The sequence below is a fragment of the Kogia breviceps genome, chromosome 3 (assembly GCF_026419965.1).
Source record: "Kogia breviceps isolate mKogBre1 chromosome 3, mKogBre1 haplotype 1, whole genome shotgun sequence".
Taxonomy (NCBI): Eukaryota; Metazoa; Chordata; class Mammalia; order Artiodactyla; family Physeteridae; genus Kogia; species Kogia breviceps.
In genome coordinates, this window is record NC_081312.1 from 83,249,572 (window position 1) to 84,254,111 (window position 1,004,540).

The following is a 1,004,540-nucleotide window of genomic DNA, read 5'->3' on the forward strand; positions in this document are numbered from 1 at the left end:
GGAATAAAAAATAAGTCACAGTGTGGAAGAAGATTTTTTTCAATGCAAATATAATCAAAAGATTCATACAAGTCAGTAAGAAGAGATACACCAATAGAAAAGTAGGCAAAAGATCTGATCAAGCTCTTTACAAAGGAAAGATATCCAAACGATAAAAACAATAAAAAATTCTCAACATTCATGAGGGAAACTCAAATTAAAACCATAATGAGATACCACTAATATCCACCTAGATAGTTAATATTAAAAAGACTCATGATATCAAGTATTAGCAAGGATGTGGAGCAACTAGACTCTTGTTTATTGCTGGGAGTATAAACTGGTAGAACCACTTGGAAAACTATTTGGCAGTATCTGCTAAAACTGAACATATGCATACCATCTGACCCAGCAATTCTACTCCAAGGAAAAGAACCAACAGAAATACATACATAATTTTACCAAAAGGCATGCTAGGAATGTTCACAGCATTACTATCATAATAGACAAAAATTTTTTAAGTTAACAACCACAAAATGGATTAATAAATAATGGTACACTCATAGAATACTATTTTAAAAATGAGAATGAACAAACTATCACCACAGGAAAAAAGATTTATGAATCTTGCAAACACAATGTTGAATAAAAGAAGTCAGGGACAATACACACTGCATGAATCCATTTATACAAAGGTCACAAACTGACAAAGCTAATCCATGGGGGTGGAAGTCAGGATTGTGATTACTTTGAAGAGGATAATGCCTGGAATGGGGCAAAGGGAGAGCTAGACTGAATCAGAGGAACCAAGACTGAATCAAGAAGAAATAGAAAATATGAACAGACCAATTATCAGCAATGAAATTAAATCAGTAATAAAAAATATTCCCAACAAACAAAACTACAGGACTAGACAACTTCACAGGTGAATTCGACCAAACATTTAAATAAGAATTAATGCTCATCCTTCTCAAATTATTTCAAAAAATTGAAGAGGAAAAAATACTTCCAAATTCATTCTATAAGGCAAGCATCACTCTGATACCAAAATCAGACAAAGACAGTATAAAAAGAGAAAATTACAGGCCAATATGACTGATGAACATAGATGCAAAAATCCTCAAAAAAATATTAGCGAACAGACTTCAACAATACATTGAAGGAATTATATACCATGATCAAGTGAAATTTATCCAAGGGATGCAATTATAGTTCAATATCCACAAATCAGTCAATGTGACACACCACATTAACAAGTTGAAGAATAAAAATCATATGATCATTTCAACAGATGCAGAAAAAGCATTTGAAAAAATTCAACATCCATTTATAACGAAAACTCTCAACATAATAGAGGTCATATATGACAAAATTACTGCCAACATCATACTCAACAGTAAAAAGATGAAAGCATTTCCTCTAAGATCAGGAGCAAGACAAGGATGCCCACTCTCACCACTTTTATGCAACTATTGGAAGTCCTAGCCACAACAATCATAGAAGAAAAAGGAATAAAAGACATCCAAATTGAAAAGAAAACATTAAAACTGTCACTGTTTGCAGATGACATATTATATATATAATGTATATATATACATTAAATATATATACATTATATATATAACAATTAAAACTAATAAATGAATTCAGTAAAGATGCAGGATACTAAGTTAATACACAGAAATCTGTTGCAGTTCTATACACGAACAATGAACTATCAGAAAGAGAAATTATGAAAACAATCCCATTTATACTTGCATCAAAAACAATAAAGTACCTAAGGATAAATCTAACTAAGGAGGTAAAAGAGACCTGTAATCTGAAAACTGTAAGACACTGATAAAATAAGTTGAAGATGGCACAAATGGAACAATAAACTGTGTTCATGGATTGGAAGAATTAACATTGTTAAAATGATCACACTCCCAAGTCAATCTACAAATTTAATGTAATTTCTATCAAAATACCAATAATATTTTCTACAGAACTAGAACAAATAATTCTAAAATTTATAGGGAAACATAAAGATCTCCGAATAGCCAAAACAATCTTGAGAAAGAATAAATCTGGAAGTATCACACCCCCCCATTTTAAACTACAGTTATCAAAATAGTATGGTACTGGCACAAAACAGACACATAGATCAATGGAATAGAATAAAAAGCCCAGAAATACCCATACACTTGTATGGTCAATTAATCTACAATTAAGGAGGCAAGAATATACAACGTGGAAAAGACACTCTCTCATAAATGGTCTTGGGAAAACTGGAAACTACATGCAAAAGAATGAAACTGGACTACTGTCTCACACCATGTATAAAAATAAACTCAAAATGAATTAAAGACTTAAATGTAAGACTTGAAACCATAAAACTCCTAGAAGGAAAAACAGGGAGTACACTCTTTGACATTGGTCTTAGTGATATATTTTTGGATATGTCTTCTCAGACAAGGGAAACAGAAGCAAAAATAAACAAATGTGACTATGTAAAACTAAAAAGTTTTGCACAGTAAAGGAAACTATAAATAAAACAAAAAGGCTTCCTACTGAACGGGAGAAGATGCTTGCAAAAGATACATCTGTTAAGGGGTTAATCTCCAAAATATAGAAAGAACTCATACAACTCAACACTAAGAAAACAAACAACCCAATTAAAAAACAGGCAGAGGACCTGAAAAAACAGTTTTCCAAAGAAGACATACAAATGGCCAACAGACACATGAAAAGATGCTCAACATCATTAATTATCAGGGAAATGCAAGTCAAAATCATAGTGAAATACCACCTCACACTTGTCAGAACGGCTAATGTCAAAAAGACAATACAGAACAAGTGCTGGCAAGGATGTGGAGAAAGGCAACCCTCGAGCACTGTTGGTAGGAATGTAAACTGGTGCAGCCACTATGCAAAACAGTACAGAGGCTCCTCAAAAAATTAAAAACTAGAACTACTGTGCAATCCAGCAATTCCAATTCTGGGTATTTTTCCAAAGAAAATGAAAACACTAACTCAAAAAGATATTTGCACCCCTATGTTCATAGCAGCATTATTCACAATAGCCAATATATGCAAGTAACCTAAGTGCCTATTGATAGATGAATGGATAAAGATGTTGTGTGTGTGTGTGTGTATATATATATATATATATATATACACACACACACACACATATATATACACATACATGTACATAAATACAATGTAATATTACTCAATGTAATATTACATGAAAAAGAATAAAATCTTGCCATTTGTGACAACATGGGGTAAGTGAAGTCAGACGGAGAAAGACAAATGCCATATAATCTCACTTATATGTGGAATCTGAGAAACAAATCAAATGAACAAAAACAAAACAAATGAACAAACGTAACAAAACAGAAATAGAGTCATAGATACAGAGAGCAAATAAGTATAGCTGCCAGAGGGGAGGGTAGTGGGGGAATGAGTGAAATAGATGTGGGAGATTAAGAGATAAAACTTCCAGTTACAAAATAAGTGAGTCATGGGGATGAAAAGTACACTGTAAAGAACAGTCAATAATAATTTCTTTATAAGGTGATTAGACTTGTAATCATTTTCTAAAAAAAGAAAAAAAATGTTCCCAGTTATTCTAATAAGCAATTAGTTTGGGAATGACCAAGAATGACCCCTGGGGAAGCAAAATACTAAATTTAAAATTCTAATGTCGGGAGGCTTATTTCACACTGAGCAAGATATTCTAGAAAACAAGTAGACCAAGGAAGAACGCATTTCAGTCACATAAAGTCACATGCGCCCCTGCCTGGGCTATCAGACAGAGAATACGGATTCAGTCCAGTAAGAGCCACCTGCCCTCTTTCAAGTGCAGGCCACAGCTGAAGAGACAATAGCACAGCTGTGGAATGTCATCAGAGAGTCCCTTTACCCACATTCTTGTCCTAATGAGTCACTCAGTAAATATAGTATGTAACCTTTGTGTGCTGAATCTCAGCCTCTAAAATCATGCAGCAAATCAACTCACTTCACAGAAGGGGGGAAATCTCTCCCTCCCACCTTCTGTAGTGGAGGTAATCCAGTCCGTGGCTCCTGACGTCTCCCCACGTCAAGTGAGTAGGCTATGGGGTTTCTGGTAAAGAGAAGTTGGCTTGCTTGGATCAAGCTAGACTGACGTGAATTTTGAAAAGGCCAAACAACTTTGTAATGCTCTCTGCTTAACAATCCTATAGTATGTTATCCTGACAAAGGGCTCTGCAAAGGTTTAAAATAAAATCAACGAGTCTCAATTCTTCTAGTAAAGGTTCTTTGGAGATCTCTGATCTAGCTTACTCAATTAAACCATTGTTAGCAAAATCAGTTAGGATTTTGTCTTGTATTTGTCTTGTCACCTTGAGGGTTTATTCTTCATTCTTAAAAATGAGTATTTTGAAGAAAATTGCCTGGTGAAACATCTTAATTACTGACTTTTAGACTTTATATTGATGAATTCACCATTTGCTTCTCCAACCTAAACCTCCTCCCTAAAATTCAAACTGATTTATTTATTTTTTTATTGAGTAGCTGTTGCCTACTCAACAGCTTCATTTGGATGGCTAATAGGCATCTCAAACTTAATATGCCCTATACTAAATTCCTGAGTTCTTGTCCTGTTACCCATTTCCAAACTTGCACTTCCCCCCATCTTTTTCATCTCACAAATAGTCCCACTATTCACCATGATGCTTAGGTAAAAAACCTGGGAGCTTTTCTTAACTTCTCTCTTTCTCTCACACTCAACATGCACTTCATTGAGCCATTATTTTCTCTTACCTAGTATAGTTGATGCTTTTCTGCACTGCTCAGATAGCTCTCTTTAGGACCAAAGTGTGCATTACACATTATTTCAAAGGAAGTACTGGGCAGAGGATATCAGCCATCCCATCACTGGTCACCCCAAAGCCAGCACAATGGGTGTATTAATGGAATAGCCATGGTCACAAGAATGGAGACTATGCTTGGGCCCAACAGTACAGGATTCCATTCTTCAAGGCTGCTTTGCCTATTGCTGCCACTGAATTTCCAATCTGTTAAGAATAAAGACCAAACCTGAGTCCCTAATATGGCACTATCCCTTGATGAGACAAATCAGTCACATTTTGGCAATTTAACTACATTGGTTCCCTTCCATCCAGAAATAGGTATGATTCACTTGACTGGAATTAACTCATATTCCGGTTATAGGTTTGCCTTCTCTGCCTGCAGGGCCTCAGCCAGTATCACTGTTCAAAGAACCAGAGTTTGATCTGCCAACATGGGATCCAGTATCACATAGCAACAAATTAGGGAATGCATTTTATAGGATAGAGGTCAAACAGTGACAAAATGACCATGAAATGTGCTTTACTGTTGAGCTGAACTGGATTAAATCCCAGCACTGCTAATTACTACACCTGGGACCACAGGCTCTACCAGATCTACCACATGCCGCAGCACCCAGAAACATCTGACTTGATAGAGCTATGGACTGTCCCTGTGAAGGTGCAACTCTGGTGCCAGCTTAGAGATGAGGAAGAAGTAGTTACCTTAAATCAATGGTCAGCATATGGTGTCATATTACCGAAAAGGAAAACACATAGATTTGGGAAATAGATGGTGGAAGTAAGAGTAACTCTGCTTCCCTCTACTTTCAGTGATGCACTTGAGGAATTTGTGCTTCCCGTCACTACAACTTTAGGTTTTGTGGGTCTAGAGGTCATGTCCCAGATAAGGAACATTTCTACCAGGGAACACAAGAGTTTTATTAAACCTTAGGGTAGAGTTGCTACTCAGTCACTTTGGGCTCCTTGGTTAAGAGACCAGCAGACAAGGAAAAGAATCACCATCCTAGTAAAGGTAACTGGACCTGATGGCTAAGAAAAAGTAGGGCTGCTCTACCACAGTGGAGTCAGGGAAGAATACATTTGGCACCTCCATCATCCTTAGGGCATCTCTTTTTTCTCCTCTGCTTCATTTTGACAGTAAATGGACAAGAACAGCAGAAGGACATGGTGACCAGGGCTCACATCTCGTAGAGATGAGGTCTGGGTCACTCCACCACATAAACTACCAGTACCAGCCAAGTGTGGAGAATCTAGAATGGGGAGTAAGGAAGGTGAGTTTCAGTTGTGGCCATGAGACAAGTCTTTTCCCCAGAAAAATAGATAGATCAGCATCCTGGAGAAACTGTTGCCAGATGGGCTGAAATAGGAAGTAAATGGGTGCAGATGACACAAGGGGTGGATCGTTGTAGACATCCATATGCCCCCTTTATGTTTGAAGTGTGCATTTCCACAACTATTCGAAGTGTTGCTTACCGATGGCTCACAACTTAGTCCCTTTTCAGAAACAGACTGTCAGCAAAGGGAGCTGCCTCACTCAAGGTGACATCCACTCCCCAGGGGCATTCTGACATCTAATAATTGTTTGATGAGTGGATACAAAGGCCTGAGCACCTTTGCCTCAGGTACCTGAAGGTATAAACCTGCCGCTTTCGCTTTCGGGACTGGCTGAGGCCTCTGCTGCGAGTGCATCACGGTTCAAACTCTTCTCTGCCCAGTCCTGCCTCCCTCACTCCCTTACACATGCTACTCCTGAACACACGTCCAAACAAACCACCTGCCCTCAAGCTTTCTCTCAAAGTCTATTTCCTGTCTGATACGAAGCTTATGGCAATAATCTCACGTGTGGTTTCTTTCCCTCTACTGTCAGTCCCTAAAGTTTCTCCTCCACTCACAAGTCAGAATGATCCTCAAATGTAAGTCAGATTATGTCACTCCACTTCATGGTTTCTCATCACTCTTAAAATCGCAGGTAGTGACCAAGGCTCCCCGGGCCCTACATGGGTTAGCCCCCTTCTCTACAGCCTCATCACCTACCGCTCTTCCCTTTGGTCACACACATCCTGATCTCCCTGCTGACCTACCCAGCAAGCACTTTCCCAACTCAGGGCCTTGGTCCTTGCTGTCCCTCTGCCTGGAGTTCTCTTCCCCCAATATATGTATGGTTGGCAGCTTTCCTTCATCTGGATCTTTGGTCAAATGTCACCTTATCAGAGGGGTATTCTATGTCCATCCTAACAAAACTGTACTCCATCCCTATCTGCTTGATTGTTCTCCATAGCCCCTACTACTATCTGACAATCTATTATTGATGGATTGCTTTTTTGTTATTGATGGATGATTATTTTGTTTGTCTTTCCCATTATATGGTAACATCCATGTAGGCAAGGATTTTTCCATTTCTGTCCAGTACGTAGAATAGTATCTGGTTATATTTGGAGGCATTCAGCAAATAACTATTTTACACACACACACACACACACACACACACACACACACACACACACACACACACATCCAAGTATACAGGTTTTCTGAGCAAAAGAGAAAGACAATTTGAAAATACTGACAACGATCCTGTCTGGTAGGCACTCTTACTCCAAACATGGACTGAATCATATTCATAGTAGTGGCCCACTGAGAACTCGAATCTTTTGATGATCCTCAAAGGCTAATGAAGAATCCAAATGGTTCGGTCAAAACACAAGTCTTTTAATGTGTCTGGTGCCTTATTTCTGCAAAGTTTTGTGAACGGAGGGATTGGAGTTTGATGCTTATTGCTGCTTGGGCTTTGATTTTCCTGTTGTTTCTTATCACAATACCCATCATTTGCCTACACCTAGTAGCCAATAAATACAGCAAGAGCCATTTTGTGTAAAGTCTCCAGCTTCTACAGCAATGAAGTAAAAGACATTGAAAGAGCTCAGACAGGTGTTGTACCACTCAAGGTTCAATGCTAAATCACTGGAAATGGCTCCATGTATTTAAGCAAATGAAATTTCATATGGAGTAACTGGTGCCTGCGAAATCCTTGGAAGGGCCTGAGGAGCAGAGGACACTTGCTCCAAGGTAGTATCACCATAACAATGCTGAGATCTGGAAAGAGTTAACTGTTGCTGCTGCCATAATTACCTGACACTCAGTTACAGATCAGTCACCTGGTCCTGGAATGCAGAATCCAGCCCCCCAAAATGTTCTTCCTCTCCTGATCTTACCTGATATCCCCCGGGCATCAGGAGGCTGACCCCTTTGTGCTGTCCCTATACTGAGTGAGCCATTTCATTGGTAGAGCTATGTCATACCCAGAACCTAGTTGTGTAGTAAAGGGTGAAATATCATTTTTAGCCTTCCAGATACAAGCACGTAAAAGAAAGAGTGGAAATGGATGTCAAGTCAATAAACATCCTGCAGAGGTGCCAGTAGTAAGAAACTATAAGTGGGAAAGTTTCTTTGTTCTGCAAGAATATAGTTCAGTATTGGGATGTCTTTTTTGGAAGGCAAAAGAAAGTTCCATGTAATTTGTGCTTACTTTGTGTTTGGCACCATGTAAATTCAGCGTATCATTTACCCATCTCAGCAACTCTGTAAAGCCAGTACTAACATTATGCCCATTTTACAGATGAGAAAATCAAAACTTAGAAATTTTCAGAGGTGTGCCTAGGTGAAAAGCAGAGCTGGGATATAAACTCAAAGCCAAAGTTCTTACCCTCTAAGTAGTACCACTCCCATCACCAGTTTACACCACTTATTCCATCAACATAGAAAACTCTACCATCTGTAGCCTCCTCCCTCTCTCCCTCTCCCCCCAACCCCTTGCACTAGCTTTCTAGCTTTCTCACTCTCACTTTTGCTCTAGGCTTAAACAAGCAACCCCTTATGTATACACGTATCTACACATATATGTATTCACTATCATCACAGTGCTCATATTAAAGTCCATGCATATCAAGTTTCAGCACTATAAACAGATTAGTTCATTTCCAAAAGTAGCCACTTGAAGAAGGTTTGAAAAATCCTCTGAGAAAAGGCACAACTCTTCGGATGATAGAAGTGGGTTGCTGGGAAAATATCTGTATCCCTAGTAGGCAAACTTAAAAAGACATTTCAAAATTCTCTTAGTCATGCATCAAGGACTCTTGAGAAAGACCAGTCACTCTGGTTATTTTTATTACTAAGAAAATTTAAACACTCCTATATTTGTTTTGTGGTTTCCTAGGTTATCTTTTCCAGAGGTCACTCTGGATCGTAATTAAGAGAGGAAGAGCTACAGGGGAGCATAGATGAAGCAGAATAACTAGCATATTCTCTTTTGGCTGAGAAATCCCTGGGTCATTATAGAAAGCAAAATGGAAGGGCCCGGCATAGTTGTATTGAATGTTTTCGTAGCGTAGACTCTTCTATGCAACTATCTAATTTCATCCTTGCAAAAACAGTATTAAGTAGATAGTGTTGATGCTGTTTAGTAGTGGACTAAAGCAAGGTTTAGTAACTTGTCCATACTCACACTGACAGTAGGTGACAGAGCCAGGGTTTGAACCCATATCTCTGTGTTCTTCTTACTGAATCACCTACAACCCCACTCTCTAGATTCTACAGTTTCTTTTGTTAATTTCTATTTCTTGTTCTTTTTCTTTCTTTCTTTCTTTCTTTTTTTGCGGTACGCGGGCCTCTCACTGTTGTGGCCTCTCCCGTTGCGGAGCACAGGCTGCGGACAAGCAGGCTCAGCGGCCATGGCTCACGGAGCCAGCTGCTCCGCGGCATGTGGGATCTTCCCGGACCGGGGCACGAACCCGTGTCCCCTGCATCGGCAGGCAGACTCTCAACCACTGCGCCACCAGGGAAGCCCCTCTTGTTCTTTTTAGACTCTCAGTTTTAAAATAGCCTTGGACCAATTATTTTTATATGTCTGTTTAGAACATATTAAGAATAAAATAGAAGATCAATACTACTGTGACCGGATCAAAATTGGAGGTTTTGTTTCCCAAAGGAGGAACACTTCTATAAGGGGACAAACACAGCAACAGATTTATTAAACCTTAAGGTATGGCTGTCACCCAGTCCGTTCAGGTTCCTTGGCCAAGAGACCAGCAGTCAAGAAAGGATTCACTACCCTAGTAGGAGTAAATGAACCTGATAGTTGGAAGGAGGAAGGGCTACTCTACTACTGTGGAGTCAGGGAAAAATACATTTGATACCTATGTGACCCACAGGGCATCACTTGGTTTCCCCCTGCTCCATTTTGAGAGTAAATAGACAAGGACAGCAGAACGGCATGGTGACCAGGATCTCAACATTCTGTTGCCTAAAATAAAATGTGTAAAATTGTGGGTAATTAGTAGCAGTTAGAACAGACCATGACTGGGCACAAGAAAGTGCCACAGGAAGGGATGGATGCAATAGGACAACCCATAAGTAGCAACTTAGGAATGTTTTCTTCTGACTGTGGCTACCTTTGAGGGGTTCCTGTGGGCATTTAGCCATCAGCACGAATCTTGTTTATACTCCCTGAATTTTGATCATAAAGATGAGAAGAGGCTGTCAACTCAGAATTGTTCCTGGTGTCCCTTGTGATCAGCCTCAAAAACCAGAACCAATGAGACCTCATTGTGTAGGTCTGTGCTCTTGCATCACCTGAACTCCCCCATCTAAATGTGGTCCACAGTTTTCCCACATTTCAGATTCAGTTACCTATTGTAGGAACTTAAGAAGAAGCCTGAGGATTTCATTTTCTTTTCTTGACTGTTAAGGTGACAACTGAGGGGCAATGTAAAGCCAGACCTTCTGCCAAACACCTTTTCTATCATGCCTCTTAATAGGATAGCTTACGTTTTTTCAAACAAATGAATGAGTGAATAAATAAATGAAGACTTGTGCTATCATACCTAGCCAAGAATTCCATTTCTCAAGTCTCTGAGTTATAAAACAATGCAGGGGGGGCTCATCATTTCCAGAGGGCCCCTATTAAATATTTTAATGTATTGATTTATTCAATAATTGATTCATTCCTTCATATGCAATAAATGTCTGCTATGCATCAAGCATTGTGCTATAGGCTAGGGGTCAAATATAAATATGCCATAATTGCACCCTTGAGAAATTGAAAGTTGAGTAAAACCATGGAATGTAATATTTATAGAATAATTGCTATAGCAGAAGAATACACAAAATTCTTATTTCTGAATAGGATAGGTATTTTATGTAATATCTTACATAAAATAGGTGATTGCTGGGTGAAAATGAGGAGGAAGGGCATTCCAAGAGAAGAAGCAAAGCATAAAAGTTGTAGCTGGGACACAGCTAGTAGTCTGATGCGGTTAGAGCAGAGGGGTCATAAGTATGGATGAGTGGTTAAAGGTGAAGACAGAAAACTGGATGGGTTCATTTAGTGAAGGGCCTTGGATACCAATTTCGGTATGTACTGTTTATATTCCGTAGGCAATGTGGATCCATTAGATGTTTTAAAAAGGAGAGTGATTTAACAATATGTGTTCTTTTCTTCTGTGTTGTTTAACCTCTAATGGTTCTCTCCTTATCATACTAGTACATTACTACTTTACTATTTATGTTTTTCTCTCTCTCTTTTTTTTTTTTTTTTTTTTGCGGTACGCGGGCCTCTCACTGCTGTGGCCTCTCCCATTGTGGAGCACAGGCTCTGGACGCTCAGGCTCAGCGACCGTGGGTCACGGGCCCAACCGCTCCGCGGCATGTGGGATCCTCCCAGACCGGGGCACGAACCCATGTCCCCTGTATCGGCAGGTGGACTCTCAACCACTGCGCCACCAGGGAAGCCCCTATGTTTTTCTTAATGTAGCTTAATTGTGGGCATTGCCCAAAGTTGATGCTACTTCTTTCTCTCTCCTTTCCTGATGAATAATTCCTGTCTCATAAATCCAACTGGCACCTCTCTGCTAATAACTCAAATCCTTAACACTTTTCTGCATCTTTCATTCATTTTCAGTCTATTTTTATCATAACGTATAGGTCATCTCTACTGGAATGTGGGATGGCCTGGTGAGATGTGAACTTGGCTAGGATGAGCTACATTCCCCAGACTCCTTTCTAGTATGTTTCTTTTTATTTATTTATTTATTTTTTACATGTTAATTTTTCATTTTACTTTCAGTCACTTTCATGTACATTCATATTTTCCCAAAGTAACAGTTATGCAATATGCAAAATTGTGGGTATGAGTGAAATCTTTCCCAGGGCTGGCTGAAAAAGTCATAGTATTTTAGGGCTTGGGACTTCAGAATAACACAAATCTGAGTTCAAACTATGATTTGCACTTCTCAGCTTGTGATATTAGGCAAGTTATGTTTCTGATTAGGGTAGGCCACAAGGAGAGCTGGAGGGCAGGCAGGAGGCAGCAGCTATTCTGTTGCATGCATACATACCTTCTCCCAGTTATTCAATCACACTATAGTCTAGGTATGATGAGGGGATTTTCAGATGTAATTCAAGCCTCTAATCAGTTAATTTTGAGTTTACCAAAAGGGAGAATATCCTAGGGGTGGAGATGGGGGGGGGGAAGCTCACTTAATCCAGGGAATAGGCCTTCCCTGAAGATCAGACACACCAAGTAGGCCAGCATGCTTTTCCTTCCCCCACACCTGCTCTTCCTGTGGACTTCAAGCTTCTGCTGGAACTCATGGGATTCCTGCTAGTTTGTGATCATCCCTTCCTGAACGCCTGCTTTCTGGAAGTCAAGTTTGCCTAGCCAGCCTCCACAATTGTGTAAGCCAATTCCACATAACAAGTAAATAAATGCATATAATATGTATATTATATATATATCTATGAAATTCATATGAATGTCATATTTATATGTATATGTTTATGTGTATATATAACATACATGTATATAAATATGTGATCTAGATCTCTCCCCTACTGGTTCTACTCCTCCAGATAAATGGCTGAATCCTGACTTACACAGAATGTTCCACTCTCACCTTCAATTCAATTATCCATAATTAAACTCACTATCTTTTTCCTTTTTTATCTAACTCATGAGACACTATTTTCTGGAATTTGAAAAACGGGGCCAGTTTTGTCACTTCTTTCTTCTCCATTATAGCAGTAGTAACCCCTAGGTCCAAACAGTTTCCCTTTGAAGTCTCTCTCTTCTGCTATTCCAAACCAGGCTCTCCTTGACTCAAGCTGAGATGATTTTTCTTCTCCCTAAGGTTTTTCCCTCTCTCAATTCACACTCTCTCTCAAGAGCGTTGACCTAAAGACCTTCTTACATCTTACCACTTATTGCTCTGTTTACAGTGGGCACGCCACTGCCTGAGGTTAAAAATCTAACTTTTTTTAAGGTGGCATTTAAGGCTCTCCAAAATACTGTCTCATAAGTAACAGAGTAAAAATGATAGTCATAATACTGTAAGCACTTCTATGCAAGGCACTCTGAGAAGTAACTTTTACAAATTATCTCATTTAACACTCACCAAAAACCACAGAGGGGGTACAATTATTTTCCTCATTTTATAAGTGAAAGCACAGAGGAGGAGAGAGGTTAATTCACCTCCTACTTCATACATCTAGCAAGTGGGACATCTGGGATTTTAATCCAGGCCATCGACCCTACAGCCCACCAATCTCACATTCCCCGTATGAATTTCATACTCTAGACTAGCCTGGATTCTCACTGTTCTTGAATACGTGATGCTCATTTTCTCACCTGCCCATCTATTTTCCCTTTGAAGGACACACTTCCTCCTTGCCCTTTACCTATCCAACTCTTGCGCCTGATTCAAGTTCTACCTTCTCCAAATTGCATCCACCCACTGTTAAGAGTCATACATACATCACACTTCTCAATACCTACTGCACTGTTTTATGTGAATACCTCTTTTCTCCATTTAGATTATAAAGCATCACGTATACATTTCTTTTATACAGTTAAGAACCCCTCCACAAATAGATATTTTGTTAAGACAGTTTTGAGGAAGGAAACAGACACAGACAAACACTGTTACCTCTGGATTACGAACATCATATTTGTCAGGTATATACCAGGTAATATGGGTCTCATTAATCTAATTTTTATTGCGAACATTGAAAATTTCTTCATAACAAGTCAGAAGCAAATTTTGCTCATTTAACTAAATGATCTAAGCATGTGCATTCTGACTGATTTGATGGTAATGTGCAAGTGCTGGAGGTAAAATACAAAAGTTCTCTCAGTGGGTCAGATTCATTAGTGGGGACCTTACTGAATAATTTCACAATTCTTTGACCTTAGAAAATCATTCCAATCCAAATACGGCTCTGCCACACTTTAAGTTTCTCCATGACCTATGTTAGCATTTTACATTTCTCTGTTTATGTGTGTTTGGGCTGGTTTTATTCTGATGGAAAGAATTAAGCAGAGAAAAAGGAAAATTGTCTCGGTCAGAGAATCTTGAGCTAGACGTATCCTAACACATTTGTGTTTCGCTGGTACTTGACATATTGAACAGAGCTACAAATATTAGTTTACTGAGTATTTTTCTTCTACTGGTTCTTTGTATGTCCCTCTATTATAGTATTTATTGAAATACCATTGGTTATTTATATCTCTCTCTTTAAAAGACCATGTGTCTTTTTTAGTATCTAGCATAATCTCCCAAAATGGTCATCAGATGGATTTGAGGGAAAGAAAATCAGCTGTTTAATTTCATTTCCCATGAAAGAGTAATAATCACTGGTTTATAAGATCAGAATGTGGTTGGGGTTTTTTTCACTCTTTTTATAGTACCTCAGTTACAAATATTCCCCTGAACCACTCAGTGAGGAATGTTACTTTGATATGAGTAATATGAAAGAGATCCTTGTGGTGATGGGACTGTTCTATATTTTGACTGTGGAGCTGGATTCATAAACCTACACATGATGGAATTCCATAGGACTAAATACATGCATAAATGAATATCAGTAAAACTAGAGAAATCTGAATATTTGTGTGAGATCAGTGCGTTGTGTCAATGTCAATATCCTGGTTGATATTTAACTGCAGTTTTGCAGAGATAACATTACTAAGATGTTACCATTGGGGGAACTCTCTGTATTATTCGTACAACTGCATGTGAATCTACAATTATCTCAAAATAAAAACTTTTAAAAAATTACCAATTTCTTTACCAGTGGTTTCATAATGCCCTGGGGTTAGTGCAATTGCTATTAGCAGGATTAATCAGACACTGTTAACCTTCAGGCTGTGTTTTGGATACACAATTTGAAAAAAATGCCCCAAACTCCAAGTGGGACAGAGGGAAAGCTATGATGAAATGAACTTTGGCTGGAGTTTTGCTCTTGGAACTTCCTGCCACTTTCTGCTTTCCACATTTAACTGAGTTGTATTGCTGTACACCTTAAGAAAAGTGGGATCTTCAAATCTGATTCTATATTCATTCTCTGTAAGGTTGTAGAGATGTTACTAGAGTTTTCCTTTGCCTTTTGTCAATGAATAAGAAATATGTCTCCAAATCAGATGTTACAATTCCAGGAGAATGCTTGAAATATGGGGTGGTGCTGATTCCATTTGTATACTAATAGCAGTAGTCCTTTGTGTTGTCAATATTGTTACTGTACCAAGGGTTTTCCACACTGTCTGGAACTGGGCAGTTTGTGGAGCCAGAAGTTTTGGTAGTCAAAGAAACTCTTCTCCTGTGAATTGTCTCCATTAGCATAAAAAAAAAAAAACTCCACTACATTGGGAATGGCCAGGAGAAACCCCAGAAGGATAAAGTCAGGCTGATGAGACAGTTATTCTGTTTTCCCAGTGGTGATAAAGGCACAGCTCTAGGAAAGCCAGTTCATCTGCTGGGAGTCACCCAGTGCTAACAGGGAAAATGGGAAAATATCAGGGAAAAGTTCCCTTCTGAGATGGTCTCAGAAGGCTTCACGAGAAAGTGGACCACCAAAGAGCACAGGCTCTTTTCTATAGAAAAAGGAAGTCTGTGCTTATGCGCCTGTTTGCTTTTCTCTGACCTAGTTGGTTCTTATCAAAACAAAAATCCTTTCCTTTGAATCTGAGCTGACTCGAACCTGGGCTGTATCCCACTTACGGTATTTGTGGGGACTCCAGAAAGATACTCCCTTCCAATGGAGGTCCATATAAGGCAATGGCATCTGGCCTTAAAGGATGTGGTCAAGGGCAGATGCAGGCTTCCTGGACTTGACACTGGCCATCATTAATCATGAATCAAGCCTTCATCTCCTAAGGGCACTGACCTTTTCTATATCTAAATTGTTTAACCAGAGCTATACTTATCCCCTGGGGAAGGGGAGTTTCTTATAGAGCATTGAATTCTCTTCCTGGATTGACTCCTAATTATTTAGCTTTGGAAGAATCAAGTTATTTTCATGACACAATTCCATAAAATTGAATATATATATATCTCCACATGTTTTAATTCTATTTTTCCATTCACCACTATATTCCTGACTTTTTTTCCCCTTCTTTCACATTAATTCAACGACACAACCTATTGGATTCTCTTTATTGCTCTTTCCTTCTTTCTGTATCACTCACACACATTTGTTCCCAGGTATCCTCTGGCTTATATACTTCTTCATCCAAACTTCTTATTTAAAAAATCTCATGGTACTTTTTCTCAGTTACATTTTCTTGCACATATCCTCTCACTCAACATCTCTCTCTCTCTCTCTCTCGCTCTCTCTCTCTCTCCCTCTCTCTCACACACACACCACACACACACACACACACACACACACACACACACACACACACACGTCAGCTCACCAGATCTCAGTTCACTCTTGGTTCCCTGGGCTGGCATTTAGTCTCCAGTGAGTGTGGTCACTGATTTTCTTGCTACCAATAGCCACAGGCATAACACAAAAGTGGGCTGGGGCTAGATGGAATAGACTACTAGACTGAGGTAGGACTAATTGACAGAACATTGGGAGCAAGGACATCTCCTAAGCATCTTCAGTTGGGGGCTAAGGATGTGCTGAGGCAGCTGGAGAGTATGAAAAAGCACATCCAATGTCAGCAGCCTGAGCTAGTGATCAGGATATGGAAAACCACTGTCAAGGTGGGCAGGGTATGTGGATGTGTTGCAGTTAGGAGGGTGTTTGAGGGAAGCGGAAGTAAGAAAAGTTAGAAAGAAACTATCATGAATTGGGTACTTATGGGTTAGGCACTGTGCTCTAATAGTTTCCAATATTTCTTATTGAATTTTTACAACAAATCTCTGAAGGAGATGATTGTTATTGTGCAGATGAAGAAACTGAGGTTTAGTGTAGTTAATAATTAACCATATTTGCACATCGTAAATAGAGGATTTAGGCCCACTTCTTCTTGGAGCAGCCATTTGAATATATTTGTTTTCATTTTGTATATTCTTGTTCCCATTCCTATTTGGTATGGACTGGAGAAGAGAAATACTGTGCATTGGTCTTAGGAGGTGGTACTTGGCTTCAGGAGAAGCTTCAAAGTCTCTCTAGTTGAGAATGGAGGCTGAATGGAAACTCAGGGGCAGAGCTGATACCCCCTCGTAAGCAAGGATTGCTCAGTTTTGCTCCTGCCTTCCAGATACATACTTCCTCAAAAGCAAAGCACTGTTTAAAAAACAAACAAACACAAAGCCTTGAGACGAGGTTTTTGTCCATGTTTAGTCATGACATCTGGGGATGGCAATGACCTGGAGGTTGGAGTGGGGATGTGTAGAATGACAGTGAAACTGGAATACGGAGGAAAGTGTAAGTTAGTGACTCTCTATGCTCCTGTGAGGAAGGAAATACAAGCATTGCATTGGGGCTATCCTTAGTAGGATGCCAACTCAATCAATGGAGAAGCTACCAAACAATTATAATTTGTCCATGTGATATCAAGGAACTGACTCAAATTGTTTTAGACTCAACCTGTCAAAGAAATCCACTGTTCTGGCATCAGAAACTACTCCATCATTAAGCTGTTTCTCTGCACGTGTGTGAGTGTGTGTGTGTGTGAGTGTGTGTGTGTGTGTGTGTGTGTGTGTTTAAAGCCTACTTTTAAGGTAAATTTCTCAGCCTAAAGTTCAAAACATTGAAAAATGACAGGACTGCACATGACCTAGAGTTTGAGCTAGGTACAGTGGCTGAATAGAACTTTGTGTTGTTCCCCTTGGGATAAGAATTAGTGTTTTTGGTATAGGAAGAGTTAGTATTTGATGAACAAGAAGGATAAACTCTGTAAAAGAATACTTTGTGTCCACCAAATGGTCCTCTTCCTCCAAGGTCCACAAATAGACTACAACTCAATTCTAAGTCATGCAAGTATGAGCCTCAAGCCTTTTCCTTTCCAGCTTGATAAAGATGAGCACTGTGACCTTGGAAGCCATGTGTTATAGAGAGAGAAGCCACAAGAAGGAAGGAGCCATGATCCCTGAATCACCACCTGAAGAAGAGCCTGCCATCAATTGAAAACTCTTTTTTTTGGGATTTTGAGTAAAAAAATAGACTTCTATCATGTTTGAGCCATTTCTTTAGAGTGGAAGTATTTATGTGTTTTATGTCAGACCTTCATATAGAGATTAAGCTCTCAAGTTTAATGTGAGTCCTGGAAAGAAGTCTACAGCAGGAATACCATCTACAGCACACATAACTGGTTTTACAGAGTTCTACTCGCACTCAGAGGAGTTGTTCTGCCTCACCCAGGATCCATCATAGAAAGCTGCTACTTAGAGCTCTAGGGCATTCATCACTGCTCTTTATACTCTTGCGCTCTGTGGATACTGCCTTGCTTTGAACACATAGTAACAGAAAAATGGGATCAAAACTCCTCTAGGACACACGGCCTGCTCTCCTTAGGAAGTCACAGCTCTTGAAAGCCACAGCCAGTTCTCTTGGCAGCTCTGTGTTCAACTGTGTTCTCGGGCCACATGTGTTGGAAAGATATTATCCCCAGCAAACCTCAGATTAAAGAAAACAAATGAGAATTTGTTCTGCATTTTTGGAAGATGCCTTTCTCTTCCAATACTCCCCTAAAGCTAAGGCCTCCTGGGAAGGTAATATGAAAAGAATTCATTTCTATCTAGACTAGAGTTGTCCAGTAGAAATATAAAGTGAGCCACAAATGTAATTTTACATTTTATAGCAGTAACATTTATAAAGTAAACATATGAAATTAATTTAAATAATATACTTTAATCCAGTGCATCCAAAATATCAACATTTCTACATGTTATCTTTATATCTGTCTATCTATTGGTCGTTTTCCAGGCATTTTTGATGTAACTTCTGCAAAGAAGTTGGAAGGCTAGCAAAGTATGGTTGGACAATATTTGGTGTCAGACATCCTAGCTATGCCCACCTAACTGTAAAGTGCCTTTGGGAAACCTCTCTGAGTCTCTGTTTTCTCAACTCTAAACTGAAAATAGTGCTATTATTCTCTAAGGATTTTGTGAGGAACGACAGGAGATAGTTGCTATGAGGGCCTAGTATAATGCCTGGCACAGAAAGGCTCTCATATGTCACATTAAGAAATTTCAATTTTATCTTGCAGGTAACAGGGAGCCAGTGAGGACTGAAAATAAAGAATGATAGGATCAGATCTTCCATATATAAGGCAATTACTGGGGAAAAAAAGCTAAAAATATTTCGTTTTTCTTATAGCCAAGCTTTGTCCCAAAAAGAAGTGTTTGCTTCCAAATCTTTCAAATCTTTGCGTAAAAAAGCAAAGAATCTTGGCTAAACTTCAGACTGAATTTTTTTTTGTATACCCAGAGGTATCTCTGAATGAATAAAATTTAACATATCATTAGGCACTTCTACCTCTTGCATTTAGGAATATAAACTTGTCTTAGGATAATGTACACAATATTATTACAGGCATTAGTTAAAATATAACTTTATTACTCTTTCTGGTGTTGCTTTACCTCCACTGGGTTTCAATATATCCTCCTGGACCTCTTTAATGAGAGAAATGATGACTCTAGACCAGATGGTTCTAGACCAAATGGTTCTAATGGCCTTGTCCTTTCAGTTCCATAGTCTCTCTGGGAAACAGTACGAAATTCAATTGAAAGATAATTGAAAAAAATTGAACTTTATAACTGAAAGATATCCATTGAATGGATTCATTTTCAGAATGATCACATCAAGAAAATTCTAGTTGAAACTCTTATTTGCCCTTTAGCAAAAATCGTAACAAATGAGTATGTCTTCTCATTTGAAAGAGCTTATTCTTTTAATTTTTTTTTTTTTTTTTTTTTTTTTTGCAGTACGCGGGCCTCTCACTGTGTGGCCTCTCCCGTTGCGGAGCACAGGCTCCGGATGCGCAGGCTCAGCGGCCATGGCTCACGGGCCCAGCCGCTCTGCGGCATGTGGGATTTTCCTGGACCGGGGCACGAACCAGCGTCCCCTGCATCGGCAGGCGGACTCTCAACCACTGCGCCACCAGCGAAGCCCAGAGCTTATTCTCTTTAAGACCTTAATCTTAGAGAAGTTTACCAGCTCCAGTGGCAAATGTCATAAAGTGCTGGGGGAATCTGACTCTGGACCTACCCTATGCTGTTTGCAGCAACAAGGGACATCCCAATCCTAAAGCCAAGGATATACACAATCTGCTCAATTTATTGACCCTGTTAGGTACAGAGTGTATGCCGATCCAGGGGGAATAGAAAATGTGACAATGTCACTATAAACTAGCTGGAGAGACAGCCCTCACGCATTAATTTACAGACTAATTAAGAACCTGCAACATAATGATTACTGAGTACACTACGTATAGCTTTTGTAACTTGTGTGCTTAAACCAATTAGATAAATTTAACAGGATCTTAGAAAACATTATCCAAATCTGAAATGTCTGCGCATAGAAAATCAATGAACCCCAGCCAAAGATGTATGAGGGCTAAGACAGATCACTAAGATTTTAACCATTCAAATAGAGATTAGGCATGTAAAAGAAATGTAAATGTATAACTTATTATTTAAACTAGAGGAGTTACTATTAAATAACTTCTTTAATGACAGTATCTTGCAATGAATGCTTTCCTATGAGAGAAGATTGAACCATCTGACATTTTGCAGAGTAAACTTCAGCAAAATCTGAGAGTTGGCCAGACCCAAGAAGCCACAAACCATCGTACAACTCCAACATTTGTTTAAAATCGTAAAAGTTTTTCCTCCATTCTTCTCAGTCAAGGTCAGGTTAAAACACAGAAGTATACCATCTCTATGTATTTTAAGCTTCAGAACCCAAAGTTCTTCAGAAAATGAGAGGACTCACTCTGCTACAGTTAACCCTTGAAAAGTAATTTGAGATTGTTCCAAGCACAGAAATGTTCCTGTATTCAAAGAGTAGTTTAATGAAAATAATGATTTCACTTGCCAACATTATGAATAAACGATGTTTCCTTATTGCCGGTAGAGATTTATGAAAATCTTCATGTACTTTCTGAAAATGGGATTTCTGATGGCGTCGTCATGCTGTCTTGACTCCCAAGAATATTCCCAATGTGAGCATAATGCATATTCATGGTCCCTTTGCCTAGAGCATGAGACAAATCACTCTGGGACTAAAATAAGTTGTCTTTATTCAAAATGGAAATCAGTAACAAAAGCTTTACATAATAATGCCTATTGCCAATAATTAACCGATTAAAAACTCTAAACTTCTGTGTATAAGATGCTGTCCTTGACACCAAAGAACTGACCACAAAATATTTGTATTTTCTAGGCCATCCTACCCGAAAGATAAACATGAGGAAACACCACTACTCCTCTGGTTCTGACCTCTAACATTTTGGGGGAACTTCAAACATCTCTCAAATTCCTCCCCAACATTTCTGGAAGTCCTTACAGGTGACTGGCAGGTGCTTTGTGTATTGAGCATCTGGGCTACCATGTGATGTCTGTTTTTCTCCTCCTCCCCAGAGCCGAGCCACAGAGCCGGAGTCCCCCATCTCCACCTGTGCCTAAGGCCTGCACAGAGACTACTAGTACCCAATATTACAGGAGGCATGCCCAGATTCTAGCACTCATGTTACCAAAACCTGGAACCCTCAACATACTTAAGAGATGTCAGTAAAACAGCTCTTTGTGGTTTTAGCTTGCTTTTATTTTTTAAATCAAATTTATCCTAAATCTCAAACAAAAGCCTAGAGTTGCTGAGAATCTATGGTTCAGTTACAGTGCTCAGAATCATCACTGCTCTTGGCATGAACTGGGTATATCTTAGTTCCTTCTTTTCTTAGGGCAAGTTCTTTCCCAAGGGTCCTCTTGGTCACTTATGAAAACAGACAGCTGAGGAGACTGACATTTTGTTCTCTAAGCAGGCCTGATTTCTAAGGAGAGCACAGCTTCAGATCTGGCTTGGCCCTGATTAACAATACAATCCTACCTGCCTTCAAAGGCCATATAGTCTAGATGTGATAGGCACATAGATTGACCAATTATTCCAATGTACTGTGCTAAGTGATACAGTGAAATTATATCATAAGAGTCATTTAACTAAACTTGGAGATTCCCAATGGACTTCCTGGGAGACAGGGTATCCAGTTTGATACTTAAACATGAACACGTTATATTTTCATTCCATTTTCAATGATGCCAAATTCTCCTTCCCAATCAAGATGAATTAGAGAAATGTGAGAAATTAAAATAAAGCCCCAGAGCCACAGGGGCTCCAGTTTCTGGAAATGGGTTGTGATAGCCATGTAATGGCCTGGGAAAGGCAGATAAAGTCACTTCAGGACAAATTTCTAGCAGCTGCTATGGAAACAATTACCTCAAGTCTTCAGCTGAACAATTCAGGCCTATCTTGATGTTTAGTGGTCCTCTCTGGACCACTGGCAAACTTCCCTGAGCAGGATGCCCATGAGATGCGTGGAGCTTGGTTAGTAGGACCTCCATGAGTGAGGGGTAATGGAGGACAACAGGAATGCCACATATTTTCTCTCCCTGTCTAATTTCTGAAGAAATTTCAAGTCACATATTTTCTATGAGTTCATCTGCCAAATTTTGTCTCTAATATTTCCCCAAGACTTGCTTCCACAGTTGATTCAATAGTTAGCAATGAACTCAAAGCTCAAGTAGTTTTATTTGGGAAATCTGGGAATCCTTTATAGTTTTCTAAATTCTAAAAGAAATTATATAGCCTAAAGGAGACAGTTGCTGGTATTCTGATGGAGCTGATCTTTATTTCAAAGGTGAGCCAGTTAGAAACAAACAGTACTGTGACCCATTTGTACCCAAATAAAATGTAGCAGATTTTATTTTTAACATAAAACTATGGACTACTTTCATATTTTTCTATGAACAATTCTAAAGTGAATCTTCTCAAACATTTTGGCTTCTGTGAAGATTAGACTGAGTTTTGGTTCTATCCACATAGGATTGAGGAGGCAGGTTTGAAGTATAGAGTTCAGGCTTGGTCTAAGGCATTAACACATGGCATTGTCTACAAAACTCAGTATGAAATGCTCATGGAGGAGACTCTTCAGAAGCAAAACTAAGGAATAAAGCACCTCTGACCCCTTTATACATCTCCAAACTGAGCTTTACCCAATTGCCATTAGGGCTCTGGTTCTTCTTTTTTTTAACCTTCTTAAAATCACACAAACACAGACACACACATACACACACATGCACAATGTCATTCACACAGAGCCTGGCAGAGCAGTGAGCAACGTCTAGTCTCTGAAAGACATTTTGTTAGGAATAAGCAGAGGGACCCCAACTCGGGAAACAGCATATAGAGAAGTTGCTGTGTTAGCCGACTCAGCCTGCTGGGAGTGTTTCCATTGCCCAGGAGGAGGTCCAGAGAAAGGAGAGGGTTCCCACAAGATGGAAGTCTCGTTATTTTACTTTATTTTTTTATTTTTGCAAGATCATCACTCTCAGTGTTGCAACAGGATGGTTTGAAGTGAGCTGCCCATCCATTAGTCACCTCCTGTCAGCTTTCACCCAGCTCACGGAATGGAAAGAACACTAGGGCATTCGGTCTAAATTGGCCGAGGGATAGGAAACACGGAACGGTCCTAAATGGAAAGTATTCAGGTTCAAAACAAGTTTGTAGGGGGAAACCATACAGGAATCCATGTGAGGCAGCCTAGAAATGTTTACATAAAAAGCAGCAAAAGTTGGGGAGAAAGAAGCACCAAAAGAAGAAAGAAGTCCAAACTCATGGATGTCCTCAAATCTAAAGAGGAATTTCAGCAATCAAATGTTCAGCAAGTGTCTGGGAGCCAGGAGTGGGAAGGGGGTTTTGTAGTACCAGTTAGGAGATACATATAAAGGACTTCTAATCTGGAGAATGAAAAACTAAAAGTGAAATACATGGTAAGGTTGTGTTAAACAAGAGATTTTGAACTTATTTTAAAAGGAGCAAATCAAAATAAAGCATAACAACAGTAACAAAGTGTTTCTTTAAACTAAGACCCTGTGGTTTCATTCCTGTTTCCTTTATTTTACCCCTGAAATCAAAGGGATGGGTCTTTTGCTTCCTTGATTTTTCTTCCCAAATCAGAAAGAAACAAAGATAAATAAATGTTAGAGAAATACGTGAGAGAGAAAATGTGCTGTGGAGAAGTTTATAGAAACAGGGCAAAGGAACAGAAAACCCTCTTCTAATAAATTGCTCTGAAGAAATGTCATCTTAATATTTGCTAGTTATTTAATAAACTGATATATTTTTAAAGTTCCAGACTGGAATGATTAGTATAATGGGTAACATTTGAATTGTCAAAACAAAGTAAAAGGGTAAGTACTATTTTTGCCCCCTCTCACAAGGAGGAAACTGAAGTTAAGCAACCTTCTTGGGATCACACAGTTTATGTAGAAGCAGCTGGGGCTTGAACCCTGGTCTGTCTCATGTGAAAGTGCATGTAATTAACCATGAGCATAAATATTCACTCAAAGTCAGTGTCTCTTAGTTTCATTTGAACTGTCCTAAACTTGTCTTAGCAATGACATACTCACATTTTTGGAAACACAATGAAGAAAAGTTTTTGCTGAAATTGTAAAACAACCTTCCTACAGGAGATAACATTAAACCTTCGAGGCACTGTCTGCTAGAAGTGATATCATTGACAAGTGATGGGTGGGACACTAAGCCAGCCAAGCAAATGCCACTCTACTTCCTGACACCCCATGCTTCTCTGTGACAACACTTGTAACCCTCATTCCAAGGCTTGACACAGCATGGGCTGCATAGTAGATGTACAATACACACTATGCATTCAGTAGTTATTTTTGAACTGAAGTGAACATCTTCCATCAAATATTGGCTCAAGGGTCACTTGACCACCTTGAAGCCATCTATGGTAGTCATGACAGTCACACCTGTCTCAATTCATTCTAAGCTCTTTTCCATTTGGCCCTTTGCTAGCTCTAGCTTATGTCACAAAGCTTAACTAAGGATTACATGATATTCATGTAATTAAAAATATTCTGGAAGATATAAATTTCTATGTGGATATTAAGCATTATCATTGTATATACTGCCACACCCTTGGTAGTCATGCTTATGAATCTGTGTTTGTATTTCACATATATTGAGGCATACTGTAGGCCAAACAAGTAACACTTGATTTAATCTCACAACAACTCTCATAGGTAGTTAACTTGGCCCTGCTTTTACCAGTTAAGAATGTAAGGAGTAGAGAAGTTGTGAAAGGATAGCTGCAATATAACAAACTCCGAAGTCTCTGGTTATTAACAAGACCTACTTATGAAAGTAGATTTCATAAGCAAGATTTCCTCCTGTGGATTGCCCTTGGTACTGGTCTTTCTGTTTATCCTATTTAGTAAGTCTCCTCTAACTCCATGGTAGAGTTAGAGTCCCCAGATCCTTGAAGTTAGGTGTGGCTAAGTGGCCAATGAAACCAACAGGTACCAGGACAGGCAGGGGCACAAAGTGAGTGGAAGCGACACATGTCATATCAGTTGGAAGCCTTAAAGAGCCACTGCGTGAATTTCCACAATGCCAACCACTGCCACCATGACTGATGATGCTCGACAGTATGGAGCTGCCATTAGCCTGTGCCCCTGAGAATTAGCAGGTAGAGAAGAGCTCCCAGTTGACCCATGATGATCATAAAGCATAAGTGAGGAATAAGTCTTGGTTGTTAATAACCAGAGACTTGGTGGTTTGTTACCTTGCAGCTAACGTAGTCTCTCCTGACTGATATAAAAATCCAGCTCTTTTCTGGACACGGTCACTGTTGGAATGGAGGAATAGGAAACCAGAAGGGTGGTTGGATCTCATTAGGGGCAGTAAGCTTTTCTCAAGCTTCCCTTAGGAATATTGCATTAAATGAAAATGAGTACACTTCAGGAAACCTGAAGGCATAATGCAAACAAGGATACACAAGTGCTTTACAAATTATAAATCACTCTGCAAATACTAGTTACAACAACACTTAGGTCTCACCCGCAATTGTAGCCATGATTACATGTTTTCTTATTTTGTAAGTCCATAATATTTACTCAGCTCCCACTAAAGAAATGTACTTATTTACAGTGTTTGTGGACAAGTCAAAGAGATCAGAGATAACTTTCCTAATCTATGTAGCAAACCAAATATACATGAGGAAGAATAAGGCCACTTGGTAGAATATGTAAAATTTAAAATGAGTGCTTCTCTGTTACCCTTTTTCTTATTCATAAACTCCAGAGATACTACAGGAGAGATAAGCTCTTCTCCCTCCACACCATGAACACAGAAAGTGGAGCACAGCATGGGGCTAGTAGTTTGCTTAGGAATAGACAGGGATGCCACTACGGAACTCTCACTGCCTCTTCCCTTTGCTCCTCTTGGCACCATGACAGGCAGAGGTGCACAGACTCTGTAATTGTTTTGTTTATGCCAACTCTTTTATAAGGAATAAACTTGAGGCTTAGCGATATATTGTTAGGTTGGAAGGTGACATTATTAAAATTTCCTAATCCCCATGCCTACAAGATTGAGATATTAACAGCATATTTTTCTAAATGACAATGGAAGTATATTAAAGCTTACTAATAAATATGTAAGTCCCTAAAATTCGAGAAAAGACATGCAATGATAATATAAATGCTTCTTCTTACCGCTTAGACGGGAAAGGCTTGCTCAGCATAGCTGGCCTCAGTTAGAAAGAACAGCCATATTAGATAGAATGTGTGGTTCTCACCTATGGTTTCTGGGGGGAAAAAAAGTCTAGACTTAGTCTCTAGAGGCAGATATTGGAACTTTGTCTTTTAGCTTCTGGTTAGTTCTACTGCTACCAAACAAGGAAAAAGCAAGATAAGATTTCCTCCTGTGGATTGCCCTTGGGACTGGTCTTTCTGCTTATCCTATTTAGTGAGTCTCCTCTATGAGTTTTCAGAGCTTCGTGCACACTGTGAGCTGTTTCTCAAACAAAAACCCCTTTCCTAGAGGGCACGAAGCAGAGGCCCCCCCATATAAGGTACAGCCACACCACATGCGGCTCAGAGTCTAGGCTTGTCAAACTTCAAATGGTGCCCCTGGCTGAGTCTCATCTCAGGCCTGTACCATTTTCTCATACTCACTCTTCCTCCAGGAGGAAAGTGCTCTCCCTGATTTCCAACCATTTTCTTCCCGACAGTCAACCTCCACAGACAACACCCACCCTCTCCCATTTCTTATCCAAGTCACCCCTTCCTTCCTTTACTTTTCTCTGGTTCTCTCTTGAGATGGTTTTACTTCACTCTACCCAATTCCATCACATACCCAGATTCACACACCAAGTAAATGTCCATGTGGACAAAGTGACTGCATTTCTGTAAGTAACTCCAACCAAAAAGTTCTACCTAGAATGGGTAGAATTAGGAAAGAAATTCTGCAGACATACCATACCCTTTTCCTGAGATGGTCTAATGATTCTTGGAAATATTTTACTTACTTATACCCTCCTTTGTTCCCCAAAGGATTAAGGGCAGCATCTCTGAAAATAAAACTCATGCCTTCTTTGAAGTCTAGGGTAGCATATGTTGCTGATGTTTGTCAAAAAAAGTAGCAGTTCTTACATTAGTAAGGTACCCTTCCATTCTTATGTTAATAAACAGCAAAGAATTAATATTTAAATTCAAATTGCTCCTGAAACCTTGGGTGAATAACCTTGTCTAGAAAAATGATCTATATCTCAGTTTATATGGTTTTGAGAATTATCACATGTAAACTCTAAGGAAAATAAGAAAAGGAAGATTCTGGAGAGACGCAGATGGGAGAGAGAGACAGCATAACTGCCACAGAAAATGCACTTTGTCTAGGGGTGTCTGCGGACCTGGATTATCAAGATTGTCTGAATTCTGGTTGTTTCTCCACCAGTGTAGCTTGGAAAGGCTTGTCAAGATGTCCACTGTTCCATATTGGATAAATATGTCCCATGGCTGGACCATTTGAGTTCAGTGAGGCCAGGAACTTAAGTGTGTGGTCTTCAACTGTTTCATGAATAAAAAGCAATGAAACTGCTTGAGGGTAAAGATCACTGGGATGGGTTTTTCTTGCTCCCTTGGGAGAAATAAACCAAAATGTTCAACAAAACCACAACTGACTGACTTTCTCACGGGTTTAGAACATGGATACCTCATTCTCAGCGCTCACTCAGTCAACCCTCAGATTGGACATAATGTTTGATTTTGCAAGGTCATTTTGCCACCATGAATTTCTCCTAAACTCTTAAGTAGAGACAACATCAGCAGGGAAAGTGCTGCAAGACCCTTGTCAGCACTGGGAGTTTTTACCGTTGCCTCTTTTTCTTTCTCACATTTGATCACTGACTCGAGGTGAAGTAAGTCCTTCTCGGGGTGGGGCAAGAAGCATGTCTAAGGATGAGTTTCCCTATAATTTTGTCTTTCATTTACTTTTTATAGTTCTGCAGCTAGCTCAGAGGACTCCAGGGACCTTGAGACTAGAGCACAAGATCTTGACATACTGCAAATAAAGGCAAAGGCAGTGAGCAATCTCAGCTCAGCACAGCTGAGAAGGCAGGGGTCAGGCCTGGAAGTCATCAGATGAAAAACTCAGAGCAAAAGTTAACATGAAAATATTGGCAGCTGGTATACCACCAAAACCTCAGCAATTCATTCCTTGCGTCCTCCCTGCCTTTCCAGACCATTAGCTTTCACTCTGAATTCAAAGTTAGGAAAGGATCCTCCTCTTTGCAGAGATCTTATGAGTTTCTGGTACTCGTTAAAGTAGAGTGTCATTCACTCTGATCCACCTTCTCTTTGGGGTACAAGTTGATTCCCTGCAAGCCCTAGTGATGCCTCGGTCTCGCCTACACAGGTCACAGTCCAAGGAATCAGACTCACCTATGTCCCTCAAAAATCTCACTTAAGGGCTGAATACTTACAACATATAAATATCAAACAGCCATTCGTCAGCTCTATGTGCAAATAAGTCACTATCCAGAGAGAGGCTATTTCAATGAGAACCAATAAGGGAGGTTGGTTAAGCTGTCTCCAAAAAGTCAGTGAAGGTTGAGCAAGGATAAAGGGGGGTTTCCCTGTTAGGAAATGGAGGGAAAAAGGGAAATTCCCTAAATAAGAAAAAAATTAGGACAAGGCCACCCAAGTAGAGAGACACCCCTAAAAAGACTGGTCAGTGTGAGTTGACACTGGAGCAGATGTTAAAAGAAATGGCAAACTCTCTTTCCCAGAGGTCAGCTGGCACCCGAGGCCCAGTATTGGGTTTATTAGGCCATAGCTGAAGCCTTCCTGGCTCATCTTCTCTCCCCGAAGGTCTCTTGCTAATTAGGGGAGATTTGTAGAGACCTCAGAAGTGCCACTCTCAAATTAGACACTAGATTAACACCCACTCCTTCATTATTTTATACTCTATCTCCTAGGTAGAGTTCACCTGATTTTCAGTGAAAAGAGAGGTGGCCTGAAAAATACGCAAAGCCATGCTGTAGTTAAATAAGAGCTAAAAGTTTCAGCCTACACGTTCCTTTTTAAATGAAGATCCTAGTGCAACTAAAATAGGATGATTCTATTCTAACACATGTAAAGATATTTATCATAGTTGGCAGAACAGAATCATTTCTTCTCAGCGGTATTATTTTATTCCTTTCTCAATGTTTATAAAAGTAGAATCTTTAAAAGGCTAAATTATAAAATATTGTCCCACAGCTGGGCACCAAAAATAAGTCATCAAAATTCAAATGGAAGCACATTGCTCTGGCTTGTTGATCATAGTGTGTAAAGATATAACTAGCTGAGGGCTTCCCTTCCCTGGTAGCGCAGTGGTTGAGAATCCGCCTGCCGATGCAGGGGACACGGGTTCGTGCCCCGGTCCGGGAAGATCCCACATGCCGCAGAGCAGCTGGGCACGTGAGCCATGGCTGCTGAGCCTGCGTGTCCGGAGCCTGTGCTCCGCAACAGGAGAGGCCACAACAGTGAGAGGCCCGCGTACCACAAACAAACAAACAAACAAAAAGATAATAACTAGCTGAAGCTGATGATATCTGACACTGAAAGATGACCCAGCTAATGCATGGCATCAATGGGGTACTGGCTAGCACCACCTTGCAGGAGCTGATTATGTGTGTCTCTTCCCAATTTTATATTCAGTGATCCTACTTAGCAGCTTGAAATTGGCCATAATCAGAGTTTTTAGACAAGGAAATTGGCAAAATCCATAAATCTAAACTTTTCTGTTTATACCCCGCACCCCCAGCCAGTTGTCAAACATTTACCAACACGCCATGGCACAGACTTCTACTTTAATCATAGCTGAGCCTAATTTTTAAAAAAGCAATCATATTTATCTGTTGTATGTTATTATACCAACTCATAGGTTCATCAAGAAGATAGCAACAAGATTTCAATTCAGAGATGGGTATGCAGACAGACAGGATTCTCTCATGATCCCAGGGTTATCTCTCAGTTAACTGACAACAGCTAGCTGGTACCCAAGACTCACCAGCCAGCAAGTAGGAGGCTATGCCCAAACTCAACTTCTCCCAGATCTGAGGTTCCCAAGATCTCTAGATGGTGGCAGCTGGCATTTCCCAGAAATCCCCTTTAAACAGCTGGCACCTAAGCTCAGCTTGTCAGAGGCTGAAGCCCAGATCCTCAGTGTGTCCAAGTGTGCTCCAGTCCAAGCATCTCTTTTCTATAGGAAGCCAAGAGGACAGGGACCCATGCATGCACTGGCCCTTCCAGCAGCCTGTGTCAAATAATGCTGCTCAGCCGGAGTGTTTGCATAATGATGGGGAAACAGACACAAGGGTCCTGCAAAACCACTATTCATCCACTGAGTCTACTTGGTCTCTGTGGATGGCATCTACCTTCCCATTTACCTAGCAACTGACTTACAAAGAAACCACCTATAAACATAGCCTTCTTTTAAATTCTATTTGCCACCCTTTTTACCCCGCAACCTAGCAGTGCCTACAACATTGTTAACCAAAGTTAACTCTCTCCAATGAGAGAGTAAGTGAACATTTTTTATGACAGTTTTCAACAAGCAAAAGGAAACATTTATAGTCTAGGGCCTTTGGGTTGAAACAAGCAAACAAAAAAGAAATGGATTCTAGTATTTGCCTGTAACACATTATGAACTGGCAGAGGACAGACAACATTATCTGCTCATGCAAAATAAGCACAATGAAGAATAGCTTTTTAAGTGAAGACCAAAGTAATCTAGGCATTTGGTGTTACCAACACATCCTTCATTTTGCTGCAAACAGTACAACCACACTCCCCCTGACACACACACCACAAATTCACATGTGCAATTAAAAGATTTTTAAAATTATGCAGATTTGAATGACCACATCAGTTCTTTTGTATGTAAAAGGCTATATTTGAAAAGGGAGATGAAAACGAAAAATAAAAAACAAAATTAATAAGCTCCTGGAGTTCATCCATGAAATATGATTGAGATTAGGAGAAGGGTGAAACTGTGGTCAAGCTCTTGATGCAAAAGCCCTGCTTGCCTGTAACCAGATGTAAATCATAACATCTCCATGGAGATGAGTGGGCAGATGCCCAGTGGTATTTTCATGTCCACATTTAGAGGGTGAGAATTTCAATGGTTTATGGATTCCAAGTCTTTGGGGCTAAACAAGGAATTTTATCTAACATGAAACTCTTCTGGACTCTCTAAACAATACAGCCTGATTTTTATGGGCTGATCGCAAAAGGTTCCTTTATTTCTCTATAGCAGATGCTTCCCTGGTCTTTACGTCACTGTGAAGCTACCTCAGGAAGTGAGAAATATAACTCTAACCCTAAAAACTAGCTTGCTATGCCCAGTGTTTCGACATGGACCATCTCTTGTCCCACTGATTTTATGTCAGTTATTGTTACTTGTCTTCATTTACAGGTACTCAATTGGGAGTGAGATGATTGAATCTGACAACCTTTTAAATTTTATTTTATTATTTATGCGAAAGTAAATGTGACCAGGAATATTATTAGCATTAATGCTTAATACCTAGTAAAACTTGGTGACAGTCAAGAAAAATGTTCCAAGAAATCCAAAGACAAAACCTCAAAACCCTAGCATGACATATCTGGGTCTTGAGTGTCCTCTGATTTAAGATATATCATCAAGATAATGCAATGATTATACGGAACATGGGAGTTGATATTTTAAGGAAATCATGAGGATCTGTGAGCAAGGGTGGAATCGATTTTGATGCTAATAGGGCTGAAGCCATGAGATTCTTCACAGGAAAAGAAGCTACCCTCTCTTTTCTCCTCCATTTTTCTAAATATTTGCAGCCATGACTTCCATATGTGACCAACTCCACAGAAATGTTCAAGATTTTGTTAAGGAGTATGTTGAGATGGGCATTCTCATGTAATGCTCATGAGAGCATAAATTGGTACTTTTAAGGGAGGCAATTTGGCAAAATAAACCAAGAGGTTTACAAATGCTCAATTCTTTGTCCCAGTATTCCTCTACTAAGAATTAGATATGATAGCAAACAAACAAAACACCATAAATTCCCAAGTATAAGGGAATGATTAAGTAAATAAAAACATATCAATAGGAATAAAATAGTGCATTGTTATTAAAAATATTGTTTTACAGAATACTGAACATGTTGAGGATATGTTATAATATTCTATCAAGTGAAAAAAAGACTGATACAAAATTGCATATACATTATGTCCTCAATGTACACATATACACATAAATACACACAGACAGATATAGTAGACAAAACATTGGGAAGAAATATGCCAGAGTATTTAAAGTGGTTATTTCAGGATGGAAGAGTGGAATAATGATGAATTGTATGTATTTTTATTGATACTGTGTTATACTTTCCACTGGTTTACATTGAACAATGGTTACTCAATTTTTTCCAGACTGACATTTATAATTGCAGAAGTGATATAGAAATACTAAAGAAACATCAAGAATTATAAAAATGTATGAAGTAAAAGATGGAAGTAATCTCCCTACTCATTCTCCAGATATCCCCACTTTAATAGCAGGAAAAGTTTAGAGTTTATCTTTCCAGACTGTTTATGTCTATGTGTATATACCGAAGTACATCCTACTTTGGATATATTTGCATGTTATTTTAGAGAAATGTATCATTTTTAATTTACTTTAATTTTTAGAGCTGTTTTAGATTTGCAGCAAAATTGAGCAGAAAGTGCCAAGAGTTCCCACGTACCATATCTCTGCCCGCTCCCCTACCCCAGACAGCCTCCCCCACTACCAACGTTGCACAAAAAAAAAAAACATACCAAAGTGGTATGTTTGTTACAGTCAATGAACCTACATCGACACATCACCATCCAAAGTCCACAGTTCACATTAGGGTTCACTCTTGGTACTGTGCATTCTATGGATTTTGACAAATATATAATGATACACATCCACCTTTATAGTATCACACAGAACAGTTTCACTGCCCTAAAAGTTTTTTGTGCTCCATCTATTCATCTTTCCCCCCAACCCCTAGCAACCACTGATTTTTTTTATTGTGTCCATTGTTTTGCCTTTTCCAAGATGTCATATAGTTGAAATAATACAGTATGTAGCCTTTTCAGATTGGCTTCTTTCACTTAGAAATATGAATCTAAGTTTCTTCCATGTTTTTTCATGGCTTCATAGAATATTCCATGTGTATGTGAGAAGAATGTGTAGTCTGCTGTTGTTAGATGGAGTGTTTTGTGTATGTCTGTTAGGTCCAGTGGTCTATAGTGTTGTTCAATTTTCTTATTGATCTACTATCTGTTATTCCATCCATTATTGAAAGTGAAGTATTTAAGTCTCCTACTATCATTGTGTTCCTATCCATCCCTTCAATGGATAAAGAAGATGTGGCATATATATATAGTGGAATATTAGTCATTAAAAAGGAATGAAATTATGCCATTTACAGCAACATGGATGGACATAGAGATTACCATACTAAGTAAAGTAAGCCAGACAAAGACAAATATCACATGATATCATTTATATGTGGATTCTAATTTTTAAAAATGATACAAATGAACTTATTTACAAAACAGAAATAGACTCACAGACACAGAAAACAAACCTACGGTTACCAAAAGGGAAATGGGGTGAGGAAGGGATAAATTAGGAGTTTGGGATTAACATATACATACTACTACGTATAAAATAGATAGACAACAAGGACCTACTATATGGCACAGGGAATTGAACTCAATATCTTGTAATAATCTGTAAGGGAAAAGAATCTGAAAAAGAATATATACATTCTTATATATACATATATACATACACATACATGTATATGTATGTAAATACATACATCTATATACATACATACATATATACATATATAAATAAAACTGAATCACTTTGCTGTACACCTGAAACTAACACAACGTTGTAAATCAACTATAGTTCAATTTTTTTAAAAAGTCTATTAGTTTAATCGAAGATGTTAGCATGTCAGGTATTTGTTCCCCTGTGGCTTCTGGGTGATTTCTGAGAGATGGGGAAATGTCCAATATTAACCTGTCATTTTAAAACCAGACATGAGTGGCTTTTCAAAAATTCTGTAACCCCTTGTAGTTTTACATTTGTTAATTATATGTTCATATTCTTGATCATTTCTTTCTTACTTTAGGTATGTTCTTTTAGTAATAAAAAAATGAAACAAATTGAAAATTAATAAAATATATTTTCTCCAAGAAGGGTGGCAGTGACCATGATGTGAGTAGCAAAGTCAGAGCTGATAGGAAGATGCAGCCTTTAGTCTGATGGGATTTAGTCTTTGAAATGTCCCCATCAGGGTCCATGACCTAAGAAGTTTCTTTGGTGAGAACTCAGTGGGCTCATTCCTGAGCCTAGCTCATCATCTGGTTATTTTAGGTGCCATTTGAGAAGTATAATGAGAGAGTGAGACATGGGAAAGGTAAGCTTCCCTGAGTGACCTTGAAATTTCTTTTGTAACATCTGTTTTCTTCTCTTTCCCTTGCTGTCTTCCCATCATCAACAGGACTGTCAGGGGCCACTTGCTTTGTCATAACAATCTGAAGAAAATAACTGAATAAAATTTATTTTATTTGAAATGACTTGAAACTTAGATACACTCAGAGCTAGGGTTTAATCTCTTTCTTGCTCAATTATTCAGCCTATAGAAAAGGCAAGCAAGACAAAACAAAACAAAAATGCACTCCTAATTCATACATGCACAGATACCAATGAGATGAAGTGAAATGATGTCACTTTTCTCTTTCTACTTTTATAACTTCCAAGTCATTTTGGTCAAAATTAAATAAGTCAAATCTCTGGTCACAATATAGACATATTACAAATTGTTTTGTGTGTCTACATACATGGGGTTGAGTCCAACTTTCCTCTTGATCATTATAGATTAGGAAGAAGTCATAAATTGGGTATAAATTGGGGAGAAGGTATTTAAATAGTTAAATTTAATATTAATATAAATAATATATAATTATATAAATTAAATAACTAAATACTTAAATTTAAATATTTTGGATTATCCAAAACTCTCTAACTATATTCCCTCAGATAGACTATAATAAGACAAGACTGGGCTTCCCTGATGGCGCAGTGGTTGCGAGTCTGCCCGCCGATGCAGGGGACACGAGTTCGTGTCCCGATCCGGGAAGATCCCGCGTGCCGCGGAGCGGCTGGGCCCATGAGCCATGGCCGCTGGGCCTGCGCGTCCGAAGCCTGTGCTCCTCGACGGGAGAGGCCACAACAGTGAGAGGCCCGCGCACCACAAAAAAAAAAAAAAAAAAAAAAAAAAAAAAGACAAGACTAGTTACAGGACTGTTATTTTTCACAACTACCAAAATGCCATCAGTTACTTAAGTATTTATGCTCAAACAGAAAAGCACAAAGTTGTAATTTTACAATTTTAAGATCTTGAAAACAGATAGTAGACAATATTATCAATCACTTCCAGGTGGTGAGAAGGGAATGAGGAAAAGAAAAATAGGATAGAGTAATAATTCTCAAAAACTTAAACAAAAGGTAGATTAATCACATTATTTCCTTCTTAAAATGTTTGTCCTGGATACAGGTACCCAGTTTACACATGGTTAACACACCATGAAAAGACAATCTATAACCTAAACTACTGCAGATCCTGCCTACATGACTCATATTGCCAGACATTAACTGATTTTGAAGTAGCTGGATTTTCCTCTCTAATTTCAAAATCAGTTTGGCAAAAATTGGAAAAATGTAATGAAAAGCAGAGGAAGATACTCCCAAAGCTACATAAAAATGCATTTAGAAGTTAGATTGGGTTATTCACGATAAAAGCTGCAGAAAAATTAGCCTTCGCATTATGAAAAACACTTGGAAAATATTTTTGAAATTTTGGTGATACCCTGTTCTTTGTGAAGAAAATTAATCATAGTATTGAGTAGAAAACACAAGGGAATTTTCAATGAAATGTTTTCTTTCTTTTTTACTGATGCAATATTTGAAATGGGAGCACAGGGCATTTTTCTGAGCAAAGCAGTTGTCAGAAAGCATTACTCTTTTCAGCAAATCAGCTGTGGTCTTCTTTAAAAAATAAATGTATCTATCTATCTATTTATTTATTTGGCTGCTTTGGGTCTCGTTGCTGCATGCAGGCTTTCTCTAGTTGAGGCAAGTGAGGGCTACTCTTTGTTGTGCGTGGGCTTCTCATTGCGGTGGCTTCTCTTGTTGCAGAGCATGAGCTCTACGCATGCAGGCTTCAACAGTCGTGGCATGTGGGCTCAATAGTTGTGGCGCATGGGTTTAGATGCTCTGTGGCATGTGGGATCTTCCCAGAGCAGGGATCGAACCCATGTTCTCTGCATTGGCAGGTGGATTCTTAACCACTGCGCCACCAGGGAAGTCCCATCACCTGTGGTCTTCTGAACAAATAACTGTAGACATCAAATTAAAAGATATGAACTCAGTCTCTGTTTCCAATTGAATTGCAGTCTTTATTATTGAGTAAATAATTTATAAGTCTTTTGCATGTTCTTCATGTGTCCTTCCTCTTTTCCAACAAACACACTTATTTCCAGGAAAGAGGTAAAAGCCTTTGTTGGAATCACATGGAGTCCGGATCAGAGTTGGGACCAGAGCCCAGAGCATCTCCCCTGCTGACTCAGAGGTTACCTCCTGGTCATGTTATCTGACTTGTTTTTCTTAAGATCTCTTCACCTTAACTTGGTAGCATGGGGCTTCCCTGGTGGCGCAGTGGTTGAGAATCTGCCTGCCGATGCAGGGGACACGGGTTCGTGCCCCGGTCCGGGAAGATCCCACATGCCGCGGAGCGGCTGGGCCCGTGAGCCATGGCCGCTGAGCCTGCGTGTCCGGAGCCTGTGCTCCACAACGGGAGAGGCCACAACAGTGAGAGGCCCGCGTACCACAAAAAACAAGACAAACAAACTTGGTAGCATGGAAAAACTGTTCTGGTGATCACAGCTGGAAAAAGCAACTCACTGCTGTGTGATAGACTCTTGGCCAAGCAGAAGCTAAAGCACGTCGATGACTTCTACCCAAAGGTAATGACTGTTGGCTCTGACCCATGAATTCCTACCCTCTGGCCTAGGCACTTTACATTTGAGGTTCCCCTGGGTCTACTGGGCTTGTAAAACAGAATCTCTGTGGAAACAGAAGCAACACAACCAAGAGGACTTAGGCAAATATTATGTACAAATTGAGCAACACTCCGACTGGTCATGCTATCAATGACTAATGTACCCAAATCAGTGTGGGTGCTTCAAAATCATCCATCAGAGTAACATAAAGGGATTTCTTATTCCCTATCCCTTCCGATTAGTTATTTCTATGACTCTTTCTCTGTTATTCACCAATACATGGCAAATCATGCCAATTTGTGGAGAATGACACATAGAGAGGGAATGAATATTCAACTTGGCTGTTTCAGCTATGGAAATGAATTAGAACCAAAGGGAATAATTTCAAGTCAAAAACTTTCCCTAGTCTTTAAGTTCAATTTTTTTCTTTTGTGCCAGTAATACACATCCTTCAGGAAACAGAAGAAAAGGAAAAGTTCACCATCCCCCACGACTGACACCCTTCTTCTTGCACACAGCCATTTTTCCCTTTCTCTTGCACTCTCCCCACCTTCCTTCCTCCCTTACTGCCTCTTTCTCATCCACTCTCCCCACCTTCTTTCCTCCTTTTTTTCCTCTTTCTCATCCACTCTCCCCATTCGTTTATTCACTCATCCTTTCAACAAATAGTCATTGAGTGCCAGATGATATTCTAGGAGCTTGAATTCATCAGTGATCAAAGTAGACAGAAATCCTTGCCTTCATGAAGTTTGCAATTCTCCTTTTTCCTGCATGTTTCATTAGCAGTGCTGATATAGTTCAAGGACTCCTAGAAGTACCTGTTCTGTTGCTTTGGTCCACAAGTGCTGTCCCTCTTCCATGACAGCTGTATTTTCTCTGCTTGGAGGTGAAGAGTACACACAGGAGAAAAGAAGAGCTACCCCTAGGCACTGCAGAACTGAGGGATAAAAAATTCTCAATCCTGTGAAGAAACAGCACAACCAAACTGAACCCAAGTGCAGCATCACAGCCCACATAGGCTTTCTAGTCCTCTAGACTGGAGGTTAAGTCAGAGGTTATTGGTATAATTCTATCTGGCATTACAGAAAAGGGTAGGAGTCAGAGTCACACAGACCAGGGGATGCATTTTAGTTCTGCGGTCTGGGGGTAGGTCAAAAAACCTCTTTAGGTCTCAGTATCTTCAACTCTTAAATGAGTTTAACATCATTTACCCTGTGGGTTCTATCATTATTTTATTCATTCATCGATTCATTCATTCAGTGAGTATTTATTAAGCCCCTACTGTGTACTAACACTGCTGTAAATACTGGAGCTATAACAATGAAGAGACAAAAATTCTTGCCTTCATGGACCTTACATGGAGAGAATACAGTCTATAACATAGGTAACTTAGATTCACCTTATCTTTCGGTAACAATAACTGAAGCAATAAATGTTCAGAACTATTCTTAAAGCAGAATAAAAATTAGCATGCATCCAGCATATACATCTTCATTATGTTCTACCTTGAACTTGCTACGCAGATGAGCTCAGCCAGGCCAAGTGCAGCAGGGAAAAGAACTTTAGTTAGTGATGTTTTTCATACACTATGGGTAAAATCACCTACTCCTGCCTGGAAAAGATGCCACATAAGTGTAAGTAAGAGCTAACAAAGTACTAACTACTTAACAACGGTTCCTGTTGGGTATTCAATGAAGCAGATTATCTGAGAGACAAAGGAGCCTGAGGAAGGCTTTGGGGGCTGGGTGACAGCTGCACCACCCAAGACAGCAAGAAGCCATCCTGTGCCCAGGACATCTGATTCCTCCACCAAGGGATGAGGGATATTGTCTTCCACAGCCCCTTCCTTTAGTATCTGATGTTTTCAATTTCTCTTTGAAGTTTATTCCCATTTTCCAAGGCTTAAAAACCATGCCCAATAGAACACTGGCTATGAAATTAATGAATGTGTGTCTCTATTTGTTCTGCCAGGTCATTGAAATCTCTTGACATAATTTTGAGTTAGAGTAAAATTAAAATGTTTTCTTGATCATTGAGTAACACAGAAAGAAAGAAATGGAATTAGTCTGAAAAGATTAGTTTTCACAAGGCCATTTCAGTAACTACCAGAATGTTTTTAGAATCTTCTCTAGTTCCTAAGCAGACAATATGAGTTACCTTTTGCTGTTTAAAAATGGATTTTCTGGTTATATTCTACTTTAAATTCCCTTAGGAAGTAGATAAGGTAGATGTTATAAATAAATAAATATTATAGGAAATTATAGTTACTTTGGGATTTATATAAATTCTAAGAGTAATGAATCTCATTTGTTGGCTAAGATTTAATGTGTCACGGGACTCTACTGATTTGAATCCATATTATTTATCCTATGTCCTTTTTCATACACTATTCTCCTACTTTATTAGATCTCTTTATTTTTTTTATCCAAATAATACTCTCTCTAGGTCTCTGAAGATTTAAGAGTTCCATGAAAGCATGGATTTTTGTTGTTTTGTTCACTGCTGTATCTCCAGAGCCTAAAACAGTGCCTAGTATAACAGTGAATGGTCAATATTCATTGACTGTTGAATGAGTTTAGGTCTTAAATTTTAGATGATGATAGCTAATATATAGCACTTAGTATGTGTCAAACACTTTTCTAGGAACTTTACACATACTAATTTATTTAATCCTCAAAATATAACCCTCAGAGACACCGAGTGGATACAAATTTGTCCAAGTTTGGTGACAGAAGCAGAATTTGAACTCAGGTGGTCTGGCCCAGAGTCTGTGCAATTAACTATCATGCTATTACTGACTCTCTAAGTTAGGATAGTTTTTTAAATTAATTAATTCTTAATTTTCTATTTTTAAAACCATTTTATTATGAAATTAATTTTAGTCTTTTATGCATTTGATATTACATTTATATATTTATAAAAACCCAAAGGTACAGAGAAGCATAAACCTGAACGTCTCTGTCCTCATTGTCTTTGAGCCAACAAGAGGCAGCCAACAGACAGCTTCGGTCTATTGTGGCTCTGCCCTCTCTAGACAAGTAACTTTGGGCAAACTACTTAATCTTTCTGTGCCTCACTTCTTGTATGAAAAGCGGGCATAATAATGATAGCTCCTTCATAGACTTTTTATGAGGATTAAATGAATTAATTTCTGTAACATGTTTAGAATAGTTCTGGTCACCAAGTAGGTGCCAATAAGTGTTTGTTATTATTGGTTTTATTAGTTTTGTGTATCCTTCCAGATATTTTATTCATACACAAGATATACACATATATGCACCCACATATACACTTTCTCTCCCTCTCTTTTTTTTTAATAGTATTTTGTACCTTGCTTTTCTCACATCACTGTCTCAAAACTTTAATTAAAAGATAAGTCCATGAATACATTTTCTTTTGGAGTAACCCATTCTCAGCCTTTCCAATATATCACTTCTTTGCTCACAGAAAGTTATCTATGGCTTCCTGATACTGTTCTATCATTTCTCATTTGGGGGATAGAAATTAAGGAAGAATAGCCATTTTGGGGGCAACATGGGGTTGACAGGCGTTAGCAAAGTCAGTTCGTGGAAAATGAGTGATAGTACACATTCTGACTTTCTGAAACGTGTTTTTTTTGTTTGTTTGTTTGTTTTGCGGTACGCAGGCCTCTCACTGTTGTGGCCTCTCCTGTTGCGGAGCACAGGCTCCGGACACGCAGGCTCAGCGGCCATGGCTCACTGGGCCCAGCCGCTCCGCGGCATGTGGGATCTTCCCGGACCGGGGCACGAACCCGTGTCCCCTGCATTGGCAGGCGGACTCTCAACCACTGCGCCACCAGGGAAGCCCCTGAAACGTGTTCTGATGTCAGTGGCGGTGGCAGTACCGTGAGTTTCTGCATCAAGAGGTTGGGTGGTAGGGAAGGTGGGGCCGGGGGCAACATCTTAGAGCACACTTGCACAGTAACCCCCTGTTTTCACCTAGATTTAATATCTACTTAGGGTGGGACCGTTTGCTGATGAAAGTTACAGAGGAGAAGCGCCAAGCACTGCCCTCTCCCCTTTCCATCAAGGCAATCCTTGGCACTTCCCCTGCTGGCTGGCTGGTACCCCCGCACCTGGCTCTACCATTTGGAAAAACCAACTGAAATAAAACAAACAACAACAAAACAGAGAATCATAAGACTGACTTGCCTTCCTGTAAAACAGGAGCTGCAGCTATGGCCCAGTTGAGAGAGAATTCACCCCAGGGAGTAAGCTACTGGCCAAAGGAGTACATGAGGGGTTAGCTTCCATCATGATTGAATTTAGAGGGTAACTGACTCTTCAACAGGCAGGAGGAGTGCTTCAGAGAGTGGGAGTGTCTAGACACTGGCTGTGGACCAAATCCCCTCTGAGTTGTTTTCTGTGGGACATGGAATCAGGGTGAGAGACCTGAACAGGATTACAGAGGCATCCTGTTCCAAGGAGCAAAAAAGACTGCAGCTGCCAGCAGAGAGCACCATAGACACTAAAATGTAAGGCCTGTGCCTCCTGCAGGAACAGTAGTGGGGGGGGAGGGTGAAAGAGAATAAAAAGCTGCAATCACAGATGTGTCTGGCCCCTCTCAGACACCATCCTTAGTCTTACAAACAAAAGGAAACCTGCAGGACAGCTCTGCACTGCCTTGAATCTCTACACTGAAGTCAGGGGACCCTGTGGACTGCACAGAGATTTTAGGCCAGGAAAAATGTGACTCTCCAGACAGTTTGAATGGCTTGTAGGTCACAAGTTACTCAAGGATGTCAGGGAAACTTGGCAGCTACACACTGACTCTCTGATGATGAAACTTCAGTGCTGTAGGACGTCCCACTTTTGTAAGCTAGAGGCCACAGAGTAACCCCAGACCCCTGTTTCCCAGCCTTTCAATCCTCAGGAGCTTCTGAAGCCTTGAAGAGACTTCATCCCAAACTCAGCCAACCTGGCACTGAAAGGCTTCCTGTGCAACAGGAAGTCCCCAGGCAATGGCAGAATTGGCGTGGCCCATATCACCTTCAAGGGCTACCTCTCCGCTGGCTCTGTGTGCACAGAGCTTTCTTCTGGAATGCGGACACTGCATGGTTTCTTAGCTGTTTCAGCTGCTCTGAACAAACAAGTTCCCATCCTCGGGGAATTGAAACTACACAGTTTCACTCTGTCCTGTTGTGTTGGCAGCTGCCTTTCAGCATTGCCCTGTCCCCACAAAAACCTCAACACAGATCCCTTACTTGCATGGTATATAATAGGACCTTTCATTCCTGCTTTGGCGCATGCACCCCTGGGTTAAGAGTGCCATGGAATAGAGAAAGCATTTCACAGAGTGTGGTGCTGGGGACCCCATCCCATGCAACAGCTGAGCAGAGGCAAGTAGAAGTAATATGCATGCTTGCAGGGAAAGGAGGAAGATGAACCTTGGGAGAACCATTCCTGCAGCCAGGCTGCATGCTCTGAACATCTACTGCATTTGTACTGTGCCAGGCACTGAGAGCAGCACCCAGTATTTGTCCTTAACATGTTTGGAGCTCCCAGGGGGAAAGAGACCACAGAACCAAATGTACCAGTCAAGGTTCTTGGTTACAAGCTGCTGAATCCATCCTTAATGGGACAGCTGGCTCTGTCTGGGAGCCAGGCTCTAAGGTCTCCATTCTGTCTTTATCAGTTACTAGCTAGAGGACCTGCATAACAGTTACTTAATCACTCTATGTTTTAGACTCTCATTTGTCAAACGAGGGCTACATTAGTATGTACCACTTGTAAGCATTAAAATGCTGAATCCATGGGAACTAATCGGGGCATTGCCTGACTCATATTTAACCTTCAGGAGATGTTAGCCATCATTATCATCAATTTATCCTCAATCAAAAAGCCATGGAAGCAGATTCAGAAAATGGCCAGGCACCAAGAGAGGTTGAGAAGCAGGACCCATAGAAAAGTTTATGCCACAGGCACAGCCTGATGAGAATGCTTCTCTGGCACCACTGCCACTACTCACGTTAGACAGCACTGCCACCCCGGCTGGTCACTCCAATGGCCACCACTGAATGCTGCTATCATGCAATCAACTCTAAATTCATTGTTTTCTACCTGCTCCAAATTCAAAGTCCTGTATGGAAGCAAATAAGGGCCATAGCTCAGTTTCCCTGTTTGAGACTTAGACGGCAGGGTTAGGCAGAAGTCACATCTGGTCTACTCTCTTTTCTGTACTGGGAGGTTGTTCTCAGTCTCCTATCAAGGCTCTCACATTGGTGGACTGCTCCACTGTAGTAAGGGCAACACTGACAACAACAAAAACATCAACAACCAAAACAGCAACAACAATAGCAATTGATAAACATCCACACAAAATGAGGGTTCAGTAGTAGAACTATGAAGTTAGGGCCATAGCATTCACTACGTATTAGTTTTTTATTGAAGTATAGTTGAGTTACAATGTTGTGTTTCTGGTATACAGCAAAGTGATATATATATATATATATATATATATATATATATACACACACACACACACATATATATACTTTCCATATGCTTTTCCATTACAGGTTATTACAAGATATTGCATATAGCTCCCTGTGCTATAGAGTAGGACCTTGTTTATCTATTTTATATAGTAGTTTGTATCTGCTAATCTCAAAGTCCTAACTTATCCCTCCCCCCCCTTTACCCTTTCGTAACCATAAGTTTGTCTTCTATATCTGTGAGTCAGTTTCTGTTTTTTAAAGAAGTCCATTTGTATCATATTTTAGATTCCAAACATAAGCGGGTGCACAATTTAGAATCCCAGGTGTCATCCTGGATACCTGCCTCTCCCTTACCCACACTTCCAGTACATCACCTTTCAGTTTCATTGCTTACCCATCACTTAAGTCCACCCACTTAACTTCAATTTCCTAACCCCAGCCACCACCACTGTGCTGTTAGACTATTATATCATCCTCATGGCTGATTCCCCTCCATGGGCCCTATTTAGTCTATTCCCACAGAGCAGCCACAGTGATCTTTCCAAATTGCAGATATAAGACTCCATCATCCCTCCAGTTTTTAATGGCTTCATAAATCTCTTAGGTTAAGGACAAAGCTCGTTAACCTGCTCACAGGGTCCTGCCTGCCTTGGGATCTCCCTCCCCTCTAAATCCACGTGTGCTCTGCTCTGGTTTCCCTTCCTCATTCCACACCAGCCACACTGCTTTCTGTCCAGTCCCGATGAGCCAGATGCTCTCTCTTACCACAAAGCCTTTGCCCATGTTTGGCACTTTTCCCCCCTCTTCTCTTTTGATCCCTATCATTATTCAGTGCTACTTCCTCATGGGGGGCCTTCTCTGACCTCCCTGACCAAGACAAATCTTCTCATTACAGACTCTCACAGCATCCTGAATCTCTCCTGAAATGGCATCACAATTGCCATTTTTCATTTGTGTGATTATATATATATGTTACATGAAAATATGGACTATGTATGATTCCGTTCACCATTGCCTAGCATCTCCCATTTGTTGAGTAGACTGACTGAATGAATGAGTTGAAAAATGGCTTCTCATTGGAGGTTGATATATCCTTGATGTTTCAGGAATGAGTGAGAATTTGTTGGATGGAGGAAAGGAGGAATAAGAGCATTCCAGGAGAGGAAATAGGGAAATCAAAAGTCATAGGACATGCAAGGGAAGGGTGTGTTCAGAGAAAATTTAGCGTGGCCAGTGTGTGAGTGACGGGAGATGGATGAGGAAGAGAAGAAAAGCAGCAAATAAGGCTGGTGAGGGTTGGGTCTGTGTTGCAAAGGTCCTTGAATGCATGCTAAGGAATTTAGACCAGCATTCCTCTGTGGATGTGGAGAGAATCTGATTAAGCAGAGAAATTAAGCATCAGAAATGCAGAATGAGGGTTGAAGCAAGAACATACCTTCTGTCTTTAAAATTTTTAATATCAAAATAGTAACTATGTGTACTTCCACAAAAAAGTTCTAGTTATTCATTGTATAATTAAAGAAAGTTATTTCAAAAATGCCTTAAACTATGTTTAGATGTCTGTTTTAAGTAAGTGCAATCAGATTTTTCTTTTATTCCCTACTTCCAATAATTGTCTCCCAAATGATTATTATTCACATTCCAATGAACAGATGTCATAAAACCAGCTGGAAAAAATCAGTTACATATAACATGATCAATCAATAGAGGGCCTCTGATTTCAGCTCAATACAAGTTATTCCTATTAGGTTGATGATAATAGCTGTGGTAGAATTTAGTTCTAACTGTTTTTTAAAATAAAACCATGCATCTCAAATTGTTTGGACTTGGGACCCTTTACAATCTGAAAAATTATTAAGAACTTCAAAGAACTTTTGTTGATGTGGGTTACATCTGTGAATATTTACCATACTAGAAACTAAAACTTAAATTTTAAAAAATATTTATTAATATATTTAAAAATAACAATAATAAACTAATTAACATACTTAACATATTTTGTGAAAATAACTATTTTCTAAAAGAAAAATTCTCGTAGAACACAGCTGGTTCTCATATCAGTGTACTCTGGTATTTACTCTATTTAATAGTTCATCTGCATTTAATCTGTTGTGTTGTTTTGGTTGAAACTATGAATAAAATCCTGCCTTATGCAGATATGTAGTTGGAAAAAGGAGTGTTTTGATGCCTTTTTCAGATTCATGACACTATATATCAACTTGAAAAGTAGTAGTTTCTTAAAGATCAGTTGCAATATGGAATATAAAACCATATCAATCAAACTTGTGTTCTCTGAAGCACTAAAATTCATCAGTCTCCTTTGCACTTTGAATGGAACTTTTACCCCTGCATGATTGAGTAACACAATGCATTGGTCATTTGGAAAATAACCTTTCACTGAGTTGTGTAGGTTTTCCAAATTTTGACACATTTTATTATACCGTATCAAAAAAATCACACTCATACAATAACTATAAAAGGAATACAACCTTTAAAAATTGTAAATCACTATGTTGTACCCCTAAAACTTACAGAATATTGTACATAGACTATATCTCAATAAAATAAATAAGTTTTTTAAAAAGGAAAAAATTAACATCACCACTAATCTTATCAAGAAAGGTTTTTAATATTGAGAAGCTGCCAAGCTCCTGGTGACAAGTATAAGTTTTCAAAAATCTAATTTTACCCGAATGCTTAGATTCTATCACTGGCAACAAATTCCACAGTTATTTTTCTTGAAGTGACACTGACTTTATTAATTTCAAGAAAGTGTCTGCCAAATACCCAAGTCTGAATAGCTATAACTTGTCATTCTTTCAATAAAAATGGTGTTCCATTAAAAACACGTCTAATTTAGCTTGAATTCAAATAAATGCGCCACATGCTTTCTTTTTTAGACAACCACCATACATCAATATGCAACAGGAGTGCTTGATGTGTTACTTCTCATTTTGTCACATAGGTATTAAAGAAAAGTACTCAAAGATCAAGACAATAAAATTAATAATTCTTCCTGCTGCATTAGAACAACTTTGTGTGAAACAGAATTACTTTCTACTGCAAGCCTGCAGTGGTTAAGAATACAATGACCACTAACATGGTTTGGTATCACCGTCTTGATTTCTGCTTGGGCGCCAGCAGTTTTACCCACCTCCTTGCTTTCACACAGTCAGTAGAAATGTCCACAGAGTCAAAAAGGCAAATAATATGTAAATATGATTATAAAAAGAGTTTTGACCTCCTGAACCATGCAGAAGAATCTTGGGACATCCAGGGGTTTCTGAACAAAACACCGTGTACCACTAAAATAGAAGTTAACTTAGAGAACTAGTGGTTTGCTTACAGTGAAATAAGGGGCTCAGCCCACAGCCTAAACCAATTCATGATTTCACTGTTTTTAAAAAGCCCACCTTTGCATGTTTTCACTACTTCAAGAGCAGTGTGCTACCTCTAAAAGAAATGATAGCAAGTCAAATGAGCTTTGTTTTTTAAAGCATTCTGGTGACTCATCAGTTCTGGTCACTGCAAAGACTTCCTACATAGTGCTAGTAAAGAAAGGAGTCATTTATCCTAAGTATGTGGTGGTTGTCACTAAATGATCCATTTAGTGACTCTCTCAGCAACCAAGACCAGCCAACGACAGAGAGTAAGTAATTTTAGAAAAGTTTGTAAGGTGTCATTTTGCTAAACAGCTTTCCAGATAATCAAAGCTAAACAGGAGTGTAAGGGGGTGAGGCAGGTCTTCCCCTCATTAACTGAATAAGTAATACTTCAAATGACAATACTATTCAGGATGATTTTCTCCTCCAGTGATTCACTTCATAGCACATGTTAACTCTGAATGAGCAGGGAAGTCTCCAAGTTCTCACCTAACACCTTATCAGAGTGACATGTGAAAAAGTCAGACCTAGGTTTTTCAAAGGAATTGCCTGGCCCATGCTGAAAGCTATAGTGAAAGATAACTGATTCATCCTGAGCCTTTTTGAACTTGCCAACAAGCAGAGCATGTGGAACGCCATTTGAGCATGACTCTGCCAACCAGGCAGGCACAAGCCATGTTGACTCATGTGATTTCTCCAATTCATGTTGGGGCAAGAGCTCGACTCTCAGTTTCTCACACTGGGTGGGCTTCTACGAGTTATGCCTATTGTGTGAGTGCTACAAGGTCATCCTATTTATCCACAGTTACAAAGAAAGGAAAGGAAGAAATATTTTTCTATTTCAGTGGCATAAGGGCTTAGAAACTATGCTTTGGTCATGCAACCCTAGTGGACTTTCAATGACAAAGCATAAGCATGTTGTCCTGGTGGAGAGCAGAGCACTTCCTGTCATTATTTTTTCAGAATCATCTTATTTCCCTTATGTTTGAGGTTGTTTGAGGTTGTAGGTGTGCAGAGATGAAGGATTAATGTTAGGCTCTTGGGTACTTGCCTTCACCTATTTCTCAGCACAGCTGCAACCCTGTGAGCTGCTCATTACAATGGATACATCCCAGAAAGTCAAGTTATTTAGTCAAACCAGCACCATGTGAGTCAGTGTGATCATCCTAAGAAACATCAAACCATAAAACCCCAACCATTTCAAAAACAACACAGTTCAGGAGCCTGGCTCCCATAACCAACACCTTGTCATCCTCTGTAACTGCATATCCCTTCACTTACTCACATATATCATAGATTTAAGAAGCATGGATATGCCTGCAGTATCTTGAATGCCTTCTTAAACATCCCCCTCCTCCTTCTTTCCACATGCTATTCTCTCTGCCTGGAATGCCCTCTCTTATTTTCTCGTAGACCTGTGTGCTGTAACACTCAGTCAGAGCTGGGTATCAACCTTCTAGTCCCGTAGCAATTCATGCTAGCCTCTCATGCCACCTTGTCACTTCACTTGCTCATGTGTCTTCTCCATTACTTGGGATTCCTTTAGGGCAGAGATTTTTGTCATTAATTTCCAAGCATCTAGCAAAAAAACAGCATGTGGTAATGTCTCAAGGGATGCTGGCTGGGCACGTGTACTGTACTACAACCATCCCTTTTACATACGTCTTAAGTAATCAATTTGAATTTCGCACCGTAATTGAGTTGTATCCTAAAATGTAACTTTATCCATAGTCCCAAATTACAATCTCCTTTTACTTCCTCCATCAGGGCTCTCTCTCTTCATTTCCAGCATTAAAAGATCTCTCTTCACTTCCTAGTGAAGAGAGATCACTGCACTTAAACATTTCACTGGCCATCTTCTGCCATCTCAAGATGTAAAAAAATAATCGAGGTTACCTCATTCATGGATATGTAAAGTCTCGACAAATTGCTGGACATTTAAAATAACGTTTCTCCTTAATTATCTCAGTACCATCATCAAGGCAAGCTGAGGATTGGGGTCAGGGGAGGCAGGCACAGGGAGGAGGATGTGAGTCGGCTTGCCTTCTAGGCAGTCTGATGAGGCTGGACAAGGTTAGGCTGCCATCACAGTCCTAGCCTTGACTTTGGGCAGGTCTTTGGCAGCCTCTCTTCTCTGACTTTCCCTCCGTTAATCCCTCTTTGCCCAATTAGATGGGCTTTGCTTGGGTCCAAAGAAGCACTGAGTTAAACACCAGTTGAGGCAGCTCGCCCTAATGATGGCCATTATGACTTTGATGTTCCTCGTAAACTATGGAAGCACTAAATGTTATGGATGGAAGGGACTCAAGAATTTTTTTTGAGGAAGAAACTGAGGCCTTGAGTGGTGAAGTGAATGGTTTGACTATAAGTTCTCCTTGAGCAGGAGAGGAAAGGAGTAAACCAAAAAAACAGGAGAAAAGGCTAGTATGGCAATGAGCGACCTGAACACATTTAGCTGCTTGGACTTCTCCCAGCCATAAGGAGGAAGGATGAGAAATCTGCCTCTACACCACGTCTTTCTAAAGCTGCCCAAATGTTAATATTTTGTAAATAAAGAGCAATAAATGTTTTCTCATTCAAGTTCTCACATTCATTGAGTTAGTAATCTAAATTATAAGAATATTCATTTTTTTCCACAGAACTGAATAAAGTTATTTTAGTTTTAAATGTAAAAAAAAAAAAAACATGGCTCAAAAATGTTTTTATTTTCCTCAGTTAAACCACATGCCGACACGTTTACCTTCATGGGACTAGAAAACTCAGGAAACTATAGAAAGACATGGTTGCAGGTACAGGAATATATTTTCCATGTGGTAGCTCCAATACAGCAGTTCTATCTAAATCTCAGACTCTAGATTGCAGACATCTTATCTTCTATACAAAGAACTTGCATTTATTTTTAACCATTTTACCAAGGATACCACTGCTCCTTCTTTTTTCTATTTCTTATTGCAATGGACAGGAGCATGATATCCAGATAAATGTCTCCAAGCAAACACACTGGAAAAAGTATAAAAGTGGATCAGGATATTTTATACCTATAGTCTCTACGCTGGTGCTTCGGGATTTCTGCCAGGACTTGGATCCCCACACCAGGCAAATGTAAACTTTTAGAACCATGATCATAGCCCTGGCTAAATACTGTTCCTCGTGGAGTATGTGCAGACCACATGTTTTCTCTACCTCTCCGATATTTCTCAGAACCCAGAGTGAAGGAAGCAGCAGGCCATAAAGCATCAGCTCCAGGCTGATCATCTGTTCATGGTTCTAGGGAATGACATAGAATGAATTCATCCTCTCCCTGGGAGACAGAAGTCTAAGCCTTTGTCCCAAGACCTGGGCATTCTTGTAAAGGAGGTGTTGCTTGGAGAGGCTACCGATTCCAATTGTAGTATAAAACCTCCAGGTAAAACCCAAGGGAAGCAGATGCCCTTGGTAAAGGAGAAGAGAAGCCTCAGTACAGGAAGGAACAGCTTAGAGCAGTTGGGTGGATAATTCACACGGAAAGAGCTCCAAATACTCTTTTCTTTGGAATGGTCAGTAATGATTATCTTGGCTTAGGTCAGGAAAATGTCAATATTTCAAATCTGAATTTAATAGTATTAGCATCACATCAGGCCAAAAAAGTTCAAGCAAGTCAGTAGTATACAGTAAAATTTGTCTGAAGCAGAATTTTTGATAAAACAGACAGGCCTCTAAGGAAAATTGATAATAGTCAAAATCTTTTCAAACTGAAGATCTATCATTTACTTTAAAGTGTTTCTTACATATTATAGCTTTGGGGATAATATACTATTTACTTTTTTTTTTAACATCTTTACTGGAGTATAATTGCTTTACAATGTTTTGTTAGTTTCTTCTGTATAACAAAGTGAATCAGTTACATGCATACGTATATCCCCATAACCCCTCCCTCCTGCATCTCCCTCCCATCCTCCCTATCCCACCCCTCTAGGTGGTCACAAAGCACCGAGCTGATCTCCTTGTGCTATGTAGCTGTTTCCCACTAGCTATCTGTTTTACATTTGGTAGTGTATATATGTCAATGCTACTCTCTCACTTCGTCCCAGCTTACCCTTCTCCCTCCCCGTGTCCTCAAGTCCATTCTCTACATCTGCGTCTTTATTCCTGTCCTGCCCCTAGGTTCTTCAGAACCATTTTTTTTTTTTAGATTCCATATACATGTGTTAGCATACGATATTTGTTTTTCTCTCTTTGACTTACTTTACTCTGTATGACAGACTCTAGGTCCATCCACCTCACTACAAATAACTCAGTTTTGTTTCTTTTTATGGCTGAGTAATATTCCATTGTATATATGTGCCACAACTTCTTTATCCATTCATCTATTGATGGACACTTAGGTTGCTTCCATGTTCTGGCTATTGTAAATAGTGCTGCAGTGAACATTGTGGTACATGACTATTTTTGAATTATGGTTTTCTCAGGGTATATGCCCAGTAGTGGGATTGCTGGGTCATATGGTAGCTCTATTTTTAGCTTTTTAAGGAACCTCCATACTGTTCTCCATAGTGGCTGTATCAATTTACATTCCCTCCAACACTGCAAGAGGGTTCCCTTTTCTCCACACCCCTTCCAGCATTTATTGTTTGTAGATTTTCTTTTTCTTTCTTTTTTTTTTTAACATCTTTATTGGAGTATAATTGTTTTATAATAGTGTGTTAGTTTTTCCTTTACAACAAACTGAATCAGTTATACATATACATATGTTCCCATATCTCTTCCCTCTTGCATCACCCTCTCTCCCACCCTCCCTATCCCACCCCTCTAGGTGGTCACAAAGCACAGAGGTGATCTCCCTGTGCTATGCAGCAGCTTCCCACTAGCTATCTAATTTACATTTGATAGTGTGTATATATCCCTGCCACTCTCTCACTTCGTCTCGTCCCACCCTTCCCCCTCCCCATATCCTCAAGTCCATGCTCGAGTAAGTCTGTGTTTTATTCCCGTCCTACCACTAATCTCTTCATGATATTTTTTTCCCTTAGAGTCCATATATATGTGTTAGCATACGGTATTTGTTTTTCTCCTTCTGACTTACTTCACTCTGTATGACAGACTCCAGGTCCATCCACCTCATTATAAATAACTCAGTTTCATTTCTTTTTATGGCTGAGTAATATTCCATTGTATATATGTGCCACATCTTCTTTATCCATTCATCTGTTGATGGACACTTAGGTTGCTTCCATGTCCTGGCTATTGTAAATAGAGCTGCAATGAACATTTTGGTACATGAGTCTTTCTGAATTATGGTTTTCTCAGGGTATATGCTCCATACTGTTTTCTTGATGATGGCCATTCTGACTGGTGTGAGGTGATACCTCATTGTAGTTTTGATTTGCATTTCTCTAATGATTAGTGATGTTGAGCATCCTTTCATGTGTTTGCTGGCAATCTGTATATCTTCTTTGGAGAAATGTCTATTTAGGTCTTTTCCCCTTTCTTGGATCGGGTTGTTTGTTTCTTTGATATTGAGCTGCATGAGCTGCTTGTATATTTTGGAGATTAATCCTTTGTCAGTTGCTTTGTTTGCAAATATTTTCTTCCATTCTGAGGGTTGTCTTTTTGTTTTGTTTATGGTTTCCTTTGCTGTGCAAAAGCTTTTAAGTTTCATTAGGTTTCATTTGTTTATTTTTGTTTTTATTTCCATTTCTCTAGGAGGTGCCTCAAAAAGGATCTTGCTGTGATTAATGTCATAGAGTGTTCTATGTTTTCCTAGTGTCTGGCCTTACATTTAGGTCCTTAATCCATTTTGAGTTTATTTTTGTATATGTTTTTAAGGAGTGTTCTAATTTCATTCGTTTACATGTAGCTGTCCAGTTTTCCCAGTACCACTTACTGAAGAGGCTGTATTTTCTCCACTGTATATTCTTGCCTCCTTTATCAAAGATAAGGTGACCATATGTGCATGGGTTTATCTCTGGGCTTTCTATCCTGTTCCATTGATCTATATTTCTATTTTTGTGCCAGTACCATACTGTCTTGATTACTGTAGTTTTGTATATACAATTTATTTCTAAAAGAGCCGTTTACCTTATTTTTACTGACTCAATAACTATTTAAGACATCTTAAATATTTAACCCCAATCTTGTCAGAAATGTAAGACAGCTGGTTTCTTTATCCTTAAGAATTTTGATTTTCATTAAGCAAAACAATTCTGAGAGTGCATTTTCTAATGAATTCTGACAGTTAATCTCAAAATTCTGTCTTGATATACACCATGCAGAAAAAAATAACAAAGGCAGGATAAGTTATTTAATTCCCAAATTCTTTGTTATTTTTCACAGAATGAGTCTCACATCTGGAAAAGCTCATGCAATTAAACAGTTTGTCCAAGAAATGTCTATTGGAAGGAATTCCAAATATACACTGTTTTTTTGCATTGTTGGTTATATCTAATAGAAAGCTTTTGAATACAATAATATGTTAAGAAAGGAGAGGGGAAAAAATAACAAAACACTTTCCGTATTACAGCTTCCTAGGACTTGAATGGACATCTGAAATCTGCTGGGAATTGCTCCCTGCCCCCAAGTTAGGACTGTACTGGAACGACTCCAGAATGTTCACTGCCTGAAATATTAAGTAAAGGAACTCTATATACTGACAGTGATCATGTGTCCCAGTGATTCTTTGCAGCCATGAAGGTTTCCTTTGTTCATAACTTGAATCCTTCCTGTTGTCATTTAAGCCCCTTATTTTCTCCCAGGGCACAAGGCCACTAGACAAAGTGACACACTCAGCAGCCTCCTGCTGCTCTCCAATGTCTACAACTGCACAGCAGTCTCCACTGTGGTGAGTGGGAATTGAAGGGGCCACCATTCAGAAGAGAGAAGAAGGGTCAAGGTCCAGAAGTAGGAAGTTGCCTTTTCTCAGCTAGAGAAAGCACTCCATGATGATGGCACCCACAAAATTAGCTAACATGTCCCTAATGAGTTGACTGCATGGCTTTGGAGGAACGATTCTTTTAGGCATCTTACTTCCAGTCTTTGGGAGAGACCAGTATTGTGGTCTGGCAGAGGGATGGGGCTATGTCTACTTTGTAGCAGAGATTGGAATGACTCCTGGCAGGAGCTCATCATTTTTGCCTTGCAGGTTTTTCCTGATCTCCCTATCTATGTGTGTTTTTACCTTCACTCCACCATTGTTGTTAACCATCATAGCACTGTGTTTATTTTATGCTTAACATTTATCACAATCTGTAATTAATTTTTAAAAATTGGTTTGTTGCCCCATCTTCACTCAGAAATACTGTCCAGGGAGGAAGGAAACCTATCTCTTTAATCATCTTTATACCTGTTTCACAGGTAGTACCTATAGGTACTCAATAAATGTAAAGAGAATGAAAAAATAAAAGTGTAAACAGATACCATCCATAGGATCAATTTCTCCTCTACTCTGTCGCTTTGGAATACTCTATCCTCTACCCACTCATCCCTCTGCAGCTGGAGCACTCCCCACTCAGGGATCACATTAGCCTGTATTGTCTTTCATCCTTGGAGAACTTTGGACAGAGTTCTCCCTCCAGCCCTTGAATGTACATACCTAGCTAGCCAATACCTATAGCTCACTTGTTTGCTGCGGTTTCTCAGTGTTTCACTTTGAGCACATCCATGGACTGAGTTTCAGATTGCAAGGCCAGACCACAAAAATTAAGCTAATTGAGGCATTATGGAAAAAGAATTTTTCTTCAGGGATGAGTTCTCCAGTCTTGGGGATGATTGCTCCATCCTTTAAGCTCAATCCTTTCCTCTCCTTCTGTAAAAAATGAGGGAAAAATGGTCTGCGGTGGAAGATAGAAACAAAGGATTGTGTGGACTTTTGATTATTTTGTAAAGTGGAAGATGAACAAAAAGCCATGCAATAACCTTCTCTTTAAGTAAATGATATAGGGAAGAAAAGCTGAAGTTGAAACCAGCAAGTCCATTCTTCAGAAAAGCAAGCTGAAACTTTGGTTTAGTAAATAAAGTCTGCCATAGCTTATTAAGTATTAGAAAGGCACATGGTGAAAGTAAACAAAATAAAATTTGCATCTGAGAGTGATCTATTGGTTAGGAAGTTTTAGTATCATTTTCAGGCACTGACTTAGTTGGTGCATCTATATTTTCATTTCTTTATTTGCAAGTTGCTGTGGCTGTGCTGTAGCAGAGAGAACAGGGGATGTAGCACACAGAGGGGACTCAAAAAATCTTTGGTAAAAGAATAAATGAAAAATCAAGTAACAAGAGTACTTTCCCAGTGTCACTTACATATGACTTTGGGAAAATGATTTTATCTTTGAGAGTCTCAATATCCCAATTTGTAAAGTGCTTTCCTCTCCCCAACTCAGAGGTTTGTGGTAAATCCAAATGTCATAATGCATATAAAAGACTTTATATTTTATAAAACAGAATATAAATGTGAGATCTATTATTATTATCATCATTATTTAGTAAGGAAATTATTATGGAACTCACCAAGTTCTAATTCAATATCTATCTAAGTATATGATAGATAGTAGGTATGGTACTAGATATTGTCTTTTTCCCAACTTCTGGCATTCGGTAATTTTTACAGTAATACGTTTTAATTATAAAAATGTAAATGGGATGCACACACAAAAAAATCAAGCTCTTTACCTACTCCCTTTTCCAAATACACTCTCAGAGACAAACTCAGTTTATTGTTTGATTTGCAATCTTACTCATCTCATATGGTATGTATACCATATAAACTGCATTTATTATTTTTTTTCAAAAATGCAATATTATACATATTGCTCTGCACATTTTTAGTAAACCATATCTCAGCACTTACAGATAGAGCTGCCTCATTGTTTTCAATGGTTTCAAAGTATTTCATAATGCTGTTCTCTCCAACAATCACAGCTGATGACTCTAACAGTGAAGCTGATTACATCATTTAGTTAGATTAATGGTGTGACAGTAGACGTATTGTTTTTCCAGCAGGAGTATTATTTGTGTGACTAGTATCCCCTAAATCCTTCAGCCCCAGAGATTGTGTAACCTCCCTGTGGGCTAGTCACAGGCAGAACAAACTGCTCTTCTTCCTTGTGTCTCACCTGAATCTCTCCTGTTCAGACATTGTAAGAATGTTTACGAAATAGGATTTGGCAAAGTTTCCTGGATAACGTATTGGACAGAACAATTAGTCTTGATTCTACCTGATGGCGTGATTTTAGACAAAAGTCACAGCTTCCCAGTATCATACTTCTTCTTTTCACATAACCCCCTCACAGGACTACTTTGAGGCATGGAGACCACACAGGTCAGAGCCATTTGGGCACCTCGAGAAAGATGCTTCAGGAATCCAGAAGATTATCTTCATAATTATGAATGCCTAGGGAGCCCATTTGAGTCCACCTTCTTGGTATGGTCCCACACATAATCACCTTAGCAACCATACCGAGTAGTTATTATTACCTCTAGTTTAGATGGGAAACTGAAGCTCATCGAAATTTTAAAACTTATCTAGAACCCTACTCCTCTCACGTATCAGTGGAGGGCTTCAAACTCAGATCAGCCCAGCTCCAAACCCTATGCTCATGCCATGGAGGAAACCAAGTCCTCAAGGGTCACAGAATCAAAGCACTCTCCATCTGGTGGAGGTTTCAGTTGAGGCTCCTGGAATCCTGCCCTCAGGGCTGGTGGCAGTGCTTCCTGTCTAGGGCCTGCACTGAGCCCAGAGTGTGTTCCTCAGGCTGATGTGGGTTCAGGGTCTTCCAGAGAAATCAGTGGGGTAGCTACAGACTTTTGTCACATTGTGGTCATTCTCACTCACACTAGAGTTAGGGAGGCCCTGGCAATGGATCTGAGGGGCTCTGTGGGTTCTGTAGAGCTTTAGTTCCCCAGATGAACTTTGCCAAGCACAGTGAAGGAGGCACTGTCCTATTCCCAGGTTGTCTCCTTCTGGGGCTTCAGAAGCTCTGTCTGAGAGTCATGAAGGAGATGTCTGAACCCACAATGGGGGCATTAGAGACAGTGTTTTGGATTAATTGAGACAGATATTTAACTCTTCTCCAAAGATTTCCTGTCACTGAAGGCATGTTCCAAGTTTAAAGCAGCAAAGGGATTCCCAGAGGAAATCTGGATGCTTCAGTAGACCCCCACTGGCCTGTTAACAATGGCAAAGATTCTGAAAAGGGCAGGACACTGGGTGATCCTTTTGCAGAATACGCCTCCCACAGAGGACTCATCAGGGATAATTGCATGCCCAAGGCTGCCAAGGTGTCATCTGACCTTTGACACACGAGCATGAGGCTGTATACCCTCAGGTTAAGATGCTCCAGGCCTGCCTATGAGTGTCAAGGCCTGTCATCCTGCGTGGTTAGGCCTCCAGGCCTCCCAGGCAGTTTGAGATATAGATTTTCCTTAAACTACCGCACAAGCTGACTCCTGCAAGCTGGCACGCCCCGCCAGCCACCGTGGAGCCATAGCCACACTTTTCCCACCTACTCAAACACGTCCTTGGAGATAGAAATAATGCACATGGCATCCCACCCTGTACACCCTCTAAATTTGTGCATGTTGTCTCAAGAACATGCATTCTCAAGAGATAAATGGGCAAAGGACAAAGTTCTCACGTGTATCATTTTTTTCCTGCAATCACTCATTCATTCATCAGCAAATATTTATTATGTGCTCACCATGGATGCCAAAGTCATTCAATAAAAATTAGTAAACCAAGATGTTTGATTTGATTTAAAAATGTATTTAGGACACTTTAATTTATGTTCCCATGTTTGATTCTCACCCTTTCCAATCACTCACTATCCCCATGAGAATATTTACCAATTGGTGACCTGGAGAATGCTCTCAATCTCCCTGGTTTTCCATTTGTAACCTACAAAAAGGGTAGTGTCTCACAGCATTGTTGTGAGGCTTCCATAATTCCATCCATGAAAGTTTATAAAGCGTGACACAATATGCAAAGTTGTTTGTTAATGCTATTAACAATCATGTGTCTACTACCATATTTTTCCTACTTTATCCAATTATATTTACAAAAAAGTAGAGATTTCTCCAAAGAGAGTCATGCAAATCTCTGCACTACTGTCTGTGTCCTTTGTCCTATTTGGCTTTCAAAATATCAAAACAGGGCTTCCCTGGTGGAGCAGTGGTTGAGAATCCGCCTGCCGATGCAGGGCACACGGGTTTGTGCCCTGGTCCAGGAGGATCCCACATGCCACGGAGCAGCTGGGCCCGTGAGCCATGGCAGCTGAGCCTGCGCGTCCAGAGCCTGTGCTCCACAACGGGAGAGGCCAGGACAGTGAGAGGCCCGTCGCATACCGCAAAAAATTAAAAAAAGAAAAAAGAAAAAAATATAGCAAAACAGATATAGGAAATATTGCTTCCACAACTAATTCCTCTTACAGTCTTTTCAGAAGAAAGATCTGTCAAGACCAGTATAAGATGACCTGTAGCTTTTCTTCACCTTTTCTTAGATTCCACCTCTGTGAACAAGAACCATTCATGGGCCAAGCTGTGTGTGCTCAGTTTAGAATGCCAATTCCTGATACTTTTCTTGCACTTCACTACCATGAAACTTGGGCCCTGGAATATTCTCCTGACACATAAGTAAATCATTCAGAGTGGGATAAATCAATATGCTTTGGTCCCCTTTCTTTTAAACCTATCTCAATGTTCTGTAGCTAATTTTTTATAAAGTGTCTACTTGCACTCATGTTGGAAGATTTTTTAAAATCTCCTTGATGAAAATGAAAGCATTTTATTGTCTCAATCTAAGATTTGCCTTTACAGATCATTTTATTATCTTTTTTATTTATTTTCAGAAAGAACAGATTGGGCCAACTTCTAAAACCAAAATTATTATTTTTCCCAGATGTTTCCCAAATTTAATTGATCTATATCCAACAATCTCATATAACAGATAAATGTTTAGCAAGTTGGACATTTTTGCAGACTTTCACTTAAAACTGGAATTGTCTAGAAAAACTTCAAAGAAAAATGACATGGTTTGTTATTGTTTGTTGATGACATGGATTTTATAACTGATTCTATCCCCTCTTTGTTTTGGATTTTAGTTAAGATTTCAATAACATTTAGCAACTTTATGTTCCTCTCTGCCTAAAATGTTCACCCCACACACACACTTGCCCATCCTCTTGCTTCTCCTGAAGACAGATGGGCCTGTGGGGATAACATGAATAGCTCTCCAATTCTCTTTAGTCGATGGGAAGAGCCAGAAGGATATGGGAGGGAGGAAGGAGAGTGAATTCAGAATCTTCATTTTCCCCAGTTCTGTCCCCAAGAGGTCACCTCAGGCTGGCTATGTCCCTCAACATAGGTCTCTGGTCTTCTCAAGGACCTCCCTAGGCAGGCTTCCCTAAAACTCTCTCTTCTGGGTTCCCGTGACCTCTTCCTTCTCTCAAACTTTCAGGTCTCTAAGTAAATACTGTCTTAAATTTTACATGCAACCCCACCTTTATAAATAAACTCTCCTCAAATTATACTGTTTTGAATGAATCTTTGTTTTTCCATTAAGACTTTGATTGGTACAGACTACTAATTCATATCTTTGCTATCTTTTATTCTGGCTCCAACTCTCTTCTTAAAAACTTTCCAATTCTACTTCTTTTTAAAAAATAGTCTTAAATATATCTTTATACTATTATATAAAGTATATATAAAGTAAAATAACCTTAAATATATTTTATACTATTACTTATAGTATACAAATGTACTTTAACCCTCACAATTTTCTTTCAATTTCCCCTCTAAGTGAGGTATAGTATAAACAAAATAGACAAAACAAGATTTTACTTATTTGCAACATTTTAAGCAACTTCAGATCTTTTCTAAAATGAGGTAGAGATTAAATCAAGGTAGAGGAAAGAAAAAAAGAAAGGTGTTCATCATTATCACTACCATAGACAAAAACATTTAATGCTCTTAATATATAATTTAGGTTCTAAAATAAACAATTTACATTCTCTCTCTCATGGAAGCCTCAAAACAATCCCATGAAGTAGACACTATTATTTCTCCATTTTACAGATGAAGAAAGTGAGGCTTTGAGGGACTAAGTAATATGCCCAAGGCTGCACAAGTAGCACTAAGGCAGGAATTCAACTAATTAGGTCAAGGCTTTATATCGAGATGGTAATAATCAAGGTTTCTTCACTTTTTCTATTATGAAATGTTGCCCTTTTTGAAAAGTAATAAGTAAATCACATAATGATTTTTTGGAGCAAACTGTCAAGTAAATATCAATATTTTAGTTTTAAACACTTCTCACTAATCTTGATCATTTTCTTTTTCAAATCCTTGAATCTTGGCTTGGAGTCAACAGCTCTTCTCAGCCATTTGTACTTACGCTATTGACCAGCCTTCCATCTGAGGGTCTCCAAGGGTCCTTTCTCTAAGCTGTCTCCTTTCTTTCTTTTTGATTTAGTTGTTAGTGATCTATTTCCTCTGTTAGGCTATTCAAACTTTTTAAATGACAGCCTTTGGTAACTCTAAATGTAAGAACTTTTCTATTTCCTGCCATCAAAAACAACTAAAGGTAAAAAGAAATTTGCTTCTGAAAACAGACGCTTGACCAATCAGAAGCCAAAACTTCTCAACTTTATTTACTTCTTTTCCTCTTCCCATCAGATTTCTCTCTTACATTAATTTGAAATAAAGATCTTGAGTTAAAAGGAGTCCATGGCAACTGATCTCCTTAAGAAAAAACCTGACAAGGATTCAGCTCAAAAGTACCACAAAGTTTTTAGCATAATTTGGAAAATGCCACTTCATGGTAAAGTACAGTTGACTATAGTTCTAACAAAGTTTCTGAACACCAGTTTAAATGGTTTTCATTATAACCTTACTAGGATGATAGATCTAACCCTGAAATTTTGATGGCTAACCATACAACTTCACTAGTGATAGTTCAGAGTTTCCAAACATCTGCTTCTATTTATCTCTTTATTTTTCTCATATTCCCTCTATGCTCATTGGCTGACCTTGACATCACAGCCAAACCCTAAATCAAAGCATTTTATTATTCACCATTTTTTCCAAAGAAGGTCCTGAGTTTTTATTATCCAAGTAATAACAGACCCCATTTCTAGGACTTCTCTTTAAGAGCCACATTATAAATAACTGGAATATTATGTTGACGAGGAAACTTCTGTTTTACATTTTTGGAAGAAACATGGTCAACAAATTGAATAGGACCCTGGTTACTCTAGGTAAATTGTTGGTGCATCTCCTTTCTGAACTATGATGACAAGCAGAAAATTGGGCATATCTGCATTTATATTATAAATTAATCAAAATTTGATTTTAAATAACACCAAGGGAACTCCCAAATTTGAAAAAAACAGTCAAATGGCCTTGAAAATAAAGAGAATCTGGTTAGACATTTGGGAGGGCATAAAATTCAGGGGTCTCAGAAGGTTAACCACAGAAGGATCACATGGTCCTAAGTAGGGAGTATCAAATGTGTCTTTCAAACTGTTGCCCCCAAAGAAGTTCAGTGATTTATCCAAGGTCACATACATGGATTTCTGCCCAAGTTAATCTTCCTCCCATTTAACTAGACACCATGTCTGAGAACTGAGTGTCTGACTCATTCTCTTCTAAGCCCTAGAGGCACAAAGTTCTGCAATTCTCCACAGGTATTCTGGCAGTTTCTTGGGACATTTGACACAAAGCTCACCTCCATTCCTCTCTGAGGAGAGAATGCACCCACTCCATCAGGGACATCAGACCATCAGAGTAAATGATCACTCCCAGAGCAAGATGGTGGCCTTGTTGGATTTGACAGGACCAGTCTACAATCCAGCTTCAAAGGACATTTATTGAGCACCTACTCTGCATCAGGCACTGGGCAGGTTCCTCCCACAGGGACTATCTCTCCCCAGGCCAGGAGATTTACATACCTGACCTAACTCTACCACTAATTAGCCTGGAGAACTTGAACTTAACTGAGTATGTTTTCTTTCTACAAAACTGGAGAAAAGTTACCTGTGCTTCTTATCTTCTAGAATTGTCGTGTGGATCAAATGAACTAATAAATGGCAAACCTTATCTAAAAATGTTGTTCTTGAACTAAAATGTACTACAGAAAATCTCATAACCTAAGTGTATAGCTTGATACTTTTTCACAAACCAAACACACCAGTGTAACCACCAAACAGTCCAAGACACTGAATATGACCCAGAAGCCCCGACCATGCTCCCTAATGGCCACCAACCCACCCAGAGGTAACCACCATTCTGACTTCTAACAGTCTAGATTCACTGTGATTGTTTCTATTGTCTATGTAAATGGAGTCATACACCATATGTGCTCTTTTGTGTGTGGCTTTTGTTGTTCAGCATTACGTTTGTGGATTTCATCCACATTGTGATGTGCTTTTGTAGGTTCTTCATTCTCATTTTGTAGGACCCCCACTGTATGAATAGGTAACATTTTATTTATCACTTCCACTGTTGGTGGGCATTTGAATAGTACCCAATTTTGGCCTACTACTAATTATTAACATGATGGTACATGTCTTTTAGTGAACATATGTACTCACTTCTGTTGGATATACAATAGGGGTGTGTCTGCTGACTCAGAGGGTGTATGTATATTCAGCTTCAGGAGATGCTGCCAAATGGCTTTCCAAAATAGTGGTTCCAATTTACCTTCCCAACAGTAATGCCTGAGAAATACCAACATTTGGTATTTTCAGGTTTTTCTAAAAAAAAATTAGATAAATTACTTCTTAGTGAAAACTGATCATCATTATTTTGAGGCACTGGATCCTTCTTACCTCAGAGCTCACCATATCACCACACATTAAGATTTCATATTCTCATACTATATGTCTGAAGAAATTTTTATTATTTAACTTTAACAAATGCAGCATCTGGATCTATGGAAGTAAACTGAAATTAGGGTCACTGGATTATAATATTCATATTTATACTATTAGCTAGAAATAGGGCATCCCAAATTTATCTGAGTCTATCTGCAGTAAAATGTTTATTTCTCAACTGGTATTATGCCCTAGCAATAGCTTTTATAAAGAGTAAATTAAATAGCCAGTCTGGTATTTCAAGATGAAGATATTTATCTTAAAGGGCTTCTTTAGAAGGTGAGTTTTCACAGAAACAGACTCACAGACATAGAGAACAGACTTGTAGTTGCCAAGGAGTCGGGGAGGGATGGAGAGTCTGGGATTAGCAGATGCAAACTATTATAACAAGGTCCTACTGTATAACACAGGGAACTATGTTCAATATCCTGTGATAAACCATAATGGAAAAGAATATGAAAAATGATGTATATATGTATAACTGAATCACTTCACTATACAGCAGAAATTAACAGAACATTGTAAATCAACTATACTTCGGTACAATAAATTTTTTTAAAAAAAGAAGATAAGGTTTCAGTTCGAAGGAGGTTTGTAGATGCTGTGGCCTACTTTCTCATCCTATAGGTGAGGAAACTGAAGACCAGAAAGAGAAAAGACTTGCCTGAGTTGCTAGAGGTACTTAGTATCAAAGCCAAGACCAGAACCTAAATTCCCAGAGCCTTCCTTGACCGCATTCCCTTCCTTTCTGCCTCAAACTGACCAAAGTTTCTTGAAGAGCTGCAGAACAGATGCCACTGTATAGAAATGACCACAGAGGAAACCCAATATGGACAGAGCAGTGAAGGAGACTGAGGTAAAGTCACTGAAGAGAGTGGCTGTGGGCAGGAGGGTCTTAGAGAAGCCAGGTGGTAGGGGTAAGCCAGAGTGAGGGTGGAATATCCAATGGGTCATAGCCTCAGGCTGCCCAATGTTAGAGAGGAAGGTCACACAAGAACTGTCTCTGTCAATCATCCACTCCCCAGCCTCACCAGCCTTCTGAGAACTTCCTTGGAAGTCTTGGTCTCCTTCCCACCACAGGTTGACCTTCTGTCCAGATAATTCTTTCCGTAATAGTTCCTCGTCCCACTTCTCCCTCTACCCAAATCATTCCTACACACTCTTCAGCTCTCTGGGTCTTCTATCTCCAGAGCATATATTTAATCACCAGGTTATTCCTCCCCCATGCCTGGCACTTGGTAGGTAAATAAATAATAATAATAAATGGATGAATAAATCAATGAATGACTATGTTATCCAGCATAGTCCTTGCATAGTAACAGAGATGGAAATCCTTGCCTTGGTCCACTCATTGCAGCTTCTTGTTCTTTTGTGGGGAGAAGGGATGGAGAGGACTTTGCTGTTGTTTTTTGTTTTCTTAGTTTATTTATTTAACTTGTTTACTTTTGGCTGCACTGTGTCTTCATGGCTGTGCGTGGGCTTTTTCTAGTTGGGGCGAGCGGGGACTACTCTTGGTGGCAGTGCGTGGGCTTCTCATTGTGGTGGCTTCTCTTGTTGTGGAGTATGTGCTTTAGGCATGCGGGCTTCAGTTGTGGCACGTGGGCTCAATAGTTGTGGCTCGCGGGCTCTAGAGCACAGGCTCAGTAGTGGTGGCACACGGGCTTAGTTGCTCCGCGGCATGTGGGATCTTCCCGGACCAGGGCTCGAACCCGTGTCTCCCGCATTGGCAGGCGGATTCTTAACTACTGCACGACCAGGGAAGCCCAGCTGTTGTTTTTAACTAATTTTAAAACTCTCCCCAAGTACTGATCCTAACATGCAACCAGAGTTATGAACCACTGGACTAGAGTAATTGTTATCAATTCTGGTTGCACATGAGAATCTTTATTTTTTTTAAAGAAATAAACATTCAGTTGATAAAATTAAAATGTAATTTTTGTATCTTTTAATTTTGAAATAATTTGAGACTTACATAACAGTTGCAAAGATAGATATACTTTTAACAGTAAGAATAAGTGAGAAAAGACCACTTATTTATAATTATCTCAAAGCCTAGAGTGGTTTCGCTTTTCTACTCTTCTCTGCATACCACTTCCTACCAAGATCACTCTTCATTTGAAAAAAAAAAAAAAAGAAAGAAAAAAAAAAAAAACAACAAAAACAGAGGGTGAAGGGAAGGGAAGGAGGAAACAAAACAAAATAAAAACAGCCCCCATTACAGTATGGCAGAATGACTAGAGAAGAAAGAAGTCAGTATCAAGCTAAGAGGGAAAATATAAAAACAGGGGGATTAAATGACATCAATGCAGTGGTTTTGCTCAGGAAACAAAGAATGTTGGAATGTAAATGGCGAATTCCTGTCCTGAGGGACAAGTTTCAATTCTGTAACAGTTAATCATAAAAACGTAATAGGGTTTAATCTCACCAAATAGAGACCTACCCCTAGCCAAGCACAGGTATGTTCCTTTGTATAATAGTTTATTTGCCTCTCCCCTGCCCACTGCTTTCCATTATCACATTGTGAAGATTCTGCCTAGGAAATAAGGCAGAACAAAGCACAAGTTGAGTTAATAAATTCAATTCTTCTGACATAGCTTAAACAGTGCCTCCATCATCAGGCCCTATAGGTCATATTCACTGAATGTCCTACTGGTTTGAAGGAGTTCATCCATTCTGCTATTAATATCAGGTGGCAAATGATATGCCAGGAAAATCTGGCAGTTTTTGCTGCTTTGTAAGGTTTAGGTTTAGAATTCAAAGGTCGTTACTTTCCTTTTAGCATAGAGGGAAGAAGAACAGAAATTTAACCTAACAGGAGCTGGAGTCTTGCCCGCTTAGTCCTGTGGACTTGGGCAATTTATTTCACCCCTCTGTGGCTCAGTGGCCTCATCTACAAACGAGGAGTAATAATAGTACCTACTTCATAGGGTTGTTAATAGAATTTAATGAGTTAAGTATTACATGTCAAAAGCTTAGCATGTAATAAGGGCTCATGATGTGTAAGCTATAATCATGATTAGCTGCTTCGTTTATAAAATTGGTTCTGCTATACCCACTTGTTTTGAAAATGTGTATTCATCCTGACATAACTGACATATCAGGGAACAATCTGAGCATAAAGCAAAATTTAAGTTTGCTATGTGCACCCAGCTCAACTGAGCTATGTAAGAATACAGAAAACACACTTATGCACATACCTAGTGTATGCCTAGAAATATCTACCAGCTACTGCAGTTCACCATGTGTGTGATGAACCACATTCATCCACATCCATTGTTATAACTTTTGGTCTGATTTCAGTAACCTCATTCTACCCCTTCACAGTAATTCATCAACTGTCACCTTTCTAACACCCACTTCCACGAGCAAACTTCAATCTTTTTCACAGTAAAGTGCTACATTTATTGTAGAGTTTATGTATTTCTTAACCATTTAACATGTGTAAAACTATATTACCATTTTTATTAGGTTTGTCTTTTTTATATGTCACTGATGGAGTTTTGGATTATTGTGCCCTTAACCACATTTTTCCCACAAGCCCTGTGGCTCTTGTTGTGCAATTCTGCAGAGTGCTATAGGAACACATACTGCATTGTAACAGAACTGACTGTAATTAGCATATTTGCCACTGCACAGATCATTGATGTGATGAGCTGAACTAAAAATGAATATCTTTTCTACTTACTATATTTAAGTAGCATCACAAAGACTACTTTATTACAATAACTAAACTCAAATAGTGTTACAAAATATATGTAAAGGTCCTTCCCTAAAAAATTTTAGGGCAAAGTCCAAGAGAGCTCGTCCACTAGCAGGAATAGCAGTTTCACTTATGCATAGCCTTATTTCTAGGCCTGATTTGGATGCTTCTTTCTAACTTACTAGGAATCCCTGTCTAGGTTTCAGATTTCTGCCATAGTAAACCCACGAGCTCCCACCTACAGACATACTCGTTTAAGGAATCATTTCTGTGATTTTCCTCATTTCTTCATTCAACAACACTATACAGGCCTACTATGTCCAAGGAGACAGAGAAATTGAACACAAAGATAAATGAAATACTTCCCTTTACCTAGACAAACGCAAGGTCTTCATATTCCTGATAGAGTTATTCCCAAGAGGGTTCAGCTTACTCATACCTCTGCATTAAAAATAAATAAATTTTTAAAGTAATATAGCAAGAACACCTGCTATTACTTCCTTTTTCCTTTTTTCATTCCTACTAAGAGGCATTCACAGTAAAAAGAAACAAAGAAAAGTTTGGACCAAATAGAAAAGAGCTGGCAAAGTAGTAGATTTTAATCCAATCAATAATCACATTAAATGTGAATAATCTAAACATACCAATTAAAAAGATACTTTCAGTTTAGATAAAAAGGCAAAACCCAACTAGACGCTGCCTACAGACAAAGATGACAGTGAAGTTGTAAAGTGGGTGTGCATATTTGGGGTTTTGGGGGTTACTGATTTGGGTGGTAGTAGTCCAAAATATTTCCTTTGTAATTGCTTGTTAAACCCCATTTTACATACTTGATATGTATATTCCCAATAAATAAATAAAGTTAACTGGTAATCAAAAGAAAAAGAGGCATTCACAGTAAGTGCTACTAGCTAATAGCTTTTTAAAAAAAACTAAATATAATAATCCCTTCTGTCAACTCCTATACTGCTCACAATAAGGCTTCAAATACTTATTTTTTAAAGCTACTTTAGCTTTAATGGTAGATAATTATATTGTTTTACAGAATTTTAAATAGAATGTCATATGATAAAACATATGTTAAAACAGAACATGAACATCATATTGAAAAGGAAAGTATGGTTTCTAGAATAGAGGATACTGACCTTTTTTCTCACATCTCTGTTTATATCTGAACAAGAGAAAATATATGTAATTTCCAAGGGTAAGAGGAGGACCAGGATAAGAGGACCTGAACGGGGAACACCTTTAGAGCAGGGGAAGTAGGAACATCATGAGGGGGTCTCCAGGAGAATGTTCCCAAGGGCTTTTTTATACCTATCTGGTTGAGACGACTGAGAGCTCATCCTGTGTGAAGGCAGCTGAAGGCACTCGAAGGCCATGGGAGGCACTGTGCCTTCCCGTACCGTATTTGTATCATCGTGAAGTTCCAAGTCAACGTTCAAGGTTTCACATGTGATTAAAGTGAGTCATCTCTATTAATTGAGCTCTTCCATGAGGCTCCTGGAGTTCAATGTTTCTTTTAATATGACCTTGGATTCCATAGATTATAAATTCTACTTAATTCCTTTAGTCTCTGGTGAAATTAAGCAAGCAATCACCACTTTTGAGTCTTCAAACTTGTGTTAATCCAAAATAAGCATTTTAAAATTCTCCCATTTCCCAAGATTTCAGAGCTGGTAAGGAACACGTCTAAGACCTATTCAGCTCCCTAAACTTTAATATTCTGTATACCATATTCTGCTACATGTTAAAGTCCAGAAACTTAAGTGAGTGGGAGCCTTGTTTTAGTTTGAGTGTTTATTGGCAAGTTCCAAGGACTGGGGTAAGCTGTCAGGAAGGAGTCTTGGAAAGCAAGCTTAGTAAACAGGAAAGACAGAACTTCAGTTGGTCCTCATTTCAACGTCCTGCTTGCACGTTTCAAAGATCACCAAGCCGAATGCCAATCTGTTGGAAATACTGTATAATATATAAGGACAGAACTGGAAATTAGGACCTAAACGTTGAGAACCAAATATAGTGGGCCTTTCTTCTTAAAGTATACGTAGACTGAGGTTGCTAGAATTAAAACAGATTTTAACCACAGAAGAATTAATCCAACCTTAAATTTCTGGGTAAAGTTCAGAGCAAAATATGTGCAAAACAAAATTGAGATCATTCCTGAATAACCAAGTTAAACCTTTTGAGACAGTGAAAGGAAAACAGTGCCTGCCTCCCTCTCTTCCTCCCACTCTCTTTCTGTCTCTCTTTTTATCTCTCTCACACACAAACTCTTCAAACCAATATAAAAAGGTACCAAAAAATACAGATTTTTAAATTAAACAAAATAAACTCTAAATATATTTGGAGTGTTGGGGTTTCTATTAATACTAAATTAAGCAGTACAAAGAATTTAAGCAAAGTTCTACTTCACTGCCCCTTCAAATGTAGTTTTATAATCAGTATGCAGATGTTAATTAGTAGGAAGAAAGTGCCTAATGGATCAGAAATATTATCTAAAAATATTCAGGTAGAAAGAATGCTTTTCCTCTAACTAAATAGTACTGAATCCCAGGAATCCAACCAAGAGAGTACATAACAGAGGAAAGAAGATCAAGATGCCACTATTCTGTTTGTCAACTGACCACTTCTTGATCTCTCAGTTAAGCAAAGTCACCCTTTGCTGCTTTGCATTTTCTCAGACAGTAGAAATGAAATTAACCCCATCCAAAGATCCCTGAAATTCACATGCACTTACCTAAGCTCCTAATACCCTGAAGTTTTATAAGCAACACTATTTCATTTTCATTTAACAAGCAAAATTGTGTATTAAATTCCCACCACCTGCCATGTGCTCTCATGTGATCCTCACTATCACCGCCTGTGGTGGAGGTGGAAGTGGGGACACACCACTCTCTCTGCCTCCCTGAATTTGGGGCTCTCATGTGGCCTTCTAGCGCACTTGGAGAGCAGTCTTTGTGTGAGTTCTGGGAGCTGCCTGGCTACGCTTAGAGAAATAAGTGATCCACACTTCTTCTGGGGTGGTACTCCGGCAGGCACTCTCTGCTCTGACCACCTAACATTTAACTCCTTCTCTGAAAGGAAAGGTGTGCTGGTTGGAGAACAAAAATGACCAGAAGGGGTGGCAGAAGTCCTGGATTTAGAAACAACCAGATTACTGGGGGTTGAAGATCTGTTGAGGCAGACTGCATAAAACCATCTCCGGGAACACACAGCAGATAAAACATCACAAACGAAGCCATCAGTGACCTTCGATTTTGGGAATGAAGCTGAAGGACAGGTCTCTTTGGCCTCGACTCAAACCTAGCTCCAGAGTCAACTATCATCTCTCAGGAAAAGAGAAACTTAGACAAGATTCAACATGAAAAACAACCTGGGCCTTGGACATTCTTGTCCAAGTAGAGTTGGAATGAATCTTCAAAGCCTTCTTATTGCTGGAAAGGTACAGTGGTACTACACTGACTGGCAAGCGTAGACTTCATCATTAAATATCCACCTAAGCCTTCGTTCAGTGCTCAATTAAATGTAGGATTTCCATCCCCAAAGCATACCAGATGGCAAGGCCTGGGTGTTCTGAATACTAATAGTTTTGCTCCAGATAAGCCCAAGGGATCAGTTATGGCTTCTACCTTAAACTCTCAGCTTGGCTCAGCTTGGCTAACTTCACCCTGACTTCTCCATCTTCCTTCTCTCTTCTCTTCTTAACTCCAAGCAAAATCAAAGCTCTACCCCCTCCAACACTTGGTTGTCTCATTATGAAACTTTTCAGTACCAGAGGACTTTGGATAGATTTGTCAGGCCCTAGCTTGGCTTGCCTGAGGTCCTTAATTGACAGATTCACATGTGCCCCATTCATGAACCAAACCTGATCAAGATAGGGGCCCCACTAGTCAGTGCTGAGGGGAATTAGTCTTCTGCTGTCAACTAGTAGTTTTCAACTATGGTGATTTTTTTGTCCACCCAGGCATATTTGTCAAAGTCTGGAGACATTTATGGCTGACACAACTGGGGTGGTATTAGTAGCAACTAATGCATAGAGGTGAGGGGTGCTGCTAAATATTCCACAATACACAGGGCAGTCCCTCACAACAAGGAATCATCTGGCCCCAAATATCAATAGTGCTGAGGTTGAGAAACCCTGCTGAAGACTTAATCCCAGGACTGGGCCATGGAACCCACGCTCATTCTGAGTTAAACTTCACTCTAGCCCACTATTGTACCCTCCTTGTCAGTTTGATTCCTGCCTCATGTGCATGCCCCATGCTCTGGTTCTTCCCTGCAGGGCCTGAAATCTTGCTCTGAACCCTGCATGCTTGACTCTGGCTTAACAATTTGGCTTTTGCCAGAGCCCTACCCTGGATCTTATCATTGGAGTCCTATCCACCTGGACCCACAGAGCCATCACCAATCTTTTTTTTTAGCCTTTTGGCCGTGAGAATCCCCACTGCCAATCCCTATTTACTAGGTCATACCACAAAAACAGGAATAGTGAAATCAGCCCGATTCACAGACCCACTGGATGTTGTATTCCGGACTGCTGACTGCCCTTCTCAGGGGCCGTTCTCACAGTTTGATCAAGCCACCCAATCTGGGTCTCATTTCTTCCCCCTTTCTCCTAAGTCTGTGTCACTGAGATTACAAAATGACCTGAGGCTGAGTTGACTTCTTGAGGATGCTTTGAGAGAAAGAATAATTCCTAATGGAGCATCACTGAGCACTATGTAAGGGTAACACTCTTAGCAATTCAGACATAACACTCAAATGCAATTCAGACATTTCCACCTAAGCTTTAGAACCATGATGATTCAGGCAGGATGCTATTCTAGACCAGTGATGGCCATTTTTCAGAAGCCACCAAAAGTTATTAGGTCTTTCACGCTCTTTCTCTCTCTTTAGTAATTATTTCAAATTGTTACAAGATTAGCCATCCCCCAGCCTTCCATTAGAGAAGCAACCCATAACTATTTCTCTGGAAGGTGCAGCCACACACCCTGCCAGGATGTCATGCTGCTCCCAGGCACAATATACAAGTATGCCCATGCTTCTCTGCCATGACAGAGAATGTCATTTCCAAGAGAACTTTGGCTTCTTGGCCTCATTCCAGATGCATTCAAAAGAGGAAAGGAGACAGACAAAGCAGTATATGGAGAGTAGCTGGCAGGAGCAATTCCAGCCACAAATATCTGCATAACCAAGAAATGAGTGCAGGTTTGCAGTACACTATTGTACACCTGGGTGGAGTGACAGCAGAGCAGGGTGGGTGGGGACACTTGCTTGAAGCAGCTGAAAATCAGGGTCCACCCAAACAGAGCCAAGAGTAATATGTGAGTGACTGCAAGAACCATGATCACTTTGTAGTAAAATCAAGTTATCAGAGTGGGGCTCAAAGACAGTGGAATTTCAACCTTACTGCTTTTGGCCCCTATTCTTACATTTGCATAGCTGCTTCAAATGCTAGTCCTAATGGCTTCTGAAGATGCTCTGCAAGGAAGAGTCCCAAGAAACAAATAAAGAAGTACCTTAGGCACAAGAAATGATCATCAAAACTCATCCTTCCCGAATACAGTGAAATCAACAATTTTCCCAAGAAATCTGCATCACCAAAAGTCCTCCCTAAAAAAAAAAAAAAGAAAAGAAAAGAAAAGAAATTAGAAGTGAAAGAACACAGCAATCAAACCTAAAATATTGCAACCCTTTGAAAGAACAGAGATAAAACCTAAAAGATTGCCCCATTTTCAAGGTTCTATCGATCTAAAGTAGTAACTTCGTATTTTTAAAATACAAATTTTAAAAGCACAGCGCCTCCTTTTTAATCCTTCTGGATTCATCAAGACGTAATTCCTGGTTGAATATCACTTGAACACACATGCTATGTAGCTTTTTCAGTGGTGGTGATGAATTTCTCTTAAGGTCTCCAAACCATTCCACATCAACATTCTTTTTTTTTTTTTTGCGGTATGCGGGCCTCTCACTGTTGTGGCCTCTCCCTTTGCGGAGCTCAGGCTCCGGACGCGCAGGCTCAGCGGCCATGGCTCACGGGCCCAGCCGCTCCGCGGCATGTGGGATCTTCCCGGACCAGGGGTCAAACCCGTGTCCCCTGCATCGGCAGGCGGACTCTCAACCACTGCGCCACCAGGGAAGCCCCACATCAACATTCTTGATTTATGTTGGCAAAAAGCAGCTTCCTGGGGTTTTGGTTCCCCCTGAACTCTGTGCCATTGCAGAGTCCATGTGTCCCATGGAGGCAGAGATGCACAAATCTGAGCGACATGAGTTACTCTCAGGTATCACCAGAGAATGCAAATGGGCTAGGGTGGTGAAGCAACAACCCACAAGTAAACTTTCAAGCCGTACCTGACAATGAAAATAACACCAGAAGACTTAAAACGCACAGGTGATCAAGTAGAGCAGTGTGCTTTTCCTGACAGGGCAAGATGTGGATTTTCCACTGTAAGCACACTCCCTTATCAGCTCCATTTTCATTGGTTCCAGATTTTTTAGGGATCTCCCAGGTAATTATGAGTTACGTCCCTATTAGTCATGTTAATTATATAACGATGCCTAAATTTCTGCTTTTTGCATTAATTGTCTTTTATAGAGTAGTAAAGACTAATCATCATTTGACTGGAATTGCAAATCTTTTTTCCCAACACAGAGAAGATTTTCAGTGGATCCACCAAGTGGATTTCAGAGGAACTGGCAGTCCATGAGTTGGGCCCTTGTGCCTTTCAAAATGGCCTGTGTATTATAACCATTGCACTCAATTAACCTGAACAACAAATGTACCTTATTGCCTGAATTGAGTCATCTTTACCATGTCAATCTAAGCCAGGCTTTATCTGCATCAATGGGGAAAACTTTACCAGCTGCTGATACTTCTTTCCATGTAGAGAATATGTGCCTTATCATTGCACTTCTGGACTGTTTCCATACTTCTATTCACTCTTCCCTTGACAGTACATATAAACCACACCCTCCAATGTCAGCTTTATCAGTCATAAAGATGATGTTTTAGTCTATTTCGCCTTACTCTCTTGTCTTCTTTCTCAACTGTGTTTGAATTCGGGCAGAGAAAAAGAGTTTTCCCTAGCATACTCCAACATTTGGTGCATTCACTGGGAACACCGAGAAATTAAACAAATGGCTGGAATGTTGGGGAATAAAATAAATATGTTAAAAGAACTTGAGGGGCATTGGGCTTTGGATTTTTATGTATGGGAGAGATCTTTGGGTTCCAGAGGCTTTTATTGGCTCACAAGGTTGCTTGTTGCACTTGGAATTTTTTAAATTCTGTGACATGGAAAAGGGAGCTTAAGCTTTAGGCCACACATGATATTTCAACTCTGATAGATGATTGCAACTTATCCTATGGTTACTTTATATGGACTGTTTTTCATATGTGGCTCTTTGTTTATGTATTGTAACAGCCGAAAGGGAAGTTGCATGGGCTTCAGTAAAGACACAATTCTCAGGAGAATTTCCAGGACAACTGGGCCTCACCAATGTGCCAAGGCACAGGTATGAGAATGCCCTCATCAGTTACCACCTGCATGGGCCTTAGAAAGGCCTGGACTTTAGTGGGCACAGGCAATCCCACGGTGAAGTCTTGGCCTTAACACACACGTGCCGATGATTCAGGCCCCGCTAAGCATATGCTGGTAGGACTCAAGGCCACACACTGAGTAAATGGCCAAGCTAGGATCTGAAAGCAGGCTGGTTTTGCACCAGAATCCAAGTTTTTAACAACCCGTGTTGGTTTTCTTTCACTGCTGCAACATACGTAGTGAGCTAACACAACATAAATTTATTTTGTTACAGTTTTGGAGGCCAGAAATCCAAAAATGAGACCCACTGGGCTAAAATCAAGGTGTTGGCAGGGCTGTTTTCCTTCCAGAGGCTCTAGAGGAAAATTCACTTCCTTACCTTTTCCAGCTTCTAGAGGCCACCTGTTTTCCTGGGCTCACGGCCCCTTCCTCTATCCTTAAAGATAGTAGCACAGCATCTTCAAATCTCTGGCTCTCACACTCTTGTCTCCCTCTTATAAGGGCCCTTGTGATTATATTGGGCCCACCTAGATAATCCAGGATAATCTCCCCATTTCAAAATTCTTAATTGAATCTGCAAAGTCCTTTTTGCCATGTAAAGTTATATCACATGTTCCATGGACTAGGACGTGGACAGCTTCAGGGGACCATTTATTATTCTGTCTACCACGCCAGCACACATCCACATGGAAATTGAATTTTGGATCATGGTCTTTGACAACATACTAAGCCTCACATTCTGGGAATGTCATTTTTTCTGGGATGATTGCTTTAGGGGGTTGAGGTTTGGCTTCTCTTCTAAACGTGGTGGGTGTGGCTCACCACTGAAAATATATTTTTGAAACTTTTAACCATTAAATCTATGAGCAACCTGGCATTGAACAGTATACTTTTTGCAAGAACCACACTAACCCCAGTGAGAGAAAGCCTGGGCTGCAAACACTGGCAGAACCCCTTCCTCTGCCAAGGCTGTGGAAACCCCTCAACCTGGCACTTAAAGAGAAGAGAATTAGTTACTTTGGACTTAATTCATAAGAGCAATAGAACCTAATTTCAGACTATAATTCCTTTGGGCTTTGTCATCTTTAGACTTAAACTTGTAAAGGGATTAGTGTCTGGATTTTAATTTTTCTGAGAGAATTACAATGGGAGAAATTGTATTCAAATTTAGGGCATCTCCACATTGCTGGCCTTTTATTAAGAGACTTTCTTTCTGCGTTTCTCTTTGATTTTATTGCAGAACCTCTGAGAGGTTATATTAGACAGTTGTAGTAGGACAGAACTTGGGAAGGGAAAGAAAATAGGGAGTACATTTTGGGCTTTGGAGTTAATTTAATTAATGCATTGTTCTGACCCATTTCAAGGCCTTCTGGGGCAAACTCTCCTCCCGACAGGTGGAGACCTGCCCAAACCAGCCCTGCTGGGTGACGTGGTTTAAGTCCAGGCAGGATTCGGTGTCTGCGGTCATGGCTGGAAAGTTGGCTGTGGCCAGCTGTTGTAAGCTGGTCCTGTGCATCAGGATTCCAGGGGGCTCCTTCCCTTCATAATCCTTGAATGGAGGCCCCGGCATTGTGGCCACCAGGAAATACAGCACATTCTATGATATTTGGTTTGTTAAGTTAAAAGGTGATACTCTGGACTCCATCTTGCCTATTCCTTTGTCTTCTTTTTGGTTGGATCCAAATTTGGGTAAATCACAGGAGTGTTAGTTATTGGGTTCCCATGAACTTTCCAACAAATCGTTTTTCCATCTAGATTGTTGTATTAGTCTGCCAACCCAACTTTCTTTTTCCAGGCAATCCTTGCAGGCATTTGAGTTTGCACTCTTTTGCTTAGAACAAGAGATCTTAACCCTTTTTGTGACATGAACCCCTTTGTCAGTCTGGAAAATCTGTGGACACTTCTCAAAATAATGTCTTTACAGGCCTAACATAAAACAGAGGATTACAAAGTAAACGAATCATACTGAAACACACTTCTCAAAAAGTGTTGAAAAACAAATCTGAAATATAATGAATATGAATCTTTTTCAGCGTATTAAATAACAAGATCTAGTAGGGAACCAGTACGTACTATAATTTCAGTGCATTGCGCAGCACAAACAATATTTCAAGGTATCTCTAGCCACTGTAAGTAATAGAAATTATAAATATCTGTGACATCTATTGGTGACAAAGTAACAGGAAATGATAATTCTGATGTGGTATGTTGTCCACCTTCAAAAATGAAAGAAATGTCAAATTTCAGTAAAAAGTTAGTGGAAGTAAATATGCAATTTTTCTCCTTTTAAAGTTCATGAACTCTCTCCATGGAAACCCAAGTTATTAACCCTGGGCTTAGAGTGGCTGCCTATTGCTTGTCTTCCGTATAAAATTCCAAGTTATCTACTTTCCCTAAAGGTCCTCTAACAGATCTCACTATAGTTCTTCACACCTCACCAGTCTCATCCTGCATCACTCCTCAAGGCTGATCTGCTTTTAACTGAAGCAAATCAAATTTTTAACACTAATACACAAAATATTCAGATTTGTATACACATGTATTTCATTCCTTCAAGTGATCGCTCCTGAGCCTTATTCACTAGGCATTCAGTTGTACATGGTTCCTGAGCAGTCTTGTCTACGTGTGTAAGAAAATGCCATAGTATCTCATCTCATTGAAAAGATATGAATACCTGCTGAGTTTTCATACAAGTGTAAATTCAATGAGAGCAGAAAATTCACCTGTCTTATTTATCACTGTACCCCCAATTTGGGGCATATAGAACCTCAACCAACATTTGTGGAATAAAAAAACCAATCCACTATCCAATGATAAACTCATTTCCTAGTGAAGCAAATATGTACTAAAGAGGATATAAGTTATCTGGGAAACAAGAGTGCATTCTTGATGAAGTTGGCTTTAATGCTTGGAATGTCTATTTCCTTATTATTAGAAAATATGAAGGTTTCTCCTTGCAAATGCTGCTCATATACATACACAGGGAATGAACAAGTACCTTATTTTTTTCTTAGAAAAGATGTAGTGAAAGTGTGTATCAATTCTCTCATTGCCTTTAATGGAGATAGACATAAGTTTTGTATTTTGGGAACTGTTCCAGACAGGGTCTTCATTAAGTACCTCCTATTATGACCTTCCAGATGCTTTAATAAGCATTTTTCCTCAGTGAATCATGTTAACCTGTGCTCCTTTCATATTACTCAACAGCTCAGGACTCCACTATTTTTTCCTGAAATATATGTATACTTTTTTAAAACATAAAAAATATGAGTTAAATTTTATCTTAGGTTTTAAAAATTTGTATAGATAGAGCAGTTGTTTCTCAGTGGTGGTTGTTTTGAATGGGGGTTGGCATAAATGGATTTGTTTTCTGAGTAGTAGTAAAATACAGCATTAATATATCATAATTCACTTTTTAAGACCTTAGATTGTTTTTCAAATTGAAGACTGAGCTCTATCAGTAGGTTGTGAAATCATTTTAGTGGGTCAAAAACATTGTTTCTGAAAGTAAAATAGAATAAAGTAGAAAATATTAGAACGTGTTATACATAGTAAGTAATGTTTGATAAAACTTGTGTGTGTGTGTGTGTGTGTGTGTGTGTGTGCGTGCGTGCACGCGCGTGTGTGTTTACTAAGGGGCAATCTAAATGTATTTCTGACTATGGTTCATGGTCAAAACATTTAAAAAACATTAATTATGATCATTTCATTGAGTTTACAGATTAAGAAAAAAACTGTGGCCTCAATACAACCATGCCTAAGGTCAAAGAGTTTTGGACAATTTAAGCAACATTTTATCTCTGGACTCCAATTCCAGTCCAATGCTCTCTAGAAAATAAAAAGGACTTTATTTTTGTTTGTTTAGATTTTTTGTTTTCTTCTGTTTTCTCCACAATGAACCACAGGAGATCCATGAATCTAAGGAGGACCTGTCTACATCAGTCCCCTGTATTGTGATCATATTTTGCTGCATGTCACTGGCCATCTCAGAACAAAGAGGAAGAATCAGCACCTCAAGATGATATTTTCACAATAGCTGAAAAGCTCATTCTCTCCTTCAGTCCAGAGATGACCTCTTTGTCTATTCTTTGACAAGCAGCAGACTGTGGAAACAGGGCAGTGTTTTTCCAGAGATAAACAAGGTTAATGGATATTCCATGATGGAAAGCTGCCTGTTCTAGATGCTGCCAGCTCGTGTTCAAAGGAACTTAGAGAAAGGTTGTCCGGATTTTACTCATTTCACCCCAAGGCTTTAGATTACCCAACACAGTCAATAAACATACTTCTTCCTTGTTTTCCTGACTGCCTAAGCTCTTTAATGGGGAACTCTGAACTACAGACCCAGCTCCTACCACCAACTAAGGTCCCATGCAGCAGGGTCCTACTGGGTCACAGGCTGTGACTTGGTCAGGAGCATCAGATCCCAATATGGTAAACTTAAGTGGAAATGGAAGAAATAGGCAAGCCCCTCCACCCTTTTTACACTGTTTGAAAATAACAATAGTTATAGCCAAGATACATGAAGTTTCCATTGGAAAAATCAAACAAAAAAAGAACATTGATAATGCACTTAAATCCATTATTACTAAAGAAGCAGCATCCAACAGGTTGCAACTAATTTATGCCCTCAGAATGAATTATGTACCCAAACTACCACACTACGTCAGCCAGAGGGTTAATGGGAGACCCTCAGGGTGATTTTGCTTAATGCCTAAAAAACAAACAAAGCATTGACCTTTTATAAAAACTCAAGTCTACCTATCCAAATAAATCAGATCTCTGATAAGAAAACTCACATTCCAAACTACCTTCAAACCACAGCCATGAATATAATAAACAAGAGAAAGAGAAACATCCTGATTATGCTAAATCTTCCATAGAGTTACCCTTTGCCTGTTATCCCCGGATTGCATAAATCATGTAGCCTTGAATTAAAATTGGCCTGTAAGTCCAAGGAAGACCTGAGGATGAACAAAAATTCCAATCGATCTTGCTCATTGTGGCTATTTTAGTAGTCCTGAGGAGGTACTCACTAAATCTTTGATGAATGAATGAATGACTCTGCTGGTGGGAACTGAAACAGATCAATATGTGTGTGAACCTAATATTCATTTTGCAGATGGGTTAACTGTAGGCAGGCTTATTTCTTCTAACTCTTCGCAAGGCATAAATAACTAACAGGCCGGTATTAAGGTGCAATCCAAACTTAACCCCACGGAGATTTTGTTCTGCTTTGTTTTGATTAGTTTTTAAATCCCCTTGAAATTTAATGAGAAGACAGAGCAATTTGCATGTTTTGCAATTACAGAGGTCAGAAGACTAAGCAGAAGAACCTTCCCATTAGTAGACACTGACCCTAATGAGTTGGGGCTTGACCATGCTTGTTTTTGAAAGCCCACAGAACTTTAACCAAGTTGATGTGGAACAAAAATTGATGCCATGTTCAGTATGACAGTAAGGGCTGGTCTTAATTGGTAATGATGTTACCACTTCTTTCATTCAACAGTGACTGAATACTGTACTAGTCCCAATAGGGTAGGTTATGCTGCAGTAACAAATGTCACCAAATCTCAATGCCTTATCTCAACAAAGGTATGTATCTCAATCACACAAAGTATTCTGCAGTTCCAGTTATCCACCATCAACTTTTACCTTTCGATAACATGGGTGTCTAGGTCCAAATTGACACCTTTTATTTATATAGGGTGATGTGAATAGCTGTGAACCAAAATGACAGGTATCAGTTTGGGCTTAGTTATTTAGAAGTGGGGATGAGTTCTAATCTTTCTCTCTTTTCCTAGTGCAGAAACCTTAGAGATGACACATTGAGATGAAGGTATCCCATGATGGAGGTGGCCTCAATAGGATCCTTGCGAAGTACTAAATGGTTCTTTCATAGCTACTATAGGCAAGAAAATGAGATAAAGGCTGAGGATGTTAAGGCAAACAAAAAAGTACACACAGACAATGTTTGGATTTTTGCCATTCTAACACTCGTCTCTAGCATCCTAGCCTTTCATTCATCCATCCATTCATTTATTCTCTAAGTGACTCATTCATTTATAATACATTTATTGAATATCTATCTGCCAGAATTTGTGCTTGGTGATGGCATAAAAAGATGACTAAAAGTGATCTCTTTTATCAAGAAATTCATAGTCTAACATGCAAATTAATATATAAATACTATTAAAACTGTATTTCAGTATAAGGCCAGCTATGATAGAAATATATATTAAATATAATAGAAATACATTCATTCATTTATCCACTCAGCCAGCAAATGCCACACACCATGCTAAGCAGAGAAACTAAATAATTTTCACTGGCTACAGTGAGGAGGGAATTAAAAGAAATGATATTTGAGTTGATCACTAAAGGACGAGTATGCGTTTTCCCTGAACATGACAAATCTTTATTTAGATCTTCAAGTGATAAAATGCACCCAACTAATTTTTGCTACAGAATCTAACCATTGAGAGTACAGGCTCGAGTCAGGTGCCTGGTTGTGACTGTTGACTTCTTTCTGTATTAGCCGTTTATTAGCTACTGACAACTCTGGTCCTCAGTTTTCTCATTTATAAAATAACAATAATAAAAATACCTATTACATAGGGTTGTTCTGAAGCTAAAATAAGAAAACATATTAAATTCTCAACATAAAATAAGTAAGTATGGGTTATTATAATTATTATTATTTTCCCAAAAAAGGAAAGAGTACGCTAAGACTGCACTATCTATAATGCTATTGCCAACTGGATCAGTTTCGAAATAGATTCCAACCTGCGTTTCTGAACAGCAGTAGCTGCAAAAGATGAGGAATATTTCCCACTACTCTCTGAGCAACAATATTTACTATTTTTATCCTGTGTTATAATGTAAGCTGTGAGATACCTGTGGTGTGAACCATGGGGCCTTGTGAGTACATATTGATTGATAAGAGGTGAAGTTTTAGACTCTGAATCTGAAACTGAAAAATCCTCTGCCTAGAACAACCTCCAACCATTCTGTTACCGTAATCCTTCTTCCTCTTTTGGTGTTAGCTCAACTATTACCTCCTCTAGGAAGCTTTATCTTGCTTACCACACCAACAAGCCCTTCTTATGCTCTCCTGCCCCTGAGCTTCCCTATAGAAACACTTAATGAGACATATTAGCCTGTTGACTTGTCTGCTACTCACACTTAACTCTGAGCTCCACAAGGAAAAGGTCCACTGTCCCAAATTAATCACTATATCCACAGTGCTTAGAACAGTACCTGCTGTAGAGTAGGTATTGAATATATTTTGAGGTCAGAAAGTGCAATTATACCAGGAATGAGAGAGTATGGAAAGATTTAGATGGAAGCTATGAGTTGAGATTCCATGAGATGATGAGTCCTTAGGTGAGGCTTATAACCTAACCTAAGTAGAGGAGAATGTATGTCATAGAAATCAGATGTGGAGAAATTTCAAGATCGAGCTTCATGAATATAAATTTTGAAGTCACTGAGAGTCATGGTTATAGGATTTTTCCTAAAAATATAGCAGCTCAGTCATATATAAGGGTCTGATGATTTGTTGAGCCTTTTTAGAAAATCCCTGTGAGAAAACTCCCCAAACTACTTGGTCTTATATTCAATGATTTGATATCTTTTTTTAAATGGAAGTTTAAAGACCAGAATGGCACTCTTAGAGACAGAGGTACAAGCCTAGAACAAGAGTGCTTTGGACTGAATGTCAAAGTTCACTGCAATAGATGTTGACCTACCATTTATAAAGGTTTGCTCCTGAATCTGAATTCTGCAGTTCAGTTGAGGGTGAAGGACAATTCAAACCAGTTTCTCAACAGACACTAATCAGGAGTTGTAGCAGTATTATAGCATTCATCACACCAACAACTCCACCCCATTATAAAAGGAAAGCTCACCTCTCTCCCAACCCTGTTCCTCTAGCATCTCGTATCTTTCTAGTCTTTTAATTCCACTATATCACACTTTGACTTTCCGTATCCAATTTCAATTCCAACCACCATTCCACACACAAGGCAACACTATAAATCACTGACCCTTTTCCTAGAATCATTTTAAATCAAAGAGGTAAGTTTTAGGGTATACTCCACTCACCCCAAACAATGAAAAATAATGTAAACTGAAAAAACACATAATAGGATTAGAAACATTATATGAATAACTTCCTGTAAAAGTAATCTGGGATAAATAAAACTAAAAATAAATAAAAACTAACTTCATTCATTCATTGAAAGAAAGTTGAAAGATCCCTTCAAATACAAGAGAAAGCTCTGCCATATTTGGGATTAAAGATGACAAGCAATCTAATAGATTTTTCCAGTGTCCCAGGTTGCTAGATAGTTCTGGTACAGGAGACCCAATTAGGAAGAGGTGGAAGGATCACAGAAAGAGGGAAAAGTAAGCATAATAACATTCTACATTGAGAATGGACTCTGGATAGAAGCTTTATATAATGATGAAAGCTGTTCTGACAAGCAGTATTTAAATATATTCACATTCTTGCTGGTCATTCCTCTTCTTAGATAAAATGACTGTAGGGATAAAATGATATAGACCACTTTACAAAAGAGCAAAGTTATATATTCCCTTAATAATTATGACAGGAACAGTTAATGTATGCAGCTGTTCTTACTCCATTAGAGCAACCAGATCTATAAGTCATAGTGTTTGAGTCCTGGTGGTACCAATTTTTAGCTCCCTGGTTCATAGTGTGTAGATAGTGTAAAAATACACCACCCAACCTATTTTTCTGAACAGATGTTCTGAATGGGTTTATATCATGAAGGTGGTGAGCTGATGTGATAACCTACATTGATAAACAGCTTTTGTTTAAGATACGATATGAAGATCAAGTTAGTCAGGATTTGTCAAGAAGAACCAAAACTAGTCTATTCTGGAATTCTGTGTTCAATATGACAATGGTTACAAATTTGTTCCTAGCATGAGGTAATGTTTTCCTAAGGATATTTAACAATATTTACCCAATAATTAATGGGCATTGCATCAAAAGAAACACCTGTGTTCCTGCTAATTTGGTGTGGTTTCTTAATCACATTGACAGGAAGCTAACAAAGCATGGGATATAGTAGCAGAGAAAACTTAGCAGAGCTCAGATTTATATCACACTGTTTAACAGGATCTATAATGGATCCTAATTTGCTTACATTTTTAATTGAAACTGAAAGAGCAAAATAAATCCATTATCCTAACCTGGGAACAGGTAGAAACTAGAATATATTACTTGAAGGGAGAAAGAACTTCACTCAAAAAAATAGATATCATTTAATGAGAGAGTAAGAACAACTTTTCAGGCAAATGGTGGGGCAGTGTGTAAGACATAACAGGAACAGTTCCTCTGAGGAGGATAATAGTCCATATAACCATAGAGGTTTCTGTGACTGAAGGAGGAAAGGAATAATGAACCACTGCTGATGGTACAGGAATCCCAAAGCTTGGGAACATCAGAAGATATATCGGATTTCTGCAGGAGAACCTTCACTGATTCCTTAAATTATCTATCATCTTCCCATTTTAATCTGTTATTTGTATCTAACTCTCTTTACAGTAAGTTTGGGGTCTGACTCATCTTTGAGGTCCCCATAGCACCTATTACAATGTTTTATATATAGAGTGTGTGTATGTGTGTATATATATATAAATACAGTAAACATTTATATATTCTAAGAATTGACTTAATATGCCAGTACTTTTAGTGAATTCCACCATCAAGGTAAGTTACATTCATCATTCATTCATTCATTCATTCATTCATTTATAATGGGTACTTACTAAGTATTTACCATATACTATGAGTACTATAGGGCAATAAACAGATGTTAAAGGCAAGATCTTCACTAAGAACTTACAAATGAAAATAGTTTCCAACTAGTGGGGAAATTCTATTTTGACATTAATAACCTAATTAAATCTCAATCCAACTTAATCAGTAATTAATTGGTTGCTTTCCAGCCCAGCATATTCATTAATAGAGCATGAGGGAATGGCTTTTGGAGACGGGTGAAATGAGTTCTATCTACACAGCTTGGCAATAAGACACAGGCCAGTACCAGTTACCCTCTGTCCTTAGCCGACATGGGCCTAGCAGAAAGCCCTCATACCATGGTCATGTTTTTGTATAAAAGACAACTGCCCTGTGAGGTATGATGAGGGAAAGTGAGATGAACAGAAGAAGGGAGAGAAGAAGGGAGAATGCATGGCCATGGATTCTCTTAAGTCCTTCTCCTTTGGCTTGTTGCTTCTTTGCTCCAGGAAGTTCCACCACTGAGAGAAAAGGCCAGCTATTCAAGGTGAAACAACACCACTTCTTACAGATAACACCATTAACTAGATGAAAATATGCCTAAACTCCTCTTCTCAAGGGAGAAGAATGCAGAAGATAGTGTGTGTCCATGACTAGAGATTTAAAGGGTTAAGTGGAGCAAGGAGACGTCTACAGGCGTAAGTTATGAGCTGGATGTAAAGAATGCAGCTGACAAACATCTGAAATTCTTGAGGCACCAGAACAGCTTTATTCTGAGCAGTCACATCAATAGGAGCCTGATTTGAGCTGATCCCCCAGTGAGTGACTCAGCAGTCCTGACACTCCCTGTGAGTTCAGCTACCTGCTGGGGAAGAGATCTTTTCAGGTACATCAGAATGGCCCTGTCTCAAAGAACCTTCCCCTGCCTTTATAACCGAGCTTCCACAGACCTGACAGGGAGTTTCTAGGAAAGAGTCCAGAAACCATGCAATTAGGACCTCAAGGGAGATCCAGCTGGGCCCCACCTCAGACCCTGAAGTTTGATTCAGTATTACCTGAGTCTCAATACTTCTGCAGAGATCACTGTTTAACCATTCAAAGAGCTTCCTGTTGTTTCTCCTAGATGGGGACTTCATCTGCTTTGCTGTGCAGAGTCCCTAATAGCTGACTGGTTTCTTGAGTCCATTCAACTTTTGAAGTTTTAGGGCCTCAAGATGAGAAACTGGATTGTGTCTTTCTGTATCAAGATGGAATCTCACATATAACGAGTAGCTTAACCCTCCTCTGAGGGCGTTGATTTTCTTTGGAAATATCAAGGCATTGTGTTTTAAGAATGGGTTTAAATCTCCACTTTGTCACTTGTTACTCAGTACTGCTACTGCATTTCGGGGAAACTACTTAAACCTCATGTTCATTACCTGTAAAATAGTGATAATAATATCTAGCCTATTTACACAGTTATTTTGAGAATTCAATGAGATAAGCATATGAAAGTGCTATAAAAACAGTAACATCCTAGACAAATACACATTCTTACCATCCTAACTTTTCTTTTGCATGTACCTACTGCCTTTATTTAGCTCTACCACATCCTGCTTTGTATTAAATAACTTCTAAAAATCTCTCTTTTCCCTTTGAGGCAGCAAGTTAGTTAAAGCACCTTGAATCTTTACATCTCCCAAAGGACCAAGCCTAGAGTTTTGCACCGTCAGTGAATACTGGGTGAAGATCCATTATGTGGTAAATGTACTCCTGTGGCACACAGTTTGTAGCTCTGATGGTTGTTTTGATTACTTAGATTTTTAAAAATACACTTCAAGAGCAAATATCTTACTTATTTCCTCCTCAAGTAGTAACTTCAGAGAGTATTCAGGAAACTACCAGGCATAAAATTGTTTCTAGAATGTTATTTATGTCATTTTTAATAGCAATTGCCTATTAGGTGAGGGAGCTTAGGAGTACAAACTTCTAGTTTCAAAATAAATGAGTCATGGGTATGAAATGCACAGCATGGGGAATATAGTCAATAACTATGTAATATCTTTTCATGGTGACGGATGACAACTAGATTTATCCTGATGACCATTTTCAAATGTATAGAAATATCAAATCTCACTCCCTCTTTTGAGAGCACCGGAACCACAACTAACTACAGAACAACCATGGACAGGAAGACACTGGAGCTCACCAAAAAAGATACCATATATCCAAAGACAAAGGAGAAGCTGCAATGAGATGGTAGGAGTGGTGCAATCACAATAAAATCAAATCCCATAACTGCTGGGTGGGTGACTCGCAAACTGGAGAACAATTATACCACAGAAGTACACCCACTGGAGTGAAGGTCCTGAGCCCTATGTCAGGCTTCCCAACCTAGGGGTCTGGCAACGGGAGGGGGAATTCCCAGAGAATCAGACTTTGAAGGGTAGGGAGATTTGATTGCAGACCTTCGATAGGACTGTGGGAAAGAGAGACTCCACTCGTGAAGGCACACAAAGTAGTGTGTGCATTAGGACCCAGGGAAAAGAGCAGTGACCCCATAGGAGACTGAACCAGACCTACCTGCTAGTGTTGGAGGGTCTCCTGCAGAGGCAGGGGGTGGCTGTGGCTCACTGCTGGGACAAGGACACTGGCAGCAGAAGTTCTGGGAAGTACTCCTTGGCGTGAGCCTTCCCGGAGTCCACCATTAGCCTAGAACCTCCAGTGATGGGTTGCCTCAGGCCAAACAACCAACAGGGAGGGAACTCAGGCCCACCCATCAGCAGACAAGTGGATTAAAGTTATACTGAGCTCTACCCATCAGAGCAATGCCCAGCTCTACCCACCACCAGTCCCTCTCATCAGGAAGCCTGAACAAGGCTCTTAGATAGCCTTATCCACCGGAAGGCAGACAGCAGAAGCAAGAAGACCAACAATCTTGTAGCCTGTGGAATGAAAAACACATTCACAGAAAAACAGACAAAATGAAAAGGCAGAAGACTATGTATCAGATGAAGGAACAAGATAAAAGCCCAGAAAAACAACTAAATGAAATGGAGATAGGCAACCTTCCAGAAAAAGAATTCAGAATAATGATAGTGAAGATGATCCAGGACCTCGGAAAAAGAATGGAGACGAAGACTGAGAAGATGCAAGAAATGTTTAACAAAGACCTAGAAGAATTAAAGAACAAATAACTAGAACAATTAAAGAACAGAGATGAAGAACACAATAACTGAAATGAAAAATACACTAGAAGGAATCAATAGCAGAATAACTGAGGAAGAAGAATGGATAAGTGGCCTGGAAGACAGAATGGTAGAATTCACTGCCACAGAACAGGATAAAGAAAAAAGAATGAAAATAAATGAAGATAGCTTAAGAGACCTCTGGGACAACATTAAATGCACCAATATTCACATTATAGGGGTCACAGAAGGAGAGGAGAGAGAGAGAAAGTACCCAAGAAAATATTTGAAGAGATTATAGTCAAAAACTTCCCTAACATGGGGAAGGAAATAGCCACCCAAGCCCAGGAAGTACAGAGAGTCCCAGGTAGGGTAAACCTAAGGAGAAACACACTGAGACATAGTAATCAAATTGACAAAAATTAAAGACAAAGAAAAATTATTAAAAGCAACAAGGGAAAAATGACAAATAACATACAAGGGAACTCCCATAAGGTTAACAGCTGATTTCTCAGCAGAAAATCTACAAGCCAGAAGGGAGTGGCATGACATATATAAAGTGATGAAAGGGAAGAACATACAACCAAGATTACTCTACCCAGCAAGGATCACATTCAGAGTCAATGGAGAAATCAAAAGCTTTACAGACAAGCAAAAGCTAGGAGAATTCAGCATCACCCAAGTAGCTCTACAAAAAATGTTAAAGGAACGTCTCTAAGTGGGAAACACAAGAGAAGAAAAGGACTCTCAAAAACAAATCCAAAACAATTAAGAAAATGGTAATAGGAACATACATATCAATAATTACCATACACGTGAATGGAATAAATGATCCAACCAAAAGACATAGATTGGCTGAATGGATACAAAAACAGGACTCATATAAATTCTGTCTACAAAAGACCCACTTCAGACCTAGGGACACATACAGACTGAAAGTGAAGGGATGGAAAAAGATATTCCATGCAAATGGAAATCAAAAGAAAGCTGGAGTAACAATACTCATATCAGATAAAAGAGATTTTAAAATAAAGAATGTTATAAGAGACCAGGAAGGACACTACATAATGATCAAGGGATCAATCCAAGAAGATGTAACAATTATAAATATATATGCACCCAACATAGGAGCACCTCAATATATAAGGCAAATACTAACAGCTATAAAAGAGGAAATCAACACTAACATAATAATAGTTGGGGACTTTAACACCTCACTTACATCAATGGACACATCATCCAAAATGAAAATAAATAAGGAAACACAAACTTTAACTGACACAGTAGACCTGATAGATTTAATTGATATTTATAGGACATTCCATCTGAAAACAGCGGTTTACACTTCCTTCTCAAAGTGCACATGAAACATTTTCCAGGATAGATCACATCTTGGGTCACATATCAAGCCTGAGTAAATTTAAGAAAACAGAAATCATATCATGCATCTTTTCCACAATGCTATGAGATTAGAAATCAATTACAGGGGAAAAAAAGTAAAAAACACAAACATGTGGAGGCTAAACAATACATTACTAAACAACCAAGAGATCACTGAAGAAATCAAAAAATACCTAGACACAACTGTCAATGAACACATAATGATGCAAAAAATATGGGATGCAGCAAAAGCAGTTCTAAGAGGGAAGTGTATAGCAATATAATCCTACCTCAAGACAAGAAAAATCTCAAATAAACAATCTAACCTTACACCTAAAGGAACTAGAGAAAGAAGAACAAACAAAATCCAAAGTTAGTAGAAGGAAATCATAAAGATCAGAGCAGAAATAAATGAAATAGAAATGAAGAAAACAATAGCAAAGATCAATAAAACTAAAAGCTGGTTCTTTGAGAAGATAAACAAAATTGATGAAACTTTAGCCAGACTCATCAAGGAAAAGAGGGAGAGGACTCAAATCAATGAAATTAGAAATGAAAAAGGAGAAGTTACAATGGACCCCACAGAAATACAAAGCATCATAAGAGTCTACTACAAGCATCTCTAGGCCAATAAAATGCACAAACTGGAAGAAATGGACAAATTCTTAGAAAGGTATAACCTTCCAAGACTGAACCAGGAAGAAACAGAAAATATGAACAGATCAATCACACGTAATGAAATTGAAACTGTGATTAAAAATCTTCCACCAAACAGAAGTCCAAGACCAGAAGGCTTCACAGGTAAATTCTATCAAACATTTAGAGAAGAGCTAACACCCATCTTTCTCAAACTCTTCCAAAAAATTGGAGAGGAAGGAACACACCCAAACTCATTCTACGAGGCCACCATCACCCTGATACCAAAACCAGACAAAGACAGTACAAAAAAACAAAATTACAGACCAATATCACTGATGAATATAGATGCAAAAATCTTCAACAAAATACTAGCAGACAGAATCCAACAACACATTAAAAGGGTCACACACCATGATCAAGTGGGATTTATGCCAGAGATGCAAGGCTTCTTCAATATACACAAATTAATCAATGTGATACACCATATTAACAAACTGAAGAATAAAAACCATATGGTCATCTCAATAGATGCAGAAAAAGCTTTTGACAGAATTCAACACCAATTTATGATAAAAACTCTCCAAAAAGTGGGCATAGAGGGAAGCTATCTCAGTATAAAAAGGCCATATACGACAAACCCACAGCAAACATCATTCTCAATTCTGAAAAACTGAAAGCATTTCCTGTAAGATCAGGAACAAGACGAGGATGTCCACTCTCACCACTATTATTCAACATAGTTTAGGAAGTCCTAGCCACAGCAATCAGAGAACAAAAAGAAATAAAAGGAATGCTAATTGGAAAAGAAGAAGTTAAACTGTCACTGTTTGCAGATGACATGATACTATACATAGATAATCCTAAAGATACCACCAGAAAACTTCTAGAGTTATTCAATGAATTTGGTAAAGTTGCAAGATACAAAATTAATGCACAGAAACCTCTTGCATTCTGATACACTAACAACGAAATATCAGAAAGAGAAGTTAAGGAAACAATCCCATTCACTATTAAAACAAAAAGAATAAAATACCTAGGAATAAACCTACCTAAGGAGGTAAAAGACCTGTACTCAGAAAACTACAAGACACTGATGAAAGAAATCAAAGATGACACAAACAGATGGAGAGATATAACATGGTATTTGACTGGAAGAATCAATACTGTGAAAATGACTATACTACCCAAAGCAATCTATAGGTTCAATGCAATTCCTATCAAATTACCAATGGTTTTTTAAGAGAATTAGAACAAAAAAATCTTAAAATTTGTATGGAGACACCGAATAGCCAAAGCAATCTTGAGGAAGAAAAACATAGCTGGAGGAATCAGACTCCTGACTTCAGACTATACTACAAAGCTACAGTAATCAAGACAGTATGGTACTGGCAGAAAAACAGAAATACAGATCAATGGAACAGGATAGAAAGTCCAGAGATAAACCCACGCACCTATGGTCAAATAATCTATGACAAAGGTGGCAAGGATATACAATGGAGAAAAGACAGTCCCTTCAATAAGTGGTGCTGGGAAAACTGGATAGCTACATGTAAAAGAATGAAATTAGAACATGCCCTAACACCATACACAAAAATAAATTCAAAATGGATTAAAGACTTAAATGTAAGACCAGACACTATAAAACGCTTAGAGGAAAACAAGGAAGAACACTCTTCTACATAAATTACAGAAAGGTCTTTTTTACCCCACCTCCTAGAGTAATGGAAATTTTAAAAAACCAAAACTACAAATGGGACCTAATGAAACTTAAAAGCTTTTGCACAGCAAAGGAAACCATAAACAAGATGAAAAGACAGCCCTCAGAATGGGAGAAAATATTTGCAAATGAAGCAACTGACAAAGGATTAATCTCCAAAATATCTAAACAGCTCATGCAGCTCAATATTAAAAAAACAAACAACCCAATCAAAAAATGGGCAGAAGACCTAAAGAGACATTTCTACAAAGAAGGCATGCAGATTTCCAAGAGGCACATGCAAAGCTGCTCAACATCACTAATTATTAGAGAAATGCAAATCAAAACTACAGTGAGGTATCACCTCACACCAGTTAGAATGGGTATCATCAGAAAATCTACAAACAACAAATGCTGGAGAGGGTGTGGTGAAAAGGGAACCCTTTTCTTGCACTGTTGGAGGGAATGTAAATTGATACAGCCACTATGGAGAACAGTATGAATGTTCCTTAAAAAACGAAAAATAGAATTACCATATGACCCAGCAATTCCACTACTGGGCATATAACCAGAGAAAACCATAATTCAAAAAGACACATGTACCCCAGTATTCATTGCAGCACTATTTACAATAGCCAGGTCATGGAAGCAACCTAAGTGCCCATCGACAGACCAATGGATAAAGAAGTTGTGGTACATATATAGAATGGAATATTACTCAGCCATAAAAAGGAATGAAATTGAGTTATTTGTAGTGATGTGGATGGACCTAGAATCTGTGTTACAGAGTGAAGTAATTCAGAGAGAGAAAAACAAATACCCTATTTTAACAGATATATATGGAATCTATATGGGTGCTAATTTCTTCTTCCCACATAGTGGGGTTTAAGGATAGAATCTAATATAAATGACTTAAGAAATTAAGGTTAATAAAATGCTGAATTACTTGATGAAATTAGGTAATAAAATAACTGGATCTATATTTTTAAACAAACAAGTGAAAATAGGATGTGGGGAGGAAAAGTGCATATAAATGAGCTAAATTCTTAATCTTTCACAGCTGGAGCTAGTGCATATTATTAAAAGTGGATGAATAATAGAATGGAGGTAAATGCTCATTTCTTACAATTATATTTCAATGTAGTTGAAACGTTCAGGGAAAATTACTAGAAGCAGGGGTACAGGGTGGTACAAATGACATGTAGTTTTATTATATGTTGTTCTACAAATTTTCATTTTACATGTACATATATTAACTTTACAATATATTAATGTATTTTGAAAAGAACTATTACTAAATATAATAAGAAAGTTTAAAATCAGTGAGAAAAATAGCAACTATCCAATGAAAGGTAGGTTTAAGGATATGACAAGCTAATACATTGTAGACCATAAATGGCTAATAACCAAACCCATGGAATTATGCTTAACCTCTCTCATAATTAAAGAAATGCAAATATGATCTGCATACCTAGGTGAAAGATTTAAAAAATACATATTGGTTGGCAAATATAAAATTGTATTGGCAAGCCTACAGAAAAGTAAGAATTCTGTTACACCATTATCAATACACATTTTTGGAGGACAGTATCTGTTTAACTTTAAAACATGCATATTACCCAGCAATTCCACAGTTTTAGAAATGTTATAAAGATAAATATGCATGGAAGTTTTTTGTGGTATTATATTTAAATAGAAAGAAACAAAAAAGTAAAAGAACAACAGCAACAGGTGCAAAGCAAACATTAGTGGTCTTCAACAAGGGACAGGTTCAATAAATTTCAGCACATTCATACAATATACATACAATATACAAAGTATATTATACTGGCACTAAAAATAATAAAGAGAATCACAATATGCTAGCACATCCACAAAACATCGGTAATGGAAATTTTTCCAGAAAAGTTTGGATAATGTGATTCTATTTGTGTAAAAAATTCTGGAATATTGTAAATATAAAGAGAGAATATATTGGGACAAAGGGATACTCTGCAGCATATGAATAAGGCCATATGTAGGGAAAAGGGGGAGAAGGCACTTTTACTTTTTACTTCATATAATTCTCAATTTTTATATTTTCCAGTGACCATTTATTACATTATTTTATTTTTTAAGAAACTTTAAAAAATTCTCAGTGAAGAACTGTGAAACACAAAATTAAGCCTAGTTATGTCTGATCGATATTTCTTGGTAGCCCTGACTCTCCCCAGCGTGGAACAGAATGATTTGCAGACAGCAGATATTTGTGCAAAATTCTCTGGATGATAAATGAAAGTGTGAGGGATTGAAACCTGAGATAGTCAACCATGTATTTATAATTCTGTCACATTAAAACAATTTTACTGTTATTAAATTTAAGAAAAGCCAATCTCATAAAGGATAACACTGAACACATCTCATTGATCCATATTTATATCTTAAAGAAAGTGTAGGTCTCGAATAAAGCTTTTGTGTGAGTGTGTTTCTGGGTTCCCCTGCCCACAAACTCATGTTAGGTATACACTTGGAACCCCTGGGAAATAGGGTCCTGATTAAATGAAAGCCCTTAGGAAATGTTTAGAGAGAGGTAGTACAGGAGACAGAATAGCATTCAAGACAAATTGCTCATCTCCACTTTAGGACACAGAGACAGAGGCCATGTGGACAGAGAACACATTCTGCCTTTTCAGTCATCATTGTTTGTCACAGGAGGCAACTGTAATTCAGTAGAAGGAAATAAACATAATATAGAGTTGTCCTGGCTTCAGTGTCTTCCAAAATCAGGAAACAACAAGTCTGATTGTGACATCAAACTCCAGAGGAAGCCAGCTCGTTTCTTGTTTGCTTTGGTCTAACACATGACTATGATGATTAACTCTATGCCCCATTCTCTCCAGGGCACAAGACTTTGGTCCTTCCTCACCTATCAACAGAATCAGGATGTATCCTGTAGTTCAGCCAAAAACATCTGGCCTTGAGTAAGACACACTCCACAAAACACACATACTGCACTTTGGTGAGGGAGCTACGAGGGAAGGGGATCAGAGAGGAATCAGCAGGGGACTCTGACATCCCCTGGCTTATAACAAATCCCAACAGATGCTAATATTCATAGACAATGCAGCGGGGAGAAAGTAAGAAGACAACCATGAAAGACATTAATCTTCTCCATCATAAACAGCTTCAGGAAAACAATACCAAGTGCCAAGTGAGACAAAGGGGAAAAAATGTAAAAGGAATGAAATCTTTAGTGCAAAAGAAGACCTCTTAGACTGTTCTTGTTACACAACAGACACAGAGGGGGGAGGAACTCTGGTAAAGGAAACATCTGAAGACCGCTGATAACAGGGCTATAGACATGCATTTGAAGAGGTGTTCCAAAGCATCTTTTCGTACCCCTGTCTTTTTACCAACTAGTGAGCATAAATATGTTTCCATTTCAAATGGAAACCATATTGATTATAAATTTTTCCCCAGCCCTTGGCCAGGCCACTTGGTAAAAGGGAAAGTGAGTAATTATATTAACAGACATTGCGGCTCTATCTTCCTTAAAAAAAAAAAAAAAAAGAAAGAAAGAAAATCCTACTTCTAAAGAGGAGGAAAATTATCGTCATCCTGGAAAATGGTTCCAGGAGAAAAGGGAGAGAAGGAATGAGGGCACATGTTCATTACTTTTTCCAGAGGCAAGGTGATGTCCCATTTATGTCAGAGAAGAGAGTATATGTACTCTAATAAAAGTCAAAACTTCAATCAGAAAAGGGTAATCTTTGACACTGGTAACTGATCCGACAGACTTTTCCTAAAGTGATTGAAACAGCCATATAGTATGCTATGGCACTGAGCATCAAGTAAACTCTTTTCTAAATGTATGAAAATCAGTCAGCAACATTGTTTAGGCTCCAATTCATCTGGTAATTCATGTGCTGCTTGTATAATTACTATCATGAAGATTACTCATTATTATAAGCTAAAAATATGATTGCTCGAAAGGCTATCTACCCAATCTGCTCACTTCACAGGTAAGGAACTGGCAATCAGGTGACACTGGGCAAGAGAGAAACCAAAACAATGTTCTTTCAACCCTGCTCAGTGTGTTTCCCATTACACTCACCTAAGTGAATTATCAATGCCACAAAACTGAGCCCTTTTATACACTACCATATCCAGAGGTCAACTTTCAAACCTAGGTTTATCTTTCCCAAGCCAACTGGTATGTGTGGCTGAAAATATTCTAAGAAATTTATTCCTGTTTTTCTCTCTCTCTGAATTTTTCACTTTCCCCTAGTCAAATCAAGAAAGGCTCTGTGTTTCAGTGCCTCGGGTAGACATATAACTGAGCAGAAATAAAAGTAGCATGAAAAATTTCCTGAATTATATCTTCAAAAGCTTAAGCTTGTTGAGCAGGAGTTTTGCCCCTAAACTAAAAGAGAGAAACTCCCCTGCTGGGGGCAGGTCTATAGGACTCAGGCCTGCTTGACGGCAAAATTCCAGAATGAACTTTCAGTTGTCTCCAGGGGGAAGGGTCAATGACCAGTGGGATTTCCTGCCCCGAGGAACATCCCTGTGAGCTGAGTGTGGCAAGGAGCAACAAAGAGCTCTGGATCCAGAGGGTCCTGTTGATAAGGAGGATATTTGAAGTGGCAGTGAGATGAGTACAGATGACTCCTCCCCAACTCCCCTGATGACTTGATGCCTCATGTTTTGTACTGATGTGTCTGGAACCTTGACATGACCCAGTGGGAGAGGTGGCAAAGACTGTCCCCTTAACCAAACGTTACTCCTCTGAGTAAGTAAGGCTCATGGTTGACTATCTCAAGTAAGGCTCCTCTGAGTCTTCTTCTCAACTAGGCCTCAACCTTGGCCTGTAAAAACTGTAGCTGCTCAGCACAAATGATTTCATCCACACACCGTCCAAATACACACACTAAGAGACTTGAAACGCTAGCACAGCTTCTAACACCTCAAGGTTTCGGGATTGGTACAAATGAGAGATGGGCTTCAAATTTTTTCTAGAGCCACATTTCTGTTTTTCTAAAAACTTGTTTTGAAAGGCAAGTACAATTGAGACAACTGGTTTGCAACCTGAATGATATCAAGCCATCCAACTTCATTAGCCTCAATTTGCTTCTTTATATCAAGGAGATCTTCAACTAAGATGGAAATCAAAACATGTCTATGTTCTAGATTTAGAGCTGTGTTTCTTTGGAATGTTTAAATCCTTCTACAGTGGCTCCAGAATGTTTTTCTTTGCTTCTGGGTACACAGTTTCATTTTAGCTTAACGGAGAAGGCCTAAAAAAAGTTCTTATCAGGTTCTGAATGTCAGCCAATTTGGCCATCTTCTGACCATAGGGCTACTTTTAAAAAATCTTTTGAATATCTTGTCAGGCTTCAACCAGTACAAGCAGTAAATATTCTTGGCAGTATTGAACAACTCCATGGACATAAAACAGGTCCCCATAAGACGGTGCAAAAGATACTACTCTCTTAAGATCCAGAGCCACCCCCAAAGATAACTGAAAGGAAGACATAGACAATTCTCCTGAGAGCTGGCAATAGTCAGCAGGACCCTAGCCATAAAGGGAAAGCAACTCACATTTCTGTCTAGCTATATTTTGGGGGTCTCCGAACTGATGGTTGCCAAGCCAAGTTCTCAAAACACAAAATGAGACAAGCTAGAAGGCAATAGCTGTACCCAAGAAAGACTCAATAATTCGTTTTTTCCTGCCAATCCGAATGCAGAAAGGAAGGGACAATGTGAAATTTTACCTTCTCTTGACCAGGAACCACAGACAGAGATCTTGGAGAGCTGGCTTCAGTAAAAATTCTTCCCTTTTGCCAACTTCTGCCAATTTTCCCAGGATGCCACCTGTAGGCTCTGGAGTGAGTGGGGTGTCCCAGTGGGTCTCATCCTAGTCACCAGACACTGTAGAGGAGCAACAATAATCTCCCCTCTACTCCTTATAGTGAATGCTTAGCTGAGACCCCCTTTCCTCCAGGGCACTTCATAAATGGATAAGCTTATCTAAGATGGTGAAGAGAGCTGTAATTCAAGATTATCTTTGGTAAAGTTCACCTACTTGTTCAGCCTCAAAACAAAATTTTATTCACCTGAGATCTCACACTGGACTCAGCCTAGTTTAAGTCAGATCCAGTCCAACCCCAGACCCAGTCCAGTGTCTAAGTTGCACCCAGTCTGATTCCAGCCAGTTTCTGGCCCCAGTCCAAAAAAGACATGCTCCAATAAAGTCTGAAAGCTCATAGTGCAAAAGCTTCAGAGCTAGGATCCAGGAGGAGAGGGATTTACCACTACCTCCAGAGGCAGTGAGAAAGCAGAGTTCAAGGGGCTCACAGGCACCTGGTTGCTCGTTGCTCCTGGGGGCCCATTAGGGGTCTACTTTGATTCCCTCTTCTGACACCAGAACTGCTAATAGATTAACTAAGGCATATTAAAAATTTTTTAAGTTGATTTGAGCAAAAATCAATTCAAATCAGGCAGTGCCAGCCTTCCCTCGTTGTACAGTGGTTAAGAATCTGCCTGCTAATGCAGGGGACAAGGGTTTGAGCCCTGGTCCAGGAAGATCCCACATGCCATGGAGCAACTAAGCCCATGCGTCACAACTATTGAGCCTGTGAGCCACGACTACTGAGCCCGCCTGCCACAACTACTGAAGCCTGCGTGCCTAGACCCCATGCTCTGCAACAAGAGAAGCCACCACAACCTCATCAGTCACATGGGAGGGAAGGCTGAGCAGAAACAGCTCAGTCTTGACCACACAGCTGGTATTCAGGTCCTTTCTCCCATTGCATTTTTGAGGGAAAGAGTCACATGCCTAGACATATTATTAGAGTAGTCAAAGATGTTTTAATCAATGCAGAACTAAAAATCTAATAGGCCCATGCCTAGGCCAAAGAATATCTAGATGGGACAGTCCTCATAAGTTGCAATCTTCCACAGTTGGCCATGTTTGCCTTTTTTCCCCCCAAAAAATATAATCTAATTAATTTTACCTAAGTATCCTTTTTGACATTTTTACAACCTGTTCTGTGTGTTTACCTGCTTATTTGTCATATAGACATGGATAATTCACTTCTTCAATTAATCTATATTCCTTAAAAAGCCATAGGTACTATTATTCTATTAGTCACCATTTACAAACAGAATTCACCGGTGTAGCTTAAAACAGGATGAGTTCATCATTGGAACACACTCTGGTCAGAATTCGCTCTTTTCTTTTACTTTTTTTTACTTCATTTTTTCTAGTAATTATTTTCTTATTATGGTAAAATACACATCACATAAAATTTACCACTTTATCTTTAAGTGTACAGTTCAATGGCATTAAGTACATTCATATTGTTGTGCAACCATCACCACCATCCATCTCCAGAACTTTTTATTGTCCCAAACTGAAACTCTGCACCCATTAAACACTAACTTCCCATTTCCCCCTGTCCGCAGCCCCTGGGAACCACCATTCTATTTTCTGTCTCCGTGAATCTGACTATGCTAAGTACCTGATATTAGTGGAATTATACAATATTAGTCCTTTTGTGTCCGGCTTATTTCACTTAGCACAATAATGTCCTCAAGTTTCATCCATGTTGTGGCATGTGCCAGAATTTCATTCCCTTCTGAAGCCGAATAATACAAATGTATATAAAATTTGTTTACAAGTTTGCTTACATTTATTACATACTTTGTAAGTCCTTGTTTGTCCATTTCTTTGTCCATGGATATGGTGGTATTTCCATCTTTTCATTGTGAATAATATTGCTATGAACATGGGTGGACAGACATCTGGTTGAGTCTCTAATTTCAGTTCTTTTGAGTATATACTCAGAAGTGGACTTGCTTAGATCAAATGGTGGCTCTATGTTTAACTTAAAGAGAAATTGCCATTCTCTTTTCAGTGGGAGCTCTACCATTAAATGTTCCCGCCAGCAATTCATAACAAATTCCAATTTCTCCCCATCCTCAACACTTGTTATTTTCTGTTTTTTGAGTACACCCATCCTAATGGAGGTGAACTGGTATTTCATTGTGGTTTTGATTTGCATTTACCTAATGATTAGGGATGTTGAGGGGCACTGACTCTTGGATAACCATTAAGTTAGAAGGAGACTGTCTGGGCTTAAAATCTAGCTCCACCATTTATCTCTTCTGTGACCTTGAATGACTTGTTAAATCTCTCTAAGCCTCAGTTTCCTCACCTGAAAAATGTAGAAATTAATTAACTACTTCACTAAGCCTTTGTGAGGATTAAGTTAACTCATTCACATACAAAGCTAGCATAGTACTTGAAACACATAAGCGTTCATAAAGAGGTAGCAATTTATTGTTCATGCTATTGTTCTTGCCACCGTTACCATTATTATTATTAGCTTAGAAGTTATTATACGTTTTTTAAGCAAAAATATATATAACACTCTAATGTTCTGTGACATCTTTTAGGAAAACCATTGGCTTCCTAAGTGCTAAAGCACAGCTATACATTAAATTGATAGAATTTTGAGCCTAGAAATTTCCCTGAATGGTGAGAATATTAAGGAGTTATGAAAAAGTTAGTCTCATAAAAGTTCCATTAAACACCTACAAGTCTGCAAAAAAAAAAAATAAACTGCCTTTTACAACTAAAAAGCTAAAATTAAATTTTTTCCTGTTACTTAGAACCAGGTGTAGAGAAACAGAAGTTGGGTTAAAGATGTAGTAGATTGTGAATATCTGCTTCCATCTTTGGATCATGAGGCAATTGGGTATATTCATGATAGGAACTCTTCTTTCTCCAGCCAAAACCAAGTTAGTAAATGCAAGTGCCTGAAACCGCAATCTGGACACGGCTTGTGACACAACATGGACACAGCCAGGGCTGAGATCAGACTTGGAAAGGGCCCTTCTCTCCCTCTGAAAAATGTTTGTGCTAGTCTTAAGAAACTAATGGGAAGTTCACCAACACACTGCCTGGTCTTCCCTGGGATCTTCAAGAACAGAGGGACCAAGTGGGTCCCTAGTCACATTGTTTCAGGAAGCCAAAGAGGGAACCTCCTGGCTCCTTCGTAGAAGCCATATGGAATAGATGGTAAAACAAACAAAAGCAAAGACAAAATAATTAGGCCTAAGTGTGTGTGTGTGTGTGTGTGTGTGTGTGTGTGTGTGTGTGTGTGTGTGTTGGGGGGGATACTCAAAATCTCACACACATAGACATATTTTTCTTCTTGAAAAGGAATCTGTATGTATTTACTTGATTTATACTTGGATTCCAAAGTCTTGCATCCTTTCCACTTGCTATAGGCAGCTAGATGGAGTACTACCTGAAACTGTAGCTATATTTATCTGAATGCCATTTTTATGGACCGATGACAGAGGGAGTACCACACTGATTGCCCTTGCCCACAAAACAGCTTTGAAATGTTCATGTAAAAACTATGAAGTGAAAAATTCCAAAAGTGATTTAGACAATAGTTTAAATTGGTTAAATTGGTTTCAGACAGTATGCAAAATCCCAAAGTGAATAGTTTGACGTTCCTGTGACCTCCAGCCCTGAAAGAGAACGGCAGGAGAGGACTCTGCTAAGAGTAAAAAAATGATGCAAAGTTTCTTGTTCCATAAGACACAGGCATTTGTACTGTAATTCTGCTGAGCTCTTCTTATACCACATATCAAATTTCCCTGAAACCGGATGGTCAAGAAGGAAGTATAAAGAACTGACATTTACTGAGCTGATACTCTGTCATGAATTAGCCCAAGCAAACTTCATGGTAATTATTATATAACTCAGAGGAGAAGAAAAATCAGACCGATAAAGTAAATTGCTCAAAATCACACAGTCAGTAAGCTCAGGTCTTTCTACCTGTAAATCCAGTACATATTGCATTATACCCTAAATCTCTTACCTGTAGCTTCTGTTTCTGAATAGTGGAGGTAGAAAGGTCTCTATTAAGTAAGGTCTCTCTTAGGTAAGACATGACCCTACTAAATATATGACCTCATTCATCATGCATCAAGAGGGCTGCCAGGGCAGCTGGAACAGGGAGAGTGAGGACAAGGGTATTTCCTTGATCATACTGAAACCTGCTCAACAGGACATCTCTGAGCAGAGAAAAACATCCTGACTGCTGCAAAATAGTCAATGATGGCATAGGATAAAGGCAAACATTTGTGTTGGCACCAGCCATTAATAGAATTCCTGATGGACAAGACCATCAGACAGTGGGAAGAACCACTTCTATAATCACTTGTAGAGTGACAGCATGGCAAGAGTGAGTGATTTGCAGCTCAGTTATATTTTTGCATACTTTGTCTCTCTTTGTGCCTACATGGATCCATTGGTCTTTTCTTTGGCATTCACCTTAATCCACTATTGTCCCCTTAACTCCTAGGAATCAGGTATGAGTTAAGAGAGGTAGGATCCTCCAAAAGGTACCTGGGGTTTCCCCACAATCATCTTTAACTCCACACATTCCAACAGGTATCCCCACTGAAAGTACAGAAGACTCCAAAGGACACAGAAGGCTCTATAGCCTTCCACACTTTCCTAGGGCACAAAGACACCTTAACAAGAAGTGGCTCAACTTATGTTTTCATGCAGTGTTCTTTCTACAAAAGGATCTTATTCAGGAGAACTTTTCATCTGTCACCATATTGGTTTAATAAGATGGACAGGAATGGCTATTACCCTGATTTTATAAAAGAAGAATTCAAGAAACAGCAGTAACAGTGATTGTGGCATTTTTAAAAGTTCTTTCTAGGCTGTGAATTCTAGGCACTATAATTATTTGCATTCAGCCCTTACCTAAAGTTGTCTCAGATGCCTGTGGTTTGGATCCCTAATAAGGATATTTTCCATTAAACTTAATTCGCATTTAAAGTCTTTCGGACTTTAGATTAGTAATAAAATGCTATCCTTAGCCCATATGATTAAGGTCCCTTTTATTCCCAGGGGAGATTTTTGAGGGAGGGTCAGACAACAGCATTCCTGTCTAAGATGACCATCCTAAAACTTGCAGTGGGAGAAGAAATGAAACCCCAAGTTGCCTTGTTTGTCTCCCAGTCCCCTCCTCTTGGCTCATCATAGTTCTCTTATATCTCCCCTAATTTTAAAAACTGATTCTCTCTGGACCTATGATAAATATAAGGTAAGTTACCTCTTGTATTTCCTTGACAACCACCATTTCCTCTAGGAAGAATTTCCTGTGCTTCCCAGGTAGGGACAAGTAACCCTCCCTGTACCCTAACTCCAGCCTGAATATATTTCTCTTTGTCATTTATTGAATTACTGTGTATCAGTTTATCTTAAAGTGTAAGTTTTTTACTAATACAAAATATATGCATATATTATGGGCTTCATTCCTTTGATGATATACCACCTTTCGTTATTTGAGGGTTTAATTAAGAGTTTCATAGGGCTTCCCTGGTGGCGCAGTGGTTGAGAATCCGCCTGCCAATGCAGGGGACACGGGTTCGTGCCCCGGTCTGGGAAGATCTCACATGCCACGGAGCGGTTGGGCCCGTGAGCCATGGCCACTGAGCCTGTGCTTCCGGAGCCTGCGCTCTGCAACGGGAGAGGCCACAACAGTGTGAGGCCCGCATACCAAAAAAAAAAAAAAAAAAAAAGAGTTTCATCAAATTTACTCTTAGCTCATTTAAAGTTTTAAAAAATTTATGACCTTGCTTGATGGTAAATATGTGACAAAACTGCTATCAATAAGGCATAAGATGACAACAGAAGACCTAGCTTCAAGATGGCGGAAGAGTTAAGACGCGGAGATCTCCTTCCTCATCACAGAGACATCAGAAATACATCTACACGTGGAACGCTGGCAGAAGACCTCAGACCTCCCCAAAGGCAAGAAACTACCCACATACCTGGGTAGGGCAAAATAAAACAGAATAAACAGAGACAAAGAATAGGGACGGGACCTGCACCAGTGGGAAGGAGCCGTGAAGGAGGAAAGGTTCCCACACACTAGAAGCTCCTTCGCAGGCGGAGGCTGTGGGTGGCGGAGGGGGAAGCTCCGGAGCCGCGGAGGAGAGCGCAGCCACAGGGTGCTGAGGCAAAGTGGAGAGATTCCCGCACAGAGGAACAGTGCCGACCAGCACTCACCTGCCCGAGAGGCTTGTCTGCTCCCCCGCCGGGGCGGGCGGGGGCTGGGAGCTGAGGCTCGGACTTAAGTCGGATTCCAGGGAAAGGTCTGGAGTTGGCAGAGTGAAAACAGCCTAAAGGGGTTAGTGCGCCACGGCTGGCCAGGAGGGAGTCCGGTTGGAGTCTGGAGCTACCGAAGAGGCAAGAGACTTTTTCTTCCCTCTTTGCTTCCTGGGGCGCAAGGAGAGGGGATTAAGCGCGCCGCTTAAAGGAGCTCCAGAAATGGGCGCGGAGCAGCCGCAGAGACAAGAGACTTTTTCTTGCCTCTTTGCTTCTTCGGGCGTGAGGAGAGGGGATTAAGAGCACTGCTTAAAGGAGTTCCAGAAACGGGCGCGAGCCGCGGCTGTCGGCACGAACAATAGAGACGGGTGTGGGACGCTAAGGTTGCTGCTGCCGACACCAAGAGGCCTGTGTGCGAGCACAGGTCACTCTCCACACCGGCCCTCCCGGGAGCCTGTGCAGCCCGCCACTGCCGGGGTCCCGGGATCCAGGGACAGCTTCCCCGGGAGAACGCGCGGCATGCCTCGGGCCGGTGCAGCGTCACGCCGGCCTCTGCCGCCACGGGCTCACCCCGCATCCATGCCCCTCCCTCCCCCAGGCCTGTGCCAGAGCCCCCGAATCAACTGCTCCTTTAACCCCATCCTGTCTGAGCGAAGGGCAGACGCCCTCGGACGACCTACATGCAGAGGCGGGGCCAAGTCCAAAGCTGAACGCCAGGAGCTATACGAACAAAGAGGAGAGGGGGAGGTCTCTCCCAGCAGCCTCAGAAGCAGTGTATTAAACCTCCACAATCAACTTGAAGTGCCCTGCATCTGTGGAAAACCTCAATAGACAACGAATCATCTCAAGTTGAGGAGGTGGAATTTGGGAGCAAGATATACTATTATTTTCCCCTTTTTTCTTTTTGTGAGTGTGTATGTGTGTGCTGCTGTGTGAGATTTTGTCTGTATAGCTTTGCTTTCACCATTTGTCCTAGGGTTAGACCGACCCATTTTTTTCTGTTTTTTTTAATAGAAATTTTTCTTCTTAATAATTATTTTTTATTTTAATAACTATACTTTACCCTACTTTATTTTCTCTTCTCCCTTTCTTTCTTCCTTCCTTTCCTCCCTCCTTCCCTCCTTTCTTCCTTCCTTCCTCCCTTCCTTCCTCTCCTCCTTCCTTCCTTTCTTGCTTTCTTTCCTCCTTCATTTCTTCCTTCCTTCATTTCTTCCTTCCTTCCTCCCTTCCTTTTTTCCTTCCTCCCTTCCCTCCCTCCTTCCGTCCTTCCTTCTTTCCTTCCTTCCTTCCTTCCTTTTCTTTCCTTTCTATTTTTTCTCCCTTTTATTTTGAGCCGTGTGGATTAAAGGCTCTTGGCGCTCCAGTCAGGCACCAGGGCTGTGTCTGTGAGGTGGGAGAACCTACCTCAGGACACTGGTCCACAAGAGACCTCTCAGCTCCACACAATATCAAACGGCGAAAATCTCCCAGAGATCTCCATCTCAACACCAAGACCCAGCTTTACTCAACGAACAGTGCTGGACACCCTATCGCCAACAAAGAGCAAGACAGGTCTACAGCCCCATCCATTAGCAGAGAGGATGCCTAAAATCATAATAAGGTTACCAACATCCCCAAACACACCACCAGATGTGGACCTGCCCACCAGAAAGACAAGATCCAGCCTCATCCACCAGAACAGAGGCACTAGTCCCCCCAACCAGGAAACCTTCTCAACCCACAGAACCAACCTTAGCCACTGGGGACAGCCACCAAAAACAACGGGAACTAGGAACCTGCAGCCTGCAAAAAGGAGATCCCAAACACAATAAGATAAGCAAAATGAGAAGACAGAAAAACACACAGCAGATGAAGGAGCAAGATAAAAAGACACCAGACCTAACAAATGAAGAGGAAATAGGCAGTCTACCTGAAAAAGAATTCAGAATAATGATAGTAAAGATGATCCAAAATCTTGGAAACAGAATAGACAAATTGCAAGAAACAGTTAACAAGGAACTAGAAGAAATAAAGAGGAAGCAAGCAACGATGAGCAACACAATAAATGAAATGAAAAATACTCTAGATGGGATCAATAGCAGAATAACTGAGGCAGAAGGACGGATAAGTGACCTGGAAGATAAAATAGTGAAAATAACTACTGCAGAGCAGAAGAAAGAAAAAAGAATGAAAAGAACTGAGGACAGTCTCAGAGACCTCTGGGACAACATTAAACGCACCAACATTCGAATTATAGGGGTCCCAGAAGAAGAAGAGAAAAAGAAAGGAACTGAGAAAATATTTGAAGAGATTATAGTTGAAAACTTCCCTAATATAGGAAAGGAAATAGTCAAAGTCCAGGAAGCACAGAGAGTCCCATACAGGATAAACCCAAGGATAAACATGCCAAGACACATAATAATCAAATTGTCAAAAATTAAATACAAAGAAAACATATTAAAAGCAGCAAGGGAAAAACAAATAACAAAAGAGGGAATCCCATAAGGTTAAGAGCTGATTTCTCAGCAGAAACTCTACAAGCCAGAAGGGAGTGGCAGGACATATTTAAAATGATGAAGGAAAAAAACCTACAACCAAGATTACTCTACCCAGCAAGGATCTCATTCAGATTTGATGGAGAAATTAAAACCTTTACAGACAAGCAAAAGCTGAGAGAGTTCAGCACCACCAAACCAGCTCTACAACAAATGCTAAAGGAACTTCTCTAGGCAAGAAACACAACAGAAGGAAAAGACCTACAAGAACAACCCAAAACAATTAAGTAAATGGTAATAGGAACATACATATCGATAATTACCTTAAATGTAAATGGATTAAATGCTCCCACCAAAAGACACAGACTGGCTGAATGGATACAAAAACAAGACCCATATATATGCTGTCTACAAGAGACCTACTTCAGACCTAGGGACACATACAGACTGAAAGTAAGGGGATGGAAAAAGATATTCCATGCAAATGGAAATCAGAAGAAATCTGGAGTAGCAATTCTCATATCAGACAAAATAGACTTTAAAATAAAAACTATTACAAGAGACAAAGAAGGACACTACATAATGATCAAGGGATCGATCCATGAAGAAGATATAACCATTGTAAATATTTAAGCACCCAACATAGGAGCACCTCAATACATAAGGCATATACTGACAGCCATAAAAGCAGAAATCGACAGTAACACAATCATAGTAGGGGACTTTAACACCCCACTTTCACAAATGGACAGATCATCCAAGATGAAACTAAATAAGGAAACAGAAGCTTTAAATGATACATTACACAAGATGGACTTAATTGATATTTATAGGACATTCCATCCAAAACCAACAGAATACACATTTTTCTCAAGTGCTCATGGAACATTCTCCAGGATCGATCATATATTGGGTCAGAAATCTAGCCTCGGCAAATTTAAGAAAATTGAAAGCGTATCAAGTATCTTTTCTGACCACAATGCTATGAGACTAGATATCAATTATAGGAAAAGATCTGTAAAAAATACAAACACATGGAGGCTAAACAATACACTACTTAATAACGAAGTGATCACTGAAGAAATCAAAGAGGAAATCAAAAAATACTTAGAAACAAATGACAATGGAGACACAACGACCCAAAACCTATGAGATACAGCAAAAGCAGTTCTAAGAGGGAAGTTTATAGCAATACAATCATACCTTAAGAAACGGGAAACATCTTGAATAAACAACCTAACTTTGCACTTAAAGCAATTAGAGAAAGAAGAACAAAAAAACCCCAAATTTAGCAGAAGGAAAGAACTCATACAGATCAGATCAGAAATAAATGAAAAAGAAATGAAGGAAACAATAGCAAAGTTCAATAAAACTAAAAGCTTGTCCTTTGAGAAGATAAATAAAATTGCTAAACCATTAGCCAGACTCATCAAGAATAAAAGGGAGAAGACTCAAATCAATAGAATTAGAAATGAAAAAGGAGATGTAACAACTGACACTGCAGAAATACAAAAGATTATTAGAGATTACTACAAGCAACTCTATGCCAATAAAATGGGCAACCTGGAAGAAATGGACAAATTCTTAGAAATGCACAACCTGCCGAGAGTAAACCAGGAAGAAATAGAAAATATGAAGAGACCAATCACAAGCACTGAAATTGAAACTGTGATTAAAAATCTTCCAACAAACAAAAGCCCAGGACCAGATGGCTTCACAGGCGAATTCTATCAAACTTTTAGAGAAGAGCTAACACTTATCCTTCTCAAACTCTTCCAAAAGATAGGAGAGGGAGGAACACTCCCAAACTCATTCTATGAGGCCACCATCACCCTGATACCAAAACCAGACAAAGACGTCACAAAGAAAGAAAACTACAGGCCAATATCACTGATGAACCTAAATGCAAAAATCCTCAACAAAATATTAGCAAACAGAATCCAACAGCACATTAAAAGGACCATGCACCATGATCAAGTGGGGTTTATCCCAGGAATGCAAGGATTCTTCAATATACGCAAATCCATCAATGTGATACACCACATCAACAGACTGAAGGAGAAAGACCATATGATCATCTCAATAGATGCAGAGAAAGCTTTTGACAAAATTCAACACCGATTTATGATAAAAACCCTGCAGAAAGTAGGCATACAGGGAACTTTCCTCAACATAATAAAGGCCATATATGACAAACCCACAGCCAGCATCGTCCTCAATGGTGAAAAACTGAAACCATTTCCACTAACATCAGCAACAAGACAAGGTTGCCCACTCTCACCACTCTTATTCAACATAGTTTTGGCAGTTCTAGCCATAGCAATTAGAGAAGAAAAAGAAATAAAAGGAATCCAAATAGGAAAAGAAGAAGTAAAACTGTCACTGTTTGCAGATGACATGGTACTATACATAGAGAATCCTAAGGATGCTACCAGAAAACTACTAGAACTAATCAATGAATTTGGTAAAGTTGCAGGATACAAAATTAATGCACAGAAATCTCTGGCATTCTTATACACTAATGATGAAAAATCTGAGAGTGAAATTAAGAAAACACTCCCATTTACCACTGCTACAAAAAGAATAAAATATCTAGGAATAAACCTACCTAAGGAGACAAAAGTCTTGTATGCAGAAAACTATAAGACACTGATGAAAGAAATTAAAGATGATACAAATAGGTGGAGAAATATCCCATGTTCTTGGATTGGAAGAATCAACATTGTGAAAATGACTCTACTACCCAAAGCAATCTACAGATTCAATGCAATCCCTATGAAGTTACCACTGGCATTTTTTACAGAACTAAAACAAAAAATTTCACAATTTGTATGGAAACACAAAAGACCCCAAATAGCCGAAGCAATCTTGAGAACGAAAAATGGAGCTGGAGGAATCAGGCTCCCTGACTTCAGACTATACTACAAGGCTACAGTCATCAAGACAGTATGGTACTGGCACAAAAACAGAAATATAGATCAATGGAACAGGATAGAAAGCCCAGAGATAAATCCACACACATATGGTCACCTTATCTTTGATAAAGGAGGGAAGGATATACAGTGGAAAAAGACAACCTCTTCAATAAGTGGTGCTGGGAAAACTGGACAGCTTCATGTAAAAGTATGAAATTAGAACACTCCCTAACACCATACACAAAAATAAACTAAAAATGGGTTAAAGATCTAAATGTAAGGCCAGACACTATCAAACTCTTAGAGGAAAACATAGGCAGAACACTCTATGACATAAATCACAGCAAGATCCTTTTTGATCCATCTCCTAGAAAAATGGAAATAAAATCAAAAATAAACAAATGGGACCTAATGAAACTTAAAAGCTTTTGCACAGCAAAGGATACCATAAACAAGACCAAAAGACAACCCTCAGAATGGGAGAAAATATTTTCAAATGAAGCAACTGACAAAGGATTAACATCCAAAATTTATAAGCAACTCATGCAGCTCAATAACAAAAAAACAAACAACCCAATCCAAAAATGGGCAGAAGACCTAAATAGACATTTCTCCAAAGAAGATATACAGATTGCCAACAAACACATGAAAGAAAGCTCAACATCATTAATCATTAGAGTAATGCAAATCAAAACTACAATGAGAAAAAAAAAAAAAAACTACAATGAGATATCATCTCACACCGGTCAGATTGGCCATCATCAAAACCTCTAGAAACAATAAATGCTGGAGAGGCTGTGGAGAAAAGGGAACCCTCTTGCACTGCTGGTGGGAATGTAAATTGATACAGCCACTATGGAGAACAGTATTGGGGTTCCTTAAAAAACTAAAAATAGAACTACCATATGACCCAGCAATCCCACTATTGGGCATATACACTGAGAAAACCATAATTCAAAAAGAGTCATGTACCAAAATGTTCATTGCAGCTCTATTTACGATAGCCAGGACATGGAAGCAACCTAAGTGTCCATCAACAGATGAATGGATAAAGAAGATGTGGCACATATATACAATGGAGTATTACTCAGCCATAAAAAGAAATGAAACTGAGTTATTTGTAATGAGGTGGATGGACCTGGAGTCTGTCATACAGAGTGAAGTAAGTCAGAAGGAGAAAAACAAATACCGTATGCTAACACATATATATGGACTCTAAGAAAAAAATAAATGTCATGAAGAGATTAGTGGTAGGACAGGAATAAAACACAGACCTACTAGAGCATGGACTTGAGGATATGGGGAGGGGGAAGGGTAAGCTGTAACGAAGTTAGAGAGTGGCAGGGACATATATAGACTACCAAATGTAAATTAGATAGCTAGTGGGAAGCTGCTGCATAGCACAGGGAGATCACCTCTGTGCTCTGTGACCACCTAGAGGGGTGGGATAGGGAGGGTGGGAGAGAGGGTGATGCAAGAGGGAAGAGAAATGGGAACATATGTATATGTATAACTGATTCACTTTGTTGTAAAGGAAAAACTAACACACTATTGTAAAACAGTTATACTCCAATAAAGATGTTAAAAAAAAAAAGGCATTAAATCTGAGTTGTTATGACCATCATATTAGTTTTCTATTTTTGAGTAACAAATTACCACAAACTTAGCAGCTTGAAACAATACCTAATTATTATCTGGTTGTTCTGTAGGTCAGAATTCCGGGTGGTCTCATCTGGGTCCTTTGCTCAAAGTTTCACACTAAGGTGTTAGCCAGCTGCAGTTTTTATCCGGTTCTTAACGTCCTCTTCTGTTCATTGGTTGTTGATAGAATTCATTTCCTTCTTATCCTTTCCATATGGCTCCTCCATCTTCAAGCCAGCAATGGTGGGCTGAGTCCTTCTCATGCTTCAAATCTCTCTGACTTCTACTCCCAGCCAGAGAAAACTCTCTGCTTTTGAAAGGCTCATGTAATTGGTTTGGCCCATCAGGACAATCTCTCTTTTATCATTTAACTTAACATAATCAAGGGAGTAACATCAGGGGGCATGGGAGTTACCTTTAAAATTCTGCCTACCACAACCATGATTGTGCTACTTTAAATCAGATATACCTGCATTTTTTCATCTTTCTGTCTATAGTAAGGATATGATTTTCTATAAGGGGTGTTTAGAATTAAGACATGCAACCTGCAGTCCTGAAGCAGTTAGAGAATCACTCCCATGGTCTTGACTTCTGAGGAAGTATGTGCTACACAAATGAGCAAACCAGTCACCCCTACTGGGCAAGTAATAATAAAGGTGGCCTTGATTTCAGAGGCAGGAGATGATGATGGTTCTATTAAAATATATCATTGCCCCAAAAGAGTAAGGTTGTGACCACCATATGAGTTGGAAATTCAGCTATCCTGCTGTCAAACCACAGTTATGTTGTGCAACCGAGAGTTTCTGAGCTAAATATAATTAAGCTGCTTTCCTGATTGTAATGGAATTAAATTTCAGCTATATCTAATCATTTTTGTTATTGTTACAAAAGTATACCGACTATAGCCATCGTGATAGATACTATTTTAAATGTTTTGTAACTTATATAATATTTAGCTTATGTGTTAAAAAAATCTCTAATAAATCAACCCCATATAATTTTATTGTGCTCTTACACAGTACTGTCTAGAAGAAAGAAGATGGACCAAATCAGACCCAGGAGTAGGTTTTATGAACTGTGTTTATAGAAAATACAAAGGGACTGGAAGATTACAGAAGAAAAAGGAAAGGGTACCTCAAACAGTCACTATCATTTAGGAGAGTATTTTCTTTTCAGTAAGTCCCTGGAAGGAAAGGACTATTTACATCTTCATCTATCTTTTTGCCTTCCATAAATCATGCTGAATTTCATGATTCGAACATGGTAGGTGCTCCAGAAATATTTGTTAAATAACAAATGAATCAATGTTCATTCCAAAACTTCTTTAAGAAGTATTTTAATAGTGAAAAACTGAAACTAATTTTAATGTTCAAAAATAGAGAACAATTCAAAAATAGTTTACAGTCCATCACACTCAGAAAAAATATAATATATAGTGAAATAAAAATTGTGAAATGAATTATAGGTGACAAATGCTGTTTACTAAATAGCACAAAATATTTCATTAATTACGGGATATTAAAAGATATACAGAACATGCTACTTTGGTTATCTCTGGGGGTCAGATTACAGGTTGTTTCTCTTTTCTTCCTTGGGATTTTTTGGTAATTTCTGAATTTTATTCCTTTGTAGTCAAATATGGAAAAAAAAAGCTACTGAAACTAAAAAAATGAAAATGAATCAAGCTTGAATTGCAAACTAGAACTTTCAACAGAGCATAGTTGATTCTTTGCCATGGACACCAAGTCATTTCCTTCTTTTCGGGGGCATTCATATCACTACCCTGCATTTTTCCCAACTGAGATGACACAATGGAAAGACCATTCCTACACCAAGCCCTGAGGCATAGGAAAATGGAGTGTCTGAGCATCTGCAGATCAGGCAAACAAGTCATGGAGCAGGACCAGTGTAGATTCTAAGCTTATATCACCTGCTGATCAGTTACTATACTTAAAAAAATTATACACACTGTAATCCCCTCTATCTGTTCCTCAGCCTCTATGAAGGAGAAGGGATTTGAAGCAAATGTCCTTTATTTTTATTTTATTTAATCTTTCTGTGCCTTGATTTTGCCATCTTCATTATGAGTCACAGGGCCAATTAACTTCAAGAATTCAGCTGGAAAACTCCAATAATACTTAGCTACTAAGTTGAATTTTTAGGGCTGTCTGACTGCTGTGAATCCTTTTCATCTTCTTGTCCCCTTCCTTCACCCTACCTTTACCCCTCTCAAAGAGTAAACTTGTCTATGATTCCAGTAAACTTTCTCCCTGAGTTTGAGCAAATGTCCTTTAAATGGAGAAAGGAGGAAGATCAATTACCCCAAATTACTTCAGATTAGATTTTAGTCAGAATCCCTCCCCAGAATGGAATTAGCTTCCCTATTGGATTCAGGGTCAGGGTTGGAACTCACAGCCCAGGGATGACAATCTCTCAACAAAGACTGAAATGCATCATTAACATCGAGCAGCCCTATTTGTCCTTGTACCCTTCATCTTCCTTGAACTCCTGGTTTTGCTTATATTTCTCTGAAATCCTTTGAAAAATTCCTTTTAAAACAAGTGGGCTCCTGACTCATTGGCCTACTTCCTCTGTTTTCCACCCAACTGGTAAACAATGGGCTCTATTCAAATATGTCCTGTCTGTGAGCTGGGAACCTGCGTGCAGACAGAGCTCATCATTGCAGGGCAGACTGCCAGACCCATGCTCTCTTCTGCTCAACTCCTGGGCTCTGCTACTCTGTTATAAGGGCCACTTGACAAAATGCAAAACATTCTCATGGTCCTATGACCTCAGAGCTCACTGTCTCCTTTTCCCCTAGGCCTCCAATTAAATCTCACCCTAAATTCTCACGTGAATGCATTTGAGAACAGCCTTTCAAAAGATAATAGAAGCAATGACAGGAGGTATCAGGTCCCAGTCACATGATTTTCCATAAGGACTACCACGTTTTATTTATAATCAGTTTAAGGACTATGTCCTAACTCTCCTCCTAGGTTATTTTTTACATAGATGGTACTTGCTGGGGAAGAGAAAGCTCTGCAAAATTAGGGATGTGACAAGTCATGGAAATACATAGGCTTGTTTAAGTATTTGGGAACAGCAAAAGGTGACTGAATATAGCAATAGAATCAGAATATAGAAAAAAGAGGAATAGAACAAAGCTTCAAGTTAAAAGGGGGCCCATAGGACAAGAAGAACTGAATCTAAATGACAGGGCTTATTCAAAGAATATGAAAACACTGATTTGAAAAGATATATGCACCCCTATGTTCATTATGGCATTATTTACTATAGCCAAGATATGGAAACATGGGATATACATATATATATACATGTATGTATACATGTGTGTACACACACACAATGGAATACTACTCAGCCATGAAAAGGATGAAATAATGCCATTTGTGACAACATGGATGGACCTTGAGGGTATTATCCAAAGTGAAATAAGTCAGATGGAAGTGACAAATACCATATGATTTTACTCATATGTAGAATATGAAAAACTAATAAACAAATAAAAACAAAATAAATGAACAAAACAAACAAAAACAAACACATAGATACAGAGAACAGAACAGTGGTTACTAGAAGGGGAGGGGTTGGGGGGAAGGTAAAATGGCTAAAGGGGATACATGCATGGTGATGGATGGAAACTAAATTTTTGGTGGTGATCACACTGTAGGGTACACAGAAGTAGAAATAAAATGTTGTACACATAAAACATATAATGTTATAAATCAATGTTACCTCAATTAATTGAAATACATAAACATTATAAATGAATGAAAGAATGATAGAGCAGCCCTGGTGGTGAGAGAGAGAGAGATGCAGAGACAGAGAAAGCTTGCTTGCTCTTAAGGAAACCACAACCCCACTGTCATAATCGGAGTCACAGGAGGAGCTTTTGCAAATTGTGTAGACCCTCCCTTCCCCAGAATTTCATTTCTTTCCTGAGGATCACTGTCTTCCTTCTTCCCTCCCTCCCTCCCTCTCTTCCTTCCTTCTTTCTTCTTTTCTTTCCTTCAACATAAATCTGAACAACTCCAGCCTTCTTAGAAATCTTCAGTGACCTCCCACTGACCTGAGATTAAGTTCTTAACCCCAAACCTGGCACTTCGAACCCACTGACCTTTATCTCACACCTTCTCCCACTCACTCTCTATGCTCTAACCACAGTGGACTTTTAAGTTGTATCCTAGGTCAAGGTTTCCCTACTTGCTGCTTCTTCGAAATAGAATATGCCCTCATCTTCTTTGCTGAGCTCAACAATTCTCAAATCTTTGGGGCTTAGGATTTCTTCACACTCTTAAAAATTACTAAGAATTCCAAAGAGCTTTTATTCAATGCAGATTCTATCTATGGATATATACTTGTTACAAATTAAAACTGGGAAATTTTAATATTTAATCCATTTAAAAATCATATAGAAAATTGATTCTACTTTAACATAAATAACATATTCTATGGAAAATAACTACATTTACCAAAACCAAAAATACATTAGTGAAAAGAACAGCATTGTCCTACAATTTTGCAAATCTCTTTAATGTCTGGTTCAAAAGATTGTTTCTCATAACCGCTTCTATGTTCAATCTGCTGTGATATCATATGTCCTGTAGCCTCTGGAAAACTCTACTGTACACTTGTAAGAAAATGAAAATTTAAAAATGACTATTTACTTCTTAGTATTATTATGAAATAGGTTTGACTCCTGAACCCTCTAAAAGCTTCTTAGGCAGGGACCTCCAGGGATCTCAGGCTGTACTTTGAGAACTTCTACTTCTTTCTTTTTTTCCCTCAAGTTTATTATGGTACCGTTGACAAATAAAACTATAATACATTTAAAGTGTATAGCATGATTTTGATATACATATACATTATGAAAGGATTCCCACAATTGAGTTAACACACCCATTCCTCACATAGTTACTTTTTTGTGTGTGTGATGACATTTGAGTTCTACTCTCTTAACAAATTTCAATCATACAGTACAGCATTACCAACTAATCAGCTATAATCACCATGTTATACATTAGATCCTCAGACCTTACTAATCTTGTAACTGAAATGTTGTAACCTTTTATCAACCTCTCCCCATTTCCCCCACCCTCAGTCTCTGGCAACCACTCATTCTATTCTCTGAGTGTGACTTTTTTTTAAGGTTTCACATATAAGTGATACCATGTAGTATTTGCCTTTCTCTTTCTGGCTCATCTCACTTAGCATAATGCCATCCAGGTTCATCCATGCTGTCACAAATGGCAGAATTTCCTTTTTTAAGGGTAAATAATATTCCACTGTATATACAGACCACATTTTATTTACCCAAAAATCTGTCAATGGATACTTAGGTTGTTTCCATACCTTTGCTATTGTGAATAATGCTGCAATGAACATGAGAGTACAGATATCTCTTAGAGATTATGATTTCATTTCCTTTGGATAAATACCCAGAAGTGGAAATGCTGGATCATATGGTATTTCTATTTCTAATTTTTTGAGAAAGCTTCATACTGTTTTCCATTGTGGCTTTACCAGCTTATGCTCCCACCAACAGTGGTACATAAGTGTTCCTTTTCTCCACTTCCTTGCCAGCATTTATTTTGTCTGATCTTAAAGATTAAATTTGCAAGGAGGTCTCCCTTGACCTCAAAGAATAGGTTGTCCTCTGCTCCTATAACAACACCCTCTACCCTTCTGTCAAAACACTCATCATACCTATAAATGAACCAATAATTTGCATGAGGACAGACCATGTCTAGCTTTGTCCATAGTGAATCTCCAGTGCTCAGACCACATAGCAGGGAATTGAGAATCTTTGTGGAAGGGAGGAAGACACAGAGGAAGGGAAAGAGAGAGGGAGGAAGATAATCAGACTTAGTGACACAACTTTTTGACAACTGCTGCATTCCTTCAGCAGGATGTATACAGAGACATAACTTTCTACCACAGGCTGATGCAGCCCTGAGTTCCATTTTCCTCTGAAAGAGGGTGCGAGAGAGAGGCAGGTAAAAGACTGGGAGTGAGGAGACAGAGGTGAGACAGAAAAGAATAACAGGAGCACATATGCTGGAACCTTTCATTAATGCAGTCCTTTGACAGTGTAGATTGAGTATTTGCAATTTGCCAGGCACTCTTCTTGGCATATGGGAAGAAAACAGAGAAAAAGTTCTGGCCTCAAGGAGCTTCATTCAAACCGAACTCAACTCCAGCTTCCACCACTTGATAAATGGGTGGCCTTGGATTAGTTACTTAATCTCCCTATGCTTCATTTTCCTCATCTGTAAAGTGTGAACAAGACTTAGGAGTTCCTGGATGAGAACCAAATAAAAGGATCTCTGAAATGTACCTGATAGAGAGTCTGGTACCTAGTAGGTGTTTAATAAATGAAAACCTTTCCAGTGGCAACTCATATTCCAAAATTTATTTCTTCATATGTAGAAACTGCAATACAATCCTATAGACCAGAAACCAACCATTCACAGGATCTCATTTGGGTAGTTGGAGGGTGTGCACCTAAGGTCCTCAGAAGGTTCAGGAGGGCTGCAGTGTCACTCTTCCTGCAGAGAAACAGTACTTCTGGCTCCCTCTATGCTTCAGAAGGCACTTGGATATTTTTACATTGTTCCACAATATTGAAGAATAAAACCATACAACGTACTATCCCCATCTTAAGCAATGTAGTCCTTCAAGGCAGGCTTTCCCACGTACTCTCTCTTACAATTATGCCAAAAGCATAAGACCACTTTAAAGAATATATTCAGAGCCAACTATTTGTAATTGACTATCTATTCACATGATTTCTTGTGTATCGTAATGTTATGAGGTTTCCAGTCCCACCTCTGATTGAGTTTGGCTTGACCTTTCTGAGAAGCCGAGACTGCCTTTGAAATAGGATTACTGGGAGAAAGAAAAACGGGTTGGGATCTTTATTTCTGTTTTTCTTTTGCCACGTCCTTTTGGTGACTTCAATATAGTTAGGACCACTCTGGAGAAGTGAAAGGTAGAGGAAGAAAGAAAAGGAGAGTCCTATCGGCTGATTTTGCTGTATGTTACAAGCCTGGTAAAAACATTTGGAGTTAGAGAATATTTTAAACATGGATGAAATAAAGTTAGAGAATTACTTGTGTGGATTCAATTTCCTCAGACTACTCCCATTATTCCTTAGCAGGAAATATTCTTGAGTCAACTATACAGAATAGTAGTTATTATTCAAGAGACGTGGGCTTAGGAGGAGGTTTGATGCCATAGCAGACCTCTCTGACTTAAACTGTTCTTCAAGTTGAAGAGCCGAATGTTGTCTGAAGGGACTGAAACACATATTGCTTTAGAGTGTGTCAGGAAGACCTGAAAGTTCCCACGTGGAAATGAAATTCATTATTGGCAAGCACGGTGACAGGACACCCCAAAGGACAGAGCCACAAAGAACTCACAGAGCCCTGTGGCTAACTATATGGCCTAGTTTGATCTTAAAGTCACTGTCTTGGATAATCCTTTCAAATCTGTTCTTGCACTTATGAGTCACTCAACACATGACTGAGGTCTCCCTCTCAGGTTCTTTTACATTGACCTGTCAGAGGAGACTTTCAGCAAACACAGATATCATGTCAAATCATCCAACAGATGTCCCTTTCCAATGAATTGGAGCAGAACCAACTATATGGAGAATTCATAAACAAGGAAACACTCACCCAAGGATTTTCAAAGGATTGGCATAGCTCTTTGTACAGAGAATTCAGTCTCTTGGGTGGAACACGAGTGATCCAGAGGGGATGAGCAACAGAAAATCGACTCTTGCCCTAAATGGGGCTTACGCTGCCTTATAGGAGAGGCAGAAGGGTATTTCAGAGCCTAACTCTTCATCATCTCAATAAAGTAGTCTTCCACTTCGTAGCTCTAAGAAGTAACAAATTTTAACAACTGGGATAAAAGGATTTAGGAGAGAGAAACCCAACATTCAGCCCCATTTCAGTCAGTGACTTTCTCACCATATTGGGAAGGAGTGGGCCAGAACCATCTGATTTGTTTCTGATTTCCCTCTTCACTGACCTCAGAGCATTTTACTGCAGGAAAACTAATATCTGACTGGGCTCCAAGTGCTAAATAAGAGCACTCCATGTTGATTCCGGGCCACCAAAGGGTTTGGGGTCAACGAGTCACAGACTATAAATGTGACTACTTGATGATTTTTACAGGTGACTGGGTGAACAAAGGAAAACCCAGGAGATACACAAAGGTGGAAACTAGAAATTTCTCATTTGAATTATTTAACATATCTCATTCTGATGGTTCTGAATATAAAAGAACCGCAGACCCTTCAAACGAAGTTACTGAGTTTAGGTTTCTGGCCCACATGAGAAGAGGAAGTATGCTCACTAAGATTTACAAGACACTTCGAGGCACCAGGGAAACGGTCAACTTATTGGCAGTATATTTTTGTTGTTATTGTTTTTACTGTTCAAATGGGCAGGCAATGAATCCTATTTAAAAAATCAAAATATCAATTCAACACTGTCTACTTCTGATTTAATTTTATTCTAGCAACAGCCCAGAATTTTTTGAAAACCTCCTATGTGTCAGGCACTATCCTAGGCATTAGGAATATAATAATCAATAAGGCACTGTCCCTTACTTCAAGGAATCTTCATCGTTTGAACAATTTTATTACTTATATATATGTTGAAATTACCAGAGCATTTAGCTTAAACCAAGGACTCAGATTAAACTTTGTAAAGGAGATCTTGGCTGAAATGTGTCTTAAAGGATATAGAAATAAGTGTATACATTTTTTAATGGTGGTGGTTTTATAAGAAGAGAAAGAAAAAGAAATCTACCCCCCGCTCCGCATCCCCTCTCACTCTCTTCTCTCTCTCTCCTCACCATGTAAGGACACAGCAAAAAGATGGCCATCTGCAAGCCAGGAAGAGAGCTCTGATCAGAAACTGACCATGATGACACCCTGATCTCAGACTTCCAGCCTCCAGAACTGTAGAAAAATTGACTTCTGTTGTCAAGCCCCCCAGTCTATGGTGTTTTGTTATGGCAACACAAGCAGACTAATAAAGCAGGTAGCACCATTTTATAGGAAGAGCATAGGAGATTTAAAGGGGTCATTAGGACATAGAGTGAGTAAAGTTGGTTATTCCAGGGGTTTACTTGCTAAATCCTCGTGTATAGCTCCAACCACCATGGGATATAGTGTACTTTCCCACGGGTATGCCATAGCCTACTATTCCAACAGTACCGGGGAATAAAGACCGAGCAAATTCAGGGGATGCAATAGTCCTATACTGGACAAGTGGACACGACCTCTGTGGTTAGGGGTGTGGAGCAACATCTGTCACTGACACATAAGTGCCAATCCTGCTTATTCCTTTCCTTGGGAATGGCCACAGATGTTTCCATAACTGGTGTGTTTGCTTCCCCTGTGCGGTTCGCCCAGGCACATCACATGCGGTGTTCTCATTGAGTCAACTTTTCAATTAGGCAAAATAAGTAGAAAAATGAGACAACTGCCCAGATAATTTGATTCTGGGGGGAAACGATATTAATTGGTTGCTTCTAGGGTGTTTGTGTATTTGGCAGGGAGTGGGGAAATTACCAAATGCTGGAGACTGCATGTTTCTCAAAACTTTTATAAATTTGGAATTCTTTAACTCCTTTTTAGGTTGTTCATGAGTATTAGAATCAAGACAGGGTAATGTGCATTATATTCCCTGAACAATAGATTGTCAGGCTGAGGCTTGAAAGGTAAAGCAATATGGTAGCAATGAACATATTATTAGAGCTCAAACATGACTACTAAATTCACAACCTCAAATCAAGTCCTTAACCTATCACTCTCATGCAGTCTACCAACAATTTTTATTATCTAACTTTTTTCATGAATCCAGTGAAAAGTCCTAGCAATGGTTTAACTTTGTCATGTGATCTGCATTTCTAGTATATTACTAGCTTGTGGTTAATCAGGAAATTCAGAGACCTTTGTCTTTCAATCATGTTATCAGAATATAACCTTCCACAAACCTTGAATTTAAAATGTGCACACAGTTCCAGGCCCCTTTTTTAAAAGGGTAACACAGTGAAAAGTGAAAGTCATTTGGAACCCTAAAAAAAGGTAGGACACCACATAATTCTATCTAAGCATAGAATTGCAGTCAAAGAGAAACAGTCAGCTGAGGGTAATTAAAAGCAATTCAAAGTTTCACTTATGTGTTACAGAGAATGATAAGTAGAGGGATGTATACCCTTAAGGCAGAAAAAAGCATCTTGAAGTCTTTCCAATTACAGACTATACTTGTATTCTGCTCATGAATTATCTATTTCTATATTCATATGACCCAAGAATCTCACTTTTCACGGATGTAGCAAGTATGATTTTTAAATAATGTTTTAATATAAGAATCTCCTAGGTGTCCAGAGAAGTTGCTGTCCAAGAGCACACACCTCCTTTCTTAATAGGTCTTAATTTTAAGAATTTCCCCTCCAGATCATGTGACTTGACATTTCCTCTCTATGAAAGCAGCATCCCAGATACCTGTCATTCAAATAAATGAGATATATATTTTAACCAAAGGGATACAATGTTAAAATTGAAAAAATTGTATGTGTCAGCCACAAGTAAGATCCACTTACTACATAGACTATTGGATCCCCTCAGTATCTATGAAACCTAAATTGGTGGCTTCTACCAGTACCTGGGAGATTGAGGGCGACTGGTCTTAGAGTTACAGAGAACTTATCACTGTCTAGAACAATTGTATTTATTTGTTTGTTCATTCGTACATTGCCTGCATTTTCTACCATCATACTGGAAACATGAAAGTAGGGACATACTCTGTCTTTTTATCCCTATATTTATAGCTCCCAAAATAGTGCTTGGCAAGAGTAGCTTCTCTAAAAGTTATTTGAATGACTGAGTGAATGAATAAATGAACAAATTTTGTTTAAATGCTCCCTCCCCTTTCTTCCACATCAGCTTGTCTGAACTGGTGCTGGGGTGACTGCTTCAATGACAAAAATTGAGCAAAAAGTTAGACTCAGATATCAAAAAGTGGACATTGGAGGAAATAAGAAACTAAGATGACACATATCTTCCAAGGGGTAGGATTCTAGGGAAACATATATATGTTTTTAATATATTCTATCAACAATTTGAAATTAAGTACTTTCTCTGATTACAAAGCAAATTTACTGGCCATTCTGTGCACTCAAAATAGCTAATGCTAAGCTTATATGTGTGTGCATGTGTGCGTTTGGAAAAAGATGTTGGAGAGAGACATTAAATAAACTCTTAGAGATGATTTCTATCATAAAAGAATGCAAGATAATTATAAAACCAAATTCTTCCCCATGAAAATAATTAGTTACAGTCAATAGGAAATAAGCAAGTGTTTACTGACTAGAAAATATATGCAAAATACTGTATGTTAGGTAATGTATTAGGCGGCTAGGGCTGCCATAACGAACACCACAGACTGGGTGGTTTAAACATTAGAAATTTATTTTCTCACCATTCTAACGGCTGGAAGTCCAAGTTCACTGTGCCATGAAATTGGTTTCTGGTGAGGCTTCTTTTCCTGGCTTGCAGATGGCTACCATCTTGATGTGCCCTCACATGACCTTTCCTCTATGTGCAGATAGAGAGAATTTTTGTCTCTTCCTCCTCTTTTAAAAACACCAGTCCTATCTGATTAGGGCCCCACTCTCATGACCTCATTTAAACTTAATTACCTCCTTAAAGGCCCTATCTCTAAATACAGTCACCTTGGGGGTTAGGGTTTCAACATATTAACTTGGTGAGGGGGAAGAATTCAATCCATAGCAGGTAATAAACAAGATAATATGAATAAGACCCTGATTTTCTCTAGGAGTTTACAATATAGAGGTGGGTTGGGAGTGGAAACCAGTACAAACATCCATGCATGACCATTGTACCTAATCTGATAGGAATTCCCAGAGATAAGGAAAAACCAGGTGCCCTGAGACTGACAAAAGGAAAGCTAATGAATTTTATTTGAAATAATTGAGAAGGGCTTCCCAAAAGATATATTAGATGATCCTATAAATATAAGACTCTACAACAGCTTCCTTCTGAGGCAGATTCCAAAAGTAGCAATCTGTAAAAATCTAACCATATGACAATAGAATGGAATCTTCGAAAGAAAACAAGATAAAATCTATGAAAAACAAATTTTCAAAAACCTGAAAAAAGTCTCTGTTTGGGGAATTCAATAATTGGCTATAGGTGGAAGTTGTTGTTTTGCTTGTTATCAAAGTCTGATGCACAGCCCTCAGCAGCAGCGTCTTGGCCACAAAGAAAAAGTCTAAACCAAGATCAGCAAGAATATCTAAAAATCTAGATCTATATACAAGAGTCTACATATTTATCCACACCCACATATTTCAGAAACCTCTGGATTCTAATTTATTAACCAGAACAAGGGGATACATTTTTAAATAGGTGAGTAACTTCTACTGATAAAAGCATATCCTATGGCTTTTAAAAATAAAATAAAAACTCCTTTCCATGGTTTATTTTCCCTTAAGAGAAGAGAGAGATAAACTCTCATTGCCAGTGTGGTGCTACAGAGACGCTCTTTTCTAGGATTTCTAAGACCTTGAATTTTTCCAATAATGGGTGTTCTTATCTAGACTTGATGAGGTACACTGAGGGGAAACAAAATGGCAATTTTATGTTAACATATCTAATGCTAGTCTGTCTGGCTTCAGGTAATTTTTAGCTAAACAACAGAACTTCTGCAGGACATAAAATACTTTCACAAGAATGGACTGATTCTCATTTCAATTAGAAGTTTTCCAGTTTGCTTTGAAATCACTCCAGGAGTATCCTTCGAAGCCCATTTCATACCATATTGCCATAATCTGTTTACTCATTATCTCTCCCACTAGACTATAAGGTCTTTGATGACAGGCATCGCCTTGTCCACTGCCCTCTCCCCAGCACTTCTCAGAGACAATACCTTATTGAAGGTTTTGTACCTTGTCTATCAAGGTTCTTGTTAGCCATTTTCCACAGTTGTTCTTTTTTTTTTTATCATTTGGAAAACGTTCGTACCAATCCAGCATCTGGACTGGAAATCAGTACACAATGACTATGCAGTCACTCAAAACTGCAAGTTGGTGATAAAATTTAAAATTGGATAAATCTTTATAGGCCCTGAACAGGACATGTCACTGAAGGGGGCAAATTATATTCTCTCTGTGCTGAAAGTTATTAACAGTTTGTGCTGCCTAATAGAATCCTCACATTCATTTCTACTTGATACCTTAATGTTCTGAAAGTATCTCTGAATAAGAGACCGCTAGATGATCCCCAACATCCATTCTTCTCCTTCTTCCTTTTAGGTGAAGATGACTTCCTGGAATAATTACTACATTTCAGAACATCTCTTGCAACTTGGTGTGGCTGACTTCACAACTAAAGCTCTTGTCAATGAAGTGTATGTAGAAACAATGCATGCAACTTCCAGGAAGTGCCTTAAGAGGCTAGGTTGTTCTTTGAATGCCCGCCACCCTCCTTCTAGCTGGCTGTAATGTTGACATAATAGCTGGAGTTCCAGTAGCTATTTTTTATCATGAGCTATGCTGAGAAAGGAAGCCATGTCCAATGTAACAATAAGATAGAAGAAGCCTGAATCACTGATGCAAAGGATCACTGACCACCACTTCCCAATACCAGACTCCTTTAATATGAGAACGTAACTGCAATCTTGTATAAGTTGCATTATTTTACTTTTTTTGTTGTGATACTCATGGACAAACGTAATCTCTAATTTCATCCTTCAGCTGAGAGAGTAGTTTATCAGTCTGGCATCTCTCGGAAAATATTAGAGAATTTATAGTAGCTTCATAAGAGTCTTTGAAGAGGCATCTGTTTAAATGCTATGCAAAATGTTATCCATGGACCAGTGACAATTCACATGCTATTTGTTATGGGTCCATGACAAGATAATTAGAGAATTTGAGAGTAAGCATTTAGAAACTTTTGTAGCAATTTCACACTGCCTGACTCATCTCATTGAATGAGTTGAATGTCTTTGAACTTTCCTGGTGAGTCGCATATAATCCAAACTGCCTGCTAATATCATGGACTTTATGATATGTAACTTTAAGTTATCTTGTCAGCTATCACCAAAAGTGTTTTAAAAATCTGAGAAAGTGTAAGCACATATATATAAGCACATATATCTACACAGATATAGATACATACATACATAGACATCTGAGAAAGTGCAAGCATATATATATGCATATATAAATAAAATTTATATACATATATAATTTATTCTTATGATAGTTTTAATTTTAATCAAGCCTGTTTTAAATCTATTTTTAACCTCATTAGCAATATTAGGGAACTGAAATTGGTATTATTAATTTTAACCCTAATTTACAGATAAAAAACAAGCTTCGCTGATTTTTTTTATATATATATATATATATATATATATAACTTTTTTTTTTCCGCTCCACACAGCATGTGGGAATTTAGTTCCCTGAACAGAGATCAAACCCGGGGCCCCTGCAGTGGAAGCACAGAGTCCTAACCACTGGACCGCCAGGGAAGTCTCGTTACTGATCATTTCTATCAAGAAAATACCAACTTATTGTGATCACAGCTGTAGTACTAACTAAACGATGACAACAAACAAGATTCCATAGAAATAAAGCCAAAAAGTTTTACTAGTTTTATTTGTAAGTATGATCATTCATATATTGAGTTCAGTTTTATAGCCATAATCGATGTTTAAGAGCTAAAATAAGAGTGCGTTATCTGAAGAGATGTGTTGGCTAATTAATCAATGAAATTATTAAGAGCTAAGAAATATTTACATCCAAATCATAAAAAGTAAATTCAAAGCCAGAAGAATTCTTTTTCAAAAAAAGTACTAGATCAAAAAGCTACCAGAAATGAATGTGCTTTGTGAGCTTCTTATAAAATAACACATTGAGTTGCTATGTCTAAAGATCCACACATTTGTTGAAATATTAATGAGAGACTGCATCAAAGATGTTTGCTTGAAATGTTGAAAGAATCTTGTCAAACAAGGTAGTTCAACCGCCTTTACCCAGTGACACCAAAGCTCAATGTTATGCAGGATCAACTATAAAATAAACAAAGCTAGTAATACAATTTTCACTGCAACTAGGCAGATGTACAATTATTGCTAAAATAGCAATTCCTTTAATGTAAATGCAGTTTGAACATGATGACAACATAAAGGAAGAATTTTTTTTTTAAGTTTCATTGTCAAAAACAAAACCAGTTCTAAACTATATAGAACCATGAAAGATTAATCAACAAATGTGATTTGGAGTTTAAATTTTAGGAGTACATTCTGATGGATTTATGGAAAGCATTCTGGAAGAACTGTGTCCAATGGGATGCTTCCTTCATCAAGAAAGTCTTGTTACAAAATAAAACAAAAATGTTGGCTGAACTAAAAAGTTCACCTAGTATAAATTACATAAAAGCGAATGCACTAAATTTGAGAGCATTCTTTTTATTTGTACTGATATGGAAGCTGATTATAAACAATGACTGAGATATGAAGGTTACTGAAGAGAAAAGGTCTATCAGGAATATTTGAGCTCCTGGACAAACCTATTGTGTTTCTGCACGAGAAGAACCAGTTTCAACATTTCGAAGATATGAGTTAGACATTCTGTCATGCTAATTTGTTTGATATTATTTATATTTTTAAAGATCTTAATACTTCCATTCAAATAAAGGATGTGACATGTTTTCAATGGCAGATAAGCTCAAAGGGCAAAAAAATGTTAGATTGGACAGTTTCTACAGAGTTTTGACAGTCCTATAATTTAACAATAACATCTACTTTAATAATAAAGTAGATGATGATCCTGAAATTGCACATCTGCAAAGTTATTGCCATACATCCTAGAGACTTCATAGAAGGTTTTGAATTTTACTTTTCATCATAAGAATAGGAAATTCATAGATCTAGGATCCATTCCTTTTACTGAATGTTACATTAATTTTAACATTATAGAATAAATTTTTCAAATTTGCTACTGATGAAGGATTAAAGATGAATTTTGGAAATACTGTATTAGTTGCTTCATTTTGGAGAAAAGTTAAAAATGAATATCCTGAGTTTGCTTAAGTTACTTTAAAATTCATGTTAAGCTACCTCTGTGACACTAGGTTCTCCACCATGAATGGTACTGAAACAAAACACAGAAACATCTTCTGCACGAGTATTATCAATTCATCTATATAAGCTAAATTAACAAGCAAGAAGCTTACTTATTGCATTAAAAACCTTAGATATTAATATACATGGTGTTCATTATTAGTGTGCATATAGGCATTTAATATGTGAAATTGCTATTTCATTCATAACTTTTCATTAGTTTATAACTGCAGAGAGACAGTAGCTATGAGAATAACATTGATTCTCTATGGTTATAGCCTGTGTGCATACATTATATGAACAATTTAAGCTTTGTAGTTATTTTCTTTTTTCCTATATTACATTTATTCTGATGTTTATAAATTTTTGTGTCTGTAGGATCTAATGATAAAAGCTGGCCTGCATTTTGTATGTCTTTTATTTCTATATGAATTCATATATACTGTATTTTACAAAAGTACAGGTCTGTGATGGATTAGAAACTGTCGGGCTTGGCCAAATTTCTTTTGAGCTCTGTGCCTATCTCTGGGCGGGAGATAATTTGTGCAGTTGCCGCTTTGTTGAGCTTCTCTTCCTCTTGAGAAAGAAAACATAACTTAGAGCTCAGGATAGCTCTCTGGATTATTCTGCAGCTTTAGCTCAGAGAGTCAAGCTGGCCCCCCCAAGGATGATGCTCTACAAGGCTCTCTTCACAGCAGGGCTTCCCTAACTTTAATGTGCATAAGACATGCCTGGGGGGATCTTGTTAAAAAGGTCCTGCTTCATTAAGTCTGAGATGTAGCCCAATGTTATGCATTTCTAATAAGCCCTGAGGAGATGCTGATGGTCTGAGGACCACACTTAGGAAACTCAGGGCATAGTATGGATGCTTATGGCAAAAGAGTGATCCAGGAAGATTGAGTGTGGGAAGGAGCAGGATGGAGTGGAAGTAGTTTTCATATGAGATGATAGCTACCCAGGCTCCCACGTAGACTTGACAATGAGTCATGATCACTATCCACCCAGACCCTCGCTGCTCATTAGAAGGTGCTCCCCCAGGATGTGCCCATGCTAAAGCCTCAGGAAGACCATGCTTTTCCCATCAAAAGCCCAGTGAGGAAGCTTATGATTTTCTAGCAGTGAAAGAGACAGGGGTACGCTGAATGCCCAGTTGGTTCTGCCTTTTCTCCTCTTCAATCACATTGCAAATTGGAAGGTGGATCTGGTGGTTTGTTCCACTCTGTTCAACTCAGCAGGTGTTTATCGCATGTCTGCTCTAGGCCTGACATTGTGCTAAGTACGTGGGGTGCTGGTGAAGGGTGAAAAGTGGTCCCAGCTCTCTAGAGTCTTACTGTATTATTAGGAAGAAAAAAACAGAACACTTACAAGAAATAAAAGAAAAACATGAGAGGGCGGGGATATAATTATGTGTTAAATTGAATACAAAGAAGTGCCAAACCTATGACACAAGCAGTAACTGCTGTGAAAATTCAGGAAGGATCTGGATGTTGGCTTAGCTCTCTGAAACCAGAGTTAGAGTTTTAAAATTGAGAGCTCTATTGTATGACTTGTAATGGGTTTTTGGAGGTCTTGTGAATATAGAATTTGAAGCTACTATGTGGGAAAGAGAAAGGCAGAGTACAGCACAGAAATACAATTCGCTTGTTTCAGATACTGAGGCCCCACGATGAAAGCAAACCACACCTCTCACCCCAGACCTCCCTATTCCTGCAGTGAATGAAGCATTTATTTAAATAAAACTACCTCTAGAGAATGAGATCATTGCTACACTGTGCTGGATTTGACCAGACACTCCTAGAGCTTGTTGGAGATTCAGACCTCAAGTGAGTTCTTTCCATAGAACATGAATAATCATGGCGCTTAATGGGAAAGGCCATCTTGGGATCTCAGGGCAGATACCTTATAGTTTATAGATGGGGCAGACAAAAGGAGAAGGGGCTGGGAAAAGGCCCTCAAAGGCGGAGAGGGAGCTCCTATCTTTTATCTTGTCCATGAAAGCCCCGTGGAAGAACAATGCCATTCAGTACTTATATAGCACTTTCAACTCTTTTATAGTAAAGTCACATGACACCCCTGGAGAGCAAGTGCCTATTGGTCTTCCCCTATCTCTGAGAGTGGATTATGGGCACAGAGCTTGTACGTGTCTGCCGGAAACACTCAGACATCCTTTGACCTGCCAAACTGGGAGAATAGGCAGGCCAATCTCTATGGGGTCAAATCGATTAGGGGGCTCAGCTGTGTCAGGCATGGACCACGCACCAACCCTCCATGACTCCCAGTGTGAGGAACAAGTATTAGGGTCTCTGAATTGTCCCATGGAACACCTGCCTCCCAAAAAGCGCTTAAGGAGAGGATGACACCGCTCCTCCTCCCTGCCCGGCCAGTGGGGTTAGGAGACTCATCCCCAGTTCCCCTTGGAGAGGTCCTCCTCAGGCATGCTGTTCCATCTGTACTGTGTCTTGTTTTCATATCCTTTTCTGGCGAAGTAGCCCAAGGGTTACAGGACCTCTTATTGAGTGCTTCCGACGTGGCTTTTCCATATGGGGTCTATTTCCCACTCACTTTGGTAGCTGAGACCTATTGTGGTCACGTCTCGGGCTAGTCTGAGGCAGGAAGGGTGCTCCTGTCAACTTTTCATACACTGGCAGCTGTTCTCTATAGATGAACAAAGGCTGACAGGACACTGCCAAAATTTATCTGCAGGCTGAACTTGAAAGAAGACCTTTTCATTTGCTGGTCTTACCATCTCTATCAAGAGCATTTGGAACCTCAACCGTTTCCAGTTGGTGGCCAGGAGGCCAAACCTAGCCCATAGATGCACTTTCTTTAGATGGTCTTGAGGTTTGTAAAAATCTGAATTGCTTTTGAACATTTTTAAATGAGTGTATTTTCATATAAAAACTGGAATTCCTAGCTGCTCTTGAAAAACCTGTGAGGAGCAACACTAGGCTGTGCTCCTGCTTGGAAACATTGATCTGAAGCTGTGGAGCAGCCCTACTCCTCACTTGGTCCCTGACCCCCTCCGCTCACTGCATCCATTTCTTCACTAGCCCGGCCTCTGCCGTCATTTGAGTTTTTCACCTTGATGAGTCACACATACAGCCTGCATTGATTTCTTCTTGATATTATGGGTCGTGTGCCTAAGACAGACAAGAGGTCATGGAGGTTTGGGTAGGAGTGGTTCAGGAAAAGTAGAATGTTGATTTGGGGACTGCTTAGCAATGGTCCAAACTATGTAAGCAGGATGCTGTCAGTAAGGCTTGTAGCAGTGAAAGCAGCCCTGCATTTTCTGCTCTGTTATTCTGTCTGCTATCATTTATGCCCCAGAACATCCAGCCCTCAGCTCAGTGCTGGTCCAACATACCAGAGGGAACCTACTATGTGTCTGAGAACATATTCTAGTGAAAGTCCAAAACCTTGCCAGACCACAGAGCACAACAGCTGCTAACTCCTGGGACAAATGTGTGGAAGTCACTACCATGATTCTAGTTTCCTAGCATGAAACTTTGAACCCTGGGTTTGGTCCAAGCTATTGTAGTCTACCACCACTCAGAATATGTTCTTCCCTCCCCTCCACCTACGCATGCTCTGTACAAGTTTCAAGGCCGAGTTAAAGTCCTGTTTCCTTCCAAGCGTCTCCCTGATCACTCCAAACAACACTGGGGACATCTCCAATATGCTGGGTGTTTAACAGTTTCATGGAGACTGTTCTCAACAGAGTTGTAAGTTCCTGGAATGAGGAACACTTGTGTCTTACGTTCTATTCTTTACCTAGTCGATTCCCTTGAATGTTGTAGACACTTATAAATCTTTAAATATATGAGTAAAGGTCCTCAAACACTCAGGTTGAGCTAGCATAACCATTCAGTAAATTCTCTTTCAGAAGGGACCCAGGAGTAGCCCATCAGCCTGGGAATCTTCTTCTCACTTCCTAACAGCCCGGCACCCTCCATCTCTACACCATCCCAGCTTGACTGTGAACTGAGTAGACTGTCTCCTCCCCAGAGGTACTTCTAGGAGAGCCTAAGGGCACTCAGATTTCAGAACCATGTGCAGTCCAGGTGATTGGACTAAGAGACAACCCTCGGTGTGACAATGGCAAATGATGTTCACCCCAGAGACCCAGCCAAGCAATTCCTCCACTTTCCTGTGACTCTAGGGGAGTACTGAGCTAGTATTTCACAAGGAAATGACAGATCGGACTAGGAGAAAATGACAATAATAATAATAATTTCAGAATGAGGTTTTTCTGTTAGGCTAACTGTATTTCCAACCTCCACTGGGAAAACAGCTGCTCTTCATTGTCCTCCTGACTTTGATGCTATTGAGTAGAAGAGGACAATTTGAGACAAGATCCAAAGGCATCCACTGACCTTCCGCCTAGAAATATTATTGCTCAAAAACAAATATCACATGATATCGCTTATATGTGGAATCTAAAAAAATGATACAAATTAACTTATTTACAAAACAGAAATGGACTCACAGGCATAGAAGACAAACTTATGGTTACCAAAGGGGTGGAGAGAGAGAAATTAGGAGTTTGGGACTAACGTATACACACTACTATATATAAAAATAGGTAAACAACAAGGACCTACTATATAGCACAGGGAACTGTACCCAATATCTTGTAATAACCTATAAAGGAAAAGAATCTGAAAAGGGGGAAAAAAAAGTGTGTGTGTGTATATACATATATATATATAAAACTGAATCACTTGCTGTACACCTGAACCTAATACAACATTGTAAATCGACTACACTTCAATACCCAGTCCAAAAAATACCATGAAAAAAAATAGATGATACTTTATTTATCAGAGCATTTTTTCCCCCTAGATCAGTGGATTTTCCTCCTACCTCTCTGCTATCTCCCCAGATGTGAACTAAATTAGCAATATAGATACCAAATGTTAAAATAAAAATCACTGAATAACCTTAAATACATAGTCAACCGAAAACATCCTGGAGGCAGGGACGGGAAACACTAAATGTGATTCCACCCTGTTGTGACTGGCATGAAGGTTAGTCTCCTTCCCAGGACCACCAGATTCACAGTTCCCGGGACTGTAGCTCACACAGCAGTTTCAGGAATGGGGCCCACAGCATTTGCAGTGCACAACCTGCTTGTCGAATGCAGTGGCCCTGAGCCTTCTACAAATTATCTTTTATTCTTTTCAGTGACTATAGACACATACCTGACAAACTGGTAAAATATGAGGAAACTTGGACCAGGTATTGAGTCTTGAAATAAGGAAAGTTGAATGTTTTTGCTTTCAATTGCCCTGAATATAATATCTTCTAGAATTAAAGGCCTAACTGGAACCCTCAGGAATTATGACATTCTTGTCTCAAGAATAATAAGGTGTCGCACGACAAGAAACCACTCTGAGTCTTTCTTTAAAAAACAAACAACAACCTCTCCCTCAAAAAATAATTCTAAAAAGGAGCTGCTAAAATTCTATTGAATGATGCAGGCTTGCCTCTAACCTCTCTCGTGCCAGCAGATCCTTCCTGATCGCTACCCTCAGTACCATCCTCTATTAAAAGTAGAGGCTGGCTCCATCAAGCACAAAGTTTCAGGCTCCCCACAAGTATCTGTGGTCTCGTACTTGGCCGACACCTTTCTGGGCACCAGATGACTCAGGCTGGAAAACATTCCTCCAGGTCCTTAAAATGTAACCTCACTCCTCCACCCATCTGCTCCTTAAAAGGAGAAAACTCAAAAGTTGGTTTCTACAGGTTTGGGATCCAACAAATATCTGTGGCAAATATTTGCTGTGGTTTTTTTTTTTTTTCCCCAACCAACTTTCATGACCTAGAAGAAGCTGCACCTGTCTTGGAGTTTAGAAAAATGAACCAAGGTGCTTGAAATACAGGCGATCATTTCATCTCAAAAAGCCAGAGGAGGAAATCCAAGTCTCAAAAGGAAAATTCTTATGAAAAATGTAGTGAAAGATTTACCACTTTCCTTTTTCCCTTTGGAAAGAAGTCAATGGCCATTGGGTGTTTAAAGAACAAAGAGTCCGGGAGAGAAAGGTGAAAGTAAATATTTGCAATAATGTGTCACTGCATTTTACATAATGGTCCAGCCGTCTTTGAGATCTGACATCTTTCACACCTACAGGTTGTTGTTTTTTTTCCCTTATTTGCTCTCATGAGGCAAGCCTCTCTTAGGCTGCCAGCCACCAACGAAGCTGCTGAATGAATACGAGGACACTGAGGGGCATTTGGCCAACATGACCTCAGACGTATTGACACACTGCGATGAGATGGTGATATAATTCAGTTTCTGCATCACTAACTTTCTGTCAACTAATATTCCAATGTGTGCCTCAAGGATGTGGTAAATGTTGGTTTAAGATAAAAAAGTCAAGACAAATATTAGTGTGCTACGTAAAGGTACCACTTTCCGTGAGGGCTGGATCCCATCACCAGAGAGTCTGATTTCATTGGTCTTAAGTGCAGCCTGGGCACCACCATTTTTAAAAACTCCTCCATTGATTCTAATGAGCAGTTACGACGGAGAAACACTGCATTTGAGAATTGCCAGAATATTTTGTATTGTATTTGGAACGATAGATAAAACAGGCCCAATGAGCCCACGGTAGATGTTAAAAGCTGGACTTGCAGAGAAATAGGGAATGGGGGATAGAGGGATAAATAGCAGAAGAAGAAAGGCCATCCTACCCCAGCCTGAAATCTAGTGAAAGAGACAAAACACACAAGTAACAGTAACAAAGTATGAAGCTTGATTAGTGCAATCCTTGAGCCCAGAAAAAAAAAAAAATGTCACAGAAGACCTAGCAGAAGTTTAGTGAAAATCTGTAAGGTCTCTAGATGACCCAACTTCTGCTCTGAGGACCTGGGAGTGGATGGCACCCCCTCCTTCCCCTCCACACAGCCCCTCAGGGCCCGGGTGCAGTCCTGGATGCCCTGGGCTCTACCAGGATTTCTCTCCTCATGGGGATTTCCATACCAGCTGAGCAGCTCTGTATGCCAGAAACTGGAGGAAGGTGAGCAGGGGGGTGCCCAGGAGCACTCTTTGTCCCTTACATCTCCTCAGGGCCAGGACCTTCAGGCTTCCCAGAAACCCCTTTCTTCACACCAGTTAGGAAGGCTGTGCTCCAACCACACAGCAATGGGTTGACAAGCGATCACCCTTTAGTGTTAACTACTTTGCCTCACTCATTGAAGAAAAGGCCTCTGCTTCTAGTTAAGGGAGTCTGAGGTCCCAGGAAAGGTTTGAGAGGGTTGGAGCAGGGGTGATGGGAATAACTTCTGTGCCCCTGGTATCATACAGAAATGAGGGAGCAAGGGACACTTACTGTGTAATACGCATGAGTTGGGATGATGTCCACTGTCACGATGTGAAGTATCAGAGGAAAATGTTGATATTGATAGTCCTCTAGAATCTATCATCAATCCCACAATAACAAACTATAAAGATTTTCTTTAGGTAAGATTTTCTTTAGGTCTAGGTAAGGTACTAATAATTATATTTTTATGAATAATTGTATTTTTATGAATAATTATAATTATTTTTATGAATAATTATAATTATCTGTTTTTCCATGAATCCTTTATCACTGATATTTAATTTCCATGGCACAATAATTAATGTATGTCATTAAACTCTTTCACCTTTGAGTCATTTGGTTAAAAAAATTACCTCTATTCAGGAATATTTCATTCTTATGCTCCTTGAATTGACAGCCTGGTGGTTTGGTTCCAGGTTTATAAATTACAGGCAATACTGTTGCCAGTAGCTTCCTCTTGTTTTGTCTTTTTCTGCCTCCCTTTTCTTTGTCAAAATATATCTATCTGGGCAGGATTTCTATGATAAATAAAAAAGTCAGCAAATCTTTCCAAAAAACAACTATAAAATAGGATAAAATTATCAAAAACAACCATTTTAGAACATTGGAAACTAAGGAAAGACAAATGACAAATTAAGAAGCATTTACTTATAAAAAACTGATAACCTTTGGGTAAGAACAGTGGAACTCAGGGGCCTTCTTGCCTGGGGCTGCTCTCACTGTCCCTCCAACTCCAGCAGCTTGGTAGTTCTACCAGGGTAGGGCTGGTCAGGAAATCTAGCAGCTCCCCTGCTAGACAGGCTCACTTGTGCCCAGTGGGGCTGTCAGTTAAAGTAGCAAGACTGGTTGGAAATGAATGGGGACCCTAGAGCTCCCATACCCTAAGGATGCAGTCATAGTTGGGGTGAGTAGCAGATTAGCAGACTAGTCAGATATTTAACAGGGAGATTCTGGAAACAAGAGCATGGTAGAGAGCCTAGATAAGACCCCAGCCTTCGTGGAATGCTGCATACACACCCGGGGAGACCGAGGAGGGCCTGGTAGAAAGTAAAATCCAGTGCAGACCTGAAAACTGTCTGACTTTGAACATGCTCCTGTCAGCAGAAGGGGAAAGTTCTGCTGGCTCCAGTACAACTTCTGACCAATCATTGGTAGACGCCTGAGCTGTGCAGACACAGAAGCCACCTCTGGGAAGCCAAGCTAATAAAATGAAAATAAGAATTAAAACAAAAAACAAAAAAACTGCTTGACATCATGGAGGAAACAGATTCTGCAGAGTAAGTCCAGGCAAGTTACTAAAACAGCAACAACAGTAGCAAAAACAACAAAATCACAATAACTTTCAAGGGAAAAAAAATCAGTATCTAGAGTTTTACTATAACATATTTTCTGAAATGATTGGTTCTCTACAAAATAATATGTCACAGGCAAAGAATAAGATGGTATGGCCTACATTCAGAAAAAAATATCAGTCAATAGAATTGTCTTTGAATGGGCCCTGATGTTGGATTTTGCACATGAAGACATTATCCAAAAGAAAGTGAAAGGAAAAACAACTGAAGAAAAAACTGAACAGAGCACTAGTGACCTATGGGACAGTATCAAGCAGTCAAACATACACAAAAACAGAATCTCCAAAGACAAGGATTGCAGCAGGAAAAAAAAAAATATTTCAAGGAATAATGGTCACACATCATAGGCATATAGTAACAAATTCTGGAAAAGAAAGATAAAGAAAATCTCCTAAAAACAGGCAGTTGAACAACATATAGAGGTATAACAAGAAAAACGATGGCTGACTTTTTAAGAAAAAGCATGCAATCCAGTTTCAAAAAAAAAAAAAAAAAGTCTATCAACCTAATACTCTGTATATCCAGTAATAATATCCTTCAAAACACAGGTGAAATAAAGACATTTTCATATAAATTAAAGTTGAGAGAATCCACTGTCCACAAATCTATACTGTGAGAAATGCTAAACCAAGTTCTTCAGGCTGGAGTGAAATGATACCACTTTGAAAACTGGTAATTTGGTTCTATAGGAAGGTTTTAAAAGTTCCTGAAACTATAAATAGGTGGGTAAATATATAATACTGTTTTTTCCTAATGTCTCTGAAAGATATTTATTTAAAGTAAAAGTAAAGAACATTCTATTTGGGGGTTTACAACATATATAGTAGCAAACTATATGATAGCAATTGGAAAAAGAACAGGTAAGGCAAATGGAATTAAACTGTTATAATCATCTTACATTATACATAGAGTGATATTATATCAATTCCAGATATACTCTAGTAAGTTAAGTATATATATTATAGTCCCTCAAGCAAATACTGAAGAATAAAGCAAAAGGATAAAAAAGGCTAGGAGAGGACACAAAGTAGGACACTAACTATATATATATATATATATATATATATATAATTTAACTGTATATATGTATGTGTGTGTATATATATATATATATTTGAGAAAGGATATGTATTCAGGCTCTACAAAGAATTTTTACAATTAAGTAGTTTTTTTAAAAGACAAATAATGCACTAAAAATGGGCCAAAGACTTGAATAGACATTTCACTAAAGAAGATATAAAGATACTCAACATCATTAGTATCAGGGAAATGCAAATTAAAACCACAGTGAGATGCACTACACACCCACTAGAATGGTAATTAAAAAGCCTAAAATGCCAAATATACTATGATCCCACAATTCTTCTCCTCAGTGTTCCCCCAAAAGAAATGAAAACATATGTCCACAAATTAAGTTGTACAAGAATGTGCCTTGTACCTTTGTTCATAATAGCCAAGACCTAAAAACAACAAGATATCCATCAAGAGGAAAACGGATAAACTAATTGTGGTATATTTATACAACAGAATACGACTGAACAACAACAAAAAGGAATGAACTACTGATGCATGCAAGAACACGGATGAACCTCAAGGACAATGTGTTGAGGGAGTTGGGAGGGAAGCCAGACACACAAGAATCCATATTGCATGATTCCTTTTCGTGAACTTCAAGAAGAGGCAAACAGGCAAAGCCAATCTGGGGACATAAATCAGAGCAGACAAGATATTTGAAAGGATTTTATTTTTTTCAAATGTAGCTCAAATGGTCAGAAGTTGGCCAGATTGGAAGCTGATATTCAGAGCCTGATAGGAACTTTTTTTAAGCCTTCTCCCCTAAGCTAAAATTAAACTATGTACCCAAAGGGAATGAAAACCATTCCAAAGACAAACAGCTCTAACTCTAGAATGTAGGTGGAATCTTTTGATTTCTATCTTAGTTGAAGATCCTCTCCCTGATAGAGGGAAGCAAATTTGAAGATAGTGTAAATAGATTTCAGGAAGGGTGTGGGGAAGGAGGGATAGGGGGAGTCAGTCTTGATATCATTCAGATTGCAGCCCAATTCTTTGAGGAATTAAAGGCAACTGTTCTACAACTTGTACAATTTACGTAACAATTTGAATATTTACAAGAACAGAAAATGTCCACCTCTCCTTTTTACCAATTCCAAAACTTCCCCTATTCATTTCAAAAGGCTTATAGGTATGAAAAAAGTTCTGGTCTCAGAAAACAAAAGTCCTTTTTGAAGGAACTTGCATTCTTTCTCTGTGCTTTGGAGATGTAAATATTCTACTAGTTTTTCCTAGTAATTGAGAGCCACCTCTCTGAAATGCAAACTTCAAGGAGGTAAATTCTTATCAGAAGGAAAAAAAAAGGGGGGTCTACTTGGAAACTAGGCAGATGAAAAAGTCTTCTCCATAAATATTAATAAAAAGTATAAGCCATCTGAGCAGGTAAGGTTAATTTTTTCCATCTGCCAAAAACAAGATTTGGATACAAACTAGTGAGTTTTGCATTATCATACGTGTCTCATGGCTAAAATTTTAAAATGAGAATTTTATTCAAATTCATGTGATCTAGGATAATTTGAGGGAAAACAAGGTTAAGTTTGTTGGCCTAATTAAAATACTTCTGTCTTTAGAGTTATCAATATTAAATATAAGGCAGGCATACAACTTTTATTCTACCTAGGTTTACTAAAAGTTAAATAAGCTCAAGTTATCTCTTTCTCAGATTTGTCAGCAAAAAAAAAGATAATTTAAGATGATGGTTAGCTGTTTAATGTCTCATGAAACTTTCAAGAGTAATGTAAACATGATTGTTAAGAACAAATATATTAAATAGATGTAAGGAAGACAAAAGTTTATAAATGAACTTTTCAATAATAATTTGCTTCATGGTATGTCTACTTAAAAATAGTTTTCAAAATCTTTTTGGTAACTTGAAACCTCAGTTATACTGATATAAGTTAAATGATGGATATTGTGAATGAAAAATATTGCTTGCCATATCAGTAAACAAAGGATGTGGCAGCCATCAAGCCTTCACATTACAGCCACCCTGATGGTGAGCCCTGAGGGAACTCAGGATGGAAACATAATGCCCACCAGCAAATCATCAGACACTGCAGCCACCCCCCAACGGAGCACCACAAGGAAACTAAAGGTGAGAAAACACAGGATACTGGCCCCAGAGAGCTGAGGTGCATATCAAAGGAATGATTTCAGTGAGCCCAGACTCTTGCATCTCCCCATACACAGAAAAGCTCTAAATTCCTTAACTTGAGATGTCTGGTTTTCTTTAATTAACAGTAATCTTTCCAACTACCTGGTCTTTGTTGCAAAAAAACGCCTCTGTATCCTGGCTCCTCCCTTACCTCTTGGGAGCAGTTCCTCAGAGCCATCTGAGAGGCTGACTCCCAGGGTTAAGTACTCAGTTTCGTCCACCAAATAAAACATAAGTCTCAGCTTTTAGGTTGTGCATTTTTTTCGTAGACAATATTCACTGAATATCTAGATCATTTCCAAATAACATAAAATATTGAAACATTAATGACTATACATGGGTTTATTCACTATTGCCTTCCTTTTGCAAAGGAACTAAAGATATTTAGGTTTATTAGCAAACATGTTTTGTCCCACATTGAAAAATTTACTATGAAGAAGAACATACTTCTAGAAATTGTGAAATGTATTTATAAATTTGTCAGTCCACAGAATGCTAGTGTAACAGTTCACAATTGCTTACTTCTTAGTTTTACTAGGAATTAATGATTCTAAGGGTTACAAATTCTAATTAATATACATAATAAAACTAATAGAAATAATAAGGGAAACATCTTTTTGCAAGGAAAGTAGGGTGTGGTTTTGGTACAAAAAGGTATGAGGTATGGAATGTGTGTTTGTTAAGGGAAAAAGAGAGTAATTTTGTCCTAAAGTAAAACAACTGATTGCTCCAGAATGAGCCAGAGGGAAAAAAACATAGGACAAAATCTGAATTAAAAAGTTGTAGGAGGTTTGTGGGGAAGGAATCTTATGAAATTAAATTTTATATATGGTCAATCTGGCTAAGATTAGAAAGAGTTATTTAAGTTTTCTTTAAAAATGCATTTTAATAACAAAAGTATACTTGTGCAAAACTAGATTTTGGTTTTCTCTCTGTTAAAAGGACAAAGCTTTCTTAGATTATTGGTCGGCTTTTATTAAAATTTTGTAAACAATATTCTCCTTTACCTTTTAAGTAATCTTCCTGGAAAGCAAAGATTTTGTGTCTCACCAAAATAATTTACTCTGCTCCACACTGTCTTTATCAGGTCTTTGATTACTTAAGAAAACACAGTCTTTTCAGTACTAAAAAAAGCCATTTTGTTCACAATTATTCAACCTTCTGTATTTGCCTTTAAAATCTTCTATTGTCACTTTAAATAGATAATTAAGTTATTATTTCATCTGTGATGTTTAAACTTCTAAGGTTATATTTGTATGGATATACGTTATTAATAAGGGTTCCATAAATTATATAAAATTCCTAAAAATCTGATATGTCACGGTATCAGACGTAATACTGCTTATTACCTTAAAATGTTATTACACAGAAATAACCAAATTTCCTTGTCAATTCCATTATAACAAACTCTCATGAGATCTTTAACCATGGGCATCTTTAAGCTTTTTGTTATTTACAGACAGTTATTGTTTTATTTTGATGCTTTTGCAAAAGTGAGATTTAGGTAAAGGACCCTACCAAGAATGCTTGACCATTGACATCACTGCCAAATTACCAGATGTCACACCTTGGGTGAGTATTTCACAACTGAAGAAGGCTCGACCTGACATCTGGTCTATGAAAACACTGTAGACCTCAAAATCAAATTGGGAACAAAAGTAGCAAACATCAAGGTAGACTGTTTCTTCCCAAGATATTGGCTCAAGAGGATCAAGAGCATTTCTCTCCCTTCCTCCTTCCCTCTCTGACCATACTTTTCCTAATTCTTACAGCAAGGTCTTTATGATTCTTTTGTCCACCTATTGCCTTGCCCTGGCCTGGCAAGATTTTTCACATATCTCAGGCCATTACAAAGGAGGGTAATTCAACCTCCAACCAATGGTTGGATTTCCTATGATGCCAGTAATCCTGTAGTTCTTTCTGCCCATAATAAGCTTCTCCCTGATTTCCAGTGCCTCAGTTTCTCTGAGGCACATTTCAGGGGAAGTAGAGACAGTTACATGAAACACATAAACAAACCAACCAGCTTAAAGAAGTAACCCCCCTATAGGATTATTTCTTGACTTACATGATTCTAGCTGGTTTGGGTCTCAGGAGCACTCTCCAAACCGTGGACCTTGTCTTGTTGCTAATAATTATTATCATCTCCCTTACATATACATGCTATATTCTCTCAAAAGTTTTAAATGCACATGGGCAGCCAAAGCCAACAGATGGTCTCACTCTGACTAGAACAACAAAAGAGACCAGAAGAATGTAACTAGCTCCAAGAATAGAAGCCTGATATTGTCTCTGCGAATACTACACTGAGACTTGAGAGGCAATGGTAGCTGAGAGTCATGCTAAGATGAAAGTTTTTGATCAAACCATTTGATGGTCAAGCGAATGATCAGACTGTTGAAATAACTTTCTAAGCCCAAGATGGAGCCGATCCTGCCCAGGGTATCATATCAGCAAACGAAAACTCAGATAGCCTTTGTGTCCCTATAAGTGCTCTGTTTAATCAGAAACGCACTATATCCAGTCAGCCAATCTCTGAACACCAAGCCAATCCTGGGCCTTTTCACCCCAAACAAGGTTGACTAAGTAAGCCCAGCCTATCAGATATTTTCTATTTCTCTCTTCCTTGTTTTTGTATTCTTTATTTGATAAAATCTTCCTGCCTTCCACTCCACTTTTCAGTTCTTTTCAGTTGGTTCTGACTGACTGTTCAAGTGTTAAAATTTGTTCGTATCACCTAAACTGTTCTCTTTAATATTATTTTAACAGTATATAAAGTACTTAGCATAATTTTTCAATGAATGATAACTACCATTATGGTACCCTTTTACAATTCTCAGAAACAAAACAAAACAAAAGTAATTTGGGGATAAAATTTTATCAATGTTCAGTTTTTATTCCAAAGAATTTTCTTAAATGATTGTGCTTTTTATATCACATGTATACAGTTGCCATATGTTTAACAGAGAAAATGATTCGTAGACCATATGATAAAATAAACAGATCCATTTTATCTTTTATAATTACTGTTCTATAGCTATTAATGAGAGAGCATTTTTCTGACTCCTTCAAAAATCTGTTGATCAAAATGTTCCCCATTTAAAGGAAATTGTGGGACTTCCCTGGTAGTCCAGTGGTTAGGAATCTGCCTTCCAATGCAGGTGACAAGGGTTAGATCCCTGATCGGGGAACTAAGATCCCAAATGCCCCGGGGCAACTAAGCTCCTGGGAGCCCACTCATTGCAACAAAAGATCCCGCATGTCGAAATTAAGATCTGACGCAGCCAAGTAAATAATAATAAATTTTTTTTAAAAAAAGAAATATCCAGTATAAGAAAAGTTAAAAGAGACAGATGTTTCTAAAAATAAATAAATAAAGGAACTGGTAATGACAAGAAGGAAAGGACACAAATTGCTGCTGTACCTGGTGGGTCAGCTCACACCTTACCCCTGTGGACTAACTGGAGATGAAGTTAAGTGTCTTTCACAGCAAGGGGAGTTCTAAGAATTCTTTGCGAGAAGGTTCTGTTTTATTCCCTGGAATATGGGAGAATAGCTGTGGCAAATGTCCAGAGGCTTTTTACCCCAGCAAGTCCTAACATATTTTAACTGTTCCAAAAGAATCTGTGGTAGGTCAAGTTCCCCAGGGAAGAGACTCTGAGGCTCTGAAATTGCATGCAAGAGCTTTCTTTAGGGACAGCTTTTAGGATTGGGTCAAGACAGAGACTGGCTGTAATGTGTGAACTGAGGCTCCTGCTAATCCTATGGGGAGCTCTGGGGCTTGTGATGCCTTGAAGCGTGAGGAACAGACATTAGGTGTAGGCTGTCCCTGGGGAGGGTGCATGGCTTTGGGCAAGGCAGCACTGATGGCCAAGGGCAACTCCTAGAGGAGAATCAACCAATCAGCTGCCACACTTCCAGCTGCTGGAGGAATGAGCACCTCAGTGCTGAAGGGGGATCCGAGCATAGCATCACCACCTCCATTCTACAGCCTCAGAGATTCTGAACCTCTCCCTGAGAGGGACCAATGACTGGCCAAGCTGTTGCTTTACATAAACACCTAATTAAACTAAAGCATCTTTTGCTGCTGTTCTTGTTGCTGCTGTTTTTAGCTTATCTGTGATTCTCTGGAAGATTTGAACTTCCACTCCCTAAACCAAACTATCTTTTTTATACAGATCCTTTCTGCTGTTTAGAATAGACCAGAAGGGCAATCCCACATCTGGGGAGAAATGCATTGTCATATCCAGAGGGATCCCCACATTGCTACTTTGGTCACCTTGGGCTTGATACAGGTCACTTTAGGGGAAGACTTCCTGAAGTTAGGAAACTGTGATCTCAGAGTTTGGATTTTAAATTAAAGCTCTGTTTGTTGATACAGCTGAGAGAGATCTGTTGGGGGGGGGGGGTAGTGAGGGGTGGTTATTGCCAGCATGGGCAAAATATACTGGTTTCTGCTCCTGAACTGAAATTCAACCAATATATCTTACATATTACTGAAGCCACAGACTGATGCATAGCCTGTGGAATGAAGTCTGTGAAGGTGGTGAACTCGATTCAGAGACAGAGAGAGATCAGAGCAGCCTGTCCATCTCCGATATGTAAGTGTAGTACCCAAGCAGAGAGGCAGGTGGTTGTTTTGTCCCGGAAACAGCTGCTTCGGAATTTCTGTGGTTAGATACTTGGGGGAGAGCTGATAAAGAGAGGAGGATATAAAGGATAGAGTGAAGAATAAGAGGAAAAGGAGGAGGATTACTGAGAGAGAGAGAGAGAGAGAGAGAATAAAGGAAAAATTTACACGTCCCCCTTCTTTGGTCAGTAATAACTAGATAAATCTTAACTCAAATAAAGAAAGAGAGGGGTAGCATAGAATGATTACTCTTTTGTGACTATAACCTCTGCCTCATTTGCGAGCTGAGTTTGATGAAGAAATATGATAACGATGATGATGATGGAGGAAGTGGAAGAGGAGGTTAAAACTGAGAAGGGGGAGATTTAGAACCAAAACCACAGCTGAAATAGGAAATAGAGGATGGTTGCCTCAGGAGTCCATGAACTTGCCTCGAGATCTTCTCTACTGAAAACCTGTAAAAACTTTGCAAATTTCTGCTGAAAAGCTTTGAAGAAATGAAGAAATCAAACTTGAAGCATCTGGTTTAGCACAAAAAGGATGGCACCTGCAGTGAGAATATCTGTTTCAAGTTTCATCTTGTCATTTAATAGCCACCTAGTTTTGGTTCCGTTATTAATCTCCCCAAGCCTTATCTATGAAATGGAGCACAGAGAGATGACATAAAAATCAATCAATAAATATAAATGCCAACATTTTGTACTTTGTATGACGCTACATAAATTTATTACCAGATTTTTTTTTTTTAGAGATAATGCATTTTTGCGATTAATTCTCTCAATCAATAAGATCCAGATACTTCTTTTTTTATTTAGATTTGTTGCAAAACACTTGAAGAAGGATTTTAAATTTCTTTCATCTCTGAGTCAATACTTCCTTTCTTTTTTTTTTTTTTTTTTTTTTCCCAGTACGCGGGCCTCTCACTGTTGTGGCCTCTCCCGTTGCGGAGCACAGGCTCCGGACGCGCAGGCTCAGCAGCCATGGCTCACGGGCCCAGCTGCTCCGCGGCATGTGGGATCTTCCCGGACCGGGGCACGAACCCGTGTCCCCTGCATCGGCAGGCGGACTCTCAACCACTGCGCCACCAGGGAAGCCCAATACTTGCTTTCTTAAGCACTGAGCAGTGACGGACATTCATTCAAGCAAATTGAGAGATGGTTGGTAAACTTTAAACTTGATATAGCTCAGGCATTTACCGGATTCAAGTTTTCCTTACATTTTACGTCAATAAAACTAAACCTCCCTTGGAAATATGTATCCAAAAGTATGTGTTCATTTAAAAAATATAACTGTTGTAATGTTCCTAATAATGACTCTATGGCAAGGCAAGGTCATCACCCTAAACTACTTTTGAATCATTAGGAACTGCTAAGAAAGAAAGATTCATCAGGAACAGCTTTGTTATTATGACAAATATATTGTGATAACTGCGATACTTGGATTATTTCAGCTCTTTCAGAATTGGTCAGCATTAGAAATGGCATCTTCAGTTAACCCAAAGATCCCATTCCTTACTACACGAGATAGCTAGGATTTTTCTTCAGCCATTGGTCTCTGGAGAAATCTAGAACCCAAACAGGTAGACACAAACACATTTTCCTTTGCCTTTCAGCTGAATTTTTCCTCCTCAGACTTTGACCATCACCTGGAGCAGGTACGCAGTCACTCCTCTGCATTCACGAGTGTGGGCACCCATTTTCTCTTCCATCTTGCTTCTTTGTTCCTGCGTTCACTATTTCTCCCTGACCCAGAACACAGCAGTACTCACACGCTGACATAATAAAGTGGTTAACCCAAAACATTTCTCAATACTCCTTCTCTTCCCTTGATTCGTCTGCTATTTTTAGAAGACCTTTAAGAAAGATATTGTACCTCCACAAAGATAACAGCCAGATAATGAATATACCAAAGGGGGAAAAAAAAGGCGGCAAATATCTTGCTCGCGCAGATCCACGTTAAACAAGAATGACATCTGGATGCCATAAGTAGATTGCTCATTTGCTGGTAGAATATCTCTTGGGTCTTCTGTTACAGAACCGTAAAACAAGGGATGCTGTTAAAACTCATCTGTTCTCCATAGCAACTCTGTCTAGTCTAGGTCTATGCTTAACCTGCTTTAAGTAAAACGTTAACACGTAGAGAAGGTTTGGTATCCCCAGTGCTGAAAATTCAGATTAGTGATAAGTCATGGTCACTACTGACCAGCAGAAGGTGCTCCTTTTCATATGGAATAGATTCTAAGAAATTTTATTTTTCATTTCAAGCTCTGTGAATTATACTTAGAAAAAAAGAAAAAGAATCTTCTAAGATTCCAAGTAATCTGAAAAACCCATTTATATGACAGCATAAAGACTAATCGAAGCTTTTTTCCCCTCCCAGGGCTCTGTTCGTATTCAGTCAATACTTATGTCTTATGATGTCTGAGGACTCCAAGGTGTCATCCTGAGACAGTGATCTGCACCTGATTTTGTACTTAAGAAGCTGCTCTGATGCACATCAGCATATTTTGCTGTTAGGTCAGGCCTATGAGGGCACTCCGGCGTTACTCCCCCTGCAGTCAATGCCTCTGGGAACTGAGCATTCTCAAGCAGAAAGACTTTTCATGCTTCTGGGCTGGTGTTTATGCTTTGCCTCAGTTTCAAACTTTCCCACTTCCTCCAGTTCTCAACGTATTGCAACACTTTAAGTCTGACTCAGATATCACCTCCTTTCTAGAATTCTCCCTCATTCCCCACAATTAGAATGAATCGTTCTTGCTTCCGCACTCTCTGCAGCATATTATCTGTCCCTCTATTTTGTACCTATCCATCCTCCCTTTTCCTATAGTTAATTTCACATCTGTTTCCTTTTTCCAGCAGAAATGCAGAAATGCTTCTGGGTATCCCAGATAAAATAGGACAGATGGAAATAAGACTTGGTTTGAACCAAATCCATGTCATGTTTTGTTCAAGAAGATTTTTTTTAAAAAACAATAGTCTAGGTCTTCTCTTTTGATTTCACATCTAGAATTTTCCAAGCAAACACTTTTTTCATGTCTCCTGACCTTACTTTGTGCTCATGCTGTAATGGAGACATTGCAGAGATCAAAATACAAAGTCCTGCTTCTGAGAGTTGCTCATAGCTCAGGAAATCAAACAGAGATTCCTGTATACATCTCAGAAAGCCAAAGGCAAGACTCTAATCCAGAAGGAGAACAGTTTAGGATGCTTATTTCGCTCTAGTCCCCTGGCTATGACAAAGAAAAGTGTCCAACAGCCTGCATCCCCTACAATGAACTCCTTCTACAAGTATGGAACACTCTCGATCCAAAATCAACTCTTCACAAAAGCGGATTCCAATCCAACTAGAAGAAACAGCACCCAGAGGATAAGCACACCATGAACAATACTTGAGTTTTGTATCATGTCATGAACATCAAAAGTGTAGGGTTATGCAAACCTAGAGTGGGAAAATGAACAGAGTCCAACCAGCCACCATGTCCCCCTCACTCAGGTCCCCAGGATTCTTACTTTTCCCAGAACCTTTCTCAAATAAACAGCTAATTTGTTTGTATTTCTCAAAGTGAAGGCTGAAACAAAATTTTCCATGGAATTGGTTCATGAGAGATGTTATTCATATCTGTGTGGTAGCTGGTCCTGTGATTACCCCAGGGGTGAAGGGTGAGTCTAACATACAGTATCAGGGCAGAGCACCAAAGCTGAGATGTGCAAATACATGTATCTTCCCTACTGACAAAACACATTACTTTTTTTATAACTGTTTTAGCAACAAAAGCAATCTTTACACTTTATTAAACTCTCAACATTCCATAATCCCACCTCAAGATAAAAGTGACGAGATGGCTAATTTGGTACTGGTAGGGCAATTTTAGGACTATTTCCAGGTAGAAAACCAGGACTCTATTTCCCTATCCTGCCTACTTACTCCCATTTTGTAGGACAACAGAAGAGGAAAAGCAAAGAATGAGTCCATTTTTGAGGCTATTCAGGAAAACCCCTGATATCACGCACTGTTTAGAATTACTCAAACACCTGTAACAGGTAGCCCTGGGCAAGAACCCATGGAAAAGGCACAAGAGACATGGGATCCTTTGATACCTGCCAGCACAGGCTGTCTTCTGAAGAGGACAAGGCATATAAACAGGTAACGCTGTGTCTGCTGTGCCCAAGTGTAACATTCCCCAGGAGAGGGATCTTTAAGGATCCAGGGATCCTAGGGAGAGTTGTATCATTAGGAAACGTAATTGGGGTGCGGGGGATGCAAACTGTAAGAGTTACCATCTGAACGACATGATGCTCTTTACTTCTTACTGCTTCCCTGCCATTCCTCCTCCTCCACAGGCTTAAGCCCTTGTCAGGACACTGCTGGAGAGCACTGAGAAGGCAGTACTGCTTTCCACAGCTTCTTGTTCAGGGAGAAATCTGTTATCCTATAAACTATGCTAATTTTCTTATTTTTTCCTGAAGTTCTTGAGAATACACCAAGAACATGCTTCACTTTGCCACCTGTTTTGTTGTTGTTAGAAGTGTTTACAATTATCAGAAAGATAAAGTTTCCTTCCCCTTTAAGAAGCCAGGTGGTAAAATAACAGTTGCACCTTTCTTCCAGGAAAAACAGTCAGGAGTGCATGACTCAGGGACAGTAGTAGACACACAGAGTGGTGTTCTGGACATCCCCTCAAGAGGGCAATTCAGTGGAGAAGAAAATGAGGGGCTACAAAAACCTAAGGCTTCAGATGGCAAGAAGATAGATTGAAGGGGGAGAAGTCTTACAATAACTTAAGAATGTGTTTATAGCTTCCACTAAATAGCAGAAGAAGTTAATATCTATTTTCTAAACAGTTGTTTAATACATGATAAAAATTATTGTGCCATTAGTTAGTTGGAAAGTAGCCAGAGGGGAACCATGGCACATGCCCTGTTTGGGGCAGGGGGGCAGAGGTGAGGTGGTAAGGCCAGGGATTAAAGTGGAGATCAACACAGATCAGTGAAATAACAAATTGTATATTTTAATGTCAAGTGTTTTAGGTAACCCCATTCCTAAGCACCCTTTGTACAATTCTCTTACTGGATGAGTTTATCATTAATTAGGAATAAGGATAATAACAGGTTTGTGATAGTCAAAATCACTGATCATAGTACATCCACCTTCATCGTCCTCCTAGCCACACACTGGAAGATAGACTTGAGTAAAGGGGAAGAGCAAGAGGGGCCAGGGAAGGGGTCTGTGAGGACCTGAGTCTTCAGGCTCAGCTCACAGCCCACTTCCATCTTTGACAGCAGAATGCTGGTTACCTTGGGATACAAGCTCAGCTCTGCAACAGGCTTTGTCACCTCCAGCGGTCTTTATGATACAAATACTACTATCCATGATTCTGGGAAATTTACCTCCTACTCTATGGTAATTTCTCTCTCCACCAACTAAAGAAGGGACAAAAAATCACCTGCTCTCTCCTGTCCTTGATTGTACTCCTCCTCTTCCTTGCTTAATCAAATTCAAGTCCCTTGCTTGAAAGAAAAGCCGTGTATGCTTGGCTTGCTTGTTTTGCCTTTGCTCACTGGCCAGACCACTGCATAATGCCCATGTTTAGGCAGCTTCTAAGTCAAATTATGGGGTAAGTATGTAACATTTGACATCTACACCCTGTGGAAAATTGGAAATATCTGCTATGACCTCAGGAAATGTCCATAGAAGGACACTTCCCAAATTAAGAGCATGTCTGAATAAGAGCAAATACTGAAAAGATGTCAGATCATCCAAGGTTAATTTAACACATTAAATGCAATCGCAATTTCAGTCAAAATACCAATGGAACATTATTTCTTTTATATTTCATTTGACAAAATTATTCTAAAATTTGCCTGGAAGAATGATCTATTAAAATAACCAAGAAAAATGTTTTAAATAATAAGATAAAGATGGAAGTAATAAGAAGAGGGAATTCATTCAAGTTATTAAACCATATTATAAAACAATAATAATTAAAAGTGTGGTGGAAAGCTAGGAATACACAGATAAAGAAAACAAGATTTAAAGTTCAGAAACAAAGGCAAGTTCATATAAAATATGGTATATGAAAGAGTATCATGTCAAATCACTAGAGAAATATTATTTAGGTACTCAGATAGATATAAAGGAGAATGTTAACTTCTTCCCTCATAACATACACCAAATTAAATTCCACACACACTTAGGAACTAAATATAAACAATAGCACCATTTAAAAAATCCAGCAGAAAATATCAACTTTTAACTGATCTGAGACATGGAAGTTCTGACTAAGCAAATATTTAAGGGTAGAATCAATAAAAGACAATACTAACAGATTTAAACTATAAGGCAAACTAATGACTGTCAAAAATGCCATCCACAAAATAAAAACAAATGGAAAATTCATATACACTCAAAGAGTAATTCGTGGTAGAAAAAGATTTTACTTAATTATAGAACACTTCAAAATCAGCAACAAATACAACAAAAATAAAGACCTAAAAATATGTTCAAGGTAATAAACAGACAATTCAGAAAAGAAAAAAAAGACTGGATAATAGATGAATTCTTTTTTTTTTTTTTTTTTTTTTTTTTTTTTTGTGGTACGCGGGCGTCTCACTGTTGTGGCCCCATTGCGGGGCACAGGCTCCGGACGCGCAGGCTCAGCGGCCGTGGCTCACGGGCCCAGCCGCTCCGCCGCATGTGGGATCTTCCTGGACCGGGACACCAACCCGTGTCCCCTGCATCGGCAGGCAGACTCTCAACCACTGCGCCACCAGGGAAGCCCCAATGAATTCTTGTTTCTAATAATAGGTATAAATGTAAACAATAAAACACTATTTTGCCAACCAAATTGGCAATAACTGAAACAAAATATTCTCACTGAGGCGCAGGAAAATGGGGCCATCAATTCACTACTGGTGAAACGTATAAATGTTTCCTACTTTCTAGTAAGATAGAATGACAAGATGTATTCAAAGCCCTAAAAACATGCATACTCTTTTAATTATAAAATCCTCTAAGAAAATTAATTAGAGACATTTTTCAAGATTTATGTAGTGGATATTAATCACGTTATTTATACTTCAAAAAATAAGAAACAATAATTAGAATTAAGTAAATATTATAAAGCCACTTAAAATGATGCCACAGAATAATAATATGTAAAAATATTCATAATATATGGCTGAGTGTAAAAAGCATATTTTAAAATTTTATGGTTTTGATTTTGTAAAATCTTACACACACACACGCACATGCAATCACGTAGACACACACAAATACACAACTAACTAGAAGGCTATACTTCAGAATTCTACCAATTGTTATTGTTTGAATGGTGGGGTTACAAGTAATTTTTATTCTCTTTCCTTAGGCTTTTATGTGTTTATAAATGCCAAAGAATTTTATGTAGATTTAAGATGACCATTTTTCATTGAAGAAAATGATATTAAAGTAGAGGGACAAAGAGTAAGGTAATTATCATGGAAGAAAGTATTTTATCTATAACCCTCAAGAGGCACTTCTCTGCAAGGATTAAAAAAAATATTCTTACAGTTCTTTAACCACATCCTCCTTCAGTTCAAGCACCAAGACGCAGTTGGTTGGACACAGTTGCTGGCAATCTTCAATTTTAATTTAGTTCCTGGAAATCTGCACTTTAACAGCTGGGGAAATGGATAACTGTATATTAGTGGATTCACTTTGTCTTATGAACCTAGGCCTAAATTGCTCATATTTAGCTATTGGAAATTTGCTGGTATGAGCAAAGGGAGGTTTAGAATTTAACCATGTCAACAGTATTTTTTTAAAAAAAAATCTCTAGTTTATCTGCCCCCAAGGAGATGAGGGGAAAAAACTAAACCTTGGCAGCTCCAGGGCATTTTCTATAACTAGGCACATATAACTCTCCTGGAATAAAATGGATGTTTAATCCATTTTCCTTCCCTGTGCTTTTAGTCTACTGTCGCCTCCAAGTCTTAAAGCATCTCTACAGCTAGTTGTCAGCAATAGCACCAGACTTAACTGGCCTGAAATGGTCTGCAGGGTGGTGAAGCAGAGACTCTTAACTCCCAAATACTCATCCACTTAGAAAAAGATCAAGAAATAGCCCCAGACACCCTACGGTTCTTTGAGAACTGTGTGCTCCAGGACAGGCCACTCAACTTCCCTGTGCCTCAACTCTTCATCTGAAAGATGGGGATAATAATGCCAAACTTAGGACGCTCCAATGAGGAATAAGTTTTACAAGAAGGATAGAAAATGGTTTTGGGGGCAATAGCCATACAAATGTGCTGCCATTTCAATAATGCTACTCTGGAAAAGCCACTGGTTTGAGCAGAATGAGATTGGAGAGTCTTCATTGGGGTGAGGTGTCGCCAGCACCCTCGTGGGTTAGAGACTTGTGGAGTGACCTTTCTGTTTGACATTTGTAGCCATTGGATGGTGTTGATAAAGGGAATAGGAAAAGTAGGCTTCTTACCAATACCAAAATCTAATAAGAACCGAAAAAGAGAGCAATACAGGCCTCAGCTATAAGTCCTTTAAAAGCCATTCTTTTAATCATTGATACCAGAAAAATTACAAATCAACTATTTTATTCAAATGTGCACACAAGCATAATCTTGTATTTTTCCTTCAGTCATTTTCCTGTAATTCTTTCTCCTCTCACACCTGCCCTCTTGTCCTGGATAATAATACCTCTTTTCTCTACAAGCTCACTCACCCTTAACTCTCTTTACTCCTTTACATTTATGCAGAGTAAACCACAAGCACAATTAAAATGAGAAGCTTATAAACTACGATAATCAGCTCTACTGAAGAAAAAATAAGAAAATAAGTGAGGAGGGATGCTGCTGGAGAGCTATTTTGGGGGAGTTTTCTGTGTTGGAACTGACTCAGTGGGGTAACTGGGCTAGGAGGCTTGAAGATGCATTCATAAAATTCATGCCCTTATCACTTTAGGATTTTTTTTTTAGCATACATGTGATCAAAGAATCTAAAATACTAAATATCTGGGATTACAATGACCTGCTATTTATGTGAACTTAAGGGAGATGTTATGGGAGCATGCTCATAGTTGTTCCAAATGGCTGTCACCAAACAACACAGCCATTCTTATTCCACATGTATTCTTTCACTAACATTTTTCCAGAGAAATGAGGAGAAACAAAATTCATCCATCTGCTTTTTTCAAATAAATTTAAACCCATATAAATATTTATATTCAATATGGGGAAAGTATAAAGAATAGGGATCAAAACATGGGCTTCGGTGTTGGATTTTTTTTTTAATTAAATATTTATTTATTTTTGGCTGCATTGGGTCTTCATTGCTGCACGCGGGCTTTCTCTAGTTGCGGCGAGTGGGGGCTACTCTTCGTTGCGGTGCGCGGGCTTCACATTGTGGTGGCTTCTCCTGTTGCGGAGCTCAGGCTGTAGAGCACAGGCTCAGTAGTTGTGGCACTTGGGCTTACTTGCTCCGCGGCATGTGGGATCTTCCCAGACCAGGGATTGAACCAGTGTCCCCTGCATTGGCAGGCGGATTCTTTTTTTTTTTTTTTTTTTTTTTCGGTATGTGGGCCTCTCACTGTTGTGGCCTCTCCCATTGCGGAGCACAGGCTGCGGACGCGCAGGCTCAGCGGCCATGGCTCACAGGCCCAGCCGCTCCGCGGCATGTGGGATCTTCCCGGACCGGGGCACGAACCCGTGTCTCCTGTATCGGCAGGCGGATTCTCAACCACTGCGCCACCAGGGAAGCCCCTTGGATTCTTAACCACTGCATCACCAGGGAAGTCTCTGGTGTTTGGTTCTGAATGTTGATCCATCACTTGCTAGCTGTGTTAGTTTCCAAGGGTTGCTGTAACAAATCACCACAAATGGGGTGGTTTAAAATAACGTAAATTATTTTCTCACAGTTCTAGAAGCCAGAACCTGAAATCACAGTGTTGGCAGGGTTGCTTGCTTCTGGAGCCTCTGAGGGTGAATCCATTTCATGTCTGTCTCTTAGCTTCTGGTGATAGCCAACAATCTTTGATGTTTCTTATCTTGTAGATTGCATCACTACAATCTCTGCTTCCATCTTCATACGGCCTTCTCTGTGTGAGGCACAAATCTCCCTCTCCTTTCTTCTACAGGGAGGACAGTTATTGGATTTAGGGCCCACCCTAAACCCAGGAAAATCTCATCTCAAGATCCATGACTTAATTACATCTATGAAGACCCTATTTCTAAATAAGTTCACATTCACAAGTAACTGGGGATTAGGACTTGGACATATCTTTTTGGAACTACCATCTGACCCATTTCACCAGCTGTGTGACTTTGGGCAAGATATTGAGTTTAAGCCTCAATTTCCTTATCTATAGGGTGGGGATACTAATTACAATATAGAATCATAATCAAGATTAAGCAAGGTAATACCTATAAAGTGCTCAGTATATTGCCTGGTTTAGAGTGAACATTCAATGATTGCTAGCTGCTGGTATTACTAGTATTGTCATTATTTCACTATTAAGCACCTTTCAGGATTTAGAGGTAACAAAGCACAAATTCTTCCCCCAAGAGTCTTATACTCCATGGATGCACACTGACTATAGACCTGGCTTTAACTTTTGTAACTCACAAAGTCCTTAATATCATGAAGCACATGGTTGCTGAGACCCCTGAGATTACAGGGTACAGACTACAGTTGATTCCCGGGGTGCTGGTAAAAAGACTGGCTTTCTACTATATAAAACAATATGGAGGGCCCTCAAAGGAGTTGCCATATGATCCAGAAATCTCACTCCTGGGCGTATATCTGGACAAAACTATAATTCAAAAAGACACATGCCCCTCTATGTTCATAGCAGCACTATTCACAATAGCCAAAACATGGAAAAAAACTAAATGCCCATTGTCAGATGAATGGATAAAGAAGATGTGGTACATATATACAATGGAATGCCATTAAAAAAAGAATGAAATAATGCCATTTGGAGGGATGGATTGGGAGTTTGGGATTAGCAGATGCAAACTATTATATATAGGATGGATAAACAATAAGGTCCCACTATATAGCACAGGGAACTATATTCAATATCCTCTGATAAACCATGATGGAAAAGAATATGAAAAACCATGTATATTTCTGTATAACTGAATCACTTTGCTATACAGCAGAAATTAACACAAATATACTTCAATAAAATAAATTTTTTAAAAAAGGCTGCCTTTCTTTTCCTCTTCAAAATCAGCACAATCTCCTATCCTCTCTTCTAGAACTTCCTAAAGGACATAGCAAGTAAAAGAGATGCTGTTGCTCTAGGATTTCTGAGGGGATGCTTGTTCTGAAGTTTTCCACCCTGATAAATGAAGCATCACTTAAAATCCCTGGCCAGAAGGGCCACCAATGTGACACTCTACAGAGGAAGCAGCAGGCAATAACTTTCTGCTAATCTTCCTCACTCACGCTGGTTTCCTATCACTCTTCTATACTTTGACTCATTAGAGTGCATGAAGGTATAAACTACAGACTAGATGCACAATTCATTCTTCCCACAATGTCAGCCACCAGCAGTGGAAGGCAGCATTGTCACAAAATGAGAATTAATTTCAAAGGAATCAATTAAAACACCAAGTGCAGTATTGTAGTAGGGAAGAATCTTTGTATTCTACTACAAGTTAATCACTAAAGGGATGTTGTCTATAAGCTTAAATTATACATAATGGCCCATCTCTGGGAACCATGCCTTCCAGGCAATGAGCATTAAGCTAAAATACCTTTGTTCAGGTCACAGGAAACTTCCTGACCAGGCCCACCTGTGAATAACTGCAGGAAGGAAGAAATTAACACATCCCCTCTGGAGGCTGACTGGAACCAGGAAATGTTTGACTTTACTCCCTCCCCTTTTAGTATAAAAGAAGCCTGAATTCTAACTCAGGCAAGATGGTTCTTTGGGACACGAGTCCACCATCTTCTTGGTCTGTCAGCTTTCTGAAAAAAGTTGCTACTCCTTGCCCTAACAACTCGTTTCTTGATTTATTCACCTGTCGTGTGAAGACTGTGTGAGATTAGACTTGGTAACAAACAAAATGAGAATGAATTTTAAAGTAATCAATTAAAACACCAAGTCCAATATTAATGAACAGAATATCTACCAGAGTAATGTGTTGGGCATTCTGAAGAAAAAGAAACACAAATAAGAATTGAGTACAGCAAAAAATTCTCACCATACCATGTTTCTTAGTCATTAAAAAAAAATGCATAACTATTCTCAGTTGAATTTCCTCCTAAGTCCTTTGTTTACTTATCTATAGGACATGAATAGCTAACAGAAAAGTGGAGGTTTCACCCACTTTATTGAACAAGGTATACATCCACAAATAACTGGTTGTTGAGTTCCAAACTTTCATTCCATTCACTAAATAGTTTCATATATTTAGTCAAAACAGTCCAAAAAATTTTATATACATGTGCTTTTAACATATATACATATATTAATTAATTTTATTCCAAATCTTTAAGGATTGATTTAAATAAACCCTAGTGAAAAGGGTAATAACACAAGCTTAACACAGTAAAGAGTTTGAAATGGGTGGGGAGAAAATTTTTTAAATTCTTAAACAAACAAACAACATATAAGGAGACTCTGCTGCCACACTGGGAGCTTTGGAAAATTTTTAAGTGAAAAGATCTTAGGAGGTTTTTGACTTAAAAAAGAAGAGAAATATTTTAATGCCTAAGATCCCAGGATGTGAAGATAAGAGAAAAATAACCATTTCTTTTTTTGAATTTAGTTGCATTTTTTTTTTTTTTTTTTTTCTGAAATCTGCTCTATTTGGAGTTGACAGGGTGAATGAGTGGCCCTGCTGGTCTGATGGTTACATGATCCTATGCAAAATGCAGATGGCAGGAGAAATCATTCCCCATATGCCCCGACTTGGACCATCCCCTGTGCTCTCTGCAGAAAGGGATCATTCCATCCAACTCTGTGGTCAGTGGCAAAATGATTTGTTGAACTGCCCCAAAGCACAGAGCCTGGCCTACTGATGAACTGACAACTCAAGGGGTCAAGCAAATGATTTTGTGTTTTCTTCCCAGGAAAAAGAAATTTAATTCTGGAATTCAGATGGGCCCATTATGGAAACTGAAATCTAAGATGGTAATAGAATGAGTGACTACAACCCTGGAGTGAAAGAATCATGAAATACAAGGGGAAATGGTATTCCGGGATCCAAATACACAGCCAGAAATGGGCTTGTCACAACTCATTTGTATGAGGCCAAGCTTTGCCTTGGTATTTAAGCAGAAACAAAACCTTGGCTATATGTTCCCTTTTGGAAAGTCACCCCAGCACCACAGACGTAGTTGTCTAATACTAAATCTTCTTCTAGAAAACAAAGTGAAAAAGAATCACTGCATTTATTTCCAATTAAATGCTAAATGCACACCCAGAACCAACCAAAGCTGTGTCCAGCATTTAAAACATTCAAAAAACAAACACTAAGCCGTTTGACATACTTCTTCAAGGTGTTGGCCTTTTGGAAATCTTGGGGAATGTTATGACAAGGATCAAAGTCAGAAGCATAAGTAGCATCCACCCTTTTTACCAGACTTAGAAAATTCCCAGAATCTTTGGAGGGCAGAAACAGAAGGGAGATGTGGCAGTGGAAGGCAAAATGAAGTGGGTCGACTCATTCATGGAGAAGGGCAGAGAATCATAGATGATCAAGGAACAGATTTTTTTCTCCATCTTATCACACTTAAATTCCTTGCTAGGTTTTGAGTTTGGAGTACGAACATCAATCACACTCTCCATGAAACACTGCCATCAAGAGCACTCCATGCCTCCATTTGGAACTTCAGAAGATCACAGGTTTGCCATGAGTCCCTGCACTATCTTGAAAAGCATAACATCTTAGCAGATATAAAGTCTAGGCCACTAGTGTATTAGTTCATTTCTCATACCCAGTCTCACTAGAGAGTCCTTTTGGACCTTTCCCTCATTGCCTTCAAGAAGGGTAAAGTTATAGACAATTATCCCTTTGGGGACCCTGGAAAATTAAGGAAAAAATAATTAGAAGTTAAATGAAATTAGAGGATATCCTTAGAAAGGATAAAGGACATGAAACACTTCACCACCAGGGATTTCAACCTTTCCAGGGATCAATGAACCCCAAATGAAATCTAAATCCAAGGCTAGTTGACAATTCTATTTTTTAAATGTGATGATAGCTTACATCTTTGTTTGCACAGAGCGTATGCCTTTCCATTTCGAGGACTTTTGGGAAGAAAACAGTGACACAAAATGCAACATGGACCAGAAATGAAAAGTACTTCGGACACTGCACTTCGGACATACAAACCCAAGAGATGCCAGGCCCTGACACTCCATATTTCTTTCTTTGAGCTAAGTTTTCAAACATGATCCATGTATTGGCAAATTTCCCTGGTGTCCCTGGTAAGCTTCAAAATAAACCACTGGTTGGCCCCAGGATCTCTACATTGGCTTTCCCCCATTGTTTTTATGTATGAAAAGAAAAAAAGAAAAGAAAACTTAGTGGGCATTTTACATGTGGTTTTCATATTGTCCCTTATTCACTCAGTTTGAAAGTAAATCGAAGAGGAATGAGGAGTAAAAGTGCTTGGGGTTGGGGTGAGAGCTTCAGACTCCTATAAGTCAACATGAATGTGTAGAGCATTTAATACAATTCTGGAACACCTGCAGGGCAGCTGTCTTAAGAAGACCAAACTCACAATAACCTTTCATTACATGTCACCACAGAATGAAAAACAGATAGTGTGTGTGTGTGTGTGTGTGTGTGTGTGTGTGTGTGTGTATAATTCGTAGGAAATCTAATTGATGTGGCTTTAACTAAACAATCACAAATAATTTGAACCTGTTTTTAAAATATGGTTATGAATACTCACCAGGGATACACTGAGTAATTATTAAATTAATGACTCAGGAAGGTTGTTTTTCTCCACATATGTTGGAAAAGAGAAACTTAATCAATTGTCTTCAAGGCAAGATAAAACAACTATATGATCCAAATATCCAACTAAGTTAGAAAAGCCTGGCTAACCTGAAGGATGAGGGTTTCTGAGTGTCTGCTCAAGGTCTTATGGTTCCTCTCAGCTCCTTTTCTTCCTCTCAGTCTTGCCCTTGCTGTGGGCAGAGGCTCACCACTAGAGACCACATCTTGGGCTTTCATCCTGAGGTTCCAGCCAGTAGCCATGGAACTCTGCTGCTTCTCCTTATTCTGTCTCTCCAGCTGATCATACAATAGAGATGCTGCCCCCCAAACACCTACCCTCTACTTCTAGAATGATCAGAACCTTTCTATAAGCTTTTAATTCTCATTCTTTCCATGCTCTACTAAGTGCAGGAAAAACCAAATTAAATAAGATTCCTTACTACAGAACTTCTCAAAGCCTTTAATTTGCCAAGGTATATTATGGGTCCAGGAGGGATAAAGCAGGTTTGGTCCAGTTGGCTCTTTCCCTGGGGTTTAAACATTTTTTAAACTCATAAACCAAAATTGTCTTATGTTTATTCTTTTCCTACCACTCAAAATATTTGAAAGTTTGAGGCAGCCCTCCATAATAATAGAGCAACGCATTTTATTCACCTCTGGAAAGCATCCTTCATCTTCTACTTAAAGAATGCTATGGAACAATCAGAAGAAAATAGTTCACCTACTTTTGAGGAATCTGAAATATTAATACTCAAGCTATTTCTGAAAATTTGCAATTCATTGCTGTTTTGTTCATGCTGATTCGTTTTGAAATTATTTTTATTTTTCTTTCATTCTTTCCTTATTCAACTGCTGTCACTTGCTGTTATTAATGAGTAAGAAAAATGTATTTCAAAGTCTTCCCATTATCAGCTATGTCAAGAATGGCAGGGCATACCTAAGCAATGTCACCAAAATAAAAAGAAAAGATACAAATCTACTAAATACCTAGACAATGAGTCAATCAGGATTGAGCGCCTTGAGCTGAACCAAGCAGCGGTGGAAATGACTAAAATAAAGGACAGCCAGGATACAGATAGTAAATTACAGCTGGAAATGAAATTAAACTCTTAAATTCAAGATTTTTAAAATTTGTTTTGGGGTGAGTGCTGGGTTTGTTATTATGTAAAGGGCATAGGTTTGGAGGTAAGGTTTTTAATGGATACAGAAACAAACAAGCTGGAAATTTTTAGTAGAATAAATGGAGAGTGGAGAGTGCATCCAGATGGAAAAATAGAAAATTAAAATTAAGTTTAGAAACAACCTAAGGGATCCAAAGGTCTGTAAAAGGAATATTCTATGACTGGAGAGCATGTCTAAGACATACATAACCTCATCACTATGCAGATTGTACAATATTTCTTATGTAGCCTAATAAATGTGCCCAAAGATAGCATTCTAAGCTACACAGAAAATACCAAAGCCCAGACATACTTCAGTGCCAGTCTCTGGGCAGGCTGGCCTAAGGCAAGATATTCTGGAATACCTGGTTGGCTGGCAGACTTTCCTTGACTGCAGCATTTTGGGACCAAATAGGCATTTATTTCAGCCTCTCTGATCCTTTCATATGGTAAAGAAGCAATCAAAGAATACTGGCTTTATTCTTTGAAGCATTAGTTTTGATCCACCTAAAAGGAAATGGGGTGGGGGGGGTGGGAGCAGGGAAGGAGAGTAATGTGTTTCACAGCTTCAAATCAAATACTGTTGAAAAAATGTCCAGAAAGAAATTCAAAGTGAAAATATTTGCTTTCTGGCTAAACAGCCAGTAGCTTTTTACTGCAAAATGGAAATAAATAGTCCTCCTCATTTATACCAAAAAAGGGCAATCTACAAATAACCCAAATCCCAAAATAAAGGTATTGGCCAACAGACTAGGACATGATTCACTGAGGTCTTGACTTCAGTTTCCTCAATGGTTACAGTACATAGAATGGAGTGGGCGGGGGTTGTGATTAATAAAGTCTCAAACATTCTGAGTTTCTACCTCAGAAGGCCATGGCCAGTGTGATCTGCACCTTTCACTTTGCTTATTGAACAGACGTCCTCTCTCCCCTACAGTGCCCTGGGATGCTAAAACCCATGACCAGACCATATGCAATGACAGTAATAACATAAATTCACACCAAAATGAACTGAAGTGAGAGAAGTTTCTACGAAACTGTTCTATTTAATGGCCAATAGCTTACAAAAGAGTGTGTGAAAAATAGACACAAAGTCAATAATGTTTATAATGAGGAAATAGGAGATAATGAGAAGAAAGACAGGAATAGTAATAGTATTCACTCATTTGACAATGTATTGAATACCTACCGCACTGGGACAGAGCACTTTAGCCAGAAGGGGCAGCAAGGGCAGAGGCTCAGGGTAGGAATGAGCATGAAGAACATCATGGCGAACAAGATAGCTGGTCCTAGAGGAGGTTAGAGGCCAGCTCGGGCAGGTCCTTGGAAGCAGTCGTAAAAAGATGGGATCTCTTTCCTAAGAGCAATGGGAATTCATTAGAGGATTTAAGTTAGGGCAATGAGGTTATCTGATTTCAGCAAATTATTCATAAAATGAATCCTAGAACCTCCAAACACTGGGAAAGATGCTCTTTAGGAATCAGCTGGCATATGATTTACCTGATGAATGGAAATGTGTGAATAACTACCACAAGCAAGGTGGGATAGTCACAGGTGCCACTCTGAATACAGAGCCTTGCTACCTACTTATGGGTCCTGGAAGTTTCCAACGTGGTCCTTGTACAAAAGATTTCAGGCAACCATGAAGTGTGAGTTCAGGGGCAGCCCTCCTGGACTCAGTCTGGCATTTATCACAGCCACAGCTACAGAGGGAAGTTTGTGAAGCTGAGTTAACATACAGCAGGAGCATGCAGGCATTGTTGCTGGGATATATTGTCTCCCAGGAAACAGACTCAGTGACCCAATCCTTTTCTCCATTTCTAATTTCTGCCACCAATGGCCAGTGATTATCTAAGTGGGATTTCTCAAATATGTCCTCAGTGTATTGAGGCTGAAATAGCAGGCATAAGGCATGTTTTTAAGCATGAACTACCTTCTGTATAATGATCAACGCTTTCACTTATTCAGCCTGTCATCTGTTACCCATAAGCAGTTCCATATGCATTGGTTTATATTTGACAGACAAGACTGTTCAGCCATGGTATCCATTTGGTAACAGCAGGCACATGTTTTAAACATGCTTAACGTTATTGCCCTATAACATCTTGCCACAGAGCATTCTTTCCTAAGAATACAATGCTTTTTGTGAATACCACTTCATTAATCCTGGGAGAGGCGGTGACAATCATTCTCCCCGCATCTGACCAAAAAGGAAACAGAACCACTGAGATTCAGAGTGAGCCAAGATGATGTGCAGCTACTTAATGGCAGGATGGTGAATGAATTCCTGGTTCTACTTGAGCTGATGCCATTACATCCTGCCCCACCTACCCTGGCCCAATATGTCAAGCACTAGCGGATAAACTGCCTAATATCCATCCATAAACTTAACATTCTGGAGACTTTTCAGCCCTCTAGAATCTGTTTGGGCCCCTACCATTCCAGAAGCTACTTTCTTTATCAGACAGGTTTCATTCCTTTGAGGTTTGCACTCTAGTTTCCAACCACATTCACAAACAATAGGGACAGTCATGGAGGCTCTGAATTCAAGGCCATGGACTCTCTTCAGCATTTTTGTGGCTGTTTTGGACACTAACAGGACTCAGGATGGACCAGGCAGTTCGACTTAGCATAAGTCTCTGCTTTTAAACTATTCGAAACAACCCTGTAAAACTTAGAAGCGGCTCGCGACTTGGGTTGTTTTAATTAACATTGGGTTTTTGGTAAACTCTCTGTCTGTTAGAATTTTCCAGTTCTAGAATTTTGCTACCTATGTCTCAAAATGAAGTTAAGTTTTAAGAGATTCTTTCTAGTCTTGAATATCCTAAAAGTTACTGTTGATGTCTATGGTGCCAAACTTTGAGTATGAATTCTTTCAGGTTTTGATAAAGCTCATGAGGACAGCTGTCTTTTGTGGCTTGAGGAAAAGCAAAGAAAATACACAAAGAAGACATCAGATCTGAAATTATTTGCTGGGTAACTGTGAATTTCATACTGTGAGAAGCAAGCCACTTTCAATCATATTCCAATTACCTGCAGGTTGGTTTTTTTTCTGTCATTTTGTACCATTACCGTATCTTTACTATGTCTATTGATTTGTTTTTTCAGTGAGAAAAATGAACAATTAGAAATCCCTATGTTGGACAAAAGTAATTGGAGAACAATGAGTCAGTCAAATCAGTCTCCCTCTTGTACTTCTCCTATCCTCAAGTAATTAATATCTATGGCATTTCTCAGTCTACCCAACCATCTGGACCCATGAACAGACAAAAATATTCATTAGTCTCTTATCATAGAAGTCCTATTCACACTGCTCCAAAGCCAGAAGCACATTCTAATTGTAGTTTTCCATTATCATGGCATTCATCATTGAGTTGCAAAAGAACCACTTGATGCTAGTGCCTGAACTCCAGTACTTTAATGCTGTGCACAGATGCTCACCCAAAGTCTTTGCAATATCAAGCTAAGGAGGCAGTCGATAGAGCTGAGATGACTCTGATATAGTTTGCATACATGTGCTTGCTTACAGCAAAATAGAAACAGTAAAACCAGACACTATACCCAGTTCTCGTTTCCTCAAGAATCTTTGAGTTATTTGGCCCCAGAATTACTGGCTGCCTATGGCATTACCTAGAACACTGAATAGCCATTGCCAATACATGTTGACCTTCTCAGAAGTCTCTGTGGGGGAGGGAGCTAACTGCCTCTGGGAAATGGATTCAGGTGAGGCTGCATGGGACCACTCTCTCTCTTAATATTTTCCTCTTCCCATTCTACTTTCCACAGAATACTGAGGGATGTTGAGAGGATTAGTGTTAAAGGCGACCATGCTCAGGTCTAGATTTCTTCCCAGAGAGGATAGGTGTTTCCTAAAAATATTATCCTACCAAATTCCTAATACTTAAAGTTCATAAAAGTGGAACAAAATGTTGCATCCACAATGTAAATGTGAGTTCCTAGGAGAAGAAAATCTATAATTGAAAGTCAAACAGAAATGTAAATATCTGATATCAGAGAGAACAGGATTTAGGGTCAGAAAACCTAGGTTCAAGCCTCAATTCTGCCACCTTCTAGTGAATCTACACAGGTGATGTATCCTGAATCTTAGGTTGTTTGCAAAAAAAAAAAAAAAGGAAAAAGCAAAATAGTTACCTTCATAGAGATTTTACAAGAACTAAAGAGAGAAGGAAATTCATGCACAAAACTAACCTAATCAACACTGTCAAATCCAATGACCAATTTTTAGCTTTCATCTACTTCATTCACTAATGATATCTGATATCATTGGCCCCTCCCTCAACCTTGATATATTTTTTTACTTGGCCTCCTGCAAACCACACCATTCAGGGTTACTGTCATCCTACTTCAGTTGGTTGATCCTTCTCAGTCCTCCTTGCTGCTTCCTCCTTACCTTTCTGGCATCTAAATATTTGAGTGCTCCAGGGCTCAGGAGGAGGAGATGACCAGCACAAGAAGGTTTCAAGAGGTTGAAGTCAAGCTCCTCAAGCATTCAGAACCAGCAAGAGATTAAAGTCAGCTCAGATGCAGGCAGAGGAGCTGGCTGTCCTGTGGTGAGAATAAAGCTCAGCCCGTAGGTAGATGCATGCTGAGTTTCAATGATGAAAAGAGTGGGACGTGACCATATGGTCTAAATTATCCAGAATAATTCTCACTTTAAACAGTCTGACCTGCATGGACAAATACATATCATAGGAGGCCTCAGACACATGTCAGTGCCATAGCTTGGAACCAACAAAAGAAACATCTCAAAGATACTCTCTTAACAAAAGGATTTATGTCATATTTATGGACTAAGAATTTGGGGACTGAGTTTGGAACTGGAGTGGAGGCTTAGCCAAGAGGGTGATGGCAGTTCAATCCAAGGGCTACAAAATGTAGATGTTCCTTGAGATGGAGCAAGAAAGCTTGGATGCACAAGAATGTGTATTGGGAAGCACCTATGGAGTGGGGCACTAGTCGATTTACATACTTAGTTTCTAATCAAGATATATTAATTCTTCTGAAATATTGTCTTTTTTCCTCTGTCTTCCAGGAACAATTCAGCTCTACAGGTTTTAAACATTTCTGGAAAGCATTATCTCCATATTAAAGTCCAGATAACTCAGCCATAAAAATAAGAATGAAATCTTGTCATTTGCAAAAACATGGATGAACTTCAAAGGTATTATGCTAGGTGAGATAAGTCAGAAGAAGAAAGACAAATAGCATATGATTTCACTCTTACGTGGAATCTAAAACAATAAAACAAACAAACAAAAAAACAAAAACAAACTCATAGGGAGAGACCTTCAAGATGGCGGAGGAGTAAGTAAGACATGGAGATCACCTTCCTCCCCACAAATACATCAGAAATACATCTACATGTGGAACAACTCCTACAGAACACCTACTGAATGCTGGCAGACCTTAGACTTTCCAAAAGATATATATATTTTTTCCTTTTTCTCTTTTTGTGAGTGTGTATGGGTATGCTTCTTTGTGTGATTTTGACTGTATACCTTTGCTTTTACCATTTGTTCTAGAGTTTTGTCCATCCTTTTTTTTCTTTTTTTTTTTTTTTTTTTTACTTTAGTTATTAGAACTTGTTATCATTGGTGGATTTGTATTTTTCTTTTGGTTGCTCTCTTCTTTCTTCCATTATTTTTTTCTTTCTTTTTTTTATTTTTAATAATTTTTTTACTTTTTATTTTAATAAATTTATTCTATTTACCTTTCTTTCTTTCTTTCTTTCTTTCTTTCTTTCTTTCTTTCTTTCTTTCTTTCTTTCTTTCTTTCTTTCTTTCTTTCTTTCTTTCTTTCTTTCTTTCTTTCTTTCTTTCTTTCTTTCTTTCTTTCTTTCTTTCTTTCTTTCTTTCTTTCTTTCTCCCTTTTCTTCTGAGCCATGCAGCTGACAGGTTCTTGGTGCTCTGGCCGGGTATCAGGCCTATGCCTCTGAGGTGGGAGAGCCAAATTCAAGAAACTGGTCAACCAGAGACCTCCTGGCTCCACATAATATCAAACAGTGAAAGCTCTCCGAGATATCTCCATCTCAACGCTAAGACCCAGCTCTGTTCAATGACCAGCAGGCTACAGTGCTGGACACCCTATGCCCTACAACTAGCAAGACAGGAACACAATCCCACCCATTAGCAGAAAGGCTGCTTAAAATCATAATAAGGTCACAGACACCCCAAAACACACCACAGGATGCAGTCCTGCCCACCAGAAAGACAAGATCTAGCCTCATCCGCCAGAACACAGGCACCAGTGACCACCAGGAGGACGCTTACACAGCCCACTGAACCAACGTCAGCCACTGGGGGCAGACACCAAAAACAATGGGAACTATGAACGTGCAGCCTGTGAAAAGGAGACCCCAAACACAGTAAGTTAAGCAAAATGAGAACACAGAGAAACACACAGTAGATGAAGGAGCAAAACCCACCAGACCAAACAAATGAAGAGGAAATAGGCAGTCTACCAGATAAAGAATTCAGAGTAAGGATAGTAAAGATGATCCAAAATCTTCGAAATAGAATGAAGAAAATACAAGAAATGTTTAACAAGGACCTAGAAGAACTAAAGAGCAAACAAACAATGAACAACGCAATAAATGAAATAAAAAATTCTCTAGAAGGAATCAATAGCAGAATAACTGAGGCAGAAGAACGGATAAGTGACCTGGAAGATAAAATAGTGGAAATAACTATCACAGAGCAGAATAAAGAAAAAAGAATGAAAATAATTGAGGACAGTCTCAGACACCACTGGGAAAACATTAAACATACCAACATTCGAATTATAGGAGTCCCAGAAAAAGAAGAGAAAAAGAAAGGGACTGAGAAAGTATTTGAAGGAATTATAGTTGAAAACTTCCCTAATATGGGAAAGGAAATAGTCAATCAAGTCCAGAAAGCACAGAGAGTCCCATACAGGATAACTCCAAGGAGAAACACACCAAGACACATATTAATCAAACTATCAAAAATTAAATACAAAGAAAAAATATTAAAAGCACCAAGGGAAAAACAACAAATAACATACAATGGAATCCTCATAAGGTTAACAGATGATATTTCAGCAGAAACTCTGCAAGCCAGAAGGGAGTGGCAGGACACAATTAAAGTGATGAAAGGGAAAAACCTACAACCAAGATTACTCCACCCAGCAAGGATCTCATTCAGGTTCAACAGAGAAATCAAAATCTTTACAGACAAGCAAAGCTAAGAGATTCAGCACCACCAAACCAACTTTACAACAAATGCTAAAGGAACTTCTCTAGGCAGGAAACACAAGAGAAGGAAAAGACCTACAATAACAAACCCAAAACAATTAAGAAAATGGGAATAGGAACATACATATCGATAACTACCTTAAATGTAAATGAATTAAATGCTCCACCCAAAAGACACAGACTGGCTGAATGGATACAAAAACAAGACCCGTATAAATGCTGTCTACAAGAGACCAACTTCAGACCGAGGGACACATACAGGCTGAAAGTGAGGGGGTGGAAAAAGATATTCCATGCAAAATAAAATCAAAAGAAAGCTGGAGTAGCAATTCTTATATAAGACAAAGTAGGCTTTAAAATAAAGACTATTACAAGAGACAAAGAAGGATACTACAAAATGATCAAGGGATCAATCCAAGAAGAAGATATAACAATTGTAAATATTTATGCATCCAACATAGGAGCACCTCAACATGTAAGGCAAATGCTGACAACCATAAAAGGGGAAGATGACAGTAACACACTCATAGCAGGGGACTATAACACTCCACTTTCACCAATGGACAGATCAACCAAAATGAAAATAAATAAGGAAACACGAGCTTTAAATGACACATTAAACAAGATGGACTTAATCAATATTTATAGGACATTCCATCCAAAAACAACAGAATACACTTCCTTCTCAAGTGCTCATGGAACATTCTCCAGGATAGATCATAACTTGGGTCACAAATCAAGCCTTGGTAAATTTAAGAAAATTGAAATTATATCAAATATCTTTTCTGACCAAAATGCTATGAGACTAGATATCAATTACAGGAAAAAAATCTGTAAAAAATACACATACATGGAGGCTAAACAATACACTACTAAATAACCAAGAGATAACTGAAGAAATCAAAGAGGAAATTAAAATATACCAAGAAACAAATGACAATGAAAACATGATGACCCAAAACCTATGGCATGCAGCAAAGCACTTCTAAGAGGGAAGCTTATAGCAATACAATCCTACCTCAAGAAACAAGAAACATCTCAAATAAACCACCTAACCTTACACCTAAAGCAATTAGAGAAAGAAAAAAAAAAACGTCAGAGTTAGTAGAAGGAAAGAAATTATAAAGATCAGATCAGAAATAAATGGAAAAGAAATGAAGGAAACGATAGCAAAGACCAATAAAAATAAAAGCTGGTTCTTTGAGAGGATACACAAAATTGATAAACCATTAGCCAGACTCATCAAGAAAAAAGGGGAGAAGACTCTAATCAACAGAATTAGAAATGAAAAAGGAGAAGTAACAACTGACACTGCAGAAATACAAAGGACCATGAGAGATTACTACAAGCAACTGTATGCCAATAAAATGGACAACCTGGAAAAAATGGACAAATTCTTAGAAAAGCACAACATTATGAGACTGAACCAGGAAGAAATAGAAAATATAAACAGACCAATCACAAGCACCGAAATTGACAATGTCATTAAAAATCTTCCAACAAACAAAAGCCCAGGACCAGATGGCTTCACAGGCAAATTCTATCAAACATTTAGAGAAGAGCTAACACCCATCCCTCTCAAACTCTTCCAAAATACAGCAGAGGGAGGAACACTCCCAAACTCATTCTACGAGGCCACCATCACCCTGATACCAAAACCAGACAAAGATGTCACAAAAAAAAGAAAACTACAGGCCAATATCACTGATGAACATAGATGCAAAAATCCTCAACAAAATACTAGCAAATAGAATCCAACAGCACATTAAAAGGATTATACACCATGATCAAGTGGGGTTTATCCCAGGAATTCAAGGATTCACCAATATATACAAATCAATCAATGTGCTAAGCCATATTAAAAAACTGAAGGAGAAAAACCATATGATCATCTCAATAGATGCAGAAAAAGCTTTTGACAAAGTTCAACAGCCATTTATGCTAAAAACCCTCCAGAAAGTAGGCATAGAGGGAACTTACCTCAACATAATAAAGTCCATATATGACAAACCCACAGTCAACATCATTCTCAATGGTGAAAAACTGCAACCATTTCCACTAAGATCAGTAACAAGACAAGGTTGCCCACTATCACCACTATTATCCAACATAGTTTTGGAAGTTCTAGCCACAGCAATCAGAGAAGAAAAAGAAATAAAAGGAATCCAAATCGGAAAAGAAGAAGTAAAGCTGTCACTGTTTGCAGATGACATGATACTATACATAGAGAACCATAAGGATGCTACCAGAAAACTACTAGAGCTAACCAATGAATTTGGTAAAGTTGCAGGATACAAAATTAATGCACAGAAATCTCTGGTATTCTTATACACTAATGATGAAAAATCTGAGAATGAAATTAAGAAAACACTCCCATTTACAATTGCAACAAAAAGAATAAAATACCTAGGAATAAACCTACCTCGTGAGACAAAAGACCTGTATGCAGAAAAGTATAAGACACTGATGTAAGAAATTAAAGATGATACAAACAGATGGAGAGATATACCATGTTCTTGGATTGGAAGAATCAACATTGTGAAAATGACTCTACTACCCAAAGCAATCTACAAATCCAATGCAATCCCTATCTAACTACCAATGGTATTTTTCACAGCACTAAAACAAAAAATTTCACAATTTGTATGGAAACACAAAAGACCCCGAATAGCCAAAGCAATATTGGGAAAGAAAAACAGAGCTGGAGGAATCAGGCTCTGGACTTCAGACTATACTACAAAGCTACAGTAATCAAGACAGTATGGTACTGGCACAAAAAAACAGAAATATAGATCAATCGAACAGGATAGAAAGCCCAGAGATAAACCCATACAGGTATGGTCACCTTATCTCTGATAAAGGAGGCAAGAACATACAATGGAGAAAAGACAGCCTCTTCAATAAGTAATAAGTGGTGCTGGGAAAACTGGACAGCCACATGTAAAAGAATGAAAGTAGAACACTCCCTAACACCATACACAAAAAATAAACTCAAAATGGATGAAAGACCTAAATGTAAGGCCGGACTCTATCAAACTCTTAGAGGAAAACATCAGCAGAGCACTCTAGGACATAAATCACAGCAAGATGCTTTTTAATCCACCTCCTAGAGGAACTGAAATAAAAATCAAAATAAACAAATGGGACCCAATGAAACTTAATAGTTTTTGCACAGCAAAGGAAACCATAGACAAGATGAAAAGGCAACACTCAGAATGGGAGAAAATATTTGCAAATGAATCAATGGACAAAGGATTAATCTCCAAAATATACAAGCAGCTCATGCAGTTCAACATCAAAGAAACAAACAACCCAATCCAAAAATGGGCAGAAGACCTAAACAGACATTTCTCCAAAGAAGATACACACATTGCCAACAAACACATGAAAGGATGCTCAAAATCACTAATCATTAGAGAAATGCAAATCAAAACTACAATGAGGTATCACCTCACACCAGTCAGAATGGCCATCATCAAAAAGTCTACAAACAATAAATGCTGGAGAGGGGGTGGAGAAAAGAGAACCCTCTTGCACTGTTGGTGGAAATGTAAATTGACACAGCCACTATAGTGAACAGTATGGAGGTTCCTTAAAAAACTAAAAATAGAACTACCATATGACCCAGCAATCCCACTACTGAGCATATACCCTGAGAAAACCGTAATTCAAAAAGAGTCATGCACCCCAATGTTCACTGCAGCACTATTTACAATTGCCAGGACACAGAAGCAATCCTAAGAGTCCATCGACAGATGAATGGATAAAGAAGATGTGGCACATATATGCAATGGAATATTACTCAGCTGTAAAAAGAAACGAAATTGAGGTATTTGTAGTGAGGTGGATGGATTTAGAGTCTGTCATACAGAGTGAAGTAAGTCAAAAAGAGAAAAACAAACACCGTATGTTAACACATATATATCAAATCTAAAAAACAAAAAATGGTTCTGAAGAACCTTGGGGAAGGACAAGAATAAAGACGCAGACATAGAGAATGGACTTGAGGACACGGGGAGGGGGAAGGGTAAGCTGGGACGAAGCGAGAGAATGGCATGGGCATGTAGTCACTACCCAAAGTAAAATAGATAGCTAGTGAGAAGCAGCCGCATAGCACAGGGAGATCAGCTCGGTGCTTTGTGACCACCTAGAGGGGTGGGATAGGAAGGATGGGAGGGAGATGCAAGAGGGAGGAGATATGGGGATATATATATATATGTATAGCTGATTCACTTTTTTGGAAAGCAGAAACTAACACACCATTGTAAAGCAATTATACTCCAATAAAGATGTTTTTAAAAAAATAAAAACTCATAGATACAGAGAACAGATCAGTGGTTGCCAGAGTGGAAGGGAACTATATACAGTGATGGATGGTAACTAGACTTGTAGTGGTGATCACTTTGTAGTGTATATAGATGTTGTATTATAATGCTGTACATCTGAAAAATATATAATAAAAATCAAATTAAAAACCAAAATAAGTAAATTCCAGATAGAACCCAAGCGAGTAACAGGTTCAACAACAATAAACTAATATTCCACCTACTTTATGCCTAACACTTGCATGTAATTTACACATGGCTCTCTCTAATGATCCCCATCATAACAGAACACACCAGTATGACCTCATTTTATAATGAAGAAATCGAAGTTCAGAGAATATTTGTCAGTTGCCCAAGGTTGTTCAGCCAGTGGTGCAACCAAGATGCAGACAGATAACCTGATTCCGTGGCCCACAGGCTCACCAATACAATGGCACTCAGGTCCTCTATTTCTGAGGCAGAGCTGTCACATGATCCCTGAACTAGTCTCGCCATTGCCATGATGAGTATTTCTATATGTATGAACACAACAAAGGGACTGATGTATCACTATGTTAAAGGTATGTCCATTACGATGCAGCACTACATAGCTATTACTACGTCAATCCCACCAAAAACCATTAATATCAGAAAGACCTGGCATTTCATCACTAAACTGTCTCCAAGGTTGTTTGACACCTTGTCTGGGGCTGCATTTAAGAACTACAATTATAGGGAAAGGATGCCATGCAAACTGTCCTTAAATCTCATTATAATACAACCAAATAAAACATCAAGTTGATTAAGAGCGCCAGGACATCGGGTAAAAGCTACTGCCATGTGTTTTTAGGCTTCAAAGACTAGTAGCTAAAGTGCTCACCATCACAAGAGGACAAAAATACACACCAGCTGCTCAGCTTTGCCTAAGCTTGTGAGCTCAAGATGAAAAGAATTAGACCAAGTATTATAGTAATCAGGCCTCAAGCAAGCAAAAGGCTGGCTAGACATTAAGAAGCCCCCACTAATGTGGCAGGACACCTCCAGGCTCTAGGTACTTCGGGGCTTCTGGTATGGAAACATTTTGTAAGAAAGTAATAGTATTTCACCAGCTGTGGGACATTGTTAACCTCTCCTCTGCTATGTTTGAACTCCACTTGTTTATTCTTGTCTCTCAATTCGCTTTCCTTTCCACTAAGCATTTCTTGCCCCCTCCTGCCCATACTCAAAAATACAGACCTAATTTATCCTCCTCTAAGGCCCCTTTGCAAGTTAATATTCACCACCCCCAATGCAACAGAAAACACACACACACACACACACACGTATGCACTTAGGAACCCACACTTGTACTCTGATTGCGTCTTTATTTGGCACTCCTTCCACGGACAGAACTCTCACTGTGAAGACACCACTATCTAGAGCAACGTCCAGTTTGTAATAAACTAATTGGTCAGTATTTGCATCGTGTTCTCAGTGTGCTGCACACGTGTTCTGCCTCCCCAGTTTGATAAAGCTCTCAAAGGATGGAGAATATCCCTTTCGGTTCTCTTATACTCCTGCCATCTTTCTTTTGCAAGACCTAGGAAGTATCCAGCACAAAATAAATATTTCTATCTGCTTCTGTTGAAAAGTGAAGAGAGCGATGACCAGCAAAGTTCCATTTGGTCTCCCTCCCCCCATTTCCCTGTACCCCAGGAGGCATCTCCCAGTTCTACTTAACCATGAGTCCTGCCTCCCAGCATCACAGCTGTGAGGCCACCTCCTGTGAAGTTGGCATTACAATAGGCCATCCTATTCCGTGTTGGCACAGACCCCCTCTGAGGCAGTAGGGGGCACTGTGGATTCATGCCTATGACACCCCCTAATAAATACACGCACAGGAAAGAAGAAGTGGTTAAGTCCTTCAGGTTCCTACTTTGCAGTGGATGTCTTGTCCATTCTTACTGCTGCCACTGCTTCCCTCATTAAATACCCTTTTCTTGGCTTTTGTCTTTCTTGACTACACAGATGCTTCTCCAAAGTTAATACCAAACTATTGTGACTGTTCTGAAGGAGTCAATGCATCAGATATTGGTGTAAAACAATAGTCACCAAAGCCAGAAGTTGGGAGCAACCCTTGATCTCCAGATTTAAATGGCTACCAGGCCTCAAAGATTATATTTACACATTATCTGTCCAATTCATTTTCCTTCACTCAGGGCAGGAACATACCTCTGAACAAGAGTGCTCAGCTGAGGGGACAAGTGAGGGTAAAATCCAGCCCGTCACTGCTGGCCGGGCCATGTACCCTGGCTCAGCTCAGGTATGCATCAGCCCAGAGGAAAGGGCTTCTTTGTGTGGACCAGCACAGACTTGCTCTAACCATCCTGACTGCACCTGCCTTGTTCCTGGCTCTTCCCATTTGCATACTGACCACTGTGATAGTCTACTAACACCTCTGGGATTGATCTAAATTGAGTGTATGCACATGCACACACACATGCACATATTCATAACAGGACAAATTATACACAAATTTACTAATGTATCATCACCAAAATTCAAATTAACAGCATTAACTGAATGTGACTGAAATACTGTACTGCTGAAATTGAACCTCTTTTACTCCAGTGAGGATATGGAACTAACGTTTTTGTCACAGGACTGTTCTAGTTTGGTACTATATATACCATGTGTTATGTGATGATCCAATATCCAACCATTTTTCCTCTATTAAAGGACCCCAGAACCACGACATCACTTGGCCTTTATTAAATTAACCTCTGTTTTAGTCTCACTATGTGGCAACAGTTAAGGCAGCGCTACTGATAACCAAAAAGATCTTATGTTCAAATGTCTACTTGGATTTAAATCTCATGGCAGTACTCAGATAGTGAACTAATCATCCAAATAATCCATAATGTGCATATATTTAAAAAATATAAGCCAAAATGATAGGAGTTAATTTAAAAAATAAGAGCCCAAAAGGGAAAGACCATCAAGTCTGAATTTTTATGTCAAATGAAACCCAATTAAAATTAATGTCTTCCCTTACAGCTTATAATATTAGATTGCTACAGGAGGACTCAAGTGTAGAAAACACTACTTCTCACACTATGTAGCTTTAGGCTCTCCTACCAGTACATGATGGAGGGGATATGTTCTCAATGGGCAGCAGATAACTGCAAATTTTTTCCCATTGACTATATTTGCTGACAGAAAATATCAAACACCATGTAAAAAGAAAATAAACTTATTTTATTGTTGAGACAATCTAGTGGAGGGTCAGCAAACTACAGCCTGAGGGCCAATGCCATTCCATGCCTTGTTTTCATACAGCCAGAGAGCCAAGAATAGTGTTCACATTATTAGGGAATTTTAAAAAGGAAAAAATGATGAACATACAACAGAGACAGTACTGTAGTTCACAAAGCCTAAAACACTTTACTATCTGGCACTGCAGGTGAAACATTTTCCAACCCCTAAACTAGACAATAACCTAATAAAGAAGATTGCTAACAAAAACTACATACAAAGAGTTATTCACGGTTTCTACCTAAATTCATCGTTAAGAAATAGTCATCGGGGACTTCCCTGGTGGTGCAGAGGTTGGGACTCTGCACTCCCAATGTGGGGGACCGGGTTCGGTCCCTGGGGGGGGGGAACTGGATCCCGCATGCATGCCACAACTAAGGAGCCCACCTGCTGCAACTGAGGAGCTGGCGAGCCCCAACTAAGGAGCCCATCTGCCGCAGCTAAGACCAGGCACAACCAAATAAATAAATATTAACAAAAGAAAAAAGAAATAGTCATCAGAAAGATGGAGGGACAAATTTTACCATCCACAGGGTTTTTATTTCTTGGACCTCTATTAGTAAGCATTCATCAGCAAATGTCCATAGAGAGTATCTTGTGTCAAGTCTAGTGTGTTTAAGCTGGTCAGGGTGTGATAAGACCAACAACTTCATTTTGTTCATAGCCTCCCTCCTGAACTGCCTGCCTCCATCCAACTCAAATGTTGCTACCAGGCGTCCCAGCCCTGCTGAGACCTTGCTTTACCCTTTGTTGACAGCATTGCCTTGTTCAGAGATCTGCTGGTCAACATCACTTCTCTGGCTCTGATCTCAACTTCCATTTGTAACCACTCTTTTGATGGTGCTACTTCAGAGCAAAGCCAGAATGGTCTCACAGAGACTAGCCCATTCTTATGTGACAGTTCTTGTACTGTACAGTGCAGCTGATGAGTGCCCATACTGGTATGAAGCCAGGCATCCTGTCACCCAGGGACTTGGACACTGAATACGCAACTGATGATGCCAGACCAGGAAGCCAGCCAAACTGGCTCAGTCAGGACAAAAATCTACTTTGTGTTTAGTTTTTGCTCCAGTGTGCCTAATTCATTTGATGGGGACTTGGGTTTTCTTTTCAGATTGAATTTGAGAAAGATATTAATTTGGGGAATGAACTCAGGAACACTGGAATTCTAAGGCAGTCCAAGGCAGTGTCTCTTAACTAAAAGCCAGGGACCCCTATGACAATGTTTATTTAGTACTGAATCCTGCTTGCTTGAATCAGAATTCTCTTGGGTGCTTTTAAAAATTCAGAATACTAGGACCAGCTCCTTAATAGCTAATGAATCAGAATTTCTGAGAATGTTGTCCCAGTGTTATTCATTTGTGTACTAAATTTTCAGGACCAATGACCTAAGAGGGCTGTCGTACAGTTTCCAGGGGATTTTTTTTTTTTTTGACCCACTGAAATTATTTGCAAAAATTATCTGTGATGGTTCAAACTGCATTTTTGTAAAGTGATATTACCCATCATGAAATTCACAAATCAAAATGATAAGAACCTCTAGTTTTAAGAGGAAATAGACCCATAGACCCACTTACTGGACAACTAACAAGTCTTGGAAGGATAATGTTGCTCCTTGCCCATGGGTCATGCAGCTCTTCACAGGTGCTAGCAGCTCAGACCCCCAACATTTCCATTTCACCCAGAGAAGCAGTTTTGGTAATTTCTCTTTGAGATCAGAGCTCCTCTGGGGTGAAGCTGAGGTCTGACCTTGCTGTTTTGTATCCTAAAATCATTTGCATTCAGTGAAAGGTTGTCCAAGTATGAGGGCCACACGAAGCTCTTCATAGAATACAACTGACCCTGCCAGCATCTAAGACAAATGAGGAAAACACCGCTGAGTGGGGAAAGTGTTTGATTGCTCATCTCTCATTCCCAGTCAGTCAGACCACTCACTTTACCTCTTTCCTCCAGTTCCTCTTTTGTGAAAAGGATTTTTTTTAAAGCGTCTTGGGATTCTGCATCCAGTTCCAATGTGTGGGTTTTTTTCCACACCTCCAAGGGATTCTCACATACCACCAGCTGGATGTCCTACAATTTAACACAATTCTGACACTATCTACCTGAAGATAGCATCAGATCCCACAGGTTAAGGGCTCACCCCCTCCCACTTTGGGTGCCCATCACAACTCCAGATTGTAACTTGTGCTTCTGACCCATCAGCTATAGATCTGAGAACCTACATAGAACCTCCTTGGGTTTAATTAATTTGCTGGAGAGGCCCACAGAACTCAGAGAAACTATTTACTTACTAGATTGCTGGTTTACTATAAAAGGATATAACTCAGGAACAGCCAGATGGAAGAGATGCATGGGGCAAGATATTTGGGAAGAGGCTTGCAGCTTCCTTGCCCTCTCTGGGCACACCACCCACCCAGCACCTCCGTGTGTTCACCAACCTGGAAGCTCTCTGAACCCTGTCTTTTTTGGGGGTCTTATGGAGGCTTCATTACATAAGCATGATTAAGTAAATCATTAGCCGTTCATTGTGACTGAACTCAATCTCCAGCCACTCTCTCCTCCCTGGAGGTGGGTGTGGAGGGGATGAAAATTCCAACCCTGTAATCCCTTTCTTGGTTTCCCTGGCAACTGGCACAGTCCTAAGGAAGTCACCTCACTGACATAAGAGGAGACACCTTTATTACTCTCAGCACAGGAAACTCCAGGGGTTTTAGGAGTTCTGTGCCAGAAACCTGGTGGGAGACCAAATATATACTTCTTCCTATAAATCTTAGTACCACAGATCTGACTCTACTTGCCTCCAAAGTTAAAAAACAATAATAATAATGTGAGAGTGAGAAAGTTAGAGATTGCTCAGTTGCTGCCTAACTCCTTTGTTTTATGGAGGAAGACATCAAGGCTCAGAGTTAAAGGGATCTGTGAAAAGTTCCTAGCTTGATAAAAACTACAAGGACTGTCAATTACAATATCTCATTGGCTCCTCAAGATTCTTCAGGGAAAGATATGTTAGCTGGTTTTAGTAGATTATCTGGCTCCAAGTCCAATGCTCTTTCCACTTTACAAAACTGGCTCATAAATGAATGACAGATACGAAATTTCTGAGTAAATACAAAAGGAAATGTAAATATAATGTCCTATTATGACTATTTCATCTCTGACTCAATATGATTTTTTTGTTTGCAGCTGGCAACAAAGCCATAGCCACATGGTATGATAAACAGAACACCAGCCTAGTAATCAGGAAAACTGCCCTAGAGGTACGCTTTCCTGTGGCAAAGCATGCTTTCTTGGGTTGGTTTCCTAAATAGAAATTGATCCAGTCTTTCATACATTGCTCTCCAAGCAACTACCTACTACCTAACTTTTTTTTTTTTAACATCTTTATTGGAGTATAATTGCTTTACAATGGTGTGTTAGTTTCTGCTTTACAACAAAGTGAATCAGTTATACATATACAAATGTTCCCATATCTCTTCCCTCTTGCATCTCCCTCCCTCCCACCCTCCCTATCCCACCCCTCTAGGTGGTCACAAAGCACAGAGCTGATCTCCCTGTGCTATGCGGCTGCTTCCCCCTAGCTATCTATTTTACATTTGGTAGTGTATATATGTCCATGCCACTCTCTCACTTTGTCACAGCTTATCCTTCCCCCTCCCCATATCCTCAAGTCCATTCTCTAGTAGGTCTGTGTCTTTATTCCCATCTTATCCCTAGGTTCTTCATGACCTTTTTTTTTTCTTAGATTCCATATATATGTGTTAGCATATGGTATTTGTTTTTCTCTTTCTGACTTACTTCACTCTGTATGACAGACTCTAGGTCCATCCACCTCACTACAAATAACTCAATTTCGTTTCTTTTTATGGCTGAGTAATATTCAATTGTATATATGTGCCACATCTTCTTTATCCATTCATCCGATGATGGACACTTAGGTTGCTTCCATCTCCTGGCTATTGTAAATAGAGCTGCAATGAACATTTTGGTACATGACTCTTTTTGAATTATGGTTTTCTCAGGGTATATGCCCAGTAGTGGGATTGCTGTGTCATATGGTAGTTCTATTTCAACTACCTAACCTTTTAAAACTTGATTTTTCATAACCAGTCTTCCTATCCACAAATCTTGCCTCATAGAGCCTTTTATGACATTTGCTTAATTCCCTCCCTAGAGTCCCTTCACTGGGCAGTGTAGAAGGTTATTGCTGAGTCTATGGGTTGGAGAAGAATTGAAGCTGAGGTGGAATATCAAATAATAAAAAAACAGTGAAATGCAGACAGACAAAATCTGACCTCAAACACATTCAACAAAAAAATCTCATTCATTGAGAAGCTGAGAAGCTTATATTCTTGATTTTAAATGTATGTCAAAGGAGCCATCTCTTCAAAGTCAAACAAGTCTGTTTTGAAGCCAAGCAAGACTGAGAAAGGAAGAAAAACCTTGGCAAAACTCCAAATTGCAACTACTCAAAATAGGCTATTAACTTATTACTCATGTGAGAAGCACTGAATATATTTACTGCTATCATACCTTCCCATAAGTGTCTTCCACAAGCAGAGACTGGGGAATGTACACAGAAAGAATAAAGTAAAATAAGCATAGAGACTATTAATAGTATAAACTCCATGAAGTTCTCAAACGGAAGTTGCAGGAGCATACTTTTTAAGACAGTATGTTTTGGGCTTCCCTGGTGGCGCAGTGGTTGAGAGTCCGCCTGCCGATGCAGGGGACACGGGTTCGTGCCCCGGTCCGGGAAGATCCCACATGCCGCGGAGCGGCTGGGCCCGTGAGCCATGGCTGCTGAGCCTGCGTGTCCAGAGCCTGTGCTCTGCAATGGGAGAGGCCACAACAGTGAGAGGCCCTCGTACCGCAAGAAAAAAGATCGTATGTTTCACTAGAGAAAGTTGATATTAAAATCAAGTTGAATATTTGAGTTGTTGAAAAGGGCCCACTATATATTTCTCCACTAACATGCCTGAAAATGTATGTCAAGGCTGTCCTTAGTTATTTTGAGGATGGTTACCAGAAATCACTCCCTTTCTCCAACCTCCTCCTCCTCTCTCCTTTCCTCAACTACAGATCTTGTTAAATATGCTTCAGAAGATGAGAAAATAAGGAAGATATTTGACAGGTGAGCATTCTCTCCTAGCCTCCCTCTGACATAACTGAGTTGCATACGCCATTATGAAAAGTCAAAACTAGTCACAAATTTTAAGTTTATAAGTTGAATGCAGGAATCCCTTGTTATCCAAATCGAATCCATCCCTAAAAGCCTGCTAGTGAATTTTTATAGTAGGATCCTAGGTTTCATTACTTTAAATAGGAATAAAACAGTGCACTGTGTTCCCAACCACTTTCCCCAAGTATCACTAAAACACTTTGCAACATCTACCTAACAATTCCCCCATTGTCTAATTATTTAATACTTGCTGCACACCTCAGTGGGTGAGAGGCCCGCATACTGCAAAAAAGTAAAAAAAAAGGACATTATATTTCATAAGGTGGGGACGATGTAAAGGGCCTCAGAAGTATAGTATTCCATGTGCACACAAGCAGAGAAGAAATGAATATCGGTAAGATCTAGCGATGAAGGTTAAAATAAAATAGGAGAATGGATATCATGCATGTGTGGATAATCAGCAGTAGGCAGCTCTATACCCTGGAAGGAAAGATTAACCCCAGAGACCTCCATAGGTTTTCTAGGCTAGTAAAGAAAATAGACCATCTGACCAGAAGGAAGACTCAGTCAATTATATTTGGCTCAGGCAACCGTAATCACAAATACTCTGTATTCACAGTAAAATTTATGCTTCCCCAATTGACATTATCTTACCGGTCCCTTAAAAACAACACTAGAATGTAAGTAGGTGTTATGGGCTGAATTGTGTCCCCTCCAAATTCATGTGTTGACATCCTAATCCCCAGTACCTCAGAATGTGACTACACTTGGAGATAGGGTCTTTAAAGGAGTAATTAATGTTAAATGAGGTCATTGGGATGGACTTTAATTCAATATGACTGGTGTCCTTATAAGAAGAGGAGATTGGGACCCAGACATAGACAGAGGGATGTGACCATATGAGGACACAGTGATAAAGTGACCATCTACAAACCTGTCAACATTTTGATCTTGGACTTCTGGCCTCCAGAAATGTGAAAAACTAAACTTCTGTTGTTTAAACCACCCAGTCTGTGGTGTTTTGTTATGGTAGCCCTGGCAAACTTATATAGTAGGGCAGTTAGTATTCCATCTATTTTAAATATAAGAACATTATAGATTCCAAAAAATCAAAAGACTTGTCAAGTTTATACAATATTACAAGGTAAAAAATCGGATTAGGATACTGGCCTCAACTCCCAGCCTTGTGATCTCTCCCCTACACTGGGACAGGGACACCCCGCAGACCTTTCAGCGGTTCTACAAATCAAAAGTCTTGAGGGATGGGTTCATTCGCATTTTCCAGGGTGGGGAAATGTTGAGCCCTTTTTTGCATTTCACTTCTGCCTCCACCTAGAGCAGCTTTACCTCTGGCATCCAGCGGCCTCTCAACTTCTTTTTACAATTCACTGGTGAAGTTGGAAGGAACCAAAAAACAAGACAGAAGGTTGCCTGCTGCCTGTTATAGTCCAGTGTTGTCAATATTAATTTTAGTTAGTGCCTCAATATTATCAAATGAAATAGAGTTGGCTTATAATTTTTAGGAAAAGGAAAAAAAGTGAGTAGGAAATCATATGAGAAAGGCTATTTTTGAATTTTATTGTGCTGAGTCTCCACAATTTTTACATCTCATTCAGATTTGAGATGGCGTGAAAGGTGGGGTCAGATGCACCCTCTAGTCCTTTCTGCCTTGAAAATCAATGATGGCGAGTCAGCAACAGAGACTGCAATTGGAGTCACAAAATTTTCCTACCTAAAGCCCACCATGACCACCCACTGCCTAGAAGCTGAAGTTCAAAATTCCCAGTACCATCATAGAAAACCTGCCACAGTCTTGCTCTGACTTTTTGGGTCACATCTCCATCTATTTACCCACACACCTCATGCTCTTAGCAATGTTTGAATGCTCACATTTCTCTGAAGATTTTATGCATGTTATATGTGCCTTTGTTTATACTCTTCCCTCTCTCTTCATCACATTATGTGTCTGCTAGGGCCCCATTTATTTTTACAAATTCAATCTCTTGGTCACCTATTGGTCATCCCCAAACTCTTTCTCCATCCATCATAATCAACCCCCATCTTGCTTATCCATTATCTGGTTTGGCTTATTCCTCTGTCCTAGGGTTGTTTATTTATATGTCTCAACCCACCACTTCAACTCACATGATACTGCTTCATGTGGACTATGATCTTTATGAAAGTGGGAACACACCTTATTTATTTTTAATATCCTCAACCCCAGCACAGCCTATGCCATTTTTTCCCTAAATGTAGTGGATCTAATGTTACTCTTATCTGACTTGCAGTTCCTTCCATAATTGTTTTGGAAAGGAATACCAATGGGATTCACAATTGCAGCCATTTACATACTGGTTCAACAAAGTCATTCATTAACTGTTTGTCAACATATCAAAACAATGGAAAACCAAAGTCAATCTGAGTGCCTCCAACTCATGCCTTATGGGATATCACTGTTCAGAGTGAAGCACCAGTTAACCTTGGTCAACTGGACCAGAACAGGGAAAAGAAGAAGCTCTTCCAGCCACTTTGAATATTGAGAATGATGGCTAAGACTAAACTCTAGTCCAAGGAGAACACCCTTAAATGCACATTATATCAGATTGCTGAGAAAGAATAGATGGGAAATCCAAAATATAGACAATTTTGTCTTCTACTTTGACACACTAAACAACGTAAACAAATGCAGAACTCCTCACTGCGAAGATAACCTCTAAGGAGCTATCTCTCCAATAATCATGCCAGAGATGCCCAAACCCTGAAGCAAGGAATTCAGCTGGGGTCAAAAGCTAAGCCGGAGATTTGGTTCCACTTGAACTTATGAACAAAAAATGCAAATGCTTTCTCTGGAGCATTTTTCACATAGTTTGCAATGTGGATCCTCAGCTTATTTTTGGCTTGTGTGACAGGAACTTAGTGAAGGGCCCTCTGGGGGCCCAATCATAGATGGACGCTTAGGAACATGCCTGTGTGACGACAAACTTCCTGCCAGGTTGGGACCCCAGCATCGGAAATAGGCTCCCAGTGACCCATTCACCTCTAGTAGAGCTCCTGGGATTTCCCACAGCATCACAGAGCCCTGCAGAGTGTGAGGATACACCCTGACAGCTGCTTAGCTCTGACTCCAAGCCCTTCTGTGTAAAAAGCACTAATCCAGCTGGTTGCTGTCTCTCTCTCACTGGGATCTGGTTCCCTCTGTCCTCTTGTCTAGTCTTCTAAAAGATATCAGAAGGGTAGCTGCCTTTGCCCTGGGAGGAAGACATTTGGATAAATGTCAGCTGAACATTTTGATAGAAGAGCTGATTGAAGGAGTCTTGGGCTATATATGAAAAGGCAACTGGAATGTGAAAGGTGTAGTCATCTGAGAAATTTGGAAAGGCAAACTACATAAATGACAAAAAGTAATTGCAGCCTGACATGGAGAGGAACATAGTCCTGCTGAAACAGAGAACAGATAAAGAAATACTCACAAAACTCCTTTTCCACACCACAGAGAAAACGTAAGCTTGTTTGTATCGCATATAACTTAGCTCAAGAGTACACAAAGCAGCTACTCCATACTGCCTGTATTTGCAGCAGGGGATGGATTTTTGCTCCTTTGAGGAGCCTGATTTTGATCATAGTTATGTGCGTGTGACCTGAGCAGAGTCAGGAACTGACTGTCCCAAAGACAAAAGAGAATACTTTGTGATGCTTCTGATGGTATGCCCTGCTTTTTCCCAATGAGTTTGACCAGCTGCTTTACAACTGACAGCTAGGTACTATGCATTGTTCTCTGTTTTAATCCAGGGGGCTTCCTCTCTTTGCTCTGAGCAGGTGGTATTCTGCTGCTACACATAAATAGTGCCTCAACCCAGATTCTGGTGGTGTCACATCAGACCCATGTCCGGTGTTACAGGAACAGCGGACATGTGCCATAGTTATCATGATGTGAACATGTCTGTTGGACCCAAGAGAGACTGTGTGTGTGTGTCCGAGTGACCACTTTCAAAAAGCAGCAGGGGGCTTCCCTGGTGGCGCAATGGTTGAGAGTCTGCCTGCTGATGCAGGGGACGCGGGTTCGTGCCCCGGTCCGGGAGGATCCCACACGTTGCGGAGCGGCTGGGCCCGTGAGCCATGGCCGCTGAGCCTGCGCGTCCGGAGCCTGTGCTCCGCAACGGGAGAGGCCACGGCAGTGAGAGGCCCACGTACCGCCAAAAAAAAAAAAAAAAAAAAAAAAGCAGCAGGTTTTCTTGTTGCAGTAAGTATCCTTAGACTAGGAAAAGGCTCTGGAGGCAGACTAGGTGTGGTCTTAGGCAAGTTACCTTTTACAAGTTTTTTCTTCTTTATACATGAAATCACAATAATACCAACTACCTTACAGGAATTGTGTCAAATTTAGAGAGAATGTACATAAAGTACAGGGAACTCAGGAGGAAGTCCATAAATTAGATCTATTTTATTTTTATTATAATTATTAAGTTGGAAAGCTATTATTTCACACACTGGCTTTTTTTTTTTTTTTTTTTTTTCTGTAGTACGCGGGCCTCTCACTGTTGTGGCCTCTCCCGTTGTGGAGCACAGGCTCCGGACGCGCAGGCTCAGCGGCCATGGCTCACGGGCCCAGCCGCTCCGCGGCATGTGGGATCTTCCCGGACCGGGGCACGAACCCGTGTCCCCTGCATCGGCAGGCAGATTCTCAACCACTGCGCCACCAGGGAAGCCCCCACACACTGGCTTTTTTTAACCTTTCCAGAAACATCACAAGGAAACCATTCCTTGTGAACCTGTGCCTCAGGTTCTCTCTCATTCTTTGAAGAATTCTCCTATCAAAGGCTCAGGGGAATCTGAGGGTGAAGAGTAGAGGTGAGCCTCCAAGAGCTGCATGTCCCCGGCCCATTTATTGGTCAACAAGGATTATAATAACAGAAAGCTTTCCTCAGGAAATGGCAATCAAAGGGTGAGCCTAGTAATACCTCTCCTTAAAAGGCAAAAGTAAACTCTCACTGACTTTCAATTTACAGAAAACTCTGAAACCATGTCCACTCGCAGGAGATGGTGTCGCTCATAAATGGTGTTCAAACTTTATTCCAAACAAGCTCGTTAATAAACAAAGAAGGCTGTACACTCCATTCATTCGATCATGATGAGAAAACAGAAGCACAGAACTGAAAATCTATATAACATATCACGTCTACACAGATTTCATTAACAAATGGGCATTCCTCCTGCAGTGAATTCCCTCCTTTATATTATCATGGCCACAATATAAAAAGAACCATCCTTGTCAGTTGTCATAATTGTTACTAGATCCCCTCTTGAATTTATCACAGCTGTACCCACACAAGTCTGTTTGCCAACAGCTGGGTCTGAATTCATAGTCCATTCTCCTTGACACACAGAGCTGACCATCCAAATGATGCCTTATCACAACCCACAGAGGCTTCAACAAAAACAAAAGCCAAATACCTTCATAACAACCGCTACTGGACTGACACTGATCCCAAACCAAGGGTGGGTTCTATTTCCGATAAACTCACTTGAAGATTTTCAGGAGTTGTATATTTGAACGGGCGCATGATGACCTAAAGGATAATCCAGAAACATTTCAAGTGTCACTTCACAGACCAAATTGTAGTTTATTAATAGGATATTTAAAAAATCAGGAATAAGAGCTTAAGTTTTAAACATCTTAATCAAATGTTATTTTAATATGAGCAGCAGATACAACTATCTCCTCTAAATTCTCAGGGCTTACTTACATTTCTTTCTTGGAAGGTTCAAAATTCCTCAGCTGTTTCTTCCTGATTTATCTGATTCAATGGAGCCATTCAGTGATATCCTTAATTTGACCTAGGAGATGTCCTTTGTTTGGCTCATATTTACTGATCACCAAGTATGAGGCTCAGAGAATAGTTCAGCTAGATCTCTCTGGGGTGGACCCAGTGATGGTATATGGTCAGACCACCCTCCTTGATCAGTACCTGTTTCACCTACACCTTACTCACATAACTGACCTTCCTATGTACTTGACCCAGGCCCCAGCTAGTGATTGTTCTTACCAAAGGGGTGGTGAAGGGCTTGCCCTTCTGCTAGTTTCCCTGGTAACACATAAGCCAACCTGACATACATTCCCTCTATAACTGGTAATCTTCCCTTCCCCCGCCAACCACCGGAAGCCAAGACTGCAACCATGTCCTGCCCCACCATCCACCACATACAGTGGGGTGTCACTCCAAGACTTTGCTTCAGACACATAAGATTCCTCTATCCATTAAACCAGTAGTGTCTCTGTCACCGCCTCTGAGCTCTTTCTTCAGTCTTGAAGCTCGCAAGTACAGAACTTGAAGGCCTGTGTGGTGCAGACCAACAGGTGGCAAAAGCAAATATTCAAGCCAGATACTTAGAAAAGTATCCCTTTATCAGATCACCCAGAAACCAAAGATACTCCTCTTGTGGGACATTTCAACACAGAATTGTTTGGGGAGCTAAGTGAATTATATTTTTTATTTAGATTCAAATGTGATCTCCTAATGGTTTCAAGCATATTTTGCTTTTATTAATTTGCCTTAATTAACAATACTTACCATAGTACTTATCATAGTGCTGGACTATATACTTATTTTTTAAATTAACATTTGTAGAAGTAAATTAAACTGAGGCACATTCTCAGGAGAAAGAAAGGTGAAGCAGTCAACTGGGGCTCATTCTGGTGCTAATATTTTATTTGGTTCTCACTTGCCTTTCGAGTTTCTTCAAGAAGGGATTATGTCAGTAGTTTAACACTCTGTAAACTGAGTGACTGAACTTCAGCACAGAGCTCAACCTCCAGTTTAGAGGATTTATCTGAAGGGTTTTTATGGGCAAACGGTGTCTTCTGCATCAACTGTCATAAAATTGGAAGTAATTTCACACCTTGGGGTCCAGTTCAAGTTCTAAAGTGAGACGGAGGAAGATTCTAATCCCAGTCCTGCCACTTGCCAGCAGTATCTTCATACAAGATGCCAAGCCCTTTAGGGCTCACTTTTCCCATATGTAAAATAGAAAGGATAATGGTTCTATCTATGGGACAACTTTAAGGATTAACAGAGAAAGTACATGTGCATTTTCAGAGAAACAGAACCAACAGGACATATAGAGATATATGAGAAGGGATTTATTATGATAATTGGCTCATGTGATTATGGAGGCCGAGATATGCCACAATACACTGTTGGCAAGCTGGTGACCCAGGAAAGCTGGTGGTATAATTCAGTCCCAGTCTGAAGGCCTGAGAACAGGGGATCAGATAGTGTAACTCCCAGTTCAAGGTCAAAGGCTCAAGAACCAGGAGCCCCCATGTCCAAGGGCAGGAGCAGACAGATGGATGTCCCAGCTCAAGGAGAAAATTCATCCTTCCTCCACCTTTTTGTTCTATTTGTACGCTCAATGGATTGAACAATACCCACCCACACGGGTGAGGGTGAATCATGTTTACTCAGTCTGCTGATTCAAATACTGATCACTTCCAGAAACACCATTTCAGACAAACCCAGAAATAATGTTTTAGCAGCTATGTGGATATTCCTTAGCCCAGTCAAGTTGGCACATAAAACAAACCATCACAATAGGTAATACACTTAGCACTAATCACATAATAAATACCCAATTAATACTGACTCTCAAAATTATTCTTACAGCCATCTTTAGCCTCCAGTTCCAAACTTAGTTCAGTTTCGTGGTTACAAGAGTCCCAGGTGCTGACCTGGGTCTGACCTGCAGACAAAGATCTCTTCTTTGGTCTCATTCTTTTTTTTTCCTAAGGGTTAGCACAAGCTCTTACTAAAGTGAACAGCTCTTAGTAATCATAATAAATGCAAGGAGCAGTAGACACAAGTGTCCAGATTATGAAGGAAACACTTAAAGAAGCCTTGAAAGTCATAACCAGATCATAATAAAGCAGAACATAGTATTCAAAACTGAAATCTAAATTTCTCTAACCCACTGACTTCCCAGCCAGCTTCCAAACATTACTAGATTAATAAACATTGTGGACTGATTAATAGGTGAAAATAATAACCTCTACTTTCACTGTTTAAAATGTTTAATTATTTTGTTAATGCATCAGAATAGGGCTTTGATCCATGAAATTCTGTTTGATATTTGAGTATAGCCCATGTTATAACCACAAATCCAAGAAGATAGATCAGTTTTGCTCCTGAGGATGTATTCCCACATGAAAATACCCACTCTTCACTCCTTGACTCAATCCTCCTGAAATTCCGTCTTTGGGTACAGCTGCCCTTATAGATGCCAAAACAGAACTCTAAAGGACTATTTTTTTTTCTCTCAGAAGGGCAGCTTGGGTTTTCTTATTCCTCAGCTTTGCATCTGCCTCCTCTCAGGTGTGTCCTTCCAGGTGTGTCCTTCTGGCTTGGAAAACCAGACAGAATAAAAGCCTTCGGTTGCATTACCTGCCAAGGCAATCCTAATTTTACATCTGGAATACCTCTTTCAGGCCCACCTTTCTCAGATACCACAAGGAACAATCATTGTTTTTACGCTGGGCAAAGACAGCAACAATGTGAGAAAGGTTTTAAATTTTATAAGCAGAAAAACATTTAATGGATGAATGTGATCACAGTCTTCCTCTCCTTCCCAAGGGTTTTTTCTCCTAGTGCCTTTTTTTTTTTTTTTTTTTCTTACCACCCTTACTGCTACCTACCATAATTTAATTGGCCCCAGTCTACTGACAATAAGTAACAAAATAAGAGTGTTTTTCACCTTTTCTTTTTTTAACGTCTGTATTGGAGTATAATTGCTTAACAATGGTGTGTTAGTTTCTGCTTTACAACAAAGTGAATCAGTTATACATGTACATATGTTCCCTCTTGCATCTCCCTCCCTCCCACCATCCCTATCCCACCCCTCTAGGTGGTCACAAAGCACAGAGCTGATCTCCCTGTGCCATGTGGCTGCTTCCCACTAGCTATCTATTTTACATTTGGTAGTGTATATGACACTCTCTCACCTTGTCACAGCTTACCCTTCCCCCTCCCCATATCCTCAAGTCCATGCTCTAGTAGGTCTGTGTTTTATTCCCGTCCTACCCCTAGTCTCTTCATGACATTTTTTTTTCTTAGATTCCATATATATGTGTCAGCATACGGTATTTGTTTTTCTCCTTCTGACTTACTTCACTCTGTATGACAGACTCCAGGTCCATCCACCTCATTACAAATAACTCAGTTTCATTCTTTTTATGGCTGAGTAATATTTCATGGTATATAAGTGCCACATCTTCTTTATCTATTCATCTGTTGATGGACACTTAGGTTGCTTCCATGTCCTGGCTATTGTAAATAGAGCTGCAATGAACATTTTGGTACATGACTCTTTTTGAATTATGGTTTTCTCAGGGTATATGCCCAGTAGTGGGATTGCGGGGTCATATGGTAGTTCTATTTGTAGTTTTTTAAGGAACCTCCATACTGTTCTCCATAGTGGCTGTATCAATTTACATTCCCACCAGCAGTGCAAGAGTGTTCCCTTTTCTCCACACCCTCTCCAGCATTTATTGTTTCTAGATTTTTTGATGATGGCCATTCTGACCAGTATGAGATGATATCTCATTGTAGTTTTGATTTGCATTTCTCTAATGATTAATGATGTTGAGCATTCTTTCATGTGTTTGTTGGTAATCTGTATATCTTCTTTGGAGAAATGTCTTTTAGGTCTTCTGCCCATTTTTGGATTGGGCTGTTTGTTTTTTTGTTAGTGAGCTGCATGCGTTCCTTATAAATTTTAGAGATGTTTTTTAAAAAAACTTTTGCAAGCCTTTTTTTTTTAACATCTTTATTGGAGTATAACTGTTTTACAATGGTGTGTTAATTTCTGCTTTACAACAAAGTGAATCAGGTATACATATACATATATCCCCATATCTCCTCTCTCTTGCATCTCCCTCCCTCCCACCCTCCCTATCCCACCCCTCTAGGCGGTCACAAAGCACCGAGCTGATCTCCCTGTGCTATGTGGCTGCTTCCCACCAGCTATCTATTTTACATTTGGTAGTGTATATATGTCCATGCCACTCTCTCACTTTGTCACAGCTTACCCTTCCCCCTCCCCATATCCTCAAGTCCATGCTTTAGTAGGTCTGTGTTTTATTCCCATCCTACCCCTAGTCTCTTCATTACATTTTTTTTCTTAGATTCCATATATATGTGTTAGCATACGGTATTTGTTTTTCTCCTTCTGACTTACTTCACTCTGTATGACAGACTCCAGGTCCATCCACCTCACTACAAATAACTCAGTTTCATTTCTTTTTATGGCTGAGTAATACTCCATTGTATATATGTGCCACATCTTCTTTATCCATTCATCTGTTGATGGACACTTAGGTTGCTTCCATGTCCTGGCTATTGTAAATAGAGCTGCAATGAACATTTTGGTACATGACTCTTTTTGAATTATGGTTTTCTCAGGGTATATGCCCAGTAGTGGGATTGCGGGGTCATATGGTAGTTCTATTTGTAGTTTTTTAAGGAACCTCCATACTGTTCTCCATAGTGGCTGTATCAATTTACATTCCCACCAGCAGTGCAAGAGTGTTCCCTTTTCTCCACACCCTCTCCAGCATTTATTGTTTCTAGATTTTTTGATGATGGCCATTCTGACCAGTATGAGATGATATCTCATTGTAGTTTTGATTTGCATTTCTCTAATGATTAATGATGTTGAGCATTCTTTCATGTGTTTGTTGGCCTGTGTATCTGGCAATCTGTTGGCAATCTGTATATCTTCTTTGGAGAAATGTCTTTTAGGTCTTCTGCCCATTTTTGGATTGGGTTGTTTGTTTTTTTGTTATTGAGCTGCATGAGTTCCTTATAAATTTTGGAGATGTTTTTTAAAAAAACTTTTGCAAGCCATTTTTAAAAGCACGTTGAGTTTTGGTTTTCTTTTGGAAGCTTCACTCCTCTCCTTTCTTCTCCCCATCTCACTGATTCCATCCCTGTACTACATTCAAGGCTGCCTTCCTATTTACCTCCTTCCCCAAGAGAAGGGACACATTCCTTCCCAGAACTCAGACTGAATTTCTTCTCAGATCTTCGAGAAAGAATTAGATCAAATTCAGTTACAAATGTTTCCCAAATTCCTCGGAAGAAAATTGTTTAATAAATTTACAATGATCCAGAAATTATCCTTTTTAATCCTTCTCAAGGATTGTCTGCACATGGATGGATTTCTCTCAAATGATGTCTTACCATGCTCTCTTCCCACATCCCATATTATTTAGAAAGAACTCATCTATTTCAAAAGGAGAGAAGGGTAGACAAGAGGATTGGATTTGAGCAAAGCAAAACTATATGTTTATCATCCTCACCCCAACCCTAAATTACTGAATTATTCTCTCTGTTAGACTTAGCTCATCCATTATTGCTAAGTGTCAGGGGGCTTTTATCTCCAGCCCCAGGACAGCAGTGTGTAATGGTACCTCTGCCAAGAAATATTGATACACAGAAAAGAGTCAGGACCAGTCAGGCAAAGCCCCTATCTGATGAGGCAATGTACATACTTGGCTCTAGTCTCATATATACAAAGTAGGTTAAGATAATTAATTATGTGAACTTTCAAGACAGAAAAGCAAATGAGTTTGCATGCGTTTATGACAATGCCTACCAAATGCAGCTTGTTGCTGTGGAGGGGAGAAGAGGGAGATTTTTTTAGTCTAGATATCTAACTGGTCCCCCAAGAAGCTGTAAGATGACCAGGAACTAGGAGAGCGCACAGGGCAAAGATTCATCCTTTCAGGCAGAAGGAAGAGAAAGAAGAATTCTGGGTACTTGCTCCAGATTTGGAAACAAGCATTTAGTGCTGGGGGACAAAGGCATTTCAGTTTGCAAAGGTGATTCATTCTCTCTCTCTCCCCCCACCCCCTCCCTCTCCCCCACCTCCCCATCATCATCAGGAGGTCATAGACAGTTTCCCTGCCCTGGGGCTGAGAACTCCCTACGGTTAAGCCTTTGACAATACAGTTACCTGGACAACTGAGGTATGGAAAACAGAGCTGCAGTTCAGATAAAGCTCCAACAGAGGTTCCCATTGTTTCCCCCATAGAGTGTCCACCAGCGTGCATGCAGAGGTTCAGATTACATACAGATTTCCATTCTCGATCAGCCCCTAATTAAAAATAAAACCTCCCGCCATCTGCCCATAACCCTCACAAACCTTTTTTTCCCCTTTGGGCTCAACCTTCTCAAGCTCAGTCTGTGCCCAACTGCAGATTACCCTGGCAAGTCTGAAGTGTTTTGGCATGAGGTAAGGGTGGGAAAAGGTACTTTTTTTTTTTCAACTTGATTCTTAAAAAAAAAAAAAAAAAAAAAAGAATTAATCTTTAAAAGTAACTTTGGTGAAAATAACTTCAGATGCTTATTTGTACACTTTAAAATACTACTCGTTGAAAAGAACAGCTAAAGAGCTGTTTGAAGCTCAACCAAACAGGAAGGCTCCAAACAGACCCTGACGCAGATGCTCTCTATTACACTGTAATTGTGAAATGCCCAGCAGGACTCGAAAGAGTGACAAGGTCATTGCACAACTTTGCAGCGCTGCAGCTTGTGTGTGATGGGGGAGGGGGGGAAGGTGCTTGAAAACTATGGGGCAACTCAGAAAGGTGCGGAGGAAGCAGCTTTTTGTCCCCTACTAAGAGAGAAGTGCTTTGTTTATGAGAATGCAGAAATACAAATTTGCTCAATACCACAATGACACAAGGACAAGAGGGGTTTCCCCTTTCCATCTACGCAAGCTGCTCACTTTCTATGCAGTCTGATGACTTTCTATGCAATTTAGTAGAAGTCAGATATGAAAAACCCACTTTAAAATATGATTTCTAAGATCCTCTATTCCTCTCGTCTCCCTACCCCACCTCATCTCCCCCAGTAAAACAAGTCAAGACAAACATTCATAGTCCAGATAACTTTCCTGTGGACATGTGACCTGATACAGATAAGCACAGAGCAACTGGCTCCTGGAAATATTTCCACAGCATCGCATAGACCTGCTTCTCTTTTTGTATTTCTCGCCCCAATTTCAACCACGTTTACCTCTTCAGGTGCTCCTCCTAGGAACGTCTCTGAGGATCTGGCGAGCTACCTTTTAACGCACTTAATTCAACCATTATGCTTCGGGTGACCTATGACAGCAATCTGCCTAGAAAGGGGACAGAGAGGGTTCCCTTCACTCAGACTCTCAGTGTGGGGCTCAGCATTTGATTTAGTCTTAGGAGTAAAACAACCATGTGTGATTTGTTGCATGGTACCAGTCCCTCCCCTATCCTTTCCTTTCTTTCATTCCCAAAGCATTAATTGAGCACCTCTGGTGTGTCCACCACTATGCTCAGGTTCTCAGAATCCAGCTAGGAAAAGACAAATAGAGCAGTCTCTCTGATTTTATGTTGCTTGTAATCTAGCAGACATCTAAGAGTCACTAACACACGCCAAAATAGATAATGGCACAAATGCAGGAGCAGTTAATTTCTTACTCACATAAAGTAGAAAACAAGAGTTTTTGAGCAGCAGGCAACTCTCCCCCAAGTATTGATGCAGGGATCCAAGATTCTTCTATTTTGTGGCTCTGCCATATTCAACACTTGGCTTTTAAGGTTGCCACGGTTATCTGCATTGAGCCACTGGATGAGGAAAGGCAAGGCGGAGGCAGAGGGCAGGGGGGAGTGCTGGACACAGGAGGTAGTTTGGGTCAGTTCATGGAACCCGGTCAGTCACAGGGTCTCCCTTACCTTCAGGGAAGGCTGGGAAATGCAATCTCACCATGTGCCCAGGAAGAGGAAGGAACAGTTTTCATAAACAGCTAACCAGCCTCTGCCAGGAGGTCAGGAGAGCAGATGAAATGGGACAAAGGAAAGGAGCTCCTACAGCAGAATTCAGGGAAGGCAGAATTCACATAAGGAAAGGAAGAGAAAATGGAACCCAGAGCAAACCAGGGGTATTCAAAGCAACAACAGGGCTCCGAGTGATTTGGGGAGACATCTTGGGAGCCCCTACCGTGTGAATAGCAACACGTCAGGTGAATCTTCCAGAAGATAATGGATCATCAGAGGATAGACAGTGACTCATGGTAGCTGAGGACCGAAGGCCATCAGCATCACAGGAGATGAACGGACACATGGTGACTGAAAGCCCATAAAATCAGCCCACATGGTTTCCAGTTGAGCTAAAATGTTCACAAGGAAGTCTGCATACCTGGTGCAAACCAGTCTTATGAACTGGGGACTAGGAGCGATATTCAGCTCTAGGTGGGGTTTGGGGGGAGCCAATAGCATGCTATAATGTTGGAAAGTGTCACATGAGAAATCTGACTTTTCCAAGTTCTCTCAAACAATCAAAAGAGCCGGCAAGAGTGATTCCTCATTCTTGAGTAGCAATAATTTGACAACTCGGATTAGCCACTGACCTCCTTCAACTGGGCCTGCTCTCTCCAATACACCAAAGCCCTACAATTTATTTCATTTATATTTTCTACCTGAGTCATGTAGACATTTGAATTTGCAACCCCTAATGTAAATAGTTAAATTCTTAGCAGTCAAAAATAAAACAGGAAGAACGAATTCAAGGACTTGGGCATTTTCAGGGTCTGACAGCAACCCCATAGAACACTGCTGTATGTACATATACACAGATGTACACACATATGTAAAACAGCAACGTGAGACTTTACTCTGCTTCATGTTTACTTATTTAAGCATTTGTTTTCTTCAATGCAGTCTGAGTAATTTTGAAGGCAAGGCTCAGAGTACCTGGCCCAAAGTAGGTGCTCAGTTAAGGCTTTTGAAAGAAATCACAGTAAATTTATAACAAAGAATCCTTTGAAAATGAACTGAAATAAAGAAAATATGAGTAAGGCATTGAGGCAGTATCCCTGACTTGGGACAGATCCCACCATGATATAGACCCCAAAGCCCAGGTGGGGACTGAGACCCTTGAATGTGTTGATGAGTGCCTTTATAAAGGTAGAGAAGGAAGGAAAGCATCCCAGCTGGAGACAAGAAGTGAGAGAGAACTGAGGAAGAAAAGGGTACTAAAAAGATTCAAGAGTCCATTGGTGGGCTTCCCTGGTGGAGCAGTGGTTAAGAATCTACCTGCCAATGCAGGGGACATGGGTTTGAGCCCTGGTCCAGGAATATCCCACATGCCATGGAGCAACTAAGCCCGTGAGCCACAACTACTCAGTCCGCGAGCCACAACTACTGAGCCTGCGTGCCACACTACTGAAGCCCCCGTGCTTAGAGCCCGTGCTCCGCAACAAGAGAAGCCACCGCAATGAGAAGCCTACTCGCCACAACGAAGAGCAGCGCCCACTTGCCACAACTAGAGAAAAGCCTGCACACAGCAGCGAAGACCCAATGCAGTCAAAAATAAAATAAATACATTTTAAAAAGAAGCCGTATAAGTATATACCTTTAGAAAAAAAAAAAGAGCCAATCATCCATTGGCTCAGATGATTACTTGGGTGGTGTCCTGACTGGTCTCTCTGGAAGGTGCAAGTGAACAAGCCATCCCAGCATCACTTCCCCCACCTAGAACACTCAGGGATCCAGAGAGCTATGTGGCAGCAACCAGAGGGTCCCAAGGAGAACAGCCAACCTCACTGCCACCTGCTGGAAAAGCTCCCTCACATGGCTTAGTGAACAGCTTCGTCAACCACCATTTACCTACACTGTAGGAGTTCAGTAAAGATTGGATTGGGTTTAACGGAACTTAAAGGAACTGAATTGATGCTACTGAGAGCAACTTAGGTTACCAGACAGGGAAGCAACTTGGCCTTCCACGAGCTCTGTGCAAAGGGCCTTCCCCTGCTGAAAGCACCAAGAGTTATCAAAACCAATCAAACCCCTAAACAAGTCTCTTGGGAATGATTACTCCTTGCTCTGAAGATGCCAGGGGCTAAGTGAGGCGCCAACAATTGTCTAGTTAACTCTAAGAGTTACCCATACAGGGAAACAGGGGCTCTGGCACCAGCTGCCCAGCCAGGCAGACTGAGAAATGTTGGCAAGGTGGCTGGTGGGGGCTGGCACGTCTGGACACAAAAGTGTTAGCTTAGCCTCCTGATATTTTTCTTGTACAACAATGAAAGTCTTGCTGGAAGTCTCTTTCTATCCCCTCTCATACTAACTCTTCTCTCTACTCCCCTAATTGCCAAGGGGAAAAAGAGGCAAAGTTGTTTACTAACCTTTTCTGGGAAAACTAAAGTAGGGTTCTGGTCATTTTCAGGAACCAACAGTAGCCTCATTCAATCAACATATATTTATTGACAACTTACCGTATACTAGGTGCTAGGTGTAAAGCAATGAATAATAGAGATCTGGTAGTTTATTCTCTATCTGGGGAGAAAGACAATGAGCCAGTAAACACATACATCATAACCAACTGTGACAAATGTTTCAAAGAAAATGAGTATAGTATACTGATAGGAAGATTACAAACAGTGTGGTGGCAGCTTTGTTAGAGAAAGCCTTTCAGGAGAAACTGAGACCTGAAGGAAAAGAAGGATCCAGCCATGAGAAGAGTAGCTAGCAAAGACTGTTCCAGGTGAGGGAACAGCATGAGAAATCTTCAGGTGTGAGAGGCCAACAGGAGAAGTTACTGGAGCCTGGGTCAGATGTGCACACCTCAGGGGTACAGAGGCTGGCCTGAAAGAAATCCATAGAAAGGAAATGAATGTGAGGCCTTTTCATAGCACCCATGTTTTGGGGACCACATGGGCTTCTGTGGCCCCTGCACAGGAACCCCCTCCAGTGAATGGCACAGAGCAAACCAGAGTCCATGACCAGTTCAGGTCATGCTCACATAGAAAGGCTATGCTGGACTCACAAAACACCCATCCTCTATGAGCCAAAGAGTAAACATGGATCAGAACCAGCCCTGCTGGAGGCAGCTGAGAGTAGGGTTTTCTCTGCTCTTCGTCACCCACACTCCAGCCAGCCACACCAGTTTGAAATGGCATCAGAAGGGTGCTTGCAGTGCTCTAGAACAAACACTCACAGCTAGGGCAGGCCGCAGGCTTAGCCACTGGCAGAGGTACACCTCCCCAAGGCTGGCCTAAGTGAAAGGTTCAGGATAGGAAGTGGATTTAATAGCCAGGTTGTTTATTATCAGGTCACAGTTCATATAAGAAAAATCTAAGATTCCTAATAAACACAGACATCCAGACAGGGACGATGTTCTCTTCACAATGAACAAAACTCATCCTTTTGGTCTGGCAGCCTTCAGAGGCCTTGTTCTTGCCATTTCTTTTATAGTCCAAGGTTGTTAAGGTAGAGGTTAATTTCCATTGCTATGATTACCTGCTAAGTGGATGCCTTCAGGCACTGGATGTATGTTTCGTTTTGTTCTGTTAAAAGCTAATAAATTTCCTGAAGGATAATATAATCTGACCAAAGGGCTACCTATGTGATAACTTCAGGCCAATGGGATAGGACCTATTTGAACAGTATCTAGGAAGACCTTTCTGAAGAGGTGAAACAGGGTAGGGGCACCTTGACAGACCCTAAATCATGAGCTTGTTTTGCCTGGCCCTTAATGAAAAAGCACTGACTCTCTCTGGCAAAATGTAGACATGAATTCAAGGTTATTCATATATCGAGCCTGAGCCCGGACATTAAACTTCAAGCCTCAGCTTTCAATTCTTCCTGGTTAAGGTTTTGATGCAGGAGTCAAGGCTCCTACCATGAGCCAGCCAACAAACTCATATCCACTCCATGTCATCACAAAGATGAATTAAATCCAGCCAGAATTAAATGCAAGCTCTTGGTGGCTAGGTCAGAACTGACTGGGTCAAGGTTATACCTCCAACTGGTCTGAAGCTACATATTTCTTTGTTTATTTATTTATTTTGGGGAGTTATTTCTGCACAAGGAGATCTTTTTTGTCAATATTTTTATATCTCAGTCAGGGATTCCCCCCACTTCTACCACGTGTGTGTGTGTGTGTGTGTGTGTGTGTGTGTCTGTGTCTGTGTGTCTGTGTCTGTGTGTCTGTGTTTAAGCTAAAGAAAACCTTACCACCCAGGTCCAGCAGTGATGAGTTTGTGAAGCATGTATCTTTTATCCATAATAAACCTCCAAAGAGACTCAGGCAGAAATTTACCAACTGTTTGGCTTGGTCCCCATGGGGTGATTAGAGCATAATTTTTCACGAACTTTCAGAGCAGTGAAAGACTTTCCACAAAGCGATAACATAACCCCGGACACCTAGGCATATGCAACTTTTCAAGTCCCAACCTCTCTTCCCTGCAGTTCTAGACAGGAATATGATGTAGCAGAAGTACGGCTCCTGCAGTAAACAGAAAGGGCCGTGAACTCCTAATGCTTTCCCCCATGGTAGGCAGCAGGGCAGAAGTCAGACGCAGAAGGCGCAGCTTGAACCCATCCTTTGTGCCCATAGCTACACTCACTGGACTCGCTAAAAAAAAAAAAAAAAAAAAAAAAAAGGCTGGCTCAGCAAAAACATTTATATCAAAGACCCACTCTGTCCTGCTTTGAGATACTCCAAGTTATCCTCACTTAACCTAACCACACTTAACTCTAGAGACTGAAGAGGGGGTGGGGGGAAGGTGGTGACGGGCAGCTGAAACGGCTGAAAGATTTGATTGACTTTTATGTCTGAGGCTTTTCATGGTAAGGACTGTCAAGAACAGGGCAAGTCTGTTATTCCTCCCCTTTCCCTCACGAAATAGTTCTTTAGTGAGTCCCATGCAGTTATTCATTTGATCAGCAAACATTCATTACACAACAGGCGCTGAGCATGAACGGGACAGGATACGCAAAGTCAAAACTAGGGAAATCGGCCCTGGTGGTTTTCAAGCATGAGTCCGGACCCTCCAGAGTTCTTTAATTTCTGACATTTCTCCATGTCAGCCAAACTAAACCACCACAAAAGTTGGGACATCAGCCTTCAGGGAGGAACTGTGCCACATCCCCACAACTGTGCAAGTTCAGTCAAAGGCACGCACAAGGAATAGATGGTATTTCATCACTACATGCAAAATGCCCGGGAGCCTTCAGCTTGCCTCCTTCCATTGCCTTGAAAGAGAGGTGCTGCCTGGCCTTAGCACTTTCCCTCAGAGCCCCATCTCCATCCCCACCCACCCCCCAAGCAGGCTCTTGCCACTCACCTTGGCATATCCATTCCGTTTCCAAATCCTCCTCCAATCAACTACAGGTCCAATTGCATTTCCCCTTTTCTGCAAAAAATTAAGTATGCAGTGATTGTGACATGTTCTAAAAAGGTTTGCTTTACCAAGAAAATGCTGTAAACTGGGCCCCCCACAAGGAAATCAGAGTGAGTCACTCAGAGCTCTTCACTTTTGCCTTTCAGGCTGTTAAATGCAAGCCCTACGATGCCCCACTCAAGCCCATTTGGCCCAGCTAGGGGCCTGAGAGGGTTCCTCCCTAAACATCAGATCACGAAGAGACATTAGCCACACAGAGCCAAGCCGAATTCCCTGTTTCTTGCTGTATCATTTGACAAAATGCCCAAACACTGACAGGACGAAGAGTAAAGTCTATTGTGTCTCATTTGAGCATAGTAGGAAAAGTAAACAATTCTTAGAGAAATTATTCCAACTCCTCTGCTTCAGCAAACATACAAGAGAGGAAAAAGAAACAAAGATAAACATTCACAGCTCTCATCATCTTTAATATAACACAAAAACTCATGACATTAATGTCTACCCAATGGCACATGGCTGGATTGAAAATTTGGAAATTGAGTGAGAAACAAACTAGAGGTGCTATCAGTCTGGGAGTGACTGCAGGGGAGAGAAGCAAATTGAAACTTCTGTCCTCCTGCCTAGCATGGGAGCTAACACAGTTGTTAGATAAAGCAAAAGCACAGTGATAGCGGTGAAGCTGGGCCCCTCCAGAGAATGAGGTTTGAACCTTCACCGATGCTGTGACTCTGCCCGGACACTGCTTTCTCTCTCTTCTCTAAGGCTCAGCAAAAGGACCCTCCTCCTTGAAGCTTTCATGGGCTTCACCTGCCCACACCCACACCCTGTCTTCTAAATTCCTGGAGCACCTACTTTTATGCCTCACAACATGGAGGTTTTTCAGATTTTCCTTGACTTTTTCTCTAGTTGATTCAGGTGTTTTCTTTCACCTCTATCTCACAACAACTGAATTTTGATTCCCTTAGAACAAGAGCTCTGTCTTATTTTTTTCTTTTGGCTCTCCCACACAGCCTAGCTTGGAGCTGAACATGTCAAGAGCATCTAGTGTGTATCTCTGTAGACGATTTTGACAGGAGTTTTCCTAAGAGCCACTACCCATGGAAGAACCAGGAGAGTTGACAGCTTATTTACATTAACTTAGGGGGTGGACTTGATTAAGCACATCTGCTTGGACTGAGGGCCACCTGTTTTCAGTTTCAAGTTGAAGCCTTGAATACATATCAAACCTGACATTTCTTGGTGTTTCTTCTGTCAGTCACCCTTTCCCAAGGCCCATATTCTGAGCAGGTGACATGCACAACCAAGGAAGAACACCTAATAGTGACAAGCTAATAGGTGCAAACATCCAAACATGAATGCTTTGTCCATTTTTCATCAAAGCTGGGGCCCATTTTACTAATTTCAGGTAGGAACACTGGCCCTCGGGGAGCAAATTTGATGAGCCTCATCCAAGTAAAGCCTCACCCTTTGGACACAGAGTAGGGCTGCCAATTAGCCTGTGGATAAGGTTGTTTTTCTCACACACACACTTGCCTCAGCAGAAAAGGTTTGATCCTTTGGTAAAAATAAATGCAAGGCAAGTTAATATGCCAGAAATTTACGGCAAGGGTTCTCATCAGTGAGGCTTGACATATAGAGGGCGACCAACTGTCCCAATTCACTGGGACTGATGCGGTTTCCTGGACTTTTCATGCTAAAACCAGAAAAGTTCTTGACAAACTTGGACTAGACACTGGCTAGATTCCAAAAGTCAACCTTCACACCTTCAGTAAACCTACTTCTTTCAACTCACCTCACCTGGGTCATTGCATTCACAGTCAGTAACCACCAGTGCCCAGGGAATTCCTGGATCACTCTGCCTAATTCCACTGGGATTGCCATCAGTACCCCCTTACTGCCCAGTTTCTATCCAAAGTCTATCCTTGGGTGACCTCATCATTGCCCGTGGCTTCTTTCACCTTCATATATTTCACCCCCAAATCTGCAGCTCCGTCCTGACCTTCACACTCAGCCTCAGTCTTTCCCTCTGTCCATTTGATGTCTTCATCCTCCATCTAGTTTTCTTCTGAAGCTCAACAGTAACTAAACCAAACTCAGGGTTACCTCTTTATCTATTGTGTTCCTTTCTTTGTCATGTCAGATGTATGATGATGGCTGTTATCCTTGCAGTCTCTCACCTAGACTTTAGACGCCCCTTTTAACTGCTTCTTTCTCTATGGCTGCTCCCAAGTTGAGTCACGTTCCAAAGCCTTTCCAGTCCTCCAGTTGCTGTGGCCCTAAGCAACAGAATTGTCTCCCTTTGCCCTACATTTCTCTCACATTCCACCCTGAACACCTCCAGCATATGACTGTCACAGCTCTGGTCCCATCACTCCTTTGCTAAACTCTTTCAACAGTCACCTCTCCATTGTACTATGACCCAGTCCTGCACACGCTTCAAACTCCAAATGGCACCTTCCCCATGAAGCACTGTCTTCCCCTATAGAAAAGGAACCCCTTCTTTCTAAATGCCTTTGGCACTTGACTCTTCCCCACTGTCATTGATATTATTTCTGTGCATTTTTAGCTTCCCTTTCAAACAAAGTCCTTGAGAGCGAGAAAGGTAGTCATCCACCTTTTTATCCCCACTGAAAATAATAAATAAATCAAGGAATAAAATTCAAGTAAGCTTTAACCTGAGGCATACTCCCCTGCATGGATGCTGTTGCTTGACTTTCAAAAGCTTTTTCTACATCCCTATGTCTTCCAATCCCTTCTCCCCATGTTGGTCAACCGTTGGTAAGGTCCTGAGAGCTGGGGGCAGCCACTCCCTTGCCTTGATGCCAGCCTTGTCACTGTAGGATTCCCAGATGCCATGGCAGGCCAGCAGGGCTCAACTGAAGGGACTCGGCCCCATGGGATTGTGAAATAGAGATTCCTTTGAGGTACAGCCTGAATTCCTTCCCTGCCCTCTGTCTTCACCTTCATAATTAGCACACTTTTCCAACACAGGCCCAACACTGCACTTCGCTTTGTCCTCTCCTCCACGTCCCCTGGCCTGCTATGGCTCTGAGTTTATTATCCTGCTTCCTGACCCAAGAAACAAAGAAATGGGTTAAACTGCCTCAACATTTAATTATTTTACATACTGAAATAACAGGGTTGGCTTAAGGCAGAGGTGTCTGGAGGAGGCATTTCTCCTCACCCCTGTCAATTCATCCATCTGAACTTGTCCTGGGGTCATTCTTCTCTCATCTCCTCTCCTCCCCAGTTGTAGCTGTTCCTGGTTTGAATCCTAGGCCTCAAAACCCAGCCATTATGGGGATGGTGGACACAGAAGAAAGGCCTCTGGTGGGGAAGCACCAGGACCCTTTGGGGTAGAGGAGTGAGGCTGGGTAGCCCAAGCCACAGCTGCAGGGCAAGCTGAGCCCCACTCTGCAGCCATGTCTGCGTCTCTTTTCAATGACCATCCACTTCATTCAATAAATGTTTATCTACATCTGTGTCTTTATTCCTGTCCTGCCCCTAGGTTCATCAGAACCATTTTTTTTCATTTTTAGATTCCATATAAGTGTTAGCATAACAGTATTTGTTTTTTTCTCTTTCTGACTTACTTCACTCTGTATGACGAGACACAAGAGGGAGGGGATATGAGGATATATGTATACATATAGCTGATTCACTTTGTTATACAGCAGAAACTAACACAACACTGTAAAGCAATTATACTCCAATAAAGATGTTTAAAAAAACTAAATAAATGTTTATCAAGCACTTAGCATGTAGCTGCTCTGTGGTTACCAGGAATAATACACAGTGTCATTCAAAACAGTCAAGAATGAACACAACATAAGCGTGATATGCGTGCCCACCAGAGTCCAGGTTTTTGAAATGCTCCTCTGTACCAGGATTAACTTATTTTGTTACCAGACTGTGGGGAGGTCCAGAGCTTTCAGGTGAATGGCCAGAGCAGCTGGCTGGCAGAAGGGACACTCAGGGTCTTCAGGGGTCAGATACTTGTCTAATGGTATGCAACTGTTTTCATGCCAGTACACATATAGCAGTTTAGTAACTGACAGGGCCATACCAGGGCCAGCCCGCTGGATAGGAGTCTCTGATACAATAATGTGCAATATAGAAATATCCAGGCATCCCATAGTACAATGTAGGAGATACACAGTACTGTGCTCTGAATGTATCCTCCCAACATTCATCTATTGAAATACTAACTCCTAAAGGTGATGGTATTAGTAGGTGGGGACTTTGGGAGATGATTAGGTCATGAGGGTAGAGCCTTTGTGGATGGAATTAGTGCTCTTATAAAAGAGAACCCACTGAGCCCCCTACCTTTTCCACCATGTGAGGACACAGGGAGAAGTGTTCGACTAGAAAGGGGGCCCTTTTTAGTCTTTTTTTAGAAACTAACCATACTGGTACCCTGACCGTGGACTTCCAGCCTCCACAATACATTTTCGTTGTTTATAAGCAACCAGTCTGTGATATTTTGTTATAGCAGCCATAATGACTAAGAAGGACAGCAATCAGATAGTCATACAAACAAATATTAAGATCCCAGCTGGGTTAAAAACTGCCATATAAAAACTGTCTGTAAAGACCACTACAAAGATAAGTATCCAAGGCAAGGAGAGCCTACAATACTGGAATCTGACCATTTCAGATGGATCTGGGAGGCTTCCCTGAGGAAGCAAGGTTAAGGCTAAGATCTGAAGGATGAGTAGGAGTTAGCAAATCAATGAGGGAATAGAGCATTCTAAACAGAGGAAACAACATGTGCAAAAGTCCTGGGGCATGGAGAACTGGGAGAGGAGAGAGAGGAAAAGAAAGAGTAATTTAAGAGGAAGGAGGAAGGTGTATAGGGATCAATGTGGGGCTTTGAGGAGTTCTATCTATCCCAAGAACAATGGCCCATCGTTAAATGATTTAAAGCAGTGAGGTGGCATTATCAGATTAACATTTTGAAAAGACTGTACTGACTGCTGCCTGGGAAATGGCTGCACCTGAAGTAGGAGGCTGGTGGTGGACATTTCACTGGTCGACACCAGGGACCCCCAAGATCCTATATATGCAGTGTGTTCCTCAGGGCTGTGATCTTATCCTGGGACAAAAGAGCTCCCTTCCATAAGACAAGGCTCTGACAGGTTCCTCGTATCAATGAAAATAAAGTGGTTATGTGGCGGCGAGAAAAGCACAGTGGTTTAAAAAAAATGATATGCTCTCAAATTCTTCCTTAATCGTTATAAACTATCAATATAATTTATTTAGCACAGAGCCCAAGGGCCAAGTGCCTGACTAATCATTGCCGTCCACTGCCTCCTTAATGTTCAGACTGATCCAGTGAGGTAGACATTATTGGCTCCAGTTTACAAGTTGGGCATCTACACTCAGAGAGTTAACTTGCCAAGGAATCGACAACCCAGGTCTTTCTGATTCCTGCACTTCTGCCTTTAACCCAATACTGGTTATAAAATGTGAACATGTGGTTGGCTCCATGATGGGTGCTAGGCTTAATATGCCATCTTGCCCAGAAGGAATACAGTCTAATGGAGGAAAGGGTCGCATACACATGCATACATTTATGCAAATAAATATAACAATTAAAACCTTACAGAATTTTTTCTCCATGAAAGAGTGGTGACTGTCTATCTTTAGTATTGCGTTTGGCTCAGTATCTCTATGAGGAAGGAATGAACCAAGTTGATAGCCAACTTTACTGAGCGACGGAGGTGTGCCAGGTATTGTACTAAGTGCTCTCAAACAACGTATTAATTTAAAGTAACTCTCATAGCAAGTTCACCAGGAAGGTAGCATTTATAGATGGAGAATCGGTGCTCACATCTGTCAAAAAAAAAACCCCAGGATCACAAGTAGGAATCAAGAGAAGATAAATAAGTTGCAAAGCAAAGGGAGAGTCAGTGAATACCAAAGATGGGTGACTTTAAATGTATGTGAAACTGGAGATAGGTTCTGAAATGGAAAACCAAACTCCATGCTGATGCAAGACACAGAGCATTAAAACTGACCCTCAACGCCACAACCACAGGAGTCTGACTGCAAAAGAGGTTAGCTTCCCAGAGCCAGGCTCTATGTGCAAACCGTTCCTACTTCCTGGAGTTGTTTTGACATTAAAATGTGAAAGTTCCTAAAATAAGGAGGAGGGTAGAGACTCCAAGGAATGTTAAAATAATCTGTGGCAAAACAGAGAAAGTTAAACATTCATTAAGGGGTTTTCATTTCAAATGACCGTTTTACCATATTGATGTCTAAATTGGGGAGCAGGGAGAAGAGGAAGAAACTCTTACTTAATCCCTTTCCTGAATTGACCACAGAGAATGCTCAGCAGAGGCCCCTGGGAGTATCAGGCCCCTCCTGTGAAAGCTGGGGTCCATGTATGCAGAGACCCTACACAGGTCTCCCTGGCTGCCCATCCACCAAACCACAGCAAAGCTGGCTTTGCCAAGAGTCAGCACACCAACTCCAACACTTACTTAGGGATCCTATGCATATATCTTTTCCCAGAGGCCGAGATTTGCCCTGGATTGTATCTTCATCATTTCATCCTTAAGTCCAAAGAACAAATGTTGCACTCCAAAATCCTAGGAAATATCTGAAACCCAATCCAACAGATCTCCATAAATTAAGCAATGTCCAGCCTTAAATATAAGTTGTCATTTCCAAAAGCCTGGAGGGTGTGTATGTCCAGGGAACAGTCTAGAATGAATGCCCTCTGCTCGGGATTTCAGATCTACCTTGCTAAGAGGAGCTCTTTCTGCTCCCTTGCTCTGAGGGCACTGGTAGCTTCACTGCTTGAAATTCATCCTCTCACTCACTGCCTTGAGAGCAGACTTTCTGCTGGTTTCCTGGGTGAATGCTCAGCATGCTCAAAGGCTTGCCTGCCCTCAAATTAATTTATTCATTCATATATTTCATCACGAATTCTTCAACTATTCTTTGAATGCTTATGTGTCAGGCATGAAGCTAGACACACTGATGGTACATCAGTGAACAAGCAGTCACCAGTATTTTAGCCCTTAGATTTACTCAATCTTTCATCATGATTGCATCTTGACACACTGCCCAACAGAAGGCTGATTAAAATACACGATTACATCAGCACCAACCTCTGTATTGGTGCCCTTGAAGCACTCATTGGTTGTCCAGTTTCATTGGGGGAGAATGGTAGCAGAAAAGCAAGCCTGGCAAGGCTCAGGGAGTGCTGGGGGCACTGTCACCTGGAAGGTGGTGTCACCAGATCCATGATGGGAAAAGAAAATCTCAGAAATAAAACACATATGCCCCCCAAACTTTGCTGAGGTTGATAGGCCACATTCCTCATTCACTCAAAAGCACCAGCTGTGGAATGATAAAGCATCACGCTGGGTACCAGAGACTACAAAACACCAAAAGGTCAGCTTCCCACACTCAGGGTGCTCACCACAAAGGGAGCCACTGACACAAGAAAATAGGAATTACAGGAGAAGCGTTTCATTAAAGTCATCTCTCACTTGAGACACTGCAACAATTTCCTCATTTTCCTTCTTGCCTCAGATCCCCCTGCTCTCCCTCAACCCTCACTCTAATTCATTCTCCACACCCATGCTAGGGTTATTTGTAAAACATCTGCCTGGAAAACTGCCTGCGAGGGTAGTTCTCAAACTACCTTTCAAGAGCCTTGGAGGTCAAGTTGAGCCTCCATATTTACCAAATCAGGATTTTTGCAGGTAGAGCCACGGAAACTGCATGTTAAACACATATTAGAGTAATTGTTACTCACACTTATTCATTAGTAATTCTAATTCCCAGTTTGAAAGGTAGCCTATGGATACAAAAGTTGATCGACAGGGCTGGATGTCCTTCATAATGGATCCCAGCCCACCTTTCCAAAGTCATTTGAAGCCATTATAATACTCCAAGTTTTATGTCTTAGCTACACAGATCTATTCCCTAACAAGCTAGAAATTTTCACTCTGCTGTGCCATTTTTACACAAGTCCCTCTGTCTGGAATTCCTAACCCTCCTGTCCCATTCAAACCTTTACTTGTGCGCACACGCACGCACGTGCGCGCACACACACACACACACACACACACACACACAAAATCCACTTGGAAAATTCTGATTCACCTATTAAAAACCAGAACAGGGGCTTCCCTGGTGGCGCAGTGGTTGAGAACCTGCCTGCTAATGCAGGGGACACGGGTTCGAGCCCTGGTCTGGAAGGATCCCACATGCCGCGGAGCAACTGGGCCCGTGAGCCACAACTACTGAGCCTGCGTGTCTGGAGCCTGTGCTCCGCAACAAGAGAGGCCGTGTTAGTGAGAGGCCCGTGCACCGCAATGAAGAGTGGCCGCTGCTCGCCACAACTAGAGAAAGCCCTCGCACAGAAACAAAAACCCAACACAGCAAAAATAAATAAATTAATTAATAAAACAAAGGACTAGTCTTTGCCAAAGAATGATTGAAGTTTAAAAACAAACAAACAAAAAAACCAGAACAAATATCATTATCTTCTTATCTTCTGGACCCCTTCAACTTCTGGTAACATTCACTGTTCTCTTACTGTGTTTCCATAGCACTGCATACTTTCTATTTTCCTTCACTAATCCCATTGTACACAGTATTGAATTTGTGTTAAATGGCTGCTCTCCCTGTACTTATACACCTACATGTGCTTCTTGAGGTTTTGGGGGGTATGGACTGTATCTTACCCATCTCTCAGTTCCAAGTACCCAACATTTAGTAAGTGCTCAACAAATATTACACTGAACTGGGGCTATTCAAATTGTACAGATGAAACATGTAACATTTTTCCCTACACATGTCTATTTTTAAAAAAACATTTACTTCTTCCTCTCACCTCTAAGGAAGCCATACGGGACTGAGTCTTTCAACCCATGAGCAAAGAATTTAACTCCATCTACTTAGGTCTTTAATTTCTCTCAGTAGGTTTTTAAATACTCTGGTTAGAGGTTTTGCATCTCTTTTCTTACATTCACTCTTAGGTATTTAATGTGTTTGATACTCTTATAACTATTTTTTCATATTTCAAGATACACAGAAATGCAACTAATTTTTGTATATTGCCCTTGTATGCAGTGACCCTGATGAGGTCACTGAATTTTATATTAAATATTAATATCTGTAGATTCATTAAATCCTCTGTATACACAAATAATACCAGTTTGTTTCTTTTCCAATTCTTTTATTTTTCTTGACTTATTGCACTGGTGACTTCTAGTACAATGTTGAATCAAAATGGTGATAACTGACATCACTGTTTTATTCCCCATGCCACATAGACTTTGCCTTAATATTTCATAACTAATAATAATGTTTCCCATAGTTTTGTAAAAGCTGAGTCTTTTAAAAATTATTTAGCCATGAATGGGTGTTGAATATTATCAAATTTTTTCTGTATCCACTGATATGATTATATAGTTTTTCTCCTTTGTAATGCTTATGTGGTAAATTATGTTTTGTTTTGTTTTTAAATTTTTTTAAATTGAGGTATAGTTGATTTACAATGTTGTGGAAATCTCTGCTGTACAGCAAAGTGACCCAGTTATATACATACATTCTTTTTTTAAAATTAATTTTTATTGGAGTATAGTTGCCTTACAATGTTATGTTAGTTTCTGCTGTACAGCAAAATGAATCAACTGTATGTATACATATATCCCCTCATTTTTGCATTTCCTTCCCATTTAGGTCACTACAGTGCATTAAGTAGAGTTCCCTGTGCTGTACAGTAGGTTCTCATTACTTATCTATTTTATACATAGTATCAATAGTGTATATGTGCCAATCTCCCAATTCCTCCCACACCCCCCATCCCCCCCTTGGTATCCATATATTTGTTCTCTACATCTGTGTCTCTATTTCTGTTTTTCAAATTAGATCATCTATACCATTATTCTAGATTTGGGGCATATACCCAGAGAAAACCATAATTCAAAAAAAGCACATGCACCCCAGTGTTCATAGCAGCACTATTTACAAGAGCCAGGATATGGAAGCAACCTAAATATACATTCTCTTCTTTAATATTCTTTTCCATTATGGTTTATCACAGGATATTGAATACAGTTCCCTGTGCTATATGTAAATTATGTTAATTTCAAATATTATGCCAACCTTTCATTCCTAAAATAAACTCAAGTTGGTCATGATATAAAATCATTTTCATAGGTCACTGGATTCATTCTGTTATATTTTATTTATCATTTTTATATCCATGACCATGAGAGAAGTTAGCCTGTGAGATTATTTTCATATAATATCTTTGTCAAGTTTTGATATCAAGGTTTGCTGGACTCATGGAAAATGTTGACAAATGTTCTGTCTTTTCTACTCTGAAAATTCTGTGATCCAGCCCTCTCCATTTTAGCCAGAAATAGATGTTTCTCCCCTTTTCTTCGCCTATAAACACCTTACCTTTTAGGGGAGAACATACTGAACAATAAAAGGGTAAGTTGGCTTAGATAATACCAACTTCAAGTACCTGGAACACTCTCAAAAACTTGGCTCAGTAATATGTGTACCAGCCCTGCATTGTAAGCTCCACATACAAATTATTTATGTATAAGTATACTGTATCCTTAATATTAATGTATGAATAGACTTTAAATCTATCTTTATTTTATTATATTGAATAAATATTCTTATATAGCATCATCTTACCTACTACCTCTTTTGACAAGTACACATACCCTTGAGTTATGTGAGATGCACACACAGTATTTAATCCTGCTCTAATATATTCAAGCAGACCTTCTCTACAAACTAATGGTATTCTGACTATACATAGAATTACTTTATGCTTCAAGTCAACCGATTTCGGTATAAATGCAAGCTAATACTCAGTTTTTAATGAACATTAATTCTTTCAGATACTGTTGCCACTGTTATTTGCTTGGTAACTATGCTTTATTGGGTCTCTTCTGTTAAAGCAAAGTAAAATTTAGAATACAGTTATTCACAGTACCTGGCAATGAAAAAGTAACCAACAAATTCTTGTTGAATTTATTAATAAATTAATAATGAGTGAGTGGAAAATTACCCATCCTCAAATTAAGAGTTGGAAAACTATAGTTCGTGAGCCAAATTCAGCTTACTCTCTGATTGTTGAAAAAATGTGTATTAGACACAGCCACATTAATTTGTTTACAGAGTCTCTTTTGGAGTTGAATTCCTTCTGCTGTTAGAGTTGAATGATTGCAACAGAGACCATACGGCCCCTAAACAGGGTGTAAATATTTACTATCAATAATAGTAAACAATGTTATATTTACTATGACCCAAATTTTTAGTATCTGGTCCTTTACAGGAAGTGTTCCAACCTCTGCTCTAAAACACAATACTCACTAAATAATTGGAGAGTAGCCAGGATGCATCCACCACAGGGAAGTCTATGCAAATAAAATCTCTTCCAGTGTCCGACTGAAAGAATAAAGGACAGTACCAGAGATGAAGATGCTGGTGACAATAAAGGATTCTGAATTTTTTCTTGAGGCAGCACAGTCAAGTCTGTTGTCAAGGGTCACAATGAGAGGACCTCATCTCTTCAGCAGACACTCATTTCTGAATCACCTTGTGGTGTCCAGCTTTTCCCCTTCTCCTCAGAGGCTTTGGTTAAGTTTTTTCCTGAATTTCAGGATGTTCATTGTCTCTTTTTTAAATAACAGAATTTCACTGAACTCAAATAATAGAGTAATTCAGGCAAGGTGGAATGTTAATTGTGGCAATTCAGCAGATGTCTGGACTATAAGAAAGAGCTTCTCACAGGCAGCCATCCTAATGTCTTTCTTATCAAAATGAAGAATCCCTAACTCTTGAGCCAAATTGGTCAACAATTCAATGTACAGCCAAATGGAAATTCTACAATGCAGTAAAATGCCTAGGGAATATTTTCAACTTCCATCATCCTTCCTCTCCATTAAGAAGGAAACCCGTGTTAGTAAGAATTCTAGTGTCTATGTTTACATAAATGTGGAGTAATGTTATTCATTCTTACCACATGACATGGTACACATAAAATATCAAGATGTCATAAGAAATAAATGGTAAAATCAGAATCTATTCTGGAAAATAAAAAGCAAGGTATAGCATCACAAATGATTCCATATCAGTTTTCTGGTAGCCTACAAAAAACTTACCAGTTAATGAATCCCTTTTTTTGTGACAAATGGTGTGGATTTTTTTTTTTTTCTGGATTGTTCATACGATGTTCTCCTAATCATCATGTTAAACTGAATAACAGATTTTTAGTAATGTACTATATAGTCCCAAAAGCCAAGTATATGTAGGAGCACAAGAATAGAGAATTATTAGACACATGAACAGAGAATAATCAACGATAAAATAATTCATAGAGTCAGATACTACTATTTACTAAGTATCTGTTGTTTTCTGAATGCTATACTTGTGATGTTAGGAAAAACAGCACAGAGAAAGACTAGCTAACATATTTTATTTTAAGCAAACATATATCTTAACTCAGATTTTATTACAGATAAAATAACGAGCTTTATTTTTTCTTCAAAAAACATTTCTTTCTGAGAGGATTTACTATATTCCTTGTTGTTTTCTTAAAAAAAGAGCAACCCTAGTATATTACTTTTTGACTCAATTCATCAAGTTTTTTACTTTCAACTTTCTAGAATATTTTGTGCATTAAGAAAAGTATACATTAAAATATTGTCAATATTGTCAAATGACTATACTACCCAAGGCAATCTACAGACTGAATGCAATCCCTATCAAAATGCCAATGGCATTTTTCACAGAATGAGAACAAAAAAAATTTTAATGTGTATGAAAACACAAAAGACGCTGAACTGCCTTGAGAAAAAGAGAATAAAGCTGGAGGTATCACACTCCCTGGCTTCAGACTATACTACAAAGCTATAGTAATCAAAATATTGCGTTGGCCAAAAAGTTCATTTGGGTTTTTCCATAGCATCTTACAGAAAAACCCAAACGAACTTTTTAGCCAACCCAACACTACGGCATTGGCACACAGACAGACACAAAAATCAGTGGAAGAGGAGGAGCTTCAAGATGGCGGAAGAGTAAAACGTGGAGATCTCCTTCCTCCTCACAGAGACATCAGAAATACATCTACACATGGAACTTCTCCTATACAACACCCACCGAACGCTGGCAGAAGACCTCAGACCTCCCAAAAGGCAAGAAACTCCCCACGTACCTGGGTAGGGCAAAAGTAAAAAGAATAAACAGAGACAAAGAATAGGGACGGGACCTGCACCAGTAGGAGGGAGCCGTGAAGGAGGAAAGGTTCCCACACACTAGAAGCCCCTTTGCGGGTGGAGACTGTGGGTGGCTGGGTGGAAGCTTCGGAGCCGCAGAGGAGAGTGCAGCCACAGGGTGCGGAGGGCAAAGCGGAGAGATTCCCGCACAGAGGATCGGTGCCAACCAGCACTCACAAGCCCCAGCGGCTTGTCTGCTCACCCACCGGGGTGGGCGGGGACAGGGAGCTGAGGCTCGGGCTTCAGTCAGATCCAAGAAGGAGGACTGGGGTTGGCGGCATGAACACAGCCTGAAGGGGTTAGTGCACCACAGCTAGCCAGGAGGAGTCCGGTTGAAGTCTGGAGCAGCCGAAGAGGCAAGAGACCTTTTCTACCCTCTTTGCTTCCTGGGGCGCGAGAAGAGGGGATAAAGAGCACCGCGTAAAGGAGCTCCAGAAACGGGCGCAAGCTGCGGCTGTCGGCACGGACAGTAGAGACGGGTGTGGGACGCTAAGGTTGCTGCTGCCACCACCAAGAGGCCTGTGTGCAAGCACAGGTCACTCTCCACACCGCCCCTTCCAGGAGCCCGTGCAGCCCACCACTGCCGGGGTCCCGAGATCCAGGGACAGCTTCCCCAGGAGAATGCGCGGCGTGCCTCAGGCCGGTGCAGCGTCACGCCGGCCTCTGCCGCCGTGGGCTCACCCCACATCCGTGCCCCTCCCTCCCCCCGGCCTGTGCCAGAGCCCCTGAATCAGCTGCTCCTTTAATCCCGTCCCGTCTGAGCGAAGGGCAGACGCCCTCGGACGACCTACGCGCAGAGGCGGGGCCAAGTCCAAAGCTGAATGCCAGGAGCTGTGCGAACTAAGAGGAGAGGGGGAGGTCTCTCCCAGCAGCCTCAGAAACGCAGGATTAAAGCTCCACAATTAACTTGAAGTGCCATGCATTTGTGGAAAACCTGAATAGACAACAAATCATCCCAAGTTGAGGAGGTGGACTTTGGGAGCAAGATATACTATTATTTTCCCCTTTTTTCTTTTTGTGAGTGTGTATGTGTGTGCTGCTGTGTGAGATTTTTGTCTGTATAGCTTTGCTTTCACCATTTGTCCTAGGGTTAGACCAACCCATTTTTCTTTGTTTTTTTTAATAGAAATTTTTCTTCTTAATAATTATTTTTTATTTTAATAACTATACTTTATCCTACTTTATTTTGTCTTCTCCCTTTCTTTCTTCCTTCCTTTCCTCCCTCCTTCCCTTTCTTCCTTCCTTCCTCCCTTCCTTCCTCTCCTCCTTCCTTCTTTTCTTGCTTTCTTTCTTCCTTCATTTCTTCCTTCCTTCATTTCTTCCTTCCTTCCTCCCTTCCTTTCTTCCTTCCTTCCTTCTTTCCTTCCTTCCTTTTCTTTCCTTTCTATTTTTTCTCCCTTTTATTTTGAGCCGTGTGGATTAAAGGCTCATCGCGCTCCAGCCAGGCACCAGGGCTGTGTCTGAGAGGGCGGAGAACCAACCTCAGGACACTGGTCCACAAGAGAACCCCCAGGTCCACGCAATATCAAATGGCGAAAATCTCCCAGAGATCTCCATCTCAACACCAAGACCCAGCTTTACTCAAGGACCAGCAATGAACAGTGCTGGACACTCTGTCCCCAACAAACAGCAAGACAGGTCTACAGCCCCATCCATTAGCAGAGAGGATGCCTAAAATCATAATAAGGCTACCAACATCCCCAAACACACCACCAGACGTGGACCTGCCCACCAGAAAGACAAGATCCAGCCTCATCCACCAAGACAAGATCCAGCCTCATCCACCAGAACAGAGGCACTAGTCCCCCCAACCAGGAAACCTACTCAACCCACTGAACCAACCTTAGCCACTAGGGACAGCCACCAAAAACAGAGAGAACAACGAACCTGCAGTCTGCAAAAAGGAGACCCCAAACACAGTAAGATAAGCAAAATGAGAAGACAGAAAAAAACACAGCAGATGAAGGAGCAAGATAAAAACACACCAGACCAAACAAATGAAGAGGAAATAGGCAGTCTACCTGAAAAAGAATTCAGAATAATGATAGTAAACATGATTCAAAATCTTGGAAACAGAATAGACAAATTGCAAGAAACAGTTAACAAGGACCTAGAAGAAATAAAGAGGAAGCAAGCAACGATGAGCAACACAATAAATGAAACGAAAAATACTCTAGATGGGATCAATAGCAGAATAACTGAGGCAGAAGGACGGATAAGTGACCTGGAAGATAAAATAGTGGAAATAACTACTGCAGAGCAGAAGAAAGGAAAAAGAATGAAAAGAACTGAGGACAGTCTCAGAGACCTCTGGGACAACATTAAACGCACCAGCATACGAATTATAGGGGTCCCAGAAGAAGAAGAGAAAAAGAAAGGGACTGAGAAAATATTTGAAGGGATTATAGTTGAAAACGTCCCTAATATAGGAAAGGAAATAGTCAATCAAGTCCAGGAAGCACAGAGAGTCCCATATAGGATAAACCCAAGGATAAACACGCCAAGACACATAATAATCAAACTGTCAAAAATTAAATACAAAGAAAACATATTAAAAGCAGCAAGGGAAAAACAACAAATAACAAAAGAGGGAATCCCCAAAGGTTAACAGCTGATCTTTCAGCAGAAACTACAAGCCAGAAGGGAGTGGCAGGACATATTTAAAGTGATGAAGGAAAAAAGCCTACAACCAAGATTACTCTACCCAGCAAGGATCTCATTCAGATTTGATGGAGAAATTAAAACCTTTACAGACAAGCAAAAGCTGAGAGAGTTCAGCACCACCAAACCAGCTCTACAACAAATGCTAGAGGAACTTCTCTAGGCAAGAAACACAACAGAAGGAAAAGACCTACAAGAACAACCCAAAACAATTAAGTAAATGGTAATAGGAACATACATATCGATAATTACCTTAAATGTAAATGGATTAAATGCTCCCACCAAAAGACACAGACTGGCTGAATGGATACAAAAACAAGACCCGTATATATGCTGTCTACAAGAGACCTACTTCAGACCTAGGGATACAGACATACAGATACAGACATACAGACTGAAAGTAAGGGGATGGAAAAAGATATTCCATGCAAATGGAAATCAGAAGAAATCTGGAGTAGCAATTCTCATATCAGACAAAATAGACTTTAAAATAAAAACTATTACAAGAGACAAAGAAGGACACTACATAATGATCAAGGGATCGATCCATGAAGAAGATATAACAATTGTAAATATTTATGCACCCAACATAGGAGCACCACAATACATAAGGCAAATACTGACAGCCATAAAAGCGGAAATCGACAGTAACACAATCACAGTAGGGGACTTTAACACCCCACTTTCACCAATGGACAGATCATCCAAAATGAAAATAAATAAGGAAACACAAGCTTTAAATGATACATTACACAAGATGGACTTAATTGATATTTATAGGACATTCCATCCAAAAACAACAGAATACACATTTTTCTCAAGTGCTCATGGAACATTCTCCAGGATCAATCATATCTTGGGTCACAAATCTAGCCTTGGCAAATTTAAGAAAATTTAAAGCGTATCAAGTATCTTTTCCGACCACAACACTATGAGACTAGATATCAATTACAGGAAAAGATCTGTAAAAAATACAAACACATGGAGGCTAAACAATACACTACTTAATAACGAAGTGATCACTGAAGAAATCAAAGAGGAAATCAAAAAATACTTAGAAACAAATGACAATGGAGACACGACGACCCAAAACCTATGGGATACAGCAAAAGCAGTTCTAAGAGGGAAGTTTATAGCAATACCATCATACCTTAAGAAACAGGAAACATCTTGAATAAACAACCTAACTTTACACTTAAAGCAATTAGAGAAAGAAGAACAAAAAACCCCCAAATTTAGCAGAAGGAAAGAAATCATAAAGATCAGATCAGAAATAAATGAAAAAGAAATGAAGGAAACAATAGCAAAGACCAGTAAAGGTAAAAGCTGGTTCTTTGAGAAGATAAATAAAATTGATAAACCATTAGCCAGACTCATCAAGAATAGAAGGGAGAAGACTCAAATCAACAGAATTAGAAATGAAAAAGGAGATGTAACAACCGACACTGCAGAAATACAAAGGATTGTTAGAGATTACTACAAGCAACTCTATGCCAATAAAACGGACAACCTGGAAAAAATGGACAAATTCTTAGAAATGCACAACCTGCCGAGACTGAACCAGGAAGAATTAGAAAATATAAACAGACCAATCACAAGCACTGAAATTGACAATGTCATTAAAAATCTTCCAACAAACAAATGCCCAGGACCAGATGGCTTCACAGGCGAATTCTATCAAACATTTACAGAAGAGCTAATACCTATCCTTCTCAAACTCTTCCAAAAGATAGGAGAGGGAGGAACACTCCCAAACTCATTCTATGAGGCCACCATCACCCTGATACCAATACCAGACAAAGACGTCACAAAGAAAGAAAACTACAGGCCAATATCACTGATGAACCTAAATGCAAAAATCCTCAACAAAATATTAGCAAACAGAATCCAACAGCACATTAAAAGGATCATACACCATGATCAAGTGGGGTTTATTCCAGGAATTCAAGGATTCTTCAATATACACAAATCAATCAACGTGATACACCATATCAACAAACTGAAGGAGAAAAACCATATGATCATCTCAATAGATGCAGAGAAAGCTTTTGACAAAATTCAACACCCATTGAGATAAAAACCCTGCAGAAAGTAGGCATACAGGGAACTTTCCTCAACATAATAAAGGCCATATATGACAAACCCACAGCCAGCATTGTTCTCAATGGTGAAAAACTGAAACCATTTCCTCTAAGATCAGGAACAAGACAAGGTTGCCCACTCTCACCACTCTTATTCAACATAGTTTTGGAAGTTCTAGCCACAGCAATCAGAGAAAATAAAGAAATAAAAGGAATCCAAATAGGAAAAGAAGAACTAAAGCTGTCACTGTTTGCAGATGACATGATACTATACACAGAGAATCCTAAGGATGCTACCAGAAAACTACTAGAGCTAATCAATGAATTTGGTAAAGTAGCAGGATACAAAATTAATGCACAGAAATTTCTGGCATTCTTATACACTAATGATGAAAAATCGGAGAATGAAATTAAGAAAACACTGCCATTTACCACTGCAACAAAAAGAATAAAATATCTAGGAATAAACCTACCTAAGGAGACAAAAGTCCTGTATGCAGAAAACTATAAGACACTGATGAAAGAAATTAAAGATGATACAAATGGTTGGAGAAATATACCATGTTCTTGGATTGGAAGAATCAACATTGTGAAAATGACTCTACTACCCAAAGCAATCTACAGTTTCAATGCGATCCCTATCAAATTACCACTGGCATTTTTTACAGAACTATAACAAAAAATTTCACAATTTGTATGGAAACATAAAAGACCCCGAATCGTCAAAGCAATCTTGAGAACGAAAAATGGAGCTGGAGGAATCAGGCTCCCTGACTTCAGACTATACTACAAGGCTACAGTAATCAAGACAGTATGGTACTGGCACAAAAACAGAAGTATAGATCAATGGAACAGGATAGAAAGCCCAGAGATAAACCCATACACATATGGTCACCTTATCTTTGATAAAGGAGGGAAGGATATACAGTGGAGAAAAGAGAGCCTCTTCAAAAAGTGGTGCTGGGAAATGTGGACAGCTACATGTAAAAGTATGAAATTAGAACACTCCCTAACACCATACACAAAAATAAACTCAAAATGGGTTAAAGACCTAAATTTAAGGCCAGACACTATCAAACTCTTAGAAGCAAACATAGGCAGAACACTCTATGACATAAATCCCAGCAAGATCCTTTTTGACCCATCTCCTAGAGAAATGGAAATAAAAACAAAAATAAACAAATGGGACCTAATGAAACTTAAAAGCTTTTGCACAGCAAAGGATACCATAAACAAGACCAAAAGACAACCCTCAGAATGGGAGAAAATATTTGCAAATGAATCAACTGACAAAGGTTTAATCTCCAAAATTTATAAGCAACTCATGCAGCTCAATAACAAAGAAACAAACAATCCAATCCAAAAATGGGCAGAAGAACTAAACAGACATTTCTCCAAAGAAGATATACAGATTGCCAACAAACACATGAAAGAATACTCAACATCATTAATCATTAGAGAAATGCAAATCAAAACTACAATGAGATATCATCTCACACCAGTCAGATTGGCCATCATAAAAACCTGTAGAAACAATAAATGCTGGAGAGGCTGTGGAGAAAAGGGAACCCTCTTGCACTGCTGGTGAGAATGTAAATTGATACAGCCACTATGGAGAACAGTATGGAGGTTCCTTAAAAAACTACAAATAGAACTACCATACGACCCAGCAATCCCACTACTGGGCATATACCCTGAGAAAACCATAATTCAGAAAGACTCATGTACCAAAATATTCATTGCAGCTCTATTTACAATAGCCAGGACATGGAAGCAACCTAAGTGTCCATCAACAGATGAATGGATAAAGAAGATGTGGCACATATATACAATGGAATATTACTCAGCCATAAAAAGAAATGAAACTGAGTTATTTGTAATGAGGTGGATAGACCTGGAGTCTATCATACAGAGTGAAGCAAGTCAGAAGGAGAAAAACAAATACCGTATGCTAACACATATATATGGACTCTAAGAAAAAAAATGTCATGAAGAGATTAGTGGTAGCACGGGAATAAAACACAGACTTACTAGAGCATGGACTTGAGGATATGGGGAGGAGGAAGGGTAAGCTGTGACGAAGTGAGAGAGTGGCAGGAACATATATACACTACCAAATGTAAATTATATAGCTAGTGGGAAGCTGCCGCATAGCACAGGGAGATCAACTCTGTGCTCTGTGACCACCTAGAGGGGTGGGATAGGGAGGGTGGGAGAGGGTGACACAAGAGGGAAGAGAAATGGGAACATATGTATATGTATAACTGATTCACTTTGTTGTAAAGGAAAAACTAACACACTATAGTAAAACAGTTATACTCCAATAAAGATGTTAAAAAATAAATAAAATTTTTTAAAAAATCAGTGGAAGAGAATACATAGCCCAGAAATAAACCCACGCACTTTTGGTTAATCTGCCACAAAGGAGGCAAGAATATACAATGGAGAAAAGGCAGTTTCTTCAATAAATTATAATGGGAAAATTGGACAGCTACATGTAAAAGAATGAAATTAGAACATTTTCTCACACCATATACAAAAATAAACTCAAAATTGATTAAAGCCCTAAATTTAAGACCTGAAACCATAAATCTCTGAGAGGACAACCTAAGAACACCCTTTGACATAAATTGTAGCAATATTTTTTTGGATCTATCTCCCAAGGCAAAAGGAACAAAAGCAAAAATAAACAAATGGAAATTAAACTCAGAAGCTTTTGCACAGCAAAGGAAATCATTGACAAAATGAAAAGACAACCTATGGAATGGGAGAAAATATTTGCAAATGCTATGACCAATAAGGGGTTAATATCCAAAATATATAATGAGCTCATATAACTCAATATTTTTAAGGAAAACAATCTGATTTTAAAAAGGGCAGAAGGGACTTAGCTGGTTGCACAGTGGTTAAGAATCCACCTGCCAATGCAGGGGACATGGGGTCAAGCCCTGGTCAGAGAAGATCCCACAGGCTGCAGAGCAACTAAGCCCATGCCACAGCTACTGAGCCTGCACTGTAGAGTCCAAGCACCACAGCTACTGAAGCCCATGCACCTAGAGCCTGTGCTCCACAACAAAGACAAGCCACCGCAATGAGAAGCCCGCACACTGCAACAAAGAGTAGCCCTCACTCGCTCCAATGAGAGAAAGTCCACACGCAGCAACAAAGACCCAATGCAGCCAAAATTAAATGAATAAATAAAATAAAATTATTTTTAAAGTGGACAGAAGACCTGAATAGACATTTTTCCCAAGAAGACATACAGGTGAGCAACAGCAACATTAAAAGATACTCAACATCATTAATCATCAGAGAAATGCAAATCAAAACCACAATGAGGGGCTTCCCTGGTGGCTCAGTGGTTGGAAGTCTGCCTGCCGATGCAGGGGACACGGGTTCGTGCCCCGGTCCGGGAGGATCCCACATGCTGCGGAGCGGCTGGGCCCGTGCGTCCGGTGCCTGTGCTCCGCAACGGTAGAGGCCACAGCAGTGAAAGAGAGGAATTGAAAACTGGGAAGAATTCACCTGTGACTAGGGATTGCTTAGGTAATAAATTATTAATTATTATTACTAATACATTATTCAAAATAAATATTTCTGAATTGATTATCCAAAATAAATATTTAAAAAAAAAAAAAAAAAAAAAACCACAATGAGGTATCACCAACCATCTGTCAGAATGACTATGACCAAAAAGTCTACAAATAACAAATGTTGAATGTGGAATAAAGGTAACTAGAGTACACACTGTTGGTGGGAATGTAAACTGACGTAGCCACTACAGAACACAGTATGGAAGTTGCTTTAAAAACCAAAATGAGAACTATCATATGATGCAGAAATTCCACTCCTGGGTATATACCAGAAAAAATGAAAATGCTAATTTGAAAAGATACAGGCACCCCAATGTTCATAGCTGCATTACTTACAATAGTCCAGATATGGAAGCAATCTAAGTGTCTGTCAACTGATGGATAAAGAAGAAGTGGGTTATATATATAATGGAAGACTACTCAACCATAAAAAATAATGAAATTATGCCATTTGCAACAACGTGGATGGACTCGGAGGATATTATGCTTAAGTAAGATGGAGAAAGATAAGTACTGTATGTTATCACTTATATGTGGAATCTAAAAAAATTTTTTTAAAATAATGAATATAACAAAACAGAAACAGACTCACAGGTATAGAGAACAAACTTGTGGCTACCAGTGGGCAAGATAGGGGTAGGGGATTAAGAGATTCTAACTACTGTGTATAAAATAAATAAGCAACAAGGATATCTTGTACAGCACAGGGAAATAGTGATTATTTTTTAACAACTTTAAATGGAGTATAATGAATAAAAATATTAAATCACTATGTTGTACACCTGAAACTAATATAATGTTGTAAATTAAATATATTTAAATTAAAATTAAATGAACAAATAATGTAGAACATTTCGAGGAACCAAGATGACGGAGTACAAGGACATGCTCTCACTCTCTCTTGCAAGAACACCAGAATCACAACTAGCTTCTGGACAATCATCGACAGGAAGACACTAGAACTCACCAAAAAAGATACCGCACATCCAAAGACAAAGGAGAAGCCACAATGAGATGGTAGGAGGGGCGCAATCACAGTAAAATCAAATCCCATAACTGGTCAGTGGGTGACTCACAGACTGGCGAACACTTATACCACAGAAGTCTACCCACTGGAGTGAAGGTTCTGAGCCCCACATCAGGCTTCCCAACCTGGGGATCTGGCAATGGGAGAAGGAATTCCTAGAGAAACAGACTTTGAATGCTAGTGGGAATTGATTGCAGGACTTCAACAGGTCTGGGGGAAACAGAGACTCCACTCTTGGAGGGCACACACAAAGTAGTGTGTGAATTGGGACCCAGGAGAAGGAACAGTGATCCTGGGGGAGACTGAACCAGACCTACCTGCTAGTGTTGGAGGGTCTCCTGCAGAGGCAGGGGGTGGCTCTGTTTCACCATGGGGACAAGGACACTGGCAGCAGAAGTTCTGGGAAGTAATCCTTGGTGAGAGCCCTCCCAGAGTCTGTCATTTGCCCCACCAAAGAGCCCAAATAGGCCCCAGTGTTGAGTTGCCTCAGGCCAACCAACCAACAGGGAGGGAACACAGCTCCACCCATCAACAGTCAAGTGGATTAAAGTTTTACTGAATCTGCCCACCAGAGCAACAGTCAGCGTTACCCACCACCAGTCTCCCCCATCAAGCCTCTTAGATAGCCTCAACCACCAGAGGACAGACAACAGAAGCAAGAATAACTACAATCCTGCAGCCTGTGGAACAAAAACCACATTCACAGAAAGACAGACAAGATGAAAAGGCAGAGGGCTATATATCAGATGAAGGAACATGATAAAATACCAGAAAAACAACTCAATGAAGTGGAGATAGGCAACCTTCCAGAAAAAGAATTCAGAATAATGATAGTGAAGATGATCAAGGAACTCGGAAAACTAACAGAGGCAAAGATCGAGAAGATGCAAGAAATGTTTAACAAAGACCTAGAAGAACTTAAGAACAAACAAACAGAGATGAACAATACAATAACTGAAATGAAAAATACACTAGAAGGAATTAATAGCAGGATAACTGAGGCAGAAGAATGGATAAGTGACCTAGAAGACAGAATGGTGGAATTCAGGGCTGCAGAACAGAATAAAGAAAAAAGAATGAAAAGAAATGAAGACAGCCTAAGAGACCTCTGGGACAACATTAAACGCAAAAACATTCGCATTATAGGGGTACCAGAAGGAGAAGAGAGAGAGAAAGGACCCAAAAAAATATTTGAAGAGATTATAGTCAAAAACTTCCCTAACATGGGAAAGGAAATAGCCACCCAAGTCCAGGAAGCACAGCAAGCCCCATACAGGTTAAACCCAAGGAGAAACATGCCAAGACACATAGTAATCAAATTGGCAAAAACTAAAGACAAAGAAAAATTATTGAAAGCAGCAAGGGAAAAATGACAAATAACATACAAGGGAACTCCCATAAGGTTAACAGCTGATTTCTCAGGAGAAACTCTACAAGCCAGAAGGGAGTGGCATGATATACTTAAAGTAATGAAAGGGAAGAACCTACAACCAAGATTACTCTACCCGGCAAGGATCTCATTCAGATTTGATGGAGAAATCAAAAGCTTTACAGACAAGCAAAAGCTAAGAGAATTCAGCACCACCAGACCAGCTCTACAACAAATGCTAAAGGAACGTCTCTAAGTGGGAAACACAAGAGAAAAAAAGGAACTACAAAAACAAACCCAAAACAATTAATAAAATGGTCACAGGCACATACATATCAATAATTACCTTAAACGTGGATTAAATGCTCCAACCAAAAGACACATGCTTGCTGAAAGGACAAAAAAACAAGACCCATATATATGCTGTCTACAAGACACCCACTTCAGACCTAGGGACACATACAGTGAGGGGATGGAAAAAGATATTCCATGCAAATGGAAATCAAAAGAAAGCTGGAATAGCTATACTCATATCAGATAAAATAGACTTTAAAATAAAGAATGTTACAAAAGACAAGGAAGGACACTACATAATGATCAAGGGATCAATCCAAGAAGAAGATATAACAATTATAAATATATATGCACCCAACATAGGAGCACCTCAATACATAAGGCAACTGCTAACAGCTGTAAAAGAGGAAATCAACAATAACACAATAGTGTTATTGTCGATAACACTATTAGTGGGAGACTTTAACATCTCACTCACACCAATGAACATATCATCCTAAATGAAAATAAATAAGCAAACAGAAGCTTTAAGTGACACAACAGACCAGATAGATTTAATTGATATTTATAGGACATTCCATCCAAAACCAGCAGATTACACTTTCTTCTCAAGTGCAAATGGAACATTCTCCAGAATAAATCACATCCTGGGTCACAAATCAGTAAATTTAAGAAAACTGAAATGATATCAGGCATCTTTTCTGAAAATAACACTATGAGATTAGAAATCAATTACAGGGAAAAAAAAACGTAAAAAACACAAAAACATGGAGGCTAAACAATACGTTACTAAATAACCAAGAGATCACTGAAGAAATCAAAAAATACCTAGACACAAATGACAATGAACACATAATAATCCAAAAAATATGGGATGCAGCAAAAGCAGTTCTAAGAGGGAAGTGTATAGCAATATAATCCTACCTCAAGAAACAAGAAAAATCTCAAATAAACAATCTAACCTTACACCTAAAGGAACTAGAGAAAGAAGAACAAACAAAATCCAAAGTTAGTAGAAGGAAATCATAAAGATCAGAGCAGAAATAAATGAAATAGAAATGAAGAAAACAATAGCAAAGATCAATAAAACTAAAAGCTGGTTCTTTGAGAAGATAAACAAAATTGATGAAACTTTAGCCAGACTCATCAAGAAAAAGAGGGAGAGGACTCAAATCAATGAAATTTGAAATGAAAAAGGAGAAGTTACAATGGACCCCACAGAAATACAAAGCATCATAAGAGTCTACTACAAGCATCTCTAGGCCAATAAAATGGACAACCTGGAAGAAATGGACAAATTCTTAGAAAGGTATAACCTTCCAAGACTGAACCAGGAAGAAACAGAAAATATGAACAGACCAATCACACGTAATGAAATTGAAACTGTGATTAAAAATCTTCCACCAAACAGAAGTCCAAGACCAGAAGGCTTCACAGGTGAATTCTATCAAAAATTTAGAGAAGAGCTAACACCCATCTTTCTCAAACTCTTCCAAAAAATTGGAGAGGAAGGAACACACCCAAACTCATTCTGCGAGGCCACCATCACCCTGATACCAAAACCAGACAAAGACAGTACAAAAAAACAAAATTACAGACCAATATTACTGATGAATATAGATGCAAAAATCTTCAACAAAATACTAGCAGACAGAATCCAACAACACATTAAAAGGGTCACACACCATGATCAAGTGGGATTTATGCCAGGGATGCAAGGCTTCTTCAATATACACAAATTAATCAATGTGATACACCATATTAACAAACTGAAGAATAAAAACCATATGATCATCTCAATAGATGCAGAAAAAGCTTTTGACAGAATTCAACACCCATTTATGATAAAAACTCTCCAGAAAGTGGGCAGAGAGGGAACTTACCTCAACATAATAAAGGCCATATATGACAAACCCACAGCAAACATTCTAAATGGTGAGAAACTGAAAGCATTTCCTCTAAGATCAGGAACGAGACAAGGATGTCCACTCTCACCACTATTATTCAACATAGTTTTGGAAGTCCTAGCCACAGCAATCAGAGAAGAAAAAGAAATAAAAGGAATACAATTTGGAAAAGAAGAAGTTAAACTATCACTGTTTGCAGATGACATGATACTATACATAGAGAATCCTAAAAATGCCACCAGAAAACTACTAGAGCTAATCAATGAATTCAGTAAAGTTGCAGGGATACAAAATTAATGCACAGAAATCTCTTGCATTCCTATACACTAATGATGAAAAATCTGAAAGAGAAATTATGGAAACACTTTCATTTACCATTGCAACAAAAAGAATAAAATACCTAGGAATAAACCTACCTAGGGAGACAAAAACCTGTATGCAGAAAACTATAAGACACTGATGAAAGAAATTAAAGATGATACCAACAGACGGAGAGATATACCATGTTCTTGGATTGGAAGAACCAATATTGTGAAAATAACTATATTACCAAAGAAATCTACAGATTCAATGCAATACCTATCAAATTACCAATGGTATTTTTTACAGAACTAGAACAAATCATCTTAAAATTTGTATGGAGACACAAAAGACCCCAAATAGCCAAAGCAGTCTTGAGGGAAAAAAATGGAGCTGGAGGAATCAGACTCCTGGACTTCAGACTATACTACAAAGCTACATTAGTCAAGACAATATGGTACTGGCACAAAAACAGAAACATAGATCAATGGAATAAGACAGAAAGCCCAGAGATAAACCCACGCACCTAATGTCAACTAATCTATGAAAAAGGAGGCAAAGATATCCAATGGAGAAAAGACAGTCTCTTCAATAAGTGGTGCTGGGAAAACTGGACAGCTACATGTAAAAGAATGAAATTAGAACACTCCCTAACACCATACACAAAAATAAACTCAAAATGGATTCGAGACCTAAATGTAAGACTGGACACTATAAAACTCTTAGAGGAAAACATAGGAAGAACACTCTTTGACATAAATCACAGCAAGATCCTTTTTGATCCACCTCCTAGAGTAACGGAAATAAAACCAAAAATAAACAAATGGGACCTAATGAAACTTAAAAGCTTTTGCACAGCAAAGGAAACCATAAACACAACGAAAAGTCAACCCTCAGAATGGGAGAAAATATTTGCAAACGAATCAACGGACAAAGAATTCATCTCCAAAATATATAAACAGCTTATGCAGCTCAATATTAAAGAAACAAACAACCCAATCCAAAAATGGGCAGAAGACCTAAATAGACATTTCTTCAAAGAAGACATACAAATGGCCAAGAAGCACATGAAAATGTGTTCAACATCACTAATTATTAGAGAAATGCAAACCAAAACTACAATGAGGTATCACCTCACACCAGTTAGAATGGGCATCATCAGAAAATCTACAAACAACAAATGCTGGAGAGGGTGTGGAGAAAAGGGAACCCTCTTGCACTGTTGGAGGGAATGTAAATTGATACAGCCACTATGGAGAACAGTATGGAGGTTCCTTAAAAAACTACAACTAGAATTACCATATGATCCAGCAATCCCACTACTGGGCATATACCCAGAGAAAACCATAATTCAAAAAGACACATGCACCCCAATGTTCATTGCAGCACTATTTACAATAGCCAGTTCATGGAAGCAACCTAAATGCCCATCAACAGACGAATGGATAAAGAAGATGTGGTACATATATACAATGGAATATTACTCAGCCACGAAAAGGAACGAAATTGAGTCATTTGTTGAGACGTGGATGGATCTAGAGACTGTCATACAGAGTGAATTACGTCAGAGAAAAATAAATATCGTATATTAACGCATGTATGTGGGACCTAGAAAAATGGTACAGATGAACCAGTTTGCAGGGCAGAAGTTGAGACACAGATGTAGAGAAAAACGTATAGACACCAAGGTGGGAAAACAGTGGTGGGGTGGGTATGGTGGTGTGCTGAATTGGGCAATTGGGATTGACATGTATACACTGATGTGTATAAAATTGATGACTAATAAAAATCTGCAGTATAAAAAAAACAAAAAAAACAACTAATACTAAACTTTCTTTGGTTTATTTGTATGGAAATATGTTAATGTAAATGTTTCAGACATTACATGAAATTTCTAAAAATCTTATATATTCTGGTATAATGTTATGTCATAAATCTAGTTATTACTTTACAATGTATATCTCAGAAATAACTAAACTTCCTTGTCAATTGCATTATTATGAACTTTCATCAATTCTTTAACCATGGTCATTTTTAAGTCTTTTGTCATTTACAGACAGTTTTGGGTGTACTCTGATGCTTTTGCAAAAATGTTCCTATAAAAGGGTTTCATCTTCAAGGAATTCATGGAAAAGACTCTGACAAGTACAGGTTTCTGGTAACTGACTGTACTGCTGAACTGAATGAATAAGCATTTCAGAACTCTAATGGAAAACTGATGAATTCATAAAAGTGCTAACAAAAGATCAAAATGAAAAAAAAATTAATTACATGGGACTGAGTGAACTGATGAGGATGATTATAATTTTTGTGACTTGCTGTTTGAATAAAAAAAAAGAAATCCCACAAGGACTCAGAGGCAAAAAATATACAAATCAATTTTCACTGAAAAGTAAAGGAGCTGTTACAGTGGAGGATTACTGGACTGAATGTCAATATTATGACATAGTATGAGTGTATTTCGTGTTTGATAATTGCAATCATTGTTTCTTTTGTTGTGGTCATCCATTTACAATGTTCTTTTGTTGTGGTCATCCATTTACAATGCTTGGTGTCAGTTTATCTCTTGTAAAAATAAAATACAGTGTGTGTGTGTGTGTGTGTAAAAAAATTGAAAAAGAATGGTAAACACAAAATAATATTTCTCACATGAAAAGTGATTAAGGAATCCATGATATATAATAAACTCCCAATAAATATAAAAAATTTTTTCCTGCTTATATCATGTTTTAGCTATAAAATTTTATAATTGTTATAAAATTCTAATGTTTCCATTGAAAGAATTTGTAACATGATGATGATACAAAGGTTCAATTTGAATTAATTTTTATGAGTTTTGAGTCAATATTTCTAAAGTTGAGGTTTGCTAACTGCTTTTGAGTACCTGTCCTATACTCCTTATGAATATCTTCATGGTTATCAGACATAAATCGATTACATTTTAGTAAAGGGATGTTTTCATTTTGATTATAATGTATCCCCACATGTAGTAGATTAAATTATTGTTCTTAATTTCAATTCACTGCAGTAATATTATGCACTGATAGTGGCATCCTAGTGAATGGGATTTTATTTGCTGCCTTTGAAATTAATATTTTTCCAAAACACAAACACACTTACCTATGTGTGTGTGTGTGTATAAATATATATACACACATATAAAATATCTTAAGATTTTAAGACTTTATTTTTTAGAGCAGGTTTAGATTCACCAGAGTGGTGCATTTGTTACAGGTGATGAACCTACATTAATACATCTCTATCACCCAAAGTCCATAGTTTACATTAGGGTTTACTCTTGGTGTTGTACATTCTATAGGTTTGGACAAATGTACAATTAATGACATGTATTCATCATTATGACATTATGAACACTATTTTCACTGCTCTGAAAATCCTCTGTGCCCCACTTAATTCATCTCTCTCTCCCCTCAAACCCTGGGAACCACTAAACTTTTTACTGTCTCCAATGTTTTACCTTTGACAGTATGTTATCTATTTGGAATCATACAGTATGTAACCTTTTCAGAATGACGTCTTTCTTAATAATATTCATTTAAATTTCCTGTGTCTTCCAATGGTTGGAGAGTGCCTTTTTCAGTGCTGAGTAATATTCTAATGGGTGGATGTATCACAGTTTATTTATCTGTTCACCTAGTGAAGAGCATCTTCATTGCTTTCAAATTTTGACAATTAAGAATAAAGCTTTCATAAACCTTCATATGCAGATTTTTGTTTGGATATAAGTTTTTAACTTTTGGAGTTATTGCTGGATTGTATGGTAAGAGTGTGTTTCTTTGGTAAGAATTGTCTTCCAAAGTGGCTGTACAATTTTACATTCCCATGAGCAATAAATGAGAGTTCTTATTGCTCCATAAATATATATATATATATATATATATATATATATATATATATATAGAGAGAGAGAGAGAGAGAGAGAGAGAGAGAACATTACATAATATACTACTATAAAAAGAGATGCAGTAAAAAGAGTAAAAAGAGATGACATATGTATGTTTGTGCACGTATATGTGCTTACACATTCAGACCACCTCTGGAAAACTTATATAAGTAAGAGGTAAGTATATAATTATATAGTTAGTTATATGAGATGGTTGGCATGAGGCAGGGAACTGGGAAACTGGGGGATGGGATGTGAGAAGATTCTATTTTACTGTATACTATTTTATTCATTCTGAATCTTGGTTCAGAAATGTATGTTACCCAAAAAATAATTATCTGTAAACAAAATTGGCAAATGAATCTTCCTATTACAGTTTCAGGTTAATTCACAGACTGTTAATAATCAGAACACTTGGAAAATTTCACAACTTATAAAAAATTCTATTACATCTTCTCTTTCATAAAATCTAAAACATAACAGTTCTTAGTTTCCATGATGATCTCCTTTATTTCCATTCTGGAATGTTAACTTCTTTAGAATAGTTAAGCTCCCAGATTAGACTGTCACCTCATTTGCGACAGGCCTTCATGAATTTTCCAGTGGTAATAAAGAGTTGAAAAGAAGTGGACAAAATTCACAAAGGCCTGCACTAGTTCCATGGTGGGTGGGGACATCACAGAAAAGGTTGTTCTCCTCAAAGCCTGCTGAGATGACTACAGAAAACAAACTGACGTAAAATAGTTTAGTTGAACTTATGTCATCCTTGGTTAGGACTCAATTCTCTCTTGGACCAGAGGAAGGTCATGGCAAGAATTATACATTCTCCGTTTTGCCCCAGCCTTGGAGGTATGCCAGCATTTTAGTTGGAGGCCAATGGGGAAAGAGGCAGAAGATAATAGCAAGGCAGTTCAGAGCTTGGGATGTTAACATCAATGGGGTGAGGGACACAGTGCCCCAAGACAGGTAGATCATGTCTCTGTGTCCCAGCCTCTGGGTCCAGGCCATCTGGTCTGATGTGCAAAGAACAGTAGCAGAAATCTCTAGGCAGTGGTGAAATACTGGTGTCTGGAATGGGCATGGTCTGAGGCCATTTTTGAGGAGAGGGTTTCAACCTAATTTAAATTAGGATCCTACCAATAGCTAAGTGACCTTGGAACAGGGTCCAGCTGCTGGAAAGAGAGGCTGGAAATCATTAGCTGAGGTTCAGCTGCTTGTGTGGAAACCTGGGTTGAAAGCTGCAGCCCCAGCATAGAGCAGGCAACCTCTGAAGGTGTAGGGGAGAGGCTGAACTTGGGAACAACCAGGGGGAAAACTCACCCCAGCCTCACTGGATCAAGAAGTTCAGCAGCAAGGCTGAGACCAGATGTTAGTCGTCAGGAGAAAAGTGTGAGTAACTTCTAAGGCATGATCCTTAAACACTCACTCCTTTTTTATAGTTTTATTTTTCTTTCTCAGAGAACTCAATTGGATGTATTCCATTATTATTACTTGGAGTAATTTATAATTACTCCAAATGAAGATCTCCATGCCTGTTCTAACATGCATTGTCCAGTACTTCCCTCTAGGGCTTGTTTTTATCTTTGCTTGCTTGCTTTATTCTCTAACTACAAACTAGATATTTCCTATAGGACGTTTCACCATAATTTTAAACTCAACACACCTTCTCAAGCCAAACATAATATCTTCCTTTCCCTCCTTTCCTATCACTCTCCTTCCTTTCCTTCTCCCCAACTTCTTGTTCAGTCATTGATATCTACATCCTCTCTATCACACAATTCAAAATTTCGCTATTTTTCCTGCCACTTCCTTAGAAATCTAGAATCACCAAGTTCTGCATTCATTCATTTAAATATCATACTGAATTCAAACTAGTGCCAAACTACGTTGCAGGTACTGTCAACCCTCCTTGAAATACACTTTCTCTCTGTCCTTTCCTTCCTGTTTTCACTACCACACACCCAAGATATTCTAACTTATGTATTCAATTATTGCAAAAGCTTCAAAAAAGGCCTCCATAATTCTGATTTTACTCCTTCTAATCCACTCATATCTTTAGACTAATTTTAACCTATCACTTTCATGTAGGCTCTGCATTATAATTGCCCAGTGCTTAATATTCTCCCTCTCTAGACTGTACACTCTTTAAGGGCAGGCTCGTGTGTAATTGTATCCCCAGAGGCTACATAAGTGTCTGAAATATAATAGCATCCAAGAAAATTTGCTTAGTAAATTCTCAAAAGCTTTCAACAGCTCCCTACAACTGCTTGCATCAAACCTCTATGTCTCTGCTTAGCTTTCACAGTCCTTCGTTGTCTGGCCAAAATTTGTCTATTTAACCCTATTTCTCATTGTTTTGCCACTTGCTTCTTCTACACGCCTCAGGCTCATTTCCTCCTAGCTCTAGAATGCTCGTGCTAATTTCCAACTTAACATGCTTATTATCTCCAATGTCTATTGCCTAGAATGTCCCTTTTTTCCATCGCATTCAGAGGGTCTTGACTCTGCACCTACCTGTGGCAGCTTTTACAACTTGAGGGAGGGGTGGCTGAGGAATGATAGTCATTTCCCTCCCTACCTCCACCAAGAAGCATTCACTGGCCCCTCTGTGCTCCCCGTGTCAGTGAAAGGACATGATCTTTCCATCCTAAGGTTATGGCAAGTGACTCCAAGTTCATCAATGATGTGAATGAAGTCAAAGGGCAGAAAGTAAAATCTATCACAGGCCACAAAAAGGTCCTTCATTTAGCACCACTCCTGCAACACCGAAGTTCAGCAGGGTGGGTGGGGGGAAGGGAGCAAGGAAGTTCACAGACTCTCACATTTGCCAGAAGTTAGCAAAAAGATACAAGCATCCATTTGCCTCCTGCTTCCCTAGCTGACCCATTCCTTGGGTAAAAACTGGGCATTTCACAAGCCTGATTTCTCATCCTCAATATCCTTTTAATTCCCTCTGCTTTGTTATTATCTGAAAAATAAAGAGGTTGAAACAGCCCTTCAAGAATAATAGAGCCTAAGGGTTTTTTTGTTTTCTTTTTTTTTTTTTATGCAGGCCTCCCACTGTCGTCACCTCTCCCATTGTGGAGCACAGGCTGCGGACGCGCAGGCTCAGCGGCCATGGCTCACGGGCCTAGTTGCTCCGCGGCATGTGGGATCCTCCTGGACCAGGGCACGAACCCGTGTCCCCTGCATCGGCAGGCAACTGTGCCACCAGGGAAGCCCCGAGCCTAAGTTTTTGAGGTGAGTGAAAAAAGAAGCTAGAGGCAACTGATCGTTTTAAACATCCTTTACCTATGGTCCAAGGAGGCAGTAGCCACATTCTAACATCCATTCTATCCTGAATATCCCACCCCATTACCATCAACCACAAGTTCAATTTAATTTAAAATGTTAATTATATGCCTTCTCATATGCCAAACACCGTGGGAGATTCTAGGTACAGAGACGAGTAAGACATTGTTGCTGGTGTCCCAAGAGCTTCAGCATCCTAACACCTCCATCCATGAACTCCATCACAACAAGCCACAGTTGCCCCCTGGATCTCTCTGGTACCCACTTGTTCTCTGACCTCACTTCAAGTCCCTTTCATAGACATCTAGATTTTCTTATGCAACACCTACCTTGTAGTGACCTTTCACATTTTTCATTTCTCCTTTAATTCCCAAAGTTCTCTTTGACCTTGCACTCTGATTCCCCTTTGCTTCCAGCTTCTTTCACACTCATCTCTGGCTACAAAAATCCCAAGACTGGCGATGGTTTCAAATTCAAGTGTATTAAATGCCACTGAATTGTACACTTAAAAATAGTTAAAATGATAAATGTTGTGTGTATTTTACCACAATAAAAAAATAATCCAAGGTCCAACCATGGCCCCCAGCCCTGACCCTGGAAGCAGAGGTCAGTCACCTGTTGTGAAGGAACTCAGAGTCAAGTAGAGGAAACACAATTCACACATCCATTAATTCAGCAAACATTTACTCTCCTACATGCTAAACCCTGCACTGAGAACTAAGAATTCAGAGAAGACCATAGTACTATCTTTCCAAATGTTTTAATGTAGCCTGGGAAATAGTCATCAAGCAAATAGGTATAGAATTAAATAATTCATTAAAACAGTGATAAATGCTATGAAGGGAAATTCAGGGTCCTATGAGAGCACATAACTGGTGGACATGAGCTAGTCTGGGGTTCCAGAAGGTTTCCCTGATACAGTAATGTTGAAGATGACACTTGAAGTATGAGTAGCCATTACCCAGGAAAAGGGGTGTGATGGGATGGTGAGGGGGTAGAACATTCTAGGTGGGGGAACCACATGAGTAAAGCAAAAGATTTCTCACAAAAGATCAACAGTAATGTGATCCCTCTGAAGGACTGCCAGAAGCCAGTGTAGGGAATGAGGGCTGAGGCAAGGCATTAGCCTGGCCACCTGACACAAGCTCCAATTGCTAGAAGCACTAAAATTAAAGGCTATGCAAGGATGTACAGAGGAAAGGGGCATGGCTTCTGAATGGGGGAAACGATGGGTTGTAAAAAAAAAAAAAGAAAGAAAGAAAACAAACCCTGAAGAGTTAATGTTTGGAGGGAATCAGAGACTTTCGTGGCTGAAGAAGAAAGTACAGGCATTTCAGGAACAGAGCCCACCTAAGCTAAGGTACAGACATGCGGAAATGCTGGGGGCCTTTGGCAACAGGAAGTAGTCCTGTTTTGGTGAAGCACAGAGAGGATAATGCAGGAAAATGAGGCTGGATATGAAAGGTAAAAAGGAAAATTAACTAGAAGCTCATTTCAAAGTCTCGAGCCAGAATGGCTGGTCCTAGAACAGTGGGTATCCCACTCAGTCTCTCTCAGCCTCTCACCTGTCTCCTTCCACCACCATGGATGACCCTACGAACCAAAACACCAGCCCTTAAGCATCTGCATCAAGATGATGCCACCGCTGAGAGGGACTTGGCTCTCCAAGACCTAAAGTCCTAGTGCCAGGGGAGCCCTCCCCGCTGTTAAACAGTGTGGAAGCAGTACTTAAATGAGCCACAATGTTCAAATGATGAGAGGCTAGCGGATTTGGGATAAGCACAGCACAGACTGTAGATACCCACCAACCACACTGCTTCTTCAGGCCCCGGGTGGGATGCAGGCAGTTAAAGAGTCTGTCTGGGAAACCACCAGGCACTCGGTTTGGTAGATGGAAGCATTCCCAGCAGCATCAGTTGGCCCCTGGCTTGACAGTGAAATTCTGAATAGCTTTGCCTTTTGCCATTTTGTGTTTATCTCTGGTTCTAAGAGACTCTTTTCATTGGCTGTTTTCTGTAAACACTCTCTCTGCAAGTTCAAATTACTCACTTGTCCAGACGGAGGGCCAGGTGTGAACATGCAACATGGCCTGTTTTTCCTGATAACAACAAAGACTGTTTCCCCAGAAAAATGCTGCTGGAAGTCAGCCTGCTGGGATGCAAGCATCCATCACACAATACTCAGGTCTGTGGTAGAGACCCAGCTCCAGCTTCTTGGAGCCCCTCATCCTTAGAGGCCTGCTAAAGAGTCCCTGTTCTCTCTGGCTGGGAATGACCAGGTCTGGAGGGCACTCCCACAGAAGAAGCCCCAACCCTGAACTTCAGGAAGTATCCCTGAGGACTGGGAGACCCTGTCAGTACTAAGGTCAGCGGTCAGCCCTGCATAAACATGCCGGTCTCCATTTCTGCCACCATTCATTGTGGTGCTGGAAGGAACTCAAGATTTTGGAGTTCAATTCCTTCATTCCACAGAGGAGGAAACTGAGAAACAGAGAGAGGAAGTGACCTGCCTACATAGAGGCAACTTGTTCTGTAGCTGATCGCTTCATCACTCAAACTCCCATCTAGAAAAGTTGACCTTGACCAGGGCAATCCATTTGTAAAAATGGATTTTTTTTATCCATGTCAATAATTAAAGATATAACTTACATTGATCAGAGAAAGACAAATATAATATGCTATCACTTATATGTGGAATTTTTTTTAAATGGTAGAAATAAACTTATTTACAAAACAGAAACAGACTCACAGGCATAGAAAACAAACTTATGGTTACCAAAGAGGATGGGGGCAGATAAATTAGGAGTATGGGATTAACAGATAACACACTGCTACATAGAAAATAGATAGACAACAAGGACCTACTTACAGCACAGAGTACTATATTCAATATCTGGTTATAACCTATAATGGAAAAGAATCTGAAAAAGAATTTACATATTTATAACTGAATCACTTTGTTGTACACCTGAAACAAACACAACATTGTAAATCAACTATACTTCAATTTAAAAATTATTAAAGATCTAACATTCTTTTACAGAGAAACAAAGAATCTTATAGTAAGATCACTGGTTAGTCTTCTAAAATTAAAGTTGTGGAGAAATTATATTAGAAGCATTTTCCAATTTCAGAACATAGGCTGAAAATTACAGTCTCTTTTGTAATGACTGAATGACCTCAAGTATTAAAAAACAAAATAGAATAGTTTTCCTGAACCATCTAGAGACTAGACTTTTTGCTTGCTCTTTGGGGGTGAAATTTTACCTAGAAACTGTATTCACAGTCCAGTGACTTTGGGCAAGAGTGATGATGTCAGAGACCCAAACATCACCGTCTCCTCTCCATCACTACACCCTTCCTCCTTCCCCCAGCTTCCCAGTAGAGTAGTATCATGATTATTATTATGACTATGGAAGTGTAGTTCATTGCCAAGCCAAGTAGCATGTTATGATTGTGTTTTTGTTTCTTGGACTTTTCCCCCCCATAGTTGACTTTATTTTCCCCTTTGGTTATTTAAATCACCTGCTAAGCAAGACGTTCTACATCCTGAAATAGCTCCATAAAATGCCTCTCAATTCAGCCACTTTGAAAAACAGATAACCTACCAACTCCATTTTTCCCCTAGAAGCATCCCTTAGGGAGCATTTTAGATCATACTTTGTAATGGCTTAAATTCCTCTCAGCTAAGAAAGATAAGGACCTGTAAACCTCTCTCCCAGGTCTTGCATCAAAAGCCCACTTTTTAGAAAACCAATGGTGTGATGTTCAAGTTCTAGGGATATTTCTTCACCAGCCTTCTCGAAAAATAATGTTGGAAGAAGCAAAGCTTCTCTAGTGACTTAGAGCTCGTTTGGCCTCAGACCACATGGAGTTCCCTGATTCCCCATGGGTAGCAGAGAGTGTGAAGTCTTCATGTCTAAAGGAATCGGGCCTCTGCTACCTGTCAGCTGTCACAGAGGGCACGTCTCTGAGCATCCTTGTCCTCAGTCTGTGCAATGAAGGCAATAATGCCTATAAGATAATGTTAAACTACCTAGTGGAGATCCAGATACACAACTGATATTGAGTTGAAAAGCATGAACTTATTTCTCCTGATTCAGCTTTCTGGCAAGACAGGCCTGAGATGCCTTAACATTCATACAGCCCTCTTGAAAAAATGTATTCAGACTCCTCAGATACATGGAATTTGCCACGCTTCTGAAATCTCATCTTCTAAGAAGTATCCGGCAGCAAGCACAATGGTCTTCGGTGCCAGGGTTAGTTATTTAGATGGCTCTGCCAAAGCCTTACCCGTAGGAGATTCAAATAGGTAAAATTGTTTCCTTGAGTCATTTATCCAAGAATATACACCTGAGGCAAAGAGAAAAATAACTATCCGATCTTATTTATCATGAATTTCCATCAATATGAAACAACCGCCCATGGATGAGATAAATACATGTGGAATTTAATTTGTAATGCCAAAAAAGAGACCAAGATTATCTTTAGTCACCTAGCCAGGCTTTCATCCATTATTTCCATTTTTAAGATGTAAAATGTAGGCCCAAGCTCAAAGTGACTATGCCTCCCTTGAATTACTTCTGACTCTCAAAACCTCTGTTTCTGAGTCTATTACTACGTCTCAAATGGAAAAGTTGAGGTTATGGAGCTAAAAGTTTCATATGAAACGAGGCTCTAATTCCCAAAGAAACCTGTTGAGGTAAAAACATGCAATACACTCGTCTTACATTACATTCTGAGCCATTTTCCTGAAACTACGGAAACAAGCCATAGAAAAGCCAAGCCCAGCCCAGACTCACTGCTCTGTGTTTGGCCAGGGAACTCATTCTGCTTCTGGTTGTACGGGGTGTGACAGGATGTCAAACCAATTCACTCAGCACTAAAAGAAATTATCTTAAATGGAACTCAGAAAAGCCTCCCTAAAATCTGTTATGTTGAAATGATTAATGCAGCAATGATTTTTTTTTTTAATTTTTTCTTTCTTTCTTTTTTTTTTTTTTTTTTGCTATACGCGGGCCTCTCACTGCTGTGGCCTCTCCCATTGCGGAGCACAGGCTCCAGACGCACAGGCTCAGCGGCCATGGCTCATGGGCCTAGCTGCTCCGCAGCACATGGGATCCTCCCGGACTGGGGCACGAACCCGTGTCCCCTGCACCGGCAGGCGGACTCTCAACCACTGCACCACCAGGGAAGCCCCAGCAATGATTTTTAACACATAATGTCACCAAACATCTTGGCCCTCTGAAAAAGTTGTGACTAGAAAAAAGAAAACAAAAACACCACTTACTATAGATTGCTATAAACCTCTAGCAGAGAATTTAGATATGGTAATTTTCTATAAACCTGGCCTCTAGCATTGTTTTTTCTCTTTTTTTTGAAAATGTTGGGGGTAGGAGTTTATTTATTTATTTATTTATTTTGCTGTGTTGGGTCTTCGTTTCTGTGCAAGGGCTTTCTCTAGTTGTGGCAAGCGGGGGCCACTCTTCATCGCGGTGTGTGGGCCTCTATCGCGGCCTCTCTTGTTGCGGAGCACAGGCTCCAGACACGCAGGCTCAGTAGTTGTGGCTCACAGGCCCAGTTGCTCCGCGGCATGTGGGATCCTCCCAGACCAGGGCTCGAACCCGTGTCCCCTGCATTAGCAGGCAGATTCTCAACCACTATGCCACCAGGGAAGCCCTAGCATTGTTTTGTTAACATAGCTGTAATAGGAAATTGGACAAAACGCAGAATCATAAATAGCATTTCATGTGGCAGGCAATCAGACACATGACACAGTGGAAGAATGCTGAACTTGACTTCAAGCCCTGCTTGGCCATTTCCTAGCTCTGTCACCTCGGGCAAGTACAATACTTCAATATGTCTGTGCTTCAGTCTCTTTGCTTGTGAAACAATGATATCTCCCCCACACAGACATGTCAAAGGTGTAAGTAGATGCTGTGAGTGAAAACCATTTGTGAGATGAAAAAGCTTGATCCTAATATAAATATTATCATGTTAACCGAGTCCAAAATGAGTATATTCCTTAGTTGGTACACACTCTATTTTCTATTAGAGATGGCATGAGTTAGGAAGATGAACGTTTAGATACATGTTTATCTCTTAAGTTTTTGTGAAGCTCCTCAGATGATTCTTGCTGCATCCCTGCATGACAAGCACCCTAGGCAGCTAAAGTAAGGTCTTGGGATTTAACTGAGAGAAGTTAGTTGACCTTGGTTGACCTTGCAATATGCTGTCCTTTAATCCTGTGTAATCATATTACACAACCACAACCAACCTTACTTCTCTCCATATCCCAGTCTTGCTGCTTAGAAAGGAGCCATGTCTTTGTATACTTTTCACACTCTATACTATGCCTGGTACATGGTGAACTATCTTCATTTTACGTCTTATATCTGTGCTTTGATGATGACCAGGGAATTTTTCTCTCACCTAGTTCAGTTTCCTGATTTTTAACTGAACTCTCAAGAATAACCTGTTTTTGTCTCTTTCTCTTGGTCTTTTGGTCTCCCTATTTCTCTGTCTCTGTTACTTTGTCCCTCTGTCTCTGTCTTTCATGTGAACATACACACACGTGCACATATGCTACAGTGTCCTAATGTAGATTCTATGTTTTCCATGTAAGATTTTTCAGTAAGCATCTGCTGAGCCCCAATGTACAACATGACACTCTTCAGTTCTCCCCAGGCACTTTTCTACAGCAGGCTCTGGGTTATTTTGATTGTTGTGTTATCTGTATACAGACATGACAAGAGAAATTACTCACTCCTGGAAAGAGATGCCAAACCTCTAATTTAAAAATACCAAATGAGTAAGTCCCAAAGCATTATTTCTCCTCCACACCCAGAACATTTTAATTACCTTGAAATAAACAAAGAGCCTTGGCAAGGCTAATCAAATCTTTATTCAAAATTCTCCCTCTCCTGTATGCTAAGGATTTCTATCTGCCCCAAAGTTGTTGATGACTTGAGCCTTTGTTTACTCTACCCCTGCTGTGGTAAAGAACCCATTAAAAAGAGGAAGAAATCTTTGCACCCATCAGTAGTCCTAAATTTGCATGAGGGTTAAAGTGAGCACAGAAGTAATCAATAACCCATCTCTTTCTTTAACTGTGCATTGACTGGGCCAAAATGGTCAGACTTCCTGTCTCTAGCTACATATTTAGTTGTGATATGGAGCAAAGAAAAGCAAAGACCTTTAAGGACTAGAGTGTTAACTCTCCCCACTGAGCAATCTGTGCTATTTAGTGTTGCAGTCTAACAAGAAAAACAGATTTCCCTGGCCAGAGGAGGCAGATGACAGCAAGGAGGAACAAGGGGCTGAAAACATTTCATACACAGTTGCAAGTAAGAAAGACCTATATATGAAATGGTTCCCAAGCATGCATCCAACCTAACTCCAAACTACTAGTTGCAAACAAGACTTTCCCCTCCCCAAAGAGTGATGAGACAGCTGACTCACCGTTGAGCCACTGGTGCTCAGAAGCAACTGAGTACTGTGGAATGTTTACTGGTCAGACAAATAAAACTAAGGACTTAATCCCTCTGAGCCATCCACAATCCTCTTTAATGCGCCAATGCCCCGAGATTAAACAGAATTTTCCCAGTCTAATTAAACTGGGTCAGGGGACAGTCAGAAATCTGGGCCCTTCGTAGTTTTCATCAACGAATAACGAATAGTTTAAAGTCTCATTTATAAAGACTAAAGGATTGATATCTTTGATTCTGGAAAATGTTCAGGTTATCTCTTGTAATATTTCTTTGCTGTTCTTTTCCTTCTCTAGTTCTGAAACTCTTAAGATATTTTTCTGGAGCTTTCCTCTATGTCTCTCAACTTCTCTTTTCATATGTTAAACCTCTTCATCTGCCTTCCAGGTCATTCCTTCAGTTTTATCATCAAACTCTTAACTTTCTCTTCAACAATGTTTACCAGAACTGGGACAATGGTGAAGCAAGCATGGTGCCCACAGTGCACAATTTAAGGAGGCACTCACTTGTAGGTTCATGTGAGTTCAAGGTTTGCACCTGACAGTGAGTGCCTCCTTAAATTATGCATCCTGGGTGCCTTCCTTGCCTCATCCTAGTCTTGACCCAGATGACTACAGTTTACCTTATCAGCTACAATCTTTATTTCAATGAATACACTATTTCCAAGGTTTCTAGATGAATCTTTTTAATACCTTACTGTTTGTGATTAATAATCTTTCATTCTCATTTTCTCTGACGCACTTGATGATTCCAAAGTACTTATTTTAACATATTTTCATATTGCACCATTATTTCTAGTTCCTCACTGTAAAATCTATGAATTTATTAACTTTCTGGATCCTTATGTGTAGAGTGTGTAGATTATTGGGTCTGCTAACTATTCTCATGACAAAAAATGTCTTTTTGTATTTGTCCATTTGTCTGAAAGCTTATCTTGCTTGGGAGATTTTTCTTCTGGTTGACTCCCTTCCCTGTCAAGTGGTTTTACGGTTGGTTATCTCACTCTGGCACTCCAGATGTGCATCACCAAGCCAAAATGTATCTCATTCCCACCCACCACCAGTAGTGTCACACTGACACCATGGCTACGTGCAGCAGGGCCTGGTTCCCATTCTAACCCAGATGTCTCTTCTCCATACCAGAACCACAGGAAAGCAGGATCCAATGATGGGTAGTTAGTGGAATTTTTTCACGTCTACTGACCGTCAGATGCTGTAAACACTGATCTCAGCTTCATCTGTGAAGCCCAGCTCAAGTTTCTGCCTTTTGTGGGATGAGCAATGCCTTCATCACCAAATGGTCTTTGAAGCTCAGCCTCCACTTTTTGTATATAGTATCTGTTGCCTATGAGTCAATTGCCTTTGATCTCTGTTCCCCACCATAGGTTTCTGTTAGTTCGAGATCATTGGATCTTCATCTCTTTTTTTGAATGTTACTATGTTCACACACACACACACAAAATTAAACATAAGTTTTTTGGGTTTTTCCCTTCTCTTTTTTAAAAATGAGAAACAGGGTAAAAACAGGGGTTAAAGCAGGTATATCAACATGACAAGGAAAAATATAATTTATCACCAGTGCTAACTTTCAACTACTCATTATAGGAGTTGCTGAGTCCCAGTAAAGTGTTTCTTGTGCAGTTACAGTCATAGACATGAGGTCAGTGCCACCCAGACTCAGTCTACATACACATACATATTTTATCATCCTTCTCTAAGGGCCAACAAGATTATGTATGTGCTCATTTTACCATCTTGAGGAGAACTCTAAGGCAAATTTCAATGTACAGATTTTATCACAGGGAAAATCTAAACTCTAGTTTGAAAGTTCTAGACCAGTTTTGGTCTTAAAAGTAAAACCCTGCCTTTTTCATAGAAGACTAGTGTAAGCCTTGAGATCCTTTCTAAATTTGGACTTTCAGTGGAATTCAGGACACACCTGTCACCCTCTCCACCACCACACCCCCCTCCCCATGTGACTTACAGGTTTTTTTTCATTTTTCCCTCTGATTTACTCACTGGTGAAAATGAAGTATCATGGCCCACAGAGCTAAGCAATGTTTGACTTATGTAATCTACCTTGTCAAGGCCACAATATGCCTATGTCAATTTCCTGCTCTTGCTATCAGTCATCAATGTTTGTATGAAAACCATTGTAAAAATTAGTAGCTCATCTAACAAAACTTGTACAGGCTCCATAAACTAAAATTTATAAAATTCTGATGAAATCAGCCCTCCATATCAGTTCCACATCCACAGATTCAACCAACTGCAGATTGAAAATATTCAGAAAAAACAATCCAGAAAATTCAAAAAGCAAAAATTGAATTTGCTGCATACCAGCAACTATTTACACAGCATTTGCACTGTATTTACAACTATTTAAATAGCATTTATATTGTATGAGGTATTATAAGTAATCTGGTGATTACTTATTTAAAATAAACGGTAGGATGTGTACAGGTTATATGCAAATACTATACCATTTTATATAAAGGACTTGAACATCTACAGATTTTGGTATCTGCGGGAGTCCTGGAATCAATCCCCTGTGGATACAGAGGGACTACAGTACTGTTATCATGGGTTGGAAGACTCAATGTAGTAAAGAGGTCAATTCTCCCCAAATTGTTCCATAGATTTAAAGCAGTTCCTATCAAAATCCCAGCAAGAATTTTTGTAGGCATAGAAAAACTTATTCTAAAATTTATATGGCAAGGAAAAGGAACTAGAATGGTTAAACCAATTTTGAAAAAAAAAAAAAAAGAAGTAGGAGAAATATTTTACCTCATATTAAGACTTACCATATAGCTATAGTCACCTTAATAATAATAATAGTCACATAACTTAATAATAATTGTGTGGTATTGGTGAATTAAAAGACACAAATCAATAGAACAAGATAGAGAACCAAGAAATTTGATTGATTTCATTTACAATGATGTGGTTGATTTTTTTACAATGGTGCAAAAGCAGTTCAATGGAGGCCAGATAGTTTTTCCAGTGAACTGTGTTGGGACAAGTGTAAACTAAAACTGAACCTCAACCTAAATCTCATACCAAATGTAAAAATTAATTCAAAATGGACTATAGATTTAAATGTAAAACATAAAACTATAAGACCTTTTGAGGAAAACAATAAAATCTTCAGGACCTATGGCTAGGTGAGGAATTCTTAGATATGACACCAAAAGCACAATACATAAAAGAAAAATTAATGAATTGGATGTTATCAACTTTATTTTATTTTTTTTGAATTGATGTTATCAACTTTAAAAACATTGTACTACAAAAGATTCTGCTAAGAGAATGGAAAGATAAACTAAAGACTGGGAGAAAGTATTTGCAAACCAAAGTTCCATCAAAGAACAAGTTTCTAGAACAAACACATGGTACATCCATACAATGAACTACTATTCACCAGTAAAAAAGAATGAACTCCTGGGCTTCCCTGGTGGTGCAGTGGTTGAGAGTCCACCTGCCGATGCAGGGGACACGGGTTCGTGCCCTGGTCCGGGAAGATCCCACATGCCACGGAGCAGCTGGGCCCGTGAGCCATGGCCGCTGAGCCTGCGCATCCAGAGCCTGTGCTCCGCAGCAGGAGAGGCCACAACAGTGAGAGGCCCGCATACCACACACAAAAAAGAATGAACTCCTGACTCATACAGCAGCTTGGACGGACCTCAAAAGTATACACATTCTGTATGATTCAATTAATGTAACATTCTTGAAATGACAGAAAAACAGAAATGATAAACCATGAGTGGTTGCAAGAGGACAAAGACAGGAGTATGGTGGGGGTAGATGCCAATACAAAGAGGGAGCAGGAAGAAGTGCTTTTGTGGAGATGGTGGTGGTTACACAAATCTATATGTGGAAAAAACTGCATAGAACTACACACACACACAGAAACATACATGCAGATTTTTTTAAAAAACATGCTGAAAACTAAGTTTACTCTAGTTAACAGTAATGTACTTATGTCGATTTCCTGCTTTTGATATTATACTACAACTATATAAGATGTTACCATTAGGGAAAGCTGAGTGAAGAGTACACCTGATTTTACTATATTTTCAGTTTTCTCAAGTCAAAATAAAACGTTTAAAACAACTGTGGCTTAAAGCAACAATTATTTATCTAGCACACCATTAGTATCAGTTGGCAATTCTGGCTGCAGTCAATGGAGCAGTTCTTCAGCCAGTCTCAGCTCTGATAACTCTTGTCTTTGCAGTCAGCTCCAGTCAGTTAGGTGTCTCTGCTTCTGAGGCTTGGCTGACTGAGATGATGAGGGCCACTAGGCCACACGTCTCTCCTGTTCAGTAGGCCAGCCTGCCACCATGTAGGTGGCAGTTACAGGGTTACAAAAGCAGCAAGAGAGTAAGGTCCAATGCACAAGCTTATCATAAGTCTCTGTTTATATCAAGTTGATAGAGTCCTACTCTGCAAAACCTAAATTCCAAGGGTGAGGAAATAGACTCCAGCTATGGTGGGAGGAGGTGCAAAATGTTGTGGCTTTGTTTCTCATTCTACCACAGCATACTTCTGAGTAGTGGAGAAAGAAACTGACTTGGAAGTTCAAGGCTTCATTTCTCCAGTTTGCTAGTGACCATTTCTCATACATTCCCAATCCTGAATGACAGTAAGTACACAGAGAAAAGGAAGGAATAGAAATGATTTCTTAAAGCATGCACAAGATGGTAGCAGAAAATTTCCTATCCTCAAGGACTTATTCCAGAGACTCAAAAGGTCCAAAGACTAAAACTGTCTAGGTCAGGCCTAATGAAAGTGAGGATGTGCAAGAGTAAGAGGTTAAACAAAAAGCTCTTTGAGGGATGGGACTACAGCTGACATTTCTTGGTATCCCTCATGGGCCCTAAACAGTCAGTTCATGCTCATTCAGTATGGTTATTAAATCTGAGAAACACTGCCACAGTCCTGGCCTGATTATCACTGCCCCTCTACCAGGTTAACTAGTGCATGGCATTGGTGAGGGGTAGGCAGGTTGGAGATTAGGAATCTTTTCCAGACTGAGAATGCTGTTTGGGTTTTTCCTACTTTAAACTTCTCTAATATATGCTTTCAGATTAGTTGCAAGAATAATTAGTAGGCTTAGGCAAATTGATAAAGTGAAAGACCTGACCTAAAGTTATCTCAGACCTCTCCAATTCAAACCCAGAACCTAGAGATCTAGCAAGATGCTGACCTGACAGCCAATAAGCCCTGGCTGTACTGAGGGCCATTGGCTCTTCGGTTTTTAGGTTTGCCAGAACTCAAAGTACAACTCAGGTGATATGAAACAAATTCTCAGTCCTACTAGGACTCCCCAAGTAGAGGAAGATTTCTGGTTGTGATTCACACTTGTCAAACTAATTCCCTTTTCCCTGGTAATGGTGTAAATGTTTGCACCCAAGTAAAAGACAGTTTTATTCACTGGATAGTAAGTTAGCCCAAGACTCTTCAAGGAAAAGCTTAACTTCTAAGGCACAAATGCCTCTTCCCCAGAGTGGCAAAAATTCCAAAGATTTTCTGAGGCTACAGAGTGCAGACCACACTGAAAACAAGCAAACGAAAAAAGAAGCAACAAAAAAGGTTCTCCTCTCAGGAGAGATACTATTCCAAGCAGCCCCATCTGCAGTTGGGCTTCCAGACATTACAGGATAAATGAGACTAATATAACGTGTGTGTGGATGCCTTTCTAGTGAACTGCACATCTGGCAGGGCCAATGTTTAAATGAAAGGCAGGGATCTGCTAAGGGAATAATACTCTACAAAGACAATTCCATGCCTCGAAATGTGGTATTTCATCCAAGGAATGAAAATAGTGCATATGATGTCCTCTGGAATATGGAACTGACCTAAAAGACTTCATTATAATATACAGATCCTCAGTATTTATCAAAAATATGCCTGTTTCTGAGCCACTGCCTATTGCAACATTCAAAGTATCTTATTGCTAACATAAGGCTTATACCATTATCATCAAAAAAGCATAATTTAATAATAATAATAAATCTCACATAGGATTGAAGTTTTACAGCTTGTCCAGCATTTCTTATGCAATATTTTATTTGATACCACCCAACAACCCAGTTAAATAGGACAACATTATCAGCTGCATTTTACAAATGAATAAACTGAGGCTTTTTTTTTTTTTGGTATGCCGGCCTCTCACTGTTGTGGCCTCTCCTGTTGTGGAGCATAGGCTCCGGACACGCAGGCTCAGCGGCCATGGCCCACGGGCCCAGCCGCTCCGTGGCATGTGGGATCTTCCCAGACCGGGGCACGAACCCGTGTCCCCTGCATTGGCAGGCGGACTCTCAACCACTGCGCCACCAGGGAAGCCCCTAAACTGAGGCTTAAAAGCTGAAGGTCACCTACCTGCCAATGACAGAGGCTGATCTACTGATTATAGATTCAGTGCCCCCCTTCTCTTGTCTCCCACCATGGTAGAATTCCACAAAGGGGGAAATGCATTGAAGAGCTATCTCAGGTACTGAAAAGGATGGCTACTATTCAAAATTGAGAGTCAGAGACCATAGGAGACAGCCTGAAGCGGCTTCCGTGGGACAAAGTGAGCACAATTTGAGCACTGAAATAAACAAGGATAGTAATGGATTAAGACTCAATGACTAAAATTAGAATCCATGAGTCCATACTAATATAAATTTTAAAAAAGGATAAATGAGGATGAAGAGAAAGTTCCTCCTGACAGTAGAATTCCAAGTAAAAACTCTAGTTTTAACAGGGATGACACTGTTAAAACAGCATTAATGGACGCTAAAACTAAGGCAGTCCTTCTTAGGAAAAAAGTAGTGAAATATTTAGGGGAAAAGCGTGCAATGTCTCCAACTCACTTGCCAATGGCACAGAAAAATAAGAGAGTAAGCACTAGTGGGGGGCAAAAAGTTCTTAGATGTTACAATGGTTATAAACAGGTACACAGTTTATCTGTAGTCTTAAATTTTCATGGGGTAAATGATTAGAAAAAAATGGCTAAAATGTCTCCTGAAGGAATCGATAATGAGAAAAACAAAAGTTGAGAAAGAGAAAGAAAGAGAGAGGTGGGAGGAAAGAAAGCAAAATCAAATTGGATCCATGTAAAGACGGATATATGAGTCCCCTTCAAGTTTGACATTTTGCAAATTAAAAAGTTGCAAGAATAAAGCATATATATTTAGAGGCAAAGCATCAACAAGAGTAGGAATGACACTCTGGCCCAAGGAAAGATCCATGTAGATAGTCCTATGAATGATTTTCGTTGTTGCTTCCCTAGCATACTCTGCATAACGCCATTCATGTAGGCACCTAATCCACCTCCTACGGTCTTGTGACTATTTTATGTATGGCACTCTTCTCCCTGCCTGAGGACAGCAGTGGCTCAGTAGGGCCGTTCACTTTGTAAGGAGAGCATTTTACATGGAAGAAGGTAACATGTTCTAGCTTTTTGAAGGACAGAACAAAACAAAGGTTTTGAATAACAGCAGGAACTAGGTTAGAATGCAAAAAAGTGCTTTGGCAATAAAATAGTTGGGAATATAAGTTACTGAGTTGGTTGTGGAATATTCTCTCACAAAGACCTTTAAAAGATGAATAATATTTAAGAATATTATCAGGCACACATCTGTTAAAGGACAGTTCAAGGGTGTCTTAGTCCATTCGGGCTGCTATAACAAAACACCACAGACTGGGCCCAGGTAGGGGGGCTGTTAAAACAACAGAAATTTACTCCTCACAGTTCTGGAACCTGGGAAGGTCAAGATCAAGGTGCCAACCAATTCAATGTCTAGTGAGAGTGCATCTCCTAGTTCATAGATGGTGCCTTATTGCTGTGTCCTCACATGGTGGAAGCCTGCCCTCTGGGTGTCATTTATAATGACACCAACCCCTCATGAGGGCTCTGCCCTCATGACCTAATCACCTCCTAAAGGCCCCACCTCCCAACACCATCATTTTAGGAATCAGTATAAATCTGGGGGGACACATTCAGACCATAGCAAAGAGCAAGGAAATGTATTAGAAGAGTCTTTCATTCATTTATTGATGCTCTCAGGATGCTCTCAAAGCTGAGTAAAACATGTTCTCTGCCTTTAATGAACTTGCCAACTAGTAGAAAGATTATTTTAGGATTTTCTTTCCGTATTATAATAGAACCGTATGACCTTATTTCACATTCTCAGTCTCTACAACTTTTTCCTAACATGTTATTATCATCCTAATTGTTGTCATTATAATTAATACATCCGTATTTCTACCCTATTACTATTGTCACTATACAGCTACCTTTGCATAATATTTTCTAGCCACCAATGACAGCACAACACAAAAACAGGCAAAAAACCTGCATTCTACAGCCTTGCAACCAGGTACGCTGAGATGGCGACCCACTCCCTCCGGGACCACACAAAAGTCAAATTACTGGGATCTCCTGAGGCTCTGCTTGCAGGCCCCAAGTGCAAAACGGACTCTGTTGCTCCCATTTCCCGGCCACTGGATTCCCTCACTTGATTAATTAACTCAAAATTGCCTCTCAACAGCAATCCAGGCTTCTGTTTCCAATTTCCTTCTCTGCTGAAAAGTAAATAGGTCTGACCACATTTTCAAGCCCCTGTGCATGGGTCTTTTGTACTCATAGCGAACCAGTATCCAATGGAAGGGGTCTGGGCCAGTGCCAGGTTGGGTATTTGATTTCTTTGTTGTCTTTCAGTGAAACCTAGCTAACCACAATCCCTCTCCACCATTCCTCTGCAATGTGCTTGAACTACAGCCAAGAACCCATCCTACAAAATGCATAAGAAAAAAAAAGAGTAGGAAATAAATAAAGCAGCAGCCATGGAAAGAATTAGGGCTTGTGAATATTGCCCCATACATCACATTTTTTTTTTTACATCTTTCTTTACAGAAACCTCTAGACCCTGAATGCACAGTCATATTCAGGAATGACCCTAAGGACTTCCCATTCTCTCCTTCCACCCAAGAAGATTATAGGATTATAAACATGAGGCAAATTCCTGTGCTGCTGTTCCTAGGGCCTATGCCCTGGCTTCTGGCTTTGGGGACAGGGGGCTAAGGTGGCAAATGCCTAAGAGGTTTGAATTACTATCCAAAGAGACGCATGTGGCTTTAGCAGGCCTGTGCCAACACATGATTTGTGTCAGCTCCATGCCTCTCACTTTCTCCCACACCCGGGGAAAAAAAACATTAAAAATGGGTCTCTGCTCACTCAAGAGGTGAATTTTACAGGACGAGAGGCTTCCCATATGGAAAGGATAATGGTACCAGGCCATAGCATGTACAGTGAAGGGCTCAGGGTGTTTCACAGCTTCTTTTCCAATGGGTTCCACACGTTCTGGTGTACAATCTTTTATTCTCCCTCCATTAACTCCTAACTCTACTCCATTCCCCTCTATAGGTATTAATAAACTTTCTTCGAACCCTCCAGATAGTGGTAGTAGCATAAACATAGGCACAAAGGCAAGAAAATAAGGGGCACCTACTGAGAAGAGCAAATAATTAATTAAACTGGAAAATAGAGTACATGAGAGATAGTATGAGGAAGTGAGAATGACCAGGAGCTTGGGGTCAGATTTGTAGACCACGAGCACCAGGCCAAAACGTTCAAACACTATTTGTTGATGGGAAATTACTGAATATTAAATTTAATATTAAAATATAAAATGTTGGAAAACTGACCGATTTAGAAGAAAGATGATGTCACATCAAAAAAGAGAGAGCCAAGCATGAGAATTCATAGACTAGGAGTGCTTCACCTCAAGGATGGATTCCTGTGACTGACACTCAGAGTCAGGCATACAAGAACAAGTTGAAACCTATATAAAGCTTCATCTGATAGAAAGTAGCTCATTAGTTGTTGCAAAGAGAGCAAACATTCTAGGAGAAATCATGTGGACTCTTTCACAAGTCGTTAAATGACAATGGGAAAAATCCTCAAGGACATTATTCTCACACACACGGATGCGAAGTTACGTGGCTGCTCAGTTCTTTCTTGTACTGACATTTAATACAGGCTCTGAACAGTGGAGCATCATTGAAAGAAAACAGCTATATTGGAGGTTAGGCTAACATGACTCATATATATGGGTTTCTGATCTTTCCTGATCATTAGGAAATGATGAACTTGAAACACCTGGAGGAGTGAATGAATAACATGTCTTACAGATTCTTTCCATCTAATACAAATTCTGTTAGCCATTCATTAAGGAAAGTGGGTATATTGGAGTTTCCCTAATGAGATCTCCAAATTGAGCATATACATTATTAAGATCTCTGTTTTTAAATAAATACTGGAGAGAGTGTGGAGAAAAGGGAACCCTCCTACACTGTTGATGGGAATGCAAATTGATGCAGCCACTATGGAGAACAGTATAGAGGTTCCTTAAAAAAAGAAAAATAGAACTACCATGTGACCCAGCAATCCCACTCCCAGGCATATACCTGGAGAAAACCATAATTCAAAAAGATACATGCATCCCAATGTTCATTGCAGCACTATTTACAATAGCCAGAATAAGGAAGCAAATTAAATGCCTATCAACAGAGGAATGGATAAAGATGTGATACATATATACAATGGAATGCTGCTCAGCCATAAAAAAGAACAAAATAATGCCATTTGCAGCAACATGGATGGACCTAGAGATTGTCATACTGAGTGAAGTCAGACACAGAAAGACAAATATCATACAATATTGCGTATACGAGGAATCTAAAAATATGGGTATACATGAACTTATTTACAAATCAGAAGTAGAGTCACGGATGTAGAAAACAAACTTATGGTTACCAGGGGATGGGGGGAGGGATAAATTGGGAGATTGAGACTGACATATACACCTACTATATATAAAACAGATAACTAAGAAGAACCTGCTATATAGCAGAGGGAACTCTACTCAATACTCTGTAATGGCCTATATGGGAAAAGAATCTGAAAAAGAATGACATGTATAACTGAACCATTTTGCTGTACACCTGAAACTAACACAACATTGTAAATCAACTCTACACCAATAAAAATTAAATATATATATATATATATATATATATATATATAGAAAAAATCTCTGGTTTTAGATAAGGGAACCATATATAAATTATGTTCTCTCCTGGTTTATGCTTGCTATCCCAGCATAATTATAAGTAGCTCTTCCTTTCACTCTCAAGACAACCCTAGTTTAGATGATAAATTATGGTCACCCTAGTTTTAAATATCTGATGGGCAGAAGGTAGATTGACATACTACTGTGCAAGTTCAGAAGCTCAAATCTTTTCACTTGAAATGCAACACACCTTCACAACCAATATCTAATTTGATGACCATTAAAGGATTTGGAGAGACTAAAGTCACTAGAGGATCACTCCCATGACACTTTGTGAAGCACAGCTCCATGGCTTATGGGATTCTGTGTCCTCATCTCTAGCACAGCCCCATCATATCACAAGCATTTACTGAATGAATTAGTTCATTATTGATAGATATGAAATGAGACACAGCTCTCCCTTCTTGGATCACTATTAATACGACCACAGTGTAAGGTAAATTATTACATCATAAATTCATGGCTTAGATGTTCTCCTCCTTTCTTACTCATTTCTTACAAAAAGGTATTAAGAAATGTACAGCCAATTCATAACTGTGTTTTCTAGCACATCTACTGGTGTCTACCAAAGATGCTCATCCTTCAGAATTCAGCCCAACTCACTCAACTTAGATGTTGAGCCTCCAGGATGTCACAGTGATCCAGCTCAGAGTGTTATTTCCCAACAGAGCCAAAGCTATTTTTCACTCTGCCAAACCATCAATATTTCCAACGTGGAATATACATAATGCAGGAAATTCCAGGTCTAGGACTCAGACATGAATGGTCCCAGCTATTACTGTTAAACTGCATGTGTCAAGAAGTATATTTTTCCTGTTGGAGGTAAACATTACAGCATGCACACTGTGGTTCCCAGAGGCAATGAAAGTGTACTATGTTATTAGATTTTGAAAGTGGGTAGTAAATCTAAAAACAGTCAATTTAAGAAGACTATTTTTATTTCTGATCTTGCATGTAATTTAGAATTGTAGGAGAGATTACTGTGCTCATAATTTAGGACACACTGAAGAAAGTTTGTGGATTACCACTTTTAGACAACTCGTTTAAGGAGGGCTCAGGTTGAATTAAGTTTGATATTTAGGACTTGTATTTTAAAAATGAGTGAATATCACTCTGTGTTATCTTGAAACATTCCTAAAGTTATCAGGATTATCCATATGATTTCTATCTTTAGCCATTCTATCACCATGGCACCTTCAAGCCTGTCTCTGTGAAAATGCAACTATATTTCAAGTAGCCAATAATATTATTAATGAAAATGAAATTATCTTGCAAGTAGCCAACAATATCATTCAAACATTTTCTTGATTAGAGGTAAGTCATTCCAAGTTAAAGAAAACATTTTTTGATAAAGCAAATGGAGTGCTAGAAGAACTCCTTTGAAAACTGTCTCATTTGTCTTTTTTCCCCTTAATGCCTTGTATATAGTAAAGGCTAAATATATATTACATTGAACTGAAATTGATATGGGGTCTTTCTTACACTGGCCAAGTTGAATGAGAGAGAGAGAGCAAGAGTTTGGATTTTGTTTGCTTTGTTTCATCACCATTTAAGAGATGATACATTTTACAGTTGCCTTTTCTATTGACTTTAGAGCCCAGAGTAAATAAAAAGGATTTTTTTAAGCAACTCTCATTTTAACAGCTTAAGTAAACATGATAATTTTCTTTGGGGATTGTCTTCCGTTTTTTCAGTAGAGATAGGTTTTGCTATTTGATTTTGGAACAGATAGAACATCCAATCCCAACTCTTTTTAACTATAGGAAGTATTTATTGAAAGCCTAACAAACACTGTACGGCACCCGATTAGGTTCAGTGGTAGATACACAAAAAAGAGACAAGCCATACCCTCAACCTTATATATATTGGAAAGGATTTACATGTGTATGCATACCGAAAGCGTGTCAATTATATTTTATATTATATTTATATATAATATATATATTATAATTATATAATATATATAATTATATTTTAATAAGAGAGAGCTTTCAAAAACTAGGAAAATTAAAAATAAGAAAGGAATTTCACTGAGGGGTACTGAGAGAAGTGTCAGTTTTAGAGTTAGCTCTTGAAAAATGAGTTCAATTTTTTTAGCAGAATTTCAAGAGGAGGGAACACCATGAGCAAAGGCAGAGAAGTACAACAGCTGGTTGTATATTTAACTGGATTTTGTCCATAATTATACATGTGAGTGGTAAAGGGAAGTGAGACATTAAGAAAGCTAAGATTTCTAGATTGGGTGAATAGGTGTGAAATGGAGAAATTATGATTTCTCTTTTTCATAGTGAATTAAAGTTATCTGTCAGATGTCCTGCTTGAAGTATTAAGTAGGCAATTAGAAACATGACCTAGAGAAATAAAATAAACAAAAATAAAGACTTGGAGTCAGTTCAAGTATGAGATCCAATAAGATGATTCATGGCAAATTGTAAAATCTCACATTATTCATTTAATGGCTGGGGTAGGGTGTGGAGAGAGGGGAGAGGGAAAAGATGCAGACAGAAAGATAGGAGAAGAGCCAGGAGAGTTTACTGTCACAGAAATCAAGGGAGGAGTCAGTATCTTTGATGAGCTGGTCCTGGTCAATATTGTAAAATGTTGCAGAAATTGAATAGAAGATACCGAAGATTCAATGTTGTCAACGGAGTCCTGAACCACACTTTGTAAGTGGTCTTAACATAATGAAGGGTTATTTTTTTGTTGTTCTAATTAGCTAGAAGGCAGTAAGTATAAACATATTATTTTCATCACCAGACTCACCAGTATTAATTTGATATCTTTTAAGTCCTAATCAAAATTTCACCCTGTGCTTCATTTAGGTCAAAAGCTGATCCTTAAACTGGGTAACAACCCTTCCCAATCTTAGGGATTCTTTTTTTTTTTTTCCATAACTGTAGTCTTGGACATTTTATTGCTCATACATGGAAAAGAACTCCAAGTGTGGCAGTGTTTTGAGACTGAGAGTGGACACTCATTTTGAGGTAAGCCTTATCCTAGGTCTGTAAATCATATAATGAGGAAACTGGTGTATCTAATCTAGGCTCTGAGTGGCTTGGCCATCTTTAGAAGATGTTGTTAATCAGTTGTCCTTTCTTTTTTTTTCTGGGTTGTGGGGCTGCGTTGGGTCTTCATTGCTGCACCCAGGCTTTCTCTAGTGGCGGCAAGCGGGGGCTACTCTTCGTTGTGGCGCATGGGCTTCTCATTTGCAGTGGCTTCTCTTGTTGCAGAGCACAAGCTCTAGGCGTACAGGCTTCAGTAGTTGTGGCACGTGGGCTTCAGTAGTTGTGGCGAGCAGGCTCTAGAGTGCAGGCTCAGTAGTTGTGGCACACGTGCTTAGTTGTTCCGTGACATGTGGGATCTTCCTGGACCAGGGATGGAGCTCATGTCCCCTGCACTGGCAGGTGGATTGTTAACCACTGTGCCACCAGCGAAGTCCCTGTCCTTTCTTAACTGTAATAAATCTTCATATTTGGAACAAATATTATGTAGATGTTGGAATTTCACTCTTTAATTGATTAAATATGGAAAAACTGGAAAGCCCACATTCAAGTGGAATTTATATGACCAAGAGCTGTTATGTGATGAGATGAGATAGAAGAGAAGAGGGAGGATAATTTTCTAAGATTTTTTGCCATCTCACTTTCAGTGTCTTCCTTGATTATATTATTTATTTGCATTTTAATTTTTGTGCTCTAAAACTTGAAAACAATCTTCATAGTCCTTTAAATGTGAAAAAATTCATGGAAAACAAATTTTTGTACAATTCCATCAGCATCTAGAGAAAATATATTGTTTTTCTTCAACCTAAGAAACTGTCTAATAGGAAGGAAAACAAAGATTGGGAATTGAACAGGTATTTTCTCCCACTGAACTGGCTGTGTGCTTGAGTTCTTAATGGTTAAATTCGTGGCATTACCTCTTCTGGTATTTCCCCACAGTCTGGTCTTGGGTAATTTGAGAAGGCTCCATTAACTACCGAAATCATATATTCAACAAATATGGTTTAAGTACACTAGTTAATTTGAGGACTTCAAAACTTCAACATTTTGAAGTTTTGCTGACAAGGAATGAAACCTAACAACAATAGATCACACTATAAAAATAACCAAAATACTAGGCAAAACAGGGTAAGTTTAAGAGAAATTCAGATTTCCATTTCTGGCAATATGGTGAAATAGATCTGTAGATGTTTATTCTATTCTGGGATAAAATATATCAAAATACTGGATAAAAACTATAAACATTTCTCAAAATCTTTACTAACTGGCACATAAAAAGAAGGTATAGCCCAGAAATAACATGAAAGTGTGATTATGGAAGAACAAGCCAGTGCTTTAGCTAATATTTTCTCTGACAGCATTTGCATATCTGAGTGAGCCATAGACTCCATTTAGGAGATACAGATGAAGAGAGTACTAGTGAATTAGAAGACAGATATGAGAAATAACCTAGAAGGCAATTGCACACAAAGAGATGGCAAATATAAAAGTTTAAGAGATATGGTGATTAGAGTAGAAGATTCAACATACACATAATGAGAGTTTCAGAAGAAAAGAGAAAAAGTGGAGGAAAGACAATGTTCAAAGATTTAATGACAGACTTTCCTGGTGGCACAGTGGTTAAGAATCCGCCTGCCAATGCAGGGGACACGGGTTCGAGCCCTGGTCCAAGAAGATCCCACATGCCAGAGAGCAACTAAGCCCGTGCACCACAACTACTGAGCCTGTGCTCTAGAGCCCACAAGCCACAACTACTGAGCCTGCATGCCACAACTACTGAAGCTCACGTGCCTAGAGCCCATGTTCCACAAGAGAAGCCACCACAGTGATAAGCCCACACACTGCAATGAAGAGTAGCCCCTGCTCACCGCACCTAGAGAAAGCCCACATGTAGCAATGAAGACGCAATGCAACCAAAAATTTTTAAAAATAAAAATAAACAAATCAGTAGATTCAAAAAAAAAAGATTTAATGACTAATAACTTTCCAGAACTGATGAAAGACACCAATGCCCAGGTTCAAGAATCATAACGAATATGTAATCAGCACACAGTTTATTAGGCTTCTTGAACCTTGGGTTTGATATCTTTCATATGTGTATTCATATATATATATCCATATATATTTTTTCATATATATGTATATGTATATGTATTTTTAATTTACTTTTTGATAAGAGATATACATAAGACAAAAGGAAATTAAAGGGTTGACAATCAAAAGAGGGAGACTATATACAAGGCTCTCCAAATGCACTAAGTTGTAAATCTCTATTAATAACAAACTATATGGATTTAAGGCAAGAAGATTTTGAAAGGCAAAGATGATCACTGTACAATTCCCCTGAGAGTAGTAGAATTTTAACATATAGAATCAGAACATAGGGTTATACCATATGCAGAAAAAATTAGCAGAATATCTAAGGATATATGGATTAGTTCAGTATCATGATAGCAATTTAAACCCCTTTCTCCAGTAATCAATAAAGCAAGCAAAATAAAACAGAAAATGTGGTAGTCATTAGTGCTATTCACCAAAATTCCAGTTCTCCTACCTCATACTACAGGCTAGGAATATACTTTCCTGCCCCTTGAAGTTAGGTGTGGCTTTTTTGGCCAGATGACTTGCTTTGGCCAACAAAATGTGTACACAAGTTATGGGTATCCTTCCAGGCAAAAGCATTTAGTGGCCACTGTGAGATATTGCAGAAGACTTTTTCCCTGCTGTTGCAATCATGGAAGCACAGAGTTGGATTCTGTCAACCATATTCCCCAATAAAGATGATGTGAGTATGAGCCAAAAGTAAACTTTAATTGTGGGGCTGTTTGTTACAATCTAACTCATCCTCACCATTACAGTAAGGATAGAGAAAAATTAAGCAACATGAATTAAAAGTTAAATTAGGGCTTCCCTGGTGGTGCAGTGGTTGAGAGTCTGCCTGCCGATGCAGGGGACACGGGTTCATGCCCCTGTCTGGGAAGATCCCACATGCGGCAGAGCAGCTGGGCCCATGAGCCATGGCCTCTGAGCCTGCAAGTCTGGAGCCTGTGCTCCGCAACAGGAGAGGCCACAACAGTGAGAGGCCCGCGTACCACAAAAAAAAAGTTAAATTAGTGTATATATTTTGAACATGGCACCCAATAACTGGAAAATAGATACGCTTTCATGTAGACATAAAGCATTTATAAAAATCAAATACATTCTACATCACAAAGCAAGTCTCCAAAAAGTCTGAAAATCAGTGTTAGACAGAAGACATATTTTACTACAATACAATAAAGTTAGAAATCAAAACCAAAAAGAGAACTCGATTTTGGAAAAAAAAGTTGAAATAATTCATATGTCAAATAACATATAATGAAATTTAGGGGGAAAAAGCATAGAATTAAATTATAATGAAAATGCTGCTTCTTAAAACATTGGATGCAGCTAAAATAATACTTAGCTTGTTGATAAACAAACGTCATTGTTTTAAAATAATCTCTACGTACATATATAAGAAAAGATGACAGGGGACTTCCTTGGTGGTCCAGTGGTTCAGAATCCACCTTCCAATGCAGGGGACGTGGGTTTGATCCCTGGTCAGGGAACTACGATCTCACGTGCCGCGGGGCAACTAAACCCACACGCCACAACTACTGAGCTCTCGCACCTCAACGACAGAGCCAGCGTGCCACAAAATACAGAGCCCACAAACTCTAGAGCCCACACGCCACAACTAGAGAGAGAAAACCCACACACCACAACTAGAAAGAAGCCCGTGTGCCACAACAAAGAGCCCGTGCTGCAATGAAACATCCCACATACCGCAATGAAGACCCCTCATGCCACAACTAAGACCCAACACAGCCAAAAAAATAAAGAAAATAAACTAAAAAAAAAGACTAAAAATTACTGATATAAGAATAAAACTTGTTATGAAAATAACAGAATAAACCCAAAGAAAGTAGGAAAATATAATAAGAATGAAATAAAATAACGTAATAGAAACTAAACCAAGAAAACAGAGCTAAATGTTAGTTTTTGAAAAGACTAATAAAGATTGACAAGCACTTAAAAAGACAGATCTAGTAAAATAAATGGCAGAAATAGAATAAAATGGAAACCTAACCACTGATATTGCACTGATTAAAAAGAGAATTTAAAATACTCTGAATAAGTATACACCAACAAATTTGAAAACTTAGATGCAGACAAAATTTTAGAAAAATATGTTATCAAAAAGAATATAAAGAAATAAAAAGAATAACTTTATAACCATTAAAGAAATCTATGAGTTCTCAAAACATTTGACGTATATACTCTAGAATTTCACTTATATAAAGTTCAAAAATAAGCACAACTAATAATGCATGTTATCGGTGTTAGAAAATTGGAGTACTTCTAACTTTTAAAATCTTGTAGGAGGAGTGATGGGAAGGAGGCATGGCAGGGGCTTAAGTGGTGCTGGCAGTGTTTTCCTTCTTGATCTGGGTGCTGGTTGAAGGGGTGTGTTCAGTTTGTGATAATTCATCAGGATTCCTCTTCTCTGAATGTGTGTGATACTTCAGTAAAATGCACAGAGCAAAATGTTTGCAAAAAGAAAGTAACAGGCCCACATTATTTTAGAGGCAAACTTTGGCAATTATAAAGAATCATTTATACAAACATTTTCATAGACTAGGAAAAGAGGGGATACTCATCCAACATATTTTGTGAAGTGGGTAAAACCTTGATACCAACACAAGATAGGACCATATAAAGGAAAATTATGTGATCTTACCCACTACAACAGACGTAAATATATCCTGAACATTAGAAAGTTTAATGCTGACTGTAGGAAGAGAAAATGAATCATGACCAGTGGGATGTATTCTAGGAAGCAAGGTTGATTCAACATTAGAAAATCTATTAATATAATTCACCATATTAACTGACTAAAGGGTGTGGGCCTGAATAATTATTTTGAAACAGACCAGATAGCAATTGTTAAAATTTGACAACTACTCAAGATAAATTTCTTAGCTAACTAGAGATAGAAGGAAACTTTCTTAGACCCCTCAAGAGTAGCTAAAACACAAGGAGACAAATATCCTACCACAAATACATTACTCAATGATGAAATGTTGAAAACATCAGTATCTTTAAAATCAGGAACAAGGCAAGGATGCCCACTACCAACACTTCTATGCAACTTAGTGTTCCAGTAAGTAATAAGGCTTACACACACACACACACGCGCACACACACAAACACACACACACACACACACACACACACATAGTATAAGGGTTAGAAAAAGAAAACAATTATTTATAGATGATGAAATTGTTTACTAGAAAATTCAAAATGATCTATGAAATACTATTAGAATTTTAAAAAGAATTTAGATAGGTTGCCAGGCATACGATTAATGTACAGAAATCAATTTCATTTCCATATACAGACATCAACAGTTAGAAAATGCAGCTAAAAAGTAAAGATATTATTTATAATAACAAGAAAAATATAAGGAACCCAGAAAATAAACTCAATAAAACTTTTGTAAAACTGTATGTAGAAAATATAAAACTTTGTTGAAAGACATCAAAAAACAAATAGACATACTATCTTTCTTAATTAATAGGGTCAACATTTTAAAAGATGATATACATGCTCAAATTGATGTAAAGATTCAATGAATTTCTAATAGAAATTCTAGCAAGACTTTTCATAGTAACTAAGAAGCTAATTCTTAAATCGTTGAAATGAAAAGCACTAAAAATAGCCTAAGATGTTTTTAGAGAAGAACCAGCCTTGTTCTTCTGTCATGTATCAGGACTGATTATAAACTATAAACATTAAACAGTGAAGCACTGTCTCATGGATGAAAAAAAAAACTGACCAATAGATAAAATAGATAGCTCAGAAACAGACCCACGCTTTTATCTAAAACAGACACATGAACAAGGCTGGTATGGCAGTTTAGTAAAGAAAGGATGGGTTAATTAGCAAATGGTACTAGACAACTGTTTATCCACAAAGAAAATAAGTAAAAACAGGTATCTACTTTAGACCACTGACTAAAAAATAAATTCTAGGTGGGTTAAGTACTAATGGGAAAGGCAAAAATTTAAAACATTTAGAAGAAAGTACAGGAGAATATCTTTTGGATTCTGGGTAGGCAAAGATTTCTCAAACAGGAAAAACAAAACAAAACACAAACCCTAACAGAAGACAGAAATTCAATGACATAAAAGAATTTGTTAATCAAAATACTCCCTAAAGAGAATAAAAAGATAAGCCAAAAATTAGAAGGAAGATCATTGGTCCATATACAGGACCAACAAAGGATTAGCATCCAGAATACATAAAGAATTACTACAAATCAATAAATAGACAACCCAGTAGAAAAAAAAAAAGGCAGAAGAACAGGCATTTCACTGAAGTAAAATATTGTTGGCCTTTAAACATATAAAAAGATGCCAAGTGCCATTATTAGTCAAATAAATACAAATTAAAATTATAATAAGATATTTCATACCTATCAAAATGGTACTATTTTGCTATTTATCAAAAAATACAAATTTTAGTCAAGATATGGAGCAACAGGCACACTCATAAAGAGTGGCTGTCAGCATAAATTGGGACAATAATTTTTGGGGTGGGAGGGTGGTTTGGAGTTTTAAATTTTTTTATTGAACTATACTTGATATACAATAGTATATAAGTTACAGGTATACAATACAGTGATTCACAAGTTTTAAAGGTTATACTCAATTTATAGTTATTATAAAATATTGGCTATATCCCGATTGAACAATATATCCTTGTAGCTTATTTTATACATAATAGTTTATACCTCTTAACCCCATGCCCCTATATTGCCCCTCCCCCTTCCCTCTCTCCACTTGTAACCACTAATTTGTTCTCAATATCTGTGAGTCTGCTGCTTTTTTGTTATATTCACTAAGTTTTTAGATTCCACATATAAATGATGTCATACAGTATTTGTCTTCCTCTGCCTGACTTATTTCACTTAGCATTAATACCCTCTGAGTCCATCCATGTTGTTATAAATGACAAAATTTCATTCTTTTTTCTGGCTAAGTAGTATTTCATTGTATATATATATATATATATATATATATATATATATATATATATATATATATACCACACCTTTATCCTATCATCTGTTGATGGACACTCAGCTTGCTTCCATATCTTGGCAATTGTGAATACTGCTTCTATGAACACTGGGGTGCATGTATCTTTTCAAATTAGGGTTTTGGGATTTTTTTCTTGATATAAACCCAGGAATGGAATTGCTGGGTCATATGGTAGTTCTATTTTTAGTTTTCTGAGAAACCTCCACAATATTTTCCACAGTGGCTGCACCCATTTGTATTCCCACCAACAGTGCACAAGTGTTCCCTTTCCTCCACACCCTCCCAGCATGTTATTTGTGTTTCTTTGATGACAGCCATTCTGGGAGGTGTGAGGTAATATCTCATCATGGTTTTGACTTGCATTTCTCTAATGATCATAAATGCTGAGCATGTTTTCTTGTGCCTGTTAGCCATCTGCATTTCCTCTTTGGAAAAATGTCTATTCAGGTCTTCTGCCCATTTTTTAATCGTTTTTTTTTTTTTTTAATGTTGAGTTGTATGAGTTGTTTATATATGCCAGGTATTAACCCTTTATCGGTCAATTCCCTTGCAAATATTTTCTCCCATTCAGTAGGTTGTCTCTTCATTTTGTGGATGGTTCCCTTTGCTGTGCAAAAGCTTTTAAGTCCCCCTTTTGGAAAAACAATTTTGATTTCACTTGTAAAAATTTAACAAACCTGTACGCTATAACCTATAATCCCACTCCTACTTACATACCTGAGAGCTGTAGCTCTCAACTCTGACAACACAGTAGAATCACCTGGCCCCATCCTAAGCAATTATGACTTAATCACTCCTCGGTAGGGCTCAGCTATTGGTGGTTTTTTTTGAAAGCTCCCCAGGTGATTCTAATGTGCATGATAATCATCTGGAGAGCTTGTTAAAACCCAGATTACTGGGTCCTATCCACAGAAATTCTAACCAGTATGTCTAGGATGGAGGCTAAGTGCCTTGTCCGAGGACCACAATATAAGAACCAATGCCTTAGAGGAATACTTGCCTGTGTGCACCAGGAGACATGCATTAAAATATTCATAAGATGAATAGCAAAAAATGGAAACAAGCCATATGTCCAGCAAAAGATTAATATACTTAAAAATTATGTAATATCCAAGCAATAAAATACTACATAGCAGGGTGAGTTACACAAGTGTTCAAGACATATAGAAAATGCTCAATAAATGTTAGCCCCACTCACTATTTTACTCCAGGTTCTGTGGTGACTGGCATTGTGTCTGGTGGTGGTGCCTCACTCAGGAAATATTAATTATAAGAAAATGGAAGCATACGTTGGTGAGCTAAGTAATACATCAGACATTACAATGGCATGTTGGAAGTAAGTTCAGACTTATATTACTGTGAATTCATGGGAAAAGCTTGAGATTTCTGCCACTGTCAGCAAGAGCTTTGATTTCTTCCAAACATCATGATCTCATCCAAACCAGTCAGTCAGTTAGTTGGGTTACTATCATTTGTCTGAATCTGTTCATTAATAGATCATGCAACAAATAACCATTGAAACTTACTCTGTGCCCATCACTGTTTGAGGCACTGTGGACACAGCAGAGAACAAGATAGAATGCATTCTAGAAGGGGATCCAGATTATAACAAACATGAAAAATATAGGATTGTAAGAAATGCTATAAGTTAATGAAATAGAAGGATTTGATGGAGTGATATGGGTGGCTTCTCTAGACAGGGTGGTCAAGTAAGGACTTTCATTGGAGGTGAATTTCAATTCAGAGCATCTCCTAAAAGCTGTCTGTTCCAAATCACTGTTTAATAAAAGTGAATGAAGTACAGCCACCATGCCTGTGGGAAATGAGGTGGGAGAAAAAGGAGAGGTTAGAGGATATAAGCAGATCAGGCATCCTGCATTTCTCGTGGCTCCCTCCAAGCCTTGAATCCATGCTAGAGGTTTATCTTAGTGCTAAATGTTAACCACCACATTATTTTTTATTAAATGGGGAAATAATATAAAGTTACTAGCACAGTGCCAAGCATACAGCAAATATTTGATAAATGCTAACTGCCCTCCACACTCTCTCCATAAAATGAAAGTTTAACCATTTTCCTTTAAATATCACAGTGATGCTTTAAGTAAATTTTAAGGTTCAAGAACATTTAACATTCTAAGTCCAAGCCCTAAGCCAAAAAACCCAATGAATCATGACAAAGGTGGTATACTCCAGAAATGTAAGGCTAAAAAATAATATTATTCTTTAAATGCTCATCATTTAACCTTACCCAACCATCACTCAAACCACTGAATGTTTTCCCCATTAAAACCCTCGAGACCTAACTCCCAATTCCTCAATTCTTTGAGTCTTTCTCTGAGCACAATGCTAAGGCAATTTAAATATAAAACTATGGATTTAGGAGTTTGGGATTAAAATATACACACTACTATATACAAAATAGATAACCAACTAGGACCTATTATATAGGAACCTTGTAATAACCTTCAGAACTATAGAACTATACTCAATATCTTGTAATAAGCTATAATGGAAGAAACTGTAAAAAAAGAATATATATATATATATATATATATATATATATATACACACACACACACATACATATATAACTGAATCACTTTGCTGTATACCTGAAACTAACACATTATAAATCAACTATACTTCAATTTTTAAAAAAACTGCAATAAATAATATACAACTATGCACAAGTTTACCAATTTGAGATTGAAGGTCAATGTAAATTCAAATGAAGACTACAGGAGTTCCCTAGAGAGCCATGGTCCCCACTCAGCAGGGAAAGACAGTTTCAATATCTCTTGACCAATTTAAAGGACTGGGCTAGGGCCACCACTAAATGGTGGCCTGGCTCTTAAGGAAATTCCCTTTGGGTTGGGTTCAAGGCTGCCTCCAGATTTATCTTCCAAAGAGAAAGCTCTGTTTCTGTTTTATAAAGAACATGGGAAGAAGCTAAGAATAGGGGAGAGGGAGCACGAGGGATGCTGTCAAATGTGGCTTCATTATGCAGGTTTCTTCCCCTGCTCTCCTCTACCTGGGCCCTGTATGGTTTCTGATGCTAAAACATGACCTTAAAGAATACTTCATGAAATGTCACAGATTTATTATTTTCTAAACCCATCTGGGAATTTGGGACCGATTCTAAGTTCCTGTTGTCCTATCAGAGTTGATGAATTGATGAATGCATGGCGAGCTGGGTGGGCATTTTGAAGCTTCCACTCACCAGGCCTTGGAAGCTTCCTAAAAGATGAAGGGAAAGCAAGGAGGCAGGGATATCCTGTTGGTGGCTTCTGTTCTCAGTGCAGAGCTGACCATGCATTTGTCCTTTCATTAGTGAGTCCAGTTTTCTGGAGCTGAAGTGTGAGCCACCACGCTCTTGTTAACTGCCTAGGAGCCTGGAGGGCTGCCTACTGCTGTTCTTTGTCCAGGTAGGAATGCCCTTAAGGACTCATTACGACACAAATCCATAAAGTATCCAATTTTTCTGAGACTGCAAATCCACCCTACTCTTCCCCTTTGATGTTATAGGCTGAATTGTGTCACCCCCTGCCAAATTCTTAAATTGAACTCCTAAGCCCAGTACCTCAGAATGTGACTGTATTTGGAGTTAGGGCCTTTAAGGAGATACTTAAGTTAAAATGGGTTGTTAAAGTGAGCCCTAATCCAATATGACTGGTGTCCTTATAAGAAGAGGAGGTTAGGACACTGACAACGCAGAGAAACAAGCATGTGGGGGATACAACGAGAAGGCAGCCCTCTACAAGGAGAGAGACCTCAGAAGAAACCAATCCTACAAACACCTTGATCTTCCGCTTCTAATCCCCAGAATGGTGAGAAAATAAATTTCTGTTCTTTAAGCCACCCAGTCTATGCTATTTTGTTATGGCAGCCTTAGAAAACTAATACTGACGTCCTCTATTCTTTCTAGCACCCAAACAGCATAAAGACCTAGGAAGTCACTTCTGGTCCTGAGAGAAGGAGCAAAGGAATCAAAACATGCTGAAATGTGATAGCTGCTTTAATCAAGCCAATATTCCTGATTTTTAAGACAAGTTGATCCTTTTGTGAGACAGGTTTTTGACCCAGGCTCCAAGTGAAATAGTCCACAGATATTTCTTTTTTTTTTGATTTGAAAACTAAGGGATTTATTTTTTTAACATCTTTATTGGAGTATAATTGCTTTAAAATGGTGTGTTAGTTTCTGCTGTATAACAAAACAAATCAACTATACATATACATACATCCCCATATCTCCTTCCTCTTGCATCTCCCTCCCACCCTCCCTATCCCACCCCTCTAGGTGGTCACAAAACACAGAGCTGATCTCCCTGTGCTATGCAGCTGCTTCCCACTAGCTATCTATTTTAAGTTTGGTAGTGTATATATGTCCATGCCACTCTCTCACTTTGTGCCAGCTTACCATTCCCCCTCCCCGTGTCCTCAAGTCCATTCCCTATGTCTGCGTCTTTATTCCCCACAGATATTTCTTGAGCATCAAGGACATCAACAGGACACAAGCTTGGTACCTTAGGGAAGCTGCCTGTATTACTATACACAGGCTCAGACCACAAAAAAACCCTTTTTGAAATGCTAGTTCTGTCCATTTCTAGCTATGTGAACTCGAGTAAGTTACCTTACTTCTCTGAATCTGTTTTCTCATCTGTAAAATAAGGAGAATCTTACCTTGAATAATAACTTGCAGTTTGTGTGAAAATTAGAAATATTAACTGTGAAAATTTAGACTGTTCTTGGCTGGAGAGTTGGTGTCCAATAAATGGTAGCTACAGTAATAATAATCATTATTATTCTAAATAAACAACCTAGCACTGAGCCTGCCAATGGCTAATGTCCAACATATATGAACCCTGAAACTTCTCTTTCCCCTCAAGTAAGTTACATTTCTGAGTCCAAGAACCTTAACATACCTGAGATGTAACCATAAACTTTGTACAGATATGCCTGTACAAAGTTATGCTTTACTTAATGCACTTCAGAGATGTTGCACATTTTACAAATTGAAGGTTTGTGGCAACCCTGCATCAAGCAAGTCTATCAGCGCTGTTTTTCCAATAACATTTGCTCACTTCACGTCTCTATGTCACATTTTGATTAATTCTCACAGTATTTCAAACTTTTTCTTTGTTATTATACTTATTATGGTGATCTGTGGTCTTTGATGTTACTTTGTAATTGGGGGTGGGGGAGTGCCATGAAATGCACTCACACAAGATGGTAAACTTAATAAACGTCGTGTGTGTTCTGACTGCTCTACCAACTTCTATTGCCCTGTTTCTCCCCACTCCTCAGGCCTCCCTATTCCCTAAGACACAACAATATTGAAATCAGGCCAATTAATAACCCTACAGTGGCCTCTAAGTGTTCAAGTGAAAGGAAGAGTCACACGTCTCTTACTTTAAATCAAAACCTAGAAATGATTTAGTGAGGAAGGCACGTCAAAAGCCAAAACAGGCTAAAAGCCAGGTCTTGTGCACCAGTTAGACAAGTTATAAATGCAAAGGAAAAGTTCTTGAAGGAAATTAAAAGTGCTACTCCAGTGAACACATGAATGATAAGAAAGCGAAACAGCCTGACTGCTGATATGGAGAAAGTTTTAGTGGTCTGGATAGAAGATCAAACCAGCTGCAACATTCCCTTAAGCCAAAGCCTAATCTAGAACAAATCCTTAATGTTCTTCAATTCTGTGAAGGCTGAGAGAGGTAAGGAAGCTGCAGAAGAAAAGTCTGAAGCGAGCAGTGGTTGGTTCATGAGGTTTAAGTTGTCTTAAGTTGCCTTCAAGTTGTCTCAAGTTGCCTTCAAGTTGTCTCCATAAGATAAAAGTGCAATGTCTAGCTAAGGTAATGAAGGTGGCTACACTAAACAACAGATTTTCAATGTAGACAAAACATTGGAAGATGATGTCATCTAGGATTTTCATAACTAGAGAGAAGTCAATGCCTAGCTTTAAGGCATCAAAGGACAGGCTGACTTTCTTGTTAGGGGTCAATGTAGCTTGTGACTTGAAGTTGAAACCAATGCTTACTTACCATCCCCAAAATTCTAGGGTCCTTAAGAATTATGCTAAATCTATTCTACCTGTGCTCTAAAAAGGGAACAACAAAGTCTGGAAAACAGCACATCTGTTTACAACATGGTTTACTGAATATTTTAAGCCTGCTGTTGAGAGCTACTACTCATTGGCAATGCACCTGGTCACCCAAGAGCTCTGATGAAGATGTATAAGATTCACGTTGTTATCACGTCTGATAACACAACATCCATTCTGCAGCCCATGAATCAAAGAGTGATTCTGACTTTTGAGTCTTATTATTTGAGACATACATTTTGTAAGGCTAAAGTTGCTATAAACAGTGATTCCTCTGATGGATCTGGGAAAAGTCAATTGAAAACCTTCTGGAAAAGATTCATTATTCTAGATGTCATTAAAAACATTTGTGGGCTTCCCTGGTGGCGCAGTGGTTGAGAGTCCACCTGTCGATGCAGGGGACACGGGTTCGTGCCCGGGTCCGGGAAGATCCCACATGCCGCGGAGTGGCTGGGCCCGTGAGCCATGGCCGCTGAGCCTGCGCGTCCGGAGCCTGTGCTCTGCAATGGGAGAGGCCACAACAGTGAGAGGCCCGCGTACTGAAAAAAAAAAAATTTGTGATTCATGGGAAGAGGTCAAACTATGAACATTAATATGAATTTGGAAGAAGTTGATTCCAACCCTCAAATATCCCATAAACCTGTATAACTTTGAGGGGTTCAAGACTTCAGTGGAAGAAGTAACCCCAGATGTGGTGGAAATAGCAAGAGAACAAGAATTAAAAGTGGAGCCTGAAGATGTGACTGGATTGCTGCCATCTCATGATCACAACAGATGAGGAGCTGCTTCTTAAGGATGAGCAATGACAATATTGGTTTCTTGAGATGGAATCCACTCCTGGTGAAGATGCTGGGAAGATTGTTGAAATGACCACAAACAATTTAGAATATGACATACACTTAGTTAATAAGGTAGTGGCAGGGTTTGAGAGGATTGACTCCAATTTTGAAGCAAGTTCTTCTTTGGGTAAAATGATATCAAACAGCATTGCCTGCCACCTTCCAGATTAGTCAGCAGCCATCAACATCAAGGCAAGACCCTCCAGCAGGAAAAAGATTACAAAGCACTGAAGGCTCAGATGATGGCTAGCAATTTTTAGCAATAAAGTATTTTTAAATTATATTATGTACACTGCTTTTTTAGATAAAATGCAATTGTATACTTAATAAAAGTATAGTATAAACATAACTTTCATATGCACTGGGAAACTAAAAAATTTGTGTGAGTCACTTTATTTCAATATTTGCTTTATTGTGTTGATCTAGAACTGAACCTTTGATATTTCTGAGGTGTGTCTATGGATTCTTCATATTTTTATTCAAAAATTTCCTTCATCTACATATAATAACATATTTTGGTTCCTGTTTTCTAATCCTTATACATTTTATTATTTTTTCTTGATTTACCATTTGCTTTGAAGCAGTGATACCAGGCATTTTTGTCTTGTTCCTGATTTTAAACAGAATGGTAATTTTAACATTTTGCCATTAAGTATTATGTTTGCTGTAGGTCTTTTTGTGGCTACTCTTAAATAGGTTCAGAAAGTTTGCTTTCTCAGTTAGCTATAATTTTTATAATGAATGGTTGTTGGATTTCATTAAATGTTTTTCCTACATTTATCAAGATTACCATATTTTTATTCACTTCCAACTTCAAAATAGTGAATTACAATAATATAGTTTCTAATGTTTAATTCATTTTGCATTTTGAAAAACATCTAATTTGGTCGTAATTTATTATATTTTGTTAATATATCACCAGATTCCATTTGCTAACATTTTTATTTAGCATTTTCATTCATCTATGTTCATGAGTGAAACTGCCATGTAATTTTCCTTTCTTATATGTCCTTGTCTGGTTTTAGCACCAAGTTTTTAGTCACCTTGTGAGACCAACTGACAAAATATTCTCTCCTTTTTATTATCTGAAAGTTTAGAATTACCTGCTCCTCAGATTATTAGTAGAACTCACCTCTAAAACTACTGGGGCTGATGTTTTCTTTGCAGGAAGCTTTTAAATAATGGGTTAAATTCCTTTACTAGTTATAGGATCATTTAGACTTTTTAAACTCTTCTTGAGTCAGTTTTGATATATTTTATTCTCTAAAAATTTATACATCTTATCTAGTTTATCCTAACCTGATGGTATATAGGTCTACAAAATATCATCTTATCTTTTTAGTAAATGTATAATCTGTGGTTATATTTCCCTTTTCATTCCATTTTTTCTTTTTTTTTTTGGCAGAGCATAATTGATTTTATTTCATGTACTTTCTCAACACTAAGACAATAGCATTTTAAATCTAGCAGAGAGATGGTTTAGTGTTTTCATGAAAATAATTCAAATGTGTAAATTACTGTTTTATAGCCACACACTTTGCAAATGTCACTATCACATTTGTAGCCCTATGGATTTCAGGTTTTGAGTGTAATCAGCCTTTTTTTTCTTTCGGTATTCTTTTTTTTTTACACACACACACTGTATTTAACTTTTATAAGAGATAAATAAACTGACACCAAGCATTGTAAATGGATGACCACAACAAAAGCAACAATGATCGCAATCACCAAACATGAAACACACTCATACTATGTCATAATACTGACATAATATCGTTCTCTCTGTTTTCCATTCATCACTTCTGTCATAAGTTTGTCAATATTATTAAGTCTCTTTAAAGATACACCCCTTGTCGGGCTTCCCTGGTGGCACAGTGGTTAAGAATCCACCTGTCAGTGCAGGTGACACAGGTTTGAGCCCTGGTCTGGGAAGATCACACATGCTGTGGAGCAACTAAGCCGATGGATCACAACTACTGAGCCTGCGCTCTAGAGCCCACGAGCCACAACTACTGAGCCCGTGTGCTACAACTACTGAAGCCCGCATGCCTAGAGCCTGTGCTCTGCAACAAGAGAAGCCACTGCAATGAGAAGCCCGTGCACCGCAACAAAGAGTAGCCCCTGCTCACCACAACTAGAGAAAGCCCATGCACAGCAATGAAGGCCCAATGCAGTCAAAAATAAATAAATAAATAAATAAAGATACACCCCTTTGTCTCCTGCACTGGCTGGAACACATTTGTCCACTGTGGTTTCCTCAGCACCTAGAATCATTCCTAGAGCACTCTAAGTATTCACTAAGTATTTGTTGAATTTTAAAACTGCATGGAAAAAGCGTACGAGAATGTGGCTAAAAACCAAGTTTTAATTAAGTGCCATAGCAGAAAACAATAACTACAAATGCACGGATCGTTCTTTCACGAAGAAAAAGTAAATAACAGCTTAAAAGTTAGTATGTCCTCTGTTTACACCAATCTTCAGTATTTGCCTAATTCTGCTCCCCTAGGTGGAAATATAGATCTTTCAAGATTTAAAACTCACAATCTAGTTCTAGGGGTTTTCATGAAAGCAGGCTTATTTTACACAACACTTTTTAGTCTCTGGTGTTAGAAACATAGAAATCATGAGTTTGCTAATTTTTCTTCACTACCGTAGACATTAGTCAACAAGTGATCTTGTAACATGTAGTACTGATCCATCACTACTGCTCATTTTCTAAACTGATGTTGCTGATGTGCTGGAAATGAAGGGGCCTCATAAATGCAAAGACACAGAGGAAATGTTGAAAGGACAATGAACTTGGTACACATTGCTCAATGGAGTCCTTCAGATACTGGGTTGTCAAACACGGAAGTATAGGCTACTCTTTCCACTCTCAGGAAGAACTCTCTAGTGATCAGCAATTCCAACCCCTGCATCTCTGTTCCTAAACCAAACTGAATCAGAAAGGACGAGAAGATAAATCACAGCTTCCTGAACTTACCCTTCTACACCTTTAATCTATATACTTAACGGTTTTCTGTTGCAATCTGAGCTGAGAGTCAGATTACTTGCATGACTCCATAGCTATAAACAGGGTAACTTTGAAGATTAGATTGAGTATGCGCTGGCCCAAGCTGGGCTCTGTAAATCCTAACAAAATCCTTGTATCAAATTTTTTTTGTTTTTATATTTGACAAATTTCTCCCAAAGTGAAATACTGAGAACAAACTTCAGGTAATTGAATCCTGCAGAGCTGGTGTCAGGACACAAGACTTGAAGCTAGAAGATGTAGAGACTACTACAATTTAAGGGAATGACAGTGAGGCAGCTGCATGTGAGTGCCTGGATTGAGGAAAATGAGCCAGAAGCAGCCCCATCTCTGCTAATAATCTGAGCTTGGCTGAGGAGAGTGGTTGAAATCCCCGAAGAGAAGGCCCTGACCTCATGGAACTCAGGTCAAATGCATAAGGCAAGGCAAATGTAGAAGAATATACTTTAGGAGAAAGTATACTGTCCCAAAAAGATTTAAAGATTGAGTGTATATTTACGTATAGTAAAAGGGATAATTTTTTTAAATTATAAGTGCTAGAGACAAATGCTCTGTATTTGGCATGATAGATACAGGAGACTGTTCTGCATATTTATAGTACAACTGTAAGCCAGTGCCTGGAATACAATAGGTGTTCAATTAATATTTTTACTAGGGTAAGTCGTGTAAAGAGCACTGCCCTGGAGTCTGGAGACCTGGATTCTAATCCTGACCCTGTCATGAACTACCTTTGTCACTTCAAGAACGTCACTTAGCCTCTTTAGTCACAAGGTTTTCCTCTATAAAGCAGAATATAAATTGAATGGTCATAAGATCACTTCCTATTTGAAGCATCTATGTCTCCATTAGTGCTACAAGAAGACCAGGTCCCCACACCCAGTAAGAACATCCTCTCAAGGAATCACTGAGCAGAATCACAAAGGCAGGCAAGTGAATGGGGTATTCAGTGAACGGCAGCTAGTCTGGTGTGGCTGGAGAACTGGGCTGTAGTAAGTAGATACAGGTGATGAGCATGGAGGAAATGGATGCAGCTAGGTCTGAGAATAATTACTTAAAGTGTGAGGGGTAAAGAGCTTCAGCTGAAGATGAACCCAAAGGATTCCAGCTCACCTGTGAAGCCAGTGAAGTCTATAATACTGTGAATAGTGATGTCATCCTGTATGTTTAAAGGGCAGTGGATTTCAATCCTTGCTGCACATACTGATATATTTTTTTAATAGAAGTGCCTGGGTCCCCCCCTAGAGACTCTGACTCAGTAAAACTGGGATTGGGGGGAGGCCCTGACATCAGAATTATTTTTTTATCTCTGTGGCAGTTCAGCTGCGTGATGAAAATCACGTGAGCGACGCTTTACATTTCACATACCTTTCAACGTTATCCTTCCATCCTCACAGCCACCTTAGAAAGGGAGCAGAGAAAGTAGAATTGTCACCATTTCACAAGTGTGAAAATTGATCTCAAAGAAACACCTCTATCCAAATGACAAGTAGCAGAATTGAGACTCTAAGCTGGTTTCCTGAGCCCAGGTCCAGTGCTTTTTCACTGTAGCTCATCCACCTAAAATGAAAACAGGCATAAATAAGAATTTATTCCTCAATCCAAGAAAATATTAGAACCAAGAAGCATGACTTGAGGGTAGCAAAGGGTAAATTTAGGCCCAATGAAAAAGCAGTTCTCTGAATGTAGTTAATGCGTATATGGACTTATTAATCCAAAGACATGGTAGATGATCATCAAGGGTTGGAAGGAGATTTAAACACATTTACAGGTGAAGGATACACTCTCAACTATTTGAGAGCAACACTCTTTTCTCGTGCATTTGTCAGAGTCCAGAGGCCAGACTGGTTGTATTATGTTACTGACAGCCTACAAATTATAGTCAGATGTCCTCAGAGTTTATAGTCTTATCTGCCTCATACTTCTACCGAAAATTTAATTATCTGTGCCCTCAGAAGGAACAGCACAGATAAGTGAAATTCTCTCAAGTCAGCTATCAAAAATGAGGATGTGGTGAGATGATCCCATTACCGCAGAAGGCCTGGGGCCCCTGGGAGACATCAGGCAAGCTAGTTATTATGTGATTAACATAGGGAAGGAAACTCACAGTTATCAGATGCCTGCAGTGGGGGAAGCCCTGTGTAAGACATTGCATATGCCATCATATTTTGTCCTCACAGGAATCCCAGAAGGGTAGTAGTAGCATTAGCCCTTTTTCACAGGCAAGGGTAGTCAGGCTTAGAGAGGTTCAACAGTACGCTTAAGGTTACAGAGCTCCACACAGCACAACTGAGCCAGAGCTATCTCCAAAGTCTGTGGTCGTTCCACTATACTATGTTTCTCACAGCCTACCCAAGTATAAAAAAGCCTGATGCAACATAGTAAGCAACTAAGTGAAAAGACTTGCCCACTCTTCGATGGCTCTGTCTTCAGGGAGGGCCTCTCAGTGGCTGCGGAGCTGCGTGGCTCACATCGTGGGAAGCAGCACTCAGAGCAGTGGCAGGACTGACCTGCAAAGTCAGGGGGCTCTGATCCTTATACTCAAATGTAGAAACACTCCCTCCAGAGTTGGGAGTGTTTCCCTGCGTGGGGAGTCCTGATGCTACATAGCAATAAGGCATTTCCAAAGCATGGCAGGCTAACTGTCAAAAAGATAGTAAGAATGTTGGCAGCCAGATGGCTGTTAAACAATCAAAACTTCACTGCCTAGTACAAAAGCCAGAGCTCATAGAAGCTGCTGCCTTAAACTTTGCGGGGTGCTAAGCTCTAAGGAAACACGTAGCACTACACATACTATCCTTAAATACAACCCAAAATGAGAGATGCATAGTTGGTTCAGAGGACTGAGTGCCAAACCTTGAGCACTGAGAAACCACCCATGAAACATACAGCTCAATTAGTACATTTAATCCGGACGGAGCACCCCAAACACAGTAGGCACGTAAAGCATCAACTCACACAGAAACCCCCATCATCCCTAGCTTACACTGCTGAAATGTGTGTACGGTACCTCCGCCATAAGCTTCTCTGCTACAAACTCCTCTGCCACAAACACTTTTGCCGCAAATGTTTTCCCTGTGTAACTTAATTGGCCGTAAGGCATGGTTGCCGTAAAGGATAAAATAACTGGTTGACAGTTTCGTTTCATTTCTTCATTGACGCAGTAGTCCCTTTTTAAAATTTTTTTTATTTTTGGCGGTACACAGGCCTCTCACTGTTGTGGCGTCTGCCGTTGTGGGGCACAGGCTCCGGACGCGCAGGCTCGGCGGCCATGGCTCACGGGCCCAGCCACTCCGCGGCGTATGGGATCTTCACGGACCGGGGCACGAACCCGTGTTCCCTGCATTGGCAGGCGGATTCTCTACCACTGCGCCACCAGGGAAACCCAGTACTCCCATTTTTATATTGCTTTAATCTGAAAAACGCTGAGGGTCTCAAAGGCACAGGATTGAACGCATATGTCCCACAGAATTTTGGACTGTGTCCAAAAGTGACATTATGCCCAGAACAAACAGCAGTGTAGAGGCTTTTCACAATACAATTCAAAGCTCAGTTACAAATATACATCCCAGTATTTGGAAGCTGTTATCTCTTTTTTTTCAAAGTGATTCAGTTATATATATACAGACGCAGACACACACACATACATACACTTTATATTCTAATACATATATTCTTTTTCACATTCTTTTCCATTATAGGTTATTACAAGATATTGAATGTAGTACCCTGTGCTATACAGTAGGTCCTTGTTGTTTACCTGTTTTATATATAGTAGTGTGTATATGTTAATCCCAAGCTCCTAATTTATTGTCCCCCCCACCCATCACTTTTGGTAACCATAAGTTTGTTTTCTATGTCTGAGTCTATTTCTGTTTTTAAATAAGTTCATTTGTATCATTTTTTGAGATTCCACATGTAAGTGATATCCTATGGTATTTGTCTTTGTGTGACTTACTTTACTTAATATGATAATCTCTAGGTCCATCCATGTTGCTGCAAAGGGCATTATTTCATTCTTTTTTATGGCTGAGTAGTATTCCATCGCATATACATATACAGTATACCACATCTTTCTCCATTTATCTGTTGATGGACATTTAGGTTGCTTCCATGTCTTGGCTATTGTAAACCATGCTGCTTTGAACATTGGGGTACATGTGTCTTTTCAAATTATGGTTTTCTCCAGATATACATGCACGAGTGGAATGCAGGATCATACTCTATTTTTAGGTTTTTAAGGAAACTCCATACTGTTTTCCATAGGGACCGCACCAATTTACATTCCCACCAAGAGTGTAGGAGGTTTCCTTTTTCTCCACACCCTCTCCAGCATTTATTATTTGTAGACTTTTAATGATGGCCATTCTGACTGGTGTGAGGTGATACCTAGCTGTAGTTTTGATTTGCATTTCTCTAACAATTAGTGATATTGAGCACCTTTTCATGTGCCTGTTGGCTATCTGCATGTCTTCTGTGGAGCTGGTACCCCTCTTAATGAAGGAGGAAATTTCAGTGAAAAAGAAAAAGTGTGCAAAGTGAGAGAGTAGCATGGACAAATATACACTACCAAATGTAAAATAGATAGCTAGTGGGAAGCAGCTGCATAGCACAGGGAGATCCAGCTCGGTGCTTTGTGACCACCTAGAAAGGTGGGATAGGGAGGGTGGGAGGAAAATGCAAGAGAGAGGAGATATGGGGATATATGTATATATATAGCTGATTCTTTGTTATACAGAATATATATATTCTTTGTTATACACACCATTGTAAAGCAATTATACTCCAATAAAGATGTAAAAAATAAACACAAAATAAAGATTAGTGGAAAAAGAAAAAAAGGAAAAAAAAAGAAAATGTGTGATGCCAAACAAAGAGATGAATTAACAAGCAAAAATATGTATAAAATACTATGAATGGAAAACTTTGAAGACAAGTATTTAGGTACAATCCATAAAATAAAAACAGTTATTTGTGCAACATTGCCATGAATCTATGCACATTTTAAATGTATTCAAATAATTTGTATTCTGCAATAATGTCTTTTTAATTTTGTAATTCATTTTTCATGCTTCATTATGTTCTTTTCCATGCCCTTCTTTTATTTTTTGCTATTTTATCTTTTATGGCAAAATTGCCTTATGGCCAATTAGTTATGCAGCAAGTATGTTTAGGCAAAAATGCTTGAGGCAAAGATGTTTATTGCAAAGAGGCTTTCGACGAAAATACCTAGAACTCTTGAAATGGCCTTGTTCCTGCTGTCCCTGCATTCCTCACCATGTTTCAACCTACTTCCCACCAGCAGCCAGACCCTCTTCTTGAAACACATAGATCTGATTTCGTTGTGCCCCTGCTCAAAACCTTTCCATTGTTCTTAGTATAAAGTTACTTAATTCATGACCATAGCCAGCCAACCTCCTCAGCCTGATCATACCCACTCTCCCTCATACCCACCAAGCTCTATTTTGTCCTGTTTTTAGTTTCCTAACCACATCTGCCTGCCTCAGGACTTTATCACATGCCTTGTCCTGGTCTGAATCATGACATTTCTCCCCACCCCTAGCCCACCACCTTAACCAGGCTAATTTCATTCCTCATATTTCTGCCTAAATGTCACATTTTCAGAATATCCAAATTAGGTGTCTCCTATTTTTCTCATAGCACCCTACTGTTCTGCTTTCAGGACAATTACAGTTTGAAGGTAGCAATTAAGTATTTAAGTTTTTGTTAAAGTCTGTTTTTCCTACTAAAATGGAAACTCCAGGAGAGCACAGAAAAATGACTCATTCATTTCTCTGTTCCTCAGTGCCTTCTACATTAAGTTGTTCATTCAGTATTTGTTGAACGAATGAATGAACATGAGTACTCGTTCCCTGAAACACTCTGTTCTCTAATAATCTAGGGATAATCCAAAACAGATTTCCTTCCAAACTGAGGGCCTGTCCCTGCACATCAAATTATCTCTCCTGAGTCACATGATGACCCATTGCACCCAAGTTGATTCTCCCTGCCACTGCCAGTCTGGTGTCTTCATCTGCAAGATGGGTCTCATGGCAGTAGCCACAGTCTGGGTTATAAGCACAGAACTCATGTCCTCAGCACATGACACCAGACCATAAGAGGCAAATTTCTTGCCTTGCACAAAATTAGCCATTTAATAAATATTTGTTGCATTGGAATCTGAGTATCGAACAAGACCTATGAAAAAGCCCCACATTTTATATCTAAAAGCTTAGTTCATGATTTCAAATATTGAAATCCATCATTCACATAGGAGTATATATATTTGCAAAGCATGTTTCATTTGTTGATTAAGAAAATACCATGAAAAGATTTAAAAAATAAAATAAAATAAAATGCAAAACAGGGGCTTCCCTGGTGGCACAGTGGTTAAGAATCTGCCTGCCAGTGCAGGAGACACGAGTTTGATCCCTGGTCCTGGAACATCCCACATGCCGCGGAGCAATTAAGCCCATGCGCCACAACTACTGAGCCTGCGCTCTACAGCCCACGAGCTACAACTACTGAGCCCATGTGCCACAACTACTGAAGCCCACATGCCTAGAGCCCGTGCTCTACAACAAGAGAAGCCACCACAATGAGAAGCCCATGCACCACAACAAAGAGTAGCCCCTGCTCACTGCAACTAGAGAAAGCCTGCATGCAGCAACAAAGACCCAACACAGCCATAAATAAATAAATTTATAAAAAAGAAAAAAAATGCAAAACAAACAAAAAAAGAGACAGAAAATATCATAATCTTAGTTAGAATCTACCTCTACTCTCCCAAATAGAAAAACAAGACAAAACAGAAAGGCACTCTGAGAGATTTAACCTATATTTATGGGGCAAAAATTTCTATTTCTATCCCAGGAATCTGGAGCCCCAGAGAAGGCTGTAAGGTGTGGGCAGTGTTGCAAATAGGCTTCTAGCCCACAGCCCTCTGCACTGTTCGTGTACCTAGTGGTAATCGTGGCAGAGTCTACGGATATATCATTGCAATACAACAATGGAGGGACAGCACTGAAATATGAAAACAGCAATTAAGAGCAAAGTTACTAGTTCCTTAGTTTATATCATGAAAGTATTTCCCAATCCTGCACTTAATTGCCAGATGTTCAAGCAATGACATAAAATGACAGGAAAAACTGCAAATAGGTGAAGGACAAGCCCCTAAAGGAGTTAAGGCAGTAATCTAACTGGGCAGATGGTACACAAACACCACAATCTTCACCCTGTTCTAGCACCCAATGATCTAAAGTGCAGGTAACCGATGAATAAGTTCAGCGATTATGACAATTCCAGGGACAGAATGCAAAAAGCCGTTTAAAATATTAAAAGGAAGAAAGACAAAGTCCACACATGCTCATGTGCACTTACACACATGGAGCACAAATAGACTAAAAAGTTAATAATGCCCAGATCCTGCATATTACCCTCCAGCCCCAATGCCTCCAGGGAACTCAGACCCCCTGGTCCTCCCCACTCAGCAACCATTGCTGAGTGTCCACCACTCCACTCCGGGACCACAGCCAGGAGTCCCCTCTGTTAGTATTCACAGATGCATCATCCTTGTTTAGAACCTGCTGATCTCACGTCTGATGGAGTCAACTGAAACACCCACCAAAATGACAACAATGACAGTACCTTAGTGTTAGACACCAGAAAGGTATTGATTGAAACAGTTCTCTCTAAATAAACAACAAGGACGTACTGTAGAGCACAGAGAACTATATTCAATATCTTGTAATAAGCTATGATGGAAAAGAATCAAAAAAAGCATATAGATATATACAATATACATATATATGTATAACCAAACCACTTTGCAGTATACATGAAACTAACACAATATTGTAAATCAACTATACTTCAATAAAAATAAATAAATAAATAGACAAAAAAGAATTCTGGCATGAAAAGGGAGTATATTCTTCAGCAATATTTACAGATGATTTATAGATTTATTCACATAGGATTTAATTAGGGAATATTTTATGTTGCATTAGCCGAACTACAATTATTTCCATACTTAGTCAAGCACCAAGGTTTAATCCATTTAACAACTAAAAACAAACAAACGAAAAACAGCTCTCTCTCTGTCTCTCTCCCTCTCCCTGTTGGACACGCACACTTAAAGACCTGAAGAGTTTCCATGCTTTTCCTGGAATCAAGTGACCAGCTACAGTTTGGGGATCTATCAAAGCAAATTCTAATCAAATGCCTTATCTCTGGGTTTGTCTTCCACATAAAATATGAGTCACTCTTAGGATCCAACAATTTAAGTTAAACTTTGTCTGCACTGTGGTTTCCTCCAACAGGACCGTGCTTCACAACTTCCATGTCAGTCTAGCTCTCTTTGCTAGACTTGGACAGCCCTGGGTCTACTTCAGTGGTCACCTCAGAGCTCTTTCATAGATAAGGAAATAAAAATTGAAAATAAAGAGTGGAAACTAGCATCAACATCCCATTGGATGTTACTAAGAAGTCATAATGGGAGAAACTTAGATCTCACTCTTGGATGAGGCTGATTTTATCACTTCTCAGTACAAGTGGTTTCTTGCTGCCCAAATTACTGATGGGATTACCTGTCATCCTACCATTGTGGTTTAACAGTTGAGTTTTAGTTTCTTTGATCTTAAAGATACCCTTTTAAAAATGCAGTTTGGGGCTTCCCTGGTGGCGCAGTGGTTGAGAGTCCGCCTGCTGATGCAGCGAACACGGGTTCGTGCCCTGGTCCGGGAAGATCCCACATGCCGTGGAGCGGCTGGGCCCGTGAGCCATAGCCACTGAGCCTGCGCGTCCGGAGCCTGTGCTCCGCAACGGAAGAGGCCACAACAGTGAGAGGCACACGTACCACCAAAAAATTAAAAATAATAAAAATATAAAAAATAAAAATGCAGTTTGCCTTAGGAGAGACCACACCTTACAGCTCCATTAGAGTATATAATTCAATATTCAAGATCCGGAAAGATCTGATACTGAGATAAGTAAGTCAAGAAACAATCATGTTTACTTCCCATTTTTTTCCTAGTTGTGGTCAAAATTATGCCACCGTACTTTGTGAGACCTTGGGTGGATTACCTAACTGCACGGAATTCAACTTGGCCCTCTTTCAAAAATGGAGATTTCAATCTTTTTCCAATGTCACGCTATCATAAAAACTGTTCATTGTATGCGAATACATTTCAGAAAATATAAAACATGATATTTACCTCAATCTTTGAAAGTTATATAGAGTAAGGAGCATGGTGAACATCTAAGTACCATAAAAAAATAAAGTGAGAGGCAGTGATTACTTTACAGCAGAAGGGATGAGTACGACTTGGAGAAGAAAATGTCTTTCATATAGAATTTTAATTAAATATCTCAATTTTACAAGTAATAAATGAATATATTCATATAAGCATATGACATGTGAGGTAATGCAGCATAATTCACCCACTTAAACTTGGCAGTCTTGAGGTCAAATTTCAGCGCAAATCTCCTGGCCATGTGACCTTGGGCAAGTTAGTTTATTCTGTAGCTGAGGTTCTTCACCTGTCAAACGGGGGTTAGATTAGCTTTTGGCAAGTCATAGGCGCTCCAGAAGCAGTAGTAAATGTGTTGATTTTCTCACAGTGGCTGGGAGGTATCTCCAGGAGAGAGGGAAGCAAACAACCTCAAATGCAGCCACACAATGGATTCATTCCTTTACCCATCCCTTATTCAATCACTCACCAAGCATTTATTAAAATAAAACCTACAATGTGATAGGAACCATGCTAGAGGTTGAGCGTTCATCTTTAAGTGATGAACATACCCAGATACTAGCAGTGCAATGAGTTAAGTTTAAGTGCCAGAAAAGAGGGAATGGATGAGGCTACTTCTCAGAAGAGGTGGCATGAGAGTAGAACTGTGAATGTAAGAGAGGAGGTGGCCAGGAGGTCACAGAGATGAATTACATTCCAAAGATAGGAATGGCCAGTGGCTGTGGAAAGAGCCTGGAGAAGGGCACAGTCTTACTCATGTTGGTAAGGTCTGGACTGAGTGCATTATCTGAAGGATGATGCGTGCTCAGTAAGGTGTGTGACTGAGGAAGGGGAGAAAACTGTTCCAGATGTGAGGGTAAGGTAAAGGATTCAGGAAGAACTGAAACAGCTGAGATAAATATGATGAGGAACAGACACATGAGACAAGAAGAATGAGATGGACCAGTGCTCACTGAGGGACGGCAGTGGAGTGGAGGGGCCACTAGTCATGGAATCAAGATGCCATCTCCATGGTCCTCATTTAGCCATGAGCTGCTTGCATGGTCTTGAGCAAGTCACCTCAATATCTCTTAATTCCAATTTCCTTAGCTCTGAAATCAGGGAACTGAATCCACGCTACGAACTGTCTCAACTCTCTCCCCTTCCACTTGGGATTTGGGAAGCTCCCACCCACCACCTCTAGTTGTGTGTTCCCTTACATAACAGAAAGTAGGAGCCTAAGGGAAGCAGAACCACATGATAGGAAGGAAGAAGAAAACTTTTCTGGGCTCATAAAGGAAAATTCTAGAGCTTTAGGATGAAATTAAAGGGCTTTAGGATGATAAAGTGGTTTGAGCTGCCATTTTAATAAGCTTAATGAATTGGCCACTCCAAAAAAAGAAAAAATCTGCAAAGTTAAATATTTTTATTGCCTGAAACAGAAATTGAAAAAATATTGTGGGAATGTGAGGGGTGAAAGGAGACACTTCTGGGAAAAGGGTTTTTCACCAATGACACCTACCCTCTCCCCACCATGGGGGTTACCTCTTTAAACTTTTCATAAAGTTTACCTTACCATGTGAAGAGTATTATTTACAGGGTAGATTTCTAAACTCATTATCCTGTAGCATATGCTGAAAATTATAAACTGCTAGCCTGATCAGGCTATGTAATTTAATTAATTATAATTTAAAGACAGTTTCATATTATTGTCACAATTCCTTGAGTCTACATCCTCTGACTTACTTGTCTTTAATGGCAGTGCTGGCCTGGTATATAGCAGGTACTCAGGAGGTGTTCATTAAATGGATGATCTAGCAGAGGAAAAGCCAAGCCCTGCCTGGGTGTCTTGGAGACCTTTGGTCTCCACCCTGAAACTGGGAATGCCATGAAGATCCAGTGATCTCAACATAAGCAATTCTTCATAAGCACATGCAACCTGTATCTTGTTGTAGATATGGAATCAGACCCATTCCAAAGTCGCTGGGGGAAAACCAGAGATTCCAAGCAAGGTATGAAGTCCCAGGCTGCTGAGCTGAGCCTACTGTTATCATGATGATGAGGGCAGTGAGGTTCCTCAGCTGTGGGGAATAGCAAGCCTTCTGAAATATCTAATATCAAAGCCATATGCCTTTAAGGTGAACAGCCATGGACACAGTCTCCTTTGGGGGGAAAAACAAAAAAAAAATCCTATTAAAACTAAAGCCTCAACAGATTTCCAGACGCACTCAGCAATGAACAAATTATTGCTGGGCCAGCCCTCCAGGCAGAGGTCTTGACTTCCCTCCCAAGATACCCTCTTTCCAGATGAAATAAAATTATTTTTAAATGTCTATGTTCCCTGTTGATGCAGGGAGACATTTTAAACAGACTTCAGACAACCTGCATTGTTACAGGGATAAAAAGGTGGCCATCTCTGCAGGCAAAGCAGTAAGAAATACTAACTTCAGGAGGCAGAATGTGTGCTTTCTCCCCTTGCTTTCAACTCCAAGAGTATGAACAAAGCGGTTATTCCGATATTCGGACTAGAGATTAACAGGGGAAACCAGGCGTGATACTATTTTCCTATAAGAAATGCAGAAGACTGTCAGAAAATTCTTTTTAATTTCTTATGCTGACCACATTTCCAGTAACATAATAGGCCTCCAATAGAAACTGCTGATAAAAAAGAAATTCATTAGTTTTCATGACTTTTTGTGGCAGGGTCCATCTAAGGCAATGGTTAAATTATCTCATGCTTCCAGCTCATCCTACACTTTATCAAGTCATTTCCCTACAGAATTCTTTCTATCACCTGAGCTACTTTCTGACGAATGAGGTTATGGCTGGGAGAGAAAGTTCAAGGCCCTGTATCAATCCAGAGGCAGAGTAGGGAGTTCTATTAAGAACTTAAACCACAAGTTCACTTTCCTTGGCAGTGGGCATAGTTCCAAAAGCACTGGCTCATCACTCCAGCTGTGTCCACCATGTTCCCACATATTGATCCATGTTACTGCAGCCCTCAGGAGAGGGAGCCCTAACAAACAAGGACAGGGACAGGGACTCAAAGAACCTATGAGTTCTTCTGGGTCTAAGGACCTCAAAGAAGAAAATATTCAAAATCAACACAGCAATTAACATGCCAACCATTATAATATCTTCTTTTTTTTTTTTTTTGTGGTACGCGGGCCTCTCACTGTCGTGGCCTCTCCCGTTGCGGAGCACAGGCTCCGGACGCGCAGGCTCAGCGGCCATGGCTCACGGGCCTAGCCGCTCCGCAGCATGTGGGATCTTCCCAGAACGGGGCACGAACCCGTATCCCCTGCATCGGCAGGCGGATTCTCAACCACTGCGCCACCAGGGAAGCCCTATAATATCTTCTTAACACCTCCTAGGGCTGAGTTGGAGAATATCAACATTGGGATTGGAAAAGATACTGGATGGCTAATTTTAAGAACAATTTGAGCTCCTTTACTTTATAAGCATTCCTCAAAGTGCAGAAGAAGAAAAAGTGAAAGAGAAATATTTTAAGTAGGTATTTTTCCAGTCCACTAAATTTTCTAACACAAAATTCACTGCCCTTTTTAAGTCTCCCAGTAGCCTTTTAAATTCTTAACAGCAAAGATACTGTCCTCAACTTTTGGTTTTAGGTATGTCTTGAGGACTAATATAGTTAGTGCCTCCTAAATTTTTCTGAGTATAGTAATTTCTCTAAAAATTAACTATGCTACCTTTAAACAAAGCAAAATTCTTCCTTAATTTATGCATTTATTCAGTAAACGTTTATTTGGCACGTGCAGTGTGCAAGTCACTGAGCCAGACAGTATGGAGGATATAAGGATAAGACATAGTCTACTGTAAAAATTAGGATGGAGTATATCTATCATCATCCATCCTGGGAAACAAGAAACCATTTGTACTTCAAATAAAGTGAATTTAATATATGGGAATAGGTTACGCAGGTGATAGAAGAGCCAGAAGCCCATCAGGGGATGGTGAAGCAATCCAGAAATCAACAGTAGCAGGCACCACCACCATCCCTAAGCAGGAAAAACAAGGAGGTTGTGTTCCCAGAGCCCAAGGGCAAGGACCACCCATCAAAATCTGGAAATATCAGGTGGGAATTGGAGCCTCAAAGGAAATACAGCTCTCCTGGAGACATCTCCCAAGGCATGGGGGTGGGGAGAAGACCCTAGTTTCCATACCAGTATCACCTAGTATGAAACCCACCCATTATGAAACCACCCAGTATGAAGCCAGTTGACCCAGGAGTGTGGCTGCACAGCCCACAGGTTCAGCCTCTGTGATAAAGGTCAGAGCAGGAAAAGGCAAAGAATGGATCTGAGAGCAAGCAGACCATACATATCAAGCTTTCACACCTGTGTAATAGCAAATACAAATTAACAATATCACAGGAAAAGTAAAATAACTGTTCAATAATTGCCTTAACAAAGCTACAAACAAAAATTCATGAAAATTTAGCGAAAATAGATATCAATTTAATTTAGAATTGCTGATGCTTTATGAAAGAGGCAGCACTTTGAGAAATTTAGGGGAAATGGGTAGAATTTTCTTTTTAATTTTATTTATTTATTTATGGCTGTGTTAGGTCTTCATTTCTGTGCGAGGGCTTTCTCTAGTTGTGGCAAGAGGGGGTCACTCTCCATTGCGGTGCGTAAGCCTCTCACTATTGCAGCCTTTCTTGTTGCGGAGCACAGGCTCCAGATGCACAGGCTCAGTAATTGTGGCTCACGGGCCCAGTTGCTCCACGGCATGTGGGATCTTCCCAGACCAGGGCTCAAACCTGTGTCCCCTGCATCGGCAGGCAGATTCTCAACCACTGCGCCACCAGGGAAGCCCAAATGGGTAGAATTTTGAAAACTAGAGGAGGTATAGAAAGAATTCTACTTTGCAAAAGCCTAAAAGGCATGTAAATATTCTGTAATCATCTACTGGGATCATATTAAAGATGGGCAAAAATGGCAAGCTAAGGAATGTGAAATTTTCCTGGTAGATGAAAAGGAGTCAGTGAAGATTTAGGGGCAGAGCTGTGTTAGGGATTATTTTTGCAGTGGCATGTAAAATCCATTGGACATGGAGATGTCAGGGAAGAGGTAATAAAGTCTGGCAGCAAAGCATGACCATGGGACTGCATGGAACCTTTTCTAATTGGTTGAGTGCCAGCCGGTTGGAGGTATGGGGCAAACAACTGGAACTGTGAGCCCCGTGAGAGCTCAGAAAAGATGTCCAGATTGTGTATGTATTTGGAGGCACCATATGCAAAGTGATATAAGCCTGAAGATGGATAAAATCACATGGACAGAAAAACAGAAGAGAAATGTTTCAGAAAAGCCTGGTTATAGAGAAAGAGGAGCTTAAGAAGACAAAAGGAGTGGTAGAAGAAGGAGGAAGAGACCCAGGAGAGGACTGCATTCAGTGGAAAGAGTCTGAAGATGCAGTGAATGAACAATTACATAAAATGTAGCAGAAAAATCAAGGAGAATGACTATTGGGAAAGGACAGTAGGATTTCTCACTTTATGGGAAATTATAGAAAGTATCCAGAACTGAATTTGAAATCCAAAGATTTGGGCTCAAGGCATTCATGACATAATTTCTCTTTACATCATACTTTCTGCTTATGTATTATTCCTGCTCCCTAATAATTTTAGTACATATGGAGTTTGTTGCATCTTCTTTGGCTCTTCTCTCTAACATGATCTTTCGATTCCTACACCCTCTGCTAAATGCTTTGTACTCTTGATATTTCCTAAGACAGTGCATTGTCATGTCACAATACCCACCAGAAGTCCAGTCATCTACAGCCAGGGAGAGGGGGGCCACAACATATATATTGATATAATTTGGCTTCCTGAGGATTTACTCATTGACATGAGTAAATTTAAAAGGAAGTAAGGGCATAACAGGAAAGACTGACCTGGCAAGTCTAGCTAGCATCTTAGTTTTGCAGTGAAGGCTCAACCAAACATAGAAAGCATGATTTTGTAATAGGCTTCATTGACATAGTTTCGATTTATTTTTTCCTTGACATTCTACAGAAAGCACTGAAGAAGAGAAAATACAGATTAGAATGACACATGTTTATGAACTAGTATGTTGGCCTCTCCAGAAATTCATGCATTCTAGAGAAGATATTCTCTACGGTACTAAGTTTAAACCACTTAGACTGTAATTCAAAACTCTACACAGTCTGATAACAGCCTACTTTCTCCAGCATCCTCTCTCTAACCATGCAGTCAATAACTCAACAAACATTTATGAAGCACTTACTCTCTTCCAGGATCGTGCCAATCACTACACTGAGCACCCGCCAGCCAGGCCTTTTCCACTTAAACACTGCAGCCACCGCTGCTCTGCTGACCAGGGTTCTCCATCACCAATGCCTCGCACTTCTCTGCTCAGACTAGAATCCCTCTAGGAGCTGGGCCTTTTCAATCAGACTGCTTTTTTTTACTTTTTAGTTTTTGATAAACATTTTTTTTTAATTTAATTTAATTTTTATTTTTAAACATCTAATTTCTCCACAATGTTGTGTTAGTTTCCACTGTACAACAAAGCAAACCAGCCATAGGTATACATACATCTCCATATCCCCTCCCTCTTATGTCTCCCTGCCATCCTCCCTATCCCACCCCTCTAGGTGGTCACATAACACCCAGCTGATCTCCCTGTGCTATGCGGCTGCTTCCCATTAGCTATCTATTTTACCTTTGGTAGTGTATATAGGTCCATGCCACTCTCTCACTTTGTCCCAGCTTCCTCTTCCCCTTCCCCTTCCCCGTGTCCTCAGGTCCATTCTCTACATCTGCGTCTTTATTCGTGTCCTGCCCCTAGGATCTTCAGGGCATATACTCTGAGAAAACCATAATTCAAAAAGAGTCATGTATCACAATGTTCATTGCAGCACTATTTACAATAGCCAGGACATGGAAGCAACCTAAGTGTCCATTGATAGATAAATGGATAAAGAAGGTGTGGCACATATATACAATGGAATATTACTCAGCCATAAAAAGAAATGAAGTTGAGTTATTTGTAGTGAGGTGGATGGACCTAGAGTGTGTCATACAGAATGAAGTAAGTCAGAAAGAGAAAAACAAATACCATATGCTAACACATATATATGGAACCTAAAAAAAAAAAAATGGTTCTGCTATCCAGCCCCACCACTAACTAGCTGTGTGACCTTGGACAAGTTCCTTAAACTCTTTATGCCTCAGTTTTCTCCTCTTTCTTTCTTATAGTGTTATATTTTGATAATTAAACACAAGTAAAAAGCACTTAGGAGGGTATTTAAAGGTACTTAGAACCTACCAGGAATTTGGTAGGTATTCAATCAATGTTAAAAAGAAGTAGTAGTAGTAGTAGTATTGTAATGCTCAGCTGCAGATGTACCTATTCATAATTCTTTCCATGATCACCTCAGCTCATGGTCCAGACTCACATGCAGATTTGCATATGTCTTATACCTTTAAATAGATTAAATCTGCCTTAGAGGCAGACTGTTACACATTTTTATATTCCCCCAACACACACAAGCACGTGCACCACAATGCCTAATGGTTACGGTGATATATAGAATATATATAGAATATAGTACATATGTGTATATATATAATGTGGATATATATTATATACATATCACTTACTATACCTATATTTACCTATGTTACCTATATTACTATTACCTACTATATCTATAAATATATATAATCTATAGATACAGATCTAAAATGTATGTATATAATACACATTGTATACATACATATTATATGTATGCATACATACCTATATATATACACACACACACACACCATGTGTGTGGATTAATTTAGTGGACCCTAAGGAAAATTCTGTGGAAGATGGCAAACTGTCATCCTTTCATCACCAGGGAACATCAAAGTTCGTAGCTAGCAAAATGGGAGGAGGGAGACTACAGAATCTCCTCAGTGAACATTTAATAATCTCCCTGCTTCTTCCTAGTCTGGGTTAGCTTAGACTCATTCCTGCTAGAGGCTGAGCAATGGATTAAATATTTATAATTCCACCAGTTCACCCCATCATAACACCCCCAGATCATCATGCCTCCAAAACTTGCTTTGTTAAGCACAGCCTAGCTGGGAGCCAGACCATGAGCCTGTATCTCTGAGCTTCACCCACAGGCCTGTTGCTGGGACCAGCCAAGGCTGGTCTGTCTCTGGTGAGACAAAGAGCCATCAGCTGATGCTTTGACCGTGCAAAGAAGTGATCACAGCTGCTTCAGAGGTAATCAGCAAAGAATGTCAGGAGGAAATGGCCCAAGGGAGTAGAAATGCTTTTGCTCTCTTAGATGGTAGTTTCGCAAGCCAATGGACAAATGACAAGCTGGAAATAGCACGCACTGAGTATTAGTGATAGTAACGGGAAATGGCTTTAGTCTGTAAGCTGGACCACACATCTACCACCCCTCGCTTGAGAGGAACCAGTGCCTGAAACAGATAAGTTTCCCGACATGACTAACTTATTGAGTGACTATCTTTTTGCCTGCTTTGCCCCACATGCTGATGGGAAATGAGGCATCGGGGAATGCACAGACTTGAGGAAGCCCTGATAATATGAGGGACATCCTCCCTGGGGCAAGTACTGTGGAGGAGAAGTTGACACTGCCCTCAGCCTAGGGGGCTCACCATTGTTTCTGGTCTTCAGAACTAAAGGGGGGTAGACCTAACACCTTCCTTCACCTGTGAGGTCTGTGCCAGCGCCAAGGCTGGACTAACAGGAAAAATTAAAGTGCAGAATTTTATGAATTACATATTTCATTTAAAAACTGAACCGTTGCAAGGTTAATCTTGTGACATCATCACATTCACCCAGTCTCAGGTCTAGTTGTTACTGTTTCCCTAGTTTTGTTCTACAGAATCATGGTTCCATTGAATTATTAATAGGAAATCCCTGAAAACAAGGATTCAGAAGTCAAATGAGTTTGGGAAAGTCATTTGAGTATGCTTCCTTGAGTGGGAGAGAAAGGAGGGAATGACTGCCTCAGTCCAGCGATCACATGGACCCTGGACTCACCCTCTGGAGCAGGCAGCACGCACAAGCGAAGGTCATCCATGAAATGTGTCAGGGCCGCTCAGGGAAGGACCTTCCCTCCTGGTGACTTTGTTTGGGTGGGCTGCAGGAGCAACCCCCAACCCTCCATATTAAAATGCATTTTTGGTGCCATATGAAACAGGTCAGAAAAGTCCCAACAAACTCTTCAAACTCCTGTTTTCCAGGAAAATTCCAGAAATATGGATGTCTCTAAAAGACTATTTTTTTTTAAAGGTTGAAAGTTGCCTGCAAAAACCTTGAAAAAGAGCAGCAGCAGATATAATATGATTGTACTGTATGAGGATTCAAGACCATCACCTACCTTCCTATTGTTCTAAGATATAGTTTTATAAGCAACAAGTCAGTTATTAAATTCACTGGTTGAGAATGAGCCTGTTAGAGAACCATTGACTGAAACAGCCAGCCTTGGCCAAACATAATGACAACGACTTGCCTGTTATCATCATGTCTCATGTTATCATGAGTTGTCTCGAAACAGGAGGTCCCGATAAAGAACGAGGTGCTGCCACCAAAAACTAACCGAGAGAATTTGAGAGGGACCGAAAGGAGGGAGGACACACCAGCCGATAGTATGTCTTGTAAAACTAATCTGGAGGAATTCAGGAGGGGCAAAAGAGGAGGGAGGAGACATCTGTCCTGCCGACCTCCCAGAAACCCTCACGCTGGAATCCATCTTGCCTGAGAGATGCACATGCCACCAGGAAGGACCCTGAGTCACCCAATATGGGCCAAGCAAGATGACTGGCCAGAGACAACTCGGAAACTAACCCCATTACCATAAAACCTGAGACTGCCAGACACATGGCAGAGCAGTTTTCCTGGCTTCCCTTACCCTGCTGCTCTCCGCCCGGGTGCCCCTTCCCAATAAAGTCTTTTCCTTTGTCAGTACGTGTGTCTCCTCGGACAGTTCATTTCCGAGTGTTAGACAAGAGCCCACTCTCGGACCTTGGAAGGGGTCCCCCCTTCCTGCAACATATTTTTATTGATTCCAGACACAACGGCATCGCAGGTTCCCTTCAGTTGGGTAATAACCTGAGGTATAAAGAACTCATTATCCAGTGGAAGTGCTGACTCTTCTGTATGGTATTGGAACATGCTCCCTTCCTGTTCCCTCTTTAATTATCATTTTAATAACAATCCAGTAGTTCGACAAACTCCTCTGCTCAGGCAGGCCCAGAAATGCCCAGGGGGAGGCGGTGGTAGGGATGGGGGAGGCTGGGGGTGGGCAGATGACTTTCCCCGCAAAGTGAACAATACTCCATGGCTCAGCTTCCTCATCACAACTCAACATGTGCTAATATCATGAACAAAGTTCACCCCAAGAGTCAAGTCACTTTCTGGGCATCCGTGAGACTTGGGGAAGGGCAGAGACCCTTTCAGCCCACAGGGAAGTGGGAGCCGATTGTTGCCACAAGACTGTGGACCTGTCCTAACTCCCTCGGTTAGTTTAACCAGAAAATCGAGCTGGGAGTTGCAAGAGTCAAGTTAGTGGCTCTGACACTAACCAGCTGGAACAAAGGGCAATTTCCTTCACCTCTTGGTGCTTCCATTTTCTAATCTGAAAAATGAGGTTTAGACCAGATGATCTCAGGGTCTCCATTGGCTCCACTTCAAGCCACTAGATGATGGCTCTGTGCAAAGAGGAACCACATCTTTGTTGTTCACCCTTTAACTCCAGCACCGAGTATGTTTCTAGAACATAACAGGTGTCGAACGGGTATTTTTTTTTAATGTATGAGCACTCAAATACAATGCTGAATTCAATCCAAAATATGCAGCTGGTTCATATAATTCAGAGCAAACCACCCCTCTTTTCCCTCAAAGACTAAAATCCCTTTCATTTTTATCTCAGTTTCCTAGATGAGACCCTAAATAGCCCCCTTACTAGATTTACTTAGCTGGTGCCTTGAATAGCATTGTCACCTACCAGAGGTAACATAAATCCTCCAACAAGAACTTTTAGGAAAAAAAATCTGTGAATAATCCAATGCATCAGACTTATTCGCTGATGACAATGTAAATCACTGAAAAGACCATTGAGATAGCCAGTGATGACTTGTGATTAGGTTCAGAACATGAAGTACCATTCTGCAAAAAAAAAAAAAAACCTGTTACACAGAGGTTCTTACAAAGATAAAAATAGACAGGGCTGGCACAAGAAAATTCTGAAGGTCAGGCATTTTTTCTGTATTTCCAAAGTCCCTTTTCTAACCCCTTCCCCGAATTCAACAAAGGACTCATTACTTATCGTAATTGCAAGTTTAAGCCTTTAGTCTCTTATTGTGCAATTAAAGACATATGTTAAAGGAATTTGGGGCAATAGAAAACAGATGAGGAGATCTTTGGCAGGAGGGTTCGGTGGAAGGCAGGGAGATCTTCATACCTCTCACGCTCCACTACACCTAAAACTGATCTTAAACCTAAACTTCTTATGGGAAATTTTTGGTTGCTTGGTGGTCTGAGGGTTGAGCTGGAGTGGAAGGTGACAGAACACTTACCCAAAAGGAATAGGGAGGGTGTCTGACCTATTCCCATCTTCCTGTCACACATGTCCAGGGTCAGGGTCCAGGAATCCCTCTGACTGAGCCCTCTCCTGTTCCTGAGGCCAATACAATACAGGATAGCCTCAATTCCCTCAAAAAGAGTCATGGGCTATTTTCCTCCCAACCTTGCCCCCCCAGGCAACCTCAGTTTCTAGGGTTCCGGATCACCCAGTTCTTTAAGACTAACCCCAACCTTATATAGTAACTCTATTTTTCTGAACAAGATCCATGGACTGACCCATAATCTGGAAAAAAAAGAACAAGTATTTGAAATTTGATCTGCATCATAACACTGGAGATGCTCCAACAGGATAGAAGCACAGGCAGCTTGAAGCATTAGGTTGATGTACAGAAAAGCCCAGCACTGCCCAGAACAAGAGACCCTTACCAGAGAGTAAGATCTAGGATCTGAGTGTGATTATATGCATGGCAATGATGGTAATAGTGGAAACAAAAAGCAAAACAAAAACAAACCACAGCACCAGGAAAAACTATTCATGATGGGACCAATTCTTAGTACCGATGAACTAAGCAATGGGAGAAGAAAAGTTATACTTCTCCTGTAAAGGCAATACTAAATGTAACCATTGGAATACTAAATATAACCATATATCCATGAATGTATGGCCAATTATGGAGAAAATACAATAGAAATTATGTATATCTTAATGTGGTCAAATTTATTGTAGTTTTTACTGTGTAGCAATGCTAAACTGAACTTCTCAGTCTTCTTCGCTTGTGACTCATGGTTGTCAGATTGTATCTAAAGTAATAAAAGACCACAGTAGTTAAGAAACCTTGATATTATTTGATTTGTCTAATATACAACCCTGCCGCCATATCCCCAAATATTAAATAAGATAGTCGTTGCTATATTTTAAATCTCCATTATTTTATGACTTGATACTATATTGATATTTTAAAATAAAACTTGTGAAATTTCAGGGGTTACAATTTTTTCTATTATGGGCAGTATAACGTAGTATTTAAGGAAACAAACATTGTTGTCATGTAAATCTGAGTGTGAATACCACCTATGAAGTGTGTGAACTTAAACGGAGAGACTATTTTACCTCTACATATCAGTGTGCTCTTCTATAAAATGGGTACAATGATATAGGGATGATTCAATATACCAACCAATAGTACCACAGAAGGGTTGAGGGTCATGGAATCTCAGAGTTAAGTGAGGTCTTTAAATTATCCAGTACAACCTTCTAATTATACTTGCAGAGATCATTCCTCCTTATGTAGAGTTTAAAAACCAAAACCTGGGGCTTCCCTGGTGGCGCAGTGGTTGAGAATCCGCCTGCCGATGCAGGAGACACGGGTTCGTGCCCCGGTCCGGGAAGATCCCACATGCCGCGGAGCAACTGAGCCCGTGAGCCATGGCCGCTGGGCCTGCGCGTCCGGAGCCTCTGCTCCGCAACGGGAGAGGCCACAACAGTGAGAGGCCCGCATACCGCAAAAAAAAAAAAAAAAAAAAACCAAAACCTGGGTGATAATGCTAAGGGAAGCCTGAATGAGTAACCAGGATATCAGATGTAAGGAGTGTTTAGAAGGCTTAAAAAAAATTTTTTTTTAAGTTACTTAGCCTGCACTCATCCAAACACGTGGAGATCAATCTTATTTCTGCAGACCTTATATACTTAGGAGCTCTTTGAATTCATGCACGTTTAAGCAGTGTCATTAATGTTGGTATACGGTATCTTACAGTTTCTCTTTTTTTTCCAGTTCTATTTATTATCATAGCTAACGATTCCAGATCTTGATTATTGAACCTCAAATTGTGCCAGGCACAGGACTTGGAGGTATGCAAGTATCATCTTAAGCAATTTTAAGAATGACTTTGACATGGTTACTATTATTTTCCCCATTTTATGTAACTGAACCAAAAATGAGGTTCAGAAAGGCTAAGTAGCATGCCCAAGGTCACAAAACATATGAGATTTCAGACAATGGCAAACAAATGCAATGTTACTTCTGCAGAATGGTAGAGAATTGTAGTATCAGTTCTGTATGACTGTATGGACTATTACTCCTATAAACAAAAATTTGAATCATTAATCTTCCTTGAAACAAAACTAGCAATCCATTAACTTACCCTATGGCAAAGGATATTCAGTAACATATCTGGAAGAAAAAGAACTAACGGTCACTATAAACAATTAAAAATCAAAATAGCAGTAGTGATGATGATGATAATGATGATGATGGTAGTGTAATAATAGCAACAAGAATTAAGGAAAATAAAGAAGAGCTAGTAATTTCTTAGACTTTTTCCAAGTGTTTTTGTGGAACGTCCTTCACTTGAGATCTTCCAAGATAGATAGATAAATGTAAAATATATTCACCTCCCAAGAAAGGCAGCTGGAATATTCCACCAGATAGTGAGATCTTACAGGTTATACAAGCATAGGAGTAAACCATGTTCTCTAATGTGTTTCTCAATTTTGGCAAGTATACAGATGTTTCATGGATGTGGTCATCAAAAAGTCACTGTTAATATGAGACCAGAATCCTGTGACTACTACAGCTCTGGTAACAAATCTCCTTCAGGACAAAATCTCAGTTTATAGTAAATGTTTGGTTTATGCTTACTGAGTTCATCCTGACATGAGTTTAGAAGATATTTTTCATATTGGCTTTTTCTTTAACAAGAAAAAGCCAGAACCTGAAGCTCCCCGAAGATTCTCCCAGCTTCCCAAGATTCCCGGGTATGTGATGCAATTACAACACATTCATTCAATAATAATTGAATATGTGCTGATGATTTGCCTAGTACTGTGCTCTATGCAGTGAGAGGTGCTAGTAAGTGAAGATATGGTCCCCCTGGTCTAAGAGGAAATTAAACATCATGGACTTGGAGACACGTGTTATTTACTGTCAACTTTCTCTGGAGTCCATGGACCCTCCAAAGCCTCACAGGGTCTTGGTGCTGATATTCACAGATGATAACCCTAAGTCTCAAATTTCTTTCAGTCGCCAGTTCTTCACCCCCAATCCATTTGTATTGGCTCCCATTCCAGTAGGTACAAAGCTACATCATTCCAAGAATTTTCTCCATGAATTTCTCATTTCAAATTGGATGACCTACCTAGAACCACAATCCAGCTTTCTCCAGTGGGCTATAGGGCAACTGGTGTTTTTGCACATTTGCGAGCAGGGAATGGAAAAAGCAGAAAGGGACAGCAGAATAGCTGGGCCCCTTTGCTTGTAACCCAGAATCACAGGACGTTCCTCAGCTGGTTCAAGGTCATAGTCTGAGCCTCAAGCAAAGGCTCTCCTGTGGTCTGCAAATACACCAGGCTCCCTCCTCCTCAAAACCTTCATGCGGCTGTTCCCCACTGCCTGGGGTGCCCTTCCTCCACAGCTGTGAGCTTCCTTCTCCCACTAACTTCCGGTTGCTGCTCAAATATCATCCTATCAGAAATGCATCCTCTAACCACCTCATCTAAAATATTAAATCTCCCCATCCTTTCTCCTCTACCATAATTTATTTTTATCATCTATCCCAACCAAAAACCCCACAAAGATTTGTTTGTTTATTTTCTGTCTCCTCCCACTAGAAGTAATATCCATGACAATAGGAACTTCCTGTGCTTTTTGTTTTCTGCTGATTGCCCAGGTCTTGGCAGTTAGGAAGCACTTAATCAGTCTATGTTGAGTTAAAACCCCTCAAAAAGTATAAGACAAATCAAGTTGCTTTTAAGTCCAGAGATCCATTGTCTTATTTCTAAATATTGGTCTTACCCTCCAGATTGTTCAGGTGTTTTCTTTTTTTCCTAGCATCTTGCACTTTGTTCCACACTAACAGAGCCTCTAGAAGGACTTGAGAAAGCATATTAAAGGCTAAGATTTGGACCTCTGTGTCCAGGTTCAAGATAAGATTTGTGATAAATTCACAGAGAGGCACTAATTGTCTGTTGACTCCACCACAATCCAAAGTTTGATCATGACTTAGAAATGTGAGATTAACTAAGGGAGAGCCAAGTAGCCAGGACACTCAATCTCTTTGAACACAACCAATTTTGAAAGTTAGATGTTTCATGGAATCAATCATGTTTCCTCATTCTCAGTGACCTAAAGCAAGGGCACAGAGATGTTAAGTGGTTTGCCCAGCATCCTACAGTATATCAGCAGAAGTACGTGTCTTGGAAATGACCAGGTTTCCATATTTCCTGCTTGTGACCACTCTGAAACAGAGAACCCTGAAAGGGGCACACACAGTAAGTTCAAGCACTACTGGTGTAAGGATGGAGGAAGGAAACACACACACACACACACACACACACACACACACACGCACGCACGCATGCATACACACTGACCCCACATACTATGGAATGGATGTAGAGTTGCCCTTCCCAAGTTTTCTATAAAGATGGCTGAATTTACAGTTGGAAAGATAAAACACATCTTTTCAGCTCTTGCCAGCCTGGAACCACCACCAGGGAGCCCAGAAGGGACTGAATCACTTGCGCTTCAATTTCCTATAATCTCAAGGCAACCCGGATGGTTATACAATTTTCTGTCCTTCACTTCTCCAAGGCAGAAGTGTCCCTTAAGAAACCTGCTCCACCTACAATAAAAAAATGATTTGAGGTTACCTTTATAACATTGTGTAGTATCTCTCCTCAAAGAGCAAATATTAGGGACTTCCCTGGTGGCACAGTGATAAAGAATCCGCCTGCCAGTGCAGGGGACACAGATTCGATCCCTGGTCTGGGAAGATCCCACATGCCGTGGAGCAACTAAGCCAGTGCGCCGCAACTACTGAGCCTGCGCTCTACAGCCCACAAGTCACAATTACTAAGCCCACGAGCTACAACTACTGAACACCACACACCTAGAGCCCATGCTCCACAAGAGAAGCCACCTCAATGGGAAGCCCATGCACTGCAACGAAGAGTAGCCCCCACTCACTGCAACTAGAGAAAAGTCCGTGCCCAGCAACGAAGACCCAATGCAGCCAAAAATAAATAAATAATGTTTTTACAAAAAGAGCAAATTTTAGCATTCAGCATTCAACAATCAGAAGAATAAATCAAACAAACAACAGATGTAAAAGACTTGGAAACAACTGAGGAAATGTAGACAACTAACATAATTTCTACCATCTTCTTTCCTTTTTTTTCTCTTCCTTTCATGACTTTGTTAATCCCTTATTACCAGCTCTTCTTCAATAACCTCCCCATCACCCACCCTTTCAATATCTCCTGATTTCAATCTGATACGTAAATCCAACAACTTAATTCTTTAGTTGATATTGTTGGGCCCTTGATATCCACTTGAAATCTGTCCTTCCTACTGCAGTAGTTAAGTTCCCCCAAAACCTGATCTCACTGGACTACGGTGGTGCTCAAGGATGGGGTGGATTTGGCCATGTCTGCAGACATTTCTGTTTGTCACAACTGGAGGAGGCATTTTACTGGCCTCTGCTGCCAAACATTCTGTGATGCCCAAGACAGCCCCCTACAACAAAAATTTATCCAGCCCATGTCAGTAGTGCAGAGGATGAGAGACCCTGCTCTGTAGCTTTCTCTTTACTTTTTTTTTTTTTTTTTTTTGCAGTCAACTCTTTAATAGATAACTTGCAGTCTCCTAGATGTGACTTATACACACACGGCCTTCCATCTCACTCCTGACACAGGGCTCTAAAAACTCTTGGAATTTTCCAAGTGAAAAGAACTATAAAGCTGTCTTTTGTTATGTTAATGAGGTGACTCTTTGAAAACACCTAAGGATGGGGTTTGGTTGCCAGGGGACCCAAACTTGTGATTAGAAGGTTGGAATTTTCAGTCCCTCCTCAGTGACTTCCGGGGTGAGGGGGGCGGGGGTTAGCTGGAGGTTGAATCAATAGCCAATGGCCAATGACTTAGTCATGACTGTGTAATGAAGCCTCCATAAAAACCGAAAAAGGACAGGGTTCAGACAGTTTCCAGGTTGGGGAAACAGAACACCTCCATGTGCCACCATGCTGGGTCCAAACCTCACAGAAGTTCATTTGCTTCACACCTCATGCTATGTATTCTTTCATCTGGCTATTGCTTCATATCCTTTAATATCCTTTGTAATAAATACCAAGGATTACCAATATCCTTGGTAATCTAGTGAGTAAAGGGGTGTCCTGAGTTCGGTGAGTCATTCTAGCAAATTAATCAAACCCAAGGAAGGGCTCAGGGGAACCTCTGATTTATAGCCGGTTGGTCAGAAGCACAGGTAACAACCTGGACTTGCTATTGGCATCTGAAGTGGGGGCAGTCTTGTGAGATTGAGCCCTTAACCTGTGGGGTCTGATGTTACCTTCAGGTTGACAGTGTCAGAATTGAGTTGAACTGTAGGATACTCAGCTAGCATCAGAGAATTTCTTGGTGGAATTGAGAATCAGAGTCTTATGCCCTCTATGTTCTCTCTCCACCTGGAAAGCCCCAGGCCTTTAAGTCTGCTGGCAGATGCCTATCTTTTCTCTAAGTCCCACCTCCTCCTTGAAAGATTCCTGGATGGATGTGCTTTTCTAAATTTGAAAAGTGCTTTGGTAGTCCTCTTTTATGAAATTTACCACATATAATCTGGAATTATATACTGTAGGCTCCAAGAAAGGACCGTATTTTTTGAAGGCCATATCACCAGTGCCTAGAACAGTGCCTGGAATAGAGCAAATGCTAAATAACACTTAATCAAAGGAGGAATTATCTGTGCTCTAGATTTTTCACTCTCGGATCAGAATGAACATCTCCAGTTCTTCTCTGAATCCTTGCATTACCCCTTCCACCTGGAAGATGCTTAAGAAATATTCACTAAATGTCTGAATAATTAATAAGTACACACATATTTGGATAGAAATATTAAATGCTTAAATGAAAAAAATAAATACAGTATATATTAAATAAATACATAACTGGAATAAATGGGCAAAAATGAAATAAGTTTCAGGCTGCAGAAATCTAAGTCCTAGACAAGAGTTCACCCATCTCAACTTTTAATTATATCAGAGAATTCATGTCACAAGTATGTTCCAATGTCTTACATTTCCTCCTCTTTAAAAAGCACTGAAATGCACATTGAAATGTTAATTGCTCATCGGGAGAACACAGGAAACAGAAAACACGCAAAGACGGGATGTGCCGTTGGCTGCCTGTGCCTGAATAGAAACCACTACATTGTCCTGAAACACTGATTTCAGTTTTCAGCGATGTGTTATAAACCTCTTGCAACACAGAGATACCAACAAGTAGAGTAACTGTGACCAAATCATCATGACAATAGTTAAGAAATGAGAGGGAAACAGCATAAAACTTGGGTCCCTAACAGCTGATATATCTAACATGTTGATATTTATCAAAACTTTCTCACATCCCATATTGAGTGAAGGTGGAAATCTATAGCCCCTCATAATGTCCCGCAGACTCCCTCTATTCTCGATGTGGCATTTCATAATCCTTCATCTTTCTTGTTCCAGACACACTGATTCCATCATTTTTACCTTTTCTCATAGGTTCTATTTTCTGCCTCATAATCATCCTTCCACGTAATCCCTATTCCTCACAAATTATATGGATAGAAACAAATCTAACATTTTAACTAGCACTTATTGTATGTCAGACACCCTCCTAAGCACTTTACCTACATTATCTCATCTACTTCTTACAAAAATCCGCAAACATATGGGCTATTAATACCCACATTTTCACATTAGGAAATTGAGGCTCAGAGAGTTTGAGAAACTGGCCCAAGTTCTCACATCTGAAATGACTCAGCATTCTCGTCAGTGTGAGTGGCCTCTGTAACAATTTTAAGATATCTTTAAACTCATTTGGCTTTTAGTAAATATTTGTTGGGTACCAACAATGAGCCAGGCCTTTGATTAAAAAAATGGAAAGCAATAAGGGATGCGATCATTCCTCTCGGGAAGCTTATAGACTACAGAAAAAGATAGGTATTAATGAAATTATCATTATAATTGACACAAATTAACAAACCAAGCTAAGTTGTCAGATGCAAAAGAAATGGAGGGTCTGAGAATGTATATTTAAAGAAACTACCTAGGACTCTGAGTCAGGAAAGTCTTCCCTATGGAAGCTTTTTCAGCTGAGGTCTGAAGGATGGATAGGAGTTAATTAGGATTGGGGAATCAGGATGGAAAATGGGTGGGAAGCATTTCAAAAAGAACAGTGAGTACGGCAGCCATGAAGGGAAGGAGCATGGCACAGTCAGCAAACTTAAAGGGGTAGAGGGAGAGCAGGGCAGGATGAGGGTAGATGGGGCCGGTCTAGTTTGGGTTCCAGAGAGCCACATTTGGAGGCAAGGATTGGGTTCAGGTTTAATTAGGAGATGATTCCAGAGCACTCAGTGACGGAGGAAGAAAGAGAGAGAGACAGAAGGGAGGAAAGCAATAATGGGGCAGTAATGAGTGGCTTTCTGCTATGAGCCCAGTTCAACCAGGACCCCCGAGAGACCGTACCGAACATACCTCAGATTTGCCCCTCTGTGGGGAAAGAAAGGTGAACCGATCCATTGATCCCTGACCCCCACTGGTTCAAGGTGCTCCTGGGGACCTGGTAGTGCCTCCCGGGAAAGAGAGAGCAGGGCGCTGTTTGCAGGGAGAGGAACCACCCCAGGTGTAGTAGACGGGCAGAGCAGGGCCAGCATCTGCTTCAGGCCCCACAGGACTCCACCCTGTGAGCCTGGGTAGCTAGTCAGGGGCTCTCAGTGGGGGAGGTGGTAACCTAATCAGATTTGGATTTGGAGCACTGACTCTCTGTGATGTGGAGAACAGGTTGGAGGGAGCCTAGGTGGATGTCATGAGACAGCTAGGAAGTTACTGCAGTGGTCCAGGCAGGACCGGCTACTTAATGTGTAGGAATCAGTGCAAAATGACACTGTGAGGCCCCTTGTTCACAAAGCAGGATAAAAGTCCTTCTAAAGATATGTATTTTAAGTGCTTTTAAAGGTACAAAGCTGTTTCCTTTCTTCTTCAGTCTCCCTCTCTCTCAATCTGTGCTGGTGGTTTTTATTTCCTGTTCGGTGTCACCCTCCCTTGGTCATGGGGATAGCATAGGGCGACCCTCACAGGTGCCTGGGGGTCCTGTCCTGCCATCTTCCAGACTAAAGTGCTCTACCTCAGCTAGGAGTGGGGAAGTGAGCTGGGTATCTCCCCTTTTCATAGGCTTGCCTCGCAACCCATAGCAAAGGGTGACCTTCAAAAATATTGCAACCTCCGTGCCAGGACATGCTAGATACCCGGACTGGGGGTGGGTAGGCTCACCCTCACTGAGTCACCTGCCAAATGCACCTTGGCACTGCCAGTCCTGGACAGGAATGGGCATCTCCATTCCCTGTCCCAAGATCCCACACTCACCCCAAACCTCCCCACACGTGCCCAGGTCCCCATCAGAGGCAGAAGGTGGTGAAGAGACTAGGCAGAGTCTGGGGTGCCAGGGACCAGGAAGTTAGTAGCCAATAATTATCCGAGGTGGCGGGGAGGCAGTAGGAGATGAGATCACGTGTTAGCCAAGACTCCAAGCCCCCAGCACCTGCTCTACTCTCCTATTGGACTTCACTTACAAAATACAAATTCAAATATAAAATTATTGCTAAGAATTTCAAGACGGCTAATGCAGAGCATTAAACCCCAAGTGAAGGGTTCTTTAGAGTGTGGGACCCTGTGTGACTGGTCACGTGCTCATGAAATTGGTCATGAGATCAAGAGAGAGGACGCTACCTGGGCTAGTTGAGGAGTCACGCAGAAGTAAACCAACCTTTAAAATAGCTTCGAGATCAATTTAACGGCAGTTGGTTACGAATTTGGTCTGGATGGGTAGGATGGGGTAAGGTGTGCCATCCTACCCATCCAGACCAAATCCATAACCATTCCATTCTGTCAAGGGACAGAAAGTGTGCACCTGTGGAGGTCTATCTGCCTGGACCTCCCTTCAAGGAAGGATTCAGCTGTAAAATGTGTGGGAAGCTGACAGCCTCCAGCTGTTGGCACCTTCAGGGCCTGCGCTTCCACTTCTGTGCTGAAGCCCTCAGCGTCTGCCCAATACGGGACTCCTGCAATGGCCATCTCTTTCTAGGGAACTCCCTTTGGGATTTTCCAAGATTCTGTCAGATCTTCGTTGTAGTTTGAGACTCCCCTTGCTCCATCCCACCTCCCCCATGTTTCCTTTCCCAGATGTGAGATCTGCACTGGTCTCAGAATGCTTTCCCTGCCCAATCTTGTTCCTCCCCGCTTACGTCTTTTACAGCCATTATCCCTCCACTCCCTAGACCTCCTGCACTTCTGACTCTATCTCAGCATCTGCTTCCCAGGGAATTCAGCTCACACAGAGTGTCAAAGATGTCTTTTAGTCATCCATTTCGTGCACCTGCCTGGACCCACTGGGATGCCGAGAAACAGCGGGTTTATTGTGCATCAATTCAAACGTCACGGAGCACCACTTCTGGCAAAGCACTATGCTCAGTACAATGGAGCATGCAAATTAACATCTGATAAAATCACTGTTCTTCAGGAAGGCTCTTGTTGAGATGGGAAGATGAGGCACAAACAAAATGAACAGATGGCTTTTTCAAGCACCTAACAAGAATTCCTTGTAAGAAATTAAAAACCTCCAGATGTGGAGGCAGGCCACACTTCAAAGATGAGACAGCAAGTTTCTTCTGCCAACCTAGATATAGTTTCCAGATTGTGCGCGTGCGTGTGTGTGTGTGTGTATGTATGTTAAAGTTGCATAACTTCTCTTTTCTCTAAAAAGTTAATCTTTTATAAACCAAGAAACCCACCTTGACTTCCAGAAGTGTCTAAAACAGACCTCAACCTCAGGTCTAAGTGATTACCAAGTCTGAACTTTCCAGTAGGTCCCCAGAGATTGGATATGAGTCAGGCCTGTGTGGGGACCTGCAAAACAGGCCAGTGGTCCTCTCTAAAGGCCCAATGCCCAGCTCCACCAGGCATGGCAGGGTTAATTTGGAAAGTCACTCACAAGCACTTGGCTGTTTGGTCCTTGACATCAAAGGATTGATGCTCCATCTGTCAATTCTCACTTTTATCTGCTTGCTCTTTATTGCAAACATTTGTAAACTGAGGCTTATGGAATTAATCAACTCCAAATAAGATGATCATTCACTATATCCCTGCCAGGTGTCCTAATGGAGCAAAGAGAATTATGGAATCAGATGCCAAGCTTCCTGGTACTTAATTTGGAAAGCAGTACCTAGAATGACTCTTACCTTGGTCAGGAACCCCAGCCTCCCCGCCACGCCACTGCACATTCATCCCCTCACTCACAATTCAATGACAGTGCACATTCCCTCTCTTGGTGAGCCAGGAATGCTGCTGGAGAAGGAGAAAGGAGCGCTAAGCCTTTCTGCACAGGTGGACCTGATCCAGCCATCCACATGGGTTCTCTGATGAGCCATTCTGCACTGCCATTGAAATATCTCAAATCATGGATGCTTCTTGGCAATGGTCCTTACTAGTCAAAATGGGTGGATTAAAGCCCTGGATCACAGCCAACTGCCTTGCAGGCTTTGAGTAAACTACTCACAGCAAGAGTCTTTGGAGGGAAGGAATTTTATTTACCCTGTCCCTCCCCAGGTGAATAGGGTGAGGTCCAGGGAAAAGGAAAGCTGCCAGTCTCTGGGTCTTCACCCTCAACTGCATTTCCATGTCAGATGGAGGAAGATAGGGCAGTTACGAAGGAGGAGAGCAGGGGGTGGACTGACCAGTCCCTGGGGAAATACCAACTGCAGAAGACCCTGATGGACATATTGAAATAAAATTACAAATCACGGTCATGTACAGAATTATTAGAGTCTGCCTTTGTAAGGCTGTATTATTTTAAATCCCCCGGACTTATTTTTCTAAGCCTAACAAGAGGAAATAGTCACGTGGATTCAAAGTCTCTACCTTGTTGTTCCTCTGAATCGCCATCTCGTATATCAGTCTGACTCACGCCAGCAGCACAGGCCCCAGTCAGATTCTGTAGATCCAGATTCTGAAGCTGAAAGAGGGCAGCCCTGAGAATGTTGGAAGCTGTTCTGCTGGGTGACAGCTCTTCCCGCAGGAAGGGCACATCATGCTGCCTAAGACTCTCTTCCCACCGCCTAGATCCTCTCCCAACCCCAAGCCCCCACATCTGTAAATTTGGATCTTGCCTGAGAGACACGAGAGGAAGAGAATCATGTTATGTGCTAGACAGTTCTAAAAGTCACCACAGTTGTTACAGGAGGTCATTGTGCCAGAGGGCTTCGGGCAGGCAGACACTCATCCAAGGAGGAAGCATAGCGCCGGATAGGGGATGGTAGACTCGGTACTGAGCTACCAAGTACCATCATGATCATCAACCCCTTTGATGACCCCATGGTCATCAACGTGCCTTCCTTTCATAGTTGAAGAAATCGAAACCCAAAGATGTGATGGGGCTTTTGCACAGTCACAGAGCAGAGCCCCAGTTCGGCCCTGGGGCTCCCGATTCTGGGCCTGCTGTTCTCGGTCCAGCAGGCTGACTGGGCCGCCAGAGATACCGGTGGAGTCGGAGGAAGGACTGTGGGAAACGTCTGCTTGAAGGACCACAACCCGGAGAGCAGCGTCCACACTCTTGGGATCAGGACCCCAGCCCCTCTGTCTTTGTTCTTGGCCCTCTCCGTGGCTCGTGTCGATAATTCCTCTCACGAAAGTACCTCCTAATGCCAAGCTTGGGACCACCCTGAACAGAAGGCCAGCTCCATGTGCCACGTGTACACATAGGAGGAGAAGGGGAGAAAAAGTCCCCTATAAAAACACAAGATAGGGCTTCCCTGGTGGCGCAGTGGTTGAGAGGGGACACGGGTTCGTGCCTCGGTCCGGGAAGATCCCACATGCCGCGGAGCGGCTGGGCCCGTGAGCCATGGCCGCTGAGCCTGCGTGTCCGGAGCCTGTGCTCCGCAACGGGAGAGGCCACGGCAGTGAGAGGCCAGAGAACCGCAAAAACAAAACAAAGCAAAACAAAAATACCACAAGATACAGAGCAGCGAGAGCAGAAGACAAGTAAAAACGGTAACAAACAAACTAAAAAGGCTTTTCAGTTCAGCAAACATAGAAAATACCCAGTCTTGTGCTGGACAAAGTGTGTGTGGACGGGGTCTGGGGAGGGATGCGGGTAGCAGCGGGGTGGGTGAGACCTAAAGGAGACTCATCAAGCTGGTGCCCTCCAGGAGCTTGCATTGCAAGGATATGGGGTGGGGCAGAGACCTTCTCTCTATTAACCGCACTACAAATCAGGCTGTCAAAGTTGCTCACATTGAGGTAGACGAGGTCAAAGTGACCCAAGCTCGCTTCCATTTCTCACACGCACCAGCGCACGGGGAAAAGTGAATTTCAGAAGTGAACCCCAAACACAAATGTGTAAATGGCGTGAGCCTGGTAATTGCTGGTGTTTTCAAATGTTTTCTTTCTCACTGTACTACACGGAATTTTGCTTCTTTGAGTTGGTTTGGTCCTGGCTGTAAATAGCATCTGTCAACCATATGCCTCTTTGGATTATCAGGGACAAAGCTCTAGCATCAGGCTGTGCACATGAGGCTGCGGCAGTTTCCTTGAGTCCTCCAGGCTCCACCTCCCTGCCCTGCCTTCTGGAGTCACTGTCCTTGACTCACATGACTTGTGTCAAATGATTCTTGTTACTTGGCAACAGGTGGCCCGCAGAGGTCTGGCTTTCTGACGAGTTCAGGACCACCCTAAATCATCTGGGAGGGAACATGAGAGGGGAGGGACCACCCCCCACCCTGGCTTTCCTGCGGTTAACCAAACCCTCAGCTATTTTTAAGCAACTGCCAAAGCCTGCCACATGTGTCGTCACGGTTTTCACACGTGCAACCACCTTCGACAAAGACAGTGAATCTGCAGTGTGTTTTCTGGGAAATGCTGTCCATGCATCCTGCCCCATTGATGCTTATCCTCCAAACAGAATTGTCTCAGAGTAGAAGGCATTTTGGAAGCTCACACAGAGGTGGGTTTTCTCATATGCAAACAGACACAGGAAAAATCTACCTTTTCTGTCTCTTCTAAACCGAGGATTCTCACCAATTTCTGCTTTGGGGCAAAGAGCATCCACAACCACATGCTGAGGGGAGCCTTAGCACAGCTACCCATCTTCATTATGTCAAAACATAAGTTTATCCAGCTAGGAATACTGTGATCCTCAAGACCCAGGGGGAGAAAAGATGGATCCTCTGTATGTTGGATCAGGAGCTGCTTTTCCTTTGCTCTGTGGTCAGCCCAGCCCCCTGGGGCCCCTGTTCCGAGATAAACCCTGGAGGCGTGGAGAGGCTGGGCTTCAAGAGAGGATGCCAGAGCACAGAGTACTGAGACCACTCTGGTGACCCTGGACCACTCATGGTTTTGACATGTCCCATATTTTAAGAGGCTAAATTTTCTTTTAGCTTTCTGAGTGCTTCTATCTCTCTGCTTTAGCAGCAACACATTTATTTGATTAAAGCTATTTATTAAACAAATATTTCTTTATATCTACCATGTTCCAGGCACTGTTGTAGGCAACAGAGATGATATAACTGCCCATCTGGAGCTTACATTCTAATGTGGGGGGGGGGTGAGTGGGGATGCAGATGATAAATAATAAGTAATCATAGAGTAAAATAACCCCAAAATAAGAGTCCATCCTGTGTGCAGGATGTGGGTACCAATGACATTTGAGCACTAACTCTGTGTTTCACTGCACTTCACTAATACTGTGGTTTTTATAAACTGAAGGTTTGCGGCAACCCTGAATCAAGCAAGTCTATCGGTACCATTTTTCCAAGCACATTATTTGTTTTCTTTAAGATTTTTTGATGTGGACCATTTTTAAAGTCTTTATTGAATTTGTTACAATACTGCTTCTGTTTTATGTTTTGGTTTTTTGGCCACGAGGCATGTGGGTCCTTAGCTCCTCGACCAGGGATCGAACCCACACTCCCTGCATTGGAAGGCAAAGTCTCAGCCACTGGACCGCCAGGGAAGTCTCAAGCACATTTTTTAAAATTAAGGTATGTACATTGTTTGTTTAGATATAATGCTACTGCACACTTAAGAGACTACAGTATAGTATAAATACAACTTTTACCTGCACTGGGAACCCAAAAAATTCATGTGACTTGCTTTATTGCGATATTCACTTTATTGCAGTGGTCTGGAACTTAAAGTATCTCTGAGGTATGCTTATATACTGTACCCCCAGTCGTACATCATAGTGTATTTTAAAAAGGTTAGATGTGGATTTATTTTTAAATCTTTTCTCATTCAAATTGAGAACAAAGTATGTCTCTTGGCTACTAATTAAACCTTGTTTATATCTCTTATTTCTGGGAAGAAAAAAACTGCAAGATTACTATTACATTGGTGGTCGCCTGAAGTGAGGTTCCTTATCTGCACATAAGATGACAGTTCCTCCACTGTGGGTAATGGCCACCTGGGGTTACTTGGAAATAAGGGAATTTTCCTCTTTAATATCCAACATTCTGTAACATTAATAATCCATTGTTTAAACTCTCAATCCTCACGGTGACATCATAGGCTCATCTTTCCAACCATTTTATAAATGAACACACTGAGGTTGAAAGGATTAAAAAAGGGTACCACCAGGAAAGCTGACTGAATAATCTCTGGTCCTGTAAATGTCACCTAGACATGTATCCCACTTAAGAGGAATAATATTTACCCCCGAAAGCTAAAAGGTGACTGCTTGGAGAGTTGGTGTGGGAAACAGCGATTAGTGTGAGAGGCAGGAAAATGTTAAAATACAAGTAGCAGAGAGGAAATGACATAGCCTTCCTACCTCTTATCCCTGAGTGCTTTGGAGAGCCTGTCTGGGGACAGCAGTCTCAGGAAACCCCAAAGCTGTTGTGTGTCTTTGCCTCTGGGCTGTTTCTTATGTTCTTTAAGGACATCTTTTCCATCAGCCTTATCATCTCTTTCTTGGCTTTGGGTCAGGTTGACTCAGACCTGGAACACTTCCTTTCACAAAGACCAATCATCTGTCTAGACACATATGTCTCCTACCAAAGCTGCTGACCAGGGTCAAGGGAGAGGCAATACAGCACGCAGGTTCTCTTGGATGACTGAACATTACAGGCAGAGGGCTGAGAGTAGGGGAGACAGGGAAGGTGGGGGGAGCTGGGGATGGGTTGATGGCACATAAAGTAAGCAACTGAAGGCACTTTGAACTCTCTCTGTTTGAAAAGGATAAGGGGACCAGTTTGGAGGACCCCTGGAAGGCTTTACAGATCCATACCTGGACTAGTTTCAAAGACCCCAGGGCCTTTGCTCATCCTGTTCCCTCTGCCTGGACCACTTTCTAACCTTCATCTCTACTTCCTCTTCGCCTGGCCAACTTTATTCATTCTTCAGGTCTTACAGTAAAAGCCACTTCCTCAGGAAAGCTTTCCCCAGCCCTCACAGGCTAGGAGAGGTGACCATTATACATTCTCATCACACCCTGTACTTTGCCCGCCTAGCTCTCATTGGCACTATAATTAAATTATGATGTGTGTGTGGCTTTTGGAAAATGACCACCCCATAGTCATTAGTTGTAAACTTTGTAAATTATCTTATAATAATTTGGCCTAATTGTAATTTCTAGGCAGCAATATTACATAAAGAAACAATGTGTGCAATTATTATTAAATTAATAATGTCTCCCTCACTAGATTTTAGGCTCCTTGAGGACAGGGCTCTTTGGGCCTGTATATCCTTGGATACCCAGTACCTTATGCTGTGCCTCACACATACTTGGAGGTTAAAATATGTGCTGAATAGGGCTCCCCTAGTGGCGCAGTGGTTGAGAGTCCACCTGCCGATGCGGGGGACCCGGGTTCGTGCCCCAGTCCAGGAAGATCCCACATGCCGCAGAGCGGCTGGGCCCATGAGCCATGGCCGCTGAGCCTGTGTGTCCGGAGCCTGTGCTCTGCAACGGGAGAGGCCACAGCAGTGAGAGGCCCGTGTACCACAAAAAAAAAAAAAAAAAAAAAAAAGTGCTGAATAAATAAATGAGTAAATACATGAGATTGTCCATAAAAGACTATGTTAACAAGAGGAAAAGTTCAAGAGGAAAAGCACCCAGAGAATAATTCACACCAGTTCAACCCAGGCAAGAGATGTCTGGGTGTCTCCATAAGCTGCGCAAGAGTTTGATGTGGCTCCTGCTGCTCACGTCATGTGGCATCTCTAAGCACAGAGCCCTCTTCGGTCTTATTCTACTGTTGCCTTTATGACCAGGGGAAAAAAGAAACCTAGAAGCCAGCTCCCTGGCTGTGCTGTACATTTCCCTTTTGAAAACAAAAGTGGTCTTTGGTCATTTCAGAGAAATGTGAAATGTATTTACATTTGAAAAACAGCTCATCGTTAGAGAAAAAGATTGTCAAGCAGTGAATCAGACTATGGTTTTGGCACTCTGATTCACCTTCCCCGTAGTGTATGCTGCACGAACCATCTTTCCATAAAGTTCCATTATTCAGCAAATAAGATTGTGCACTTCCCTGTGTAGGTCTGGTCCCCTCGGAGATGACATTGTCTCTACGAAGGTGGGGACAGTCTCACGCATACCTTTCATAACTCCAGTATCTATCATGGTGCCTTGGGCACAGAATAATCACTGACAAGATGGATACAGGCAAGCAAGTCAAGAGGTCCTTGAAATGTCCTCCATTAAACCTAAAGCATCTCCCATTAGTCTACCTCACAGGGCACAATTCCTTCCTTGGGGAAAAGCCTGAAAAAATGGCATTCAAGGGCTCACCTCACTGCAGCCTGGTTTCTCCTTACCTTCCTCCCATGATGTGTACCAGCTCAGTAAGTCTCCTCCGCCTTGCTCTCTCCCGCTCAGCCCTCCTCAAACCTCCCACTCCCTTCTGGCTCTTCAAAGGGGTGTCCGAGGAACACCTCCTCCTCTCCACAGTGCCCTCTGCCGGAGTCCTCTCAGAGAACTATAGTTTCCTGGTCACAAAGAGTCCCCCATGTCCAACATCTTCTTGGGTAATCATCCACACAAAGAAAGCAAGTCATTTCCTGTGTACCTTTCCATGAATAGATAGAGTCAGCACTGTGGGGTTCTTTCACAAGCTCTGTTGAAGAAATTAATAGGATCCTGCATTATAAGATTTTTTTGTTTTAAGTCTGTTAGTTTAATCAACATTCTTTGCCTATACAACAATATCAAAGCAATGAGGTAGCCAAGAGCCTTGAGCATTGGTGACCTTCACTCATATGCTGCAGGTGCTGTGGTGACATCCTTCAGTTTTCAGCAAGCCTTCGGTTGATTCCAGCTTACTTTCTCTCGAATGGCTCCACTTATTTTAAGGTGGGGCCTGTGGTGTGTTGGGCTGTTGATTATGCTTCCATATAAATAAGCAAGCTGAGACAATTTAGGCCAATATCCACAATCATTGAAGTTATAGTTCAAAGGTCAAGAAGTATGAAGGGGACCTTAGCGAAAAACCATCTAGTTGGGCAAATATGGGCCAGATCTTCTATAAAAACTCCTCTCAGAATACTTCTCAGCACAGTGGCTGATGGCCTACTAGCTGATACCTTCCCGCCTTTGAAGAGTGAAAACAAATATGAAAAGAAAGCATGCATTGTGTTAAAGGTCTTTGGTAGAAGAGGCTATCAGCACTGAGGGAGAGGAGCCTTCTTTTCTTTATTCAACATAACTCTTTTTAATGCCAACGATGTGTTCAGCACTATTTTTAAAAAACCACCCAGTACTATACTCCCCCACTGGGTCTGCCCTCAAGTATGTTCACACCGCACTGACTGTTCACAGGGAATTCCTAAAGTTACTATAATCGGGCCTCCTGCCTCCAGAGAACATTGTGCGTGTTGTCATTTCTCCTGCCGTTCCAGAAAGGAGTGTCAACAGAGAACAGGTGGCCCCTCAGATAGGTGACCTGCTGTGTACATCCCACAGCGTTCACCACATCAGCAGGAATGGGTGTTGCCCTTCATTCTTGTTCTGTGTTCAGCATCCAAGCCCCATCCAGCTAAACCAGCCCATGTGGTAGTGTCTCCCAGTTGATTCCTGGGATGAATGAATATACAAATGAAAGGCGTAAGGATGCCTGGTGTATAAGAGAGCTCGGTAACAGTGAGTTTGCCTTTCCTGCCTTCAGCATGTCCAGGAAGAATTCTCTCTCCCTACCTTGGTTGACCATGTAACCTCATATGCCAAGTCTCAGCATCTTCCCTTCATTCACAGGAGCCACTACAGAGTGATGGGTTAGCTTGGCCATAGTCCTCATAGCGACAAGTTGGGGAGCTCAGAGACAGGGATGGAAGGAGGCAGGGGAGAGCAAGCAAACACCTCTCATGCACTTCAACATCAGACACTGGGCTGGCCACTTTATAGACACGAGCACATTGAATCTACAGAAGGATCTCAAGCGGGTTTTATCTGCATTTTGCAGATGAGGAAATTAAGATTTAGAGAAATCGAGTAACTTTTCCAAGTTCACTAGAGAGAATGTGAGAATTTTAGCCTGAGGCCTTCCGATATCAAAGTCTTCGTTTCTCACCCTGATACTTTCCTGTTTCAGGACTCAGAAGACTTTTTTAACCTGTGTTGCAAACTCAAGAGGCCTGGGAAAAAGCATGCTGGTTGTTGACCCAAAACTTCTCCCAAGCATCCTGACTGGCCACCAACATGTCACCACAAACTTCTAGGCTTCAGCAACTAATTTTAAAGTCCAAAAGAGAAAATTGCCTTAAAAATATGCTAGTGATAAAAAGGCAAAAGAAAAACTAAATCTCTCTTTCAAAAGCAAGGTCTTTTTCTTCAGAATGGAGTGTGTGTGTGTGTGTGTGTGTGTGTGTGTGTGTGTGTGTGTGTGTGTATGAGACCAGAGAGAAAGAGAGAGAGAGAGAGAGAGAGAGAGAGAGAGAAAATATTGAGAGGGACTTTAAAATGTCAACATTCTCAGTAGTGTTGGGAACTCAAACACAACAGTCTTAGGTCATTGCCTGAGAACTAGAAAAGTAAGCCGACTAGACAATAACCATAAACATGACCCCTTTTAAAACTGATGTTGCTAGTGTCCCTGGGAGAATACAAAAACATAAAATCAGGCAAAAACTATGGTTTGGTAATCATTCTAACTTTTAAGAGGATTAAATAAACAAGAGTTTGGGTCAGAGAAAGCAATGGTCATTTTCAGAGTTTCAGAATCAGCCGGACACATTTTGAGATATGTTAGCAGGACTCAGGGAGGGCTGGGAGCTTGCAAATTAGGTAGGAAAAGATAGTTTACCTTGCCCCAGTGGATTCCGTAGGAGTGGAAACTTAAAAACTAAGTCAGCATTCCTCTTTATTGGAGAGAAAAAAGCCAATGATCAGATCTAGGTAGCCAGGGCATTGGGATAAGAGTTTTGTGTGTATGTTTCCATTCCCCAAGTCTCTACTTGGAAGATGCCACTGATTAGCCTCCTATGTGGATAGGGAAGGTCCCTGCTGTGGGAGCTGACCCTCCCAGTTCACATCAGAGAGTGTCTCACTAAGGGCTGGGACTCAAGGCCACAGAGGGGCCGTTGAGAAGCTGTCTAAAGGCAACTTGTGTTCCCTCATGGACTTGGCAAGCTCTGAGGGTCACATCTCAGCTTGACCTAAAGACTACAGCTTCCTCCATGAACTTTCATTCCCCTTTCTCTGACTCCCTCCTACCACAGGCCCAAAGCAGCTCAGTTCAGTCTCCTACATCAAAGAATTCCTTTTACTGAAAGTAGCAAAGCTCCTCTACCATATATGGCTTGGGAAAGGAAAGGTGGGAAGGAAAGCACCTCCAATATTTGCTATGTTCACTTTCAAAGGGCACCCTGTTTGCAGAGGGGGTTATCTTGTGTCCACACACTCTGTTTTCTCTGGGTCTGAAGCAGAAGTTTGTTGAGGTGATCCTGGATCCCTTCAGTAGCACACAGAGTAACGCTTCTCTGGCGGAGCCTGTGACAAAATTAAGTTTTAAAAAACCACACGGTCCCAAGACATATCTGAAAGAAGAGGGATGCCCAGAAGAGTCCCAACCATTTGGATGCAGTGAGGAGACAAAAGGTACAAATTTTCTCATCTCACGTGGAAGTAAAACAACAGGGTAAAAAACCCATGACAGTATTCTACATTAGGATGCTGGTCTATGCAAACAGTGGGAATAAGACATCAAACCAAAACCCATGAGCCTCCTTTCCCTGAGGAAACACCTGGATCCATGTCCCATTTTTTTCCCCTTTCAACCTATCGGGAATGAACACATAGAAAGTATTCAATGAAGACTTGTTGAATTTAAAGGAACTGAAATCAAAGCATGGGCACACATTTCCAAGAGGAAAATAAACATCTCATTCCTCATTCCAAAACCACAGGGACGCTTTGCTACAAAAGTACCTCAGAAAGCACGTCCATAAATCCCCCAATATTATGGCACGGTTTTCCGGTTTTGCGAAATTCTCAATGGGTGTGCCTCGTTCCTGTCAAGAGTTGCTAAATAAAAATGAAAGCAGAAAAATGCCCAATCACCTCTGGTTCTTCCCTTGTTGGGAAAAGGGCCAAGAAAATAATCCTTGAGTTCCTACTTTGGAAGGCATATACTAAAATTGTGACTATGAATGCAAAGAAGACACACACATCTTTGAATCTTCTCCCAGGCTCAGTATCTTCCACAGAGCTGCTGGAAGTAAGATTTAAAAATTGTAAATGGAGTTCTGTAAGAAAGAAAGAAACATACAATTCAGGTTGTGCAGTCTTAAATAAACCTACTTTCCTCCAAAATATTTCCACAACACCTAGGAGCCAAGACTCCTAGCACAAGCTTTGGCCCTTCCCTTGTTGGTATCAGTGAGCGTTTATAGCATAGGGCCTTTATGGGGAGTTTGCCTGTTGGTAGACACCCCTCCTAATTTAACAGTAAAACCATTAAAAGGGAATAGTTTTAAAAGCCCCTAAGTCAGAGGTCATCAAACTACAGTCCACAGGCCTCATCCAGTCTGCCACATGTGTTTGTAAATAAAGTTTTGCTGGCACAAAGCCCCGGCCATTCATTCATGTATTGTCTGTGGCTGTTTTCACTCTGTCACAACAGAGTCGAGTGGTTTCAACAGAGCCCCTACGGGCCCCTCAAAGCCTCAAACATTTACTATCTGGCCCTTTCAGTCATAGTTTGCCATCCTAGGCCCAAAACTGTTTCACACAACTTATTTTCAAAGGGTGGTCTCTGGTTATTTATCAAAGCCTGATATATCTCATGCCAGGGAAGTACTTAAAATTACAGCTGCTTTTTATAGAGACAGAACATTTGATTTTTATACTCAAGGAAAGAGATTATTACCAATTCTAAGGTCAATATACAGAACATAGATTTGAAGGACAGCTCAAAACTTTTGCTCAGAAAGGGAGGTGAACTCGTGCCTGCCTGCATGTGTTATGTTGGGTGAGCCTTGGAGGAGGCTCAGGAGCAGAAAACTTCCATGGAAAGACTTACTGTAGAGTGTGAAAAAAAACCTCGGAGCACAGGCGTGGTCAGGTATGTGGGGAGCTCCCTCGGTGCAGTGGTGTGAAGACCAACACCTGCCTTTATTGAGTCCCCCTGACAGAACAGGTGCTGCTTCACCACTAAGACTCCATCAGCCCATGGCCATGGCCACTTTCATAAGGATCAGGCTCAGCTGCTAGAACAGAACCCAAACCACAAAGACTAAGCATAAGCTGGGCTGATACAGAAGCCCCTCATAGTCTGAGACCCAGGCTCCTTCTGTCTTGTTGCTCTGTCATTCCTACTTGGTTGTCCTCCTTTATAAGACCCAACATGGCACCCAGTACATCTGCATTCAGTTCTGTGGGATGGAGGATGGGAGAGGAGAAGAGACAGCTGAGGCCAGACAAATGTAGTTTTTTCTTTGGGGCAGTCAGGGCCCCAGATAAAATTCAAGCAATCTAGAATCAAGAGAGAACTATCATTTTCTTCTACAGTGAAGAAACATTGTCTCAGGATGGGTGAGTCTAAACAAATCATTTCTTGAGGGCAGTTGTGAACTTAGAGAGGCAATAACAAATTCTCTAAGGGAAGAAAGGAGGCACCATCATATTTGGAGAAAATACCTGAAGAAGAAGAGAATGATCTTCCCCACACTTCTACCCCCATAGAGTTTGTCTCAAAATTCATATAGTTCTTAGGCTGGTTTCATACCAGAGGACATGACCTGAGAGCTAAAATCCAGGGTCTGGCGAGGGCTGCCAGCCTTCATATGGCATCCTGCTGTGAGTCCGTAATACAGAAGTGTCAACGCAAGGCAGAACAACCAGGATGCTCACTTCCAAAGCCATCATGCAGGGTAAGAGCGTGGCTACTGCCTCAGCCAGAACTCTTTGAGAGCCCATCCACCCAGTAAATGGAAAACAACAGGAAAGAGGTGGGCAGGCATGACCCCCACACCCAGTACTCAGCAAGCCTGCCCCAGATGACAGAAAGGAAAAAATGAATGCTGACACCTGTGATGAAGAAAGGGGTACAGGTTAACACCATGTTCCATTTATTTCAGGCCTCCTCCAAGCCACTGCTTGTCATTTTGAAGGTTTACTTGTCAAGACATACACAGGCAGGGCTTAAGCCATACCAAAAAAGAAAAAAACATGAAAAAAATCCAAAAACTGAAGTCCATCTTTGCCAAAGGGAGTTGCTCTGTCATTTGTGGCAAAAGGTACTGGTGCTGCTGTTGCCGTCCAAACAGAAAAGAGAAAGAAAACAATCCGATTTTAAAATGGGCAGAGGAACTGAATACACATTTCTCCAAAGAAGACATACAGATGGCCAACAGGTACATGAAAATGTGCTCAACATCACTCATCATCAAGAAAATGCAAATCAAAACCACAAGAAGCTATCATCTTACACCTGTTAGAATGGCTATTATCAAAAAGACAAGAGATAGCAAGTGTTGGCAAGGATGTGGAGAAAAGGGAACCCTTGTGCACTGTTGGTGGGAATGTAAATTGGTGCAGCCACTGTGGAAAACAGAATGGAGGTTCCTCAAAAAATTTAAAATAGAACTACCATATGATCCAGCAATTCCACTCCTGGGTATTTATTAGAAGGAAACAAGAACACTAAATTGAAAAGATATCTGCATCTCTATGTTCATTGCAGCATTATTTACAATAGCCAAGACATGGAAGCAATCTAAGTGTCTACTGATGGATGAATGGATAAAGAATTATATACATATATATTATGTATAATTATATATGTATATATAATGAAATATTATTCAGCCATAGAAAGGAAGTCCTGCCATTTGTGACAACATAGATGGACTTTGAGAGTGTTATGCTAAGTGAAAAAGTCAAACACTGTATGATCTCACTTATAGGTGGAATCTAAAAAAACAAAACTCACAGAAACAGAGAACAAGGTATGTTGGATGGTGGAAATGAGTGAAAGTGGTCAAAAGGTACACACTTCCAGTTATAAGATAAATAAATCCTGGGGATGTAATGTACAGCATGGTGACTAGAGTTAACAATACTGTGTATTTGATAGTTGCATAAGAGAGTAAATCTTAAAAGTTCTCATCACAAGAAAGAATGTTTGTAACTATGTGAGGTGATGGATGTTTACTAAACGTCTTGTGGCGATCATTTCACAATATGTGTATATATTAGCAAGTCATTATGTTGTGCACCTTCAATTAATACGTTAGGTCAAATATATCTCAATAAAACTGGGAAAAAAGAATATAACTTTAAATAAAGGTAATATGGATTCAAAAAAACAGAGAAAAATTTATTATCCAGATTTTCCACCTTTTGCCGCTTGTAAGGAGGAGCCCCCTTTCATAGTTCCTGAGAGCAAGTCCCTGCAGGTGGGGAAAGAAGGAAGGTACAGTTAAGGCCCCTATTTCCCAGGTGGCATATGCACCTCGCCTTGTCATGCTGGCCTCCAAAGCAGCTGCTGTACACTCAGAGATGGGGAGGGGTTTTGTACGATTCTTGATGTCCCCGGCAGCACTCATTAACCGCTAAGCCCAGAGAAAAGATGGCCCAACAGGAGATAGACTACATCCATCAATCACAACAGCACAGAAGCCAGAACCACAGCCAGCCATTGATTAAATCTTAAAGTTTGCTTTTAATTCTCACCCAAGTTCCCTTTTAGCATCCACTGCCCTATTTTTTTGCATCCTTCTCTGAGGAAACCCCAAACTGCTTATCAAGCACTTCACCTGCACTGCCTGCACTAGCACTGTCTCAGTCTAGACTTCCATCTATCTCTCCTGCTGCTAAAATGCACACCCCGTGCCTTTTCATTTTACTGCAGGAAAAGGGTCAGTGTTAGAAAGGAGCTGATCAGACACTTCTCTGAAAAACTCTTGGGTCAAAGAGGAAATCAAATTTGCAGTTGTAGAGTTTTTAGGAAAAAAATAATGATATTGACAAAACTACATATTAAAATGCATAGTGTGCAGCCAAAGTTTTATTCAAAGAAAAACTGCGGTTTTAGAAATGCCTTAAATATTAAACAAGAAAGATTGAAAATAAATAAGCTGAGCAGAAAATGGGAGGAAATGTTAATAAACAACTTTAGGAAAGAGAAAAGGAATACAAGTATAGCTAAGAAAGATATTAATATTATAAGGGAATACTTATATTACTTGATGCTAATACATGTAAGTGTCAATGTAATAGAAAATTTTCTAGGACACTTAAATGGAAAAAATGGACTAATCAGACATATTCAATTAATATGTTAATTGAAATTGGAAAGACAAAAAGATAAAAAGAATACCATTAAAAAAATCACCAGCCCTAGATGTGTATAATTCCTGAGTTTTCTGGATCGTTTCAGAGAATTTTAAAAGCTGGAAAACTTTCTAATTAATTTCAAGAAGTTGGTAGAAGCCTGGTATCCAAAACCTGACAAAGTCAACACACACACATACACACACACTACACATACACTATACACATATTAATATCCTGTATGATACACAGAGGTCGTAAATACAATGTGTGATCAATATGATCCAGCTAAGTATTAAAGGAATAATCCAAAATGGCCAAGTAAGTTTTATTGCAAGAGTACAAAAATCATTCAGTATCAGGAATTGTATTAGTATAATTCACTAAGAGACCGAAGGAAAACAGATGGCCATCTCAAGAGATGTCATTTGACAAAATGTAACTTTCATTCCTTCATTTTAAAAAGTCATAGTGAAGTTGGAAAAAAACATTTCACTAAAACAACAATTATATCTACTGATAACCAATAATCAACTTCATACATAGGGCTCAAATAGTTGAGGCACTCCCCTCAAGGTCAGGAATAAGACAATCATGCCTGCCTCCACTGCCATCATTTTACATCGTTACAGAAGCTGTGGTCTATATAACTAGATCCAAAATACTATTGTAAAATGAGATATTAATATTAGAAAGAAGGAGATAAAACATTCTTAGCAGAAGATGTGATTATTCGTTTGTAAAATTCACGAGACTCAATTGAGAGACCATCAGAGACCATAAGATTTCCTGAAGGTGACCAATTGCAGGCCGGAACAACTGCAACAGCACCCCAGCATAAAACAGAAAAATGCACTAAAAAATAGTAATAAATTAAGAATAAATGCATCAAGAAATTTAAAGTATCTATACTTTAAAAAAAGAAACTGTAAATTATTGAAGGAAATAAAAGGAGTGCTGAATACATGCATAAGCATGCAATATTCATAGATGGAAAAAAATGTCAAATAATGATAATTATTTATAAGCTGATCTATAAATATTACACAATTCCATCCAAACCCTGCCAAGTTTTTCTTATTCTTCTTGTTGTTATTGCTTTGAAATATTCTTTGCTGCTGCTGCTGTTATTACTAAATTTTTTAAATGAATATGAAGTTCATTTGAAAAAAAATATGTGGTAACTTAAAAAATTATTGAAAAGAAGAGTAATGAGGGAGGACATACACATGGTGAAGCCTGCAATTGTAATATTAAAACAATTAGTATGCAACTAGTGACAATGTTGGGGCAGGGTGCAAGGTGCACAAAATTGTTTAAGATATTGTTTGTACTCTCAAATACATCCCATTCTTTTAAGGGAACTAGACACAAAAAATGAATAAGTCTGTTAAAGTACAATACCATTTGTAATATGATTGTGAATACCAAGTGCTCTAGTGATGCAGGAAGAGATTTCCTACTCTCCGTCTGGGAGGCTGGGAAGCCCTGCAGAAGCATCAGCTGGTCAGTGTTTGGGGTTCACTCATGATGAAGGGTGTCAGGGCTCAGCCAAGCACATGGAGGGGTCCAAGAACAGGTTACTTTAGAAAAAAGCTCAGTAGGACTCTGAAGGCTATGCAGCTAGAATGGGAATCTGTAGCCAGATTGTGAAGGGATTTGAATATCTTTGGGAGGCAGGAGTTCGGGGGGTTGAAAGATGTTTTTAAGTAAATTTAGATTCCCAGGTTCCACGTTCAGAGGTTGTGATTTGATTCAGGGTCACAACCAGGGTTTAAAGCCGCTTTTTTTTAGGCTATAGGTAGCTACTAAAACAAAGATGTTACGTGATTCTGGCTATGTTTCAGAAAAATTACTCTGGCAGTTGGACGGGGGTGGATTGGAAGGGAAAGACACTGCAAACAGTAGAAGAAACTAAGTCTCAGTGAGGAGAACATAGGCGCTGGCACCACAGGCTAGTGGCAGAGCCATGGGTCTCCAGCTCTGAGCTCAGTGCCCTCTGCCTCACGTCACAGGGTCAGATGGAACCTCTCAATGATGGCAGGCTGTCTAAGGTATGTCATAGCCAGGAGGCAACAACTACCCATGGACCTGATAAGACAGACCATGACCACCTCTCACTGTAAAATAATCCTCATAAATATTTGAGTTGGTTGAACCCTCTCTATAAAGAGGACAACTAAGAAAGAGTACAGAGAAGTTTAGCATGAAGACACTTCTGTTGATTCTATTCAACAAAATCCTCACACTACACAGCGGGATGAACAAAGCAGGATTCTTCAAAGTGATGTGAGGAATTTATCTGTCTATGTTCGTAGAGCTCATGGGCAAATGGATCTGAATCTCTAAATCCGCTTTTCTCCTCCCTCTTCCAGGAAGCCTGAGTTATTCAAGTAAAAGTGTGTGTGGCTGGGTGTGTGCACACACGCACATCCTGTGCACCTTTGAGATTCCTGATGTCATTAGAAAAGTGCTTGAGAAATCCAACAGACTGGCTCTCCAACCTATACCCACAAATGATAGAGGAGCTGGGATCTCTAAAATCTATTGTATCCAGTATTCCACTTCATACAAGGTATGCAGGACCTAAGGGAAATTTTACAATATTGAGAAGACAGTATCTTTTCACTTGTTTTTAACTTTCTATCAGATGAGTCAGGAATATTTCCCTGAAAAGAAATTATTTCTTTGCTGATAAACGTGACATCCAGTTTCCTTGCCTAAACCCAAGATTGTGACATGAAACTATAGGGAAATAGCAGTTAATATCGTTGTTTTGGAAGGACAGAGGAAAAAAAGAAGTGAGTAAGGAAGGGAAAGAAGGAAGAAGAGAGGGGAAAACAGGCTGTCCCTTTTGACTTCTCTCCTTTAACACTTAATATTTAAGAACTACACATTTCCCAAAATGATGGTGATGGCAACTAATAAACAGAGTCAGAAAAGATATAAGGACAGTGATCCCAACGTGATCGTAGAGCCAGACCTATATTCAATCCTCCAGGCTCAGACTTTCATCTCAGTGAGCTGATGAATAATTCTACTCTGAGGATGTGTGGCTAGTGCCAACCTGGGTCTAGAAAAAACATGAAACATCAAACATCCCTTGGATCCCCATGGCTGTGAGTCTGGATCTATAATGTCATGACAGCTAAGTGTCCATAAGAATTTAAAGCTTAAAAACAGAGTACAAGGTGTTCTGAGATTGTGGAGGTCGAAGTCAATAATATTCAGCAACATGGGGAAATGAAGGATAAGATCAAACTCAACTTAGGCTCTATTTACCCTATTGTACCTAGTGGGAGTCCTCATTTTCCCTCATTCTCTTGCTTAGTGCTCTCCAGGCCAGAAATAATCAGTTATTCTTCTGCACTTGGCCAGCCATACACATGATCCAACTAGGGTGATTTTAGTACAATTTATATACTAAGAAAAAACTGATGGAGTAATGTCCTTCCATTTTTGAAAACCATTTCATAAAGTCATCACTAGTCATACCTGTACACATTTTTCACTCTTCCCCCTCAGGTTCTCCACATTTGGGCTCACCTTGACTCTCCCCTGTATCACTACATATGCTCTTCAACAATTCTTCCTGATGCAGTGCTACGTAGATAGGCAGGAAGAGAGACATCTGGGTCCAAATTCTGCCTCTACCACTTACTAGTGTGTAATCTAGAATAAGCTGCTTAACTGCTCAGTGCCTTGGTTTCCTCCTTATAAAATGAGAACACCTACTGCATATGATTGTTTTTCAAAGATCAAATGAGAACATCCATGTGAAGCACTTTTATGTCTGGTATCTGGTAACTGCTTTAAATATATATCAATGTTTTTAAATTCTAGTGGATACAAGAATCACCTACAGCTTGTTGAAATGCAGATTCCTAAGTGTCCAACACAAATCCTCTGATTCATTAGGCACAGTAAGAGGCCCAAGAATCTTCCTTTGGAGAAACCAAATCAGATGGTACAAATAGTCTATAGACCACATTCTGAAGAACCCTCCAAGTGTCACTCCCTACACAGTACATCTCCACTGGCCCAAACGGACAACAGGTGGGCAAGTCAGCTCTCAGAAGCCCTGTGAGACCCCTAAAGCATGCTAAAGTATCCTTCTTGAGGAACACAGATTCCAACATCAAGAAAATAGCTGAAGAGGTAACAGCCAGGAATTTTGGAGATCTTTCCTCCAAAGCCATCAGTGACAGCTGGGGAAGGGGTACCAATTTTGTCCTCTTACCTCTTTTTATTTAGAGAAGTCATTTTGTTCTATTGTTACCAGTTGCCAGGAGCTCAGCTTAATCCAGGTCTGCCCATTTTTGTTGACATTTTGGGTCTCGGGGGTAGAGGGCATTGACTGCCCCCCCAGTGAATGGTGTGCCAAGAGCAGAACCCTGGTTCTCGTCTTTGGATGTGTGTTCTGGCAGGAACAATCAAACTCCATGAAGACAGACCCTGCTGCTGAGACTCTCCAGGAACTGGGAAGCTTGTGTGCTTCCTTATTTAGATTTGTGGTTTCTCTCACACTCTTTCTTGAGGATCAGAGGACTGCGCGGAGAGATTTCTGCTTGGAATGGCCCACATTTCAGAGCCCTAACCTACTTGGGGCAAGAAAGATCTGGCGGAAAGAACCCAGGAACAACAATTCTCAATGGTGGTGCAGAAGCGTGGGTTCCAACAAGCAGGAACCAGGAAGCAGGAGGAAGCGGCCTGGCCTGTAAACAGCTCCCGCGTGGACCGAAAAGTCCCTACGTTGGGGTCCCTTACACAATCCTCAGCAAATTGGAAAAATGCGGCCTTGACAGGGGTGGAGGGGCTCAGAGGGATGTGAGTGATTCGCATTCCTGCTGCCCTTATGCTCTTTGCTGTGGTAGAAACAGCCCCAAACTCAGCTTCCGGGCAGAATGTGACCTGTCCCATCCAATTTCCTCAGCAGCTGGATAACAAACCGAGAGACCCTATGAGCTGACCCTGTCCTTGCCTCACCTCCAAGGGTGACCTAGTTATAGCCCTTCATGTCCTCACTGTGCTTGGTTAGTCCTGCTGTCAACCAAAGTGAATCATGAAATATCTCACCAAAGCCCATTAGAACACACACATTCTTTCACACAGATGGAGAAAGAGAGCGAGAGAGAAAAGGATAGAACAGAGGATTTTTTTAAATGTTGCCCTCCTTTTTGTTTGTCCATATGTTTATATTTATATAGACTTACTAGTGCCTTTCTTAATAAAAAAATAATATTTTTAATTAAAAAAATCACTGTTCATCAAAGAGCTAGTACAACATGATGATTGTGAACATGGGCTTTAGAATCATGGATTCTAAATTATGCTACTTACTAGCTGAGCATTTTGGAGTGAATTATTTAAAACTCTTTAAGCCACCATTTTCTCATCCGTAGAATAAAGACAATATTAGTGGCTACTTAATAGGGCTACTGGAAGGAGTAAATGACACAATCTCTGTAAAATACTCACATAAGTGCTCAACTAATTGCATGATGTTATTTGTGGTAGCATGCCACTTTACATATGAAGATACACCTGTCAAGTGGACACTCACAGACCTGCAGTACTAAAAGTAGGATGATTAATTGGGTATACCTACTCCCCACTCACAAACACATTTTCTTCGCTGAGCCCCCTTGCCATGACAATACTCATGGATAAGAGGGTTAAAGAGGACAGTACAGGGATTGGTACAGTCTGTGACCTTGGCCTCATTTAGCACCTCTTGCCATCAAGCAGCAGGTGAGCAGATACTGTGAGCTATAGTGACCTAGGATCTGTGGCTCTGGAGATGGGTCCTTAACACTACAGCTCTGGAAATCTTCCAGAGATAAGAAGAATCCCAAATACTTTTAGTGATTAGTGACTTCATCAATGAGGCATCACACACACACACACACACACACACACACACACACACACACACACACACGTTCTATTTCACTGACTTTTGCATTACTCCAGTATCTCTGACACCCTCCCTCTTAAGAAGGACCAGAGGCCCCAGGAGATCTTTTTCTGCTCACAATCAAATCAGGTCTTGTACTACATGGCATCTCCTATTTTTCTTCCACTTCTCTTCTATGCAGCCCCCTATCTGTGAGGTTCTTCTGTGTCCACTGGGCTCCTTTGTGGTTTCTGAGCACTGCAGCCACCTCCCTGGAGGACCACTTCCTCCCTCTAAGGGTTGTTGGGACCAATAAGTTGTTATCCTTGAAGTTTCCAAAGCATGTCCTCTGGGGTCCTCAGTATACTGACACCACACCCAAGTGGGACCCATATCTCTTTTGTGGATTATGCTTGCCCAGCTGGATACCAACACAATCCTGCTGTGCAAGGATGTCTTACAGAGAGTTTCATGAAAGACTCAATTTTCACCCTCTGTCCCATTCTCCTAGGACACAGACAGTACTCCATGAAAGGCTGGACCAGAAAAAAGCCACATAATATATAGTATAAATCACTTACAAGTCTCCTTCTCCCCTCTGATGGCCAATGGACTAAATCTCTTTCACCAGACCAAGTTCATCTACCTGACTCTCTCCTTTTGTAGGACGAGTTTTCTCTTGGGAGGCTCATCAAGCATTTATACAAGTACATTTTTTGCAGGTTCTGCCCAACCAGGAGTCCTAGCATGTCTCCAAGAATAGCCTAAGATCAAGCTGGAACCTCTCCACATACTATGATAAAAGTAAACTTTTATCTGCTTCTCATATGATTTCTAAAGCTCTGAATCTGAACTCCACACATGAGAAAAAAGAGATCCGTGACATTCATTATCCCCAAAGCCATCATCTTAAAGGTGTGAATGAACATATGAAAGGCTGAGGATTTGAAATATTCTTTTGCAATGAAGTGTTAAATCTAAAGCATCCTTGATACCAAACTATGTTGCCTTTGATCTTCCTCATCTCACCTTTTTGCATCTTACTATTCACCCTGCCCTTGGCTCTCTGCCGGTTGGATGGGCACTGCCCTAGCCTCCCTCTGTTCTTACACAGCAGTGGCTTGGTCTCCAAATTTCCTGCCCATAAACACCTTTCAAAATCTATCTGTCTTGGGTCCAACTCCCACAGACCCTGAACTCCTAAATTAGCCAGTTAATCTCTCACTGTGAGGGTGGAATGATGAACTAACGCCCTCAGGTTTCACAGCTACCTCTAAAGAGAGTGTTTTAGAAGCAATAGCTTGGGACTTCCCTGGCGGTCCAGTGGTTGAGACTTCACTTTCCAAGGCAGGGGGTGCGGGTTTGATCCCTGGTTGGGGAGCTAAGACCCCACATGCCTTGCAGCCAAAAAAGCAAAACATAAAACAGAAGCAATATTGTAACAAATTCAACAATGTCTTTAAGAATGGTATGCATCAAAAAAAAATCTGAAAAAAAGAAAAAAAGCAGCAATAGCTTAACCTAAAGACCTCAGGGGAGTGGGGCCTGAGCAGGAACATGGTGGCGGGGAAACTACATCAGGAATGGTGGACCCTTCCCTCTTGCCTACCATCTCCACACAGTGACTGCAGAGCCTGTCCTATTTTTATTGTGATTTCTTCCTTCTTATCCCCAGCAGTCTTTTAATAAAAGTCGAGCACAATAACCATCAAAACAAACATTCCATCACTTGGTTTTTCTTTGGGTGGTTTTATTTTGCACTGGTACTCATTTCATCCATTGTTCCTGACCCTCGTCATTTTTCCTACACCAGCCACAACTTGAATGACTCTGACCTTTAAAGGAACTCTCCAGAGTTCTGAGCAGAGGAGTTTTGCCCTTTTTTCTCCCATGTCTCTGATAATTTTCACTTTGTTGGTCATCATGAAAATAGGAAAATATTTAGCTCTGGTATCCTGGAATCCTCTGTGGAAACAGATCTGCAGGTATATGGGAGATCAAGGCCCTTGGGGTGTCCACATAAACATATGCTCCAAAGAAGAGCTATAGACTTCCTTGTTCTTTAACCCTAGAGCCAGGGTTCTCTTCCCTTCACTTGACAAAAACCATCATGTCTGTCAGAGTAGGTTTCCCGAAACTTCCAGAGGAAGGCTTACGTCAGCATACGCTGACTCATTAATTAGACAAGCACTGCAGCTGGAAGAAAGTACTCATTTAAAAAAAAATTAAAGTATAATTGATTTACAATGTTGTGTTAGTTTCTGGTGTAGAGAGTGCTCATTTTTGAGATGACAACATACAGAGACCAAAAAAAAAAAAAGATTCCTGAATTTACAATAATGAGATAATCCTCACTAGTATGTTTTCTATTTTTCGATAACCAGAAGTGCATGTCCTTCAACAACAGAAGTATATAAAGCACTCCACAACCAGTCTCACCCAGCAGAGCTTAACCAGAAAACTTCTTTCTTTTCACTCCCCTCTATCAAGAAACCATGTTTTAAAAAAAACAAACAGTGTTTGACTTCTGTGAAACAGAAGTAATTCAATAGGGTGATGGTGGGACTTCCCTGGTGGTGCAGTGGTTAGGAATCCGCTTGTCAATGCAGGGCACATGGGTTCAATCCCTGGTCGGGGAAGATCCCACATGCCGCAGAGCAACTAAGCCCATGCGTCACAGCTACTGATCCTGTGCCCTAGAGCCCGCGTGCCACAACTACTGAAGCCCGTGCTCCACAACAAGAGAAGCCACTGCAGTGAGAAGCCTGGGAACCACAACAAAGCGTCGCCCCTGCTCGCCGCAACGCAGCCAAAAAAGAAAAATATATATATGTATATGGTGATGGTAGTGAGGCTTTCTAAGCGTTTAGGCTGTAGTAAGGTCTGGATGATTTTTTTTTTTTTTTTTTTCAGTATGCGGGCTTCTCACTGTTGTGGCCTCTCCCGTTGCGGAGCACAGGCTCCGGACGCGCAGGCTCAGCGGCCATGGCTCACGGGCCCAGCCGCTCCTCGGCATGTGGGATCTTCCCGGACCGGGGCATGAACCCGTGTCCCCTGCATCGGCAGGCGGACTCCCAACCCCCGCACCACCAGGGAAGCCTCTGGATGACTCTTGCTTAGCCTTCTGATGATTTGATTTATCAAATGACTTGCCCACAGTCCACAAGGGTCATATTAGAACAGAGTTAAAGTTTCTTTAAGGTGCCAAAAGTTCTCAATAAGATTAGGAGAGAAAACTTTAATTTGCATCTCTGGCCAATACCTTCCTTTTACCCCATAGTCTTCATCTCATTTCTAACATATTAGCTCAGATTCAGTGTCTCTGTGAATCAGAAAACGCTAAATAACAGTCTGAAGCAATATGAAAGCCAATGTATGTCTCAGTGTAAGAGGTCCAAAGCCGGTTTGGTTCTCCACAGAGCCTGAGACCCAAGTCCTTTCTACCTGATTTCTCCCCAGAGAGTAGCCTCAGCGTGGTGATCCAAGATGGCAGCTGGGACACCCCAGGCAGCAGGATGGAGGGAAGGATGAAAGAGAGGGCATCCACACTATCTCTGAAGAAGTTTATCAGAAGCTTCTATACAACATTTCAGCTTACATCCCAGTGAACAAAACTCAGAAACATGGCCAAACCTAGATGCGAGGGAGTGAGATTGCTATTCTGAAGACTGTATATACAGGCAAAAGTTAGAGGTTCTATCACCATGGGAAAAGGCGATCACCAGTAATCCCTTTTGTATTGCCAACTATTATTATAATTTTCAAACCACAAAGAATTTCAGATTAAGGGATGAGTCTGGCTGAAATGCTGGCACTAAGTCAGATCAGTCAGTGAGAGATTCCATGCTGAGAAAGAGAGTGGGGCTGAAACAGAAAAACAAAAGTGACACAGGGGGCTTCCCTGGTGGCGCAGTGGTTGAGAGTCCGCCTGCCGATGCAGGGGACACAGGTTCGTGCCCGCCCCGGTCCGGGAAGATCCCACATGCCGCGGAGAGGCTGGGTCCGTGAGCCATGGCCTCTGGGCCTGCGCGTCCGGAGCCTGTGCTCCGCAACGGGAGAGGCCACAACCGTGAGAGGCCCGCGTACCACAAAAAAAAAAAAAAAAAAAAAAAAGTGACACAGAGGTGACAGTAGAACATGAGGGAAGAAGAAAAGCTGATAGTGAATTTAAGAATTATTTAGAACCTACCAGATAGAAATTAAAAGTTGATCACACTGTAGAAAAAGACAAATAAATCAACAGAACAGAGCAGAGTCCAGAAACAGTTCCATATATACATGGAGGAAGGAGTCATTATTCAGCAGCTTGAAGACAAAGGACTATCCTTTCAGGATAAAACAGATCACCTCCTCTCATAACGTAGGTATCCCCGAAACACTATCTGAAGCAAGGCTTACGTGCTAATGTTTTCTGGAACGTGCAATTGCAAGAGTGAAAGAGTAGGGGGAAAGAAGTGATATAAGGAAGGGTGGGAAGCCAACACAAGGTGATGGGGTCTTGAGCTTCTACTGCTTCATGAAGAGACATAGCCCATCACACATCCATGCAGGATGCCCATAAACACACTACATAAAAAAAAAAAAGCGACTCTGAACTGTTCATTGGGAAAACAGAGTGTTTATCTGTTGATTTCCTTCTGTCTCCTATTTCCCACCAGCCAGTGTGCTCACTGACTCCTCAGCTCATGCCTTGTACATTAGACATCACAGTTTCTACTAAACAGTTTCCAAATAACTTGATTCCATAAGCAGAGCAATGAGTTGCTTTCAAAACATATTTCTTTAGGGATTCATAGTGGAGTTTGATTGGCAGCTTCAGAAAACTAAAGTTGTTTGTATTCAATTTTCCCTTAAATAGCTACAGCTAACTGGCCAAGTGCAGTTAGAGACGTTAGAATTCACATTGATTGCAAAGGACCCATCCCTTTGCCTTTAGTATTATGAAATTGAGCCAGTAAATGCCTCTGGGTATTCAGTTTCATAGCAATTTTCCGTTCATCCCAGAAGTTGGGGAAAGAAGAAAGGGGAAAGGAGCTTTCCTTCTCTCATGGCAGGATCACTCCCATCTTCTATTGAGAAATAGGCTTCGGATCAGAAATATCCATCACTTGATGCTTATTGAACAAGAAGCTCCAGGCACCAGACACTGTTGAATCTCTTGGTGATATTCTAAATTCACCCGGGCTAGACATGCCTGTCTTCCAATTTTGGTCATGACTGGCAAAAGGGAAAATAACTGTAAAAGCCAGAAATATGAAAATAATTTAACACTTCTGAAAGCTATTAGTTTGGGTTTGATTTCTATTTGAGGCAAAAAGTCAAAAATCTCAAGTTTCACTGAATCTATGCCTTATACCTAATAGACCCTAGATCAAAATAACAATGGCCGAGAACAGTTCCATTTAGGTCTCCACCCACTAGAACAGGAGCTCAAAGCGGCAGAGATTTGTGTCTGTTTTGTTAACTGATTTATCCCAAGTGCCTAGAATAGTGGCTGCTACATAGTCAGTGCTCAACAACTAATTTAATAGATAAATGAAATTTGTGGTAGAATGTACCTTTCTCATCTCAATTGAACCTTGAGTGAACAAAAGAATGAATCTCTTGTATGCTGCCCTTCTTTGGATCTAATTACTTTTTTGTGAGCTTGAGGCTAGTACCCCAGCATAGTTCTTTCTCTGTTTCGAGAAAGAAGGAGAAATCCACTGAATTGAGCCAAGTGTTTCTGATATTTCCTAGTCTTTGATTTGTTAAGGTTTGGAAACACATCTCATGATTACTCTTTTACATGAAGGTTTTAAAGTTTGTCTTTACATTTTAAATAGGCCCAGTTTAAGAGCAAAAGAGTTTACATTTCTTAAAACAGCAAAGAAACTAATTCCAGCTAACTTGGACCAAAAAAAAGAAAAAAAGGAAATCTATTGAAAGAACAAAATTCGTTAGCCTACAAAATTAAAGGAAAAATTAAATAATGAGATTGAGAAAGAATGGGAATTAAGGCAGTTCTGGTCATATAAGGAGCAGAATTAATGGACAGAATTGTTGGGTATGTCTGCTTGGGGAGAATCAGCTACAATGGTCATGCTATTCAATACTTGAATTCCAGGCAGAAAGGCTAAGGAAGTGTGAGGCCCCTTAAGAGATTCCCACCAATACTGTGTCCAAGGGGAAATGCATATCTTAAAGCAAGGGACTATTACCAGCAACCTGGGGAATGGACCCTGAACAGGCAAAAACCAATATTCCTTACAACAGCCTTCACTGACCTGGTGACGTCCCCCGGTATCTGACCTACAGTTAAAAAGCGAATCTCACCATGAACCTTTTTCTACCCAAAGAACAGAACACAAATGCCCTCCACGAAGCTGAACTTTGATAATAGGTCCAAATAGCAACTGAGAAAGTCTTGAGGAGGCCAAAGAGATGAAAACAGTCCATGATGCAAAATTCATACACAACTTCTCAAGATTAGTGCTGCATCCAAGAAATGTCCCCTGCCCTGTGCAATGGAACAGTTCTGAAAGGTAACAGCAGAGCACTATACTTAAACCGCTAGAACCTTTGTTTTAAGAATGGAATTGACAACAGAAGCAGATTCATATATTTCCCAGCTATGGTCTTTTACTGGCACTTTATGTTTTCACGTTTTTGAAAATATAGGAAGTTCCTGCTTTGCATGGTGCACAAAACCATGAAAATTACTGTGCAGGTTGAAACCGTGCAGTGATCTGAATAATCAATGGGAAGAATTTAAATTATCCCATAGCCTTTAAAAACGTTGGTCAAAACTTTAAAAACTTTCTTCCTGTTGGTTATAAATGTATAGGAAATGAAAAAAAAATAGTAAAACTGATATTCATTTGGCACACCATATTTTAAAAATTAGAAATCTTGAGAATTGAAATATTTTATTTTTTTATAAAAGAAAAACAAAATAAATCAACAAGAATTTGATCTGGGCTTGCTTTCTTTTTCTCAAAGCATAACTACAGAGTGAAAATCTTTTCTCTGCCTTGGCAAATTGTCATCATCTTTTCTAAATTTGGGTCAGCTTCCAACATTTTATCCTTTGTACTTTCAATGTTGTGAAATCTCTCCAAGAATTCCTTTAATGTGAATACTTGTTTGCTCGCGTCACTTCCTCTGGAACATCTTAATCCTTTTCCTCTCACTTTCTTCCTTTAGAGGTTCAGCTTCACTAAGCTCCTCTGGCTGCACTTCTAGAGTGCCTTAGTGGCATATGGTCAACAACTCCGCAGTCAGCAATTTCTTCTTTAACTCCATTTACCTTTGATTCGAATCTCACTTCGAGCGTTATCCAATTTTGTTCTTTGCTGTATTTTTATCTTTGTCGGCCAGCTCCCTCTTTCAATTATCCGTTTTTGTAAAATGTCTGTTGATGACTAAGTGACAAGGAGCCAACATGATCGGTCCCATCATAAATCGCCTCTGTCATTTACATAGTAATTTGTAGCCTGTAGAGGGAGCCACAAAGTTTGTACTTTAAGCAATTCTTCGCAGTTACTATACCACGGTAACGGAAATGTGAACTGTGTTGTTGGGGACTGGTGTAATTTAAGTAAACCATGGTAACTGAAATCCATACATGTCGGAACCATGCAGAGTGAGGACTGTCTGTGTTGCAAAATATTCTGCTAGAAGCCATTAAGCGGGTCCTGAAATCTCATATCTTTGTTACCCTATTTGGGGTGAACTCTTGGATAGGAAACCAAACATCATGTCGTATCAGTATTTGCTTATGATTACTGGGTGTCTTGTATCTGACAACTGAATTGGAATTATCTAATAAATCTTATTTTTGACGCTCTGCCAAATATAAATTCGATTTTGATATATTGAATTATTTTTCCTCCAATGAAAACAGCTCACCATTTCCCTATAAGACTGAAACTAGTGAAATACACGCTCATCCTTCAGAACCCAACTCCAGCGCCACCTCCTCCATGAGTCTCTCCTGGAATCACCAGGCAGGTGAGTCCCCATAGCACCCAGTCCAGGTCTGGGTCGTGGCTCTCCTCACACCACACTCTGTCTCCCGGCGGCAGACAGGGGCTCGTGAAGGACGAAGATTCTTTCCTGTTCATCTTTATACCCTTTGTATCCAGCACAGTGCCTAGTCCATATTAGATGCACAAATGTTTCTTGCATAAAGAAAAATCTCAAACTTTTTAAGTTTTTCCTTTTTCTGGAAAATAAAAGAATGCCTCCAGTATGGGATTCTAACTAAGAGAAAGGCCCTAAAGGAATACCCAGGAGATCTAGTTTGAAGTCCTAGCATTTGCATTCAGGAGCGCGAGGACCCAGTTCCAGATTCAGGAGGGTATCTTGTGTGTGGTGGTCAGGATGGGCCAAGGAAGCCCCAGAGAGGCGATAACTCGAAACAACCTCTTATCTGCATATGACCTCTGCTGACTCACATTGGCTTTGGTGTTTGGAGCCTTCTGAATCTATAATGGGTAACACATGGGGTGAGAGAGTTATGAAAAAAACATATGGGTCATATGGTCCTGTGTATAAATCTGAGGAAAATGCCTTTTAAATGAAATTCAGAAAAACATCTGTCTTGCTCCTCTTGCAAAGTACAGAATGTTCCATTGGACTGATCGAACTTTATGGTCCTACTGTGCAACCCTGTACATTTCCTAACAATGTGTCGCTCTCCCAGAGCTGTTGCTCATTGGAAACTTGTCACTGACTGAACAGTCAGTGTTTTCTATACTATGTGGAATAAAATGGAAATACCACAGGGTCCATTTGACTGACCTCATTGAGCAAGCAGGAAACAGCATCCATACATTCCACATTAGGGCTTTTCTCTCACAAACACACATATAAACAGACATAAATCAGAATCAAAGGCAAGAAAGGACTTGGCTCATAGAAAAGAATGAAATACTGCCATTTGCTGCAACATGGATGGACTTACAGATTATCATACTAAGTGAAGTCAGAGAAAGACAAATACCATATGCTATCACTTATATGTGGATTCTAAAATATGATACAAATGAAATTATTTACAAAACAGTTACAGACATGGAAAACAAACTTATAGTTACCAAAGGGGAAAAGTTGAGGGGGAGGGATAAATTAGGAGTGTGGGATTAACAGATAAAACTACTATATATAAAATAGATAAACAACAAGGACCTAGTATATACCACAGGGAACTATATTCAATATCTTACAATAAACTATAATGGAAAAGAATATGAAAAAGAATACATATATTCTTTATATATATTCATATATATATATGGGGAGAGGGAGAGAGAGAGAACTGAACACTTTGCTGTATACCTGAAACTAACACAACATTGTAAATTAACTATACTTCAATTTTAAAAAACTGTTCTAAAAAACGCTTATTAATTTTTTTTAAAAAAAGAAAGGATTTGGCTCATTGGTCAAATTACACAAAACTCATTCCATTAAATTAATTCTTTTATCTGAAGATTCCCACAATATTTAATAAACTTCACCTGACAAAAGGGATTATTGCTGCCATTTTCCAGAAAAAAGAAAAAAAAAAGAGAGAAGCGAGGATCTTGATCCAGTTGCACTATGGAACTAAGAGCAAAACCAGCTCTTCTAAACCTGAACATGTACTATGATGTAAATGCTGTAAGAGAATAGCAAAAAAAAAAATGCTGTAAGAGAATAGCAAAAATGCTGTACGAGAATAGCAAAAGAGAATAGCACTGCCCTAGATCTTTAAGGTTATGTTAGAGCTCATCAGAGAGTCAAGGGGGGGCGGTGTCCGGGCATGTGAACAAGCACTGGCAGATGCATGGAGACCTGGAGAAGAGGGAGAGAAGACAGACACTTGCACACCGAGGTTACAGCCTCAGCGAAGGCATAGAGATGGCAGTGCCTGTGTGGGAGTGGCCCTTACAGTGCTCCAAGCCAAAGTGTGAAATGATGGACAAGTGGCTAAGTATTCACAGCTGGGCAAAGCCAACTAGTATTATAAAAAGCCTCAAAGCCTCATCTTAGGAACAGAGTCTAGATTTGACTGTATAGACAGTAGGACCTATGTCTCCAGATTTTGAAGGAGAAGTTATATTAAGGCCTTGGTTCTTATTTGCAAGGACCCCTTTCTGCAACAATAGAAAATGTTCTTTGGAGTTTCTTGCTATTGCTGTTGTTGTCAGTGGTGGTAGTACTGATGGTGGTTTGGCTTGGTTTTTTGTTTGTTATTTATGTCAGAGGCTGTGCTTCTGACCTGCCCTGCTGGCCCTGCCCTCATAGACGAAGCCACTGGGCTCACAGAAGCAAGCCCAGAAGGACAACCTGGTAGAAAAGCAAGAATATATCAATGGCAGTAACTTGATACTAGATCCTTAACACCATGTTCCATCCAATGGTTCTTAACAGATGGAGCCAAAAAGATCCAGGGACCCATCTACTCCACCAGTTTCCACTCACTAGGGGAAAGATCTCAGTGATGGAAAAAGATAAAGAAAAGCATGAAAAGATCAAAATGGTAATAATATAATAATTACCCTAAGGTGAAACAATTAACAAGCATACATCCTTAAATTTTTAAATATAGTCATTAATACAAGAAGAGCAGCAGTTGAAAACTATGAAAAGCAACTTCAAAACACCACTGATAATGCACTGATCACAAGGCAACCTTTCCAAAAACTGTGGAAATTTCAGCTCTTTGTGGGTAGTTCCAGTGGGAGCTTTGCAAAATGTCAAATAATTCTATGGCATCAAGAATTCTTACAGAATAGTGTTTTGAATAGGAAAGACCAGTAGTCCTCCATAGCTTAATTAATGTATTACTAGTAAAGTAGACCTGAGACATAGGTTAAAAAAAAAAAAAAAAAAAAAGGCTCTTAGTGTGTAACACTTGCTGGCAGTTCAGAAGACTTGCATCTCTGTTAACCCATCAGGAGAACCGACCCAAACATGAACACAACTTCAACCTGCCGAGGCAAAGGGCCCTGAAAACCGCCTTGCACAGACCACACGACAGGACTCCTGTCTTCATGGCTCTGAAAATTTGAGGTCAGTGGTGACTAGCTCTCAACACTGGGACTTCAGGCCTGAGACAGGAAGGCCTTGAACTGATGCCCTGGGTACTCACTTTAAATCCCATCCTGTTTTTGCTTTACGTCCATACTGAACTCTTGATGGTTTTCCTCTAGGATATTCCTGAGGAGATGGGCTATGCCCCACAAGCCCGCTGCTCTGTACTCACCAGGCACAAAGTGAATGGGTGGGTGGAAAACAGACAGTCACCAAGAATCCTTTCTTTACGAGAAATGCGATGCTCAAAGGGCCTTAGAGAAACAAATCAATGCCTTTCTTTCTATAGAAGCGAGGACCTCAGGCTCCTCAGAATCTTAAACAGGCTGCCTGTTTTCTTGGTTATCATTTCAGTTGAGGGTGGAATTTGTTATATTATCTGATCATGAATCCCAAGCAAGATCTGATTTTTTTCTATTTGTTGTTTTTAAACCAACTGCTTTTAATGAAAAGTTCATCTAGGTAGAAATTAACCAAAGTGTAATTCATTATGCTACAGCCATGGAGAGAACACAAAAATAACCAGGAGTAAAGGCCGGGTCATCTTTCCTGGGAGACAGAGAGAACGATTAACAGCAATGGCAGTGCTGATGGTAAAAACATCAGCTGCGTGTAGGCGCCCTTCCAAGCCATTAATTATTGCTATACCCATCCTCGTCATCTCAAAACCAAACCTGGAGTTTCTCTCTGAGAGTTAATTCTTGCCTCTTCCCATGTGGGGTGGAGGTGGCGGGGGCTCTGTGGATAGGATGGTGTGTAAGAGTATGGGCTCTAGATCCAAATGGCCGAGGTCTAAATTCTTCTCTCACCATGTGATCAAGTCCAGGGTACTTAACCCATCTATGCCTCATCTTCATTCCTCATCTGTAAATTAAAGTACACACCTGGGGTTCATGTGAGGATGAAGTATATGTTGAAGTGATTAAAGGGCTTGAAACAGGGCTGGCATGTAGTAAGTGCTAGGTAAACATTAACTAAGGTGATTATGGTAATGAGCATACAACAGGTAAGGTCCCTGTCACCAAGTACCTCTACCTAATTATTGTTCGCAGACCCAACACACAGAATCATGAATGTAAATAAACAAATGAAGATGAAGGGCCACTCAGACCGTTACACTGAGCAGTTCACTATAAAAGGAACAGAGGTGGTCATTTATTTCTAACTTTGTTGCCTTTCACCACACAAAGAAGATTTATAGACAGAAGTGGGGGTCAGAAAGCACCATACCACACAACACTGTGCTCACATTCTCTCTCTATCTCTTCCTTTCATAACCCACTCACTCAACACCCCCCATACCTCTATCTCCACCTAAGGAACCTCCAACACCCACCCCCAAAAATGGAGGTTTCCAGGCTCTAGCCCTCAAGCTTGATCAGGAGACAAATGGAGGGTTCCTTCTGCTCATGTTTTGCCAAACCCAAAGGCAAAAAAGAGGAAACACTGGTCCAGGGGTTGGGAGGATAGCAGGCCCTCATCCCTGCCCAGCCTCCCACTGAAAAGAGTTACAGTGAACTTCTCACCAGTTACCTAAGATGCATGCTGCCATGCTAAGTTGGGCATTGTATTTTTCTGGAGACACCCCTCACCACCATCTATCTTCCATCCCATATCAGGAAAGGATATCCCTCCTGTGAACGTGGCTCTGACCCTGAACTGCTCCTGATGAACATTGGTTAAGGATGGCTCTCCCAGCCCTTTCAGACTGGGGTTGGGGCAGGGGTGGGGGGCGGGCGGGTGGAAATAGTTCATTCTGCCTCATCACTGATCTCCACAACAACCTTATATCCAAGAGGAGGAAATGGAGGCTCAGAGAAGGTAAGTAACTGGCACAAGATCACGAAGCCTGTAGTAACCCAAGTAAGCTTAAAGTGAAACCCTCTGTTCTCTCCACAATAACATGCTTCTTCCCCTGCCTGACATTTGAGAGTAAAAGCAGAGCCTATCAACTCTTACAAAATGGCTTAAAATCTGCTGCGGTGAAGCCTGATTCCCCCAAAGAGTTGATTCCCTTTACGGACACAGCATTTACTCACTGAATTGCTACCAAAGAAGAAAGACATGGAGAAGGGTCCAAGCTTTGGAAGCCTCCCAGCAGCTTTTCAGATCTCTTGGCCAATCACAATGAGCCCTGATCTGTGTTGTTCTTACTCAACAAGGGAACACCAAAATATCTGTTCCTAACCTCATTCTGAGAAGACCAATTTGTCCTCCTACACACAACTGCCGTTTCCCAAGGTTTATCTCTGTTTCTAGTTTCCTGAGTCAAACTTTAGGGCTTCTGCACCCTGAAAATGGCCATGTTCTTCCCACTGCCTGGCCACACCAAGGGTCTGGCTAGAGCCAGTGGAACATGCAGTAGTGAGCGAAATGTCCCCTTGTGACCTCGAGCTCCCTCTTGGCTCTGAAATTAGCTGTGCTCCAGCCAGGAGATACTTTCCTTTTTTTTTTTTTTTTTTCTTGTTCTCTGCTTTTCTGAATTTATTTTTAAGTTTAAATACAGTAAAATCAGTTCTCTTTGGCTTATGGTTCAGTGAGTTTTGATGGAGTCGTGTAACCACCAAAATCAGATATGGAACTGTTCCTTTACACCTAAAAAATCACTGGTTATGTCCATTGGTAGTCAAATCCTCCCTTCACTCTTTTTTTTTCTTTCAAGATCTCTATTGGAGTATAATTGCTTTACAATGGTGTGTTACTCCCTTCACTCTTAACCCTGGCAATACCAACTGTTCTCTGTCCCTACAACTCTACCTGTTTCAGATAGCACCTAAATGAAATCATACACTATGGAGCCTTGAGCCTGGCTTCTTTAACTTAACACAAAGCAGTGAAATTCAGCCAAGCCGTCTTTATGTGAAAAGTTCATCTTCTTATTGCTGAGTACTATTCCACTGCATGAACGCCCCATGGTTTGTTTATCCATTCCCCAAATGAACGTTTGGGTGGTTTGCATTTCCAGGTTGTTGTGAATAAATCTCTGTAACTATTTGCATACAGGTTTAATATAAATCTGTTTTAATTTCTCTGTGCAAACATCTAAGTGTGGGATTGATGGCCATATGGTAAATGTAAATGTATGTTCAATTTTATAAGCAAATGCCAAAAGTTTTTTCTGAGGGGTGGCATCATTTTGCATCTCTATCAGCAATTATGAGAGTTCCAGTTGCTCCACATCCTCACCAGCACTTGGTATTGTCAGGTTTCTCTCTCTCTCTCTCTCTCTCTCCTCTCAGCTCTCTCCTGAAAGCAGGCCAGTCATGAAACTGCTTATACAAAGTTACTCTTGTGAAAAGGGTGGGGCTCCATGGACCCACATGTGGGCCATAGGCTTGGCAAGTGCATGGCAGTTCACAGGGTCAGGAATAGCAGAGCTATCTGTATGGCCTCAGCCAAAAAAAAAAAAAAAAAAAGGCCAGGACTAATGGGTTATAAAACTCAACAGTGTTGAGGTTTGAAACTCTTACAACATATGACATTAGGGATATTGCCTTATACATTTATACACCTAACACCATGCTTTATTCTTAACACACACCTAACTAAATGCCTTCACTTTGTTCTCTGGGCTTTCATATGTTTCTCAGAGTACATGGGCAGCCCCACTTACAAGGACCATGTAAATGGACGACTTCAGCTGCAGGGACGATCAAAAGACCTTGGGCACACTCTGTGTGCAGTTGGAGCCAAGGTAGAGAGGCTCAGAATATACAACAAATTCCAAAATGGTAGTTACACACTTTTGGAAAGTCATAAACCTTTGAGAATCTTATGGAAGTTCTGGACCCTACTGCTAGAAAAGTGAGGAAATAATATAACAAGAATCCTTGAAGTCTATCTATGACCTTAGTTAAGAATGACTGCCCAAAAATATACATGGTTTTCACAGGCAGGAGGTCATTTCTACCAACAACCTCCTCTTCTGAGCTGAGGAAAGGAACCCGAGAATTGGTTACTGGTGAAACCATGGAGAAAAAAACACTTGAATGGTTTTATCAATTGTATTACTTTCCTAGGGTTGCCATAGCAAAGTAATAAAGACTAGATGGCTTAAACAATATAAATTTAATTTCTCACAATTCTAGAAGCTAGAAGTCCAAGATCAAGGTGTTGGCAGGTTTGGTTTCTTCTAAAGAAAGAAAGGTGGCTTACATATGGCCATCTTCCTCCACTGTCTTCACGTGTCTTCCCTCTGTGAGTGCATGAAACTTTCACACATTTTAAACATACACATCATATTACAGTTGCTACAGAAATCTCGGAATACCATATTTATGCATCACTAATTTGAAATTAATGATAGCTGCTAAACCCACTGGTAGATCTGTTATACAATGCATTAATGAATAGGCACATATATTGCTATATTAAATTTTTTTTGGTTTTAACAACTATATTTCAATAAAAAGTATTCTTTGTAATCCTACATACTTATTTTATTGTTTTATTAATTTGTATTAGCGTAGAGTTGCTTTACAATGTTGTGTTAGTTTCTGCTGTACAGCAAAATGAATCAGTTATATGTATAAATATATCCCCTCTGTTTTGGATTTCCTTCCCATTTAGGTCACCACAGAGCACAGAGTAGAATTTCCTGTGCTATACAGTAGGTTCTCATAAGTTATCTGTTTTATATATAGTAGTGTATATATGTCAATCCCAATCTCCCAATTCAAATTCATCCCACCACCCCGCCCCGTCCCCCCCTTGGTATCCATAAGTTTGTTCTCTACATCTGTGTCTCTGTTTCTGCTTCCCAAATGAGTGCATCTGTACCATTTTTCTAGATTCCACATATGGAAGAATCAATACTGTGAAAATGACTATACTACCCAAAGCAATCTACAGGTTCAATGCAATCCCTATCAAATTACCAATGGTATTTTTCACAGAATTAAAACAAATAATTTTTCAATTTGTATGGAAACACAAAAGACCCGGAATAGCCAAAGCAATCTTGAGAAAGAAAAACGGAGCTGGAGGAATCAGCCTCCCAGACTTCAGACTATACTACAAACCTACAGTAATCAAGACAGTATGGGACTGCCACAAAAACAGAAATATAGTCAATGGAACAGAATAGAAAGCCCAGAGATAAACCCACACACCTTTGGCCACCTAATCTATGACAGAGGAGGCAAGAACATACAATGGAGAAAAGGCAGTCTCTTCAATAAGTGGTGCTGGGAAAACTGGACAGCTACATGTAAAAGAATGAAATTAGAACACTCCCTAACACCATACACAAAAATAAACTCAAAATGGATTAAAGACCTAAATGTAAGGCCAGACACTATCAAACTCTTAGAGGAAAACATAGGCAGACAACTCTTTGACACAAATCACAGCAAGATCTTTTTTGACCCACCTCCTAGAGTGATGAGAATAAAAACAAAAATAAACAAATGGGACCTAAAGAAACTTAAAAGCTTTTGCACAGCAAAGGAAACCATAAACAAGATGAAAAGACAACCCTCAGAATGGGAGAAAATATTTGCAAATGAAGCAACTGACAAAGGAGTAATCTCCAAAATATACAAACAGCTCATGCAGCTCAATATTAAAAAAGCAAACAACCCAATCCAAAAATGGGCCGAAGACCTAAATAGACATTTCTTCAAAGAAGATACACAGATTTCCAACAAACACATGAAAGGATGCTCAACATCACTAATCATTAGAGAAATGCAAATCAAAACTACAATGAGGTATCACCTCACACCAGTCAGAATGGCCATCATCAAAAAATCTACAAACAATTAATGCTGGAGAGGGTGTGGAGAAAAGGAAACCCTCTTGCACTGTTGGAGGGAATGTAAATTGATACAGCCACTATGGAGAACAGTATGGAGGTTCCTTAAAATACTAAAAACAGAACTACCATACGACCCAGCAATCCCACTACTGGGCATATACCCTGAGAAAACCATAATTCAAAAAGAGTCATGTACCACAATCTTCATTGCAGCTCTTTACAATAGTCAGGACATGGAAACAACCTAAGTGTCCATCGACAGATGAATGGATAAAGAAGATGTGGCACATATATACAATGGAATATTACTCAGCCATAAAAAGAAATGAAATTGAGTTGTTTGTAGTGAGGTGGATGAACCTAGAGTCTGTCATATAGAGTGAAGTAAGTCAGAAAGAAAAAAACAAATACTGTATGCTAACACATATACATGGAATCTACGAAAAAAAAAAAAAAAAAAGGTTCTGCAGACCCTAGGGGCAGGACAGGAATAAAGATGCAGACTTAGAGAATGGACTTGAGGACACGGGGAGGGGGAAGGGTAAGCTGGGACAAAGTGAAAGAGTGGCATGGGCATATATACACTACCAAATGTAAAATAGATAGCTAGTGGGAAGCAGCCGCAAAGCACTGAGGGAGATCAGCTCAGTGCTTTGTGACCACCTAGAGGGGTGGGATAGGGAGGACGGGAGGGAGATGCAAGAGGGAGGAGATATGGTGATGTATGTATATGTATAGCTGATTCACTTTGTTATAAAGCAGAAATTAACACACCATTGTAAAGCAATTATACTCCAATAAAGATGTTAAAAATTAATTAATTTGGGCTTCCCTGGTGGCACAGTAGTTGAGAATCCGCCTGCCGATGCAGGGGTCACGGGTTCGTGCCCTGGTCCGGGAGGATCCCACATGCCGCGGAGCACCTAGGCCCGTGAGCCATGGCCGCTGGGCCTGCGCGTCCGGAGCCTGTGCTCCGCAACGGGAGAGGCCACAGCAGTGAGAGGCCCGCATACAGCAAAAAAAAAAAAGAAATTAATTAATTAAAGTAAGAGATGTGTGACTCTTCCTTTCACTTGAACACTTAGGGTTGTTAATTGGCCTAATTTCAATATTGTTGTGTCTCAGGAAATAGGGAGGCTCAAGAAGAGGGAGACGCCAGTCGGTGGAGCAGTCAGGACACACACATTTATCAATTAAGTTCATGGTTTTATATGTGTTTTGTGGCACCCGAAAACAATTACAATAGTAATATCAAAGATCACGGACCACAGATCACCATAACAAATATGATAATAATGAAAAAGTTTGAAATATTGTGAGAATCACCAAAATATGACACAGAGACACGAAGTGAGCAAGTGCTGTTGAAACAATGGTGCTGATAGACATGCTGGACGCAGGACTGCCACAAACCTTCAGCTTGTGAAAAATGCATTATCTGGGAATCACAATAAAATGAGGTGTGCCTGTAGACTGCTGCCCGGTCCCAGTTTTTCTGTGACTAAAACCTCGCCTTGTACCCCAGCCCCTGAGCCCTGCCATGAAAAATGTAAAAGGTCTCCAGTAAATTCTAACAGCCAATATTTCTAGCTTAATGAATTCAGAGACTAGTGTTTCTGGTCATGTTTTCTTCTACAGAAAGCTTCAAGGCTGAATGGCTGCCAGGAGACAGTTCAGGAGGCAGCATGGGTTGAATTATGAAATGACAGCCAACTTTCCTGTGTAAAATCTCAATCTCCATTACATCAGGAAGATGTATTTTGTTGACCACATTCACGTTTAGTGCAAGGCTCCCAAAGGAGTTGAAGTTGTATGAAGGAGAGGTTCTAATGAACGGCCATGTCTTCCTTCTCAAAGAGTATCTGAGCGACAGATTAATGTAATTCCTAGAAGCAAGGCTGTGAAGAGCTGTAAAATGACCTCATAACTTCTAACAAGTGCTAATATGACTCTGAATAATTAAGGCTGAGAAAATGACAAAACCAGTCGTAAACATGCCAAAGAAGAAAATGAAAATAAATAACTCAGTTACCACATAAACAATCTGAAACTTAAAGCAACACGAAGAGTTGTCCATCAAGGAAAAGTTTTATTTTCCATATGTAAAGACTTTCTTCTGAAGAACTACCAGTTCTGAAGTTGTTCTCACCAACAGAAGACTAAGATTCTTTCTTAATAGCATTTTAGAAATCTTTGAAGGAATCTAAGGAAATGCTGGGGCAGGATGAAGCCAAAGGGAGAGAAGTTAGGTATCATGCTCACGACCAGACTTGTTCAAGTCACAAAGAACAAGACCTTTTCAGACCTTCAGTCCTCTCTGATACCCTCTCCAGGAACCACACTGTTGCTGGATTAACCTCTTGGAGTATTGAGAATTAAGTAAGAAGATGTGTTTTGGTTTTATTTATTTCACCTAAAAATAAATCATATTTGGCTCCAATAGAAATGACTACAATCTTCTTTCCTATAGAGCTTATACAGATTTTAAGACTATGAGTCATGCTAACAAATAAAACCTGGGCTATGACTTGGCTCATTTCCACAGGCAGGTTAGAATTAGGCAGTATAGAATTTGAACATATAGCTCTGCATGTTTTGGGTTTACATGGGGTCCTGCTTTCGCTCCCATTTCCTCAGGAACTCTGATCTTATAAAGAAACCATTTCTAAATTCACCCACTGAAATGAGATTCAGACCCTCCAAGTAGTATCATTCCCTAGTTTCCACCTTCTCCACAGAAGCTACTTACATGGAAAGCAAACTCTTTCCTCTAGAAATAGTCCCTTTTATTTTGTCCAAGTGCCACACTGGTGAATATGCCTGCAGTGTGGGATAGTAAATGTAATAACCTATGGTAATGAATAAACCCTTCATCCCAAAGGGTTTCCAGGAAGTAAACATGAATGCAGCCCTGAAAGAAAAATGTATAGGAGTCCATTATGTTGCAATGTCTTGCCAATAATAAAATGTATTTTTAAGAACTCATCAGTTAGCTGTGGTACTCTTGCATCTTGTGATGTCCAGCCCAATCAATTTCTCAAAAGCTCCAGGGATTTAGAACAGTGGTTCTTAAACTTAGCTGCATATCAGAATCATTTAGAGAGTTTGTTTTTAAATTGCAGTGTCTTGATCACAGCCCAGATCAATTAAACCAGAATATGTGGGGGTCTGTGCATCAGTAATTTTTTTTAACTTCCTAGATGATTCCAATGTATAGCCAAGTGTGAGAACCAGACCCAGCGGTCATCAAGATTTGAGAAGGTTGCTCAATAGTGTTGAGAGTAGCCTCAGGCATGGCTGTCCTCTCACAGATAACAGCCAGAAATAATCTCCCCTGGCTACAGATTTCCAGGGGCTGAGTGCCTCAAGGTCTGGATAATCTAGCTCCTCACCTGGGCCGCACACTTTAGGTGAAGCCCGAACTACACGACAGGGGGATGGAGAGAAGGAGGCTCTACATCGTCAACAAATGATGATGTAAAGACACCTGAGGGTTTAGCATTTATCTTCCACAATAGCTTCAAGACACTGACCAGAGGCCACACTGGCATCTTTTTCCCCATTCAAAGTTGCCTTTAACACACACTGTTGCCCAACTTCACACATATAAGCGGTATTTATATAGGGGATAGAACCTAATTATTTGCTCCAGTGCCACTGCCCCTGGAATGGTCCTACCCTAAGACATAAAGCCACTTAGAGCCAAGCCAACCAAGTGACTTTAAAGGAAATCATCCCTCAAAAGACAAGTCTTATACTTGTCACACTTTCAAACTGCCTAAGCAATCTAACCTAGACTCCCTTCCCTTCATGAGCTGAAAATAGCTCTTGAAGTATTTTTCAAGAATGGAGGATGAAGCAGCAACCCACATAAAGTGCTGACTAGTGTTTGTGGCTGATTTGCACAGCCACTTAGAGTACTAGGTGAATGAGACAAGATACTCCCTTACATGACAAAGTTAACCAACAGAAGCCCAGACCTCCAAAACATATAGTTAAGTCATTAAAGACACAAGCTGATGACCTAAAGCACAAGGGGAAATGCCCAGGTAACTAAATCCTTGTACTTTAAAATTATATATAAATATGAAGATAAAGCTGAAAGTAAGGGGCCATGATCTGGGGTAGGGAGAGGTGAGGACAGGAAAAATTATATTTTCAGCCACCAATGCCAGCTTGTATACATCCTTCCTTTTCCTTTTTTACAGTAGAAAATGTGACCCTTATGGGGCTAATTCCTCCACAGGTGATCTGGGATTTCCCCTCTCCCTCTCAGCCCCACCCCCGCTGTCAGTTAGCTCTCTCATAGCTCAACTTCTCCCTAGAAGCTCCTTCTGGGTAGTATCTAGATACTCTCAAGCCTCCCCTAACTTGAAAAAATAAATAGGAAGAATAAAGATAAGGAGAAAAGAAGTAAATCTGCTCTTTCCCTTGTGCCCTTCTAGCTACTGCCCTAGCTCACTACTCTCACGTATTTGTCCACCAGTTCACCTCCCATCAGCCCACTGAAATCTGGCTTCCCTCACCACTACTCCACTTATTGCCGAGGTAAACCAACACTACCTCCACACCCCTTTTGTAAAACCTAAAGGAAACTTCCAATCTCTGTCTCTTTCCCTTGACCTCTAACTTGCACTAGACACACGTGACCACTACCTCCCTGAAACCCTCCCTTCCCCACCCTCCTGCACCCACTTCCCCATTCTTCCCCTACTTCTCTGGGTGCTGATTCTTGTCTCCTTTGGCTGTTTCTCTTCCTTTGCCCATCTCTGATCTGTTACATTCCTCAGGATCTGCCCTTGTCTGCTTCTGCTTCTCACTCCACTCCCTCTTAGTAGGTGAATCCTCATGGCTTGAATTACCACCTATTTGTTGATAAACTTCCAAATCTATATTTATAGGCTTGACATTTCTTCAGAGTTTCAGATTTGAATAGCCCACTGAGTACTCAGCATCTCCCCTTGAGGGACTTCCCTGGCGATCCAGTGGTTAGGACTCCACACTTCCACTGCAGGGGACACAGGTTTGATCCCCGGTCAGGGAACTAAGATCGCAGAAGCCACATGGCAAAAAAAAAAGAAAAAAACTGATGTAACATCTCTCCTTGATTTCAGAGACACTTCAAGCTCAATATGTCCAAAATGCAATTTGCTCTTTCGCCTAAACCTGCTCTTCTTATGCCTCCCGTCTTAGTAAGTGGCACCATCCTATACCTGGTTGCTTAAGTTAGAAAAGTTGGCATCATCCTTATCTTCTTTCCTTTCTTCAGTCTGTCCATCCAGTAAATTACCAAGTCCCCTTGATTCTATCTGCTAAATAACCTTTTCAGTCCATTACTCCTTTCTATTTCCACTGCCAAAGTCGAGGCCACCATCACCTCTTGCACTGATCACAGCAACAAATCCCAAATATCCTCCCAGCTTCCAGACTTAAATCCTTCCAACCCATACTCTACATTGTCACCAGACTGATCTTTCTGAAATGAAATGCTGATCCTCCTCCCCCATTACAAACACTTTAAATCCTTCATACATTCCCCAGTACCTCAGAATAGACTCCAAACTCTCCACAATGGCTTCAGGTCCTGGGAGATTTGGTGATCTGGCCCTGCCTCCTTTCTATAGCTTTATGCATGGCCACTTTCTCCCTCATGCTCAGGACCCATCCGCATTAAATCAGTCTTAGATCCCCCGTTATGATTTGCTTTCTCTTTCCAAAAGTCTAGACACAGTGCCCTGCCCCAGGCTCTCACAGTGCCCTACACTTCTTTCCCCCAGCCTTTTGCACCTTGTTTCTTAACTCATGGACTATAGTCTCCATAAAAGACAATTTTCTTTGTCACATCCATCACTGTATTCCCAGCACTTCAACAGTGCCTAGAATATAGTGAATTACTAATAAATATTTTACTTAATCAATTTGCTAATTAAATAATGAAAGTTTAACATATTAATAGCTCAAAGAAATGACAAGTCAAATTTGAAAGGTTTCTTCCAGACAAGAGTTATCTTTTTTTTTTCCAGTATATTGCTTAGGGCTCCTTTCCATCATTATGAGGCATCAAGCCTTTTACTAAATATGCTAAGAAGCTGGTGACCAATATTTGGCATGGAGACTTCATAGTGAAAGGGACTGTATCTTTTCTCACTGTGCCAAAGAAGGTTCATCATAAACTCTATTTGGAAACAATATGAATGCTGCAATGACAGGGAAGTATTCCAAGAGTCGGAGAAAAATATTTCCCAGACATCTCAAACTAGGATTCAGAATCTCTGTCTTCAGATCTTAGATATTAGCAAAAGAGTTAGAAGCAATTGGTCATCTTTTCTTTTTTTAGCAGATATTCATTTTTTAAATTAATTAATTATTTTTGGCTGTGTTGGGTCTTCGTTTCTGTGCGAGGGCTTTCTCCAGTTGTGGCAATCGGGGGCCACTCTTCATCGCGGTGCACGGGCCTCTCACTATCGTGACCTCTCTCGTTGCGGAGCACAGGCGCCAGACGCGCCGACTCAGGAATTGTGGCTCACAGGCCTAGTTGCTCCGCGGCATGTGGGATCTTCCCAGGCCAGGGCTCGAACCCGTGTCCCCTGCATCGGCAGGCAGATTCTCAACCACTGCGCCACCAAGGAAGCCAGCAATTGGTCATCTTTTAATTGTACCTGTTACAAGTTGATGGCTGAAAGGAAAAGCTTAGGATTGCCTCTGTGGATATCAGCATGGAACCCAGTTCAGACATTCCCAGACAGTATGGAGGTTTGAGGAATAACTCACAAACATGTAGTCTTGGACCAGTCTCAGAAGCAAATTATTTATCAAGAGTGAAGTTGAGGTCTCCAAGGAATGTGTGTGTGCATATGCACACGTGGTATGTGTATGTGTGCACGCAAGCATGTGTGAGTATCTGTGTGTGATTTCTTGAGGACCAAAAACTGAGCTAAGATTCCCTGACATATACAATCAGCTTATAATGACTCCCATCTCTACACTAGGACCATCACCACACACACACACACACACACACACACACATCACATATCACATAGTTATTTACACAAAACTTACTGAGTCCATTTATTTACTTAACTCTTAGCTTACATTATATCTAACCCTCACAACAGCCCTTCAAGGTCGATGCTATTTTCTCCATTTTACAGAAGATTAAGCTGAGCTTCTGAGTATCTAAGGTCCTTCAACAAGTAAAAAAAAAAATAAAATAAGGAAATCAGAACTTGAACCTTGGTCTATCCCATTCCACAGCCAGCCCTCCTGGCTGTGGAATTGCCAGGAGGCAATTCCTCTACAGGAGGAAGCCCAGCTTCCTCCTCCTAAGTCGTCACTTTCTTAGTTCTGGTTATAAGAAATGTTGGTGGGAGTGGTCCAGCTTTACGATAAACCACCCTAATAAAAATGCTTCAGTGATTATTTCTGAAATGTCAGAGCTGAAAATGTACATATTTCCCAGGACGAACAACCTGCCAAGTTGTGATTGCACAATCAAAGGGCTGCAAGGCTCCACGGAGGCCAAATGTGTGTTGGAAAAACTACAGATGTCATCTGGGAATGCTCAGAGCTTTGAATTTTCAAACTGAGACAGCCTCAGTTCCACCGGAACTGCAGCCTTATAAGGCTAACCCAACGCCACGACTTCCTCAGCTGAATCAACCTGACACACACCGCCTGTTCCCTTGGCTCACTGGGATTCCACTGGCCCAGCGTCAGCCCCATCATGGAAAGGATACCACCTCCGGGAGGACTGAGTTAATCCCCATCCTGAACTGGCCTTACACATGTCATAAAGCTGCTATGAATCTTGCAGTGGGAAGACGGGGGAGGCAACACGCTGCATCAGGAGTGGAGATATTTAGGCTCCCCAGAGAAATTAGTCACAAGTCTTATCCCTTCATCTCCATTTACAGCCATTCTGCGGGGGGAGCAACAAGCTCAAAAAGGAACTTGTTGCTCCTTTTCTTTAGGCTCAACAAGCCAAGAGAGAAACAAAGTCCCCCTCCCACCCATCTCCAGTGTGTGCTCTGAAGTTCACAGGAAGGCTTCTCCTCATTCGCTTTGGGGCACACGGGCTGGGAACAGCTGTGTCTTCCTGCGGACAGATTAGACAGTCAGTGTTCCAGAGAGAGAGTGGGCTCCAGAGAATTGAGTCAGCCATTCATTTGATTTGTTTCGTTAGACCTAGTCCCATTATACCAAAACTCTAGGAAAACAAAAGGAACTTAGCAGAAATCAGCTCCACCGATCTGCACGAGGAGGACTTCCTGGTTTTGAGACACCACCTGAACCAGAGGTTGAGAAATAATGAAAAGGTATGAGGTCACAAAGTTGAGCCCACAAAAATACTTCCAAAAATGGAATGCTGACCCCGTCACCAAGTAACTTCCCTTCCAGTTATTGATTACTCTCCACAGACTATAGAAAATATTTACCTGAGATGTTATTTCAACTGCTCTCATTCTCAGCTAGCAAGTACAGTACAGCTATAGTGAAGCATGTGTTCATCATTTTCCCCCACAAGTAAACTGTTGATCTAGAAGTGTTAAGTGCTAGGGAGAGGATGAGGAAATTTTCAGAAGAAACCCAAATGTCCTTCCGAGGCGAAAGAGACTACAAGTCCATCTCCTTGATATTCTCCTTAGTGGAAAATCATCAGGGTGGACTTGGGTGACTCCAACCAAGTCCCAGGACAAGAAAGGGTTACCATACCCTTTAAGAGAAAATGTAATGGTAGAAAGAGATTGGACCAGTGAGCAGAGCTGTACACCAAGATTGACCTCTGAGAGTGGGTCATGGTGCTGGTTCTTTGAGGCTGTAATTATCAGAACTAGTACTGACCAAGCCCTACTGAGCACAAGCTTGTGTCCTAGGGAAAAGGGATGTAGGGGACTCTAAGAGGGCATAGACCAATTTTGAGTGATGCATTCTTGGGTCAGGGAATATTGGAGAACCACTGCGGCTGGGGTAGTTGCTAGAAGAAGGGGCTCTACTCTATTATTATCATATCTGTGTTAATCCACTTAACTTGCATTTTCCTGAGTGAGAGGCCTGATACCAGCTCTCCCACTTGGCAGCCTGGTACCACATTGCAAAGCTACCAGCTTAGGGGATGCTTATGGCACCATCTAGCTTATGGAGTACAGCAACCATGAGAATGTGCCTCACAGACCTCCTTCTGCTGGGGACGGAATCGACCTAGGGCCCTAAATGCTACACTTTTAAGTCTGTTGCTGTGTTTGCACCATGAATCCAAGGCTTGCTACCTGCCAACGATAGGGGACTCCATCCTGGGTGACAGCAGACTTCATTGGCTGACTCAGGCACAAGGACTTCCCAGTAGCTTTGCTGATGCTGCCTTAGACTGCAGAGCAGTCTAGCCAGCTTCTACCAACCCTTCTCTCCCGATCCCCTTCACTGAGTCAGGCCCACATCTTGAGCTGACTGCTAACCCCAGCTTTTCCCTCCCTGGGTCCTTTCACACAAGCATTTCCCCCAAGAAAATTCTTGCATCGTTTAATACTATTTTAGCGTCTGCTTCATGAGCGCCCTGACTAACATAAGAAGATATATTCGAATTGAGTCTGCAGGAACCAAGTGGAAGGGGCAAAGATTGTCCCTTGGATATAAATTAAAATAGCACCCTGAAGATTTCTTGAGCTTATCATAAGTATGGAAGCCAGGGAAACACTACAGAGAGGTTCAAGTGGATTGATTGTATTTGTGACTTTATTTGTAGGCAACATTTAAAAATAAATACCCATTATGCAAGTTTAGGCCAGAAGGAAAGCATCAAGGCAAAAGATCATTCCCTATTCCTGTAACAGAAGGGAAAGCAGGAGCAGATGACGTGTATCAGGGAGCAGGCCAAGGTTGCCTTGGCCGTGGTGACCTCCCAAATGAACGTTACTAGTAACCATTGTGACCTGAAAGCACTGCCTGGTTTCCATGTGTGGAAAGTTAAGGAATTTCCTCCAGATCCCATTTATTGACTCCTACACCACCCAAGCCTAATAACATTCTCTAAATGATGATACGTCAATCACCAATGATGATACGTCAATCACCAACCCACATTCTGTCTGGCTCAACCATAAGTAGAATGACAGCTCTCCCCAGAGAAGAGCTTTTTACCCAGTGCCAATCCACATGTAATTGATAGCAGAAATTTCAATCTGTCAAGCACTCATTATGTGGCAGCCACTGCACAAAGCATTTTACATTCATTCATCTCCTCCATCCATTTATTCATTCAACACATTTATTGAGCACCTACTATGTGCCATGACTCCTCCAGGAGAGAACAAAGCTAAAAAATCCTAGCCCTCATAAAACTTATGTTCTAGTGAGGGAGACAGAAAGAGTAAAAGAAAAAAAAAAAAAAGCAGAAATCAAACATAGACATGTAGTTTGAGTAATGATTAATACTATAAAAACAACTAAAGCAGAGTAAGGTGCCAGGAAGTTATGGGGAGAGGGGTAGAGTACATTTTACAAGGAGTAGGAAGGAAGTCATTGTAAGGAGGCAATATAACAGCAGAGACCTACAAGAATTGGGAGAGCCAGCTATAATCAAGCAAGCAAAGAACAGTAAACTTAATCTCCTTAAACCCACACCACAAACCCGTGAAGTAGAAAGCATTATCCCCCTATTACAGAAGAACCTTAGAGAGCTTATATACTCAACTGAATCTCATTCCAAAGCCAGTGTTGTCAACCATTATACTTCAGCCATCAAAGTGGACTCTAGAATCTTCCCACTTACATTCTAAAAATCAAAGAGAAAGCCCAGCTTTATGCATAGCCTATTCTTTTTTTTTTTTTTTTTTTTTTTGCGGTACGCGGGCCTCTCACTGTTGTGGCCTCTCCCGTTGCGGAGCACACAGGCTCCGGACGCGCAGGCTCAGCGGCCATGGCTCACGGGCTCAGTTGCTCCGCGGCATGTGGGATCTTCCCGGACCAGGGCACGAACCCGTGTCTCCTGCATCGGCAGGCGGATTCTCAACCACTGCGCCACCAGGGAAGCCCCATAGCCTATTCTTGCTGACACACTTGTTGGGGTGCAGAGAAGACACCTATGAGATGACAAAGAGCTGGCCATGCTTGGGCAGTTCCTGGTCCAGTGCCCTCCAACCATAACACACACACACACACACACACACACACACACACACACACACAGAGGCATCCTTGGAAGCAGTGTGAAGTCTCTCTGCCTTTTCCCATCAGAAGGCTGGCACTGCCTGGGGACCTTAATGCCTGAGCAGTGTATACTCAGTGGGACCAGGACCATAAAGTAACTGGCCAGGTCCTGTTTTCTCACAAAAGTGTTCACTACATAGATGCACAAGGAAATGTTCAGGTCAAGCAAATGGTGGAGTTTTGCTTGAGCTTAAACATGGAAATGTATGAAGTTATCAGCATTGTGTGTGTAATAACAATATGATCCAAGCTCATAATGGAAAGATGAGCCATCTATAGCTGCCGCAGTCATAAGATGTGAACGCAAAGTTAACCGTTAAGAACTCTTAAGTTTTACAAATTGTTTTTTCTTCAACAGCCCTTGACACATAGTAAGCCCTCAGAACTGAAGCTATTATTATTATATTCATCAATCATCATTGTCATCATTGTTGTAACTTCTCTTCCTATCCCAAAGTACTAGAAGCTGGGGAAGGGGGTGATAACAAGGACCCCATGAAGTTGCACTTCCCCGCAAGGGTTAGCCAACCTGGGCAGATGTCCCTGTGGGAGGTTCTTAAACCAGCATTTAGCAAGGAAAACTGTGACTCAATAAACCCAAAGATATTTATGTTGCTCCTGCTTTAAAGAACATATTTTCCTCCTGGGTAATAACTGAGCCCCATAAATAGATTCTAAACTTCTACCCATTCACCAAAAATAAACTGGTAGGACTTTCACAATATGACAATAAGACACACCATTAGGTCTACTGGGTCATTTGATTTTTGTCTCTTCCCATCACCTGCTTTATTTGAATCCCAATCTAACCCAGAGGCCCATGTGATAATAAAAGATCCATGGTTTCCTGAGCCCTGAGTAACCAGGATCCTCTTACTCTGTTATCAATAAACTGTGGTGGTTAAGTGGGTTTTTTTGGCTTTTTCATGAGCAGACACTGTTTCACCACCTTCATTTCTTGCTCGTGATCTAAATATCCGTTTCTCTGAGCTTTGTAATAATAACGTGGCTGTCTCCAGGGTGTTATCTCTGGGGTGATGGACATTTTTATGTAAGTCTTCTAAGCTGAGAGCTAACATAACCCCAAGGATAGGGATCCTTGTCATGAGCTCAGTCCATATAGAATTCCACATAGCATCATCCTTAATAAAATGTTACTGTGATTATTTTGACAGTTTGTAATTACTAGCTCAATATTTGGGGGAAGTAATATTTATACACATTTTTTCATTCAACCAATGGGACAGTTGTTGATGTGCAAGTTGGGGTTCACATCTGATAAAGACTTTATGCATAAAAGGTATACCTTGGAAACTTCATTCTCTTCTTCTCGATTCTCTGGTGCTCATAGTCAACTGAGTAATCAAGTTCAAAGCCTGAGAAACATTGCACATTATCACACATAAATGTGGGCGCTTAATGTGAGTATGGAAACTGTCCTCGAAATCTCAATCTCTTTGGAGCCTAACTAGCCTGGTAAGCGCTGAGAAAAATTTAAGCGAGCTGCAACACCCTTCCTGCAAGTCAATCTGTTCCTCCTTGGTTTCACACTAGTGGGTTTTGATAGAACACATCTTCTTAGGTATGCACTGTGTGTTTGAGAAGGGCTTATAGAGATGCCAGGCACTGATCAGAAATCCTCCTAGAGTTTAAAAGATGGAATATAATTAATGAACAGATAAAGTAGTGATTTATCAGGCCAGATACAATAAACTATTTTCAAAATGTGCTTCATTGCATTTTTCCTCCTTTTTGTGAAAACAAAAACAAAAACAAAAGATGTACTGGACATGCAGGAATTAACCTTTCTTCTCCAGGGCCAGGAGAAGAAATCTGCATAAAGCAACCAGCTAAGTAAGACCTCAAGATCCTTTTCTCTTTGTGGTCTCCTGCCATTGTCATTAACCCAAACTACAGTGTTTCCCTTTTTTCTCCTGACTCTAATGTCTGCTGTTTCTGACCTTGTGTTAGAAATCTCTGAACAGCCTGTGGCCTCAGAGTTGTAATCTCTCATGGTTGGGAGGGAAAAGAAAGGTGATGTAGTTCAAATCTCCACCACCACCCCATCTCCCTCCCAGGGCAGGAAATTTCTCTCATCTTTAAGCAATGGTCATAGACCCCTATGTAAATCCCTCCATGACGGAGACTGCCAATTATTAGGAATGTCTTCCTTGGGTTGCGTCAATTCTTCCTCTCTGAAAATTTCAACCTTTCACCATCATACTGTCTTCTCTTCTCCTTTCTATACCTCTCACACATCTACTATCTGGACACACACATTGTACTCCCACCAAGAGCCCACTGATCAGTGTGGAGTTTGCAAATGTGCCAGCCTCTCAAGCCTCTAAGTGATGCTCATGACTAGGGATGATATTCTGGATATGGTCTTAAAGTGCAGAGTACAGTGGGACTGTTTTGTCTCGTGATCAAGACAATACCACTTTGTCCATATCTATAGCTCAGGAAAGGAGTAACAGTTTACGAGCTGAGTTTCAATGCTAACTGGTGTTGGGAAAATGTAATGAATTCCTCTAGCCTTTTTTCACAAGAATTCTTATTAAGCAAGCACTCCTCGTGTATGGACGGTTGTTTACAACCAGCGTATGATGATTTCATGGCAGTAATGTACCTTTTAAAGGGAAGTAACAATTAACAGTAAAAAAAAAAAAAAAAAGAAAAAAGAAAATGTTATTACAAGGTTTTATGGGGAGGAGGTTCACTGTGTCTCTTTTATCATTTCAATTATGTAGTCACAGAAAATTTATTTGTTCTTAGGGGCTTTCCAGAATATAACCTTAGTTTTTGATCTCCTTTTCAACTTCCAGGTATATTTCCTGGCTGTGTTGAGGGTCTGTAAGACACGAGATGTGAAAGCAAGGAAACAGAATGTGAAGGAAGTCACTGCCCAAAGAATAAAGCGACCTGGATTCTAACCTCAGCTCTGCTCTTAACTAGCTGGGAGACTTGAGGCTAACTACTTAGTCATTTTGAGCATTAGTTTTCCAATCTGTAAAACAAGGAGTTAGGTTTACATAATCGACTTGGTGCTGTACCAGTGAGAAATGTGTTTGGGACATGTCTCCATTTAAACAATGCTATTTCTTCTGGGAGGGCCCTCTGAGACCCCGCTGGGGAGCCAGCACAGCACTGCCCACTGGATGGGGGATGAGCAGCCCTGGAACCCCACTCTGAAGTAAACATACTCAGCTCAGAGACCCACCCCTGCACCTGGCTGGAGGGAAGAAGCCATTCACCCTTCTTGATAAGTCCTGTTATTCAAAGCAGATGGCACGCATCTGCAGCAACATGGATGGGCCTAGAGATGATCACACTAAGTGAAGTAAGTCAGACAGAGGAAGACAAATACCATATGATATCACTTACATGTGGAATCTAAAATATGATACAAAAGAACTTAATTTACAAAACAGAAATAGACTCACAGACAGAAGACAAACATGTGGTTACCAAAGGGGAAAGGGGCCAGGGGAGGGATAAACTGGGAGTCTGCGATTAGCAGATATAAACTATATATAAAATAGATAAACAACAAAGCCCTACTGTGAAGCACAGAAAACTCCATTTCAATATTCTTTAATAAACCATAATGGAAAAGAATATATAGGGCTTCCCTGGTGGCGCAGTGGTTGAGAATCCGCCTGCCGATGCAGGGTACGCGGGTTCGTGCCCCGGTCCGGGAGGATCCCACATGCCGTGGAGCGGCTGGGCCCGTGAGCCATGGCCGCTGAGCCTGCGCGTCCGGAGCCTGTGCTCCGCAACGGGAGAGGCCACAACAGTGAGAGGCCCGCGTACCGCAAAAAAAAAAAAAAAAAAAAAAAAAAAAAAAGAATATATATATATATATATATATATACACACACACACACCCGCACACACATATATGTAACTGAATCACTTTGTTATACACCAGAAACTAACACAACATTGTAAATCAACTATGCTTCAATTTTAAAAAAAAAGATGGCACGTGTGGGCAGCCTGTTCCCACACCCTTCCTACACTTCAAGTACTCTGTAAGGCTTTTCCTTGCACCTCTCAGGCCAATATGGTACTCAAACTCATATGGACACTAAAGCAAGAACATTAACCCAAAACTTTTTCTTGCTGCTGCTTCTCACATTAAAAAATAATTTTGTTTTCCTTATCACATAATATATATACATTTCTTGTTAAAATATAGGTGGAAAAAATGAAAACATTCTATTAACCACCATTCAGACATAATCAGATTTTGTGTCCATTATTTCAGAATTGCACGTGTGTGTATAACACACACACACACACACACACACACACACACACACACACACACACATATATATATATACTTTTAAAAAGTAGGAGACACTAGTAATGTTTTGTGATCTGCTTTTCCACTTGATAATATGCCATGGACATTTTTCCTTTCTTTTATATAGTCTTCCACAGCTTAACATTCTGTTTATGAATTATCCATCATGGTTTTAACTAATTCTATGCTGCTGGACATTGAGGCTGCTTTTCTGGAGGCTGTTCTTGGACTGGTCAGTGCACATCTTCATGGGTTTTGGCAGGTCTGCATGCTATGATTGTAAATGCCAAATGTTAGAACTGAAAGGGGCTAAACCTTAGCCACCATCTGGTTAGGCTCCTTTCTTTTTGCACAGGTGACACTAGCTCAAAGGTGGTAAGGAATTAAACCAAGAGTATACATCTCTCAGATGGAAGTGCCAAACTAAAATCCAGATCACAACCAGTCATAGCCAGTACTTTCCTCACTACTTACATAAATCTATCCTTAAGTATTATCCATTTCTATTTCACTCTAAACTTTCCGAGGTTACTTTTAACTTCCAAATCTACAAGCCAGAGCAAACATTAAGAATCTTAATTCCTTTATCAAGTCATTTGGTTTCCTGACAGACTACTCCTTCCTGCACTGTTAGTCGGGAGACTTTTGGGAAGACACCTATTTTCCTTAAAAACTGAGGCTAGGTATCAATACCTATCACAACTGTGGGGTGGGAAAAATTAGGATTCCAGGACCACCTTTCCACTTTTTGTTGTTCTTCTCTTTTGAGGACAGTTACCATTGCAAAAGAGTCTAGTTAAAATTTCTTTTACTAGAAAAGTGATTCATAAATGATTTCAAACTATTTATCATTGACTAACAACTGAACAGTGAATCAGAAGTGGAAGGCACTCGGGAGATGCCCAAGTCAAGCTCCTCATTACATAGAGGGGAAAGAAGATCCAGAAAAGGGGTGAACCTTGTTCAACTAAATAATGATGAAGATAGAACAGGATAATACATCCTCTGTCCAGTATGTTTTTGCATTACACCTGAGACCAGGTGTGTGGCTGAGATGTGTGGGAGTGGGGGGCACAGGATGTGGGGGTAACCAGGACTCTCCAAGCTTCCCATGCCATCCATCCTCCTCCAGGTTCTGAGAGCTGCCCTCATGAGTTAGATCAAAGTCAGTAAGGAAAGAACTAATGCTCTTGAAGTTTCCTCAGTGTCCCCATCTGCAAGTAGAGAGAAGCTATGAACAGCTCCTCTGGAGAGGGCAGATCTGCAGCTGCGTTGTTTCTATTTATTTAATGGCATATCACTCAGCAGTAAAGAGAAATAAAATACTGATACATGCAGCAACCTGGATGACTCTTAAAAATATTGTGTGGGAAGAAAGTAGCCAGACACGAGAGAATACATACTGCATGGTTTCATTCATTACAAAATCTAGAACAAGCAAAAAAAAAAAAAAAAAAATCTATTGTGATCAAAACAAGAAATACAGAGGTGTCTATGCTTATAATTATTATATATTCCTAAAGGAACAACCTGTTATCATTTTTAAATGTCCCTCTTTATCTCAAATAACAGTGTTTGTCTTATAATCTTTTTTATGTTATTAGTATAGCCAATTCTTTTATGGCTACTGCTTGCATGATATATTTTTTTCTATCCTTTTACTTTTCTTTTTCTTTTTAAATAATTCTTAAATTGAGGTAAATTTACATAAAACAAAATGCAGAGATTTAAAGTGCTCCATTCAATGACTGTTGACAATTATACACAGCAGTGTGTCCAGACCCCAAAACAACATATAATTTTCCATACAACTCTCTCATTGCCCCTTTCCAGTCAATCCTCACTCCCTCCCTTTGGGATGAGCAGAATCCCAAAACACATGAAGCAAAAGCTGACAGAATTTCAGGGAGATATAGAAAATTCAACAATAACAGTTGAGGACCTTTCAATAGAGAACAGAAGAACTGAGCAGAAAATCCAAAGACACATAGAAACTTAATACTACAAACCAAGTAGGCCTAACACACATCTAGAGAACACGCCACCCAACAACAGCAGAATATACATTCTTTTGAAGTGAAGATGGAACATTCTACAGAAATAGGTGATATGCTAGGCCATGAAACAATCCTCAATAGATTTATAAAGTTTGAAATCACATAAATTATATCTCCAACCACAGTAATTAAATTAAAAAATCAATGACAAAAAGAAACTTGGGAAATATGTGGAAATAAAACACACTCCTAAACAAACAATAGGTCAAAGAAAAAAACTAACAAGGGAAATTGAAAAGTACTTGAGACGAATGAAAATAAAAACACAAAATACCAAAACTTATGGGATGCAGTTAAAATAGTGCTTAGAAGGAAAAAAAGTTCTCAAATCAATCACCTAATCTTCCAACCTAGGAAACTAGAAAAGAAGAACAAATGAAACACAGCAAGCAGATGGGGAAAAATAATAAAAATTCAAGTGGAAATAAAGAGTGGAAAAAAATACAGAAAATTAATAAAATCAGAAGCTGACTTTTTGAAAAGATCAACAGAATTAACAAACTGTTATCTGGACTGACAAAGAAAAAAGAGAGAAGACTCAAACTACTGAAATTAGGAATGGAATGATAAACCTTACAGAAATAAATCTTACAGAAATATAAAGTGTTATAAGGGAATAATAGGAAAAACTTCAGTACTAACAAAGTAGATAACTTAGTTGAAATGAACAAATTCCTAGAAAGACACAAATTATCTAAACTAACTGAAGAAATAGAAAATCTGAAGAGACTTGTAACAAATGAAATGATTCAGTTAGTAAACAAAAAATTTCCCACAAAGAAAAGTGGAGGTCTTCACCAGAGTGGGTTCCACCAAAAGTGCAGATTTTACCAGTGAATTCTGCCAAATATTTAAAGAATTAACACAAATTCTTCACAAACTCTTCTAGAAAATAGAACCTAAGGGAACAGTTGTCAACTCATTCTATTTTAACCTGATAACAATTTTAACCTGATCACAAAGCCAGACAAAGATATCACAAGAAAAAGAAAACTGCATATGAATATCCCTTATGAAAATAGATGCAAAACTCCTTTCAAAAAGTATTAACTAGGGCTTCCCTGGTGGCTCAGTGGTTAAGAATCCGCCTGCCAATGCAGGGGACATGGGTTCGAGCCCTGGTCTGGGAAGATCCCACATGCCACACAGCAACTAAGCCAGTGCACCACAATGACTAAGCCTGTGCTCTAGAGCCCGCGAGCCACAACTACTGAAGCCCACGTGCCTAGAGCCTGTGCTCTGCAACAAGAGAAGCCACCACAACGAGAAGGCTGCACACTGCCACGAAGAGTAGTCCTTGCTCACCACAACTAGAGAAAGTCTGCATGCAGCAACAAAGACCCAATGTAGTCAAAAATAAATTAATTAATAAATTAATTAAAACACACACACACAAGGTACACACAAAGTAGGAATAGAAAGAAATTTCCTCAACCTGATAAAAGACAGCTACAAAAAATCTATAGCTATCATACTAAAGTGTAAAAGACCAAATGCTTGCCCTCTAAGATAAGGAATAAGGCAAGGATGTCCACTCTCACCACTTCTATTTAACCTTGTACTGCGGACTTTAACCAAGTCAGTCACACAAGAAAAAGAAAAGTCATCCAGGCAGCAAAGGAAGAAGTAAATCTACCTCCAGATGACATAACCCTGAATGTAGAAAATCCCAAGTAATCTACTAAGAAAACTATTACAATTAATAAATGAGTTTAGCAATGCTGCTAGATACAAGATCAAAGTACAAAATCAATTGAATTTCTATACACTAGCAATGAAAAACTAAAATAAATTAAGAAATTTCCATTTGTAATTAGCATCAAAAAGAATAAAATCCTTAAATGTAACCATGTAAGTACAAATTTTATATATCAAAAACTACAAAACAATGCTGACAGATATTAAAGAAGATCAAAATAAATGGAAAGACATCCTATGTTCATGGATTGGAAGAGTCAATATTGATGAGATGGCAAGACTTCCCAAATTGATCTACAGTTTCAATGCAATCCTTACCAAATTCCAACTGACTTTTTAACAGAAATTCACAAGCTAATTCTAAAATTCATAAAGAAATACAAGGAATCCAGAATAGCTATAACAATCTTGAAAAAGTATAACAAAGTTGATGGACTCACACTTCCCAATTTCACAACTTACTATAAAGCTACAGTAATCATAACGATGTGGTACTGACATAAGGATAGACATATAAGTCAATGGAATAGAATTAAGGTCCAATAAACCCTCACATTTATGTTCAATTGATTTTCAACAAAGGGGCCAAGACAATTCAAGAGGAAAAGAATAATCTTTAACAAACAGTGCTAGATAACTGGATATTCACGTGCAAAAGAATGCATTTGTACCCCTCCCCCACATCTTACAAACAAATTTCCAGAGACTGAAATTGCAGATGCATGAAATATTCTCCCACCCTCTTCTGGCCTAACCCTCCTACCCAATCCACCTCAGATGTCACCTCCTCCGTGAAGCCTCCCCTGACTCCTGCCACATTCCCAAGTCTGAGTAATAATTTCCTCCTTTATGCCTTCATTACAGCTTGTACATATTTCCCTTACATCACTTACCTCCCTGGTTTAAATTCAAAATATTCAGGGAATATTTCCTGAGAGTTGGCCTAGAATTCCTGCCATGGAAGGCATTTCCTTCACATAAAATAAAACTTTATACATTTGCAGGGGACCATATTTACTTTGTTCCTTTTCCCACCTACTTACCACAGTAGAACATTTCACTCACCCTGGTGACACCATTCAGCCTCTGCAAGACCCTGCAACAAATACCCACTTCACCACCACTTCATAACAGCCAGACCAATGGGCCTTTCCTTTCCTTTCCACAGAAAAATATTATTTCTCTATCAGTTGGCTCTGACTGGCATCACAGCTATCACTACTTTTATTCTCTGGGCTCAATAGAGCACCAGCTGTGTCCAACAAATGTAAGAACAGTGGTTTCCAGCCAAGTGCACAGCTAAGATTATCGCCAAGAATAGATCCCCCAAGGAGTCTAATTACAAAAGTACATAAACGAAGACTAACATTCTGGCTGTGGCAGAGAGAAAATCCTCCTGACTTCAAAGAGGTTCAAAGCCTCACACAGAGAAAACTAAGTGCTCTGTTGTGCTATCTGGGTAGAGAGACCACCCCAAGGGGTTAGCATGCTGCCCTTGGAAAGGTGGCCGGGCCCTCACCATTGAGGGCTTTGAAACCTGGCACCTGAGACCCTCAGAGCCTTCTCCCCTGGGACTTCTCAGTCTCCACAGTACAACTAGATAAGCAGCCGGTTATCACTTACTCTCTAGGACATTCTCCTACTTCTCATCCATACACACTCACTGGACTTGCCTTGTAGCAGAAGCATTAGTGGTGCTTTATTGAAATAGACATGAAAAACAATGATGTCTCATCTCTTAACTGGACTAGGGAAAATACCATCTTCCTCCCTCCCCTCCAGACCCAACCCTTCCAATTCACCTCAGTGCTGCTGCCAGGAGGATATAAAATGCAAATCTGACCATTTGACTTATCTCATTAAAAACTGAGGTTAGAGCGCCCCTGGCAGCCAACTGAAGTCCAAACTCCTTCTCAAAGCATTCAAGGGCCTTCACAACCTGGTGCCAATCTACCTTTCCGTCAATATCCTCAGTAGTTTCTCTCCAAACGCTGGATGCTCTGGCCTCCCCAGACAGCTCACTGTCCTCTTAAAATGTTGCACATTTTCATCACATATTATTTTCCTTTCACTATTCAATTTACCTGGAATCTATCCCCACCTCACCTTGTCCACCTGACAAACTTTCAGTGATTCTTGGAGAAACAGCTCAAATGTCATTCACACTTCTGATGCTTTCCCCAATTATCCCAGGCCAAATTAACCAGTCCTTCTTCTGTGCCCCTTTATGTTGCACGCATACTAGTTTTTCAAGCCAACAGGTGACAAAGCCAAGACTCAAACCAGGGCTTCTGACTCTAAATCCTAAGGTCTTTCTGCCATTCCATACTGCCAGGGAATCATGTTTTAATTCTGAATGCCTAGTGGCTGGCCAGAGGTGGATACTCAGTAAATGTACATTGAATGAATGACAACCTGTAGGTACCTTCTGTTATTGGTCCCACTCTCCATTCTCCAAACTAGAATGTACAAAGGAAACTTAGCTTCTCAGATGTATTCAACTCATGAGGTACAATATGTCATGTAATCATGCCCCAACTTAGCGATACCACAACTATATATCATGTAATCATATAGGTCCTCCGATGACGCTCATGGTGCTTGTTTAGTCAAGAAGAAGGGAGAGAAGAAAAAGAGAGCACTGTGTAATGTTTAGGGAGAAGCCTGGCCCAGAGAAGCATTTCCCTTTCAACTCCCTAATACACCTCTTTATATAGCCTCCAAGCAGTTGAACCTTCCAGGGGCCAGTGGCCAAGTCTGAGCCGAAAGTATCACATGCTGTTTGGGAGAAAGAAGCCAGGGTGTCCATGGTAATATAAACACAGAGACAGATAGGACAAGCAGGCCCTAAGGAGAGATGCCAAGCCCAAGAAAGTCAAAGGACATTGGGCTGTGATTCTACTCTCTGCCAAAGGGGAAAAACAGTAGAAAGTTTAAAAAAAATAATAATAAACTTCTTGATTTTGCCTTTTCACAAAATACTCTCTTCCAGAAGCAGCAAATAAAATCATCCTAACTAACTGGGTGCTCAGTAGAATGTTGAGATACCAGCCTTCAAAGGAAGAATGAATAAGCAATTCAAAATGAGCTTTCCTGCCCTCGGCTGAGAGTCTGAAATCATCTGCTTTGCCAGTGTATTCTGTCTGCCAACCTATCTGCAAAGAAAGACACCATTTAAAACTTCACAGCCACCCAAAATGACTGTCATATGAAACCTACACTCACAGGCTCCCCTCAAAGCCTGGTGAGTAAGAAGGAAAGAGAAAAAAGCAAAGGAGATATTCTGGCAGGTCTTCTGGACTTTCGGAATTCCATAAGTGAAGACTTTGCCAACATCTACCTGACAGAATGTACAGAGAGTTAATAAAGCAAGGGTTTGCAGAAATTGTAGTGTAATTTGGGTGTAGGTCTGATCATGATCTATTGGAGATGTGATATGATGGGCTCTTCTCACACATGCACATTTGGAATGGCCACATCTAGGTACCATGAATTAGAAGGCTGGTTTGTTTAAGGCAATATTGTTACTCCACAATGGAAGAAAGATGCCAGCCAACGAGGACACAAAATGGTGCAGCCTCAGGAGTAGAGTTGGAGCTGGTTTTCAAAGACCCTATTACTGCTTTGATTATAATCTAGGACAGGACTGAGTTTCTTTAGGTCACACCCAACACCTAGCACACTGTAAATCCTTAACAAGTTTGTTGGTGAGTTTGTTCCTTTTTGTTGTTTAGGAAGAAGAATGATGGTGTTTAACTTGTTCTTTTATACCCCAAACACACTACAAATCAGAGGTATGCTAACGCCTTGCTTATTCTTTTTCACTTAACAAGAAAAAGTGGCACACAGAGGAGAGGTCAAAAGGATCCTCAAAGCTGTTAAAAGAAAAAGTGTGTCCCCTATCTCATCACATCCTCAGTGAGGACTTCAGACCTTGTCCCTGCTGAGTTTCTCAGATTGCCATGGATTAATAGAGCGTAGGCAGGAATTGCATTCTTTTAGCAAATAGTTATTGAGCCCTCCCACTCTAAGCTTGTCATGGTACTCCGTGTTGGGGAATCAAAGACGAATAGGAAAGGCACCCAACTCTGAAGGGAGTCATTAGGTGAATTTCATCCAGTTTGACCAGCTACTGCCCTGATTCTGACCCCTAGGATCCCTGCCTCCTTCTCATCTCTCTCCACCCTTACATGTCTTGATGCTCTTGATACCACATTGATGCTCCCTGGATCTATAAATTTGACCCCGACTTCCAGCTGCTCTCAGCTTTTCTAAGCGTAACCACTGCAGATGGATGCCCTACCACTGTTTCATGCATGAACTGATCCAGGCACCTTTCTTTCCCAAATTGTACATCCATCCAAACTGGTTCCTCTTTCTAAATGTCCCCTTCCCTTCCATACTAACCTCATTCCTTTAGTCTCTCAGACTTCCCACTTCTTTTTCAGCCCTGTATTTCTATCACTAGGTCCTAGCGTCTGACCTTTAGGATGGCTTTTAGGTGTATTTCAGCTTTCATCATGTAGATCTGTGTCTCACTAGCTCACAAATAAAGTAACTGGCCCGTCTGATCCTTCCAACTCACTTTTGCATAAACTTGCAACATATTTTTTTCTAAAGCATCCATCATTATTTTCCTGTTCATGAAACTCAGTGGCTGTCTTTTGCCTGTCTTGTTAAACATCATACACTCTTTCAAAACTTTCTCTAGCCTGACCTTTCCCTAGCTATGCTGTGTTATTTTCAACCACTCCCCTAGTCCCCATCCTCTATTCTAATCAAGTTAATCCCCATCTTGGTGCCTTTGTTCATATTGGCCTGCATCTCACCAAATCACAACCACTGTCTATATGGACATGATTCATTTAATCAAGTTTTCACCAAGTACCTACGGTGTAATACACACTATGCTGGCCATTAGGAAACAGCAGAGAACATGACAGGTATGTCTTGTCTTCATGAATCTTGTATCTACTGTTGCAACAACGCGTTAACCTCCTGAGAAAAAGTTTGATCCTTTTCTCATACTTCATACCTTTAAACACTCTGGAAGGGAAAATATTTTAAAGTATTTTAAAATGAAAGTATTATAAATTTAATGTGTATTTTCCTTATCTGATTGAAAATGGATTTCCAAAAATAGGTTTCATATAAATGAGAGAATGTAAAACTTCTCTATAAACTTCTCTTCAGCCCCCACCCATGAAGGCTTGTAAATCTATTTCAAAGATTTGTCCATTACAGAATTTTCCTTCTTTAAATATCTATGGTCCTTAGTGTTAGGAAGTCCAGTGCTTACTTATGCTCTTTTGCTTTGTATGTAATAGATTTCGTGCTCTGGACACATACTCCAGACAGGGACACACAGCTTTACCTTGTGTTTCTTTCATAGCCCCCATGGCAAATAAGCAATGAGTAAGCTTCACAAGCATACAAGAGTGATTGACACAGCATCCAGATTCAAATATCCACATTTCAAAACAGATCTATATAATTTAAAACTTGAATAATCCAAAAATTCATTATAGTGAGCTTACTCAACAGCCATCCACATTTTCAACTAAAAGAAAATCTGACTCTTTTGAGATAGGCCTCCTTTTCAAGCCTGTCTAGCCCAGTCATGAGGACAGGCAAAAAGGAAAGGGCAGAAAATAAATGGGAATTAATATGTGAACAAGAGAATAGAGAGTCATTTCTCTCTGCCTCTAAATAATATTTTTAGTTTTTGGGCCTCAAACAAACTTGTCACCAGACATCACGCAGGCTTTTGGAGCCAAAACTGCCAGAAGTTTTTGACATGACTCTTAGTTTCTGACACAATCGTTTTTAGTGAAATAACATTGTCTTAGATTCTGCAACATTTCCCAGAATAGTGGTAAATCTGAGCTCAGACAGAAGGGAATTTTATTTTCATTTAAACGTTTGCTCAATGAGAGAGTGAACTGACAGTCATACTATGTACGTGAAAGTTCCTCCCCACTCCCCAAAGCTGGAGTAATTTTTTTTTTTTTTTTTTTTTTTGCGATACGCGGGCCTCTCACTGTTGTGGCCTCTCCCGTTGCGGAGCACAGGCTCCGGACGCACAGGCTCAGCGGCCATGGCTCACGGGCCCAGCCGCTCCGCGGCACGTGGGATCTTCCCGGACCGGGGCACGAACCCGTGTCCCCTGCATCGGCAGGTGGACTCTCAACCACTGTGCCACCAGGGAAGCCCAAAGCTGGAGTAATTTAAAAGGAGTCAGCTCATGCTATGTTCTTCCTTGGGACAACTGTCCACCTGGACTGGAAAACTGGGACCAAGATAGACAAACTGGCTTGATTTTTAATTTCTAACCTGGTCTCTAAGAACTGGAGAGCTTCCTTATCCACTCTAAATGAAAGAGAACATGATGAAAAGCAGTCTCACCTAGACTATTGTCTTTATGTCTCTGATCCTTTCTCATAACTTCCAAGTACATCCTGGAAGGGCCCTTTAAACCCCCAAAGCTAAAGTCAAAATGGAGTGAAAACTTTGAGAACTCTAAGTACACAAAATCATGTTGCTATTAAAAACTTTCTCATATTTTTTCATTACTTGCTGCTAGTTAGTTATTTGCATACCTCTAGTTCCACAACTCCAAAGAGTATTTGTCTACAACTGAATAAGCCATAGTGCAAACTGGTTTCAAACTTCTCTCCAGGGGTCCAAAATTATAACCAGGAAGTTTTTCAACAAACATTATCTTAACTTAGAAATACATTCCCAATATCATGATAGTCAAATAATAAAATTAGCATTATTTTGCCCTTCCCCAACCATACCTGGAGCATTATTGTTAAATACATCCATGGGTTGCCTGTAATAATATCTCTGATAACCTGGCTCAGAATTCTGAACCCAGCCTATAAGTGATCTCTTAGAACTATTGAATTGGGAAATTGAAACACTGAATCAGCGGACCCTGGGCAAGGATCTGAGGGTGTGGTGACTCGGAGTCAAGGGGCCATTATGGACCATGGACAAGCTGAAGTCATGGGAAGCCTGGCCAGTGTAAAAAGGAAAATGGACTTGATGCACAGAGAAAATCAAGGACTTCATCAATGAAAGACCACAGAGCCTTCATTCCATGAGGCTTGGCTATACTTCACTGCCTACTCCTGATTCCCAAACATATGTTCTGTGTCCTTATAATAAATCCACCTTTCCATGGATTAAAATAGGTGGGTCTCTATTTTTTTAATATATATTATTTATTTATTTATTTATTTATTTATTTATTTATTTATAGCGTCAGGTCTTAGTTGAGGCACGCGGTATCTTTCCTTGCAGTGCACAGGCTTCTCTCTAGCTGTGGTGAGCAGGCTTAGTTGTCCCGCGGCATGTGGGATCCTAGTTCCCCAACCGGGGATCGAACTCATGTCCCCTGCATTGGAAGGTGGATTCTTAATCACTGGATCACCAGGGAAGTCCCGGGTCTCTCTTTCTTAAAGCCAAAGATATGAAATTCAAAATCACTGGTGAGGGCTTCCCTGGTGGCGCAGTGGTTGAGAGTCCGCCTGCCAATGCAGGGGACATGGGCTCGTGCCCCGGTCCAGGAAGATCCCACATGCCGCGGAGCGGCTGGGCCCGTGAGCCGTGGCCCCTGAGTCTGCACATCCGGAGCCGGTGCTCCGCAACGGGAGAGGCCACACCAGTGAGAGGCCCTCCTATCGAAAAAAAAAAAAAAAAAAAAAAAAAATTACTGGTGATGCTGTACAAGAGACTTTTACACTCTTGTAATAATGGAGGAAAATAGTTTCCTCAACCTGTATGGTGATAAAAATCACCTGACATGTTAAAAATACAGATTACCAGTCACCTTCCCTGCAGACTCTGACTCCAAAGTTCCGACTCAGACCCAATAGTATGTAGATGATACTTGTGACCAGGCAAGTTTGAGTCACACCAGATTAGGTGAATTGTGAGATTCTTTCCATCACAAGGTCGACAAATATGAACTAACCACTCCTCTATACACACTAGAAGTTAAACTGCACAGATGAGGAATCAAAGACATAGTCCTTGTCCTTAAGGAAAAAAACGCTTTCTAGAACAAACTAGACCAGGTCAATCAATAGAGGAAGGCTTTAGACAGGAACAAAGCCAAACCGTGTGTGTGTGTGTGTGTGTGTGTGTGTGTGTGTGTGTGTGTGTGCGTGTGCGCGCGCGCGCGCGCGCTCGCGTGCATTCGTATGTGCGTGCACTTAGATCTAATATTAGAGATTAGAACAAATTCACTCAAGAAATATTTGCACTATGTCTGCATTATATAATTAAATCCACATAACTTGGTAAATACATAGATTTATTCTATGTATTTGTATTTAGTCTATGTAATGTTCAGCTCAGAGCTGAACATTACATACTTACATGTTGCAGGAAGGAGCATGATTTACTTGAAGAAGACCAAGAAGAAAACAGTGAAAATATGGTCAGGGAAAGGATTTGAAAGTCAAGATTCTAAAAGATGGTGCAGACATTCACTCATTCATTCATCAGAATTCTACAAAGCGGCTGTGAAAGTACTAAATCCAAATTCCAGAGACAGTGTGATGCAAATCCACAAGAAATGCCCTGTGGAGATTTGGAAGAATAGACCTAAGCTTCAGATAATTTGAGCCTTTCCTTTGCTCAGCTTCTAGTTTTAATAGGAGCTACAAACTTTTCCATGACTTTTTAAGAGAGATATCACTCTTCTGAAAGTAATCTAAACTCCTACTTAGAAGATAGGCCTTCAACTCCCTCCCGGAGGCCCTGAGATAAGCAGTGTTCCAACATGGTTAGGAGCTTAAAACTTGAATCAAATGCTTTTAGATGGACTAAAAGCTTACTAGTTGTGTGACCTTGGTGGGCAAGGTCTGCTTTCTCTGAGTCTGTTTTCTAATCTATAAAATGAGATTAAAACCACATACCTCTTAGAAGTACTGGGAGAATTAACTCAGATAATATAAGGACAGCACTTACAGTATCTGACACTTAGTCAAACCTCAATAAATGTAGCTAGATGCATATTTAGGAGATTATGTCAGAAAGGCCTATGGTGATCAATCAAATCAACCCTCTTACTGTGCAGATGAAGAAACTGAGGCAGCTAGGACAGTAATCTGCCAATTACAGATTGACAGAACTTGGGGAAAAATCCAGTCACAGGCCACTAAATCCAGTCCAGTCCACTAAAAATCCAGTTAGAGTTCTAAGAAAACCATTCAATTATATTTGTTTGATAACACTGTAACAGCAACAGGAATTGAATCAGAATTACATGAAGATATTCCCTGGAAATTGATTGGAGCTTGTCATATTTTTGCAGCATACATTTTTTTTTAAGGATATTCTCAGCTTTGTGTGTTAGGGATAGCAAACTGCAGTTAGGTCCTCTTTGAAAACCTTTGCTTTTCGTAAATGAAATCTGCTTTAAAATATATATATATCATTTTAACACAAGGTGACAAGGGTAGAGAATGACTTGCTATGACAGTGGCAATTACTTGACTAGACGTAGTTAGAGAAGAACTCACTGGGAAAGTGATAGTGGGGCTGAGATCTGCATGATGTGAGGGAGGCAGCTGTGCAAACTCATGGGCTGATGGAACAGCAAGTGCAAAGGCCCTGAGGTCAGAAGAGTGTGATGTATTCCAACAACTGGGATTCTGATCCAACAGGGTTGTAACACACTAGAAAATGGAAGAAAGTAGCTGGGGGATGTGGTCCAACTATCACCAGAATGTATGAAAAGGGCTTGACACAGTGTCTATACATATAAGTGTTTACTAAATGACATAAATATGCTTTTGAAATTCACAGCCAATGTTCGTAAATCATCAGATACTGCACCCAGCAAACAAGAGACCCTTAATAAATGGCGATGGTTATTATATACTAAAAATAATCAAATGTAAAATTCTTATAGTGCTTGGCACATAGTTAGCATTCAAAACCATTCTTCATATATATCATTATTAATATCATTATATAAAATACTGATATAGTAAATGTCAAATAGATATTGTATTAAATGAATGAGCAAACAGGCGACACAGTGACCAGTGGCCTGAGCAGTGGAAACCTGGTTACTAACTCTGCCTGTTCCTAACAATTACTGAGCGTTTCTACAATGGCAAAGGGGTTTTTTTTTTTGGAGAAATAACAGCTACTCTTTATTAAGGATCTAGGAGTAGTAGAGGCAGAATATAGACAGGAAGCTGTGAGACTAAAGTTTGTGCCCTTTGCCTCATGTTCAGTGGCTAAATCCAACATTCCTTTTTTTGATGCCATAAAGTTATCCACACATTATGCTTTATTATTGGGAAACATAGCTGGAAAAGCCTGAGATTTGAACCCCATTCTTCAAGACAAACCTCAGGTAAGCTCAGACAAAGGAAGACCCCAGGGAAGGGAATTAACGCTGGTTGAAACCCACAACATGCCACCCCTGTGACCTCTATCTCCTCATTTATTGCCCACAAGAACTTTCAAAGACAGGGATGATTATCTCCACTCTTAGGCTTGGGGAAGCCAACCCCCAAAGACATGAAGTAATTCACCTGAAATCCTGCAATCTGTAGGTGAGGAGGCAGGGCTCTGAGGCAAGGCCTCTTGTCTGCTCTGCGTCATGCCTGAAAGCCAATCATGGAACCAATGGAGAGGTTCCTAACACAGCAGCCTCCTGCCAGTGGGCTGGAGGATTCTTACCCAGGAGCCTGCTGCCAGGGCCCCCACCCCCCACCCCAGCAGTGAAAGGGAAGTATCTGCGCCTCCTGCTGTGCTCTAAAGACAAACCCAGCACATTTTCCAATTGCACATTACATGGTGAAAGTATTTTAATGACTTCAGCCCTACAACAGTTCAAGGCTTCCCTTTCCTCTCCAGAAACACACTGACACTGAGCTTCCAAATGTCTCCCTGGAGAGAAAATAAACCTCTTGCTCTTGTTTCTTCCAGAAGAGAAAAAAAAAAAAAAAATCAATCTCTTTCATCAAAAGATTAGATTTAACCCATATCCTTTCCCTTCCCAGGTTTCCTTTTGGTTAGTTTACCTCCTAAGCAAAATCCAGGAAACATGCTCCCCCAACCCTGCAAAGTACCATCAGTGAACCCCCAATCCTACCCCTCCTCCAAACAGGGTCTTTGCAGCCCCATCAGCAGGCCCTGCTCTGGGGCAGGTGGGCCAGGGATCTCTCACCTGATAGAAGGGACAACCCAGAAGCTCTGAGAATTTCACGTGAGGCCGGAAGAAAAAAGAGGTGCGGTGACACAAGGATGAAGAGCAGAGCAAGACACAAGGACTCCCAAGATCACAGCCTGAGGCTCTTACTCAAGCATCCCTTGCAGAGGCTCAAACGTCCATTTGGCTGGAGGTAGGGCCACCAGAGAGACCCCGAAGTCTCGCTCAGACCCATTAGGAGTGGGAGAGGCAAAGGAAGACACAGAGCCAGGCACGGCCCCATCATATCTCCGCTCAGGTTTTGCTTTCCACTCAGGCTCTTGCACAGCGTTATAAACACCCCCTGCAACTCTTCTCCTCCAAGGTTTCTCAGAGGCCCTTGGCATTGTCTGGGGACATATGTATGCCAATTTTACAAGTAAGGAAGCCGAGGCTAAGACAGTGACAGGCTCAGGACTTTGTGGGGATTTTCTCAGAAAATTAGAAAAAGAGCTTACGTTGAACCAGGTCATTTGCTGTGGAGTCAGGAATTCGGATTGGAATTTGGGTGTTAGTTTACTCACCTGTGAGATAGGACTTGTGAGAACACCTGCCTCAGGAAGATATTGTTAGGATTCAGTGAGGTGATCTGGTAAGAGGGTGTAGCAGTCAGGGTCCCATCAGGAGACAGAAACCCTACAGTCATATGAACAGAGAAGGTGTAATATCAAGAATCATTAACTATCTACAGGGGATTAGCTACGAAAAGAGGATAAAAGAGAACGCTAAAAAACACCCCAGGTGTGAATGAGAGGACCTAAGGGGGTTCTGAGACTCAATCCCAGTGTGTGGGGAGGGGTTTCCTCCACACCAACAAGCAGTTAATTCTCAGGCACCAGCTGGATGTCCTCCAATTCAACTCAATTCTGACACTGTCTACCCGGGGATATGATCAGATTCCAGAGGTTAATGCTCAGTCCTACAAGACTGTCCCCGTCCCCCATCACTTCAGACCCCAATCACAAGTCCAGGTTGTCACCTGCGCTTCTGATCTACTGACTATGAATCAGAGGTTCCCACCAGCCTCCCCTTGGGTTCAATTAATTTGCTTGAGCAGCTCACAGAACTCAGAGAAACATTTAACTTACTCGATTACCAGTTTATCATAAAAGGATATAGCACAGGAGCAGCCAGATGGAAGAGACACACAGGGCAAGGTATGGGGAAATGTCGTGGAGCCTCTGTGCCCTCTCCAGGCTCCCCACTCTCCCCGCATCTCCATGTGTTCACCAACCCAGAAGCTTTCCAAACCCTGTCTCTTCGGGTTTTTATGGAGACTTCATTACACAGGCACGATTGATTAAATCTTTGGCCTTTGGCCATCAATTCAATTTCCAGTCCCTCTCCCCTCCCAAGGAATCAGGGGGTGGGACTGAAATTTCCAACCCTCAAGCAAATGTTGGTTCCCCTGGCAACCAACCTCCATCCTTAGATGCTTTCCAAAAGTCATCTCATTAACATAAACCCAGTTGTCAAAAGGGGCTTGAATAACAACACACCCATGTCACCTTTATGGCTCTGAAGCAACTTCAGGAACTGAGGAAAATAAACCAAATATTATGACAAAATATGACCCCATCACTCTTATTGCTTAGGAAATTCCAAGGGTTTGGGGAGCTGTGAGTCAGGAACCATGAGCAAAGACCAAATATATATAAGAAATATATATTTGGTCATTTGAATCCCAAAATAGCACATCAGAACCAGAGAAGAAAGCCAGTGCTCTCTGGCAGCTGGAAACACAGAGATGTTCCAATATCACAAGCAGGACCACGAAGAATGGATTTGGAGCTGAGTGGTAATAAATTGATAATTGGTCCAGAGGCCTAGTTATCACCATCATCATCTCCCATTGCCATCATTACATTGTCACTTCTCCCATGGAATCATTTTCCAGAGTAAGTGAAAGTGGAGATGAAAGGATGCGAGCAATGATGGGCGTTCCACCTCAACTCCGTCAGTCAGGATCATCGGCTAAGCTTCAAGACAGGAGCAGATGGTTTGGAAAATGGCACCAAGGGCTACTGGAAGCCTGGAACTTTCTGCTCTAGACACCAGCAGCTGTGAGTCTCTATCTCCCTGTTAAGCTCACCCACACTGAGGGAAAGCTTCCCTAACAATTAGAGCCACCAATTGCCCTTCCACAGGATTCACCCAACCCCAGAACGATGTAAGCAACACAGAGACCCAGAAACGAGTACTGGCAGAAAAGAAATCTACTCTCTGATGCTCACCTTCCTACCAGAGGGTCCCTTGTAGGCTTTGTAAACAACACAAGAAGACAGCCCTACACCATCAATCCTGAACACAAAGTAATAGGACACTGACCCACCTCGAAACTAGATTTGAATCACTTGTAAAGGGAAATGTTCACAATTGTATGAAGATCATATTCGGTTTGATAACATCTCGGAACAGCTACAAATACTTTTTTTTTTTTTTTTTTTTTTTTGCGGTACGCGGGCCTCTCACTGCTGTGGCCTCTCCCGTTGCGGAGCACAGGCTCCGGACGCGCAGGCTTAGCAGCCATGGCTCACGGGCCCAGCCGCTCCGCGGCATGTGGGATCCTCCCGGACCGGGGCACGAACCCGTGTCTCCTGAATCGGCAGGCGGGCTCTCAACCACTGCGCCACCAGGGAAGCCCAAGACTTCTTTTTAAAATAAGATGCATTCTGATGGCTTCAGCATCATCCAGCTTGTAACCCCTCAAGGTATTTTCTGCTTCCAGCTCCTACAGGGAGGTGACATCATGTGCCATAGCTTGGATAAAACTGAAGGCGATTGTGAAGAGCAGGCCCTGAGAGTCTCTCTCATATTTTCCTTCCCAGTGTGTGCCAAGGACAGGCCTGGGAGTCCACAGCCCTAGGGGCCCCAAGTGCGAAGCCATTTTAGGCCACACAGGAGACAGCAATAACCCACCATCATTCAATAAACAATCCCAGGACCAAAATAACTGGGAAATGATGACATTCTGAAACAAAGCGACAAAACTTGTGTCCAGGAATTTCCCTTTGAGGAAGAAAACGAGGGGCCTCTTATTTGGCTGTATGATTGGCAGGGAAGGAAGAGTATATTTCAGCTCAGTATGCATAGCTGTGTTCCAGGCTGGGCTGGGCTGCTGTTTTCCATCTACATTTTTGAGGTGCTTCCAATTTCTTCCAAAAGGACATTTCTCAAATATCCTGCCTACAAACTCCCTTGTCACTCAGGACATGCTTTCCTCTCTCAAGGAGCTGCCGCCAGCAAGCTGCCAAGGCCTGTGGTACCCCGCCAACGTGGGAGAGCTCAGCTGAAAGCTTCGTTGGAGTTTTTCAGAATCACAAGGCTTTAGAGCAAGGTGGGCTGGGTTCATGTTACCACGAACACATCTAATCCAACCAGCTTATCTTCCCACCCAGGGCTCAGTATGGTGACGGGACTTGTCTGAAAACGCACGGTGAGTTAACAGTAAGAAGTGGATCTGGCATGCCCTTCTCCCTCACCTCAGGCCCAGCTTTCTTCCCACCCCACACTGCAGATACCTAACAAAACACTCGGAGATTAGTGCCTGGATAATCTTGTGTTTTGCCTGTCTGCTCTGCCTCCAACAAGTTGTAAGAAATTACTTCAGTTGGATAGGGTACTGGAAGGGTAGTGTTAGGGCTATGGCCAGCGTTAGGGCAAGGGCTAGGGTTTGAATTAGGATGAGGGTTAGGATAGTAGTCCAAGAAAATAAATTAACACCTTTCCCTTATGCATCTCAATTGCTATTTTCACCTGGCCTGTCCTAAAACCATTACTCCTTGCATATGAATAATATGAACAAAACTAGCAGATTGGAACATAAGTTGACAAACTCTAAAGGAAGAGCTTATATCTTAGTCACTCTGCAATCTCAAAGTACCAAAGCCAGTGTGCATCTGTTATCTTTGGCTCTGTCACAAACCACTCCAAAATTCTTAAAATAACCAGTTGATTGCATGCACCTGCACGTGGGTCAGGAGTGCGGGAGGATGCAGCGTAACTGTGCCCCACGTGATGTAGGCTGCAGCAGCTCAGCTGGGGCTGGAGGATCTAAGACAGTCTCACTCACTTGTCAGGAGCCTTGGTACTGGCTCTTAGCTGGACACCATGTGGCCTCTCTCTCTCCAGCAGGATAGCCTGGACTTCTTTATGTGGTGTCTGGCTCCGAGAGGAAAAGTGGAAGCTGTAAGGCCTATTAAAGGCCTGGGCTTGGAAGCCCCAGAACATCACTTCCTTCATATTCTATTGGCCAAAGCAAATCCCAAGGCCAGCTGGATTCAATGGGGGGTGGGGAGAGGGCAGTGGGGAGAGAGGTTCCACTTCTTAATGGAAGAGCAGCAAAGTGGTGTTGCAAAGAGTATGGACCTAGGGAGGTGGAGTCCCGTGGGGACCAATTGGTACAGTTCTCTCCATGGTGCTCGTCATGGGGAATGACAGTCTGGAGTAATGGAGAGGGAAGGGGACCTGAGAGCTGGTGCTGAGTTGTGACTCTACTCTCTATGGCCTCAGCCAAGTCACCTCCAGAGCTTCCTATAATAAGGGACTTCTCTCTCCTCTAGTATAGGGATACAGTGGCTTGGTTGGAAAGGACAAACGAGATAAATAAAATAAAAACACGTTGAGACCGTGTGGTATGATGCAATTCTAACCATTTTGAATCCAGATACTAACACTGTGTGATTTTATTGATGCCTTTCTTCCTCTTAAACAGCATTCGAGGTGAACGGTGGGCGGCTGCCAGGGCTGCATTTTAAGAGTCCCGAGAAGAGCTGTCTCATCTAACAGGCTGAGGCTTCAAGCCCAGCTCAGCCGCTTTCTAACAAGGAATCATTTGCCTTCTCTGACTTTGAGTGCTTCATCAATAAAATTACAGTTTTGTGAGATTATGGGCTGTTTTTCTTGATTTTTGTGAGGATTATCATAAAATACCTAGCACTATCAGCACTACGATTCTTTTCCTCACCATTATTATTCGAACACTTAGATTGTGACCAAAAATAAAATCTGAAACTCATAAGTTGAGCAGTCAAAATTTCTAGAAAAATAGCAGTTTAGTGTGTGCCTGAGCAGCTTTTTAGACTTAGCTTATTTTTGTTGTTGTTGAAACAAAACCAAAACTAAAACTTGTTTTTTAAGTTGCAGTCATCTCTTCTTTAAAAGACAAAACCCTATTACTGCCATCGGTTTCTGCGCCTGGAAACCCTACTGTGGGGAGAAATCCCATCCCAAGTGTGAGAGCAGTGGGGGTCTCCCTTCTCTTCAAGCTGCAGGGTGGCCTCGCCTGGACCGGTCTTCTCTGGGCTTGTGGGCTGGGCAGGGGCCCAGACCCCATATTTGACATCACTCATTCTATCACAAGAACTGGTCTTTCTGGCCTCCATCCTCCTGTCACTGCCCCACAACACTCGTACATGCCAGGGCATCACAGCTGGCTACTTAAGCCCAGGTCTCCGGCAATGCCCTCTGACAACTCACTCAGGAAAGATGCAGATGGGGGGGGGGGTCCTGGCGCTCCCATCACTTGACCTGGGTGTAGCTGCTTTGTTGTGCTTTGCCGCAGTTTTCTAGAGCTTGGATGGGCTAAAGCACTCTCCTCAGTTCACACCGTGTGCAAATCCCCACTCCTCCTCCGGCCAACTTCTCCTTTGCCTCTGCCTGGACCTGGACTCGTGACCAGCACTGAAGTCAGCTGGACCCGGCTGCTCCCACAAATCGATAAGGATGGCCCTGAGGACCAGGGTCCTGGGAAAGGGAGTGAGGTCGAGGGGAATGACTAATGAAATAGGAAAGATCAGGACAAGATTGGCTTCCTCTAGCCAAGAAGAACCTAATCCTGATTGGAGCTGAAAGGATGGGCTCCTGAATAAAACTTGTACCAGATGTAGGTCGTTTCTATCTGGTCTCTCCATCCCAGGGTATATTTTAGAGCAGTTAGTGGTAATGGAGCCACATGGGGGTAGACAGGGTGCTGGCCTGCCTGGGCAGGGGTTGGTAGCAAGGACCAAGGACATTTAAGAATTAGACTCTAATTCTGGTTCTGACACTTATTGGCCATGTAACTTTAAACAAGTCGATTTCCCTCAGTTTATTTTTCTGTAAAACAAGCATTTGACAGATCAGAAGTTTTTAGTCAAGTCCCTGGGGACCAATAATGTGGGTCCACGAAAAGGGCCTGAAAAGGTGTTCCAAACTCCTACTGGTTATGATTCTCAGTGTAAATAAAGGCAGTCCAAATGGTCTAACTGAACACAATTTATAATCATGTGGGGCCTTTTCCCATCTCATTCAAAAGCACTTCTGAGAGTTCCCTAATCGGGGTGGAGCCTTCCCCATTTACAAACTTTCTTCCTATATTGTTCAGCCAGTTTGAGCTTCTCTTGCCAGCATCCAAGCTGCAAGAGGAGACTGTAGGGTATCATCACAGAAAGAAACCTCAGGTCAGTATTCAGTTACTGTAGGAATTGCAGAGAATTCCAGTAAAATTACACGGCATGAGAAGAATCTGGTTCATGTCGTCACCAATATATGGTTCTTGCTGGGATAAGCTGTGGCCGTAGAATTCCTATTTGGGAAAACAAATGTTCTTGCAGACAGTTTAGCCATTCCTTCCTCAGAGAAGTCTACACTAAATAACCACCCACAAGTGATATAAATAAGATAGTAACATCACTCGCTTAATCCACTGCAGGACCCTCCTAAACCAAAGCCAGTTAGCACTTGCTTAAGGCAAGCAATATTTTTTCAAGAAAAAGTGAGTCATGCTGGTGTAACAGGATAGAATGAAGGCAGTCAGCTGTTTGGGTCATGTGGTGTCACTAGATGGCAGGGGTTGGGGAGTGGGGGAGATAGCCCCAGACGCTGCCCGGCAAAAATTCCACACTAGAATCAAGAGGCAAACAGGATACGTACCCCGAACTGACCCATTAGGCTTCTTTCAGAAGTTACTGGCAATGAGCTGAGAGACTAAATTTATTGATTTTCCTCCTTCGTCAAAAGTCTTGCTTTTGGTGGCGAAACCAAAAGCCAAGCAAGCACAGAGCTTGTTGCCACTCTGGACCAGAGCAGCTCATGCCCCCTCGGGAGAAACAGGCTTGGGATGCATGGCCTATGGGTTCATTCATTCATTCCCCAAACATGCCCTGATTGCCCACTACCTGCCAGGACAGTCCAGGCAGGGGGCTTACAGAGACAGGGAAGTCAGAGTCCAGGGACCCGAAGAGAGGACTGACCCCTCACTAGGCCTGGAATAAATGCAGATCATCTCCTGAAAAGTCAGTGAAGAGGCTGAAAAGTAGCCACTCGTTTTTTGTGAAATGGAAGTTTTCAAAATAAAGAAATAAAAGGTTGGCCCTGGGTCTGCCTGGCAGTCACCAACCCTGATCACCAGCTGGCAAGAACGAAGAAAAGCAAGCTAGTTTTGCGTTTTTTTTTATTGCCAACATGAAACACAAGTAGGAAAAACATTTACCACAAAAGCACTCAAAAATCCTGCGTTCAAAAAACAAGGTCTGTGATGAACGAGGCCACAGCTCCCTGGAAAGTTGATGGTACAAAAGAACAAAATGTTTCTGGTGTGTTCTCACCCTAGAGCAACCGACCTGGTGCAGTAGAACAGTGGGGGCTCAGAGGAAGTGGGCAGAGAACTTCAGGTCATAAATAGCTAATATGTACTAGGGGCTGATTATGTGCCCGGTACTGTTCTAAGTAGTTTATATATATTAATTCATTTAACCCTCACAACCAACCTACAAAATGGGTTCTGTTACTAGCCTCATTTTTCAGTATAGGAAACAGGCACAGAAAGGTTAGGTAACATGCCCAAGGTCACACAGTCACTCAGAGGAAGACCTTGAATTGAACTGAGCCTGTGCAGTGGGCCCTGGGAGCCTAGCTCTCCCCGAAGCTCCAAGGGTGGTGGGGCGGGGTGGAGATGGGGTTGTCTGTGCTTCCTGGCAGCGTAACCGAGCAATAAAGCGGGAGTCTTGGGCCAGAAACCCTTAGCTTGAATCCTGATTCTGCCCTATTCAGTGGTGTATGATTTTTGGTAAGTTACTTAACTTCTTAGGTCACAGGGCCCTCATTTGTCAGCAGGCACTAGAGATCTTTTTTAAGTCTGTTGTGACGATGTGAGAGTGAAGTGAGATAAAAATAAAACCCACACAGAATTCCACGCTTAAGGGAGAGCAGTTCCACCTGACTGTGGCGTACGTTCCATACCCACGAGTTTCGATCAAGTTCATCTAAGAAGTTGCAGGTTATCAAGGGAGGCATCAAAGCAGTGAAGAGTCACACATTAGCGGGTCTGATTCATCCACACTCTGGTAAAAGCAAGGCAGTTTTTTCATTTTTCCTGAGCATCTGTTGCTTTATTTTGAAATACTAGAAAGTGCAGTCATTCATTTTAACCAAGGAAACTAGCAAACTGTGTGACTACAATTGTAGAGCAATTTGAGGAACTGTGAACTGTGTAAGATGCCCAAGAGCTTTTATTAGGAACACAAGTCTCATTCGAGTCCAGACAATAGCTAAACACCATGGCGGGAGATAAGGGTTCACACTAGACTGGTAGTGTATGCGTATATGTGCACACAGCAGAAAATGTTATTACTTAGCATTTTCACGAAACTTTAGAACTGGGAACAACAGTGTAGAACTAGAGAGAAGCCCTAAATATTACTGAATCCAACTACCCACTTCATGCTTGAAATGGTTAAATGAAATGAGAGTTGAGGATCCTTTCACCTTAATATTCTACGATTCATTAATAAAGCATATTCTTTTCTTACAGACATTTTCAGCACTAGATCATCCACCTTGCTCTCTGCTTGATATTCAGTTAATATACAACCAGCGAATTTTGAGACTTCCCAAACAAACTAGGGCTACTTCACTTGGGTTCTACACAATTCAGAGTCTTAAGACTCTGAAATACTATGCAAAATCAGTGTGTGCCTTTTGTTGGAGATCAGGCACACAATTTCCACTAGCTCCTCGAGGCGTCTGTCGAGAGACCAGGAAACACATATTCTAAGAATCATGTCATGTATAGGTGCAACGGACAAAATATACTGGTGTAGGTCCCCTTTTTTGGAATCAGCATATGATGACTATGTGGAAAATAAAATTAGCTCTGAGAGCTAATTATTTACAAATAATAAACTTCACTGACCTGGCACAGAAAAATCTGGAGTTCACTGCTGAGTTGGTGGCTTGAACACAGACAGGCTACATGCATGCACCAACATGAAAAAGCAGTGTTCTCCTGGACATTTCTTGGGTTTTGTGTTTCTAACACGAGTATTAGTAGTTAATGCTTTACGATTGCCTCTTCTATCTATTCATAGCACATTATTTCATGCCTAACTACAGACATATCAGAAATATGTCTGAAATATCAGAAGTGAATATGAAATATCAGAAGTGCAGTAATAAAAAGTAGAACAGATTTGGTGTCAGACAGACCTGGGAGCAAATTCAAATCTGTAATCCCTTACCTAGATGTCTTGGACAAGTCACTTAACCTCTCTGAGCTTCAGCTTTCTCGCCTGTAAAGTACAGGTATTAATGCCAACGACACAGGGTTGGCATAGGTGAGGACCAATGAAATTACGTACAGAACATACCCCAAACTTTGCCAAGGATGTAGTACGCACTCAACAAACCCTGAAGTGAAGCTAGAAAAGAAATGTTCTTATGTTATGGAAAACCACTGAGAGCTAATTAAGCCTTACAACGGTTATCCAGCAACAACTACCAGGATCTCATGAAGTCTCAGGGGAAGGATTTCAACAGATATCATAGTCTGGTGGATGATACAGATATCCATTCATTCAGGAAATATTTGTCAAGCACTACTACATGCCAGGGATACAGCGATGAGTAGGCAAATACTCATCTAATACTAGTCTAATAACCATATAAATAAATGTAAGACTGGAACTGTGATAAGCGCTCAAAGGAAAGGGTACTGACACCTGGAGGTTTTATAATAGTGGGGAGTCACAGAGGCATGGAGGAAGGATGCTTCACCTGAGATCTGAGCGCTGAGTGAGTGGGCACCCATTAGGAGAGGATGAAGGGAGAGAATTCCAGGCTGATGATTTTGGTGGTGAAGGAGATTTCGATTGCTGGAGGTTTTGAGGGAAGTACCGAAGCAAGGGATAGAATATTCCAAACATAATACAGAATGATCAAAGGAGGTGTTCTGAAACTAGTTTTATAACCCTTTTTTAAACCTTCACCCTCTCTGAGAATATAAATAAGTCAGGGGTGGTTGGAGATGAGGTGAGGGATTTTGGAGAGAGCTGTGGTACGCGGTGAGCCCTGCCCCACTCCATGGGGAGAAGCATGGGGGTGGCGGTCCCTCCCCTCAAACCTAAGAAAGGGAGCTTCCCAGGGCCAACTTGGAAAGCTTCATGTGCATCACCATAATGTTCAGGGAGTAGCGAGGACTGAGTTCTGACCTAGCTGAATGGTCAGCAAATGCTTGGTTGCCGCTACAGAGGGGTCGGCCTGTCATCATGGGAAGATCCCGAGACGTGGAGCCCAGACCAGCGTAAGGCTCAGGGACTGGACCACCTGACGCCAGGAGGAAGAGGAAGGCACCAGCTGAGCCCCGCTGAGCACAAGCCTCATTAGCCTCTCAGCACTTGCCGAGAGAACCAGAAAAAAGTCAGAAAAGATAGCATTTCACCAATACTATCTAAAGCTGTTTTGTAGAGTCCCAGCTATCTGAAATTCATGAGGTTCAAATGGCAGCACAGCAGACAGTCACCCACAGGCAATGAGATGGGACCATGAGGATATAGCTAGAGATACTAGAGATATTTTAAGGTTTGGGGATAATATTATTGTGGTTTAAAACAGCTATCAGGGAAGGGGTCTTATTTATCAACATTGTTCACTTCCACACGGCAACAAAGTCAAAGGAGACAAGGGAGACTACACTACAGGATTCACAGGTTACTCTTGCTTTTGCAAATACATCCTATTTGAAGTTGCATGCCACTTCTGTCCCTGGGAAAGATATCCACATCTCAAGAACAGCTAATACGGATGTCTTTAATACTATGATGATGATATAGTATTAATTTAGCATTTACCATGTGCCAAGTATTGTTAAGATTGGTGTGTGGCTCCTTAAAAATGGTTTTTGTTAGGGAAAGAAGGATGACCCTCTGTCTCCTGCCTTTTTACCCAGTGCTATTTTTCCTTTATGCCACACTTGTGACATTTTGGTGCTCTCAGGAGTCCTACCTTCAAAGACAAACTCTCCTGGCTCCTCTTCAGAGCTGGCCATTCTCCCATAGAGCTCACCCCCGAGGCTGTGACCATGAGCTCCCTGAGTCCACAGAGCAGACCCACCTTTGCAGCTGCTCCGGTCAGGGTGGTCAGTTAGCTACTGCACCGTGTTTCGGTGCAGATTTTAATACATTTGCTTATAATTTGTGAGCAGAAATTTCCTCTGAACTACCCCTCATGAACTACCCCTCCATACACATACATACACACACACACACACACACACACACACACACACACACACACACACCCCTACACACTATCAACCCCCCTCTTTCTTCTTCTTGCCCAGGAAGATAATCCAATGCCCCATCATTTTGCTCAGAGCCCAGACTTGCTCTAATGGTAAGGAGGCCGCCTTCCACCCTCGGTTTCCTGATTCACAGACCTTTCTCCCTTTATCCAGTCCTTAAGTGTATTGGGTTCCTAAAACTCCATCTTTGTCCCAATCTTTTTCCCACCTACACATTTTCCTCCCTTTCCATGGTTTTGCTCACATCTCTTTGCTCACACCGCCCAGACACATGGCTCCAGACAAGATCTCTCTCCTGAGTGCCAGGTTCTTCATCTTTGGCTACTTCATCTCCAGTGGTTGCCTTGGTTTCTTCACTGGATCATGAGGTCCTCAGAGATGAGAACCATGCCTCATTCAGCAGCATGTATCCCTCGAGGCTTATACTGCAGGAAGCATTTCGTGTATTTTTTACTATGGTGTATGAATAAGTGAGTGAATGAATAAATGGATTCAATAAATGTCTGTTTAATGAAAAACAAATTAAGGTGAGAAGAGAAAAAGACCTTCCAAAGGAATAGCCATGTGTGGCTTTCTCTTCTCACCTAGATAGAACATCCGGGAGAAGAGCCCAGGGAATGCTGTATTCCGTAAGCTGAAACAGATGTGCTAGAAAGTGGCATGGTCAAATACATTGGACAAATACTAGATTTTGACAAAGTCAGCAGGACTCTTTGATCCTCTAATATGCTAATGTCCAAAAGAAAATGCTTTTCAGCCTTTGTTAAATATATTTGAGTATATTTTTATTTTGGTTTGTGTGTTTAGTGTAAACCAGTTGTTCTGCAGACTGAGATTCTGTGGATAATCAATTGGGGAAAATGACTCTCTAGAACATCAGATCTCTGACTAGTCCACTACTTATAAGAACATAATTTAAAAAAAAAAAAAAAGCTTCAACCCAGTGGTAGTATTCAAGAACACTGGATTTTTTCTAAGAACAACTTAGCAGATCATGTAGACCACTTGGACCCAAAAGAGACTTTGGGCTTGGCCTGATGTGGACCACACCCCCAGAGGGTTAGGGAGGAGGTGTGGATATACTTCGGGTTCACACGGGTTCTCGATCACTCAGGCCACCTATTAACCCACTTGCCATGTTGAACACCACTTTTGTCCTGCCTCCCCAAGTAGAGTGACGTTTCCATCGTGAGGCCCACACACGCTGGCTCTCAACGGCTGTTCTTCTCTGGGGACTTGGTCGGGGAGGGGGTGACCCCTCACGCTACAGCAGCTGCAGGAAGCACTGAGTGACATCACCTCACGCTAAGCCAAGAAGCCTCCACAAGGTCAGGTCTGAAGCAGTCATCTTTAGACAGAAAACACACAAATAACCCACCTCTTTCCGCCCTGGGGAATGAGCTCACAGCTCCCGAGAGCCCAGCTCATAGTATAATTATGTGTGTGCCAGGTGATGTCAGGGTTAGTGTCCTGGCAGTCCTGACACGCTGCAGGTGCTTCATTCATGGGACACCGCTCAGCTGTACCAGATGGCAGCATGGGAGATGGACATCCAGCTTAAGACTTTCCCTCACTCTAAGTTATAAGGCCTTCGGGGACAGACTCACCCGTTTTCTTGGACTGGGTTCTCTGGATGTTGGGCCAACCAGAATGGGAGTAGGGTGGAGATGAAGAAGAGCTTCTCTAGGGATTTCTCTACAAATAAAAATTCCTGGCTATTGCCTCCCACTTCTATGGCCAACTGTTCTTCTCTGGGTCATGAAAAATCCTGCATTGTTGGTCATATAGGGGAGTATAGTGAAAGAGTTAAAGGAGAGCTGATTGGCTCTCAGAAAGGTAAGCAGAGATAGAGAACAGGAGAGACATCCCTGTAATGAGTTGGACAATCCGACACTTAATGCACTTCCCTATTCCCTACCCTGCTTTTTCCAAAGCCAAGGGACAAAGAGAGCTCGACATCAGCCTGTATTTTAGTTCCATGAAAAAAGAGCTTCTCTTTTGTTATGCTCAACTATGGTTACACTTGGCCTGACTGTACCCTGCTTTCTCATTATAGATAGGAAATGGGCATGAATAAAACCAGTGTGTTTCTTTGAACCCCTCAAAAGAGGTCCTAGTTTTATTCCCATGTCTCAATTCCCTATAACGTCCTCATTTGAATCTTTTGAGAGCTAAGTCTTTTCTATGTCAGGAGGTGTTTGTTTACCTGCCTGACAAGATGAGGTCTCAGGGACCCCACAGGGGTGCCATGGAAAGATATCCCCTTCAAAGGAAGGAGTCCCTTCAGACCTTGAATACCTACACCTTATCTAATGACTGAAGCTGATGGAGGGAGCTTGTCAAGCAAAGGAAGGAGACAGAAAGACAGGAAGGGAGAAACAGAAAGGAAGTGGAAAGAGGGAGGGAGGAAGAAAGGAAGAAAGGGGAGGAAGAAAACTGGGGCTGGTCAGAAACCCATTGGATTTTCTAAATAAGTCACGGAAATAATGAAATCTGGCTCTTCTGAAAATGAGAGAGAATGAAAAAGGCTTCCCTGCTTTCCCCATGATTTGTGTCCTGGTCCAGCCAGCCTCAAAACTGAGGAGAGCTGGGAAGCAATCCGAGCTACATCCTGAAGTCCCAAAGGTCTGCATGCTGGGGGATGCACTGCAGGTGTGGCTGCTCTGAGGGCCCCTGGAGAGTCCACCACTGCTGGTCAGGAATGGCCCTCAGGAAGCTGGTTCACGGCAATTTAATGAGCAACCCTCAGAAGAATGGGTGGGGGACCCAAGGTCTGAATCCTGACTCCAAAAACAATATGCCAGCAACTTGTCCTCATGTCCTCCAGGAAACCACAGAGGAAAGTGACCTCTTAGTGAAGGTTCCTGCACATGAGGGACCCAGTCCCTTCATGGCACACAAGTGCCTGTGTCGGGGCAGAGGAAAATGCTTGGACCCAAACAAAAGAGCTACTCTATCTGATGTCAATAGCTGCTCATGGTAGGACTGGGAAGAACCAGGATAAGTATCAGAATACCTCACCCTCAGCCCACACAGGGCCAGCGTTGTCTTGATCTGTCAGTACCCATCTACTAGAATGAAATGTCACTACACATCTCCTATAATGGCTTAAATTTAAAAGATTGACCATAACAGTGGAGGGATCAAGATAGCAGAGTAAGAGGATGTGGAGCTCACCTCCCCACCATGAACACATCAAACATACAACTACGTGTGGAAAAATTCTCACTGAAAACTAACTGGAAACTGGCAGAGGGCTCCTATACACTCAAGGCTATAAGAAAGATACACATGAAATTGGGTGGAAAGGGAAGAAAAGTGATCAGGTCGGAACTAGTGCCCCCTGGGAAGGGATTCAGAGGGAGACTACAGGGGTGGACACCTGCCCTGGGGAGTGAGCGGTTCGAGCCGCAGATTGGGCTTCCCAGTCCTGGGGCCTACACAGAGGAGACAAGCCCCTTCAGCTTGTTGTAGGGCCACTGGGACAAACAGAAGGGCTGGGAGAGTCCTGGACTCTTCTTGTGAGGAGCACACATGCACCCGCTAACCCCCAAGGCAGGGTAAAGAGACATCTGCCCTAGCGGCTGCCAGGTTTCCTGTGAATGTCTCACTGTGCACCCCAGCCCAAGCTGAGTGAACTCTCCTTCTCCGGCCCCACTCACTCCACACTACAGCATGACACTGGGTCTAGAGCACACATGACTAGGTAAAAGACTTGACTATAGGCTGCAGAGATGACCTGGTCCCGAGGGAAAGCCTGGGTGGGGCAGTGGTGGCCATTGTTGGCACTTTTTCAGACAGTGCCTCAGAAGCCATCCAGATCTCTGACCGTGGCCGCTCCAACATAGCTAATCTCCCAACACATGCTGAGAGTCCATGTGGGCCCCTGCCAGCCCTGAGGAGAGCTCCACAACAGGGCAGGGGCAGAGGAGGCAGGGGGCAGTGATCAGCTCTGAGGGACAAAGAGGACTTGCACCAGAGGCTGTGTCTGAGTGGGGCTATGGACACCTACACAGGTAGCTCATCAGACCTCGTTCTGCATGCAGGCCTTATGTGCATCAGCACTCCCTTCCTCTGGGGCAAACATCCTGGTGCAAGGAGAAGGAAAACACACACACTTCAAGGGAACAGAAGCAGCTTGCGCCCAACCTTCAGGGCTTCTGCTCCAGCAACTTGGGATCAGACCACCCCCACCCTAACAGGGCAGTGATAGCCACTGAGCAGAGAGGGAGTCCTACCTCACACATGGTGCTGGCTCTAGCCCCTCCATCTCCAGCCGCACCACCCTACCAAGGCGATAGCTACCAGCCCACACCAAAGGCACTGGACATATGCAGTCTGTATGGGGGCATTCCCACATGAGAACATGCCTTCAAGATGATAATAGATAACTAATTTCACCTAATTTCATAGGGGCAGAGAAAATTAGGCATAATAAAAAGGCAAAAGAACTACTCCCAATTGAAAGAGCAAGAGAAAACTTCTGAAAAAATAAATAACAAAAGAGAAATAAACAATTTACCAGATAAAGAATTCAAAGCATTGGTAATAAAAAATGTTAACTGAATTAGGGGAAAGGATCAATGTAAACAGTGAATATTTTAACAAGGAACTAGAAAACACAAGAAGATTAATCAGAAATGAACGATTCAATAGCTGAAATAAACAACACACTAGAAAGAATGAATAGCAGACTAAGTGATACAGAAGAATGTGTAAGTGATCTGGAAGATAGAATAATGGAAATCACACAATCAGAACAGCAAAAAGAAAAACTGATTAAAAAAGTAAAGGCAATTTAAGAGATCTCTAGAATAACATTAAGCATACCAACATTTGCATTATAGGGGTCCCAGATGGAGAGGAGAAAGAGAAGGGGATTGAAAATGTACTTCAGAAAACTATGGTTGAAAAATTCCCAAAACTGAAGAAGGAAAGAGATATCCAGGAACAGGAAGTACAGAGGGTCCCAAACAAGATAAACCCAAACAGACCACACCAAGACATACCATAATTTAAATGGCAAAAGTTAAACATAAAGAGAGAATTCTAAAGGCAGCAAGAAAAAACAAAGAGTCATATACCAGGGAGTCCCCATAAGGCTATCTGCCGATTTCTCTGCAGAAACTTTGCAGGCCAGAAGGGAATGGCATGATATATTCAAAGGGCTGAAAGGAAAAACCCTGCAACCTAGGATATTCTACCCAGCAAGATTATCATTCAGAATAGAAAGAGAGATGAAAAAAAAACTTCTCAGACAGGCAAAAACTAAGAGTTACTTCATCAATACTAAACTTACCCTTAAAGAAATGTTGAAGGGTCTCCGCTAAAGTGGAAAAGAAGTAAGAATCTATAGGAAAGGGGAAATCCTACTAGGAAAGGCAAATATACAGTAAAGACTGAGGATAAACCACTTAAATAAGCCAGTATATAGAGTAAAAGAAAAAATTGTAAAAGCAACTATAACTACCATAAATAGTTAAGATATAAATGTGAAAATATAAAATATGACATCAAAAACACAAACTGTTGGGGAGGGGAGTAAAAAATGTAGATCTTTTAGAATGTGTTTGAACTTAAATGACTACTGGTTTAAAACAAGTAGATATAATTATAGGTCAACACATATAAACCCCATGGTAACCACAAGTGAAAAAATGGTATAATAGATATACAAAAACTAAAAAGAAAGAAACACAAGCATACTACTAAAGAAAATCATTAAACCACAAAGGAAGAATCAAAAAGAAGAAGAAATGAACAGAGAAGAACTACAAAAACAACTGGAAAACAGTTAATAAAATGTAATGACTTTAAATGTCAAGGGACTAAATACTCTGATCAAAAGACATGGGGTATACCTCTTGGCCATCTGTATGTCATCTTTGGTTAAATGTCTATTTAGGTCTTCCACCCAATTTTTAATTGGGTTGTTTATTTTTTCGATATTGAGCTCCATGAACTGTTTGCATATTTGGGAGATTAATCCTTTGTCTGTTGCTTCATTTGCAAATATTTTCTCCCATTCTGAGGGGTGTCTTTCCATCTTGCTTATGGTTTCCTTTGCTGTGCAAAAGCTTTTAAGTTTCATTAGGTCCCATTTGTTTATTTTTGTTTTTATTTTCATTATTCTAGGAGGTGGGTCAAAAAAGACCTTGCTGTGGTTTATGTCAAAGAGTGTTTTTCCTATGTTTTCTTCTAACAGTTGTATAGTGTCTGGTCTTACATTTAGGTCTTTAATCCATTTGAAGTTTGTTATGGTATATGGTGTCAGGTAGTGTTCTAATTTCATTCTTTTACTTGTAGCTGTCCAGTTTTCCCTGCACCACTTATTGAAGAGGTTGTCTTTTCTCCATTGTATGTTCTTGCCTCCTTTGTCATAAATTAGGTGACCATTTGTATGTGGGTTTATCTCTGGGCTTTCTATCCTATACCACTGACCTATATTTCTGTTTTTATGCCAGTACCATACTGTTGTGATGCTCAACATCACTAATTATTAGGGAAATGCAAATCAAAACTACAATGAGGTATCACCTCACACAGGTCACAATGGCCATCATCAAAAAATCTACAAACAATAAATGCTGGAGAGGGTGTGGAGAAAAGGGAACCCTCTTGCACTGTTGGTGGGAATGTAAATTGATACAGTCACTATGGAGAACAGTATGGAGGTCCCTTAAAAACTAAAAATAGAACTACCACATGACCCAGCAATCCCACTACTGGGCATATACCCTGAGAAAACCATAATTCAAAAGAACACATGTACCTCGGTGTTCATTAAAGCACTATTTACAATAGCCAGGACATGGAAACAACCTGAATGTCCAAGGACAGATGAATATGTAAAGAAGATGTGGCACTTATATACAATGGAATATTACTCAGCCATAAAAAGGAACAAAACTGGGTCATTTGTAGATATGTGGATGGACCCAGAGTCTGTCATACAGAGTGAAGTAATCCAGAAAGAGAGAAATAAATATCGTATATTAATGCATATATGTTGAATCTAGAAAAATGGTACAGATGAACATATTTGTAGGGCATGAATAGAGACACAGATGTAGAGAACGGACATTTGGACATGGGGGGAAGGGGAGGATGGGACGAATTGGCAGATTAGGTGTGACATAAATACACTACCATGTGTAAAACAGATAGCTAGTGGGAATCTGCTGTATAGCACAGGAAGCTCAGCTCAGTGTTCTGTGACAACTTAGATGGGTGGGATGAGGGGGGTGGTCCAAGAGGGAGGGGATATACGTATACATATAGCTGATTCACTTCATTGTATAGCAGAAATTAACACAAGATTGTAAAGCAATTATACTCCAATTTTAAAAAAAGACATGGGGTGGCTGATTGGATAAGCAAACAAGACTCTTAAATATGCTGACTATGAGAGACTCACTTCAGGGCTAAAGACACATACAGAATGAAAGGGAAGAGTTGGAAAATATATCTCAGAGACTGTTACCCCAAACAGTTAGAATACACACACTGGAGGAGAGACAGAATATGCCCTCAGAATCATACTTTCTGTAGGGACATCTTTCCTGTCCTAAATGAGTTTTCATCCTATAAGAAAACACAGGAGTTCAGCAGGGCTAGTTCACACACATAGCTTCAAAAATTTCAGAGCAATCTCAATTACTCTGGGCTGAGGCTGGAGAGTTCCATGAGCTCCAATGTTTGGAGCTACAGTGCTTATGCTCACTCATCCTCTCACTGAACTCAGCTGCAGCATAGAGACAGGGTCCAAGAATTGGGGGAAGTCAGGGTACCTGAACTCACCTATGTAATCAGTCAAAAATGTGATAAGATGTGCTGATTAAAAGAGATGACAACACAGAACACTAATTCCCCTTATCTGCGTATACGGGCATTGCAAAATGAGAAGGGAAACTCAGTAATGTTATGATGTGGACAATTTGGGTCTTTGTTTACAGAGTCTTGTCCAATAGAAACTGGGTCTGCAGCCTGGTCTGTGGATTTTGTTTGGCTGGATTATTATCTTTTTAAAACAAGGAATCCTTCCACCTATACCTCCAATTCCCTCCCTTCTGCCCAGTAGTAAACCAGGACCATAACAAACAGGCTGCTAACACTTTACAGATGGAAGAATATCAAGAAAGTAAACAAATTTACTTCTCTGAATGTGTTCCTTTCCTGAAGGGAGGAACCTAAAAGAGGAAGACTTAAAACTAAATCCATCGTACCTTCAAGATGGCAGAGGAGTAAGATGTGGAGATCACCTTCCTCCCCACAAAAACATCAGAAATACATCTACACGTGGAACAACTCCTACAGAACACCTACTGAAGGCTGGCAGAAGAGCTCAGACCTCCCAAAAGGCAAGAAACTGCCCGTGTACCTGGCAGTGTGGCTGACAGGGTCTTGGTAATCCAGCCGGGTGGCAGGCCTGAGCCTCTGAGGTGGGACAGCCGAGTTCAGGGCATTGGTCCACCAGAGACTTCCCGGACCACATAATACCAAACGGCAAAAGCTCTCCCAGAGATCTCCATCTCAACACTAAGGCCCAGGTCCATTCAACGACCAGCAAGCTACAGCGCTGGATACGCTATGCCAAACAACTAGCAAGACAGGAACACAACCCACCCATTAGCAGAGAGACTGCCTAAAATCATAATAAGTTCACAGACATCCCAAAACACACCACTGCACGTGGTCCTACCCAACAGAAAGAAAAGATCCAGCCTCATCCACCAGAACACAGGCACCAGCTCCCTCCACCAGGAAGCCTACACAACCCACTGAACCTACCTTACCCACTAAGAGCAGACACCAAAAACAATGGGAACTACGAACCTGCAGCCTACAAAAAGGAGACCCAAAATACAGTAAGTTAAGCAAAATGAGAAGACAGAGAAATACACAGCAGATGAAGGAGCAAGGTAAAAGACAACCAGACCAAACAAATGAAGTGGAAATAGGCAGTCTACCTGAAAAACATTTCAGAGCAATGATAGTAAAGTTGATCCAAAATCTTGGAAATAGAATGGAGAAAATACAAGAAACGTTTAACAAGGACCTAGAAGAACTAAACAGCAAACAGACAATGATGAACAACACAATAAATGAAATTAAAAATTCTCTAGAAGGGATCAATAGCAGAATAAAAAAGGCAGAAGAACGTATAAGTGACCTGGAAGATACAATAGTGGAAATAACTTTCTCAGAGAAAAATAAAGAAAAAAGAATGTAAAGAATTGAGGACAGTCTCAGAGACCTCTGGGACAACATTAAATGCACTGACATTCAAATTATAGGGGTCCTAGAAGAAGAAGAGAAAAAAAAGGGATGGAGAAAATATTTGAAGAGATTAGAGTTCAAAACTTCCCTAATATGGAAAAGGAAATAGTCAATCAAGTACAGGAAGCACAGAGAGTCCCATACAGGATAAACCCAAGGAGAAACATGCCAAGACACATATTAATCAAATGATAAAAAATCAAATAAAAAGAAAAAATATTAAAAGCACCAAGGGAAAAACAACAAATAACATACAAGGGAATCCCCATAAGGTTAACAGCTGATCTTTCAGCAGAAACTCTGCAAGCCAGAAGGGAGTGGCAGGACATATTTAAAGTGATGAAAGGAAAAAACCTACAACCAAGATTACTCCACCCAGCAAGGATCTCATTCAGATTTGACGGAGAAATTAAAAACTTTACAGACAAGCAAAAGCTAACAGAATTCAGCACCACCAAAACAGCTTTACAACAAACGCTAAATGAACTTCTCTAGGCAGGAAACACAAGAGAAGGAAAAGACCTACAATAACAAACCCAAAACAATTAAGAAAATGGGAATAGGAACATACATATCTATAACTACCTTAAATGTAAATGGATTAAATGCTCCAACGAAAAGACACAGACTGGCGGAATGGATACAAAAACAAGACCTGTATATATGCTGTCTACAAGAGACCCACTTCAGACATAGGGACACTTACAGACTAAAAGTGAAGGGTTGGAAAAATATATTCCATGCAAATGGAAATCAAAAGAAAGAAAGCTGGAGTAGCAATTGTCATATCAGACAAAATAGACTTTAAAATAAAGACTATTACAAGAGACAAAGAAGGACACTACAAAATGATCAAGGAATCAATCCAAGAAGAAGATATAACAATTATAAATATTTATGCACTCAACATAGGAGCACCTCAGCACTTAAGGCCAATGCTAACACTCATAAAAGGGGAAATCGACAGCAACACAATCATAGTATGGGAACTTTAACACCCCACTTTCACCAATGGACAGATCATCCAAAATGAAAATAAATAAGGAAACACAAGCTTTAAATGATACATTAAACAAGATGGACTTAATTCATATTTGTAGGACAATCCATCCAAAAACAACAGAATAAACTTTCTTCTCAAGTGCTAATGGAACATTATGTAGGATAGACGATATCTTTGGTCACAAATCAAGCCTAGGTAAATTTAAGAAAATTGAAATCTTATCAGGTATCTCTTCTGACCACAATGCTATGAGACTAGATATCAATTACAGGAAAAAAATTTGTAAAAAGTACAAATACATGGAGGCTAAACAATATACTACTAAATAACAAAGAGATCACAGAAGAAATCAAAGAGGAAATCAAAACATACCTAGAAGCACATGACAATGAAAACTAGACGACCCAAAACCTATAGGATGCAGCAAAAGCAGTTCTAAGAGGAAAGATTATAGCAATACAATCCTACCTCAAGAAATGTCTCAAATAAATCACCTAACCTTACACCTAAAGCAATTAGAGAAAGAAGAACAAAATAAGCCCAAAGTTAGCTGAAGGAAAGAAATCGTAAAGGTCAGATCAGAAATAAATGAAAAAGAAATGAAGAAAATGATAGCAAAGATCAATAAAACTAAGAGCTGGTTCTTAGAGAAGATTAAAAAAATTGATAAACCATTAGCCAGACTCATCAAGAAAAAAAGGGAGGAGATTCAAATCAACAGAATTGAAAAAAAATAGAATTGAAATGAAAAAGGAGAAGTAACAACTGACACTGAAGAAATACAAAGGATCATGAGAGATTACTACAAGCAACTATATGCCAATAAAATGGACAACCTGGAAGAAATGGACAAATTCTTAGAAATGCACAACCTTTTGAGACTGAACCAGGAAGAAATAGAAAATATGAACAGACCAATCACAAGCACTGAAATTGAAACTGTGATTAAAAATCTTCCAACAAACAAAAGCCCAGGACCAGAAGGCTTCACAGGCGAATTCTATCAAACGTTTACAGAAGAGATAGCAACTATCCTTCTCAAACTCTTGCAAAATATAGCAGAATGAGGAACACTCCCAAACTCATTCTACGAGGCCGCCATCACCCTGACACCAAAACCAGACAAAGATGTCACAAAAAAAGAAAACTATAGGCCAATATCACTGATGAACATGGATGTAACAATCCTCAACAAAATACTAGCAAACAGAATCCAACAGCACATTAAAAGGAGCATACAACATGATTAAGTGGGGTTTACCACAGGAATGCAAGGATTTTTCAACATACACAAATCAATCAATGTGATAAACCATATTAACAAATTGAAGGAGAAAAACCATATGATCATCTCAATAGATGCAGAGAAAGCTTTTGACAAAATTCAACACCCATTTATGATAAAAACTCTCCAGAAAGTGGGCATAGAGGGAACCTATCTCAACATAATAAAGGCCATATATGACAAACCCACAGCCAACATCATTCTCAATGGTGAAAAAATGAAACCATTTCCTCTAAGATCAGGAACAAGACAAGGTTGCCCACTCTCACCAGTATTATTCAACACACTTTTGGAAGTCTTAGCCACAGCAATCAGAGAAGAAAAAGAAATAAAAGAAACCAAATCAGAAAAGAAGAAGTAAAACTGTCACTGTTGGCAAATCACATGATACTATACCTAGAGAATCCTTAAGATGTTATCAGAAAACTACTAGAGCTAATCGATGAATTTCATAAAGTAGCAGGATACAAAATTAATGCACAGAAATCTCTTGCATTCTTATACGCTAATGATGAAAAATCTGAAAGAGAAATTAAGGAAACACTCCCATTTACCATGGCAACAAAAAGAATAAAATACCTAGGAATAAACCTACCTAAGGAGACAAAAGACCTGTATGCAGAAAACTATAAGACACTGATGAAAGAAATTAAAGTCAATATAAACAGATGGAGAGATATACCATGTTCTTGGATTGGAAGAATCAACATTGTGAAAATGACTATACTAGCCAAAGCAATCGACAGTTTCAGTGCAATCCCTAACAGATCATCAATGTCATTTTTCACAGAACTAGAACAATAAATTTTACAATTTGTATGGAAACACAAAGGACCCCAAATGGCCAAAGCAAGCTTGAGAAAGAAAAACAGAGCTGAAAGAATTAGGCTCCCTGACTTCAGACTATACTACAAAGCTACAGTAATCAAGGCAGTATGGTACTGGCAGAAAAACAGAAATATAGATCAATGGAACAGGATAGAAAACCCAGAGATAAACCTATGCACATGTGGTCACCTTATCTTTGATAAAGGAGTCAAGAATATACAATAGAGAAAAGACAGCCTCTTCAATAAGTGGTGCTGGGAAAACTGGACAGCTACATGTAAAAGAATGAAATTAGAACACTCCCTAACACCACACACAAAAATAAATTCAAAATGGATTGAAGACCTAATTGTAAGGCCAGACACTGTAAAACTCTTAGAGGAAAACATAGGCAGAACACTCTATGACATAAATCACAGCAAGATCCTTTTTGACCCACCTCCTAGAGAAATGGAAATAAAAACAAAAATAAACAAATGGGACCTAATGAAACTTAAAAGCTTTCATACAGCAAAGGAAACCATAAACAAGATGAAAAGACATCCCTCAGAATGGGAGAAAATAATTGCAAATTATTTTGCAAAGGGTTAACCTGACAAAGGGTTAATCTCCAAAATATACAAGCAGCTCATGAAGCTCAATATCAAAACAACAAACAATCCAACCCAAAAATGGGCAGAAGATCTAAATTGACATTTCTTCAAAAAAGATATACAGATTGCCAAAAAACACATGAAAGGATGCTCAATGTCATTAATTATTAGAGAAATGCAAATCAAAACTACAGTGAGGTATCACCTCACACAGGTCAGAATGGCCATCATCAAAAAATCTACAGACACTAAATGCTGGAGAGGGTGTGGAGAAAAGGGAACCCTCTTGCACTGTTGGTGGGAATGTAAATTGATACAGCCACTATGGAGAACAGTATGGAGGTTCCTTAAAAAACTAAAACTAGAACTACCATACGACCCAGCAATCCCACTACTGGGCATATACCCTGAGAAAACCATAATTCAAAAGGACACATGTACCTTGATGTTCATTGAAGCACTATTTACAATAGCCAGAACATGGAAACAACCTAAATGTCCAAAGATAGATGAATGGTTAAAGAAGATGTGGCACATATATATAATGGAATATTATTCAGCCATAAAAAGGAATGAAATTGAGTTATTTGTAGTGAGGTGGATGGACCTAGAATCTGTCATACAGAGTGAAGTCACTCAGAAAGAGAAAAACAAATACTGTATGCTAACACATATATATGGAATCTAAAAAAAAAAAAAATTGGTTCTGAAGAATCTAGGGGCAGGACAGGAATAAAGACTCAGACGTAGAGAATGGACTTGAGGACACAGGGAGTGGGAAGGGTAATCTGGGACAAAGTGAGAGAGTGGCATAGACATATATACACTACCAAATGTAAAATAGATAGCTCTTGGGAAGCAGACGCATAGCACAGGGAGATCATGTCAGTGATTTGTGTCCACCTAGATAGGTGGTATAGCGAGGGTGGGAGGGAGATGCAAGAGGGTGGAGATATGGGAACATATGTATATATATAGCTGATTCATTTTGTTATAAAGCAGAAACTAACACACCATTGTAAAGCAATTATACTGCAACAAATATGTTAAAAAAAAAAAAAACTAAACCCAGAAATTTCCCAACAATAATTAATCTCACCAGCTCCTGCCAAAGATCACTGGCTTTAAAAATGTTTTTTAGGCCTGAGCTCAGGACAGCTCATGCAGCCCTGCTCTGTGCAGAGCTGCCACTGCATTTGTTCAGCTGTTTTCCAGCTGCCTGAAAAGGGCATTCACTCACTGGGGCCAGGTGGGAGGAGTGGAGAGAAAGACAGAGCAGTATTGTTCCTTCCTCAAATGTGCTTTAAAAAAAAATCAAAAATGAACCCTTTCCCTAGGGCATAGGCTGCTGGATTTCTCACAGAGCCTTGGATGCAGGAACTTTGGGGATGATTCTCTGAATAGGGGTGATTGGCAGCAAGTTTCAACTACTGGAGGCCCTGCATCACTAAGAACTCCAGTCACTGGCAGAAGTTGTTCAAGTTCAGCTCCATTTGCCCACATGAACTGCCTTCTCCAAAGCCTAAAGCACTCAGTTTGTACATGGAGAAAGTGAAGCACAAAGACAGTTCAGTGACTACCCAAGGTGTACCTTCTCTGGATTCAGTCCTAGAGACAAGACATCATGCCTTCTAGGCCATGAGGACAGGCTGACTCTTGAGCATCTCATCCCAGAAACAAATTGAAGGGGAAAATATTCTAAGCAGGACTTCTTACTATTTGAGCAGTAAACTACTCATGGTCCATTCCCATGATCCATTGTTAAGTCATTTGTTATTTGCTATGGCACAGATTTTAATCCTGCCCCCTGTGCAGAGGGGTGGCAAAATGGGGCTCCCGGTGGAGAGTGAGAGGATCCCACAAGAGCAGCCTCTCCTCAGAGCAGCTTTATTAGTCTCCATCTGTTGAAGAACTGCTGGGTCAAATACTTTCATTACACTCTGGTTGGGAGTCCACTTCTTCCTCATGCCTGGGTCTGGACTAGACTGATTTGCCACCTAGAAGTTAGGAGAGCCAGCAGGTGTTTCTCTGCAATACCTCCTACCAGCCTATCAGCAGCAGAGCTCCTATCCGGGCATCTACCTATCGCCAGTGGGCAGGAGTGATAGTTAGCTGCCTCTTCTGTGGCTGTGTTTTTCTTTGTCTAACTTCATCTGTCGTGTATCTCACAACACTATTTAAAATAAGGTATAGCTGGCATCATTATCAAAACAAAGGCTGGCAATGAACTCAAGAATTACATGTATGTTTCTTCAGTTTAATTTAGACCTCTAAGGTCTTGAGAAAAAAGATAATTTTTTGGTAATACAGTTGCGTATGCATTGTGGAAGGACAAGTTATAAGTTCATGCCATCTGTACATTTATTTCTGAGTCCCTGAGCCTCAAATACCTGGGAAACTTTTGGCCTCCCTGGAAAATTCACCATAGCATGGCCTAAGGGTTTGGAGTTTGTCTCATAAGAAAATTCCTTCATTGGATGTAATTATTTAAGTGTGACTATGGTCACAATGGTGGAAAACAAACAAAAAAAGAACCACTTACAGTGGTGCTGGGAAAACTGGACAGCTACATGTAAAAGAATGAAATTAGAACACTCCCTAATACCACACACAAAAATAAACTCAAAATGGATTAAAGACTTAATTGTAAGGCCAGACACTATAAAAGTTAGAGGAAGACATAGGCAGAACACTCTATGACATAAATCACAGCAAGATCCTTTTTGACCCACCTCCTAGAGAAATGGAAATAAAAACAAAAATAAACAAATGGGACCTAATGAAACTTAAAAGCTTTCGTACAGCAAAGGAAACCATAAACAAGATGAAAAGACAACCCTCAGAATGGGAGAAAATAATTGCAAATGAAACACCTGACAAAGGATTAATCTCCAAAATATACAAGCAGCACATGTAGCTCAATATCAAAAAAACAAACAACCCAGTCCAAAAATGGGAAGAAGACCTAAATAGACATTTCTCCAAAGAAGATATACAGATTGCCAAAAAGCACATGAAAGAATGCTCAACATCACTAATCATTAGAGAAATGCAAATCAAAACTACAGTGAGGTATCACCTCACACAGGTCAGAATGGCCATCATCAAAAAATCTACAAACAATAAATGCTGGAGAGGATGTAGAGAAAAGGTAACACTCTTGCACTGTTGGTGGGAATGTAAACTGATACAGCCACTATGGAGAACAGTATGGAGGTTCCTTAAAAAACTAAAAATAGAACTACCAATCCCACTACTGGGCATATACCCTGAGAAAACCATAATTCAAAAAGAGGCATGTACCACATGACTGCAATGTTCACTGCAGCTCTATTTACAATAGCCAGGACATGGAAGCAACCTATGTGTCCATCAACAGATGAATGGATAAAGAAGATGTGGCACATATATACAATGGAATATTACTCAGCCATAAAAAGGAACGAAATTGAGTTATTTGTAGTAAGGTGGATGGACCTAGAGTCTGTCATACAGAGTGAAGTAAGTCAGAAAGAGAAAAACAAATACCATACCATATGCTAACACATATATATATGGAATCTAAAAAAAAAAAAATGGTTCTGACAAACCTAGGGGCAGGATAGGAATAAAGACACAGACATAGAGCATGCACTTGAGGACATGGGGAGGGGGAAGGGTAAGCTGGGACAAAATGAGAGGGTAACATTGACATATATACACTACCAAGTGTAAAACAGATAGCTAGTGGGAAGCAGCCACATAGCACAGGGAGATCAGCTCGGTGCTTTGTGACCACCTAGAGGGGTGCGATAGGGAGGGTGCCAGGGAGATGCAAGAGGGAGGAGATATGGGGGTATATGTATGCATGTAGCTGATTCACTTTGTTATACAGCAGAAACTAACACACCGTTGTAAAGCAATTATACTCTAATAAAGATGTTAAAAAAATAAAATAACCACTTACAGATTCTCTTTGTGAGAGATATGAGTTTACTGCCTTGGAAGAATAGCATTTCTTGCTAGGTTAAAAATAGTTTTTTGGCATAATATCTGCTGTTCCAAATTCTTTTAAATAGGTTCAGTATTCAGCTCTATGTCTGTTTCCAATGCCTAAATGAAAAGACATTTTAAATTCATGGACCAGAGAATGTGACAGCTCGAATGCTAAGTCAGGAAGAAAGAAATTTTATTATTAAAGCGGTGGGGCATCCGGTTTTTTAATGTTTTTAATTAATGCTTACACATGTTTGGAAGCAAGCAATAGTCTAGAAGTCTGATTCCAGAGCCCATGCACATAACCGTTCCACTTAGCTCAGGTTGGTCACACATCAGGTTGCTCTTTAGAAGTTACCAACCATCCCTGTTTATTATTTCTCATCAAAGGAGACTATTATTTCAGAATCTTTATCAACAGTAGTAAATAATGATTGTGCTCCCAACATGTTTGCAGGACCTGTGCTAGACCCTGGCATGCAGAGGTAAAAAGACAGTCCTGAGGGCCGTACAGTCTATAGAACAGCTGTCCAAATAGGCAACTAGCAGCATGAGACAACCTAAGCCAATGTTGTCAGTAACCTAAGGTACAGACAGAGATGTTACAAAGAGGGCTGATGCCTCTGTAAGGATTTCTGGAGGAAGACTTTGTGCCCTTAAAGAAAAAAGAGGCACTGACAAAGCACAAGCACAGCAGAAGAGGCTCTGGCTGGGATGGGGGTTTGATGATTTGAACAAAGGCAGTGGTTGGAATGTGCACAGTGGTCTGGGGAAATAACACAGACCATTCATTCAACAAGATGAACGGATTGGCAGAGGACAGACCTGAGAGGTGAAGGCACAAAGGCAAGCAAAGGCACAGAGCGCAGAATTCTTCAAAGCCAGGCATGTGTGCACCAATTCTAAATCAGACCTTGTTCAATTTTCATCAAGCTTCTATCAGCATTAAGTCAGGAAATCTTGGTGGGCTCTTTCACTTCTTTGGTTTTTTTTGTTTGTTGCTGGTATTTTTACTGCCCATAGGCTTTACCTTAGGTTCCTACCATGTGAGCTTGATATGGTCAGCAACACGGAAAAAGAGGATTACAGGATGTGTAGCTGCTACTGAAGAATAGAATAGGAATCCCAAAGCCTTAATCACATGATAAAGCAAGCTCACAACTCCCACAAACAGGTAAATCAAAGAAACAGTAATCGAATACTCTTCTGGACTACATGAGGCACAGATCCCATTCTGGATCTATCTTAAGTTGGTGTTTTTTCCTGACAATCTGCTCTTTTAACTGGTCACTTTATTCTAATCTTGAGAGAAATATCTAGTGGATTAGGCACCTGCCTTTTGGGTGTGAAATAGCTTGCTTGTATTCCCAGAGAATTTTATAATTCACAGAATGCTTAGCTGTGTCCCATTTGATCCGCACTACAATCTCACAGGGTAGTCAGGGCAGCGGCATTATTATTATCTCCATTTTATAGATACCGAGGTAGTTGAGCTTCAGCCAGAACATGTGACTTGCCCTAGGTCACCTAATTTGGCTCAGGCTTGGGTCTCAACCCCCCGGATCTATGGGTACTGTGCCAGGTCTTGATCAAAATCTCACCCTTTCCTCTACATAGCCTATGGCTTAATACTTTGCCATTAATTTCTTTAAACTTTGAGAGCTTCATAGTCTTCTCCAGACTACTTTTTAGACCATATCTACCCCAAAAGAAGAAACCTTTACACCTTATTCTCTGTGACTACCAATTGCTCAAAGCTAATGTTCACTACCCTAAACACTGGTTTTTTTTTGTTTGTTTGTTTGTTTGTTTGTTTTGCGGTATGCGGGCCTCTCACTGCTGTGGCCTCTCCCGTTGCGGAGCACAGGCTCCTGACGCGCAGGCTCAGTGGCCATGGCTCACGGGCCCAGCCACTCCGCGGCATGTGGGATCTTCCCGGACCAGGGCACGAACCCGTGTCTCCTGCATCGGCAGGCGGATTCTCAACCACTGTGCCACCAGGGAAGCCCTAAACACTGTTTTTTAATCCTCCCTAACACCCCTAGAATATAGGCACTGGTATCCAGATGTGAAATCAGGTTTAGAGTGATAATGTGTTATGAACAAGCTCAAATTAGCTAATAGTTGGGAGGGTGGGAATTCCAAAGCCCTCTCTTACACTAGCAGGAAACTGCCCCAGGGGAGGCGGGAAATTGAGAAGCAGTGGTCCTCAAGGCATGATTTCTGGTTCTCCCACATCAGAGTCACAGAGGCTTCCTGTGGAGACTTCAGATTCCTGATCCAGAATGGCTGAGGCTGAGACACAGGCCAGGGAATCTCCATGTTTACAGTTTCTCCAGGTTTTTGCCAGCACTAAAATCTAGGAAACACCAACAGGAGGCATGGTCAGGGAATGGTGTAGCTTGATCCAAAGAACCTGGGGCAAATGTATGGAAGTAATTTGGGGACATGTAGTTTAGGGCCAGGTGGTGGAGGATTCTGAATGAGGAGAGAAAGGGCTGGAGAGAGAGGTCTTCATGTACGCCAGGAAAAAAGACTAGCTTTGGTACAGGAAGAAGATCCGTAAACTGAGAGGCTATTGATACTTCTGAGGCTATTGAGAGGCTATTTCTTTTTTTGTTGTTAATTGAAGTATAGTTAATTTATAATGTTGTGTTAGTTTCAAGTGTACAGCAAAGTGATTCAGTTCATGTGTGTGTGTGTGTGTGTGTGTGTGTGTATATATATATTCTTTTTCAGATTCTTTTTCCTTATAGGTTATTACAAGATACTGAGTATAGTTCCCTGTGCTATACAGCAGGCCCTTGTTGTTTACCTATTTTATATATAGTAGTGTGTATCCATTAGTCCCAAACTCTTAGCTTATCTCCCCCGCTTTCCCCCTTGGTAACTGTAAGTTTTTTTTTTTATGTCTGTGAGTCTATTTGAGAGACTCTTTCGATCAACAAATTCAGCTGCCTCATCTCACTTTTTCTTTAGAGGAAGGAGCCCCGACTTGGGGGGCAGAAATGGGTCCCGTTCCCAGCCTGCCTCTAACTTACTCTGTGACCAGGGCTAATCACTTGACGTCTGGGACCTCATCTCAGCATCAGCAAAGCCAAGGGGTGGGGCCACATGTTGCTTAGATGTCCTCTGATGCCAAATTTGTTTTTCTGAGTTTTCACCCTCTCCTTCTTTTGTCTCGAGAATCTCTCTACCCACGGTTTTAGTGTTAACTTCTCCTCCAGCAAGATTTGGCAGGAATGTTTTGAAAGGCTCAGAAGCCACAGAAGTATTGTGAAAAGAAATAGCTTAAGCCCAGGTCTTGTTGGGAGGAGCTGGCCAAGCAGAATGAGTGCTACCTTGGATATAGCCAGAAGCGGCTGCCCAGTCATCCCATCTGAGGGCACCAGCACCAGGCAGGCATCCCTGGGGAGAGAATTTCCAAAGTCTATATTTCAATAATGCCCTGACTTTGATAAAGGCCTGAGTACCCTTTGTGATAAGTGGGCTGATGTGTGTCACACTGTCACTTAGTATCCCTCTGGTTGGCTGCCAAAAGCTGGAGAAGCAGTGCTTTGGACGTGAGGGCAAGCAGAGGACTGGGGTCTGTGGTCCTGCCAGCCTGGTTAAGAAACAGAAGAGGATTGATCTGATCAAGGCAGAATCTGGATTTAGTGGAAATCATTCTAAGCCAAAACAATGATAAATAAATTTCATTTTCATGGAGAGGCCTGGAGCCATACATCCTCCTTGAAATGGACGGGGAAATTTCCTTCCTGGTCCATCCTAAATTACTCTACTCAACACATACGAACAGCATCAATCTCTAGCTAATCCCAACCCTCAAAAGTTTCCAGGGAGATTCACCAGTTCGTGTCAGGAACACTCAGTAGTGACAGAATGCTGACGATTAGAATTTGGAGGACTGCTTTACTCGCTCAGGGTAAACAAATAGAAGTCAATTCCTCCTATATTAGTTTTCCAAAGCTGCCATAACAAAGTACCATCCACTGGGCTGCTTAAACAACAGAAATTCATAGCCTCACAGCGTTCTGGAAGCTATCAATACAAGTTCAAGATCAAGGTGTCAGCATGGTTGGTGCCTTCTGAGCACTGTGAGGGAAGGACCAGTTCCAGACCCTGTCCTTGACTTGTAAACAGCTGCCTTCTCCCTGTACGTTCACATCCTCTTTCCTCTCTCTGTGTCTCTGTGTCCAAATTTTACCGCATTTCATAAGAACACCAGTCCTGTTGCATTTGGGCCCATGCTAATGACCTCATTTTAACTTGATTACCTCTGTAAAGACCCAATCACCAAATAAGGTCACATTATGAGGTACTGGGGGTTAGGACTCCAACGTGTCTTTCTGTGTGTGGGGGATGTTGGACACAGTTGAACTCATTACATGTCCCTTTTCACAAAAGACAGCTCCGAAGTGGAAGGGGAGAACACCAGGATTAATGTTTTTTCATGGACATAGCACATGGGGACCGAGGGGAGGCATGAAGTCAGAGAGAGTAGGATAAGCTCCGGAGAAAATCCCATCAGCAGAGAAGGTCCTGTGTAACCCTCTGAGAGGGGTGAAGGTGCTGGCTTCACAACAAAATGTGACTTAGCAAATAGCCAGACCAGGGCTTCATCAGTGGGTGGCCCTATGACACTGGAAGGGCTATACCTGCAGGAGCAGGCTCTGCAAAGGGACCCAGGGACCAGACCAGCTCCCAGCCAGCCACAGAGAGCAAAAAGGACCCAGGGTCATGGCAAGCCCACCAGCATCCATCTGAGGTCCCCTCCCCCCGCCCATGAGGGCCCCATCCCTACCTTGTTGGAGAAGAGAAAAACGGAGGAGTAGAAATCTAAAAGACTGAGAATGTCCCCCAAAGAAATGTTTCCCCAAAGGGCACTATTTTAAATTGAAAGACACCTTTCAACCAAAAGGGTCTCAGGTACTTTAATTGGCAAGCTGAAACACTAGGAAAGTGGCTTTTTTTCTACCTGGCTGGGTGAGGGGGCTGGAGCAAGATGAGATCCATCACAGAACATTAAAAATTACATTTTCACTGCATATACAATTAATAAGATAAAACTGTCCACCCCGACTCCTACTACAGGAGGAAAGGAGTTACAGAGGCCAAGTGAGGGAATGTTTGGGGGAGCAGCTGAACAGAGGAGAGGAGGAAATCGAGAATGAGATGAACAGCCATGATAGGTGGATGAAGTGTTTGCGGACTGGGAATATCTGCACAGATGTTAGACTGTGTTTCCATGTGCTTGAGAAGATACCTTCCCTGTGACCAAAACCCTACATAACATCTCAACTATGTGGCCGAGCCAAGACTGGCCAATTTCCCCCATCCCACCGCTTCCGCAAGCACTCTCTTATGAATCCCAAGCCCAACCTCTCCCCCTGCCTCCCAGCCTGCCTCTGGCTTTTCCTTATTAATCTGTGCACTCACTCTTTGAAGAGCACATTTTACTGCGCTCAGAACAAACATGCATTAAAAGCTTTCTCTGAATGACAGCCCATTGTTCTGGAAGGGAGCTTTCTATTAGCACAAGAGCTAGGCAGGCCGCAGCTTTGGGGGAAGTGATAACATCAGGATTTGATGGTGGAGTGCATGCCGAATTTCAGCAGAGAGCCCCAAGGGACTGAAGTGACTATGTACTTGCCTTGGCACGAGCGTCCTCACACCACAGAGCACCATTTATGGAAAAGCAAATGGAAGCCGCTAGACAAGTGAGCCAGGACAGCAAGGGGGCAGCTGCAGGTCTCTGAGCTCAGCTCTGAAGACAGTGCCCAAGGACACTCACCTCCAAGAGCACTCACCTCCCAGGAAGTGCAGTACAGCAAGCATCAACTTTCTACCTTTTACATGCCTGATATTTTTCCTCCCATTCTAACAGAGGGCTGAAAACAACCCTTAAGTAGTTCTGTGTCTTGTCAAGGTTTACGACTTGTGTGTCTGGGCCTCCCCTACTTGCAGAAACGGAACCTGTGGACCGAGAGGTCTACGGTTCCTGCCACTCACTCTTGCCTCCTCCAGGGCACACAACCCTTTGCCTTCAGACAGGGTCCTGCTCTGGGCCTGGTGTCAGGCCAGTGGGGCTCCGCTTGACAATGACTATGAGGGTCTGCTGCTGCGGAATCTTCCGCTCCCTGCCAAAGCCCACCTGGCCTCTCTGGTAAACAGCATTGGGGTCAGAGGGGCAGGAGGATATGCCTCTGTGGAGTCAACACATCTGCCTCTGAGTGTGAATGTCTAACGCCCACCACCACTGCCTCCCTCTGGAGTGAGAGCAGAGAAGGAGAGGGGAGAAACAGGAGGACCAGGGAGCACGGGACCAGAGGGCAGGAAGCCAAGAAGAAAGGGACCCAGTGACAGTTTGCTGACTTCACACTCATGCCCAGGGATAGCCTGGCCTCCACCACTGCACTGTAAATGCTCTTGTATGTATCTGGCTCCATGCTGGCCCAGAGGAGCAGCTCAGAGGCGAAGAGGAGGACTCGTTCCCTGGATCTCTGAAGCCAAGCATCGTGTGGTCATCGTGTGTTCCCCGCTGCCCTAGGAGCTGACATACCACACAGCCCTTCCTATGACAAATGTGCTCTCAGGGTCCAGCCAGCACGCTCAGATGCGCCTGCTACTACATGACAGACAGGACCCTTCCCAACCCTTCCATCCCCACACCTGTCATGGACAGCACCTTTATTGCAAGTGAAAGGGCAGACCTCCAGTGAGAGGTTTGCCTGAGCACAGGACTCTGAGCCACTATCCTAGGACCTCTTTGCAAAGAGAAGTTTGGAGGTGATAGCTGATCTTTGCTTAACAGGGGCATCTTCTTCCATAGCTTGCATCTCCTGTTCATTAGCAAGAGGGATGCTTAGACCTACAAATGTAAAGATTAGGCAGGCTACTTCAGGATGATAGAGAATAAACGAAACTTGTTAAAAGGAAAGAATCATCCTAAAAAAACTAAAAATAGAGTTATAATATGATCCTGCAATCCCACCACGGACATATATCCAGAGAAAAGTCTAATTTGAAAAGATACATGCACCCCAATGTTCACTGCAGTACTATTTACAATTGCCAAGACATAGAAATGTCCATCGACAGATGAATGGATAAAGAAGATGTGGTGCGTGTGTATATATGCATGTACGTATATATATATACATATATATATAATTACTCAGCCATAAAAAAGAATGAAATAATGCCATTGCAGCAAAATGGGTGGACCTATTGATTATTATACTAACTTAAGTCAGAAAGACAAATACCATATGACATCACTTATATGTGGAATCTAAAATATGATACATATGAACTTATTTACAAAACAGAAACAGACTCACAGACAAAGAAAACAAACTTATGGTTACCAAAGAGGAAAGGAGGGGGTGAAAGATAAATTAGGAATTTGGCAATAAAATATAAAATAGGTAAACAGCAAGGAGAGCCCAGCAGAGGCAGGAGTCCTCCCTGAAGCTCCTACTGTAGAGCACAGGAACTATACTCAATATCTTGTAATAACCTATCATAGAAAAGAATCTGAAAAAGAATATTTATATGTAAAACAAAAAAAGAAGAAACAAAGTCAGGGGCTTCCCTGGTGGCTCAGTGGTTAAGAATCCACCTGCCAATGCAGGGGACACGGGTTCAGTCCCTGGTCCGGGAAGATCCCACATGCCGCGGAGCAACTAAGCCTGTGCGTCACAACTACTGAGCCTGTGCTCTAGAGCCCATGAGCCACAACTACTGAGCCCACGTGCCACAACTACTAAGCCCACATGCCACAACTACTGAAGCCCATGCACTTAGAGCGCATGCTCTGCAACAAGAGAAGCCACCACAATGAGAAGCCCACACACTGCAACAAAGAGTAGCCCCTACTCGCTGCAGCTAGAGAAAAGCCCTTGCGCAGCAACAAAGACCCAACACAGCCGAAAATAAAAGAAATAAATTTATTTTAAAAACAAAAAAAAGGAGAAGAAGAAACAAAGTCAGACCATGGCAGGGAGCAGGTTCCTGCAGAAAAGGGAATCCTGACTCCCTGTGAGAGAATCCTGGACCCCCAGAAAGGGCCTCACTGCCCCAGGGCCACTCTCTGCTGGGGGCTGAGCTCCACCCCAGGGGCAGCTGTGCCAGGACACTATGACCCAGGGACGCAGGTGCGGCCATACAGGGAGCCCGCTGGCTCTCAGCAATACTGGGCCCACTGCTGGCAGGCTCTGCGACTGAGGCCACACACCAGCTGAGCCACACCGGTGTCCTCATCTGCGAAGAATGCACTGGGTTGACCCAGGTCATCATTCCAGGACCTTCTGACACTGAAGTCCTAAGTTCGTAATGCTAAAGGAATAACAAGTCATCAGCAATCAGCTTTCTTTGGGGTTTCTACAGGGCAGGCCATTGTGTTTTGTGTTCTAGGGCCTAAAAGACCCAGATCTGAGCAGAGGAAGATTTCTCTCTCTTTTTCTCTCTCTCTCTCTCCCTCTCTCTGAGGGAGTCCAGCAGAGGCACAAGTCCTCCCTGAAGCTCTCCCTGCCCACACAGCTCTAACCACCCCTGCCTCTCCTTCCTCACTCAGCAGCCAGCACCTTAGCTTACCGTTCACGATCCTTTAGCACCTTGCTACTCACACGGTGGTCCCTGGACCAAGAGCCTCGGCATAACCTGGGAGTTTCTTAGATATACAAGCTCCACCTCAGACCCGCTGAATCCGAATCTTCATTTCAACAGGGCCCCCCAGCTGATTGTTATATACAGTAAAGTTTGAGAAGCAGATTTATCAGACTTGTCAAACTGGGTGTAAACGGAATCACCTGGGGAGTGTTAACAAATAATGATGCCCTGTTCCCACCTCTCAAAAGTCTATTTCATTGGTGTGGGGTGTGACATAGGCACAGAGTTTGAAATCTCCCAGATGATTCTAATGGGAAGCACAGCCTGAGAGCACTGCTTTCATCTCTCTCTCCATTTGGATCTTCTATTCATTCATACAGTATCCAGTTACTGAACAAAGCAATAGTAAGCCGTCTTATAATCAGCTAAGTTATAAATATGTTTTAAATCAATTTTCAGTGCCGCTAATTTTAGTGGGTCCCAAGTTTATATCTTGCCTCTTCCATGGAGACGGGAGGTCTAAGGAAGTGGTGCAGACACAGGCCCAGCCCAGGAATCCTCTCAGAGGGCAGAGCAAGAACTTTTCCCCTTTTAATATCTGGACAGAAGAAGAATTTCAGGGACAAATCAGCAGATGACTGGCCTGAAGCCTCACTGTTATACTTGCTTAAGAATCTAAGAAATAAATCATATAGAGAAAGACAAATACCATAAGATTTCACTTCAGTGTGGAATTAAAAAAACAAAACTAATGAACAAAACAAAACTGTAGATGCAGAGAACAGATTGGTGGTTGCCGGAGGGGAGGAGGGTTGTAGGGTGGGCAAAATGGGTAAAAGGGGTCAAGAGGGACAAATTTCTAGTCATAAAATAAATAAATCCTGGGGATGGAATGGACAGCATGGTGACTATAGTAATAATACCATACTGCATATTTGGAAATTGCTATAAGAGAGTAAGTCTTAGCAATTATACTCCAACAAAGATGTTAAAAAAAAAGTCCTCATCACAAGAAATAAAAAAGTATAACCTTTTATGGTCTGTAACAGATGGTAACTAGCCTTACTGTGGTGGTCATTTTGCAGTGTATATAAATATCAAATCATTATGTTGTACGCCTGAAACTAATATAGTTCTATGTCAATTATACCTCAGTTTTTTTTTAAAAAAAAGAATCTATAACTGCACAGTAGGAGGCAAGTTCTTTCCCTCCCTTTGGATCAAGGCCCAGTAGGCGATGCACTTTGAATGCATACCCTGAACACCAGCATGAAGCTCTAATCACATGAACATAGTCCAACCTGGGGCCCCTCCAAGGATGACGACACCACCTGACAGAAGGCAGGGTTAGCCAGCTGCCATCTGCGGAGGAAAAAGCCCAGGGAAGCGGGCTAAAGGGACTCTGCTGACATCACAGAAAAGTCCAAGAAGGAAGACGGGAAGACTGAGCTCAGGGTTTTCGGAATAGGAGCCCATTTCTAGGCCAGAGGATTCCCCTAATTTCTCAAGGAACAGGCTATCCCACTAGGGCCTACCCAGACTTTTGGACCTTAGTGGGCATAATCCTTTATATGGAAAACTGGCTTATGCTGCAGTCTGAGTAGTTTAATTTATTTACGAAGAGAATTTAATAGCATCAAAATGGGTATCCAAAGGAAATGTTAAAAATAAGAAATCTACCCCCAATAACCTTTTCTAAAAGTGCAGATACTCATCTGCCAGGTACACTTGGGTGGAAGAAGAGAGGCCAAGAAGCTGTGTGACCTTAGGTAAGTCACCTCCCCAATCTGGGCCTCAGTTTCCTCTATGTAAAATAGAAGGACTAGGGGCTTCCCTGGTGGCGCAGTGGTTGAGAATCCGCCTGCCGATGCAGGGGATACGGGTTCGTGCCCCGGTCCGGGAAGATCCCACATGCCGCGGAGCGGCTGGGCCCGTGAGCCATGGCTGCTGAGCCTGTGCGTCCGGAGCCTGTGCTCCGCAATGGGAGAGGTCACAACAGTGAGAGGCCCGCGTACCACAAAAAAAAAAAAAAAAAAAAAAAAAAAAAAAATAGAAGGACTGAATTTGGATGATCTCTAACTTTCTATGTCAACATGTTGTGTCCTTCTAAAGGCTGATGCTTTCCTTTCAAAGCCTTACAATAACTGCTACGATCCCGAAATTTGATAACATACTTCCTCATGGTTGGAGCTGGATCCATATTCCTATCAACTAGAAATGTATAGAAAATTCCAGAGAGACTGTAAGAGAAGATAATACAGGCAGGATGGGGGACTCTCTGTCCTGACCAGAGATGCTTGAAGTTCTTGTTTTGTTCCATTTCATTAAGCGGCAAAGATGAATGAACTCTTTGAGCCCAACCCCATCAAGCTGTCACCTCCAGCCCTCCACCAAAAATGGCCTTGCCAAGGTCACCAAGAAGTTCACATGGTTAGAACCAGTGGCACAGCTCATCTTCACCTTCTCAGCAGCATTCTCCACAGATGACAACTCCCTCATCCTGGAACCACATACCTGGTTCTCCTCCTAACCTCTCTGGCTGTTCCTGCTTGGTATCCTTTGCTGGTTTCTCCCTGTCTCCTCAACCAGCCCCTGGTCTCTCAGTCTCTTCTCTCTTCTTTCTCTGTTCACTCCCCTAGTGATCTGACTAGTCTTGTGATTTTATGCCCACTAACAATCCCCAACCTTACGTCTCCAGCCCCAACTTCTCCCTGTGTAGGGAGCCAGGTAAACTTGAATACCTGGAAATGCTCTAGATGGAGGGGTTTGCTTTCCTAGTACAATGGGGTAGAAAACATCTTGAGCCTAGTTGGTTTTTTAAAGCTTTCTTTGCAGAGGACAATGGATACTTGCTGCTTACAAAACAGGCAGCATGTTTTGCAAACATCATAAAAACGTGAGGAACAAGGCAATACTTTACAGAGAGCTGGTCCTGTGTCAGGCACATGCATTCATTCATTCTGTGCACAGGAACAATATGCCCATGAACCTGAGGGAACCACTCTCTTGGGAGGAGGCCAGGAGACCTTGTCCTTGGGGCACTTCTGACTCAGCATTATGAGGAGGAAAGAGTAGGATGCCTACCAACCAATATTTTATGTTTGCCAAATGAGTGAATGAATGAAACAAAGAAGGCATAGTTCTGTGCTGGTTAATGAACCAAAAGTGCATTAAAAGGCAATCATAAGGGCTTCCCTGATGGCGCAGTGGTTGAGAATCCGCCTGCCGATGCAGGAGACACGGGTTCGTGCCCTGGTCCGGGAAGATCCCACATGCCGCGGAGCAACTAAGCCCGTGAGCCATGGCCGCTAGGCCTGCGCGTCTGGAGCCTGTGCTCCGCAACGGGAGAGGCCACAACAGTGAGAGGCCCGCGTACCGCAAAAAAAAAAAAAAAAAAAAAAAAAAAAAAAAAAAAAAAGGCAATCATAAGTATTCAGCAATTATTTTGAGGACCAACCATATGCATGAATCATGGTAGGCTCTGCATGGTATACAAAGCTAAGGTCACATCCTTCCCCAGGCCATTTGTCACAGGGGTCTAAAGGGCCTAAGTGCTCCAGGACAAATGGACAAGGCTGTCACACACTGAGAAGCCAGAGCTGGCCCTCGTCCTGAGCCACCTTCCCAGTCCTCTGCACTCCTTCTCAACCAGTGGCCCTCCAACCTCACAGGCCTATTTGTCCCAACTTGTCTGAACACATACGATTTTTTCCTTTTCCATTTGCAGTCTTTGATAAGCAAGTATGTGGGCAAGCATAGAGCAAGGAGTTTAATCTGGAAACTGTTTCTCAGAAGTCCCTTTTGTGAAAGAGTTTCTAGCTCTGCCCTGCTGTCACAGGACCAGAGGAAGGTAGGGACAGAAATACAAAGGAGGGACCACCCTCCCAAAACCTTTGATCTCAGATTCGATAACACCCCAATAAAGCCCCAAAGCCATCACCTTCGGGGAGGCTCCTGAAACACGGAATTCTACCAGGATTTCAGTCAACAGGCTTTCTGAGGCCCTCTCGCCTCCCAGTCCACACTGCACAGGAAGGCAAAAAGCAGCCCTCACCCCAAGGCTCGTGTCCCCCCATCAGCAATGAGCAGGTCTGCCCAAGTGGCTGCGCCATCGCAGCAGCAGGAACCAACCGTGGGTCTGTTCTCCCACCTCTGACCTGGAGGCTGAACCAGCCCCAGCAGAAGTCCCCAGAGAGGCTCGGGCCCTCTTCACCTCCTGTTTCCCATGTTGAGATCCCATCAGAATGAAAGATTGAAAAGGCCCTTTCACGAGGGGGACTGGCAAAGCTTGCCTTTATTTTTTTATAATCTTGATATTTCATCATCCTTTTATAAGCAGAAAAAAAGTCCATGCTGGTTTTGTTTACCTGCTCTCCATTTCAACAACTGGGCGGCTTGCCTACCCAGCTCCCTCACTCCTGTTTGGAAATGGGCACTAGAAATTTTTCCTGCTCGCGACTGAGGCTGCGGTCTATTTCCAATTACCTTGTTGTAGGTCGCACGGTTACATCCCTTTTATAGTGGAAGGAAAACAATAGCTAATGCATTCCAACTCCAGTGGGGCTTCAGTCCCTCCAAGAGCTGCTGACATACATTCCAGCCTGAGGTGGCTTCCCTCAGAGGGTGACTGAGGATAGACTGGGGCCAGAGACAGGGAGCAAACTGAAGAGGCATCCCATGGGGATAGGAGCCTCCTTATAGGTGAAGAGCAGGCTGTCTGATATACCATGAGAAGGGCACTCCAAGGCCAGGTCCTAGGCAGCTGAACAACACGGTAAGCCAGAGGGGCAAAACCTAGGAACTATACCAAAGTAGCAGGACTGAACAGATGGTGAGTGAAATCTTTAGCAGGATGAAAACCCACCTGGAGGCTTGTTAAAACGCGGACTCCTGGGCTCAACCCCAGAGATTGCTGATTCCACAGGCCTAGGGTGGGGACCAGGCAGGAACATGCATTTCTCTGGTTTCCCAGATGGTTCCAGTGGGGATGGTCACTGGATTACCATTTGAGAAACACTGATGAAGAGTAAGTGTGGTCAGACTGGAAACACTGGCCAAACGAATTTGTGTAAAGAGTATGTCCTTTAGAAGACAAATCTAAAGTCAGAGGCTGGAGGGATGGACGGGAACGCACTCCCAGCTAGAGGGTTAGGTCTGGGGGCCCAAAAGAAACACAGGTCCAGAGGCCAAAGCAATCGTTGAGGTGAATGAGCCTCAGAGGAGCTTCTGGAAGCCAATGGCATGGCAGATGGCACACAGCAGGTGAACCCTATATGCACAGCATTCAAGTCACATTTAAGAAAATAAGGTGGGTTGTTAGCAAGTGGACTGGCTCCTCTACGTCCAGAATTACTGGGCAGTTCTTTAGAAGCATGGATCCTGTAGGGGATTTCTACCTTCCCTCAGCAGGAATAAGCACAGGTAAGCATAGGTTGAAGCCATAGTTCAATTGCTCTGTATCTATTATTTGAGCATGGATGATGCTAGGTTCTCGGAGAGATTCTAAAGAAGATGGCATAGCTCCGTTGTCACCGTTAGGGAGACACACCTAACACATAAAGCACTTTAGAAAAAACTGGCTATTTAAGTAGGCCCCAATATTGGATAAGACAGAAGTCACTGACCATAATCTAGAGTATAAAGCGGGTCCAATTAGGCCAGGAAGAAGTTCCCAGAGCAGGCAGAGGGTCAGGACTAAGCAATTTAAAGTCAGGATCCTACCTGCTGGGCCCCTTTTTCCAGCAGGCCTGACCCTGTTTTATACAGTCCAGATTACATGAAATTAGACCTCAAACATCAGTTCTCTCCTACTTGTACCTTCTGGGACCCACATTTGGCTTCTTGTCCCATTCCAACCCTTCTCAGCTTCTGACAATCCATCTTCCCTATGAGGTCTTGCCATACCCTTGAACCTGACATTTAGATACCACTCCAGTTTTGACTTTTGCTATCCTCTCTCCTCATTCTCAACACAATGATTTGCAAATTTCCTCTGGTTATAAACATGCACCCCAATCCAACCCGGCCCCAGATCCTTGCATCCTTGTACCTTGGAATAGGCAGCAGCTCTATGGGGTTTCTCTAGCTCCAGAGGAGAATTCACACACTCATAAAAGGAGAGAGCAAGTGGGCTGGGTATGGAGGGACAAAGGAGAGATGGCAGGTAAGAAGCAGTAGTCAGAGAGGAGGGTCCACATTCTGAGGTCAGTAATCCACATCTTCTCTTTCAATCAGAATGTTTCCCAATCTTAGCTACTCTGTTGGGAAGGGAGAGAGTGATTGTTTCTGGAGTCAAATAAAGGCAATCTTTGGCTTGAAGCACTAGCCAAGCATAGTCTTCTCCAACTTGCTGGAACCACGTGGAAAGGCGGAGTCAGAGCACAACAGAAATATAAAAGGAAGTCTGATGAAATTGATCATTAGTGGAAGAACTTCAGTTCCCTGGCCTGACCTGGGCCAGAGCTGGGCTGTGGGAGTCTTGTTCTTGCTGAGCTTTGTCTTCAGCCCCAAAGCCTTTGGGCATTTAGAACCCATTGGTTCTATCAATCGGTAGTCACTGGACATGGTCCAATCCTTGGAGGTTTAGGGATTTATAGCCTAGACATATATGTTTATCAGAGAGGATGCAGTACGTAGGCAAATAAGGATAGGTGAGATCTGTTTTACCCACTCTGTAAAACTGTAGAAAAGCCATTCTTCACTTCCCCAAGAACCCTTCACTGATAAAGATTTGCAGAGAGTGTTGATTTGGGGTCCCCCACTGTTTCATTCACTTTTCACAATGAATCAGCCATATCAGGGTCCCACCTCACTGGATATCAGCAAAGCCTTTGGGAGAAAGCTCATAGGTCTATGGCTCTGCATCCTTTACCCAAGGATTACAGGTCCCTGGAGACATTTTTCATCAGGGCTTGCCCAGGATTTGGGCCGATCCCATTGCACTCCAGCTAAGGCTTAGCTGAAAACCTTACAGTAATAGAAAACCCTCTAAACAGCAGAGAACAAACATCCTCACTCTAAAATGGTTTTGGGGCTTCCCTGGTGGTGCAGTGGTTGAGAGTCCACCTGCTGATGCAGGGGACATGGGTTCGTGCTCTGGTCCGGGAAGATCCCACATGCCGCGGAGTGGCTGGGCCTGTGAGCCATGGCCGCTGAGCCTGCGCGTCCGGAGCCTGTGCTCCGCAACGGGAGAGGCCACAACAGTGAGAGGCCCGCGTACCACAAAAAAAAATAAATAAATAAATAAATTTAAAAATAAATAAATAAAATGGTTTTGCCTTTCCTGGTCAAATAGTCTCTGATATGTCTTTTGTGAATAGGGCAACATGTTACTCCTCCCAGAAAAATATTGATTCAAAGTGTGCTGGGGTAAAAAAGAGTTGCAGGGTGAAGCTGGTCTTCCGATTCTCTCATTTTGTTCCCATAAACAATTTGAGGAAACCAAGTATTACCTTTTCCCAAAGAGAAAAGTGTCTGCCATTTTGGGAAACCAGGTGTGATATGATCTCCGAGACAGGAGAAAGTTGCCTTGTCTAGGGTTAAAGGCCACAGAGTCAAATATAAAGAAAAAAGAAATAAAGACACTACATTGTTGAGCTGAATGGCCACCCAAATATCCCAAAGAATGAACTTGAACTTTCTCAACAGAAAGGCAACAGCAAGCAGTTTAGCAGCTCATGGAGAAAGTTCCTTCATGAATGTGGGACCTTTACAGCACTTCATCTTCACACAGAATTAACACAGGGCCTGAAAGATGTGTGTCTTTTCCTATTTTGTTTTAATGGCAGACCCAGAACACAGCGTACAGTTTTGCTTCTGTCTTGAAAGCCGTCCTCGCCTTGCCCTCCATGGCCCGCAGCCAGCTGAGTATTTTTGGCCAGACAGGAACATTCTCCAATCTCAAGAATGCTCAGGAACCAACTGACCTAGGTGGTTCCTAAGCTTATTTCCTGTGTTCAGATTCTGGAGTGCAATCCCAGTTTGGCCTTGCTAGAGAGACTGGAAGGGAGGAAAGGTGAGAAATTCTCTAAAATGTTTCCAAGTTTTCTATTTACTGGATAGACAACAAACCAATAACTGTTTGGAGGAGCTAGACTGCTGCCAGCGATTTTCCAAGAATTTCCAAATAGCTGTGCATGCCCTAAGGGAAGGAGGTACCAGGAATGGAGTAAGAAGGGAGGAAAGAAAAAAAGATTTATTGGTGCCCTTGGTAATTTAAGGTTGGAGTGGATAGCACAGTTAAAATGTAGCTTGCTACTGCAGAAGGGAACTTAGCCAAGGGTGGTACCATTGGAGTTACAAAGGATGCTAATTTCCCAGAAGAAAAAGAAAACTTTGCTTTCCTGGAGATAAGACAATTGACCTGATACACAATTCCTGTTAAAGACTAATGTTCCACCCTTCCTTGAAGACAAGGACTCTCTGCCTGGCAAGGCGACATGGTGTCCCTCAGGATCTAGCCCCATCTCTCTACTTCTGGCAACCAGAAAGTCACGTTGTAACTGAACCTGGCCAGGAAAGTGCTAGGTCTGCAAGGAGAGGAAAGAGATCATACCCCAAAGGGGCCATGGTTCCCAGACAACATGCAACAGGGGGAGTGGAATATAAATCTGAATAAGGGAGAGATCATTGCTATGAAAGCACTCTCTCTGATGAACACCCAGGCAGATGGTATTAACATCCTGCCAGGATGGCTCTTGGAAACCAGGAAAAAGCAATGGCTCTCAGGAAGTAAAATTTAAAACCAGACCACCAGGATATGGAAGAAGAAATCAAAGGCTCAAAGGGGTGGACATGAAGTAGTATAGACAATGGAAGCTGGTACCTACCAGCAGATTACATTCTGCAGGAGGCCAGGTGCACACTGCATCCACCAGTGATGAGGGATGCACTGGGTAGAGCAGTAGCTCAGTGGTGACGGTCCTCTGTAGGCTGGGCCATAGCAGATGCTGTTACAGAGCTGGGCTCCCCAAGAGCAATGGAGATGAAAGGAAATAACAAACACAACAGAGGCCAAGTGGCAGTGCTTAAGTGTCAGAAACAAGATGAATGCAATCATTGTATTGAGCAGCAAGACTGGAGTGGCAGCCAGGGGCGCCTGATGTGCAGGGAGCTATGGAATGGTTAATAGAACATAACATCCCTAAGAGCAAGAAAGATGGGCTGTCAACAAGATTATTTCTCAATCTGAATGGTCCAACCAAGACTGGATGATCAGGAGGCTAAGGGCAACCACCCAATAAAAAGTTGTGATCCCTTGCCCAGTTTCCAGAACTAAACCAGTTCTCAGATCTTCTATCTTCTGACCGAAGAAGAGGTCAAGTGCCCAGAAGGAATGACCCTGCGATGCCTCAGCAGGTGTGTAAGGTAGTGATGGTATTAGTCTTCTCCAAAGGGTCCATGGACATTTACTCAAGTAACCACAAAGTGAGGAAAATGAAACATCCTGGCACTATGAAGACTGATGGTTATAGGGTCTTTCACCACTTTTGCACCACCTATGGCTGCATGGAGGTGCCTGATGTCTAGCTGATGGAAGAGGAAACAAGCCAGGCTTTGTTCATAGATGTGTCAGCTTGATGTATGGATGCAAACCAGAAACAGACTTTAGTGTTCTCAGTCCCACTCAAGAGTGACCCTGGGAGAGACCAGCGAGGGGATATCCTCCCAATGAATTTCTGGTGATGCACCTAGTCACTCACTTTGTGAAATACATACAGACCACATGTCAGTGGTCAATAACTTGACTGGTTGTTAGTGGCCTGAAAAGAGAGAGCTTAAAAGATCAGAGACAGTGAGGTCTGGGAGAGAGGAATATGGAACTGGACATAAAGTGTGAAGATCTCTGGATCCCATGTTAATGTCCACCAAAGAGCACTCACCATGGAAAAGGCTTTTTACAGTCAAGCAAACAAAATGACTTGGCCAGTTGACGTCTGACAGCCTCTCTCATTCACCACCCCAGTGCTGGTCCAACAGGCATTTGAACAAAGTGGTCATGGTGGCAGGGATGGAGGCTATGCAGGAATCCTTCTTACAAAAAAGCTGACCTATCTACTGCTGCTGCTAAACGTCCAGACTACCAGGAACAGAGATTATTGCCAAGTCCCTGGTATAGAACCATTCTTCAAAGAGACCAACCAGCTACTTGGAGGTACGCTAATTACATTGAACCCCTTTCTCTATGGGAGGGCCAACTTGATCCATCTTGAATGAAATCAACACATACTCAGGGTATGGGTTTGCCTTTCTTACCCAGAGAGCGTCGTCCAGCACCACTATGTAAGGGCTTACCTCATGTTTAGTTCACAAACACAGAATCCCACATAGCATCTCATCATACCAAGGAACTCACTTAAAACAAAGGAGGAACATTAGTAAGTACAGGACCATGGGATCCACTGTCTTGTCACACACTGTACCACGTGGAAGCTCTTGACTTTACAGGGTGAAGGAACAGACTTTTGAAGGTGCTACTGAAGCACCACATTCAAGGTGATACTTAAGGATGGGGTGTCATACTGCAGGATGCAGTGAATACCTTAATCAATGTGAATTGTGTGGTACTGTGTCCTCTCTCTATAGAATACATGGTCGGGGATAGATGCAGGGGTAATCCTACTTACCATCCCACCCCATGACCTACCCAGGGAATTTATTTCTTTCATCCCCACAACTCTGGGCTCTACAGAACTAGAGATTCTGATTCTAAGAATGGAAACACTTCCACCATGGGCACTGCAAGAATCTATTAAACTTTAAGCTACAGCTGCTACCCAGGCACTTTGGACCTCTTGTGTCAAGAGTTCAACAGGTAAAGAAAGGCATCACCATCCCTGCAGGGGCAACTGACTCCGGTCATAAGAAGGTTGGGCTGTTGTTACACAATGGGAACAAAGAGGACTATGTTTGGCACCGAGAAAGACCTCTGGGGCATCTTTTGGTTACCCCCTAACCAATTATAATGGTAAATGAATAAGAGCAATAGTCGTGCTTGAGAAGAGAATGATGACCAGGGCGAGGATCTGGGTCACCCACCCGGTAAGCCCCCGGAACCAGCAGAACTGCTAGCCAAGGGGGAGGGGAATCTACAGTGGGCTATAGAGGAAGGATTTGATGAATGCCAGGTGTCCCTGAGAACAGCTGTATCAATGAGAGCTATAGTTAGACCCATTAAATTTTCTCTTGTACATTTCCCAAGGAAAAGAGGCTGACCAGAATTCTAAAGGATCTGTTCCCAGATAGGATGAATTTTTTTTATAAGAAACAAGTGTTCCTTTTCCAGGAGGTGCAAGGGGTGACTTGAGTGGATGCTGTGCTACAACACCACATTCTCCCCTTCAGTTCCGAGGACTCATCCCCCAGCTGCCAGGACTGTTAGCTGCTGACAGCTGACAATTGAGTCCTTCTCCAGGAGCTGCCCTTGGCTAAAGGGAGAGGCCTCACTTAAGGACAGCCCTGCTCCCCAGAGGGAGGCACAAAAAGGCACAAAAAGGCACAAAAGCTCAGCCCCTTTGTCTCAGTTTAGGACAATTCTAAAGGGACCTCCAAATCCCAGAGCTCTCCAGGATCAGCTGAGGCCAGTACATCCCAGTTCAACTTCTTCCTTTGCCTAATCCTTCCCATCACCCTCTCACAGATGTTCAGGGAGCTCCCTAGTAAACTTCCTGTACACAGACCTCTATGTCCTTGAAGCAAGATCTGAAACATAATATACATTAAAATCTTAAAAAACATTCATACACCTTGACCCAGTGGTCTCAAGCCTAAGATGGTCTAAGGAAATAACGAGAGATGAAATCAGAGTTTTGAGTTTGCTGTTGTGATATCATAATTTTAAAAACTATAAAGAACCTAAATGATCAATATGAGGGCAAAAAGTAAAATAACGATATAGAATTCTTTGCAGCCATTACAATTCATATTTTTGAAAAATATATTGTGACATAGGATAGTGTTCACATATGTATTAAGTAAAAACAGCAGAATACAGAACTACAAAAAAATACATGGTTTGCAAACATATTATCTAAAGAACTGTCAAGTGTAAAAGAAATTAGATGACCGAATGGTAAATTTATGAGGAAAATCCAAGAAAACAGTCAAATTTTGTTTAATTGAGTAAAATTCTATCTCACAGCCATACTGATTTTTAGATAAAATAATGATAGTGAGTTTCCCAGCACTGGATATTTCAAGAATAGTGTAAATGACCACTTGGCAAGCTTGATGTAGAGTGGAATTTAGTATTAGTTGAAATTTTTAAGGTACTGTGTGGCCGTCTGGAATTCCATTCCACAGTGGGTAAGTGTCTTAGAGTTGTGTGGTTTGGGTCTGCTTTCCTTTGCCTTCCCTCGGTTTGCTTTGCTTTGGTTGGTTTTTCTGAGTTAACAACTTAACTCTTGAAGACTTCTGATTTCTTTGGCTGACTTTGACAATTCGGTGAGAAGTAATTTGCTTAATCATTCCCACCTCAAAACCCTACAATCCTCAGACCTTTATCACAAGCGTTACATGAAAAGCATCCCAGTAAAAGAAACTCACTTAAGATGATACCAACAAGAAGCTCTAGGCAACAGGAAGGAGTAACCCGGCCCTAATAATGAGGAAGGGGGAGTGCTCTTTATTCATTATTAAAATTTATTTGTTTATTTATTTATTTATTTTTGGCTGCATTGGGTCTTCCTTGCTGTGCGTGGGCTTTCTCTAGTTGTGGTGCACATTGCGGTGGCTTCTCTTATTGTGGAGCACAGGCTCTAGAGCACAGGCTCAGTAGTTGTGGTGCAGGGGCTTAGCTGCTCCGTGACATGTGGGATCTTCCCGGACCAGGGCTCGAACCCGTTTCCCCTGAATTGGCAGGCAGATTCTTAACCACTGTGCCACCAGGGAAGTCCAAGGGGGAGTGCTCTTTAAATGTAAGGTTTTACCTGTGGATAAACTAATCGTGATGATAAGCTGTATTTCATGTTTAAATAACCCCCTGTGCATTTTTCTCTCACTTTCAGCAGAGCTCAACCGCACCAGAGCAGTTCAGAGAATCTGATCCCCTTCCACTGCCAGGCCCCCGGCATTTTCTAGGTCTGAATAAAGATCCAACACTCTCATTTTCCCAGGTTTTGACCCCACCCCCCATATAGTTCAAACACCTGGAATGGATAATTTGAAGGTTTTAAAGAATGAAATTTAAGGTCAACACACTGTCCCCCACCACTACTCCACACTCCCGTGAATACAGCCTGTCTGTAGAAGGAGACACTTAACTCCAAGGAGAGATGAGCCCTGTCTTTGTCTTCTTTGTGCCCAGCCTTCAGTGAGAAGGGTCAGTCCCTGCTCTGCCCTTTCCAACCAAGGATGCCCTAGCCTGGCCATGAATAAGGAGTTCCTCAAAGCAGAGGGGGGCCCATGACTTTGTGTTCTCAAGAAGTCACCAAGGGACACTGACCACCTCTCCTTCCCTCTTCACCTCATTTTTCTCCACCACGTGATTAAAATGCAAGAATATACCAAGAGGAATTGATCGGAGAACTAAAAGAGACGAAGGGACCTTCAAGTGACCTCGTGGTCAAACAAGAAAACTAGCAGTGGAAAAGAAGGGTAGTATAATGGATTTAGTTCCTCTCCATTCCGTCTATAGAACTGGAGAAATCTCTTTGATGTAGAACCACTGATTGAAGAAAAGCCCATGTGGAACTATAACACATGTGATCATTCAACAAATATTTTTAAAGCACTCGCTCTGTGTCAGGCACTATACTAGATACTGGAGATCTATAGACCTAGATCTCGCCCACATGGAAATCCTGTTCCAGCAGCTCAGAGATTTATTAGAAGATTATTTCACAACACCTGGTAGACCAGACAACACTGTCAGACACAACAGTGCTGTGAACTTATCCATCCCTTAGATGTTCCCAGGAGTGCTGAGAAAGGGAAGTACCAGCCAGAGACATCCCAAGAGGAGGACGAGTCCAGCAAGAACAACTCAAGAAAACCTACGGAGTTGCACCTGCTTTCCTCTCCTCCTCTGCCAGGCAGGAAGACAAGATGGGATTGGAGAGAGCAGATGTGAAGAACTCCAAAGAAGCGCTGCTGTCTCAGCTCGCACTACTGCAGCCCTGAGCAAAACTGCCTCATTATCAGTCTCCCAGACACGACATGCACTAAAGCTGCTTTAAATCTGCCCCCATCTTCCAATAAGCCTACACATGCCATTAGACTACTGTCTGATTAAAAATGCAAATGAAGTTTAACCTCACCAGGGCTGCCTCCACAGCCCCTGGCCAATCCTCAACGGAGACAGGCAGAAGTGGTGTAATGGAAAAAGCATGGGTTTGAAGCCAGAGAGACTTGGTTTCTGCACCCTAGTTCTACCACTTACTATTTTGTGACCGCAGGCAAGTTACTTAACCTCTTTTAAGTCTCAATGTTCTTGGCCGTAAAATGTAGATAGTCATGTCTGTCCAAGTACATTTGGGGAAAGATTAAAATACAAACAAGCTCTTCATTTCTTATCTTATCCTTCCTCGGCTTGTAAAGGGAACCTATAAAGATCAGGAAAAATAAAATAAAATAGGCATTGACAGAAACCCTGTCCTGAATAGGGACCCCCGCCTGTAGTTTGCTGTTGTTGGTTGCCTTGGCTAGGAGGTGGGAGACGGGTCCTGGGGCAAAGTTCAGTGACCCAGGGGATCACCCTAGCGAGGGCCAGGCCCCCAAACAAAATGTCTGAAAGAAGCCATTAGTATTTTAATCCCCCTAAGAAAGGGCACGAAAAGCAAAGTGCATTCTTAGCGGCTTCAAAAAGCTCTGGGTTCTAAAAAAACGTGTCCTGGAAATAATGACAAGAAGAAAGATTAGACTTGGCTTTATTTATGGAGGTGACATCATTGGGATTTGCAGCCTCTTTCCTGGCAATAGCGCAGGGCTGGCCTCCACCGCTGCTTCCTACATGAAGTCAAGGTCCTGACCCACACCCAGCCTGGAACCCGCCTGCTCCCCATCAGGCAGCCCCCGCTCAGTTCCGTCTCAGCCAGCGCTTCCCTGCACCACCAGCGAGCTTCTGCTTTCCTGCCTCTGTGCTATTCATCCTTTTCTTCCTCCTCCTTTCATGGCTGCCCTTCACCTTCCCCACATGCCCATGTTCCAGCTCAAATGGACCCTCCTCCAGTCATGGAGAGGTGATAGAAGCCAGAGCCCAGGATCCGTGTCCGAGGACCAGGGCCTTGGTCTGGACACTGCAGACGTGGGACTCGCTCCAGATTGTGGCTCTCAACCAGGCTGCCCTTAAAATCATTTCAGGAGCTTTTAAAAACAGATAGACACCCAGAGCCCACCCCAAACCTACCAGCTTGGCATACCTTGTGGAGAGGTAGCTGGGCATCTGTATTATTAAAAGGCTCCACCCTAGAGTCTAACATGCAGCCCTAGCTAAAAACCACTGCTCTCAGATAAGGACTTTTCTAAATAAAAGAAATTGGATACCGTGGTATTACTTCAAAGACCACAAACAGAGCTGATGGAAAATAACACAAAAAGCAGTGGTTGGACAAACTGAACATTTACAAATCAAAGGGGCCGGGTAATTAGTTGTTTGGGATGTTCAAAGACATGGGTAAGAAACCAGTGAAAGGTTTCATTATTTCTCAGAATTTACTGGTGAGCAGAGGGGTGGAAGAAGTGGAAACTGAAATGTCTGGACATTTGTCCTGAAATTAAGCAACATCTGTAGGTCTGTAATTAACAAAGTAAGGATAGTGATGTTTTAAAATATGATTTGTAGATATATCTAGGACAGTGGAATTCTCAAGAAATAACCAAAAAGTTCTGCTTAAGGACAAAGAATGCAAAACAACAAGATATCTTGTTTTTTTGGTTTTGAAAAGGGTAACCGTATGATAGGAGAAAAGAAGCACAGCAGATGTTGCATTTTTGGGCTTGGGTTGCAGTATTTCATACAGCAACTCATGAAATTTTAATTGCTAAAATGGTTCAGTTGGCAGGGAGAGCAAGTCACATGGATTGAATACAAACAAAAGATTATGAAGAAAAGGTGAGGCTCTCTGAAACTCTCAAGCAAGAGGCGCCTAGTAGGGTGCCCTGGGGTCAGTGCTTGCTCATTTTAGATTTCCTTGTGCATTCTAATTAGCAACGTAGGAGAGAGAACAAGAGACCCCTGAAAGTGATCTGAAGAAGACTTGCAAAGGTGGATGTTGACTAACCTTAAAGAGAAGTCCAAATTGAGATGGAAGAGCCCACAAGGTTTAACCTTCGGTCAAAATAACCAAAGGCTGAGATTATTTATAAAAAGGCAAACAAGCTCATTGGAGGGACACTAATCAGAGCCCCTTATACCACAGAAACAAAAGGACCCAGACCACAAAAGTCTCAGCTAACAGGAGTAAGAGTGGACAGCACCCTGGCGATGAGGTCAGGCTGGACCGGACCCAGCAAACCTGCCCCACCCGCCCCATATCCTATTTACCATCAGTATCAGCCAAACGTGGACAAAGGCAAAGCCTGTCAGTATATTGGTGACCAGTATGTTGATGGTTTCTTTCTAGAAAAATAAAATGTTAAAAGAAATGTCTATTAGCCAAAAACAATCTGCTTCCAGATCTTTTCCCCACCCACAGCCATTCTTTGATCAGCATGTGCAAGTAGCCAAAATCTAAAAAGCCTCCATACTTCAGCAGCCTGATCTAAGAAGAAAAAAGAAAAGGAGGTGGGGTTGGCTGGTCAAGGGGAGAAGGGGATTCTCCACGGCCCCTGTACTGAGTGCCTGTTGTGAGTCTAGCCTGGCCTTAGTCACACAATCCATATCCGTCCACGTAACTACATTGGCAGAGTTGTGAAGCAGTCGTTATACACAGGGCCTGGAGAAGTTAAGCAACCTGCTTGAGTGTAGACATCTAGTGAGTGCAATCATCTGGATTTGAATCTGTGTCCCTCTGACTCCACAATCTAGGCAAGGTCTTCCCTTCCACTGCCCAGGCACCCACTGTTCTCTCTAAGAGAGAACATTTCCTTCTGGGCCTCAGTGCTGCCTCTCTGCCTTTGCTCCTGGAGCCTTGAGAGCACCATTGGATTGTGCTGGCACACAGACCCTTTCACAGCGGCCCAGACAACAAGTGAGCCTCTCCCTTATGTATGTATTGATGGCTTCCACTGATGGTTTCAGTGACCCTCTGGCTCACTACTCAGCCAGGGAAGGCAAAGATCCCCTTCTCCTGGGAGTCCCCCTACTCCTTGGAAATGCTGCCTGCAGAATTCTGTGGTTCTGGCTTTTCGTGACTCAACCTCAGGCCCAGAGGGTCCAGAATCAGGCAGAAGGGATTGAAAAGGTGAAAAACGGTAGTCAGGCATTTTAAAAAAGGACGTGGAGGGAAATTCAGGATCCCTTGAGAAGGGCAGATAGCAGAGCAGTTAAGAGTGCAGATGTGGGAGCTTCAGTGTCTGGGTGTAAGTCCTGGCTCCAGTACCTTCTATGTGAATTTGAGCAACTCTCTCTGCCTCAGTTTTCTCATCAGTAAAATGGGTTGTAGTGAGCATGCTGCGTGAAGCACTCAGAAATGCTTGATGGCTGCTAGAAAAACAAAATGGAACAGAGATAAAGGTTCTAAGAAGCCTCAAAAGGCACTCTCAACATTCCTGGATGGAGAGGTTTCATATACCTACTTCCCTTGTTTACTTCTCCAGGGACTATTCCTCACTTCTCCTGTCTTGCATAGACTAATATACCTCTGAAGTTGTTCCTGCAGCTCTTTATCCCAAGGAAGGTGGAGGATAACAAACAGGCAAGGTGTGCACTGAAGTCAGATGGCTGCCAGCAGTGGGCCTTTGGGGGCAAACAGGAAGGAAGGGGTTGTGGGTGAGGAGGAAGGAGAGGTACTCATGAAATGAGATTCCAAAAGGGCCAGTCAATATTTCTGGGAAAAACAGATGCTTCTTGCTGAATTTAGAAGAGTCTTTTTTGTTTTGGACCTCCTGGACCAACTGCGAAGCTGTTGAAAAATTAAATCTGAACACAGGGTACCGCACCTAAGCAAAAAACAGATGAGCAAGTGCCAACGGGCCCACTGGTCTCTCTTCCCATCACATCTCACCATCAAACACCCTCTGCCGTGACAGCTGTCACCGTCACCATTGCTGCTGCCAAAATACAAAGTGGGCGTGACCCCACACTGCTTCTGCCACAAAGGAGAGAGGACTGGATGAGGGCCCTGCCTACTCATTGGGGTGGGGTCCACATGCCAGGGTTTTCTAGCACACAGCCTCCAGCAGGAAAAGAGGAAGAGGCAGGGAACCCTTCGATGATAATATAAACTGCTGTACTGCAGGTACTGGCCCCAAAGGCAGCTTTGGATGTCATCCTCGGATTTCTTGAGATTTTCCAATATCTAGAACATAGGAGGTTCTCAAAACATATCTGCAGAATGAAAAAACATGAAAGAATGCATGCGAGGCAGTGGCTGCATCACTGTAACCCCCGGAGAAGACAGGGACAAAGCACTTTGCTAAACAAGGCATAGAATTATGAAAAGCATCCCGTGTGGTAAAAAAGAGAACTGGACTTGGCATAGAGGCTTGAGACCAGATTTCCCAAGGCTGGAAAAATGTGGATCCTAGCGCTCCACTCCCCAGGAACTGGGATTCTGAGGCCGGGCCCAGGAGTTTGCCATTTTAACGAGTCCCATAGATGATTTCAATCTAGGTGGTCTGTGATTCACACTTTAAGGAACAACTCCTCTAGGTCCCACTTAACTAGCAGCCTTGCCTTGAGCTTCAGAGATGATCAGAGTGCTGGCTACCTTTTCCCCCCAGAGGAACCCCTCAGCCTCTCCAAAATTAATGGATGCTACGGCCTCCCAGACCTAAATGCAGACAGAAATGTTCTAGAGGGGATGGCACATAAACCCACTCAGCAGCAAACAAGCCCCAGGTCAACCAGAAGAGGAGTTTCTGGTTTGGCTGAGCTGTAAGAAAAGAATAACATTATCTGAACCACAACCCCTGCCCCACTAAAATTCCTGTCCCATGAAGTAAGAGCCTTCTGCGTAAAAGCCTGTGTCGCTTGGAGAGGAAATTCCTGGAAAACGTAGAGGTTTTTATGGCTTAGTTTTAGAAAGAGGACAGGGTCAATCTCTCTACTATAAAATATGGGTAAATAGAGAGCTGAGTATCCTGCAAAACATCATAAAATTTTAATTTTATGTTATTGTCAGCTTAATTCTATTGGTGGACTCTTAGGAAGAACAAAATAATAAGGGGCATTCCTCAGAGCACTTTGACAGAAAGAGAAAGGGAGAAGGGGCTTTGGAATTGAGGGATGTTCCATCGGAAAGTCAACTGACGTTGGGAGGGGTATGTCCGTGAAGACTCAAGTCTGAGACACACAAAACTCAGAGTACAGGAAGCAGCCCCTCCCTGGATCAGGAGTTCAGTGTCTCAACAGGTGTGAGCAAGTGAGAAAAACCAAACAGGACTAAGGGGAAACGGGCAAGCTTAGCTCCCACCCTTTCTCCACTGAAGTGAGATGCAATCTGCTCACTGTATCCAGGCAAAGGGACCAGAAAGACAATGCCTGGTCCTCACCTGGAAACTGCTGGAATGCAGTCTGTTAGCATCGGGCTCTCCTCTCTGCAGCAACCTTCGTCCGAACCAAGAGTCTTTTCTATTCTGTTTGGCCAGCATTTGTTGAGTGCTTAGTGCATACTCCCAGAAGTGCAGAAAAGGATCCCATCCGCCTGTCCCTCCAGGGCAGTGTCCAGTCTCATACTGGAGACAAGAACGTACCCTTATTAAAGTCCCCAGTGGAATTTTAAAGAACAATAAATTATCAGAAATTCAAATTACAAGATCTGGAAGCACGAGCTACTTACAAATGAGCTGTTTCCCAAAAGTTTCTTTTCAAATTCATTGTTTAGAGGTCCAAACATATTTGTCCAAAGGACAGGGTTATGAATCATCCTTGGGGACACAGTGTGAACTAATGAATTCATAATGCAGCTAAAGCCACGCTGTGCAATATAAACGGGAAATACTTCTGCCCCATTATTATAATTAATGTCAAAATAATTTTTAAAAAATAAATGAATAAAAATTTTAAAAACTAAAAATCATTTAAACGAAAATATTTAAAAGAGTTATCTTTAATGATGACAGTCCCAGGAAATAAAGTTCAATTCCAATTTGATTAAAAAGAGGAGGTTGTTATAGAAAGTAATGGGAAATCTGGACGCAGGGGACTTTAGATTCTTATCTCACATTCTCTTGAAAAAATGACATTTTCTCTTTATAAAAATAGTACATGTTGTCATGGAAATTTTGAAAAATAAAATTTAAAAGTAAAATATATAGGTTACGCATGGCCAACAGTTTGTAACGGCTGTTAACATTCTGTATATTTCTGTCCAGGTTTTTTATTCCAAACATATATGCGTGTATTTTTAATTGGACAATAGAAACATTTTTGTCATCTGCTTTTTCACTTTTTTACTATAAAATTGTCCATTTAATCACAATACCATCAACGCTGTGTATAAGCTTTCTTCTTAATCCTTGCCCAATTGAGAAACCAAAAATCATGTCTCACCTTAATTTTTATTTATTTGATCAGTAGTGAGATTGATCTTTGCTCTCCTTTGATTAGATGGCCACTTGTATTATTTTACATGTAAATTATCTTTTGTGTTTTGTGTCTACTTTTCTGCTGGAGTACCCATAGTTTTCTTTGAGTTGAAAAAATTATGAATATATATTAATATCTCCTTGGTCATATATATATATATATAACAAATATTTTCATGGTTTTTCATTTAATTTTGACTTAATTCATGGTGTCATTTAACACAGAGAATCTTTGATTTGTATATAGTCAAATCTAACCATGTTTTCCTCTTCAGTTTCTCCCTGGTTTTAAGTATTGAAACTCTTCTCCACATGATCCAATATCCATGTTTGTTTTCTTCAAATTGATATATTATTGAATTTTTATATTTTGAAAAGATGATGCATTTCCATGATTATAAGACCAAATCTGGAGAGACAGACATCCACAGAGAGGTTCTGCCTCAGCCCTCACCTTCCTCACCCCAATCACACCCACTCCCTGTAGGTAACCAGTTTTATTAGGGTCTTAATTTTCCTTCTAGTACTTCTTTTTGCAAACTTTAAAACAATTATTTATTGATCCTTCTGGAATTTGTACAGGGTATTACATTTTTGAAAAGTATTGGTTTTTTTCCATTAAATTTTCTAATTGGCTATGGCTGATATCAAAGAAAAAATGTTGACTTCTGAACATTTATTTTGAATACATTCCTCTTGTTGAATTTCTAATAATTTTTCAGTTGATATTCTTGGGTTTTTAGACTGACAATCACATCATCTTTTCTATTTATACTGATCATTTCATCCTCTACTTCCAAATTGTATATTCTTATTCTAGTTCTTATTTTATTACATCTAAATAAAATATCATTTTTCTTTGTGATAAATTTATAATTGCACTAATTATGCTTTTTAATCATAAGACTCTTTTCCAGCTCTTAAAGAAAATGACCAATGCAACACCTAGAATTGCTGTTATCATTTATATTAGTTAGGATGGGCTAAGTTATGTGGCTTTAGAAAACAACCATAAAATCTTAAAAGCTTGGAACGATGAAGGCTTATTTCTCACTTACACTACAAGTTTATTGTGGGTCATGGGAGACTCAGTTCCATGTCATCCAGAATCAAGGGCCCATTCCACTAGTGATTACACGATCAAATGTCTGTTATTGTTACTCAGGCTAGGGGAAGGAAAGGTGGAAAATTATGCACTGGCTTTCACAGCCTCTGTCTGGAAGGGACACACGTCATTTCCAATCACATTTTACTGACCAGATCAAGTCATACAACCATACCTGCCTTCAAAAGGACAAAGAAATTCTATCTTACATTTGCCTAAAAGGAAAACAACTTGGAAGTATGGGTGGATAGCACTAACAAACTAACATGTCAGTCTAAAGCACACACACCCATACAAACACCCACAAGTATACAGGAATAGATCTTCACTGTTGATGATAGCTTTTTTTTAATGTATCCTGGGTTTTTGGAGGGTACAGAAGTGATTCAAGTTAGTTGTACTAACTAACTAGATGATTTTCAAATAGACTCTCTAATCCAATAATGGTCACCTTCCAATAAGATTAGAATCCATGCAAAGGTCAAAATTTTTTAATTTCTAAATTATTAGGGCTTTTACTTACTTCTTCCCCTCCCCTTTGAGAGTCTAAATTAAATGTTACTGTGGTGGTTGATTTCCAGATTTAGGTTCATAATCATATACAGCATAGCTAGTATTTTAATTATAAATGCAAGTAATCCCTAAGAGGCCATAGTTTACTTTCAACTCTTACTCATTTCAGAAAATTTGGGTAATCCAAGCTAGGACTACCACTGAAAAATTAGCACCAACTGGGAAGCTTAAGCAACAGAAACTTATTTCTCCCAGTTCTGGAGACTGGAAGTCCAAGGTCAAGGTGTCAGCAGGGTTGGTTTCTCCTGAGGCCTCTCTCCTCGGCATGCAGACGGCCACCTTCTCACTGCATCCTCCTCACGTGGTCTCTCCTCTGTGCATGCACATCCTTGGTCTCTTGCTGTGCTTCTAAATTTTCTCTTCTTATAAGGACACCAGTCATATTGGATTAGGGCCCACCCTCATGGCCTCATTTTAACTTAATTATCTCTTTAAGGCCCTATCTCAAAATACAGCCACATTCTGAGTTTCTAGGATTAGAGTTCAACCTATGAATTTGGGGGGAACACAATTCAGTCCTTAATAATATCCTAATAGTATCCTATATTTATCTTGCTAATTCGTGTCATTATTTTCATATTAAAAACCCATCTCTGATTTCTATTATGCTTATTAATAAAGTTTTACCTGTTTCTTTGTATCACTAACTTCACAGTTAGTCAGGTGCAAGGGAACCCAATCGACAGCCTAGTAGTAGCAAGGGCGGCTGGTGAAGTGAGTTTTTGTCTTTTATCCTGGGAGGTGGGGAGTCATAATTGGGCTCTTTTTTGGCAGTATCTGTATTCCTCTCCATATCTCAGCATTCATGGTGTGATATGTGTATGCCAGCTTCAACTTTAGGAGCAGTCAATCACCTCAGTAGAGAATCTACACTCAAGGGTTAGCTATTTGGCAATATTTAGGAGGCTAAAACAAATGCTCCAACTATCCATAAACTGAGCAGTGTCCTTACCAGAGCAACCTTGGGTAGGGTTTGGCCATATTTCATTATTTCAAATCCCTCCCAGGGATTCTGTGAGTTACCTTACAGATCATTCTTGTAATAAATCCCTTTCTGCTTAAACTAGCCAGAATCTGTTTCCTTGCAGTCAAGTCATCTGACTGATACTGTTACCAAACCTTGGATTTCCAGAAATCTTATATAGCATAGTGTATATAGCACATAGTATTTTTAGAAACCATATGTAGTATAGCTATCTCCTCTCACACAACTAAATCACAGGTTGATCAGCTGATCTGTCTACATTTGGGCATATTAGACCTAAAGCAGGAAGGGGAAGAATTAGAGAATGATATCATGTCAGAACTAGAAGGAACTGTAGCAATTATCCAATGCAGATGAAGAAACAGAGCCCCAGAGAGAAAAGATTACTCAAGGCCACACCTGCTTTCATCCCTACTGACAAAAGGATGTTTTAAAGTAACTCTTGTAACTCATTCCATAATTCTCGGCCTAAGGATTCTTTTTTATTTAGATCTAATCTCTAAACCTATCTGTGTGAGCCTGGAAGATGAATACAGTAGGTGTTCCCAGTTGCTGGGGCTGTAACTTAGGAGAGAACAATTTTCTATTTCAGTTTAGACCCATAATCCAAGGTGATGGAGGGAGACATGGAGAAAAGGAAACACAGCTGGGTCTTTACTAGAGACACACCAGAGCCAAGGTGTGTTACCTGTGCACCCCTTCACCTTGACAGGGACCCCCAACCTCAGCAGTGATTCATTACAGGGTCATGGGTATGCCTTGCTCTGTTCTGTCTCTGTACCAGACAACAACTCAGTGAGGCTTTAGGTCAGCATCCGATTAGGTTGCCATGGAAACTTCCCTGGCTGGTGGGCCAAGAGGGGAACAAGATCCTGGTGACTGAACCTGGCCCACGTGTCTTCCTTAACCAGGCCAGGCTAGTCAAGGGGAGCACTGCTATCTTTTATGGATGTCATCTGGGGTCCTTCACTACTCTGTATTTGCCCACTCAGCCATAACTGTGGTTGGAGGGGGGTACTATTCTTAGTTTTGTGTGTGTGTTCTAAACCTAAACCTTTCAAAGAAAATACGATTTTCTTGGACCACAACAAAGCATGTTTTCTGAATTAGATGCATTTTCACAAAAAATTAGTCTTTAAACCCCTGTGAGCTTAAAAATAGACTGAAAACTATTTCCTGAGTCTCCTCTTTTTGGAATTTATAGTGTTTTTGTGAGTGTGTATTGTTTTCGTCGGGGGAGGGCAGATGTGTTAGCATAATTAAGCAGATTCAGGAAACAAAAAGGAAATAATTTAACTATTTCCCACATTACTCCATGCTCTGAGACTTACTCCTGGTTTTTTGGTTTGTTTTTTTAAAGGTATTTTAAATGAATATATTTATTTAAATGAAGCTATTTTAAAAATGAAAGAAAATAGAGTTTATTATCTAATTTCTGGCTGGGAAAGGTCTTCTAGGCAACATGAAAATTCCTATAGCATTTCTTTTTTTTTTTAATTTACAGAAAAATTCACCATTTTTTTTTTTTTGGTGTACACATTACTAAATGAACCATGAGTCAAAGAGGAAAGTTCAAGGAAAATGAGAAAATATTTTGAATTGACATTCGTAATTTGTGCTTTCTCATATTTTTCCTAATCAGTCTTTGTAGAGTTTTATTAATTTTTTGAGACTCACTCCTGTTGATAATAAAGTTTATCCTGGATATGCATTCATTCATTCATCCTCTTTCATTCTCAAAAGCTGACTGTGTATCTGTCAGGTTCAAGGCTCTGTGATAAGAGGAATATACAGGAAGGAGCCTGGAGCATTTAAGAGCAGGATGTTGATACACATACAAATTGAAGGTACCATGATTTGAGCTGCTGAGATTTTGGACTAATTAAAGCTCAGGAAATGCGGCATCTATGTTGCTGGCAAAACTGCCAGCAAAGAAGGTATCAAGCAGAACAATCCCTAGTAAATTTTATCAGCCAAGAAACCTCAATTCATTATGCCCATGCAAGGAGAAAGTTAATTACTGGCTTTGGTTAATTGCTTTCCTGGCTCTGCAGTATTATTTAACACAGAAGGCAAGAGAAGCCAAGAAAAAGTTGAAAGAACTGTTCTTCCAAAATACACCGGGGAGAATCAAAAACACAGATGTTCCTCTCCAGGGCCCTCGGTCAGAGCCTCCTGCCCAGATTCTAAAGGAGCTTAGTGGAAGCGAAAATGGTGGCTGCGAATGTGAACACATTAACTGGTCTTTCTTCTGTATCCAAAGTTTCAAGCCTTTGTGAACAGTCTTCCAAGACTCAGCTCAGACACCACCTCTTCAAGAAAACCTTCTGTGACCTCTCCAACCTCAACCCCACGCACACAACCAGGCCAGGCTAGGCCCCTTCTCACTACCATGTATCCATGATGACCCCTCACAGCCCATCCCTCAATGTCAGTGTTATGGGTCTGTGGGTTCCCCTCCCTCACTGGCCTGGTGGCTACATGGCAGGTCTTTGGCACACCGTAGGCACTTAATAAATGACACGTAATATTCAATACATAGATTATGAAACTTTCAGAGCGTGCATTTAAGGGAAAACATAAAAAGAAAGTACTCATTGTGGTCATTTAAATAATAAAGGCTACACTAAGGGCAGTTTACATTTATAAACAGAAAAAAAAATTGGTACATGGTAGAAGATAAACAATGACCTATCCCACAGGTTATAAGTAACCTGCCCCATCTTCCAAATTGCTAAAAGGGAGGTAATTAGCCTAAAGACAACTCTAACCACTAAAGATGTAGGCTTTACTTATTTTTAATAGTGGGGAACATTTCAGAACAGTATGTTCACACACAGACACACTGAAGGCACCATGGTTTGAGCTACTGAAATCTTGGCCCAGTGAAAGCTTTAGCTGTTGGAGCTCAGTCTTCAAACTTTGCAAGATTATTGCCTGAAGAGAATATGTGAGGTTACGATCAAATAAACAAGTTACATCAAAACGTGAATTGGTGTACGTAATTATTATTCTGCTCTACAGTAATTAGGTATCAGTGGTAAGCGATTCATATAGATTATTATAAGAATTAGCACAGCTAAATTACACTTTACTTTCCCCCTCTGGCATAATTTATTCTCCGCTATGTGGAGAAGCATCAGTGTCTACAGTGGTCCCGCTATCATGCACTGATCAGTGCCTACCACACCTACACATGGGCACAGGCACCAAAACACAGACATCTGTGCACCCGGCCCTGAGCATCTCTCATACACTGGCCAGGTACTGTCCGGGGTGGTGCTCCCCATGTTTTCTCCCCGTCCAGCCTCCTTCTTACGCCCCTCCACCAGGGAGGACTCCAGTTAGGTGGGTCTGAAAAGTATACAGTTTAAAGGGTCTTAGTTAATTAAAACAATATAAAATTACACATTCAAAATTAGGTAAAAATGAATGCTTATTTAAAACGAGAAAAGTCACAACAAACTAGAAAATACTTAGAGTAACAAATGCCACAAACATAAGAAAATCCAAAAAAGTTTGTATTACACATTCTTATAATACTTTTCCACAGTCTACCTTCTGGCTCCATATATTTCAAACTTTGTTTCTCCTCCATGACACACATGCAACCAGCATCAGACACTACAGGGCATGTATGTCATGATACTACCTCTAACCCTATACCCTCCTGTTAGACACCAGATGGACAATAGAAATACTCATGGAAGCCATCCCAAGGCAAGCACAGCTAGTCATTACTTCACTAGATGTAGAAGGGACTGCAAACCATATAAACAGATCTTTGTTCTATGTCCTCTTCGATTGAAAAAAAATGCCTGAAGTCTAACTCTCCAACATGAGGGGGAATGTGAGTGAAGTAAGGTAGAATGGAAAAGTCAGTGGACTTAACCAGTTGCCGTTAAACTATCTTATTTTTACAAATGCTACCAAGCACAGGACCACATGAACACAACACTAGGGCCCCTCTATGGCCTTGGAAGGAGCCCAGGCACATGAGGAACCCTGAAACTTAAGCTCCATTAACTTGCTGTTAAAAACATCTCTGTCCTCCTCCCACACCCCGCCCCCCATGGAATCCACCCAACCTACCAGGCTCAACTAGGCCATGAGGCTCGAGACACCCAGCACCACATCTTAGGGAAGGACAGACAGACTGACAAGGGAATCAGGAAGGGTGAAGTCACACAGGTGCCCTCTGCCCTCAAGTCTTGGGACAATGAGGGGTGTAGAGGGAGTGGTTAGAGTTCTGAGATAAGTTGAGATGGAACTCAAGCAAGTAGACTCCAGGTCATTGAATAACGATGAGCTAAGTGCTTTCCATGAGTTACTGCAGTTCATTCTCACTAAACCCTGAAGGAGAAGGGGAAGGAAGAAAGAAGAAGGAAGCGGAGGAAGAGGAGGAGGAAGGAGATGGAGGAGGATGAGGGGAAAAGGAGAAGGAGATAAAACAAAAGAGGAAAATGGAAGGGGAAGAAAACAGATAAAGAAGAAAGGAGGCAGGAGAGAAAAAGAAAGAAAAGGTTTCCTCCCTGTACACCTCTTCCCTGAGAAGCAGCAGTGTTTACCTTTGGTGTCATAATAAAATTAAAAGCTTTTTCTCATCCTCTTAAATTAGAAAGAGTGACAATTCCCTTGGCTCAGTTCTGCAAAATGCAAGTTGTCATGATCTCACTATTAAAAAAGGGATAAAGGGAGAAAACAACCTCCTAAGAGATGGATATCACTTAAAACAAATGCCTGGTAACCCAGCCATTTGGTTGCTGGCCATATTTCCCAGTGGCATGTGAGTCTTTCATCAGACTGAAATTGGACGCCAATCTCCATGTCATATTAAATCTTCAAAATTCTTCGCACAACAGTTGGGGTTTTCTTTATGTGTGCCCGTCTTACCCTTTTAACTGACACTTGTAATTTTCTTCCAGGGGGAAAAAAAAATAACAGAAAACTTGGAAATACCACTTAATCTGGACTGCACATGGGAAGACTGTTCAGAAAATTTGCAAAATTATAATTTATAAGTGGGTGGTGTGAAGTAGCACGTCGAACCTCAGAAAAGTTAAATACTTCAGGAGGAATGTGTTTCATTAGCATCAGAAGCCAACTCCCTCATAGAAGTCCTGGAAACGCCATTGTTTCACAGCCTTGCAGACTCATAGACTTCCTTCGTGACAGGACCTCTGGAGGTTACTCAAGTCCAGATCAACTACCAAATCCATACTCTTGGTAAAGACATCCAGAGAACATTTCACAACCTATCTCAGGAACATTCCAGTGTGTTATCATCCTCAATTTTAGGAAATCCTTCATTATTTCCAAAGATATTGGTATTGCTCCCCATCTTTTGTGAAAATAACAAGATCAACAGCTTTACAATTTCAGTACCAAAGAAGGTACAGAATTAAAGTGCATTCTACTCTTCTGCAAGCTAATTTGTCTGTACTTTTTTTTCATCTTTAACCACCTCTATGGCTTCCATACATAACCCAGGTGCTCCCTGGGTCTTTCACTTGTGGGCAGAACAAGTAAACATCTCACTCTACAAAAGATTTGGTTGGTACTGGGCCAAAGGATTATTTCATAATTCCTAGAAACGCCATAAGGCCAGATTGCCTCAAGTTCTATAAAACTTGCTTAAGAATCAAAGCGATTCTCCACCGTGTCCTAGGCTGGATAAATCTGAAGTGATAAATCTGAAGTTGCATTTCTAAAGCAACTGACAATCCTGACCTCTAGCCAGAGGGTAGCACCCTCCCGGGAGCAGCAATAAACAGCTCAGTAAACTGGAAAGAGAGGTCCGGGAGGGTTGGGACTTTACTTGAGGGGGAGAGGAGAGAATGCGTAGTGCAGGTGGGTCTTTGGTTAACAAGCTGTGTTCGATCTCTTCTGCTCTGTCTTTCCTTCCTCCGTCTCCCCTAGCCCTCCTGATCCTCCTACCTCTCTCTGCCTCTCTATCTTGGGCACGTACCTTGTTGTTAACTGGCAAACTGGAAAGCATTTCTGCTGATTTTAATATTGAAACATTTTTGAAACCATATGAAATGAATCTCGAAGAGCGGAACCACATAAAGAGCAAGGCTTTGAGCTGGAGGTATGGGCACCTGAGTTGTTCCCTGGACTACCCCACCAACACCCTCAAAGTCACTTCATCTCTTTGAACCAGACTCTTCATCTGCTAACTGGGTGGTTGGACCAGATGGCTGTCGCTAGCTTGAAAAATTCCATGGTTTTAGTTCTGGAGGAATTTCAAGCCCTGATGGAAAGTGAAGAAACTGGGAGGCAGCAGGCATGCTTTGGCCTCATTAAATCAAGTCCCAGAGATGATTATGCTTTCCCAGCCCACCCCCACCCCCCTTATTTGCAAGTCTGCCTTCGGATGCATGGTCTTCTTGCAGGGTGACAAACACTGAAAAGAAAACGTTTCCACGATGAAACCCAGACCAGCCCATACTTACTGATACCCCAGAATAGCATCAAGATGACAATGCATAAAAGTTTAATAGAGAATAAAGTCTGAGGATCTAATGGATAACATGGTGACCAGAGTTGATAGCACCCTATTGTATAATTAAAATCTGCTAAGAGGGTAGAACTTAAGTGTTCTCTCTCTCTTTCTCTCTCTCACACACACACACACACACAGAAAAGGTAGCTATGTGAGGTGAGGAATGTGTTCATTAACTCAATGAGGGGAATCCTTTCACAGTGTATATGTATTTCGTATCATCAAGTAGTCTACTTTAAATATTTTACAATTTTGTCAATTATACCTCAACAAAGCTGGAAAAAAGTTGAATAGAGAGAAGAGTATGAAAGGGGAGTCCAAGAGGCTGCTCTCAAACACAGAGCTTTCCATCTCCACCCTGGATAACCCTGCAGCCCTCACCCAGAGCACTAACAGGCCTTTTATCAAAGACGGCATTGGGGGCTTCCCTGGTGGCGCAGTGGTTGCGGGTCCGCCTGCCCATGCGGGGGACGCGGGTTCGTGCCCCGGTCCGGGAGGATCCCGCGTGCCGCGGAGCGGCTAGGCCCGTGAGCCATGGCCGCTGAGCCTGCGCGTCCGGAGCCTGTGCTCCGCAACGGGAGAGGCCACAACAGTGAGAGGCCCGCGTACCGCAAAAAAAAAAAAAAAAAAAAACGACGGCATTGGAGGTTTCTCATTATTACACATTAAGAGGCTGTCCTCTATGTCCTCACTTTCCTGTCTTGCTGATCTTTCCCGCTTTCACCTCTAGAATCAGGTCAAAACCTCACCGTCTCCTTTGTCCGTCTTCTTGCCCCACAGCCTCAATTTCCCAGCAGATCAGTTTCCCAACTCCTTCATTCCAGATAAGCTTATTCTGGATACTCTTTCCTTGTGAACCCACTAGACTATACCTCACAGGTCCCCAAAGAAGGGATACAAAGACACAATAACATCAAAAGTAACACTCTGTCTCTCTCCAGTCAGCTGTGAGTCATGCTTAGGACTAGATTGGCCTGCTGGCCAAGGGACAGGAAAAGAGAGAACACTGCAACTTTTCTGGAAAGCACCTTAATAATATACGTGAAGAGTCTTTAAAACATTTTTATCCTATGACCCGTTCTTATTTCTCTTACCCTAAACAATTCAGAAGAGGTTCAAGCAAAATGTGTGTGAAAATACCAAGCAGAGGGAATTTAAAAGCTGCATAAGTTATGACGTTGGTGGCTCTAAGTAACGAAAAACAACAAACTGGCTTAACTAATAAGCACATATACAGAGAAATTTGAAGGTACATGGCCTTTAAGGTTGGCAGATTAAGCGACTCAAAAATATGCTCTAACTTACAGGTTCTGTCCATGTCTCTGCTCTTCCTTCTCTAGCGCTGGTCTCACATTGTCTAGCTCCCCTAGTAGCCAACAGCGCTTATCAGCATTCTCGTTCACGTCCAAATGGAGATGGAGAAAACCTGATTTCACATGGCTCTTTCTTCAGAGGAAGAACTGGTTACAGAAGCCTTCCGCAAAACTCTCATTAGCCAGAACTGGGTCTCATGCTAATTCCCAAATCAATCACTGGCTGGGAAGGGGAGATGGTGGTGGGAACATAATTACCCTTAAAGCAATAGTCCTACCCCTTTCCCACTGAGATGGATTCTCCAAGAGTCTTGCTTCAATTCTGTGGGGGAAGGTTACAATGTTCAGGGGTCCATCACCCCAGGAGCTCAGGAATAACTGCAGGAAATGCTGGAGAGTCAGGTAGCTGGTGAGCGCTCAGTCCTTCTGGGCCATAAATTGACTTGAGTATAAAGGAATTTGGAAATTCAAATATTAGAGCTCTTCCCAAGCCCAAACCTTTGGATATTTACATTCTAGCCCTTATACATAAGAAAATAAAAATGATTTTGCAAAACTAAATAATAAAGAAGGGAGGGTGATGAGTAATGTGGTAGAGAGAATGCATATTTCCAAATATCACAAAAAGAAGAAACAAGACAACTTAAAACTGCCGGAGAATATCTCGTGAAGGAGGGGGGAGCTTGAGTTGGTGTTTGATTGAAGAATAAGAAAAATCTGTTGGTAACTTCCCTCTGGCTCTGACCATCGAGGCAGCTGAAGTAAAACAACTTTGAACCATGATCTAGGAAAAATAATCAGAGGGAATGAATTTCTGCTGTCTTCATTTTAGAGATGATGTGATTTTGGTCTATTGTAGAATACAACAATACTTGGTTGCTGTTCACTTCTAGGAAATTACTAAGAAAAATGCTGAACATTTCCAGTATTAAAAAAAATTCCTACACAAAATACAAGCCCACCTTGCTTCTCTTTGCTAAACAAAATTTTTTTTCTCAATTATCTTGCTCTCCTTAATCACATGCAATTTTTAAACTAGCTATTACTGACTGTCCTTTCTTCCTGTGTACTGACAGTGTTTTTAGGTCAATCTCACATGCAATTAGGGGGAATCTGGAAAAAGGAAATCCTACAGCAAAATGCCATATACCTTATAATTTTATCTTAAATACTTAATCCTCAAGGATGGCAACTTAGCAAAGAGAGAACCAGACCCTCTCCCTGGAAGGCCATCCTTTGGATCCATGTCAGATTATTTGCCTGAAATCCCAGCACTTGCTGGTCATGGATACACACACACAAGAGGGATGATATCCCTCATGTTAAAGGTTTTCTTTCCCCTTTTCCCATCCTACTTCTCTCCTAAAGTGTCCCCAAATTCTTTAGGTTTCTGGGGAATATTTTCAGCACACGATGACCAGCAGGAATGTGGGTGAGTTCCTATCAGCGACCCAGACACCCCTCCCACTGTGATCCTTCTTTTCCACCAGAAAAACTGGAGTACCATGGCTTGGGCAAGGCCTTTGTGTTTGAGACATGTAACTCCTATACCTCTGTCATCTTTCTCTGACATGAAAGCTCTTCCCTGCTACCGTACAGGTCACCTTCCCATTTGTAAGGCATATAAAAGGTTATAGATTTCTTCTCCTTGTTTTGTTGAAAGAAGCCAAGTTCCAAGAAAACTCCAGAGGGATTCCTACAGTCCGTCAGTCCCGGAAGTGGCTAGCCTGAAGGGGCATTCCAGTGAGCTTCTGCTCTGTCCTTGTGGCTAAGCCTCAAGGAGATGATCTTTTTATAAAAGGAGAGATGTATCCTGCTTTTGTGGACCACTTGTGGCCCTCGAGCCCTCCGCTCATCTGTATAAAATTAGCAAATGAGCCAGAGGACCAGGGAGCCATCAGCTGGCCATCCTCTGAAAACCGTCCCTAAGTTTATTAGGGTATTATTAGTAGCAAGTGAAAAAAAAAAAAAAGTCACCTTTCAAGGAGCAAACAGGATGCTAGGGAAGGAGAAGGAAGGGGAGGGCTGTGTATGGCTGCTGACTCTGGAATCTTCAGATCTGTTTGGATGAATCGTTACCTACGACTTTCACAACAGGAATCTGATTTGACTAATCATCCAACAGAGACTTTTATTTCTGTCTTCCAGCCTGTGAAATCTGTCAGGTTCAGTTATTACTTAAGCAACAAACAAACAACTGTCTCAGGAACATACGTATCTTCTAGTGGTGCTTGATGAGTATTGAGTAACTATAACACACTCCATCACCCACATGCCCCTTGTCACACAAGAAAAGTGAAATTGCTGTTGGATGAATGTAAACTTGCGGGTGTTTCCAGCAGTCAGGAGTCAGCCACATGTAAATGCTACGGAGGGAAGTGAACCCCAGGGCTTTCCCTGGCCGGTGGCTGAGATCCTTATTTGGTGAAGCTACTACCTGCTCCCTGGGTCCCAGGGCCAGTCTGATGGTGCGTGATCACAGCAGGGGAAGTGTAGCTGCTGGCGTCCCAGCCCGAGGTGATGAATGGAATTCCAGGCAGCTGGAGTCATACTGGCTTGGGACAGTGGCTTGGACACCAGAATTCCAATGACCGACGCATTAAGCAGCAGCACTCATGGCAATTGGTGCACCCACAGAAATGTAACCCACACCTCGGTTTCGGGAGCCGAAAAATGAAAAGAACGTTTAGTGAGAAAAAGAAAAAAGGAAATAAAATGATAGGCAGAGGGTAATTTATTACTCTACGGGTCTGTTCTGTAAATAGTTTGAGGCTCTGGAGCCAGATGGTGCTGCAAATCCTCCAACCAGGAGTCACGTTAAGAAGCACGAGTGGGCACAAAAACTGTTTTTCAAGACACAATTTCAATGTTGGCTTGAGGGAAGTGGATAAGAGTAAGTTTCCTTAACATTCCTGACTAGAAAGAAGCTGTCTGCTCGCGTCCCCTTGATCAGAATTCGCATATCGCCCCCAAGCGGCCAGCCATGGAAGCGCCGCAGCAATTGGGAGAAGGGACTTGCCCGGGGACTCCGGGGCCGGCCACTGCAGAAAGGATGCCCTGACGCGCCGTGGGAAGCCGAGCCCCGTAGCCGCCCTGCTGGCCGGCGCGACACCGTACTCACTTCCCTCGCGGGGCGGGGTCAGGCGGAGGACAGGCGTGGGGCGAGGGCAGGAGCGCGGCGCGAAGTGGGCTCCATGGTCCCCACCCCACCTGGATGGATGGACGAGGGTCAACAAGTACCCGAGGGAACTCCTTCAACAACTGATTTCCTCATGGTCCTATTTACCCCGTCGGGCTCATTTTTTCCCATACAAACGGGCTCGTGTCCACCCTTCAGCCATCGCGCAGGCATTCAAGGGAACGGGTTTGCCTGAAAGCCCCCCTACGGGTCTTGGGTGGGTGTCCAGAGCCCCGTCGGCTCGGGATGCGCACAGAGCGCACGGGGCCGCGCGGCGCCAGAGCCAAAGTGCTGAGCCCCTGAGCGCCAAGTCCGCGTGGGCGGGCACCTAATTTTCTGAGAAGTTCCAGTGCTCCTCGGCCCGACCCCCGCCGCCCCCCTTCTCCTTCTAGCTGGAAAGTTGTGCGCCAGGCAGCGGGGGGCGGAGAGAGGAACCCAGACTGGCCCCCTCCTCCCGCTTCCTGCCCGGCGGCCTCCCATTGGCCAGAGGAAACCCCAGGAATGTGAGCGCCTCTTTAAAAGCGAGCGGCTCCTCCGCCTCGCCAGCCAGTGCACTCCGGCCGGCAGCCGAGCGCCCACCCCGGCGAGCTCTCCCCGCGCAGCCTCCGATCCCTCGGCCTCCGGGCGTACCGCTCTGCCCGCGCTTCTCCAGCGCTCGGTCCCGTCGCTGCGCCTTCGTCGCCGGCCCCGGTCGCTGCACCCGTGTCCACACAGGTAAGGAGTCCCTGGGCGGCCGCCGAGGACCAGTGCTGCCCTGGCCATCCACCTGGAGCTCCCAGGCTTCAGCGCCTCAGGGACCCCGGATCTCATACTTTTCGCCTTCCCCATCCTGTCCCTCCCAGCCGCTGGGGTACTCTTTGCGTGGAAGGGCTCCAGGGCCATCCTCTCCAGCATTGGGGTTCACAAACCAACGCGCCAGGACACCCCAAGATTTTCTTCTCCTCGTCTTCCCTAAACCTTTCTATCAGTCCTCTAGAAAACAGTTTAGATTCCCCCCGTGCCCTCCCTGGGCCCCCAAACTATATCTCCTGATGCTGCTGTTTACCCTCAACTTCTTTAAGGAAAAGCACCCCGCCCCCCGATTGTTGGTCTTGCCCCACAATCTCCTCCCCTCAACTCTCTCTTTTTCTTCCTGCTGCCCTCTCCAAAGTAAGTACTGTTGCCCCTCGTTCCCGCAAACGTGGAGCCAAAGGGGGATCCCCAGGGACCCGGCCCCGAGCCCAGCCAGGTTTTGCCCACCCACCCTGCTTGGCTGCCTCTGATCCTGGGCTCTGTGCTTCTTGCTGCAGGCTCCCTGCTGGGCACAAACAGCTCCACCATGGGGCTGGCCTGGGGACTCAGTGTCCTGTTCCTGTGGCATGTGTGCGGCTCCAACCGCATTCCAGGTGAGTCTGTATAATACCTTTTGAGGGGGGAGGGAAGAGGAGGAGGTCCGGTTACCCCAGGTGTGCCTCCCTCCCATGCACTCCTCTCCCAGCTGCTTCTCCCCTGAGCCCTGACCGAACTTAGGGATGCAGGTTCCCTGTGACCCTGGTGTTTATTCAGCCCTTTCGGTGGCTGCCAAGAGCTTTCACCCTGTCCCTCTGCTCCACACCCCAGAGTTGAACCCCACCCCAGGCCAAGCCCAGAGAGCTCACCATGTGTCCTGCTCTTGTCTAACAGAGTCTGGGGGAGACAACAGCGTGTTTGACATCTTTGAACTCACGGGGGCTGCCCGCAAGGGTTCTGGGCGCCGACTGGTGAAGGGTCCTGACCCTTCCAGCCCAGCTTTCCGCATCGAGGATGCCAACCTGATCCCCCCTGTGCCTGACGACAAGTTCCAAGACCTAGTGGATGCTGTGCGGGCGGAGAAAGGTTTCCTCCTCCTGGCCTCCCTGAGGCAAATGAAGAAGACCCGGGGCACGCTGCTGGCCGTGGAGCGGAAAGACCACTCCGGCCAGGTCTTCAGCGTGGTCTCCAATGGCAAGGCGGGCACCCTGGACCTGAGCCTGACCGTGCAGGGGAAGCAGCATGTGGTGTCGGTGGAAGAAGCACTCCTGGCGACCGGCCAGTGGAAGAGCATCACCCTGTTTGTGCAGGAGGACAGGGCCCAGCTGTACATCGACTGTGAAAAGATGGAGAATGCTGAGCTGGACGTTCCCATCCAAAGCATCTTCACCAGGGACTTGGCCGGCACTGCCAGGCTCCGCATCGCCAAAGGAGGTGTCAATGACAACTTCCAGGTGAGGCCTCTTCAATTCCTGGTCCATGGGGTCGACTGAGAGGCAGCTGATCTGCCAGGAGCGCAATAACAGGAGAGGCAGGGGTTCTAGTACAGGAAATACTGGCTGTGCATTAAAGCAGCGGTTCTCACACTTTAGGGAGCATCAGAATCACCCAGAGGGCCTGCTATGATGCACACTGCTGCACCCCACCCCCAGTTTCAGCTTCAGTAGGTCTGGGAACGGGCCTGATAATTTGCATTTCTAACCAGTTCCAGGGTGAGGTTGGCGCTGGTGTTCTGGGGACCAGACTCTGAAAACCACTAAAGAAAACAAGAAATGGTTTTCCTATAACAGCCTGTTCAAAACTTTAAATACTCCTTAGGCTCTTCTCAGGGAAATAACTTATTTCAAATGTGTTCCAGCAATTACAATATTGCTTGAAGTGGGTACTTTTATGAGCAGAATACATACCACTTTGCTATTTGATTCCTCATGGGGATGTAACCGGTCTCAAAGAAAAGACTAAACTAGCGGCTATTTGCTGCTGCAGCTTCTTCCATGCCTAAACGTCTAGATTTTTGTATCTGTGGCTTTGAAACTCCCACATTTAACTCTTTGACACTGGAGAGTGTCGTTATATCCTCCGGTCTCAGTATCAGATTCCATTTCCTGTGTCTCCAAGTAGGCTGATAACTGAATTCTTTGTAAAACACTGAAGACTTGGCACAAGACACAGTTCAGATTTTTGAAGTTGTTTGGCAGTTCATGTTGGTGTGTCATTTTGACATGGTGATCTTAAAAGGGAGTTCTTTGAAACTTCTAGAACATCTATCGTGTGCTTTTCCTAGTATAAACAGTCTCCCCCACCCACTGACCCCTGCCCCCCACCACCAAGCATCTACAAATAATGTGTGTCCTCTACCCACAGGGCGTGCTGCAGAATGTGAGATTTGTCTTTGGAACCACACCAGAAGACATCCTCAGGAACAAAGGCTGCTCCAGCTGTAAGTATCCTTCTATTTTTAGGGCATACGGGGAAACTGGGGCAATTCCACCCAAAACAAGTTGAGAAACGTATGCAATGGTGGTTGTGTGTAAATTACCCCGGGGAACATAGTTAAGAGGTAGATAGACGTGACCTCCAACAGCACACACACGTATCCCATCCTCCTGCATCCCTCACCCAAAATGAAATGTCTTTTATGGCTGGGAACCCTGGGGACTGGCAGGTGAGATCTTCTGCTTGAAGATCCTCTATAACTTTCCCCACTGTGTTCCTCTGTTCCTTGGCAGCTACCAGTGTCCTTCTCACCCTTGACAACAATGTGGTGAACGGTTCCAGCCCTGCCATCCGCACCAACTACATTGGCCACAAGACAAAGGATCTGCAAGCCATGTGCGGCATCTCCTGTGACGAGCTATCCAACATGGTCCTGGAGCTCAGGGGCCTGCGCACCATCGTGACCACACTGCAGGACAGCATCCGCAAAGTGGTCAGTGGCCTCCGCCCCCCGCCCGCTAGCACGAGCCCTCGAACGTGTACCACCAATGATGCTGAGGGACTGAAAGTGAGGCTGGACGCTAATGACCTTTCTCCCCCTTTTAGACTGAAGAGAACAAAGAGCTGGTCAATGAGCTGAGGAGGCCCCCGCTCTGCTACCACAACGGAGTCCAGTACAGGAATAGCGAGGAGTGGACGGTGGACAGCTGCACTGAGTGTCGCTGCCAGGTAAGAGGCTCGAGAGACTGGAATACGAATAGATGGTGCATCTGAAGCCACAGTCTCCGGGGAAAGATCCAGATAGCCACACAGGCCCTTTTTATGTTCCATGGCCTGATAAACCCAAGTGGTGTCTTTTTCTTAAGATGCAGTTATGACATCTATAAAATCTTTAAATGCCCAAGAGTTTTTCAGAGTCTCAATGATACCCCAGGCTAAGTATCTAAAAGAACATATCTACTTAAACATCTCAGTAACTTACCTGCTTTAGTTCAAGGGCTAAGTGTTGAATGTCAGGTAAGTAAAACCTAGTTGAACTTTCTTCCCCCCAACCCTAATTCGTATTCAGCTATGACACAGAGATTCTTTTAATACAGTACTGATTGCTGTTCAAATCACTTAGCCCAACATGTTAGGACAGAACTGTCCACTTAGCTCAGATTGCACTGCCTGCAGTGTGTATGTCCTTCTGGGCCCTCCCAGCCCACCCTGCAATGCCAGGGGCAGGGGAGTGAAGGGGGTTTACCTGACTCATTGAGCAAAGTCAAGCTGAAATACAAATCACAGATTGCTGGATTTGGGAGTCAAATTTACTAAATTCCCATTCTTGTCCAATATAATATAAAGCCAGATCTATATAAGAGAAAATACGATGCTCATTGATCTTCTTTTCCCCATAAAGATATAATTTAAGATTTTTAAAGTCCTGGCTGAGTTTCATGAGTTTGATTTTTAGATGCAGAGTAATAGATCTGACCCATGATGTTCAGTGGTTCCCGCTGGAGAAACTCTTCATGCTGTCCTGTGCATGAGAAAGTGGCAACTAAGAAAGCTCTCTCCAAGGGGTGGAGTGACAAGTAACTAGCACCAGAACTGTCTCTACAGTACTGGTGGCTGCCAACATGACAGAGGCAGATCTTCTTTTAAAATCATTCCACTAGAGCATCTACAGCCCTGACCACGTTTCAACCTGTAATGGAAATGTTTCAATAGGTAAACTTCGGCTTGCAATACGCCTAGTAAACCATTTCTCCCTCACTCTTGCCCTGCAGAACTCAGTTACCATCTGCAAAAAAGTGTCCTGCCCAATCATGCCCTGCTCCAATGCCACAGTTCCTGATGGAGAATGCTGCCCGCGGTGTTGGCGTAAGTTCTTAAAACTGCATAATCATGCTTCAGCGACTGGATCAACTGTACATAGTGCTTGAACCCCCACCCCCATCTCCATCAGATGTTTTTCATTCAGTTTCTTGCTGCGACATCTGGTTAACTGATGGCCTGTCTGCTGTAGAGAGCCAAAAGTGCCATTATGACTAAACTTGATTACCCCCCTGGATCACAGTACAGGCAATAATCCTGGTATAGCTTATTGAGAATGATTCTATGCTTTGAGGAAAGAAGAGAGGAATCGGTAGCAGTGATAGCTCTAAGTGGACTGCTTTTAGAATTTGACCTTATGGCCTAGAGTCAAGAAAAACCTGTGCACCAAAGAAATGGATGGCTTTGGTGCGAACATTGGACTTAATTGGGCCTGGAAGTTCTACCCATTTTGTATACAGACATAAGAGACCTGAGACAAAACAGCAGTTTGAGTGTCGGGGCCATGAAAGAAATAGGCACTGTGTTGTTCCACGGTACCCAATCCCTGGCTTTTGTTGCCAGTATGAATTAATCACTTTGCTGAGACAGTACAGTAGGTACGAGTCATAAAAATGATTCATCACAACTAAGATAAATCAGACGAGAAAGTAGCACTCACCCTTCACACCCACACCTCCCACACCCCCTGCACCTACACACACTGATCACAACTCAGAATAACCAGTCCCCTCCAGAGATGTTAGTGACACCGGCACGGTCATAATCATTTGTATATCACTGTCTGTTCAGCATTCACTTCAGGTGTGGGTTAAAGGGAACAAAGCCAGCTGGGGGCTGGCAGAGCGCTGAACTTGAATCAGGGGTTGCTAGGAAAGCTTCCAGCTGATGGCAAGAGAAAACAAGTTCTCTCTCTCGGTCAGATACAGCTAGACATGACTGTAGTCATCGTGCCTGGGCAGATGATAAACAAACGCACTTTCCTCTTGTGAAAATGTGTGCAGAAAAGGTCCCAAATGCTAGGGTGAGAGAAGCAACACACTGACTAACCTCATAACCGAGCTGGAGCCACAGCCAACAGCGGCTCTGCTGCCTTCAAGTTCATCTGCCAAACACATGGTCTCTGGCTCCCCTGAAAGGCAGAAGTGACTCCTGTAAGTTGCCTAAAACTCGAGTATTTTTGGAAGCCTTGGACTGGAACTGCCTACCGAAATATCTTAAGTCAGAAAAGGGAAACTCATTTGAAATGCAGACAGGAGGAGAGAGGGAGTGATGAATAGGAACACACACTGGGAAAAGGCTCAGCTGTACCAGCCCAGGCAAAGCATGCAACCGCTCCAAGGCTGTGCACAGAATGACCTGGCATAAACCCCTTGGCCACTGGCCTAACAACTACATTGCTTGTCTTTAGCAGAGCAGTCTAAAGAATAGCTTGTTCTAATGACTGCACGCTAAATGCGCCCATGTCCTCTGCAGCCAGCGATTCTGCGGACGATGGCTGGTCCCCGTGGTCTGAGTGGACCTCTTGCTCTGTGACGTGTGGCAACGGAATCCAGCAGCGCGGCCGCTCCTGCGACAGCCTCAACAACAGATGCGAGGGCTCCTCCGTGCAGACACGGACCTGCCACATTCAGGAGTGTGACAAGAGATGTAAGTATCTTGGCCACTTGGGGATGAGGAGAACTGACCTTTCCTTGTCGTCACCAACAGCAGCTCCATAACACAGAGGTTAAGAGCACAGGTTCTAGCCTCTGGATCTAATCCCAAGCCTCCCCCTTATCTGTGCACCCTTGAGCACAACTTACCCTCTCTGAGGCTCTTTCCTCACCTGCAAATCGGGGGTAAGAATAGTTCTTGATAGTGCTAGTTTGAAGATTTTGTTTAGATAATGCATTTAAAGGCACTAGCACAGAGCTTGGCTCATGAGAAGCACCGTATAACCATCCGGTTTGTCCTTTAGTTAAACAGGATGGCGGCTGGAGCCACTGGTCCCCGTGGTCGTCTTGTTCTGTAACGTGTGGAGACGGTGTGATCACAAGGATCCGGCTGTGCAACTCTCCCAGCCCCCAGATGAATGGGAAGCCATGTGAGGGCGAAGCTCGGGAGACCAAAGCCTGCCAGAAAGATGCCTGCCCCAGTAAGTGCATGCATCACCCGGCAGCAGCCCTGCCCAGCTGGCTGCCTGGCGTCTGCAGCTTCCAGCTCGGTGGGTCATGGACGGGGAAAGTTTCCTTCCTAGAGAAACAAATAGAAGCACGGTCCTACACAGCGCAGCAGCTTCTTTTAATGGAAAACAGAACAATTTCAGACTCACCCTCTTCCAGAACATTCTTTCCATGTGTCGGGGTAGCATGAACAAACTCGGGAGTCTCCTGTGAAGGTAAGGCATTTGAAAATCAGCCTTAACTTTGGCCTGTGGTTCATTTTCTTACAGTCAATGGAGGCTGGGGACCCTGGTCACCATGGGACATCTGTTCCATCACGTGTGGAGGAGGAGTGCAGAAACGTAGTCGGCTCTGCAACAACCCCACACCGCAGTTTGGAGGCAAGGACTGCATTGGTGATGTGACAGAAAACCAGATCTGCAACAAGCAGGACTGTCCCATCGGTAAGCCATGCAGCCCAGGACAAAACCACTGAATGCCATGGTCAGCATTCACAGGGGTTCGGCTTTGAATGGTCCTGAGTGATTTGATTACTCTAAAATGCCAGATGGACAGCATAATCTCAACAAGCTATCAGTTGTATAGACCCTACAATATTTTACACCCTGGTTTAAGTGTCCAGAATGGCAGTTACTGGGCAGCAGCTGAGACCCACCATTTGCCTGTCTCTCTTGTCTCAGATGGATGCCTGTCCAATCCCTGCTTTGCTGACGTCAAGTGTACCAGCTACCCTGATGGCAGCTGGAAGTGTGGTGCTTGCCCCCCGGGCTACAGCGGAAATGGCATCCTGTGCAAAGATGTTGATGAGGTGAGAAGCTGGGAGTTACCAGACCCAGGAAAGCAGCTCACCTGTCCTAGTCATTTCCTTTGGCAGTGTTCTCTAAACACAAAGCAAACTGCTGTTTCTTCCATAGTGCAAAGAAGTCCCTGATGCCTGCTTCAATCACAACGGAGAGCACAGGTGTGAGAACACAGACCCCGGCTACAACTGCCTGCCCTGCCCGCCACGCTTCACTGGCTCGCAGCCCTTCGGCCGGGGCGTGGAACATGCCACCACCAACAAACAGGTAGAGCAGAGGGGACTAGTAGACGGGAGTGAAGGAGGGGTGTCCTTGACCGAAAGAGCCATGAAAGGGGGGAACGTCATCTTATACCCTTCACAAAAAACAGGGAAGGGGGTGAGTGGACAACCTAGCTCTTAGAAACGGGACTAGAAAACCCACTGTACCTCCAGCAAGGAAAACAGGTCCATCACATCTGACAATGCTGCTCTGGAACAAGTTGTGAGTGGATGGACTTCTAAGTGGCTAGGTGCTGAGCAATTTCAAGGAAAATGCACATAAAGCCATGTTTTCCTGTAACCTGGACATCCTCCCAGGGGAGGATGGGGAGGACCCACACTCTTCCCATGGAGCTCTGTCTGTTCAGAGACGATGGGGATCTGGGTTCTTGGTCCTGCGGTGTCTGGGGACTCTCGAAGGCTCTGCCTTAATGCCAGGATGTTGTACCCTCAGGTGTGCAAGCCCCGCAACCCCTGCACGGACGGCACACACGACTGCAACAAGAATGCCAAGTGCAACTACCTGAGCCACTACAGTGACCCCATGTACCGCTGCGAGTGCAAGCCCGGCTACGCCGGCAACGGCATCATCTGTGGGGAGGACACAGACCTGGACGGCTGGCCCAACGAGGACCTGGTGTGCGTGGCCAATGCAACTTACCACTGCAAAAAGGTAGCCCCCCCTTTCCTCACCCACCTCCAGAAAGCCCTTATCAAGGGAACAGGCTGAGGAATTTTAAATGCTTCAAAGTCTGAAAATGAAACTGAAAGATTAAATCATCCAAAGGCAGAGCAGCCCTAATTCTTATTAAGATTAAATCACTTGGTGCCAAGAACATGAATGGGGCAGCAGGCCCTGTGGCCAGTTGTGTTCCACAGTCGATTATGTTGTCCAGAAAAATGTTCACTTCTCTACCAAATACCAGCAGAGCATGGCTGTGTTCCCAGCGTGTACAAAGTCTAGAGCGTTTATACAAATTATGTTATTTATACATATATGTGTGTGTGTGTGTGTGTGTGTGTGTGTGTGTGTGTGTATATATATATCCCCCAAGAAAAGTTTTTTTTTTTTCTTCCCATTAAAAATACATGCTGTCACAGAGCAGCGTTCAGTTCTGTCTACAGTGTTTGCGTGCACTCTCTGGTGCATGAGCTCAGCAAAAGGCATGCAAACCGCAGCTGTAATGTGTCTTCTCTTTCCAGGATAATTGCCCCAACCTTCCCAACTCAGGGCAGGAAGACTATGACAAGGACGGAATCGGCGATGCCTGTGACGATGATGATGACAATGATAAAATTCCAGATGACAGGGTAAAAAACGTTTTCCACTCCTCTTTCAGCTTTTGTATTCAGCAACAGCCTGTAACACCTTAAGAGTCAATGAAATTAATGAAACGAAATTCAATGAAATCATGATATCTAGGATCGTCAGAAGTTATTTGTTGTGTTTCAGTAGTTTGATGACATAGGTGTTGCCAAGAGAATTTTTAAATGAGGGTTTTGTTTTTCATCACAACCTTCCCTTCCCCCAGTTGGAGCAAGAGGTTACAATATGTGAACAAATGACACTTTGCTCCCCAGACTGGTTTCAAATGTCTTCTCTAAGTCACATTAAGATTTTCTTTGAGCGCACTGACAGCAGTGATGTTGAGTTTCTATTTACATCTCACTGACTCGTAACCAACAGGAATTCATTTTTCATTATGTCCTGGCTTTTAACTTTTGCAGTGACCATTTTACAGAGGATTCAATTAGTATATCCACTAAATAGAAAATAGTTGTTGCAGATTTTCACAGTTTTATAAATATTCTGCATGTGGTTTGAGGCTGGCTTCATGGACCATGTTGTAAAATGCTCCGCTTCTTCTCTTTGCAGGACAACTGTCCGTTCCATTACAACCCAGCCCAGTACGACTATGACAGAGACGACGTGGGAGACCGCTGTGACAACTGCCCCTACAACCACAACCCAGACCAGGCTGACACAGACAACAACGGGGAAGGAGACGCCTGCGCAGCAGACATTGATGGGGACGGTAAGGCGCTCCCTGACTCCAGCGGGCCCGAGTGTCTCTCACTTGGCTCTCAACCTTGAGCAGCCCTGGCTGTTAGTGTGCGATTTGGTTGAAACAGCTGAGGCTGGAGATTCCAGCTCTTACCTGTCCCCTGTTCTCTGCAGGTATCCTCAATGAACGGGACAACTGCCAATATGTCTACAATGTGGACCAGAGAGACACTGACATGGATGGGGTTGGAGATCAGTGTGACAACTGCCCCCTGGAACACAATCCAGATCAGGTTGGTGGATTCCTTTCAGAATCTTTCAGTAAAGCATTAGAATATCCCTTTCTAGGCCTCTTAAAAAATAGAGGAGTTAAATAGAGTTCAAACACTTCCATTACCATGGCTCTCAATGCTCACATAGCCAATTGTAATATTTTCATGTGAACAGTTTGCCTGACATGAGTTCCTCGCAGAGTCTCATAGGTCTTTAGTGTGACAGCCTTGTAACGTCAATCCTGTCTTCTACAAGAAGGTCCACGTGACTTACTCAGTGGGATCTACTATTGTTAAGATAAATTACACAAAGCAGAAATCTGTGACTGACGACTCTACGGGAATATTAATCATATCTGAAACTAAGAGATGGAAGAAAATATCCCTAAGTACAATACACAACCATTTTCATGGCTAATGATATAATCTGGCTGCAAGAAATTCAAACTAAAAATAGTTCCCCAAAACTGGAGAAATCCCTGTTTCTTTGTCATTCTTCAAGTGTTTGGCATTGCAAGCAGATAATTCTCCGTAGCACTGCTAGGGAGTGCTGCAAACAGACATCAGCCAGAACAAGTTCCTTTTCTTGTTTCTTTTCTTGTGTAATTGCTCATCATTATTTTCTAGCTGTGAAAGTTAAGGCATTGTTCTGAAAACATAGAAACCAGCTTTTGAAAAATGGGAATATTTTTAAAAGATTCAAGAAATGAGCAGTCCAGCTGAGCTCCTAATGTTTGTTCGTTTGAGCTCCTATAAAACAAAAAGCAACAGAATGAATCTCTTTGGGGCCATAATGGGAAAGCATGAATGATCTGGGATAGCTTTCCTGATCAAATGGCATTGAGGGTCATCTATTTTGAGTTTGGATCTTACTATAAATTAAACCTCAATGCCGTTTAACCTCCCTGGATGAGTTTTTGGTTCTTCAGATAATAATAAAGTTTATAACAATTAATGAATCATGTAAAAATCTTAATGACAAAGAGCATAAATACTGGCAAGAAAAATTTCAACTTGTGTATAAATAAGCCCTAAGCATCCCATATATACTGAATAATGTAAAATAGTACTCTGAGAAATACAGTTTTGAAAAAATTTAGAATTCTGACTACCTGAGCCAAAAGTTGACAACCATTATGGACTAGAGATATAAAACCAAATACCTAAAAAAGAAGAAAATAATTGATCCCACCATATGGATTACCAAGTATGTATAAAAAGCAGTGCCATGTTGCCATGATTTAATGACGTGAGTAGACGTTGATGTGTCAACAATTTCCTAATTGAAAACTTAAATGGAAAATAACAAATTGTACTCAAAGAATTTCATTTATCATTAAAATATAAGCAGTTAACATGGCATTCCATCCTTGGGGATTAGATAATGCTTTCTATTTAATTTTATTTAGACAGTTTTCTATTTAAAAAAGAAACAAATATCCGTATTAAAACTGTCATATGAAAACAAGGGTCAAGAAGAAAAACATTTAAAATCTGTTAATATGACTAGCTTTTGGCAGTGGCATATAGACTTCAAACCTCACTGGCTGAATCAAACACTGGAGAATCTTCCATAAGTTCTCTTTAGCATCAATGATTCATACTCCAATTGACCCTCTGTTTCTGTCTCTTTCAGCTGGACTCTGACTCGGACCGCATTGGAGATACCTGTGACAACAATCAGGACATTGATGAAGACGGCCACCAGAACAACCTGGACAACTGTCCCTACGTGCCCAACGCCAACCAGGCCGACCATGACAAGGACGGCAAGGGCGATGCCTGCGACCATGACGATGACAATGACGGCATTCCTGATGACAGGGACAACTGCAGGCTTGTGCCCAATCCTGACCAGAAGGATTCTGATGGTGAGTCACTGGAGCCACTTTTAAGGAGAGTCACTGAAACCATGGCTGTCTGGATTCAGGAAACAAAAACAAAGCTGAATGCATTTAAGGATGAAGAGACCAAATGTCAGCTTTGAGAAGACAGTGAATTTCTGGCACCAGTCGCGGTTATTTCAGAATTTCACTGAACTCTTGCCTTTTTGGCCTCAGGTGATGGTCGAGGTGATGCTTGCAAAGATGATTTTGACCAGGACAACGTGCCAGACATCGATGACATCTGTCCCGAAAACGTTGATATCAGTGAGACCGATTTCCGCCGATTCCAGATGATTCCTCTAGATCCCAAAGGGACATCCCAAAATGACCCTAACTGGGTTGTACGCCATCAGGGTAAAGAACTCGTCCAGACTGTCAACTGTGATCCTGGACTTGCTGTAGGTGAGTAGTGAGTTCTTCTAACCAAAGGCCAATGCATAGAGTGGAAAGAAGCAAATATAAGAGCTGGCAGTTGTGTGTGTCCCCGTGGGTGCTAAAAATGCCTAGGAATGTAACAGAGAACCTCCTGAAGGCTGTAGGTTTTAACCTGGGTCTGGCCTCCTCCTTCCAGGTTATGATGAGTTTAACGCTGTGGACTTCAGTGGCACCTTCTTCATCAACACCGAAAGGGATGATGACTATGCCGGATTTGTCTTTGGCTACCAGTCCAGCAGCCGCTTCTACGTTGTGATGTGGAAGCAAGTCACTCAGTCCTACTGGGACACCAACCCCACTAGGGCTCAGGGATACTCCGGCCTTTCTGTGAAGGTCGTGAACTCCACCACGGGGCCTGGCGAGCACCTGCGGAATGCACTGTGGCACACAGGAAACACCCCCGGCCAGGTGAGAACAACACCCTGCAGAATGGGGAGAGGTACTAGACCAGCACAAGGGACCCTGTGCTTTGGCCAAGCCTCCCAACAGGGAATCTTAGATATCACGTTCCCCGCATCACCAACTGCAGCGTTAAGTTCTGCTTTGAAAAAACATCCTAGGGTCTGAGAGGGGAGCCCACTTCAAATCCGAAGGCGGTTTTAGCCTCTTCAAACAAACAAATAAAAATTTCTCTTCTCTCTGCTTTATATGTACACGCAAGGCTACACAGCTAATGAAAAAGACCTTTGGAAAAAAATCCTACATTGCAGCCCTCTAATTTAGGTCAACTCTGTACCTTTCAAGCACCGTTTCTCATGGAATGAAATATAAATCTCATAATGAGGCTGTTTCAACCTTTTCGTTTCCTTTTCCTCCAGGTACGCACGCTGTGGCATGACCCTCGTCACATAGGCTGGAAAGATTTCACCGCCTACAGATGGCGTCTGAGCCACAGGCCAAAAACGGGTTTCATTAGGTAAGATTGCTCTGATTAAATTTCACTTTTAAGTCACACTGACGGGCGAGAAGGAGAGGACCAAAAAGCAAGGGTGTCACTAACGCGACTTCCTTTTTCCTGCAGAGTGGTGATGTATGAAGGGAAGAAAATCATGGCCGACTCAGGACCCATCTATGACAAAACCTATGCTGGTGGTAGGCTAGGGTTGTTTGTCTTCTCTCAAGAAATGGTGTTCTTCTCTGACCTGAAATATGAATGCAGAGGTAGGAGCAAAATGACAGCGAATATACAGTTGACATCCCTAGTTCAGACCAATACCAAGAATGCTAATCATGGCAGAGGCTGATTTAAAGGATATTTTAGAGAAAGGGTTATTTATATTTTGCTGTTGAAGGCATATGATAAAAAATAAAATAGTGCCTATGAACTGTGGCTTATGAAGTCCTGAGTCCTTGTGAACCATTTTAATTTAGCAATCTCTGTCCTCTTCATAGCCAGCACAAAGTACACTGCAGACAAGCTCCTGTACAGTTCAGACCCCAGCAATAATACCTAAAATTTTTTTTTAATTTTACATTTCCATGTCTTGCACACCACTTAGTTTTATTTATGCCATTATGGCCCAGGTTGTCTTTCAGAACCTTTCCCTCTTGGAAAGGAAGGGAAAGGAGTATTGCCTTCATATTGGCATGTTAAATTAATTTTCACTACTAACCTTTGCTCTCTTTATCTCCATTCTTTTTCATTTAGTGGTTACTTAAGCTCTCACTGAGTCTAGCATTGGGTCTCCTACAAAACAGGTGCTTAATAAACGTTTACTGGGCCAAGGCTTGGAGCCAACAAGATGAAGCACAGTAAAAAAAAAAAAATATGGTTGCTGTTACTCAATATTTAAATTATGGTGTCATCTTTGAGTCTGAAGTTTTAAAATAAAACTCCCTAGAGTTTTAAAACTGAAAGACTTAGAAAGCACAGCATAAGTTCTAGAAGGTTATGCAGTGTCAATCTCCTAGCAACCATGTTCCAACACACTAACGTGTAATTATATAAGCTGACAATCTTAAAATATGCTTTTGACACTATAAAAGTAGAGCTATGCCTAGGTTGTTAATGTATTAAGGGGATATTAAGATGATACTGCCTTGATGCATTAGTTTGTTTATGTATTTATGTGTTTGTCTATTTATTTAACAGATTCCTAATCATCAAACTGTTGATGAAAGGACTGATCATAACCATTGCTGGTATTGCACCTTCTGGAACCATGGGCTTAAGAAAACCCCCAGGATCGCTCCTCCCTGCCTGCCTTTGCTCTCTGCTTGCATCAGTGTGGACTCTTAGAACATGTGACTTGCCTCAAGAAAATGCAATTTTCCAAATCAGACTCAGCATTCAGCCTCTGAATGAGAAGAATCTTCCAAGGATATAAACAATGTTTGGTTGGCTTTTGAAAAAGCAAAAGCATCCACTTGCTTCGGTTGGAAGGTGCCTGTCCCACTCTGCTTTTGTCAGGGCAGAGGGTGATTGTGAGGCCAACTCTGAGCAGTGGACTCCAAAGCGTTTTCAGGCGTGTGAGAGAAGGGAGGACTCGCTAGAATTGACAGACAAAACCAGCCCTGACCTACTCCCTCGGGAATGGGAGGCGGGCGGCGAAGCCCTAAGGGGAGGGCTCATACCCAAGAGACGACTGTATGAAGAAAACATGGAGGGACTGTTACATTTTTGGTACTAAATCATTTTCAGGGGAAAGACTGTTGATGGATTTCATGATGCTGACCCATGTTAGCTGACTGACCCACGTAAATAGGCACTTAAATAGAAGCAGGGAAGGAAGGAAAAGACTGGCTTGTGGACTTCCTCCCGGATTTCCACCCCTTACACATCACCTGTAGCAACCAGAACAGGGAGTCAGAACTAAACCAGCACAAGGCAGTGCTGGCTGCCACTGCCTGGTTATATTGAAATTGTCAGTTGTATTCCAGACGTAGCTTGTGCAGATGTAGCAGGGAAATAAGAAAACCTACCATCTCAGTGAGCACTGGGCTACCTCCCAAGGGAAAGGTAGCCGTGCTTGTATTTTTATGGTTAGAAAGGCACAAAATTATCAACTAAGACATTCCTTTTCTCTCTTTTTTCCTGAATATCATGGAGTTTTCCAATTTTCTCTTTTGGACTGTAGTTTGGTGTTTGTTTTTTTTTACAAACATTTTACAATGTAAAATATTTATTTTTTACTTATTCTGGAGGATCTGTCTGAAAGACTATTCATGGAACAGGAAGAAGCGTAAGCATATCATCTTTGCTACAAGTCTTCATGACTGTAAGATTGTAAATACAGATTATTTATTAACTCTGTTCTACCTGGAATCTAGGTTTCATATGGAAAGTGTTTGAGAGCTGGTAGTTGAGATTGATCAGCAAAACTTTCATAGGAATGGCACAAGGAAATCAGCACAGCAAGCTGCTCTTCATTTTGTGCTTAGACTGAATGATTTGGGATTCTTCTTTTTTCCTTTATTTTTTCAAGTGGAATTATTTGGTTGTCCATTTGCAAGTGTTTTTAGTTTGCAAAGAAAGCCAGGAGGGCTTTAATACTGTTTTGCTCCATCCCTTGTGCCTATTTCCAGGGAGATGAAAAGCATCTACATTTATTATTTTTACCTTTTTCCAAAAGAAAAAAATGACAAAGGTGAAACTTGTATACAAATATTACCTCATTTGTTGTGTGACTGAGTAAAGAATTTTTGGATCAAGCAGAAAAGAGTTTAAGTGTCTAACAAACTTAAAGCTACTGTAGTACCTTAAAAAAAAAAAAAAAAAAAAAGTCAATGTTGTACATAGTATAAAAATTCTTCGCAGAAAAGTATTCCCAATAAGGAAATAGCATTGAAATGTTAAATACATTTTCTGAAAGTTGTGTTTTTCTATCATCTTGTATACCATTGCTTTATTTTTATAAATTATTTTCTCATTGCCATTGGAATAGATATCTCAGATTGTGTAGATATGCTATTTAAATAATTTATCAGGAAATACTGCCTGTAGAGTTAGTATTTCTATTTTTATAAAATGTTTGCACACTGAATTGAAGAATTGTTCATTTTTCTTTTTGTTTTGTTGATTTGTTTTTTGCTTGTTACCCTCCTCCCTGTTTTTACTATTTGCCAATACTTTTCTAGGAATGTGCTTTTTTTGTACACATTTTTATCCATTTTACATTCTAAAGCAGTGTAAGTTGTATATTACTGTTTCTTATGTACAAGGAACAACAATAAATCATATGGAAATTTATATTTATACTTACTGTATCCATGTTTATTTGTTTTCTGGCTTTATGTTATGAGGTATGGGTAAATTCCATCCTCAAACCAATAGAGTATATACAAAAAGAAATCACAGTAAGTAACAGGAACATTCATATTTCCTATACGATTTAGGAAGACTGAGTTGCTTAGATAACATATTTGCTGGATTTGTGGAACAGAAGAACAAAACAACAAATTAACCTGTCATATTAAAAACCCAGCAATGAGAAATGTCCCCCCCTAAGATGTGGGACCCAAAAGGATACAAGTTCATATTTTACCAATGTCACTAAATGTCATTTATTGAATCCTTTTCAAAGTCCAGTTCTGTTTCTAAAAACAATGAAAAAGGAAAACAGGAGTGAAGCACATAGAATTCACAGCTACATCTTCTGAGCCATGAATGAGGGCACTGGGTGGGCAACACCATTGCACATTGTGGAGAAGCTTTAGAAACGTTAACGGAGGAAGAACTGTCCTCGAAAAGTTGGGTCAAACTCTACAGGTAACACTTTGGAGAACGACTATACCTTTGGTCAAAAACAGATGACTACAGAGACAGGTCGAATTTGGAAGAAATCCTAAAAATATATATACATATAAAAATCAAATTATTTTGTGAAGAGAATGCCAATTCCTTACAATAAGCAGAACTTGAGTTTCAGGTGGGCTAACCATGAATGTAGAATACTGGCCAATTTTTAGTTTTAATAAGAACAGGTAGAATAAAAAAATTTATGAGTAGGTTAAAGGTCTCACTTTGAGATCCATAAAAACACAAAGGACAAGCTGAGTGAGAGCCTTTTTTTCCCTTGTTGATCTTTCTCTCTCATTCTAGAAACATCTATCTAGGGTAGCATAGTCATATATAAGTATAAATTGCCAAATCATTTTATGGTATCCAGGTGAAAAGTCAGGAACTAGAAGGTGTTGGTAATGGTTATAAAATTTGGAAAACTGATTTGAAAGAAAAAATTCTTTGAAACATGACATTCACATTCAGAGCAGCTCAACGTGTGAAGTCTTGGGAGAGAATTCTAATTCACTTTTAAGTAACAGAACAAAAGTAACTCAAAATATCAAGATGGGACAGAAAAAAGTGTCTGGGAATGGGAGGTTTTTCCCAGGCATGCTGCATATTCACTCCAAGACTGACCTTCATTATCAGGTTGTACTAAAATACAGGATTTGTTAAAAATTAAAATTATGCCATCAGGGTATAGCTTTGTCCTTCTATTTTATTGTCATGTGTTTCAAAGAGTTGGATAGGACAGCAATAATCTTTAGCTCCCCTGGGAATTTACAATCAAGGTGATGCCAGTAATTTTCTTGAGGAGTCATAAGTAGAAAAACCTCAAATCTTAAGATCCTAAATTCATTCCTGAAATGAATTAGCTCTTGCTCTTTTATATATTTTCTTCTCTATCTTGTTCTGGGGCAAACACTCAGGTCTAAAAGGAACCTTAAAATAAAAACTTATTTTTTAATAACATTTCCTTTCCCTATCAGGGCAACCTTTTTTTTTTTTTTTCTTAATCTGGAGCCTTCATGTTGAATGTATTATACAAATTCAGCTTGCCAGTTCTTGTTAGAGGTACCTTCAGTTGACATGCTATGGAATGGTGTCACCTCTTTTAATGGTAAAATTCCCTACTTAAGATCATTCTGTTTTCCTTTCCTTCTCTTAAACTCTTGTAACATAAAGGTTCACTCTGCCCCAAATACCATTTGCAGGAACAGTTTATAAAGGCATAAGCTCTCTCTCCAACATCTATCTCCCTCTCCCCTTCTCTCCCTCTTTCCCGCTCTCCCTCTCTCCCTCCCTTCTCCCTCTCTCTTTCTCTCTCTCAAACACGTACACATACATGTCAAACACCAGAAGCACATAGGTTTAGAAAGCCCCACTCCTCGAAAGGCTTATGGGCAAAAATGGCTCCTCTCTATCATCACTGCAAATCCCCATCCACATCACCTCTCTCCTCTGATTGTTCTGACCCAAACCCTACGACACACACGTCACTCCTATGAGAGTCCAAAATCATGACTTTTAACCTCTGCTGGCACCCCACAGCAAAACTCTTAGCATCAAGACAAATTACACTGTAGCACATTAACATCATCAAGAACCACTGCTGTTTTAATATAAACTGAAAAAGGCTAGAAAAAGAAATTGCCTATCAATTCTTTTGAAAACAGTAGCTATAGAAGTCTTCACTTTAAAAAGTCAAGCAAATTTGACATAAGCTATCACTAATATTATCCAATATCAGTAGATGAAAACATTCGAGCAAAAATAATGCTACATATACATTATTCCAAATTTCATTAAATGCTGTACACCAGCTCTGGTTTTTTTTTAGAATCAGAAATAAATTGGACTTCTAGTTCTAATGCCAGTTCATCATATGGAGTATTGACATAAAATGTTCTCATGAATCCAGGCTACTCACTTGTAACTAACAAACCCTCTCTCTTCAAATAGTACCACAGGTTATTTTTTTTTAAGTAGCTAATCTTTATTTGCTGCATTGTTAAAAGGCAAACTCTGAAAGAAAATAACTAAATATAATATATGTAATAATTCAGTCAAACTTCTGCTTATGAAAAGTACCATTACTAATAAGATAGCAAGGATAGTCTAACATTGCTTTGTTGAGAAAATTCATTTCTCTCCACGGCAAGTTGTACTTACTTAACGGGCATTAGAGAGGAGGAAAGAAGGGAAAGCAGGGGCAAAACTACAATTCATGGTGATCAAATCTGTCTAAATCACAATAAAGTGGCAATGTATCAAATCAAATACAAAACAATCATAGCATTTCAACTAGTTTTAACGTAGCACACATACATAAAATGTTGGTTTCTATAACGTATCCCTGATGTTGCAAATTTAGCAATAAAAAATTTTCCCAGGAATTTCAATGAAGAAAAACCACGGAAAAATTATACCACGAGTCTCAAAAATATCAAGGAAATGTGATCCAGAAAGAGAATTGAAACATTAAAATCATCATTTGAGGAATGGTCTCTCTAATGCATTCATTGAATTCAAAGAATTTGGAAAAAGTGTGATTTAACTTAATTTACCAGCTTTCTTAAAAGCACACCCCAGCAAGTCTTTGCTTAAGATTCTTTACATTCTTCTGTTACATCTTCAGTCTCCTGTTCATCTGCACATTAAAAACAATAACCAAATATGTCAGAAATCTGTGCATAATTAAGAAAAACCATCAGCCTATAAAACATTAAATCCTTTTACACATGAGATAATCACATTCTCATTTAATATTGGACATCTCACCACAAGTTGCATATAAAATTTACAAGAAAAAGTGAGAGATAAGGTGCCTGCCTTCATTGAGCTTATAGCTGAGGGAGAGTTTTTGGGTTTTGAGAGCTAAAATGGTTATGGATTTGGAGACAGGCATAAATTTTTTTTCTTTGTACTAAGTTTCTGGGAAGCAGGGTGAAACCAAAAGTAAATGTAAATATTACAGTTAGGGTAGATTAGAACTAATCACCTTTCATTTCTTTAATGCAAGAAACAAATTGTGACTCTAACAGAAATGGAATGGAAATATTCTTCTTAGTGAGAATGTCATCAGAAAAGGCAGAACTGACAACAGCACCAAATAAAAGAAGACAATAAAATAGAATCAGGAGAAACTGGAACCCTCACACACTACTGGTGGGAATGTGAATGGTGCAGCTGCTTGGGAAAAGTCTGGCAGTTCCTCAAAAGGTAACCAGACACCCAGCAATTCTACTCCTAGGTATGTGCCCAAGAGAAATGAAAACATACATCCACCTAAAAATGTGCACACCAAGATACATATAACAGCCCCAAAGTAGGAACTCAGATGTCCATCGACAGATGAATGGATAAAGAAAATGTGGTAAACCCACACAAAAGAATATTATTCAACAATAAAAGAGTAAAGTACTGATACATGGTACAACATGGATGAACCTTGAAAACATTATACTAAGTAAGAAGCCAAACACAAAAGGCCACATATTGGGGCTTCCCTGGTGGCGCAGTGGTTGAGAGCCCGCCTGCCGATGCAGGGGACACGGGTTCGTGCCCCGGTCCAGGAAGATCCCACATGCCGCGGAGCGGCTGGGCCCGTGAGCCATGGCCGCTGAGCCTGCGCGTCCGGAGCCTGTGCTCCGCAACGGGAGAGGCCACAACAGTGAGAAGCCCGCGTACCGCAAAAAAAAAAAAAAAGCCACATATTGCATGATTCCATTTATATGAAGTGTCCAGACTTGGCAAATTCATAGAGTCATAAAGTAGATTAATGATCACCTAGGGCTGGGGGGTTGGGAGTGATTGAAAGTTGGTACAGTGTTTTTCTCTGGGATGAGGAAAATGATGTAAAATTGATAGTGGTGATGGATGCACAATTCTGTGAATATACTAAAACCCACTGAATCATTGAACGGTGGCCCCAAAAAGGTTATGTCCACATCCTAATCCCTGGTACCTATGAAACTTATCTTACTTGGGAAAAGGGTCTTTGCAGACATAATTAATTAAGGATCTTGTGATAAGATCATCCTGGATTATCCAGGTGGGCCCTATATTCATTAATAAATGTCCTTTTAAGAGAAAAGTGGAGGGAAATTTGAGACACACACACAGAGAGAAGAAGGCAATGTGAGGACAGAATCAGAGACTGGAGGGATGTGGTCACAAAGCAACGAAGCCAAAGTATGTCAACAGCCTGAGAAAGTGGAAGAAGCAAGGAAGCACCCCTCCCTAGAGCCTCCAAGCAGAGTGTGGCCTTGCTGACACCTTGATTTCAGACTTCAGGCCTCCACAACGAAGAGATGATAAATTTCTGTTATGATCATTTGTTGTGGCAATCACAGGAAACTAACACAGGTATTTAAAAAAGATGTCAATAAAGCTGTAATTTTAAAAATCAACCTAATAATTAAGGGTAAATGATTTGGAGTTTCAGAGAGTAAAGTGAGAAATGTAGTGATAGTGTCAATGCGTGGAGAGGAAACAGTAAACAGGATGTAGAGGAAGTTGGGATGGATGAGAAGTGTACCTCAGTAGCCCACACATGCGATGAGAGATGATAAGACCACAGCCCCACGCCTTCATAACTGCTAGTCCTTCTATCTGGAGTGTTTTCCCTCTCGCCCACCCAGTAAATGACCACTCATCCTTGGAGGCCCAATTCAAATGTCACCTCCCAAACTCTCCAGTGTTCATCATTCCCTCTAGTGTTGTCAAATACTTTGTCAGGAAGCTCTTATATTCTACTTGTCCCACTATGCTGCGATTATCTGCTTAAGTGCCTGCCTTCATCAGTAACCTATGAAATAATTCAGAGCAGTGATCATGTCCTACTCACCTGATAACCTAGGAACAGCATCCTTTATGAATGAATACGATGGAGCCCTGGAGCAGTGGTTTTAATCATAGCTACACAACAGAATCACCCAGACCTCATCCTCAGAACTGACTTTAAAAAATACAGATGCCCTGAGCCAACCCCTAGAAATCAACTTAATTCTGGAATGAAACTGAGGCATTAACCTATTTTTAAATCTCACCAGATGAATCTAATATGCAGTCAGAGGTAAGAAGCATGGTGTAAGGGATGGACTCAGTAAAGCTTAACATGCCAGGCGGACTTGAGGCAGATGCCAAGGAGAGAGGTCTGAAAATCAAAAGTACACAAAGCACAGATGATCCCATACTGGCTAAGTGTGTCTCCAAATAAAATAGTAACCGTGAAAGAGTAGAGAACTTAAGCTAGGACATGCTTGCTATCAGTGCCTAAGAGGAAGGTTACCCATAAGAAGGACAACAGGGATGGTTGGGGAGATAAGAAGACAATCTAGAAAAGGTAGTTACTTTCATTAAAATGAAATTCAAGAAGATAAAGCAGGGATTGAGTAGATGGGAAAGAAGATACTTTCTGACATTATTTTCACCACCACCACATATGCCGGTATTTTTTATAATCCTAAAGTAGAGTGACTAGCAAACCATCTAATTCAGATCTTCTCACACTTTACTGTGCATACAAATCACCTGCTGGGGGCATCCTGTTAACATGCAGACTCTGATACAGTAGGTCTGGGACTCTGTAGCTCTAACAAGCTCCCAGGTGATGCTAATACCGCTGGTCCATAGATCTAGTCTACAGTAATGATCTTCAGTAACTTTTTCATTTTTTCATTTTACTCAATTTGAATGAAGCAATGGAATCAGAAGTTCCCAATACCTAATAAAGTGATAAGTTCATTACAGTTAAACTCCAAAACTCTCCAACATGCCATTGTTCATTTTATACTACTCAACAAAACAGCTAGAGAAAGTGATATTTTACAGCAGAGAAAATAATCAGGGGCAAATATTTATATGAAACGTCTACCTGAAGAAGAACTGAATTAAAGAAAATTAGATGAAAGTAACTTGAAAAGATAAATTCATCAGATATAAAGTTACTATATACTAAGGTCTTATATAAAACAGGAATTAGCCCTGGGAATTTCTAACATGGCAGCTCTGATATTTTGATCAAAGAAACTTTGGAGGGTTGATTAAGTTACTAAGAGCATCTGAGAAGCAATCAGTAGCCTTGGAAAAGTAATTTAACAAATAGTAACCAGGAGACCTGAAGGCACACAGAGAAAGAGAACTCCATCAAAGCAATGATGAGTTAAACATTTCCCTGAGAACAAGACAAAATATTTTTTAGTGGAAAAGAAAAAAGTCCGCTAGTAGTAGTATTATTTTCAGAATCTCACTGCTCCACTGCAAACCAGTAAGACTACAGTACAACAATGAAAACTTTCTCCAAACAATCTAGTTCCCTTCAAACTGTTCAGGTGGTATGAGTAATGATACACACTAACACACACCTCCTTCAAACTGCAACATCTTCCCAAAAGTCAGTCCACCTGCAACCATGCTTCACTGAGCGAGTTACAATCAGATACTTTGATGGGCAGAATTTCAACATGAAATATATTTAGATTGTAAAGTTGTCATTGTTTAGAACTTGTTCCATCTGAGGACCCCAATAGGATAACATAATTAGCTTTCTTACATCTAAACTGAATGCCATATTTCTCAAACATGCACAGCAAAATCTTGTGGCTTGCATTAATTTGACTGAACACTCCATACCAGGGACTCTGATTTCAGTAAGTCTGGCTAGGGCCTTGGACATAGGTATAAAACAGACAAACAAAAAATTTCCCAGATGATCTCTACTTTCACCCTGGTTAGGAATAATGCTCTGGTGGTTTGTAACAGTGCTTCTCAAACTTCACTATAAGTACCACAGAGGGATCTTATTAAAGTGCAAGGGGACTTAGGCCCTGCATTTCTAACGAGCCCCCAGTGATTGGACAACACTTTAAGCAGCAAAGGCTTATAACATGGGATGGAAATCATATCGTCCCAAAGGACCAAGCACATGAAGTAGAGAGGGCCAGACAGGGGCCATGTTTACCAGGAGAGTACATGCCCCTTCTAAAGGGAACATCTGCTATTCAGCTCTCCTCCCCAGTGGAAGACCTGCTGATTTGTTAGAAAAGTCAGAAATCCAGGCTTTTATGAGAAATCTCCTGATGAAATGTTAAATATATACTATGTAGGCCAACCAAGTCCAGTCACTGAGCTAATCATTTTATGTGGCTTTTCTCATTTGATCCCTATTACAACCCTAGAGGGTAAGTACTAAAGCCATCTTATCTTACAGATAAGGGAACCAAGGTAGAGAGGAGAAAGAGATTAAGTAACTTGCATAAGATCATCTGCTAAAAGCCGAGCAAGGATTCAAACCCAGGTCTCTCTCACCCACAGCCCACACTCCTAACACTAGGCCAGATCATGCTGGTGGGTGGGCAAACAAGGCATCTCTCTGCTCATCTAGGTTCTAGCCTCGAATCTTGCTACTTACCTGGACTCTATTAACTTGTCCTTTGGGTAATTAATTTGCTCTTTGGTTTTATGTTCTCGGTTTCAGTTTAGAGTGACCAACCAGCCCAGTTGCCAGGGACTGAGGGTTTCCCAAGACAAGGGCCATTCAGTGTAAAACCAGGACACTCCTGAGCAAACCAAGACAGTTGGTCACCCTAGTTTTCATTTAGGGGTGTTATTTTAAAAACAACCTTATCTGACTCATTGCATTTGTTAGAAATTTTTTAGAACATTATTCACTAAATGGGTCCTATGGGAAATTCCACTTTGTTTTTCCTTGAAGAATTAATATAGTCCTGTCCCCCTTCTTTACTATGTGACTTTGTGTCCCTTTCTGCCCTATTTTATTGTTGTTATTTGTTAATCATATTTTCCTCTTTGTGATATGAATTTATGTTGATAAGCAGTTCAAGTACCTGTTGGGAAAAAGAGAATACGGTACATGCATAGATGCCTTTTTGATTATCTAGGAAGCAGTTCAGCATAAGATACTTAAGTACTAGACTAACCATAGACCTGAAGCACCAGTGTACTTGGCAGTGTCTCCCAGGTTGATGGGACCAAAGACCACTTACTCTCCTCACACTTCCATGTGGAGGAACCTACAGTGGGGGCATATCCAGCATCACCCCACCCCACCTCCCCTCTCCCCATGGGAGGAACAGTCAGTTATCTGATTGGTGAGTTTAGGGGAAGAAATGGCATGCTCAGCTCACTCCTCCCTCCAAGGGGGTCAGCATCCCCTGCCCACGGTGCTCCTTTGCTCCTCTGTACTATTGCTCCATGTGGACAGGTCTCCATGGGTAAGGCTTGAGGATTTTCACCTCTGCCAGTGACTGGGTGTATAAGTTCATTTTGAGGGTGTAGCATTAGGAAGACCGTTGGGCTGCCTGCCCAGGTAACAACAATCCCCTACGTTTCATCAGCAATAAAGCCAACCTCCTTGACCTCCATTTGTCAGAATCTAGCCATCTCTCAACTGGTTTGATAGGGGTGGGGAAGAGAAGGTACTATTTATCCATCTCCTGAAACCCCAACAGTAAGTGAGTACAACACTGACCTTACTGGACCTTGTGTATCCAAAAAGTCAAATAACAGTAGTTACCACTAAGCTTAAAGCACAAACATGAAAAATGGAGTATTTCAGGAGGAGGGATCAGGTGGCAGAGTAAAAAGGACATGAGGCTCCCCGTCTCCCACAAACACATCAAAAACACATCTCCATGTGAAACAATTCTCTCTGAAAACTGGCAGAAGGACTCCTATACAACCAAGGCTGTAAGGAAGATACACAGAGAATCAGGCAGGAAGAGAAGAAAAGCAATCGGGTTGGGACCTGTGCCCCTGGAAGAGGACTCGGAGGAAAAGGGAGATTACACGGGTGGACACCTGATTGGGGAGTGAGCAGTTCGAGCCACAGATTGGGCACCCCAGGCTGGGGTCCTACACAGGGGAGACAAGCCCCCTTCGCTGGCTGGAGGACCACTAGGACAAACAGAAGGGCTATGAGAAGCCTGGACCCTGCCCCTGAGGAGCGTAGGTGCACTGACTACCCCCAGGCAGGGCGGAGAGACGTCTGCTCAGGGCAGCCAGGTTTCCTGCAACCACAACTGCCTCGCCGTGTGCCCAGCCTGAGCTCCAACCCTGCTCACCCCATGCCACAGCATGGCACTGGATCTGAGGCACCCATGACCAAGAAAAGACTCGAAGGTGGGCCACAGAGGCAACCCAGTCCCAAGGTGGAGCCCGGGTGGGGTGGCAGTGGCCACAGCTGGTGTTTACTCAAGCAGCTCCTCAGAAGCCACCCAGATCTCTGACAGCAGTTCCTCCACCACAGCTCACCTCCTGATACACATCAAGAGGGCACACGGCTCCTGCTAGCCTTGCGGAGTGGCTAAGCCACAGGGCGGGGGTGGTAGAGGCTGGGGGCAGTGATCAGCTGTGAGGGGCAAAGGGGACTTGCACCTGAGGCTGCATCTGAGCAAAGACGTGGGTGCCTCCACAAGCATCACAGCCGACCACTGTCTGTGCATGGGCCCCACTTACTTCAGCACCGCCTCCTTTGCGACAAGGGTCCTGGTAGAGGGAGAGGGAAAAACACACACTTAAAGGGAGCAGAGCCAGCTTGGACCCAACCTCCAGGGCTTCTGCTCCAGCAACTTGAGATCAGACCTCACCCCTAACAGGGCACTGACAGCCACTGAGCATAGAGGGAGTCCTACTTCACACACAGCACCAGTTCTAGCCCCTATATCTACAGCCCCACCCCCTACCAAGGGGATAGCTGCCAGAAAACCCTGAGGAAAAATATGACTTGGGTTGACCTCAATCCAGCTCTCCCACCTAAGGCAGTGATACATGCAGTCCACACAGGGATGCTCCCACATAATAACACCCCTTTAAGAACACAATCAGTAACTGTTTTACCTAAATTCACAGAAGCAGAGAAAGTCAAGCAAAATGAAAAGGCAGAGGAACTACTCTCAACTGAAAGACAGAGAAAAACCCTGAAAAAATAATAAAATAGTAATAAACAATTTACCAGATAAAGAATTCAAAACATTGGTAATAATAAGGTTAACTGAATTATGGAAAAGGATTGATATAAACAGTGAACATTTTAACAAGGAACTAGAAAATATTAAAAAGACTCAATCAGAAATGAATGATTCAATAGCTGAAATAAAAAACACACTAGAAAGAATGAATAGCAGATTAAGTGATACAGAAGAATGAATAAGTGATCTGGAAGATAAAATAATGGAAATCACCCAATCAGACCAGCAGACAGAAAAACTAATTTTAAAAAATAAAAGCAATTTAAGAGATCTCTGAGATAACATTAAGCATACCTACACTCACATTATAGAAGTCCCAAAAGGAGAACAGAGAGAGAAGGGGATAGAAAATGGATTTGAGGAAATTATGGCTGAAAACTTCACAAAACTGAAGAAGGAAACAGATATCCAAGTACAGGAAGCTCAAAGAGTCCCAAACAAGATGAACCCAAACAGACTCACACCAAGGCATATCATAATTAAAATGACAAAAGTTAAATAGACAATTCTAAAAGCAGCAAGAGAAAAACAAAGAGCTATATAAAAGGGAATTCCCATAAAGCCATCAGCTGATTTCCCTGCAGAAGTGTTGCAGGCCAGAAGGGAGTGACATGATATATTCAAAGTGCTGAAAGGGAAAAACCTGCAACCTAGGATACTCTACCCAGCCAGATTACCACTTAGAATAGAAGAGATAAAGAATTTCTCAGACAAGCAATAACTAAAAGAACTCACCAATACTAAACCTACCCTAAAAGAAATATTCAAGGGTCTCCTGTAATTGGAAAAGAATAAAGAATCTATAGGAAAGGGAAAATCCCACTAGGAAAGGCAAATATATAGCAAGGATTGAGGATCAACCACTTAAAAAGCCAGTATGTAGATTAAAAGACAAAATATTGTAAAAGCAAATATAACTACAACAAACAGAAAAGGGATGCATGAAGATGTAAAATATGACATGAAAAACACAAAATGTGAGGGAGGGAGGGAAAAATGTAGATCTTTAGAATGTGTTTGAACTTAAATGACAGCCAGTTTCAAACAAGTAGATATAATTATAGGTCAACATATATGAACCCCATGGTAACCACAAATCAAAAACCTAAAATAGACACATAAAAACTAAAAGTAAAGCAACACAGTATACTACTAAACAAAATCATCAAACCACAAGTGAAGAAACAAAAAGAAGTAATAAACAGAGAAGAAAACAAGTAATAAAATGGCAATAAGTACATACCTACCAATAATTACCTTAAATGTCACTGAACTAAATGCTCCCATCAAAAGACATAGGGTGGCTGATTGGGATAAAAAACAAAAAATAAAAAACAAGACCCTTCAATACGCTGCCTACAAAAGACCCACTTCAGGGCTGAAGATACACACAGACTGAAAGTTAGATGACAGAAAAAGGTATTTAATAAAACAGAAATGAAAAGAAAGTAGGGGTAGCAGTACTCATATCAGACCAAACTTTAAAATGAAGCCTATAACAAAAGGGCATTATATAATGATAGAATACAAGAAGAGAATGGTACACTTGTTAACATATAGGCACTCAATACAGGAGCACCTAAATATATAAAGCAAATTCTAATAGATATAAATGGGATAAACTGACAATAATACATTAATAGTAGAAGACTTTAACACCTCATTTACTATAATGGACGTATCATTCAGACATAAAATCAATGAGGTAACAGTGGTCTTATAATACAATAGACCAGTTGGAATTAATAGGTATCTGCAGGACAGTACATCCAAAAACAGCAGAATACACATTCTTTTCAAGTGCACATTGTAGGCCACATGCTAGGCCACAAAACAAGTCTCAACACGTTTAAGATGACAGAAAGTATATCAAGCATTTTTTCTGACCATAACAGTATGAAACTAGATATCAATTACAAAAAGAAAAATGGGAAAAGAACAAACATGTGAAGACTTTAGTCACCATGCTACTAAAAAAAACCAATAGGTCAATGAAGAAATCAAAGAGGAAATCAGAAAATACCTCAAGACAAATGAACATGGAAACACAACACTCCCAAATCTATAGGATGCAGCAAAAGCATTTCCAAGAGGGAAGTTCATAGAGATACAGGCCTTTATCAAGAAACAAGAAAAATCTCAAATAAACAACATAACCTACCACCTAAAAGAATTAGAAAAAAAAAGAACAAACAAGGTCCAAAGTCAGCAGAAGGAAGGATATAATAAAGGATTTATAAATTGAAGGATTTATTTTAGAGGAAATAAATAAAATAGAGACCCCAAAAATAGAAAATATCAATGAAAACAGGAGCTGTTTTCTTTTGTAAAGGTAAACAAAATTGATAAAACTTTAGCCACACTCACCAAGAAGAAAAGAGGAGAGGACCCAAATAAAATAATAAAAGAGAAGAAAAGCAACTGATACCACAGAGATACAAAAAGTCAGAACAGAATACTATGACCAATTATATGCCAACAAATTGGACAACCTAGAAGAAATGGACAAATTTCTAGAAACATACAGCCTGCCAAGACTGACTCAAAAAGAAACAAACAATTTGAACAAACCTGTCACTAGTAGTGAAATTGAATTTGTAATTCAAAAAATCTTCCCAGCAAACAGAAGTCCAGGACCAGATAGCTTCATGGATAAATTCTACCAAACATATAAAGAAGAACTAATACCCATCCTTCTCAAACTATTCCCAAAAAATTGAAGAGGATGAAACACTCCCAAATTCATTCTACAAGGCCACCATTACCCTGATACCAAAACCAGACAAAGATACTACAAAAAAAGAAAATTACAGGCCAATATCTGTGATAAATATAGATGTAAAAATCCTCAATGAAATATTATAAAACCAAATCCAACAATATACAAAAAGGATCATACACCATGATCAAGCAGGATTTATCCCAGGGATTCAAGGATAGTTCAATATCTGCAAATCAATCAATGTGAAACACCACACTAACAAAAGAAAAGATAAAATTACATGATTATCTCAATAGACACAGAAAAAGCATTTGACAAAATTCATCATTCATTCATGAAAAAACTCTCATCCAAGTGGCTCTAGAGGGAACATATCTCAACATAATAAAGGCCATTTATGACAAACCCATAGCTAACATCATACTCAACAGAGAAAAGTTGAAAGCCTTTCCTCTAAATTCAAGAACAAGATAAGGTTGCCCACTCTTGACACTTCTATTTAACATAGTATCAGAAGTACTAGCCACAGCAATCAGATAATAAAAAGAAATAAAAGGCATAGAAATTGAAAGGGGAGAAGTAAAACTGTCACTATTTGCAGATGACATGATACTTTAATATAGAAAACCCTAAAGTCTCTACCCAAAAGCCATTAGAACTAATAAATGAATTCAGCAAGGTAGCATGATACAAGATTAATATACAGAAATCTGTTGCTTTTCCATACACTAATAATGAACTATCAGAAAAAAAATGTTTTCCCTTTTTAAACCAATCTCTTTTAAAATCACATCAAAAAGAAAAAAATACCTAGGAATAAATTTAATGAAGGAGGTTGAAGACCTGTATTCTGAAAACTATAAAACATTGATAAAGGAAATTGAAGATGATACAAAGAAATGGAAAAATATCCTGTGCTCTTTGATTAGAAGAATTAATATTGTTAAAATGTCCATACTACCCAAAGCAATCTACAAATTTGATGCAATCCCTATCAAAATACCCATGGCATTTCACACAACTGGAACAAATAATCCTAAAATTCAGATGGAACCACAAAAGACCCCAAATTGCCAAAGAAATCTTGAGAAAAAAAAGAACAAAGCAGGAGGTACCACCCTCAGACTTCAAACTATACTACAAAGCTACAGTAATCAAAACAGCATGATACCAAAAAAAACAGGCACATAGATCAATGGAACAGAACAGGGAGCCCAGAAATAAAACCATGCACTTATGTTCAATTAACCTATGACCTAGGAGGCAAGAATATACAATGGAGAAAAGAGAGTCTCTTCAAGAAGTGGTGCTGGGGAAACTGGGCAGTTACAAGTAAAAAAATGAGATCACAACATTTCCTCACACCATATACAAAAATAAACTCAAAATAGATTAAAGACCTAAATGTAAGACCTGAAATCATAAAACTCCTAGAAGACAACATAGGTATAACACTCTTTGACATAAATTGTAGCAAAAATTTTTTGGACCTTTCTCCTAAGGCAAAAGAAATAAAAGCAAAAATAAACAAATTGGACCTAATTAAACGTAAAATCTTTTGCACAGCAAAGGAAACCATCAACAAAACAAAGACAACCTACAGAATGGGAGAAAATATTTGCAATGACATGACTAACAAAAATACATAAACAGGTCATACAACTCAATATCAAAAAACAAACGATAAGCAGAAAATCTGAATAGACATTTTCCCAAAGAGGACATGCAGATGTCTTACAGGCACATGAAAAGATGTTCAACATCACTAATTATCAGAGAAATGCAAATCAAAACAAAATGGGAGGGCTTCCCTGGTGGCACAGTGGTTGGGAGTCCGCCTGCCGATGCAGGGGACACAGGTTCATGCCCTGGTCCGGGAAAATCCCACATGCCATTTAGCGGCTGGGCCCGTGAGCCATGGCCGCTGAGCCTGCATGTCCGGAGCCTGTGCTCCGCAACAGGAGAGGCCACAACAGTGAGAGGCCCACCTACTACAAAAAAAAAAAAGGGATATTACCTTACACCTGTCATAATGGCTATCATCAAAAAGCCTACAAATAACAAATGTTGGAGAGGATGTGGAGAAAAGGAAACCCTTGTATACTGTTGATGTGAATGTAAACTGGTGCAGCCACTATGGAAAACAGTACAGAGGATCCTCAAAAAACTAAAAACAGAACTGCCAAATGACCCAGCAATTCCCTTCTGGGTCTATACCCAGAAAAAATGAAAACACTAATTCAAAGATACATGTACCCCAATGTTCATAATAGCACTATTTACAATAGCCAAAATATGGAAGCCACCCAAGAGTCCATCAACAGACAAATAGATAAGAAGTGTTATAAATAAATAAATAAATATATATATATATATATATATATATAATGGAATATTACTCAGCCATAAAAAAGGATAAAATTCTGCCACTTGCAGCAATATGGATGGACCTAGAGAATATTAAGCTTAGTGAAATAAGTCAGACAAAGAAAGACAAATACTGTATGATATCACTTACATATGGAATCTAAAAAATAATTCAAATGAATGTATATAGCAAAATAGAAAGTGATTCACAGATATAGAAAACAAACTAGTGGTTACCAGAGGGGGAAGGGAAGAGGGGAGGGGTAAATTAGGGCTATGGGATTAAGAGATACAAACTACTCTGTATAAAATAGATAAGCAACAAGGATATATTATATAGCATAAGGAATTGTAGCCATTATGTTATAATAACTACTAATGGAGTATAATCTGTAAAAATACTGAATCACTATGCTGTACACCTACAACCAATGTAATGTTGTATATCAGCTGTATTTCAAAAAAAAAATGTGGTACTTCACACTAGAAACTTTTAAAACATCTGTGAAGCAAATCCTTATTTTCAATACCACAATTGAAACTGGTCCTCACTGTCATTAGGCTTGGTCCCTTTTGAAGTTTTATCTGACTGCCTTTTAGAAGCAGAATTTTAATATTCGTAACAGACCTCAGTTCATCAAGGAAAAAAAACTACATATCAATAATATTTGCTATTTAAAGAGAAAATGATAAATGGTTGTTCTATTTTCTTCCTCTCTGCTTATAGAAATCTCATCTGACTCATATTCACACATATGTTTCCTGAGAAAGAGAGGGAATATAATGTAACACCTGAACACACTGCAATTTCTCGTTACAATTACATCTTTAAAGGGTTTTTTGCCAAGAAAAGTGGTTTAGCATGTTCATTTTTGATGTTTTGGTGTTCATTTTTGCATAAAGTACATAATGTCCAATTTAGTATTTTAGAATAAACTGATTAGCAAGTTATTTTAATAATTGTAAATGCTGAGGTTAGTAAAAGAAAAACTCAAGCTTCAGATAGGCTGACCTGCTCTCAAAATAATAATGTAGGACCTATTCCTTAAGGTTTACTATGTGATAAACAGAAAGTAAAACTGGTTCATATATTCACATCTATGCCATCTTAAGCCTCCATACTCACAGGGTCATTTTAATCAAACATTAGGGTTATCTAGCGCCATCAAAGGCATCTTTTCTGAAGTTATAGGTAAGCCACCATAGCTTCTTTCCATTAAGTCACATTAAGTTCTAGTTCACTCTAACTTTTCATGTTCTACTCAGTGACAAATATACATCAGTGTGACTGCCATTCACATGGAAGTAAAGTCCTTAGCAAAATGCTGTTCCAAAGCCCCACACACTGACTCCATGGGAATGAGACCTCATAGACAGTAAATCATCATACCCAACTGAGTAAGTCTGATTACAGTAGACAAAGGGGAAATGCAGATACTTTGTTTCTACTAAAAACCTTCTGTCCATGGGACTTCCCTGGTGGTGCAGTGGATGAGAATCCGCCTGCCAATGCAGGGCACACGGGTTCAAGCCCTGGCCCAGGAAGATCCCACATGCCGCGGAGCAACTAAGCCCATGTGCCACAACTACTGAGCCTGCGCTCTAGACCCTGAGAGCCATAACTACTGAGCCAGCGTGCCACAACTACTGAAGCCCACGCGCCTAGAGCCCATGCTCCGCAGCAAGAGAAGCCACCGCAATGAGAAGCCCGCGTTCCACAACGAAGAGTAGCCCCCGCTCACCACAACTAGAGAAAGCCCACATGCAGCAATGAAGACCCAAACGCAGCCAAGAATAAATTAAAAAAAAAAAAAAAAAAGACCCTTCGGTACAAAAAGAAATAAAGAAACTCTTCTGTCCAAAAAGAAAAGAAAATACAAAAAGTAAGAAAGAAAAAGAGTAGAACAAAGTTCTCATGGCATATTTATTAAATGAAGATCTTGGTGGGAGAAGGCAGACCACACTCATTTAATTGAATTGCATGTTGTAAGTGAACTCTGCTGCTAGGTAAAAACTGTATAGCTTGTGGAATATCACCAAAAGAAAAAGTTCTAAATCTTTATATAGAATGTGAGGCGTGCATAATTCTTAAGCAATACCACCTGCTTTCATTCATAATGCAAAGAATAAATGTGAACCATACTTTCAGTGCATTATTCTAAAACTGGATAATTTAAATTCCTTTATTTATTAAACAGGCACTCGATTTAAGACAGCACTTTGGACATCATAGAAGATGTAACAATGAATCAGAAGATAGGACCCCTGTCCTCAAAAAGGTTACACAATCCTAAGGGAGAGAAAGTGTGGGTGTCTGTGTAAAATGATGTGATCAATACCTTTGGACATTCAGAAGAGAAGTAAGATTTTTTAAAAGAGAAGACGAGGGAAGGTTACATTCAGAGAGGATGGGGTTAGCATTCAACTACTATTGAAGGGATACCTGAACAAGCCTGAGAAGAAAGAGGCCTGAGCAACATGGGAAAACACTGGGAATCCTGAGCCCAGATCAACTACAACCTGAATAACATTTAGGGCACGAGATAGAGATTGATTTCAAAGGGAACTGCAGGTCAGAGTGTGGAGGCCTTGAACAGCAGGCCTGTTCAAGAATTCAGACTTCATTCAATAGGCGGAGGAGAGCCATAGAAGTTTTCTGAGCTGGGAAGTATGTTTATCAAAGTTGTACTTTGGGGGAATTAGTTTAGGTGGTTGACAGTGGCAGGAGGAGAGGAGGGACCAGAGGCAGGGAGGCCTGATCAGGTTATTGCATTGGTCCAGTTGTGGTAGGAAGAGCAAGGGAGGGATGGACATGGGAGACACTGCAGGAGCAGAACAAACAAGATTTGAAGATTGGAAGTGGGAAGCAAGAGAGACGGAAGATTCAGTGATGACTCAGATTTTAAGCCTGGGTGGTTGAGGTAACAAGTCAAGAGGACAATCTGAGTTGAGAGGGAAGAATGAGGAAATCAGTTTGAGGCCATATCTAGATGGCAGTTAGAAATACAGGGCTGAGGAGTTAGTTCAGAATTAATAGATTACAGATTTAATAGGTAATAGATATAGACTTAATAGACAATATATTTTAGAGTAATCTACATGAGAGGAAAAGCTGAAGCTATTTAAATAGACCCAACAAATACAACACAGACTATGTTAAACTTCTAACATAAATAAATAATTGAATATTTGTTTATATCAAAAAACTGCCCACGGGGCTTCCCTGGTGGCGCAGTGGTTGAGAGTCCCCCTGCTGATGCAGGGGATACGGGTTCGTGCCCTGGTCCGGGAGGATCCCACATGCCTCAGAGCGGCTGAGCCTGCACGTCCAGAGCCTGTGCTCCGCAATGGGAGAGGCCACAGCAGTGAGAGGCCTGTGTATCACACAAAAAAACCGTCCCATAGTACTTGTATCCTGTACCATTGTACCACTGTAGCATGCAACAGTGGGTCAAAATTTAAAAAAAAAACAAAAACCTGACACTATACAAGTAGCTGGGATGGGAAGTTTGCATACAGAAATGAACAAAACCACAATGATATATGGCATTTTACAAATTTATTCCTTGGAACAAATTTTCATCACTGAAATTTGGAAGTTAAAATACTAAGCAAATCTACTCAAATTACTTGTATCCATTGAAACTAATTTCTCTTTTCCTCTGAAATCAACATTGTTTTCTGGATAACCATCAAGAATATGTATTAGTTACCATTAAGAATAATGCATTTCATAAGAGTACTAATCTCAATCTTGATCTCATATGAACATTAATAAATACATTCATATGTTAGCATGCTCTTAATTGGCCCCATTTGTAACTTTCAAGCATACCTCCTTATCCTACTCTACTTTAAACTATATTACCTTTATATTGAAGTGTTTAGTAAGGATTATTTTCAGTGTATTCTCCAAGCCTCACCTGGTTTGGGTTTCTCTGGAGGGCTGAGTTTCAGATGTTGGTCTTCGGATGAAAGGTTCACATTGATGCCATACAGTGGATCATCCAAGAAAGAGGGCCTTTTCAGTCTCCCAATGCCAAGAGTCTTTGACATAAAATAGTCTTTTGTGTCACCAATAACCTTGTCCTCAGAAAACTGGAGGCATTTCATATTCTTTGCTTCAACGACAAGAGCTTGTGACATAAAATGCCCAGTCAAGGCTTTGGTGAGATAGTAGCCTCTAGATGTTTCACTTTCGGCATTCTCAGGCATATTTGCGCCTTCCACCTCAGTGCTTTTGACCTGTATTTCTGACCCATCTAGTGACTCAGAGAGAATAGATCTGGAAAGCTGGGGCAACTCAGGTGTTATATCCTCAATGTCTTTCTCTTCTCTTTCTGAAGACAGTCTAATCATGGATTTTTGTTTAAGTGTGCATTCATCCAGAAGACACCTTAACTGTTCCTCAGAGAGTAGTGATGTTGAATCTAACTGGTGAAATAAAACAAAAGTTTTCATAGTCAATTGATTAAGTAAACACATTTAACTTTGGTAAGCTTCCAGTAGTACAGTATAAATGCAAATAACAGGAAATCTTTTACTCAAAACACCCAAATAACAAAAACATTCATATTAAAGTATCCAAAACTGCAGGGGTAATGTACAACATGCCTATAGAATAAGTTTAGAATCAATCACACATACTAAAATCCAGGGAAAAGTCCCACAACACTGATGGAAATGAACTGCAGCACCAAATTAACCATTAACACTCTCTCTACACATAGAACTACCTTGAGCTGAAATGAAGATATTAGAAAAGCATCTTCAATTTTATCAGTCTTGGGGCATCAAACAGGGTAGTAAGTAACCAGCTCTTTGATAAATAGCCAGGAATCCTGCCATAATCTCCAGTAGGTGTTTCTCTGTTCCCACTACTCCTCCTATCACCACCAATTCCTGTATCAGGCAAACAGGGCAGATTCACCTGCCCTTGGGGATTCACCACTCCTATGTCTGTCTACAACTTTCAGAGGACAATACTACCAAAGACAGAAAAGGAAGAGTGAAGGGGTGGTGCATCCTGAGATGTGTAGTTGCTTCAAAGTTACAGGTCTAGACAGAGGCCAGGGACATTCCAATTAGCAGTGCATTCTGGGAGGAGGATTTGATCACATACATTTAATCTCTGCTTGTAGATGTTATCAGGGCTGATTGTTTCAAACAAGATCTTAAGGATTTAAAAACATTTCTTCTCTTCCAGTGATGCTCTCAGGAAATAAATCAAACAAAAGTATAGAGCTATGTTCTATAAGAATTCAACTGAACAGCATGCCACCTGAATTGCAACAATGTCAAAAAGAATGTGATTGAAATATATTGAAAGACACTGAAAAAAATTTCTCCTTCTTTAAAGAATCAGCACTGTCCCTGATTTACATGGTGGATTATCTAGGACAACACTAATCCTCCTTTACAGGGGAATGAATTATCTGAAAACAAGAAATTCCCATAAGAAAACCTAATCATGAATTGTAATCACCTTAATTTCTACTTCAGTAAATTAAAACAATGCTGTTGGCCTACTTTGTAGTACACAGGAAGAATTAACCAAATATTCTGTATTTATAAAGTATTGAGGGGGAGCTGTTACTAGAACTAGTATGGTTAATTCCCCATTACTGTGCAATGCTTCTAATGCAGCTAACAAAAAATAGTACATTAAACAAATTTTGTATCATGCTTTTAAAAAATATTATGTGTTTTAAAATTATATTTAACTTCCATATATTAAAAACCAGTTTTCATAGTGGCAAGTACCATTATGAGTTTGAGAGTAACAAGAAATTGTCTGGGAATATATTCTTAATAATCATCTGGGATTCAAAATTCAGGTAAATCACCCTAAGGTTAATATGCATGTCAAAAAAAATAGGAGTTGAATTACATATTAGCAAATCCTACTTTTAATCACTAGACATTTCATGCATCCAGATACACAGGAGCATTCCCTTCACCCTACTATGTAAATGTAGTCAACTAGAAAATGAAGGCAGCCCTTACATGGTACTAGATAACTAAAATATACTTTCAAAATCTACATACATAAAATTCCTTATAATGAGTAAACAATTCCCTAGGATGTAGAAAGCGTCCACTGAGTATCATCCTCAGCCAACATCCAAACCAAAGGCTTAACATATGAAATTTCCAGACCCTAGAAAAAAATCAGTCCATACTAGAGCAAGAGGGTAAAGGATTATGGAAGGAGGTCTCTGGGAGGGGTGGGGAATAAAAGAGAGGGAGGTGGAAGATGGGTGGATCATCTGATATGTTTGCTCATGTCCCCAAATAATATTGATAGGATAGATGCTTGGAAGTTCTGAAGACATATTTAGCTAGACACACAGCAATTTAAGTAAAAGGAAAAATAAAGCAATTATGAACTCTGGGGAAAACAGAAAGCTAGTTTTTCAGATAGATAACAGAAAATTAAGCAAAAGAAAATAAGATAATTATTAACTCTAGGACAAACAAAAAAGTTGTACAAGAAAGGATACTATAGTATACTACTTGCTTTTGCTGTAAATAATGCTTTCACAGTCATCATAATATCAATAGTGATGATTGGGATAACCAAAAATTGTGATTTAACTATTTTGGAGAAGTGGTAGGAGAGAGAAGGAATGTTTGGAGTAACAATGTGAAATCCTTGGCTATAATTACAGGAAGTCAATATATAATTGATATAACAAAACAGTACCATCATATTATTGATATGAAATGTTAGGTCATTATAAATTGATATAAAACTGATCAATTAGGAAGGCAAGCTATTAAGAAATAATATAGAGTTAAAGCAGGGGAAACCTTCTAAAGGAACTAAAAGGGGTTGACTCTGGAGAGCAAAACTAAGAAATGGGGAAGAATGGGCAAGGAGCTACCATTTTTGTTTAAAACATTTTAACACAACTATTTCTTTATTTTATTACTATTAGAAAAATTAAAATTAACTTAAAATAAAACATAAAAGTGATTTAAATGCATTCAAAAATTTTAAATAAAATTAAGTTAAAAATAAATATCTGGGGCTTCCCTGGTGGCACAGTGGTTAAGAATCCACCTGCCAATGCAGGGAACACGCGTTTGAGCCCTGGTCCAGGAAGATCCCACATGCCGCAGAGCAACTAAGCCCGTGTGCCACATCTACTGAGCCTGCGCTCTAGAGCCCACGAGGCACAACTACTGAGCCCATGTGCTACAGCTACTGAAGCCCATGCGCCTAGAGCCCATGCTCCACAACAAGAGAAGCCACCACAATCGGAAGCCCATGCACCCCAATGAAGAGTAGACCCCCACTCACCTCAACTAGAGAAAGCCTGTGCACAGCAATGAAGACCCAATGCAGCCAAAAATAAATAAATAAATTTTTAAAATATATATATATAAATAAATAAAAATAAAACTCTGGAATATTAAAATGAAATTCCCAACTGGCTATATCTTTGGGCATCAGAAGCAGATCCAGGTTTCATGGAGCCTGAAGTTTATGTAATATTGGAGCAGGGGAGGGTACTTCTTTAAGAAAAAGAATACAAAATTACAAATAGAAAATAGGTATAAAAGTGAGTTTTTCTTCTTTGGAATGTGAAAAAGATCACAACAAATTAATGGGGGGAAAATCAAGTCCATCTCTTACACTATCTCTTTAGGTCATTTACCAGAAATGCTTATGTTTCCTGACTACAACCTAGCTTCCTCTCCCCACTCAAGGTTCATACAAGAGAGGGACCCCAGGGCTTCCCTGGTGGCGCAGTGGTTGAGAGTCCGCCTGCCGATGCAGGGGACACGGGTTCGTGCCCCGGTCCGGGAAGATCCCACATGCCGTGGAGCGGCTGGACACAACAGTGAGAGGCCAGTGTATGGCAAAAAAAAAAAAAAAAAAAAAAGAAAGAGAGAGAGAGAGGGCCCCTGAAGCTTAAGCTTCACTGGTTTCATAGTAAATCTCTTCTGGGTGCTCCAAGATAAAGCATAACACATTTGAGTCTGTATGTACACAGAAATAAGCTCAACTACAATAACCCTGATCCTCTGGGGGAAGCAGCCCAATGGGAAAGAAAACACAGAAGACTAGAACTTGGGCTTCAGTTCAAGCTTTGCCACCTTGTGCGTATCACCTAAGGGACCAATTTCCTGCAGCTGTGAAATAAGGAATTGAAGAAGATGATCTCTACATTACCTTGTAACTCTAAAATTGCTTTTTATGAATAACTACTCTAAAATTAAAAATACATATTAGAATAAGCTGTCCTATTGCACCTCAGAATGTCACCTGGGTAGAATTTATGAAAACAATAACAAAAAGAGAACTTTTATTTCTTTAATTTCTTCACAATATCATCTTGAACTCAAAAAATAACTAACAATTCTCTGGTCTCAAAACATTGTAAGTACAAGTGAACCAAGTATATTAAGCTCTTAAGTTAAATTAATTTCATTACAGTGTTTCTGGGTGATAAGACATCAGAAACTTCAACACAAGCCATCTTTCTCATCTTTTGATCCCCTGCAGAGCCTTGCCCACAGTACATGCTCAGTAAATCAGTGTTGTGGAAGGTTGCTGAGTGTTTTGAAATGGGTAAGTACTACATTAATATAATTATTTACAAATGCGGAACTGGACTAACTGGGGCTTATCACAAACATTCCTAATGACCCTTGATAGGTCAGGGGCCATAACCCATACCCTTCATCCAGATTGCTTTGAAACTCTGAGCTAATAAGCTCCGAATCTGAACGATTCACTGCGCAAGCACAGTCAAGTAACAATCTGTTCAAGTCTTTACCTCAAAGTATTCGTCTTTCATGCCAGCTCTAATTTTCCAGTATTTCATAAACAAGTTATTATTCATGCTATTCCTGTCCTTCATGAAATTCATCACAGTGCATCTCAGTCTTCATTTTTCCAGACCAGAGCCCAATCTATTTTCTCTCCTTCTATGACAGCCCCTCTTTTCCCATCCTCATTTAAGTAGTCTTTTTATGGATCTTCTTTCTTATTTTAGCCAAAACACACACACTCTGTAGTCACAGAGTAAATGTATTGGATTTTCTCATTAGGAAAAAACCATAGAACACTTGTGGTGTTAGTTCTAATGCATCTTGCTGGTCTTGTTGGCACCCCAGGTGATGTCGTACAGAATAATAATAACTAGCATTTACTAAGCACCTACTTTGGGCCAGATACTGCCCTATGCGTCTTACATGTATCAATTCCTTTAATCACCATAACAAACCTATGCAGTAGATACTATTGTTATTCCCATTTTATAGATGAAGAACTGAGGCAATGAGAAATTAAGTAATCTGTCCTTGGTCGTACAACTACTAGGTGCTGGGACTTGAATCCAGATAGTCTGGGTCCAGAGCTTATATGCCTTACAAAGCCTCTCATTGTAAATGAGTTCTTCCTCTACCATTCTCTAAGTATCCTTTTCCCAACTGACATTCATTTTTCTGTCCATTGCCTCAGATATTAAAAACTCTTCCTGTAGATTATTTCACTTAACTTTGGATTTTATTACCCCGACTACCTTAGCATCTTACACAGATTTACACAGTGTCCTGAACGTCAGCTCACTTCAGTACAAAAAAAAAAAAAAGACAATCCCACCTCCATTCACAGGGTGCCCACTGTTTATACTTCTCTACCCATATAGATACCAGTTTGGTGTAGGAGCTAAATCTGATGGGAAATGCAACTTGCAATTGCTGGTGAGGGATCACAGGCTGTGGATTACCTCACCCTCATCCCTGCCTCTCCTCCTATGCTATGTATGTGGAGTTTCCCCAGCCATAAAAATCTCCACTCATTTGGCACTGGATTTGTTGACAAGACAATCAAGATTTTATGTCTCTGGTGCAGATAACCAGAAAGTCAAGTATTATAAACTAGCAGAGGCAATTTTGTCCTTTGATGTAAGCTTATGTCTGATGTTGGGGTTTTTTTTTCTCCACAAACACTAAGTTCCTAAAGACCCACCCTATAGAGCCAATACATTTATCACCAGTGAGAAAATGGTGGAAAGCCGGAAGTCCTAAATGATTAACAGCAAGAGTGTGGATATAAATTGCTTTCAATGACATCAAGTTCTACTTTAAAATAAACAACTAGAAAACATCCCACCCTTTGCTTAATTACCAGTATATAAGTTTACAACTCTGTTGCAGCCACTGCTGGCAACACTTAAGCAGTAGTTTAGTCAAGGTTTTTTAGACATTAGGGACAGAAATCCTTATCTCAAAAAAAAACCCCAAAACAGGATAGGCTATGATGAACTCCTTAAAAAACAGGGTAGGCTATGATGAACTCCTTTAGCTTTCGCTTGTCTAGAAATCTCTTCATCTCAGGCAGTAGAGGTGAGTGTTGATGTAGGCTCTAAGAAGTCACCTCATGGATACCAATAAGCAGGAAATGAAGTATCAACAGGCCTGCTGGGGTCTGGAGCTGAGAAGCCCCCAGGAACCAAAGTCATGTGCTTCATCGTTCTCTTACTGAATTCCTGTGGTCTCTTAACTCACTGCTCGTCTGATGCATGCTCCTCTCTGCAAACCAGCTTTCTCTACTTATTAAAGGTTTCTGCTCTCTCACAACCTCAGCTTGCCCAGGTAGCATGAGTTTAACTCTGGTCTGCACTCAGCATGACATTAAGAGTCTGGCACCCACCAATGACTGACAGTGGTCTCTATGTCTATTAGCTCAAATTTTCAAGCAAGATAACCTGGTTGGTCACTGACCAAATGACGGACTGAAATGTCAGTTTCAAGTGTTTACCACTAGTCCAATCACCTGTGGTGAGGGTCACAGGGTATGAACTTGGCCACTCAAGTCCATGCTTTTGGGTAAGGGGGTTTCCCAAAGAAGAAGGCATGAGCAGAGCAGGGACCCCAAAATAAATCTACCACATTGCTAAACTAGAATTGCTATTAAATAAATAACCAATAGAAGGGACCTGACACTTAATGAGGTTTTATAGCCAACTAAAGGATTAAGAATCAAGGAGTTGCCAAACTTCACCTATCTCATTCAGACTGAGCACTCACTGAAAAGCTAATTGAGATATAAAAGTAGAATTATTTGTCAGAAAATATTCACTTGTAGATAGAATGGTAAGACTTCCAGGTGGACTACAGAACAGCACTTTCAAGTCAATATGCTCCTAATCAGCTCATAGAGGCTCAACAGAGTCACATCACTTGTGGTTCTTAAGAGTAAACAAGTCTGAAAATGATGGGGTAAGTGATTAGTGTTCCTCTGAATGTCTGTATCAACAAGTATACACTGCCAAGGACTCATAGAAGGGATAGGCTTATTCATCTTTTCCCCTCCTTAGCTCCTTCCCTCCCTATCCTATTCTTCCCCCTTCCTCTCTTACACTGAGGCTACTCCAGCCACACAGAGGCAAGTCTGGCAGGTACAATGCTCTTCAGAGGTGGCCAGGCAAGATCGGGCATATTTTTACCCAGAATAGTCAGAGGTTGTTCAGCCAAAGGAGACTCTGAACTCTAGTCAAAAGGTCACTGCCAGAGAAACTATGTAAAACATTAGGAATAAGGGCTGAGGCAAGCTTGTAAACAGGAAAATGAGTCAGCCCCCAGGTCAGAAGCTGGAGGATCTGTGGATAGAATAACATAGTGTGAAATAGGTCAAGATGAGCGGCTCTGAAGCGAGTTCATAAATGTCATGATGGTATTGGAAGTCTGCTTTTATGCAGGGCCTGCCATGTCAAAGTAACCATGTAGCATAGGACACCCCGCTTGCCCAGGCCACCTATCTTCCCTGAATGACTAGGAGAGGCAGGGCTTGGAAGGGTTTGCCTGATGTGTTTGCTCCATGAAAGGCTGCTGTGCCCGTGAGCATTCGGTGATGGTTCTTCCCAGCCTAGGTTGCAGAGCTGGTCTCCATGACATCAGGCTTTCTAAGAGGACGAGAAGGGTGGGATGCCAGCAGGATCCCAGTGTATAAAGGAAGGGTGGGCAGGGATGGGAGGAGCTAGAAGCAGGGTATGGGATCCTCCATTCCTCCAGTTTGAAAAGGGGCCAGGAACTCAGCTTTAGTTGATGACATAGCCAGAAGGGTGCAGATGAGCATGGAGGAGAGCAAGATCGACTTCACAACTTCAGTTTCTAAAAGAATGATGGGGGAAAGGGGCTCTCATTTTTCCATTCTGGGGGAAAAGTATCATTTGAGCATTGCCAGCAGCTGCTGGTTTTTAGCAGTAGAGACAGCAGATCAACTTCAATCAGATTCCCCTTGTTCTGAGCGAGTCACTGGAATGGCCCATCTGTAACACATCTGTTACTTCCTTGCCAGAAACAAGGCTTGGGTTCCAGCTCTGCAGCTGGAAGGAGCCTGGCACCCCTGTCCCACATTCTTGCAGCAAAACAAAGCTTAACCAGGAGGTTGTCAGAAAGGAGGTGAGCAAGTTTGTACACAGAGCATTTCTTCTGGTCACAGGGGGCTGGAGCACCCACCCACCTACCCCCCCAGCCCCCACTCCCTGGGGAAATATATCCTCTATGTTACTTTTAGAACAACTAAGTCTCACTGCTATGCAAGATGGCTAGTTTATCGGATAGTAACAGTTATGAAAATCATTTGCACAGTCTTCTCTACTCTCAGTTTGAAGTTTATTTTTACTCTGTAGAGATAAGTTGGGTCAGAGGAGGTCGTGATGGGGTCAGAAGTCAAGAGAGCCACTAGCTATTTAAATGCTTAAATGTGGGCCAGAGTCCAGATCAAGCTTCACCCTTTTGTCGGGGGTCAGCTGGGAGATGAGTCAAGTTCGAGCAATATGGTATCATCAGAAGAGATGACCTACTGTATAGCACAGGGAACTCTGCTCAGTACTCTGTAGTAACCTAAATGGGAAAGAATTTGAAAAAGAATAGATGCATATATATGTATAACTGCTGTACACCTGAAATGAACACAACATTGTGAATCAACTCTACTCCAATATTAAAAACAAAACTAAACTAAAGAACCCCTGTATACCCACAGGGCTGCAGAACTTTAAATACTTCTCTTGACATCATGTAAACTTCCCATTAAGGAGAAGGTGACCTCAGAACTCTGTCTCCGGGATCTTCAGCATGCGCTTTCTGGGCTAGCCTAGAAGCAGTGGTGCCGTGGTCACTACAGGACCATCCCCAACAAGGGCTCATTTAAGGTCAGGTCAGGTGAGGATATCCAACAGGTGTTAAGGAGGATCACTGATCACAACTCACACCCAGTCCAGGAGGACACGGAGGAGGCCATCTACTGGTGCTGAAACAAAGTGGAGATACGGCATGGCCTAAAAGGTAGTACCTGACCTCACACGGCCTGTCAACGGATCGAACAAAGCCTCCAGGCTCTGACCAAGAGGACTTCTGCTTTCCAGAGACATGGGCCCTCGATTTGTGATCAGTGCCACATTCATCAGCTGCTCTGAGGACAACTCTTCTGCCTTTTGCTATGAAGTGTCTCACTATGGTAGCATTATCTAGACGGCCCCAATCAGAGAGAACCCTCAGTTGGACCCCACCTGTCGCCGAGCAGGACCCGAAGGGACCTTCCCAGAATAGGACCCCCCCCCCACGCCCATGTCCTCCGCCTGCCTTCTGTCTGGAGAAAAACTCTACCAAAGCATGAGTTTAATCAGAGACATGAAAAAAAGGCAGAAGCAAAGGAAAACAGTCAAACAGGACCAAATAATAAAAGTTTAGCCATTAAACAAAGTCAAGGACCTTTAGTTCCTCCTCAAGGGCTTTAGATAATACTCTGAGCTGTTTTGCAGGTACTGACACTCCCACCAGATGGAGGAAGTGAACTGTATGCTGCCACCGGTGCACAGATCCCAGACTGGTTGGAACCACAAGGTTGATGATGTTGACTTCCTATTACCTCACCTCCAGCCAATCAGAAGAAGGTCCACGAGCTGATCACACACCCCACAACCCCCCTCCCTCACCCTCTCTTTAAAAAATCTTTCCCTGAAAGCCTTCGGGGAGTTCGGGTCTTTCAAGCACTAGCTGCCTGGACTCTTTGCTTGGTGCCCTTCACTAAACACCGCACTTTCCTTTGCCACAGCCTGGTGTCAGTAGACTGGATTTACTACACATGGGTGAGCAGACCCAAGTTTGGTTCGGTAACACACCCACATAAGTGAGAACCCTCAGAGAGATGCCCAACCCTGGGAACTGGAAAAGGAAACGGAATGTTTCCTTGAATGGACAAGAAGCTTCCTAGCAGCACAGACAAGCCCAGGGACCATGCTGCACTGGCATTCAAATGCTCCAACATGACCATACCCGGTTTATCCATCACCCAGAGCTGCGCACCTGCCTGCAGCTGGGCTGAGTGGATCTAACAAGGCTTGTGCTGCCCCCAAAGCTGTGGATCCAGGTATCGCTATTGATGACACTGCCACGCCCCTCCTGTCACCCTCAGGCACATCATGACCCTCTTGCCTCTCATCCAGGACTTCCCTATTGCTGCTGAGTTGTGACTTGCTAATGAGGTGTGAGATGCTCAGCTGGCCACTTCTAGGCTTGTGCAAATCAGTCAGCCCTTGGAGTAGACTTTGACCAAGAGGGAAGAGGAACCAGTGAGCAAAATCCTTCCCCTTCCTCCTCCTGGAAGGACTGCCCTGAAATGTAGTCTCCCATATGGATTCTCTCTGAAGGTGTCCCCCCAAGATGAAACAATCAGCGTTGTCTCCCCCATCCCCATTTCTGCTTTTCTGGTGTTGCTTTAGCCAATTAAGTGGCAGCCTGTGAGTTTCAGGCTCTGCTCTTCCAGACTGAGACAGTCACAGTAAGCAACAGCCTCCAAGGGCAGGCAGGGCTCTGGAAGTGGCAGCTTGAGCTGCACAGGATAAGCCTGGGAACACTGGGCCAGCAGCTCCACCGCGGCCTCTATAAACTGGTCAAAGGCCTCCAGGGCGGAGCTGGCTGAGTGCAGACACTGCAGAGCTATGGCCAGCACTGTCAAGATCCTATCAGGCAAAGTAATGCTTTAGGATCCTTGGGGCTCATGGCTTAATAGCTGGTTCCTACTGCCACTGCTAGACGGGAGCAGCAGAGCCCTGGCCAAGGGATTGGCTCAAAGGAGAAAAGCCCTTGGAGTCCTGGGAGTCCTACATCTGCCTCCCAGATGTAGCAGAGCTGGAGGGATTATATTAGTTGGAGCTAAGGGGAGACAGCCCAGGTCATAGCTTAGGTTTGAGTGTCAAGATAAACAGAAAAAAAAAAAAATGACAAACACGAGGTGTAAAAGTGGCCATGGAATGGTGTTCCACACCAAGTCACATCCACTGCAAAGACAGAGGAGGTCTGCCTTCATTCTGGGCAGGGAGGGTTCAAGACCAGGCCGGAGCTCTAAAGAAAGTTAAGCAGGAGCAGACCCTACCATGTCAGCAGCCACTGATGGATCAAAATGAAGGGCTGGGTAAGCCGTGCAAATATGTAACATTCCTCTACATCTTACATGCATCTCCAGCATCCTTTCTCCATGTTGTTTTCCCACAGCCATTGATATTTCATTTGGTAAAATGCCCCAAGTTAAGTGTTCCCTAGGCTGCATGTTTTCTTTTTGAAAAAAAACGAAAAACGAAAAACCCAAAAAAACAGAAACCCCCAGGTAGAGAGGAAATACCCTTAACAACAGCATAGAGTAGGAGATGGAGGCTGTCGTTTCTGAGTTTAAACCCCAGCTCTCTCACTCCTAGCTGTTCCATTCCATATTGGGCAGAGTATTTGATCTCTCAAAACTTCAAATGTCTAAACTGTAAAAGTGAGGCAACAACTTGCTGACCCCTAACAACTGGTTGTGAGGAGTACTAACAGCTAACAATATGCAATGAGCATGAGATACATGCGTGAGGCTGCTAGCACTGCACCTGATGCACAGTAGGTAGGATTTCAATCAATGCCAGAACACTGGGAGGAACACTAAGCTTGATTGAGAAGCAGCAGTGGCTAGATGACCCAGCTACGAAGTTATCGACTTAAGTCTGTATGTTCCAAGTTCCAGTGGCCCCTACCACTGAGGGTCTCTCTGGGGTACCAGGAATAGAGCTTTGCACATCATGTCACAACTAACAATCTGCAATGAGTGAACTGTCCTGTATGCTCTAATGGATTCATATGGGGCTACAGCAACCATCAGATGCCAGGAGAGGACACACATGAGGGAAAGGTTGGAACATGAATCTTCGTCTTCCCTGCAGGAAGCTTACGCTTCAGGGCAGATGCTATTAAGTCTTCAGTACCAGAAAGTACCACAGTAACCAAAAAGGACCAGAAAGGGGCTGGTTTCAAGACTCTTTTATCATTGCTCAAAATAATCAATGTCAGGACTCAAGATGAATTTTGTGAAACAGGGGAATGTAGGTGAAATGCATTTATTTCATGCACAGGACACTTTTCCCTTTCACCAATGTCCCCTCCTTGCTCTGCTCCCTTCCCTAAGGCATCTGAAGACCCCATGCTGCCTCCTCAGCCCTCTCCGCCTGAGCACACACTCCTCAAAAAGTATACTCAATTCCAAACCATTTTAAATGTCCCCCTGCCCTCGCATCAAAACTTACCTGTCCTGAGATGTGTTTCCTCATTACTCTCCCTCAGACAAAGAGATCTAGGTCCATCCATAATCCTCCCAAGGAACAAGCTCGAATTTTACAGAAGCTTCTTCAAATCAGAATGACTTGGTCCCAAGACGTGATTCTAAGAATGGGAATCCGGGCCCCACAGCTGGATGTTAGAAGATATTTGAGAGATACTATTTTTAGCAGCCTCAAAGAAGCCATATAGTGAGACCTAGTCTAGCTCTACAAATGATTGGTCCTGTCAAATCTCATCACATCTGATTTTCCTCTTGGGTGTAAATCTCACGCCAGAGAGTTAACTCCACGTTTAACTTGTTAATCAAGGAGAGCTTTTCCTGGTTACAAACAGACGACCTGTAGCTTTTCCCAGGGTTAAACAAGTGCTCCTGAAGCTTTACCCAATCTAGACATGTATCTGAAACATCTAATTACCCCTGTATAGTCTGCATGGCACACAACGCCCAACGTCATTACATAAACATGAAGCTCCCTACTAATATCGCTGCTCAGTGAACTGTCCTTTTACATTTGCCAATCTGAAAGTGAAATCATGCTACCACTAAGAATAAGGATAGTATGCTGTGAACAATAACTGCCAAGTTTTGCTATGACCCAAAAATTGTGGGAGTTAAATTCTCTAAAAATTAAACAAAAAATCCATGTAGTGAATTGGATCCAAATTCATAAGGATCTAAACTGCTTGATGCATATTCTCTCTGAATTTAATTTTCCCTTCCACATAAAGCAAGAGGCTATATGAAAGGGATAACTCTTTCACCTCCCTGGTTGTCGGGTCCTACGTTAGGCAGGTGACCAAACCAGCCCTGGTCATTAGTTAGTTGCACTGGGGTAGGGGTGTGGAGTTGGGGTATGGATAGAGTTTATATAAAGTCAAGGACCATCCACCATGTACCAAGAATGCTGACATACATTATTCCATTCCATTCTCCCAACTACCCAATGAGGGGAACTGGGAAATCATTCTCCACATTGAACAGATAAGGAAACTAAGGCTCAGAGAAATTAAGTATATTGGTCCAAGGCCCAGAAATAATAAAAATTGAAGCCAGAATGTAAATCCAGAGCTATTCATACCCTTACTGTCTTCGCACAGATGCTCAGAAGAGTTAGTTAAGCTCCATTTTCCAGGAGAGGCACTCTGGCAGCAGCATGGTACCATGACATGCCCCCTCCACACTCTATTTTACATCTGAAAATGTTATAGAGCAGGGCAGCCTAATAGAGCCCCTTCCACTTCATAAACTTGAAGCAGAAATATGAACAAGAGGCCCCTTCCACTGGCTGACAGCTGCCCCCTGCTTCCCCCAAACCTGGAGTGCCAGGTTATATCAGCACAGCACCCGCTTTCATCTGCCTTCCCTGATAGATGTTAAGTTTCTCAAGACTGGGACAAGGTCCTCCCCATCTCTGTGTCACCATGTCTGTAGCACAAGGGAGACACAAGGCAAAGTTTTATTGGCTATACGAAACTTTCTTTGGGTGCTCCTGCGCCTTCTACGGTGGCACTCACTCTATAAACTAAACTCAGTGGTCTCAGTCGGTCCCCCCAGGATATAGCCCAGCCCCTTCTCTCCCCTGTGTCCTGTTCCCTCTGGACCCTGCTCTCTCCATTTGGCTTTGGAAGGTAATGGTTTAATGGATAATGAACCTCACTGATTATTTGGGAAGACCAGATAACAATGCCTTAACTCCTAAAGAATTCCCAAACATTTCAGATGCCAGCAACAGTAGTCAGACAGACAAATTGGCTGAAGGAAGAGGATACTTCTGGTCCTTTCTGTATCACCCTCCACAGGCAATGACTCACCCTAGCTGTGGATGCCCCCTCATCCCCACCAACTTCAGGAATTTAGTTCCACTGACCAAGGAAAAATGCTTCAGATTCACAAAAATTCCTAAGTGCAATAAAAAGCCTACACTCTGGACCTATCACTGTGATATTCACTACATGTTTGACATAGAGGTTTAATTTGGTCTGCCATGAAAATAGAACTGAATAATAATTACAGTCTTTGTGGTTAGGTTTAATTATGGAAATCTACTCATGTACTTATATAGAAAGCCTCACAAGCACGGCAGAAAACCATTTCTTTTCATAAATATTTAAAGGGAAAGAGCCTTCTGAAAAGGCTCTTTATCAGTAAATAAATACTTCAAATAAGCAAGGCAAAATAGGGTCCCCACCTTTCATAGGATATATTTTCTAACCATGTCATGTTAACATTCTCTCTTTTGATTTTCAGTGATAGGCTAGGACGACCTCCAGCCTCTGCTCCAGGTTGGGGTGCTGAGTCACTTATTTAGAATGGAATATGCAGGGTATCAAGATGGACAAGTACAATCCATATTCAATGTGGTGGTATTGAAAACATCACCTAATTGAATATGTTAAAATATCCTGGCTGAAGAAATAGAAAAAAAAAAAGCAGTAGAAGCTTTATATCTTTGTACTTTCTGATTTTATGATATAGAAAATACTGTCCCTGGAAGTCAGACGAAATAATGAACAGCCTTTATCTCCTTTTAATCAAATTTCAAATTAATGTTTTAACTTCAGGTATGCATGGTAAAAACACAATTTCCCCTAAAGCAGTTAATAATAATTAATTTAAGGATGATAGGCTGAAATACAAAATGCATTTGGAAAAAATGGAAATAGGAAAGTAGATTCATATAAGTGCTTCCATTTGCTGGATGTAAATTCCTTTACCATAATTATCATTTTTTAATGTCCAAAATCTTCCCCACATAGACCATCCTTGTCAAATGCCAAAACAACTAACTTAATAAATCTAGTTTTTTAATTATTAAAATGCATTTTAATTGAATTCATTAGTTAATAAAGCCAGTGACTTTTTCATGACTAACTTGTTAAAATTAATTTTGTGTTTGTAAATTATGAGTCTATCAATCCATAGTATTAATATAATTATCATCCCATAACTAACTTACCATATTAAAATTAATAATATATAACTGTGAAGCCAGTGGAAATGAAAATCTTTAGATGTAGTTAATTACTTTAATGAATACATGAAATTGAAGATTCATTAGGGATTTTAATACTGTTTCAAGACTGAAACTACTTTACATTATCAATCAAATTTATTTCAAATACATTTCATATTTAAAAGCTAGATATTAAAAGGTTAGATGTCAGTTAGCATCATCTTCATGTAAGCTCAAACACTACAGTTGGTTGCCACACATACTGAAAGAACTGTAACAGCAGAGAAGACCACTGACATTCCAAAAAGATCTAACCTCTTTTAGAGAGACTCACATGATCCCCAAATTTACAAATACAGAAATATATGTATGGGCTCCTGACTTTCCCCTCAGCTCATCCACAAGCTCTACCACCCCATCTACCAGAATCTATACCACATGCCCTGCTGCCCCTCATCACCAGATGAACTCTCCATGCTTCTCTCTTTGGCTAATCCTTCCACTTGTACATGAGAGATAACCCCTTCTTGCCTACCGAAGGTCATTGCTTTATCAATTCTCCCCACTCTCTTCTGCATCACCACGTTCCCCTCTCTCTCCTGAATTATTCCTATGAGCATACAAAAAGTTTGTTCTTCTTCCATCTTAAGAAAACACCCACCTTTGACCCTATACCTCTCTCCACCCACCACTCCATTCTCTCATTTTCTTTAAAATAAAATTTCTTTAAACGGTCTTAATGTTATCAAATCCCTCTCCCTCTAATGTCTCTTAAGCCCACTCCAAACAGGATTTAGTCCACTCCATCCAAATTGCTCTTGTCCATGGTACCAATGTCTTCCACATTTCTAAAGCAGAGGTCAATTCCCAGTCCCCGTCTTACCGGATCTCTCAGCAGTGTACGACAGCTGATGACTCTTCACTTGGCTTCCAGACCACTGCTCTCTCCTGACTTTCCACCTTCTTTACTGGCTGCTCCTCCTCGCTGACTCCTTGACTAGTTTTTCCTCATTTCCCCCACCCTCTTTACTTTGGGGAATGCCCCAGGGCTCAGTCCTTGGATCAATTCTCTTTTCTACTAATTTCACTACCTTGGTGATTTCATGCATATATACGGTGTTAACTCCCAAATCTGTACCTCTTGCTTGGACCACTCCTCTAACTTTAAATTCATCTGTCCCACTTCCTATTTAACATCTCCACTTAGATATGCAATATGCACCTGAGATTTAACATGTCCAAAGCCATATTCTTGATCTCACCCTTAACCCTGCTCCTCCCACAGTCTCCATGTCAGTTAATAGCAACTCCAGCTTTCCAGCTGCTCAAGTGAGAAACCATGGAGCCTCCCCTAGTTCCATTCTTTCTCTCACATAATGTCTACAATATATCTGGAAATCTTTTTGGTTCTACCTCAAAACATATCCAGAATCTAACTTAGTCTCACTTCCTCTGTGCTATCACCCTAATCTATCATCATTTCCCACCAGATGCTGCATGTCCTCCAGATTGCTCTCTCTGCTTCCCCTGGCTGCCCTATTGAGCATTCTCAACCCTGAGAATCTGATCAAAAATGTAAGTTACACCATTGGGTGCTTTTCTACTTAGAATCCTCCAATGGTCCCCAGCTTCCTCAGAGTAAAGGCCAAACTCCTAGGAGTTTGGTTCCCCTATCACTGTTGAGCTTTTATCTCCTATTTCCCTCCTCATTCACTCCATCCAGCCACACTCACTACCTTGCTGTTCCTTGAACATGAGGGGCATGCTCCTGTCTTAGGGATGTTGCCCTTGCTGTCCATCTTCCTGAAACGGACCACCTCCCAGATATCTTCACAACTTGTTCCCTCCTGTCTTTCAAGTATTTGTTCAAATGTCACCTTCTCATGGAACCCTTCCCTGACCACCCTATGTAAAAGTACAACAGCTTCCTTCTGTACTTCCACTCTTGATGCCCCTTCCCTGCCGTATTTTTCTCCATACACAGCACTTCCCCTTTTTACATTCTCTATAATTTACTTGTGTTTTGTTGCCTGCCTCCTTCCACTAGAATGCAAGCAATATGTGGACAGAGATGTTGACTGCTCATTTCATGACTCTATCCCCAGAGCCTAGAAAAGTATTTTGACATAGTAGGAGCTTAACAAAATTTGGTTAATGAATGAATGAAATACTTTTTCTTGGAGAGGTATGTGTTGCACCTGTATGTGCTCATACCATGACTTAAGCATCTTTTTTATTCTCTGGTAAAATCTGATCTCCTACTTGATGAGTGATATTTGCACTATTTGGAATCTTTGCTCGAATAATTTGATGAATCACTTTTTCTTACTTCTGCTGTCATAGTAGTATCACAAACCAATATGTTTCTTTTGGACAGTCTAGTGTTTTTAAATTTTTTAAATTTAAATGCCTTCAAGAAGAATGTGCATATTCTCTAATCTGCCAGCACAATCCTTCTCTCTACTGTCCTACCCTCATCTATCTCATACATTTACATAACCTTCCTGCTCTCTGAAGGAATTTCACTTAGCAGCACCTTCATAGAGCATATTATAGATTTCATAAACTAGCCCCATTTCCAAATGCAACTTTCTACTTTTATTTGTCAACAATTCCATTTTTTGGCCAAGAACCATAACTTTCTCAAACTACTTTTCCCTTTATTCATTTCCATCACCACATCAGCATATGATCCTTTCAGGACTATTTCTCACAACAAAATAAAGTATCTATAACACGGTGAGAATTACTTTGTCAGTGGTAAGGGACAGAGAAAGGAGCTTCACTGTTGTGGGGATGCCAGCAGACTGCCTAGATTGTCTCCTTCCTGCTAGTACACACGTTATCTTACACCAAGACATCAGTGGTACCTGCTATGTCCTTCTCTTCAGATCCTATTAGCATGTCACAATATATTGAACTAGCGTGATGTCCTGTGTGATGAGCAACAACCTTGTGGACAAAATGGTGTCAGTGTCAGAAAGGAGGTATCACCCACCCTGAGGCAAGACAGTGAAGTTATTAGGCTGCTCCTACAAGATAAAAGCAAACTATTTCTAGAGTATTCTCTGCTTATTTGCCTAGAGGAAAAGGCATTTGCCAGATAAATAAATGCACCACAAATATCAAAGCATGTGTTTGGCTGCTCCAAAAAAGAGACTGTACCTTAAATGGAGCAAGTGTCCACTCATCTCTGAAAGGTCTTAATACTGCCTTTTCCCTGGTTACTCTAATAAATACACACAGGTCTCTTTTGTAGAGTCCAGTCTAGCAAGTTTTTGACCTTGCTTCCATTTAAAGGATGTCGGGCTTATGAACTGATCCCTGTCTGGGGATTAGGTGAGAGGTTATGACTCCCTACTGCAATGAGTAAAATCAGGCCTCTGTTTGCCCAAGATGCAGAGTTTTTTGGTTGTAAAAACCAAGTAGCATAGCTAAGTGCCTATCTATTTCAGTCACAGGGATCCCATCATCAACAGCCATTTCCAAAGATCCCTGATTGTCATTCCAATTAAAATGCCCATCCTGCAGCCTATTGTGGTAGCCATGTTGCCCACCTTGCCTTCTAATGGTAAAGTGCTGCTCCTTAAGCTCCATTATCTCAGGATCCTAATATCCCTTGTAACATCAGGGAGCCCCATTTTAGCTTGAGCATCTTCCATCAGCACCACTGGCCTTCAGAGAATGACCACTCATTTTTTTCCTAAAGATGTGAGTGGGCCATGCCGCAGAGCGGCTGGGCCCGTGAGCCATGGCCACTGAGCCTGTGCGTCCGGAGCCTGTGCTCCGCAACGGGAGAGGCCACAGCAGTGAGAGGCCCGCGTACCGCAAAAAAAAAAAAAAAAAAAAAAAAGTAATCCCAAGATCACTAATTAATTTTAAGAGCTTAGACATATTAATTAAAAGTAATTAATAAATGATATTTGGTTATCTGAAAAAAATTAAGAAATTAAAAGGAACAGAGACAGAAAGAATACAAGTTCTTGAAGACTACGGGATCCTTTTTACAATGAGTCACAAAAGATCACAAAAGACCAAATAAGTATATGATTCCATTTATATGAATGTCCAGAATAGACAGATCTCTAGAGACAGAAAGTAGGGCAGGGGTGGGTGTTGGAACAGTTGAGGGGTGCCTCCAAGGGGCACAGGGTTTCTTTTGGGGATGATAAAAACACTCTGAAATTGGTTGCACTGATGGTTACACAGTTCTATGAACTTACTAAAAGCCATTGAATTGCACACATTTTAAATGAGTGAATTGTATGGTGTGTCAATTATATTTCAATAAAACTGTTAAAACGTATATTTTTTTACATACTCTTGTCTGTATGGAATGTACTTTTTTCATCAGATTCAAATTATAAGAATAAAATCAATGCAGTAAAAAGTATCCTAAAATATGTTTATAAGGCTAATTTTATTTTTAAAGCAAAACTTTTAAGCTTTAAATAACATTGTACCTATCATTATTTAGGCTGCACATTCAAAAAATACATGTATTGAGCTATATTAAAATTAATAATGTAACTAGCAAGCTTACATATAATAAAGTACTAAAAATCTAACTTGACACATCGATCATATGCCTGGTCGCCAGTATACAGTTGTCCTCAATGTGAGGTAGTGAAATAAGTTTGTATTTGTAATGTATACTACTAAAAGTGTCTATTAACTTTCATGAAGCTTTTGGAAATATAAAACCTGCAAATGACTGTAAGCAAACAGAACCATACAGGATTTCTTGCTTCTAGAGCAGCTGGAATTCTTGTTTGTTGTGTTGCCTTCTGCTCTGGTATTACAAAGCATTGCAAAACTCTGGTTAATAAAATAGTTAAAGCCAAAAAAAAAAAAAAAAAAAGATGTGAGTGGGCCCCTCATCACTGTATCTCTCAAGCTTTCATTAAAGAGTCTCATCAGGACACCCTCAAGGGATTTGATACCTATGATATATTCCCACTGATGATCTTACCTCCCTAAGTGTTTGTATTCCTTGCTCCTACAGTCTATAAAGGAATTTCTAGCATCTCAGTGGGGCTCAAGTACAAGTTTTGGTCAACCAATCAAGGAAACAATTAGAATCAATGCCACCTATTTGGGCTAGTACACTGAATCTAGAATCTCCAAATAACTGCTCCCACAGGAATAAGTTCAACCCAGCTAAAACTGTATTTTTTTTCTTGGACATAGAACCTTCAAAATCCATTCTCTTGCATATTTCCCAGATTTTTTTCAATATTAATTGGCAAAATCTTACAATTTTTAGCACCATAAACCATCTCCTCCTAGCTTTGACTTTGTCATTGGCATTTTGAGGTATGCTGGGATCCAAGTTGAGTTGTAGGTCTGGGAATGGTACATAGGCACATAGAGAAAACTGGCTTTGTAATGCAACTCCTTCAGGTGACAGAAAATTCAATCGAAAGAGGAATAGCCTCATCAAACAGAGACAAGGGTGGTACTTCAGCTGGCAAGGATGGCTTGACGACTCTAAGGATTCAAGGTACCCCAAGGTCACCAAATCCTGCCATATCCCTTGTTCTAATTCTCAGAGTCCCACCCTTGCTCTCACAAAGCCCCAACTTTAACATAAGGGACCTGGCTGTGAATTCAACTGACACTCTAATTCAGCAACCCACATGATTGCATTTGGCTTCTGACCTTTTCCACCCTGAATTACAAAAGATAAGAGATTCTTTTAGCGTAGTCATAGCAAGTCCCTAGTTTTTAATCCGCACTTAGAGAAAAAAACATTTAGGAATTTAAGACCAAATTCTCTTTCTTTAAGCTACCCAGCACTGTTAGAAGCAGCTGCTACCACACCTCCCCTGTCCTTCAAATCCTCATCCCATCACATTATTTTATGGAAGCTCCTGCTTGGTTCCCAAAATCCTTTTTCCTTCACTTAATTCTAGAAGTTCACAGGTGTGTTATCTGATGACTTGCCCCTGAATGTTATAGTATGCCAGGGTCTCATTCCTTATGCAGCTGGACTTTCTATTACCTTCAGCTCCAACTAAACCAGACAACGGATCCCAGTCTCCCACCCCCCACCCAATTTCTCTGTGGTTCCATTTTTTGAGATCATTCCTGGTGTCAAATTTCATACCAATCAGGGTTCTTAGCTGCAAATAACAGAAATAGCAAAACTGAGACTAGCTGCTTTAAGCAGAAACAGAATTGATTGAATCAATGTTGGATGTTCTCACATAATCACTGAGAAGGCTAGAGAAGGGCTTTGGAAAACAATCAGGAACAGGAGGCTAACAACTACCACCAAAATCATGCCACAGAGTTCAAGGCTGCTGCTTCCACTGGACCACTCAGCTAGCTAGCTGAGCTACTGACCAGCATCACACCACCAGTGCTGCACTCTGCCTTAGTAAATTGACACTTCTATCACCACTGCTGACATGGAGTAGATTCTCCACTCTCCCTGCCCATCCATTTGTTCAGAGCGAGAATGCCTGATAGACTAGGTCTTACATATGTCACGAGGCAAAGGCGACTGTGAAACAGGAAGGGAAGGGAAGGGAAGGGAAGGAAAGGGAAAGGAATGCAGGTATCTCCTTTATATTATTGGGAAGCATCATTACAGCAAAAGAAGATAGTTTTTATGTGAGCCAAAGATGGAAATTTTCAATGCTAAGGGGAAAACAACATGTTGAAAAAGTTTCATATATTTGTGAGTGTTTGGCATCTGTGGAGGAGAAGAATATCTTATAATGGAGAAAAAGAAACTTGGTAAAGAGTAAAAGTACCCTTGAGTTTAACCATGTAAAGAGAATCTGGAAATAATGCTCTTGATCCTTCATCCTTTTTTCAGTTCTCACTTAAGCCCAATTCATGAAAAGGTATTTAAAATATCTGCTAATATTTTCTCAAGAATGTTTTAAAATTCCACAAGGACCTACGGGAGAACATTTGCTACCAATCTGAATGGATACAAGCAACAAAGAAGAGAAAAATTCTTATAATAACTTGATTCCACACTTTCCTTTAAATGTGTGTAAAGCACATTATGGCAGAGCATGTTAAAGCCGTCTGCCTTCCAACAAGAACAATTAAGAAGAGAAACAATAAAATACAACAGAGCAACAATGGAGAACCAGAAATCTAACTGGAGGGAGAGAGGAGAAAATATGTGACTTAGCAAAGGAATTATGGGTACTTGGCAGTTTTAGATATTTTGCCATTGGTAAAAAGAGCAAAGCATTTTTTTCTCCATATTAAAACAACGGAAGATATAGAAGCTACAGAACTACACAGTGATCTCTCATCTTGCACAAGGATGTATCCCTCCCTCTTGCTGTAAATCACCTGAGCATTATTTAAGTACCTCAATTTATCTGCTTGTTAGCATGTGAGTGGTTACACAGGCTTCACTATATGTGCTTTGATTACAGACATCCAGAAGACAAAATATTTCATAAAAAGTGATTAGATGGATCACAGGAGGAGTGAAAGAGAGAAAAGGAGGAAAAGGAGACAGCAAGAAGGAGACAAAGAGGGAAGTGTCTATTCTATTTTACTATCTCCTCTGTGTGTTTATGTATCTGTGTGTATGTGTATGTGTGTGGTTTAAACTAGCAAATTTGCTCCATTTGAATAGAAACCTTAAACTTCATAATTCTGTTTTTTTATTATTTCTAAATATAAAAGCCAGTGCCAGCTATTCACAACTGTCTAGACATGGAAAAGAAGCTAAGTGTCATTGGACAGATCAATGGATAAACACACACACCACCACCACCGGAATATTATTCAGCCTGAGAAAGAAAGAAATCCTGCAACTTGCTACAACATCGATGGACCTTGAGGGCATTATGCTAAGTGAAATAAGTCAGACAGAAAAATATAAATACTCCATGATCTCACTTACATGTGAAATCTAAAAGAGCTAAACTCAGAAACAGAGAGTACAACGGTGGTTGCCAAGGGTTGGGAGGTGGGTCAAAGAGTACAAACTTCCAGTTATAAGATGAATAAGTTCTGGAGATCTAATGTACAGCATGGTGACTATCCTTAACAACACCGTATTATATACCTAAAACTTGCTAAGAGAGAGGATCTTAAATTTCTCACCACAAAAAACGGTAACTAAGTGAGGTGATAGAGATGTTAACTAACCTTATCATGGTAATCATTGTGCAATACAGACCTATATCAAATCATCACACTGAAAATCTTAAACTTATGCATGTTATATGTCAACTATATCTCAATAAAGCTAGGGAAAAAAGTTAATGCCAGGTCAAGATCCAATGCTATACACTGAGAAAAATATAAAGGAAGGTAGTTTATATTTTCAAAGTAGTCTATGAAGTCAGAGGGATGTTGTGAAATCACAAGTAAAACTGGAGAAGGGGAAAAAAAAGGAAAGAAAAAAACAGCAGATAGCTTCAAAATATGATGTTAAAAATTTACCAAATTCTCTTGGTTCCCAACAGACACCTAAGACCAAAGTTCACCACTTTCCTTTCTTCTTAAGCTAAAGCCATAGCGGTCATGGCCAAAGCTAGAAGGCCTGCGGGGGGTCCAGAGGAATTTAAGAGGAATGACTCTGAGCCCTGGAGGTGATGAAGCAGAGAAAGTATTTTTTATTTCTCTGGCAACATTTTTTAAAGTGTTTTTAACATAGCTCTCTTAGGTCTCCTTACAAGTCCTTGCCAGCTTGTGAAAAGAAAGCTAGGAAACCACAAACTTGGCCTGTAATTAAACAATCTCAGTTAAAGGCAATAAAAGCAGTAACAACAAAAATGAATTAGAGGTTGGTATACAAGACTCTACAATTATGCTCTTGAAAAGGCTGTAGTCAGGAAATGGATAAACTCTATTTTATATTGGAACTTTGTGACACAAGTGAATATATGAGCATTTCTCGAGTCCAGTGATGGTCAGACTTTTTTTTTTCCTTCAAGTAATCCTTTGACTCTCTATCCTAAAGAATACAGCAATATATGGAGAGCACCTTTCCTGTTTGAAATCACAAATGCAAACAAGAACACATTGTAAAGGGTTGAATATTCAGTTGAATCCTCTGGATACCCAAGAGGGTGATATAGGAAAGTACAGGGATTATTATTTCATATAAATTCTCACTAATCCATGAAAAGAAAAAAAAGATAATAAAAGTCCACAAATAAGTAAAGAGCAATTTAATTTAGTTATAAAATAGTTTCAAACTCCTCTCAAAATTGAAACAAGAAATTGTATTTTATTTCTGTTGGACTGTATGTACCATTTGGCAAGGGTCAATTCTGTCTTTTCATTGTTGTAATCCCGGCACCTAATAGGGTACCCGACATAGAAAAGATGCTCAAAACATATATGCTGATTAAATAAATGAACATTCAAAATACAGAATAATAATTCAATAAATATTTGTGTTAACTTCATGTATATACTAAAATATACTTAGGCCCCAAATAATGTCAACTAAGAAATAAGCAGAGGTGGAAAAGGTGAGAAAATGAAAGAATGAGAAATAAAAACAAACAGATAGAGAGGGAGAAAAATATCACTTGCCTTTGGAAAATCCTATTGGCAGTTAATCCATTGATCATGGCACCCTGAAAACTCTCATCCTTCAACTAATAGAGGCTCTTCTTCAAATGGAATAGCTACAGGAGCCTCCAAAGAGATAATATTGTTCTGGGCATAACTAATGATCCCCTCCCCTGTCCCATTACACCTAATAACATAAAATGAAGTCTTGTCTGTCTGTGCAATTATTTTGGGGACCTGTTATAATGTCTCAGAATCAGAGAACCTTAGAGCTGGGAGGAAACCCATGAACCACCTAATTCAACTTCATTAATTCACAGATGAGCAATTTCCTAGAGGCATTGAGTACCTTGGCCCAGTGCCCTGGCAGCAGCATGAAAACCTGAAACTCTGTTCTTCAGAGTCCTGAAGTCTTACACAGTCAAGATATTTGTTAGCTTGCATTCACCAGAGTTTTAACCATTCATCAGGAATTTAAGACTTTTCAAACCACTTCTTGGTTTGAACTGCCTCTTCTTCCATTCTAATAGCAATGTGACACAGTCATTCTCTACAAAACTCACAGGTTGACCAAGTTCCACTGTGGTATCAGGACACATACAGGCTGCATAGAAACAGCTCTATAGCAAATATTTAGATTTCTAGGCTCTCATTTCCCAGTCATAAGTTAGGCCTTTTTCCCCCTCTCTGGCATTTATCCTGCAGTTAGGTACAATGTAATAGGCAAATGTATTAAACTGTTTCAATGATGAAACCAGGGCCCCTAAATCCAACTGGTAGTAACAGGACCCAAATGCGTCACAAAAAGATAGGTGCTTAATTCCCACACTGTATGCTCAGGGGGAGTCTCAAAAAGTGTTCCAAATGAAAGCTACATGAGAGGAAGTAAAGTTGGGGGACCCTATGTATAAAACACAATTCTCCAAAATCCCTCTTCTCACCTGGGTATGACAGACAGCTACTTGAATGTCATCTACCAGGATACTGCAAAGAACACTAAATTGTACAGTACTTTATTCAAGCTTCTTAACCCCAAAAGACTCATGGATAGAAATGATTCATTACTACATATAAAGATCTATGAGATACTTGAAAATCTCTGGAGACAAAGATACCTCAAATAGCCACAGAAGGAGATGAGTAAGGAAGATATACAAGTTACATACACTAATTTTTTCTATTTCTAATTCAAACTGAAAATAATTTTTTTAATGCCCATTATTCTCCAGAGAGAAGAAAGGAGTTTCTGTCTACAGTACACATCTCTGCAGTCTAAAATGTGGTATCAGCGTGTTACCCATCATGGGGGCACAAAAACAAAGTTCAAGTCCTCATTTTAGAATCAGCATGGGCGGCTGGCAACTGTCAATTGCACCAATGGGTAAATAAATGCACACAACTTCCCTGGATGCCTGTCATTTTCCTCTCATCACATCATATACAGTAACCAGCTTTATAGGGGGGCAAAAGAATCCTCAAAACTGTTTATTGACTATAATTAACAGGGTTTATAGTATCTGAAATCAAATAAGCACTATGACTAATGCCATAAAATATGACACATAAAAATGACATAAAACCAGCGTGGTTGGTTTTATATTTGACTTTCCAGTGAAAGTCAGTTTCCTGGTTTCCCTGATGAAATGTTGTTTCGGAGGTACAGTAGAAGAACTGGGAGTCACGGCCCCCAGTCTCCGTTTGCCACTTTACCATTTACATGATTTCAAGCCGAAATCTGCTCTCCTTCCTATGTTATAACAAAAAATTGTACAGGATGGAAACACAGGCCCCACCACCCGTGTTCTAGGACATCTGCAACAACCAACGAATGTAAGCTAGGAAAAAATCCAGAACTCTGAACAGATCACCCAGTTGCTACTGTAAATTTATAGCATCCTGTAAGCCTTAATAGTGTTCACAAAATTATTGAGCAGTCCTTGATAACAGGGTGCTATAACAATGCAAACTGCAGTCAGAAGAATAGGATGTGGGTTGGGACCCTTGAAATCAACCTTCTTTTTTTTTTTTTTGCGGTACGCAGGCCTTTCACTGTTGTGGCCTCTCCCGTTGCGGAGCACAGGCTCCGCAGGCTCAGCGGCCATGGCTAACGGGCCCAGCTGCTCCACAGCATGTGGGATCTTCCCGGACCGGGGCACGAACCCGCGTCCCTTGCATCGGCAGGCAGACTCTCAACCACTGCTCCACCAGGGAAGCCCCAACCTTCATTTTTTGACCTCATATTTGATATTCTGCTATAAAGCCTCCAATTTTAATGTTATACTTGTCAGAGTCAATGAAACTGAAAGGAGCCATAGACAGTATCTATGACTCCATTATTATAGCTATTATTATAATATCATCTATTTAATATAATATCATCATCCTTATATAATATTACAAGTATTCATGGTGCAGAAACAGAATGCTGTTAGGACAAAATAAGTTAGCTGCTGATCCTTTATTATAATGAATAAAGCAGTAAGCATTCTTGCTAATTTTAATAAGACAGAAGTCTTAATGCACGCTCCCCTCCCCCACCCCCATTTTTTTCTAAATTTTATTTTTAACCTGCTTGGGGTCCAAGAAACCATTTCCTAGCCTGGAGTGACAGGCATTTGCTAATGACCTTTCCAGCAGGGCTCGTGCGTTTGAGTGGCTTTCTCCAGCTCCCTCACAGACTCAGAGACTCGGGGTGGCCCTTAACAGCCCATTTCTACCTGAGGTTCTTTATATTTAACTGAATTCTTTAGTGACAGTGATCTATGGAAGAAAGAATGCTGCTTGGGGTAGGAATGCACACACGTGTTTTCAGCTCTTTTATATTCAGGCCTGCTGTGACTCAGCTGGCAAGTTCAAAGTTATAAAGTCATTTTTTATTTCTTGGGGGAAATCAGCTCAGTAAAAGTAAGAAAATCCAAAACCTTTTCTTTGAAGGGAGATGTGGGATAAACTTTCAAAATGATTTCAATTTGTCTAAGTAATGGTACAGATCACGAAATGACAACCATGAAGGTCCATTAAGTGAATCTAAAATAACAAAATAAATAAAATTTAAAATAATATGTAAATTAATTCCTTTGATAAAGTGCATAAAGTGGCTGTGTATTATTATTGTACTTGTCAACCTTCACGGAGCATATCTCTAACATAACCTTGTACTATAATTTTTTCCCAGGAGTTTTAGTGAGAAAATAAAATTCCTCTAATGGAGAGTTTCTTTACACAATTGATTTAGTTCTTGAAAGTAGTTCATTTTTAGGTCATAATATTGAATCAACAAATTCATATTCAGACTTTGCCTTTGGAGAAAATCCCGTGGCAGTATAATTAGTCCTTTGCACCTGAGGTCAGAAATGTGGCAGAAAAATGGCACCATTTTAGGTATTGGTAGAGGAAAGTTCGATGATAAAGTGGGAAAGAGAAAAGAAGAATAAAAAAGAAAGGTCCAATACATGAAGTGACTGCTGTTTTATTAGAACACAGATTATAGGTATGAGAAAATATTTAAAAGACAAGTAAATAACAGTGAAATCACATAATTTTTGTGTTTTTTTTGTATGGATTTCAAAACTGAAGTCATTGGAGAAAGATAAAACTGAGTTTTTAAGTGTTGAGAGTAGTCTGGAAAATATTTGCCCACACAAATCCTAACTGGGCCTATTCCAGACAATGTTCCTATGTGGAGCTGCCCAACTAGGTTAATTTGGGCCTTATAAAATCCTGAGGTACCCGAAAGGAAAGGTCTGAGAAATATCAATGCAAAAAAAACAAAAAAACAAAAAAAGATGTGGAAAAAGATGAACAGATGAACAACATAGCCTCTTTTCTGATCAGAAACAAGCCTGCCCACCACCCACAAAAAAAGCACTTAATGCTTGTAGGTCTCAAATTTGCCTGAATTTATTCTGGGACTTCTGGATATATCTGGAAAAATCTAGATGATGTGCCTCAACTTTTGTAAGAAACCTACAACAAGCGCAACAAGCAGGAACATCAAGTCTGGTCCTTATTTCTGGATGTGCCTGCGATTCAGTGCATACTTTACAAAAGTGTTTTTGCAATTTACTCTTCAACATAAATATTCTTTCACAAGCAAGTTATTTAAATTGGATCTAAGCTTCAAAAACCAATATCATATTTGTCACCATTCTAGTTTAGCTTTGGTATGATTGGAAAATTCTGCACAGCTAAGGAAGTGTGCCAACCATAAATTAAAATAAGGTCTGAAGGGGCAGCATGTAACTACATGGTTTACAAGCCTACAAAGGATCTAATGTCATGAAGTGTATAAGTAAGCAAGGATCTAATGTCATGAAGTGTATGAGTAACCAACCTTGGTGACAGTCATTTTTCTCAGCTGAAACTCTATTAACTAAAATAATCTGTGAGACGTCCTATTGCATCTTTAGATTTCTCATAAGCCTTTTAGTACTTTCAAAACTCAATTTCTGAAATTTCCTGCACATGACCTCTCCAAATGCACCTCCTCCTGGAATTTCATGCTCATCACAACTGTGTGTGAGCATCCAAACACACTTCCCCTCCCTACAGGAAAGTGCATTAACCTCTAGCCACCTGGCTGTGCCATGTCCCTATTGGTTAGACTTAAGCATTTAAAACAGCTGTTCCAGAAGTGATTGATGACTGGAAATGTGCAACCCTTTTGTGTCCCCGAGGACAGGTCACCCCAGACCCTCTGTCACTGCCACCAGTCAAGATGTCCTGCTGAACCTGCACACCACACATCCCCTTTCTTTTTTTTTCCATGCATCCTCTTTCCAACCAGTGCTCATTTATCAGTCAAATCTGCCAAAATGATTCTTTTCAGGTGTGCATCTGCAACACAAACAAGAGAGACCCCTGTTTAATTACCCATGAATTGCTTTATAGCCTCCAAGAACTCAAGAGAACTTTTGCAATGTAGTTCCAAATTCCGAAGTTGAGAAGAGTATTTCCACTAGAGTTGAAAAGCAGCATCTGGATGCATGATGTTCAAAACCTCTCTGGAAGGCACAATGATATACACAAGTACTGAAAAACTAAACTTTGCAGAGAGGATGTTTTAAATATATAACAATAAATAAATAAATAAATAATATATATACATAACAAAAGTACAACTATTGTATTTTCTATTTGTTCAGGAAACTCTGTTCTCAAGGTCTGCTGCCCTCAAAAGTTGAGAAAATTATTTAATTCAAGCTTTCAAACTGCTCATGTAAAATGGTATTAATTCCATTTCTCATCCAGGCAGTGGTGAGATGTAAAGGTTTTCAGGACAAAGCTACTGGGAAGAGGTATAAGAACAAAAGCCCTGTGGAAGTATAATTTGGGGGTTATTCCACATTGAATATGTGGCTTTGTCTACTGGTAAGTGGGGCTCAGGTGTCAGTCCCACCCCTTCCCACACGGGGCACACCACACCTTTGCTATTTCCATACCTTCCCACACCACCCCATGACTCCCCTGGGGTGTTACACTCTGGTTGGGTGTTCTCTAACAGACTCAGGCCATAGGACAATAATTTATAGGTAAAATTTCAGAACAGTCATTCCAAAAATTACCACTCAAAGGCTGAAAACACACATTCACCAAGAATGGAGGGAGGCATATTTCTTAAAAGACTTCTTTTTTTAATTTCCAAAAAAAATGCATGCTTTTTGTTTTGTTTTTGGTACGCGGGCCTCTCACTGTTGTGGCCCCTCCCGTTGCGGAGCACAAGCTCCGAACGCGCAGGCTCTGCGGCCATGGCTCACGGGCCTAGCCGCTCGGCAGCATGTGGGATCTTCCCAGACCGGGGCATGAACCCGCGTCCCCTGCATCAGCAGGCAGACTCTCAAACACTGCGCCACCAGGGAGACCCAAAAATGCATGTTTAAATGTTCCTAAAGTATCTGCTATATAGGACATATAGATATTGCATTGGTATATTGAGTTTTTTAAAAAACATGAATGATATATAAAGTCTGGAATCCAAAAATGAATTATCATTAGATTTTACCCTTGAGTTAATTAAAAGACATAGCCACTAGTATTAAATGCGCACACACACACAAAAATAAAAAATAAATGCACACAAGAATCTGTATAAAATTGTTACCAAACTAACACACTATTGTAAAACAGTTATACTCAAATAAAGATGTTAAAAAAAAATTGTTACCAAAAAAAACAAAAAAGGAAAGAAAGAAACCTGGCATTGTACTGGCAGCTTGAAATTTCCTAGACAATTTTCATTAATTTAAAATATTTACCAAATGTTCACAGATTTCCTGGCATTGTACTACTCACTACAGTATAGTTTTCATAATTTGGGTTTGATATAGATCAGTGGTTCTATAAATTAAATCATGATCTTACAGGGTGAGACCTATGCATCAGAATGTTTAAAAAGCTCTCCAGGTGACTCTCATCTTCAGTGGTTGAGAACCACTGGTGCAGAGCAATGATCTCCAAGACCTCTTAGGAAAAGACAGATGCAATGATGAAGAACCCAGGAGAAATAAGTACACAAATAGAACATGCTAGTTGTGTAAATAAAATACTAATTCTGTGCACAGAAGTAAAAGTAGATTGGAAAGCATGGATGTGTGATGTGGTAGGTGGTTTAGGGTCTATGGTGGACGGGTGGCAACTTCTCAGGAAAGATACACTATAAATCAAATTATAAAGGTCGACAGAGTCACTGAATACTGAATAAAGGAGCAGGCATTTCAAGACCACCCATCAAAACGATCTGAGCATTCAACCCACCAAGCAATAACGGCTGTGATGTGACTTATCTTTATATCATTGTTTAAAAAGGAATGCTATTTAAGACTGGGATTTTCTTTTTCTTATGGAAAGTTTTTTATTTTGGTTGATTCTCATAACTGTTCTGGAAAATATTTCACCCCAAAGAGAACTGAACTCTTTGTCTAGCCTAAGAGTGAATGAAAGAGAGCTAAACAGAGCAAACAGAAAATAACCAATAACTCAAAATGAAGACAAGCACATAAATGTTGACTGAACACTACTTTAGTTTTCTTTCTTTAAGAAAGGGACACAGTCCTACTAGAGAATGGACTTGAGGATATGGGGAGGCGGAAGGGTAAGATAAGCTGTGACAAAGTGAGAGAGTGACATGGACATATATACACTACCAAACGTAAAATAGGTAGTTAGTGGGAAGCGGCCACATAGCACAGGGAGATAAGCTCGGTGCTTTGTGACCACCTAGAGGGGTGGGAGGGAGGGAGATGCAAGAGGGAAGAGATATGGGAACATATGTATATGTATAACTGATTCACTTTGTTATAAAGCAGAAACTAACACACCATTGTAAAGCAATTATACTCCAATAAAGATGTAAAAAAATAAAGGGAATTATGTTCAGAGTCCTAGGAGTTTTCATAAGATGCATAAAGAGAAATTACATGCCTATCCACATAAACAGTTTTGCAATATGAGGACACCATAAACACTTGGAAAGCCTGCACCTAAGCCCCTTCAGGAACTCTGGCAAGTGACATTTCCTGACAGTATAATTTATCCTGAATTTCACACCCTGCAAGCATAATCAAGGATAAAAACATCTTAGTAATAGATATATATATTATATATATACCTCAAGTTTCCTATCTCCAGGGATATTTTTCCTACCTATTATGATAATACTTCACTATCCCTGTGTTCTTCAAGATATCAAAAATAGTTGTGATGGAACAGTCTAGTTTACTTCTTATATTTAAAAAGGTCTCCTGTTTTTACTTTTACTTAGGCATGCATCATAAAAACCAGTATTGACCTACTCTTTACCCACAGCGCTTAGATCACTTTCTAAGGCTCCTTGCTCTTCACTATAGTTTTGGTCTTTTCCATCCCTACCCTGCTCCAAACCACCCTTGGGGTATTCTTGCCAAACACTATTTTACTGCATCGTCCTCTGCCCAGGAACCAACAAGTGTTCTCTGTTGGATCAAGACCTGAATATTCAGCTTGACTCTCCAGAATCTGATGATGCTGCCTGTTTAACTCTGTGTCCACCTCTCCTAATTTTTCATTCCAATCCAGCCAATATTTGAACTGCCTTCCATGGAAATCATATTTTCACTCATATGTTCACTCAGTTAACATTTACTGAACACCAGCTGAGTGCCAGGTCTGGTGCTCATTCCTGGCCCCATACTTTTGCTCATCCTTGTTCCTCTCTGTATATTCACACCTCACCCATTCTTTAAATCTTGGCTTAAATGACCTGTTCTCCACAAAGCTCTCAACTCTGCTCATCTACCACTTGGCTCCCATATCCTCAGGATCCCTAAATCAGTGTTTCGCAATCTGGGTTTAAACAATACTGTCCTAGAACACTTTCAAAAGTTCCATTCCTCAAATAAAATAGGAAACACTGGTTTAAACAAAGTTAAATATGTTTCTCTACTATAGGAATTCTCAGAGCCTTTAAAAAGTTAACACCAGTTGTGAATTCCTAACAGGGGTATATAGGAGTCAACATTCCAAAAACTAACTTGGGCATGGAGGATAATTTTTTTACAGCTTAACTACTGATATTCCAGGGAAATTTTGCTTGGGAAATGTTGTTCATTGGTATTTAAAATTGGTACCACATGATTTACCACTTAATTGTGCTGGCTCTCTGGTATTATCCTATTACTACTCTGTTCTTTCTATGCATCTTAATCCTTTTCACATATCCAGAATATTGTCCTTCCACCCTTTCAACTAAAAGCAAATGATTTTAAAGCAGAAAATACTGTTTGTCTCACCCCTTGGTAAACGTTTTCTAAAACGCATTAATTTACATCCTGCCTTAGTAAACAGTAAAATGAATGAATCTTTGATGACTGAGGCAGGATGAAACAATAAAAAGACAAGAGCACCACTTTTAAAAATGACCTCATGCAGGGAGGAACACTCCCAAACTCATTCTATGAGGCCACCATCACCCTGATACCAAAACCAGACAAAGACGTCACAAAGAAAGAAAACTACAGGCCAATATCACTGATGAACATAGATGCAAAAATCTTCAACAAAATACTAGCAAACAGAATCCAACAGCACATTAAAAGGATCATACACCATGATCAAGTGGGGTTTATTCCAGGAATGCAAGGATTCTTCAATATACGCAAATCAATCAACGTGATACACCATATCAACAAACTAAAGGAGAAAAACCATATGATCACCTCAATAGATGCAGAAAAAGCTTTTGACAAATTCAACACCCATGTATGATAAAAACCCTGCAGAAAGTAGGCATAGAGGGAACTTTCCTCAACATAATAAAGGCCATATATGACAAACCCACAGCCAACATCGTCCTCAATGGTGAAAAACTGAAACCATTTCCACTAAGATCAGGAACAAGACAAGGTTGCCCACACTCACCACTCTTATTCAACATAGTTTTGGAAGTTCTAGCCACAGCAATCAGAGAAGAAAAAGAAATAAAAGGAATCAAAATCGGAAAAGAAGAAGTAAAGCTGGCACTGATACTGACATAGTATCACTGACATGATACTATACATAGAGAATCCTAAAGATGCTACCAGAAAACTACTAGAGCTAATCAATGAATTTGGTAAAGTAGCAGGATACAAAATTAATGCACAGAAATCTCTGGCATTCTTATACACTAATGATGAAAAATCTGAGAGTGAAATTAAGAAAACACTCCCATTTACCATTGCAACAAAAAGAATAAACCTTAGGTAGGAATAAACCTACCTAAGGAGACAAAAGACCTGTATGCAGAAAATTATAAGACACTGATAAAAGAGAGATGATACAAATAGATGGAGAGATATACCATGTTCTTGGATTGGAAGAATCAACATTGTGAAAATGACTATACTACCCAAAGCAATCTACAGATTCAATGCAATCCCTATCAAACTACCACTAGCATTTTTTACAGAACTAGAACAAAAAATTTCATAATTTGTATGGAAACACAAAAGACCCCGAATAGCCAAAGCAACCTTGAGAAAGAAAAATGGAGCTGGAGGAATCAGGCTCCCTGACTTCAGACTATACTACAAAGCTACAGTAATCAAGATAGTATGGTACTGGCACAAAAACAGAAATATAGAACGATGGAACAAGACAGAAAGCCCAGAGACAAACCCACACACACATATGGTCACCTTATCTTTGACAAAGGAGGCAAGAATATACAGTGGAGAAAAGACAGCCTCTTCAATAAGTGGTGCTGGGAAAACTGGACAGGTACATGTTAAAGTATGAAATTAGAACACTCCCTAACACCATACACAAAAATAAACTCAAAATGGGTTAAAGACCTAAATGTAAGGCCAGACACTATCAAACTCTTAGAGGAAAACATAGGCAGAACACTCTATGACATAAATCACAGCAAGATCCTTTTTGACCCACCTCCTAGAGAAATGGAAATAAAAACAAAAATAAACAAATGGGACCTAATGAAACTTAAAAGCTTTTGCACAGCAAAGGATACCATAGACAAGACCAAAAGACAACCCTCAGAATGGGAGAAAATAGTTGCAAATGAAGCAACTGACAAAGGATTAATCTCCAAAATTTATAAGCAACTCATGCAGCTCAATAACAAGAAAACAAACAACCCAATCCAAAAATGGGCAGTAGACCTAAATAGACATTTCTCCAAAGAAGATATACAGATTGCCTACAAACACATGAAAGAATGCTCAACATCATTAATCATTAGAGAAATGCAAATCAAAACTACAATGAGATATTTTCTCATACCAGTCAGAATGGCCATGATCAAAAAATCTACAAACAATAAATGCTGGAAAGGGTGTGGAGAAAAGGGAACCCTCTTGCACTGTTGGTCGGAATGTAAATTGATACAGCCACTATGGAGAACAGTATGGAGGTTCTTTAAAAAACTACAAATAGAACTACCATACGACCCAGCAATCCCACTACTGGGCATATATCCTGAGAAAACCATAATTCAAAAAAAGTCATGTACCACAATGTTCATTGCAGCTCTATTTACAATAGCCAGGACATGGAAGCAACCTAAGTGTCCATCAATAGATGAATGGATAAAGAAGATGTGGCACATATATACAATGGAATATTACTCAGCCATAAAAAGAAATGAAACTGAGTTATTTGTAGTAAGGTTGATGGACCTGGAGTCTGTCATACAGAGTGAAGTAAGTCAGAAGGAGAAAAACAAATACCGTATGCTAACACATATATATGGAATCTAAGAAATAAAAATGCCATGAAGAGACTAGGGGTAGGACGGGAATAAAACACAGACATACAAGAGCATGGACTTGAGGATATGGGGAGGGGGAAGGGTAAGCTGTGACGAAGTGAGAGAGTCGCATGGACATATATACACTACCAAACGTAGGGTGGGTAGCTAGTGGGAAGCAGCCACATGGCACAGGGAGATAAGCTAGGTGGTTTGTGACCACCTAGGGGGTGGGATAGGGAGGGTGGGAGGGAGGGTGACGCAAGAGGGAAGAGATATGGGAACATATGTATATATATAACTGATTCACTTTGTTGTAAAGCAGAAACTAACACACCATTGTAAATCAATTATACTCCAATAAAGATGCTAAAAATAAATAAATAAATAAAGCACCTAACAAAATTTAAAAAAAAATTTTTTTAAATGACCTCACTCAGACCACCTCTCTGGGCCTCCGTGTCCTCATCTAAATAATAAGGGGAACCTCCCAGTTCTGATGGTCTATCTTCCTGCATCTCAGTATTATCACCCCTTAAATGAGTATTCATTTAATAGCCCCATAAAGGTAAGGACAAAACAATCAGATAGTAGACTGAATTCATCATTCCCAGAACATTCTTCAGAAGTCTTTGTGCTTTGTGCTCTGCTTTCTTATTATTCTAATATTAACTTATTTTCTTGTTATTTGGCTCCTTTGAATAAAAAACATTCCTGTTACCTTAGGTTTCTTGTGATTTGGATTTGAGTTAACCAAGGCTTCACTAGATGGAGAATGGGATGCCTTCAGCTATAATAATAACAACAACATTCCTAGTACTCTAATTCACAGTACGCATCTCTGGTCATTGGTCAGGTGTAGTCCCAGAGGACATTGGTCACAGTAAGGAAAACTTGTCTAAGGGGGAGGGTGGGCCTGAACCTGTGAAAAACAGCTGAAGTAACAGCTCTAGTTCTAGTAGTTTAACATGTCTAGTGATAGCTCTAGTTCTAATAGTTTAACAACTAAACAAACAATGCATTTCAGAATTTAGGGATTTCTAAGTTAACAAATACTAAATTTCTTATGGTTCAAGAGTCCAGTTCAAAAAAATCTTACCATAAATCCAAGATTCCAGAAATGGTAACTGTTAATCTCTATTCCATTTTTCTAATGATTTTTGCAACACTGATATGCTTTTATCACAATATTTAATGCAAAATGATAAGCAACTCAAATTTTCATATATTTCTTTTAATCATATGTTAAAAAGGGGTAAACATCACATTTAGTTCAAGCTATAATGAATGGAAAAATGGACTATTTCTTTCATGAAGATTTAAAGTGTGTGACTTTGGGCAAGTTAACTTCTCTGTGCCTCAGTTTCCTCATTTCCTCATTTCCCCCCTCCTCAAGGTGGGGATTATAATAGTACCTACTTCATAGGGTTGTCATGAGTGTTCAAGAAAATAATGTTTTAAAACACTTGACACATCATTGTTGCTGTTGTTATTATTGTTATTTTTATTATGGTTGTTATTGCTTGATTGTTATTATCCTAAAAAAAAAAAATGACAGAAAGGATTCTAGTAAGTCTCTTGAGGAGATTATATCACTTTGATTTGAAAGTCAAAATCTTTTTGCCCCGCTCTAAATCAACCTACAAAAATAGCTAGATCCAAGGTGGAAAAACCCAGAAAATCCTTTTCGTGTGATTTCTTTTGCCCTTAATAGTTCCCCCCTCTCAAGCACTAAGCATCTGTCTCCCCTAATTCATGTCATCCAATACAATTAAATGGGGAAAAAAAGTAAAATAAAATTGGATGAAACTAGATTGAAATGGTCAGCTCAATTCTTGACACACAGATTGGAGGATGAATTAAGGGGTAAAAAGAAGTTTTTCCTCCCCAGGCAGGAGGCACAATTTGTATCCCCATAAATGTCAAATAACCAGCTGTGTCACTGTGTGTAGGTGGAGAAACCACTAGATTAGATGACCTCCATGGTTTCCTTCAAACTCAGAGTCAGCCTCAAAAGCCACACTGTTGCTTTCTGGAAAGTCAAGTCTGAAGGGAAGGATCAGCCTAAACATTATCATTTAAAAAAGAAGCCCAGGGCTATTTAACAATGAAGCATAACTCAGTTTTGAGGACTACAATCTCAACTAATTTACTTAGATAAATTTTCCAATGCAGATTGAGATAACACAAAGTAATGTTTGGGTTAAACGTTAATTCTAAATATTTGCTACATTCAGAGTTAGTACATTGTCAGTCATATATTTTGAACTTCTATCTGTGTTTAACCGAAGCAAATTCTACTTATATAGGACTAAGTGATGTTGAAGTAAAAATCTACTGTGGATTTTATACATGCAGATTAACAATCAGAAGATTTCATTTACCTAAACCCTTCATTCCATTTTTTTTTTCTTAATCTTGGATCCTACTTATCCAAGAAGGCTTCCTTTCTGCTGGATTGAATTTAAATAACTTCAGAAATCAAAGGAAAAGTAAACTTACCTATTGATAATGATATTGCTCAAACACTTTTTTCTAAGTCTTCAGCACATTTTTTATTTGTTATAACATTTAATAATTATTAACTAATGGAAACTCTTCAAGCAGATACTACCTTCCTTTGGATTGGGTCCAACACAACTAACTTATTAATAACAAGAATATATTAATCATTAACTGTATGTTGTGCTAGTTGTTTTGGGGGGAACAAGGCTACCTAGAGTCTCCACTACAACGATTTACAATAACTAACGTAACCTGGATGACGTAGACGAGAAATGCAATGGAGATCAGAATATTCCATTCTCTCTAATTTGACATGAAAAGAAACATCCTAGAGGTTACTAAGGACATTGCAGAATTGAAAATACAGTTTCTGGGCTCCAGAAGCTCACCTAGTAGAGGGGTATAAATGTCAGATTCTAGATACAAAGACTTTCTCTCTTGTATTTATTGCCCCAAAGATAGAAAATTTCAAAAGAACAGTAAATGAGAATACTGGATGCCTGAAATACTACAACTGAAGATAAACTTTAAATAGATCATCTACAGAGAAAAACTCTACAGAGAAATCCAATTCAGTCTGCCCAGAGAAAGCCCCTTCGGAAGTTTTAAAAGAGGAGGCAAAAGCAAATGTTCTCTCAGACATAGCAAGTGTATTCATTTTTCACCCGTCTCAAGGCCTGCAGGCTCACTAGGGCTAGTTCACAAGGACACATCAGTCAGGAAGACCTGTGACCAATGGCCCTGTGACTAATGGACTAAACAGGGAACAAAACTCCCCGGCCCCCAAGTAAGGTAACTGATAAATGACAAGGAAAAAACTTGTCTATTCTGACCATGGAAATTCCTTTCCTTTAAAGCAAGGTTGTTTGCTCAAAGGCTTAAAGGGGAATCATGAAACTGCTCAGGTTCTGGAAAAAGACACACTAGCTGATAAAAAGATGGTTTCTCCAGTAGTACGTGAAAAACATCCAAACCTTTATAATCACGTGCTATTGCTTAAGCTGGCATTCTCTCTGTCTCATCAGTTTCATCAATCAAAGTATATCAGGGTATGAGAGTTTATAAAACAAGTACAGAAAAATCCCAAGGAAATTACACGTCATCTGTGCTCCCCAAACTAAAGTTTCCCCAGCACCTGTTTTCTCCTTGTTAGCAATGTGAGAAGGGATACTATCTAGAAAGAGATTTAAGACATATCATGAACTATGCTATATGAGAACTTGTCTTTCTGGAGAATAAATTTAAACATATAGGAAATGTTTTTTTAAGGGCCTTCATGGATATAGACCATTCCCCCCCTCCTCCGCAACAGTTGCCTTTTAGGCTCAAAAATACTGAACTAGACCTATTATATCAAAAGAGCATTTCCATCCTAGAAACTTTTTTAGAGAAACAAGCCTCAAAATAGACATCTTCTGTTCAGCTACAATCACCAACCAATTCTTCTGCTGATCTGACATTCCAACAAGACTGACAATCTATTCATTCACTCATTTAACAAACATTTATTGAATTCGCCGACCACAAAGCCCATGTTGTAATCCTGCTCTAGAAACCTTGGCTCTGAAACTCAAAACCTGTGCAATCTTGAATAAATTTTTTGAGCTCTCAAGTTTCAGGGTCTTTATCTCTAAAATGCTGGTTGCTGGTATGTAACTACTTTTTATTTATTTTTTTTAAAGGTGTTTCTTTCATCTGATTATTTTTTGGCTGTGCTGCACGGCACGCGAGATCTTAGTTCCCCAACCAGGGATTGAACCCGTGGCCCCTGCAGTGGAAGTGTGCAGTCTTAACCACTGGACCACCATGGAAGTCCCTGCAACTACTATTTAAAAGCCAAGCTAGAGGAACACCATCCTTCTTCCTCAGATGCCCTCCGGGGAGGGGAGGTACATGGGTCAACCTAGAGGAAGACTACGATATATTTTATTTTGGGATAGGACTCACAATCTCAGGCAGCTTGCTCTGGATCCTTCCACTGGTCCAAGAACAGCACTACTCATTGAGACACTAGAAGCAACCATTTCCATTGCATACGGATATATGTAGGTCTAAACAGCAGCTGAGATGAAGAGACCTCTGAAGGTATCAATCACAGCCAGTGTTCAGGTGAACACTCACCTCGTTTCTGGAAGTTGGTCAAGAAGGTGGTAAGGTGCAGAAATTGAGTACAATATGACAGAATTGCCCCCAAATGCCAGGAACTTCTGAAAACAGCTGTTTATGAGGGTGAATGGAAGGCAGGATTATGTCACTCTTGGCCTGTTGCTACCAGCATACTCCCAAATGGAAAGGTCTTGTGGTAGGACTTCTGTGCCTTTAAAGACAGAATTGCCTTGACTGGCTTGGAAAAAACAGCTGGTCCAAAACTTTCCTGATAAGTATGTCAGGTCATCTCAAATCTTTGTTTGTGCTGCTATAATGATAGATCACCTGGAGAGTATTTACTCATTTTTCAAGATTAATTTCCTATATGAAGCCTTCCTTGCCTACAATATTTTATAGCATGTAATTTTTAAGTCACACTCATTAGTTCCTTTCTTAAGAAGCTTACAGTCTGTGTCTTACTTGTCTTTATGGCTTCAGAACCTAGTCCATTCCGGACACATTGGAGATGCTCAGTTTTCTGGAATGCTTAAGCAGTCCTGATGAAGAATCCCAGTGTGGAATTAGGGAATGCGGGGCAAGCAATGCTTGAGCTGTGTTTAGAGGCAGCCCCCCATATTTCATCTGTAGGAGAAACAGGCTGTGAGCCAACAAGGCTCAACGTCACTTTCCGTCTGGGCTACTCAGGATTTCTGGGGAAGCAACATCCAGGACTTCCACTATTAAATAGTTCAGACACCTAGATCTCTTCTTTAGTGTCCTAATACTCAATACCATGATAGGATGATAGGGAGCAAACAAGGGGGGGAGGTGCAGAATGCATTTGGGATGGATATTTTCCATTTGCCCTTAGAGATCCACTCTGTATCCTTCTCTACCTGCTGTGTGCCCTGGAAGGCTGATGCATAGGGGTTTCCTTGTCCTGTAGCTTCCTGTTGGATTCAGCCAATAGGAGGCACCAGCAGGAGATTAAAGGGAAGGAACAGAGTGAGGTCAAGGTGTTTATTCCCTACATCCCCACTGCGAGGTCACCATGGGTTGGCAGCATCCCTCAACAAAGGCCACAGCTCTTGTCAGGAAGTCCCTACCCTCTGGTTTCTGGTAACCTCTCCCTCCCCTTATCCTTTCTGGCAAGAGTGGAAATAGGAAGGTAACACTTGTAATCCCATGGTGTTGCACCATCCTTTGTTGGTTTCACTTTCTTCTGCTCACATCTTTGTAAACAGTCTCTTTATTAAATTCTCCTCAATTATCTTATTTGAGAGTCCATCTATTTTCCGTAGAGACTCCAACTTACAAACATTCAAAACTCAAATGCCTAAAATGTAAAGGCTGTAAGTGATTCAGCCTTCTTCAACAAGCACAAATGACAAAAGATTATCTGTAGTCTTATTATTTATTCCTATGCTTCCAGTTTTTCATCATTTTCAGGTGTTTTAGGTTGGGGGGGCCATATTTGGTCACACACACACAAATGCAAAAAACTAAAACACTTGAAAGTGCAGAAAACATTAGTATTCATCTTAGAATGAAGACTTATTTAATTATCTCCCTCAACAAATATATCTTCTCACTATAATTTTGCTTAAAATTAAATTATTTAAAATATCTAAGTATATAGACCAAATAGTGATGGGATGGAAACCAAGAAAGTATGCTAGACCTGAGTGAACAATAGGTTAAAATTTTATAATTTATCAAAGATAATCTTCAGGCAATTGATACTAACCAAAAAAATATGCATAAGCACCTCTTCTTAGTTCCTAAATATTCCTCCTAAAACAAATGTAATGCATACTAGAAAAATGAATTTTACACCATTTTCCTGGGGACTCATACTTTAGAAAAATATACAGTCTAAACAGGTCACAGAGAAAATTTACAGCATATAAAAAATGACCAAAAGAAGTGTTCAGCCAACTCCTAACTTTTAAAAAATGTTTAATTTATATTAAGTCCAAACTCTGTAAATTTGCAGCAAGAATGCTAATATTAGAGAATAATGTGATTTCAGTTGATTCAACTGAAGTAATTTGGTAGCATTTGAGAACACTTATAAATGCCTATCACTCCTAATATTTAAAAGGTAGATGTCATGGAAATAAGCAAAGAGGCTCAACAGCACAATTTATAATTTCTCTACCAAAACTTCAAGAATTTAGTTCATTAATACTAATGAAATAAATCTGATAGATCTGACCTTGGAAACCCAAAGTTAAACTGCAGTACTTAGGACATAGGTGGCTCGCCTGGAGCTGACAACACACCCTTACCCAGGTTAGAGTTTACATGTCACAATTAAATCTGGGAGACTCACTTATCAGACGTCACAGCTACCAGGTCAAGAGTCACCATACACGATTTGGTGTACCCTTGAACAGCAGTTTGTTAATAGCTTGCTAAAACTATCACTTTTCACAGCTTGAGTTGATATTGATATCAACAATATCAGTTTTGAACACAGCTAAAATACTCACAGGATCTCAAAAACCTAAGCTTCCTACTGAAGGGAGGAGGATGAAAAGGGCTGGTTACCTTCACAGTTGCTCCCAATGATATCTGAGCCTTGCAGTTAATGTTCCAATTAGCTACACCCCAATGGGAGAAGGGGGCTTGAGGGTAGTAATGTCAGAAACAAGGTAGAAAAGTAGGAGAACAAAAAATCAGCTATGTAAATTTGAAACATAAGTCATGATTCTACTTATTGCACAATAGTATTTTTTTTCAAATGGGCATGATCTCATGGAAAGACTATACACCACATTGTTCAAACAACTGCACCCCAGTCCTCCCCCACCCCCACTGCTGCCCTCTACCTACTTTGGCCATGCACCCCATGCTCAGATCAGTGCTCCAAGAAAAGAATCTTGACCACAGTCAGTACTCAAGTATTTGTTAAATGAATACTATACTGTCTTCTACTACCCATTTAACAAGTGGGTATTTAAGGCTTACTATGTATAGAGCAGTACCTGTGCTGAATACTACTGAAATAACATAGCTATCTTTTAGAGGCTCACCCAGCCTAGAAGGGAGAAAAAGACACACACAAACAATGCCAATGCAAGCCACACTATGGAAAGTGTTATAAGACAAATACAAACTAAGTCCTTAAAAACAACAAGGTACACTCAACAACAATAAAACACCAATCCAAATAAAAAATGGGAAAAGACTTGAATAGACATTTCTCCAAAGGTATACAAATGGCTAATAAGCACATGAAAAGATGCTCAATATCACTAATCACTGGGAAAATGCAAATCAAAACCACAATGAGATACCAGTTCCCACACCCATTAGGATGGTTATTATTTAAAAAAAAAAGAAAGAAAGAAAGAAAATAACAAGTGTTGGTGAGGATGTAGAGAAACTGCAACCCTTGTGTATTGGTGGTGGGAATGTAAAATGGTGCAGCCACTGCAGAAAACAGCAGTTCCTCAAAAAATTAAACATACGATCTAGCAATTCCACTTCTGGGTATACACCCAAAAGAATTGAAAGAAGGGACTTGAACAGACATTTATATACCCATGTTGATAGCAGTATTATTTACAATAGCTGAAAGGTGGAAGCAACCCAAGTATCCACTGAAGGATGACTGGCTAAACAAAATGTGGTATATGGTATATGTATATACACACACACAGTGGGATATGATTTAGCCTTAAAAAGAAAGGAAATTCTGACACATGCTACAACATGGATGACCTTGAGCACATTATGGTAAGTGAAATAAGCCAAACACAAAGGAACAAACATTGTATGTTTCCACTTACATGGGATACGTAGAGTAGTCAAATTTAGAGAGACAGAAAGTAGAATGGTGGTTGCCAGGGTCTGAGAGGAGAGAGAATTGGGGAGTTATTGTTTAATGAGTACTCAGTGTCAGTTTGGGAAGATGAAAGTCTTGGAGATGGATGGTAATGATGGCTGCGTAACAACGTCAATGTGCTTAATACCACTGAACTGTGCACTTAAAATAGTTAAAATGTTAAGATATTGAAAGGGTACATACAGCGTGGTGATTGGATACATGTATACATTGTGAAAAGATTCCCACCATCCAGTTAATTAATATGTCCATCACCTCACATATCTTACAATTTTATTTGTCAATTATACCTCATCAAAGCTGAAAAATGGTTAAAATGATAAATTTTATGTTACATATATTTTACCACCATAAAAAAAACACCAACAACAATAGGGGAGAAAGATTGCTTCTGCCTGGAGTCTTACAGGAAGGCTTGACATAGAAGAAGGATTTTGACCTGGCTGTAAAGATTGGGGAGCACGGGACAAAAAGAAGAAGGAAATGGGGGATAGAGAGGGAGGGTGCCACCAAAGGCACTGAGTAATTAGTGTGAAGGTGTTTGGGGGGAATTTGGTAGAGAACTCCAGGTCTAGTATAGAGATATATATTCTACAGATCAGATGAGGTTGAAAGGGGCTTTGAATGCCAGGCGAGAACATCTGTACACAGAGGAAGGGAGGACATGAATGAGTTTGAACCCTAAAAAGATGCCTTTGTCAGACCAGACTAGAGCACGCAGTGCGTGGAGGCTGGGGAGCCAGTGAAGAGTTTGTTATAACAGCTCAGAGGGGAATGTAAGGAAAGAAAAGCCTTCAAGAGCACAATACTTTGTCACAATGCTTCTCACGCTTGAGTATATTACACAGGCTGCTTGTAAATGATTTTTTAAATTAAATTATCATTATCATAATGTTACTTAAATGTGTACTACACAGAATTAGGTATAAAACCCTTACACCTATAGCTCCTATAAAACTAAAAACCATAACAAAGTTACCAACCTAGACAGTCTTGTTCCAAAGCTTGTCCTTTCGTGCAACTGGACACACCTCAATGACGTCCAACACCCTTCCTGGGGAATGAATAATTTTCTGAGGGTGTGGTGCCTGGAGCAGAGGACCTGGGCTCAAATCCTGACTCTGTCACTTACTAGCTGGAAATTTGGTCAAATTCCTAATCAATGTAAACTTCAATTTCTTCATCTATAAAGTAAGCAAACTAACCTACCTCACATGGCTTTTGTGAGCATCAAAAGAGATATGAGGAAAGCACCCTGCTATCTATAAAGTAGAGAATCAGCAAAGCTTACATTTTTCTGGGAAAGAGGTAATCACTTATTTTTAACTCCTTATACTCTGGGGATCTTGTGTTCCTCCATCTCATGCCCTCATGTACAGAAGAGAAAAGGCAGACAGGTTGAGGGCCCACTGCTGCTGGGACGCTGATTAATTTGCCATTTAGCAAGAGTATTGACTATGTACTTTGGCATAAAACTAAGCACGTGGGTACATTTTCACTGTTTAAATATTTATGTTATATTCTTTTACTTCATCCTATGAAAAAAATGAGGACTCTATTAACATTAGTTATCAGGTTACCATTTTAGGCAATGAAATATCAATGCAAATTAACCAATATTCTACACGGAAATTTGATTCTTCTTTCGGCCTCAGCAGACATGATAATCTATTCCTTTAATCAACATACTTTATACAGCCAAACAAGTCTCCTTAAATTATCTATAATTACAAAATAATCTGTTGCATTAACGTATGATTTTTAAGTTAGATATAGAAATACTTAGTTTATCCCAAATAATCTAATTCCAAAATCTTGTTTGTATTTGACTGCTTCCTATTCAGGAGTTGTATTAAAAGTCAATGGATTCTTCGGGCTTCCCTGGTGGCACAGTGATTAAGAATCTGCCTGCCAATGCAGGCAACATGGGTTCAAGCCCTGGTTCGGGAAGGTCCCACATGCCACGGAGCAACTAAGCCCATGCGCCACAACTACTGAAGCCCACGCACCTAGAGCCCGTGCTCTGCAACAAGAGAAACCACCCCAAGGAGAGGCCCGGGCACAGCAACAAAGAGTAGCCCCAGCTCGCCGAAACTAGAGAAAACCAGCGTGCAGCAACGAAGACCCAACGTAGCCAAAGATAAATTAAATAAAATAAATTAATTTTTAAAAAGTCAATGGATTCCTCAGAAAGCTCAACATAGAGCTGCCCTATGACCTAGAAATTCCAACTCTAGATATAGACCTAAGAGAACTGAAAACAAATCCAAACAAAAACTTGTATACCAATGTTCATAACATTATTCATAATAGGCAAAAAGTGGAAACAATGCAAATGTCCATCAACTGATGAATAAACAAAATATTCCATACATTGAAATATTTTTTGGCCATAAATAAACTGATACTTGCTACAAAATGGATGAACTGTGAAAACTATGCAAAATGAAAAGAAGCCAAACACAAAAGGCCACGTATAATATGATTCCATTTATATGAAATATCCAGACTATGGAAATCCTTAGACAGAGAAAGATTAGTGGTTTAGCGTGGGGGCTGGTGGTAAGAGTGACTGGTGACACTTAATGTGTATGGGGTAAGAGAAATCTTCTGGTATTTGATAGTGGTGAAGGATACACAACTCAGTGAATATACTAAAAATTACTGAACTGTACACTTTAAAAGAATGAACTTTATAGTATGTGAATTACAACTCAAAAAAGCTGTTACTTAAAAAAAAAGCCAAGGGCCTTTCAAATGGTTTCTGAAATTTGTCTCACTTTGCTCTTTCTTATTTGCTGCTGGTTTATTTCCTCATATATAATAAATAAAAATCCATTACATGAATAAATCTGAATGCTTTATCAGTGTATGCAACACTATAATATTCTGATTCTGGAATTTTTACTGCAAGTTTATGTCCAAAATTGGAATGCTATAGTGTAGAAAATTCAACGTCATTGGGTCCTCTTATGAAAGCAAGAATTTAATCATAATTCTGAAATGACTTCTAAATATACAGTATCTGAGGCCAAAAATTATTTCAAAACATGAAATAACACAAGTCTATTTGTGACCTCCTCCTTCCATTCCTGCCCACCATTCCGACAGAACCTGCACCCATCTATAAGGAAAAGAAAAATGGCCAACTCCCAACCAACTCCAAGGGCAAGAATGACCAGCCTACCCCAGAATCAAGAGAGGAAAGAGAGGAGGGGCCCACATCTGCCCTGACAGTATAGCAACAAGTAAAAACCAGCAACACTTCTATCCTCAGCTTGGGCCAATCAGCTTAGCAGCCCCACCTCCCTCAGGGGAAAATGGAGTAAAAAGAGGGGCAGAATGTCCTTGGGTTCCCTCCCTCTTACTAAGCATGGAATAGATGACGGACAATCTGCTCCCCGACAGAAGGAAGTGCTCATAAATGTCAGCAATTTTTATATTTTCTTCACCCCAGACACCAGGCAAATGGAGCTTACTGTGGCCCTTTTAACGACTTTCAAGAAGTAGTTGAACTCATCGAAAAAGTTTAAACTAATCAGACAAAAAAAAAAGAGAGAGAGAGTGAGAGAAGGGCTCATTGGATATTTATGATATTATAATAGTTTTGACGGAATATAAGTCAGTGGATTGATTCCTTGATTTTAAATCCTGTTACAGTTAGATTACTTCTAGCAGAAAGTAATGTTGGTGATATTTTAGCAAAGTTAAAACAGTAATCTAAATTTAAAATGGCTGATAAAAGTCTTTAAAACAGGGCTTCCCTGGTGGCGCAGTGGTTGAGAATCCGCCTGCTTATGCAGGGGACACGGGTTCGTGCCCTGGTCCGGGAAGTTCCCACATGCCGCGGAGTGGCTGGGCCCGTGAGCCATGGCCCCTGAGCCTGCGCGTCCGGAGCCTGTGCTCCGCAACGGGAGAGGCTGCAACAGTGAGAGGCCCGCGTACCGCAAAAAAAAAAAAAAAAAAAAGTCTTTAAAACATAGAGTACAGAAGCAACAACTTACTGGTTTAAAACAAAAGATTATTTACTTAGAGTAAAATTTTATTTATTTGGAACAAGAAAGCTGAAAATGAATCTCACATAAAATTTTAACATCTGCATCCTAAATCCTAGTGAATTTTCCTGTTTGAAATACACACCTTAATCCAAAAGCAATAATTGAGAAAATGAAGACTTCTCTAGTGAAAAACATACAAGATTGTTAGTATGCAAACTAGGGACTTCAAAATACTAAGGAGCTAAACATTCCCCTTGGAATTTTTTCTCCTATTTATTTTAACAAACTCTCTTTCAACATGTAGAACAAGGGTAAACTTCCAGTTAAACTATATCTAAGTGATGAGATGGCTAAATAACGGGGAAGCTGAGCTTCCCCTACTAATTTTGACTCTTTTGAGCCTGGTTTAGTGAATGTAAAAATTTTCTACTTAAATCAATCCCAGGTTGTTTTGTACAATCTTACTAATTGGATATTTTTCATACTAAGACCTAATTACATGATTACTCTGAGAAAAATCTGAATAATATGAAGATGAGAAGAAAATTCCAAGTGGATTTTGCTCACTCACCATTAGCTTCAAGATGGTATATTTTTTTGTGAGCACCACTGGTGAAAATTCATTTGGCCCAGATTGCTGAAAATGTGACAATCTAGACTCAGAGCACTATGGATTTGGTTACAGATGTCAGAACTAATTAACTTATTACATTATTCCTTCCCTCAAGTCACACACCAGAGAAAATTTGACTGTGAGGGATATACTTCTTAACCATAAATATTAATTTTTAGGTCATATCTAGTAGAGTTCTGCCCAGTGGGAAATCACTCTTTTTTTCCCACTAAGATTGACTGGTTTAACATTACTTCAGGTTATAAAAATATTATTTAATCAGCCATTCAGAATCCTGCTCTCCTTCATTCCATTAACACCTTCTAATACAGTGTAAGCATTGTCAAGGTTATAGTCTTAGGCCAGGATGTCTTTGAAAAATTATTAGATTGCCCTCTGAAGGATACTGTAACCCAAATGAATGAGTCACAGGGCTAACTGGAAGAAGGGTGGTATCCAGTTTTCAAAAATACAGCTAACTGTAACATTAAAAGACTTTTTATTTCATGTTCAACTGCTTACTCTCTTTCTGGCTGGAGTGGGGGTGAGGAAAAGGGTGTGTGGAGGGGTGAAGGTAATTATTCAAATGTACTAAAGCAAAAAATTTAGGCAAGTTGCATTATTTTTTAATTTTAATAGTTATACTGTTTAGCAGGAGTCTAGATGTGCCATGCCTGTAATAAATTTAATCATCTTAAAATATTAGCTATAAATACTAAATTCAATCAACTCTATTTCCGTTTTTTTTAAATTTAGAAAAGTTGAAAACCTAGGACCTAAAAGTCCTTTAGAAGATGAATTATCATGAGGGTCAGTATCTACCCAAAAGGAAAAGGAAAGATTTAGCAGGTAAGATGCTTTGAAATAACATATGTTTTTAAATAAACAGATGTTTAAATTAAAGATGTGTAGTCATACACCCTGTGACTCTTTTCTCAATTAATTTGCATAATATTACTCAAAGAAGAATAATGAAGTGGATACATTAATAGGCTGTGAGGTGTTCTCCAGCCTTCCATACTGAACAGTACAGGGAAATTAAATCAACTTCCTCAGTTAGATAGGGATGATTATCTTAATATCCAGCTCTGGACTGTAAGGTTAAGAAAAATCCATTACGTTGTACGAAAAATACAATATTGATACAATTAATGCTTGTATTAATTGACTTTCTTAAAAAGCCTATTAATTGATAATAAAATACAAGTGCTATTAAACAGCGCTTAGAAAAGCAAAACAACTCCCTGCTAATTGCAAATCTGGTTAATGGCATAAGAGACCATAAATCAAAAGACAGCCAAAGGATTACTGTCTCGTGTTCAGTATACTTTCTCACTGCCAAAAACCTTATCCAGCAAAAATACAAAATGACATATTTAAAACATAATCTTAGATAACATCCTTGCTAAACTCAAGCAAGCTCTCTTGTTCAAATTTGCTTTGATAAAACTAACTCTGCCCAAAACTTGAAAGATTCATAATGTGTAAAAATCCCTAAAAAAAAAAAAAAAATCCCTTAAAGGTCTACACCGTGGTTCTCAAATCCCCTAAACACCATATAAGAGTGACTAAATGTAATACAACTCGTTACCACTTGAAAATGCATAGATCACACTACTACACCAACTTGTGCAGAGTTTTTCAACAAAACCTATAGTTCCACTAACACGATGAATCCTAAATACACAAACAATAACTGATACCACAACAGAAGAAATTTACTCCCCAGTGTATAAATAAATATATACAGTTGACTTTGTATCTCAATAGATACAAATAATCTCTATATCTATCTGTTTATTTGTGTTCAAATCTAGGATTAATATATCCAACTTGATACTCAGTCCAAATTAAATTCTGCTATAAAGTAAAGGAAAGGTAATAAAAATTCACTCTTAGGTCTCTATGGTGGCAGTAGTTATATTCAAATCAAAACAATAGGAACTGTACTTGGCACACTCATAATACATCCTTATAAGATTAGGAATGAAAATGGACTAAACCATTTTCATTGAAGGTAACTTGAGCAGAAGTAACAATGTGCAATGTATTGAGAGAAATAAGGTATGAAACAAAAGGGGCTGCAGAATTAATTTCCCCGATAAAACATTGTCCAAGAGGAGATAAAAAAGGAAATAGAAGTCTTAAAGGGATAACTAGGTTTTAAGAATGTTTTTTAAGGCTTTATTCACTGATCCTACGCTCTATTTAAACTCTACTTCACTGGCAAGAAAAGAATTTTATGGAGATAGATATTGTGCAATGGAATGTAACAAAGCATTGTTCAAACGTATTGTCTGTTAATTTCTGTCACTGATTTTTGGATCCATTCCTAATGGTAGCTAAAAGCTTTTTGAATTGAAAACATTAAAGGGCTGTTAAAAGAAACAAATGCAGAGAGCAGTGCAGCCATGAAATAACCTGCCAGGGTTGGGGCAGGGGATGGGGCTTCACATTTAGACAGCGCTGGCAGAAAGCAGGGTTTTTGCGTTACTAAAATTATGTTATTCTTCAAAAACTAAAAAACCATTCCGCAATAACAGTTTCACCTGATACAGTTTATTCCATTTAGAAAAGCAAGCAATTAAAAAAGGGTGGGGCATATTTAATGTCAATTTGCAAAATTATTTATGTCCGAAAAGAATTAGAATTAAGAAATCTGTTGTAGGGCTTCCCTGGTGGCGCAGTGGTTGAGAGCCCGCCTGCCGATGCAGGGGACACGGGTTCGTGCCCCGGTCCGGGAAGATTCCCCCGTGCAGCGGAGCGGCTGGGCCCGTGAGCCACGGTTGCTGAGCCTGCGCGTCCGGAGCCTGTGCTCCGCAACGGAGAGCCCACAACAGTGAGAGGCCCGCGTAACGCAAAAAAAAAAAAGAAATCTGTTGTAATTTGGGCTAAATAAGCACATTTTAATGGATTTTTTTAAATAAACATATAGGTTCCATCAGATCTATATAAAACTGGTCAAGAATCCATCTAGTCATCTAATTTATTGCAGTCAATCAAAACCTCAGTCCTAGATGAACTCAGACATTAACCTGTAGCCAAGGAGCTGAATATTAGTAGACTTTTAATAGGGAAAAATCAGACCAAGCAGATGTATTTTGTTTTACATTCGTGATTGCTCACCTCAATGCTGCCCAGAAATCCTGCTATATTTCTCTTAAGTGTACACTCCCAGTTCAGACAATTATTTCACTCCTACTCCTCTCTCCATCAACTACCTCAACACACACCTGGACCCAAACCTCACCTGATGACCTCAGTCAACTTTGCTGGGAAAACTAACACCTTTAGCAAAGAGCTCTTGAAAATCCCACCATCAAGTTACAAACCTCTGCCTCTATTCCCGTTTTCCCTTTCCCCTTCCTATTACCAAAGAGAGGTGCCCCTCCTCCAACCAAGGCTAAGTCCCCCACATGTGCTCTTGACCTTCCACAAAGCATCTATGACCCATTCAAGGGAAGAAAGTGCAGAAATAACTTCCCTCCTATCTTTGAAAATACTTCCCTCCTCTCTACCTTTGAAAATACAACCTATTTGTCAAAAGTAGCTATTTCTTTCCACTTGAATATAAGCTCCTAAGAGCAGAAATGTCTTGTTCACAAGGGCTCTCTAACATGTGCAAGAGTGCTCATCTATAGTAGGTGTGCAATAAAAATTCCTTGAATATTTGTTGAAAATTACATCTTTTTCTACCACCACTCCCAATCAAGTAGCATGACCCCAACTATATCCAGGGAAAATTAATTGCTCCCATAACATTTGTATCCCTCCTACAACATAAGAGGGACTTTTAAAAAATATATTCTCCCTTATTTTGACTCTCATTTCACACTATAAAACAAGGTATTTAAGAGGAAAGACCGTGCCTGATTATGTACCACTTATTGGATTCTCAATCAATGCCTCAATTGATCTAAAGTTTCTTTAACTGAATTGGGGGAAACGTCCAAAACTGCTTTATGAATTAATTTCCAAATTTCATCGCATATTTTTTCACAAAAAAATATATAAGATAAAATACTTATTTAAAAACAAAATACCTATTTAATGAATAACCAAAACATTACTTTTCTTTGTTTGCAAAAGTCATCTAGACATAAAATTGACGAGTACCACTTAATCTGATGAAAAGGTAGTCTAAGTCTGTAATGTCAAAACTAAAAACTGAAAACATTTTCCCCCCAAAGTCATAGACTAACTCCATGGCAAAGTCAATTAACTACACTTTATCTCACTGACACCAAAAAGAGCTTTCATTTTCCGCCAGTCCACATCTTTAGATTTCAAGATTTTTGTTCTTATGGAGGTAGTTGATAATTTTATTTTGCCTACTAACAAAAGCAGAGTAAAGTTTTAACTAATTAATTGTACTAAATAAAACACAGGGTAGGAAGCTACTAATAAGAACAAACCAGATTTTTTTCTGGGCCATACCACACAGAGCTAAACAAAAGCCACTTTTTAAAAAACTCCCTCAAAGCACAATAGCTATTTTTCTGTGTGGATTCCTACAAGATAATGATCATGCAAGAAAAACACCTAATTTCCTTTTTTCTTGAATTCTTGTGTTTCCCAAGAGAGGTTACATTCACAATGTGGAAAATGATGCTCTTAGAAGAATCACACATACTTACTAACTTCAGTAAACTTAAAAATTAAATAATATATCAGCTGTTTGAAGCTTCTGGTTAATCATGAAGGGAATAAACAGTGAAACACGAAACTCTATGTTAATCAACTCTATTGATCTATCAATTCATGTTTCCTCAAAGTGAAAATGGCAGGTTGTACTGAAAAGTAAAATAAGATAAAGCTATGTCTGTGTGACTAAAAAATTCAGCCAGCCTTGTTCCTGGTACAATTAACACATATGGTAGAGCGACATCGCCAAGACTTAGAGAGACTAACATTGTCTATAAATCTGTAAGCTTGCAATTTACAAGAAGCAGTTTTAACAGTAATTTTTAAAAGATAAGAAAAAGTTCCAAATAAAGTTATTGTTATTATGATTTCAATACCGTTGCTTGCATGAATGATTCCGAACTATTTTTTAGTCCATTAGTTCTGGCATTCATATATAGGAGCCACAGGAATGTCAAAGATGCAACAATTAAAGTACCGATTGTTTCACTTTATTCAAAGTGAAAGTAATATCCATATGGAACATTTTATAAAGTAAAGGGTTTCAAAATAAAACATAAAGACAAAATGGCCAGTTAAACCATACTATCAAAGTGAATGAAACACAAAGTTTCAAATTTTTCAAACTAAATGTACATAGTCTCTCTCATTTTCAGTTGAAGATGCAGTATTGAACGTTGGTCAATCATGTGTGATTTTTAGGATGCCTTTGGAATTGAAGTCTGAGACCACAACTAACAAAAAGCAAGCACTTGGCTGCTTCACAGCAGGATGCAGATTCCTTTTTCTCAGCAGAATTCCAGACATTCCATGTGTTTCCTATGAAAATAGAAAATGTCCATCTTAAAACAGGCCAGCCTGAACTCAGGCCAGCATAAAATGGCCAAGAAATGAACTTATTATGAGAAGGTTTACATTAGCTCTTGTAAGCAAACTACAGATTTCCACTCTTCACTTCCATCCTACTCTTCCCCCAGCTCTTCCTTACAAGACACTGGATGCTGTAAAGAGATGAGCTTTGGGTCCAAGGAAAAACAATAGATTAGGAGAGTTTTTAGGAGAAAAAGTGGATGAAGTGCTTGATCTTCCCTCCCCTTAAAAAATGAGTCCTTAAAAAAAAAAACTGGTTTTAATAATAATATTCAAAATTATCACTTCTCATAATTCAATGACTTGATTAAGGAAAATAATTTTTTAATAAATCAAAAGTACCATATTTTTTTAACCTGACATGACAGCATACACTAAAATATGAAGAGTACCAGGTTTAAGCAAAGATCAGAATTTTTTTTTTAATGGTAGAAATCACAGTAAAGGCTTGGTTCCTAGTCTTTGTGGTAGCAAATGTACAGCTTAATGTGAGTAGGATTTACACTGGCACATATTCATCCTTAGATGGCCCCAGAAGTGAGGTGTGAAGCACAGGCTGGTCAGCAGAGGATTACGTGAGCCTTCTAAATGCTTCATTCAAAAAGATTCAACGAGTCCCTACTCTGCCAGGACTGTGCTTGGCAAATGTGAACCTAGTTATTGCCCTCACGGAGCTATAGTCTGACGAAGGAAGTAGACAATCACACACACACAAAAAACTTGTAACTGAGCAGGACCCTATGGGGACTTCCCGGGACAGACCCCTCCCCAATATCCTCTGCTCTAGCCCCTCTGTGAAGTACCTAGATAATAGTACCTGATGCACATTTCCTGAGTTGTTTTACAGATGCTAAAACCACCACCAAATGGAGAAAATTAACTACTTGATGGTCATGAGCACATAGCCCCCAGACCTGCTGGCACCTAAGGATTGATAATGTTCACCCCTGTGACACCGCCCTGTTACCTCACTATCAACCAATCAGAGAATTGTGCCCCTCACCTGGCCTTTAAAAATGCTTTGCTGAACATCCAGAATTAGCTAATGAACTAATGAGCAAACAGAAAGCATTTGATCCCCCATATGGTGTTATGATCCAGGCATTCATGTGAATGTCACTAAGAGGCTCTGTATTTCTGATCTATTTGGTGGATAAATGTCTGGAAGACTGGTCCACTGTCTGAGCATTGTGCTCTGCTTCCCTCCTGCTCCCCCAGTATAACACTAAGAATGTAAAACTCATCAGAATTGAGACAACTACTCTGTCAACTAATGGCTAAACCAACAAAAAGCAAAAACGCAAGCAGCTAAAGTTTAAATGAGTAAGAAAATGAGTGGAAGTAAGTTACTTCCACTCCAAGAAATCAAGCCCACAGCAATGAATGAATGAACTGGAGCCTCTAAGTTACTGCCTTTGGTGTTCTAGACTGCCCCCTGCTGGATATGGACATTCAGCACCCATGGTTCTGGTAGTTTCACTGATTCCATAGAAGAGGACTTTTCAAGATGACATTATTTTCTTACGTTTAAACCCATAACATCACCCCATATGGTTTGAGCTTCCCAGTCTTCATGGGATTGAAAGTAGAAATGCCAAAATTGCCTCCTCCATGGACTTTCCCTTAGTTTAATCACTGAACGGGGTCATTTAATACATTTTTGCAGAATATCCTGCTCCAAGAGAACTACAACAACATGCAAAGGAGAAGTGGAATGGCCTCCACCCTATCCATTTTCACAATGTGGGGAATGACTGAGTCAAGATTCTAGAGGTCACAGGTCACTTCAATTCTCCTCCTCAGAAAAAGCTAAGCTTAAACCATTGCCAAATTTATATACCTTCTCTTGTCAAGAATTTAGCAAAAAAGCCACAGAATTGCAACAATTTACTTCTTCAAACTGAAATAAATTTTAAGAGCTTTAAAAACAAAAAATGCTTTGCTGAAACCCTTCCAGGAGTTCAGGCTTTTGCACCTTCCTTCACTACAACCTGGCGTCAGTAGACTGGCTTGACTGCACATGTGTGCAGGTGAGCAGACCCAAATTTGGTTTGGCAACAAACATGTTATTACCTACTATGATCAGTTCTAAAACAGAGCATTAGAGAAGAGGAAGAGGGTGACCCAATCTAGTCTAGGTATTAGTGAAAGCTTTACCAAAGGAAGTAACGTGTACACCAAGTAGAAGCTAACCAGGTATAGAAGGAAAGGGAAAGAGCAGTCCAAGATTAGGAACCAGTAAGGGCAAAGGCCTGAACTAAGAGGGGCAAAGCCCGTTGGAGGAGTTAGTGAGGCAGAAGGATGGGGAGAGGGAGGGGCACAGGTTGTGGGTTTGGGTTCGGAAATGCAAACAGTAAGAGGTGAAGTTGGTGGCTCCAGGCAACAGTCGGTGCCAAGAGTTGCCTTGGCCAAAAAGTTCGTTCGGGTTTTTCTGTGCCATCTTAGGGAAAAACCCAAACGAACTTTTCAGCCAACCCAATATTCTGGCCTTTATGAAAGTAATGGGAAGTAGGAAATACCGGGATCAGAATTTCTGTAGCGTGAAGAATGGGTTGAAGGTGGGCCTACAGTAGATAGGTGGAAAATTGTTGCCAGCCTACTTCAGTAAACTGAGGATAATAATGGGAGACTAAACCCAGCAGGCGGCTGTGGGAAAGGGACAGGTGGGCAGTCTTTAATGATCTCAAATCTGTTACTTTCATTAACCTCCTAATGAACTATATCATTAAAATTTTTTAAAGGCCTGGTCCCCAATAAGCATCCCCATGAATATCTATTGATTCAGCCCATCTTTTTCATTCCATGCTTCTTCCTCTCCTTTTTTAAAAAAGTGCCCTGTTGCATCTGTCTAGAATGGCTCCACACTGCAGAAGCAACTTCTCTAGAAAAAAAAAAAAAAATCTGTTAATTCATCTCCTAATACATCAACACTAAAGGCATAAGAGAGATACCAAAAAAAAAGAAATAGGGAGAAAAAGTTCTCTCTGACTTCAAGCTCAAATCTTCATTTAACAACATTTTACAGTTCAACTTGTTTTGGGTATTTAAGTAAATTAACATGTACTGTGTGCTCCCTGCTATGAACACTAATACTATGTACTTTCACCTATACAATTTAGTCAATGCGCCAACTTCATTCCTTTTATTAACCAATCAGAACCCCAAAGGTCAGAGTGAGCAGGGACTTATCTGTCAAGAGCCAGAGAGCGCATGAACTGGGAGGCCAAGTCAGCTAGAATCTAAACCCTGGCCCTTTCTTGGTCACCATGCCAGCTCCTGAGTAGCTACAATTTCTTCCCCTTGCTTTTTCCTCACCTACACTGACCACCCATTTAAAAATAATATGTCCATTGTAGCATGAGGTCAGTTTGCTGAAGGCTAAGAGAGCAGGACACACAAGTTACTCTTTCTAGCTTTGCCCAGAATTATCCACAAGATGTTAAGCAAACTGTTTTGCCTCTATTTTTCACTGGTCAGATGAAGATAATGATATAAGTGTACAACAACAGATAAGTATTACTGTTAATAATAATTATGAGAACCTCACATGATAGAGCTCAGTCCCTTCAAGAAGGACCTTCTGCCCAGCTGTGGCGAGAGTGGTCAGCAGACAGCCTCCAGCAGACAGCTCTCTGGGCAGCCTCAGCTGCTCAGAGCCTCTTGCCTGAGGTCACACATTTTCCTGAATGGCCCATGTTCAGTGACTGAGCGAGGGGGAGAGGAAGGCCAGCCGCTTCAGCCAACACAGGACACCACTGATTGGCAATGGCCAAATATGCTTCCTCCCCCTCCCTTTTACAGGTGAGGCTCCGAGTAAACATCTTGCCTCCCAAACTCCATCTCCACACCTCTGCCTGAGAATCCAAACGGCCACACTCTACCGACTTCAGAGATATTAACTAGGTCAACATAAAACTTAACTACATATTTGAAATGCCAAGAGCAGGCCCATTGAGTAACATGATTTGAGATTACTCTATTAATTAACAGAAGGATGCTTTTATTTCATATTTTAAGTAAATCAAGTCCTAGCTGATACTTTTTAAAATAAAATCTCAAGTGAATTGAATCGCAGGCCAAGTTTGAACACTTGACTTTTTATTCCAATAACTTTGGAAGAAAGTGATGAAGCTAAAAATAAAAGGGTAAAACTAAAGTAACATGTCTAATGGAATGACAGTGTCACTGCAGTGACTCTGCCATAGCACCACTATATGGCAGAGATCTACTACATTAAATATAGACAATATTTCTTCTGTAACCAGAACGGAAGGGAACTTTTGGCCTCTCTGCTCTCTGAATATCTAGTTCATATACTTAGGGATTTAAGTGAACATTCCTCTTCACATCAAAACAAAAATGTATACTTCAAAAAATGCATTAAAACATGTATTCTCATTATAATAGGTTATTTCAGGTTATCATTCAAAGGACTTGTCATTCTACTCTTACAGAGCACAAACTTTCAACTATATCTCAGAAAGTAAATTCTGAAATATAAAAAGTGAATTAATATCATCAATAGGGTTATTTTCTTTCTTTTTTTTTTTTTTGTGGTACGTGGGCCTCTCACTGTTGTGGCCTCTCCCGTTGGGGAGCACAGGCTCTGGACGCACAGGCTCAGCGGCCATGGCCCACGGGCCTAGCCGCTCCGCGGCATGTGGGATCTTCCCGGACCAGGGCACGAACCCGTGTCCCCTGCATCGGCAGGCAGACTCTCAACCACTGCGCCACCAGGGAAGCCCAATAGGGTTATTTTTATATGTGCACATGCAATTCCACAATGTAAAAGAGAACAAAAACAAGTACAATAATCCAATTGTGTGATACCCTTCAGTCTAGTTTTCAATGCATTACACAAAGCTGGTTCTATAACCGCTTGGTATCAATAAATTAACAATCAGCATTTTTGCCAGCAAAACACGTATATAAAACCAACAAGGGAGGGATGATCCACTCGTGAGTTACTGCCAAGTCTTAATGCAACTAGAGCCACTTAATTTAATTTTAGTTCTTAATTAGAGTGGTATCATGCTCGTTCTAGGAAAGTCTTTTTTCCAACCCTCTTAGAAACCAGAAATTAATATATTTCCCTGCTTACTTATAGCCAATGCCATAATTTTACTTTTATCTAAGTCTGAAGGTAATATTTAGACTGGAATTTTAAACCATTCAGGTGAGGATAATTTTTAAAACATTACATAGATGGCAGTGATATGAAAGGAAAAGTTCACTCTAAACCCCTAAATACATGACCACTGAATTAGACATGCAGAGAGGCCCAAAGGTCCCTGCATTCACTGTCCAGCATTTATTCATTCAAATATTATTTACTGAGCACCTACCACGTGCCAATCAATGTTTGGATGAGTAAATCTATTCCAATAGTGATTAATTACCTCGTTTGGTGAACAGAAGTAGGAATTCAGAAAACAAACTTGGCCCCAAAACACATAAAAATGGCAGAAAATGTCCTTCCATATATTAGGAGTAAATTAAAGAACGAAGTATTGGATGTAAACTAAAGAGTAGGGATTATTACTCTGTTAATGATGTACAAAAGAATACTGAAGAAAGGTCAATTGATCAACTGGTTGAACTGGAATGTTGAACCCAACTTCTTTCGTAGGCAGAAACAGCAGCTATCTTAGGCTGTTTAAACGGAAATCCTAATAGGATTGCCATGTTATACTGCATTTTATTCAATGTTACCAATAACTTAAATACACTATAAATGCTGAATATTGAGGGATGCCATAGAAATTCTCAGGAGTCACAAACTTCTAAATGTATTGTAAACACGTTTGCAATCTTTTTATAAACAATCTGAGTTATGATATTATTTTTCATTTTAGAATTCAGTCATATTCTTCACTGAATTCAAAACCAAGCCACATACACACTACTTGAGCAAAAGGGAGGTTGCAAAAATAACACTTTGACAAACTGACAGAAAAATGTTACCTCCTGCAGAGAAACAGAGGTGTTGAAACAAATCAGGTTGATTCTAGTTTTTATTAATGTTTAATCATTTACAGAACATACTTTATTTGCAATGAAACCACTTGTTCATCAAGTTGAAAGATGAATGATGACTGCTTCTTGAGCATTTTAATATTAACTGGATCAAGGTAGGGAACTAGGAAAAGGGCAAAAAATAAAATGTAACAATTCTTCCTAAAACTTTGTGTCACTTTTTTGGTGTGCTAGAGTAGGAAAGACTTTTAAGTGGAAATTTTTATCCTTTTATGCTTTGGTTAATTATGATTAATTAAATACTTAGTAAAAGTAGAAGAGCAAAGCAGAAGAGTAAACTAACATTTTAAGTTGAATTTCTTTTTCAAAAAATCAGCTGTCAGTATGGAATGAAGGAATCAGGGCTTCATTCTGTAAAGACTATGTTAATGCTTCACTTGGTTGTGTTTAAAGAACCCGAAGGCTCCTGCAGACTGCTTTCCTTCTATGCCGCTACCCTAGTCCTGGGCATAACCACCAAATTTTAGTGCCACCCCCATAAAAGCCAAGGGAGTAAGTTTATTTTTCCCAAGGTTCAACAGAGATCTCTTGTGCTTAGTGTGAGGGCAGTGGATTCCTGCATTAATGCATATTTTTATGAAGCTCTCACTTTATTTCAGCATGCTACAGATATTTTCCAAAGGCTTTTATAAACCCTCTAGTTTTCTGAGTTAAAAATCCAAAATATAGCCATGAAGGTCACATATCTAAATATTCTTACCCAAAGTGGATAATGCAAAATCTCTCAAACCTACCAATCCCAGCATTAAATCATTTTAGATAGAATTTTTAATAGAAAATGGTCAACTAGCCTCCAAAGTTTCCAAAGCCTCTCTTGCTTCAGGAGGGGCTGGCTTCCCCCAAACGGCACAGAGAATCCAACTATCACCCATTCAGCAGATCCCGCTAAGTTCTGGACTCCACACACTTTCAAGTCAGAATCCAGAATATGGGATATAAAGATTCTCCAGGAAACAGCATTTGCATAGGCAGTGGTTATGAGTGTGGGTTTTGGAGTCAAGAAGACCAGGGGTGGCTCCTGGTTTTGAAAATTACTAACTGCATGACAGTGGGCTAGTTACTCTCCAAGCCCCAACTTCCTCATGTTAAGATGAAAGTGAAAGATCTGCTTTGGGGGATTGGGTGAGAATCTAGTGAGATGCTAAGGGTAAGGCATTCAGTAGAGTGGCTGCTGCAGAGATGCTCGGTACAGGAGCAGTTGCTGTTAATATTGTTCCCAGCATTGAGATCAGCCCAAACACCTCCATTTATCAGTGGTGCTTAGAAAGGGCCTGGCTGTAAGCCACATGATTGCCTGTCTCTCCCCTCTCTCCAGAACAAGTTCAGACAGAATAGAAAAAAAATCACTGGTTGAAAAGTAAACATAAGGATATTTTGGCACTGTGGTTCTTTTCAGAACTTCGGGAATAAAACAACTGGCACTTTTAGCACACTTAAGGGAAAAACCAGACCAGTAGCTTGAAACTGCATCCATTCTACTTGGAGATTCAAAAATTAATTATATATGATAGTGATATGACAATAATAATAATAATAATAGATGCAGTTTAACACTCACAAAGACCTTGGAGAAGATGGCATGCAAATTTTTCAGATAAATGATGCTCAGAGTGGTTATTAAATTTTCTAAAGACCACACAGCTGGAAAAGAGAACAGCCAAGGTTCAAATTCAGGTCTGTTTCATTCCAAATGTTCACAATCACCACAATACATTCCAAGTATCCTCCCCATAAGCTACAAACCTCATACAACAGGACCACATGATGAGATGGATGGGATGGGGGTAGGATGGAAATTCACAGCATATTTAATACAGAAGTGTGTGGCCTAAGAAACCAAAAGAAAAGAGTGAGGCCCTCTGTATACTACAGAACATCGTGTACAAAGTGTCAACATAAAATGAGGGCCATTTAATCATCGAGCAGTTTGGGGACTAAACAATGGAGAACACAGGATCGTCATAGAACTTACCACTCTTAGGAGGTGTAGACCCTAAAGCACATATGAGTCCATGACATTAAGTCTCACAACCAAAAACTGCTCAAAAGGTCTCTAAAGAAGAGGAACTTAACCAATAACAATGAAGAATATTGGCATGTTTAAAAGACTCTTCTTACTAATCCAGGAATAAATGCAACAGTCTCATAAAGAAATGTAAATTTATTATTTTAACCACAGAACTGTATTAATTATAATTCTTAGTTCATAACACATACACTTATCTTTCCTTAATGGTCCATTCATGATCTGCTTTGTATTTAATCATTTGTGTTTTTATGCATATATTTGTATGTTTTAGATAATGTACTATACTCTCATGAATTTACCACCTGAGAACTAGAACATTAACAACAATTTACATCTATCAAGTGATTTTCCCCATCCCACCTGGGTTAACTGTTCTGCTAAGTCATGTACTTATCATTGATTTGTTTTTTTAATATGTAGTTTATCATATGTATACCTTAAAAGCATATTGTTTAGTTTTAGTTATTTTTAATTTTAACACATTAGAAGTTTAAAGGAGGTAAACCATTATATCTGTAGATTCAGAAAAGCTCTTGGTAAAATTTGATGTAAATTCTTGATAAAAACTCTAAGTAAATTAGAAATAGAGAATGGAATATCCTTAACCTGATTTAATTTTTTAAACCCTATAATATACATCACACTTAATGGAAAACATGAAAAGCATGGCCTTTAAAATCAAGGACAAGAAAAGAATGCCCATTATTGTAACTTCTAGTCAACATTGTCATGGAGTTCCTAAACAGTACAAGGAAAAAAGGCAAAAAGAATGGAAAAGAGGAGATAAAAATGTCAACTATGACGTATACATAGAAATCCCAAAAGAATCTACAAATAACATTATTTTTTCAAAAAGAGAGTTTAGCAAGATGGCTGGATATCAGATCAACATACAAAAACTAATAACACTTCTGTTCACCAACAATAAACTACTAAAACACATAATTTAGAAGACATGATTTATAATTACCATTAAAAATATCAAGTAACTAGGAATAAATCGATGCCAGATTCAAACACAGGAATGTTTTAAACTTTATTGGGAGACATTAAACAATACCTAAATAGATTGAGAGATATACCAGGTTCATAATTAGGAAGACCTAATATCATAAAGATGACATTCTCTCCAAATTGACCTAAAAATTCAATACAATGCTAATTAAAATCCTAAGAAGTTTCTTCATGGATCTTTAGAAGCTGATTTTAAAATTCTCATGGAAGAACAAAAAGCCAAAAACAGCCAAGACACTTCTGAAACAGAAGAGCAAGGAGGGGAGTTGTGCCCTATCCCATATTAGGACTTCTTCTTAAGAACCAATTAAAAGAACATGATTCCGGGCAGGGATAAACATATTGACCTATGGAATAGAAGAGAGCTCAGGAAAAAGTCCTACACACATACATGACTTTAATATATGACAGAGATGGTGAATTCACCATAAAATGAATAAAAATGAAAACTGAACCTCTGCTTCACATCATATGAAAACTAATTCCTGATGGATCAGGACTAAATATGAGAAGCAAAATTTTTTTAATTTTAGTGGAAAATATTTTTTACTTCTTTCTGACCTTGAAAGGAAAGGTTTTCTTTAAAAGACAGAGAAGTGTTCATTATAAAATATCAATAAATTTGACTCTGTTAAAATCAAGGATGTCTCACCATTAAAAGTCACCTTAGGAAAAGTGAAAAAACAAGTTACAAACTGGGAGAGGATATCTCCCATCTATAAAATCACCAAAGGATTAGTATCAAGAATATATTAAAAACTCCAATAATAAGAAGAAAAGCCTAGTCAATCCAATTTTTAAAACTACGCAAAAGACATGGACAGGCATTTTTCAAAAGAAGCAATAGATATGGCGATAAGTATTTGAATAAATATTTAACCTTAACAGTGATCAGAGAAATGCAAATGAAGACCATTATAAACTCACATACTGAGCAACAATTTTAAAGTCTGATACTACCAAGTGTTTATAGAGAATATGGATAAACAAGATTTCTTAAGTATTGCTGGTAGGAATGTAAACTGGTACAACCACTTTGGAAGGCATGACTGCATTATCTTATAAAGCTGAACATTCAGATACCCTATGACTCAGGAATTCCACTCCAAAGTAGTAAAAACCAGAGGAATTCTTATATATGTGTAGGAGATGACATAGACAAGAATGTTCATGACCAGGGCTTTCATAAAAAAAAAAAAAAAAAAAAAAAAAAAAAAAGCTCTAGAAATAACCCAAATGTCTATTTATAAGAATATGTATTAAAAAATGTAGGTATATTCCCACTGTGGAATGTTACACAGCCCTCAAAAAGAGTGCACTATTGATACATGCAAAAATATAGATGTATCTTGGCAACATAATATTGCCTGAAAAATTTAAGTCCCAAGAGATTACTAATACCAAAATACCTTTTATCAAATATAAACTCAAATATAAAATTTAAGGATATATTAAACCAGGAATCCAAATAATAATCAAACTGAAACCCCTACCTCTCTAAAAACTTGTCCTAAAAGTACAAATCCTCAGAATTTCCATGGTATAATATGCAATCTACTTCTCTTATTTGCTAAATAAAAGTATGCACTTCATCAAGATCAGATGAAATACAAATGGATAAAACTATAAGTGTGCAGTGGTAGAAGTTATACCATCCCTCATTATTTATTAAAAATAGTTTGTTTACCCATTTAAGGATGGAGATCATATGCGCAGTCATAAAGACAGTCTCGGAGAATTCCAGTGGACCAGAAAAACATTAGCTATATTATTGTGAAAAAGTATGTTTTGGAAAACAGCTCAGTCACATAATTTATCTTGCCACACTTAGTACAGTGTCCACCTGGAGCCATTTTTGAGTGAATGGAGAAGGCCATACATTTGTTCAAAGATCAGTGTTGAGCCCTGTAAGGAAATCTCTTCAGCTCCTAAATTAGAAGCCAGAGGAGCCTGGCAGCCTTCACATGTGGGAAATCTATCGAGTGGTGAACAGGATAATTATTCCCAAGGACTGTGTGTTCTGGACATGGGAGTGCAGCTCAGTGCTCCATGAAAACCACATTTGGACTCCCAACTCAGACAACACTAAAACCATGGGGGTTTTCCCCTCCTTAATGTCACTAGTCTATTCTGATGACAAATAATTGCCTTTGATTGCCAGGTATTTAGTATATTAGTTATATGAATATAACCCATCAACCTACTGTCCTGAAAACTGGAAGATCTGCTGTTTTTGTCCTGAATAATTAAGGCAGTGCTTAATAGGTATTGGAGAATCTGCAAATTAAATATAATAGCATTACCATGAGTTTTCACTACTAGAGGTATTTAGGTTCCACTCTTACATGCCTTGCCCATATTTATAAAGGACACATATAAAGTAACGGTCTTTCTCCTTTGAAAAGGAGAACAAAATCGTAGTAAGATAGTTTTAAGCAAATGAGTCTTTATCAGCCATTCCAAGTGTAAGTGCAGTGTTCTACTCTGTGTATTGTCAGCGGCAGAAAGTACCAAGACACTGGAAGAACAAGGTAGGAAAGACCTTGTAAAGCTATGGAAATGAGAACACAATACAAATGTAGACGAATGCCTTGTTAAAGAAATGAGGATACTGAAATGAATTAGGTTTTCTAAATCACTAATGTCAAAAATTATTAGGTATGTGATTCATGATATGTACTAATCAAAATACAAATGTTTTATTTCCTATAAAGTATTCCATGATGCCTGAATTCAAAAGAACACACTTACACATTCCGAAACTACTTGCATATATTGTCAATGTTAGTGATATGTAAATTAATACAACCTCTCTGGAGAGCAGGACTTGAGCTTAATCATACCTATGTCTGTCCCCCAACTAGACTGTGAGTTGATAGCAGAGACTGTCTTATTCATTGTTGTATCCTGACAGCACCACATACTATTGGTGCTTAGAAAATATTTTTTGATTAAATGAATGAATTTGGCATTACGTATCAAGAGCCATCAAAATTTTTTCATACCCTTTTAAGCCAGTAACTCTATTCCTAGGAATTTATCCTAGGGAAATCATGAGAGCTACAAAGATAAATATATGGGGATGTTTGCTGCAGCATTTTTTCTAATAGCACAACATTTAAATGTTCAACAACAAGGAAATTGGTAAAATGTGGTATATCACACAATGTACTGTAGTACTAGGCAGTTATTTAAAAGCGTATTCACAAAGTATAATTATTGACAAGGGGAATTTTTACAATATAACATTATTTACACAGTATATATTGTATATTTATATATGATATATATTTTATATATATGTATACAAACACATTATGCACACACACTTAGATTCTAATTTATTATATAGGTATGGGTGAGTAATTTGTATACATTGAAAAAGAACTTATAGAAAGAAAATACACTGAAATGTTAAAAGTACGTTTTACTAATAAATAAAACTTAGCAATATATTTAAAAGCTTACAAAAATAAGTAAAACTGTTCTTTATAAATGAAATATAAATGTATTTATTTAATAATAAACATTCTTTTTGTGTGTGTGTTCTATCTGTAAGCTCTCCAACAACCACACAAAAAAAGCATTTGGTATTTAGTCTTATGTCAGAAACAAGACATTCATAAGGAAGAGGAAAATATGTAAATATAGTTTAAACACCACAAGAGCAACCCCACCAAAATGAGCACATGCTTTAAAAATAGTCGTGCAAATAAAATATCTCATCGGAAAGGTAAATATTAGTGAATATTTTGTTTAAAATATAGAAGCAATCATATGTAGAGTAATGATAACAGTGAAATACACATTACAAAAAGTTTTAAAAGTTTTAAAATAATAAATACAGTTGTTTCCAAATTTTGCTTTCTAAAAATAAAATTCTGCTACCAACTATTACCAAGGGTGTAGGATTTTCTTTCTTTAATGTTGTTTTATGTTATCACTGTGTAAAGTCAATGACAGTAACAGAATTCTGGACTCATCCAATGGAAACACTTCATCCCTACAGGAAGGCAACGTGAAATCACAAAGCCCGAGTCTGCCTCCCTGTAAAGTCTGTCCACACCAAGCCCTAAAAGCAGCTAAAATTAAACAGTAGAAACCAGATTCACTGACTGACTGATCAAAAGGCTGTTAGGTTTTTCAAATCTTTGGGTATTGTTTTGTTGTTATCTTTTTTTTTTTTTCAATCCAGGAAAAGTCTTCACTGTGAAGGTCTCAGAACAGAATCCAAAAGCAAGGGAGGATCTTGTCAGGATGTCGGGCTATTCATAAACACAGGCTCATTCTTCAGCCGAGTTTTACTAAGCTGTTTAATGTCTTTGAATCAGTTTTTTTCCTAGTTAATTAAAACAAGCTAAATCAATTTTCATGAAGTTTTAGGAAGTCCTATAGGTTTTTAAGAAAGATGGAGAATAGTTCAGTGTAATTACAGCAGTAGCCCAAAAGTCCGAACTAGGCTAAAAGCTAAGCAACCAAAAACCCTGAATATCTTAAATCCAGCTTTAGAAACCAAACAGATTTGCACAAATATTGTAAGTCCATGTACATTTTCCTGAACTGCTGCCCTGGCAAACTGACATGAGGAAAAGAATGTCTGCCCCAAGTAACATCCAAATTTTGGTCATAGTCTCAGCTACTATTCAGCTAAGACAATCATTAAGTCTCATTTAAAAATAAGAGTTCTGCTATATCTGAAAGGACAGATGGAAGACACAGGTGCCCTCCATATCTGAAGTTTCCACATCCATGGATTCAACCCATGCGGAACCCGTGGATATAGAGGGCTGACTGTACTACATCATTTTATTTTATTTATTTATTTATTTATTTTGCGTTATGCGGGCCTCTCACTGCTGCGGCCTCTCCCGCTGCGGAGCACAGGCTCCGGACGCGCAGGCTCAGCAGCCATGGCCCACGGGCCCAGCCGCTCTGCGGCACGCGGGATCCCCCCGGACCGGGGCACGAACCCACGCCCCCTGCATCGGCAGGCGGACTCCCAACCACTGCGCCACCAGGGAAGCCCTACTACATCATTTTAAATAAGGGACTTGAGCATCCACAGATTTTGGTGTCCATGGGGGGTCCTGGAACCAATTCCCCATGGATACCAAGGGACAACTGTATACAAGCATCAAGGTACAAAGAACCTGGTCCTTAGTAACTGTGGAACCACAGTCAGCCCTGGGCCTTCTATCTAGACATAATATGGGAAAGAAGTAAACTTCTATCTTGTTTGCACATAATTATTTAGAATTACTCTATTAAACAGCAATCAGTAATTAGTCAAAATATCACTAATACAGCAGCTAACATTTATTTAGCCTTTACTATGTAACACTGTGCTAAGTACTTTATATACAATCTTTCACTTGTTCATAACAACAACACTTTAAAACAAGTATTACTATCCCCAGAAAACCAGGCCTTATAGAGGAGAGATAACTTGCCTGGAGTCACTCAGCTACCAGGCCTTGAACACAGGCCTATCTAATGCCAACGCCATGGCCAGGCTGTTAACCACCACCCTCTACACCTTAAATTCCATTTGCCCAAGGCTTCTTTGGTGGTGCAGTGGTTAAGAATCCACCTGCCAATGCAGGGGACATGGGTTCGAGCCCTGGTCCAGGAAGATCTCACATGCCACAGAGCAACTAAGCCCATGCACCACAACTACTGAGCCTGTGCTCTAGAGCCTGTAAACCACAACTACTGAGCCCACGTGCCACAACTACTGAAGCTCACGTGCCTAGAACCTGTGCTCCACAACAAGAGAAGCCCATGCAATGAAGAGTAGCCTCTGCTTGATGCAACTAGAGAAAGCCCGCGTGCAGCAACGAAGACCCAATGCAGCCAAAAATAAATAAATTTTAAAAATAAATTTTTCTAAAAATTCCATTTGCTTGGTATGGCGAGCAACCATGACCCCTCCGACAAAGCATTCCTATAATACTGAGTTGCATAATCCTCATATTTGACTAGCACATCTTCAAGACTGTGAAGACAAAAGGGGAAGAGGAGGAGGGGGAGGAGGGAAAGGGCAGAGGAGGGAGAGGAAGAAGAAGAAGAAAGAAAAATATATATGTATCAGCATAGATATGAGAAAAAGTTATATAGCCAAGATTCACAGAAGAAAAGAAGTCCCCACTGCCACTCCAGTATAATACAACTTAAAGTCATGCCATAGAGCTATACACCAAATAGTTAACGGTTTGGGGTTTTGCTTTTGTTTTTGTTTTGGAAGGAGGAGATTCTAGAAGAGCTTTATTTGCTACATTGTATATTTCTATAATACTTCAAGTTTTTATAACCAGTTAGCATTACTTTTATTATCTGAAAAGGCAGTAAAGATTTCTTAAAATATGTCCCAAGAATTTTCCTCTTTGGAATTTTATCATTTAAGAATATGTAATTGTCTAAGTTACCAAAAAAAAAGGCAAACTGCTAGGAAAATGTAATGATATGGATGAAGTGATCAAAGAAAAAGAAATCAGATTTATAAAAATCTATTTCCGGGCTTCCCTGGTGGCGCAGTGGTTGAGAGCACGCCTGCCTTTGCAGGGAATGCGGGTTCGTGCCCCGGTCCTGGAGGATCCCACGTGCCACGGAGCGGCTGGGCCCGTGAGCCATGGCCGCTGAGCCTGTGTGTCCGGAGCCTGTGCTCCAAAGCGGGAGAGGCCACGACAGTGAGAGGCACGCGTACCGCAAAAAAAAAAAAAAAAAAAAAAAAACCTATTTCCAACTATATAATTCCAATATGGATATACAGTAACTTATAATGCTAACTACAGCATAACAAGGGAAGAGAGTTAAGTGAAAAAAATTAGGCAAAAGAAAAATAAAGGTGAAAGAAATAAGATGAAAATGACAGTGTGCCAAACGCAAAGGCTAAAAGTTCTGTAGCCTTGTTAGAAATGGGCTGAAGAATCTTTTTCTGAGCTTCCTAGCAGACAGGGCAAAAGGAGCTCAGCATGTCAATCAGATGATAGAAATGAACCTATGAGAAGGAAACACAACTGATTTGGGGACCAGAACCTACTGAGATGCTTTCTCTGGTGAGACCATAGAAAGAAGGTACTTTTTCACATAATGAATTATGTCTCCAAACACAGATGGGATTTTTGAAACTTTGGAGCCCAGTTTCAAATACAAAGGTTTAATAATTTTAAGGCCAAAATTTAAATAACTTAAAGCTGAAAGACATGCATATTATATAGAAGCTGAAATAAAATGGTCTCAATATGGTTGCTGAACTAGTTTCCAACCACCTTCTCCTTTATATAAATGATATATTGTCATTTACTTTCCATAATTTACTTTCTTTGCAGATACTAACATCTTAGATATTAGTGACCCATTTTTTAAATATGCAGCACTAAAATCATTATGGTCTGACATTTTTATATGCTTATAAAACATATTTTGTTCCAACTGTTTTTATTAGAAGAAATGTGGCCTGCTGAAAACCAAAACCTACATATTTTACTTTGAAAAAAAAAAAGGCAGCTGGAAATATAAAACCCCACACGTTTGCTTTTAACACTGCTTGGGAACTAAAACCTATAATGTGAATTTGACATCTATTAATGGTTTGCTCAAAGAAACTGAGACTATGTTTTAACAGAAAGCAGCACTCTGAGCTCACACCACAACCCATGGCATCCTCACTGCTTCCCAGGAAGGGGGCAAGCAGGGAGGCCATGCACTCCGAGGCTCCCTGAATGAAGGCTTGCTTTCACAGGGATCTCTGCATCACCGTACTGTCTCCAGACTCAAAAATACAGAAACAAATTCTTTGGAATTTAGCCCCTGGGAAGGCAAGCAAACTATGTTAACCACATGCAAACATTTATATTACTCTCTGGTTTGTTTCCATGACCTTCCAAAATAAATTGCAATTTAAAATCAGATCTTAGAGGACTACATATAACAAGACATCCACATTGTTTTCTTGCCTCATGAAAGGACCAAATTAGTGAAAACAATTACTTAATATCATTTAAATTTGAATACTCTAATCACAGATGTGTTTATATTAAAATAAATGTTTGTTTCTTAAAATACAATTTATCCCCAAACTCTTCTGCTATAAATCAAATATGCCAAGCACAGATGGAGGAAGTAGATGCCTAGAAGTGGCAAATAAATAAAAGGTCCTGGTCCAGTACAGGCAAGGAAAAAGAACAAAACCAAATAGATGGGGATAGAAGTAAAATATATAAGCAGCAGAGGCATGGTTGCTCACTGGGTGGGTTCTCAGGGAGCAGGTCAACAGAAGTTAATCGGGTGGTTAACAGCCCAAATAGCCAACTGATTTCCAGTATAAATATCAGCCCAAACACAAGTCTACATGTTCTCTGCTAGTTGATCCCTTATTACACATCTCCAGCTGGAACTTCAAAACGATGTGAACCTCAACCAAGTAGGTTTATTATGGGAACACAAGACTAGTTGAATAGGCAAAAAACAACCAATGTAATCTACCAGAGTAGCAGTCTACTGGAAAAAATGATAAAAATAATAATAACAATCACATCAATTGATATAGAAAAGCATTTGAAAAATTTAACATCCATTCTTGATTTTAAAACTCTCTCAGGAAAGCAGGAATAAAAGGGAACTTCTTCAACCAGATAAAACCTGCAGCTAAAATCATACTTAATGGTAAAAGATTGAATGCTTTCATCCCAAAATTTAAAACAAAGCAGATATATCCACTCTCACCATCCCTATTCAAAACCGTACTGGAAGTTCTTGCCAGTGTAAGAAAAAAAGGCAAGAAGAAGAAATAAAAGGTATACAAGATTGGAAATTAAAAAATAAAACTATTCCTATTCACAGACAAGATGACTGACTATGGAGAAAGCCCCATGGTACCAGGAAGGAAACAAAAAAACCCTCCTGGAACTAATAAGTGATTTTTAGCAAGTTCACCGGATAAAAGTCAACACACAAAAATTAATCATATTTATATATATACTAGCATGGTACAACTAGATCCCAAAAAACATACCGTTTATAATAGTTGCAAAAAACTAAATACTTAAGTATAAATCTAAAAATGTATGTATAGGATCTATATACTGAAACTACAAAATGCTGCTAAAAGAAATCAAAGAAGACTTAAATAAATAGAAAGGTGTACCATGTTGATGGATTGGAAGATTCAACATAATAAAGATGTCTGTTCTCACCAAACTTATCTATAAATTTGTGCAACCTCAATCAAAATCCTAGCATGATTCTCTATACATATAGACAAGCTGATTCTGAAATTTATATGAAAAGACAAAAAACTAGAATAGCCAAAATAATTTTGATATAAGAAAAATAAAATTAGGGAAATCACATGACCTGATTTGAAGACTTACCATAAAGCTGCAGTAATAAGATAGTGCAGTACTGGCAAAGGGATAGACACAATAGAGCAACAGAACAGAATAAAGAGTCCAGTAACAGATCCACACATATATGGCCAGGTTATATTTGAAAAGAGTGTAAAAATAATTCAATGGAAAAAAAAAAAATAGTCCTCAGCAAATGGTGTTGGAACAAATGGACATCCATATGCAAAAACAAAAGAACCTTGACCTAAACCTTATACCTTTTATAAAATTTAACTCAAGGTCTATGGTCAGCCCCATAGAGGCCAGCTGCCCCAGACCAAGCTCAAGTGCATGGCGCCGCAGGAACCGACTCCGAGGCCCCAATAACAGGCCGCCCCCGCAGCTCCAGGCACAGGGTGAGGCTCACACCATCCCAACTGTGGAAGGAATTTCAGTGGTAGGAGTCTCTGTGATTGTAGGGTCTCCTCTGGTCTGAGAATGGCTACCCCTTGATATGAGCCAGTGGCTGAGATTGGTGTTGGTGCCTATGGGATGGTGTATAAGGCCCATGATCCCCACAGTGGCTACTCTGTGGCCCTCAAGAATGTAAGAGTCCCCAGTGGAGGAGGTGCTAGAGGGGAACTTCCCATCAGCACAGTTCATGAGGTGGCTTATTGCAGCAGCTGGAGGCTTTTGAGCATCCCAATATTGGCTGATGGATGTCTGTGCCACAGCCTGAACTGACCGGAGACCAAAGTGACCCTGGTGTTTGAGCATGTGGACCAAGACCTAAGGACATATCTGGACAAGGCACCCCCACCAGACTTGCCAGTGGAGACCATCAGGGATCTGATGCACCACTTTCTAAGAGGCCTAGATTTCCTTCATGCCAACTGCATCATTCACCAAGACCTGAAGCCAGAGAACATTCTGGTGACAAGTGGTGGAACAGTCAAGCTGGCTGACTTTGGCCTGGCCAGAATCTATAGCTACCAGATGGCACTTACACCTGTGGTTGTTACACTCTGGTACCGTGCTCCAGAAGTTCTTTTGCAGTCTACGTATGCAACCCCTGTGGACATGTGGAGCGTTGGCTGTATCTCCACAGAGATGTTTCGTCGAAAGCCTCTCTTTTGTGGAAACTCTGAAGCTGACCAGTTAGGCAAAATCTTTGACCTGACTGGACTGCCCCCAGAGGATGACTGACCCCTAGATGTGTCTCTACCCCCAGGAGACTTTTTCCTCAGTGGGCCCCGGGCAGTGCAGTCAGTGGTACCTGAGATGGAGGAGTTTGGAGCACAGCTGCTGCTGGAGATGTTGACTTTTAACCCACACAAGTGAATCTCTGCCTTCCGAGCCCTGCAGCACTCTTATCGACATAAGGCACAAGGTAACCCAGAGTGAGCCACGGAATAGTTGCAACAGAACCAAGAGAAGAGAAGCCAACATTCCCTTCCTTTGAACATTTGAGTGGAGAGCCCCCCACTAAGAAGGCAACCTCTGCCTTCATCTCTGAGGCTATGAAAACTCCCCCAACTTTTTACAGAGAATATTTTGCTACCTTAATGACATTCCCCTCCCACCTCTCCTTTTGAGGCTTATCCTTCTCCTGCCCCCTCTGTGTCCTTACACCAAGGGGTATGTCGCTTGTTCTTCCCCTTCCCTATACCTTGATATTGGGATCCTTTTTTATACAGGAAAAACAACGAAACAAAACAAAACAAAATTAACTCAAAATGGATCATATATCTACTGTTAAAATGTAAAACTATAAAACTTTTAAAAGAAAATCTTCATGACCTGGGGTTAGGCAAAGATTTCTAGACATGACACCAAAAGAAGAAAATGATAAATTAAAACTACCTCAAAATTAAAATTTTCTGCTCTGCAAAAGACACTGTTAAGAGAATGAAAAGACAAGCCAACAAAGTGGAAGAAAATATTTTGCAAAAAAGATAAATCAGTCCTTTATCTGATAATGGACTTGGAAACAGAATATTTAAAGAACTCTCAAACCTCAACAGTAAGAAAATAAACAGCCCAAGGTTAAAAAAAAAAAAAAAAAAAGGCAAAAGACAAACATTTCACCAAAGGGGATGTATACATGGCAAATAGGCTCATGAAAATACATTCAACATCATTAGCCACAGGAAAATGCAAATTAAAACAATGATGATATACCACTACACACCTACTAGGATGGCTAAAATTTTAAATTCTAACAATGCCAAGTGCTGGAAAGACTATGGAACAATTCAAACAATCGTATACGACTGAAGGGAAATGCAAAATGTATAGCCACTGTGGAAAACAGTTTTTGCAGTTTCTTCTAAAGGTAAACATATACTTACCAAACAACTCAGCAATTCACTTTTGAGCATTTATCTCAGAGAAATGAAAATTGATGTTCACTCAAAAACCTGGATACAAAATTTATAATAGTTCTATTCATTACTGCCAAAAATTGGAAATAGCCCAAATATCCTTCAACAGATAAATGGACAAACTATGGTACATCCATACAATGGAAAACTATTCATTGTATTTCATACAATGGAATATAGCAATAAAAGGGAAAGAACTATAGATACATGCAACTTGAATGAATTTCAAAGGCATTAATGCTGAGCGAAAGAAACCAGACATAAGAGTATATGACACACTATTCCATTTATATGGTGTTCTCCTAAAGATGTGGGAAGAGTGTAACTACAAAGGGATAGCATGGAGAGTTTTGGGAAGCAATGGAACTGTTCTGTATTCTTACATGTGTTAAAATTCATGGGACCTTACACCAAAAAAGTCCGTTTTTCTGTATGTTAATTTAAACTTTAAAAAAATTTAAATATCTTTGAGATAATTTAATATTAAGGAATAATTCTTAATTTTGTTAGGTGGGTAATGGCATGGTGGTTATATTTCTAAAAAACCCTTATCAATTAGAGACTCATACTGAGTATTTATGGGTGAAATGACATGATGTCTTGGATTTGCTTTAAAATAACTCCTACAGGCACAGGGTCAGGAAGGGGGTCATAGATATGATAAATGTTGAAGCTAAGGATGGGTAATGGGTACCTGGGTTTTCATTAGACTCCTCTGACTACGTTGTTGTATGTGTTTGAAAATTTTCTCAGTCAATGGTTTTTGTGTGTGTGTGTGTGTGGTAGGCAGGCCTCTCACTCTTGTGGTCTCTCCCTTTGCGGAGCAAGGCTCCGGACGTGCAGGTTCAGCAGCCATGGCTCACGGGCCCAGCCGCTCAGCAGCATGTGGGATCTTCCCGGACCGGGGCACGAACCTGTGTCCCCTGCATCAGCAGGCGGATTCTCAACCACTGCGCCACCAGGGAAGCCCAGAGTCAATGGTTTTTTAACACAAAAATTTTTTAAAGTTGAGCATGAGGAATCCACAGAGAACACTGAGGCACATGGGGAAAATTATTTAAAAGGCTGGAGAACAAAAACTACAGCAGTGATTCTTGTCTGCCTCCCTCCCCATTGGATTCCCCAGGGCCAAGCACAGTACCTGGCACATAGGACATAGTCCATAAACTGTTCCTCAATGAATGAAAAATGAATGATGAGCAAACAAGGGGAGAGCTTACTATTTGTCCTTAGCCCTATAGAAGGACACAGTATCAAGAATCATAATTCTTTGTATGTAATTTTTGATAGTTTGATTAATATGTGTCTTGGCGTGTTTCTCCTTGGTTTTATCCTGTATGGGACTCTCTGTGCTTCCTGGACTTGATTCACTATTTCCTTTCCCATATTAGGGAAGTTTTCAACTATAATCTCTTCAAATATTTTCTCAGTCCCTTTCTTTTTCTCTTCTTCTTCTGGGACCCCTCTAATTTGAATGTTGGTGCATTTAATGTTGTGCCAGAGGGCTCTGAGACTGTCCTCAATTCTTTTCACTCTTTTTTCTTTATTCTGCTCTGCGAAAGTTATTTCCACTATTTTATCTTCCAGGTCACTTATCTGTTCTTCTGCTTCAGTTCTTCTGCTATTGATCCCTTCTAAAGATTTTTAATTTCATTTATTGTGTTGTTCATCACTGTTTGTTTGCTCTTTAGTTCTTCTAGGTCCTTGTTAAACGTTTCTTGTATTTTCTCCATTCTATTTCCAAGATTTTGGATCATCTTTACTATCATTATTCTGAATTCTTTTTCATGTAGACTGCCTATTTCCTCTTCATTTGTTAGGTCTGGTGGGTTTTTCCCTTGCTCCTTCATCTGCTGTGTGTTTTGCTGTCTTCTCATTTTGCTTAACTTACTGTGTTTGGGGTCTCTCTTTCACAGGCTGCAGGTTCTTAGTTCCCATTGCTTTTGGTGTCTGCCCCCAGTGGCTAAGGTTGGTTCAGTGGGTTGTGTAGGCTTCCTGGTGGAGGGAACTAGTGCCTGTGTTCTGGTGGATGAGGCTGGATCTTGTCTTTCTGGTGGGAAGGTCCACATCTGGTGGTGTGTTTTGGGGTGGCCTTATGATTTTAGGCAGCTTCTCTGCTAATGAGTGGGGTGTGTTCCTGTCTTGCTAGTTGTTTGGCATGGGGTGTCCAGCACTGAAGCTTGCTCGTCGTTGAGTAGAGCTGGGTCTTGGCATTGAGATGGAGATCTCTGGAAGATTTTCGCTGTTTGATATTACATGGAGCTGGGAGGTCTCTTGTGGACCAATGCCCTGAACTTGGCTCTCCCACCTCAGAGGCACAGCCCTGATGCCTGGCTGGAGCACCAAGAGCCTCTCATTGACACAGCTCAGAATAAAAGGGAGAAAAAAAGAAAGAAAGAAAGAAAGAAGATAAAATAAAATACAGTTATTAAAATAAAAAATAATTATTAAAAAAAAATTTTAAGTAATTAAAAGAAATAAAGAAGAGAGCAACCAAACCAAAAAACAAATCCACCAATGAAAACAAGTGCTAAAAACTATGCAAAAAAAAAAAAAAGACAGGATAAATGGTAAAAGCAAAGCTATACAGACAAAATCACACACAGAAGCATGCACACACCACTCACAAAAAGAGAAAAAGGGAAAAATATATATATATCGTTGCTCCCAAAGTCCACCTCCTCAATTTGGTATGATTCGTTGTCTATTCAGGTATTCCACAGATGCAGGTACATCAAGTTGATTGTGAAAACTTACTCCACTGCTCCTGAGGCTGCTGGGAGAGGTTTCCCTTTCTCTTCTTTGTTCACACAGCTCCCAGGGTTCAGCTTTGGATTTGGCCCCACCTCTGTGTGTAGGTTGCTTGAGCACGTCTGTTCTTCGCTCAGACAGGACGGGGTTAAAGGAGCAGCTGATTCAGGGGCTCTGGCTCACTCAGGCCGGGGGGAGGGAGCAGTACAGAGGGCGGGGCAAGCCTGCGGTGGCAGAGGCCAGAATGACGATGCAGCAGCCTGATGCACGCCATGCGTTCTCCCGGGGAAGTTGTCCCTGGATCACGGGACCCTGGCAGTGGCGGGCTGCACAGGCTCCTGGGAGGGGAGGTGTGGATAGTGACCTGTGCTTGCACACAGGCTTCTTGGTGGCTGCAGCAGCAGCAGCCTTAGTGTCTAATGCCCATCGCTGGGGTCCGCACTGATAGCCACGGCTCGCACTCATCTCTAGAGCTCCTTTAAGCAGCACTGTTAACCACCTCTCCTCACGCACCAGGAAACAAAGAGGCAAGAAAGTCTCTTGCCTCTTCCGCAGCTCCAGACTTTTTCCCGGACTCCCTCCCAGCTAGCTGTGGCGCACTAGCCCCTTCAGGTTGTGTTCTCGCAGCCAACCCCAGTCCTCTCCCTGGGATCCAACCTCCGAAGCCAGAGCCTCAGCTCCCAGCCCCCACCCATCCCGGTGGGTGAGCAGACAAGCCTCTCGGGCTGGTGAGTGATGGTCGGCACCGAACCTCTCTGCGGGAATCTCTCCGCTTTGCCCTCCACACCCCAGTTGCGGCGCTCTCCTCTGTAGTTCCAAAGGTCTTCCCTCCGCCACCCACAGTCTCCACTGCAAAGGGGCTTCCTGGTGTGTGGAAACCTTTCCTCCTTCACAGCTCCCTCTCACTGATGCAGAAAATTATAAGACACTGATGAAAGAAATTAAAGATGATACAAACAGCTGGAGAGATATACCATGTTCTTGGATTGGAAGAATCAACATTGTGAAAATGACTATACTACCCAAAGCGATCTACAGATTCAATGAAAGCCCTATCAAACTACCACTGGCATTTTTCACAGAACTAGAACAAAAAATTTCACAGTTTGTATGGAAACACAAAAGACCCCGAATAGCCAAAGCAATCTTGAGAAAAAAAAAAATGGAGCTGGAGGAATCAGGCTCCCTGACTTCAGACTATACTACAAAGCTACAGTAATCAAGACAGTATGGCAATGGCACAAAAACAGAAATATAGATCAATGGAATAGGATAGAAAGCCCAGAGATAAATCCATGCACATATGGCCACCTTATCTTTGATAAAGGAGGCAAGAATATAAAGTGGAGAAAAGACAGCCTCTTCAATAAGTGGTGCCAGGAAAACTGGGCAGCTACATGTAAAAGAATAAAATGAGAACACTCTCTAACACCATACACAAAAATAAACTCAAAATGGATTAGAGACCTAAATGTAAGGAGAGACACTATCAAACTGTTAGAGGAAAACACAGGCAGAACACTCCATGACATAAATCACAGCAAGATCCTTTTTGACCCACCTCCTAGAGAAATGGAAATAAAAACAAAAATAAACAAATGGGACCTAATGAAACTTAAAAGCTTTTGCACAGCAAAGGAAAACCTAAACAAGGCGATAAGACAACCCTCAGAATGGGAAAAAATATTTGCAAATGAAGCAACTGATAAAGGATTAATCTCCAAAACATACAAGCAACTCATGTAACTCAATATCAAAAACACAAACAACCCAATCCAAAAATGGGCAAAAGACCTAAATAGACATTTCTCCAAAGAAGATATACAGATTGCCAACAAACACATGAAAGGATGCTCAACATAACTAATCATTAGAGAAATGCAAATCAAAACTACAATGAGATATCATCTCACACCAGTCAGAATGGCCATCATCAAAAAATCTACAAACAATAAATGCTAGAGAGGGTGTGGAGAAAAGGGAACCCTCTTGCACTGTTGGTGAGAATGTAAATTGATACACCCACTATGGAGAACAGTACGGAAGTTCCTTAAAAAACTACAAATAGAACTACCATACAACCCAGCAAACCCACTACTGGGTGTATACCCTGAGAAAACCGTAATTCAAAAAGAGTCATGTACCACAATGCTCATTGCAGACTTACAATAGCCAGGACATGGAAGCAACCTAAGTGTCCATCGACAGATGAATGGATAAAGAAGATGTGGCAAATATATACAATGGAATATTACTGAGCCATAAAAAGAAACTGAGTTATTTGTAGTGAGGTGGATGGACCTAGAGTCTATCATACAGAGTGAAGTAAGTCAGAGAGAAAAACAAATACTGTACCGCAGGCTAACACATATATATGGAATCGGAAAAAAAAAAAAAAAAACAAGGTTATGAAGAACCTAGGGGCAGGACAGGAATAAAGACACAGACCTACTAGAGAATGGACTTGAGGACATGGGGAGGGGGTAGGGTAAGCTGGGACAAAGTGAGAGAGTGGCATGGACATATATATACTACCAAATATAAAATAGATAGCTAGTGGGAAGCAGCCCCATAAGACACGGATATCAGCTCAGTGCTTTGTGACCCCCCAGAAGGGTGGGATAGGGAGAGTGGGAGGGAGGGAGACGCAAGAGGGAAGATATATGGGGATATATATATATGTATAACTGGTTCACTTTGTTATAAGACAGAAACTAACACACCATTGTAAAGCAATTATACTCCAATAAAGTTGTTTAAAAAAAAAGATTCATAATTCTCCACAATTGAAATCTGAATAGGAAAAACTGGCTTCAGATCTTTTTTTTTTTTGAAGTGTTTTAAACTCAGTTCTATTCCTATTTCCTCCCTTTATAAAATATCCTAGCTGATACTGGTTTGTCTTTTGTGAACCATTCTAGTAAATGGTCCTATCAATTTCCTCCTGATCAAATACAGTGTTGAAGTGTCCTCTTGTGTATGATGCCTACGCTTTGGCTTCTTCACCAGATGATGAGATGAGAACAAGCAATGTGGACTGAATCCCCATATATCCTGGCACTGTCCTAAGAACTTTCCATTCAACCCTACAAGGTCAGTTCTTATTATCTCCACTCACAGAGGAAGAAACTGAGGCAGAGGGAAGTCAAGTAACTTCTCAAAAGTCACACTACTAGTCAGGGGCAGAGCAGGGACTCAAACAGACAATTTGGCTCCACACTTGTCTCAATACTGCCTCTTACTAGGACCTTGAGAACACAGACTCCATCATATGTACTTTTGTATTCTTCTCAGCAATGACCCCCATGCAGTAGACATTTCACAATCTAAGTGACTGGTGTGTTATCTGGGCTGTCTTTGCAAATCTCAGAGAGCATCTTTCGGGAAGTTTTTAGCTAAAGTCTACATTGTTCTGAAGAGCTCTCCTGTTGTTTCTTTAATGTTTTATTTAATTCCACCATGAGAATTTCCTTGACAAAAAAAACAACAACTATTCATGTGTAATAAAGACAAAATGTTAGTACCTAATCAGATGTTAAGATTCTTTGTGCAAATACTGCCCCAAATAGATACCAAAACAATACTAATAAAGTAAAAATCATCCTAAGAAAATTTATTTTATAACCCAGTAAAAGTCCTTTACTGCAAACGTTCCTCCCCAACCCCTAACTCCCTCCCCCCCATCATACACACGAACAGAGGAACTTTCAAAGATTACTTGTCACTGAGGAGATAAAATACACCTCTGGGAATTTTGATCATTCTTAAGATCTCTATCACTAGCACTTCCTTTTGAAAAACTTCAATATTTGACACGATTCTGGATTACATGTGGTTTACAGGTAAAGAAAAGAAATTAGTACAGTCAACTGTCTAATAGTACAGGCTATCTTTCTAATGAGGTGTGTGCTTGCTGAACACAGCTAATCTGAAAAAAAAAAATTCTAAAAGATGACTTTTCCCATTGATCTTTTTCTTCTATGGAATTATTCTAAAGACAGATTAATCCTAAAAGAAGAAGAAAGACTTTTAATGAAATTTCACTGCACCTGGCCATCATCCAGACTTTGGTTAGGTCCCACAATACACTCCAGACACACTACATGTCTTCTGTATGTTCACATGTGAGATCATTTCAATGAAATGGTAAAAAATCATGAAACTATGATTTTTAAGTATAACTCAAATATTGCTAGCATAATTAGTTAACACTAGCAAAAAGGATAACAAAAACCAACCATCTGATAAAGGTATTTTAAAATAATGAATTTGGAGCAGGATAATTTTAATGACCATATAACAAAGGGAAAAACATTATCCTATCAAGACAACAATATGCTAAACGATTCACCACTTACATCTTAAAGGGATTCTCCAGGAAACCCCAACTCTACCAAGCAACCCTCCAATGACTTCCAATTACCACTAGCAAGAAAGAGAATACAGACACGATGATGTGACCACTAGGTGGCACCTCCACACCGTTTCTTTCATCTCAAAACCTTATCTCCTCCTTTACTATGGTTTTCCCAAAATATTAGCAGTGCAAAACACGAAACCAGGTGCCTCACTTCAATAAAGAAAACAGACAAAAACAAATTTAGAAAGCACATTTTTAATTTAAAATGCTTCCTGTAACTTTATACATATAATGTTTTGGTTTATACTCATCAAAGACTATCTCACCAAACTGTAAATAAGAATTAGTATCCTGTATCCCTCTCTCTTTGGTAACATATCACTCCAATATCAAAATATATAATTGGGATGAATTTCTTTTCTTTTTTGTCATAAATTCCTTTTAAGGCAAACTTCTGCATAAAAATGCCTGTGTGGGAGATTATCGGTTCAATATGCTGGAGCAGAAAGACGTGCGCTCACTCCCTCTGTGAGAGCACCGGAATCACAACTAACTGCTGAACAATCATCGACAGGAAGACACAGGAAGTCACCAAAAAAGATACCCCACATCCAAAGACAAAGGAGAAGTCACAATGAGACGGTAGGAGGGGCACAATCACAATAAAATCAAATTCCATAACTGCTGGGTGGGTGACTCACAAACTGGAGAACACTTATACCACAGAAGTCCACCCACTGGAGTGAAGGTTCTGAGCCTCACATCAGGCTTCCCAACCTGGGGGTCTGGCAACGAGAGGAGGAATTCCTAGAGAATCAGACTTTGAAGGTTAGCAGGATTTGACTGCAGGACTTCGACAGGACTGAGGGAAACAGAGACTCCACTCTTGGAGGGTACACACAAAGTAGTGTGCACATCAGGACCCAGGGGAAGGAGGACTGACCCCATAGGAAACTGAACCAGACCTACCTGCTAGCGTTGGAGTGTCTCCCGCAGAGATGGGGGTGGCTGTGTGTCACCATAAGGACAAGACACTAGCAGCAGAAGTTCTGGGAAGTACTCCTTGGCGTGAGCCCTCCCAGAGTCTGCCATTAGCCCAACAAAAGAGCCCAGGTATGCTCCAGTGTTGGGTTGTCTCAGGCAAAACAACAAACAGGGAGGGAACCCAGCCCCACCCACCAGCAGACAAGTGGATTAAAGTTTTGCTGAGCTCTGCCTACCACAGCAACACCCAGCTCTACCCACCACCAGTCCCTCCCATCAGGAAACCTGCACAAGCCTCATCCACCAGAGGGCAGACAGCAGAACAAGAAGAACTACAGGGCTTCCCTGGTGGCGCAGTGGTTGAGAATCCGCCTGCCGATGCAAGAGACACGGGTTCGTGCCCTGGTCTGGGAGGATCCCATATGCCGCGGAGCAACTAAGCCCGTGAGCCATGGCCGCTGAGCCTGTGCATCCGGAGCCTGTGCTCCGCAACGGGAGAGGCCACAACAGTGAGAGGCCGGCATACCGCAAAAAAAAAAAAAAAAAAAAAGAAGAACTACAATCCTGCAGCCTGTGGAACAAAAACCACATTCACAGAGAGACAGACAAGATGAAAAGGCAGAGGACTATGTACCAGATGAATGAACAAGATAAAATCCCCAAAAAACAACTAAATGAAATCGAGATAGGTAATCTTCCAAAAAAGAATTCAGAATAATGATAGTGAAGATGATCCAGGACCTCAGAAAAAGAAGGGAGGAAAAGATCAAGAAGATGCAAGAAATGCTTAACAAAGACCTACAAGAATTAAGAACAAAAACCTAGAAGAATTAAAGAACAAACAAACAGATGAACAATACAATAAATGAATTGAAAAATACACTAGAAGGAATCAACAGCAGAATAACTGAGGTGGAAGTACAGCTAAGTGACCCGGAAGACAGAATGGTGCAATTCCCTGCTGCGGAATAAAGAAAAAAGAATGAAAATAAATGAAGACAGCACAAGAGACCTCTGGGACAACATTAAACATAACAACATTCGAACTGTAGGGGTCCCAGAAGAAGAAGAGAAAAAGAAAGGGACTGAGAAACTCTTTGAAGAGATTATAGTTGAAAACTTTCTTAACTTGTGAAAGGAAATAGCCACCCAAGTCCAGGAAGCGCAGACAGTCCCAGGCAGGATAAATCCAAGGAGAAACACGCCAAGACACATAGTAATCAAGTTGACAAAAATTAAAGAAAAAAATTATTGAAAGCAGCAAGGGAAAAACAAAAAATAACATACAAGGGAACTCCCATAACGTTAACAACTGATTTCTCAGCAGAAACTCTACAAGGCAGAAGGGAGTGGCATGATATATTTAAAGTGATGAAAGGGAAAAGACTACAATCAAGATTACTCGAGCCAGCAAGGATCTCATTCAGATTTGATGGAGAAATCAAAAGCTTTACAGCCAATCAAAAGCTAAGAGAAATCAGCACCACCAAACCAGCAACAAATGCTAAAGGAACTTCTCTAAGTGGGAAATACAAGAGAAGAAAAGGACCTACAAAAACAAACCCAAAACAATTAAGAAAATGGTCACAGGAACATACATATCGATAATTACCTTAAATGTGAATGGATTAAATGCTCCAACCAAAAGACACAGGCTTGCTGAATGGATACAAAAACAAGACCCATATATATGCTGTCTACAAGAGACCCACTTCAGACCGAGGAACACATAGAGACTGAAAGTGAGGAGATGGAAAAAGATATTCCATGCAAATGAAAATCAAAAGAAAGGTGGAGTAGCAATACTGATATCAGATAAAATAGACTTTGAAATAAAGAATGTTACAAGAGATAAGGAAGGATACTACATAATGATCAAGGGATCAATCCAAGAAGATATAACAATTGTAAATATATATGCACCCAACATACAAGCACCTCAATACATTAGGCAACTGCTAACAGCTATAAAAGAGGAAATCAACAGTAACACAATAATAGTGGGGGACTTTAACACCTCACTTACACCAATGGACAGATCACTCAAAAAGAAAATTAATAAGGAAACCCAAGCTTTAAATGACACAAAATACCAGATAGATTTAATTGATATTTATAGGACATTCTATCCAAAAACAGCAGATTACACTTTCTTCTCAAGTGCGCATGGAACATTCTCCAGGATAGATCACATCGTGGGTCACAAATCAAGCCTCAGCAAATTTAAGAAAATTGTAATCATATCTAGCATCTTTTATGACCACAACGCTATGAGATTAGAAATCAGTTACAGGGAAAAAAACAAAAAAACACAAACACATGGAGGCTAAACAATACTTTACTAAATAACCAAGAGATCACTGAAGAAATCAAAGAGGAAATCAAAAAATACCTAGAGACAACTGACAACGAAAACATGACTATCCAAAACCTATGGGATGCAACAAAAGCAGTTCTAAGAGGGAAATTTGTAGCAATACAAGGCTACCTCAAGAAACAAGAAAAATCTAAAATAAACAATCTAAACTTACACCTAAAGAAACTAGAGAAAGAAGAACAAACAAAATCCAGAGTTAGTAGAAGGAAATAAATCATAAAGATCAGAGCAGAAATAAATGAAATAGAAAAAAGAAAACAATAGCAAAGATCAATAAAAGCAAAAGCTGGTTCTTTGAGAAGATAAATAAAATTGATAAACCATTAGCCAGACTCATCAATAAAAAGAGGGAAAGGACTCTAATCAATAAAATTAGAAATGAAAAAGGAGAAGTTACAACAGACACTGAAGAAATAAAAAGCATCCTAGGAGACTACTACAAGCAGCTCTATGCCAATAAAATGGACAACCTGGAAGAAATGGACAAATTCTTAGAAAGGTATAACCTTCCAAGACTGAACCTGGAAGAAATAGATAATATGAACAGACCAATCACAAGTAATGAAATTGAAACTGTGATTTAAAATCTTCCAACAAACAAGTCCAGGACCAGATGGCTTCACAGGTGAATTCTACCCAACATTTAGAGAACAGCTACCACCCATCCTTCTCAAACTCCTCCAAAAAATTGCAGAGGAAGGAACACTCCCATATTCATTCTATGAGGCCACCATCACCCTGATACCAAAACAAGACAAAGATACTATAAAAAAAGAAAATTAAAGGCCAATATCACTGATGAATATAGATGCAAAAATCCTCAACAAAATACTAGCAAACAGAGCCCAACAGCACATTAAAAGGATCATACATCATGATCAAGTGGGATTTATCCCAGGGATGCAAGGACTCTTCAGTATATGCAAATCAATCATTGTGATACACCATATTAACAAATTAAAGAAGAAAAACCATATGATCATCTCAATAGATGCAGAAAAAGCTTTTGACAAAATTCAACAACCATTTATGATAAAAACTCTCCAGAAAGTGGGCATAGAGGGAACCTACCTCAACATAATAAAGGCTATATATGACAAACTCACGGCAAACGTCATTCTCAACAGTGAAAAACTGAAAGCATTTCCTCTAAGATCAGGAACAAGACAAGGATGTCCACTCTCACCACTATTAGTCAACATAGTTTTGCAAGTCCTAGCCATGGCAATCAGAGAAGAAAAAGAAATAAAAGGAATACAAATTGGAAAAGAAGAAGTAAAACTGTCACTGTTTGCAGATGACATGATACTATACATAGAGAATCCTAAAGATGCCACCAGAAAACTACTAGAGCTAATCAATGAATTTGGTAAAGTTGCAGGATACAAAATTAATGCACAAAAATCTTGCATTCCTATATACTAATGATGAAAAATCTGAAAGAGAAATTAAGGAAACACCCCCATTTACCATTTCAACGAAAAGAATAAAATAGTTAGGAATAAACCTACCTAGGGAGACAAAAGACCTGTATGCAGAAAACTATAAGACACCGATGAAAGAAATTAAAAATGATACCAACAGATGGAGAGATATTCCATGTTCTTGGATTGGAAGAACCAATATTGTGAAAATGACTATACTACCCAAAGCAATCTACAGATTCAATTTAACCCCTATCAAATTGCCAATGGCATTTATTACAGAACTAGAACAAAAAAAATCTTAAAATTTGTACGGAGACACAGAAGACCTCAAACAGCCAAAGCAGTCTTGAGGGAAAAAAATGGAGCTGGAGGAATCAGACTCCCTGACTTCAGACTATAATACAAAGCTACAGTAATCAAGACAATATGGTACTGGCACAAAAACAGAAATATAGATCAATGGAACAGAATAGAAAAAACAGAGATAAACCCATGCACCTATGGTCAACTAATCTATGACAAAGGAGGCAAGGATATACAATGGAGAAAAGACAGTCTCTTCAATAAGTGGTGCTGGGAAAACTGGACAGTTATACATAAAAGAATGAAATTAGAACACTCCCTAACCCCATACACACACAAAAAAAACTCAAAATGGATTAGAGACCTAAATGTAAGACCAGACACTATAAAACTCTTAGAGGAAAACATAGGAAGAACACTCTTTGACATAAATCACAGGAAGATCTTTTTTGATCCATCTCTTAGAGTAATGGAAATAAAAACAAAAAAAAAATAAATGGGAACTAATGAAACTTAAAAGCTTTTGCACAGCAAAGGAAACTACAAACAAGACGAAAAGACAACCATCAGAACAGGAGGTAATATTTGCAAACGAATCAGCGGACAAAGGATTAATCTCCAAAATATATAAACATCTCATGCAGCTCAATATTAAAAAAACAAACAACCCAATCCAAAAATGGGCAGAAGAACTAAATAGCCATTTCTCCAAAGAAGACATACAGATGGCCAAGAAGCACATGAAAAGCTGCTCAACGTCACTAATTATTAGAGAAGCACAAATCAAAACTGCAACGAGGTATCACCTCACACCAGTTAGAATGGGCATCATCAGAAAATCTACAAACAACAAATGCTGGAGAGGGTGTGAAGAAAAGGGAACCCTCTTGCACTGTTGGTGGGAATGTAAACTGATACAGCCACTATGGAGAACAGTATAGAGGTTCTTTAAAAAACTAAAAATAGAACTACCATATGACCCAGCAATCCCACTACTGGGTATATACCCAGAGAAAACCATAATTCAAAAAGACACATGCAGGCTTCCCTGGTGACACCGTGGTTGAGAGTCCACCTGCCGATGCAGGGGACACAGGTTAGTGCCCCGGTCTGGGAAGATCTCACATGCCACAGAGCAGCTGGGCCCATGAGCCATGGCCGCTGAGCCTGCGCGTCCGGAGCCTGTGCTCCACAAAGGGAGAGGCCAAAACAGTGAGAGGTCCGCGTATCACGCAAAAAAAAAAAAAAAAAAAAAAAAAGACACATGCACCCCAATGTTCACTGCAGCACTATTTACAACAGCCAGGTCATGGAAGCAATCTAAATGCCCATCAACAGACGAATGGATAAAGAAGATGTGGTACATTTATACAATGGAATATTACTCAGCAATAAAAAGGAACAAAATTGGGTCATTTGTAGAGACATGGATGGATCTAGAGACTGTCATACAGAGTAAAGTCAGTCAGAAAGAGAAAAACAAATATTGTGTATTAACGCATATATGTGGGACCTAGAAAAATGGTACAGATGAACTGGTTTGCAGGGCAGAAATTGAGACACAGATGTAGAGAACAAACGTATGGACACCAAGAGGGGAAAGTGGCGGGGGGGTGGCGGTGGGATGAATTGGCAGATTGAATTGACATATATACACTAATATGTATAAAATGGATAACTAATAAGAACCTGCTGTATAAAAAAATAAATAAAATAAAATTCAAAAATTCAAAAAAAAAGATCATTTACTTAGACTGTCAGGACCTGACCCATTCCAGATTAATATTTCTTACTTTAGGTATCTTAACTCCAAAAGAGCGCAATGATTTACAAAAGACATTTTAGTCTGACAGTTTTATTATATAATATGAGATGTCAAGTATGATAAGAAATAAACAAATTTAATATGGAAAAAAAAATATCCTCCCTGGTCGGGACACATAGTTTTTCGAGGCAGGAGCTTGCTGTGTCCCCTTTTGCCTGGCAAAGCAATAAAGCTATCCTTTTCTACTTCACCCCCCAAAAAACCAAAACAAAACAAAACACAGCATTACGTTAGGCTCTCAGTGTTGGATTCAGATGGTTCGCAGTAGAGTTTTTCCGATGATTTAGAAAATCCCGTCTTGGCCCAATCTAAGAGGTCCTTGGAGGAAGTTACCGTGTAAAAAGGGCACAATTTCATGTTAGCTGAGACTTGAATGGATCCATGAAAAAGGCCTTTTTCTAAACAGAACAGGGCACAATCCTGCCCTATGATTCTGCCATGCCCTAATCCAAGCCCCAGGAGAGCTGACCACTGCATGGGGACAGAAGGACATGCTCATCAACAGGGCAGGAAAGGGCACCATAGAGCCAGACCACAGGCAAGAGAAGAGTTATCCAAAGCCCACTGCCACTTACTCCAGGCCACCTCTGGAGAGAGCACAGCCCCTGAATCTACCTGTCTCCTGATGAGAAAGATGGATGAAACAGAGAGAAAGAGGAAGGAGGAGGGACCAGGCCAGGCCTCTTCCCATGCCAAATAAGTCACTCCCACACAACTCCAGCCAGTGGAAGAAAGAAAGAGAAAAACGGCATACAGTCACACATGAAAGCTTCAGCCCTAGAAAATGTGGCCTAGTCAGGGTGTCAAAGTAAAACAGCATTCCTCCTCTTTGGGAATGGAGTAACTTGCCCTAGATTGCAAGATGGAGCAGGCAAGAGGCCTTGAATTCAGCCTTGGGACAAATCTATCTAGCATGATTTCAGAGGTCCTTGGGGAGGTTTCATTCCTACCAAATGCTTAGCCTCCATATTCATTCTTCATTTCACAAAATTAACAGACTACCATTGCCAGGCATGGGCCAGGTATCAGGTAAATTCATTCTGAAATGAATAAGTAAGACATAGTCCCTGTCCACAGCCTCACAGGAAAAACAGACATGTGGAGAGAAAAGCTTGACAAAGGATGTGACATTTGAATAATCCTTTAAGGATGAGAAAGTGAAAAGCAGGGGGAAGAAAAAACTGTGCTAAGACTCATATGAAAAAGCTTTGTATGTTTGGAAAATGGCTAGTAGTTCATAGCAGTGGGTACCCTGGGCAGACAGGGAGCTACTGCAAGAGATGGGCTGGAAGAGAGGCTCTGACCAGGGAGTGAAGGTCCATACACACCCAGCCAAAGAATCTGGATTTTATCCTAAAGGTTAAAGGGCCACTATAAGATGTTAAGCAGGGGACTTCCCTGGTGGTCCACTGGTTAAGACTCCGAGCTCCCAATGCAGGGGGCTCGGGGTTCAATCCCTGGTAGGGGAACTAGATCCCACGTGCCACAAGTAAGACCCGGTGCAGCCAAATAAATAAATAAATAAATATTTTTTTTAAAAAAGATGTTAAGCAGGAATGTAACATACCATATTTGCACTCTAGAAAGATCATTCTTGTAGCAGTGTGGAAATGGCCTGGAGAGACTGGCCATTTAATGTGGTGAAGCAGACAAGAAGGACTGGAAAGACAACTTGGAGGAAGAATCTCCTGATATGGCTCCCTTCACAACTGTGGGTAAAGAATATAGTCCCATCTCTTATTTTTCCATTCATTGTTTCTGATACTCCATCAGCCACAGTATTAGCAGCAAGTTCACTATCTCCCCTCTAGAAGCTACTCCCCGATCCCTAACCCCAAATTGTTCAGAACATTTGTGGCCTGTCCTGCTTCCAAACATCAGCCTGAAAGAAACTGGAAAGTCTAATCAGTCTAAGATGGGTCCAGATTTCTAGCTGCCATGGCTCCTGGTAAAGCCACAAATGTGCCATTTTTGTTCACTGCTGCCATGAACCCTGACGTAGATCCCTGCACAGAGTACAGCAGTGCCTCACACAAGGGACCCCAGGGCGTTGCTGTTTTACCTTCACTCACATACTCTGTCCAAGGACCAGTGCTGTGCCACAGACCCAAGCTCAGCCATCAGAACCTCCCCCACGAGCCTCCAAAAGCCCTAACGTTAAGCCTGGGTCACCAAGTCAATCTCCTTCTTCCTCCGTGGTGAGTTTCCCTTTGGACCCCCTGGAATTCTTTCCTTCCGAGGGACCTCACCTGGGGCAACATCAATCCATCAGAGAGGTTTTGGTAAAAGTGAATCGAAAGAGAAAGGGGTTAGAGTCTGGTTCCCTTCCCTCCCGGACACTTGCTGGTCCCTGTGCTGGCAATCTGCAGTGCACATGAAGGGATACTAACAGTGGCGATGTTGTCCAGCCACAAATTTCCTGTCACTCTTCTCCCAGAATTGTGGTTACTTATTTGCCTTATATTTGCATAATTAATAGGGTCCAGTCAAGTGTTTAGGAAAGGGAGACTTTCTATGTCCACCTAAAGAGCAATATGCCTGAACAATTCACCCAAGTTAAAAAAGAAAAGAGTAGAAGATGTGAAGTGTCTAGCCTTGGTGACTAGGTAGACAGTGTTCAATTGTCCCTGCCCTGAGTCTCATCAACAAGCAGCACCTACACAGGATGCCTTAGGACAAATTGGAAAAGGTGCCCCTCCAGGTAGAAGCAACCTTCCTGAGGTGCTTAGCCAGTGACTAGAGCCTTTCACGTAAAGAGAAAGCCCCTTCCTTATCATGGTGACCATTGTGTGATGTATGGAACTATTGAAACACTATATTGTGTACCAGGAGCTAACACAGTGTTGTAGATCAATTATACTTCAAAAACAAACAAACAAACTCACAGAAAAAGAGATCAGATTTGTAGTTACCAGAGGTGGACTTGGGGGAGAGGGGGGATTGTATGATGGCAGTCAAAAGGTACAAACTTCCAGTTATAAGGTAAAGAAGTACTAGGGATATAAGAACATGACAAATACAATTAACACTGCTGCATATTATATATGAAGGTTTATAAGTGAGTAAATCCTAAGAGTTCTCATCACAAGGAAACAATATTTTTTTCTTTTTATTTTCTGTCTATATGAGATGATGGATGTTCACTAAACCTGTTGTGGTAATCATTTCACTATGTATGCAAACCAAATCACTATGCTGCACACCTTAAACTCATACAGTGCTATATGTCAATTATATCTCAATAAAACTGGAAGAAAAAGAGAGAGAGAAAGTCTCCCTTTCCTCCAGGTGAACTCAGCAGGTACCAATGAGCAGGACTTAGCAAATGGAGCCCAGTGGATTTCAGCCCCTTCTTGTCCCTTAGCCAGTGATCTCTGAGCAGTGCCCAGTGACCAAGTAGCTCTGCCTGAGATTGCCATGGCTGAATACTCTCCTTCAAGAAGTTAAGTACCAGGATGAGTCTCTGACCTTGACAAGTCAAGGTCATTTCCACCCAGTCTCATCTATTAAAGAGGAGAAATCCCAATGAGGTAAGATAGCAGAAAGGATCAATGGGTGTACAGTTTTTTCATGTAGGGAGGAGGGGACACTGGACAGGAAGTGGATATATCTCTCAACTGATGTGGTTCTTACCCAGCCCTACTGTGAAGAAAGAAAGTCTCTGTAGTTCTCTTAACCACTCTGAATAGCCGGTTCTCAAGGGGATAGTCATCAGACTGTCTTCTTTATAATTTTCTAATGACGCTTAAAACCCTATGATACATATTTTGTAAAGCATAATTGTTTTAAGAAACCAGAACAGCCGAAGAATAAAAACTACAGTTTCTTACTTTATGGTGTGAGTATAATGTAAAATTTTGCAGAATGTTCACAGGTGGTTCTCTTTAAGTGGTACAAATTGTGATGATTTTCTACCAAGCCTAATAAAAATACAAATAAAGAACACTGATAGGAAGGATCATTTCATCAGGAACTTTATAAGTATGTAAGCTTAACAGTGGGGGGAACCTCCAGTCAATAAGCAGCATACAGTGGGAGGAAAGAACTCCCCAAAGCACGATGAATCTTCCATTCTATGCTACCAACTAACTGTGTGGCCTGCAGCACTCACCTCATATGAATCCCTAAATCACCCATGTTGAGGGTTATTTAAACAACAAACAAGACAGTTTACCTGGGAAATGCTTTGCAACTATAAACCATTATTCATCTGTATTATAATTATGTCCCTACAAATTGTGGTTATTTGTTCACATCCCAAATCTACCTAAGCATCAAACACCATTTTACAAATTTTAAAAGGACATTATAAAGTTGTGAACTACACTCTGGCTAGAAGAAAATACCGAGCTCTTTAGGAAAAAAAAAATAATAATAATAATGCATCATCCACATCTTCAAGTCCTAAAGGGTCTAACCCCATCACATAACACAGCAAAGCCTGTTATCCCATAAAAGGAAAGTACTAAACCCTCAATTTAAGGACTAGTTACAACTGATTAAAGTAAGGATACTTATAATTTAGTGTGTAAGAATGTATGCTGAAATATAATTAGTGCCTCTGAATTAAAGCAGGATGGATTAGGCTAATTCATGGAATACTGTTGGAGAGACGATGCTGGGTTAAAAAAAAAAAGAGAGAGAGAGAAAAAAAGAAAGAATGATCCTTGTGTTTGCACAGCAGCTAAGCAGCTTAATGTTCCTCTAATCAATCTGAATGGAAAGAAAGGGGAGGTGGAGCCCTCTCCATCGCATGGGCCCCCATTCTGCCTGCTTGGCACTGCAGCCCTCGCAAAGTGGGTTATAAGCAGAAGGGGGCCGGGCTTTGTGCCCTCCGCTCATTTCCCAGCTTAATTTATATGGTAATTAGAGCTCTGCTGCCAGAAGGGAGAGCATCTGCCAAAAGTAAAGTCCTCACAATAACAAAACTGACATCTGCTGTGATGCCGCCAAAATGCTGAATAAGAAATTTCTTTTATCTCCTTTTGAAGCCATAAAGTACTATTCGTGTTATTACTAGCTGGGAATTTTTAACAGTCTTGCACTGACAGCAATTATTTAACACATGGACAAAACAATACAGCTTCACACCACTTAATAAACCTTTGAGCTCTGGGACTTCCAATGCTCACACTGGCTGAATTTTATGGTCTAGTAGCTCCAGAACAGTCAAGTATATGAGCCACAAAAACAGTATGAAAATTATTTGAAACAACCTCTCTTTGTGCCCTTGCAGAACTAGGAAATGAATGAGGTAAGCTCCATGATCAAGGGCTAATTAAAAGATTTGTCTGCCCACTTGATTCTGCACGCTTAACTGCTGCAATAAATCTCTCCAAAGGAATCAAGTTAAGTGTGTGGCTGTTGATCTACCCCTATATCTAATTTTTTTCAAAACATCTGCCAGAGTAAGGCAGGTTTTAACAATCTATTTAAGGTAGGGCTGTATTATTACCTTTCTTGGGAAAAAGAATTCATTCAAATATTTGAATACCTATTCCACTAAGCCTGAAATAGTATGGCACATACAAAAAAGAAGAAAATCAGGCTTCCCTGGTGGCGCATTGGTTGAGAGTCCGCCTGCCGAAGCTGGGGGACACAGGTTTGTGCCCCAGTCCAGGAAGATCCCATATGCCGCAGAGCGGCTGGGCCCGTGAGCCACAGCCGCTGAGCCTGCGCGTCTGGAGCCTGTGCTCCACAACAGGAGAGGCCACAACAGTGAGAGGCCCACATACTACAAAAAAAAAAAAAAAGAAGAAAATCAAAAGTACTGCCTTCCGATACCATCCAATTAGGGAGCTATGATCAAATAATGATGACAGAGGCTATATATGTTTAGAGAACTTTCCCGGAAGTCAGGAGATATGGGTTACAAGCAAGTCACCTAAGCCCTGTGTCTTGGTGTCCTCACCTGTAACAGTAGACGCCAGGATGACTATACCTACCTCCAAGGCTGTCATGAAGATCAAGTCAAACAGCAGGGACAAGTATTATTTGTCCCTTGGAAAGTAATACTTTCCAAACTACAATGCACTACAAAAACAAGGGGAATAATGATGTTCTGCAAATGACACTGAGTGGTCTTTTTGTTTTTCACTCTGATTCAAAGATTTTAATATGTAGCCATCTTGACCACTGAGGCCTTGTGATCTCACCCTATTTACTCTGAGTTATCATCATGACTTCTCTAACCCAGTGTCAAGAATATAGAAGTCAGAATATCAAAGTTTTAAGAATTATGAAATTTGTCTAAATGGAATATATGGTTAAAAATCGATGGCTAAAACCCAGCAAGCATTATAAAACAAAGCCAACTTTTAAAAGATCCAAATTATATACACAAAATTCTCAAAAACTACATAAGTTTATGTCTTAATACATTATGTACAAAGTTTGAATTACACTATGACCCAGTTTTCAAAGGTATTTTTAGTCAACTAATCAAATAATTTAAAATATACACAATGTGAGTTAGGTACCATAGAAAAATCATAATGAATTACACGATCTCTCTTTCTTAGCCCAATTCTTCTCCCTTAAATTTGTAGTAGAGATTCACTGTCAGTGAGGGTTACATTTTTCCAGCATACAGATTCATAAACCCATAGGGTTTTAGAGCTCTCTGTCTTGCTTTCACATATGTTGTCCCCTCTCATGTTTGCATATCTCAGCATTTTACCCATTTTCTTAGATTGCCTGCAATCTAAGAAAAAAGATTGCGTGCAATCTTGTCATGCAAGCCCACTACTTTGATAAGGTTCTAGCTGACTACCTAGGGTTAGTCCTTGACCCCTACATCAGGATCCATTCCTGGAGCCTGCCCTCCATGGCTGCCTCCACTTGTCCTATTCCCCTCCTCTCTGAGTAACTCAAGCCCTACCTATAAAGTTTTCTTTCCTATTTGCCAAAATATCAAATACCACCTTCTATACTGTATCCTTCAAAATCTTAAAATTATTGTTTATACTCTCCCACTATTTATGTATTTATTTGCCTTGTGTCCCCTATTTAAAATTATTAGAGACATGAATTTAATATATTAACATATTAGTAGCTTTCATAGTCAAATTTAATATTACCATGTTACTTTCATATCCAAAAGTCTAACAGTAGCTAAAAACAGCAATTAGGGGGAAGACTTTCCAAACTATGAAAAGCCCTATTTTTTACTAAGTATTTCAAAAGTTTTTGGTTCCCCAGCTTTACTGAGATATAACTGACATATAACATTGTATATGTTTAAGGTACACAAACGTGTTGATTGATATATGTTGCAAAATGGTTCCAACCATAGCATTAGCTACCACCTCCATCCCATCACCTAGTTACCATTTCTTTTTTGCATGAGTACGTGATACAGTATCAGTTAACAGGTCTGTCAAATCTTAACACGTTGTTGAAGACTTTACTAACTGCTGTACATTGCTTGAATAACCAGCTCAGAAATTATTCTGAAGGATAATCTCAGACCATTGATGTTGATTATGTGTGTTTTCATATAATGTAGAGATAGAATAAATAAAAATAAAAATGGTGTTGGCTAATTCTGCTTTTAACATTAAATTAAAATATTAAAAGTACACTCCCTCAAGAAAAGAAATTACATTCTTCTATGTTTTCACTTGCCACTGCTTATCTAAAACTTAGATCCAAAGAAATGTAGCTAAGAAGAGATTAGCAGCAAACTTCAAAGTCAATAACAGAGGCTTTAGCAGGAACATAATTAGATCGTGATTTCCTTGACACAACGAACTCAAAACACACTCTAGAAAAGATGCAGGGCTTCAACATGAAAGGATATAAATGCTTTTGATGTATCATTTCAAGAAACACAAAGCAAGTTGCAACAACCCACATATACTTCTCACAAATGACTCCACATAATAAGCTAGAAAAACAGCACCTTGCAAACTTTTTTAAAAACTGGAAAACAGTAAATATAATTTAACACTTTGGAAATAGGTCTATAACACGTAACAAAGAGTATATGTTCTAAATATATAAAGACAGCTACATATTAAAAAGAAAAGAAAAACACCTTAATTCTTAAAAATGAACAAATATATAAATAGAAAATTCACCAAAGAAGAAATACAAACTGCCAATAAACATTTGAAAACATGTCCAAATTCACTAGTAACCAAAAAATGCAAACTAAAGCAATGATACCATTTTAAACTAACAGACTGGCAACAAATTTTTTTAATGATAACACTATAGGCATAGATCTAGCACTCCAGAACACTGTTAGTGCATGTATAAATTAAACATCATCTTTGGAGGGTAATTTGGCAACAAAGAGCCAAACTCTTTCTGCATATACTCTGACTCAGCAATTCCACTTAGGACTTTATCCTAAGAAAATAATTCAACAAATGCATAGACAAGGATGCTCACTCTGTCATGGTTTACAACAACAAAAATACTGACCATAACTAGACATAAAAAATTACAGGACTGGCTCAATAGACACACTCATATACTCATCATAGTTAGCATACTATTTAAAATGATGAGGTGGGTATATACTTTATTAACATAGGAATGTGCCCATAATGAATGTTAAAGGAAAGAGCAGACTATGAAATATCTGTAGAATATGGTCTCAGTTTTGTAAAAAGACAAAGAAAACCAGAAGGAAAGGAAGGAGACAAGAGGGGAGGGGATGTGTGTGGTGGTAGAGAGAAGCATGTGAATAGGAAAAATGTCCAGAAGGATAATGGCCACAGGTTAACTATGGCTGTATTATAGGTCACCTTTCCAAGAAGTGACATTATGGGTGATTTTTCCTTTCTTCTTTATATTCTTCTGGGTTGCCTGAATTCTCAAAAAAGTCATTTTTGCTAACCAGGTTTACATAATTACTTTATAATAAAAAATCTTTCAACAAAGTCTCCTTCTTTATCTTTAGAAGCAGTCATCTCTCACAGACATAGAGAACAGCCTTATGGCTTGCCAAGGGGGGAAGGGGCTGGGGGAAGGGTGGATTGGGAGTTTGGGATTAGCAGATGTAAACTGTTATATATAGAATGAATAAACAACAAGGTCCTACTGTAGAGCACAAGGAACTATATTCAATATCTTGTGATAAATCATAATGGAAAAGAATATTTTAAAATATATATATGTATATAACTGAATCACTCTGCTGTACAGCAGGAACTAACAACATGGTAAATCAACTATACATCAATTAAAAAAATAAAAATAAAATAGAAGCAGTCATCTATTATTTCTAGTTGGGCACAAGAGAATCCTTTGTCTTCACAAAGTGTGTCTCTAGTCATACCAAAACAAAACAAACTAAAAAACTTCATGCATGTCTGCAGAAACCTTTTTAAATGTTCTCTAGTACTACCAGCAGGAGGCACTTTGGTGGAGATGGGACGTGCTGAGACATCAGACTCTTTGCTGCTGGTAAACAGAGTATCTGATGCTGGTTGACCAAAAAGAAAGTAAAGAGTTAAATACCCTTCGGAATATTTGATTCATTAAATGAACTGAGATAAATAACAATTACATTAGCAAATATTATGCCCAAATAAAAATGGTTGAGATATTCTAACTTCAGGAGTCAAATACAAACTGAGTTGATATGAATCTCAATGACTAAAACAATGAAGTAACAAAGCCTTTTCTGTGTTCCTCAAATTTGTCTTCTCTCATCCCTCCCAATTTAGGGAAGGAAAAGGCTGTAACAGCAGAATGGTAAAACAAGTTAAATAAATTCCCAACATTTTAGCTAGACATTGTGAATAATCCCCAAAAGACACAAATAGTTTCTTACTTCTTAATATACTCAAGAGGTGAAATTGAGAGTATTTTTTCTGTTTCCAAGATTACACATGTGGTTTCAATAAATCTTTTAACTTTCATTTCTTGGTCATCTTTTTTTTTTTTAGATCATATCTAACAACCCAGGTCAGGCTCACTTTAAAAAGTGACTCTTTAAGAAGATGGCTGGACATTTTCCATAGGACTTTTTCCTCACCATTGTTAGATTCTCCTAGAAGTTAACTTATGCATATTTCTTCTACAACCCTAGATAATTAGAATTTTGGTGAAAATTTTTACTTTTTTTTTTTTTTTAGAATAAACCAATGTATCTGTATAGCATATAAATCACTTTGTTCTTCTCTAAAACTGCCCTGTCCAATACAGTAGTCACTAGCCACATGTGGATACTGAGCAGCAGACCAAGATATGATACATATATATATATTAGTTCATTAATAATTTTATACTGATTACACATTAAAACAATAATAGGCAATGTGTTGGGTTAAATAAAACTTCACCTGTTTGTTTTTACCTTTTTAAAGTGACTATTACAAGACTTGGAAGTTATGGATATATATGTTGGTTGTACTGTATTTCTTTGGATGGTGCTGATCTAGAATGTTAGTCCATCGTGCCAGGATTCTTATTACCATTTCTATTTACTCTGCAAATACTCTCTGGGCCATCACCAGTGGTATTTTGCAGGAGGCTTGCTCCTTCCTTTACATCCTGCGAAATGCCTGTCGCTAATCACTCGCTTACCCGCAAAGTGACTTCGGTGTCTACTGGAAGTTCCTGCACTACTTTGAGCACTCTGTGCTCCTTGTGGTCAGAGGTCTTCCCCTTGATGTTTGCCCTCTGTGCCATCTGTATTCACTTTAGCAACAGGGAGAGGTTAGAACCTGCTTCCACTGGGGGAAGTGTAACTTTCAGTTTGGGGATGAAACTCACATCCCACAAGGCAGACACACTGAAGTGCCACAGAAATTCCCCTGCAAGACTCATTAATTCCCTTAATCCCACTGATGCACTAGCATGAAATGTTAAACATTTTATATCTGACTGGAAGTAGGCTACCGTATCAATGAGTATTACTTTCATTAAAAAAAAAAAAAAAAAAAAAAACCACAAGACCTGCCTGACATAGCCAAGGTTGGTTGGTTTTTCTAACTTAAGAGATAGGTCAGGGCTTCCCTGGTGGCACAGTGGTTAAGAATCCACCTGCCAGTGCAGGGAACACGGGATCGAGCCCTGGTCCAGGAAGATCCCACGTGCTGTGGAGCAACTAAGCCTGTGCACCACAACTACTGCGCCTGTGCTCTAGAGCCCGTGAGTCACAATTACGGAAGCCCGCATGCCACAACTATTGAAGCCCGCACTCCTAGAGCCCATACTCTGTAACAAGAGAAGCCACTGCAATGAGAAGCCCGTGCACCACAACGAAGAGTAGGCCCCACTCGCCACAAGTAGAGAAAGCCCGCGCACAGCAACAAAGACCCAACGCAGCCAAAAATAAATTTATTTTAAAACAATAATGTATCAATATTGTCTTATCAATTGTAAGAAACACACCACACTAATGGAAGACATTAATAATAGGGGAAAATTCGGGGCCCCAATAGTGGTGAAAAGATACATGGGAACTCTGTGCTTTTTGCTCACTTTTTTTCTGTAAACCTAAAACTGCTCAAAAAATAATCTATTATGTTTTAAAGTCTATATACCACATGATTCCAAGTACATGACATTCTGGAAAAGGCAAAACCACAGAAAAAAGATCAGTGGTTGCGAGGAGTTCAGAGGAATAGGAGGAGGAATGAATCAGAAGAACACAGTATTTTTAGGGAGTGAAATTATTCTGCATGATATTGTAATGGCAGAAATACAACTTTATGTGTTTATTAAAATCTATAGACTGGAGACTTCCCTGGCGGTCCAGTGGTTAAGACTTTGCCTTCCAGTGCAGGGGGTGAAGGTTCAATCCCTGGTCAGGGAGATAAGATCCCACATGCCTCAGGAACAAAAAACTAAAACATAAAACAAAAGCGATATTGTAACAAATTCAATAAAGACTTTAAAAATGGTCCACATCAAAAAAATCTTTTTAAAAAATCCAGGGACTTTCCTAGCGGCACAGTGGTTAAGAATCTGCCTCCCAATGCAGGGGACACGGGTTCAATCTCTGGTCCGGTTAGATCCCACATGCCACAGAGCAACAAAGCCCATGCGCCACAACTACTGAGCCTGTGCTCTAGAGCCCGCAAGCCACAATTACTGAGCCCGTGTGCCACAACGACTGAAGCCTGCGCACCTAGAGCCTGTGCTCCGCAACAAGAGAAGCCAATGCGATGAAAAGCCTGCGCACCACAACAAAGAGTAGCCCCAGCTCTCCGCAACTAGAGAAAGCCCATGCACAGCAACAAAGACCCAATGCAGCCAAAAATAAATAAGTTTATAAAAAAAAAATCTATAGACTATACAACACAAAGCACAAACCCTAATGTAAAATATCAACATTAATAAAGCATCAATATTTGTTCATCAGTTGTAGTAAATGTACCACACGAAAGTCAGATGATAGTAAAAGGGAAAACTGCAAGTGGGTATATGAGTACACTTTCTACACAATTTTCTGTAAACCTAAAACTGTCCTGAAAAATAAAGTCTATTTTTAAATGTTTTAATGAATCAGGGAGTTCATTTCTTTATTAAATCTCGTGTGTGTTCCAATTAAAACTGTTCAATGTAAAAAGTTCGAGTATAAAGAGCTAACACTGTAAAAGCTAAAGCTAAGAGAGGCAGTAAGATAGGCAGATAAGCAATTGGAAAAAATCCATTTTACTGGGGAAAAGAAAGTAACAGTGGTGTATTCTTACAAATGTAGGTTGTGTGTGATTATAATATACCTTTTTCCTTCTTCTGCCCTGGAGTTCAGAGACTGATGTGCTATTCTAGGAAAGCTACATAACTTTTCTCTTGCTGATTTGAAAATACTGGTGTTCTCACTAGAGGGATGATGCAAAGATTTAGAAAAGTTACAGAAAGATGTGGGGAAAATAAGTGTAAGTTCCAGGATCCTGTGCAGAGATCAAGGAAGGTCTAATTCCAAGAATTTCCACTTTCATTATATTTTCATTTCTATGAGTTCTAATTGGTTCCATTTCAAATCTCAAAAGCCCCTTTGATTTCTTTAAATATATTAGGCAGACTTATTTTACACTCTGAAATATACTGTTCCAAACCGCGGTCTATGTGGAACTGATTCTGCAGTGTGTTTTCTCTATTAATTCTTGCTTATGGTGGCTTATTTTCTTATGGTTGTTTTGAGGGGGAAAGGGGATCTTTACTGTGAATTCATGGTCCTTAAACTTTATTTGTGGCAATTCTATAAGGATTTAAATTGTGTTCTTCTAGAAGAGACTTCCCTTTCCTTCTATCAGGAGTCAGGAGTACTCTAAGTTCTCTAAGACCACATTCAACTAAACATTCAACCTGGGGATTCTCAGGCTCTGCAAGGAGTATGAATTCAAACCCAAAACCTACCTTCATGCAGACTTGTAGTTAGAAATTCTCATGGGAGACTTTTTTTCCCATTTCACCCACAACCAAAGCAGAGATAGATACATAGATAGATAGACATACACATACTAACATAAATGCATACATAGGAACATACATACACACACATACATACATACATATATACATTCATACATATATACATACATACATGAGAGCACAAGGTTTCTACCACTCCCTCTCCAGAGCAGGTTTCCTCATCCACTGATGTTTTAATCATATGGTTGCCAACTCCTCAGCCTCAGGCTCTATCGCCTGAGCCCCCTACACACAGCCTGTTAAAAACCCAGGCTTGGGGCCATTGGAGATCATTAGATACCTCAGGGACAAAAGCTGGCTCCAGTGGCTACTTACCCCTCCTGAATCATACTGCCTTTTCATCTCTGTCCTCCAAGAGATTCCCTTATGTTTCTGCCAGCTCAGTCATGCTTTAAAAATTACTTTTCAAAAAACACATTTTATCCATCATATTTAGGTTTTCCTTACTAAGAGAAGTTTCTCTAAACTCTAGTTGGCCCTATAGCTAGTAGAACCCACCTACTTAGAGACCTGGCACGAGGGTTGGCTGCAAGGCCACTGTTTTCTCTTATTTCTAAGTATGAAACTTTATATAATTCATAATTCCAGGTAGCATTTTTCATTTTGTTTCAGCTTTTTCAACTCCCTTCCACGGCCATATTCCACATGGCCCAACTGGTCCCACTCTGGCCCCAGTTCCACACAATGAATGTTGTCTGGTCCCCAACCTGACATGAGTCACTCTGGCCTCACCAGCAGAGGTGAGGAATGGACCCGCACCCAGTGCTCCTCCAAGAGTGGCCTGCTGGCAATGCCAGGCCTCAAACTGATTGTTACTGGTCTGCTATGAGATAAAGAGCCATGCCAGAATTTAAATCAGCCACATCATTAAGCAAGCTTTTCTTGATGAAGTAAAGAGTGTATGGATTTACGTTTTGGTCACATTTCCTTATGCCACCGATAACAAACAGTTCTCTGACCATCTACGCTGATATCACTGTTTTAGATAATCCCTGCTTTGGCCAGAGGGAGCCTGAGACGGTAACCAGAAGTAGATCTAGGGTCTGAAGGTCTAGTTAAAAAAAACTGGCTGTAGCTGGTTGAAGAGGTAATAAAAGAATTAAAGACTACATATGAATATTAATAACTAACATTTCCATTGGGAAAGAATCATTCAAGAAGAATTTAATATACTAAAAGAATGATGCTAGCAACAACCTTAGGTGTTGAAAAAGAAATTAAACAGTATTCCTACCCCATGTTAACATCCAAATAATAGGCTTAATTTCAACCTCTAAAATTGTCATAATTTTTATTTATGCATTCTAATTTTATGTTGATAAATGCTATAATGGTTAAATGTGTTTTATGTATATCCATTATAATTTTTTATAATACTTCTTTTACTTTATATAATTATATTATATTTTTCATTGTGCTATTATTTGCTTATTTCTTGAAGCATGTCCATGCACTTGTTCCAGGTAATCACATCCATGGCACATGGCCTCAACCAATGAACTCTGAAAATCAATTCAAAGAGCAAAATTTGAGTTATGCTAAAATCTAACTAGCTTTATTATATATTTCTAGAGCCTCTGCTCAACAATAAAGCTTTTAGGAAAAACAAGTAGTGTTATGAAACAAAATTGCCATCAAAATTTTCATTTTGAAGATGACTTTCAAGATATGGCACATTATCATTCAGAAACAGCCCAATACCACACCCAATAACAATATCAGGTCTGCATTATCATAATACATGTGAAGAATCATAATCCAGAAGAAAATATCCTTAATACTCATAAAAACATTTTTATTGTGTAAGCAGAATACAAGGTATATTTATATCTCCTTTTGTTCCAAATTGGATTTAAAACTGAAATCTACTAACATATTTTATAAATGGATTAAAAATGATAGTGGAAACAAAATAAGTCAATGAAAAAACATCTAATTATCCTTAACATCTTATTCCCAAAGCACTATAGCTGTGTTTTCAATTTATCCTACACTATATTCAAATGTCACATGTAACCAATAACTTTTAAAAGGTTACTGGCTCATTTATTCATTCCACAATAACTCCTGAACACCAGCCATATATCTGTAACTGCTACATGCTGTTTCTCAACCATTAAATGATACTATTCAGTTGCAAGAAGTTTTGTCAAACTTCTGCATCAAATTATACATATATATACATACATGTGAAATTTTAATGTTCTACTTACTTGTTTCAAAATGTGTTTCTTTGCCTATGACTAAGAGAACAAATTTCGTAAGGTCTGTTTACCTATCAATGTGTAAATCTCACTCTCAAAATTTCACAACCAAATATTTTTCATTATTGCACACACCTGCCATCACCTACAGAAGAAAAACAGAGGTCTTTGTATACTCTATAAAAAAATACTAATTTTAGGTGTCGATGTTATTTTATCGAGCTTCCTAAAAGCTGTTACAAATGAAAAAATAAGATTAAATAACTCCTACAGTTCTGAACAATGGCACCAAAGAAAGAGTACAATTACTTTTCCAACTCAGGCCTTAGTTAATGTATGAAAACTAAAGGATACTAGTTAGTCTTCCAGTTTAACCACAAACATGTCAGGTTTGTTTGGAGTTCTGTTGAATTTGGAAAAGATGTGTAACAGTTAGTAACAGCTTAACAGTTTTAGAATAAAGCCCACATTTGTGAGTAGCCCCAAATCTTAGCTGAAAATTGTCTGAACTAAATAGGTATGACCTAATGAAACATCCACAGGTTGAAGTGTCAAAAGAATCGGGGATTGGCCCAAGTCTATCAATAACTAATTGTGAGTCCTTGAAACATCATTTAGCTGTTCAAGACTTTGGTTTCTGATCCATGGAACTGGCTCAAGTGACCTCTAAGGCCCCTTCAGCTCTCACATTCTATAATTCCAATTCTATGGCATGTTTAGCAATTGAAGGTAGACCCTCCATCCATTCACTGAGCAGAAGAAACCCTCCAGTCTTCTGATTGGGGTCCATGTATTCTTATACTAGGTTAAATGGCAAGAGCATGTCAAAATAAGAATCAGAACACAAGGATTTATCATCCTTTGTGAACCACATTCTTATCCACAATGCTCAGCAACAGGCTTCGAGTGCTAAACATTTTGATGCAATCATGACAATGCAGTTCACCAAACAAGGCCAAGCTCAGTAGTTTCCAGGAAACCGAAAAGGGGAAGAATGTAGAAAAAAATAGTAGAGACTTCAAATGATGAAAAAAATGAATTAAGTTCAAACAGAGAATCAAAAAGAGAGAAGAGAATCAATAAAGACCTAAAAAGTACGGTCAGTGCATTCAGAATGAATGGAACCATGGAAAGCTTTTCCCACCAATACTGACAAAACATCTTTGAAAATATTTTATCATTAAAGGAGTCAATGAGATAGATCATATTGACGATTCTTCCTTGGAAAATGCAAAAACTAAAATTGAATTCTTTTGATTTGTGAAAGCTAGAATTATTATGCAACTTCATTAATGGCATTTTTACCTAATCCTAGAAGTTGAAGATGTTCTTTTTTTTTTTAAATCCCCTTAGTTTTATTATCGCAATGGAATACTCAATACCTCAGAAAAATTAGACCAAACATGAATTATTATTTCTTTACATTACCCAAAAAGTTCATCATTACACTAGAGGATTAAAATGTGTATAAATAAAACAAGGAAATAATAGAATTGCCTCAATTATGACTCCCCTTTCTTTAGGAATAAAGGAATTTTAATAGAAAGTAGAAAAATAAAGCTAAGCTATTAATACATATTCTACTTCCCTTCAGGTTGTTGTCAGTATATATACATAAATACATTACATAGTTATAGTTGATACTTAGAATCTATCTAGAATTTTTATTTTTATGTTTTGTATCACTCATTCCCAATTAAAAGTCCTTTCTTGACAAAATTCATATACTTGTCATTTTTATTATCCCATCATAGTATTAAATGGGTTAAGATGCTATAAATGCTTTGACATTCTATTTGAGAGCATTTAAGTTGTTTCTTGTTTGGTTTGGTTTGGTTTGGTTTTGCTTGGGTGTTATTTCTTTGGAAATATTCCTAAAATATTCTTTGGAATTAAGCAAATCAAAAACATAAAAAGTGTAAGAGCTGTTGCTATAACAATTGACCAGTTGCTTTCCAGAGGGAAAGATAACCAATTTAAAGAGCTACCAATAATGTTCACATATCACTGTCCGCACCTCTCCTACTAACATATAATTATATCACATTTTTCATTGTTTTTGCTGGTCTGGTAAATGTACATAGTGCCTAAACGTTGCTTGAATATGAATTTTAATGACTGGTCTGGTGAGGCTGAACATATTCCTTGTGACCCACTCTATTTTTCTAAATGCATAAACACCACTTACTGAGAGACAATAAGTAGCAACCTTTTGTATGCATCAACGCATTCCATATTTTTAAACATTAATTCTGTTTACAAATGCAATACATGTATATTACTGAAAGTTAGAAGATAAAGAAAAGTATGAGAAATAATATAAATATCACCCATAATCCCAACACACTTTTCCCTTTAAATAGAGTATGTTATAAAAAGTGAATTTCCTTTTTCACCTCTCCATCCATCCTATCCCCACTAAAAGTAAGCACTATTAAGCATCTGGTACATATATTCCAGGATTTTTCTATGACTTTTTTTGTTCATAAAAATGGTATAATACTGATCATTGTCTTATGCAAAAGGCATTTTTTCCTTAATATGATATCACAGACATCTTTCCAAGTTACACAGATCTACCTCATTCTTTTGATGGCAGTATGGGATTCTATTATGGTATATATGTTATGAAACCAGGTCAAAGAAGGGCAAAGGGGTCCCAGCTGCTATCTGGAGTATACATATCACATTTGTTCTTTTTTAAATTTTAGTTATGGTCTCATACATACCACAAATTCCCTTGCCTCTTTGATCTTCCACTGCAATCACCCAACCTCTTCTCATCCCTGCCTCAACTCACAACCCATTTTCTCCGTTTTTGGTGGACTGCTGAGGGCCATCAGAGAAGACTCCAAGCCTTACTGGCTGGCACCATTTTATAGCAGGAGTTTCCAGCCTCAGCTGGGCAGTCTTCACTGTTTACCACTGTTTCTTTCTCACCTTCACAAGGTCTATTCCCATCCTTTCCTACTCTGCTTCAAGGCCCTATCCCCACTCTACCTCTCATTCTGATCATATGGCTTGACCTCTAATTTACAGAGTAAATAGAGTACATTCAGGCATGACCTGTCTCACCTTCTCTTCATCTCTGAACCTGCCCTTCTAGGCCATCCTTCTTTTCTTTCATCCTGAGTCAGGAAAAGGGCATCTTGATTCTTCTCCAAGGCTTATCCCTCTGTCTTCAATTTCATCCTCTATACTATACCCTTCCCCTTCCTTATAGAAACAAGCTTATGTAAATGCTATATTAATAATGTTAATAACAACAATAATAACAATTTAAGTGCAATTTACATAGCACTTAAAATGTGTCAGACCCTGTTCAAAACACTTTATGTATGTTACCTAATTTAATCTTCATATCAGCCTATGAGGTAGGTATTAATTACAACTCTCCCCATTTTTCAGATCTAGGAACTGAAGCACAGAGAGGTCAGGAGACCTGCCCAAGGTCACACAGATAGTAAGTACAGAGGTGAGATTCAAACCCAAGCAGTTTGGCTCTTAACCACTATGTCCCATGTATAGAAGCTTACATAACGGAACTATAACCCAGGGAGGTAATACTAAGCAGAGGGGGGTTAGAAGACTGAGTGGGCAGAGAAGCTTATAGAGCACCAAAGCAAGGGAAAGTGACTCTCAGAGCTAGATGGGATTAGAGGTACCAGAGGGTACTGTATGGCAAATGATGGAGAGGGTATTTGTGGGGTTTGTTGCCTACTCTATGAATATGGCTACTTCCATTTTCTCCTAATTCTATTATCTCAAATTATCTCCACACAAGTAGTTAGCCTGACAGATCATGGTCAAAACCAATACTCCTAATCCCATGGGAACCAACTAGATGAGATGTGAATGGCTCAGCACAAATCCTCCCCCAACATGTGAAAAACAGCTCAAAGCACAGCACCTTCACATGCTCAGCACACACAAGCTGCCTACTTGTGCTGGAGAAACTGACCTACCATCCAGCCACTTTATTTTTTTTATTGGAGTATAGCTGGTTTATAATGTTGTGTTAGTTTCAGGTGTACAACAAAATGATTCATATATAAATATATATATATACACATATATATTCTTTTTCAGATTCTTTTCCATTATAGCTTATTACAAGACACTGAATATAGTTCCCTGTGCTATACAGTAGGTCCTTGTTGTTTATCTATTTTATATATAGTAGTGTGTATACTTAATCTCAAACTCCTAATTTATACCACCTTCCCCCCTCCCTTTCCCCATAGTTTGTTTTTTCTGTGAGTCTAGTTCTGTTTTGTAAATAAGTTCCTTCATATCATTTTTTAGATTCCACATGTAAGTAATATCATATGATATTTGTCTTTCTCTGTCTGACTTACTTCAGACTAATACTTCTTAATTACTAATATTACAAATTAATATTAACTAATATTACTTCTGACTAATACTTACTTATTTAGGATGATAATCTCTAGGTCCATCCATATTGCTCCAAATGGCATTATTTCATTCTTTTTCACAGCTGAGTAATATTCCATTGTATATATGTACTGCATCTTCTTTACCTATTCATCTGTTGATGGACATTTAAGCTGCTTCCATGTCTTGGCTATTGTAAATAGTGCACTATGAACATTGGGGTGCGTATATCTTTTCAAATTAGAGTTTTCATCTTTTCCAGACATGTGCCCAAGAATGGGACTTAATACTTAAACCCTCCCTACAGCTACCTAGCAAGTGTCACTCCAGCCTAATTTGAAGTCCTTGCCCCTGAAAGATCACTCTCACTAAGATCAATCTAACTTTCTTCCTTAGTATTTAGCAGAAATCTGTTGCTTTGTGGCTTCCCAATCACCATGGTTTTTTCCTTATACTATAAAGAATAAAAATAATACTTCAAATGTTAGTCCTTCAAATCTCTTCGGGAAGTTTTCATGAGTGATTTTTCTACCAAACCATCCATCCCCTCCTTCCCCACAACACACACACACACACACACACACACACACACACACACACACACACACACACACACTCAAACATACACACATGCATGTCTTTTCTTCACCAGGCTGAATAAACACACTCAGCCTCCTCAACAACCCTTCACGTGAGCTGGTTTTCATATCTTCTTTATCCTTGTCCCTCTACTATCCAAGTATGATCAGCTTTGCTCACCTCTTCCTTCATGTGTAGCACAGCAGCTACATTATAGTGCTGACTCATTCTGAGTGAATCCAAAAGATTTGTTTCACATATGCTGCTTCTAGTAGCCATTACTCATTTCTGCCTCTACTTATGCAGCTGGTGCCCAGGCCCCTGCATGCCCACTGAATTTCATAGTATATTTTGAGCCTCACCTGCATTTCATTGTGCCTACTTCCCCTAGCTCCTAAAAGCAGGATCCACTGATACCAGTACCACCACCACCTCCAGATTAAATCAAATCCCACTTCCTCCACCAATCTTGACCAATGCAAAGGTGCATCCACAGCCTCAGGCTAACATCGGAAACATAGGATTAAGTCACTTTTCCAGCCTTTACTCACAAATCAATCCTGGGACCCAGGTGGCTCCAGGAGCACCCCACAGGTCTCCTGCATTGCCCCTTAGCTCACTCTTTCCTCCTTCTATCCCTAAGAGTAGTTGTATTTACATTTGATCCTTTAATCACCAATTCAATGGCCACATATTACTTTTTTCACCCAAATCATTGATCTGGAAACAATGTTCCATTGCAATAGGGAGAATAAGACAAAATTAGCCATTTCTAGAAGCTATATCATTCAGAAAACATAGTCTTTGGTCTGTAGGCAACAGGCTAACTTTTCTATATATATAAAAGACAATGTCATATTCTCCTGAAACGTGTTACTAAATTTCCAAAAGTAACTTTCAACAGAAGATTTAAACCAATTAATATTAAATATATAGGAAGCACACAAAATGAGCCTTAGATACTATAAGTAACACCAATTCTCACCAAAAATAAGTACGCCAAGAATCACAAGCAAAAGGACAGAGGTCATCTAGCCTCACGCCCTTGATTTTAAAGTTATAAAACTAAGTGTCTAAGAGACTGAGTGACTTATTCAAGGTAACAGAGCAGGCTACTGACACCACTGAAACAAAGACTGGGGTCTCCAGATTTCCCATCCACAAAGTACCTAGAATTCTATGAGGTACAAAGGGCTTTACAGAGTTTGAAGCAGACACAGGATCATCCCTCAAAAGTACACACATAGTACACAGTTTATTCCATAGGCCATTATGAAACAATAAGCAATTAAAACATAAAGACAATACAGATCATTACTCATGGGCCTGTATCTACCAGATACCAGTTTCTGAAAGTGTTGACACACAAAAATGTGGAATTATCATTTATACAAGGGATTGCAAACATTTGCCAATGAATATTACTGGTTATAACAAATTTACCACACTTTAACGAAAAGACAATATTAATCAGAAAAGAAAAGCCAGTAAGTACCAGAAAGGCAGTATAGCATGGCTGTTAAAAGCTAATCATTTAACCCCTATCTCTTCCTCTCACTAGCTCTACAATCCTGAGGAAGTTACTCAACCTCTCCGTGTCTCCATCTCCTCATCCATAAAATGAGGATAGTAGTGTTTATCTCACAGAGTGGTTATAAAGATTAGGTAAGTCAATGAATTGTAAACTATTTGCAACAGTGCCTGGCACATAGTTGATACACAATAATTGTTCTTCTCTACTTTTTTGGTTTTTTGCTCTTCTGTATTTATATTATTCTTTTCCACTTAGACAACAACCAACTCTTGATATTTATCATATCTCTTTAAGTCTAGCTAACCATCATATGACACTGGAATAAAATGTAAGAGTTTCTAAAGGACCCAGCTTTTGAGTCAAAAATTAAATAATTTATAGAGACATGGTAGAAAGGAATGGATACATGTCCAAGGCATAGGACAAATGATCAGAAATCAGGAGAACTGAGTTATGGAGAATGATAGGCTTTGCCTACCTGGGATTGGTAGGTCTGGAATGAGAAGTGCCAACAGTTTTCAAAACCAGTCAAACCACAAACATTGTATTTACCACATCGAGTTTTCAATGCTTCACCAACCACCCCACAACTACTAGCCAAGGGCAAAGAACCCCTATGCACTTCCTAACCGTTCCTACTTCTTTTACTTCTTCCCCATACCATCACACTCAAGGAGAAAAAAAAAAAAAAAAAAACCCTGAGAAAATAAGAATAGCGGTCTCCCTGAAATATAATTCCATTAAATTTCCCATGAAAAGTAAGCAAAAATGAATGATAAAGAGAAGCACAATGCATTTATTCCCTCTAGATCTGTTGCCTGACTCTTGTTAGGTAGACCTAGATACCCTTTAGGTCCAAGTCAGTGCTGTTGTCCATGGCTGGCAAACGGGAAGAGCAATTCAGCTGGATGTGTCCATGAGGGGTGAAGAACCTCAGTCAGGAATGATGGAACACTTGTAGAGAGCTCTGAGGAGACCAGAAATTAATCAAAAGTACTTACGTGAGGCTAACTCTCATGGGGCAGCATACAAAATGGAATAATAAGAGGAGTGATCAGGTTATAAGCAGCTGGACAGGAGGTGACAATGCTGAGAGAAGGGTGGTGATACAAGTAGGGGCAAGAAAGAAAAGATTTTCAAAGAGTCATAAGGAACAGTGGTCAGATATGGCCACAAATCAGAAGTACTGGTTAAAACTTCATGAGGCCTGAAGATCACGGAAGAGAACAGGATTTAGTAGGAGACAGAAAGTAGGGACTGCAATTATGATAAGACCAGCCCAAGGAGAGAGGATGTAGGCAGAATCACAAGGTCAGCCTCATCATGTTTAATTTTAGGTAAATGCCAAAATTAAATATGTAGCCAAAATTTAGAAACATTCTCTGGGTAGCTGGAAAATCATAATATTATAGAGCATTTCTAATAGGTTCAGAATATCATCAGCTCACAATTTAGTTGATTTGAGAGTTTTCGCTCATCAGCAATAATACGTCTTTAAATGGCAAGCAATTAAAACATGAAATAGGCTCAAGATGGATTTAGAATGTATTAATATTGAGTAATAATATATTATGAACCAAAAATGGGAGTATTTAAGCTTTAAGACCAACATATAAAGATGATTTTATAGAGAATAAGTACCAAATTTTTCCACACAAAGAACATATGTCTTTCAGACACAGAATATTAGGCATATGGATGATTATTCTGACTTCAGATCACCTTTCACAGGTTTATTATATCATATAAATTAATTACAATACTACTTTAAGTTCTATGAGTTCTACTTTTAGCCTTTATTCAAATCCTTACTGACAAATACCCATGTTAGCTTTCTTGCCTGATGTAACACATAAAAACAGTCATAAATCAGTCAGAGAACACTGGAACATTTTTAACACAATCACTGGTTACTTTAAATAAAAAAAGATTTACCACATTTTCCTTCATCTTTCTTAGCTTTTCATCTATCTCTCTCAACCGATTCTGCCGATCCCGTTGCTCTTTGGTATTCCGAAGTACCTTTTCTCGTGGAGTTATTTCTGTATTTCTATCATCACCATTAAGGTCAGGTTCCTAATTAAAAAAAAAAAAATTTCATGCACAGGCTGAAACTATGCCATCACACATTGTTCCAGAGCAACTGAGCCCTGAATGCTGGCTTTGCTTCTCAAACAATACTTCTTCCCTTCAATATTTACAATTCTCTAAACTCTTCCTACTTGAGGGAGAAAAGGTCCAACTATACTAAACAAGTAAGGAAATAAACTCAATCACCTGGAAAGCAGGAAGTTAGAGTGAAAAGAGCAGTGGCTGGGAAGCAGGGACCTCGGCTCTGATCCCTGCTCTGTACTTATCAGCTTGGAATCTTGGGCAAATCAGTTTTTCTGGACTTCAAGTTCATCATACATAAATTTTAAAAAGAAAATGCCCATCTATGTTATGAGAGGCAGCTATGTAACAGTGAAAAGAGAATTGAGCTTGGTAAAGTCTGGAGTTTTGAACCCTGGCTCTACCTGGTTCCTGACTGAGATGGCCTTAGGGGAATCAATGAACCTCTCTGAACTTCAGTTTCATCAGCAAAATGATAATAATAATATCTAGCCCAAAAGTCATCACAGTACATTGCAGGCATGCAGCAAACCTTAGTACCTAACAAATATGAGGGACTTTCCTGGTGGCACAGTGGTCAAGAATCCGCCTGTCAATGCATGGGACACGGGTTCAAGCCCTGGTCCGGGAAGATCCCACATGCCGCAGAGCAGCTAAGCCCGTGTGCCACAACTACTGAGCCTGTGCTCTAGAGGCTGCACTGAGCCCACGTGCCACAACTACTGAAGCCCGCACACCTAGAGCTCGTGCTCCCCGACAAGAGAAGCCACCGCAATGAGAAGCCCACACACCACAATGAAGAGTAGTCCCCACTCGCTGCAACTAGAGAAAGCCTGCGCGCAGCAATGGAGACCCAATGCAGCCAAATTAATTAATTAATTAAAAAAATATATATATATGAGCTGAATATGTCGTTTGAAAAGAATAAGCACTATATAAGGAAAGCATTTCATTATTATCAGCAATATTTGAATTGACAGAACCATATCCTCCCAAAGTTAGTATTATTTCTAGGTGATTTAAATGGGTATTTCTCGACAGTAAGCTGGCCCTGTATCTATAACTAAACCTCCTACATTTCCTCCACAGACTTCCCACTCTGTGTTACTATGAGGTAACTAGTATAAATGACATTTTTAAAGTTGCTTAAGCAGAATCCTCCCACATTCTCATTCCTTACATAGAGTTGATCAAGAATAGTCACCGTTTCACTTCTAATACCTCTTTAATCAAGGCTCTTCTCTCTTTCTCACTGCTTCATCATGCACTTCAACTAGTAGTTTTCAAACTCCAGTGGGCTTCGGTCTCACATACAGAGTCTGTGAAAATATTCAAAGGCCCAGCCTCCACCCTGGTGACCCTGACTCAATAGGTAAGGACTGAGGACTGACCTGAAGCACAATTGCTTGAAAATTTGAGAACTATCAACTTAAAGTGCAAAGTTCTCACCCCTTCCTGGCCTTTCAGGCTCATCTCCCATTACTTGGGTCTCTGACCCAAAGCCTCGGCAATATTCACCACTGCTAGTTCTCCACCCTCTATGCCTCCTCCTTCTAACTCCTCATAGAGACTCCTACTCTTTTTGAGCTCAGCACAAACACATTTTCACTATAAAATATTCCCTGACATACCCAGGAAGGGTAATTATTCTGCAGTCATGCCGCATGTTCCCTCACTGCACTTACCACACTGTCACGGCCCAGACATGGACCCGGACTGGTCCCACCTTGTATCCCAACACAAACTACAATCTTGAAGCTGGATAAGCACTGGCCCATAGACTGTAATTTTGGTTCTCAGTGATCACACCAATGAAATATTTTATAAAATTCTACTGAGGAGGGGCTTCCCTGGTGGCGCAGTGGTTGAGAGTCCGCCTGCCGATGCAGGGGACACGGGTTCATTCGTGCCCCGGTCCGGGAAGATCCCACATGCCGCGGAGCGGCTGGGCCCGTGAGCCATGGCCGCTGAGCCTGCGTGTCCGGAGCCTGTGCTCCGCAACGGGAGAGGCCACAGCAGTGAGAGGCCCGCATACCGGAAAAAAAAAAAAAAATGTTCTAAAGAACCTAAGGGCAGGACAGGAATAAAGATGCAGACATAGAGAATGGACTTGAGGACACGGGGAGTGGGAAAGGTAAGCTGGGATGAAGTGAGGGAGTGGCATGGCCATATATACACTACCAAATGTAAATTAGATAGCTAGTGGGAAGCAGTCGCATAGCACAGGGAGATCAGCTCAGTGCTTTGTGACCACCTAGAGGGTGGGATAGGGAGGGTGAGAGGGAGGGGATATGGGGATATATGTATACATATAGCTGATTCACTTTGTTATGCAGCAGAAACTAACACAACATTGTAAAGCAATTATACTCCAATAAAGAAGTTAAAAAAAGCAAAACAAACACCAGCCAAAGCCTTCATGTTCCTGGGTGTCAATATTTCCTATTCATTTCATTTTCTTAGTCTTAATAAAAAGAAATTAAAATGAAAAACAAAAGTTAAATGCTTGTCTATCCTATGACTCAGAAGTTCCACTCCTGTGATTCTATCCAAGAGAAATGAAAATGTACGACTCAAACTTTGTATATGAATGATCAGAACAGCTTCATGCACAGAGTCAAATGCCCACAGAGACAAGAATGATAAACTGTCATGAACATCTGATGCAAGCTGGGACAATTACTCTTTCTCCCTGACCTCTGTCTTGTGGTTAGGTTTAGTCAATGAGAGGGGAGGAGTGTTAGGAGATTGGAGCACAGGAAGAAGAGTTTGGGGTATCTTCCCCTTCCCCACACTGCTTTGGCATTATGGTTTGGGCAGAAATGTATCCCTTAGGTGCCCATTAAGGGGATTTTTCTTAGATTCAACTGAATATTCATGTTCAAAAGCAAACAGAGGCCACACTTGGAGCCAGTCTACTCAGAAGGATGTAAGACAGGAAACACAGCAGAGCAGTGTCAGGTATTCCTCTTCAATGGGAGTTTTTGCTGTAGTCCATGTCATAACTGTATAGGTACAAGGGGCAAGGAAGCTACCCTGGAAGATTCTTCTACCACAGCTCTAGCTCTCCCTAAGCTCCAATACACTTTTTCTTCTCCCTACCCACTGTTGCTAGTCCTAAGTGTCCCAACATCTCTTACTGGCTCTTTTAAATATGTAACTAGTTCCTTCATCTCATTATCTTCAAAATCCAAGTTGGGTGTTTTTTCTGTTCCTTGCCCAGAACTCTAACTGGTATACTGTGTATGTATGTGTGTATGTGCATGCACCTGCAGAGAAATAGACTGGAAGGAAATTTAACCTGATGGTAAAAACCTTGATGATTTTATCTTATTTTTCTTAGATGTTTTTGTGTTTCCTGAATTTCTACAGTAAACATGTAATGATTTCATAAGCATAAAAAGTCATTTCTTATTTTTAAGAAAACAAAAAATTATTCTACCAAGGCTATTTTCATTCTGCTTTGACAATGTGACTCTCTGTACCCAAAAGATACTGGCCTGAAGGTGAGATTTTAGTCCCAGTTCTACTGACATAAGCAGCTGGGTACTTTTGAGCAAGTCACTTTTTCTTTCTGGGTCTCAATTTCTTCTAAGAAAGTTTCTTTCAACTCTGAAAGCTTATGAGTCTGCAATTCTCCACAATTAAATCTAAGGATATATAACGTCTTTCCTCAGCCTCAGTCTCTGATAGCATAACCATATAGTACAAATATTTGAAGGACAGCATATGATGAAAACAGAGGCCAAGATGGAGCAAGAAAAGGCAATCCCTGGTTCTGGCCAAGATTGCTCGTTGGTACATTCAAGAAGCTCCGTGGTGCCAGGAGATGTTCTATTGTCACATCAAAGTGCCAATCAGTACCATCTGTTTTCCTGATCGGCAGAAGAAGCTTGCTTTCCTCTGGTAGAAAGTTTTGAGCAGATTCTCTGACCATCCATATTGTTTATATATTTCTGAGTCATACAGAAATGCTTTTATTCAGTTAAAGTAAAATTCAGTTCAGTAAAAGCCTCCATGATATGCACAGAATATCTAAGGAGCAACAAGAAGAGAACAGACCCTGAGGTCAAAAGGTATTTGTTGATTTGACTAATTGATTGCCAAGGGATTCAAAGTTCATCCTTAAAAAAATATCTCTGGTGTTGACTGAGACAACAGGTGTCTTTGAAGCTAAGTAAACTCACTTCTAAAAGACAAATACAGAGGAAACTACTCATGCCTCCATAAGTTATCTGATATGAAAATAAGGCATGAGTTAAGGGCCAGAAAAACACAAACCTGCCTAAATAAAGCCAGCGTACCCTGTGTTTTCAAGCTAATGGTATACTTTTCCATAGGCTACTGCTATTTCCTGGCATCAGATGGATCATTTGCCTGACAGTACTAAAAGTAAAGAAAAAAATCTTTCAGCCAGATTGTTTTTATCATTTTGAAATACTTCCATGAAATGAAAGAAACCTTGACTACACAGGAGGCTTAACAGAAAAACCAAGAAATATAAACAAAAACTTCAAAGTAATCTGTAAAACACAGGTGGCAAGAAGAATTCCCCAGATTTAGTTGGGAACGTTTGCCAGGTTAGCATCAGAGGCAAGGACATCTGAAGTAACTTGCTGTCTATTCCTCATTTCAGAAATCCATGCTCTTGTGGCATACTTCTATAGTTTTTTGAAATGAACAGATGGTCAATAAGATTTCTGTGCTTGTGACTAGCATACATAAAAGATTCCTCAGTTCCTGCCCTTGATCAGCATAGTAAGTAATCCGAGGTCAAGTGAACAGCATGGCCGTTATTGGAACTCTACAAATCCCTGAACTCAATAGTAAAACACCTTTCAAGATTACATGTCAAACCATGTTTTATATTTCCTCAAGTTTAGCTAACATTGAAACAAGAGACCAAAACACAGTTAATTGTTGGTCGGTATCCTCTTGGCAAGAAAAGAGATAAATACACCTACAATTTTCCTCAAATGTTCGTTAATTTTTGTTGGTCTTACCAAATCGTATACAACTGAATCAATATTTTAAGAACAAGAAAATACATCAAGTGAGAAGGACTTTTATAGTCAATTAAACTAGGTGACTTAACAAAGAAATGACAATAAGAGCCATTTCTGAAGACTCTCTCCCAACCAGGAAAACAACATCTAATGATGAACTGGAATTCTAGATTTAGTAAGACTGATTGCATGAGAGATGAATAAATTACACTTCTTTATAGGAGCCAAACTGAATAGAATTTATTATTGAATCCAGTTGCTAAGGATTTACGAAACTGAGTGCTTACATAACTCCTATATCTTGGATATTTCTGGCAAAAGCTGAAATCTAACACAGCTGCAAATAAGAAATACGGTAACTAAATTATAGAACATCACTCAGTTTTATGGTGGGATTTACAATACGTGGAAAGAACTACCTGATTTGTTGGAGGGTTAGGGGATGGATACAGAAAGGTATGCACAGTTAAACCACAGATCCTAAGAAAAAAATTGCTTCAATTAGTTCTCTTTCGCTAAGATGAGATGAAAATAAAAAGCAGATGTAAAACTGCAACCACATGACATTACTCACGTTACAGCAATAGCAGTAACATGCCATTCTTTCTTCTGAATGTAACCACATGCTTTGTTTTACACTAAAGAAATCAGATATACAAAAGCCAAATGCTGCTTTTAAAACATCACTATGAAGTTAAGAGTGAGGGCACCTCATGAGAACATTGTAATCAGCAAGCTCATAAGGAAAAGATTTCTTATCTGCCGCTTTCACAACAACCAATACTTCCTTAATCTGAGTCACCTCTCTGGAGTCCTTCAAATTATTCTGACTCAAGTACGTTTATCATCCCAGGCTTACGTGCCTACTAGTTTATCATCTTAGAGTTGCCATAGTCAGGTAAGTCAGAAAGCCTGCATGTTTCGACTTGTTTGGGAAACTATTTTCTTGACCAAAATTTTAAAACTTCCAAATGAATTTTTTAAATATCACTCCTTCATTATATAACCTTTCCTTTCTCTGTGCTCCCCCAGCATATGTTTTCTGTACTTCTCATAAAATCGGTTCCCATACTGTGGTACTTCCGGTTTCCTTGTATGGTCGGTCACGGCACAACCTGGTCTATGTTTACATCCGATCCTCCAATATCCTATGAGTTGCCTTCAGGTCAGAGTGAAGCCACATATTAATCTGGATACTCAACATCAACCACCATACCATCTCTTGTGAAATAAGCAGGAATTCAAAGACATTTTGATGACCTGTGCAGGGGCTGCACAAGTTACATAAATGCATGAAGCAGGCCCATGTATTGTAGGCAATACAATATGGCATGAAGGATGGCATAGCAAGCTGGAGAATTTGTGCTCCACAGAAAGCAGCAGTTGCTACTTAGCTCAATCCTATAGTTTGCCAAGCAAGGCTTCAAGCCTAATTTGCCAGATGTTCTAATTTTTCAAAAGACACTAGAAATTTGGATTTTTGTATAAGTTCACCCAATTTTTAAATGTTTGCTAAAAAAAAAAATTGTAAACCCTAAGTAGTCTAAAGGAACCCTACCTGTGAACCCAATTTGCCCTGCAGACCACCAGTTTTCAACCTCATGCTGTGCGATGGCAGCCTTCTCAGGGCCTTTGGCCCCCTCTGCCTCACTCACTGGTTTCTCTTCCTCCTCCTATCCCTCACTTGTAGAAATGAACTTTCTTAATATTCCTTCTGGATGTGCTTTCTCTCTCTCCTCTGAACCAGCACAGCACTTTGCTCATAGCCTTTTACTGTTCTTACCTATAACGTCTTATACCACAGTTACCTATGTGCATTCTGTGTCTCTCATAAACAAATAAGTTCCTTAAGTCACTTATTATAATAACATCTTGGGTTGAGCTTTGAGTCAAATACCATGCTAAGTACTTTACACATATTAACTCATCTACACTAAAAGAACACTAAAGAATATTATCATTACTGTTTTACAGATGCGGCAACTGGGGTTGAGAGTGCTTCTAATTAATGTCCAAGTCCTCAGAGCCAATAAGTGGAAGGGTCAGAACCCAAAGTGAGGCTGTCTGACGCCACAGTTCTATATGTGCCTGACTCGTCGTTATTTATTTGTTAAACATCTTTATTGGAGTATAATTGCTTTACAATGGTGTGTTAATTTCTGCTTTATTACAAAGTGAATCAGCTATACATATACATATATCCCCATATCTCCTCCCTCTTGCGTCTCCCTCCCACCTTCCCTATCCCACCCCTCTAGGTGATCACAAAGCACTGAGCTGATCTCCCTGTGCTATGCGGCTGCTTCCCACTAACTACCTATTTTACATTTGGTAGTGTATATATGGCCATGTCACTCTCTCACTTCGTCCCAGCTTACCCTTCCCACTCCCCGTGTCCTCAAGTCCATTCTCTACATCTATGTCTTTATTCCTGTCCTGCATGTAGGTTCTTCAGAACCTTTTTTTTTTTTTTAGATTCCATATATTTGTGTTAGCATACGGTATTTGTTTTTCTCTTTCTGACTTACTTCACTCTGTATGACAGACTCTAGATCCATCCACCTCACTATAAATAACTCAATTTTGTTTCTTTTTATAGCTCAGTAATATTCCATTGTATATGTGCGCCATATTTTCTTTATCCGTTCATCTGTTGATGGACACTTAGGTTGCTACCATGTCCTGGCTATTGTAAATAGAGCTGCAATGAACACTGTGGTACATGACACTTTATGAATTATGGTTTTCTCCAGGTGTATGCCCTGTAGTGGGATTGCTGCGTCATATGGTAGTTGTAGTTTCAGTTTTTTAAGGAACCTCCATACTGTTCTCCATAGTGGTTGTATCAATTTACATTCCCACCAGCAGTGCAAGAGTGTTCCCTTTTCTCCACACCCTCTCCAACATTTATTGTTTGTAGATTTTTTGATGATGGCCATTCTGACCGGTGTGAGATGATATCTCATTGTAGTTTTGATTTGCATTTCTCTAATGATTAATGATGTTGAGCATTCTTTCATCTGTTTCTTGGCAATCTGTATACCTTCTTCGAAGAAATGACTATTTAGGTCTTCTGCCCATTTTTGGATTGAGTTGTTTGTTTTTTTGATATTGAGCTGCATGTGCTGCTTGTAAATTTTGGAAATTAATCCTTTGTCAGTTGCTTCATTTGCAAATATTTTCTCCCATTCTGAGGGTTGTGTTTTCATCTTGTTTATGGTTTCCTTTGCTGTGCAAAAGCTTTTAAGTTTCATTAGATTTGTTTATTTTCGTTTTTATTTCAATTTCTCTAGGAGATGGGTCAAAAAGGATCTTGCTGTGATTTATGTCATAGAGTGTTCTGCCTATGTTTTCCTCTAAGAGTTTTATAGTGTCTGGCCTTACATTTAGGTCCTTAATCCATTCTGAGGTTACTTTTGTGTATGATGTTAGTGAGTGTTCAAATTTCATTCTTTTACATGTAGCTGTTCAATTTTTCCAGCACCACTTACTGAAGACGCTGTCTTTTCTCCATTGTATATTCTTGTCTCCTTTATCAAAGATAAGGTGACCATATGTGCGTGGATTTATCTCTGGGCTTTCCATCCTGTTCCACTGATCTATATTTCTGTTTTTGTGCCAGTACCATACTGTCTTACTATAGCTTTGTAGTATAGTCTGAAGTCCGGAAGCTTGATTCCTCCAGCTCCGTTTTTCTTTCTCAAGATTGCTTTGGCTATTCGGGATCTTTTGTGTTTCCATACAAATTGTGAAATTTTTTGTTCTAGTTCCGTGAAAAATGCCAGTGGTAGTTTGATAGGGATTGCATTGAATCTATAGATTACTTTGGGTAGTCATTTTCACAGTGTTAATTCTTCCAATCCAAGAACATGGTATATCTCTCCATCTGTTTGTATCATCTTTAATTTCTTTTATCAGTGTATTATACTTTTCTGCATACAGGTCTTTTGTCTCCTTAGGTAGGTTTATTCCTTGGTATTTTATTCTTTTTGTTGCATTGGTAAATGGGAGTGTTTCCTTAATTTCTCTTTCAAATTTTTCATCATTAGTGTATAGGAATGCAAGAGATTTCTGTGCATTAATTTTGTATCCTGCTACTTTACCAAATTCATTGATTAGCTCTAGTAGTTTTCTGTTAGTATCTTTACGATTCTCTATGTATAGTATCATGTCACCTGCAAACAGTGACAGTTTTACTTCTTCTTTTCCAATTTGGATTCCTTTTATTTCTTTTTCTTCTCTGATTGCTGTGGCTAGAACTTCCAAAACTATGTTGAATAAGAGTGGTGAGTGTGGGCAACCTTGTCTTGTTCCTGATCTTAGTGGAAATGGTTTCAGTTTTTCACCATTGAGGACGATGTTGGCTGTGGGTTTGTCATATATGGCCTTTATTACGTTGAGGCAGGTTCCCTCTATGCCTACTTTCTGGGGAGTTTTTTATCATAAATGGGTACTGAATTTTGTCAAAAGCTTTTTCTGCATCTATTGAGATGATCATATGGTTTTTCTCCTTCAATTTGTTAATATGGTGTATCACACTGATTGATTTGCATATATTGAAGAATCCTTGCATTCCTGGGATATACCCCACTTGATCATGGTGTATGATCCTTTTAATGTGCTGTTGGTTTCTGTTTGCTAGTATTTTGTTGAGGATTTTTGCATCTATGTTCATCAGTGGTATTGGTCTGTAGTTTTGTTTCTTTGTGACATCTTTGTCTAGTTTTGGTATCAGGGTGATGGTGGCCTCATAGAAGGAGTTTGGGAGTGTTCCTCCCTCTGCTATATTTTGGAAGAGTTTGAGAAGGATGGGTGTTATCTCTTCTCTAAATGTTTGATATAATTTGCCTTTGAAGCCACTGACTCGTCTTTAAATGACCTACAATTCCCTGCATGCACTGAGCACTTGATTAATATTTGTGATATTGATTGCTGAAAAACAGAAATTTATATTCCATTTAAAAGACATTCTTTCTATGGGAGCATGGAGAAGAGCTACTAGTGAGTTAATGGTATGCAGAAAGGTTAAAAATAAAAATAACATGACTATGCATTATGAATATTTGTGGTTCAGCAATAGACTGGAGGCCATTTGTCAACTGAATAGATATGCAGGGTTTATTTGAGATACTTTCAGTGTATTATTCAAAGAGAATTCCAATCCAAAAATAATATCGGGGGATAGCTTCAACATGGCGGAGGAGTAAGAAATGGAGATCACCTTCCTCCCCAAAAATACATCAAAAATACATCTACATGTGGAACAGCTCCTACAGAACACCTACTGAATGCTGGCAGAAGACCTCAGACTTGCCAAAAGGCAAGAAACTCCCCATGTACCTGGGTAGGGCAAAAGAAAAAAGAAAAAACAGAGACAAAAGAATAGGGATGGGACCTGCACCTCTGGGAAGAGCTGTTAAGGAGGAAACGTTTTCGCACACTGGGAAGCCCCTTCACTGGAAGAGACGGGGGGTGGGGGGGAAGCCTCGGAGCCATGGAGGAGAGCGCAGCAACAGGGGTGCAGAGGGCGAAGTGTAGAGATTCTCACACAGAGGATCGCTGCTGACCAGCACTCACCAACCTGAGAGGCTTGTCTGCTCACCCGGTGGGGCAGATGGGGGCTGGGAGCTGAGGCTCAGGCTTTGGATGTCAGACCCCAGGGAGAGGACTGGGGTTGGCTGTGTGAACACAGCCTGAAGGGGGCTAGTGCGCCACAGCTAGCTGGGAGGGAGTCCGGGAAAATATCTGGAACTGCCTAAGAGGCAAGAGACCGTTGTATCAGGGTGCACGAGGAGAGGGGATTCAGAGCACTGCCTAAAAAAGCTCCAGAGACTGGCATAAGCCACGGCTATCAGCGAGGATGCCAGAGACGGGCATGAGACGCTGCAGCAGCCACCAAGAAGCCTGTGTGCAAGCACAGGTCACTATGCACACCTCCCCCTCCCAGAAGCCTGTGCAGCCCACCACTGCCAGAGTCCTGTGATCCAGGTACAACATCCCCAGGAGAACACACGGTACGCCTCAGGCTGTTGCAATGTCATGCTGGCCTCTGCTGCGGCAGGCTCACCCCACATTCGATACCCCTCCCTCCCACGCCCCCACCCCCGCCTGAGTGAGCCAGAGCCCCCTAATCAGCTGCTATTTTAACCCCGTCCAGTCTGGGCAGGGAACAGATGCCCTCAGGCGACCTACATGCAGAGGTGGGGTCAAATCCAAAGCTGAATCCCAAGAGCTGGGAGAACAAAGAAAAGAAAGGGAAATCTCTCCCAACACCCTCAGGAGCAGTGGATTAAATCTCCATAATCAAACTGATGTACCCTGCTTCTGTGGAATACCTGAAGAGACAACAAATCATCCCAAAACTGAGGCGTTGGACTTTGGGGGCAACTGTAGACTTGGGGTTGGCTTTCTGAATCTAATTTGTTTCTAGTTTTAGGTTTATCTTAGTTTAGTATTTACAGCTTACTATCACTGGTACATTAGTTTATTGATTTGGCTGCTCTCTTCCTTTTTTTTTTAATATATATATATTTTTCCTTTTTCTCCTTTTGTGAGTATGTATCTATATGTTTCTTTGTGTGATTTTGTCTGTATACCTTTGCCTTTACCATTTGTCCCAGGGTTCTGTCTGCCCGGTTTTGTTTGTTTGTTTGTTTGTTTTACTATAGTTTTTAGCGCTTGTAATCATTGGTGGATTTGTTTCTTGGTTTGGTTGCTCTCTCTTCTTTTTAAATTACTTTTTTTTTTTTTTTTTAATAATTATTTATTTTTTTATTTAATAACTTTATTTTATTTTTTTCTCTTTATTTCTTTCTTTCTTTTTCTCCCTTTTCTGAGCTGTGTGGCTGACACATTCTGGTGCTCCAGCCGGGTGTCAGGCCTGAGCCTCTGAGGTGGAGGAGCCAAGTTCAGGACATTGGTCCACCAGAGACCTCCCAGCTCCACGTAATATCAAACGGCAAAAGCATTCTCAGAGATCTCCATCTCAATGCTAAGACCCGCTCCTCTCAACGACCAGCAAGCTACAGTGCTGGATGCCCTACATCAAACAACTAGCAAGACAGGAACACAACCCCACCCATTAGCAGAGAGGCTACCTAAAATCATACTAAGTTCACAGACACCTCAAAACACACCACCAGACACGGTCCTGCCCACCAGAAAAACAAGATCCAGCCTCATCTGCCAGAACACAGGCACAAGTACCCACCACCAGGAAGCCTACACAACCCACTGAACCAACCTTACCCACTGGGTGCAGACACCAAAAACAACGGGAACTACAAACCTGCAGCCTGAGAAAAGGAGACCCCAAACACAGTAAGTTAAGCAAAAGGAGAAGACAGAGAAATACGCAGCAGATGACAGAGCAAAATAAAAACCCACCAGACCAAACAAATGAAGAAGAAATAGGCAGTCTACCTGAAAAAGAATTCAGAGTAATGACAGTAAACATGATCCAAAATCTTGGAAATAGAATGGAGAAAATACAAGAAATGTTTAACAAGGATCTAGAAGAACTAAACAGCAAACAAACAATGATGAACAACACAATAAATGAAATTTAAAATTCTCTAGAAGAGATCAATAGCAGAATAACTGAGGCAGAAGAACGGATAAGTGACCTGGAAGATAAAATACTGAAAATAACTACCACAGAGCAGAATAAAGAAAAAGGAATGAAAAGAATTGAGGACAGTCTTCGAGACCTCTGGGACAATATTAAACACACTGACATTCGAATTATAGGGGTCCCAGAAGAAGAAGAGGAAAAAAAAGGGACTGAGAAAATATTTGAAGAGATTATAGTTGAAAACTTCCCTATTATGGGAAAGGAAATAGTCAATCAAGTCCAGGAAGTGCAGACCATCCCATTCAGGATAAATTCAAGGAGAAACATGCCAAGACACATAGTAATCAAATGATCAAAAATTAAACACAAAGAAAAAATATTAAAAGGAGCAAGGGAAAAATAACACATAACATACAATGGAATCCCCAAAAGATTAACAGCTGATCTGTCAGCAGAAACTCTGCAACCAGAAGGGAGTGGCAGGACATATTTAAAGTGATGAAAGAGAAAAACCTACAGCCAAGATTACTCTACCCAGCAAAGATCTCGTTCAGATTTGATAGAGAAATTAAAACATTTACAGACAAGCAAAAGCTAAGAGAATTCAGCACCACCAAATCAGCTTTACAACAAACGCTAAAGGAACTTCTCTAGGCAGGAAACACAAGAGAAGGAAAAGACCTACAATAACAAACCCAAAACAATTAAGAAAATGGTAATAGGAAAATACATATCAATAATTACCTTAAATGTAAATGGATTAAATGCTCCAGCCAATAGACATAGACAGGCTGAATGAATACAAAAACATAACCCATATATATGCTCTTTACAAGAGACCCACTTCAGACCTAGGGACACATAAAGACTAAAAGTGAGGGGATGGAAAAAGATATTTCATGCAAATGGAAATCAAAAGAAAGCTGGAGTAGCAATTCTCATATCACACAAAATAGATGTTAAAACAAAGACCATTAAAGAGACAAAGAAGGACACTACATAATGATCAAGGGATCAATCCAAGAAAAAGATATAACAATTGTAAATATTTATACACCCAACATAGGAGCACCTCAATACATAAGGCAAATACTAACAGCCATAAAAGAGGAAATAGACAAAACACAATCATGGTAGGGGACTTTAACACCCCACTTTCACCAATGGACAGATCATCAAAAATGAAAATAAATAAGGAAACACAAGTTTTAAATGATACATTAAACAAGATGGACTTAATTGATATTTATAGGACATTCCATCCAAAAACAACAGAATACACTTTCTTCTCAAGCGCTCATGCAACATTCTCCAGGATAGATCATATCTTGGGTCACAAGTCAAGCCTTGGTAAATTTAAGAAAATTGAAATCGTATCAAGTATCTTTTCTGACCACAATACTATGCGACTAGATATCAATTACAGGAAAAAATCTGTAAAAAATACAAACACATGGAGGATAAACAATACACTATTTAATAACCAAGAGATCACTGAAGAAATCAAAGAGGAAATCAAAAGATACCTAGAAACAAATGACAATGAAAACACGATAACCCAAAACCTATGGGATGCAGCAAAAGCAGTTCTAAGAGGGAAGTTTACAGCAATACAATCCTACCTCAAGAAAAAAGAAACATGTCAAATAAACAACCTAACCTTACACCTAAAGCAATTAGAGAAAGAAGAACAAAAAAAACCCAAAGTTAGAAGGAAAGAAATCATAAAGATCAGATCAGAAATAAATGAAAAAGGAATGAAGAAAACGATAGCAACGATCAATAAAACTAAAAGCTGGTTCTTTGAGAAGATAAACAAAACTGATAAACCGCCAGACTCCTCAAGAGAAAAAGGGAGAAGACTCAAATCAACAGAATTAGAAATGAAAACGGGGAAGTAACAACTGACACTGCAGAAATATAAAGGATCATGAGAGATTACTACAAGCAACTCTATGCCAATAAAATGGACAACCTGGAAGAAATGGACAAATTCTTAGAAATGCACAACCTTCCGAGACTGAACCAGAAAGAAATAGAAATTATGAACAGACCAATCACAAGCACTGAAATTGAAACTGTGATTAAAATCTTCCAACAAACAAAGCCCAGGACCAGATGGTTTCACAGGAGAATTCTATCAAACATTTAGAGAAGAGCTAACACCTATGTTTCTCAAACTCTTCCAAAATATAGCAGAGGGAGGAACACTCCCAAACTCCTTCTATGAGGCCACCATCACCCTGATACCAAAACTAGACAAAGATGTCACAAAAAAAGAAAACTACAGACCAATACCACTGATGAACATAGATGCAAAAATCCTCAACAAAATACTAGCAAACAGAATCCAACAGCACATTAAAAGGATCATACACCATGATATCAAGTGGGGTTTATCCCAGGAATGCAAGGATTCTTCAATATACATAAATCCATCAGTGTGATACATCATATTAACAAATTAAAGGAGAAAAACCATATGATCATCTCAATAGATTCAGAGAAAGGTTTTGACAAAATTCAACACCCATTTATGATAAAAACCCTGCAGAAAGTAGGCATAGGGGGAACTTACCTCAACATAATAAAGGCCATATATTACAAACCCACAGCCAACATCGTCCTCAATGGTGAAAAACTGAAACCACTTCCACTAAAATCAGGAACAAGACAAGGTTGTCCACTCTCACCATTATTATTCAACATAGTTTTGGAAGTCTTAGCCACATCAATCAGAGAAGAAAAAGAAATAAAAGGAATCCAAATCAGAAAAGAAGAAGTAAAACTGTCACTATTTGCTGATGACGTGATACTATACATAGAGAATTGTAAAATTGCTACCAGAAAACTACTAGAGCTAATCAATGAATTTGGTAGAGTAGCAGGATACAAAATTAATGCACAGAAATCTCTTGTATTCCGATACACTAATGATGAAAAATCTGAAAGTGATTTTTCAGATCACTTTTGAAACCATTTCTTGCAATAGTTTCAAAAATCTGAAACCATTGCAACAAAAAAGAATAAAATACCTAGGAATAAACTTACCTAAGGAGACAAAAGACCTGTATGCAGAAAATTATAAGACACTGATAAAAGAGAGATGATACAAATAGATGGAGAGATATACCATGTTCTTGGATTGGAAGAATCAACATTGTGAAAATGACTATACTACTCAAAGCAATCTACAGATTCAATGCAATCCCTATCAAACTACCAATGGCATTTTTCACAGAACTAGAACAAAAAATTTCACAATTTGTATGGAAACACGAAAGACCTCGAATAGCCAAAGCAATGTTGAGAAAGAAAAACAGAGCTGGAGGAATCAGGCTTCCAGACTTCAGACTGTACTACAAAGCTACAGTAATCAAGACAGTATGGTACTGGCACAAAAACAGACACACACATATGGTCACCTTATCTTTGATACAGAAGGCAAGAATATACAATGAAGGAAAGACAGCCTCTTCGATAAGTGGTGCTGGGAAAGCTGGACAGCTACATGTAAAAGAATGAAATTAGAACACTCGCTAACATCATACACAAAAGTAACCTCAGAATGGATTAAGGACCTAAACGTAAGGCCAGACACTATAAAACTCTTAGAGGAAAACACAGGCATGTGTTTTCCTATGACATAAATCACAGCAAGATCCTTTTAGACTCACCTCCTAGAGAAATGGAAATAAAAACAAAAATAAACAAATGGACCTAATGAAACATAAAAGCTTTTGCACAACAAAGGAAACCATAAACAAGATGAAAAAACAACCCTCAGACTGGGAGAAAATATTTCCAATGGAGCAACTGACAAAGATAACCTCCAAAATTTACAAGCAGCACATTCAGCTCAATATCAAAAAAAAACAAAAAACCCAATCCAAAAATGGGCAGAAGACCTAAACAGACATTTCTCCAAAGAGGACATACAGATGGCCAACAAACACATGAAAGAATGTTGAACATCATTAATCATTAGATAAATGCAAATCAAAACTTCAATGAGATATCAGCTCACACCAGTCAGAATGGCCATCATCAAAAAATCTACAAACAATAAATGCTGGAGAGGGTGTGGAGAAAAGGGAACCCTCTTGCACTGTTGGTGCAAATGTAAATTGATACACCCGCTATGGAGAACATATGGAGGTTCCTTAAAAAACTAAAAATAGAACTACCATACAACCCAGCAATCCCACTACAGGGCATATACCTGGAGAAAACCATAATTCAAAAAGAATCATGTACCACAATGTTCATTGCCACTCTATTTACAATAGCCAGGACATGGAAGCAATGTAAGTGTTCATCGACAGATGAATGGATAAAGAAGATGTGGCACATATACACAATGGAATGTTATTCAGCCATAAAAAGAAATGAAATTGAATTATTTGTAGTGAGGTGGGTGGATCTAGAGTCTGTCATACAGAGTGAAGTAAGTCAGAAAGACAAAAACAAATACTGTATGCTAACACAAATATATGGAATCTAAAGAAAAATGGTTCTGAAGAACCTAGGGGCAGGACAGGAATAAAGACGCAGATGTAGAGAATGGACTTGAGGACACGGGAAGGGCGAAGGGTAAGCTGGGATGAAGTGAGAGAGTGGCATGGACATATATACACTACCAAATGTAAAACAGATAGCTAGTGGGAAGCAGCCACATAGCACAGGGAGTTCAGCTCGGTACTCTTTCTCCACCTAGGAAGGTGAGAGGGAGATGCAAGAGGGAGGAGATATGGGAATATATGTTTATGTATAGCTGATTCACTTTGTTATACAGCAGAAACTAACACACCATTGTAAAGCAATTATACTCCAATAAAGATGTTTAAAAAAGTAATATCCGTAAAATAATTTGCCATGTTCTCATTTTTGGCTTGAAAATTCAATGTGCAATGCTGGTTTTAGTTAGAAATGAGGAAATGCCAACAGGAAATTGAATGAATCCTCAAAATATACTCTTTTCTGCTTACAAGAAGCACTAATTATTTCTTTTCAACAACTATGATGTTACATTTCTGTTTCTGCAGCCAGTGAGAGTCCCAAAATGCAGTTTTCTCTTTTCTCTAAATATACTGTTTCACACAAAAATATATAATATCTGTATGTAACAACTAAGTAATGTACTGGTTTTCCCTTTTTATTTTTTAAGTATTTTATTTAAACCATAAATGTGAACTCTGAAAATGTGACGGAGATGACAATGACCACAGTCATACTTTATCTGAAGTCCTAATGGCTAAACAAATCTCTAAGTTCTCAGTCTCTCTTTCAGGAATAACATTTGATGGTCACAAAAAAGACATTTTCTATCTTTAGGACCATTATCCAGCTTTGAGATCTCAGTGACCCTTGATATCTAACAACAATAACAACAACAACAAAAAAAATCAGCTGTAACACAAAAAGAACAAAGAATATCCCTGAACAATTTTACTACCCCATCCTGGCTTCCTCCTTTTGGGAAATGGCACCCAGTAACATAAATAAACTAGCAGCATACCTGTTGATGTGTCAAAGTCCTGAGGTATATTTGGGTAGGGACAGAGATTCCAAGTCTCTGTCTTCCAAGAACTCTGATCCCAATCCAGAAAACAGTGGTTCCCACTACCACCATATTGCTGTGTAAAGGGCTCAGAGGCAGCTGTGCCTGGCCCTTAGGAACATAATTTAAGGAAGGTGCGATGGCTCCGTAAGTTTCCATCACAACCAAACTTTCTTTGGAACATCTTAACACTGCTCTTTTCCTCTGAAGTAGCTTCAACTGACCCAAAGCCAGATTCCTAATCTTCAATTGACAGGTTGGAGAAAAGACTGACTATAAAGCAGAATTATTACCTATAGATTACTGATATTATTTAAATCTTCTTAAAAACCAGGAAAATCACATGCATCTAATATTGTACAGAAAATGATTTGGTGATATGTTTACAAAACTGGTAGAGGGTTAGTGGAATAACAAAAGACCAGGCATTTTCTCTTCAGGCAAAAACTACCACCCAACCCCAAACTAGATCCCACGAAGTACTGAAATATAAGGGGGAGAAAGGAATTTTATTGCTCCAAAGCTGTGGTTACCCTTCCATTTTTCTTCACCCTCTGTTAGCTTTGTAAAAGTATATTTGAGGGAACTATCAAGAAAAGAAACATACTCATTTCAAAATTCTCACAGGAGAAAAGTTATCAACAGAGTGAGCTTCACTGTTTGCTGGTAAATCAAAGGAGCTAGAAGAATGTGTCAGAGTAAGGGACAGGTGACTGCCACTGCTAACACCTAGAACCAAAGGAACAAAAGGAAGTAAAGCTCTCAAAGGACTAAGGAGTGCTGTATCTATTCTCTTCCCTCTCCTCTCTCCTGGTCATGATCAAGAATTAGCTTATATCATAAAGATATAACAGTATTAAAATAAATATTTCACCCCATCTCAGCAAATTACGAACTGAAAAAAAAATGAATAGAAAGTGGAAACTGACGAAGGAAAATAGACACTGTTGTAGAAATCACTATCACTGCAGTTGCAGTCACAGAAAAGGCAACTGGGAAGAAACCTCTTTAGTTAACAAGCAGATTGTCATATTATGTGAACTAGCTTTAGCACACATAAACCTGAACAGCCTATGAGCTCTAGAGTTAAACATACCTCATCATTCTCATGTTCAGGTCTTGGAGAAGAGCTGGAAATTGTTGGGTAAACGGCAGAAAATTCTTGGAGTTTTGTATCAATTTTAGCAAGCTGCTCATGCTGTGTGACTGCAGGTGTGTATCCTTCTCCTGGGACCAGCCAGCCAGACTGATCTCCCTAAAAGGAAACAAGGATCACCAGGTCATTCTTATGCTACATTTTTTTTTCCAAAATATACCTTTCAGACTGCTACATCAGTGCTCCTCACAAAAACAAATAAAAAACAAAACAAAACAAATATTTTAAAAACAGAATTAACTTGGGATAGTGCAAGAAAAAAAATTAAATAGTTTAAGGTTTCATCATCTGCCAACTCTGCATAAAGTATCTGCTTACATTTTGTGGGCGTTCTACCCTACGGAATAACTCTCTTAGCCTCACAGTCTGGGTCTCATAACATTCTCATTTCTCCACTCTGAAAAAAGTGGTTTGTGACATGTTGAATAAGGAAATCATGTTTACCCTATAACGGACATGTTATTTTCAAAATTTGTCCCTGAAAAGTAACATAGACTCAGTTGTTTGGGTTTCATGATCATAACTGGTCATCTAGGGACTTCCCTGGTAGTCCTGTGGCTAAGACTCCACACTCCCAATGCAGGGGGCCCAGGCTCGATCTCTGGTCAGGGAGCTAGATCCCACACGCCGCACCTAAAGATCCTGCGTGCCACAACTTAGATCCTATGCAGCCGAATAAATAAATATTTGAAAAAAAAAAAACTGTTCATCTAACTCGTTATTGAACTAACATTAGTTTCTTAATGGGTTAAAAGCCATTCATAACATTCATTCAAAAACCTTGTACTGAGTGCCTCCTATGGGGAGGCATTACACTGGGCACTGGTGATTCAATAAGAATCTCACACGTTCCTGCCCTCAGGAGTTCTCAGTCTCTTGACAGCAAAGATTTTAACAAGGTGTGAAAAGTGCTGGTAAACCCAGGGTTCCATGGAGAACAGGGAGGGTCAACTAACCTCTGTTAACAGGAAGGAGCAAGGAGAAAACGTGTTTGGAGAATGCTTCCTAAAGGAAATAATCTTAGTAGCTTCTTAGAGAAACAACACAATCGGCTGTGCGCTTTAAAACTGGAGCAGGTGAGGGTGAGACTGGAGGCAGAAAATCCAGTTAAGAAGCAAAAGCCGTAACCTACAAGAAAAGTGATGAGCACCTGAACTCGGAATGTTTCCTGGGAATGAAGCACACAGGACCAATTCCAGAGATACTTAGGAAGCAGAGTTTACAGAATCTGGAGACAATTTGATGGAAGAATAAAGCGAGGAGTAAGGATCAAGTATAAAAATCAAATGCCTGATTTTATCAGCTAGGGGGATGGTGGTCATAAGGACCAAACTAGGGAACACCAGAGACGTGGTAGGTTTGAGGAGGAAAATGATGATGATGAATTCTGTTTGGGACCTTCTGATACTCACAGATGTCCCTAGGATATCCACAGATTATGTTAGGTAGTTAGATATGTTTGTCTGAAGTTCAAGATAGAGACCTGGATTGGAAATAAGTATTTTGGACTCACCCATAATTCTATAATGGTTCAAACCCTTAGACCATGGGAATGGGTGAGGTCACAAAGGGAAGCATGTAGCACAAGGACAGAAGAATCATGAAGAACACTAAGAATAAAGGGGCAGATGGAGGGCAACACACACTTTGGTTTCATGACTCTAATACCAGGGATCAAACCTTGAGTGGTAACCAGAAGAAGTACATGCAAAAACGTATGCAGAAAGACTTACACTGTCTCTTCCTGGCCCCAGCATCCAATCTCCCTTTCTGCTTCAGTGAAACCAAATACTGCATGAGTCTCTCTAGGTAACAGGTACCTACCAGACACTCCTTCTCCCTACCCACTGGCATCAAGAAGACAAGCAAATGACCTAGATTCAGCCAATCAGGAGGGAAAACCCTGGACTTTGACTCTTGAGGGAGAGGGAGAGGGGGAGGGGGAGGGGGAAGGGGACGGGGAGGGGGAGAGAGAGATTCAAAGATGCAGGGAAAGTGGGGAAGTGATTAATGGCGACAGAGTAGCAGTGAGGATCCAGTGTTGATAGCAGTGAAGGTAGCAGCAGTGATCATTATCGGGGGTGTCTGGTGGCCTCGGTGCAGCCCCGAACCAGACTGATTCTCAGGAGTTTCTAGGGCCATTTTTCTGCCTACCTTGATATCTGCCTGGTTTACAAGCCCAGTCCTCCAAACTTCCCACTGTGTCTGTGAGCTACTCAAGTCTTCCAATAAATTCGTTTTCTGTTTTTTTAACCAAAATCTGCCTCTGTTTCTTGCAACCTAGAACCCTGACTAAAATGTTTTTTGCCATGTTACTTACAAAAAAGAGTAACTGCAAAAAGCCCAAATGTCTGAAAATAGGGAGAAAGTGAGACTATACTATATCCATATAAGGATATGATACAGTAATAAACATTTTAAATATACTTGCAAGTTGGCATATGAACGTTATACATAATTATTTTTAAAAATACCTAACTACTCATAAATAAGAAACTCCGATTAACTTTTCCTAAATAAAAGTGATATAAATACTGTATGACCTAAAAGAGAAAAATAGAATCAGAGGAAAAAAAGAAAAAACTATGGAATCAATGACTAAATATTGGTTAATAAATTTTAAATTCTTGTTTGAATGGAATTCTTTTTTAATGACACTGGAGGTAAAAGAACATGGCAGATTAAATTCAAGAGAAATTTAAATGTTTCATGCTTTATGCTGTTACAGAAGGAAATTATGTGTAACATGTAGTAGATGGTACATCTGTTTCTGTCTAGACTTGCAATGTGTAGGAGCCTTTTCTCCCTAAGACAGAACCCAGGAAACGCTCTGCACCACCCTGCTTTACAGCTAGGGTTCACACCAGTAATGAGGGTCCTCAATCAGACTCACCCATTCAATATTGATTTAGACGTGAGTAATTTAAGATCTGATGCAAAATCCATTTTGTTGGGAAGGGTGACAGTAGAGGCTTCCAGCGTTGGGGAGAGCCATTAGCTGCAAGTGTGAGTTCCCTACCTAGGAGGAAATCTTTAAAAAATTCTACCTATCCTAGAGAAATTTAAGAGAATATTACATCCATACAGTCAAACATACCACTGTAAGGAACAACCAGTGGGCATGAGTTCTGTGGAATTCAAACATAATTATCATGTTAGTTATCCTCTTTACATTGGATCTGTCAGAGACGAAGTGGCGGGACACTCCTTAAAGAAATGGGCACACAGACGCTTGAAAGACTACAGCAAATGTGAAGCGTGGCAAGAAGTTTCATACAGTTTGAGAAAACAGTAGATTGGTCCCTTCCTCAAAGTGTTCCTAAGTGCTTCTTGCCACATTCACACCTTCCTCCACTAAATCTCTATTCCAACATGTGCCACCACCTATATGGTTTCATAGAATCTCCGTATAAAATGTCTATCTCCCACATCAGGTAATAAGAAAGGACATTTTCTCCTCAGAGGACTTACAGAAAGAACTCTCAGCAAATATTAGTTTAAAAACAATAGTAACTGTAAAAATAACAACAATCTCAAAAGAGGGCTGCACAGCTAAGTAGCAGAATAGAGATGTTTGAAACTCAACTAGGAAAACCATAAAATGAACTTATATGAGCAAAATGACAAAAAAGATAAAGATTATGAGAAAAATATTTTAAGACCTGGAGGAGAGATCCAGGAGATTCTATACCCATCTATGGGCTGGTACATTGACTGACCTAGTCCCCTTGTCCAATCTCCTCCTTTCTTGCCTTCCTCTGCTACAAAAAAGAGAAAATGAAATACTTGAATCCCCAGTCTCGCTTGCAGAGCTGTATGAAACAAATGACTACGTGACAGCTTGGCCACTGAGATGCAGGTGGAAGTCGTGGGGACACCACATCTTCCCAAAGGAAAAGGCAAAACTTCAGAGGAGTCTCTTTTCTCCTTCCCCTTCCCCCTTTCTTTCTGCCTGGAAAATTAACACATTACATACAGATATAGCAGCAATCTTGCACACCTAAAAACAAAACCACACTACAAACATGGGTCAAGAAGATCAAAAGACATTAGCTACTTATACCTGGATTTCTTGTTACTGAAAAAAATAAATAAACTAGCTGAAGTCACTGTTTATAAAGTTTTCTGTTACCTGAAGTCAATCCCATTCCCAACTGATATCCCACTTTATAGGAAGCCCACAAGGAAAGAAAAAGAGATGACAGAAGGGAAGAAATAAGATAATTTTCTGCACAGAAAAAAGACTTGAACCTTCATATAAAAAGGGCCTACCTACAAGGTACCATGCAGGAACAAAAATGTTTTTAAAGACACACATAAAATACGTTCTGATAAAATCTGTGAACTCAAAAATAAAGAGAAAATCCTAGATGCTTCCAGAAAAAAAGGATTTTACATCTAGGATTTAGCTACCACCATTTGAAGCTATCATTCAAATGAGGGAAAAATAAATTTTTGAATAGGCAAACACTCAAAAAATTATCTACACATCACCATTATTTCAGGGAAATATTTTTTAATTCCAGAAGAATAACTCAGGAAATACGATTTGTACAAATAAACAATTAGTTGAGCTTAAATACACAGGTAATGACGTGATTTAAAAATTTGGCTACTATTAAGAAAGATTCCTAAAATATAAGAAGCATACTGTTTTTAAAAGGAAAAACTTCTGGGCTTCCCTGGTGGTGCAGTGGTTAGGAATCTGCCTGACAATGCAAGGGACACAGGTTCGAGCCCTGGCCCAGGAGGATCCCACATGCCACAGAGCAACTAAGCCCGTGCACCACAGCTGCTGAGCCTGAGCTCTAGAGCCCACGAGCCACAACTACTGAAGTCCGTGCACCTAGAACCCATGCTCCGCAACAAGAGAAGCCACCGCAATGAGAAGCCCATGCACCGCAACGAAGAGTAGTCCCCGCTCACCACAGCTACAAAAAGCCCGCGCACAACAACGAAGACACAACACAGCCATAAATAAATAAATTTATTTATTTATTACATAAAGGGGAAAACTTCTAACATCCTGGAACTAAAATTCCAGGTGATTTCAATACATTCTGGAGGAGAGGAAAGGGGAGAAGAGGGAAATAAAAGCATACCAAAGATCCTGTCCCGTTAAGATATAAGATTTTAGAGACTAATTAATTACTGAAGGACCTCCAGAGAGGAATGCAGCCCCCTGCCAACACTGATCCTAGGCCAGTGAGACCACTTTAGATTTCTCTCCAGAACTAGGGGGAAACTGAGGTGAAGAGAAATAACTTCCCAAGGTGACAGAACTGAGAAATGATGGATCCTGCATTCTAGCCTGGGTGACAACAGACTACCAAAGCCAGCACACACAACCACTCTCCGCTACCACCTGCAGTGTCTGGAGACTCCATTTCTACAGACCACAGTGTCAGCTGTGAATACATAACCTGGAAGAATATATACCAGTACAACACTGGCCTTTCCTGGAGTGGGAATGATGGAGAACTGTTATTTTTTTTCTTTGTATCTGAATTTCTAGCTTCTCTTGACAAACCGGAGGATCCAGGCAGCCCTGAGTGGGATTTCCACGCAGCAGCAGCCACGGACCGGCACGCTCTCCCCCACTGGCTACAGATATTCCTGCACATGCTCTGCTTTTTACCCAGGGCAAAAACTACCCTCTGAACCTATATGTCTTAGGCTGGGTTCCCTAGATCTGGAACCTGAGGCAGAGATTGTTTAAGTGACTTAGTCGGGGGATGCTTTCAGGATTAGGGGTATGAGGGGAGCAGGCTAGGACAAGGGAACAAAGCTAGGCATGGATGTGGTCTCAGCTGAAGACTGGGTGACCCCTGGGGAAGAGGTGGAGGACAAACTGCAGGGCACAGCTAATCCCATCTCAAGGTGAGGGGGATGTGAGGGGAGGCGGGGGCTGCTTTCCTGGGCTGGTCAGCTCCCATTTAGCCCAGGGCAATTCTCCAGGGAAGGAGGCAGCTGTGCACCCTTGGCACAGGGCAGGAGGATGGATGCACACATGTGCCAGGTAAAAGGGATCTGAGCAGGGTGCCAGCAGCATTTACCACATCATCTCTATTAAACATAGGGGAATAAAAACTAGACGACAAGGCTAAGAGCTTCAAGGCACACAGGAGAATGTATTTCTTTGTAGAAGTAAGAATATTACAATAGCCAGGTCATGGAAGCAACCTAAATGCCCATCGACAGATGAATGGATAAAGAAGTTGTGGTACATATATATGATGGAATATTACTCAGCCATAAAAAAGGAATGAAATTGAGTCATTTGTTGAGACGTGGATCAATCTAGAGACTGCCATACAGAGTGAAGTAAGTCAGAAAAAGAAAAACAAATATCGTATATTAATGCATGTATGTGGGACTTAGAAAAATGGTACAGTTGAACTGGTCTGCAAGGCAGAAGTTGAGACACAGATGTAGAGAACAAACGTATGGACACCAAGCGGGGAAAACAGCGGTGGGGTGGGGATGGTGGTGTGATGAATTGGGAGATTGGGATTGACATGTATACACTGATGTGTATAAAATTGATGACTAATAAGAACCTGCAGTATAAAAAAACAAACAAACAGAAAAACAACTAATACTAAACTTTCTTTGGGTTATTTGTATGGAAATATGTTAATATAAATGTTTCAGACATTACATGAAATGTCTAAACATCTTATATGTTCTGATATAATGTTATAAGTCATAATTCTAGTTATTACTTTAAAATGTATATCTCAGAAATAACTTTTAAAAATAAATAAATAAATAAAAAGAATATGGCTGTAAGTTTAGTATGCAAACAAGCGCAAACGCTGAGCCACTGCGTTCCTTATGTGACCTGTCTGGGCCCTATAAATACCCGCATTCACACCCTGGATTCATGCTTTTCTCCTCCTTAGACTCAGTCTGTGCTCGCCCCAGACTCTTCAGGGAACTACATGCCCAGCATTACCTGGGCAGGAGCAGGATGGTGCTCTTCAGGATTACTGAAGACTATGCTAAAATATCATGGAAACAGTTTAGGAATAATAAGAAATGTCCAAAATAAAAGGATCCGGAGAAACACAATTCTATGTCGTCAATGACCAAGCCCATCACATCACAGGCAGAGGTTATTATTGTGAAAGCCAATTGTAGTCACTCTTGTAATGACATAGGGGAGTCAATAATGAATCGGCAAGAATAAATTGGAAAATTTAGATAAAAATAAATTTGTAAAACAGGATTTTTTAAGTCAGAAATATTGCTCCATAATTTGAAAAATTACTATAAATTTATGCTAGTGGGTCAATAATATGATTAAAGAAATAAAAATTAAGAAGTGTAGAGCTTGTGGAATATCAGAGTTTACTTACCTCAGAACTGGACAGCCCTGAATCACTGTTATCCAAGTCCTTCAAAAGTTCAACCAGCCTTTTCTTCTCTCTGTCAATCATAACTACTGGTTGTCCTGAATTCTTGGCCAACTACAGAATGTATGAATGGAAAATATTAAATACTCAAAAAAAATTCATAGTTCAGGAAAAATAAAAATGGGACCTGAGGCTTCTACAATACAGAAACACTAAGGTAAAATTTGTGAGATTAGGCGTTTTCATTTGCTAGGTAATTTTACTTTATGCCAAATTTTTGATAGAGGTCCATTCTCCAAGCAAAGATATTCAACCATTTTCAACAAACATTTTATTTAAAATTAAAACATGGGCAGTTTGCAAACCTCTCTTTATATAATATGTATCAATGCAAAAACATATTTGCTGAGACATTTGGAAGGAATCTTACCACTTCCTATGTGGCATATATTCACTAAATGAAACTGCTTTTAAATTTCAATAGTATCATATCAGGAGTTTAAATAAGATTCAGTTACTACTGTTAAAAGGGAAAAAGGGAAATATATGGTGGAGCTGCTGTCTGTGTCAGCAAGAACTTGGATATGGGGAAAACCTTACTGCTCTTGGAAAATTAAACACTAAATCAACATACAATGAGCCAGCACAAAGAGACAGAGCAAGCTGGAGAAGGTCTCCTTCAGATCATACGAAAATGGAGCACAGAAAAATCGAGAGTCCCAGAGGTCAGTCCTGAACAGCAGCAGGCTGACCCATGAATCCAGTCTGCCTGGAAAAGACGTGCTAATTGTGGAAAAAGCATCAGGCTTGAACTATGAAGAATGACTTAACTCTCTCCTCTTAATACTTCATACTCACCAGCGTAGCTTTCTAGTGACTTAACTGTCTGAGTAGTTTGCCATGAGCCTTCTGTCCGCCATAATTACATTTCTTGCTATAAATTAACTCGCATTCTGGTCTAATACAGGAGTTCCTGTGCCCTTAGTTAGTCTAAGTCTTCCTTAAGGACAAACCAAGTGAGACCGCAGGGCCTGTAAGACCAAGGTTGAGCCCCTAAATCAGGGAGCTAATCAGAGCAAGAGACAAGTGACAGGCTTTTAGGAAGCTCAGCTGGAGTTGGGCGGAAGGGGCAGGGGCAGCGGGCAGACGACCAGTTGGCCTCTCCAACAAGAGAATTTTCCATTCAAATTTCTAAATGCACCAGTTATAAAATCAGTCTCATTACTTTAATAAAACAATTTTAAAATTGATTTTAAATATGCAATTTAAAATCTTGGAAACACTGTCCAAAACTATTTTCTAAATAAGTGTTTTTCAAATTGCAGGAACTAGATTCATTTCTGCATAATGAAACAAATGTAGTAAGTTGCAGCTAGCAATTTTAAAAGGGGTAGGATGGGATAGAATAGGATAGGATGGAGTAGAAAATAGTGAAGTTAAGTACTGGCTCATAAAACTTTTCTATCAGTTGTATATAGTGTTTCAATTACATACAGGTGCATCATAGTCAAAAAACATATTTAAAGACAATGAACACAACTATTTCCATGCTTACAGCTCACTTCATCCAACATTCTGGCTTCTAAATTTCTAAGTACATACCTCAATGTTTCGCTTAATAAAATCCTGGCTGTGTTTACCCCTGAGCTCAATCTTTTCTGTATTTGAGAAAGGTTTCTTTTCTGCTTTGATCAATGACTCATTTCTTTCCACACCATACGTAAAATCTAATATTAAGAAAGTTCAAAATTTTTTCAGAATTATAATTGTCCATTATGCTAAAAGTTTACCTTAAGCATATATTAGAATATATAAGAAAAAAACACACATGTGCCACACACCTTTCAGGATCTCAGTTCCCCGACCAGGGATCGAACCCTTGTCCCCTGCAATGGAAGCGCAAAGCCCTAACCACTGGACCACCAGGGAATTCCCCAGAGGTTTATTCTTTTTTTTTTTTTTTTTGCGGTACGCGGGCCTCTCACTGTTGTGGCTTCTCTCGTTGCGGAGCACAGGCTCCGGACGCGCAGGCTCAGCGGCCATGGCTCACGGGCCCAGCCGCTCCGCGGCATGTGGGATCTTCCCGGACCGGGGCACGAACCCGTGTCTCCTGCATTGGCAGGCGGACTCTCAACCACTGCGCCACCAGGGAAGCCCGAGATTTATTATTAAAAAGATAAATGTGCTCCCATAATTTGCCATTAAGTTCTCATAAAGCTTTTGTTATTTGTTATCCTGTATCAAACTTCTTATGCTGATTCCTTTGGAATCCTGGGAAACAAAAAGAACTTCAAGTGATATATGTAAAGGAGAAATCACTGATGTCATGGGAATTTTAAAATATATTTTATTTTAGTCTTTATATGAAATAAAACTTTCCCTAAAGACTAGAGTCATTACCCGCTACTCTATTAATTTGCCATCACCCTCTCAGAACAGTAAACTTTTTGTTCAAACCTGTCTTTTAACCAAAGTCTGGGCATAAGTGTCCTGGATGTTCCACATCCTATCTGCACAAACACCTAAAACCTATTTCAGTTTATCAGTTTTTCTCAGCCTTTGAAAAAAGATTTGAGTCAGCCTCTGAGTTGTTCAGACCCTGAGTACTCAAGACAAGAGTAAGAAAAATACTTGTGGACTCTTATCCCCTTTATAAAATATCCTGTTTTCATTGTAGTCACATTTAAAGCATTTTTTTAAAAAAAAATGTGAATCCTTCATTAAAGCTCTAAAAATACACATAAAGAAGAGTCTTCTTAAATGACAAATGGAGTCCACCTTACAAAATAGGATAAATTGCCATATTACAGTCCAACAGAAAAAAACACTAGCCAGTAGCTCAATGCAGACAAGGCTTACTTAAAAGTTATCTTTGTTTTATAAGAGAGGTTACCTCAATAAAAAGGATTAAGGAAGCTAGTCAATTGGTGTATTTACAGCTTATTATCAAAGATTCAGTACAAATTTAATAATTAAAGAATAAATTTTGATAACACTAGCTGGAAAGAACAAGGAAAAGGGTGAGATTTCTGGATTTAATTTCTTTACAGACAAAAGAAAAGTTTTACTTTTCTATCCTTTATAATTGGGGTTTTATTCTTTAATCAATAACATGATTTTTTAAAATAAACTATCAATAGTTAAAGTATGAGTTACTTTTTTGGTGAGTGGCCTTCTTAGACATAAAATATATAACTTTTTCCCATAATCCAAATTGTACATAGTCTTTTAAGTTGAAACATGAAGTCTATTCATTCAGCTGAAGTTTCATATTCTCTTAAACAATACAACATTAAAATAAATCAAATTAAATGCATCTGTCTACATTTATAATAGTTTCTTTTAAATATACTTTTAATAAATTGTAGGAGAAAACCTTAGATTGTCTGGTAGGTATTATCTCCCTAGAAATGCCCTCTTCTCCTCTCCATCCTGGTAATGATCCAGCGTAGAAGCTGCCATGTTCCTATAGTGACCCCAACCCTTGCTAGGTTGGATGAGTTGGTTGAACCAAGGGTGGGCAACTAACCCAAGACAGATCAGTTGGTCTCTTCTCTAGGATTTTGGAATTGAATTGCCCTCTCAATGATGAGCCACAGGATATGCTCTTGGGAATCAAAGAAGCTGTCTACCAGCAGGATTCTTTCCATAAATTTTCTTTTTCACTTAAAGCTAGGTTTCCATTACTTGCAGCCAGATCTTCTTTAGCTCTTTATTATACAAAATTTCAATCCAAAAGTAGAAAGACTGGTATAATGAACCCTCAACAACTAACTTCAATAATGACCAATCTTGTTTCATCTATAACCTCACCTACTTCTACTCACCACTGAATTAAATCACATCAAATCATTTCATCTGTGAATATTTCTACATACTGCTAGTATCTTCTTGTGACAGTATGTAAAATCACATACCTTTATTGACATTCTGCATACAGTTTTCATAGTCTTCTGGAGGGACTTGAGTGTGAAACACAGAGAAAAAGGTATCTTCGTGCTCGTAACAAGAAGGATCTATTGATTTAAAAATCACATGTTCAATACACACAAAATAAATAAGGAATTGTTTATGTGAACAGTTGTTTTAAAAAAGATAAGATCTAATGTTCTCTGCAATATTCCTCAATTCCCTCCATGCATGTTTCTTAAGACAATGTCACTTTCAAGTAGAAATGATAATCATCTTTGTACACATGAGCCACTCAAAACAGAGCAATCAAGATAATCAACAGAATTTCCCTAGAACTTCTGTGCAAAGAGGATGTACAACGGTGCACTAAAATATCACATTAATTATCTGGAGATAATGTACCCAAAGTCTAACATTCTCAATACGGAGAATGTGCACACTGCATAACTTTGTGTTTTTATTTTTTATTTTAGATCCCCAAGGTGAAGATTTCAGATATATGGTCAGTCATTAAAATAACAGAATGTGTTTGAGAGAGAAAACTGGGGAGACACTTAGCAGTTAGCTTTCTTTTATTTATTCTCTTAGGATAATACCCATAAAGAAATAAGGAAATTGTGATTTTTAACTCTTTTTGTTTAATGTAATTTGTTTTATGTTCTACTAGCTACTTCAGACACTGTATATTTACAAGAAATTGCTAACATAAATAAATATCACTTTGCCTTAATATGAGAGAATCTGCCAGGTTATGGCACAGAAATGTTTTTGCTTAAGAAAACATGACAAGTCTTGAAGACATTACAGGATTCATCAACTACCTCTGATTCAACCATCTACTCAGAGACAATACAGGCAAGATACATTCACCCTAACACACAAACACCACCAAATTTATAACATACAACTTCTGACAGTAAAAACAAATTAATCAATCCAATTCCCTAATTTGGAATTCATAATAATCTCGCATCACCAGGATTGACATTACAACCATAATCCTTGCACAATCTTTGATGAGTTAATCTGGCTAATTAGTGGTATAAGCCTTGCAGGGAGAGGGGTAAGCTACTCAAAAAGAAAAGAGGTTTAAAGTTCTTTTCAAACTTTAATTGTTTTGCAACCACTACTATTAGGGGTCTTAAAATATTCATTAAAGCAGGCTCATCAAGTCAGCAATTTGGCAACATTCTGTTATTGGTTTAAGTTGCATCACATACCCAAAGTGGTAATATATTTATTTTTGATCACATAATTCCTCTTTAATAGCAGTTTCACTCAATTTTAAACTAAAGTACCTAAAAAGACACAAAAATATGAAAACTTGCTATACTAAAAACTATCATAGCAAGGTGATACTGAAGCTTTTAAACCCAGGGGTTTTTCCTAGGCTGAAATCATTCGTGTGACCCTGTGTCTCTTCACCCATAGTCGCAGGGTAGTCATTGCCTCAGACAGAAGATGGGTACAGCCTAGAACAAAGGCCTCATAGCTCAGTCTTGAGTTTAAAAGACAACAGTTGTAAAAGGCAGACATTCAACTGCAGGAGCTCAACTCCTTGAGAGAGAAAAAGCATCTTCTAAATTCCAAAAGTCCTACATTAGAAAGCTCTTCCTTATAGTAAAAAAATTCTAATTAATGTAGAAGAAATGATGAAATTAGAAAATAACCATTTGGTAACCATCATAATAATAATTGATTCAGGTAGGAATCATCAATGGATAATAAAACTCATGGGTGAAAGTTTGAAGAATAACAGTATAATAGCCTCAAAGTATCCTTCCATGAGATAACTTATTCAGTACAAAAAGAAAAATGGTAACTTTACAGTGCATAAACCTAGCAGACACCACCTTAACCAAATGATCAAAGTTAACATCACCAGTGACAGAACAATCAACATCATGCATTTCCTGATATGATTCATGGAGAAGAACACAGTACCACTTCCGTGGGATTTCTGCCAAAAATGCATAACTTGAACCCAATATATGGAAACGTAAACAAACCCAAAATGGGCAACAGTCTACAAAATAACAGGCCTATAATCTTCCAAAATGCTAATGTCATAAAACACAAAGAATGACTAAAGAGACATGACAATTAAATGCAATGCATTATCTTGAATTTTCTTTTGCTAGAAAGGATTTTAGTGTGACAACTGGCAAAACATGAAGAAAGCCTGTCAATTGGATAATAGTATTGTATTGATACATATTTCCTGATTTGTGTGCATGTGTGTGTCCTCTTGTGGACAGGAAGACAGAGGATGTGGTAAATGTTAACACTTGGAGAATCTGAGTAAAGGGTATTTGAGAATTCTTCATACTTTTCAGACTTTAAGTCTGAAATTATATCAAAATTAGAAGTTAATAGGAAAATTTTCAAATTTCCTCACTACAAACATTCATCTGGGGGGAAAAAATGTCCCTTGAGAGATCAAGGGCCAGACCTTGAAAGACTGAACACAATTTTTTTATTAACTTTTTTTATTGAATGAAAGACTCTCAATTTTATAGTGCTTTACAATTTTCAAAAGTTTTGAATGCAATTTTTAACAAGAGTCTTAAAAGAGGAAGATTGCAGGATTGATTTAAGTTGCTTCCTGCCATCTAGAGAAGAAAGCCCATCCCAGACAACGGGAAGGACCTAGAAGAACATCAGAGGGGATGAGTTTGCAGAAGACACAAGTGACACACACGTGAGGCTGCTCCCTGGCACTCATCCCATTGGAGGTGAAATCTTGGAGTTGGATAGAGATCACCAAAGAGAATGGGAAAACCAGAGCCCTGTGGGCTCCGCCTCACTGCATACCTGGAACTTGGGAGGAGACTCCACACACAGTGCTCCACACCTACCCCTGACAGCTCCAAAGCAGCAATGGCAGTGTGGCATATTTAGAGGAAGACAGGGCCTAATATATTCACCCTTTCTTTCTCACTCTCTCTCTCTCCGCCCGACCCCAACACACACACACAGAGAAACATATGACACACAATGGCATGGCTGGCCTGTGGCACAGAAGAGAACCAGAAGTTCTCACTTGCCCCGATTAGGTAGAAACAGACCTCTTCCCACTGCACATGATGACACCAACCAAAAATGCACACATCCAAATGTCCCCTACAATTAAGAACCACTCTATTAGACTACAGAGAAAATTTCAATAAACTCAAAATATCAAAACAATGCCCACAGTGTTATAGATTTCCACATTGGCTTTTAAAACAGAGGGCTTAAACAAATCCTGGAGAACAAGGGAAAAGTACCATTTTCTAATTAACTATAAGGTCAATGAAGAAATAAGAGTACAGTAACAACCTGTAGAGAATGATGATACTATACACCAAAGAATGTAGTACAGAGCTAGATCTATATGTAGAAACGAATTCATAGCAATGGTGCTTTTATCATATTGTTATGGACTGAACTGTAACCCCCCAAAATTCATACGTTGAAGCCCTAACCCCCAGTGTGGCTGTATATTACGGAGGTAATTAAAGTTAAATGAGGTTATTAGGTGAGGTACTAATCCAATAGAACTGGTGTCCTTACAAGAAGAGGAAGAGGCACCAGAGATATCTTCACCCCGCTCCTCTTCTTCCCTTGTGCACAGAGAAAAGTTCATGTGAGGACACAGTGAGAACGTGGCCGTCTGTAAGCCAGGAAGAGAGACCTCACCAAAAAACGAATTTTCCAATACCTTGATCTTAGACTTCTAGCCTCCAAAACTGTAAGAAAATAAGTTTCTGCTGTTTAAGCCACCCAGTCTGTGGTATTTTTTTTATGGCAGCCCTAGCAGACACATATTTTAAGAGAAAATAAAATGAGCTTAACTAGTTTAACTGAAGAAGCTAGAGAAAACAATAACAAGTTCAAGAAAAGAAATAAAGATAATTGCTAGAATTAGCAAAGAAATTCAAAACTGGTTCACAAAGGTATAAAAAGAAAAATCCTCAAGTATAAGTTTAAAAAGAGAAAACACTCACTGTAATCAAGATAGCATGGTACTGGCAAAAGAATAGCCACGTAGATCACTGCAACAGAATAGAGGGTTCAGAAATAGACCTGCAAAAATATCGTCAACTAATCTTTAGCAAAAGAGCAAAACGGTTGAATAGAGAGGATAATCTCTTAAACAAATGGTGCTGGAACAACTGGATGCCCATATGCAAAAAATAAAAACAAAAAAAGAAGAACATAGATACAGACCTTATACTTTTCACAAAAGTTAAATCAAACTGGATTATAAACCTAAATGTAAAATGCAAAACTATATAACTTCTAAAAGAAAACACAGGATAAAAATCTATATGAGCTTCAATTTCGTGATGAGTTTTTATATACAACACCACAAGCATGATCCATGAAAGAAAAAATTGGTAAGTTAAGCTTATTAAAATTTAAAACATCTGCTCTGCAAAAGATACTGTTAAGAGAAGGAAATTACAAGCCACAGGCTGGGAGAAAATATTTACAAAACACATATCTGATAAAGGAGTTGTATCCAAAATATACAAAGAACTCTTAAAATTCAACAAGAAAACAACCAATCCAATTTTTTTTAATGGGCAAAAGATCTAAACAGACAACTCAGTAAAGAAAATATATATATAACAAACAAGCACCTGAAAAGATACTCAACATCCTTTGTCATTAGGGAAATGTAAATGCAAATTAAAACAACAATGAGATATCAATATATACCTATTAGAATGGCCAAAATCCAAAAAACTGACAATACCAATTGCTGGCAAGGATGCAGAACAATAGGAACTTTCATTTTTGCTGGTGGGAATATGAAATGGTACAGCCATTTTGGAAGACAGGCAGTTTCTTACAAAGTTAAACACTTATTGTATGATCCAGCAATCCCGCTCCTACATATTTACCCCCCAAAATGGAAATTTTATGTCCACACCAAAATCTGTACACTAATGTTTAAAGCAGCTTTATTCATAATCATCAAAAACTGGAAGCAATCAAGATATCTTTCAATAGATGAAGGGAAAAACAAACAGTGGTACATCCATAGAATGAAATATTTAGTGACAAAAAGAAATCAGCCATCAAGTCACAAAAAGACATGGATTAATCTTAACTGTATACTGCTAAGTTTAAAAACCCACTCTAAAAAAGGCTAGATACAGAATGATTCCAATTATACAACATTTGGAAAAGGCAAAACTAGAGAGACAATAAAAAAATCGGTGGTGGCTAGAGGTTTGGGGGAAGAAGGAAGAGTTGAATGGAGATTCACACGGGGGACCTTTGTTTGTTTGTTTTAACATCTTTATTGGAGTATAATTGCTTTACCATGGTGTGTTAGTTTCTGCTTTATAACAAAGTGAGTCAGCTATTCATATACATATATCCCCGTGTCTCTTCCCTCTTGCATCTCCATCCCTCCCACCCTCCCTATCCCACCCCTCTAGGTGGTCACAAAGCACCAAGCTGATCTCCCTGTGCCATGCAGCTGCTTCCCACTAGCTATCCACCCTACGTTTGGTGGTGTATATATGCCCATGCCACTCTCTCACTTCGTCCCAGCTTAGCCTTCCCCCTCCCCGTGTCCTCAAGTCCATTCTCTAGTAGGTCTGTGTCTTTATTCCCTGCCCCTAGGTTCTTCATGACCATTCTTTCTTTTTTTCTTAGATTCCATATATATGTGTTAGCACACAGTATTTGTTTTTCTCTTTCTGACTTACTTCACTCTGTATGACAGACTCTAGGTCCATCCACCTCACTACAGTAACTCAATTTCATTTCTTTTTATTCTCTTAATATTCCATTTTATGTATGTGCCACATCTTCTTTATCCATTCATCCACACAGGGGATCTTTAAGCATGGTAAAACTATTCTGTATTATACTGTAACAGTGGTTACATGACACTATACATTTTTGGAAACCTGTAACTTCACAGCACAGAGAGTGAACCTTAATGTATGCAATTTTCAAAAGATTATTTAGGATGTCACAGAATCCCAGGATAAAATACAGAATTTGATAAAACAATCTAACTGTGTTATCAATGAATGAAATAATTTCACTGGAGGGGGTGAAGGGAAAAATGCTCACTTTAAGTAACTGTGGAAATGAGTAGAGTCTGCAAGACTAAAGGCAACAGAAACTGCACATGAGCTCTGTATTCCAAGTGATGAGGTTATGTCCTGTGGGGTACAGGTCAACAATTCTGATATCACTACACACATACAGTAGAATTGAACAATTAAGTAAATGGATGGACTATGATGAGAGCCAGGTTTTTCACTGTTGGAGTGGTAGTTACAGATAAGCAAGAGAAAAGGCTAGAATGATCCATGGGGTAATAAAGTCAGAGACATAAGTATGAACCTATGTTTAGCCTAATACAGATACAGATGGTTACACATAGAAATATTTATAGATAAGCGTGTAACAGGTTAACATACACACAAATACTTCCTTTCTCAGAAGGCCTAGAGTCAACAACTCCCCAATAACAGCAAGCACACCTACCATCCAGATCTGGTTTCTAGTGTCGTTCTCCAATAAGAGGAACCAGCTGATTGGAGAAACGGCTGATTCTAGGACTCAGGTAAGAAACATAGAAGATGAGTCTGAAGCCAGAAAGTGAGGAAGTGCTCACAACAACAGCAAAACAAAACTCACAATGGAGGAAATATGACAAAAGGACACAAGAGTCAACTGAACAAGCTCCCAATCGTCAAAGCTGTAAAATTTTGAGCAATAAAATAATCCAAAGTATAAACAAATAACCACAAGTCAATAGTGAAATAAATAAGTAAGTAAATAAGGAGACTAGATGAATCTCCCATGCAGAATAATTCACAATGGGACTGCCCTGGTGGTCCAGTGGTTAAGAATCTGCCTTCCAATGCAGGGGACAGCGGTTCAATCCCTGGTCGGGGAACTAAGATCCCACACGCCGCAGGGCAACTAAGCCTGCGCACCACAACTACTGAGGCCGCGCCACAGCTAGAGAAGCCCACAAGCCACAACGAAGACCCAGAGCAGCCAAATTTTAAAAATAAATAAATAAAATTTAAAAATAAAAATAAAGAATAATTCACAATAACTTATGTAAATGCTCTGCCATCAAGGAAGTGATGCATAACTCCCCACTCCCTAAGTATGGGCTGCACATAGTAACTTTCTTCTGAAGAAGACAGTATTGAAAAGGTGAACTATTGAGAAAATTTTCAGTGGAGAAAACTGACAAATACTTCCTCAGTCAGGTGATCAAAGTTAACATCAACAGTGATAAGTTATATTGATAGTATAATAGGATGTAATGAAAATGGCACTTTAACTCTATAGTCTTCCTCCCAAGAACATACAATACAAATCTAATCATGTGAAAACCACGACATAAGTCATAACTGCTGGAAATTCTACAGAATACCTGACCAGTACTCCTCAAAACTGCCAAGGTCATCAAAGACAAGGAAAGTCTGAGAAAGTGTGTAGCCAAGAGTAGCTTAAGGAGACATGAGTAAACGTAATGTGGTATACTGGATGGGATCTTGGAACAGGAAAAGGACATCAGGTAAAAACTAAAAGCCTGAATAAAGTATGGACCCTAGTTCATAATAATGTATCAATACTGGTTCATTAATTGTAACAAATGTACCATACTAATCTTAATAAAAGGGAAACTCGTTGCAGGTATATGGAAAATCTCTGTACTTTCTTCATATTTTTCCTGTAAATCTAAAACTGTGCTAAAATTAAAAATTAACTTTACAAAAATTCCAGATTAAAAAGAGAAACAAACAATTAACAAAATAGAAATAAGAAATGGGACATATAAACAATAAGAAGGAGAATTATCATTTTTGAATGCTATATGAAGTTTTATTAGTAAAATTTTAAATCTCAGTGAAATGGATACTTTAAAATCTCAATGACATGGACATATTGCCAAAATTGACTCCAGAAGACTAGTAAACTGTAATACAATAGTAAATATGAAAGAAGCTGAGAAAAGAATCAGAGAATCGCTTCCAAGAAATTATTTGAACCAGATGGTTTTTCCAGTGAAATCTTTCAAATTTGGGGGGAACAGATAATCCTCATGTTATATAAACTGTTTTAAAGCATAGAAATGAATGGACAGCTAGCCCCATTCATTTTATGAAGCTAACATAGACTGACAAAGCATACACACAACCACCACCAACCCCACCTCTACCTGCTACACCATGACATACATGCACATGGGTGCACGCACACATACACACACACACACACACACACACACACAGAGCTAATTTCACTTGTAAATACAGATGCAAAAATTCTGAATAAATTCATCCATTCAAATCTGGTACTAAATTAAAATAATAACCTCCATAACCAAGAAATACATTGACCTAGGAATAAAAGACTAATTTAGTATTTAAATCTATTAATTTTCAAACATTAATTAAGTTTGTCAAGAAGAAAAAGCTTTACAATACTTTAGATATTGAAATACATTGAATAAATTTCAACACTATGTCCTTATAAAGTTCTCAGAATAGGAATAAGTGTTGAAAATTAATATTATTTCCAGGTGATCATAAACTAACCAGACTCAAAGCAAACAACTAAAGATAAGTAGATTAAATAAAATAATTATTACTGAGGGCCAGAGGAGATCAATGTCCCAACTCGAACAATCAGGCAGAGAGAGGGCAAATCCCTCCCCCCTCTACATTTTAGTTCTATTCAAGCCTTCAAAGGATTGGATGATGCCCACCCACAATCAGGACAGTATTCACTTCACTCAGTCTACCAATTCAAATGCTAGTCTCTTCCAGAAACACCCTCACAGATACACCCAGAAATAATGCTTAACCAGACATCGGGGCATCCTGTGATCCAGTCAAAATGACACATACAATTAGCCATCACAAAGACTGGGTGGATGATGAAACCATTAACCAAGATAGCGAAAATATACAAAAGAAGAAATAGGTTTCAACCATGGGAAATAAGGAGGGGGAGAGGAGAACCAGCAGGAAATAATGAATCCAGTAAAAAAAAAAAAAAAAAAAAGTTACTATTCTATGAGTGGTCAACTGTGTCAGATGCGACAGCAATATCAAATAGGATGAAAATTGGGAGGATGTCACTAGATTTAGAATTTGGGGGGACCACTGATGAAGTAGTTTCTGTGGTGTGATAGGAGAAAATACAGTTGGGAAGTAAATGGAAGTTGACCAAGTAGCACTAGTACGTGTAGACTATTCTCTCAAGAAGTCTGACCTTTAAGGAGAGGCGGGAAACCGAATGGTACCTGTTGGGAGTAGGGTGACGAACCTAGGGAGGAGGTTTTACTTGTATGTTTTGTTGGTTTGATGGCTCTTTGATTCTGTTTTAGGGCCAGAACATTTAAGCCTGGTTAGCTGAAGGGAAGGACCCAGAGGAGACAAGAGAGATGAAGCTCTAGGTAACAGACAGAAAAACTGACGGATCAGGAGGCAGGAGCAGAGTGAAAGGGATGGAACATTATTGACTTTGGCCTTGGAGAAGAAGAGCACCTGCCCTCCATCTAAGGTAAGAGGGAAGAGGGTATAGGAGCACAGTCAGAGTGCAATTTGGAGACAGAAAGCAAGAATTTGGAAGGGACTCCCAACCAGTTGGTGCATTTTCTCTGAACCCTAAGACTGCCAGGGTAAAGGACTTGCATAAAAGGATGGGAGGCTAAATACACAGTAACAATTTGGAAGAGCCACTATGGAAAATGTAAGAGAAATTGCTAAGCAATACTGAGAATATAACAGAGGTTAAAAACCAAAAATCCTTAGCTGTACCAGTCAGCACAATTATGTGATTTTCTCCCCAAGTCCCCTGCAAATCACAGCAAAAAGAGACTACCAAATTTTCTTGGAATATTTCATCTTAACATGCAAGAGCAGAAACAACATTTTCCTGAATTTCACAGAAAATCATTTTGAAAGAGGTACTTGCAAATTTTGAGAAATCTGATTGATTAAAGTGTCACTGTTTTGTGCTTACATGTACTTATACATTGGAGCTGGAAACACAAGGGCAAAAGTGACAAAGGCAAAAAAGAATAACCTCTATCCAAAACACTGATAACAAGCAATCCTATCACCAGATATATTTGTCTCAGAGAGTAGTGAATTCTACCTCTATCCATCAGAATAATGCTAAAAACTAAGGGAAAACTCCTGGTATGGTAGATGATTTTCACATTTCTCTAGAAAAGCTTTAAAGTTATCCCTCAAAAATGTGATGAGACAGACTTTTAAAACACTTCTGAAATCTCTAGCAAGTGCAATACTGTCCACTTTGAAACCTCAGTACTTGAAGATATTATCTCTGGTTTATGAAGTCAAAATGTGGTTTAAAAAGAAATCAATTTAATGTGGTGTTTATCTTTCTCTTAGAGTCAATGCCCCATTTGTGTTTAGTTCCTATAAATAAAACTAAATACACAACAAGTATCTTTTCTTTTTTTTTTGCTATTGTTTATTTGTGATGTTATAAAGGGACTATAACATCCCCAAAGGATGCATTTTGTGTTTAGGGGGTGGGAAAACAGATTGGAAATTGCCATTCTGCCACTTGCCCAAAGTTCCTCGAGTTACTCTTAAGAAAGAAGTTAAGGAAATGACTGGGAGAAATAAAGAAGAATACTGATCTTAAGATTTCTCCCTTTGTTTAAAGGGAAAAATAAGAACAGCAAAAAGTAGGTTTGGGTATTTATAGATTTGTGTTTAAAGTTCAAGTCCAAATAAGCCTGGCTCTAAATTCTTCAAGAGATGCTTTTAAAGTACTATTTTAACTAGATGCCGCCACCTACTGGACAGTTTACAAGGACTTTGAGCTTTCCTGGGAACAAAGAAAAAAATGATCGTGGAGGAAAAGAGAGCAAAAGATTTCTGTTTTCATAATAAGCCTTATAAGAAACACTTTACTTTAAAATTTATGGCTATCCATAGGCTTGACCAAAATAATTTTTTAATTTTTAAAATTTTTACATTTTTAATTAAGAGGGGTAGTTGAAGTTCAGTGAATAAACTGGGAAAGAAATTAATCTCAGGATGGAACAGACATAAGCAGTGTCACACCATTTCATGATACGTGACTATGTTGTAATAGCAGAAATATGAGACTATCAAAAATCAGTGCTGCATTTCTTTCATGCATTTCTTTCATAGTTGCTAATAACACATTTCATAAACTGAAGATTCCAAAGTTACGTCTTTTAGAATAAGGTAATAATTATGTTATGTCAAATGTTAAAAAAATGTATAATTAGGCTAATAATGTAGTTTATAGTAAATGCTATCTCTTTTGGGTTTTAAGATTTTTAAAGACCAGATATATGTGACTGCTGACTTGCCTAGGATGTGAAGAGCCAGCAAGACACTCCATTAAGGAACCTGTCTTCTATGAAAGGCCAGCCACCAAAAAAGTCTAATTAAATCTGAAGAACCAGGAGTACAACAGTGTTGTCTCTTCATTCTGGTGAACTAGTCAAGCGTGAGCTAATCAAGACAGACGGCAGCAAGACTGAAGGGCGACAGACCCTTGATTTACCCAAAAGTGTCTTTGATCCCCATTTCCTTTCACACTGACCCTACTCTCACATCTTATCTGCTCTGCACACGATAAACACTGCCAGTACACAATAACTGACTAAGAATTCGAAATCTAAAAATTGAAACTCTGACATGGTAATGTTTAAAGCAATGACTCTCTCTGGCCATAGCTTCCAAGCCTCTGGTAACTCCAGCTTTCAGATAATGAAGTCTAACAAGTTTCCATGTTAGAATATTAGTACTAATCTAGCATGACTGTAAATGTCTACAGGGCCTACAGTAGTCACGTGACTCCAGAGATACAACTGTGAGCTCCATAGATTTAACCAAATGGACCTGCCATGAGCTTTTATTTTTTCTATTTTTTTTATTTTTGTGTGTGTGTGTGTGTGTGTGTGTGTGTGTGGTACGCGGGCCTCTCACTGTTGTGGCCCCTCCCGTTGCGGAGCACAGGCTCCGGACGCGCAGGCTCAGTGGCCATGGCTCACGGGCCCAGCCGCTCCGCAGCATGTGGGATCTTCCCAGACTGGGGCACGAACCCGTGTCCCCTGCATCGGCAGGCGGATTCTCAACCACTGCGCCACCAGGGAAGCCCCATGGGCTTTTAAAATTAAATGTATCTAATAGTTCAGATTTGTTCGTGAAGAAAGGCCAGCTGAAAACAAGTCTTGCCCTCTAAGACCAAAAGTTCACTCAGTAGTGAACTCTGTGACCAAAAAGGCTAATTGTCAAAAGGCCACCATGAATCCCTTTACAGAGTGGCCTGTTTTACAGTCCTTGCTCCAGAGTCAAGCACAGCAAGTGTGGCCTCTTAGAAATGCCTCAGTGGTGAAATCAGCATTTAGCTCCTGCATTCTAAAATACAGATGCTGAATGGCAAAGGAAACCATCAACAAAACGAAAAGACAACCTACAGACTAGGAGAACATATTTGCAAATAATGTGACCAACAACAGCTTAATTTCCAAAATAAACGAGTAGCTCATACAACTCAATAACAAAAAAACAAACAAACCAATCAAAAAATGGGCAGAAGACCTAAATAGACATTTCTCTGAAGAAGACATACAGATGGCCAATAGGCACATGAAAAGATGCTCCACATAGCTAATTATTAGGGAAATGCAAACCAAAACCACAACAAGGTATCACCTCAGACCATTCAGAATGGCCATCATAAAAAGTCTACAAATAATAAATGCTGGAGAGGGTGTGGAGAAAAGGGAACTCTCCTACACTGTTGGTGGGGATGTAAATTGGTGCAGCCACTACGGAGAACAGTATGGAGGTTCCTTATAAAACTAAAAACAGAGCTACCATATGATCCAGCAATGCCACTCCTGGGACCCCTACTTAGAGCCAGTCTAATGCCCAAGCAATACTATATGACCATTTAGATGATGTTGGTTAAAGGATTTCAAAAGTGTTCTGCCAAAAAACCCAACTCTTCCCAATCACTAAAACGTTCATTACTAAGTAAGTCATAATAAGTTATATGATTCCACAGTACTTCTGTAGAAGAAGAAAGAGAGAGAAAAGAAGGAAGAAGGAAAAGAAGAAGGAGGAGGAGGAGGCGAATCACAAATATACAGTTGACCCTTGAACAACATAAGTTTGAATTGCACAGGTTCACTTATACACGGATTTTTTTCAATAAATGCATACTATAATACTACACAATCCTTGGTTGGTTGAATCCATGGATGCAGAACTGCAGGTACAGAGGGCCAACTATAAAGTTATACCTGGATTTTCAACTGCACAGGGGCAGTGCCCCTAACCACCATGTTGTTCAAGGGTCAACTGTTACATACAAACAAGTGGGGGAAGTAGAAACACATGCACAGAATTAACTGGCTGGTCTCATTAACCAGGACTATGAGAGAACAGGGAAAGGACAAATCAGTAATGGCTTTTTATGAAAGGTTGCAGAGGCCTGAGTGAGACACCTCATTCGACAATCCCAGGCAGTTAGGGGACTGCACAAACTGGGTGTGTAGAGGCATCTAAGAGTCACAGGAAATAAAGGCAAAGACACACTTTGTCTATTTCCTGATTTTTCACTGCCCTGTCCTCCTCACCCTTGAGCAGACACAAACACTAGAAGACTCTGAAACATACCTAACTTCAGAGTAGTTCCATATAGTCCTATCCAAGGTTATCATTTCCTCTAAAGAAGAATTAAACTCACAAAGAAAAAGAAAAGATAACTGAATTGGGACTTTTACTTTAATCCAAATATTCTATGACTCTGAGATAAAAATAAAGATGAATCAATTTTACTCACCAACAGTTTCTTCTGATGCAGCAGTCAAAGCTAGAAAGTTTTTTGTACTTTCTACCTCCTCATTACTTTGTAAAGCTTCACCATTTCTTGCAGACTAATAAAAGAGAAATAAACATTTAAACGTGGGAAAAGAAGGCAACTATATTCATCGATATTTTTTAAAATTCCAACATGGTTTCCAGTCCTGTATGTACAAACAAGAAAGTCAGGTCATTTTTATTCCTTTAATTAGGGAATCTGTTAATGTTTCCTGTTCCCTCAAAATTCTGTCAATGAGTATTCCCAGATAAAGTTGGACAATGTCTATCATTACATGATAATTACCTTGCTTAAAGTTTCTTAAGTTTCTGTTTAATGTTTCTATAACTAATGAGTAACCTAAAGATATATCATCAAATTACAGTTTCAGATATTTCAAAATTGATACTGTATTTTATTATGATTCCAGTTATAATTTATATTTCCAAGTAAGTAAAACTTTGCTTTGAGATCCAACAGAAATAACTGACAGACTGACTTTTCCTGCTAAAATTTACACAAATTATTTCTCTAACTTTAAGCACTGCACTTTTTTTATAAATTTATTTATTTTATTTATTTATTTTTGGCTACATTGGGTCTTCATTGCTGTGCATGGGCTTTCTCTAATTGTGGTGAGCCAGGGCCACTCTTCATTGCAGTACGTGGACTTCTCATTGCGGTGGCTTCTCTTTGTTGTGGAGCATGTGCTCTAAGCTTGTGGGCTTCAGTAGTTGGCGCTCACGGGCTCCACAGCACAGGCTCAGTGGTTGTGGCACACGGGCTTAGTTGCTCTGTGGCATGTGGGATCTTCTGGGACCAGAGCTAGAACCCATGTCCCCTGCATGGGCAGGCGTATTCTTCCCACCAGGGAAGCTGCAGCAGTGCATTTTATATATTGCTTTTTTCCATCCCAGTGGTACTCCTGGGAACCTTGTAAAAATGTACTCTTAATCACTTTATTATTAATTCATATCATTGCCTGGGAAATTTCCCAGGAAGCCAGTCAACTAAACAAGGAAGAATTTTTCAAAAACAGCCAATCTGAAAGTAGGCATAGAGGGAACTTTCCTCAACATAATAAAGGCCATATATGACAAACACACAGCCAACATCATTCTCAATGGTGAAAAACTGAATCCATTCCCACTAAGATCAGGAAAAAGACAAGGTTGCCCACTGTCACCACTATTATTCAACATTGTTTTGGAAGCTTTAGCCATAGCAATCAGAGAAGAAAAACTAATAAAAGGAACCCAAATCGGAAAAGAAGAAGTAAAGCAGTCACTGTTTACAGATGACATGATACTATACATAGAGAATCCTAAAGATGCAACCAGAAAACTACTAGAGCTAATCAATGAATTTGGTAAAGTTGCAGGATACAAAATTAATGCACAGAAATCTCTGGCATTCCTATACACTAATGATGAAAAATCTGAAAGTAAAATTAATGAAACACTCCCATTTACCACTGCAACAAAAAGAATAAAATACCTAGGAATAAACCTACCTAAGGAGACAAAAAAACCTATATGCAGAAAACTATAAGACACTGATGAAAGAAATTAAAGATGATACAAATAGATGGAGAGATATACCATGTTCTTGGATTGGAAGAATCAACATTGTGAAAATGATTCAACTAGCCAAAGCAATCTACAGATTCAATGCAATACCTATCAAACTACCACTAGCATTTTTCACAGAACTAGAACAAAAATTACACAATTTGTATGGGAATACAAAAGACCCCAAACAGCCAAAGCATTCTTGAGAAAGAAACACCGAGCTGGAGGAATCAGGCTCCCAGACTTCACACTATACTACAAAGCTACAGTAATCAACACAGTATGGTACTGGCACAAAAACAGAAATATAGATCAATGGAACAGGATAGAAAGCCCAGAGATAAACCCACAAACATATGGTCACCTTATTTTTGATAAAGGAGGCAAGAATACACAATGGAGAAAGCACACCCTCTTCAATAAATGGTGCTGGAAAAACTGGACAGCTACATGTAAAAGAATGAAATTGGAACACTCCCTAACACCATACACAAAAATAAACTCAAAATGGATTACAGACCTAAATGTACGCCAGACAATGTCAAACTCTTAGAGGAAAATATAGGCAGAACACTCTATGACATAAATCACAGCAAGATCCTTTTAGACTCACCTCCTAGAGAAATGGAAATAAAAACAAAAATAAACAAATGGGACCTAATGAAACGTAAAAGCTTCTTCACAGCAAAGGAAACCATAAACAAGACGAAAAGACAACCCTCAGACTGGGAGAAACTATTTGCAAATGAAGCAACTGACAAAGATAACCTCCAAAATTTACAAGCAGCACATGCAGCTCAGTATCAAAAAAATAAAAAACCCAATCCAAAAATGGGCAGTAAACCTAAATAGACATTTCTCCAAAGAGGACATACAGATGGCCAACAAACACATGAAAGAATATTGAACATTATTAATCATTAGATAAATGCAAATCAAAACCACAATGAGATATCAGCTCACACCAGTCAGAATGGCCATCATCAAAAAATCTACAAGCAATAAATGCTAGGGAGGGTGTGGAGAAAAGGGAACCCTCTTGCACTGTTGGTGCGAATGTAAATTGATACACCCACTATGGAGAACAGTATGGAGGTTCCTTAAAAAATTAAAAATAGAACTACCATACAGCCCAGCCCAGCAATCCCACTACTGGGCATATACCCTGAGAAAACCATAATTCAAAAAGAGTCATGTACCACAATGTTCACTGCAGCTCTATTTACAATACCCAGGACATGGAAGCAACCTAAGTGTCCATCGACAGATGAATGGATAAAGAAGATGTGGCACATATATATAATGGAATATTACTGAGCCATGAAAAGAAACGAAATTGAGTTATTTGTGGTGAGTTGGATGGACCTAGAGTCTGTCATACAGAGTAAAGTAAGTCAGAGAGAAAAATAAATACTGTACCGCAGGCTAACACATATATATGGAATCAAAAAAAAAAAAAAACAAGGTCATGAAGAACCTAGGGGCAGGACAGGAATAAAGACGCACACCTACTAGAGAATGGACTTGAGGACACGGGGAGGGAGAAGGGTAAGCTGGGACAAAGTGAGAGAGTGGCATGGATATATATACACTACCGAATGTAAAGCAGCCGCATAGCACAGGGAGATCAGCTTGGTGTTTTGTGACCATCTAGAGGCGTGGGATAGGAAGGGTGGGAGGGAGTGAGATGCAAGAGGGAAGAGATATGGGGATATATGTATATGTATAGCTAATTCACTTTGTTATAAAGTGGAAACTAACAGACCATTGTAAAGCAATTACACTCCAATAAAGATGTTAAGAGAGATTGGTTCAAGATGTGGAGTAGAAGCAAGTGCTCTCACTCCCTCTTACAAGAACACCAGAATTACAACTAACTGCTGAAAAATCATCAACAGGAAGACACTGGAACTCACCAAAAAAGATAACCCACATCCAAAGACAAAGGAGAAGCCACAATGAGATGGTTGGAGGGGCGCAATCACAATAAAATCAAATCCCATAACTGCTGGGTGGGTAACTCACAAACTGGAGAACACTTAAACCACAGAAGACCACCCACTGGAGTGAAGGTTCTGAGTCCCATGTCAGGCTTCCCAATCTGGGGGTCCGGCAACAGGAGGAGGAATTCCTAGAGAATCAGACTTTAAAGGCTAGCGGGATTTGACTGCAGGACTTCGACAGGACTGAGGGAAACAGAGACTCCACTCTTGGAGGGTGCACACAAAGTAGTGTGCTCATCAGGACCCATAGGAAGGAGCAGTGGCCCCACAGGAAACTGAACCAGACCTACCTGCTAGTGTTGAGGGTCTCCTATAGAGGCAGGTGGTGGCTGTGTGTCACTGTGAGGACAAGGAAACTGGCAGCACAAGTTCTAGGAAGTACTCCTTGGCAAGAGCCCTCCCAGAGTCTGCCATGAGCCCAACCAAAAAGCCCAGGTAGGCTCCAGTGTTGGGTTGTCTCAGGCAAAACAACAAACAGGGAGGGAACCCAGCCCCACCCATCAGCAGACAAGTGGATTAAAGTTTTGCTGAGCTCTGCCCACCACAGCAACACCCAGCTCTACCCACCACCAGTCCCTCCCATCAGGAAACTTGCACAAGCCTCTAAGATAGCCTCTTCCACCAGAGGGCAGACAGCAGAACAAGAAGAACTACAATCCTGCAGCCTGTGGAACAAAAACCACATTCACAGAAAGACAGACAAGATGAAAAGGTAGAGGGCTATGTACCAGATGAAGGAACAAGATAAAACCCCAGAAAAACAACTAAATGAAGTGGAGATAGGCAACCTTCCAGAAAAAGAATTCAGAATAATGATAGTGAAGATGATCCAGGACCTTGGAAAAAGAATGGAGGCAAAGAGCTAGAAGATGCAAGAAATGTTTAACAAAGATCTAGAAGAATTAAAGAACAAACAGAGATGAACAAAACAATAACTGAAATGAAAAAATACACGAGAATGAATCAATAGCAGAATAAATGAGGCAGAAAAATGGATAAGTGACCTGGAAGACAGAATGGTGGAATTCACTGCTGCAGAACAGAATAAAGAAAAAAGAATGAAAAGAAGTGAAGACAGCATAAGAGACTTCTGGGACAACAATAAATGCAACAACATTTGCATTATAGGGGTCCCAGAAGGAGAAGAGAGAGAGAAAGTACCCGAGAAAATATTTGAAGAGATTATAGTCAAAAACTTCCCTAACATGGGAAAGGAAATAGCCACCCAAGTCCAGGAAACACAGAGAGTCCCATACAGGATAAACCCAAGCAGAAACATGCAGAGACATATAGTAATCAAACTGGCAAAAATTAAAAGTAAAGAAAATTTATTGAAAGCAGCAAGGGAAAAATGACAAATAATATACAAGGGAACTCCCATAAGGTTAACAGCTGATTTCTCAGCAGAAACTCAACAAGCCAGAAGGGAGTGGCATGATATATTGAAAGTGATGAAAGGGAAGAACCTACAACCAAGATTACTCTACCCGGCAAGGATCTCATTCAGATTCGATGGAGAAATGCAAAGCTTTACAGACAAGCAAAAGCTAAGAGGATTCAGCACCACGAAACCACCTCTACAACAAATGCTAAAGGCACTTCTCGAAGTGGGAAACACAAGAGAAGAAAAGGATCTACAAAAACAAACCCAAAACAATTAAGAAAATGGTCATAGGAACATACATATCGATAATTACCTTAAACATGAATGGATTAAATGCTTCAACAAAAAAACACAGCCTTGCTGAATGGATACAAAAACAAGACCCATATATACGCTGTCTACAAGAGACCCACTTCAGACCTAGGGACACATTCAGACTGAAAGTGAGGGGATGGAAAAAGATATTCCATGCAAATGGAAATCAAAAGAAAGCTGGAGTAGCAATACTCATATCAGATAAAAATCAACTTTAAAATAAAGAATGTTATAAGAGACAAAGAAGGACACTACATAATGATCAAGGGATCAATCCAAGAAGAAGATATAACAATTATAAATATTTATGCACCCAACATAGGAGAACCTCAAAACATCAGGCAACTGCTAACAGCTCTAAAAGAGAAAATTGACAGTAACACAATAATAGTGGGGGACTTTAACACCTTACTTACACCAATGGACATATCATCCAAACAGAAAATTAATAAGGAAACACAAGCTTTAAATGACACAATAGACCACATAGATTTAATTGATATTTATAGGACATTCCATCCAAAAACCACAGATTAGACTTTCTTCTCAAGTGCGCAAAGAACATTCTCCAGGATAGATCACATCTTGGGTCACAAATCAAGCCTCAGTAAATTTAAGAAAACTGAAATCATATCAAGCATCTTTTCTGACCACAATGCTATGAGATTAGAAATCAATTACAGGGTGAAAAACGTAAAAAGCACAAATACATGGAGGCTAAACAATACGTTACTAAATAACCAAGAGGTCACTGAAGAAATCAAAGAGGAAATAAAAAAACACCTAGAGACAAATTACAATGAAAACACGATGATCCAAAACCTATGGGATGCAGCAAAAGCACTTCTAAGAGGAGAGTTTATAGCTATGCAAGCCTACCTCAAGAAACAAGAAAAATCTCAAAGAAACAATCTAACGTTACACCTAAAGGAACTAGAGAAAGAAGAACAAAACCCAAAGCTAGCAGAAGGAAAGAAATCATAAAGATCAGAGCAGAAATAAATGAAATAGAAACAAAGAAAACAATAGCAAAGATCAATAAAACTAAAAGCGGGTTCTTTGAGAAGATAAACAAAACTGATAAACTATTAGCCAGACTCATCAAGAAAAAGGGGGAGAGGACTCAAATCAATAAAATTAGAAATGAAAAAGGAGAAATCACAACTGACACTGAAAAAATACAAAGGATTATAAGAGATTACTACAAATAACTCTATGACCAAAAAATGCATAACCTGGAAGAAATGGACAAATTCTTAGACAGGTATAACCTTCCAAGACCGAACCTGGAAGAAATAGATAATATGAACAGACCAATCACAAGTAATGAAATTGAAACTGTGTTTAAAAATCTTCCAACAAACAAAAGTGTAGAACCAGATGGCTTCACAGGTGAATTCTATCAAACGTCTAGAGAAGAGCTAACACTCATCCTTCTCAAACTCTTCCAAAAATTTGCCGAGGAAGGAACACTCCCAAACTCATTTTATGAGGCCACCAGCTCCCTGATACCAAAACCAGACAAGATACTACAAAAAAAGAAAATTACAGACCAATATCACTGATGAATATAGATGTAAAAATCCTCAACAAAATACTAGCAAACAGAATCCAACAACACATTAAAAGGATCATACATCATGATCAAGTGGGATTTACCTCAGGGATGCAAGGATTCTTCAATATATGCAAATCAATCAATGTGATACACCATATTAACAAAGTGAAGAAGAAAAAGCCTATGATCATCTCAATAGATGTAGACAAAGCTTTTGACAAAATTCAACAGCCATTTATGATAAAAACTCTCCAGAAACTGGGCATAGAGCGAACCTCCCTCAACATAACAAAGGCCATATACGACAAACCCACAGCAAACATCATTCTCAATGGTGAAAAACTGAAAGCATTTCCTCTAAGATCAGGAACAAGACAAGGATGTCCACTCTCACCACTATTAGTCAACATAGTTTTGGAAGTCCTAGCCACGGCAATCAGAGAAGAAAAATAAATAAAAGGAATACAAATTGGAAAAGAAGTAAAACTGTCACTGTTTGCAGATGACATGATACTACACATAGAGAATCCTAAAACTGCCACCAGAAAACTACTAGAGCTAATCAATGAATTTGGTAAAGTTGCAGGATACAAAATTAATGCACAGAAATCTCTTGCATTCCTATATACTATTGATGAAAAATCTGAAAGAGAAATTAAGGAAACACTCCCATTTACCACTGCAACAAAAAGAATAAAATACCTAGGAATAAACCTACCTAGGGAGACAAAAGACCTGTATGCAGAAAACTATAAGACACCGTTGAAAGAAATTAAAGATGATACCGACAGATGGAGAGATATTCCATATTCTTGGATTAGAAGAATCAATATTGTAAAAATGACTATACTACCCAAAGCAATCTACAGATTCAGTGCAATCCCTATCAAACTACCAATGGCATTTTTTACAGAACTAGAACAAAAAAATCTTAAAATTTGTATGGAGACACAAAAGACCCCGAATAGCCAAAGCAGTCTTGAGGGAAAAAAACGGAGCTGGAGGAATCAGACTCCCTGACTTCAGACTATAATACAAAGCTACAGTAATCAAGACAATATGGTACTGGCACAAAAACAGAAACAAAGATCAATGGAACAGGATAGAAAGCCCAGAGATAAACTCACACACATAGATTAGTCAATTAATCTATGACAAAGGAGGCAAGGATATATAATGGAGAAAAGACAGCCTCTTCAATAAGCAGTGTTGGGAAAACTGGACAGCTACATGTAAAAGAATGAAATTAGAACACTCCCTAACACTATATACAAAAATAAACTCAAACTGGATTAAAGACCTAAATGTACACCAGACATGTCAAACTCTTAGAGGAAAACATAGGAAGAACACTCTTTGACATAAATCATGGCAAGATCTTTTTAGATCCACCTCCTACAGAAATGGAAATAAAAACAAAAATAAACAAGTGGGACCTAATGAAACTTAAAAGCTTTTGCAAAGCAAAGGAAACTACAAACAAGACAAAAAGACAACCCTCAGAATGGGAAAATATATTTGCAAATGAATCAACGAACAAAGGATTAATCTCCAAAATATATAAACAGCTCATGCAGCTCAGTATTAAAAAAACAAACAACCCAATCCAAAAATGGGCAGAAGACCAAAATAACATTTCTCCAAAGAAGACAAACAGATGGCCAAGAAGCACATGAAAAGCTGCTCAACATCACTAATTATTAGAAAAACGCAAATCAAAACTGCAACAAGGTTTCACCTCACACCAGTTAGAATGGGCATCATCAGAAAATCTACAAACAACACATGCTGGAGAGGGTGTGGAGAAAAGGGAACCCTCTTGCACTGTTGGTGGGAATGTAAATTGATACAGCCACTAAGGAGACCAGTATGGAGGTTCCTTAAAAAACTAAAAATAGCATTACCATATGACCCAGCAATCCCACTACTGGGCATATACCCAGAGAAAACCATAATTCAAAAAGACACATGCACCCCAATGTTCATTGCTGCACTATTTACAATAGCCAGGTCATGGAAGCAACCTAAATGCCCATCAACAGACGAATGGATAAAGAAGATGTGGAACATATATGCAATGGAATATTACTCAGCCATAAAAAGGAACGAAATTGGGTCATTTGCAGAGACGTGGATCAATCTAGAGACTGCCAAACAGAGTGTAGTAAGTCAGAAAGAGAAAAACAAATATTGTATATTAACACATATATGTAGAACCTAGAAAAATGGTACAGATGAACCGGTTTGCAGTGCAGAAATAGAGACACAGATGTAGAGAACAAACGTGTGGACACCAAGGGGCAAAAGCAGCGGGGGGTGGGGGGGGGGGTGTGATGAATTGGGAGATTGGAATTGACATGTATACACTAATGTGTATAAAATGGAAGACTAATAAGAACCTGCTGTATAAAAAAATAAATTAAATTAAATTTTAAAAAAAAAACAAAAACAGCATTTATAGTTTTGGCTTGCACATTCGGTCACCCCACCTGGAATTTAATTTTGACTTTGATGTGAGATAGTAAGCTAAATTTATCTTATGTCCCTGCACTATTTAATTAGCCCATCCATTTGTTGTAATCCCACTTCTGCAATAAATAAATGTCCACTTAAAAAAAAAAAAACAATCTGTTATTATAATGTTCCTCACCTTAAAAGTGCTCTCCTTTGAGGGGCAAAGTTCAAATATGAGCCAATGGCTATGCATCAAGTCAGTGCCAACATGTGGTCAACTTCTGTCCCTCAGTACTACAGAGAATAAAAGGTCCAAGAAGGCCAAGGAGAGTTCATTGAGACAGAAGCAAATAGAGCATGGTCACAGGCCACAAGCATTTTACAGCTCCCCAGAGACAGCCTGACCAGCATGTGAAATAGTCAACTTCCTGCTTGTTTGTCACAAAAATTTACTCAAATAATAATGGTAACCAGGGGGGTTAAATTTTTGTGTATTTGTGTACTTATGTCCAAATTGTAAGCTCGCTGAAGAAAAAGCAGACATATATACTTGATGAAGGTAGGCACCAGATCCCTTTCTATTCCATAGATGGAGGACCCAGGCCTGACAATGGTGACAGAGGCCTATGGTGCTGCCTGTCCACTGTCGATGGGGAATGAACATGCCCAGTGCAGTGCCCAAAATCCGGAATCCTGCAAAGTCACTTTCTCAGCTCCAGAAAACTATCTCCCTCACTAGCCCCCTGCCCCATACACACACATATACACACCACTGCCCTACCTCCACAAAATAAATTAAGGCAGACCACACTAACACTACCAGAGTCCATGTTTTTCTTACTCATCTTAGAGGAAGTTGTTTCTCACATGTCAGCATAAGATTATACAATTCTTACCTTAAGTTTTTCCCAGAGCTTTATTCTCATTTCTAAACCTTGCTTCTTGACTTCTTTTTCTCTGTGTTGTCTCTTCACCAATATCTTATCAAGCCTCTTCATCTTCTGAATAGCGTCTTGAAGTTGAGAATTTAATTCGGACTCATCTATATTATGTTGAAAGTAGGAATGAGCTTGAAGTTTAGTAAAATCATAAAGCCTTTTTCTTCTTGTTTTGTTTTTACTATTTGTTCTTTCATTCAACAAATGTTTATGGCTGATGGTAATAACTAACACTGGTGTCATGTATCTTGGCTTACAAGGTGCTTTCACGTATTTTTTTCATATAATTATCTAACAACCCTGTGAAATAGACATTTACCTTTGTTTTACGGTTGAGATAACTGGGTCCTTTCAAATAGCTAATAAATTATAGCACTGAATTCAGAAGTGGGTCTCGTATGATTTTAAATCCCAAATTCTTTCTCCTTCATTCTGCTATACTTTCTTTATTCATAACTAACAAATAAAGAATAAGACAAAGATCCTATCCTAAAGCTGCTTCAGACTAACTGAAAGAGAAGTCATGTACACAAATAGCTACAGTAAATTGTAGCATGTCATAGAGACACAGAGTGATTCCAACGTGTTAGAAACAAGTTCAGAAAAGTACACAGTGTATCTTAACACCTTTAATCTATGCCTCTCCCATTTGTTCTATTTTCCTAAAGTACCTAAAAATGTTCTTGAATTGTGGATAATTGATAGTAACTTATTTGAAATTAGGAACTCTTTAGAATGTCTGTCATTCAAGTTTTAACTTATCATTATGAATAATAATATTAATAATTATCATTATCATGATGATTAATGATAATATTAATAATAACAGCTAACATTTATAGAGTTACCTGATAGTCACAGTCTTAAGTGCTTTTTTACATTATCTCATGTAATCTTCACCATAAACCAGCAAGATGGTATATTGTAATTGAGTTACATATATGTCTGAGATATATCATCTTATAACTAGTAAATGCCAGAGTCAGTTTCTACCCAATCTGTCTGACTGCAGAGCCAAAGCTCTTCACCACCAGGAGACCTTACAGACCTTCCTCTGTAAGCTCTGATGAAAGATGATAATCTGGCAATGAGCATAAATGCTCAAGTTCTAAAGTCTCAGCCACCCCAGCTTAGATCATTAGAAATGGCATATTATGCAAAGAAAAGCCAAGTTTTGCAACTTTTGAAAATACAGAGCCCAGTTATGTTTCCCTATAATGTATAGCACTTCCTCTTAAAGGAAAAGGGGATATGTTTAGAGGAAATAAGCTTATCCAAAAACAATACTAATCTTACTAATAAGGAGACCCTACAAATCATATGGCTCACGTATGTTGAATGCAACAGCCTCTAGTTCTAATTCCCAACCACCAGCCCTAGCATTCTCAGGCCCCATTGTACATGGGTGGTCTATCCAGAAGGCATTTTGAAGTAACTCTTGCAGTATGGAAACAGTTTAAACAAATACACTGTAAATGGGGCCAATAGCTAATCTCAACTCTAATACCTTGTTTCCTAATAACTGTAATCCTGAGTCGCCTGGCCTGAGAGCTGATCTCATCCCAAACATACTCTAACTCAGCAGTTCACAAAGTTTATGAGCTCAGCTTCCCTTTACAGTTTATAAATTATGGAGAACCCAAAGTACCTTTTGTTTATGTGAGTTACATCTATTGATAATCACCATATTAGAAATCAAAACTGAAAAATATTATATGTATTTATTTATTCATTTTAAAATAATAAACATGGTATTACTAATTACATGCTAACATAAATATAACACTTTTATAACAACCAAATTTTCCAAAAAAAATATTGAGAAGAATGGCAATATTTTAAATTTCTAGTATGTGGATTAATAGAAGACAGCTGGATTCTCACCTCTGCTTCAAAGTCAATCTATTGTAATCTGTTGCTTCAGTTAAAGTATTGACTATATGAAGAAAATCTGGCCTCATACAGTAGTTGGAAAGGGGAGGAGAAATTTAATACCCTTTTCAGATACTTGTGGATATTCTTCCTTGATACTAATATCAAAACTGGACAAGGGGTAGTTTCTTAAAGGTTAGTTGTAATGTGAAATCTGTAACCCCACCAGTGAGCTTTTTGTATTTGTTCCCTAAATCCATGAATCTACCTTTCATGTTGAATGGATCTTTTATCCTGCATTGATTATTTGGAAAATAGTGGTTCACTGAATTATGCAGATCTTCAAATATTAATGCATTTCAGTATACAATATGAAAAAATCACATTTGTTAATATTGTCACCAATTTTTATCAGAAAAGTCTAAGTATTGGGAAGCTGTAAAGCTCATGTTGACATACACAAATTTTCCAAGATTCTAATTTTTCACTTGAAAGCTGAAATTTTATCATTGACATAAAATACTGTCAGTTGTTTTCCGTGAAATAACAGGCCCAGTTCATTTTTTTAAAAATGTCTGCCAAATATCCAAGTCTGAATGATAATAAATGATCTGTCACTCATTCTTTCAAGTAAAAATGATGTCCCATGAAAAAGTGGCCAGTTCAGCTCTCAACTTAAATTATCACACTAGTACTTTTCCTCAACACAAACTTTACATTTTGGGACAGAGCAGAATTGCTGTATATGTACCTACCATTTCACCACACAGGATATTAAAAAGATGTGTACTCAAAGGTCAAGATTAAATAGAATTTATATTTTTTACTGCTCCATCAAGGACATTCTTTTTTTTTTTTTTTTTTTTTTTTTGTGATACGCGGGCCTCTCACTGTTGTGGCCTCTCCCATTGCGGAGCACAGGCTCCGGACGCGCAGGCTCAGCGGCCATGGCTCACGGGCCCAGCCGCTCCGCGGCATGTGGGATCTTCCCAGACCGGGGCACGAACCCGTGTCCCCTGCATCGGCAGGCGGATTCTCAACCACTGCGCCACCAGGGAAGCCCAAGGACATTCTTGAGTGACACTGGCTATTTCTTTTCTCTGCCCATGCCAGGTCTTGAAGAACACAATGACTATTAGTACAATTTGGTGCCATTCATTGCCTTGATTCATGCTAAAGCAACAGCAATCTTACCCACCATTGCTTTTGTACCATCAGCAAAACCAACAATTCAGTGGGCAAAAAGGCAAACAGCATTATTTTAATATTACAATGAATTATATCACTGATATATCAGTATTATGATGAAAGTAGTTTTGACTTTGCAGAGTTCCTAAAAGGGTCTCAGGGCCCAGGGCTCTTTCAGTCCATGTTTTGAGAACTGCTGTTCTAATTCACTCTGACTAGTATTAATTAATACCAGTATTAATACCCATGAAATAATGGAGTCTCTTAAAATCCAAAAGTTATTAAGATCAAATGGGATTATCCCTTAAAAGGCATTTATAAATTACAGGATATATTTCATTGTACAATTTTCAAAAAGATCAATAAATCATGTCATAAAATGCAGAAATACTTCCTACTTGATTAATGTAAAATGACTACAATAACAATTTCATTAAATGACATATTTTATTACTTTTCTAAGTGTATTTAAGAACTCAATATTCTTATAAATAAAAACTGGTGATTTGCTTGCTCACAAAAAAAGTCATTTTTTTATTATTTCTACTTAGCTAATAAAATAAATATGTAATTCTAATATTTTAACTATAGCATCTGTAATTATCATTAGCCAATCACCAAGTGATTATCCTACCTGAACATTCAGGGATTATCTGATGCTGAACCAAGTTCGAATCTTTATCTGATCTCTCTTCAGCCAGTTTTATTTTCTCCGAGTAGTTTACCTCTTTATCATCATTACTGTTTCTACCTTCCTCTGTATTACTACTGCCTTCTGAGTGGCCCTCTTTACCAGAGTTCAAATTGATTGCAGTATCAACCTAAAAATTATTTCCAAAGAAACAGTTTTCAAAAGTAAAAAAAAAAAAAATTTTAATTTTAAATTTCTAGACTATTTTAACTCTAAAGTAAGTATATGTGAGGACATATATATATATACAGTAGCATTAAATGATTCTAGAAATATGACACTTAATTAAATGTAATTTAAATATACAATTAAATTTAATAACATTTGCACCAAAGTAACATGCACCACTCTCTAGCAATTTCTAGCAATAATAAAGAAGGGTCAGGAATCAGTCCCAAAGAGAACTGCTCTCTGCCAAGCTCTAGAGCTGAAGCATGATGGCCCCTGCTCTCTGAGCTTACCCTCAGATGGAGAGTCAAGGGTCTAGAGCTGGGCTGTCCAATACAACAGCCACTCGCCACCCGTGGCTATTGAACAGCTGCAAAGTGAACAGGCTGAACTGCGACGTGCTTCTAATGGAGTTCTTCAAATCAGAACCATGTGCTTTGCTGAATAATTTATTTTTACGCTATTCACAGTTTTTCTATTTCATTTTGGTCTCTTTCCATTTTAGCAAAGTTCATTTTGAATACCAGTTTGGTGCAGCTGTGTTTTCCTGAGAGAGAACAAGAAAAGACATCCATGGCTGCACCAGGAAAAAACAGGCATCATAGGGCCCTGAGGGCTGTGCTTGGCAGTAAGAGTCACAGTGGAGGTGAACACAGCCCATAGGAGAGGCAAAACCTCAGGGACAGCAGGTTGGCCACTGCTGAGAGGAGTACCTTTCCCCTCCACCGGAGGGACTGTGTGCTCCAGCCCTTCAGGGGTCAGCCCTTGGAGGCTTTTATGTTCATGGTCCACACCCCACCACTGTAATCTGTGCCCCCTTGTGAATCTCCAGGACAGAAGCTAGACGGTGCTGAGAATTAAACTGCCAGGGATACAGGACTGCACGAGCAACTATGTTCACCTGAACTAGGACATAAGCCCCAGCAGAAATGAGCTGAGCCAGTGGTATAAAAATCATAGCTGACATTGACTGAGGCATTACTATTAGCCAGGTCCTGTGCTAAGTACTTGAGCCATACTACCTCGTTCATGCCTCACAATGATACAGGCATTACTACCCAGATATAACAGAGAAGAAAACAGATCTAGTATGGAATGAAACTAGTGGAGACCCAATTTATAATAAGCAAAACAAGGCTTACTTTATGTGATCTTGGAGGTGTTAAAGAAGGTTCCCTGTTGAAAAATATTCTTCTGTCAAAGACAGGGTAAAGCCTAAAATTCCATAATATCCAGTAAATCCTTAAAGGTTATATAGTTCTGTGAAAATGCTGAAATTGCTAGGAGAGGTCACACAAGCCCTGTCAGTAATTTATATCTTGGCATAAATGAATCTAGCTGACCTTTCCCTGAGAATGGGTTTTTATACAGGGGAAACATAAGTAGACATTAGCAACATACTCAGATACCACACTTCAGGATACACAAAGATCTTTCATGTATATCATACCATATGATCCTAACTCTTAGAATGAGCAGGAAGCAATGAGGTAGAAAAAGATGAAACTAGAGAACAAAAGGCAAATACTGCCCATTTCACAATTTTACCCACAGTTCCCCACCCCACTAGCCCAACCATCTCCCCCAACCTGTTGCCCACTGGCCTCTCTATTCCCAGCCCTCCTGATCTTCTACTCTGTGGCCTAAGTGCATGATTTTTCTTTTTTCATTCTCAAAGCCACATTCAATCTCCATTTTTCATTGCTCTGTGTCCCCCACTTCATATCACCATGTTAGTCCAGGAAAGGTAAATAGCCTATAAAAACCCTTCCTAGCAATTAGATTCCTACCTGAAAGCTATGAGATTTTTACACCAATTGCAACTATTGGCTCATTCAAGAAAAATATTCAGAAGTAAAAATAAACCAAAATTCTTAGAATGAGAAATATATCATTACTACAGAAATTTAATTAAAACTCTAACATTTTAAACTCATTTTCTGCTATACAGAAATTTGGGGTAAGAAATTAATAAAAGACAAATGAGCAATAAAATTAATCAAAATATCAGGATTTATTATTTAGACATGTATAAGGTTTTATAGACATTGAATCATTTGCAGTCAGCAGTCAACCTGCAACATACCTGTGGCTTTCTTCCACAACCTAAGGTGAAACTTACTGATTTTCCATGAATTTGATTAAGTATCAAAGTCCCTGTTGGTTAATAAATATGCTAGAGTTTGACCTATAGCTTAGTCGGTTCAAATAAAATCTGACTTGAAGTGATTGCTGATATTCTTCTTTTAAATAAGCCTTGAATGGAGTAATATTAATCTATGTTTTAAAACGTGTGTCAATATTGTGAAGTTGCTACTTTAAAAAAAAATCATCGGGCTTCCTTGGTGGCGCAGTGGTTGAGAATCCGCCTGCTGATGCAGGGAACACGGGTTCGTGCCCCGGTCTGGGAAGATCCCACGTGCCGCGGAGCGGCTGGGCCCGTGAGCCATGGCCGCTGAGCCTGCGCATCCGGAGCCTGTGCTCCGCAAGGGGAGAGGCCACAACAGTGAGAGGCCACAACAGTGAGAGGCCCGCGTACCACAAAAAAAAAAAAAAAAAAAAAAAAAATCATCACCCAGGAATATGTAAGCAGAAATACTAATGCTTTGCTACCCTAAAATTTGTCAGGTCTTTGTATATTACCCTACCTACATAAAATGGTAAAACTGTCATTCTAAATTTGTTGAACACATATTATGTGAATACCTACTATGTGCCCGACTTTACACTGAATCCTGTGAATAAAAACATGGGAAGGACTAACCAATTAGGTTAAAGAATGAGGCCAGGGCTTCCCTGGTGGCGCAGTTGTTGAGAGTCCGCCTTCCGATGCAGGGGACACAGGTTCGTGCCCCGGTCTGGGAAGATCCCACATGCCGCGGAGCGGCTAGGCCCGTGAGCCATGGCCGCTGAGCCTGTGCGTCCAGAGCCTGTGCTCCGCAACGGGAGAGGCCACAACGGTGAGAGGCCCGCGTACTGCAAAAAAAAAAAAAAAGTGCCTCCTTGGTGAGAGGGTACCCTAGAAAAATACATCTATTCAAAAACAGAGGATACAAACAAAAAATGTGTCTGGGTTCCAAGTGGGAAATCGTCTTCCCTGAGAATGTACAACCACAGGGTCATGCTTCATGTGGGTTTAGATTCCAATTTATATTATTCATATGCTCTGGAATGCTTACACATGAAAAATTAACACACACACCAAAAAAAGATTCATGCTAGAGATATCTCTGAGGCATTTGGTAGAAGCAAACAGAAACTTGCTCTGGAAGGTATAGTTTCAAATCAGGCTCCATAAAATTCCCAAAATTAAAACTTACATTCTAAAAGGTCAAAAGCCATGAATACATGACCAATAATAAGCAAGAATCAGAATAAACAAAAGAACTTAAGATATTAAAAAGCTGATAAAGATAATCATATAAATATTTTTAATGGATATAAAAAAAGAAGCCCCAAAACACGAGATCAAGGTATTACAAAGAACAGATGGATTTGAAAATAAACTAAAACAAACTTCAAGAAATTAAAAATACATGATTAAGCTTAAAAATTCAATGGATGGATTAAAGAGCAGATCTGCCATAGTATAAGAAAGAATTTGAAAATTAGAAAATACATGTTAAAAATTCCCCAGCATGAAGCACAGAGAAATAAATGAATTTAAAAAAAAATTTTTAAGAGATATGAAGGATAGAAAAGTTCAACAGACATTTAACTGCACTTTGAGGATGACAAAATAGAAAAAAAATGCAGGCAATATTTGAAACATGTGAAAACACAATGGCTAAGAAGTTTAAAAAAAAAAATGAAACATACAAATCCTTTTATCTTTTTATCTTATTTATCTTTCTAGTCTCCAGAAAGATAAATAAGTCCATACCTAGGGGAGTAATAGTAGATACCAAAGACACAGGGAAAAAAAAATAAAGCGACCAGAGAAAAATATCTAAACTAGACAACCCACACTGGAATGAATATTGGGTTTACAAAAGCCTTCTCACTGGCAGCGAGAGAGGCCACAAGTATCTAAAACATAAAACTATAAAACTTTCAGAAGAGGGCTTCCCTGGTGGCACAGTGGTTGAGAGTCCGCCTGCCGATGCAGGGGACACGGGTTCGTGCCCCGGTCCGGGAAGATCCCACATGCCACGGGGCAGCTGGGCCCGTGAGCCACGGCCGCTGAGCCTGCGCATCTGGAGCCTGTGCTCCGCAACGGGAGAGGCCACAACAGTGAGAGGCCCGAGTACCAACAAAAAAAAAAAAAAAAAGAAAAAAAGAAAAAAAGAAAAAAAATCTGTCAGAAGAAAAAATAGGAAAAAATCTTTGGGAATTTGGGTTAGACAAAGTGTTCTTAGATACAAGCAAAAAACACAATCTTCAAAAGAAAAAAAATTGATAAATTGCACTTAAAATTTTAAATGCTCTTTAAAAGACAGTTAAAAGAATGAAAAGTCAAGCTATAGACTGGGAGAAAATATTTGCAAATCATATATCTGACAAAAAACTCTATCTAGAATATATAAAGAACTCTCAAAAGTCAACAATGAGTAAACAAATACAACTTAGAGTGTAAGTCAGAAAAACAAATATTGTATATTAACCCATACATGTGGAATCTAGAAAAATCGTACAGATGAACCGGTTTGCAAGGCAGAAATAGAGCCACAGGTGTAGAGAACAAATGTATGGACACCAAGGGGGGATGAGGGGTGGTGGTGGGATGAACTGGGAGATTGGGATTGACATATATACACTAATATGTATAAAATAGATAACTAATGAGAACCTGCAGTATAGCACAGGGAACTCCACTTCGCTGTACAGTAGAAACTAACACAACACTGTAAAACAACTATACCCCAATTAAAAACAATTTTTTTTTGAACATACACTTTCCAAAAAAGATATGTGGATTGCAAATAAGCACATAAAAATATACTTAACATTATTAGTCACCAAGGAAATTTGAGTTAAAACCACAATGAGATACTGCTGTATACATATTAGAATGGCTTTAAAAAAAACAGACAATATCAACTGCTGGTGAGTATGCAAAGCAGCTGGAACTCTCATACATTTCTGGTGGGAAGAGAAAACAGTTTGACAGTTTCTTATAGTTAAACATACACTTACCATACAACCCAGCAATCCCACTCCTAGGTATTTACCCAAGAGAAGTAAAATCCTATTTCCCACCACACCCCGAAAATCAGTATGCAAATATTTACAGCAGCCTTATTCATAATCACCAAAATCTGCAAACAACCCAAATGTTCCTGACTGGGGAATGAATAAGCAAACTGTGGTTTACCCACACAATGGAACAGTACTAGCAATAAAAAGGCTTGAACTACTGATACAAGCAACAACATAGATGTGTCTCAAATGCATTGTGTCAACAGACAAAAGCCAACCGCAAAAGCTACATATCTTTTTTTAATCCCATTCATGTGGAATGGAATTAAACCTTCTGGAAAAGGAAAAGCTATTGGGACAGAGAACAGATCAGAAGTTTCCAGGGATTAAGAGTAGGAGAGATTGTTTATAAAGGGGCATCATGAGGGAATTTTTGAGAGGTAATGATGGAACTGTTCTATATCTTGATTGTGATAGTATCACTCTATGCATTTGCCAAACTCAGAACTATACACCAGAAAAGAGTGAATTTTACAGTATGTAAATTTTTTTAATTAGAAGCAAAGTCAATGAGATACAATGTTAATAGATGGGAAGATTTAATATCATAAAGTTAGAAATTCTCTCCAAATTAATCTATAAATTCAAAGCAATTTTAATCAAAACCCCAACAGTATTTTTCACAGGACTTGAAAAACTGTTCTAAAATATAAAAACAACAAAAAGCCAAGAATAGCTAGGACAGTCCTAGAAAAGAATATGATGAGAAGACCCATCCCACCAGATATCAAGAATTATTACAATGCTACAAGAGTTAACACACAGTATAGTAATGATGCAGGATTAGATGAAACAAAACAGACAGCTAAGCTAGAAACTGTATTTTACAAAGCTGCTTGCAGGTTGGGTTCTGGATGCATATTAGTTTCACCCAAATAGGTACATCTTCACAAAAGTTTTACCACAGAAATGAGGTAGAAGCCATCTTGCTAAGCTCCTGATACAAAACTGACAAGAAATATCAAAGGCAGTCATCTCTGCACATCCAGTCACCAGTTTTGTGGTTCTGAGGGATGTGTAGCAGTGTCAGAAGCAGCAACAGCAAAGCAGCAGCTTTCAGATCTCCGGATTTTGGATATGGTGGTGTGACCTGGGAACCAATAATCCAAGGGAAGTGCCCTCTCATGGTTTCGCTGGCCTTCCATTGATTTTTGAGGAACTGAATTTCTTGTATTCAATCCCTTTCTGCTGGAAATGTCTAGAAGGCTTTCTATTTCCAGCATTAAATCATGATAGACAAAAACTCTAAGAGTTTCATAATGCAGAGTTAGTCCGTAAGTCAAATGAATAAGTGAGAAAGGATTCACAAACTTGCAAGAAAATTTTTCACCCTAAGTTTCAAAATTTTTGTTTCCTACAACCTTAAAACAAATTATCCCCCATCACAGAGGGAAAAACAGATTCTTTAAAAAAACATCAAGTTTAGATATTTTAAGAAAAGAAAAAGACCAGTTAATGTACCTACTAAACATATACCATGTGGTTTTTATCCAAACTCTATTTTTTTAATTACTGAATCTTTTTCATAATAAGAGTCAATGGTGGCATAGTAGATGTTGGAATACAAAGCTTTCTTATGAAAGAAGAAAAGTTAATAAATGAGCATTAACAAAGTACAATAGTGAAAAAATAAGCCATAACTCCCCCCCAAGAAAAAAGAGGAGAAGGTAAAGAAGGAAACAGTATTTTCACATTAAATGATCTAAAGTAAAATCCAAGAAATCTATGAGTGCTCCCAGAACACACCCTTTAAAGATGAACCTTAGAATGGGATGTTAACAGCCTTGGTTTATCAATTGCTAGAGATCAGAAGAAGTAGTTTATATCATTTCTAAACAGCATAGTACCTTGAAGGATGCTGGTTCTGGTGAGAGCACCTCCAAAGAAGCATTTGAACCTCTGCTCCCATGACATGTTCTTGAATTTGAGGCTGGTTTTGAAATTCCATCTAAGTTTCCCTTTATAATATCCATTGATATCCTGAAACAAACAAAATTTCAAGCAAGTTATGACTTGTATGTTTAAATGTTTCATCAGTGTTAACAGGCAGTGAACTCAGAGCCTTTGTTATAAGGATTATGTCACTACCAAAGTCACAGTACCCTAATTTCATCAAAAGATGTCTGTGTCCATGGATCATTACATCTTATGTCACCGTAGGTGGAAAAAACATGCTGCCAGCATGTCAGACTCTGAAAGTGGCTAAAAAAGAATGCACATGTGAACACCATCTCAATGGCCTTCTGTGCCTCCAAGAGAAACAGTTACTGTGTATCGGCCTAAGAAGACACTTACGGAGCACCACACCGCTCAGCCAAGATTCATGCTTCATCATAATAATCTGCCAAGGCCTCTAGTTTCTTCGGGTTTTACCTTCCTTATTCTAGCTCAGCCTTTGGCCGGGGCTCTCTCTCAGCTCTGATTTTTCCTCTGCTCCTTGGTACTGCAATTTCATGGAGTACTTATCCCCAGGTGACGACTCTTCTATCAACCCTCCCCTTCTAAAACCCATGATTCTACTGTTGCCTTGAAACAACAGAGACCTGAACCTACTCCCTCTACTAGAGGGCCGGCTTTCACTATCTGGATACACATTGCCAATCTCTTTAACTATTTTTCATGTGACACCATCCATAAGACTCTCCAGTCTGGCTGCTCTATTCCTAGGACTATTTCCTGAAGCAGGAAATATTAGGCAGGATGGTTTAAACTAGTGGGAAAACTTGGGCACTGCTGGCACTTTGCTCCTTCCAAACTGTGCCCTTGGTCAGGACCATTCCAAATATGTTCAGTAATGCTTGGGGTATCATGCATGCCAAATAAAGCGGAAGAAAGAGAGAGAATTTCATAGTTTGACTTCTCAATACTTAGCTTTACATGTGAATGTATATCTTCCAACAAATCCTTTCCTAAATTCCTAGCAATTATAAATTAAACCATTTCTCTCATAACAGAATGAAGAAAGGCAATTGCCTCTGGCCCAGCAAGTGTAACAATGTCCTTTTCTTACCCTAAGAAATGACTCATCTTTCTTTCTTTTTTTGAACAGCTGAGGCAGAGTCCAAGGAAGCTTTGGACACAGGAGGAAGCCCAATCATGAACAACCCCATGCTCCTCCAAGGCACACAGAGCAGTAATATGATTTACCCTCCAACCATTCAGTGTGCCAAAGCTGAGGCTTAAAGGACAGTAGGTCAACTCTTTCCATCTCAGCAAATGAAAAAGGCAGTGATCTCAGCATTATTCAAACTCTGCAAAAGGGTTTTTGGCTCACTCAGGAAGGCACTGACATTATTATTGTGGGATGACAGATCGCCCTGGCCCGTCACATCGCCATCAAAAAGCTTAAGTCACTGAAAGGCCAAATGTCTTGTAATGCCCTAAACAGCCTGTCAAGGGAGACTTATTGTGCCTATAACAGAGGGAGCAATGAGATGGAAGCCTGTGCAGAGCCAGTAAAATACATGTCAGTAAAGGGAGAGACACAGGGAACCACCAATGGCATGGATCAACTAAAAGGCTCCAGAAATCTTTCCATTTGTTTTAGAAATAGGTCTGTTCTATTATGTTTGCTCATGAAAATAATAAATAAAATACAGTTTCCAGGATGGGTAGGGTTGTAACTAACAATCTTATGAATTTGGCCATGTAGAAAAAAGTATGGATAAAGGATACTGAATTAGGAACTTAAAGATGTTTTTGAGTATTTGAGAAGAAATCTCAATAGCCAGAGAGAAATTCCACACGAAAAATAAAGCACTGTACAAGAAAGCAAACAATCAAATGATAATACTTATATAAGTACTGAATTTAACTAAACACTGTGCCTTAATTACATTGAGTGTGTGTGAGGAGGAGTATGTAAAAGAAAAGGTAGTATAAAAAAGCTAATCTGTCCTAATAGGAAATCAAAGAGAATATTCAAAAATCAATAAAGCCAAACAATAGTTAAATAAGCACAATAGTTAAATAAGTTCAAGATATTTGCCCCTGAAAAATGTGACTAGAGACTGCTTCTTTTTTTTATTGTAAACGTTACAGTACAGTTTGACATATTTTACTATATTACTTTAATAAAAGTTAAAAAAAATTAATAGTAAATAAATATAAAATATGGAATCTTCAAGGGACTGGAAGGAAACATAGAGCTAATTTATATAATAATGAGGTTAATGACTCACTAAGCAGGATATCAAGAGCATAAGTCAAACAGGACGAAACTAATAGATTTGATTACATAACATTTAATGCTCTTGAATATCAAACCAAAAAAAGAACTCTAAATTAAAAGGTACATGAGAAAATGGAGAAAATATATGCAAAACAGATAATATACGAAAGGTTAAAAGGTTAATACATTTACACATTTAAAGAGCTCTTACCAATCAACAAGGGAAAGAAACATTCCAATAGAAAACTGACTAGGGGCATAGACAAGGAAGGAAAGAAGGAGGAAGGAAGTCAACACCTTGTTTTAAAAAACAAGTCCGATTTCTCTAATTAAAGAAATATACAGAGAAATATACAGAGAGGGACCTGACAGATGATCACAAGTCAAAGAAGTAACAGTGGTAGATTCTGTGTTGGTAGGTTCATGGACGTTCTTGTGTCTTTTTTCACCTTTTGCTTATCTGTATTTTCTGGTTTTCTATTAATCTTAAATTCATAATTAAAGAATTTATTTACTGAAGAAATTTTTCTGGAATATATTAAAAACATAAAAATCACCCCATATTCACCACCCTGAGCTAAACATTGCTGGCACATTTCCTTTCTATTTTTGCTTTTTATGTCTTTTCAACAAAATTGGATTCATATATTTCTCACTTAACATTACACGATAAACGTTTTCTTATTACATTACAGATACTTCTAAAATAGCATATCATTTACTTCTTGATATTCCATCAAATACATGGATATATGACCAGATTCTAAATTGTAACAAATCACTACTAAGACATACCAGCTTTTCATAACATTCATTTCAAGCAAGATTAATTTAAACTTTTTCAGAGAAATGCAACCACCATGAATGGTTTAAAACCAAAATGGGGACACATGGCTGCTGTAATCTGATGTTTTTAGATAAATGAAAGAATCAAAAGAAAATGAATCCTCCTCTGTTTAGTAATAACAAATAGCCAGCCTTTTTAAAAAGTAGAATTACACTTATTTTCATGATTTTAATATCTAAAAATTACTTATGGTAGTTTTTTTTTTAACTTTCTGTACTTGTTTATTATGTAAGAAATACTTGCCCTTGAGAGGGGAAAAAAATCAAATAATACAGAAGAATGTAAAAGTTTTTCAAGTCAAAATTACCCTCATCCCAAGAAAGATTTTTGTAGGTCTCACTTTTTTAGGCATATGCAAACTTTCTATCCTTTACCTCCCTACTCCTCCCCAACACAAACACACACAAATGGCATAGTGCTTCGCAACTTGCTTTTTTACACTTAATGTATTTCAAAGATTTTTCTATACCACCACATACAGATACACTTCATGCTTTCAAATGATGGCAAAGTATTTCATTGCATAGATGTAGCATTTTTTTAATCAGCTCACTTAGGTTGTATATGGAAGATTTGTTATTAAAAAACAATACAAAAATTTAGTCAAAATTGATCATAGGCCTAAAATAGAAAATTAAAACTATAAAATTTCTATAAAATATGTGTGATTGTGGGCTAGCAAAGATGTCTTAGATACAACATCAAAAGTATGATTCATAGGGCTTCCCTGGTGGCGCAGTGGTTGAGAGTCCGCCTGCCGATGCAGGGGACACGGGTTCGTGCCCCGGTCCGGGAGGATCCCGCATGCCGCAGAGCGGCTGGGCCCGTGAGCCATGGCCACTAAGCCTGCATGTCTGGAGCCTGTGCTCCGCAACAGGAGAGGCCACAACAGTGAGAGGCCCACGTACTGAAAAAAAAAACAAAAAACAAAAACTAACAATACCAAGTGCTGACAAAGTTGGCGCAACTGGAACTTTCATATATTGCCGATGAGAATGCAAAATGGGACAGCCGCGTTGCAAAACTGCCTGGCACTTTCTTACAATGTAAACATACACTTACCAGACGAGTCCACAATCTCACTCCTGGATATTCACCCAAGAAATGAACATTTATATTCACACAAAAACCTGTACATATAGCAGCTACATTAATAACTGCCAAAAACTGGGAACAATCCAAATGTCTCTCAACTAGACAATGGATAAGCAACTGTGGTACATCTATACAATGGAATGTTACTCAGCAATATAAGGGAACAAATTACTGATACAAAACATAGACAAATCTCAACTGCACAATGCTAAGTTGAAAGAAGCCAGATTCAAAAGGCTCCATAGTATTTGTTTCCAATTATATGACTTCTAGAAGACAAAACTATAGGGACAGAAAATTGATGACCATTACCAGGGCTGGCGGTAGGGAAGGGTTAACTACAAAAACAGTACTCGGGGATTTCAGAGGGAATGATGCAACTGTTTTATATCCTGATTGTGATGGTAATTACATAACTGTATGCAATTGTCAAAACTCATAGAACTGTAATATTAAAAGAGTAAATTTTACTGTATGTAAAGAATACCTCAATTTTAAGTTAACCTCTTTGTACAAATCTTTGCTTAATTATGTTTATATGCCCAGAAGATAAATTAGAATTTCTAAGTGAAAAAAATAAAGTTGCCATATGATCCAGCAATGCCACTCCTGGGCATATACCCAGACAAAACTATAATTCAAAAAGATACATGCACCTCTATGTTCAGAGCAGCACTATTTACAATAGCCAAGACGTGGAAACAACCTAGATGAATGGATAAAGAAGATGCGGTACATATATACAGTGGAATACTACTCAGCCATTAAAAAGAATGAAATAATGCCATTTGCAGCAACATGGATGGACCCAGAAATTATCTTACTAAGCGAAGTCAGAAAGAGAAAGACCATATATCACCTACGTGTGGAATCTAAAATACAACACAAAAGAACATATCTACAAAACAGAAAGAGACTCAGACATAAAGAACAGACTTGCGGTTGCCAAATGGGAAGCGGAGATAGGGGAGGGAAGGAATGGGAGTTTGGCATTAACAGAGGCAAACTATTATACATAGGATGGATAAACAACAATGTCCTACTGTATAGCACAGGGAACTATATTCGATATCCTGTGACAAACCATAATGGAAAAGAATACAGAAAAGAATATATATACATATAACTGAGTCACTTTGCCATGCAGAAGAAATTAACACAACACTGTAAATCAACTATATTTCAATAAAAAAATTTTTTAATTGCTGAGTCAAAGAACACTGTCTTTCAAATTTTGGTAGTCTGCCAACTGTCCTCCAAAAAGGTTGTACCAAACTACATTACTAACAACAGGGTACGCTGAGATGAAAGTGCCTGTTTCCCCACCTGGGCCAATCTGGTTATGTCAAAGCTTTTCATCTTTGTCAATCTGAGAAGTGTCAAAAGGTATCTGTGAGTGTGATCTACATTTCTTTAATTATGAGAGAAGTTGAGTCTCTAGTCAAATGTTTACTGCCCACCTTTAATTTTTTCTGTGAAATGCCTATTTGCATCCTTTGTCACTCAAATGGCAGATGATTAATTTGTAACACAAGTTCGAGATCTTAGGGGCTAGAAGGACATTGAGAGTCCTTGGTACGTGGTCTTACGGTCAGGAACGTTTACCGCCGTGTCCAGGAAATCCTGGCGACACACAGCCTTCAAGGAGACGGAAGCCTCTCCGGGGTCAGACCTGCATCTCTCTCCCAGGCCTGGCCAGCCTCTGCCTGAGTCCGACGCCCTGCCTGAGCCCGCCGCCCTGCTTGAGCCCGCCCTCTTATTGGCCCTGCCCCCTCTCCGGGCCCAGCACCCTGACACGACTCCGCCCCGCCCTCTCATTGGCTTGTCGCGCGGCGATAGAGTTCGCACCTAACCTGTGTGGTCCCTCACCTTCCGGGCGGAAACTGGGGGCTAGTGTCCAGTCGTCAGAGCATTGACACTCTCAGCGTCACCCACTCTTCCCCAAAGGGGAGGGGTCTTTACCGCCACCGCAGCTTCTGTGGACGAGGAAGAGGCCTCAGTTCAGAAGCCCTCCTGCCTCCCGGAACGCCGTTCCCTTGGCAACCAGAAGTACAACGCTGCCAGTCTCGCGATAAGGGAAAAGGGCTATACCATCCAGAAACGAGACATGGGGGCCCAGAAGCGGCAGAGCACCCAGCACTGTCGGAACCCCGGAGACCTCGGGCATCCCTGCCGTCTCCTCCGTCTTCCTGGCGGACCGTGGAGAGTGTGGAATGGTTTGTTCGTATTTAGGTTGAACTTGGAAAGAGGATATCTGGATGCTTGTATGGCTCTGTCCTTCTGTTAATACGATGCCTCGCGCGTCCGCTAATCCTCTCTGAACTCAGTTTCCTCCTCTGTAAAATGGGGTGATAACAATTGCTTCCTCACAACACTGTTGTGCAGCTCAAAAACATGTTATGTGAAGTTCTTAGCAAATGTTGGATGCCATGTAAATAAAAAATAGTAGTTTTGCCCAGATTGGGCTACAGTCCAAAAAAGGTAATAATTGCTATTTGCGCTTTCTTTCTTTTGTGGTTTTTGTAATTCTCAGCACGTGAAGACTATTTCCCTGGGTCCCTGAATTGATTTTCTTCATCCCCAGTACCATCAAATGTCTGCTTCTTCCAGTTTGAACAGAACCTTACAGTTTACAAGGCATTTTCACGTACATGGACCCTGTAGCCTCATTGTTTTAGGTGGTAAGATGTGTATTCTTTAAGTGTTTTTCAGCAGAGCAAATAGACAAAGGTTAAGTGAGTTGCTCGAAGAACCACAGCTACAATCTTAGTTGGTGGTGGGTGTAAAAACCTAGCTGTAAATGCCATCCATATACTGCTAAATCCTGTCTTTCTATCTCCAGCTCTGAACTCCACACTCTTTTATCTGACTACGTGACACCTTCACTTAGACATCTCCACTTCAATGTAAGAAGCACCTTAAACTTAAGATGTAAAAAAACAAACTTCTCCACAGTCCCCCCTCCACTCCACCTTCTTATCCATCTCAGTAAATGGTAACTGCATCCTGCCTGCCAGTCTCAGGCCAAAAACCTTGAAGTCATCCTCAATTCCTCTTCCTCTCACACTTTACAATCAGTTTATTATAAATCCTATCAGCTCTACATTCAAAATATATCCCGAATCCAACCACTTCTCACCACCATCCGTGCTTCCATTAAGGTCTGCGCTGACATCATCTCTTGCCCAGATTTTTGCAATAATCTCCTAACTGTTGACTTTCTTGGCCCTACTACTTTCAATCAGCAATCTGAATGATGCTTTCAAAGCCTAAGTCAAGGGCTTTCCTGGTGGCACAGTGGTTGGGAGTCTGCCTGCCGATGCAGGGGACACGGGTTCATGACCCGGTCCGGGAAGATCCCACATGCCACAGAGCGGCTAGGCCCGTGAGCCATGGCTGCTGAGCCTGCGCGTCCGGAGCCTGTGTCCACAACGAGAGAGTCCACAACAGTGAGAGGCCCACGTACCGCAAAAAAAAAAATTAAAAAACCTAAGTCAAACAATTCCACTCCTCTGCTCAGGACTCTCCATGACTTCCCATTTCATGCAGAATCCTTACAATGCCCACAGGTCCTCAATAACCATACCCTCCGTTTTCTTCCAGACCTCCAGTCCTACCACCCTCTCCCTGGCAAACTTTGCTGCAGCCTCACTGTCCTCCTTGTAAGTGTTTCTACGTGGGAATTCTTCCCAGCATTTCTCAGGAAATGTACATGTTTTTCCAAATTTAGAAAAAAAAATCAGTTAAGAAATCAGGAAAATTGGAGAAAGTATTCTGATTCTCCTGTGAAAGTTAAACCATAGCAATCAACATAGAGATGTAACTGAAGAAATCCACTGATGTCAAGATAAGTCGAAAGCAAGAGCAGGAAATGCTGACACTCTGAGTCAGAAGTTGAGATCAACATTCCAGGAACCAGGACAGGAGCACCTGGGAGAGAGGCAGTCACAATCTGATAGGTCAGTCTTGCTTGGAGCTGGTGCCATGTTATAAGTGTGCATCCCCGGCCCAGTCTGCTGCTAACAGTGAGTCATTCTTGCAAGTAAAATAAATGTTAGTAAGTTGATACTCATTGTATACTTTACACAAATTCTATAAGTGATATTCCAAGGAACAAGTTTTTATTCAGAATAAGCCCTTAAATTGGCAATTTCCAACCCATGATTCTGTGAAGGGCTGTTAGCCTTGCTTGGAGATTTGTATGTTACATTGTTCAAATGGTACCCAGTAATGTTATCTGTGTTCTCCAGTATTTGAATATTTGCTGTAGGCTACATCTCTTATAAATACTTCTAAATTTAATAGTCCTTATTTTTTAAACAAATGCTTCAGATAGCATGGTAATGAATAAAGAATATGAAGAAGGTTGGAAGTATTTTTAAAATAACAAGATTTGGAGAACTCCTGGCAGTTCTGATTTCTTGTTTCTGCATGCCAAAGATTAGTATCTGTTGGGAATTTGGAAACACTACTCCTTGTTCTTCTTCCAGTATGAATAAACACACACATGCACACACACACACACACTGCCTGGAACACAGTTCCTCAGCAATCCATATGGCTTGTTTCCTCTCTTCCCTCAGGTGTCTGCTTCCTCAGGTGGGTGTTTCCTGACCACCCGATATTAAATAATAATTCCCATCTCTGCACTCCCTACCCTGTTCCCTTGACTCTCCTTTATTTTTTTTATAAGGAGAGATGCCACTGTTTGGATTCCAATACAGAATAGCTGGGTGACCTTGGGTAAATCCATAAACTTTTGTAGGCCATAATATCCTCATTTGAAAAATTAAGGTTGACTAGTTTTGCAGTTCTTAAACACTACTGTATTAGGATAACCTGAGGAGATTTCAAAAAATACTGATCCCAGACCTCTTTCTAAGATTAAATAAACCTGAAACTCTTCTCAAATTTTAATGTGCAGATAAATCACCGGAGGATCTTGTTAAAATGCTGATTCTGTGTCACGTGGGACCCAAGACTCTTAACAGGCTCCCAGGGGATGTCAAAACTTCTGGTCCACAGACTACTCTTTGAGTAGCTAGAGACTAGATGATCTCCAAATGACTGCACAATTCTAATATTCCATGAATAAAGGCCACTCTTTCCATTTTAATTTTTGGCGAAAACTGGTACTCATTAAGAAAACAACACATTTCAGATTTCTTGGGGATGTGAGGGGAAAAAAATAACTAAGAAATCAGGGCTGTGACAGGTGCCCATGATTAACTGGTGTTCTCATTTTTTTTTGAAACTTGCTTATACAACATAAGATACATATAAAGCAAGTGAAAAGAAAGTCCAGGTTCAATAGAAACTTAGTGTCTCTTTACTGTTTGTAACCTTTCCAGACTAAGTCCCTATTGATTGCATTTTTCATGAAACTCACCTCATCTTGAATTATTTTCTGTCATTCTCATTTTGTTTATTTACCTTCTGCTACTTCCCTTTTGCAAAATGCTGAGAGGCTGTATGTGCCTTGAGGGCAAACTTTAATAAACTGTATTTGTTGTATGTTAGTACACAATAAATTGTGCCTTTGTTTTTAGTTCCTTAAATACTTCTACATCAGCTATTGCAATTACACCCTCAGAGCAATTCACATTCAGATATGTTGGAGAGCACCATATTTTTCTCTGCTGTGTTTTCTGAACTGTTGTGTTTAAACCCCCCCAAAAAAAATATTCTAAAAGTATTATGCCTTTCAAAATAATTCATAAAGATTTCATCTAGAGTCAAGATATTTTAAGCTAAAATTTCCCTGGTCTCATTCCAGGTTGGTGACATATGGCAGCATTGGTTTCAAAGTTGGTTTTTGTTTTTGTTTTCAATCTCTCTCTGCTCTTTATGTTCTCCTTCTGAATGGAGTCAGATTTGAATGAATGAGAGAGCCCACACTGTATGCCATCTGGGCTCCAACTATCATTCCAGCCTTGTTGCCCCAATTTCCCTTTTCTCACCATAAGCTTCAGCCAAATACAACAACGTGCTAGGAGAGGAAGCTCACTAAGCCTCGTATCATAGATTCTACAAACTAGATTAAATAGCCACTTCTTTTGAAGGGCAGTCAAAAGTGTGTGCTACTGGACAGTTCCCAGCTCATGTGAGTCTGTGGCTTAGAGTTATTAAAAAGTAACATTTACTGAGTGTTTAGGACATGCCTTAGGTGCGTCATTCCACGTCACTTCCTAACATCCTATGAAGTGGCACTGTTATTACCCAGATTTGTAGTTGAGAAGCAGAGCATGGCAGGTTGAGTGATTTTTCCAAGTTCATTCAGAAACGAAATGGTACTGGGATTCCAACCCAGTTCCACAGCCTGTTTGTTCTCTTCACCTCCTCGCTGGACTAAATTCAGGAAAAGAGTTTATTTGTATCCACTAGATGGTGCTGATTGTCTTCTCTTCAAAACAAAACTATAAACCTGCTTTCAGAACCTCACTTTCCTTGGATTTTAGGTATGATCCAAGAAACCACTGAACTGAAATATCCTGTTTGTTTGAACTGTGCTTGGGTACATCTTTAAATAGCCATCCCAACAGGAAAAGTGAAAATTAGATCCCCAAAAAAATCAGAGTGGATTTTTAAAAATATCTTAGTACATATTATAAGTATCTAATATCCAATAACCATTGGTAACTTTGAGTGACTAAGGTTCTCACACATTTGTAGTCCTATAAAATCTGCAGGCTATTTTTAAAAGTCCATGTTTTATTTCATATACCCCTTTTACCCAAACTACACTCCCTCCCGTGCCTCCCGGTCCTGCTTGGCCACAGTGCCGCCATGTAATCAGGAGACATGACCAGGGAAGTAAATCAAGTCTTAAAGAACAAAAAGCAAGTTCTGGAACAGGTAATCCTACTTTTATTCACAGTAAAATGCACTTTAAGTTTAGTATGTGTTTAGTTCTTTTTTAGTACATTTTTTAGTACTTAAAAGCTATTAACTAAGCCTGCTAAAAATGGGTTCTCAGATTTTGTCGTTCATAAGGATCATTTCAAGTGTTTTTTAATTTATTTATTTTATTTAGTTTTAGCCACGTTGGGTCTTCGTTGCTACACGTGGGCTTTCCCTAGTTGAGGTGAGTGGGGGCCGCTCCTCGTTGCGGTGTGCGGGTCTCTCATTGCGGGGGCTTCTTCCGTGGCAAAGCACGGGCTCCAGGTGCACAGGCCCAGTAGTTGTGGCACACGGGCTCAGCAGTTGTGGCACACAGACTCTAGAGCACAGGCTCCACAGCAGGTGGGATCTTCCTGGACCAAGGCTTGAACTGCTGTCCCCTGCATTAGCAGGCGGATTCTCAACCCCTGCACCATCAGGGAAGCCCCTCGGGTGTTATTTAAAATGTTGATTTTAGTCCCTATTCCCTGATTTAGTAAGTCTGGGGTCCAGCCCAGGAATCTGCATTTTAACAAACAACCTGGTGATTTTGGTGCAGTACGACCATGAGCATGCTTTGAAAAACACTGCAGCTCTATTTACAGTAGCCAGGACATGGAAGCAACCTAAGTGTCCATCAACAGATGAATGGATAAAGAAGATGTGGTACATATATACAATGGAATATTACTCAGCCATAAAAAGAAACGAAATTGAGTTATTTGTAGTGAGGTGGATGGACCTGGAGTCTGTCATACAGAGTGAAGTAAGTCAGAAGGAGAAAAACAAATACTGTATGCTAACACATATATATGGAATCTAAGAAAAAAGAATGTCACGAAGAGCCTAGGGGTAGGATGGGAATAAAACACAGACCTACTAGAGCATGGACTTGAGGAGATGGGGAGGGGGAAGGGTAAGCTGTGACGAAGTGAGAGAGGGGCATGGACATATATACGCTACCAAACATAGGATGGATAGCTAGTGGGAAGCAGCTGCATGGCACAGGGAGATCAGCTCAGTGGTTTGTGACCACCTAGAGGGGTGGGATAGGGAGGGTGGGAGGGAGGGAAATGCAAGAGGGAAGAGATATGGGAACATATGTATATGTATAACTGATTCATTTTGTTGTAAAGCAGAAACTAACACACAATTGTAAAGCAATTATACTCCAATAAAGATGTTAAAAAAGAAAGAAAGAAAAACACTGACTTCAAGTTTGCATTTGAAAGGGTAAATAGCACTGAGGTCCATGCCCAGAGAGGCACCATGGAGACGCCTGGAGCTGTGCAACCCAGGGGCTCTGAACAGAGATGTCCAGTACTTCCTTTGTAAATAGTAAGCTAGAAAACGGAAAAATGTTCTCCCTTCCTACTTCCTTGATTCTGAACCCTTTCCTTCCTCTGCCTGTCTGTTAGGGAGTGCTATAGAGAATCAAGTGCTAGTCAGAGGATGTCCCCATTTTAAAAATGGGAGGGGGGTGACGGGAAGCTTGCTATGTCACAATATCTGGTAACCCAAACACACGATACCCTTTGAATTTTTAAGTGAAAGGAGGTAGCCCAGTTATTGTCATGTGACCATGTTTAGCTTGTCCAAGTGATATGAGTGACAGCATGGGGGGAAAAAAATCTGTGCCAGGATATTGTGGAGATTCCTAAAAATCAACGCACACACACTGTGAAGCTGTACATTTATGGCCCAGAAAGCTAACAGAGGCTTGTTTTTTAAAAGGTAGTAAAATAAATCAAAGAGGATAAAGATACCTTCTGAAATACTGAATAATTTTTTGTGTGGTGGGAGGGGTGCATCTCAGTTCTGCCCTCAAGAAATCAGCTCTGCTAAGTGAGTCATTCTCACCAGAAAGGAAGAAATCGGTTTCTCTTCTTTTCTTGGAGAGTTCCCTCACAGTAACAGACCGTTTTACTCTCTGGTTATACTGCTGGCTCCACACATTTGTCGCCTGCGGCAATTCTGTTACCTGTAAAGAATTATAGAGCTGCCAGAAGTTTCCCGAGGCTAGCTGCAGTCTCCTTTGCTGGATGCCAGTTGAGATTACACGGTTTTGCTCTTGGCATTTGGACCCTGCCAGGAAAATGGACGAGACACTGCTTGTGGACTATGGCTAAAGAGAAGTTTAGTAATTTCACGGCAGCAATTAATCCTGGGTGGAAACTCACGGTTTCAGAACGCTGTCCATGCATTGAGTGTCATGCTTCACGCTTGTCTGATTCCAAACCATAACTTTTGAGTTGAGCTAGGTCTCTGATCCCATAGGGTATTTTGTTTGTTTCTTCATTTTTTGTTTTAAACTGGGTCTCCCGATCTATATACTAAAATGTATTTTTAGAATAAAAATTATATAAATCTTTATTGTTATGGAAACCTTGCAATTTATTTTAACATAAAGGAAGTTAAAAGAAATTTGCATAGCATATTTGAAATGTATTCAGATCAAACTTTCAGGGTCTTAAGTAACAATGTAGAAAAATTATTTTTCTCAGAGTTAACATCTAAGAGATAAAGAAGAAATAGGTAAACAACCAAAGGGGGTGTTTATTAGTCAGCTGTCAGGCTGCCATCCTGGCATTCTTAGCATCTCACTCCTTACATATATTTTTTCTTAGTTCAAATTCAAAATAATGTTTCTATCTGAACATACAATATGTTTATTAGACTAGAAGCTAGTCATCATTTTGATGACTGTAGGCTTTCTTGTGTAAATCTTTTTCTTATTTGATCATTCAGTTCCTTATTTAACCAAGATTGGTTTATTTTCTCTTCATTTTTTCATCACAGACAAATTGGATTTAATATACTAATTTGGCTCAAAATTTGTTATGTAACCCATACACTGACACACAAAACCATTTTAAATTACATATCCCTGGTTTCTCAGCCAGTATCTGCAAAGAGCTGACCTGGGCCTGGTCTCTTAACTTCTCTCAATCTGTTTCTTCATCTAGTAAAATAAGGGGCAGGATAAAGATTTCTAAGCTTGCTTTCAGCTCTGAGACTCTGTGACTATCTGACTTAAGCAGACTTGGCCCTCTTTGGAAACCACTGCTCATGTGTTCCAGCCTGAACTGGGACAGTATTCACACCAGCATAAAAAACACGTGTTCAATAAGCAGGGCAGTAAGAATTGCCTGTTTAGAAACACCTGGGCAGTGATAACAGCCATCGGTCTTGTTCTTTGCAATCCATAAAGAATTAAACAAAGCAAAACCACAATCAGTGCACCCTATTTTTACAGCACAATTCAACAGAGTGAATTGAAAAATCGTTTAGGTTTTATGAGATTTGGGTTTACATCTCCCTCTGTTGTTGATTCTAGAAGGACAAGCCTCTTCACTTTTCCAGGCTTCAGTTTACCAGCCCATCTATTAAATAATGGAAAGTTAATAACTCCTGAATACTTTTCCTTACTTTGTAGAAATAGAGAAGTTAAAATGTTCTTGAGATTCTGTATTGAATGTTTCACTGCAACTGTAAATAATATGAGTACTTTTACTTCACATAAAAGCAGCCTTCTAATCTACGCTGAAGAATGAAAAAAGGTGAATTATCCAGTTCAATTCACACCTGTCATCCATTAAATGCTCATTTATCTTGTATGTTTTGCTACAGATGACTTGGTATTTTTGTGAAAACTGCCAACTATTTTTTGTTATGAATCTAAGGATCATTACCTTGGTCCAAATTTATGGAAATTTTGTATTCAGGTGACACACTTGCATTCATGCATCCATTTGTCTACCTTTTGTTGGCACGTTCGCCGAATCAAATCCTCTAGTAAGCTACTGCTGAGCAAGTAAGCTTTTCAGCCTTTCTCTAATCATACCTCGTTGCTCAAAGATCCTGACAGAGGCAGGAGCTAGATGGTCATATTAATCCCCTCCAACTCCTCACCACCACTGATTTTAGATAGCAAGTGTCAGGAGTAAAGGGGGATTTCTGAGTGCCAATATGTAGTAGTTACCTATCTATTCGCGATAAGAGCAGGAAGAAAATGGAAGGCATTAGTCAGAGAAATATTTCCCCTTCTCAATGTCATGAAAAAGACATTTTAAAGCACTGGTTTCCCCTCCACACATTTTGCTTATGGATTAGGCATTTTTAAAAATCATGACTTCTGGTCCGAGATCTTGAAAAAAATCACTTAACCTCCTGGGCCTCCATTTCTTCTTATTAAATTACAGAGGTGGTATATAACTAGGCTAAGATCTTCCAAATTCTAAGTGCTATGACTATATGAAGTAAATGGTCATTTATGGAGGAAGAAACTTCTTGGATTTAAAGAAAAATCTGCCATCCAACAAACAAAATCATTGGAAGATGCAGATTCTCAGTGAAGGATAATTTTCACTTTCCCTCAGCACTTCTTGTCAGCACGTGATCATTTATTGCTCTCTTGTCTCTTGTGGGGTTTTTTCTTTTTTTTTTCTCCCTTAAGCTGTCCAGAGGGCAGGGACCATATCTCAAACACTTTATACTCCATTATAATAGTGTTTATTAAATGCAATAATACTTACTGTTATGAATGAATGAATCTTGTTAATATTTCATATACCTGCATGGAAGGGTACTCGCTCCTTGGGGGAGCGTGGGCAGTGGATGAGAGTGATGTGAGGGCAATGACTCTTAAATTAAACTAAGGGTCAACTCGATGCAGAATTAACAGGGAAGACCTGAGGCAGGCGATGACACCTGTGAGTACTCTGAGCTGAGCAATCTCAATCTTGGCCTTCTGCTACGAGTTTAACATTTACTATGAACTGAATGCCTCTACCATGAAACAGGAAATCATGAAGCAGAAGGAACTTTAGGAAATAACATTGAGAAAAACAGCTGTCAGGCATGAAGTCTTTTAATACAGTCCCCAGTATAGTTTAATAACGTGTGCCAAGTGGGTGTTCAAAAAATAGTCATAATAAGGAGAGATGATAATGATCATCAGTACTTTGGAGGGTGCAGTGGAAGAATTGGTCCTTAATGCCTTCTGTACTGTTTTTAGCTCTGTCTCTAACTTGTTTCATCTCTTAGGGCCATCTGTGCCTCTAGTTTCCCCATCTGCAAAAGAGAGATGGTATCATTTCCTGCAGAAGTCTGTGGACTGTGCTTTAATATCCTCCAGTAAATCGTATATAAATACAAAGCAGGCAAAGAGAAGCCAAGTGCTCCCAAGAGAATAAACTTTAAGGCAGAGAGTATTATAAATTAAAATTAATTAAGACTTTCTAAGTATTCTAATGTTTTGAAGTAGTTAATACAAATGTATTTGTTACATTCACTTTAGGTTTTTTTTAAGTAAATGGGAACATTGATTATAAATAAATTCCAGGATAGTTTAATTTATTAAACTCTCTATTTTGTACATATTTATCTATACTATGGTGAGAGTTTTAAATTAATTTCTGAAGCAAACTAGCATTATTTAAATTAAACTTACTCTTAAAAAGGAGCAATAGGGACTTCCCTGGTGGTGCAGTGGTTAAGACTCCGTGCTCCCCATGCAGGGGGCCCAGGTTCAATCCCTGGTCAGGGAACTAGATCCCACAGGCATGCTGCAGCTAAGAGTTCACATGCCACAACTAAGGAGCCAGCCTGCCACAACTAAGACCAGGTGCAACCAAATAAGTAAATAAAAATATTTTTTAAAAAGGAGCAGTAATTCTTACAAGTGCTTTAATAAATACACCCCCCCAAAAAAGAAATATATTTTCTTGTTTATTGAGAATATATAGGGAAAAAATAAAATTCAGAACATCCTACAATTACCTAGTTCATAAAGCCAAACTGAAGGAATTATCTGAGTAAATTGACATCCTTTGAGCATATCAGCAAAGAGCCGTTGGCCACTCTCACCCTGAAAGCCTAAATTGCCTTATTTTCTCAATTCCCTCTAATGATACATGTGGTTTCTTGTTTTTTTCTTTTGTTCAGTCAGGTGGTGCATTGCAAAATTCAGAAGCTTAATAGACTTTTGCAGGTCTCATTTTTTAAAAAGTCAGTATGTATCTTTATCTATACACATGGATTATTCTTAAATATAGCAAAAAAAGTCTCCTCTAATCATGATCTTCCCTGGAGCCGGGATGGGGTCGACACTATGAGGAAGAAGGAAGGAAGGTGGATGTTTAGGAGGTGAGTAACGGCATCTGCTCCAGCTTATGAGGTGTACATGTGAATCACTCCTGTATGTTCAGAATTGTCTTCACAGGGACAGGATATATTAGCTTTTCTTTCTCAAAATCAACTTCCAGTAAACCACTGAAAAACTCAAACAAAATTTGAGGTACATTTTCCTTTTCAATGTGATTTCTATTTTCTTAATTTCTCCAGATCTGCAGTCATTATTTCATCTATATTTAAAACTGGCCAGAGTTCTAGTGTGATCTTTCAAGAGTTGGGTTTGGAAAGACGAGTATCCCTTGTATCATTTGCCTTTTAAATAATAATGGATTTAATTAAATGTTTCTCTCAGAGAAACAACCCAGAGACAGAAGGCCAGCGTTTAATTCTGTGTGGACCTTCGGGTAGTAGTATATAAAATCTGTTCACACCAAATTTCCTCCATGAAAATTACAAAGAAGGAAATGCAAAAGGGAATGAGAATTTTGGCAGAGGGAAGACAAAATAAACTAGAAAAGAATTTTATAAGCATGTATTCGTATGTAGAATAAAAGACTATAGAAACATAAAATTTCAGAGTTGAAAAGAAACTTAAAGTCTCATTTTCCCTTCAAGGTTGAAATACAAATTAATTGCGTCAGTCTCAAAAAAGTGTGGAACAATACATAATTTTCTTTATTGTTTTGCTATAGCTTAATTTTCATCGTGAGATCCTGGGATAATAGATATAATCTCACATTCAAGGTTTCCTTCCCTCTCACATGACACCATGGGTTCTGTGGAGTGTGAAACGACATCTGTCCTCTGTGTCATTGCCTACATGGTCATCCCTTGCCTCATTTGATCTTGTGATCCATCCTTCCCGGCCACCTGCTCCTTTGGGCTTGAAGCTCTCTCTTTCTTTCAAGACACTTATGTAAATGTCTGAGTGAGGCCCTGGCTCCCAGACTCACTACCAAACTCTCCACAGGGATCCATGCCCTGGGGAACAGGGCACACACTGGTTCCCTTTGCAATTGCCCAAATCTTTGTTTTGCTGTTTCTTTGTTTGCTTTCTTGGGGCTTTGCCTAGGAGGCAGCATTAGGCCCCTTGTCTACATTATCACTTACCCCTGACTTCTCTTCTCTACTATCCTCAAGTCCAGGGAAGCTTTTTCCACTGAGGGGGGATGGTTCCCCTTCCTCAAACCATCTCAAACCTTTGGCTAACCCAGTGTTTCTCAGTGCTTGGCTAACCCAAAATTCCTCAACATTGGCATTATTGGTATTTTGGACCAGATACATCTTTGTTGTATGGGCTGTCCTGTGCATTATAGGGCATATAGCAGCATCCCTGGCCTTGACTCACTAGGTGCCAGTTGCATCCCCCAATTCTTGAAAATCATTACCAAATATCCAGTGGGCTCATCCCAAGAGTCCCCTCTGTTCTCCTAAAACCTAGGCTTTGATACACCAAAACTGGAAAGAGACTCACAGTCTATTTGCTTTCCTTTGAGGCAATGAACGCCTTCCCTGCACCTTCCCAGAGGCAATACATGTGAATGTATCAAGCAAGGAAAAGGAGGGAAGAGAAATTAGATGTATTAGGTAATATGGTTAATATTTCAAAAGTGTAATCCCATCTGTGCTGTACTTTCTCACCTGTTTCCTTAAAAGGTACACCACATGTCATTCTAGCACCTCCTTTGTGTGCATATTACCTTTTGTATATGGACTGCAGTGAATATGCATATAGAAAGAAATTTAAGAGGGGGCAGAAACGATTTAACCATGAAATTCTGATCAATACAGCTGACAAAAGGATTATTGTTCACGCCCAACACATATGCCTAGAGCCGTGCTTCTCCTATTGGACTTCCCTTCCAGATTTAGAACTTACACTCCCTCTAGTGAATTACAGAGAGGCTTAGATGTTGAAGAGAGAAGTAGATCAAATACCTTGCATTTGATGCCTTTAACCCTTGTATGAGTCATTCCAAGGAGATTGATGAGAACCAGCAATAAATCTACTGACAGCAAATCTTACCCCAGCTCATCGCCAATAGAGATTTAGCCACGTCCCCTGATGCCATATCTCTTATTTACTCATTCATTTATCACTCGCTCATTTAAGTTTGGAAATAAGTGGCTCCTAAGTCCCCAGGACATAAATAGCCATCAGAGCTAAAACAATGCTGGAGATTACAGTTAGCGTTCTATGAAGGTCTCCAGGCCTTTATTCTGCCTATTAACTAACTTATCTCCTTGGCACAAATGGGGATAAACACTGGTTGAACCTGAGGCTAACAGGCAAGATATTTTAGCTTCTAAAACCTCATATATGGAGAATCTTAGATCATTTCAATTTATTTTAAAAGCCTTGCACTCACACAAAAAGGCTTTTGATGTAACCCGGGGCATTAGTATTGATTTCAATTCCTGTTTTATTCACATACTCTCAGGTCATTAACCATGATTCATTTTTCTTTTGACTACAGAACTCTAAATATAGCAGCAATTGGTTGTGATATAAACCTGCTAAATGTTTACAACTATTTGGGGAAGTTAATCACTTTGCTATAAACTTATTTATATCGTATATTGCTACATTGGTAGACTACAATATGAAAGCACTAATCCTTCCTCTCCACAGAAATTCAGCCTAAAATAAGCTCTTTTTCCCTGAGCATCTCAGATCTGGTATGCGGCAGCTGCTGTGAGCCACCCAATCCGGTCAGGGCTGCCAAGAGCACAGCAACTCCCAGAGCTGGCCTGGAGCTGCAGCTTTTCTCTCCAGCCCAATCAGACTTGTGCTTGAACTCCAACATTAGCTTAACACACCAAGTGACTGCCTTACACTTCCTTTTCAATGGCTGAGGCCACTTTGGGTTTGTCTATCTGCCCTTAGTTACCTACATATTCTGCTCTGCATCAGTAGAGTATATTATGCTCATTCTATTTTTTTTAACATCTTTATTGGAGTATAATTGCTTTACAATGTTGTGTTAGTTTCTGCTGTATAACAAAGTGAATCAGCTATACGTATACATATGTCCCCATATCCCCTCTCTCTTGCGTCTCCCTCCCACCCTCCCTATCCCACCCCCCTCTAAGTGGTCACAAAGCCACAAAGCACCAAGCTGATCTCCCTGTACGATGCAGTTGCTTCCCACTATATGCTCATTTCTTATTCAGGATCTGGCTTATAGATTTACAGCAAAGTCAAACATTCTCTCAACATCCCCCCCCCCCTTTTTGAACCTGAGAATTGTTTGGTGAAGAACGATTCCAGCTTACACAGTTATTTTTTTCTTCAGGGATTCAAACAGTACTTTGGCACTGTGTACTGCCTCAAAGTATCATCATTATGAATACTAATGATTGTTGGGGTAACTGGTGAAAATATCAATTTAATATTGTTTTCTGAATAACATTGCAAAAATGCCTCAACCACTTTTTTTTAAATGTAGCATGTAAGCACTAATATTGATATAGTTTTACTGTGTGCCACCCTTTGTGTTAAACAGACCATGCCATTTAATCCTCACAACTGCCCCATGAGGTATACTATTGTCTCACTTGGATTCCCCTGAAAACAGAGCTTGAGACAAGGGCTTTGTGCAGTTGGTTTTGGGGAGGTGATCCTTGAGGGCGTGAATGAGGGTAGAGAAAGCCAGACAGGGAAGGAGGAAGAAGAGTCAATAAAAGGATGCATTATTTGTTGCCCCGTGGTGGGCAACAGGGACTCAATTTGCTGGACTTCCTGAGAAGTGGAAAGATGCCTCCCACAATTGTCCAGCAGAAGGACAGGGGCATTTATCCACTGGTTCCCTTGTCCCACTGATCAAGGGTTACCCCCCAGAGCTAGGGAGCTCTCCCAGGGCAGACAGCAGAGAAACTAGGCCTTGATGGCTCTCAGAGAAGTGAGTAGATGCAGTCAACAATGGCCCACTGCAGACATGGCTAAAATCAGAGGAGAAATATGTGAGTCAGGGCAACAGAAGCCTCTGACACAGTTATTACCTCCCCATTTTATAGAGAGGAAACCAAGATACATGGAGATTACCTCACATGCTCAAGGTCACAAGGTGGGTCAGTGGTAGAGTCAGGACTCAAACATGGGCCATCTGACCTCAAGGCCATGGCCCCAACCATAAGGGGTAATGATGGCTGCACTACACTCTTCCCCGTGTAGCTCCACCTACAGGTTTGAGCAGACCATCCACAAATTCCATTTGGAACCCAGGTTTGGGACATTTATTCAAACACTGCAGTTTCTTCTTTGGGAATTCATTTTTCAAGTTGCAACAACATAAGAAAATGCTGCTAGAATGCTGCATCTGCATGTTGGGAGGAAAATAAACACCTTTCTTTTGAGATCACACAGGAAGAGAGAGGTTCAGATAGTATACCACTTGAGAGGGGGGAAAAAAGAAAACAAACAAACAAACAAAAAAATCGTTCAGACAATCTTTTTTGAGTTCAGAAACTGCTTTTCCATTCTTTATTAAAACGTAATTCTTCAAAGAGTATAGAAATACACCTGGCCATGACCTGTTAGAAGTCAACCAACTGCTTCAAACATACATAAGAAACATCTATCAAATTCCGGCTCACCAGAATGTATTAAGTTGTACATATACGTTATCAGAACGACACCAATGTGGCTACATTTGACAGATACTTCTAAAGTGGACACAAGTTTCCGACAGGTTATGTTTCCCCTTGATGAACGCTGTAACAACTGTGACGGTTTGAAATATAAGCTTGAAGGGCCACAACGGGAAGCATCAGGGCAAGGAGCTCCAGAGGGCACACAGGGGCCCCGGGAGGGTTGGTGGCACACCCCTGTTTCCGCTGTGAGCACACAATGCTTCAAAGAGACGAACACAAAGGAAGGCACTCCCTCCTGTGGACAAGGGTCTTTGGGTTCACATTCGGGAATCACAAGACAGCACACCCAGGAAAGGACAGGAAAAGGAAACTCCCTACACATAGTCTGACCTTCCTACGGGGGACAAGGGCCTGTGCGGTTCAAGGAGAAGATCCGTGAGGACCCCTGCCGTTGGGGTATGTTCTTTGCCGCTGAGGATGCCCCCTCCCTTGAAGCTTGCTCAAGGCACTGGATTGGCTCCCTTCCATACTATGAACAAGAACAAAACGCCCTCCAGAGAAGAGCAGACCTGGCGCTTGATTTGCTCTCCTTAAGAGCAAAGTTTCCTTTGTGGTTTGAATTCAACCTGGTGAAGCCCACCCCAAAGTAGACTGGAATTGCTGTGAGAGCCCCCAGACGACTGATCAGTTGAGAACACTGTCCTCCCTCTTCTATCCTGTCTGGCTCCTGCTACAACTTCACTGGGAAGGAGTAAGTGGAGAGCTCACCTGGGCTAGGTATTGCCTTGGTATTGTACAGTGATGAATTCCTTCTCCATGTTCTGTTCCTCCTTCGTGCCCAAAATGAAGGGAGAACCACGGTCGTACAAACATACTGAAAAGGAGACTGGCGACGCATGGGGTCTGCAGTCTTCCTTGGAAGGGAACCAACATTTCCCACTCTTTTGGGCAGACTCACTTTTCCTAATCAAGTATTTTTAGCTTGACGTTTCCAGAGGACCCCATTTGCCCTAACTTTGCCTTTTTAAATGACCTTTAATTCCAGAAGTTGGCACAAATCTTTTTCCATACACTTTACCCCTGCTGATTGCTGCATAAAATCTTTCACATGAGACCATGTGGGAAGAGAAAACTCTACAGAGTGTGAATATTTCTCAGTCTTTCTTCTCCACTTCTAAGCTTCTCTCTCATTTGTTGAAACAAACACAACTTAAGGGGGAAAGACATGATAAAAGCTTGTGGTGTTTTCCAACTAACACTGCGAACTTCTCTTTCTGAGGCCTTAGTGATGCCAGGAGATGGTCAGGATAATCAAGGACAGAATATCTTCCTAATCCCTGGGCACATCTATTGCCATGTCTGTCAAATGGGGGTGCAATATTCATTCATCCCTCACCTACATCCCAGCGAAGGAGATGAAGGGCATATCGGGAGAAACTGTGAGTCATGTGATGAGGCCGTCCAGAAAAAAGGTATCAAATGCCAAGGTTCTATCTTCCCTAAAGATACAGATCAATATAAACCATTTTGAATATGTCATTTTAAAATCAATCAAATAGGCATTTTCTTGTGGCCACACGACTCCATGATTATCTTGGGCTTCTCTTAGAGTGCCCCTGCTTCCTTTGAACTCATAGACATTCTTCTCTCCGTGTATTCTCTGCAGGGCCCGGAACTGAGATATCCCCAGAAAATGCACACAGAGAACCCACCCAAGACCCGTTTCCCACTACCCAGCTTTCGTCTCCACAGAGAGGAATGTGGACTTTACTGAGGATCACTGAGATCAATATATATCTATGTGTGTGTGTGTGTGTGTGTGTGTGTGTGTGTGTATAAATATATATGTACGCCCTCAATAAAGAGGACATTCGATTTTATAAAGATTTCCCTCTCATTCAAAAGCATCTGGCCCATAGAGGAGGAATCAACCCATACTGGGTTGCAAGGAGATCAGACAACTCATAGGCCCAGTGAAGGGAGGGCAGGAATGTGGAAGGTCTGTTGCTTCCAGGGAATTACAAGACTCGCTAGGAATCCACCTTTGGGAAGATGCTCACTTTATTGTTTCTGCTCATCTTCCGCTCCGCCCTGCCTACCTTGGGCATCTTTGTCTGGATCAGCTCTTCTGGGGTGTTGCCCAAGGGGGGAAGCAGCCTCTTCTTGCTATTTCGGGTCTCCGAGAGCCACTGGGGAGGCAACTCAAATGGCCCAAAGCCGAATTGCAGGGAACACCTGTCAGGGAATGTCTCAGGTTCCACAGGGACCGCTGGTGCCACCTGGGATATAAAGTCCACTGTGCCCGGGGGTGATGCAGGGGTAGCAAACCGCAGCCCCTGCTCCGCCTCCAGGCAGGTGGGAAGTAGCTCCCTGGCCTGGAGGTCAGCTGAGCCGGCATACTTGGCTTCACTCTCTTCCTCGTCATCCGTGGCCTTAAAGATCTGCTGCTGCCCAATGTGGAACATCTCCAGGAGCTGGCTGCCCGAGCGCATGCTGGGTTCCAGGCTGGCATCGGCCAGCCCACTCTCTGTGCCCACCACGTTCCGGCGACTGTAGCGGTGGTGCAGTTGTACCAAGGTCCCTACCAAGCACTTGCGGATAGACTTGTTCACGGTAAGAAAGAGCACAGGGTTCGCCAGCAGAGAGACTTTGGGCAGCCAAATGGCCGTGAGCAGCAAGAAGACAGAAGTGTCGGGGACATTGAGCACAGTCTGGTAGACGACCAGTGTGGCATAGGGCACGCTGCATAAGATGAAGACCATCACCATGGACAGCAGGGTGGCGTGCAGCTCGGCCTCCCGCTGGGAGGCATACGGGATAGAGATGGTGTTCTGCGGGGTCCGCAGCGCTGCTATGATGACCTTCTTCTTCTGGCTGGCACTCAGGGCCCGGCGGATCAGTATCAAGAAGAGGAAGACCACAGCCACAGGCACGATGACTGTGGTGATGTTGTAGACCAGAACATACACCAGGTGGCCCAACGAGTTGCTCCAGACTTCCGTGCAGGTGGACATGGCATAGATGTCAGCCACGTTGGTCACCGCAAACACAGGGACGCTGGCCACCACGGCATGGGCCCAGATGTATATCACTAGCTCTCGGGACTTTGCATCAGATATTTTTCTCTCCAGCGGATAGAGGACTGAGTAGTACCTGCCAAACGCACAGGCAAAATTCACTTCACAGAAGATACACTTTAAGTAGGGGAATCTATATTACTAAAAGTAGGAGAGGGGAAAGAAAGGGTCAATTTCTTCTATTCTGCCTAAGACAGAAGAAACCACTGGGGGAATTAGGAAGCTAGACCTTAAGTTTTGAGGATTTTGCTGTACAATTCACAGTCAGCTTTATAATTATTGCCACCAGGACTAAATCCAAAAGAGTGCCCTCAATATAAAGGATATCTCCCTCTGCTGGAAAGACCCCTCTTTTTCAATTTAAGGGTGAAGGGTAATTTGTAAAAAAAATTTTTACCTGGGCTAGAGGAGCTTGAGGGCAATTTTCAAAGCCACTAAGAGAAAGAAAATGAAGAAAATGTGTCTGCACACAAATCCAAAGGAGACTCGTGCCACAGTGCATATGCATGGATATCACTAGCATTTACAGCCACCTGGGGCAGAAGAAGCCAGTGTGAGGGAGGGACTCTGACAAAATCCTTCCACAAGATCAATTTGACTGAAAAAAATCATGCCTGCTCAATCACCATTGTTCCCATGATAATCACTCAGTACCCCAAGAGCAATTAATAGACCTAAAATGCCTGCTTGATTAGATTTTTGTTAAAATCAGGGAAGACTTTTTTCCTTTAAGCTTGACTTGATTATTCTATAACCACCTAATCAGAATTCCAAAAGCACCTTGTTTCAATATCACCTATGACTGTGGGAAACCGAGTAATTTGTTAGACTCTAGAACCACATCTGTCATGAAAGGGCAGCCAGCAGCCCTCAGAGACATGGCGAGTTTCTTCACCTTAGCTCAGCCCACGTCTGTGCAGTCAGCTAATGCTGGAGTCGACCTTCCAACCCTATTAACATGCATTCCCTCATGGGGCCAGCTGAGCAGGCGTGCCTTCTGTCACAAGGATTTCTGAGCACAACCTACGTACTAGGTATTGTGCCAGGCACTGGACTGCAAAGATGGAAGGATGCACGGGAATGTTTCTTAACTAAATGGGGGAAAGGGAGCATGTAAACAAACAATTATAACCGAGCAGATGATGGCTCTACTGGAGGGATGCACAAAGGAGGTGGGGAAAGGGGGCACCTGGGAAAACGTCAAGAGCAAGCGGCCCTGTGGTGGAGTCTGGCAGGGGACAAGCTGGGGGAGAGACGATGCAAACACAACACGACCATGGATGACCAGAGATGGATGGAGTGCTGTAAAATGTGTTCTAGATCACTTTCTGGGAAGGGAAAAAAAGAGAAAGAAATGTGTAAGTTATACACGCTCTCAATTGTTTTTCTCTGAATACGGAGAAGCTTTTCTAACCACCACTCAGTAAATCCAATGTGATGGCCCCACACCCATGCATGAATACACGTCCACTGTCTCTGATTCCCATTTGCTAAGTGACAGGTAACAAACCCAGGCTTCCCGTCATTTTTGATTCCATTCTAGGTTGGTAAATAGACTGCAGCACAAGCACACAGGCTCACTATACATCATTTTGTTAGTGTGTGCGTCTCTAGAGGACAATGCAGGAAGTGTAGGTGGCCTCCCAGTTCACTTGCTGACTTGGTGCCATGAAACAAATATCTGGGAAAGAAGTGAGAGAAAGGACTGTTTTCCCTTTGTCTTCATGCACAACAAACCTATAATTTCCAGTAATCTGCATCTCTGAATAATGAAATAGGAACTTACCAAACTTGCTTTTCTACTAAAAGAACTTGCTTATCTTTTTAAAAAATTAGGAATTTGGGATTAATAGATATATACTACAGTATATAAAATAGATAAACAACAAGGACCTACTGTGTAGCACAGGGAACTATCTTCAATATCTTGTAATAATCTATAATGGAAAAGAATCTAAAAAAGAATATACACACACACACACACACATATATATAACTAAATCACTTTGCTGTATATCTGAAACATTGTAAATCAACTATACTTCAATCAAAAAAATTTAAAAAAAGACACACTGAAAAAAAATGATGGCAAAAATACAGTAGACTTTCTGCTGGAAAGAAAATAAGGATTTCTTATTATTTGCGTATTTTCTTGCCTAAAACCAAAGGCTCAAAATAACCCACAGGGATTATTGCATTGCTTCCAAGTAGAATAGCAACCTGTCCAGAATAATGTGTTCTCACTCTTGTTGAATCCTATTATTATTATTTTTTTTTTTTGGTGGTACGTGGGCCTCTCACTGCTGTGGCCTCTCCCGTTGCTCCGGACGCACAGGCCCAGCGGCCATGGCTCATGGGCCCAGCCGCTGCGCGGCATGTGGGATCTTCCCGGACCGGGGCACGAACCCGTGTCCCCTGCATCCGCAGGCGGATTCTCAACCACTGCGCCACCAGGGAAGCCCGAATCCTATTCTTAAAAAACCTTCAGGGTTCATAGCAGCATTATTTATAATAGCCAAAAAGTGGAAACAACCCAAATGTCCATCAAATAGTAAATGGAGAAACAAAACGTGGTCTATGCATACAATGGGAATATTATTCGGCAATAAAAAGGAATGAAGTAAGTTAAGAGAGTAGATCATGAGTTCTCATTACAAGGAAAATAAACATTTTTTGGTATTTATATGAGATGATGGATGTTAACTAAATTTATAGTGAATCATTTCACAATATGTGTAAGAGAAGTCATTATGCCATATACCTTAAACTTGTACAGTGCTGTATGTCAACTATAACTCAATAAAGCTGGAAAGAAAAAAAGAAGTACTGATACCTGCTATAACATGGATGAACCTTGAAAACATTATGCTGAGTAAAAGAAGCCAGGCACAAAAGAACACATATTGTACGATTCCACTTATATAAAATGTCCCCCAATACAGAGACAGAAAGTAGATTAGTGGTGGCCTAGGTCTGGGGCTGGAAATGGGGAATAACTGTAAATGAACACAAGATTTCTTTTCAGGGTGATGGAAATATTCTAAAGTTCAGTTGTGGTCATGTCTGCACAACTGTACATATACTAAAATTCATTGACTTGTACATTTTAAATGAATTTTATGATATGTAAATTATATCTCAATAAAACTATTAAAAAAAAATACCTTCCGGAAAGAAAAGTCCACCATGTGGACTGCAGACACACAAGACCTCACCAAGCAGGTAGTAAGGGGCCGCCAGAAAGACACACCTGCCATGAACACAGAATGGAATAACACAAAAAGCATTAGGGTGCCCACCGGGAAGTAAACAGACTTTTCACTCTGACTTTTCCCAGTTTTATTCCAGTTCTGTGCAATGGCGCTTCCCAGGTGTTCACAGACCTCTGGTTGAGCATGGAAGAGACATGCAAGGTAACCAAAAAGTGGGTGTGGCAAATTGGCATCACTTGGTGCACATTCAGCTTGCTGAAGGGATTCTAGTGGCCCACATACTAAGTTTCTGAATGCAAATTAATTGCCAACATTTAAAAATGATAGAATTCTAGATTTCTGATTTCTCTTCTAAGAAACAGAAAGTCTGGCCCACTGAGTCATGATACTCACAAAGCAACTATTAGCTGCATCTGTTGAGTGATGGCCCCTATGAACAGGAATGCAGACACACAACCCCAACCTGGCCTGTGTCACTTGGTTTTTCACCTGCCTCGTCTGCCTCTGTGGATGGTGAGTTTCTAGGGAGAAACTGTCAAGGAGCTGGAGTGGTTCCCTGCAAGATCTGATGGTAAAATGATTGCAGACAATATATCTAAGGAAGAATGTGCCAACCAGAACGGAAGACTAGAGAAAGAGATATAAATATTGTGGCCAAACAGAGGCCACAAATAATTCATTTAGTTCATTTTACCCCTGAGGAAACTGAGACTTAGAGAGGTTAAGCCACTTTGCCCAAAGCTACCAGCGAGAAAGCAGCATAGGTAGGACTTAAAGCCAGACTTCTGGTTCCAGAGTCCTCTTTCTTAAGCACAAAGTCAATGACTTCTCATAGTATATAGGGGGCTTTGTGTGGCTCTGTGTCCTCTGCGCAGACAACACTGGCCAGCTAATGAAATCAGGGTTCCAAGCCAGAGAGGCTGAAGTGACTCCATAGATGGATTCTGCAATCCATACCCTTATAGGTCATTAAGGTATTGAGTATGCTTTAAATGGACAAAGAGTTTTAAAATTCTAAATTCATCTAAAACGTAGTTAAATTTATCACAGGGTATAAAGTCAGAAGAGCCAGCACTTTCCCTTCAGCAACTCTTCCTCTCTGTAAATCTTGAAATCAAAAGTTCTTGTGGACACAAAATATTTTTCAATTCTTCTTTGCTTATTTCATTCTATTCTCTAAAATGTATTAGTATCTCAATTGTATTCATGAAGTGCTAGCAACAAAGAGAAAAGACAGGAAGCTGTTGATTACTGAGAACTTCACATTTCACTTTGATAAATTTGATCAAATTATGTATGACAGCAGTAGCTAGGATGCAAGATTTATTTCCAAATGAACATCCTTTTAAAAAGGATGGGAAGAGAAAATAAACACCATCACAATATAAAACCTTGGAAGTAAATCCTCCAAAGGAATTCTGGTGCTATCTGGCCAGGTCCAACAGGACTGTCTAATCATTTGTTAAATAGCCACTGAATTGTTCTCTTGTTCTTCCAGAAATGTTTTCATCCTGCATCAAAAGGCCCTAATTGCAGAGTTAGCAATCTGATGAGCAATCTATTGCAAATTGCAATGCAAATACCGCTAATTCCAACCAAGCTGAAACTATATCATGATCCAGCTCTGCCCCAGCATCGTCATGATGTAACCTCCCCAATGCCACATCTTTTCTCAATGGTCCCATTTTCTGGAGCTGCTGTCTTCTGTGAGTCATCTGTTTCAGCAATTGACTCTCTTTCTGTTGACAACAAGCAGACTAAAAAAGCAGTATTTGGAACACTGACTATTCACTATTTGCTTCACGATGCTAATTTTTCAATACACTTAAAACAAAAAAAGTTGCACCCCTGGCTACCTGATCTTACCTGTCCAGGGCAATGGCAGGGAAGCTGAGGATAGTCACAGAGCAGAAGACTTTGTGCAAAAACTTAACGACCTTGCAGAAGAGCATGGTGTAGATCCACCAGCAACAGTGAGGACTGGTGCTGAGGATGATGTCGAAGGGCACGCAGACCAGGCTGGCACAAATCCCCGAGCAGGCCAGGTTTTTAATGAACCTGTTGGTGACAGATTTGAACACGGTTGTGCGGCAAGTCGACCATAACACCATGAAGTTTCCTGGCCAGATAGGCAAAAATAAAAACAACAAAAAAATGTTTAAATAAAAAGAAAGAAGACAAAAAAAGAAAGAAAGAAAATACAGGTTAAAAAAAAGATTGAAAAACCATATTTGAGAGTTCATTTCAAAGACCTTAAAGGCATATGATGTTGTCAATTTATGTGAAATTATCAAGTCACTTTCATAAGTATCAAAAAGTCTAGAAGAATTTTTTTTAGTGGTGAGTTTTGTTATTTAATTTTAGGCATAATAGTATCATGATGATTCTGTCTCACCTGAGTATGAACAGTCAGCTAGGGATTACTTAACCTCAGCCAGTCTACTCTGACCAAGTTTGCAAATGACCTCCGCCTTACCAAATTCTGTAACAGAAAAAGGACGAAAGCCACACATGTGGCTTCAAATGTCCTAGTAGTGATATTTTTAAAAAGTAAAAAGAAGCAGGTGAAATTTTAATAGTGTATATTATTGAACCCAATCTATGCCAAACATTATCATTTCAACGTCATCATTACTTTAAAAAGTATTAAAGTAATATATTCATTCTTATTTTTGTGCTACACCTTTGAAATGTGGCATGCATTTGTTTGTTTGTTTGTTTTGGTTTTTATTTATTTTTGGCTGCGTTGGGTCTTCGTTGCTGTGCACTGGCTTTCTCTAGTTGCAGCGAGTGGGGGCTACTCTCCGTTGTGCTGCATGGGCTTCTCATTGCGGTGGCTTCTCTTGTTGCGGATCACGGGCTCTACAGCGCAGACTCAGTAGATGTGGCGCACGGGCTTAGTTGCTCCGCAGCATGTGGGATCTTCCCAGACCAGGGATCGAACCCGTGTTCCCTGCATTGGCAGGAGGATTCTCAACCACTGCACCACCAGGGAAGCCCCTGGCATGCGTTTTTTAAATTGAAATATAATTAATATATAACATTGTATTCTTTTTAGGTATGCATGGTGTATGTTTTATTTTACACTTACAACACATTTTCAGTTCACATTCGTCACATTTCAAGGGCTCCATAGCCACATGCAGCTGGCGGCCACTGGACAGGCCTGCACTGTTCTAGACCTTTAGTGTCAATAACACACTTGCCTGTCCCTCTCTGAGCATCTTCCTCCTGTGGCTTCCACAGGCCTACAGCCTCCTGGTGTTCCTCCCACCTCTCCCAGGCCCTGGCTGCTTCCCAGTCTTCTTCACCAGGCCCTTCCCCATCCTCTCTCTCCAGCTCCTCCCTAGGTTAAAACACCCATTCAGGTGGTTCTCCACTGAAATGCTGGTGACTCCCACATTCATGGCCCAGACTAGGCCTCTCCTCTCAACTCCAGACTCCTGTCCCACTAAACATCTGATTCTGCACCCCATCTCCGTCTGTTCTGCCCACCCACTGTCCTCCAGAGTCTACACAATTCAGGGCCAACCTGCCTAATCTCACGCCACGCTGCCCCTGGCTTGCTGGGCACTGGCTACGCTGCCCTTTTTCTCTGTTCTTGAAACACAACGAGGCTGATCCGCTCTCCACGCCTGTGCACAAGTTTTTTATACTGCCTAGCGTGGTCCTCGTGTGTCCGATTCCTTTTAATCCAGGTCTTAGTATAATTGCTGCCTCCTCAAAGAGGTCTCCGCTAACCATATTTTTATTTTAAATACTCATTGCTCCTCCTTCCAGCATAGTCTCTTATAATATCCTGTTGTGGCCTTCTCAGCTCTTATCATAATTATTAATTTGTTTACTCATTTTCCCTTCACTTCATGAAGATTAAAAAAAACATGTCAATCTTGTTCACTGTTATAACTCCACTGCCTGGTTCAGTATCTGGCACAGAACAGGCATTCAGTAACTATTTAGATGAATGAATTTGAAAGACGACAAACAGTAATCAGAAGTCCCTGCAGAAAGGTAACCCATTTCGTAGTAGCAATGTCATGAGAGGCTATTCTGAGTCAGTAGTTCCCAAACCTCACTATGCATCAGAATTACTATACTAGACATCCTGAATCATAGTTACAGGTATAGAACTGGGAGCCTGCATTCGTAACAAGCACTTCAGATAGAGTTGGCCCCCAGACTGAAGTTTCAGAAATGCCACATCTAGACAGAGACTGTAGCCTTCATCCCCAGAATCTCACAGGGCCCAAGTCGTCAGGTATGTGGGGCTGCCTACGTTACCAGGGGAGATTTTACCTGGTGAAAGATCCAGGTCCACATGGCCAGTCAGTCATGACCCAAGGACACTGCTCCCTCCTGGGCACAGGCACAGAGAATGCCCTCTAATGGCTGAGGCAACAGCTCAGCCTCGTGGGGAAGGACAGCATGGTGCCAGGGGAGGGGAGCACAGGGCTCAGGGCTGCAGCCGAAGTCACCACCAGGAGCTGCCTCGCTGCCTCAGATGCTGACATAACTTACTGTCAAGAGGCTCTTTTCAGACACAGTAGTCTACAGCTACTTCTTATCTGCCAGAAAAAAAAAAAATGGACACTGCATTTAGGTAAGTAGGCCAGCTGCTTCCAGGAAATTCTCTATCAAACTTTCCTTACATAACTATGCTGACTCAGTGAGAGGAAATTCACAGTGTGAATATATACACACGTTTGTTCAATAGAAAAGCTGTTTATATGAATGTTACCGCCTCAGGCCCCCTCAAGCTTTTCTGTCACCAAGGTTACAGACTAAGCAATAATGATGTATTTGAAGCTCCATCTATATGGGGATTTTTTCTTTTTTCCTGGCCTTTCCCACTGAAATGCAGATTAGGATCTGGCTGAAGCATCTTTCCTCACTTAAGTTTTACAGATAGGACTTAAAATCTGGTAACCATCTAATAATGAAATTGCCCACTTAAAGAAATCTGTCGTAGGGCTTCCCTGGTGGTGCAGTGGTTAAGAATCTGCCTGCCAATGCAAGGGACACAGGTTCAAGCCCTGGCCCGGGAAGATCCCACATGCCGCGGAGCAGCTAAGCCCATGCACCACAACTACTGAGCCTGCACTCTAGAGCCCACAAGCCACACTACTGAGCCCACGTGCCACAACTACTGAAGCCTGAGTGCCTAGAGCCCGTGCTCTGCAACAAGAGAAGCCACAACAATGAGAAGCCCGCGCAGCGCAACAAAGAGTAGCCCCCGCTCACCACAACTAGAGAAAGCCCACGCACAGCAGTGAAGACCCAACACAGCCATAAATCAATCAATAAATTAATTAATTTTAAAAAAGAAATCTGCTGTGAGGAGAGTGTCATAGTATCTTCAGTTGTTAATATTGGGGCTGTCTCCAGTCCACTAGGGGACTTCCTATAAAGACCATCCTTCTGCTTTATAAAACAAGACCTGTAGGATTTTCTATTTCTCTATCACTGTTAATCTTTGTCACTTGGTAGGTTACACTGAATAAAACATTTTGTATAACAAACAGGAAAATTCATTGCAAAGGAGAGGACAGGCTGTGTGCCAAGATCTCTCATGCACACAGTAGATTTCTTTGAAACTAATCTCCATCATTACCCTCATACTCTAACTCTCTTATCTTTCTCTCTCCCTCCCAATTATGTTAGGCACACTTTTTTTTTTTTTTTTTTTTTTTTTTCCGGTACGCGGGCCTCTCACCGTTGTGGCCTCTCCCGTTGCAGAGCACAGGCTCCGGACGCGCAGGCTCAGCGGCCATGGCTCACGGGCCCAGCCGCTCCGCGGCATGTGGGATCTTCCCGGACCGGGGCACGAACCTGCGTCCCCTGCATCAGCAGGCGGACTCTCAACCACCGCGCCACCAGGGAAGCCCAGGCACACTTTTTAATTGTCTTTTTCTTAAATCATACATTTTATTAGTATGTCCACGCTTGCGAATGAGGAAACTTGTTTCCAATGAGTTATTATTGAAAAACCCGAGATGGCTATAATCACATTGTAGTTCCACTTACTTATAAAACTCTACGAGGCATCTGAAGCCTAATCCCTTTTCCTAAGAACCTGAAGCTAAAGAAGCCTCTATGTTCTTTCCCTTCTTTAAACCACCTCTCTCTGTCTTCACTTAAAAACTGTCTCGGGCTTCCCTGGTGGCGCAGTGGTTGAGAGTCCGCCTGCCGATGCAGGGGACACAGGTTCGTGCCCCGGTCCGGGAAAGTCCCACATGCCGCGGAGGGGCTGGGCCCATGAGCCATGGCCGCTGAGCCTGTGCGTCTGGAGCATGTGCTCCGCAACGGGAGAGGCCACAACAGTGAGAGGCCCGCGTACCGCAAAAAAAAAAAAAAAAAAACTGTCTCATTTGGCTTGAAGAACCCAAATTAGAAAAAAGTATCAGGCGAGGAGCACCCACACTCACGATCTGATTGGCCACACATTAAAAAAAACAAGTGTGTGTGTGTGTACACATGAGTACACACATACACATGCAAGCACACAAATATACACACAACAAAACAAAATAATTACATATTTGATCATTTAATCTCATGAGCACTTTAGATTCTTCTTAGCTTTACAAGGTACATCAAGGATAACTCAGCATATATTTTAAATAACACAGTATTCAACCTTGAGATATTTTTTAGTTTAGACATCATGGTCTCAATCACCCACCCCCTTTAGAAATGATTCAAGTTCTGTACCCATTCTTCCTCCCTACATCTTCCCATTATATTTTCTAATGCTGGATTCCATGACTACATTCAGTGCCAGGGCTGTGGGCACAGCAACACAATTACTACACACTCACAGCACACACAACCAAAAGGGGAATAAGAGATAGAGCATGATGGCGCTGGTAATACAAACCTACTCTCCCTGGGACTGCTATTACTTGATCATTACTCCTCATCTAAAATACAAATCAAGATTTCTCTTTACACAGTATAATTTGATATCAGACAATGCATAAAAGGACAAAAAAGAAAGTAAAAATTATCCACGCAGTGATAACTAACTGTAAACTTTAAGTATTTATCCTTCCAAACTTCTTTTTATATATACGGACTTCTTGATTATGCCAGTGGGACCAACTACGCACACTGCTTTTTCAGATCTTTTTCCATAACAACCACCTTTCTATACAATAAATAAAAATAGATCCATATCATCATTTTAACAGCTTCATAAAAGCAACAGTGCTTCTCTGGTTATACCCTAATGTATTTTGTCTATTGCACATTGATGACTTATTTTTAAAGCTGTTTTCAGTACATCTCTATTATACAATGTTGAGATCAACATCCTTATATATTTAAGTTTGGAGGAAGTGAACTGATTATTTACTGAAGATAAATTTCTAGAAGCAGAATTTCCGGGTCAAAGAGCTTACACATTTTTTTATATATATTGCAAAATGACCCTCCACAAAAGTCATATGAGAGAGGCGTTTTCCCCATAGGCTCACTAAAAGTTCTGCTGTCTTACTAAAATATTTGGAATTTTGCATACTTCCTCAATCCTATGATTCATGTTTTCCTTATTTCCAGAAAATTTTCATCCATTGCCTCTGAATCTTGCCCTATCCTTTCTCCTTATTATCTTCTTCTGGAATTCTTATTAGATTTACATTAGACCTCATTCTAGTCTCTTAACCTCTCATTCATATTTTCCATCAGTTTATTGTCTTCTGCAAACTGAATGCTATTTCTCATGTCTTCCTTCCATTTTATCAATTCTCAATTCATCTGGAAGTAATCAAACCATCTTTCTTTCTTTTCGTTTCTTGGGTATTAATTTGAAATTTGTATTTGGGTCTACTTCAAACTGCTTACTCTTTATTCTTAGTGTCTAGTTATTTTACTATGGCTCTTTTCCTTCTTTAATCTGTAACCACTTTTTTTTTTTTTTTTTTTTGGCTGTGTTGGGTCTTTGTTGCTGCGCGCAGCTTTCTCTAGTTGGTGGTAAGCGGGGGCTACTCTTCATTGCGGTGCTCGGGCTTCTCACTGCAGTGGCTTCTCTTGTTGCGGAGCACGGGCTCTAGGGTGCCCAGGCTTCAGTAGCTGTGGCTCATGGGCTCTAGAGAGCAGGCTCCGTAGTTGTGGCACATGGACTTAGCTGCTCCATGGCATGTGGGATCTTCCTGGACCAGGGCTAGAACTGGTGTCCCCTGCATTGGCAGGCAGATTCTTAACCACTGTGCCACCAGGGAAGCCCCTGTAATCATGTTTTTTAAATGCTTATACTTTCTTTCAGATTATTCTATTGTTTCTAGTTCTAGACGTGTTAATTTTGCCATTTGTTGGTTCTCCTGGCCCTCCTTTTATGGTTTTCCTCATATGGTTTTTAATGTTCAGTTATGAGCTCATAGTATATGGGGGTTGTTTTTCTGTGGCAGGCTACAGACCCTGGTTGTGGAAATGTTTCAAGTGGCTAGCCAAGCACATATTAGTACTTTGTTGCACTTTCATGTGCAAATCAAAGACAATGCAGTTGAAAGACCATTCTGAGAAAGGTTTAGTGTGTGGGGAAATTTTTACCCTAGGGAGATGCAGGATATTTTAATGACTAAGAGCACAGACCCTGAAGCCTTACTCCCAGATTCAAGTCCCAGCTCCACCATTTACTAGCTGTGTGATCATGGGTGAATTAACTTCTCTGTGCCTCAGTTTCACCATCTGTAGAGTGGACATAATAATAATGCCTATGTCCCAGGGGCATTGTGAGGATTTAATGAGCCCATACAAGTAATATAAGCACAGCACTTAGAACAGCTTCTTGTGCCTAATACATGCTATGTAAGTAGATATGTCACTGTTATTATTAGTTGCAAAAGTTTCCAGAGGGCACCAAGGAAAGGTCTGACAGAGACAGAAACAATGAGAGGCTGGGCCAGAGGAAAAGAAACCTGGAGCTGTATATAGAGAAGATAGAAGAGGACAGGTCCCTAGAAGGACTTGGAAGCAATCAGGAAGAAGAGACAAGGTAGGACTGACTGGCCTGCAGGTTCCACATGGAACACTGGGGTCTGACAAGGAAGAAACTCCTAGGTTTACCCTGTGGCGGTCCCTTGGGTGGTGCTGGCAAACTCACAGCAGACTGTCCCGTGGGGTCATGATGGGTGCCTGGGACTATGGTGTTTGAGTAGTTGTGACAACTTCAGAGCTCCATCCTCAGGCCTGTGGCACACACACAACTTGTCTCTCTCCCCCTCACTGTTGTCTGGATTCAGTGACTTCACTAAAGCCTTGTCTCCCTGGCAGGGGTGGGCAGGGGCCGCTGCAAGGTCTGCTCCCTCCTAGAATGTCCAGCCTCCATTTGAATCGCACATGACAGGTCTCAGACCAAGGACATCTCTTCTCCACATGGAGTCCTGCTCCTAGAATCCATCAAGCCCATAATAAGACATTCTAAACACCTTACAGAAATCTTGCAGCAGCACACAAACATGATACATCTTAATAAAGCCCCAGAGTGAATTAAAAACCCAAAGGGTCAAAAAATATCAAAAAAGGAATCAATGATCTTGACATGGTTTCATTAAGAAAAATGAAAAATCTCAAAGTGATGATGACTTCCTAATGTTTTCAATTCAATAATCTAAACAGCTTGAAACCATCAAGAGATTATTTGTATCATTATGGGAAAAGTTTTAAAAATGCTATCTGGCCAACAATAATGGTACAAGTAATAAAACAATGATTATAACTATACTTTATTATTTGTTTAAAAAACTTTTTAAAACATTAATAATTACCTACCATCTCCCCAATAGGTAGCCACTAAGCACTCTTGTGCATTTAGACACACAGGTTGAGCAAATAAGAATTTTAATCAGAATTTAAGTTTTGAAAAAGTCTGTTCAAAATTATTTTTAAAAAAAACACAACACTTCAATTGGCCCTTGAACAAAGCATGGGTTGATCTGCATATAACTTATAGTCAGCCCTCCACAGTTCCTCCACATCCATGGATTCAACCAACCATGGAATGTGTAGTACTACAGTAAATATTTACTATTGAAAAATATCTGCATATAAGTGGACCCATGCAGTTCAAACCCATGTTGTTCAAGGGTCAGCTATATTCAGTTTCTTACCACCTTTCTAGAAAGTAAAGGTGTCCCTGAATATCTGAGGGCATTTCTCCATTTTATTTAGGTATGGTTCAGAGGTAGTTTCATTATGACACTGATTTTTGCAAAAAGTTCATTTTAAAAGAATGCCAGGGCTTCTCTGGTGGTGCAGTGGTTAAGAATCCGCCTGCCAATGCAGGGGACATGGGTTTGAGCCCTGGTCTGGGAAGATCCCACATGCTGTGGAGCAGCTAAGCCTGTGCACTACAACTACTGAGCTCTAGAGCCCTCAAGCCACAACTACTGAGCCCGCATGCCACAACTACTGAAGCCCACATGCTGCATCTACTGAAGCCTGCGTGCCTAGAGCCTGTGCTCTGCAACAAGAGAAGCCACCGCAATGAGAAGCCCACGCACCAAAACGAAGAGTAGCCCCCGCTCACTGCAACTAGAGAAAGCCCACGTGCAGCAACGAAGACCCAGGGCAGCCAAAAATAAATAAATTAAATAAATAAATTTATATTTAAAAAAAAGAATGCCAGAGGGGGAAAAATGCGAGATTGACTAATTAAATCCATTTTGAAGAAGAACAGAGGTACAACAGTAACTTGATTAATTTTACCAAAGCATTCAGTAGTTCCCTACTGCCACTAGGAGAAAAACAAATGCAAACTTCTCAACATCATATAATACCCTTTAAGATACGACCCCTGGCTGCTCCCAAGCTTACTACCCAAAGTTGCAGCATCGTGATAGAATGAAATAACCCTGGAGATCTAAAGGGCAAATCCACGTTTTTCTCTGAACCCTTAAACCTGCTGCCTAAGCAAAACCCTCAAAGGAAACGCCCTTTCATTAGCAAGAGTGAGAGAGAGAGAGAGGGAGACAGAGAGAGAGACAGAGAGAGAGACAGAGACAGAGAGAGAGCAAGCAAGGGAAAGAGAAAGCGAAGGTAAGACAAGATAAGAATAAAGAACTCCTCAGTGTAGAGAAGGCAAATGGTACCTGACAAGTTCGAAGAAAAAAAAAAAAAAAAAGACACTGTTAAGCTCTGTGAACTTGGGGACACAAATATTCAAACTGATTACTAAGTTCACACTTCCAAAGGAAAGCTTAAATAGTTCTAAAAATGATTCTATCTTATTCTGATTTTTAAAAAATCTTTCTCCCGTTAATCTATGTGGGTAAATTTCCCAGCTACCCAGAGAGTCAGCACTGGCAAGGTGATAAGTAGCTTTTTGCCACTGGTATTATTATGAATTATGGCCACAGCAAGAATGTAGAGGAAAACAAGCTTGTAGCCAGAGCACTGTGCCTGGTGGTTTTCAATACAATTTGCTCTTCCTCTGAGTCTAAAAGTTTGAGTCTCTCCCTCACTAATGAAGTGTCAATTTGCTGTAACTTGTGATTAAACTATCTAATATCTGCCCAACTCTTTTTTAAACTGATCATTATTAGCATGAGAAAACTGTTACTTTAGTTACAACTAATCTGATTCCAGAGGTTGTTCTGAAATGATACAGAAGGTTCCAATTAAGCAGGAATTGGATTAGCAGGAAGAAGCTATGTAGTAAGTTTATTAAAATTCATGGTGAATTTCAAATAATTGCTTTGAATGAAAAGCATCTTATGAAATACATATCCCCAATCTAACCTTGGATGGTTTCCCCTTAGAATACATGTTCCCAATGAATAATTCAGATAAAATATTAACAGGATTTAGTTTTGTAATACATAAGAATATAGAAGGAGACTCCAACAACAGCCTCTTCCAATCAGCTCTTGTGAGGTTGCACAAAGAATTTTAGGTGAGTCTGCAACAAATGTTCATATGTTTTAGCAACAATGGTATCCCCAAAGGTAAGGCAGACTATATAACTCAATCAAGACAAAGAGACCCCAGTGACCATAGCCACTGGGGTTCTCTCATGGAAGTCGCAATGCCCCTGAAACTAGAGGGGCATTGTCAGTCCCTCACATCTCTCAACACACAGCGAGATACACACAGATCTAAAAGGTAAGAAGAAAGACTCACAAAATCTGAAGTTGATAACTGTCTCTTTCTTTGACTACTCAAATTTTTTTCCATATAAACTAACCAGAAAATTTTCATAACTTCACAGGATTCCTTGCTCTCCGATCTCTCACATTAAATAGATTAACCTCCCTGAAAGGTATATTATTCCCTGAAAAAAAATATGGCAAGAGTCTCAGTATCAGTGGCCCCATCTAACTGACAGCTTCGAACCTTTAATAACCACAAGCTCCATTTCCCCCTCAGTAGGCGTATAGAGAAAGCTTCCAGGGAAAAGGAGGAAACCAGTTATCAAACTCTCTCTCATTACACAAGCTCCCCTTGGATCTGTATGCTAACAAGATATTCCTGATTAAGTGGAGGTGAAGTAGTTCACTGCCTTAAATGTCTACTCCACAGGCCATCCTACTAAGAGGTTCTTGTCTATATTAAATTGCTTATGTAGTCTTTGAAGGCAAGGTCTGTATCTTCTGCACCATTCATATAGCATTAGCCTAGAGGGGTTATTTCTCCCATAAAATATTGTGAGATTACGAACCCTGAGAAGAACCTTATCTGGAAATTCTGTTGACCCTCATGAGCACGAACCACGGTTTTGTATCTAGGAGTTGCTTCATAAATACCCAGATAACTGAATGAATAAAAGCTTGAAGTTCAATATGACTCTATCAGAATTATCAGAATTTTTTTTCTGTGTACTCAGTTTCGCAGGTACATCTATTGATGCCAACTGCCTTTGATCAACAAGCTGAATGTTTACTATCTCCCAATCGCCAGCACACAGTGTCAGAGCAGCTTGAGAGTGATGTATTCAATGATACATCACACTATACTATAATTAGTCTAGTGAATGTGCACAGAATACACATGCATTCTATTCTCCTACGCCCTCAGTTCCAGTAACTACAATTATGCAGTATGAAAGGGAAAATTATGTTGGAAATATTCCCAAAGAACACAAGGGTAAGATAATTAGAGGGCTAAGAAAGGAAAGTGAACCCAATCTTGCTTCAGTCCACGGGGACCCAGCGTTGGCTGATGTGAAGTGGAGGAATAAGATTTTGGAAATGAGCATCTCTTATTCCTTATGATCTGGCACAATCTGACAATGACATTAATTTAGAGTTGAAAACTCCATTGCTTTTTTTTTTTTTAGCTGAGTTTGGAAGGAGAAGCAGGAGAAGGGGAGAGGCTGGAGGGTGAGGAGAAAGAAATGGCATTCTAAGACTTCTCCTAACAGATTTCGGGCCACTCTCTCACTATTGCGGAGGTTCCATCTGCTCTAGAATAGACTTTCACGTGTCTCCTTCACCACTTTCTCCAATTCCTGCAAGGAAAGAGGAGGCCAGAAGCAGAGGGGTGTTTGTAGAGTGAGGAGCTGGGACCAGGAGAGCCAGAGTAGCAGAAAGTGTAAGAGCTGGAGGAAGCCAGATCCAGGCCAGGGCCAGAGACACATGGTCAAGGCAGGGAAGGCTCTGGAAGGAAGTGATGGATCTGCAAGTCAGAGTTTGGTGGGGAATAGAACACAAGAGACATTGAAAAGATGAGTTACAGCACACAGCCCATCAAGGCCCACCAACAACATAAGAAAATGAAATAAATGCTCAGATAAAATACTAGGAGCCAAGAGCTCTGTAAGAAGGGGGAATTGGCACATGGGTAACAAGGAAGGAGCTTGATAATTGAGACAGCCTCCGTCTAGACTCTGAACTTGGATATGACTCTTTGTGAGGCAAGAACTGAACCAATAAGATGTATTTAGGGGCCTTGCAGGTGTAACATGATTTTGGAAATACCTGTAACGAAGGGCATGTGGATGGGCAGGAATAACACCTTTCAGAAAACAGATTCTTAACATTTCTCTTTCTCTCTTTTCCCCTTTTTCTCCTTCAAGTAGTAGCAGAGGATGGAGAGAGAAGAGAAGATGACAAAAACTGAGAGCAAAATAATAGGGAGAATAATTTCAATTCCATTTATCTCCACGCCAAGACCTACTTTGTACGTGCATTTCCCAGTGACTGTTTAAGGCAACCAAGGCCTTCTGTGCCTGAATATTCATTAGTCACATTGCTGAAAACTGGACAAAAGGTTTCTTTTCTTTGTATCACGTTCCAAGAATCCAGGATTCATGATTATGGTAACCACAGTGATACAGATAAACAGAGAAGGAGAATTCTCCTAATATTTTAGCATTTCTTGAATAAGCAGCTTCCAATTCCTGTATTTTTCCTCTAATATTTGTTGATTTGAATAACACTGAGTCATTTACCATGCAATTTTCCTGCTGGTTCAAAATAAAATCAGCATGAAATACTATTAGCTTGTGTAAAGCACTAAGATCAATGAAGAGATGTGACCTCTTATTTCTCCATTATAAAACAAAAGGCCAGGGGAAACATTTTTTATCTTGTGAGATATCGATTTTCCTCTTTGTGTGAGGAATTACTGGCTTTCAGAGTGTAGTCAATGTCACTGATTCAATGTGAATGAAATAAATAAGATAAAATATAAAATCTGTTCACTTTCATTAAGCTCCAGTTTCCATTAGTCTTGCCTCTGACATTACGCTTATAACGGTTTAAGCATGCAAACACCATGGCCGAAGGCAGAACACTGGCTAATAAATATTAGCCAACAAATTTTAATATTACCCCAAGTAAGGAAATAAAAGTGAGCATATATACAATGGTCAAGGAAACAGTGACATGCTACAACATTTTAAATTGTCCTTTTTCCAATTAGAAACTCTATAATGCTCTAATAGGAATAAGAAGGTAATCTACAACATTTAATGGACTTTATATACTCACATGAATGGAAGGAACCTGGAAGAGGCATCTGTACCTTCTTGTGTCCACATAAGACTATGTAAATCTTGTGCAGAGAAAAGATATTTTTGCTAACTGTTAAGACTTCTGGGAAAAACGATTCCTTCAGGCCCCCTATGGTAATCGGCTTCCAAGATGGCCAGTGATCCCTGCCTCCTGGTATTCATGTCCCCATGTAGGCTTCTCCCACAACTGAATAGGTAAACAATGGGATGTAACAAAACAGAGACTTCCAAGGTCATAAAAGACATTGCCATAAAAGACTTTGTCTTCTTGTTATTGAGCTGCATGAGCTGCTTATAAATTTTGGATATTAATCCTTTGTCAGTTGCTTCATTTGCAAATATTTTCTCCCATTCTGAGGGCTGTCTTTTGGTCTTGTTTATGGTATCCTTTGCTGTGCAAAAGCTTTTAAGTTTCATTAGGTCCCATTTGTTTATTTTTGTTTTTATTCCAATCCAAAAATGGGCAGAAGAACTAAATAGACATTTCTCCAAAGAAGATATACAGTTTGCCAACAAACACATGAAAGAATGCTCAACATCATTAATCATTAGAGAAATGCAAATCAAAACTACAATGAGATATCATCTCACACCGGTCAGATTGGCCATCATCAAAAACTCTAGAAACAATAAATGCTGGAGAGGGTGTGGAGAAAAGGGAACACTCTTGCACTGCTGGTGGGAATGTAAATTGATACAGCCACTATGGAGAACAGTATGGAGGTTCCTTAAAAAACTACAAATAGAACTACCATATGACCCCACAATCCCACTACTAGGCATATACCCTGAGAAAACCATAATTCAAAAAGAGTCATGTACCAAAATGTTTATTGCAGCTCTACTTACGATAGCCAGGACATGGAAGCAACCTAAATGTCCATCAAAAGATGAATGGATAAAGAAGATGTGGCACATATATACAATGGAATATTACTCAGCCATAAAAAGAAATGAAACTGAGTTATTTGTAATGAGGTGGATAGACCTGGAGTCTGTCATACAGAGTGAAGTAAGTCAGAAGGAGAAAAACAAATACAGTATGCTAACACATATATATGGAATCTAAGGGAAAAAAATGTCATGAAGAGATTAGTGGTAGGACGGGAATAAAACACAGACCTACTAGAGCATGGACTTGAGGATATGGGGAGGGGGAAGGGAAAGCGGTGACGATGTGAGAGAGTGGCAGGGACATATACACACTACCAAATGTAAATTAGATAGCTAGTGGGAAGCTGCCGCATAGCACAGGGAGTTCACCTCTGCTTTGTGACCACCTAGAGGGGTGGGATAGGGAGGGTGGGAAGGAGGGTGATACAAGACGGAAGAGATACGGGAACATATGTATATGTATAACTGATTCACTTTGTTGTAAAGGAGAAACTAACACACTATTGTAAAACAGTTATACTCAAATAAAGATGTTAAAAAAAAAAAAAAAAGACATTGTCTTCATTTCTTGAATCACGTGCCTTGGGAAAAGCCAGAAGATTCTGGCTACTCATTACAAGCTCTGCGTTTCCTTCCTCTACCTCTCAGGTTTTTCACAATGAAAATAGCTTTAGTTAATTTCTTTTTTTTAAAGATTTATTTATTATTTTTTAAATTTTACTTTATTTATCTTTGGCTGTAACCAGTCTTAGTTGCAGTACGCAGGATCTTTGTTGAAGCATGCAGGATCTTCGTTGTGGTGCGTGGGTTTCTCACTAGTTGTGGCGTGTGGGTTTTCTCTTCACTAGTTGAGGCGTGCAAGCTCCAGAGTGCATGGGTGCTGTAGTTTGCGGCACACAGTCTCTCCAGTTGAGGCGCATGAGCTCAGTAGTTGTGGCACACAGGCTTAGTTGCCCTGTGGCATGTGGGATCTTAGTTCCCTGACCAGGGATTGAACCTGCATCCCCTGCACTGCAAGTTGGATTCTTTACCACTGGACCACCAGGGAAGTCCCAGCTTTAGTTTATTTCTGAGTGTTTCTTTTTTTAAACTAACACATGTTCACTATTATAAATTCAAATGGTTCAGAAAAGTACAGGAAGAAAGAAAAATCACCTGGAATCCCACCACCTTAAGATAAACATGATTAATACTCTGGTCATCATCTTTTAATACATCTCTATACGTGTATAAACACAATTTTATGTAAACGGTATACCATCTGTACATGCTGTTCTTTGTGGACACTAGTGTGTGATTTTCTCACTATTTATTCATAAATTTATACACTGTATTTAGACATATATGAATATATCACAGTTTATCATGCACCCTTAGTCCTCTAAATGGGCATTCATTTTATGAGTTTTTGCCATTATAAATAATATTGCAATAAATACTGTATATATATGCTTATTTTCTGGTGTTTATATTTCTGTGACATTGATTTCTCCTTTCCATCAGCAATGTGTACAGAACCTTTTCCTCCAAAATTTTTGCCTGTAGCAGGCGCAATCACTTCTCATGGATTTTTGCTAATCAGTGGGTGAGCAGAGTTATGTGAAGATCCAGAAGGGGTAGTCCCTGTACCCAGTGCCCTAGGCTTCATGGATGAGGCATCACTGGTAGGGCATATACTTTTCAGAATGGATTACTGTTAACATTTCTGGAAAGCACTTCAGCCATTTTGGGGTTGAACACTGCTCTAGTCCACCATAAGCTCAGTAACAGATCTACTTGGGTCAGGCAGACCTTCATACATCATGCTCTGTCTCCCAGATCACATACACTGCCTCTGTGGGGGGCAAGCACCCCCAGGAGTGTTAGCATGAATAGCGCTGGGGTGCCGACTTCACCAGCCAGGTAAGGAGGACAGAGTGGCAGAAGAGGAAAAAAGAGAAAAACCTTAGGCCTCAGAGGAGAGCTGCAATCCACAACAAATCAGTCCCCAGAATTGTGGTACAAATCTGATCCAAGAAACATCCAGTCTGAGCAAGCCAGAGCAGAAAAAGGAAGGAGGAATTGAGGGTAATGGCTTGAAGTAGAAGTGCGGAGTCACTTCTAGAAAAACTTACTATTCAGCAAAGGACATTGAGAGGGAGTATACTTCTGGAAAAAATTTCCATAGGTGAAGTAAAGACAGGACCCAGGGATGCTTGAAAGCTAGAAAAACCTCAGGAAAGGGGGACCACACAGGAAGATGGACCTAGTTTTAGCAAGGAAGGTGCAAGAAAGGATCAGAAGCTGCTGGGCCCTAGGAGTCCTTAACTCTCCAGGTGCTGCTCTCTCTAAGCCAGACATGCTGGCCACTGGAAGATCCTCCCCTTCTGCAGGGGGCTTCTACAGGTTCTGCAGAGAGCAGGGTGGAGCAAGGCAGCACGCCCACAGCGTGACCACCGCAGAGCTGGGGCAAAGCCAGAACACCCATAGCATCTGTGCGCACACATTGTCTGTTTCCTTCTTGTTCCTGTAACCTTTCCAAATGTCATTTACTTGAAATCCATCTTTCCAATGGTTTTTAATTCATACGGTGCAATGAGCTTCTATGATTAAAATCCATCATGCTCATTAAAGCTGCTTCTTCCGCTCTTGCCTGGAGAAAACTGAAGCCTGTGGAGGCCTGAAAGCAGTTGCAAATGTGCCAGCAGGGTCAGCCTCCAAGAAAGAACTCTGACCACTGACACAGGGTATCCTCAGAGAATGGCAAAAATACAAATTAAAAGAAAAAGGAGAAAACATTTCCCACCACTAGTTAGTGAAAATAAAATTTATAAGATCAAGTATTAAAGGGTATGGGGATATAAGCTTTTATATGTTTTTGGTGGGCAAGTAGATCCCTATAGTGAATGAAAAGTAACCTGGCAGTATCTACTAAATGCATGTACCTTGACCAGTCCTACTTTTGTGAAACTATCCTACAAATAAAAGAATCAATATATAAGGCTGTACACTTGAGCTATGTTTGCTGAAGGATTGCTGACCATGACCTCAAAACTGAAAACAACCTGAATGCCCATCATTAGGATAAACTGTGGCATGTCCCTATAGGAAGATAGAGAAATATATAGAAAGATACACCCCAGGCTGTCAACATTGATTACTTGAAGCAAAGTGGAATGGGCGGATGGCATAATACTTGTGTGTAACTTAATTTGTTTCTAAACTAAAGAAGTGAAAGGGAAAATACGTTTGCTCACACACACTTCTCTATGTCTATCCAGCCTGGTATGATGCTGAAAACGTCAGCTTTAGGGGTTAATTTTTCTTTCTTTTTTTTTTTTTTTTTTTTGCAGTACGCGGGCCTCTCACTGCTGTGGCCTCTCCCGTTGCGGAGCACAGGCTCTGGACGCGCAGGCTCAGCGGCCATGGCTCACGGGCCCAGCCGCTCCGCGGCATGTGGGATCTTCTCGGACCGGGGCACGAACCCGTGTCCCCTGCATTGGCAGGCGGACTCTCAACCACTGTGCCACCAGGGAAGCCCACGGGTTAATTTTTCTATTTCCAAAAGTCTATTGTTAAAATACAGATATTTCTGGGTTTTTTGGCCCTTACCACCTGGGGAAATGATGTTTTGCTCGCTTTCCGGCAGTGACAGCAGGCTGAGGGGAACTTCCTTTCCTAGGACAGGTAGGTACCTATGTGGGGAAGAGAGGGGCAAAGGCGCTCCCTGGCTCCTAGTCTGACACACATGCACGTTGCTGACACTGAGGGAGAGACACTGAGAGGAGAGGTGGATGGGCCCGGCATTTCCCACCTTTGCCTGAGGCCACTGTGACTTTAGGTGCTGCTCAGGCTTCCTTCCTGGTTCACTGGGGGTGGAGTTGGCCCTCTGCCAGGGGCAAGGGCAGCAGACGGACGGGGACCTCGAGGGGGTCCGGGGAGGCGCAGACTAAACAGCGACTGAGTAACAGGGATCAAAGGTGGCAGACGTGGTTTCTTGCAATCAATTCGGGGAGCAGTACAAGAAATCATAAAAGTGTGATTTTCCTCAGCTCCAATAAAGTGAAAATGCCTGCCTTTGCTGTGAAGAGCCAGGAGACTCAAAAAGGAGTTTGAGGAGACATCGGCATGCCCCACGGGCAGACAAACCACTGCTTCCACCCTGATGCGAAACTGAGGGCAGAGACGCTTCAGCCTGGATGAGAATATAGCTGAACTGACCTCCCCCCACATCGCCTGTGGGCCTGTTCGTCCACGCTGGAGTAACTGGAATGAAAGCAGAGGGTGGTGATGTTGGGAAGAATGACGGCTCACCAGCATTCAGCCAGCACTTACTCCCTAAGGCTTTACATGCACCATGCACACTTTGTAAGAACCCCATGAGATAGGTTCTATTTAATCCCACTTTACAGATAAAGAAACTAAGGCACTGAGCGGTTATGTAATTTGCCCAAGTTTATAGAAATAAGAAGTGGTGGAGCTGGAATTTAGTCCTAAGCAGTCAGACTCCAAAGTCTAGGAGGAAACCACCGCACCAAACTGCCTCCGTAGGAAGAGCCAACATCTGATACTGCTACCCTGGATGCTAAGAACAAGGACCAAAGATTCATTCCTGGAAGTTATCTCACCTCTGGTGGAATGGATTTATGAAAAACCTTGGCTTAACGAAGGAAGCTATGAGATGAGAAACAAATGCCAAAATTCCAGGTGAGATGTGCGTGCAGGAAACAAGGAGTTCACAAGCATAACCAATGCTCTGGGGTGGAATCTAGGAAGGTCCTGTAGAGTGAGGTTGCAGCTGTCTGCAGGGAAAAGTAACTCACCCTGGGATTGCAGGGTGAGCTTAGGACACACCCAGAAGGGACTTGAAAGTATAAGTTGCTTGACAGACTGGTCAAAAATTAAAATGAGAATAACTGCTAGTAAGCCAAACCTATATGGTGCAATTTGTTTAGACTACTTTCCCTGTTATACTGCATATTCACTTATTGCTTTGACTTTATTGGCACTGCCCTCACCTCACCTGGAAACTTGGCAACCTGGTTTTACAGCTCTAATGCACAGATTTTAAACATCTCCTTCATGGACAAAGTTGGCCCCTTTCTGAGTCCCCATCTCTTCTCTCTGAGCAGGAACCACTCTGCTGCCTACCACATCCAGCAACTCTACTCCTAAGCATATACCCAAGAGAAATGAAATCACAGGTCCACAGAAAAATTTGTACACAAGTGTTCATAGCAGTACTATTCATAACAGCCCCAAAGTGGAAACAACCCAAAAGTTCATCAACTGACGAACAAAGATAATGTGGTATATCCATACAACGGAGTATTATTCAGCCATAAAAGGGAATAAAGTTCTGATACATGCTACAACACGCATGAACTCAAAAACATATGCTGAGTGAAAAAGCCAGTCACAAAAGACCACATATTATATGAGTCCATCTGTATGATATGTCCGCAATAGGCAAGTTCATAGAGACAGAAAGTAGATCAGTGGTTGCCTAGGGCTGGGGGTTAAGAGGCAATGGGGAGTGACTGCTAATGAGTATGGGGTTTCTTTTCAGCCTGAAGAAAATGTTCCAAAACTGATTGTGGTGATGGTTGCCCAACTCTGTGAATATGCTAAAAACCATTGACTCCCGTACACTTTATAAAGGTGAATTGTCTTGTAAGTGAATTATGTCTCAATAAAGCTGTTATTGAAAAAGAAAAAAAAAAGCCTCAGTCAGTGTGTGCCTGAAGGTGTGGGGCACAGAAATGAGGGAAGTCTTGATATGTATTTAATTACATGTCCCGTAAAGGTTACTTTGAGTGACTGTTTTGCAGGGAATGTGGTCTCCTGAATCAGTCAGAATATAAAGACAGCTGGCACAGAAATGTGTCTGGCATCTCAGACATGGGCTCCAATTTCACGCACCAGAGGAATCTGACATTGCTCCCTCACTGGGTGAGCCTCCTGCTCCCCAGGAAGCCACAAAACAGGGCGGCAATTAAACATACGAAGTGTTTTGCTTTGAAGATATTCCCTTCCTCTCTCTCTCTCTCTCTCTCTCTCTCTCTCTCTCTCTCTCTCTTTCTCTCACTAACCCGCTCACACACACACAGGGAAAGCCCATTTTCTACTACTTCTCCCCAGACGTTATAGTAGAAGTACCCTCTCTCTGTGTCCTCCTTTCATAGTTCAGCAAACAGCTTATTCATTTCATAATAGCAAACTTGTTGCAACCCACTAATAACAAATCACAGGCATAATTAGAACCCCAAGCCTAGCATAGCTAATTCTCTTACTAAAAAAAGAATCTGGTTATGAATATTTTTCATAAAATTAAAGGATAATTACTTAGAGTTCTAAATCCACTGATGGGCAAAAAGCTATAAAATTAAGGTGAAAACAAAAACCTTACATTCCACAAAGATTTATTATGAAGAAGAAGTCAACCAACTGTTCTCCATTTTCAGAGGCTTGAACAAGAGAAAACAGGAATCAACTGCATCAAAGATACTTTTTAAAAAATAAAAAGTAATATTTTGTCCTTAAGGATGCTTAAGCCCTTGAATAAACATCATGGAAAGGCTATGAAATCTCCCTTCCTTTAGGGTTGTATCATTGTTATCACTTGAGGTTAGATTTAGCTAAACAAGAAATAGTAGCATAAGCAAGGCAAAAAAAGTGTTTCTGTCTCATATAAAAATCCAGAGACTGTCCAGGGCTGCTTACAGAGGCTCTGCCCAACAAAATCTTCAACATCTTTCCAGTTCACCATTCCACCATCCCAAATAGGGGGGCCTCATTTCTCATAATCCAAGGTAGCAACTAAAACTCCACGAAACACATCAGTATTTCAGGCAGCAGGGTGGAAGAAAGGATGAAGCTGGGAAAATGATAGCATGTGTCAACTGTCTTTAAGGAAAATTTCAGGAAGCTATCATGTGATGCTTTGCACTGGTTACAGGACCACACTGGTTGCCATGGAGGCTGTCTTTACTCTGAGCAGCCTGTGCCTATCTAAAAATCAGGGTTTCCATTGTTACGGAAAGAGCGGGAAAGGCTGCTAGAGAACACGGCGCGGTCTCTGCCACTGTCTTCAACACGCATCTCTTCTACATTGGGCAGTTACTTCAAAAGGCTTTTCTTTTTATGAAAAGTCTACAGAGACAGAGAGAGAGAGAAAGGAATTTTTCACACTTTGTATACTCAGAGACATTTAAGTACCTCCCTCTTATCTACACTTTGGGATAAATTTTTACCTTTGTTCTTCTGCTTTAGATTTGAGAAGGGATGCAATTATCCTAGCCCCCAAATAGTCAGAATATTATCAAGTAAGTACAGGATAAATAATCAATAAATAAAACTATAAAAATTAAATAAATAATCAAAAAAATGAACAAACCAAAAAAATCCTTATTGTCAAGACCTTACACTTAATACACACCTGAGGCAGTCCACAGGTGACATCAAACAACCACTTAAATGGGCTGCACTGCTGAATCTGGTAGGTTCCAGCTGAACTCCTTGGGCAGAACCAACTCTTAGAGAGGATGTTTTTATTTGCAGTAACTCATGTAGGTCCAGACTATCAATCTCCAGGACGGTGGAGAAAGTGGACTGTTCATAACCTCTGTTGGTTTTAGACGAGTAAACTTTGGTTTAAATTACGCTGTTTTAAATAATGTGTAAAGTGCTTTATATATATGTATATATATATAATTATAAATACAGATATATAATTATTGTCTTAACAAATAGATTTTATTTATTAATAACAATAATAAGGATGTAATAAATACTTGGCCCTAGGGACATATACAGATTTTCTTTTTAGAAAGTACACACTACTTTAAACAATGATATATCGTGACACCTAGACAGTCATTGTGGAATTATTTTTATCTGAGAAGATTATCATTTAGTTTATTACTAAAGTCAATTAAAGCAAATATCTGTGAAGTCATCTTAATTGCACAGGCTAATTATGACAATGCACACTCATCTGCCATTCTGTGCTGGAAGGGCGATAATCAGAGCTGTCAGATCCCCACCAGATCACAATACTTCCACAACACATTTTTACCTCTCCGTGTTATCTCTTCCATTGCTATGTGTAAGTTCACACTCTTATCATCTGATTGAAATATGGTGTTCCTGACTCACCATATAATATAGGACCTTGGACCACTCTGTATCAGGAGGACTCTGGTCCCATAGCCCCTCTCTGACCCCCTTTGTTCAAGAAAGAAGAATTTGGAGACTTCATGAGAAACTTTAGCCAGTGCCTTGAACCCAGGGAGATGAAAAGAGACAAATTTCTGGGAATTTGGGGGAAGAAGGAGGTAATCTCAAGACACTATCAGATGTGGAATCAGAGCCTGATGGTTGAAATGGAAAAGGAAATAAGGGTGGCTCTCACATGGGCATCCAGACTTTGGAAAGCACGTGTGAAATGTCCCATTTGAATCTGAAGAGGGCTGGTGCCCTGCAAGTAGGGGACAAACACCAGCACAAAATAGCCTCACTGGTATGTATTTAAAAGGTAATTTATAAACAAGAAAAAATTTAAACTTCTAAATCATTATTTTTATTATCCTTAGTTTCGGCCATTGTTAGACTAACTAGGCATTCAATTTAATCCTGAATATTAAGAAGCCCTACTGTCCAGCCACTCCCACCACCATAACCACCACCACCACCATGAAAACTGCTGCCAACTGCAGCAGAGCTCCAGATCAGCCCCAGTGACAGTGAATCAAACCACCACTCCCAGAATCACGTTTTGCATGTTAGCCCACATCTGGAGTTTGAACTTACCAGCCGACTGACAGAGCAGTAGCACTCTGTGCTTGTGCAAAAGATTATTATATAAGCGTAGCTCTGCCTGAGGTGGGAAAAAAGCCTAATTCCCAGCTAAGATGTCATCTGGATTTAAAATGCAATAAATCTCTTTCTAGAGTAGATATGATTTTTAAAATACCAGGCATCCGGCCTTCCCTGGTGGCGCAGTGGTTGAGAGTCCGCCTGCCAATGCAGGGGACACGGGTTCGTGCCCCGGTCCGGGAAGATCCCACATGCCGCTCAGCGGCTGGGCCCGTGAGCCATGGCCGCTGAGCCTGTGCGTCCGGAGCCTGTGCCCCGCAACGGGAGAGGCCACAGCAGTGAGAGGCCCGCGTACCGAAAAAAAAAAAAAAAAAAAAAAAAAACAGACATCCGATGGCAGCAGGTGCAGTTACCAGGAAAGAAAATGCTGACTTCAACAACAACAAAAAATAGCTTAAAGATCTGGGAATTTAGCCCTGTTTCAGAATATAGGGTAGCAAGTACTCTCTTCTATGTGATTTTGACTCACTTCCCTCCTTTTCCCTTCAATCCTAGGGGAGGCCTGTAAAGTTGAGAGCATAAGCTGTTAAACTGCTATGAAGATATTATTCTGTTATTTTCCACTCAAGTTCTCTTTCCACTGCTGAAGGTAGAAAGAATAGCATCAGTAAAGTGTCAGGGGGATTGCTACTATTGCTCTTCTAAATTTTACCCAAACCTTAAAGTCACACAATTAACAGAATGATAATATATGATAAAGCCCTTCAAAGTCCCAAATATTTTTTTTATAGACCTTCCAACTAGAAGTAAAATCGGATACAGATTTCCCCCAATATCCTCTGGACATCACCTAAATAGTATAGAACAAGTGAAAAGTGGTCCTCTAATGTCAGGATTCATGAATACGACATGGGGTGCTTGTAAAAATGTACTTTCCTGGTCCTCTCCCCGAACCTGCTGATTCATAGTCTATGGCGTTTGGCCTAGGAATCTGTATTTAATAAGCCCCCAGGTGAACTTGGAAAGGTAATTTCAGACCACACTTTGGGAAACCCTGCTATAAAATGTGCATTTCACCTCAACCCACATTATATAGCTGTCAGTTTAGCTTTTCACCTACCCTAGTATCCAAATCACAACTAGACAGTGTTCATGGTTCTATCACTGACACAGGGTCAGACAAAGTGGGTGGGGGCAGGGGGCAATGAACAGAGATCAAGGAATCTTCTTTCAAACTGGTCCTAGTAACCCAATGGGAGCTCCTCCACCTCACCCACCCCTGACTGAAAAAAAATAGATTGGGTGAGAATGTGGAGCAAGAACCAATAGGACACATAGATCCTGGCCCAGGGAGTACCCATCTTTTTCCTTGGTTTGCTGCCTTAAGGAGAACATACATTAGCAAGCCCTCAACTGTACAAGGCTTTGAAGAATCGAACTTGGACAGCCCAGCAATGATCTCAAACCACTCCAATGCCCTCGCAACCTCTTTCCTCCCCAGATCCAACCAGAAAACGTGCTGAGATAACTCTCAGACTCTCCTAGGGTGACCAACCATACTCATTTTCCCAGGACAGAGGGAGTTTGTGGAATGCAGAACTTCCCCTGCTGAGACTAGGAAAATCCAGGGCAAACTGAGATGAGATATCTGACTTCAATTGTAAACAGGGGTCACAACTTGTCACCAGTCATGCTGACCTGCCCCTACTTGACACAGATAATTTCTCCATCCTCACCTGGTTTGGAACTACTTTAAACATAACTCATTCTCTGGCTGGAAGCCAATTATTGGAAACAGAACTGTATCTCTATACCATTTCAGGGTGGTCCTCATGTAACAAATTCAATAAAGACATTAAAAATGGCCCATATCAAAAAATAATAAAATAAAATAACATAAAATAGAAAATACCCAATCTGAAATAAGAGAGAAAGTAGATTGAAAAAAGTGATCCAAGGCTTAGGGATCTGTGTAACTATAATAAAAGATCTAACATTCATGTCATTGGAATTCTGGAAGCAGAGGCAAAAGATAGCGAGACTGAAAAAGTACTTGAAGAACTAATGGCTAAAAATTTCCCATATTTTGCAAAATACATAAATATACAGATTCAAATAGAGTAAACCCCAGAAAAGATAATCTCAAGGAAGTTCACACCAACACACATCATAGCCAAATTTCTGAAAACTAAAGACAGTGACAAAAATCTTGGAAACAATAAACAAGAGAAAAATGAAACCTTATTACCTATAGTAAAAAAACAATTAGAATAATAGCAGATTTTTTCACCAGAAATCATGGAGGCCAGAAACAAGTGGTACAACACTTTCCAGTGCTGAAAGAAAAGAACTGTCAAACCAGAATCATATATCTAGTGAAAATATCCTTTAAGAATAAACAGCAGGCAGACCTACCCTAAAAGTATGACTAAAGAAATTTCTCTTAAATAGAAAGGAAATGATAAAGGGTAGAATCTTGGATTTTCAGGAAGAAAGAAAAAAATGGAAACAGTAAAATATAGGAAAATACAATACATTTTTCTTCTCAAGATTTCAAAATTGTGTTTGATGGTTGTAATAAAAAATTATAACACTAATGTGGTTCTAAATGTATATAGAGGAAATATTCACAAGGATTATACTATAAATGGGGAAGGGCAAAGGAGATAAAGTTTCTATACCATGAACTGGTAAAATGATGGCACCAACAGACTGTGATAAGTTATATGTATGTAATATAATGCCTACAGCAACCACTAAAAAAGCTACACAAAGAGATACATTCAAAAACACTATAGATAAATATAAATGGAATTCTAAAAAATGACCAAGAAATCCACAGGAAAGCAGGAAAAAGAGAGAAACAAAAAACTTAAAGAACAAAAAGAAAACAAAAAAATAAAATGTCAGACGACCCAAAACCTATGGGATACAGCAAAAGCAGTTCTAAGAGGGAAGTTTATAGCAATACAAGCATACCTTAAGAAACAGGAAACATCTCGAATAAACAACCTAACTTTGCACCTAAAGCAATTAGAGAAGAACAGAAAAACCCAAAATTTAGCAGAAGGAAAGAAATCATAAAGATCAGATCAGAAATAAATGAAAAAGAAATGAAGGAAACAATAGCAAAGATCAATAAAAGTAAAAGGTGGTTCTTTGAGAAGATAAATAAAATTGATAAACCATTAGCCAGACTCATCAAGAAAAAAAGGGAGAAGACTCAAATCAACAGAATTAGAAATGAAAAAGCAGATGTAACAACTGACACTGCAGAAATACAAAAGATTATTAGAGATTACTAAAAGCAACTCCATGCCAATAAAATGGACAACCTGGAAGAAATGGACAAATTCTTAGAGATGCACAACCTGCCAAGACTGAACCAGGAAGAAATAGAAAATATGAACAGACCAATCACAAGCACTGAAATTGAAACTGATTAAAAATCTTCCAACAAACAAAAGCCCAGGACCAGATGGCTTCACAGGTGAATTCTATCAAACTTTTACAGAAGAGCTAACACCCATCCTGCTCAAACTCTTCCAAAATACAGCAGAGGGAGGAACACTCCCAAACTCATTCTACGAGGCCACCATCACCCTGATACCAAAACCAGACAAAGACGTCACAAAGAAAGAAAACTACAGGCCAATATCACTGATGAACATAGATGCAAAAATCCTCAACAAAATACTAGCAAACAGAATCCAACAGCACATTAAAAGGATCATACACCATGATCAAGTGGGGTTTATTCCAGGAATGCAAGGATTCTTCAATATACACAAATCAATCAACGTGATACACCATATCAACAAACTGAAGGAGAAAAACCATATGATCATCTCAATAGATGCAGAGAAAGCTTTTGACAAAATTCAACACCCATTTATGATAAAAACCCTGCAGAAAGTAGGCATAGAGGGAACTTTCCTCAACATAATAAAGGCCATATATGACAAACCCACAGCCAGCATTGTTCTCAATGGTGAAAAACTGAAACCATTTCCACTAAGATCAGGAACAAGATAAGGTTGCCCACTCTCACCACTCTTATTCAACATAGTTTTGGAAGTTTTAATCACAGCAATCAGAGAAAATAAAGAAATAAAAGGAATCCAAATAGGAAAAGAAGAAGTAAAGCTGTCACTGTTTGCAGATGACATGATACTATACATAAAGAATCCTAACGATGCTACCAGAAAACTATTAGAACTAATCAATGAATTTGGTAAAGTAGCAGGATACAAAATTAATGCACAGAAATCTCTGGCATTCTTATACACTAATGATGAAAAATCTGAGAGTGAAATTAAGAAAACACTCCCATTTACCATTGCAACAAAAAGAATAAAATATCTAGGAATAAACCTACCTAAGGAGACAAAAGACTTGTATGCAGAAAACTATAAGACACTGATGAAAGAAATTAAAGATGATACAAATAGGTGGAGAGATATACCATGTTCTTGGATTGGAAGAATCAACATTGTGAAAATGACTCTATTACCCAAAGCAATCTACAGAGTCAATGCAATCCCTATCAAATTACCACTGGCATTTTTTACAGAACTAGAACAAAAAATTTCACAATTTGTATGGAAACACAAAAGACCCCGAATAGCCAAAGCAATCTTGAGAACAAAAAATGGAGCTGGAGGAATCAGGCTCCCTGACTTCAGACTATACTACAAGGCCACAGTAATCAAGACAGTATGGTACTGGCACAAAAACAGAAATATAGATCAATGGAACAGGATAGAAAGCCCAGAGATAAACCCACACACATATGGTCACCTTATCTTTGATAAAGGAGGGAAGGATATACAGTGGAGAAAAGACAGCCTCTTCAATAAGTGGTGCTGGGAAAACTGGACAGCTACCTGTAAAAGTATGAAATTAGAACACTCCCTAACACCACACACAAAAATAAACTCAAAATGGGTTAAAGACCTAAATGTAAGGCCAGACACTATCAAACTCTTAGAGGAAAACATAGGCAGAACACTCTATGACATAAATCACAGCAAGATCCTTTTTGACCCATCTCCTAGAGAAATGAAAATAAAAACAAAAATAAACAAATGGGACCTAATGAAACTTAAAAGCTTTTGCACAGCAAAGGATACCATAAACAAGACCAAAAGACAACCCTCAGAATGGGAGAAAATATTTGCAAATGAAGCAACTGACAAAGGATTAATATCCAAAATTTATAAGCAACTCATGCAGCTCAATAACAAAAAAAACAAACAACCCAATCCAAAAATGGGCAGAAGAACTAAATAGACATTTCTCCAAAGAAGATATACAGTTTGCCAACAAACACATGAAAGAATGCTCAACGTCATTAATCATTAAAGAAATGCAAATCAAAACTACAATGAGATATCATCTCACACCGGTCAGATTGGCCATCATCAAAAACTCTAGAAACAATAAATGCTGGAGAGGGTGTGGAGAAAAGGGAACACTCTTGCACTGCTGGTGGGAATGTAAATTGATACAGCCACTATGGAGAACAGTATGGAGGTTCCTTAAAAAACTACAAATAGAACTACCATATGACCCCACAATCCCACTACTAGGCATATACCCTGAAAAAACCATAATTCAAAAAGAGTCATGTACCAAAATGTTTATTGCAGCTCTACTTACGATAGCCAGGACATGGAAGCAACCTAAATGTCCATCAACAGATGAATGGATAAAGAAGATGTGGCACATATATACAATGGAATATTACTCAGCCATAAAAAGAAACGAAACTGAGTTATTTGTAATGAGGTGGATAGACCTGGAGTCTGTCATACAGAGTGAAGTAAGTCAGAAGGAGAAAAACAAATACCGTATGCTAACACATATATATGGAATCTAAGGGAAAAAAATGTCATGAAGAGATTAGTGGTAGGACGGGAATAAAACACAGACCTACTAGAGCATGGACTTGAGGATATGGGGAGGGGGAAGGGTAAGTGGTGACGATGTGAGAGAGTGGCAGGGACATATATACACTACCAAATGTAAATCAGATAGCTAGTGGGAAGCTGCCGCATAGCACAGGGAGTTCACCTCTGTGCTTTGTGACCACCTATAGGGGTGGGATAGAGAGGGTGGGAGGGAGGGTGATGCAAGAGGGAAGAGATACAGGAACATATGTATATGTATAACTGATTCACTTTGTTGTAAAGGAGAAGCTAACACACTATTGTAAAACAGTTATACTCAAATAAAGATGTTTAAAAAAATAAAATAAAATGTCAGACTTAAGCCCTAACATATCAGTAATTACATTAAATGCAAATGGTCCAAATAAACCAATTAGAAGACAGAGACTGGCAAACAGAATAAAAAAATATGATCCAACTACACACTATCTTCAAGAAACTAATTTCAAATATAATGATATACATGGGTTGAAAGTAAAAGGAAAGGAAAATACATATCATGCAAACATCAAAGAAAACAGGAGTGGCTATACTAATATCATATAAAGTAGACTTCAGAACTACAACAAAAATTACCAGAGACAGAGAGGAACACCATATAATGATGAAAGAGTAAATCCATCAAGAAGACATAGTGATCTTAAATGAATATGCATCAAAGAATAAAATATGTGAATCAAAAACTTCCAGAGCTGAAAGCAGAAATGGACAAATCCACAGTTATAGTTGGAGACTTCAACACCTCTCTTTCAAGCACCTGACAGAACAACTAGACAGAAAAATCTGTGAGAATATAGAAGAATTCAATACTACCATTGATCAACAGGATCTAATCAATATTTATAGAACACTCTGTCCAACAATAGCAGAATACACATTCTTTTCAACTAATGGAACATATATCAAGATAGACCACAGCCATAGCCATAAAAAAAAAAACCCTTCAATAATTCTTTAAAAATTGAAACTATAGGGACTTCCCTGGTGGTCCAGTGGTTAAGAATCCACCTTCCAATGCAGGGGACATGGGTTCGATCCCTGGTTGGGGAGCTAGGATCCCACATGCCACAGGGCAACTAAGCCCACGCACCACAACTATTGAGCCCACGTGCTCTGGAGCCCATGAGCCACAACTAGAGAGAAGCCCACGCGCTGCAATGAAGAGCCCACGCACCACCATGAAAGATCCCTCATGCCATGACAAGGATCCCTGCGTGCTGCATCTAAGACCCAACACAACCAAATCAATTAAAAAACTAAATTAAAAATTTATTTTTAAATTGTAGAGTGTATTCTCTGACCACAATGAAATCAAACTAGAAATTGATAAGAGAAATAAAACAAAAACCTCTAAACACTTGCAAACTAAATAATACATTTCTGAATAATCCCTGGGTCAAAGAGCAAGTCCCAAGGTAAATCAAAGGATATGTTGAACTAAATGAAAATGAAAATACAACATATTAAAAAAAATACAACATATCAAAAGTTGTAGGACACAGCTAAAGCAGTGCTGAGACAGAAATTTATAGCACTAAGAGCTTACATTAGAAAAGATGAAAAGTCTCAGATTGGTAATCTTAGCTCACAACTCAAGAACCTATAAAAAGAGGAGCAAAATAAACACAAAACAAGAAGAAGAGAGGAAATAAAGATGAGTAGCAATCAGTGACATTTAAAACAGAAAAACAACACAGAAAATCAATGAAATGAAGAGCTGGTTCTTTGAAAAGATCAATAAAATTGACAAACCTCTAACAAGAATAACAAAGGAGGGACTTCCCTCGTGGTGCAGTGGTTAAGAATCCACCTGCCACCCAGCAATCCCACTACTGGGCATATACCCTGAGAAAACCATAATTCAAAAAGAGTAATGTACCACAACATTCATTGCAGCTCTATTTACAATAGCCAGGACATGGAAGCAGCCTAAGTGTCCATCAACAGATGAATGGATAAAGAAGATGTGGCACATATATACAATGGAATATTACTCAGCCATAAAAAGGAATGAAACTGAGTTATTTGTAGAGAGGTGGATGGACCTAGAGACTGTCATACAGAGTGAAGTAAGTCAGAAAGAGAAAAACAAATACCATATGCTAACACATACATATGAAATCTAAAAAAAACAAAAAAACAAAACTGGTTCTAATGAACCTGGGGGCAGGACAGGAATAAAGATGCAGACATAGAGAATAGAATTGAGGACACAGGGAGGGGGAAGGGTAAGCTGGCACGAAATGAGAGAGTGGCACGGACATATATACGCTACCAAATGTAAAATAGATAGCTAGTGGGAAGCTGCCGCATAGCACAGGGAGATCAGCTCAGTGCTTTGTGTCTACCTAGAGGGGTGGGATAGGGAGGGTGGGAGGGAGACGCAAGAGGAAGGAGATATGGGGATGTATGTATATGTATAGTTGAATCACTTTGTTTTACAGCAGAAACTAACACACCATTGTAAAGCAATTATACTCCAATAAAGATGTTTTTAAAAAAAAGACCCAAGGCAGCTAAAAATAAATTTTAAAAATAAATTTTTTTAAAAAAGAATAACAAAGGAAAAAGAGAAGACACACATTACCAATATCAGGAATGAATCAGGGGATATCAATACAGATTGTGCAGACATCAAAAGCATAGTAAGGAAATTTCTCCATACACATAAAACTGACAACTTAGATGGAATGGGCCAACTCCTCAAGAAACAAAAATTACAACAGTTGGAACAACTGTTGGAACATTACAACAATATGGAACAAATCATCTGAACAGTCTTATAACTAATAAGGAAATTTAGCTTGTACTTTAAAAACTTCCCCCCAAAGAAATCTCCAGGCCCAGTCAGTGTCACTGGAGAATTTTACCAAATGTTTAAAATTTAACATCAATTCTACACAATCTCCTGTAGAATCTTCAATAGAAGAGGAAGGAACACTTCACAATTCATTTTACGAAGCTAGTATTGTCCTGATATCAAAAACCAAAGAATGTACAAAAAGAAAGAAAGGAAGGAAGGGAGAGAGGGAGGAAGGGAGGGGAAGAGAGACAGAGAGAGAGAGAATTACAGAGCAACATCCCTCATGAATATATACACAAAAATCCTTAACAAATATTAGCAAACAGAATTCAGCAATATATAAAAATAATTATGCATCATTCCCAAGACTACTTCAACATTTGAAAATCAATGTAATCTCCTATATTAACACACTAAAGAAGAAAGATCATGATTATATCAGTCAGTGAAGAAAAGGCATGTAACAACTTTCAACACCCATTAAAGATAATAAGTCTCACAAAAATAGGAATAAAGAGGAACTTTCTCAACTTGATAAAGAATACTTAACAAAAACCTACAGCTTACATTACAGTTAATGGTGAAAGACTGAATGCTTTCTCCTAAGATCAGAAGCAATTAAAGCATGTCCACTATTACCACTCTTCAAAATAATGCTAAAAGTTCTAGATATACATACTATATATCAATAGTATGATTCCATCTATATAAAATCTTTGAAAAGACAAAAATTATGGAAATGAAGACTAGATTAGTTGTTGCTAGGGGCTAAGGTGAGGCCTGTGGTAGAACGAAAGTAGTTGTCATTATAAAAGTCCTTGTGGTGATGAAAATGTCCTGTATATTGATGTAGAAATGTCAATATCCTACTTGTGATATTATACTAAAATCATGAAAGATGTGACCATTTGGGAAAACTGAGTACGTGGGATCTCTGTATTATTTCTTAGAACTACATGTCAATAAACAGTTATCTCAAAATAAAATGTTTAATTTCAAATATATATATATAATTTCAAATATATATATATATATGTATCATCCTGTCAGCTGTGGGGAGAATGAATGGTAAAAAGCAGGAGTAGCGAGAGTGAGCCCAGTTAGGAGAACATGAAGTCACCCAGGCAGGAGATGACTGTCCTAAAACTACCACGGTGGGAGTTGAAACAGAGAAATGGATAGATTTGGGATGTATTGTGGAGGTATAATCAATAGTATTTGCTGATGGGTTACCTGTGGAGCGTGAAAGAAAGAGAAAGTGAAAAATGCCTCCTAGATTTCCTACTTGAACAACTGACTAGATAATGGTCTCACAAACTGAGATGAGAAAGAGTCTGTTCACAGGCATTTGGGATTTGAGACTATTGTTCAGTTAGTTTATCCTCCTCTTGAACAACATTCACATTTTGAATGTAAACATTTGCCCCTACAAGAGCTTCCAAGGTTCAACATAGGTTATGTTGCTTTGAATGAAACCAATGAAGAAAACATAAGCCTGAAAGACCAGAAACAGGAAAGCACTGCTAAGTCAGAAACCCTTGTTTCCACCATTTCTTCAAGAATTGGAATACCAGAGCAAGACAGAGTAAGACAGGGTTCCTCACCCTGAAGTTGTAAATCAACTATTTCACGTGAACTGTCTACTTAAAATTTTATTTTTTTCCACTCAAACTGATGTTCTGGTTGAGGTGTTTTCTTCCCGATGCTTCACCTAGTTAAAGATAATTGGAGGGCCTAACGCAAAGGCAGATGATCATGGAGCATCAGAGAACTTATTTCCTCCTAGGCACAAGATGAAGACCTAGCACTTAAACTCATGCTGGGCTCACTCTTTCTCTAAGGCAGTGCTGGATTCTCATCCATAAACATCAGCTCTTGTTTTCCTTAGGAACACAGGTCAGTGGGTTGCAGCCCCTGGTTGTCATAACAACTGCAATTTCACATACAGAAATGTTTTGCTCAGAACACAGACTCAGAGTAGCACTTTTTTTTTTTTTTTTGAGCATGTATTTTAGCACAGGAAGGATTTGATGCCATTTCCAGTCACCTCTTCCATCTCGAATATGTTTCTCTTCTAAAATGTCACGGTTACTGAAGACCAAGACCAAAAAAGGAGTTCCAGATTTCTCCCTTAATTAGACTTTTGATCGTAATTGCTCCCTTGGCTGTATCTGCCCTTGAACAGTCTCCTTTCGGTATTGTGGTCCAAGGGTATCATAAGGCCACATAATCAGATTCAGCCCACCAGGCAACAATAAACTATGATATATTCTCAAGGAGGACCTACTTACTCCTTTATTGCATGCTGTTCTTATTCTTCTGGTCTAATATTTCCTGCCAGCCCAGAAATGAAAAAAGAACGATGTGGTTGCTCAACTTTAATATTATGATAAATAGGAAAAGAATCCTGAAGGCAATGGTTTCTTGTTCAAGAGCAGTTTCCAAATGGCCCTAGAGTGCATATAAAGCACATATACTACCACTCCCCCACTCTCACCATAGCAAACATTGAAAATCTACCACAGCCCTCTTTGCCTCTGAGCCCAGTATAAGACCTCAGAATCCTCCTCAACACTGCATTCCAGGCAGCTGCTACCAATCAACTGGAAATGGTAAGAGCACTGACACCTACTTGCTATCTGGGACTAGAATCTTAGCCAGTGTTTCAAAAATGGAGTCCAGCACACTGTTTGACTGTAGCAGTCAAAAAATAATCCTAAGATTTTGCAAAACAAACTGAAAACTAGTCTGTTACTTGCTTTCAAAGTCACTCACCTGCAAAGTCAACCAGTCAGTTATCAATTCAGGCAGTTAAAAATCAAACATATTTTTTGATTTACCTTGAGACTCCATCCTTGACCTATGGATTTTTTAGAAATGTGTTTGCTAATGCAAACAAGGTCATAGGGTAATACCAGAGAGCATGTTAGCTTTTTCCTCTTGCCCAAACAGGGATTATGTCCTTAACTCTAAAGAGCTATGCTACAAGTATATACACAGGAGAGTTAGATGGCCTGTTTGAAACACACACGGGGTCAAATATTCCCAATGCGATGTGTTTTCCTACAGATTTCACCCCCTTTGGGATCTGTAATTTTGGAATGTTCATTAGAAAATGACTTAATTTACCATCTTTTTCCAGGCATTGGCTACATCTCCTGTAGTTGGCTAAACCTGGGCAATAAAGAAGAAAGGGATCTAAGAGATCAGAGGGCTCAGAACACAGGTTGGCCCCAGCATGGACGAGAGAAGCCAACTTCCACCGGCTTGCTGACAGGGATTTCAGGATGATGCTCCTCTGTGTCAGGAGAAGCCTGGCTGACTCTACTCTCCTGTATGTATTTACATGTCCCAAAGCTAAAGCCTACCTGAAAATGAAACATAAATTCTGTTCTTAATTATTACAATGCTGGGCACTTTGGAATATCCAGAAACTGGTTCCATTTAGAAAGCAGGAACCAGGTGGACCAACTAAAGGAATTAGCACCAATTCATTCCTCTGAAGAAGAGAAACTCTCCTAAGGAGGTTCTGAGATAGTCCTGATTGTGAGCATTCTGTTCATCATGGCCCCAATAAATCCCTCACATGTCCCAGGATTTCAATGTTTTGGCAAACTGTGACAGAATGAAGTTAATAACCTCTAGATGGCAAGCCTCCAAACACTCTACTTACCTAAGAAAAAAAAAAAATTTCACACAATCGTGATAGCTTGCAAAGCTTATCAACCATGATAAAAACGTAGCCATGGCAGTAAATATTTTCAGGAATTATATAGTATAAGTTACTTTACCTGTAGTATGAAAAGTGTTTGAATAATTTAATTATAAAATTCTATTTTAGTATCAACATGACTAAGAAATTGTACCTTTACCACGGCTTTGAAAAAGAAATCTTTTTTTAAAAAGATTGTGACAGGGACTTCCCTGGTGGCAGAGTGGTTAAGAATCCGCCTGCCAATGCAGGGGACACCAGTTCGAGCCCTGGTCCGGGAAGATCCCACATGCCGCAGAGCAACTAAGCCCGTGCGCCACAACTACTGAGCCTGCGTACCACAACTACTGAAGCCCACATGCCTAGAGCCTGTGCTCTGCAACAAAGAGAAGCCACCGTAATGAGAAGCCTGCGCACTGCAACGAAGAGTAGCCCCCACTCACCACAACTAGAGAAAGCCTGCACCCAGCAACAAAGACCCAATGCAGCCAAAAATAAATAAATAAATAAATAAATAAATTTATTTATTTTAAAAAGATTGTGACAATCCCCATTTAACACTCTACACCCTTTATGAGTGAGATAAACAGTGCACCCAGCAGGAAACCTGAAATCAGTTCACATCAGAAAGATATCAGTTAGCTGTCAACTGGAGAGCTTTTAGTATTTCAATTCAAAATTTTTTCATAAAAAATGTTAAAGTCATGTTTCACAAAGGAAGTGGTAACTTCATGTCACACCTTAATGAGATGACTGTTTCAGACCTTTAGATTGAATGTTGAACTATCAGCCCAAACCCTGTGCCTTTTAACATGTTTATTCTCCCTCTGTTCCATGCAATTATTTAGGACCCTTTTCTTCCTTGAGGGCCCTTTAGGAACTTCCATTCCAGTGGCAGTTCTACAGATGAATGTTTGTGTCCCCCACTGAAATTCACATGTTGAAACCTAATCCCAACTGTGATAGTAATTGGAGGTGGGGCCTTTGGGGTGATTAGGTTATGAGGATGGAGCCCTCATGAATGGGATTAGGGCCCTTATAGAAGAGACTCTGAGAGCTACCTGGGCCCTTCCACAGTGTGAGGATGCAGCGAGAAGATGCCTGTCTGTGAACAAGGAAGTGGGCTCTCACCAGACGCCAAATCTGCCTGTGCTTTGATCTTAGACTTCCCAGCCTCCAGAACTGTAAGAAATAAATTCTTGTTGTTTATAAGTCACACAGTCTATGGTATTCTGTTTTAGTGGCCTAAATAGACTAAAACAGGCTATCTGATTGACTGCTGACCCTCTTGGTTTAGGCCCCATTTCTGACCCTGCCTCCTCCCTTGAAGTGAGAATTTACTTCTCCTGGTTTGACTTTCAGTGTTTGCATTGTCCTTGTCCCCTGGCTTCAGCATGCATTGCCCCTAGTTCTTTGGGAAACACAACCCTGTTCTTAGAAATAGAGAAGCTAACCTACTCCAAACACACACACACACAAAATCTGAAACTAAACTTACTTCCAAATTTCCGTATTGTTTTTTGTGCTTGGTTGGGTGTTTTGTTCCATATTGTTTGAACATAAATTTTCACTAGCACAATCTAAAACCAGAGCTCAAAAAATTAAAAATATAAAACTCAGAATTGGTCAAAACGCCATGTTTTACCAGTCATTTCACTAAAATGTACAAAGCTTTCCTATGGAAATAAAAGGTAAGAACCTTTAAACATGATATGTTTAACTTTTAAACCTGATGAAATAAGTGACAAGATTCTCCCTGTTAGGAAAAGAAAGCTCACTGATGAGTTTGCTGGCTTGTGAGCTGGTTCATATAAACAAAAAACCACAGCATTGAAAATCATACAGATTCTAAGAATCCTTTCCAAAAGTCAATGGACCACTACAATTAGTTGCAAGTCACATATTTGCAACAATTTTATAAATAACCTATCTAATCCTCAAGTAGATGTAGCAGCTCTGTGGGAAAATCATTCATATTTGTTTACATTTATTCAGTGCAAATTAAGGCTCTGAAATCATTTAGTGATCATCAAATGAGAAATGATAAGTTTTGCCATATTTTAATAAGATTTCTGATATCTACGTCTGCTCTTGAAATAATATGAACAAAGTCTCAACTGCCAAAATGTATTTTTAACCATTGAAAATGCTGCCACTCTGTTTAAACTTCCAAACATCCCCCAAAATTTGAAACCAAAACTTCAGCAAATGAAGAGACACTGCTTGATCTTACCTAAGACTATTCAACATTATAAAGACATCAACTTTCTCAGGTTAACATACAACTTTAATGTGAATCCAATAATAAAACCAGCAAGTTTATTTTACTCTGGAATTTGATACATTGATTTTAAATTTCATATAAAAAATGGTCAATCTAAAACAATTAGGAAAACACTGAAAAAGAAGAGCAATGTGGAGGAAATAGTTCTATTGATCTTAACCCACGATGCTTCTTTGACTAAAGCAGTGGTACTAAGCATGAACAGATGAAAAAAAAATGGAACAGAATAGAAAAAATACACCAAGTACATATGGAAATTTAGAATATGATAAAGATGGCATCACAACTCACTGGGCAAAAAAAAGAGAGAGTTTATAATAATAAGGCTGGATCAACTAGACAACATTTAGAAAAGATCATTTTAGTTCCAAACTTCATAACATACACTAGAATAATTCTAACCATTTAGAATTATTCAGATTTAAATGTAAAAAATAAAAGCATACAAGCACTAGAAGAAAAGATAGTGAGTTCTTTCATAATCTAGAAGTAGGAAACAGTTTTCTAATTATGACTTAAAATCCAGAAGCAATTAAAGATAAGACTGATAAATTTGACTACTTAAAATAATTTTTTTAAAGAAACATCTTTATGACAAAAAGAAAAACTGTAAGTAAAGTCAAAAGACAAATCACAAATTGGGAGAAAATATCTGCAATTTATACAAAAGACTAATCTCCCTAATGTATAAAGAGCTCTAAAACACTGAGAAGGAGAAAGACCAAAACCCAACAGAAAAAAATGCACTCTCCCTCTTCCCCCAAAAAGGGGCAGGCAGTTCATAGAATAAGAAAAGCAAATAGCCCTTAAAAATATGGGGAAAATGCTTACTCTCACAATAAGAAATTAAAACTACATTTGGGGACTTCCCTGGTGGCACAGTGGTTAAGAATCTGCCTGCCAATGCAGGGGACACGGGTTCGATCCCTGGTCCGGGAAGATCCTACAAGCTGCAGAGCAACTAAGCCCGCGCGCCACAACTACTGAGCCTGCTCTCTAGAGCCCGCGAGCCACAACTACTGAGCCCATGTGCCACAACTACTGAAGCCCACATGCCTAGAGGCCTTGCTCCACAACAAGAGAAGCCACTGCAATGAGAAGCCTGCGCACCATAACAAGAGTAGCCCCCGCTCGCCACAACTAGAGAAAAGCCCGCATGCAGAAACGAAGACCCAATGCAGCCAAAATAAATAAATAAATTTATAAAAACAAAACCAAAAAATAACTACATTTGGATGCCATTTCTCAGCTATCATATTGACAACACACTGTGTTGGCAAGGCTTTGGAGAAATAGGTAATTTTGTACATTGCTGGTGGGAATGTAAAATGCTTTAAACGCTATGGAAGGAATATGTAACAAATTTCCATATGCATTGGCAACATCTAACAAAATTACATATGCTTTACCTTTTGACCCAGCAATTCCACTTCTATGAATCCATTTAGAAGACTTCCTTCCACTAAGACAAAACAACATATAAAGCAGTTATTCATTGCAGCATTATTTGTAAAAGACGGGAAACAAAACAAATGTCCACCAATAATGGACCAACTGAATAAACTATGTCCATACCATGGAGTACTGTAAATCATAAAAAAGGATGAGAAAGATTTATATGATATGGAAGGACGTTTTCCAAGATATTTTGTTAAATGAAAATGCAAAGTGTAGAACAGTATATAGGGTATGCTACCTTTTGTATAAGATAGGGTGGGAAATAAGATATTTGCTTCTTTTTGCAAAAGCAATGCCAGAAGGATAAACCTAAAGCTTATGAAAATGCATACCTATAAAGTGGAAGGGGATGATTGTAAAGGACAGGGCTGGGATTTTCTAGTTACCCCTTTCTATATGGTTCTCAATTTTGAACACGGTAAATGTTTTACGTATTTAACAGATAATCTTAAAAGGGGAAAAGCAAATGCTATAATTGAACAAAACATAAATGACTGAACATAATTTAATCTCAAATTAATACCATAACCACACAGAGAAAAGAATAATTTCAAGCAATGTTTGAACGCACTACTCTGTACATCCTGGGCAGTATATAGTCTGAGGACAAAAAGAACCACCAGAAAATCTTAAACTTCACTGGCATATTTATAGTCTGTGCCAAGTTTGAAGCTAATTTAAGTATATTCTAGAATGAAGAAAATAAGTAAACAGATTAATGTCGTAAGAGAAAGAGATAAAAATATAAAACAAAAATACAAAATCAGAACTTTGATTCTGATTCTTATTCTGAAAAATGTGTTTTCTTTTTCTAAAATGTATTTTTTCAAGGAAACCATAAACGTGTCAAGAAACAAAACACGGAAACATTTGAGGAAGGTGGTTAGTCTGGAAATCAGACTGTAAAGCAGCATGAGATGGGCGTGGCGTAGGGTGAGAGTAGAAAGAGTAGGATTACCTATATTCTAAAACTGAGGAACGGGCTTCCCTGGTGGTGCAGTGGTTGAGAATCCGCCTGCCGATGCAGGGGACACGGGTTCGTGCACCGGTCCGGGAAGATCCCACATGCCGCGGAGCGACTGGGCCCGTGAGCCATGGCCGCTGAGCCTGCGCGTCCGGAGCCTGTGCTCCGCAACGGGAGAGGCCACAAAAGTGAGAGGCCCGAGTACCACAAAAAAATAAAAAATAAAAAAAAATAAATAAAAAAAAATAAAACTGAGGAAACAGAAGGAAGAACAGAATCAGGCAAAGGAGACAGGATGTGTTTTAGGACTGAAAGGAAGGAAAGAATGGAAACCTGAGAAAGACAGAAACAGAGAGGAGAGAGAGAATAAATATAAATATAAACAACCTATAGAACAGGGTCACAAAGAGCCCAGAATCCAGGTACGCGATTAATTTTAGAAAGATGGTTCTCACTCTGAGAATGGAGAGCAAGGTGGCAGGTGATATCCTTGTGGAGCGCGCCATGCCCGTTAGGGGTATTTGGCCTGGAGGAAAATGACCAATTGAGCACAGGCTCCCAAAATAGAGGCAGGCATTCATGCATGCCTCAGTAAGGTTGAGCCAACGCTCTTGGGACTTCTCCAACCCACGTTTCCCCCCGAGGTGATCAGTGCATGACAGGTGCAAGTGAAGCTCATTATGGACAGATGAAAACCCCCCTTTTTGCTAATGTTTATCACAAGGTCAAGAACAATATGCCCAGTCATAGCAGAAACTTTGGGTGCAAACACAGACGGTAGAAATATTGTTATCAAGAAGCTAGCAGGATGAAGGACAAACTGTTCCCACGAGAAAGAAACTAACCTAATCTTAAACAGAACCTAGTATGCTTTAACTCCCTGAGCTCCCTGTAACTGCATTTTATAAAAGCTGTGCATATAAACAATAAAATTGACACTTGTTTGCAATGGCTCCTGGTGTCCCTCCCGTCCTCACTCTTTCCTCTTAAACTTTTTCCTCATCCCCTTGCCGCCTGAATTCGAGCCCTCGGTCGTGCTGGCAGCGACATACCCTAAGGTAAAGATGGAAAGTACAGAACTTATCTGAAGGTGCTCGTGCCCGCTGACTCCAGTTAGTCCCATAATATAAGGGCTAGAAGCCTAGTGGGGCCAAAGCCACACGAACCTGCCCGCAGCACACTGAGTGGGGCTCAGGGCTCTGCTGGAAGCTGCGATGGCACCACAGAACAGGGGCAGCAGACTCAAGCTGGGGTTCAGGCTCCAGATTTTGAGAATGAGGCAGAGAAGGATGGGGAGAATTGACACCATGTGCCCAGACATGGAGGTCTGGAAATGCATGACTTATTGGAAAACAGCTGTTCAGAGGGGCGGCAAGGGGTGGACCAGATGTGAAAGCAGTTTAGGAGTTTGATCTGCACCCTGAGGCTATGGAAGGCCACTGAAGGATTTCACACAGCTGAGTGAAATGAGCAGATACGGATTTTAGAACAATTGGAGGAGAGTGAGACAGACACACAGCCAGCACAGAAACAGTTCTCACAGGAGAGAGATAAAATTCTAAAGGAATAAGCATGAGGTCAGACTGACAGAGAGTTAAGATTCACAGTGAGGAGTGGAAGCAGGGCTAAGGCGGAGGGAGGAGTGTGGCGTTTCCTGACCACCCTTTACAATGAGTGATTAGAACTGTGGCATCCTTGCTCAAGTAGTTCTGGAATAAGAGACAATTTGGGTACCTGGGGGGCAAGAGTTTATAGAAGCTTTGAAGTCTCTTCCAATCTGAATGTTAACTGGATTCTAGCTATTTGCTCAGGCTGACCCAACCAAACGTTGGTCATGATGCTCCCCTCAGAGTCAATAAATGAACAAACAGGCCCCAGTGCCAACTGTGGCCGTAGGGGAGCTTCTAAATGAAAGCAGTGGGGCAGGTAGGGTCAGAGGATTTTAGTAGAACATACAATGAGACACAAAATAGGAATTAACAACTTGGGCACTTCTTCACCAGGATGGGCACATTGCTAAGTGCTGTTGACTGAATGTTTGTGTCCCCCCAAATTCATATGTTGAAGCCCTAACCCCAATGTGATGCTATTAAGAGGTGGGGCCTTTGGGAGGTAATTAGCTTTAGATCAGATCATGAGGGTGGAACCCTCGTGATGGAATTAGTGCCCTTATAAGAAGAGGAAGAGAGAGAAGTCTCTTCCCATGTGCACACCCTGAGGAAAGGCCATGTGAGCACCCAGCAAGAAAGTGGCTGTCTGCAAGCCAGGAAGAGGATCCTCACAAGGAATCGAATCTGCTGGCACCCTGATCTTGGATTTCTCAGCCTCCATAACTGTGAGAAATAAATATTTGTTGTTTTCGACACCCAGTATGTGGTCTTTTTGTTATAACCAAATAAGAGCTGACTAAATAGGCATCTTACGTGGGGCAGTCAAGGAGGTTACCTCAAGACAGAGTAATGCCTTATGCTTACAACCAATTTTTAAAACTACTTTTCCAGAGGCTTGCTGTGCTTTTGTGGGCTCTCAAGACAGAGGCTTTATCTAGGACATATATCCTTAATTAGTGCTAATATAAGCACATTAACCCAGTGGTTACAATTAAATGTGGGACTACACCAAAATTTCAGTAACCAATCAGCTTGACAGTCTTCTGTGTAGCCCATTAAATGCAGGGGCTGCCTGGACGGTGTTTGTGCCCACAGGAAGAAGCAAGAGGGGCCAGCCCAGGGTCTCTCCCTCTTCGGACACTTGACCTTCACCTGAGTGACCTGTCTTCAGCAAGGTAGCAGGCTCAGCTTCATAAGAGGGCCTGACTACACTGGGAAAAGGAATAGGCTTGAGGAAATAAGTGTTCCTCAAGTCAGCACCTTAGCCCTACAGAAATTCCCTGAGACATCTAAGGTTCCAAAAACACTGTACATACACTCCCCTCTTCATTTCATTCAAGTGGCAGCACTGCCCTTCACTTCACACATCTGTTTGTTTTTGCAAGTTAAAAAAAATGTAGAGAACCCTTTGGTGAGCTTTTTGTTTTGCAATTTTACAGCCCATAATTTTACAATAGAGTCCCTGTGTAGGACTCTATTGTAGGTATTTTGAAAACTAATTAGGTTTGGTGAAATTAAAAGTTCTCAATACTTTTTCCTCCATAAAACTGATTAAAGGGAAAGTAGGGATCCTTAGATCTGGGGTTCCAGATGCCCAGCAGGTGAAGCCATGGGAAGCTGTGGCAAGCTGCTCCTGTGACATCCCCACTGAGCCCTGGAGAAGGAAGTGCTCTTCATGGTGCTGACCTCGGGCAGGTCTCTTGGCTCCCAGAGGTCCAGTCTTGAGCCACCAGTCCTCCAGATGGAGGCCACTTGTCACAGCTATTTACAGAGCGAGTCTCCATGGCCAAATTGTACTTCTCAGTCACTTCTTTCCTCTTTTCTCTTTTCCCCTCATCTTCATCTCCTCTTTTAAATCTTTTTTTTCTCTTTTTAATCCCTTCCTGCTTTCATTTTCCTTTCGATTATCATGACCAATTCTTGTTCAAAGGCCTACTGCCTCCCTGCAATAGCACAATATTAATCCTTCACCCAAGTCACATTTGATTCTTAGAGCTATCCCCCAACTCTTCCAGCTGTGTCTCCAAATAGTCTCAGTGCACTGTGGAAAAAAAAAAAAAAAGTAGACATCATAGCTGTCTCATTAACAAACGTGGGGTGACAACGTATCTAGAATTTTGTGGAGTTATTAGGGGGCATATTAGCCTCATAGGACTGCTGTAACAAATGACCATAAATTTAGTAGCTTAAAACAATACAAATTTATTTTCTTACAGTTCTGGAGGTCAGAGGTCCAAAATCAGTTTCCCTGGGCTAAAGTTAAGGTGTTAGTAGGGATGGTTCTTTTAGAAACTCGAGGGGAGAATCTGTCTCCCTGCCTCTCTAGCTTCTGGAGGTTACCTACATTCTACGGCTCATGACCCCTTCCTCTGATCACTCCAACCCCCTGCTTGTCACATCTCCTTCTGCAGTTAAATCTCCCTCTGGCTTCCTACATTGTTGATTACACTTAAATCCCACCCAGAAAATCTCATCTTAAAATCCTAACTTAATCACATCTGCAAAATCCCTTTTGTCATATAAGGTAATAGTCATAGGCTCCAAGGACTGGGATGTGGATATCTTGAGAGGCCATTATTCAGCCTACCACAGGGGACTTAAGTAACTCCATCCATTTCTGTTTCTTTCAGGTGAGCCAGTGAAAGGGAGTGACATCATTCAGGGATAACCATAAATCTGCTCCTTTTAGGAGAAAATGGTAAATTCCAGTACTTTATTAATAACCTATTATTTGTGACATCTCACAACTTATTAGTATGTCCATAATTAGGAAAACTAATAAAGTGGAGAGTTGGTGTGGTAGGCAGAATTCTAAAATGACCCCAACATTCCCTACCCTGGTGTATGCACACTGTATAATCTTCTGCCCTTGAGCGTGGGTGGGACCTGTGATTATGATGAAATGTCACTCTCTTGACTGCACTACTACGTGAGACTCCGTCATAGCTGACTAGACTGAGATTCTCCTGATGATCTTGAAGAAGCAAGCTGCTGTGTTATGAGGGCCATGTCACTACGACCTGAGGGTGGCCTCTAGGAGCTGAGAGTGACTCCTGGTGATACCAGCAAGAAAATGGCTCTAAGCCCTGTCCTAGAACTGCAGGAAAATTAATTTTGCCAACAACCTGACTGAGTTTGGATGAGGACCCCCTAGCCTCAGATTAGATTGCAGCTGCAGCTGACCTCTTGATTTCAGACTGATGAGACCCTGAGGAGAGGATCCAGCTAACCTGTGCCCAGACCCCTGACTTGCAAAAAACTGTGAGATAGAAAAAAAATTGTGCTGTTTTAAGCAACTAAGTTTGTGGTGATCTGTTATGCAGTCATAGAAAACTAATAGAGTTGGCAAATATGGAATTTGAACAGGGACTTACATGGATAGACTTTGGGCGGGTCAATGAACTATCTGAAAATAGTTACATGAAAATCTTAGAGGGCCCATACACATGTGTACTTAACTAAGGAATGGATCCATACCTTGCATCAGATTCTTAACAAGCCAGTGGCCCATACAAATGGAGAACACTAAATTAGGGGTCTAATGGAGCAGTCAAAAAATAATTTATTGAGATGTTTCGTTTGAGGTCTCCATCTGGCATGAGTAGAGAGTAGAGAGATTATATAAAGAAAAAGTAGGGACTAATAAACCATTCTTTGTTAATATCCTTCCATCTCTTACCACGCAGGGGAAGGTGGAGAGTGGAGATGTAGAAGTATACTTCATTGCAAAGTATTTCTGTAGGGAGAAATGCAGTACAACCTCCCTCCCCGAATGCAGGTCTCACAGCCTTAACAGTACCAGTAAACAATAGGCAGTGCCCACCACATGCTGAAGTTACCTTCCTCAATTGTCACCCTGATCTCATGCCCCCTTCCCTAACATTCTACCATGATTCTTCACGGCTATACGGATAAATGCTTCAAAACCCTTCTCCAAGCTTCCCTGAATGAACTCAAAGTCCTCTCCCTTCATCTCAAGAGTATCTCCACACTCTTTTCTACCCATTTAGATGTCCAATGCCTGGTGGAGTGACACTTTTTTATTACATCATTTCCTAGCAACCAAAAATGTCAACCTACTGGGAATCTAACCTGTAGTGCTTTGAATTCAAAGCACCTACATGTTAACACCATGCTATGTACTGATCCTTACTGAGTGACCCAAAAGCTAAAATGGAAAGACACTCAAAAATAAACATATATACAGGGGTTTCCCTGGTGGCGCAGTGGTTGAGAGTCCGCCTGCCGATGCAGCGGACACGGGTTCGTGCCCTGGTCCAGGAAGATCCCACATGCCGCGGAGCGGCTGGGCCCGTGAGCCGTGGCCGCTGAGCCTGCACGTCCAGAGCCTGTGCTCCGCAACGGGAGAGGCCACAACAAGGAGAGGCCCCCGTACCACAAAAAAAAAAAACAAAACATATATACACCACCAAATGTAAAATAGCTAATGGGAAGCAGCCGCATAACACAGGGAGATCAGCTCGGTGCTCTGTGACCACCTAGAGGGGTGGGAGGGAGGGAGATGCAAGAGGGAAGAGATATGGGAACATATGTATATGTATAACTGATTCACCTTGTTGTAAAGCAGAAACTAACACACCATTGTAAAAGTTATACTCCAATAAAGATGTTAAAAAATAAATAAATAAACCCTGGAATAGTACTGTAAATGAGAGTGCTGTTAAATAGACAAGGGCTAATGAAGCTATAATTATTTTATCCAATTCAGTATTTATTTCCTGAGCACTTGCAAATACGCAGTCCACTGAGTTAGTCTCTATGAAGAATTCAAAGATTCTTTTCTTTTTTAAAAAAATAAATTTATTTATTTATTTATTTTTGGCTGCGTTGGGTCTTCGTTGCTGCATGCACGTTTCCTCTAGTTGTGGCGAGTGGGTGCTACTCTTTGTTGCGGTGCAAGGGCTTCTCATTGTCGTGTCTTCTCTTGTTGTGGAGCACGGGCTCTAGGTGTTCAGGCTTCAGTAGTTGTGGCACATGGACTCAGTAGTTGTGGCTCGCAGGCTCTAGAGCACAGGCTCAGTAGTTGTGGTGCACGGGCTTAGCTGCTCTGCGGCGTGTGGGATCTTCCCGGACCTGGGCTCAAACCCATGTCCCTTGTGTTGGCAGGCAGATTCTTAACCAGTGTGCCACCAGGGAAGTCCCTCAAAGATTCTTAAAACAAGTTCCTTACATTCCCAAGGTTAGAATGTGATGGTGGCAGAGGCATGAAAACAACTCAGTAAACTCTTTTTAAGGAAGGAAGAAACGAGTTGTATAACAGAGATACAAACAACACTGTGGGGAAAAGGAGAAAGTACAAAGTCTGACTTAGTGGGCCTTGAAGAATAAGTAGGTAAGGACAGATGGAAAGTGCCTTCCAGACTGAAAGAGGATGCAATAAAAGACAGAGAGAAAGCTAAAAGTGCGTGCTGTACACAGAGAGAGTGAGGAGTATGAGAAGAAGGAGCATAGGCTGACAACTAGGCACAATAGGCCATGAAGTTGGCAAGGCAGGAGGGAACATTGACTGTAAGAAGTCATAACAGACAAACTTCATATAGGTAATAAAATGCCAGGAAAGGACTCTTATTGTGTTGTTGTTGTTCCTGCTCTTGTGAGTGTGCATGCGTGTGTGTGTGTGTGTGTGTGTGTGTTTAACCATGAGGGTAATAGAATCCAAACAGTGTTTTAAGAAAATAACTCTGACAATAATAAAAATGGTTTGTAGGAGAAGAAGATCTGAGAAATGAAAACCCGTTAGGAATCCATTAGAATGACGCAGGTTCGGATAGCTAACTCTGACCCAACACTAAGCACTATACTTGTGTTATCTCATTTAATCTTCGAGACAACCTCACAAAGTTGATACTAGTACTAACGCCATTTTCTGGGTGAGAAAGATGACGCTTAGAGAAATTAAGTAACTGCTCAAATTCATAAAGCTGGTGGGTGCTGGTACCAGGTTCCCAAATCAGGTCTGACTCCTGAGCCCAAGTTTTTCCTCCCTTATATCTCAGATGACAAGATTTGGAATGGGGCAGTAGAAGGTGATATAGGAAATATTTCGGGTGTAGAATCAAATGGACTTGATGCCAGATTAGATTTTGGAATGGAGAAGAGAGAGAGAAATCAAATATGACTGAAAGATTTCCGGTCTGAGTATCTGCAGGAGAGGATGTCACCACCATGGAGATGACAAAATAGGACTGAAAACTCCAACACTGGCTGAGAAAATGCAGAGCTACTGAACCTGTGAATGTAATGGGTAACCTTGGCTTTCACATTACAACCTCACTCTATGAGAAACTAACTAGTCATGCACTAAAGTTCTTCTCATTAATGGATATTTAATGGAAGGTCTACCTCTAAGTAGAACAACCAAGTGGAATGGAACATCTATTGGCACTTTGCACCTGCCCCACTACCACCAGCCAGCCAACCACCACAATTGCTATTCAGGTCATTAGATCACTTACTTTTCATCTTATTCTCTTCTTGGTCCTCCTTTTGGCCAATCTATTCATTAACCATGTCTTTATCACCAAGCAGAAATGTGCAAAGCCAGATGATGAAATTCAGACTAATACAGTTTACCCCCATTAATTGTTCTGATTACAGATTTTCCAGGCTAGATGTTAAAATTACTGGGTAAAATGAAATCTGTGAAATCAACTTGCCATGTTTTACCTAAAACCTAACAATATGAAGAACTCAAAATGTATTATATAAAAGTTAGGTACCAAGAGGCTGGTTATAAGTCCAAGTGACTTGTTTAAGGTTGCAGTCTCGTTGTGTTTCCACCAAATGGGATAGGTAGGTGATACTTCAAAGCTTTGGAACCAGTCATCTTCCTCTTCTTTTCACTGATATTTCTTAGAATTGGGCATCTTTTTCTAAGACACATAGCTGTAGTGGTAGGTAAAATAAAACCCACTCCTTAATGACTCCTCAAGAGTTGACAATCCATCAGACACTCACCAATGACTCCCCAGGTGGATGATTTGCTGATGAGAACAGTCCTAAAGTCTGTGAAACCATCAATTTTCACCAGACCAAGGCTTCTCCTCACCTTCTCCTAAATTAATATTAGGCTAATTGGTATCCATTTTTAATACTGATCCCTTCTTAAAGAATAAACCTCAAAGTTTTTCCACATCTTCAATCACTTTTCTTTCATTCTTGTTGTGTATTGTTAACTGCATAGGGACTGTGGTTTGCATGCATTACATGATTTGCAGTTCATCCTTCAGAAACTTCCTAGTGTTAAATGAGTCATCTTGCAAACTTGAAGAATTCAACATTATCTCTTCACCTTTGATCATTTTTACTTTCTTCAGAGCCAATAAGATTTAGAGAAATAAACGGAGCTGGGGGAATCAGCCTCCCAGACTTCAGACTATACAATGAAGCTACAGTAATCAAGACAGTATGGTACTGGCACAAAAACAGAAATATAGATCAATGGAACAGGGTAGAAAGCCCAGAGATAAACCCACGCACATATGGTCACCTTATTTTTGATAAAGGAGGCAAGAATATACAATGGAGAAAAGACAGTCTCTTCAATAAGTAGTGCTGGGAAAACTGGACAGCTACATGTAAAAGAATGAAATTAGAACACTCCCTAACACCATACACAAAAATAAACTCAAAATGAATTAATGACCTAAATGTAAGACTGGACACTATAAAACTCTTAGAGGAAAACATAGGCAAAACACTCTATGACATAAATCACAGCAAAATCCTTTTTGACCCACCTCCTAGAGAAATGGAAATAAAAACAAAAATAAACAAATGGGACCTAATGAAACTTAAAAGCTTTCGCACAGCAAAGGAAACCATAAACAAGACGAAAAGGCAGCCCTCAGAATAGGAGAAAATATCTGCAAATGAAGCAACTGACAAAGGATTAATCTCCAAAATTTACAAGCAGCTCATGTAGCTCAATATCAAAAAAACAAACAACCCAATCCAAAAATGGGCAGAAGACCTAAATAGACATTTCTCCAAAGAAGATATACAGATTTCCAACAAACACATGAAAGGATGCTCAACATCACTAATCATTAGAGAAATGCAAATCAAAACCACAGTGAGGTATCACCTCACACCGGTCAGAATGGCCATCATCAAAAAATCTACAAACAATAAATGCTGGAAGGGGTGTGGAGAAAACGGAATCCTCTTGCACTGTTGGTGGGAATGTAAATTGATACAGCCACTATGGAGAACAGTATGGAGGTTCCTTAAAAAACTGCAAATAGAACTACCATACGACCCAGCAATCCAACTACTGGGCATATACCTTGAGAAAACCATAATTCATAAAGAGTCATGTACCACAATGTTCATTGCAGCTCTATTTACAATAGCCAGGACATGGAAGCAACCTAAGTGTCCATCAACAGATGAATGGATAAAGAAGATGTGGCACATACATGCAATGGAATATTACTCAGCCATAAAAAGAAACGAAATTGAGTTACTTGTAGTGAGGTGGATGGACCTAGAGTCTGTCGTACAGAGTGAAGTAAGTCAGAAAGAGAAAAACAAATACCATATGCTAACACATATATATGGAATCTAAAAAAAAAAATTGGTTCTGAAGAACCTAAGGGCAGGACAGGAATAAAGATGCAGATGGTAGAGAATGGACTTGAGCACATGGGGACAGGGAAGGGTAAGCTGAGATAAAGTGAGAGAGTGGCATGGACATATATACACTACCAAATGTAAAACAGAGAGCTAGTGGGAAGTAGCCACATAGCACGGGGAGATCAGCTCGGTGCTTTGTGACCACCTAGAGGGTTGGGATAGGGAGGGTGGGAGGCAAATGCAAGAGGGAGGAGATATGGGGATATATGTATATATATAGCTGGTCCACTTTGTTATATAGCAGAAACTAACACACCATTGTAAATCAATTATACTCCAATAAAGATGTTTAAAAAATTAGCGTAATAGAATGCTCCTTCTCATCACTTTCATAGACATTATATGAGGTTAATAATGTTCATGAAACCCCTCAAAATTAGATACAAGGCCAGCAAACATGAGTCCAGCATAGACTAATAGAAAAGGGAAGCCAGTCCACAACCAATACCACATCTGTTGCTGGCAGGCAGAGTTAATTCCCCTTTGTTAGGGAAGGTTGCTTTGTTTCTAACTATCCAAGTTGGGTTGTTTTTGTTTGTTTGTTTAATTCCTAAATACAGGAGGTGCTATCTTGTTTTTTGAGCATGGTAAAAGTACAAGCAACCATTTCTGAAAACATCTTAGATTATTATGACAATACGAACGTCAATGTCTATTGTTTATTTAACTACAAAGTTATCATAATTTGTTTGGTAAGATTTGTTTTCAGAGAAATATTTGTCTTTGCAGAATCTGCACTAGATGGACAAATATTTGCATATCGCTCTTAGAGCTGACATTTTAAAGGCATTCCTGGATAAACGCACCTGTTCATACACAAGCAAAGTTGACTCATTCATAAATATTGAGTTTTTCAATGCTATGTTTGTAGACAGTTTAAAATATTAGGAAGACCACTAGATTGAGAGTCAACAGCCAGATTCTCATCCAATCTGCCACTCTAAGAGCTTGGTCAAATCTATGAGCTTGGTTCTAGGAGGTTGGTAAAATCCTCTCAATTTCTTCACATATAAAATGGGATTATAGGGCTTCCCTGGTGGCGCAATGGTTGGGAGTCCGCCTGCCGATGCAGGGGACGCGAGTTCGTGCCCCGGTCCGGGAAGATCCCACATGCCGCAGAGCGGCTGGGCCCGTGAGCCATGGCCGCTGAGCCTGCGCGTCCGGAGCCTGTGCTCCGCAACGGGAGGGGCCACAACAGTGAGAGGCCCGCGTACCGCAAAAAAAAAAAAAAATGGAATTATAATGCCAATCCTCTTTACCTGTCAAGAAAATGAAAAAATATATATGAAAATGTTTTGAAAACTACATAGTATGATAAACATTTCAAATAGTCTGATTATCATTTTGCTTAACTAAAAGAAGTTTCTCACACATATACATATGCTCATCATCAACTTAAACTGATTTATCTAGTGTGTATTTTTGGCAGATATTTGAATCTATTCTATATTCCTCCCAAAGTTTACAGTTTTTAAAGAATATTTTTAAAAAGAAGAAAGAGTATTGGGCAGTAGAATTTTTTAAATTGCTTCAGCATTCATACACCCGTAACCCCTTTCAAGGTCCTAGTAACATGCATTTAAAATTGATATTAAACAAATAAAACAGATAACAGATGCCACACTCCATTAAGGGGGAAATTGCAGGAATCTCTTTTCCCTTTGCACTTAGGAAATCTCACTGCTAGCATCCTCTTGTACACAGGGAATTCAGGCCCAATAAGACTGGATTTCCCATACCTTCTCTCTCATCTTCTAGAATCCTAGATCAGTGTGGGTTGCCGTTCTCAAACTGGTGTCCTAACAGTTTGCATGTTCTAATGCAAGAGGTATGTTAAGAATATTTATGCTTATATTAATGATTTTTATATGTTAATTTCTATTGCTGTTATTAGGGGATGGCCTATTCAATATCTCATGAAAACTAGCATTTTTCTTAGCTTATATTCTGGTGGGAAATTTTCACTGTGGCCAGGTAGATGCTCTAAGAATATGTGGTCTACAGTATCTTTTGTTCCTTCGAGGTGGTCTTAGAATCAGGGGGGAAAATGGTTACTTATTCCACTTACAAACAGAGTCATCTCTCCATTTCCAGAGCTTGGCTGCCTTATCTGTTTAATTTTATTTTATCCTATTTTTCTTAATAAATCTATTAAAAGTCTCACATAGAAAAATCCAATTACTGAGTCTAGCAGCTCTGAAAACACCTAATGGAAATCCATCTTGATCCCCAGTGCTATTTATATTCTTTCCTCTTTCATTCTTTAGTTTGTTGCCTCTTTAGGCTTGGGGAGATCTCTTTTATCAAAGTTACCGTTGCCAGGAAACATAATAACAAGATGGAGAACAAAAGCTATGAGCACAATAGGTTTATCTTCTCCCCTCCCTATCCACACAAATATGTTCAAGTAGACATCCCTGAACACACACTCATCTACGATCACGTTCACCCAGAGCCATCCATATCCAAATGTAAGCTGTAAACACAACAGATGCCCCCATCAAATTCGAGCAAATGCTGTTCTAAATATCATTACCCTTTATACAATTAGCATCCACCTCTGAACTAGGTCACAAGTACATTAAATCCAGGCCTCCCGGTTCCCAACTCCATGCTCTTTCTACCACACATGCAATATTTCCTGATAGGAGTGTTCAACAAAATGAGGCACGTGCATTCTCCTCCACTACAAATATTTCTTGCTTTTAGTTATGAACCTACTTTAAAGCCCTTTGGATAATAAAGCTCATCATTACACAAAAGAAGAAAATGAGACAAAAAGAAATGGCCAGAATGACAGTCAGGGAGGGCTGGCTGGCTGGCTGAAGGGCCATCCTTTGAAGTCAGGTGGGCAGAACACTCAAAAATCCCTATGTGTATAGGCTCTGAGGAAACAGTCCTTCCTGAATGTCACAGGTGATAGGCCATACTTGATGCACATGTGGGTGGCTTTGCCTGAAAGGTGGTCCATCCTGGTGGAGATTACAGTGAAAGGTTATTGAGTGCTGTAATGGTACCACAATGGTACGAAAAGCACCACATCTAGTGGAAGAAAACCAGAGAACAAATGGGATCAACCTACCATTTCAGAAACTATCTCTTTACCCTTCACTTTAAAAATGAAGACAGTAAGATCTTAAAAGGGTAGGTGATTTGCCCAAGACCACAAAGGAAGTCAAAGGCAGAGCTAGGACTAAAACCTAATCTTTAACTCTCTGTCCAATGCTAAAATATTGAACAATTATGGTGTTGCTTCATGGAAAAGCCCACCTAACCTCATTCTGTGATGCTGGAAGAATATGGTCACAGGAGCCACACATCCCTGACTGGAACCAGCCAGTGGTTATCAGTTGATTTTTTAGGTGCCTGTGGAACACCTAAAGCAACTTTATCCCAAAGATCTACTGAAATCTTGAGGCCAGTGAATTCCACCACACTTCACATCCTTGTCATATACCCAAATTTGTACTCTCTTTTACATTTTAATCCCCACATTGCCCAGGGCTTCCTCTCCCTGCCTTTGCTTTCCTCTATTATCTTTCTTCTCTTACCACTCACGGTACCCCCTGGAACTTCTATTCCATGATTAAGACCAACACTTGACAATATCCTGCCTACTTCACAGAGTATTCCATGTAGCCTTGGGCCTTAACTAAAATCCAAGTATCCTGCTTCCCCACTGGGTACTACTATCACTCTCCTGCACACTCCACCTCCGGGCTGGGCATTGGGTCATCAGATTCCTCACGCCCTAATCCTACGTCTAGAATACTGTTCTTCCATATTACATATGGAGACATAGCCATCTGGCTATGTCTCCTTCTACTTCCTCTTTGTTTCTGTAACCTGAAAGCTTCCAGGTTACTCCTTATTTGCTGAAGATTTTAGCCCCTGATTCATAGCCTCTGTCCTCCCCAGGCCTCACCTTTATCTAGGATAATTTCAAAGTCCCATGTAGGTGACTAGATCCACAATTCCTGTACCTGTCAACTCCAATGAACTTGACCTCTCTTCGCTTCACTCACTCACATAGTGAATACCCTCAAACTTGTTATCTCTCAACTTCTGTGGCTAGGAAATCTAATAGTGACAACAAACGCTTAAGGGAGAAACTCTCTCTCTACTTTTTCCCCTCCACTTACTTCTAGAACCACAGTAATCTACCCCCACCACTCTTCTGAAACTATTCTGTCACAAGGTCATCATGCACTCATCTTTGTCAATCCAAAGGACATTGTCTAGTTTTTCTCTGCTGGGTCTGATGCCATCGATGACTCTCTCCTGGAAACTCTCTGCTCCCTTTGTTTCTAGAGCACTTCACTACCACAGTCCTCACCCCACCTCTGGGACCATCCCTTCACTGACTCCTTCACAGGACTCCTCTTCTTTAACTTGCTTTTTAAAATGCCCTTTCAACATCCTCTCATTAGGTGAACTCATCCACACTCTCATGATTTAGTCATCTACTCTGCTGACTTCTACATTTATACCCTCAAGCTTTGATTCTTATATCTAACTAGGTATTCCACAGGCACTCAAATTCAACTTGTACCAAACCTAAAACCTTTTCTCCTCACACCCTACTCTCTCCCACCTGCTCCTCCTCATGAACTCAATCCCTCTCTTTATTGATGGTACCGCCACAGATAGCCAATCTAGAAAACTAATCAACTCTGCCTTAACCCAACCTTCACCCCCATATCTGCTCAGTCACCAAGCCCTGATAATCTTAACTCCTATATTTCTTGAATTTGTCACCAGCTCATCACACTTATTGCCACGCCCTGGTCTAAGCATTCATTATACCTTACCTCCTAATTGGTCTCCCTGCTTCTAAGCTTGTCTCCATCAAGTCCATCCTTCACACAACCAACAGAATGATCTTCCTAAAATATAAACCTGACCTTGTCCTGCCCTGTTTAAAACCACTTTGTGGATCCCTGAGGCTCAAAGGACAAATTCCAAGCTTCCTCACCAGCCATGTTCAGCCTTGTCGGATCTGGTTTCTGCCCACTCCTCCAGCCTCACCTTTCACCACTCTCTGCCTTATAATTTATGCTCCAGCCACTCTGAACTGCTTATGATTTCCATGGACCATAGTGTGCTCTCACTGGGTATCTCCAGCACTGCACTTAGCACAATGAATTATAACTATCTGTTTATATTTCTGTATTCTCAGAAAGAGAAGACTTTCTGTGAGCTGTGAGCTGACTGTGAGCTTATTCCCTAAGGGGAGGAACTGTATCTTGTTCATCTTTACACCTCCAGCATCTAACAAAGTGGTTGGCATGTGGTTAGTACTCAATGTTAAAGAATGGATCTTTAAAATCTTCCATTTAAAAGGCACAACATAACCTATGATGTCATTAAAGGACCTAATAGTATTAGGTTTTTAGGCAATCAATCAGTCAAGTGGTCCAGTGGTAATTTGGCAGTTTGGGAGAAATAGTTTTATACCCATATACCTTACAAATTTGAAATGCAAAACCAATTTGGATTTTTTACAACAATCCTATTATATTCTATTTTGTTGTTATTATTACTATTTTTATTATTATCATCATATGTTAAAAACAATTCACTGTTAGACTCAAACTGTTATTAACATTCAAAGGGACTTAATTAAATTTTCTAATTGAACTATATATCATTAACAAAGGCAACTGGTCTAGTACAGACTATCATCTTAACTGTTTCCTATCCTGCATGATCGGTATGGCTGTTAGGTTCTTAATAACTTAATAGTACTACGTTTCACACTATTAAAGGCAGTACTTGGTGCAGCTGGTCCCTGCTAATGTATTTTAACACCTTTGTGTGTTGCTGTTTGTTAATAAAATTTACATTTTTCACTATTACTAATGTGTTGTGTTTTATCCCCAGTTCATACAAATGAATAGATGGTTCAAAAGTGCTCATTAAGAAGATGTGGAGAAAAGGGAACCCTCCTACACTGTTGGTGGGAATTTAAATTGGTGCAACCACTATTGAAAACACTATGGAGGTTCCTTAAAAAACTAAAAATAGAGTTACCATATGGTCCAGCAAGCCCACTCCTGGACATATATCCAGAAAAGCCAAAAACTCTAATTAGAAAAGATACATGCACCCCAATGTACACAGCAGCACTATTCACAATAGCCAAAACATGCAAACAATCTAAATGTCCACCAACAGATGAATGGATAAAGAAGATGTGGTACATATATACAATTAAATACTACTCGGGCATTAAAAAGAATGAAATAATGCCATTTACAGCTACATGGATGGACCTAGAGATTATCATACTAAGTGAAGTAAGTCAGAAAGAGAAAGACAAATACCATATGATATCACTTATATGTGGAATTTAAAATGTGACACAAATGAACTTATCTACGAAATAGAAACAGACTCACAGACATAGAGAACAGGCTTCTGGTTGCCAAAGTTGGGGAGAGGGATGGATTGGGAGTTTGGAGATTAGCAGATGCAAACTATTATGTATAGAATGGATAAACAACAAGGTCCTACTTTACAGCACAGGGAACTATAGTCAATATCCTGGGATAAACCATAATGGAAAAGAATATAAAAAAGATTGTATATATGTATAACTGAATCACTTTGCTGTACAGCAGAAATTAACACATTGTTAATTAACTATGCTTCATTAAAATAAATTTTTTTAAAATTTACTGTGTAACACAGGGAACATTTGTGTCCACCTAGGGGGGTGGGATAGGGAGGGTGGGAGGCAGATGCAAGAGGGAGGAGATACGGGGATATATGTATATGTATAGCTGATCCACTTTGTTATACAGCAGAAACTAACGTACCATTGTAAAGCAATACTCCAATAAAGATGTTAAAAAAAGAAACACAGGGAACAATACTCAAGATCTTGTAATAACCTATAATGGAAAATAATCTAAACAAAAATTACCACTGTGCTGTATACCTGAAACTAACACAATATTATAAATCAACTATACTTCAATTGTTTAAAAAGTGCTCATTAAGTCATCAATGTGTAATGAAAACAGCAACAAAAATACTAGAATTCACAATAATATTTTAAATATAAACAGTGAACCTCATTCTCTATAGAAATATGAATATACAATGAGGATGATTTCACACAAGTGAAGGAGGTCCAGTCAACTGCCAAGTAATATCTAAGAATTAGATTATATTGGACAATTATTCCATTTCTAAGTGTGTTCCTGTCATAAACACTTATCAAAGAGTGGCATGAAGTAGTCAAAGCTTTTACATCATTTCAAATTGAATTTCAAAAATTGCACAGCAACCTCCCTACTAAACATCCTAAATTTTTCCAAAACAAGTACAAAATAATGCTTTCCAGTATGAAATTGGCTCATTCTGTCACTAAGGACAGAAAATAGCCCAAAACTACAGAAGCATTACTCCAAGTTGCATTCCTCATACAAAACAAATGAGGATTACTCTATTTTCAAAAAACCCATAAACCAGCCACCAGGTTGATGACAAATAAAATGCTCAGAGGAAAATTGGACTATGCAAGTATTGGCAAATTTATTAATGCCTCTGTTGGGCATCACACATCAATGGCATGCAACATGGAAGAATTTTAATCACATGCACACTAGTATGTATTTTGTTTTACTGGTAAAATCAATGATGCACAGAGTAGGCATATCAATTAGCACATGAGTAGAACATATTTGAGAAAGAAGTCCTTAAAAAATCTTGGTTCTGTCTCTTACCAAAAACCCCATCAATAAAAGTTTTTCATTTAATTAACATTTATTTTTGCAAGCTGTTATGAACACTGGAAAAGGTGCCTTAGGATCAGTACTGATAGAATAAACAGCTATGTTTCCAGTGAGGGACATAAATAAAAGTGCTACACAAATAAAAGAAGTTTTACCTTTATGCCAAAACACACACAGCTTTATTCACTACAAAGGATGACACACAACAATATGCCTCCTCATCTTAATCCAGGGTTGTAGGAATATCAGTAGTTTAAAATGTGAATATAATCAAATGACAGTCACTGTGCATTTGTCTTCTCAGCATGTTCTGCAAAGAAATGGGCAGAGAACCCTAGACTAGTTGTTCCCCCCAGAAGTACTCTAGCTCTCAAGGGCACTCACACCACCTTGTGAACTGCGGAAGGAAACTAAAGCATTCCTGTTCCATGCAGATAACGTAAGCAAGGAGCAGCTCCATGTTTTCAACTGGCAAATGTCAGCAGTATAGTTAGTTATCTGATTTTCCTGATCCTCTCATTCAGTAACAAAACATGTTTATTTTGAATACTGAGAATAAACTTTAGAGATTCTTTGAGAAGACTGAAGGGCAAATTTGAGGAAAATGTCCTCATAGACTTGTAGACTTAGCATCTGATGAAACACTGGCTCTATTCTTCAGGTGAAAAATCACACCATCATTTCTGGACATAGGTTCAATTGGAATCATCCAACTTTCTAAACTGACAGAGTTATCACATGCTTGCTGCCACTCCTGACAAACTCTAATTATGAAGTATTTTCTATTTTAGTAAAATAAGGAGAAAGAACAAAAATCACTGGATATGAAACCAATCATCTTGCTAAATATTAGATATTAAATTACAAATAATATCTTTCACTGATATAAGGAAAACATTTATTATTAATTTTTCAAGATTTTTTGGTCAGCTTAACAGACATTTATCACTTATATGCTAAGAAGCATGGGATTTTTTTGTTGTTGTTCTTTGGGGATTATTTTAAGTTTTAAAAAATTTTTAATTGAAGTATAGTTGATGTACAATATTATATGAGTTACAGGTGTACAACATAGTGATTCACAATTTTAAAGATTATACTCCATTTATAGTTATTATAAAATATTGGCTATATTCCCTGTGTTGTACAATATATCCTCATAGCTTATTTATTTTATACATAATAGTCTGTACCTCATAATCCTCTACCCCTGCCTTGCCTCTCCTCCCTTCCCTCTCCCCACTGGTAACTGCTAGCTTGTTCTCTGTATTTGTGAGTCTGTTTCTTTTTTGTTATATTCACTACTTTATTTTTTAGAGTCCACATATAAGTGATATCATACAGTAATTATCTTTCTCTGCCTGACTTATTTCACTTAGCATAATAACTTCCAACTCCATCCACGTTGTTCCAAATGGCAATATTTCATTCTTTTCTATGGTGGAGTAATATTCCATATATATATATATATATATATATGTATATGGCACACCTTCTTTGTCCATTCATCTGCTGATGGACACTTAGGTTGCTTCCCTATCTTGGCAATCGTAAATGATGCTGCAATGAACATTGGGGTGCATGTATCTTTTCAAATTAGTGTTTTCATTTTTTTCGGATATATACCCAGGAGTGGAATTGTCGGATCATATGGCAGCTCTATTTTTAGTTTTGTGAGGAACCTTCATACCATTTCCCACAGTGGCTGCACCAGTTTACACTACCACCAACAGTGTAGGAGGGTTCCCTTTTCTCCACATCCTTGCCAACATTTGTTATTTGTGTTCTTTTTCATGAGAGCCTTTCTCACAGGTGTGAGGCAATATCTCATTGTGGTTTTAATTTACATTTCTCTGATGATTAATGATGTTGAGCATATTTTCATGTGCCTGTTGGTCATCTGAATGTCCTCTTTGGGAAAAGAGGTCTTCTGCCATTTTTTTTTTTTTTTGGCTGTGCCCTGTGGCTTGTGGGATCTTAGTTCCCCAACCAGGAATCGAACCCAAGCCCTCAGCCATGAAAGCATGGAGTCCTAACCACTGGACTGCCAGGAAATTCCCTTCTGCCCATTTTTTAATTGGGTTTTTTTTTTTTTTTTGATGTTGAGCTGTATGAGCTGTTTATATATTTTGGATATTAACCCCTTATCTTTTGGTCATATAATTTGCGAATATTTTCTCCCATTCAGTAGGTTGTCTTTTTGTTTTGTTGATGATTTCCTTGGATGTCAAAAGCTTCTAAGTTTAATTAGGTCCCATTTGTTTATTTTTGCTTTTATTTACTTTAGGAGACAGATCCAAAAAAATATTGCTATGATTTATGTCCAAGAGTGTTCTGCCAATGTTTTCCTCTAGGAATTGTATGGTTTCTGGTCTTGCATTTAGGCCTTTAATCCATTTTTAGTTTATTTTTGTATATGATGTTAGGGAGTGTTCTAATTTCATTTATTTACATGTAGCTGTCCAGTTCTCCCAGCACTGCTTTGAAGAGACTGTCTTTTCTCCAATGTATATTCTTGCCATAGATTCATCAATCACAAGTGCATGGGTTTATTTCTGGGGTCTCTAGTCTCTTCTACGGATCTATGTGTCTGTTTCTGTGAAACAGTTTTTATTATTAAATTTTTTTGAACTTTTTTTTTCAATTTACCTCAAATTATGGTCCACTCATTCTCAAAGCACCCTCTACGTGGTCTGTAATTGCTAAAAGTTTGAGAAACATCATGTTGGGATATAAATAAATACCATGGACAACATTTTTTGTTATTCTTGGGAAATTTTCCTCTTCATAAGCCTAAAGGTCTTGAAACATTCACCATGTAATTTATTTATTTATTTATTTATTTTTGGCTGCGTTGGGTCTTTGTTGCTGCTCGCGGGCTTTCTCTAGTTGTGGTGAGTGGGGGCTACTCTTTGTTGTGGTGCACAGGCTTCTCATTGCAGTGGCTTGTCTTGTTGCGGAGCACAGGCTCTAGGCATGCGGGCTTCAGTAGTTGTGGCACACGGGCTCAGTAGCTGTGGCTCACAGGCTCTAGAGCATAGGCTCAGTAGTTGTGGCGCACGGGGTTAGTTGCTCCGCGGCATGTGGGATCTTCCCGGACCAGGGCTCAAATCCATGTCCCCTACATTGGCAGGTGGATTCTTAAGCACTGCACCACCAGGGAAGTCCCTCACCATGTAATTATTTTCCTTTCTTGTCCTAAACAAATGGAATTAGCAATCTATAATTCTCATTTATCTTTCTTATGTAAATAACAGTAAGATCCAGAAGATATATTATACACATAATGACAAGAAGAGAGAATGTGTCACGGCTGCAAAGTTCCTATGATAAATCTTTGTTCACAAATATGATTATTTGCTATTTAATGGGTCTATTAGAGACAACCTGCTCATTGGAACTGCCTCAAATAAGATATCAGATCTGTGCTCAAATACCCTCCTGGACCACCTTCTGAGCCCTCGAGTAGGAAATAAAAGAGGTCCAAATACCTCCCACTCTTGAAAGCAGTCACCAGGTCATGTGCACAGAGCTTACTTGAGGGTCATATGCAAACCCCTCATGGCCCACCCCCTTAAGACAAGGAAGTCACACTAAGTGTTGGTTCCTGACTGCTCTGACTTTGATGTAATCCTCCTGCAGCAAAGAGCTGTAAACAGTGTGGATAACACCTGACTGTTGCTAGGCGCTGCCTTACGTAGAGCAATGTTTGGTAAGTTTTTGTATCTTGGTGCCCTGCAACTTCCACCAAAGGAACCCTAGCAGAGATTGCAGTCTCTCCACATCTAAAATTTCCAACTCTATGTAATAAGGTGAACTTTCCATTAGCTTAGACCATAATTATAAATATTGTGTATAGTGGGAATTCTCTGGGGGTCCAGTGGTTAGGACTCCACGCTTCCATTGCAGGGGGCAGAGGTTCAATCCCTGGTGGGGGAACTAAGATCCCACAAGCCACATGGCATGGCCTAAATAAATTTTAAAAACTCCGATTTCCTTGGCCCCATCTGTAATTTAAAAAACATATATATACCATATATATATATATATATATACACCGTGTATAAGGACCACCTAACCAGCAGTTTCCCGAAGTTTTACAGGACTTTAAGTAACAGAAATCCAAACACAACAGCTTAAACTAAGAAAGGGTTGTTTTTCCCATGTAACCCAAAGTCCAGAAGAGGATGGGGTGGCTGCTCAAAGAAGTCATCAAGGCAAGGGCCCAGCTTCTAACTAACTTCCTACTCTGCCATTCTTAGCATGTGGCTTATGTCACCAGAGCTGTAAGACGATTATTCCCTCCCTAGGTGTGGCAGTCATACTCTAGATAGAAAGGGAGAAAGGCCTAGGCCAAGGGCAAAGGCATATCCCAGCTTAACCTGTCCCTTTTCACCAGAAAAAAAAAAAAAAAAAATTCCCAGAGCTCCATCCAGTAAACATCCACTCGCTGGTCAGACCTGGGTTACCTGGACACCCCTACCTGCAAGGGAATCTGGAAGGTATTTTTATCTGGGCACTCTGTTGCCCTAAACAAAATCAGGGTCTTTTAAGAAAGGAATAAATATTAAAAGCATAGATACTGAATAGGGAACAGGCAGTGGCTGCCACCTGATCAAGAACACTTTACATTTTGCTCAAGTTTCACAGGTCAAAACCCATTGACTCAAACCTCAAACTGACTATTAACTACAGACATTTTTCCCCTCCTAGAAACAGCTCTAAGTTCCTGATCCTTTACTATCAAATTTACTCTTCATGACTGATTTATGTTACCGTGCTCCCCCAAAGAGATTGACCACACTCTAAAATACATCACATTAGTAACAATCACAAAGATTCACTGGTTCATCAGCACCCTCTGAAGGAACTGAGCAAACCCTCTAGCTTTGCTCTTTTTGTTGTATGTTCTTTCTTGCTGATTCCACAGTAAGAATGGGTCTGTGCCCTTTTTAAAATCCAGGATGTCTCCAAAGCAAATCAGGTAAAGAGGAGTAAGGAGGAGGAATGGGAAGGCAAACATTAAAATGGTCATGAAGAACCTAGGGGCAAGACGGGAATAAAGATGCAGACCTCCTAGAGAATGGACTTGAGGTTACGGGGAGGGGGAGGGTAAGCTGGGACAAAGTGAGAGAGTGGCATGGACATATATACACAACCAAAAGTAAAATAGATAGCTAGTGGGAAGAAGCTGCATGGCACAGGGAGATCAGCGTGGTGCTTTGTGACCATCTAGAGGGGTGGGATAGGGAAGATGGGAGGGAGGCAGATGCAAGAGGGAAGAGATATGGGGATATATGTATATGTATAACTGATTCACTTTGTTATAAAGCAGAAACTAACACACCACTGTAAAGCAATTATACTCCAATAAATCTGTTTTAAAAAAAAAAAGCAAAGCTGCCCCCACCTCCTTGCTCCTGCCCATTAATTGAATCACCTGTCGGTATCCAAAGTAAATTAGAGACAAGGCTTCCAATTCATTAACTATGGCACAACTATCACAGGACTTGGTAATTACAACACACCTGCCCTCCCAGGCACTGAGGGTGGTCCCCTGGCCTACATTATCAGCCAAGCACTGCCCCTGCCTTCTAGGAAACGAGTGATCAGTGATATAGAACAAGATGCTGAGAGGAAGACACAATTTCTCCAAGTCTCAGACTGAGTACATAATTCAACACAACGCCCCTGCTTTTACGGGGGAATGCTAAATAATGTGTCTTTAGAAATGGGAATCTTGTCCGCCAAGAACTGTGAGACAGCACAGAACTTGACAGGAACACTTCCCTCCTGCTGGGAAGCAGCCCAGTGAAGGAAAGAACACTCACCTAGAAGTGGCAAGACCTGGGGGCTTGTTGCAGCCCGACACGCCTGGATAAGTCACCTCATCTCCCCACATCTTGATTTTCACATCTATAAAATGATGGCATTGGACACAATTAAAGATATCTGTGTTTCCCTCAGCAGCGGGCCAAAGGGTCAGAAACATCGAAGCATGGGGATGAATGATTTTTTAAATGTTACCGAGTTGAGAGAAGCCATACTTGGCACACAAACATTAGAATGACAGAGCATGGGTCAAGGGCACAAAATGTCTTTACTCACACTGATCTCCTTTTCGTCAACCATCATGAAAATGTCCATAACATAATGTTAGCAGAATTAAACTTTAGCAGCTGAAAACAAGATAATTATGTTCACCTTCAGCTGTAATGGCTAATTGACCTGGGCCTGCTAGTAGCAGCGTGTCACATAATGGTGATCCTTGGGAAGGGGCTTTGTCCCTACTGGCCTACCAAATGGTGTGGGTATCCTAATTTAAACAGAAAAATAAGGCTCTAAACCTTTCCCAGGCTTACCTGCAGCATTTGTTCCAATGGGATACAGTTGGACCCCAGGGAAACTCTGAGGTTATTTCCTAACAGTCTCTGAGTCTAAACCAGTGGTTCTCAAACTTTAGTGTACCTATGAGTCACCTGAGAAACTTATTAAAAATGAAAATTCCTAAGTCGCACTCCAGAGACTCTGGTTCAGTAGATTTGAGGCACATCATCACAGGAATGGGGTATTTTAGAGACGCACCAGAGGGCAACTGTAATATAGGTAATCCAAAACCCATAGTTGAAGACATGCTGGTCATTCCAAAATAGCTGGGAGGGGTCCTTGTACTAGAAAAGGGCCTGAGTTTCTTTTGTTTGGCTAAAAATCACACAATCAAGAATTAAATTCCAAACCAGCATGAAGAATATGTAGGTCCTTTCTTCTAAGGAAGATGGACATGGCCTGGCCATGAACGGAACAATACATATTCCAGACAAACACAGAGAGGTGACTGGTCCACAACCTACCTTTGTTGGAATGATGACGCTAAGACAGCAGCATCATTAGACACTGTGTGTGAGTGAATCATTCATTCAACAGGTGAAAAACAGCATGGGCAGAAGTCCTGGAGAGCCCTGCAACCCGAGCAGGACTTACACAGCATCATACAGTTAATTTCCTAAAAAGTTTGTCTCTTTTCTTTCTGCTTTTGCTTATCTCAAGTTTTTGAGTTTCCCGAGGACCTACCTTCCTAGATAAAAATCTCACTCCCTCAAATCTCAGCGCCTATTAGTAAACCTGGCTCAATGATTCTCAATAGGAAAGATTTGAGGTTCTTCACAAAGAATCCTAACTCCTTTCCCAAAGGAGCATGTATGTGATGCTTCTCTCTGAGCTCTGCCATCAGTAGCTTCTCCAATGCCTTTCTTACCCCTCTTGAGGATGTAGAGCTTTGCAATTCTTTGACAAGATTTCGGTTGCCAGAATCTTGTCCACTGTATAAGCTTCCAGCTCATTAACTTTTTTTTTTCCTTTGGCCACACCATGCGGCATGTGGGATCTTAGTTCCCTGACCAGGGATCAAACCCATGCTCCCTACACTGGAAGGGCAGAGTCCTAACCACTGGACCACCAGGGAAGTCCCCCGAGCTCATTAACTTTTAATGAAGGAGGTAATGCCTTGTAATTAAGTCACCTCCTCTGGATTAGTTAGGGAACTGGAACTCTAAACAAGACCCTTATCTTCTCTGCCCTTTAATTCCCACCTCTTGTGGTACACTGCTAACGCTCCTGGCGTTGCGATGTTTAGCGTCTCCCACTCCAAGGAAGAGACGATTCAGAGAGCAATTCTACCTCCTTCACAATCCCTGCCTCACACACAGGAAAAATAAAATAAGCCCATTCTATTTTCCTCATTTAATAAATAAGTGTTATGGGAACTTGACTCAAATTGTCCCCAAATATGAAAATGCTAGGATCTCAAAAAGTTGAAATTGGAAACTTCTGAAAACATTTCACTGGGCTATAAGTTCCATAAAGGGAGGGACTTCACTTGGTTCATTCTTACATTCCCAGTACCTAGAGCACCGCATGCCATACAGCAGGTGGACAAATAACACACAAAAGAGCTGCCCTCAATAACTCCATAGACCTTCCATGGGCTGGGCCTAAGGCACATCCCCTCAGTCCTGCATTTACAGTGGCAAGCAAGAGCCTGCTCCCAGATCAGGAGAGCTGAAAGTACACATTTCTTCCCAGTTCCACTTCAGTGAGGTTACATTGGTAGTTTGAAATTCACCGTGGTGGGAATATCTACATCATGAAAATTGGCAAATACAACAAATCAAGGCTTTTTTCCTAGACAGCTGGTTGTTAAACATTTACCAGCATACCACTGCCCTTAAGACCTACAACATCTCTTGTCGGTGAATATAAAGGCCAGAAAAAATGAAGCTCAGTTTTTGGCAGCTCCAGTCTAGAAAATAAAGCAGTATTTGTCAACTTATTTTGTAAAAGAATCAATTCACACCAGTCCCTGATTCAGGTTCCTTGCGGGTCTCTATAGAAGAGACTGCACTGAAAACTGAAGGGGCTCCTCTGTGAGGCCATTTCCCATCTGCAGAAGGTTACAGTTAACGAGAGTTAATTGAGCAAAGAAAAATTCTGACAACAGGGGTGAAGGAAAGACAGGAGATGAGCCTCGGGCCCAGCCCACTGAGAACCTATGGAGATGCCAAACATAAAGCTCTTCTGAGCTGAGCAGTATGGAATCATAGACACTGATTTTGACTCTAAATTATGCTATTATATTTTCAAACATGTTTATAGCATTTACTATGTGCCAGGCACTACTTTGCTTAGCAAATGTTTACTCATGATTTTAGCTGCAAGTACCACACATAAGTGTTCACTATCAGCCAGACAAAAGAAACTCTTCTGACTCTCACCCTTTAGCTCATGAAAAAGCAAAAACACACATCTACTCACCACCCACTTAATGGCTCTGGGCTTGTTCATGGTAAGAAACCTGGAGCTAAGGTCCACCTGACCATGGATGAGTTGGGTTTGAATGGATCTCCTTAGAGGTCACAGATTAAATTGGCACCGTGGTATATGTCCCTTCAATTTTACAACTGTGGAGTTTAGTGGAAAAAGACAGAAGCCAAGGAGGAGGAAGCAGCCAGTGTTGCCGTAGGCCTTATCCTTTTTTGAAGAGGTAGAAGACTATATTAGAAAGCCTCTTAAATCTTTTCCAGCTATGTAACAATGATGATAATAAAGATAAAAACAACTACAAGGACTTCTCTGGTGGCACAGTGGTTAAGAATCTGCCTACCAATACAGAAGACACGGGTTGGATCGCTGGTCCGGGAAGATCCCACATGCCGCGGAGCAACTAAGCCCATGCGCCACAACTACTGAGCCTGCGCTCTAGAGCCCATGAGCCACAACTACTGAAGCCCGCACACCTAGAGCCTGTGCTCTGCAACAAGAGAAGCCACTGCAGTGAGAAGCCCGCGCACTGAAACGAAGAGTAGCCCCCACTCACCGCAACTAGAGAAAGCCCATGAGCAGCAGTGAAGACCCAATGCAGCCAAAAATAAATAAAATAAATAATTTTTTAAAAAAATTTTAAAAAAGAAAACATCTAAGGGACACTGGTGGACTGAGAAGTCCAGACTGGTGACAGGTGGGAGGAATTTCAAGGTCTTAATTATTGAGGTATCAAATAAGAAGTCCCAGAAAAAGGTGGGGCCCAGGGCTTCCCTGGTGGCGCAATGGTTGAAAGTCCACCTGCTGATGCAGGGGACACGGGTTCATGCCCTGGTCCGGGAAGATCCCACATGCCGCGGAGCCGCTGGGCCCGTGAGCCGTGGCCGCTGAGCCTGTGCGTCCGGAGACTGTGCTCCGCAACGGGGGAGGCCACAGCAGTGAGAGGCCCGCGTACCGCAAAAAAAAAAAAAAAAAAGGTGGAGCCCAGCATGAATGAAAGGGCTGAAAGCAAAAGAAGCCCCAAACACTAGGGATGGCATATGACACACCCCCATAAAATGGTACATATTGTCTAAATTTTTTATTTCAATCTCAAAGTTTTGTGATTTTTTAAAAAATTCTGCATAGTACAAATAGAAAGATGATTTAGTGTTTTCCAGTTTAGGTAACTTCAGACAGTTCTATCATATTTCCGACTGCCAACTATTCCAGCTGAACCTCCATATGGACATATTAGGTTAAGAGACAGAGAAGGAGCACCTAAAGATAAGGGGAAGCACTCACATAACCCCACCACTACTTTTATAAAAAGATACCTCAAAAGGCAACCAACCTCCTGCCTTTTTGAATAAAAAATTTAGTTATTACTTATAGGATATGGATTGAGATGGAGATGCAGGGGCAGAATTAGGAAATTAGACTATCTCATTCATAAAATTTTCAAGTACGTTTCTTTATCTATGTCAGATTTGAGAAGGCACCCTGCCTATTCATATCTAGAGTATCTATTCTTTCCATATTACCCTCAGACCTTAAGCAACACTAGCTATTAAAAGATGGATAGAACTGGTACCAATAACTCCAAAGTTAAATTCCTACTTCCTCCCCACCCCAACCACTCTCTTTGCAAGAATAAGTTGGCTGAAGGCAATGCTACTACTCCCCTAGGAGGAGAAAAACAAGTCTTCTAATGACCCAAGCACTTACTTTAAATAACCAGTCTTCTCCCTTCATCCTCCTAACATCTACTCTCATTGGTCAGCTCCCAGGGCTATAACCTGGGAGTTAACCTGCATGACGCCCTACTGTCATCCCCACAGACACTAAGAAGTTGGCTGGGCATCCCTTAGATGAATGTTAAAGTGTGAAGCACCTGCATCAAAATCATATAGAGTACTTATTAAAAATACAGACTCTAAGACCCCAGGCCAAACCCACTGAAACAGAATTTCTGATGGTGGAACTCAGGAACCTGCATTTTTTAACAAGTGATTTTTATGCATACTAGGTTTAAGAATCTCTGCCTCACAATGACAATCACAAAGAGAGGCAAACTGATTGACCAAGTCAACCCATTGCTCAACAGCAGGGCCAGGCTAGAACCCACCCTTCCTAAGCACCTAGTGTGAGCCTCACCAACTAGAGCCCATTGACTTGTTACTAACAAGAAAAATGATTTGGTGCTATACAGAGAAAGTCCCATCCAATCTTAACAATAACAGCATCCCACAGAGAAATAGCCCTCTAGTCCTTAATTCTGCCTTTCACATGGCAGAGGCAGAAAGCTTCATTTTAGGGCTTCTGATAATTTGTAGAATCATCGCTGCTAAAGATTTGCAGCCTTGGGAGAAGGCCATGGAAACAACAGGACAAATACAAAAGGTGCTATTTTCATCAAACAGTGAGAGGGTCTGGAAACTGAAATTTGATTATTTTGTCTCTGCTTCAGTCTCTCTTGAACTCTGTGTTCCTGGAAATTAAATTCACACTCAGGTTGACTTCAGAGAGTTATTCTTTCCTTTCCATTTATCAGGTTTCAGAAGTGTTTTTTGTCCTAAGACACTGCACAGGAAGCCCCCACAAAAAGTAGCTGTAATTAAAGGTGTAAATGAGCACACACAGGGATACTCAGGGAGCCAGGGAGGAAACAGCACAAACCCTCTAATATGAGGCAGAGGTGTCCTCAAACATTCTCGCTCAGAAAAATACGAAGTCACTCGTAATATAAGGCACTTTCTCAATTACTTTATTTGTGTAGAGTTGTTTTTTTTTTTTTTTTTTTTTTTGTGGTACGCGGGCCTCTCACTGTTGTGGCCTCTCCCATTGTGGAGCACAGGCTCCGGACGCGCAGGCCCAGCGGCCATGGCTCACGGGCCCAGCCGCTCCGCGGCATGTGGGATCTTCCCGGACCGGGGCACGAACCCGTGTCCCCTGCATCGGCAGGCGGATTCTCAACCACTTCGCCACCAGGGAAGCCCAATTACTTTATTTGGAACAAGTAATACATTACTTTATTTGGACTTTCATAATGACCTGAAATTATGCCAGTCAATGTTACTTCAGGCTTCTTGTAAAGGTCATCTGTTGAAATAATTTTTAAAGGAGACAATGGTATCATTCATCATTCCTGGGGGTGTGAACACACAACTGCAAGTTTTATAAGCTCTCATTAAAAAGCCACATATGTCTATGTCATAGAGTTTGTGAATGGCAACCAGACAAACAGGAAGAAAAAAATGCCCAAAAGAAATCAGAATGGGGCTTCCCTGGTGGCACAGTGGTTAAGAATCCGCCTGCCAATGCAGGGGACATGGGTTTGAGCCCTGGTCCGGGAAGATCCCACATGCTGCGGAGCAACTAAGCCCGTGCATCACAACTACTGAGCCTGTGTTCTAGAGCCCACAAGCCACAACTACTGAGCCCGAGTGCCACAACTACTGAAGTCCACACACCTAGAGCCCGTGCTCCACAACAAGAGAAGCCACCAAAATGAGAAGCCCATGCACTGCAATGAAGAGTGGCCCCCGCTCGTTGCAACTAGAGAAAGCCTGCACGCAGCATTGAAGACCCAACGCAGCCATAAATAAATAAATAAATAAGAATGGTTACTTGTGGCTTACGTGGAAATTTTAGTGCAAGCCAAAAAACAAAAATAAAAACAAAACAATGAGTCTGTGTCTCTCTTACACAGCTTGGAAGTGATGATGGGTCCTGAAAAACTGTATGAGGTGGCTATAAAATGCTTCCCGCAAAAGCAGTTGCTGATATCAAAGAGGTATGTGGAGAATTTGAACAAAGTTGCTTCATGAATTTTAAGTAGGAAAAACAGCATTTCTAAATTAACATACTATTTTCTCATTGGAATTGGAAAATTCTATCAAGGCATCAAGACCCAATAGATAGAGAATACCAAAATAAGGTGTCAGATCAAGATGCAAATTTTTCAAAATTATGGTCAAGTGGTTATAATACTTGAATCCTCACCCACCTGGAGGATATAAAAGAATAGACGGAGAGCTGTGGGTGAGCACTGAGTCCTATCCACCCAGGCTAGAAGGGGAGGGGTGACCATCTCTCCCCTCAACCCTAGTAAGGGGCTTCAACAAGCCCATGCAGACAGCTTGATGTGTGTCCCCTGCAACTGAGGTTCACAGAGAATTGTGACTGGCTCCTGTCTGAGAAACCTACAGGGCAAGAGATGGGCTGATGAGTTGCTCAAAGAAGAGGCTAGAGCAGGCAGCTTGCACTTCCAGAATTTGTTGGGGCCAAGAATCCATGTATGTTCCATTGGATCAGATGTGGGCCGCAGTGTACAAGCAATCGCATAGGGCCAGGTCATGGCTTGTCCAAGAGGGTCACCTGCAGGGGCAAACAGCCCTCAGAAAAAAGAAGCTGGAGGTCCAGCAGCATTCACAGGGGCTGAGGACAGAGTAACCTACCAACCAAGAATACGGGAGGGCATCATAAACATCAAGGGACAGATGACAGTCCAGAGAGCATGAAGCCACTTACAACAGGATTAGTCTTTCTGGCCTTTTCTGTCCCTGCTACATCTCCCCCCTCCACTTTATACCACCAAGCCCCATCTCAGCTTCAGTCCTGGAAGGTCAAGAAACCTTGGCCCAGAAGCTCAAGATGGGGAAGGAAGCCAACCAGACTCCTTTACCCAACTTCAAGTTTCTCCCAGGCAACAGGCCTGGACTGGGGATCGTGGGCGGTGGGAGGAGTTTTTCATTTTCAATCAAGTTTTGTGTTTTACCTCTTTCATCAGACTTTTGCACATTATGTACTAAATTGAGACTGTTTGGGGACTTAAGAATAACCAGAAACGTTGCAGAGTTGCCCATGCTTTCATTTAAGAAGTCATATAAATGGAATTGAAATTAAAAGGAACAAACCATTGACACACACAATTTAGATGAGTCTTCAGGGAATTATATGGAGTGAAGAAACGAATCCCAAAGGGTTATACACTATATTATTGCATTTATATAATGCTCTTGAAATGACAAAATTATAGAAATTGAGATCAAATTAGTGGTTGCCAAGTAAGAAGGGGTGGGAGTGGGAGGAAAGTGGATGTGGTTACAAAAGGGCAACAAGAAGAATCCTTGCTGTGATGGAAATGTTCTGTATCTTGACTGTATTGACATCAACATCCCGGTTATGATATTGTACCCACCATACACATGGGACACACAGGTACTATTGGGGGAAACTGGGTAACAGGTACCTAGCTTCTCTCTGTATTATTTCTTAAACTGCATGTGAATCTACAATTACCTCAAAATAAAAGGTTTAATTTTTTAAAAGGTGCTGAAAGCTGTGTGTACACCAGTTGAAGAGGTGATGACTAGCCTTTATTATACTGATTCAATTCTGACAGCTGAAGAGACTTGGTGTGACTCATTTATAAAACCCGCTGCTTTTAGTTGTGCAAAAATCAGGCTTTTCAAGTTAATATTCACTGGTTGCCTTCGTGTATTAGTTTACTATGGCTGCCAAAATAAAGTACCACAGACCAGGTGGCTTAAAACAACAGAAATTTATTGTCTCACAGTTATGGAAGCTAGAAGTCTGAAATCAAGGTGTTAGCTGGGCCATGCTCCCTCTGAAACCTGTAGGGGAATCCTTCCTTGCCCCTTCCTAGCTTCCGATGGCTTGCCAGCAACTTTTGGTGTTCCCTGGCTTACAGATGCATAACTCAATCTCTGCCTTCACCTCTTTCTCTGTTCCCCCTGTGTGTCTGTCTTCACTTCGCCTTCTTTTAAGGACACCAGTCATGTTGGATTAAAGGCCCACACTACTCCAGTATGACCCCATTGAAAGTACTTACATCTGCAATGACCCTACTGCCACATAAGGTCACACCCTGAGGTACTGTGGGTCAGGACTCCTACATATCTTTTTGGGAGTTAGGGGTACACAACCCATAACACTTGGCTAGAGTCAAAATATTCTGTTTGTTGTTTTCAGACCTTATTCACATCTCCATTCCCACCATGGAGCTTCCCATATGGACAGGTGGAAGGATGGATGGTGGTTCCCCAACAATTGATAGAAACTCCAGCACACCACTCTGATCTCACACACCTAGGAGCCACCTGTCTCAGTATAGGCAGCCAAATGCCACCTGTAGCTCCCTGATGGTAACACTGCCTCTCAGCCACTCTCCCACAGGGAGCGTCATGCCCCAAGTCTGCTTCAGCAATCACTCTTTGTCTAGGATCCAAAAGCCTCTGAAAGCTATGGTGACATCCTCATATACATTATGCTGCCAGGTTCAAAAGGCTGCCTGTCTTATTTCACAGGCTCGCTCTAAATTAAATCAGGCTATAACTTATGTCCTTGTGGATTTCCTATCAAGAGACCTGCTGTCCCTCCAGATGTCTGGCTTTTATGAGCACCGCTCCCAGCCACTGGATATGACTGTGTGTATCTGAGTCCTGGCTGTGGGCAAAATTCAAGGTCAGAAAACTCCTAGGCATGTAAATCAAGATAGTAGCTATTTAATTAATTGTTCTGTTTAATTGTCCCCAAGCATCTCATTCAATAAATACTTATTGAGCACCAACTATATGCCAGGCACTCTTCTTGATGCTGGGGACCCAGCAGTGCATTAAACAAATTCTCTATCCTCATGGCTCTGCATTCTAATGGAGAGAGATAGAACACTGAACAAACAAGACAATCTCTGGGGTTGTAACTGCTGTAAAGGAAATAAACAGGATGATGTGATAGAAGTGGAGAGGGGACATCTGAGCTGCAATTTAAAGGATGAACAAAAGCCAGCCACAGGATGTGTCTACGGAAGAACATTCCAGGGCAGAGAGAACACCAAGGACAATGGCCTTTACAAGTATTGAACTTGACATGTTCAACTGAAAAGTGATTCAGAAACTATGTGGGACCTCTCTGCTTTGCTCCTTTCCACCTTCTGCCACTTGCTGCGTGCCTTCTGCCTTTGTATTGTCTTTTTAAAAAATTTTTATTTTATATTGGATCCTAATTGATTAAAAATGTTGTGTTAGTTTCAGGCGTACAGCAAAGTGATTCGGTTATACATATACATGTACCTATTCTTTTTCAAATTCTTTTCCCATTTAGGTTATTACAGAATATTGAGCAGAGTTCCCTGTGGTATACAGTAGGTCCTTGTTGGTTATCTATTTAAAATATAGTAGTGTTTATATGTCAATCCCAAACTCCCAGTCTATCCCTCCCCCCAACCCTGTAACCATGAAAAGATGCTCAACATCACTAATTATTAGAGAAATGAAAATCAAAACTACAATGAGATATCACCTCACACCTGTCAAAACATCTACAAACATTAAATGCTGGAGAGGGTGTGGAGAAAAGGAAACCTTCCTACACTGTTGGTGGGAATATAAATTTGTACAGCCACTATGGAGAACAGTACGGAGGTTCCTTTAAAAACTAAAAATAGAGCTACCATATGATCCAGCAATCCCACTCCTGGGCATATTTCTGGAGAAAAAACATGATTTGAAAGGATACATGCACCCCAATGTTCACTGCAGTGCTGTTTACAATAGCCAAGACATGGAAGCAACCTAAATGTCCATCAACAGATGAATGGATAAAGAAGATGTGGTACATACATACAATGGAATATTATTCAGCCATTAAAAAGAATGAAATAGGGCTTCCCTAGTGGCGCAGTGGTTGAGAATCTGCCTGCCAATGCACAGGACACGGGCACGAGCCCTGGTCCAGGAGGGTCCTACATACTGCGGAGCAGCTGAGCCCATGTGCCACAGCTGCTGAGACTGAGCTCTGGATCCCACGAGCCACGGCTGCCAGGGCCCGCACGCCTGGAGCCCGTGCTCCGTGGCAGGAGAGGTCGCCACAGTGGGAGGCCCGTGCTCCACAACGAAGAGTAGCCTCCACTCGTCACAACAAGAGAAAGCCCATGTGCAGCAACAAAGACTCAGCACAGCCATAAATAAATAAATAAATAAATAAATAAATTTATTTATTTTAAAAAGAATGAAATGATGCCATTTGCAATAACATGGATGGACCTGGAGATTATCATATGAAGTGAAGTAAGGCAGACAAAGACAAATATCATGATATAGCTTACATACAGAGTCTAAAAACCTGATACTAATGAGCTTATTTACAAAACAGAAACAGACTCACAGACTTCGAGAAAGAACTTACGAATTGTTTAACTTGACAATGCCCACATGAGTCTGGCCCAGGTTCTTCCCTGCACTTGAATGCCTGGACTTTGTGCTGACAAATCTCCTGCTGTCCCACCCACGCCCTGGGCTTGGATCAACTGAGGATATGCATTTCACCCCTCACAGAAGTGATCTGCTTCAACCATCCTGAGAGCTGGACACTGGCCATGGTGAAATTCAAAGCAGAAAACAGGGAGCAGCTCATTTCCCCAACCATATACCTGCCAGGCGTCTGTGGACGTCATCCACACCCCACAACTGACTGTGATAAGGGTTGTGTTTCCCAGGACTCAGCCACAGCCTTGCCCGCTGACCTCCCCAGAAGTTCTATAAACACTCTGGAAGCAGAAGCCAGCTTATGAGCCAGAGCCTGGTGAGCTCATCATCTCCTGGGACGCTGCATCTAACAATGGCAGCTTTTCCCTTTTCTAACACAAATTTTTTTTCCTGGTCCCTAAATTTTTATATTAATTAACTATTAACAACTATTTATGTGTAAGTAACTTTATTTTTTTTAAACAATGTTTAACTGCGAGAGAAAAAGCATCAGAAGCTCTGTGCTGATTCAGGACCAATGTCACTGATTTCCTGGTCCAGTAGAGTCTCCTCTGGGCTTCTGCCCCTGCACATGCACACGCACCTTCCAGCCTCCTCTACGTTCCTGGATGACTTTCCACTCCTGACCTCTTGCACTGCCAGACTTATAGTCACCCTCGGTGTCCATGGGCATCTCTCCAGCTGCCAGCCCGTCTCTGGTTCCTGGTCAACTCAGGGCTCTGGGTTTCGGTCGCTCTTCTTTCCTGGGCATCAGACGTTCATGGCATCAGGCCCTGCCTGGCTATGGGAGTGTGCTCACGATCAAGTCACTCCCCCTCTGAACTTTACACAAATGCAGAATATGAATGGTGACAACAATACTATAGAAATCAGTCAGGATATTTCTGTTGTGCATGACAGGAAGCCAACTCATGAAAATTTAAGCAAAAAGGGAGATGTTGGGTTTTTTTGCTTCATGTAATTGGAGAACACAGGTTCAGAACCTCGAGGGACTCACACAGTATCATCAGGATATTTTCTCTGTCTCCCTCCACCCTTCACCCCACTCTCACCCTCACCTCTGCCTTCATTCTCTACTGATCAGATGGTTCTGGGCTTCCTTTATCCCTGTTTAGCAGCCCCTTTGGAAAAGAGGGCTTCTCTACCAGCATCTGTATGTCAAGGGCTTTGACCAAGCTTAGATTCCCACAACCCATCCCTGGACTAATCACTGAAGACAGGTAAATAGGATCCTGGGACCAGCAAGGCCTGGGTCATGTGCCCACCGCTACCTCCCAGGGTAGATGTGGGGCTACGCAGAGTATTGTAAGGGGCAGTCATATAAGGAACCACACAAAGTAGAAAGCAGTAAATACTACAGTTTTGTTCACTAAATATTCATTCCATAATCTTCCAACCATCTGCTACCCTCTGTTACAAAGGCTAGAAAGCTAAAAATACTACTTCGCAGACTGTCTTGCAGTTAAGAGCACAGGCTTATATCCAAGTTTTGCCCAGCACATGTTCCCAAGAAAAGCAGACATGATTAATTTGAGATTGTGGCTGGTGCGGTCATCAGGTTTTCTCGTAAGTACAGGAGGATTACAGATACCTTTTGTTCTTCAGGGCCAGCTATGTCGTAGGGTTCTAGAGTCTAATCCCTACATCCTGGTGGTACATGACAACAGCCTAATTTCTGCTAGAACTAGTGGTATGGCTGTGCATATTTCCTAACTGTGCCCCTAGCTCTGTAGCATCCAGGCTTGGTTCCCTGAATCCCATAAATTCTGTAAGCAACCTAATACCCTGAAAGAAATTTCTTTCTTCATCAACCGGCTAGTTTGGTGTAGAAGTAAAACTAACACCTTGCCCTGCTACATTATACAAAAATGTGCACGTTATGTTCCCTGGTCAGGAGAAAACAAACATATGCCTGCTCCCTGAGCCCCAGCCCTCCCCCAAAATAAAAACAGTAAAAGACCCAGGATCACACTATCTAGCTCTGGTCCCCAAAATAACTGAAATAGTGAACCTTTCCTGTAACTTACTGACTCTAGATAAAAACAACTTTATTGTTTTGCAACTTTATTGACTTTTACAGTGCTGCCGTCCAAAGACATGACACAATCTTTGAGGTTACAACACTCACGTGAGAAAACTGCTTTTTTCCCCCACACTGAACATAGGAACTGTAAACATGGTAATCTTGTGGTTGCTTTCTTTTAAAATAACTGTTTGTTGTATAATTCATTTGTCAAGCCAGTCCTTCAAAAATCCGAACTCCCTTGCAATTCATCTTTGTAAATAAAATGTTTTCCTTTCCTGAATGCTTTTATAGCTGTGTCTTTTGACAATAGGCTCTGTTGTTTGCAGTTAAGAGCCCTGATAAATACTGGAAGGGAGGCTCCCCAGTGTATGAACATGAGTTGTTGAGGGAGGGCAGTGCTGTTAGAGGGAAAGGATGAGTTGAGAAAATAAAAACAGAAAATTGTGCCTACATTATTTCATAATTCATATTATGATCGACTGGAATAATGTGGTATTGTTATAAACTACAAAACCCAGTGTAAAGGTAAGGCTAAAGCAGTATTCTGATTGGTAGTTACCATTTGGCAGGTGAGTCAAGGGTACCTGCATTGCACAGGAAGAATCCATCTCCCATTAGCAAACCTCTCCTTGTCTTTCCCTATTAAAGACCCTCTATGAAGGTCCTAAACTGCCCACATATATTGTCTTCCTAGATAAGGTGACCATTACTTGGAAATCAACAATGCACATGGAGTCATCTATCCCTGCCACAGGTGCCGACTAAGCATCAACTGGCAAAAACATGATCTCAGGCCAGCATCAGGCAGCACTACCAGGACACAGACAGGGAGGAAGTTTACACTGGATACCCAATTCGGTGTAGCCATCAGCGCTGGAAGAGAAGGAGGCAACTGGACTAGGGAGAGGCACGAGGGGAGATTCAAATGTACCTATAACATTTTATTTTTATAAAATAAAAAATATAGGAAACAAATATGACAAAATGTTGCCATTTGTTATTTCTGAAGGTGGGCTTGTAATTTGTTAATATTTTTTCCGCATTTTTAAAACCTCTCAAAAAAAAAAAAAAAAGGAGAAAGAGAAGCCCAAAAGAGAAAAGTTATAGGTTTCATGCTTTGCCTCTACCTCTATAATTCTGCCCCTCAGGAGAGACCTTTCATCAGAAATAATAGTAATTAAAAAAAAAAAAACTGAGTTCTAAAACTGATGTTAAACCATACTAGAAATTTATTTTAAGTGCTAAGGTGCCTAGACATTAGCGGTTCAGATTAACCTGAAAGTTTTTCAGGTGTCTCAGATTTGGTGAAGCAAGTTTTCAACGTAGGCCCAAAAGAAGTTTCCCAAGATTCCTCAGAATCAAGTGTGGCCACCAACGAAAATATTGCTTGAGTCCATTTGAAGGCATTTCCCTGGAAATTGCTTGTAAATGCAAAAGCAAAAGAAAACAACAAAATTCCTGAGCAGGAACATTGAAGAGTTTTTGGTTCTAGAGGCTTCCTGAAAGAAATCCTGTGTGTGTGTGTACATATTGGAGGGAGGGGGATGTTAATTAAGAGGGTTCAGGGCTACACCCTTGGTTTATTCAGTCTTGTCCATGCCTTACAGTGTGTTAAATGAAGCTTTATTTCGCTTATTTTCCCTTTGTCAGTAATCCTTTATAATGCCCTAGCCTCGTGGTAGAATTTTAGTAGAATTAAACTAACACAAATCAAAACTGCATAATTAATTAAGTCCTGCAATTACTAATTGATCTAAGTCTAGGAAAAGGAGTCATCCAGGAGGTAGTCAGTTACACAACACGTATAGCACTAGTTCAAGTATAATGGTTAAAACTAGGTTTAAGGGCTTCCCTGGTGGTGCAGTGGTTGAGAGTCCGCCTGCCGATGCAGGGAACACGGGTTCGTGACCCGGTCCGGGAAGATCCCACATGCCGCAGAGCGGCTGGGCCCGTGAGCCATGGCCGCTGAGCGTGTGCGTCTGGAGCCTGTGCTCCAGAACGGGAGAGGTCACAACAGTCAGAGGCCTGCGTACCGAAAAAAAAAAAACAAAAACAAACTAGGTTTAAGACTATTTCGGTTAAAAATCCCAAGTGTGCCCCCAACCTCTATCTTATTAACCCTCAAAGTTGTGGGTTCTGCATTTGACCTAGGAACTACATTCTCAGACACCCAGGAACTATGGGAGTAAAAGAAAGAGAAACAATTTTAATGTTTTATGAGTGTAAAGTAACAAAAACACAAATTTTACTCACTCATCCATTCAATAAAAATTTATGGAAGTCCCACACTGTTTATCAGAAACAGGTACTTTAATATACATGGGTTTCAACACTCCTCTTTCAAAACCTCCCACTTAACTTTAGACTGCTTTACACTCCCCAGGTAACACTCCTGCAAAACAGGGATTCCATTCTTTATATCCAACTTGAATTTGTATATCATAAATATTCTATTCTACTATTTTGTAATCAGGTAGTTCTTCCATAAATAAATTTTTAAAAATATGCTACTATTAACCCTAATTTATGTTGACCCAAATGTTTAAAAAAAAAAACTCAGTTTGAACCATATGAAATTATAGTAAAAAAAATGGTCAAATGTTTGAAATGATCAAATATCAGCAATATATAAACAAATATACATATTCTTAATGTTCTTTTTTTATATACATTATCTCATTTTATTTTTTATTATGAATATGAATATAGTACATGCTCAGTTACCCATAAAGCCCATCCACATTATTTTATTGTATTTTTCTCTTCTTTCTTACTTGAATATTTTGAATTTTTGAATTTTATTTATTTTTTTATACAGCAGGTTATTAGTTATCTATTTTATACATATTAGTGTATATATGCCAATCCCAATCTCCCAATTCATCCCACAACTACCCTCCCCCCGCCACTTTCCCCCCTTGGTAGCCATACGTTTGTTCTCTACATCTGTGTCTCTATTTCTGCCCTGCAAACTGGTTCATCTGTACCATTTTGCTAGGTTCCACATATATGCGTTAATATACGATATTTGTTTTTCTCTTTCTGACTTACTTCACTCTGTATGACAGTCTCTAGATCCATCCACATCTCTACAAATGATCCAATTTCGTTCCTTTTTATGGCTGACAGACTCTTAATGTTCTTTAGACTAGATTCCTAAACTTACTTGAGCTCTCTTCACTCATCCACTTTCTAACTTATTTTCCTTAATCTTTCAAGGTATTCTTATTCTGACCTGATGCCACCACCCCATTTGATGGTGGCATATCTCCTAGAATCAAATCTAGCAATCATCCCACCTTCTGTTTTAATATGTTTTGCTTATTCGCCAACTTCCGATTCTGGCAACGTGGCAGAACTTAGAACACTGCTACAAACAACTAGAAATGCTGGATAAAACAAAAGACATCTTTAAATTCATAGCTGAGTTTATAAGAAATAAAAGGAAATCCTCAGTTGCCTAAAAGAGAGAGCAGAGAGCTTGCACTGAGGGGTGATTTTCAGACCAGGAACTAGGCCCTCACAGCTAACTTTGGGTTTCAACACCCACACACAGACTGAATGAGCCTGGACCCCACTGAAGCAGGCAGTTGGAATGGAAAGCCCTGCATAAATCCATGGAATTCAATTTCTGTTAAGTTTGGAAGAGAGAGGACAAGTAAGCAATTCAGGACAAGGTCACCGGGCACCCACAAGGACAAGAAGAAACCAAGAGGTATCTGAAAAGAGATGGAGTGAATACAAGAACATAAAAACTCTGAAAATGGGTGTTGATTCTCCGAAGATAGTCTTCTTACTTTTCAGTTCTGCCTAGGGTAAATCCTTACTTCTAAATTTCACCTAGAGTCACTCATGCCTTTCAGCCTAGCCAAAAATTCCTCTAAGTTTTTACACTTTATGACTGATAAAGATTTTCCGCCCAGCCAATCTGGAAGTTCCTTGACAATAAAACAGTTTTCACAATAGCTTCCAGTCACAACCAATCTAAATGGCATGTTCAGAAAAATGACATGTAGAGAAACTCTTTGGCAAACTCTGCAGAAGAGATAATTTCAGAGACTTGGACACCCCAGAGAAAAACAAAGCCACATCTGTTTGTTCCCATTTTGAGACAAATTTCCTCCCTTTCTAAAAAATTCCATCGAATAAAGTAAAAGGATATTTCTTGCAGAACCGTGAATATCTGGAGTTAAGACTTTAGGACCAAAAAAAAAAAATTAATTAAAGATGAAAATTCCAGACAATAAATTAGTTGCTTTGTCTACCAGTATCAAAACTGTTCTACCATACCTTAACTGTCAACATATGCAGACATACCCCAGAGATACAGTGAGTTCAGTTCTGGGTCAACGCAATCAAGGGAATACTGCAGTAAAGTGAGTCACACGGATTTTTTGGTCTCCCAGTACATATAAAAGTTATGTTTATACTATACTGTAGACTATTAAGTGTGCAGTAGCATGTCTAGAAAAACAATGTACATACCTTAATTTTAAAAATACTTTATTGCCATATTTCAAAATTTTTCAATGGGTATTTTATTCCAAACTCTTTTAAAAAATATCTACAAACTTTACTGTTCATACTACTTTACTAATTATACGTAATGGTGTTTGTAAAATAGAGTGTCTAAAAGAGAAAATCTATTTAATAGGTGTTCAGATATATTTTAAAAATACTTTATTGCTAAAAAATTCTAACCATCACCTGAGCCTTCAGCAAGCCATAATCTTTTGCTGGCGAGGGTCTTGCCTCCATATCGATGGCTGCTGACTGATCAGGGTGGTGGTTGCTGAAGGCTGGGGGGCTGCAGCAATTTCTTAAAACAAGACAACAGTGAAGTTGGCTGCATCGATTGACTCTTCCTGTCATGAATGAGTTCTCTGTAGCATGTAATACCGTTTGGTAGGATTTTACCCACAGAACTTCTTTCAAAACTGGAATCAATCCTCTCAAACCCTGCCACTGCTTTATCAACTAAGTTTGTGTGATATTCTAAATCCATTGTTGTCATTTCAACAGTCTTCCTAGAATCTTCACCAGGAGTAACTTCCATCTCAGGTAACCACTTCCTTTGCTCATACAGAAGAAGCAACTCTTCATTCATTAAAGTTTTATCATGAGATTGCAGCAATTCAATCACATCTTCAGGCTCCACTTCTAATTCTAGTTCTCTTGCTATTTCCACCACAAATGCAATCACTTCCTCCACTGAAGTCTTGAACCCCTCAAAGCCATCCATGAGGCTTGGAATCAACTCCTTCTAAACTTCTGTTAATTGTTGTTATTTTGACTTCTCATTAATCACAAATGTTCTTAATGGTGAATGGTGAATCCTTTCCAGAAGGTTTCAATTTACTTTGCCCAGATCCATCAGAGGAATCACAATCCATGGCAGCTATAACCCTACAAAATGTATTTCTTAAAGAATAAGACTTGAAAGTCTAAAATACTTCTTGATCCACGGGCTGCCGAATGGATGTTGTGTTTGCAGGCATGAAAACAACATGAATCTCATTGTACATCTCCAACAGAGCTCTTGGGCGACTAGGTGCCCAAGAGCTCACTGTCAATGAGCAGTAATATTTTAAAAGGAATCTTTTCTTCTGAGCAGTAGATCTCAACAGTGGGCTTGACAATATTCAGTAAATTATAGCTGCTTCACTTTGTTGTACAAACAGAAACTAACACAACATTGTAAACCAATTATACTCCAATAAAAATTTTAAAAATAAAATAAAAAATAAAAAGATAGCTCCTCCGCAAAAAAAAAAAAAATTCAGTAAACCATGTTGTAAATAGATGTGCTGTCATTCAGGATTTGTTGTTCCATTTACAGAGCACAGGTAGAATAGATTTGGCACAATTCCTAAGGGCTCTAGGATTTTCAGAATGGTAAATGAGTATTGGCTTCAACTTCAAGTCATCAGCTGTATTAACCCCTAACAAGAGAGTCAAGTCAGCCTGTTCTTTGAAGCTTGAAGCCAGGCATTGACTTCTCCTCTCTAGCTGTGAAAGTCCTAGATGGCATCTTCTTCCAACCGAAGGCTGTTTTTTCTACATTGAAAATCTGTAGTTTAGTGTAGTCACTTTCATTCATTATCTTAGCTAGATCTTCTGCATAACTTACTGCAGCTTCTACATCAGCACTTGCTGCTTCGCCTTGTACTTTTATGTTATAGAGATGGCTTCTTTCCTTAAACCTCATGAACCAACCTCTGCTAGCTTCAAACTTTTCTTTTGCAGCTACCTTACCTCTCTCAGCCTTCACAGAATTGAATAAAGTTAGGGTCTTGCTCTGGATTAGGCTCTGGCTTAAGAGAATGTTGTGGCTGGTAAGATCCTCTATCCAAACAAAACTTTCTCCATATCAGCAATAAGGCTGCTTCTCTTTCTTACCATTTGTGTGTTCACTGAAGTAGCACTTCTAATTTCCTTCAAAAACTTTTCCTTTGCATTTACAACTTGGCTAACTGTTTGGCACAAGAGCCTTTTTTTTTTTTTTTGGCCTATTTCAGCATTCAGCATGCCTTCCTCACTAAGCTTAATCATCTATCTAGCTTTTGATTTAAAGTGAGAGACATGCAACTCTTCCTTTCACTGGAGCACTTAGAGGCCAATGCAGGATTATTAACTGGCCTAATTTCAGTATTGCTGTGTCTCAGGGAATAGGGAGGCCCGAGGAGAGGGGGAGAGACGGGAATGGCCAGGCAGTATAGTGGTCAGGACACACACAACATTATGGATTAAGTTTGCAGACTTACATGGGCACAGTTTGTGGCATCCCCAAACAATTAAAACAGTAACATCAAAGATCGCTGATCACTATAACAAATATAATAATAATGAAAAAGTTTGAAATATTGCAAGAATTACCAAAATGTAACACACAGACACAAAGTGAACAAATGCTGTTGGAAAAATGGCACCAAAAGACTTGCTCAACACATGGTTGCCACAACCTTCAGTTTGTAAAAAAAACTCTATTATCTTTGAAGCATAATAAAGTGAATAATAAATAAAACAAGGTATACCTTGTTTATTTCACAATAAAACAAGGTATACCTGTGAAAGAATATTATAACATGATATAAATACTGCTCTGATTGGGGAGGGTTACATTTATAATCCTAAAGAAAGGAGTTCTGTATTTCCTTAGCACATAACCACAGACTAAGGTCCAGAACAAAACAGGATCAGACAAAAGAAAAACAAAACAGTGGACCAGACTTTAAATATGTCTTTCTGCTCCAATGAGCTCACTGCTGTAGAAACCTTTGTAAAGGTGAAATTGTTGCAATTATTCTTGGAGTTAGCTGCTTTAGAAGACAGCAGTTCCTGTTAGAAACAATGTTAATGTAGCAGAGTTAAGATGTAGCCAGATCATTTATTAACATCCTAGCAGTTACAAATGACTGAGCCCTAACAGAGACAAGGCACATTAGCACACATGAAAAGGGGCCTAACTGCTAGAATAGGTAGAAGAATCCAGGAAACACAGAAAAAAGCAATTAACTGATTATATTTAAGTATGTCTCTATTAATACTCTGGATAGGTCATTCATCTCCATGCCTCTGGGAAAGTCTGTTTCTAGATTTTGGTTTTATTTTGATTTTTTTTAGCAGTACACGGGCCTCTCACTGCCGCTGCCTCTCCCGTTGCGCGGAGCACAGGCTCCAGACGCACAGGCTCAGCGGCCATGGCTCACGGGCCCAGCCGCCCCGCGGCATGTGGGATCTTCCCAGACCGGGGCACGAACCCGTGTCCCCTGCATTGGCAGGCGGACTCCCAACCACTGTGCCACCAGGGAAGCCCCTGGGTTTTTTTTTTTTTTTTTTTTTTTTTTTGGCCACGCTGCATGGCATGTGGGATCTCAGTTCCCTGAACAGGGATGGCACCCGTGCCTCCTGCATTGGAAGCACGGAGTCTTAACCACTGGACTGCCAGAGAAGTCTCTAGATCATGTTTTTAAAGCACATAAAGTAAATTTCCAGTGGGGGAAAAGATTTATTTTCCTCTTTTATTCCTTGTCAAAGGTTTATGAAAATCCTTCAGTGGGACAATGGTAACAAAAGTTTTCACAGGATCAACAAGAGTGCCAAGACAATTCGATGGAAAAAGAAGCGTCTTTTCAACAAACGGTGCTGGGACACCTAGTTCACAGTATGTACAAAAATTAATGTACATGGACTGAAGACCTAAATGTAAGAGCTAAAACTGAAAATCTCTTAGAAGAAAGCATAAGAGTAAATATTCATGAATTTTGATTAGGCAATGGTGTCTTAGAAATGACACCAAACGCACAAATAGCAAAAAATTTTAGATAAATTGGACTTCATCAGAATGTAAAACTTTTGTGCCTCAAAGGACACCAGTAAGAAAATGAAAAGACAACTCACAAAATGGGAGAAAATACTTGCAAATCATGCATCAATAAGGGTCTAGAACCCAGAATACACAGTTGACCCTTGAACAACCCACGTGTGAACTACGTGGGTCCACTTATATGTAGATTTTTTTTACACTAAATATGTACTACAGTACTACATGATACACGGTTGGTTAATTCCACGGATGCTGGAACCATGAGTACAGAGGGCTGACTAAAGTTATACTTGGATTTTTGACTGCCCAGAGGTCGATGGCCCTATCCCCCGCATTGCTGAAGGGTCAGCTGTAGAAGGAACTCTTACAACTCACTGACAGGAAGGCAACCCAAGTTAAAAATGGGCAAAAGATCTGAACAAACATTTTTCCAAAGAAGATATGCAAATGGCCAATAAGAGCATTAAAAGATGCTCAACATCATTAGTCACTAGGAACATGCAAATCAAAATCACAATGAGACACCACTTAACACCCACTAAGATGGCTATAACCAAAAAGACAAATAATAACAAACGTTGGCGAGGATGTGGAGAAATTAGAACCCTGATACAGTGTTGGTAGCAATAGAAAATGACACAGCCACTTTGGAAAGCAGTCTGGCAGTTCCTAAAAAAAGATAAACTTATGGGCTTCCCTGGTGGCGCAGTGGTTGAGAGTCCGCCTGCCGATGCAGGGGACACGGGTTCGTGCCCCGGTCCGGGAGGATCCCGCGTGCCGCGGAGCGGCTGGGCCCGTGAGCCATGGCCGCTGAGCCTGCGCGTCCGGAGCCTGTGCTCCTCAACGGGAGAGGCCACAGCAGTGAGAGGCCCGCGTACCACCCAAAATAAAAATAAATAAATTAAAAAAAAAAAAAAAAAAAAAAAAGATAAACTTAGAGTTACCATATGACCCAGAAGTTTCACTCTTGCTAAATACCCAAGAGAACTGAAAGTATTATGTCCACACAAAAACTACACAAATGTTCAGAGCAGCATTACTAATAATAGCCAAAAAGTGGAAACAACCCAAATGTCCATCAATTGGTGAATGAATAAAGAAAAGGTGGTATATCCATACAATGGAATATTATTCAGCCACAGAAAAGGAATGAAGTATCTGCTACAACATGAATGAACCTTGAAAACATTATGCTAAGTGAAAGAAGCCAATTACAAAGAACCACTGATTTTATGACTCCATACATAAGAAATGTCCAGTACAGGCAAATCCACTGAGACAGAAAGTAGATTAGTGGTTGGCTGGGGCTCAGGGTACTTAGGGAAAATGGGAAGCAACTACTAATGCAAATGTGATTTCTTTGGAGGGGGTGATAAAAATTTCCTGGGATTCCATAGTGGTGATGGTTACATAACTCTGTGAATATACTAAAAACCATTGACCTGTATACTATAACTGGCTGAAATGTGTAATATATGAATTTTAATCTCAAAAACTTTTTAAGTTTTCACAGAATTTAATTTCCAGAAGAACTGGAAAGTAGAAGCTGTCCACTGAAGGCCTAGAAAAGAGAAGCAAAGGGTTACCAAAAGTATTTCATTCAGATGGAAGCCAGACTGCTTTCCTGTGCTTAATGTATTACATTATAATAACAGTGGGGTGGCAGAACGCATACAGCATATGGAAATCAATGGCAACATGAGGCAGTTTGAGTCAGTATATTAGGAGCTCATCTACCCAGGCTGATAACTATTGACCGCACCATTTCAAACTCCTTAGGTCAATTCCTGAATTGACCTTATTCTTGATGTAGTCTACTACATTTCTAGGCACACCAGAAACAGAAAAAGCAGGTATAATAAGGCTGTTGATAGTTACATTATTATTGGCTATAATTATGGCCAATATATTTGTTATCATATATTGTTATACAGACTGTTGACATTACATTATTATTGGCTATAATTATGGCCAACATATTATATAATTATGAAAAATCATATTGGCTATAATTATGGCTAACATATTATTTATATAATTATGAAAAATCATCCTTGTAATTATGAATTATGAGCACAAACTGGTAGTAACATTGTTTCTATCAAACATTTAACTAAGGAACTCCAAGAATTATCCAGCTGTTAATCTGGTTAATGTCAACTAGTATCAAAAGCACAAGTATATTTCTCTGTCAGACGAGTACCATGAACACTGCTGGTGCCCAATATAATTTAGTTGAAATATTATAGACTACCATAAGCAAAAACGGTGTTTCTCCATATCACCTGTGAAAACAATTCAACAAGTAACGACCCTCCCCCACCTTCCTTTGAAATGATGACTTCAATAACCACCTTAAGGAATCAGACAACAGACAACTTGGACCTTTACTTGGGGTCATCAACTTCCCAAAGGTTCACTACAGACTATTGCTAAGGAAAGGGGACACAGGTTAAACACAGGGACCATACATACAGTGGTTTGGCAAGAGGGAGACAGGCTGATTTCTCTATTTTAAAATAAATTTCAGGTTAGGAGACATACTTCTTGGCTGTTGTCTACAGTGCTGATTTTCTTTAAATAAGAGCAAATGCATTTATAAAAATCTCCTAAATGCCTCCAATGATGATAACAACAGATAACAGGCAATTTGTCCAGAAGGAGCTTAGAGGTAACAGACTAGGTCACAACCACTGACCTTTTTCAAGTCAAAGCACCAGAGAGGGGTCCAGCTTTCCAGGCACTTGGATTGTGAATCCAAAGACAGTGGGGAAAAAGAAAGAGAAAGATCAACTCTGAGGAGTTAAATGCAAAACATTTATTGGAAATGATGGTTCCAATTCTTTTTGAGTCCTTGATTTCACATCGTTCATTACTAAAAGTGGTGTGCGCCATATATTTATCAAAGGGCAATCTAAATTATTTGACTCTCTTTCAAAATCTACGGTATATCTGAAGATATCCCAAGATGTTGCATAAAGAAGGCTGAGACACTAGCTCACACAAACCTTCAAAAGGCATTATTTGAACAATATTATATACAATTCTCGAGTTCATTTTCAACACACCAAATAACGTTCCCTATGGTTGGATGTATTATAGTTATTAAAAGTTGTTGGGGATTTTCCCTTATACAGGGCACTAAAACACTTTTCAAAAAGAGTTGTAAGATGTCAACAGTACAAAGAAATTATTTTCACATAATAAATAATAGGCCTCTGGAAATCCCAATGAAAAATTCTATGTAGAGAATATGGGAAGTATGTTTGAATTTATGAAAAGGGAAAAAACTCATTTGTCCATGTTTGGGCACAGAGGAAACAAGTGGATTAAACCAGTGTCATGTGCTATTCTAGACACTATTCCATCCTCTATTTACTTTTCAGCCTTCTAGATTCTTCTGGGATAATTTTTCTCTATTTTGGGGCTTCATGAAACTAGGCTTCCCAAGTTTATTTGCCTTGCAACTAACTGCACATGTCTTTGGAACTTAAGCTCTGAGCCTCAGTTGGCACTACCAGGATTTGATGACACAGATATGTCTGTATGGGTCAAATCCTCAGAGAACAATGAATCAAGAATACCAGAAACAAGTGCACAGTGCAATGTTACGTAGTTAAGCTTTTAAGAAAACCAGAAATGCCTTTCACTTTTGCACAAGTTCTCTGACTTTTGATTTCTAAAAATTTAACCATTTTATACTTTTTCTGAAAATAAAAAGGAGCAAATGGAAGTCTCTTAGGAGGGCCTAAGTCATGGGTAAGGGGGAATCCTGGCTAGGCCAAGTCAAGCATAACCAAAGGTGAAGGGCAAAAATCAGTCTCCTCTTTGAAGACATCCACAGAAGCAGTTTTTGCATGTCAATTAAAGTGCTGTGTGGAAAAAGACTTGAATTAAGGGCAGATTTACCCAGGAATTCCTGAATCCAATGCAAGTTACCAGAATTGAAAGTACATGGGAAGCAGAACATTTGTTAAATGTGCACTATATACTCTGCCCTGTATACACATACTGTTCTATTTCAATAGTACTCAAATTTTTAGAGTCAAACTATGAGAAAATTTCTCCTGGCACCATCGTTCTTCAGGGTTAAAGTTACCAATGGGAAAAACAAAACAAAATAACCAAACTCTCTCTCTCTCTCTCTCTCTCTCTCTCTCTCTCTCTCTATATATATATATATATATATATATATGCAGAATAAATGCAGACACAAAAATGCAGCCACTTCTACTGCCTCCCCAATAATCTACTCTTTAAGTAAATGTGACAATACTAGAATTTAACTCTCAAAAATCTACGGTGCACTGTGCATGGTACCCAGTAGGTGTTCACTGTTTGTTTGTTAAATGAATACTGAAAATATATGGGACACAAGCTTTCACTTTGTTAATGTGCATTTACATTCCACTCATAAAAACACATCGTAACATACACACACAAATCTACACATAGCCCCACTGATGTCAACTCCTGAAAATGCCCTCATGACAAAAAAAAATGGAAGATAAATATAATGCTAGAGTGGGAAAGGAATGACAATTAGAGAAGCTGCGAAAGGAAAATTCCAAACACAATTCTTCCATAGTCGGTTTTTTATTACATTGTGTTATTTATTCTTTCTTTTTCTCTTTCTTAAAATTGAAGTATAGTTGATGTTTCAGTCTTTTTGATGTGTTATCTTCGTTTCCATGATAATTCATAGGTGTCTACAAAAAGGTAATCTATTCCTACTACGAAGCTTTAGGACTGCTCTTGGCCATAATATGACACATAATTACGAACAATCTTTTTACATCCTTATAAATGGCACATCAGAGAATTCATATTTTAAAGGAAGCCACATATTTACAAGTAATATGCAACATGTTCAACAAATCTCAACAAAAATGAATATTCATTGTATCACTTATCATTTAAAGAGTAGCTACCAGAAGTACAAGTAATTCTTACACTAGTGGACATTTTTACTAACCACTCATTTCAGTTCCTTGATCTTTTCTTTCCCTAACAAGTATTACTAAATTTGTTGTGTGTGGCGTTTTGTGTTTTTTATCCTGTATTTATGCTGTACTTCATAAAAAATAAATAGGGAACGAAGTAGACTGTATTTGTTTTGTTTAGGGGTTTAAAAATATCTAAGGCAACATAGAGTTTAACTCCACAGGTTTGTTTACCAGCAGGTTGCTATTGAAGAAGCCAGCCATTTAAAAAACGCGCAAAATAAGGCTGTCGCAAAAAATATATATATATATATATATATACAGGGAATAGATGGGAACGCAAAACACATCAGTCACCAGCAACAAAACAGAAGCTTAGTTACTCGCTATTTGTAAACAAGAGGTCGGGCCAGAATTCCGCCCTGCCACCCGGGAGGTAAGACATGTGATAGGCACAACCCCGTGCCCATCCCGAAGCGTTCCACAAGGGCCGCCTGGGGCCCAGGACCAAGCAACCCACCCTCCAGTCGGGACCAAGCCCTACAGGAATTCTTCTACTTCCAGCTTGGGGGCTCGAGTTGACCCTCCCTGCTTAACTTCCCTGCAGATACCCTGACATTCTCAAGCCTCCTTCAACTATCTGCACTTTTTTTTTTTTTTTTTTTTTCTGTTACGTGGGACTCTCACTGTTGTGGCCTCTCCCGTTGCGGAGCACAGGCTCCGGACGCGCAGGCTCAACGGCCATGGCTCACGGGCCCAGCCGCTCCGTGGCACGTGGGATCTTCCCGGACCGGGGCACGAACCCGTGTCCCCTGCATTGGCAAGCGGACTCTCAACCACTGCGCCACCAGGGAAGCCCTATCTGCACTTTTGCCCGAAACCCACGGCGGCTCTGGAGACCCCCGATCCCGGCTCTACGAGCCTGCGCCCTCGGGGAAGCCCACCAGGGAGGCGCCCCCGCGGGCGGCTTACCGAGCAGCGAGCCTATGAAGATGACGACCTGCACGGTGGTGGTGAACTGACGGTACAGCTGCGCCTCGCCGAACTCCCCGACCGCGCTGCGGTTGGCGCCCTCCGCCCCGGCGCCCGACGCGTTGCGCGGCTCGCTGGTGTTTCGGGAGATCCAGCTGCCGTTATGCCCCATGGCGAGGCTGGAACTCCAGCTCCGTCTTAGCCCGCCCGTGCGCCCGCCTCGGACCTCCGCGCCACTCTCTCCTGCCTCGGGCGCGGAGGAACACGCGAGTGCCTGGTGGAGACCTGGAGAACCCGGAGCAGCAGCGGGTCCCCTCACGTCTCCACATCGCCAGCCCCGGCGCCCGGGAGGCGGGGAGCGGAGAGGGCGAGGCTTCGCCCCATGCCCGTTCCCTCCGGGGTCCCCGTCAGCAGCCACATGAAGGCGGCACGGTCAGAGCCCGCCGAGCGTCGTCCGTCCCTCCTCCCGCGTGGTCAGCGCGTCCAAGCCCACTCAGCAGAGAGAGAAACACAAGAGGCATTTGATGGTCAAGGAGGGCGCTCTCCGCTCCCGCCGCCCTCTTCAACCTCAGCTTCTGGCCATCCCTGCGGCAGCCCTCTCGAGTCCCCTCCGGCGGACGGGCTCAGCCCCTCTCCTCAGAGGGAAGAGAACATTGGACTGCAGCCTTTTTTCAGTCCTGCTGTCTTCGAGGCTACGTGGCGATGGGAAACCCGGAAAATGCCCAAGTCAAATGCTTGGAGCCCCGAGGGGACCTCCTGGTCCCCACGCCGCCCATGGCCAGGGTGGAATGCCTCGAACCTCCCCGATAGTCTCGCCGTCAGCGCCCGACAGTCCCCCAAGACGCCCGCGAGGGCTTCTCCGGCCCAGCCCCTCGCTGGGGGTTCCGACTTCCTGCCTCGGCGCGGGATGCAGGGACCTCGTTCCGCAGACCCTTTGCCTCTGCACGGCCCAGTGCCCCCTTTCCCGGCCCCGCTCCGGCCCTCGGCTGCAGGGAGAGAGCCTCCAGACTTTGCGAGGACACGAGAAAACACCCCTAGAAGGGAAGAGGCACTATCTGCGAGATCGCCAAACTGCCTGCGCGCGCTTGAGGCGGCTGGGGGCGCGCGGCCCGCGGGGCAATCACGTGACACGCGTGGCCCCGCCCCCACGCCCAGGCTGCTGTGGGCGGAGAGGGACTGTGCCATCTTGCCCCCCCCCCCCCCCGCCACGATCGTGATAGCCAAGGCGGGGAGCGTGGGAGGGGCGAAGGATCCAAGTCTGTCTGCCGTGGAGAAGCTCGCGGCTGTTCCTGGCCTTCGCCTCGTTTACTGCTGTCATTAATTCTCCTTATCTCGTCAGCTGGGGCTGCCTGAGGCTGATAATTCCACATCGTTGGCACCTGGGCAAGGAGTGCAGTCTCCTCCATCGGGCCTTGGTTGTAGCTGAAGCATTTAAGAAAGATGGGATTTAGAAATACAGTGCCCGGTTTCATGGGCCTTTTCATTGAGTCTCGTATCTAAAATGTACACAAAACAACCCGGTCAGGTGGATTCTGGGAATGAAGAGTTGAGGAGGGAGCAACTTCCTGCAGGCTGATGCAAACTGTTGGGAAGCTGGGATGAGCGAGTAAACAAGAAAAAATGGTAAAGAGAAGCCGAATGGGGAAACGAACGGGTATGGATGGCATCCAGAGAGAGGATCAGGGGAAAAGAGAAAAGGAGAAATGAGAAGAAAAGGCAACTAAAATTTTGCCTGGTTTGACCTTATGAGAACTGTTTCTTTTTAGTGAGTGAAGGACACGGTAGAGTGACAAATGGACTGGTAGGACTAGGTCCCACCACAATAACTCTTACGAATTGATTAAAATTACAGTTATTTCTTGGTTATCTCAAGGCTGATCGTGCTATTAACCCTTATTACTTACTCTTCTTGAAAGGGCGAAGGTCCATGTCTTGTACATCTTTGGATTCTCAAAATACCTGCACATAATTCTCTATGTAAGCAGGTATTTTGAACATTTTGGAGACAAAAAAAAAAAAAAAAGAGAGAGATAAAGAGAAATGGAAGGAAAATTAATGATAAACTGTATTTTCAAAAAAATAAGTCATTTCTAGCAGTTAAAATTTGTTCTGGGAGTCCAAACATATTTTTCAAGATGGAACCCCTTACACTGTAGTCATTACAAAACATAATTTATAATAATAATTCAGCAATATCCAGCACAGTCCTTAGGAAAGGTTAGGGAAGATGTATAAATGAGTTGTGTAGTGACAGTTGTAAAAATACCCTTTTACCCACCATAACCTGCCATCCCTATTCAAAACTACTAAAAAGGATTGGGATAAATGTGCAGAAAATATTTTTCAATTTTTCAGATGTAAAGAGTGTTTAATAAAGCAAGAAACCTCTCATTTTGTATTCTGAGACAATACCAGTAAATTCTCTCCAGCCCCTAAACTGGTGTTAGGGTATGGGGTTAGTTGAGTCAAGAAATAACCTGATAGGGGCTTCCCTGGTGGTGCAGTGGTTAAGAATCTGCTTGCCAATGCAGGGGACACGGGTTCGAGCCCTGGTACGGGAAGATCCCACATGCCACAGAGCAGCTAAGCCTGTGTGCCTGAACTACTGAGCCTGCGCTCTCCAGCCTGCGAGCCACAACTACTGAGCCTGAGAGCCACAACTATTGAGCCTGTGCACCTGGAGCCCACGCACCACAGCGAGGAGCAACCCCAGCTCCCTGCAACTAGAGACGGCCCGCGTGCAGCAATGAAGACCCAATCGCAGCCAAAAAAAAAAAAAGAAATAACCTGATAAACTGAGGGGTCACCGTGACTCTCAGACGTGGGGAAGGATTGCCTTGTGACAATATAGGACCAAGGATGAGATCAGAGTGGTATACTTCTTATGGCCATGGGCTATATGAAATTTTCACTGATTATGAGATAATTTAATATTGATGTAAGAAGGGGGAAGGGGAAAGGGGGGTGGGATGAATTGGGAGATTGGGATTGACATAAATACACTATTGATACTATGTATAAAGTAGATAACTAATGAGAACCTACTGTTAGCACATGGAACTCAGTGCTCTGTGGTGACCAAAATGAGAAGGAAATCCAAAAAAGAGGAGATATATGTATACGTATAGCTGATTCACTTGGCTGTACAGTATAAACTAACACAATATTGTAAAGCAACTATATAGTAATAAAAAAATGAGATTGATGTAAGCTATTGGACATGATTTAAATATATGTCAAATGTCTATAGTAGTGTTATTTATACCTGTCTGCTCATCACAAATTTAGTGGCCTAAATTACAACAGCAATCACTTATTTTGCTGATAAATATGCAATTCTGGCAAGACCCGTTGGGACTGCTTATCTCTGCTCCACATGATATCAACTGGGGCAGCTCAAAGTCAAAGCCAGGGTATGGAATCTGAAGGCTTGTTAACTAACATGTCCGGCAGTTGATGCTGGCTGTTGTTGGGACCTCAGCTGGGCCTGTCAGCTAGAATGCTTATATGTGGCCTCTTCCTGTGGCTGCTTGGCTTTCTTACAGTGTGGCAGCTATGTTCCAAAAGTGAGCATTTCAAGATAAGAGTCCCAAGAGGACAAGGCGGGAAGGTGGCCGACCTTTATGACTCATCTCAGAAGTCACAGAACATCACTTCCACTGTACTCTATTTGCTGAAGCAGTCAAAAGCCGCCACATATAAGGGGAAAGGACAGAGACTACACCTCTCAGTGGAGGGAGTGTGCATCATATTGTACGAACAGCAGGTGGAATGAGAGAGATTGTTGCAATCATTTAAGGAAAATAAAATCTGCCATAATATCTGTTTTCCTCTTATCAAAAAAATCCTTCCAAAGGTCTCATTTTTAGATATATTTTTCTGGAATGAAACCGGAAGAGGTCAAAAACCACATAAATTAATTACAGTCCCCTTCAGTTACTGACCATGAACAGGTATTACAGGGATATGAGCTAGTCAATATTAACACCTGGCAGCAAACTGGTACACAGCCATAGCTGAAGGCAGGTGATTAGGACCACCAGCCTACATATTTATGTGCTAGCTAATTTTTATCTAAAACTTTCTGGAGCTACATTAAAAGCAGATAATAGAAAATGGAATTAAAAAATAGGCAACCTCTGGCTCTTAGATAGTGCTTGGTAATTTTTCCTTACATTTTTCTCCCATAATGAATAGTATAAGAAGGCATTCTCCCAGCTTAAGAACACTTTGTGTTCCCAGAGTTTTAAAGTTAGTTGTGGGGCTTCCCAGGTGGCGCAGTGGTTGAGAATCTGCCAGCTAATGCAGGGGACACGGGTTCGAGCCCTGGTCTGGGAGGATCCCACGTGCTGCGGAGCAACTAGCCCCGTGAGCCACAACTACTGAGCCTGCGCATCTGGAGCCTGTGCTCCGCAAAAAGAGAGGCCGCGATAGTGAGAGGCCCACGCACCGCGATGAAGAGTGGCCCCCGCTTGCCACAACTAGAGAAAGCCCTCGCACAGAAACGAAGACCCAACACAGCCAAACTTAATTAATTAATTAATAAACTCCTACCCCCAACATCTTCTAAAAAAAAAAAAAAAGTTAGTTGTGTAGTGCTCAGGATCCATTTCCCTATAGAAATAATAAACAGGATGATAGGGTTCCCAGGCAGAGTGGGGAAAAAAGAAGGAGAGGCTCTGGGGATTAAGGACTCCCAGGGAGGTCCTACTCAGTGTGTAGGTCTACCTAGCTCTCCAAAGGTCTACTTTCTTCACAGTGTTTAAAAGAATTACTCTTCTCCTTGTGCCAGTAATCCACTCATTTAACTAATGTTAATGCCCTGTGTTGGGAAGGCAGGAATACAGAAATGTGGAATAGAACAGATTCTCGAAGGTTTCTCCAATCACCTTTTCCTTAATCATATACCTCCTGGGATTTGCTTAGGGATTTTACTTCTTATAACCATGGGAAAATAGGTATGATGGTTAATTGAATGTGTCAACTTGACAGGGCCACGGTTGCCCAGATATTTGGCCAAACATTATTCTGGGTGTGTCTATGAGGATATTTCTGGATGAGATTATCATTTGAATCTGTAGACTGAGTAAAGGGATTGCCTTCCTTATTGTGGGTGAGCCTCATCTAATCAGGTGAAGATCTGGCTAGAACATAAAAGCTGAGTAAGAGAGGATTTCCTCTGCCTGACAACCTTCGAGCTGGTATATAAGCTTTTCCCTGCCTTCAGACTTGAAAAATTGGCTCTTCTGAGTGTTAAGCCTGGTGGCCTTCAGACTGGAAGGACACCATCAGCTCTCTTGGTTCTCAGGCCTTTAGACAGGACTAGAACAACACCATCTACAATCCTGGGTCTCCAGCTTGCCAATTGCCGATCTTGGGACTTAGCCTACAAAACTGCATGAGCCAGTTCCTTATGATAAATCTCTGTGGTAATTTTTAAAAGCCGATTTCCTTCTCTGTTTTTTCTCTTACACTCCCGTGGTGTGGTGATAGGCAAAATTTACATGTAGGTGCTAATAACATCTTTCCATACCTATAGAATGAAATAGGATCCATTTATGTTCCAAAGAATTCCTGGATTCCAACTTTCTTGGGCATTTATTGAAGAGCAGGAAGGGAGCTGGGTAGGGGACAGAAGAGATGGAATAGGACTTGGGATAATTGCAAAGCCCAAGGGGAACGTGGGGGGAAGTAAGGAGGAGCCTATGGGTTTATTTCCCCTTCCTTCTTCCTTTTCATCATTGAAGGTCTCTTCCTCCTGCCTCCTGTCCCCAACACTACACTCTCTCATGTCCCTGCATGGCCTCTCACTAAAGATGGAGAAAAGAGAAAAGCTGGAAGTGTTTTGAGTCGGTAAGCCCAAGCAGCAGTGTGCTGAGGAAAGAGGGATCTTTATGGCCCCCGGCTACCCATCTGGAATAAGTAGTTCTATTTCCAAATGGCTAATTCTATACCTATACAAAAGACACAGACAATGCAGGTTATTGTGTAAACATTACTAGTGTTCAATGGTATCTCATTCTCCTCTTTTTCTGGGCACACAAAAGACTATTTTTCTCGGCTGCCCTTGCAAATGGGCAGGGCCATGTGACTATAATGACTAAGGATATGTGAGCAGAAGTGAGGAGTCATTTCTGAGCTGCGGCAGTGAAAAGTTTGTTGTGATTTTCAAGTCTCTCTGCTGCCCTGCCATTGTGATTGTGGAAGTGGACTTGTGTTGAAGAGCTGAAATATTGAAGCAGCCTATGTTTCTGAGTCAACATATTGGGGGGGGGGGGTTGCGGATGCCCTAGAGACCACCCAGACATAACAAATTTTACATAAGCAAGGAATAAACCTTTATTATACTAAACAACCAAGGTTTTGGGGGCTGCTCATTATCACAGTATAACCCAGCCTATCCTGGCAGATAGAGTCATGAAAACTGGGGCCTGCATATTTAAGAGAGCATAGGCTTTATTTCCTGGGAATGGAAGATATTGAGTTAGGGCTTAAAAAAAAATCTCTGTGTATATTGGTGGCAATAAGGATATCCTAGGTCCTTGTAAAATGAAAGTGGTAGCTGATAATAAAGTCTCTGGGCATCTTTGAATTGAACTACTGGAATATTTCATGTCCAAAAACATACTGGTCTCCAATAAATTTATGTCATTTAAATAGCTTTTTGGGGTGAGTACTTAAGCTTAGTATACTCAAGATTGTCTCTTAACACAGGCAAACCTACCAACTCCCTCAAGATAAAGAGTCTAGTATCCGGGTCAGAGGGAAGGGGGGCAGTATGATGTTGGTGTCAGTTTGACCTGGGTTTGAATGCCTGCTCCCCTATTTCCACTTGTGACACTGGGCAGTTACATGACCTCTCTAAGCTCAGTTTCCTCCTCTACCAAATAGCGATAAAAATGCCTATATTGCAAGGCTGTTTAGAGGACAATAAAATACCAAATTAATGAAAATCTCTAACAGTACCTGGCACATCATAGGAAATCAATGAAACGTAACTATATAAGATTGATTCCTGTTTATTGATGCTTAAAGACAACAAATATCAAAAGGGAAAAAAAGCATCATCTTTCAACATTTTAAAGAATTCTCTCTTTGTAGATATAAATAAAGCACTGCCTAACAAGTCCTGTATTTCAAAAAATGGAAGAACCACTTACTTTGCAAGTAACAAAGGACAAAATGGCTTTTGGTTAAAGATTTAGAAGTCTACAATTTAGCCTTTACACTATTGGGCTAAATACGTTTACTTTATGGTTCTTAGTTTGGGGTATGTTAAATTACCATCAAAGAAATTATCTGTTTAAAAAAGCTAGTACTAATAATTTACTAATTATAGTAAATAATGTAATTAGTATAATAATTTACTAATTATATTTACTAATAAATTGCATATTCCAAATTATCTCAATATGTGGACTGGGAAATGGTTTTCTACTGATATGAATCTATAACTCCTAATGCAGTTTCCCAATTTGTAATAGTCCTTGCACCTATAGATTGCTATTAAATTCATCAAAAATATCTGGAAGGTGAGAGTTTGCATACCCCTTTCCCCAGAAAGCCTCAGTAATTTCATATACACAGACACAGACACATGCACAGACACATATACACGTAGTGATTATAAAGCAACCTGCCTAATTTTTTAATAGCAAGTATTCCAAAACTAAAATATCCATGAATATTATCACCTTTAAAGGAGTCACCTTGGGAAGCTGTTTAACTGTTGAAGAATATCATGATTTCTTAACACTTATTTGGGACTCTCTTTTATAACTAACTTCAGAAGTTGGAATATTCTTTCCTGTATCATAAAAGGAAACATTCTTTTGCTGATGGTAACAAATATGTCCTTTAAGAATAAATTTGAATTTTTTGATAGAGCCAAAAGTTATCTAGGACCAATTCTGGTGAATTAAGTGATCAAGACTGTATCTTCCTTGCTAAAAGATGAGATATGACTATAAAATACTACGACTCACAGTCTGACTTGTAAGTAATGGCACAGCTTTGGAATAAAAATATATACTTAACTTATTCCAGAATTTAAAGGACAAGATTCATTTGGGTATATAAATATGTAAATGCATATAAATACCCACAAATTGATGCAAAAAAGAAGCAATTTTTATTTCATAATTTCTTGAGCAGTAGGAGCCACCTTGCCTCTCCTACTCCTGCCAGGCCACAGAGACCTTTAAGAACAATTAAGTGCTTTTACCTCCTACAAGGAGACAAGAAAGAGGGCAGGGCCAAAAAAGTATTCAAAGAAGTAATGGCTGAAAATTTCCCACATTTGGCAAAAATCGTAAGCCTACAGATTCAAGAAGCTGAGTGAGTGCTAAACATGATAAATCCAAAGAAATCTATAACAAGACACATCATAATCAAACTTCTGGACACTGACAAAGAAAAAAAATCTTTAAAAGTAGGCATAGAGAAATGCCACTTTACCTATAGGGGATAAACAATGTGAATGATAGCAGAGCTCTAATTGAAACCACAAAAGCCAGAAAGGAGTGGCATAACATTTTCAAGGGCTGAAAGAAAAGAACCACTGACCCCAAATTTTATATCCAGTGAAAATATCCTTCAGGAATGAAAGGGAATGTAGTTTTAAAATTTGGGCACAACGACCAACAGTCTGAAAGTTTTTCTTTGGGAAGTTGAGGGTAAACAGCAAGACCAGGAGATGTACTTTTGGGGAGCGGGGAGGTCATGAGGAAGTAGAGTCTCTTCCTTGGAGAACTGATCTAAAGGTTTAGGGAGGGCCTGGAGAATAAGGAAATCTTGGGGTGTGCTGACAAATTGTTTGTGAGCCCCAGTTACACAAAAACAATCTTACCAGTCTGGATGCTCCAGGAGTTTAGAGGTTATCTGCCAGAAGCCAGTCAAGTACCAGTCTTTACTTTCGAATGATTCAAGACTGCTGAGTTATTTCATGTAGGGCAACCAAATGCAATGTGTGGACCTTGTTTGGATCCTAATACAAACAAAGCACTGTAAAACAAAACAAAACAACAACAACAACCCTTTCCTTTTAACAGATTATTAGAGTATAATTGACATACAATAAATTGCATATATTCTACAGTTTGATCAGTTTTGATATATGCAAACACCTGTGAAACTATCACCACAATCAAGATAATGAATATATCCATCACTCCCAGGAGCTTCTTCTTGTCCCTTTGGAATCCCTCCCTGTGGCTAATCTCTGTCATCCTGACACCAGGCAATGGCTTATCTTCTATTACTAAGTTTGTGTTTTTAGAATTTTATATAAATGGAATCATATAATATGTACTCTTTTGTCTGGCTTCTCTCACTCAGCATGATTATTTTGAGATTCATCCATGTTATTATTATATAGATAGCATATTTCTTTTTATTGCTGAATAGTGTTCCATTTATTGTATTGATACATTTCAATTTGTCTTTATCAAGAAACAAGTTTGTCCATCACTTTTGATGAGCATTTGGGTTGTTTTCAGTTTGGCAATTAAGGACTTATGAACATTCATTTACGAATCTGTTTATGGACATATGCTTTCATTTCTCCTGGGTAAATAAATACCTAGCAGTGAATAGGTGTGTCATATGGTAGGTATGTGTTTAACTTTTTAACTAAAACTCATGATAGGCCTAAATGTAAAACTGAAAACTATAAAACTTCTAGATGAAAACACAGAGGAAAATCTTTGTGACTTTGAGTTAGGCAAAATTTTCTTGGATAGGATGACAAAACACGATTCATAAAAGATAAAAACTGATAAATTGAACTCCCTCAAAAGTAAGAACTATGCTCTTTGTAAAACACTGTTAAGAGAATGAAAAGGCAAGCCACAGACTGGGAGAAAATTTTTGCAAATTACATATCTGATAAACGACTTACTTCAGAATATATAAAGAATTCTCAAAACTCAATAATAATAAAAATACAATTTTTAAAATGAGCAAAAGATATGGACAGAAGGTATATGAATGACAACTAAGCACACGAAAAGCTGATTAACATTATTAATCATTAGGGAAATGTAAATTAAGGCACAATGAGATACTACTACACACCAATTACAATGTTTAAAATTTAAAAGATTGACAATAACAATTACTGACAAAGATGCAGAGTAACTAGAACTCTCCTAAACTGGTGGGAATATAATATAGTACAACACTTTGGAGAACAGTTTGCCAGGGTTTTTGTTGTGAAATTTTGACTTTGAAATAACTTCAAACTTACATAAAAGTTGTAAGAATTATCCAAAGAACTCTCATATATCCTTCACCTAAATTTCCCCCAATGGTCAACATCTATGTTTGACTTATCATCTCTCTCTTTATTTTCTGAATCACTTGGGAGTTAATTGTATATGTAATACCCTATTACCCTTTACGGTTTTAGTGGAAATTTCCTAATAGCAAGGACACTTTCTATTTGACCACAGTACAATCATTAAACCCAGGAAGTTAACACTGATATAATAATGCTGTTTAATCCACAAGACCCCCTTCACATTTTGCTGATTGTTTTGATTATATCCTTTATAGGTCCAGCATCCACTCTAGATTCTAATTTTAGACAGATGGAGAATTTTGAACATAAATTGGGTATTAAATAATGTTAAGCAACTGTTATATTTTTAAAGTATAAGGACAGTATTATGTCCATAGAATGTCCTTATCTGTTAGAGATATGTACTTAAGTGTTTATAAAAAGAATGATATGATGTCTGAGATTTTCTTAAAGATTCACTCCTAGGGAGGGCTGTGTGTGTGTGTGTGTGTGTGTGTGTGTGTGTGTGTGTGTGTGTGTCTGCGTTGAGGGGTGGGGAGAGAGGAGAAATGAAATAAGATTGAATAAGATTCTAAATTTGTTGAAGCTGAGTGATGAGTACAGGGGGGTATTGTATGTAATATTTCCCCTACTTTTAATGTATGTGTGAAATTTTTCCATAACTACAGTATTTTAATTTAAAAAAATGGAGAAATGGAAGGATTTTAAGAACTGGGGTGGTATGATCATATTTTTAATTTAGAAACATTACTCTGGCTGCAATAGGAAGAATGGCTTAAAGTGGGGCAAGAATGAAAGCAGTGACTAGTTTCCCAGCTGTTGAAGTCATCCAGGGAAGAGATGATAGTGACCTGAACCAAGTTAGTGGCAGAGGGATGGAGTGAAGTGGATGAACGGAAGAAATGGTAACTATATGGATGTGAGAGATGAGAGAGAAGGAATCCAGTATTACTCTTAGTTGGCTTGGGCCAACGGGGAGGGGGTGGTGCCATTTACCTAGACAGGCATCACTGGAAAAAGAACAGGTCCCTAGGGGAAGGAAGGAGAAGATGGTTTGAAGGGGCCTTGGGTCAAACTAGTGCCTTTGTGTTATCTGGCCACAACTGAGTAGATAGATGACAGCAAGATACTTAAATAATCATTATTTAGCAAATAGTATAAATAATCACTATTTAGCAAATAGTATAGGGGTAAGCAAGGCAGACAGAAGGAAATGTCACTTAAACTTAACTTGAGGTAATACGATATGATTATTCTAAATCAACATGCAGCATTAGTAGTCAACTGAAAATGAGATGTAATGACAATGTCTGGGTAGATAGGTTATTTTATAAACTTGAAAAAATATGATTGGAGACAGGATATAACAGAAAGACCTCCTCAATTCACATTAAGTAAACTGGGCATGCAACATAATTCTCTTCATGGGAGTGTTGCTCATAAGATGCCTGAGTGGAAAGACATTTTTCAGTTGAAATTGCATGGTGGTACTGTTGACCCCTAGGGTAGGCATGTAGGAACAGAGAACATGCACTGGGATGTTGAATCTATGGTTAAGGGGACGAGTTCGAGGGTAAAAAACTGGCGGGGAGGGGAGTAGTGGTCTCGATTTTTACTCCTGGTCGTCTTCTGGGAAGGCTTAAGGTGAGTCAGAGCGGCTGGAAAACCCATCAAAGTCTGCCCTTCAGAGTTTCGTCTCCTACCAATGCCAGAGTGAAGGAGTTCCAGCAGGCACTTCTGTGAAAGAGACTTATTTCCTGAAAACCATACCCTTTGGCATTATCATTCCATTCTGATGGATTTGATCTCCCACTTCCCTGCAGGTTCCCCCGCTCAGTTCCCCCAGCAGAATGTGGGCTAAACCTTCCCCCAGCCTCGCTCCCATGCCGAAGCTGCTCACACGCTAATAGCGTTCGTGACACCGCTTCTCACCCAAGAGCCCGTCAGGGGCGCGGAGTTCCGGCGGGGATCCTGCTGGACGCCGAGCCCCACCCCCATCCTGACCCCGCCCCCGGCTCGACGCCCCGCCCACATGCCCCCTCCCGTCGTGGAGCTCCGGCTGCGATCCTTCCCCCAAGCGCGGAGCTCTCCCCATCCCTGACCCCGCCTCCGGCTTGGAGCCCCGCCCACGATCCCGCCCCCGGAGCAGAGCCCGCCTAGAGCCCACCCACCTGCGCAAGGCCGCCTGCCTTGCCTTGCCTTGCCCACCGCACTACCATGGCTGGGGGCCGCGGGGCCCACGGGCGTGGCCGGGACGAGCCGCCGGAGAGCTACCCACAGCGACAGGACCACGAGCTGCAGGCCCTGGAGGCCATCTACGGCTCCGACTTCCAGGACCTGCGACCGGACGCGTGCGGACGGGTAGGAACGTGGCTTGTCTGGTTGGGGCTAGCGTGCTGCGGCCCAGCTCCCCTGGCTCGATCTACCCCAGCCAGGCCCGCCCGGCCCTGCCGGAGCCGAACAGCCGACCCCCCCCTTAGGATTCTGGGGTCCTTTCATCCCTCACTATTCTACCCACGCTCACTTTCTGTCCTTGCTCTCGCAGCTGCTTGGAGGTTCTCCAGAACCCCCAACTGGGACGAATTCTCTTACAGCCTTTTACCCACGTCGGCTCCAGTCTTACCTGGCCCTGTTTCTTATTCCCACTGACGTTCCATAACTTCCCTGCCTCCTTACTGCCCTGCCATTTTTCCTCCCTGACAGCCCTTGAGTTTGTTACAACAGCGCATTCCCACTGCAACTTTGGGAACGATTTGGGAGCTCCTGCACAGATCTTACTGATGCCTTCAGTCAGAAGTCTCACCCTCCTGTATGTGTTCAAAACTATTAACCATGTAATCCCATTGTACTCCTCAGGCATCCTCCCTGTATTGTGCTGTGTGGAGGAACTTTCCTCTATACCTTTTTTTTTTTTTTTTTTTTTTTTTTGTGATATGCGGGCCTCTCACTGTTGTGGCCTCTCCCATCGCGAAGCACAGGCTCCGGACACGCAGGCCCAGCGGCCACGGCTCACGGGCCCAGCCGCTCCGCGGCACGTGGGATCTTCCCGGACCGGGGCACGAACCCGTGTCCCCTGCACCGGCAGGCAGGCTCTCAACCACTGCGCCACCAGGGAAGCCCCCTCTATACCTTTTTACAAGGCGCTTAGAGAGTATGGAATAGAGTCTTCTTAACTAATGGAGAGGGAGTGTGCCGAGTCCACCCTTTTAAAATGGCATTTGACTTAAAATATTATTTTCCTTTTTGTCTGGAAGTAAGTTAAGGCACATTATAAGCTGCTGATACAGTCTTTCCCTCATCATCCTTGAAGAATTATCTACCAAACTCTTATCTTTATAGTATTATTTTAAAAGTAGTACCTTCTTCCATCTACCTTTAAATTTATTTATTTTATTTATTTTTGTTTGTGTTGGGTCTTCGCTGCTGCACGCGGGCTTTCCCTAGTTGTGGCGAGTGCGGACTACTCATTGCAGTGGCTTCTCTTGTTGCGGAACACGGGCTGGCTTCAGTAGTTGCAGCACGTGGGCTCCGTAGTTGTGGCACGTGGGCTCTAGAACGCGGGGTCAGTAGCTGTGGCACAGGGACTTAGTTGCTCCGCAGCATGTGGGATCTTCCTGGACTAGGGCTTGAACCCGTGTCCCCTGCATTGGCAGGTGGATTCTTAACCACTGCGCCACTAGGGAAGCCCCCTTCATCTACCTTTAATTCTGGCATTTTACAACATGTGCCTTATCAGCACATCCGGGATTTTCTGAAGAAATAGGATCTTCGGGAGCTGTCAGGGCAAAATATTTTCCTTCTCACCCAACGTTTTCCTTCCTTCATTAATTATTTATTGTTCTAGGTATTGGGAATACAGTCCAGCACAAACCAAACCAAACCCACTTCCCTGAGGGAGCTTACTTTTCTAGTGCTTAATTTCAAGAGTTATTTTTAAGCTGAAATAGTAAAAATGTAAATATTCCCGTTATAGAAGCTTGTAATAAAATAACATGTAACTTTCTGGTTATCTGGTAACTTCTCTGTTCCCAAACATTGAGAACCAGGAAGTCGGCTCATGAAGCCAAAATACCTGTTGCAAAGTGTACACTGGGACTCAATACAAAGTTCCTAAGACTTCATTCAGAGACCGTGTATTTACTTTACACAGCTTAATTATCTGGTCCTAAGACTGAAAGAAAACAGAAAAGAAAAAGGTACTGCTGTAGGTAGGGATACTGATAATCTCAGAATTTATAGCTGGTGGTCTTTATAACAAGATAGTAGAGCAAACAAAATCAAAAACTGTAATAGGCAGGTAGAAGGATTCAGATAGCTGTACCCTGAGGTACACGAGCAAATAGCCTTAACACTTTGCTAGGCAAATAATTGGTGGTCATAAGGATGAATCAGAATGTAGTCATTCAACATAGAGAACAGACTTGTGGTTGCCAAGGGGGGGTGGGTGGGAGAGGGATGGACTTGGAGTTTGGGTTTAGTAGATGCAAACTATTACATGTAGAATGGATAAGCAACAAGGTCCTACTGTATAGCACAAGGAACTATATTCAATATCATGGGATAAACCAAATTGGAAAAGAATATAAAAGATTGTATATATGTGTATAACTGAGTCACTTTGCTGTGCAGCAGAAATTAACACTGTAAATCAACTGTACTTCAATTTTAAAAAAGGTTTTAAAAAAATGTAGTCATTCAACAAATACTTATTACTTGCCAGTCTTTAGGGAAAGGTTATGCAAGCCCACAATCCTTTATGCAAAACCCTGAGGCCTGATACGTTTCAGAATTCAGAAGTGTTTGTGTTCATGGCCACATGTGCACATTCCTAATACCTCACTCAGTGTCTGGAGCAGCATGCAGAATCAAACACAACAAACCATGCGAATATTCAAATATTCACACTCAGTGGGATGGATAAAGACTATTAATAGCCTCGTGTCAGTTCAGGCCAAATTTGTTGCCAGTTAAGTTCAGCTCAGAATTATTGACCTGAGTAAACTTTAGGTTTTTTAAACATCTGAAGTTTTTTAAACTTCTTTTTGGGGGATGTGTTATAATGTAGATTTTGGTTTAGTAGCATATGTATGTTATTTATAAATAACATTTTGGGAGTACATGCTAAAAATTATTTTACATACTAAAGTTTGGACACCACTAGTTGAAAATATAATTTCCTCTAGAGTTATAAATTTATTGTTAACTTAATTATCTTGGCTAATTTTCTGTCAGCCAAAGGTCTGCTCATTTATAATTTGATAGCTATTGCAAACCTCCCTCCTAAAGCCTTGCTTTTGTCTCTGGGCCCACCCGTAGTGTATGAGTGCTTCTTTTCCTACATCTTCACCAACAATGTAGTGTCAGACTTTTTCATCTTTGCCAGTAGATAGATGAAACATTTTTACTTCTTTAGTTGTAAATTATGAGGACCACCTTTGCCTGTAAGCCATGGATTTTTTTCTGTGAACTGTTCAGTGTTGTTTGGTTTATTTTTACATTCTGTTGTCTACTTTCTTATTCATATGTCAGAGCTATTTATATGTTAATTTATATGTTAAGAAAATTAGCATTGGGGGTCATATATTGCAAATATTTTTCCCTAATTAACCATTATGCATTTTGATATTTAGGTAATTTATGCAATTTTTTAAAACTTTAATATAGTCAAAATGACCTTTTTTTTTCATTTTATTGTGGTTACATGGTCCCTATGGTTTGTTTTTTTCCCTGCTCCAGTGTTACCAAAAAAATGAATTCTTCAAGACTTTCTTTTAATTCTTTCATGACTTTGTTTTTAAACTTCCATCAAATAAATATAGAAATAGCTTTTTATTTTTTAAAGTTCTTACCTCTGTCTGAGTATGAATCTAGGCTGCCCACTTTCACCTCCACCTAGCCAGTTAGACTAACACAGATGATTTTTTTCCATCTTTTCCACTAATTTGAAATGCCACCTTTACATTGTATGAGAGTAGGCTGGCTTCATAAGGACAGAGTCTCTATATTTGTTCACACGTACATGCCTAGTGCTTGGAAAAAGCTCTCAAAATTTTTTTATTAACTGAAATAATTCCCAAATGTATTTGGGTCTATTTAGAAAAAGAGATATGGGGGGAAGTCAGTGATTAAGGCATTTGACATAAAATCTAATTTCTTAGATTTTACTATCATCAGTTTTTTTTGCGGGGAGGGGCATCTTCACAGACTTAAAACCAAAGACTTGCCGGGATTATCTAGCTTGCACATGTTACTTTATTGCTACATTTGTTGTTTTTTCACACAGACTAGTTTCTTCCCCACATTACAGCATATGAGAACAGAGGCAGGTAAGAAACAAGAGGCCATGAAGAGCCAAATCTTGCCATCAAAATGTAAGGAGGATGTGATGAGCAGAATCTAGGTAACAATTCTAGACCAAACACCTGAAAGTGGTTTGAATTGTGTAACTTTTTCTTTTATGTGCTGTGGTTAAAAATACATGGCATAAAATATACTAGCTTAACAATTTTTAAGTGTATAGTTCAGTAGTGTCAAGTATATTTATATGGTTGTGTAATGAAGAAATTGTGTTAGTATTTTTTTTTAATTGAAGCATAGTTGATTTGTAGTGTTGTGCCAGTCTCTGCTGTATAGCAAATTGATTCAGTTTTACATATAGGTACATTCTTTTTTTAATATTCTTTTCCATTATGGTTTATCCCAGGAGATTGGATATAGTTCCCTGCGCTATACAGTAGGACCTTGTTGTTTAGCCATTCTAAATGTAATAGTTTGCATTTACCAACCCCAAACTCCCAGTCCATCCCTCTCCCTCTTGTGTTAGTATTTTTAATTAATTTCCCAAACCTCGTCCTCACTCATCTTGTAAACCAGTAGAGTTTAATTGCAGGCTGTCATTAACCCTCATGCCTTGGAACCAAAAGATTCGCTCCTATGTGGAATGGCTGATAAAATTCTCAGTTTTTTATAGTTCTTATCCTTCACTCCAGTACTTTTAACAGAAATAGACACATGCTTACATCAGTTTATTTTGGGGGGCCTGAGTGTGAGGAAGTGCCCAAGAAAACCACATTCAGACTGAGAAACTGGAGTTTCTGCCAGTGTTGGCCGGGCACTCTTCCAGGTGTTGTGCACTGGGCTGAAAAGAGGGTCCCCTGGGTCAGTGTTCCTCATCCTGTGGGGTGTATTAAGATCTTTGGGTTTTGTTTCTTGAAGAGCTAATGTTTTTAATTTTTTTAATTCTGGGGGGGATTAGTCCAAATGAGCATTACCTCTCTTATGTTTTAGGACTGAGTTTGTGTTACTCTTTCACTTTTTATACCTTGAAGTTTTGTTTGGTTATTTGATAGTACTTCAGGAGAGTCTCCAACTTCATGATCTCATTGAGAAGCAAATTTAACTCATCTCTCATTGTAGCGTGTCCTTCTCTCCATGACTACTTATTATGCTGCCCTCATGTCACTTGCATTTTCAGTCTTCAAAACAAATCTTTTCTCTCATGTAGAATTTTGTATACTTTGTAGCTACACATTCTGCATTGTGTTTTCCTCTCATTAGGTGCTCTCAAAAAATTTTGGTTACCCCTTACTTTGAGTTTTTTTACCTACAAATATTCCAGGAATTCATTATTTCCTTGTGCAGGTTAAATCAAAGATTTTATCAACATTGAATTCTAATGACCATTTATCTTCTAAAGGCATGAAGGAGGTCTTACCCAATTCTAATCTTTAGAACATCTTGATTGTTGAACTTTTTAATCAAGTCCTGTTCAGCTCCAGGAGTCCTTGAATGCCCTGATATGAGCTAACACTTGGTATCCTAAACATGTTTTGCATAAAAGCATCTTCACATGTTGGGAAGCCTCCCAGTTCGCTTGAGAGAAGCCTGGCAAATATTCTGTTCTTACCTCTGAAAGCACTGTTCCCTGACTGTCTTTTTTTTTTTTTTTTCCAGTGAGCCTGTACTGGTTAGGATTAAGTTTAGCTACATATGACAGAAAACTTAAAATAACAAACTTTATTTTTTTACATGTAAAAGTCTGGAGTCTATGGCTTTTTCTGAATTGCTGTTCTACCATCCTTAATGTGCCCTTTGTGGTCTAAAATGGCTGTCTGACCTCCAGTCATCACATCTGCATTCCAGCCAGCTGGAATGAGAAGGGGATGAAGAAGTTTCATCCCTTTCCTTTGATAAAATTCACTTCCTGGAAATTGCGTATTATAGTTCTTTCATCTTACTGGCCAGAAATTAATCCAGTAGCCACACTGAGCTGCAAAGGCATCTGGGAAATGTATCCAGCTAAAAAATCAGGGATTCTGTTAAAAAGAAATAAAAACCAAGCTTATGTATTTTATATACATAGTTGATTGTGTAATTCATGGTGCCACATGTAAGGTTCATGTTATAAATTTCTATTAGAATTTAATGTTGCTAAGTACTTTATTACCCTTAGAAGAATTTTTATCTTTTCTCTTTTCTGATAATGCCACATTGCTCTTTTTGCCCTGGCTGCCTGGACATTCCAAGGGAAAGTCAAGGCTCAGTCACAGCAACTCAGGGTTGGCATTAACAAGGGAGGGCTGATGGAAAAGACAGGTTTGGGAGTCAGAATTGGATTTGAAGTCCAGACTTGTTGCTGTGTGTTGGTGGGCAAGAAACTGAAAGTCTGAGCCTGAGCAGCCTTGTCTGTAAAATATCTGTACAAAGGAGATTGCACCTACCTTGCAAAGTTGGTCAAGTGTCTGGACCACATGCGTATATGTTCCCTCAGCCTCCCCTTTCTCATGATATATAGATAATATAAACTGCCTCAAATCCTTTTTGGAAGAAGCGTACATAAATAAAGAAGAATGCAGTATTTGGTGAAAAGCAGTTGGTTGAAAGCATAAACAATTTTAGAAGAGCTATCAGATTTCTTCATGTCAAGATTTTCACTTGTTATCTTGATATTCGAAGTATCCCCTGCTCAAGTGGCCTCCCCTGACCTGCCTGTCTGCTTACCTTCTCCTCCTCCACCACTATGTCCCATGACTTGGCTTTGTCTTTTTTACAGCACTCATCACTTTTTGAAAGCATTCATTTGTCTTCTAGTCTGTGCCAGCTAGTTGGGTTTGTGTCTGTGTAGATTTGCCTCTGAACTCTCAGTCTCTAGGGCAGCACTCAGAAGGTCATCAGCACTCAGTGACATTTGAATGAATGGAGGCTACATGGGACATTTCAAGTCACTCCTCAGAGAACTTTGAAAAGAAATATGTACTCTGTCTTACAGGTTTTTGGGATTTTTGGAATTTTATTTATTTTTTTATACAGCAGGTTCTTATTAGTCATCCATTTTATACACATCAGTGTATACATGTCAATCCCAATCTCCCAATTCACTCCACCACCACCAACACCCCCCGCCACATTCCCCCCTTGGTGTCCACACGTTCTCTACATCTGTGTCTCTATTTCTGCCCTGCAAACTGGTTCATCTGTACCATTTTGCTAGGTTCCACATATATGCGTTAATATACGATATTTGTTTTTCTCTTTCTGACTTACTTCACTCTGTATGACAGACTCCAGGTCCATCCACGTCTCTACAAATGACCCTGTTTCATTCCTTTTTATGGCTGAGTAATATTCCATTGTATATATGTACCACATCTTCTTTATCCATTCGTCTGTCAATGGACACTTAGGTTGCTTCCATGACCTGGCTATTGTAAATAGAGCTGCAATGAACATTGGGGTGCATGTCTCTCTTTGAATTATGGTTTTCTCTGGGTAAATGCTCAGTAGTGGGATTGCTGGGTCATATGGTAATTCTATTTTTAGTTTTTTAAGGAACCTCCATACTGTTTTCCATAGTGGCAGTATCAATTTACATTACCACCAACAGTGCAAGAGGGTTCCCTTTTCTCCACACCCTCTCCAGCATTTGTTGTTTGTAGATTTTCTGATGATGCCCATTCTAACTGGTGTGAGGTGATACCTCGTTGCAGTTTTGATTTGTGTTTCTCTAATAATTAGTGATGTTGAACAGCTTTTCATTTGCTTCCTGGCCATCTGTATATCCTCTTTGGAGAAATGTCTATTTAGGTCTTCTGCCCATTTTTGGATTGGGCTGTTTGTTTTTTTAATATTGAGCTATATGACCTGTTTATATATTTTGGAGATTAATCCTTTGTCTGCTGATTCGTTTGCAAATATTTTCTCCCATTCTGAGGACTGTCTTTTCGTCTTGCTTATGGTTGCCTTTGCTGTGCAAAAGCTTTTAAGTTTCATTAGGTCCCATTTGTTTATTTTTGTTTTTATTTCCATTACTCTAGGAGGCAGGTCAAAAAAGATCTTGCTGTGATTTATGTCAAAGAATGTTCTTCCTATGTTTTTCTCTAAGAGTTTTATAGTGTCTGGTCTTACATTTAGGTCTCTAATCCATTTTGAGGTTTTTTTTTGTGTGTATGGGGTTAGGGAGTGTTCTAATTTCATTCTTTTACATGTAGCTGTCCAGTTTTCCCAGCATCACTTATTGAAGAGGCTGTCTTTTCTCCATTGTATATTCTTGTCTCCTTTATCAAAAATAAGGTGACCATATGTGCATGGGTTTATCTCTGGGCTTTCTATCCTGTTTCATTGATCTATATTTCTGGTTTTGTGCCAGTACCATACTGTCTTGATTACTGTAGGTTTTTAGTAGAATCTGAAGTCCCGGAGCCTGATTCCTCCAGCTCTGTTTTTCCTTCTCAAGATTGCTTTGGCTATTCAGGGTCTTTTGTGTTTCCATGCAAATTGTGAAATTTTTTGTTCTAGTTCTGTAAAAATGCCATTGGTAGTTTGGTAGGGATTGCACTGAATCTGTAAATTGCTTTGGGTAGTATGGTCATTTTCACAATGTTGATTCTTCCAATCCAAGAACATGGTATATCTCTCCATCTATTTGTATCATCTTTAATTTCTTTCATCAGTGTCTTATAGTTTTCTGCATACAGGTCTTTTGTCTCCCTAGGTAGGTTTATTCCTAGGTATTTTATTCTTTTTGTTGCAATGGTAAATGGGAGTGTTTCCTTAATTTCTCTTTCAGATTTTTAATCATTAGTATATAGGAATGCAAGAGATTTCTGTAAATTAATTTTGTATCCTGCAACTACCAAATTCATTGATTAGCTCTAGTCGTTTTCTGGTAGCATCTTTAGGATTCTCTATGTATAGTATCATGTCATCTGCAAACAGTGACAGTTTTACTTCTTCTTTTCCGATTTGTATTCCTTTTATTTATTTTTCTTCTCTGATTGCCGTGGCTAGGGCTTCCAAAACTATGTTGAATAATAGTGTTGAGAATGGACAACCTTGTCTTATTCCTGATCTTAGAGTAAATGCTTTCAGTTTTTCACCATTGAGAATGATGTTTGCTGTGGGTTTGTCATATATGGCCTTTATTATGTTGAGGTAGTTTCTCTCTTTGCCCACTTTCTGGAGAGTTTTTATCATAAATGGGTGTTGAATTTTGTCAGAAGCTTTTTTCTGCATCTATTGAGATGATCATATGGTTTTTTTCTTCAATTTGTTAATATGGTGTATCACATTGATTGATTTGCATATATTGATGAATCCTTGTATCCCTGGGATAAATCCCACTTGATCATGGTGTATGATCTTTTTAATGTGTTGTTGGATTCTGTTTGCTAGTATTTTGTTAAGGATTTTTCATCTATATTCATCACTGATATTCGTCTGTAATTTTATTTTTTTGTAGTATCTTTGTCTGATTTTGGTATCAGGGTGATGGTGACCTCATAGAATGAGTTTGGGAGTGTTCCTTCCTCTGCATTTGTTGGAAGAGTTTGAGAAGGATGGGTGTTAGCTCTTCTCTAAATGTTTGATAGTATTCACTTATGAAGCCATCTGGTCCTGGACTTTTGTTTGTTGGAAGATTTTAAGTCACAGTTTCAATTTCATTACTTCAATTTCATTACATAAAGTTGCTTGTAGTAGTCTCTTAGGATGCTTTGTATTTCTGCGGTGTCTGTTGTAACGTCTTTTTCATTTCAAATTTTATTGATTGAGTCCTCTTCCTCTTTTTCTTGATGAGTCTGGCTAATGGTTTATCAATTTTGCTTATCTTCTCAAAGAACCAGCTTTTAGGTTTATTGATCTTTGCTATTGTTTTGTTTATTTCTATTTCATTTATTTCTGCTCTGATCTTTATGATTTCTTTCCTTCTGCTAACTTTGGGTTTTGTTTGTTCTTTCTCTAGTTTATTTAGGTGTAAGGTTAGATTGTTTATTTGAGATTTTTCTTGTTTCTTGTGGTAGGCTTGTATTGCTATAATTTCCCCTCTTAGAACTGCTTTTGCTGCATCCCATAGGTTTTGGGTCATCATCTTTTCATTGTCATTTGTTTCTCGGTATTTTTTTATTTCCTCTTTGATTTCTTCAGTGATCTCTTGGTTATTGAGTAACATATTGTTTAGCCTCCATGTGTTTGTGTTTTTTACGTTTTTTTCCCTGTAATTCATTTCTAGTCTCATAGTGTTGTGGTTAGAAAAGACTCTTGATATGATTTCAATTTTCTTAAATTTACTGAGGCTTGATTTGTGACCCAAGATGTGATCTATCCTGGAGAGTGTTCTGTGCACACTTGAGAAGAAAGTGTAATCTGCTGTTTTTGGATGGAATGTCCTATAAATATCAATTAAATCTATGTGGTCTATTGTGTCATTTAAAGCTTGTGTTTCCTTATTAATTTTCTGTTTGGAAGATCTGTCCATTGGTGTAAGTGAGGTGTTAAAGTCCCCCACTATTATTGTGTTACTGTCGATTTCCTCTTTTATAGCTGTTAGCAGTTGCCTTATGTATTGAGGTACTCCTATGTTGTGTGCATATATATTTATAACTGTTATATCTTCTTGGATTGATCCCTTGATTGTTATGTAGTGTCCATCCTTGTCTCTTGTAACATTCTTTATTTTAAAGTCTATTTTATCTGTTATGAGTATAGCTACTTTGGGGGATGCAATATCTTTTTCCATCCCCTCACTTTCATTCTGTATGTGTCCCTAGGTCTGAAGTGGGTCTCTTGTAGACAGCATATCTATGGGTCTTGTTTTTGTATCCATTCAGCACGCCTGTGTCTTTTGGTTGGAGCATTTGATCCATTTAGGTTTAAGGTGATTATTGATATGTATGTTCCTATGACCATTTTCTTAATTGTTTTTGGTTTGCTTTTGTAGGTCTTTTTCTTCTCCCACTTAGAGAAGTTCCTTTAGCATTTGTTGTAGAGGTGGTTTGGTGGTGTTGAATTCTCTTAGCTTTTGCTTGTCTGTAAAGCTTTTGATTTCTCCATCAAATCTGAATGAGATCCTTGCCGGGTAGAGTAATCTTGGTTGTAGGTTCTTCCCTTTCATCACATTAAGTATATCATGCCACTCCCTTCTGGCTTGTTGAGTTTCTGCTGAGAAATCAGCTGTTAACCTTATGGGAATTCCCTTGTATGTTATTTGTCATTTTTCCCTTGCTGCTTTCAATAATTTTTCTTTGTCTTTAATTTTTGCCAATTTGATTACTGTGTGTCTTGGTGTGTCTCTCAGGTTTATCCTGTATGGGACTTGCTGCGCATCCTGGACTTCGGTGGCTCTTTCCTTTCCCATGTTAGGGAAGTTTTCGACTATAATCTCTTCAAATATTTTCTCTGGTCCTTTCTCTCTCTATTCTCCTCTGGGACACCTATAATGCGAATGTTGTTGCATTTAATGTTGTCCCAGAGGTCTCTTAGGCTGTCTTCATTTCTTTTCATTCTTTTTTCTTTATTCTGTTCTGCAGCAGTGAATTCCACCATTCTGTCTTCCAGGTCACTTATCCGTTTTTCTGCCTCAGTTATTCTCCTGTTGATTCCTTCTAGTGTAGTTTTCATTTCAGTTATTTTATTCATCTCTGTTTGTTTGTTCTTTAATTTGTCTAGGTCTTTGTTAAACATTTCTTGCATCTTCTCGATCTTTGCCTCCATTCTTTTTCCCAGGTCCTGGATCATCTTAACTATCATTATTCTGAATTCTTATTCTGGAAGGTTGCCTATCTCCACTTCATTTAGTTGTTTTTCTGGGGTTTTATTTTGTTCTTTCATCTGGTACATAGCCCTCTGCCTTTTCATCTTGTCTATCTTTCTGTGAATGTGGTTTTTGTTCGACAGGCTGCAGGATTGTCGTTCTTCTTGCTTCTGCTGTCTGCCCTCCAGGTTTTGTTTTTAAACCATGCTTTAGGAAAATGTGACCAATGCCTATATAAAATAAAATTATGTGTAATGTTTAAAAAGTAGAACTTTTGGCTAAAATATTAATATTTCTTATCTTAATCTTTAATGATTGGCTCTCTAGAGAAAAAAAGATTTTCTTTTTCTCTTTTAGGTCAAAGAGCCTCCTGAAATCAATTTAGTTCTATACCCTCAGGGCTTGACTGGTGAAGAGGTATATGTGAAAGTGGATTTGAGAGTGAAATGCCCACCCACCTATCCAGATGTGTGAGTACATTTAGAAATAGCTTTGATGTGATTTCATTTCTCTGTTTTGAAAACATAGGAACAGGTTGAAGTTAATGGTGTTTTCTCCTTCTGGCCCCTATTCCATGTAAAATTTTATTTCCTATCACTTGCATTTCATCAAAACTACATCAGCAATAGACATTTTCATGAAACCTGTCTCCTGTTAAGTCAGCTTATAGTTAGTAGTCTCTATGGATGGTAATATTTGCTCCATGACTAATGTTTGCTTCCTCTGATATGTTAACTTTTGTTTGTTTAATTCTTCATAAACAAGTAAGAGGAACAATCTAGAAGAAAAAGATAAAGGTGCAGTGACTATAAAAGCCTTGTGGACTTAGTTTTAAAGTATGATAGGCATTAGGACTTAGAGTAAAGGTCCAATGGGACCTTTACTTCCTAGAGTAAAGGAGGATTTAGAGTTGCCCTGTTCCTGTGGGGGGACTGCTAAGGAGTCTTCACCACGCAGTCCCACACCCTGCAGGGCGTGTAACATCACTGGGCTCTACCCACTAATGCCAAGAGAGTTCCCCAGTCAGTGAGACAGCTGAAAACCTCACGTATTTCTAAACTCCCACTGAAGATGATACTCCCTCTGGCTGCGATTCACTTGTAAAACAAAAGCATTAGCTATCAGGACTTGAGTATTCTTTTTTTAAAGTACCATGCATATTCCATGTAATCTTTCCCCAGACATTCCATGTAGAAAAGCAGGTTGGCCTGAATGATGTTTTGTGGTTTGAGCTTGTTGTGTAGGAAGCCAGTGAAGGAAAGTGACATTAAAAGGAAGTCCTGCCTTACACAGTGGGTGGTAAATGTATGGGACTTGTCATCTTAAGACGTGATAGAGAATATGAAAATACAGATAGGTCAAGTTGAGTTCCTCAAATTTAGTAACCCACTTTTTGCCCAACCTCTATGCCTAGAGTATATATAGTAGGTATTCAGAAAGTTAATTTATGCATTAATTGAAGGGTGATTAATTTTATGAAAGAAAAATAAGACAGTGCCTCTCTAGGTTTTAGTTTTCCTGACACCGTATAGGTGGTGTCTTTTCTGATACCAACAGGATGTCCAGACAATTCAATTCAATTCTGACACTAAAATTGATAGCTGTGGTAGGGGCTCAGTCCCACAACAAGACTTAAGATGCCAGTTGCAAGTCCCAGTACTTCTGATCAACTGGCTATAAATTTGCAGGTTCCCATAATGCCCATGTTTGATAATTTGCTAGAACAGCTCACAGAACTCAGGAAGGCACTTCACTTACTATTACTGGTTTATTATATAGGATACAACTCAGGACCAGCCAGATGGAAGAGATGCTTAGACAAGGAATGTGGGGAGGGGCGCAGAGCTTCTTTGCCCTCTTGACATTGACTGATGTCCTCTGAGGGGGACACAATCACCCCTGGTTGAGAACCACTACTTTAGAGAACTCATCAAGTAAATCTTGATGTGTCCACTTGGTAAAAATATTCTTTAAGAAACAGCATGCAAATGCTTCACAAAAAGTTAAAAAGTAAACATTATAATATCAGCTACATAAAATTATGAATTATGTAGCAAAGGCATAAAGAGAACATTGGAAATTTTAAAGCAAGTTTAATTAGTGTTGCAGTTGAATTTTTCACAATTCTGTTAATATTGCTATATAATGACTGCTTGATTTTTTTTTTTTAATTATGTGAGTCTTGACTTGGGGAAACATTCCTATCTTTTGAGATGATATGGGGCAGGAAAACTTTCCTTTTCTGCAAAATAGTCCTTGATGCTACTGTGAGAGAGACAATCCTGGATTGGCTGGACCACACATAGACTCAGTAGTCTCTCTCAGATTTCCATCTATCCAACTAGATTGATGATTGTAGCAATCTATCATACTGAAACATTGAGAGAATCCATAGGTAAGTGAATAGTAAAGGCTTCGCCAAGGTAAAACGCCATGAATTACTCAGAAGTGCTTGGTGGGAAGTGATGAATCATCTTCTCTTCAAATGAAGCCTACTTATTCTCAGAGTTGTTATTAGATGTGTATTGGTTGGAAATAAAAGAACCCCAAGGGCTGGTTGTACTTTCCTTGGGTAGAAAGTGTTAACTCTTAGTTGCGCTCTATAGGAATGAAGAGGAGAGTGTGGTAGGCATCCACGGAAGAGCAGAGTTTGCAGAGTGTGCATGACTAGATTTATGTATGAGTAAGTGAGCTCATTTACAGCAGAATGAGTGCCCGGGACAGAGCATGTTGTAGGAATACTAGATAGATCACTGTGGCTCCATCTCACCTAGTATTCTTGTCCTGCTTTATGCCAGAGTGCAATAACGAGCACAGAGCGTCTGGACTCTGGCAGGTGAGCTGTCTGAGAAACTGATGTTGAGGGGCAAGCCAGGATGGAGTGTTACCATACAAGGGAGCTCATAGTGAAGTTACTAGGCTAGAATCACACACAGAGCTGGAGTGGTTTTTTAAAAGGCAGTAGACAGTAATTGATGTTAAAAATTTAAATCAGGTTGTAAAGCTGAAGTCACACAGAGGAGTTGGGGAGACCCCTGATCGAGCCCCAGTGACATATGTCTGGTCCTCTGGGGGATCAGGGCACCCAACTGCCCACACTGGCGACTAGCCAGCCCACTGCTGCCCCCACAGGCTGCAGGTGCCTCCATGTTGAGTACCGTGTCAACAGAGGTAAAGTTAAAATGCTTTTGAGATGAAAAGAAATGTTGCTGGGGGTACAGAGGGATTCACAAATGAGGCCCTTATGAAATCTCCAGGCCCCGAGCTTGGAACTTAGCAAATATTAATGCAAATAATCTGTACTTTCTAGAGTAACTCCTTTTTGTTTTTTTCTTTTCCAGAGTCCCTGAAATAGCATTAATGAATGCCAAAGGTCTGTCAAATGAAACTGTTAATTTGTTAAAGTCCCGCCTAGAAGAAGTGGCCGAAAAACATTGTGGCGAGGTATGATTTGTTAAACTGGAAGTATGAGAGTATGGTAAAAATCTTGTCATGTTCAACAGTGTTTGCCTTCTGGCCTTTTCTTTGGCTTAAAGCCTTTCCCGTTGCACTCAAATCTAAATTTCACTAGGATGTTTTGGGTTTTAGTGGTATCTACAAAGGGGAACATTGCTGTTTGTATTTTTTTAATTAACGGTATTTATGAATTACAAATTGTAGAGTGTATATAGATAGTACTGTTGCTTAAGAATTCTTCTGGAAGCACTTTATATGAACCTGGACATTCTTTTTGCACACTTTGGACCGGACATCATGACCTCATCTTGACTTCAACCTTTATGTTGGAAAATGTTTGCAGACAAGTGATTTCTCACCAAACTTTGCCACCTCTCCACTTTTCATATCAGAAGGACTGTTTTCCTTCTCAACAATTAACAATACACTCTCCTCCATCAATGTCCCTTTTATACCTGAGCATTTACACCTAGTTCAGTACTGATTCTTTTTTAATTCTGTGACATCAGGTTCTACATGAGCTCCCCCTTGGGTGGCAGAACTCTCTCTGGAGGGGTACACTAGGTGACTTCTTAGGCAGAGCATTACTGTGTTTATTAACTCTGTGTATACTGTATGTATAATTACTGAGAGTATTATTATCTCTTAAATATCATCTATTTCCTCACTTTTGTATAAGATCACTCAGTGTTTTTGCCTAGGTAGCTCATGCTTAACTATCCCATCCTATAATAAGTGAGAAGAGCTAAGTAAAGGCTAACCCTAGGCCTCCATGTCTATGCTGGACCACTAAGAAAGTGCCTGGACAGTTTTCTACTTGCATTCTATAACACATTGAGTCACAGCCATCTAAGTTGCGTTTCCAAGAACTTCAGTGATTGTTGTAGCATAGAAAGTGACTGTATGATAGCCAGGTCATGGAAGCAACCTAAATGCCCATCGACAGACGAATGGATAAAGAAGATGTGGTACATATATACAATGGAATATTACTCAACCATAGAAAGGAACAAAACTGGGGCATTTGTAGAGACGTGGATGGATCTAGAGACTGTCATACAGGGTGAAGTAAGTCAGAAAGAGAAAAACAAATATTGTATATTAATGCATATATGAGGAACCTAGAAAAATGGTACAGATGAAATGGTTTGCAGGGCAGAAATGGAGACACAAATATAGAAAACAAACATATGGACACCAGGTGGGGAATGTGGCAGGGGGTGGGGGTGGTGTGATGAATTGGGAGATTGGGATTGACATGTATACATGTATACACTAATATGTATAAAATGGATAACTAATAAGAACCTGCTGTATAAAAAAATAAATAAAATTCTAAAATTAAAAAAAAAGTGATTGTATAAAAAACTGAAACCATTTCCTTTAAGATCAGGAACAAGACAAGGTTGTCCACTCTCACCACTATTATTTAACATAGTGGTGGAAGTTTTAGCCACAGCAGTTAGAGAAGAAAAAGAAATAAAAGGAATCCAAATCAGAAAAGAAGTAAAGCTGTCGCTGTTTGCAGATGACATATAACTATACATAGAGAATCCTAAAGATGCTACCAGAAAACGACTAGAGCTAATCAATGAATTTGGTAGTTGCAGGATACAAAATTAATTTACAGAAATCTCTTGCATTCCTATATACTAATGATTAAAAATCTGAAAGAGAAATTAAGGAAACACTCCCATTTACCATTGCAACAAAAAGAATAAAATACCTAGGAATAAACCTACCTAGGGAGACAAAAGACCTGTATGCAGAAAACTATAAGACACTGATGAAAGAAATTAAAGATGATACAAATAGATGGAAAGATATGCCATGTTCTTGGATTGGAAGAATCAATATTGTGAAAATGACTATACTACACAAAGCAATCTATAGATTCAGTGCAATCCCTATCAAACTACCAATGGCATTTTTCACAGAACTAGAACAGAAAACTTCACAATTTGTATGGAAACACAAAAGACCCTGAATAGCCAAAGCAATCTTGAGAAGGAAAAACAGAGCTGGAGGAATCAGGCTCCTGAACTTCAGACTCTACTAAAAACCTACAGTAATCAAGACAGTATGGTACTGACACAAAAACAGAAATAAATATAGATCAATGAAACAGGATAGAAATCCCAGAGATAAACCCATGCACATATGGTCACCTTATTTTTGATAAAGGAGACAAGAATATACAATAGAGAAAAGACAGCCTCTTCAATAAGTGATGCTGGGAAAACTGGACAGCTACATGTAAAAGAATGAAATTAGAACACTCCCTAACCCCATACACAAAAATAAACTCAAAATGGATTAAAGACCTAAATGTAAGGCCAGATACTGTAAAACTCTTAGAGGAACACATAGGCAGAACACTCTATGACAAATCACAGCAAGATCCTTTTTGACCCACCTCCTAGAGTAATGGAAATAAAAACAAAAATAAACAAATGGGACCTAATGAAACTTAAAAGCTTTTGCACAGCAAAGGAAAACTTAAACAAGACGAAAAGACAACCATCAGAATAGGAGAAAATATTTGCAAATGAAGCAACTGACAAAGATAACCTCCAAAATTTACAAACAGCACATGCAGCTCAATATCAAAAAAACAAACAACCCAATCCAAAAATGGGCAGAAGACCTGAATAGACATTTCTCCAAAGAAGATATACAGATTGTCAACAAACAAATGAAAGGATGCTCAACATGACTAATCATTAGAGAAATGCAAATAAAAACTACAATGAGGTATCACACCAATCAGAATGGCCATCATCAAAAAATCTACAAAGAATAAATGCTGGAGAGGGTGTGGAGAAAAGGGAACCCTCTTGCACTGTTGGTGGGAATGTGAATTGATACAGCCACTATGGAGAACAGTATGGAGGTTCCTTAAAAAACTGCAAATAGAACTACCATACAACCCAGCAATCCCACTAGGCATATACCCTGAGAAAACCGTAACTCAAATAGGGTCATGTACCACAATGTTCATTGCAGCTCTATTTACAATAGCCGGGACATGGAAGCAACCTAAGTGTCCATCAATAGATGAATGGATAAAGAAGATGTGGCACATATATACAATGGAATATTACTCAGCCATAAAAAGAAACGAAATTGAATTATTTGTAGTGAGGTGGATGGACCTAGAGTCTGTCATACAGAGTGAAGTAAGAAAGAAAAAAACAAACACCGTATGCTAACACATATATATGGAATCTAAAAACAAAAAAAAGGTTCTGAACAGCCTAGGGGCAGGACAGGAATAAATACACAGATGTAGAGAATGGATTTGAGGACATGGGGAGGGGGAAGGGTAAGCTGGGACAAAGTGAGAGAGTGGCATGGTCATATATACACTTCCAAACGTAAAACAGAAAGCTAGTGGGAAGCAACCGCATAGCACAGGGAGATCAGCTCGATGCTTTGTTACCACCTAGAGGGGTGGGATAGGGAGGGTGGGAGGGAGATGCAAGAGGGAGGAGATATGGGGATATAAGTATATGTATAGTTGATTCACTTTGTTATAAAGCAGAAACTAACACACCATTGTAAAGCAATTATACTCCAATAAAGATGTTAAAAAAAAAAAAAGGAAGAAAGAAAGAGATTGTAGCACAGTCTGGAAAAAAAAATAGGCCTTGGGAATTATTCCAAAGTTCTTTCTAGTTTAAGTAGTTTCTAGTGTAGTCTAATGTCTAGCTGAAAAATAACATGGCGTTATATTGAAAATTCAGCTACAGAATCCTCTGGTTTCTTGGATTCATGATTTGTGATTTTTTTGGAAAAATGTTTTGCTGTATTTTATTTTATTTTATTTTATTTTTACAATGCAGTATTATTAACTATAATCGCTATGCTGTACATTAGATCCCCAGAACTTATTTATCTTATAACTGGAAGTTTGTACTCTTTGACCAACATATCTCCCCTTTTCTCCCACCCCCTCACCCCTGGCCCCTGGTAACCACCATTCTCGTCTCTGTTTCTTTTTCTTTTAAGTTATTATATTTTATTCTATTTATATTAGTTTAATACTTTTTAAATTTAACAAATGAATTAATGTATGTCAATGCTGTCTTACAGGTAGAAAAACCAAAATATCAAACCACCAAATTATATCTCAAGAGTACATGTTTTCTTGGAACTTGAGCCAAAATTGAAAGTTAGGGGTCCCTAACACTCTAGTTACTACCTCTGGCTCCTAGGCCGTGCAGACAACAAATACCACAAAACTGTTCTATTTTGAAAAACTAATAATTATGTATAAATACTTTAGTATTATTTATAAGTTCAAGTAAGGAAGTGTTCAGTATTTGGTTCTGTCCGAATTCAGTTATCTATTACTGTCTAAAATTTTTCCTAAAATGTAGCAGCTTAAAACAATAGCACTTTTAGTCTTTGTTTCTGTGAGTTCAGCTTTTTTATATTCCACCTGTAAGTGATATCATGCAGTATTTGTCTTTGTCTGACTTGTTTCACTTAACATAACACCTCAAGGTCCATCTGTGTCTTGCAAACAGGAGGATGTCCTTTTTCATGGCTCAACAATATTCTGGTGTGTGTGTGTGTATCACATCTTCTTTATTCACTTATTCGTTGACACTTAGGTTGTGTCCCTAGCTTGGCTATTGTGAATAATGCTGCAGTAACATGGGAGTACAGATATCTCTGCAAGATCCTTTGTTTTCATTTCCTTTGAATATATACTCAGAAGTGGGATTGCTGGATCATATGGTAGTTCTATTTTTAAGTTTTTGAGGAACCTACGTACTGTTTTCCATAGTGGCTGCACCAATTTACAGTCTCACCAAGAGTGTACCTGGGTTCCCTTTTCTCCACATCCTCACCAACACTTGTTATTTGCTGTCTTTTTGATGATAGCCATTTTAACAGGTGTGAGGTGATAACACATTGTGGTTTTGATTTGCATTACCCTGATGATTAGTGATGTTGAGTATCTTTTCATGTGCCTATTGGCCATTTGTATGTCTTCTTTGGGAAAGTGTCTGTTGTGTTCCTCTGCCCATTTTTTTTTTGAAGTTCGTGGGCCTCTCACTGTTGTGGCCTCTCCCGTTGCGGAGCACAGGCTCCGGACGTGCAGGCTCAGCGGCCATGGCTCATGGGCCTAGCCACTCCACGGCATGTGGGATCTTCCTGGACCGGGGCATGAACCCGTGTCCCCTGCATCAGCTGGCGGACTCTCAACCACTGCGCCACCAGGGAAGTCCCAGATTGTTTGGTTTCTTTTTTTTGCTACTGAGTTGTATGAGTTCTTTATGTATTTAAATATTGACTCCTTATCAGATGTATGATTTGCAAATATCTTCTCCCATTCTGTAGGTTACCTTTTCATTTGTTGATGGTTTCCTTTGCTGTGCAGAAACTTTTAAATTTGATGTAGTCCCACTTGTTTATTTCTGCGTTTGTTGTCCCCCCCCCACCTTTTTTGGCTTTATTGTAAATTATACCTTTTATTTTGAGATAATTATAGATTCACATGCAATTGTAAGAAATAATACCAGGAGAGACCAAATACCCTTTACTCAGTTTGCTCCAATGGGAACATTTTTGTAAAACTGTAGTGTAATATCATAACCAGGACATTGACATTGGTACAGTCAAGATACAGAATAGTTTCATCACCACAAGATCCCTAATGTTGCCACCTCCTTACACCCCCATGCCCTCCTTGATACCTGACAACCACTAATCTGTTCTCCATTTCCGTAATTGTCTCATTTCAAGGATGTTACATAAGTAGAGTCACAGTATGTGACCTTTGGGGTTTACTCTCCCTCCCCCCACCACTTCAGCATGATTCTGTGGAGACTCATCAGACTGTCACATGTATCAATAGTTGTTAATTTTTATTGTTGAGTAGTATTCCATCTTATAGGTGCACCACTGTTTATTTAGCCATCCAACAGGTGAAAGACAGCTGAATTATTTCCAGTTTGGGGCTATTAAAAATAAAGCTGCTGTAAACATTTTTGTACAGCTTTGGTATGAACATAAGTTCATTTCTCTGAAATAAATGCTCAAGAGTGCAGTTGTGGGTGTGTGGTACTGTGTGTTCAGTTTTTTAAGAAACTGCCCAAATTTTCCAGATTAGCTGACCACTTTACATTACTCTCAGCAATATGTGAGTGATCCAGTTTCTCCACATCCGTGTCAGCATTTGATGTTGTCAGTTTTCTATGTTATCCATTCTAATAGAAGTTGTGATGGTTAATTTTATGTGTCTGTTGGCTAGGCCATGGTACCTGGATATTTGGCCAAACATTATTCTGTATGTTTATTTGAAGGTATTTTTTAGATGAAATTAACATTTAAATCAGTATACTTTGAGTTAAGCAGATTACTCTCCATAAGGTGGGAGGGACTCACCCAGTCAGTTGAGGGCTTTAAAAGAAGAAGACTGGCCTCCCTGGAAGAAGGAATTGCCAGGAGGTGCCCTTGGGACTTGAACTGCAACATCAACTCTGCCCTGGGTCACCAGCCTGCTGGCCTACCCTGCAGAATTTGGACTTACCAGCGTCTATAATCAAGTGAACCAATTCCTTAAAATCAATCTCAATCAATTTTTCCCTCTCCCTCCTTCCTTCTCTCTCTCTCTCTCTCTCTCTCTCTCTCTCTCTCCATACACAGTCAGCTCTCCGTATCTGGGTACTACATCCGTGTATTCAGGTAACCATAGATGGAAAATATTCAGAAAAACAATCCAGGAAGTTCCAAAAAGCAGAACTTGAATTTGCTGCATGCCAACAACTATTTACATAGCATTTACATAGTATTTACAACTATTTACACAGTATTTTCGTTCTATTAGGTATTGTAAGTAATCTAGAGATGATTTAAAGTATACTGTGGGAGGATGCACATAGGTTATGTGCAGATACTATACCATATATATATATGTGGACACACAACCCTTCTATTTGGTTCTGTCTCTTGGGAGAACCCTGACTGATACAGATGCGTACTGCGAGGTGAGGCAGAGCAGCTGTTGTAAATGAGGTCAGGAGAGGCCCCACCAGGTGACATGTGAGCAGAGGCTGAGAGAAGCAAGACGATGGACTGTGTAGATTTGGGGGAGAGGGGGACAACAGCCAGTTTGGAGACTAGCTCTTATTTACATCCAGTCTTGTATGTTTTAACAGATTTATACAGAAAATGCTAGTAAATTAAATAGATTAGCAAAAGAAAAACCCTCCACTGCTTGGCTCCTGGCTCCTTTCTGGTGTAGAAATGGTTTCTCTTTGACGTGATGGAAACTGCCTTCTTTAACCAACTTTCCTTAAAAGAGCTTTTCACAGAATAGTTTGCCTCTTAGACTCTAGACTAGTGTTTCTCAACTGTAAATAGAAGTATATCCAGTGAAAGCCACAGCTTCTAGTACAACAAAACATACAGCTTCCCCCAACAATAGCTGTGGTTTCTCCCCAAGAGAAAGGTGAACACCAGGCAAACTATATATTCTTGTGTACAGTGAATTCTATTACTATTTACCACCCTAAGTCCTTTTAGAAATAATAATTTTTAATCTGCTTCATTGTAACTGAGGAAAAAGAAATTTCAGAGTGGTGGTCCTCATCTGCAGGAGCTTGGCCCTCTTGACCTCTTTGGGGTTGGAACAGTTGGTCAGTGTGGGGTCCCAGAAACCCTTGCTCTGTTGATTTACCAACCAAGCTATGGTTTATGATTTAGGGGTTGGGGAAAGTGGCTTCCTGCATTCACATAGGATGTCTGAGAGGAGGGCCTTTTTCCTTCTGATACTGTGAATGCTTCCCTAAGTGGAAATGAAATGCTTTCTAAGTATTAATTAGCCTCCTACTGGCCCATTACTAGCAGGGAGAGAGTGAGGCCTTTAAGCGTTTGCCTCTGTACCCCAGTAGGATGTTTTCAGTATGCTGTATGGATAGATGAAAGCTCTCATGTTAGCAATGATTATTCTCTGCTCAACTGTCATTATGTAGGCAGGTTTTCTAGTTGGGAAGGTAGTCTTTACTTTTATGCAGTCTTAAATATTTTACCAGATTTATTTATACAGAAAAATATTTATTGGATTTATTATACAGAAAATGCTAATAAATTGAATAGGATTGCAAAAGAAAAGTGAAGCTTTTTATTTATCTAGATAGAGATTTTTCTTGATGGCAACACAATGAAGTGAGTTCTATAAAAGCTTTTTCCTCCTGTGGTTGCATCCTAGACCTGATTTAGAACGTGTCACATCAAAATGAATATCACCATTGAGTGGGTCTCAGATGGCCTGCATGTTTTTCTGTAGTCTTACCTTGGGGCCCTGCTTTGTGTCACTTGAGCATTTGTGGTTGATTTCCATCCATGTGTTTAGGTGATGATATTTGAACTGGCTTACCATGTGCAGTCATTTCTCTGCGAGCACAACAAGCCCCCTCCCAAGTCTTTTCATGAAGAAATGCTGGAAAGGCGGGCTCAGGAGGAGCAACGGAGGCAGTTAGAGGCCAAGCGGAAAGAGGAAGAGGAGGTGAGACCCTTGTCACTGCAGTGTCCAGCCCAGAGGACTGTGAGCTCCTATAGGTTTTCCTCCGTCTCTACCTACTCACTTACTGGTATTTCTTTTAAGTTTTGCTCAGCATTTGATCCAAGAACCATGGATTCATGTGAAAGGAGGCCCTAAGAGTAACCAAGAAATAAATGCTATGAGTGATTCCCTCCCAAAAGATATCAATGCTACCCCTAGAACCCTTAGTCCAGGTTTTTAAATAAAAGAAAAAGCAAGTCAGCTTAACCAAACTTCTGGTGCTCTTTCTGTGCTTGTAAAGCTGTGTAGGAGTTCAGAGGCTATTATCTTCTTCCCTCTGTGGGACAAGTATCTCATGCCCAAATGAGTAGCCAAAGCCAGAGACTGAACGTTTTTTTGTTCACTAACCATTTGTACTTTTCCTTTATTTGCATACGGATGTATACTACTGTGTTATTTTTAAAATCCTTTAATCAAAGTTAATACATGTATCTAAATTTCCTTCCTGATTTTTAAGGTTTTTTTTCTCTTCTATTTAGTCTTTTAATAAACTTATCTAGAACTTATTTTGGTGTGGGTTGTAAAAGTGAGGGTCTGAGTTTTTCTTTTTTTTTTTCCCCAGTCATTTTCCTAACACATTTATTAATTAATCATTCATTCTTAAGTGATTTGTAATCATTTCTTTAAAGTGTATTTTACCTACTCATTTATATTAAGTTCTACTTGTGAATTATCTCTTTTGTTCAATTCATGTTTTTTTCTTGAGTCTCTACCGCACTCTTTGAGTTATTGTATCTTTATAACATTTGACTGTCTAAGTGAGGACCCCTGTCCCTTCCTTCATTCTTCTTTTTTTTTTCCGTTGGCTATTCTCACAGATAAATTATAGGATTGCTTTCTCAAAATCAAAACAAAACAAAGCCTGTGGGATTTTGAGTAAAATTGCACTAAACTTATGTATTCATTTAGGAAGAATTAACATTATGACAGTATTCAAACTTCCTATCCAGGAATGTTTTTCCATTTATTTTTATCTCTCAGTGAGGCTTTTTAGTTTTCTTCCCTTATGTGTTGCAATTACTTGTAGGGTTTTGTTTTTCCTGCTTTTCTTAAGTTCTTATTCCTGGTTCTTTTTTCCTGCTTCATCTTGTTCATCCTTTACTTATGTTAACACTGTCTTTGTGAGTTTCATTCATTTTTTTTTCCAACATTTATTTATTTGGCTGTGTCAGGTCTTAGTTGCGGCACGAGGGATTTTTTGGTTATTTTTTGGTTGCTGCATACGAAATCTAGTTCCCTGACTAGGGATCGAACCTGTGCCCCCTGCACTGGGAGCACGGAGTCTTAACCACTGGACCACCAGGGAAGTCCCGGTTCCATTCATTTTGTTACTGCTTATCTCCTATTTAATTGCGTAGCCTAGTTACCATTTAGGGTTTAAAGTTCCTTATTGTTGTCATTGTTCTTAGGCAGACACATTTTTACTAGAAGATAAAGATATTTAACAGTCTTGTTTTGGTGTCCTACTATAACTACCTGTAAGTTTGGGGTATGCTTTTACATTTTATATTATTGCTGTAATAGTTTTTGGTGAGTTTCTCAATGGTTTTGATATTTATAACCTGGAATTTTAGGCAGCTCGTAAAAAACACTATTTTTCTCTACCTAAATTCAGAATCATTTGAGTAATAGCTACATCAGTCAAATGGATAGAGATCAAAATGCCACTTCTAATACTGAGAAAACTGATTGGGGAATGCACCTGAAGGTCTGTGGCTTGTGGGAGTGAACCCAGCTCAGCCCACCTCCACCCGGCGGCCTGGCCGACAGTAGGCGCAAGTGCATGTTCTCTGCAGACAGGCAGGTATCAAAGAGGAGGGGTTCAGTCAAGTGTGGGGAGAAGTGAGCGGCCCATGGTGTTGCTGCAGTTAAAGTCCCTCCACGTTGGGAATCCCCTGGCGGTCCAGTGGTTAGGACTCTGTGCTTCCAAAAAAAGTCCCTCCACGTAGAAATGGGGAGTAAGTGTCCCTCCCCACACAGTTTTCACACCCATTTAAGTGGGAAGCCTATTGCCTAAGAACTCTGATAAAACTGACATAACTACAGTTTGTACTAAGGCTCTAGATATTCAGATCTCTTAGGAGATGAGAGCTTGAATTACTGAAATTCAAAAGATTTTTTGTGATTTCAGAATTCGTATGTTGTATGGGTTTCAGAGATTTGATGGCAGTATGATTTATTTCAGCAACGTGAAATCCTTCATGAGATTCAGAGAAGGAAAGAAGAGATAAAAGAAGAGAAAAAAAGGAAAGAAATGGCTAAGCAGGTACTCTAGCAATTCTGCCATACTCAAATAGTTTACATTTTGCTCAACATAAAATCTTTTTATTTCCATTGATGATATTTAATTACTGTATCTTTATAATGTTTGAATATCTGAGAAGTCAGGACCCCTGTCCTTCATTCTTCATTATTCTTTTTCCTTCATTATTATTTTTCCTCTCCTTTGTTAGTATCAGTAGTAAAGCTTAAAATGGAGCACTAAAAAGTCCCCCAAATATCATTCATTATATATTTTAGATTCTCCAAATGAGTAGCAAAATTTAGAGTTGTATGTTATCTGTAGATGACTTAGGCTTACGTAACTACAGTAGTTTATCAAAAGAGTTGAAGGAGAGAGGAGATTGAAGTTTTGATAATCAACCCAGACTGGAATTATTAATACTTGGAAAACAAAACTATTTGTTCATACAGAAGAGTGAATGGAAACCACATGGATCTCCCTGAGATTTCATTCAGTGATGGAAAAGGATTCAACAGAGCTGGTTTAGAAAGCAGGGGTGGAGGGCTTCCCTGGTGGCGCAGTGGTTGGGAGTCTGCCTGCTAATGCAGGGGACACGGGTTCGAGCCCTGGTCTGGGAGGATCCCACATGCCGCGGAGCAACTAGGCCCGTGAGCCACAACTACTGAGCCTGAGCGTCTGGAGCCTGTGCTCTGCAGCAAGAGAGGCCGCAACAGTGAGAGGCCCACGGACCGCAATGAAGAGTGGCCCCCGCTTGCCGCAACTAGAGAAAGCCCTTGCACAGAAACGAAGACCCAACACAGCCAAAAATAAATAAATAAATAAATAAACTCCTACCCCCAACATCTTCTTAAAAAAAAAAAAGCAGGGGTGGAAAAGGATAAAGTCCTTTTTCCTATATTTTTCCTGAGTCCAACTCAATCAAAAACCAGCTACACATGTTTGGAGAACTCCAGAGACAATTTTGCTCATTCTCTTTTAGAGAAATATGGCATTAAACTTAAGGGAAGCAATGAGGTACAGTGGGAGGAGGCACTGATGTGCAGGTAAGCAGCACTTTGGCTGAAAGCTTTGGCTTTTTTACTGCCTGGCTCTGCGACCTTGACAGATGACACTCTCCAAGGCTCATTTTCCTCACCTCTTAAGACGGCACAGATAATGCCTTCCTTTCAGTCTTTTTTTTTTTTTTTCCCGTTGCAAAGTACAGGCTCCGGACGCGCAGGCTCAGCGGCCATGGCTCACGGGCCCAGCCACTCCGCGGCATGTGGGATCTTCCGGGACCGGGTCACGAACCCGCGTCCCCTGCATCGGCAGGCGGACTCGCAACCACTGCGCCACCAGGGAAGCCCCCTTTCAGTCTTATGTAATTATTCCCACAGATAAATGTACTGCCCTTTGTGAATGTACAAAGCTGTATACAAATTTAAGGTGATATTACTGTTCCCACCAACTCTCCTATCTTACCTCTGATCTGCCTTCCTGTCACTCACTCTGCTCTCTCCTTGTTTGTTTGTTTTTTACAGTGTTCAAAATAGTTTAATATTGGAGTCAAGAAAGATAACAGAACAATACTAATTGTGTCAATAGACAGAAGACATAATCCAAACATAGACCCCCTCCACCCCATGTATATATAACTGATTTTTTGTTGTTGTTGTTTGTTTGTTTTTGCGGTACGTGGGCCTCTCACTGTTGTGGCCCCTCCCGTTGCGGAGCACAGGCTCTGGACGCTCAGGCTCAGCGGCCATGGCTCATGGGCCCAGCCGCCCCGCGGCATGTGGGATCCTCCCGGACCGGGGCACGAACCCGTGTCCCCTGTATCAGCAGGCGGACTCTCAACCACTGCACCACCAGGGAAGCCCTATAACTGATTTTTTGATTAAGGTACAAAGATAATTCTGAAGAAAGGATAGCCTTTTCAGCAAACGGTACTAGAACATTTTTTTTTCTTTTCCATTATGGTTTATTAACAGGATATTGAATCTGCTCTCTCTTTGAATGCCTCCTTCTGTTCATCTCTTGCTCTTCTCCCTAACTTTTCATGTATATTCCACGATTCTAAGCATTTTCGTTTATAAAATTCACATTCTCTTGAAACGGTAACCTGGCCTTCAGTTCTTGAACCAGTACATATTTGGACATTAAACTTTTAAAAGTTGAGTTCAACTTTATTACACTTGAAAACATTCAGCTTAAATAAGATTTGCATTCTCTACATATTTATAATTATGTACCATGATTGTCTTCCACTTATGACTTATATCTAAAGTAGGTTTTACTTTTCTTTTTTTAAGGAACGTTTAGAAATAGCTAGTTTCTCAAACCAAGATCATACCTCTAGGAAAGACCCAGGAGGACACAGAACAGCTGCCATTCTACATGGAGGCTCTCCTGACTTTATAGGAAATGGTAAACATCGGACCAACTCCTCTGGAAGGTCTAGGTAAGTCCCTGAGGTTTCTGATCTGGAAGGATGAAAGATGTAGAAGAATTAAAACAACTTGTAGCGAAATTTGGTGGAATTGTCACATGATAGTTTTAATAGCTTTTGCAGAGCCTGTATATCTTAATATATTAGTTAGCAATATGAAATGAAATTTTCATTTAACACTTTCCAAGTATCTTTCATGAAACCAGTTTTAGGGTTCATTCCCTTTTATAACAGTTACAACACTTCACAGTCTTGCCTCCAGTGCAGTTTGATCTGACTTTTAATGATCTAATTATTCAGTAAGTGATTTAAAAACTTTTCTCTGTCGGAATCATCATCCAGTCAGGTTTCACACTGTGTGTGTTTTCAGTCTGTAACTCCCTAGGTCCCACCACAGATGTAGGGAATACTCCAAAATGGGCACGGGTGTGGGAGATCCTTTACATGAGGACGGGAGCCCCAGTTTGCTGTCAGGGCTCCTCACCCTGTTGCTACTGAGGCCACTGGGCTTCCCTGTTACTGCAGCAAGTGGGCTCCTGGGTGGTTCCCTATCACCAGAGATGATATGAAAGATACTATCTCTTCCTCCACATCCTTTTCCACTAAAGAATTGAGACTTCCCTGTCTATTTGCTGTGACCCCCTGTGGACCAGAAAGGAATTTTAGTACAGAATCCATTTGTGAGTAGGTGGGTGATTAAGTAGTATAGGTATCATAATTCAGCTTCTTTATGTGTTTAAACTGTCTCTTGTGAGAATCTAAGCAGCACTTAAAACCAACATTTTCTTCTATAAAAAGAAACATTTTAGGTACCAAACTAAAAGCTAATACAATCTTTTGGGTTAGTTTGTTTATAAGAAGGAATCATTTCAGTTCTTTCTTTAATTATCTACTTTAAAAAAAAATCAGCTCAGAAATCATTTTGATATTAACATTTAACCACCCACTGTTAAGGTGAATTAAGTCTTTTCCTGAATGCAGTTTCTGGTAACAATTCCTTTTTAAGGTTATAACTCCTTGCACCAATTTAGATTGTTTTTGCAACTGGGCTTCCATTAGGCAACATAGTTTGAAGTTGTCAGAGTATTTCAGTAGGAAATAATTGACAGATTCCTACTGTGTTAGAAACAGTGGAAATAAATCAATGCCATGAGTAAGGATGTATAAAAAACAATTTTATTTAGTTTAAACATTTCCATTTTTGTGGCTAACTGTAAACAGTGGGTCCAAGATTAGACTTGGCTTTTGAGATCAGAGATTATTAGCAAGTTTATTCAAGGAAGGATAATAACTTCTCTCCCTCCTTGACATAGGTAGAACTTTTCATGTAGTGCTTGTAGAGGGCCATTTGTATGTCTTGGATAGAATGTGACATTCCATGAGCATCCAGGAAGAAATCATTTTTATGTATTGTTTGCTAACGTTGTTGTACAAACTTGCATGAACTCTGGCACTGTGTTGGCTACCGACTAGAAAAGAATGACTCTTTCTTAAATTATAGTTTATATGCTTCTTCAGTTAAGAAATAAAAAGTTTTGGGGCTTCCCTGGTGGCGCAGTGGTTGAGAATCCGCCTGCCGATGCAGGGGACACAGGTTTGTGCCCCGGTCCGGGAAGATCCCACATGCCGCGGAGCGGCTGGGCCCATGAGCCATGGCCGCTGAGCCTGTGCGTCCGGAGCCTGTGCTCTGCAAAGGGAGAGGCCACAACAGTGAGAGGCCCGCGTACCACAAAAAAAAAAAAAAAAAAGAAAAGAAAAAGTTTTTGATATACTGAAGTACCTCATGGCATACTCTTGATTCTTTTTCTTCCTTGCTATTCACTAGTCTTTGAGTTGGAAAGCCAAAGGAAATAAGTAGAGTGTTCCATTTTATCCTTTCAGTTAGTAGATACATTTGATAGAGTTAGTAGAGATGGCCTTGTCATCACTGTTGTCAGCAGGCATTATTTGAATTGGCTGTGACTGAAAACAATACAATCTAGAACCAGATACTTAATGAGCACTAACTAAAGGTCAGACACTGTTCTGAGTCCCGGGGATTCAATAAACAAGATCAGGAAGGACGCTGGTTTCATGGAGCTTATATTCTAGTTGGAGGAGACTGTCCACAAGCAAGCAAGAAAATGTCAGATAGTGACTAGCGCTCTGCAGAGAATTTAAATAGGCTGTCTTGAAGAAAGCCTGGATGGCTACTTTAGATTGGGTGTTTGGAGGAAGGAGTCCAAGGATTGGATCCTGAATGACAGAAGGACAGTGGCTTTCGACTGGGGGGGGGCACAGATACCGGATCTGGATGATGGAACAGAGCCAGCTGTTTGGGTAAAGAACAGCCGGTGCAGAAGACCCGAAGCCAGCCTGGCCTTGTGCTGCCCAGACCTCATCCAACAGGGCAGCGTGGCTAGAATGAGCGGGCATGGAGACAGTGGTTCAAGGGGGCGGCAGGGGTGTGTCACAGAGGGCTCTGTTGGTCGGGTCAGGAGTCTAGGTATAATGAGCAGCCATACGGGGTTTTAAAGAGGAATAAGATACCGTCTGATCCACGCTGAGTGAAATTCTTCCCGGCTGCCAGTGGAGAATGGAGAACAGGAGAGCAACAGTAGAGGAACAGTTTGTACATCACGCTTCATACTACTCTCCCCCTCCCTGAGCCTCTGCACGGCAGCCACGCTCATCTTCCAGTCCTTGGCGCACACCAAGCTCCTTCCCATCTCAGGGCCTCTGCCAGTCACTTTGCCTGCTATGCTCTCCCTGGGGCACTTTGCATGGCCGACTCCTTATCTTTCAGTTCTCTGCTCACAAGTGACCTCAGACGCCTTCCCTGAGCACCACCCCCAACCCGCTCCCCTGCTTAGTCACTTGTTCTCCAGTTCCCTGTTTTAAGTTTCTCCATAGCAGTTACTGCTAACTGAACTTCATATTCATTTGTTTGCTTTTTTATTGTCTTTCTCCTTTCATGACAATGTCAAGTTCATGCGAGCAAGGACCTCATCTGTGTTTCCCTCAGGGCCTGGAACAGTGCCTGGGAGAGACAGAGTAGGTGCTCAGTAAACATCTGATGAAGGGAGGGAGGGAGTCAGGAAGGATGATAGAAAGGGACAGACTGTCTTTTTAGCACTTGTAGGGTCTGCAGCCTCTTCAACCAGGGTGACTCAGCTTTTCTTTTTATGTGGGCATATCAAAAATCAATAAGGCTTTATTTAATGAAAGGTTTCCACTGCATAAAACAAGAGAAATAGAACAGAAAACCACTTACTGTTCTAGTGGAAAAAGCTTAAAGGCCTGATACTCAAGGGCCTGACCCCTTGACCCAGCTTTTCACGGATGTGTTTTTGTCTTTGTTGAACAGCTTTATTTTCTGTGTCCTTAAGGTTGTCTTTTTTCCTCCTCGAAGGATTTACCTTTTATTTTTTTTCAAATTGAGGTAAAATTCAAATAATATAAAACTAACCATTTTAAAGTGTCAGTTTAAACTAACCATTCAGTGTCAAGCTGTCTTTTGTAAAGTGCAGACATAGTTCTTCCTGCCTTCTTCCCAGGGATGTTGTATCTCATAAATGGGCACTTTGAACTTTTTAGGAGAAGCAAAAAAAGAAAAAAAAATTCTATAATGTAGTTCATGGTAGAGAATTATTTTCACAGTTTCAGACATGCCTTCTGTGCAGGTTACTAAAGTGTAGCCCAGATTGTAGGATACATCACCCATTTTCACCAGGAAACAGCATCAGGTTGTCTCCTAGTCTGTTTTCCTAATTTTGACACCAGGTGAGGTAACTGCTGGCTATTCCTCCTTACAGAGAAGAGATAATTAAGGGTATAAGTGTTACCCAGCTGGGTTCTTGGACTCTTTAATCAATAGAAATTGATAAGAGGCCAGATGAGAAATTCAGGCAAGGCTTTACTGGGACTCATGCTGTAGCATGTGGGAGCAAAAACAAATAACAGGTGCCCTTGTTCTCTCTCTGAGGTGGGAGGGGGGCAAGCTGGTGCCTTAAATGGGGTGAGGGTAGGGGCAGACCCCTGGGTCGGGCCGGAGGGGTGACTTGGGTGGTCGGCCCCACCCCCCTTGGTGGTGCTGTGTGCAGGGTGCATGCTCAGTACCCTGCTTTGCTCCCAACACCTCAGAAGTGGCAGTTGGGTTTTTGGTCTCTTTGTATCTTGTTGTTCATAATTTGCCCCAATGGCGCATGCATGCAGTTATTTTTAGTCCCTTATAGTTTCTTTGTATTCCGTTGCTCTAGGAGATGTTTGTCCAGGTGAAAGCACTGCAGTAAAAGGTCCCAGGTCCCAGCCTGTCTCCTAAGTATAAGACATGGGCTGGGGAACCTCTGAAGTATTAAGGATGTGGGTAGGGAAAGAAGGAATCCTTGATACATCTCTCCAAACTTGTGAGCCTCCATTGTTCACAGTCTCTCCAGTTGGCTCCATGGAGGCATAGACTGGTTCACTTCAAATTAAGCAATCTCAGCAATTCTTACTAACTTTATATCCACAGAGCTGCCTGGAGTTTCAAATTGGGAGACCAAGAGCTAGAGTTTTCTGTGGCATCTTGGTGAGTTAGGCAGGAAGGTGAGACTACCCTAGCCCCTGTGTCTCATATGATATCTCCCTTTTTCCATCCCATCCCAACCATCTATACCATTGACCATGTTGGCAGAGCAGTCTTTTGGGTGAGAGTCTGATTCTCAAGTCCCTAGTAGACAAATTGCCCCCTCTTTTCTTGCTACTTGGCTTTTTAAAAAATCATATTTTCTTCTTATTTGAGGTAGCAAGGTCCTAGATGCCTAATTTAGTCTTCTAAAATTGAACTGTGTCTAATTATCTGTTCTTTATAAAACCCAGTTAATGTTATTTGGCAATTTTGTTTAAAACACCCTTTATCCTGTGTACTGCCACAGCTACTGGGAAAAACTGATAACATGGGTGATATTTCTAATGATATTGCAAACCCCCATGAACATTCCATAATCTAGAATTAATCATTGGCAATGACGGGACTTCCCTGGTAGTCCAGTGGTAAAGAATCCACCTTCCAATGCAGGGGATACCGGTTCCATCCCTGGTTAGGGAACTAAGATCCCACATGCTGTGGGGCAACTAAGCCCACACACCACAGCTACTGAGCCAGCACACCTCAACTAGAGAGCCCACATGCCACAAACTACAGAGCCCACATGCCCTGGAGCCTTCACGCCACAACTAGAGAGAAGCCCATGTGCCACAACGAAAGACCCCCGTGTGCCGCAACTAAGACCCGACGCAGCCAAAAATAAATAATAAATAAATCTAAAAAAAAAAAAATCATTGGCAATGGCACCAGTGTTAATTGCTTCTAAATACCATTTGATTGCATTGGGATGGCTATTTCTGCTGGAGTTTAGGAGCTGTTTTACTTATTAATGGATTAGGTTCCAGAAGGTTGTTCCGAACCCAATTCTCATGAGTCCCAAGTAGACAGTATGAGCCTCCAATATGTACACATTTTTGGGTGAAAACAGGAAACGTCAGTGACATTGGACTTCTTTGTTGCTTCTCTTCAAACTCTCTGTGATTTACTTTTTATCCTTCAGAATTGTTCCTACTGTCTATCTATCCCATGTGGCATGTACCACATTTGTCCTATTCTTGACACTTTCACTTTTAAAATGATCTCTGGGTTTTTTTTCAATCCTAATGATACATCTTTTCTTACTAGAACTCTTAACATTCTCATTGGGTTTGTACTTAACAGTCATGATGGGGTGATTAATAGTCTAAAACACCTTAAAATCAAGCATTTACACACTGTAAACTAAAGAACATAGAGGAGGTAGACTAGAATGACTATTAGCACCATCTGTTAGAGGGGGCAAAGCTCATGTAGAGGTGCTTCTGGATCATTTATTATATGTTAATAAGTCTAGCACATCATTTTAAACCCTCACTCTTATTCTTTTCTCTATAAATTTCAGTATGCCCAGGGTTGCACAAATAACTTGAGAAGTCAAAATTTAAACAGAGCTACAGTGTATTACTCATACCCTGGTATTTGGAATTTGTGGACACACATGTGGTATGAGAGACTCAAGTCATAACAGGTCTTGTCAGCAGTGTGGGTGGGTGTTGGGGGGGAAGGTGTATAGGATTGAAGGTGATGAGACCAGTTAATAATGGGGTATTTCTTGTATCCAGGAGAAATTTGGTGAAGTCCTGAACAGGGCAGGGGAATTGGAGAAGGAGGCTGATACTTGGGGATCAATTAGATGCAGGAGATCTAGGAGCTCAGGGAGACGTGCACATGTTTGACTAATGAGACAGAATGGATGACTATGCCACCAACCACACACACACAAAAAAAACCAAGGGGAAAAATCAGATCGAAAGCGGGTAGGAGGGAGGTGGCAGGTTTATTGACTTTGCAGTGCCATGAAGAGTAAATAGAAGGGGCAGACATGGAGACAGCAAGTGTAGAAGTTTGAAAATGAAAAACAAGGTGGGGCATGGGATTGAGGGAGAGTAGAATGGACATGGGAAAGATATATAGGCTGAGGGAAGGAGCCAATGTAGAGGAACAGATTGAACATACAGGAGAGAGGGTCTGACTGATGGAGCAGGATCCCAGAGGAGACTGTAGGGATGGAACTGAGGACAGGGCAGCTGTCCTTCCTCACAGTCTGGGAAAAAGAAAAAATGGGGCAGATGCCAAGTAACTTTCTAGGTGGACCCACAGAAAGTGTGGGCTTCACTGCTCATTTCTTCATGTTCTCAGTGAAAGTGGAGGTCAATATCATGCCCAGAGTGAGAGGGCTGCTTCCTAGAGATCAACGCATTTCTTTTTTTTTTTTTTTTTTTTTTTTTTGTGGTACGCGGGCCTCTCACTGTTGTGGCCTCTCCCTTTGCGGAGCACAGGCTCCGGACGCACAGGCTCAGCAGCCATGGCTCACGGGCCCAGCTGCTCCGTGGCATGTGGGATCTTCCCAGACCGGGGCACGAACCCGCGTCCCCTGCATCGGCAGGCGGATTCTCAACCACTGCGCCAGCAGGGAAGCCCCAACGCATTTCTTCTAAGTGTCCAATCCTGACCATCAAGAGCTCTCTCCCTTGCCTCATCCCTGCAAAGCTCTCCTGATTTACTCGTTATATTTGCATTATAATCTAGCTTCCCACTCAGAAAAAAAAAAAGTAGAAAAAGGGAAAGAGAAGAAGAGGGGTTGGGCTTTGAGTGTTTTGAAGAAGTCGTGAAGGGGAATAGCAGAGACCAGAAAGAGAATGGATGAGCATTCAATAGTGGGAAGCCCAGTTGGTGATCAGGAATTTGTAGTGCTCCAAGCCCACCGTTTTGCAGCTTTCTCCAGATGTGTGTGAGCACGAGATGTGGGGTCAATATGGAATAGAGCTAAATCATTGCTGTAGAACTTCTGTGATGATGGATATGTTCTCGATCAATGCTGCCCAATATGGTAGCCACTTGGGGCTGAGTACAAACATACCTCAGAGATGTTGTGGGAACAGACCACCACAATAAAGTATCACAATAAAGCAAGTCACATGAATTTTTGGTTTCCCAGTGCATATAAAAGTCATGTTTACACTATGCTGTGGTCTATTAAGTATGCAACTGCATTATATTTATAAAAAACAATGTACATACCTTAATTTAAAAATACTTTATTGCTGAAAAATGCTAAACAGCATCTGAGCCTTCAGTGAGTCGTAGCAGTAACTGATCACAGATCACCAAAGCAAATATAATAATAATGAAAACGTTTGAAATATTTCAGGAATTACCACAACGTGACACAGAGACGTGAAGTAAGCAAATGCTGTTGGAAAAATGGAGCTGATAAGCAAGGTTGCCACAAACCTTCAATCTAAAAAAAAAAAAAAGCCACAGAATCTTTGAAGTTCAGTAAAGCCAAGTACAATAAAATGAGGTATCCCTGTACTTAAGCATGCCTATTGCAGTTGAAGAACTGAATTTTTCATTTAATTGAGTTTGAATTGAATTTAAGTAGCTACGTGTGGCTAGTGGCTACCATACTGGGCAGCACAGGTGTAGAGCAGGGGTTTGTAGTGTTCATGTGGGGAAGACTCAATGGCGAGTGAGGGGTTGGACAGCTTTCCCATTAGCACCTTCAGCTCAGTTCCCAGCAGAGACAGATGTTGGACAGTGAGTGGACTAGTAAGCAGGAAAAAATGGAGGGGCAAGGAATTCCTGTGTTAATCTTAAAAGAAAAAAAATCGTTGTCCAAATTTATTTTTAAGGAGAGAACGTCAGTATTCTGTGTGTAGTAGTGAAGATTCTCCTGGCTCTTGTGAAATCCTGTATTTCTCTATGGGTAGTCCTGATCAGCTCATGGTGCACAAAGGGAAATGTATTGGTGAGTAAACTAGCTAAACTCATTTAAATTATTCTAATGACGAAAGTTAATCATGAAGGAATGGGGTAGAATAGATGCCGCGTCGTCTAGACCAGCGCAGTCCAAGGAAGACTCTTTAAGCTGATAGTCATTCTAGCTCCTGTTCCTGATGACTAGAAGGAGAAGTCACTCAGGTTTCCCCTTCTGTAAAATGGAAATAAAAACCCAGGCTCTTGGCAATATTGTTAGCAGAAAGGTAATTTAAAATTTGCCGTCGTTAGAATTAGCCAAGCTTTTCAAAACCAAAATGGTTGAAATATTATGAATCAGTAGAATTTTGCATCTTGTGCATCTGCTGCTGATGAAATATGTGTAACAAAATGAGTTCTAATGCCTATGATCTTTAATAGTCAAGTCTCATTTTCTTAATTTGCTGTCCACCTGCTTAGCGTTTTCCTGCTTGGCATACTGTACCAGACCAGGAAAACCACTTTATTTTTCTATGTGTTTTATTTAGCAGTTTAGCCATCTTATTTAGCAGGTGGCTATTTGGAGTGAATCTCATTCAGCAATTTGCTATTTGAATTGTTTATATTAAAATCAAGTTTTTAGTATCTGCTTCCTTTGCCCTAAGTGTACATGATCTTTTATCAGTCATACAGATACAGCCACTAATTGGTGTAGAGATCACTTGCATATGGTGAATTTGACAATTAAGTTCAATTTTCAATCCCATGAGTATTCTTACCAGAGCTAACAGGTAGCTAAAGTACCTGTATCAAGTTAGCTTTCTTTCGTTATCTTTTCCCTTCCTCTTTGAGGAGGTATAAATAAACAGGGGAGTTGCCGGGGAGAGGGCAGCAGGTGGAGAGAGAAGAAATCAAGCATCTGAAGGGTCTGTGATCTGGACACTCAACCTTGGCTGACTGAGGCAGCCTGGACCATGCAGGATTCTGCACATATGCAGAACCTGCCCTGTTCAGACACAGCAACTGTTTGGGCAGGTTTAAGACCTTGATAGAGATGCTTGACTTTGGTCCTGAGACTGTCCTTGACTCTGAGACATTTCCGACTCATGAATTGGCAACATAAAACTCACTACTTTTAATAATCTGGGGAAATCAGGGAGGCAAATTAATCCAACTGCTTATTACCTTACCTTTGTCTCCTAGTCTCACTGGTACTCATTAAACAGATTCACCTTACTTAATACCCTCATGAGGAGACACATTTGCAGCCTGAACTTTTTTTTTTTATAAAACCACCAAGTAAATTATTTATTTTGTTTTCTTATGACGGGTCTAGTTTTAAAAATATGTCCTAATTTTCTAAGAAATGTTTTTGTAAAAGATCAATAAATTAACATTTGCTTTAAAGCTGTTGGAACTAGAGGGAATCAAGAACTTCCCTAGATATTATTCCTTATATATTAAAGCATTATAGAGGCTTCTGTATAAATGATCATTGGTAGCACATAGTAGAGTATCAGTTTGAGCTCTTTTGGTAACATTTTCCTTCAGCCTCACTGCAGTGTGTTCTTTTGTCCCTTTTATTATCCCCATCACACAAAAGTGACAAAAGGAGGGTGGCAATAATAGAACTATAATACAAAATAAAAACCCAACCAGCAATTATGAAATATCCACTTAGTCCCATCTGGGGAGATAAATATTGCAAGACATTGTGCCATATAATTCATGAATTTAATTAGGCTTTATGTAAATTACATCACATTCCATCCCATAAATGTTCACTATCATGTGTCCAGCGTGTGCTGCATAGATCCAACATTCCACAGGTTGCTTCCTTTGATTGACACATTTTCAAACATTAGGTTTTTGTTTTCCCCCTTAGCTAAGAATGTCAGGAGTTATGAGTAGCATAACAGATCATTTTAAATAAAATCTCTTAAATGGTCAGCATTTCTATGAAGTAAAACTGCTTCTCTAGGTGAGTTAGTTCAGCCATATTTTTGCCAAGACCATTTTGTCTTATGTATGCAGGTTACTTCACTTTTCATTATGAAGATAATGTAGCATCATGGAGAACTATCAATATTATTTATATAGTAAGAGAAAAAGAATATGAGAAAAAGAAAAGAATATCAGTGGTTCTCAATTGGGGCGATTTTGTTCCCTAGGGGACATTAGGTGACATCTAGAGATATTTTTGATGATTAAGACAAGGGTAAAGGGTGCTACTGGCATCTTGTGGATAGAGGCCAGGGATACTGCTGAACATCTTACAGTATACAAGTCAGCCCCCTTCAACAAAGGATTATCTGGTCCCAAATGTCAATAGTGTCAAGGGTGAGAAACCCTGTTATATATGCTACGATTTGGTAAATTGGGGAAAAAAATGGGTAGAGGGGGCTAGAAGAGAAATAAAACAAAATGGTGATATTGTGGGTGATATTTTTCTCCCCTTCCAATTATTTGGTGATTTTCTATTATAGTCTTTAATAAAAATTTAGATTTTTGTAAGGAAATTTTTGGTGTTACAAAAATTTAGCTCTCCCAGGTATAGGTTGAAACCATATGCCTATCACTAAGTGAATGTGTCTCTCTCACATGCTTCTAATTTAAACTGTCACGACTGGTTCCGTCCCTTGAAGCCATTGGCCAATTTGTATTTACTGAGCATATTGACATTTTGTGTTTAGAAAATCATTGATGTATTCAAATTTCCAAGTTACTAAAACCTGTTCTCACTGTGTACACTAATCTGCATTGATGGAGTATTCCTAGTTCCAAACACCTTCTACTACATTAGTTGGTGTTTAGCTGTGTGAGGGTTACTCTACCACACCAGTAGGCACGGTCATCAGAGGTGGACTGGTTATGAAAGTAACATTGTGAATAACGGCTAGTAGAAGAAAACATTAGTCCGATACTAAGATCTCACTGTCAAATCTTGTCCCTTTGTAAAATTTAATATTTTAGAGTTCAGAGTATACTGTTAAATACCAAAAATTGGTTACAAAAGAGCATGTATTACATGAAATCACATTTTTCATAGTTAATACATGGTATCCATTGTTGAATGAATGATTGTCTATTCCCTCTTTTTTTTTTATGCCCACAGAAAATGTACCAGTGAGATTTAATTATATTTTCTTTCAATGTGCAGGCAGTGATGAGCAGCTTGGAAAATTAGTTTACAATGCTTTGGAAACAGCCACTGGCAGCTTTGTCTTGTTGTATGAGTGGGTTCTTCAATGGCAGAAAAAAATGGGTCCATTCCTTACCAGTCAAGAAAAAGAGAAGATTGATAAGTGCAAAAAACAGGTAGGCATCCAAGATGGCTCACTGAGCAAAAGGACTAATCTTGAGCTTAAGGCGGTAACAAAACAAAATAGCTCTGCATTTGATTGGCCACCAAAGATGACCCAAAATGCTATGAGATCTGTTTAAACAGAGGGGATGGTGGAAGACTCTAAGTTTTCTCAGCCCCTGCTGCCTCTTTCAGAACTTTCACAACACGGTCAAAACTTTTGCAGCTGCTTCTCAACCTCCTTTCTCAGCCCTTAGTATTCCATTAATAGCTGTCTCTCCAACTGGGATTAAAGAGTACTTCATAACTGTGCTATTTGCAATCACTTGCATTTTCTCAGTTTTTTGAAATACTGCTTCACAACTGAATTTTCGGGGACTGGAGAATTTTATAGTGCTTTATAATACTGAGCTTAAGAACATTTAATATTGCATATTGCAGTGTTACATAATAAACAAAGATTATAAAACAGTAGGTAAAACATTGTGTTTGGAAATGTATGTGTATTTATGACACACACAAAAAAATACTGGGAGTAAAGACACTGCAGTCTTAACAGTTGTCTTTGGGTAGTGACCATAAAGATAAATTGTGGGGTTTTTCTTTTGTATTAGTACTTATTAAAATTTTGACAGTGAATCTTTATAATCAGGAAAATTTATTTTTAAATTAATGTTTCTTTTTTCTGGTGGCCATATCACAAAAGAAGTTGCTTTTGAAACTTGTCCATATTTATGAACTTGTAGGTTGACCATGTGGTTTAAGAGAGGACTCAGTTCAGGGCATATTCCTTCTCCTCTCCTTTGAAAGTACATTTTCTATTAAATATTTCACTTTTAAAGTGAAACACTAGTTAATGCCTACCAACCCAGTTATCACCTTATTGGTTTTTTCCATACCAGATTCAAGGGGCAGAAACGGAATTCAACTCACTGGTAAAATTGAGCCATCCAAACATAGTACGCTACTTTGCAATGAATCTCAAAGAGCAAGACGATTCCATTGTGGTGGACATTTTAGTGGAGCACACTAACGGGGTCTCCCTCTTGGCCCACCTAAGCCACTCAGGCCCTATCCCCGGGCATCAGCTTCGCAGGTACGCGACTCAGCTCTTGTCAGGCCTTGATTATTTGCACAGCAATTCCGTGGTGCACAAGGTTCTGAGTGCATCAAATGTCTTAGTGGACGCAGAGGGCACCATCAAGATTACAGACTACAGCATTTCTAAGCGCCTAGCAGACATTTGCAAGGAGGACGTGTTTGAGCAAACCCGGGTTCGTTTTAGTGACAGTGCCCTACCTTATAAAACGGGGAAGAAAGGGGATGTTTGGCGTCTCGGCCTTCTGCTGCTCTCCCTCAGCCAAGGACAAGAGTGTGAAGAGTACCCTGTGGCCATCCCTAGTGACTTACCAGCTGACTTTCAAGATTTTCTAAAGAAGTGAGTATCATTGAGATTTCTCTCTAATTGCACTTTACTCCTATACTTCTGGTTGTGCTTGAATGTGCTAAACATCTAAGTCATGTGTATAAGCTGAAAAGTGAAGAACAGTATTAGAGTTAATTCTTTGTTCTCCCAATCCTTTCCTGCCCACATATGTTCTGTTTTCTCACTTATATTTATCATTCCCATAACTCCTACATTCTTCTAAACTCACCTGGGCTCTTTTTTTTTTTTTTTGCGGTACGCGGGCCTCTCACTGTTGTGGCCTCTCCCGCTGCGGAGCACAGGCTCCGGACGCGCAGGCTCAGCGGCCATGGCTCATGGGTCCAGCTGCTCCGCGGCATGTGGGATCTTCCCGGACCGGGGCACGAACCCGTGTCCCCTGCATCAGCAGGCGGACTCCCAACCACTGTGCCACCAGGGAAGCCCCTCACCTGGGCTCTTAATAATAGATTTTCAAACTACTTTTTGGGGAGTGCCTGTTATACCCTAGGAGGTCAATAGAGATTGCTAGGAGGAGAAATGCCGCAGGTATTCCAAATGGAATACCTCTCTGTCCACCTTTGCTGCTGGTTCCTAAGGGGTCAAAGACAGGGCCTCCCATTTAGAAAACAGCTTAAGGGGCATTAATGTGAGCAGTAGGGAGCGGCTGTAAATGAAGATGAAGCTTCGCTTGCTCACCCTCTGTTCACCTCCTGCTGTGTGGCCCAGTTCCTAAGAGGCCACAGACGGGTACCAGGGGTTGTGGACCCCTGGCTTGTGGGATCTTAGTTCCCCAACCAGGGATTGAACCCAGACCCTCAGCAGTAGAAGTGCAGAGTCCTAACCAATGGACTGCCAGGGAATTCCCTGATTTCATTCTTCAAAATGTCACCTTTAGCTTTCTGCCCTTCCTCATTGGTCAAGAATAACTTAGTAGAGGTTAGCAATAGCATTATGTATTTTCACAAAGAACACTGCAAACTTTAAGTAGAACCTATCTTTTCACATTTAACAGTAAAAGGAAGGACTCAGTAGGTAAAACTTTCCTAGTTTTCCTCTTAGAGAATAGCTCTGTGCTGTCAGGTTTTTTAAAATTTATTTATTTTTGGCTGCATTGGGTCTTCGTTGCTGTGCACGGGCTTTTCTCTGGTTGCGGCGAATGGGGGCTACTCTTCACTGAGGTGCACGGGCTTCTCATTGCAGTGGCTTCTCTTGTTGCAGAGCACGGGCTCTAGGTACACGGGCTTCAGTAGTTGTGGCACGTGGGCTCAGTAGTTGTGGTGCACAGGCTCTAGAGCACAAGCTCAGTAGTTGCGCCACATGGGCTTAGTTGCTGTGCAGCATGTGGGATCTTCCCGGACCAGGGATCGAACCTGTGTCCCCTGCATTGGCAGGTGGATTGTTAACCACTGTGCCACCAGGGAAGCCCGCTCTGTCAGTTTTGAACTTGAGATAAGCACTATTTCTTATTCTGTTAATAATATGGTTGCCTTTAGATTGATTCGTATATTTCTCTCTTCATAGAGTGGTTTGATAAACTGTGCTTGGTTTAGAAGCAGCTGTACAGTATTGTTTTACTACCTTTGCTGTCCAGCCCCAGTTAACAAAGGAAAAAAAAATCATTCCCAGACAAGTATAGCAGCATTTCATTTGTAGTTATATTTTTACTTATTGGTGAACATCCTTTGGAGAAAGGTTTTGTTTCACATCAGTCTCCATGATGGAAAAGAGCCCAGACTCAGAGCCAGACGGCTGGGTTCATATCCCACCTTTATCCCTTCTGGCAAGTGACTTAAACTCCCTACCCTGAGTTTCCTCCTCTGAAAAATGGGGATAACAGCAAAGCTGTCTCTTGTTATATTAATGAGGTGGCTTTTGGAAAGTACCTAAGGATGGGGCTGGTTGCCAGGAGAACCAACCATGTGATTTAGGGGTTTGGAACTGTCAGTCCCACCCCCATCCTCTGTGGAGAGGGGAGGAGCTAGAGGTTGAATGATCACCAGTGGCCAGTGAGTTAATCAATCATGCCTTTGTAGTGAAGCCTCCATTAAAAGCCAAAAAGGACAGGCTTCAGAGACCTTCCAGGTTGGTGAACACATGGAGGTGCTGGGTAGGTGGTGGCCCGGAGAGGGCAAGGAAGCTCCAAGTCTCTTCCCACATACCCCTTTGCATCTCTTCCGTCTGGCTGTTTCTGAGTTATAGCCTTTTACATTAAGCTGGTAACCTAGTGAGTAAAATGTTTCTGAGTTCTATGAGCTGCTCTAGCAAATTAATTGAACCCAGGGAGAAGGTTGTCAGAATCTCCGGTCACAATCTGGACTTGCTACTGGTGTCCCAAGTGAGGGTGGGGAGGGCAGTCTCATAAGACTGAGCCTTAACCTGTGTGATCTATCTACCTCTCTCCAGATAGATAGTGTCAGAATTGAGTTGAACATATTACACCGAACCGGTGTTGGGGAATTGCCTGTTGGTGTGGAGAAACAGGCCCTCCCCTCAGGAGAACTGGGTGCAGAACGTTGTATGTGGTCAAATGAAAAAAGCAAGTTGAAGAATAATATGTATAGGATGGTCATTTTTTAAAAATCAGTATCCACAAATTAAAACTTTACCTTTGCTTAGACGTTTGTCCAAGACTTTATCCTTACCAGTAGTGTTTTAATATTTGGAAGGAGAAAGTATTCATGTGTTACTGATGTAACTAAAAATCAATTTTTTAAAATGGTTATGAAGAACCTAGGGGCAGGACAGGAATAAAGACGCAGACGTAGAGAATGGACTTGAGGACACGGGGAGGGAGAAGGGTAAGCTGGGACGAAGTGAGAGAGTGGCATGGACATATATACACTACCAAATGTAAAATAGATAGCTAGTGGGAAGCAGCCGCATAGCACAGGGAGATCAGCTCATGCTTCGTGACCACCTAGAGGAGTGGGATAGGGAGGATGGGAGGGAGACACAAGAGGGAGGAGATATGGGGATATATGTATATGTATAGGTTATTCAGTTTGTTTGCTCTTTAGTTCTGCTAGGTCCTTGTTAAACGTTTCTTATATTTTGTCTATTCTATTTCCAAGATTTTGGATCATCTTTACTATCATTATTCTGAATTCTTTTGCAGGTAGACTGCCTATTTCCTCTTCAGTTATTAGGTCTGGTGGGGTTTTACCTTGCTCCTTCATCTGCTGTGTGTTTTTCTGTCTTCTCATGTTGCTTAACTTACTGTGTTTGGGGTCTCCTTTTCACAGGCTGCAGGTTCTTAGTTCCCTTTGTTTTTGGTGTCTGTCCCCAGTGGCTAAGGTTGGTTCAGTGGGTTGTGTAGGCTTCCTGGTGGAGGGGACTGGTGCCTGTGTTCTGGTGGATGAGGCTGGATCTTGTCTTTCTGGTGGGCAGGTCCACATCTGGTGGTGTGTTTTGGGGTGTCTGTGACCTTATTATGACTTTAGGCAGCCTCTCTGCTAATGGGTGGGGTTCTGTTCCTGTCTTGCTAGTTGTTTGGCATAGGGTGTCCACTGTAGCTTGCTGGTTGTTGAGTGAAGCTGGGTCTTGGCATTGAGATGGAGGTCTCTGGGAGATTTTCACCGTTTGATATTACGTGGAGATGGGAGGTCTCTTGTGGACCAGTTCCTGAACTTGGCTCTCCCACCTCAGAGACACAGCCCTGCCACATGGCTGGAGGACCAAGACCCTGTCATCCACACAGCTCAGAATAAAAGGGAGAAAAAATAGAAAGAAAGAGGATAAAATAAAATAGAGTAAAATAAAATAGAGTAAAATAAAATAAAGTTATTACAATAAAAAAATTATTAAAAAAAATTTTTAAAGTAAAAAAAAAAATTCGGACATACAGACCCCTAGGACAAATGGTAAAAGCAAAGCTATACAGACAAAATCACACACAGAAGCATACACACTCACAAAAAGAGAAAAGGGAAAAAATAATATATCTTTGCTCCCAAAGTCCACCTCCTTAATTTGGAATGATTCGTTGTCTATTCAGGTATTCCACAGATGCAGGGTACATTGGGTTGACTGTGGAGATTTCATCCGATGCTCCTGAGGCTGCTGGGAGAGATTTCCCTTTCTCTTCTTTGTTCACACAGGTCCTGGGGTTCAGGTTTGGATTTGGACCCGCCTCTGCGTGTAGGTCGCCTGAGGGCATCTGTTCTTCGTTCAGACAGGACGGGTTTAGAGGAGCAGCTGATTCGGGGGCTCTGGCTCACTCAGGCCGGGGGGAAGGAGGGGTACGGATGCGGGGCGAGCCTGCGGCAGCAGAGACCAGCATGACGTTGCACCAGCCTGAGGCACGCCGTGTGTTCTCCCGGGGAAGTTGTCCCTGGATCCCGGGACCCTGGCAGTGGCGGGCTGCACAGGCTCCCGGGAGCGGAGGTAGGAGAGTGACCTGTGCTCGCACACAGGCTTCTTGGTGGCAGCAGCATCAGCCTTAGCGTCTCATGCCCGTCTCTGGAGCTCCTTTAAGAAGCGCTCTGAAACCCCTCTCGTCGCGCACCAGGAAACAAAGAGGGAAGAAAAAGTCTCTTGTCTCTGTGGCAGCTCCAGACCTTTTCCCGGACTCCCTCCCGGCCAGCTGTGGTGCACTAGCCCCTTCAGGCTGCGTTCATGCTGCCAACCCCAGTCCTCTCCCTGCGATCCGACCCAAGCCCGAGCCTCAGCTCCCAGCCCCCGCCCTTTCCGGCGGGTGAGCATACAAGCCTCTCCGGCTGGTGAGTGCAGGTCGGCACCGATCCTCTGTGCGGTAATCTCTCCGCTTTGCCCTCTGCACCCTGTTGCTGCGCTCTCCTCCGCGGCTCCAAAGCTCCCCCCTCAGCCCCCCGCAGTCTCCGCCCGCTTAGGGGCTTCTAGTGTGTGGAAACCTTTCCTCCTTGACCGCTCCCTCCCACTGGTACAGGTCCCGTCCCTATTCTTTGTCTCTGTTTTTTCATTTTTCTTTTGCCCTACCCAGATACGTGGGGAGTTTCTTGCCTTTGGGGAGGTCTGAGTTCTTCTGCCAGCGTTCAGTAGGTTTTCTATAGGAGCAGTTCCACCTGTAGGTGTATTTCTGATGTATCTGTGGGGAGGAAGGTGATCCCCGCGTCTTATGCTTCAAGATGGAGGAAGAGTTATTTTCCTCACTTTGTTATAAAGCAGAAACGAACACACCATTGTAAAGCAATTATACTCCAATAAAAGTTAAAATAAATAAATAAAAATTAATTTTAAATTTGGGGGAAAATACAGTATCTTATACAAATGCTTTTATTGCAGTCTTGCCCTCTCAAAGTATGAAATTAGGAGTGCTTTACTTTTTAGTGCTGTGACATGAAAAAATTAAATGTTACCCTTTATAATAGTTGCCGTCACCAGTTTATAGGTGTAGATTTAAGTCCATAATTCACAGTGATGGTTGATTGTTTTTAAAACCTTTTTATAATTAGGGTCAGGTGCTACTTGGGGCATTGTTCTGAAAGCCAACCAGCTTATTAGATTAGTTAGAACAGTGATTCTCAGACTTTCCTGTATATTGAAACCACCTGGAGAGCTTGTTAAAGCACAGATTACTGCAAAACCCCCCAGAGTTGCTGATTTACTAGGACTTGGGTGGAGAATTTGTGTTTCTAACAAATTACAGGGTGATACTGATGCTGCTGGTTGGGGACCCCACTTTGAAAAATACTGGGTTAAAGGTATGGCTTGTTTTCATTCATTAAACAAATTGTTTGTTAGAACATTAAACAGAAAGTTAGTAGGCTCAAGGAATGATAATTAAAAGAAACTAGGTGATTAAAATGTGGGGCTTTTAAAAGGTTGTTCTTGGGCCTCCCTGGTGGCGCACTGGTTGAGAGTTCGCCTGCCGATGCAGGGAACACGGGTTTGTGACCAGTCCGGGAAGATCCCACATGCCGCGGAGCGGCTGGGCCCGTGAGCCATGGCCACTGAGCCTGCGCAACGAGAGAGGCCACAACAGTGAGAGGCCAGCATACCGCAAAAAAAAATTTTTTTTAATTAAAAAAAAATAAATAAAAGGTTGTTCTTAATTGTTACCAACGTACTTCAAACTGTGATGAGCAGGCTTCATCTAAAGTTTATCATATTGGGCCCCAGCCCTGCATCAGCTATCTGATTTGCTTTTCCTTTGGGAACTTTTATTTATGACTGTTCCCCAGAAACGCTTAGCTTAGCATGGCAATTCATTAAGCTGTTAGTGGGAGTGAAAATTCATGACCTACTTGTGTTATCTTATCCTAGACTTTTAAAAATACTATTCCATGAGCATCAGTCTTCTTGCCTCTAGAGACTGTACTTTTTTTTTTAATTCCCCCACTTATATGCAGCCTGGTGCTCAGCATGTAAATAAATCCTGCAAGAATATTTATTAAATTAAATTCATTTATGAGCACATTTTGGCCCAAAGTAACATGAATTCTCTAATGTGTATCTTTAAAAAATAAACCTGTAGTTAAAGCCTTGGATTAATTAGTTTAGCATTTATTTTGTGCATCACTGAGATTCTTTTTTCCTCTCACTGAGGTGTGTCTGCTTAGATGACAAGGAAAGATGGAGTCCTCAGCAGTTGTTAAAACACAGCTTTATAAATCCTCAGCCAAAAATACCTTTACTGGAACAGAGTCCCGAAGGTGAGTCTGTTACTGTTCTTTTCTGATAGCTTATTTTAACATAAATTATTTTGAAGGTATACGTAGACCTAAGACTGGAAAGGACTGCATGGATCATTTATTTTATCTGTTTTATGCTGAGCTATACATAAATCCATTCATTCAGTGTTTCCTGTATACGTGGAAGTGTTTTGCCATCCTGGTTTTTCCCGCCTCTTCTGATGGAGTGTCTGGTGGTGGAGCCTCTTAGTGTGGGGTAACCCTTCTCATCCTGTCACCTTTATTACTGCCTTGGAACTATATTTCCCTGCTGTTACTCAAGTAGCAGATGCAGGAGCCTCAACAGAGACTGGGATGATCAAGAGACCTGGATTTGGCTTATGGCTCTGTCGTTTGGTCATTTCTTTACTCTCAGTTACCCCTACCTGTAAACTTGGGCTAACTGTATATTTCTACCTACTTTAAGGAGGACAAGGTGAGGAAAGTATTAAAGAGTCTGCCAGGTAAGAGGTACTTTTTAAAACTTCTTGGTTGGGGCCCTTTCCTCCCGTGCTTGTATTGTCGTTGGATGTTGCAGCTCTTCCTCTGTTTTTAAAGCCTCAGTTGCCTCTTACCTTTTGTTTTATCTCAGATTCTGGAGGACAAGATTACGTAGAGACTGTTATTCCTAGCAACCAGCTACCCAGTGCTGCGTTCTTCAGTGAGACACAGAGACAGTTTTCCCGCTACTTCATTGAGTTTGAAGAATTACAGCTTCTCGGCAAAGGAGCTTTTGGAGCTGTCATCAAGGTGCCATACAGAGTTGTCACCAGTCCCTTTTTTTTGTTTGTTTGTTTGTTTGTTTGTTTTTGCGGTATGCGGGCCTCTCACTGTTGTGGCCCCTCCCTTTGCGGAGCACAGGCTCCGGACGCGCAGGCCCAGCGGCCATGGCTCACGGACTTAGCCGTTCCGCGGCATGTGGGATCCTCCCGGACCAGGGCACGAACCCGTGTCTCCTGCATCGGCAGGCGGATTCTCAACCACTGCGCCACCAGGGAAGCCCAGCCAGTCCCTTTTAAAGCTCTTTCCCTGTTCCATTTCTGCATACGTAAGGACTTCTATGTTGAGAGTAGGGAGGGAAGTGAATATGACCATTTGAAACAATAATCATCATCCCCTTCTTGGAGTTAAAGGCTTTATTTAAAGTTACACTAGACACATTAAGAACACATCGTTCCTCTTCCCTTGCTTGATGGATGTAGTGCGTTAACGTGAAAACTACATGATTATAACTGCGCTTCAAGTTGAGTCAGGACCTCTGCATGAAGAATGTTTTTGTATGCTTTGGTTTAGAAAGAAAATTGTTCTCTTTTTCTCCCATTTGCTTTTACAGTTGCTGTAGCTAAGAGGGTTACAAGGTTAGAATTGAGATGGAATTCAAACTGAGAAATGGCCCCAGATGGTCTTGATGGCTTTTATTTTCGAGCTATTACTGAGATGGAAAATTAGTGATGCATTATTTTGTTGTTGTTGTTGTTTGTTTCTTTGTAAGGATTTTTTAAAAAAATTTTTAACATCTTTATTGGAGTATAACTGCTTTACAATGGTGTGTTAGTTTCTGCTTTATAACAGAGTGAACCAGTTATACATATACATATATCCCCATATATCTTCCCACTTGCATCTCCCTCCCTCCCACCGTCTCTATCCCACCCTCTAGGTGTCACAAAGCACCGAGCTGACCTCCCTGTGCTATGCAGCTGCTTCCCACTAGCTATCAGTTTTACATTTGGTATTGTATATATGTCCATGCCACTCTCTCACTTTGTCCCATCTTACCCTTCCCCCTCCCCGTATCCTCAAGTCCGTTCTCTAGTAGGTCTGCATCTTTATTTCCGTCTTGCCCCTAGGTTCTTCAAGACCATTTTTTGTTTGGTTTTTAGATTCCATATATATGTGTTATCATACGGTATTTGTTTTTCTCTTTCTGACTTACTTCACTCTGTATAACGGACTCTAGGTCCATCCACCTCACTACAAATAACTCAATTTCGTTTCTTTTTATGGCTGAGTAATATTCCATTGTATATATGTGCCACATCTTTTTTATCCATTCATCTGTTGATGGACACTTAGGTTGCTTCCATGTCCGGGCTATTGTAAATAGAGCTGCAATGAACATTGTGGTACATGACTCTTTTTAAATTATGGTTTTCTCAGGGTATATGCCCAGTGGTGGGATTGCTGGGTCGTATGGTAGTTCCATTTTTACTTTTTTAAGGAACTTCCATACTGTTCTCCATAGTGGCTGTATCAGTTTACATTCCCACCAACAGTGCAAGAGGGTTCTTCCCTTTTCCCCACACCCTCTCCAGCATTTCTTTCTTTCTTTCTTTCTTTTTTTTTTTTTGCGGAGCACAGGCTCCGGACGCGCAGGCCCAGCGGCCATGGCTCACGGGCCCAGCCGCTCCGCGGCATGTGGGATCTTCCCAGACCGTGGCATGAACCCGTGTTCCCTGCATCAGCAGGCAGACTCTCAACCACTGCGCCACCAGGGAAGCTCCCTCTCCAGCATTTATTGTTTGTAGATTTTTTTTTTTTTTTTGTGGTATGCGGGCCTCTCACTGCTGTGGCCTCTCCCGTTGCGGAGCACAGGCTCCGGACGCGCAGGCCTAGCGGCCATGGCTCACGGGCTTGGTTGCTCCGCGGCATGTGGGATCTTCCCGGACCAGGGCACGAACCCGTGACCCCTGCATCGGCAGGCGGATTCTCAACCACTGCACCACCAGGGAAGCCCTGTTTGTAGATTTTTTGATGATGGCCATTCTGACCAGTGTGAGATGATATCTCATTGTAGTTTTGATTTTAATTTCTCTAATTATTATTGATGTTGAGCATTCTTTCATGTATTTGTTGGCAATCTGTATATCTTCTTTGGAGAAATATCTATTTAGGTCTTCTGCCCATTTTTGGATTGGGTTGTTTGTTTTTTCAATATTGAGCTCCATGAGCTGCTTATAAATTTTGGAGATTAATCCTTTGTCACTTGCTTCATTTGCAAATATTTTCTCCCGTTCTGAGAGTTGTCTTTTTGTCTTGTTGATGGTTTCCTTTGTTGTGCAAAAGCTTTTACGTTTCATTGGGTCCCATTTGTTTATTTTTGTTTTTATTTCCATTTCTCTAGGAGATGGGTCAAAAAGGATCTTGCTGTGATTTGTCATAGAGTGTTCTGCCTATGTTTTTCTCTAAGAGTTTGATAGTGTCTGGCCTTACATTTAGGTTTTTAATCCACTTTGAGTTTATTTTTGTGTATGGTGTTAGGGAGTGTTCTAATTTCATTCTTTTACATGTAGGTGTCCAGTTTTCCCAGCACCACTTATTGAAGAGGCTGTCTTTTCTCCATTATATATTCTTGCCTCCTTTATCAAAGATAAGGTGACCATATGTGCATGGGTTTATCTCTGGGCTTTCTATCCTGTTCCATTGATCTATATTTCTATTTTTGTGCCAGTACCATACTGTGTTGATTACCATAGCTTTGTAGTATGGTCTGAAGTCCAGGAGCCTGATTCCTCCAGCTCGGTTTTCCTTTCTCAAGATTGCTTTCGCTATTCGGAGTCTTTTGTCTTTCCATACAAATTGTGAAATATTTTGTTCTAGTTTTGTGAAAAATTCCAGTGGTAGTTTAATAGGGATTGCATTGAACCTGTAGATTGCTTTGGGTAGTATAGTCATTTTCACAATGTTGATTCTTCCAATCCAAGAACATGGTATATCTCTCCATCTATTTGTATCATCTTTAATTCCTTTCATCAGTGTCTTATAGTTTTCTGCATACAGGTCTTTTGTCTCCTTAGGTAGGTTTATTCCTAGATATTTTATTCTTTTTGTTGCAGTGGTAAATGGGAGTGTTTTCTTATTTTCTCTTTCAGATTTTTCATCATTAGTGTGTAGGAATGCTAGAGATTTCTGTGCATTAATTTTGTATCCTGCTACTTTACCAAATTCAATGATTAGCTCTAGTCGTTTTTTGGTAGCATCTTTAGGATTCTCTATGTATAGTATCATGTCATATGCAAACAGTGACAGCTTTACTTCTTCTTTTCTGATTTGGATTCCTTTTATTTCTTTTTCTTCTCTGCTCGCCGTGGCTAAAACTTCCAAAACTATGTTGAATAATAGTGGTGAGAGTGGGCAACCTTGTCTTATTTCTGATCTTAGTGGAAATGGTTTCAGTTTTTCACCATTGAGAATGATGTTGGCTATGGGTTTGTCATATATGACCTTTATTATGTTGAGGTAAGTTCCCTCTGTGCCTACTTTCTGGAGGGTTTTTATCATAAATGGGTGTTGAATTTTGTCGAAAGCTTTCTCTGCATCTATTGAGATGATCATATGGTTTTTATTCATCAGTTTGTTAATATGCTGTATCACATTGATTGATTTGCATATATTGAAGAATCCTTACATTCCTGGGATAAACCCCACTTGACCATGGTGTATGATCCTTTTAATGTGCTGTTGGTTTCTGTTTGCTAGTATTTTGTTGAGGATTTTTGCATCTATGTTCATCAGTGATATTGGCCTGTAGTTTTCTTTCTTTGTGACATCTTTGTCTGGTTTTGGTATCAGGGTGATGGTGGCCTCATAGAATGAGTTTGGGAGTGTTCCTCCCTCCTCTGTATTTTGGAAGAGTTTGAGAGGATAGTTGTTAGCTCTTCTCTAAATGTTTGATAGAATTCGCCTTTGAAGCCATCTGGTCCTAGGCTTTTGTTTGTTGGAAGATTTGAATCACAGTTTCAATTTCAGTGCTTGTGATTGGTCTCTTCATATTTTCTATTTCTTCCTGGTTCAGTCTCAGAACGTTGTGCATTTCTAAGAATTTGTCCATTTCTTCCAGGTTGTCCATTTTATTGGCATATAGCTGGTTGTAGTAATCTCTCATGATCCTTTGTATTTCTGCAGTATCAGTTGTTACTTCTCCTTTTTCATTTCTGATTCTATTGATTTGAGTCTTCTCCCGTTTTTTCTTGATGAGTCTGGCTAATGGCTTATCAATTTAGTTTATCTTCTCAAAGAACCAGCTTTTAGTTTTATTGATCCTTCCTATTGTTTCCTTCATTTCTTATTCATTTATTTCTGGTCTGATCTTTATGATTTCTTTCCTTCTGCTAACTTTGGGGTTTTTTTGTTCTTCTTTCTCTAATTGCCTTAAGTGTAAGTTTACGTTTTTTATTTGAGGTGTTTCTTGTTTCTTAAGGTAAGATTGTATTGCTATAGACTTCCCTCTTAGAACTGCTTTTGCTGCATCCCATACGTTTTGGTTGTCGTGTTTTCATTGTCATTTGTTTCTAGGTATTTTTTTATTTCCTCTTTGATTTCTTCAGTGATCTCTTAGTTATTAAGTAATGTATTATTTAGCCTCCATGTGTTTCTATTTGTTACAGATTTTTTCCTGTAATCGATATCTAGTCTCATAGCAATGTGGTCAGAAAAGATACTTGATATGATTTCAGTTTTCTTAAATTTACCAAGGCTTGACTTGTGACCCAAGTTATGATCTATCCTGGAGAATGTTCCATGAGCACTTGAGAAGAAAGTGTATTCTGTTGTTTTTGGATGGAATGTTCTATTAATATCAATTAAGTCGACCTTGTTTAAGGTATCATTTAAAGCTTGTGTTTCCTTATTTATTTTCATTTTTGATGATCTGTCCATTGGTGAAAGTGGGGTGTTAAAGCCCCCTACTATGATTGTGTTACTGTTGATTTCCCCTTTTATGGCTATTAGTATTTGTCTTATGTATTGAGGTGCTCCTATGTTGGGTGCATAAATATTTACAGTTGTTATATCTTCTTCTTAGATTGATCCCTTGATCATTATGTAGTGTCCTTCTTTGTCTCTTGTAATAGTCTTTGTTTTAAAGTCTATTTTGTCTGATATGAGAATTGGTATTCCAGCTTTCTTTTGATTTCCATTTGCATGGAATATCTTTTTCCATCCCCTCACTTTCAGTCTTTATGTGTCCCTAGGTCTGAACTGGGTCTCTTGTTGACAGCATATATATGGATCTTGTTTTTGTATCCATTCAGCCAGTCTATGTCTTTTGGTTGGAGCATTTAATCCATTTACATTTAAGGTAATTATCGATATGTATGTTCCTATTCCCATTTTATTAATTGTTTTGGGTTTGTTATTATAGGTCTTTTCCTTCTCTTGTGTTTCCTGCTGAGAGAAGTTCCTTTAGCATTTGTTGTGAAGCTGGTTTGGTGGTGCTGAATTCTCTTAGCTTTTGCTTGTCTGTAAAGATTTTAATTTCTCTGTACAATGTGAATGAGATACTTACTGAGTAATCTTGGTTGTAGGTTTTTCCCCTTCATCACTTTAAATATATCCTGCCATTCCCTTCTGGCTTGCAGAGTTTCTGCTGAAAGATCAGCTGTTAACCTTATGGGGATTCCCTTGTATGTTATTTGTTGTTTTTCCCTTGCTGCTTTTAATATTTTTTCTTTGTATTTAATTTTTCATAGTTTGATTAATATGTGTCCTGGTGTGTTCCTCCTTGGATTTATCCTGTATGGGACTCTCTGTGCTTCCTGAACTTAACTATTTCCTTTCCCATAATAGGGAAGTTTTCAACTATAATCTCTTCAAATATTTTCTCAGTCCCTTTCTTTTTCTCTTCTTCTTCTGGGACCCCTATCATTCGAATGTTGGTGCGTTTAGTGTTGTCCCAGAAGTCTCTGAGACTGTCCTCAATTCTTTTCATTCTTTTTTCTTTATTCTGCTCTGCAGTAGTTATTTCCACTATTTTATCTTCCAGGTCACTTCTCCATTCTTCTGCCTCAGGTATTCTGCTATTGATCCCTTCTAGAGAATTTTAAATTTCATTTATTGTGGTGTTCATCACTGTTTGTTTGCTCTTTAGTTCTTCTAGGTCCTTCTTAAATATTTCTTGTATTTTCTCCATTCTATTTCCAAGATTTTGGAACATCTTTACTATCATTATTCTGAATTCTTTTTCAGGTAGACTGCCTACTTCCTCTTCATTTGTTAGGTCTCGTGGGTTTTTACCTTCTTCCTTCATCTGCTGTGTTTTTCTGTCTTCTCATTTTGCTTAACTTACTGTGTTTGGCGTCTCCTTCTCACAGCCTGCAGGTTCATAGCTCCCATTGTTTTTGGTGTCTGTCCCCAGTGGCTAAGGTTGGTTCAGTGGGTTGTGTAGGCTTCCTGGTGGAGGGGATTAGTGCCTGTGTTCTGGTGGATGAGGCTGGATCTTGTCTTTCTGGTGGGCAGGTCCACATCTGGTGTTGTGTTTTGGGGTGTGTGACCTTATTATGATTTTAAGCAGCCTCTCTGCTAATGGGTAGGGTTGTATTCCTGTCTTGCTAGTTGTTTGGCATAGGGTGTCCAGCACTGTAGCTTGCTGGTTGTTGAGTGGAGTTGGGTCTCGCATTGAAATGGAGATCTCTTTGAGATTTTCACTGTTTTGAGCTGGGTGGTCTTTTGTGGACCAATATCCTGAAGTTGGCTCTCCCACCTCAGAGGCACAGCCCTGACACCTGGCTGGAGCACCAAGAGCCTGTCATCCACACGGCTCAGAATAAAAGGGAGGAAAAAAAAAAGAAAGGAAGAAAGAAAGAAGATAAAATAAAATAAAATTAAAAAGTTATTAAAATAAAAATTAATTATTAAAAAAATTTTTAAGTAATAAAAGAAAAAAAAAAGAAAGAAGAGAGCAACCAAAGCACAAAACTAATCCACCAATGATAACAAGCACTAGAAACTATACTAAAAAAAAAAGGACAGACCAAACCCTAGGACAAATGGTAAAAGCAAAGCAATACAGACAAAATCACACATAGAAGCATACACATACACACTCACAAAAAGAGAAAAAGGTAAAAATATATATATATCATTGCTCCCAAAGTCCACTTCCTCAATTTGGGATGATTCATTGTCTATTCAGGTATTCCAGAGATGCAGGGTACATCAAGTTGATTGTGGAGATTTAATCCGATGCTCCTGAGGCTGCTGGGAGAGATTTCCCTTTCTCTTCTTTGTTCACACAGCTCCTGGGGTTCAGCTTTGGATTTGGCCCTGTCTCTGCGTGTAGGTCACCTGAGGGCATCTGTTCTTCACTCAGACAGGACGGGGTTAAAGGAGCAGCTGATTCGGGGGCTCTGGCTCACTCAGGCCAGTGGTGAGGGAGGGTTACGGAGTGCGGGGCGAGCCTGTGGTGGCAGAGGCAGGCGTGACATTACACCAGCCTGAGGCCCGCCGTGCTTTCTCCCAGGGAAGTTGTCCCTGGATCACGGGACCGTGGTAGTGGCGGGCTGCACAGGCTCCCAGGAGGGGAGATGTGGATAGTGACCTGTGCTCGCACACAGGGTTCTTCGTGGCTGCAGCAGCAGCCTTAGCGTCTCGTGTCCACATCTGGGACCCGTGCTGATAGCCGCTGCTCGCGCCCGTCTCTGGAGCTCCTTTAAGCAGTGCTCGTAATCCCGTCTTCTCACGTACCAGGAAACAAAGAGGCAAGAAAAAGTCTCTTGCCTCTTCGGCAGCTCCAGACTTTTTCCCAGACTCCCTCCGGGCTAGCTGTGGCGCACTAGCCCCCTCAGGCTGTGTGCATGCAGCCAACCCCAGTCCTGTCCCCGTGATCCCCCACTGAAGCCCGAGCCTCAGCTCCCTGCCCACCCCCACCCCAGCGGGTGAGCAGACAAGCCTCTCGGGCCGGTGAGTGCTGGTTGGCTCCAATCCTCTGTGCGGGAATCTCTCCACTTTGCCCTCTGCACCCCTGTTGCTGCACTCTCCTCCGAGGCTCCAAAGCTCCCCCCTCCGCCACCCGCAGTCTCCGCCCGCGAAGGGCCTTCCTAGTGTGTGGAAACCTTTCCTCCTTCACAGTTCCCTCCCACTGGTGCAGGTCCCATCCCTATTCTTTTGTCTCTGTTTTTCTTTTTTCTTTTGCCCTACCCAGGTATGTGGGGAGTTTCTTGCCTCTTGGGAGGTCTGAGGTCTTCTGCCAGCATTCAGTAGGTGTTCTATAGGAGCAGTTCCACGTGTAGATGTATTTCTGATGTATTTGTGGGGAGGAAGGTGATCTCCACGTCTTACTCTTCCGCCATCTTGAAGCTGCTCCGTGATGCATTATTAAGGTGTGCTGCTGTTAGGTCTTCCCTTCCTTATTCCAAGCTATTTGGGCAACTTTTATTATCATTTGCCCCTTAAGAGAGAGTTGTAACTCTTTTTGTGTAATTTAAGTGTTTTGTTTGAATTTAAGATTCCCGATTACTGTTATCAAATCCATATGAGATATGTCATCTTACCCATAAGAAAGTAGCACACCATCAATAGGGCATGAGTCTGTTTAGGATTCTGAGAGTATTATTAGGAACCATTACCTGTATCACTGTGGAAGGCCTTTGTTTTTTTCTTTTTTTTTTTTTTTTTGCAGTACGTGGGCCTCTCACTGTTGTGGCCTCTCCCGTTGCGGAGCACAGGCTCCGGACGCACAGGCTCAGCGGCCATGGCTCACGGGCCTAGCCACTCCGCGGCATGTGGGATCTTCCTGGACTGGGGCACAAACCCGTGTCCCCTGCATCGGCAGGCGGACTCTCAACCACTGCACCACCCGGGAAGCCCCGTGGAAGAAGGCCTTTTGCCTTGAAAAAAGAATTATATTAGTTTTTCTACAGAAAGACAAACTTAAGCACGTTTTCCAAAAGAAAGTCTTAATATCATGGGAAATTTTCAACTTTCTTCTTGAAAGTATAGATACTACGTTTAGGTGATTAAATAGATCTACTTTGGGCAGACAGATATCCTGATCAGGTAATCATAGTTATCTTTAAGAGGAGTGGATGTTTGAAGTTTATATTATCCCTTTAACTCACACTGTAATTTTGATCAACTCCTTTAACTTCTTTATATTTTAGATTCTTGATTTCCAAACATGATCAAACTTCTTTTCCTTACAAGTACTTAAAACTGATTAGTAAGCTCATATAACAAAAACATCTTAGTTACTTAATCCCCCATGTTTTTCCTGTGGTTTCTCCCTGTGAGAACCCAACAGTCCTCACACCTCATCTCTATTTTCAGGTTAAGGTAGGGCCATCTCCTCAGAGATCTTGAATTTCATTAGCAATTGGACCCATTACTGTTAATGCACCTTTGCATTTTAATAAATGAATTCCTAGGAGTTCTAGTGTAGCAAGCCCCACACCCCAGTCAGTGACACATAGTGTTACCAAACCAAAATTGGGTCAGCTCATCCACTCACAGTAAAGCCAACTTACTGACACTAGGATTTGGTAGAGGAAAGTGCAGCATTTATTGCAGGCACCAAGCAAGAAGTAAGGGCAGCTAATAACCAAGAGACCCAAACTCCCCAGTGGATTCCAGAGGAGTATTTTAAAGGCAAGGCGAGGGAGAGAGTTGCAGGGTGCATGATCAGCTCGTGTATCATTCTCTGATTGGGTGATGGTGAGGTAAGAGGGTGGTGTCACGGGGCTGAACATAGTCAGTTAAGATGTTAACTGGAACCAGACTAGTTCCAGCTGGTCTGGGGGCTACATGCTCATGATCATCATGCAGTTACATTCTTCTGTCTGGTGGAGGTTTTTGTTTTAGTATCTTTAAAACAACTCAGGAACGTGCATCAGACATGTTATCTATGTCCTTCAGGAAAGAACTAAAGATTCTGTGACTTTTATCTGGCTGATTCACTTTTTAAATTGTTACCAATTCTCCTGGCCCAACTGCTATTTTTTGGTCACTACATATTCACATTCTTTCAGTCATTATTGAGCAGCCTTCTGTGACTTTTGAAGCCTGGGAGACTAAAGCTTTTCTACAAACAAGACACAGGCAGAGGACATGGTGGGCGGTTTGTCCCAGGAAGGCCCCATAGGGTCCTGCTCGGTTACAATAGCATATCTGATATGTACTGAGACGTGAGGTTGAAAGACAGTGCCAAAACTTCCCACAGTCCTCCACTCTGTTAACGTGTCAGTAAAAGAACACAGGGCTGTCATTTTTTTGGAGCACATTTACTATTTGAGGTTGTGTGCCAGGTGGCTCGTGAACCTTGTCTTTTAATCTCATGACATTCTTATGAAATAGGTATTATCCCATTTTGCAGATGAGGGAACCGATGCTCAGAGAAGTTATGTCATTTGCTTGAGGTCACATACATCACTAAGACATTTCAGCCAGCATTCAGACTGACACACCTGTTTTACTCAAAAACGTACTTTGTACCACTATTTCTGTACCCCAAAAAAGATAATCTGAAACTCATTTTTATAGTATTCCTTTCTCATTCCTAAAAGTAGTTTTTGGCATAGAAGCCTATGAGCCAAATAAGAGAATGATGCTCTCTTTTGTAACCAACTAGTCTCTCCCTCTGCGATGGGCAAGTTGTTAGTTTCCATCACTTCAGTTGCCCTGCATGGTTGGAACTGGAAGGGTCAGAAAACAAAATTTTATAAAAAATACTTCAGTCAACCCAATCGCATAGCAAAACTGCCCAGGAGGGCTTCCCTGGTGGCGCAGTGGTTGAGAGTCCGCCTGCCGATGCAGGGGACACAGGTTCGTGCCCCGGTCCGGGAGGATCCAGCATGCCACGGAGCGGCTGGGCCCGTGAGCCATGGCCGCTGAGCCTGCACGTCCAGAGCCTGTGCTCCACAACGGGAGAGGCCACAACAGTGAGAGGCCCGCGTACCACAAAAAAAAAACCAAAAACTGCCCAGGATAAGGATGCCTCTCTGTAAAATATGGAAATTTGGCCTTTGAAGCATTTTCTTGTATTTTTCTTGTGTTTTTCTTTTATTCTTAATTGTTCTAGTTTCCTTACATAACATCAATTGTAAATCTTCAATCTTAGTAATAAAATGGATGGGCAGTAATTGTGTTAATGCCAATTACTTTATTTACTGAACACCTTTCTCTGTGACACCTTGATACAGGTGCTTTCCTCACATCATTTCATTTAATCCTCACAGTCACCTTTGAGGTAAGGGAAGTGACATAAATGCCATTTTATAGATTGAAAAATCGAGTTTCAAGGAAATTAAGTCATTTGCCCAGGTTCTTTATAAGTTGAGAATTAGAATTTGCATGCAGGTCTGTTAAAACTGTTGCTTAGTTTGTGTTTAGTGACTTTAAGTTTAAAAAAGCAAGTGGAGAGAAACTAAAATCACCTTCTAAAAATTTACACTGAGTTTGGAAAATAATTTTTTAAAAACAAGGTTAAAAAAGCAACAAGGTTTACTTGGAAATTTAGATAGCAGATGTGATATTGGAAAAGCAGGGATATAATTGTCAATAAAATGAATGATTAAAATGGAGATTATGTTTTCCCCAGAGTCTCTTAGCAGGCTCTATACATTTAGCTTGGGGTGAAATGTTTTCTGTTTTTGGCAGTCACGACTTTCTTCAGCTTAAGAACTTCAAACACGTGGTCCTCGATTGTAGCTATGGGTTCTGACTCAGAACTCGGGTTTCTCCTTGGGAGGGGATGGGCTGACTCGGTAGGAATGCCAGTTGGTACAGGGTTTGGAGTGACTGACCTGCCGGACCCCTCTCCTTTCTCCTTCGCGCGGCAGGTGCAGAACAAGCTGGACGGCTGCTGCTACGCGGTGAAGCGCATCCCCATCAACCCGGCCAGCAGGCATTTCCGCAGGATCAAGGGCGAGGTGACACTGCTGTCGCGCCTGCACCACGAGAACATCGTGCGCTACTACAACGCCTGGATCGAGAGGCACGAGCGGCCGGCGGGCCCCGCGACGCCACCCCCGGACGCGGGGCCCCAGGCCCTGGACGGAAGAGCCTTGCGCCGGCTGCCGGTCGGCGACAGCGACACGAATGGCCCGTGCAGCGTGGAGGCGGCCGCGCCGCCGCCCATCCTCAGCAGCTCGGTGGAGTGGAGCACATCGGGTGAGCGCTCGGCCAGCGCCCGCTTCCCCGCCGCCGGCCCGGACTCCAGCAGCGACGAGGATGACGACGAGGAGCACGACGGCGTCTTCTCACAGTCCTTCCTGTAAGAGTTCCTGGGAGTTGCTGGCTCATCCCCGCCGAGCACAGGCCGGGGAAGGGGAGGGACTTGGTTAGAAATCCAGTCCTGTGGACCATGATGAAATACATGTATATGCAACTCATTTTTAGAGAGTAACCAAATTCAGTCCAAGGGTTTTTTCCCCCTCATATCTTCAAGAGATCTCCAAAATCCAAGCCCTGGAGGAAGGAAAAATAGAAACTTTTTCCAGTCCCTCCCCTTAATACATTTAATAGGATTTTTAAAAGAGCATTCTTTTTAGATAAGGGCTTCTGACTCTGTGGAACACAAAGGAACTAATTTGGAGTCTTGACATAGGACCTACTGCAGTTCTAAAAAGGGTTACCAAACCAATAATTATGATCCTAAAATAAAGTTTAAGGCATCTCAGAATCCACCCTGGTCATTTACATTCATGGTTTTATTTCATTGTATCCATTTGGATACAGTTTATCATAGCTCTGAGCTGTTGAATTGTAACAGGGAATTTGGTTTCTTTAGTCTTTCTCTATTTCTCTTTTTAAGACCTGCTTCAGATTCTGACAGTGATATCATCTTTGACAATGAAGATGAGAACAGTAAAAGTCAGAATCAGGTAAATATATAAATAGAAGTTACACCTTTTTATTCATCTTGGGATGGGTACATAAGCAAATGTTTGATGTTATAAACCTCAGGTAAAATAGTAAAGCCTTAGTCTGATATGCAGATATAGAAACTGTCGATTTTAAAACATGATTTTTTAAAATATGCTACTCATATGGTTACTTATAGGTCTTAATTTATCCACATAATAAACAGAGAAGAATAAATTGACATACTGGGTTTTTTTGTTTTGTTTTGCTTTTAGTGAAAACCACTTCCTAGAGGATTTTAGGAAACATTATGTGGTTGGGGATGAGGGTTGAATGCAAATTAATTGAGTAACTAAACAGCCTAATTGTGGAGTTATGTAGGTCTCTCTCACATCAATTAATCTTGATGACTTACTCTCATAAACCATCCTCTGGAACAGTGTTTTAACACTGTGGGTTATGATCCTGTAATGGGTTATGAAATCAGTTTCAAGGGTTACAACCAGCTTCATTTTATTTTTAATGCTGTAGAGAAGAGTAAAGAATACTAAAATGTGTCACACTAGTAAAGGTAAACTGTGTTCGTAGAACTTGTCTCTTATGAGTATATGTATTAGGTGTAATATAAAATACAACATGATCTGAAAGATATGAGAAACACTGCTCTAAGCCTTGGACCCCACTCAATTCTGTATATTCCTACATCCAGGCCAGCAGAGCCCCTCAGTGCTGATGGCTTGGAGTCGGTGTGAAGCTTTGTAATTTCCAGGGCTGTCAGTTATTGCTAGAGAAACCTTCTGCAGCTGGGGATTGGATGCAGTGTCTTTATTACAAGGAATAAAAATATAATTACAAGCAGGGTGCATTCATAGCAGATTTTTAAAAGTCTACACATAGACTCTCTTAGATAAGCAGTTAAATTGGTTTGAATGAGGTTTGAATGCTTTAGCCAGCACTTTTTTTTTTTTGTCTGTGCCACTCAGTATGCAGGATCTTAGTTCCCCAACCAGGGATCGAATCTGTGTCCCCTGCAGTGGAAACACGGAGTCTTAACCATTGGATTGCCAGGGAAGTCCCAGCATTTGTTTTCTAAACATCTTTATTGGAGTATAATTGCTTTACAGTGGTGTGTTAGTTTCTGCTTTACAACAAAGTGAATCAGTTATACATATACATATGTTCCCATATCTCTTCCCGCTTGCATCTCCCTCCCTCCCACCCTCCCTATCCCACCCCTCTAGGTGGTCACAAAGCACCGAGCTGATCTCCCTGTGCCATGCGGCTGCTTCCCACTAGCTATCCACCCTATGTTTGGTAGTGTATGTATGTCCACGCCACTCTCTCACTTCATCACAGCTTACCCTTCCCCCTCCCCATATCCTCAAGTCCATGCTCTAGTAGGTCTGTGTTTTATTCCTGTCCTACCCCTAGTCTCTTCATGACATTTTTTTTTCTTAGATTCCATATATATGTGTTAGTATATGGTATTTGTTTTTCTCCTTCTGATTTACTTCACTCTGTATGACAGACTCCAGGTCCATCCACCTCACTACAAATAACTCAGTTTCATTTCTTTTTATGGCTGAGTAATATTCCATTGTATATATGTGCCACATCTTCTTTATCCATTCAACTGTCGATGGACACTTTGGTTGCTTCCATGTCCTGGCTATTGTAATTAGAGCTGCAATGAGCATTGCGGTACATGACTGTTTTCGAATTATGGTTTTCTCAGGGTATATGCCCGGTAGTGGGATTGCTGGGCTGGGCTGTATGGTAATTCTATTTTTACTTTTTTAAGGAACCTCCATACTGTTCTCCATAGTGTCTATATCAATTTACATTCCCACCAACAGTGCAAGAGTGTTCCCTTTTCTCCACACCCTCTCCAGCATTTATTGTTTGTAGATTTTTTGATGATGGCCATTCTGACCGGTGTGAGATGATATCTCGTAGTTTTTATTTGCATTTCTCTAATGATTAATGATGTTGAGCATTCTTTCATGTGTTTTTGGGCAATCTGTATATCTTCTTTGGAGAAATGTCTATTTAGGTCTTCTGCCCATTTTTGGATTGGGTTGTTTGCTTTTTTGTTATTGAGCTGCATGAGTTGCTTATAAACTTTGGAGATTAATCTTTTGTCAGTTGCTTCATTTGCAACTATTTTCTCCCGTTCTGAGGGTTGTCTTTTGGTCTTGTTTATGGTATCCTTTGCTGTGCAAAAGCTTTTAAGTTTCATTAGGTCCCATTTGTTTATTTTTGTTTTTATTTCCATTTCTCTAGGAGGTGGGTCAAAAATGATCTTGCTGTGATTTATGTCATAGGGTATTCTGCCTATGTTTTCCTCTAAGAGTTTGATAGTGTCTGGCCTTACATTTACCAGCATTTTTTAAAAGTACTTCCCTTTTCTATTAAAATCCTCTTAACCCCTGAGGAAGTTTAAGGAATAATAGCATAAGTAGTCTAAACTAACTGCTTTGGTTTTAGCATTAGTTATGCATATAATTATTATGGGGGCACCAAATTTACAATTCTGGTTTTTCTCAATTAAGGGAGATATCCCATGGGCATTCTAATTGATGGATAGAAACCTCTAAGAGATTAACAATCTTGTACAGATAATCCCCAGAATAAATAAATGATTCAAGAGTAGAATTGAGGGAATTCCCTGGCTGTCCAGTGGTTAGGACTACGGAGGGCCTGGGGTTCAATCCCTGATCGGGGAACTAAGATCCCACAAGCCGTGCAGTGTGGCCAAAAAAAAAAAAAAAGTAGAATTTTATTGTTTCCAGAGCAGTTTTTTTCCTTCAATAAAGATAAAATGTTGGAAAAATGTTTCCACACAAAAAGGCAAATCAGAAACAGTCAAATGCTCCCTAATGCTTTCCCATACTTGGGGGTAGGAGGGAGTATTTAAATATGTCTATTAGAAGGAGAAAGAATTTTTTTTTAAGGGACATGAGTTAGAAAAACAGCTGTAGGGGACTGGCAGACTAGCCATGTGGAAAAGTAGTGTAGAGGTTCGGTCACCCTAAGTGGCAGCTGGGTGGTGGTTCTTCAGTGCTGTAGCCGAGGGCAGTGTGCCGTCTGGTAATGTGATCACACTTAAATTGTTTTAGCTGAAGATGGATTTCTCATCTTCTGTTTCCAAAGTAAGCCTACCATCAAAGGTAGGCATTCCAATAAAACTGAAGCCTTAACATATTAGGCAGTGTACATTCTACCCTTCTTATCCATAGAAAGATAGCAAGTGGTGAGAAGGAATTGACTTAGAGCCTTTCTGTGGATTACCTTTAATACCCACCTGTTTCCTGTTGTCCCCATCATGGTTCTGTACAGTAACAGACCTGTAAACTGTGCATTAGATTCTGGTATTGGCAAAATTGCCTTTTATGTGCTGTAAGCATCTAAAGGACAGTCGCTTTTGTTCTGCTCACTCAACGTTCCCTCTAAGACAGCAGGCTAGCCAGATATGTGGTAGGGGCAGGAACAAAAGACTTGGTGGTGGTGATGATCTTGTTTCATTTCAGCCTCATTTTGAGCTCTCGTGTGTTCCTCTTGGGTTAGGATGAAGATTGCAATGGAAAGAACAGTTGCCATGAAAGTGAGCCACCGGCAACCACTGAGGCTGTGCACTACCTCTACATCCAGGTGAGGCCCTGGCATGCAGCTCAGTGACACGGCAACTCCCAGTAGTATGCTGGTGGGTAGGTTTGGGGAGATGAAAGCAAGAGAGCGAGCAAAGAGGGCTCACCGCACTGCCAAAGATTAATTAGCCAGAGAGGATTACAGCATGGAGGCCCTTTCCCCCTGCCTTGAACCCATGCTCTCCTGTACCGTAGCAGGAGACAGCACAGGGCAGTGGTTCCAGCTCTGGACTTACTTAGGCTGTGTAAGTTCACATCCTGGATCCACCGGTCACAGCTCTGTGAGCTCAGGCACAGTTCTTCAGCATTCTATGTCCCAGGTTCCCCACCTATAAATTAAACAGTAGCAGTTACTTCAATGGCTTGTGAAGAATAAACGAAATAACATGTTGAAGTAATTAGAACCCACCTGAGTTCCATAAGCGCTAGACTGTGCATGTACAGAAACTCTACTTTGTCTAACAAGTTAAATCTGGACAAGCAAGGTACGAGGCACATACATCCTCGTGTGTACAGAAGAAACACCAACCTGGTTTTAGGAAAGTGGCTTGTCCTGGAACCCCTGAGGGACAGGAGAACCAGTTGCAGTGAGGCATTGCTAAAGGGAAGCTTATCGGCTTTGCCCTGCTCACACCCGCGAGGGGCGCATTCGGGACAGTGGTGAGCTCAGGCAGCAGAGGGACAGCCACAAACCGAAGCGGAAAACTTGCCTCTGGCCCAAGTGAACAGGACCGTGAGTCACTATTAGTGTTTTCAGTCACATCTGCAAGGAGGCAGATCTTTAAATGTGAGATACAGTACTAGGCCCAAGAAGGAGCCCTCAGACAAGTGTAACGTTTCAAAAGAGTCTAGCTAGGTGGTTGCTTTCCTGGGGTTGCAGCGGGTTTTAGGTTTTCCCTAAACATAAACCACTTACACACATGATAAAGCATTTGTCCCCCAAACCGCTAACTGTTGAGTATCTACTACATGCCATTATGCTGTAAACAGTTACAGTGAGACAGAAGTACCTAGCAGAGGTACGTGAGGTGTGGTAGGATCTTGGTGTGGGAGGCCTGGAGGATGAGTCAGAGTTTGTAGATGTTATTCTGAGCATGAGAGGATAGTCCTCTCATTTAAAATGACATGTTCCTCTCTTTGAAAACAAGAAAGTCCTTCTTCATGAGAAATCTCCACTGTGGCACTGGTTTGAAACATAGGCTAGTTTCATAAATCAAATGCTGCATGTTGCTCTAAGGTTTAAATGATATGGCATTGTTTTCTGATAGGTTAATACACTTAAGAAGGATGAGATAAAGCCCTTTCTTAAATGTTTTGATATTTACAATGTTTTGCTCTAGACTTGAAGGTCACTGTCATTAATTTAACATGCAAATGAGAAAGGCTAATGACATCCTTGGATTATTAATTAGCCCTTCTTGGAAATTTGGGTTTGGAAACAATCTTGTAAAACAAAAAATAAAATTTTACTTAATTCTAAGTGTTTTCATATTATATGTGACAAGGATTTTAAAGTCTTATTTTTTAAATGAACAATAATATAAAAAATAAAAATGATTTTGTTAGGGTGCTAAGATTATGCATATTTCTTCCCAATTTTTTTAATACTGTTGGTTTCTTTTTTTAATTAAAAAAAATAAGCCTTTTCCATAAGTATTTAAAATCCATGGTACACATTTTAAAATGGGGGATTACATTAATTGCCATTGTCCTCCTTAACTGAAACTCTATTATATCATCAAATCCTGCCTGGTTTGTTCTTGTCCATAGATGGAGTACTGTGAAAAGAGCACTTTACGTGACACAATTGACCAGGGACTATATCGAGACACTGTCAGGCTCTGGAGGCTTTTCCGAGAGATTCTGGATGGATTGGCTTATATCCATGAAAAAGTAAGCTTTGCAACATTTTATATCTGAAAAACTTATGTTTACATAAAATTTATGACAAAATCAAATATTGTGAGATTTTAGAAGACCTAAAATAGAGGGAAAATTATGGGTACGTTGAAATAATCTATTTTTATAGGAAATAGAACATATCACAAGACGAGAAAATAGTATAAAGCATCAAAGTTCAAAGAAAGCATTGAAGGATAGAAGAGGGGTCAGCAAACTATAGCCCAGGGGTCAAATCTAACTCCCTACCAGCTTCTGTTCAGCCTGTAAGCTAAGACTGGCCTTTACATTTTTTTTTTTTTTTTTTTTTTTTTTTTTTTTTTTTTTTTTTGCGGTATGCGGGCCTCTCACTGTTGTGGCCTCTCCCGTTGCGGGGCACAGGCTCCGGACGCACAGGCCTAGCGGCCATGGCTCACGGGCTTAGTTGCTCCGCGGCATGTGGGATCTTCCCGGACCAGGGCACGAACCCGTGTCTCCTGCATCGGCAGGCGGATTCTCAACCACTGCGCCACCAGGGAAGCCCTACATTTTTAAATGGTTGTAAAAAATTGAAAGAAGGGTAATATTTCATGATACCTGAAAATTCTGTGAAATTCAAATGTGTCCATAAATAACATTGTATTGGAACAGGGCCATAAACACTAGTTTATCTGTTGCCTGTGGCTGTTCTTGTGCTGCCACTGTGGAGTTGAGTAGTTGTGGCAGAGACTGTGTGGCCCATAAAGCCTAAAAGATTTACTCTCTGGCCCTTTACAGAAAAAGTTTGCCAGCCTGCGGGTTAGGTGGAAATAATTGAACATGTATGGAACATGAGGATGATTCCTTGAGTGGTTTAGATAAAGTGAGAGTGTGATTCATACCTGCCAAGATATGTGATTCTGACTCAGTGCTACCTTTCCTAGGAACATGGGAAAGTTAGAAAGCCATCTAGCAAGGGTAGAGATGAGATTAACGTAGTTTGCCGCATGTATAAAGTGTCACTGTAAAGCTAGAAATTGTCATCACGATGTAAATGCTAATGGACCTAGCTTCAAGATGGAACACTGCTTACATTTTAAAAATGGGATTGTCTAATGTGTTAGTGTACATACGTTTTTTCCTTTGCCTCAATTTTCTTCAACCTTAAAATATTTATACTGTACCATATTTATACTAAAAAGCCAGGACTATAATTTACAGATGTCTAGTTTATAAATGATTTGGTGGAAGTGGAATTTGCAAGGTTGGACATAAAAATGAGCTCTAATGAAGGTCATTAGAACTCTGTTACTGTGCTGGCGTCCTGGGGTCCTAGAACCATGCTCCGTGCGCTGTCTTCCTTGCCATCCAATCTGCTCAGTACCTGCCAACCATTTGTTGGGTGTCTAACACTGTGCCAAACCTAGAAATAGAGAAAGGCACAAGTGTATGACAAACCCCATACTTGAGAGGGACTTCCTGTTTTTCTGAGGGAGCCAAAATTTACCTTCATGTAACAGTAAGAGAGATCACACCATAAAGTGTTTTCATTACATTTATTTCCTGTATTATAGCACCGGAAACAGTAAGCATGATGAGGATGCTATTAGGAAGGGGAGAAAGTAGTGTTCACGTAACAAGTAATCGTTGAGCACTTACCTGGTATGCTGGGAATGCAAAGGTGAATTATTAGAATTACTGTGGAAGTCTTCATGGATGAGTTGGCACTTGTAAATATTGGTACAGTTCCAATGAGTGGAGAAAAGCCTGGGCAGGGCAGGTAGCCTGAAGAAAGGAGAAGAGGGAATGGAAATGGTGTGTGTCTCCCTGACCAGAGCAAGGGTGTTGTGATGCATTAGAAGGAAAGATCATTGTGAACCTGATAGACAGGGGTCTTGGATGCCAAAGGGAACCATTTGGATTGGACCTGATCAGGACCACCAGCAGGTGGATTGGGAGAGGGTGGCAAGGTCATGGGCAGGACATTTGGGAGACATTGCAGAGGTCAGACAGCCTGGACTAGCATGGTGTGCAGGAGAAGACCTCATCCAATTTTCATCCCTAGGTTGGCCTTTCAAATGAGGAAACAGGTATGACAGAAGTTATGTTTGGGAAAAAGTTGTTGGTTTCTTTGCTCTTTTCCATCAGGGAATGATTCACCGAGATTTGAAGCCTGTCAACATTTTTTTGGATTCTGATGACCATGTAAAAATAGGTGATTTTGGTTTAGCGACAGACCATCTAGCCTTTGCTGTGAGTATTTTTTAAATTCAGGTGTGCCTGAAAATGGACCCATGTGCCTTAATTATCTTGTCTTCTCACATTCTCATGACTATGAGTTCCCTGAACTCTGCTGTGTAATCCCCAGGAAAGTATACAAGTCTGAAGGGGCAGCTGCAAACGATCCTTCAGGATTTGAAATTGTGAATACGTTTTAGTGAGTGCGTCCCACTTGAGAGACATAAAATTGTTAGTTTGTGGGTGATATTCAGCTCAAAGGCATGAAATACTTTATGAAATTCTATGGTGTTTTGGTCTACCATGCCAGGCACTGGGCTAGATGCTTTACACCCAATGGGCTTTCAGTTAGCTTAAGGAAATAAGGCTCAAAAACCATAAAACATCAGAAGAATGAGTTGTAGGCAACATAAATCAGAAAGTATTAATGCTCTTCTTCACAACACTGCAGAGTAGTTGTTAAACATACAAAGCTAAAATAATGTGGAGTGAGAGAAATAGTCATATAAGACTTAGAAACAGGAGAAAATTTGCATATGGTTATGAGGATCAAGGAGGGCTATATAAAGAAAGCAGCATTTCAGAAGAGCCTTAAAGGATGGGTGGGAGTCCAGTAGGCTGAGATTGAGGGCAGGGCATGGTGACACCAGGGTAGGGGGTTCCCGAGAGAAAGAACAGCATAAGCAAAGGCCCTGGGGTAAGCAGACATGATTGTTGAAGGCCAGCATGTTGTCTGGTTGGTTGAAATTATGAAGTGTAGGGGAGAAGTGAGAGAAGATGCTTGAAGGTTGGGGATTCTTGGAGATGTCAGGCCTTGAGTGCTGGGGGAAGAGTTTTACTTAACATCATAAGTCAGAGATTAGGCACCAAAATCTGTGGTAAATGCAGTTAAAATTATAAGGGTGGTCAAAAAAAGAAACTAGGATTTGGATTAATGGTGAGAAAAACCTCAGGGGTTAAATAGAAGGTGAGGTTAGAAGGAGCCGGGAGGGAGGAAATGGAAGGGGGACAGTAAGGACATGGTCCTGACCAGAACACTGGGGAATTTGAAGAGTGCGAAGACCAAGGAAGGGCTCTGTGGGGATTTGATACCCAAACTAACAAATGTAACTTGATATCTGTAGGCTGTAATAGCAGGGAGATAGATACGAGCACAGGCTCTGGAGGCCCACTTTCCTGGGCTAGAATCCTTGGGCAAGTTACTTAACCTCTTAGTATTCTTTCCATAAAATGTGCCTAATACAAGTACCAGCTTCAAAGTTGTCACCAGGATAAAATAAGAATATAGGTAAAGCCCTGGAACATTGCCTGGCTCTACGAGTATTAGAGCTCTTGTTATTGATGGCAGTGCTTGTGATAGGAATCTGTGGAGAGATGTCAGAAAAATAGTGATTTAGCGGAATGCGGGAAACAGGGCTGTCACAGATGTAGTGGAAGAAGTGTGGCTACCTAAGAGGTATTAGCAGTGACAGTGGAACAGATTTGGTGACCAGCCTCTAGGAAAGAAGAGTAAAAATTGACCCAGTGGGAAAATTAGAAAAGTTAGAAAGTGAGTTTGTTGTTATTAATATACCTTTACTCTTCCCAGTAAATAGATTCTGTTTTGGCATTTGAAATATGAAAATAAATTAGTTTAGGTAAGTTTTCAGGGGGGTCTGCCATGAAGGACTTCTACGGTGAATTGCCCTGCTCCTTGATCTCATTGGCATTTCCAGTGAGCCCTGCATTAGTAGGCTAACTAAACTAAAAAAAAATTTTAAGCTCAAAAAAGCATTATTATAGTTATTCTGGTTTCTGTGTAATATTTTTCAGTCAGTCTTCATTTAGAAATGATAATCCATTCCTGTGGAATAATATAACATTTTAATTTGTTATTTGGCTTACTTGAATTTTTAGGCTGATGGCAAACAAGATGATACATCAGGAGATCACTTGATTAAATCAGACCCTTCAGGTAAATCCAGAAGACTATATATTTAATTAGTGTGTTAACAAGCAATCCACAAAATTTCTTTTTTTCTCTTTTATCTTTTTTTAACATACAAAAACTTTACATATGTAATGTATACAACCTGAGGAGTTTAGAGGTACATACACACCTAAGAAAGCATCACCACAATATATGCCATAAACATATCCATCGGGCTTCCCTGGTGGCGCAGTGGTTGAGAGTCCGCCTGCCGATGCAGGGGACATGGGTTCGTGCCCCGGTCCAGGGAGATCCCACAGGCTGCAGAGCGGCTGGGCCTGTGAGCCATGGCCACTGAGCTGCGCGTCCGGAGCCTGTGCTCCGCAACGGGAGAGGCCACAGCAGTGAGAGACGCGTGTACCACAAAAAAAGAAAAAAAAGAAAAAAAAAAAGAAAACATATCCATCACCTCCAAGTTTCTTCCTGCCCTCTTATTTATTATTACTATTATTATTAATTTTGTGATAAGAACACTTAGCATAAGATCTACCCTCTTAGGAAAATTTCATTTTATTATTATTTTTTGCGGGGCGGGGGGAGCGCACCGTGCAGCATGTGGGGATCTTAGTTCCCTGACCCGGGTTGAAACCCGTGCCCCCTGCAGTGGAAGCGCAGAGTCTTAACCACTGGACCGCCAGGGAAGTGCAGGAAAATTTTAAATATGCAGTACAGAATAAAATTTCTCAAAGTGAAACCTTTTTTTCATTTGTAAAGATTTTATTCTAAAGCAAATTATAATTATTCATTAAATTAACAAAATTATGAAAATGCTTTAATATTTTTCCCTTTTCACTATATAGATTGTTCTTCAGAAGTCTAAGAAATTAGACCTTCAATTAGAATAATTTACTCCTCTGGGTAGGCAGTTATACTTTGACCCCAGGTGGTAATAGGAGGTTGGTTACCTCATGACCTGGGCCATCTGGGGTCTTCCTGCCTGGCACTGCCCCTTCGCCACAGCAAAGCCATCCTGTGTGGAACATAGTGTGTGGCCATCCACGATTTAGGGTTAATAGCTTGGTGAAATGCATGCTGCTTCTTCCTGTGAATAGTGTAAACGATTAACAGACCATGTCTCTTAAGAAACTTTTTTTGTTTTGTTTTGTTAAAAATTGGCCTTATCTCTAAGTCCTGTTATTGGAAATCCTTCCCTCTGCCTTCTTCCATGCAGGTCATTTGACTGGGATGGTTGGCACTGCTTTATATGTAAGCCCAGAGGTCCAAGGCAGCACCAAATCTACATACAACCAGGTAAAGAGGAAGGTTTTTGGGGAAAAGGAAAGATCTCGAGAGAGATAATAGTAAGAAAATCAAGATTACAGCATTTGGGATTTAGTTACCAGCCGAAATAGTCAGGAACATTCATTCACTCAATATATATCCACATGTCTATTGAGCGACTGCTCCAAATAGGACACGTGATGCCCAAGGACAGTGACTGAAGCTGGCACTGTTGTTACCAAGGAGCTTACAGTCCCTCCATCCATCTAAAGAAGACTTGAACTAACTGGTCCTGGGCCAGGCCCCGGGAACAAGGCAATCAAGGAATGACATCTTATTCCAGCCCTCCGGGAGTTTGTCCATTGATGGATGATGGTGGATGAAACAGACAGTAAACAAATAAAAAGTTTTTAAATCACAAACTCTGTAGGAAATAAGAAGAAAGGAAATGGAGTCCAGTGACCAGAGAACAGTAAAAGACATCATCTTTAGTTCAACTGACTAGAGAAATCCTCCCCAAGAGGATGGGTTTCAGGATAAAGGAGGAAAGCGGGGAGAAGCCGTGCAAAGTTGGGGGCTGGAGCTTGGCTGGGAGAGAAGAGGGGTAAGCAGAGGAAATAGCATGCACAGAGAGAAGACTGTGGGTGAGAGGTAGCGTGGCTCACTTACTTAGGACAGTCAGAGAGAAGGTTATTGTGGCTGCAGCGTGGTGAGAGCTATGAGGGCGGTAGGCACGAAGCGAAACTGAAGGGAAGGCCCGGGTCAGATGATGCAGGGCCAACTTAGCCATGATGAGGGATGTGCACAGGCAGCGCCTGAAGGATCTTGAGCGAGAGAGTTCACTCTGGCTGCTGCCGGAGGCTTGGCAGGAGTCCAGGTGGGACGGCTGAGCTGGGACCAGAGTGGTGGCAGTAGAGACGGGGAGAAGTGTGCAGATATGAAATACATGTTGGAGGGAAATTGACAGGTTTTCCTAATGGAGCGGGTGTTGGGTGAGGAAAAGAAAGGAAAAGAGGACAGTGCTCAGGCTTCTGCCTGGAGTGGCTGGGGGAAGGGTTGTTGACTGAGCTGAGGAACCATGAGGAAAGACCTGGGAGATGGAGGAGAAGATGGCAGGAATATTCCATCTAGGGCATGTTTAATTTGAAATGCCTGATGAGAAATTCGATTAGAGAGCTCCAGTCAGCTGTTAGGGACTCAAGACTTGAGTTCAGAAGAAAGATCAGAGTCAGAGGTATAAACTTGAGAGCCACTAGCACACAGATGGGATTTAAAGCCATGAGACTGGATGAGATCACTTCGGGCAAAACCATAGAGCTAAATTTTTAAAATACATGAGGCAGGCAATTCACATTAAAGCGTATTTTCAAGCTAGCAGTGGCAACTGAAGCCTGGGTTTTGGTTCTGACAGGGAGCACTGGGTAGTGACAGAGTTGAAGCAGACCTCCAAATACCCCGTGAGGGTGAGGGTGTGTGGAGGTGGACACGCCCACCCTGAGGGAGGGGGAGGCACCTTTAGTGTCATCTTTCTGCGTTTGGTTTGTAAGAGTATAATGAAATCCTTAAGAGGACCTTACCCTTTGGCCCAGCACGTTCACCTTTTGAAACGTATCCTAAGGAAGCAACCAGGGACATTCAAAAAGATTGGTGTAAAAGGGGTTTGTCACAGCATTGTTTATAACAATGAAAAATAACAAGCATTTAAAAAATAGGGAACTGGTTAAATAAATTATGGGACATCCATGTAATTGAATATGTCATTAAAATATTAGAGGCCGGTTTTAGAAAAATGACATTATAGTGTAAAAATATTCTAGCTAAAGTAAGGGAATAAAAGTTACAAATGACAGTGTGGTTCTAATTCGTGTGTGTGTGTGTGTGTGTGTGTGTGTGTGTGTAGACATTTAAAAAAACCCACCAAAAGGGCGTATCTTAGCCATCAATTGTAAATATCCTTAAGTAGAGGGATTATGGGTGGTTGCTATTGTATTCTTGGTGCTTTTCAGTATGTTCCGTTCAGTATGTACATTTTTCTACAGCTAACATGTGTAGGAAATGACATAATGAATGTTTGTTTTTAAGACTTTAGAGGTCACTGGTTGTCCAAATTCATTGCAGTTTTCCTTGAAAGTGGCTCCTGTGCCTGTGTGCAGTTCACCACGAGCAGCCTCCTGCTCAGCTGGGTTGTGATCAGCTGCCGCAGGCACAGGGCCTTCTGACCTCCTTCTTCCCGTCGACAGCTCCCTACCTGAGACTCTGCACCGACTTGCCCTTTTACCTTCTTTACTTACACTTCCATATTCTGTTAGGAGTCCTCACAATATTTCTGTTGTGCTGTGCTTCTGACCTCGTTGGTATGGCTTTGCAATCAGTAGCTGACCTTTGCTATCAGCTGCCGAGTGCGGTCTGTGTTTCCCTTTTGCAATGATTAGTAAAGATGCAAAGCAAATTCTTTCAACAGATCTCGGTTGTCCTTGCTCTGTAGTGATTATCCTCAGTGTGTGGCCAGTGGTTATCTATGTCTATGTGTATAGCTAAACCAGTTACAATTAATTTTTAAGAAAAACATTGAAGTCATGCCAAATATTTTATCATCTAAATATAAATATGTCTCTCATCTGTATTTTACACCTATAATTTTTTTTTTTTTAGAACAAAGCGAATTTTTTCTAGTGTGGCCTATTTTCACTTATGTAAACATCCCAACTAACAGTGCTCATCCTATAATTCCCTAGTGGATTATGCTTTCATATCTAGGCTCTAAATAAAATTCTTTTTTCCTCCTCAGAAAGTGGATCTCTTCAGCCTAGGAATTATCTTCTTTGAGATGTGCTATCATCCCATGGTCACAGCCTCAGAAAGGATCTTTGTTCTCAACCAACTCAGAGATGTATGTATCAGATGTTTTAATGGCTCAGTTTCCAGTAATCTGAATCTTAGCATGGACATTAGAATTTGATGCAGAGTATTTATCTGTTATTTATAATATAGAAAGAAGTGGACCTACTATAATTTTCTATATTTCTAGTAAATGGAATCTACCTCTGCTTATGTACTTACATGATAAGAAACTTACCCCAGTTTTATTTATTTTTATAATCATACTCAAAGATATTGCTAGGTTATTCTTTTGAAAAATATTTTGAGATTACTCTTGATTTCTTTTTAATTTTTTAATTTAATTTTGTTTATTTTTTTATACAGCAGGTTCTTATTTGTCATCAATTTTATACACATCAGTGTATACTTGTCAATCCCAATCACCCAATTCAGCACACCACCATCCCCACCCCCCCCTCTTTTTTCCCCTTTGGTGTCCATATGTTTGTTCTCTACTTCTCTGTCTCAACTTCTGCCCTGCAGACCAGTTCATCTGTACCATTTTTCTAGGTTCCACATACATGCGTTAATATATGGTATTTGTTTTTCTCTTTCTGACTTACCTCACTCTGTATGACAGTCTCTAGATCCATTCATATCTCAACAAATGACTCAATTTCATTCCTTTTTATGTCTGAGTAATATTCCATTGTATATATAGGACTTCCAAAACTATGTTGAATAATAGTGGTGAGAGTGGACATCCTTGTCTTGTTCCTGATCTTAGAGGAAATACTTTCAGTTTTTCACCACTGAGAATGATGTTTGCTGTGGGTTTGTCGTATATGGCCTTTATTATGTTGAGGTAGGTTCCCTCTATGCCCACTTTCTGGAGAATTTTTATCATAAATATGTGTTGAATTTTGTCTAAAGCTTTTTCTGCATCTATTGAGATGATCATATGGTTTTTATTCTTCAGTTTGTTAATATGGTATATCACATTGATTGATTTGCGTATATTGAAGAATCCTTGAATCCCTGGGATAAATCCCACTTGATCGTGGTGTATGATCCTTTTAATGTGTTATTGGATTCTGTTTGCTAGTATTTTGTTGAGGATTTTTTAAAATTTATTTATTTATTTATTTGGCTGTGTTGGGTCTTCGTTTCTGTGCGAGGGCTTTCTCTAGTTGCGACGAGCGGGGGCCACTCTTCATTGCAGTGCGCAGGCCTCTCACTATCGCGGCCTCTCTTGTTGCCGAGCACAGGCTCCAGACGCGCAGGCTCAGTAGTTGTGGCTCACGGGCCCAGTTGCTCCGCGGCATGTGGGATCTTCCCAGACCAGGGCTCGAACCCGTGTCTCCTGCATTGGCAGGCAGATTCTCAACCACTGCACCACAGGGAAGCCCTTGTTGAGGATTTTTGCATCTATATTCATCAGTGATATTGGTCTGTAATTTTCTTTTTTTGTAGTATCTTTGTCTGGTTTTGGTATCAGGGTGATGGTGGCCTCATAGATTGAGTTTGAGAGTGTTCCTTCTTCTGCAATTTTTTGGAAGAGTTTGAGAAGGATGGGTGTTAGCTCTTCTCTGAATGTTTGATAGTATTCACCTGTGAAGCCATCTGGTCCTGGACTTTTGTTTGTTAGATTTTTAATCACAGTTTCAATTTCACTACTTGTGATTGGTCTGTTCCTATTTTCTATTTCTTCCTGGTTCAGTCTTGGAAAGTTATACCTTTCTAAGAATTTGGCCATTTCTTCCAGGTTGTCCATTTTATTAGCATAGAGTTGCTTGTAGTAGTCTCTTAGGATGCTTTGTATTTCTGTGGTGTCTGTTGTAACTTTTCCATTTTCATTTCTAATTTTATTGATTTGAGTCATCTCCCTTTTTGTCTTGATGAGTCTGGCTAATGGTTTATCAATTTTGTTTATCTTCTCAAAGAACCAGCTTTTAATTTTATTGATCTTTGCTATTGTTTTCTTTGTTTCTATTTCATTTATTTCTACTCTGATCTTTATGATTTCTTTCCTTCTGCTAACTTTGGGTTTTGTTTGTTCTTCTTTCTCTAGTTCCTTTAGGTGTAAGGTTAGATTGTTTACTTGAGATTTTTCTTATTTCTTGAGATAGACTTGTATAGCTATAAACTTCCCTCTTAAAACTGCTTTTGCCACATCGCATAGGTTTTGGATCATCGTGTTTTCATTGTCATTTGTCTCTAGGTATTTTTTGCTTTCCTCTTTGATTTCTTCAGTGATCTCTTGGTTACTTAGTAACGTATTGTTTAGCCTCCATGTGTTTGTGTTTTTTACGTTTTTTTCCCTGTAATTCATTTCTAATCTCATAGCCATGTGGTCAGAAAAGATGCTTGATATGATTTCAATTTTCTTAAATTTACTGAGGCTTGATTTGTGACCCAAGATGTGATCTATCCTGGAGAATGTTCCGTGCACACTTCAGAGGAAAGTGTAATCTGCTGTTTTTGGATGGAATGTCATATAAATATCAATTAAATCTATGTGGTCTATTGTGTCATTTAATGCTTCTGTTTCTTTCTTTATTTTCATTTTGGATGATCCATCCATTGATGTTAAGTGAGGCGTTAAAGTCCCCCACTATTATTGTGTTACTGTCAATTTCTTCTTTTATAGCTGTTAGCAGTTGCCTTATGTATTGAGGTGCTCCTATGTTGGGTGCATATATATTTATAATTGTTATATCTTCTTTTTGGATTGATCCCTTGATCATTATGTAGTGTCCTACCTTGTCTCTTTTAACATTCTTTATTTTAAAGTCTGTTTTATCTGATATGAGTATTGCTACTCCAGCTTTCTTTTGATTTCCGTTTACATGGAATATCTTTTTCCATCCCCTCACTTTCAGTCTGTATGTGTCCCTAGGTCTGAAGTGGGTCTCTTTTAGACAGCATATCTATGGCTCTTGTTTTTGTATCCATTCAGCAAGCCTGTGTCTTTTGGTTGGAGCATTTAATCCATTCATGTTTAAGGTAATTATCGATATGTATGTTCCTATGACCATTTTCTTAATTGTTTTGGGTTTGTTTTTTTAGGTCCTTGTCTTCTCTTGTGTTTCCCACTTAGAGAAGTTCCTTTAGCATTTGTTGTAGAGGTGGTTTGGTGGTGCTGAGTTCTCTTAGCTTTTGCTTGTCTGTAAAGCTTTTGATTTCTCCATCAAATCTGAATGAGATCCTTGCCGGGTAGAGTAATCTTGGTTGTAGGTTCTTCCCTTTCATCACATTAAGTATATCATGCCACTCCCTTCTGGCTTGCTGAGTTTCTGCTGAGAAATCAGCTGTTAACCTTATGGGAGTTCCATTGTATGTTATTTGTCGTTTTTCCCTTGCTGCTTTCAATAATTTTTCTTTGTCTTTAATTTTTGCCAGTTTGATTACTGTGTGTCTTGGCGTGTTTCTCCTTGGGTTTATCCTGTATGGGATTCGCTGCACTTCCTGGACTTGGGTGGCTCTTTCCTTTCCCATGTTAGGGAAGTTTTTGACTATAATCTCTTCAAATATTTTCTCGGGTCCTTTCTCTCTCTCTTTTCCTTCTGGTACCCCTATAATGCGAATGTTGTTGCGTTTAACGTTGTCTCAGAGGTCTCTTAGGCTGTCTTTATTTCTTTTCATTGTTTTTTCTTTATTCTGTTCCGCAGTAGTGAATTCCACCATTCTGTCTTCCAGGTCACTTATCCGTTTTTCTGCCTCAGTTATTCTGCTGTTGATTCCTTCTAGTGTAGTTTTCATTTCAGTTATTTTATTCATCTGTTTGTTTGTTCTTCAATTCGTCTAGGTCTTTGTTAAACATTTCTTGCATCTTCTTGATCTTTGCCTCCATTCTTTTTCCAAGGTCCTGGATCATCTTCACTATCATTATTCTGAATTCTTTTTCTGGAGGGTTGCCTATCTCCACTTCATTTAGTTGTTTTTCTGGGGTTCTATCTTGTTCCTTCATCTGGTACATAGCCCTCTGCCTTTTCATCTTGTCTGTCTTTCTGTGAGTGTGGTTTTTGTTCCACAGGCTGCAGGATTGTAGTTCTTGCTTCTGCTGTCTGCCCTCTGGTGGATGAGGCTATCTCTACTCTTGACTTTAAAGCAAAGGAGGAATCCAAAAATTTTGTGTAGTATCAGTATAGTTACAGCAGTTGGAATGGGTTATAAGGATAATTGATATTTAGCTCTAGAAATTAAAGGTTTCAGCTGAATGGACCTGATGTAGTAATGCCTAAAGAATACCACCATGACCAGAAGGTAAACGGAGTCTGGGGAAAATGTCAGCCACTTGAATTTTTTTCCCAGTGAGATATCCATTTGTGTTCTTGGGATTGATCCTTGTCGAAAGGATCAGTTGGCCCAAACTTAACTGTCATTGCCCAAACTAAAAGGGACTCACATTAGTGTGCACGGTCCAGGATTTCTATTGGAAATGGCATTAAGATGACAGTGGAGAGTAAGGTTTGAGTGAGGGTGATTTAGATTCACATATTTATGAGCAAGAGTTACGGAGAGTCTTCCTCTTCCTTTCTGAGCAGAGCCAAGCAGGCAAGTCTGTTACGGTAAATCACATACAGGGTGACTAAGAATACTCCACTAGATATCTTGGAAAAGAGTTTAATGGTTTAACTGCCAGAACAGCGTGGGCAGCTGTGTTCATAATGTATCAGAGGGCAGCTGTGTTCATAATGTTATCAGAGGGCAGCTGTGTTCATAATGTATCAGAGGAAATGAAGTGATTACTGTGTCCTTGCCTTGACTTGGAATGCTCTTCGAGGACTATGTCCTTGGTGAAGTGCCTTTCCGTAGTCTAAAATTCATGTTTGTTCCCTCATTTCAAGAATATCTCAACTGCCAAGTTAATGTTATGACTGAGGTCTTATTTACCAAAAAGGTGAGAAATTTGGGGCTAGAGGTTTTTGTGTTGTTTTTCTCTTACTCCATATTGATGGTTTGGTATTTCTACCCTTTTTTAACCTGTTTGTTTGATAAAGCTACTTTGTCTTTCCCTGAAGCCATTAGATTTTAAATAGTTTGTCCTCAAATGAGGTGCTTTCTGTCACCTAGGCTGTCATTTGGGTGAAGTAAGTATTAAGATAATACGAATGTCCTTGGAAGGATGTGTGTTGGGTTTCACGATGAGTTTCACATCCGTCTTCCCTTGTTAGCAAATTTTCATTCCTGTATTTGATTTTCTTACCTCTGGTGAATAAAATGCTTTCACATTGGCAGTCTGCCAAGGACTTGCTGATTTGAATATAATATTTTTTTTAGCCCACTTCGCCTAAGTTTCCAGAAGACTTCGATGATGGAGAGCACACAAAGCAGGTAATTTTCTGATGCTTTAATTGCTGTGTTCTCACTCTTGGGTTTTAATTACTATTTTTCTTCTTCTTCAGTTAGTAATCTTCTGCCACTCATTCTCTTGTGTCATGGGAACAACGTGGGGAAAATATATCAAAAGATGGAATACTTAAAATGTATTTAGACTTGAAATACACCATAAAAATGCCAAGGGATGACATAGAAAATTAACAAACTACAGGGTTCTTTTTTGTGATTCATCATGCTTTTGAAGTACTGTTTGGACCCTTGGCTTAGCTATTGAAAAAAAGAGAATGCTCTTACAGCTCATTGTTTTAGATAAAGCTTGGAACTTTAAGAGAAGAAGAATATATCTTAAAACTACAATTTTGTTCTGTCTTATGGTAAAGTAGCTCAGATTGTAAAGGGGAAGACTAGACAGCCAGATGTTACAGTAATTTAAAACAAAGTAATTTCTCTTCCATACTACAAATGTGTGTGTGTATGTGTGTGTGTGTGTGTGTGTGTGTGTGTGTGTGTGTGTGTGTGTATGTGTATGTGTATGTGTGTAACTCATGTCACAGTAAATATTGGCATCTGGCTAATATGAAAGAATCATTAGTGAATTTATTATAGTGCTTCTGGTGTACCTTTCTTCTTAATGCTGGCTTTTTGTCTTAGTGAAGCCTTCCATGGTTAATACTCTTGTCATGTAGAAGTTTATTCCTTAAACTGACTTCTTAACAATTATAATCAAGGCAAAATCCCCTATTTAAATTATTAATGTTGAGAACAGAAACCTAGCTAGAGCATTGCATTAATTTGCTGTTTCTTGATTATTGGTTATGTATCTGGATGGACAAGTCACTTAACTTTTCTAGACTTTAATTTTCCTCCCCTGTAAAATAAAGGTATTAAGTACCCTTTATTTGTATTAGCACTAACATCCTATAATTCAGTAGCGTTTAATGTGACATTTGTTTATGGCTTGAGGGACCCATTCTGCCTCAACTATTGAATTAGTAAAGAACCATTAGAAAATACATTGAGTTGTGTTTCTACTTCTTTTGTTAGCTGTTACCATTGATTCGAACTGAGTTGTTCCCCATGTTTTGGGGTGTCATTAGTAAATATTCATATCCCAGCCTTTCCCTGTAACAAGGTCAGTCTTATTCATTATTTCCTCATGTTGGCAGCTGTGGTGGTGTAGGAACTTAAACCACAGGCACAAGTACAACTATACACACCATTTGTCACAACAGTGATTGCCCTCCTGTCACAGGGACTTACCGGGCACCCTTGAGCATTTGCATTTGGGCTGTATAAACTTAGCGCCACAGCCAGTGCCTCAGCCACCTCCCACGTCACATGGTTGCTTTTTATCTGAAAGGAGGCAGCATAGAAAATGCTTGTAGACTGAGTATAACACAGTTGTTGCCACATACAGAAATTAAGCAGTATTACATACAGTCTGTTTTGCTGAATAGGATATTAATTTTAGCAGTTTAATTTAACATAAATTTTCATAAAGTTATATCACGTCAGTTCCCTTCTTTATGTGAAAAATAATTACCTGTGTTCTTATTTTATCCTAAAACCAGGGACAGGATTTGGGGGAGGGTATTTTAAAGATACGTGATTAGAAAATGCTTAATGAGGTTCATCTAAAAATTGAGATTTTCTGATCTCAGGTATTCCTCTAACTCCTTATAAATCTTCATTATAAACAAAAGAATTACAGAATCATTATGGAGCCTTTCAAAGGTTTATATTGCCTTCAGATAGTTCCCTGCTTCATCAGGTAATAGCTGTGAAGGTATAATAAACCAGTAACATAAAAGAATTCAAAAGAATGGTATCAATACAGATAACAGAAATGGAGAATGAAAAGCTGTTTTATACTGCTTTAGGGATTCTAGAAGCTTCTATATGTTATAGTTTATACTAAAATTAAGCACCTAAAAATACTTGCTTTATGTTCTTGTATCTTTTTTGATACAGAAGTTTAGATACAGTGTTTAGAAGGTCTAACTTCTGCTTCTATGTAGTTGTTGAGTTGAGGGTTTTTTGGTCCTTTATGGCAGGGAAGTATAAGAAGGGCCTCTTTTAAGAAAGACTCATATATTACATTGTTGCACAGTTCTGTGACCATAATGAACTACTGGGGGGAGAATGACAAATTCAGAGATTTCAGAAATACCAGTTAACATGCACCAACTAAGTGGAAGAAGTGTGTCTCTTTTGGACGTGAACCAACCACCGCTTGTCAGGAGAATCCCTGAGCTCCCTCCACTGCACCCGTCCCCGGGGTGCCTGGGTTTCGTTGTAGAAATCTGTCATCTCCTGGCTGTTGAACCACGATCCGGCAGAGCGGCCCACAGCCACAGAGCTGCTCAGGAGCGAACTGCTGCCTCCGCCCCAGATGGAGGAGTCAGAGCTGCATGAGGTGCTGCACCGCACCCTGGCCAACGTGGGCGGGAAGGCCTACCGCACCGTGATGGCCCAGACCTTCTCCCAGCGCATCTCCCCCGCCGTCGATTACACATACGACAGCGACATACTGAAGGTGGGCCTGAGCCGCGCCTTGAAATAGCTTCACCTGGTCCACAAAAGGGTGGAGTCACTTCCTCGATTTTCATGCAGTCCTTTAATGCCTCCAACATAAGTTCTTTTTTTTTTTTTTCTAATTGAACTGCAGTTGATGTACAAAGTTGTGTTAGTTTCAGGTGTACTGCAAAGTGATTCATATGGATATATATGATTCTTTTTTTCAGATTCTTTTCCATTATAGGTTATTACAAGATATCGAATATAGTTCCCTGTGCTCTACAGTAGGTCCTTCTCCAACATAAGCTCTTAATCTTAGGTCTGTATATGCAAAATGTGTGCATATGCATTATTCCAGGAAGAGCCACACTTTTTAAAATCACTTAACTTGAAGGAGTTCCTGACCCACTGCCTACTAAAGAGATTATAAGAAGCGGTGCTTTTAGAGACTGAGCTCTGTCCCAGCCGCCCAGTGCCAAAAATACCCAGCCAGCTCAGATCCAGATCCGGTAGCCAGTAGCTCCCAATCCTGGCTGCACGTCAAAGTCACCTGTGAGGCCCTTTGACGATACAGAGGCTCAGACCCTACATCCGATCTAGTGACTTGGAATCTAAGTGGGAGGCGCTTCAAGAATCTCAGAGCTCCCAGGTGGTTTCTGAAGCACAGACAGGTTTAACATTCAGCATCTGTGTTCAACATAACATTCAGATGCCTTCAACATTTTCTTGTTCAAAAACAAAAATGGGGCTTCCCTGGTGGCGCAGTGGTTGAGAGTCCGCCTGCCGATGCAGGGGACACGGGTTCGTGCCCCGGTCTGGGAAGATCCCACATGCCGCGGAGCGGCTGGGCCCGTGAGCCATGGCCACTGAGCCTGTACGTCCGGAGCCTGTGCTCCGCAATGGGAGAGGCCACAACAGTGAGAGGCCCGCGTACCACACACACAAAAAAAAGGTCTGAAACAGTATAGCAAAATGTTAAAATTTGATAAAGTTGGGTGAGTGAATAACATATATTTGTTATATTCTATGTCTCGGTATGCTTAAAATAGAATTTAAAAGAGTAGTAGAGAAAGCAGTGGTAAGGTTTGTGGAAAATCAGTATAGATTTCAGGGGCCAGTTTTTCTTTGCTGGCAGTATTAGACATTTGCAGGATTATGGCTGACTTTAATTTTGGGGTTTTTTGCTTATCTATTATTTCTAAATTTTCTATAGTGAAATAGTACTACTTCTATAATACAAAACAAATGAAAGACAGTTATTTATACACAAAGGCCTTGAAGCTTTCAAGAGGTCCACTATGAATTACCTTAGAATATGGGAGGGAGTTTGACGCTGTTAGATGTTTGACTGCTACAGTATCCCTGAAAGTCCTCGGGGAGAATTGTGTAGTACTATATGACTGGCTCTCTCTGAAAGGCATATATCAATGTAAGAGCTTGGACTTTAAACCTAGGCAGCCTTCCTAAAGTAGGACATGTTGCAAGACATGTGGTTTCTTCTCTCCTGAATATGTTCAAAAGGGAAATGACTTGTTGAGACCTCTTTTTGATCTTGGGAATAAGCAGTGTAATGCCTACTGCAAGCCACAGAAAAGTATGGTAGGGAATCCCTTTGATTAGGCTTTGATGACATTTTAATTGGTCGTATCTTAGGGCAGCTTCTCCATCCGTACAGCCAAGATACAACAACACGTGGGTGAAACCATTATCCGCATCTTCAAAAGACATGGTATGTCCTTTTTAAAAAATTATGTGCCTTCTCAAAAGATGTTTTGTTTCCTCATCAGAAAGTACTTGAATGGATTTGGGTGCAACTATATTTTACTTTTAAATTCAGTTCTAAGTTGTTGACACCTGTGAAATTTAAGCTTATTTTTATAATTCAGCTTGCTGAGGAGAAACAAATTTGAATATTACAACTTTGCCGCTAAAATACAGTTGGTTTGTGGAGTCAGAAATAGGACTGAATTAACAAACTTAACCTTAGGTGAGCTTTCCATTTAGAGAATTGAAGATAAACTGCTTTCAACACCAGTAGCAGATTACTCAACTGTCAGGTCTGTGTTCATTTTAAGTTGCGTGTGAAAAGAATGAGAACCTGATGATTAGTTATTTTTTCTCATTCGGTGTAGGAGCTGTCCAGTTGTGCACCCCACTGCTGCTTCCCCGAAATAGGCAAATATACGAGCACAATGAAGCTGCCTTATTCATGGACCACAGCGGGATGCTGGTGATGCTTCCTTTTGACCTGCGGGTGAGGCTGGGAACACTCTGTTGAGAGTGCATGTGTGTGCCATGCCTGGTCCCAGGGGTGGCACCTGTATTAAAGGATGACCCCCACCATCCCCCACCAGGCTTATATTCTTAACGTCACCTTTAGGAATCATAATCTTAAAGGAGTTATCAGGGTGAGAGCATTATGGGAATTTGGTAAACATTTGACCCCGTGTACATCCACCTTAGTGCTTATGACCCTAGAAACCTGAGCCCTGTATTGCAGGTGCCATGTCTGCATGTCAGTGTTGAGCTTCACCAGGTGACCACAGCAGGCTAACCTGGCCAACTTAGACACACAGGCTAGGTCTTCAGTAACTTTCTAACATGTTAATGTCTAGAACAATTAAATTCTTGTAACAGCAAGCATCTCTGTTAATTATGTGTGCTGAATTTTGCTCACGCTTGCTTTCTTATCCCCAGGGTCCCCTTTTGACAGCCATACTCTTACCAGTTGATCACTCACATGGTGTTGGCTGCTAACAAGCCCATCTGTACTGTACATGCATGTAACAGACAAGAGGTTAATATCCCTAATGTATAGAAAGCACTTACAGGTAGAGAGATGAGCAAAGGCTATATAACCAGGCAGTTCTCCGAAGAGAAAATGCACAGGGCTGATAAACTTCTGAAGGATGTTCAGCCTCACTAATAAGGAAATGCAAAGCAAAGGTATCTGAACTTCACCCATCAGACTGTTAAAAATATTTAATTGTCCACAGATGACAAGGGTTTAGGAAAATGGGTACTTTCATATGTTGCTGATGGGAATGTAAGTTGCTAAAACTTTAGAAAAATAATCTGAAAGTATTTAATAAAATAAATGCACATACTATACCTTTTGAGCTAGCAATCCCACTTTGAGAGATTTACTTAAAGAAATAACACATTGGTATACGAACATTAAAAGGACGTCCACTGACAATTTATCATAGTGGTCAAAAACTGAAAACGCATGTTCATCAATAGGAAAATGGTTGAATAATTTATTATGGAATATTAAGGAGGTAAAAGATCAAAATACATATATATTTAATAGATCCATATCTATATTTGATCTGTAGAAATGTCCATGGTATATTGTTAGCTGAAAAGAAATATGTTTCAGGGGCTTCCCGGGTGGTGCAGTGGTTGGGAGTCCACCTGCCGATGCAGGGGACGCAGGTTTGTGCCCCGGTCCAGGAAGATCCCACATGCCACGGAGTGGCTGGGCCCGTGAGCCATGGCCGCTGAGCCTGCGCGTCCGGAGCCTGTGCTCTGCAACGGGAGAGGCCACAACAGTGAGAGGCCCGCGTACCGGAAAAAAAAAAAAAGTATGTTTCAAAGGAACTCTAATATGATTCCATTTTTATTATATAGGGAAAGAAAAAAGTTTCGAAAAGCACAACTGAGCGTGTGCATAAGGTGCACTGTGTGTTTGCATGTACCCAGTATGTGTGAGGTGAATACATGTTCCCACATGTGTGTGAACAACGTCACATACCAGCTTGTTTGTATCACCAGAGTGAAGTGTCAAAGACTCGAACTTTTGACTGTATTTCTCTGGAGGGAAGTCTGGAATCAGGGCATTGTCTTTTTTGCATATCTATGTTTTGTTTTATGGTTTAAGAAGGAAATCCTTCCATACCCTCAGATTTAGTTTTTCTTTTATAGTAAGTCAGGTGATTTGGGATTATTTTGAGTGAGAGGTAAGTAGGTAGCATATCAGACACTTGGGCTCTGTTGAAGAAAGGACAGAAGGGCAAACCTTTACATAGCTATACTTAAAACTGGGTTCTTCTTCTCTAGACATTAGGACACTAAAATGCAGATTTTTAAACATCAGCTCTCTTTCTGTGAGCTGATATATTCAGTCCCCCAAAATAAAAAGTAATTGCCCTTTGAGAATTTGACCCATTGATTAATGATACCATGTCAGATCTCTTGAGGCAATCTGATAATGGTTTTATAAGTTGAGGTGATTATTAGTGAGTGGTTATTAAGAATTTCTTCTGTAAGATCTACAGGAAAGTCAGGAAATTCACCATAAGAGGTAATACCCGGGCCTCCCTGGTGGCACAGTGGTTAAGAATCTGCCTGCCAATGCAGAGGGCACGGGTTCAAGCCCTAGTCCAGGAAGATCCCACATGCCTCAGAGCAGCTAAGCCCATGCGCCACAACTACTGAAGCCTGCATGCCTAGAGCCCGTGCTCCACAAGAGAAGCCACCGCAATGAACAATGAGAAGCCTGCACGCTGCAACAAAGAGTAGCCCCCGCTCACCACAACTAGAGAAAGCCTGCACGCAGCAATGAAGACCCGACTCAGCCAAAAATAAATAAATAAATAAATTTTTTTTTTTAAAAAAAGAGGTAATACCCATGTTGATTGCATTATTATAAGTGACAGTTAAAAAAATTCACAGGTAATCAAATAACTTGCACTGATTTTAATTTGGCATAATAAAAAATTTAGCAGAGTGTGTTTAATAGTGAATTTTTCTCAAATTCAAAAACCTAATAAATGCACAGTGAGTAAGGTTGGCGGTACATCCAGCAGTGTGGTCGGCTGCTGACTGACCAGCTAGGAACATCCCAAGGGGTGTGAATGGTAAGCAGTGCACAACTTTGTGAATATTCTACAAACCACTGAATTGTAAACTTTAGAAGGGAGAACTCTGTGGTATGTGAGTTAACAACTCAAAGCTGTTATTAAAAAAACAAAAGGTAGTTGGCACATCTTGACATTGACCTTTGAAACTTTATTTTTCAGGTTCCTTTTGCAAGATACGTGGCAAGAAATAATATATTGAATTTAAAACGGTAAGAAACAATGGGGGTTCATTTGGTGGATGTGGGAAAGAAACCAAGGAAGAATGTTTCATCTTCTGTGATCCTTACACAGGAAAGAATTTGGAGTTTAAAGTACTGAGCTTGGAAAATGGTCAAAAAGCCCAGTCCCAGTACCCCTTTCTATGATCAGGACTGGCAGCCTCCCCTTTGAAGGAATGTAGCAGTTGGGTAGGTACCTGAAGCTCCCACAGTCTATTCTGTGCCTTCTAAATGTCCCTAAGTCACATGACTAATTATTTTCACAACCAGTTGCTTGGAAAAACATCTGGCTGTTCTTGATCACAGATGGCCCCTTTTAAAATTTAATTGAAGGGACAAGTGGCCGATGGTCTCTGTGTGAAAACTGCCTACAAAGGTAACTGCATAAAAGCTGCTTCTGGAGAAGTGGAGTAAACCCAGCAGGAATGCTGAACGCCAAGGACCTCCAGGCACTTAACTGCTGGGGAAAAGTTTGGTGTACATTCAAATACCACAGGAGTCAAACACCAAGAGCTTCATAAATTGGAGCAATATTCCTGTCAACGAGGCAGCCGACTTTGCAGCTCCTTCCCTAAACAAAATCAAAGCTCTTTACATGCTTTTATTCTCAGTTCCAAGTGAACAATTAATATTCATAGTCCTAAGGTGTGGAGATCACTGTGTAGAAAGCAAACACTTAAGATAAAATTATTTTTGTTTGTAATTTCATCTCTGTTTCAGACATTAAAAAAAAAAAAAAATTAAGCCCTGTAGTTTAATAGTGGCAACACCAGGAATTGGAACCTAGATCACAAGGCAAGACTATTCTGGGCACATCTATCTTTATGTTTTCTTAATCATACTACTGATTAATTTTTTCACATTTGTTTATTTTATCGTATTCCACAATTTCTTACACATATTTAATTCCAGTAAGCTAGCAGTCCCCAACCTTTTTGGCACCAGGAACCGGTCTCATAGAAGACAGTTTTTCCACGGATGGGGGTGGGTGATGGGGGGGATGGTTCAGGCGGTAATGTGAGCGACGGGAAGCGGCAGATGAAGCTTCTCGCTCACAGCTCCTCACCTCCTGCTGTGCTGCCTGGCTGGGGACCCCTGCAGTAAGCAATGACCTTAGAAACGTGGGTTTCTCTCTCCAGGTACTGCATAGAACGCGTGTTCAGACCTCGCAAATTAGACCGATTTCATCCCAAAGAACTTCTGGAATGTGCGTTTGATATCGTCACCTCTACCACCAACAGCTCTCTGCCTACCGCTGAAATCATCTACACCATCTATGAAATCATCCAGGAGTTTCCAGCACTTCAGGTCCCTTCCCGTATCCTAACATCCCAAGGTTATCACGCTAGATAGAGTCCTCTGCCGAGTGCCGTGGGAAAGCCACGACCACAGAACTGCTCCTCAGATGGTGCTGGCAGTGAATCAGATTGTTACTCAACTCCCCGGGAAAGTCTGATGGAGCTTTTGAGACTTGTCTCAGGCTCTTACCTCTGCCTTGACCAGAATGGGTTTTGTTTTTGTCTCTCTGGCTGGGGGGAGGGTGTTGTTTCTCCATCCATTCTTCCAAAATGTGAGGAATTAGCCTAAGACTCCTAGGATGCTTTGAGCATGTAGAGAACCCTCAGCTCCCTCCTACACCCAGGCTCTTAACAACCAGCTTCACTTTGCATAGTCTCTGTGAACTACCCAGCCAGTGGAGGCTGCTGTGAGCACAGTGGTAGCTCTCCTCCGCCTTTCCTCTCCATCCCACACTCACGCCCTGTTCACCCCGCCACAGTGAGTACCCGTCAGTCACGGTGTGCCCCTGTCCAGAAGGACCTCTCTATCCAGCTGCGGTTGGGGCCCTTTCTCCCACTGCACCTGGCTCAGCACACGGCCCTCCACTCTGCGGATGCTCATTGATTGACTTGTGTGCTTATATTCCACCAGCCGGGCTTATAGGTCAGTCACTATTGAACCAGGTTCTCTCCCTCTTTGAAATCTGTGTCGGCTCGCTCAGGCTTTTGAACATAGCTGGAGACCAAAGTATTTCTGATGCGTATAATAAAGTATTAAATTATATTATACTCTGACCACAGCAGTGCAAGAAGAATGTATATGAAAAAGTAAACTAGAAGGCAATATGCTAAAATTCAGTCCTTCCATTGTGTCAGGTTGGTAAATTGGTGATAAGATTCTAGATTGGGTCATGTGCATGTATTGCTTTTATAATGAAGATAATAATAATTTCTCTATCCCAGGAAAGAAACTACAGTATTTACTTGAACCATACCATGTTACTGAAAGCAATACTCTTACACTGTGGGATCCCAGAAGATAAACTCAGTCAAGTCTATGTTATTCTGTATGATGCTGTGGTAAGCATTTAATTACTTTGAGTTGATATTGAAGGATAATAATAATAGTTCATGGGTATTTTCTTAGTGATGTAACCATGAAACTGAATTGGGACTTTTATCTCCTTCCCTTATTGCTCCAAGGTAAAAGAACCGATTGGCTTTGATTCTGTCAACAGTTAACAAGTGTTGGTTGAGCTTTTATTCTGTACTAAGCCTTGTGCTACTAGTGACCTCTAGGGTGTTTTTTTAAGGGTAACTTCTGAAGATTGAATTATCTTATTTAATTTAAAATATAATAGAGTTCTTCACTAACCTACTTCTTGAGGCAAGAAAATCACTGAGTCGTTGGTCCCGATACTTGCCAATAATAATTTTTAAAAAGAGTTAACTTTTATTGAACATATGCCATGCTCAATGTTTATGTGCCAAGTATTGTTCTAAGCCCTTTACATGGATTAACTAACTCGCTCTCATCTCACAAGAACTGTTACTGTCCTTTAGAGAGACCAAGAAAGGGAAGTGTTAGTTTTGAGAGTTAAGGACTTATGCCCTGCCCTTATTTCTTCCAACCTGTCTGAGCTTATCATTAAAGTCATTTATAGACTTGGATTGGTTGAACTGGGGGAGACTGGTTTAGACCTCTCTATGGGCCTCATTTATCACCTCCTTCCTGTGGGAATAGGGCAGCATCACCTTCCTCATTTAGCCACATCACAGTGTTCATTACTCTCTAGTATGTGTGCAGAGCCTGGAGGGGAAACAGTGAAAAGCTTAAATACTAATATATATTACAGCGCCGGGATGTTAAATATTATTTATTATTATCCTATTTATTATAAAATAAGAACATCTAGGAGATTCAATAGCTAACAGTGCCAGACAGCCTATTTTTAAGGAAGGACGAGCAGGGGAAGTCCATTACGGCTTACTGTTCTTTGTACACTAAAAAGCTCAACTTGCTTTTCTTTCATCTGCCAGGGACACATCAAGGGCCCTAACTTTACTGTTTGCTTCTTTGTGGTTCTTTTCTCCTCCCAAAGTGCTGCTGCTGTTTGGCAGGGACAGATACAACACAGTGTCAGAGAGACGCTGGCGGAAACCCCCGGGGATGGTGCAGAGGGCTTCCCATCACTGTTGTTCATATCCTGCAGCCTTCCTGCCAGTGTGGGATGGCGCTCAGAGCCTGTCCGCACATGGCTTTCATTAGCGGACGTGGATCAGTTGACCCCCTCCCAGCCCAACATAAGCACCCTGGTTAAGCCTGTCCACCTCTGGGTCACCTCACCATTCAGCAAGTGCAGCTCTCCCCTTATTAATTCTTTTATGTCAGGGGTATTCACATTTTAAAACAATGTTAGTTATAGTTTATGTGAATTGTGGAGGGAAAAAATGTTTTTTAATCAGAGTTAATCCATCCTTCATGATGAGGAGCCGTTTGTCCAAAATGAAGGATACACCTTTCAGAATTAGCCTGGAAATTGTATCTTGTTCAGGGCCAAATTTGGTGACTCTCACTGTTACCTTTTTCTGCCCCATTAGACCGAAAAGCTGACAAGGAGAGAAGTGGAAGCTAAATTTTGTAATCTGTCTTTGTCATCGAATAGTGTAAGTACATTTTAACAATGTGATTACAGCTCTCTCTGTAATTTTGTGGTACCAGAAAATGCCACCAAATTCTCACTGCAGTAAGGCAGCAGTGCCCCCGGCTGCCTCAGACAATTTTCCCCTTGAGTGTTGATAGGTGCCATGGCAACGTCTGGAAGTAGGGGAAGAGAAGCCAGTGTCAGTGATCAAAGAATGCCTCTCCATGCTGCCCCTTAATGTGCTATAATCACCCTGTTTCTCCCTGATCACCAGATCCTTCTTTCTCACACCCCTCGTAAAGGCTGTGCTTGGCGGAGCCTCCTGCTGAGGAGACCTCATACTGCTTGGCCTCTTATGAAATAGATGCTTCAGGACTAGTTTGAGGCACAGAGCTCTGCAAAGTCATTTGGTGGTCCACCTCCCATGCTTCCCCCCTGGCCCCTGGTCTTCTAACACCTCAGAGCTGCATTAAAGCTCTTGCTTTTCTGGGCATTTCCTACTCCTAAAATTGTTCATTTGCTCACATTGGCAATGAGGAAAATCTCATGGGATAAATGGGTTTGTCATTTCTCTCTATAGGCATCAGGTTGGGCCCAGATCTTTGACACAGTCACCCACACTTAACTCAGTCCTTGAAAAGCAAAAGACAACAGGGATTTCTTACATTTTCCTGAATATTTATATAAGAGAAGATTTTTTTTTTCTTTCCCAGAACCCTTCTAGCCCTTGGTCTGACACTCAAATTACATAATCCTGTGGTGATGAGCAAAATTCACTTATGGGATAGATTAAAATATGATCGTACGGGGACTTCCCTGGTGGTCCAGTGGTTAGGACTTTGCCTTCCAATGCAGGGGTGGGGGGTGGGGGCTGGTTCGATCCCTGGTCGGGGAGCTAGGGTCCCACATGGCTTGTGGCCAAAAAACCAAAAACATAAAACAGAAGCAATATTGTAACAAATTCAATAAAGACTTAAAAATATATATATACGTGATCGTATGCAGGCCAGGCAGAGTCATTCAGATTTTGGGACACCTACAGTGTGTCAAGCACAGTGCTAGGGATATAAAGAGGAGTCAATTGGAGAGTCCACAGACTGCTTTCAACTTCTTCATTCATATTGGCCTTTAAAAGCCATGAGGGGACCCATACAGCATGTGTCTACCCTCAGCTCTTTAAAACAACTTTCACAGGCACCGTGGTTTAAAGAAATCACTTAGATAGTTTGCAGGTTGGGAAAGTAAACCAGATACATACCACTAGGAGCTCTAGAAATTAAACCCGATTACATTTTAAATGTTAAATATTAGAGGAGATCTTAACAATTACAAAGTGACCCTGTGGCATAATATTCTAATATGAAGAACAGTATTTACATAATACCCTACATGTGTACACAGCACATAGCCTGTGCAGAAACAGTCCTGTGTATAAATGACACAAAGGATCTGCCCAAGAAACTGCCCAGTTCAGTGACCCCTTGCCCAACCAAAGGTTCAAGCCCAAAAGGTTCTTTGAACTAATGTCACATTTCAAAATATTTCACACTTGCTCATGATAGTTGCATTGGTTGCTAAAATGTCAGCTTCTTTGCTTTTTGCTAAATCTCTACCCACTAGTCATTTGATATTAAGCATTAATTTGAAGTTGTGTGTTTGATTAGTTCAAAATGGAAAAATTAGTATCTAATATAGGCATTTGGTACTCTCATTATTTTAAAAGGGAACTCTAAGGATACTAGAAAAGGGAGGAGAAATATTACAGGAGACCTTCAAATATCTGGCCCAGTCTTCGTATTTTACAGATGAGGCACCTAAGGTCCAAAGAGATGTGTGACTTATCCCAAGTCACATGGAGTTAGTTGATGATAGGGTGAGAACCAAAATCTGGGAGTGTTAACTCTAGCGCTTCCGGTAGTTTATTAGTGGAGTGATATAATGTTAAAATTCATTGAGAAGAAAAAAATAATTTAAAATCAAAGATGTAATTTTTAAATTAAAATTTTTTATCTTTAATATAGTAAAGAAATGATAGATTTTAACACTTTCGGATTTTTTTTTAAATACAAGTGATTTATGATTATTAAACAAAGTCTTCATTCAGCTCTTTGGTTCCACGTGCCAACTTATAGATGAACTAGGTTCTGCCTGCCTGTAGTCTCAAAGTAGCTATAATTTTGTTTCTTAGTTTCTACTTTAGCCCCTGGGATTCTTTTTTTCTGGTTTTATGATCATAGTTATTTCCTCTTTCACCTGCTGTGCACCAGGGGTCATTATTGGCCACTGCCCCCTCCTGGGGAAGACGAGGAGTACAGCTGTTGAGAGCTGTGATTGTGGGTGAGCTCTGAGCCAGAGAGAAGGAAGAGTCAGGGGCTGCCTCTAAGAGACAGTATCCAAACTGCATCTCAAGGCTACAAATAGGAACTTGATATTCAAAGCAAGGACAGGGAATTCCTGGCTAATTCAGTGTAGTATTAGAACGAGTCAGACTTTGCCTTCCTGTACCCCATTGACGTGCCTGTAGTAATGGAAATTCTTGAACATGAGAAAGGCAAAGAGGAGCAATACTGGCCTAAAAATATATAATGGAGGATCTGCTAGTACCAGGGTCTGCTCTGCTGGGGTCAGCATTTGCTATAAATGTGTGTGACTAAAAATTAACTGGGAGTAGGTACCTAAAACACTTCTGCGAGGTGCTTTAGAGTTGTTGGAAAAGGATAATCCTTAGTCAGGATTGTGGGAAAGATTAAAATTACCCTTGACCACAAAATCCACCCTTTCGGAGGTACAAAAGCTCTGCCATGCTCCCCTGTGTGTAGGAAACACACTGCAAAGTGAGTCTTTCTTGCCGTGGAGTTTGGAAGCTAACTGTGCCTCTTTGCTTTCCAGCTGTGCCGACTCTACAAATTTATTGAGCAGAAGGGAGAGCTGCAAGATCTGACACCAACAATAAATTCATTAATAAAACAGAAAACGGGTGTTGCCCAGTTGGTGCAGTATGGCTTAAAGGATCTAGAGGAGGTTGTGGGACTGTTGAAGAAACTTGGCATAAAGTTACAGGTTTGGCAACTGTTTGATTCTGGCAGCACAGAGTTGTAGCATTAATAATAGCACAAGGAGGAAATGGGTTTTATTTTGTAATTGCTAGTAAGTTTTATTTTTCCAGAAGAACGCTGCTTTCTACATTTTGGAACATTTGATATCTAGTAATAATTTTGGCTTAAGTCAGAATTTCTTTGCAAGCATCACAATTCCTATGGTGCAGCAATCCTTATTATGTCAGCCTCAGAGAAGTGGTTATTCTTAAAGAGAACACTGCTTCTCTTACTTGGCAGGCTATAGTTTAAATAGACCGTGTGCCAGATCTTACTGAATATTTTGTTTATACTAAATAGATTGTTCTGATGCTGATGATGGAAAATGGTGTCTTCAGCATTGCACATTCTAAATCTTGAGACCTTGACACGTTTGTATGGCATTTCCCTTGACAGGTCTTGATCAACTTGGGCTTGGTTTACAAAGTGCAACAGCACAGCGGAATCATCTTCCAGTTTGTGGCGTTCATCAGACGGAGGCAAAGGGCTATATCTGAAATCCTTGCAGCTGGTGGCAGATATGACCTGCTGGTGAGGGCTTGCCCTGTGTTTGTTGATTTGTTCTGACTTGACTTCATTTCTTCCTCAACTCGTTATTTTGAAATTTTTCAAAACTACAGAAGGGCTTCCCTGGTGGCGCAGTGGTTGAGAGTCCGCCAGCTGATGCAGGGGACACGGGTTCGTGCCCCGGTCTGGGAAGATCCCACATGCCGCGGAGTGGCTGGGCCCGTGAGCCATGGCCGCTGAGCCTGCGCGTCCGGAGCCTGTGCTCCGCAACGGGAGAGGCCACGACAGTGAGAGGCCCGCATACAAAAAAAAAAAAAAAAAAAAACCTACAGAAAAATTGAACCACTGGTATAATTGAACACCTGTATATATTTCACCTAGGAGTAGAAATGTCTTATGAACTATATTTTCAACTTTCATTTAAATAACTATAGGTTTACAGGATGTTGCAAAGATAGTACGGAGAGGTCTTGTATACATTTTACCCAGTTGCTTCCAAAAAGCTGGCATAACTATAATAAAATACCAAACCCAGGAAGTGGACATCCATACACTGTATGTGTCTAATTCTGTGCCATTTTTATCACATGTGTAGATTCCCATAACTACCACTGCAACTGAGATACAGTACAAATGGAATATAGAACCTTACCTCCCTCTGTGTCCCTTACCCCATCCCCCATTTATAATTGTCTTAAATATTTCCTCAGCACACATTGAGGTCCACATCAGACAGTGTTGTGCTTTTTGCTTCCAATGTCAAACTCTGAGGAACTCAAGAAAGTCTGCTGTATTTACCCAAAATTTGGGGGTTCTGATGAGAAATCTGCTGTTATTTGAATTATTTTTCCTGTATAGGAAAGATGATTCTCACTCGATGCTTTTAAGATTTTTTTTTTTTGTCTGTCTTTAGTTTGAAGTTTAATTATGATGTATCTTGGCTTGACTTTCTTTGGATTTGTCTTGTTTGGGATTTTCTCAGCTTCTTGAATCTATAGGTTTGTCTTTTGCTAATGTGGGTCCCCCACCAAGCCCCAGGAGGTATCAGAGAAGGCTAAAAGGGGAGCCAGGATTTTCATATCTGCCTGGGGACAGTGCCCCCCACACCCCCACCAGCAGAGTCAGTGGAGGCCAGGATCCCCGACTTCCACCCACACCCAAGCAGTAACAAGGTCCCCCTCCCTGCTGGGGTGGTGCCAGAGGAGGCTGAGTGGGAAGCTGGAAACTTCACCACTATCCAGCGTAGTATCAGAGGAGGAGTGTTTCAGGCATTATGTCTTCTACAGTATTTTCAGCTTTAACTTCTTTTTTCTCTCCTTCTAGGACTCTGATGACACAAATGTTATGCTCCTGTGGTTCTGGAACATTCTGCTTTACAGTCTGTTTTCTCTGTTGTTTAGATTGATTTTTATCTTCAATTTCTCTGTTTCCACTGTTATCTCCGTTTATGCTATTGGGCCAATCCAGTGAATTTTTTGTCTTCTGCTTCTTTGCTGAGACTTTCCATTTTTTTTATTTGTTTCAAGCCTATTTATAATGCTTGTTGTAGCATTTTTATGCTGGTTGCTTTAAAATCCTTGCCAGATAATTCCAACATCTATGTCATCTTGTTAGTGCCTGTTGATTTTCTCATTCACTTTGAGATCCTGGTTCCTGTTATGATACGTGATTTTCAGTTGTATTCTGGACATTTTGAGTCTTATGAGATTGTGGAACTTCCCTAGATCTTCTGGTTTAGGAGGGCTCCTCTGATACTGTACCGGAGGTCGGGGCAGGGGAGGGGGTGGCACTTTGCTGCTGTCGGTTGGGGGTGAAGATCCATGTTTCTCACTCGGCCTTCCTCTACATCCGGAGCGTGGGACAGGTGCCGTGTTACCGCTTCCCACACGCCTCCACTGAGAGTATAGTGGAGGGGTGGTGGCATGGGGGAGCTGACAGGTGGCCTTGTTACCACTGGATAGTGGTGAAGTTTCCAGCTTCCCACTCAGCCTCCTCCGGCACCGCCCCAGAGGGGAGGAGGGCCTTGTTACTGCTTGGGTGTGGGTGGAAGTCGGGGATCCTAGGGGTCCTGGTCTCCACTGACACCGCTGGGGGAAGCATTACTCCCAGGCAGATACGAACGCCCTGGCTCCCCATTTAGTTTTCTCAGACGCCGCCCTGCTGGGACTTGGCAGGGGCCTCCTTACATCTGGGAAAGGGTGAATGTGTTGGCCCGCACTCAGCCGTTGTGAGTGGGAGTGTCTGTGCTTTTTCTGTGATGTTTGACTGGAGCAGGGCAGATCTTGTCTAAAAGTTTTCTGTCTTGCTGGGTTGCCCCTTTCTTGGTCTTTTGACCAGAGACAGCAAGTTTTCCTTGGGGCTCTCTTGTTTGTTCTGCTTGGCATTTCTGGGTTGACAGTTTCTCCAGCACCTAGTCCAGAGTAAATGAGGCAAAAATCAAACCCAGGGAACTCACCACATGTCATTCGTCAGATCCCATGGTCCCCAGTCAGCCTTCCATTTTCTCTCCACTTTCAGAGTTGTCTTATGTTTGTTTTATGTGTAATGTCCAGGGGCTTTAGCTTAGCAGGAGGAATAGGGAGAAATGTACCTACCCATCTTGGTCTAGAACCTATGTATGCAACTTTAAATTGTCTAGTAACATAAAGTAAGTAAAAAGATAAAGGTGGAATTAATTGTAATAATATATTTTATTTAACCCAATATATCCAAAATAATATGTAAGCATGTAATCAAATTTTTTTAATTATTAAGGAGTTATTTTACATTTTTCTACATCTTTATAATTAGCATTTATTTAACCCAGTATACCCAAAATACTATTTCAACGTGTGATCAAACATTTAAAAATTATTAAGGAGCTAATTTACATTCTTTTCCATTCTGAGTCTTTGCAACCAGTGTGTTTTACATATACAGCACATGTGAATTCAGATTAGACATTTCAAATGCTCAAGCCCCATGTGGTTTGTGGCTGCCAGATTGAACAGTGCAGAGCTGTTCAATTAATCAACATTCATCAACATTCATGAAGTGACATGTGCTTGCTCTTCTCTCTTGCTACACACACACACACACACACACACACACACACACATTTATTTTGTTGAACCCTTTGATAAGTTGTTAGAGTGCAAATCATTGATTTTCCTATATTCACACTTTCGTCTCCATTTCATAACCAGAGCTGTGTGTCTCTCTCCACAGATTCCCCTGTTTAGAGGACCACAGGCTCTGGGGCCAGTTCCTACTGCCATTGGGGTCAGCATAGCCATAGACAAGATAACTGCTGCTGTCCTCAACATGGAAGAACCTGTAAGTTCCAGCTCTGCTTTTCCAGCGTGCTTTGAGATGTCTTTCATTTTGTAGTCATTCACATGGACCCTCAGATGTGGTAGCTATAGACTGAGGTTTTGGGAGATTACTTTTGCCGTGAGAGACAAGCCTAAATCTTGGTGTGAGTACTTAGCCTCTGCTTTTAGCTGGGGGACCTTAGTCCACTAGCCTTACTCTCCTCATCTGTAATATGCTATGTAAATATGAGATATTACACTTGTTAGCAGACTCATATCAAAGCCCTTTGTTCATAAATACTGCTATAATCTACAAAGCTAGAAATGGTTTTTTCCCTATGTTTCAGGCAAGATTAGTTTTCCCAGAGAAAAAGAATGTGTTTCTGATGACTTAGAAGTAATTTCAATGACCCTATCTTAAAAGACTAATATAAAAGTTTTTTGACTGTGTCTTTTTTTTTTAACCATGTCCTTTGAAGCGAAGACTTATGCATTTATGTCACTGTACACAATTTTAAGATGCCTGTTTTCACATGAGCGCTGCCTCCTTGGCCTCATGTATATGCCCACAGTCTCCCTCGTCTAAATGTAATCACTCTGTTTCTGATACAGGTTACAGTAAGCTCTTGTGACCTCCTCGTTGTAAGCGTTGGCCAGATGTCCATGTCCAGGGCCATCAACCTAACCCAGAAACTCTGGTCAGCGGGAATCACAGCAGAAATCATGTATGACTGGTCACAGGTAATACGACAAAAAGCACCTGTGAGTGGAGGGCACATAGTCATGGCTTCAATAGCAAATCATCCTCTACGGCTTTAGTTTCTGCCAAACTTTTTATCTCTGTGGTTTCAGTTGATTCCTCTATGAGTTTCTGATTGTTGCCGTAACAAACTACCATAAACTTAGTGGTCTAAAACAACACTTATTTATTATCTTACATTTCTGGAATTCAGAAGGCTGAAATCAGTTTCACTGGGTTAAAATCAAGGTGTCTGATAAGGCTGGTTCCTCCTGAAGGCTTTAGGAGGAGAATCCACTTCCTTGCCTTTTCCAGCTCCTAGAAGCCTCCTGCATTCCTGCTCATGGCCCCTTCCTCCATCTTCAAACTCAGCAGGGTAGCATCTTCTTTCCTCTCTACGCTATGCTTCTGTCCTTCCATCTCTATCTGACCCTCCTGTCTCCCTTTTACCAGGACCCTTGTGATTATACTGGGCCCATCCCGATAACCCAGGATAATCTCCCCATCTCAAGATCTTTAACTTCAATCAATCTGCAAAGTCCCTTTTACCATATAAGGTAACATTGTCACAGGTTCCCGGATTAGGATGTGGACATCTTTATGGGGCCATTATCCAGCCTAGCACACTTCCCAAAGGCATTCTGTGTTTAGTGTGTTTGTAGCTTTATATCTTCAGACCTCCCACAGCAGGCCTAACACTTGCTCTGGGTGTGGAGGTGAGGAAAATGGCACCAGTGAGCACCTGCCTACCCTTTAGAAAGGGGGGCGTTTAGATGACTAACTTCTGTACAAGCAGATCACGGAAGGGGCTGCACTCCCAGGTGGTCCTCCGAGTTGTACACACGTTCACCCACACTCGTGGTGCCCCAGAGAGTGAAGAGATGCCCAGGGAAACAGAACCCCACCCTCCCACCTGCTTCTTCCACATTACCTGCCAAGAGCTGCTGCTGTCCATTTTTGTGTGTGTTACATAAAAATTGATATCAGAAGTATGCTGAGCAATAAATTATAGTCATTTGACAGAACAGTATCCTATGCCATTTGTTTACTTGTTTCATAAATTGTTAGGGAAGTGTTCTGTCCTAAAGTAAAATTATAAGCTCAGTAATGGTGACTTCAGCCCTGCACAGGGGCATCCCCTGCAGGCTTCTCTGCTCTGATGCTTCTTTGCTTTATGCTTCAGTTCTGCTTTTCACCTTCTACTATTTCTTTTGTTGCCTTTGCTTTCCCCAAAGGCCTTTTCACTCTCTCTCTGTGTGTGTGTGTGTGTGTGTGTGTGTGTGTGTAATTTTTGGCACCTTCTATCAAGATGTGAAGCTTCTGAAAACCTCTTACTGTGTCCTGTCCACGTTGAATGGCGTGGCCCCTTAGAGCAATAGTGAAAGCAAGGAAAGCAAAGGAAGTCTTATTCCTCCTTTGAATTCTGTACTCTTCCTGCTTAATATTTATATATTTAATATTTATATAAACCCTGAAATCAGCATGTTTAGTTATTCACTTTGAGAATCCACTGAACGCAGTGTTTTCATTCTCGTTAATTACTTGAAGCTGTTCTAGCTGCTCTGTGTTTGTTTCAGTCCCAAGAGGAATTACAGGAGTACTGCAGACATCATGAAATCACCTATGTGGCCCTTGTCTCAGATAAAGAAGGAAACCATGTCAAGGTAAAGACCAGAGGAAATCTTTCACAATTCAACAGTCAGATTTCCCAAACAGTATTAACCGTGGAGCACCCAACCTTCCCACTGAGGTCCTGCCCTTGGTTGGGGGGTGGAAATACATTATTTCATTCTCCTTTTGAATTGCTAGGCCTGTTTTTGGAGAAAGTGTATAAAATAAGGAAGAGAGACTCTGAATCTAAACACTTCTCTTTGAACTCAAAAACAATAAAAATTTTAAAACTATGTCTAGTTTTTTTCCCTACTTTTTTCCCCTTGTTCCCTTTGACCATCTAAGAAAATAATAACTATAGCTGATAACCTGCTGGTTGGCATATCCTCTGGCTACTTCCTAACCAATTCTACTATGTTGCATTTAACTAAAAATGCTCATCCCACTACTGGGCATATACCCTGAGAAAACCATAATTCAAAAAGAGTCATGTACCACAATGTTCATTGCAGCTCTATTTACAATAGCCAGGACATGGAAGCAACCTAAGTGTCCATTGACAGATGAATGGATAAAGAAGATGTGGCACATATATACAATGGAATATTACTCAGCCATAAAAAGAAACGAAACTGAGTTATTTGTAATGAGGTGGATAGACCTAGAGTCTGTCATACAGAGTGAAGTAAGTCAGAAGGAGAAAAACAAATATGGTATGCTAACACATATATGTGGAATCTAAGAAAAAAAATGTAATGAAGAGCCTAGGGGTAGGATGGGAATAAAACACAGACCTACTAGAGAATGGACTTGAGGATATGGGGAGGGGGCAGGGTAAGCTGTGACGAAGTGAGAGAGTGGCAGGGACATATGTACACTACTAAACGTAAAACAGATAGCTAGTGGGAAGCAGCCGCATCGCACAGGGAGGTCAGCTCAGTGCTTTGTGACCACCTAGAGGGCTGGGATAGGGAGGGTGGGAGGGAGATGCAAAAGGGAGGGGATATGGGGATATATGTATACATATAGCTGATTCGCTTTCTTATACAGCAGAAACTAACACACCATTGTAAAGCAATTATACTCCAGTAAAGATGTTTAAAAAAAAAAAAAACCAACCAAAATTAAATAAATAAATAAAAATGCTCATAAATATATCACCTCATAACCTTTACTTCTATTTTTAAAGGAAAAAAAATCAACATATTTTCCCCTGTTTTTCTCCAATAACGTCTTTGTCTGGTTTTTATAGCAGAGTGATGTTGGCTTCATAAATTAGTAGGATCTTCTGTTCTCTGGATAACTTTGTGTAGAATCGGTATTACTTCATCCTCAAATATTTGGTAGAGTTCCTCAAATATTTGGTAAAACCACAGGGGCCTAGATAAAGAGATATCAGATTGCCTCTTTCTCCTTAAATGAGTTTTGGTAGTTTGTATCTTTCTCAGAATGTTTCCATTTCACCTGTTTTCAGATATTCCCTTTCACTATCTGTAGGATCTGTAGTGATATCCCCTCTTTAATTCCCGATATTGGTAACTTATGTCTTCCCTTTTTCTCCCCTGATCACTCTGGCTAGAGATTTATCAATTTTGTCTTTTCAGAAAACTAGCTTTCAATGTCATTGATTTTTCTCTATTTTTTGTTCGTTTCCTATTTTATTGATTTCCATTCTTTTTTTTTTCTTCAATCTGCTAAATTTGGATTTAGAGACAGTCACTAACTGAAGTTTGCTTTGTATCCACTCTGACAATCCCTGCCTTTTAATTGAAGTGGTTAGACCATTAATATGAGGTGCAATTATTGAAATGGTTGGGCTTATTTGTTTTGTTTGTTTTGTTTTGTTTGTTTGTTTGTTCCAACTGTTCTTTTTTTCCATTTTTTTCTTTTCATGCCTTCTTTTTAGATTGAATAGCTTTTATTCCATTTTATCTCTACTATTGGTGTACTAACTATAACTTACTTTTGGTGGGATTTTTTTTTTTTTTAGAAACTTCTCTAGGGTTTATAGTATATGTCTTTAACATATCACATTCTACCTTCAAAAATATTATATGCCTTCATATATTGTTGTAAGAACCTTAAAACAATATTTCCATTTCCCCACTCTCATCCTTTGTGCTATTGTTGCCAATATTTTTCTACATATGTTATTAACTTCATAGTACATTGTAAGTATTTTGCTTTTAATTAGTTATCTTTTAAAGAGGTTTTAAAATAAGGGAGGAATGGGGGGCTTCCCTGGTGGCGCAGTGGTTGAGAGTCCACCTGCTGATACAGGGGACATGGGTTCGTGCCCCGGTCCGGGAGGATCCCACGTGCTGTGGAGCAGCTGGGCCCGTGAGCCATGGCCGCTGAGCCTGCGCGTCCAGAGCCTGTGCTCCGCAACGGGAGAGGCCACAGTGGTGAGAGGCCCATGTACCGCAAAAAAAAAAAAAGGGGGGGGGGAGGAATGTCCTTTATATTTACCATTTCTAGAACTGTTTATTCTTTTGTGTTCATCCAGATATCATTCTGATTTCATTTTCTTTATGCCTGAAGAATTTCCTAATATTTCTGATTAGTGCTGGTAATGAATTCTCTCAACTGTTACTGGTCTGAGAAAGTCTTCATTTTACCTTCATTTTTGAGAGGTAATTTTTCTGTGTATAGAATTCACAATTTACATTTTTTTCATTTTGTAGTTTGAACACAGGTTTTATTGTTTTCTAACCTGACAGTTTCTGTTTAAAAGTCTGCTTTGATCCTCCGTATATAATGTTTCTTTTTATTTTTTGGCACCTTTTTAAGATTTTCTTTTGTCACTGGTTTACTGCAATTTGAATATGACGTGCCTCAGTGTGATACTCTTTATGTTCTATTACTTGGTATTAGAACTGTAGATTTGAACTGTAGATTTATAGTTTTCATCAAATTTGGAAATTTTTCAGACATTATTTCTTCAAATATTGTTCTGTCCCTTTTCCTTCTGGGACTCTGATTACAGTATGTTAATCATTTGCTCTTGCCCCACACCTCATTGAGGCTCTGTTTTTGGTGGGTTTTGTTGGTTTTTTCTCACTCTCTATGCTTTATTCTGGATCATTCACTTATGTTTTCTGCAATATCTTATCTGCTATTAATCCCATACAGTACATTTCTTATTTCAGATATTGTAGTTTTTTCATCTGTACAAGTTACATTTGTCTTTTTTTTTTAATGTCTTCCATTTCTCTCCTCATCATGGTTCTTGTTTCCTTTATATTCTTTATAAGATTTATAATAGTCATTTTTAATTCCATCATCTTGACATTTCTGGTCTGTCTATTGATGTTTCTCCTGGTTATGAGTTGTATTTTCCTTCTACTTTGTATGCCCAGTAATTTTTGGTTGGTTGTTGGGCATTATGAATTTTATATTTTTTGGTGCTGGATTTTCTGTAAATACTGTTGGACTCTGTTCTGGGATGTAGTTAAGATCCTTGGATTCTGTTTGACCCTTTCTAGGCTTGACTTTAAGTTTTGTTAGGGCAGGGCCCTGGCAGCCTTTAGTCTAGGTCTCATTTAGCCCCACTCCAAAGGCAGTGCCCTTTGGAGGATTCTGCCTGAGGCCCCATTGTCATGAGGTCTCTCTACTCTGGTAAGAACAAGAACTATTCCTGGCCCTGTGGATTTCAGAAATTATTATGCCTACTCATGTCTGCTGGTTGTTTCCCCAGCCTTAGATAGTTACCTCTCACCCATGCACAGATCACTTCTGTTTCAAAGATGTGAGTGGACTTCTCTGCAGAGCTTCAGAAATCTTTCTTTCTCTGTGTGTAGCTCCCTCCTCTTCAGTCCTCTGCCCCACAGTTTCTAGCCATCGTGGCCTCCCTAAACTACAGTCTCCCCAGCTCGGCAAGACTCCTAGCCTCTGTTCAGCTTCCTCCTCCCTGCCCTGCCATCTGCAGACTTCCTCAACACGGTAATCTGGGGCACTTGTAGACTCACTTTGTTTGTTTCCCTCCTCTCGGGATAACAGTCCTCCACTGGTTGTTGTCCAATGTCTGAAAAACATTGTTTATATATTTTGTCTGGTTTTCTAGTTGTTTAAGGCAGAAAGGCAGTTGTTACAGTAGTTACTTCTTCATGGGAAGATTTGTAAGTCCCCACTACTAGTCTGCTTGTTAGTCACAAAATCATAAATGACCCTAAGTCCTACCGATCAAGCCCCTTCCAGAGCAGTGATTGTTCCTGTAATATTACCAAAAGATGATCGTCTAGCCTCTTGCTTGCTAATTCCAGCATCGTAACCCACTGCTATAATGATTAGCAAATTTTTAAAATTTGAATCAGAATCTCCTTCCCCAAATTTACATTCACTGGTCCTAGTTCTGCCCTCCAGAATGGTCAAAATAACAAGTCTAATTCTTCCTCCTTCTCTTACTACCATCACATAAATTTTAGGAGACCACTGCCATGCCAAAGTGTCCTCTTTTCTGGTTTAAACATTCCAGTTACTTAAGCCATTCCTCATAATGTGATTTCCAAATCCTTGACCCTCCTAGTTAACCTCCTCTAGATACACTTAACTTTGTCAATGTCTGTCCTTAAATGCGATACTAGAATTCCTCAGAGTGCTCTGAGCATGTTCTGACTAAATGAGGAGGGTCTGTTACCTCCCTCAATCGAGATAACATATTTCTCCTAATACAGCCTACAAGTGAACTAACTTTAGCAACCATGCAGTTCTTTTGGCTCATCCTGAATCAACTAAAACCCACTGGCCTTTTCACAGTCCAAACCATGTCTGACCAGCCTTCTACAATGAGGCTTGATGACAGGACTTCATATTTATCACTGTTAAATGTGATGTTGTTCATTTAAGTACATTGTTCCAGCCCATCCAGCTCTTTTGACTCTTCTGCCTCTGTTAGTGGTGGGTCAATAGCATCATCTTCATATTTGAAGAGCAAGACATCATTTCATTCACCCACTTAGCAAGTGCATTATTAAGCATTCACAGTGTAGGAGGGATTGAATTTAGGGCCACGATGGATGCAGGGACATTTAAGCCACAGGTCCTGCTGTCAAGGCTCCTGTAATCCAGCAGGGAACAGAAGTCATTCATGCACGATTGTGAGCTCGAAAATGCTCAATGCCATGAGAGTCCAACAAGAAAGTTCTCTGAGGTTTTCATCAGCCTGAGAGGTTACTACAGAGGTAGCAGGGAAGTCTTCAGAATGGAGGTGGGATTAATGCTGGACCCTCGTGGATGGGCAGGATATAGGTACGTGCTAAAAAGGCCTTTTAAGCAAAGGAATAGCAATGGTAATGTAGTTCTTTCAGTAGAATTGTCCCAAAGATAGAGGCAGGCCAGCAGAGAACTCTTCTGGTATTACCCTGATTAGTCCATTTTGGGTGAAGCAGGATTGTGGAGAAGGGCACTTCAGCAGGAGAGAACGGTTCTAGCTAGATCAAGGAGAGCCAGAATGCCCAACCAAGGAATTTGGACTTGATTTAGCAGTTAGGGGGGAGCCAGTGTATGTTTTTGGACAGAAGGGGACATCGGGGTGTATATGAGAAAAATTCATCTGCAGGGATATGTAGCATGGAATGGAGTAAGGGAGAATTGGAGATGGGGTAGCTGAGGGCAGAATATCAGGCTATCCCAAGCCAAGGCAGAGTGTTGGCCATGGGAGTGAAGATGAAAAGATAGGCACTGTAAAAGTGGGATGACTGGACTAGGGTTTGGAAAGGAGGGGGCAAGGAGTTGTAGAAACCTTGGTGACTGACCTGAGGATGTTTAAGAGGGAAAATATGTGAAAGAATCAAATGAAATAGGAGCTGGTTCGTCTTGGCCTTTTTTTTTTTTTTTTAATTCTGTCATCTATAATAAGCTATTCTGATCTAGACCAGGGTTTCTCAGCAGCCACATTTTGACATTTGGAGCTAGATACTTCTTTGTGGGGCTGCTGTCTTGTGCGTTGTAGGATGTTTAGCAGCATCCCTAGCGTCTACCCACTAGATGCCAGTAGCGCCCCCCTCAGCTGTCACAACCACAGGTGTCTCTAATCATTGCTAGATGTCCTGTGGCGAGCAAAATCACCCCTGGTTAAGAGCCATCAACCTAAACTGTTGACTTAGTAGACTTACTACAGTACTCTTCAGCCTGTTGGCTTCAGAAATGATGGATCTGTTTCATTCTTTTTAAGGTTAAGTCTTTTGAGAAGGAAAGGCAAACAGAGAAACGTGTGCTGGAGTCTGATCTCGTGGACCATGTTGTGCAGAAACTGAGGACTAAAGTCAGTGATGAGAGGACTATCAGGTAACTTAGTAAACAAAAGCCCAGAAAAACAGCTGCAACTGCCTATCTAGAATTACCATACATTTATTTTAAAAGTCAGTTTGATCCTTTTGGGAAATAAAGATGGGTCAGGATAACTTTTATTGAACCATTCTATTGCTTCTGAATAACTCAGCAGTTTAAGTATATGACCCCCTATGTAAGACTACTCATAACTGACTTTCAACGTTTGTCCTTCATAACATGTCAAAAAAAATTTTATCATTTTGAAAAGCCTAAGGAACCAAAATCTATCTGCCATTATCTTATTTGGTCTGTTAATCAGTGAATTTCAGTAGTGTTTTGTCAGTGGTTTTGAAAGATCTAATACTCTGGGAAATTATAATATTCTAGGAAAAGATCTCACATACTCATCATAGGAATGCAAATTGGTTCAACTCTCTGGATAGGAATTTAACAAAGTTAAAAGCCTAAAAACTAAAACTTTAAAAAAAAAATTGACCCAGCAATTCCACTTTAGGAATTTATAGTAAAATTATTCCATAGGGATATGTACAAAGATGTCTATCAAGGCACTGTTTATAATAGCAGTTCTCAAACTTTTTGGTTTCAGAACCCCTTTATACCCTTAAATTATTTGAGGACCCCAAAGAACTTTATGTGGATTATATCTATCAATAATTTCTATGTTAGAAATTAAAATGTAAACATTTTAAAAATACTTATTTTAAATAACTCATTACATGCAAACCTACATAACATTTTTTAGTGGAAAATAACTATTTTCCAAAAACAAAATAAATGTAGTAAGAAAGAGTGGCATTGTTTCACATTTTTGCAGATATTGTTAATGCATTGTTTTACATTTTTGTAATCTCTAATGCTTTAGTAGAAGAAACTATATTGTCTGTTTCTGCATTCAGTCTGTTGTGATATCACACATCCTGTAGTCTCTGGAAAAGTCCACCACACATTAATGAGAGGATAAGAATAAAAAGGATAGTTAACATTTTAGGATTGTTGCGAAAATAATTTTGACGTTGCAGATACCCTGTGAAAGGATCTCAGGGCCTTCCAGGGGTCTCTGGACCACACTTTGAGAATCTCACTTATAGTATCACAGTATTATAGAAGACTGTTCTAATTACAGTAAATATAGTGAAATACTGTGCAGCCTTTAAAAATGATTATTATGGTAAAGCTGAGTTTATTACAAGGAAGGGTGTCCACAAATAAGATGTATGATATGATCCCATTTTTGTTTCAACCAAAATATATAGCCCATACATAGAAGAATGTGTGGAATGATGGACCAAATTTTTAAATTATAGTTATTTCTGATTAGTGGGATTACAAGGGATGTTAATTTCCCTTAAGCTTTACTATATATTTGTTAACTCCTGTATTTATGCTCATAATCAGAAAATACAGTACTCTACTTTTTTTGGCTTATATCCGTGATTCTCAACCAGCAGGAGTTTTGCCCCTCAGAGGACATTTGGCCATGTTTGGAGACAGCATTTTTGGTTGTTAAACGGGAGGTGCTACTGGTATCTAGCAGGGACCAGGGATGCTGTTAAACATCCTGCAGTGCAGAGGACTGACCCCCCACCCCCACCCCAACAAAGAGTTACCTGGCCCAAAATGTCAGTAGTGCCAAGACAGAAAAAACCTGGCTTATATAAAATAAATGTTCCTGCTTGTTTGCTTCTCTGTCCCCAGCCCCTGACCCTGCCCATATGCACCTAGCTTGACTACATTCACCATCAGGCTTTTTCTAAGAGAATATAATGTTGTTGAAGTCAATAGGTATTAGGATTAAGAATCCAAATCAAAGGCAGAGGTTTAGAAGGAAAAACAAAAAATAGTCAACTAATTAATAGTGACTATTAGTAATAGTACAGGCAAACATCATTAAGACACTTAACAGGCCAGATGGGATTTAGTTTTAGCAGGGAAAGGTTTAAAATCTTTCCTCCATGTGAATGTTTATTTCCCTGTTTTCCCAAGATAGAGTGCTATTATGTCTCTCAAAGGCTATAAATTAATTCAGTCTTTGAAAGAACATCCATTCAACAGCTTTTGAAAGAATCTCATTTACTAAATGTTCTCCTGTGGGTGATCACCAAGGTTGCTGCCATAATGAAGGCGGGGCATTGCTAATGTTTCCTTGTATTGTGAGGGGAGCAGAAAGAACACCCATTATATTTCATTGAAATTAGCTTCTTATGTTGAGCCAGTACTTCACACCCAGCTGAATAAATCAGAATGTTGTCTCTAGAATGTTAATTTGAAGTGACAGCCTTGATAATTTTTATTTGCTCTTAACCAAAAGCATAATTAAGTGCAAGTTTTTTTGTTTTTGTTTTTCCTCCACTAATAACCAATATTTATTAATTTTTTTTATATTTAATAGAAAAAAGCCTCCCTCTAAGTATAGCTCACTGTAAATTATCTGTGTTGTTTTGTCTTAATGACTGTTTATTCTGATTGTTTTTGTTTGCTTGTTTTTAGAGAAGCTTCCGATAATCTTGCAGTACAAAATCTGAAGGGGTCATTTTCTAATGCTTCAGGTATAATTACTAATTGTAACCTAAACATAATGCTTTTGTGTGTGTGTGTGTGTGTGTGTGTGTGTGTGTGCGCGCGCATGCGTTTGCTCTAAATACTTATGACTGTGGCTAACTCACTGCATCAGAAATATACTCTTAAAGTAACATATACACAGTTAGTTATACCAAATGGAATTTATCCGTTTGAAACCCACATTCTAGAAAATGATAAAACCACTGGGAGTTTGGTGACTCTTTTGGTCCTGATATATCTCTTATTTTTACAAGTGGTTTAATCTTGCTTTGATTCAGTTTATTTTATAGGTCAAATGTAGATACATTTTCCCCATATGGAAGATTGAAGAAAAGCATTTTGAAATGCCTTGGAGAAAGACACTATATACATTTGTTTTCATGAAAGCCAAGAGGGAACAGTGGTGATAGTTACGCCTTTAGTGTCACCAGATCTGTCAACCTGACTGAAAAAGAAATGTCTCAGTGAAGTCCACGAGAAGACATACTTGGCTTTTAACAGAATTGGGTCTTCTGGGTCCATTTCTGTTAGCAGACTTTGTGCTACCATCAGATTTCAAATGCTTTGAGGAATTTAAAGAAGTATTAGAGTTTGGGAAATACTGTTTGATTTTTTTTCTTAGGATCATGAGGTTTGGCTCATACTGCCTCTCTCTATGCCTTTGTCACCTCCCACCTGAGGAGAGAAGGCTGGTGATCTTGACAGAAGTGTCAGAACTGCTGGGGGTTGGGTGGGGTTCTGGGCTCCTTCTGGTCAAGCACAGGCAGTTGCAGAGATAGAACAGAAAGCTCAGACACAATCCAGTCCATAGAATCACTCTCGAGTGGATTCTAATCATCTCCGCCATCTCTGTGGTGTGTTATAGAAAGTGGGACCAGATGAGGCCATAACAGCTAAAACTGTCTGTTTCAGGTTTGTTTGAAATCCATGGAGCAACAGTTTTTCCCATTGTGAGCGTGGTAGCCCCAGAGAAGCTGTCAGCCAGCACTAGGAGGCGGTATGAAACTCAGGTATATGGTCAGTTTCCTTGGCTTTCTAATGTGAGCTACAAAGGAGGAAGAGAACAGGAGAGGAAAAGAGTTTCCTGGAAATGTTTTTCTTTCCACTTCCTGAACTTGGTGACTTCTGAAAAGTCCATCAACACAGAGCATCTCTGGTGCCAGGATTCTGCCCCATTTGTCCTCCAAAGAGGCGTCAGTGTACACTGTGGGCACCTAGATGCAGCTGTTGTCAGAATTACTGGATCCAAACAAAAACTTTGTGATCCAGCTCTAATAACAGATGGGGTTTGTTTGGTTTTGTTGTAAATAACAAAGCAGAAGAGATCTACCCCGAGACTTGGGCCAGGTTTCTCACTACATACATGTTTTTGATATCTGCTATTTGCCTGATTCTGTGCTAAGTGCCAGGTAAAATAGAAAAGACCTGACAGGGCCCCAGTCCTTGAAGAGTTTATAACCTCTGAAGCATATGCATTATATAGTTGGAAAACAGAAGGAAATCAGTAATAGGATGCTGAATTAATAAGTACACTGAATGAGTGTTAGAGTGTGCTACAGACATGGGGGAGAGACAAAGATCAGTGTTTGCATGGATGATCAAGAAAGGCTTCGTGGAGGTGATCCCTGAAGGATTTAAATAGGCAGGGAGGGAAGATGAGGGTGTTCCAAATGGGAGGGACAGTGGGAAGGGAAGTGCAGGACAAGGCTAATGAGCACAGGTAGGACACTGGCCTCATTTGGGAAGAAGGTATGAAGAGAGCAGTCATTATTTAGGAATGTAATTAGATTGAAATACAAAAGATCGAGTTACCTCATTTTGTTAGCTTTTCTGGCTGTTTCTCAGGATGTTGGGTAGAAACTTGTTTTTCATATCTTTCTACCATATTTCAGTTCCATGTTCTCATTGCTGTCATTGTCCCCTTTTTCTAAATTTAGCTTAATACTAAAATCTCCCTGCTTCCACATGCACTATTTGAGTACTGAGCTTTTATTAGGTTCATTTCAAAATTATAAAGAAATAAGCATCTAGGTGGATTAGTAAACAAATGATCAAGAAAGGCTATAAAAATCTCATTTCCCCTGAGATTATAATAGGCTGGACACTCATCTTCCTGAGGTGGATTAAGAGCAAGTCCTTATATAATATTTGGGATCCCTTCTAGGCTTTGGTTTGTCACCTGTGATTGTTTCCTAGAATAAGAAATGAAATGGCAAGAAAGATGGCTTGGTTTGACAGGTTCTGAATTCTAACATGCTTTCTTCTTCTTAGGTACAAACCCGACTTCAGACCTCCCTTGCTAACTTGCATCAGAAAAGCAGTGAAATTGAAATTTTGGCTGTAAGTCACTTTCTTTAACTTTTTGAGGATGGCTTTTGTCCATACTGTCAAAGTAGTTTCCTCAGTGGTCAGGGCTTTTTTTTTTGCTCAGTTAGCAGCTTTGGGATGAAGGCCCGTTTCTCCTAGTTTCTTCCTCTGAAAGATTGGGGGGAAGGAGACTGAACACGAAAATCATCATTTTTCTAAATGTTTCAGGCCTTTGCAGATAGCAATGTCAAACCTCTGGGGTGTGATGTGTGGGGCCTGGGAGTATTAGTTCACCAGTGCTGAGATTGCATCACTGTCCAGTTCAGTAAGCACGGGAGCATCCCATTCATGTTGCTCCATACAAAGTGACACCATAGGCACAAGTCAGTATGTGCTGCCTAGGTTCCCTGACATGATGTACATTTTTGTGTATAAACAGGTGGATCTACCCAAAGAAACAATCTTACAGTTTCTATCATTAGAGGTAAGCAAGATGAACTCTTCTGCATTACGGCCTTTAAAATCCCGAAGCTGTTGATTTGCCAAAAGAAAGTTGAAAATGGCATTATTTTCTTAGTGATATTAGGTATTTTCCTGGCAGTTCCAGGAATCTGGTAACATTGTTCCTTTTATGTGACATATGTATTACTAAATCAAATTTTGAGGGGATCACACTTTTCTAGTGACTTTGTTTTTAATTTCAGAGGTGATTTTAACAAACACGTAGTGCTTTTACTGTGTGTCAGGCTGTGGCAGGCCTTGTTCTAAGCACTTTACAAATATTAACTCATTTAATCACAACAACCCCAAGGGATACGTATGTTACCTTCTTACAGATCCCCATTTTACAGATAAATGGAATCATTTTACGTTTTATGGAGAATGGGAGGCAGACAGGTTAGATATCTTACTCAAATTCACCTAAGTAGGAAGTTGCAGAGCCAGCATATGAACTTAGGCAGACTAGTGAAATCTATGTTCTTACCCACTATACTATGCCGCTTCTGCAAACCTTCATTCCAACTAGGGAAGCTCATTTGCAGAACTAGAACTACATGGAAGATCTTTTCGTAAAAATTAAATTTAGGTCCTTTTTCATATGCTTTTTTTTATATATAACAGGTACATACCCTTATTATCGAATAGCCTAATTGAACTTTAAAAAAATGTAAATACTTACCTTTGCTATAAGTATGTTCAACTGTAAGAATAACTACAGGTGATTTTTGCAACGTCATACCAAAGAATGTTTTTGTCTATCCAGAGTAGTTTAGTCACAGATTAAGTTAGATGAAAAATGAACTTTGCCCCAGAGCTAACATCTCATACTACATTTTGGTTTTTTTTTTAAAGGTTATTCTCCATTTATATAAAATATTGGCTATATTCCCTGTGCTGTACAATATATCCTTGTAGCTTCTTTTATAAGCTGACTTCCCCCTTCCCTGTTTCCCCTCCCCACTAGTATTCTGTTGTCTGGTAAATAAGCATATACTGGGAATTTACTGCTTTATGAGCCACTCAAATGGGTATATATCAGAGGTGGTATCTCCATTTCACAGAAAGTCAACAGTTGGCAGAAATAACTGGCATAAAGTCACATGAGCACACTGGGGCTGCAGCACTGTTAGTCAGGATCTAGTAAACTGGTCTTGTAAAGAAACTCGATGCTTCAAAGGAAGAACCCTAGAAGTCTCCCCAATTAGTTCTCTCTCCCTGTAACTGATCTTTTCAGTATACTTAAAGGGGGGAATGGCATTGACATTTCATCAGAGACCCAGAAAAAAAGTTTTAATAAACCCTAGTATCTGTTGTTAAGTCTTATCTGTTTTTTTCCTAGTGGGATGCTGATGAACAGGCATTTAACACAACTGTGAAGCAGCTGCTGTCACGCCTGCCAAAGCAAAGATACCTCAAATTAGTCTGTGATGAAATTTATAACATCAAAGTAGAAAAAAAGTAAGTCATCACTTAGGCATTGTAGGCTTCAACATGGGTTAAAACTCAAAGAGGGTTTTTTTGGTTTCTGAGGTGTTTTTCCAAGGAGGGGTTTTTAAGTGACAAATATCTTATTGTCATGTTGACGTTAGATGGCTAATAAGTTGCTACATTAGAACTGCAACTGGTAATCAGGACCGTGAATCACAGTCATGATCTTGTCAATAACAAAACGCAGTGGTCCCAGTAGTACCTATCCCAGTTATAATTTTTTCAAATGCTTTTTCTGCACCAGTTATAATTTTTAATCACCCAGGTAACTCCTAGAAACATTTAAATGAACGAAAACAAGTGTGACTACTTTGTTTTATGTCCCCTTGCCAGTTGTTCATGTTATCATCCACTTAAAAGGAAACAACAAAGCCTGTGAGGTGAATGGTGGGCTCCTTGTGTAGACCCTTATACTGTGGACCCTTGCCAGTCACAGCTTCTCTAAAACTTATGTAATGTTTTTAGTGACTGGCCTTCCATATTGTTGTTGATTACACAAAACTCCTACAGTTGAGTGTTCTAAAAATAATTTATCAACTCTGTTCTCTACCATTATTATACTGATCCTGTCTTCTCCCTTCTTTTGCAGGGTGTCTGTGCTGTTCCTGTATAGCTACAGAGATGACTACTACAGAATCTTATTTTAATCCTACAGAACGATCACTACATTGTTCAAACAGACAGGAGCTTATACTATAAAATGTTGTACATTCATTGTTTTAAATTAGCTTTACGTTCTAAGAAGCTGTCCTACAGAGTTGAGCTTTGTAGGTTTTTCATGTGTAATATATTATAAATTTATCTTTTGAATATAATAAACGTTTTCATATATCTGTTGCTTTTTAATTGCAAATCTATTAGCACTAAAGGTTTTGTGGAGCTAGAACACAAGAAAACAGCCTTGTTCTTCTCAGCCCTATATACTGAGCACATGAAAATGTCCAAAATAAAGGGCATAAAGAAATCAAATATCATCATTAACTTGGAATCTTTATTCTTGATGATTTTGTAATAGGCTTATCCTTAGTTTGGTTAAGCAAACTCTCATTTGGCTATGAGAACTCATTCAAATTTGTTAAAGGAACAATGATGATAAAATTATATAGCCAAGTTGGGAAAAATACCAATGAAATAACAACTTTTTATAATATTGCCAGGTTTCAATTCCAGTGACTCATAAGACAGGGCCTAAAGCCTATTCATAATCAGTCATTCCAGAATGAGGAGCTATTGCCAAAAACTTTTTATGGGATGGGAAAAGGAATAAAAGATGGTCAGTACTGATAAATAAAAGTTTAATGATACAGTGCTCTTCACAGACGGCTACAGAGACTATAAACTATTATCCAGAAACATACAACCATACAACACAGACCACTTAGCCAGATATAAAATAAACTGGCTTCTTGTAACTACCCTGTAAACACTGCAGCCCTTCTTCCATCCAAAAATGACCCTAATCTCACATGAAAACAGTTATTGTAGGGAAATCAGAAACCCAGCTTTGTGGCCAAAAGTAAAAACCAAAGGAAAAATAGCAATTCAGTGGTTAACTGGTGAAAGCGGGAAATCCGGTACCCTTCACTGTGCTGCTTTGCTCTTCTTACTCTTGCTCTTTTTGTCCCTCTTCTTCAGCCCATCCATGTTAGCTCTCAATAGGTTTGAATAAGCCTAAAAGACAGAGCATGACCTTAGTGGGAAGAGTTGCAAATTGATGGAGCATCTGCTGTGCTTCCATAATGGATTTAGGGTAGCCAAAATCAGAAAGCCTATCTGATAACGCATATAATACCATGGGGATACTTGTATCCTAAGGAAAACACCCTCACGTTATAGCAGCTAGCAGCTTCTGCAACACCCACTAGTGAGCTGCATGTTTATTACTTTTTTTTTTTTTTTTTTTTTGGCGGTACGCGGGCCTCCCACTGTCATGGCCTCTCCCGCTGTGGAGCACAGGCTCATGGCTCATGGGCCCAGCCGCTCCGCGGCATGTGGGATCCTCCCGGACCGGGGCACAAACCCGTGTCCCCTGCATCGGCAGGCGGACTCTCAACCACTAAGCCACCAGGAAAGCCCTTTTTACTTTTTTCAAGCAAACATGGAAAACTACAGGCAACTTCTTGTTCAGCTATACTATACATAGAGCATATCTGAAGCCTAAGACAACAAAATCTAGCTAAAAAAGACAATATCAGCGTTGAAAGAATTCACAGCCTAGCAGCTTTTACTCATAAACTACTGGTAAAACATCACCGGAGAGCAGTGAACCTACATAGCAATCTTAAGCCGGTGTTAATTATTATGCTGACTCTTGCCCTGAGAAAGGAGACACAGAGAACACCAGGCACTCACCATCTGAAACTTATTCACTTCTTTGGAGCTCACCTGGAAAAGAATGGGGAAAAGGTCACCCCTATTATCCACATAGGAATCATCTGCCTCACCCGATAACAACTCAAAAGCCTTGTGAAGACAACATCCTAATCTTTAAAAATATTTCTTTCCAATTGCAGAGGTCATAATACACTAAGAGCTATTTTTCTACTCCACTTTCCTCTGCCTGAGGAACAAGCAAAGTAGCCCTACACTTTGAGAATTGTACCAAGTTGGGAAAGAGGCAGAAGTGGGCTCCTTAAGAAGCTATGCCTCTTGCCTCTGTTGAAATCTCTTACACACATGGCACTGACTTTTTCTCAGGGTTCTGAGAGACGTCAAAGGACTTAATCTTTTGTGCAAGATACTTTTAAATTACTTCCTCCCCATCTTATTTTAAACCTACCATTAATTCAGGCCCATTTAAGCAAATTGCAAGCTACCACAACAAAAGATATTCTACCTCTGAAGACTCCTTAGTTTTCCGTATTTCATGACCCCCAACTTTATTTTTAAAAGCCACATAAGCTTGCTTTACTGTAGAAGTCTTCTCAAGATAACTGGTAATGGGAGATATCACCTAATTATGGCATACATTCTCATGAATATCCTATGCTGATGTGATTAGAGGGCAGGTCTGGTTCTGCCCCGGCAGAATAAAGAAGTATTCATTTGGAATCCAAGCAGTCTCTTGCTTTGCCATATTCAACCTCCACTTTGAAAGGGAATACTACTAGGACTCTTGACTAAATCATATGCTATCAAATACAAAGCCTAATATAATACATGTTTGGTACGTGAACCACAAAGATAAATGAACAATCAGCTTAAAAGTAAAAGCATCTGATACCAAGAAGCTGTTCACTGAAGGCCCAGCACAGTAAAAGAATAAGGAATCAAATATGCCAACTGCTCCTTAACAATGCTACTCTGAGTAAGGACCAGTATGCTAATTTTATTTCTAACAAGCGTTTGGCTTCTACCTTCTTCGTTTTAATTTTGCTTTTGGGTTTTCTATTACTAAGGTAATAAAAGAAGACCCTGATCCCAAAACAGCTGGGGAGCTACACACCAGGCATTATTTAATAACTTAAAAAAAAAAAAAAACCTGGTTCAGATATACCCCTCAAGTTAAATTCAAGTCTTTAAACTCCAAAATTAGGAGTGTTAGGAATCGAACTCACCACAGTGCTGATCTTCTTTTTCCCATCAGTAGCTCTTAACAGACACTTGTTGTCTGAGGGCTCAAAGCCCTCCACAGAACCCTTCCTTGGAATGGGTTTAGTTCGACCATCATCTGCATGAAAAATACATACCGGTGAACACAGCCACAGATGTGGTTAACAGGTAGATGAAGAGTTAAAAAGTAGGAGAAAGATTCCAAGAGGATACCTAATCCACCTCCACTGATCTAGTTCTGTTAACCACATTACCTGCTATTACAGACGCCTTGCCCACACTTTGGGGACCTACTTGCCACTTCCACGATGGGAACACCGTAATATCAAAGCAGACTAAATCTCACTAATCATGGCGCGGTTTGGGATCCTTGACAAAAATACGAGCCCCGACATGCTTAGGGCCCACTGGAACCGGAACTGACTTAAGTGGCTAAGTGCTGGGGGCCGCACCAGCCACAATCCCCAATACTCTCCGGCCCCTCAGCCCTGAATGTGCCAGTACCAGGTGTAGGAAGGTACGGGAAGGCGGGGACGCGTGGCAGACAAACTCTGCCTGTGGCTCCCAGTCACTGGGCACCCGGGCCGGGGCATCGCTCGGCCTCCCAGCTCCCTTCCGGCCTTCCTGCATCCACAGCTGCTTACACTTCTTCAGGGTGATGAACACGCTGCCCGACAACCGGCACTTCTGGAAGAGCCTGGTCAGCTCCGTCAGGAACTGGAACACAAGAAGCCCGGCCCCGTTAGGCAACTCCAACCCCCCACCCGCCCTCCTCCTCGTCAAGTCCCAGTCCCTCCCGCAGAAGGAGACAGAGGTCCCGAGCTAAGCCCCAAACAGTATCGGTCCCTCAGCCGGCCAGCTCTAGCTATACCTGCTCACTCTCCAGCAGCACCATCCTGGCACTGCTCGCTCCGCTCAGTCAGCATAAACCCCAAGCCGTTGGAGCCGGAAGTTCCCCCCGGGCTGGGCGGGACTTCCGCTATTAGGTTTCAGCTCTCTTCCACCCAATCCCTGCTTCCGCCCTCTGCCCGCCCGCCCCGCCCCGCGCCTGCGCTCTGGGGCACCCCCCTCCAGTCCCGGGAAGGCAACGACCCCGGGGCCCTTGGGGTGTGCACGAGTTCACAGACAAGCAAATAATCTAACCCAAGCAGTGGGAGAGAGTGAGAGAGCACAGGACGGATATGATGGAAACCTATAGTTGTGTATATTCAGCTGTACTGTTGTTCCGCGCTTCAGTTTCCTCAGCCTATAATAATAGTATCCACTTCACTGTGTGGTTGTGAAGAGCAAATGAACTTATATTAAACACCTACAACAATGCCTGGCTCATAGAGGGTGCTCGATAACGTTAGCTGTTGTTTTCATTACCATTGTCATTGTAATAAGTTCCCAAGGCGGGAACTCTCCATGAGTTCCCTCTGAACTCTCCCTCTTCTCTGACCAGGCTGGGTGGCCCCAGCTCTAGCAAGAGGGCCTGGAGCCATGTCTCAGTTTCACCTCTGGGTTCAGTCTGGAGACCTGGGGTGTAGGCCCTGCTCTGCCAGTAGCCAACTTGAACCCTAGGTCTTGGAAAAGTCAAGCATGAAATCATGCAATGGGTTTTCACTGAGGGTCTCTTAGCCTATGCCAGGCAGTGTTGTAGGAGAGGGGGCTACAGCAGGATACAAGTTTCTGGTTTCCTAAAACTTGGGTTAAAGGAGTAGAGAGGAAATAAACAGTAAACTAGTAAGTATAGCTTCAGATAAAGAGTGCTGTGCGGACAACTAAACAGGATGATACAAATGAGAGTGACAGGGGCACTACTTTAGGTTAGGGTCAGGGAAATCCCTCTAAAGAGGAGAACTTTGAGCTGAAAGCTAAAGGGATTAGTCATTCAAAAATCTGGGGACAGGGCTTCCCTGGTGGCGCAGTGGTTGAGAGTCCGCCTGCCGATACAGGGAACGAGGGTTCGTGCCCCTGTTCGGGAAGATCCCACATGCTGCGGAGCGGCTGGGCCTGTGAGCCATGGCCGCTGAGCCTGCGCGTCCGGAGCCTGTGCTCCGTAAAGGGAGAGGCCACAGCAGTGACAGGCCTGCATACAGCAAAAAAAAAAAAAAAAAAAAAAAATCTGGGGACAGAGTGTTCCAGACACAGGGAATGGCTAGAACAAGGGCCCCAATGGGGAAACAAGTTGCCCCATGTCCACAAGGCTTGGGGGGTGGGGTGGAGGCGGCATGTGGAAGGAGGGGTGAAGGAGTATGGAGAGGTATCCACTGACCAGCTCATATAGGGCCGATGGCCCTGGTAAATTTGGATTTTGTTCCAAATACAAAGAAAAGCTTCTTGGTAAGGAAGTTTTAAATGGAACGGTGACAATCCAATTTAGCTTTTTTGAAGATCCTCAGGCTGTGGTGTAGATAAAGCATTGTAGAGACAAGGCAGGAAATGGGGAGACCAATTAGAGGGTTGTATTAGCTTCCTATTGCTGCTGTAACAAATCTGCACAAACTTAGTGGCTTAAAACAGCATGAATTTATTCTTTTACAGGTTTGGAGGTCAGAAGTCTAAAATCAATGTGTCTGCAGGGCTGCATTCCATCTGCAAGCTTCAGGGGAAAAATCTGTTTCCTTGCCCTTCTAGAAGCCACCTGCATTCCTTGGCTCATGGCCCCTTCCTCACACCATTGCCACCTCTTGCTTCCATTGTCACATCTCCTACTACTGACTTTGATCCTCCTGCTTCCCTCTCATAAGAAACTTGTGGTTATATTGGACCTTCCTGGATAATCCAGAATAATCTCCCCATCTCAAGATCCTTAATTTAATCACAAAGTCCTTTAAACATGTAAGGTAACATAGTCATAGGTTCCAGGTATTGCAACATAGATATCTTGGTGAAGGGTTGGGGGCTACTGCAGAAGTTATTGCAAAAGTCCAGGTGCTAGCAACATTTCCGATCAGGTTAGTGTATACTTTGAAGGTAGAGTCAACAGGACTTGTACTCAACCGGCTGTGGACGTTAAGAGGAAAAGGGAAATCGGGGATGACTCATAGGTTTTTGAATTTGAGCAATTGGGTGGATGGTGGTGCCATTTACTAAGATAGGAAAGACGTGAGAAGTAAATAGTTTTATAAGAAAGTGAAAAGGGGCTTCCCTGGTGGCGCAGTGGTTGAGAATCCGCCTGCCGATGCAGGAGACACGGGTTCGTGCCCTGGTCCGGGAAGATCCCACATGCCGCGGAGCAACTAAGCCCGTGAGCCATGGCCGCTGAGCCTGTGCGTCCGGAGCCTGTGCTCCGCAACGGGAGAGGCCACAGCAGTGAGGGGCCCGCGTACCGCAAAAAAAAAAAAAAAAAAAGAAAGTGAAAAGAGTTTTTTTGGTCTTGTAATATCTGAGATGCCTATTACATATCCAAGTGGAACTATTAAGTAAGCAAGTGCATATACAAGTTTGGAGCTCAGCGGAGAGGTAGAAGTTATAACTACAAACTGGGGAGTCATCTTCATATGCTCATGGAACTAGCACAGACTGGAATGGTCTGGTGAAAACTCCTCCTATAGGGCTGCCAGCAGAAGACAACCCTGCAATGACTACCACTATGAATAGCCTCTAAAGAGCCCTGGGCCTTGGTCTCACTAGCTCAGAAGTCAGAGTCCTAGTTACAAGCCCCAGACTGACCAATCCTAGACCATATGCTTGAGCCCAAGTCCTGGGGTAGGTGAGGGAGTGACCCTCTGACCCTTTTATATTCCTTGCCTTTCACCAAGACCCACACAATGGAGGATTACAAACAGGTACAGATCCTGGAGAACCAAAAGCCACAAGATAATCTGGGTGCTGGACATTTGGAAGAAAGTGTGAAATCATCAGACTGAACATATTTAAGATGTGTTGTCAGACTGCCAGGGAATGTGAGGGCTCACTTGATATTTATGATCATGAATTTAAGTGAAACCAGTTACAGAGTTGTGTGATCCAAAACTTGCCCTAAATGATGACAGTTGTGCTCTAAGCCTCTATCATTCATTGAACATTGACCAATGTCCTTTAGAGCCATGGGCTTGGCACTGGCGACACCAGGGTGAAGGAAATGGCCCTGTGCTCGAGGAGCACAGAGCCTGGAGGCCATGATTCAACTGGGGCCTTGTCAGGATTAGCCCTCAATGTGGACACATCTCACTGCTCCCCACGGGCTCAGTCACTCCTCAGTTCCACTCAAAAATCAACAGTCATGCCAGCCACCCTGTGTGATACCTCAAGGCCATCCCATGACAGAACAAGCCACTCTAGTAAAAGAAATACACAAGTCTGCCAGTTTTAGCATCACACGTGGTGGCCCAGTACAATTCAACTACTGACAGAAAGTTCTTTGGGCTTTTTCTGTGGGAAGTGATTAAGAGCACCTGTTCTGTAGTTCAATGCGTCTGGGTTCAGATGCCACCTCTGCTACTTATGTGACCTCAGGCAACCTCTCAAAGTCTAAATCTCTTCATCAGCAAAATGGCAATAATAATAGTTCACAGATGTTATAAAGAGTTAATATTTAAGACATGCTTGCTCAAATATGGTAAACATGGATACTTAAATTTAAATTAATTAAAATTAGATAAAAGAAAACATTCAATTCTTTAGTCTCACTAGCCACATTTCAAGGACCCAGTAGCCCCATGTGGCTTGAATAGTGCAGATATAGAGCATTTCCACTAGCACAGATTCTATTGGACAGCATCACATGGATGGCATTGAGGCTGACACGTAATAAATGCTCAATAAAGAGTAATAAACAGGGCTTCCCTCGTGGCGCAGTGGTCGAGAGTCCGCCTGCCGATGCAGGGGACATGGGTTCGTGCCCCGGTCCGGGAAGATCCCACATGCCGCGGAGCAGCCGGGCCCGTGAGCCATGGCCGCTGAGCCTGCGCGTCCAGAGCCTGTGCTCCGCAGCAGGAGAGGCCCGCGTAAAAAAGAGTAACAAACAGTGCTATCATTTATAATAATATATAAATTCCATCATTTGGACACCACCATCTTGATTTCTGCCATTATCCAAATACCACCTGCACTATCAGTTAACACGTTTAAGTTGACTCGTTTTATACTTAAACAAGTTTTTTTAATATAATTATCATAAATGGAAAACCAGTATTTCTGCCATAAATTAAAAATGATAAAAAGAAGTACTATGAAACAAAATAATGTGGCTACATTTTAAAATTTTAGATTTAAAAATTAAAAACAATGAATAAAAGCAAGAAGGAAGTGAATCAATCTATAAAAATATACATCTGAAAATAAATTCCCCGACAAGAAAAAATGGAATTGTTTATGACCAGTCAGGAGTAAAGGTAGCTCAGTGAACAAAGATATTGAAAGTCTCTGTCAATTAGATGTGGTTAAATTCTTTTTTTTTTTTTTTTAATATATTTATTTTTAGCTGTGTTGGGTCTTCGTTGCTGTGCACAGGCTTTCTCTAGCTGTAGTAAGCAGAGGCTACTCTGCTGTGGTGCGCGGGCTTCTCATTGTAGTGGCTTCTCTTGTTGCAGAGCACAGGCTCTATGCCCGCAGGCTGCAGTAGTTGTGGCACGTTGGCTGAGTAGTTGTGGCTCGTGGGCTCAGTAGCACAGGCTCAGTAGTTGCAGCACACAGGCTTAGTTGCTCCGCGGCATGTAGGATCTTCCCGGACCAGGGCTCAAACCCGTGTCCCCTGCATTGGCAGGCGGATTCTTAACCACTGCGCCACCAGGGAAGTCCCCAAGATGTGGTTAAAATTCTAATGTTGTCAAGCACCTGAAATCCTACCTTGATCAGGTTGGTGGCTTTTGGTGCCTGGAGCAGAAGAGTACATGCAGCAGGCAGCTGGATCACTGTCTCCCAGCCACGCAGCCGACACTGCTCCCGGCTCCTTCTCCCTCACCCCAGGAGACCTGGGGAATGGAAAATGGCCCCCAAATCTCCTCCCTCGTCTGGGCCTTCAGCAAAGGTCTGGGCAGAACCAAGGGCAACACAGAGCCCCTCAGCCCACAGCACCGGCATCTACTTAAGCCCAAGTTCAGCGCCACTACCGGAAGGCCTGGGAGAAAAGAACACCCAGTGCTCCTCAGCCGTAGTGGCCCAAGGGCCTGGATGAGTGTCCTGCTTATACCACCCACAGCTCTCGCTCCCAAAAGTTGTGGTCACACGTGTCCACCATTTAGTTTATTAGCTTTTAATTAGAGCTGTAGGGTTTGAAGTAGGATCAAGGGTCTGAGTTATTTACAGCTGCAGCCACTCTAATGCAATCAAGCTATTCAGTACCTGGAACATAGGGTGATGGTTATAAACACAGATGCTGCATCCTAGATGCCTGGGTTCGAACCCCAGGTCTACCTCTCTTTGTCTAAGCAACCAGAGGCAAATTACCTGTTACTCCTGTTAAAGGATAATCTAAAACATTAAAAGGTGAAATCATGACTCTCATACACATATTCAAGATCTATTTACCTTATCATTAATGAGGGAACCAGATAGCTGCTACAAGTCATTCAAAGGAGACTCCAAAGAACAGACACATATATAGACCAGGAATATTGAGATCAACTTGTAAACAGAAGCAAATTGACTTTTCCACAAGAGGAGACTGTTGTCCCTCGAACAAACAGAATTTGAGTATCCATAGACAGGAATCATTGCATTGCCATCAGTTCTGTACAATTTAGAGTTGCAAACAAGCTCAAAGGCAATGAAAGGCTCTAATCAGGTAGCACAGCGGATGTGCTCTAAATACTGCCAAGTTTTCCACTGGAAACACCCACTAATCTTTTTTTGCTTATTCCAAATCGACTTAAATCCTTCTGTGCCTCAATTTCCTTATAAAATGGAGATGTAATCCAAGCGCCTCCCTCACTGTGTCCTGGGAAGGAGGAAATGAGCTAAGGTGTGCATTATTGCACCCTAGTCACTGGACTGCAGTTGGCTGTTCCCCTTTCCTGTTTGTCAAGGTATAATGGATTTATTCTACAGAAGCAGATCATGACAGCAAGCATGGATCAGTGCCCATCTTGTCAGATACTGTGCTGGTTTGACAGTATCCTGTTTCTGAGGGGGACCACACCTCAGGTTCTGACCTGCCTCACCGTAGCCCAGTGCGCTGACTTTAAGATCAGCTAAGGATGAAGGAAGGAGGGAAGGTATCAGCAAAACACAGCATAAAATGGTGTTGGGTGGGTTTGGGTTCAGGGTAAGGCCGGGGAGCCCTCCTGAGTCTTGGGAGGTGGTTAGGTCTGGTGGAGACATCTGAGAGAAGGCAAAGGGAGGTGGCCACACATATCCTAGAAGTGTTCTAGAAGTCTGTGTCCCCAGAGAGAGAGAATAACCTCCTGGTTGCCATGGCAACACATTCCCTGGGCTGAATACAACCAGACGCTTGGAACTACCAGATCCTTTATTCTTTCTGTCAGTCAATCAACAAATGTTCACTGTGTGTCTTCTTGGGAGACGCAAGCCTCCAGGGACTTCTGCCCCTGCCTGTGCCCCCAGGATGTAGTCCTGGATTCAGTGTCCTGGAGAGACAGCACTAGAGCACTGGACTGGGGGTCAAGGGCCCTGGGTTTGCCGCTGGTCCCTTACTTTGTGTGGGACCTTGAGAGAGGCACCTATCTATAGTTTCCTCTGTGTAGTACCCACCTCAAAGGGTTGTTTTCAGGTTTCAATGAGATAATCCATGTAAAGCGCTCACAGTAAGTGTCCGATAGATATATATATTTTTTTTCATCATCATGTTAAGGACTTAGACTAGATTGCCAAAGTCTCTTCCACAAACAAATTTATGAGCTACTGCTTCTCTCCCCCCAGCCCCACCTGAGAGCCCTTAGGGAAATGTCCAGAGCCCATGAGGGCCAGTGGTTAGCACTGGCCTTCCCCTTGCTCGAGGCGAGGTAGGGAAAGTAAGCAGTGCCACTAGGCCCCCCTCCAGACAGGCACCTCAGGAGTGGGAGTGCCCCACAGGGCCCTGCCTGCAGCACACCTTGGGGCCGGCAGGGGACGCCCTGACCTTGTCAGACAAGTGCGGCTGCAGGCAGCCCTAGCCTTCCCAGGTCTTGTCCCCATGACCTTAGACCATAAAAATATCCAAGATTGTTAACATCATTTTTCAGAATCATTTCTGCCGAGGCTAGGAGTTTCTCTGTAATGGACATTATCATTCATTCCATCACTGAGCATGGACTAAATGAGCACCCACTCATGCCGGCACTGTCCTAGGTGCTGGGGTCACGGGAGGTGGACCGAGTTCTGTGTTAGAGGAGAGACTCCTTTTTTCTCAGAGAATACCTGGCTTATATTTACTGAGAAATGACTAGTGCCAGGCTCACTTCTGGTTGCTTTAACTATATTCTCTCTTGAACCCTCCTAGTAGTCTTGTGAGGTGAATGTTGTTTGATGTCCACTTTCTGTCAGAAGACGCTGAGGCACCAAGAGGTGGAAAGATGTGCCTTGGTCACACCCCCAGTAAGAGGTGGAGTGGAGATCTGAACCTGGGCCAACCGCCATGCTGCACTGTCCCTGACCGGGAGGAGAACAGGCAAATGGCGCAGTCTGAGGGCAGCCCAGACAGGAGGCAGGGCTTTCAGATGTCCCAAAAGGTGGTGGGAAAGGGATAGGAGATGGTGAGAAGGGAGGGAAGTCAGAAAAGAGGCCAGCTCTGGGCACAGAAGAAAAACCTGGGGTTCTGCTCTCCACTTGTCATCTTTCCCCTCCTCCCTCCCAAGCCCCTGTCCCCCACCCCACCTCCATCCCCCAACACAGGCAAAATCCTGCCTCCTGCGTTCTCAATTCTTGGACTCTAGGCCTTGGACTCAACACCTTCTGGCTGTGTTTCTGAAGAGAAGTCACTTTTTTAATCCCTATGAGCCTCCATTTCCTCAACTGTAAAAAGGGAATATTCTGCTCACACTGCTTTGGTGGAGTGGTACCTGAGAAAGCACGGCAGAAAGGCCGGGTTTCATTGTTATTTTCCCCTCCTACTCAAGCAGTGTCCTGAGTACAAGCTTTCAGTCCTCCGAAACACCTTCCCCTCCACCCACACCAAACCCCAGTCTCTCACTAACCTCAGCTAGCTGTGCAGAGGCCACCCATCTGGTAGCTAAATCATGCTAATATGTTCATGACAGATGGTTAGATATGTCGCACTCACTCCATTTTTGGAGGCAACTTAGGCAATATTAAACAAAGAAAAGACTCTAATGGTGGGATTTCAGGTGCTGTGGCTCTGGGGAGCTTCCAAGAAATTCCCAGTACCCCATAGACTACACCCCATGGGCACCTTGTCTCCCATCGTCTGGAAGGTCAGCCGTGTGTAGAATTGGGTGACAGCACTCATGAAACACGTGTGAGCTTTAACAGGGTCTCCCCTTCTCATCGATGGTTTCCTTCCTTGCTGAACCTCAGGAAGTAGAGGGCCACCACACCCCAGGCTGTACGAGGAGAAACTGAGACCAAGAAAAGCAGGCGTGGTTATCGCTGAAGTCGTCCCAGGCAGGCTAGAGGTCTGGGGTGTGAAGAACGCTGTCCTCTTCTTGCCTTCCTCCTCCCCTTACGTTTAAGAGTTTAGTGCGTGGGAGAAGGGGTCCCTTTATTCATGATGATTAGGGATCCCAAATGTTTAAATTTCCCGCCTGGAATTGAAGGGCAGGAAATTATGTAGCCAGAGTTTCTGTACAAATTACCCAGGTGTCCTAACTCCCCAAAGTAACAGATGCTCTTCATCTCTTGGCCTCTGTCATCATTCATCCTTGATTGTCCAGGGAAGCCCACTCCATGGCTCTGAGAGACCAGCAGTTGCAGATTTATATGGGGAAACCTACAGAGACATAGTGAACAGACTCCCTGCCAGACCAGAGCCAAGTCCTGGTAATAACGTCAATGAATCACTGACTTCAGTGAGTCATAGTATCAAGCTTCGAGAGGCCTGCAAGATCTTTCTAGCCTGATGCTTTACCTTCTAGTTAGTCACAAGTAAGAAAACTGAGTGAGGCCCAGAGAGGGAAAGTGACTTGCCCAAGGTCACAAAGCTCATAATGGCAGAGTAGAGGCTGGAAACCCTGAGCCCCAGGCCCATGCACTTACCACTGCCCTTCACACCCCTCTGAATGTCCCACATAGCTGTCAGGGAGGCATAGGGCCCTCTCGATTAGCCAAGGGCAGCTCAGGCTGTCTCCTAGCAGGCAGGCTCAGTGTCAAGCTCAAGCCTCCCTCGGGAAAGGAAGAGCCTGGGGCCCATCTTCACACCCCAGGTGCCAGGAATTGAGTTAGAGCCTATAGGAGGTGGCTTCCTGCTTGGCCCTCATCCAAGGCCATTTCACAATGGGGGGAAGAGCGCTGGGCTGAGAGGTTAGTGCTCCCTCGCCCTCTACCCCAGCCCCTCTGAGACCCCCTGGGGACAATGAGCTAGTCCCCAGGGAGATGGAGGCTGGAGAGCCCATACTGGGAGTGTTCTGAGCGGTGCCCTGAGGTGGATAGCGGCCTCCTTGCAGGCGTCCACCACTCTCCCCTTTCCCTGGCCATCTACCTACAAGCGTTCACACTGGGGGAATCCTGTGTAGACGGGAGGTGGTCCACCCAGGCCAGCTCCATAATACTCTCATTATTAGTCAGAGGGGAATCTGAAAGCAAGCTCGGAGAGGGGCAAGGCCTTGGGCAGCTTCCCATAATGAGGCATCATGACTACCGGGCAGAAGATTCCGGACAGGGAAGCCCAAGTTGTTCTTCTCCCCACACGCCCCAGTCTGGGGTGACTGCAGTTCACACAGGAACCAGGACAGAGACGCTGGGACATTCAACGAGGATTTGCTGTGTCCCTACCATAGGGTCAGCTCTGAGCTCAGCTCTGTAAGGGATCTTGTCTGAAATAGGAGGCAGTGGTTAGGGACCCAAATTCTCCTGTCTTTAAGTCTTAAAGAGGAGACAAAACAAACCCAGGTGAAATGTCAAACCACAAAACAAGGCAGTGTGAGGTTGGGGCCCACACGCTCATACTGGACGGTCCAGTACGGCCAATGGCAGGGCAGGGGTGTCACCGTGCACAAGGACGAGGGGACCTGAAGAACAGGGAGAAGTTGGCTTTACGGGGATGGTGGGAAAGTCTTCCCGATGGGGAAGGGGAGGCGAGGCAGGAGTGAACATGCACATTCAGGGGACGGGATCCCGTTTGCACAGAATGAAGCTGGAAGTGTGTCTGGCCCTGGGCCGCTTCCTTCCTCTGAGCTCTCACTCCTTGAACTTGGTCTTCCTCTGTATCCCTGGGAGGTCGCTGGCCTAGGCAGGCAGGTGGTCCCGGTGGAGAGCTAGGCAGGGGCGAGCAGGGTGCCAGGGAGCTCAGCCCCTCAGCCGGAGAGCCGTCTGACAACAGGAAGCAGCTGCAGCAGGTTCCAGGGCTGTGCTGGTGTCTGTCACTCTCCTTCTACCCCGGCTGCAGCCCCTGCAGAACAAACTGTTCTTCAAGAAGCTCTGGGGACAGAGGGCCCACACCTGCTCCCCAGGTCGGTTTGGACAAGCCGGGAGCCCAGCAGAGGCACACCATGGCCCAGCAGCGCCCCCCCCCTCCGCCCCGCATCCCCACCTTGCCTGAGGCAATGTAACACAAAACAAGAGCTTCAGGAGAAAAACAGGTGCTGACTCTTCATGCAGACCTCATTCTAGAATTTCCCACGATGTCTCTAGAAATAGGACCTAAACTCCAGATCCCAAACTCTGAGCTCAGTGGGGATGCTAAGTGGTGTGGCTTTGCAGAGAGAGCACTGGTTTGGAAGTCAAAGTGCAGCATTTTCATCTTAATTCTGCCACGAAAAAGCTGTGTGACCTTGGACAAGTCACTTCCCATAGGTGGACTTCAGTCTCCTTCCTTGTAACATGGGAAGTTGGGACTGATGAGCTCTAGGGTGACTTCCAGTTTAAAATGTGAGAGTCCAGTGCTCTGAGGGAGCTTTGGGGTTGCTGTGGTAACTGGTGCTCAGGTAGCTGGAAGAGAAATTAGGATGAGCGTCTGATTGAGGGCTAGATAAAATGGAATGGGATTCAATTTAGGACCTGAGATGGTAGGGTTTTATTTCCCCAGATCCCCATGATAAAGAGAATTGGGTCTGTCGGACTGAGAACACCTCAAGAGGAGCTAATTTTATAGAAGCTTCCCCAACACTTGGTGAAGAGCTGTAATCCTTCTAAATAGTTTGAGGTCATCCCTCAGTCACAGCTGCCCACCCCCAATTTGCAATGAGCTGGGAGAAAGGACACGCCTGAGAGCAGAGAGTGGGGCATAGTAATGCAAGGAAAGAAAGAGCCCAGCCCTCCCAATGCTCTTCCCCTGTAAGCTGCTCCTTAAAATGCCTTCACCTGGGGACCAAGCCTTTCAGGCCACAGTTAAGCTAAAAATAAACGGCTAAGATTCTGCCTTCCTAGGACCTAAGGTATACTGGGAGAGGCTTTCAGAGGGGAAGGGGACTGGAAAAGGGAGAGAAAGGGGCAGTCCAGATATCACAGGAGCTGTGCTTTTTCTGAAGCCTGATCTAGGGCTGATTGCTCAGACCAGTTCCCTGTAGGCAATCATGTGGCAGAAGGCCTTGGGCTTCCTAAATGCCTTCTGGGTCACTTTCTGTAACCCTCCATGTTTGCCTCCCAGGCCTCATCAGCCCCTGAGGGAAGAGTCCAGTTTAGCTCCTAGCCATCTACTACCTGCTCATCGTCCAGTGGTGTGGGGGGGCGGGGTGACGCTGCTCTCTGGCCTCCCACCAGGTCACCCACGTGGCTTAGACGCTGAGTTGTTTAAAAAGGAGCCACAACCCTAGGCTCTTGGAGGCAGCGTCAGCACGGGGTGGAGTGTGTAGGGCGGAAGGGAGCCTAGAGGGTGTGGGAGAGGGGAACACGCTGGTCTCCGTTGGCCTTTAGTCTGCAGGGCCACACGCTGCCAGGACCAGTGTTGGCAAAAAGCAAAGGGGGAGAGGACCAGACCATCGACCAGAACACGCCGACGTGGGGCACTTTCCAACTGCAGCCCAGAGCAATGCAGACATGGGCTTGGCATGCTCCTGCCTCTGTGTGTGTGTGCGTGTGTGTGTGTGCGTGTGTGCATGCGCGTGTATGCACACACACTAAGGTACATGCACGAGAAGGTGTGTGTTTGTTGGCCTGGGTGAACACTGCCCATAACTACAGAGAAGATGCCAAAACTCTGTGTTTACCATCAGGGCCAGTGGGGCTGGGACCTGCAGAGCCAGAATCTCCCAGCCACTGCCTACCCCAGGACATTGCTTCTCACAGGAACAGAGGAAGGAGAGAGGTGGAGAGGCCTGCAGCAGAGGCTGCTTCTTCAAGAAGAGCTCAGCCAGGCCAGCAGCCCTCCTCGCTGCAATGCAGCCCTCTCCTTCTATTTATCCAGGAGCATTTCATGAGCAGCTCCTTTGCCTGGGGCACCCTCCTACCACCAGATCCCTTTCCCCCAAACATGCTACCTGGCAGAGGCCCAGATTTCTGCATATGAGGAAAGGCTTCAGGACAGCCCTTGTAGTACCAAGTTGTAAAGGCAGTGGGCTTTGAAGGACAGGAAGGATTTAGAAAAGCTGAAGCCAGTGGACTAGTGAGCGTGGGAGGCTAGAGAGACATTTCAGACAGGAGGACAGGTTAGGAATGCATGGGATTTATAGGGAAGGTTGTAAGGAAGCCTCTTTGGTTGTACTTGTGACACATCTCTGACACCAACCGGGAGTCACGAAATTCAGTTCAGGGTCAGTTCTGACACTAACTCCTCAGGCTTAGCTTCAGATCCCACAAGTTAAAGGGCAGATTCCCCCAGAAGACTGCCCTTACTTCAGATGACAGGTGCAGATGGAGTCCCCAGGCTACCCATACTTCTGTCTGACTTGGCTACAAATTCATACAATAGTTCCCACTGCCCCGCTTCAGGTTCAATAATTTGCTAGAATGACTCATAGAACTCACTAAATGTGCTATACTTAGAGTTTTATTATAAAATATAATTCTAGAACAAAGGGAAGATCCATAATAGGGAAGGTCTGGGGGGAAGAGTGCAGAACTTCCATGCCCTCTCCTCACGGATCAGGTGTATCACCTCACCTGGTGTGTTCACCAAATAGGAAGTTCCTCTGAGCTTCAGCGTCCAGAATTTTTATATGGGGTTTCACGCAATGGGCACAGTTGATTAAACCATTGACCACGTGATTGAACTCCTTCTCCAGTCATCCACCTCTCCCCAGAGGTTGGAAGTGGGGTGGGGATGAAATTTTGCACCTTCTTTCTAGCAGGGCCAGTCCCACCTCAGCCCTTTGTCCCCCTTCAAACCACCTAAGGACCTACCACTGGTCACCTCATTAGCATAAACTCAGTTATGGCAGGAAGGTCTGGTTGTGAATAACAAAAGACATTCCTATTACTTAGGAAATAACACGCATGTTTTAAAGCTCTGTACCAGGTAAGGGGGACAAAGCCCAAATAGATTTTTGTATTATACCACAGTGGTAATGGATGTTCCCTGTATGGCAAAAAGGAGGGAGTTGAGGATGGAAAGATAGGATGGGGCTAATTTATAAGGTCAGAAATTGATAGGCGGGCTTCCCTGGTGGCACAGTGGTTGAGAGTCCGCCTGCCGATGCAGGGGACATGGGTTCGTGCCCCAGTCCGGGAAGATCCCACACGCCGCGGAGCGGCTGGGCCCGTGAGCCATGGCCGCTGAGCCTGTGCGTCCGGAGCCTGCGTACCACAAAAAAAAAAAATTGAGAGGCAATCACCCCTTCCCTCCCAAGGAAGTGGAGGCAGAGGAAAAGTAGTAGAGACAACTCCCTCACTTTGGTATCTTGGTAGAATCTTTCATCCTATTTGTTTGTTCACTTTTCCCCCAGGTGTTTCATCCGGAAGGAGGAGGCATCCCCCAGTCTCTGCTTTGGCACCAAGGCCCCCCTGATTCAGGTCTATCTATTGACATTCCCCCTAGCTGAAATACCACTTCCTTCTGGAAGCCTTCCCTGATTACCCCAGTAGGAAGTTATCCTGCTCTGAACTCCAAAAGCCCTTTGGGTCAGTCAGTTCACTCTTGCCCTGTGTTGTGACTCATATTCTTATCTCCCCAGTTTGGTCCTAAGCTCCTTGCCTTACGCCTCTCTGCTTCATTCAAACAACCAGCACTGTGTAACATTTTGTATAACATTTGTGAGCTCTCTGCAGACATCCATGATTATCATCGGCCCCTCCTGTCCCTGAAGAACGTGGTGCCTTCCCTTGAAGAGTCCTATCTCTCTGAATAGAGTGTGAATGTCTATCCCACCAGACTGTGAGCTCCTCCAGGACAAGGACATGTCTCTGTATTCTAAGCTTTAGCACAGCCTGCCAAGCAGTGGGTGCTCAGACATGTGCAGAATGAACTCAGCTCCTGCTAGAAAATGTAACCTTTCTCACATTTAGGAAAGATCAGGAGAGTAGGGGGATGATTTATGACTTATACTGGGAAGAATGAGAAGGGGGCGCTAAAACAAGGGCAAGACTGCCCTTTTCCACAGGGTCCTGCACTTTCCAGGCCTCCTGCCCAGAAGACTGCTCTTGGTGGGTGCTCCAGGGCAGGCAGGTGGACGGGTAGGATGAGAAGTCAGACCAACCTAGGCAGGCAGGTGGGCAGATGGGCAGCCGTAAGAACAACACTAACCTCTGGAGGCAGGTCGAGCAGAAAGGAGCCCTTTCCAGGGACTGTGTGAAAGCTTTCCGCTTGAATGGCTTCCAGCCCCTGGAAACCCCAGAGCAATGTCCAAGCCACAGTTTACTTGACACTAATGGTTACCACCCCAAGGCCCTGGGCTGAGTGGAAGCAGGTTTGCTTGGCCATCAGTCCTTCCTCCAAGGCCAGGCCTACTTCTCCCTGAGGCAGCCCTCTGAGAGGCCCTCAGTGGACAGACCGAGTGGGGGTGAGCGCCATCCGTGAGGAGGAGGCTCCTGACCACCTCCCCCCAGGCAATGTCCCATGACGTGGAATTGCCCCAGGGAACCGGTCACCAGCCATGAAAAGGGACATGACACCCAAGGTTTCTCAGTGGCCTCCAAAGCCGGCCGAGAGTCAGTGATGGTCCCCTGGCCTCTCTCTGCAGGCTTCAGGGCCTCTCGGGCGGGGACCTGTCTCTTGCATCCCTGGGTCACAAGTCGTTTGAATTTTCTTTGGCCCCGGACCCACTCTACACCACCGAGTGTGGTACCTGGCATCTTAGGGAAGCCACAGTTTGGGAATGGAAGCAATGGAGAAGGCCTGCTTCCAAGAAATGGTTAATTAATCCTCTCCCCTTCCCCCAGGCCCCTTGCACCTGCAGGCTGCGGTGTGTGGTTTCCCACAGATGCAGCTGGCTCTGTGGCAGCTCCCTCCCTCCCTCCGAGGGAACCTGAGAGGCCCCAGGCCTGAGGCTCCTGGGAGGGGCTCCTCAGCCTGGGTCCAGCTGCTGGGGGTGACACAGGAGGGTCTTACAAGTCCTTTGACCTGGACCTGCCACAGGGAGCGCTCTGGCTGACTGACCAAACCTGGGAGGGGACTGCCGGCTTCCCCCTAAAGCCAAAGGCGGGGGCTGCCATTGTGGAGATGACCGCACACCCTCTCCACAGGGCCTCTCAGCTCTTCCCCGGCTCCACTCCACTGACTTCTGGAAGAAGCTGGTGGTATCTTTAGGCTGGGTTCGGCATCCCCCTGGGGGAAGGGAGAGAGGGGAGTTCCTGAAGCAGAGGGTGAGTTGAGTGTGAGAGGTGAGTGGGAAGGACAGGAAGGAAGAGGGGGAAGTGAGACTTGGCAGGGCCAGGCCTCTGCTGGTCAAGGCAGCCTTGAACCCACAACGCTAGACTCTGGCAGGCTCTGTTCTCTGTCTCACCTAGAAAAGGGCAGGTTACTACAGAGCCTGGGCAGATACCAAGTTGCCCTCTGGGCCAAATGTGCTCAAGGGACACCTCGGAACACCACTCACTCTGAAGCAATGAAGCAAAAAAATGTGGGAGCTTTCCTGCTGAGACATTTCCCCCAGAGGATCAGCCTATGGCTGGCAGCCTGCCCACTGCGCTGCCCTCGGCCGCTGGGCTTGCACCCAAATCCCAGGGGGACATCTGGCTGGTGCCACACGAGGTGCTCCGCCCAAGTCCCAGCCGAGGGAGGTTCAGTTGGGTCCAGAGGCTTGGTAGATGGAGGGATGGGAAGGTCTGGGTCTGACGGGTACAGGCGGTGACAGGGCCCAGGGCTCTGGCTTATCTCACGTCCAGCTCCAGGCAAATTGCTTCCATTCAACACTTTCCCTGTGAGGCCTTATGGCCTCAGGCTCAGGGCTTCGGTGGCCTCCAGTCTGCAGAAAAAGCCCAGCTCCCTCTCAGAGACAACGCCCCCACCCAGGATAAGAAGAGGGAAGGCGATCTGGCAAAGGAGGCTTGAAAGGAAACAGAGCTACCCATCTGCAGAACCCCCTGCGTCAGATGTGGGGAGGAGGGAGAGAGAGGACCCAGCAAAAGCCACAGATTCGGTCCTTACTCCTCTGCCTCAGGACAAGGACAACTGCAGGGTGGCAGCCAGGCCTGGAGGAGGTGAGGATGCATGCTGGGTGGGTACCCGGCAAACTTCGGTCCTCGCTCCTGCATAACCTGACACCCCTACGGGGGTAGGGCCGATGCCAGCCACCCTGGCCGGTGCCAGGAGTTCACTGTGAACTCCAGACTTGTGCTTGGCTGGTTTGCAGACGTGCCATGTGGCTGCAAGCACAGAGCTCTGGCTGGGAGTCACCGCTGATTCCGTTTGCCCTCAGGTGTACGGAGGCAAAGCCCCGTGAAAGAACTTTGAGCTCCTGAGAAGAGGGGCCTAGGTGAAGAGGCCCGTGATGAAGTGATCCTGCCTACACTTGGCTACTGATTTATGTATTTTTGCTTTATTGCTGTTCTTACACTATCGTGGGCATTTACTCATTGTGGTTGTCCAGACCCCATGTGTCAAGAAAATACCAGTAAATCTGTGGCTGGGAGAGCTACAGCCCATGTCCGGAATGCCACCTTCTCATTTCTGACTTAAACAGCATTGTCCTTTTCCTCCTTGCTCAGATTCACCCATTTTGACAAATTTGTATCAGTATGGACCCTTCACCAAGATTGAAATGCTCCATTATTGAGTTAGGAATCTTTCTATTCGTGCTTTTATCTGTATTTCGGTCAACGAATATTTAGTGAGTGCCTGCTCTGTGTGATCCATTGTGCCGGTGTTGGGAACACCCTGATGAATAAAACAAGACCTGTCCTTGGTGAGCTGACAAGCCACACCCCAGACATCACAGCCAGCATCACAGGGGGTTACTATCTGTACCCAACCATGACTACTGAGCACTTTCAATTTCCTGAAAGAAAAATCTTAGCGTCCTTAGAAGGCAAGAACCCCCCAAATAGGACTGTGATCTTTCAATTTATTTTGTTATTTTATTTTTTATTTATTTATTTTTTTTTAAATTTATTTATTTATTTATTTATTTTTTTTGCGGTACGCGGGCCTCTTACTGCTGTGGCCTCTCCCGCCGCAGAGCACAGGCTCCGGAGGCGCAGGCTCAGCGGCCATGGCTCACGGGCCCAGCCGCCCCGCGGCATGTGGGATCTTCCCGGACCGGGGCACGAACCCGCGTCCCCTGCATCGGCAGGCGGACTCTCAACCACTACGCCACCAGGGAAGCCCTTGTTATTTTATTTTAAATATGTAATTACAGTCACATGGTTCAAATACAAAAACGACATAAAAATCTCAGTGAGGACTCTTCCTCCTAATTTTTTCCTAACAGTTCTCATCCCCGACATAAAAAAAAAAAAAATTGTTTATATCCTTCCAGTATTTCTTTATGTAAGTATATTTTCTTTGTTTTCCTCATTATTATTCTATAGATAGTTTACTATAATCATGTTTTTTCTTGACACTATGTGCTGGGGATTGTTCCATATACACACATAGAGGGCTGTCCATTTTCTCTTACAGCTGCAAAGTGTTCCTTGTTCTAAACCAGTCCTCTGTTGATGGGACTAGGTGGTCAGTCTCTAATCTTTTGCTGTCAGACAGTGTGGGATCTGTCCTTCCAGATGCGCACAGGTGCACAGGGTCCAAGGGTTGGGACATTGGTAATTTAAAGACACCTTGCAAACTCTTACGTAGAGGTTGTGCCATATTCATTCCCACCAGCAATGTATGAAAAAGCCTGTTTTCCCACCAGGCTGAGATTTTTAAAGAGACGGCAAGGAGGCAATGTCAGGGCTCCAAAGAAGCGAGGGATGGAGAAGGCCAAGTCCGGAGTGGAAGCCCAGAGCACTTAGCTTGGCCAGTGAGGGTACGCGGATAACTGAGGACTGTGTGGTCCAGGCCATGTTGTTTCATTTGTGTTCGAGCCGTAACAGTCACAGCTGACAATCGGGGTACCCTCCCCTAGGGGAGCAAGGGACTCCAGGAAGAGAATCTATGAGGAGAGCCTGAGGCAAGAGAGCTCAGCTGGTGAACGGGGTGGGTGGTCTATGAGTAAGGACCACGATACCCAGCAGGAAAAGAAAATGAATGCAAACTATAGCACAGTGGATTTTCATTAGATCTAGGGAAGAACTTGTAACTTTCAAGGTGTTTCACCCTGCTTTAGGCGGTGGAAGGAATTGTGGAAACTCCTCAGGGGGACTTCCAGAAGCATCACCCAATCATTTGTGCAGTAAATGTCAAACCCCAACTTCGCCCAAACCCCTGCACCGCCCAAGGTGCTAAGGACACAAACGTGAACAGGACAAAAATCTCCACCCTACAGAGGTCTAAAGGGGCTGAGAGCCAGCAGACAAGTATGTAAACAAATAAATAAATTTCAGATAGTCAGGGGAAGGGGTAGAGATTGGGGGTGGGATGGAAAAGAGGAAAATCCTCTCTGAGGAGGTGACATTTGGGCAGACACTTGAATCAGGAGAAGGACTGGCTCAGGCGCAAATCTAAGAAAGAATCCAGGACGGATGCAGGGAAAAGAAAAGGTCGGGGTCCTGAGGGTGAAGGAGCACAGAGAGGAGCGAGTGAGGCTGGAGGCATGGCCCGACAGGCAGGCAGCAAGCTGGAGAGCCTGCAGTGGGCGCTGGACCACGAAGTTTGGGTCTAATTTTAAGAATAACAGGAAACAGCAATTGGTCACAAAGACACATATTCCACGATTTATGTGAAATGTCTAAAATAGGCAAATCCATAGAGACTAAAAAGTAGATTAGTCTCTAAAGTAGAGTCGCCCAAGCTGGGAGAGTTGGGAGGAAATGAGCCAGTGACTGCTAAGGGATACAAGGAGCAGGAGGAGGGGGGTTTGTGGGGGCGTGGTGATGAAAATGTTCTAACATTGATTACAGTAATGGTCACACAGTCCTGTGGATATACTAAAAAAAAAAATTTGAATTGTATACTTTAAATGGGTGAATTATATGGTATGTGAATTATATCTCAATAAAGCTGTTATTAGAAAAATGATAATGGGAAGTTATTGGAGGGCTGCTTTCATCAGGGAGTAACATTTTCACTGTCTGCTGTGGGAGAATAAACTGTCAGGAAGCAAGAGCAGAGGCTGGAGACAGCTGGGAGGCCACTGTCGTGGGCCGGGGCGGAGGTGGGGAACGTGGAGGGGACGGGTGTGTGTGGGCAAAGGTGCCTTGGCCTGGGCTGGTTGCTTTGTGACAGAAGTTAATGAGGAGGTCAGACTGGGGTATACTTTGAAGCTAGAGTTTGATAATGGATTAGATGTAAGGGGTGGCGGTGAGAGATGGATCCAGGCTATTGAACTACAATGGGGAAGACTGGAAGAAGGGCTGGGCTGGGGGAGAGGCAGGGAATCAGAGCTCTGTTTTGTTTCAGTTTGGTTTGGTTTGGTTTCATTTTTATTGGAGTACAGTTGCTTTACAATGTTGTGTTAGTTTCTACTGTACAGCAAACTGAATCAGCTACACGTGTGCATATATTCCCTCTTTTTTGGATTTCCTTCCTGTTTAGGTCACCCCAGAGCATTGAGTAGAGTTCCGTGTGCTACACAGTAGGTTCTCATTAGTTATCTATTTTATACACAGTATCCATAGGATATATATGTCAATCCCAATCTCCCAATTCCTCCCACCCCGCTTTCCCCCTTGATATCCATACGCTTGTCCTCTACGTCTGTATCTCTATTTCCGCTTTGCAAATAAGATCATCTATACCATTTTTCTAGATTCCATATATATGGGTATATGCCCAGTAGTGGGATTGCTGGGTCATATGGTAGCTCTAAAAAACAATGGTTAGAGGCCACGAAGTAGGTGGCAATGCCTTAACCATATGTGTGTTGTCTGGCCCGAGGGCCTCTTCCATCCTTGTCAAGGGAAGTGCTAGCCTTTTCTCCTTTCATGCACCACAGCTCTGTTTTGGACATGAGAGGCCTCTGAGATGTCCACTAGGCAGGGGAGATGTCAGGATCTGAGTCACCACCATGTTGATGGCCACATGCTAAGGGCCAGCAGTCCTATGAGGAGAGCTCCACAATGACCCCATCTGTACTGGGCACGTCACGTGCACCACCTCAGATTCCCTCGGCCTCCCCTCTGGTTTGGTACCCCACTGTGGTAACCGGTTTTACACAGGCCTCGACCAGTGTCACACAAGTGCAGCCAACACTGTCCCTCTGCATGCCTCTTAAAGCCTCCTGACACCCTGGTGTCGGGGACACCCATGGGACCCACTTGGCATTGACACATGAGCCTCCCAGGACTGCAGGGAGTTAACATCACTGGGGTAACTCCATAGGAGCCAATGTATAAGTGATCCCCCTTTCTTCTGGAAGGTTCTGAAGTACACTTCATAAAGCTTCTCAGAAGGTCCTGCAGGATGGAACAGCAGTCACCCATAGAGGTGGCCAACTAGTTCACACACCTAGGTCAGCAACCCTCTATCTGTGTTTCACTCTTCCTCTCCCTCAGTCCTGCTCCCCGGGTCATGTTCCCAAATAAGCTACTCACACTTAAGACTCTGTCTCAGACCCTGCACTGGGGAGACCCCATGCAGATGGGAGATACCATCTACTGAGACACAGAGGGTTAAGGTCACACAGCTTGTCAGGGTGGAGTGGGGATTAACATCCAGGCAGGGGTTCCTGAGCTGGAGCTGCTGTTTCATCCTCTACTCTGTTCCCCATTGCTTCTCAAAGATTCCAACCTCTAGACGGCACTGAAAGTCAGAGGCCAAGATGGGATCTAAGCAGGGAGAGTCTGTAAATAGGAAAGAAGTCCCCATACTATGCTAACACTTCGAGGTCAAGAAGAGGAGGAGCCAGCGAAAGAGCTCGGGAAAGAGCTGCCATCAAGGTAGGAGGAAACAACAGCAATTTCTCTACTATGCAAATGCTGTTGAGAGGCAGGATAAGATGACAGGAAACTGACCTTTGGATGTACCAACAAGAAGGTCATTGGTGACTTGGACAAGTGTAGTTTCAACGAAGTGGCAGAGACAAATGCTTGGCTGGAGTGGGCTGAGGGGGAATGGGGATAAGGATGTGGGGTGGGAGGAAAGGGGCAGGAGCTGGAGAGCGCGTAGGGTCAAGGGAGGGTTTGCTTTTAGCATGAGAGAGATGATAGCACATTTAGCTTCTGAAGGGAACGATCTGGTGGAGAGGGGCAGTTACACAGTGCAGAAAGGAGAAGAATGATTTCGGGCAAAGTCCTGGAGTGAGTGAAGGGGTTGGAATCTGGTGCACAAGTAGAGGGGCTGGCTGGGAATTTGAGAGGAGGCCATCCATTGTAAGAAAGGAAGGCAGGGCTTCCCTGGTGGTGCAGTGGTTGAGAATCTGCCTGCCAATGCAGGGGACACGGGTTCGAACCCTGGTCTGGGAGGATCCCACATGCCGCGGAGCAACTAGGCCCGTGAGCCACAACTACTGAGCTTGCGCGTCTGGAGCCTGTGCTCCGCAACAAGAGAGGCCGCGACAGTGAGAGGCCCGCGCACCGCTATGAAGAGTGGCCCCCGCTCACCGCAACTAGAGAAAGACCTCGCACAGAAACGAAGACCCAACACAGCAAAAATAAATAAATTAATTAAATTAAATTAAATTTTTTAAAATGTATTTTTAAAAAAAAGAAAGGAAGGCAGCGGCAAGGGTACAGGTGCAGGTACCTTGGGAGAGCTGATGGTGAGAAGACAAGTACTTTTCACATGACTGCATCTATTTTCTTAGCAAAATAAGAAGCAAGGTCGTTAGCAAACAGCGGGGAAGAAAGAGGAGGTGTTGAGAGTTGGAGAAGAGAGGAGATGTGAAACACTCATCTGGAAAGTGGGGCAGTGAATCTAGTAGAGAAACACAGTAGGATTACTGGTCAAGCTAAGTGCCCACTTGAGGTTTGTGGTCAGAAAAGCAGAGTGTGACTAGTCAGCGTGGCTGTGAATTTTCCCTGCAGCGTTCAGCTACTCAGCACAGGTGCAGAGTAGGTAGGGCATTGGGGTTAAGCAGGGTCGAGGTGTGTCGAGGTGTGTCAGGAGAGCCCAACCGAAGGCAAAGGGCCAAGAGAGTGGAGGGCTTGTTCAAAGGGGCGATTATTGTTACAGAACACAGACTCAAGCTGGAGAAAGAGGTAAGTGGGTGAATAACGGACTGATGGACAGTGAAAGAGGGTGAATTCAGCGGAATGGAAGTCCCAGAGGGGACAAAGAATACAATGGAGGTGACAGAGTAAATGAGCTAAAAACACAGGAAGTGGTGATCAGAGACTGGGGGGATCAAAATTGTTGAGTTCAGGCTATGGCCATGGGAGTGGGTGGGAGAGGTGGGAAGAAGACTGGTGCAGAGAGGAGGTCAAAGACCACCAGTGGTAGGTGTTGGGTAGATGTAGACAACATCAGCTATGTAGATGTCTTTCCCTGCCCACTGTGTCTGAGATAGCTCCTCATCCCCTGCCACTAATCCTTCACCTGCCTTTTTCCCTTTCATAGCATCTCTGCCTAATATTTTATGCAGTATTTATTTATATGTTAATTACCCTTGCTCCTGGGAGAATGTAAGAACCTTGAGCGCTGGGACATTTTCTCTCTAGCTTATTTCTATATCCTCAATTCTAAGAATGGTACCTGCCGAGGGCTTCCCTGGTGGCGCAGTGGTTGAGAGTCCGCCTGCCGATGCGGGGGACGCGGGTTCGTGCCCCGATCCGGGAAGATCCCACACGCCGCAGAGCGGCTGGGCCTGTGAGCCATGGCTGCTGAGCCTGCGCGTCCGGAGCCTGTGCTCTGCAACGGGAGAGGCCACAACAGTGAGAGGCCCGCGTACCGCAAAATAAATAAATAAAATAAGAATAGTACCTGGCGCATAATAAACGTTCAAAACTATTTGTTGAATTAAAGAATGATTGTTAAGGTCTCAAAAATAATCAAGGAGTGGTGGTGGAGAGGAATATAGTGAACCAGGCACTAGCATATTCTGGGATTGAGTGGAATGGCCTAGAGTGTGGTAAATTTCTACAACTCGGAAGGGCGGTGGCTGATTTGGTCTGATGGCAATATCTAGCCCCCCTGAAACTCACCTAGATGAGATAGATTCTTCTGATGCCTTCAAAGGAAATGAAGTTTTAGGGTGAGGAGAATGGAGAGAAAGCATAGCAATCGCCATCAGGAGCAAGGAGGACAAGTCCCCACCTCCAGACTCACTGGTAGGAGGAATGTGGAAGAAATAGTAAACACAGGAGGTGGCTACAAGGAAGTTAGGTTTTGGGGATCGAGGGGGTTTCCATCCAGAGCAGGAAGGTGAAGGAATGTTCGAAGAGAAGGTTGAGTATAGGGGGAGATTTTGCTGATGATAAACCATGAGTTCCAGAGAGCAAAGTGAAAGGATTTGGGGGATTGATCAGATTTGAGGAATTACAGAGGTTTACAGGAGTAAAAATGTAAGGGATGAGGATGACCATGATTCTCAGACTTCAGGTGGTGACTGAGGACACCAGGGTGCAAGGCATAATGGGATTATCCCGATGGTCTTTCAAGGGAAGATGGGTGCCTTCCCCTCCAGCCTGGGCCCTTGGGTGGTATGCAGCACGGGGGCAGTGATGTTGGGGTTGGGGGAGGGAAAGTCTTGCCTGATACCAACTGTTCAGAGTGGAAAATGCAGGCAGCATTGGGTACGGGAAGGAAAACTGGGTGGGTACTCAAGAGGCTAGAAGTTTGTCCCAAACTTTCCTACAAGCAGTTATGTAACTTTGGGCAAAATGGGCATCATTTTCCTTACTTATAAAAGTGGAGCGGAGAGGAGGTGCCTCCCAGCTCTGTAAATCTTGGTCTCTCTCCTTCTCCTTTCCCTGACCTCCTGTCTCCTCAGCCTCCCCACTACTTAGCCCAGGCTTTATTCTCCTTGGGGCCCTGCTTTATGTTAACCGCTCTCCTGCTGTCAGGAGAGCTGGAAGGCAGAGCCAAGCTCCCTTCCTCCTCCCTGGCACCCAGATGCTCCTTCACTGCCCCTTGCCACTCCGACCCTGAGCAACCAGGGAGGTAGGCATGGTCTCCCTCGGGCAGTGAAGTGAAACTCGGGCGTGAATGAGGAGCGGGAACTTCCCACAGGCCATGGGGAGGCTCCAGCAGGGACAAGTGACAAAGCCACAGACTGACATGCAGAGGCTTGCCAGGCCCTCTGGAAGGGAGCGAAGCTGGGAGCCCTGGCTCAGGGCTGGGCTCTTTACTATTTGGCAACTCTGGGAGGCTGGGGTTTGGCCCAGGGAAATGTTTTGGCTGGGGGCTTGATCTGAAGCCCTGGACTAGGATGTGGGGGAGGCGTATTCTCATCCAGGGTCCCCCAACAGCAAGCGGGATCCTGCCTGACCCGCTGGGCAGGGACAGTAATAACCACCTTGCTGACCTCACTTGTGGGAAAGGTCAAGCAATAAATGCCAACATTCACGAAGCACTCACCATGCACCAGGCATTAAGTACTCGTCACGAGGATCCTTGAAGTTGGCCTCCACTATGATTCCCCCCTTTAGGGATGAGATGACAGAGACTCAGAACATCTAAGTAACTCACCTGAAGACCCGCAGCCAGTAAGCGACAGAGTGAAGATCTTAACCTCTAAACCACGGGGTTTAGTTTCCTCGGCAACCTGTGAAGCAGGTATCATGGTCCATTTTACAAAGATGGAAATGAGCTCAGAGGAGCTGAGTGATTTGCCCAGGGCCACTGGACTCTCTGGTAGCAGAACCAGGATTTGAACTCAGGCCCAACTCCAGAACCCATCCTCTTCTCACAGGGCCACACAGCACCCCCCCACCAGCATCAGCAACAGGGTGGGGGTCTTCAGGCTGCCCTGCCCAAGGCCTCAGCTGTGAAGGCAAAGAAGCTGCAGTCTCACCCAGGCAGGCACTGCAGGGTTAAGGAGGCCGCTAGCCAGATGCTGGCAGGAAGTGTTTTGCTGAGATACATCTCCATCACTCCAGAACTCAAGCAGCTATACCTATCCCACTTGACACTCACCTGGAACAGGAAGATTTTCTGCTGCATAGAAAAAGTCAGACCAGCCCACGTCTCAATCTGTTCTGAGAACTCTGGCTGGTAAGTGGCTATTTACTTTCCCAGCTTCTTTAGAGACTCTCTGGAGACTTTGAAGTCAATGTCAGCTGGTAAGGGTTAACCTCACCATTTTTCAGATTGGATACTTGAGGCATAGAAGGGCAGACTCCTTCAGCGAGTGCTTTTCTGGTGTCTTTTATGTGTAACCTGAGGCAGGAGGTGGACACAAGATGTGTTTGGCCGCTACTGCTCTCCAGAAGTTGCAAGTTAGGAGCAGGATGGGGGATTATTGGGCTGCACCCTACAGCCCTGTAAGCCTTGTAGTTGCTAGTTGCCCAGCTTTGAGATCGAAGAAAGAGTCCAGAGACAGTGACAGAGACATCAATGGATTATTGGATAGGGGGATCTTACACAAAAGTTCCTGGAGCGAGACACCCCCATCGTGTGCAGCAGATAGCGGGCAGGACATGGCAGTAGGCTTCGCTACTAGAGGAGAAGAGGTTACCATTTAAGGGGGGGAATTCACATCAGGTGGGCCCATCAGTTACCAGGGACTAATGAAACCCTACAATTAAGAGGATTGTGTAGTCATGTGGGTGAAACAGGGACTGGTCAGCCAGGGGATGTACAGAGAGCAAGGGAACAACCATCTTGAGTGGCCTGACCATACGGGGTGATGTGCAGGGTCCTACAGCATCCGTTGCCTGATGAATGTGCACCAATGACGGTGAAGCCACCACAGCTGGCCACGTGGTTCTGGGACCTTAAACCACTCACACTGAAAGTCTGTGGCTTCATCTTGTGGCCACAGTACCAGACTCCACCGCCCATGCCCACCTATAACACATACAATATGTGCTCAATACATGTTAATTAGCCTCATACAAGGCTCAGGAAAGGCTGTGGGGAGAAAGGAGGTGGTGTTTCACCTGGGCCTTGAAGGGAATTTAGTTGGTGCAGAGATGAGGGGAGAGGACCTAGGCAGACAAAACAGCATGAGCAAGGCCACGTGGTCCATTGACGACGGGAGAGTATAACGTGTGATGAGATTAGGCCATAACTCAGAGTTCCTGAGTGGGAACCTGGTTATCACATGGTGGTTTACATTTCTTGTTCTTGAGACTTGGACTTCTCTTAGGCCCAGAACCACATTCTGCTCCACAGGCCTTATCCGTGGCATGGAGCTACACCTGCCTAGACAGAAAATCATTTACAAATTGCCCCCGAGACACTGGATAGGCTGACGAGGACACTACTTGATGATCTGGCTCCTCCCATTCATTGCGGAGAACACACTCCGTGCTTTAGAGCTGTCTGCAGTGATGGGAAAGTTCTCTCTCTGTGCTTCCAATATGGTGGCACCAGCCACCTGTGGCTATCAAGCACTTGAAATGTGGCTAGTGATACTGGAGTCTGCATTTTACATTTTATTTAATCTTAATTAATTTAAACAGCCATGCGTGGCTAGTAGTTACTGTATCGGGCAGCGCAGGTGTACATTCCTGCCTGGCCATGGACCGTCAGCTCTATAAGAGACTAACTGTGCCTGGTTTTACTTACAGGCTTCTCCCCAGCACCTACCCAGGGCCTGGAACATGATTGGCACTTCCTTAATGAAAAGTTGCCAGATAAACAAATGAGCAAATTCTCTGTTTCCCTCACTGCTCTATAATCTCTTTAGATACCGTCTTTTTTGTGTATGGAAAAAAAACCACGTAACATCAAATTTTCCATGTTAACCATTTTTAAGTGTACAGTGCAGTAGTGTTAATTATATTCACACTGTTGTACAATAAGAGTGTGTCACTTTGCGTTCTCAGACCCCAGCACAGCACCTGGCACGTACTCTTAGTAAACACTGGTTGAAGGACCGAAAAGCGCCATGCCTTTGAGAAGCCAGAGCAAAGATTCCAGTGCCACCTCCTACCCCAGCTCCACACATTCCCTGGGGCTTTGAGGATACCCTGGAGCAAAAGTTCTAGAGCACTGGGTTACAAAGAAGTCGACAATCCACTGGGGATAGGGAATAAATAAACTTTGTTTTTAATTTCTAAAATAAAATTTAACCCACATAATGTAGGGATTGACAGCAGTACATGTATATAATTTATAAATATATGAAAATCTGGGGATGCTGCCCCTCAATTTTTTGCCGATTGGCTGGAAACTGCTTCTCTAGGTCCCTGATATAGACTGATGTTTCTAATTGATGAACAGGGTCTCTCTCAGCCTCCAGCTACTTTCTTCCCTCAGTTCAGGGGACCCTCAATAAATAGTATTAATAAATAGCAGGTTGCAGGTGGGATCCTGAGGAAGGCTGGACTAAAGGGAGATTAGCTCTGCTAAGGGAAGTCTGAGGGCCGTGAATGTAACAGGGAAGAAACTTTGTATTCTGCTACTAGTTAATCACTACAGGGATGTTGCCTATAAGCTTAAATTATACCTACTGGCCCATCTCTGGGAACCCTGCCTCCCGGGTAATGAGTGTTAAGCTAAAATACCTTTGTTTAGCTCACAGGAAACATCCCAACCAGACCCACCTGTGAATGGCTGCAGGAAGGAAGACATTAACACATCCCCTACAGAATCTGGGGAATCCTGACTTTACCTCCTCCCCTTTTATTATGAAAGAAGTCTGAATTCTAACTCAGGGAAGATGGTTCTTTAGGACATTAGTCTGCCATCTTCTCAGTCTACTGGCTTTCCAAATAAAGTTCCTATTCTTTACCCCAACGCCTCGTCTCTTGATTGATTGGCCTGTTGTGAGGCAAGCGATAGGAGCTTGGACTCGGTTACATGAATTGGAGCATTGGCCTCAAGCATCTGTGTGTTTAAATCATATCTATTTTTGAGCTCACTCCTAGCAGAAGAGCCAAAATTTACGTTCTGACCTCCAAGTAAATTTTCAGTCTTAGTCATGAAATTGGGGCATCGTACCCCAGGAGTGCTCAAAAGGAGTTGTGAATCAAGTATAAGAGAATCCATTTTCTGATCCTCAGTTTTCTATGCTCTCTTTCCTGAAAGCAATCTTCCTAAAAATGCACCTAAGACAAGCTATCCCCTTTCTCATAGAGAGGGCTTTAAGAGAGACAGCTACACTGCTCACCCATTTTGACCCACACTGTGGGCACTGCATTGTGGAGTAGGTATGAGAACTCTCAGGATGGGGTAACAAGTCTTTTTGTAAGTCAGATGGTTTACAATTCTTTGCTTCCAACAAAATTAAAGGAGATGCTAGTCAAACTGTCAGCAGATCATTAAAAACAATATGATAATAATGATATTAGGCATATAACTTGGAAGAAGTTCAAAGAATTGAATGACATTCCTATGTCAAAACTCATTGGTTTCCATATATTTACTTACTTATGTGAACAATGTTTCTCAATGTTTAAATCTGTAAAAATAAAACTTGGGAATGAAATAGATGCTGAACCTTCAGTCTAGCAGTAAGCCAAAGTCGTTCACATATAGATGCATTAATTGGGAAGAAAATGCCCCTGCCACCTGATTAAAAGATATATTTCCAATAAAATTTACTTTTTACGTTTAACAGTTGTTTATCAAATTTTATAATTATTTACAGGGCTCTGATCAATCAAGTATTAATCATTGTGACAACTAGAACCATAACAAAAGTTGTTAGCTAAGGAAGTTTTAACTTAAAATTTTTTATTGATATATTACTCAATAGAAGATTTTCAATCATAAAAAATACATTATATTAGGATAAAATCTATAACAGGAGTAGAATGGAAATACAAGCTCATGGAAGGAAAGAAACAATGTAAACTTCCAGCTGTTGAAAAATTAGAATCTGTTTCCCTATTTTTTTAAATGGATAATGGAGGATATCAAATTGCTATGATATTTAAATGCCACTGGACATTTAAAAGAGATTTTAAATTTTTTGTTTTGAAGTGTCAATATCCATTTTTCTTTGAATCTTCATGACTCTAATATAAAATCAAATGAAGGCACATGGAAAGTGAAAAAACATCAGTGCTCATAAAATGCTAGAAAGGATATCATTTGGAACTATTTAAACTCGCAATGAAAAATTTTAAATGCCAACTTAAAAACTACAAGAGGGTATGTAATGTAAACAATTCCTTTAGAGGACTTGAAGGCCACTGTCTGGAGTTAAGGGTCCAGTGTCTACAGCGCCCGCTCCCATCGGCCTCTGGAAGTGCATCTGTCCTGCTCTGCCTTTACAGGGAATCTTTGGTGTGGCCCCCCAAAAACAAACAAAAACCCCTCCCCAGCATGCCCTGCCCTGGGGCTCTGGATGCCGCCATCCTGTCCACCCGGCCCACTGGGCTCAGCCAGCCCTCCGCCGCTCCCTCCCCCTCCGCCCTGCCTGCCGTCCAGGCCACCTCCTCCCAACCCCCGCTGTCCAGCCCCGGAGTAAATAAACCACCGGGCAGGGACCCAGACAATGGGCCTTGGCGAGGAGTTAATGGGCTGGGCCTCTGGCGTTAGCCGAGTGTGACCGGAGCTGGCAGGGGGCCTGGCCTGGCGCCAGCATCGATTACGACTAGACGGAGCCAAGGCAGACTTGGCACGGGCGGGCCCCACAGCTGGCAGATTCAGTCACCCTGGCCACGAGGGCATGAGGCCTGCCCCGGGGGGCCGCTGCCACCAGCTGGCCGGGCTCCAGCGAGCTGCGTCACTGCCAGTGGGGAAGGGCCGCCCGTTGAGCCTCCAGACCCTTGGCCCTGACCTTCGGTCCTGCCCACGGGACTGTCCCTGATAGAGCCTCTTCCAGCCCCAGGCTGCCTCGGAGGCTGTTCTGTGGCCCCAGAGACCGGGGGTGGGGGGGTGGAGGTGGAGTGAGGGCTAGGGGGTGGGACAGCAGCGAGGATGAGGACTGAAGGAAGCTGCTCAGCTTGGCTGGTGTCTGTCAGCGGGAAGAGCAGGTGAAGCAGCCCCCGCTTCTGCTCTCCAGATGGAGGCTTTCTTTTCCTGTCCCTCGAAAACCCTGCGGGGCCACTTGGCTCCGCTCCACGTCAGAAACCCCACCCTGAAGTGGGATGGGGGGGTGGCAGGGGAGCCAACCTGAGGGCTCTGTCTCAAGCCTTGTTGCTACGAAGCTGTTCGCACTGCAGTTTACAAGCGGGGCCTGGCTGGGGGGAAGGGAAATTCTTTGCTTTTTTAAGTTGACTTCTAGCTCCCAGACTCCCTTTGGATGCTCTCCCCCGGGGCAGTGAAGTATAGTATAACCCTTCATCCCTGCACGTGTCTCCATCTCAGGTTGGCTCCTGAGCTTATTCCGAGGAGATCTGTGGTCTCACGTCTTGCTGATTTGGCCTGATATCAGGGAGGAGATCATTCCACTGGGCAGAATCCCCAAATTTGGGGGGATGGTTAGTCCATCTCTCCCCTGAGGGTTCCAGAAAAAATAGCCCAGAGAGAGAAAACACCTGGCTATGTGCCCAGAGTGACAGTCCCTGCTTCCTGAGGCCCCAGGTGGAGAGCAAGGAGGTCAGGTCCTGCAACGGCCTAATGGTCCCACATCCTCAGAGCTGCAGGTGCACAGGTGCATCCCAGCCCAGGAGGCAATGATAATCCTGCCCCAGCCGTTACCCAGAGGGAGGTTGAAACAGGGAGTGAGAGAGGCATTTGAAACAGGCCTCCAAGAGCAGAGGAAAAGCAGCGAGCTCTGATGCCACCTCTAGTTCTCCCTCTAACCCTCAGTCTCCCTTGCTTCCCTCCTCAAGCTCTGGGACCAGATCCACTACTTTTCCGTGAGCTGTTCTTAGCCGCAGTCTGATGGTATAATGACTGACTAGCTGAGAGTGGGTGGGGGGGATGGGAGGAGGATGTGTGATCCACCTAATGACGCCAGCTCTCATAACACTGGGAACATGCAGCCTCTGAACTGTGAAAGACAGATGCACGTACAAGTAAGAAACAAACTGGTCTGGGACTTCCCTGGTGGCACAGTGGTTAAGAATCCGCCTGCCAATGCAGGGAACACGGGTTCGATCCCTGGTCCGGGAAGACCCCACATGCCGCAGAGCAACTAAGCCCGTGCGCCACCAACTACTGAAGGCTTCGTGCCCTACAGCCCACGCTCTGCAACAAGAGGAGCCACTGCAATGAGAAGCCCACGTACCTCAACGAAGAGTAGCCCCGGCTCACGGCAACTAGAGAAAGCCCTGCGCTCGGCAACAAAGCCCTCGCGCAGCAACAAAGACCCAGCGCAGCCAAAAAATAAAATAAAATAAATTCAAAAAAAAAAAAAAAAGAGGGGCTTCCCTGGTGGTGCAGTGGTTGAGAGTCCGCCTGCCGATGCAGGGGATACGGGTTCCTGCCCTGGTCCAGGAGGATCCCACATGCCGCAGAGCGGCTGGGCCCGTGAGCCATGGCCGCTGAGCCTGCGCGTCCGGAGCCTGCGCTCCGCAACGGGAGAGGCCACAACAGTGAGAGGCCCGCGTACCGCGAAAAAAAAAAAGAAAAAGAAAAAACTAGTCTGGACTCGGGATGAGAAATGTCCACACATTTTGGACAAAGGGAGGAAGAGAGGAATGGTGGGAGAGATGACTTTTCTATAAAAGAAATATGGACATTTGATGGAGAAATATAAACACATACAATTCTTTTTTTCCCTCACTACATTTACTTTTTTAGTGTCCTTTGAGGACCTACAAAAATCACTTAGGTCGTTTAGGAACATAAAATGTGCTATACATAACTTGGCTCATAAAATTGTCACCTTTGTTATATGGTTTTAGAAATGAGAAGGCCTGTTAAAAAGTTAAAAACGTGTTGTTAATGGAGAGCATTTACTTTTCCCTAACATTTTTTAAAACCAAAAGACTCCTCAGGGAGTTTGATTATTTTCCACCCTGCCCTTCACCTCTACAGCCTGGACTCATCCTTCTGGCGTCTGTTTACACAGGAGATGGCAGACCTTTCGCTCTGGATAACCTCACGCCCAGGGCGGGCTTCATGGGCATGTGACCCAGGCAGTCACACAGGGCCCCAGACGTGTTTAGAAGGGCCCTGCACTTGGTTTAATAGTCTGTTGTCACCATCTTAAATTTTTTCATCATGTTTTAACAAGGGGCCCGCATTTTCCTTTTGCACTGGGTCCCACAAATTACGTAGCAGGTTCTTCTCACAACCCACCAGTCCCCCTGCCTGAGGCTGACGCTGACCTTCCACATCCAGGTCCCTCATTGCTGGGCCTCATCAGCACAGAATCTCCCCAGGACCCCGGATGGCCTTGCCCTCACTTAACTCTCCTTCTATGCCGGCCCCTGCAATCCTCCCCGGAGCCTCCACTGTCCCCAGACAGCTTATCGACATCTATGTCTTACATCCCCCCTTTCCTCTGGCTCTGGTGATGCCAGGAACCCGAAGGCACTGTGAGCCTGTTTCCAGCCTGGGGTCAGTTTGAGCAGCCAGGCTTGCTCACCACACCAGCTGGGGTTCCCCTCCAGAAGCATGCCTCACGCAGAGCGGGCAACCTTCAAAGGAGCCATGCCTTCCTGGTTGCTGCCTTTGCATCCTGATCCAGTCTGATGGTGTTTTTGCAGTTTTCCTGTCAGCTTGGGGGGAGAAGTTCAAAGAGACTCTGTCTTCCTTTCTGGCTTCCTTTCCAGACGGAGCAGCTTTCTCTCAGCGTCTCCCCTGCCCCACCTCTCTCGAGGAAATTGGTGTCTTTCCCGCTCCCTCCCTCCCCCAAAAAGGTTCATTCCTGAGGGTTATCCTGAAAGCAGGTATGGGGGGGAGGGGAGAATCCGAAGCACAAGGCAGGTCAGAGGTCAGCCAACACCCTAGCTTGGGGGTCTCTTTGCCAGTGCTTTCCTGTGGAGTTAGACACGGAGGGTTAGAGAGGAAGAAGGAGGGAAAGTGAGCTCCTGGGGCTAGAAGAACATTAGCACCTCTCATAAGAGCACCTGCATCACCAGTTCTGAAAGACGGTGATGAATTGTTCATAACTTGCTTCTGGACATACTTCCTAGGGGCCAGTGACCAACGGGGGTTTGCCCCACCTGCTGCCTTCCTGCAGGTGAAGCTTTCCAGGGAAGCTATTCACTAGGAAGAACCTTGGATCCCAGGGGTCTTGGAAGGGACCTCTGAGCCCAGAATGTGTGGCAGGCACTCCCAGCCCCGACTGGAAGTTTCCCAGTTCTCCGGAGGCATACGTGTTGCTCAGCACTGAACCAATCTAACTCCTCCAGAAGACCTAGCATAGTACTCAGGGAAGTGTGCATGCACAATTAGTGTCACGCCTCCATCCCTGCTCCCCCTCTTTCCTCCTCTAACCATGAAGATGGGTCAACAGGACCTGGGGGTAGAAGCGCCCGCCTGCCGTTCCCATGCCAGCCATCACCACTCACTGCAGGAGAGCCTGCCAGGCCCAAGGACAAGACCGGGGCTCCGAGTCTACCCTTCCAGATCAGCACTGAAGCCAACTAGATGCAACCTGTGCACTGTCCCCGAAGCTGGGGACAGGGATATATAAGTAGGGCTGTGAGCGGGCCAGGAGACAAGGTGAACAGTAGGCCCAGCATCAGCAGAATCACTCTCTGAAAATCTAAATCCCGAAAGGGTCAAGGGAACTGGTTTCCAGAGGGGCTGCAAAGAATAAGCCTTGTGGAGAAGATTCCAATGGCAGAGGAATATCTGCTGGGGCTCTGGAGAAAGAGAGGAGGCACCGTGGAGCAGGAGAAGGACAGAGGAGCACATGAGGGCACTCAACAAAAGTGACTTCTCACCCCCCAAAAGGGAAGAAGAGTAAGGGTGAAAATTTCCTCTAAGCAAGACTGTCAAGCTGCCGAGTAAAAGCAGAAGGGGAAAGAGGTACACAGGGCAGGAAAATCACACCATCAGAATCAAAGTGATTCACTTTGATCCTGGTGAGGAGGGGAATGGAGTACGGGGAGAAATTTTAGCCACCTTAGTCAATCGTGTGACCCAGTAGTGCTGGGGACTTTCCTCACAGAATTAATGCAAATGGACGTGGAATACACTTTGTGGCCAGAAATGGTTAACTGTGCACCAATGATGTGCCCTTCCATAGCATGCAGGTGATGCTGGGAAGTGCCCACCCAGCCGGGGACTCTATCCCCGAGCTCCCCTTGCATAGGCTAGTGCTCACTAATGGGAAATGAATGGAGCCTGTGTGTGTCATTTCCAAGCTGATGTTAAGAAGCAGATGTGCCTTCTTCACCCTCTCTTTCCCTATCTGTAGTGGCTTTTGAAGGTACATGCTGAAGTTGGCTGAGTGACAAGCTAGAAGGAGTCTGGATCCCTGAATCACCCATCAAACACCCACATTAGGCAGCTGTGTGAGTGAGAAATAAACTTTTTTGTGTGAAGCCTTTGAGATTTGGCCAGGGCTGGGGGGCGGCGGGGGGGGATTGTGTGCTATATAATATAGCAGTTAGCATTCCTGATATCTCTGACCCAGATGTTTCACTTATAGAAATCATCAGAGATGCAAAGATTTAGAGAGCCTAAGAAGAATGAGCAAAACCTCAAACGGTTATAATCTCAGTGAACACTGCACCGAGCTCTGAAATATGGGAATGGGAAGTGGGCAGCCGAGGAGAAAAGAGAGATTGGGCAATTGCAGTGTAGTACAAGTACTAATAGTTGTGATAGGAATAAGGAAGAACAGCAGTTGAGAAGAAAATAAGAAAACGGATCAACAAGGCTGGTGGTTAACAAGTGCGTAAACTGAACCCTCTGTGCAAGCATTTTGAGAGAGGTTGGTGAACAGATCCCGCCACGGAAATACTTTGTTAATTGCAATCAGGGGTACTCCGCATTTTTTCCTAAGAAATCCTTTGACATATGATTAAATTACCAAGGTCTCTTTTACCTTTTATATCTAGATTTCTCCAGCCTAAGTATCCCAACATTAGTGTTTTCATGAATCTGAAGACTTTTCTTCTCTTGCTCATAAGAGATACTTCTCACCATCCTCTCTGGCCCCAGGCAGTGATGGTAGTATTTCTAGAGTAAGTACTGGAAGTTATGTCTGAAATATACTATATTTGTATATTGTTTTCAAACTGCTTTCACATACAGTTTCAATATTTTGCAGAATTGTAATCCCTACTTCAAACAGAATCTTCCGGACTGGCAACGCTCATATACACCAGAGTTGATTTTCAAAGCTCTATCATTTCATTTTTTTTGAAATAGTGATCTCAAATGTGGGCAGAAAGTGAAAAAAAGAAAAGAAAAAATTTTCCCCCTTGGTAACTATGTTAGTCAGGATAGGCGAGGGTATGCTGCAGTAATAAAGTAACTCTGAACACAGTGGACACAAAAAGGCTTCTTTCTTTCTTATGCTATGTGTTCATTCCAGGTTGGCCAGGGCCTCTGCTCCACATAGTCCTCAGGGACCCAGGGTGACAAAGGTTACACCGTGCTGTAGCTGCACTACCTGGAACAAGAGTCCTCCTCAATCACTGGAACAAGGGAAGAGAATAAAAAATGGCTCACGCATATTTTCTACCCCTGCCTGGAGGTGACACAGCATTTCTGCTTCTATTTCACTGCTCAGAAGTTGTCACATGGCCCCCCTAATACACAGGACTAAATACAGTTTTTAGTGAGCACCACTGTCTTTGCCATAATTACTATGTCTTCTCCCATGCCGTCTGCCATTTCCTCTCTGGGAGTGCCTGTTTTCTACTCATCTTTACATACATACGATAATCTAACTTTCTGAGATTGCACTAAGATAGGGACAGCAAACATGTACTGTCATTTCCTCCGCCCATGTCCAGTAGACAGTACTGATTGCTCGTAGCACTCGTTTCTGCTACGTCCAGGTGTAGCATCAGAATCCTTCCCAACACAGGTGGCTGCCACTTTCTCAGTATCATCACTAGAGATGAAACTTATCCGCCACTCCTAGTCTATGGAATTTCACTGACCCCTAGGACACAGAACTTGGTTTCCTTGGCTCCACCTCCATCACTTTCTTTGGGGATGGACATGAGACCAACAGACACTTGATCATTTCTGTTATCTATACTGTTTACAAATACCTAATCTGGGGCCTCCAGTGTTACCAGCAATTTCAGGCTCTGGTATTTTCCCTTCAACTTCTACCACTTTGATCAGGGTAAGAACAATCAAAGGAAACTTGACTTCCTTCACAGCTAACATGGGCTAACACAAAGACTGAACGAAAAGAAATCTTTAGGGAAAAACAGAAATGCAAGTCCTTCTGACCCAGAACTTTGAAATGGATCAGTCCAGACCTCCTCTCCAGAAGCCTCTAAAGCTTCACAAGTCACTCCCCTAAACCAAGGAAGGGAATCTTTCTTTCCTATCATCAGTGACATGGAGCAAAGAGAACATCTTTCATTAAAAAATTATAAATTAAAAAAGAAAAGTAATATCCCTTTCCTTAAGAGTTGAAAAAAGTTGGATCACAATAAGAAAATCCAGAATATCCTTTCTCTCAGCCGTTAAAACTCTGCTCACCATTTTCTGTTTCTTGCAAGCTTTATCCCGAGCCCCTGGGGTCTCTGGTAAGAGACACTTTAGAAAATAGAGAAGTTGGGGCAGGCTGCTGGCTTGCTTGTGTTTTGGGGTGTTTTTTTTGTTTTTTGTTTCCCTCTAAGTCATTTCCCAAAACTTCTTAAAGTCCTCACGTTATACAAAGTGAAGATTTGTTCTCTTACACCATCAGTGGAGAAGTCTCTCCAGACAGAAGTTTCACTACTGTTGCTGTTTGGAATTGGCTCAGCAGACGTAAACAGGGTCATCCGGGGCCAAAGAGGGTGGGTGTTTAGTTTTAAAGCTCTGGGGTTAAGAGTGAAAGCATGTGACTCTAGCCTGGCCAGAAACAGAGAAGCCTTTGTGTGCAAGGAGCAAGCGACTGGCAGTCCTGAGGCTAAACACAGGGGCAGCGGGGAAAGAGAGCGCTGACACAGGTTTCCAGGGTCTAATAGGATGCCACTGGAGGGAGGTTAACTCTTTGTGTCAGGCTCCCAGGCTTCCGTGGGGAGAGCTTCTGTTTGTGGCTCACGGCAGAGCAAAGAACTTCAACACAATAAATAGAGACTCCTTGGCTTGCAAAGGGACACAGTACTCTTGTAGCCAGCGTGGAGAAGAGGCAGGCTGAAGCCACTGGAAGCAAGAGCAAGGTCCATGGGGAGAGTTGTTTTTTTTTTGAGAGTTTTTGATAGACCATATGATAGAACTTCCTTGGAGTCCCAACGTCTGAACACCGCAGGCTGTTCCTGTGCCAACGCTCCCCCCAACTCCTCCCGCTTCTCATCCTGGATGGCTGTGATGAACCAGAGAAGACAACAGGACAGCCTGGACCACATCTCTCCCTCATTGCCCCTCCTCCAGAGGAGGAGGGTTGGCGCTGCGGAAGGAAGGCTGGCAGGCTGCTGACTCATCCCACCCTGGCTGCACCCTCAGGCGCCAGCAGCCCACGGCAGCATCATTCACCAAGGTGCTGGAGACCCACGGATACTTGGTGAGCTTGGGCTCTGCTCACGGCCAACGCTGAGCCTTGCCCACAATCCTATACTGCTCACAGCCCGCCTGCCCAGGGCCAGCGTGCCCTTTCCCCGACCCCACCTCTGCCCAGAAATCGCTGCATTCAATCTTACTGAAGTGAGCAAGTCAAGTTTCCTGAAAGTCTGCAAAAATCTGACTTCCAGACTTTGGCAGGGGAGGAAAAGGAAACAAGATTCATTTTTCCACTGAAAGCCTGGACCCACGGGACTCAGGAGGAGTTCAGAAATAAATATGGCAGAGGACGGCGTATCTCACTGAACATCATCGCATCAGTTCTCATTCCATTCCTCCCATTGTTATTCGCCACTCCTTCCTTCCGCAAAGATTTCTGAGCATCGTGCAAGTGTCAGGTTCTTTGCTAGATAGTGGGGATATAGTGGTGAATGAGACAGACCAGTTCCTGCCACCAAGAGTCTTTCCAGACAGGCACAGAGCCATTCACATGCTAATCAAGAAAATGCTGATCAACGTACTGGGTAAATGGTGGCTGCCAGCGGTGAGAGGTGGTCCTGATGGAATGACATCCATTCTTACAGGTGAATTTCAGTTTCCCCAGTTGATGAAATGTCACCAGCTCTTCTCTACATTTCAGGAGGGGGAATCACTGAAATTAGGTAAATGGCAACAGCAGCAGCATATTGAGGCAGTACGGGGCCTTAGCGCTCTGGCCAAAGGCTCACTGACCCCAGGTTTGATCTACCAGACTCGGCGCTGATCTCCCAGACTGTGGTCACTGTTTAAAACAGTACTCAGCCCACTTGAGTGTGTGTTTGTGTGTGTGCACAGTCCCTGTAAAATTTGTACCTGGTGCTCAAGGGCGCTGGGCAAATGTAATGATGTGTTAGAAATGAGGCTGCTACCGGGCACTGAACCCTCTCCACTTCAAAGACAGAATCACTCAGCAGAACCGTGGGCTCACTCAGGTGAAAAGCAAGAACTTTTATCAGGGGTGCCCAGAGTTCCCAGGTCTTTGACCTTGACGGCCCCTGGGTCTCCCAGGGCCACGGGCCATGGTCTCCTTCACTTTCAGCATCCAATTGCTTCCACCAGCTCCTTCAGCACGATCCCGAGACACCTTCATCAGAAGCCCCTTTCCTCCCTGAGTTTACAGGAAGGCACCCAGGCCCTTTGCCCTCCTTCAAGCTAGATGAGGCAGAAGGGCCACAAAGACAACCCCTACCCAGGCGGGGGTTTCCAAAAGGAACAGACGTCTGTCACACCTTCAGCCCCCCTGTGTGCTGATGGAGAAATGGGCATCTCTGGACTCAAGAACGCAGTAGAGTAAATACAGTGCTTCCAGGGACTATGCCGCCCTCCTTCACGTTGGACATCAGGGTGAGGAGTCTGGGAGGGAGTTGCCTCTGGTGGGATAAGCAAAGGCAGGAGCAAAGAGCTCGCTTTGGTTTCTGAGTTTTAGCAGTCCTCGTTCTTTTGCTTTTTTCCTTAGAGTCCTTAAACCTGGAGACCAAGTGACAGATAAAGAGACCCAATAAACTGCCTGAAATCTTATAGAAAAATTCTTGAGTCTGTGTATTATGTGCCGTCTCCTGAGGAGCGGATCCATATACAGTCTCAGCAGAGTCTCTTTTAAAAGAGTTCAAGACCCAATAAAGAAATGATGGAGGAAAGTGCTGAGCAGGTCACAGACATGCAGGCTGGTCCCACCCCAATGTACAGATGAGAAAATCAAGAACCAGAGAGGTAAAGTCACTTCCCTGCCCGAAGTCAATCAGCCAGTTAGTGACAGAGTCAGCTTAAAAATCCAGTCTCCTGGGCTTCCCTGGTGGCGCAGTGGTTGAGAATCCGCCTGCCGATGCAGGAGACACGGGTTCGTGCCCTGGTCCGGGAAGATCCCACATGCCGCGGAGCAGCTAAGCCTGTGAGCCATGGCCGCTAGGCCTGCGCGTCCGGAGCCTGTGCTCCGCAACGGGAGAGGCCACAACAGTGAGAGGCCCGCATACCGCAAAAAAAAAAAAAAAAAAAAAAAAAAAAAATCCAGTCTCCTGAATCCCAGTCAGGTGGGCTTCCCAATGCTTCATAGCAACTGGCTTTCTTTTAGGACCTAATGTTGAGGGCAGGGATCATGTGTTTCTTCCAAATCTGTGCATGGACTTACAGTGGCGTCCTGCTGAGGGGCTCAGCCAAGACCATCAGCTCGTTCAGTGGACCTGGTTTGTCTTCTCTCACAGGCAGGGTTCGGCATTAGTTCAAACACTAGTGACAGATCTGCCTGCAGAGTACCATGGAGTCTTTAAATGGTAGCAAAGCTGCAGCCAGACAGGATACCACTTACATCCCTTACTCTCACCCTCCCTTCAGGGCAATTCCAATTCTAATTCCACGTGGAGCCTTCCCACATAGGAGGGCAAAAACTTCTCTAGAGAAGCAGGGGATTAAGGGCCGAATGGCTGGTTTCAGGGTCCAGTGGAGATTCATTTTCCGCAGGGGCTGGTTCTAAGACCTCCTGTAAGGCCAAAATCACAGGAAGTGAAAATTGCTCTTGAAAGTCCTGTCAGACACCCATGAAGTACAAGATCACTTCTCAAGGAAACCCCAGACAGCCAATTTTCCTTCAGGTTGGAAGAGAGTTCTCTTGCCTCAGTTGAATAGCCGAGGAAACCACTGACATTTAGGGCCAGGCTGGACTAGAAAAATGTATCTTTGAGGGATAAGATGCTGGCGCGATAAGAGGTCAAGAAAGGGCTGTCATGCATGTTCCCATGTCCCACTCACGCCAGGTACCACATGTTCACTGAGAGCAGGGCCAGAGACAGGTCTGCTGCACTACATCATACGTACATTTCTCTCTCTCTCTCTCCCCTCCCACCACTGCATCCCCACACCCGCAATGGTCTCACTGAGCTTAGATAGTGTAAATTGAGTGGGTGCTCCAGGAATCTCCACCTTAATACTAGCCTCTCAACATGCTGCCACCTTGGGCTGCCACTTCTGAATTCCTGACCCACAGAAACTGTGAGATAATAAATGTTGGTGGTTTTAAGCGGCTACATTTTGGGATAATTTGTTATGCAGAATACAAATATACGGATACACATACAGAATACTCATACAAGGGGGCAGCTGGAGAGGCAGGCTACAGAATGCGGACTGGATCCAGTAGGGCAAGTTTTCCAGTGGGAAGGGATGGGAGGGAGTCTGTCTTTTAGAAAGTTCCCCTGGCAGCAGAGAAGGCACTGTAGGTGGGATAAGGCTGGCAAAGAGACCAGGTAGGGGCTCTGCAGTTGTCCAGGGAAAGAAACAATGTGGCAGAGATAGAGAGAAGACAGGTGCAACGCATATTTCTGGATAAGAATGGTCAGAGCTGGGACTTCCCTGGCGGTCCAGTGGTTAGGACCCTGTGCTTCCATTGCAAGGGGTACGGGTTCGATCCCTGGTCAGGGAACTAAGATCTCGCAAGCCACGTGGCACAGCCAAAAAAAAAAAAAAGAGAGAGAGAGAGAGAGAAAGAATGGTCAGAGCTTATTGATCAGCTGCCTCCAAATAATAACAATAAAAGTAATATTATTAATAACATTAAGAGCTAACATTTAGTTAAATACTAACATGTAACGAGCACTATGCTAAGCCCCTTACACATATTCACACATTTAATGCTTACAACAACCTTATGAGGTGGGTACTAGTATCATCTCATTTTACACACGAGGAAACCGAGGCACAGAGAGACTGTGTGACCCGCCCTGTGCCGCTCAGCTGGCAAACAGCAGCGCCTGGGTTCAAACTTGGGCAGCTGTGCCTTTAACTTCTCACTGGACTTCCTCTGGAGGGATCAGAGAGAGAAGGGAGGGGGTGAGGTCTCTGGTTTCTAGCTGGGCAGCTGAGTGCAGCCTCACCCAAAGTAGGCACAGATGACTTGAAAGAAAGTCGTTACTATCACAATCACCTAATTCCCTGCGAACCTCAGAGGAGCTGCTTCACAGGCTCAACTACAACCCTGCATGTGAAATGTAGAATAACATCCGGACATGGCACCAGGCCCCACTTCTACCACACTCCAGTAAAAATAAACCTCTCTGTCCAAATATAGAGTGGTTAGAAGTGCCATGTTTTACAGGAGAAGAGGCAGTTATTTGGCATTAAAAACAGACAAGTTTTGGCTTCCCCGCAGATCTGGACAAGAGCACTGCCATTTCCAAATGGAAACCACGATGGATGGGGTAAGCCCCCCTCTGACGGACACAGCTGCTTAAAAAGCCCAAAGAGAAAACTGCATCCCTTTTCTGGGCCTCAGTTTTCTCATCCATAAAATGAAGAGGTTAGACAAGACAATTGACATCACTTCAAGCTCTCACTCTCTACAAGGCTAGGAACCAGAGTGGAAGGCTGGTCCTCAGAGAGCCGACAGCTTCCTAAGTATGGGGGTCCAGCATCGGCACAGCGAGCTGGCCCTCCAGTTCACAGCTTACTGCTGATAGGACCACGAGTGGGTTTTCCCAAGGATTTTTAGAACTGTCAAGCGCTTTAAATTACCCCTTTGAGTCAGACAACATTGCTAATCCGCAAAGAAAGACAAGCCAGGAAGTCCCCTTACAACTTGCCTACCTCATGAGACACTACCTCGACAAAAGGAAAGCGAAGCCCAGCTTGACAGGGGTGGGGGGTTGTGCAGAGGGGCCGCCAGGGCACTTTTGGTCACTGAGGCTGCCAGTTGCTGAGGGCTGGCCCTGGGCAGGTCCTTTGTACACACTCCCTTTAATCCTGCAAGGCAGGCACAGCTGTAATTTACACATGGAAGAACTGAAGGCTCAGAGAGGTTAAACAACTTGCCTGTGATCATTCAGCTGGCGGAGGCTGGAACCGGATCCAAATCCAGGTCTGGATCCAAAGCCCATGTTTTTCCACTTCATGGGGCCTGTGCTGTGCTGCTTACTGTATGGTCAGAATGGCTCTTCACAACCCCAAGAGGGGAAAGGAAGTCCTGACCAAAGCCGGGGGTCCCGGACGGTAACTCAGGAGGGCAGCTGAGAAGCAAGTTGGGAGTCTCTAATCCACCAACAGATTCCCTTGTATTTTTACTACACCTTGAAAAAGACAAGCTTTGCTTTAAATGGTTTTATTAAAAACTGTACCAATTGATGGGGGAAAAGATACACACACATATATGCATGTGAAGAACACAAAGCCAAATATTCTGTACAGGTTTAAAAACGAGTCCCCATCCCCTCCCTCTCTCTCCTTGTTTCTCTCCTAGAGGCAGAGTGCCTAGGACCCAGGACAGCTAACCTGGGAGGGACAAAATGCTACATTCTCACTGGGTCTCCCCTGACAGGCCCTGTGGACCCGGGGATGGGGCAGCCCACTGGGCAATGCTCACAGAGCAGGGAGAGGCACTGGCCTCCTGTGCACAGAGAGGGGCAGTGCAAACTGGGAGCCTGCAGGGCTCCGAGCACCTTCCGCCCAAGAGGCTGGCGCATCTACGAAAGAGCGCGGCTTTCTCTGCGGTTCTCTCAAGGCTCAAAGTCCCCACCAGCCTTGAGGGAACCCACTGCCCACACTGTCCCCGGGAGGCTTCACAGCCTGATGGGTTCAGGAGCCTGGTCAGGGTGGTCTCTCACCAAGGTGTCCCCACCTACACACAGAGGGACCCCACAGGCTCCTCCGGCCTGGGCTGCAGCACTGGCACGCTCTGGTCCGCAGAGCTGAAGTGCCTGCTTCTGTGGGCTCTCACCTGCCCTACCCCACTGCATCTGGTCCCTCACACGAGCTTGCTCGCAAGCTCTCCACGTGCTCCTTGCTGACTAGGACAGTCACAGTGGCTCCCCAGCCCCTAGTGGAGGCCCTGGCTGGATCATCCCAAATCACCCCCTCCCTGCCACGCCCAGGCCGGACCCATCCTTGGATGGGGCTGGGCCACTGGGGACAGAGAGACAAGTCAGCTGGGCCCCTCTGAGCGCCCGGAAAGAGCCTGCCACATAGCTCCCGACACAGACCCCCCTCCCCTAGGGGCTCCTGGAGGGCGCTGGGAGGTGGTCTTTTTCTGCCTCGAACTGAGCAAGAAAACGCCACGGGGGCAGAGAGGCCCAGCTGAGTCCTCCAACTCTCTGGGGGAGTCAGACGGGGGGGGCCTGAGGGGGTTCCCTCCCCAGTTCTGTCTACCGGCTTCCATGATCCCCTACTCTGGGGTTTTGAATTAGAAGGGCTGTTTTGACCCTGAATATCAGGCTTCCCCTCCTCCAGGGCATCCCTACCGGGGCCGGGGCCGGACGTTTCCAGTCCCTCTCCCACACCCACCCTCAGCAAACCACAAAAGCTCCACAAGTCTTCTGTTGGTTACAGGTCAGGAGCCAGGTCAGACTGTCCCTCCCTCTAAAGCTGATTCTCCACTCCTTAATTAGAGACAGCCAAGCTCCTGGGGGAATGGGGAGAGGGAGCCCAGGGGGAGGGACATGTGTCCTGAGGTCGGACTTGAGGAATGTTCAGACCAACTCACCAGGCAGAGGGGGAAGGGGCCAGTCTAGCCCACCAGGCCAATTAAAAACAGCCAGCCAGGAGGAACCTCTCTTCCTCTTGGGGCTATTCTACCTCCTGGGTTCTGGGGGGAGGGGAAGGAGAGGCGTTGTACATTTTGCCCTGGCTCGCTTAGGAGAGTGAGTTAGTTCCTGTCTTCACAGAAGATGGAGACAGTGCAGTCAGATGACCCTCCACCCAGCCCCAGGCGCGATGTTCAGCTGAGCTTCTCAAACTCTGGGCTCAGTTCTCAGGACAGGCCACAGGACATCCCACCCGGGCCCGGCAAGGTCTCCGAAGTTGATGGCTTTGCCTCGGCCCCAAGGCCTGGACCATTTATTTGCTCTCTCACTCAGCTCACGTGGAAAGTCTGCTGAGAGTAGATAAAAGTGGCTGGTAGAAATAATCCTGGTTTTCTTGTGTGTGCCACTCCAAGATACACCAGCAGCCTGCCCATCACAGCCTTGGTCCAGGAGAGGGAACAACACATGTCCTATGCATGTCAAAAAATGGTGTGGAGACACACAGGGAAGGCTGGATTTCACAATGGTCGGCATGTCCCAGCGCCAGCCTTCATGCCTGTTCCCTGGGTTCCTTCTTGTAAGCAGGAACCTATCTTCTTAGCAGACAAACCATGGTACACACCCTGAGAATATAATTCTGTCCAAGAATAGGTAATACCTCCAGAACATCCAAGCAGAACAAAACCAAGGCTTATTTAGTTTGAAGTCCCTCTCCGAGCCACTGTGAGCCCATAGGGCACCTTTGTGCAAATTAGGAAAGGCACCCCTTCCTGTAAGCAGACACAGCCCTACACTAGGGCATACAGCTTAGTGAGCAGAGCACGGGCTGGATTCTAGCTTCCATTACCTTCCTCTGCAGGTGGCCTTGTGCAGTGAACAACCTGCCTGACCGTACATCAGGAAGATCAATGTGTCCTTCAACGGTAACAAAGACCTCCTCTCTGCAGAATTAGAGGAGCTTGGGCTTGTTCAGATTTGAGAGTCTACTCGGGACTCCTCCAATTTCCTTGGGTAGCCCTGGGGTCTTCTCTGCCCAGGGAAGCCATCTTTTCCTTGGGCCTTGCTTCACCGTTAGCACCAATGTTAACTTTTCTCACATATGCAAAAATGATAATTTAATTTCTAGGTTAACAGATTCCCTGTGTCTTTTCAGATTCCCTGTGTCTGCTCTCAGAGCTGCCAGACTGGCTGCTTTAAATTCTCTCCATTAGTGCCACAGCAGGGAGAGAAGGGAAGAAGTTCAGAGGCATCTGTGATCCTGCTGAGTTCCAGAGCATGGCTTTCTGGCCTGGCTGGAAGCTGAAGGAAGACAGGAAGTGTGTACCCAGCTTTGACAGTTCCGCACTCTAATCACTGTCTGTTACTCTAAAAGACACATTTCTGCTGGCAAAGCTGCTGTGCTGGCTTCTTCCTGTATCCCACTAGGTGTGAGAAAGGAATGGGGATAAAAGGGAGGAGGTATGTGGTTTCCAAGGAAACCAAGGGGTCTGGGTTCCTCAAGGCTGACTCTTACAGGTGGGATGTCCGCCTTGTTTCCCAGAGCCACCGCAATGCAATCCTGTCCCTTCCGGTGCTAGAGTGCTGCTATTGGGGGTGGGACGCCGTCTGTTGGCTGGGTCTTTCAAAACAAGAGCGGACAAAGGCACAAGCTGCTGGCCACAGCACACTGACTGGCTATTTGGCTCATCCATGGTTGACACCCAGCCAGTCCCAGGCAGCCAGAGGGGGCAGTGGTTCTGCACCTCAGGACCAATCCTGGGGCTTCCAAGTAGGACCAAGTCAGACGTAAGGCCTACCCAGAAGTTTGGTTCATTTTTGCGGCACATTTGAGGGGTCCACGGAGAAACCCAACCCTCCCTGAGGTCTGCTGGAGATGACAGGGGCTGGGCAAGAATCCCTGAGCCCTTGGGGTGGGCAATGGCTGGGGCCAAGGAGAACCCAGACATGGAGCTGGCTGACCGACCTAGTGAAGTTGCCACACGCAGCTGGAAAGGCCCTGTCTGAGGCCCTGGTGGGTTAAAGCAGTGTGACTCGTCGGATCTGGGACCCATCCACAGTGGAAGGCTGATAGGTTTGGTGGAACCAGGAGTCTAATCCAGTCTCCTATTTCTTAAATAAGTTCCTGTGGGAAAACTACAGTCCACTCGCCGGAGCACATCACTACCTGGTTGTCTTCAACCACTGACGACCGAAGGATCTACTTGTCCGAGCCCTTGGGAGGTCCCACATCACAGACACACCAGCCTCTACTTCAACAGTGTTTGACAAAGGGTCCCATTCCTGGTCGAGGCCCTGAACTGGGAAAGAGGTCCCGCTTGGGTATGTCTTATGTACACAGAGAGAAATTTTAAAAATAAAAACACAAAACAACAACAACTTCACAAGACACAGTGTCAGTCCTCGCCGATGTCCTTCCGTGGTGCCCCATGAGAAGAGGGCAGCCCAGCCTCACCTGGGACCTGCCCCGTTCCTGTTTTCATCTCCATTCAAAGCGAGGTTGTGCAGAAAGAGGAGGATCTGCCACCACACGCGATTTCGGTTCTGCTGGTGCTGAAAGGAAAACAAAACAAAACAACGTAACTCCTAAACGCAGCCTTAGACGACTCCTTATCATTTCCAATCAAAGTTCAGATCCACACGTCTTGGGGCGGCACATTAATGCCATCAGGACAGCAAACTGGGGGAGTTGGGGGAGGGACAAGAGAAGTGGCGATGAGGGGGAGATAGTTGAGTTCTCCAAATACAATTGCAGTGTGAACATTAAAAAGAAAAGACCAGGCTCTTTATGCACTGTGCACAAGAGGATTAAACTTTTTCCCCTGCTTGCAGGATTTTCCAAAGTTTAGCCAAGTGCTGCTTTTAATCAGATTGGCTCCTGAGCCCCGCAAACCTCAGCTGCATGAACAACAAACTTTCTTCAGAAAGAAAGAGAAGAAGTGCCCCCCTCTCTCCCCCAACTCCAAAGTAACACAGAAAACAAGGGGGAAAAGCGGGGGAGCCTCCATCTGCAAGTGATTTGACACTGTGAAGGTCAAAGGGTTAATCTTCCATTTAAACCGCACTGCTGAGGCAGCAAAAATCTGATTTCATCCAGTGCAAACACGCACACACACAGACACACACACAGACACACACACACTTGTGCGCCCGCCCTCTCTCCCTTCCCAGCATCTCCAGCTCCGTGCTGCCCTTTTTATAGCTGCTCTTGACAGTAAGCCATAAATAATCCCTCTTGGAGCGCTTTCCTACTGACTGGAGCCAATTAAACGTTAAGCAAGAACATACTTGAAAACAAAACAAAAACAAAGAATGCACACTACTCTCTGGAGGTTATCCCAGGTCCTACTGTCAGGCAGAGAAGCTGGGGGCAAAGGTCAGCGGTCAGTGGCTCACAGGATTGTGGCTGGTGCCCCGCCCACACAGGTACCATTTCCCAGGGGCCAGCAGAGGTCCGAAGGGCACTGAGGGGTGCTGGAAGAGGCGGTCTTTGTTCTCTCTTTATCTGCCAGGGCAGGAGGACTAGGCTGGGGCCCTCTCCACGGGGTTCACAGCGGACAGGGGAATAAGAACCTAGTGTGCAAAAAAGGAGCCAGCACAGAGGCTGGACTTGGATTGCCACAGTGGCCCAGGCAGCAAGCACGCTTACGTGAAGTGTGTGTGTGTGTGTGTGTGTGTGTGTGTGTGTGTGTGTGTGTGTGTGTGTAAGGAAGCTGGAGCCCCTGCTGTCTTTAACTAGAGCCCAGGCCCCCACCAGGCAACTCCTAGTCAGAGGAGAAGAGGCTAGATCAAGTCAGTGGCAGAGCTGGAAATTGAGCCCGGGGCTCCTGGATTCCCAGGAGCTTTGCAGGGACTTCTTGCCCTAGCCTCCCTGACCTGTCCCCAGGCAACCATGCAGGAACCTCGCTGGGTTCCCTGTCACCCTGCCTGAGGCCACAAAGAGAGGAAAGATGTCAACTGAGGCTGACCTCAGGGCCCTGTCAGGTATTCCCCCCACCCCACACCTGTAGCAATAGCACTCCTCTTTCCCCTGCAGAAGGGGAGACTGGAAAACAACCCAGAAATTGGGAGGCATGGCTCCTGCTCGGAGGGGAAGGGAAATCGGGAAATCGGGGTGTGCCACAGTGGAGGCCTGGCAGACTGTGACTGGGGAGACTGATGGCTTCCTCATGTTTTGTAAACAAAGACATGTAAAAAGAGGAAACACACCCGGCTTAACAAAATCTGGTTAGGGTAAAGCAGCATGAAAATGGACTCAGCTGCAAACCTGAAGACTCAGGCCTGCCTGCAGCAGCTGGGCACAGCACCCCCTCCCCCCAGCTGCTACCCAGGACAGGTGCAAAGGTCATAGGGTGGAATACGAGGAAAATCCAGGAAAAGACTGGTCTCTGGGGAGGCCAGTCTGCTGGAATTCCGAGGCTCCTCGGGTGCCTGTTTGAAAAGGCCAAGTAACAATAACAACCATGATCCTAACAGTAACTGTAAATTGAGCGTGTCAGGTTCTGTGTTTTACATCCTTGCTTCTCAGAATGTGGTCCACGGACCAGCAGCTTCAGCATCAGCTGGAGCTTATTAGAAATGTGGACCTACTGAATCAGAATGCACATTATTATTTTTTTTTTTTGCGGTACACGGGCCTCTCACTGTTGTGGCCTCTCCCGTTGAGGAGCACAGGCTCCGGACACGCAGGCTCAGCGGCCATGGCTCACAGGCCCAGCCGCTCCGCGGCATGTGGGATCTTCCCGGACCGGGGCACGAACCCGCGTCCCCTGCATCAGCAGGCGGACTCTCAACCACTGCGCCACCAGGGAAGCCCCAGAATGCACATTTTTAACAAGATGCACAGGCAACTGTAAGACACATTAGAGTAGAAGAAGGACTGGTCTATACACATTAAACTCCTTTGGTCCTCTCAACAACCCTATGACGCAGGTATGTATTATCATGCCATTTTACAGATGAGATCATTCAAAGAGTTAGGTAACTTGGCCACATAGCTAGTAAGTGGCAGGGACTGGGCTAAATCCAGATCACCTGGCCCTAGGGCAATGTCCTTACCCATTACTGCTATGCTCCAAGCGCCACCATATACCTTTCTCTACACCCAAGCAGACTCTCCATCCTCCCCTTCTCTAAATTGTCTCAAAACAGCTCAAGGGCCAAGGAAGGGAGATCACAACTCGATCATTTGGGTCCTGGACCAATCCCATCCCTGTATGCCTCAGTTTCTCCCCACATTCCCCTCATGGAGGCTACCTGCTGCCTGGGTAACTTTCTGGGCCCTGAGGTCTCTGGGTATGAGGCAAGAAAGCATCCTTACTCCAATCATTGTGGGTGTTGGGGAACCTAGACGCTGTTGTGGGCCAGACAGTGCTGTCAGACTGGAAGGCTGAGGTCTTGCTGGGAGACACAGACAGGCCTAGGCGCACACAGGCCCAGCCTCAGGAAGGACGTAGGTTCTGTGCCTCTGCCTGGGACAGGCCTCCGGGCTCCTGAATCATCCAGGAAGGCACTCTGGGCAGTGGGTGGCTCCCCGGGCCAGGAATCAGAGGACCTGGTAGGCTGGGGTCTCCCACCACCTGCCCAAGTCCTCACTCTCCTTACAGGTGAAGTGTAGGTGCAGTATTAGATCAGTGGTTCCCACACCCAACTGCATCACAGAATCTACTGAGGTGCTATTGTAAATACAGAGTCCCCAGGTCCCACCCAGACTAACTGGGGCAGAATCTTCAGGGAAGGGGCCCAGGAATTTGTGTATTGAACATGCTCCCTGAGTGACATTTTTTAAAAATCAGAAGTAGCATGTATTGTCCATTTTAGTCACAAAAGTAATGTAGAAAAATTGGAAAATACAAGAAATTAGAGAAGAGAAAATAAAATCACTCATGATCCTATAGCCTAGAAGAAAACATTTCATGATTTGGTATTTTCTTTAGTTTCTTTCCCTCCCTCCCACCAGAGTAAGAACTTGGCCAACCCGGAAGTAAATCCTGCCCAGGTGCTTCTGAGGCAGCCAGGCCACAGACAGGCATCTGGAAACCACTGAGGTGCTTTCCAACCCTAAGGTTTGGTGATTCGGAGTTTGTCATCCACAATTACCTTCAGGACTATAACTCAGAGCTCCAACAACTGAATCCGGTCAGCCTGGCGGAGGATCTGGGTGGGCCTGGAGAACAGGCTGCCTAGTACAGGGTCAAGCTGGCTGCCTTGGCAGCCATGCGACCAGCAAGAACAGGGCCTGGGAAACCATCTACTGCCCCAGCGACCCTTTCTGTGAGCACACGCAATGCCACACATACCCCGGTCAGCCTTCTCCTGCCACAGGGCAGCCCCCAGAAGGCCCGTTTTTTGAAAGGAAACCAAATTGCCACATAGCAAGAGAATCAAACAATGCCTTGATTTTTGAGGAACAACAATAAATAAAATATTTTTTTAAAAAATTAAACAAAAGTGCCTGACTAGAAAGGAAAGAAAAAGGTCTTGAAGGGAGGCCAGGGAGAGAAACAGTTAAGAAGGAAGGAAATCAACATTCACCGAACAGGACGAGGTACACAAAGACACCGAAACACCACAGCACGTGGATCCTTCCAGGAGAGGGTGTGGGGGAGAAGGAAGGGGGAGCCAGGAACGGGTACGCTTGGCCTCTGACTCTCAGGCACCTGGCACAGCACCCAGTGCAAAGACTGAGATCAGTGGGTGCAGACCCCTGGCGCAAGGCTCAGCTCTCCCAGGCTGGCTTGGGACCCCTCAAAGTTTGGGAACCTGCAAAGAATGGGGGTTCCCAGAATGCATAGCTAGGGTAACCTCAGGGGTAGGAGTCTGGGGTTCAGGAGGTAGGAAGCTGATGGGAATTTAAGCTTACACCAGAGCTCTCAAATTCAGAGCCAAGAGGGTAGGACCAAGACGTGGAAGGAAAGAATAAAGGTGAACGCCCCAAGGGAAGGGGCCCTAACGTGGTGGATAAAAAACATTCTCTTCAGTTAGGAGAGCACAACCAAGCATGAGAGATCTAGGGTTCTTCCTTCAGTCCCACTTTCTTTCTGTGGTCAGGGGATGGAGGTAGACAGTTGACAAATGTTTGAGTCATTCCCCCTGTGCACAAGGCACTGTAACTGAACACCCAGATCATTTGTCCTGGATCACAGGGAACACGTAGGGCACATAGTAGGTATTCCACAAGCACGCTGGACTGACTATAGAAAAGTCAGCCTTGCAAGATAACCCACTTGTCTGAAGCCAGGAACAACTGATGTCTGGCCAGGTCTAAAGATGTACTTGATGTGATAGGATCAGCCTCTTGCCTAGAGAGGCCCAACTAGTAAAAGGCTTTTTTTTTTTTTTTTTTTTTAAAGAGCTGGCTGTGGTGTCTGACAAGGTTGGATTACACAAATCTAACTCTGTTTCATCCCACATGGCCTCTGCCCTAAGCACAAAGAGTGTTCCCTGCCCTCCCCAGATAAGAATCTCCCTCTGTCTCTCCCCCTTCGGACCCAATTCACACCCTCTGGGGACTCTGTGTGTCACCAGTGTACCAGATGCTCCAGCAAGAGCTAATTCACCCCCAAAGAATTCGAGGAAGGAGCAAAGCTACACTGTAGCCCTGATTTAAAAGAAACTAACACACAAAATGCAAATTTACCAAACAGATAGCAATTTATATCTCATACTTAAAATGCTTTCCTGGGCTTCCCTGGTGGCGCAGTGGTTGAGAGTCTGCCTGCCGATGCAGGGGACACAGGTTCGTGCCCCGGTCCAGGAAGATCCCACATGCCGCGGAGCGGCTGGGCCCGTGGGCCATGGCCGCTGAGCCTGTGCGTCTGGAGTCTGTGCCCCACAATGGGAGAGACCACAACAGTGAGAGGCCTGCATACAGCAAAAAAAAAAATGCTTTCCTATTGTCTCTTTTGCTCCTCACGAAGGTCTGGGACATAGGAAGGGCAGGTATTATTTTCAATCCCATTTTACAGATGGGGAAGGAAAGGTTCAGAAAAGTTACCCTAAGCAAGTTAGTTGGGAGGGGGTGATTCAAACCCCTGACTTCTGACTCCAGAGCTATGTTCTTTCACTAAAATATTACAGTGTGTTTATTCACATTATGAAAATGGTATTAACTTCAAAGAGAATCCTCACCTAACTGCTCCCCTAGTATGTTTAAAGAAATTGCTTCCAGATCATTATTTACTAAGGATGCTGTGGACCAGAAAAAAAATAAACCTTTCAGAGGCAGAGCTAACTGAAGATCAAACAGAAATGAAGCTAAAACTGGCCTGAAATGATAACTTCAGATCATTTTCTGAAACCATGTTCATTTTCTTTAAAATGCAGAGTTGTATCTACCCTGCTTTACAGGGAGATATACTCTCTGTAAAGTGCCGTTTTCCTACCTCACCTCTTCCCTTTCCCCCATCAACTCTAAACCCGCCACGGCGGCGAGGCTGAAGGACAAAGCCTTGCTGTTGAGAACAGGAATACAGAGCTAAGGAATACTTCAGGAAAATTCCACATAAAAGAAGTTGGGAAGATGTTTGTTTGATTCAGCAAACTTTTATCAGGTACCCAACCGAGCTAAGAGTTACAAAGCACAAAGATGAGCAAGCTGTATGGCTTGTCCTTGATTATTTTACAACCTGAAGGGGGGGAAAGCAAGAACGCAGAACTCAGTTTTACAGGAGGCAGAGCCAGGGTCTGGCAGCAAGTGGGAGCCCCATCAGATTCTCACCTTCTGCGCTGCGCTTGCTGAGGAGCAGGGGTGCGTAATGGGGAGACCATGGTTTTAGGATCAATCAGATCTGCATGGCTCCCAGCTCAGCCACTTACAGTGTAACATGGGCATGTTATCCCACTTCTCTGAGCCCCGGCTTCCAATAAAATAGGGATAATGGGGTCTTGAAGTACAAGGTTGCTGTGATGATTAAATGAGAAAAGTATATGGAAAGCATCGAGGCGGTGGCTGCCCCAGGCAGCTCCCCACTCCCTGGTGAGGACAAGGGAAACCTGGGCCCGACTGCACTTTGCTGAGCAGTTCCCTCAACACCCTCAGCTCAAAGCACCCACTCCAGGAGCGCTATCTTCTAGGCAGGCTCATGAAGTCCTGAGGAAATCCCTGACTTTGCACTGTGAGATGGGCCATGGCAGCCAGAGGCAGCCGGGCTCAGAATTCCAGGCTGCCAAGCTGGGCAGCAGGGATTCTGAGACCCACGGGGCAGCCCCTTGGGCCCCGTTGGCCCACTGTCCGAGATTGCTTTTGACCTAGACACCTGAGGAATGAGCAACGTGGCAAAACAGAAAAGGAAAAATAATCCTCCTTGACAAGAGCTTCCTCAGCCCAGCCAGCAGCGCTAACAGGAGGTTGAAGCCACCAGCTGCCACCACAGAAACACCAACCACTTCTCCCAGGAAGAAAGGGCAGCCTGGGGCTGGCTGAGTCGAAGACAGGAGGGCTTCCTCTAACATAGGTGGAAGCCGCCGGCTTCAGCCACTGGGGGTGCGGGGATAGGGCTGTGTTTGCCACCGATGTCCCCAGAGCCATGGGCTGCAGGGAGGACTGAGGCCCTTACCCAGCTTCCCCCAGGTGGCTCTGTCTCCCCCCATCTGAGAACAGCCCCATCCAACTAAGGGGCAACTTCTTAAGAACTCAGGGGGGAAGAGGGGTAGGTGCGCTCTGGTCAAAAGTGAGGGAGAGAGGGGAATGAGGAGGGGGCTGGTCTGTTGTGGGTCTACAGGACATTGGAGAAGGACCCCCGCCACGGCTCCAACTCCCAACTTGGGGACTTTGCAGTTGGCTGTTCTCGTCCCACCCGGGACCAGTCCCTGGACAGGACAAGCAAGCTGAGCACAGAAGGCCGGACCCTCCTCCTCACCCTGCACACCGGCTGTTCTTGTACTGATCATGGAACATGCCCTCTTGGTTGCCAGACTTGGATCAAAAGGCAAACAAGATGTTTTTCTTTATCCCTCTTTTCTAGCACCTCCCCCAAAGCCCTCCCTCCCATCACCGCCCCCTCCAAGGAAAAACAAAAAACAACAAAGCCAATCTCATCCCCATGGCTTGCCTTGGTGGGGAGGGAATGAACTGTCCAGAACTACAAGGCCCTTCTCCTGGAAAAGAGAGTAGTCAGGTGCAGAGTTGTGTGGAGAACTCAGCTCTACTCAGCCACGCTGATGACTCAGAAGCTAAATATAGTGAGCGATATAAACAGAGCCAGCCACAGAGCAAACACAGGGCCCCCAAGCCCTGGCCCTGGCTCTCACGCACAGCGCTCTCCACAGCCCCTCCCCAAGCCTCACTCTTCCCCAGGCAATGTCCGGGGGGACAAAGGCTGGCTCCGTAGGGACCCTTCTCACTCGGGAGAATCTCTGGGGCTCCCACCCAGGGCTGTCCCATCTAGAGCCTGAACAACTTTATTAGCTATAATCTGAGCTCCAGAAAACCACTCACCAACAAGGAGAGCATCCCAAAGGGTCAGGAAGTAGTTAGGAACTCCCTGAACAAAGGATCCAGGCTGCTGGCAGAGAGGCCACTAGTTAATAAACCATGCAAACACCACCTTGGGTACAATTTCCAAAAGAGCTCCGGAAGAACAAAATCCTAAGATCATCTTTTAACCCATTTTCAAGTGTTAAACTGTCCACGCATTAATAGTTATACATATTACAATTTCCAAAGGGCTTTCACATCAACTCTACAAGATGAGTATGAGAAATCAAGGCTCGGAGAAGTTAAATGATTTGCCTGTGAACACAGAACTCATAAGTGACAGAGCTGGGATTTGAACTCGAATTTGTCCCTAAGTCCAGGATCCTTTCTGTGATCTTGCAACTAAAGATGGTTTCAACTGAGTGGCTGAAATTTTTCTCAAATGTCTTTTTCCAGAAAGTCTAATTACTATTCAGGGAATTTCCAAATCTGACTGTTCTGAATGGAGCCACTCCTGGTCCAAGTGAAAAAGCCACTTCCAACACGAAGAATTCCAATTCTCCTGTAGCTTTACTCACGCAACTGTCTACAGTAGCCACTTTTTTCTTTTTCTTCTTCTTCTTTTTTTTTTAAGGATTCTTGGCTTCTTTACATCGCCTGGAAATATCCCACAACTTTCAAGATGGTGCCATTGGGCCAGGAGACTCTCCTAAGGGGATAGGACACCAGCTTCTGTCCACTCTTCGGGTCATGGTGGAGGAGACCACAGCAGGTGGAATGGAGAGAAGCTGGGACTCACCTTCTGGCCAGAGCATCCCTTGAGTTCAGGGAGGAAGCAAACCTGTACTGCCATCTTCCCTGTAGAAGCTGGGCAAACAAGAAACACCAGGGCACCCTCACAGAGCCAAGGTCAAGATAGGCCACAGTCAGCAGACCACCAGAGGTCACCTGCTACAGCTGGGCAGCTCACAGAAGAGCAAGGAGGAGAATCTTTCACTCCTGACCCAGGCAGAGGAAGTTGGGGGTGTGTGACCAGGTTTGGAAAGGCTTTTATCTCCATTCACTCTGCCTCAAAGTCTCTTGCTGCTTTGGAGACCCAAAGTGCTGACAGCAAGCACCTCGCTGGCACTGATCTTCTGCTTCCAATTCCTTGCCCAGAGAAACCACCCTAAACAGGTGGCTGACCTGAACTTGGGTAGCCAGGCTAGAGCTCCATCCAGCAAGCTCCTTGAGAAACATGCTGGGAGGGCTTATGGCCCACAAAAACCAGCACCAGGGGGAATTTGGAGCATGTTGCATCTAGGGTCATGCTGATGCACTCACTTTGCCATAAAGCCATCCTACAACACACTACCATTATCACACCCTTCCCTGTGCTCCACATCTCCCAGGGAGAAGGCTTCCTCTCATACAGAAAAAGAGTAACTGAGGTCCCTAACCAGGGACAAAAGGCAGGAGCTCACATTCCCTACAGGAGTCGGGAACCCATGGCCACGGTCTGGCCCTGGGACACCAATCCCAGACCTGAGGAGAGAGGAGATGACCAGGCTCCTTTAACCTTCTTACTGCCTTTTGGGTTGTCTTTCTTGGTTATTTAAACTCAGCCCACAGTGATGGAGATTGACCACTATTCTCCTAGGAGAAATGTACAAGGCCAAGACCCACAACTGAACAGCTTTGATGCTGATTTCTCTGGACAGGGCAGGTAGAAGGGAGCTCATGGGAGGCAGCTCTGCTCAGGGACCAGCTGGGCAGGCGGGGTGGGAAATGCACTGTAAACTGACAAGAACAAATGTGGGGGACAATCAGGATTATAGAGAGACAGAAGAAATCAAGCATTAAAGAATACCTACTGTGTGCCTGGAACTCTCGTAGGTATTTTCTCACTGAATCTTCATGATCAGATTCTCTGGCATTAGGTCTAATTTACAGAAGAGGAAACAGGCTCTGCCAGAGACTTCCCGGAGGCTACTAGGCAGCAGAGCTGGCATTCAAACCTGGGCCTTCTGACTTTGTATCTGAAGCCTAGAGACTTAACCCTAAATTACTTCCATCCCAGTGCCTCAGTCTCCTTGTCTGCAAAGATGAGGGGAAGGAATACGGAAAGAAGATGAAGGATAAGAATGTAAGCGTGACAACAGTATTGTGTAGATACGAAATATTTAGACGTTAGTTTATATCATAATCAAGTTCAGAAATGACTCATTTCGGGGCTTCCCTAGTGGTGCAGTGGTTGAGAGTCTGCCTGCCGATGCAGGGGACACGGGTTCGTGCCCCGGTCTGGGAAGATCCCACGTGCTGAGGAGTGGCTGGGCCCGTGAGCCATGGCCGCTGAGCCTGCACATGCGGAGCCCGTGCTCCGCAACGGGAGAGGCCACAGCAGTGAGAGGCCCGCATACCACACACACACACACACACACAAAATGACTCATTTCTTAAAACTAGCTGCTAAAAGGTCCTACACGTGCCAGCTCTCCATCTGCCCATAGCCATTACCCCAGTCCTTCCCACAGGATGAGCTCCTAGGGAAGTGAACAGGGCGAGCAGGGAGGAGGGGGATAAAAGCAACAAGACTCCAGTGGACAAAAAGCCTGGCTCTTTGCAATGGAAAGTTTGGGGAAACCAGCTCTTGGCTAGAAAGGCCTCGTTGGCCAGCCTCCTGCCACTACACGGTAGGAGTAGGTAGCTGGCAGGATGGTGAGGGGCCCAGGGAAGTCAGGAACCAGTAGGAGGTGAGGTAGGAGGTGAGGTGCAGAGCAGGGGAGACTCTCCTCCAATTCTCCTCTGGCTCTGCCCCTCCTCCTCCCCGGCTGGAAGACTCTGGCTAAGAGGACAGCACCTTGTATGGAGTTGAACCAGGCCTTCAAAGAGACAGCCCTGGACGGGGGTCAATGATGCCAAGCAGCAAAGAACACGGTCAGACCTGGGATCAGGGCCAGTTTCTCCTGTGCAGAACTGAGTCAGGAAGAAAGGGCCCTGGGCTGAGTTCTGGTCCTGTGCCAGGGCTCAGCTGGGCAAGGGAGGCCTCCCAGCCTGCTCCCAAGTCTACAGGGGCTCACCCGTGGATGGCTGAACATTCTGGGAAAGAACTGTTGAGAGAGATCAGGGCTATTGGGAACGCAGAAAACTGCCTTCCAGATAGTCCTCCAGACGAGCCTGGGAGACCCACAGTCACCATGTCCTCTATGAGCTGCAGCCCCGGGACCGGAAGCTGCGAGCTCAGGCCAACCACAGGCCTACACAACCAGGGCAGAGTGAATGGGCAGGAAGAAGGCCAAGAGGCAGAAATCAAGAATCAGAGTGCGTTCACACATGGACTGAAGGGGAAACTCTAAGCCAAGTCTCCACAGAAAAATCAAAGGAGCGAATAGGGGCTGGAGCTTCGAGCCAGAGGAGGTGGCTAGGCTGCCTTATTATCTAAGCACAGGGCCACCCTCCCTTCCTGAGGGACTGGGAGAGCCACCAGGACCAGGTCTAGCCCCAAGTTTCCCTAAGAACCCCTTGGCAGGGGCACTCACCATATCTAACCCCGGATGGCCTGTTCTCAGGAAATCCAAAGTCAATTTCTCTTCCCCCAGTGCTGGCCAAGTCAAACCTTCTATTACCAATAGCTGTCCTCTGGTCACCTGAAGTTCCCCATGTAACCTCAGGGTCTGCCCAATCATGTGGATTATTTATTCTCTTGATTTCCTGATATACAGTCAGATATAGACTTACACATGCGCGCGCGCGCGCACACACACACACACACACACACACACACACACACACACAGAGCTGACTGGGCCAGGGACACTGTCCCACAGGGAGCAAATGTGTTCACTTCCAGGTGGTGTGCCTTTGCTTCAGCAGTGGTTGTACTAGCAGGGATCCAGCCTCAGGCTCCTCTCCCCACCTTGGCAGCCATCCAGAAAGTCAGCCCAGAGAGGAAGGGTTAAGTGCCCAGGGGCCGCCCAGACAGCGGCTGCAGAGCAGGGCAGCCTCCAGCCCATGGCACGTAGGGCTCCTCCAGCACGAGCCCGCCAGCCGCCGCCTTTGTTGATGGGCTCTGCCGCATGCTCCACTGACACGCGATGCTCCGCCCTGGCGGGGCTGGTGCCAGGCTGCCGGCCGAGCGCCCGGCCGAGCGCCCGGCCGCTGGTCTGGAGAGACTCTCTGAGGTACACACTCCAGAGTCCCAGGCCCCGGTTCCCAGGCAGAGACAATGAGAAGCGGCCTCCCCAGCTGGAAAGTGTCAGGTTACAACCGGTTCCACCACTTTCCCCAACTCAGGCCCATCACCGGCCTTGGTTACCCATTTTACACTGCACCGCAGCCAGGCACCCCCGACTGTCCAGTCTTCCTCAGCACCCTGAAAATCTTCCCCTTAGGTCTTTAAGGGACCATCTCCCACCCCTGGCCTCAAGAAGAGAGAGAGTCTGTCAATCAAGGCTGCAGAAAGCTATCCCATCCCCTGGGAGGGATCGCAGCATCTCCCTCGAGCCTGAGCTGAGAGTGGGCAGATAAACAACTTGTATCTCAGAGGTGAGGGCAAGAGTGCTCATCCAGTCGGGCCCATCCAGTCCACGAGAATCACAATAGCATGAGGCCAACACTCTGGGACCTTATCCTTGGGGCCTGGCAGAGACAGAGTTGCTGAGGCAGGCCCCAGACCCCAGCCCCAGCAGATGCACCCCCCCCCCACAAAAGCCCCCCATGCCTACTTGCTGCATATGAAGCCGATGGAACTGGTCTGCAATGCGCTGAAGTTTTCGGGCAATCTGTACCTCTGCTCGATGTTGCCACTGCCCTTCAGCGGGCTGCTCACCAAGGGGCAAGCCTGCAGGGAAACCGGCAGGGAGGGGGAGCCGGTAGCCGGCATTGCCTGCAAAGACAGAGGGCCCACATCTCAGCATGCTCCACAGCTGCCCCATCCTCCCCATGCCTGCCACTCCTGGCCGAGACCTGGGGCCAAGGGTAGACCCTAGTATGGGAAAGGAGAGGAACTTAGTCTAACTTTATCAGGGCACTCTGCCAAATGTGGACAGCCTGACTTGCTTGCCGCCCAAGAGTGTGAAAGCTGATGTTGGAGAAGAGAAGGGAATGGTCTCAGCCTTGCCTTCAGTCCTCCATTCACCGGCAGTGCCATGGCAAAGGTAATAAGTGTGGGTGAACTTGCCAACCTTCTGTCCTTATTTACCCAGCTACGCTTGACCACAGTTTATTAGTTATTACTCTCATATAGTAGTAGCAGGCTGAAGCTCTTCTCTGGAAAAGCACTGGAGGCAGCTCTCCAGAGTTCCTGGGTTGAGCAAAGCAAGGGGACAGAGAACGAGAAAGGCAAAAAGTATCTTCGCTTTTTAGTGCAGCAGAGGAAGGGTGGTCTCAGGCCCTGAAGCTTTGGGCAGTGGCACAAAAAATACGGAGAAAGGACTCCTCTGAGCCACAGATTAGCCAAGCTCCTCTCTGGAGGCAGCCCCAGGCCAGACCTCTAGACCTGCGCTCCTCACTTACCAAGAGCTGCCACTAGGGGCACCCGCCGGCCTGCTCCTGTCTTTCCCTCTTCCCCGCCTGCCTTATCTATCTTCTCAGACTCCTGCCAGGACTACTTTGCCAGAATTGTCCTATAGGGCAGCTCCCTCTGGGAATAACTGCAGCGTCTCCTCAATCTGCTCCGTCAGACACAGCAAGATAGCCTCCGAACCTCGGCCCTCTCTCCAGAAGCTTTGTGCTAAATGAAGAAAACAGACTGAGTGTCTAACCCTGCCCTTTTGCCAGAGGAAGGCAGATTGCTCATAAAACCAACCACTGAAGCCCGCAAATGAAGGGGTCTTGTCTGACTGAGCCTTGGAAACAGCCCCTTTGCTGGCATTGAGCCCAGGCAGGCCCAACCTCTTTCTCCAGTTCCCCTTCCAAGCACAGAAAGTCCCAAGTGACAACTGGGGCCACCTTCTGCCTTCAGGAACCTGCCCTCCCAGAACAGCCTGGGTTTTTCCCTTCAGTGTTAACAGCGAGTCACAGATCCCCCAGCCTTCCCCACGCAGCGTTAGCCACTTTACAGAAGGTACATCACTATCACCACACAAAGGGCTGGGCCACACAACAGGCCACAGGATGTAAAGGCCGAGACCCAGGTACCCTTCTTCCAACCCAAACAGACACCATGGACCCAAAGATCCTTCCAGGAAGGGACAAAAGAGCAGAAAGAATAGCAAGGCAATCTGCCCTGCTTGGGGCCTGAGGAGCACAGGTGAGGAACAGTAACAAGCAGAGAAGCAGCAGGTGAGAGGTGAAGAATCGATAGCTCTTGCTGCTCAATTTGGGAAAGGAAATAGCAAAGAGCAGGTTTGGGGAGGGAAAGTCCCCTCTTTTCCCCAGTCTCTAAGGGAGGAGTCCTGAGGCTAAGAGCACTCACCATAAAAGAGTCGCTGGGGTTCCTCAGTCACCCCACAAGGCAGCATGACACCCTGGCTTGGGGAGGCTGGACTGAGAGTCTGGGTAGCCTTGTCTTCCTGGCTGGTGGGTCGAAGCCCAGGGCCACAGCAGTGCGTGAGAGGGAAGAGCTGCAGACGGCTGAGGGGGCAGTCCAGCTGGCTCTGGGCAAACAGGTCAGCAGAGAGCAAGCTCCCAGGCTGGGTCCCCGGCTCCCCATCCTCTGGCTGGAACACATCATCCTCCAGCTCCTCCACACACTGGGGTGGCTCCATCTCCCCTGTTAGGGTGCAATGCAGGCATCCGGGAGGCTGCCCCCACCCAGGCTATACCTGGAAGGACTCCCCTCCCCTTCCTTCTTTCCTGCTCCCCCTTCTTATGGGAAGAAGCGGGGTCAGGTACCGATGACAGACAACCCTAGAGCTAAAGCACTGCCAAGGGTGACACTGCCCCCGAATGTGGGCTGCCTCGCAGTTCTGAGATTCTCCACGCTTCTTCCCTGGGCGCACTCAGAACCACCTTCCCTCCCCTCGGCCTCTTCTAACCCTGTCTGGTCACGGTCATGCAGTTTGACTGCTATTGACTCTGAGCCATAGAGGGGTATGATCGGCTGCTACAAGCACGCAGGGTACCTGGAGAAATGTCAACAAGACTAGCCTCTGTGAGTAGCTGTGGGAGGGCAGAGGGCGCTGTGACTGGCTGTACACACAGTGCTCACAACACACACGCACACTCACTCACTGGCCTGAGGGGTAACCACCAAGCTCTCATCTCACTCTGAGCTGAGCCCTAGGCTCAGCAGCAAAAACAAAAGCCAGCAGTCCTAAGGTGGCCAGGTTCCCTCCAAACCTGCTAAGCCCTACCCAAGACCCTAGTCTCCACCCCCTGCTTGCTCAACACAACAAACAGGCTGAGCGATGTGGTAAGAGTGTGTCCTGGGAGAGAGAGCGGAGGAAAACCCAGGTTAGTCATTGCAGCTGCCCTCTCAGCAGCGTGCAGCTGTCTGCCCACCACAGCTTAGCCTAGAGGGGAGGTCCAGCATCCAGCAAAGCGGCCAGGCTACCCCAGCTCAGTCTACTCACTAGTCTCCACAACTTCAAATCTTTCCCCACAGCCTACCACTGCTGCCAGCGCTGAAGCTGAGATTGGTACAACCTGCCTCACAAAAGGAAGTGAAATTTAGCCCTCTGTCTGTGACCTCACTCGCTGCCTAAACTCCTCAGGTTGTTGACACGAGTTTCTTGGTGATAAAGAAGTTCCCCTTGCTCCACCTGATGGCTCTTGGAAGTCTGAGCTTGGAGCCACGCAGCATCTTGAGCTCCCAAGCCAACCCCTAATACACACACCAGGAACCCCTTAGGGTCCCTGAGGCAGCCAGAAAAGCAACCACCTGAATGGTTAAGGATACAGAGACACAGTGTTTGTCATGGCCAGAGTCAATTAGAGGTCCCCTGGGATTTCTGTCTCCTAGTCTCTTGCCTTTGAAGAACAAGCCAAATGGTCTGTGGGTTGGTAAAGTATTTAAGGAAGCTCAGTTAAATTCAGAAATCTTGGCTTTCTCAAATGCAAGCTCTCTCTGAAGTGCTTGCTTCAACCCTCCCTCCATCCCATCCTGTCCTTGAGCTATCTATGGTCCCTATCCTGCCCTCTTCCCTGGACAGCGAGGAGATGCCAGCTTGGATGGCAAAACAGGCACATGGTGTTCTTTGGACAGTGTTTCCCAAAGGAGAGTGAGAGAACTACACTTTATCGGTACCAGGAAACAAGGTTTCCCGCTGAAATGACCAAGTGCTGTACTGCCAGTCACCTGGCAGGGGCTCCCCTCCTGCCTTTCCACCTCCTCTCTGCAAGTTGGCAATCCCAACCTAAGATGGGGCCCTCCAAAGCCAATCACAGTCAGGAGTCATTGTCTTGGGTTTTCCTTTGAAGCCTATCACCTCCCCCACCCGCTCCCAGCAAAGCCCCAAATTCCACCCTTGCCTGGACTGGACAGTGGGGGAGGTGCAGCCAGAGGGTGTGGCTCTGCAAGCCTGAGGGGGACCCTTCCCACTCTCCACAGGAACTGCAGGTGGCTCTTCTGCAGGTGGGAGCCTCTGGACAGGTGCTGGACAAGGTCAAGTGTAAACTGAGATACAATAAAGAGACCTTCTTCTCCCCTTCCCCTGAGCTGAAGAGGTGGTGTGCAAACCGGCAGGAGAAGGGCACTTCCTAAGTGCACTACCAGGGAAGTCTTTATTCCTAGCAAGGGGACCTAAAGCCTGCTGGAGCCATCCCAGCCCTTAAGGACTCTAACAGGGATGCTGAACTCAGACTCCTTCTCCTAGGAGAAGCAGTAGCTTGACATTCTGAACCTCGACGAGGGCTAAAATCTGGGAACGCACACACACACACACACACACACACACACACACGCACTCACGCACTCACACAACACAGAGCAGACCTGGGTGACTCCAGGAGAGAATCTCGGCCTCCGAGTCGTGATGCCAGGGCTCCGCGCCAGGGTCCAGCGTGATGACCACTCGGGGGCTTGGCGCCCAAACTCAGTTGGGAAGGAGGGGAAAAGCCCGGCTGTTAAGGAGAGGAGCCTTCAGACTCCGCAGGGATGCAGAACGTCCCACAACTCCCTGCCCTACCCCAAAGTCAGATCCAGAGGCCGGGCCATTCTCGAGCGCCCAGGTCTGCTCAGCAGTGCACCGCAGTTTCCCTTGCCCACCTGGACCCAACTCCTTGGAGTCTCAAATGCAACTACCCCCACGTTCCTTCGTGGAGCAGCGCAGTTAGATGTGGGTTTTGCACCCCGTTCCCATACCCCAGCGCCCCATTCCATGGTCACTCTAGACGCCCGCAGCCCAACCCTTCCCGGGCCCCCACGCGCAGCGCGATCCTCTCCCCACTTCCCCAAGGAGGTGCGATCCAACACCGCCCGGCCCCCTGCCGCCCGGGAGCTCACCGGGCTGCGGCGGAAGGCGGGAGGCGGGAGGCGCAGGCAGGGGCGGCGGCGGCGGCGGCAGGCGGGCTGGCCCGAGTGGAGGCCACTCAGCACCGCGCGGTATTGTTTCCAAAATACGCCCGCTCAGGGCATCCCGCAAACAGCTGATGAGGCCCCGCCTCTGGCGCGTCACACCGATGGCTGGCCAATGGCGAGTGGAACCCCAAGTCCCGGGCTGGGCGGCTGCCAGGGACGGTCACGAATGTACGAACCTTCCCTTGGAGACACTGCAAGGGGCCGAGCCAAATTCCGACCTCCTCCAGAAACGCAATTGGAGCGCCGTCGCCCACGCAGGTTCGGTTCCTAAAGCCGGCTCAGGAAGCACTCGAGAGCCCTTGAGTCCACCCTATTAGGAAGGAGATAGGGGGCGCCAAAGTGACTTTTGTCTTCTCTTTCAAGGGGCCGAATAATTTTGGCGCGTCCAGAAAGGGAGTGGAAGAGGAGGAAGCGGGGAGTGGCAAAGCATCCTCCCGGCTGCTGGGCAGGTCAGAAGACAACTCCAGCCCCAAAGCTGTAGGAAGCTTGAGAACACGTGTGTCTGACACTGTTATCGAGTAACATTCAGATCAAACACATCCAAAGGGACCCTCATGTCCTCTTCTTGACTGGGCGTGGATAGTCAACATAAACAAAATTAACATCTGGCCGAGGAGAGGAGAGATCAAGAATGCAGGGGCTGCTTGGGCAGTTGACACGCGTCCTGTTCATGGCAGCACCCAGAGATGGTTCTGGGGCTGCAAGGAAAGCAACGTGTCCTGCAGACCACAAACTATCGGCAAGGGAGTGTCTGGGCTATTTCACAAACATTTATTGAGCACCTACATTGTGCCAGCTACTGGGCTATGTGCCAAAAACCTGGTGCCTGCCCTCAGGGAGCTTATAACCTACCTAGAGAAGTAGACCGGAAAATAATGGAAAGCAACATGAAATGTGTTCATGCCAAGGATAACGACTGCTGGGAATGCAGAAAAATTCAGAATGCAAAGACTGGGGAAGGCTTCAGGGAGGTGGCTTTTGACTTGGACCTCGAAGGATGGGGCAATTTTTCAATCAGGAAAGCCAGATAAAATAGTCAAGACCTAGCTTGAGCAGGATAAAGAGCTGAACTGGAAAACTTGTCCAGGGAGCAAGGGCAGGCTGGAGGACAGGATCACTGGGTGCACTCCCAGATTGAGGAAGGGTGGGCATGGGCAGGGAGGTTCAGATCAGATTACAGAAGTGTCCCTGGAATGGCAGGCTGGGGAGTCTGCACTTTATTCCGGAGGCAAAGGGGAGCCAGCAAAGATTTTATAGAAGATGACTCACTTGACCAAGCCTGGACTTGAGAAAAGATAAACGAAGAGACCAGAAATGAGTGAGAGGGAGCAGTCCCTGCAACAGATTAGGTAATCAATGATGGGACCTGACCCAGGGGACAGTGGGGACTGGCAGTGCTCTGACCACCAAGATGCTCTCTCTGGGTTGTAAACTCAGACAGATTTAAGCAAAGTGCAGCTGGGACTCTTAGCCCAGTGGAGTCTGAAGTTTCCTTGTACCTTTTTCCTACCCATTCTTTCCCTAGCTCCCTCAAAGAGTACCTGAAAGAGAGTGGACAAGGCATGAGGGCTGTGGTTGCTAGAATAGGAAAAACTGTCCCCAAAAGGATGGAGAAGAGGGAAAAGGGAAAAGGGGGAAAGTCAAGCTTGGCCATCAGCCCAGTCCCCACAGAAGTTGACAGATGTCCAGAAAGAGGTGCCAGAGCCAAAAGGAGGTATGTTAATTTACCACGAGGCTTGGCCAAGAAGGAGTGTCAGAGCTGGTCAGGGTGACCTAGCGCTCACGCCATATGTGGGCAGATGAGAAGACCAAGCCCAGCCTCCATGCAGGGCACTGAGGAGCCCTCACCACGTTTGCCACACACACACACCTCCTTCCATGCATCCTACCCTTCTTAGTGGCTCTCCTCCTGGGCCAGTATCTCAGGGAGGCCAGTTGGGCCTATGGGCATTACTTAGGGTCAAGAGTAGAACTGAAGGACAAACCAGCTCTGAGTCTGTCCTCTGGGGCAGCACAGGCCCCAGGGGGCACGGGTCATCCTGATTCTCCCGACCTACCTGTGCTACAAAAGCTCTGTCTGCTTCACCATAGCCCTGCAAGGTAGAATTGGGTTCACGAGGCAAGTAAGCTGATAGAGAAACGTTTTAACCTGGGATCCATGTACTTGCCGGACTCACCAGGGTCTCCTCAGCTTTAGGGTCTGTGAACCCCTGAAACTGGCTAAATTGTGTTTATGGGTTCACACAGATATTTTTGTGTGTGTGGGGGGTGGCTCTGTAGCTTACAAAAGTTTCCCAAAGGAGTCTGTGACTCTATAAAAGGTTTAAATCCACCACTGTAGGGGAATGAGGTTGGGAGCAGAGGGGGTCATCTTAGTGGGTGTGGACAGGTTGCAAGATAGAAGGGTCACACCCTCTAGACATTTCTTCTCAGGCCTTCCCAGACTGCTCCCTTGGGTTCCTTCTGAAGGACACCCCGTGGCTCGGGCTCCTGTGCTCCCAGCCTCTAAGGTCAAGCAGCAGGGGCCCAGCCTTCTGAGCCGGAGGGACCAGAAAACACTGTCAGGGATAAAGGGGTCAGGGAGGTCAGAAGCCTCACTCCCCACTTCTCATCACTGTCAAAGCAGACCCCTCCCTCTGTGCCCTTTCTCCCCTTCCAGCACAGGGCAGACTCCGAAATGTCAGGACCTGCTGGGCTGGAGATCTGGGCTCCGAGCCCCCTACCAAGAGCAGCACCCTAGGAATAGAAGAACCCTGGACTTGTGACTGGGCTCAGAGCAAATGTACCTTGCAGCCACAGCAGCAGTTGTTTTGAAGAATCTCTTCTCTCTCTCTCTCTCCCCACTCCTTGCCCCAGCTTGTTTTTCTTCTCTGCTAACTGATGCTGGCTCTAGGAGGAAAAACTTTGCCCAGAGCAAAGCAAAGTTACTCCGAAAGGCATCGGCTGGAGGCCTGAGAGGGAAGCACACCTCTTCTGACAATCCGGGGAGGGAATGCAAAGAGTTAAGGGGAGGCTGCTTTCAGCAGAAGAGAAAACCCAGCTCCCTGTAGAAAGCAGGCAGGAGCCCCCTCCATTGTTTCACCTGGCTATAGGGTTTCTCTCTGAGACAAGGAATGGGCTCTAAAACTCTGGTAACGGGATCACTGGGAAGGGAGGTTTTTAAAAAACCAGCTGACAGCTGAATAATAGGAATTACCAGGCAGGCCGCCCTGGGGTTACTGAGGTTTGTAACTCAACCCCCAGGGAGGGGTTAGATTGGAAACTGATTTATGGGTAAGGTGGGCGTCCTGGTGGAGGAACCCAGAGTGCTCGACCCTCTTGCCTCTTAACTCCCTCTGGGAGGGATCATGTGTGTAAGAAAGGCCAGGAACCTGGAAGGCTTGGTGTCCTCCCTTGCTGGACTTGCTCTAAACAGAGTGAACTTATCTCTCTGTGCATCATTCTATCTGTCTGCAAAGGAATAGACCCTCTCTTCTGAGTTGCAGAGGGGTGTGTGTGTGTGTGTGTGTGTGTATGCACGCATGTGTGCGTAGGGGGGAGCGGGGGTGGCGGCGGTGGAATCTACCAGAACAGATTGGCTTCTGCTAATTGAGTAAGTGGAGAGACTTGATTTCCTAGTCTGTGAACTCACTCCTTACCAATCACTGGAGAGTGGGATTCAAATCAAAAAAGCAGGCACTAAAGAGAAAATATTTGGGAATTCAGAAACCTGGATGTAAAGGGAAATGCGAGCCTGAGGCTACCATGCGAAAGCCCAGTGGAACATAAAAGATTAGGTGAAGTCCAGGATCACATGCTTATGAAAGGCAGCACATAGTTTTTTGGGGAATACTCAAAAAATATTTGCTGAATGAGTGAATGAATGTACATCTCCACATTTAGAAAATATAAATAATTCTGTGTTTGGAGAGTGGGGAAAAAGCTGCAGTGGAAGACTTTCCATAAATGTCCTATCTACATTGTCTTGGCCACTTAGCATGGCTGGCCTTACCTGAGTTTCTTCTCACCAGCAGAGGCTCCTCTCAGGAGGCAAAGGTGATGTCATCAACATCTTGGTACCCTCAGACTGCCCTTTTCCAGGCTTGGCACGTGACGGAATTTACTAAGTCTGTGGAGACAAGTTTACAGAAAAACTACAAGCATGGCCCTCGGGAAGTGTCCTCAACTCTTGCCCAGTCCAGGATTCAGCCTGCCCAGTCCATGGAAAAGAAGTTGGCTTTATCCTGCCAAGGAATGAAGAAATCCAATCAAAATACTCTTCCTTTTACTCTACATCCCCCAGGATGCAGCCTCTTTCCTGGGCAAAGTTACATTAGTATGTTAGTACATACTTCTCCTTGGGACTGGCAAGGACATCTCAGAAATTTCCAGCTGAGGCCAGAGAACAATCAATTGCTATCAAGGAAACCTGTCACCGGAAGAGCTGGGGACCCATTCTTTCCGGGCTTAGAGCCTCTCAGGTCTTGAATCTGGTGTTCAAGAGGCTCTGGGCTGAGAACTGAGTTGGATCAGCTGTTTCCCAGCCAACTCTCTGCCCCTGCTGTCCTGGAGTGGGAGAGGGCCACTATCTGACAATGAGCGAGGGGCTCACTCACCCAGATGTGAGTTCACCAAACATTTACCAAGTACCTATCATGTGCTAGGCTCCACACCAAGGGCTAAAGGTGCAGATACAATCCCTGGGGGAGGATCCTTGAGCATATCTGCACCCTTTCTTCCCATACATGAACCTTCATCAGCACACCTACACACAAGCTCAAAGAGAAACTGGGGGCAGGAGGAGGGTATGGCAGGAAGAGCAGCAATTGCACGAGCTAAGGGAAACCCACCTTCCCGGGGAAGCTGAGCATCCCTGGAAGGGGTCTTGCCTTTCCTTGCACAGAGCATCCTGGAAATGCCTGATGCCCCACCTCCCTGTTCCTAAAGCCCACCTATCATCAGGTTGAGTAGAAAGAGCTCTAGACTAGATGTTCAGTTCCCAGCTCTGCCATCAACAAGTGACCCTCCAACACTCACATTTACATCCTTGCCCCCACGGATTCAAAGGTGGCATAACTTGGGTAAACACGCTGGCTCAGGAGGGGCAACACCAGCCTCTTATCCCAATCCTGCCTTAGGTCCCTGGGCTATAATCAAAACAACTCTCACCTGCTGAGCATCTACTGAATGCCAGACACTTGGCAAAAGACAGTTCATTTAATCCTAAACAATGCCAAGAGGGATCCATCACCATCAGTGCCATTTTACATTCAAGGAAGCTAAGGTCCCTTCTCCAAAGACAGGCAACAGAACTCTGATTTAAGGTCACATCTGTCTGGCATGGAAGCCAGTGCTCACACGCCCTATATCTACGGCCTTAAAGACACACCCAACCCCTCCCCACAGGCAGGATTCACTCCCCTTCCCCCTCAATAACACACTGTCCCCAGTGCCCCCAGAACAGGAAGGCCAAGCCTGAGGCAGCCTAGCGAGGTGAATTCCAGCCTCTCTTAGTTGCAAACACTCCCACCACTGCCACCACCTGCAGCAGAAGCGATTGCATCACCCGCAGGAAGCGGTCCAGCAGCCCAGCCTCTGCTCTGGGGCACATTTTCAGTTCCTGCTTCTCTCCTTGCATACGTTGAACACACTACCTTATCTTCTACTCCTGCGCTGGCTCCGTGGGTTCAAGCTAACGTGCATGTCCGGACAAAGGACTGTGGTTTATTGCTTGGATGGGATTTGTACGGGACCAACAGGGGCCGCTCATCCTTTTTCTGAACGCTGCTGGATGGGGGAGGGGAGGTCAGGCTGAAGGGGCTTTCCCAGCCAAGGACCAATCAGAGATCCCGTGGGCTCAAAGAAATAGTCCTCTTGGATGCAGGAGACAAGTCCCAGAAGCCACCATTACCTCGCATCTGCCTTTCAAGGATGAGTGCCCACGTCTGGACCACGTGGGCTGTCAGGTGGGCCAGAGAGAGGAAGGGGCTGAAGAACCTGCCAACACAGCCAGGATGTCTCTGGTGTGGTGTCTCAGGCCCATTAGACAGGCAGACACACTGCACTGGGCTATGCTGCCCTCCCTACATTGTCATGGAATCTTCTGGAACTGAGGATAGATCCTTGCCCCTGCAGTTCCTCTTCTGCCCATCCGGGACTTCCTTTCCGTCTCTGCCAACTTCCTGCTCCCTCTCCCCCATGCAGCATCTGTCTCCTTAATCTCTCTTCCTACCCTGCTTTCCTCCTGCATTTTGTCACCTCTCTCTGGCCTCACCTTGGGCCACAGCAACAGCAGTCAGCCCCCTTCATGGGCTCATAAAATGCTCAACATTTTAGTGGAAATCATCCCGTGTGGAGGTTGTGTGCTGCTTTTTAAAATTTTATTTTTATTTTACTTTACGTTGTTTTACTTTTAGTCGTGTATTATTTAATTACGTTCATAACTGGTCATTAAAGACAAGCAGAAAATACAGCAATGTTGAAATACAAATTAATGAAAATGAATCTGTTTATTCACTTCAAGATACTCTTCACCATATATCTAAGCTGCATCCATCCAAAGTCCTCATTTAGACCACTGAGATGTCTCCAGTTCGAAGATGCTAGTGCCTCTCAGAGAAGGAATGGAAAAATCGAGAGGCTGCTTCTTTTAACGTTACCACACTCATTTGAAAGTGGTTTGCCTGAGTCTGAGTGACATTTTAAACAGCTCTACGAGTGGGGTTATTACTACTGTCTCTTCACCCAGAGAGATAGCTATGCTAAACCAGTGATCCTATACGGATCTCTCCCAGCTCTCAGATGCTCTTTGTACCACAAACCTGACTTACTCCTTGGCAGGGGTTAGGATACCAAAATCAGTGATTTGAATAAATATCAAGTTGTTCTTTTAGGACCAGCTCAGCCTTAAATTACCAATACTGGTTTACTTTGTTTAAAGAAATGTCAAACTGCAACATGAAATTGGGTAACAATAGCACCATTTTAGGCTCTCTCCTAAGGATTCAGGGTCATTAAACCTGTTCTAGATGTGATAACTTCTATGGAATGAAGGGGGAACCCAAGGACTCTCAACTCTTCCCCCAGATCAGACCAGGTTATGGAGCCTATTCCAGGTTTCCTAAACTCCTAAGCATCATCTGAGACTATGTAACTTGTAATGAAGAAACTAAGTATCGGGATCAATCCTGGTTTTCACAACTGGAGAAAAATTCCCAGATGCTTCAGAGTAGAATCATTTTTTCAATCCTGATCCCTCTCACAATAAAATAAACAAAACTGACCTCTATATAAAGCCACTGGCATAAATTTTACTGACTTTAGGGAGAAACTACTTCCCAGATTAATTCAGCTCCAAGACAGGGTCACAGACTATGACCTTCACTGTGCCTTTGGACTAGGTAAGGTCTCAAAGGGGAGGAGAACAAAACAATCTTGGGTTTAGAATGTAGTCCCTACGAAAGCATTCCTGGAGTTTACCAGTTTCCTTGTCTGCAGGAAGGAAGTTTTTGCTTAAATGTTTATTGTTCAAATATTCCCTGTAGGCAGAGAGCTTCTGTATTCCGTTTCTTTGTATTTGAAACAAAGTTTGTGTCATTATCTTTGAAATGTGATTTTTTTAAAAATTAGTCTTATGTTTTGGGGACCTTGTTTTATTTGATCTCTTTTGATTCTTTGGCAATGGGGCCAGCGGGAGGAGGGTCTCTTCCTATTTCTACACATCCCCAACAGGTTTAACTGGAATCACTATTGCTTCTTCTCTGCAAATAAACTATCTCCTTTACATTGAGTATTTATTGAGCACGTACTATGTGCCTCAGACTATCTGAGGAGTGTTAGAGAGGCCATGAGGTATAAAACACATTTCCTGCCTGCCTTCTCATTGCCTGCCCTTATAGTCTTTATTGAGATATAATTGAGTTATAATCCACCTACCCTAAAATTCATCCATTTAAAGTGTACAATCTGGGCTTCCCGGGTGGCACAGTGGTCGCGAGTCCGCCTGCCGATTCAGGGGACAAGGGTTCATGCCCCGGTCCGGGAAAATCCCACATGCTGCGGAGCGGCTGGGCCTATGAGCCATGACCGCTGAGCCTACGCGTCCGGAACCTGTGCTCCGCAACGGGAGAAGCCACAACAGTGAGAGGCCCGCGTAGCGCAAAAAAAAGGAAAAAAATTAAAAAATTAAAAAATAAAGTGTACAATCTAATGGTTTTTAAAATATTCACAATTTTAGAACATTTTCATCACCCCAAAAAGAAATCCATATGCATTAGCAGTCACTCCCCAGCCCAAATAACCAAGTAATCACTAATCCACTTTCTGTCTCTATAGGTTTGCCTATTCTGGACATTTCATATAAATGGAATCATATACCGTGTTGTCTTTTGTAACTGGCTTCTTTAACTTAACATAATCTTTTCAAGATGCATCCATGTCGTAGCATGTATCAGTACTTCATTCCTTTTGATGGCTGAATCATATTCCATTACATGGATATATCACATTTTGTTCATATGTTCATCAGTTAATGGACATTTGAGTTGTTTCCACCTTTTGATATTACTAACATTCATTTACAAGTTTTTGTTTGAATACATGTTTTCCATTCTTTTGAGTGTACATCTGGAGTGCAATTGCTGGGTTGAGTGGTAACATTATGTTTAATCTTTTGGAGAATCGTTGTGCGTTTGATTCGCGTTTAAGTAATGACTAATGCTGTTAAGGATGTTTTCATAGGTTTATTGGCCATTTGTATATCTTCCTTAAAGTAATGTCTATTCAAATCTTTTGCCCATTTTTAAATTAGGTTATGTGTCTTTTTTTTGCCGAGTTGTAAGAATTCTTTATATATTTTGGATACAAGTCCCTTATCAGATATAAGATTTGCTTGTGTTTTCTCCTGTTCTATTAGTTATTTTTTTACTTCTTGCCTTGATGATGTCATTTACAGCACAAACATTTTTAATTTGGATGTAATTCAATTTGTCTGTTCTTTCTTATGTCACTTAGCTTTTGGTGTCATATCTAAGAAAGCATTACCTAACCCAAGGCCACAATGATTTATTCATATGTTTTCTTCTAGGAATTTTATAGTTTTAGCTCTTACATTTAGGCCTATGCTCCATTTTAGCTAATTTTTGTATACAGTATTAAAAAGGGGGTTTAAGTTCAGTTTTTTATGTGTGGATATCCAGGGGTCCCAACGCTATTTGCTGAAAAGACTATTGTTCCCCCTGTTGAATGGTCTTGGCAGCTGTGTTGAAAAATCAATGTCCAGGGTTTATTTCTAGACTACCAATTCTATTCCTTTCTTTTATTTATTTATTTATTTTTATTTTACATTTAAATTTTGGTTGCGTTGGGTCTTCATTGCTGTGCATGGGCTTTCTCTAGTTGCAGTGAGCTGGGGCTACTCTTGGTTGTGGTCAGTGCTCTTCTCATTGCTGTGGCTTCTCTTGTTGTGGAGCATGGGCTGTAGGCACACGGGCTTCAGTAGTTGTGGCACACGGGCTTAGTTGCTCCATGGCATGTGGGATCTTCCCGTACCAGGGCTCTAACCTGTGTCCCCTGCCTTAGCAGGCAGATTCTTAACCACTGCACCACGAGGGAAGCCCTGTTCCTTTCATCTATATGTTTATCCTTTATTCCAGTACCACACTATCTTGATTACTGTTGCTGTATAGTAACTTTTGAAACTGGGAAGTGTGAGTCCTCCAACTTTGTTCCTGTTATTCAAGATTTTTTGGATATTCTTGGTCCCTTGCATTTCCATGTGAATTTCAGGATACGCTTGTCACTTTCTACAAAAGAGCCATCTGGGATTTTGATTGGGGATTGCATTGATCTGTAAATTAATTAGGAAATATTGCCATTTTAATAATATTAAGTCTTCAAATTCATGAACATGGAATATCTTTCCATTCATTTAGATCTTAATTTCTTTCAACAGTGTCTTATAGTTTTCAGTGTATACATTTTACACATTAAAAAAACTTATTCCTAAGTATAATATTTTATTTTTTTGGTGCTTCTATAAATACAATTACTTTCTTAATTTTATTTTCATATTGTTCATTACTGGAGCATTGAAATACAATTAATTTTTGTATATTGATCTTGTATTCTACAATCTTACTGAATTCATTTATTAGTACAATAGTTTTTGTTTGTTTGTGTTTTTCTTTTTTGAGGACTCCTTGAGCTTTTCTATGTACAAGATCAGATCATATGTGGATAGAGATAGTCTTACTTTTTCCTTTCCAATCTGTATGTCTTTTATTTCTATTTCTTGCCTAACTACCCTGTCTAGAACCTCCAGTAAAATGTTGCACAGAAGTGACAAGAATAAACATCCTATCTTGTTCCTGATCTTAGGGCAAAAGCTCTTAGTCTTTCACTATTAAGTATGATGTTAGCTGTGGGGTTTTTGTAGATACCCTTTACCAGGTTGAGTAAGTTCCCTTTCATTCCTAGTTTATTGAGGGTCTTTATCATGAAAATTTGGTGGATTTTTGTCAAATGCTTTTTTTGTTTCTATTGAGATGTTCATGTGATTTTGTCCTTTACTTTATTGATATTGAGTACTCTATTGATTGATTTTATATATTAAACCAACCTTGCAACCTTACAAATTCCACTTCATGTATAATCATTTCTATGTATTGCTAATATCAGTTTGCTAGTCTTTTTTAAATATAAATTTATTTATTTATTTATTTTTAGCTGTGTTGGGTCTTCATTGCTGCGCGCAGACTTTCTCTAGTCGTGGTGAGCAGGAGATACTCTTTGTTGCTGTGCGCAGGCTTCTCATTGTGGTGGCTTCTCTTGTTGCGGAGCATGGGCTCTAGGTGTGTGGGCTTCAGGAGATGTGGCACATGGGCTCAGTAGTTGTGGCTCGTGAGCTCTAGAGCTCAAGCTTGGTAGTTGTGGTGCACGGGCTTAGTTGCTCCACGGCATGTGTGATCTTCCCGGACCAGGGCTTGAACCCATGTCCCCTGCATTGGCAGGCAGATGCTTAACCACTGCACCACCAGGGAAGTCCCAGTTTGCTAGTCTTTTGCTGTTATATTCTTTTGAGGAGATACAATTTACACAGAAGAAGGGATAGAAGACATTAACACAAAACAGTATGTAACCAAGTACTATAATATAAGGTAGAGAGCATCAGTGCTCTTCTAGTAAATATATATTTATTGTGTACCAACTATGTGCCAGGTATCATGGTTTGAGGAGATAAAAGGTGCAGGGGCCAAGGAGCTTTTGGTTAGCTCCCTCCCTGCCATTCTAGCCAGCATCCCGGAAGTCATCAAGACCCCCACCCCTATCACTTCTCCACTCCTGTCATGCCCAGGGACCACTGAAAAGGGAGCTAGGACCCTTTGGGGATTTACTTAGGTGGCCAGAGATAATGCTATGACTCAGTTAAGAAACCAAAAGGTAAGAAGAAAGCTTTGGAGTCAGACAGATGGGCATTCAAATTCCAGGAAAGGCACCTACTGGTGATTTGGGACAAGTAAATTAACCTCTCTGAACTAGTTACATCACCTGTCAGATGGAGATAATTATAGCACTTCCTCAGGTGGTTGTTGGGAAGTAGAAATTGTAATAAATTATACAAAACACCTAGCAGAGTGCTTTTGTACATAATAGATGCTCAGCGAATCAGCTATTACTATGTGTTCAGCACTGTGTGACAACCATAGGCTAGGGAAAGAAAATCCAGAAGCAGAATGGAAAAACCCTTGACCGTATTTTCAGAAGGTGCATGTTCCAGTTAGGGAGTCAAACCTAGCACATACAAAATAACTGAAGCATTATAAAAACAGCATATAAGATACCTTAAAAATTATCATATAGAGTATGACTACTATAGGAATAAATGAGGCTATAATTTGTAAAATGCTTAACACCAAAGTGTTAAGTGACATATAGTAAGTACTCAATAAGTGGTAGTAGTTATTATTATTAACAGTTGCCTTCACCTTAAGAGTCTGTCTAGAACAGTGGTTTTCAAAGTGCAGTCTCTGGTCCAGCAGCAACAGCAGCACCTGGAACTTGTTAGAAATGCTAATAATTCTTGATCTCCTTCCCAGACGTACTGACTCAGAAACTCAGAGAGTGAGACCCAGCAATCTGTGGTTTACTAAACCCTCCAGGTGATTTGGATGCAGTGGTTTTCAACATTGGAATTACCTGTGGAGCTTTAAAAAAATCCCAGGGCCCATGCTGCCCTTAGACCAATTAGAATATCTAGGGATGGGATCCAGGCCTTAGAATTTTGTAAAGTTCCCCAGATTATTCAAATGTACATCTGGAGTTTAGGACTCTACCTCTAGATAGAGCCTTGCATTAAAAAGGAGAAGAGATGAAGATTCACCCTTTAAAATTAATACACTTACTAATGCAGGTTGTGGAAGAGGCCCTAAAATACCCCTTTTCCGTCTTATGCCCCCTCCTCCCAAATCTGCCTTACAAGAAGAAAAAAAACAAAAGAAAACAGAGACTCTTCCCTAACCGGAGCTTGAGCTGGGGGGTGTGGAACAATGCATCCAGTCTGTTCCCCTCCCCTTAAGTGGACTGCCATCCCAGGGAACAGACACTGAAAGCTCGAGCCTGATGTTCATTTTTTTAAAAAATATATTTATGGGCTTCCCTGGTGGCTCAGTGGTTAAGAATCCGCCTGCCAACACAGGGGACATGAGTTCGTGTACCGGTCCGGGAAGATCCCACATGCCGCGGAGCGGCTGGGCCCGTGAGCCACAACTACTGAGCCTGCGCGTCTGGAGCCTGTGCTCCGCAACGGGAGAGGCCGCGACAGTGAGAGGCCCGCGCACCGCGATGAAGAGTGGCCCCCGCTCTCTGCAACTGGAGAAGGCCCTCGCAGAGAAACAAAGACCCAACGCAGCCCAAAATAAATATAAAATAAATAAATTTTAAAAGTATATTTACTTATTTATTTTGGGTTGTGTTGGGTCCTTGTTGCTGTGCACGGGCTTTCTGTAGTTGCAGCAAGTGGGCTTCTCATTGTGGTGGCTTCTCTTGTTGTGGAGCAAGGGCTCTAGGCATGCAGACTTCAGTAGTTGTGGCACACCGGCTCCGTAGTTGTGGCACACAGGCTTAGTTGCTCCGCGGCATGTGCGACCTTCCCAGACCAGGGATCGAACCCACATCCCCTGCATTGGCGGCAGATTCTTAACCACTGCACCACCAGGGAAGTCCCCTGATGTTCATTTTTAATCACTTGTGTTAAATTCCCTCTGGAGGACTAGGTTTGCCTTGAACACAGAGGGTCTCATGTCACCCAAATCCTTAACTTATTCATGAAACAAGAAAGATCCTTCATCAGCCCCAATCATGCACCAGAGTAGGCTGATCCAGATTGTCCCAAGATGCAGCCTGTTCACCGCATGTATGCTGGCCACACCCTGCCTGACCTGGTGTATCTTTGGTGCCTTCAAAGTCCAAGACTCCTTCTCAGACAGAAAGAGAACCTGGTGTGGAGCTCAGCCGAGTATGGAAGTGAAATGGAAGCCAGGGTAGCCTAGAGCCCATGTGTCATCCTATATAAGTGGTTGTGCAAGATATGGCCTCTGGAAGCAGCAGATATTTGCCCTTAGCCTTGCCTGAAATTATCAAGAATAGCCACCAGTCTCCTGCCAGTAAAGCAGAAGCTTCCTCTGCCACAGGCCGTTTTAGGAAAGTAGCTAGTAGTGAGAAAGGGCATGGTTTGGAATCTCAGACACAAAGAAATCTTGCTGTGCCCTTTATAAGTTACTTAACTTTTTGTGTCCTAGTTTCTTCGTATGTTTATAAGAAATGAGGATTAAAAATGAGATGACATATGTGCACGTCCTTAGCCTGGTGCTGATTACATGGATGCTCAGGAAATGTTAGTTTCCCTTCCCTTTCCCAGAAAAGGGAAGGAGCAGGAGGGGTATGATAGGTCATCTGCCTGAATCTCCTCTGTGACCTCCCAGAGCCACCATTGTCTCTGCAACTCAGTGTCTGTGTCTTTCAGAGATATTACTCGTTGAAAACGGTAAGATTTACGTGTTAAATACCTCTCTGGTAATTCTCCAGCCAGGGCTGCAGCAGATTTGTGGTTTAATCCACTTTCAGTGACAACCTACATTCTCAGTACATAATTTAGAAACTCAAACTGCAGAACATAAGTTTTATTTTAATTCCAAAATGATTATTATAAAAAATAATATGACAATCCTGTGACCCTATTTCTTCACAGGGGAGACAGTGCCTTACAAGCTGTACCTATTCCCATGAGGACTTGGAGCTTTTTTCTAGGCTTTCAATTTTGGGTTTGGGTTCACATTTCTCCATTCTCTCACAGAGTCTAGGGCTGAATTTCTAAAAGAAAGAAGAAAAGGAAGTACAGGGAAAATGGGCTGTTTTAAGAAGGAAATGGTCCCGTCTTTTAAATGCCCCCAGCCCACATGAACCTCACATGAACCCCACATTCCCAGCCAGGGAACCTGAACAAAAATAACACCAAGCCTCTTGGGATAGTCACAGATGTTGTGCTTATTTGCATACATTTGCATACACTTTTAAGCAAATGTGCACAGTGAATTAATTCGGGTTCCCAGTGGTGATTGCAATCAACCCTAATATTACAAGCTGGTCTGTGAAGCAGGTGGCATGACCACAGGGCAGGGCAGGACAGTGCTACAGCCCAGAAGCAGCTACTGCTCTGGGGTCTCCCTGAAGTGAGGCCAGAAGCCCAGTGCCACAGTGACCTAGTGTTCTCCCTTGACCTCCCTACCCTCTTAACTTCCCTCTTCTTCCTTCTCCAGATCCAGATCCATCTGACCTCCCCTCTTCTCCTTCCAGATCCAGGGAAGGCCATGGCTCCCCTGACAGCACTGAGTTAAGGCAGTCCTGAACCCCACTGGATCCTCAGGCTGCAGGGAGCTCCCCAGTCTGGGAAGAGGGGATCTGCCAGGCACATACCCCCTTTGGCAGTGTCCACACCGCCAAGAAAATATGCACAGCACCTACAGTGGGACAGATATGTAGGAGCATGCCAGCAACATGGAGCCTTGTAAGGAAATCTCCAGGAAGGCAAAGCAGAGGAGCAAACCTAGGAGCCGGGGGTTTGGGGGCTGGGGTGGAGTTTGGCCCTGATCCATTACACCTGCCTTTAAAGTACACCATTAAAGTTTCATGCTGTTTTCTTCTGCAGAGTCCTTTGTTCTCTGGCCATTGCTGACCAGCCTGGCTCCAGACAAAGCCAGACAGATTGTTCTGAAGTTTGGATTTCCACTGGCTCTCTGCATCTAATGAGCTGTCACTCAGAACTCTGCCCTAGAAGTCTGGCAGTGCCTGGAGGAAGTGGGAGGGGACAGCATGTATGGCAGCATCCACAGCTGGGCCTGAGCCTCTCAGGGTTAGGAGGAAGTCTGACCTCTGGCCTCATATTCCACTCTCAAGGAGCTCTGTGCCCTTAAGCCATTGAGTTACCTGGTCTCCTGAGGTTAGAGCCCAACTGTAAGTAATGTCTCTAGATCCTGCATGACCCTTAGGCCAAAGCCACCCACATGGCATTGTTAAAGTTACCTTCTCTCTTCACAGGATTGTCCACACTTAGACCAAGATGGCAGTTGTCAATGTGGAATGGCGTGAGAAGTGTCCCCAAAACTCTGGGTTCCCACAGCCTTCTCTGAGGCCTGCAGATCCCACAATTGGAATCCTTCTTTTGGAGTATCCAGAAGGTCCTGTTAAGATGCAGCAGTTGCAGTTAACATTATAATGTATTTCTCCCAGTCTTTTTCCTTGCATAAATATTTGTAGTCTATTTTAAAACATTGGAATATTTGTGCTTAATGTATTAAAAATATCTTTTCCTACCTTAAAAAAAAAGATGCAGCAGTTGCTAGAAGAAAGTCTTAGAAAAAGGAGCTGTCGCCTCCCCTATAGGAGGTGCTCTAGCTTCTCTGGGGTAAAATTCAGCCACAACTTCCTCCTGAGGACCAAGGGATATTTCCTCCTTTGACAAAAGCCATGGGCCAAAACCTCCCTTTTTACTTCCCTACACTCCGCTCTCCCACAGGGGCTTCATACCTCATGTGTTCAGTTGGTCATCATGGGACAAACTGCTTTAGTGCAGTTTGCCTCATAAGCGATTAAGCGGAATCAGCAAGTGGGATATAAAACTTACTAAGGAGAATAGTTACAGCCACAGTGAGGAGAATGCCAGGTGCATGTCCACAATCCCTCATGCAAAATTCTGAAAGCCCAATGCTCCAAAATCTTAAACAAACAAAGAATCATTTGGCATCAAAGCCTATTAAAATGGTGTGAAACTATTCATAATCCCTATCCCATTTAGGGTGATTAATACTACATTTCTTCTGCCAAATTAGCAAAGCATTTACTAATGAGTGCTGGCCCAGACCCTGCTGGAGGTGATAACAAAACACATGGAACATGCACCATATTGTCTGGCCCCAAGTGTTCAGATAAGGGATTGTAAACATGTATGAAAAGCTATTACAGGTAGAGAAGAAACTATACCAAATGTATCATTACTAGGAGACTATATAGACTATGTTAAGAAAGTAGGCTGTGACTGAGACCTGCTAAATTCAAATCCTGATTTTACCATTTACTAGCTGTGTGACCTTGTGAACTTTGCGTGATCTCTCTATACCTCCTTTATGGATTGGATTGTTTCTACCCCAAAATTCGTATGTTGAAGCTCTTACTCCCAGCACCTCAGAATGGGACTATATTTGGAAGAAGGTAATTAAGTTAAAATAAGGTCATATGAGTGGACCCTAATCCAATCTGACTGGCATCCTTGTAAAAAGAGGAGAGTAGGACACACAGAAGACCCTGGGGAAGCATGCCTATAGAGGAAAGGCCATCTGCAAACCAAGGAGAGAGGTCTCAGGAGAAAATAAACTCCTGACTGACACCTTAATCGTGGACTTACAGCCTCCAAAACTGGGAGAAAATAATTTCTGTTGTTTCTGTTGTTTAAGCCACTCAGTCTCTGGCATTTTGTTACGGCACCCCTAGCAAACTAACATACCTCCCTTTCGTGGATAATAATAATAGAACCTAACTCTTAGGGTTGTTGTGAGGACTGAATAAGTTAACATTTGTAAAAACATAGTACAATGCCTGGCAGAGTAAACAATAAATGTTAGCTACTGATATGTTAAACCAGACTGATGGGATTTATTGCATTCACACACTCATTTATGAAAAAAAAAAAGTGTATAAACCCAGCCCTTTTCTCTTCCCTGAACTGCAGATCAAGGGCCTCCTCAACATCTGTACTTAGATGGCTAAAGAGTACTTCCAACAAACCTACTCTTCAAACTTCCCCATGACAACCAGCAACTTCATCCTTCTGGTCACTCAGGCTAACACTTTGGAGTCATCAGCTCCTCTTACTTCACATGTAATCTGTCAGTAAACCCTGTTGGCTCTGCCTTCAAAACGTATTCAGATTTTAACACTTCTCACCATCTTAACCACTATTCCAAGCCACCATTATCCTTTGTGTGGACTGTTGCAATAACTAGCCTCCCTAGTGCTTCTCTTGCCCCTTATAGTCTATTCTCATCCCAGCATCCAGAGTGGATCCTGTTAAAACCCATACCAGATTGTGTCATGCTCTGCTCAAAACCATCCAATTGCTTCCCATCTCACTCAGAGTAAAAGCCAGTCTTTCCAATGGCCTACAAAGTTGAGCACAGACTGACTCCTGGTTACCTCTTAGACTTCCTCTCCTCTTCCTCTACTCATTCATTCTGTTCCAGTCATGTTGATCTTCTTGCTGTTCCTCTAACATCTAGGAGAGTTCCACTTCCAGTTAAGATGTAGAAAGATATGGAAAGCTTTCACTTACCATGGTCCCAACAAGAAAAAACAGACGAAATTAAAATCATGCTTTTCTACTGAGCTAGTAAAGAGCAGTGGATGTATGGAAGCCTCGATGAATTGAATTCCAGGAAGAAACGAGTCTTTCACAAATGTGCAGAAAGTCACAATAGCTTACTTACCTGGGGGTGTACCCAGTTTGGCTACAATCATGTGGAGGAGCAAGCCATAGACAGAGACTTTGTAGGAATGAGAAGAAATCAGCTGAGCTGTATCGTGGGCTGACATGACATATTGGAATCTGGAAGAGCCCCAATGTAAAAACAGATCATTGGCCTAGTAATTCTCCACAAATACACCCCCCACACACACACTCCTCCTGAATTTTACCACAAAAGTGGCTGCAGATGAGGCACTGGAGAGAATAGCATAGCCCTGAACATTTTCACAGTGCTTAGATTCCAGGGTCCTGCCAGAGTTGAGTCCAAAGATGATTCAAAAATATCTGAAACTGTAGCCTACCTACTCTCACCTCAAATACTAACACATAAAAATGAGGCAGAAGTTTGGGGTCTGGGCTAATCGGAACTAATTAGAATGCAATATAATTAAAAAGCAGTTCAACCCCAACTCAATTCTACCCTAGAAGAAATCTGAATGGTCTGCTTCTCAGCCCAAACACTAGACAGAAGAAAGTATTGCACTTTCTGAGAAATACACACACACACACATGCACACATATATATATTAGCCTGTAGTGTTCTTTTATACAAAATTTCTGGAATACTATATTTTAAAAAAACATGGAGTTATTAAAGAAGCAGAAACAAGTGACACATAATCAAGAAAGGCAGATCCACAGATGATCCAGTTTGAAGTTAGCAGATAAGAGCTTTAAAACAATTATTATAAATATGTGAAAGTGTTCACAGGAAAATATGACTATAATGGGTGGATAGAAGAGTTATTTCAAGAGAGAAATGTAAACTCAAAAAAAACCTGAAGTTCTAGAACTGAAAAATATGATATATGATATCAAAAATTCATTGGATTGGGGGCTTCCCTGGTGGCACAGTGGTTAACAGTCTGCCTGACAGGGGTTCGATCCCTGGTCTGGGAAGATCCCACATGCCGCGGAGCAACTAAGCTCTGTGTGCCACAACTACTGAGCCTGAGCTCTAGAGCTCATGTGCCACGACTACTGAAGCCTGCGTGCCTAGAGCCCATGCTCCGCAACAAGAGAAGCCACTGCAATGAGAAGCCCGCACACCGCAATGAAGAGTAGCCCCCTCTTGCTGCAGCCAGAGAAAGCCCACGCACAGCAACAAAGACCCCATGCAGCCAAATATAAAAATAAAAATAAATAAATTTTTTAAAATTCATTGGATTGGCTTAATAGCATATTGGACACTAGAGAACAAAATATCAACAAACCTGAAGATGAAATTATCAAAATTAATCTAAATTGAAACAAAGGGAGAAAAAATTAGTGAATAGAGTATCAATGACCTACAGGATAATATCTAGTAGTATAACATCTGTAATTGGTGTCTCAGAAAAGAGAGGAGGACAAATAGTTTCAACAATATTTCTGAAGAAATAATAGCCAGGGACTTCCCTGGTGGCACAGTGGTTAAGAATCTGCCTGCCAATGCAGGGGACATGGGTTCAAGCCCTCGTCCAGGAAGATCCCACATGCTACAGAGCAACTAAGCCCCGTGTGCCACAACTACTGAGCCTGCACTCTAGAGCCCACAAGCCACATCTACTGAGCCTACGGGCCACAACTACTGAAGCCCATGTGCCAAGAGCCTGTGCTCTGCAACAAGAGAAGCCACCACAATGAGAAGCCTGCACATTGCAACGAAGAGTAGCCCCCACTTGCTGCAACTAGAGAAAGCCCACACAGCAACAAAGACCCAACACAGCCAAAAATAAATAAATAACTTTATTTTTTAAAAAAAAGAAAAAGAAATAATAGCCCCCAAATTACAAATTTGATGAAAAGCAGCAACCTACAGATTCAAAAAGCTCATCAAATCCCAAGTAGAATAAAATACACATAGGAACGTCATAGTCAAATTGTAGAAAACCAAAGATAAAAACCACCTAGAGAAAAAAAGGAATATTATAATGATAAGAATGATGACTAACTTCTCTTTAGAAATAATGCAAGCCAAGAGACAGTGGAATGACATATAAGGAAAGAAAAATAGAAAATCTAGAATTATTTCTTTTTCACTTTTAGAAGCACAAGAAAAATAGCTTTTGAAAGTGAAAAAGAAATGAAGACATTTTCAGATAAGCAGCAGCTGAGAGAAATCCTTGCCAGCAGACCTGCACTCCAAGAAATACTAAAGGAAGTTCTTCAGGCTGAAAAGAAATGGTATGAGTGGGAAGCTTAGATCTACCAAAAGGAATGAAGAGCACTGGAAATGGTAAATATGTGGGTAAATGTAAAACTGATTTTAATTTATTTAAAACGACGATTGTTTAAACATGAATAGTAACCATGTATTATGGTATTTTTTTACATATGCTGAAGTAAAATAGATGATAAAATAACCAAAGGATGGGAAGAAGTAAATGCAAGCATAATGTTATAAATGTCTTACATTATTTGCCAGGTGGTATAATATAGATTCAAAACAGACTACAACATGTTAAAGATGCATATCACAATCCCTAGAGCAATCACAGAAAACAAAACAGAGGTATAGCTAAAAAGAGATAGACGCAACAATATGGGATATTAAAAAACAATCAATCCAGAAGAAAGGAGGAACAAAGAAACAATGAACACATGGAACCAATAGAAATTAATAGCAAAATAGTAGACTTGAACCCAAACTATATCAATAATTAAATTAAATGTAAATAGACTAAACATGCCAAAGAAAAGGCAGAATTTCTCAAACTAGTTTAAAAAGTAAGATCTAACAATGATTGTTTATAAGACATGTACTTTATTTTTTTATTGACATATAGCTGATTTACAATATTGTATTAGTTTCTGGTATACAGCAAAATGATTCATATATATATATATATATATTCGTTTTCAGATTATTTTCCTTTATAGTTTATTAGAAGATATTGAATATAATTCCCTGTGCTATACAGTAGGACCTTGTTGTTTATCTATTTTTTATGTAGTAGTTTGTATCTGCTAATCCCAAACTCCTAATTTATCCCTCTCCCCTTTCTCCTTTGGTAAGCATAAGTTTGTTTTCTATATCTGTGAGTCTGTTTCTGTTTTGTAAATGAGTTCATGTGTATCATTTTTTAGATTTCACATGTAAGTGCTATCATATGATATGTCTTTCTCTGTCTGACTTATGTAGTATGATAATCACAAGAGATGTACTTTAAATAGTAAGACAAAGTAAAGGATGTAAAAGTAAAAGGATGGAAAAAGATACATCACACAAACACTAATCATGAGTAAGCGAACATGATTGTATTAATATCAAACAAAGTAGACTTCAGGGCAAAGAATGTTGCCAAAGGTAGCAGGAATATTTTATAAAGATGAAAGGATCAATTCTTCAAAAGAAATAGCTATCCTAAATGTGTATGTACCCAATAACAAAGCTTCAAAATCATAAAGCAAAAGTTGATAGAACTAAAGGGAAAAATAAATCAGTAATTGTAGTTGGAGATTTTATCATTCCTTTTCAGTAATTGGTAGAACCAGTAGACAAAAACTCAGTAAGGACTGAAAAAGATATAGAAAATTTAATAATACTATCAACCAACCTAATCTAATTGATATTTATTAATCACTATAAGAATAATGGTAGAAAGCATATTCTATACACATGGAACATTTATCAAAATAAACCATATGCTGAACCTCTAATATCTGGACGTGCTCCTACTTCAGAACCTTTGTACTTGCTGTTCCCTATCCCTGGAAAAATTTTTCCTCAGCTATCCACATGGCTTATTTCCTCACAACTTTTATATCTTTACTCAAATGTCACCTTCGTAAGGGGACCTTCCCTCACTATCTTATTTTATTTTGTAGCTCCTCTCCAGAGCAACTCCCAACTTTTCTTTCTGTGGCCTCAGAGGAGTTGGCTATCCATGGAGTGCAAGATCTGGGATATGCTCACTCTTCCCTGGCTTGAGCCTAAGGCCTGAGACCTCTGAAAGGGCACTGCCCAAACACTGCAGCTTGTCGTGAGCAGTAACAAAACCAGGCACCAGATGCCTTATCATGGCCCTTTCTATTACTAAAAATTCACAGCTGATGTAGAATGTGTAATAAGGGGCTCAAGATGTCCCTGAGGACTTAACCATGCAGCCAGGAGGGCTGGAAGGTGAAAGAGGAGAAGGCAGCGGATGGACAGGGGCTAGGAAAGGGAGGAAGAAGAGCTACCATTGCCATAAATTATTATCATAAACACTCTTTCTATGCTGAGGTCCCCCTACCACTGGTGGCTGCTAACCCTCCATATCACCTGATCTCTCTCCTCCTCTGCTGGCATCTACTCATCAGAGGCAGAAGAGAAGGTGACTGGAAACAAAACAGGTTCCCAAGGCAACACACCAGGCTCTGTCCTTCCTGGGCAATGGCAATGGAATATGAGCTGGGGAGGAATGTGTGAAATCTACAAAATCCCTACCCTGAAGAGCTTATGGTTTAATGGGGACAGTAAAACAGACTCACAAAGCATGTCATTTCAAAAGTGCATTCCCTCTAACCATCCATACTGTATGCCCACTTCCTGGCTCAAGCTAACATTTAAAGAGTGTTATGCTGAATGCCTAGGACAGTGTGCTCAAACCTTACTGAATCACCTGAAGATCTAATTACAATGTAAACCACACTTTGATTAGCAAGGCTGTAGAGGATCCAAACACCTTCCCTTTAAGGTAAGAAAACAGCAGACTCAAACCCAGGCCCAGTGTTCTCTGGAAGAGCCCACGGTGCTTCCCTTTCCCTGGAGCTGAGATCGTGAACAAGGACAGCTTCACAGTCCTCATAGAATCATCCCTGTACCCCCTCTGCAAGGTATGAGGGACAAAGAGAAGAGAGGCAAATCCTCTGCCTGGGATAGAAGGTGAGGGGCGAGAAGGATTGGTTTATCAGCTTTTGGGCCATCCTCAGAGGCTAGTAGGCAGGACTGTGTGCCTGGTGATTCAATCTCAAGAAGCAGAACCACTTGGCTGCTGAGAATGGTAGAAGTTATCCTAGACTGCAATCCCGCAGCATGATGGAGGGCTGGCAGGAGTGGAGTCCAATGGGTACCACCCCAGAGTTAGGAAGACCTTGTGTCCGGGTTTGCCTAGGACAATCCCAACACATAATATACAACTGCTACCCAAGCATAATTATTAAAAGTGCCCCCTTTCACTACACATCACTACTATTATTTTAGACAATCATTTATCTGGTCACTGTGGAGTAGTTCCAAGATTCTGTCTGGTGTCCAGGTCCCCTCTTTGGTGACAGTTATGGAGAGAAACCTTAGACAAGGTCAGAAGATTGCCCTGCCAAGTCTTCCTCAGAATTACTCTCTCCCTCCTCCAGGTGTCCAAGCCAAATATGATACTTCTGCTGAATCACTGACCCCACTGTACTGCAATTTTCTTTCCCCCTAGGCTGTCATCACCTGCTAGGCTCGGCATGACTTGGGACAAGGATCGCATCTTTTTTGTGACCCCATCGCACAGTTGGTGCCTGGCACGTAGTAGCAAATGCTCAATAAGGATTTGCTGACTGAGTGACTAAGCGAGTGACTGAATAAAGGAATGCGAGTTGGGTTGTGCTCTCACTTTCGCCCCCATTATACTGTGTGACCTTCTAGGAAATAACTTCTCTGAACCTTGGTTCCCTCGTCTGTCAATTGAGAGAGTTGCACTGGAAGATCTCCAAGACCTCTTCTCATTCTGACAGTCCGCGATTTTTAACTCCCATTACAGACCAAAGAACTCCCACTTCTGGAGTTGTTTCTTTGGATTGAGGTGTTAGCTATGCAGATATCTCCTGTTAAAATGTGCATACAACCACATGGGGAGGTTATCATAATAAAAAATCCATCAGCATCACTGAGGAAAATTCTCTGGTATTTATAAATAGCGGTCCTCAGAGACAGGTGTCTGGAAGGAGGGGGCAAAGGGGAGGTCAGTGTTGACGTGGATAGGAAAGAAAGTCTGAAGCAAGGTGAATTGTGTATTCTGGGACTAACTGAGATTCTGCAAGAAATAGAAAGGCATCACAGCATTGTGGCTGGAGTCACCAACTTGCTATGAAGTCAGATCACCCACAAATATATTTCCCATTGTTTTAACATTTTATCTAAGCCAGGGTTTCTCAGCCTTGGCAATACTGACATTTTGGGCTGGATCATTCTTTGTTGTGCAGAACTGTCCTGTCCACTGTTGGATGTTCAGTAGTACACCTGGCCTCCACCCACTAGATGCCAGTAGCACCTGTGCCCCCGCTCCGCTAGCTGTGACCGTCAAAAACGTCCCCTCAGGGAGAAGGCAAAAATCATTCCCCATTGAAAACCACTAATCTAAACAAACATTTGGCAATATCCAGTTCAACAAATTCTGCAGATAAAATGCCCCCCTTAAAAGAAAAGACATGCACATTTGTGCTGTAAAGCCTTGCTTTGAAAAGTGTGGTCTTGAACCAGCAGTGTGAAAAACACCTGGGAGCTCTTATGAAATACAGATTCTCAGGCCCCGACCCAGGCCTACTGAGTCAGGATCTGCATTGTAACAAGATCCGCAGGTGATTCATGCGCTATGAAGTGTGACCAGCCCTGCTGCAGAGATTACACAAACTGCACCCTCTGAATAAGGTGGGCCCCGATGCGGTGTCTCCCAACAAGTGAAGTTACTGCCTTGTGGGGGGGACAATCCATTGTTCTGTTGGGTTGTCCCTTGCTTTACAGGGCATCCCTGCCCCATCCCCACTAAATGCCCACACAGTGCTCCTTGGTCTCCAAGGCAGTCAGAGCTACCCTCACCCTCCAGATGCCTCTGAGGAGCAGAACCACCTCAGGGCACAAACCCCTGGAGGGGAGTGTTTCTTGCAGTATGGACAGTTTGCCCGACAGCGGGCTGCCTCAGTCTACAGATGGGTCCAGGAGGTAAGGAAAGATGCAGAAGTTAAAACATCGCAGTGCTCTTCACCACATCCCCAAGGGGTGGAGGGTACCAGCTGAGGAGCGCTGGCCCTGGAGGAGCCACCCCAGCCAATGGGAACACGGCAGAGCTGGGGGGGCGGAGCAGAGGAGGGGAGCAGGGCATACACAGAAGCCCTGTGCAAGAGACAGAGCTGCGACTGCAGCCCAACCAGTCAGACCAGCTGGGGCAGTCCCCCCCTGGTCCTGGCAGCCTCAGTGGCCTAGTCGAGATAAAGCAAATAAATGACAACAGGTGGGCATCCGAAAGGCCCCTCTGAGCTGTCTGAGGTGAGGAAGGGAAGGCATCCAGGTGGGCGAGGTGCCCATTCTGTGCCCTGCCCTGCCCCCTTCTCACCTGGGATGAGGGAGAGGGATCCTCAGGCCCTTCCCAGAGCCGGGAGGAATAGGTGGCTCAGTAGCTGGGAAACCTGAGAGCTCTGTGGAAGAGATCCAGCTTCCAGACTGCAGCTGGACGCCTGCCCTAGACTGGAGCAAAAAGGGCTGGGTTTGCCCTCCAACCTTGCCGTTTGCCAGGTGCAGTGAGTGGGGGCATCCTCAGCCAGGTCCGCACACCCCTCCTAAGCTCCTGCCATTATGACTACTTGCGGGCCCCCCAGACACCTGCACACTCTCTCCTTCTCAGGGAGGCACGTTAGCTGCGCTGTTCCTTCTGACTAGAAGCCACTTCCTCTCCTTCCAGTATCTCCTACTCATTTTCCAACAACCCTCTTGGGGAGTTCTTTCTGACGTCCCCTTCTCCCAGCCCCCAAGCAGAGGAAGAAACTGTATCCTCTTTTGAGTTCCCCTAACTCTAGGCACACACTGGGTTTTAGCTCATAAGCTGCCATACTATAGATTGTTTTTTCAAGCATAGGACTTGTGCTATTTTTCATATTTATGTGAAAATGTGTCCATACCTGTCAGGTACAGCACCTGACATGAAATATTTATAAAGTGTTTGTTGAGTGAATGAAGGATATCCTGGAGTACTTGGTCTACCAACGTCATGCCGCAGAAGTAGAGAATGGATTTGAGGATATGGGGAGGGGGAAGGGTAAGCTGAGAGGAAGTGAGAGAGTGGCATGGACATATATACACCACCAAATGTAAAATAGATAGCTAGTGGGGGCTTCCCTGGTGGCGCAGTGGTTGAGAGTCCGCCTGCCGATGCAGGGGACACAGGTTCGTGCCCCGGTCCGGGAAGATCCCACATGCCGCGGAGCGGCTGGGCCCGTGAGCCATGGCCGCTGAGCCTGCGCTCCGCGGCAGGAGGGGCCCCAGCAGTGAGAGGCCCGCGTACCGCTAAAAAAAAAAAAAAAAAAAAAAAGATAGCTAGTGGGAAGCAGCCATAGAGCACAGGGAGATCAGCTCGGTGCTTTGTGACCACCTAGAGGAGTGGGATAGGGAGGGTGGGAGGCAGACGCAAGAGGGAGGAGATATTGTGATATATGTATATGTATAGCTGATTCACTTTGTTATACAGCAGAAACTAACACATCATTGTAAAGCAATTATACTCCAATAAAGATGTTAAAACATACAGACATACAAACAAAAAAAAGCTCTTCTCTTTTGTTCGCTTCTGTCAGTCAGTCAGATAACCAGTGTTGATTGAACACCTGCCTTGGGCCAGGTCCTGGGAATTCAATGAAGAGCCAGAACTGCCACACTAACGACGGACACACGGAGGAATGCAGAGCCTTTGGCTGCTCGGAGGAGCCAGCAGGTCCAATATCTGTTGGCAGTTGAGGAAGAAACTGCCACCCAGAGATGGGAGGCCTGAGCCTCTCTCATACCTGAGTGTGAGGCAGGGCCCTCCCCATGACAGCCGCCATAGGTAGTATATGCCCAGGGTCTGTCTGTTCCAGACACACGTTTCCCAGTTGCCAGAAGTCAGCCTTTTGAATATCACAGGTCCCCTGGTGAAATCACAAGGACCACAGCAGGCAAACGTCCCTGCCACTTTTCTTGGCATGACCACTGCCTTCTCTAACTCCTTACAAAGGGGCTGGATAGAAAATCAGAAACAGGGTCAGATTGTCTTTAGCTGTCACTTTTGTCTTTAGCTGTTAAGAGATGATGTTTTTCTAACTCTGCCTGTCCCTGGATTCTCTTCTCCCTCCTTCAGTTCGGGAGCCTGTGTTGGAAGAAAGACATTGCAACGTCCCAGAGGCAACACGTCCTGAAGACCTCTGTGGAGAAAGGAAGCTTGTGGGTTTTGATCTGGCTCAAGAGCCTGGGGTTCTTATCACTGGCATGTTCAAGCCCACGAGTGAGCCTGGGTTTCTGAAATGTGAAGAGTTCCTCTAAGGTTGCTCTAGAAGTGGCCCAAATTCAGGTTTCCCACTGGCCCTCAGTCTCAGAATTATTTTAAGAAAGGGAGAATGTTGACCAGTCCTGAGAGAACCCACACCTCCAAGCAAGGACCAAAAAAGGACAGCCTTCAGGGGAAAAGGTGGAGGTGAGACCAGAGGCCAGATAGCTTGTCACCTCACTTAATTCTCTGAATCACCTCACATCTAGCCATGGCCACTTCTCACTGTACAGTCCAAACATTTCCATGCTGGGCTCCCACTTTCAGCCAGACTAAGTTGTTTCCACTCATCTCATCCTGTCTCAGCCTGGGGGCCTCTGACCTCTGACCATTTCTTGGAAAAGCAGCGCATAGCCCAGATCCGCAGAATGTCTCCCACAGCTGGGCCCCTCGGAATATCAGAAGCAAACTTTCCACAGTCTGCACCAGGCCCCAGGAGGCAATGTCTGAGAGAGGGAGCGAGGAAGTTTGCCAGGTGGACAAGCAATGAGAGGTGGGGTACCCACGCTTACATACTCCATCCTCCAGTCAGTTTCCCACATTGGTTGGCTCTGCCAAGTGCCATCCCAGTTGCTGTCCCCCTGTCGTGGCATCAATACCTCCTTGAATAATGACAGATCAGTATGTAACTCGTTCCTCAAGCCTCAATGTTATGGAGCCACATGAACATGAGTAATGAAAATTCCACTGGCTCTTCCATAGGCTCTCCAGGCCCAGGGTCATGGCTTGCACACTCAGTGCTTTGTGTGAATTAGGAAAAGGAGGGCCCTCTGGGCAGATGAATTTTTTTAAGTGCCTACTCTGAGTGAATGAAGCAGGAAAAAGTGTCTCCATTCATGCCTCTGGCCAGGTACTCTTGGGTGTGGCATAATTTGAACAACTATACATGCAGCCCTGAATCAGCCTCCCTTTCAAAGCCTCCCCCAGGTCATCTGGGTGTTTTCCAGAGCTCTGGTGCTCACAAACCAGTCCGTTCCCCACTGTCACCACCCAGCATCTGCCATGTTCTTCCTTTCCTGCTCTAGCTTCCTGGCTGATGGACTCTATCTCTGAGATCACTGGTAGGTATGTCCCCTCTGCTGCATCCTGCTGTGAGGGTGCTGATGACCGGGTCCAGGAGTGGCCTCCCAGTGTTCTTAGAATGGCCAGAACTTGAGATGCTGGAGCTGGGCTGTACCCTTGGCACCTGGGCATGAAGACAGTGCTGGTGGAGTCCAGCATCACACAGTACCAACTTCTACAGCCTCTGCCCACCAGCCCTCTCTCTACAAGGCCAGGGGTCCTTGGGGCCAGGCCAAGGAAGGGTCGCTGCTCAAGACAGATATCAAGTGGCCCTCCGCATTCCAGTTTTCCCCAAGTCCGCCGTTCCAC

The 1,004,540-nt window shown here is 41.1% G+C and overlaps 5 protein-coding genes, 1 long non-coding RNA gene, 1 other non-coding gene and 1 pseudogene across 22 annotated transcripts; 3 read left to right on the forward strand and 5 right to left on the reverse strand.

Moving 5' to 3' along the window:
- Nucleotides 1–26,859: 26,859 nt before the first annotated feature.
- On the reverse strand, nucleotides 26,860–272,482 carry LOC136793927 (uncharacterized). The gene is made up of 4 exons (XR_010840013.1): nucleotides 272,297–272,482; nucleotides 184,772–184,887; nucleotides 72,652–72,745; nucleotides 26,860–26,931 (listed from the first exon to the last, which is right to left on the reverse strand). It is a non-coding gene; the product is annotated as an uncharacterized lncRNA (long non-coding RNA).
- A 170,045-nt stretch (nucleotides 272,483–442,527) lies between these two features.
- Nucleotides 442,528–459,211, forward strand: THBS1 (thrombospondin 1). The gene is made up of 22 exons (XM_059056413.2): nucleotides 442,528–442,883; nucleotides 443,459–443,554; nucleotides 443,832–444,391; nucleotides 445,302–445,377; nucleotides 445,667–445,866; nucleotides 445,980–446,102; nucleotides 447,146–447,239; nucleotides 448,668–448,841; nucleotides 449,152–449,328; nucleotides 449,626–449,799; nucleotides 450,037–450,164; nucleotides 450,271–450,423; nucleotides 450,871–451,089; nucleotides 451,620–451,727; nucleotides 452,293–452,452; nucleotides 452,596–452,714; nucleotides 454,330–454,564; nucleotides 454,754–454,981; nucleotides 455,151–455,422; nucleotides 455,833–455,930; nucleotides 456,036–456,175; nucleotides 457,107–459,211. The coding sequence occupies exons 2-22, from the start codon at nucleotides 443,488–443,490 to the stop codon at nucleotides 457,112–457,114; spliced, it is 3,513 nt and encodes a 1,170-aa protein (XP_058912396.1). The 5' UTR covers nucleotides 442,528–442,883; nucleotides 443,459–443,487; the 3' UTR covers nucleotides 457,115–459,211.
- Nucleotides 459,212–461,335: 2,124 nt separating this feature from the next.
- Nucleotides 461,336–780,735, reverse strand: LOC131752238 (G-protein coupled receptor 176). Of its 8 annotated transcripts, none has more exons than XM_067028944.1 (13): nucleotides 779,681–779,852; nucleotides 688,371–688,623; nucleotides 658,343–658,475; nucleotides 651,072–651,258; nucleotides 647,336–647,481; nucleotides 637,137–637,230; nucleotides 623,294–623,392; nucleotides 620,979–621,103; nucleotides 619,380–619,490; nucleotides 611,959–612,117; nucleotides 592,547–592,687; nucleotides 478,742–479,252; nucleotides 461,722–462,387 (listed from the first exon to the last, which is right to left on the reverse strand). In XM_067028944.1, the coding sequence occupies exons 1-13, from the start codon at nucleotides 779,850–779,852 to the stop codon at nucleotides 462,341–462,343; spliced, it is 2,178 nt and encodes a 725-aa protein (XP_066885045.1). In that variant the 3' UTR covers nucleotides 461,722–462,340. The 8 variants fall into 8 exon arrangements, with proteins under 8 accessions (XP_066885048.1, XP_058912398.1, XP_066885045.1 ...); XM_067028948.1 differs by lacking the exon at nucleotides 779,681–779,852 and adding an exon at nucleotides 776,464–776,504 and having other exon boundaries at nucleotides 688,371–688,562; XM_067028946.1 differs by lacking the exon at nucleotides 779,681–779,852 and adding an exon at nucleotides 690,801–691,012 and having other exon boundaries at nucleotides 688,371–688,562.
- On the forward strand, nucleotides 552,586–553,518 carry LOC131752237 (cyclin-dependent kinase 4 pseudogene; annotated as a pseudogene).
- Nucleotides 780,736–792,097: 11,362 nt separating the features above from the next.
- EIF2AK4 (eukaryotic translation initiation factor 2 alpha kinase 4) lies at nucleotides 792,098–907,808 on the forward strand. 6 transcript variants are annotated; one of them, XM_059058993.2, is made up of 39 exons: nucleotides 792,098–792,341; nucleotides 804,364–804,476; nucleotides 807,348–807,450; nucleotides 815,831–815,983; nucleotides 818,226–818,306; nucleotides 820,577–820,725; nucleotides 828,955–829,070; nucleotides 832,179–832,336; nucleotides 833,225–833,760; nucleotides 840,271–840,377; nucleotides 840,988–841,145; nucleotides 852,947–853,380; nucleotides 853,921–853,990; nucleotides 857,538–857,621; nucleotides 859,388–859,510; nucleotides 861,623–861,727; nucleotides 863,609–863,666; nucleotides 864,853–864,932; nucleotides 867,691–867,792; nucleotides 873,006–873,059; nucleotides 875,365–875,601; nucleotides 877,236–877,311; nucleotides 877,715–877,836; nucleotides 880,607–880,656; nucleotides 881,805–881,973; nucleotides 882,906–883,022; nucleotides 884,544–884,609; nucleotides 887,477–887,647; nucleotides 888,079–888,213; nucleotides 891,397–891,504; nucleotides 892,095–892,223; nucleotides 893,799–893,885; nucleotides 900,005–900,117; nucleotides 902,611–902,669; nucleotides 903,595–903,692; nucleotides 904,954–905,022; nucleotides 905,429–905,473; nucleotides 906,830–906,948; nucleotides 907,568–907,808. In XM_059058993.2, the coding sequence occupies exons 1-39, from the start codon at nucleotides 792,198–792,200 to the stop codon at nucleotides 907,623–907,625; spliced, it is 4,956 nt and encodes a 1,651-aa protein (XP_058914976.1). In that variant the 5' UTR covers nucleotides 792,098–792,197; the 3' UTR covers nucleotides 907,626–907,808. The 6 variants fall into 6 exon arrangements, 5 of the variants coding, with proteins under 5 accessions (XP_058914976.1, XP_066885052.1, XP_066885053.1 ...); XM_067028951.1 differs by lacking the exon at nucleotides 905,429–905,473; XM_067028952.1 differs by lacking the exon at nucleotides 818,226–818,306.
- A 141-nt stretch (nucleotides 907,809–907,949) lies between these two features.
- Nucleotides 907,950–911,554, reverse strand: SRP14 (signal recognition particle 14). 2 transcript variants are annotated; one of them, XR_009334852.2, is made up of 5 exons: nucleotides 911,402–911,493; nucleotides 911,035–911,247; nucleotides 910,536–910,648; nucleotides 909,331–909,363; nucleotides 907,950–908,649 (listed from the first exon to the last, which is right to left on the reverse strand). XR_009334852.2 is itself a non-coding variant. In XM_059059025.2 (5 exons), the coding sequence occupies exons 1-5, from the start codon at nucleotides 911,423–911,425 to the stop codon at nucleotides 908,560–908,562; spliced, it is 333 nt and encodes a 110-aa protein (XP_058915008.1). In that variant the 5' UTR covers nucleotides 911,426–911,554; the 3' UTR covers nucleotides 907,950–908,559. The 2 variants fall into 2 exon arrangements, 1 of the variants encoding a protein (XP_058915008.1); XM_059059025.2 differs by having other exon boundaries at nucleotides 911,175–911,247; nucleotides 911,402–911,554.
- Nucleotides 911,555–931,785: 20,231 nt separating this feature from the next.
- Nucleotides 931,786–931,911, reverse strand: LOC131754194 (U6atac minor spliceosomal RNA). Its single transcript, XR_009335226.1, has one exon. It is a non-coding gene; the product is annotated as a U6atac minor spliceosomal RNA (small nuclear RNA).
- A 22,684-nt stretch (nucleotides 931,912–954,595) lies between these two features.
- Nucleotides 954,596–975,960, reverse strand: BMF (Bcl2 modifying factor). 3 transcript variants are annotated; one of them, XM_059059020.2, is made up of 5 exons: nucleotides 975,807–975,951; nucleotides 975,297–975,424; nucleotides 972,837–973,133; nucleotides 971,146–971,306; nucleotides 954,596–958,578 (listed from the first exon to the last, which is right to left on the reverse strand). In XM_059059020.2, the coding sequence occupies exons 3-5, from the start codon at nucleotides 973,126–973,128 to the stop codon at nucleotides 958,477–958,479; spliced, it is 555 nt and encodes a 184-aa protein (XP_058915003.1). In that variant the 5' UTR covers nucleotides 973,129–973,133; nucleotides 975,297–975,424; nucleotides 975,807–975,951; the 3' UTR covers nucleotides 954,596–958,476. The 3 variants fall into 3 exon arrangements, with proteins under 3 accessions (XP_058915003.1, XP_066885058.1, XP_066885056.1); XM_067028955.1 differs by lacking the exon at nucleotides 954,596–958,578 and adding an exon at nucleotides 970,774–971,059 and having other exon boundaries at nucleotides 975,807–975,960; XM_067028957.1 differs by lacking the exon at nucleotides 971,146–971,306 and having other exon boundaries at nucleotides 975,807–975,960.
- Nucleotides 975,961–1,004,540: the final 28,580 nt, after the last annotated feature.

Coding starts and splice junctions, on each gene's coding strand:
- THBS1 (XM_059056413.2), top strand. CDS start 443,488: ATGGGGCTGGCCTGGGGACTCAGTGTCCTGTTCCTGTGGCATGTGTGC. Junction 444,392..445,301: donor GTGTCAATGACAACTTCCAG/GTGAGGCCTCTT, acceptor CTCTACCCACAG/GGCGTGCTGCAGAATGTGAG. Junction 449,800..450,036: donor CAAGCAGGACTGTCCCATCG/GTAAGCCATGCA, acceptor CTCTTGTCTCAG/ATGGATGCCTGTCCAATCCC.
- LOC131752238 (XM_067028944.1), bottom strand. CDS start 779,852: ATGGGGCATAACGGCAGCTGGATCTCCCGAAACACCAGCGAGCCGCGC. Junction 621,104..623,293: donor TATGCAGAATGTCAATAAAG/GTATGTGATTTT, acceptor TCTTAATATTAG/ATTTTACGTATGGTGTGGAA. Junction 462,388..478,741: donor TCCAGAGAAACCCAAACCAG/GTGAGGCTTGGA, acceptor TTTAATGTGCAG/ATGAACAGGAGACTGAAGAT.
- EIF2AK4 (XM_059058993.2), top strand. CDS start 792,198: ATGGCTGGGGGCCGCGGGGCCCACGGGCGTGGCCGGGACGAGCCGCCG. Junction 877,837..880,606: donor TGCTTCCTTTTGACCTGCGG/GTGAGGCTGGGA, acceptor TTTATTTTTCAG/GTTCCTTTTGCAAGATACGT. Junction 906,949..907,567: donor AACATCAAAGTAGAAAAAAA/GTAAGTCATCAC, acceptor CTTCTTTTGCAG/GGTGTCTGTGCTGTTCCTGT.
- SRP14 (XM_059059025.2), bottom strand. CDS start 911,425: ATGGTGCTGCTGGAGAGTGAGCAG. Junction 910,649..911,174: donor GTTCATCACCCTGAAGAAGT/GTAAGCAGCTGT, acceptor TTTTTCATGCAG/ATGATGGTCGAACTAAACCC. Junction 909,364..910,535: donor AAAAGAAGATCAGCACTGTG/GTGAGTTCGATT, acceptor ATTCTTTTCCAG/GTGAGCTCCAAAGAAGTGAA.
- BMF (XM_059059020.2), bottom strand. CDS start 973,128: ATGGAGCCACCCCAGTGTGTGGAGGAGCTGGAGGATGATGTGTTCCAG. Junction 971,307..972,836: donor ACCCCAGCGACTCTTTTATG/GTGAGTGCTCTT, acceptor CTGTCTTTGCAG/GCAATGCCGGCTACCGGCTC. Junction 958,579..971,145: donor ATCGGCTTCATATGCAGCAA/GTAGGCATGGGG, acceptor TTTTCCTTTCAG/CACCAGCAGAACCGAAATCG.